At 41.6% G+C, this 1025776-nt stretch overlaps 6 protein-coding genes, 7 long non-coding RNA genes and 5 pseudogenes across 56 annotated transcripts, besides 37 other annotated features; 9 read left to right on the plus strand and 9 right to left on the minus strand.

Annotated features, from left to right (window-relative positions):
• Positions 1712-2212: an enhancer, noted in NCBI's record as "H3K4me1 hESC enhancer chr13:25664105-25664605 (GRCh37/hg19 assembly coordinates)". NCBI's record gives its function as "activates a minimal SCP1, AML or CMV promoter by ChIP-STARR-seq in naive H9 embryonic stem cells {active_cell/tissue: H9 hESC(naive)}" and the evidence as "EXISTENCE:reporter gene assay evidence [ECO:0000049][PMID:30033119]".
• Positions 7365-28972, plus strand: LOC124900613 (uncharacterized). 2 transcript variants are annotated; one of them, XR_941762.3, is made up of 3 exons: positions 7365-7404; positions 23165-23274; positions 28890-28972. It is a non-coding gene; the product is annotated as an uncharacterized LOC124900613 (long non-coding RNA). The 2 variants fall into 2 exon arrangements; XR_007063729.1 differs by lacking the exon at positions 28890-28972 and adding an exon at positions 26680-26824.
• Positions 7796-8090: a silencer, noted in NCBI's record as "tiled region #9769; K562 Repressive non-DNase unmatched - State 21:Repr". NCBI's record gives its function as "represses a minimal TATA promoter and a strong SV40 promoter by Sharpr-MPRA in K562 cells {active_cell/tissue: K562}" and the evidence as "EXISTENCE:reporter gene assay evidence [ECO:0000049][PMID:27701403]".
• Positions 7881-10999, plus strand: PABPC3 (poly(A) binding protein cytoplasmic 3). The gene has a single exon (NM_030979.3). It carries the CDS (start codon positions 7944-7946, stop codon positions 9837-9839), a length of 1896 nt encoding a protein of 631 aa, NP_112241.2. The 5' UTR covers positions 7881-7943; the 3' UTR covers positions 9840-10999.
• LOC105370120 (uncharacterized) lies at positions 28964-31180 on the plus strand. 4 transcript variants are annotated; one of them, XR_007063728.1, is made up of 3 exons: positions 28964-29042; positions 30323-30448; positions 30570-31180. It is a non-coding gene; the product is annotated as an uncharacterized LOC105370120 (long non-coding RNA). The 4 variants fall into 4 exon arrangements; XR_007063726.1 differs by having other exon boundaries at positions 28971-29042; positions 30310-30448; XR_007063727.1 differs by lacking the exon at positions 28964-29042 and having other exon boundaries at positions 29403-30448; positions 30526-31180.
• Positions 48516-49080: an enhancer, noted in NCBI's record as "OCT4-NANOG hESC enhancer chr13:25710909-25711473 (GRCh37/hg19 assembly coordinates)". NCBI's record gives its function as "activates a minimal SCP1, AML or CMV promoter by ChIP-STARR-seq in naive H9 embryonic stem cells {active_cell/tissue: H9 hESC(naive)}" and the evidence as "EXISTENCE:reporter gene assay evidence [ECO:0000049][PMID:30033119]".
• Positions 49081-49644: an enhancer, noted in NCBI's record as "OCT4-NANOG hESC enhancer chr13:25711474-25712037 (GRCh37/hg19 assembly coordinates)". NCBI's record gives its function as "activates a minimal SCP1, AML or CMV promoter by ChIP-STARR-seq in naive H9 embryonic stem cells {active_cell/tissue: H9 hESC(naive)}" and the evidence as "EXISTENCE:reporter gene assay evidence [ECO:0000049][PMID:30033119]".
• AMER2 (APC membrane recruitment protein 2) lies at positions 73424-84033 on the minus strand. 5 transcript variants are annotated; one of them, NM_199138.2, is made up of 3 exons: positions 83658-83912; positions 82584-83464; positions 73424-82226 (listed from the first exon to the last, which is right to left on the minus strand). In NM_199138.2, the coding sequence occupies exons 2-3, from the start codon at positions 83362-83364 to the stop codon at positions 81349-81351; spliced, it is 1659 nt and encodes a 552-aa protein (NP_954589.1). In that variant the 5' UTR covers positions 83365-83464; positions 83658-83912; the 3' UTR covers positions 73424-81348. The 5 variants fall into 5 exon arrangements, with proteins under 5 accessions (NP_954589.1, XP_016875904.1, XP_005266337.1 ...); XM_017020415.2 differs by having other exon boundaries at positions 73424-83464; positions 83876-84033; XM_005266280.5 differs by having other exon boundaries at positions 73424-83464; positions 83748-84033.
• Positions 82523-82612: a silencer, noted in NCBI's record as "silent region_5183". NCBI's record gives its function as "represses an Ori minimal core promoter by ATAC-STARR-seq in GM12878 lymphoblastoid cells {active_cell/tissue: GM12878}" and the evidence as "EXISTENCE:reporter gene assay evidence [ECO:0000049][PMID:35858748]".
• A 535-nt stretch (positions 84034-84568) lies between the features above and the next one.
• Positions 84569-91746, minus strand: LINC00463 (long intergenic non-protein coding RNA 463). Its single transcript, NR_120428.1, has 4 exons — positions 91522-91746; positions 88421-88594; positions 85658-85832; positions 84569-85067 (listed from the first exon to the last, which is right to left on the minus strand). It is a non-coding gene; the product is annotated as a long intergenic non-protein coding RNA 463 (long non-coding RNA).
• Positions 84892-86091: an enhancer, noted in NCBI's record as "BRD4-independent group 4 enhancer chr13:25747285-25748484 (GRCh37/hg19 assembly coordinates)". NCBI's record gives its function as "activates an origin of replication core promoter dependent on BRD2, P300/CBP, MED14 and CDK7 cofactors, and independent of BRD4, by STARR-seq in HCT116 cells {active_cell/tissue: HCT116}" and the evidence as "EXISTENCE:reporter gene assay evidence [ECO:0000049][PMID:35650434]".
• Positions 91753-91802: a silencer, noted in NCBI's record as "silent region_5184". NCBI's record gives its function as "represses an Ori minimal core promoter by ATAC-STARR-seq in GM12878 lymphoblastoid cells {active_cell/tissue: GM12878}" and the evidence as "EXISTENCE:reporter gene assay evidence [ECO:0000049][PMID:35858748]".
• Positions 92661-92750: an enhancer, noted in NCBI's record as "active region_7481". NCBI's record gives its function as "activates an Ori minimal core promoter by ATAC-STARR-seq in GM12878 lymphoblastoid cells {active_cell/tissue: GM12878}" and the evidence as "EXISTENCE:reporter gene assay evidence [ECO:0000049][PMID:35858748]".
• Positions 92761-92810: an enhancer, noted in NCBI's record as "active region_7482". NCBI's record gives its function as "activates an Ori minimal core promoter by ATAC-STARR-seq in GM12878 lymphoblastoid cells {active_cell/tissue: GM12878}" and the evidence as "EXISTENCE:reporter gene assay evidence [ECO:0000049][PMID:35858748]".
• Positions 93077-102402, plus strand: LINC01053 (long intergenic non-protein coding RNA 1053). The gene is made up of 3 exons (NR_120427.1): positions 93077-93278; positions 98269-98444; positions 101004-102402. It is a non-coding gene; the product is annotated as a long intergenic non-protein coding RNA 1053 (long non-coding RNA).
• Positions 117779-118296, plus strand: RPL23AP69 (ribosomal protein L23a pseudogene 69; annotated as a pseudogene).
• Positions 137882-138051: an enhancer, noted in NCBI's record as "experimental_32764 CRE fragment used in MPRA reporter constructs". NCBI's record gives its function as "activates a minimal promoter by MPRAs in K562 erythroleukemia cells, with activity observed for the introgressed 13:25800360 variant allele {active_cell/tissue: K562}" and the evidence as "EXISTENCE:reporter gene assay evidence [ECO:0000049][PMID:34662402]".
• Positions 138903-148065, minus strand: LOC105370121 (uncharacterized). 2 transcript variants are annotated; one of them, XR_941763.3, is made up of 3 exons: positions 147284-148065; positions 140496-140570; positions 138903-140326 (listed from the first exon to the last, which is right to left on the minus strand). It is a non-coding gene; the product is annotated as an uncharacterized LOC105370121 (long non-coding RNA). The 2 variants fall into 2 exon arrangements; XR_007063730.1 differs by lacking the exon at positions 147284-148065 and having other exon boundaries at positions 140496-141968.
• Positions 148066-157966: 9901 nt separating this feature from the next.
• On the minus strand, positions 157967-199233 carry MTMR6 (myotubularin related protein 6). Of its 14 annotated transcripts, NM_001385230.1 has the most exons (15): positions 198969-199233; positions 185816-185932; positions 179524-179686; positions 177874-178031; positions 177564-177692; positions 173413-173547; positions 172319-172432; positions 170305-170437; positions 169481-169590; positions 168941-169066; positions 166130-166179; positions 165509-165709; positions 163598-163729; positions 163394-163520; positions 157967-161237 (listed from the first exon to the last, which is right to left on the minus strand). In NM_001385230.1, exons 1-15 carry the CDS (start codon positions 198990-198992, stop codon positions 160977-160979), a joined length of 1980 nt encoding a protein of 659 aa, NP_001372159.1. In that variant the 5' UTR covers positions 198993-199233; the 3' UTR covers positions 157967-160976. The 14 variants fall into 14 exon arrangements, 13 of the variants coding, with proteins under 13 accessions (NP_001372159.1, NP_001372160.1, NP_004676.3 ...); NR_169592.1 differs by lacking the exon at positions 172319-172432 and having other exon boundaries at positions 165509-165582; NM_001385231.1 differs by lacking the exon at positions 172319-172432 and having other exon boundaries at positions 177874-177977.
• Positions 198613-199233: an enhancer, noted in NCBI's record as "H3K27ac-H3K4me1 hESC enhancer chr13:25861006-25861626 (GRCh37/hg19 assembly coordinates)". NCBI's record gives its function as "activates a minimal SCP1, AML or CMV promoter by ChIP-STARR-seq in primed H9 embryonic stem cells {active_cell/tissue: H9 hESC(primed)}" and the evidence as "EXISTENCE:reporter gene assay evidence [ECO:0000049][PMID:30033119]".
• Positions 198613-199276: a biological region, named in NCBI's record as "H3K27ac-H3K4me1 hESC enhancer GRCh37_chr13:25861006-25861626".
• Positions 198937-199276: an enhancer, noted in NCBI's record as "active region_7483". NCBI's record gives its function as "activates an Ori minimal core promoter by ATAC-STARR-seq in GM12878 lymphoblastoid cells {active_cell/tissue: GM12878}" and the evidence as "EXISTENCE:reporter gene assay evidence [ECO:0000049][PMID:35858748]".
• Positions 199377-199546: an enhancer, noted in NCBI's record as "active region_7484". NCBI's record gives its function as "activates an Ori minimal core promoter by ATAC-STARR-seq in GM12878 lymphoblastoid cells {active_cell/tissue: GM12878}" and the evidence as "EXISTENCE:reporter gene assay evidence [ECO:0000049][PMID:35858748]".
• Positions 213026-213265: an enhancer, noted in NCBI's record as "active region_7485". NCBI's record gives its function as "activates an Ori minimal core promoter by ATAC-STARR-seq in GM12878 lymphoblastoid cells {active_cell/tissue: GM12878}" and the evidence as "EXISTENCE:reporter gene assay evidence [ECO:0000049][PMID:35858748]".
• NUP58 (nucleoporin 58) lies at positions 213370-261545 on the plus strand. Of its 9 annotated transcripts, none has more exons than XM_047430805.1 (18): positions 213370-214753; positions 214847-214900; positions 219349-219385; positions 219551-219693; positions 220992-221027; positions 224628-224777; positions 225359-225496; positions 227102-227212; positions 231071-231095; positions 232275-232340; positions 232664-232838; positions 236734-236813; positions 238661-238779; positions 239175-239257; positions 243102-243303; positions 248681-248779; positions 250381-250476; positions 251710-254166. In XM_047430805.1, the coding sequence occupies exons 11-18, from the start codon at positions 232710-232712 to the stop codon at positions 251877-251879; spliced, it is 978 nt and encodes a 325-aa protein (XP_047286761.1). In that variant the 5' UTR covers positions 213370-214753; positions 214847-214900; positions 219349-219385; positions 219551-219693; positions 220992-221027; positions 224628-224777; positions 225359-225496; positions 227102-227212; positions 231071-231095; positions 232275-232340; positions 232664-232709; the 3' UTR covers positions 251880-254166. The 9 variants fall into 9 exon arrangements, with proteins under 9 accessions (XP_047286761.1, XP_047286763.1, XP_047286762.1 ...); XM_047430807.1 differs by having other exon boundaries at positions 213370-213625; XM_047430806.1 differs by lacking the exon at positions 219349-219385.
• Positions 213426-213505: an enhancer, noted in NCBI's record as "active region_7486". NCBI's record gives its function as "activates an Ori minimal core promoter by ATAC-STARR-seq in GM12878 lymphoblastoid cells {active_cell/tissue: GM12878}" and the evidence as "EXISTENCE:reporter gene assay evidence [ECO:0000049][PMID:35858748]".
• Positions 213616-213665: an enhancer, noted in NCBI's record as "active region_7487". NCBI's record gives its function as "activates an Ori minimal core promoter by ATAC-STARR-seq in GM12878 lymphoblastoid cells {active_cell/tissue: GM12878}" and the evidence as "EXISTENCE:reporter gene assay evidence [ECO:0000049][PMID:35858748]".
• Positions 251187-251356: an enhancer, noted in NCBI's record as "experimental_32788 CRE fragment used in MPRA reporter constructs". NCBI's record gives its function as "activates a minimal promoter by MPRAs in K562 erythroleukemia cells, with activity observed for both the introgressed and non-introgressed 13:25913665 variant alleles {active_cell/tissue: K562}" and the evidence as "EXISTENCE:reporter gene assay evidence [ECO:0000049][PMID:34662402]".
• Positions 263882-264495: a transcriptional cis regulatory region, noted in NCBI's record as "candidate enhancer chr13.188 targeted for multiplex CRISPR interference". NCBI's record gives its function as "positively regulates NUP58 gene expression with high confidence in K562 cells {active_cell/tissue: K562}" and the evidence as "EXISTENCE:mutant phenotype evidence [ECO:0000015][PMID:30612741]".
• ELOBP1 (elongin B pseudogene 1) lies at positions 277548-277941 on the minus strand (annotated as a pseudogene).
• ATP8A2 (ATPase phospholipid transporting 8A2) lies at positions 283719-937596 on the plus strand. Of its 13 annotated transcripts, none has more exons than NM_016529.6 (37): positions 283719-284033; positions 380722-380866; positions 441744-441843; positions 442307-442405; positions 444017-444062; positions 445018-445058; positions 449733-449806; positions 452064-452133; positions 453664-453791; positions 455036-455147; positions 463083-463248; positions 465538-465665; positions 466736-466813; positions 470718-470806; positions 471466-471510; positions 475701-475776; positions 482512-482617; positions 483355-483437; positions 486553-486602; positions 488814-488883; positions 490560-490644; positions 491553-491692; positions 493564-493702; positions 501380-501444; positions 610918-611090; positions 680791-680974; positions 686594-686704; positions 739863-739937; positions 748908-749030; positions 751291-751369; positions 771940-772001; positions 772549-772605; positions 774046-774153; positions 873320-873408; positions 880320-880424; positions 924276-924367; positions 931633-937596. In NM_016529.6, exons 1-37 carry the CDS (start codon positions 283958-283960, stop codon positions 931728-931730), a joined length of 3567 nt encoding a protein of 1188 aa, NP_057613.4. In that variant the 5' UTR covers positions 283719-283957; the 3' UTR covers positions 931731-937596. The 13 variants fall into 13 exon arrangements, with proteins under 13 accessions (NP_057613.4, NP_001397934.1, NP_001397935.1 ...); XM_047430383.1 differs by lacking the exon at positions 283719-284033 and adding an exon at positions 379528-380312; XM_005266419.2 differs by lacking the exon at positions 283719-284033 and adding an exon at positions 380519-380585.
• Positions 309048-309649: an enhancer, noted in NCBI's record as "NANOG-H3K27ac hESC enhancer chr13:25971441-25972042 (GRCh37/hg19 assembly coordinates)". NCBI's record gives its function as "activates a minimal SCP1, AML or CMV promoter by ChIP-STARR-seq in naive H9 embryonic stem cells {active_cell/tissue: H9 hESC(naive)}" and the evidence as "EXISTENCE:reporter gene assay evidence [ECO:0000049][PMID:30033119]".
• Positions 309650-310251: an enhancer, noted in NCBI's record as "NANOG-H3K27ac hESC enhancer chr13:25972043-25972644 (GRCh37/hg19 assembly coordinates)". NCBI's record gives its function as "activates a minimal SCP1, AML or CMV promoter by ChIP-STARR-seq in naive H9 embryonic stem cells {active_cell/tissue: H9 hESC(naive)}" and the evidence as "EXISTENCE:reporter gene assay evidence [ECO:0000049][PMID:30033119]".
• Positions 366442-366942: an enhancer, noted in NCBI's record as "H3K4me1 hESC enhancer chr13:26028835-26029335 (GRCh37/hg19 assembly coordinates)". NCBI's record gives its function as "activates a minimal SCP1, AML or CMV promoter by ChIP-STARR-seq in naive H9 embryonic stem cells {active_cell/tissue: H9 hESC(naive)}" and the evidence as "EXISTENCE:reporter gene assay evidence [ECO:0000049][PMID:30033119]".
• Positions 389924-390799: an enhancer, noted in NCBI's record as "OCT4-NANOG-H3K27ac hESC enhancer chr13:26052317-26053192 (GRCh37/hg19 assembly coordinates)". NCBI's record gives its function as "activates a minimal SCP1, AML or CMV promoter by ChIP-STARR-seq in primed H9 embryonic stem cells {active_cell/tissue: H9 hESC(primed)}" and the evidence as "EXISTENCE:reporter gene assay evidence [ECO:0000049][PMID:30033119]".
• Positions 424436-425308: an enhancer, noted in NCBI's record as "H3K27ac hESC enhancer chr13:26086829-26087701 (GRCh37/hg19 assembly coordinates)". NCBI's record gives its function as "activates a minimal SCP1, AML or CMV promoter by ChIP-STARR-seq in naive H9 embryonic stem cells {active_cell/tissue: H9 hESC(naive)}" and the evidence as "EXISTENCE:reporter gene assay evidence [ECO:0000049][PMID:30033119]".
• On the plus strand, positions 428864-428970 carry RNU6-78P (RNA, U6 small nuclear 78, pseudogene; annotated as a pseudogene).
• Positions 456199-456730: an enhancer, noted in NCBI's record as "NANOG hESC enhancer chr13:26118592-26119123 (GRCh37/hg19 assembly coordinates)". NCBI's record gives its function as "activates a minimal SCP1, AML or CMV promoter by ChIP-STARR-seq in naive H9 embryonic stem cells {active_cell/tissue: H9 hESC(naive)}" and the evidence as "EXISTENCE:reporter gene assay evidence [ECO:0000049][PMID:30033119]".
• Positions 486286-486335: an enhancer, noted in NCBI's record as "active region_7488". NCBI's record gives its function as "activates an Ori minimal core promoter by ATAC-STARR-seq in GM12878 lymphoblastoid cells {active_cell/tissue: GM12878}" and the evidence as "EXISTENCE:reporter gene assay evidence [ECO:0000049][PMID:35858748]".
• Positions 814833-814952: an enhancer, noted in NCBI's record as "active region_7489". NCBI's record gives its function as "activates an Ori minimal core promoter by ATAC-STARR-seq in GM12878 lymphoblastoid cells {active_cell/tissue: GM12878}" and the evidence as "EXISTENCE:reporter gene assay evidence [ECO:0000049][PMID:35858748]".
• Positions 822384-822939: an enhancer, noted in NCBI's record as "OCT4-NANOG-H3K4me1 hESC enhancer chr13:26484777-26485332 (GRCh37/hg19 assembly coordinates)". NCBI's record gives its function as "activates a minimal SCP1, AML or CMV promoter by ChIP-STARR-seq in primed H9 embryonic stem cells {active_cell/tissue: H9 hESC(primed)}" and the evidence as "EXISTENCE:reporter gene assay evidence [ECO:0000049][PMID:30033119]".
• Positions 822940-823494: an enhancer, noted in NCBI's record as "OCT4-NANOG-H3K4me1 hESC enhancer chr13:26485333-26485887 (GRCh37/hg19 assembly coordinates)". NCBI's record gives its function as "activates a minimal SCP1, AML or CMV promoter by ChIP-STARR-seq in primed H9 embryonic stem cells {active_cell/tissue: H9 hESC(primed)}" and the evidence as "EXISTENCE:reporter gene assay evidence [ECO:0000049][PMID:30033119]".
• RN7SL741P (RNA, 7SL, cytoplasmic 741, pseudogene) lies at positions 856223-856511 on the plus strand (annotated as a pseudogene).
• On the minus strand, positions 862449-862566 carry RNY1P3 (RNY1 pseudogene 3; annotated as a pseudogene).
• Positions 886158-886697: an enhancer, noted in NCBI's record as "H3K27ac-H3K4me1 hESC enhancer chr13:26548551-26549090 (GRCh37/hg19 assembly coordinates)". NCBI's record gives its function as "activates a minimal SCP1, AML or CMV promoter by ChIP-STARR-seq in primed H9 embryonic stem cells {active_cell/tissue: H9 hESC(primed)}" and the evidence as "EXISTENCE:reporter gene assay evidence [ECO:0000049][PMID:30033119]".
• Positions 886698-887236: an enhancer, noted in NCBI's record as "H3K27ac-H3K4me1 hESC enhancer chr13:26549091-26549629 (GRCh37/hg19 assembly coordinates)". NCBI's record gives its function as "activates a minimal SCP1, AML or CMV promoter by ChIP-STARR-seq in naive and primed H9 embryonic stem cells {active_cell/tissue: H9 hESC(naive and primed)}" and the evidence as "EXISTENCE:reporter gene assay evidence [ECO:0000049][PMID:30033119]".
• On the minus strand, positions 887325-889249 carry LOC105370122 (uncharacterized). Of its 2 annotated transcripts, none has more exons than XR_941764.3 (3): positions 889181-889249; positions 888292-888362; positions 887325-887494 (listed from the first exon to the last, which is right to left on the minus strand). It is a non-coding gene; the product is annotated as an uncharacterized LOC105370122 (long non-coding RNA). The 2 variants fall into 2 exon arrangements; XR_001749797.2 differs by having other exon boundaries at positions 888292-888401.
• Positions 888600-889543: an enhancer, noted in NCBI's record as "OCT4-NANOG-H3K27ac-H3K4me1 hESC enhancer chr13:26550993-26551936 (GRCh37/hg19 assembly coordinates)". NCBI's record gives its function as "activates a minimal SCP1, AML or CMV promoter by ChIP-STARR-seq in naive H9 embryonic stem cells {active_cell/tissue: H9 hESC(naive)}" and the evidence as "EXISTENCE:reporter gene assay evidence [ECO:0000049][PMID:30033119]".
• Positions 890496-891047: an enhancer, noted in NCBI's record as "H3K27ac-H3K4me1 hESC enhancer chr13:26552889-26553440 (GRCh37/hg19 assembly coordinates)". NCBI's record gives its function as "activates a minimal SCP1, AML or CMV promoter by ChIP-STARR-seq in naive H9 embryonic stem cells {active_cell/tissue: H9 hESC(naive)}" and the evidence as "EXISTENCE:reporter gene assay evidence [ECO:0000049][PMID:30033119]".
• Positions 923605-924105: an enhancer, noted in NCBI's record as "H3K4me1 hESC enhancer chr13:26585998-26586498 (GRCh37/hg19 assembly coordinates)". NCBI's record gives its function as "activates a minimal SCP1, AML or CMV promoter by ChIP-STARR-seq in primed H9 embryonic stem cells {active_cell/tissue: H9 hESC(primed)}" and the evidence as "EXISTENCE:reporter gene assay evidence [ECO:0000049][PMID:30033119]".
• Positions 924106-924606: an enhancer, noted in NCBI's record as "H3K4me1 hESC enhancer chr13:26586499-26586999 (GRCh37/hg19 assembly coordinates)". NCBI's record gives its function as "activates a minimal SCP1, AML or CMV promoter by ChIP-STARR-seq in primed H9 embryonic stem cells {active_cell/tissue: H9 hESC(primed)}" and the evidence as "EXISTENCE:reporter gene assay evidence [ECO:0000049][PMID:30033119]".
• On the minus strand, positions 956342-963761 carry SHISA2 (shisa family member 2). The gene is made up of 2 exons (NM_001007538.2): positions 962387-963761; positions 956342-958811 (listed from the first exon to the last, which is right to left on the minus strand). Exons 1-2 carry the CDS (start codon positions 962718-962720, stop codon positions 958258-958260), a joined length of 888 nt encoding a protein of 295 aa, NP_001007539.1. The 5' UTR covers positions 962721-963761; the 3' UTR covers positions 956342-958257.
• Positions 963762-964020: 259 nt separating this feature from the next.
• LINC00415 (long intergenic non-protein coding RNA 415) lies at positions 964021-971267 on the minus strand. Its single transcript, NR_146971.1, has 2 exons — positions 971214-971267; positions 964021-964417 (listed from the first exon to the last, which is right to left on the minus strand). It is a non-coding gene; the product is annotated as a long intergenic non-protein coding RNA 415 (long non-coding RNA).
• Positions 988542-988756: a silencer, noted in NCBI's record as "fragment chr13:26650935-26651149 (GRCh37/hg19 assembly coordinates)". NCBI's record gives its function as "represses an EF-1alpha promoter that drives an FKBP-Casp9 reporter gene in an ReSE screen in K562 erythroleukemia cells {active_cell/tissue: K562}" and the evidence as "EXISTENCE:reporter gene assay evidence [ECO:0000049][PMID:32094911]".
• Positions 1010615-1011116: an enhancer, noted in NCBI's record as "NANOG hESC enhancer chr13:26673008-26673509 (GRCh37/hg19 assembly coordinates)". NCBI's record gives its function as "activates a minimal SCP1, AML or CMV promoter by ChIP-STARR-seq in naive H9 embryonic stem cells {active_cell/tissue: H9 hESC(naive)}" and the evidence as "EXISTENCE:reporter gene assay evidence [ECO:0000049][PMID:30033119]".

Raw genomic sequence — 1025776 nt, forward strand, 5'->3', positions numbered from 1 at the left:
TTTAGATGTGATTTTCTGAAAAGATTACTACACTATTTTTTTTTTTCCTGAAAGGGGAAAACTGTTTTAGAATTTGACACACCAAACTGTACTGACTCAGCCTGGCAGTCTTCTGCCTCCCTGACTTCTCTCATGTGTTATATTGTTCAGAAAACAAAACTAATGTCACCCCTTCACTGCTGGACCAAATGCCTGGCTCTTTATGGGCAAAATAACTGACGTTGGCACAATTCATAGCACCCTTCCTCTGAAAATCCAGATTGATCCATCCAAACCCCTGCCTAACATTAAACAATATCCACTCAACCAGATGGTTCCAAACCTATTATAGAAGAATCCAAAAAAAGGGCTCGTTTTTCTATGAACTGGTCCTGGTAATACCCCAATTCTACCGAATAAAAAATTCTACCTAATAAAAAAACCAAACAACTGTGGGTAGAGGTTTGCTCAGGGCCTCTGAGGAACAAACCCATTGTTGTTCCAAGGCATACAGTGGTTTCAGCCACCACACTGTACTAAACCCAGCACTCACTGACAGCAGAACTTTCACCATCGTTGATCCGTGAAGTGCATGTGCAGTGTTATGCTGGATCCGGCCAGCTGAGAGCTTTTTCCTTTTACCTGGGAAGGCCAACAATTCACCAGGACAGGAAGGCCCCAGGATTTTACTGAAAGCCCTTCCTATTTTTCTCAAATATGAAAGGCGGACTTGGAGGATGTGGGTTTTCCCCTAGGCTCGACTTTACCACCATATGCAGATGACGTCCTTCTTTGCTCGCCTTCAAAGGTAGCCTGTGAGAAAGACTGCACATCTGTCAAAGCATCTGGCTGCCAAAGGACAAAAAGCCTCTCAAGAAACCTGAAGCTTGGCCAGGTGTGGTGGCTCATGCCTGCAACCCGAGCACTTTGGGAGGCCAAGGTGGGAGGACTGCTTGAGGCCAGAAGTTCAAAAACAGCCTGGTTAACATAGCGAGAGCCTGTCTCTATAATTTAACAATTTAAAAATTAGCCAGGTGTGGTGGTGCACTTGTAGTCCCAGCTACTTGAGAGGCTAAGGTGGGAGAATCACTTGAGCCCAGGGGGCTGAGGCTGCAGTGAGCAGTGATTGAACCTCTGCCCTCCAGCCTGGGTGACAGAGGGAGACCCTTTCTTAAAACAAACAAAAACTGCAGTTAGTAAAAACTTGGGTGAAATATTTGGGCTGTTCAATTTCAGAGAATGGATTTTAGATTCATTTAGATCCTGAGCTCAAGATGTTTTGCAATTTCCTCAGCAAAAGCCAAATGCCAACTCTGCGGTTTCTCAGATTTGCTGGTTACTGTCGTAGCTGAGTCCCTGGCTTTTCTTTCCTGGTCCAATTGCTATATGCTCTACATAAGTTACCAAACCTGCCCCCATTACTGGGACAGGATCTGAAGAGCAAGTTTCCAACAAACTAAAGGAGAAGTTGGCAAATCTTCCAGCTCTGGTTCATCCTAATTAGAAATTCCCCTTTTCCCTCTTTGTGTATGAAAAGGAAGGCAGCGCTTTGGGGATCTTAAGCCACAAGCATGGAGGCCAATGCCACCTTCTGGGACACTGTAGTCAACAACTCGATCCCATTGCCGGTGGAGTCCCTTCTGTCTGAGAGCAGTCCCCGCTGCAGCCCTGTTAGTCAAGGCAACTGAGGGATAGCTGTGGGACCCCCAAGTGTATGTGAGCCTCGAGCTGTGGATGCTCTCACACCTGCACCAGGCCTGGCAGCTTCCTGCCTACTCCCTCACTCCCTGCGGCCCCTGCAGCTCCTGCTCCTCCCACTCTCGCACCTGTAGTAACCTTACTCATGCAACTCTCCTGCCCTCTCCTTCAGGCCAGACTCCGCACACCTGCCTGACTCTGAGACCTCTTATCCCCTCGGTAGGGTCTGCAAGAGGCTCCCCTGGACAATGCTGAGCTGTCCTGGTTTACAGATGGCTCACATTTAAAGATCAGCTCTGGTCGGTATTACGCAGGCCATGCAATCACTACTGCCTTTGAAGTCGTGGAAGTGGCTGGTTTGTCTGTAGCCACTTCAGCCTGGCAGGCAAAGCTCTTTGACCTCCCCAAGGCAGTCTCCTTGCTGAGGAAAGACTGCTAAGGCTTGTACAGACAGCAGGGATGCTCTTGGAGTTGCCTGTGATTTTAGAATGCTGTGGAAGCAAGGAGACTTCCTCGCTTCCAACAGAGACAAAATAAAGAATGGGTCTTATGTACAAAAATTATTAAATACAACACAGCTACCTGCTGCCCTAGCCATTGTCAAAGCTCGGGGCCATTCAGAACTAGACTCTGGGCCGGGTGCGGTGACTCATGTCTGTAATCCCAGCACTTTAGGAGGCCGAGGCTGGGTGGATCACCTGAGGTCAGGAGTTTGAGACCAGCCTGGCCAACATGGTGAAACCCCATCTCTACTAAAAAATACAAAAATTAGCTGGGCGTGGTGGCGGATGCCTGTAATCCCAGGTACTCAGGAGGCTGAGGCAGGAGAATCACTTAAACCTGGGAGGCAGAGGTTGCAGTGAGCTGAGATCATGCCACTGTACTCCAGCTTGGGTGACTGAGGGAGATTTGGTCTCAAAACAAAACAAAACAATACAAAACTACACTCAGTGGGAATAATGGACACTGGAGACTCCAAAAGGTGGAAGGGTGGGAGGGAGGTCAAGGTTGAAAAATTACCTATTGGGTACAGTGTTCGCCAGTCTGGTGATGGGTACACTTAAAGGTCCGGACTTTACCACTACACAATATGTGCATGTAAGAAACCTGCACTTGTACCTCCTGAATATGTTGAAATAAAAATTAATTTTTTAAAAAAGAAACTAGGCTCCATGGAAGCTAGAGGAAATCACATTGCTGGTCACGCAGCAAAGGATGCTGCCCTTAAAGGGCCTATTGACAAATCTCCGTCATGGCCCAGCTAAAAAGGTTCCTGAAAGATAATCTTAAAACAATTACTAAAGATGCACAGAATTAGGCACCAGAGGCCAAAAAATAAAAGTGGGAAAATAATGTCTGCTGGTTCAATGATCAAGAAGAACTCTGGTTTTGGGCAAATGAAAATCCTGTCCCACACAACACTCGATGAGATTTCCATTATTAACTACTGTACATGACTTAAGTCATTGGCTACAGAAAAGATAATGATCTTTATGAGACAATACTGGTAGAGTAATATCAATGAAGTGGCCAAGGCCAAGTGCAGTGGCTCACACTTGTAATGCCAACACTTTGGGAGGCTGAGGCGGGCAGATCACCTGAGGTCAGGAGTTTGAGACCAGCTGGCCAACATGGCGAAACCCCGTCTCTACTAAAAATACAAAAATTAGCTGGGCGTGGTGGGTGCCTGTGATCCCAGCTACTCAGGAGGCTGAGGCAGGAGAATCGCTTGAACCCAGGAGGTGGAGGTTGCAGTGAGCTGAGATCATGCCATTGCACTTCAGCCTGGGCAACAGAGTGAAACAAACAAACAAACAAAAAAATGAAGTGGCCAAAAATGCTTAGTTGGCCTGCCCCACTCATCCTAAGCTCAATCTTGGAAAGCCAGTGCACACAACCCCTGCCATTTTCACCACCCTCAGAGTTCCACAGAGCTCCACAGCCACCAAGGAACTGTAACTGTATCCCCTGTTCAAAAATTTAAAAACATAAAAATACATGAAAAGCAAGAAAAAATACATGTTTAAAAGAAAAACCCAGAGTGGTGAATATTAGTGTGTTATCTGAGAAATACTCCCTATCTTAGAATGAGTTCCTCATGCCCGTTAACACCCATGTTGTAAGGTGAACATTTGCTAGCCTCATCCAGACAGAATGGACCAAGAGCAGGCGTGTGTCTTTGTTGGCCAGCTTGGTTAATGAGATGAGATTAGACATGCTCCTTCTTCACCTCTTCACCAGACTCACAGACTCTGACCAATGAAAATGGTCTTAATTATGATTTTCTTTCTATTCATTGTCTGTTGGGTTCCTACCTATGCTGATTTTCACAGTCTTGAAAGTGTGTATTTTTTTAAAAACATTTTTTTAATTTCCAACTTTTATTTCAAGTTCAGGGGTACATGTGCAGGATGTGCAGGCTTGTTACATAGGTAAACGTGTGTCATAGTAGTTTGCCGCAAAGATCATCCCATCACCCAGGTATTAAGCCAGCATCCATTAGCAATTCTTCCTGATGCTCTCCCTCCTCCCCCTGCACCCTCCAGCAGACTCCAGTGTGTGTTGTTCTCCCCCTGTATGTTCATGTGTTCTCGTCATTTAGCTACCACTTACAAGTGAGAGCATGTGGTATTTGGTTTTCTGTTCCTGCGTTAGTTTGCTAAGGATAATGGTCTCCACCTTCATCCATGTCCCCATAAAGAACATGATCTCGTTTCTTTCTATGGCTGTATAGTATTCCATGGTATATATGTATCACATTTTCTTTATCCAGTCTATCATTGATGGGGATTTATGTTGATTCCATGTCTTTGCTATTGTGAACAGTGCTGCAATGAACATATGCATGCATGTATCTTTTAATAGAATGATTATATTCCTTTGGGTATATACCCAGTAATGGGATTGCTGGGTCAAATGGTATTTCTGCCTCTAGATCTTTGAGGAATCACCACACTGTCTTCCACAATGGTTGAACTAATTTACACTCCCACCAACAGTGTAAAAGTGTTTGTTTTTCTCCACAACCTCACCAGCATCTGTTGTTTTTTGATTTTTAGTAATAGTCAGTCTGACTGATGTGAGATGGTACCTCATTCTGGTTTTGATTTGCATTTCTATAGTGATCAGTGATGTTGAGCTTTTTTTCATGTTCATTGGTCACATGTATGTCTTCTTTTGAGAAGTGTCTATTCATGTTCTTTGCCCAAAAGTGTGTATTTTTGTACTTCTCTATTTGGACAAGTACAGAAGTGTCATTTTGTATGTTTCTATTTGGACAATATGTGTAGGTGCAACATTTACAACCCCACTGTACAATCTGACACCATTGTCCACAATAATATGTCAACAGGGTAGCCTGACAGCCCATATTTGAGGCTTTCCACTTTTAATTCTTTTTTAAACATAAGAATCGACTTTATTCTGCCTTATTTGTGCATAAGACTACCTTCAGTATTATCTGACGACAAACCAAAGACTAGATGTTTTCTACAGATTACCAACTCTCCAGAAGAGAAGCAGTCAAACTTATAATTGCTAAAAATCATGAAATGAAAAGGAAGCTCCACAAAAGGGAAGAGGGAAAGTGTAGGAATTAGACATGGGGATTTCCATTCCCTGTTACTCTGGAAACCATGGTGACTGAGAGCTGTGATTAAACCATATAATATGCCGATATAAACTTAGAAGAATCTGGGAAAGAAGAAATTTCTCTGGCCAGGTGTGGTGGCTCACGCCTGCAATCCCAGCACTTTGGGAAGCCGAGGTGGGTGGATTGCTTAAGCTCAGGAGTTGGAGAGCTCAGGAGTTCCAGACCAGCCTGGGCAATATGGCAAAACCCCATCTCTACCAAAAATACAAAAATTAGCTGGGTGTGGTGGCATGTGCCTCTAGTCCCAGCTACTTGGGAGGCTGAGGTGGGAGGATCTCTTAAGCCTGGGAGGTGAAGGCTGCAGTGAGCTGCGGCCACTGCACTCCAGCCTGGGCAACAGAGTGAGGCCCTGTCTTCAAAATAAAAATAATAATAATAATAAATAAATCCCTTCTATCTATTCAGTTCCTTTTCCTTCCAGACAAAATTTTTCCACACAAATCAATTTGTTTGCTAACTGCATCAGGATTTTCTCTAAACCATAATACAATCGGCAGATTAGTTGTCCAGTGGAAATAACCTTCTCCTGTATGGTCTAGGCTTGTTTTAAATGCTCTACCATCACTGGGCTTGGGATTGCAATCCTCAAAACTTCTGGGAAATCTGAAAATGAAGTTACAAATTAAATCATAGGTCTCCAAGAAGCCTGGAATTTTGATACATTCATCCCGGTTTTCTTCCACCCAAGTGTATATTCCGTGGGCTGTATCTGTGGGGAATCTGCTTTCCTGCCCATGAACACACCGAAATGGTTCTGCGAAGATGCCTTTCTCTGGAAGAGCATTTTGCTTTTGTTAATGAGGCAGAAAATCGATCTCATATTGTTGAGTAACCACACCCTTCCTAGCACTTGGTTTTTACAAGACCACATTGTTGAAATGATGGACGTGCTCCTAAAAAGCTGTGTATCAACTTCATTTTTAAACTTTTAATTGAATTTTATATTAGTGGCAACCACTATTTAAAGAAACCCTCTACTCTAGGCTAGGCGCGGCGGCTCACGCCTGTAATCCCAGAGCTTTGGCAGGCGTAGGTGGGCGGATCACCTGAGGTCAGGAATTCTAGACCAGCCTAGCCAACAAGGCGAAACCCCGTTTCTACTAAAAACAATACAAAAATTAGCCAGGCGTGGTAGTGCCTGCCTGTAATCCCAGCTATTCGGGAGGCTGAGGCGCTAGAATCCCTTGAACCCGGGAGGTGGAGGTTGCGGTGAACCAAGATCGCACCACTGCACTACAGCCTGGGTGACAGAACGAGACTCTATCTAAACAAACAAACAAACAAAAAACCCTAAAATAAATTATTTGTAACATGAACAGAATGAACAGATCCTCCCCCAAACTGATATTTTTTGTGGGACTGGACCTTTCTTAAAGGATTTTCTTAAATAGAATTATTTCAGATCATCACTTACTTAGATGTGTAGCTATATTAGGTCACAAGATTGTGTACTTATAATCATAAAACGTATACTTAATAATGAATCCCAACCTGACCTCAAAAGACTATATCATATAATACTATATTAACATTACATATTTATTGGTCGGGCACGGTGGCTTACGCCTGTAATCCCAGCACTTTGGGAGGCCGAGGTGGGTGGATCACGAGGTCAGGAGTTCAAGATCAGCCTGGCCAAGATGGTGAAACCCCGTCTCTACTAAAAATACAAAAAATTAGCCAGGCTTGGTGGTGGGTGCCTGTAATCCCAGCTACTTTAGAAGCTGAGGCAGGAGAATCGCTTGAACCTGGGAGGTGGAGGTTGCAGTGAGCCGAGATCGCACCACTGCACTCCAGCCTGGGTGACAGAGCAAAACTCCGTCTCAAAAATAAATAAGTAAAATAAAAATAAATAAATGAAAAATAAAATTACATATTTATTATGTTTTATATTGTTATATAATATAAAAAGTCGGTTTTTCGGGGTTTTTTGTTTGTTTGTTTGTTTGTTTGAGATAGTCTCGCTCTGTCACCCAGACTAGAGGGCAGTGGCGCGATCTCTGCTCACTGCAACCTCCACCTCCCGGGTTCAAGCGATTCTCGTGCCTAGGCCTCCCGAGTAGCTGGGATTACAGGTGAGCACATCAAGCCCAGCTAATTTTTTGTAATTTTAGTAGAGACGAGGTAAAAAGTAGAAAATATTTTATAAAAATATATTTGTGTAAAGTAGAACATATATAAAAACATACTAAAGGAGAAAGGAGAAAAAAATTCTTTCATTTATTTTTTTCCCAGGCATTTTAAATTTGGATTATAAAAATCATTTTAGAAAAATCATTAATGCTCTTTTACAAAATAACCCGGTGAAGCAGCTGAGCCCGAGCCGCCCGCCAGCGGCCCCGCAGCAGCTCCAAGAAGGAACTAAGAGACCAAGGCCTTCCTGCTGCCCGGACCCGACACCGCTACCCTGGCTCCCCGCCGGCAGCCGGCAGCCAGCGGCAGCGGATCGACCCCGTTCTGCGGCCGTTGAGTAGTTTTCGATTTCGGCTGATTTTTGTCCCTCTGCGCTTGCCCCCGCTCCCCTCCCTCCGGCTACGCCCCCGGCCCCGGCACGCGCTCTACTCCTGTAACGGAAAGGTCGCGGCTTGTGTGCCTGCGGGCAGCCGTGCCGAGAATGAACCCCAGCACCCCCAGCTACCCAACGGCCTCGCTCTACGTGGGGGACCTCCACCCCGACGTGACTGAGGCGATGCTCTACGAGAAGTTCAGCCCGGCAGGGCCCATCCTCTCCATCCGGATCTGCAGGGACTTGATCACCAGCGGCTCCTCCAACTACGCGTATGTGAACTTCCAGCATACGAAGGACGCGGAGCATGCTCTGGACACCATGAATTTTGATGTTATAAAGGGCAAGCCAGTACGCATCATGTGGTCTCAGCGTGATCCATCACTTCGAAAAAGTGGAGTGGGCAACATATTCGTTAAAAATCTGGATAAGTCCATTAATAATAAAGCACTGTATGATACAGTTTCTGCTTTTGGTAACATCCTTTCGTGTAACGTGGTTTGTGATGAAAATGGTTCCAAGGGTTATGGATTTGTACACTTTGAGACACACGAAGCAGCTGAAAGAGCTATTAAAAAAATGAACGGAATGCTCCTAAATGGTCGCAAAGTATTTGTTGGACAATTTAAGTCTCGTAAAGAACGAGAAGCTGAACTTGGAGCTAGGGCAAAAGAGTTCCCCAATGTTTACATCAAGAATTTTGGAGAAGACATGGATGATGAGCGCCTTAAGGATCTCTTTGGCAAGTTCGGGCCCGCCTTAAGTGTGAAAGTAATGACCGATGAAAGTGGAAAATCCAAAGGATTTGGATTTGTAAGCTTTGAAAGGCATGAAGATGCACAGAAAGCTGTAGATGAGATGAATGGAAAGGAGCTCAATGGAAAACAAATTTACGTTGGTCGAGCTCAGAAAAAAGTGGAACGGCAGACGGAACTTAAGCGCACATTTGAACAGATGAAGCAAGATAGGATCACCAGATACCAGGTTGTTAATCTTTATGTGAAAAATCTTGATGATGGTATTGATGATGAACGTCTCCGGAAAGCGTTTTCTCCATTTGGTACAATCACTAGTGCAAAGGTTATGATGGAAGGTGGTCGCAGCAAAGGGTTTGGTTTTGTATGTTTCTCCTCCCCAGAAGAAGCCACTAAAGCAGTTACAGAAATGAACGGTAGAATTGTGGCCACAAAGCCATTGTATGTAGCTTTAGCTCAGCGCAAAGAAGAGCGCCAGGCTTACCTCACTAACGAGTATATGCAGAGAATGGCAAGTGTACGAGCTGTGCCCAACCAGCGAGCACCTCCTTCAGGTTACTTCATGACAGCTGTCCCACAGACTCAGAACCATGCTGCATACTATCCTCCTAGCCAAATTGCTCGACTAAGACCAAGTCCTCGCTGGACTGCTCAGGGTGCCAGACCTCATCCATTCCAAAATAAGCCCAGTGCTATCCGCCCAGGTGCTCCTAGAGTACCATTTAGTACTATGAGACCAGCTTCTTCACAGGTTCCACGAGTCATGTCAACGCAGCGTGTTGCTAACACATCAACACAGACAGTGGGTCCACGTCCTGCAGCTGCTGCTGCTGCTGCAGCTACCCCTGCTGTGCGCACGGTTCCACGGTATAAATATGCTGCGGGAGTTCGCAATCCTCAGCAACATCGTAATGCACAGCCACAAGTTACAATGCAACAGCTTGCTGTTCATGTACAAGGTCAGGAAACTTTGACTGCCTCCAGGTTGGCATCTGCCCCTCCTCAAAAGCAAAAGCAAATGTTAGGTGAACGGCTCTTTCCTCTTATTCAAGCCATGCACCCTACTCTTGCTGGGAAAATCACTGGCATGTTGTTGGAGATTGATAATTCAGAACTTCTTTATATGCTCGAGTCTCCAGAGTCACTCCGTTCTAAGGTTGATGAAGCTGTAGCTGTACTACAAGCCCACCAAGCTAAAGAGGCTACCCAGAAAGCAGTTAACAGTGCTACCGGTGTTCCAACTGTTTAAAATTGATCAGAGACCACGAAAAGAAATTTGTGCTTCACCGAAGAAAAATATCTAAACATCGAGAAACTATGGGAAAAAAAATTGCAAAATCTAAAATAAAAAATGCAAAATCTAAAATAAAAAATGGAAAGGAAACTTTGAACCTTATGTACCGAGCAAATGCAAGGTCTAGCAAATATAATGCTAGTCCTAGATTACTTATTGATTTAAAAACAAAAAAAAGATTACTTAATTTTGATTTAAAAACAAAAAATCGTAAAATACAAAAACCAGTTAATGTTTTGTAGACCCTGGGAAAAGAATTTTCAGCAAAGTACAAAAATTTAAAGCATTCCTTTAATTTTTTAATTCTTTACTGTGGAATAGCTCAAAATGTCCATTCTGTTTTAAGTAACAGAATTGATAACTGAGCAAGGAAACATGGTTTGGATTATAAAATTCTTGCTTTAATAAAAATTTCTTAAACAGTGAAAAAAAGAAAAATCATCAATTTTACTAATAGTCTTTCTTTACATTTTCTATTATTCTATCTCCCACTATATTTCAAATATGAAAATCACTTTTTCACCAAAATTTTAGGTCTTTACATAATAGTGTTTATTTTTAATATTCATAAATGAAAATATGCAATGACAAAATAGTAATTATAAATTCAGTAACATTTGTTCAAAATTGTAAGACAATTATTAATTTATACTGCATTATTTTTAAATAAAAAATAAATACATAGTTTTAAAAATCTAATTGAACAGGAGGCTAAACATGGTTCTGATCACAGAGATAATCACTTTTAATCATTTGGTTTTAGTGTTTCTGGTAGTTGATTTTCTTCAATAATAATTGTACATAGTTATTTCTTGGTTTATCAATTTTGTAATTTAACTATTGACTTCCTGCTGTAACAAATAAGGATATGTTTCATCTACCTCTTCCCACCATCCCTCCTCCTCCTCCCAATATAATTTATCACTACTTGTAGCTCCTTTATTGGTAATATTAATTAATATAAATATTTATAATTAATGTTACACCTAGTGAATTGTATAAAAGGACAGCCCATTTGAGCATTCTCCTTTAAGATGAGTAGAGGCTGTGACATTGCACTACATAGAAATATAATTATACCATATTACTTTGCAATAAACTATGTATTATAGAGAGATGGTCACTATGTAATGTGGGTATAGCTATACACACACATACACACAAACATATAAATAATGTGTGTGCATATATATAATATACACACATGTATGTTATACACACACACACATATGTATATATATATACATATATTATATATATATAAAAAATACATGCTGTTTATTCATCCCCATTTTGGGGGCCTGTAGGTAAATTATGGAGAAATCCCTTATGGTTAAAGTTAAATGATTTTCATAACTCATAAAATTAGAATGTTCATATTTGAAAAAAATATAAAGATGTTTTGAGGTATATTATTTACTCACTGACAATGTCTGATGTATACGTGGTCCATACAGCAGGGCTTCAGTCCTCAGATGTTGCCAGTTTCCAGGTTGTTAAATACAAGTTTGCTGAAGGTCTTGTCATAAGTACCCCAATAGTTTAAATAGTGTCTTCTTCTTTTTTGTTTTATTTACTTTATTTAGAGACAGGTCTCACTGTCACCCACACTGGAGTGCAGAGGTGCGATGTTGGCTCACTGCAATCTCTGCCTCCTGGGCTCAAGCAATTCTCCCACCTCAGCTTCACAAGTAGCTGGGACTACAGGCGTGCGTCAACACACCAGGCTAATTTTTTGTATTTTTTGTAGAGACAGTGTTTGCCATGTTGCCCAGGCTGGTTTCAAACTCCTGAGCTCAAGGGATCCACCCACCTTTGCCTTCCAAAGTGCTGGGATTACAGGTGTGAGCCACCACGCCCGGCCTTATTTTTAAAAATGGGTTATTCTCGGTTTAGCAATCTTTCTGTTTTTTTTTTTTTTTTTTTTTTTTGAGACGGAGTCTCTCCCTGTGGTGGCGTGATCTCGTCTCTCTGCAAGCTCCACCTCCTGGGCTCAAGCCATTCTCCTGTCTCAGCCTCCCAAGTAGCTAGGACTACAGGCGCCTGCCACTACACCTGGCTAATTTTTTTTTTTTTTTGTATTTTTAGTAGAGATGGGTTTGCACCGTGTTAGCCAGGATGGTCTTGAACTCCTGACCTTGTGACCTGCCCGCCTTGGCCTCCCAAAGTGCTGGGATTACAGGCGTGAGCCACCATGCCTGGCCAGCAATCTTACAATTTAACCTTCTATTGACTTCCTGCCAAATTAGATTATAAGCTTCCTAAATACAGAAACTGGGTTTGCATAACAGACAATTAAATGCTTGTTGATTGGTCAACATCATATGTCCTGAGGAATTTCATATACTTAACAATCAAGTGCTTAAATTCTCATAACACTTCTCAGAATAGCTGAGGGAATATTGGTGTGAGTGTGCAATGCTATTCTAGATGATGTGGGACAAACAGAAAGAAATGATCTCCAGTCCACACTCTTGAGAAGTGCCCCCTATCCTGGACGACACACACGTCCACAAGTAGCTCCTGGCCATATGGAGGGATGAGCAAAGTATAGGGGGAAGCACAATGTACCCAGCAGAGAGATCTGGGAAGACCTTGTGCATAAGATGGCTTGTGAGCCGAGCTTTCAAAGATGAGTGGGATTTTGAGGATAGTCAAGAAGAGAAGAGGAGTCCGAGGCCAAGGGAATTTGACTAAAGGCAGATGTTTCACCAGATTTGACAATGCGTTCCATGGAGTAGTGTTGCCTCTGAGAAGCAGCTGCTTGTTTAGAGGCTGTGTGTCCCAGCTCCTTTCTGCATCAGGACAGGGCATGTCACTAGCCCTTACCCAGGGGATGTTAGTGGGAGTGATGCATGTCTTTCAAGGCAAGGCAGTTAAGAAACTGATGGGCTCTCCAATGTCACTTTCCCCATCCACTGGGTGAAGAACATTGCAATTCCTTGAGAGAGGAGCCACAGGACAGAGGGAGTGTGCATGTGTGTGTGTGTGTGTGTGTGTATATATATACGTATACACACACACATATATATATATATAGAGAGAGAGAGAGAGAGAGATACGGTCTTGTTTTGTCTTCCATATTGGAGTACAGAGGTGGGATCATAGCTCACTGTAGTCTTGAATTCCTAGGCTCAAGCAATCTTCCCACCTCAGCCTCCCAAGTAGCTAGGAGTAAAAGCACACACCACCATGCCTGGCTAATTTATTTTATTTAGTTAGTTTGTAGAGACAGGAGCCTTGCTATGTTGCCTAGGCTGTTCTTGAACTCCTGGCCTTAAGCAATCCTTCTGCCTCAAGCCTCCCAAAGCACTAGGATTACAGGTGTGAATCATCACACCCAGCCTAGGTATATTTTATTTTACATAAAATTACAATGTTTTATATAAAATATGTACATTACTGTATTTGACTTGAATGTTATTACAGTCAATTATTCAAACTTGAATTAAGTCCAACTGCCTGATCAGTGATACATTAAAATATCATAATATTTACTTATCCAGCAATCTCAACTCTTTTAGTCCCTTCAGGCTGTTATAACAAAATACCATAAACTGCGTGGCTTGTAAACAACAGAAATTTATTTCTCACTGTTCTAGAGATCGGGAAGTCCAAGATCAAGGTGCCAGCAGATTCAGTATCTGGTGCCTGGTAAGGATCTGCTTTCTGGTTCATAGAGTCTGTCTTTTCGCTGTATCCCCACATAGGAGGAATCAGCCCTACTGGGCCTCTTCTATAAGGGTATTAATCTTTTCCCCGAGGATTTCACTCTCATGACCTGATGACTACCCAAAGACGCCACCTCTTATCATCGTATTGGGGGTTAGGACTCAGCATAGGAGCTTCTAGGGAACATAAAGATTCAGTCCGCTGCATCAACTACCTAATACAGAATGGAAAACATATACGCAAACAGGGCCTTTAGCCAGCCGCAATTAGTAATACAAAGAGCACACATTTTCTTCTTCCTGGAACATCCAAAATGCCCTCACTCACAAACAAGCTACTCTTATTTTATATAAATTTAAATGTGTATATATATATGTTAATATATATAAATCTAACACGGATAGTTATTTCCTTCTTACTAGAAAATCAAATTGAGAGAGAACAGAAATAAATGCACTAAAAGCAGCAAGAAGTAATACTTGGTACTCAAATATCAAGAAACAGGAAAAAAGCAACATAAGTACTCAACAATAATAGCATCAGCAGGCCAGGCGAGATGGCTCACGCCAATAATCCTAGCACTTTGAGAGGCTGAGGCAGGCAGATCCCTTGAGCCCAGGAGTTCGAGATCAGCCTGGCCAACATGGCGAAACCCTGTCTCTACCAAAAAATATATATATACAAAAATGGAACAAATGTCAGTGACAATGGTAACTGTGAGTCCACAGGAGAAAGCAGGATTGTCCTCAGTTTATTGTCACTAAAAAGGCATGTAAGCAGGCAGAACCATGTAGACATATCCTTCCCCAAAGAAAAGTTTTAAAGAAGAGTTTTCTCCTTGAGACGATAATAAACTTTCTTGGCCGGGCGCGGTGGCTCACGCCTGTAATCCCAGCACTCTAGAAGGTCGAGGCAGCCAGATCACCTGAGGTCAGAAGTTCAAGACCAGCCTGGCCATGGTGAAACCCTGTCTCTACTAAAAATAAAAAAAAATGAGCCAGGTGCAGTGGTGCGCACCTGAAATCCCAGCTACTTGGGAGGCTGAGGCAGGAGAATCGCTTGAACCCGAGAGGCGGAGGTTGCAGTCAGCCGAGATCGCACCATTGCACTCCAGCCTGGGCAACAAGAGCAAAACTCTATCTCAAAAAAAAAAAAAAAAAGATGATAATAAAGTTTTTTTATGTGGAAACCTTCTTTTCCTAGGAATGCTGTCAACATGAAACATTACTGGGGTTTATTCCAGAAATGCAAAGTTAGTTAACATTTAAAAATCAATCAATGTAATTTATCATATTAATCGAATAAAAGAGAAAACCCAATGGTCATCTCGGTAATATTAAAAAACTTTTATAAAATTTGAGGTCTAGTCATAAAATGCAAAAGCTCAGTAAACTAGGAATAGATAAGCTCAGTAAACTAGGAATAAAGTATATTTATAAAACATCTAGAATAACATCATGTTGTTCTAATGGTGAAATATTGAATGTGTTCCCTGTCAAGGAACAAGAAAAGAAAACCCATGATCAACATTTCTATTCAACATTGGACTAAAAAACCTAACCAGTACAATAGGCAAGAAAGACAAATTAAAGCATAAAGATAGGAAAGAAAAAGTAAGCTGTCATTATTCATAAATGACATGAGTGCATACATAGAAAAGCCCAAAGAATCTATTAATAAATTGAAAGGATGAGTAAACTTAGTAGGTCACTGGATTCAAGGTCAATATACTGGAAATCAATTGTATTTCTACATACTCACACAAACCAATTTAAATATAAAATTTAAAAACCAATATCAATACAATCCTCTTGGAAAATAGTTTAGCACTTTCTTAAAAAGTTAAACCTATACCTACCAGAAGATCCAGGTATTTTGCTCTTAGTATTTTACCCAAGAGAAAAAAAACCATATGTTTATACAAAGACTTGTACAAATGTTCACAGCAGCTTCATTTGTAATATCCCGAAACTGAAAACAACCCAAGGGCCCATCGAAAGGCTAAACAAATTGTGATATAGTTATACAATAGAACACTACCAGGCTATGAAAAGACTGAACTAGTGATATGTACAAAAACACAGAGAAATCTTAGAATAATTATGCTGAGTGGGAAAAAAAACCAAGCCAAGGAAGAGAATACATAAAAATTCTAGAAAAGTTCAAACTAATCTATAATGTTAGAAAGGAGATCAGTGGTTGCTGGAGGGTGGGAAGGTCAGGTCAGGCAGAGAGCAGCCACAAGGGAGGATACCACAGGGGCAGGAGAAAACTTTTGAAAGTGATATGTTTGTTTGTTTGTTTATTTATTTTGAGACAGAGTCTCGCTCTGTCGCCCAGGCTGGAATGCAGTGGTGTAATCTCAGCTCACTGCAACCTCCACCTCCTGGGTTCAAGCGATTCTCCTGCCTCAGCCTCCTGAGTGGCTGGGACTACAGGTGCCCGGCACCACGACTGGTTAATTTTTGTATTTTTAGTAGAGATGGGATTTCATCATGTTGGCTAAGTTGGTCTTGAACTGACCTCAGGTGATCTGCCCACCTCGGCCTCTCAAAACGATATGTTTGTTATCTTAATTGTGGTGATGGTTTGATGGTGTATACATTTGTCAAAACCTATCAAATTTTACACTTAAATAAGTGCAATATATAACATATCAATAAAGCTCTTTAATTTTTTAAAATAAAGAAATGAATGGATTGTGCAGAAAAAAATATGATTTCTGACAGCATAAACAACCCCCATTTCATCAAGTATCTAGGAATGCATCTAACAAGAGATGTGCAAAATTGCTACATTGAAAGTTACAAAACACTGTAGCAAGAAATCTTAACCTAAATAAATGGAGGGATATGCCATGTTCATGGACTGGAAAACTCACTATGATAAGATGGCAGTTCCTTTCAAATTTTTCTACAGATTCAATGAAATCCCAAATAAAATCTCAGCAGGATTTTCAATGAACAAACCAAATGTAAAATTTATCTGAAAATACAAAGAACCGGCTGGGCACAGTGGCTCATGCCTGTAATCCCAGCATTTTGGAAGGCCGAGGCGGGCAGATCACCTGAGGTCAGGAGTTTGAGACCAGCCTGGTCAACCTGGTGAAACCCCGTCTCTACTAAAAATACAAAAATTTGCCGGGTGTGGTAGTGGGTGCCTGTAATCCCAGCTACACAGGAGGCTGAGGCAGGAGAATCGCTTGAACCTGGGAGGTGGAGGTTGCAGTGAGCAGAGATGGTGCCACTGTACTCCAGCCTGGGCAGCATAGCAAGAATCCATCTCAAAAAAAGAAAAGAAAATAAAAGAAAAATACAAAGAACCTAAAATAGCCAAACAATCTTGAAAAAAAAACAGAGTTGGAGATTGACACTGCTAGATATCAAGATCTACTGTGAAGCTACAGCAATAATTAAGACTATGGTATTTGCGCAAGGATAAACAAATAGAATAATAAGCAAATTAGAGTATCCGGAACAGACACACATAGAGTCATTTGATTTACAATAAAGTAAGACACTGGCTCAATTGGACATCCAATGACCTTGACCTCCACCTCACAGCATACACAAAACATAATCTGAGATAGACCATTGACTCAAAAGTGTAAGATAAGACAATAAACTTCTAGAAAAAATATAGAATACTTTAAAAGCCACGCGTAGGCCACATTTTTAAAACAGGACACAAAAGCAGTAGCAATAATAGAAAAGATTGATAAATTGGTCTTTATTAAAATTAAGAACTTTTGTTCAATAAAAGACAACATTGAAAGTAAAAAAGCAAGCCACGGACTGGGAGAAGACATTTGCCATCCCCATGTCTGGCAAAGGACTCATTCTGAATATTCAAAGAACTCCGACAAAACACCACCACCCAGTGCAACTTGAATTTATCTATTATTTTTTACTAAATGAGAAAAAGACTCAAATGGACAATGAACAAATTAAAATACCCAAATAGCCAGTAAGTATTTAAAAAGATGTTCAGCAGGATTCACTACCTGTACAGTACAAATTAAAACCACAATGAGGCCGGGCCCGGTCACTCACACCTGTAATCCCGGCACTTTGGGAGGCTAGGCAGGTGGGTCACTTGAGGTCAGGAGTTCAAGACCAGCCTGGCCAACATGGCAAAACCCCGTCTCTACTAAAAATAGAAAAATTAGCCAGGTGTGGTACCGGGTTCCTGTAATCCCAGCTACTCGGGAGGCTGAGGCAGGAGAATCACTTGAACCTGGGAGGTGGAGGTTGCAATGAGCAGAGATCATGCTACTGCACTCCGGCTTGGGTGACAGAGTGAGACTCCATCTCAAAAAAAAAAAAGAAAAGAAAAGAAAAGAAAAAGAAAAAAACAAAACAAAACAGTGAGCTATTACTACACCCCCACCAGGATGGCTAAAATTAAGACTAACAATACCAAGTGATGGAGAGGACATGAAACAACCGAAACTTGCATATATTGCCAGTGGGATGTAAACGGTTACTTTGGAAAACTGGCATTCTACAAAAATGGAATGTACATACATCCCAAGATTTTCATTCATAGGTATATATTCAACAGAAGTGAGGCCTTAACAGAAAAACATGTACAAGAATGCTCACAGCACCTTTATTCATAATACCCCCAAACTAGAAAATCTAAATGTCTATCAACTAAAGAACAGAAAAATGAATACATACGGAAATATTAAAGAAAGGAGCACTACACTGCAACGAGAAAGAGCAAACTACTGAAGAATGTGCTGCATGGATGACTCGCAGACATTGTGATAAACAAAAGGAAAGGGACCTGACAGGGCACATGCTGACTGACCCATTTTATATGAAGATCAAGGACAGACAACGCTAATCGTGATGGTAGAAAAAGAACAGGTGGTCGACTTTGCCAGTGGTGGGGGCATTGACTGGAAAGAGGCAAGAAGGAACCATTTGGGGTGCCGGTAACTTTCTATACCTTCACCTGGGTGGTTGGTAAATGAGTTTATTCATGTGCGAAAACTCACCAACCTGCACAGTTATAGATCAACTTTTAAAAATTAAAGAAGGTGGAAGAGAAGCTGAAGCAACACATTCCCCTGAGAGTTGCTAAACAAAGTTCCTGCCCTAGTGTCAGAATGGTATTGAGATAAACACAGGAAACTTTCTTAGTAAGGAGAAAGTTACACTCCGTAGACAGCATTCCTAATTAATTGCCTCCATGGGTGAGGACACTGCTAATTAAGCTTTTGATTGAAATTTTCAGAAAATCCAACTCAAACTGGTTTAAAGAAATGTATGACTACACTAAAGGGAAGTCTAGAGATTCGTGGTTGGTTGACCCAACTGCTCAGTCCCAGCTCTGACAGCTCCGCTGTCTGTCTCACTCCTCTACTGTACACAGTGTGGGTTTCAGCTTCAGCTGGATCCACACTGTGGAGGACCAGGGAGACCATTGCAGTCCAGGCTACAACCGTCTTCATTTTTGCCTGGAGAATTACTACTAGATCTCCCCGGAGAGTGAGGAAGGATGTCCCCAGAACCTCTAGCAAACCACTTCTTATGTGTCATTGGCCCAAATTTAGTCACAGTTTTGTCTAAATCTATCACTGGCAGTGAGAACACAAAGATTGGTTTAGTCTAATGAGGGCGACCCTAGGGCTGATAATAGGGTGCATACTGGAACAAAATCAGGGTTCTGTTTAGAACGAGGAAGCGGGGGCTGGGAAATTGATGCTGGGTTGGCAACTAACAATATCCAATACAATTTCCTCAAGAAGATTGAAAGCACCTGGGTGGCAGGGACTGTGTTTTAGACCTCTCCCTTATCTTCACAACCTGTTACTGTCTGGGGGCTATGAGATTAGGGGGTCCCACTAGGGACTGGGGAATATGTAGGACCCCAGAGTCACATACATTAGAGGAATAGTGGCTGATGCCACTAAGTGGTTAACCACCCAAAAATGTGACTAAGCTTCTCAAGGACCCTCAATGTTTAGAAAACTTTGGAAGAGATGAACTCCTACTTGGTAGAAACTTTTGTGGCCACTACCTGTCTATATTAAGCCTGTACAGACAATGAGCTAGAACAAAAGTCATGGCCAATCAAAGAGCACACGGCCAACTGCAAGGGACAGTCAAGGGAGAAGGCAGCCATCTTTTGTTCCCTCTCTTCTCCCTCCCCTCACAGCAAAGAACATGGAACAGGGTAGAAGGAGAAAACATAAGTCTAGTGGGGGTATTGGAGTAGAGATAGGAATTGAACATGAGGTTGAAGCTTAGAAATGAACAAATCGATTGATTACATAGGTGTATACATTTTTATAACAGCTCTATTGAGATATAATCACATACTGTGCCATAAACTTCACTCTTTTCAAAAAGTATACAATTCAGTAATTTGTAATCTATTCCAAGAGTTGTGCAACCACCATCACAATCTAATTCCTGAACCCTTTTGTCGCTGCAGAAAGAAACCCCATACTCATTAGCTGCCACTCCTCCCCCGCCCCTCAGGCCCTGGCAATCACTCATCTACTTTCTGTCTCTATAGATTTGCCTATTCTAGACCATCTGTAAATGGAATCAAAATATGAGGCCTTTGTTTGTTTGCTTGGGTTTTTAATTTTTTTATTTTTGTGGGTATGTAGTAGGTGTATATATGTATGGGGTACATAAGATATTTTGATACAGAAGTAAATGTATAATAATTACATCAGAGTAAATGGGGTATCCATCACCTCAAGCATTTATCTTTTCTTTGTTTTACAAACAATCCCATTGTACTCTTTTAGTTATTTTTAAATATACAATAAATTACTGCTGACTGTAGTTACCCTGTTCTGCTGTCAAATACTAGGTTTTATTGATTCTACCTTATTATAAGTTTTGTACCGATTAACAATCACCACTCCCCCCTCCACTACCCTTCCCAGCCTCTGCTATCCATCATTCTACTCTCTATCTCCATGAGTTCAATTGTTTTAATTTTTAGCTCCCACAAATAAATGAGAACATGTGAAGTTTGTCTTTCTGTGCCTGGCTTATTTCACTTAACATAATGACCTCCAGTTCCGTCCATGTTTTTGCAAATGACAAAATCTCATTCTTTTTTATGGCTGAATAGCACTCCATTGTGTATATATACCACATTTTCTTTATCCTTTTGTCTGTTGATGGACACTTAGGTTGCTTCCAAATCTTGGCTACTGTGAATAGTGCTGCAGTAAACATGGGAGGGCAGGTACTTCTTCAATATACTAATCTTTTGGGTATATACCCAGCAATGGGATTGCTGGATCATAAGTTGGCTCTATTTTTAGTTTTTTAAGAAACCTCCATATTGTTCTCCATAGTGGCTGTACTAATTTACATTCCCACGAACAGTGTATGAAGATTCCCTTTACTCCACATACTTGCAAGCATTTGTTACTGCCTGTCTTTTGGATAAAAGCCGTTTTAACTGGGGTGAGATGATATATCATTGCAGTTTTCACCTGCATTTCTCTGATGATCAGTGATGTTGTGTACCTTTTCGTATACCTATTTGCCATTTGTATGTCTCTTTTGAGAAATGCTTATTCAGATCTTTTGCCCATTTAAAAAATCAGATTATGACTTTTTTTCATATAGAGTTGTTTGAACTCCTTACATAGTCTGGTTATGAATCACTTATCAGATGGATAGTTTGCAAATATTTTCTCCCATTCTGTGGGTTTTCTCTTCACTTTGTTGAGGCCTTTTGTGACGCGCCTCTTTCACCTAGCATGACGTTTTCAAGATTTATGCATGTCGTAGCAAGAATCAGTACTTCAGTCCTCCTTATGCTGAAGAATGTTCCATTGTGTAGATACACCGCATTTTAAAAACCCATTCATCAGTTGATGAACAATTGGGTTGTTTCCACTTTTTGACTATCTGGAACAATGCTGCTATGAACATTTATATACAGGTTATTGTATAGATACATGTTTTCAATGCTCTAGGAGTAGAATGGCTGGGTTACATGGTAACTATATGTTTAGCTATTTGAGGAATTGACAAATGGCTGCACCATTTGAAAATCCCACTAGCAATGTGCAGGGACTGTAGTTTCTCCATATTCTCATCAACACTTGTTATTGTCTCTTTTTTATATTAATTACTCCAGTGTGTGAGAAGTGGTGCTTCGTTACGATTTTGATTTGGATTTCCTTAATGACTTAATGATGTTGAGTATCTTTTCATGTATTTATTGTTCATTCGTACATTTTTTTAGAAATATCTACTGAAATTTTATTGTTGAGTTGTAAAAGAGTCTATATATTTTGGCACAAATCTCTTATCAGATATAATTTGCAAATATTTTTACCATTCTATTTATTATCTTTTCACTTTTTTGATGGTATTCTTTAAAGCACAAACATTTTTGCTTTTGATGAAACCCAATTCATCTGTTTTTCTCTTTTGAAGTTTGTGCTTTTTTGTGTCATATATAAGAAATCATTGCCTAATTCAAGGTAGATATTATTTTACTTTGAATTAGGCAATGGTTTCTTAGAGATGGCACAAAAAAGCAAAAAAGTTTTCTTGTAAGAGTTTTCTTCTAAGACTTCTAGTTCTTACATGTAGGTCTATGACCCATTTTGAGTTGGTTTTTGTATATGGTGTGAGATAAAGATCAAACTTTATTTTGTGTGTGTGTGTGGATATCCAGTTGTCCCACTACCATTTGTTGAAAAGACTATTCTTTCCACGTTGACTGATGTTGGCAACCTTGTCAAAAATCAACTGATCATAAATGTAAGGCTTCACTTCCAGACTCTGAATTCAATTCCATTAATCTATGTCTATCCTCATGTCAACCCTGTAGTATCTTGATTTCTGGAGCTTTGACATATATTTTAAAATTGGGAGGTAAATGTTCTCCATCTTTATTCTTCTTTTTCAAGATTGTTTGGCTATTGTTAGTTTTATAAATTTCCATATGAATTTTAGAACAGCTTGTCAAGTTCTGCAAAAGAAAGGCAGCCTGGATTTTAACAGAGGCCATGTTAAATCTGTAGATCAATTTGGGGAGTATTACTATCTTAATAATATGAAGTCTTCCAATCCATGAACATGAATGTATTTCCTTTATTTATGTCTTTATATTCTTTCAACAAGGTTTTATAGTTTTCAATATACACCTCAATTAAAAAATGAATGTCTTTCTTTAAAAAAATGAACAGGAGTAGTTATTTTTAGAATGAGAATGTTCTAATAACTGAAAATACTAAGGTTTATATGATTGGACTGATATGTCATTAAGCAAGATTCCTCTCTGAGAGAATGGAGTGGTGGTGTTTAACAGAGTGCAGCTAATGGTTGTTAATGGGAAAATAAAGCCCTTCAATGTTGATGCTCTGAAGAGTTAAGATGACTCACTAAAAGTAACTATGGTGATAGAGAATAGAATAAGCTATAACTTGCATTACACTGACATTTACTTTGTCAGAGCAATCTTACAAATGAAAAGGCATTTGTTTTTCTTTAAAAAAGATACTGTGCTTTTGTCAAATGTTTATTGAATTTGCATCTGTCATAATCAATGAGCACCTGTCTTAGGATCCTGGTGCTCAGCACTGCTCCCTGTCTGGTTCACATCTGCAGGCACCTGAGAATGAATAGAGCTCCTCTGCTCTCTCGTTAGCCCCATCCCAAAGGCTGAGCCTCTACTGTTTGGGAACTATCAAGAGAAGACACAGCTATCAAGCCAGGAGGTAAGTCTCTGTTTGTGCAGAGCTTCTTGTGAAACTGTAGCAACCACTAGCAAGTTTTCCCAACTACAAAGACAGGTGGGCCCATCCCTTGCAGGGGTAAAACACATTCTACTTCTAGAGAGAAGAGATTTTGTACCTGAACTTAAGGGAAAACAGACCAGAAAGGATGCAATGGGCTACCCGAGCCAAGTTCATTTTCTTACTAACAGGATGATTCATCTTCAAAGGTATTCAGTCTCAGCCGACCCTAGTCTAAGAAAACCCTGAGTGAAACCAGCCAACAATCTGCTTATCATAATCTCTTCATATGAGCTGTTATCATGCAAATAATCTAGATGTTCCTGAGATTATTACAAATAATCACCCTTCAAGTACATGTTGTAAAAAATGGTATTAACATTTGCTGAGTGACTGTGCCCCATGCATTGATCTGGTGCTTTTATATGTAATTCTCAGTTTAATGAAATTTGATAAATATGATTTAAAAATCACTACCTTCCAAATCAATTCAACAAACTTGTGTTCACTAAACAGACAAGTAAAACATCATCCATGTGTGTGTGTGTGTGTGTGTGTATATATATATATATATATATATATATATCCATATATATTTTTTCTTAATATTTTCAGAACTACTATTTTTTTCTTAATATTATTTTGATCATTCTCTTTCCAAAAATTTGATCTTTCTCCTTCCAAAATTACTATAAGACCAGCAAAAAAAAAAAAAAAAAAAGCATCAGAGTTCTTTCTATCTTTCTGATTTTCCCACTGAAGGGTGACAGAAAAGAAAGGTCCTATCTGTCATCTAAAATCTATTAGTAAGTACTTTAGCTAAGTCTGGAAACTAAGATGTCACATGTCAATTACACAGGAATGAGCTGACATTTGCTTCCTGCCAGGAGCAATACACAGATTCAGAGAACTGCTACTCTGAACATAGTTACAGAAAATAAAATATTTACCTTTGCAGGGATCTGGGACTTATGAAGCTAGTATTAAAAAGCTGTATGTTACAAATGAGGACTTAGATTTCAGAGAGTCCGTGTAAGTCCCAGGCTTTTTCAGTGTGGGATCTCATTAGCCAGCCTGTGTGAATGTGCTGAAACAAAGAGAGGATGCTTTCCCTTACTTCTGGCAGAGTTAGACAGAAGTAATGAAGGAGGTGGTGATACATCATTAATTCTCTCCAAATACCTCCAGAATAAGACTGAAATGTTAATACTGAAAGGGCTCGTAGATGCCATGTCCCTCCAGTTCTTATTTTACAAACAAGAAACTGAGGAAAGGCAGACTGTGACTTTGGTGAGAGCTTCTAGTCCCTTTGTCATCCCTCCTGTATGCCATTTGGAGATGCTGTCTGCCTAGAGTAGTTTTGCTGGTGGGGCTGTGATTTAGATTCTCTGCAGCTGAGTCAAAGCAAATGTAAAAATGACAGAGGATTATTGAGAGTAAGAGTGTATCCCACTCTCAGAGAACAGCTGATCCTTTCCACCATGGCCTCTAAGGAATTTCAGGTAATCCAGATGAACTGGCATTCATCCCAAGTGCAATTTCCATTACTCACGACAATCTGCTAACATAAGGTGCCCTGTGCTTCAGAATTAGCTTCAGGCTTTGCCAGCTAGAAACAGCCAGCCATAGACTGGCTTGCTTTTAAAAATATCACTTGGCTACGATACAGACCTCTAATATAACAGTTGTCTGCAGTCTTAATATAAAATGAAATTAAGTTGAAAGAACTTTCCAACTATGTGAGATCTGTGATCCATATTTATATATCAGATGTTTATAGTATATATAATTTATTCTTAAAGTATAAACAATATATTAAACTATAAATATATATATTTACATATACAGACATTCTAATACAGGCATTTATTTAATAAGCTTTGCATTTTTGTATAGTAATTACTATACGAAATATATTCTCATTAATATAAATAGACTTCGGTCTATTTATATTAATGAGAAGAGCATATGCAATCCTACTGAATGACATCTTTCTAGGAGTAAAATTAACTCTTAAACTATCACTAAAACAACCGAGTTAAAGCTTCCCCCGTCTAAGAAAAAGACAAGTGTTGGCCAGGCGCAGGGACTCACGCCTGTAATCCCAGCACTTTGGGAGGCCAAGGCAGGCAGATCACGAGGTCAGGAGTTCGAGACCATCCTGGGCAACATGGTGAAACCGTATCTCTACTAAAAATACAAAAATTAGCCGGGCATGGTGTCGCGCACCTGTAATCCCAGCTACTTGGGAGGCTGAGGCAGGAGAATTGCTTGAACTCGGGAGGCCGAGGTTTCAGTGAGCTGAGATCATGCCACTACACACCAGCCTGGATGACAGAGCGAGGCTCTGCAAAAAAAAAAAAAAAAAAAAAAAAAAACAACAACACCAACAACAAAAAAAACAAGTGTCCTTTCTGAGAAAAAATATTAAGAACTTTTCCTCTTTACTGAGAGTCTACAGTAGACATGAGAAAACCCAAATTGCAGTTTCACAGCTCTTGTAGCAAAAGCAAGTTTTCAAGCAGCAGATCTTATTCATTATTGAAGCAAAGATTTCCAACAGCATATGCAAGATGTATTTTCTGGAAATTGGGACATAACACCCAGCACTTGAATTAGAGACCACAGGAAAAGTGTTTTTTTTCTGTTTCTCCACCATACGATTCAATCATATTGAACAAAAGACTCATCCTGTTGTTACTGTTCTACATACAGTGAATATTTTTACTGGTAGTGCAAAGTAATACAGGCTCCAGTAAGAGGAATTAGTCCCGCCAAAGCCTGACTCCTGGGTGACAGTGTCCCACTGCTGCCATCTTCTGGAGAGTCCAGGCTCAGCAGCAGTGAGCAGATGGTTTTAAAATTCAGATCACCTCCAGCTGATTCACCTCACTGACTGACAAAGCCAGCCCTGCTGCATTTGCGGGTGTGGATGTGGTTACAGGAGGAAAAGGCTCCCTGAAATGGGCTGAAATAATGAAGGCTTGATCTAGGAGGCAAGGCATCCTTCCTGATCTGTATTATAAGTGACTACAATAGCTAATGAGTGGAACCCGTCTTAGATATCAAAACCCTAACTTGTCTCCCTCTTTCCTTCCGCCATTGAAAACAGAAATAGGTGCGGAGCCCACAGTATCCTCTCCTGGGGCCCCAGGCCTGCCTCTGCATGTTTTCAAGCACAGTGGCAGAAGCACGAGGCCACCCGCCCACCCTCAGCTAGAGGGAGCCGGCTGGGGCCCCAGGACCCCAGCCAGGATGGCGTCTGATCACCAGAGGGCTGGGTGTCTTCCCTGTCCAGTTTCATGATGTCAGGGTGCTTGATAGGGTTGTTGTCCAAAAATAAACTAATAATAATCAGCGCTGCTTCCTCTTCCTCCCTCTGTGCAGTTTCAGAGCCCACTTCCTGAGAGCTCACTGGACAAAGGCTCCATGCCCACTCCAAGGGTTGGCCCTGGTCAGCCCTCTCTTCTGTTTGGGCTCTCTCAACTCAGTAACCCCACAGGAGGTGGTGTCCTCAGAGGCCCAGGGAGTGGTCCCAACCCACTTTGTAAACCTTGGGCAGTTGCTGAAGGCAGATCTTCCGCCAAAGGTAAATACTGGGTGGAATTCCCAATACAGGAGGTCGCCTGGGTGCAAACTTGCCCTGGAAATACATGGAAATGCTCCCTGATCTATCAAGTCACCCTTCTCAAGATTCAGAAAGCTTCAGTGACCCAGAGGAATACCAAGGGGGAAATGGTGAGATGGCGGGGCTGTCTGCTGTCCTCCTGCACCTCCTCACAGTCTAGTCTCATCTTCTAAGCACCCACCACAGGTACGCGCATGTGCGCGCGCACACACACACACACACGAACTCAGAGACACTCCCCCAACACACACACACACACACACACTCACACACACAAACTCAGAGACACCCCCCAACACACACACACACACACACACGAACTCAGAGACACCCCCCAACACACACACACACACACACACACACACACACACACACACCCCGCCCTCTCTTCTGCCTTGCAGTCAAATATGTGAATCCTTGGATGACACAGAAAGGATTTATTTAACAGGAGACTGAACATTTTGAACATGGAAATGTGAATATCTGTGAACACTGAATAGGCTAGATTAGTAAGAGCAGAGACTGGAAGAAAGGCCAGGTGGGTGTCTTCTCCTGTCTTTTCCTTCTAATTAGCATTCAGTCAGACTGTATAGAGGACCTGCTACATCCTGGGGATGATTCACACATTGTCCCTGCCTCCCAGTTACTCCTCCTCTGATGAGGGTTTGCAAACGAACTTTCTTCCATCATTTATCCCCCAAAACATGTATCAATTGATATCGTTACTTGCCAAACATAAAATAACATAAGGACATGAATTCTAGAGGAATTTTGTTTTGAGAAATGAAAATATAGATTTCAGAGGCCACTGGGAAAGGAAGATTTACAGGACCAAATAACTGACAAAAATGTTAACTTGCCAGAGAAGAAAGACTCAAAAATGTTCCATTGACATAAACCTAGATAACTAGGAGAATGAGAGTGCCTGTGTAGGGGAGTGAAAATAATTTTCTCCTCCACCCTTCATAGGTTTCTAGCTAGGTCTCCCTGTTAGGGGCGTTCAAACCAGAGCGACTCCATCTTCAGTGAGGGCTAGGAAAAATGAGGCTGGGACCTGCTGGGCTGCATTCCCAGAAAGTTAGGTATTCTTAGCCTCTAGGTGTTTACCGTTAAGGGAACAGGTTGATAATGTTTACTAAACAGACCCAGACTTGGGAGTGTCCTGATATCCCAGTATCTTGAGAACAGAAGCATTCTTAATTTTGCTTTAAAGATAACATCAATTCTTGCAAAATAAAGTAATTAAGAAAATTAACCCTTTATCATAAACCCTTGTAGCAGAGTACATCTCCCCACAATCTTTCTTTTTATCCCATATGTAAACAGGATTTATCCTGTATATACCTAGGGAGGACGTGTTTCCCCTCCTACTTTCGAGAACGCCCTGCTCTGTCTATGAGTAGCTATTCTTTCACCACTTTACTTCCTTAATAAACTTACTTTTGCTTTGCACTGTGGACTTGCCCTGAATTCTTTCTTGTGGGAGATCGAAGAACTCTCTCTTGGTGTCCGGATCGGGACTCCTTTCCGGTAACATCACTATGTTGCCCAGGCTGGTCTTGAACTCCTGGCCTCAAACCATCCTATAGATTCGACCTCCGAAAGTGCTGGGGTTACAGGCATAGCCACTGTGCCCAGCTGGAACAATCTTTATGAAGGTGAATTAAAGCTGTGAGGCATGAGACCAGAAAAGATGCACCAGGAGTAATGGATTTTGGTGGAGAATGAGCCACAGAAACGCGATCATGAGGCAAATGGTGGGGCCTAACCCTGCCTTCTCAGTCCTCGGGATGGGAGACCGGGCTAGAGAAGAGAAGGCTGGTGTGAAAACGCCGGGAGGGTGAGTTTTGGCAAAAATGGGGGCATCTTCAGTTTCACTTGGCACCAAAAGGAAAATTCAATGCACATTCTTTCCTGGATGTCCAAAAGCCTAATGAGGTTTTGCTTTCTTTGTCTTCTCTTTCCGGAGCCCTCATCGAGCCTCATTCTCAGCCACATCGTAAGGATTTAGAGGCCCTAAGCACTGACGACGCTGTGGTGCCACAAAAATAGACAAGCAGGGCATGTGCGCTGAAGCTGGAAGAGGCTTCTTCCATATTTTCATTGCAAAATCAGAACTTTGGTGAGTTTTTTAAAAATGTTTTAAAATGTTTGCGCCCCTGTTTTGCTGATGCCCCTGGGAATCCCAGCACGGCCTTTTCACCGACTGCTGCTTCTCAGTCTTCATGAGAGCCCAGAGCTCTGTGCTCGGCTCTTTCCTGTCCTCCCGGGCTGGCCTTGTGCTTTCGTGACTGGGTCAGGCTCCTGGGCTCTGTGTCTGATGCAATCAGTGCCACCTGAATGCCTGGGCGGCCTCAGCATACGGGAGTAGACCGGGCGGGGCCCTCGCGTGTGACACCATGGCTGTTTCAGATCCACCGCAAACCCCCCGCCCCAGTGCTGCCCCCGGTCCCCTCACACTCTGGAAAGATTTGCCGGAGCCACTCTGTCCTTTTCTTTAGTGCAGCTGCTGGCTGATAAACCTGCTCCTGCTCTCTCTAAGGCAAGGCCAAGCACAGCTCCTTTCCCCTAGGGCATGTGCCTTTGCACTGCCCGAGGCTGCTCCTTGGTCCCAAGTCCACAGTACTTTGCTTCTCAGGACAGTTTTCCATTCTCAGGTAAGCACTCAGGGGAGCTCTCCCAGTGGCACAGTTCCAGGTCCACCTGAATCCTTTCAGGAAGGACCTCGTCCCTCTGAATGCTGGTGATCACATTTCAACACAATTTATGAAGTGCACCTCGTAGGAAAAACTTAGAAAGCCTTTCCAGATCCACCAGGCATAGGCACCCTTCTTTCTTTGCTTCAAAGAAACAAAGATGGCATTTAAGCATGACATTTAAACTCTTTGGGGTCTACTCTAGAGAATTCCTCATTGTTCTGGGTCATCACCCAGGTATCCAGGAGATACACATATTGTTAAACTTCCGTTTGTTTTTCTCTTGTTAGTTTGCCTTTTGTTACAGAGAGACTCCCAGCTAGGAACCCATGAAGTTGGAGGTTTATGGGAATGTCTAGATATATTTATAAATCATAAAATTGTTATTTTGCTACTCAACTTGTTCAGGAGAAGCAACAGTGTTGCAGAAAGAGGCCCAGAGTGGGGACAGCAATCCCAATTCTGCAACCAATGGGCTCTGTCACTGTGGGGCCTTTCCATGCCTCTGCCTCCTCATCTGAAAATGAGCGGGTTGGATAGATTTTTCACTACTGTTCCTTTAAGTTCTACCATGCGGAGGTTTTTTACATTGCTACCTTCTTATGTGACATAGTTTTGCAATTAAGAACTCTCAAGTTCCTCTTTGCAGTTGGTATTTGAGATGTTAAGAATGGAAACGCTGATTCCCCTCAGACCCGCTTTGCAGATAACCCTGCATTTTACCGAGATGTCAAAGCAGGAAGTGCTTGGCTGGAACATCTGCCGACAGCCTCATCTCTTTCTGCAAGATCATGATGTTCTGCATGCTCCTGTGGCCTCTTATTTCACGTTGGTAAGAATTTTATGTTTATTTATTAACCTAAGGTAATGTGGTAAATTCCATGGTGGCTCACCTAACTTCTGAGTAAGCTTTTGCTTTATTTTTATTTTTTTCCATGTTTCCTCCTGGCAAGCTCTCCCTGCAAATTTTGAAACAACTTTAAAGATGAATAAAAAGCAGCTCAGCAAGTGAATCCCAGATCCCGGTAAGAGAGTGTCTCCCCCAACTCACATAGTGAGTGCACATCATCCCCAGAACCACCATGAGAGTGAGCCTGGTAGCGGGTAGCACCCTGCCTGTGACGAAGCCAGCACACTATGACGAGCAGCAGCTTCTAGACCCATGGACCACGGGCACTGCCAACGCTCTCCCTCCGGGGACTCCTCCTGCCTCCCATACAGGGCCAAACTCCGACGCCCACGAGCTCGCTCAGAATTGGCTCAGGCTGCAATCACTTCTCTTCTCCTACCTCCACACCATTCCCTGATGGTGGACAGCTTCTCCTTTGAGAACCACACCTGCCTTTTCAGACAAAAGGAGACACCACCCACCCTCCTGCTGAGGGCTGCTCCCCTGGGGCCTTCTCAGCACACCTCTCTCTCTCTAGGTCAAAAAACAAATTTCACATGCTGAATTTTTACCTTTTTTAAAGTGACTCCGAATTTTGGCACCAGCAATTAATTCAACACTTGAATAAGATTTGAAAACCTCACAACAAATCACAAATATATTATGGGTCCTGTTGAAGGTGGTATTGTGGTTAATGTAATTCTCTCTCTCTCTCTCTCTCCCTGTGTGTGTGTGTGTGTGTGTGTGTGTGTGTGTGTGTGTGTGTTCCTTTGTGTGTCTGGCTGGCTGTCTCTTCTGAGACAGGATCTTGCTCTGTCACCCAGGCTGGAGAACAGTGGTGCAATCACAGCTCACTGTGCCCTTGAACTCATGGGCTCAAGCAATCCTCCCACCTCAGCCTCCCAAAGTGCTGGAATTACAGGTGTGCACCACCTTTCCCAGGACCTTTCTATATTTCTTTTCATATTCATTTATTCATCCAACAAATATTTACTGAATCATTACTGTGTGTTACACACTGAGATTTCAAAGCCAGAGAAGAGTTGATTTTGGTGGGAGAAATAGGAATATAAATAAATTACACCACAAACAAAGTATTGGCTGTGCGCCTGGCACTATCAGGCAAAAATACAAAAATTCTTACTGACAAGAAATAAGAGGCCATAGTCCCAGAGCACTGGCTTAGAGTACTCCTCCCCATACTCTACAATTATAAAGGAATTATTGTCCCATTTTACAGAGGAGCAAGCTGAGGCTCAATGGGACTAATTCACTCAGTGAATTCTTCCTCCTGAAAGAAGAAAGTGGTAAAGTTGGTCTTGTCCTTTTGGCTGCAGCTAACACCCTGTCTCTCCTGACTCTCCAAAATGGGAAAGGGTTGCTTGACCCTTGAAGCCTTGTCCCAGGGTTCCTTGTGGCATGCTCCTAATGACCTCATGACAGCTGAATCTCCTGATCCTGCCCAGGGTCAACACAGAGAAAGGAGAGAAACCTAGGGTGTCTAGGCTGCAACTCAGGGACCTGTGGCTCCTGCACCAAGCATGTGAATCACCCCTTGGGCAATGGTTTCCTAAGAAAATCTGCCCTGTTCATGCATTATTTAAAAAGCAAAGGAAGAAAACAAAGAAACCCCTTAAAGCTCTTGTAATAAATTCACCATTCCCTTATTCTGTGAACTTTCATTTATTGAACACAGGCTTTGGGAATAGAGGGATCAATAAAACTCAGCTGAAATCCAAGGCAGAGCAAGATGTCTGAATAGAACCATGCAGTGATCATGCCCCCACCCTCCCCTGCAGGACATTGAATTGAGTGCAAACACACACAAGAAAACACCTTCACAAGAGCTAAAATATCAGGTAAGCGATCACAGGACCCGGTTTATCATAGTAACAAGAAAAGAGGCATTGAAGGAGTAGGAAGGACAATCCCGCATTGCCTGCACTGTTCCTCCCGCAGGACCAGGCAGCTCAATGTGGAGAGAGAATCTTTGTGCTTGGGAAAGGGAGAGGGAGGTGAGTGCGGCACTTTGCTTCAGAGCTCACTGCTGGCCCCACAACAGTGGAACATAGCACTGGGCAGACTTCTATGCCCTTGATTCCAGGCCAGTGCTCACAAATGGAACATTTAGATCGGCCCCAGGCCACAGAGGAATCCACCACCCCAGTGGGAGGAACCCAATTTCCAGCCTGCTTCATCACTGGCCAATTAAAGTGGCTGCTAGGCCTTAGTGACCGTGGTCCTTTGGTAAGCCCTAGTGCTGAACTAGTCTGAGAGGTCGTGGGCTTGGGGTGCAACCCAGCCTGACACCAGCTGCAGCAGCCATGGGAGTGCTCACATCACACCACTCTCAACTCCAAGCAGAACAGTGTGGAAAGAGACTTCTGCTCAGAAGAAGGAGAGAGAAGGTTACAGAAGATTTTGCCTTGGAACTTACTACCAGCCCTGCCACAATAAAAGACAGCACTGGGGAAAACCCTGAAGCCCCCAGTTTTAAGCTGTTGCTCCTGGGCAATGTGTCTAAAGCCTCACTGGGCCAGTAGGGAATCTGCTACAACAGTGAGCCAGACCTCTGTCCTGGCCAACTTCACTCCTGGCTGACTAAAGTTGCCTTGTGCCTTGAATAAACATCAGCGGAAGTCAGGCAGTAGCTGTCTCAGGCCTTGACAAGCCCTGATACTGCACTGGTCTGGGAGGTCATGGGCTTCAAGTGTGATTCAGCATGGTGCCAGCTGCAGTGAACATGGGAGTGCTCTTGTCATCCCACCCCCAACTCCAGACTTACAGAATGGGGAGAGAATCCTTCTGCTTGGGAGAAAGAGAAGGAAGTGAATGAGGGACTTTGCCTGGAAAGCCAGGGAATTCTCCCTAATCTTACCCAGGTATATCAGAGCTAGGTGTTTAGCAGTCTGCAAGAAAAATTACAACATACCTGAGCTTAGGGTGTCTTCTTGGATTAAATAAGGCACCAGTGACCAACCTCGCAGAGATGAAGATGTGTGACCTCTCAGGGAATTCAAAACAGTTTTTATGAGGAAGCTCAATGAATTTCAAATAACACAGAGAAGCAATCAAAAAATGTATGAGTATTTAACAAAGAGATTGAAATAATTTTTAAAAATCAAACAGAAGCCCTGGAGCTGAGAAATTCAATTGATGAGCTGAAAAGTGCAATAGCGTCTTAACAGTAAAACTGATCAAAAAGAAGAAAAAAATCCATGAGCTCAAAGATAGGCTATTTGAAAATACACAGTCAGAGGAGGGAAAAGGGAACTGATTTTTAAAAGAAACAGAACACTTACAAGATCTAGAGAACAATCTCAAAAGAGCAAATCTAAGAGTCATTGGCCCTTAAAGAGGGGTAGAAATTTGATTTAAAGAAATAACAACAGAGAACTTTCCAAACCTAGACAAACATATGAATATCCAGGTACAAGAAGGTCAAAGGTTACCGAGCAGGTTTAACCAAAATAAGACTACCCCAAAGCATATAATAATCAAACTCCCAACGGTCAAAGACAAAGAGAGGATCCTAAAAGCAACAAGGGAAAAGAAGCAAATGACTTCTAAAGGAGCCCCAGTACATCTGGCCACAGACTTCACAATGAGAGCATTACAGGCCAGAAGGAAGTGAGATAACATATTCAAAGGGCTGAAGGAAAAAACTGCCAACCAAGAACTGTAACCAGCAAAGCTATCCTTCAAACATAAAGCAGTTAAAGACTTTCCTGGACAACAAAAGCTAATGGAATTCATCACCACCAGACATGTCTTACAAGAATGCTAAGGAAGTTCTTCAATCTGAAAGAAAAGGATACTAATTTGCAACAGACAGACATGTATAAAACTCACTGGTAAAAGTAAGTACACAGACAAATTCAGAATACTCTAATACTGTGATTGTAATAAAGAAATTCATATCTTTAGTATAAAAACTAAAAAAAATCCATTAAACATAATGGTAACTACCACAATGTGTTGAGAATTAGGCAAAATAAAAAGATGTAAATTGAGACAATAAAAGCTTAAATGTAGGAGGAAAGATGGAGTTAAAGTGCAGAGTTTTTCAGTTTTTCCTTACTTGTTTGTTTCTTTTCTCTTCTTTGCAGTCAAAGTTAAGTTGTCATCAGTTCAAAATAACTTGTTATAACTATAAGATGTTTTGAGTAAGCTTCATGGTAATCACAAAGCAAAACCTATAATAGTACGATAAAAATAAAAGGCAAAGAATTAAAACATACTACCAGAAAAAAAATCACTCTCCACAAAGGAAGATATTTAGAATGGAAGGAAAAAAGAGATATTATAAAACAGTCAGACAATAAATAACAAAAAGGCAGTAGTAAATTTTTATAAATAATAACATTAAATGTAAATAAACTAAATTCTCCAATTGAAAGACATTGAGTGGCTGAATTTTTTTTAAAACTCAACTATATGCTGCCTACAAGAAATGCACTTCACCTATAAAGACACACATAGACTGACAGTGAAGAGATGGGAAAAGATATTTCCTGTAAATAGAAACCACGAAAAAGAAGGAGTAGCTACGCTTTTATCAGATAAAATAGACTTCAAGTCAAAAACTGTAAAAAGAGACAAAAAAGTTAACTATGTAATAACAAAAGGGTTAATTCAGCAAGATGACATGACAATTATAAATATTTATGCACCCAACACTGGGTCACGAAAATATGTAATACAAATATTAATAGATCTAAAAGAAAGACAGACCTCAATACAGTAAGAGTTGGATACTTCAACGTGCCACTTTAGATCATTCAGACAGAAAATCAACAAAGAAAAATTAGAATTAACTGACGCTCTAAACCAATGGACCTGACATTTACAGAATATTTCATCCAACTTCTGCAAAATACACATTCTTCTCATCACATGGAATATTCTCCAGGATGGACCATATGTTAGGCCACAAAACAAGTTCTCAACAAATTCAAAAAAATCAAAATCATATCAAGTATCTTTTTGACCACAATGGAATAAAACTAAAAATTAATAACAAGACAAACTTTGGAAATTTTACAAATACATGGAAATTGGCTGGGCACAGTGGCTCATGCCTGTAATCCCAGTTCTTTGTGAGGCTGAGGCAAAAGAGTTGCTTGAGCTAAGGAGTTTCAGACCAGCCTGAGCAACATGACAAAACCCCCTCTCTACAAAAAATACAAAAATTAGCTGGATATGGTGACTCCTGCCTGTAGTCCCAGCTACACGGGAGGCTGAGGTAGGAGGGTCGCTAGAGCCCAGGAGGTCAAAGCTGCAGTGAGCCATGATCACACCATCACACTCTAGCCTGGATGACAGAGTGAGGCCCTGTGTCAATAAATGAATGAATGAATGAATGAATGAATAAATAAATAAATAAATAAATAAATGGAAATTAAACAATATGCTCTTGAATGACCATTAGGTCAATTAAGAAATCAAGAAGAAAATGTTAAAATTTCTTAAAACAAATGAAAGTGGAATTACAACATACCAAAACCTATGAGATACAGCAAAAGCAATATTAAAAGAGAAGTTTATAGCAATAAATGCCTATATCAAAAAAGTAGAAAGACTTCAAATAAACCTAATGATGCACCTCAAGGAATTAGGAAAGCAAGAACAAACCAAACATAAAATTAGAAAGAAAGAAAAAATAAAGATTAGAGCATAAATAAATGAACTTGAGACTAAAAAACACAAAAGACCAAGAAAACAAAAACTTGGATTTTTGTAAAAACAAAAATCAATAAATGTTTAGCTATACTAAGAAAAGTAGAGAGAAAATCCAAATAAATAAGGTCAGAGACAAACAAGGAGTCATTACAACAGATACCACAGAAATACAAATACTCACTAGAGACTCTTATGAACAACTTTATACCAAAAAATTGAAAAACCTAGAAAAAATGGATAAATTTCTAGACACACACAGCCTACCAAGATTGAACCATGAAGAAACAGAAACTTCAACAGAACAATAATGAGTAATGAGAGTTGAAGCTGTAACAAACAGTCTCCCATCAAAGCCCAGGACCTGATGTCTTCATTGCTAAATTCTACCAAACATTCAAAGAAGAATTAATGCCAATTCTACTCAAACCATTCCTAAAATTGTAGAGGAGGGAATACCTCTGAACTCATTCAATGAAGCCAACATTACTAATACCAAAACCAGACAAGAACACAAAAACAACAACAAAAAAAACTACAGGCCAATATCACTGATGAACATAGAAGCAAAAATCCTCAACAAAATACTAGCAAACAAAATTCAACAACACACTAAAAAGATTATTCACCAGAATCAAGTGGGATTCATCTCAGGAATGCAAGGATGATTCAACATATACAAATCAATCAATGTGATACAATACAGTAATAGAATCAAGGACAAAACATATGATTATTTTAATAGGTACTGGAAAAGCATTTGATAAAATTCAACTTGCTTCATGATAAAAATCCTCGACAAACTGGATATAGAAGGAACATATCTCAAAACAATAAAGGCCATACGTGACAAACACACAGCTAACATCATAGTAAACAGGGAATAATTAAAATTTTTCCTCTAAGATCTAGAACAAGACAAGAATGCTTATTTTCACCACTTTTTTTCAACATAGTACTGAAATTCCTAGCCAGAACAATTAGGCAAGAGAAAGAAATAAAAGTCGTCCAAATTGGAAAGGAACAAGTCAAATTGTTCTTGTTTGCTGATGACATGATTTTATATTTAGAAAACCCTAAAGACTCTACCAAAAAACTGTTAGAACTGACAAACAAATTCAATAAAGTTGCAGCATTCTAAATCAACATGTAAAAACCAGTAGCATGTCGATATGCCAATAGCACACAGCCTGAAAAATAAATCAAGAAAGCAATCCCATTTATAATAGCTACAAAAAATTAAAATACCTAAGAATAAGTAGTGAAATTTCCAAAGAAATTTCAATTTTAATTCTAGAGATATTTCCCAAGAAGTATAATATCTCTACAATTAGAACTGTGAAATACTGGTGAAAGAAGTTGAAGAGGACACACATAAAAAGGAAAGATATCTCATGTTCATGGATTGGAAGAACCAATATTGTTAAAATGTCCATGCTACCCAAAGCGATCTACAGATTCAATACAATCTCTATGAAAGTAGCAATAATTGGCCAGGTGCAGTGGCTTATGCCTGTAATCCCAGCACTTTGGGAGGCCAAGGGAGGCAGATCACCTGAGGTCAGGAGTTCGAGACCAGCCTGGCCAACATGGTGAAACCGTGTCTCTACTAAAAATACAAAAAGTGGCCAGGCGTGGTGGCACATGCCTGTAGTCCCAGCTACTCAGGAGGCAGGAGAATCACTTGAACCCAGGAGGCGGAGGTTGCAGTGAGCTGAGATGGTGCTGCTGCACTCCAGCCTAGGTGACAAAGCAAGACTCTGTCTCAAAAAAACAAAAAATCCAAGAGCATTCTTTACAGAAATAGAAAAAAAAAATTCTAGAATTAATATGGAACCGCAAAAGACTCCAAACAGCCAAAGCAATCCTGAGCAAAAAGAACAAAGCTGGTGGCATCACAATATCTGACTTCCAATTGTACTACTAAGCTACAGTAACCAGAACAGCATGGTACTGGCATAAAAACAAACACCTAGACTAATGGAACAGGATAGAGAAACCAGAAATAAGTCCATGTATTTACAGCCCACTCATTTTTGACAAAGGCGCCAAGAATGTACATTAGCGAAAGGACAGTCTTAGTAATAAATAGTACTGGGAAAACTGGATATTGATATCCATATGCAGAAAAATGAAACTAGACCCCTATCTCTTGCCATATACAAAAATCAAATCAAAATGAATTAAAGACTTAAATGTAAGACTTAAAATTATGAAACTACTACAGGAAAACATTGGGTAAACACGCCAGGACACTGGTCTGGGCAAAGATTTTTTTAGTAAGACCTCAAAAGCACAGGCAACAAAGCAAAATAGACAAATGGAATTAAGCTAAAAAGCTTCTGCACACCAAAGGAAACAATCAACAGAGTGAAAAGACAGCCCACAGAATGGGAGAAAATATTTGCAAACTATCCATCTGACAGAATATATGAGGAAATCAGGCGACTCAACAGAAAATAAAAACCCAAATAATACAATGAAAAGAGGCAAATGATCTAAAGAGACATTTCTCAAAAGAAAATATGCAAATGACCAACAGATATATGAAAATATGCTCAACATCGCTAGTCATAAGGGATATGTAAATCAAAACCACAATGAGATACCATCTCACCCCAGTAAAAAAGGCTATAATCAAAAAGACAAAAAATAACAGATACTGGCAAACAAGCCAAGAAAGGCAAACTCTCATGCAATGTTGGTGGAAATGTAAATTAGTACAGCCATTGTGGAAAACAGTACGGAGTTTTCTTAAAAAACTAAAAATAGAACTACCCTATAATCCAGCAATCCCACTTCTGGGTATTTATCCAAAAGAAAGGAAATCCACATATCGAAGAGATATCTGCCCTCCCATGTTTATGGCAGCACCATTCACAATAGTCAAAACACAGACTCAACCCAATGTTCATAAACAGGTGAATGGATAAGGAAAATGTGGTATATAAACACACAATGGAATATTATTCTGCCAAGAAAAGAATGAAATCCTGTCATTTGCAGCAACATGGATGGAACTGGAGGACATTATGTGAAGTGAAATAAGCCAGGCGCAGAAAGACAAATACCATATGTTCTCACTTGTGGGAGCTAAAAAAACAGCTAATCTCATGGAGGTAGAGAATAGAATGACAGTTACCAGAAGGTGGGAAGGGGAGGGGAGTGGGGGGATGAAGGTGTACGGATACAAATATATAGTTAGATAAAAGAAGTAAGTTTTAATGTTTGATAGCACAGTTAGGTGAATATAGTAAACAATAATTTATTGTATATTTTTAACCAGCTAGAAAATAATATTCGGAATGTTCCCAACAGAAAGCAATGATAAATGTTTGAGTTGAAGGCTATCTCAATTTCCTTGATTTGATCATTATATATTGTATGAACATACATATTTTGATACATAGTGTATCAAGATATTACATGGGCTCCATAAATATGTAAAATCATTATGTATCAATAAGGAAAATAAACAAAATAATAATAAAAGTTAAGTCTGAACATGTTTCTTCAGAAAAACAAATTTAAAACTTGGCCACCATTAGATAGAAGACAGTTGCAATCACCTGTGAAGATACCGTCAAAGCCCAGTCAGACTCCTGGAACTCAGTGCACATGGTAGATGTCTCTTGTTCTGCATCCGAAGGTGAGAGCCTGGCCTACTCTCTAAGCCCCGAGGTGTTCTTCCAGGGAACTGTTTAGGATTGGAGTTCTTTGACAGCACCCCTGAATCCTCCATATCTTTCAAAGCCTTGGTCCCAGCATTCCTGGCTGACCAAGGAAACAGCCCCTTGAATCCTCCATGTCACCAGCACCCATCTGAGGCAGCACTCAGAAGATGTCTTCAGAAGGTGGGGAGGCGGCCAGGCATGGTGGCTCATGCCTGTAATCCCAGCACTTTGGGAGGCCTAGGCGGGCGGATCATGAGGTCAGGAGTTTGAAACCAGCCTGACCAACATGGCAAAACCCCATCTGTACTAAAAATACAAAAATTAGCCGGGTGTGGTGGTGTGCGCCTGTAATCTCAGCTACTTGGGAGGCTGAGGCAGGAGCATTGCTTGAACCCGGGAGGCAGAGGTTGTGGTGAGCTGAGATCATGCCATTGCACTCCAGCCTGGGCAATAAGAGCGAAACTCTGTCTCAAAAAAAAAAAAAGAAAGTGGGGAGGCAAGGGGCCAGAAGTCCTCTGAAGGTACCTGCCATCTAAAAGCACTGTCATCACGTCAGCCAATGCATATCAAGAATACTATCTCAGAGAAATATTCTTTTTTTTTTTTTTTTTTTTTGAGATAATCTCACTCTGTCTCCCAGGCTGGAGTGCAGTGGCTCACTTGGCTCACTGCAAGCTCCGCCATCGGGGTTCACGCCATTCTCCTGCCTCAGCCTCCCAAGTAGCTGGGACTACAGGCGCCTGCCACCACGCCCAACTAATTTTTTTTTTTGTATTTTTAGTAGAGACGGGGTTTCACCGTGTTAGCTAGGATGGTCTTGATCTCCTGACCTCATGATCCGCCCACCTCAGCCTCCCAAAGTGCTGGGATTATAGGCGTGAGCCACCGCGCCCGGCCAGAGATAATATTTTCAAGAATATCAAGAAGATAAGCAGGAGAGAGAACAGGACCTAGGCTCCCTGGGTCCTGGGTCAACTTTCCCCAATTCCCTGAGCTGAAAAATAAAGGTGATGGTCAGGCAGGGGTTGGCAAGGAAGAGAAAGAGGAAGAAAGACCAGCAGGATCAGAGAAGTGCACCTGGAATCCTGTTTCCACACTACTATGGGTGACTGCAGACTATTCTGCATTTGTGGAGTTGAGGCAATGTCTGGTTTTATTAATATTTTCATGGAAGGGATTGTAATCAAAACACAGGCACTGCTTGCACACTGTAGATTCTGAATAAGTATCTGTGAATAAAAGATTAAATGAGCATGTATCACAGATTAAAAGCATTGGCAAATTAACCAAGTAGAATTTACATGCTCGGGGTCCAAGAGGTTGGAGAGATGATTTGCAGTCTAGTTCAGGAAGGCTTCCTGGAAGACAAACGGCAGCTGAATAATGGCAGGACAGGCATTTCCAGGTCACACGAATAGCATGTGCAGGGCTGTGAGGCGCTGTGAGGGCTAGTTTATACCTTGGTGAGAAGTTTGCTATAATGAGACATAAAATATGAGATGGGGAGAAGTGGAAAGTGATATTTAAAAGGTTAAGATTTTAGTGAGAAATGTGGACTTGTTCTATAAAAGCTAGACATCAACTACAGTTTTTAAAGAAAATGGCGCAATTAGGATTTATTTTTAGAAAAACTGTTTGGATAGCAATGTAAAGGAGCAGAAATTCAAGAAATTTCTACAGCAGAAATTCTAGAAATTCTGGTGGTGGTGAGTCTAGCTAAAAGGCTACTGTCCTTGTGAGAGGTGATCAGGTAATTACATGGAATAAAAAGTTGGGGTTGGCCAGGTGGCATGGTGGCTCACATCTGTAATCCCAGCACTTTGGGAGGCTGAAGTGGGGAGATCACGAGGTCAGGAGTTCGAGACCAGCCTGGCCAACATGGTGAAACCCTGTCTCTACTAAAAATACAAAAATTAGCCAGGCATGGTGGCACACACCTGTAATCCCAGCTACTCAGGAGGCAGAGGCAGAAGAATCACTTGAACCAGGGAGGCGGAGGTTGCTGTGAGCCAAGATCACACCACTGCACCCCAGCCTTGGCAACAGAGTGAGACTCTGTCTCAAAAAAAAAAAAAAGTTGGGGTCAATTTGGGGAACAAATCTGAGATACACAGGCACTACTGACATAATAATTTGGAACAAGTTGGATAAGGGAAGAGCGAAGGCTAGGCTGCTGCTTCCTAAGTCACCTATTAGAAATCCAGGGAGCTATGGGGCTTGCATTATGATACTTCCTACACAAAAACATGGAACATCCCCAGTGAGACGGACCTTCATCCCAACTTATAATAAATACACAGTTTTCATAAGGAAAACAAGAGTTTCACCACAAACTTATAGCTTAACATCTATGTTAGGCCAGGCCCTTTCACTCTGAGGTGAAAGACAACAGGTGAGCAGGTTCTGAGGCATCAAATGACAAAGTCCACAAGGAGCATCCCGAATAAACAGATTTGTATTAGGAGATACTCACCTTTTACATATGAGTAAAAAAATCATCTGAATCCTGCTCCCCAAAGAAAATGAGAGAATTTAGGCCAGGTGTGGTGTCTCACGCCTATAATCCCAACACTTCGGGAGGCCAAGGCTGGAGGATCACTTCAGATAAGGAGTTTCAGAACAACCTGGGCAACATGGCAAGACCCCATCTCTACAGAAAATACAAAAGTTAGCCAGGCGTAGTGGTGCACATCTGTAATCCCAGCCACTCAGGAGGCTGAGGCATTCGAGGTTGCAGTGAGCTATGATCTTGACACTGCACTCCAGTCTGGGTGAAAGCACGAGACCCTGTCACAAAAAAGAAAGAAAGAAAGAGAGAAAGAGTGAAACAGAGAGAGAGGGAGGGAGGGAGGGAGGAAGGAAGGAAGGAAGGAAGGAAGGAAGGAAGGAAGGAAGGAAGGAAGGAAGGAAGGAAAAAAAAGAAAAGAAAATGATAGAATCTGAGTTCCTGATAAGCATCTTAGAAACTCCGTGGTACAGACTTGTTGGTGATGGGTAACCATGTCAACTTAGTGGGACAGGGTTTTCGTGGGAAGGACACTAGACTAGAAGAGCTGAATTCCAGTCTTAGCTCCACACGTGAGTGTGAGTAAGTGTGAGAGTGAGTGGGGGAGGGTGTGAATCTGGGCAATTTCTTTAATCTCTAGGGCCCATATTCTCAAACTTGAATGCCTTTATAAGTCTCCTGAGGAGTTTGTTAAAAATGCAAGTTTCTTTGTGGTGATTATTTCACCATGTAGATGTATATCAAAACATTACATTGTGTACCTTAAGTTATACTTTTTATTTGTTAATTATACCTCACTAGAGATAAAAATAAAGAGTAAGATTTTTTAAAAAGCAAATTTCTGAGCTTCATCCTAGAAGTTCTTACTTCCTGTTCCAGGAGCAGAGATCAGAAACCCAATTTTTAAATAAATGCTTCTGATGTGGATGATCTATGTATTATAATGTGAGAAAAACTTTGATTTCTCATGAGTTAACTTAGAATAATTTTTTTCCTGTGTTTCTCCTGAGGTCTCAGTGAGCAGAAAAAAAGACAATCTATATAAAATAGTGTTGTAAACTTAAGATACTATACAACTGCAGAATGTTCTGTGAATAAGACTTCTATTATTCCCCACAAAACCTTTTGTATCCCCCACTAAAATAGTCCAGATTCTTTGCTAGGTATGTAGTATATTGGGCACAGAGTCTTTTATGATTTCTGGGTCACACTCTGCATTCTAACCTTCACCATCTTTATGTGTTTTTTTTCTCTCCATTTTCCCCCCAAAGTCCAAGGCCTCCTCGAGTTTTGGGTTTTATACGATCTTTGTCAGTCAGTCTTAATCCAGTTGCATTTCATTTGCAACAGATTCTCTTCAAGCCCCTGCACTGTCAATCTTGTCACGAAAATCACTCACAGATGCAGAGCTGTCAGTAGCATAGGTTTGTGACAGATTTGGGACATCATAGCCATACTGAGTCCTGTGAGACTTTACCCAGGCCCTGGGACTTGGTCCAACTTTTGTTGGTGATGCTTTTATTCCTGGCTTCACTGCTCCTGCACTCCCTGTCTAAAGCTGTCTCTGACCCTTTGTTGATACCCTCCGTTAACAGTCCCTTAATACATGACAAAGGGCTACACCTACACGCTGGTCTTTCAGAGGCACCAGCCCCAAGGGCTGGCTGGGGAGTGGGGTTTATACAGACCTCAGTTCTGTCCTTCCCAAACTCCCCGACACCCAACACACACACATCATCTGTGCTTTATTGAATTCCCATCCTTTCCTCTTGTTCTAACTCAAATAAGCTGTACTGTTCCTTCTGTTCTGGCCTGTCAGCCAGTGAGCAGGATGAAATGAATGTGAATCAATGAATAAATAAGTGATACAGATACAAGAGAGTCAGTGGTGTGATAGCTAACTCTTGGGGCTGTGTGGGCCAGGTTAAGGACAGAGCAAAACTCCACTGAGGGTGGCCTCTAAGGGTGGCCAAATACAAAGTATAAATGGCACCAGGGACTACTTACATGGCAACTTGGAAAGACTGTATAACTCTATCATGCTTCCAGCTATTGTCATTTTTCCAACTTTAGGTTATTCTTTCTTTTAAGAATACTTTCTTCTGCTACTCTGCAGCTGGGATGCTTATAAGCCAGTTAATTGGTGCCAACATAAAGAAAGGCCCTTTGGTTCCATTTTCCCAGGTTTTGGGGGACATCTGAGCCAAGAGAACTGTGGCATCCTCATACATTAATGAGCTATCTGTGACTTGGGCATTTTGGAACAAAAGTGTGGTGTGGAATGTGGCCAAATCACTCACACAGTGTGTAAATGCATTCACTTCCTCCTCATATATTATAGACTACATGCAGGGGTCTAGCAGAGAGGGGTGGCGGGAGTCCAACAGTGAACACGACATCCTGGCCTTTCCGAGATCATTTTCTCAAAAGAAAGACAGAGGAGTCAACAGGCAAGTAAAATAGGCTGCAACAGAAGGTTCTGTTTGTTGTGTTTATTCTGGGGAAAAACTGCTCCCCTCACAGTGTATCTATAGTGTTGTGAAATTAGAAAACAATTTTGAAAACTCTGTTCATATTAGATGCTTACCAGAACACTCCCATGGGAGGAGGTGTGTTCCTGAGTCATAGAGAAGCTGAGCAGACAGATGGAGCTGATATCATGGGCCAGAATATTTTGTAGGTGCAGGGTCCATCTTTCATCACTGCCATGCGAGTGAGCTGTGAAGTGGGAGGGGACCGTATATGGACTGGACCTCAGGTGCTGAAGGAGAATGAAGACTCTAGAAGCAATATTTGGTGTAAAACTTACTTTGGAAGAAGATGTCGAGGCAGCAGGTTTTTTGGCTCCTGGTTCCTCAAAGTTGGCAAGAACTAGGTGCTTGTTAGAAGTGTTGAATCTCAGGTTACACCCCAGATTTCCAGAATTAGGATATGCATTCAGTAAAATCTCCAGATGGTTCATAAGCACATAACAGTTTCAGAAGTGCTGATCTACAACTGGAAAGAAGGTACACCTTACAGCCTATCTCAGAAGTCTAGACCTGGAAAAAAGATACAGCCTAGGATGGAGACAAGAGTCGGAGGAGACAGAGTAGGCACAATGCAAAGAAGCTCAAGAGGGTGCTGCTACAGAGGACTGCCCAGGGCATGAGCACATCTTGTACTGAATAAACTGCTCACTGCTTTTTCTGGGACCTCTCCTTACAACCTGAAATCATCTGCCTTAATAAAACCAATAGTAGCTAAGACTTTGATGGTGCCAGACACTCTTCCAAGCACTTTACCTGTATCAACTCATTCAATCTTCACAACCCATAAGGGGGTTATGAATAGTCTCTTCATTCCACAGATGAGAAAATCGAGGCACTGACGTGAAGTGGCTTCCCCTAAAAGCCCACACAGCTAGCAAGTACCAGACCAGGATTCAAACCCAGGCAGTGCCATCCTTTATCACCATGCTCTTGTGCCTTGCAGGATCTTAATCTGTTTGTATTTGCATTTAGTTCTTTTTGTTTTCCTTGGTGCTATGGTTTGAATATGTCCCCCAAGAAAGCATGTGTTAGAAGCTTAATCTCCAATGCAACAGTGTTGGGAGGTGGGGCCTAATGGGAGGTGTTTAGGGTGTAAGGGCTACACTCTCATGGATGGATTCATGCCAGTTACAATGGGACTTGAGGCTACAAGTTCAGTCTCTCACTTGCTCTCTTGTCATGCAATTCCTTCTGCCATGTTACAAAGATGCAAAGAAGGCCCTCACCAGATGCTGAGCAGATGTCAGCACCATGCCCTTGGACTTCCCAGTCTCCAGAATCATAAGCCAAATGTCTTAGTCCATTTTGTGTTGCTATAACAAAATAACAGAGACTGGATAATTTCTAAACAAAAGAGGTTTATTTCTTATAGATCTGGAGGCTGGGAAGTCCAAGTTCAAGTGTCTCACATCTGGCAAGAGCCCTCATGCTATGTGTCAACCCATGGTGGAAGGCGAGAGGGTAAGTGAAGGCAAAAGACAGAGGAGAGGAGGTCAAACTTACCCTTTTTTCAGAAGCTCACTCCCACAATAACAACATTAATCCATTCATGAAGGTGGAGCCCTCATTACCTAATCACCTCTTAGAGGTCTCACCTCTCAACACTGTTGCATTGGGGATTAAGTTTCCAACACATCAACTTTAAGGGATGCATTAAAACCACAGAACAAAATAAATTTCTCACTCCAGCCTGGGGGACAGAGCAAGACCCTGTCTTAAATAATAATAATAATAATAATTTTAAAATTAATTAATTAATTTCTTTTTTATATAAATTACCCAGTCCATGCAGCACAAAGGAACTAAGATGCTTAGAGTGTCAGCTTTGGTTTGTTTATTTGATTTTATTATCCTAACTCTACAGTCCTAAACAGAAATAAGAGGCAGAGACAGGTGTGTCCTAGGCTGTCCCCTCCTCTGGTCTCCTGTCCTGTCACCTTTCACTAGAGCATGCAAACTGGCAGCCCAGGGGCTGAATTCAGCCTACGGTGTGTTTTGCTTCACTGTAGGTGTTTTAAAAATCAGAAATTTTTACACAAAAATCTATATAATCCCATTTGCTCTCTCTGGCTTGCCACAGTACCCACCACATTCTGAGGTCTTATTGCTGGCAGCTACATTTGTTCACACTCTGCCTCCATCACAAAATGATGTCTTTCTCCCATGTGTCTCCTCCTATAAACTATCAGCTCCACAAGAATGCATGTCTTCGGCCGGGCACGGTGGCTCACGTCTGTAATCCTAGCACTTTGGGAGACTAAGGCGAGCGGATCACCTGAGGTCAGGAGTTCGAGACCAGCCTGACCAACATGGAGAAATTCTGTCTCTACTAAAAACACAAAATTAGCCAGGCGTGGTGGAGCATTCCTGTAATCCTAGCTACTCAGGAGGCTGAGGCAGGAGAATCGCTTGAACCCAGGAGGCGGAGGTTGTGGTGAGCCAAGATCAAACCATTGCGCTCCAGCCTGGGCAACTAGAGTGAAACTCCGCCTCAAAAAAAAAAAAACAAAAAATAAAGAATGCATGTCTTCTAGTCATGAGTGTCCCCCTGAACCCAGCACTGTGCCTGAAATAATCAGCTGGATTGCTGATCCATGCTTATCACATTGTGTGTTCTTGAGGAGGAGCAAAATGCAGAGCAGGTGGGAAGCAATGCCCCAGAGGAATGACTGTGGAAGTGAGAACAGGGGAGTTAGCCTGAGTATCCTAGACTCGATGAAGAAGGCTTTTGTACAATCATTGTGGTTCATGGTGATCCAAGGACAAATCTTTCCTTCAAAGCAAGCTGTCGGGAAATCCCATTTCTCATTGAAAATTGTAGTATTCCGTGGAAACTTGCCATGTTATATCAAGTAGCTGATTTCTTAATAAGTGAATTCATCTCCTTTTCTACAGTAGCATTCTCTCACCTTCATTCACCATCTGTCCTTTTGAATTTATATTAATGGATCCCTTCCAAGACATTCGCAGGTTCTGATGTGGGATAAATGTGTGCAAAAATGCTCCATTGCCAGGAAGGCTGTTCTGTTCCCCACCCTTACTGGTGCCAATAAAGATGTTCTTCCCTGTGCTCTGCTTCTCAGAAGTGTAAGCATTTGTGACTCATCAACGCAACACTAAAATTCACTTTTTAAGAGCATATAGTTGTGCTCTCTTAAAGGACAGAAGCAATAAGGCCGCTGACTGTGACTGACTGTTGAAAAAACCAAAGCCTCCATATTTTGCACTTGTCAATTCAACTCTGGAATACAGCCGTGACAATGAAAGATTTACTATTTTTGGCTACAAGTAACTAGGTTCAAAAAACAAATCTCCATTTAATGGCAGTGATTATTTTAGTCCACTTTGAGAGAATCATGTAAGTATATTTTATATTCTCGTGATCCTTTTATCTACTGGGAAATATTCAAGGGGAAAATCAGACTCAGATTATCATTTCTGGAAGGAGAAAAATGAATCTCTTTACTTAGCCCTCCTGGATATGAATGCTGGCCCTGAATTTACCACCTAGGTAGCCTTGGACCAGTTACCTAACCTTTCTGGATCTTAGTTTTCTCATTTTTAAAATAGAAATAATAATAGCGACATCACAGAGTCATTGTAAGAATAAGGTAAGTGAACACATGTGAAGTGTGTAAGCCCGCACGGAAAGCACCATACATTTGCCTTGTTGTGAATGTCGCCATGTTGTGAATGTCCTGATGACCTGTGACTGCCAGTCAGTGTTTGGCATAAAAGTCAGTGGCCACACCAGAAAGTCATATGATCGGGGGTCCGTATCAAAATGACTAGGAAAAAAGAAAACTCCGCAGTGATTCTGGATATCAATTTCCCTTCACTCTCTTTTAAATGCCACCCAGGCTGGAAGTAGCAGTGGTTTGAGATTCAAATGTTTAAAAAGCGGCGGAGGGTCTCCTGCCAATTGTTTGTGGAAATAGCGCACAGCTGGAAAGAACATCCGTCACTGCAGGCCCTTATCTCCTGCGAGGGTAAGGAGCCCTCTGTCTCTCCTGGTCTCATCATTAGCAAGGGATAAAGGGCAGCAGTGGCTTACATTTCCACTTCAGCCTTCCCACACAAAAAAATTAAATCTGATAAGGCAAAATGCTAACATATTTCAAAGCTCCCATTACATAATTCAAAGAGAGTTTAGAAGCTTTCTTTATTTCTCTTAAATTATTCATACCATAAATCTTTAAAATATTGAAACTCCTTTCCCTAGCAGTCAAAGGAGAATGCTGATGGCAAGCTCTCTGCGCGTTACTGAAAGAGACAAGATCGATCCTGGGGGCATAGGAAAGGGACCGCGGCAGGCAGGGGAATGGCCTCCCCATAGAATCTTCAAAGGATTTCATTCAGCCTGCTCTGCTTTATGGAACTAGGAATGTTTTTCTTTTGAGATTAAGATTTTACCAAATGGCATTTATTTTTTCAGATGTTGGTCTCAAGGAAGAGCCTTTAACAAGACACAAGCAAAGATGTGAAGTAGAAATGTCCTCCTACAGCAAATGAAAAGTCGCTCATTAGCAAAACACCAGGGTGCTACTATCTAGACACTAGTGCAGCTGGCACCAATTCGGAGAGGAGAATGATTCATTACCATGGTTACTGATGCCAGAAATATTACCTTCTGCAATCAGCATACACAAAGATCCTTTAAAGAGAGTGTAAAAATTAGAGCACTGTAAACAATTTGTGAAAATTGCCAACAGCACGGAGGCTGAACTTACACAATGCTGCTTTTTGGGCATAAAAACAGGGGATGCACCATTGCTGCACCAGCAAATCTTGCTGAGGGCAAAAAACAACACTCAAGCCCAGGGAGCTTGCTGAAGGCCCCCCAGCAGACATTTCCATACAAGTTTATTACCTGTCCCACTGGCAATTTTAGAGCAAGATCTGGCTGATTGGTAATATCTGCACGATCAAGTTCTGGTTCATTAAACCCGTTAGTGAGATTTGCAAAGGGTCTTGAAAAATGCAGTATATTATAGTAATGGATTAGTATAGCCCAGCGCTGTTGCTTCTTGGAAACAAGATAGGAATAAAAGCCGGGCGCGATGGCTCATGCCTGTAATCCCAGCATTTTGAGAGGCCGAAGCGGGTGGATCACTTGAGGTCGGGAGTTAGAGACCAGTCTGGTCAGCATAGTGAAACCCTACCTCTACAAAAAATACAAAAATTAGCCAGGCGTGGTGGCACATGCCTGTAACCTCAGGTACTTGGGAGGCTGAGGCAGGAGAATCGCTTGAATCTGGAAGGCGGAGGTTGCAGTGAGTAGAGATTGCGCCATTGCATTGCAGCCTGGGTGATAGAGCAAGACTCCAAGTCAAAAATAACAACAACAACAACAAAAAGATAGGAATAAAGAAGTTTTGCTGTTAAATGACACACAGTTTTTATTTTCAACTGCAGTGGATGATTTCCCAAGTTTTGAAATAGGAAAATAGATTAACACCCATGAGAAAGTTCTGCCTGAGTGGATGGGTCATTTCTGTACATATTTTATCCTGTTTAAAGACTGTCAATACCTTAAGGTAATCCATGGTACTTTCTGTATTTTTATTTTTATTTTTGAGAGAGGGTCTTGCCCTGTTGCCCAGGCTGTAGTGCAACGGCGCGATCTCAGTTCACTGCAACCTCTGCCTCCCGGGTTCAAGCAACTCTTTCACCTCAGCCTCCCGGGCAGCTGGGATTACAGGCGCCCACCACCACACTGGGCCAATCTCTGTGTTTTTAGTAGAGATGGGGTTTCACCATGTCGGCCAAGCTGGTCTTGAACTCCTGACCTCAAGTGATCCACCCACCTTACCATGGTACTTTCAATAAACTCTAGTTCGAACTTGGCAAATTCTGCTGAAAATGACTATAGTAAAACTTGTTATTCAAAACTAATGTCTAAGTCACGAGCATTGGAGCAGATAATGAACTGACATTTACCTTCCCCAACATAAGCTCTTCATAAAAATGTTGTTAAATTAATTAGTGGTATAAACAAAATAATAGTAGAGAATATCTGATCTAATTACAAGAATAAAGTGTTTTTGTGTTTTGCAACATAATTTGCAAAGCTAATGAAAATGTTCTAGATTTCATATTTGTCATCTATTCTTTAAAGAAAGAATAGCAGTTTATTAATACTTTTTTAGCCACAGTATGGGTTCAAGTGGACATGATTTGACAAATACATACATATGCACATTCATACACATACATATACTTGTAGATGTAATGTAGATCTGTAGATGTAATGGAATTTCCATATGAGCAGGGTGTTTTGTTTACATTATTCATTGTTCTATCCCAAGCACCTAGAAAAGTGATAGCCACATATAAGATTATATACAGGTATAGCCCTTTTTTTTTTTTTTTTTTTTGAGACAGAGTCTCACTCTTGTCACCCAGGCTGAAGTGCAATGGTGCGATCTCGGCTCACTGCAAATTCCACCTCCCGGGCCCAAGAAATTCTCCTGCCTCAGCCCCCCGAGCAGCTGGGATTACAGGTACGCACCACCATGCCCGGCTAATTTTTGTATTTTTAGCAGAGACGGGGTTTCACCATGCTTGCCAGGCTGGTCTCAATCTCCTGACCTCAGGTGATCCACCTGCCTTGGCCTCCCAAAGAGCTGGGATTATAGGCGTGAGCCACTGTGCCTGGCCTAGTCACCGCACCAGGTCTAGTCTTCTAATATCTATATAGTCTGCAGATACACACACACACACACACACACACACACAAATGAATATGAAGACTCTCTCCCTCTCAGAATTCAAAAAGGTTTTCATTGATCTTCTTCGTGAGCTTTCTTTGTTGGAGTCCATATGTCACCAGTGCTCCAGTTAGGTGGTGAGCATGGTCACAGTTCTGTGGGCTCTGAGCCTCCTGACATTTGACAAGTGCTCCCCAGCTTGCTGCACTTGGCTTCTCCAGTTTGACTCTGGTCTACCAGGTTCATGGCCCGGCCCTATGCACTGCTTCTGTCCCTGATCCTGTGTCCCCAAGCCCAACTAGGAAAGAGTGCCTGATTCTTCTTTGCTTCACCTCGATATATTCCTTTCAGCCTCCAAATAGTAGCTGACAGGGACATCACTGACTTCTGATCTCTTCCAAGCATGGCAGCATCCTTACTAGCTTTTCCTTGGTGCCAATGGTTGATATTCGACCATATGCCACCCACAGCTCTCAGAGAACAAAATCAGCTGCTGGAGAAGTCCCTTTGCACACCAAGGCATGGGCAGCAAAGGCAAGACTGGCCACAAGGCTGGGGATGGGCTAAAGTGACGGGCTTGCTGACGTAGTAGCTCCCAGACAGATGACCCCTGGAGGCAGTCACTAAACCCTGCTTTTTTCTCTTTGAAAGAATTACATACCTCCCTGAGATTATCAGGCCTGAGCACAATTATGTGTTTGCTGGGACCTTGGAGTAGAGAGGCTGAGAAGGCACTACAGAAATTGCAACAAGGCGCCTGTGATCCCAGCACTTTGGGAGGCCGAGGCGGGTGGATCACGAGGTCAGGAGATCAAGACCATCCTGGCTAACACAGTGAAACCCCATCTCTACTAAAAATACAAAAAATTAGCCGGGCGTGGTGGCAGGCACCTGTAGTCCCAGCTACTCAGGAGACTGAGGCAGGAGAATGGCATGAACCCAGGAGGCAGAGCTTGCAGTGAGCCGAGACCACGCCACTGCACTCCAGCCTGGGGACAGAGCGAGACTCCGTCTCAAAAAAAAAAAAAAAAAAAACAACAACAAAGAAATTGCAACAAGAAACTCCATGAGACGTGGGTGGATGGTGGCAATGCCTGTCTCTCCCAAAACCTGCCCTATCTCCCACAAAGTGAGGCTGATAGGACCCGGCTGGTGTGGACCCCCTGTGAGGACCCTCACTCCTCTACCTCAATAGAGTATTCACTTCTGTCCAGCGAAGAAACCTAAGAACAGAGATATTTGAGAGTCTGCCCTTTCTCAGTAGGCAGTTTGATGGAGTAGGTCAGAGTGCCAGCTTACAGCCCATCACAGATGGACTTCAATCTCTGCTCTGCTACTTACTACCCGCTTGATCTTGGGAAAGTTGCGTAACTTCTCTAAGCTTCAATTCCCGTAACTGTAACATGGCGGAAGCAGTCACCTACCTCATAAGTTGTGATGAGGACTGGTTGCTGGTGAGCCTGGAGTGTCTGGTGCTTAGGAAGCCCCTGGTGACTCTGTTCCCACTCTTGTGATCATCAAAACAACCCCACATGAGCAGCCTCTGTTTTCTCCTGTGCCCACCCTGAGCAGGCTCAGCATCTGGACCCAACTCCCATCTGTGGCTAACCAACTCCATGATGCAATGATGGGAAATCCATACTTTATTCAAGATTTCATGAGGATTCCATAGAGAGGACTCACAACACCTAACCCACAGTGGAAACAACAAAATTCCCCATTAAACACCTACTTCTCTCTTCCAACATGTTCCTTGCCTGTCAACCGCACACCTTCTCCTTATCTCCCCACAAGACAGAATCTAAATATCTTGCTTGATGCTCTGAGCAGTCCAGTCCACACCTTCAGCTTCAAACCCCATACTGAAAAACACAGGGCTGGGGTCAGCAAATGCCTGCCTGGCCTGACAGCTGGTGTGGTTCTGAAGCTCCACAACTTTGGCCTAATCATCTCTCTCAGGGGTTCTCCTCTCCCCTGTCCTTGGGGAAGGAAACAAGACAAGTCAACCCCAGTGTGAACAATGTCAAGTTTCATTCCTTTACTGTTTCTCTGGGATGCTCCAGTTTGCACAGCCAGGGGGATTTAAGAACTTCTGACTCCAAGGCTTTATCCTTCTCCATCCTCCACATGTGTTTCTCCTGGGCCTTATGCAGATGAAAGATGTTACTGTCTCAACTTACCTTGGTGCAGTTTAACAAGAATATCGGAGATGCCCACCTCCACTCCTTCATCAGCCATGAAATGAAGCGAACCAGAGTACAAAGCCCTTGACATCCTTTCAGGAATTGAACAAAAGGCATGGTTTCCTGGCATAATAGAAACCTTCTAGACTTCTTCCTTCCCAGAAATGGGTGGGCAGCTTACCTCCGCAGGGCCCTACCCTGCTTCCACCCGGGGGCCTGGATCACACATCACCCATCTCTGCGTAGTGATAGGAGGTAGAATATAAGCTTTACCATCCTGCAGCTCGGAATTTGAATCTGGGATTTCCCCACTTAATGGTGCATAAGTTACTTACCCTCTCTGGGCCTCAATTTCCCCATCTACAGAACACAGATAATATTATCTTCCTCAGAAGATTATGGTTAAGACCCAGAGCCTGGCACAACACACATTCCCAGCAGAGAGTTGTGATTTGTTTCTAACGTTGGCAGAGCTGGGTCTGGCGTTTCTGAGCCCACGCGGCTGGCTTCATGGTAAGCATCGGCCCAAGGAGGCTGGGATGCTGACCTCAGGGGCCAGCTGCCTTGCCACTTGGACCCACATTCTGCCTTCCTGCCTAGACCATGGGATTTCATTCTTATTATTTATTTTCCTCAGATAAGAAAAAAATAGACCAGTGGTCCTCAACTGGGGCAATTTTGCCACTTCTCCCACCCCCAGGAGACATTTGGCAATGTTGGTAGACATTTTTGGCCATCACAGCCGGAGTAAGGGTGCTACTGGCATTGGTGGGCAGAGGCCAGGAGTGCCGCAGATCATCCTGCGATGAACAGGACGGCCCCACAGCAAAAACCATGCAGCCCCGCGGGCTGACAGTGCTGAGGTGGAAAACCCTGAAGTAGACCAAACGGATCATTTGGTTTCATCTGTGTCCAGAATATATAATACAAGAACATTTTTTTCTTAAGTAGGGGAATAAGCGGTTGGAGGTAACCATGTAAAAAATACATTTGTGGACAAATCCTTTGAAAAGGACAATAAGAATTGTTATCAAGAGGGTAAGATCTCAGATGATTTTTCTTGTATTTTTAATCTTCCTCTAATGTTATTCAGGCAACAAACAAAGAAAAAAAAATCATTCTAGGATGTGGCACAAGATTCAGCTGGAAATTTAAACAAACAAACCAGCACTTAAAGACTCAACAACCTTCAAACCCTATTCACCCAATGAGCCAATTTGTCCACAACCAGTGCACTTTGAAAACACCTAAGATAGAATCCAACTGAGCAAAATCAGCCTTGGGAGGGGTAAGAAAACCATCCACGTTAAAATAATTTAAGTAGGGCTTTTACATTCATTTAATTTTTACTTCACTGTTCATTAAACCAGAAAATGACAGCAATTGTCATGACTGGTTAGGTCAGTCGAGACAAAAAATTTCTGGTGTGACTGGTTGTTTCTTTAAATTATTACTATTATTATTATTTTTTGCCAGAAACTATTTTGACCTGCCAAGTCATTAACAACTTCCAAGCCAATCTGTGTGTACAAATAGAGCCAAGGCAGAACAGTGGGGCACAGAGAAAAAAGCAGGCACTTAAAATACCTTTTACATTATTGTAGGATCTATAGCTTCCATCATAATGAAGGAAAAAATATGACATTTATAATGAAATGAAGTGGCTGAATATCAGAAGATGTAATTAAAATGAGGAGGAAAAAGACCCCAATACGTAACCGTAAAGGTTCATCACGGCAAGATGCGTAAAGTCCTGTTCATTTGAGGCCAGAGAATGGCTTAGATCCCAAAATACTGTACTCTTAAAGAATGAGTTACTCACCATATTTCTTGTGAGCCGAACATGTGAGATACAATAAATGCTTTTAGTCACTGTCAGCACAGTGGAGATAATTTGCATATGATTTACATATAATCTTTTTGCAGGCAGATTACGGCGTTCACAAGTCTAATCTTTTTTTTTTTTTCCAAAGAGAAGGAGCCATTGACTAATGGATTTCTTTTAGATAATGTTAGAGTTTTCCAGCTTTTGTTGTTCCTGCCTCTAACCACTGAATATTAGCAAGCTCATAAATTGTCCTTTTGATTTACATATTAACACTCTGATCAAGACAAGAAAGCATGACAATCTAATCTTTGAAATGGTTATATAGTATGGGGTTGGGCTTAGTTCCCTGGGAGAAATGCCAAAGTTATAAAATTATAAACTACATTATTTATGAAAGAGAAATGTGTCCTGACAGAAATTAATTTAAAGGCAGAATTCTGTAATGGGTACAGCTTATTTGATCTGCCCATTCTACCCTGTGTAGTCTTGCTGTACTAATCTGTTTATTTACTCACTGATACACTTATGCTGTACTCCACAAATGATTCTAGGAAGCACACACACATACATAAAATGCACACACATAAGAATAGTTGAGATGACAAAGAATTAAGCCAGGGAGAGACTATCACACAAAATTCAAGCCATGCAGAGCTACGGTTCCCAGAGTGAGCTACAAATTTGGTGCCAAGCTTCTTAGCAGCCAAAGCAAAAAGTGCACCCCAATTATCGCAAGGTTCACAGAAAACAAAATTTTTCAGAAGTAGAGCATTTCTTGACTGTGAGACTTGGAAAATTTTCTATTGTGTCTCATGACAGCAAGTTCTCAAAGGATTTGTTAAATAACAGTAAATTTTGTTTTCTGTTTCATTACTTTCTGCGCTTATCTATATCATTTTTGAAATATGTAAATAGAACACAGTTTTGAAAAAACACTACCCGAAAGAAACTCATATTACAGGCGTAAGGAAACATGCATAAAGACGTTTGTACAGCATTGTTTTATTACAGACTAGATTTTCATCAGTAGAAGAATGGCTCCCAGCATGCACAATATGACAAAACCCCATCTCTAATTTAAAAATATATAAAAATTAGCTGAGCATGGTGGTGCATAGTCCTAGCTACCAGCGGGGCTGAGGCAGGAGCATCACCTGAGCCTTGGGAGGTTGAGGCTGCAGTGAGCCGTGATAATGCCACTGCACTCCAGCCTGGGCAGTAGAGCAAGATCCTGGCTCAAAAAAAAAAAAAAAAATAGAGAGAGCGAGAATAGCTCTATAAATTTTGAAATATCCATACATTGGGATATAATATGGCAGGTTAAAATAAATAAATTAGACCTGTATAGATAAATCTCAAAAACATTAAATAAAAAGTGAAACCACCTTTGCAAAAATTATAACAGTAAGAAAATAGGTCAGTGAAGGAGATTATATAACAAAAATATATACATATTTTTACATATGTACACATCCACATATGATTAACAAAAATATATAAACATGGATAAAAAGGATACATAACTTCAGGACAGCGATTCTCTCTAGGGCAGCAAAGAGAGGAATCTGGTGGCAGCCACATTGTGAATGCCAGATGGGGATGGAGAGCCGCAGAGACCCTCCACCAGATCTGTGATATTATGAAATATATACTTGGTCCCTACTTCCTGATAAAAGCTCCTAAAACCTTTGGAATTTCCAGTGACAAGAGTGGCTTTTGGCCGGGCGTGGTGGCTCATGCCTGTAATCCCAGCACTTTGGGAGGCCGAGACAGGCTGATCACCTGAGGTCGGGAGTTCAAGACCAACCTGACCAACATGGAGAAATCCTGTCTCTACTAAAAAAACAAAATTAGCTGGGTGTGGTGGCACATGCCTGTAATCTCAGCTACTCGGGAGGCTGAGGCAGGAGAATCACTTGAACCTGGGAGGTGGAGGTTGTGGTGAGCCAAGATCCTGCCCTTGCACACCAGCCTGGGCAACAAAAGCGATAACTCTGTCTCAAAAAAAAAAAAAGAAAAAAAGAATGTCTTTTGTACGCTACGCTAATGAGATGACTGGTAGCTAAGGGCCTGTAGATAGCTTCAGGGTGGGGACTGGTCAAAGGAAAGACCAAGGCATGATTAGAGGGTTGAGACTTTCAGCCCCATCCCCCAATCTCCAGGGAGGGGAGAGGGGCTAAAGGTTAAGTTGATCACCAATGGCCAATGAGTCAATCAGTCATGTCCACATAATGACAGTTCCATAAAAACCCCTAAAGGACTGGGTTTGGGCAGCTTCTGGGTTGCAGAACACATGGAAGTTCCTGGAGGATGGTGCCCCAAGAAAGGGCATGGAAGCTTCAGGGCCCTTCTCCCATACTTTACCCTATGCATCTCTCCATCTGGCTGTTCATGTGTACCCTTTGTAATAGCCTTCATAATAAATAGGCAATGGTAAGTAAAGTATTTCCTAAGTTCTGTGAGCCACTTTACCAAATTAGTCTAATACGAGGAGGAGCCATGGGAACCCCAATTTATAGCTGCTTGTACAGAAGCACGGGTCACAGATGAGCCTTATGATTGGCATCTGAAACGGGGGTGGGGGGGGCGGGGAGGGTGGCAGCAGTCTTATGGAACTGAGCCTTTAACCTGTGGCATCTGAGGCTATCTCCAAGGAGATAGTGTCAGAACTGAGTTGAATTGAATTACAGGATACCCAGCTGGTGTCCACTCTAGAATTGTTTGGTGTCTGGGAAAAAATCCCCACACACCTTGTATCAGGAGTGTTGTGCTGAGTGGTGTGTGAGATTAGGAAAACTATCAAATATTTTAATATGAAACTCCACCAAACATCTTGGTTGGGATTTTCCCCCCATCTCTAAGATTATCTGTAAGACTTTCTTTAAACAAAAATAGGAAATAAATATGGCAAACCAATTAACAGTCTAATCTTGGTTGTGGGCACTTGGATGTCTCTTATTCTTTCTGTCAACTTTTCAGTGTATTGGAACATTTAATATTTAAATATAAAAAATTAAAGGCCGGGCGCGGTGGCTCACGCCTGTAATCCCAGCACTTTGGGAGGCAGAGGCGGGTGGATCATGAGGTCAGGAGATCGAGACCATCCTGGCTAACACGGTGAAACCCCGTCTCTACTAAAAATACAAAAAATTAGCCAGGCGTGGTGGCGGGCACCTGTAGTCCCAGCTACTCGGGAGGCTGAGGCAGGAGAATGGCGTGAACCCGGGAAGCGGAGCTTGCAGTGAGCCGAGATTGCGCCACTGCACTCCAGCCTGGGCGACAGAGCGAGACTCCGTCTCAAAAAAAAAAAAAAAAAAAAAAAAAAAGAAAAATTAAAATAATAAAAGGGAAGTTAGAGGACAGATTTTAAAGGATCTAGAAGACCATAAAGATGCAACCTTTATTCTCAAAGCAATAAGGCTGTTTGATCAAGGCAAAGCCTTGTCAGAGCTGTTCTGGAGAAAGATGACTCTCCCAGCCACATAGAATAGATACACAGAAGAGTTGGAAGCAAAGAGGTGTATTAGGAAGTTGTTGTGAAATTTCTATTATAAGAAAAATGGTGCAACCTATATTACTTGGAAAATATACAAATATTTGCTTAAAATATATAAGCAAATCTCTTGCTTTTAAATTCCTGTGATACATAATTAACTCCATCTCTGTATTTGAAGGTCATATTCTCAAAAGTTGTCCTATAGGGATTATTGGAGCCCTTACTGTCCCATCTCACCATCAGGCTCAACGTTTTTTCTGACTCAACTGTAGATTTGTGGAAAATATTTTGATTACTATAAAGAGTGAATGAGAAAAACTGAGACTGGGGGTAGGGAGGGAATCAGGAATCAAAAAAGATTATTGCTTCTATTAAGAATACCCTAAGGGGAGCAACATAAAATTAAAACTGAAAGCAGATTTTGTGCAAATCACATGCTAATTCACTGGTGGCCCATCTATTTTAAGTACTGGCTTAGTTACATGTGATTAACATGAGTACATCAAATCCAAGAAGGCACACAACACAACTCACAGTCCTCACAGCAATGCACCGTGTTTATCCCGCTGAGTTTTTCCCAAGAGTAAATTCACCTATAGGAGAAGCTGAAGACCCACACTTGCTCCCTAGCCATAACTTGTCAACTTGCATGATCTGTGCATGCCCCAGGAATTTCCCACAAATCAGTACATTGTGACTGATTTAGAGCACTTTCCATTCTAGTTATAACTCTGTCTACATTAGGTATATGTCTATGGACATTTCTGCTTTCACACTGTAGGGCTGGCTACCAAGTGCTGCTTAAAAACAAAACAAAACAAACAAACAAAAAACACTCTCAGAATTGTGCTGATTGACTCATCTATGTATTTGTGCTATCTAACCTAGGGGTGGAGTGGTGCTTATAATCTTGTATTCATGGGTAAACTATCTCTTCTCAGTCCCCACGGTGCTGTTTCAGACTTTGGCAGTCACCTTAAGTCCCTCCCACTTTCTGGCTTCCCTTTTCCACTTTAAGAACGTGAGCCCTCCTGGACCTGAAGCGATGCCTGTCGTTCACATTGATCGCTCTTGCTTGTCCTATGTGGATTTCCTCATCTTCTTTCCACTTGGGGGAAATTTAATTTGAGTGTGGCTCCTGCCCTGTGCTAAGGGATGGAACAGGTGACCCACATGTGGCTCTTCAGCACCCAGCAATGATTGGATCAGAGGTGATCACATGTCCCAGAGGCTGACCAATCACAGTCAGACAAATCCCTGGCCACGAAAATTGGTTCGAAGATGAGATTAAGACCCCAATCAGTGGAATCCAGGTCAATGCCAAAATTTGCACTTGACCTCCAGGAGGAAACCTCCTTTTTCTTTCCTTGTGCTGGATCCTAAGAGGATGAGCCAGGGACTAAGCAGTGGCCCCTGAGAATTGGAACCAATGAAACAGAGAGGAAAAGAAACCAAGATCTGATAGCACTGTTTGAATTCCTAGATACATACCTCGCTGAAACCAGCCCTGCCCTTGGCCTTTCCATGAACCAGTGACTGCCCTCTTTGTTTCAGTCAGTCTGAGCAGGGTTTTCTGTCACCTGCTATTGGGAAGTCCTGACTAACCCAGTGCCCTGTTCCGTTCTCCAAAGCAGCCTCTGCATTCCTTCTCCAGGCTACAGGCAGACCTTGTCCTCACACCCTCCACAGATGGCCTGCCTCTTATGCCACTGAGAAAAGAGAAGCCATCAGGGACATAGCCCCCAGCTTCTCTCTTCTGACTTCTCATCTATCTGCACCTCCGCCACTGTTGCAATATCAGAAAAGGCGTCCTGTCCAAGGAAAGCCTGCCACCTCTGCTCCTGCCCCGCCTGCCTGCCCTCCTCTTACACCTAGCTTTATCAGTTACTCCCTTTTCTTTGTGTAGCTTCAGTCTCTCCTGCCGCATGGCTCTTGATCTTCAGCACATGAACTTACATATGTCTCTCACTGTCAGAAGAAGAAAAAGGCCCAGCGTGGTGGTTCACACCCATAATCTCAGCACTTTGGGAGGCCAAGGCAGGCGGATTGCTTTGAGCCCAGGAGTTCTAGACCAGGCTGGGAAACATAGTGAGACCATGCCTCTAAAAAATAAAAACAAAAATTTGCTGGGCATGGTGGCACACGCCTGTGTGCCTCCTAGCTATTCAGGAGGCTGAAGTGGGAGGGTCTCTTGAGCCCAGGAAGCTGAGGCTGCAGTGAGCTATGTTTGTGCCACTACACTCCAGCCTGGATGACAGAGTGAGATCCTATCTCTAAAATAAATAAAAATAAAATAGAAGAAAGAAAGGGAGGAAGGGAGGGCGGAAAAAACAACTTTTCTTCTTCCAGAAAATCAATCTCTCATTCTTTTCTTTTCTTTGCTTCAGAACATGTTTTGTTCAAACATCTCCTGTCCTCGCTCTACTCTCCCATCATTCACGGCAATTAGGATGCTGCCCCTCCGCATCCTAATTGGAGAGCTCCGGAATCTGCCAAGTGCAGTGGCCTACTTTTAGCATTTCACTCCTCTCTCACAATTGGTTCTGCTGATTTATCCTCAGCATCCGTGAGGGCTCCCTCATGGATCTTATGCTCCTTTTCAGTGGCCCTTCCACCCCTTTCCATCCCTGAACCCAACCAGTTTTTTTGGATGAAAAAACTTGTTGAAAATGTGACAAAGTCCACAGTTTGTTTCCCTAGAAACATGTACTTTGCATATCACTGTTCAAGGCTCTTAGTAACAAACTGCACAATACAGTACAGCAGTTTAAGTAGAGGGGGCTTTGCTCAGAGAACAGATAGCTCACACAACGGTTGGGAGCCTGCAGCCCTACAGTAGAGCTGGTCTGCCTCTGCCCAGCGAGGAAGCTTCCAAATCAAAAGCCACCACCAGCTACTGGCGCAAAAGCGATCTGCCTCCACCAGGATCTCTGCCGGCAAAACGGGAGCCCCACACCCCACTCTTCTCTTCTCCTGTGTAACTCCATCCCAGATCAAATCTCACCTGAGGTTCGCTGTCTCCAGGTGACCCTGTTTCTAATCAAGGTCTCGCACAAGCTCATCTTACTGGCAGAATCTAAACCTTGTCCAGAGTCCCAGCTTCAAAGGGGGTGGGAATGTAGTTTCCCACTTTCCAACTTCTGCACTCTAGGGAGGGCTGGAATAAGAGCTACTAACCCATCTACTGTATCACCACCTACCCACAAACACAGAATCCAAGGACTGAAGTTCAAGGATCACATTTTAAAGGTTAATGCTCCTAAGTGCTTTAGTAAGGATTTCTGTTGTTGTTACAAGTGTTGGAAATTACACTTCAAATCACCTATAGTAGGAAAGGGAATTAATTGGCTCAGATAGTCAAAAAGTTCAAGAGCAGAGCTTGGTCACATTCATGTCAGGTGAGCGTGGGCATCAGGATCTGCTTCCCACTCCCTGGCTCTCTTTCCAGCTCTCCACTCTGTTTGCCACCGCTTTTCTCTCAGGCAGGATCTCCCTGCAGGGACTGGGGGCCAAGAGATACCAAAAGGCGGAGGCTCAATGCTGCGAAGGCGAATCAAGACTGTCCGTTATAGGCCGGGTGCGGTGGCTCACACTGTCATCCCAGCACTTTGGGAGGACGAGGCAGGAGGTTCACTTGAGGCCAGGAGTTCAAGAGCAGCCTGGGCAACACAGGGAGATCCTGTTTCTACCAAAAAGAAAAAAAGACCATCCATTATACCAGGATACTCACAACAAGTGTGTGATTTCAGCTACTGCCTTGACCTACCCCTTGACTTATTGGAGATAAATCTTACTTTGATTATTTCCATTCAGTGAAACAGAAATTTAAGGTCACCTGAAGACATGATCCAGCTGAAAGGAAATTTCTAGAAGGAGAGGCACTCTCTTTTTATTCCTCATCCATTCCTTCAGAATGGTAAACAATATTCTGAAGTGACTCACATTCCTTCTGTTTTTCCACTGAAAATGGAATTGTTTACTGTTGAATAATCCAGCTCACTTTGTCAGAATGACGGGCATAGACATTTCTGTCCACAGAAGATTTTTTAAAACATATATACATATTATTGCTTCCCCAGGAACAGAACTGTGAATCCTTATGACCTCCAAATCAGACGATTCCATTACTCTTTCATCTCATGTAAGGAAGGCTCACAACCCAACATGTCCTAATTAACCAATTTTCCTTCCAATATTTGCTTTTCATTCAAAATTTTTCCTGTTTCTATTAATCACCTTCTACCCTTTACCCAAATTAGAAACTTTGGAGTCGTCTGCCATTTCTCTCTCTCTCTCTCTCTCTCTCTCTCTCTTCTTTCATACCAAGTTCTTCACCAAGTACTGTTACCAGCTTCTAATCTCTCTCAAATCTGTGTCTTCCCCTCCTCCTCTCTACCTTCCTTAATTCACAAGGCCTGGAGGTGCAGCAAAAGCTTGAGAACAGGTTTCTCCCCTCCAGTCTGGCCCTTCTGCATTCCACCCCTTGCTAGAAAAGAGAAGCAGACACATAACTGACTTTAGAATCGCCCCTCACTCCCCGTGGAATCTTGAGAAAAGTCATTTCTCCTCCTTGGACTTGAGTTTCTTCATTTGTAAAATAAAAGAGTTGGGAGACATAATGTCTGAGGCCCTTTTCAGCTCAAAACTCCTGGAATTCTAGTTCCAACAATTCTGCCCTACCCATCTCACTGGGTTATTGTGAAAATCAAGAGGTCATATGCATGAGCCTGCTGGAAACCTCCGACTTATTAGGTTTTAAATCTCTAGGAGTGTGATTAATCACCCTTAATTCATCACTGTCATCTCCACCTGGTGCGAAAGGTATGATAATAGCTAACATGTATTGAGCACTTACTGTGTGCCTGGTGTTTTGCGAAGCCTTTTGCACTCATTATCTTATTCAATTAACTCACATAAAAAGGGAACTCTGTCATCACTTACCAGGTCTTAGAATGTGGTCTACCTGTTATCAGATAAGCCACATTCACTGCACTAGATCCCTAGGTGAGCAGAGCGAGGAAGTCAGAGCAGATGAAACAAAAACTGCCAGGAGAATGTCCGTACAGCAGCAGGACCACATACTGTCAGGGACAAGTGGAGCAGGCACCCTACCTGGTGTGCAACCTTCAGAAACCAGGTCCCCGGGGGTCGAAACTAGTGCCCCACCCACAGATGACCAAGGACGTAGCCACAAACGTCTCAGGCTCCATCAGAGGTCTTTCCGGCCACCTCCTTGGGCTCGGGAAACCACAGTTTCTGGGCAATTTTATTCCTCCCCGTAAGAGACACAGAATGTGTGCCTCTCCTACTTTCCTTTTGGCTCTCCTTTCTCCGCCCACATCGCTGCTTTTCAGCTAGACTGCCCCTCTCTCATTCTCGTGTACTCATATTGATTCCCTTGTCCTCACCACTCCCTCTCTCCGTGTCCTCCAATTCCAAATCTTACTCGGGAAATCTCAACCTCAGGAAAAATCCATCTTCCCCTTCCATGTCAGGCTGGGTTCCCCAAAAGCATGGCCAGGTGGGACCCCTGGGCCTGTGTTTTATTCCAGGAGGGCTCCTAGGAGCATCTGGAAAGGGTGAGGAAAGGCAAGAGGAAGCGTGAGAAAGGATGCGGTTTCTGGGGAGATCTACCCTCTGCCAGACCCTGTGGGCGCCTGGAGCAGAGATTTCACCTGAAGCAGAGATTTCACCTGAGAGCCTGACCTGCTTTCAGTCCAGGGAGCAGGGCCTGTGTGTCCCCTTTCCAGGCACAAAGTGGGATGAGGGCAGCTTGCAGACACACCTGGAGAGGGAGTTCCAGCCAAGAGAAGGTCGCAGAGATGAGTCTGTAGGGGCGAAAGGAAAGCTTCCCCTTCACCCTCTGAAGGTTCACTGAAAAATCAACTCACAAAAGGAACACAGATTTATTAAATACACACAGGGGAGAACCAGAGAGCCATAGCCCCCACCTCCAGAGGGGTTCAGAAGCTTATATACCATCCTGAGGTTATAGAAAGAATGGGGGCTTGAATTGTGGCAAAGCAGGTTATGGGAGCAGGGCGAAGAGGAGGCCTGGCCAGCAAAGGTGGTCTTGTTACATAGGTGAAAGCAGCCTTCAGAGAGAACAAATGGTAAACGTTTTTAGACTTCTATTTTTATTTCTTTAGATTCACCTTTTATTTATTTCTTATTTTTTAAATTGACAACCAATAATTATATTCACGGGGCACACAGTGATATATCAATACATATAATGTACGGCAATCAGAAAAGGGCAGTTAGCATATCCATCATCTCAGACATTAATCATTTCTTTGTGTTGGAAACATTCAGCATCATCCTTCTAGCTATTTGAAACTATCTGACGTATTATTGTGAACTATAGTAACCCTACAGTGCTACAGAACACTAGAGCTATTCCTCCTGTTTGGCTATAATTCTGTATCCTTTAACAAACCTTTTCCTGTCCTCCCTTCCCCCTAGGCTGCCCAGCCTCTAGTATCCTCTGTTCTACTTCTTACTTCTATGAGATCAACTTTTTTGGCTTCTACACATGAGTGAGAACATGCAGTGTTCAACTGTCAGCCTCTCAGTTCATTGTTCTTAGATGCAGACAAGGGAAGGACTCAGAGAAACCAGGATGGCCTCAAGCCGGGTTTTCTCTACAGATGCAAATCTGCCTCACAAAAGGCAGCTTTGCAAGGCTAGTTCTGTTCACTGGTCCTCTGAACGGCCATCTCAAAATATGCCAAAGGATATTTTGGGGTGAAATGTTTTTGTTTCCTTCAAGTTATTATTAGCACCAGCACCTGAGCCTCCCTGGAGACCTGGGCAGAGCTGCCCTAGTGTCTGCAGCAGAATTCCTCCTTCTTTCCATTCCATTTGCCTTCACTGTTTTCTCTTTTATGTAATTACCCAGGTAGCAAGGGCGGAGAAATTATTTTTAAAGCTGGCATCAGACTTGCTACTAAGGAAACACCTGTTTAGGGAAACACTTGTATTGTCCTGTTTTCTGGGCAGGTTGAGAGCAGAGGCTTTAGGGAGATGAGGAAACAAAGTGAAAACTATGAGCAGGTGGTGCTCAGAAAAAGAAACCCAAACGGCCAGTAAATATAGAAAAAGATGCTCAGTCTAAAAGCTAAAAGCTGGCTGGCACAGAGAAGAAAAGGCCCACTCACTTGTGTCAAGGTGGCTCGGGGTTTGTGGTGAAGTATATGCTCCAGAGCTCCTCTGAACCCACAGTTTTGCTCAACTGAATTGCCCACTCCTGTGGTTTGAATATTTGTCCCCTCCAAAACTCATGTTGAAACTTCATCCCCAACATGGCAGTACTCAGAGGTGATTGGCAGAGCCCTCATGATGGCTTAGTCCATTCATGGATTCATGGATCGATGGGTTAATGGATTGATGGGTTACCGTGGGAGTGGGACTGATGGCTTTATAAGAAGAGGAAGAGAGACCTGAGCTAGCACGTGGGCACAATCAGGCCCCTGGCCATGTGAGGCCCTGTGCCACCTCAGGACTCCACAGAGAATCCCCACCAGCAAGGCCCTCACCAGATGTGGCCCCTTGACCTTTGACTTCTCAGCCTCCATAACTGTAGGAAATAAATTTCTTTTCTTTATAAATGACCCAGTTTCTGATATTCTGTTTTAAGCAACAGAAAATGGACTCAGACATCCACCATTTGAAGGACTGCATTTAAATTTAAAGGACCAGGTTATCATTTCTATTGCTTTCTGATATTTTAAAATGAAAAATTTATCAAATGTGTATATTTAAGTTTGTAATTGAATTTCATACTAGAATCCACTGAGATTCATTATGTTATTCATTGGTGCTATTGCTGCTCTTATTTAACAGCTACTGGGAGAGGGAGAAATAGAAAGTCATTTTCTTCTGATGTAAAACGGGGAGAATAACTGAAATGACTGACTGCAGTCTGGAGTTTCCCTAAAAGGTGAGTGAATCTCACATGAGCTTGGAGACCTCACGACATTGAGAAGGGCAGGGCCCTCCCAAGCTTTTCCTGTCATGGCGCTCATAGAAAATGACAATATTTATACAGCACAGTGGGGATCTGAGGACAACCGTATGGGACTTGGTAAACCGCATTACATTTTCTTCATATCATAATTATGTCAAGAAAAATAAGTATCCAGGGAACTATTTAATATTAACTTTCTTAAAATTTTTCAATAAAATCTTTTTGAGGACTTTACTGAGAAATGTGGGCTTGCTGTCTTGGGCGTAGCTTGTCTCTTGGGTTTTGAGCCAAAAGTGGCTCTGCATTTTTTTTCTAAATCTCCATAGTCGCCATCCAGGAGAAAACGTGTTCACACGAACGGGTGATAAGTTGGAAACCATTTTGCAAATCTTCCAAACATTTATAACACTTGAAATTAGATTTAAAGAATCTAACAACACTTTCTTTTCTTTCATGATGAAAGGTCTTACAATAGTGGCAAATAGATTTTGACTCCAGTTGGACTTTTTGGCATCAAACATTTTGCAAAGAAAAAGCTCTCCCTTTTTCATGTTTATCTTACTTGCTTTAGAACAGTCATTTGAGGACAGAGACTCCACTCAAAGTGCCCATCAGCCAGAAACAGACAAGCCTGGTGAACGGGAAGGCAGAGATTGGGGCCTGGCCTACCTGGCACTCCCACCCCAAAAAAGGCTACACATTGAGCCATGGAGATCTGCTCCTTGGACATTTCCAACATAAACTCCAGCAGCAGCTCCACCTGCTTGTCCACTAAATAAGGAGCAGGTGGCTGAAGTCCATCTCCAGGTGCTGGGTCACCTTGGTTGCCCCTCCTAATGCTGCAGGGAGTCCCAGTGTTCCTCATCCGTGCTCAGTCCTGGGGGAACCATGGGACAGTGTTGGGTCCTCCACCTCCTTTCCAGCCAGTCTCAGAGGAATGCCAAGCCAGCATGCTGGCCAGCCCATCCAGGCCCTGCCAGGCTGCCCTAAAGGCTGAGATCAGTTCCTCAAAGCACACCTCTGAGGAGTACCCAGTGAAAGCCATATGCCAGGAGGGGAAAAAGATCTCTTCAGGGAGACAAAGTTTCATGAAATAGCTGGGAAACAAGTGTAGCTGGCAGAGCAATTGGACATACAAGCTATAAGAACATACTATCAATTTTTACTTCTTTATTTATAGAAAATATAATGAAAATGATTTTTTTAAATACTTGATGTGGAGCTGATAAAGTTAAGCCTTTCTTTTCACTGTATTCGGCAATACTGCAATTCGTTTCTGATGTTGGCCACTCAGGTTAGCATAGATTCCATGAGGTGAAGGGAACAAGAATGTCCTCATTTCAGATGGCAGCCACATATTCAGAGGTCCAGGTCACTTGCACAATTTGGGGGTTCCCATGACCCCCTTAGGTTTGATAACTCATTATAACCACTCAGAGAACTTAGGAAAGCACTAAACTTACTGTTACAATTATTATAAAGGACACAACTCAGGGCCAGTCAAATGCAGAAACACATGGGGCAAAGTCTGGGAGGGTGCCAAACACAGAGCTTCATGCTCTCTGTCCTTGCAATTGGGACATGTCACCCTCTTGGCACATCAATGTGTTCACCAACCAAGAAGCTCATCCAAGAAGCCCCAGCGTCCAGAGATTCTATTAGGGTTTAATTCCATGAATCACTGGCCATGTACTTGAATTCAATCTCCGGCCCTCTTCCCCATTCTGGAATCCAGGAGTCAGGAAGCCATGGCTCAGAGCCCCAACCCTTTAATCACAGGGTTGGTATTTCTGGTGTGACTAGCCCCAATCCTAAGTCATCTCATTAGCATAAACTCAGGTGTGGTCCAGGAGCCCCCCATGAATAATGAAGACAAGTTTATCACTCAGGAATTTCCAAGGATTTAGAGGTTATCTCCCAGGAAGAGGAACAAAGACCAGACAAATTACTTATTCTACAAAAATCCCAAAGAACACCAGTTCTTCACAACATGATTCTCAGAACAAATTTCCCCCAAAAGCAAGAATTGTATGGATTTTCCCCCAAGGAAAAATAAATGAATTATTGGGAAGATAATGTTGGACTAAAGGTCAGTATGAAGAAAGGCAGTTAAGAGAATAAAAAATAATGATGTTAATGAGAAGGAAAGATTACAACCAAAAATCTGAAAAGAAATGATCAATTAAAAGGTGCAAGTCCTTGGGCGGGTGGCACCACAGATCATCTGCAAGAGTGCAGCCAAGTACAGTGTCATCTTTTATTGCTATTTAAAGACCTACAGGTTGGGATATCAATCTTGGTGGACCATCACTCCTTGAACCAAATGTTGGGCTTAGACTTACCAATGGATGGGCCACTCCACATAGGAGAGAAGAAATCCACCTGACATCTACCAGGCAGCCACTATTATTGGTTGTAGGCTTGCATCAGACCTGGTGGTGCATTTCTGAAAGACTGAGAAAACAAGATGTGATGCGAGTCTTCTGAAATGCAGTCCCATGGGCAAAAGAAAGAATTAGAAGCTTGTTAAGAAACACATTACCATCTGCAAAGAAGTACCAGACATATATCTGTGAGAAATTGGTGTCTTCTGGGAAACACTGAGGTGCCAGCAGCTGACGGGGAAAGATAAAATAATGATCACTGTATTCTTCCTGCCAACTTGGGAGATTTTCTTGATGAAGAAAGATAAGAGGTAAAAATGTCAGGCATGCAGGCCTTCACTTTCTTCAAAGTGAGAAGTTTGTAAAATAACCCTGAGTACAAGTGAGTTTTTTCCATGCTCATTTCACAACAAGTATGTAAAATTCTACACAAAAAGGAATATACAATTTTCCTAAAGTCTGAGTTCTTGATTGTGTCTGTCTCACACATTCTTCACTAAATATTAATTGCGTCCAAATGTCTGGACATTTGGTATCTGTAGATAATTGTCTTTTTCAAAAAGAAATAAAAAACAGAAAACCTTCCTTTCTCTAAGGGAAGAGGAAAAATACTATTGTTAAAACTTTTAACAAATACATCAATATTTCATCCATTCTAAGATCCACATTTTCACAATTTTACGTCTCTGAAATTGAGTGCATCTTACAATTGGCAGCCTTTTTTTGCGACACATGAAAGAAGAGCGCATCTATAGTACCTTAAATTGAATGAAATGTGAGCAATTGCTTAAAATAATGTTGCTAGACAAAGTGTTTAAAGTTTAAAGAAACCCACTGTCCTGAAGAACTTAAGTACTCTTCAGGAATACGACAGGAATTAGGTATCCAAATTCTGGAATTGTTAGAGGACACTAAGAACTGCTTCAGTCATGTGAATCTATCACTTTGAGATATCATATGTTTCTCCTTCAATCTCTTAAAGAAGTAAATAATATTTATAGGGATTTCATTTTAACAGGAATCCATATTTGTATTCCTGGAATAAACTCAACGTAATCATGATGTATGGTTGATTTTACAGACTACTAGATTCAATTTTTTCTAATAGTTTATATAGAAATGTTGAATTTCACAATAGAGATGTGTCTATAATTTTTAATAATTATATACATTTCTATAAATTCTATAAATTTCTATAAATTTGGAATTGCCTGATCACTAGATTTTGCTGAAACATTGGTTCTGCTATCTGGTTTTACTGCTTTGCTTTGTTTTGTTTTGTCTGGAGGGGGAGAGAAAGAGTTTAACTACCAATTCACTGTCTCTCATAGTTCCAGGACTCTTTAGGTTATCTATTTCTTCTCAAGTCACTTTTGGTTATATATTATATATTCTCATATAATATATTATATATGCTCATATATAATATATTATGTATGCTCATATATATTATGTATGCTCATATATAATATATTATGTATGAGCATATATAATATATTATATATGAGCATATATATTGTTATATATGAGCATATATATTATGTTATATATGAGCATATATATTATATGTTATATATGCTCATATATAATATGTTATATATTCTCATATATAATATATGTTATATATTCTCATATATAATATATGTTATATATTCTCATATATAATATATGTTATATATTCTCATATATAATATATATTTTATTCTCATATATAATATATAGTATATCATATATATTCTCATATATAATATATAATATATTCTCATATAATATGTATTATATATATCCTCATATATAATATATATTATGTATAGTCTCATATATATTATATATATTCTCATATATATTATATAGTCTCATATATATTATATATAGTCTCATATATAATATATATAGTCTCATATATATAATATATATATACGCATATATTCCTATGTTTTATACACACACACACACACGCACACGAATTTGTATATTCTACCTTAGTTTTAAAAATCTATTGTCATAATATGCCAGACATGGTGGTTCGTACCTGTAATCCTAGCACTTTGGGAGGCCGAGGCAGGAAATTGCTTGATCCCAGGAGTTTGAGACCAGCCTGGACAACATGGTGAAAACCCACCTCTACAAAAAATAAAATAATTAGCTGGGCATGGTTGTGTGGGCCTGCAGTCCCAGCTAATTGGGAGGCTGAGGCAGGAGACTCGCTTAAGCCCAAGGGGTCCAGGCTGCAGTGAGCCATGATCATGCCACTGTGCTCCAGACTGGGCAACAGAGCTAGACCCTGTCTCAAAAAAAAATTATTGCCATAATATTTATAACATTCTTTCATTATACTTTTTATCTCTACTGCAACTGTAGTTATGCCCATCTAATTTTGAACCATACTTTTTATCTTTTCTTTTTTTTCTTTAAAAATATTGTTAGATGGTTTTCAAAAAATTTTTATCTTTATTGATCTACTTTAGGGTATCTTTGTTTTCTGTATTATTGCTTTCTGCTCTTATTAATATTAATTCTCTTTTCTTTCCTTTTTCTTTTTTTTTTTTTTTGAGACGGAGTTTCACTCTTGTTACCCAGGCTGGAGTGCAATGGCCCGATCTCAGCTCACTGCAACCTCCACCTCCTGGGTTCAAGCGACTCTCTTGCCTCAGCCTCCCAAGTAGCTGGGATTTACAGGCCTCAGCCACCATGCCCAACTAATTGGGATTTTTAGTAGAGATGGGGTTTTACCATGTGGGTCAGGTTGGTCTCGAAATCCTGACCTGAAGTGATCCACCTGCCTCAGCCTCCAAAAGTGATGGGATTACAGGTGTGAGCCACCTGGCCAGTTCTTAATTAAAATTCCTATGTGTTTATTCTTTTATTCTTTTCTTAACTTCTTACATTTAATTAAAATGGATTCTCAGCTTGTTAATCCTCAGCTCCTTATCTTTTATAACCTATTTGAAGCTATAAAATTCTCCTAAGTACAGATCTGGTTATATTTCATGTCTTAATATAGATCCTTTTCATAATTATGCACATCTAATTGTTTTTTAATATCCTTACTCATTTATTCTCTGATCCATGAGCTATTGAAAGGTGCATTTTTCAAATGTCCAAATGTATGGAGTGATTTTAATTATCTTTTTAATACTAATTTCTACTGCAGCTGTGTTATGGTAAGAGAACACATTCTGTGAGGAACTATTTTTTGAAATGTGTCATGACTTACTTCATGGTCTAGGATGTAATCAACATTCACAAATGTTTCATTTGCTTTTCAAAAGAACGTGGATTCTCTAACTGTTTGGTCCAGGTTTATAATATGTGGCCAAAGGTGTTGCTCAAATCTCTTTATCCTGACTGATTTTCTGTGCTTGACCATCAGCTACCAAAAAAGGTCTAGGAAACAGTCCTCGCCACCCTACTGTGGATGCATCCACCTCCCCTTATGGTTCTCAGCTCATTCTTGGACCAAGGAATGGATAGCTGTTGGCCTCCAGGGATCAGTAGCTACATCTTGTGGTTTCCGGCCTCCTTTCCTTGAGAGGCTTCCCTACCTGTTACACATAGAAAATGAAAACATACCACCAGAACCAAAATAAACAAAAACCAGAAAGCAACTCTTTAGAAAGACTCCAGTGGCCCTTATGTTGCCACTACCTGACAGTCAGCACGGATTAGCCGGCCTCATGAGAGATGATAAGGAATGGAGATTTTCTGAGTAAAAGACTCAGAATTCAAATCAGAGTCGGAATAACAAATGAACTTTTCAAAAGACAGCTGCCCAAACCAAACAAGGAATTTTTCACTTGTTTACGAAGTGTGGAGAGAAATATGGGCCTCCCATTGGTCTTTCCACGAGATAGTCACACACACATCACCTCCTCATCATCACCATCATTAGTATAATTTATAAAAATTGAAAAGACCGGAAATAAAATTGATCCTGGAGAAATAACAACCAACAGAATTCACTTTAAATGCAAAGGAGCAACAAAATTTATTGACTGAATTAAACACAACAGTAAAATGGCAGTGTTGTAATTTCATTTTCAGATGTTTGAATGGAACAAGAAAAGTGCTATTAGCCCAAGCTTCTTACATTCATTAAAAGAGTGACTATCAAAAACAGCAACATGCACAATGGTACATATGCACAAAATGGAATTATATCAACAAATATACAAAATACCCAAAATAAAATATTTACAGGTTTAAAAATATAAACATTGATTCCTCTATCCCATTAAACCATTGGAGTGGAGAAAGGAGGAAAGACCCTATTGCTATTTAGAATCCTTTTTAAAACAAGTTTTTAAAACATAGAATTAGTTCTAGGAGACAATTTTTGATGTTTTTCAGGGGTTTAACATTCTATTATAAAAATAACATCTATAAACCTACTAACAATTTTCCTCCTGTGCACAAAAATAATACTGCCAAAACCTGTCCTCAAAGACATGCCTGACTTTCAGGAAAGCTAATTATGGAAATGGAGTTTCTCGTTTGGGTTATTTTTGTTACTATTTTCAAATAACCAGCAACTCCCTATATTACACTGAGATACTTTATATAAATAACGTGGGCGAAACCTGAAGTTCACAATGAGCCTGCTAGGTAGCTGGTGTCAAGTACAAATGATAGGAATTGACTTTGCCAACAACATCAAAAGCATTTTCCCTGATATTCCTGATAGACCTACCACTATCAGATCCTCCATATTCAATAAGATTTATCCTGGAAGCAATGAAAATGTTAAATATTACTTTGCTAGAGTTTCTCCTCCTTTATTTAGAAATAAATGTGTAGTGGGGACCAGTGGTTGTAATGTAGATACTTGAGAAGTTTCATTGATTCCTTCAGGCCACCTGGAGCCATTTCAAGGCAAGTGAACAAGCATTTTCTGCATGTCTACTCCATGCCCCTATGTTATTGAACCAGATATTTTTAGTATTTCTGCCTTAGTTTGTTAAATGATTCAGGTCTGAGAGTATCTGAGAAGGTATAGTATGTCTCAGGTAACCAGAAACCTAAGCCATATCTTATTTAAAACGTATCTTCTCACATAGAGCAAAAGTTATTCTACTCGATTATTGAAGCATTTCCAAAATTACCCATTTTACCAATACCTACCTTACATGGTTCTTGTGAAGAGTAAAGATAACAATGTAAAAAAAGCACACAGCATCCTCTCTGGCAACATAGTAAACATACAGGATATGTTAGTAGAATTCAATATAAAATACTCATCTTCATGGTGGCTGACTTATTGATGGTGTTCAATAGCTATTAGTTGAATGAGTTAATGAATCAGAAAATGTAGGACAGGATTCAGTGGCTGTAGACACAACATAGGACGGACAGCTATTAAAGGAGCCAAGTGCTTATTTCTGAAGTTCAGAATTGCATGGAGGCAAGGGACAACTCATACAGCTGTCATTTAAACAAACACAGATAACAAGTTGGCAAAGATGTGGAGAAATTGGAACCCTTGTGCACCATTGGTAAGTATGTAAACAGATGCAACCACTGTGGAAAGCAGCACAGAAGTTTCTCAAAAAATTAAAAATAATTCTATGTTTAATTAGAATTACCATATGAATGACCCAGTCATTCCACTTCTGGGTATTTATTCAAAAAAACTGAAATCAGGATCTTAAAGAGATATTTTCACTCCCTCGTTCGTTGTAGCATTACTCATAATAGCCAAGATGTGGAAATAATCTAAACGTCTGTCAGTAGATGAAAGGGTTTTTAAAAATGCAGCATATACATATAAGGAAATATTATTCAGCCTGAAAAAAGAAGGAAATCCTGCCATAAGCAACAACATGGCTAAACTTGGGGGTCGTTATGCTCAATGAAATAAGCCAGTCACAGAAGGACAAATACTGCGCGTTTCCACTTCTATAAGGGATCTAAAATAGCCAGACTCACAGAAGCAGAGAGTAGAATGATGGCTGCCAGGGGCTGATGGGGGAGGAAATGAGGAGCTGCTGTTCAATGGGCACAGAGTTTCAGTTACGCAGGATGCATAGGTGAGAGAGATTTGCTGTACAACACTGTGGCTATAGTTAACAATACTGTATTGTGTACTTAAAAATTAAAGAAGGTAACCCGGGCGTGGTGGCTCATTGCCTGTAATCCCAACACTTTGGAGGTAGAGGTGGGCAGATCATTTGAGGTCAGGAGTTTGAGACCAGCCTGGCCAACATGGTGAAACCCTGTCTCTACTAAAAATACAAAAACTAACGGGCATGGTGGTGCACGCCTGTAGTCTCAGCTACTTGGGAGGCTGAGGCAGGAGAATCACTTGAACCTGGGAGGTGGAGGTTATAGTGAGCCGAGATCAAGCCACTGCACTCCAGCCTGGGTGACAGAGTAAGACTCCATCTCAAAAAAAAAAAAAAAAAAAATTAAAGAGGGTAGATCTCATATTCAATATTCTTACTGCAATTAAAACACACACACATATGCATAGACCACCCAGAACCCACCAAGATGGCTTAAGGTAGGAATAAAAACAAATGAAACAAATATGCTTTGAATGAATGATACCCTGTCAGGGAAGAAGTATCGCCATGACAACAGAAGAGATTTCTGTCTGTACTTCCCACATTAATCCTAAGAGAAGAGGATCCCTCCAAGGGAAGGCCAATGTTTGCCTACTCAGCATAGCACAGTGGCAGGGTTCCCTGTATATGATTGTGAGCACCATCATCTCAGACACAAAACTAATTTTCAGCTGCGTGGACATGGGTTAGCTCTTTCTATTAGAAGTGAGCTGACAATGACACTAAGCAGTGCTTAGCTCTCTATTACTGAAAATCACTAAAGAGTTTATATCCCTGTCCTAGAGACTAGGGGAAAAGAGAGAGAGAGACAGACAGACAGAGATGGAAAGGGATAGAAACAAAAAGGATGAATTAAAGCTGTCTTACTGGGGAGATAATATTACCTACCCCACATGGCTGTTAAGAGGACTAAGTAATTATTTCTAAATCTCCTAGCAGTGCCTGACACATAGTAAGTATTCAATGAATGTTAACCATTGTTACATTTACTATTTTTTAGAGGCATTTGTGTGGCTTAATTCATAGTGCCCTTCTTCAACTTCACACCACTTTGCTTCACCCCACAAACTATAAGCAACAAATGCAAATACCAAAAAAAAGTAAAATAATATTGTTTTGTGTTTTTAATGAATATTAAGAAAATCCAATTACAGCGCAGCTTAGGTGTGAGCTCCAAACTGAATGGGTTTTATTAAGTATTTGATACAGTCTATGCCCCATAAATATGTGTTGCATTGAATTAAAGTAAATATCCATCATAAAAGGTGCCCAATTTCAGTTCTGGAGGCTTCATGACTATTTTCATCTTTCCTTTTGCAGTTTGAGAAGGAACTCCTTTCCGTAATCACGAAACTATCATTCTGAATCACCTCTTAAAAACATCATCTGCAGTGACATAATAACATTCCTTAGAAGTGGCTATTGTTGCAACAATCTGTCTCCTTAAACCTTATCACAGTGCAAGGCTTTTGAGAAGCAATGCATGACAGCCACCGGGAAATCTTCAGAGCAAGATGAGGTCTCACAATCAATGGCCGCCTGTGAGGAGCCACACTTACACGCTGCACTGACAATGTCACAGCTCGCTTCTGCCTGTGAACTACACCCTTGCCTTTTGCTTCCCCACACAGGCTCTGTAAGACACTCGTCTACCATACTACCCCTTTGGTTCCAAACTGCTTCATAAATATTTTTGTGTGTAATGAATTGAAATTTTCTAAGGCTGAGTTTACACAAATTACAACTGTTCTTTTCCTTGCTCTGCCTGGAGGAGGGGAAAGGGAAACTGGGTTAGGTGAAGTATTTGGGGTTTTCCTCTTATTTCACTCAGATACTTTAAACCAGCTTTCCTCAGTGATGAGATGAGGCAATTGTGATGCTTATTCCTTATGTTTAACAGCAAAAAACTTCTTGAATTAATTTCTTAACAATGAAGGGGAGCAAAGCATACGTGAATGTACTGGAACAGGTCTCAGCAGAAGCCCAGCATCAGGGGAGCCAAATCCATATATTTGTAATTCAGGAGAAAAATTCAGATAACTAACAGCAGGGAATGCATTCCGCCATGCGGACAGAGCCAACATGCTAGCGTCATGTGAAGTGTCCCGTCACTGCTGTCTGAGGGCACTTAGGAGACATGAGCTGCCTGAGTGGATCTCTTCACACCAAGCTAACAGTCAAGAGTTGCCTTTAAAATTAATCTGACAAAGGCGTAAATAATGAAAACTCTTAGAAAATTCAAAGAAATCTCAACACCTGACATAGTCTTTTTACCTGGATAATTGTGTAAGCAAAGGGCTATTTGCATACTGTTTAACTGCAAATACTTGAAGACTACCTCTGAGATGAAGAAATAAATCCTTTAAACACGGTGAGTTATTACCTTCATAGATATTAAACCCTTTGTATTTAAATAAGCAGATAATTTGTGGAAAATGTATCTAAAGGAAGTCCTTTGTATTCTATATTCCATTGTTGTTATTAGATAAAATAAAATGTATCTAGAGGAAGTCCTTTGTATTCTATATTCTATTGTTGTTATTAGATAAAATAATAGAAATCTATTTACTCTTGTGATTATTTAAAATGCTGTAGTAAAATTTCTCCCAATTGGTGCTAATGGCAGGATAAACGCATCAACCACCATCTGTACTAAAGCAGAGTGTTTCAAATAACAGTGTATGTGTAATATAGACATTCAAGTCAGGCTGTCTTTGTGCAGAGCTATTAAACCAACCGATAAATTTTCGCCCAACAATTGATTTGACTTTTTCCTGTCTAATTTGGGCAGCCTTTCAACTAAAGGAAGTCAATCAACCAAGTATCTTAGAATATACATACATGTGGGAAAGATATAATTAGCCTCTATCCAATCCTTCCCTTAAAAAGTCAGCAAATATGGGCCTGAATAATCTTCACAAGGTCATTAGATATAATGTATTAATAAAAATTGGAATGTAAATCTAGGAAAATTCTTGAAAAAACAATCTCCATGAACACAAATGAGAGAAAGTAGCCCTTGGCACAAGAAAGCAACTATGATCCCTTTTCTATGGTTGGAAAAAGTTGAGAATCTACTCTTCCTGCCACTCCAGGGATTTCCCATCAAGTGATTGAGGCTGTTTAATTCATTGCCCAAATCCTTTATTTGATTGGTGTGGGTGCAATTCTTAAAAAATAAGGTAAAAAAAAAGTGGAAAATATAAATTTTAAAAGAAAATATTTTATATCTTTTATAACTGGTTAATTGACAGGTCAGTGGAAATTAAGATAAACTTTGCTCACGTGTTCCTTTTCTTATAAAGAGGAGACACAGCATAATGGTGTAAATGGAGGATTAAGTCCTAAAATTATGAAAGCAAAAACTTTTCTTCTACTGCTTAAGAAATAGATTGCCTTTACTATTACAATATTCTCATAAGTTTTTCAGGTATTCTTAACTTTCCTGTACAATTGAACAAATGAACCAACATAACTTTGCCATGGATTCATGCAAAGGAGAATATAACCCTTGCAGGAAAATGTACAACAAGGAAATCAAGATCCTTTGTTTTACAGCTAGGAATAAAATTTATATTTTCTCCATTCACTAGGGGAAGATGAATGTATTTTGAGCCTAAATAGTACCAGCGGCATGAAATCAAATGTAAATCCCTTGTTTAATACAGAAATAATTTCAAAAATAATTTCCAGATCTAGAGTAGATGTCTTTTGTCTGTTAGTCTGTACACAGTTGAGTGCATGAGCACGTGAGTGTGAGATGCTTATATGAATTCTTGGTAGTGTGTTCAGAATGCTTAAGGCTATGACTGCATATAGGGCCTCATTTACACACATAAAGAAATTAAATATTAAAAGATTACTTTGAAATAACATTATGGATCTGAGACAATGCAATAAAAGCCAGTCATATGACTAATGAAGAAATTCAGCAAACCTCTCCTAATTGAATCACTGCAAATTTAAAATGGGGAATGGCCTACTTTCTGCTACTGGCTCAATTTGCTTTCCTTTGATGTCCATTTATTTTGTTACTTTCTTCATATTATTAAAATAGGTTTTCATATATTTAACTTGCCTTGTTCTTTCATTTATGAAACAGAAAACAAACTTAAAAAGCATGTAATAACAGTTCATTACTAATGCAATCTCTCTGGAAATGAGACTTATACAGAAGTGTTCATGTCATTTACATATGTGCAGTTTCACGTGAATATGCATAATCTTCCTGGTATGATGAATCACCTCCTAGTAGAAGCTCTGGTCTTTTGATTAAATACACTGAAGTGTATTTCAAAAAGGATATTAATTTCATCATTAGACACTAATAGCATTCTAGGAACTGCTTCAGTTTATCATTCAAACTAGGCATATAATAACCCTTTCTGAAATAAATGTTTCATCTGAAATATTAGAAAACATACATAGAAGCAAACCACTTTTCAAAAAAAACTTGGCATAAAGTGTTTACAATACATAAGCTTGCCAGTGTCATATTCTGAACACACTTGTCTTTGTCATAAGTCTATAAAGCAAAAGGCAAATGATGTGAAAAACTGTATCTTTCTATTGTTTTTCTTTATGTGTTCCTCATTTTGCACTCATTATATTGAGGAATGGTTGGATCTGAAATTTTACAATCAAGGTAAAAAAAAATCTGAAAACAGGGTTTGGGGTGAGAAACAGACTCTTACCCAAAACAAGGCAGAGCCATTCCTCTGGGACACCAGCACAATAGATTTTTTTTTTTTTTGAGAACCAGAGAACCCATATAAAACAAAATCAGAATCGCTTCCCATTACAGTACATAACAGAACATCAATGGTTTGGGGACCATCATCATGTCTAGCTATAAGACCAGATTTTATATTCTAGATATAGAATTATCCAGAATAATTCTATTGAATTGACTGATTACAAAATGTTAACAGCTGGATAAACGGTAAAATATGCATTATCTTCACATGAAAAGGTTTCAGTTTATAAATGCTTAAATACTGTATCTATTGGCATTTAATAAAATCTTTCCCTGATCCTGATTTCTGCACTGGGTGGGGGAAGAAACAAACAAAAGCAAAAGCAAAAGCCTGCTCTCCTGAGCCTTTTATATCTCCCCAAACAAATGACTGAAACCAACCAAACCAAAACTCGCCTTTATTTTCCTAGTGTTAGATCCTTATCAATTTGCATATCTAACAACTGAACGTAGGGAAGTTTTCTGCCAATCAGTGGTCCCCTCTGCTCATCAGGTAAATACCTGGCTCTTTCAGCTTTGGAGGTATTTTCCACACAGTGATACAGCAAAGGGTTTTGTTTTTGTTTTTGTTTTTTTTTAACTGGAAAGGAAAGAGGAAAGAAGGGAAGGAAGGAAACGTGTCTTGGAAGAGGAGATCTCCTCTGGTTCTTCAGCGGTTCCTTCAGGCCTCTAGACACTGGCTTATCCCAATATCCAGGCATGACTCTTACTTAGGTTTGGCTAAGTTCTGTTTTCTGCAAAGGCAAGTAAAGGTGACTTCCAAGTGTTCAGTATATTAAAGCAAAAGGAAGAAAAACTTAAAGGTAAAAAAGAAAAAAGTGCTTGAAAATAATTCTCAGGGACTTATCTTGAGAGGAGAAACCCCCGTGTAGCATCCCTCTTTCTGGTGTTATCCGGTCCCTGCTCAGGGCACAAAGACCTCCTCGGTCCACGCTCTGGAGCAGGGCGGGGGACGGGTGGTGTCCTAAAAGACTTTCTTTAGGAAAAGCAAAACTTACTTTAGTGGTTTCCAGGGAAAAGTTGTATTCCTTGGCATGGGGCCCATCCACCTTGGCCTGGAAGACCTCACAACTTTTTGGCACTGTCGTGGCAGGCCGTTGCTCTGATGGTGGTCCCAGCCAAGCCCCGGTTGCTGACTCTGCGGACCAGCACTTTGGAAACCGGGATTTTTGTTCTGGGCATCTCACTCCTGGAGGGTTGCTGGTGCACCACGGGATGGCTAGATGGAAGGTTGGTCAGGTGCTTGATGCTAATAGGGATCTTAGAGTCCTTCAGCAAGCTGCCTGGTGTTCGCAGTGGACAGGTGATGGTGCCTGGAGATACGGGCTTTAACCGGGACAGGGAGGACGTCTCCTCGTTGTCCTTCCCTCCAGGAAGGGTTGCTGGACTTCCGTCCGGGTCAGCATAGAGATCATAGAGCGCGTCCCCGCTGTAGCTATCCCGGGGGATGCCCGCCTTCTTCCCGCTGCTCGAGCTGTCTTCCTCTGGGCCTGGCGTGGTGGAGTCCCAGTAGCCCTCGTCGCTGTTGGGGACGCCTTCCTGCTGCTCCTTCTCCGGGTGCTTGGGCTCCTCCTTAGGATGGGGCTCGATGGGAATCCGGTTGAGCCTCCTGCGCTTGACCGAGGACGCGTCCTTGGCCGCTTCCACACACCTGGTGTCTTTGGGGGTCTCGGGCACCACCTTGGTTTCCAGCGCAGCTGCCACCTTAGCCGCGCCCTCCTGGGGCTCGGGTCCCTGCTCCTCGGTCTGGGAGAGCATGTCCCAGAACTCCTGTAGATAGGTGTCGTCCACCTCGTCCGGGCTGGCCATCTCTTCCCCGCCTCCTTGGTAGGCCACCACGCCGGGGTTCTTTTTAGACAGAGCCGGCTTGCCTGGCCCGGGGACATGCTTGTCACAGCTGGGACCTGCCTCTTCCTCTTGGTCTGCAATAATATCTCCACAGCCTGTAAGAGAGTCAAAGCTTTTCAGTGAAGTCACGTCAGAAAACATCAAACAAATACGATCTGCCGACGGGTCTGAGGGTGGATCGACAGAGGCAGGGTCTGGGGCGGCGGGCGCCCGGCCGCTGCCGCCTTCGGAGTCGACAAGGGGGACCGTCTTTACGGGAACGGCCCCCGTCCTGGAAGCGTCCTCTGCCGTGCGGACCTCCCCGGGCCCCGGCTCGGCGCGCCGATGCCCCGCGGCGTCCTCTCCCCGGGCGCCGGTGTCGCCGGGGTGCGCGAGGCCCTCTGCCTCTCGGCAGCTCCGCGCTGGGGCGCGGTCGGCGGGGGCGGGCACCTCCTCTCCCCCTGCGGGCTCACCTGCTGGGTCTCGCGGGGCGTCCTGGCTGGGCTCCTCCGGCTCGCGCGCGGCTCTGGGCGTCTCCTCCTTGACGCACTCCAGGCTGGCGGTGAGCGAGCCGGGTAGGATCAAGCCGCCCCCGGGCGCGCGCCCCTCCGCGGCCTCCGCCTTGGCCCGCTTGTCTTTCCTGTGCCAGCGCATGCCGCTGAACAGCCCCCGCAGCCCCCGCTTTTGTTTGCCGCCGGCCTTGCTCGCGTCCACAGGCTCTCCCTTGCCGTTTTCCGAGCGCCCGTTCTTCTTCAGCAGCGAGAAGAAGCTGTGCGACTTGGCCACCGAGCTGCTGGCGAGGGAGCCCCCGCCGGGCCCTGCGGCTCTGGGGGGCCCCGGGTTCGGCCGCCCCCCGCCGCCCCCGCCGCTGTCGCCCCCGCCGCGCGGCTCCTCCTTCCTGCCGCTCTCCAGCACCAGCACCTCGGCAAGTCCGTCGTGGGTCCTGCTCCTCACCAGCCCCGTCGGACCCGAGCTTTTCCCGTCCCCTTTGTTTTTGACCCCAAAAATGCTGGGCATGGTGCCACCCGATTTCCTCTTCTTGAATAATTTGAAGGCAGCTTTATTAATCTTCCCCGACGGCGGCTCGGCGGCCGGCGTTTCGGCGGCACAGTCACAATGCAAGTCCATGTCTGCCGCGAGGGTCCCGGTCCCGGCCCCGGCCTCCGCCTTCCTCCTGCAGACCCCCACGGACGCGCCAGCTCCGCCGCGCTCGCTGACAGCCCCGCCGCCGCCGCGGCTCCGGCTCGTCTCCATGGAAACCGCGCGGGATAAGCCGCTTTCGTCAGCAGTGGGCTCGCGCCAGGCCACTGTCACCCGTATTCTAAATCAACCTGAGCCGCGCTCGCCGCCGCCGCTGCAAAAGAAACACACATAAAAGACCATCTTCCCTCCCGCAAGGGCTTATATAATACCCTAACCCACTTCCATCCGACTTGGCTCGGCGCTGCATGGCGTTTTTGTGGCAGGAGCAGGCAACACAGCCGCGAGCTGATTGCAGAAATTCGAGTCGTAATTATGGAATTCAAATTCCCTCAACTCTCACCCACCTTCGGATTCCTTCTCTAGACTCGCTCTTCACGGGAGCGCAACCATGGATCACGAAATGCCTCTAAAAACGACAACGCAATTCAACCCACCACAAAATGCTTGTTTTTCTTATCCTCTCTCCTAGACTCCCTGCATCTTCATGCCTTTCCCAAGCCCTTCATGTCTGTCCTTAGCATTGGTGCACTAAGCCCAGCAGGCAGGAAGCATGTCTGCCTACATCCATGTCTTGTCCAGAGCTGAGCACACGCTAGGTCCATGCTGTGTGGCTGTCATTGTGGTTATGGTTCTTGTGACAAAAGTACACGCCACCACTCAATCAGTCTATCAGCAGCCCAGCAATGCAAGCACAACAGCTCCCCGGGGTGGAGTTTGCCTGCACCTTTGGGACAACCATGACTTTTATCCCAGACTCCAGCCACCACGGGATGAAGTCACAGATGCTGCGGCACAGCCCACATCTGATAACAATAGACAAGCTGACCGAGACACACAGGCTGGGAATCTCAGACCCACTCCACAGGTGGGCCTTCGAGTCCGGGTTCTGCCCTCTCCTTTCCCACTCAGCAGGACAGTGGCATTATTCCTGTCACTGCGGTACCACTCCCCTCCCCCATACCACCAGGGCTGACTTGTAGTCCCCTTCCCCAATGTACAGAGCAGGAAAAGCTTGGCAGGGGTCCCTGTGTGTCCAGGGATCTCTGCAGACATTCCTACCTGCCTGGTCTGGGGAGAGGGAAAACCTTTTTTCTGGGAACAGCTCAGTCTAGGGATCTGTTCTGTGTTCTGATTTAAAAAGTGACTGCTAATATTCTAATCTTGACATCTGATTTCATAATCCCAGCTGAGTGCTTTTTAGCAAAAAGAAATTTGGAGAAGCATATACATATATAAATATAACATGTATATATAGTATATATTATTTAATCATTTGATTATTTATTAAATATCATTTAAGAATATATGTAATAATTACATATATACACAAACAGTAGTCTTTTCCCTACTCATTTTTTATATGCTCTTTGCATTAGGCCAATAAATCCCAATCCCCATCCACATAAGTTGGCGTTTTATAAATGACGTATGTTGGCCATTGCAGCTTCTGTTGTTATGAGATACAGCTGGTTAAAATTTAGACCTTGGAGTTCTTAGTTGTATTATTTCCTTTTTTTGTTTATTTTTTTCAAGAACACTGTTTTGTAAAACGAAGAAATCAATGAGTTCAGGTTCAGGAGAGGTTGTCACTTCCAGACTCTAATCCCATCAACTCTTTCTCACTATTGATGAGCATCTCTCCTGGTACAGGAAGTAAGGTGAGGCCAGAGAGAGGCTTTCCCGGATTCTAATTGACCGCTTGACATGATGAATCAGAGTCCTCAGTGCTTTCTGGGGAGACCACGTGTAAGGAACTGTAAAGAGAAACCCATTTGTTACGTCTTTACAACCTTTTGAAGAACAATAGAAAGTCTCTCAATTTTACACACATACACACACACACACACAAACACACACACACCCATACAGTTGCTTAGATTTGTGGGTTACTATGTAGCTCTGTCAGTTTGGAAGAGTTTGTGACTGGGATCAAGGAAAAGTAAGTCGCCTATTAAAAAATCTCCCTTTCTCCACTGGGAGAAAGTGGTCTGCTTATTCACCCATCAGGACAGGTCAAATGTGACTCTAATTTACATGAGAATCTTTGGGCCTCCTGGGAGAAATCTGATAGAGGACTTTGGGATGGATATCATTCTTTTGGGACATCAACACTCAAACAAAGAGAAAGAGACAAAGCTGTCTTCAGCCTGCGGAAGGTGCCCTCACTGTGAGTTACTGGCCCTGAGATAGAAGAAAGCAGGGACCCCTGGAACAATCTGAAGGCACTGGGCATGGGAGCTGTAGAGGCTGCGGTGTGAGTGAGGACCCTCCAGCGTCCTACTCAAAGTCCTTGTTACAGAGACAGTGGGAAAAACGAGGGTGAAGTCAGCTGAAAGGAACTTACCCCAAAAGCCAGACAGGTAAGGAGAGACTCTGTAGGGGAGAGAGATGAGGCGCAGGATGGTCCAATGGTTTGTTGGTTAGAGCCAGGTTATGAATCATCACAAAGACTGAGCCATACCTTATATTAAACTTCACAGTCAAGAGTGGAGAAAGCAAAATGGTGATTTTTTTTTTCCCTGAGAGACAGAACATGACAGTGAAGATAATTTTACCGTAAGCACTCCCATTTTTGTTTATAGTTTCTTCTTTCATTCTTTTCCCCCATCCTGCCCCAGCTTGGGAGTGAATAGAAAATTAGAGTAGAAAGGAATAGAGAACAGGACCGAGGGGAAACATTTCAGGGAAAAGCCATTCCAAAACAATAAGACGTATCACAAATGCAAACAGCAAGTGGATTTTGCTGGAAGACATGTGTGGGCTTTTCTTTGTTGGCACCAGGAAGTATTTGTCGTTTTGTTGAGGCTTTTTTCTCTAGGTAGTGAGCTTCTCTGGAGGATGGTACTCAAAAGGAAAAAAAAAAAACAAGAGAAACACAGGAAGAACCATTTGAGAACTTAACGTCGTCGTCATCATCATCATCATCATCATCATCATCACATCATCATCACATCATCATTTCCTTTTTTAGGGTGCCTTCAAAGCAGTCCAGCCCTTTGCCCAAAGCTTACTGGGTGGAATTTCTTTCTTTCTCTTTCTTTCTTCTCTTTTCTTTTTCTTTCTTTCCTTTTCTTTCCTTTCTTTCTCTTTCTTTCTCCTCTCCTCTCCTTTCCTTTCCTTCCTTTCCTTCCTTCCCTTCTTCTCTCTCCCTTCCCTCGCTCCCACCCTCCCTTCCTCCCTCCCTCCCTCCCTCCCTCCCTCCCTTCCCTTCCCTTTCCTTCCTTCCTTCCTTCCTTCCTTCCTTCCTTCCTTCCTTCCTTTCTTTCTTTCTTTCTTTCTTTCTTTCTTTCTTTCTTTCTTTCTTTCTTTCCTTCCTTCCTTCTTTCCTTCCTTCCTTCCTTCCTTCTTTCTTTTTTCCCAGAGTCTTGCTGTGTCACCCAGACTGGAGTGCAGTGGCGTGATCTCGGGGCTCACTGCAGCCTCTGCCTGCCAGGCTTAAGCAATTCTCCTGCTTCTGCCTCGCCTGTAACTGGGATCACAGGTGTACGCCAACAAACCCAGCTAATTTTTTTTTTTAAGTAGAAACGGGGTTTCACCATGTTTGCCAAGCTGGTTTCAAATTCCTGACCTCAAGTGATCTGCCCGTCCCGGCCTCCCGAAGTGCTGGGATTACAAGCATAAGCCACCGCACCCAGCACTGGGTGGAATTTTCTATCCTAGGTGAGCCACCGAGGAGCTTCCCTTTGAGCTGCTGTGTGGCTGCTGCTAAGGGACTTCTCATATGTCATAGCATTGCTGCTTAAGGAGGCTGCTAGCTTTACCTTAAACTTGCTGTGGGTCTTTAAAGGGATAATGGTTCATCAATACGGTTTGGAAATAATACCTGAGTTGAGACTACCACCTCCCATCTGCAGACCACTTGGCCAGCTCCTGACCTCACCCCAGGCTGAAATGTCTACCTCCCTGCTCATGTCCATTCCCACCTGGGATTATCCTCCAAGGTGGACTTGAGAAGCTGTGCTGCCAGTGAGAACCCCCAAATGTCCAGCCCAAGTTCCTCTTTATGAGATGAACAGAAAAAAGCTCAGAGCCACTGGTCTTAAAGTCCCCTGCTGTCCACTGTCTTCCTGTATCTGAGGCCTGTCCTTGCCCTCCATGGGCCTCATGGAAGCTGAGACCACAATGTGAAGTGCACAGGTGCCAGGAGAGAAATGTGTGGACGCTCCTTGCAGAAAGCCTGGCACCAGATGCAATGCTGCCGGCATGTTCCCGTGACCCCCTTGCCTGGGAAGCTGAGGCTGGAGGCTAGGATGAGCAGCATGAGGGCTACAGGTCTGAGAATACTAGGCCCTGAGCTAAATTGAAGTTCTTGTGTTTTCTTTAGCATATTTTGATTCCTGATTTCCCCAAACATCAGCTTTCACTATGAGTTAATAGCTGTTCTGGATATATGCTTATTAAGAGGATAAATTTATTTCTAATTAGTAATATGCGATCGAAAAGCCCACTGCAACTCATGATTTTCCACATTAACCCTAGTGCACAGTCAAGGCTGCTAGGAGAAAGAGCCCATCCCAGGAGGAGCTACAACCCCATGTAGCCTGCAGAGTAAAGGAGCAGCTCAGAGGGGAGGTGTTCCAAGTTCATAGGACATTACCTTTGCCCACCTCCCATGGGTTTGTACCTGGATTCTAGGCAAGGGGAGTGCCACAGAAGACCAAAAAAGGCAAAATGAGCTTTTCCCTGTAATGCTGGTAGGCACCAAGGGGGCACAGGCCATGTGGCAGCTGACAGCACTGGTATTTGGGCAGTTTCCATGTTCCCCCCAGGCTTCCAGTTGTTTAATCTTTGGAATCCATTAGCTTCGAGACACATTTTTCCAATCTCTGCCTCGGTCTGAGGCGGAGATGTTATGTTCCCTCTGCGTGCCTGTCTGTGTCTCTTTACCTCTTCTTAGAGTGACACTAGTCACATTGATTAAAGGCCCACCCTACTCCAGTATGACCTCATCTTAACTTACACCTTGGTTACATTTGCAAAGACCCCATTTCCAAATAAGGTCACATTCACAGGGACCTGGGGTTACGACTCCAGCAGATCTTTTGGAAGACACAATTCAACCTACAACAAACGACATCACCAGCAACGGTGACAGCATCCGCCTCACCTTCAGTCCTTCAACGCAGCCGCCAGGACCCTTGGCACAGACAAGACTGTCCTTGGGCTCAGTCATGAGTGGGTTCAAACTGGGCATGAGCTTCTTCAGCAGGTGTAGGCCTTCAGCAGGGTTCGGGGTCACTGATGGCACTTCTGGGGTTGCCAGCAGTGTGGGACAGTACCACTGCCAGCCAGAGGAAGCAAGAAGGAAAACAGTGTTGACCAAGAAGGGTAGATCTTGGCGTACACATGTGACACCCTGGGGTCTCTCAGGATTTTCTAGGAGGAAACTAAGACGGGTATCAAAGTTCCCATGTAGTGGATAGGGTAGAACAAGAGGACTACTGTTGCTCTTCCTGTTCTCTAGTCCCTGCATGGAAGCCAGAATGGCCTGGGAAACATGTCACACCATAACTGCTCCTCCCAATAATTCCCTTTTCTCTGGCTCTGCCATTTAGCTAGAGCTACTCTTAGAAAACATTGTATCTCAGATTGCACAGGGGGTGGGATTTCTTCAGCTGTTGGCACCAAGGTGGGTGCAGTGCAGCCAAAAACAGGGCAGAATGAGGTCAGATAGCAGAGGGTGCATGGACTGGATGCCAGGGCTTTGGGCATGGATAGATGCCCTGTTAGAGAGCAGCCAAATAAACAGTGGGAATCATCTAACCAGCAGGGATGCAAACCAGAACCAGAGCCCAAGATGAGGGCCCTCTGTTGTTAATGAGGAGGCCAGGCTCAGAGATTCGAGACTGGGAAGCTGCAGGGGGGCTGCAGAAATGATCTGCACCACAGTGGGACACCGATAGGAAGCCCAAGTCCCTGCCCCTTGGGTGTACTTTTGCTCGTCTTAAAGAAACCCTACTCTGCATCTGCTTCTTGACACAAAGCTGGCCTCGCACTCAGGCCTTGGTCCAGCCCACCCAGCACGTACACACAGCATGAACCACCCTGTGTAGCTAAGGTAGGCCTTCTGCCCGGGTTTCTCATTGCCCCCAATCTCCAGCCATATAAGCAAGCTGCTTTCTGCCATGGCATCCCCACATCACAACTGTGCGACCCTTCTGAATCATGGCCCCTTTTCCCAGCTACTTCCACTTCTATCAAAAAGACATGGGAACGTTCTCTAGTTTTCTCATGCCGCTCCAGGTCTGCCTCTGCCCCTTATCTTAAGATCCCCTCCACTGGCCCTGCCATGGCAGCACTGAGGACATACACGAGTGTTTCAGACAGTAGCAGGGTCCTCTCTACTCTCAGGTCCCTAAGCTCATGAGGGGAGGGGTGTCTTATCCCCACTCCTTAGGAGCTAATCTGGATGGAGGGTGCAGGGAGCAGAGCCCCTTCCTAAAGACCCTCAGCAGGCTCTTGCATTCTTTCTGTGGAGCAGTTTCACGGTGCACAGGTATCAATCCCAGGGGAGGACTCTAAACACTTCACCGGTAACTATGCACCAGTAGCAATCCACTTGCACAAGTGCAGTGAGACAGAGAACTCACACAGCAAGTTAAGTGAAGCAATCTTCCAAGGCTCAGTAGTTCTGCCCAGGCCCCATGGAGCCCATTTGCATGTGCCCTATGTTGCACCACAGCTGAGGGACTGTGAAAGCACACTCTGCCTTAGGTTTTATGGCCAGGGGACCCAGGGATCGCTGGGATAAAGTATTGCAGGACATCCTGTTCTAGGGGTGACGGGAACAGAGCCCAGGCTATCCCAGCCAATTCCTCCTTTTCTCAGGATGTTGCATTCCCAGCACATTCTACAGTTATTCTGAGAACCACAGGCAAGTAATGGGGGAAGAGCTGGTTATCCAAGGCCATCTGGGGACTTGTCCTGCACTTTCCTCCTCTGCAACTTCTTTTCTTCCATTTCCTAAAGTCTTGGGATCTTAAGTCGTCTAGATAGCAGACAAAACCACATTCAGAGCAATTACATATTTGTTTAAACTTATTGCTTAGGTCAAGATCTCGGCTCCTGAAGTTCAAATGACCGTAGCTTTGGCAAACAAAAAAACTTTTTTTTCCCCAAAGATATAATGGACTTCAAAAGCATATTTTGAACTCTGAAAGCTGAGTCTTACCATTTTTTCTGTATCTTTGCCTACCTATTCCAGTTTAATTGCTCAGCCCTGCCCCATCCCTAACCTCCTACAAACAATACACAAATATACTTGCTCTCACAGTCTATGCTCCAACAATTTTGAGCATGTTTCCTGAATATGTTATTGTCCTCTTGCTTTTCTAAACATTGCAGCTATCATCTGAGATGCTGTTACCGTCTCTGTGCAGCTAATGAATTCCTATGCATTTCTCATGTAAGACTGGGACCCCAGATCCTCTGTTTCCGTCAGAGGCCCAGCATATTCCCATGATACATCACAAAAATGCTCAGGCCAATTTCTATACAGTGTCAGTCATCGTGGTGCCCCAGGGCTGACTTCCCATAAGTTGGCTCTGACTTTTACCGAAAGAGGGTTGTGATGAGAGTGAGAAGTACAGTTCTTCCCCTCTGTGACAGGCACATCAGCCAACCAGCAGAGCTGCACTTGAGTGGCTCAATCATCTCAATCAGAGGCGGATGACTCCTTTTCTTGGGTCATGACCTCCTTTCCCCCTTTGAGTCACATGGCAGGGTGGGTTACTTCCCTTGGTAGTCAAATATGCTACTTAAGATCATGCTAGTTTGTGTAGCAAATAGATCCCACAATAAAACAGGTCAACTCAATAGAGGTCTATTCTTACTCACTGTTTTAGTCCATTTGGGCATCCATAACAAAATACCATAGATTGAATGCCTTATAAAGAATAGAAATTTATTTCTCACTGTTCTGGATGCTGAAAAGTCCAAGGTCAAGGGCACCAGCAGATTAGCTATCTGGTGAGGGCTTGCTTTATGGTTCACAGATGGTGCCTTCTACCTGTGTCATCACATAGTAGAAGGGGGAATGAGCTCCCTTGGCCCTATTTTATAAAAGCACTAATCCCATTCATGAAGACATCACCCTTGTGACTTAATCCTTTCCCCAAAAACCTCACCTCCTGATACCACCACCTGGGAGATTAGGATTTCAACATATGAATTTGGGGAGGGCACAAACATTCAGATCATAGCACTCACCTATAAGTCAAATATTGAAACCAGAAGGGTGAGTCTCTTCCATGTGATCATTCAGGGCCCCAGGCTTCACTTCTCTGTGTCCCCACTGTGTGGTTGTTGCTATCTGCATTTAGCTGGTGGAAGGAGAAAGAGATCCCGGAAGAAGCACGTCCATTTCTAAGAAGCTTGACTCCGACATGGAACAAATCACTTCCTCTCACTTCTGTGGGTGACATCTAGTCACATGGCCACATCTGGCTACTAGAGAGTGGGAAATATGGTCTAACCACGTGCCTGGCCACATTCCTATTACTACAGAAGGAGAGAACAGATTAGAGCAGGCAGCTGGCAGAATGTGCTACAAATCAACCTACTCAGTAGCTGTGGTGGGGAAAGGAAGCATTCCGTCTCCCTAGTGGGTTCACTTTCCTCCACGCTTCCCCCTCCCGCAAGACAGTGCATTTCCTCTCAAGACCTCCCTGTACCAATCTCTATCGCCTGCTCCCAGCTCTCTCCCTACCCTTCAGCCTTCCCTTAGGGGAATGTATTTTTTGGTTAAAGCAAACACGTCTAGAAAATGTTTGAAATACACTAGATTAAAAACCTGATTGTGGTTATTCCCACCTCCAGAGTAGCTTAGAAAGGACCCCCATGGTGTCCATTCCATTCCGTGAGCATTTATAGAGTCTCTCCCGTGTGCTGGGTGCTACCATGAATAAATCATAATGCCTGCCCTGCACGGTGACCAGGAGGCTCGTCAGTGTGAGACTTGGTTTGGTGTGAACTCTCCAGCTCATCAGGCCGACAGTACCATTGTTCCATCCCGGATTGTAGGTCAGTGTGATCAGGCCTCAGCAGCTTGGGTGTTAGTTTTTTCTTCTTCTTCTTTGAAAAAAAAAAAATCTATGTTTTCCTCCATGATGGTTAATCCTCAAATAGTCAGGCTTACTTCTGTCCCGGATCCTAACCACCTACCAGGTTTTCTTCGTGGGTTTTAGGTTAAGTCCCTGATCCGGTTTCATGCAGCTTTCATTGATGTTTCATTTGCTATCCACCACAGCAAGGTTACTTTTTTCAAAAGACAGAAATCTCAGCAGATGTATTCATTCTGGGATGTTTCCTGGACTCACACCAGTGAGCTCATTAGCCCAGGCTAACTATGGGCCTTTGGGGGCTTTTTCTGTTCTTTCCTTTTTTTTTTTTTTTTCAGTTTGTAGCAAAAAGCAGGATCATGTGATTTGCGCATAGCAGCTCTCCTTCCTGTGTGTTCAGTGAGCAGTGACTGAAATTCCCCCCAAGAAGGAGGGCTGTGCTTTCTAAACATGCATCCTTCTTAGCAGTGTCTGCTTTTGTTTAGTGGAAGACTGAAGCTGAAACAGGAAATTTCTAGGTCAGCTATACTTCACTCTAATAAAAGAAAAGTCTAGCCAAAAAGAACAGCAAAACTATGGCCTGGGCTTTTTGGAGTGTCTTGTCTGATTACCCAATTATTACAGCTCAGATTAGGAAGGGATTAACCCCTGAGGTTGGACAGATGGAGAACACTATTAAAATACCCCATGTGGGGTTTCGGAGTGAGTAGCAAAGTAACCACCTGTCCCTGTTTCTTGGGTCAGTCTGCCCTCATTTAGAGTCAGAAGATCACTGTCTTTGATGTCCGAGTGTGGAGAAACTGAATAGCACAGGAAGCAAGCCTGGGGCCCCACCCCTGTCTGGCCCAGAAGCACTGCTCTCCTGAGTCTCTGTCCCTATCTGGAGCCCTGCCCTAGACTGACCTGGTAAGAAATATTCAGCTGAATTACAAGTGATTTTAGGGTTGTTATTGCCCAGGGCCCTTGGGAACAGTCTGGGGACACTTTATGAGACTGTCACAGGCAGAAAGATTTCCATTTCAGACCTCCCTATTCCTTTGTGAACTATTGAAGAAATCGGTACCTCTCCTTTCTTGAACCTCTGCATTTCAGGGGCTACATTGGGGCTGTTTTGTTTTAAGTGTTCTCAGAAGCTGCAGAGGAGTGAAGTGAGATCTGTGTCTTTGTGCCTTTTCGCCCCTGCACTGGGGAGGTTGGGACAGTCCCTCTCTGGGCAGGGAGGCAGAGTGGCTTTGCCTCATGTTCCAGCTTTGAATTCGCAGGCAGGAAGGTAGTATAAGCAGTCCATTCAATAATTAATAAGCCACTTAGGTCTGCTTCAAGTCCTTTATCTTACAGATAAAGGATGTGTTCAGGAACATTAATGGTTGATGAGAAAACATTATGCCAAATAAAATATGTTGGGTAATCTTGAAATTGTCATGATTTAGCTGGGTGAGTACTTCTTTCTTATATATCTAACTTAAGTCAATTCGAGAAAAGCCTATTGAGCACATAGAATGCCTACCTCATCCCCAGCACCACGGAAACATAGAATCTCAAGGTCAGCAGGGTCCTCAATCCCAAAATTGTATAAGCAGCCAGCCAGTCACGATTGGAATGCTTCCAGGGAAAGCACTTCATTGCATCCAGAGGCAGTTTACTCCATGTCCTGACAATCCCACTAGAGTTTTCTTTTTAGAGCTGATTTTCTTTTTAATCTTCACAGCTTCTTCCCTTAGTTCTAGTTATACTCCTGTATTGAGCAGCTTTTATAGGCCAGATGCAGTTTCAGGTGATTTTCATGCATTCAGTCATTTAACCCCACAGTCATCACATGAGGTGGGGTCTCCCATTTTACAGATCAGGCAACTGGCACAAAGAAATTAAGTGATTTGCTCAAGGTCAGTAACTACTGAGTGGCAAAGCACTCTGTCTCCATTAGTATACCTTCTTCTTTTCTTTTCTTTTTTTTTTTTTTTTTTGAGATTGTGTCTCACTCTGTCGCCCCGGCTGGAGTGCAGTGGTGTGATCTCAGCTCACTGTAGCCTCTGCCTCCCAGGTTCAAGTGATTCTTATGCCTCAGCCTCCTGAGTAGCTGGGATTACACATGCATGTCACCACACCTTGCTAATTTTTTAATTTTTAGTAGAGATGGGGTTTCACCATATTGGCCAAGCTGGTCTTGAACTTCTGGCCTCGAGAGATCTGCACTCCTCAGGCTCCCAAAGTGCTGAGATTACAGGTGTGAGCCATTGCACCCAGCCTCATAATATATCTTCTTAATCACTGTTTTGATTGTCTACTACTGAGTAACATACTACTCCAAAACTTAATGGCTTTAAATGGTAATCATTTTATTTGCTCACAATTCTGTGGATCAGATATTTTGTCAGGGCTAAGCTGGGCGAATCTTCTGCTCCACACAGCATCAACTGAGGTCTTTCATGGATTGCAGTATGATGGCCACTAGGACCAGGATGTCCAGGATGGTGTCACTCACACATCTGGCAAGGACAGTTGGGAGGTTCCATGTGGCTCACACCAAAGAACTAGCTTGGGCTTCTTTTCTTGACAGTTGGACCCCAAAAGCAAGCATTTTAATCAGAAAAGGTGAATACTGCATATCTGTACAGACCTAGCCTCAGATGTTATACACATTACATTCACATATTTATTCTGTCAGTCAAAATAAGTCACAGAGCCAGACCAGATTCAAGCAGAGGGTAATTAAGTTCTGCCTCTTTATTGGAGAACAAAAAAGAGCATGTCAGGTGGCATATATTATTGCATCCATGTGCAGAAACTCCAAGAACCAGAAAATTCAACACCATACTGCCCCTCTAGAAAACTAATTCATGCATACACAAAATGACATCTCTCTAGGTATTTGAAACTAGCTATCAAGTATCTCCAAGTCTCCTGCTCTTCAAGCTTCTTCTTTCTTCAAGTGTTTCTTATAAAATGTGGAATGGTACTGTCCCTCTCTTCTGATGTGTTGCAGAACTAAATGTCATACTCCAAGGTATGTCTGGCCTGGTGAGAACAGAAGGCCCATCATCTCCTGTCTTTAAATATGGAGATTGAATCAACAGGAATTCTTGACCAACATATAGAAATTCTGTTACTTGAAACTCTGATGCCCCCCCTACCCTGTAATTGTGCAATTGCTTTGAAAGACCAAAGTTAAATTATATTTTGTGAAATTTGGCCTAGCAGTCTTACTCATTGATTTCATCTTCCACTGCAGTCATGGTCCACTCAGCTTTCAGTCAAACCTGCATTTGACTCATGACTTCCCTCCTCCTTCCACAACTTCTTCAAAGTCATCGATAAAACTATTGGCCTGTTCAGATACAAGAAGGAGCTCTGAGGAACATCATGGAAAACCTCTCTCCATATTAAAATCCAGACACTGATCTGCAACCTGTGCAAACTGATAAGGCAGAGTTGTTCAGATAATTCTGGATCCACCAACTTGTCTGGGCACACATTTTTACTTCTTGACTCAGGAGCCAAAAGAACCATCACCAGCACTGTGCTCACCCATGATCTTGGCAGCAAAAGAAATTAGGTCAGTCTGGATGTGTCTTGGTTTGTTTTAGAGGCAGGGTCTCACTGTGTCACCCAGGCTGAAGTGCAATGGCAAGATCATGGTTCACTGCAGCCTTCAACTCCTGAAGTCAAGTGATCCTCCTGCCTCAGCTTCCCAGGTAGCAGGGACTATAGGCATGCAATACCATGCCTAGCTAATTTTTTAATTTGTGTTTTTGTACAGGCAGAGTCTCGCTATGTTGCCCAGGCTGACCTCAAACTCCTGGGCTCAAGTCATCCTCCTGCCTCAGCCTCCCAAAGTGTTGGGATTACAGAAGTGAGCCACTGTGTCTGGCCAGGATGTTCTTACTGAGGCCCTGCTGACGCTTGGCAATCACAACTTCCCTTCTCAAATAATTTCTTTAACACTCCATGCTGGAATCTCACCCCACCTCATGCCCTTTCTGCCTCAACACTGTTCACCTATTTGCAGCTTTCTGTTCTCCAGAGTCCTCACTGATGCAGGCACCAGATCAGTTGTAACAGCAGGATCTTAGAACCTGATCCTTTTATGAATCTGGGTCAGGAGACATGAAATCAGAGCAGCAAGGGCTGCCCACTCTTTAAGAAACATGGGCTTCTGCTCCCCTTCACTATTTATTTTACAATAAGCAAAAGAAAGCCTCAAGAGTCTACCTTCAAGCTGCTTACAGCATAGCTCAAGGAGGAGGTATACATGCTAATAGTCAGAATATGAAACAAAATAGAATCACTCACTGCCTGGGTGCAGGGAACATGAGACATTATAGGGTTTATAAGACACATTATTTACACTTGGGCAGGTCACAAAAGGCTTCATGGAGGCAGTGGCGTATGGAGTAGATTCTAAATAGCAGGTAGGTGATGGCGAGGATGCAGAGAAATGGCTCTCATACCGCTGCCTGTAGATCTGGAAATTCATAGACATTCTTCAAAATGACCAGGTATTAATTTAAAATGCTTGTGCCTTTCAACCTTGTGATTTCAAAGTTCAAGTAAATAATCTGAACATAAACTTATTCAAAGTGTTAGTTAAATGATATTGCTGTTTAATGGAACACAGAGCAACCACCAAGACTTTGTGAACATCAACCTGATGCCAGCTGAGGGACCAGAGGGGCCCTCCTTGTAGTCTCTCAGATGTCTGATTAATATGCCCTGATTCTCCCTTCCACAATTTATGAAATGCAAATCTTTCCCATTAACTTTGTAGATTACCAAGAGCTTCTTTTCAAGTGCTTTTTTCTGGCTATGCCCTGCCCAGGGCTGCTTTAATTCAGTTCCTATTTCCCTCGAGTATTTCTTGATTTGGGTGATTGGCCATGGTTGTGCGGCTCCTGGATGGGGCTGGGATTGCACAGTCCGGCTCTGTCTCTCACTCACTCTTGCTTCCTTTACTTCCTGGAGCAACTGACAAATGATTCCCCACACTTCTCCTCAGAGCTTTTTTTCTTTAAAAAGGCAAGTTTTCCCCTAAAAGGAATTCTCATATCAGTTGCTAATAATATACATTTCCCCTCGCATTATTGTATGAAGAATTTTTTCATGACATGGGAAAATGCTTATGATAACATTTCTCCCCACTCCCTTCGGAGCAAGGAAAAAGCAACACACAATCTTGAAACTACACCCAGGATAGTGTCAACCATGTAAAACAATATGCATCAAGGGAAATTTAATCAACAGTAGCAGTGGCCAGCTCTGGATTAGGACGCTGGGTGATTTGTATTCTTCTATATGAATCTGCTGTCTTTACCAAGTCTTCAAAGATAACGCATATTTGGAGCCCAGGTGCCTGGGAAAATGGAAATTTTACTGTTTGGAAAAATTTTAAAAAATCAAAAAGCAGGGAGCAGCCAGTGTGGGAAAGACAGCTGCGGTTTCCTTTTCCCTCCAGGCGCAGGCGGCGCACCTGCCAATGGGTGCTTCTGCCCTCCCTACCCTGCGCTGGTAACTACCACCTCAAAGTGGAAGCTGGACAGTTCAAACGTTTGTAAAAGGCAGATCTCGGTGTTCTGACTTCTCCTCGTCCTGTTGGTAGACTGCCTCCGTGACATGCTGGCAGGATTTCTATAAGGGCACAGAAGGCACAGGAGGGTGGGTGAGGACTCTGTGGCCTGCGAGTGCGCACCGGGTGCATGTGCTAGTTTTGGGCCGCCCTACAGATTCCTAACTCACCTTCAGCAACGACCTGCACCGTGAACCACACTTTCCAATACAGATGGTTCCCTTTTTGGCAGACTAGCAAAACTCGGGGGGCTACCCACAGAAAGTGCTCATCTTGCTACCTCTGTTCAACATTTAGCTTCTGACTAATCAATCCGAAACTATCACCCCACTGCAGCCTTTCTGCAGCTGACACAGGTGAATTCATGAAGACCGGGAAGGGCTCCTAATATTTCCATCTGAAGCGGGATCTCTGAAATTTCATAGACATGCGGTCACGCACACATCTTTCCAAGGTCTCAGAAGCACAACAGCTATTCACAGCTTCTCTGAGAACAGACAAGGGGCTTGCAGGTGGGTTGTACTTGAATAAGCTTCTTTCTTCCCTTCCTCCCTCCAACAACATGAAGCACCAGAATAACTCCCTGTTACTAATGTGCGAGAAGTTTCTTGTAGGTGGTCCATGCGACACTATTCTTTCATTGCAATTCCTTCCTTCCTTCCTTCCTTCCTTCCTTCCTTCCTTCCTTCCTTCCTCCCTCCCTCCCTCCCTCCTTTTCTTTCTTTCTTTTTTTTTTTTGGACAGAGTCTTGCTCTGTCGCCCAGGCTGGAGTGCAGTGACACAATCTCGGCTCACTGCAAGCTATGCGTCCTGGGTTCACACCATTCTCCTGCCTCAGCCTCCCGAGTAGCTGGGACTACAGGTGCCCACCATCACACCTGACTAATTTTTTTTTTTTTTGTATTTTGAGTAGAGATGGGGTTTCACCGTGTTAGCCAGGATAGTCTCGATCTCCTGACCTCGTGATCCGCCTGCCTCAGACTCCCAAAGTCCTGGGATTACAGGCGTGAGCCACCGCGCCCGGCCCCCTCTTTTCTTTCTATCTCTCTCTTTCTTTTTTTTCTTTTTTTTTTTTAACTGGGTCTTGCTCTGTTGCCCAGACTGGAGTGCAATGGTGCGATCTCGTCTCACTGCAACCTCCGCCTCCTGAGTTCAAGCGGTTCTCCTGCCTCAGCCTCCCGAGTAGCTGGGATTACAGGCACCTGCCACCACACCCAGTTAATTTTTGTATTTTTAGTAGAGACGGAGTTTTGCCATGTTGGCCATGCTGGTCTCAAACTCTTGACCTCAGGCGGTTGGCCTGCCTCGGCCTCCCAAAGTGCTGGGATTACACGTGTGAGCCATGGCGCCCGGCCTGTATGCTGACAATTTCTTCTCACACCTGTGAAAATGATGTTTGTCATTCTAACTAAACAGAATTTTTCTCATGCCCTTGTGAAGCATTGTATTCACATTGAGTACAAGCCTCTGGTCCTCTCACTTCGTACACAGATGGCTGGAGACAACAGGCACCCCAGTGCATGTTTCCCTGTCTCCCACTCTCTGCTCTCTGGCAGGAACGAAGCCCGAGGAAACCAGGCAAGAATTCTCTGTCCTTAAAGAGACAGGAAAGTTCTCCTGGAAGGAAAGGGCCATGGCTCCATTTAGACCTGCAGCCTGCCCTGCGGGGAAGTGGGGAGAAGGCAGGACCGGAGAGTGTGGAAGGGATTAGTGGCTAGGGTGGAAGAGAGTGTAAGAGAAAGAACTGGCTGTCTAGTAGATTCCAAACCAAAGCAGGACCCAGACTTGCAGGGATCCCCATCTCCTTTCTGATTCTTCCCACATGAACACGCTCCAGCTGGAACCCAGCTACCAGCAGCTTAGGTGGTTTGGGAAATACTTGAGCTTCTCCACCAGCATCCCTGACTTTTATACCCTCTAAATGTATAATGACATTGTGCATTTGGTGTACAAATACAGCATCGAAACAATTCTTCTAGTTATCTTTTCTTATGAGGTTAGGACTCTGAGCCTTTTCTCTACAGAAATTCTAGAAGGTTCTAAACATGGGCTGGTGAGAACTAGCTTACGTTTGAAGAATCTCACCTGGCTGCCATGTGGAGATTGGATCTAGGGGCAAGGTGGCATGGGGAGGCCAATTAGGAAGGTTCCTGGTGGTTTGGGCTAAGGTGGTAGCAACAGAGACAGCAAGAGGTGGTGGTGGTGATGTGTGTTAACAGACCACATTCTCAGACATCATCGTCAGTGACATTAAACATGATGTTAACATTAAACACGATGTTGATAGAGCCACTTATATAGTTGGATGTGACAGCTGTGATAACTACATCTGCATCTAGTCAATCATATTCAAAGTTATTTACTGAGCTCAGGAAAGCAAAATAAGACACAAGCCCTATCCTCAAGTAGCTTACAGAATCTAGGACAGAAATTTTGCCTATGACCAGGTGGAACAAGTGCCATTTGAAAGGCACAATTCAGTGGGATTCAGACCCTCCAAACGAGGACAATGACTCCTGACAGGGGTAACCAGGGGTGCTTCCCTGGTGTGGGTGAGAAAATGCGGAGAGGAGGCCTTCCTAACATAGCAGAGGCCTATGGGGCAGGACAGGAATGGCTGGGGATAGGGAAGCGTGCAGCGTCCTCAAAAGGTGTGAATGCTGATTCGAGCTGGAGGGTACGATTCACAAAGGAGTAGTTTTTGGGAGGGGAAGCTTGAAGATAGATTAAGATTAGTTTAAGGAAGGCTGTAAATGCTAAATTAAAGGGTTTATTCTGTGGGCAGAGGGAAATATTGAAGTTTTGGGGCAGGTGGGAGTTTATCATTGTCTGTAGGCAGGCAGATTACAGGGGGCAAACCGGGACATGAGCATGGAGTTCAGTCGCCCATCTGCTGCTAGACAGGAAGAAAGAGTAAATTCTAGAAACATTGTGGGCATAGAGCCACATTGTAATTACCTGGCTGAACGTGAAGGGTGAACAGAGGAGAGAAAAGAGAACTGAAGGATGCTGAAGTTTAATGACTAGGGGAGTTGGGAGTTGCTGTTCATTTCTCTCCGATTGAATTTCAGGTACATCTGGCACAGGAGGGTCAAGGTGGCCAGCACGCACATGGAGATGCACAGCTAACACTGGGGAAAACCAGACTGGAATAATTCTCTGAGCCTTCTCCTTACAGGCAGCAGTCAAAGCAATGGGAGTGAATGCAATTGATGAGAAAAAATAATGAAGAACCAGAGAGGAGGAAAGGAAAGGGGGTAAAGGAATCATCTTGTAGAAAACTCATAGCTAAGGGTCAAGAAGGAGAAGGTTAAGCAGGGGAGTGATCAAGAGGTTGGTTGATAGCTCTGCTCTGTAGACCTTTAATTTGTTTGGAACTTGGTGCCACCCTGCCATCGTAGCTGGCTTGCTAATGTTCCAAATAACCTCCAGCTTGCTTGTCTCTACTTTTCTGGACATTATGATGCCCAAGTAACAGAATACTGTTGCTGAGAAAGATCTTTTACAAAATCTCTGTTATACAATTAGAGCTTGTTCATTTTAGGTGTTTTTTTTTTTTTAAATCAGACCATAGTTCTGCATTATGAGTCTTTCAGATCTCTGTAAATAGCATTTGTCTTCCTGGCTGAGGATCTCAAAGACATTCAACAATATTTGAATCTTAGGCTGGAGGACATTTTCGTATTCTTCAGTCAGGAATAGCACACTTCCTTTCATGAATAGCAGCTTTTAGGGATTATATCATGAGGTACAAATAAAGAGGCCCTCACCTGGTAAATAATCCATCATGTATGCATTGTGTACAGAACACAATGACTCTTGACCTCAGCCTGGCTTCCTGTGTAGAAGAGTATGGTAGAACCTGAGCAGAGAGAGGGACGGAGAGAAAGAACCCCAGCTCAGATCATACGCATGATTCAGACTGCAAAGCAGGACTGCTTCATGGCATGTGGCATCAGTTGCACCAGGCCCATGCTGGGCTAATGCCCCACTGGTGAGTTTTGAAATTCTTAATACTTTTTGAACAAGAAGCCCTGAATTTTTATTTTCACTGGGCACTGCATATGATCTAGCCAGTCCTGCTGCAGAGCTTAACATATGTCTGAATAATAACAGAAGAGGTCAATGGGGTCTCTCTTGGAAATAATGTTTGAAGTGGCTGTATAGGTCCTGCAAGCTGGGACTGCAGGATGTGGTCCCACGGGCTTCCCCGACGATGGCTAACTGAGGCCAGCCTGGGAGGAGCAAGTGCTCTGCAGACCGTGGCGTTGGGAGCTTTACCTTTGAGGATAGTGTCTGGGCAACAGCTGCTCACCCTGCATGGCCAAAGAATTTAGCTGCAAAAATCTACTTTGGAACTCCCTAATTAAACTAATGAAGTCAGAGCATTTTAATCTGTTCTTGGTGCAGCCCTATGTCTAATCCCAGAATAAATAGATAATTGTGACTTTGTGGCATATGTGTGCTGAGAAAAAATAATGTGTGCTGGTTGTTTTTTGTTTTTCTTTTTCTTTTTCTTTTTTTTTTTTTTTGGTGATATGTAAGCCAGACAACATCTTTATATCCTTTTTTAAAAGCTTGGGAAAGGAACTGATTTTCCTTAGCCAAATGCAATGTTTAAAATGAAGCGAAATTGTAGTGCTTTTACAATCAATCACACTTGTATTTCACCATCCTTTACTGACTGCCATAAACAAGTCATGCCCAATAGTTCCTACACTTGAAAGATCCTATTTGATCCTCAAATTTTTCTTGCTTTAAAGAACACTCATGAATAATAAATGCTACCACACAGATGTCGCCTAAAGAGGCTGAGGTTGGGGAAGTGCAGAGCGAGTCTTGTCTCCCTCCTTTAGCCTCGCATTCTACAAATGAGGAAACTTCACTGGTTAGCCTTCAAACTATATCATGTTATTTCCCTGAGACACATACATCTTCATAATGTTGGAAAAGCCTATAAAATCCAAAAGCTAAAGGGTCATTCTGTTTAATCCTTCCATTTTTCTTCCCATCAAGAGTGTTCTTTGTTAAATATTTCTACCTCCTTTTCAAATAACTGAAATGAAGTCACTCTTACCCCCTTTGGAGTTTATTGATTTATTTACCAAATCTTTTACGTATTAATCCAACTATTAGGCTACTTTTTTTTTTTTTTGACGGAGTCTCGCTCTGTCGCCCAGCCTGGAGACTGCACTCAATCTCTGCTCACTGCAACCTCTGCCCCCCAGGTTCAAGCAATTCTCATGCCTCACCCTCCTGAGTAGCTGGGTTACAGGAATGCACCACCATACCCGGCAGTTTTTTGTGATTTTAGTAGAGATGGGGTTTCACCACGTTGGCCAGGCTGGTCTTGAACTCCTGACCTCAGGTGATCTGCTGGCCTTGGCCTCTCAAAGTGTTGGGATTACAGGCGTGAGCCACCACACCCAGCCCTCAGATTCTTTTATGCAGGAGAAATCTCTGTCCTACAGCCTCTCACTTTACCTCTAGCTCAGCTAAGTACTAAATGCAAGGTTTTCATTTCAGAGCGACCACTGAGAGTGCATGGACAGTCAGCACACTCCACCTCTACTAGCAGAAAGGAGTAACTTCTCAAGTGAATGGTGAACACCTATTTATCATGCCCAAGGCTGGCTGCTCCAGCCAGGGGACACAAAAATCAGCAAAATACAGACCCTACTTAAAGAGGACATATGGACATTTTACAAATTTTCTTGAGAGTAAATTTGTAATTTACAAATTTCCTTGATAAGATGTGACCAACCATCTCAATTTGCTGAAATGGAGGGATTTCCCAAGATATGGGACTTTCAGCTTCAAAATCAAGAAAGTTCTTGGCAAACCAGGAGGAGTTGGTTATTCTACTAATTAAAAAGTAAATAGCATTACTGTGTATGTGGAAAAGAAGATACAGTACACAGGGCCAGGCATGGTGGCTCACACCTGTAATATCGGTGCTTTGGGAGGCTGAGGCAGGAGGGTCACTTGAGTGAGACTCTGTCTGTAAACAAAGAAAGAAAGAAAATACAGCACACACAGCCCTGTTTGTGGGGCCTCTGTCTGAGCAAACACATGGCTTTTGTGGACCTTTCTGTGTGCACCCCACGAACATGGAGGCAGAATGAGTTACATGGTTCAGTAACATGCTCAAGATGCATACCTTGAGCTCTGAGTCCCTAAGACTCAGGTGAATAAGGTGAATAAGGACCAACTCAGGGAAAGGTAGGCTCTGCAGGAGACCTTCCAGAAGCCCTGTGGGTGGGGAGGAGAAGAGAGCTGCCCACATGAGAGACAGTGCTTTGGGAGGACCCCCCGGGAGCACCCTTTGACTCTTCTCCCTTCTCTCTCTTGCTGGACTCCCCACCACCATCCCGTAATACTTGACTCCCAAGCGTCACCCCACAACACTTGACTCCCCCAACAGCAGGCAGCGGGGGCCACGGCTCTGCTTGGACCCCACTCCAGCCTCCCCTGCCACTCTGGGCTCCTCCTGCTGGTGATCCCAGCAGCAATGTCCTCCCTATACGCTGCTGTCTCTTGCCCGGGCCATTGGATAAAGCTCAACAGGACAGACATGCCGGAGAAAGCAAATTTTATCCCAAGACAAACACTACAGTCTCTCTTCAGAGAAGCCTTTGAAGGTGGAAAACATTATGGTGGATGGAACTGGAGGTTTTCATGACCTGTGAAGAAATGCTGGGAAACTGGAAGAATAGAGAGACAAACAGCTCCTCTTTCCTTTTGTCTTTATTTTGATATTTGTTCTTGAACAGTCCCTTGTTTATTATCCTGTGGTGTGTATTCTGTCCCCATGATGATGCCTACCGCAGAGCCAAAATGTGAAATGAGACTCATTGTCCACCGCAGATGTGCTGCTGGAGGCTGGCGGGGCAGTGGTGAGGGAGGGAGACGTGTCAGCTGAGCCCGTGACAAAGAGATGCTCTGTGTGTTGTTTACCACGACCTTCACGAGAGTCCAGATGGGGAGCTGTACACTCAAGGTCTGAAATCCACAACAAGGGAGATTCTAGGCAGAGAAGAGGAGAACGCAGTTGAGCTTGGAGAGATGAACTGGGTTGGAGTTCAAAGAGAGACATAGTACTTCACCCTGGGCAGAGTCATTTGCTGAGCTGAGAACAAGTGCTTGTTCTTGGGCAGTTAACACATAACAATGTCTTCTGGAGACAACAGATGCTTGAATCTTATTACTACTTAAGCTGATTTAAGATTTATATTAGCTTGGTTTAAGTGTGTCACTAGAATAACATTTTTTACTTCCATATTAATTTTGAGGTTGAACTGGGAACAATTGCGAAAACAAGCATGAAATTAATTTCTTTATAATCTCTCAGTAGTCATATGACATCAATATCAGTAGAGCTCATATTGAAGAACTATTTGACTCAAAAACAATTGTATGTCAGGCACTACGTTAATCTTAGAGAATTAACATAGGGATCTCCTAGTAAAATAAGCACTCTATTTAATTTTATTCCTTATTTAGTTATCTGCATTCCTGACTCAGCTGAAAATTTCACAGGAATAGGGAACAAATCTGTCTGTATCCTTTATGCCTTGCACGGTGCCCAGCTAGCATATAGTAGCCACTCAATAAATACTTGTTCAATGTATGAATATATGAATGGACATAGTTCATATGAGGCATGATCTCTGCCTTTAAATTGTGCAATCTCATAAAGAAAACAAATATAATCTTTAAAAAATCCATACAAAACAGAGTGAATTAATTGACAAACATGTAACCACATTCATTCATTTATTCAGTCAACAAATACTTATAGCCAGGTGAGTTGGCTCACACCTGTAATCCCAGGACTTTGGGAGGCCAACATGGGCAGAGCGCTTGAGCTCAGGATTTCAAGACCAGCCTGGGAAACATGACAAAACCCCATCTCTACAAAAACATACAAAAATTGGCCAGGCATGATGATGCACGCCTGTAGTCCCAGCTACTCCACAGGCATATGAAAAGATACTCCACATCATATGTCATCAAGGAAATGCAAATTAAAACAATGGTGAGATGCCACTACATATTTATTAGAATGGCTAAAATCCAGAATACTGACAACACTAAATGCTGACAAGGATGTGGAGCAACAGGAACTCTCATTCATTGCTGTGGGAATGCAAAATGGTACAGCCAGGTTGGGAGACAATTGGACAGTTTCTTACAAAACTAAACATGTTCTTACCATGCAATCCAGCAATTGTAGCTCTTAGTATTTACCCAATGCATTAAAAGCAATACATTTATGTCCACACAAAAACTTGCACACAAATATTTATGGAAGCTCTATTCATAACTGCTAAAACTTGGAAGCAACCAAGGTGTCCTTCAGTAAGTGAATGGACAAGTAAATTGTGGTCCCTCCAGACAATGGAATATTATTCAGGATTAAAAAGAAATGAACTAAACTATCAAGCCATGAAAAAACATGGAGGAACCTTAAATGCATATTACTAAGTGAAAGAAGCCAACCTGAAAAAGCTGCATAATGTATGATTTCCAACTATATGATACTCTGGAACAGTCACAACTATGAAAAAATAAAAAAATGGGAGGAGGAAGGAATGAATAGGTAGAGCCCAGGATTGGTAAGACAGTGAAACTACTCTGTATGGTACTATAATGGTGGGTACATGTCACTGTACATTTGTCCAGCCCCATAGAATGTTCAATACCAAGGGTGAACTAATGTCAACTATGGACTCTAGGGGATAATGATGTGTCCTTGTAGGCTCATCGGTGGTAACAAATGTACCATTTTCTTGTGGGATGTTGATAGTAAGGGGAGGTTTGTGGGGGTGGGGTGGCAGGAGGTATATGGGAACTCTCTGTACCTTCAACTCAATTTTGCTGTGACCCTAAAGCTACTCTAAAAAAATAGTTTACTAAAAATGTATAGTGAGGAAAGGAAAAGATTAATAAGTCTGATTACATAAAAATTAATAATTTATATTCAGTAAATATTACCATAAATAAAATGAAATGAAAAGTATAACACTTTAAAATACGTTTACATTTTAAACATTTAAAAATAGAAACACATTAAAACATAATATGTTGAAATTATAATATTATAACATTTATTTTCACTGTTCCAAATGTAATCTCCCCAATCCCACAACATTTACTTCAACACAAACAACTTTTCCCCAAACCATCAACATCAACTGGTCTTCATGTCCACATAGAGAGGGCTGCTAAGAAACTCAGCAGGATTCAGATCTCATTCATGTTGTTCTCTGGATCCTGAAGGAAGAGCACCTCTCCCCTCTGGTAGCCCGAGCATCCGTTGGTTTTCCTGTCCTGGCTGGAAGGGCCTGTTACAAAGTGCTTCCTTTGGTTATGGCATTAGTGAGCTTTCTGGGCATTTTTTCGTTTTTGATTCAGGGCAGGTATTGCTTCTCACTGTAGGCAGCTAATAACTTCACTTGTTTCCCATCTGCCTTCATCACTCTGAGTTTAACCTCTTACTGATGGGAAGAAAGTAGCCAGTCAGGAAGCCCAGGCTGCCCATGAGGAGGGTGCATCACTGGCTGTGGTTTCATGTGGCTCTGACAATAACCAGACCTGGGTTTACTTTCCTCTTGTTTTTGTTTGTTTGTTTGTTTTTAAGATGGAATATTGCTCTCTCTCCCAGGCTGGAGTGCAGTGGTGTGATCTCTGCAGATCACCACAACCTCCGCCTCCCAGGTTCAAGTGATTCTCCTAAATCAGCCTCCTGAGTAGCTGGGATTACAGGCGTGCGCCACCACACCCAGCTAATTTTTGTATTTTTAGTAGAGACGGGGTTTTGCCATGTTGGCCAGGCTGGTCTTGAACTCCTGACCTCAGGTGATCCACCTCGGCCTCCCAAAGTGCTGGGATTACAGGCGTGAGCCACCATGCCTTGCCCTGAGTTCTCTACACCTGGGCTCCAGGTTGCTAAAGTCATCAACTAGGAGCATGAAGTTCAATCAGAACACCTTTGTTTTCATCCTTTCCTAGTTCATCAAAACTTCCTGCTACCACTACTCGGAGGCCCCGAAGATCGAGGGGCTGGGCTCTTATTTCAGATGTTCTTCCAGGTTTCTACCAACGCCATTCCTCCAGGTTTCCACCAACACCATTCCTTCTGCATGTCCCCCGCATGGTAAACTGTCCTCCATCAGAGCTCTGAGAGCCACAACTCCAGGGGTGCCTTCCAAGCCCCAAGTCAGAAAAGTTATGGCCCAAAGTCTGCAGCCAGCTATGACAAAGATGTGATTCTCTCCAGCACCCAGAAACTTTTGTGCCACCAAATTGCTCTGTTTCTCTAATCGTTAGACTCTTTTGCATTCTTTGCACAGTTCCCATCAAAGTAAGTGATGAGTGGGTTACTTCTTTGTATCAAATCTTGGTTTTCCTTTGTCTTCTGAGAGCAGAATGTTTTCCTGGATAAATTGTTTTCATCTTGCCACTCTGTGTATGTGTTTCAGTGACCTATTGCTGAATAACAAATCACCGTGAAACAGTGACTCAAAATAACACTTCATGATTTCCCATGGTTCTGTGACCTGCATGGGTGGCTCTTCCTGGGTGTCCCCATGCATTGCTCACACCAATGTGTCTGTCTTGGGCCTGGGCTGGCCAGAAGGACCATGAAGGTGTCTCGCACATCTGAGGGCTGGGTGCTGGCTGTACACTGAAGATCGTGGGTTCGCTCCCCACTCCAGGTCCCACTGTCCCCGTGTAGTGTCTCATCCTCCAGAGTCCCCCATGTCGCTGCTGTCTCCAGGAGAACAGTTTGGGTTTCCTTACACCATGGCGGCTGGGTAACACGAGCACGAACGTGAAGCTTCCAGGCTTTCCCAAGAACTGGCACAGTGATTCTGCATTCTATCAGCCAAGTGAGTCACGAGGCCAGTGCAGATTCAAGGGGAGGGGAAGTCGCCTGTACCTCTCAGTGATAGAAGTGGCAAAGAATCCTTAATCCACCACAGTGTGCCACAGTTCTGCCCTCAAACTCATTCACCCAAGGCGAAGTGTAAACAAAATGATCGCCTTTCTGGTGTCATGCGCTTCTTCACCAGATGTTCCTCGTGTCTCCTCAAGTGCTTGCGTTCAGGCTGGGGGCAGCTTTCAGGAGCCCTGAGTGAAGTTCACCAAACAGACCTTTGCAGAGCCCAACACAGAAGCATGTTATTTAGCAGTGAACAAACACCTCGACTTCTTCCTGCCTCCACTGCTTCTTCAGGTGACTGGCAATTCCACCTGACTTAGGCACCAGGTTTGTTTCCAGCTCAGAATGCCTTTGAGTCAGAGAAGCACTGCTGCGGTGTTTGTCACCCGTGTTCCAGCTGCTTCAGTAGACCTGTGCGATGGAGATCAACTCTGGTGGCTGCCTCCTCTCATGCTGAGGAAGGCCTTGGGATGGTGCATTTTACGTGTCAAGGTGGCCAGGCCACCAGATATTTAGTCAAACACCAGTTTTGATGTTGCTATGAAGGCATTTTTAGATGTGATTTACAGTTAATCAGTAGACTTGAGTAAAACAGATGCCCCTCCCTAATGGGGTTGGGCCTCATTCAGTGTGTTAAAGGAGTAAAAAATGGAGGCCTCCTGAAGAAGAGGGAATGCTGCCTCCAGACTGCCCCTGGACTTGAGCTACATCAACTCTTGCCTGGGTCTCCTGCCCCATGAAATTTGGACTTCCCAACCCCCACAATCACGTGAGCCAATTTCTTTTTATGTGGGTGGGGATGGGGGTTGTGGAAAAGGGTCTTGCTCTGTCTCCCAAGCTGGAATGCAGTGGCGCAATCTCAGCTGGAATGCAGTGGCACAATCACAGCTCACTGCAGCCTCGACCTCCCAGGTTCAAGCAACAATTCTCCCTCCTCAGCCTCCTGAGTAGCTGGGACTACAGACGTGTGCCACAACACCCAGCGAAGTTTTGTATTTTTTTCATAGAGACAGGGTTTTGTCATGTTTCCCAGGCTGGTCTCAAACTCCTGGGCTCAAGCAATCCACCTGCCTCAGCCTCTTGAAGTGCTGGAATTACAAGCATGAGCCACTGCACTCAGCCCAATTTCTTAAAATATATCCCTCTCTCTATTTACACCCATCCTGTCAGTGTAGGGTGCTTCAGATATGTGTGGCTCTGTTTCTCTGGAGAACCCTAATTACTGCGGGCCTTGCAGTGCCCTCCAGGTGGGAGAACTGGGTGGGTGGGAGGCTCACGGAGCTGAAGTTGGAGACATGGCCCCAAGTGGTCCTCCCTAAGCTCCACCAGAGGCAGGAGTAAAAACAGACCTGGCAAGGAACAGCACCGATGTAGAGAAAGGTCCAATGCACATCCTGAGTGAGGGGCTGAGGGAGCTGGAGGGACAGAGGGCCTGGACCCTGCTGAGGTCCTGCCCTAAGCATGCACCCTCTGCCTCCCATCCAATGTGCTCAGAGGATCTGTTCAGCAGAGAAAAATTGTGTGAGTAGAGAGAGCATAGTTTGTTTGGCATCTAGGCTCTTTTTTTATTAATAATATTTATTCACCACGAAGTGCCAGGCGTTCTGAAAGACTACCATGTATCAGTGAGCTTCTGCTGCAGTAGTGATTCATAACCAACAACCCCAAATCTCAGTGGGCAGGAACCAAAAACAGTTCTCCCTCACAGACACACGCCTTCCCTCACGGCCATGCTCCTTTCTATTTCATTCTCTACATGGAAATATTCCTGGCGCTCATAACTACTTTGCATACCTGATGTGCTCTCCTAGGAAAGGCTGGGAATTTGGCTTCATCTTGTCATCTGAAGCCCTGTGTCTCCTCAGTTGTAGGTCACTTGACCAGCTATGTTCAGCAGCAGCACATGAAGAAGTGGGTAAAATCACCACCAAACCTCTGAGTGAGGCCAGACACGTGCCGTTTCTCCCTTTTCTTTCATTGCCGGGTGCAATCATGTGTTCAGTATTCCAAAGAGTTGGCTGCTAACTCACACATTTTCAGGGCAATAGTAGCAGTTCCTATGCTGGGTTCATATGTGATTACTGCAATTACTATTAATAATAGCCCACACATCATCAGAATGCTTGACGTGCTCTCAGTATGACCCCCAGCCTGCAGTGTGGGGTATGCTGCTTCAGAGCAGTGTTTGTGCCCATGCATGTGTATCTACACATCCGCACATGTGCACAGTGAACCCTTGTTCAGCTGTGAGATGGCTTGTGCCAGTCCCCATCTGGCCATCCTTTTTGAACCCTCCATCCTCTGGGTAATTTCTGGTACCCAGGCATTCCCTGGTGTTCTGGCAGGGTGGGTCTCTGCTCTGGGCTTCAAAGATGACAACTATCACGACTACCACCGCTGGGTGAATATGTATTAGACGAAGATCCTTACACATGAACTCTCTTACTTCATTCTCATCATAGTCCACTGAGGTAGGTGTTGCTATTCCCATTTACAAATGAGAAAACCTGAGGCTAGAAATGGTGATTCACTTGCCCAGAGCTAGACGTGAGTTAGGGCAGGTCCCAAGACTTTCATCAGCCTCAGAAAACAGAAGTCTTTCCATTCACTTTAGTACAGTCTCATTTCTGTAATTAAAAATGTCCAATTTCATGTTATAGTTGAATCTCCAACTTAATTTAAAGGGAAATGCTTCTCCAGACAGATTTGGTCTGTAAGTACCAATTTCCACTAAAAGAAACCAGGGCTCCTTGGAGAAATGGTTGGTGTCAGAGTTGGAGCAGAAAATGTACAAGATGAGCCTAAGATTTCTTGATCCTGAAGGCAAGGACATAATTAGACCACATCTTCAAAACAACACAGGACCCAACCTGAAGGTGCATCAGCTCACCAAAGAGGAAAATCTGACCACCATAAAAAGAAAGATGGTGGCAATCAAATATAGGAAAAACTCATGGGCTTATAGTAACACTAAATCAATCAAACAAACAAAAATACCAAACTTATCAGCTCCCTTTGGAGGCTGCTATGGCACCTACACATTATTCTGAAAATCGGTCTATAACGTAGAAGAATCCAGCATTATTCTGCTGTTTTGTTTGTTTGTTTGTTTGTTTGTTTGTTTTTGAGACAGTCTCGCTCTGTCGCCCAGGCTGGAGTGCAGTGGCACCATCTCGGCTCACTGCAACCTCTGCCTCCCGGGTTCAAGTGATTCTCCTGCCTCAGGCTCCTGAGCAGGTGGAACTACAGGCGCCTGCCACCACACCTGGCTGATTTTTGTAGTTTTAGTAAAGATGGGGTTTCAACATATTGGCCAGGCTGGTCTGGAACTCCTGACCTCAAGTGATCTGCCTGCCTCAGCCTCCCAAAGTGCTGGGATTCCATGTATGAACCACCACGCCCGGCCCTATTCTGCTTTTCATATACAGACTGCATTTCAGAGTAACCAAACAGTCAACAGGGGAAAATTGTGCTTAATAGAAGAACCCACCTAATTGATAGCAAAGTAATTACATTGTTAGAAAATCACAGTTTTGCAACCCCCAAAAGAAATAGTGGAGCTTCGCGGCAATCATTAGTGGCTGCTAAAATCCATCAGGAGAAAAGCGAGGTGCTAAGAGGCCTATCCCATGAATGAAAGGCAAGGGTCCTGTTCAGACCCTGATTTGAAGAAACCTGCTGAAAAATTCATTTCTGAGTCCAGCAGGGAAATTGAACATGGACTGCCTATTAGATATTAGATATTACAGGAATAGTATTAGTTCGGCTGGGTGTGATAATGTTATTGTGGTTATGTTTTTTTTTTAAATATCCTTATCTGTTAGAGACATATACTGAAGTACATACCAGTAAAGTGATGCAATGTCTGGGATTTGCTTTAAAACACTCTAGGAAAAACAGTGTCAGGGCAGAATAGATAAAACATAAAAGGCGGAATACTGATAATCGTTGAGAGTAGGGGATGAGTGAATGGGGGTTCATTCCTGTAGTCTTTTTGTATATATGTGAAAACCTTCATAATAATTTAAAAAACGTTTTATAATGTTAAAGCTTCTCACAGCTTGCTTCTTCTTTGGGCTGGAAGGTGTAGAGGGAAAAGAGGGGTTCCCGTTTCTCCCTAAGCTTTCCATCTCTTCCTTGCCCAGTGTTCCAAAGGAAAAGTAAGGACAGGAACTTCCTCACCCAACAGGTGCCTTTGTGATCAAAGGTTGGTGTTTTCTGGGCCTGGGAGAGGTCATAGCTCCTTTTCCTTCAGGGTTGGGTGGATTTTACTTTATTTTGTGGAGACTCTCCTTTGTTGGGGCCCTCCCACCCACAGGTCTCTTAGCATGGGCATCAGCTCCTCTGGCTGGCCACTGGTTATCTCCCCCTCCCCACCCCACAGCCCCACGCATTTGGGTTTCCAGCCTGGCCTTCTCAGATGACGGCCGTTTACAATGGCTTTGGGTGGGTTCCCTCTTCCATGGGGACCACACCTCATCCTAGCCCAATGGCTCAGCAATGGGATTGACTTCTGAGTCCCCTCATTTGTTTCCTTTCCGAATCATCTCCTGAGAGATACAAATAGGGACACTTGACTGGGGTGGCATCTGGGGTCATAAGTGGGGACAACAGCAGATCCTGTCACCTTCTGGGGACTGGTGCCATTTCTTGGCTAAGGTTGTCAGTAGAGGAATCCATCCACCCTCCTATCCACCCTTCCTCTCAGTCTTGTGTGCAGCAGGCTTCCCCAGGCTAAATCCACCACTGTGGGCCTGTCCCAGGAGGTCCAGAGGTATGTTGGTGTCTGCTACATCAGTCAGGGAGCTTTTGGCAGCAAGTAACAGAACACGTGACTAAGAGTGGCTAAAGCAAGGGGGGTTGTTATTCCATATACTAAGTACAGAAGAAGACAGTTCCGTATTGATCCAGTGATTTGATGGTATCCAGGCTCTGTGTCAGCTTCTCTGCTGTCTCTGTATTTTTCCCTCTTGGTCACAAGATGGCTGCCACAGTTCCAAGCATCACATCCTCACACGACAATATGCCAAGGCAGGAAGGAAAGGGTAAATCCTCTTCATGGAACTCTATTTTCAACAGAATGGAAAACCTTTTGCCAAATTCCCCAACAGACTTTACATCTCATTGGCCAGAATGGGGCCCCATATCCCCACTCCCCACTGCTCCAACCCAATCCCTCTCTAAGGGGACTGGGATTCTCATGGTGGGTTTAGACTCATCATGATTTTTCCTGTGGAACTGCTTCCATCTTCCCTCAGTCAACCTATTCCAGAACAGAATTGGGAGTTTGTTAGGAAGGGAAAGCAGGGGACTGGCTGTTGGTGAGCCACCACACTGTCACCACAGGCACCAAGGACAAACACCGCCTACTTCCACCTCGTAGCCCTGCCCAAGGCAAGTTCTAAGACCGCATTCACCAGTCTTTCTGAGTTGAAACCAGTCACGCACGTGATTGCGGTGACAGGAACGAAGCTGAGTTCTCCAGTGTGAGGAGGTTTGTTCTTGCCTCCTGTGCCCTGACGTGCCGAACAAGCTGAATGAAAAGTGGGAAACAGGCCCGGTGCTACTCCAGGACATGAGATCCGGAGCTGCAGGGCGGGGCTCCAGCAGTGCCCCCTCACTGGGCAACACTGCCAGCCTGGCTTTGCTTGTGCCTCAACTTCCCCAGATTGAAGCCTGGGTCTGCTGAGCCAGGGAGGCGGGAATGGATGGAGTCGGGGCAGGGGAAAGCGTAGGGGGTTGTGGCACTCACAAAGGACCAACATGGCTGTGACACAACAACAAAACACAAACAGCCTTTAGCGTACTTACAGGGAGCAGTGGGGAGGTAAGGTGAAAATCCGCCAGAACAGTGCGAGCGAGGGGTGTAGGAGCCTACAGCATCTGCAGATGCGGCTGCCAGGAAGCCCTGAGGAGCGGACTCAGAGGGCAATGAGATGAGAGTTGAATCCAGAAGGAAGGGAGAGAAAATGGTGAGTGGAGGTAGAGAGGGTGGCGAGGGATGGCAGAATGGGGAGGGGAAAAGGGTCCTTTCCTCTGGGTTTGCAGGTTCAGTCTTAGAGGCTGGACTTCTCTTTGTTTTCTCCTGAAAGGAAGTTAGTTAGGGGGAGCTGACGTCCACGTTAAGAGGCCTGTGGTGGGAGAGCCCCAACGAAGGATCGTCTCTAAACTAGCTGGTTTCTGACAATCACTGAAGCACGTTATAGTGTGGCTTGTTTTCATTAGTTTGAATATCCATGCTCTGGGCTCGGGGGTTAATTTAACTTTCACCACTGTCACACATGAATCAGATCCTCCTCTTGGGGAGTTTGAATGTGAAATACAGAGTTAGAAAATAGGGGCAGTAAAGTGGAAGGGAAGGCAGGAGCAGAGCCCTGGAGGCCCCGCAGCCTGGGAAAGCATCGAGGCGAAGAAGCAGCGGCCACAGGATCCCTGGAGAAATAAGTCATGCCCGGGTAGAGAGGGAGTGCCAGCACCAGAGAGGGGAGCGGCGCTGAGACACAGAAGGGACGTCAGTGCTCCTGCTGCCCCGGGAACCACATAGCCCCGTCCCTAGAGCTGCTGTGCACTCAGAATGGGAAAGCTTCCCCTCTATCCTCCTGACCCCTGCCAGGTGACACATTCCTCATTTCTTTATTTCCTCACATGTCCCTTTAATAAACCCTCCTTACTTAAAGTAACCAGATAAGTACCTTTCTTTGGCTCTAAAAGAGCTCATTAAGATCATCATCCTGTACTTGCTTCTCCATTTTGATTCTGAATCAATAAGAACATTTTTCCCATGGTGAAATATATTCCAGCTTTCTATGCATGAATGTCATAATTGCTGTGGCTTTGGTATGCATGGATAGTGCGTGTGTGTGGACAAAAAACAAATTCAGTAGTTTATTCACTCACCACGCATGTTTTTAACATGCACACCAGGTGCCAGGTGATGAGGCTCCGGAGGTGAAGAAGATGGTATTAAAGCGTTATGATTCTATCTAGAATATTTTACACCTCAGAAAAGAGTGTAGAAAAACTGAAACCAAAGACAAAGGAACTATGGAGGAAAAAAGATTTAAAAGACATTCACTGGCTTAAGGAAGAAGAAAAGAGAAAGGACCACAAGCCTATCCATCTCTGCGGGGGACAGGAAAGCAATGAAGGTCCATCCATATGTGCACAGCACATGTCCCTCAGTGCCACTTGGTCCTCTCCATGGTGGTGGCTGTCCTCGGGGGCAACGTGAAAAGTCTCCTGCCAGCACCCCTGATGCAGATCCCCCTCCACCCTGGTGCTTCCATCATCCGAGTCTCTGTCCACCTGGGGGTCTAAGGCAGCAGCCGCAAGTGCGGCACCGGCATCGGGGATGCTGCCTGCATGCTGGACAACAGCAGCTAGATGCGTGGCTTTTAAGATTGAAAAGATAGGCCAGGCGCGATGGCTCACACCTATAATTCCAGCACTTTGGGAGACTGAGGCAGGTGGTCAGTTCAAGACCAGCCTGGCCAACATGATGAAACCCTGCCTCTACTAAAAATACAAAAATTAGTCAGATATGGTGGCATGCAGCTGTAATCCTCAGGAGGATGAGGAAGGAGAATCGCTTGAACCTGGGAGGTGGAGGTTGCAGTGAGCTGAGATTGCACCACTGCACTCCAGCCTGGACAACAAGAGTGAAACTCTGTCTCCACAAAAAAAAAAAAAAAAAAAAAATTGAGAAACAATAAAGGTGTATGTGTCCAAGTGTGCCTATTAACAGCGCTGTAAATGATGTATCTGAAAGAGCCATATAGACATGTGTGCTTTTGCATGCCAGAGTTTCAGAGGTCATCCAAGGAAAGGAAAAGAATGAGACTTCTATGTCAGACACCAGGTCTGTGCTAGATGAGAGAGCACGGAAGCACCTGCGGCTTACATTTAGAACAACAGAGGAGTTGGACAGGGGGGATGGTACAGCAGCTCATTGGCTGCCTGATTCAAGGCCAAAATCAAAGGCTGGATGCCTTTGCACTTCACTTGCATGGTTTTCTTTTTAAAAAGTGGCATCACGTGGAAATTTGTGCACTCTCTCAGAATCCTTCCAACCTGCTGTGAGAAATGTGTGCTAAGTGCACTTTTAAAAAGGAGTCAAGAATGATTTTTCTTACTGCAGTAGTTTGACTTCACACTCGAATAATGATTTTATGCTCACCTTGACTGTTTTCATGTCATCACTGCCTGGACTCACACACCGCATGGGAACTGCTCAAAGACAGTAGCAGCCACTGAGTAGTTTGGGAAATGCTTCATTCCACATCACCCTCAACAACCCTGCTCTTACTTAGTACAAGTGAGAACCATCACCGCTGGCTTGAACCCACCCATGAAGAAACACGGGCTGAGGAGGGGAAGCACCTGGTAAGAAAAAGAGCTTTGACTTTCAACTAACAAGCCATGGGCCTTCAAAGAAATTAACCGAATAATCTGAATAAAATATAATAAAGCAAAAAAGTAAAGTTTTTGGATAAAGACTGTGGATTTTTTTGACTCTTCATACTAACACAATTCTCATCCCTCCAGCTGAGTTCACCTGACCCGAGACTGCATAGCTTTGCTTCACTTCTTCCAGGAGCTCACAACACCTGTGAGGCTGAGTGACTCGAGGAGTGACTAAGAGATTGGCCCAGTCCTGTTTGCTCCTGTATGTTATGTATTGACACCGAGGACACTTCTTTCTGTCAGATGTGCAGGAACAAGAGCCCCCTTCTCCTCCCTGGCCATGCTACCTGATGCCCATGAGTACTCCACAGTCTCCAGCCAGAGGCACGTCTCACTCAGGTGTTGTCCAATTATCTGGATAGCAAATGGAGAAAAAAAACCACCCATCACCCACAAAACAGATCTTCCAACTGCTGCTTTTAGAAAAGCTCTTTGGACCCTTTTCACAAGATAGCGCTGAGGGTGAAGAAGGAAGATCCTGCCCCTCCTAAAGCCAAAGCAAAGGCTCTGAAGGCCAAGAAGGCAGTGCAGAAAGGCATCCACAGCCAGAAGAAGAAGGAGAAGGAAAAGAAGAACCACACACTGGTCCAAGACACTGCAACTCTGGAGGCAGCCAAAATATCCTTGGAAGAGTGCCCCCAGGAGAAACAAGCTTGACTACTATGCCATCACCAAGTTTCTGCTGACCACTGAGTCCACCATGAAGATAGAAGACAACAATACACTGGTGTTCATTGTGGATGTTAAAGCCAACAAGCACCAGATCAAATAGGCTGTAAAGAAGCTCTATGACATTGATGTGGCCAAGGTCAACACCCTGATTCGGCCTGATGGAGAGAAGAAGACGTATGTTCCACTGGCTCCTGAGGACCATGCTTTGGATGGTCAACAAAATTTGGATCATCTCAACTGAGTCCTGCTGGCTAACTATATATACATATATCTTTACACCAGAAAAAAAAATTTTTTTAATAAAAATTTTAAAAAAATTTTAAAAAAGCTCTTACAGGCCAGCTGCGGTGGCTCACGCACTTTGGGAGGTCAAGGCGGGTGGATCACCTGAGGTCAGGAGTTTGAGACCAGCCTCACTAACATGGTGAAACCCCATCTCTACTAAAAATACAAAGATTAGCCTGGTGTGATGGTGTGTGCCTGTAATCCCAGCTACTCGGGAGGCTGAGGCAGGAGAATCACTTGAACCGGGGAATCGGAGGTTGCAGTGAGCCAAGATGGCACTGCTGCACTCCAGCCTGGGTGACAGAGTGTGACTCCATCTCAATTAATCAATCAATCAATTAATAAATCAGCTCTTACATTTTCCTGGTTGAAGCTGTGGCTACATCACCACCTGCTATGCTTGGCACAGTTCTTGGCCCCCAGGAGGGACTCAGTAAGTGTTTGTTGAGTGAGCAATTCACACTGCACAGCCTCTGTCCTTCTGCACATGGTTGTCCCAGCTCACTTACCTGCACTGCCCCTCTAAGTGAGACCCCTTGTGCAGGACCCGTGCAGGATAGATGTCTCAGCACCTGGGGCCGGAATCGCAGGGAGCATGGAGGTCCTACAGAATGGGCCAAGCTTCCAGAGCTGGTGTGGATAGCAGGAGCTCCGTAGAGACCACATCAGCATCTTCTCTTCTATTTCTACTTTTAGAATAAAGGAAGTCACTCTCCTGCTTAAAACCTTCCAGGAATTTTCCCTTTTTCTTAGGGTGATCAAGTCTGAACTCCTTAACCCGGTCTACCTACCCCTGGCAACATGGCTCTTTTCGCTCTGTCCTAACCCACCTCCCGCCACTGTCCCCTTCGTCCACTGGGCTCTGGCCACCTGGCTCCCAAGTGCCACCTGCTCACTTGCTGCCTCAGGCTCAGCCTACTCCAGCTCTGCTCCCACCTCATCTGTCCTTCACAGCACTCTCTCCATTGGAAACAGATGCTCACTGATGTAAGCCTCTCCCTTCAGACCATGAGCTCCATGAGGCAGAACCTCATCCGTCTTGCTCATCATCATCCCTATGAGAGGCAAAGTAGCAAAAGCCAAGCCAAGCTTGCTCATTCCAGCAGAATTTCACAAAGCCCCTGACTCTGTGACGACATACAGCAGCTCTCCGAAAAGATGCTTTGAAGACAAAACAGGATAGAGCACGTGGCTCCCTATGTCTCTTGCCAGAGTCACTATATTCCTTAAAAGATAAATGACCCTAGAGTCCTTGCCTTTTCCTACACAAAATGTCTGATGGGGTTAGGGATTATTCCTCTGTAATCTATAACCAGATGTGCTCTTATACCCAAACCTTGATGTGATTCTGTGTCAGTGTAACATCTGTGCAAGTTTGATGTGATTTTTGCACATGCAAAAAGTAAGCTGGGACCTGTATATAAGCTGTAGGCTGAAATATTGTGGTGGAGCAGTCTGACAGAACCTCTCTAAAGGGCTGCTTCTGGGCTCTAGGCTCCAGTCAGTAAGATTTTTTGGTGTATGTTTTATTTTTTTTTAATATTTTGTAGAGGTGGGGTCTTGCTATGTTGCCCAGGCTAGTCTTGAACTCCTGGGCTCAAGTGATCCTCCTGCCTCAGCCTCCCAAAGTGCTGGGATTACAGATGTAAGCCACCATGCTTGGCCTAACACCTTTGTTTTTTGGTTTTGGGTTTTTTGGGGGGTGGTTTTGAGATAGGGTTTCACTCTGTCACCCAGGCTGGAGTGCAGTGGCACAATCACAGCTCACTGCACCCTTGAACTCCTGGGCTCAAGCAATCCCCCCACCTCGGCCTCCTGAGTAGCTGGGACTACAGGCATGCACCACCATGCCCAGACAATTTTTGTATTTTTTGTAGAGTTGCGGTTTCACCATATTGCCCAGGCTGATTTCAATCTCCTGGCCTCAAAGGATCCACCTGCTTTGGCCTCCCAAAGTGTTGGGATTACAGGCTTGAGCCACCACACCTGGCCTCAGCCTAAGATCTCTGAATAACACTAACTTTAATTCTTTAAAAGCTTGACTTTTTTTCATTAATTGGCCCCCAGTAACATTTCCTGTCACAGTGCAGTTAAGCAATGAATACTGGAAGGAAGGGAAGGAAGAAGGTGGCGGGGTTGGGGGGCAAGGAAGGAGGGAAGAGAAGGGACGGGAGGCGAAGACAGGGGGAGACGCTTCTTACTCTAAGAAGGCCCGTCCTTCCTACCCATGGACTTACAGGTCTCACAGGGAGAGGCAGGGAGGAATTAATGAATAGCCTCCAACAGACGATTCATTTCATTACATCCCATGCTCTGCAAAGAAACAGTCATTTTAGGAACTTTTCTCGCTAAATTATATTGGTTTTACGGTATTAACTGCATTTTAATATTAGTCTGTTTCATTAAAGATAAATGCTCTCAAAAGCTTCCCACGGGAAAAATGCCCTGGCCCAGATAGCACTGTGTTAAGCCTCTTAAATAAGCCATTTCTATAAAATCACCAATTCCCTCATTCTGAGCATAATGATGTAGGCTTTCTGACAGAAACTAAAAATCAGGCCTGTTGTCACTGGGTTTTTCTAGGTTTCATTAAGAGGCCACCCCTCACATGGACTGGTAAGGGGCATTTTCCAAAACTCCTGGTTCCGCGGAGAAGGTAAAGTCTAACACCAGTGCTTAGTACCCAAGGAGCCCTTGCCCTGGGCCAGCACTGGGAGAAGCAGGGCATGACTGGGTGAAGCTCTGGTGTGATCCACGTTCTGTTGTCCAACGGGTGGCCTCAGGTGGGGACTTCCCTTCCTCTGTAAAGTGAGGACTATGATACTACCCATCTCAGGCAGTGACAAGGATCAAGGGTCAGGATGCATGCTGAGTGGCCCATGAAAAAGCCTCTGAAGGCCGGGCGCGGTGATTCACACCTGTAATCCCAGCACTCTGGGAGGCTGAGGTGGGCGGATCACTTGAGGTCAGGAGTTCGAGACCAGCCTGGCCAACAGGGTGAAACCCTGTCTCTAGCTAAAAAAAAAAAAAGAAAAAAAAATACAAAAAATTAGCTGTGTGTGGTGGCAGGTGCCTGTAATCCCAGCTACTGGGGAGGCTGAGGCAGGAGAATCCCTTGAACCTGGGAGGTGGAGGTTGTAGTGAGCCAAGATCATGCTACTGCACTCCAGCCTGTGTGACAGAGCAAGACTCTGTCCCAGGAAAAGAAAAAAATAAAGGCTTTGATACAAGTTGACTGTCATCATTCAACACACCATCCAAGTGCATCCTCACAAGAAATGGACAATGGATGTCCAGGTGTGAGTGTCGCATGCACGTGTTTATTTGCTGCTGTACGACTCTCATTGTGCAGAGAAGGAGACTGAGGTTTAGGGGAGCAATGCTAAAAGACAACTGTGGGAAGTCATCTGACAATGTCAGGTCCTGGGACAAAGGCAGGATTTTCACCCATGGGCCTGTCCTTCCAGCCCATGCTGTCCCTCAGGTCTGGGTCTGGAAGGAGAAGAGAAGACAGCCACAGCTGTGTGTCCCTGCACCAGCATTACCTTAACCCGTGCAGAGACAGGTGAGATGCCAGAAGCTGCCACCGGCCAGTCTCCCCCACGACCCAGCGGTGCTTTTCTCTCTCCAGAAATGGGCACCAGACAAGGCAGCGGGGTCCACATTTTCGCACTGGCTTGAGGGCTGTGCGACTTTGGGAATGTCCCCTCATCTTTTTCATCTTCAGATTCCTTAACTGTGAAATGAGAAAAACACATCCTGCTACACATAATCTAAAGGCTTATGGTGAAAATAGAATGGGATGATAAATGGTCCCATTCTTTATACATGTTGAAGGATTCCACACATTAAGTCTTTGGGCTTTGGGGTTTTTGGTCCAGCAGTCTCTCTGTGGTAACAGAAGCACAGGCAGCCCTGGCTCCTGTGTAGTGGCCCCAGGACCTTGGTCCAAGTCCTTGGAACCTCTCAGACTCTCCTTCCCCCTTTGTAACTGGACAGTAAGCACGCCCCCTCCCTGGGGTATTGCAAGGGTTAAATGAGAAGGATTGCGAGGAGCTCTGTAAACTGTAAAACTCTACCCAAAGGTGAGATGTCATTACTCCCTCTTTAGGGGCAAGGTCTGTTTTTCTCCCCCGTATGGCACTGTCATTGCCTTACTGTGTGACCCTAGGGCAGGAGGGAAAATTAGACCTATCCAAAGGTTTCATGTCATTTCCTTTCTTTTCTTTTGTTTTTGTTTTTGTTTTTGTTTTTGTTTTTAGAGACAGGATCTGACCCTGTCTTTCAAGCTGGAGTGCAATGGCATGATTATAGCTCACCGTAGCCTTGAACTCCTGGGCTCAAGCAATCCTCCTGCCTCAGCCTCCCAATGTGCTGGGATTACAGGCCTGAGCCACAGCGCCCAGCCTCATGTCATTTTAAAATTCCATTTCAGACTCCCTCTCTTCCGTGCACAGTACTGATGCTGATGAATGCAGAGTGGAAGCCAGTGTTCCTGACCACAGCCACTCCCAATAGAGCCCGCCCAGGGCTGCTCGTAGGCTTTCCGAATGCACGGGCACTTTGTGATCACAGTCACAGAGCTCTGACTTCCTGAGAGCAATTTCAGAAGGAAAATGTATGACTGATAAAATATTTCTGGAATACAGATTCTGCAAATCTCGATTAAAAATAATATTTAGGAAATAGTCCAGGCTTTTGGTTGAAATTGAAACATGAGGGTCATAAATATCTCATCGAGCTCATTAGGCAGGCCGCAGTCCTCGTGCCACATCAAGTAGGTCTCAAGCTCTGGGCTTCATTCATCACATGACTCTGTGATTATCCTGAAACCAGCAGTGAGGCCCTTTGTGGGAGTGATGATTAAAGAGACATTTATAACTAGGAAGTTTAAAAGCCCACCTATGCTGCTGACATGTGAAGAAATGCTGGATGTGTGCAAACTTAGAAAGTGGTGTTTGGACTCCCCCAGTAGCTGTGGCACGGGGTAAAAACTATATTTGGAAAATGGACGGTGTCGTAGCAGGGTGGGTCCCACCCTTACCCCTTCCCCCAAATAAGCAGAGAGACAGGCCTCCGCTTTCGCCACACCTGAGCTGCTGCTTCTCAAGAACCGTTCACACTGCAGGGAGAGAGGTGAGGGCAAAATTTACCTGGGCTCAGTGAATTCAGCCTGACAGAATCATGTCGGTGTCACCTTTAGGATACGCTCAGTCTTGTAAGGTAAAATGCTGGGTCTTTTGGAAATGTCTCCCCTCTTCCTGCTCTTCTCTGAGACGGAGGTTGCTGGTGGCTGATGACAGCCTGTGGAGTTGGGGGACTCATCTCTCCTGGTGTCTTCCAGAGAGCCCCTGGTGGTGACTGCAGAGTGGCTGATTGATTGGGGCCAATCCCAGATTTGCTGAGGAACAATGGGGCCTATCTGGATTTGGGAGGGGAGAGAACGTGCCAGCACCCTCCACGGAGGCCTTGTTATGCCCCCGAACTAGGTTTCCACCATCCGTGGGTTCTCCCCAGGCTATGAGTGCATGCTGGGTTCCCCGCACACCACCACCGAGGGACCAGCCCTGGCAAAGGAGCTGCCAGGCAGTGGCCTCACACCACACCATAAGGGATCACATTGGGACTATGGATAACTACAAAGATGCCTTCAAAGAAAATGCATCTGTTTCTCAGCAACCACCGTGGGGAGGCTGACATTAGAACAGGTGGCATCTATGGCAGTGCCACAGGGAGACAAGCAATGGGTGTGGGGTAGCCCTGGCCCTGACCCCTTTCACTCACAGAGGTGAGCAATGGATTTACTGTCAAAAGGACACACTGAAGTGAAGATCTCAAATCCCCGCTCCTAGTACTGTCAGCAGGCAGTGTGAAGACTCGTAACCTTCACTCAAGTCCTCACAGGGTCAGAGAGCCAGGGGCCAGCTCCTGCAGCAATTCCTGCAACAGGGACAGCAGCAGTCAAGGAAAGCTCATGCCTCCTCTGCCATACTTGCTGGCCACCTCCCTCCTAGCCTCTGGTCATCTCTTGCTGCATAATGACAAGGACTCCTTCCTTGACCAAACTTCAATCAGCTCCTCTGAGCCCTCTTTCATCTAGCCCTCACCCTGGGTCCCTGTCCTTGGCCTCTGAGCCTAGTTTTAGCAAAGAATCCTACCATGTTCCTCTTAGTAATTTTCTGTCTACCCTGCTGTTGGCTATAAATCCCCACTTGTCCCTGTTGTGTTTGGAGCCGAGTTCAATCTCCCTCCCCTATTGCAGTAGTCTTGACTCCTTGCTATAGTCTTGACTCCATCCTAAGTTTGGATGTTTGTCCCCCAAACTTCATGTTGCAATTTGATTCCCAATGTTGGAGGTGGGGGCCTAATGACAGTAGTCGGGGTCATGGGGACAGATCCCTCATGAACGTCTTGGTGCCGTCCTCAAGGTGATGAGTGAGTTCTCGTTCTATTAGCTCCCACGAGAGCTGTTGTTTAAAAAAAGCCTGGCACCTCCCTCCCTCACCCCCTCCCTTGCCATGTGATCTCTGTACACACCAGTGCCCTTCATCTTCCACCATGAGTGGAAGTCACCGAAGGCACTCAACAGGTGCCCAATCTTCCAGCTAGCAGGACCACGGGCCAAAAAAAAAAAAACCTTTTTTTTTTTAAATAAATTACTCAGTCTCAGGTATTCCTTTATAGCAAGTTTGTTCAACCTGCAGCCTGCAGGCTGCATGAGGCCCAGGACAGCTTTGAATGTGACCCAACACAAATTTGTAAACTTTCTTAAAACATAATGAGATTTATGCACAGATTTTTTTTTTTTTTTAGCTCATCAGCTATCGTTAGTGTTAGTGAATTTTATGTGTGGCCCAAGACAATTTTTCTTCTTCCAGTGTGGCCGAGGGAAAGCCAAAAGATTGGGCACCCCTGCTTTATAGCAACACAAAACAGACTAAGACACCCCTGTTCCAACAGTCTTGAATAAAATCTTCCTTGCCATTTTTAACAAGTTCAGAATAATTCCTCTTTAACAGTTCTAATACTACCCCAAAACTTCGTTGCTAGAAACCACCATTTGGTTTTGCTCACAGTGTGGGAGGGGCATGGGAGAAGTCTGTCTGGGACCCATGAGGAGTCAGCTGGGAGCTGGGGCTGAGCAGCCACTTCCACGATGGCATCTTCACTCCCATGTCTGGCACTTGGGGCCTTCCTGGCCTCTCCCTCTCTTCCTGGCAGCTCATCCTCCAGGGCTTCACACTGTGGCCTCTCCAGCATGGTGAGTGCAGGCATTCCTGAGACATCTTGCATGGGGTGGCAGCTGACATTCCTGAGTGCGTGTCCTGGCAGGGCCTGGAGAAGCTGCAGAGCTGGAAATCCCACATGTCATTTCTGCCACATGCTAGTGGCCAACCAAGTCTCTGAGGATGGCTCAGAGTCAGGGGGAGGGAGGAACAGACTCCACCCCCAAAGGGGAGGTGGCTTGCATGTCCAGGGAGGGGAGGAATTGATGGTGGCATCTTAGAGACAAGCTACCCATCTACTGTCACCTGCTCCAGGTTTCGCTGCTCTCAAAACAGGACACCCAGGTGGTCACGGTGGCTCACACCTGTAATCCCAGCACTTTGGGAGGCCAAGGCGGGTGAGTTCAGGAGTTCAACACCAGCCTGGCCAATATGGTGAAACTCTGACTCTACTAAAAATACAAAAATAAGCCAGGCATGGTGGCATGCACCTGTAGTCCCAGCTACTCGGGAGGTTGAGACAAGAGAATCGCTTGAACCCAAGAGGTGGAGGTTGCAGTGAGCCACAGATCATGCCACTGCACTCCAGCCTGGGTGACAGAATGAGACTCCTTTTCAAAATAAATAAATAAATAAATATTAAAATAAAATTAAAACAAGACACCCTGAGGAACTAACCCTGGGGCCACTGGCTTCTCTCTGACATTCCAAACTTCACAGTCACTTTATATTTTTTAATAGTAGATGAGTTTCCAACCTGAAATAGTTCCAGTGGTCAAAGCTCAAGCAATTTGAGCAACAAAGTAAATAACATCATATTCATTTATAATCCAAACTATAAAATAAAAATCTGTGAGTTCTTATGAGGCAGGAGAATAGGGAATTCAAAAGCAAAAGAACAGCAGGCACAGCCAGTTCTAGGCAAGATTGGTCAGCATCCAGGCCACATCCTCACTCCTGGGATAACAAGACAGAAACTTCCACTTCAGCTTCTGATTGACCGTGGGTCATTTCCACTTCAGCCTCTGATTGGTTGCGGGCCAATCCTCCACAGGGTGTAACTGATTGGAGGCCTCTAAAGGGCACCGAGGAGTGTTACCAAATTCTTTTAGCCTAATAAAAACCCTAAACATTGCAATTGGTGGGGGAGCTCTTGAGCTGCTTTCTCAAGCTCACTCCCAGTCTGTGGAGTAAACTTTCCCTTCAATAAATCTGTGCTTTCACTACTCCGTTCTTTTGTTGCTTTGTTTGTGCTTTTTGTTCAATTCCTTGTTCAACACGCCAAGAACCTGGATGACTCACAGTCAAGACCTTCCATCTGGTAACAATGACAGATAAAATGAATAAACGAATAAGTGGAGGAGATGAGACAACCATCCCATATAAAAGAATTCCAAATAATGTATATGGATACTCCCCCATCAAAAAGCAGACTTTAACTCCCCACCCCCTTAAGTGTGGGCTGCACTTACTTTTGCTTCCAAAGACTACAGGATGGAAGGAGGGAATAAGTAACTCAACAACAGAAAAACCTGACAAACACTATTCAGCCGGGTGATCAAGGTCAACAACAACAGTGATATGTCATTTTGATAGTATGTGCCCTTGACAGGATGTGATGAGAACGGCACTTAACCTCTGTGGTCTTCCTGCCAAGAACACATAGCCCCAGTCCAATTGTGGGAAAACCATTAGACACATCCCAATAGAGGGACGGTCTACAAAATACCTGACCAGGACTCCCCAAAACTGTCAAGGTCATGAAAAACAAGGAAAACCTGAGAAATTGTCACAGACCAAAGGAAGTTAAGGAAACATGATGCCTGGATGGGATCCTGGAACAGAAAAAAATGGTAAGGAAAAACTGATGAAATCTGAATAAAGCATACAGTTTAGTCAATAAGAACGGACGAATATCAGGCCGGGCGCGGTGGCTCACACCTGTAATCCCAGCACTTTGGGAGGCCGAGGCGGGCAGATCACGAGGTCAGGAGATTGAGACCATCCTGGCCAACATGGTGAAACCCCATCTCTACTAAAAATACAAAAAATTAGCCGGGCATGGTGGCAGGCACCTGTAGTTCCAGCTACTCAGGAGGCTGAGGTAGGAGAATGGCGTGAACCTGGGAGGTGGAGCTTGCAGTGAGCAGAGATCGTGCCACTGCACTCCAGCCTGGGCAACAGAGCAAGACTCCGTCTCAAAAAAAAAAAAAAAAAAGAATGGACGAATATCAGTTCTTTAGTTGTGACAAATGTGCCGTAGTAACAGCAGGGAAAACAGCATGGAGTACAGTCAGCCCTCTATATCCGCGGGTTCTGCATCCATGAGTTTAACCAGCTGCCAATCAAAACACTCTGAAAAAATTAAAAAGTAATGATATAACAATATAAAATAGTACAAAATTTTAAAAATACAGTAAAACAACTATTTACATAACACTTACATTGTATAAGATTTTATAAGTAATCCAGAGATGATTTAAAGTATATGGAAGGATGGCTCATGCCTGTAATCCTAGCCCTTTGGGAGGCCAAGGCGAGTGGATCACCCGAGGTCAAGAGTTTGAGACAAGCCTGACCAACATGGTGAAACCTCATTTCTACTAAAAAATACAAAAATTAGCTGGGCGTGGTGGCACATGCCTGTAATCCCAGCTACTCAGGAAGCTGAGGCAGGAGAAGCGCTTGAACCCCGGAGGCAGAGGTTGCAGTGAGCCGAGATGGCGCCACTGCACTCCAGCCTGGGCAACAGAGCAAAAAAACCTGTCTCAAAATAATAATAATAATAAAATAAAATAAAGTACACAGAAGGATGTGTGTAGGTCATATGCAAGTTCTACGCCATTTTGTTATCAGAGACTTGAGCATCCACAGATTTCATATTGGTTGGGTGTCCTGGAACCAGTCCCCTGTGGATACTGAGGGGTGACTGTATATGGAATTCTCTGAGCTACCTTTGCAACTCTTTTGTAAATCTAAGACTGATCTAAAACTAAACAGCTCATCTAAAAAGTCAGATAAGTCTAAGTCAAAACAATCTTAAGTCATTAATATGAGACTAAGGAATAGAAAACCAGGCGAAAAAGGTCTAAGCCTCACAACACCTGGAGCCTTACTTAAAACAGCAGTTAAGAGGACACAAATGGAATCAAAAGAGATAATGACTTTACTAAATTGTAATTACCTCAGATTTGGGATTTAGAATTTTGAAATTATCAGTGACAGTACATGTTGTCATTAATTATAAAAGATAAACTAGACTGTGATTCAATTTAAATTTGGAATTTCAAATTTTGTTCTCCTTTCTTCTGCTTCATCCCGATTGGATACATCTCTGAACTGTAAATTGCATTTGCAATGACAGCAAAGACGTTTGAGTCAGAATGTCCTCCTCCTAAGTGATGACTATATTCATGAAAGGGTGATGAGGCAATGCAGTCATCTCTGTGCATTCCAGCTGCCTGATGACGCTTAACCAACCACCAGAAGCAACTTCTAGGTGAGGGGAGGCTGCAGGGATTTAAAGTTTTAGAGTGTTAACTCCAAAAGTGCTGGTATGGATGCCAGTGACACCAGGGCAGCAGCAGCATTTTCCCACAGCTGTTTCTCAGTGGAGATGCTACTTGGACGCTCACTTGGCCATGGCAACGGGCTGTCAGCTTCCAATCAAGCTGCCATTTGAGTGGCAGCTCAGTGGGAAACCCAGATGAGCACAATGAGGCCCCGCTCCTCAAGGCCAACTCCCTAATAAACGTAGCTCTTTTCCCAGGCTAAGGGTGCTGTGAAAATGCCCCTTATTTCCTGCATCCCACTGTGTCAGTTCCCATCGCTGTCTTTTTCAATGAGCCAGCATTCATACATGAGAAGTGGTAATAGCATGGTTTTGAGAGTGCATTTGATTTTGTCTTCCTAAGAAAGGACTCACGCGGAGGACAAAGGCTCCCTTCATCACATTCTAGTGAAGTGCTTGAGAGGGAGGCCGGCAGAGAGAAGGTTACATATGTGGTGAGGGGGTTCGATTTTATTCCAAGTGCACTGGGAAGGCATTGGAAGGTGCAACCATTCAAGGAAAGTGTGTTCTGGGGAATTTAAGAGATCTGCCTGGAACTGGGGGCAAGTTTAGTGGCTCTGCCATGGCCCTCATTCATTTTAATGACATGGTAGAAAATTGGGATCGAAAGAAACAATTCCCTGAAGTTTCGGTCTCTTTAAAGGATTTCCCCTACAAGCAGCTGTTTTCAGGGTATCCCACAATAAGATGGAATCAGGTTTTGATTTGAAAAGGAGCTCCTGGAACCCTATGCCGTCAGGTAGCATTTTTTAATTCATACACTAATGAATATTTCCTCACCACTAGCAATGTGCCAGGCACTGTCCTGGGTACCAGGATTCATAGTAAGCAAGACTTGGCCCCTGCCCTTAAGTCACGTACAGCCCAGGGCTAGAGAGAGGTAGTAAAGGGGAACTGGCCTAGGAAAGACCAGCTGTGGTTTCATCAGGCTTTCGTAAGTTTGCCCAACTCATGCCAAGTTTAAACATCTGAAAAAATGATTCCCAGATTGTCTCTGGGATTGAGACCCAGCAGCTCTTTATGTTTGACGCCTCCTTCAATCATCTGTAAAGTGCGCATGTGATTTAAGAACGACTTTTTCTGTTGACATTAATGAAATTACCAAGGTCAACAGTCATCCATTCAGATGCCTGAAAAGCTGGGACATTGACAAGGTTGAATTTGGGGGCCTCACATTCATCTTTCCATATCCTTCCCCCTCTCCTTAGAATTCTAAAATCTTTCATTCTCTCTCCTCATTCCACCCTCTCAGGAAAGAATCTAAAACTTACCCATATTGATATTTAAGGAACTGATGAAGCTCAAAGCATGTTTTAGGGGGACAAAGTTGCTTTCTTTGCTTTTGGCGTAAGCTTCACTAAATTCCACTGTAGATGGTTACTATATATTGAACAAAAGAATAAATGAATACATTTAAGCAAAGAAATTAAAATAAAAAATAAAATAGGCTGGGCACAGTGGCTCATATCTATAATCCCAGCACTTTCAGAGGCAGAGGCAGGAGGATCACTTGAGCCCAGGAGACCAGCCTGAACAGCACAGTGAGACCTCGTCTCTACAAACAAATTAAAAAATTAGCCAGACTTGGTGGCGTACACCTATAGTCTTAGCTACCCAGGAAGCTGAGGCAGGAGGATCAGTTGGGTCCAGGAGGTCAAGGCTGTAGTGAGCTATAATCGTGCCACTGCACTCCAGCCCAGGCAACAGAACAAGACCCTGTCTCACAAAAAAACAAAAAACAAACAAACAAATAAGATGCGTTGGCCAGAGCAAAAGGGGAAGTAGAGTTAGGCAGTAGCATTCCACTACGCCAAATGAATTCATTAAGCAATCAACAAACAAAAACAAAGAAAGGATACTATAATAGAAAAAAATGTAGAGATGACGTGCCCCCAGAAACAGGAATCATCTGCCCCAAGAGAAGATAGTTAGCAACCTGATCCCCACACACATGTACTCACTATACTGTCAACCCTTCACTCATTTTGCCAAGACTGGAAAAGGTGTATCATGGCCCGAAGCCAGTAGCAGCCCTCAGGCTATCTGATGTCTAAAGCTACTGGGCCAGAAGCTGACCCCACTGACAGAAGCCCTCTCTTTTTAACTGGGAGGGATGGAAAGTGTGATGTGAAGCAACGGAATTTTGCATCCTATGTGTGTGTTGCTCCTTCCTGGGAAGCAGAGGCCTCTGATCTGCAAGGTCCACTACTGTAAAGGTAAGGACTATTAAACTCAGTCTCCCTGATAACTCTGCTCAGAGAGAGGGCGCCACCTCACTCCACTTTCTTCTTCCATTCCAATTCCACTGCCTCATGTATGCGTTTCCTTCCAGTAATCAATAAATTGTTGATTTCTTTTTCTAAAAGGAACACTTAAAGGTCTTAAATTATTCAACTTGTACCAATTGATATCGACTCTGTAGGTAATTCTTTTTTCAAGCCACCCTTTAAACAGCATGAAGACTCTGTGTTGTATGTTTGTTATCCCTCTACACACACACACACACACACACACACACACACACACCCCTACCTTATCTAAGTGACTCTTTTACCTTTAAGATGAATTTTAAGTGGAGTTGCTTCCTCAGCCCTCCCAACTTCTCTGTGTATTGTGTGATAAACCTTCCAGAGGAAGGAAGAAGACAAAACCACAACTTTTTCTTAATGAAGGAGGCTGTGATTACACTTCTGAATTATGACAGACTGTTTTAGACCAAGGAAAGAATGCAGCAGGTTGCTGGCTGGGACAGAAGCAAGCTAACAATTTTTAGGTATTTATCTCGCATTCAGGCCGGACACAGTGGCTCATGCCTGTAACCTCAGCACTTTGGGAAGCCAAGGCAGGTGGATCACCTGAGGTCAGGAGTTCAAGACCAGCCTGGCCAACGTGGTGAAAGTCCGTCTCTACTAAAAATTAGTCAAGTGTGGTGGTACGCCTATAATCCCAGCTACTCCGGAGGCTGAGGCAGGAGAATCTCTTGAACCCGGGAGGCAGAGGTTGCAGTGTGACGAGATTGCACCGCTGCACTCCAGCATGGGCACCGAGAGTGAAACTCCGTCCCCCCTCCAAAAAAAAAAAAAAACTTGCATTCAGCCACTTTGCTGATTCTGTATCAAATGAAATGCTTTCCCAGTAGATTATCTGGTGCTTTTTAGGTAGACAACAATATTGCCTGTGACTTTTTTCTACTTTTAAATAATTAGACCTCTTATTTCCGTTTGATTTCTAATTGCATTGCCCAGAAAATCCCAGAAATGATAAGTACTAATAGTGATGGCAGATATCCTTGGGTTTTCTTTTCAATTTTATAGGAAATGTTTCTGAGTTTCACATTTATTACTTTAGATATTGTTTCATAAAGTCACATATTTTATCCCAAAAGTGCATCCTCATCATTCCTCATCATCACACACTTTCCTACTTATACTGTCAAAAATGTCTAAATGTAGAATTACACTCTAGATTTCTCTGCAGTACAGGAAGCCAGAAAACAGAGCAAATCAAGGCAAGGGAAATTTCCTAATCTTTCCGCATCTCTGTGAAATTAATAAACTATCCTACATGTTGTTCTGGATTTGAAAATGTTTTCAAGTAAATTACTTCTTGTTCTTGGTCCCTTTAAGCCTCAATCCCAGTTTTCAAATGTGAAATGCCTTTCAAACATAAAAGGGCAAAAAGGGATAGTATAAAATGATATATTCAAGTAATAGTTTTTTATTTTATTTTAATTTATTTGAGATAGGATCTCACTCTGTTACTCAGGCTGGAGTGCAGTGGCATGATCATAGCTCACTGTAGCCTCAAGTCCTGGATCCTCCTGCCACTGCCTCCTGAGTAGCTAAAACCGCAAGTGTGAGCCACCATGCCTGGCTTGTTTTTTTTCTTTGTAGAGATGGGGGTCTCACTATGTTGTCCGGGCTGGTCTCAAATTCCTGCTTTAAGCGATCCTCCCATCTCGGCCTCCCAAAGTGCTGGGATTACAGGTGTGAGCCACCACACCTGGCCACAGGGAACAAGTTTTAAACAATTAGATGGCTTTATCACCTCACAGCAGACAGTTTGAAATGACAATTGCTAGGACTTCTGGTGGTATTAGCAGAATAGTAACTAAAACGTATATGTCATTTTTATTCCAGACAGGAAGCGTAGAGGTAGTTACTAGTGAATGACAGTAAATTATACCAGATGCCAAGTAAATTTTAACAGCCTTGTAGCTGCACATCTCATATTCACATATTCATCAATATGTTAATCTTTAGCTATATAACTCAAGGTTTGAATACAACACCACATAAAAAGAAAATTACAAAGGTATCTGCAAAACAACATTTGGCTCTTGAGACAAAAATTCAGTTTGATCAATAAATTATTCTCTATCTACCCAAGAGAAATAAACCATATATCCACACAAATACTTGTATGTGAATGTTCACAGCAGCATTATTCATAACCCAAAACTAGAAATGATCCAAATGCACTTGACCTGGTGAATGGCTAAAATGTGGTCCATTCAGACAATGGAATATTATTCAGCAATAGAAAGAAATGAACTACTGATAGATGTACAACAAGGAGGAATCTCAAAAATATGCCGAATAAGCCAGATGCAAAAGGTCACACTTCACATTACCCTCCTTATATGAAATGTCTAGACAATAAAATTTTATTTATAGAGAAAACAGATCAGTGATTGCCTGGAGCTGGGGCTGCTAGGAGGGAAAGACTGCAAAAGAGCATGAGGGATCTTTCTGGGGTGATGGATGGAAAGGCTCTGGGGGTGGATTTTGGTGATGGTTGCACAACTTGTGGATTTGCTAAAAAACATTGAACTGTACACTTAAAATAAGTGAATTTTATAATATGTAAACAATAACTCAGCCAAGTATGGTGGCTCATACCTGTAATCTCAACACTTTGGGAAGCCAAGGTGGGAGGATCAGACATTTGAGCCCAAAAATTCGAGACCAGCCTGGGCAACATAGCAAGACCCCATCTCTACAGGAAACTTTAAAAAATTAATTAGCTGGGCATGTTGGCACATGCCTGTGGTAATTTGCTACTGTTTTATGTAAGACTTCACATCTATGTTAAAAGGTGAGTCTGGTCTACAGTTTTCTGTTTTGGAATTTTGTGGAAATAAATCTTTATTGAATTTTTTAAGTTTATTTTTATGGGTCTATTAAAGTTCCTATTTTGTCCAGTTAATAAAGATTTTTCTATTTATAAGCACTTAAAAGCATTTACTATGAGATATAATCTTTTAAAACTGCATACTTAATGATCCCTTCCTTCATTTGACAAATGTTGATTGCTTGCATTTGACTTTATAGATTTAATTCGTAGTAAGGTGTCTGCCACATCACATTTTAAGGATTTAATCACTGTGGCTGGAGCTGATTTTGCTGCTGGTAACACAGTTGTGAACACGACTGGAAAAATCCTGGAAACCACAGACGAAGTCAACAAATGGATTACAGACGGTGGAGGTGGGCAGGTGTGGCTGCCTGGCATGAGCTGGTCAGAGACAGGGTCTCCAGGAAGACAAGGAGCTGCGATTTCAAGGGCGGGAGGCTTGCCAAGGCCAGGGGCCAGCACGCCTTGGTTGGGAGAGTAGCAAGTACAAGGCTCTGAAGCCAGAACAAGCTTGGTAGGTTAAGGAACAGAAGCAAGGGCAGAAAGAAAAGGTAGGCAGGCAATGATAAAGGAGGCCAGAGAGGTAGGCACAGGTGAAATCAGAGGCCTCCGGGCCATCGTGAGGAGGTTGCATGTACTCTAAGGGCAACGGCCATACACCGGAGGATTTTATGTGGACAGTGACATGATCCAGTGTATGCTATATGGTCAGTTGGGCTGTTACATGGAGTTGGGGCAGTGTCTTAGTCTGTTTTATTTTCACTGCTAAAAAATACCTTAGATTGGGTCATTGGTAAACAACAGAAATTTAGAGGCTGAGAAATCAAAATCAAGGCACCAGGAGATTCAGGGTCTGGTGGGGGCTCATTCCTCCTAGATGGTGCCTTCTGGTCCTCACATGGGAAGCGGCAAGGGAGCTCCCCTGAGCCCCGTGGTGTTATGAGATGTATAGTGCAGGGTATATGTGTAGGCATTCCTCCACGGTTCCTCACTCCTAACTCCCAGAGCCCTTGTGTATTAGTCTGTTCTCCTGCTGCTAATAAAGACATACCTGAGAGTGCGTAATTTATAAAGGAAAGAGCTTTAATGGACTCACAGTTCCACATGGATGGGGAGGCCTCACAATCATGGAGGAAGGCAAATGAGGAGCAAAGTCACATCTTAACGTGGCGGCAGGCAAGAGAACGTGTGCAGGAGAACTCCCATTTATAAAACCATCAGATCCGTAAGACCTATTCACTATCACGAGACCAGCAGGGGAAAGACACCCGTTCTGTGATTCGATTATCTCCACCTGGCCCCACCCTTGACACATGGGGATTATTACAATTGAAGATGAGATTTGGGTGGGGACACAACCAAACCATTATCACCTTGTTACAGTCTTTTGTAATAATGCTGGGCGTGTTGGGCCTCGGGACAGCCTCTGATCTTCTCCTGCCCTCCTGTCGCCTGCCCCAAGGCAGAACACCAGTCTTCTCCTGCCTTTCTGATTGCAGGTTTTAAGACCTTCCCCCGAGTGGGTCCCATCTCATGTCCTCGGGGAAAGGAATGCTTTCATAAAAACCCAGTAGGACTGGGCTCAGGTGCTTCCAGATGACTGAAAACGTGGAGGTTGATGGAAGCTCGGAACCCCTTCCCCCATACCTTGCCCTATGCATCTCTTCATCTGTATCCTGTGTACTATCCTTTATAATAAACCAACAAGTAAGTGTTTCCCTGAGTCGTGTGAGCTGCTGCAGCAAATTAATCAAACCCAAACAGGGGGTCGTAGGAACCCTAACTTGAAGATGTCCGGTCAGAAGTTCTGGAGGTCCAGACTTGCAGCTGGTGTCAGGGCGTATGACGGGAATCTTGGGGACTGTGGGATCCAGTTCCCAATGCCAGGGAGCCTCCAACCTGTGGGATCTGACACTGTTTCCGGGTAGTGTTGGAATTGAATTGGAGGACACCCAGCTAGTGTCTGCTGCTTCGTGTCGGGGGGAAAAAACCCACACATTTGGTCACAGAAGTCTTCTGCGTTGACTCTTGTGGTGATGGGGAAGTAGAGGAAAAATGCAGTCAGTGAGACTTTTTCCCCGAAACAAGCCTCTTTTATAAGTACCCTAATCCCATGCATTTGGGCGCAGCCCTCATGACTTAATTACTTCCCAAAGGCCTCACTACCATAGCAGGTATTAGTTTCCAAGATATGAATTTAGGGGAACAGCAACATTCAGGCTGGGAAGAAGAGTAGTTAGCAGCTGGGAGACTAGCTGGGGGTTCTGTGGATGCCCAGGAGAGGGTTGAAGGTGTTGCCACATTATTTTTCTCTTTTGTTTCATTTGTCTTTTTCACCCTTAAGTAGATATTCTGAAAGTCTGCCTACTTGATTACTTTTTGTCTAAGAAACTGCTCTCAGGTTTATTGGCTTTTTTGATGTTCTCTTTTTAATAATTCATTAACAGTGTTTTTTATCTTTGCTTTATTTTGTTGTTGTTGTTGTTTTTGTTTTTACTCATTTCTGCTTCTTAAGCTTAGCTCATCTGTTTGTTGCTTTCTTTAAAAACAAAAACAGGCCGGGCGCGGCACCTGTAATACCAGCACTTTGGGAGGCCGAGGCGGGCCAGGAGTTCGAGACTAGCCTGGCCAACATGGTGAAACCCCGTCTCCATACACAAAAAATTAGCCGGGCATCATGGCGCCTGCCTGTAATCCCAGCTACGCAGGAGGCTGAGGCAGGAGAATTGCTTGAACCCAGGAATTGGAGGTTGCAGTGAGCCGAGATCGTGCCACTGCACTCCAGCCTGGGCAACAGAGTGAGACTCCATCTAAAAAAAGAAAACACACACACACACACACACACACACACACACACACACACACTTGTTGATTTCAATATATCCTATAAATCTGATAGGTAGCAAAACCTTAGTTTCACCAGACATTGCCGGTTTAGGCACTAATGGCCTTGCATCAGTGACCCAAATTTCACTGGGTCAAGGTCCCACATGGACAGCGGTCATCTTTTTTAACCCTCTTAAGTTTGAGGAACTCCCCACCATATAAAGTGGAACCTACCTACCGTATTTTAAATGAATAGCCCCGATACTTTTCCCAGCTCCTTTTGTGCTAAGACATGGGTCCTAGACCCTACATTACAATCCAAGGACAGGAAGAGCTGGTGGCTGTGCAGAGCCCTCCTGGGATGCAGGTAGCCAGGGCCACAGCCACATACTATGATGGAGGAGCTTGTGGCATCTGGAAGCCAACAGCATAAAATGTTCCATGAAAGAGGGATGACCAAACACATCAAATGTCTTAAATGAACCGGAGAAAGGGAGCAATGAAAACTGGCCACTGGCTGTGGAGACCATGGGGAGTGGAATCAGGGGCCGCTCTTTCTGATGGTGTCTGTGTTCTCTGTGAACAGGGAAGGAAGCGGCGCGAGGGGATGTTGGAGGCTGGAGGAGAGAAGGTGTGTGGGCATCCACAGAAGGGGATCAGTACTGAGTAAGGTTGGCACTTTTTTGAGATTTCTTGAACATATGCAAATTTCCAAACATTGAAAAATTTCTGTAGCAGCAAGTCCCCATAACGTGTGCACTTGTTTCAGAGGACGCAAGCGTAAAAGCCAGATCAACTGTACTCTAGAGCCAATGCTAAGGGGTAGAACCTCCAGGCAGCTGGAAAGATGTATCAGGTCCCCAGAGTCTGTGGAGGGAATTACAGGATTGCTCCTGGAGACCCTGAGTGGGCAACAAGGGCTGAGTGGCTGGTGGCACAGCGGGAACCTTGTGCTCCTCACAGTCCTGAGCCCTCTTCTATGTGGTCTTTCTTCCATGAGGAAAATTGGACTTAAAATGTTTGGATTTCACTGATGTAGATCTCCAACAAATGTTTTTTTTTCCACTTTAATAGATCCCGGTAATTGCAAAAATCTAGTGGAGGTTATTTCTTGCACTCACTTCTGCTTTGACTGAATAATATATCTCCTTCCCCAGATGAGGACACGTTTTAAATGTGCTCCATCAGAGGCCTCTACTTTCCGCTGTGGTTTAAATGCTTATCTTTGAATGTGCTCCTAGTCTATGAGTGAATTGGAATAAGAATATAAATATTTGAAATGGCTAAAAGCAGACTTCCCCTGTCAAAACAACTGCAGTTTACCTCGAAAAGTGAACCCCACAGAACTTAAGAGGCTTCCCTTTCAGGCTTACACCCCAGACAACACTTTGAGCCTAATCTTTGGGCTTTCTAATTACTGACTTCCACTTGTTTTTTAATTTTAATTTAATTTATTTTTTTATTTTTTTGAGATGTAGTCTCGCTCTGTCACTCAGGCTGGAGTGCAGTGGTATGATTTCGGCTCACTGCAACCTCTGCCTCCCGTTCTCAAGCCATTCTTGTGCTTCAGCCTTCTGAGTAGCTGGGATTACAGGCACACACCACCACACCCGACTAATTTTTGTATTTTTTGTAGAAACAGGGTTTCACTGTGTTGCCCAGGCTGGTCTCAAACTCCTGAGCTCAAGCAGTCTGCCCGTCTTGGCCCAAAGTGCTGGGATTACAGGCATGAGCCATGACTTTCAATTTTAAAAGAGTAAGAGATTCTCCACACGTGTTCCCTACAATGTTAAGTCTCTGTGGCAGACAAGGAGTTGTAAATGGAACTTACAAAGAGGCAATCAAAATTATAAATTGTAAATTTAATTATAAGTATATAGTCTTATAAAATTATAAAACTAAATTATGCATTAAATTATAAATTGAGTCCATATATTGAATGCTACAAAAATTATAAATTGAATGCCAAGTATTACAATCCTATATTAAAGGGTTTTTACCCTATTCCTATTTACAAAAGGATATTTGACTACCTGACTTTCACTTATTCTCATGCCAATGTTAAACATAAATCTTACACCTGTGAAGATATAGACAGAAGCAGTCCATATTCTAAGAGTGAAATACTGATTTGATTGTGGATGTGACGCTACACCACCGAGCGAGGATGTTTTCACTGGCTGCAGTTAAACTCCGGAATAGGACCGTAAGAGAATCCTCTAAATAGCTCATTCCTATTTTCCAAGCACACTAGTAAAACCACTGTGGAGAACAACTGAACACTCTATAGGTCAGCCTTTGACCATAAATAAATAGGAGATGATAAAAACAGATAAATAAATAAGAACAAAGACCAAGGTTCTTCGGGTGCTTATTGTCTTTCACCACGTGCTGCATTTCGCACGACACATCCGCCGCTTTCCAAACCTTTCCCCTCTTGACTTTCTGTATCCCTTCATTTGTTCAACAGCTCTTCATTGAGCGTCCACTATGCCCTCGGGTGTTGAGTTACATCCCACACATGAAGGTCCCTGTCCTCGTGAAGTGTACGCTTGACGTTTGCTGTTTAAAAGTCTCTTTCTGCAGTAGTGCTGAAATTGATGGGAACGGTGGGCAGGAGAGGGCACGCTGAAGCCAGTGTCTGCTCGGCCCACCTGGTCCTCGCCTAGCTGGCAGCATCTGCTCTAGAGCCTTCCATCTGATGGCTGACCCTCATCGTTCCATCTTTGCCTCCTTAGTGAGGCTCCCCATTGCCACCCCAGGCACCCACAGCCTTCCCCTCCTCCTAAGCCCTATTGCCCTTACTGTTTTTCACGGCACACATAGGTTTGCACTGTACAATAGAAATCACTTCGACTGATGAGAGTTTATTGACTGTCTCTCCCTGGAAGGTTCCATGGAGACTCCTCAGTCTTCCTTGTCCTACCTCCACCTCATCTGTTCCCTTGGGTGTCATGCTCAGTTCTTTTCAGTAATGACTTAGTGCCTGCTATTGGTCAGATGCTGAGGATACAACGATGAAATAAGCCTTGGTCCCCATCCTCAGGGAGCTTATAATGTGTCAGAGGAGGCAGGCATGTAAGCATTTTCACGGCTCAGTCCTCTGCTATGAGCTATGTTCAAGAAGTACATGGATTTACTTGAATTCCTAGGAGATCACAAGCAGACCACTCAGCCCTGACTTCAGCCTACAGAAGACCTCTTGTTGACCACAAATTCAAGGATTCATTGGCCTACGATGATCTTGAAGGATGAGTAAGAGGTTAGCTAAAAAGAGGGACAAGGGGGATAGTAGAACATGGGTTACAATGGCAGAGCCAGTCAACCCTCCCCACTCCCAGGTAGGTGTCCTCTTGACCCAAGCATATATGGTCCTTGGTGGCTGCACCTCTTGATGACTACCCAGAGCCCCTGGAACAAAACCCGAGCCCCTCACCTGCACACCTGCCCCTCCTTCCTGTGTGTCCTGCTCTCTGGGGTGATGGAGGCATTTCTGTCTTTACCATGAACCCTTTTCTCAGGAAGACAAAATTAAATAATAAAGCCATGATAATATGATTTGTAATGAGCAAATGTTCTAATGTTTAAAAGGGAAGAAGATGGTGATAGGCAACTAAACAGTGAGGCAGGGGAAAGAGGGGCACTGCCATGGCGCTCTCATTGCACCTGACCCTTTCCCGAAAGGTCTGGGAAAAGAGTTCCATGCAACTGACATGAGATAATATTTGTATTTTCATGAGTCACAAAACTGCCAGAAACAGACCTGTTTTCTGAGCTACAGACTCCTGAACCCAGCTTCCTACTAACCGTCTCCCCCTGCCTTTCCACAGTGCCTTCAATCCTTCCCATGAAAAGCAGAACCCATAATCTCCCACACATATACCCGACCCCTGCAGCTTTATTTCTCAATTTGGTTAATGACACTGTGGTCCCAGCCGGCAATCCAAGAGATATCAGAAATGCCTATTTCTGCTGCACCCTCACGTTGAACTGTTCCTCAAGACCTTTTGATTCTCCCCACTACAACTGTCCCTACTCCTTCCCCTACTTGACATCCCGGCATGCAATGTTTGCTGTTTTATCACTGCCTGAGCAATTGCAAAAGCTTCATCATTGGAACCTGTTGTCTCATGCTGGATCCCCGCTCTCCTCCTTTCCCTAAAGCAGAGCTTTGCTAGAACCTGTGAGCAGGTAGCCGACCTGGAAACTACTCAAAGAGGCAGGAATGAAGGAGCCCAATGAATAATGGGAGGAGCAAAACCAACATAAACATGAATTACTGAGATCACCTCTGTAGGCAACTGGGGCTCGGTGCCACCACTTGGGCACATGCAGGTTGCTTCTCTGAATGGACCAGGAGAAGCGTGTGGCCACTGGCTCCATCCCTCCCTGTGTGAGGGAATCCCCTGAAAGGGTTAAATCTCCTGCATTTTGGAGCTGGGTGGTTCTGAGCTGGGCACAACCTACCTGGAGTCAGTGGCTCTGGAGAATACCTACAGCAGGGTGCAGAAGGTGTGAGGTGTACTCTTGGGAAAAAAGCTTTAGTGCCAGGTGCATCCAAGCCACAGGAAAGTGCTCACTGCCCCGAGTGAGGTGAGGGGGTGTGGCACAAGGCTCCAGAGGCATCTGACACCCGATAACCCAAATCTGCCCTCATTCCAAAAGGTCTTTCTAAAGTATGTCTGATTATGTAACCTCCTGCTTAAAAACCTCCAGCTCCCAGAGGCTTACAGCGCAGCACCTGCTCCCAGTAGAATACAGTCTGCACCGTCTGGCCACCACCACCTTCTGACCTCGTCTCCCATCTACCTATCCCCACCAACACATCAGAGAGCCTGCAGCACCCTGGACTAGTCATGATTTTGTTGACTAGTTGAGATGTAGTCTTGCTCTTGTTGCCCAGGCTGGAGTGCTGTGGTGCGATCTCAGCTCACTGCAACCTCTGCCTCCTGGGTTTAAGTGATTACCTGCCTCAGTCTCCCAAGTAGCTGGGACTACAGGCGCCCACCACCACACCCAGCTAATTTTTGTATTTTTAGTAGAGACGGGGGTTTCACCATATTGGCCAGGCTAGTCTCGAACTCCTGACCTCTGGTGATCCACCCACCTTGGCCTCCCAAAGTGCTGGGATTACAGGCATGAGCCACGGCCTGGCCTCATTCCTTTGTTTTTGTTAATCTCTTTATCTTGAATGTTCCTCCTCTTCCACCTGGTGAATTCCTACTTATCACCTAAAACTCAACTCAACTACCATTTCTCCTGTAGAGCGCTCCTGACTCCTACCACATGCCCCCATCTGGTCTACAGCGAGGGAAAGCAAAAGCATCCCTCTCTTGTTCCTAAACCCAGTCATCACAGGCCATGTCACGGGTGGAATGGTGTAGCCGGCCTGTCCATTTTCTTGTATTACATGCTGCCTCTCTCCCCACTATCTTATGAGACCCTTCAGGGCAGAAACTCTTCTGTCTTATTTTCACATTTTCAGTGCCTTAAACAATGTTTGACCCATAAGTCACTCACAAAATGTTTCTTGAAGAGCAACATGAATTAGTCACATATAATGAACTAGCCACTTTGCAAAGTATTTAATGCATGTGTCACTTAACCACATGGAGGAACCAAAAATTTGTCCTAATAAAGTACACCTGAAACACTTACCAACACGTGGTTAGGCAAAGAGGTTAAACGAACAGAGTCAGATGTAAACAGCTGAGAGTTCCGTTCCTCTACCACTTACTCATCTTCACCATACAGAGAAGCTTCCTCTCTTTTATTTTTATATTTATCCTTTAAAATATAGTCCTGGGGCCGGGCGCGGTGGCTCACACCTGTAATCCCAGCACTTTGGGAGGCCAAGGTGGGCGGATCACGAGGTCAGGTGATTGAGACCATCCTGGCTAACACGGTGAAACCCCGTCTCTACTAAAAATACAAAAAATTAGCCAGGCGTGGTGGTGGGCGCCTGTGGTCCCAGCTACTTGGGAGGCTGAGGCAGGACAATGGCGTGAACCTGGGAGGCAGAGCTTGCAGTGAGCCAAGATTGCGCCACTGCACTCCAGCCTGGGCGACAGAGCGAGACTCCATCTCAAAAAAATAAAATAAAGTCCCGGAAGAGCAACTGCTGTACATTTATTAGTTCAAGTCAAAATCCTCAGGGACTTGAAAATGGACACTAAATCAGAGGATCTGGAGTGAAATGCCTTGAGAAAGGGTAAGTGGAGAAATGAATGGCCCTTGCGGAGTGAGAAACTGGGTTAAAGCAGTGGGAACAGTCAGAGAAAACAGCCACAAACACTACATCTCCCAAAGACGAAAGCACTTCCCTAGTAGCTGCACAGGAAGGAGGGGCATGAAACATTTATTACTATCGCACTTTTTCAGAAAGCATTTGGCAAAGAGCCACCTGGCCTGACTCCTGGAGGTGCGGCCCTAGTCCCCCCATCCCAGCCCCACTGCCAGGAGGTGCTGCAGAGCACAGAGGCCCTCTAAGTGGGGTCTCTCCAGTGGCAGAAGGCTCTTAGCCATATTGGATGCATCCCATTATGATATTGCATTCTATCTAGCATTAACATTCAAATTGTAAAATCCTAACTCGCTTCTAACTCTGCAATGCACTCAAATATTTAGAATAAATATTTGCCTCAAATTAGGAGGAAGGAAAGAGAAAGCCTATTAAAAGAAAAAAAGGGCCAGGTGCAGTCGCTCACACCTGTAATCCCAGCACTTTGGGAGGCAGAGGCAGGCGGATCACCTGAGGTCGGGAGTTCGAGACCAGCCCGGCCAGCATGGCAAAACCCCATCTCTACTAAAAATACAAAATTAGCCAGGCATGTAATCCCAGCTACTTGGGAGGCTGAGGCAGGAGAATCGCTTGAACCCGGGAGGTGGAGGTTGCAGTGAGCCGAGATTGCACTACTGCACTCCAGCCTGGGCAACAAGAGTGAAACTCTGCTTCAAAATAAAATAAAGAAAAAGAAAAAAAAAAAGAGAGAAATTCTAGCAAATGGAAAAGTCACAGGCTATTTGAAATTTAAAAGTATAATTCTTGGTATGTAGCAATATTTTAACATGGTTCCTTTAAATTTCTTCTCAACTCAATCCAAAATTAAAAAAAAAAAAACCTCAAAAGTTTGGACCTGTATATCCATCCATCCACCTATCTATTCAATCAATAAGGATTTCCTGAGCACCAACGGGATGGCAAGCACTGTGCTTAAGTGTCGAGGATAAAAAGAGAATAACACTTTCTTGCCACTAAAAGAAAGCCTTATAGTCCAGAACAAGAAATGAGACATTTTTCCTTTTCCATGTCCAGTCCCTAGGATATCTTTAATATATTCTCTTTTTCCAATTCTTTTTTTCTGGTGGGGGGGCAGGGTCTTGCTGTTTCACCCAGTCTGGAGTGCAGTGGAGAGATCATGGCTCACTGTAGCCTTGACCTCCTAGGCTCAAACGATCCTCCCAATTCAGCCTCCCGAGTAGCTGGGACTACAAATGCATGGCACCACACCTAAATTTTTGTAGAGACGGAATCTCATTATGTTGCTCAGGCTGGTGTTGAACTCCTGGGCTCGAGCAGTCCTCCCACTTCGACTTCCCAAAGTGCTGGGATTACACGCTTGAGCCACCATGCCCAGTCCTACTTCAGTTATTTTATTAAAAAAGTTATAAAGATAAAAATGTAGTCTGCATTCATGGTCTCTACTTACTCATGTCCCCCATTAAACTATAAAGCCTCTACTGCCTAATGTCGGCCTCTAATCTCTACTGAAACTGCTCTTGCCAAATGAAAATGACAGGGACAATTTCTACTCTTTAAATGACCTCTAGGTGGCACTGGACATAGTTAATAATTTTCTCAATCACACTTCCTCCCTGGATCCTGTCTCTCTTTGGTTTTCCAGTGCGCTCTCTTTTGCTGTTTTTTCTTAAGGTCTGCCCAGTTTTGAGGGATTCCTTCTCAGATCTCTTATCTTATTCTAAGAACTGAAAAATTTTATGCATGCCCATGGCTTAATTCTGCACTATAACCTGGTGGCTTCCAGATTTCCCACTCTAATTGACATCTCTTCCCTTAACACCAGCCTCATATTCCAATTTGTATAAATAGCTCCACTTGGATGTCTCAGAGACATCTCCATGTAATACCCCTAAAACCTAAGCCTCTTTCCCACATACCTGATTCTTCTATTCCCTTCCTAGATGAATGGCAGCCCCATCTATCCCAGTCAGCCTGTGAAAAACCTGGAAGTCACCACTGCTTTATACCCACGCTCATACCTAGGCCCTCTAAATTCAATCTGACCTTGTATCACTCTTGCTTAAAACCAAAGCTCCAAACTGCCTCTCCATCTTCCTCAATATGACATCCAATACAGCTCTTACTACTGTCTAGTCACATTTTCATTATGATCATATTTTAAAATATGTTGCTCCCCACCAAAAGCCATGATGTCCCTTCTTTGCCTCTATATATATTCTAACTGGATAACTTTCCCCTTCCTACCTGGCTAGAGCCTACACATTCATCCAAAGCCTACTCCTATATGCAAACAGGTCAAAAGGAAGTCTTTGATGACCCCTCCCCAAGCTAGACTTCTTTATGCTATAAGAGCAGTAATTTACAGCAGCAAAACTTGTAAACTTGCAGCAAAATAAGTAAACTTGTTTACTTAGTAAACAAGTAATGTTTACTAAGGGCTAACCTGTCACACTGGTTCTTAAATGTGCATAAACATCCCCTGGGAGCCTATGAAAATGCTGGTCTTCAGGGCCCAGTCTGATGCTCAGATCATCTGATCTGGGACTGAGCTCAAGAGTCTACATTTTTAACAAGGTACTCTAAGTGATGCTGACACAGTTGATCAGGGAACCAGATTCTGAGAAACACTGAACTACCGGCTCTCCTCCAATCCACTCACTATGTTGCTACCAAATTAATATTCATAAAATAGCTTTTGTATTAAAACATCAAGTACTTGGCACCAAGCCTGATTGTGTGCTTCACACATACCTGTCAACTAACTTCAATTCAGTGAGGTTGATATTCTCTACAAAGAAGCAGAAGATTACAGGGGTTGACTTGCTCAAACTCTCCTTCCTATTGATAGGATTTAAACTTGAACCTCATTTCAGCCTACCATACCTTGGGTCATTCTCTGTTATAAAAAAACGAATGACCGAAAGTTTCACTGGTACCTCCCTGACAGTCGATGGACTCAAATCCTTGGGTTGGATTCGAAGGCCCTGAGTCTTCCCCTCCTTACTAACTCCCCATACTCCCCACATGAATGCCTCCGATAATTTGCTTAGCAAACACTCCCTTTCCTCTTATAGTTTAAATCTCTCTTCTCCATTGCGTCCCTCTCGAACTGCCAGATACTTGGATCTTCCTTAAATTAAATCACAACATTTTAGAACTGTAAAGGAACATGGCAAACAATGCCTTCATGTAACAGGTGAGGGAATGAGGCCCTGTGGGGAGGTGCCTTTCCCAGAGCCCATTGCAGAGCTGGAACTAGGTCCTGGTTCTCCTGGTCCTTGGGCCAGCACTTTCTCCACAAAAAACACCACCTCCCTTCATTTATTCCAAAAACTACACCTTCCTCTTGTGTGAAGGAGCCTTATGGAGTGATGGAAATGTTCTAAAATGGGATTGAAGTGACAGCTGCAAAACTGTCTATTTACTAAAAATCACTGAATTGTACATTTAAAATGGGTGAATATTAAAGTACGTAAATTATATCTCAATAAAGCTGTTAGAAAATAAAATCTTGCCCTTGGAGAATGAACTACACAATTAGTCAGAAGCAGGCTCCAGCACACAGCAGACAGTGGTGCATCATAGTTATCAGCCTACTGTTTGTCCTCAAGTTAAGGTCCCTGTCCTTCCTTAATCTTTTTTTGAGACGGAGTTTCGCTTTTGTTGCCCAGACTGGAATGCAATGGTGCAATCTTGGCTCACGGCAACCTCCGCCTCCGCCTCCCAGATTAAGCGATTCTCCTGCCTCAACCTCCCAAGTAGCTGGGACTACAGACGCCCACCACCACGCCCGGCCAATTTTTGTATTTTTAGTAGAGACGGGGTTTCGCCATGTTGGCCAGGCTGGTCTTGAACTCCCGGCCCCAGGTGATCCACCTACCTCAGCCTCCCAAAGTGCTGGGATTACAGGTGTGAGCTACCGCGCCCGGCCCCTGTCCTTCCTTTCATAGCAGCCATCTTACCTGCTAACACTGGAAGGTAAGCTTCCTGGGGACACCGGCTTTTGTATTTGGTCCTCTTCTCTGTCCCCAGTTTCTATAATAATACCTGGCATGTGGTAGGCATATCAAATATTTGTCAAGTGAATGAATTTAAAAACATGCAAACCTCTTTTTCATCACTCGACCACATCGAACCTGGCTTGTTTTTCGAGGGAGGGGATGGCCAACCTGTCCAAAGTTCACAGATGCTTGGGGCAGAGCAGGGACCGGCCAGGCTCCAGAGTCTGTGTTCTAACCACTGCCCTGTGCTGCCTCCCATGAGCATTGAACACACATTAGCTGGGAGTGCCAGCAAATCTGCAAGTAGTGAGATTACCTAGGTCCTAAGAGATGGCCACGTTGGTCAGTATCATTTCTTCATTTAAGAGAGAGCTGGGTGAATTGTTTTTAATGAAGATTAAGAAGGGTTTTGGAATAGCAAGGCTAAGTGTGAATACAGATTGCTGGCTGTGTAATGGTGAGCATGTTACCTAACTGCTGAGTTGGCTTCTTCACAAAAATGAGGAAAAGACCACTGTCCTTGCAGGGTTACTGTGAATACTGAACCAAACAATGTCTGTAATGTACCCAGCACCCTACTTGGCATGCACTAGGCACTCAATAAATGCCAAATGACTGAAAGAAATTGGGGGGAGTTGGGGGCAACGTGGAAAAAGAATCATAGGAAAGGAGAGTAAGGAGATAATATGAGTAAGACAAGGTGGCTCACGCCTGTAATCCCAGCACTTTGGGAGGCTGAGGCGGGCGGATCATGAGGTCAGGAGATCGAGACCATCCTGGCTAACATGATGAAATCCCGTCTCTACTAAAAGTACAAAAAATTGGCCAGGTGTGGTGACACACGCCTGTAGTCCCAGCTACTCAGGAGGCTGAGGCAGGAGAATCGCTTGAACCCGGAAGATGGAGGTTGCAGTGAGTCGAGATTGCACCACTGCACTCCAGCCTGGGCGACAGAGCGAGACTCCATCTCAAAGCAAAACAAACAAACAAACAAACAAACACAAAAACAGAAGAGGCAGAAAGAGGGACTCAGTAACATCTATGTAAATTTTAAACACACACACACACACACTTGCAGGACAAGCATCTCGAAGGGCATATATTCAATACGTTAAATAGACGTTCTGCGGGGAGAGGAATTCGAGTGAGCTGAAGGGGAATACAGAACGAGGCTGGGGCTTGTATGAGCAGAGGGAGCTGATGCTGAGCCCTGAGACCTGAGATACCCAGTCCCACAGGCCTCTCTGTTTCTCTCTCTCACACACACACCTCCCCCAGACTTACGCAAGGACAAGCAAAGAAGGAAAAGGGCACCCTCTCTGCCCACTCAACTTTTGTTCCCAAACTCTCTGATGTTTTGTTTCGCTATCTACCAGCTGCTCAAAAAATCTACCTTCTGCTGGCTCCAGTGAGCCCCAAATCCTCCACGATTCCCCTAGGTCCTCCCTTGCCACAACGCCTTTGCCACCAGTCCTCCTTCCCCTCCTCAAATGCCAAGATTGCTTGTCAAGGCCTTATTTCTTGACAATCTGCCCACTGTCTGCTATTTCTAGCGAATACATTATTAGATAAAGACTTCGGAATTTACATCTTCCTGGAGGAACTGTCTTGTATACAAGCATGCAGTTGGATCAGTTAAAAACAGAGGGCAGAGGAGCTGACAATTTCTTCTGTCAAGCTTTTGAAACTAAGTTGAGGAACAGCAACATCCTCTGATAATAATGTCTGGTGATCTGGTAATTTGAATAAGAGCTTCTCACTCACCCAGTTTCACACACATGTGTTCTATTCAACATCTCCAACTTCATTTCTTTTATGATATTCCATGTTTGCTTTCAGATAGCTTGGCTAGAGTGCACCTAAAATTTCTCATATATTGTATATGAACCTTGTGTGTTTAATTTTCATATTTTTGACAACCATATCAACAGAGCAATTTAAGATGAGCAAAAGGATGATGGTTCAGTTAATAAATCTGAGAAATGTTTTTCTTCCTTCTTCCTTGCCGAAGTGGTCAGCTTTTCATGGTGGCCACCCTTCCTCTAGTTTACAAACCTATATTCTGCCAACGTTAAGGAATAGCTGAATGAAAGCCAGAAAAGACGTTTCAAGAAAAGAAGGATACTGATGCAAAAATCCTCAACCAGAATACTAGCAAATTGAATTCAACAGCACATTAAAAGGATTATATACCATGACCAAGTGGGATTTATTCCTGAAATGCAAGAGTGGTTCACATATGAAAGTCCATCAGTGTAATACACCACATTAAAAGAAAGAAGGAAAAAGCCTCACGTGATCATCTTGGTGCAGAAAAAGCACATGACCAAATTCACACATTTTCACAGTAAAGTAATACTCAACAAACTAGGAATAGAAGAAAAGTACCTCAACATAACAGAGGCCATACGGCATATGAAAACCCCACAGCTAACACCATACTCAAGGGTGCAAGACTAAAACCTTTTCCTCTAAGATCAAGAAGAAGATAAGGATGCCAGCTTTCACCACTTTTATTCAATACAGTACTTGAAGTTCTAGTCAGAACAATTAGCCCAGGCACAATGGCTCATGCCTAGAATCCCAGCACTTTGGGAGGTCAAGGCAGGAGGGTTACTTGAGTCCAGGAGTTTGAGACCAGCCTGGGCAACATAGTGAGACAAATAAAAAAAAAAAAAAGTAGCTGAGCATGGTGGCGCCTGCCTATAGTTCCAGCTACTCAGGAGGCTGAGGTGGGAGAATCACCTGAGCCCTGGAGGTCAAGGCTGCAGTGAGCTGAGGTCACGCCACTGCTCTCCTGCCTGGGCACTGGAGTGAGACTCTGTCTCAATAATAATAATAATAATAATAATTATTATTATTATTATTATTCCATTAAAATAGTATCAAAAGAATACTTATAAATAACCAATGAGACTAAACACTTGTACACTGAAAACTATAAAATATTGCTAAAAGAAATTAAAGATGGCACAAATAAATGAGACGGCATCCCATGTTCACAGACTGGAAGACAATATTGTTAATTTGTCAATACTACCCCAAGCAATTTACGGATTCCACGTAATAACTATTAAAATCCCATGGTATTTTTTGCAGAAATAGAAAAACCTATGGAAGAATACATATTCACCATCTCATAGGACCGTGAACAGCCAAAACGATCTTGAAAAAGAATAAAATTAGAAGACTTACACTTTGATTTCAAAACTTACTACAAATCTACAATAATCAAACAGTGTCGGCTGGCAGGGTAAATCATGCCTGTAATCCCAGCACTTTGGGTAGCTGAGGCTGGAGGATTGCCTGAAGCCAGGAGTTAGAGACCAGCCTTGGCAACATAGTGAGACCCTGTCTCTACTAAATAAATAAATAAGCTTATTTATTTATTTAAATACAGTGTAGTACTGGCATAAGGGCAGACATACAGACCAATGGAATAACATAAAGAGCTCAGAAATAAACCTTCACATATGTGGTCAACTGAGTTTCAACAAAGGTGCCAAGACCATTCAGTGGAGGAAAGGATGGTATTTTCAATAAATGTCACCAGGAAAACTGGCTCTCTATATGCAAAAGAATAAAGTTTGACCCTTACCTAACACTGTATACAAAAATTAACTCAAAGTGAATCAAAGACCTAAATGTAAGACATAAAAATATAAAATTCTTAGAATATAGGGCAAAAGCTCTGCAAAGTTGGATTTGGTAGTTATTTCTTGAAATGACACCAAAATCACATGCAACAAAAGAAAAAATAGGACTTTATCAAGAGTAAAAACTTCTGTGCATCAAGTGACACTGTAAATAGAATGAAAAAACAACCCACAGACTGGGAGAAAATATTTGTGAGTCATATATCTAAAGGGATTAATATCCAGAATATATAAAGTATTTCTATAACTCAACAAAAAGCCCAATTAAAAAATGAACAAAGGACTTGAGTAGACATTTCTCTAAAGAAGATATATACAGGCCGGGCATGGTGGCTCACGCCTGTAATCCCAACATTTTGGGAGGCTGAGGCAGATGGATCACCTGAGGTCAGGAGTTCAGGACGTGCCTGGCCAACATGGTGAAACCCTGTCTCTACTAAAAATACAAACATTAGCCAGGCATGGTGGTGTACATCTGTAATCCCAGCTACTCAGGAGGCTGAGGCAGGAGAATCACCTGAACCCAGGAGGTGGAGGTTGCAGTGATCCGAGATCGCATTGCTGCACTCCAGCCTGGGCAACAAGAGCAAGACTCCATCTCAAAAGAAAAAAACAAAGAAGATATATACAAATGGCCAATAAGCACATGAAAGGATGCTCAATGTCACTAATCATTACAGAAATGCAAATAACAATCACAATGAGATACCACTTCATACCCTAATAATCATTAGGATGGTTGTCATAAAAATAAAGTGGAAAATAACAAGTGTTGGCAAGGATGTGAGAAACTGGAACCCTTTGGCATTGTTGGTAAGAATGTAAAACAGCCGCTATGGAAAAGTTTGTTCTTCAAAAAATTAAACATAGAATTATCATAGAATCTAGTAATTCACTTCTGAGTATATATCAAAAATAATTAAAATTCTTATTCAGTTCTTGTTGAGACTTGAAGACTTATACACCAATGTCCACACCGGCATTATTCACAATGGCTAAAAAGTAGAAATAATCCAAGTGTCCATTAACTGATGACAGGATAAACAAAACATGGTCTATACATAGAGTGGAATATTATTCAGCCAGAAAAAATGTATGAAATTTGGATACATGCTAATCCATGGATAAATCCTGAAAACATGCTAAGTGAAACACACCAGACAGAAATGGACATATACTGTATTCTACTTATATGAAGCAACTAGAATAGTCAAATTCATAGAGACAGACAGTGGAATGATGGTACCAGGGGCTGGATTGAGGGTGGGGTGATGAGGAATTACTGTTTCATGGGTACACAGTTTTTGTTTGGGATGATGAAAAGTGGATGAGGTAATAGTTGCACAACATCGTGAATGTACTTAATGCCACTGAATTATACATTTAAAAATTGTTAAAATGTTAAGTTGGTGTTACGTATATTTTACCACAATAGTAATGAACAAAAGAATACTTGAGGGGATTGGGTTCCCACAGGATAAATGGCAGCTACCCAAATTAGAATTTCCACATCCACCAAAACAACCATACAGATCAACAGGGAGGACAAACTAAATTGCCCTGGCATACACTTGCAACATTATTAAGAGTCAGAGAATTTTATAAATTTCAATTTAAATATGACTGCAGAAATAAAGGCCTGAGACCAGTAGATCCACCGTCTATACCAGAGTGGACAATCAGGTAAAGAATGCATAGAAGAGAGTTCAATGAGGTTTTGCTGGTGATGGATCAGTAAATGTCAACTAGAGCTCATTCCCAGAAGGAAAGGATCCCTCTCTCAGTAAAAACATTGACACCATGTCTGAAAACTGAGGAGTCAAAGGAAGGGGCAGTCTTGAGAAAACATTAGTTCTAAAAGGATATCTTTGAAAAGAATATCTTGGAAGGGTAGAGGTAATGGAAGAGAAGAAAACAGCTAAAGATAAACATCCTCCTGAGACAAGATGATATAAACAAGTTGAGACAGACAACAAAGGCACCCTTTATTAAGGACACTGTACTTCACTATAGCAATGAAAGAGGAAGCTCTTGAACTAAGAAAACTGTTAAGACATGCAAACTCTTCCATTCTTCTACATAGGATTGTCTGTTATCACTGGTCCAGGCAAATCCAACACAAATACTCATGAACAGAAAATGAAAAACGAACAAGCATTCATGTGAAGTTATTAATTAAAAAAATTATACATAAAACTTTTCAATAGATGAAACCCAAAAGAGAAAGATTACAGGCACAGGCAAATGGTAACAAAACTAAAAGACGGATTAAAATAGAAGTAAAAATGCAAGTACTGATATGATAAACCACCACTTATCATAAATACAAAAACTCAAATAAAAATGGAGGAAAAAAGTGAAACAAGAACTACTGAACTTAAATAAGCTAAAGCAAAAGGAAAATATTTCAGAAATAAAAATTAAATGTTGTTTGCAAAGGGAAATATGAATAACTGGACATACAATAAAAAACATAAAGGAAAGAAATTAAAAGTGCCAAAAAATTAAATAGAAATTAACAAAAGATGGTAACAGGATCAGAAAGCAATACGTATAGAAGATAAACAAGATCTAATATGCATACAATTTGAGTTCCTAAAAAAGGAAAGAAAAACAATGTTTAAAACTCATTCAAGAAAACTGCCTAAATACAAGCAGACTTGAATCTACATGATAGTATACCTGGAAAACTGACTTAGAGGAGTCAAGACATAATCTTGCAAAACTATTGACTTTAAAAAGAAAAAAAAAAACCCACTGGACTTTAAGGCAAAAAACCAAGTCACTTACAAGGGAAAGAAATCAGGTTGGCTTCAGACTTCTTGACAATATACAAAACAAGAAAATAATGGAACAACGTTTTCAGGAAAACCTAAGAAAGAAGTGTGACCATGGTCATATGAAAATGGCTTTGTTCTTACAGGACACACACTTTAAATATTTAAGGAACATAGGGCATCATATCATAGCATCTTACTCTCAGAGGGATTCAGGAAAAAATGTCCCTTCTGTACTTGCCAATTTTTCAGTGAGGCTGGATTGTTTCAAAATAAAAAGAATAGCAAAGAAAACCCTGAGAAAGAAGAGTGATGAGGCAGAGCTAGCTCTACCATGTAGCCTAGATAAATACAACTGGATGGGTTTGGCACATCAATACAGATACACATGCTACAGAACAGGATCAAGAACTACATAAAAGTGACATCTGAAATCACTGACAAGATGAACTTACTAATAAATGATTCAAACAACCAGGTAGCCATTTGGGAAACAGATAAATTTGGATCCATACATCTTTCTATATATCAGAATGAATTCCAAATGGATCAATCAAATGTAAAGACATAGAACCCTTTAAATATTGAGAACATGAGTGAATCCTTTATAACCTAGTATTAGAGCAGTCTAATTACGATTCAAAACAAGAAGTAATATAAGACTAATACAATTCTACCTCCTAAATGTCAAACTCTTCTACAAGGCAAAAAACATAAGCAGCAAATGACAAACTGGGAGATTATTATTTGCAGGTCTGTTTTCCGATATCTCAGGCTCACCTTGTACTCTCCCTTCAGTTTTGGAATCAACCATTTGTCCAAGAAAACTTTTGTTCCTTTGCACATTATATCACAAAATATAAAAAGCTCTTAATAACTACCTATTTTTTTAGAAAAAAATAGGCAAAAGACACGAATAATTCACAGAAAAAGTGCAAATGATCTTAACTACATGAAAAAAATGAGAAAAAAAAATTGATGCCTTATCCATCGATGCTATCTTTACCATGCTCAAAACTTACAGACTATAATCCTATGTAGAAGAATGAAGAGTATGCATGTCTTAGCAGTTTTCTTAGTTCAAGAGTTTCCTCTTTCGTTGCTATAATTAAGTGCAGTATCTTTAATAAAGGGTGCCTTTGTTGTCTGTCTCCTGACTTGTTTATATTGGCTTGTCTCAGGAGGGTGTTTACTTACATATGGTGGCTCATGCCTGTTATCCCAGTACTTTGGGAGGCTGAGGAAGGCAGATCACTTAAGGTCAGGAGTTCAAGACCAGCCTGGCCAACATGGTGAGATGAGACCTCATCTCTACAAAAAATACAAAAATCGCTGGGCATGCTGGCGTGTCCCTGTGGTCCCAGCTACTCAGGAGGCTGAGACATGAATCGCTTGAAACCTGGAGGTGGGGATTGCAGTGAGCTGAGATTGTGCCACTGCACTCCAGCCTGGGCAACAGAGTGAGACTCTATCTCTAAGTAAATAAATAAATAAGAATTCCCCACTTTGGGAGGCCGAGGCAGGCGGATCACTTGAGATTAGGAGTTCAAGACCAGCCTAATCAACACGGTGAAATCCCGTCTCTACTAAAAATATAAAAAATTAGCCAGGCGTGGTGGCAGGCGCCTGTAATCCCAGCTACTTGGGAGGATGAGGCAGGAGAATCACTTGAACCAGGGAGGCGGAGGTTGCAGTGAGCCGAGATGGCACCACTGCACTCCAGCCTGGGTGATCCAGCGAGACTTGTCTCAAAAAATAAAAATAAAAATAAAAAATTCTTTCATCTTTACTCCATTCCCTGAGCTACTTCTACTCTGGCTGACCTGTTTAAAACATCCTCAACAAAAATACCCTCTTCTCAGCCAGTCATTTTCTTCCTCATATTTACAACCAGATCTGTCTTTGGAGAAACATTTCACCTTGAATGTTTGTACTCACTGGACCCTGCTGTTTCCGGAGGTTGTTCCTTCTGGTGGGTTCCTGGTCTTGCTGACTTCATGAAGGAAGTCACCTTCGCAATGAGTGTTACAGCTCTTAAAGGTGGCAGGAACCCAAAGAGTGAGCAGCAGCCAGATTTATTGTGAAGAGCAAAAGAACAAACCTTCCACAACGTTGAAGGGAACCCGAGTGGGTTACTGCTACTGGCTGGGAGGGTTTGGGGTGCGGGGTGATCAGCTTTTAATCCCTAATTTGTCTGCGCCCATGTCCTGCTGACTGGCCCATTTTACAGAGTGCTGATTGGTCCATTTTACAGAGTGCTGATTGGCCCATTTTACAGAGTTCTGATTGGTGCATTTTACAAACCTCTAGCTAGCCACAGAGTGCTGATTGGTGCGTTTTTACACAGCACTGATAGGTGCATTTTACAAACCTCTAGCTAGCTACAGAGTGCTAATTGGTGCGTTTTACGATCCTCTTGAGACACAAAAGTTCTCCAAGTCCCCACTTGACCCAGAAGTCCAGCTGGCCTCACCTCTCACTGCTTTCCAGTGTATGTGTACTCACTGGACCCAGCACTTCTTTTAAAAATGCCAGCAAGGCCGGGCGTGGTGGCTCACACCTGTAATCCCAGCATGTTGGGAGGCTGAGGTGGGGGGTCACGAGGTCAGGAGATTGAGACCATCCTGGCCAACATGATGGTGAAACCCCGTCTCTACTAAAATACAAAAAATTAGCCAGGCATGGTGGCACGTGCCTGTAGTCCCAGCTACTCAGGAGGCTGAGGCAGGGGAATTACTTGAACCCGGGAGGCGGAGGTTGCAGTGAGCCGAGATTGCGCCACTGCACTTCAGCCTGGCAACACAGCAAGACTCTGTCTCAAACAAACAAACAAACAAATGCAGGCAAATAAGTGTAAAAAGTTAAAACAAAATTAGAGAATCAGCATTTTGTAACACCAAAGAAATAACTGATTTGGGCAAGTATAATTAATGGATAGGTTGTTAAGGAAAGGGATATTCAATTTGATGCCAAAATATCACCCCATAGAGCATTTGCTGAGTTCAAAGGGAAAAAATGTATCTTTACAATGAAAAGATAACCAAGTGATTAAATTTAGCGTCACTAACAATGGAACCACCTGGCATTATATCCTCCCGCAGTAATTCAATATTAAGTACACAGCATCTTTCCTGAAATGCTAACTCTGAATTTCATCTAGTACCTACTTGACAGCAGGTACAGTAGACAGAGGAACAAGTTAAATTACACCACGAAGAAACAATCAGACAAAAGCAGAAAGTGGGAAAACTACAACTGGTCTGGTGCAAAAGGTCAATGCAGAGGGGAAGAGGTGACCGGCTGTTCAACACAGAGACTGATGAGCTACAACCAAATGCAATGCACAAACCTCAGCTGGCTACTGACGCAAAATAGCAGGACAAAGGCCATTTGGGAACTAATGGAAAAACAGAAATTTGTACAAATGGTTTCATCCCTCAGGAGGGGCACGCTTACACCACAGTAACAAAGAGCCCAAATTCTCAGTGGCTTAAAACAAAGGTTTATTTCTCACTCCCACTTGTATCACAATGTTTCAGAAGTGTGATGCTCCCTAGCCTGTTGCTCTTTATACAAGAGTAATTCTGAGGTGGGGCGTGGTGGCTCACGCCTGTAATCCCAGCACTTTGGGAGGCCAAAGCCAGTGGATCACCTGAGGTCAGGAGTTTGAGACCACCCTGACTAACATGGAGAAACCCCGTCTCTACTAAAACAACAAAATTAGCCCGGTGTGGTGGTGCATGCCTGTTATCCCAGCTACTCCGGAGGCTGAGGCAGGAGAATCACTTGAACCCAGAGGCGGAGGTTGTGGTGAGACAAGATTGTGCCACTTTAACTCTGTCCTGGGAAACAAGAGTGAAACTCCGTCTCAAAAAAAAAAAAAAAAAAAAAAAAAAAAGAATAATTCGGCATCCCTTTAAGAACAAACAAGATGTTTACTGACCATGATGGGTGGTTTACAGCAGTGTTTCTCAAAGTATGATTCCCCAACCATTTGCATCACAATATCCAAAATATTGCTAAGTGCAAACAATTTATTGGTATGCAAATGATTTTAACTCCAGAGTCCCAACCCCTAACTACTGAATCAGAAACTGAACACCAGGGCTATAGAGTCTACTACTAGCTTCTGAAAGTTCCTTTCAGTTATGCAGGCCACTATTTTATAAAAGTTGCCATTTAAATGGATATTTTACTTTCCTAGAAATAACTAGAGTAGCACAAATACTGTTTATTAAAATGTCAAGGTTTCATGTTTACATTTTCTTATATCAAGTACAATGGTATATATACTTTTTTTTGAGATAATTATTCTAGATTCCAGGCTTTCTTCTAGATGTAAGTTCCTAAAGCTTATAGTTTACATTGATATCTAGACATATATCTTAAACAGTCTCCAAATTTTCTTTAATTAATCAAAGTATGTTAATGTCACTTGGAATTCTACATGGAAAAGCCAACAAAATAACTAAAACTTGACTAATGAAGATCAGCGTCACTAATAAAAGTCTGCAACTGTAGTATTAGGTTGGTGCAAAAGTAATTGCGGTTTTTGTCATCACTTTCAATGGCAAAAGCCCCAATTACTTTTGCAGCAACTATATAGTTTTATAAATGATCAGCATTTAATCCAACTTAGCATGTCAACTGGAAATTTTTCAATATTTTAAAGCTGACCTTCTGCAAAAAATGTTTCAAAACAGGCTTGACTGACACCACCTCCCTGCTCTGCTACCCGACCAAATAAATTGAATTTGTTTTAAAAGAGTTCCCTTCATCTTTACTCAAGATTCCCTGAGCTACTTCTAGCCTAGCTGACCTTTTCAAAACACCCTCAATAAAATTATCCTCTTGTCAGCCAGTTATTTTCTTCCTCATATTTACATCCAGATCTGCCTTTGGAGAGACATTTCACCTCGAATGTTTGTACTCAATGGACCCTGCCTTCCATCAAGTTGGCAAGGGCACAAAAAAATAGTGATTGTAATATAAGCAAGTGACAGGAACAAAATGAAAACTTAATGACATTATTACCTACATCTGATGGGCCTTTTAGCCCACTATACCTATTTTAAATATTCTGGAAATTATTTTTGTATGAAACAGGTATTATTTATCAACAAACTTTTGGAAAATAAACTCCTCAAACCTTATGCTGTTATGTTAATGTAATGGGCAAGTCTACTTGCCTAGGTGAGAAGAAAAAAAAAACAACTACAACTTGATTCCATTTGTTTTATCCAGAAGAAAAACATTCAAAGTAAAATGTGAACATTTAATTACCTTTAAATCATATATGAAGTAATTTACATGCTATACACTTCCAAACACACTGAACATAAATTCAACTTTATAAGACATATACACAGTCTGCTTTTGCCAACATATACCCTGTAGGTCACTTAAGATGTAACTGATTTCTCAGTCCACCTGTGAGCATATAAACACACAAATATATGTCTGAAGTTGAAGATTAAGATAATAAACCAGAGTTGAATACAAGAAGTCAGCCACAGAAGATTCTAAAACCACAATCAGTGACTGGAACACCAAGGCACAAAAACTTCCCTTTGTAGTCACAGAGATTAAGTTTCCATTCCCAGTGCTTAAATATGGAAGCAGGATTGGTTAATCACATACTATATTTTATAGTGCATTTCTGTTGCTGTTTAAAAAGGAATATTTTTTAAATTACATAATGTATTACAGAAAAGCATTGGAAAAATAAACAGGATAAGATAAGCTCTCATACAATAAAGTTTTTTTTGGTCTGAAAAAGATGTTTATATTCAAAACTAATATAATAGAGGTGTAACAGAAAGTAGCATGAGGAACACTATGCAAATTGCCTAATACTCGAATTGTACTTCATGCCACCATGTTATTTAAATTTTCAATTTTAAAGCCAGTTGGGTGATATTGCTAATTCCAAGTGATAGTTTTGGGGTTTTTATGTTTTGTTTCTTGTTTTTTGGTAATTTAAAGATATGTACTAGTACACAGAATAAACAGTAAATATAACATGGCAAAATGAAATCTTTCCCAGAGTTTATGTTGCTTTTGTTAAACAGTAACTTTGTACTAGAATCTCTTTTTTTTTCTATATTTAACAAGAAGAAAAATAATGCTCCACATAGAAATGACTTCAAAATTCATGCAACCATGCACAACCTAAACTATCTGTACTTCCCTTTTTTATTTACCCAAAAGTTTTTGAGTAAACTGAAAGTTAGATACTCCAGGAACAGCAACTCATTGAGCAATAAGGCAGTTTAAAAATATACATATACATGTACTATTCATTGTTTCTCAGAACAGTTTTAGAGCTTTAGCTCTTTAAACTTACACAGTTGTGAAAGAAATAAAGCCAACCACAAAATAAGAATCAATGGAATGCAGTAATCCATATATAAAAGACAGTCAAATGTGCTTATACGTATTCAAGAAATCAATATTCTAAGCTGTAAATAATAAATTATCAAATGTAGCACTAAACAAATTATGATCAGAATAAACCTTCAGTTTCATTAATTTTGAATACAAAAGTGGGGCAGGCTAAACGTGAACAGTGTACTTCTACAAGTGTTTATATAGAAGTATTGTAGCATGCACCCCCAGCAGTAATGAGAGCACAATTCTTTACAAACAAAACAAGGCTGACCAGAAGAAAAACAAAACAAAAAATCTTGTTGTAGGCTGTAAAACTTAAGGGTAAAGAATCCACTGGGAATTTAAGGCTTTCTTAGAAATATTTTTCATGGCACTTTAACATTAAATATCACTAAAAGGCAAAATATGTAAATATTCATAGTTACAAAGCTACATAATTGAAAGTACATGCCATATCATTTATTAAGAAACTATGTTGTCAAATTTTGTTTTCTTGAAGTTAAATTGTACTTAAGGAAGGTTATTTATGTTTGGCTGAATTAACATAAATCATAAACGTCAATTCACTAGTGTACAGTGCAAATTGTGTTTTGAGTAAATACATCAAATACCACTCATTTCTTACAGAACTGAATGTCATTCCTTGCTGGAAATGCAATTAAAATGACTTATTTCTCTCACAAGGGTAGTTATTATCCTTCCTTCAACTATTAGCCTACTGTTAAACCCTAAAATTGTTATTAGACAAATTCCTTTTGGTTATGCTTACAGACCATCCTCACAATAATCCTTTTCTTGTACTGCAATCATTGCAGAAAAAACTCTATGAGTCTAACAAGTCATTCTTGCCACACCATACTCTAAGCTGACCACAGCAGGTTCTGATTTAGAAAACTCTTCTGCATATTCACTATAACGATTATCTGCCGGGCTGCTGCCCTCTATAGTTCGAAGAGCATCATTTACGGGTAGCAGAGTCTGCTCTTTAAAACACAGGGAAGTTTTGAGGTTAGGTGATTCAGGATGAACTGAATGTAACAATTCCTTGGTGAGGATGCCATCTGTTTGCTTATTTTTGCGTTGTTTAATTTTCTAGAACAAACACAAATTTGAAAAAATTACTAATTGCATAAGCCACAATATGTTACATGAAAAAAGAAAACATGCTTTTGCAAAATATGTTCTCTGTATGTATAATGCAAAACTAAATCTCAAAAAAGTAGAAACATTTAATGCATATGACATGGTTGAAAATCCTAATTGTGTACAATTTTTTGCTGTGGAAAATTGTTAGTTTTTATATTTATTAAACAAACAATCCAGCAAGACTTGACTGCAGGCGATCACTAGGCTTCCACACTTAAAATGGACATATATTACCTAGAAAGCATAACAGGTAAACATTTATAATAAAAGAAATGTGTATGAAACATTCACCCTGAAAACACAACAAACAAACTTGTGTAGCTAAAGGGCTCACTGACTATATAGAGTTTTTCTTACATGGTTTTCCTACAGTGGTTTGTTAGGTAAAAATAACAGACTTTAAACACAACAGAACTTTACTTTTTTAACAGAAGATTTTTAAAGTGTCCTGTGGCAGAGTATCATGCTCTCCAAATTCTTGGACTGTCCCGATAATCTTGTATTACCTATTATCCTGGACTTGCCTCTCTTGACCATATCCTTCTACAATTTACTCAAGCAGTCATTACCTCTTTATCTAAAAGATGACTAAGGGAGACTCCTGCCTGAGAGGTAGATGAGACAGTCTTACTGTTATAACTGTCTAGGATTTAAAAAATATATATATACTTACTGATCCTTTTTGCTTATATAGGATGGCAGAAAAAAGATTATAGGAAAGTCTTAGGGTAGAGAGGGATTTGTTAAACAAGACACACACAGAAAGCATAAAACATTGAGCAATTTGACATGAAAATTCAAAACATCTATATATAGCATACCATAAATAAAGTGGAAAAGACAATAGGCTGGACAAAACCATTTGTAATATATATAACTAACAAAGAATTAGTGCCTGGCATATAAACAACTCTTACAAATCACTAAGAAAAAGGCAAATATGCCAACAGAAAAATGAGCAAAGGTTTGAACAGTCCATTCACAGAAAAGGAAAACCAAATGGCCAACAAATATGGAAAGTCATTTAACTTCATTTGTAATCATGGAAATCCAAAACTGAAAACAATTTAAATATTCATCCATAGCTGAATGGATAGACTGTGATATATTCATATAATATAAAGTTATATAGTAGTTACTAATAAAAAGATGAATAAAAGCTACATGTATCAACATGGATAAATGTCAAAACACTGTTGAGCAAAATGAAGCACATAAACAGTATGGTAACTTTTATATAGTTTTAAAACATCAGTTTCTTAAGCAGAGTGAAGGGTATATTGGCCTATACATTGTCTGTTTCCCTTTACAACTCATACAAACATTATAGATAGTCTTTGGTATTTTTTCAATACACAGTAAAAATATTTTAAGTCAAGAAAAACAGTATTATAAATTGTGATACATGGGTGAAGACTGGGTAAGAGTATAGAGGGTCTTCAAATAGATCTATGTTTTATTTCTTTTTTTTTTGTTTGTTTTTGTTTTGAGATGGAGTCTTGCTCTGTCACCCAGGCTGGAGTGCAGAGGCATGATCTTGGCTCACTGCAACCTCCGCCTCCCAGGTTCAAGCAATTCTCCTGCTTCAGCCTCCCAAGTAGCTGGGATTACAGGCATGCGCCACCATGCCCGGCTACTTTTTTGTTATTTTTTTAGTAGAGATGGGGTTTCACTGTGCTGACCAGGCTGGTCTCAAACTCTCCTGACCTGGTGATCCACCCGCCTCGGCCTCCCAAAGTGCTGGGATTACAGGCGTGAGCCACTGCGCCCGGCCTATGTTTTATTTCTTAAAACAAGAACAAGAAAGATCTGAGGCATATATAGTAAATGTTAAAATCCCACAAAAGCTAGCTGGTGGGTACACAGATAGTTATTATGTTTATCTATACGTTATGCTATATACTTCCGGTATTTTAATGTATTTTAAAATACAAAGAAAGTGATTCGAACTAACGTATTCAATCAAAGTAGGGATGACCTGATTTTGAAGAAACTGCTTACTTCAGAAGTTTATGTGCTGATTTACACCAACAATACAAATATTAGTCTAATCGTAAACTAATTTCACATTCCAAATATATTAGATACTTCAGAATACTTACAGATTCTAGGTCTTTAATATCTTTCTCTAATTGTTTATTTTGCTCATTCATATTCATAATTATATTAAATACAGACTGCCTAGGATGCAGTGTTCGATCAAATTGATGGTACATGTTCCTCCAAAACCTTTATGACAAAAAAAAGTTTCAATAAATTGTGTTTGAGAAAATTCAAGTATAAATACTCCAATGATGTCAACTTACTTAAAATTGAAAGATACTGTATTTGGCTCCAAAACTGTAAATCTGTGAGATTCGGAACTGTAGAGAGGATTTAAGTACTTCTTTTGGTCTTCCAAAAGAAATGGCCACAGGGAATAAGTCTTCTCCTTCAACCTTAATATAATGAGAAAAACACAGAGATCTTTCCTATAGATGCAAAGTAGTAATGGTAATATTCATTTTTATAAATCAGGCGATGGCTTCCGAAGCAGATTTAAATTTTAGTTTTTTCTTGTATTCACAGTCTAACCTTGTCTCAGAATTCTGTATTATCTCTATTCTCCTTTTTCATTCATAATTAGGTAATAAAGTCATGTTTCTTGAACACAACACAGGTATAACATTTTCTCTCACAACCATATATTTTAAGGGATTCCTCTCAACTCACACAATTTCAAAAACTTGGTCTCTGTTCCACCTACTTCAAATCACCACAAACATACACATAGAACAAGACACTAATGCATCTTTCTGTCTGGCCTTCTCTTAACCCCACGTCTGGGCCGTAGTGGCGAGTATCATAGGGCAGGAGCACACGTAAGTGTGAGTGGGTACAAAAAGGGAACAGGCAAAATCAGGATGTTATGCAAGAATTTTAAAAGCCAATTATTTTGCAAATCTAAGAGTAGCTGGGCAAAGGTAAGAATGGTTTTAGACTGGACATTTACCAAGTAAACATAATGTAGGTATCCAGGGGGAAAGTGGAAAATCTCCTGATTTTTCCATAACTCCTAAGATGACCCATAGGTGTGTCTTGGAGAAAAACTACTAGGAAATATCTACTTTTACTTCCATCTTTCCATTTTTGAGAATGTTTGGCACTAATTAAGAATAGTTTTTCCTAAAATAGCTCTGTACTCCAGGAAAAGAGTTACCTCTGTGCTCCAAATTATAATAAACTATTTTGAATCACTGTAACATAGAGCTAAAGCCTCAATGTTCTTTGATTGTTCATCTCCACCATTCTCTATTCACTTTTTATTCCCTTTACGCATTTTTAGAATTTTCCACATGCTCTCAGTTCTGCTGTTTACTCTGTTGGGAGTGTGAGCATGTGGCTATCTTCAAATACTACCAGATTTAGCTTCCTTAATATGTCCCTTGGATGTTCAAAAGTCTGTTAAGTGCTCTTTATTGCCTACTGTAAGAGGCAATAAAGAAATCCAAACTCAGAAGCCCAACCTAAAACAATATACATAGGACCTCTAAGACCTACTCCAGAGATCTTCCTTACAGCAAAATTTAGGCAAAAACCCCTATCCCCGAAGACTGGTCAGGAAATAACATGAACTAGGGTCAAGTAGTGTCTCAGGGCTTTTCTGAGACCCTACTCAAGGACGGACACGCTGCAGCCAACATAGCTAGATTTATTTTCCCCAAAGAACTGTCTGTTTAGAAATGTGGGGAGAGCTATAAGGCTCCATCCTATCTTAAAACAAACCAACAGTTTAAAATATTTTACACTTTAAAACTAGCGACTGATACATTCTGGGAAATTAAACAGCATAAGGATTTCTCTGTTCTAAAATATATAAATGCAGACCGAAAAGAAGCATGAGGAGACTTTCCAGGGTGTTGACAACATTTCATATTCTGGGTGCTGGTTACATAGGTGTGTGAGTTTGGTAAGATTTACTGAGCTTCACACTTAACGCTCTATGTACTTTTCTGTATGTATGCTACACTTCAAAACACATTTTATAATGTGCTTTTACTATTAGCTGAAAGGTGGGGGAATATTAGAAGGGTACTCAGCTTTAGAAATACAAAAAATAAAATCTTTACAATAAACTTTCAAATTGTCAAGATATTTTATTAAGTTTCAAACATGATTTTTGTTAGACCTCGGCTAAGTAGGGGGAAAAGGAGACTCTTTTAATTGAATCATCTTACTTGAGCTCTTCTCTTTCCTTCTGACAATTTCCAAGGAAGTTTCCAAACTGGCATGAATGAATATGCTCATGGATCTGAAGAAGAAATGCTTCACTGAATTCAAAGGCTTGTGGAAACTGTTCGGTCAAATGCCACACACATTCCAAGAACTGAGTAAACACTGGTGAGACTTCCTTTGGGTCACCATCCAACTGGCCACACCTAACCCCACAGAAAGTATAAGCTTTTAAAAACACCTCTGAAAGGTCCATTGTTCAGGTATTGTTAATCTTAAACATACAAAAATATTCCTAAAGCACTGTTACATTAGCATGCAAAACTAGAATTTTTATTGAAACCATTTATGAGTTTTTAAACCACAGCTTTAAAGGATCTGTTACCATCTCTAAATAAAATGCAGCCCAAAAGGAAGGTAATAAATAGTCATGAAAATTAACAAGCGTACTAGAATTGAAAGAAATTACAGAAAAAAATTAAATGTCTTTACGTAAAATACAGTAAAAACCATGACACTCTTACCTCCCATCACGCATGTGAGTTCATAAGGAACAGAAACATTTTGGCATTCTAAACTTGGTTTACTAATTTTATAAAATATATGACTGTGTAACTGTGACTCACCTCTCTGAAAATTTATGTCCAAAAGAGATCCAATCCTTTTCTATTAAAACCTTAATGAGAAAAAGTAAAATTCACTTTCTGACTACTTTCAATTATTTTGTTTAGGCTGGATTAAATCTTATTAGTTTAAAAACAGTATTTACTGTACACTTTTAACTTATAAACAAAACAGCACAAAAAACCACAGGCAAAAGAATGCCAAAACCTTGATTCGAGGTGGGGTTAAAGAAGAATAAAAATGCATAAAAAGAAATAGAGTAGTTTCGTGACTTAAATTATTTCCGTTGAATTTATTACATTTTAAGTGAAAAGTACATGTTATAAAGCAGTATTACATTTAAGTTTTTGTATGTATGAAGATGATATATCATAGGAAAAAGGCTAGAAAAATGTAAACCAAAACTGCTAACAAAGGATAACTCTAGGTGGTAGACTGAGGTGGATATTTTAAAACTTTTGGCTTACTTGTACATTTTTTATATTATTTATATACTACTTTTTTTAAGAAAAAAAAACTAATGATAAAAAGACCAATTATTTTAATCAAATCATCTTACTTGAGTTCATGTTCAGATCCAAGTGTTAACATCTATCCTCTTGAATGGACTGACTTTATGTTTTCCTTGCCACAGCTTCTCTACTTACCCACTCCACTGTAAAAACAGATTTCTAACTTTTTCAGTCTAATCTAAACACATATTTGTAGTATTTAGTACACTTTATCACTTAACTATACAGTCACCAAGCACATTATTTTCATAGTGTCAAAACTGCTGGTTTTAGCTTCTCTGATTTTGTCTCAAGCCTCTGCTTTCCGCAGAAGGCTATACACTGATGTGGCTGAGGATGTAGTCGCTGGAGCTCAGGCACAGGCTCCAATCCCAGCTTCACCACTTTGTGTGACCTTGTGGCTGGAGCCACAGATTTTATTCTGGTCTCTCTGCCATTCTTCTACAAAACCATGTTTAAAGCATAACTCAATATCTTTCTCACTAAATGTATTCTTTGGCTTATCTCAGTGAAGAGCCAGAGAGCAGCACCATCCATCCTGGCACCTAATTCAGAAACTTGGAAATCATCCCAGAGGAAGACTCCTCTCTTCTATCCCACATCCAATCCATGATCAATTCTTCCTGACTCTACTTTCTTTTTTTTTTGAGACAGGGTCTCACTCTGTTGCCCAGGCTGGAGTGCAGTGGCGCAATCTTGGCTCACTGCAACCTCCGCCTCCTGGGTTCAAGTAATTCTTCTGCCTCAGCCTCCTGAGTAGCTGGGATTATAGGTACACATCACCATGCCCGGCTAATTTTTGTATTTTTAGCAGAGACAGGGTTTCACCATATTGGCCAGGCTGGTCTCGAATTCCTGACCTCATGATCCACCCGCCTTGGCCTCCCAAAGTGCTGGGATTACAGGCGTGAGCCACTGCGCCCAGCCACTGACTCTACTCTCTAAACATCCCTGGAACCCATCACCTCCCCCTTCACTTGTGTGTTACTATTTTAGTTTGGTAAAATTAAAAACTTTTGTCTCATAAGTTATCATAATAGTGTCTACACTCGCCTCCTAGCCTCCATTCCCACTCCCTTTGGCCTTCAAGATACCAAGCCACCTTTTTAAAAAGCACATCTAATCAAGTTACTGTTTGCTTGTTTAAAACTCTTTAATAGCTCCCATTATCCAAAGAGGGGAAAGCCCCATTCCAGCCTTCTCTTTCTCAGGCCCTGACCCCACTCTATTCCTCTGCCTCCAAGCCCCCTATTCTAATACTCACTCTGAACTCCATCCATCACACATTACCTGCAGTCACCCAAAGAGGTTATGCTTTGATTTACACTGTTCCTATTGCCTGGGAAGCTCTCACATCATCCCCATTTATTACATGATTTCATTTGGATGTCTAACAAATAATTAAAGCCAAACATGGCAAAGAAAATATTCCTTATCGTACACTCTCAAGGTAAGCTGAGCATTATTTTCTTATTAGCAGCACTCCCGCTTGGCCTGTCCCAGAGTCGGTATGTTAGCAGCAAAAAATAGCGGTGCTGAAAAGGGACTGGTGATTTTAAATCTTCCTTTGCTTTAAGATGGCACTGTATTTAATAATTCAAGACTAATGAAAATTTTCTAACATCTCTTCATTTAATTTACCATGAGTTAAGATGTAAATTTTGAAAACATAAGTTAATCTGCTCACACGTTTAAAAGCAAGCAAATAAAAATCTGATCATACCTTTAAAAGCAAAGAAACAAAAAAAAGGAACTAGGTCTTTATCTTCACAAAGGAGAAAATCTATTCAACTAGAAATTTTATCTTCAGATATAAAACATGCCTAATATGTTATTACACTTACTAATGCAGGTGTTTTAAATAGAAGGTTTCCTTCAGAATTTAATTTTAAGTACTCTTATTTGTGCATTGTTTTATTACATTATTTACATTTGTTAGATAAAAATGAGGGAGAAAATACTGAATATTTCCATTGCAACATTTTAGGAAAAAAAATTATTTAAATCTAAAGCTTATTGTCAGTGTTAGCACAAATGGAAATAAGTCTAATTCAAGGTTTTTCAACCTCGACAGTACTGACATTACAGGCCAGATCAGTCTTTGCTGTGAGGCTGACCCCCCAGCAAAAATTTTGTGCATTATAAAATGTTTAGTTAGCAATATCCCTGGCCACTCCCACGGATGCCAGTCTCATCATTTCCTTTAGTGCAAAACTGTCTCCAACATTGCCAAATGTCCTCTGGAGGAACATAAAATTACTCCTACTTAAGAACCATTGGTCTAACCAAATAAATCCTTACCATGAATCCTTTGATTGTCCTGTAGTAGGAATCCAATAAAAGAGAACCCAGGGAACAAACCTGGGAAGTCCTATCCCAACCATCGGAACAATGCACCAACACACTTGCATTTTCAACTGTTATTGCCTGAAAAGAAAGATCACATACATTCTAGCGTACTTTAAGGTAAACCAATAAATTCTACTTGAAAATCATACTAGCAGGTATTGTGTTACAAGGAAGTGCTATGCCTGCAATGATAATGTCACAGCATAATTTCCAAAATACACAACAAAATATGGTAACAACAAAAACACAAGCAAACAAACAAAAAAAAAACAAAGAAAAAATGCCACTTCAAAGTATTTAGGAGCATCTTTTTAAGTTTCTACATTAAGTGCTACATGATATTTTTAAGGCTGAAAATAAAGTGAAGCTCATTAAAGAGGTAAAAAATAATAAAAGTTATCTGATGAATAGATACCAGCCCCCAACAGAATACATCTACTCCTTCCCAATCATTATAGACCCCAAGACCAAATATGAAAGATAAAGTATTACTTTGGCCAAGAAGATTGCAGCATCCATAACAGCTTTGATATGGCGAAGCCATCCCGAGCTCTCCAAACCGGAGTAGAAATCATTGACAGAAAGCCCTTTAGTGCCATTGACTGAAAGAGGTATAAAAATATTTCAATTAGAATATGGCTAGAGTTTCTGCATTTCTTTTTTCAAGATCTCTCTAGATAAGTGAATGAAGAAAGAAGACAAAATAAACAGGCAAGACTCTATAAATGAAAAGATGCTATTAAAAGCTCAATAACTGATTCTTGGATATATTTTTCTATTATTCCCGTGCTTACAAAAATGCTCCAATCTCTTAAAAAACATTGTAGCACAAGCATCTAACTAAAAATAATCTTATATTTTAATTTTTTAAATTCTATACTATGACTGGAATATTTAAATGAACATTACTACAAATTAGTATTTATTGTACTGACTACTCAAGAATATCTATCTAATAACATTTTTTTTGCAAAACCATTAGAATTGTACTGTCTAATACAGCAGCCACTAACCAAATACGGCTACTAAACATTTGAAATATGGCTTGTCCAAACTCAGATGTGTAGTAAGTGTAAAATACATGCCTGATTTCTAAGAGTTGATGAAAAGAAAAATATCTCATTACTGATTTTTTTTATATTGACTACATGTTAAAATAATGTTTATAATATATTAAGTAAGGATATTATTAAAATTAATTTCACTTGTTTCTTTTTACTTTTTAAAATGTGACCACTGGAAAATTCTAAATTACATGTGACTAGCATTAGATTTCTTTTGGACAAGGGTGTCTAAAAAAGTAAGCAATAATATACCTTCCAATAATTTCTGAAGGCTGGACCTCATGACATGAATATTTTCAATTCCAACAAACTGAAATCTAATATTGGAATAGTTGTCTTCATTTTCATAACCTTTTCCAGCTGCTCTGTTGGCCATTGCATTCAGCTAAAATTAAAAGTTTTAGAAATTTAGAGACAAATTACTTTTTTAATTTACCAAAATGTCATGAAAATATTAAATAAGCAGTATTTTAGCTAGGAGGCAGTTTAAAGGAACTCATCAAAACTGAATAAGCTACCATTCATCTTTTAGTAAGTAAAAATGCCACATTATTAAATAGTAATGAAGGAGATAATAAAGTAATACGATTGCTATATAATGGAAAGGTCAAAGTTCCCATAAGTTCATGAAACCAATTCATTTATATTTTAGGCAGTTTCCATATGTTTGTAATATTTTAAAATTAAAAAGAAAGAAATGTCTCCTATCTAATTTCTAAATGATTCAGTTGAGCAGAGCTGGCTGGGGGACTTTCCTTTTACAGAATGAACCTATGAGTTTACTTCAGAACAAGCCTAGGGCATTGATCATTCTGAGAGCCATAGGGACCTGAAAATCAGATCTGAAATATGCTTCAGATTACTTGAGGGAGATTATATGAGAGATTATTGGAGGCCCATACATCATATAATATGGCATATAATCGGCTATCCTGATACATCTCTGAGAATTGGGCCAAAAATAAACTGGTCTCCAGGAAAAAACAGATTGCTCATATGCCCATGGTCTTTAGCTATTAGATCAAAATGTTGTCAGTGGTCCCTTAGGATTTGTCATGCTTAATTCTTCCAGGCTAGGATTTCATATAGTATGTTAACACAATTTATTAAAAATTCTTATGAACGTGGATAAAACGAAGCCTAAATTAGAAGAAAAGGAGCTCTTCATTTTGTGGATTGGACCTCAGTTTGGTAACAAGTACAGTTAAATTGTATCCTACTGACTCACTAGTTATTCGGTACCTAAAGTAAAATCTACAGTTAGATGTTAAAAAATGCTTCCACATTATTACTACTTGAGTTACATTTAACTAGTAAAACAATCAAAGAATGATATATTTTCTGTGAAGAAGATAATTATACAAATAAGAACTATGAGGTCCTGAAAAACAAATCACTGTATCAGACCTCATCTTCAAAAAGTCTCATATTACAATCGCCTTTTATATCTAATATTATCAAAAAAGTGTTCCAGAATTTTTCTTATGAGATATCACCAACACTCTCAACTCCTAATAAAGTCTTTTATTTTTAATAAAAGATTATCAAGTTATCAATTTCTATTTTTAAATAATTATTAATTTTTTTTTTGTCACCCAGTCTGGAGTGCAATGGCACAATCTCGGCTCACTGCAACCTCTGCCTCCTGGGTTCAAGCAATTCTCCTGCCTCAGCCTCCCAAGTAGCTGGGATTACAGGCGCCTGCCATCGCACCCAGCTAATTTTTTGTATTTTTAGTAGAGACGGGGTTTTGCCATGTTGGCCAGGCTGGTCTCAAACTCCTGACCTCAGGTGATCTACCCACCTTAGCCTTCCAAAGTGCTGGGATTACAGGTGTGAGCCACCATGTCCAGCCAGATAATTCTTTTTTTTTTTTTTGAGACGGAGTTTCGCTCTTGTTGCCCAGGCTGGAGTGCCATGGCGTGATCTCGGCTCACCACAACCTCCGCCTCCCAGGTTCAAGTGATTCTCCTGCCTCAGCCTCCCGAGTAGCTGGGATTACAGGCATTCACCACCATGCCCGGCTAATTATGTATTTTTAGTACAGACAGAGTTTCTCCATGTTGGTCAGACTGGTCTCAAACTCCTGACCTCAGGTGATCCACCCGCCGTGGCCTCCCAAAGTACAATTTACTCAAATTAATCTCTTCTTCTGGTTTCTAAATTATCTTTTGTGAAATTGCATAATGATGAGAATCACTTCTAAAATAGTGACCATTCCTTTCACAAAGCTGCCTAAAAACCACTTGCGTTCTATATTGCTCACTCGCTTTTTCTCATTGCTTTCTCTTATTTTCTCATCATTCTGGATTTTTGAAGAAATCCTCACTATAATTCTGCCAATGTCCTTTTGTGTAGCCCACCAGCTCTGCATGCGACGCTATAACAAAAATTAAAAGTAACGTTAGCTATTACCACTGAGGATTTTAATTATTTTAGTTTCAGGATCCTATATGAACTGGTTGTTTAACTATGTTAATAAAAAGAAGAAGGGACTCTGAAATTTGTCCCAATGATAAAAATTTGGCCCCATAGCACACAAGATGCCTAAGATAACCCAAATTCCTGTTCACTATTTAAAATTCTCTAGTTCAATGTTTCCTAAGTTAACTGTTTTCCTTATTTTCTTGAAAATTTCAAGCTAAAATCCATTATTTTAGCATAAAAATGTTTTGTCAATTGAAAATTCTTCAAAAAAGAATAATAAGAATTTAGGCTGGGCGCAGTGGCTCATGCCTGTAATCTCAACACTTTGGGAGGCCAACTGAGGTGGGCGGATCACTTGAGGCCAGGAGTTCGAGACCAGCCTGGTCAACATGGTGAAACCCCATCTCTACTAAAAATACAAAAAATTAGCCAGGCATGGTGGTACGTGCCTGTAATACCAGCTACTCAGGAGGCTGAAGCAGGAGAATTGCTTGAACTGGGAGGCAGAGGTTGCAGTGAGCCGAGATCACACCACTGCACTCCAGGGTGACAGAGTGCAACTCTGTCTTAAAAAAAAAAAAAAAAAAAAAAAAAAAAAAGAATAGTAACAATTTATTTTTCATAACACACATTTTATTATTTCTTCACAATAACATAAGACTTATATACTAGCAAGAGTTCTCAATATACAATTCAGCTTTCCTGAATTTATATATATCAGAAGATGTAAGAAATCACCATGAGTTACTCAGAAATTGGTTTTCTAAATTGGTATCCTTTAAATAAAGGATTGATTTCCTTAGTATCATTAGCCTTAGTTAATTTAAAACTAGGATTCAGATATTTTAAATATGGGCAAGTTTATTAACTCTCATTAAGTAAAGTAATAAAAATAATTAAACTAGCAGACTGTACTGTATTTAAAATACATACTTTTGGCCTGGTATCCATGACGTACATATAGCGATTGACTGGATTGGCTTTACTAATGGCTTGAAGCAAATGTTCATCCTCCAGGCACCTGGCACTGAATCCAGAGAGTGGCTGACTACATCGACAAATGGCAGCCTATTTTTTAAAGGACAGAAAAGAGATTATGCAAAGATCTCTAAAATGTCTTTAAAGATGCTTACAAGAAAAAAAAGCCAAAAGTGTTAAAATCAAATATGATAATTAGGAGGCATTAACTTTAAGATCCTCTTTGAATTAAATACTATTTCAATATTTTGACATTCCTAAGTTTTCCCAATATTCTATTCTCATAAGAAAACTAAATACCTCCTTATCTAGTTTGATGAAGAAACCTGGGTCCTAAGAAATAACACCCAGTCAATTCTCTGTGAAGTAACCTACTGTTATCTTCATTCTGCGCTCCATTTAGATTACAGGATCCTTCCAACTGAAGTTCAAGTAAAAGATTAGTCAATAAAAATAGAACAAGAATTTTTAAGTAGCAACACTGGAACTTTTACTTTCTAAAGGTTTTAAGATCTCTAATTAGAAATCGGCAATCTTAATATAAAATGAGAAAAATGACCTTCAATTCAAATTTGAGTTAAAATACAGTCAATCGAATAGAGCAAGAATTATCTATAAGTAGTGAGTGGTTGGATTCATTATTTACTGTTTTTTGTTTGGCTGGTTGGTTTTTGAGACAAGGTCTTGCTCTGTCACCCAGTTTGGAATGCAGTGGCGTGATCACAGCTCATTGCAGCCTTGACCTCCTGGGCTCAAGCAATCCTTCCAACTCAGCCTCCAGGGTAGCTGGGACTACAGGAACACACCACCACGCCTGACTAATTTTTGTATTTTTTGTTAAGATGGGTTTTTGCCATGTTGCCCAGGCTGGTTGTCAACTCCTGGGCTCAAGCGATCTGCCCACCTCACCTCCCAGCATGCTGGGATTACAGGCATAAGCCATCATGCCCAGCCTACTATTGTTTAAAGTCCTAAAAAAAGATTTAAAAGATTTAGATCCATATACTTTTTCTCCAATGGAAAACAAAAATACATGCAAATTCACACAATTGCATATTTTAAACTCACAAAATAAAACCACGAAAATATGATAAAACAGTAGAAAATGAACATTGCCTTATTAAATTCTTTTCAGACCTACTTTCTGATTTGTTAAGTTGTTCACAGAATAACTATTTTCAGCCCAACTTTCCAATAAACAATGTTTACACATATGGCTGTGTCAAGAGAGGCCATAACCATTTAACCTCTCTGTGATTTAGTTGTGAAAAGCAGATTAGAAACTTCTGTCTAAACCCTTACCCCTTTGCCTCTGCTCCTTCCCAAAATCCAAGTCAGGTTCGAATAAAGAAAGTTAAAATGCATAAAACCACAGGGACAAAGAGAATGGGAAAAAAGACATAGAGATGTCAATAAAATTTGGGGAGATGACAGCTGACTAGCAAGTGATAACCAATTTTACAGGACAAAGAAAGCTGCTAACTCCCTTAAGTCAGTAAGAAGCAAGGTATTTTGTGCAGCAAAATCTCAAAAGGCTCAAAACCTCTGAAGGCTTGAGCAGGTATATAACTGAAAAAAAGGAGAACTGCTTGAATGCCTGTACGAGAACTAGCTAAGACCACCAGATTCTCCCTTACCTTGAAGACAAAGTTTATTCCATGATAAGGATGAACCTGAAGACTCTATAGACAATAGACACAGCTGTGGGCAGGGGTGAAGCCCTATACTCACAAAGACTAGGAGCATTAAGTAAAGTCTACATAACAAAATGTGAAATCCTGACATCACTCTTCTCACCCTTGGATCATGGCCAGACTTACTATACACATTGGGACCAAAATTAGAGGTTTGTTCTTTAAGGAAACCAACTTATACAACAGAAAGAATCCCAAAGCCAGGCACGGTGGCTCACACCTGCAATCCCAGCACTTTGGGAGGCCGAGGCCGGTGGATCACCTGAGGTCAGGAGTTCGAAACCATCCTGGCCAAATGGTGAAACCCAATCTCTACTAAAAATATAAAAATTAGCCAGGCATGGTGGCACATGCCTGTAATCCCAGCTACTTGGGAGTCTGAGGCAGGAGAATCACTGGAACCCAGGAGGCGGAGGTTGCAGTGAGCCGAGATTGTGCCACTGCACTCCAGCCTGGGAAACAAAGCGAGACCTTGTCTCAAAGAAGAAAAAAGAAAAAAGAAAACAAAGAAAGAATCCCAAGATACAAACCATTCCTGCACACAAACTTCAAAACAGCTTGAATATGAGAACTCAGCCAAGAAACAGGTATTTGAAAGACATGAAAGACAAAAACACTAAATAAATAGAAAAAAATGGAACTCTGAGCAAAACAATAACTAATGTGGGAAGCATGAGAATTATTTTTTTAAATCTTTAACATCCTCAAAGAACTAAAACATCACATCCAGGAATAGAAAACCATCTTTAAAAATTTCAGAAAATAGGAAAAGCTCTCAGATATTAAAAACACCACAGCAAAAAAAGGATCTAAGACACAGACTGGAGATGAGGTTGAGGAAATCTTCCAGAAAATCCAAAAAAAAAAATGAAAAATAAAGGAGAAAGTTTTTAAAAAAGTAGAAGTTTATTCTACAAAGCCCAATTGTCAACTAATAAATAAAAAGGACAAAGAAAATTAATAGAACAGAGGAAATTATCAAAGAAATAGAGAAGCAAATTCCCAAAATTGAGACCTGAGTTTCTGGATGAGATTTAAAAGGACATTACTGTGAAATTTCAGAACAAGCAGGGCGCAGTGGCTCACACCTGTAATCTTAGCACTTTGGGAGGCCGAGGCGGGTGGATCACTTGACGTCAGGAGTTCAAGACCAGACTAGCCAACACGGTAAAACCCTGTCTCTACTAGAAATACAAAAATTGGCTGGGCATGGTGGCAGGCGCCTGTAGTCCCAGCTACTCAGGAGGCTGGGGCAGGAGAATCGCTTGAACCCGGGAGGTGGAGGTTGCTGTGAGCCGAGATCACGCCATTGAACTCCAGCCTGGGCAACAAGAGAAACTCCATCTCAAAAAAAAAAAAAAAAAAAAAAGAAATTTCAGAACACTGGGGAAAAAGAGGATTCTAAAAGTTCTCAGAGAAAACAAAATCAGGTCCCAAAGGACTGGGAGTCAGAAATGGCACAGAATTCCTCAACTTACTTGCTGTGAGACAAGGAAGTAATTTACCCTCTTTGAATGTCAGTTTCCCCACTTGAAAGTTACAGGTAATTAGTAAAGCCTACCTTACAAAGTTAGGAAGACATACATGTAAACCATTTAACATACAGTACCTCTTGGCCTTCTATTAGTAGGCTACAAAGGTAAGTTTTACTAATATAAGCAACCCTTATTACAGCATCTCACTATAAAGATGCCTCCTCCACTGTTTCATGTTGCAAAATCCTTTTGATTTGAGCTTACTATTAAAATGGGACCCTGAAATGCCCTTGGTTCTCTCCCTTGTCTCAGCGGTTGTCTTATCAAAACTATCTGGTTTTCCCAAACACAAGCAGAATCAAAAGAGAACCACAGGAAAGAAAGAGGATCCTATCTGTTAACTAATTCTATTATTTTCAAGTCACTGCTGGAAGGAAGGGAGGGTCAAGAAAAGATGACAAGAAGTATGAAAATTTCTGTATTTGAGTAGTTTTGTTTTAAATTTGCAAAAACGTAATTAAACAAAAAGCCAGTGCTTCTCCATTAGCAATCTTTTAATGTAAAAAATAGTGTTCTTGATCCAGGCACAGTGGCTCACACCTGTAATCCCAGTATTTTGGGAGGTTAAGGCAGGTGGATCACTTGAGGTCAGGAGTTCAAGACCAGCCTGGTCAACGTGGCAAAACCTCGTCTCTACTAAAATTAGCCAGGCATGGTGGCACGCGCCTGCAGTCCCAGGTGCTCGGGAGGCTGAGGCACAAGAACTGCTTGAACCGAGAGGTGGAGGTTGCAGTGAGCCAAGATGGTGCCACTGCACTCCAGCTTCGGCAACAGAGCGAGACCCTATCTCAAAAAAAAAAAAAAAGTGTTATTTTAGATACTTAAACCTGAAGATGAGTTATACTTTATTTCTAAAATCAAAAGAAAAGCATCCTACCTCCTTATCTTGATGATAGTAGGAAAGAACTGGGAATCTTCCCTTGCTCCGGAACTTGGAACTACCAACAATTATTGGTTTGCTTGCTATCCGGGGAACATAAAGTTCTCTGGGGTAAGTTTCACAAATCTGTAAATATCAAACAAAACATAACCATTGTATTCTTAGTTCAAAACCACTTTAAAAACCTTTAAACCTTATTAAATGCAAGAACAGCACATTTCAGTACACAGACAACTTGCTACGCTGACACTCTCTAACCCTCTGGTACTAACACTTTCTGAATTTCTCCAAAATGTTGTTAAGGTACCTTGTAGTCCCGGTTGGCATCAGACAACTGCCAGTGTGAGTTTGGCACTCCCATCCTCTTATATTCCTCAGCGAGATCAATGAGCTGCCAGCCTTGTAGTCGTTCTGAATCATTTTGTTTGGGATTATAAGAAAATGCATAGAGATCTTCATATTTTGCTACAGAATACAAAATTTTAAATGTTAAGTGCAATTTATAAGACTTATACACTACAAATAAATGTAATTTTTCAGTTTTCTTCCTTCATTTTTCTCTTTACAATCTTCAAAGAGATGGCTAATACCTGAATACATTTGATGTTCAGTATGCAAATGATTATACCTAAAAAGCACACATATCAATCTGAGATTGGATTTGTCATCAACAAAAGTAAAGCTAATAAATACAGTCAGAATAGTTAGACTTACATGTTAAATCCTCTATTGCAGTATTTTTCTTAAAAGTAAAATGATAAAGACACTAATAGACATTTCCTACTAATCACTTTCCCAAATGAGATGTAAAATAGACTAATGTTATAATGAGAAGCTAGAGACAGATACAGAACATGAAACTGCATTATACATCCCTATAGGACACTGTTGACTAAAAATGGCAACTGTTGCACAGAACTCTTGGGGTGCTTCAGAATCATCCTTACTATAAACTCTGGCTTAATTTGAGACAATAGGATGTTACAGGCTGATGTGCTCAGAGAGAAGAATGAACAAAGACCTGCTCTGAGACCACTCTTGCAGGCAGCAATCCAGATTGCTCAACCAAAATCCAGTCCGACATATAATTCAAGTCATGTTTGGGGAAGGAAGTCACCAGATCCACAGGGCATAAGTAGCGATAAGATTCTTCTTTAGTGGCTCATGCCTGCAATCCCAACACTTTGGGAGGCCGAGGAGGGTGGATCACAAGGTCAGGAGTTCAAGACCAGCCTGGCCAAGATGGTGAAACCCCGTCTCTTCTAAAAATACAAAAATTAGCCGGGTGTGGTGGTGGCTGCCTGTAATCCCAGCTACTCAGGAAGCTGAGGCAGGGAACTGCTTGAACCTGGGAGGCGGAGGTTGCAGTGAGCTGAGATTGTGCCACTGCACTCCAGTCTGGGCGAGAGAGTAAGATTCCATCTCAAAAAAAAAAAAAAAAAAAGGTTCTTCTTTAGGACTGCTATCCCTCTCAACCTTACTTCTACTAAAATAGAATTCACCCTCTCTTGTTTCTCTGCTTATCTTCTGTATCTCCCACTCAAATCTATTAAATATTTTAGTCCCACTGCCACCAAAGGACCTTGACCTTCCTTTTATCATTCCGTAATATCAACTTCCAAGTCATTCTCTTTGATTGTGAAATACCCACTTAAAAAATACATTGTGCTACTTGCCATCAATAGACTTAAAAGATTAATATAAACCTGTGGTTTTGTAAGTCTCTACTATAAATGCTTTACTTTTTCCTTACCATTACCCCTTCTGATGACACCATTCTTATATCAGATCAATAGTTTCTAATTACTTTCAGGCCAATATGGGGGAGATAGAGTACAAAAGAACCTGACTGTCAGAGCAAAAAAGGATAAAATAACAATAATAAAACATTAAATAAAGTATCTTAGATAACCCATCTCAAATTGAGCATGTAAGCTTTGGTCTCTAAGAACAATACCTTGTTTTGACAGTTGTAGCAAAGAGTTGTAAATATCATGGCAATCTCTTTCTCTGGGAACAATGAAATGCACAGTTCTGAAGTTCTTGCACTGTATCACAAGGGGGCATCCAGAAGTAGTCAAAGCAAGTTTCTCTACTGAGGCAATATGGTGGTGTAATATCTACAGCATGAAAAAACATCCAGGTCATCAACATGGAAAGCACTAAATATTCTCTTCTAGAATGCATAAGTTTAAGAATGTCTTCCTCAAAAAAAGTTGAAAATGTTACATACTCACTCAAACTTCACGTTTTTAAAATGACTGAATGCCCAAGTCAGAAATATGGGTGTCACTCTGATCCCTCCTCCATCAGTCCACATACTCAAGACATTATCAGACCCTGGGAACTGCATCTCCTACATGTTTCTGTAACCCATCTACTTCTCTCTATCTCTACTGTCACATCCCTAGTTGTAATGTCCCCACTGTTTCTCACCTGAACTACTATAAACAAACAGCCTCCTAAATGCTCTCTCCATACCTACCCCTGACCCTCTGATCCATTTTCTACAACACAGTAGTGAACATTGAAAAGCAGATTAAGAAAAGGAAGGGAATCTAGTCATTTCCAGTCCCTCTCCCGATCACTGACTATGTTCTAGTGACAACAGCCTTCTTTTGGCTCCTCAAATGCACCGAGCTCCTTTACACATGGTCAGATGCTCCCACTAACTGGAATACTGTTAACACTACCTCTTCATCTAAGAACTTCTAGACACATTTCTGGTCTTTGCTCAAAACTCATAATAACACCAAAAGCGTAGCCTGACATGCCCCACAACCCTTTCCAAGTAAGTTAGGCCCCCTCCCTTTTCTTCCTGCAGATCAAGCTATACTTTTCCTTCACAGTGAAGGCCACTGTGAGGATGCCAGCTGCAGTGGGGGAGGTGCAGCCAGGGTTGCGCGCTCTGCAGAGCAGGCAAGACCTGGGAACAGGTGATCCCAGTGGAAGCCCCATACCCTACCGAGTTGGCAGGGCAGGAGCCACACTCCCGGGCACAGCTGCAGCCGCCCAGCCATGGCTCTGGACCCAGGCATCCCTGTGCTCTTGGGGGCCTAGGAAACCCCCTCCCCCTGCAGGTTCAGAAGTGCCTGCTCCCACTCCCTGGCCTCTCCCAACTCCCACTGCCTGTTCTGTGGTAGAGCAAAGTTGTGGACATGTCCCAATAGCCAAGCCCAGATACTGTCGTGATCTAGCTGGGTGTGCATGTGCTTGGGGCGGTACTGACACACCAGCCCCTAGCTGCCTTGGCCCCTCTGGAAACTGCTTCTGAGGCTGAAATTTTGGGTGCCCATGAGCACAGGAGGGAGGCTGAGGACCTTGGGGGTGGCATGGTGCAGAGTTGATCAACATTACATCTCCAGCACCTAACACAGTACCTGGAACATTATAATTGCCCTCCTCAAATCAAAAAGCTTGCAAATGTTATATATCACACACTTCAACTTTAATTTTTTAAATGTGAATGCCCAAGCCAGAAATATGGATGTCATCCCTGATACCTCCTTTATCACAATAAGAGTTTACTAAATGAATGAATAAAAAGTCCTACTATAAACTCAATACTTGATGGTATTTTAAACATATGCTTATTGTTCTCACCTACTACCAATAATATTTTGTTTGCTACTAAAAATGCCTACTTTTTCTTAATAACACTCCTATTAAAATATTTATAGAAAACTTTTCTGGAGAATAAAAGATCATAGGCTCCTAATCATGCAAGAGATCCATTTATCCCAAATTAATCTAAAAATTCAACATAAATTTCAGTTTAAAAATTCCAATCTGCTTTGTTTTGTAGTGAGGGATGATTATTTATATAATACACATATATTATGTAATTATTACATTATATGTTAATATTAATTATACATCTTAAATCTAAAGTTCACCTGCAAAATTAAATGCATTTAAATAATCAAGAAAAGCTTGAAAAACAATGAGAGAAGCAGTTGTCAATGGAAATTAAAACTACATAGAGAACAAATAATTAACACACACACACACATATATAGTCCTTACGGCTAAGATTTAGCACCATTATCACTTATATTAATGCGCCTGTGACAAGTTACTAAAAATGATCTAATAATAACATTTAAACAGAGAATAAGGAATAAAAGCTAACTGTAATATTACAAGTTGAGAACCCTTTATCCAAAATGTTTGGGACTAGAAGTATTTCAAATTTTGGATTTTTAAAGATTTTGGTATATTTGCATTATACTTATCAATTGACATCCCTAATCTGAAAATCTGAAATCTGAAATGCTCCAATGAGCATTTCCTTTGAACATCATGTCAGTGCTGAATTTTTGGATTGGGGATATTCAACCTGTACATCACTGTTCTGATTTTAATTATAAAAACCCAAAAGTATTTGCAGGAAGAAAATGATGAAGAAACCTGGTCCTACCACTAACTAGTTATGTGATTTTGAAAACATAATCAACTGTAAAGTGAGAAAAAGGATATAAGGTTGATACGGCCCCTTCTGGATCTAAAATGTTCATTTCTATGGCTCTAGTATATTAAACAAACTTCATTTAGGGCAAACATAAGGGAATATACTGATAAGAAAGCATTTAAAAGACAACAATAGGAGAGTAGAGAATAACACAGATATCTTTTTGTTGCCCCTCAAACTACATTCCCAGCAGCTGAGGGAATAGCTATACGGGAAGCCTTCATTTATATCTCTACGAGATGGATAATAGAGAAAATACTGAAGCAAGTGGACAAAGGAGGGGTAGATGGAGTGGATGATAATATGACTAATTATTTCAGAAGGTACTGCTAGGTAAAATTCCTGGCAATTCTTGGACAAACACTGGATGAAGAAGGGATCCAGTGCCTCTAGGGAATACAACTTCTCCAAGATCAGTATCTCAAGTGAGTTTCCTTAACAGCTGATATAGAATCATATATCAATTGGTTAGCCTTCTTGGGGAAATCAGAAGAGTACAATCAAAGAGAGAAAGAGAAGAGAACAGTATGACAGTATGTGCAGTACAGGGGTGTACCACAGAGCAACATCAATCTCTGGACTGGGAGGCATAATTGACCTCTAATCTTGATTCAACTGCTTAGAAAAATAGTATGAGCAGCTATGATTTACGCCACTACTATGTTTTACGCACAGATGTTTTTCATATTTTCTTTCATCTAAGACTCACAAAAGCCCTACATGATGACTGATGCTATATACCCATTTTATGTGGGTGCTAAGCTCGAAAGTTACATACTTTTTGGCAGACACTGTTGGTCTGCCATTCCTCCCCCCCTTCCTTACTTGCAACATCCTTTTCCCTCAAGAGATAAAAAATACTAGGATCTACATTCTCTGCCTCCTTTTCAGGTAGGAGTAGCCAAGTGTCCGGATTTTCAAACAATCAGATGTTAGGGAAAGTTAGCTGGGGGCCTTCTGAGAGAGCTTCTCCTCCCTGATAAGCAATGGGGCTACTGAGGAAAGCCTACCCACCTCTCCTGCTTTGCAAGGTTTGGCACCATGTTCAGTCAGGTATTCATTTACTTACAGCCAAAAGCACCCTGACATAGTCACCCAAGCAGTGAACAGCAGAGCTGACATTTGAACCCAAAGCTACCTGACAACACAGTCTACGTGAGCTCATTTTACTACTCTACACTGCCTGTGTAACAATGAATGAATTGCCACTTGCCTGAGCTTCAGCTTCTTCATCTATAAAGTGGAGGTTCTAAAAGCTGGCAGAGCTAGTGGCACAGAAACATGCCCAAGTCTCTTCCTCTCAGGCACAGAGACACAAGCCCCATATTCTAACCACCTTTCCTACTTCTTTTTCTGCTTAGCACTTATCACTATGTATTTTACTTATCTACCTACTTATTGGTGATGTTATCAATATCTTTCAGCACTAGAATGTTGGCTCCATGAGGATAGAATTTGTACCTGTTATTATTGGCTATTGTTTCCAAAATATCTAGAATAGTGATATGAAACACACTGTATATGCTCAATAAATGTGTGCTAAATGAATTCTAAAACAGAAAAGGAAGAACAAAGAATCCAAAATAGCCATGGCAATTTTGAAGAACAAGTTGGGAGGGTATGCTCTACTTGATATCAAAATTTATTTAAAAGCTATAGTCAATAAAACAGTGTGGTACAGTGTAGTCAGTATACCAAACGAATAGAAAAGAAAACTCAAAAGCAGAGCCTCACATACATGGAAGATGTTTTTATGACAGAGCTGGTACTAAAGACGAATGGAATGAAACAGTCAATAAATGGCGCCGGTCGTCTATACGAAAACATAAAAATGAATCCCTAGTCACATCATACACCAAAATATTTCCCAGATGTATTAACAACTTACAGGATCAAACTTAAGCTTTTAGAAGAAAATATAGAAGAACCTTTATGACTTTGACATAGGAAAGGATTTCTTAAGTCACAACAGAGCACAAACAATAAAAGAAAAAAATGAAAAATCTATAACATTAAAAATATAAACTTCAACTGAAAGACATATAAAATAAAAAACAGAGAAGACAAGCCACACACTGGGAAAAGCTATCTATGACACACACATCTGACAAAGCATTATAACCTAGAACTCTTTATTTGTTTTCTTGAATAATACTTTTTTTTTTAATTCAGTGGGTACATGTGCAGGTTTGTAATATGAATATACTGAATGATTCTGAGGTTTGAGCTTTGACTGAACCCATAGCCCAGACAGTGAACACAGTACCCAAGAGGTAGTTTTTCAACCCTTGTTCCTCTACTTCCCTCCCTCCCACCTCTATTAGTCTATTAATGTCTATTGTTCCCATCTTTGTGCTCGTATGTACCCAATGTTAAGCTCCCACTTATAAGTGAGAACACGCAGTATACGGTTTTTTGTTTGTGTTAATTCATTTAGAATAATGGCTTCCACCTGCATCCATGTTGCTGTAAAGGCCATGATTTTGTTCTCTTTTTATGGCTGTGGTGAATATGCACCACTTTTTCTTTATCCAATCCACTGCTAATGGGCACCTAGGTTGATTCCATAGCTTTGCTATTGTGAACAGCGCTGCAACAAACATGCAAATGCCCGTGTCTTTTTGGTTGATTTATTTTCCTTTGAGTATATATCCAGTAAAAGGATTGCTGGGTTGAATGGTAATTCTATTTGTAGCCCAGAACTTTTATAAAATCAATAAAAGACAAACAACCCAATAAAAAAAGAAAAGGAAACTCTTTCCTTTTTCTTTATCTGAAAAGGGTAAATTCTTTATAATCAGCTCATTAACATTACAATTGGACATCTACTAGATAGGCAAAAAATTTTAAATTGACAATATCAATGTTGTTGAGGATGTACAACATTGTGTAATACACTACTGAGAATAAATTGGAACAACCATTTTGAAGAGGTGACATACTTAGTAAGGTTATATATGCACTTATTCAAGACCCAATAATTTTACTCCCAGACAAATATCCCAGAGAAACTCTGGCAAATATACAGAAAGAAACATATACATATGTCTCATATAAATACACAAAATGTTGTTTACATGTATATGTACATTGCAACATTTATACTAGCAAAAAAAATAAGTACCCTAATTAAAATTTGTATAAAAACACTGTGGAATATACCAAACAATCCGTTTGATCTGTTAATGTGTACATATTTTTTAGATTTTTAAAAATTAAAAGGAACAATAGGATTTTTTTTTTTTTTTTTTGAGACAGAGTCTCACACTGTCACCCAGGCTGGAGTGCAATGGCGCGATCTCGGCTCACTGCAACCTCCGCCTCTCAAGTTCAAGCAATTCTCCTGCCTCACCCTCCCAAGTAGCTGGGATTACAGGCACCCATCGCCATGCCCAGCTAATTTTTTGTATTTTTAGTAGAGATGGGGTTTCACTATGTTGGCCAGGCTGGTCTTGAACTCCTGACCTCGTGATCCACCCACCTCGGCCTCCCAAAGTGCTGGGATTACAGGCGTGAGCCACCGCATCCGGCCTAGGAACAACAGGTATTTCATAATTATTTATGGAGATAAGAGTGTGGTATTTTATAGAATTCCATGTTACATATTCTATAACTGATTTATTAGAAGGGAGGGCAGGAGTGATCTGGAGACCAAAAAATATTTTGGTTGAGATAGGTAACCAATGATTAAAAATTGTGTTATACACATTCAAAATAAAACATGACAGACCAAGTCCATTATTATTATGATAAATAGTACAGCTGCGGTCCTCCTTACCCAGGTTTCTTTTTGATGAGAGTCGATAAATAATAGATGTGTAGCCGTAAGATACAGTGTTCCTGTTAATGACTTGTTGCTGGTACTGAATCGGTCAAGTAATTTTACTTGTTCGACCTAAAAGAAAAAAAGATATTATTTCTCATTTCAAAAGTAGTATAAATTATTTTTCTGTTAGCCCAGGACTTACATGCAACATTCTCAATTTTTTCTTCCTCCTAAAATCATAAGAGCTTATTTAATACTTACTGTTAAATTCCATATATCTTTTTGGGGAATGTATAAGCCACAAATAACATAGAGATTATTTACAGTTACAAATGTAACCAATAGAGAACCACATTGTAAAAAACAGTAACACTTATATTGAGGGTAGCAAGAAACAGGGGTACAGTACAAATAAGCAAAAACATTTTTCATACCCAAGAGTCAACATTTTTATCTAAAGTTGGAAAATCAAAAAATAAATATATTATTATCTAGTTTTAGAGTAAACTACCAGAAAAATTAAATCAGGAAACATTTAAATGGTTGCCAACTCCAACTTAGTCTCTATATTCTCTTCACTATCCCACACCAGGGCAATGATTGTTTTTTGTCCACCTCTGGGCTTTTACTCACACTGTTCTCTGTTTCTAAAATGGTCTCTTCTGCTTAGCTAAGTGGCAAGCATTCTTCAAGACTCACTAACATCCTGCCTCCTAACATTAATCCTTATTAGAAAATCAGTTCATTACTTATGTTTTGGCTTTGCATTCCTCTGCAGCTCTGAATTCCCTGGCATAGATTATGTCCTATGCTGCTTTGGCCTCCTCTACTGCCTGAGCTGATAAGGCACATAGTATGTTTTTATGAATACTAGTAGACAGACACACACACACACACACACATACACACACACACACACACACACACACACACACACACACACACACACTATGTTGCTGCTGGCGTGGAGAGTGGGACTAGGGCTAACCAGGAATGTGCAGGAGGCTACTGCTGGGAATCTTTGTGTTATTCATCCTTACGAAAAAAAGTGAAATAACCACTACCAACCTAAAAAATGTTAATTTGGGCCAGGCACGGTGGCTCACGCCTGTAATCCCAGCACTTTGGGAGGCCAACACGGGTGCATCACCTAAGGGCAGGAGTTCAAGACCAGCCTGGCCAACATGATGAGACCTCTACTAAAAATATAAAAATCAGCTGGACATGGTGGCACACGTCTGTAATCCCAGCTACTTGGGAGGCTGAGGCAGGAGAATTGCTTGAACCCAGACGGTGGAGGTTGCAGTGAGCCAAGATTGTGCCACTGCACTCCAGCCTGGGCAACAGAGTGAGACTCCATCTCAAAAAGACAAACAAACAAACAAACAAAAGTTAATTTATGTGTACCAGCAGGTTGCAGACAGTTTTTTAAATCGTTTATATCTTCAAAATCATCTAGATAGCTAAACACTAGCTCATTAATTCTACAATTTTCTCCCATATATTAATATATTTCATTACCGCCGGGTGTGGTGGCTCACGCCTGTAATCCCAGCACTTTGGGAGGCTAAGGCAGGGGAATCATGAGGTCAGGAGTTCAAGACCAGCCTGCCCAACATGGTGAAACCCCGTCTCTATCAAAAATACAAAAAATTAGCTAGGTGTAGTGGCGGGCGCCTATAATCCTAGCTACTCGGGAGGCTGAGGCAGGAGAATCACTTGAATCTGGGGGTCAGAGGTTGCGGTGAGCCAAGATTGCACCACTGCACTCCCGCCTGGGCAACAAGAGCGAAACTCCGTCTCAAAAAAGAAGGGAGGGGAGGGGAGGGGAGGGGAGAGGAGGGGAGGGGAGAGGAGGGGAGGGGAGAGGAAGGCTTTCTACTTAAAAACCTGAATAAAGATTTCTCTTAGAGGTCAACATTTATTTCACTGTTTAGGACTATTTCTCCCTTAAATAAAAATCTAGCTTCATTTTACAACACACTGCAAATCCAAACTTAAACACCTTTTAAGACAAATGGGATCAACTACTGTTTACTCCTCTTCATTGTGCGTGACTTGGCTGGAAAGGGCACTGTGGCCAACCACCACCGAGCAATTATTGCAATATAGATCTCACCTGTCTTTTTGGGTGGAGCCACAGAGCCAAACCATATCATTTCCTAAGCTATTAAAACAAAGTTTTTAAGGCTCTAACAAGAAGACAGTTGATGAATATATATGGAAATAAAGGTTACCACAAAGTATCAACACTACTCAAGCAAATAATTTGTGTCCACATCATTCAGTAGAGTTTCAAATAGCTTCTCAGAAAAAATTAAAAAGTCTACTGGCAAGTAGTTTAAAAGTGGGGAGGGGCTGATTTTATTACTATTTAAATAGGAAGTTTGCTTTAAAAAGAAATCCATGTGAAATTTTAAATTTGTGGATTTTTTGAAGATCATAAATATTCCTGGTTGTGCTCCAATTATAAACCTCAAGTTGTAACTTCTCTATGAGGCACAAGTATCTACAAAGCTTCTATACATGCAAAACAATCACACCGCTTTTCATTTGGATTTTATTCCTCTTCTGTCCATCCCCTGTTCACTATTACTCTTCCTCAGGGGTCCATTCTCTATAGGAATCTTACCTACTGTCATTATGTTAGCCTATATTTTAATGACTCCCAAAACTGTATGTCCAGCTCTGCTGTCTCCTGAGTTCACACTGTCTGCTACACAGATAATATTTCCTGACATACTAGTGAGGTCTCACTATGTGCCTAGTGCTGTGATAAGTGCTTACCATACATTATTTCTTTTAATTTTCACAACTCCTGTGTAGTATGTACTAGTACTGTCCCCACAGAAACTGGGACTTGGTGAGGTTGGTTAGTCATCTCAAAGTCATACAGCTAGAAGCAGCTAGTGGTATAGCTTAGTCATAAACCTATGTGATCTGATTCCCAAGCCAAAACACCTTCCCACTATGCTATACTGCCTCCACTTAGATGTGTTTGAGCCGTGTTATACATACTGAACGCAAAACTGATTTCCCCTCTCACCCCTCACAAATACATTTCTAATTCTGTATTTTGGATGTGAGTTAATGTTACTCCTCCATCCTTATCAAGTCACCCACACTGGAAATCCGTGAATGATCCTATGACTTCTTCTCAACCCCCAACATTCAATCAATCACCAATTCCTACCATTTTTATCACCTAAATATTTTTAAATCTGCCCCTTTCACCACTATTAAAGTAATTCCTAAATTATAATGAAAGCCTCTGTTCATGTATCTGTCTTTTCCACTAAAGACTAACATAGCCCAGGGCAAAGACTGTCTTTCATTTATGCATGAATATCTCCTAACGGTTAGTAGAGTGTCTGACACAATAAATGTTTGTTGAACTAAGATGAACGGCCACAGAAAAATTATTCCCCCAGGTGAAAACCAGAAGGTGTGCCCAATTTACCAGTGATCCCTTTTGTTGAAATCATTTGATTTATTAAATAAGATTCTTCTTTATCCCATTATACTTTTCCTCATCTCTCTGCTATCTTTTCCCTACACAGTGGGTGAACAGTAGGTATTCATTCAGTAATTCTTGAATAAACCAGCAACAAACTAAAAGCAAATAGAAAACTACTAGTAGAACACATAGGTATAGTTCAGTTTTTGGTTTTGGGTTTTTTTTCTGTGTGTAGTACATGTCTGGACTTTCAATCCTCTATCCCCACTCCATCATTCGATTAGAATAAAATCACTCCTCTAGAACTGTATAGTTCTTTCTGGCTGGGTCTCTTATCAAGGTGGGAAATTTGTGGTGAAAATGCTCTTTCCAACACTCTAAGCCTATTTCCTGACTCCCCTTAGTTTTATATGCAAAATAATCTGAAATTCTCTTTGTTAGATCTTTAATTTTGGTCAGCTATACAGGATTCAAATCCTAGCTGTTCATATGAATCACCTCTAAAACTTTGCAAAAGTACAAATCCAAAGCCTCACCCCAACTTCACTCAGTTATCTGAGGAGATGGAGACTAAGAATCCGTATTTTTCATAAGTTCACCTGCTCATCTTATGCAACTGACATTTCTTCTAACTTTAACTCCAAATTAATTCCTCTGACTCTTAACACACATGAGGCTAGCTTCCTTCTCTACCTTTAGGCTCTTTTCCCAAATATTAACAGCCTCAGCTTATCTATTTCTCCCACATTTTAAAGGAGCTTATTACAACTTTGATCCTTTAAAATGCACAACTGCTACCGGGTGTGGTGGCTCACGCCTGTAATCTCAGCACTTTGGGAGGCAGAGGTAAGGCAATCACTTGAGCCCAAGAGTTTGAGACCAGCCTGGCCAACATGGCGAAACCCTGCTTTACTAAACATATAAAAATTAGCAGCCGGGCGCAGCTTGCAATCCCAGCACTTTGGGAGGCCAAGGAGGGTGGATCACCTCAGGTCAGGAGTTCGAAACCAGCCTGGCCAACATGGTGAAACCCTGTCTCTACTAAAAATACAAAAATTAGCTGGGCAGGCACCTGTAATCCCAGCTACTCGGGAGGCTGAGGCAGGAGAATCGCTTGAACCCAGGAGGTGGAGGTTGCAGTGAGCCGAAATTGCATCACTGCACTCCAGCCTGGGCACAAGAGCAAGACTCTGCAAAAAAAAAAAAAAAAAAAAAAAAAATCAGCTGGGCATCGTGGTGCACACCTGTAATCCCAGCTACTTAGGAGGCTGAGGCATGAGAATCACTTGAACCCTGGAGGCAGAGGTTGCACAGAGCAGAGGCTGAGTCATTGCACTCCAGCTTGAGTGACAGAGCGAGACTCTGTCATAAAATAAAATAAAACAGATGCACAACTCCATTACATGCACGCACACACTCAAACACACATACATCTTTGAAGAACATGTAGATAAATATATACTATCAGGAAAGAGTTTACTAATTCACTCAACAAAAATGTACTGGCTATCAACTAAGGGCCAATCTATCTGTATCTCATTTCTTTATCTCTAAAATAAGGACAATAATCTCTTTTCAGAAAGCTACTGAAAGGTTGGATAATAAATGTCAGGTACTGATATGGTTTGGCTCTGTGTCCCCGTCCAAATTTCATCTTGGATTGTAATCCCCATGTGTGCAGGAAGTGACCTGGTGGGAGGTGATTGGATCATGGGGGTGGTTTCCCCCATGCTGTTCTCTCTTCACAGTGAGTCCTCATGAGTTCTAATGGTTTTAAAGTGGGACACTTTCCCCCTTTGCTCTCTCTCTCTCCTGCCACCATGAGAAGACGTGTCTTGCTTCCCTTCACCTTCCACCAAGATTGTAAGTTTCCTGAGGCCTCTCCAGCCATGTGGAACTTGAGTCAATTAAACCTCTTTCCTCTATAAATTACCCAGTCTTGAGTTGTTCTTTATAGCAGTGTGAAAATGGACTAATACAGGTACTTTATTTGCCTAATAAATATAAGCAATAATATTTGTGCTCAAGTAAATATTTGCAAAACTACTGTAGTTAGTAATCTAGTCAAGTAGGTAGAGCCCTGACAGTCCTCTATGTCAAGCTACTATCCAGATAAGTTCAAATGGAGAAAGGAAGAAGGATGCGTATGGAGTTTAAAAGGCAAATTCCATATTTTAAGGTGCTCCATAGTTGGAAGAAACTACTGTAAATGATGAAAGCACAGATCAGCAAAATGTTCTTCACTAATGGGAATAGGGAAAATACAAAATTCTCAACAGAGGAAATATAACATTTATGTCTCAATAGCAGAGGTTTATCTGATGAAAAAAAAACCATATGTTAAGGTACAAAATCTGTGCTGTAGATTAAAAAAGATACAGAGGTTTTTAAGCACAGTAGTCCATTAGGAAATATGGCTTGTAAGATCATTCCAGTGTGAATGTGGAGAAAATGCTGAGTTGATTAAGGGCAACCAGGTAAGAAGCTAATGAAGCCATCTAAGTGACTGGCTGATATAATTAGGGCCTGGAGTAAGCTGTGACAGAGAGGAAGTCCATCTTGAGATAATAACAAAACTGATAACGGAAGGAAGAAAGGAGGAAAAACAGAGATTCCTTAAGGGTTTTAAGCTTGTCACACTGGTTGCCATTCACTAAGATAAAGTAGTACAGAGAAGAAAATGTCTGAAAGGAATGTCTTTAATATAACAAACTGAGGACTATCTTAGCATAAACCAACTTATATTCAAATCTATATAACAGAAAATCATTACATACAACTGCTTCAATGGGTAATCTCCATATGAATGTGACAGATAGTGAAATTAATCTGAAATCATTCCACAACATTTATTTAGTATTTACACTAAAGTTCTCAAGAAAATAAGAGAATTTCTGAGAAAATACACTGATTATTTTGCTCTTTGTGGCAAATCCCACCCCTCACCCCTAAGGAGGGGAAATCAAATGTTTTTCTTTGCTAAAATCATTGGCATACAAATTTCAAACCACAGACTTAGTCAACTTCTAAAAACCAACTGCTTCTTTATATTTCCCCCTTTCAGCAAGGAACTAAAAGTATTTTACAGATGTTGCTACAGATTTTCCCCAGTCTGTTCTTGGAAATGTATTAAGTCAGATGTTTAGGAAGCAACTACAATTCTTTCTGGTCACTAACACTGAAGTACTAAGAAACTATTAGGATCCTTAAATTATAGGTATCATCACAGCCAAAAAGTAAATGAAAAAAAAGAAAAAAAGACTTTGGGAAAAGAAAGAACAAACGAAAAACGAAAATGTGGCAAGGAGAAAGGAATTGGAAGATGTCGCTTTGGTGAGGAATGGTAAATGCCAACACACATTACTTTAAGGACTATTTAGTTGAATTGTTGCCAACTATGGGCCTGCACTAAAAGGTACCCTAATGGTCCAGGCAGAAAGTTCAAATTTCAGCCAATTATAAAATTAGAACTGGAAAACACAGAGAACCCCACACATACAGAATCACACTCAGAAAATGTTGGGGCCACTACAGGTGTAGTAGCTTACGCTTGTAATCCCAACACTTTGGGAGGCCAAGGCAGGAGGATTGCTTGAGACCAGGAGTCTGAGAACCAGTCTGAGCAACATAGTGACACCCTCATCTCTACAGAAAAAGAAAATTATTTTCTAATTAGCCAGGCATGGTGGCATGCTCCTGCAGACCCAGCTACTTGGGAGGTAAAGGCAGGAGGATCGTTTGAGCCCAGGAGGTAGAGGCTGCAATGAGTTATGATCATACCACTGCACTCCAGCCTAGGTGACAGAGCAAGATCTTGTTGGAAAGGAAAGGAGAAAGACAGGAGAAAGGACAAAGAAGAAAGGAGAAAGGAAAGGGGAAAGAGAAAAGAGGAAAGGAAAAGGAAGGAAAGGAAGAGAAAAGAAAAAAAAGAAGAAAAGATTCCAAATGAAAAACACAGGGAGTCACACAAACAGAATCACATTCAGAAAATTCAGACACCTCTTTATCCCTGAGGAAAAAGTGGCCTCTGGGACAGGAAGGGACCAATGGCCTTCTTCAGACTTCTGTGACCAACAGTTGTACTTATTCTACAACTACATAACAATAGACGCTGTGGCTACTGAAGCAGAAAGTGCACCATCACTGTTCCTCTGGCTTGTCGCACTCCTTCCCTATAGCCAGGCACTCATCTAGGACTCTCAGAATCATTTCACACTGACATCCTGCCAAGAATTAGCTTTCAAAAAGAAAGCACATCAAGTTGTGTGCAGGAAGTGGAGGGCAGAGATTATGGTTTCTGTTCATGTATCCCAATTTCTAGAACAGTGTCTGGCTGCATAAATTATCAAATGAAACAGTCATGGACCTCAAGAGGGGAGAGAGTAACCTCAGATCGTAAATCCAGTGGGCACTTTTCAGTTTTTTCTTACTTTGCTTATTCCATCAATGGCTTCCTATCTCACTCAAAAAAAGCAAAGATTTTACAGTGGCCTTCAAGACTACAGTAACTTGCCCCTGTCCCCCAACTTTAATCTTCTACTGTGCTCTTCTTCACTCACCCTGCTCTAGCTGTCTTGCTTGTTCTTAGCAACCAGGCATGCCCTCAAAGGGTTTTTGCCCCTGTTGTTCCCTTTGTTGGGACTCTCCCCGCCATCCCCCATGTGGGGATGGCTTACTCCCTCACCAGTTTCAGGTTTATACTCAAGAGTCACCTTCTCTGTAAGAGCTTCCCTAACCACTCAATTTATAGCAGTCCTCCCTTAAACCCCCTCCTCAACCCTCATACTCTTCAGAGCCCTGGCTTGCTTTATTTTTATCCACAGCATTTACCACCATCTAACATACAATACATTGAACTTAATTTTGTTTATTGTTACCTCTTCTCCAACTAGATAAGTTATAAGGGCAGGAGTTTTTGTCTGAACCTAGAACAGTGCCTGGCCCAAGGAGGAGGAAGCAGCCAGAGGATGGAGCAGAGAAGGAAATTAGAACACGGAAGACTGTCACCTTCCCATCTGTGCTTCACCTCTTCCAAATGCATCCGGCTTCTCCTCCTCTGCTTGCTCGCCCTCTTCTTTTTTCTTTTTTCTTTTTTCTTTTTTTTTTTTTGAGACAGAGTGCTGCTCTGTGACCCAGGCTGGATGCCGTGGCACGATCTCGGCTCACTGCAATCTCCATCTTCTGGGTTCAAGTGATTATCATGCCTCAGCCACCCAAGTAGCTGGGATTACAGGTGCCCGCCACCATGCCCAGCTAATTTTTTGTATTTTTAGTAAGACAGGGTTTCACCATGTTGGCCAGGCTGGTTTCAAACTCCTGACCTCAAGTGATCCTACTGCCTCGACCTCCCAAAGTGCTAGGATTACAGGTGTGAACCACCATGCCCGGCCTGCTTGTCCCTTTTTAAGTGTTTAGACTTTTCTCCACAGAGTCTCAACATATTCTCCTTGCATAAACTCATTCACAATAGAAATTTCAATGATTTACCTAAACACAAACAACTCCCTCCCAAATCTACTCAAGGCCAGACCTTTTCCCTCACACTAGATCCTCACATTCAGCTAGCTACTAGAAAAAAATCTGACCACCTAAGCTTCTTCTATCCACCCCTCCTCTCTGTTCTTACTCACACTGCCCCAACTGACTAATCAAATCTCTTGATTAGATTATTATTCTGTGAGGCAAGAGAGTGTGGTTAAGAGAATAGGCTTGCTATCAGAAAGACCTACATTCAAGTTCCCACCTCCACCTCTTCTTTGGTAGAACTAACTGTGTGAGCCAGGACAAGTTATTTTATTAATTCTCTCAGGGTTTCAGTTTCCTCACCTGTAAAATGGGATAGTATTAGTGAAAATCAAAACAACACTTTACTTGGAAAAAAGCATTCAGGTGCTCCTCAAAACCTATTGGCTTTTATTTCAAAGACAATTTAAATAATATCAGTTTCTCCTTATTCTTGATCCATTCTTATTTTTATATCTCCTTTCTTCTTTCAGAGGGAAGGTATATTTGTATACATACATAGATGATCTCACATTCTAATGACAAAAAGAGGGAGCAAGCTAAAGAACATGTTAGGCATAACTTTTGGAATAACTCAATTTGGGCCTTAGTAGGATCAGATTTTTATGGGACATTCCATTTGATTACAAACGCTAGCAATCAGCCTTTCATTTATAGCTTAAAAAAGGTTCTTCCATTCCATTCAGTAAAGTTCCATTCACAGGTAAGACAATATCATTTGACATCAATATATAATGTCAGCCAAAGTACTGGCAGGGAAAGGAGAAAGACTGCATAAAGAACTGTCTCTGCATATTTCTCATTGTTTCTTGGCAGGACTATGTCATTATGGCAAAATGAGAGCTCAAAGCGATAGGTAGTAGCTGCATGATTCATAAGTGTAGCTTGGAAATGCTCTTTCAGAAATCCAGATTCAGGGACTTGGCATCTTTGATGCTATACAGTTAGTAAACCAAATGTGACCAAAACAGAATGATAAATATGTTCATTAGTATTCAGCTAAAATACTTAATCTGATAAATCTCTGGTTAGCAAGCAATAATGATCCTAAATATTATTTAAAAACAATACCGCATAAATATTATTTATTTATGACAAAAAGAGGTTTGGGGGGGAAGCTCTTAGAATTATCATCAGCATTTATTTCTGAATTAATACTAATGCACATTTAACAATTAGATTAAAACTAGAGAGGCACTGGAAAGAGCATACATAGTCTTTGGAGTTAAACACACCTTAGTTTAAATACTAATTCTATCTCTTGTGAACTAATTGAGCAGGTTACTTAAATTCTCTAAGCCTATTTCCTCCTCACCTATAAATGGAGATAATACTACCCAACTGACAGGGTTATTTAAGAGATCAGTGATGATAATGTATAAATTAACAGATTTATACAATTGTACATATTATAAAGTAATAATATTGTATAATTGGCTATATTGACATATAGTTGCTCAATAAATGGTAATTATTACTTTTCAAATAGAGCTGACTGAACAACAAAAATCACTAAATAGTCATAAAGGACACTCTACGGTCAATTTTGATCCTAATGACTAAACTACATAGAGGTCAAAACAGCTAATAAATCTAAAACAATCCACTTTTGCTTTTTAAATACTTACACTTATTTTTGCAGCAAACTAACTAAATCCAGGTGAAGGCTATGCATAATGGAAACAAAAGTTTGGCTATGTTCAAACCAATCTTTTAAAAGTAAGTTATTTCCCAATACATTAATAATTTAAGAACATGTTACAGTCCCCACAACAATTAACAGAATGTACCCTGAGGTCCACCTCTATCTTGCTGTTATATACCCAGTGTCAATACAGTGTCTGGCACATACTAGGTACCTAGAAAATATTTATTTGCGGTCTACATACACTCACTTAATATTACTCCAGAGTAGTGATCCAATACTAGAAAAACAACCCAAAGTAATAAAGGAGCATATTTGAAAAGTAGTTTTAATAGACAATTCATCAGAAATTTCTTAGTCTCTAAAAAGGCCTTATTAAACCACTAGCATGAGACCACTGTGTAAAGATAAGTCAAAATCAGAGCATTACTTGAAGAAAAGTTCATCAGTTGGTAGATAAGGAGGAATATCAGACAAAATGAAAGTCACCAGTGACAACTTTCAAAGAGCTAATAAGAGGGGCTACAACTCTACAAATAAAAACAAAGATATATATTCATAATAAATTGAATGAGGAAAGATTTAAAATAACCAAGGGATCCTAAATATTTTCCAAGTCTGTTCACTCTTATCATCCACCTAAGAATAGGATTTGCTCTAGTTGATCAGATTCAGTTTACTTTTACTGATTTTTTATTCTTTTCCGCCCCCCCCCCCCCAATTATGTCACCCAGGCTGGAGGGCAATGGCGCAATCTTGGCTCACTGCAACCTCCACTTCGTGGGCTCAAGCCATCCTCCCATCTCAGCCTCCCGAGTAGCTGGGACTACAGGTACATACCACCCCACCCGGCTTTCTTTTTTTTTTTTGAGACTGAGTCCCGCTCTATTGCCCAGGCTGGAGTGCACTGGTGCCATCTTGGCTCACTGCAATCTCCACTTCCCCGGTTGAAGCAATTCTCCTGCCTCAGCCTCTGAGTAGCTGGGATTACAGGCGCCTGCCACCATGCCCGGCTAATTTTTGTATTTTTAGTAGATATGGGGTTTTGCCAGGTTGTCCAGGCTGGTCTCGAACTCCTTACCTCAAGTGATCCGCCCACCTCGGCCTCCCACAGTGCTGGGATTACAGGCGTGAGCCACCGTGCCCAGCCTTTTACCGGTTTTCGATTGTGTGCTATGCACCGTAGAAAGCATATGAAAAATAGAGGAGCTTCGAACTGATGCAGAAGGAAGTCACGTGCACTTAGCTACTACATAATACATATCTGGAACCAATACAAGAACCTGATCCAATGTCCACTCTAGTCCTCTTTTCCTCTGTGCACCTTCTACGAGTTTGGTTATAGACTTAAGCACCCTTCCATTTTCAAAATTTAAGTACCCACAACTTGAATTCTCAAGTTATTTTATCTTTCTTCTCTTAAAAAAAAATGTTAAGGGGTTAGTTTTCAGAATCTTCAATTTTACTAGATACGGTATGCACAATGTTAAAGACAAGCTCCAATAAAAATTTATGTATACCTTTAAAAGGTTTGTGAAACATTTAAAAAATTTTTAAAAACACAAATTCTTCTTGGAACAATGAAGATAACGAACATCTGTGGTTCCCTAAATGAGCCGTAATTTTAAGATGGGCAGCAACTAAAGGGCTTCAGCTTTGCCAAAACGTCAAGAGGCTGCCTTGCAGTGGGCTCGCAGTGATTTTAAAATGTTATTCTTCTCGTCTCGATTTATGTTTTTCTCCCTCTCAAAGTTAAACTTAAATGTCGTTGGAAACGTAATTTGGTAACATTCTGATGTCATTTCCTTCCGTTTTTAAATTTGTAACGAAATAAAAATATTTGTTCGTTCTCAAAATGAAGGTCTTCCACACACAAAAATTAAGCATGGAGTGCAATAAGGTCAATCGAATAAAGCTGCATCCGACCTTTTAAAATATGGAATAACATTTTTCCCTTCTCCAGAACTCTTGACTACTGACACAGGACAATGCCTGAAGTATGAAGCACAGACACGGAAACACCGGATGCGAAAGACTGGAGACCGAGACAGCAAAGGGAGGTGGAGCGGAGTGCTGATCTCGGTTCCTCCAAAACTCGTACTGTGAATCTGTGACACGGGACAATGAAATGTGAGCAAGGACAAGCTTACACAGCATCATAATGTTAATTTGAAGACGGTTTTCCGGTTGATGAGGCAACGAAAGGCTGAAAGACTCCAAAGTTAAAGGAGCCCCAATTTTGCCCGAGAAAACGTAGAGCTAGGAGGGCGGTGACCAGTTTTCCCAGACTTATCTCTACGCACTCCAAGATGCTGAAAGTGGGACCCCTGCTCCTGTAGGTACAGGAGGCCTCTGCACCCCGCTTGGCCCAAGCTAACCCTGCCCTCCCAGACCAGGCCTGGCCAGACCCTCCCGCCCCGGGCCGGGTCTCCGCCGGGCCGGCTCCCAGCCCCAGTCAGGCCAGCAGAGCCTTCGTCTCCTCCTGCCTCAGCCGGGTCAGAGCAGGGCCCCTGAAGACTGGCGATCCCGCGCCCGACTACCTTGGTCGTCCGGATATGCTCCATCGCAAGGAGACGTCAGCCGGCAGCCGGTCTCACAGGCGTACCATACGGCTACAGAAACAGGGCGGTGACAGCGACAGAGAGCAAGCGGGAACTCCCTCCACCAGCCAGCGCCGCGGGTCTGTCTGCCGGCCCCGGTGGCGTCAACGGCGCAGGTGCAGCCGGTGAGCGCCGTCTCCTAGAAACACTTCCCCAAACCCCGCGGCCTCCCGGGGGACTCGGGGCAGGCAGACAGAGCGTGTGTGGACCGAGAGCGGCTTGCTGGTTCGTCCCGGACAGCGGCGGATCCCACAGCGCCCCCTGCTGGAGGAGGCCGGTACTGCTCACCACCCCACCCGAGGCGGTCTTTGTCATCCCGCCGAGCGGACGCGCGGGGCGGTCGGGGAGGAAGACTGCGTGAGAATGGATCCCGAGTAAAGGGTTCTTGTGGGGTGAGGGCAAGAGTGGAGGATGTTCTGAAGTCCATCGCCATACCACTGGACAGCACCAAATTTAGTTTGAGCTGCAGTTCTACTCATAAGAATGTATTCTAAGGAAATAATCAGATTTGGAGTTATTATTCTAAGGAAATAACCAAATAAGGAAACCAGCCTTATTTGAAACAATCAACTCTCCAATCCTACGGATTCCTTATGTAAAGTATGATGATTAGCTAGTCCTCAATCTGGTCTGGTGTCAGAGTCCCGCCTCCTACCTCAATTTCATACGATGTTAGCACCAGCATCCATTAAAACTCATCCTGTAGAGGGATATCACATAACGAAAATGTTAATGCTGCATTACTGAGTGAAGAAAAAACTGACTATGGAACAATAAGTTCAATGTAGCCGTGCTCTGTAATTTTTATTTATGTAAACAAAAAGTTTACATTTCTAGGTGAGGGTTACAGGTAATTTTTGTTAGAACACGTCTAATGTGGTACTTCTCAGCCTGGAGTGAGTTTTCTCCCCGGGGGACATTTGGTAACATCTGGAGATATTTTTGGTTGTCTCAAATGGTGGTGGTGGGGGGGTGGCGGCGGGGGGCAACTGGTGGGTGGAGGCCAAGTCACAAGTCGGCTGCTGAACACCCTACTAGGCACCAGACCAACCCCCCAACTACAGGGAATTATCCGGCAGATGACAACAGTGCAGAGGTTGAGAAACCCTGCTCTATGCCAGGCGCGGTGGTTCACGCCTGTAATCCCAGAACTTTGGGAGGCTGAGGCGGGCGGATCACTTGAGGTCAGGAGTTAGAGTCCGAGAAACTCTGCTCTACGTTTTGTAAGTATTCTGTACTAAGCCGGTTAAGGTTTGTAATCTTCATCTTTCATACTGTGATTGGTGTTAGAAAAGCCTAACATCTAAATTTTCTTTTATAATTAAAAATTTTGTTTCACTTATTTGTTTCATTTTGTTCAAGTTGTCTTGGTTTGTTTTGTTTTGAGTGCCTACGATGTTTCAGACAGATTGCCAAAGCAATGGAGATGGTTATTAAACACAACAGCCTTTGCGGTGGAGTTGCTGACTCCTCTAAGCTAAATATGTAATAAGAGTTACATTAAACCACCTAGAAACCAACCTTAGTACAGTATCACATCCACCCCCTCCCCCCGAAAAAAAACCCCACAAATCCTGCTCAGAAAAAAAAAAAAATATATATATATATATATATACACATATATATATATATATATATACATATATATATATATACACATATATATATATATAGAGAGAGAGAAAAGTAATGTAGGTCTTTACTGAGGATTGCTTTTTGAGAAAACAGAAAGAGGTGAATTGTATAGCATACAGCAAGACTTTCTTAACAAAACTTTTTATATCATTTTCCTCCCAATTTACAACTTCCTCCTTCCCCATTCCCCTACAGATTATCCTCCCTCTTCTCATCTCCTCACTTCCTGTGTCCTCTCTTTACCAATTCTCACAGAGAGGCAATCATAATGATGTCAGGTGACCAAATGTACTGAGTGCTTTACGGGTATTCTGAGGAAAATGCTATTGCTTTCTTTATTTTAGAGATGAGACAAGCGAGACACAATGAAGTGAAGTAACTTGCCCAATATCACATAGCAGATAAAGCCAAGATCCATGTTATAAAGCCAGACAGGCTGACTTCAGAGTCTGTATTCTTAACAACTGTTTTACATTGATTTGCTTCTCAAAATCCATATTAAAGTTCTATTTATGTTAATATGATAGGCTAGAAAATTACCTAGCTTTACAGAAAGAAAGTAAAATAACAGATAAAATATTAAATGACGTTTCTTTGACTCTTGAGTTGAATACTCTTGCACTAGATAGAATATTCCTTATGGTTAAATCTGGCAATCACTCAGTTCCATTATCTTTCCTCGAGACATCTCTTTAGAGGTCTCCAGATGCTTCTAGGAGCCTTTTCTCCTTTTGCTCCAGTTTGCACTTGTGTTCTCTGAGCCTACTGAATGGATATTATCCTGGGACTCTCCTCACCATGGGCCTGAGAAATGTGTTGGTTACTTGTGCTGAATTTTTAGATCCTGTGGTTTATCTTTCTTGATTTACTTACTTGCATTGTTTTATTCTGATGTAGTATATTCTGTATTAACTTCCTGAGAAAGGGTGAATGGAGCATAAATCCTTGACGGGAAGTTTGGCTAGGTCTAGAATTCTGTAATTTTAATTAGGATTTTGAAAGCTCCCAGAGACATATCCTGACTTTCAATGCAGTTGTTCAGAAATCCGCTGGCATTCCGATTTCCCTTTAGGTGTCGCTTCTACTTTCTCAGGATGCTTTTTGGATCTCTTTATCTCCAATGGTCTAAAATTTCAACATAATAAAACTTAGCTTTCTTGTTTATTTTTCTGCCCAGTGTTTTGAGCTCTGTAATCTGAAAACATAAGTCCTTCAATTCTGGGACATTTTCTTGTATTATTTCTGTAATAATTACTGTTTCGTTCTTTTTCCTTCTTCCTTTTTCTTTTTTCCCTTTAAAAATTTTTTTTATTCTTCTCACCTCTCTTCTCTCCCTCATCTTTCTTCTTTCCTATTTCCCTCCTGTCCTTTCTCCTTTCTTTTTATTTTGTTTTATTTTTATTTATTTATTTTTGAGACAGGGTCTCACTGTGTCACTGAGGTTGGAGTGCAGTGGCACAATCTCAGCTCACTACAGCCTCAACCCCTCAGGTTCAAGCAATCTTCCCACCTCAACCTCCTGAGTAACTGGGACTACAGGCGTGCACCACCAAGCCTGACTAATTTTTGTATTTTTTGTAGAGACGGGTTTTTTCCATGTTGCCCATGCTGGTCTCAAACTCTCGGGCTCAAGTGATCTGCCTGCCTCAGCCTCCCAAAGTGCTGGAATTACAGATGTGAGCCACTGTGCCCAGCCCCTTTCTTTTTTCAGTAGAAATTCCTGGTCTGACTTCCTAATTTTACTATTCTTTCACTCCTATTTTTTAAGAATTTACCTTTCTAATCTACTCTCTAGGAAATTCTTAATACTTCATTGTTTCTAATATTTTTAGAATACTCCATTATTTCTAATATTTTTAATTGCTGCAATTATATATATGTACATGTGTGTATGTATGTGTATGTATATATATATACACACATATACATGCACATACATATATAATTGTAGACAAACCTTGTGCTCAGATCTTGGATTCTTCTTTTTCTTCCTTTTTTGTCTACTGAGCACAAGGTTTGCCTCCCAAAGTGCTGGGATTACAGGCATGAGCCACTGTGCCTGGCTTATATTTTTAATTTCTAAGTGTTTTCACTTTAAATAGACTTTATTTTTATTTATTTATTTATTTTTTAGAGATGAGGTCTCGCTATATTGCCCAGGCTGGAGTGCAGTGGCTGTTCATAGGTGTGATCATAGTGCACTACAGCCTCAAACTCCTGGGCTCAAGCAACCTTCCTGTCTCAGCCTTCTGAGTAGCTGGGAATACAGGTATGCTATACCACAAGATGCTCCAGGCTCATCTTGCATCTTTCCCACCCCAGCCCTAGAATCATCCATTTCCCCAAGGAGCCCTGGTTCCTTTTATTGGAAAATGTTATTAGAATCCAAGATCTGTTCTGAACCCAAGATGACCTAACTGGAAAAAAAAAGAATCCAAAATCTGAGCACAAGGTTTGTCTACTAGAATGTTATTGTTTCTAAGTGAAGAGATCTTTTTGGTTACATACATTTTCCTATTTTTCTTTGTTTTTCAGTTTGTTCATTTATTTGTTTTCTAGCCTCCTGCTCTGATACATGTAAGAGCTCATCTCTCCTAGGTGAATAATAGTTTTCATTTATTTATGTATTTCTTGTAATTTTTGCTTCCTGAACCCTATTCCTTTTAGGTTCTCTCTACGTTTGCTGTTTTGGTCTCTGACTTTGATGTCAGAAGCGATCCTCCAATATCTAATCATCTTTAATGGTCCTTTCCAGCAATAAAATGCTGATTGGAAACTTACTCTTTATAGGAGAATTTGCCTATTGTTAAGCTTCATTATTGAATGATGGGGTAGGGGCTTGGTACTTTTGTTGGGGGTCCCTACATCATTATTTGAAGACCCTGTGCATGTGAAAGGCACAGGGAGCTCTGGGAACAGATGTCCTGTTAGCAGCAGTAGCTGAGTAGAAGCCCCAGTCAGGTACCATATATAGGATCCAGATGATCCAGGCCATCTGCCTCTCTGTTGCCAGCTCTCCCCTTGGTGATTACTGCAAGGAACAAAGAGACCCATTTCCCCTCAATACAAGGGGTGGGAAATGAAGAGACATTGGAAAGAGAAGAGGTTCATTCACTAATATTTGTTTTATTGTTAGTAATATTTATAAAGCACACGATCCAGTTTCAGAGGATTCAATATGCACCTGTGTTCCTACATTCCTATCCTTCCCTTTAAAAATGTTGACATACAATAAAATTCATCAGATTAAGCATTTTCTGCTGCCTGATCTCATCAATTATGCCAAGAGCACACTTAATACTGTTACAATTCAATTGAGTAGTCCACTGCAACTTACAAACTAATCTGAAGGAAGATAATCAGGAAGAGACTTGTTTTTAGGGTTAGTTAGACTGGTGAATATCAAAATACCAGTGTAATCATTGACCACAAGAAAGCAGATGGGAATGAAAGTCAGCATGTTCTCTTCCTATAAAGCGTGGGGGGAGGTCACATTACAGTTGAGAAGATTGCTTAGTTAGCATGAATTCAGAGCAGGGGAAACTAGCTGCATGATAGGAGAGGCTGTTGCCATTCAGCAAAGATCTTGATGCATCAGCCAGCCTATCAGGATGTACCAACCACAAGAAAAGGCAGGAGGGGCTCTGGGCCAGGCAAGCCTCTGGAGGCAGCCCTGAAGATTCATTATTTGAGGGAAATATTAGATTTCCCTAAACTAGGCCTCATTATTGAACAATCCTCCCTCTAAGGGCCCTATTCTGCCTTTAGATATGCCATTTCATCTGCTAGGTTCATATCAAGATGTGGTATAGAAGCTATGCTGTCTTTTTAAGGAGACATATCTGTAACTTAATTAATTTTGTTTTAATGTATATATTTATAATTTCCTTTATCATCCAACTTCTAGGAGACATCAGGTTTTTTCTTACATGTGCCTACAAAAACAACTTAAAATAGTGACATGACTAATATTTGATGATTTTAAGAAAATATCATTTTCTTAATTGACTTTGCAATTAAAGACGGAGTTTTTTTGCACAAAAAATTGAAAGTTAAAATTCACAAAAAGCATGAAAGAAACTACTATTACGGTTTGAAATAATGAGGAATCAGATTTTTTTTTTTTTTGAGACAGAGTCTCACTCTGTTGCCCAGGCTGGAGTGCAGTGGCGCCATCTCAGCTCACCGTAAGCTCTGCCCCCTGGGTTCAAGCCTCAGTCTCCTGAGTAGCTGGGACTACAGGTGTGCGTTACCACACCCAACTAATTTTGTATTTTTTAGTGGAGACGGGGTATCGCCATGTTGGCCGGGCTGGTCTCGTACTCCTGTACTCAAGTGATCTGCCCACCTCGGCCTCCCAAAGTGCTAGGATTACAGGCATGAGCCACCATGTAATCAGAGTTTTCTGCATTTGTTTCTCTGTAATGTTTAATGCTTATTTTTACACCACTAAAAAAAAAATGAAAAGTGCCCCTATAAAAGGCACAAGAGATATTTGATATTTTTATTATTATGTAAGAAAATATTTTACATTTAACAATAAAATATTGGTGCTTTTTTTGGGGGGGAGGCTTAAACAACAGAAATTTATTGTCTTGCATTTTTTTTTTTTTTTCTTTAAGTTCTGGGATACATGTGCAGAATGTGCAGGTTTGTTACATATGTATTAATGTGGCATGGTGATTCGCTGTACCTATCAACTCATCATCTAGGTTGTTTTGTTGTTGTTGTTGTTGTTGTTGTTTTGAGATGGAGTCTTGCTCTGTCGCCCAGGCTGGAATGCAGTGCATGATGATCTCGACTCACTGCAACCTCTGCCCCCTGGGTTCAATCGATTCTCCTGCCTCAGCCTCCTGAGTAGCTGGGACTACAGGCACGTGCCACCACGCCCAGCTAATTTTTTGTATTTTTAGTAGAGATGGGGTTTCACCTTGTTAGCCAGGATGGTCTCGATCTCCTGACCTCGTGACCCGCCGGCCTCCGCCTCCCAAAGTGCTGGGATTATAGGCGTGAGCCACCGCACCCTGCCGGCCCATCTAGATTTTAAGCCTTGCATGCATTAGGTATTTGTCCTAATGCTCTCCCTCCCCTTGCCCCCTAACCCCTGAAAGGCCCCAGTGTATGATGTTCCCCTCCCTGTGTCCATGTGTTCTCATTGTTCAACTCCCACTTATGAGTGAGAACATGCGGTGTTTGTTTTGCGGCTCCTGTGTGTTTGCTGAGAATGATGGCTTCCAGCTTCATTCATGTCCCTGCAAAGGACATGAACTCATTCTTTTTATGGCTGCATAGTATTCCATGGTGTATATGTGCCACATTTTCTTTATCCAGTCTATCACTGATGGGCATTTGGGTTGGTTCCAAGTCTTTTGCTATTGTAAATAGTGGATGCTTTTATAATTATGTTTACTGTTTACCAGCGAATGGAATATTATAAAAGCAATCACAATTCCTAATCTTGGTGCTTCTTAAGTAAGCATAAATCGTTAAAAGAGCAAAAATATTTCACTTGATTTCGTTTCTTGGCTTTTATTTCTAGGAGTTTTATGGAAGAAGGTGAAGTCTATGATTAGAATTCTCTGTGAAATCAAAGATATCTGAATTCAGATCTCATTTCTGCCACTTTCTAGCTGTGAATTTAGTCAAATTATTTAACTTCTCTAACTCTTGATGTCCTTATCTGTAAATAGTGGTACTTATCATTATGTTATCCATTGAGTTATTTGTACAGGTTAATGAAATAATGAACAGAAGTACTTAGCATAGTAGCTGGCCTCGATAAGTGCTCAATAGCTGGATATAGCAGCCTTTGCCTATAGTCCCAGCTACTCAGGAGGCTAAGGCAGGAGCAATCAGAGCTCACTCAGCTCACTTGAGCCCAGCAGTTCGAGGCTGCAGTGAGCTATGATTGCACTATTGCACTCCAGCCTAGGTGACAGAGGAAGACCCCCATCTCTAAAAATAATAATAATAAATAAATGCTCAATAAATAATAGTTGTGTGTATGTACATGTTAAGCAGAATAAATCCTAGAGTTCCCAGAAATATCTAGATACCTGTCGATCCTCATTCTAGATCTTCACCATGGAGTTCAGAAATGTGCTTGGATCAGGCTGTGTTCATTTGGGGAGACTGAACTTGTCTCAGGATGAAATTTGTCTGAATGCACTGTATACTGTATTCAAGTGATCACATTATGTACTCTGCACCTCTGCAATTGAGGAGGTACACCTGGCCCAAGGAAGTGCACATGTCCAGGTTATACTCATGCTGGGCTGGAGGAAGACATACTAGTATTATGTTTCCATAAGGTTGGTGTGATGCTTACTCTTTCAGGATCTAGGGGTTCAGAGACTGGCTCCTCATTCTGTCTTTAAAAAGGTTACTAGCCATTTTTTTTTCTAAGTGTCCTTCTCTCTAAATCCTTTAGATAAGTAAACCTTGATGATTTAGCCAAGTGGTATCTGAGTCTGGGTTTTTGCACTTGCTATTGACATTGGCCGACACAGTGGTTAGTCATGCTCTAGTCTACATGACCACTTTATTGAACACTGGGTTCTGTGGGGTGCGAGCAGACAGTATCTTTCTTTTGCTCCACCGCTACCCTTCAAGCCTGCTTTGCTGGCTGTCTCTTCACCTCTCCTCAATAGGAGCTTGAGTTGATCCTGGAGAAGTACCTGTTTCTCTCATATTTTAGAGTAATCTGACATATATACTTCAAAATGTATCCAGTTCAAAGCTTCTCCTTTTCCCTATACCACCCAGGTTTGATGACAGTGGGATGGAGGTGGGACGGGGTAGGAGAATCTGTTTTGACCGTCTTGGCCCACTTTCTTCCTGCTTGCTTTCTAGCTCCTGTTTTGGCTCCCCGAGCATCAGGTCTTACTTGACAAAACCTTTTATAATCTGGCATCACTGATTTGTGTGCAGCAGATGCCTGAATGCCTCCTCTTTCTCCCTTGGGCAACTCAGTCAATTACTTAACCCTTCATCCAACCTCTGGGGCTTGCAGAATGCCTTAATTCCCTGAAGTAGGTGCAGCTCTCTCTAGTTCATTTCTTACAAGCTGACTCTTGGTTTCTGATATACACAAAGCTTGGCTACTCCTGTTTTTCTGGATTCCCTTGAAACTTGTCTGTGTCTATACAATAACTCTGTGTTCCCACACCTCCCCCATATATGCACACACTTATGCTTGAACTACCTTGAGAGAGTTCCTATTCTTAGCAATAAAAGAGGTCTAATTAGATTATGGGGAAACTGCTCAGAGCAAAGGGAATTGGGCAGGCTTAAGGAACTTTTATCCATGACATGGAAAAGACATGAATATACTCCTGCTTCATGGAGGTGGACATCTGTCTAGTGACCAGAATATGTGTATCCGTCAAGCACAATGACTTGTTTCCATGAAAGGTGAGAGCAATAAGTGCAGATATATTGTTCCTCTTTGGCTCCCATTTTTTTGAGACTACATGTTGACCACTGCCTTTCTGTTGGCGTGTTTCAAGGCAATTACATAATAGGTTGTTGGTGGCATTTTTATTGTTATATTCCAGCCCTATATATATTATTGACTTCTGTCAATCTTGGATATTTCCTAGGTTTCCTCAGTAACGCATGTAAAATTCATCTTTTGGGGTGAACTCCTACTAAAAAGGTATATTACATTTAGTTATGAATAATAAAGATTCAGCTCTAATGGACTAAATAACATACAAATAGACTTTTCTCTCATTTAAAAGAAATCTGAAGGTAGGTAGTATAGGGCTGGTATGGTGCCTCTACAGTATACCATCACGACCTAAGCTCATACTATTTTTTTGTGATACCCTCCTTTGCATATGACTTCCATTCTTAAAGTCACTCATGGACCAAGATGGCTATTGGAGATCCAGCCATTGTGTCTAAGTTCCAGGTAGTAGGAAGAAAGGAGAAGAAAGTCAAAACAGATGTATGCCAGCTATCTGTCCCCAAGAAAATGAGTGATTCTGGAAGTCTCATCTCATGTTTCCTACCCACCTCTACCTATAGAGGAAGCTGGAGACATATAGTTGTTTATCTGGTTAGTTTGCCACTTTGGAGAAAACTGAGGTTTTAAGGAAGAAGGAAGGAAAGAATAAATATTGGTGGCCAGAAGACAGCGTCCATCATTTATCTTATGTTGACATTGCTTAGTTTCTCTTCTCAGCCTTCCTTATCCACTAAAGTTGTCAAGTCATAAAAGCAACTTTTTCAGGTCCCATCTCTGCCAATAGGAAGGGTGTATTTCAAAATAAATGACTATAGTTTGAATTACATACATTTAGCTTTATGGATAACTCCTTACATTTATTTTTCTCATTTATTGGGTGATGAGTGAAAAAATTCATCAGGAAATAGACAATTACTGTTCTGACCTGTGATTGGGAACTTTTGTTTTAACTTTAAGCTTTTCCCCCTTAACTTTGTAGTTTGAAAATTTCAAACCTACAGAAAAGTTGTAAAATTATTACAATGAACACCCATATACCTTGTTTTGACAGTCATCCTATAATTTGCATTATTGATTTATCTCTCTATATACATTTGGTTGTTGCTGTTGTTCAATCACTTGAGAACTTAATGAATTTTTAAAGTGGAAGGACACTACTCAAATATTTAAAACCCTAAAATATTTAAGACCTTTTCTGAGAATAATTTTCAAGATAAAGACTGTGATTGAAGGCAAATGGTTACATGTAATTTCTAAAAGATAACCTCTTTTCTGGATATTTCAGAGGACCAGAACTGGAGATATTACAGACTCCTTTCAATAGACTTCAGATTCCCACTTCTTTTCTGTCTTAGAACCGCTGCTGAGAGAGGTTCTCAAATGGTTATCCTGATCTGAACACCCCCACCAAAGCAAACCTATTTTAGATATGTTAATGCAAACACAAATTAGAAGTTTTAGCCTGGGCAACACGGTGAAAACCCATCTTTACAAATAAACAAATTAGCCGGGCATGGTGGTGGACACCTTTATGTAGTCCGAGCTACTCGGGTGGCTGAGGTGGGAGGATCGCTTGAGCCAGACAGGCAGAGGTTGCAGTGAGCCAAGATGGTGCCACTGCACTCCAGCCTGGGCACAGAGCCAGACCCTGTCTCAAAAAGGAAGAAAAAAAAAAAGTAAATTTTTTACAGTGCTATTTCTGTTTGGATAATTCAGTTTGATTATGACATTAACAATGTCATCATCCTGCTGGCAAATCAGCAAAAGATGCAGTTCTCTAACAGAATGCTTACAATATAAGAAGCAAGGAAAGACAAGATGGCCTACTCTAGAATTTAGAATCTGAAGCACTTGCTTCATCCCTGGAAGCAGCAATTCACATAGAACTGACACATAGGTTCAAGTCCTCTAATGTTAAAAAGCGTAATATTTAGAAGATCCTTTGGGATAGGATTTGTTACTCTACCTAGACTAGGTCAGGAAGGTTAAGCCAGATTCCAGTGCTCCATGGTTCTGCTCAGTTGCAGATAGGATTCAGACTTATGTATGCGTAATGCTCAGTTACTGCTATTTTACTGTTTTCCATTCACTAACCAAACCATTGAGCTTATTGAAAGCTGCTTTCTTTGGAGTTTCATTTCTGTAGAATGTAAGGATGTAATTTCTTTCTTCACTAATAGGACAAGCGGCACAAGGTATATGAGATGAGAAGGGGTCTCCAAGATTTAGTCTTATACTTAGTGCATCTAGTGGTAGATTGCAATACTGCTCATCAGATATTCCAGATTTTGTCTCTGCAGTGCTCCTCCTTGAGTGATTTGGGGATTTATTATGTAGTATAACTTAAAATATTCTGCCAGATACAAGGCAAGAAATGCTACACTAAAATTTTGATAAAGTTGAAAGGATAGTTTGCTTGTTAATTGGAATGGCTTCCCCCAAAACCCAAACTTTAATCTAAGTCAGACTTCCTTTATTTCTTTTATAAACGTTCAGCTTCAAAACAGTTATAGATGTGGCTGGGCGCGGTGGCTTACGCCTGTAATCCCAGTACTTTGGGAGGCCGAGGCAGGCAGATCACAAGGTCAGGAGATTGAGATCATCCTGGCCAACATGGTGAAACTCCAGCTCTACTAAAAATACAAAAATTAGCTGGGCATGGTGGCGCATGCCTGTCATCTCAGCTACTTAGGAGGCTGAGGCAGGAGACTCGCTTGAACCAGGGAGTCGGAGGTTGCAGTGAGCCAGGATCTAGCCAGTGCACTCCAGCCTGGTGTCAGAGTGAGACTCCATCCAAAAAAAAAAAAAGTTACAGATTTACAGAATTATTACATAGTGTGCTCATATTCCTCACACCCAGTTTCCCCTATTAGGAAATTAGTCCCTATGATATTTTTACATGTTCTTTCTTTCCTGTGAATATTACAAGTCTTGTTCATTATTATATATTTAAGTGCCAGCCATTTTGCTATTACTAATTGTAGGTTGGTATTCTTCAATAGTTTTGGAAAGAATACACGAGAAAATCAAAAGACATAGGGAGTGCCTTTCTATCTTCCCATAAAAATCATCAGGATCTTTTTTTTTTTCAGTCAAAAGGAAGTCTCCTAGACTTTATGTGAACAATCCTCTTACTGACCACCCTATAGCCATCACTGAAAATAGCTTTCTCTATATCACCGAAGCTTTAAAACTCACAACAATCTTTTATTTTTGCCTCCTGTTCGATAACTATGAAGTTTTTATTTATATCTTAATCCAAATATATCCCTTTTTTCTTTTTTATCATTCCCATTATGACTTCTATGACGTTTAAAATGTTATGGCCGGGCACAGTGGCTTACGCCTGTAATCCCAGCACTTTGGGAGGCCGAGGTGGGCAGATCGCTTGAGGCCAGGAGTTCAAGACCAGCCTGGCCAACATGGTGAAAACCCATCTCTACTGAAAAATACAGAAATTAACCGGGCGTGGTGGCGTGCGCCTGTGATCCCAGTTACTTGGGAGGCTGAGGCAGGAGAATCGCTTGAACTCAGGAGACGGAGGTTGCAGTGAGCCGAGATGGCACCACTGTATTCCAGCCTGGGCAACAGAGCGAGACTCTGTCTCAAAATAAAGTAAAATATAAATTAAATTTAAAAAACAAAATAAAATGTACGTTTCTTTTTAATTATACAAACACAGAGGTGGTGTATTAGTCTGCTTGGCTGATACAACAAAATACCATAGACTGAGGTGGCTATAACAACAGACATTTACTTCTCTCAATTCTGGAGGCTAAGTCCCAGATAAAGATGGGGCAGTTTGGGTTCCAGGTGAAAGCCCCTTCTTGCTCTGTCCTCACATGGCACACAGAGGAGAACAAGCTCTTCGTTGTTTTTTCTCATAAGGGCACTAATCTCGCCATGGGCGACCCACCAAGGTGACCTCATCTAAATTGAATTACCTCCCAAAGGCTCCATCTCCAAATACCAACATATTGGGGTGGGGTAGGGCTTTAACATATGGATTGGGGGAGGAGGGAAATAGTTCAGTCCACAGCTGGTGGCAATGCCCAAGCTCAACGGAAGATTAAAGTACTGAATTAGGGAGAACTGTGAGATGAGGTTAGAAAGACTAATCATACGGAGGTCATCAAGTGCCAAACTAAAGAGCCACTGGGCTTTTTAGATCATAAATCCGGGGGTTGCTTATGGGATGGATTTTGTTAGAGATCACGAGTAGGAAAACCATTTGGGGGAGTAATGTAACAATCCCTGAGGGAAAAATAAAAACTAACACTATGATGACAACCCTCGAATGCACCACCACCAGGAAGCCTTTCCTGATGCTTCGCCAGAGAGGTTCTCTTTAAACGCGAATTTTTCTTGAGTTATCCTAGAAATGTAAGTTACACCTCACATTTCGCCTTCTTTCGTACATGTTCCTGTGCGTTTCCTAATCCTTCCACTTTGTAGTTCCTCCAGCACCGGTTGTGTCCGAGGGCCCTTCTGGCGGAGCCACACTCGCTCGGCCCAAGGTCCCGCCCTCCAGCATCAGGATGCACGGACAGTATTTGTGGACTTGACCGCATCCCAGGAAATCCAGCGGGCCTGGCCACTTCTGGGCGCCAGGACCACAGCCGGCCACCCCACGGACGCCTGGGACGCTCTTCTGGGCCCCCTTCGGGGCTGGGCGTCGGGCTCGCAACAACTGCGACCAACTGGCTCCGCGAGGCCTGGGGCGCAGGGGTGGGGCTCACGTCGTGGGACGGTTGCATGGATTATTTTCGATTGATTTCCGAACCTTCAGGAAGCAGACACGCTCCCCTTCCTTCTTAGGGATGGGGCGGCAGCCAACGAAAGCCCGAAGCCGCCTCCTTTTCTGAGTGGGGAGCTTAGAGATGCTCAGGAGGGACCTCCCCGATTCTGCGATTCTGAGCATCAATTTTGGCAGGAGGCTAGATAGAAGTAGCAATTGACATTCATCACCCTAAAGTGCGGATTATGTCAGTACAGATGCTACGATAGAAGAACTAAAAAATGACAGAAATGGTTTTACTGTTTTTAAACTCTGGGAGCCTACTCCTTTAAGAGATTAGGCAGTACGCCTATTCTCGCCTGGTCCCAGCGTACCTTGCGCGGCTCGCCGTCCCCCACTCACGTACCAGGGCTCATTGCGTGACGGTTACACTTCCGGCGGGCTACGTGCGCGCGGCGAGCGCCGGGCGTACTTTTGCGTGGTTGCTCCACCCCCTCAGCCTTGCCTTCGCCGCCGTTGGGGCTGGAAGTTCCCGCCAGGTCCGTGCCGGGCGAGAGAGATGCTGCCCGGCCCGCCTCGGCTTTGAGGCGAGAGAAGTGTCCCAGACCCATTTCGCCTTGCTGACGGCGTCGAGCCCTGGCCAGACATGTCCACAGGGTTCTCCTTCGGGTCCGGGACTCTGGGCTCCACCACCGTGGCCGCCGGCGGGACCAGCACAGGCGGCGTTTTCTCCTTCGGAACGGGAGCGTCTAGGTAACCGCACTTTCTCGCCTTCCTGGGCCGGATTCACCCCCACCCCCACCCCCGCAAAGCTCCCTTGGTGTCCCCATCCTGTCTCTTCCCTCTGGCTTCCTTCCCAGTGGGGCTGGAGAGAAGCACTTAATCTAGCCGCCCGGCGTCGTAGGCCTCTCGCCGCGGTACCCGGGCCCAGCGCGGCCTGGTGAAGTGGAGGGCGGGATGGGTTCTGTGCTGTGAGGTTTCCAGAATCCACGTATAGTTCAGGCATTATTTGGACCTAGTGGGGTCTTGACTGCGTGGAAGGGCCTTGGGGTCTACCCCGGAGCTTTAGCGATGTGTCAGTCTTAGGCATAGAATGAACATTGAATGAATGAATGAAATTATAGCATACTGTGGAGTTTTATGATAGATAATTCCGATTTCATTGCAGCATTTGCGGTTTTGGATATGACGGTGTTTTAATAACTTTGTGGTTTTTAACCAGCTTTTCAAGCTTTTGTGCCACATGGGACCTTATCTGTTTTTGTTAAAAAAAACAAAAACACTTTTTTACAGTGTTTATTAGTGGTAATTTTCTGCAGTATGTGCAGATTAGTATATCTGATGCGAGAATGTTGTGTTGTAATAACTCAATTTGTCTTTTACTTAAATTACAAAACGTAGGTAGCATGTTCCTTGTTTTTGTGCAACCCATTAGTTCAGGTGGCGACAAAAACATAACTATCCAGAAAGAAACAAAGTGGTGAGACATTTTAATGAGAGATTTAAGCTTTAGAACTCAATTTTTTTTAAGATAAAGGTGGAGGGGTTCATAAAGTTAAGGAGTGTGCACACTGTCAACAAGATACTTCCTGAAGCTTAAAAGATGTGGCTGTAGATTTAAAAGGCAAATACTTAAGCATGACCTGCAGTTTAAAAAGGGAGGGAGGAGGAACCACGGACTACACAGTCAATTCAGAAATTTGAATTTTCATCCATACCTCCGTTATTCTTACTCTACTCGCTCAACAACAGGTTCTGATAATGTTACTTCTGCCATTTCTGTTTGTCTTTATTTCCAGTTCCACAACCCTGCTTAGGCTATTGTCATTCGTGGAACAAATATTTATTGGACAGATTCCCATGTGCAAGGCTCTGTTTTAGGTATTAAGAGTCTTGCTCTCTTGATCCTTACATTCTTATGAAAATAATTTTGATTCTTGTCAGATTTTTAACCAGCTGTCTTTCTTGTTTTAGATGAAAACTACTCCAATCAACTTCTTCAATCTGTTCTGCCACATTTTAGCCAGAGTAATTGAAAAACAAAATTCCCATTGCTCTCTCTTTAATCATTACCCGCCATCGTTAGAATGAAGTTTAAAAAAGAAAAAAAAACTTACCATAGTCTGCAAGGTCCACTTCTGCTGGAACCTCTGGGGACTCATCTTGAGCGGGACTCATCTTGAGCCCATCTTTTTATTTTAGCTATGCAGACCCACTGTTAAAAACAAACACACAACTACCACCCTAAATAACTGAAATGAAGTTTCAGAGAAAGATACCCTTACTTCATGGGATGCACTTTGATATTTTCTATTTCTTTTTTTTTTTAATGTTGCTTATGACTTGATGAATTAATTTTTATATTTCTCTCATGGTCCTGATCTTAGAAAGCCTGTCCTAGCAACATGGCCTTTTCTCTTTTCAAGTGGGCTTTGCCAGCCCCTTCCTTGCAAATATCAAATGGTCTCTTCCCCAGAGAGGCCTTTTCTGACCTGTCAGTCTAGGGGAGATTTCCATTCTCCTAGTACTCTTAGAGTGCTGATCACAATTGTAATCAGTTTGTTATATTTATTGTTAACTTGTTTGTTGTCAGATCTCAGCACTAGAATAATTAATACCTATGTCTCTCACTGACTAGAAACTGCCTGAGGGCAAGGTCTGAGTCTTAATTTCCCACCTCATTGTCAGTCCCAAGGACAGTGCCTGGCATAGAAAAAGGGCTTTAATAACAATTTGAATGACTGAGCAAATGAGTTATTAGTAATAAGCTATAAAAAATTACCCAAGTTTTAGAGAGGCTTGGATAAATTAATGAAAGAGGAGACTGTCCGACATAAATTTGTTAGAGTGCTGGTTGGGAGGCCTGACAGCCCCTAGTGCCACCTAGTGATTTGATGTCTTGAGGTTGGTCATTTTAGGGGAGTTCTCACATCTGGAAAAGGAGTATAATATATTACCTGAGTTGATGAGTGAGATGAAGTATTTAAATATTTAGCATCAAGTCTGGCACTTGCTAAGTGCTCAGTAAATCTTAGCTATTATGTTAGCTACCAAGTCTGCATTAGGGCAAGCTGGGCAAGTTAAAATAACATTCCAGATGTGATTGAGTCAAGTTGGCTTTTCTACAGTACATCCTATCAAGTCCTTGGCAGATAACATTGGTTTGAGGCAATAATTGGTCAAGTTTAGGGTAGCTTTTGCTTTTCTTGAATTTAGTAAATTTCACTGCCACCAAAATTTCTCTCTTGCTTTTGTGGTAGAGAAAAATTTCATTTTGATGTGTTTCTTTGGCAGTATTTTCAACTTTCATTATGTAATACTTCATAATGTCTTCAGTTATGTTGTCAAGATTATATATATATATATATATATATATATATATATATATATGTATTTTTTTTTTTTTTTAAGACAGTCTCACTCTTGTTACCCAGCCTGGAGTGCAATGGCGTGATCTTGGCTCATTGCAACCTCCACCTTACGGGTTCAAGCAATTCTCCTGCCTCAGCCTCCCAAATAGCTGGGATTACAGGCACGCCACCACACCCGGCTAAATTTTTTATTTTTATTTTTGGTATTTTTAGTAGAGATGGGGTTTCACCATGTTGGCCAGGCTGGTCTCAAACTCCTGACTTCAGGTGATCCATCCACCTTGGCATCCCAAGGTGCTGGGATTACAGGCGTGAGCCACCACACCCAGCCGGCAGTAATGTTTTAGTATCCCCCAAATACTCATTTACCCTACTCCACATTATACACACAACAGTGTCAAAATAACAATACGATCAGACTACTACCAGCTAAGCTAAATGTTTTGGCATATATGCCCCTTTTATGGTTGTACTACCTATGTTGTCTGGATATAGCCATTACATACTATATTCTTTTGCTTGTAGCGCTCACTTAGGTTTCTGTGTGTGTGATCTCACTTAGTTTTGATTGTAGCAATATGTTGTTAAAAATACCTTTTAAATTAAGACTAAATGTTTAAAGATCTGTGGGGTTTTTTTTTTTTTTTTTTTTTTTTTTTTTTTGAGACAGGGCCTTGCCCTGTCTCCCAGGCTGGAATGCAGTGGCGCAATCTCAGCCCGCTACAACCTCCACCTCCTGGGCTAAAGTGATCTTTCCACCTCAGCTTCCTGAGTAGCTGGGATTACATTCAGGTGTGCATTGGCACGCCTGGCTAATTTTTGTTTTTTGGAAGTTTTTTGTTGTTGTTTTTTCGGTAGAGAGAGTTTCACCATGTGGCCCAGGCTGGGCTCAAGCTTCTGGGCTCAAGCAGTCTGCCTACCTCAACCTCCCAAAGTGCTGGGATTACAGGTGTGAGCCACCCGGCCTGGTCAAGATCTGTGTTTTAATTGTTAGCGAGAGCTTACCGCCCTGCTTTGTCTCCTGCCTCGCCTTCATATGCCCAAGGTGCACACAAACACATTTTAAAAATCAGTACTTCTCCTTTTACCTACTCAGTATGGATGGCACATCTCAAGTTCTACCCTTAATAAGCTCCTCCACCTCCATTCCCCTCACAGTGATTAGCTCTTTGCCTCAAACTTCTGCAGTATCTCTTTGCCATCGTTTGGTACTTGATTATAATCTTACTTATAGTAATTCTAAACTTACTGAAGGTGTGTACATTTCTACTGCTTGAATTATCTCCTGCTTGAGTATTTCTTTTCCTCCTTGTCTCCCAGTGTTTGCAAAAATTTGAGTGGCTTCTTAAGCTGATTATGAAATTGAAGACACCCGGACCCAAGTAACTTGGAGAACTCTTCTGGCTTGGAGTACAGTTATTTGTGTTGTTTATCCCCCTGGTAAACGGCATGTTCCTTGACTAGGGGACATCTTTCTGCTCCCTTGCTATTCCTGGCATAACGCCTTGTACATAATATGTTTAGTTAAATTTATAAGTATCCCTAATGATAACAGTCATAACAACATTTATTGAAGTTAATTCATCCTGTGCTCTGAACCCTTATATTTAAAAAAAAATTCTGCTGGCCGGGTGCGGTGGCTCACGCCTGTAATCCCAGCACTTTGGGAGGCCGAGGCAGGTGGATCACGAGGTCAGGAGATTGAGACCATCCTGGCTAACATGGTGAAACCCTGTCTCTAGTAAAAATACAAAAAATTAGCTGGGTGTGGTGGCAGGCACCTATAGTCTGAGCTACTCCGGAGGCTGAGGTAGGAGAATGGGGTGAACCCGGGAGCCGGAGCTTGCGGAGTGCCACTGCACTCCAGCCTGGGCAACAGAGTGAGACTCCGTCTCAAAAAAAAAAAAAAAAAAAAAATCTGCTAAGTGGGTACTGTTAATTCCTGTTTTGCAGATGAGGAAATAGAGGCTCAGAAAGGTTAAGTAATGGCACACAAGTACCAGAACATGGGGGGATTGGTACTGGAACCCAGCCACACTACTGCTGCCAGGGCTTTTGAGACTTTAAAAATGACATTGGGTTCTCCCATGGTGATTATTCTTTATGGAAGGGCAGCAAAGGAAATAATAAAGATAAATATGTAGGATAAAGAGAATTTGCCATTATGCTGTATAGTCTCCCTTAAATCTCCTACATAATTTTGGAAGTGTCAACTTGTCAAAATTTGCTTATTTTCACAGTTTGTCTTCCCACCTTTTCATAGCAAATCTGAACCCCTGAGTCTTGATAAGAGTAGTTGAAAAGTTGTGAAGTTTGTTCACTTTCACTTGTTTTTATCAGCTGTTCTTTTTTTAAGCTTTGCACTGTGCTCTGAAGAGTTTCTGTTAATGAATACATGATCCTGAGACAGGGTGATTTTGCTTTGCGTTTAACTTTTGCCAGGAAATGTCCCCACTAGTTTTTCTATGCTTTTTTTGGTGGTAAAATACCTAAGTCTATACTCTCCCCAACACCACATTGCCCCATGAATGTGGTAATGTAGCAATGGAAAGCTAGTGAAGATAATTTAAAATAACTTTTCTATGACCATTTAAAAATATGCTAGGTTTCAAACATTGGTGAAAGCAGAATAATTGTGATCCCTACTTATGATTACCTTGAGATCTGGAATCCTTATTGCTGTAGACTGCTTTTCTTGAAATCTGGTATTGTATTTTTTTTTTTTTTTTTTTTTGAGAGGGAGTCTCGCTCTGTCACTCAAACTGGAGTGCAGTGACACTATCTCAGCTGACTGCGACCTGCCTCCCGGGTTCAAGCAATTCTCCTGCCTCAGCCTCCTGAGTAGCTGGAATTACAGGCGTGTGCCACCACCACACCTGGCTAATTTTTGTATTTTTGGAAGAGACGAGGTTTCACCCTGTTGGTCAGGCTGGTCTCGAACTCCTGACCTTGTGATCCACCTGCCTCGGCCTCCCAAAGTGCTGGAATTACAGGCATGAGCCACCACACCCAGCCTGAAATCTGGTATTGTATTTTTTAAGACTACTTTTACATGTGGATTTATTTTTTTTTAAGACTACTTTTACATGTGGATTTATTTTTAAGGAAGAACAGAAACATATTTGAACTTGATGGGTTAAAGGTAAATTTATTTTTCTTTTTGGGTCCTATGACAATGTATTAGATATGTTATGTGAATGAAATTATCTTGAAGAGTTAATTTTTATTTTTCTTAAGTAAATATTGGCTCTAGTAGACCTCCTTTTGTGCATGTGATTTTTGTTTTGTTTTTGTTTCTTTAAATAAGCAACCCTTCTGTGGGGCTCAATTTTGGAAATCTTGGAAGTACTTCAACTCCAGCAACTACATCTGCTCCTTCAAGTGGTTTTGGAACCGGGCTCTTTGGATCTAAACCTGCCACTGGGTTCACTCTAGGAGGAACAAATACAGGTGAGGAGGATCTGATCACATTGTCAGAGAGTAGGCTTGGGATATTCTTTCCTAAATTGTGTCCTGTATCTCTCTTTACAAGGATCATCACTGGTAGTAGACCTTAAAAAATGGTAAATGCTAAGATGAAAAGAAATGCAAGGAATTGGAATTAAGGGCTAGTGATAGGCCCAATCATTGACTGTCATCTACTCTGATATAACGAAGGAAAACATACAAATATTAATTTAAATTTTTGGATTATATAATGTAGTGTTTTTCCTTAGTGGAGATTGTGGTTTAAGCCAGCTTTATCAATTTGGAACATTAACATACGTGAGATAATCAGCACCCTTACTGTAACATAATTTCTATTTTTTTTCTTTTTTTAGATACACAGTCTTGCTCTGTTGTCTAGGCTGGAGTGCAGTGGCATGATCATGGCTCACTGTAGCCTTGCAGCCTCTCGGGCCCAAGTGATCCTCCCACCTCAGCCTCCTGAGTAGATGGGACCACACGTGTGCACCACCACGCCTGGCTAATTTTTTTTTTTTTTTTTTTACTTTTTTACTTTTTGTAGAGAAGAGGTCTCCTCCTGGTCTTAAATTCCTGAGGTCAAGTGATCCTCCTGCTTTGGCCTCTCAGAGTGCTGGGATTATAGGCCTGAGTTACCATGCCTGGTCTATAATTTACGTTCCTAAGAGATGTTTTACATTTTTGTATTATTAAAACAAAGTGGGAAAAGGGCAATAGGTAAAGGACTTGAAGGTTTCAAAACAATAGAAAGTTTTTGTTTTTAGTACAGCTGGAAAAATAATGTTTCACTGGAGCTGACCATTTAAAAAGTTTGCTTCTTTATTTACCCCTTATTTTCTACCCTTAGAGCCTCTTGGTCATTCTTACTACTTTTTGCGTTGATCTTCCAGCTTTGAGTGCAGCACATTTCACAGCCACATCTAGAAAATGGAAGAACTACAGGAATAAATATGAGCAGATTAGTCAGTGAGCTGCTTGAGACAGCTCAGTATAGCATTTTGTTTGGAGTTGCTTTTTTTGGTCTTGCTTAATTTTGTTATAAGCAATAGTTATTTGCATTTTATAAATTTTATTCCTTAATCAAATTATGTATGGCTTGTAATATGAAAACCAGTGCTATGGGAAAAATGCGTGATTAGTGGCAGATACTATGATATGTATTGTTCTAATTAGAAGTGTTGTCACTCCCTGAGGGTGATTTTAAGTCTTTCCCTTATGACAGGTAAACCTAAAGAATGTCATCTTCATTGATGATTAAATTTTATTTCTCTTTTTGTCCCCAGGAATAGCAACAACTATAACTACAGGATTAACTCTGGGTAAGAATTTTTGAGGAAAGATCCCAGCTCTGTGGTCTTCTAATAATTTTAATAAATTGAGTGATCTTTCTACTCTTCTCTCTTCTAATATTTCACAGAGCTGGAGTATAGAAAAAAGTGTGTATCACAGATGGTGACTTATCGGAGAACCTTTCAGTATTTGAGTAGTGAAAAAAAGGAATGACTTCGTAGAGTACTTTTATAATTCAGAAAAGTATTTTAAATGCAGAAATTGTTTTTAATGTGGAAGTTTATTTCATATTACTTTTTTAGTCATTTGACTCCAGTTAGTGGAAAAAACACCAAACTTTAAGCCAGAAATTTTGGAATTAAGCCTCTAAAATACTTGTGAGGCCTTAGGTAATGTTTGGGGCTTTTAGTTATCTATAAAATTGAGGGTATTGAACTAATATCCAAAGACATAATACTTTCTGTAGTGTTAACGCTAAAGGGAATGTGAATAACTAGGGTTTCAGCCAGCTTTCAATCTGGATGGCAGTAAACAATGTGAAAGGAAAGGAAAAGGAAATGAAAGAACATTCAGAAGCTCTTAAATTGAATTTTAAGTTAAAGGAAAGGAAAAGGAAATGAAAGAACATTCAGAAGCTCTTAAATTGAGTTTTAAGTTAAGGATTGGCAGACTTTCTTCATTTGGATGCTACACCTGTTATTAACAGAAAACAACACATCTGTTTATCAGCAAAGTTTTGGACTGGATCAGCTGCAAACACAAGCAAGTGAATCTTCTTGTTTTCTTTTTTGCTTTTTTTTCCCCTATCAGACAGGTTCTTCCTCTGTTGCCCAGGCTGGAGTGCAGTGGCACCATCACAGCTCACTGCAACCTCAAACTCTTGGGCTCAAGCGATCTTCTCTGGGGTTCCCAAGTAGCTAGGACTACAGGCACATACCACAACCCTTGGCTAATTTTTTTTTTTTTTTTTTTTTTTTTTTTTTAGAGACGGAATTTTGCTCTTGTTGCCCAGGCTGGAGTGCAATGGTGCAATCTTGGCTCACCGCAACTTCCGCCTCCTGGGTTCAAGTGATTCTCTTGCCTCAGCTTCCTGAGTAGCTGGGATTACAGGCATGTGCCACCACGCCTGGCTAATTTTGTATTTTTAGTAGAGATGGGGTTTCTCCATGTTGGTCAGGCTGGTCTCGAACTCCCAACCTCAGGTGATCCACCCGCCTTGGCCTTCCGAAGTGCTGGGATTACAGGCGTGAGCCACTGTGCCTGGCCTTTTTTTTTTTTTTTTTTTTTTTGGTAGAGACAAGGTCTCAGTATGTTGCCTAGGCTGGTCATGGACTCCTAGCCTCAAGCCACGTGCCCTCTTTGGCCTCCCAAAGTGCTGGGATTACAGGCTTGAGCCACACCAAGCCTGAGTCTTGTTTTCTGAGGTTGTAACCCCATACGTGATTTCAAAGCACTGCACTCTGGCAGGAACTTCTAGTTGTGATCAGGGCAATCCAGAAGCATAGTTTCTGGCTTCTTTTCTCTCAGTGATTTCAGGTTAAGTCATGCAGGTCATTCATACATTTCTTTATTTAATATTGTTTGAGCAGTTACTACTTCCTAACCATGCAGCCTTGTGTCTACATAATGCCTTGAACATTGAATATTGTGGCACTGCTGGTGAGGATGGTCCTTGATGATGACATTGGGAACTGCTAAGGGTTGGAGCAAGACAGTCAGTCTGTTGTGAGGTGAAAGGGATAGGCAGGTATATTAACATGTTCTTGTATAATCCGATAAATGTCCTAAAAGATGTAGAGGCACCATGAAAGGCAGAGGAAGAAAACAGTATGGTTTACTTTATGGGCAGGAAGCACTTCAGAGAGAGGAGTGGCAAGTGCAAAGGCCCAGTCATAAAAGCGTTCTGGGAAATATGAAGTATTTTGGTTTTGGAGCTTAGAAATCAGAGGTGGAAATGGTGGGCAGAGTTGAGAATTGAGGAGCAGGTTGGGACCAGATAGGAAAGGGAGGTATATGTCGTGCCTTTAGACTCTATTTTAAAGACAATCTAGAGCTAATAGGAACCTTAAATTGGGCAGAATCACCAGGATATTTGTGGGGGTTTTTTGTTTGTGTTTTCTTTTTGTTTTTGTTTTTTATGAGACGGAGTTTTGGTCTTGTTGCACAGGCTGGAGTGCAATGGCGTGATCTCAGCTCACCACAACCTCTGCCTCCCAGGTTCAAACAATTCTCCTGTCTCAGCCTCCCGAGTAGCTGGGATTACAGGCATGCGCCACCACGCCCAGCTAATTTTGTATTTTTAGTAGAAACGGGGTTTCACCATGTTGGCCAGGCTGGTCTCGAACTCCTGACCTAAGGTGATCTGCCCACTTTGGCTTCCCAAAGTGCTGGGATTACAGACGTGAGCCACGGCACCTGTCTTTTTTTTTTTTTTTTTTTTTAAGGTAACCAAGATAATTTTAAGAATAGATTAGAGGTTAGAAGAGACTGATACCAGAGAAATAAATGCTGTTGTAGTAGTTCTTAAGAGAGATATGGCCTAAGCTAAGGTTTTTAAGGATGCTTGTAGTACAGGATATTTCTGAAGTAGGATCGACAGGATTTGTAACTAATGGAGTACAGGAGAAGGAAAGGATGTCAAGGATGACTGGTTTCTGGCTTAAGCAATTGAACTGAGCAAGGTTGGAGATATAGCAAAAAATGTTTGTGGTGAGATATGTAGGAGGCCAAAGGGACATCAAGATAGAACTAGACAATGAGGACTTAGGTAAATGTCAGTTTAGACTTAATCACCTGTAGGAGAAATGATGAAAGTGGGTGTGTCATTGGGGAAGTAAGGAGGTAGGAATGGAACTCTAGGAAGTGTCAGTTAAGACATGAACAGAGGAAAGAGAGCTACAGAAAAAAAGGACTGAAAAGGAATAGGGAGACAGCTGGGGGCTGACAGAGACACAAGGGCCAGAAGAAAGGAATAGAGAATGGTTATTGATAGAGTATTAGAGAGGAGGGACCATTTTTCTGCTGAGAGGGAAAGGAGGAGGATAAATGCTGCATTAGAGGTAAATCTAGGAGTAGAATAAAAATTGATATGTTACATCGATTGGATTTTCTTTTCTGTTTTTTTATTTTTTGAGACAGAGTCTCACTCTTGTCTCCCAGGCTGGAGTGCAGTGGCACGATTTCAGCTCACTGCAACCTCCCCCTCCCAGGTTCAAGTGACTCTCGTACCTCAGCCTCCCGAGTAGCTGGGGTTACAAGTGTGCACCACCACATTGAGCTAATTTTTGTATTTTAGCTAGAGGCAGGGTTTCACCGTGTTGGCCAGGCTGGTCTTGAACTCCTGACCTCAAGCAATCTGCCCATCTTGGCCTCCCAAAGTTTTGGGATCACAGGCGTGAGCCACTGTACCTGGCCATTCTTTTGTTTTTCTTAAAGAGCCATCTTTTTTGTGTTCACCATGGTTTAGTCTCAACTTTTACATATTTTCTCTCACAGATACACCCTTCTTCTATTGGCAAAAGGTAGTATCATGAACTTTTAAGGATCCTTATTGAAACCAGTATAATAGAACACTTACAGGTAAAGTAGGATTTTTGTTTGTTTGTTTATTCATTTATTTATTTAAATAGGAACGCCAGCCACTACATCTGCAGCTACAACAGGCTTCAGTTTAGGATTCAATAAACCTGCAGCATCTGCCACACCATTTGCTCTACCTATTACCTCTACCTCAGCTAGCGGTCTGACTCTTTCGTCTGCTCTGACATCAACTCCAGCAGGTGAGGCAGAATGAAAAACCGTTGCATTTAATGGTTAAATTTCAATTTTATCTGGTTAGAGAACATAGATAGTCACCTTACTACAGAAATTATTGATTTATAAAGAAGAAAATTCAGCTTTGAGCATTGAAGCAGGAGAGGCTGTCTTGATGTCCCTATTTAGAGAGCAAAGCAGGGGAGAGGGCTAGAGAGGTAAAATGTAAAGCTGTTAATATTGACTTTGTTTTGAAGGAGGCATTTAGTGACAGGGGAAGACAAAGACTTGGCATAAACCTTGCCTGGCTTATGATTCATTTAATATGAAGGTGAAGTTGGTGGCCTGGGTTGAAGACAATATTGCTATCTAGAATCAGTTACCTGGTACCATTCTAATACTCCTCAAAGCCCTTATTTCTGTCGCAGATTTTTGCTTTGAAGCTGCTATTTCTCTTTATTCTTAAGTATGTAATTTTTAGCAAGTAGTTCTTCCAAAGAGCCAATTTTATCATGGATGTCAGTTTTTAAAAACATCGTATTTGTATTTTTCTATGGTGCTGTTAAATAAGTTGCCTTTTGAAAGCTTACTATCTCTCTTTTTATAGCATCCACAGGATTTACTCTAAATAATTTGGGTGGGACAACAGCCACAACTACAACTGCATCAACAGGCCTCTCTTTAGGGGGAGCCTTAGCTGGTTTGGGAGGTTCACTTTTCCAGAGTACAAACACAGGAACATCAGGTAATTGATGGTATTTATTCTCCAGAATAGTAAATATTTATATTTAAATGTACTTATTTTTATTTTAGTACTTTGAGCAGGTCACTTTTTAATCTGCATATTTTCCTTTAAATATGAAAACTAAATTATAAAATGATGGTTTTCATACATAATTGGATGTATTAACCGTATTTTATTTATTTATTTATTTATTTTGAGATGGAGTCTTGCTCTGTCACCCAGGCTGGAGTGCAGTGGCGTGATCTTGGTTCACTGTAACCTCCACCTCCAGGGTTCAAGAGAGATTCTCCTGCCTCAGCCTCCTGAGTAGCTGGGATTACAGGTGTGTGCCAGCACACCTGGCTTATTTTTGTATTTTTAGTAGAGATGAGGGGGTTCACCATGTTGGCCAAGCTGGTCTCAAACTTCTGACCTCAAGTGATCCGGCTGCCTTGGCCTCCCAAAGTGCTGAGATTACAGGCGTAAGCCACCGCACCCAGCCTATTAGCCATATTTTAGAAATACATTTTCCTCTTTCTCAATATTGACTAACCAGATAAGGAAACAAAGAAGAGCCTGTTTAAGGAGTCAGTAAACTGATCTAGAGATAACATCTCTTCTAAAAAGAACAAAAATTGTATTAGCTCAGTAATGCATGGTCTTATAAAAGTATAGATTTATTAGGCTGGACACGGTGGCTCACACCTGTAATCCCAGCACTTTGGGAGGCCAAGGCAGGTGGGTCATCTGAGGTCAGGAGTTCGAGACCAGCCTGACCAACATGGTGAAACCGCATCTCTACTAAAAATACAAAATTAGCTGGGCATGGTGATGCATGCCTGTAATCCAAGCTGTTTGGGAGGCTGAGGCAGGACAATCACTTGAACCTGGGAGGCAGAGGTTGCAGTGAGCCGAGATCATGCCATTGCACTCCAGCCTGGGCAACAAGAGCGAAACTCCATCTCAAAAACAATAATAACAATAAAAAAGAAATACAGATTTATCAACACAAGATGCTTGAAATTTTGCGCTTGACTCACAAGTGTACGTTAATGACTTATGATTAACCGTAGTCTGGTCCTTTTTATTCCTTTTGTCAGTGAGGGAAGATGTAAATAAGCAAATGAATTCTAATACTTTTTTTTAAGTTTTGTGAAACGAACTTGGGAGTATGAAATTATATTCAATACATGTTATATTCAAATGTTATAAATTCACACTAGATTATCTTAAAAGTATGTAGTTCCAAAGTGTGTTTGTAAGACAAGATGTATTCACCTGAAAATACACCAACTGAAACTGCTTTTGTAGAGAGGGTTTAAAAGCCCTCTGTAACAAAACCCCTTTATAACAAGTGAAGATTGAGTGCCTACATACTGAATTGATATATGTTCTGGCCCTCGTAATAATGAAAAATCGCATCATCCAAACTGCATATGCCATCGAATTCAAGAAAGGTTATCAGTCTTTGGCCAAAACATCTCCAGGCTTGTTTCTTGTTGTTTGCCTAAATCAAATATGAAGAAAATCTAGGATCCAACTTTAAAAGCATTAGAGTCCTTTGATCAGTAAGGGGAAATTGTTGTAGTCTTTTGATGGAATTTATAAGTTATGTTTTATTTATAGGACTTGGACAGAATGCTTTAGGGTTGACTTTGGGAACTACAGCAGCTACTTCAACTGCAGGCAATGAAGGCCTTGGTGGTATAGATTTCAGTAGCTCCTCAGATAAAAAGAGTAAGTAATGCTGTTGTAACTTTATGTTTTAACAGTTCTGTTGAGGGAATGTCTAGGTTGCTCAAAATTCCTTTGTGTGGAAGATTAGCAGTTATATATTTAGTAGTAACAGTTAGCTATCTTAATGTGTATACGAATATGTATTTTTTAATAGGGATCATGATACATATGCAGTATTGTTTTGTAGTCTGTTCTTATCTAACATCAGAAGCATTTGTCTGTCAGTAACTCTTTTTAAATATTTTAATGCTGCTTAATATCAGTTTTATGGATGGATAAGTTAGTCAACCATTGTTCTCTTGTTAGATGTTTATTTCCAGATGTTTTACTTTGGGAAGTAAAACACTGGGCATTTATCTAAAAAGGCAACATAATATAGTAGTTTAAGAGTGTCTGCTCTGGAGTGGAATTGCCCGGGTTCAGATCCTGGCTCAACTGCTTATAAGCTCTCTGACCTTATTGAAGTTACTTATATTATGTGCTTTGGTTTTTCCTTATCTGTTAAATGGTTTGAGGGTTACTATTTGTAAAACCCTAGCAGAGCCAGACATGTAGGTGTCTCCTTTTATTATCAATGCTTGTTTATATTTTTGGTTATTTCTTAGGGAAAATACCTGGAAATTGGATCATTGGCTTAAAGAGAGGGATATTTTGGAGACTCTTAGTGTATAGTTTGTGAAATCGCTTTCCCAGAAAGATTTTACCAGTTTACCCCCTAACCAGTATGAAAATACCTTTCTTGCTGTGCCCTTGCCACGTTGAATCTTGGTTTTAAAAATTTGCTAATCCAAATTCATTTTGAAAATGTTTTCATTGTTTTTTGTGTTACTTTGTTTTGCACCATCTCTTCTGCTTCTGATGAAAGCATGTTTCACTAGAATATATACCATATATACTAGGGTATATATATACATATTGAACTTCTCTGAAGAAAGATAAATGGATGAAGCTGTGAAATAGTATCTGTGTATCTATATGACTTTTTTTTTAAAAAACTGGACACAGGTTTTATTATAAGGAGATACTATTCTAGGGTGAATTACTATTTTAAAGTTGGTAAAACCTTTTTAAACTTTTACAAAGTTTAGATTTCTCTTTCAGTGAAAATTGACAAATTTCTAAACAAAGTTTGTTTTTACTTAGTTTTCTCTGTAGCAACTCCATAATTAGGAAAGCAGCCTTAGCAGCTTATTTGTTTACTCAAGTGGAATAGCTTGGTACCACTTCTATTACTTTTATTTTAAGCATGAGAGTACTTCTCTATTATAATTGTTTTTAGGCTCAAAGAGCAGGCTAAGGCAGAAGAGTAAGATAAATGTAAGAAATTAATCTCCCCTCCTCTGCCCCTCCCCACATCTTCCTGCTTTCATAGTGTACCTAAGATAGAGTTGAGCAAGGAGAATATATACAATAAATGAAATAAATGTCTTAGATATGACATTAAATTTTATAAATATTTATGTACACACAAACATGTATATAAATAACTTGGGTGTGTTTCTACTATGGATCTCTGATTACTACATCCCAGTTCCCTTTTATCTATTGCTTATATCAAGGGATTCTTTTTTTTTAATCCAAATGATTTCTGTGTTTCTAGTAGCTGTATCAGTTAGCTTGGGCCCTGCAGTACCAGTGTGGGATTTAACCAGATAGAGAGTAGCAATAAACAGCATTCAGTGAAGAGGGGACAGCGTCAAGTGAGACTAGAGATGAGAAGGACCTTGACCCTTTTGAGGAAATGATAGAAGGCCAGATTAGCCATAGAGCAGAAAGATGAGGTTCCAGAAGTCATGGAGTCCTTATTTGCCATGTTGAGTTTTGTCATTATATTAATACCTCAGGCAATTTGGGTCTATTAAAGGGATTTGATGAGATTTGTATTTTAAGATTAAGAGCATTCTGACAGCCATATGGAAAATAGCATTCAGGAAGGCAAGAATTGTCATGGAGAACTGTTAGGAAGCTTTTGTAGAGCTCCACGTGTATTACTGAGGCAAAGCTAGGTAGATTAATTGGGGGTCCATGGTAATCAGGGATCCATGGTAGAAACAGGCTCAAGTTTTTTTTATATACATGTTTGTGTGTATGTAAGTATTTACAAAATATAATAAAATGTCATATCAAAGAAATAATATGCTAGTCAATTTAAAAGTTGGTGAATTATTTGGAGAAACATAAAATGAAATCCTTATTTTTATTTCCATGTCTCATAAAATCTAGGACGTCTATAGAAGATAGGTGGCAATTTTAGAGATACTAAATATGAAAGAAAAAAATCTTAATAAAATACAAAACATGGAAACATAAATTACAGTTGGATGAAAGAGGTAAAAAAGTAAAACCCCATGTGCAGAGGTAAAAGGTAAATGAGGAAAGTAAAATGCTTGATTTTTTTTTTTTTTTTTTTTTGGGATACAGTGACTTGCTGTGTCATGCAGGTTGGAATGCAGTGGTGTGATCTTACCTCACTGCAACCTCCACCTCCCTGGCTCAAGTGATTGTCCTACGTTAACCTCCTAAGTAGCTGGGACCACAAGTACGCAGCACCACGCCTAGCTAATTTTTAAAAAATTTTTTGGCCAGGCGCAGTGGCTCACGCCTGTAATCCCAGCACTTTGGGAGGCCGGGGCAGGTGGGTCATGAGGTCAGGAGATCAAGACCAGCCTGGCCAAGATGGTAAAACCCCGTCTCTACTAAAAATGCAAAAGCTAGCCGGGCACAGTGGCAGGCACCTGTAATCCCAGCTACTCGGGAAGCTGAGGCAGGAGAATTGCTTGAACCTGGGCAGCAGAGGTTGCAGTGAGCTGAGATCACGCCACTGCACTCCAGCCTGGGCACTAGAGTGAGACTCCGTCTCAGAAATAAAAAAAAAATTTGTAGCCACAGGGTTTTGCCCTGTTGCCCAGGCTGGTCTCCAATTCCTGGGTTCAAGCAGTCTGCCCAAAATGCTTGATTTTTAGGTGCTTATTTTTTCACATTTTAACATCTCTGAAATTGAGATACATCTTACAAGAGTCTAATATTAGAAATACATATTAAATTATGTAAATGAGACAAATAATATACTTAATGTTGAAATAGCTCTTAGAAATATATAAGAAAAATACCGTAAGAAAAGTGTGCAAATCACAAGTAAGCAGTTCATGAAAGAAGAAATATACTTGTCTCATGAGCATTTGAAGAAAATGGTTTTCTTCACCAAATATAAACTAAGAATTATTATGAAGTGGCATTTTTCACCTACATAACTGGCAAGGTTTTTTATAAAATATGTCCGTTGTTGTGAGGGTGTGATAAGGTATTCATGGCAGATGGGAAGATAAATTGTGATAGTTGTTTTAAGGGATTGTCAGATTGGAGAAGTACAGGTAATCTGACAGTATTCTGTACTGATAGGGCCTTAAAAAGTGTCAGGTAAAGTTATCAGGAGTTAAACTGGTAGGCAACAACATAAATTTTCCATACAGGATATTTTTCACGGAAGATGGTTGAGAAAGGGAAATTCTTGCCCTTGAAAGTATATGTACATCTGCCATATATCTGCTTATGTGTACAGATGTCTTCATAAAATGCTTTGCTTCTGAGTTCATGACGAGGGTTGAGAAAGGGAAATTCTTGCCCTTGAAAGTATATGTACATCTGCCATATATCTGCTTATGTGTACAGATGTCTTCATAAAATGCTTTGCTTCTGAGTTCATGATGAGTCATGACATCACATGATGTTTATGAGGCAAGCAAAGAAATGCTTAACAGTTTATATTTATACTTTAATTTGTGTTAATTTAAAGCTTGTATTTGGAGTATGTTGTTCAATTACCAATTTTTTTTACGTGAAGCTTCTTGAATTTTCTAGGTGATAAAACGGGAACAAGACCAGAGTAAGTTTACAAATTTACCCTTAAGGCATTTTAATTGAAGAGTTTAACTTATTAAATTGTAGGCAGATGGTATAATTGAAAGTAAATATCATATACATTTAGGAGAAAAAACTTTTTTGTAATGGTATTCGTTAAAAGTAAAATAATAGACGTATGTTCTGGTAAGATAATGAAAGGTCAAATCTTTAGTTTTTAGTCATTAAGAAAATTTAAAACTATTTCTGGAAAGGTGTTTGGTATTTCTCTAATATAAATAAATACAAATATGTGTGTTTATTTCTTTAGTCTGTTAAATATTGAACAACTCATGGAACTTTACTTTTGGAGCATTTAAAAAATATATGAATTATTGTGCCAGTCTCGTTTTATGTCCTGGTGTTTTCAGTGAAGAGAATAGCCTCCATATACATCATATATATGTTTGAAGATGGTCATTCTTCTTATTACCAATTATATTTTCTCACATGATTTGTACTATATTAAATAAAGCATTCATAAATAAATGACAAATTCACTCCTTACAAACATCCTGTGTATATTTTAGCTTACTATTTAAATGAAGAAGATTAGAGAAACTAAGATCTGCATAAGGGTTATGAAATCTAACTCATGATTCCATTGCAGCATGCCAGATGTCACTTGTTCTTGTTCTCATTAAATATTTATTATTCCTGTAAGCTCTGCCTAGGTCTTATTTTTTCATTCTAATGCATGTTGAAGAACTAACTGAAGTTATTTTTCAAAAGTATTTTGAGCATCTCGTTGTGAGAAGTTTTGTAGACTTTCTTTAATGAATACATTAATATTTTGGAATGGAATAAATTGTCAGTCAGAATCTTTAAGCCAGAGGGAACTTAGTTTAACATCTTACCCAATTTGCAGTATTCTCTGATTTTTTTGTTAGACATTTAGTCATATGCTTTTAAGTATGTTTTTAATAGATGCCAATCTTCTTAGATAAGAAATCTTCATGTCAGATGAATTGTTAAAATTATTTTATAGATCCTATTTACAATAAATTTATGTTTTTTATAAAGAGCTTTGAAATCATCCAGAGAAGCCATACGTGCTTTTTTGCTATATTTTCTTGTGTCTTAATACTCTAATACTCTATTAAAACTCAGCTGTCAACTTTTTAAAATCTCAATGACCTTAATACATGTTTTGCATTTTTCTTAGGGATAGTAAAGCTCTGAAGGATGAAAATCTACCTCCTGTCATCTGCCAGGATGTTGAAAATCTCCAGTAAGTGTCAAATATAATTAGATAAATAACACTTGAAGAATTCTAGAATACTTCTTAAGGGGAGCATCTCTTCCTCCTAAAATCGCATCCTAGAGGAGCATCTCTTAACTAGGGTTAAAATGTTAGTGCTTTTAGAAATCAGAAAAAAAGCAGAACAACAGGAATTAAAATTGTATAACTTCCATTCTGTAAAAAAGTGTGAACTATAGATGAATTTTTAGTTTTGTATTTTAAAACACTTGGACTGTTTTAAGTATATATATATTTTGTGTAGGAAACCAAAGATACATTTTTTAAAACTCAGTTTTAAATATATTTTTTAGGAAATTTGTGAAGGAGCAGAAACAAGTTCAAGAAGAAATTAGTAGAATGTCTTCAAAAGCAATGCTTAAGGTACAAGAAGATATTAAAGCTCTGAAGCAGCTCCTGTCGTTGGCTGCCAATGGAATACAGAGAAACACTCTCAACATTGACAAATTGAAAATAGAAACTGCTCAGGTATACCAACTTATGGCCATTTTACCGTAGGGTTTTTTTGTTTTGTTTTTTCCAAAATGGAAATAAGGTGTTTTGTTTTGTTTGTTTTTAATTATGAAATTTGATACATGCATACCGGTAGAAAACCAGATAACTCATATACTTTAATAATGAGTTTTTATTAAGCGTTTTCTGTATACAAGACAGTATCCTAAGCAATTTATATCTGTTAAAAGCATTAAGTATTTCTGAAAAGACCCAACAAGGTAGGAATTATTATCCCCATTATATAAATAAGAAAAAAAGCACAGAGCTTTGTTAGTAAGTTGAAGGGCCTGGATTCAGACCCTGGTAATCCAACTCCAGAGTTTATGCTGTTAACTAACTAGGTTTCGTAAGTGTGGTTGCTGGCTAAATTGGCCTATTATATAAGAGGAAACATAGCTAGTCAGAAAATAATGTTTTTTAACTGTCGGTTTTTAAATAAAAATTATATCATGCTGTGTGGATATTAAATTTGATGACTTGCAAGTCGTGGTTAAATCTTAGTTTAAAAATAGTAGGCCGGCCCTAGTGGCCCAATCCTATAATCCCAGCACTTTTGGAAGCCAGGGCAGGTAAATCACTTGATGTCAGGAGTTCGAGACCAGTCTGACCAACATGCTGAAATCCCGTCTCTACTAAAAATACAATAATTAGCCAGGCGTGGTGGTGCATGCCTATAATCCCAGCTATTCCGGAGGCTGAGGCAGGAGAATCGCTTGAACCTGGGAGGCGGAGGTTGCAGTGAGCCAAGATTGCACCATTGTACTCCAGCCTGGGCAACAAGAGCAAAACTCCGTCTCAAAAAAATACAAATAAAAATAAATAGTAATGTGGCTAATGTTGTCTGTCACTAATGTCTACTTGTTTTTCCTCCTTATGGTGTAATATACAATACATATTAAATATATGTCGTTCTTTTCTACCTCAGTGGGAAAGGATGACGATAGGTGATTTATTTGTGTTGTAGTTACCGTAATTACAGAATATACTTGATCTCATCATAGCAGTCTAGAAATCTTTCCGTGAAGTTGTCCCTGATCTGTTAATGAACTTCATGTGAGATACGCCTTTTTGCTGTGGATTTATCAGAGGGCTGTGATCTTCACAAACGAAGTGGTAGTATTTTAAGTAAAATTTTTAAAGGTGCTTTTGGGTCTTTAAGTCCACTATTGGAGAATATCTTGTAATCTTTTTAATAATGATGTGTTACTAAAAGAGCTACTCTAAACTGTAATGGCTAAAGGAATTTCAAAGACTTTATTGTCTGTCCTCAGACTTCCTGGTCTCTTAACACATTTATTTGGTTAAATATGAATGTAATACAGGTTGAGCATCCCTAATCCAAAATCTGAAATGTTGCAAAATCCAAAACTTTTTGAGTGCTAACATGATGCCACAGGTGGAAAATTCCACACCTGAACTCATGGGATAGGTTACAGTTAAAACTTCATTTCATGTACAAAATTATTAAAATTGTATACAGTTACTTTCAGGCTATGTGTATAAGAAACACAAATGAATTTTGTGTTTAAATTTGGGTTCTATCCCCTATTCCCAAGGTGCCTGATTTTATGTATGCAGATATTCCAGAATCAGAAAAATTCTGAAATCCAAAACACTTCTGGTCCCAAGCTTTTTGAATATGGGATACTCAACCTGTATTGCCCCATGTTTCCTTTCCACTTACTCTTCCTAATCATCACCTATGTCCTTTCTAGGGAATAGAAAGAGTTAATTATGTTTTTATACTGGAGAATGTTTAGACTGTGATTAAACATCACATGAAATTATGTGAAATATTTGAAATTATATATAAGTTATTTAGAAAACATAATTAGAGCAAAATAATGGAGGAGGCAAACTCGAAAGAAAGAAGTGAATGCTGTAATGGGACCCATTTTAACTCGAAAACTGAATGATTGCATTCACCGCTGTTTGTGGAGTAGCTGTCATATAATGGGCACATTAATAGTCTTTTAGAGATAAAAAGACAACTCCAAAGGTACTAAAAGTCTAGTAGGGTGAATGAAATAATAAAAGATTGAGAAGAGCATAAAGGTGGCAAAGGAATAAGAGGTTGGGAGTCAAAGTTTCCTTAAGGAAGAATCATCTGAGCTGAATTTCAGGAATTTTATAGTTAATGCATGCTGGGCTTAATACCTAGGCGATGAGTTGATAGGTGCAGCAGACCACCATGGCACACGTTTACCTATGTAACAAACCTGCACATCTACCCTGGAACTTAAAAAATAAAATTAAATTAAAAAAAAAAAGATTTTTATTTCATGCTCACCAGGTCAAAGGGGAAGAAGAAAAAGAGAAAAAAAAATAAACATTTTTAAAGAAATTTGATCTAAGATTACTCTAATGTCTAGTAGCTAGGAACTAATACTCTACTAAGAGTCTAGTGAATTACCAATTGAAAAAAATGTTCTGAATCCTCTATAAAGTATCAATCTTATTTAACCCTAAAACCTTTTCTTCAAAGAAAGCCTTTCTGGGAAATATAAGCAGTTCTGCAGTTAGAACTGATGCAGACCAGATTCTTATGGAAGACAAAGTCTTTTATATACTTCATTTTTAATAAGTAACTTGAGTTTAAATTAAAATAGGATGGTGGTTCTTTTGGGGTAAGTGGGGGCCGCATGGTTTATTGAAGTTAAATTACTGAGTTCAGCTCTCCAGTCATTCAACTAACATTTTTAAAAGATCTGTTATGTGCCAGGTGCTTCAGCAGGCATTAGGGATCAAGACTTAGACTAGGGAGAGAGTTAAATCCATCAGGTGATATGATCCAGGTACAAGGGTTTTGTAGGGGCACAGAGGCCTCAAGTGGGCATTTTTATCATCTGTCCAGTGTAGAATACCTTTACATTGAGTCTTGAAAAAGAGGAAAGTATCATGAACGAGGGTATGGGCATGTCTGAAGATCTACAAGCAGTTTAGTGTTAGGAGAGTCTGGGCCTGGCTAGAGTCAGTGCTTAGAGAGGTAGCAGGGGTCAGAGTCTTGAATCATCTACACATGTATTTGTACTGGAGTGGGGTGGGATGGAAGCCTGAGTTGAGTGAAAAGGATGTAGAAAAAACAGTCATCAGCTTAGCAGCTTGGCAGTTTAATGAGGAAGAGATGTTGCTACAGGGAATATAAAGTTAAAGTAACTCTTTGTGAAATAAAGAATACTTAAATAGAGGTCGAAAATATAGTGAAATGATAGGAATGTGGAATGTAAGGGGGTAAACAATACTAATCTTGAAAAAACATTGGCTGGAATTGTAGAAAGCAATATAAGAATGGTTGAGTGTGTAAGCTTTAAAAGATCCAGTTCTTCGGTCTTCTAGCAGCATGATATTGGGCAAGTTACTTAATGGCTTTGTAAATCCATTTCTTCATCTATAAAAAGAGAAACATTCCCTACATTGTAATGTTGTCCTTGAGAAGTAACTTTTAGCATAGTGTTTGGTACATAGCAAGCACCCAAATGTTAATTGTGCCTGCCTCAGCCTCAACATTATTATTGCCACCTGCCTTTTAAAAAAAAAAAGTATTTTCTGCGTTTATATTAATGATTTTAAGTAGTAGTATAATCTTTACGCTGTAAATGAATTCACTTCGTGAATCCTACAGAAATCTATAGTTTTAAAAATAGATCTACAGCTCTTTATAAGTTTGTTAAAACTGTAATTTGTCTGCTCTTGAAAGGTTTTAGCAACTTGTGAAGCAGCTTCATCCATAATATGTTCTTATAGCATGAACCTCCAAGGTATTGTTTGAAGTTTCAGTCCAGAGACTGAATATTTTTTTTCGTACGGTATTTTTAACATAACTCTTAACTGGCTTTTTTTTTTTTTTTTAAATCCTCTGGTATATTAGGAGTTGAAGAATGCTGAAATAGCTTTAAGAACCCAGAAGACACCACCTGGACTTCAACATGAATATGCAGCTCCTGCTGAGTAAGTTGCTGGATTTTTAAAAACAAATGTTTCTCACTTTCAGAAAGCAGAACAGTAATAATAGTATACAAACTAAATATTTTTAGTATACTATGTGGAAAGGCTGAGCCAATAAGCACTTTACATGGATTTTAAATTTCATAATAACCCTAAAAAGGTTTATCTCCATTAACACCATTTGACTGCAGGGTAAGTGAAGGCTAAGATCTGAGCTTTTCACCACTATTACGCATTTATACTTCATGTACATATTACTTACAGAGTCTACTCCATTTTATTAAATTTTACTGGTAATGGAAAATTACCATTATTCATTTAAATAGGTAATACGTGTTCTGGAAGAAAAATTAGAAAATATACATAAGTAGAAGAAAAAACCAACCTGTAATCACATCACTCAGCTTGTATATATACATTTGGCTTTCATACATGTAAAATATATCTTGCCTGTTTATGTCCTTCCATGTTGATGAAGATAATAATAACTGATGTTTACCAAATGCTTACTATTTCCCATGCAGTGTGCTTAGGACTATACATGCTTTACCTTCATATTTCACAAGATCTCTGTAGCTGTTGTTATTCCAGTTTTAGCGATAAAGAGACTGAGGTATGCAAAAGTGAGTTGAGTGGTGGAGGTCTGTTTGATTCCTGGTCCCTCACAATTAATTAATTAACTTGTAGAGATGCCATTTCACAGTGTTGCCTAGGCTGGTCCTAGGCTAAAGTGATTCTCCCGCCTCAGACTCCTAAAGTGCTGGGATTACAGATGTGAGCCACCACGCCTGGCCCCTTACTTATTTTATTCTTTTAGTTTTTTATTATAATTTTGGTCTACAGAAAAGTTTCAAGATGAGAACTAAAAATTCCTGTATGCCTTTCATTCCAATTTCCTACATATTAACATTTTTACCATATTTTTGTTCCTCACATTCTATGTGTGTATATACATTTCTCCCCCAAACAGTTTGGGTTATTTGCAGAAATAATGTTCACTATGCTAAAGTACTTCAGTGGATATTTCTTAAAAATAAGGATATTCTCATACTTAACAGTTCTCAAAATCAGGAAATTCATAATGCCCATGATATTCGTCTTACTCAGGTTGGCATGAGATGTGCTTCCTCACTGGACTTCCTCTACTATTTTATCCCTCTGTCTTGTACTTAATACTGCCATCAGAGCTAATTTTGCAAAATGCATTCATGGTTGCCCATTGTTTACTGAAAGACATTCAGATTCCTCTGTATACTATTCAAGATACCTTCTTTTTTTTTTTTTATCTGTCTAGCACTCTCTGTGGGTAAATTTATTAGAAAAGTAGCAATAATTACATGTGCTTTCTGTAGTATACTATGGTGTTCTCAGATTATAAATTTCATTGATAAAATGACTATAAATTCTTAATTCTGAAATCTGGTTGGTAGACGTTTCTACTTTATTTTAAATTTATTTTAACCTTACAGAAAACTTCCAAAATAGTAGTACAGAGAATTTATTTATATCGCTTCCCTTGCTTCCCCTAATGTTAACTTATAACTATAGTATAATTACCAAGAACAGGAAACTAAAATTGTTACAATATTATTAACTAAACTACTAAACTTACTGAAATTCAACCAGTTTTTCCACTAGTGTACTTCTGTTTCAGCATCCTATTTGGGATTCACAGTGCATTTGTAATTTCTCCTTAATATCTTCCAGTCACAGTTATTCAGTCCTTCCTTTCCTTGGATAACCTTGATACTTTTGAAGACTATTAAATGATTGCAGAATATTCCTTAATTTGGATTTGTCACTCCAAATTAAAAAAATATTTGATCTGACTTTTTAAATGTTTTTTAAAGCTACTTCAGAATCTTGGTTCAGCAATTTGAGGTACAGCTTCAGCAGTACAGGCAGCAGATTGAAGAACTAGAAAACCATCTTGCCACTCAAGCAAATAATTCACATATAACCCCTCAAGGTAACATGCTTACTGTGGTAATTTTTTTTGAACTTTTGTTTGTAGGAGATAGATGTGGTTATATAATAGGTATTTTGGATAACTACTGGTAGCCCCTTTAAGAAAATTTCCTTAAAAGTCATTTACTACTCCTTTATTCCCTATAAATATAATATGCTTTATTATATGAATTGTTACTGTGGTAACAAGGACAGAAATCTTAGGGCCTTCCCCCCAGATTTCTTTTGTAGACATTCAGTCTGCTACTCTGTGTGTTCTCTGGCCATGAGAACGTTGATAGAGTTTTTTTCTCCTACACGTTAACTGTGCCAAAAATTGGACTCAAATAGAAAAATAAAATGGATTGTGCTATATATATGTATATATTTGGGTGATAATGTAATTTTCTTTTATAGATTTGTCAATGGCTATGCAGAAAATTTATCAAACATTTGTAGCTTTAGCGGCACAACTTCAGTCTATTCATGAAAATGTAAAGGTAAGTTTTCATTACCCATTTATCTACCTGGATATGTAGACCCAAGTATTTGTTCATCTGGGGACAAATGTGTCCATGCTTGATACAGAAATAGCTAAAATTACATATAAGTGAAAAGATGAAAACTACTATAATCCATAACATACCCAGACATAACGATTGATAATACCTGTTCTTTTAAAAAAGATCCAAGTACGCTGTAGTCTGTTATTATAACTTTTTTTTAAGCAGTGCATTGTGAATAACTTTCTATGTTAATACACATATTTCCTGAATATCATTTTTAATAGTTAACATAGGAGTTTGTTGTATGGTTGTACATTGTTTAACCCATTTTCTGTTGGATATTTAGGTGGTTTCTATTTCTTTACTACTATAAATAGCACTATAGAAAATAGGCATTCTTAGTCAGGCACAGTGGCTTACACCTGTAATCCCAGCACTTTGGGAGGCCGAGGCGGGCGAATCACAAAGTCAGGAGTTCAAGACCAGCCTGGCCAATATGGTGAAACCCCGTCTCTACTAAAATTACAAAAATTAGCCGGGTATGGTGGCGGGCACTTGTAGTCCCAGCTACCTGGGAGGCTGAGGCAGGAGAATCGCTTGAACCCAGGAGGTGGAGGTTGCAGTGAGCCGAGATCACACCACTGCACTCCAGCCTGGGCAACAGAGCAAGATTCCATCTCAAAAAAAAAGAAAATAAGCATTCTTAGTAGCAAATGATTTTGTACTACCTTAATTTTATCTGTTTTAAGTGTTTATTGGCCACTGCATTAAAAACCGGCTTACAGCATTTCTCCCTTTTAAATACAGGGAACTGTTTGTGTTTATTAAATAGTGTAAATAAAATGATTTATCACTGAATATTTAGACTGACTCTCGCTTTTTTTTTTTTTTTTTTGAGACAGACTCTTGCTCTGTCGCCCAGGCTGGAGTTCAGTGGCATGATCTTGGTTCACTGCAACCTCCACCTCCTGGGTTCAAGTGATTCTCATGCCTCAGCCTCCTGAATAGCTGGGACTACAGGCACGTGCCACCATGCCTGGCTAATTTTTTGTATTTTTAGTAGAGACAGGGTTTTGCCATGTTGCACAGGCTGGTCTCGAACTACTAAATTCAGGCAATCCTCCCTCCTCGGCCTCCCAAAGTGCTAGGATTTATGGGCATGAGCCACTGCACCCAGCCTGAATATTTTGACTCTCATAATAACGTTAGTTTTAAAAATGTATTTAAGTGAAATGTTCAAGGTAAGTACATCTTTTCTAACTAACTGAGCAAATGTAATTAAACTCTTTAATCTTGGAGTGTATGTGGTCCAAAATACCTTTAAAATTCAAGCAGCGAAACCTGAGTCTAGATAAATTATCAACTGTGTAGAATAGAGTTTAATTGGAATTATCAACATTTTCATTTTTATTTTGATTTCATGCATAGTAACAGGATTTTTTTAAGTAAACCATTTAAATTACACCATTTTTGAAATGGTAGTGCACTTTAGACCTTTTGCTTTAGTAGATTTAAAACTGTAACCCAAATCTTTAAATTTTGTTCTAAAGGAGGAATTTTATCAGATTTAAAAAAATTCTATTAGTCTATAATAAATGTTACTTTAATTTTTTAATAAAATTAATGTATGGCACTTTGAAGTCCGTTGCACAGAATTCTTTTCCTTAATTTTTATTATGAAATCTTTCAAATATACACAAAAGTAGGCTATCATTATACTGAATGCCCAGGTATGACTACCTAATTGCAACCATTATCAAAACCCTGCTGAACTTGTTTTATCAATGCTCCACAGAAGATGCTTTTTTTCCCCCCACGAAGTATTTCAGAGCAAATGCCAGGTGTAAACGTACATTTTTTTTAGCAGCACTGTCTCCTCTCTGGTTTGGAAAATATATCATTTTTGGTAATATGACCATAAAACAGTGAGACCAAGACCACATAAAACTGCCCTAGATCACGTCAAATAAACGTTGTAGACATGAAATTTTGACCTACTCTTTAAGCAACCCAGGAACGAAAGGATATTCCCAAGAACCAAAGAATATTTTATAATCAGATTTGGTATGTTGCCATTATTTTTAGCTTAGTTTAGTGAGCAAACTAAGCTCTAGGTTTCTTTATTTCTTGTAGAAATCTCACAAGACATTTTTTTGTTCGTTTTGTTTTTCATTAGGTAATCTGTTGAAACAGGCGTTAACTATTCTATCCAGCCAGGCCTCAGGAACATTAACACATTTGGAAGTTTTAGCAATTTGTTTTATAAATCATGGCTGATGTCAAGGTTTTTGTTTGTTTGTTTTATTATTTTGTTTTGTTTTGTTGAGAAGGGCTTGCTCTGTTGCCTATGCTAGAGTGCAGTGGCGTAATCATGACTCATTGCAGCCTCAATCTCCTGGGCCCAAGCGATCCTCCCGCCTCAGGCTCAGCCTCTTGAGTAGCTAGGACTACAGGCATGCACCACCACACCTAGCTAATTTTTTAACTTTTTGTAGAGAGGGGCACTTGCTGTGTTGTCCAGGCTGATCTTAACTCCTGGCCTCAAGGAGTCCTCCTGCCTAGACCTCCCTAAGGGCTGGGATTATAGGTGGGAGCCACCGCGGCCAGGCTGTTTCTTTTAACTAATGGTCTTGGTCTTAAGTTTCTAAGGTGGATCATTATTTTCCATTATCTGAAGTAGAACTAAAATTTATGGGATACTGATGCTTGCCCAGGACAAGGAAGGGTGGATTTGCAAGAGATCGGTAGTGCTTGTTTTTCTTACATCATATGTCTTGATTCTGGCTTTGTATCTTCCCCAGTATCCAGTTCTTGGCAGGCCCCCTTTTTTAATACATCATAAATGTAGCAAAGTTTGGAATTGGAACATCAAACACTGACATCCACACAAAAAGGGCGATGATAGCTTTTAAATACTATAAACAACAGTAAGATTTTTAAGTGCTGTATTTGTTATAATCAGAACCTAATGTTTACTAATTTCTGCTAAGAAATGTAAGAAATATGAAAAATCTGTGTCTCTTCAAAAAGTGGTTAAAAACCTATCTAAATTAGGCTAAATCTTCAATGAAAGCATAAAATAATTCTAAAGTGAAACAGAATTGTTGCTGTTGATGGCCTTAATCAAAGCAGATGCTGCATTGGGTAAAAGCAGCTCACTTTATGAACTTGGGAATTTTTCTTACTCTGGAGTTACAAACACTTTTTTTCTTTGAGGCGGGTGGTTGGGTTCATAACTTTAACATGAATCAAGTCTCATTGTACAATGGTCAAATAATAGCAATAAAGTAGAAGCCCTCATCATACCCTCCAACCACTGCTGAGGTGCAACACCTTATTTTAGCATGTGTTACCCAGGCCTTCTAAAAAATGTATTTAAAAGTATGTATATTTAGTGCTGACTTTTTTTTCTTTCTTTTTTTTTTAAACTGTTTTAATCAAAAGGCTATGAAAAGGTTGGACATTTGAGGGGAAAGTTTCTTGAAAAACTGGAATATTTATTTTTAAATTCTTTTCATCCATCCATCTGCACATTGATGGAGTATTTAAATATTACTCTGTCTAAAAGCTTAGCTGATTTATTTTAAACAAGGCCTCACAAAGACAGTATTTTAGGAAGCATATTGTAAAGATAGGGAGTAAACTATTCAAGGGAGCAGTAGAACTCTTGAACTCATCATTTCCTACACCAAAGTGCATTATTAGCACTCTAATTTGCAGTTTGGATTGAATGTATAATATTGGGACTGTCTTTGGTAATTTATGGTTATATTCATCCACATATTAACCATAGTCAATGTGAAACTTCATTTAGCCGTTTTGTTTATTATTCTTTTAGGTTCTGAAAGAACAGTACCTTGGCTACAGGAAAATGTTCTTGGGAGATGCTGTTGATGTGTTTGAAACAAGGCGAGCAGAAGCCAAGAAGTGGCAGAACACACCCAGAGTTACTACTGGACCCACTCCTTTCAGCACCATGCCAAACGCAGCAGCCGTTGCCATGGCTGCAACACTTACACAGCAGCAACAGCCTGCTACAGGTCTGAACGCATTCAAGTTATAGCTTCTTACTGTTCCAATGCAGAACATTTATGTGCGTTTTTATAAGTCTTCCATTTGTGTGAGCACTGAAGAAATTTCTATGAGTAGCTGTTCCAATACAATCTAAAATTGTGATGGACACGATTATAAACATACCTGATAAAAAAGGCAGGGTAGTCTTAGCAATAATTATACATCAATTAGATATTGAATATTGTGAATCTACTTAATGTTATTTGCTGTAATGCTATAAATGCCCTTTAGAACATGGTGTTTCACTAGTGAATTACATTTAAGAATAACATTAGATTCTGAAATCATGACTGTACCATTTATTGTTTTAAAGTCAGAGATCATCCATCCATTCTTTGAATTTTTCATATATGATACTGATAGGTGGTGCATTCTCATTTTCCTCATACATAGTGATTACAAAGTACCCACATTCAGGATGAAGTATGCTTTTATTGACTGAAGGTATGTTGAAGATCAATAGGCTTGTTTGTATGTATGTTGACTGTAAACAGAATACAAGCCCTCTAAACCAAATTTTGAAGATGATACATGCTAGAATTGTACCTTTCCAAGGTGAACAGAACAGCAAGAGCAGGAAAAAGATGTTTTGAGATGTGGATTGCACATTAAGGAGCAACTGGGAAGTTGAACAGATGAAAATAATTGGTGACATGGAAAGCAGATTGTTTTATTTCTTGGTTTAGTTACACTTCTAATTAGAGAAACATTTTTTGTGGTCATTCTACAGTGTTTTATTTGGTCCTGTGTCTTTCGGAGGTTAATAGTTATCTTAATCCTGCCATCCCTTTTGTCAGGTTTGAAGCTTGACATGGAAAAATAGTCTTAATCGATATTGATTTTTTTATTTTAATCATTCATAAATTTCTTAGTAATGCTTACTATTCAATAGCATGTGTCTTTCTGAGAGTTCCATATAGTCCAGTAGTACATTATAATACACACAAAAAAATTAATACATATTTAGATTGCATTCAAGCTACCTATACTAGGGAAGCATTCTCTGGTTTTCACTATTGGCAGTTTAAAAAATTGTTCTTCACATTTGGAGATGACAGAATTGACTTGCCATAAGTAAAGGGTTGATGATAGATTTATGCCAAATCCTCCATATCCCGTGGCTGGACCCATGTGAATAGTGGCTCGCACGAGCACTGTCTGGTAGCTCTCTAGCTGGCTGGAGTGTAGGATTGCATTGTTAAGTTATGGAGGGAAAAAGTCATTATGGGATTGATTCCTTTGAGGATTGATATTTCTTCTTAAAAGGATTCAATCCCATAATTATGACCATCAGCTCTCATGATTACCTAACCAGTTAATCAAACCAACCATAGTACTAGTTTACTTTTTAGAGCCAGTATTAATCCTAAAGTAGATAAGTGTAGATTTGGTTAAGTGTTCTTTAAACATAGTGAATTTCCATTCTATTAAATAGAACTTGAGAAATGTCAGTTATATAAAAAGTTATGTTGTAAGTGAATATATTCTATGATAAATACCTAAACTTGAAGCAAAATCTCCTGTCAAGGGTTTGTGTGTGTGTGTGTGTTTAACTTTCTTATCTATAGATTATTATTTTGAGAAATTCATAGGTTTTCACTTATACATTTTGAGCTTGTGGACATATGGAGATGTGTGTTCATTCTCTAAATGAGTGCCTACTATGTGCTGGGCTCGAGGAATACAAAGGTAGACAATATAGATTTTGTCTTTGCCCTCTGTGGTGGTTGACAATGTTAGCTTAATCTGGAGTATTCTTGAGGAGCCTTTTGCTCATAGGCTTTAATTTTGTCTGTGACTTTTGCCAGGCTTTGGGGAAATTGACTGCCTTCACTCTTCCCTGAAACTTTGAAGTCCACATAAGGGCTTTCTCATCAGATGGCAGAAATTATAATTTATTAACCTAAACAACCTTACAGTGTTTTCGCTTTGAATTGTATGAATTCTTAGAACTGAGAAGCTAAACAACAGTGATAACAATTTTACATTATCTTTTCTTTCTCCTTTTGTTTCTCTAAAGGTCTCCCAGGCCTTCCCAGTCAAAATTTTCGTTATTTTTAGTCATGTCACCATGATGTGAGATTTCTGAGCTCTGTTAGATACATTTAGAAATGTCCCTATTTATCAAATGGTGTTTTGTACCCCATAAGTTATCCCTTATGCCCTGTGACTTCTGTGAAATCTTTGTTTTTAAGTGCCAGTAACAAATTTTAGACCATCTAGATGAGGGTAGAGAGAGCTTATGCATTGTTTTTATACATCACTGTTGATCTATACAAGATTTGAGTTATCAGAAGGGTTTTGCTTTTATTTGCATATGAAATTTTTATTAACATGAATATGGGCACAGAGCAAATAGCTTCTTAGACTGCTGCCTTCTGAAGGTGGCTTCTGTATCTTTCTCAGAGGAGGAGGAATAGACTTAAACGACTTCTTTGTCCTCCTTCAATTTTTTTTTTAATGAAAAAGTATACTAGGGCTTAGGCATGTGTGATTTACAGTTATTTGTTCTGAAGGCTGCAGAGAATTGAAAATCCAGCAGGCTATTTGTGTATGAAATCATGAGCATCGATAACGTGGATAACGTAGTTCCATGTTGGCAGAACTTGACACTTGTCTATAAGTGCTTCCCAAGCCTCCTGAAAAACTGAAGACATTTACATTAGGCTTTTCAGTATAATTTTAATTTAGGATAGGTTTTTTAGCAATGTATCTGGGATTGAGTTTTGCTATTGTGTTTTGACACTTTAAGAGTTCTTGATGTTTACATAATAAGACTTTCTTATGTGACTTAGCTGCTGTTTTAAGGAGAGCCAAGACGTTTTGTTAGGAATTCCTAATTTTTAGCTTAGTGTAGGTTTGGACATTTAAGGTGTAGTGTTAAATAGGAAACATTAAGTATTTCATCTTAGTTTCTTGTGGTTTTGTGATTTTGTTGTATTTAATAACCAAAGGAACATTCCCCATTAAATCAGTAAGAGTAAAATTTTTCAAACTGGGGAAAACGCATTTTAGGTTTTTTAAAGAAAAATTATTTTAAAATGTGACTTAGAAATAACCATACTAATTACATTAGGCATTTGGGGTGATCATGGAAAATTATAAAATATTTTTAGCACTTTAGTCCTTTTTCTGTTAATGCAGTTTTACTTTTAAGAAAGTAAAATTTATTCTGGAAAATATGAATTACAGCGCTAAACCTGGTTTTGTTGTGTGTGAATATATTATATGGTAACTTTTGTAAAATGTTACTCTACATGAAGATTTCACTTTGGCCAGTCATTGGTATATATCACTACAAACTTAATTTTATTTATGGAAATAAGAACCTCTCATTGGATGACTATTCAAATTTCAAAGCAGACTTCTTGAATTGTTTACGTAACTTTTGCCTGAAGGATTTAGACTGCTTTCTAATAGTGAAACTAATATATATGGTGGCCAGAGTGTAATATATGCTAATACTTTGGCATGGGAGATATTTATCATGAGTTTTTACTATTAAAAAATGTTATACATTTGCCTACGAGTTTTATAAATGATGTTGCCTTCAGAATTTGTGTGAAGGTACAAAACTAAAAATATCATGTATCTGATGTGCAATGGAAAGTCTTGTCATCATTAGATATGAGTTCTTGATTATATTCTGAATATTGATGATTAGAAAAATCTTATGTTCTGTTGCTCTTAACAACAGACCCACACACAACAAAAAGCATGCTATTTGAGTAACTCTTACGACTTACAAGGCTGAGGGCTGTGGTGTGCATTATTCTTTAGGGTCTTCCACCAGCAGTGCCTCCTATTAACCTGTGACAAACAAGTCTCTCAATGTTAAAGAACTGGACATGTGTTTTTTATGTTTTTTGTTAGGAATCAGAAAGTATAATAATATGCTTGGTTTCTTTTTCCTATAGTAACATTTTACAAAAGAGCTGCTAGGCAGGTATTTTATTCTCAAAGTGATCTCAAACTGGATGTAAAATTTTAAATTATTTTTTTAATAGTAGTATAAGAATTCTGGCTGCTATTAGTTATTGTTTGTTTTCTGGGTTAGAAGCTATTCGAAAAGTCCAGTTTCTGTCCCAGTGTAGCAAAATGTAGTTCCTCGGTTGTTTTTCTTTAAATGCTTTATAATTTTACACTACCTTTTTAATATACAAACCTCATTCTTCATTGGATAACTTGAAGGCTTTGATTTCTTTAAAAATTTAAATTTTAGTGTGTATATTACTTTGACAGTTCCCTCATCTTTGAGATGCACTGATCACTGTGCTTGAAAAAGACAATACTGAAGATTGTACTATGAAGTTTATTGAATAATTTTCATAAATTATTTATCCAAATGAGAGATTTTTAGATTTTTGTATTCTGCTTAGTTTTAAAAAAAAAAAATAGTAGTTTAAAAGAGAGGCTAGTAAGTTTGATGCTATTCTTGCCAAACAAACTCAGCCAAAATCTTTAAAGTAACAAGAGGGAAAAGGATGACTAATCGTTCTGCTTCTGAGTACATTTTCCAAAACGTTGGAAAGAAACTTCTGAATTGAAATCTTGAATGTATTGAATCTGTCAAGGTACACAGCGGTGCCTTTGTAAATGTTCATTACTTTATTTAATCAGGTGATAAGTGGTGTAATGTAGCAGAGCTTAAGAATAGAACTCAATTATCACTTTTTGTGAACAAGTTGGAATTGTCATGTTACTGTGTAATTGATTTGCTTTACAATGAACAATAAATTTAATAAAATAAAACATTGTCTTGTTTTTTATCTACTTATTGTATATATCATTTATATTTCATATGAGAAATCATGCCTAGTTTTTTGGGTACTTACTCTTATGAAATAACATGATAGTTTTGCCATGTTAGTGTCAGTCTCTCTTGATCAATTGAGACTTGACTCTAACACTAAGGAGCTCGATTAAAAAAAGTAAAAACCATTTACTGATTATACCAACTAGTTTTATCAGAAAACAAGTGAGGAGATCTAAAATAATTCTAGAAGTAAATCTAAAGGAATGATAATTTATGATACATTAAAGATTTCAAATTATTTAGTAGATTAAACTAACGTCTTTCATTGCGGTAAGCCTCTTTTAATTGTCTAGTTCTGAACAGGTTAATTTTTTTAAAATCTTTTTTTAATTTTTAGATAGATAAATCAGTTTGGATAGGTAAGTTAGACTGGAGAGACATCCTGAAAACTAAGTTTTAACAAATGGAATCAGTTAAAAGTAATCACTGTTCATTTTAAAAATAATTTCATAAAGAATCTTTAATCTTGAAAGAGTAAGGCAAATTTGTTTTTTTTCCCCCCCATTTTTTTTTTTTTTTTATACCAGGGCCACAGCCATCTCTGGGAGTTAGTTTTGGAACGCCATTCGGCTCAGGTATTGGCACTGGCTTGCAATCAAGTGGCTTAGGTTCTTCAAACCTTGGAGGTACACTTTAACTTTTCTAATATTTCATTGAACTATTATATATTTGAATTGATACTAGCCTGTAAAAAAAAATTTCTAAGAGAATCTCCTGCTATTTTGGAAGTTAAGGTTCCATCTGGCAAAAATGATTCTCAAACATAATTATTGCTTTCTAATATTAGATTTAGAACTTAAAGAATCATTCCATCTTCTGTGAACAGCAAATATAAAGTATTAAAATTAAGTGGTAGGCATGTTCATGTTTTCAAAGCAATATGCTGACACATGAACTTGAGAATTCTTTAGTTTTAATCATCTTAATTAAAAATCTTAAAATTAATAGTCTTAATGTTAGTTTGGAGTCTGAACTACTTCTGGATGATATACATTCTCCTAATCAGTATCTTCTTTTTTCTGAAAATGAGTACTTAGGGAAATTATTATGAATTGAACAGCTCAACTCATGTCCATTTCTAAGCACATTTGGCAAATTTGCCTATATACATGCTTGTTTACATAAGCAATTAAGCTTATTTTAATACTTTCATAAGGTTAGTAAGGTAAGTCCTCTGCAAAAACATCATGCTAAATACAAATGCATTCACAATTCTTTGATATGGATAACTGAAAGTTGGTTGTATTTTCACAGGCACATTATAATGTAATGAATAAGTTGCCCTTATTTCCACTAAAATATAAGACGGGAGACCTATAAGCTATTACGGTTGTTTAATATAGACTCTGTTCTAAATTAGGAATTATTAGAATCTGGCAGATAGCATAATTCCTATAATCTATAATTAATTTGCCATCACATTTCTTATTGTTACAGGCAATGATACTGTCACACTCAGTATTTTAGATAAGCTATTGCAAAATAACCAAAAAAGAATTTGAACTTTATTTGTAGAGCACCTGTCTCTTAGGAGAGTGGAAACTAGTCTTCAAGTACTTAGAATGTCATGAACTTTGTGTGATGAAAAATACTTCTTTTTTTAAATGATGAAGATAGTATTGTTAAGAGAAAAACCATGATCTTCTCACCACCAATTTTTCACTGTTAAACTGGCTGGTAGTATGGCAGGAATCTACTGTTACTGAGTAGATTTAAAGTGCTTGATTATGTAGTTATGCAGAGTTTTTCAGCGTTTCAGATTCTTAATTAAAAATGTTTTGGGAAAGAGCAGAGTAAAATAACCTTGTAGTATTTAGTGTTTACATTGTAGTGCATGTCATGCTTATTAATGTATTTAGTCCTTTTTTTGTGAAATGAAATACCCCTAAAGTGGAAATGGTTATAACTGACTAAAATCATACTTGAATGGTGGGTAAAATTTTCTAGCACATTTAGAAGAGAAAATACTAATTTCTTTTTTATGGCCTTGTTCTTTAAAAATTGATGGGTCACAAACTTAGTCTAAATAGATATAAACGTTTTATTTCAGAATTAGTCTAGTTCTTCTAAAAGTCTCATGCAAAGGAGTAAGCAGATTTCCTTAATAAGGCCATGTTTTTCAGCACTGTATCTGTTAGACCTCTGATGATTTTCGGTTGTACTTGTCCATATCCTTTAACCTGTGTTTTATGTGCCATTGTATATTTTTCTATTACCCTTCCACTAGGATTTGGAACTAGCTCTGGTTTTGGATGCAGCACCACAGGGGCCTCCACATTTGGATTTGGAACAACAAATAAACCCTCAGGAAGTCTTAGTGCAGGTTTGTGTGTTTCTGCCTGGATTTCAGGCAAATTTAAAGGTGTAAATTATTTAATTTAAAAGTATGTGTTGTTATTTCCAGTAACCCAAAAAGTTCCCTCCCTGATTCAGTTTTTACTCCCTGGATGAAGTGTGCAAGCCTAACTAATCATTTTACTTTATCTCTCTCATAAACTAAAGGGCAGGTTTGTAAAATACTTCTAACAAGACTTCTTAGTTTGATTTAATAATTAATTACATCTTCTAACTCAGAGATTCATTTGAACTCTAGTGACTAACTTCATGGTTAAATAATTTTCTTCATTATTACAAAAAGGAACCCATCATTGTGAAAGTTTAAGTTTTTTGTCATAATTCATCCTGGAGAATGATTTCTATTCCAGGGTCCCTCTGGTTTTAAGAATACCACAGTCTTACAAATGATTATTAATTTAGTTTCTTGTTCATTTTTGAAATAGGTATAATTTTTTGACTCTTCTTATGAAAAATTCCAAATTTCATCTACTTTTGCATTTATATTGGTAAATATGGCTTGTTTTAATGTGCAGTGCTTAGGGACAAATACCATATCTAATGTAATGACATAATACTGTGAAAGATGTGTTTAAATTTAGAGAATTTGAAGGAATTAAGTAGCGTTTAAAATCAGCAGTTCCAGTGGAGGAAGATAATAATAGGATTCCATGTTATCAGGATTATAATTGAAATATTGTATTAGTTAACTAGGCAGTAGTAGTACTAGATCTTAATTTTGCAAAAGCTCTTATAAAATCAAAACAGTAAGTACTGCTCTTTTGTTTGTTCATTGTCTTGAACATTGTGGGTTGAAGCTTTCCTGGAGGACTTGGGATTGCAAGGGTAGGTCCAGATATGTGAATGTCTCTCTTCTACATGTTGATAAAATGTTTTTGGTGGGTCTAAGGAGGAAGGCACCTTGACATATTTAATTAACAGGAAAGTTTCTGGCAACTTGAAGTTTATATAGATTTTAGTAATTTGTGCTAAGGTTTCTCTTTTGACCTGCATCACTACACTCTCTTTCAGGGTGCCACTTAGTTGTTAGCTATATTATTTTCCTGTTAAAATTTCATGTTAGAAATTTAGGGCTTTAATATATTTGCTATTCTTACAGATTATGTATTCTTTTAGATAGAAATTTACTGCTCCTCCCTGTTTTTATATTTGTTTTTGGAATTCAACTTCTGATATGAATATTTTTTTCCCTAAACATAAGGCTTTGGCAGCTCAAGTACATCTGGGTTTAACTTCAGCAATCCTGGCATCACGGCATCAGCTGGTTTGACTTTTGGGGTGTCCAATCCTGCCTCTGCAGGTTTTGGAACAGGAGGACAACTCCTTCAGTTGAAGAAACCTCCAGCTGGAAACAAAAGAGGAAAAAGATAAACATGGGTTGATGTGTTGAGAGAATCCATAGCAGCACCGTTCATTCTATGAGTCTATTTTTCTAATGATGCAGTAATTAAATTGCATCCCAGGAGATTTATAAAGTTTTGATATTTTTCCCTACTCTGGAATTTGAACTTTCTTCATGTTTGCCATACTGAACATCTTTTTTCTTGTGGAATTTAAAGTCCAGCTGTGTTTTCTTTTTAATTTGATTCTCAGTGTAAGAAATGTTCTGATTACATCACTGATTGGTAATGGTTAGAAACCATTAACCTAAAACTTACTATTTAACCTAGTGTTTTTGTTGATGAGGTTTACATTATGTGAATACATGCACATTTGTTTCTTATACAGGTGGTGTGAACTCTAGGGCCTATACTAGAATCAATTTGTTCCTTGTTAAAGGCCTTTTGAATTATACTGCAGGGCATCTTGTGAATATGTATGTAAATATATACAGAATAATACACACAGTTGTGTGTGCATATAAAATACATATTTACGCCAGGCGTGGTGGCTCACGCCTGTAATCCCAGCACTTTGGGAGGCCGAGGCAGGCGGATCACCTGAGGTCAGGAGTTTGAGACCAGCCTGACATGGTGAAACCCCATCTCTACGAAAAATACAAAAATTAGCTGGGCATAGTGGCGGGTACCTATAATCCCAGCTACTCGGGAGGCTGAGGCACGAGAATCACTTGAAGCCGGGAGGTGGGGGTTGCAGTGAGCCGAGATCACACCACTGCACTCCAGCCTGGGCAACAAGAGCAAAACTCCGTCTCAAAAAAGATGAAAATAAAATAAAATATATATTTACAGGCCTACAACTTTTGCCTCAGACTGTTCCCCTTTTCTAAGGGTATTCAAGTTTTCACCTTTTAAGCTTCATATCCTCAGTGCTTGTAGAATGATGAGCTTAGAGGTACCAGGTCATTGCAGTTGTTTGCTTAAAGACTTATTGAAATGGTTACTGGCGTAAATACTTGGCCAACTCAACTTTATTGCCCCTGATCTTTTCCATTTTTGTTTCCACCTTAACCTATAGCAGCTCCTCCAAATGAGGAATGCTGTAAGTAAGACTCATCAAACAGATTTTAACCATTTTATTATCCTGTGTGTCCTTACATTGCTTCTGTGAGATGTTTTTTTCTTATCTGAGATGAACTTTCAGGAGCCTATTTGAACTCCAGACTGGTGTTCTGGGGCAAAGAGCTATTAGCCAAACTGATTCTATGCAGGTGAAGGATGCACTAAAGTTCTCACTTTAGTGAGAACTTTTCTAGCTATTCCAATACAGAGTTCTTTCTTATAGGGCTATTGATATTGACACCAAATGGAGTGGCTTCTCAGCCTCTTAATGTCTTAAGTAAGTGCTTAATTTGGAATAGAGAAACCAGTATATTTTAAAAAAGAAAAATATTCTTTGTAGCAACTGTAAATTCTCCCATTATAACAGTGAACAGAGCTCCAGGTAATAACGCATAGGCATGTCAGGTTGCATCTGTATATTTGACTACATTAGTATTAGTGACATCAGGTGGATATAAAAGAAAACCCTTGGAAAGAGAACTGCCTTAGCCATGATTTCGTTAGTAGACCTATTTATGATTCAATTGCAATTTTCAGATAGGATGTGAACATGGAATTTCATTGAAAATAGTTTAATTTTTTATATAAAAGGTTTTGTATATAATGTGTGTCAGTGACTATTTTCAAAATCATTTTCATCAAGACACCTTTTTTCTAAAATAGGCATTGCATACACATATGCACACGTATGTGCATGTGCCACACATTTTTTGTATAATGTTGGGTTTGATTATAAAAGTGTTGTCAAATGTTTTATTTATCTGCATATAGCAGTGGTTGGCTTTTTTGAATTGAAATTTTTGCGCATTGATGCATTGAAATAAGGAAAATTATTTATCTCTGAGCACTAAACTTATTTTTGCATATTTCTGTAATATTGCAGTCCCCAGATCCAGAACATGGGAAGTTAGGGAAAATGTGTGATTTTGTGTTTTGAATTACTGTCAGAATTACATACACAATTACAACAAACTTTTTTTAAAAGACATTTCATTGTACTGCAAAAATCTGAATATTTATATTTCTTGTTTTTTTCTTTATATGTTTTGCATTTTAATATGTTGAGCCACTGGAAATTTGTAACAGATTAATTTGTTATAGGAGTTTAAATGTGTTGTCATTGTCTCCATTGTCTTTGTCCAGAGCCTATTATTATGGAAACAATAAAATTTATTGTGTCAGTTGCTTTGATTCTTTATAGGTGTCAGTAGCTGTTCTTAATATGTAATTTTATTATTGCTCTTTTAGTCTCCGGTTGGGTTTTAGTATATTCCCTTCATTGGTTTATACATCTTGCTCTTTTTTAAACAGAAGAGTGAACATAAGATAGTAAATTATTTCTCACTTGCTTTTGTCTTCTCAAAATGACAAAAACAGTGAACATTTTTAGTTATAAAGAATAATATTGAGTAAAAAAGGAAAAATCCCTTTGAACTTTTGGGCCCTAATTCCCTTCCATTTCCTAGTGTGCAGTCTGATGGTTTGATATGTATCCTTGTAGACCCTTTTAAATATGTCTTAAAAGAATATATAAATGTTACTTCTCTTTTCTTTTTCTTTTATATTCTCTCTGATTTTTTATCACATTTTATTCTCTTGGATCCCTCTTTACTTTTTTAACAAATAGGTTAAAAAGTTTGTGTTCTGGACTTGTTCTTTTTCCCTTCTATTAGTATATCATCAGCATCTTTCTGTGTCTATATAGATTTACTTTTTACATACTGTCCCATAGAATGGGTGTACAATGATCTGTTTCAACTACTGTGTGGTTTTTTTAGGAAATGTAATTTTTTAAAATTTTTTTTATTTCCATAGATTATTGGTGAACAGGTGGTATTTGGTTGCATGAGTAAGTTCTTTAGTGGTGATTTGTGAGATTTTGGTACACCCATCACCTGAGCAGTAGGCGCTGACCCAGTTTGTAGCCTTTTATCCCTCACCCTCTTCCCACCCCTTCCCCTCTTAAGTTCCCATAGTCCATTGTATCATTCTTAATGCCTTTGTATCCTCATAGCTTAGCTCCCACTTAGAGAACATAGGATGTTTGGTTTTCCATTCCTGAGTTTCTTCTCTTTTTTTAAATTTTTATTTATTTATTTAAATTTATTATTATTATACTTTAAGTTTTAGGGTACATGTGCACAATGTGCAGGGTAGTTACATATGTATACATGTGCAGTTTCTTCTCAGAGTAATAGTCTCCCAATCCCATCCAGGCTGCAAATGCCATTAATTCATTCCTTTTTTTTTTTTTGAGATGGAGTTTCACTCTTGTCGCCCAGGCTGATGCCATCTCGGCTCACTGCAGCCTCTGCCTCCTGGGTTCAAGCAGTTCTCCCTCAGCCTCTGGAGTAGCTGGGATTGCAGGCATGATTACGCCTGGCTAATTTTTGTATTTTTAGTAGAGATTTAAGTAGAGATGTATTTTACCATGTTGGCCAGCCTGGTCTCAAACTCCTGACCTCAGGTAATCTGCCCGCCTCGGCCTCCCAAAGTGCTGAGATTATAGGCGTGAGCTACCATGCCCAGCCAATTCATCCATTCCTTTTTAGTGGCTGTGTAGTATTCCACATATATATGTATATATATATATATATATATACACATATATATATACGCACACACACACATACATACACACACACACCCCACACCAACTATTCTCTGGATGGTTAGGTTCATTTGACTATTTCAGTTTCTTCGGGGTTGATTCTGGAAATAAATTGCTGAAAAGTCATATAAATTGTGTGTTTTAATGTCACATTGCCTTCCCAAAATGCTATACAAATATATACTCCTACCAGCATGTATATCCATTTCCTAGTATTCTTTGTGATCCCAGTTAATTGTAATCCTAATTATAAGTCTTTGTGAGGTCAACCTTTTTAATATGTATCAGCTATTTGTATGTTAATGTAATTGCTTATTATATCCTTTGGCAATTTTTATACCAAATTAGGGTTTTTTCTTAATGATTTGTAGGACCTCTGTAGATAATAGGTATTAATATTTTTCCTGAGAGATATGTCTAGTCAGCTGTGTTCAGAATCCCGCCTTGACCATGTGTGATTTTAAGCAAGTTATGTAACTTCTAGACTTCAGCTTTATCCTCTAGAAAATAAGGATGATATACATGGGTGGTTATACTAATAATATAATCTAAAGCATTTGGATAGTGTAACCCCTGACACCTGAGAAGCATTAGGTCTTCCTGCACCAATACCCCACTGCCTTAATCATTGTAGCCGGATGCTTTATTTGTATACCTGATAGGAAGCTGCTTTATCTTAGCCTTTTTGTTTGTTTTTGTGTGGGGAGGCTATTCTAGGACACTTAGTCTTTAAGATGAACTTTAGTGTCTATTTTATTGAGTTTGATTTTTCTTTAAAAATTCTGAGATTTTTATTGGATTTACACAAAATACGTCCTGGGGGAAATTGACAACAATAAGCACAGCATGATACATGCATCTGTTGGGTCTTTTGTTCTTTTAACAAAGTTTTTATTAGATTCTTGTTTGATTATTTTTACTAACCATCTTGATTTGAATTGAGTGCAAATTTTTATCCTGTAGTAGGTATGAGGTCATTTACATTATTACAACCAGTTATTTCCTGTCCTTTCTGATGATAATATAGTAAATCCGAGTTAATGTCCTACCTTTTCTGTGAATAAGGCTGACTTTGCCACACTTTTTGAAGCACACACCAAGACAGGCTTATTCAGTCACAGGATTCTGGGCCTTGCTAACATGAGCCAGTGTCCTGGGAAGTCTTGAGTTGGCATACCTAACTTAAATCTCATGCACAAAGTCCTCTTTGCCTCTTACATCACATCCCCATTTATTGGGTGCATAGTCTGTCCTGGGTACCACTCAGCATTTTATATACTTGACCATGTTTAGTCTGAATATTACTGTGTAAAGCAGAAATACCCAATTTATAGATGAAGGAACTGAGGCTAAGGTTAAGCAACTTACTTGAGGTCGCATAGCTAAGTCATAGGGCTGGGTTTTAAACCCAGACCTGTTTAATTCCAAAGCACAATATTTTACTGCCTGTCTCTGATCAAGGAATAGCGTGCTGATTTTCATGACTAACTGAAAGGCACTGAAGGTAATGTGATTACACAGTTCATATGGGGGAAACTACAAGTATGTGATAGATCAGGGCAAAGTAAGGTAAGTACCTAGGTCTATGTGATTTAAAAGGAGAGGGAATACTATCTGTGGTGTAAAGAGCGTTATAAAGAAGCAAGAGCCGGACTTGTGCAGTCCATCTTTGACCTTTTCTTGCTGGTTCCCTATGAAGAGGTTTATGGAGAAAAGCATCATCCCAGCAACTGGATGATGGGGGCGGTGGGGGGGGGTCTGTCCACCTTGGAAAAGGTAAGCAGAGCCATTTTGACTATTTGAATTTTAGGAACTGTCAAAGAGAAGTTTAACAAGAAAACCCTTCCTGGAAGGCTTGTATGACCCCTGTGACTCAAAAGAGCACCACATGCTCAGACCAAGTGAGACTTGCTGGTACAGATCAACTGGCCCTTTAAAAAGCTCAAGAGAACCAGGGAGACAGGCAAGAATGAGAGGCCGCAACATACATAGGAGAGAGTAGGGATTAATGGAAAAATTGACTGTGGCCCAGAATGGTTTTTGCCTTTTTCCCATTCATTCAGTAGAATGTGTTTGTTTTTTCTACCTAGTCTATTTGTCAGCTAATGGAAACAAAAAACCTACCAGGCTTACAAAGGTTTCATTGCTGACAAGTGTGCTGCAGAATTAACTTGGGGAGAACTCCTTTCTTGTCATCACCACCCCTCTTTTAATCCCCCGGGAAGCAAGTCAGTTTAATTCAGTAAACATTCCTTAATAATTTGTGTGATCCACTGCTGGGAATTTAGGAATATAAATACATATGGGTAGGATATTGTCTATACTCAATAGCTAACAGTGCTAAGCAGGGGCCAGGATCTACTCTTATGAGCTGCCATACGTTAACTCATTTAGTCCTCAATCCCGTGAGCTGGGTAGTGTTGTTCCTTTTTTTTACAGGTGAGAAAACAGGCACAGTTGTTAAATAATATCACCACTCAACTAGCAAGTGAATGGGCCAGAATTCAAACCCAGGCAGTCTATGTAGAGTCTATGTAGGCTTTTAACTTTACATAAATTAATGATATAAAGTGGGCTTTCTTAAGTTAAAGGGATACAAGAAGGCCAGGCGTGGTGCTCATGCCTGTAATCCCAGCACTTTGGGAGGCTGAGGTGGGCAGATCACCTGAGGTCGGGAGTTCAAGACCAACCTGACCAACATGGAGAAACCCTGTCTCTACTAAAAATACAAAAATTAGCCAGGTGTGGTGGCACATGCCTATAATCTCAGCTACTCGGGAGGCTGAGGCAGGAGAATCGCTTGAACCCAGGAGGCGGAGGTTGCAGTGAGCAGAGATCGCACCATTGCACTCCAGCCTGGGCAACAAGAGCAAAACTCCATCTAAAAAAAAAAAAAAAGATACAAGAAAAATTCTCGAGTATATGAGGAGATTAATTTGGCCTGAGGGAATCAAGAAAATAGGTGGCTTTGAGGAATAAATATGAATATGGTTTATATTTTATGAAGTATTTACAAGTTTAAAGAACCATGTATTTAAAATGTTAAATTTGAACAACATAAAGGGGTTCAAAATAAAAAGCAACTAACACTTCACCCTCCAGAGGAGGTTTGTATCCCTTATCTCAAATGCTTGGGACAAGAAGTATTTCAGATTTTAGAATATTTTCATATACATAATGACATCTTGGGGATGGGATCCAAGTTTAAACATGAAATTCATTTATGTTTTTTATACACATAGCCTGAGGGTAATATTATACAATATTTTAAATAATTTTTTGTGTGAAATGTAGTATTGACTGACCCTTCACATGAGGTCAGATGTGGAATTTTCCATTTGTGGCTTCATGTTGGCACTCAAGTTTCAGATTTTGGAGCATTTCAAGTTAGGGATTCTCAACCTGTATTTGCATTCCAGCTCATGGGAAGAAGGAATGAGTGAAGAGAATACCTTTCCTTTCAGGAGTATGAGCCAGCAGTTGCATACTTCTGCTCATACCACATTGGCCAGCACCTAGTCACATAGCTGCAAGTAGGTCTGGGGAATGTCTTTTGCTAGGTGTCCTGCACTCAGCTAAAAACAGCACTGGTAAGGAAGAAGGGGAGAATTTACCTAGGGTACAATAAGTAAATCTCCACAGGCTGCTGGGCCTCGGCTTGCCTCCTGAGCAGGGTTATAACCTCGATGTCTTTGTTAGCAACCACAAGTCTCAGTGCTCCAACGTTTTCACACTTTCACTTCATTTTTGGTTTCCAAGGATTTACTTTTTGGCTAATTCAGCTATGCATCTAAAAGATGTTTTTAAAAATTGCCCTCATTATTTTCAGGTGTTTTGTAGTGGGGCTGTGTTTTAGGAGTCTACTCCATATACAGCTAACAGAAGGCCATAATGGAGCTTGTTTTTGTAGATGTTTTTATAGGTGCATTAATAAAAATTCTTTCAAATCATTGTTTACATCTTCTCAATTAGCCAAACAAGGATCGATCTAAAGAACAATACTCTTGTTTTAGTAACTTAAAAAACAATAATGTGCTGAGCATTTACTCCTTCTGGTGTCGAGAATTTCTACTCCTCTATACCATGTTTTACTTGCAGTTGATTTAGAACGAGAAATTCTTTTTAAATCCTGATAATAAACATATTTTGTGGATATCTATTATAATCCAACAAGGGAGTGTCTGGCAAGTCGTTCTCCCTTGGTTGAGAAGCAGTGCAGTCTGCACTGTCCACAGTGGTAACCACTGGCCATGTGTGGTGGGCGTGATTGAGGAACTGAACTTTTAACTTTAATTTTTATCTATTTAAATTTAAAAACTGACACACCATTCAAATATTGGGCGACATTTAAGTGTGTTTGGAAAAACTTGAGTATATGAGTCTACATTGTCAATTGTAAAATTTATAAAATCTAAATGCAAATTAAATTTCAAAGGAAATTTAGCATTCAAATTGAAAATTCTTTAGGTATAAAATTCACACTGGATTTTGAAGACAGTATGAAAAATGCCAAATATTTTGTTAATGATTTTGTATTGATGACATGTTGAAATAAGTATATTTCAAAATGTTTGTTTCCTTGTTTTAATGTGGTTAGTATAAAATGTATTATTATTATTTTGAGATAGGAGGGTCTTGTTACATTGCCCAGGCTGGTCTTGAACTCCTGGGATAAGTAATCTTTCCACCTTAGCCTCCCAAGTAGCTAGGATTACAGGCACACACCATCACACCTGGCTAGTATAAAATTTAAAGTTATATATGTGGATCGCATTATATTTCTGTTAGACTATGCTGCTGTAGACGGTGCAGACCGTGGTTCTGGGAGCAAATATGGCTTATATGTCTAAAAGAGAAATAAATTACAGATAATTTAATTTGCTTCTTTTTGCCTCTTATATCAATTGTTAAAGCATTTTCCTACTTGGTATCCCTGCTTTCTTTGTCTACCCTTGTTCATCATCAGAGCTCCTACAGTTATCTTCACAAACAGGGTCATGTCAAGCCGATACTCATTGGTGCTCTTTATTTCAAACTCTTTTTCGTAACATACAAAGCCCCTCATAGTCTGGCCTCTACTTTTACCAGTCCCTCCTGACACTTTCCCACACCAAGACCATTCCCGAACACTATGCTCTTTCACACCAGGGGCTGTTTCTTTTGTCTGGAGTAACTGTTAGCCCTTCAGCATCATCTTTCCTCATCCTTCTCTAACTACCCCCGACAAAGTTAGTTTGTACCTCTTCACTCTGGTTAATACAGGCTTCCAATACAGGCTTACCAAGTTATATTTTTATTATTTGGTGGTATCTTTGTCTCCCATATTAGGCTGCATAATCCCAGGACAGGAGCCCTGTCTTAGTTTGGGTTTATTTTTGCTTACGGTCTAACCAGATTCTATTAATGTTTATTAATTAAATAATGCAGTGGGAAAAGGGTTACTTCAGTGACCCTCCCTGTTGATCTTTCTCCATATAGGCCTTGGAACCATGCTACTAGGGTTAGAATCTCAGCTTTATCACTTGGTAGCTCTAGTTAGGCAAGTTATTTAACATCTTTGTGCCTCATTAGTAAAATGAAGATAAGAATCCATCTTATAGGTTGACTGTGAAGATTAAAATGGTTTAGCTTACGTAAGGTGCTTAAATATATTCCTGGTGTAAGCTAAGATGCAATAAATATTAACTATTGTCATAATACAGTCTAAACGATTTTTCTCTTTCAGGCAACAAATCACAGGTTTTAACTGAATTTCGAAAACCCAGTGTTACAGAAACCAATGAAATAGGAAGAAAAATACAGTTCTGAGCAGTCCTTGAATCAACAAATATCTACCTTTAAGGAACTTCTAATTCTCATTTTGTAAATCCCATTATTCAAGAAAAGCACATTAAGCTTAGAGTAGGTTTGATCAAGATGTTTAGAATTAAGGAAATAAAACTTGCCTTTGGTGTTTAAGGACAATCTAATGGCTCATATACCAGATCCTCGGAGTATTTAGAGGAACTGGGAAGCAGACCACTAATTCAATGTATAGAAGGCACTGGTGGAAAACTCACGGAGTAGGAAAAGTCGGTGCAAAATAAAATTTACCAAGTATAGTGAATTAAATACTTCTAAGTTCCAATTATGCAACTCACTCTTTTTAAAAAAAAAAACACATTTTATTGAAATATAATTCACATACCATTACAGTTCACCCATTTGAAGTAAAATTCAGTAGTTTTTAGTGTATTCACAAAGTTGTACAATATTATCACAATCTAGTTTTAATTAAAAAAAAATTTTTTTCAGATTGCCTGAGCTCAGAAGTTCGAAACCAGCCTGGGCAACATGGCAAAACCCCGACTCTACTAAAAATACAAAAATTCGCCGGGCATGGTGGCAGCACCTGTAATCCCAGGTACGCGGGAGGCTGAGGCACAAGAATCGCTTGAATTTGGCGGCGGAGGTTGCAGTGAGTCGAGACTGCACCACTGCACTCGAGCTTGGGTGATAGAGCGAGACTCTGTCTCAAAAAAAAAAATTTTTTTTAGAGATAGTCTCTGTCACCCAGGCTGGAGTGCAGTGGGGTGATTATAGCTCACTGCAGCCTCCATCTCCTGGGCTCAAGCAGTCCTTCCGCATCTGCCTCCCAAGTAGCTGGAACTATAGCCATGTGCCACCATACCTGGTTAATTTTTTTTTTTTTTTTTTTTTTTTGAGATAGGGTCTCTCTATGTTGCCCAGGCTGGTCTCGAACTCCTGGCCTCTAATGATCATCCCACTTTGGCCTCCCAAGGGGCTGGCATTACAGGCATGAGCCACCATGCCCGGCCACAGTCTAGTTTTAGAACATTTTTTTCACCACCCTCCCGACCCCCCCCAAAAAAAACCCATAAGAACATTTTGTCACTCCTTATTCCACCCTAAGTCCTAGGTAATCATTACTCTCTGCCTCTCTAGCCTGTTCTGGATTTGTTTATATAAATGTGACCTTCTTTCACTTCTTTTTTTCATCTTCTTTCACTTCACATAATGTTTTCAAGGGCCATCCATGTTGTAGCACATATGAGTAGTACTTCATTCCTTTCTATTGTCAAATAATTTTGTTTTGTTTGGCTTTTTTTTTTCTGGAGATGGAGTCTCACTCTGTCACCCAGGCTGGAGTGCAACAGCATGATCTCGGCTCACTGCAATCTCCGCCTCATGGGTTCATGCCATTCTCCTGCCTCAGCCTCTCAAGTAGCTGGGACTACAGGCGCCCGCCACCACGCTTGGCTAATTTTTTGTATTTTAGTAAAGACGGGGTTTCACCTCGTTGCGCAGGCTGGTCTCAAACTCCTGAGCTCAGGCAATCCACCCGCCTCAGCCTCCCAAAGTGCTAGGATTACAGGCATGAGCCACCATGCCTGTCAAATAATATTTGATTGTGTGGGTATAACACATTTTATTTATCCATGCATCAGCCGATGAACATCTGTTTCCATTTTTTGGCTATTGAGTATTACTGCTGTGAATATGCATGGACAGATTTTTGTGTCAATGCATGATTCCAATTATCTTGGGGTATATACCTAGAAGCAGAGTTGCTAAGTCATATGGTAACTCTATATTTAATATTTTGAGGAACTGCCAAACTTTTCCAAAGTTGCTGCACCATTTTACATTCTTACCCGCAATGTAGGAGGGTTCCATATCCTTTATTGTCTGTCTTTTTTACTAATAGCCATCCCAGTGAGCATGAAGTAGTATCTCATTGTGCTTTTGATTTGCATTTCCCTAATGACTAATGTTGAACATCTTTATTCACATACTTATTGTCCATTTGCATATTATGCAACTCATTCTTATGTATATACCATTTCTGTGTTCATCCAATTAGCCAACAAATATTTGTGAGCAACTATTATGTGTCAGACATTTTTTAAAGTGTTGGAATAGGTAAGTGCACACATCAAACAAAAATTCCAGGCCAGGTGCAGTGGCTCACGCCTGTAATCCCTGCACTTTGGGAGGCCCAGGCTGGAGGATCACTTGAACTCAGGAGTTCAAGACCAGCCTGGGCAACATGGTGAAAGCCTGTCTCTACAAAAAATACAAAAATAAGCCGGGAGTGTTGGCACCCACCTGTAGTCCCAGCTACTCAGGAAGGTGATGTGGGAAGATCGCTTGAGTCTAGGAATTCGAGGCTGCAGTGAGTCAAGATCACACTCCTACACTTCAGCCTGGGTGACAAAGTGAGACCCTGTCTAAAACAAAACAAAACAAACAAAAAAAATCCAGCCCTCTAGTTGGGGGACATTCAACTAGAACATATATTCTAGTTGGGGGACATAGGCAATATATAAGATAAATAAGTTAAATATGTAGGCTGTTAGGGGGTGATAGTACTATGGAAAGAAAAAAAGTAGAGAAGGATAGAGACTGCTGGGGGTGAAGCTTGAAATTTTAAATAAAGCAGCTAGAGAAAGTCTTGCTGAGAAAATGGTGACTGAGTAAAGACAGATGGCCGTAAGGGAGGAAGCCATGCAGAGATAAGGAGAAAAGAGGCCCAGAAAATAGCATTTGAAAACAGAGAAATGAAATGTCATCAGATTGCATAGAGCCTTGTGGGCTTTGATAAGGACTTTGGCTTTCACTGTGAGATCCTGTTTTTGGAGGATTTGTATGGAGAGGTAACATCTGGCCCCATCTTAACAGGATGTTGGAGGTGCGTGTATGTGCACATGTGTGAGGGGGTACTGGTTGCCACAATGACTGGGGACCAGGGATGCTAAACATTTTGCAACAGAGAACGATCTTCCACAAACTGTGAATTTAGAAGCCAAGCTGGGAAACACCACAGCAAGAAGGAATGAGGACATGAGTTGAGAGGCTATTCCTGCAATTCAGGTGAGAAGTGAGGGTGATTTTGTTGCCAGAAAAGGGGTCTTGGTCCAGACCTCAAGAAAGGATTCCTGGATCTCGTGCAGGAAAGAATTCAAGGTGAGTTGCAGAGTGCAGTGAGAAGAGATAGTTTATTGAAACCTACTCAGATACAGAGTAGGGTATCCTCAGAAGGCAAGAGGAGGAATGTGCCATCTTTGTATTAAACTTTTCTTATATAAGGGTCTTATCTACGTAAAAGCTAGGCTAAGTTATGTCTATGTGTGGGTGGACTGACAGCATGACAAAATTTAGTACTTTGTTGATTTAAAGAAAGTTATTTTTGGCATTTTAGTGCATGAGTACATCAACACATGGCTACATCTTAAAAGCATATATTGTTATGCGATATTGGGACATCTGGACATTCTGCTGTCATGGTCGTTTGTCCTTGCAGGCATTCCTAAATTGCTTCCTTAGCTGTAAACATCTTTTTTTCTTTTTTTTTTGAGACGGAGTCTCGCTCTGTCACCCAGGCTGGAGTGCAGTGGCATGATCTCAGCTCACTGCAAACTTTGCCTCCTGGGTTCAAGCAATTCTCTTGCCTCAGCCTCCTGAGCAGCTGGGATTACAGGCACTTGCCACCATGCCCAGCTAATTTTTATATTTTTAGTAGAGACAGGATTTCACCATGTTGGCCAGGCTGGTCTCAAACTCCTGACCTCCGGTGATCTACCTGCCTGGGCCTTCCAAAGTGCTGGGATTACAGGCGTGACCCACCGTGCCCAGCCTTTAGCTGTAAACATCTTATGATCATGGGTCGTCACTGGCAAAGGAGTGTGCCTTGCTGGCTTTAAGATGGAGTTGATTTCAAAATGGTGTCATCCTGGCTCTCCTATGCTCCTGTTTCCCTATCAATTTGGAGCAGGCTGGGGCAGTGTGGAGGATGACTCTGGATATATTCTGAAGTTGGAGTTGAGAGTACTAGCTGACAGATGAAATGTAGGGTGAGAATAAGAATCAGAGAAGACTTTGAGGATTTTGGTCTGAGTGTTGGGAAAAGTGGAGTTGGCATTAATTGAAAAGGGTAAGACTGGAGGAGGAATAGGTGGGGAAAGGGCTGCAGAATCAAGCGTGCAGTCTGAGACATTTGAAGTTTGAGATGTCTTTAGACATACAAGTGGGCATGAGGAGCAGACAGCTGGAAACACAAGTCCAGTTTAGAAGAGAGGCCTGAGGGGTGATATGAATGTGGGAATCTCATCAGGTCAGATGATCAACAGATGAGTGACTTAGAAAAGAGATAAGGTCTGGGGCTTCCCAACATGAAGAAGTCGGAGTAGTGAGCAGGAAGCAGCAGGGAGGCTCTGCATGTCCATGAGACAGGAGAAAGGAGTGAACTGTCAAGGATGGGAATATCTGGTTGCACTGAGAAGTGTGGGTGAGTGGAGCGCTAAGGAGGACAGCCCGACTGGAGTGGGGTCCTAGGAGCGTGGGGGGAGTCCCGATCTGGCTATTATGGTCTATTCCTCCAGTAGCCAATCCTTTCTGCTGATTACAGATATATACTCTGGATAAAACACAAAAAAGCTACTTGAGGGTTTTGAATAGTATGTAACAGAAGGCAGACTGTGGAAGGGAGTCAAAACTTAGAGAACTTCATGGGGCTGTTTCCCATTATCTTTTTTTGTTCTTTGGGGTGTTTTTTTTTTTAATATTTTGTGTTTTATTTTTTGTTTTTGTTTTTTTTCCCCCTCAATACTTTGCCCCAGGGGCAGGCTTCAGTGGCTGATCAGTGCAATTCATGTGGCTAAAACTCCAGTAGAAACTTCTCAGTCAGGGCCAGGCACGGTGGCTCACGGCTGTAATCCCAGCACTTTGCACTTTGGGAGGGTGAGGTGGGAGGACTGCTGGAGCCCAGGAGTCCAAGATCAGCTGGGCAAAATGGCGAAACCCTGTCTCTATAAAAAAATTAAAAATTAACTGGGCATGGTGGTGCATGCCTGTAGTCCCAGCTACTTGCGAGGTTGGGGTGAAAGGATTCCTTGAAACCAGGAGGTCGAGGCTGCAGTGAGCCATGATCGTGCCACTGCACACCAGCCTGGAAGACAGAGGGAGACCTTGCCTCACACACACACACAAAATAAAATAAAATAAATTCAGTCTTTCTGACTACGGGAAGTCAGGCAAAAGAGCCCCTGTAGACTAGAGAGAGCGTATGTGTGGTAGGGGGCACTTGAGACGGGGAAAAAGCCAGAGAAGGGAATTCCATAATCTGTGTAAGTCTCAGATTAACCCCAAACCACGCATGTGCAGGGCAGACCCAAACCAGGTGAGCAAATGCTTAAAGAACTGAACTGAGGCTTGGATCACTGAAGGCAAAACAGAGCTTATGGTCTGAATTTAACCAGGGTGATTGTATGATAGAACAAAACATCAGCATTCTCTAAGGGATTAGAATAGAATCCAGAGTTTATATGACATAGCATGGACAGTGTTCCCAGGACATTGTACAAAATTTACCACCTACAGAGAACCAAAAAAATGTGACCCATCCCCAAGACAAAAGACAACCCTGAGATGCTCAATGAAGTGAGGAAAAAAAACCAAAAAACAAACCCCGCCCCCACACACACACATGCACACAAAACCAACCCAGGAAATCTCAGTGGAGAAATAAAAACTACAATAAAGAACCAAATGAATATCTTAGAACTGAAAACTATGGTATCTGTAATAAAAATTTACTGTAGAGGCCAGGCACGGTGGCTCACACCTGTAATCCCAGCACTTGGGAGACCGAGGCAGGCGGATCACCTGAGGTCAGGAGTTCGAGACCAGCCTGGCCAACATGGTGAAACCCCGTCTCTACTAAAAATACAAAAATTAGCCGAGTGTGGTAGCGGGCACCCGTAATCCCAGCTACTCAGGAGGCTGAGGCAGGAGAATCGCTTGAAGCAGGGAGGTGGAGGTTGCAGTAAGCCAAGATCAAGCCATTGCACGCCAGGCTGGGTGACAAGAGCAAGACTCCATCTCAAAATAAATAAATAAATAATAAATAAAAATTACTGTAGAAATCAATAACAATGAAAATGATAGAAGAGTCAGTGAACTTGAAGATCGATTAAAATGATCAAATCTGAACTGAGAGAAAAATGGTTGAAAAGAATGAATATGAGCGCTCCTACTGCAGAGCCAGCCGCGCCAAATAATGTCTCTATGATACTCGAGAACTTTCATTTTTTTCCAGGCTCGTTCGGATTTGGGGTGGTTTTTGGTTTTGTTCCCCTCCCCAACTCTTACCCTCACCTTTTTTTTTTTTAAATTTTTTTACTGGTGTTATATCTTTGATTCTCCTTCAGCCCTCCCCGTTCTCATTTTTCTTGATCAACATCTTTTCTTGCTTCTGTCCCCTTCTCTCACCATATCTCTTAGCTCCCCTCCAACCTGGGGGGCAGTGGTGTGGAGAAGCTGCAGGCCTGAGATTCCATCTGCTCTCCTTCCTGGAGCCCAGAGTGGGGCAGGAGAAGGGGGTGGCATCTTCAGCTCCTCAGCACTGAGGAAGAATGGGGCTCTTCTCATTTCACCCCTCCCTTTCTCCCCTGCCCCCAGGACTGGGCCACTTCTGGGTGGGGCAGTGGGTAACAGATCGGCTCACACTGAAAATGTAAGAACTACAAACAAAATTTCTATTAAATCAAGTTTTGTGTCTCCAGAAAAAAAAAGAAAGAAAGAATGAATACAGTTTTAGGGACCTGTGGTATAATATCAAAACATCTAACATCTGTGTAATAAGAACACCAGTGTTAGAGTTAAAGAGTGGGCCAAAGACAACATTTAAAGACATACTAGCCAGAAACTGTCTAAATTTGGTGAAAGGCATACATGTACAGATTCAAAAGGATCACCAAACTCCAAGCAGAACAAGTTTAAAGACATCATGCCCAGACATAATCAAACTGTATAAGACCAAAGATAAAGAAAAGTTCTAACTCACTGTAGAAAAATGACCAATTGCACGTGAAGGAAAACTATTTGAATAATCATGGATTTCACATTAGAAACCATGAAAGACAGTGGATCAACATCTTTAAAGTGCTAAAAGAAAAAAACTGTCAATCCAGGATTCTATATCTAGTGAAAATATACTTTTAGGAATGAAAATGAATAGAAACATTGTCAGATAAAGGAAAACAAATCATTTGTCTCTAGGAGACCTCTATAAGAAATGCTAAAGGGGTTTCTTGAGGTTGAAAGAAAATGATACAAGATGGAAATTTGGATCCTATTAAGTTCTTTAAAACACATATGACTATTTAAAACCTAAATTATGACATTGTTAGGCAGGGTTTTCAAGGTACGTTGATATAATACTTATGATAACTCCTGACATAAAGAGTATTTGGCAGAGAGGAAAGGGACCTCCACGGTTGCAAGGTTTTAATGGTTTATGAACCCTAAATAGATTTGAAAGTTTAAGTATGTATATTGTAATGCCTAGAGCAATTACCACCACCAATAAATATACAAAGAGAGACAGCCAAAAGGTCAATAGAGGCTGGGCATGGTGGCTCTCACCTGTAATACCAGCACTTTAGGAGGCCGAGGCGGGCGGATCACTTGAGGTCAGGAGTTTGAGATCAGCCTGGCCAACATGGTGAAACCCTGTCTCTACTAAAAATACAAAATTAGCCAGACCTGTGGCACACACCTGTAATCCCAGCTATTCAGGAGGCTAAGGCAGGAGAATCGCTTGAACCCAGGAGGCAGAGGTTGCAGTGAGCCAAGATTGTGCCACTGCACTCCAGCCTGGGCGACAGAGTGAGACTCTGTCTCAAAAAAAAAAAAAAAAAAAAAGCGGGGGGGACGAAACTGAAGTAAGAGCAGAGACATAGTAACAAAAGAAAGTGCAGAGTTCATGGACACAGACGCTAGAAGGTGGGAGATGGGCGGGTGGAAGCTTGTGAAAGCTAACAGTGGTGATGCAAGTGGAGATAGGGACGTCTGAAGAGAGAGAAGATATAAAATAGTTACCCCGGCGCAGCAGTAGAGTGAAGAAGTTAGCTTGCCAAGCAATGCCCAGACATGCTCTTGAGGTTGGCAGTCATGAATTCAATGAGCTGGGCTTTTTTTTTTTTTTTTTTTTTTGAGATGGAGTCTCATTCTGTTGCCCAGGCTGGAGTGCAGTGGCGCGATCTCAGCTCACTGCAAGCTCCACCTCCCGGGTTCACGCCATTCTCCTGCCTCAGCTTCCCAAGTAGCTGGGACTACAGGCGCCCACCACCACGCCCAGCTAATTTTGTATTTTTAGTAGAGACAGGGTTTCACCGTGTTAGCCAGGATGGTCTCGATCTCCTGACCTCGTGATCCGCCTGTCTCACTCGGCCTCCCAAACTGCTGGGATTACAGACGTGAGTCACCGCGCCAGGCCGAGCTGGGCATTTTTCATCTCCACATTGAGATGTGAAGATTTCAGCATGTAGATGGAAGAGACTCAGATTAAATCAGGTTTCAGTTTTTGCCAAACAGAAACAATGAAGCTGGTGAGGGACAAGTGTTTGGGAGATGATGGCATTCAAAATGGGCGAGGGGGGAAAATGCAGAATCGAGGGACAATGGACTAGTTGTAGAATCAGTGGGTTTTAGGTCTCATAGGGTTGGAAGGATCACTGGATTTGATATTAGAAAAAATGTGCTGGAAAAATAGAAGCTGTTAGTAGAACGTGATGATTAGTAGAGTGTAATGATTGAAAATGAGGTTGGGAGAGAGGCTTTCCAGTTACTGATCATGACAATGTCCAGAGCTGTGTTTTCCAAAACAATAGCCACTGGCCTTGGGTGGCTATTTGAATTTAGATTAATGAAAAGTAAATCAAATGAAAATTTCATTTCCTCAGTCACACTAGCCACATTTTTTGTTTGTTTTTTAGATGGAGTTTTGCTCTTGTTGCCCAGGTTGGAGTGCAATGGAGTGATCTCAGCTCACCAAAACCTCCTCCTCCCGGGTTCAAGTGATTCTCCTGCTTCAGCTTCCTGAGTATCTGGGATTACAGGCATGAGCCACCAAGCCGAGCTAATTTTTATATTTTTGGTAGAGATAGGGCTTCACCATGTTGGCCAGGCTGGTCTCGAACTCGTGACTTCAGGTGATCCACCTGCCTCAGCCTCCCAAAGTGCTGGGATTACAGGCGTGAGCCACTGCGCCTGGCATAGCTGTTCCTTTTACTGCATGCGTAGGAATCTCCCAGAAGGTTGATATTGCAGACATGAAGGGAATGCATACTATTCTCAGAGGAAGATCCCACAAATGTTATCACAGCAAAACTGGAAAGAATCTAAAATGTGAAATACCATGCGGGGGAAATTGTTGGATCAAAGAAGGTATTTGTCGGGAGAATTAATGTGCAATTTAAGTATATTAAGTCCTGTAATTAACTGAGATAACTTCCAGGAACGTGAAGAGAAACAATGGGGAAAAAAAACGAAAGCGAAAAAACAGAAACAACAGGGTTCATCCTACTTCACCCCAGAAAAATCTGTTAATGAAGGCCCAAGGTAAAGAGTCTAAACTGCCAGAATTGACTCTATAAATTTATGTAGGACTGGTACAAAAGACATGAAGACTGTTATATGAAAAAATATAAAATATCAGAGCATATCACATACAGTAAGGGCAAGTATTGTTTTGTTAAACTGATTTTACTTGTAAGCATGTTGGCACACTGGGTTGGGATATAAAATGTGTTTCTTATTATGGTGAATGGTCAAAAGGTTTACAGACACTCCTCCAGAATATGTGAGTATGCAAATGTTCAAAGTCTTTTACGTTGTGAATTTACGCTCCCACCTGCAGCGTTTGAGAAGCCCTGTTCTACATCTCTACTAGCCTTAGTGAAGAGAAATTCCTTTATTTTTTCTAATTGGTATTAAATGGAATCTCCCAGTGGTTTAAATTTTTAGCTCCTAAATGACTAATAAGGTTTAAGGAAGGAGACCACCCCTCATATTGTCTTATGCCCAATTTCTGCCTCCAAAGAAAGAAGAAGTAAAAACTAAAAGGCAGAAATGAAATCCACAAGCAGACAGCCTGGCTCCATGCCCTGGGCCTGGTAGTTAAAGATCGACCCCTGACCTAATCGGTTATGTTATCTATAGATTATAGACATTGTACAGAAAAGCACTGTGAAAATCCCTGTCCTGTTCTGCTGCAATCTAATTACCAGTGCACGCAGCCCCCAGTCACGAACCCCTTGCTTGCTCAATTGATCATGACCCTCTCATGCGGACCCCCTTAGAGTTGTGAGCCCTTAAAAGGGACAGGAATTGCTCACTCAGGGAGCTCCGTTGTTGGAGACATGAGTCTTGCAGAAGCTCCTGGCTGAATAAAGCCCTTCCTTCTTTAACTCAGTGTCTGAAGGGTTTTGTCTGAGGCTTGTCCTGCTACAGCTTGAGAATATTTTCATATGCTTATGGACCTGTTCACGTTTCTTTTCTGTTAAATATCTGTGATATGTTTTGCCCGTTTTTTTATTGCATTATCTTTTTCTTATTAACTCAAAAATGTCAGCTGTTCATCCTTTGTTGGTTAACTATCTTATGCATATTTAATCCCAGTTCATGGCTTGTTTTTTCTATCTTTCATGTCTTTTGATGAGCAGAAATTCTTAGTTTTAATGCTGTTGAACTTCCTCATTTTTTGCTTTATGGCTTGTGTTATGTTTGTTTATTTAAAAAAATCTTTCTTTACTTAGAAGTTATAAAGGTATTATTCTCAAAAAAGAAAAAAGAAAGAAAATAAACAACCCAATTCTTGGGAGATGGGGAGCGAAACAAAAGTTATTTTCCATATTACACTATGATAGTTTTACTCTTTCCAACTGAAATTGACTCAGTTGGAAACTGACTCATGTGTATGATGTGAGAAATCTGGTTTCATTTTTATTTATTTATTTATTTATTTATTTATTTATTTATTTATTTTTTGAGACAGAGTTTCACTCTTGTTGCCCAGGCTGGAGTGCAATTGCACGATCTCGGCTCACTGCAACCTCTGCCTCCTGGGTTCGAGCGATTCTCCTGCCTCAGCCTCCCAAGTTGCTGGGCATACAGGCGTGGGCCACCAAGCCTGGCTGATTTTGTATTTTTAGTAGAGATGGGGTTTCACCATGTTAGTCAGGCTGGTCTTGAACTCCTGACCTCAAGTGACCCACCCACCTTGGTCTCCCAAAGTGCTGGGATTACAGGTGCCAGCCACTGTGCCAGGCCAATTTTATTTTTTTTTCACATGGAAACTGAACACTATTTGTTGAAAAATCTGTTTTTTCCATACTGCTCTAAGTATGACCTGTGTTATAGACCAAGTTTCATGTATGTGTGCATCCTTTTCTGTCTATTCTGCTCTATTGGTCTGTTTCTCTCAGCATTGAAACCACACTTAATTACTATAGAGTCTTAATTACCAACTTCTCTAACTTTATAACGAATCTAGTAGGTTAAGTTCTTCTACTCTGTTCATTTTAAGAGTGTCTTGTCTATTCTTGGCCTTTGGCTTTGCTTTACAAAATTGAGAATTTGCTTTTTAAGTACATGGAAATTCCCACTAGTTTTCCATTTCATTATGTAATCCAAAAAGTGACTGAGGCAGATCTCAATTGATTAGAGGTTTATTTTGCAAAGGGTGATGCCATGTCTGGGAGAAAGAAACACAAGTTACAGTGGGATCTGAATGACCTGTCGTTTTTCCAAAGAGCATTTTGGGAACTTATTCCAGTCAATAGAAAAAGAGGGAACCCTCCCTAACTCATTTTGTGAGGCCAGCATCATCATCCTGATACCAAAGCCTGGCAGAGACACAACAAAAAAAGAGAATTTTAGACCAATATCCCTGATGAACATCAATGCAAAAATCCTCAATAAAATACTGGCAAACCAAATCCAGCAGCACATCAAAAAGCTTATCTACCACGATCAAGTGGGCTTCATCCCTGGGACGCAAGGCTGGTTCAACATATGCAAATCAATAAATGTAATCCATCATATAAACAGAATCAATGACAAAAACAACATGATTCTCTCAATAGATGCAGGAAAGGCCTTTGACGAAATTCAACAGCCCTTCATGATAAAAACTTTCAATAAATTAGGCATTGATAGGACGTATCTCAAAATAATAAGAGCTATTTATGACAAAGCCACAGCCGATATCATACTGAATGGACAAAAACTGGAAGCATTGCCCTTGAAAATTGGCACAAGACAGGGATGCCCTCTCTCACCACTCCTATTCAACATAGTGTTGGAAGTTCTGGCCAGGGCAATCAGGCAGGAGAAAGAAATAAAGGGTATTCAATTAGGAAAAGAGGAAGTCAAATTGTCCCTGTTTGCAGATGACATTATTGTATATTTAGAAAACCCCATCATCTCAGCCCAAAATCTCCTTAAGCTGATAAGCAACTTCAGCAAAGTCTCAGGATACAAAATCAATGTGCAAAAACCACAAGCGTTCCTATACACCAATAACAGACAAACAGAGAGCCAAATCATGAGTGAACTCCCATTCGCAATTGCTTCAAAGAGAATAAAATACCTAGGAATCCAACTTACAAGGGATGTGAAGGACCTCTTCAAGGGGAACTACAAACCACTGCTCAATGAAATAAAAGAGGATATAAATAAATGGAAGAACATTCCATGCTCATGGATAGGAAGAATCAATATGAAAATAGCCATATTGCCCAAGGTAATTTATAGATTCAATGCCATCCCCATCAAGCTACCAATGACTTTCTTCACAGAATTGGAAAAAACTACTTTAAAGTTCATATGGAACCAAAAAAGAGCCCACATTGCCAAGACAATCCTAAGCCAAAAGAACAAAGCTGGAGGCATCATGCTACCTGACTTCAAACTATACTACAAGGCTACAGTAACCAAAACAGCATGGTACTGGTACCAAAATAGAGATATAGACCAATGGAACAGAACAGAGCCCTCAGAAATAATACCACACTTATACAACCATCTGATCTTTGACAAACCTGACAAAAACAAGAAATGGGGAAAAGATTCCCTATTTAATAAACGCTGCTGGGACAACAGGCTAGCCATATGTAGAAAGCTGAAACTGGATTCCTTCCTTACACCTTACACAAAAATTAATTCAAGATGGATTAAAGACTTAAATGTTAGACCTAAAATCATAAAAACCCTAGAAGAAAACATAGGCATTACCATTCAGGACATAGGCATGGGCAAGGACTTCATGTCTAAAACATCAAAAGCAAAGGCAACAAAAGCCAAAATTGACAAATGGGATCTAATTAAACTAAAGAGCTTCTGCACAGCAAAAGAAACTATCATCAGAGTGAACAGGCAACCTACAGAATGGGAGAAAATTTTTGCAATCTACCCATCTGACAAAGGGCTAATACCCAGAATCTACAAAGAACTTAAACAAATTTATAAGAAAAACTCAAACAACCCCATCAAAAAGTGGGCAAAGGATATGAACACACACTTCTCAAAAGAAGACATTTATGCAGCCAACAGACACATGAAAAAATGCTCATCATCACTGGCCATCAGAGAAAGGCAAATCAAAACCACAATGAGATACCATCTCACACCAGTTAGAATGGCGATCATTAAAAAGTCAGGAAACAACAGGTGCTGGAGAGGATGTGGAGAAACAGGAACGCTTTTACACTGTTGGTGGGACTGTAAACTAGTACAACCATTGTGGAAGTCAGTGTGGTGGTTCCTCAAGGATCTAGAACTAGAAATACCGTTTGACCCCGCCATCCCATTACTGGGTATATACCCAAAGGATTGTATATCATGCTGCTATAAAGACACATGCACACATATGTTTATTGCAGTACTATTCACAATAGCCAAGACTTGGAACCAACCCAAATGTCCAACAATGATAGACTGGATTAAGAAAATGTGGCACATATACACCATGGAATACTATGCAGCCATAAAAAAGATGAGTTCATGTCCTTTGTAGGGACATGGATGAAGCTGGAAATCAGCATTCTCAGCAAACTATCACTAGGTCAAAAAACCAAACACCGCATGTTCTCACTCATAGGTGGGAATTGAACAATGAGAACACTTGGACACAGGGCGGGGAACATCACACACCATGGCCTGTCGTGGGATGGGGTGAAGGGGGAGGGATAGCATTAGGAGATATACCTAATGTAAATGACGAGTTAATGGGTGCAGTGCACCAACATGGCACATGTATACATATGTAACAAACCTGCACGTTGTGCACATGTACCCTTAACTTGAAGTACAATAAAACAAACAATAAAATAAAATAAAATAAAATAAAATAAAAAAGTTAAAACAAAAAACAAAAAAATTGAATAGAAACATAATTTCAGAATTTGTATTCAGTAATTTTGCTAAACCCTTATTAATTCTAATAATTTATCTCTATATGTTTTATAGATTTGTCCTTTGACAATTATATCACTTGAAAATAACCAGTTTTGGGCCTGGCATGGTGGCTCATGCCTGTAATCCCAGCACTTTGGGAGGCTGAGGCGGGCAGATCACGAGGTCAGGAGTTTGAGACCAGCCTAACCAACATGGTGAAACCCCATCTCTACTAAAAATACAAAAATTAGCTGGGCGTGGCGGTGTGCACCTGTAATCCCAGCTACTTGAGGGACTGAGGCGGGAGCATTGCCTGAACCCAGGAGGCGGAGGTTGTGGTGAGCTGAGATTGTGCCATTGCACTCCAGCCTGGGCAATAAGAGCAAAACTCTGTCTCAAAAAAAAAAAAAAACAGTTTTGTTTCTTCCTTTCTCAACCTTTTGTCTTTTATTTGGTTTTATCCTCTTACTTTCCTGGCTGAGTGCTTTGGTACAATGTTGAATAGAAGTGGTAATAATAGCCCATGTCCTTGTCATTTTCCTGATCTTACAGGAAATACTCTCAGAATGTCACTAATAAGGGTTTTATATATATATATATATATATATATACACACACACACACACACACACACACACATATATATACATATATATATATATATATATATAAATATATTTGTTGTTGTTATTGTTGAGATAGAGTCTTGCTGTGTTGCCAGGCTGGGGTGCAGTGGCATCATCTCAACTCACTGAAACCTCTCCCTTCCAGAAGTGATTCTCCCACCTCAGCCTCTGGAGCAGCTGGGACTACAGGCGCGCGCCACCATGCCTGGCTAATTTTTTTTTTTTGTATTTTAGTAGAGACGGGGTTTCGCCATGTTGGCCAGGATGGTCTTGAACTCCTGATCTCGTGATCCGCCTGCCTCAGCCTCCTAAAGTGCTGGGATTACAGGCGTGAGCCACCACGCCTGGCCAGTAAGAGTTATATTTTTAAATATTCTCTTTATGTAGTTGAGGCAGTTTTCTTGTATTCCTAGTTTGCCAAATACATTTTTTTTTAAACATGAAAATGTTGTGTCTTTCTTGCTTCTCAAGCAAACCATTGAGATAAGTTTCTCCTTTAATCCATTAACGTGGTAAATTGCATGAATTTATTTTCTGTTAAACTACCCTTGCATTCTTAGGACAAGCCCAAATTGGTCATAATGTATTTCCTTTTTTATAAGCTACCTTCTTTCATTCTCTCTCCCCAGGTCCCACCAGCGTTTTATCTATTCTATTAGTCTTTTCAAATAGTAAACTTTAGACCTTGTTGATTCTCTGTATTGTGTCTTTTCTTCCTATTTCATTGATTTCTGTTCTCATATTTAGTATCTTCTGTCTGCTTTGGGTTTAATCTATTGCCCTTTTTCTAATTTCTAAGAATGCACATTTAGCTAATAATTGTATTAAATTTCTTTTTTTCTAATATAAAGATGAGGTTTTAAAATTTACCTCCTTGTATCAATTGAGCATTAGGCCACAAGTTTGATATCTTATATTTATAAATGCTTACTTCTAAGTATTTCTTAATTTTTAGCCTGATTTTTTTGATTCATGAGTTATTTAGAAGGGGTTATTTAGAGTTATTTCCCAACCGTGTTCTTTAAAATACATGTATTTATTTTGTTATTGGTTTCTTTCCCCCCCAAATCTCTTCTATTGGGGGGAACTCGGGCGTCCTCACTGCACGGCTTGTTCATTGGCACTGCTTCCCGAGTCCTGGGGCTTCATCACGTCGGGCAGCTCAGGCGGGCTGGAAAACGGCTCGATGCACAGGGTCTCAAAGCTGTCGTCTGCGCGGAAGGCGAGCCCCACTGTGGCTGGGGCCTGTGGCCGTGCTGTTTGGCTGGTGAAGCCACACTCACCCAGTGTCTTGCCATCATCCAAGAGTTGGTCGTCCTAGCACAGCCACTGCTCATCTGGCAGCAGCTTGAGGATGGCCTCAACGATGCGCTTCAGCTCGAACACCGCGCTGGACTCCTTGGCGTCCGTGAAGATGCTGGTCTTGTGGCGCCGGATGGTGAGGAACACTTCCATCCCGGCGGCTGCCTCTCCCCTCGATGAGGTCGCGCGGCCGCGCTTGTTACTGATTTCTAACTTAGTTAAATTGTTCTAGAATATGTTTCAAATATTACTTTAATGTTTTTGAGGCTTATTTTATGATTTAGCACTTGTTCCTTTTTTTTTATTATTTTTGAGACGGAGTCTTGCTCTGTCGCCCAGGCTGGAGTGCAGTGGTGCCATCTTGGCTCACTGTAACCTCTGCCTCCTGGTTTCAAGTGATTCTCTTGTTTCAGCCTCCCGAGTAACTGGGATTACAGGTGCCTGCCATCACACCTGGCTAATTTTTGTATTTTTAATAGAGACGGGGTTTTGCCGTGTTGGCCAGGCTGGTTTTGAACTTCTGACCTCAGGTGATCCACCTGCCTTGGCCACCCAAAGTGCTGGGATTTCAGGCGTGAGCCACCTCGCCTGGCCTCCTTCTAGAAGCTTTAGGTGCTTAGCTTTTTACATTTAAGTTTATGATTGATTTTTAGTTAATTATGGTGTGTGGTTAAGGGATCAAAGCTTTTTTTTTTTTTCCTACATGGGTATAAACTGTTACGGCACCATTTATTGAAAAGGCTATCTTTTCTCTATTGAATGGCCTTAGTGCCTTTGTCAAAATTAGTTAACCGTACATGTGTGGATCTATTTTTGGACTCTATTCTGTTTCAATGATCTATTTGTCTATTCATATGCCTACAACACACTGTTTGATTGGTAATGGTATCATAGGAAGGCTTGAAATCAAGTAGCATTAAGTCCTTCAATGTTGTTCTTTGGGAATCCAAATGCCTTGTTTTCAGTGTGGAGGTCTTATACCTCTTTCATTAATTTTTCCATAAATAGTATGTGATTATGGTGCAATTATAAACAAACTTTATTAAAATTGAAATGCTCCTTGCCAGCTTTGATAAATCATATTTCTAGAAATGGCTACAATGTTTCCAGCTCTCACATTCTTCCAGAATCTTGTCATTGTCCCATCAAGAGATGGAGTCTATTTCCTTTCCCCTTGGCCTGACCAGGCCTTTGTGACGGCCTTAACAAACAGGTGGTGGGGGCGATGCTGCGTGATTTCCAAGGCTAGGTTAGACTATGTGATACAGCTTCTGCCTGGCACTGTCTCTTGGGATGTCCACCCTTGGGATGTGAGGCAGTCCAGGCAGAAAGGCCACAGGTAGGTATACCAGGTGACCACCTGACAGCCCCAGCTAAGGTTCCAGCTGTCAGCCAGCATCAAATGCCAGACATGATGTTAATGAATTAGTGAAATAATTTTGGGGGAGGGGGTCTGGGGCAACTGCCTCATTTGTTGTTAGGAAGACAGAGATTCAGAGTTCTAAATAGTTCTTCCAAGTCTCGTTTGGGACATTGCTCTCTAAAAACAATGTGTAAAATGAGAAGAATTATGAGAAGAGTTAAGAGTCATCAAAATGCATTTACAGAATGCCTAATAAGAACCTCATAAAAGAATAAAGATTTCTGGCCGGGCACAGTGGCTCATGCCTGTAATCCCAGCACTTTGGGAGTCCGAGGTGGGTGGATCACGAGGTCAAGAGATTGAGACCATCCTGGCCAACATGGTGAAACCCTGTCTCTGCTAAAAATACAAAAATTAGCCGGGCATGATGGCGCGTGCCTGTAGTCCCAGCTACTCAGGGGGCTGAGGCAGGAGAATTGCTTGAACCCAGGAGGCGGAGATTGCAGTGAGCTGAGATCGCGCCACTGCACTCCAGCCTGGGTGACAGAGCGAGACTCCATCTCAAAAAAAAAAGAAGACGAAGAAGAAAGATTTCCATTAAATCATCTCCCTTCCCGGATCCTTTGCCCAATGCTGTCGGGGTGTCTCTTTTAGTTGTTAGTTTTTAGATAATAATCAAGAGAGAGGAAAGAGATCCTATGAAGATACTGGTCTGCGGACAGAGGGAAAGGAAAGGGATTAGGGGTGAGTACACAAATGGCTTTCAACAGGCCTATACTGCTTTGTTTCCTAAACAGGAGAACAGGTACAAGGATGATTGGTACATGCTTACGTATAATTTTTAACATGCTACTTATATGCCATTTTCTTTTTAAAGTGTTTATGTAGACAGATGCGGTGGCTCATGTCTGTAATCCCAGCACTTGGGGAAGGTGAGGCAGGAGGATGGTTTGAGTTCAGGAATTTGAGACCAGCCTGGGCAACATGGTGAAATCCTGTCTCTACAAAAAATACAAAAAGTAGCTGGGTGTGGTGGCACGTGCCTGTGGTCCCAGCTATTTGGGAGGCTAATGGAGGAGAATTGCTTGAGCCTAGGAGGTTGAGGCTTCAGTTAGCCATGTTCACACCAGTATACTCCATCCTGGGCAAAAGGGTGAGACTCTGTCTCAAATAAAAAAGTGATAAAATGTTTACACATATATACATATATGTATACAGATATAAAAGGTAAAGACGCACACATAAGCATTTTAAAAAGGAAATGGGGCTTTTTTAGTTTGAGGAAAAGAAGGGCTTAAGAGATGGCTTGAAGTCTTCGTTTGTATAAAAGAACTTCTTGAGAAGGATGCCAACTGACTGTTTTCTAGGACCATGAAGACTAAAAAGGAAGGATAGGCTTAAGTTAAAATAGTAGAAATTTAAGATGTTCAGAGGACAAACTGCTTCAAAACACTAGTTCTTGAACACTGGAGTGGGCTGCCAAGAGAAGCGATCTGGCCTCTCCTTCCTTGGGAATCACCGGGAAAGGGAGAGGCAGCCTCTGTGCCGTCACAGCACTGGAGGGTCGGATCCTCTCCTGGGAGATCAGTCTGTCTTGGCTCAACTTATTGCATAAGGAGAGGGGCACACAGAATAATGAGAGGATGACGACAGCTGCCTTTCAGGGAAAGAAAAAGAATTCTCCCTTTCCCTTCACTTCCTCCTCCAGGAGGAAAGGGCTGCTCTGGCTTAGTTAAGTTCAATGACACTCATCGACCCACAGTGCTAGGGACTTGGTGTGGCTCCTACTGGGGGCTGCAGGCTGCCTTTCTACCTGTCTTGTGAACGCGTAGGGTCGTGGCTCTAAGAATTGAGGCAAACTCTCTTTGTTGAGGAGTTCTTGCTTTCACAGACAGAGCACATTTCCCTGACTGTCCTGGTTGCGGTGCCTTTTGCGTTTGCTGTTTCTCCTCACAGGCTTCTTTATCTCCTTTGGTTCTAACCTAGGCTGCCTCTGGCAAGGGTGAAAGGATGTCTCCAAGCCAAGCCTGGGTCACAGGGTGATCCACATCGGCACTGGATTCTAAGCATAATAATAAATACTGTCCATTTGCTAGCTTTTGTCCTTTGTGCATATATTTCCCTTGAAGACCTCAGAGATGGGATTTAGGTCTGACTCTGGCCAATGCCAACCTACTGATCTCCCCAACATTCCAAGAGGCAGTCAGATCAGGGGAATTAACCAAGACATCAAAGAGACAACACAAGTTGCTGTGAAATATTCACCTACTGCTCCTTGCAGTCTATGCTGTGATCTTCAAGGTGCACCAACTGAGGTATATTTCACACACCTACAAAGCTGTCAGGGCAGTTTGGTTATTGGAAGATAAACATAGAAAGAGCAGCAACAACTCTGTTTCATGATGGGGCTGCACAAAGTCAGGGTGGGACATTTGGTCACTCTTCAGTGATCAAGGCAAATATTCTATATATAACATACTCTGCTTCTTAAAAATTAAAAATAACCTTTATCTACTCTTTCTATTCCCACCTAAGTCAGAGCAAAAAAACCCAAAATGTTTTCTATTTATCTTGAAGTTTGGGGATTGAAAAAAACCACATTTTCCTTTTAAGTTCCTTTCAATTCTGGTTAGGTCCTCAAGGTGTTATCATAGACAGAAGATTTACTGAAGCATAGTGACAAGTTTTTGACAAATCCAGTCCTAGGATTAGCCCCAGCTTTAAGATTTATCCTCAGCAGCAATGAAGATCCACTGAGAAAACCTCTCCCACTCTGAAGCTTAGCTCAACAATTTAGAAAATTTTATTTTGATTCATCTTCCTGATAAAGATTCATTTCTTATCAGAAAAATTTTTTGAGGGCCCAGAAGAGACAGGTAAAGAATCCTACCTGAAGCTACATTTAGTGTAGATTCTTGCCAGCCTGCAGTTTTCAGTGTAAGTTGCCTGTCCCTTTGGATGTTGTTTTTTGTTTTGTCTTGTTTTGTTTTTGGTGGAGTCTTACTCTGGCACCCAGGCTGGAGTGCAGTGACATGATTTCCGCTCACTGCAACCTCCACCTCCTGGGTTCAAGCGATTCTCCTGCCTCAGCCTCCCGAGTAGCTGGGACTACAGGCACCTGCCACCACACCCGGCGATTTTTTTTTTGTATTTTTAGTAGAGACGGGGTTTCACCGCGGTAGCCAGGATGGTCTCCATCTCCTGACCTCATGATCTGACCGCCTTTGCCTCCCAAAGTGCTGGGATTACAGGCGTGAGCCACCACGCGCGGCCTGGATGTTTGTTCTTAAGAAAATTAGAAGCAGAGGCCGGGGGTGGTGGCTCACGCTTGTAATCCCAGCACTTTGGGAGGCCGAGGCAGGTGGATCGCCTGAGGTCAGGAGTTCGAGACCAGCTTGGCCAACTTAGTGAAACCCCGTCTCTACTAAAAATACAAAAATTAGCTGGGCGTGGTGGTGGGCGCCTGTAATCCCAGCTACTCGGGAGGCTGAGACACAAGAATCACTTGAACCCGGGCGACGGAGGTTGCAGTGGGCCGAGATAGCGCCATTGCACTCCAGCCTGGGCAACAAGAGCAAAACTCTGTCAAAGAAAAAAAAAAAGTAAAAGAAAATAAAATCAGATGCAGAGGCCAGGCAGGAGGAGCTCAGGCCGCACTGCTGTCTTTGCTAGCACAGATTCTTTTTGCTGAACTCTGTACTACTCCTTGTCAGTCCCTAATGTTAATTTAGGTTAAAAGAAATGTAATGCTCGCATCAGTAAAAGCAAGGTCAGACTTTCACCTGAACAGTTTTATTTTTGTTTTGTTCCGTTTTTACTCCGAGGTCAGAATGTCATCAGGCACAATAAAGATAGCTTCTTATCTTCATGGGATTGTGCCCAGAAAGACCAAGCACAGTCTAAACATTACGCGATAAGAAAAAACAAAAAATAGATCAAGTGACCTTGGACAAGTCATCTTACCTCTCGATGGTTTTGTTTTATGAAAGAAGGTGTGTGTGTGTGTGTGTCGATGGGTGTGTGTGTGTGTGTGTCGATGGGTCTGTGTGTGTGTGTGTGTGTGTCGATGGGTGTGTGTGTGTGTGTGTGTGCGTGCGGGGGTTGAGAAGGTTGCTGTTAAGGTTCCCTAGGGCTACCTGCAGCTTTAATATGCGTAGTTAGAATGTCAGGCAGGTTGTGGAGAGTGGGGGGCTGGAGACCCCCGACTTCTCTGAGTGCCAAGCCACACATCAGACACCTTGGAAATAACCCTTCCACGAAGTCCCTACACAGATCCCACCAGGCTGGGCACGGAAGAACAGAAACTGCGAAAAGAAAGGGACTGGATGAGTCCTGGGGAATCACAGCGCCTCCACTTGCACAGGACAAGTGACAGGCAGGTAAATAGGTAGCAGACAGGCAGAGACTCCGAGTCCCCCAGGTGCACCCCTCTCCTGGAAGAGCCCCCGAAAGTACAGGCCCAATCTCCCACCCCACCAAGCCCTCCCCATCGCCTTCCCCGACACCTAAAAGCCCCGGTCCTGCGTAATATTGCGGATCCCTCCCAGCCTCCCGTCCGCTCCTCCTCCCGCGGGGCTCCGCTCAGGGCCGGTCCCCCGCCCCCACGCCGCAGCCCGGGCCAGCGGGGCCCGCCGCGGTGGCGTTCGCGGATGCTGCCGCATTGGCCGCTGCGGCACGGACGGCGCAGCCTCGGGCGCGGCCCGGCACAGGCGCCGGCGGTCCCCGCCAGCTAGCAGCCCGGCGAGGCGCTGGCCCACCCATGGTCCTCGGGCGGCGGCCCCTGCGCCCAGCCCTGCGCGTAGCCTCCGTCTCTCGCCCGGGGCCGCCGAGCCCCCGACACGGGCGAGATGCTGAACGGCGCAGGCCTGGACAAAGCTCTTAAGATGTCCCTGCCGCGGAGGTCGAGGATCCGCTCGTCCGTGGGTGAGCTGGGAGGGGCGCGGCGAGGGAGGGTGGGCCCGGGGCGGGGGCGGCGCGGGGCGCGCCTGCGGTTATGCGACACTGCCCCGCCCGCGCCCCGCTCCCCTCCCTGGGCTCCCTGGGCTCTCTGGGCTGCAGGATCCGCCGACGCGGCGCGCTGGCCGCACGGGGGCTGGGCGTCGCTGCACCTGCGGGGCCAAAAGGCTCCAGGCCGGGGCGAGGTGAGCGGCGGGCGTCAGAGACCCCCGGCTCGTCCCTGTACAGATGTGTGTGTGTGTGTGCGGCCTCCCTGTGCGCGTGCCCGTGCGCCCCTACGCGCGGATGCGGCTCAGGGATGCGACCTAGGCGGCAGTCACCGCGATGGTGGGCACGGTTTGGCGGCGCAGAGAAGATGCAGCCTTCCCTGCCGGCGGCCGGCACCGCTGTGCTGCAGAGCTCAAAAGCAGAGGGGGAAAAAGGCATCCGAAGGGTCCCTCGAGTGATTCTCACCACTTGGAGCCCCGGGTCCTCGCGCGCTCACAGCGGCGACGTACTGGCTCATAACCATCCGTGCATACAACCATCTGGAGACGAACACACACACGCACACGCGCGCGCACACACACACACAGGTACACACACACGTACACACGCACGCGTACACATACCCTGCCTGCAGGCGCCTGGGTGTTGGAACTCGAAACCTAAAGCCAAACACGCATGTACCATACCCGACCACTCACACTGTTAGAGGCCCGCGTTCTATGATTATAGAACACATTTAGAAACTATGATGTCGTGGAGCTGGATGTTATGTGGCTATGACACTTGATAGGGTTACCTAGACCATTAGTTAATGCAGACGTAAAGAGGAGCCCCAAAAATGATTTCTTACCGTTTCAGGACTGCGGCAAGTTTGCAGGTAGATCTTTGACATGAGGAAGGTAGAGGGTGTACAGTTTGGAGCTGGGGTCACTTGTCTTCGTGCTTTTTTATTTGTTTTGAGAAAATAGGCACATAAAAATAAGCGACTTTTGTATTTCTGTAGTTGAGTAACGTGAGAGGGAAGCAAGCTTATCAGGTAATTTAAGCCAATGTTTGTTAAACTTGGGTAAAGTCAGGACACTTTCACATTCATTTTGAGGAGAATCCCAGCCTGAAGGGGTCACGGGGTGCAGGGTCAAGACTAAATAGCAGGGAAGAGCTGTGGCAGAGAGACAGTGGGAGGGCGCAGTCATACAGGTGTGAGAATTTCCCAAGGTGGAGGCAGCCTGAGGAGACCTGGGGACACCCTCTGTACCTTTGCAGGTGGGGCCAAAGGCATTTGCTTATGATTTGGATGTGGGGCTTCAGTACAAGAAAAGAATCAAAGATGCCCCCAAGGGTTTTGGTCTGAGACACCGGAAGAATGCACCCCTTGCTGAGATGGGGAAACTGCGGAGGACCAGGGTTCTCTTTTGCGGTAAGGGAGGGTGTGAAGAATTTGGTCTGAAATGCCTACCATAGATCCAAGAGGAGATGATTAGTAGAGAGCTGGATTTATGAGTCTGGGGCTCCGGGGAGTGTGCAAGGCCAGACATAGAGATTCAAGAGTCGTCGGCAGGACCGGCTCCAAGAGTGTATGCCCTGCAGCTGCTCAGAGTCTGGCTCTTACAAGAGTCAGCACTTGCTTGGATGTTCTGCCCAGTGTTGCTGTCTTGAAAGTCTTAATTTTTGAACAAGGGGCCCACCTTTTCATTTTACACGGGCCCCTAAGAATTATGTGATCAGCTGTCAATGTGTACAGATGTGACTTAGAAAAGAGGGGTCCTTGGATAGAGTCCTGGGCACTCTAACATTTTGAGGTTAGGGAGATGAGGGTCAACAGAAGGGGCCTGAGAGGATGGCCAGGGAGGTCCCCGGAAACCCGGAGGGAGTGCTCTGAAACTCAGTGTGGAGATGTTCAGGAAGGGGTGGGGTGTACCTGTGCCCAGTGCTGCTGAGCTCAATAAAGATGAGGCTGGAGAACTGTCATGTAAGTGGAGGTCACTGGTGATCTTGAAAAGAGCTGTTAACATATCATTGTGGGGAAGAACGCCTAATAGAGCAGGTGTAAGAGTAACAGGACAGGAACTGGAAACAGCAAGTCCGGAAAACTCTTTTGAGTGAATATTGCAGAAAAGGCAGGGGGAGAAGCAGATCGAGTGGTAGCTGGAGGAAAATGTGAGTTCAAGAGAGGTCGCTTTGTTTTGAGACTGTTCTACAGTCTGACGGCATGAACATCAACGCAGGAAGCTTTTAGGGAGCAGGGGGGAAGGCAGTGATCTGAGAGTAACCGTGAGAAGCAGGGTCCTCCTGGCAGAGCAGTTAAGGCAAGAAGTTTCAGGAATAGTCAGAGGGGTCGGGTTGTGAGGGATCTTGCTGATGATAGGCTGAAAGTTCCAGGAGACAGAGTGGAGGCTCTGAGATGGGGCCTGTTTAGGGTATTTGCATAATGTATGGAGAAGAAAGAGGATCTGCATAGTGTGGGCTCCTGGGGACACTGATGGAAACAGGGGCAGAGGGCCTGACAATCGTGTACTCCCATAAAAATACTAAACAAAGATGTGTGATTTTTAGTGAAGTCTGCTACTTCTCATTATTAAAAAATAAACTAATGATGAAAGGATTGCAGATCACAGTCAGCTTCAAGAGTATATGCTGAGCTGTATACTATTTTTAAAAATAATTCTGGAATATTTTCTTGTCTGAGCCATCTTTGACTCTTATCTTGTTCTGCATATTCAATTGCACTTTGATCAGTTTTAGCTTTCCCCAAATATCTACTTGGTGCCAGTGTGTCTCATTTTACCAAATGATGAAAATCCAAAGATTTGTGACCATGGGGATCCTCTTGCCCGTATAGTGCTTACAGTCTGCTCAGGGTGGAGCCCCTTAGAATGGAAACAAAGTCAGTGACAAATATATATCAGTGCCTTCTATGTGCCCGGCATGGTTCTAGGTGCTAGAGACAGAGCAGGGAACACAGCAGTGTGTCTCACAGAGCTTATGGTCTAGGCAGTGACTACAGTGCACGTGGGAAGAGCTCTCAACTCTCTTCTCTCACCTTGACCCAGATGAGTAAGGAAATTAAGGGTGTACATGTGAATATGGGTGTTGGGGGTTGTGGGAGGGGAGGAGTGGGGACAGAAAGGAAGGAAGTTGTTTTCTATGGACGACAGCATCAGTGCTGTCTATGGCAGAAGCTCTTCCCTATCTTACCGCATTTCTGGACTTAGTGAAAGAACGGGCAGGCAGGAAGTGCACAGACCAAGTGCAGAACCCAGAGGACTACAAATATTCTTTTTTTTTTTTTATTTTGAGCCTGTCGTCAGGCTGGAGTGCAGTGGTGTGATCTCGGCTCACTGCAACCTCCGCCTCCCGGGTTCAAGCAATTCTGCTGCCTCAGCCTCCCAAGTAGCTGGGATTATAGGCTCCCACCACCACACTCAGCTAATTTTTGTATTTTTAGTAGATACGGGGTTTCACCATGTTGGCCAGGATTGTCTCGATCTCTTAACCTCGTGATCCACCCACCTCGACCTCCCTAAGTGCTGGGATTACAGGCGTGAGCCACCGTTTGGACCAGGACTACAAACCTTCTAGAAACTGCCCCTGGAGCCCTCCTCTAAATTCCACACCCAACTCACCCTGCCCTCTGCTGGTCATCAAAGGTATTTTTTAATGTGTGTTTTCTGTTTTTGCCAGAACAACCTGCCCCAAGTTTCAAGGAGGAGAATCAGGGCAGCTGAAAATACAAGCCGTGCTAATGTGAGAATGTAATAGCTGGAGGATATCTCAGAGATGGTCTGATCCCTTCACTTTACAAATGAAAAAAAAATTCGGAGAAATTCCTTACTTGCTGCTTAATTTCTGTCAGGACAAGCTAATTAGCAAGTCCAGTGTGGTTCTTATCATTGCCCACCTGCCTAGTTCAATATCAGATCTAAATGCAACAGAATACGCTCATTGATTCTATATGGTTTTCTCTTCCTTGATAAGAAATAAAGATAATAATCTAATTTCTCCTGCTTCCATTTCCTATACTACCCTTTGTGTGCTCAGTAATTACAGATTTTACTGAACTCTGTCATGGGCAGTTTTTGGACTTGGTCTAATGGTCTAGATTCTGTTTGGAAGTTTCTTAAGGGCAGTATATCTAGGGGTTAAAACCCCAGAATTTAGGGTTAAAGAGAATTGAATTCAGGTTTTAACACTGTCATTTCTACCTATATGGCATTCAAAAGATTCATTTACCTCTGTTACAGATAAAGATAAAAATAAGAATTTGCACTTCATGGGTGGTTGGTAGTGGTCTGTGGGTATGTGCATATAAGTGCATGCACTAACTGACACATTATCAAGATGATATCGACAACATGTTAGATTTCTCCCATGCTGCCCATCGTCATCTAAGGCAAAGTCCTCCAGCTAGGTATTTATCCTATGTAATAGAAGAATTGGCAAAACTTTTGTTATTATTTTCCTTTCTAAATCTAATGATGGAGGCCTAACTAGGAGAGGACCTCATAGTCATCACAGGAGAATTTAAATGTTCTTTTACTGTCATTATCCAGGTGTAAATGATTGCAGAAATAAGCGCTTACTCACCAGGAGCTCTGATTCTGGACAGAGTGTTCATCCTGTAGTGGCTCTGAAGGTCATCACCTTCTGTTGAAAGAAGTCCTGACTACAAGGCCGTCTTCTACCCCACAGGTGGCCAATAAGCACCTCTGCGGACGCCTTCCGTTGTCCAGTAATTGATTTTACATTTACAACGGATGTGTTATCTTAAACCCTCCTCAGAGGTGCCAGCTAGACAAATGGAATATTTTACAGTTATTTTCGAAAAAGTTTTTAAGCATTTATGAGACGAAGTGTATACAGTGCCTCTAAAGAAGGGTCTCTATTCTTCCTCCTTGGATCTTTACATTTACTAAATATAACTTCTGGTCAATACCACACTGGATACAAGATGTTATTTACATCCACTTAGGCTGGGAAAAGTGCTCAGCACAAATGTTAACAACCATTAAGAAGGGCTAAAAATAAAAGTGATCTCACTTCCATGCCTTGGGAGTTTCTCCCCATCATTATCAAGGGCAAACACAGAAACAGGACCTACTCCAGGACAGGAGAGAGCCCTTCCAGGAATAGAGTAAGGAGTGGGGACCTGTCACACCCCAGTGGCTGCCTGGGTCTGCCTGCATAGATCTGTCGTAAAAGTACCTGGATGGCTGGGCACAGTGGCTCATGTCTGCAATCCCAGTACTTTGGGAGGCCGAGACGGGTGGATCATATGAGGTCAGGAGTTCAAGACCAGCCTGGCCAACATAGTGAAACCCTAAAAGTACAAAAATTAGCCAAGTGGTAATGGTGCGTGCCTGTAATCCCTGTAACTCGGCAGGCTGAGGCAGGAGAATGACTTGAGTCTGTGAGGTGGAGGTTGTGGTGAGCCAAGATTGCACCATTGCACTCCAGTCTGGGCAACAGGGTGAGACTCTCTCTCTAACAAAACAAAACAAAGCAAAACAAAACAAAACAGTACTTGAATGGCCAAGCCTGTTGGCTCACGTGTGTAATCTCAGCACTTTGGGAGGCCCAGGTGGGAGGTTCACTTGAGGCCAGGAGTTCGAGACCAGCCTGTACAACATAGTGAGACCCCATCTCTACAAAAAAATTATAAATAGCCAGGCATTGTGGCACATGCCTGTAGTCCCAGCTACTTGAGAGGCTGAGGCAGAAGGATTGCTTGAGCCCAGGAATTTGAGGCTGCAATGAGCTACTGCACCAGTGCATTCCAGCCTGGACAACAGAGCGAGACCCTTCCTCTAAAGAAAAAAAAAAAGAGCACATGAATGATGCTGGTCACTCCCCAGCTGTGGTGGGGGAGGGTTACTGGGCCCAATATTACCATAGATACATGTGTGCTTGTTTATGTGAATAGGTCTCTTGCTCTGACGGTTCATTTCTTCCCTCCCTTACTGCCCCTGTAAAGCTTATCATATAATATTTCATGCTAAAAAGTGATCTAATCCTCATTAACTCTGTTTTTTTTCCAGAGTTTTGCATTTTTTTTTTTGTAATCATTAGTTTATAAATACTGCCCATTTTGCTTTCCATCACAATCATTCCCAGGTGAGTGTAGAAAAAGCTGCATTCAGGAATATGGTAAAATATTGCAGGAAGATTTATGCCATTTTGATTGGTTTGTTTCAGGTTGCCTGAATTTTTAATACCCCTTTCTTGTCACAGAGAAGAGAACTTTGTTATTTTTGGCTTTCACTGGAGTTCTCACTTCAGAGTTGGTTAGTATGAGTTTCTGCTTTCCAAGCTGACATGTTTTTTTCTTTTTAGCATCTGTTCCATATACAGGGTGAATAGCTACAGGGTTCCAAAACTGCGAGTGAAGCACCTCCTCCACATATTCCTCACTAGCCTGCATAACTGACAGCACTTGGCTGTCTCCGGCCCTGCTGTCCTAGCTACTCTGCAGCTCTGCCCACCTGATACTGCGCCACTGATGGCAGGCAGTGCTGTTGGGAAGAGAGCAAAGGAAGTGAGTCTGGTGCTGTGAGAACAAAGATAATAAAGGTAATTACTAATATGCCTTTAGTGTTTTTCGCATATTTTTCTTACGGATCCTCACACCATCCCTCTGAGAAATATATTATTATTGCCTCCCATTTAAAAATTCTATATGCATATTTGTATACTTTTCTTTTTAAATAAAGGCAGGAGAGAAGAAATACTCCAGATAGGAGAAATATTCTTTTCTTTTCTCCTCTTTTGCAGAGAATGTTAAGGCAGGCTCCTTAATTTTGATTCAGAGGTTTTGCATTCAGAAGTAAGTGTTCCTGTCTTGTGTAATCTTTTGCCAAATCATCAGCAATGTACATTTCACACATTGCAGGGAAGCATTTGGGTGCTCCTCCTCCCTTTTCTATCTCTAGAGATACTGTGTAAGCCAAATGCAGCACCGAGGATCCCAGGATTACTGTAAATATTTTAAGCACATTATGGAGACTGATTATATAGGAAACTGGGGTAAGCAAACTACTCCATGGAGTGAGTGAGTACTTCTCTATACTGACATTTGGAATCTCATTCCAGATATTTAGTTCAAAGACAGTTGCTTTTTTCACGGTCATGATATGTTAATATCGGGGAGCAGTTCATTCATATTCAAAGGAGAGAACAGTGGCCTGGCTGATAATATATTTGGTTACTGCACCATGGGATCAGGCCTCTTATCAGCTATTTTTAGTCACATAATGATTATCCTTGTTTAAGTCTCTTCCATTTTCTTTTTGTTGTCTTTATTCTAATGCATTGAGGAAACATAACATTGGTTTTAAAACTGCAGAATTTTTGTTTTTAACCCTCAGTAGTTACTGTATATGTAGCAAACTAAGTGGTCTTCTGGGACTCGGCGGAGCGGGCCCTGCTAAGCGTGTAAGATAGTGTGCCGTTTCTGCTACGTCCCCTGCCCCAGCGTGCCGTGTCCCCAGGTTACTCTGCTGTCCATTTGTGCTGGAGAGAATAATAGAAATAAACAGTCTTTCTGGGTCCACTCTAAGTTCATTTTCCTGTTGCCCCTTCCTGAAGCTTGGAAATACATTTATTCAACTCGATTGAACTCTTCTACTGTCTGATTTTCTGGTGTTAGAGTTTGGGCAAATTTTCTGGAAGGGAAGACACCAGCGTGGGCAGGCAACTGAGAAGGGTTCTCGGGTAAGAATAAACTGGGCTGGATGCAAACACAGCGATGAGTGAAGATTGTAAATGAAATGCACAGTTAGGGGCTGTTGTAATACTCCAGGTGTAAAATAATGAGGCCTGAACCCATGCAGCATCAGAGAGACGTGCAAGTCATGATGGAAAACAGCTGGGTTGCAATCAAGCCATACAAATGGAAACCAGGGAGATGAGAGATGAGGGAGGAGCTCTCCCTGGTCTTGGGCAAGTAGAATTGTTGAGCTTGTAGCTTGCTTGTCTAATATTTGTCCTTTAGAGAGCCCAAGATACTTTGTACAGAGTAGGCAATACTTTGTAGAGTCAGATTATTGAAGTTGAAGGTGACTTTACAGATCTTTGCCGCGCAGTAGAGTGGCCACTAGCTGCATGTGGCTGAAGAAATGGTGAGTCATGGTTGAGCTGGGCTGTAACGGCAAAATGTGCACTGGATTTCTGAGACTTAGTATGAAAAAGGAAAATAAAACAGTTCATTCATAATGTTTTCTGTTTATTATATATCGAAATAATATTTTGGATATGTGAGATTAAATAAAATATATTATTAAAATTATTTTATGTATCTCTTTGTACTTTTTTAGTGCAGCTGCTAGAAAGTTTAAAATTGTATATGTGGTCTGCATTATATTTCTATTGGTGAACAAATTATAGATCATCTAGTCCAAATATTTTAATTGATTATTTATGGAATTGCAGACTTGCAGAAATAAAATTATCTGACGGTCAACACCCCCATTGCTACACAGGGAAACCAAGGTCATGAAAGGTGAAGTTCCAGGGACTTGTCTGGTCTTCCAAGGGTAGTACCAGTGTGAAAGAACTAAAGCCACGTCTTTGGATTCCCCAAGTATTAAAAAAAATTTGTTTTTCTTCCCTGCCCCCTCCCTCCAGCATTTTTTTCAGGGTTATTTATCTTCCTCTTGAGTCAGTATCTCCCTCGGGCACACTCTAAGATATCCACCTTCAGTTAATTTTGAAAATGAACTGGGTCATGGCACTAGGAAATACCATTATATTTCTTTGAACCTAATCTCTAATAGAATCTGGTTGCTTGCGTCTTTTAGTATGGTCTGATATTATCAGTCAGTATTTATGGAGAGGATCTTCAACACACTCACGATTTATGATTAATCTCACTTTTGACTGCATGATAAATCTTAGTGTCCTACACAACAACCTTCTTGAAGACCAGTGGGCGTCTCAGCAGCAATGTTTTTCTTCTCAGAGACCGGTCATTGATGGGAGTTGAGCACCTTTTAAAGCAATACATTTAAAAATGTGTTCCTGCTACTGCACATTTTCTCCATAACATATTACTTTCTCAAATAAGCATGTTGGAAAAATGGAGGAAGTAAATACAAAAGAGAAGAAGTCTGAATAGATAATGTTCAAATACCATTAGGTTGTGAGTGGCTCTGAGTCCTGCTAGGAAGACAAAGGTAGGTTTTATTACCAGGGGATGCTGCTGGACTTTTAAAATTGTTCAAGACTTTGAGTTTTTAGGCATTTCTTTTAAACTACATTGATGAAATTATGGACTGTGATAATAAACACAGTGATGGCAACCAAGATGATACTATGTGATGATTAGTTGTCTGATAACTTGTATCAGTGTGTGGTTACTTTGATTTCACTCATAATTTGTGAGTCCATATGATGAGAGCTGTGTTGTCTGCAGTCTGTGATATTTTTCAGTGGAGATCTTGGCCTTCTACGCGTGGGTATAGAGTGTGGCTGAAGAGCCCCAGGGTAGGAGAGCTAGTCCAGAGTTCTGAGACCACCCGCCAGGCTCTTCTACGCAGGATGATATGTTGACAAGATATTACAGGGCAATGTCGGCAGTGTTGTGCAGAGGAAGTGGGGATGCCGTCTGTGTAAACATTGTGATGATGTCTGTGTTAACACTATGAATTCAGCACCATAGCGTCACACCATGATGTCACACTGTGTCACACCGTGACAATGTATAATGGCATGTATCCCCCAATGTGGTATCATACAGAAGAGTTTCACTGCCCTAAAAATCCCCTGTGCTCCAGCTGTTCATCCCATCCTTCCTCTCTAACCTCCGGCAACCACTGATCTTTTTACTGTCTCCATAGTTACAGTTTTGCTCTTTACACAATGTCATGTAGTTAGCATCATATAGCATGAAGCCTTTTCAGATTGGCTTCTTTTACTTAGCAATATGCATTTAACATTCCCCCATGTCATTTCATGGCTTGATAGCTCATTTCTTTTTATCCTTGAATAATACTCCATTGCCTATCTGTACCACAGTGTATCAATTCACCTACTGAAGAACATCTTGGGTGCTTTCACTTTTTTGAAATTATAAATAAAGCTGCTATAAATACTTCTGTGCAGGTTTTTGTGTGGACATAAGTTTTCACGTCTTTTGGGAAAATTCCAAGGAGTGTGATTGCTGGTTTGTATGCTAAGAGTATGTTTAGTTTTGGAAGAAATTGCCAGATTGTCTTCCAAAGTGGCTGTACCATTTTGCATCCCCACCAGCAATGAATGAGAGTTCCTATTGCTCCATATCCTCACCAGCATTTGGTGCTTTCAGTGTTTTGAATTTTAGCCATTTGATAGATGTGTAGTGGTGTCTCGTTATTTAAATTTGTGATTTTCTCATGACATATGACGTTGAGAATCTTTCCATATGTAATTGCCATCTGTATATCTTCTTTGGTGAAACATCTGTTTAGATCTTTTGTCCTTTTTTTTTTTTTTGAGACAGAGTCTCGCTGTGTCGCCCAGGCTGGAGTGCAGTGGCACGATCTCAGCTCACTGCAAGCTCCGCCTCCCGGGTTCACGCCATTCTCCTGCCTCAGCCTCCCGAGTAGCTGGGACTACAGGTGCCCGCCACCATGCCCAGCTAATTTTTTGTATTTTTAGTGGAGACGGGGTTTCATCATGTTAGCCAGGATGGTCTCCATCTCCTGACTTCGTGATCTGCCCACCTTGGCCTCCCAAAGTGCTGGGATTACAGGTGTGAGCCACCACACCCAGCCTTTTCTTTTTGAGACAGAGTCTTGCTTTGTTGCCAGGCTGGAGCTCAGTGGCACGATCTCAGCTCACTACAACCTCCTCCTCCCGGGTTCAAGAGATTCTCCTGCCTCAGCCTCCCAAGTAGCTGGGACTACAGGCGTGCACCACCATGCCCAGCTAATATTTGTATTTTTAGTAGAGACGGGGTTTCACCATGTTGGCCAGGATGGTCTCAATCTCCATTTGTATTTTTAGTAGAGACGGCGTTTCACCATGTTGGCCAGGATGGTCTCAATCTCCTGACCTTGTGATCCACCCACCTCAGCCTCCCAAAGTGCTGGGATTACAGGCGTGTGCCTTTTGTCCATCTTTTAATTGGGTTGTTTGTTTTCCTAGTTTTGAGTTTGAAGAGTTCTTTGTATATTTTGGATGCCAGTCCTTTATAAAAAAATCAGAAACATGTTTTCCAAATATCCTCTCCCAGTCCATGGCTTGTCTTTCATTCTCTTAACAGTGTCTTTTGCAGGGTGAAGTTTTAACTTTAGCGAAATCCAACTTATCAATATGTTCTTTCATGAATTATACTTCTGGCGTTTCAAGGTATTTTGATAGTATTTTTGCTTACCTTTTTGAAATTATACATTTAAATTTATTCTTTTAGAGGGTATACTTATATTATGAATATAGTATTTACTTACTTTGTCCCTAACAATGGCTAGAGTTTATTAGTATATATATCCTTTTCTTCTCCATAGTGACCCTCTCCAAACAAAAAGAAGGCAAAAACCTTGGCACAGTTTTACTCCCTACCCCTGACTCTCCCCTACTTTCTCCCTTGTCACAGTCATCTGAGTTGGTTCCAGAGAGTAATTATTTTTCTCTGGATAACAGGTATGTGTGACTTTCTTTACTCAGCTGTGCTTCCTTGGGTTTTATTCCCGTTGCTAGAGTAGATCCCTGGGGATCTTTTAGGGAGCATCTGTGAGTGGCCATCTGTCTTATTTTTTTCATGTCCCTAAAAACGCTTTCATGTCATCTTCACAAGTAAGTGACAGTTTTGCTGTCTAAGGAATTCTAGATTCAAAATTCTTTTTCTCTGGCACCCTGCTTTATTATCTTACTCCTACCCAGATTTGCTGATGAGCATAGACATCAGTCTGGTTCTTGTTCCTTTGCAGCTTAGCTATTTTTTTAGTTTTGATTAGTTTTTAATGATATATCTATCTTTGATGTTCTGAAATTTCAATACGATGGTTTAAGTATTCCTTTTATTCCATTTGTTGTCTGGTCAACACTGGAAAGATCTTGCAATCTGACACTGGGTCTTTCTTTTTTGGGGAGAAGTCCTCTTGTCTCATGTCTTCAAGTGTGGCCTTCCATGCATTCTCCCTTTTCTGGTGGCAACTCTAGAATTAGACTGCTCTTGCCACTTCTGTCTTTGCTCCCAGCTTTCTTAATTTTCCTTAAATCTCTTTGTGCCCCATTTTTGAAGAATTCTTGTCTTTGTCTTCGTGTTTGGTAATTCGCTCTTCAGCTTTGTTTTGCGTTGTTTTGTTTTTATCCTTTCCAGTTCATAGTATCTATCAAGTTTTTATTTCAACAATTATTTTTTTTCTTGGAAAGATCTCTAACTGACTCTTTTTTCATAACAGCCTAGTATTGCTTCATGTATTGAATATGCACCCATTTCCTGGAGGTTCTGAATTACACTTATTTAAAAATCTTTTTCTGATTGTTTTGTTATTTAAGTTCTGTTTGCCTCCTCTTTTTCTTGGTGTTCATGAATCTTAAATGTCTTATGATTCCAGAACCCCCATCCCAGTTTTTTGGCAGTCGGGAGTCCCAGGAGGAGGCAGTGAAAAGCTGCAGGGCTGTGTGACACTGCCTTGAGCAAGTGCAGGGATGGGTGGGACATGCCCCGGGTTGGGCTGCACCAGTGGCTGCTTTGCTGAGCTATATTGCTCAATGTTTCTTCCACATAAGCAGCTCCATGTTCCATAAACAGTGGGGAAGCCGTCTCCAAAGGGCTTTAGTTAGTCTTTTGATTTTCAGAGGGCCAGTGTTTTAGTGGTTTAACCCTTAACCCAGTGTCTTTAGGGACCACATTAGCCATGCAAGGAGTTTATATTGCTCTTTCCTTTCTTTTGCTGAAATGCCTGCATGCTGGTGGAGGAGGGAAGCCAACTGAGCTGTGCTATTTCATGTGACTTGTGCTGCAGTTTATGCTGAATTCAGCCCTTTGTTTAGGCAAGGTTATAGTCCAGATGAGTCCAGTCAGACCTGCTTTTACATTTTGATCCTGGCACTTACTAGCTGGGTATCTTTGGGGAAGTTACCTAATTCGCTCAGCCTCACTTTCCTCCTCTATAAAATGTCAGTAGTAATACCTCCTTCACTGAATTACTGAGACTTAAACAAGATAACATATATAAAGCACTTCACACTATCTGAAACTTAATAAGTATTACCTATTCATATAAAATTAATAATTAAAAAAGACATTGTTATTATTTTTAGAATAATATACCAGGGGCATAGAGAGCTGAACCTCTTCCATTTTATTTTGTCTATAACTGGATTGGTAACTTCTCTTCATATAATTCGAATTTCATGTGGATACAATGCCTTTGGACAGTTTAATGATCCCCCTGGTGGGCTTAAGTTTTTTTGTTTTTATTTGAGATGAAGTCTTGCTCTGTTTCCAGGCTGGAGTGCAGTGGTGCAATCAGGGCTCACTGCAGCCTTGACATCCCAGGCTCAAGCAATCCTCTCACCTTAGCCTCCTGAGTAGCTGGGACTACAGGTACACACCACTATGCCCAGCTAATTTTTAAAATTTTTGGTAGAGATGAGGTCTCCCTGTGTTGCCCAGACTTGGGCTTAAATTTTTTTTTTTTTTTTGTAGACAATTTGCTCTGTTGCCCAGGCTGGAGTGCAGTGGTTCGACCTTAGCGGTACACTGCAACCTCTGCCTCCTGGGTTCTAGCGATTCTCCTGCCTCAGGCTCCCAAGTAGCTGGGATTACAGGCATAAGCCACCACACCTGGCTAATTTTTGTATTTTTAGTAGAGATGGGGTTTCACCATGTTGGCCAGGCTGGTCTCGAACTCCTGGCCTTAAGTAATCCACCCACCTCAGCCTCCCAAAGTGCTGGGATTACAGGTGTGAGCCACCTCTCCTGGCCGGGCTTAATTTTCAAAGAGCATTATAAAAGTCTGCTCACATCGGTGAGTGCATGGGAGAATTCAGTTGTTCCCGAGAAACAAAACCAGTTTTCTTTGTGATGATGGTGCTTCGTTAAACTTAGAGGAACTCAGTCATTATGTAGAGTCCGATTAACCAACCTCTCCACCCCTACCCTGGTCACTGATGGGAATATCGAGGCAGGCTGAGGTGGCACCCATTCAAACTTGTACTTCAGCAAACTATGCTAAGCCATGTGGTAGTCTGAAGATTAATAGTGATGAATGGTTCTTCCCTTGGAATCCAAATAGCCATTTCCTCTTCTCTCTAAGAATGAAAGCTATGACCCCCACATTAATTCCAGATTCTGAAACAATTTATTGGTGGCGTTTTTTTCTCTGCCTTGATTTCCCTACAGAACACATCTTCTGGGGACCTCTTGTCAGTGGATCCTGTCAATACAGGATTCTTGGTGTTCAACTACTTATTAAAAAAACACAGGCCGGGCACGGAGGCTCACGCCTGTAATCCCAGCACCTCTGGGAGGCTGAGGCGGGCGGATCACAAGGTCAGGAGATCGAGACCAATCTGGCTAACACGGTGAAACCCCGTCTCTACTAAAAATACAAAAAAGTAGCCGGGCGTGGTGGCGGGCACCTGTAGTCCCAGCTACTTGGGAGGCTGAAGCAGGAGAATGGCGGGAACCCGGGAGGCGGAGCTTGCAGTGAGCCGAGATCGCGCCCTTGCACTCCAGCCTGGGCGTCAGAGCGAGACTCCATCTCAAAAAAAACAGAACAAAACAAAACAAAAAACAGGATTCAGTCACTTCTCTCTGGACTTTTCTGAAGATAATTTTCCCACTTCCTTAGCCTTGTTAATATAGAGAACTGGCTCATTCCGTGCTTGGGACTAAGACAGTGAATAACCGGAGAAACATTGCCGAGGTGATTCTGCCTAGAAAGCAATCAAGGATTTCCAGGGCAGCGGTGAGCAGCCATGAGCCTCAAGCTGGATGCTTTAGCAGGAGTTTAAATAGCACAAATGGGTCTGTGCTGCAGGGTCTAAATGGACCTGTCTTTTCCAGACCTGAAACTTTTCTTTCTGCGTGTTTGTACACATTCATCTCTACGCACTCGCTTCTGCTTTTGTGGGTCACTTTGAGGTGGTCTCAGTCCTAGTCACGTCCTAGGTTATTGTAGCACATTCTAACTATTTCGGGTGTTGGGCTGAGCTCTTGGTGGGGTTCACCTGCTAGAGCCTGGGTTTAATGGTGGTCCACTTCTGTCGTTGGGATGTGCACAGCTTCACTGCCTTAGTGACCTCACCCGTCGCTAAAATGGGCATAAACGACAAACCCATTTATCAACTTACTTCGAGGCGCACGTAGAGAAATAGGAGAACAATTGGAGTGACTGGAACATTATTTAGAGCTGTAATTTTCTAAAACTTGAATAATTTTAGAATTTTCAGAGTTTTTGATAGGTCTTTAAACTTAAAAGTTTAAAGATAGGGGTTTCGTTCTTTAATCTGCAAATGTTTCTATATACTGATTAAAATCTCTTTACTAGGCCTGGCGTGGTGGCTCATGCCTGTAATCCCAGCACTTTGGGAGGGCAGGGTAGGTGGATCACCTGAGGTCAGGAGTTTGAGACCAGCCTGGACAACATGGTGAAACCCTGTCTCTACTAAAAATATAAAATTAGCCAGGTGTGGTGGCACATGCCTGGAATCCCAGCTACTCAGGAGGCTGAGGCAGGAGATTCACTTGAGCCTGGGAGGCAGAGGCTGTGGTGAGCCAAGATTGCACCACTGCACTCCAGCCTGGGCAACAGAGTGAGACTCCATCTCAAAAAAAAAAAAAATCTCTTTACTAGTGTTTTCAGTTATTTTTATGGTGAGGGCTGTTTTGGTTGAGATATTGTTGTGTTACCTTATTTAGTGTCAGAATTAAGAAAGGAAGGGAGGGAAGGAGAGAAAGAAGGAGGAAGGAAAGAAGGAAGGAAGGGATAAAGGAAGTGAAAAGAAGAAAGCTGGCTCCTGGGGGAGAAGTCAAGGACACTTCAGCACAGTTCCCAGTTCCTGTGGTCAGGAGAGCTTGTCTCAGTGTAGCAGGACAAGCCGCAGACAAAACCCCTCAGACACTGAGTTAAAGAAGGAAGGGCTTTATTCAGCCGGGAGCTTTGGCAAGACTCACGTCTCTAACAACCGAGCTCCCCAAGTGAGCAATTCCTGTCCCTTTTAAGGGCTCAGGACTCTAAGGGGGTCCGTGTGAGAGGACCGTGATCGATTGAGCAAGCAGGGAGTACGTGACTGGGGGCTGCGCGCACTGGTAATTAGAATGGAGCAGAACAGGACAGGGATTTTCGCAGTGCTTTTCTATACAATGTCTGTAATCTATAGATAACATAACCGATCAGGTCAGGGGTGGATCTTTAACTACCAGGCCCAGGTGTGGCACCGGGCTGTCTGCTTGTGGATTTCATTTCTGCCTTTTAGTTTTTACTTCTTTCTTTGGAGGCAGAAATTGGGCATAAGACAATGTGAGGGGTGGTCTCCTCCCTTATCAGGAGGGAGCTAAACACGGGAGCAGTGACACGGCCAGCAATGGGCAGGAGGGGAAGTTGGGGTGAGGGCAGGTGTGCATGAAACACAGGCTGAAGGAAATGATGTCTCCACATGTTTGATGGAAAACAGATTCACCAGGGAAGAGAAAGCCAATGGGAATCCAATGAAAGGGTCTTGGGCCAAGCTCTGTGGTGTGGAAGAAATGCAGCTCTGCAGCAGGGGGATTCAGTGAGCACAGGACCTGCACCCAATAGGAGACTCATCACAATTAAATTACCTGTTATAAGGCTGTGATAAGACAAACAAGAACTTGGTCAAGATGGTGGCACTCAGTGAAATTTGGGGGAAGCCAAGGCTGGAAGTAGCCACTGTTTTACTTCCAGGAATTGAAAATAGGCAAGTTTGGAAACAGGAAACTCTAGCATTTTAGATGTAAGGAGAATCAAATAGAAATTGTTGGGTTTTTGTAATATTAAAGTAGAACATGACTTTGTTGAGTATAATAATTATTTCTGTCATATTTTCCCCCCTAAAATACTGAAACTCTGGGCTTAATGAGGCCAGTAATTGTCAGCCAAGGAAATAAGACAACAGGCTGAAAAAAGGCAGCATCAGCACTGGCACAGTCCAAGCACTTTCTGGGAGGTATGCTAAACTGGTCTAGGGTTACTTGGAAATCTTCAGCCCCTTCTGTTAGTCAGGGACAAATGAACTAGAGCACCGAGGGTGAAATATACGAGTGGTTGACTTAGACACCCTGAGAGGTGTTGAGAAAAGTTGTGTTTGGTAATTAATGGAGAAATGCATTTGTGAACCTGTTTATCAAATTCAACTTTGGATTGAAGAAGTACACCGAGTAGCTTCACTTAGCTGCTTTTTACTCAAATCAACAAATATTTGTTGAACATCTTTTGTGTCTAATGTGTCAGTCAGTGACCTGGATTCATAGTTGTGGATGAAGGATGCATAATACTCCATAGTTCCCATTTCCAAGGTGTTTACCATCTGGCTGGGGAGAGAAGACCTGGACATGTAAAAAGGAAACAGTGAAAAGTAAGCGATGTCCAAGGCAATACTAGAAGAGATGCTCACAAGGCATAATTAATTGCTAAAGGAGTTGTGAGGATAAATGAACACTTGAAGCAAAGAGTGGTCATGGTCAACTTTTAAGAAGAGGACACAAGTTAGGTTTCAATTTTTTGCCTTTTGTTTTGTTTTGTTTTGTTTTGTTTTGAAACGGAGTCTTGCTCTGTCACCCAGGCTGGAGTGCAGTGGTGCGATCTCAGCTGACTGCAACTTCCACTTCCCAGGTTCAAACGATTCTCCTACCTCAGCCTCTGAGTAGCTGGGAATACAGGCATGTGCCTTAACACCCAGCTAATTTTTGTATTTTTAGTACAGATGAGGTTTCACCATCTTGGCCAGGCTGGTCTTGAACTCCTGACCTCAAGTGATCCACCCACCTCGGCCTCCCAAAGTGCTGGGATTACAGGCATGAGCCACCTTGCCCAGCCCATTTTTTTGGCTTTTTAAAAGTCAAGGTTATTAAGATATAATTTACACACAGTGAAATGTGCCCTTTTGAGGTGTATAGTATGCATAGTGTATGGGTGTATAATGTGGCTTGATGACTTTCACAAATACATAGCTGTGTACAGTCAAGATAGGGATTTTCCATCACCCCTAAAGTTCTCCCCTGTCCCTTTGTACTCAGTTTCCTTCCCCTCTCCCAGCCCCTATTTACCACTGATCTGATTTCTGACTCTGTAGTTTTGTCTTTCCCAGAATGTCATACAAATGGAATCAAACAGTGTGCAGTCTTCTTTGTCTGGCTTCTTTCACTTACATACTGCTTTTAAGATTCATCCGGCCAGGTGCAGTGGCTCACGCCTGTAATCTCAGCATTTTGGGAGGCCAAGCTGGGTGGATCATTTGAGGTCAGGAGTTCGAGACCAGCCAGGCCATCATGGTGAAACCCTTTCTCTACTAAAAATACAAAACTTAGCTGGGTGTGGTGGTACACACCTGTAATCCCAGCTACTCAGGGAGACAGGAGAATTGCTTGAACCCGGGAGGCAGAGGTTGCAGTGAGCCGAGATCATGCCACTGCACTCCAGCCTGGGCAACAGAGCAAGACTCCGTCTCAAAAAAAAAAAAAAAATTCATCTATGTTGCCACATATCTCAGTGGTTTCATTCCTTAGGATTACTGAGTTGTGTTCTATTATTATAGGGATGGACTGCAGTTTGTTCATTAGTTCCCCTGCTTCTTTGAGCTAAGTTTCAAAGGACAGTAGATTTAAATGGTCAGGAGAGAGGGGAAATGGGATAATTGGAGGTAAAATGGCATAAGGCAGAACAGAATGAGCCACTGAGGTGTATCCTGCTTCTGGGAAGAATCAGTAAATCAGAGAAGATGACTCCTGGATATGAGGCTTCATCTGCATTTTTATTATAAATGAATCCAGCTCAAGCCTTATCTCCTCCTTCATACTTCAACCTGCAGTAATTTCTCCCTACTCTGAATTTCTATTCATGTGTCCATTCTTCACCCATCTATTCATCTGTCCATCCATCCATCATTGATCCACCCATTCTTTCATCATCTATTTTATTTGTCCTTCATTTAACGACCTTTGTTTCAGGTCACCAACGTGCCAGGCACTGACTCACGAACAGGTTAAACAAGTTAAAAATCATAATCCCTTTCCCCAAGAAGTTCTTAGGAATCTGCTGGGGGAAACAGCAAGAAAGGTGAAGCTAATAACAGTAACTGTATACTGCTTTACATCATTGTTTTACTCTCCATGTGTGTCCTTGGGGGCAGGAAGCTCACCTTGCCATCTACTTCAGTGCCTTGAATATCATAAGAGGTCAACAAGTACAAAAAATAGCTAAAGCTGCAGCATTGTAGCTTAGTTTTGGCCTTTGGAAAAGAAAGAAACTTACATGTATGGATGCTGACGTTTTTGCCCTTCCAGGAGGCCATACAGAGGCCGTACAGAAGGAAGGCCACAGTGGGGACTCTTGAACAGGCTGTCTTGAGTGGATGGAGGGTTCAGGGAAAATCTCAGCATGCAACAGTTACGTTTTCCTCATCAAGAATATGCGGTTGAAAAAAATGATTTGGAAAATGCCAACAGGCATCTATCACACTTTGATATAAATGCATGCATATAAAAGTCAAACTATCAGATTCCTTTGCACAGGTGGATGGGCAAAGGCAGCCAATTTGTCGCTGGGTCTGCTTGTTTAGTGCTGAGCTGGTGCAATGTGATAGTGCAGTGAGCTCAGCCCACCCTGGTCAACAGAAGCTCTCCGGGGCTGACCTCACACGCAGCAATAGATAATGAGCACCACCCCTCAAGTGCCTGATACACTAGTCAGAAGAACTTTCTGTTTCTTTGGTGCATACTGCACCTTTCCTTTGCACATCAGCACATGTCTGTGAAAATAATTTAAAATCTAAGCTGTTGAAACTTTAAATTATTTTGAGCCTTAAGGGAATGTGATTTTGGGACCCGAGTCATGTGACAGGCAGTTGTAACCTAGGAGCTGTAACCTTAGTTTCTCTGATCATAGATTGGCCTTCTTCCTTACCTATATTGTTTTGTAAAATGTTGTAAATGACTAAACAGTCCCATGGAAGACCTCTTCCCTCTCCACTGTTGATCTTCAGTGTAAAATTAACTTCCCTCTTTGCTCCCTCACACAGACTTCATGAGTATCACACAGTCTAAGGTGGAATGTTAAATATATTCTTTTAAATTAGAAAAGAAATCAGAAGGCTTTCAGAAAAGAAAACAAACTGTAACTAATTAAATTATTGTAACTCATAAACTAGCCTTTTATAAAAAAATTTTGTAATCCTGTTAAATTTCTTTGTTTTCTTCTTACAAAAACAAGACCTTAACTTTGAACTTCAGAGCAGTGACCCCATTTCTCTGGAGCATGTGTTTCTAGGATGCCAATTTACAACTTTTTGCTTGAATAAACTTTTAAAAACTGGATTCTAAGCCGGGCGTGGTGGCTCATACCTGTAGTTCCAGTGACTTGGGAGGCTGAGGCAGGAGGATTGCTTCAGGCCAGGAGTTTGAGACCAGACTGGGCAAAACAATGAAGCCTCATCTCTACAAAAAAAAAACAAAAAAGAAAAATGAACTGGATTCTGATCCTTTTGATTATTTCAGGTTGACATGTCCCTCCAAACCCAAATGTCCCCTTTTCCCTGGGACCCTTCATGGTTGATAAAGATTGATAAGCTTTTCTTTCCCTGAGCCATATTGACACTTTATCTGTACCACTTTTTAGTTCATGGATACTTTTTTTTAGCCTTCTCAAATTTATTTACATACTTTTTTTTTTTTTTAAGACAGAGGCTTGCTCTGTCACCCAGGCTGGAGTACAGTGGCATGATCATAACTCACTGCAGCCTCAACTTCCTAAGCTCAAAAAATCCTCTTGCTTCAGTCTCCTGAGTATCTGGGGCTACAGGCGCGTGCCACCATGCTTGGCTAATTATCTTTTATTTTTTGTAGTGATGGGATCTCACTATGTTGCCCAGGCTAATTTCAAACTCCTGGCTAAGTACTGGGATTACCAGTGTGAGCCACCTCACCCAACCTATTTACATACTTTTTTTATTGTTGTTTTTTGAGACAGGGTCTCACTCTGTCACCCAGGCTGGAGTGCAGTGGTGCAATCTCAGCTCACTGCAACCTCTGCCTCCTGGGTTCAAGTGACTCTCCTGCCTCAGCCTCCAGAGTAGCTGGGATTACAGGTATGTACCACCATGCCCAGCTAACTTTTGTATTTTTAGTAGAGATGGGGTTTCACCATGTTGGCCAGGCTGGTCTTGAACTCCTGACCTCAGGTGATCTGCCTGCCTCGGCCTCCTAAAGTGCTGGGATTACAGGCATGAGCCACTGTGCCCAGCCCCTATTTATATACTTTTTGACTCCTCTATATAACTTACAGCATCTTAGGAATCTGAGGTTCATTTTATGTTGTGCATGCCTTGACTATAATACATGCTCAGTACACATTTATTGACAATCTGACATAAGACAGTGGGGTTAGCTGGGAAGGGTCCAGAGTTCTGCATCAGGTAGACTGAGGTTGAATCTTGAACATTGATCATGGGATCTTGGGAAAACTATGAAACTTATCCAAGACTCAGTGTAGTAACCTATAAAACAGGAATATTATCTTAGGATCAATGAGAGGAACTGCAAACTGCCTAGCTTTTGATAGTTATTCTATAAGTACTGTTTTATTGTCCTGGTTGTTTTAAAAAAATGAAGTGAATGATCACTGTAACTGTCATCACCTTGTAAGTGCATCTTTAAAGCAGGTTGTAAAGATTCTGATGGATGGTTTCAGTATTTTAGGTGGAGTTTACAGCCTGTAGATGAGCTTGGCTTGTTCTCTATAGTGTGATTAGACATGTCTGCCTGTTCTGGCCATTGGTAGGCTGAGAGTCTAGTGGAAGGAGAGCTCATTACTGGCTAGCAGTGATGCAGGGAAGTTGGATTCAGGCAGGCATCAACAAAGATGTTGCTCAGGATAATTCATTAAGACATAAACTTGCTTTGTGTAATTTTTGGTATCTGTGTTTTACTTAACAATAGAAAACAAAATAAAAGAAGCAAACTGAAAACCAAGACAAAATAAAACTCCAAGTCTAACTAGGATGTGGCAGGCTGAATCCAGGCTGTGCCCCCGAGCCTGAGGGGCAACCAACCAGAAGAGGAAGATAAAGACAAAGCAGGAGGCGGCAGAGACCAATTGCTGGCCGGATTGATGACATAGGTCAGATCTAGGCTTGCCAGGCCTGTGAAGGGGACCATAATATGTCACCCTGAAATATGCCTTTTGGACTAAGGGTTATTTTGAGCTGAAGGCAATTAAGAAACATCAGATGCAGAAAGGAAAAAAAAAGGCTTACTGTCCTTCCCCTATCTGGCTAAAAACAGAACATAAATTTCCATTTGTAAAAGTGTCTCCCTCTCCCATACCAGAAAAAGCACAATAACTCTTCGTCACCTGAGATGACTAGAGTCTTATCAGCCCAGAGCAGTGAGTGGAGCCTGCATGACAAGCCTTACTAAAGCAGCCTTATCTTCCATTAATTTCCCCACATATTTACCCTCCCACAATTTATTGCCCTTAGAAGCCTTCCCTTTTCCTTTGTCTTGTCACAGCTTCACAATTTATCATTCTTTGTTGAAGTAGTATGTAAGCTCTCTAGCCTATGTACTTCTTTGGGTCTCTCTCTATATACATACAAAGACTCTATGTCTTCCTAAAACTATGATGTCAAATAAAATTTGCATGTCTTTTCTTCTCTTCATTTGTCTTTTTTCAGTTTGATTAGCAGGGCCCTCGCTCCTGAACCTAGGATGGTAGAGGGGCAGGGTTTTCCACCCACTATTGGCATTCTTCTGGTCATCCCTCAGTAGGCTGCTGGTCCATCTGCAATGTGTCCACTTAGTTACCAAAGCCAGAGATCTTGTCTTGGGCCTGAGGGGGCTTCTGTCTTTTTTAAAAATGCCTTGAGACTCTGCTTGTCATCCTCACCTTCAGTTCTGTGGCTTGTAGGGGTCAAGGGAAAGCTTTCCCTTCGCCCTCTGAAAGTTTGCTGAAAAAATCTACTCAAAAAAGGCAGATTACTTGGAGAAAAGGCATACACATTTATTAACGTATACATGGGAGCCTTCAGAATAAAGACCAAAAGATAAAGGAAAATTGTCCATTTTTATGCTTAGGTTTAACAAAGTATGGAGAGCCAGGAAGAGAGATGATTGGACAGAAAAGGTGCAATCATAGCTCACTGCAGCCTTGAACTCCTGGGCTCAAACGATCCTCCCAGCTCAGTCTATTGAGTATCTAGAACTACAGGCATGTGCCACCATGCTTGGCTAATTTTTGAATTTTTTTGTAGAGATGGGGTCTTGCTATGTTGCTCAGGGGTGTCTCAAACCCCTGGCCTCAAGTGATCGCCCTGCCTCAGTCTTCAAAAGTGCTAGAATTACAGGCACGAGCCACTGTGTCTGGCTGATCCAATTTTTCTTTCTTTTTTTTTTTGACGGAGTCTCACTCTGTCCCCAGGCTGGAGTGCAGTGGCGCAATCTCAGCTCACTGCTACCTCCGTCTCCTGGGTTCAAGAGCTTTCCCTACCTCAGCTTCCTGAGTAGCTGGGACTACAGGTGTGCATCACCATGCCCAGCTAATTTTTTTATTTTTAGTAAAGAGGGGGTTTCACCATGTTGGCCAGGATGGTCTTGATCTCCTGACCTCGTGGTCTGCCCGCCTTGGCCTCCCAAAGTGCTGAGATTACAGGTGTGAGCCACCACGCCCAGCCCTGATCCAATGTTAATAGACTGAGTGGGGAAACCCAGCAAGGCCTGCCTGTCTGGATTCTTCTCGTTCTCTTGGAGCAGCCTATCTTCCTTCTTGGTGTGGAGTGGGATCCTCTCTGCAATGAGGAACTTAGGGCCTACAGTCAAACAAGGTAGGTCAGATAACTTTCTTATGGCCAGTTTTTACACAGAAAGAGGAAAAGTTAGAGTGCTTTTTTTAGGTTTTATGGCTGGCCTTGGGGAAAAGGGGTTCTAGTTTCTATGACCTACCTTGAGGAAGAGGGATTCTAGTTTTTATGGCTAGCCTGGGGGATGATGGGACTGAGAGACAATAGGGCAAAAGAAGGTCAGAGAGAAACTTCTGCTTCTGAGGCCTTGATTTTAGGGTATTGTTTTCTCAGTCCCAGCCGGCTTCTGTCCTGGCTCTTACCTCTAGGAACATGGCCTAATTTGCCCTTGACCCCGGGTAGCCTGCAATCATGAGGGTGCTCTTGGGTGCATTACTATCTTCATGTTCCCAATCTTTGCTCTCACGAACTCTATTTTGGGGCTGGAAATTTCATGTTTTTAACACTGACTCTTAGTTGTGGGCGAGCGCCTGCCACTAGCAAGTATGCATTTCCTTTCCTTTCTACTTTCAGGCTTTTCAGACACATCTATTGCGGGGAGGACTCTAAAAACTTTGCCAATATATGCAATGTTATCAATCCACTGGCATGACTGTGGTGAGACAGAACACTCACACAGCAAGCTTTCAGCAAAGCAGCTTTATTACTCACAGATAGGCAGCAAGAGATGGTAGAAGCCTGGGCCCATGGCGGACCAGTCCCTCAGGGTTCAGGAAAGCTGCCCAAGGCGGATGGAGTCTTGTCTTTGACACCAAAGGCGTGCCCCTTGGTGGGGGTGGGGGTGGCTGTTTTCGCTGAGTTAAATAAAGCCTTGCTGGACATCCTGTTCTAGGAAGACGGGAACAGAGCCTAGGCTGTTCTGGTCAGTGCCTCCTTATCTCAGGTTGTCGCATTCCCAGCACATTCTCCAGTTGTCCTTAGGAACTACCAGTGAGGAGGGGAAGAGCTGGGTCTCCAAGGCCATGCAGACAGTTGTCCTATAGCACCTTAGAAAAAGGCTTGTCTCCTTCTTATAGGACCTGGTGAAAGTCCACATGAATTATCAAAACCATCAATATACTGATATTTTTCTGTCAAGTCATAAAACACCAGCCTCTATGAACAAGTGGTTGAAATCCTGTGACGCTCAGGTCCCTTTCAGCCTGCCTACTCTGCTGCTGCTGGCCCATGACCACAACTTCCTAATAAGGCGTGGAGGGGTCCTCTCTGCTCCTCACCCACCTTGACTCAGTGCACAGTCACACTCCAGGACGGGCTGCTTGCAATATGGGTCCATTTCTGGGGACCCATTTTTCTCTTCACTGGGAAACCCTGAGAATTTTCCTTTACTATTGGTCATTATGCTTTGTTGAGGAAAAAAGCCAGACTCTGTAAAATATTTGAAAAGGTTTATTCTGAGCCAAATGTGAGGATCATGACCTGTGACAGCCTCATCAGGTCCTGAGAACATGTGCCCAAGGTGGCTGGGTTACAGCTTGATTTTATGCATTTTGGGGAGCTAGAAGTTATAGGCAATGGCATAAACCAATACATATAAGGTGTACATTGGTTTGGCCAAGAAAACTGTGACATCTCAAAGTGGGGGCTTCCAAGTCATAGGTGGATTCAAAGATTTCCTGATTGACAATTGGTTGAAAGAGTTCAGCTTCACCTGAATTGTTGAAGGCAGCGGGAAGAAATGCATGGGTTAAGATAAGGGGGATTGTGGAAGCCAAGGTCCTGTTATGTAGATGAAGCCTCCAGGTAGCAGCCTTAGGGAGAATAGATGGTAAATGTCTCTTATCAGAACTTAAAAGGTGTCAGACTCTTAGTTAATCTCTTGGATCAGGAAAAGACCTGGAAATGGAAGGAGATTCCTTACAGAATGTAAATTTTCCCCACATGAGATGGCTTTGCAGGGCCATTCCAAAATATGTCAAAAAAATATATTTTGGGGTAAATACTTTGATTACCTTTAGAGCCTGTTATCTGTCATGTGATGCTACACCAGAGCAGACTGGAGTTGGGGTCTTATTGCTAAAAAGAGTCTATTTTGTCAGTCTTTGGATCTCTACTTTAATGTTAATGATGGTCATTTGCGCCTAAACATCAAAAGAGAGAATGTATAATGAGGTATGTCTGACCCCCTCCTTCCTATCATGGCCTGAGCTAGTTTTTCAGTACTTCTTGGAATCCCCTTGGCTGGGAGGGGATCCATTCAGTCGGTTGGGGAGCTTATAATTTTATTTTGGGGTTACAGCTTTCATATGTACAATTACCCAGTTGTGATCACTGTGGGCCATCTGGTGCATGGGGACAGCCCTTGCTCCCCCTGGCTCACTGCTGTGTCCCTAGTGCTAGACATACAGTAGATGTTAATAAACATTGTTGACTACATGCCCTGTACTAAAACTTCTGGAAACACAAATTTGAATGAGACTTAGTCCCTGTCCTTGAGGAACTCAGGAGGGGAGGAAGGTGTCTGCAGAATTATTTCCAATACAACATGATAAGCTCTGTTAAGAGCTATCAGTGAGGTTGAGAAGTGGCAGGAAAGAGAAGAGCATCCTTCTCACCAGGTATGAGGGTGACCAAGAAAGACTTCATGAGAGAAAAGGGTGCTGTCTGCCGTAAAATGTTCATCCATAACTGAAGTAATGCATATGAAAAAAAAATAATACAGGTGGCAGACATAAATTTCAGGCTCTGTACATATGTATAATAAGATATTTTTACTACTATTACCCTTTTCCTCTACTTGAAAATTTGTGGCAGTTTACAACAGTGATCACGAAATGCCAATCTGTGGACTGGCAGAAGCACGATCCCAGAAGGCAGGACCTGGGTATCTAATCTGCATGTGTAAATAACCAGCTCTAAGGAGGATGTGATATACCACCCAGTGTGGGGACTGCTGGGTATGGCAGTGGTTCTTACACTGAAGCATGCACTGGAGTCACTTGGAGGCTTATTAACATGCAGGTGGCTGTTTCCCACCCTCAGAAGTTCTGATTCAGGAAGTCTGGGATGGGACCAAGAATTCGCATTTCTCACAAATTCTCAGGGGATGCTGCTGCTACTGTTGCTGGTCTGTGGCACACTCTGAGAATCACTGGTGTATAGTAAGATCCTGATTTCTTAGTGGTTCTTCTTTTTTTTTTTTTTTTTTTGAGACGGAGTTTCGCTCTGTCGCCCAGGCTGGAGTGCAGTGGCGGGATCTCGGCTCACTGCAAGCTCCGCCTCCTGGGTTCACGCCATTCTCCTGCCTCAGCCTCCCAAGTAGCTGGGACTACAGGAGCCCGCCACCACGCCCGGCTAATTTTTTTTTTGTATTTTTAGTAGAGACGGGGTTTCACCGTTTTAGCCGGGATGGTCTCGATCTCCTGACCTCGTGATCCGCCCGCCTCGGCCTCCCAAAGTGCTGGGATTACAGGCGTGAGCCACCGCGCCCGGCCCGTGGTTCTTCTTTTTCTTCTCCTTCCTCTTCCTCCTTCTCCTCTTCCTCCTTCTCCTCTTCCTCCTCCTCCTCTTCTGCTTCCTCCTCTTCTTCTTTCTTCTTCTCCTTCCTACTCTTCCTCTTCTTCTCTTTCTTCCCTTTCTTCCCCCTCCTCTTTCATCTTCTTCTTCTTCCTCTTCCTCCTCCTCCTCCTCTTATTCTTCTCCTCCTTTTTCTTCTTCCTTTTCTCCTTCTCTTTCTCCTTTTTCCTTTTCTTCTTTCTTCTTCCTTTTTTGAGGAAGCCATCAGAGCTCACTGCAGCCTTGAACTCTTGAGCTTAAGCCATCCTCCCACCTCAGCCTCCCAAGTAGCTGGGTCTACAGGCACACACTGCCACGCCCAGCTAATTTTTAATTTTTCTGTAGAGATAGGGTCTTCCTATGTTGCCCAGGATAGTGTGTGAACTCCTGGGCTCAAGAGATCCTCCCACATCAGCCTCCTAAAGTGGCTGGGATGAGAGGTGTGAGCCACCACACCTGGTTTCTTGGTGCTTCTGAGGAACACAGCATTCCACATAAATGACTTATCTGGATAACTAAAGTTTATCTCTCCAAATGCCAAATCTTTGTTTCTTTAGGTCATATTAAAAGAACATTTACTGAAATAAATTTTCCACTTCTTTGCTTTCTTTTTTTCTTTTATTGATACATAATATTTTATATATTTATGGGGTACATGCGAGTGTTTGTTACCTGCATAGAATGTGTGATGATCAAGTCAGGGCATTTGGGTTCTTCAACACCTTGAATGTTTGTCATTTCTATGTGTTAGTATCATTTCAAGTCCTCTCTAGTTATTTTGAAATATACACAATATTGTTGCTAACACTTCTTTGCTTTCTTAACCAGAGGATTCTGAACACCACTGAATCCTTTCCCGATGACTCCGGATTATTCTAATGCACATCCATTATGGTTCTGCACAGTAATACATAGGGTGGGTATTTAAACCATTTAACACCAGACAGCATGAGGTCACACCAGTGAACACAGACTCTTGCTGTAACGGTGCAGAAAGGTTCTTGGGCCTCCTATGCTGTGGCAGTTACTGGCTTACGGGAAGGCCTTGAGGGTTGTGGGAAAGGGTCTGAGAAGGCCGGCATTGTGGGACCACAGAAGGCCTTGGGACAGTGGCTATTTATCACTATGTGGAAGCATTTTGATATTTCAACAACAGGAAGGATGTATTATGCATGTCAGCCCTGAATACACATTGGTTCTGTGACTGCCCACTTAACAGGAAGTTTTTGTCTAGTGTTTCTTTATTACCAAGTCTTGGGGAATCATTTATAGCTAACTTCTTCTCTTCATTCGTAGAATAACTGCCAGGCACTCTGGGTTTAGAGGAAAATGAACCAGATGTGCAGTGAGTGTGCGGCACAGCTCGGAAATGAGACACGGTCCTTAACTCCTCCGAGACGCAGCACTCTCAGTAAAATTTGAATACATTCTTTTCCTTCCAGTATTGCAGAATAGTGAGGATAAAAGTGAAAGAGGATGCAAAAGCCCTTTAAAATGTGCCATTTAAAATGAGTATTGGGCAAATGAAAAGGATTGTTATGATTTTTACTGAAAGTGTTAAAAAGAAGTGGCATTTCTTAAATATTTTCAACCTGAAATAGTATACTGTAACAAATGCTGATATCAATCGAGTTATAAATTGAATCTGAAGAAAGAGCTAGCAGCAAGATTACTAATAAATGTTTGTTCTCGGGCTGTGGTAAGAAGGCTCTTGTTTCCTTTAAGTGGCAGCCAAAAGCTTTTTTTCTCTGAAAATAACCATTTTTCATTATTATTCTCCTGCTTCAAGCTGTTCTTTTTTTTAGCAATGAATACAATCAGGTTAGGTTGTGAGTGACAGAAATAAGTGCTTGTTGGTTCAGGAGGGAAAAAGCAGTAGATGTGTCCAGTATTCATGGGGTGCACATTCCAAGACACCCAGTAGGTACCGGAAACCTCGGATGGTACCGAAATCTATAAACACTATGCTTCTTCCTGCACATACATACCTATGATAAAGTTTAATTTATAAATTAGGCACAGTAAGAGATTAATAACAACAATAATAAAATAGAACAATGATAATAATATACCAACATCACTACTGTTGTGCTTTGGGGCTATTATTATTTAGAGAAAAGGTTTCACTCTGTCGCCCAGGCTGGAGTGCAGTGGCATGATCATAGCTCTCTATAGCCTTGAACTCCTGGGCCCAAACGATCCTCCCTCCTCAGCCTCCCAAAATACAGAATATGGACATGAGCCACTGCACCCAGCCTGGGGCCATTAGTAAGTCAAATAAGGGCTACTTGAATCCTAGCACTGTGATACCACGACAGTCAATCCACCAAGAAGACTCCTAAGTGACTAAATGGGCTGGCTGGGAGCATCCTTATCGTGAATTCGCTGGATAAGGGGATGATTCACACCCTAGGTGGGAAGGAGCAGGATGGTGCGAGATTTCATCATGCCACTCAGAACAGCATGCAGTTTAAAACTTATGAGTTGTTTATTTCTGGAATTTTTCATTTAATATTTTCAGGCCATGGTTGACTGCAAGGAACTGAAACTGCAGAAAGCAAAACGGTGGGTCAAGGCGGCTCTTGTATATGAGAGCAAGGTGTCAGACACAAACAGGCTTCATGGACACTTGGCCCTGCGTGTGTTAGGGTATGAGTATCTTTCTGCATGGATGAAAGGGCAGGATGATTTTAAAGGTCCTTTAAAAATAGCATCGTTTCTTTTCTTCTGTGCTGGTGTGCCCTGGCACTGGCTCCTGGGTCAGCACCAAATCAAACATATGATTTATTGGTTCAATCTAATTCTTTCTTTGCCTGTTCAGCAGGGTATAGCTGAGTCAGACTGGGCTCCAGTGAAAAAGCCCCTCATGGAAATATGGTTGCTATAGTTTGAACGTTTGTGTCCCCAGTGCAACAGTATTAAGAGGTGGGGTATTTAGGAGATGATTTGGCCCTGAGGGCTCCGCCTTTGAGAATGGGATTAATGCCCTTATGAAAGGGCTTGAGGCAGCAAGTTTGCCCTGTCTTAGTCTGGTTGGGCTGCTATAATGAAATACCTTAGACTAAGTAATTCATAAGTAATAGAAATTTATTTCCCACAGTTCTGGAGGCTAGGAAGTCCCAGATCAAGGCACAGCCAGATTCAGTTTCCGATGAGGTCCCTGTGTCTGCTTCAAAGATGGTGCCTTCTTGCCATGTCATCACATGCAAGAGATAGAAAGGAAAATAGGATGGACTCATTCCCTGAATCCCTTTTATAAGGGCACCAGTCCTCTCCATGAGAACAGAGACCTCATGACCTAACCATCTCCTACAGGCCCCACCTTTTAATACTGCTGCATTGGGGATTACATTTCAATACGAACTGTGGAGGGGACACAAGCATTCCGACCACAGCACCTCTTTTTGCCTTTCCACCATGAGAGGACACGGCAAACAAGGCACCATCTTGGAAGCAGAGAGCAGCCCTCACCAGACACTGAATCTGCAGGTGCCTTGATCTTGATCTTCCCTGCCTCCATTACTGTGAGACCTAGGTTTCTATTTATAAATTACCCAGCCTGTGGTATTTTGTTACAGCGGGAGGAAGAGACTAAGACAAAGGTCCCAGATGGGTTTGCCTGGGAAAATGGTTGTTCCCAGGCCAGTCCAGCTTAGTTTATAATATTGAGTTAAATCAGGCTTGGAAAGTACAGCAATGTACTGTGCTAGAGAAAAGTACAGAAAATTCTTTAAAGAGAGAATTCAAGTTGAGTTGTGGATCCTATCTCCAGCTTCACTGGGACCTCACTGAATGACCTCGAATACATTTTCAATTCCTCTGCATCCAGACTTTTCATTCTAGGCCAGCTTTCTAGATCAGGAGATTAGGTGGTTGCCTCTATCTGTGTGGCAGCCATACTTTTTCCAGAACACAATAGGAACATATGGTCTTGAAATATTTTTTCTAACATATATTTATTTTGAATGGAATGTTGCCTGGCCTGCCAACTTAATTCCTTGGTCCCTCATTGCAGCTATGGCACTTGGAGATCAGTGGTTTAAAAGAGTAGATGACTCAAAGTTGGGAGTGTCCATGAAAATCCAATGCAGATAGTTGCTATAATCAATACCAAAATTATCGGTTTGCTTTATTTATCCCAGGTAAGATAAATCCTAGAAGTATGAAGGAGGGAGGGGGCTGCAGGAAGGGATCCATGCATTCATTCACTCATCCATCCATTTGAATGTTTATTGAATACCTGTTCTATGCCAGACACCGTGTTAAGTGCTGAGGATGTACTGGTGCATTAGGTATAATCCTTGCTCTCATGGAACTTATGGCTCAGTGGGAGACATGGGCTGATTGGTAAGTGCTTCAGCAGGGAAAGTAGAGGAAGCACACAGGAAAATCACTGAGACTCAGAGGCCAGAGCAGGCTTCCTGAGGGGAGTGGTCTTAAGACTGAAGCCTCAGTTATGCAGATAAGGAAGCTGGGGGTGGCAAGCATGACCAAAGCCAAGGTGACCAGAAGCCTGGAGATGTGTGAGAGCTGGGGAGGAGAGCTGGAAGCATCCACCTGGCTGGCATTTGTGGAGCAAGGCAGAATTGACTGAAAAGCTCAGCCTGGTTAAAGGATTTGAACTTCACCTGCAGGGTGGTGAAGATCCTTTGGAGGATGTGACCGTGCCACAATGAGATTCACACTTGAGGATTTTGGCCCTGGTTCACCGTGGAGAGTGGCTTGGAGAGTGGTCATAGTGAGGAAAGCATTCAAGGAGAGGAATAAGTGGGGGAACACCCAGGGGAGTGGCAGTGAGGGTGGTGGGCAGTGGATGTGCATCTGAGAAACTTGATCCATGTGGAAAGGAGGGAGAAAGAGGAGGCGAGCGTGCTGCTCAGATTTCTGGTTTGCGCAACTGGGTGGGTGCAGAACGCGGGAGGAAGAGCAGGGTTGTGTAGGGATAATCATTTTTCTTTTTTGGCTGTGCTGATTGAGGTGTCTGTGTGGGGGAGGGCAGGTGTCCAGCAGGCAGCTGGATCTGAGGGTGTGGTGCTGGAAGGTGAGAGACTGGAGAGTCATCAATGGGCACTCGTGGGAACTGATGTTCTAGTGATGGAAGAGTAGCCCTGGGAACAGGGGAGGCGAGGAAAAAGTGCCCTGACCAGAATTCGGTGAAACCTCAACATCTAAGGGAGAAGCAGAGAGAGGAAGAGAAAGCTAGAAATGCCACTGAGAAGTGGCCAGAGCGCTGGGGGAAAGCAGAAGAGGGTGGTCTCTTGGAAGCACAGGGATGGCCGAATTTCAAGTCGAGTGTGCTCAGCAGGGCCAAACGCTGCCGGGCTGGTCAGATGAAGGCTGGCAAAGGGTGTTTGGGTTCAGCAGCAAGAGGCTGTTGGAGACCTTGATGAGAGCAGCTCCCTGGAAGGCTCAGGACAGAGGCCTGATTACAGTGCAGAAGGAGAAGAGGAGGGAAGGCGCAGATGCGAAAGTGTAGACAGCACTTTCCAAAAGCTCAGCTTCAAGGGGAGGGATGGGAAGAGGCTGCTGAAAAGTTGATCCGAGTCCAGCAAATGGAGTCCTGAAGAGAAATGGGATCTACCGCATATGATGAGTCATGGATGCCCTTATGTATCCAGTTAAATTAGAATGCACAGACATTTAGCATTAAAGCCCATCTCCCTTCATTCATTTTTTTCTGGGAGTCCCCCAGGTCTTCTTTCTGAGTATGGCCCACGTATCTCAGCCTCCCAGCAGGTGTATCCTCCCTCGCTTCGGACCTCTCTCCTTGGGGTACTCCCAGCGTGCTCTCTTGAGACCCTAAAGAGCTTATGCAGGACCGGCTCCCTGGGCAGCCAGGTACTGCCCAAACTTGTAACCTGCCTCTCCAGGAGAGTTTGACAAACCAACAAATAAAGCTCATTCAGGGCCACACCTTCTGGATCATGAGTTTTGAAAAAATGGACAAAATCCTAGATATCATGTATTAGAAACAAAGTGTTAAGATATAGCATTATATACACTATTGTGCTATGTTTTTAGGCTAGACAGTGCCTTGCACTTCAAAGTGCACGTCCTAGGCAGGAACATTCTGGGGGAAATGGAAAAAGCGATTTATCCATAGGCACACAGCCTTCTCTGCTTCCCCTTTAACTCTTTTTTTATTCTCCCACTCATGTCTTCTCTCAACCTAGCTTCTGGCATGTTGAGTCATTCATCCATTCACTCATTCATTTATTCATTCATCAAAAATATTTTGAGGACTCACCTTCCAGGACATGATTGGCACTAAGAACTCAAAGATGGGTAAATCAAGAGTTTTGCCTGATAGGGGCAATATGACCTGTTCCAGTGGTCAGGTCTATGCAAACTTACCCCCAAATTCTGAGGAAGCAGAGACGCTGAAGAAAGAGGTTGACATATACAGTTTCTCAGAAAGAAACATTTAACAGGGACTTACGAACAGGAGCCATGCCTCTGTTTCAGGTGGCAGAGAGATGGTGGCATCCCGGTGCTATTATCCTTCAAATCCAGGGCTTACAGACTATAGGGGACTGGTGGTTCAGAAGGGAGGTGTAGGCAATTGAAGTATGATAACATAAGGTTGCTTTGACCTAAGGGCAAGATTTATGGTAAGTACCTGCTCTTACAGCAGAAACAATAGGTAAACTGGAAATCTTAGAGGCCTTCCCTGAGCAGGAGTTAATCAAAAGCCAACATGGTAGGTTAGCTCCCAAGGTGGAGGTGGAGTTGCTTTTGCTTCCACATGGCCAATGCTCTCATAGGACTATGCATACACTACAGTGAGAGCCCAACAGAGGGCACTCATATATCTGCCTGGGAATGCAGAAAGGACAAGGAGGGCTCACAGAGGAGGTGACATCTGAGTCTAGCCTGGAGTTGGCTCTCTCCAGGTGGCTGGCATGGAGACCATGTTTGGGGTTGGAATCTCCTGCCTCATCTCCCTCCTGGGGATCCACCTCACTTCCGGAAGGCCAGCTCTTGAGTAGGGATTGCTGAACCAGTTTTGTTACTCTTCCCAGAAAATATGTTATCTCTTCCAGGTCAGATACTTATATTTCACAAACCGTTGTATAGCTAATGCCTCAGCTCAAGCGGTGGCTTTCATGTGGGCCACTTTCTTAGGCTGGCAGATGGCCATGTCTCTCAGATCGTCAGGCCACCAAGGTAGCGTCCCCTCTCCATTGGCTCCAGCCTGTTACCGCTGCTTCCAGATTCTGGAGACAGCAACAGCATTGCTGAGAAAGGACACTTACCTGGCAGTGGTGATTTTAAGGGCCACTTAAAGATACCACGGTTGGGTTGAATTAAGAACCGCAGAAGAGACTGCCTAGATCTCAGATGTTGTGATGATATTCTCAGTGTCCACCCAAGGTTTCATGAAAGAAAAGATTCTATCATTAAATCTAATCAAACTAGGAAAACTGCTGATAAGTACCAAGGCCTGCAAGCCAAGGAGGAAAGCTGTGCAGTTTGGGGGAGGCAAGACAGACTCATTCTTAAAGCTTCATCATTTGGCTTCTTTCCCAGCCTGTACCCAGAATCTTGAGGAAGAAAAAGGCTAATTGAATTTTTGCTCCCTATGAAGACCCTTCCTCACTAGTAAAAGTTAAAACCCAGCAGACAAGGAAGCAATTTTAAAAAACCAAACTCTTCCAACTGTATGTATTTTGGAAAGTGCAATTTGCATCAGGTATGGTAATACTGAAACATAATCTAAATGAGAAACTCATATCCCAAATATTCAGTGAAGTCAGTAAAGAGTAAGAAAAGATGCTATCTTCCCACTACCTATAATTTCCCTCCATATTGAGGCCTAGGGAAGTGGTTATGAGCTTGACAAGTAGGGATTATTTGATTTTGAGGAGGATTATAAAAGAGCTTTATGAGGAAAATGATGAGCAGCTATTAAGAGACTGCACATGAGGAAACAATGGAAAGACCTAGAAGAAAGTGGATTAAAACTGAAGAGGATATTTGAGGGGTTAAGAAAGACTTCCTCCCTGGGTTTTGCTGGGGAGATCTACATGGGTTTCCAAAGGCGATTGCAGTCTGTCTTTCTGTAAGTGGAATAAATCAGCAAACATGCCTTGGATGGCATCACATCAGTTCTGTGGGAGATACCAGGGAGCATAAGACATGAACTCCCACCTACGGGAGGCAAGGGGAGGGACAGCATTAGGACAAATACATAATGCATGCGGGGCTTAAAACCTCGATGACGGGTTGGTCAGTGCAGCAAACCACCATGGCACATGTATACCTATGTAACAAACCTGCACATTCTGCACATGTATCCTGGAACTTAAAGTAAAAAAATATATATATATTTGACATTAAAAAAAAATGTGGCTGGGTGCAGTGGCTCATGCCTGTAATCCCAGCACTTTGGGAGGCCAAGGCAGGCAGATGACGAGGTCAGGAGACCAAGACAATCCTGGCCAACGTGGTGAAACCCCGTCTCTACTAAAATACAGAAAATTAACCGGGCATGGTGGCTCCCGCCTGTAGTCCTAGCTACTTGGGAGGCTGAGGCAGGGGGTTTGCTTGAACCCAGGAGGCGGAGGTTGCAGTGAGCCGAGATTGTGCCACTGCACTCCAGCCTGGTGACAGAGCAAGACTCCGTCTCAAAAAAAAAAAAGCTTGTGCAGGATCCCAGGTGAGTTAGCCCTGCCCTTCTGGGTTCCCACAGACAGGATGGTGAGCAGTGAAGACTTGTACGCAGTTCCCTGTGGCAGGCTCATGCACACTGATGTGTTAATCTTGTTGAAATATACTTTTCTTCTGTCTTCTGTCAGTGGATGTTTATTCGGTAACTAGGTTTTAATATAATGAGGTAAAAATTTGCAAAGTATTGTAGTAATGTCTTATTAATGAGTTCTATTTATAGGTGATCTACACTAAGCCCTAAACTCTTTACTTTCCCAAAATAATCTTGGCCTTATTTTAAAAGACTGTTTATAGTTAGAGACTCCTCAGATCTCTTATGCTTTGGGACCACTTTCTTGGTTCCTTGCTCAGCTAGTTCAAGGAAACTAATTTTACATCCAATAATTTTAATTTCTGATTGTAGATGCAGAACAATATTATGATCCTCTTGGAATGCTGCAAAAGGAGCAGCTTAAATATGGAAATAATGAGCTTTCTGCAAACATGCAAAGAATTATAATAATAGTTAGAGAAATAAAGCATTGTTGTGATGCTTGATTTTAGTACCTTCAATTATAGTTTGCAAATTCATAGGTCATTTCATGGAATTGTTATTTGAATATCTTTCTTATTTTTCTGTACTAGTATGCCCTTTTCTATTTTGATCTTTCTGTAAAGCCCTCTTTTTTTGCAAACAACAATTTCTGAAAATAACACTATTGGCGAGACCAGCAGGCCTGCTTTCATCTCTTCTCAGCCCTGGTACATGCTGTCTACTGAAGTATTGACTTAAAGTCTGCAGGCTCAGTAATAATGTCTATTGTGTCTATTTACGGAAAATGAATTTTCTGGGCCTCATTTCCTTTCAGGGAGAAAGGGAATAATTATGGACATTTATATATCACCCTGAGCATAATTGTGTTGAAGCAGGAAAAATAGAAAACAAAAAGACAAGATCCTGGACATCCAGGGCTCAAGATCTAAGATGTAATATTCCAAATATCATAGCAAATAGCCAAGCCAAAATATGAAAGACATGGCAAAACAGGTAACTTGGAAGAGTACATGGGAAAAGTGATTCAAAAGAATGATAATATCTTCTTTCACATTCTTGTATGGATTCATCATGAGCTTCAGACAGAGCAAAAACACTGTATCAGGCACCATGAAGCTTAGTCAAGTGTGGTACCTCCCCAGAGAGGATAACTAGGGAAAATATTGAGAATTTTTAAAAAGTTGATGTACATCAATGAAACAGGAGATGCAGGCTTGCAATCAGGAAGGATCACCTGCCTTTCAAGTTTTGCCAGTAGAGGTAATAGAATTTTTGTATTGCAGTGACACCTAATTTTGTACTGCAATGACACCATAATTACTTTTATGGCAGATAGTCGTGGTTAGGGTATAGTCTGACTCCCATCAGCCATTAGAGAAATGTAGCTATCAGAAATGAGATGAAATGATATTAACTCTCCAATGACATTGCACTCACAGTTATGTGTGCTGCCTTCCAGTATTGGCTGCTTTTTAATGTGTGTATGTATATAGAAATATGTATGTGTATGTATTTGTATACACAAATATACATATTTTTGTATGTGTATTCAGAAAATCATTCTCCTAATGGGTTCAGCCATTAGGAGAATGATTTTCTGAATACATCACATACAACGTGTGCTCAGCCTTCTGCACGGCTCTTGCTGTAGTGGTTTGGTTTACCACATAAACCCCATTAGCGTCTCCCATCAGCCATGGCACTTACAAGTGTAAAAGAATTTATGTAGACAGTCCGTAGTGGTTTTTTTTCCCCCTTATGGTAAAGTGTTCTCCCTCCAGTTTCTGATTATTGAATTCATGTTTGTCTTCAAGACCTTCGTCAAATGCTATTTGTTCTGGGAAGCTTTTCACCTTTTGTTCTGTCAGAATGAATTTAACATTTCCTCAAAGCCCCAGTGGCATCTATTCCTACATAGAAGTTAATTCACTTGCTTCTGCTGTCATTACATACCTGCTTCTCCCACTGGATTTTAAGTTATTTGAACTCAATGACCATATCTTATTCTTATTTGTAATCTCAGTGCACAACACTGTGCATGGTGCATGTCAGTTCATTCTAAACAAAGTAAAAGGATTAGTACCTTGTACAGCAGATCTTATTAAATCAACACAGTTTTTCAGTACTCCTGTGAGCAAGGCCCTGCGTAAGGGTCAGGTGTTCTGCTAAGCTTTGCAGTAAGGGCTGGAAGAACGTGCACAGAAAGCTTCCTCATCCATAAATGGGATGGTCTGAAGATCAAGTCACTTGTATGTTCAGTGTCTAATGTGAGATAGGTGCTCAGTCTACAGTAACCATAGCTGTCACTTGGGAATTTCTCTGTTGGCTGTTGACTGAGCCAACATCATCCCTGGAATTTCACTTTGAGAGTTTCTCTGAACTGATTCTACTCCCTTCTAGGCCTGCAGCCTGCTTCCAAGTTTTCACAACCACTCCTTTAACCATTTTCCTTTGTTCTTGCTATCAAAACCTTCGTATAACCAATCCTGTTATGTTCATCCAGTTTTTCTGCTGTTTTTAACATCTCTGTTCCCCTACTGACTGTACTCCAGGAGTTCTGGGCTCTTAATCTCTCAGGTAGGTCCTTCCCTTTTCCTTTCTCCTGGAAGCAATTCATTATGACAATATTAGCAAAAGATGATGGTTTATTTATAATGTTGTCAAACTTATAAAATTTTTACAATCTTCTTTTAAAACTAGCTCTATACTAGGGATATACCATACTATTCATAAGTTTTAAGGAGGGTGATCTCTTTTGCAAAGACTAAAGGTTTTTCCCCTGCTGCAGCTCATGCTTTGTCCTACTCAGCCAGAAGGAGAATATCAGGTGTGTTTCCACATGGTTGCTGGTTCCTGAGAGGTGGCTAGTACTGTGAGAGGAGACCTGGATGAAGAGGGAGAATCTAATGTTTGCTTCATGGCTCCCAACTTATCAGGTTACATGAGTTTTCACAAATCACTTAGCTTTCTCAGAGCCTTAATTTTCTAATACATAAAGCAGGAATTATAGTCCCTGCCAATCTCAGAGAGTTGTCTATCTTGTCAGCAAAAATGTTTTATATTGTTGTTAGGAGACTGAGAAGACTGGCTTAACAAATTAAGTGTAGCCATATAATGAGGTGCCATAGCTCTGTAGTTCACTGCTCTGGGAAGATGCTCAGAATGTATTGTTTTAAAAAAATACTGCATAATTCCATTTTATGTTAAAAAGTGCATGTTTATTTGTGTACACATACATACACATACATATTTATATATACATACATGCATTAAAAATTGGCCGATACTGGAAGGCAGCACACATAACTGTGAGTGCAATGTGATTGGAGAGTTAATATCATTTCATCTCATTTCTGATATCTACATTTCTCTAAGTGGTAGGATTCTGGGTGACTTTTACCTTTTCTTTTGCAGTATGGAAAACAAATTAATAAAAAGAACTTTAAATCTTCCTGCCCAAACTCTTCTCCTCCTAAAACTATCTAAATAAAAATGCAGTTTTTGTCTTCCTGTAATTCTGTCTCTTCCTGCGTCAGACCTGTACAGATTTCTTTTTAGCTGTAAAGATTTGTAGGGAATGTTGACAATAGTCTGGATGAAAATACAGACTACTTTGTAAACAGAAAGTTCCTTTGGCCGGGGGTGGTGGGTGCCCCTCTCAGAGACAGGCAGGCATCCTCCAGGAGGGGGACAGGTATAGGCTGGGTCGAGCTGCTTGGATCATGTAAATGAACAACTCTATATAGGGATGCTTCAGAGGCAGAAGTACCAGGGAGTTATTTAATGATGGGCAGCAGTTTATCTAATGATTCCTGCAGGATACCTAGGATGCCATAAAGCAGTATTCAAGAGTGAGAAATTGCTTATTCTATAAGGTCTACAGCTTAAGCCACCATATTTGGGGACTGGAGGCTAAAGGGATTTATCTTCCAAGCAATAACTTTGTTTCTGATGGAGGGCACGCATCTGATTGTTTGGAGATCATCTGTCTTCTATAGCCACAGGCTGTGCTCAAACTATATTAGATGCTAAAATAATCCAGTTAAGGAAAGCAGAGCTCAAAACACCTACTATCCACAGAACCACTGGCCAGGTGGCTGCCGAAGGACTTATAAGAAGGGCCTTCAGGCTTCTTGGAAGACTTCTTTGGGAGCAAAAGGTGGAGAACATCTCCCCTTAGGCCTCGTGCATCTAGTTATAATGGTAAAAAGGAGGTAGGGGCCTAGGAAATGGGGGAATCATAGATTCATCACAGAGCAGCAAAGCCAACTGGTCACCCACCAGCCTGTTCCTTCTCTGACCCCACAGTGTCCAGGTAGGACCTACATGAGCATACCTCAGTAATACCAAATGGATCAATTTTTTTTGGGGGGGGATGGAGTCTTGCTCTGTTGCCCAGGCTGGAGTGCAGTGGCACGATCTTGGCTCACTGCAACCTCTGCCTTCCAGGTTCAAGCAATTCTGCCTCAGCCTCCTGAGTAGCTGGGAATACAGGTGTGTGCCACCACACCTGGTTAATTTTTGTATTTTTAGTGGAGACGGGGTTTCACCATGTTGGCCAGGCTGGTCTTGAACTTCTTACCTCAAGTGATCCACCCACCTCGATCTCCCAAAGTGCTGGGATTACAGGCGTGAGCCACCGTGCTGGCCCTAAAGGGATCAGTTTGTAAACTCAGTAAACCAAAACAAAAATCTAGCTTTGTGCTTGATTTTTTGGTGCAGTACTGCAATAGAAGTAATTCTTCTAGTAGTTTTGGTGAGAATATCTTTTATACTTGTAGTCAGACTTTTTTTTCTTTTTCTTTTTCTTTGTTTTTTTTTTTTTTTTTTTTGAGATGGAGTTTCCCTCCTGTCGCCTTGGCTGGAGTGCATTGGCATGGTCTTGACTCACTGCAACATCCACCTCCCAGGTTCAAGCGATTCTCCTGCCTCAGCCTCCCGGGTAGCTGGGATTACAGGCGCCCACCCCCACACCTAGCTAATTTTTGTATTTCTAGTAGAGACGGAGTTTTGCCATGTTGGCCAGGCTGGTCTTGAACTCCTGGCCTCAGGTGATCTGCCCGCCTTGGCCTCCCAAAGTGTTATTTTTCCAAAGACTTACAACCTTAATTGATAATGAGATAATCTAAGTTAAAATCTAAGTGAGCTTAGTTGCTATTTCTGATTCTGATTTATCCTTAAGTGTAGTGTGGAGTTCAAGCCATTCTGTTTTTTCCTTTTTAATGGGAATCTAGAGGCCAGAAGGGTAAGTTACCAGCGATTTAGAGGCCAAGGAGGTGCAGGACAAAGGTCTTCTTCCCTGGAGTCTGTCTTCCATCGCTGGCCAAAGACCTTGTCATCATTTCAGGAGGGCTCTTTATTCCCTTAAAAGCTGCTCTATTTTATTCTTTAACAATCCCCTGTTTTTTTATTTCTTTGATGACTGATGAGGTTTATCATTTTTCCATGGATTGACTGAAAATCTTCAATAGTTGGTGGCTCTTTTCCTGCCTTCATGAGGGCAGCGGAGTGAGCGTGAGGCGTGGTCAGTATCGGCCATGTGGGGTGATGATGATCAGAGAGTAGAACCATGGAGGAACCTTGGTGATCACTAAGCCTGACTTTCACTCCCAGATTAGGAAACCGGGACCCACAGAGACCAGATGACTTGTCAATAACTAGAACTGTGATTACAACCTGGCACTTGACTCCGTGACTATCTTATCACAAGGGCTGTGGTGTTTTTTTTTTTTTTTTTTTTTTGAGTCAGAGTCTCGCTCTGTCGCCCAGGCTGGAGTGCAATGATGCAATCTCAGCTCACTGCAATCTCTGCCTCCCGGGTTCAAGCGATTTTCCTGCCCCAGCCTCCCGAGCAGCTGGGATTACAAGCATGTGCCACCACACTTGGCTAATTTTTTGTATTTTTAGTAGAGATAGGGTTTCACCATATTGGCCAGGCTGGTCTTGAACTCCTGACCTCAGGTGATACTCCCTCCTTGGCCTCCCAAAGTGCCGGGATTACAGGTCTGAGCCACCGTGCCCAGCTGGGCTGTGTTTCTTAAACAGAAGTACTCATCATAATAAACTATATAAGTAAATGTAATAAATTTTAGGAGATTAAGTTGGCTGTTCTCAACTACAGGACCTAGTCTGGAACGTCATACTAACCAGTCCCTGGATGTACTTTACGTGTATGTCACTTTCCCACAAGTTGAGTGCCTTCATCTATTCAACTGAGGTTTCTTAAATATTAATAATCCCACTCATAGTATTAATTCCAAACTGCAAAGTCTCAGAAGTACACATGATGCTGAATTTCATTGCCCAAGTTGTGGTTAATTACCTAGTGTATACTTCATTCTGAGAGAATTGCCCTTCATTGCTATTTGCTTATTTTCCCTTCTTTTGTGCTCACCCCATAACCCAGCTATCATTCATCTCTTCATTAGTTCCTGTCCCATGCTTGTGGCACAGGGTCATGCAGAGCAGGTGCTGGGTAAATACTTTACCAGGGGAGCACACACATTGCCCATTTGCCAGAGAAGAAGCAAAAGAGCATGATGCTTTTGCTCAGGGAGATGGTATAGAGAGATGGTTTCGGAGAAAAGTGGCGTTGAAAGCCAACTGAGACTGTGACAGCAATGAGAGTTTCTAAGCTTTTGCATTAGAATAACATTTTCACCACTACAGATCCAATAGCACAGAATGTTATTCACTGTCACGTTTGCCTATGAACATGGTTGGATGTCTTGTGGGTATATTACAGTTAGCATATCCTCCTCCCCATGTACTCTCCATGCATCCAGTATGTGGCCCCAAATCTTGGGGCAATGCTTGACTGCCCTTTCTCTCACCTAGTCCTTCAGCAAATCCTGCTGCCTCTGCCTTTGAAACAGGTCCCCAGTAGAACCACTTCCCACCATCTGTACAACTAAGGCCCTGGGCCAAGCCACTGTCATCACTCAACTGGAGTCTGCACTGATCCTCTACCCTGCTCCCTTCCTCAACCATTTATTCTCTAGCCTACAGCAGATTGAGCCTTTGAAGATTTCATCAGATCAAATGACACTCCCACTTGAATTGCAAAGTGGCTTTTTTAGTTTTATGTAGACGGAAACCAGAGCTCAACAGGGTAAATGCTCTATGTGGTCCAGCTCTTGAGCCCTAACTGACATCCTGAGTCTCTTCCTCTTGACTTGCACACGCGCACACTGGCTTCCTGCTGTTCTTCAAAAGCAGTGAGCACATCCCTGTCTCGGTTCTGTCATTGGGTTTGTTTCCTCATCTCAATCAATTATCTGATCAAATGTCACCTCTTCAGAAATGCCTACTTGGCCTCCACATCTAAAGGTGGTCTCCTTAGTCACTTGGTCCCTCTCTATCCACTTATCTTTTTTTTTCTGAGACAGGATCTTGCTCTGCCACCCAGGCTGGAGTGTAGAGGCCAATTGTAGCTCCCTGCAGCCTCAAACTCCTGGGCTCAAGGGATCCTTCTGCTTCAGCCTCTCAAGTAGTTGAGACCACAGGTGTTCACCACCACTCTGGCTATTTTTAAAATTTTTTGTAGAGATGAGGTCTTACTATGTTGCCTGGGCTCATCTCAAACTTCCAGCCTCAAGAAGTCCTCCTGCCTTGGACTCCCAAAGTGTTGGGATAGCAGGCATGAGCCACTACACCTGGCCTCTTTTTCTTTGTTGAATACGTTATACATTCATTCATTTATCATGTGCTCACCTCCACCCACCCCCTAGATTGCAGCCTCCATGAGACAGGCATTGGGTTTGGTTCACTGTTTCTACTATAGAAAATAAACATTTGTTGAATGAATTACTGGGATTATCTGAGAACTGTATTTCAGTGATTAAAATTCCTGTTAAAACCCATAAAACTGAAAGGGCATTGGCAGCCTGCAGATGGTAAGACACTAGGGCTTGTCCTGTCATTGCCATTGGACTTGTTTGTGTTGCTGTTCCCCTGCTCCCACCCCACCCCCATTTAAAATAAAATGTTATCAATAGATTTCACTTGAAAGTCTCTTGGAAGACTCCAGGATTAGTCCTGGCACCAGGTTAGAAGATGAGAGCCCTAGATGATGTGTTTTCAGAGCAAGTGCAGACAGTTTGCATTGATTCTGGACAGCATTAATGTCTGCATATTTATCTCCTTTACACAGATTCAAGAACCCGTATCACTCTCCCACCCAGTCCTCTCAAAATGGAAAAATTCCAAAGCCCTCAGGAAACATTAGCTGTAATTTGTTGTATCACATGACTTACAAATTGCCCAGGAGAAGCATAAATTGTCAATACTACTTCCAGAAGGGTTAACTTTATTAATATTTATGATTAGCCTCTGAATGGTATCGTTCAGCTTTTTGACTTTCTTTTATTCATGGGAGGTACATAAAGCAACTTCTTTTCAGGTTGAAAATACTGAGGCATATACAAAGTAAAGATATTTGAAAGGAACAATAAGCCAAGCCATATTTTGTGCTTATGATTTGTGTTTCTTCATGAGTGATGTACAGTCTTGAGCACTTTTGCTGCTTGGAATTGCCATGTGGTTGAAAACTTGGGCTATCTCGGGGGGTGGTTTAGAACACTGGATTCCAGATCAAGTAAAGCCATTTATCAGAACTTTAATTATGAAGTATTGAGGTATTGAGTTTCTTTCACTTGCTTGTCATCTTTGCATCCTGAGACCTTCTTTTGTCCCCAGTTTCCCATTAATTCTTGGCCATTTATGGAGACAGGTGTGGTTTAGTTTCCCCCAGTTTAGGCTGAGCCAGGTGTTTCATTCATCTTCAGCCTGTTGGTGTAACTGAGTCCCCACCTTCTACAAAGCTGGATCCTAACTACCCAGGAATGTTTGCTCTTATTTTACTTCATTTCTCCCATTTCCCCAAATGCCTGGCTTCTAAGTCCTGCCTTTTTGGTCTGGGCTTGACACTGGCCAGTTTCTTTACCATTTTGGCTTCCATCTTCTTCATCCATAGATGAGATAGTTGTATTGGACAACCTGTAAGTCTATTCATTTATGAGCAGGTGAAAGTCTGGTATTATTAACTTCATGGTACAGATGGGATTAAAGCCTCTTTAACACTCCAAATTTGATAATTCTATAGCCCAATTGTTCAATTTAGACTTGTTAGGATAATTATTCTAGCTCAGTGATTCTGAAACTTCGGTGCGTAGGACTGGAAGTTTATTTACAGTAGAGATTTCTGACTCACTATATTTGGGGTGGAGCCCAGGAATCTGCATTTCTCAGAAGCAATAGCACAATTCTGATCAGGAGGCTGCTGGCTGTGCCTCTGTGCTTACACAGTGTCTGCCTCAGCAGGGATGTTCACCAAATGTTCATTGATTTAACTTATGCATAGCAAATCTCAAGTCAGTATTAAAATCTTTAAGCATAAACAGATATACAGTGGACACAGTATGCAGTCAGTTTTACTGTGGAATCAGTTGATTGGCACTCAAGTGTCTGAAAGTAAAATTAACTGGTGCTCTGTGTACCATGATCCCAGGACTCCTTGCTAATGCTGTAAGCTTCAGATTTTACCTCTTACACTTCTCATACCCATATGTCCAATAAACTCTCATTTCCCCCTGTTAACAGACTCTCTCAACCCGCCTATTCCTTCGGTGGCTTGCTTCAGGAAGCCCATTAATTCTCCCATTAGCAATTAGGGAACCAAGGTCTCCCTGACCAGGACATAGCTCCCAATGAATACATACCCTCAGATGTGGAATAATGGGACTCTGTATCAAAAGATCCCCACTGTCCCGTAATAATGCCCTTAACATTTGCATGGAACTAGGAAAGGCTCTATGTTAAAGCAGCATCAGCTGACGTTTTCTTGCAGTCTTTTAAAGTCTATGGATAAATGGCAGTACCCTATAGAAGGTAACAAATAGGGTTTTAAGCCTTGCAGTGCCAGACCTTCACTGAGAAACTGTGGTCTCCTTGGGGACAAGGCTACTCTGCCTCCTCTAGATCTAGTACCGTACCATGTTAAAGGATATTTTTTTTTCCAAAAAGTTAAATCATAACTCTCATAGACATAGCGTTAAAGAGAGAACTGGGAAGATGTTACAATTGATTCCAGGCAGAATGCAAAGAGCAGATGCATTTGTAGATCAAAAAGAATGAAATGAATGTGCAAATAGAGGCCAAAATGGCATCTTCCACAGTATGGTGGGAGCAATGAGCTGAGCTGCCACCTGACAGCATTTGCATGTCTACAGACAAGGATGATTTTGTATCGCCTTCCGAGATCCACAATTCGCAGAGCTCAGACAATGAAATGCTAGAATCAAATATCGCAGAAGGGTGTGAGTTCAACAGTTCATCATTTTCTATTGAAGCACCAATTTTCCTTGCCTTGATTATATGTACTTGTGTTTAACAGTCAGTTTGTAAGAGGGAATTCATCCTAAGTTGGGCTGCTCTGAGATTTCTCATCTGGGTCTTTGTGTCAAAAACAGAACCACATCCTCTAATGAAGGGATTCTTAAGGTAGTGGGCTGGAAGAGGGGGAAAAAAGGAAGAGAAGGGAGGGGGAAGAAGGATGTGTCAGAATCATCTTAGAACCAGGGCCATGTGTGTGCATATGTGTGTGTGTCTGCGTGCATGTGTGTGCACGCACGTGTTGAGGAAAAGCTCCACATACTCTTGCTGAGATATGTGACTGCTCTGAAGTTTTAGGTTCCCATTGTCATCATTTAGTGCAGTGACTCCAGGCACTTGGCCCTGGAAACTTTAGTTCTAGTCTTGGTCAGTGACTTGCACCCTTGGGGCTTTGGTCCAATCACTTAACTCCAAATACCCTCATCTAAAACATGGAGAAATACTGATGTTGCTATTGTAGGGGAGTAGAATCTACTTTCTTTTCCTCCCCCATCACTAGGCTCATGGCTGAGGCCCCCATCTGTTAAAAAAGGCAGGTTAATAAGAGAAAAGCATACACGTTTCATGTAAGTTTTCTGTGACCTGGGAACTTTCAGGAGTGAAGACCCAAAGAAACAAGGAAATATATTTTTATGCTGTTTTAGCATTTTTTATGCTATTTTTAGGCCATTTTGACTAATGCCCAACGCACTTACTCACTGGGCAGCTGGAGTTTCCAGGAACAGAAGAAGTGCCATGATGCAAACAGGGAAGAGCCCCTGAAAACCAGCAGTGAGGTTTTTATTTGTTCTCATAACCGTAATGTTTTAGTACAAGTGTTGATTCTGTGCAGGTGTCTAAAGAATTGATATAATATCTTGCTTCAGGGAATTTATATCAAATTGGAAATATAAGATTAACGATTAGGAAACAGCAAGTGTGAGAGTGAAATATAATCAAGGGCTATTAAGTGGTGCAATGTGAATAGATGATCATTACTCTAGGTGGTCAGGAAAGAGTGCTCTGCAAAGAACCCTGGCCCTTAATTTATATTTTCTGACAATGCACATGCAGGCAGTTGTGGCTCTGATTCTGCTGACAATTGAAAGGAACAGAGAATTGAGGCAGGTGGGTGAATAGTTCTAGAAAGGAATACGATACATACTTCAAGGAAAAATGTATGTACTGATGGTGGGTACATTATCTTCCCAGAGCTCTAGGCGCTTTTATTGAAGGGTTTCTGTGTAAAATCAGTCACAGACTCAGCGTTCAGACTTAATATTGGGAGCATCTCAGATTTTGATTTCATTTTGAAAGATAGGGAGAGGGCCCAAAGGGAGTCCTCCTTGTCCTTTCAGGCTTCTTTCTTTCTGTAATTTACAAATTCTTCATTTGTATTTTTTTAAAAAACCACTTGAAAAGAACCATTTTAGAATGAATTGGCCAGAAGAAGGTTAATACAGACAGGAAGGTGGCACAGCGGGGCTCCGTGGCCATCAAAGACAAGGATGAAGTGGGACCAGGTGGCCAGGAGTGGTTTTGGCTAGAGCAGACTCAAGGCTTTGGAAGAGGCTGTGCCTCCCTGGTTAGCATTTTAAAAACTGTTCTCTGGGAAATGTGACATCCTTGAGCTTATTACATTGAACAATAGATAGGCTTTTAGATGCAATTTGGTGACTACAAAATAAAATTTTTGGTGATAATTGAAATGAGCTTCATATTTGATTTGTAAAATTCAATGCTCTCAATAGCTAATGCATGCAGGGCTTATTACCTAGGTGATCGGCTGATCTGTGCAGCAAAACATCATGGTACATGTTTACCTATGTAACAAGCCTGCACATCCTGCACATGTATCACAGAACTTAAAAAAGAAAAGAGTTCAATGCTCTCATTCGCATGGTCACAGATAGTTACCTATAAATATTTCCGGAATATTGATGGTAGGAATCGATATCCATGCAGGCAACTTGAACACAAGAAGCTCAGTTTCATTTGAGTACTCTGTTCTGTTCTTAGTAAGCTCAAGCATTAAATGACAAATTTAAGGTTTAACTGGTGTGGCTATAAACAGCTCTGTACAAACCTCTACCTACTTTAAGAAATTACTTCCATGGGATGTCTTCCTGAGGTTATTTTATTTCAACCATGCCTTCCCTTTATTTCTAAAGCTTTGATTGAGGTTCTAAGACTGTGCATGAAATACTTAGGATTTTGTCTGTTGTGTAAAGTGTGATATAATTCTAGATCAACAGAGAGCTCACATTCTTTAGAAATATTACTAATCACTTTGACATAGAAAGCACAGATTAAAAATCATTTCGCATAGAGTATTCCCATAGTGGTCCTAGCATTGCAGTGGATAACCAGATACTTACTTAGGAGTACATTTTGTTTTCTAGGTCCTTCCAGAGCTCCATTCTTTACTATGTGTGAGACACAGAAACTGTCCTTTTCACATTTTTAAACGTGTTTCTCTAAAACTTGTAGTCTCTCCTCTTTTAAATTTTTTTTACAGTCAGGGTCTCTCTCTGTTGCCCAGGCTCAAGTGCAGTGGCATGATCATAGCTCACTGTAGCCTCGAACTTCTGGACTTAAATCATCCTCCCACCTCAGCCCCCCAAGTAGCTAGGACTACAGGCCCATGCCACTGCACCTGGGTATTTTTAAAACTTTTTGTAGAGACAGGGTCTCATTGTGTTGCCCAGGCTGATCTTGAGCTCCAGGGCTCCAGTGATTCTCCTGCCTCAGCCTCCCAAGGACTGGGATTACAGGGGTGAAACACCGTGCCTGGCCCTTTTCTCCTTTTAAAAGAGAAGTAAACTATATGGAAACTTGAAAATTACACAAGCAACTATTAGTTTTTACTTGTACAGGACTGGAAGTAGACACTAGAGAAAAGAAAACAAACATGGAGTTTGATCTATATAGCCTGCAGTGGCCCTACGTGGTGCCAAGCAAATTGCTGCAGATGAAGCAACCGTGTGTATGTATTTGATGCCAAATTCCACGGCTTGGCAGGACTGATAAAGGCAACATCAGATGAAAGTTCTCTTTGAGGATATTTCCATTTCTTTCCTTTTTTTGCTTCTCTTAAATTCATCAGCATTTTTCCATATCATGCAGTACCTAGAACAGATCTGCTCGTTACGTCCTCCCTACCTCAGTCCCACCAGTTATGAAATGGTGATAAGAAACAATGCTTGAAAGTGATGAAAAGAGGTGTAGGGCTCAAACCCTGAGCTCTGGTTTTCAGAAAAGACAAAGCAGTATCATTGCCCCCTCTTTTTTTTCTGGCTTGTTCCTATAGTATTGTTTAAACAGACAAAAACACTTATGACTCGAGAGTAATAATATAAATAATTTCTTAAGGACTTAGTAAATACATACAGAGGCATTTTTGAAAGCAAGTATGATTGATCTTAGTAATATATTTTGGCACAAGCATTTGCTTAATAGACTAAGAAGTGTTTATTTTTAAAGCATTGACCTGTTTGTAAGGCTTCATGTCAGGCCAAATGTGAGGTTTGAGAGCACACACTTGGAAGGCTCCACTGGCTCTATTTAGAGATTTTTAAAAGGTCCCCATTAGACCAATGAGTTAAAATCCCCGTTGACATTGTAGTCTTCTGTCAATAAACATCCTTGCCTTCCCTGTTTTGCTTTTAGTACAGCCTTTTTAAAAAATTACCAAAAGATACTTGCATATATTGTCATAAGAAACTCCCATTACTATTCATGCTTTTAATAAAACAATGAACTTGACCTTCACACGAGTCAGCCTACATAACACACACAGAGAGGCTCTTTACAAGGAAGGATGTTTATTTGGAAATAGGCATTGCAATGGGAATGTACATGCCATAGTGAAAACTGTGGTGTATTCAGAGAGGTAAAGGGAAACCAAAGTTTTTAAAGGAAAAAATGAGGAGGCTTACATAATTGTTTGAAATAGTTATCCTTGGCTACAAAGATCAGTAACAAGAGTGCTACCTGTCTGAGGTTGCACAGGCTGTTGCTGGGGCAAATGTCCTTACAAAAGTATTATTTTGTGTCAGGTTTTGATAGCTTTGTGCATGGTTGTGGTTTTTGCAGTTTTTGGTAATAGTTTTTGTTATCAGGCATACATGAATGACAGCCCTCTCTTCATGGCCTTCCTTGGCTCTATTTGTCAGGGTTATCTTAACATTAGTGACTCCATTTTGGTTCTGACAACTTTCACGTGTCTTCTTTCACTGCTCCACCCCCACCGTGGCATCATGACGGAAGGCATCAACTTCCACCCTCTGACTCTTGGACAGATGGGCACTGGCATCACTTGAGCTTCACTTTCAGTGCTCTTTCTAGGCCTTTTTACCCACACGTAGCCTTCCTTCATTTTTAAAAAAATTAATTAGATCAGATTAAACATTATTAGCAACTTTCTTTTTCTCTTAATGTATCTTTGATAGCTTTCCTTATTTGTATATGTCTACCCTATCTTAAAGCAGTATAATATATCTCATAGTGTGTGTGTACCAAGGCAATGAAATGAATCTGCGTTAATAAACTTTTAGGATGTCTGGCTTTTACAAAGCTTGCTGAGTGATCCTTGGTCATGTGCATTTTTGTGTACATTTTCGAATATTTTTGTATGATAGAATTCTAAGGGTGGAATCGGGTTTTGAATTTTGTAGTACACTTCCATGTGATTTTTTTCTAAAAGCTGTACCAGTCTATATTTATATGACAATCTACGAGAGTACCCATTTCCACTTAGACAAAGCAGCAATGAATATCATCAGTCTTTTTAGGTTGTGCAATCTAAAGGATGTCAAATGTGTTTTTAATTCTTATAATTTGTGTATTACGGACTACTGTTAAGTTGAGCATCTTTTTATAAGTTCTTGGTCAATTTTATTAGTTGGAGATCAGATGTTTGGCATAGATCTTTCCTTACAACAATATAATTTAAGGTCTACTAGGGACTAGTAAGCGCTTGGGATTTAGAGATTAAGGAGGCTAAATGTCTCCCTTTAAGGAATCTACAAGCCAGTGAACAGCAATGAGGTGTGTACAAATAATTCTAACAGTGTGAGTTGTGTCCACTGACAGCGTGGGCAAAGTTTAAAGAGGGATGTGAGGATGAGGATTTCAGAGGGTCAGGTTTGAGCCAGGTTGGAAGATTTCTCCAGGTGGCAGATGGGGAGGGCCATCAACAATGTGAAATTGTCGGCACACGGTGTCTTAGAAAGGCAAGTTGTCCTGCAGGGCTTGGTGTGGGAAATAGAGCTGAGAAGGGGATCGTGGACCTTCTGTGACATGCTCAGGAGAAGAAACCTCTTCTGTGGGCCCAGCAGAGGGTCTGGGAATCCTGTTCTCACTGCATAAAGTGCTTATTATTATCTGTTATAAATATGTGTTGACCGAAGATAATGATTCCATGTTTCCACTCACCTGCTTGGCCCAATATCCATTCTTCCCATTCTTGTGTCCTTTCTTCTATAGCAGATCATTCTAACACATGGCAGTGTTGTTTCAGCCTTAGATGCTCTGTAATCACATCATCAACACAGGTGGGTTGGCGTTCCAGCCACCTTCCAATATAGGAGGAAGTTAATTGGTGATTCCCTTCTTCTCTCCTCTGAGTACTGCTCATGATCTCTGCAGGGACCTCTGAGCAGGATGTCTCAGTCATAGGCATATATTTAAGTCTAACTGCTGTTAACGCTTAATAGAAAGTGGTTTGTAAAACACATTAAAATATTTACAGGGTTCCTTTGAAACATGGTGATAAAACACTCCGCCAAACTTCTTTTTGGAAACAAGTTCACTTAAACCGTTCAATAAAGATGGCTTGGCCAGGCGCGGTGGCTCATGCCTATAATCCCAGCATTTTGGGAAGCCCAGGTGGGCAGATCACCTGAGGTTGGGAGTTCAAGACCAGCCTGGCCAACATGGTAAAACCCCGTCTCTACTAAAAATACAAAAATTAGCTAGATGTGGTGGTGGGCGCCTGTAGTTCCAGCTACTTGGGAGGCTGAGGCAGGAGAACTGCTTGAACCCAGGAGGCAGAGGTTGTAGTGAGCCAAGATTACACCATTACACTCCAGCCCGGGCGACAAGAGCAAAACTTGGTCTCAAATAAATAAATAAAGATGGCTTGATTTATGTCATTAAAGATGTTTCCTGCAAGTTTTCCTGATAGATCATGTGCATTTCAGTGATGACGGTGGAGATTCATTTTGTTTTCTAGCTACTAGTGGTTTTTAAAGAGGTAACGACATGGCACATCACTTAAAAATGAAGAAATTGGCTGAAGTACACACCCTGAAATATATACTCTGTGTGTAAGTCTCAGTACATAGGCTACCCTCTTTTCTTATACTATCATTAGAGCACTTGGGTTCCATTACTGCTGTGTTTTGTATATACATTTTGCTTTTTACAGTGCCTCCAACTACTGCTCAAGATCAATTTGCTCCTATTTTTAATGCTAGAAGCTCCCCCCAGCACCCCCCAATGCCTGAAAAAAATTAACTAGGAAAAACATCAGCTTCTAGTACTGGATCTCTAGTACTTGCAAGACGTCATAAATTTGAAATCATATAGTATGCAGCCTTTTCAGATTGGCTTCTTTCTTTCCTTTTTTTTTTTTTTTTTTGAGATGGAGTCTCGCTCTAGTACTGGATCTCTAGTACTTGCAAGACGTCATAAATTTGAAATCATACAGTATGCAGCCTTTTCAGATTGGCTTCTTTCTTTCCTTTTTTTTTGAGATGGAGTCTTGCTCTGTCGCCCAGGCTGGAGTGCAATGGCACAATCTCGGCTCACTGCAACCTCTGCCTCCTGGGTTCACACCATTCTCCTGCCTCAGTCTCCCAAGTAGCTGGGACTACAAGTGCCCACCACCACGCCCGGCTAATTTTTTGTATTTTTTTAGTAGAGACGGGGTTTCACTGTGTTAGCCAGGATGGTCTCGATCTCCTGACCTTGTGATCCGCCCGCCTCCGCCTCCCAGAGTGCTGGGATTACAGGCGTGAGCCACTGCGCCCGGCCAGATTGGCTTCTTTCACTTAGCACTATGCATTTAAGCTTCCTCTATGTCTTTTCATAGCTTGATAGCTCAGTCTTTTTATTGTGGACTAGTACTTCTTTGTCTGAATGGATGACAGTTTGTTTATCCACTCACCTACTGGAGGACATCTTGCAAGAAGCAACACCATGAAGACTGTAGAAAGATCAGTGGTTGCCAGGGGTTGGGGGAGGGAGAGATGAATGAGTGGAGCATTGTGTTAGGCCATTCTGGTGTTGCTATAAAGAAACACCTGAGACTGGGTAATTTATAGATAAAAGAGGTTTAACTGGCTCACAGATCTGCACACAGTACTAGAAGCATGGTGCCCGCATCTGCTTCTGGTGAGGCCTCAGGGAGCTGTGACTTATGGCAGAAGGAGGAGCAGGAGCTTGCCCATCACATGACAAGAGTAGGAGCAAGAGACAGAGTGGTGGGGGAGGTGCCACACACTTTTAAACAACTAGTTTCACATGAACTCACTCATTAGCATGAGGGCAGCACCAAGCTTTGAGGGAGCCGCACCCCTAGACCCAAATACTTCCCACCAGGCTCCACCTCCAACACTGGGGATTGTATTTCAACATGAGATTTGAGGGGACAAATATCCAAACTATATGAAGCACGGAGGATTTTGAGAGCAGTAGAACTACTCTGTGTGATACCATTATGGTGGCTACATGTCATTATACACTTGTCCAGACCATAGCCTGTACAACACAGAGTGAACCCTAATGCCAACTGTGGACTTTAGTTAATAATGTATCAGGGCCGGGCACGGTGGCTCATGCCTGTAATCCCAGTACTTTGGGAGGCTGACACGGGTGGATCACCTGAGGTCAGGAGTTTGAGACCAGCCTGGCCAATATGGTGAAGCCCTGTCTCTACCAAAAATATAAAAAAAATTAGCTGGGCACGATAACACATGCCTGTAATCCCAGCTACTCGGGAGGCTGAGAGAGGAGAATCGACTGAATCTGGGAGGCAGAGGTTGCAATGAGCTGAGATCACTCCACTGCACTCTAGCCTGGGTGACAGAACCAGACTCCCTCTAGGAAAATAATAATAATAACAATAATAATATGTCAGTATCAGTTCATCACTTGTAACAAATGTAAAACACCAGCGCAAGATGTTAATAAAGGGGGAAAGCCAGAGGGGGTGTGAGAGAGTATGTGGGAACTCTCTACATCAGGGGTTCCCCCAACATAGGAACCAGGCTGCAGAGCAGGAAGTGAGCAGTGGGCGAGCTAGCACGTGAAGCCTTATCTGTATTTACAGCCGCTCCCCATAGCTCCCCATTACTGCCTGAGCTCCGCCTCCTGTCAGATCAGCGGCAGCATTAGACTGTGCATGTGAGGGATCTAGGTTGTGTGCACCTTATGAAAATCTAATGCCTGATGATCTGTCACTGTCTCCCATCACCCCCAGATGGGACCATCTAGTTGCAGGAAAACAAGCTCAAGGCTCCCACTGATTCTACATTATGGTGATTTGCATAATTAATTCATTATATATCACAATGTAATAATAATAGAATAAGGTGCACAATAACTGTAATGTGCTTGAATCATCCTGAAACTATCCCTCCACGCCCGGGTCATGGGAAAATTGTCTTACATGAAAGTGGTCCCTGGTGCCAAAAAGGTTGGCAACCACTACTCTACACTAACTGCTCATTTTCCTGGGAGCCTAAAACTTCTCTAAAAAAAACAAACAAATGGCTGAGCACAGTGGCTCATGCCTGTAATCCCAGCACTTTGGGAGGCCGAGGCAGGTGGAACATGAGGTCAAGAGATCGAGACCATGCTGGCCAACATGGTGAAACCTCATCTCTGCTAAAAATAGGAAAATTAGTTGGGCATGGTGGCAGGTGCTTGTAGTCCCAGCTACTTGGGAGACTGAGGCAGGAGAATTGTTTGAACCTGAGAGGCAGAGGTTGCAGTGAACCGAGATCGAGCCACTGCACTCCAGCCTGGTGACAGAGTGAGTCTCTGTCTCAGAAAAAAAAGAAAAAGCAAGTTGGCTGGGTGCGGTGGCTCATGCCTGTAATCCCAGCACTTGAGGGGCGGAGGAGAGCAGATCACTTCAGCCTAGTCCTTGGCAGCATGGCAAAACCCCATCTCTACAAAAATTACAAAAATTAGCCAGGCATGGTGATGTGCGCCTGTAGTCCCAGCTACTCAGCAGGCTTAGGTGGAAGGATCGCTTGAACCTGGGAGGTTGAGCCTGCAGTCAGCTGTGATGGTACCACTGCACTTCAGCCTGGGTGACAGAGTAAGACCCTGTCTCAAAAAAAAAAGTCTGTTAATTAAAAAAATTAAAACTTAAAAAAAAGAAGTGGGCACATTTATCTGGTCCTGTGACAAAAACATTTATGAAGCATGCCTCAGTTTCCAATCTTTACTTCCTACAGAGTTCTGCACACTTGGTGCCACCATTACCACACCGACCACTACTTCTTGGTGTTAACTTGTTCTTTCAGTAAATGCGAATGGAGCACCGAATGCTAGATGTGCTGGGTTCGAGGATGAGCCATAGTGTCTACTCCTTGAGATCTTAGTCTATTGTGGGAAACAGACTTATGAACACATGAATGGCACTTAAACCCCTGGGTGTGATATTTAAAGATATGAACAAAGTGCTGTGGGACCACAGGGAACACCGTCTCACCCTCCCTGCAGGAGTCAAGAGGAGCCTCTGAGAGAAGGGCATGTCTGACCTAGGTGTGTTTTAAGTGTGAGGAGGTGGCAAGGTGTGTGTTTGTTGGGGCAATGCTCGCAAGTATAACAGACCCCCAAATATATAATGGCTCAAACACGTCAGCCTTACATGTTGCTCATAGAATGGCTCAGCAGGCAGCCCACTCGCAAGCAGGATTTGGGACCCCAGGGTCTTTCCAATGTTGCCTCATTTCTATGCATCAGCTGGAGAAAAAGGGAGAGAAGTGGAGGCAGCACAGAGGCGTGATGGCCTCTGTCCAGCCTGGACATGTGTCACTTCTGCTCAAGTCCCCTTAGTAAGAGCTCACAGCACGACCCCAGAACAGGTCTGGGAAATGCCCCCCAGCTAGGCAGCTGGTGACACTGCTCCAGGCCATGGAAAGGGAGGCTGAAGATTCCTAAGAGATAGTGAGTGCTATCTGCTGCCATACCAGGGGAAGTAGAGAGTTAAGTCTAAAGAAATAATCTAGTGGCCGGGCACCGTGGCTCATGCCTGTAATCCCAGCACTTTGGGAGGCCGAGGCGGTTGGATCACCTGAGGTCACGTGTTTGAGACCAGGCTGGCCAACATTGTGAAAACTCGTCTCTACTAAAAATACAAAAAAGTTAGTCCGGTGTGGTGGTGGGTATCTGTAATCTTAGCAACTCGGGAGGCTGAGGCAGGAGAATTGCTGGAACCTGGGAGGCGGAGGTTGCAGTGTGCCAAGATGGAGCCATTGCACTCCAGCCTGGGCCCATAACAGTGTGACTCCATCTTAAAAAAAAAAAAAAAAAAAAAAAAAAAAAGAAGTAATCTTGCATGTTCACTCTTTGGAAGGACTCTCCGAATTCTGGGGGATTCACCCCATTCTCCCCAAGAAGGAAAATGGTCAGCTGGATGGCTGGGTGGGTGGAGTGGAATAGTTCTTCATGCTGCAGTCATTTGTACCCTTGAATGTTTCCCTTTCAAGTGTATTAATTATTAAAGAAATGAGTCACCTTAATAGACTGCCACATAACGTGTGGGAAACCCGGTGGTTCCGCAGGCACTTGGTACCAGTGGGGAGATACACATTCCTCACAAGCTTGGGTGAAGTTGCTATTTGAGGGGGCAGGAGGTGTCCCTTTGAGCCCAGCTGGGAAAGGCCTTGTCTGATGCGCTGAGGCATTTAGGCTTCCTCGTGTGGGCCAGGAGGAGGCCACAGCATTGGGCAGGGAGCGCTCTCCAGGGCTTGGAGCCAGGGGTAAGACATTGGTGACAGGGAGGTGGCCTGGGCAGGAGTCAGCAGGGTGCAGTGGTCCAGGCTGGGAGGATGAGGTTCTGAAGGAGAGGGATGGCTGTGGGGATTTTGAGGAGGGGTTGGGCTTTTAGACAGTTTGGCAGTGAAACAAGGAAGGTTTAGGAGCCAGCAATCACAGAGGGAGAAAATCAGTCATGGCTCTGATGTTTGGGTTTTGAGCCCTTAGATAAATAGTAGATTTGCAGAAAGGTAAACAATTCCATTCCCGTTTTAGAGAGCTGGAGGAGCAGTCAGGACCTCCAGGTGGGGGTGTCTAGTAAGCAGCTATAAATGTGGGCTCGGGTCCATGAGAGAGGTCCAGGCCCCAGCCTACCTCAGAAAAAGAGGCTGTGACCTCTGGCGAATGTGCAGCCTGAGACGGGGGCTGAAATGCAACTGTGGGGGCGTCTCCGGTAAGGGATGGACATGGGGGGGCCCGTGTGGAGGGGCAGGAAGGAAACAACCACAGTGTGAATTCCTAGAAGCCCAAATAGGGATTGCTGCAAGAATGGGGGATGCCAAATGCTGCAGGAGTTTTGTAGGAGCAGGAGTGGTTGTGCACGGCTGGATTTGGCAAAGACTTGTCATTGACCTCGGCAGAGCAATTTCAGAAGATGGTAGCAGAAGGCCACTGTAGTCGACTGAGGAGTGAATAATGATCAGACTAGAGGACAGTTTGAGATGTTTTGAGAGGCAAATGAGGGGATAGGTTTTTGTTGTTGTTGTTTGTTTTTGTTTTTGTTTTTTGAGACATAGTCTCGCTCTGTTGCCCAGACTGAAGTGGCGAAATCTCGGCTCGCTGTAGCCTCCGCCTCCCAGTTTCAAGCGATTCTCCTACCTCAGCCTCCTGAGTAGCTGGGATTACAGGCGCCCACCACCATGCCCAGCAAATTTTTGTATTTTTAGTAGAGACAGGGTTTCACCATGTTGGTAAGGCTGGTCTCAAACTCCTGACCTTAGATGATCCACCCGCCTCGGCCTCCCAAAGTGCTGGGATTATAGGCATGTGCCACCACACCCTGCCAAGGTAGTTTATAGTGGTCTTTTAAGCATGATTATAACTCAAGGGAAGAAACTGGTTAATATTGTCACTCCTTGTTTAAGTGGCTATTCCTTCCTAAAACACACACACACACACATATATATACACACACACACACACATAATGGGTGTGTGCATATGGTCTGTCTTCTGGTTATTTTGATAACATAGCCTTTGAATGGATTAGAAAACCTCAACATTGTTAAGTACACATTTCTCTAAACAGATTTTATTTTATTTGTTTATTTTTTTGAGACTGAGTTTCACTTTTGTTGCCCAGGCTAGAGTGCAATGGTGTGATCTCAGCTCACCGCAACCTCCGCCTCCCAGATTCAAGTGATTCTCCTGCCCAGCCTCCCGAGTAGCTGGGATTAGAGGCATGCGCCACGATGCCTGGCTAATTTTATATTTTTTAGTAGAGACGGGGTTTCTCCATGTTGGTCAGGCTGGTCTCGAACTCCCGACCTCAAGTGGTCAGCTCGCCTCAGCCTCCCAAAGTGCTGGGATTACAGGCGTGAGCCACCACACCCGGCTTCTCTAAACAGATTTTAATTGATGAATTCTAATAGTAACTTTTACTTCGGCGGCGGGGGGGGAATCTCATACAATTATGATGGAATGGGAATTGATTTTCTTTCCCCTGAGCTCTGGAAAACAATTTGAGATTATCCAATTCTAGCACTAGCTTGATTTCTTCTAACTAAGCAACCTTATTTTTTAATGTGAAAAAATTAATATGAGTTGCTTCTCTGTAAAGTGTGGGCTTGTATTATTTTTTAAAGCTTACCTCTTGATTAAAATATAAGCTACATACAGAAAATTATAGGAATTAATTTTTTTGTTTCCTGAGCTATAAATTACATACATTAAATTCATTTTAGTATATTCACAAAGGTGTGCAGCCATCACAATTATCTAGTTCCAGAACATTTTCCTCACCCCTCAAAATAACCCCATACCTGTTAACAGTCACTCCCCTTCTCCCTGTCTCCCAGCTCCTGAAAATCACTAATCAACTCTCTGTCTCTAAGGATTTACCTATTCTGGGCATTTCCTTTAAATTGAGTCGTATGGTGTGTGGCCTTTGTGTTTGGTTTCTTTTACTTAGTACAATATTTTCAGGGTCATCTGTGTAGTAGCTTGAATTAGAACCTTATTCTTTTATTTACTGCTGAATAATATTCCATTTTACAGATATCCCACATTTTGTTTATCCGTGCATCAATTAATGACCATAATTGCTTTTTAATGTTTTCATTTTAAAGATCTGGGGCTTGATTTGTGCATGAAGAAAGCTACGGTAGCCAGTATGAGCCCACCTCGCTCAGCACAGGAGCCAGGGCAGAGGCAGCACTGGGGAGTTTGCCAGTTTACCTCGGAGGTCCTTGTGTGTCCACGTGTTTGGGTGCTCATGGCCAGAAAACAACTTTTGTGCCTCATCTACAGTGCTCCCCTAGGGAATAGGATGTCTCTGGGGACCCTGGCATAGAACAGAAACCCCAGCCACTGCATGTCAGGTGACATTCTTTCCTTGGGGATCTTTAGATTTGCATAAACACGGAGTGAGCGTTTTCTTCTGGTGTGAACCCTGACTTCTTTAGTTTGGGGGCTTTGATGGTTTCTACCAAAATCCTAGGGATGTGCTTGTGGGCTGGTGGGAGGGCTCAGAGCTCCTAGGCAAGGGCACCCCAGTTTTATGATGTTCCATGAATTGCTGCAAGCCTCTAGCCTGCTCATTTTCTTCCTGTCATTTTTTTTTTTCTGCAGATGATACAACCATGTTTATAACCATGTTTACACTTCTCAAAGGGAAGCAGTCTCAGAAAAAACTCCCTTAGGATGCATAACTAGGTGAACTCCTGGATGTTTACATGTTCTCAAGTGGTAGATGTTCTTTCATGGAGCCTGGCTGTTTTATTCAATGTATGTGTTTTATTTCTACTAGAACAGAGTTCATGAGAGGGTCAGTTTGTGACCCGTGCTTTCCGGCACATGTGTTGTCTAAAGAGACACAGCCACACATGGGGTTTTCTTGGCTCTGTGTGGAATGGGGAGTAGTTAGCTTCAGTGAGGCTCCTTATGTACTTTTCCACAGTTTGGAGAAATCTGAGTTAGTCTGTAGAATGGCTTCTATTTCTTTTAAATCTGATCTGTGGGAGCTGAGTTGCTGCAAGGTCTGTCTGCATTCCTAAGCCTTGGCACTCTGTCTTTCCACGATCACAGGTCAAAGGCATTTTCCCATAGGTTTCTTCCTGGATGAGTAGGGGATGGGAAAGGAGAGAAGGAAGTGTTATGGACTATCTCTGAAAATCGCAGTTGTGTCCTGAAATTCATTTCAGGTCTGTTTTTCTTTTCCTTTTGTTTTGTTTTGTTTTTGAGACAGGCTGTCTTTCTGTCTCCCAGGCTGGAGTGCAGTGGTGTGATCATAGCTCACTGCAGCCTTGAATTCCTGGGCTCAACTGATCTTCTCACCTCAGCTTCCCAAGTAGCTGGGACTACAGGCGTGTGCCACCATTCATGGCTAATTTTTGTATTTTCTGTAGAGACGGGGGTCTTGCTTTGTTGCTGAGGCTGGTCTTGAACTTCTGGGCTCAAGCAATCCTCCTGCCTGAGCCTCCCAAAGTGTTGGGATTGCAGGTATGAGTCATGGATCCTGACCTCAGGTCTGTTTTTCAAGTGCTGTTTGTATACACGGAAGTGAGTGCACATACTTCATTCTTGTGTTTCAGATGAAATGCTTAGTTCCACACACAACTATCCTGCATTAGAAATCACATGCTTCTGTTCACAGTAGCAAAGTCATAGAACCAACCTAAGTGCCCATCAACGGTTGACTGGAAAAGGAAATGTGGTATTTATACACCATGGAATACTACACAGCCATAAAACAGAATGAAATCATGTCCTTTGCAGCAACATGGATGGAGCTGGAAACCATTATCCTAAGCAAACTAACTCAGAAACAGAAAATATTGCGTGTTCTCACTGACAAGCGGGAGCTGAACAGTGGGTACACATGGACATAAAGATGGAAATAATAGATTCTGGGGGCTCCAAAAGAGTGGGAGTGCTGAGGCTTGAGAGATTACCTGTCAAGTACAATGTTTACTATTTGGGTAATGGGTATACTAGAAACCCAGTCCCCACCAGGATGCAATATACCCATGTAACAGACAAGCACATGTACCCCCGAATGTAAAAAAGAAGAAATCTCGCGCTTGTTGGGAGCAGAAGGGGAATATTGGTCATCCCCTCTGTGGTGCGAGGAATTCTTCAGAGATGGTTAGCGCTGAGGCTCTTGGTGCCTGTAGCTTGCATTCAGGACACTGACCCACAGTTTGTCATTTATTCAGGACTCATACCTGGGCTCCCTGCCTAAGGTGTGATGAGAAGCATGAGCCTCTTTTTCTTATCCACTTTTTTTCTTTTCTCTCTCTTTTTTTTTGTTTTTTGAGACAATGTCTCTCTGTGTTGCGCAGGTTGGAGTGCAAAGGCGTTATCTTGGCTCACTGCAACCTCTGCCTCCTGGGTTCAAGTGTTTCTCGTGCCTCAGCCATCCGAGTAGCTGGGATTACAGGCGTGTGTCACTACACCTGGCTAATTTTTGTATTTTTAGTAGAGGTAGGGTTTTGCCATGTTGGCCAGTCTGGTCTCGAACTCCTGGCCTCAAGTGATCCGCCTGCTTCGGCCTTCCAAAGTGCTGGGATTACAGGCATGAGCCACTGTGCCTGGCCCCACTTTCTTTTCAAGCACAGTAGCTGCCCCATCACAGAATTAAAATACGATTCTTTTTTATTTTCCCGTGTTCCCCAGCACCCAGCCCCATGCATTCTATTGATGACTTGTCTCTCACTCTTTTTTCATTTTTGCACCACATGCTATAAGAGGTATGAAGTGCAAATAGGCTTGCTGCATACTTGGTATTTTCTCCAGCATGCACGTGTTCTATTGGTATGGACATATCACTGCATTACTGACACAAGTATGGCTTGTGTAGCATTTCACATCTCATCTTGTCTCATCCCTGGATGATGATGGCGTTAATGAGAAAGAAACCATGGAAGTGCTTCAGGCCCTCTGCTCTTCTTGGGATCTATGCATCCGTTCTGTGCTGGGGCACCTTGAGTTCTTATGTGTTCATCTGCTGGAGACTGATAGAAAACAGCAGAAGTCTTCTGAACTCTAGGAGTTCCTGGGCATAGGAAATCTTTTTTTTTTTTTTTTGAGATGGAGTTTTGCTTTTTTGCCCAGGCCGGAGTGCAGTGGCGCGATCTCGGCTCACTGCAACCTCCACCTCCCGGTTTCAAGCGATTCTCCTGCCTCAACCTCCCAAGTAGCTGGGATTACAGGCACCCACCACCATACCTGGCTAATTTTTGTATTTTTAGTAGAGACGGGGTTTCACCATGTTGGTCAGGCTGGTCTCGAACTCCTAACTTCGTGATCCACCTGCCTCGGCCTCCCAAAGTCCTGAGATTACAGGCGTGAACCACCGCGCCCGGCTGGAAATCTTTAATTATACAATCAATTAAATGATGTGGGCTATATTTGCAGGGAGAGAAAGCCAGTAAAGCTTAAGTTTTGTTTTTATCAACATAATCTTCGTAGGTTCTTTCTTCTGGAATCATCTAGCCTCAAGCGCAAGGTAGTACTTCTCAGGTGTAAATGTCACTGGAATTGATGGCATAAGTTACTTCTTGTTTTTATGTTGGGTTTTACGTGTTGTTCTTTTTCTTTTCTTTCTTTTTTTTTGCCTTATTTGCACAGTTAATGGATCTTGTGGTTTTTTTCTCCACTGAGATATACACTTATTGTATTATATTGATTTATGTCCCTGCTCTTCTTCAAGAGGCCTGCATAAGGAAAATATAATGTAGACTATTAATTTTAGAAGCAATCATGGAACAAGAATCTTATTTATGCTTCCCCTAAATTTTATTTTAAACTGTAGACTAAAATGATCTTATGAAAAATGTCACGCAGTTAAGAAAAAGCATCGTGTGTGTGTGTGTGTGTGAGTGTGTGTGTGTGTGTGTGAGTGTGTGTGTGTGTGTGTGTATGTGTGTGTGAGTGTGTGTATGTGTGTGTGTCTTTCAGACTAAATTTAAGCCACCGGCAATCTTTTTATTGGGTCATAGCCATAAAGCTTCATCTTTTTTTTTTTGGCTTGTTAATAGATTTTACTTTTTTCATTTTAAAAAATAATTTCAACTTTTATTTTAGACTCAGGGGGTACATGTGCAGGTCTGTCACATGGGAACAGTGTGTGAAGCTGAGGTTTGGGGTATGGATGATCCTGTTACCCAGACAGTGAGCACAGCACCCAGTAGGCAGTTCCTCAGCCCCTACCCCGTCCCCAATCCAGCAGTCCCAGTATCCATTGCTCCCATCTTTATGTCCACGTGTACTCAATGTTTAGCTCTCCCTTACAAATGAGGAGGTATGGTAATTGGTTTTCTGTTCCTGGTTAATTCACTTCAGATAAGGGCCTCCAGCTACATCCATGTTGCTGCAAAGGACATTATCTCATTCTTTTTTATGGCTATGTAGTATTCCATGGTGTATATGTATCACATTTTCTTTATCCAGGCCACCACTGATGGGCATTTAGGTTGATTCCATGTCTTTGCTGTTGTAAATAGTACTGTGATGAACATAAGCGTGTGTCTGTTTGGTAGAATGATTTATTTTCCTTGGGGTATATACTCACTAATGGGATTGTTGGGTTGAATGGTAGTTCTGTTTTAAGCTCTTTGAGAAATCTCCAAACTGCTTTCCATAGTGGCTGAACTAATTTACATTCCCACCAGCAGTGTGTAAGCACCCCCCTTTTTCTGCAGCCTTGCCAACATCTGTTGTTTTATGACTTTTTTTTTTTTTTAACAGAGTCTCACTCTGTCACCTAGGCTGGAGTCCAGTGGCACAATCACAGTTCCACTGCAGCCTCGGCCTCTCAGGGTTAGGTGATCTTCCCACCTCAGCCTCCTGAGTAGCTGGGACTACAGGTGCCCACCACCATGCCCAGCTAATTTTTGTATTTTTTGTAGAGATGAGGTTTCACCATGTTGCCCAGGCTGGTCTTTAATTCCTAAGCTCAAGTGACCCACCAGCCTCAGCTTCCCAAAGTGCTGGAATTATAGGAGTGAGCCACCGTGCCCAGCTGTTTTTTGACTCTTTAGTAATAGCCATTCTGACTGGTGTAAGATGGTATCTTATTGTGGTTTTGATTTGCGTTTCTCTGATGATTAGTGATAATGAGCATTTTTTCATATGCTTGTTGGCTGCTTATATGTCTTCTTTTGAGAAGTTTCTGATCATGTTCTTTGCCCACTTTTTAATGAGGTTATTTGGAATACTTCATCTTAGCACCAGAGCTTTCAAAGATGCCTTAAGTCAAATTCCAAGATGACTTGGAAGGTGTGCCCATAACCTTCTCAATCAGATTCAGAATTAATCAATTGATGGATTTGGAACAAGGTTTCCATGGTCCTGACATTGCTACTTTAATAGAAACCCTAATGTTTACATATTTTGCTCCCTCCTCCTCCAGGGATATGTTCTTGCTAGGAAATCTGATGACTTTTCAACAGATCAAAGCTCTTATATAAAGTCAGTTTTCAAAGCTTTTGAAGTTGTGTTAGGTTCAGGAAATCAGTGTAAATAAAATCAATACGACTATTTTAAAATAAAGCTTTTCCGTGTATTGCTGGAGATTGTATTTAGCATTTCTAAAAGATTCCTGATGGTAACACCTTACCATCAAACAGAATTAAAGAGTCATGTATCTTTTAGAGTCAGTATTACAAATGGATTTTAAAGAAAATATGTTAAGGGAAGCTCCTGCTTTATCTGAAGTCTAAAGAATAGGTAGGGAGAAAGGGTGAGAGCATGTATACGCTGCTTTGGAGAAGGAGTCAGACAAATTTTAAACAAATTGATATCCTGGAATCTTTATAATACCCAAAATGATTCTTTGCCACTGGACAACCTCCAATTTGGATATAATACTATATGTTGATGATTAGATAAGGCAGCCTTATTTATTAAGGCTTTAGAAAACAACCTTTAGAAAACAACCCTTTCCCTTTTAGTCTTTTTCTAATTACAAACTATGTTCATAATTATTTTTATTGTGTTTGTATTGTTTTAAAGTCTTAAATCAGTGAATGTCCTTAGGGCATTCTGTGACCTTTAGTAGATTTTTAATTGTGAGATAGTTCAACCATGAGGGCAGATGAGAAATGAGGAAGGGTCTGGGTAGGAGGTTGACAAGCCAGAGATGTCCAGTGAATGTCAGAGAGGAGCCTACCTCTAAAAACCGCCTTCTCTTATTTTCAAAAAAGCTTTAAAATATATTATCAACCATTCATGATGATTTCCATTGAAAGATTTTCACTTTCTACAAATGATCAAAGACAGTAAGAGATGAATTAGAAAATGTAATCTCTGCTGGGCACCATGGCTCACTCTTGCAATCCCAGCACTTTGAGAGGCCAAGGAGGGAGGATTGCTTGAGGCCAGGAGTTTAGATGAGCCTGAGCAACAGAGACCTGCATCTCTACAAAAAAATACAAAAATTAGCTTGGCATGGTGGTGTGCACCTGTAGTCCTAGCTACTCTGGAGGCTGAGGTGGGCGGTTCACTTGAGCCCAGGATTTGGAGGCTACAACGAGCTATGGTTGCACCAGTGCACTCCAGCCTGGGCAACAGAGCAAGATCCTGTCTCCAAAAGAAAAGAAAAAAAAAGAGAGAGATAAGAAAAGAAGAAAAGAAAAGAGAAAGAAAAGAACATACAATCCCCATCTCCCAGCTTTGAACCAAGTTTGTTAGTAAATTCAGCCTAGTTGGCTGGGTTTTTATTTCTATGTTACTTGTTTTATTTCATTTCACTTTAGACCTTTTTATGGAAGAATTTTTTACCCCATATGCCTATGTGACACGGTGTGTCATAAATGAAAATAAATGAGAAAACAAAGGATAAGAGAAAATAGGAGTAAAGGACAGGAAGACAAAATCAGAGGTCAGAGAGAATATATTTGGCTCAGACCCTTTAAGAATTCAAAGTGGAAAGGAGGCATGATCCCTCACGAGAATTAGTGTCCATTAGAGGAGATAAATTCTGCTCCAGAGACATCGAGCTATTTCTGATACTGAGCCCAGTATTGAACTTCTCCCTTAGGAATCCAAAAAGGTGCTGTGATACAGGGCCACATCCCCCACAACATCCCTGAAGAAAACGTAGCGACAGCCTGCCTGGGGTGTGCCACAGGACCTGGCAAGGGCAGTTCGGGGTAATTCCTGCCAGTGTTTCAACTCAGGGGCTGTCAGCCAGGCTGGTGGCCTTGGTGCCTGCAGGGTGTGCCTAATAGGGAGGCACCTGAAATCTTCCCGGGAGGCAGGAAATGCTTCAGGGTCAAAAAAAGGACATCATGGAGCTTTGCTCACCCTCCCGTAGATCTCCATAAATGTCTTTGTATGAGGGCTCCAGACTCTATTAGGGCATTTTAAATGAAAAAAAAGTCTGTTATATTGCCATCATGTTCAAGGATAATGTATGTCATTGCCTTTGCACACTTGCTTGCTGCTTGTCAGACTTTTAAAGCTTTCTACCACTTGTTTTGTTGGTTTTAACTAGACACATTTGCCACATATGGTTTTGTTAAACATACTGAGTTGGGGGACTTATATATGTTTTCTATGTAAATGTTAACCAAGGCCAGGCACAGCAGCTCATGCCTGTAATCCCAGTGCTCTGAGAGGCCAAGGGCAGGAGGATCACTTGAACCCAGAAGTTTGAGATCAGCCTGGGAAACATTGTGAGACTGTCTAATTTTTTCAAAAATTAGCCGGTCATGATGGTGTGCACCTGTAGTCCCCAGCTACTTGGGACGCTGAGGCAGGAGGATTGCTTGGGCCCAGGAGTTTGTGGTTATGGTAAGCTATGATTGTGCCACTGCACTCCAGCCTGGGCAGTAGAGCAAAACCCTGTCTATAAAAAAAAAAAAATTAAAAGTTAACCAAAAGTTATCATATTGAGAGGTCACTGCAGGCTATGGAGTTTGAGTATTAAAATCCAAAGGTCATTTTATGAGAGAAGGTTAACAAGGGAGAAGTTCTGTGGGGTGCATGTGCCATCCATCTGTCCTTCTTCTTATATGATCTGGAGGGGGTGCTAGTGTTGGCGTAACTTAATTCTGCATGAAGATGCAGGTCAGCAGAAAGAGCTCTACACAGATGCTGGGGAAGCCTGGCTCTCGGAGGTGGTTCTCCCCAGTAATTTTCTCACAGGCTCTAGGAATGAATCATCTGGTGTTACTGGGAAAGTAAGCAAGCCAAGGAGAGGTCCCATTAGTTTAGAACTTGTGCTGTCAGGATATACCACTGAGTGTTTCTTCCTTCCTCTTTCTTCCTTCCCCTTTTTCCTTTGCTAATTTGGTAGGTGAAAGTCCCTCCCTGCCATTAGACATTGCTCCCCCTCGTCCTGTATAACTCTCTACCATCCATCCTACGTTACTTGTACTCAAGAACTATGCCAGGTGAACTAGAACAGGACGGTCGCAGGGCATAATGTAATTCCCCCAGATTATCACAGGATCAGCCTTCAGATCTCTTAATACTTAGAAACGTCACTGCTGCGTTGTCTTCATGTAAAGGGTGTAAAGGACCGAACACCATGCCTCTCACCCGCGGCTGGAGAAGATATTGCTCCATAGGTAATAGACACGTCTGCAAAGTTTTAAAAAATGTATAGATGCAGTCTACACAAGGCATGGGTGAAAGAGGACAATGTGACAAGCAGTGATTTTTTTGAGCAGATGGTTACCTGTAGCTAACAATTTTTCAATCCGATGCCTTCTAGGTATGGATTATAGGTCATATAGCTTAGAATAAAGCAAACACAGCCTAGATGATTATTTATGGAGTTCTTTTTCAGTTTGTAAATGTTAGCCAGATATATTTTTCAATATGTTGAGACCCTTGACGTAGCTTTTTGCATTCAAATTATTTAGATGAATACTTAAAAGGATTACATGATATGTAGATAGCAGGAAATCCAGCAATTGTATGTGAAAATGGTCTAATAGTATTCTGTGGTCTTGGAATAGGTTCTCTGCTTCAGGAGTCATCAAAAGGAAAACTATAAACTCCTGATTGGGGATCAGGATGTTTCTGTTACTTTAAAATTATTTTTCTCTCCCCCAGTTTGTTTTCAGGCTATTTATTTCAGTTTAAATACCACGCTTAATTTTTGTTAGGTTTTTAATTTGCTCTTACAGCTTAGAACAGTGATGAAATGGCTGCTAAAGTATAGAAATCCAAAGAACATAAATGGAATTCTGAATTTCTGGACAACTTCTTGTACTTGGTGAAAGTCATAACTGATGAAAATTCTAGTTAGGAGAAAACTCTAAAGCACTGTGTGTCAAGAGGTATTGCTTTTGGCAATTGAATGCTTTTGTCCCAACCTTACCATTGGAACAACAATGTCACAGACTTGAGCACAGAAGAACTGACAGTGATTTATATCAAATCCATGTCATGAGAGGAAGGTTTGAGGAAGTCAGTGCGGCGTGGACTGTGAAATACTTGACCGTTCTGGGCTTCTCCTGGCCTCTCAATTCATTCATTTATCAACCTACCTATAACTTAAGGCTCAGGTTTTTGCAATCTAGATACAAATTATGATTCTTTTAGATATACTTTTTATAAACATTGTTGTATTTCCAGGAAAATTGCCATAGTAAACAAACACCCAACCCTACAACATCCTGCTTGGCATATATACTTTAAGAATTAGACTGTTTGCCTTTTCCTCAAATTTTTATGCAGTAAAATACACATAACATAGAATTTACTATCTCATCATTTTTAGGTATACAGTTCAGTGGGCTGAAGTACGTTCCCATTATTGTGTAACTATCACCACCATCCACCTCCAGGACTTTTTTCATCTGTAAAACTAAAACTCTGTGCCCATTTAACACCAGCTCTCCATTCCTGTCTTCTCCCAGCCCTTGCCAACCAGAATTCCACTTTCTGTCTCTAAGATTTTGACTACTCTAAGTACCTCTTATAAGTGGAATCACTTTTTGCTTATTTCACTTAGCATGATGTCCTCCAGCTTCATCCATGTGGAAGCACGTGTCAGAATTTCCTTTCCTTTAAGGTTGAATAATGTTTCATTGTATGTATAGACCACATTTTGCTTATCCATTTATCCACGGATAAGCAAACCAACTTGGGTTGCTTCCACGTTGTAGCTGCTGTGAATAGTGCTGCTATAAACATGGGTGTACAAATATATCTTTGAACCCTGCTTTCCATTCTTTTGGGTACATATATACTCAGAAGTGAAATTGCTGGATCAGAAGATAACTCTACTTTTAATTTTTTAAGGAACTGCCATACTGTTTTCCATAGCAGCTGCACCATTTTATATTCCCACCAACAGTGCTCAAAGGTTCCACTCTCACCACATACTCCACAACACTTGTTATTTTCTGTTTGTTTTTCTTTTTGACAGAGTCTTGCTCTGTCACCCACGTTGAAGTGCAGTGGTGCAATTATGGCTCGCTGTAGCCTCAAACTCCTGGGCTCATGTGATCTCCCTGCCTCAGCCTCCTGAGTAGCTGGGACTATGGGTGCACACCACCGTACCTGCCTAATTAAAATAATTTTTTTGTAGAGATAGGAGGAGTCTTGCTATGTCGTCCAGGCTGTTCTTGAACTTCTAGGCTCAAGTGATCCTCCAGCCTCGGCGTCCCAAAGTGCTGCGGGTGTGAGGTGGTATCTCATTGTACTTTTGATTTGCATTTCCCTGAGTATTAGTTCATGTTGAGCATCTTTTCATGTGCTTTTTGGCCATTTACTTGCATATCTTCTTTGGAAAAATGTCTATGCCAGTCCCTTGCCCATTTTAAAATCTACTGTGAAATATTTGACCATTCAAGTACTGTGACAGAGCAAGACTCTGTCAATTTGTTGTTGTTGTTGATACTTTTTAGGAGTTCTCTGTATAGTCTAGATACTAATCCTTTATCAGATGTGGGATTTGCAAATATTTTCTCTCATTCCGTGGTTGCCTTTTTCCTCTGTTTATAGTATTAATAGTTGCACAATTTTTTGAACTTTGATGAAGTCCAATTTGTCTATTTTTCTTTTGTTGACTGTGCCTTTTGTATCATATCTAAGAAATCATTGCCAAATTCAATAGACTGTTTTTTACGGTTTAATTTCATCCTTATAACTGTGAGATGGATTATTTTTCTTGTTGTGCCATTATGTATAGCAAATGAAACCTACTGAATAAAAGTTGAGTTTGAAGTGATAGCAACCTATAGTGATTAATCTTCACTTCAGATGGAATTTTCTATTTACTTTAACATGAAAAGTTTCCTAGGAAGAAGTATTGCCATCTCCTTGAGATATGGTGAAGGGTAAACGTGAGCTTTGTTGGATTTTTCCTCCCTTGAGTGCTTCATAAATAATAGAAACTCTGTCTGACAAAGTAAAAAAGAAAGAAGGATAGTAAGTTAATTTTAGATAAAGGTAATATGCAAGGTGAGACAACTGCTGTTCTAAGTATGTAATGTGAGTGGATCATACTTCACAATGATCAAATAGAAATGCAATTTTAAAAAACAAACTACACATGGAATGTGTTATACACGCCTATCATGATTCAAGTTAAACAGCCATTTACATGGGCAATGCTGAGATTGTAGTCTACATTCCCTATCCCCATTCCCTTTTGGGATTTTTTGTTCTTTACTTTTCTCTTTATAAAATACTGCATAAATTATTTGTTTATTTTGTTTATTGTCTCTCTTTCCTCCCTAAAACATAGGCTACATGAGGGCACGGAATTATATCTGTTTTGTTCCTTGTTGTGGCTCTCATGCCTAGAAGGGTGCCTGGCACCCAGTAGGTGATCAGCAAATATCCATTGAGTGATAGAATATTATAAGTAAAATAAGCCACTTAAATGATAAATGCATTTGGCATATTTTATTTTTAAATGTCTTTTATTTTTGAGATTTAGCATAAAGTATATAAATGTAAGGTACATACCTGAATGCATTTTTATATACCTGTGACTAACACCCAAATAAAAATATAGCCTAGTTCCATTTACCCCTTCTAGGTTAGATCTTCTAGATCTCTCTTGCTCCTTCCCAGACAATCCCCTTCCTGCCAAGTGCAATCACTGTTCTGATTTTTCTCATCCATAGATTAGTTTGCCTTTGAATGTCATATAAATGGAATTGTACAGTATGCACTTTTTTGGTCTGACTTCTTTTGGTCAGCAGATTCAGTCTGTGAGATCAGTGGTGTGTGGTATTCTGCTGTGTGATTGATCCCCACCTGTTTATCCATTTCCCTGCTGATGGATATGTAGGTTGCTTCCTTTTTTTTTCTGCTAATGTGAATAAAGTTCTTGTATGAATTTTTGTGGACGTAACTTTTAATTTACCTTGGATAAAATACCTAGAAGTAGAATTAACTCAATCATAAGGTAGATGTATACTTAACTCTTAGAAACCGCCAAAAGAGTTTTCTAAAGTGGCTGAACTAATTTACATTCTCTCCAGCATCTGTTGCACATTCTGGAGAATGTGAGGAGTTGCTCTTCTTTTTAAACCATACTTATGGGTGTGCAGTGATATCTCCTTATAGTTTCAATTTGCATTCCTCTAATGAGTAATGATATCAAGCATCTGTTTTTTTTTTTTGTTTTGTTTTGTTTTTGAGACAGAGTCTCACTGTGTCGCCCAGGCTGGAGTGCAATGGTGTGATCTCAGCTCACTGCAACATCTGCCTCCTGGGTTCAAGCAATTCTCCTGTCTCAGCCTCCAGAATAGCTTGGATTACAGGCACCCGCCACCAGAACTGGCTAATTTTTGTATTTTTAGTTAAGATGGGGTTTCACCATATTGGTCAGGCTGGTCTCAAACTCAGATGATCCACCTGCCTCAGCCTCCCGAAGTGCTGGGATTATAGGTGTGAGCCACCACACCCGGCCCCGAGCATCTTTTCATGTGTTTATTGGCCATTTGGGTATCTTCTTGTGAATAACATGTTGAAGCCTTTTGCACATTTGCTTTTCACATTCTTTATTGTTTTACATGCGTTCTTTATTTTGGATGCAAGCATCAGATACATGTATTACAAATATATTTTTCCAGCCTGTGATTTCCCTATTCCTCTTACTAATACCTTTCAATAAGCAGAAGTTTTTGATTTTAATGAAGTCAAATGTATCACATTTTCTTTCTTTATTGCTTTTGCATTGTGTTTAAGAAAACTTTGCCTCCCTTGGAATGATTTTAAAGGTATTAATACAGTTAGCTCAATTAAAATAGGTTGAATTAGATGCTTTTATTTGAAAGAATAAAAGCATTAAGTTTAAACAACTTTGAAATCTAAACCCCTCCTGTGGTACCTAAGCTCCTGGTAGCACCTGGCGTTCTCTTCGGAAATTACTTGCAGCCTCGTCTCCTTTATCCCTGCCCTGGAGGATCAGTGAAGGACAGCAGCTGTCTCATTCATCTTTGTTTTCAGGCACTACAATATTCCCAGCACAAAGTAGCCAGTGGTTTTATTGACTGCATTCAGGAATGCTGACTTTACTCAAATATTGATTTTTAAAAAAAATTTTAGCCAAAATATACCTCTTTATGTCCTGATGTAAACTCTTACTATGCTTCTTAAATAGAGACTATGTGAGAAAAATACCATTTGAATTTTACAGAGGAGGACTCATTGGCGTCAAATAATGATTAAGATTCCTGTAGATGGTGGTAGATGGTGGCTGGGTGTGGGGAGGAGACTTTGGGCAGAATAGGAGTAAATGCATGCACGGGCTTGGTGGATTAGCGAAGACCAAGAAGGGTGATGGGGTGAGATTGATGCCTGCAGATGAGAACCCAGTGGTGGTCATCCAGTGAGGGTACAAGACAGGCAGTGATGAGGAGCTTGAAGGCTGACCTCCTTCCCAGCGCTACTACTTACTGGGAACCTGGACCGGTTGGTCAACTAATCAGATTCCTATCTATGAAATGAAGTTTATGTGTACACCATGGGATTGCTGTAAATGATAGCGTGCGTGGAGTGTGCCTGAGAGAAACAGAGAGACAGAGAGAGATATGGGATGTGCAATTATCCATAGAGCGCTGTAAGTGCTCTGAATGTCAGTGATGGCCTTCCTGAGACTTCAGTTTCACCCTTGGGCTGTCCTATCAGTCTCTGCTCCCCTGGCTGTCCGTCCAGGCCTGCCGTCATTGTCTCCTGCCCACCCCCAATTCAGAGAAAGACCAGCTGTGCTATTTCTGAATGCATGGCTCATAACTCTAATGGTGCTTGGAATGCCACAGAGAATGTATATTTATGTTTACCACTTATCTTTCACCTAGCCCCCTCTTCCCCAAATGAGCGCAGAATTTGTTTTAAATCTCTTCATGTATCTGCTCTTCAGACTGCTGCCTGCCCCTCCCTCACCCTCAAATGAGAAGATTAGTTTACTGTCATAGGCATTCAAATATGCTGAGTAAGTTAATTTGTAACTTGTGTAACTGATCAGGACAAATGCTTCTGCCTAGGGTTCCAAAGCCTGGAACCACGCCCGCAGTACATTGAGTTTTTTGTTCATTCCATTATCTTTTTTGGAACTAAATCACTTTGCCAACCCCAGATCTTCTTCTAATGAGACTGCGGTACTGAATCATTTGGTATTTTTATGAAGTTTCTCATTGAATGAAATATTTATTGTGAGAAGAACATTACAAATCCAAAGTTTATCTAAAATAAATCTGGCTATAGCTGAACAAAATATTTTTTGCTAAGCAGAAAAGAATAATAAAAATTTCCCCTAAATGTCATACAGAAGTCTTAGAGGTTTATATAAGAGAACTTTGATTTTTATAAACCTAGGATTTTGTTTTGTTTTGTTTTGTTTTGTTGAGGCAAGGTCTTGCTCTGTCATCCAGGCTGGAGTGCAATGGCGCAACCATGGCTCACTGCACCGTTGACCTCCCATGCTTAAGCAATCCTCCCACCTTAGCCTCCCAAAGTGTTGGGATTACAGGCATGAACCACCACACCTGGCCTTAAACCTAGTTCTAAACAACAATAAAACAATTAGAACATTCCTAATTGCGTTAAATGTTAACTTCAAATTGCTTTTTAGACTAAGCAAACAAACTAAAATTTTCATCTTTGTTCTAAATAATATCTTTCCTTCTCAGTAAAATAGCAGAGATATTTAGGTTTTGACAAATAATTTTTGGGGGGTTAACCTGGGGTTTGCACGCTAGATCATCTCACCTTAATTGTTAAGTAAAAACTTTTTTTCTTTTTTTAATCGGTACATAATTGTACATATTTATGGGGTACATGTTATTTTGATATATGCACACAATGGGTAATGAACAAATCAGGGTAATTAACATATCTATCACCTCAAACATTTATCATTTCTCTGTGTTGGTGAGATGGGAGAGTTCCCTTGACCCCCTCGTGGGACTTGTGATGGGGGTGGCTCATTTACTTGGCTGCCATGCTGAAGCCCCTTGTGGAATGGGAAGCTCACAGGGAGCAGGTGCAGGAGCTGGGGTGAGTGCCTTTGGGCACCAGTAGGAACAAATCCAGTACCAGCCATGGCAGTGTCTAGGGGTTGTCTGCAACCTCTGGAGCACCAGAGGGCGTGTGTTACAATCAGTGCTCTTTTAGCATTTGCTGTCCACAGATGGCTAAGTGTTAAATCAGCTCAGTGGAGGGTCAGGGTGACAGCCTTGTACTCTGCCATTTCAGTACATGGGTCCTTGTCCAGTGTCCAGGAAGAATCAGGTCACATGGACTCGAAGGATGGTGAATGCAGAGATTTTACTGAGCAGTGGAAGTGGCTTTCAGTGGGATGGGGAGCTGGAGAGGGGATGGAGTGGGAAGATAATTTTCCTCTGGAGAGGGAGGAAGTCCTCTCAGACTATCCCTAGCCAAACATGTCTCCAACCGTAGTCTTTGATGTCCAGCTGCCTCTCAATGTTCAGATGCTTCTTTTCTTGCCTTCTCTGCCATGCTGTTTTGTTCCTCTACCAGTGGATCTTGGGGACTTTATGGGCACAGGATGGGGTGTGGTGTGCCAAAAGGTGACATTTGGGCTGGAAAACGGGGATGTGAAGCCCTCATTTAGGGCCATGGGTCCAGGCTTGAGGGTGGAACCCTTGCCAGGGACTCTGTCCTTTTCTACCTAGTATTCCTCTGCTTCCTGTCCATATTATTGGGTACCTTCAAAATATGCTCTTCTAGCTATTTTGAAATATACAATAAATTATTGTTAACTATAGTCACCCTATTGTGCTGTCAAACACTAGAGCTCATTTTAATGGAACATTTCAGAGGGAAACTTAAAGCTTAGTTTTTGTTTGAAGAGTTTTGGCTAATATTTGGAGTAAAATTAATTTTGTAATTTAAAAATACACATAAAGTCAACAGAAAAAAACTGAGGGAGATACACTTAAGGAAAATAAATCACTCTGAATAAGCCTAGATCATTCTAATATTTAATCTGCCCAAATAACCTTTCTGTAAAAGTGGGGGAAATGGTGTCATATTTTATAACATGTTTTGTCTACGGTCTCATGAATATTTTCCAAGTTTATTACATATTCTTTTGTAGCATTTTAAATAGCTGCATAGTAGTCTCATGAAGACAGAGGATAATTTAATAAGGCTCTTTTTATTTTATTTATTTTTTTGAGACAGAGTCTCACTCTGTTACCCAGGCTGGAGTGCAGTGGCATGATCTTGGCTCACTGCCACCTCTGCCTCCCAGGTTCAAGTGATTGTCCTTTCTCAGCCTCCTGAGTAGCTGGGAATACAGGCACCTGCCACCAGCCCTGGCTAATTTTTGTATTTTTTTAATTTTTATTTTTAGTAGAGAAGGGATTTCACCATGTTAGTCAGGCTGGTCTCAAATTCCTGACCTCAGGTGATCCACCTGCTTCAGCCTCCCAAAGTGCTGGGATTACAGGCGTGAGCCACCGTGCCCAGCCAATAAAGTTCTTAAAGTTCTTAGTAATTTCTGACTTTTTGCTATTATAAACAATACTGCCAAAAAAAATCCTCATGATTTCCCTAAGATAAATCTATTTAGAAAGATCTTTTCAAAGAACCAATTCTGACTTTAATTTTCTTGTTTGCTCCTTTTCTTATTGGCTTCCCTTCTCATCTTTCTCTCTTTTTGCTCTCCTTTGAGTTTATAATTTGTTCTTCTTTTTCTAGTTTTTAAAGAAAGCGTCTTTATTTTAGACCTTTCTATTTTTCTAATGTAAGCATTTAAGCTATAGATTTCTAAGTTATATCACACAAATTTTGATATTTATTTTTATTCAGTTTGAAATATTTCCTGATTTTTAAAAATCCTCTTTGTTTACCCTACAGTTTAGAAACGTGTTGTTTAATTTTCAAAGTATGGAGATTCCCCAGAGAGCTTTCTACTATTGATTTGTGATTGTGGTTAGAGGCCATATGTTATTTCAGTTCCTTTAAATGTGCTGAGACTTGTTGTATGCTATAGATTGTGGTGTATCTTGTGGAGGGGTCCATGTGCATCTTCACTTGTGGGATGGAGTGTTCCCTAAGTGTCAGCTGTGTCCAGGGGCTTCAGAGTCTTGCTCACATCTTGTGTATCACTATTTATTTTCTTTCTCTGTGTTGTATCAATTACTGAGAGAGAAGTATTGACATCTCCAAGTATAATTGCGGGTTTTTCTATTTCAACTTGCAGATCTATTAGTTTTCCATTATATATCTGTTATTAAATGCATAAATGCTTAGGATTATCAATTCCTGTTGGTGAGTTGACCCCTTTATCATGATGAAATGTGCTTTTTTGCCCTTGTAATATTTCTGTTTTTTTAAACTTTTATTTTAAATTCAGGGGTACAAGTGCAGGTTTGTTACATAGGTAAACTTGTGTCATGGGAGTTTGTTGTACAAATTATTTTATCACCCAGGTATTAAGCCTAGTACCCATCAGCTATTTTTCCTGATCCTGTCTCTCCTCCCACCCTCCACCCTCCTAAAGTCCCCAGTGTGTGCTGTTCCTCTCTGTGTCCATGTGTTCTCATCATTTAGCTCCCACTTATAAGTGAGAACATGCGGTATTTGGTTTTCTGTTCCTGTGTTAGTCTGCTAAGGATAATGGCCTCAAGCTCTATCCATGTTCCTGCAAAAGACATGATCTAATTTTTTTGTGGTGCATAGTATTTCATGGTATATATGTACCACATTTTCTTTATCCATTCTACTATTGATGAACATTTAGGCTGATTCCATATCTTTACTATTGTGAACAGTGCTGCAATGAACATGCGTGCATGTGTCTTTATAATAAAATGATATAAATTCCTTTGGGTATATACCCAGTAATGGGATTTCTGGGTTGAATGGTATTTTTCTGTCTTTAGATCTTTGAGGAATCACCACACTGGCTTCCACAATGGCTGAACTAATTTACACTTCAACCAGAAGTGTATAAGTGTTCCTTTTTCTCCACAACTTCGCAAGGATCTGTTATTTTTTTACTTTTTACCAAGAGCCATTCTGACTGGTCTTTGTGTGTGTGTGTGTGTGTGTGAGACGGAGTCTCGCTCTGTCGCCCAGGCTGGAGTGCAGTGGTGTGATCTCGGCTCACTGCAAGCTCCGCCTCCCGGGTTCACGCCATTCTCCTGCTTCAGCCTCCCGAGTAGCTGGGACTACAGGCGCCCGCCACCATGCCCGGCTAATTTTTTGTATTTTTAATAGAGACGGGGTTTCACCATGTTAGCCAGGATGGTCTCAATCTCCTGACCTCGTAATCTGCCCACCTCGGCCTCCCAAAGTGCTAGGATTACAGGCTTGAGCCACCGCGCCCAGCCCTGACTGGTCTTAAACCCCTGGGCTCAAGTGATCCTCCTGCCTCAGCCTCCCAAAATGCTGAGATTATAGGTTTGAGCCACTGTGCTGGGCCTTGATGTGTTTTTAAAAAATATTTTGTTTGGTGATCATTGAGCTTCTGGACCTTTGGGTTTATGGTTTTCAGCAAATTTGGAAATATTTTTCCACATTGCTTCTTCAGATATTTATGTCCTTTTCCTCTCTAACCCCTTTTTCCCTTGGGACTCCAATTATGTAATGCATTAGACCCCCATGAGGTTGTCTCGTAGGTCACCGATGCTCTGTTACTATTTTTCTTCTGGTGCTTCTTTTTGGAGAGTTTCTATTGCTGTCTTCAAATTCATGCATCCTTCCCTTTGCAGTGCCTAATCTGCTATTAATCCCACATAGTGTCGTTTTCATTTCAGGTGTTCTAGTTTCCATTACAAATTCAATTCAGCAAGACTGCAAGGTTTTTGTTTGAGTTCCCCTCTCACTGTGCTTTGGCTCAGAAATCATTTTCAGCTAGAAAGAGAGTGCGATCCTAGCACTCATTTTGTTTGTTTCTCTTCTCTTGGGGATTGCTTTTCTATCCTGCCTATTGTTTGATATCAGAAAATAGTTGTTTCCTATCCCTTTTCCTGTTGTCTAGTTGTTAGAGTGGAATGGCTAGTCTATACCTCCTTACACCCTCATGGTCAGAAACAGAAATCCAATTAGTATTTACTTTGTCGATTTGTGTGGTAAGATAATGTCATTTTAATTTCTATTTCCTTGGTAATTGATGTGCAATTTTTTTTGTCTTTTAAGTTAGCTTAGACTTCGTAGGTTCACTACAGTACAGGTTGAGGGAGTCAGTTGCTTGGATGTCACCTAACATGGAGTTTTGTTTTGTTTTACAATAGTGAAAAGTCACCCCAGACCAAAACCACAGGTGTCCCACTGGGTTCAGTTTTCAGAATCTCAATGTAGAGTTTAAAAGGGGAAAAGGTATCCTTTCCTAAAAGCAAATATACCTTCATGGTTTTTTTTTTTTCTTTTTTTGAGATGGAGTCTCACTCTTTTGCCCAGGCTGGAGTGCAGTGGCGTGATCTCGGCTCACTGTGACCTCCGCCTCCTGGGTTCGCGCCATTCTCCTGCCTCAGCCTCCCAAGTAGCTGGGATTACAGGCGCCTGCCACCACACCTGGTTATTTTTTGTATTTTTAGTAGAGACGGGGTTTTACCGTGTTAGCCAGGATGGTCTCGATCTCCTGACCTTGTGATCCGCCCACCTCAGCCTCCCAAAGTGCTGGGATTACAGGCGTGAGCCACCGTGCCTGGCCTAACCTTCATGAGTTTAAAAAAGTCCACAGGTTTGAGTGAGAGAACTTGGAGAGCGGGAAGGTCACAACCCAGCTCAGATGGTAGACGCAGGGAATGGAAAAACGGGTGACCACCCACATTCCCCTCTGGCATCGTCCCACCACCACGGGCTGAGCGCACACAGAGCGGAGGTCATGTCCTGTTCCTTAGGTGCAACAGGGTTGAAGGATTCTCAATCTCTTCTTCACCAAAATACTTTTTTTTCTATTTAGATGCTTTCCTCTCCTTGTAACATTATGACTGTTTTTTTTATTCCCGCTTGGCTGTGATATTTTTGTGTAAGTCAAATATCAATATAGTTTTCTTGAGAAAAGCACTATTAAAGATTGATACCCCGTTTCAGGCTGTATTAAGTATACATTAGTAATTCACTGGCTATAAAAGCACTTATAGACACAGATGTATTTAAGATACATTATTGTATGTTATATTAGACATTTTATATTTCTGGGACGATCTCAAATATTTAAAACAGTAAATATATTTTTTAGCTTCATCAATAGGTACTGAATTAAGTAGGTAAGGTTGAGGCTTGAAAATGCAACTTTAAACTTTTGAAATTAAACGTTTAATTTTTAAAAACTTAATAGGAAACTTTTGAATTAAAAATAACTTAGGGTAGGCTGGGAGGATCGCTCACATCTGTAATCCCAGCACTTTGGGAGGCTGAGGCAGGAGGATCACTTGAGGCCAGGTGTTTGAGACCAGCCTGGGCAACATGGGGAAACCTTGTCTCTACTAAAAATACAAAAATTAGCCATGCATGGTGGTGGGCGCCGGTAATTCCAGCTACTTGGGAGGCTGAGGCAGGAGAATCGCTTGAGCCCAGGAGGCAGAGGTTGCAGTAGCAGAGATCACACCACTGCACTCCAGCCTGGGTGACAGAGTGAGACTCCGTCTTTAAAAAACAAAAAATAGTGTTATATGAACGTTTCTTTTCTTTTCTTTTTGAAACGAAGTTTTCGCTCTTGTTGCCCAGGCTGGAGTGCAATGGTATGATCTCGGCTCACTGCAACCTCCACCTCCTGGGTTCAAATGATACTCCTGCCTCAGCCTCCCGAGTAGCTGGGATTACAGGCGCCTGCCACCACGCCCAGCTAATTTTTGTATTTTTAGTAAAGAGGGGTTTCCTTACGTTGGCCAGACTGGTCTCGAACTCCTGACCTCAAGTGATCCATCCGCCTCAGCCTCCCAAAGTACTGGGAGAACTTTTCTTAATGACTCAAGATGGTAAGTGTGAATGCCAGGGATTACATTGTGTCTAAGCAGGGCTGTCTTCATGGCTGGGGTTTTACGGCTTATGGCCTCGGGATTGGCTTGTGTGCTTTTATTCTTCTGTGCTAGTTCTTGCCTGAGTTGTCATTTCTGACTAGTGACTAGGGTGCCTGCCTGTAGCCATTTGTTTTCCTCTATTCGTCCCTAATCTGAGGTGGGGTTGTATCTAGCCTATTAATCTTATTAGAAACAAATGTAAACTAAATATGTGCTTTGCTTCTAAAGAAAGACTAACGTTCTATAAGAAAAGTGTTTTGATTTTGTGAAGAACTTTCTGAAATGAACTACATTTCTTGACAGGGTTTTTGATTCCTAAGTCCCAGGAGGTTGGGAAAAGTTTGCCAGAGGGCTAAGAAATAGGCAGGTGAGGTGTTAATACTTAGCTTTAGGGTACAGTGAATTTGGGTACAGATCTGTGTTTTTTGATAGATTTTCCTGAAGCTGGTATTGAAATTCTGTTTCCTTGTTTAGATACAAGCTATGGGTTTCACTGATGAGTGGGGAGGGCTGTGGCGGGAGGAAAGGAACTGGTTTGGTAGTTGGCAGCAAAGAAATAGATGAGCGGTAGGATGGTTAGTCATAATGAGGTTGCGACTGCTAAACTGGCACTGTGGAATGTGTCACTCTGGAGTGAACTGCATGGTCTCTTGGCACTGTGGAGCATGTCACTCAGGGGCGAACTGCGTGGTCTCTTTGCGTTTGGCTCCCTGTGTTGTTTGTGGCTGGGCTCTCTCTTGGCAGATGTGATGTGTACTTTACTTGCTTTGCCATCGGCATGCCTGTCATCAACCCACCATCTAGCAGTTGCTCAAGTGCTGTTGTCATTATTCAAATCAAACTAGAAACTGTCTTTTCATGAGTGTGAACATGTCAGCTGGAGCTAGAGGAGAAGCATCAACTCAGGTCCTCTGCCGAGCAGACAGAGATGGAGTTAGGAGTAAGAGAGGTTTACTGGGGACAACCTCTCTGAACGATGAAGATGGGGAGGGGGTGGGATTGGGCCCAGAAAGCCTTCATGTGGCGACGTTGATCTGATGGCTGTGACAGAAACGAGAGAAGCAAGCAGAGCTGGGCAGGGCAGGTCTCAGACCGCACTGCCCATCCGATGGGACCCTCTCATACTGGGTTGGCAGTGTAGAGCCAGTGGCACAGTTGCCTTCTTAACAATGGCTTTGGCCGGGCGCGGTGGCTCACGCCTGTAATCCCAGCACTTTGGGAGGCCGAGGTGGGTGAATCACGAGGTCATGAGATCGAGACCAGCCTGACCAACGTGGTGAAACCCCGTCTCTACTAAAAATACAAAAATTGGCCAGGCGTGATGGCACACACCTGTAATCCCAGCTACTTGGGAGGCTGAGGCAGGAGAATCGCTTGAACCCAGGAGGTGGAGGTTGCAGTGAGCCGAGATCACGCCACTGTACTCCAGCCTCGCCGACAGAGTGAGACTCCGTCTCAAAAAACAAAAACAAACAAAACAATGGCTTTAACTACTTGTAGAATTTTAAGAGATACTCTGGTCTTAGAAGCATCACATTTACTGATCTTCTGTTAGAGTGGCTGGTGTTTCGCATTTTATAAGTAAATCCATTTTGTCTGTAGTTTGCATGGAGTTCCGTTTCAGAGGGTGTTCCTAAACTCTGGAGGGATATAATCCCTTGATTACTGCTTCTCCCCCTCACTGTGCCCCACAGCAATGTCTCCTGATACAGGGGTGTGGCCCAGCCTCTGACTGTCAGCACAGAAAAAGGGAGCTCTGGACCTGATACGAGACTCCTTGATTGTGGCCCTCCTTGCTGCTAGTGCGTTGGCAGTGTATGTAGAGTCGAGTGTGCCATAGACACTCAGCTATGATTCAAGATTGTATGTCAGACATTAGTGAGAGCTTGGCACCTTTCCATCAGGGTTCTGTAATACTTGGCTCATTTGTAAGTAGTGCCTTTGGCAGAATGGTGAGCTCTGCCCAGGAGCAGCACAATGCTTTTATTACTTAGGCCTATAATACCTTATCTTCATGGAATTATGGATCATAAGGATATCATACTGTACAGGTAGTATATTTGGTTGTATCAACTTATACATTTCATTTCGTAGCTCATTGATATTAAAAGCCTTTCATTCAAGGGGGGAGCTAATAATTTATACAGCTAGAAATTCAATAAATTCAGGAAGAGTGCCAAGAATGCCAGGCCTCTTGTCTTTCCTATCCCTGCCAAGCAGTCACCTGCCAGACTCCGTTCATTCCTTTAATCTGCTTCTGAGGTCAATTGCTGCCTCCTTGGCATCCCAGACCCTCTGACTTATAATTAGAGACCCTTCCTTTGTGGCAACACCTTACCTGATTTGTATCTGTTATAACACATCTTATTCTACTTTCTTGTAATTTTGTACAAGTTTCCACTACTAGATCATTTTGGTTTGTTATAGTTGGTCTATCAAAATAGTTTTTCCATTCTCTACTCCTTGCCCTCCTCTTCAGAGAAGTGTCGTGCAGGGAAGCAGAGCTAGGAAGGTCTTTCTTTCTTGTGTGTCTATCTGGCTATGGGGTGGAGGAGAGCACAAACTCAAAGGAGGGGGCACTCTGGGAAGTCCAGACCATAGTTGTTCATGTTGCAGCATATGTGCTCATGGCTTTGTCTCACTGCACGGGATGTTCTTCTCCATCTTTACCCTTTGCTTTGGAAGCTTTTAGATGAATCCCAGTTGCTGACTTTACAGTAAAAGGCATCTTAAATCTCTCCAACCAATCACCCTTTTCCCCAGCTGGAAGTACTCGTCTTTCTCTTAGACTCTGAACATCCATAGCTCTCACTGTCTCCGCTTCTTCCACTCTCACAGGTGCTAATAATGGTAATATCAGTAGGGCACAGTCCACACTTATACAAGTGGACATCTTGTTAACTGGGAAGGCAGACACATAAGCAGAATAATTCTAATGTGGAAAATGCACAGACTGGACTGCTGCACATGGTTACGTTGGTCATGTGAGACTGAGAAATGTGCTTTCTGGAATTGCTGTCTGCCCACCTGTGCCTTGGGGCCCTATGCATAGAGGAGGGGGGATCTAACCCAACCCAAGAGTGTGCGACAAGGGAAGACATCTCAGAGGAGAGAAAGCCTGGGCTGTGTCTTAAGGGGTGAGTAGTAGGCAGGCAGAGAACCGTCGGAGAGGAAGGAAGTCCAGGTGAAAGGAAGCACTCCACATTCGAAGCTGTCTTAGTTATTTCCACATTGGTCTGTTTCCTCTCCAGACTACAAGTGCTTTGAAAGCAGGGAGAGGGTTTTTTAACTTCTGCGTTATGCACACAGAATGCCCAGAATTTATGGTGACGGAATGACTTCCTGTCTGCTTGAGCCTTTTTGCCTGCCTCCTTGACTTACTGAATTCTTATACATGTTCCTATCTTAAACAGGGGTGTCCAATCTTTTGGCTTCCCTGGGCCACATTGGAAGGAGAAGGACTGTCTTGGGCTACCCATAAAATACACTAACACTAACGGCAGCTGATGAGCTAAAAAAAGAAAACAATCCCCCAAAAACTCATCATGTTTTAAGAAAGTTTACAAATTTGTGTAGGGCCACGTTCAAAGCCGTTCTGGGCTACATGTGGCTTGTGGGCCACGAGTTGGACAAGCTTGCTCTAGAATACGTTAATCTTTAGTATTTGGGACTTGGCCTTTCCTGGCTTAAGCACCCAGTACCATCACTGCTACCACCGCTAAAGCCTGTGAGTCTGGAATGGCTACTGGGATTTCTTTTTAATGCATAGACTCTAGGAGTATACTTTTATTTTTAACAACCCCACAAAACCTAATAAAGATAAAAGATTCAGTTAGTCAACAGATATTTTATTATTTCAGGAAACTCTTTGAAATGCCACTCTCATTTATATAAAGGTCAGATAGATGATTTATGTAGGTAAAAGGACATATCAATGATCATATAGATAAGGATCATATTAATGATTCTTATAGTAACAAAAAAATGCACCTGTGGGCATTGAGCTGGTTGCTTCATTACTCCTTGCCCCATTTTTATTATCTCTAAAAAATTATCTCTAAAAATAAGCATGCTCCTCATATGATTGTTATGAGGATTGGATGGATTTACACATACAGAATGCTTAGAACAGTGGTAGGCTCAACAATAGTTGTGCTTTTTACCACACTCATCTATGGCACCTTAGTGACATGGCAAAGACAACAAATCGACCTGGCAACCCTGAGTCGGTTGTGGAGGCCTTGGATTCAGATGATTGCATATGCATCTCTTTGGCAGTGCTCTTGCTTTTTAAAGATTTTCTCATATTTTAAACTTTCTCACTTCTGTGTCTGAGAAGAAAACGTGATACACAAAATGTCAACTCAACAAGAGAGTCGGGAAAAGCCATCCTACTGGGGAAGTCTATTTTGTGTCAGTGGAGTTGGGAACAAAAGTGAATGAGCTGGCCTCTGTAGTGACTTGCTCAAATCTGACTGCATGTATTTAGTGGGTTAAGACTGCTGATGGAAGTAGAGCATTGGGTTCATATGACCAGTGATTGTAAGCAAACAGGACAGGATAATTGGCATGAGAAACTGGGGCTATAGTTGAAGCAAATGAATGTGTTTTTCTCTTGTACTTGACTGTTGACTTCCGTCTGCTTGGAGCCTCCACCTCCCCAAGAAAGATTAGAAGGAATGTCAAGAGAAACATCAAGACGTGTTCATCGTATGTCTTTCAAAAATAGCAGGATTAGGCAAGCCAGCCTTTTGTTTACGAGGAGACTTTGTAGACTAATTCTTCTTTGTAATACATACAATACTTAATTGTATATATTAATCTGCCTTATATAGTTATATTATAAATATCTCACACTTACAAGAGTTGGATGGCTTGACTCTCAACATTTTCCACATTAAAGAAGAGATACCTAAGCAGGTTTTTTGTTTTTGAGATGAGGGTCTTTCTGTGTTGCCCATGCTGGCCTTAAACTCTTGGGCTCAAGCAATCCTCCCGCCTCAGCGTCCTGAGTAGCCGGAATTTACAGGTGCACTCGCCATGCCCTGCAGAAGCCTCATGTGTTAGGGCGCACCTGCAATTCCAGCCACTATAATTTTAAGGAGTGTTTGGAATCCAGAAGAATGGCATGAGGGAAGTGCATTAAAACACTTGCCTGTTTTTGATTTCCAGAAGGTGGAGTGGAAGGCAGGAGGAGGAAAGAAAGCAATGTAATGAGATACACCTTGATGTTTCTCTCCGTGGGGAAAGTTTTCCCAGTTGGAGAGATGAGGTGTGTGGGATAAGTGAGGATAATACTGAGGAGCAACAGGGAGGTCCCGTTTTCTTGAACTGCCTACTTGTGCTTCCCATGTGGTCTGGGAGCTAATCTGAAAGCTCCTGGGGCCTCTCTGGGACCTCGCTTGGTAGGGTTGTGGAATGAGGCTGACAGAAGGTGGCAGAGAGAGCACAGCAGGTGCTGTAGTCTCTGCAGAGGGAGCCCAGGTGAGGCAGAGCCATCTAGGGAACACAGATGCCCTTTGACAAAGCCAAGCCAGACCAGTCACAGACATAATCCAAATGCCAGCAAGGGGACCAGGGATGTCATTCTGCAGACCAGAGGAGGCAGAAGGCATTTATGTGTAAGGATCCCAACTATTCCCCATGCCCCCATCTCTACCCTCCATGGATCCAGCACCATTTTCAAGAGAGAAGCCAGAGGACGATGAAGTGATTTGGGAGCTAAAGCATCCTTATTCAAGGAAGACTGAATACCACTTACTTAAACTTTTCACATTGGACTGAGCTACCAACAAAACTGGACATTTCCATTTTTTCCCAGCTTTCTATACAGGATGATGCCTTAGGAGGTGGGTCAGATTAGTTGCAGACTAAATTTAAAGAATTGCATTTTTCTCTGTCCACTTAAGACAGAATGCGAAATTTTGTGTTCGCTTGATTCACTCGTCAAACATGTTTACTGAATGCCTTCTGCATCCTATTTCCTGGGGATGCAGAGGTGATGAAGATGAGCATGGGCCCTGCCCTCCTGGAGCTCCTAGAGAATGTTGGAAGACAGAAAATGAACACACACATTTTATGGAGTGGTATGTCCATGCAAGAAATAATGTGTGGTGTTAGGGAATAAGTGAGAAGGGGAATGCTGTAGCTAGGGCGTGGTCACAAAGTGCTTCTGTGGGGAAGTGACATTTAAGCTGATGCCTGAGTGACAGGAAGAAGTTAGTTAGCAAAGACTAGGGAATGACATTCTAGGTGAAGAAAAAGCAAGTACCAGGTCTCTGGAGAAGGAACAGAGCTGATGTCTTGAGGAAAGAAGGTCATCATGGGTGGGGTTCAGGAGCAGCAGGAGAGGGGTCACTGATGTCACTGGGGAGGTAGGCTGGCTATGGGGTTGGTTGCAGTGAAGCCATGAGCCTTTGGCCAAGCTGTGTGGGTCTTCAAAATGCTTAGGACAAGGTTGGATGCAGTGGCTCACGCCTGTAATCCCAGCACTTTGGGAGGCCGAGGTGGGCGGATCACCTGAGGTCAGGAGTTCAATACTAGTCTGGCCAATATGGTGAAACTCCATCTCTACAAAAATACAAAAATTAGCCGGGCATGATGGTGGGTGCCTATAATCCCAGCTACTTGGGAGGCTGAGGTGGGAGAACTGCTTGAATCTGGGAGGCAGAGGTTGCAGTGAGCCGAGATTGCGCCATTGCACTCCAGCCTGGGCAACAGGGTGAGACTCCGTCTCAAACAAACAAAAACAAACAAAGAAGCAAACAAAATATGCTCAGGACAGGCAAACCACAGCTTCAAAGGAAACCGCCCCTCTCCTAGGTTAGCTGTTCAAAGATGGTGTTCATGCATATCGAATCAGCAATGAGATTTTAAAGCTGGTGTCCCTAACTTGGGCCAGTGTTGGGGTCCTACGAGCAATGGAGAATGTCTATCCTAGCAACAGAGGAAGTTGCTAAGGAGAAGTAACTGGACTTGTATTTTTAAAACTCAACCAATCCAACCCATATGAAAAATTACTCTGAGTTGAGTGTTTGAAACATAGCTTTTCTTTTTTGTTGTTGTTTTTGGTTTTAGATATGAAATACATTTCCTTAAAAGCACATTTGTCTTCATTTAATTTACAGGATAAATTTAATACATCTAAGGTATAAAATGGGTTTTGAGGAACAGAAGCCCAGTGTATATTGCTGTACTTATTGGAAACAAGACTTCAAATTACAGTGGCTCAACTTTCACCCACTGTGCCGGAGCCAACTAGGTTGTAAATAAAGTATCACCAGCACGTGTCCCTGCTCACATGCAATTACACCTGCAATGCTCTGCTTTTTCTCTGCACAGCCAAATCATAATCATTCTTATAAGCCTATTTCAAATGGCTTCCTGAATGAAATTGCCCTGTTTCTTTGGCCCCCATTGAGACTGGCAGCCATCTTTGTGCTTTGAATTTCCACATTTCTTGCTCTCTGTTGCTGTAAAAATGGAAGCTTATGCCCCTCTCCCTACCCACTACTTCACAAAATGCCTTCTATCCAGGAGGTGCTCAATAACTGAATGCATTCCACACCCAACAATATTTTAAATCATAAAGAATCCATGGCCTGTTACTTCTCTTTTCATCTTCTCTGATCTGAAACAAAGAAAGAAACCAACAAGTATTTGCAGTAATAAGAAATCCTGACCCATCAGTGTCGCTTTCCCTTTGTGTTTATTTCTTTTGAATTCTTGGGTAGAAGTGGATTGCAGATGCTAGATTTGGAGAGATGCAGTTTGTGCAAAGGAGGGTCTTGAAAAGGCCTTCGAAATGTGTCTGCCAAGGCTAAAATAATCACATTTTGTATTTGCACAGCATTTTCATTGTGTCTGTTTGATTAGGAGAAATAATCAGCCCAGTGCTTCCCCAGTGGCTGAACTGCTTTTGATGTGCCTGTGTTCTGAGGGATTATAAAACATCTTTGTAAATATGGGGTAGAGGCCATAGTTGAACTTGAAACTCTTTTGAGGAGCGGAATGTATGTGTATATGCATGCACACGTGCCTCATGTTACGAAGGCTTTGTAATGACTGCACTGTTTTCCTAGAGATTTTTCTGGGGGCAAAGAGAAAACTACACTTACATACTTTTCAAGTACCTAAAACATTAGAAAAAAGACATAACCAACTTCTTAACTCATGTAATAACAGTTTGAATACCTATGTTTACCAGGAAATTTCAGCTAATAGAAATTTAAGTGATTATTTCCTTGAGATGGGAGTTGGGATATAATCAGGTTGTGAATTGCAAAAGAACTTAATTTATATAAGGGCTCAGCAAACCATGGCCTGTAAAGTAAGACTGGTTTTTACGTTTTTAAAGATGTGTGAGGAAGAAGAAGAAGGAGAAGAAGAAGGAGGAGGAGGAGGAGGAGGAGGAGGAAGAAGGAGACTATGAGATAGAGACCATATGTGGCCACAAAGCCTAAAATATTCACCAACTGACACTTTACAGAAAAATTTGCCAACCCTTGATTTATGTAATCGATTTCTATTTTGCAGATAAGGAAACCAAGGCTCAGATGGTAGCCTGCTTACCTAAGCTCACAAGAAGCAACCTGTTCTATTAAAGGAGAATCAGATTCAAGTTTCTGCAGATCTGGCTTCTAATCATATCTTCCATTTGAGCTAATATGGTTTTGTGACTGATAGTAAGGTTTCCCTTTTGGCTCTATCGTTCTAGAGTTCACAGAGAAATGTGTGCAATGCAGTTCTAACACCAACTACCTGGAGTGAGGTCAGACTTTACAGGTTAAGGGCACAGTCCTCTAGATGATTGTCCATGCTTCAACGACCAGCTGCAGGCTGTGGGCTTCCCAGACCACCTGCACATCTGACCAACTGGCTACACATTCAGGGTTTCCTACTACTCCTCAAAGAACTCAGAAAAAATGCTACACTTATGGTTACAGTTTTACTACAAAGGGTACCAGTCAGGACCAGCCAATTGGAGATGCAGAGGTTGAGATCCGGGAGGGTCCTGAACATGAAGCTTCTGTGCTTCAAGATGTGTCACTTCCTGGCATACTGATGTGAATCACCAACCTGGGAGGCTCCCCTGAGTTTCAGTGTCCACAAGTTTTTATTGGGGTTTCATTATGTGGGATTATTAATTGGATCATTGGTCACATGAATTCAACCTCCATCCCCCTTTCCCCTTCCCAGAGGTTAGAAGGTCAGGCTTAATCACCCTGCTGAAACCCCCAACCCTCTAACCACATGATTGGCCTTTCTGGGATGGCTGGACCCCATTCTTAAACCATCTAGCAACCCACCATGAGTCATCATCTTAGCAGGAACTCAGGTGTGCACAGAGGGGCCCACCATGAATAGCAAAGATACTCCTATCACTGCGAAATTCCAGGGATTTAGAGGCTCCCTTACAGGAACTGAAGACAAAGACCAGACATATTATTGCACAACAGTGTCCAAGCCGGGTCTGACTCCACCTTGACTTTTCATTCTGTGCGTAAGGAGCACAGTTACAGACTGACTGACGTGGGACGGCCTGTGTGACTGGCGTTGGGAGGAAGACGAGGGTGGCCTGTGTGACTGGCGTTGGGAGGATGATGAGGGTGGCCTGTGTGGCTGGTGTAGGAAGGAAGATGAAGGTATTTCTTTCTGAAGTGTTTTTTTTTTTTTTTTTGAGATAATGAAACTTTTTTGCCAGGGAAATAACCTAGACATGTCTCAAGCACCTTTTGGAGTTTTAAACATTTTGAATTAAGTTAGGGTGAAAATACTGCAGTTTGGAGTGAAGGATTTTGTTTCTGTGTTACTTAAGGCAATGAAACAGTAATAATTTGCCCTTATGCTAACTCTTCTTTCATGTTTAATCCCTTATTTGAAGTTCTTAACTCCCTGACCTATTTAGTTTATGCTTTTATGTATGTTACATAAAAGTTATCATAAATAAACTAATATATACATACATATTATTATAATATTTAATGTATTGGAACAAATTTCAAAAACCTGTCAGCATTTTTCATTTTCTTCCTCAAAACCATCTCCATGGAATTTGTTTATGCAATGGATAGAAATTAGGTGTTGTCCTCACTTTTACCTGCTCCCCTGACAATGTAAGGTCCATCATTGTCCTTGCTTCCTCGCCAGTGACTTCCACATTCTTATTGCCACGCACACATTCCAAGTGAGTGAAACGATGAGGAATTTGAGTCATTCAGTAAAATGAAAAACATGACCAATCATGTGGTTAGAGGGTTGAAAATATGAAAATATATGTTTTGTACAATGAAGTGAACAAAGTGCATGGAGGAGACATCAACCAGAGAGCTAGAGCTGGTGGAAGGTGAGCTGCTGACTGAGTGTCCCTCCCCTTCCACCCCCTCATGCTTCTGTGGGTCACTGGTGTATCTACTGTAACTGATCTGCTCTCCTCTGCCCTTCCCTGTTCTTCACCTGTCCTCTTATTGCTGGTCTCTGGTGGGCATTCTCTACCATCTCTCTTGATTTCCTAACATTCTGTTCTTTCTCCAACCCCGGGCAGAAACTCTGAAGGCAGGAGGAGGAGGACAGGGGTGCTTATCTCATTAGTCTTGCACTTCCCACCCACTTTGGGGCTTCATCAAAACCTACTGGCCCAGATATTGCTGTGAAGACTTTCCTCTGCCAGATTCAGCCTCCTGGGTCTGGCTTGTAGCATTTAACAGCATCTGTGCTAGATTATCTAAAATCCTGGGCACCTGGTGGTGATCTACAGGTGAATAGGAATTTGTCCCTCCTCTTTAACCCTTTTTGCTTTTCCATCTTATAGGGAAAAACAGGTTCTCTGCATACTGCTTTACCACACTAGTTAAGATACGTGGTTATGAGAAGTTTATAGAATGATCAAGTGGTGGCTCATGGAACCCAAACCCCCTAATGCAGCTGGGATCTCGGAGAGGACTGGACCTAGGACCCAAAAAACTGCTGCCTCATCTCTATCTAAAAAAAAAAAAAAAAAAAAATTCCTTTCTCTGTCTCCTGGTCCACTCAGAGGGTAGAAGACGGCCATCTAGAGACCTGGTGTGTATATGTTAATAGGTCAGCCATATGCAGAAATGGTCCCTACCAGTTCCCATGTCAAAGTTCCCAGAAGAGAGACCCTTGGTGGCCCAATTTGGACCAAGTAACCATCCCTGGTCCAAAGAGCTGTAACAAGTAGATGGTATTGCACGGTATGACCTAGCTGATGGGCTCCCTGGCTTGTATGAGGAAAGAGGTCTGGTTCAAGGGAGACAGAGAAGGGAGCAGCTGGTTCAGCGGCTGGGCAGGTACCTAAAAGGCACCTACTACATTAGCCTCTTATGTATTCATTTGACATATTCTTTCAGACTGTCTACTGGGTGCTAGGCATGATCCAGGGCACTCTATCCAGGGATAGAGCTATGAATGAGACAAAGTCTCTGCCCTCACGGCCTTGACCTTCCACTCTCTTGTCTGCATTTCCACTTTGCAGGGTGGGGGCAAATTTAGTGCTTTTCTCTTTGCTTACTCTTGTTCTCTCAGTTCTTTCCCTTCCCTTTGGTTTCTTTCTCAGCTAATAGATATTTATTGAACTCCCACTCTCTGCTGACACAGCACCTGTTTAAATGGTGGAGGTGTAAGCATATACTCATTTTATGTGGTAGTATTTGCAAAATGCATTAACTCAGAATTATCTCATGAAACCTTAGTCATAATGTGCTTTGCTGTAGATGGTGTAATGTTTCCTTAGGCAATATGTTTTCCACAAATTTTTTTTGAAAATTTTTTTTTCTAATACAGGGTTAGGTTGAGATGAGGCCACTGAGGTAGAAAGAATTTATCTGAATCTTGGGGACAGGTGCGGGGTGGTATAACTATTTCTACCTAGGAAAAAATCCCAAGGTTTTCCCTGTTGTGGTATAGAAAGCTGTGTTGACCTGAAGCATGCTAGGTAGATAAGTGGGAGATATTATTCCACTTCATTCTGTCATCACTATTTACTCGTGTCAATAATTTTTTTCACTCCAATATTTGTTATCCAACATCTAAATTCTTGTTTGGAAAAGTTATTGTTCCTGTTATTTATCAGTGATTTTTTTTTTTTTGTCCCAGTCTTCTTCAAACCTCAGTGGTCTTGTGTTTCTTCCTTTCCTGGTGCACACATTTAAACCTCACCTCCCCAGAAATCTTGCAGAGTTTTCTTTCTTTCTTTCTTTCTTTCTTTCTTTCTTTCTTTCTTTCTTTCTTTCTTTCTTTCTTTCTTTCTTTCTTTCCCTCCCTCCCTCTCTCTCTCTCTTTCTCTCTTTCTCTCTTTCTCTCTTTCTTTCTTTCTTTTTTGGTAGAGATGAGGTCTTGCTATGTTGCCTAGGCTGGACTCGAACTCCTGGGCTCAAGGCATCCTTCCCAACTTGGCCTCCCAAAGTGTTGGGATTACAGGCATGAGCCACCATGCCCAGCTGAGGGTTTTCTTTTCAGATGTTTCTTATGTCCATCCTTTTATCCCAACCTCCATTTAATTCATGCTTTTATCATCTTGCTTCTAGATTGTAGAATTAATTTCCTACCTGGTTCGCTTATCTAAAAATTCTCCTCTTCTGCTCTTCCCCCTTTGCCATCACTGCCAGATGCTCTTCTCTCCTGCTCAGAAACTTCCTGTGGCCTCCTGTGACCTTCAGGATGAAGTTCAAGCTTCTTTGCTTGGCATTGAGTCATCCACAGTCTGGCCACAGGCTATTTTTTTTGGTGAACTTTTTTTCTACTTTTTCCCAGTTTGGACCCTCAGGGTTGATTTGTTTTTTTTAGTTGGCCCTGATACAATTTTGTCTGCTTGGGCCTTTGCTTAAGCTCTTCTTGCCCTTGCCCACAATGCCCTTCCCTTTCCTACAATGCCCTTCCCTTTCCTAATCCACACCTCACCCACATTGCCAGGCTCTTCTGTCTGTACTCAGAATCTATTCCACCACCTGCCCTCCCAGCACAAAGAGGCTGCTGACCTCTGAGCCTCCTTAGCACCTTTGGGCCCACTCTTAGTCACACACTGGTAAGTAACCATGGTTACACCTTTATGCCTTAATTGAGGGAACATTTTCAAGGGCAGGAACCTGATCTTCTGTTTTTGTGTTCTCAGCGGCATCTAACAAGTGATCCTGACTGGGTGCTCATCAGCATCACTTAGTGATCTTTAGAAGCAAAACACAGTGACCACAGAATCTGAGAGGGCAGGGCCCGGGAACTAATACATTGTGGAAGCTGCATTGGTAATACTAATGCACAGGGGAACTGAGAGCCGCTAGGTGAGCAATGAACCACTTTGACCACGCACTGTTCAGTGAACCCAGCCTGTCCCTACTGTCCTGGAGCTTGGGCTTCTGGGTGCAGTGAGACAGAGCATCCATAAATAAAATCAGGTAATGATGATATCTGGTACTGTGGAGGAAGACAAGGCAGGGTTAGTGGGCAGAGAGAAAAGCAGTACTTCCATATAGGCTAGCTTCAAAAATATTCTCCATCTGTCTTACATCAGCAAATGCTCCAACACCTGGCCTTCCCTGATTGAAGTCCGGGAGCCCCAGCTGGTGGGCCAGACAGTCTGGAAGAAGGGATTCTTGCTCTCTGCTGCCGCTTGTTGATGAGTAGACGACCAAGCAGTGTCCCATGGGGAGCCAGAAAGACCCCAGAGAGTGGGAGGTTGGAGGGAAGGAGATGAGGGATCCTGTCTGAGTGAGGAATAGCCAGGGTGCTGTGGGCACACGCAAAAAGCAAGAGGAAAACTGGAGTGTGCCTGGCCTGTGACCAGGGACCTGGCTTGAGCCCCGGAGCCTGCACCCACTAGGCGTCCCCATCTAGGTGAAGGGAGAAGCCTTAGCCCACTTCAGACTTAACTCTTACTTAATATTCGGAATAATATGTCAGCTTTCAGTAAACGAGTTTACATTTCGCTTGTCCCTTTCTTAGGATAAGGATTATCATCCTTCTAATCACTTTAAAAAGATGATGTAGCGAAAACTTTCTCTTTAAAAGTGTTTCTCTATGACAGTGAAAAGTATTCTTTGTAACAGGGAAGTGAAGGTTTACTTGCGTAAGATGTCAGTTTTTTTTTTTTTTTGAGACGAGTCTCCTTGTCGCCCAGGCTGGAGTGCAGTGGCGCGATCTCAGCTCACTGCAGGCTCCGCCCCCCGGGGTTCACGCCATTCTCCTGCCTCAGCCTCCCGCGTAGCTGGGCCTACAGGCGCCCTCCACCTTGCCCGGCTAATTTTTTGTATTTTTAGTAGAGATGGGGTTTCACCGTGTTAGCCGGGATGGTCTCGATCTCCTGACCTCGTGATCCGCCCGCTTCGGCCTCCCAAAGTGCTGGGATTACAGGCTTGAGCCACCATGCCCGGCCAAGATGTCAGTTTTTTAATGGTGTGCAACGTCCGTTTCTTTGATAGTTGGAAAGCGTGGCAGGTATTAGAGGGCGAATGTATATTTAAGAAAAACAAGATAAGTCTTCATCTGTAGAGTATTAATTTTTCTGTGATCCTTTATCTCAGACGCCTCTCCTCTGAAGGTCACTGCTCAAGCTGGGCAGCCCCTTCTAAGAAGGGATGCTGCCTTGGAGTTGGAGATGAGGTTAAGATCTACGTGCGGGTACCAGTTTCAGTAATAACTGGATCCTTCTCTAGGTCTAGGCTGGAACGTCTCAAGTGAAGGTTATTGGGGGGCAGGGGTTTGGGTCCACCCAAAAAGGCTTGACCCATAGGACTGAAATCAAATCTTGAGCTAGGCTGGCTTGCCACGTAACCACAGAAACAGTAATTTAAGCAATAAAATGAAAGCTCGAGCGCTGGTCCAGAGCTGGGGTTGGGACAGCTACTGCACTCAGGTCTCCAGGTGCATGTAGGGAGAAGAGCAGCGGATCCCTTGCAGACAATGGTGGGAGCGAGCTCTTCACCCTGGGGTCTCCGAAGCCCATTTTTAGCGTCCAGAGGTGTGCTTTCGCCATCTCCTTCTGCGGTGGCTGCTTGCAGGGCGCATTCCCATTGCTGCTGTCTCTGTTCCTAAGGAAGATCAAAGGATCCCAGAAAACCCAGTTCCAGAGCTCAGTTCCCGGGACTAGAGGGTACGCTCGGCCAGATGGCTGGGGGTGCCGCTGGCCTTGGCGCCCCCGCCGTCCCCGCGCGGTCGCCCACCCCGGCCCGACAAGCAGCTTGGGCGTCCAGCCCGGCCCGGTCCCTGCAGGGAGGGAGCGCAGGAGCTGGGGGCGGCTCTCCCGGGGCGGGGCTCGCTCCACAAGCGCCAGGGGCCGCGCGGGGCGTGGGCGTGGGCGGGGCCGGGGGCGGGGCCGGCCTTGGCTGCCGCGGCACAGGCGGCGGCGTCTCCAGGGGGAGCCAAGGTACGTAGGCGGCGTCCGCCTCACCCGAGCATCCTTCCCCGCCGGTGGCCGCCCGCCCGCGGCCCGCGCTCGCAGCCTCCCGCCTGGCGGTTGACTTCTTTGTGTCGTATTCTCTGCCTGCGCCCTGTCTCTGCAGGACCTGTTCGTTCTTCTTTGGGCTATAAGAAGGCAGAGGATGAGATGTCCCGGGCCACGTCTGTTGGAGACCAGCTGGAGGCACCCGCCCGCACCATTTACCTCAACCAACCGCATCTCAACAAATTCCGCGACAACCAGATCAGGTAGGAGAAGGCGGCCGGCTCGCGCGGAAGGCGGTGGAGTCACAGCTGGGAAGGGGCTCGTCCTCCTGCGCGGGGCTTGGCCGCGCACCTGGCCGGCCCCCGTCCATCTCCCCCAGAGCCTTCCCCTGCCCCCTCCCCACCCCACTAGCCCGCGGTGCAGCCCCGCGCTTCCAGTAGGGTCATGCGAATGCAGCCCTCACCGTTCTCTCCTGCGCATCCGTTCTGCGCCCAGCCTGCCTCTGAGCCCTGAGAAGTTTTCACTCTAATGTCACCGACAAAAACGAGGTCTCTGCTCTTTTCATCCCTGGGCTTCCTTCTCGGAACCCCTTCTAGCCTTGTTTTAAGCCAGTTGATAGCCTTCTTTAGCAATTTTTAGACCATACTATGGGGGACGTGCTTCATAAGGGAATCCCACAAGTCACAAGGAATCACATTCAGTTCTCAGTGGTCCACGACAATTGTTAAGAGGTCTTCATTTGCTGCGAAACTTTGCCCAGAGTTAGCAGAAAGATGGACAGAAGCTAGCGTTTAAATGTCTACTTTTGCTGGCCGCTATGTCACACACCCTGGCTATAGCAGCTTAGTGAATCTTCATAACCTATTGAAGCAGGCCAGGAGACTGGAATATAAAGATGCTAAATAATGTACCTATAGTCATACAGCTCCTAAATGGCAGGGCTGGAAATTGAACCCAGCCCATCTGACTACTAAGGATAAAATTTTTTCTGCTGTGCAAAGCTAGTTCTTTATCACGGGTGTTCGTACATTTTCAAATTTCATTAAACTTTCAGGCTTAAACAACTTTGTATCTGGGAGAGACTTCAGAGGATGTAGTTCTGTGAGCTGCTCAGAACACCATGCTTGGGTGTAGAGAAGTTCAGTGATTTATCAGGTTACACATAGATTATTGACAAACCTGAGTTCCAATCCAGTGTTCTTTTTTGGAAGACAAAAACTTTGTTGTTATATGTTTAAGTATTCCACTACTGCACTAACACTTGTACAAATGACTTAGCCTGACATCTTTATTTAGAAAGGTCAGGCAGTTGGACATTATTGGGGTAGAATAATGGTGCATATTATATGGAGGTGGAATTTTCACTTATTAAAGGAGTGTTAGATTATGCAGCTTTATTTTGGGTTTTAAGAATGACAGTTGGGCATATTTTATACTTAAAAGTGTAATTTAGAAGAATAGCTGAGTCCCCATTTCAGAATGTGTGGGCTTCGTTTAAGATACAGAGCATCAGTCGCAGTGAGTTACCACTTCACAAACTAGGGTGGCTCCAATCAAAAAGACAAATAACAAGTATTGGCAATGATTTAGAGAACTTGGTATCCTCATGCATTACTGATGGGGATGAAAAACGATGGAGCTGCTTTGGAAAACAGTAAAAATGATGGAGCTGCTTTGGAAAACAGTTTGGTAGTTCTTCAAAAGGTTCAATGTAAAGTTACCATATGACCTAGCCGTTCTACTCCTGGGTAATCTGCCCGAGAGAAATGAAAACCTACGTCCACACAAAAACTCATACACATATATTTCACAGCAGCATTATTGTGAATAGCCCCAAAGTAGAAATAATCTAAATGTCCATCAGCTGATGAATGAATAAATAAGATGAAGTATATCCATACAGTGCAATATTATTGGGCCATAAAAAGGAATGAAATATTGACACATTCTACAACATGGATGAGACTTGAAAGCATTATGCTAAGTGGAAGAAGCCAGTCACAAAAGGCCTCATAGTACATGATTCCATTTATATGAAGTATCCAGAAGAGGCAAATTTATAGAGTTATGAGGTAAATTAGTGGTTCCTGGGGCTGGGGAAGAGAGAAAAGGTTGGGGGGAAATGGGGAATGACTGTGAATGTGGATGGGGTTTCATTTTGGGGTGATGGTTGCACAACTCTGTGAATTTACCTAAACCATTTGGAATCCTGCACTGCTCATGTAGTTCCATTTCTTTACACCTTCTCGCATGTGTTTCTATTGAATTGCTTTCAAAAAGATGATTTTCTAAAAGATATATACTGTATAAGGATATGGGATTTGAAGAGCTACTTTTCTTTTTAAACTTTAGTGTGTTTTCAAGATGTATTTTTGCTTAATTTCTATTAATTCCTTTAATTTTGTTATCCATTTATGCATGCTTAAGGCTGGGAGAAAAAAAAAATAGAGGCCTTTGTTTTTGTCTAAATTCTTTTGTTTTAATGGAAGGTAAAGTTTTTTTTTTTTTTGGAGATGGAGTCTTGCTCTGTCTCCCAGGCTGGAGTGCAGTGGTATGATCTTGGCTCACTGCAACCTCCGCCTCCTGGGTTCAAGTGATTCTCCTGCTTCAGCCTCCCAGGTAGCTGGGATTACAGGCGCCTGCCCAGCTAATTTTTGTATTTTTAGTAGAGACGGGGCTTCGCCATGTTGGCCAGGCTGGTCTCAAACTACTGACCTCAGAGGATCCACCTGCCTCAGCCTCCCAAAGTGCTGGAATTACAGGTGTTAGCCACCAGGCCCAGCTGGAAGGTAAAGATTTTTAAGAGCACTGATAATGGAGCTTCACTACCTGTTCTGTAATCAAGATTGAAAGCTGACCCAGACTGATTGTATTATTAGTCAGAGGGATTCCGAGTAGCTGTCTGCTGTGCAGTTTCATCTGTACTGTTTTGAGAGAGGCAGAGTAAGTTGGGGATGTACAGTGGGTTGGTGAGGAATAAAGTAGTCAGTTACCAGCTATTGTATTGAAAGCTTTATGTAAGTATATAATTGAATTAGTTGAAATATATTAAAATTCATATAATTTCTGAGTTCATGGCTTATACTGTGAGCGTAAGTTTCCGCATGCACTGGATAGGGTCTAAGAAATTAAAATGTGGTCCTTGATGTTCTTTAAAATGGCCTTTGAGTATTTGGTTCGCCTTGACTCTGTGTTTAAATAGGAATTACTAATGGTTATCAGTGACTTGTAGTTCATTAAAAAATTGGTTGTAGGCCAGATGCAGTGGCTAACACCTGTAATCCCAGCACTTTGGGAGGCCAAGGTGGGTGGATCACTTGAAGCCAGGAGTTTGAGACCAGCCTGGCCAACATGGCAAAACCCCATCTCTACCAAAAATACAAAAATTAGCCGGGCGTGGTGGTGCTTGCCTGTAGTCCCAGCTACTCGAGAGACTGAGGCACAAGAATCGCTTGAATCCAGGAGGCAGAGATTGCAATGAGCCCAAATCACACCACTGCACTCTAGCCTGGGTGACAGAGCAAGACTCCGTCTCAAAAAAAAAAAAAAAAAATTGATTATAAAGCTTCTTAGCATTATGGTTTAAGGATTTGAGAAAACGTCGAGCCATATTATTTTAGCACTTTAATGTTACTGAACTCAAGTTTTATGATAATATTGATTTTTAAAAATAAGGCCTTTTATCTTGGCCATGAATGTTTGCTAAAAGTTAATGAAGCTATTCAAAGGAATATTTTTATAAAAGGATAAATAATTTGTTTTTTAATATAATTTTTCTGGAGAAAAGGTTAATGGTTTTCTTAGAGGCAGGGCATGGAGAGTTTATCCCAGTTCCTTTGCCCCTAAATTGAGCTTTTTGAAAAGAAGGGACCACATGGGATAGATGAGGCTCAGGCCTGTCTGCTGACTCAGGGCTAACTTACCTTGTTGTACTCCTTGGCAGGCCTGTCCTCTCTGGAACAGAGTTCTCTCCCCTACTTTCCTCAACCCTAAGCCAGTTTTGGTTTGAAACCCTCTGGATCATAGCAGTTGCTCTGCGCTTGCCTTTCTGGGAAGCTGGCATTTGACTAGGAATGGGAGTTTGATACAGAGGAAGGGAGGGCAGCGAGGGGCGGCATGCTGTCATTCAGGACAGGAATTCTATGGATCAAGTTTACTGGAATGGAATTGATGTGACTGAAGAAAGATGGTGGGTCTAGGGAAATGCCTAGAAAGCAGGAGTGAGGTCCCCTCTGAGGTCCATTGTGGCCTCAGCACCCCCAGGGGTATGCACTACATGAGAACTCTGAATTCTGGCCAATTCCTTGAATTTTTGGGAGGGACTGTGCTATGTATATAGATGTCTCACCAAACCTTGTTCTCATTCTTGACGCTGAAAATACCACCAGTGTTTGATCTGAAGTCTGTGGTAGGTTTATTAAGTTTTTCATTATTGAAGCCAATGAATTCAGATTATCATAATGATGGAGAATTATGAAGTAGTCTTTTTCTACTAGGGATTGATTTTCTAGGACCTTAACTATGAGAACAATAACTTTCTTCATCCTCTGGAAATGAATAGTAATTAATGGGATTCAATGTTTATATACATATGTAAGATTATGTATGTGTCCACCTAATAAGATCTCCTTTTCCTGGAGTGTACAATCATATCTCCTTTCAAATGTTTTAAAGGTTTTAGTGCACAATTCAGCCATCTGAAGTATACAATTCAGTGATTTTTAATATATTCATTGTGCAACTATCATCACAGTCAATTTTGGAACATTTTCATCACCTCCAAAAGAAATATTATACTCTAGCTATCATCTCCCATCCCTTCCTCCCCCCACCCCTAAGGAACCACAAATTTACTTTATATTTCTGTAGATTTCCCTGTACTGGACATTTTGTATAAATAGCCTCATATCCTTTTAAGTTAAATATTAAATGCTTACAAAAGCTCACTATTTAGAGGAAACTGGTGGTGAATTTTTAATTTTATATATCTAAATTTTCAAGAATGTTTAAAGTTAAAATGTTTTTTTCCCCCAGAAAAATCTTGAAATAATGTGCTGATCAAAGGAATGAGCAATACTTATGTCATCACTATCAGACATATGTAATCTTTCTATGTGATTAGCAGCATGCCATTTGAAATAGTGAATTTCAAAGCCATAAGGCAGTTTTCTTCAATATTTGAAATGAGGTCTTCAAAGCTAGTTAGGAATGTTTATAGTTACTCAGTTTTGAATGACTCATTCATTTCAGGTGGGCGTTTTAGCTAGCAAAAACTTCATTACAGTGGTAACTCGAGCTTTGTCAAGTTACTGCATTTCTTCAGGTTGGTTTGCCTTAAAGGAAAATTACTTCATACAAATTTTTGGTAAGTTTTTGTTGGCTTTGCCAAGGTTAATTTTAAATAGAATATTACCTTTACAGGGCCAGGCGCAGTGGCTCGCGCCTATAATCCCAGCACTTTGGGAGGCCGAGGTAGGCAGATCACGAGGTCAGGAGATTGAGACCATCCTGGCTAACATGGTGAAACCCCGTCTCTACTAAAAATACAAAAAAATTAGCTGGGCGTGGTGGTGGGCGCCTGTAGTCCCAGCTACTCGGGAGGTTGAGGCAGGAGAATGGTGTGAACCTGGGAGGCAGAGCTTGCAGTGAGCAGAGATCACACCACTGCACTCTAGCCTGGGCGACAGAGCCAGACTCTGTCTCAAAAAAAAGAAAAAAAAAAAAAGAATATTACCTTTACAGAAAAAGGAATTGAGCACTGTATGCTAGGTTGGTACAGTATCATTGTTTATAATATTAATGCTGAGATCCTAATTTTTTTTTTAACCTTGTTTTTTGGTTGTTTTGTTTTAATTTATATTTTAGGTTCGGGATATGTGTGCAGGTTTGTTATATAGGTAAACTCATGTCATAGGGGTTTGTTGTACAGATTATTTCATCACCCAGATACTAAGCCTAGTACTCAATAGTTATTATTATTATTATTATCTGAGACAGAATCTCATTCTGTCGCCCAGGCTGGAGTGCAGTGGTGCAATCTCGGCTCACTGCAACCTCTTCCTCCTGGGTTCGAGCCTCAGCCTCCTGAGTAGCTAGGATTACAGGCATGTGCCACCATGCCTGGCTAATTTTTGTATTTTTAGTAGAGATGGAGTTTCACCATGTTTGTCAGGCTGGTCTCAAACTCCTGACCTCAGGTGATCCACCCGCCTTGGCCTCCCAAAGTGCTGGGATTACAGGTGTGGCTCACACCTGTAATAGGCCACTGTGCCCGGCCTCAATAGTTATTTTTTCTGCACCTCCTCCTTCTCCCACCCTCCACCCTCAAGCAGGCCTCAGTGTCTGTTGTTTCCTTCTTTGTGTCCATGAGTTCTCATCATTTAGCTCCCTCTTGTAAGTGAGAATATGCGGTATTTGATTTTCTGTTCCTGTGTTAGTATGCTAAGGATAATGGTCTCCCCCTCATTCCACATTCCCGCAAAAGACATGATCTCATTCTTTTTTATGGCTGCATAGTGTTCCATAGTGTATATGTACATTTTCTTTATCCAGTCTGTTGTTGATGGACATTTAGGTTGATTCCATGTCATTGCTATTGTGAATAGTGCTTCAGTGAGCATTCGAGTCCACGTGCCTTTATGGTAGTAGGACTTATGTTCCTCTTGGTGTATACCCAGTAATGGGATTGCTGAGTTGAGTGGTAGTTCGGTTATTAGCTCTTTGAAAAACTTCCAAACTGCTTTTCACAGTAGTTGAACTAATTTACACTTTCACCAACAGTGTGTAAGTGTTCCCTTTTCTCTGCAACCTCACCAGCGTATGTTATATTTTGGCTTTTTAAATAGCCATTCTGGTGGTGTGAGATGGTACTCATTGTGGTTTTGATTTGCGTTTCTCTAATGATCGGTGATAGTGAGCATTTTTTTCATATGTTTGTTGGTGGCATGTGTGTCTTCTTTAGAAAAGTGTCTGTTCATATCTTTTGTCCACTTTTTAATGTGGTTGTTAGTATTTTGTTCTTATAAATTTGTTTCAGTTCCTTATAGGTGCTGGATATTAGACCTTTGTCAGATGCATAGTTTGCATATATTTTCTCCCATTCTGCAGGTTGTCTGTTCACTCTGTTTGATGGTTTATTTTGCTGTGCAGAAGCCCTTAAGTTTAATTAGATGGGATCATAATTCTAAAAGAATATTTTTGTCTTAAGGAGTAAAAAGAACAAAATAATCTTCAGTAACCAATTTGTCCATGAATAGTGGGGAGAGATTATATATGTGGTACTAGATCCAATGTCATTGAGTACTGTGAGGATGAAGAATTCTCCTCTAAATGTTTTAATGCTGCAGAATTTATGTAGGATCTGGTCTTAATGCACAAGCTGCTTACAATTTAGCAAAGAAGCAATACCAGCATCCTAGTTAGAATCATAACTTTTTTTTTTTTTTGAGATGGAGTCTCACTCTATTGGCCAGGCTAGAGTGCAGTGGCGCGAACTCCACTCATTGCAAACCTTTGCCTCCTGGGTTCAAGCGATTCTCCTGCCCCTCAGACTCTCGAGTAGCTGCGATTACAGGCACCCGCCACCACGGCCAGCTAATTTTTGAATTTTTGGTAGAGAACGGGGTTTCACCACATGGGCCAGGCTGGTCTTGAACTCCTGACCTCAAGTGATCCATCTGCCCTGGCCTCCCAAAGTGCTGGGATTACAGGTATGAGCCATGACGCCTGACAGAATCATAACTTTTTTGGTTTATGTAAAGATCATTATCTTAAAAACCAAGGTTATGTAATCTCTGATTTGAGACTGCTGTCTTTATCAAGTTTGGCAAAGGTAAAAGTATTCCTTATCAAGAGTAATTGCTGATGTTGAAAACAGTCTCAAGATTTTCCTTCTGGGTATGCTGCTTTTTGTTTAGAAGTGGATATACTTGGTTAATTTCCAAGCCAGGCACTGTACTTTCTGAACGTGAATGGCACAACAATCCTGAGTTCTTATTTTCGATGTACCAGCAGCAATTAATGCCATAGAAGAGTCTTGTAATGAGAACTGTTATCACCTTTACACCCCTGGACAAGTCTTTTGAGGAATCCTGCAGACGAAAATATTGGAACTGGGGGAGCTTTGGCATAGTACATTCCAGGTAACCATTGAATGTGTGAGCTTTCTTGAAGAGTATTTTTAGAAACAGAAAAGCCTGTCAGCATTGGGCCAGTTTTATATTTGGTGTTTCTAAGGAAACAGCAAATGTCTAAGAGGACAGACTTTCATGGTGATTTCTTTATCAAGTTGACCCCTGTGTGGGTGGATAATGGAGCCCAGTTTGAATTTGACCAAAAAAAATCTGTGCCATTTCCACTGTTTAAAATAGGTAAAAGCATTTGGTTTGAGAATTTTGGTCAGTAATTTATTTCCCCTCTCTCCTCTTCCCAAATTCTGTTAACTCTTATTGTCTGCTGTGAACTTGGAAGCATTTATGATTTTTGATTAAAAAGAATTAAGCATCAGGATTTGTGAGACAAATTAAAACTCAACCAGAATTGGAAGAGACCCAAGACGTGACAAGTAAGTACTGTGTGGGTCCCTGAATTGGATTCTGGAACAGAAAAGACATTGGTGGAAAAACTGGTGAATCTTGAATAAAGTCTGTAATTGGATTAGCATTGTGCCAGTGTTACTTTCGTAGTTTTGACAATTGTGCTATGGTGATGTAAGATGCTAACATTGTGGGGAAACTGGACGAAGGATAGATGTCAACTCTATTATTTTTGCAACTCTTCTATAAGTATACAGTTTTCGGCCAGGTGTGGTGGCTCACACCTGTAATCCCAGCACTTTGGGAGGCCGAGGCAGGCAGATCACCTGAGGTCAGGAGTTCAAGGCCAGCCTGGTGAACATGGTGAAACCCCGTCTCTACTAAAAACACAAAAATTAGCCAGGCACGGTGGCGGGTGCCTATAATCCCATCTACTCAGGAGGCTGAGGCTGGAGAATCGCTTGAACCCGGGAGGTGGAGGTTGCAGTCAGCAGAGATCGCACCATTGCACTCCAGCCTGGGTGACGAGAGTGAAACTCTGTCTCAAAAAAGAAAAAAGTATACTATTTTCTCAAACAAATCTTAAAATCAACTAGAAGTATCTGAGAGAATAGGAATGAAATGCTAAACTCTTGTTTTTCTGTTGAATACTTTAGTAAATGTTTGGATCTTTAATTGGAAACATACATGATTTTGAAGGGAGGATGGTCAGAAGAAAAAAGGATCAGTATCTTCATATGTTTGTTGTGATGAGTAGATGGGAAAACCCTTACTCTCGGGGCATCAAAGAACATTCCCTATGCTCACAAACAGCACCAAGGGTTTGTTTGCATAATGTCTGATCTAGTTGCTTAAGTTGAAAAAGTAGGTAACAAAGTAGACTGCTCTGTTTTTGCTCAGTTTAGTCATGTGAGCTTCTGTGTCGTTATCCAGAAAGTTGCATCTAAGTGTTTGTTCTACTACTTATAGCTGAGTCACTCAACAGACAGCAAAAGCTTACTCAGAAATGCTAATCAGCAACCCTTTCAAGAGGGACAATGCTTAGACAGAACAAAAGGAGAGGTCTGACCATTGTGGGGATGTAGGGATGTTTAACAAAGAAATTTCCTGAAATCCATGAGGTTGGGTTTGGTCATTCAAATGCTGACCCATTCTTTTCTCTTAAATGAAAGCCAGCTCTTCAAAACTGAAATCATAGGTTTTTAGCCTTTACTATTTTATATTAGATGTCATTAAAAATGATTTGGGGTTGAGTTTGGGATGATGTTAGTCACTCTGATGGATTATTCTATGTATCTTCAGTCTACGTATAACATATACCATACGAAAGGCTTTTGGAGAGTGTTGGCAGGTTTCAGCTTAGAAAAGACTTCAGCTTGAGAGTGGACCTAACTCTCATGTAAGTTCTCTGTCTATATCAGTGGTCTCCAAAACTTTTTCATTGGATGTCCCATTTGTAACACTTTTTTTTTTCTTTTTGGAGTCTTGCTGTGTCACCAGGCTGGAGGGCAGTGGCGTGATCTTGGCTCACTGCAACCTCCGCCTCCTGGGTTCAAGTGATTCCCCTGCCTCAGCCTCCCAAGTAGCTGGGACTACAGGCACGTGCCACCATGCCTGGCTAATTTTTTGTATTTTAGTAGAGACGGGGTTTCACCATTTTGGCCAGGATGGTATCGATCTCCTGACCCCATGATCTGCCCTCCTCGGCCTCCCAAAGTACTGGGATTACAGGCATGAGCCACCACACCCAGCCCATAAAATTCTTTAGCATGAACCTTTGATATGTATATTTAAAACATTGGTATACATGTGCTATCATTGTTAGTTATTATCTGAAGACCCAGTACATATTTACCAAGATTCTCCGTTAAGGATTATGGATGTAAGTACATATTGTTCACAGTCTTCTCTATTATTTTGAATGCTTTTGGCCGATTTGTCAGATTTGATTAAATTACCCTAATGTTTAACCTAGTAAAATGGTTTTAAAGAGCTTTTACTAGGAATGTAAGTGTCAATTCTGCTGCTTTTTATTTTCTTGTAATTGCATTATTAATAAGTATAATTTCCAATTTGTGGTTTTGTTGTATGATTCTTTTATTTTTATTTTTATTTTTATTGATCATTCTTGGGTGTTTCTCACGGAGGGGGATTTGGCAGGGTCATAGGACAATAGTGGAGGGAAGGTCAGCAGATAAACAAGTGAACAAAGGTCTCTGGTTTTCCTAGGCAGAGGACCCTGAGGCCTTCCGCAGTGTTTGTGTCCCTGGGTACTTGAGATTAGGGAGTGGTGATGACTCTTAAGGAGCATGCTGCCTTCAAGCATCTGTTTAACAAAGCACATCTTGCACTGCCCTTAATCCATTTAACCCTGAGTGGACACAGCACATGTTTCAGAGAGCACAGGGTTGGGGGGTAAGGTCACAGATCAACAGGATCCCAAGGCAGAAGAATTTTTCTTAGTACAGAACAAAATGAAAAGTCTCCCATGTCTACTTCTTTCCACACAGACACGGCAACCATCCGATTTCTCAATCTTTTCCCCACCTTTCCCCGCTTTCTATTCCACAAAACCACCATTGTCATCATGGCCCGTTCTCAATGAGCTGTTGGGCACACCTCCCGGACGGGGTGGTGGCCAGGCAGAGGGGCTCCTCACTTCCCAGTAGGGGCGGCTGGGCAGAGGCGCCCCTCACCTCCCGGACGGGGCGGCTGGCCGGGCGGGGGGCTGACCCCCCACCTCCCTCCCGGATGGGGCAGCTGGCCGGGTGGGGGGCTGACCCCCCCACCTCCCTCCCGGACGGAGTGGCTGGCCGGGCAGAGGGGCTCCTCACTTCCCAGTAGGGGCGGCTGGGCAGAGGCGCCCCTTACCTCCCGGACGGGGCGGCTGGCCGGGCGGGGGGCTGACCCCCACCTCCCTCCCGGACGGGGCGGCTGCCGGGCGGAGACGCTCCTCACTTCCCAGACTGGGTGGCTGCCGGGCGGAGGGGCTCCTCACTTCTCAGACGGGGCGGTTGCCAGGCGGAGAGTCTCCTCCCTTCTCAGATGGGGCGGCTGGGCAGAGACGCTCCTCACCTCCCAGACGGGGTCGCGGCCGGGCAGAGGCGCTCCTCACATCCCAGACGGGGCGGCGGGGCAAAGGCGCTCCCCACATCTCAGAAGATGGGCGGCCGGGCAGAGACGCTCCTCCCTTCCTAGATGGGATGGCGGCCGGGAAGAGGCGCTCCTCACTTCCTAGATGGGATGGCGGCCGGGCAGAGATGCTCCTCACTTTCCAGACTGGGCAGCCAGGCAGAGGGGCTCCTCACATCCCAGACGATGGGTGGCCAGGCAGAGACGCTCCTCACTTCCTAGACGGGGTGGCGGCCGGGCAGAGGCTGCACTCTGGGCACTTTGGGAGGCCAAGGCAGGTGGCTGGGAGGTGGAGGTTGTAGCGAGCCGAGATCACGCCACTGCACTCCAGCCTGGGCACCATTGAGCACTGAGTGAACCAGACACCGTCTGCAATCCTGGCACCTCCGGAGGCCGAGGCTGGTGGATCACTCGCGGTTAGGAGCTGGAGACCAGCCCGGGCAACACAGCGAAACCCCGTCTCCACCAAAAAAATATGAAAACCAGTCAGGCGTGGCAGCGCGCGCCTGCAATCACAGGCACTAGGCAGGCTGAGGCAGGAGAATCAGGCAGGGAGGTTTCAGTGAGCCGAGATGGCAGCAGTACAGTCCAGCTTCGGCTCGGCATCAGAGGGAGACCGTGGAAAGAGAGGGAGAGGGAGACCGTGGGGAGAGGGAGAGGGAGAGGGACAGGGAGAGGAACAGGGACAGGGACAGGGACAGGGACAGGAGTACTGGTCTTCATAGTTACTTCCCAATATTGTTTTTGCCCACATTTTCTGATGGGACATGCAGACTGCATTTCCCAGTTTCTCTTGTAACTAGCGACTGTGTGGCCAACTTCAGGCCAGTGGTCTCTCAGAAGAGTCACATGGCAGTTCTAGGAGCCCTCCTGAGACTCAACGCCCATGCATCCTTCATTCCTCCTCCATCCTGAGCCAGGAATGTGGATGCCTGTATGATTCTTAAACCATTTGTTCTTTTGGGAGGGTTAATTTAGTTTAAATTGGATAAAGTGATGGATGACTCCACCTAGCTGGGACCTGGAAATTGAAATGTGTAGTAGTAAGGAGAGAGACAGACAGGGAGGGTACCACTGTTATCCCTGTATTAGCTCAGGCTGCCATAGCAAAATACATAGACTGCGGGGGCGTAAGCAGGTGTTCGTCTTCTCATAGTTCTAGAGGCTGGAAGTCCAAGATCAGGGTGCCAGCATGATCTGGTTCTGGTGCGGGCTCTCTCCTGGCTTGCAGATAGCTGCTTTCTTGCCATGTCCTCCCAGAACAGAGAGAGTGAGCAAGAGCAAGAGCGAGAGTGAAGGAGAGACAGAGTGAGAGCTCTCTGTCTCTAATAAGGGCACTAATCCCATCTTGAGGGTCCCACCCTCATGACCTCATCTAATCCTAATTATCTCCAAAAGGGCCCAACAGTAGCATCCCATCACATTGGGGGTTAGGGCTTCAACATATGAATTTTAGGAAGGACACAGTTCAGTCCATAGCACCACCCACCCTTCCCATTAAAGAGGTTCCTCTCCAGCCACATTACATAGAATTACGTTGGGACACCAGTGTCAGTGCATTTAATAAATGTTCCTGAAGCTTATTTTTTGGAGGTATATATAAATATAAGCTCTGATAGCATCTTCCCAAACCCCACTTGGAAGCCACCTGCTTTAGATTCAGTTGATTAGGGCCCGCCTTAGAGGAAAACCATCTGGTCAGACCCAGTCTGACTTTTACTTTAGGCCCCAGGAACTCTGAGACTGATCATAAGTCTTGTTCCTTAAGTACCATTCATAATCCTACATTTGGTATATGTGAGGTAAGCATTGCAGTCCCTCTCTGTCAAGAATTGGGGGTGCGTGGTTAGTGGCAGCACTGCAGGGGTGGGAAAGTAGAAGGACGGGGCAAAACTGCTAGTAGAGACCAATGAGCTGGGCCTGAAAGATGAGTACGAGTCAGCCTGGAAACTTGGGTGGGGCTTGGTGGGGAGGGCAGGCCAGACATGGGGAACCCCATGTGCAGAGGTGCAGAAGAGTGTAACGGCCAGGTGTATGTCTTTCCAGAAAAGATGTGGAAGAAGAAGGTGATGTGGTTTGGCTCTGGGTCCCTACCCAAATCTCATCTTGAATTGTAGCTCCCATAATTCCCATATGTTGTGGGAGGGACCTGGTGGGAAATGATTGAATCATGGGGGCGGTTTCCCCCATACTATTCTCGTGGTAGTGAATAAATCTTATGAGAGCTGATGGTTTTATCAGGGGTTTCCACTTTTGCATCTTCCTCATTCTCTCTTTGCCTGCTGCCGTCCATGTAAGACGGGACTTGCTCCTCCTTGCCTTCCACCATGATTGTGAGGCTTCCCCAGCCATGTGGAACTGTAATTCCAATTAAACCTCTTTCTTTTGTAAATTGCCCAGTCTGGGGCATGTCTTCATCAGCAGCGTGAAAACGGACTAATACAGAAGGGATGATGGACAAAGTGCTGTGAAAGGCCAGGCTACTGGAGACGGGCTGCTATAGCCAAGAAAAGCTTTTATGAGCCAGGTGACAAAGTGATAGATAGTACTTGGGTTTGATGTGCACAGCCACCTGCTCTGCATTTAGAATAAGCATATGAGGCTGCTGTCATTGCCCAGGAAGAGGTGCAGGGCTATACTGCTGCAGGAGAAGAGAAGCACTTGGGATGGTTAGCAGTGGGGCTGTAAGTGGACAGAGCACTAGGCAAGTGTGATTTCCAGGTTCCAGTGTTAGTGACGGAGAAGGTGTTGATGCTGTTTCTTGTGTTTCTGAGTTTTGTTTTGAACTATTTTGAACTGTGGAATGGGGCAAGGTGATTGACCTCAGAATAGCAGAAAGCCCCTTTCACCCCAGTATGAGACCACCCCAGGGGAGCAGAGATACACATGTAGGGGGTGATCTCTGTTGGTTGCGTCATGAAGGAGCTCCTTCCTCCAGCAAGGTAGGGGCAGCACTGGCGCTCTTGGAGAGACACCAAACTTTTGACAGATCTTTCCCTACCTCTAGATCTGTTTGGTTTCAAGATACTCCAATTAATAAACTGGAAGTAGAATAATGTCATAGCTTACAGCATGATGAGAATTAAATGAGAACATCTGGGCACAGTGGCTCATGCCTGTAATCCCAGCACTTTGGGAGGCCAAGGCAGGAAGATTGTTTGAGGCTAGGAGTTTGACACCAGCCTGGGCAACATAGTGAGATCCTATGTCTACAAGAAAAAAATAATTAGATGAGAATGTACCTGTTTAAGGCTGCACTGTGTAAGAGCTCACAGACTCACACAGAGTTGCTCATTGACACCAGTTATCTGGTTATTACGAATGTTGTTCTTCTTTGCCACTCATTTTGCTCTCTAATTCTTTGATAACCAAAACAATCAATTATAAGCTGTAACTCGGGGAAAAGGGAAGTGGACTTGCGTATTACTCTGCCCAAGAGTTACACATTGCCAAGGGAAGAAATATGCAGGCTGAAGAATCACAAGGTAGGTTTTGGGCATTAGGGTCTTTTGTACATATATGTTTTCTAGCCTGTAACTGCTAGGAACAAGCAGGCTGGACTGCGAGCATAAGATGAGTCTAAAATGTGTTTGAGAGTGCATGTGTGGATTGGTGTTAAATCAAGAAACTGGCTTCTCCTTTTGGTGTCGTGAAAGAACACAGTTGCATATAAATTCACATTAAATTCACTGACACCTCCTCCTGCAAACAAACACCAAAATTCTTTATGATAGAATGGTTAAAACCTTAAACTTGGTCCACATGTATGACTAGAGTTGTATTGAATTGTGACTATAAAGTCTGCATCTGTATCTTTCTACCCTCCCTCCTTTTTTCCCTTCCATCTTGTTTGGGACCATCAACTTTTTGGCTCTGTGGGGCTCTGCTTTGAATATCTCTGAGGAACTTGGCACTGTGCATAATATGGAAACTGAATACTTAACTGTAGATTCAATGATATAAAGGAATATTATTTATTTATTTATTTATTTTAAATTTTTTCTTTTTTTGAGACAGAGTCTCGCTGTTGCCCAGGCTGGAGTGCAGTGGCGTGATCTTGGCTTACTGCAACATCCCACTCCCGGATTCAGGTGATTCTCCTGCCTCAGCTTCCTGTGCAGCTGGGACTACAGGCGTTCACCAGCAGGCCCGGCTAATTTTTTTGTATTTTTAGTAGAGATGGAATTTCACTATGTTGGCCAGGCTAGCCTCGAACTCCTGACCTCAAGTGATCCGCCTGCCTCAGCCTCCCAAATTGTTGGGATTACAGGCGTGAGCGACCGCAACCGGCAGGAATATTCTTTAAATTATTGAATAAAAAATATGACACTTTTGTTTTTATTCCAGTGAAAGGTGGAAGTTTTGAAAGTATTGCTGTCTAGCATATGAAACACGTTACCAAGCTCTGACAGTTTAAAAATAGAGCTCTTTATTTTAAAACAGTAAGGCCATTTGCTGAATAGTATCACAATTATTTCTCTAGTACTCAGCTTTGTTAAAACTGCCTCATAGTCATTTTTTAATGTTACCTTTACAAATTAGAATTCATTGACCATTCTAACAGTGATGTACCAGAGTAAACTGAATAATTTCACATAATGACGATGCCGTGGTAAGGCAGAAACATGAACTTCTCTCAGTATCACTGTTTTGACTGTCAGCTGTCATGCAGTTTCAACACTACACCTATTTCAACAAAGTTTTGTTCACTGTATAAGATTAGACATAGCAGAGGAAGTAATTTTAAGTACAGGATAGTGCGTGTGTGTGTGTATGTTGGGGAGGTACCACCATTATTCTCTGTACATGGGTCAGTCATATTTGTAAGCCAAACAATGTGGACATTGGAAAGTCAAAAAACTCCAAGACAGAAAACAACATAAGGGAAGATTTCTTTTCATACTTTTACCAACCTCCTTCCACTGCTTTATCTAAATGTGTACACACATAGGCACATGCCATATCTTTTAACGCTTATAATTCACTGGGCCTACACATGAACATCTGTCTTCCTGGGGGACACACCATTTCACCTGGAAAACCATTCTAGTCCACAGTGAGCTGGTGTTGAAAGTTCTTCCTCTGCATCGAGGCTTCCTGTGAGTCCCAGATGATGGTTCTAGACTGTGGCCGACGCATAAGTGGCAGTCGACCCATAACAACTGCAAACATGTTTAATTACTATAACAAAACGTTAATTCTCACATTATATTTGAGTTAGTATTGGACTGTCAGGAATTTAGTAGTTCTCTTAATGTTTAGTTTGATAGTCACAGACCCATTTATAGAGATGACTCTTCAGGACTGCCCCAGGGAGCATATGTGACCTCTTCATATGTTGTTGGGTGTTCTATCACATTGTTGGGAAAGAGTGAGTTTTCTTATTTCACCAATTGACAACATTGCTCCTATACTCAACAAAAATTTAAATGAGGGTTGGAAAAGCTTTCAATTTTTTGCCCCTAAAATTGTACCCCCAAACTCCAGTACTCCATATTAGTATGTACGAACTCTGAGGAAATGCTGAGAAAGCTGGAGACTATCTGTTACTTGCTGACAGTCTTTTCCTGTGTCTAGTTCACTTTCTGAGGTCCTTCTGTGTCTAGTTTTATGGTCCCTTTGCTAGTATTTTGTATGGATGGTTGATGGGTGCAATGTGCAATGCAGTATTCCAAATATTTTTTTTATCATGTGTCATGCACTTAAGTAGACAAGAAGCTATTTTCAATTCAGTGCTGGTGTTTGCCATAGAGTTAAATACGTTTTTTATAGAAATCAACCTGTGATATTTATAAATATTTTAGAAGAGTAGATTATAAGAAAGTTAACTGACTTGGATTTTAAACCATAGTACTTTTTATATAAATAGTTTAAAGATATTGATTTAGCATTCTTCACAGCCAAGTATGTTTTCTTATATATCCTGAAGATAAATTTATTATGTGCCATTTTTTTGAACTATTGTGTTAAGGGACATGATGAATTTTGATATTTTGAGATACAACCATTAGAAAAAAATGAAGAGAGTCTGAATATGTAGCCCTTTAAAAGAAACTTATGTGCTGCTTACTGTTTGAAATACATTGAATATTTTAAAATTAGGACAGCATCAACATGGCTCCACATATACCCGTGGAACAATTGTTACAACAAATAGAGGCTGGGCATGGTAGCTCACACCTGTAATCCCAGCACTTTGGGAGGCTGAGGCAGGTGCTTCGCCTGAGCTCAGGAGTTTGAGACCAGCGTGGGGCAACATGGTGAAACCCCATCTCTATCAAAAGTACAAAAAATTAGCTGAGCATGGTGATGCACGCCTGTGGTCCCAGCTACTTGGGAAGCTGAGGTGGAGGATCGCTTGAGCCTGGGGGGTGGAGGTTAAAGTGAGCTGAGATTGCACCACTGCACTCCAGCCTGGGTGACGGAGGAAAACCCTGTCTCAATTAAAAATATTAATAGTAATAATATAACAAATAGAGCTGTGGTTGAGTTATGCAGAAGTGATGAGCTAAGATGTATTATCTGCTTAGTAAGACTTGAAAGACAGTCTCTAACTAAAAAGGTGAATTGTTTGTAAAACCTTTTTGCCAAGGTTTATGTTCTCCATAAAATTCTCAAATACAATTTTGCGGAGTCTTTGCAGAATGATGTCAGTGCTAGTATTTACTTTTGCTTTCCAGTTCTCGTTCGTGGCATTTTTGTATTCCACAGGCTGTCATGTACCTCTCATTTCCTGTTTTGTGCATATAAAGGTAACTTGGTTGGCGAATCGATGATATATAGATCAGGTATTTTATTTTTAGCCTTCCATTGCATAAGAAAAATCTAGGTTCATTTCGTCTGGGGCAGGCTCTGATTTCTGTTTGTAGCCAGCACTCCTGGTGATTTTGCTGAAGGCGGTCCTCATTTGTTGTCACCCTCATGCAACAATGTATAGTTCATAGGAATTTTTTGAAGATTAAATGAGTTAATATGCATGAGGCACTTTAAACAGCACCTCACTGAGTGCTTTATATATTTTGCTGTTGCTGTAGTTGCATTTTAGATAGTGTGTTTGACAACAACTCTCCCATCAATTTTGGAATGTACCACTTGGGTTTTACAAAAAAAACCAGGTATTGTCTTGTATTAGTAGAGATTAAAAGGTAAGGTGCATATCGAATAGGATGAATGTGTTTCAGGAACAAACTAGAAATGTTTTCTTTTTGCACTAACCTGATTTTGAAGATTAATTCTAGTTTGCCTGAGGTTATCATGGAGAACTTTAAATTATTAAACATGTAATGGAAAAAACATGCAGTGTAATCTTTCTCTCTTTCTTTCTTTTTTTTTTTGTAATAGCCTGAGTGGGAGGGTAATTAGCTATAGTATAAGGAACAAAACATAACAAGTACATGAGTCTTGGCTCTACCAGGGACCAAGTGAATGACCTTAGGTCAAGTCCATGATTTCGCTGAGTCTGACTTTCCTTGTTTGTTTGATGGAAACACACTTCCCTAGAAAGCATGTCGGGAAGCTAAATGAGATTTCAGATGCAAAAATGCCTAGGACACAGTACAGTGGCCGTGGATATCGTATATCCCTTCCTGTTTGACAGGTTGGGTAGGCTTGTTGCTCTTTTTTCTTTCTTTTTTCTCTTTATTGTGGTAAAATACACATAACATGAAATTTATCTTCTTTATTATATTTAAGTATACGATTCAGTAGTGTTAAGGATAGTCACACTGGTGTGCAGCCAATCTCCAGAAAGCTTTTCATCTTGCAAAACTGATACTCTGTCCCTGTTAAACAACTCCCTGTTCTTCCTCCCCGTGCCCCTGGCAGTCACCGTTCTACTTTCTGTCCCTGTGTATTTGACTTCTCCAGGTCCCTCATGTAATAGTCTTATTGCTCGTTGATATAGTAATTACAACTTTACCATTACAAGGAGTCTTGCCTGGGCATGGTGGCTCATGCCTGTAATCCCAGCACTTTGGGAGGCTGAGGTGGGAGGATTGCTTGAGCTCAGGAGTTTGAGACCAGGGCAACATGGCAAAACCCTTTCTTTATGAAAAATACAAAAATTAGCCAGGTGTGGTGGCATGCGCCTGTAGTCCCAACTACTTGGGAGGTGGAGGTTGCAGTGAGCCAAAATCATGCCACTGCACTCCAGCCTGGGCATCAGAGCCATACCTGTCTCAAGAAGAAAAAAACCAAAAGCAGTCTTAGTACTCTATCACACGGTCATTTTTGGTGGTGTTTTTGTCCTTTTTCTATGCTTTATCTCATGTCTTGCTGTGTACCACAGTAAGCACCACTTTTTAAAAAATAGGTATAAATGATTAAAGGAAATTCAGATGACTCCCCCACCCCCCACCCCCCATTTTTGCTGTCTGGTTGACTTTACCATTTGCATCTTTCCCTGACAACCCTGGCTAGGTTGGGATACACCAGGACCAGGGTACAGAGTCATAGTGCCCAGGAGGACGCTTGATGGGGTGGGTATAGATTTTAAACCAGATCTGCTTTTTTGTTGAGTGGATTGTTTTCATGGCACTGGCGCTGGTTCAGTCTCTCGTGTCTCCACCTGTGACAGAGTTTCCCTTTCACCTTCCCGATTGCTGGTGGTTATCGTTCTAAAACAGCCAAGGCACTGTGATTCTCCCTGTTGAGGGACCATCGCTGCTTCTCTTTTGTCTCCAGTAAGATACACAAGGCCACTCTCGTTCTATTCCCGGCTTACCGCACCATCTCCCCAGGCTCCTCTTCCTGTGTCTGGCTGCAGCCTTTAATCACGGCACTTTCCCTGGAACACTGTCTCCTAATCTACTCAAGTTCGTCCTCCTGGAGGGCCCTGTTTTTCAGGCTCAGGTTGCATCTCTGTAAGCAAGCATTTTCTTCCTCGTCCTGCATCTCCACCGTTTGCAGGCGGAGGCAGCCCCTCTGTGCCGCAGCGTTTCTCAGACTCTTTTGCTCTGGAACTTAGCATGCTGCACCACATCTATTTTTATCCATCTCTGACTCTCCTGCTCTGCTGTGTCATCCTTGATGACAAAGTCTGTCTGTTTCCCCTCGCATCCTCCCCAGCACGACGCACAGTTCCTGCCAATGGGAAGTGGAAAACCTTTGCTGAAGGACTGCGCTCTGCAAGCGAAGGTCAGAATTGAACAGAAAATGAGAATTGGCTTAATGTGTTGTTCTCAGATATCCCTTCACACTTAATTGCTTATTGAACAAAGTAGAACCCCCATGGTGATGTGCAGTTACTTATGCCTCGGAAATTGATGTATTGTGTAGTGTTGATGTTGTACTTTCATATATAAACTACTCCTAAAAGGGGGCTGCCGAGGTAAATGCTTTTAATGCCAATTTCTTCAGACTTGGCAGATGGATATCTACCCTCAAATGGAGGTACATTTGGGATTTAATGTGACAGCTGGCATCCTTAGTCATTTATGTTGGTCAAGGTTTAAAACTTGTGTGTTCAACAAATTTTTTTATGGTAGTCGGTGTATACTGTCTTGGTGCTTGGTGTTGCAGCGCAGTGGTGGAATATCGAGGGCTCTGCCTGCAAGGTTACTCCTTAGCTTTTCGGGTATATTTGAGTAAGGGAAGTGTAGTAGAGAACACACATGTTGAATGATCCATTTCCATGGCTAAGTTCGTGGCCCCTTTTTCCTCCTGCTCTCTGGCTCATGCCCTTAGCCTCTTAAAGAAGAGTTACGGGAGAGAAACTCCGAGCAGCCTCCTGGCCTGTTTTTCCTGAGCCGTAAGGTGGGTGCTTCACTCTTCACAGGGCTAGCCCCGTATAGCTTTAATTCCCACAGCACTTTCCTTAGAAGCTCTCCTCGCGGAGCACAGCACGGACGGGCCAGGAGCCGGGGCTCCCATGCCTGAAGCTGCTGTCCTCCAGGAGCCTCAGATGTGAGGCAGAGCCAGTCCCAGCTGGCATCTCCATGGCACAGATGAGGAAACACACCAGAAAGAGTTACATAACTTGCCTGAGTTCCTACAGTCGGTGAGCATCACAGGCTGTGTGGGATGCATTAGGGAGTGGTCTGCCTGAGGTGCAGGCAATAAGAAGGTCCACACAATAAAACCCACTAAAAGTCCATCTGCTTTTAATCATCTCCGTGTACCAGCAGTAACATTCTCCTCCCTGCAAAAGCCTTCTTTTGGACTAAATTCTAAATAATTGCCGTGACTACTAATTAGTTTTTTTGTTTTTTTTTTGTTTGTTTGTTTGTTTGTTTTTTGTTTTTTGTTTTTTTTGGAGAGGAGGTCTTACTCTGTGGGCCAGGCTGGAGTGCAGTGGTACAGTCATACTTCATTACAGCCTCAAATTCTCCCACCTCAACCTCGTAAGTAGCTGGGAATATAGGCACACGTCACCATGCGTGACTAATTAAAGAAAAAATTTAGAGGGTCTTGATGTGTTGCTGTGTTGCCCAGGCTGGTCTCAAACTCCTGCCCCTAAGTGATCCTCCCACCTCAGCCTCCCAAGTTGCTGGGATTACAGTCACAAGCCTGGCTACTTTTAAAGATTTCACATATGTATATAGCAGATATAGTGTGTATATATATAAAATATACACACATATATTCTTCAATGTAGCACATATTTATTTTATTTACTTTTTCTTTTTTTTTGAAGTGCTGTTGGACTTGATTTATTTCTTTTAAGTGACGATTATATTCTACGTGGAAATTCATTAGGAGCATTCCCAGTTAACCCTCTGTCTCCAGTGCCCACAACCAACTGAACAGTACATGTGCATTTTGAGAGCAAGGTCCTAAGAGTTAGGACAGGTCTGGAGTTCCCTTTGGACACAGTGCTCTCCAGGAGCCCCATGGTGCTACATATTCTGGAGTTAGTTAGTTTATGTACTTATTTATGATTATTTTGTAGAGATGGGGTCTTGCTATGTTGCCCAGCCTGGTCTTGAACTCCTGGCCTCAAGTGATCCTTCCAGCAGAGACTCTCAAAGTGCCGGGATTGCAAGTGTGAGTCACCATGCCCGACGCCTGAGTTTACATAGTAGCTATGAAATAGTGACAGTACAGCGTTTATAAACACTAAGAAAGTAGAACTTGAGTTACTTCGATTCTGTCATTTTATGTGACCACGTGGGGTTTTTTACATCTAACATTTAAGATAGCAAAACAGAGTATGAACTGCAGGGTATGATATTTTGTTTGGTAAGCTCACATTTTAGTTTGGTAAATTTTTCCTAGATTCTTACAATTGAAATTCATTAATAATTATTCATTGTTTTAAAATTGAAGACCAAGTCAAGAAAAGAAAATATGACATTAGTGGTGTGATTTAGTAGGTGTTTATACCTTTGATAGAGCATTGGTTTTGTTAAATTTCACTTATTAGTTACTTGCCAATTAATGACATAAATATTGTATCAGTCTGTAACCAAAGGATCAAAATTCAAGTTGTTACATAGATATAAAAACCATTGAATAAATACTTGTGCTTTATTCTCTTTTTTTTGGACGATAAAAATTTTTATTATTTTATTTACTGGCATGATTAGATGCAGTTTTATTTTTTTTGTTTTTGAGACGGAGTCTCACTCTGTTGTCCAGGCTGGAGTGCCATGTTGTGATTTCGGCTCACTGCAACCTTTGCCTCCTGGGTTCAAGCAATTCTCCTGCCTCAGCCTCCCAAGTAACTGGGTTTACCGGCACCTGCCACCATGCCCAGCTAATTTTTGTATTTTTGTAGAGATGGGGTTTCACCATGTTGGCCAGGCTGTTCTTGAACTCCTGACTTCAGGTGATCCACCCACCTCAGCCTCCCAGAGTGCTGGGATTACAGGCATGAGTCACCATGCCTGGCCTAGATGCAAGTTTAATAAAGACTATTTTTGCTGTTTGTTTCTTTTTTGGTCAATTTTATGTTCTTTATAGTTATCACTGAAAGAAATTTTGCCACATAGAGAAGGGGGCTGCTTACAAAAAAAATTCTCTTGGTGTGAAACACACTGGGGACATCAGCACCCTCAGCCATCATCACAAGATGCCCAGCCTTGACCCAGTCTGGACCCTCCTACTGTTTCTAACCTTTGAGTGCAGCTCCTCCCACCCCGTGTAGTTGTGTTTCTGTAGATGTAGCACTGCGTCTTATAAGCCCTCAGTTTCCTACTGTGTGAAGGGAAGGGCTTTAATGAGAGTTTTCAACGTTTCCCTCAATTCTGAAATCCTGTGGTTGAATGGACCCTAAGCTGTGCTCTGATCGTGGTGGGGAAAGTGTTTCCATTACCTGTTGGCTTGTTATTACAGTGACCGCAGCCCCTGCTGTTTGGAGTGTCTGAGGCAGGTGGGGCCCAGTTTCCTTTGGCAAAAGAAGAAACTGGCAAGACATGGAGGTGGTCCAAGGATGTGGGGTCCGTTCCCTGTTGCTTTAGTGCCTGCACGAGGAGCGAGGGACTTATTCCAGGTTTCCCTTTGTGCTTGGAAGGAAGATGTATTCTCCATAGGCTCCAAAATTCATTTGTTTAGACATTTTAATTACATTTTTTGAATCTGTATTTTTAGCCTGTCCAATTAGTCAGTTTGATAATAGCATCAATCTCCTGTTACAGCTTTCTTGGTCCATTTGCTTGTGAATTTTGTTTTACATGTTTTCATGTAAAACATAATTTACATTTTGAGTAAAATTTAATTTTATGTAAAATAAAGTGTACCACACTGGTGGTAATGTGGCTGTAATTTTTACTCTGGCCTTATGCTCATTAATTATTTCTGTCTTAAACTTGGTGGTGATGTTACTATTTTAGCCTTTCCTTTCTTTTTGCTCATGTTTGTGTTATATGACTACTCATAACTTTGTTTTTAATTTTTTGAAGTTACATAAGAAAATCCCCACAGAGATCCTTTTTCATTTGATGGGGGCGCTTAAACCATTTGTTGGTGTAACTTTTTGGTAGGGCATTTTTTGTTTTATGCTTTTTATTTTTGCTTCCTTGGTGTTTTCTCAACTCTTTGGCTTAGTTGAGAAAGCTCACTGTGGGATTACTAAACATATGCGGGAACCGGAAGTGAAGACATCAGTTGTCATCACGTTGATCTTGCAGAGTCTGTGGACATTCAGGTAGGTGTATCCAGAGAAGTTAAATATGCTGGTCTAGACAGAGCTTGTGGTAGACATCCAAGCTGGGGGTGAATTTGATAACCATTTGATGAGTACACTGGTGCTAATTTCAGCCATACATGGAAAAGATGGTTCAGTGCATTGAATAAAGACCAAAGGCAGAAAACCTCAGGGATGATCTCTGTTTCAGGGTCAGGAAAAGGAGTGTGGAGGGGAGGTGGCACAGGAGCCCTGGGAGGTGTAGGGGCTAACCAGGAAAGGAGGGCTGCCAGTAGGTGAGCTCAGGTGCAATGTTTATTGATTTGGGCAAGAAGAAGAGAGACTTCTTTATCAATAGGGTGGAAAGAGCTTTGGGAGTCGGTTTGTGTGTGTGGGTGTCAAGGTGAATCACGTCCACTCTAAAGCTTCAGTTTACTCCATGAAATGGGGAGGAGGCAGAGTGCTCAAAGTGAAGGGGCTGGGGTAGGGCGGAGAGTTTGAGGAGAGAGAACGGTTGGAACAGCCAGGATGGTGCATGGGGCAGGGAGCTGTCCAAGGTCTGTGGCACCAAGAACCTAGGTGACATCAGAAAACACATGTGGGTCAATGTCTGTTAAGGGACCCACTTAGAATTGCTGTGTTGAATAATGTACTTCCGTTTCTTAATCCTTTGGTGATTAAAAAAATTACAAGGAAAAGATCAGTCTGGGTCTGCTGCATTTAATTGTGTGTATAGTAGATGTAATCTCCAAGGTGGGCGGTGGGGGTAGTTGGAGGGATCGCTTTGACCTTTCTGCCACTGCAGAGACTCCTGCTGCCAATATTGAAACAATCATAAATATCTTATTAGGTTTCCTGGGAACAAAGCCATGCTGCAAAGGGTATGAAAGCCTGTTTGGCAGGGATGAAGGTAGGAAGGATTATATGAAAAGAGAGGAGACTGTGGGGACACAGCCCGCTTTTCTGTTTGTTTGCCTGCTTGTTTGTTTTTATGAGGGGCAGGCTCTGTGGTATCTGCATCTATATTTTAGAAGCGCGTTGCTGTTGTTCTGATATTCACAGGGCCTTCATCTGTGTTTAAAAAACTGAAAACATAAGGATAAAAACTGATTTGAAGCTTCTGACATTTTTATAATTGTTTTCAAACACAGTTAACAGCATCTTCCCTTTTACTGTTTTGGACACCTTCTGTCCGAATCCTTCTAGCTGTGAGCGAATTCGACTTTGTAATGATTTCTTTTTTCACAGTGATGTCAGCAAAATCACACAGACCTAGGGGTCCAGCCCGGAGCTTTGCAATGTCCTTCTAGTTCCCTAGAGGCCCTCTGCTGGCTAGCAGCCCTTGGGTGACAGCTTGCTTTCTTTTCACATCTCTTGCCTCTCAAATCTGTTTAAGATTCTGCTTCTTAAACTGTCTGAATTAGGTGTCTCCGCAGATTTCCCTGTGGCCAGCTACCTCCCAAACCAAACACCTATGTAAGCCCACCTTGGTTGTTGTTCCTGAGCACGTTGAGGACATTTGGGCAAACACAACAAGAACAGGAAGTCGACAACGTTCCAGTTATAACCTCCTGCTGCTGCCCTTCCAGGGTGGGGCTGGGCTTCTTCCAACCCACTTTACCACCTGTCTTTGTTCAGGAAAGGCCAGAGTGTGCCATTGCCTTGGAAATGGCCTGTGTAAGAGGCTGAGAAGGGGTTTGAATGAGTCCAAGAAGCAGCAGGATTGGATCTGGAAGGGTTGATGAGGACTGGGTGAGGTGTTGTGGGGTTGTGAGTCTTGTGTGGGCGAGAGCTGGAAAGCACAGATGGAGGTGGAAGGACCCTTCCTTACCTTTTCTCTGCTCTCTCTTCCTACCTATTTGGTTTTTTGGTTGTATTTTTGCTTTTTAAGAGACAGAGTCTTGCTCTGTTACCCAGGCTGGAGTGCAGTGGCATGATCGTAGCTCATTGCAGGCTCCAACTCCTGGCTTCAAGCCCTCCTCCTGCTTCAGCCTCCCAAGAAGCTGGGACCACAGGCATGCACCATGCATGCCTTGCTTTTTTTTTTTTTTTTTTTTTTTTAAGAGATGGGGTCTCACTATGTTGCTCAGTCTGGTCTCGAACTCCTGACTTCAGGAGATCCTCTTGCCTTGGCCTCTGAAAGTGCTGGGATTACAGACATGAGCCACTGCTCTAGACCCCTGTCTGTTTTTATAGCTTAAAGTCACTTTTATACTTCCCATGGCTGTGTTCTGACAGTTTCATACTGTGTATACCTTGATCTGAGCTGTACACCTCAAGCTGCTTGGTTCGAATATATTTCATCTTTCTGGATTAAAACCCTTTGAACAAAGAGAACAGGATTCTTGCTCATCTTTATACAGGCAGCACTAACTGAGCAGTTTATCCACCAGAACTCTCATCACCAGGGCTCATGCACATTCAGGCTGTATGCTCCAACACTAGATGTTCCCCGTGAAACACCCGAGGGTAACCTGGCTGTATTGTCTGACTTCTTTGAAAGGTGCTGTCCTGTGGAAGGAGTGAGGGTGTGGGCTTTCTTTGCTTGACTGTTTTACCAAGTTTAATTGTAGGAAGCCATTCCTACAATTGATGACTTTATGTAATTATGTAATTAAAATGAATCATTGTTGAAGAGGAGACTGAGTGGGAGAAAAAGGATTGGGAGCATCTTGGCACATGGAAGCAGCTCTGGGGAAACTGAGAGTCTCACACCCCTGGCTCATGTGCCACCTCCAGCTTGGATGTTAGACCACCTGATCATTTTCCTATTGCGTCTGGCTTATTTTGAACCCCTGCATGAAATCTACATTGAAGAGGAGAGAATACTTTTTTTCTTTTCACATTATAGTTAATTGCTGAAAGAAACAGTTTAGGAAATCTGAAAAAAATAAATAGTGACTTAATCTAAATGGACCTCAATTTCCTCACTGGCAAAAAGGAGTGGATATTTGAAGGCTAAATAAATGATGCAAAAAAACAAAATACATGTGAACAAACACATGATGAGCATAGTGCCCAGAACACTTCGGGTTTTCAGGAAATGTTGTTTTCCTTATCATCAGTAAATTGGAAGGTAACAGAGCTTGATGATTATCAGGTGCTCTGATCTCTAATAGCCCAGGATTTTAAAAAAAGTCCTATTTACTTAGAGGAACAATTTGTTCTCTTAGAGAGGCACAGGTGGAGTTGACCTTTGTATGCAGGTCACATTTTGGATTAATGCATTGCTGTGCTTTTGTACTAGAGTATTTAATATTCTTATTAAAATATCAGGAGGAAATGGGAAATCTCAATATTATAATCTGCTTGTGTGGGTTGATGTGTTAATTCAGCCCTTTGGATGTAAAGCTGCTCTGGGCACGGCTTATGTTTGGCTGGCACAGTGCTGAAGTGTTGAGACCATCGTGCTAATGAGACCAAGGTGCAGGGTCTGACTCCCTCGGCAGGCTGCGGGGCCCTCAGAGGACCAGTCACCTCCTGCAGGTGTGTGTTCTTCATGTGAGCAGGTGGTGGGGTGTCCACAATATGTGAAGTATCATGATCAACACAGGTTAATCACCTGATTTGAGAAATTCTTTGAAGTTTGAGGTGGGCCATTAGTAGTATCAAAAACAGAAGGAATATTATGTGTGATTAAAGTCGTGAAAGGAGCTATTATTTCTGTGAAATTTGTAGGCTTCATATTTTACTCTAACACATTTTAGACTGAGTTAAACACAGAGTAGTTTTTAGGTTTAATTTAACCATTCAAAAGAATGGTTAGTTTTAGGACTGATTGCCTATTAAATTACTGACGATTAAGGGAAATCAAAAGTTTAATAGCTGAATGAAAATTGAGTTTGCACTATCTAATTTGGTTTAGATAATACTTTTTCAGATTTCAGGGGAAAATAAAGGCTGTTTTAATGTATGAATGCACATGAATGTTTATTTGATTCTGCAGTGTTAGTTTATTTTTCCATTAATGGGAGAATTTGAAGGTGTGTTAAGCCAACCTAAGCAAATATCTATCATTTAGACCACTGCTTTTTCCTAGTCTATCTCCCCTCTTGAAAATAACTATTTAAAAATAGGATTTTCAGCCGGGCACGGTGGCTCATGCCTGTAATCCCAGCCAGCACTTTGGGAGGCCGAGGCAGGCGGATCATGAGGTCAGGAGATGGAGACCATCTGGCTAATACGGTGAAACCCTGTCTCTACTAAAAATAAAAAATAAAAAAAATTAGCTGGGTGTGGGGGCAGGCACCTGTAGTCCCAGCTACTCGGGGGGCTGAGGCAGGAGAATGGCATGAACCTGGGAGGCAGAGGTTGCAGTGAGCCGAGATCGCGCCACTGCACTCCAGCCTGGGCAACCGAGAGAGATTCCGTCTCAAATAATAATAATAATAATAATAAAAGCAAGATTTTCATTGTCTAGTACTTGTTCATTATAATTGTTGCCTGTTTCACCTGATCCATATGCTGTATACCCATACATGTGGACACACGTGCTCCGGATATGAGTTGAAAATTTTGGGCACCCAATACGGGGCAGGTGTCATGCTCATTGTTAGGATTTAATGGTCAATAGGGTGAGACTTGCAGTGCTGGAGAGATAAACAGGTGCTCATACTATGAATGGTGCATATTTGTGAGGAAAACATCAGTATCAAGGCAGCAAATACAGCAGCAATATTTGTGTGCCTGCTTGGATTTTCAGATAGTGGATTCTCACTAATAGAATTTGATATTTCACCTTTAAAATTTCTCATCATAGAAATAAATCAGTAAGCTCTGCCTTATAAAGGGACTCGAGTCCTTCCATGATCACCCATTCTACAGAATGCTTGTTTACATATGCACATCTATTTCTGGTTATCATTAATTCTCCAATGATGCTGCAGATTCAGTCTCTCAGACATGGAGTCTACCTTTGTCTTGTTACTGATGATGTGCTTAACAGGTAAGCTGATCTTTTTGGTCATAGAATTGGCCAATGTGGATAATCCTGTTAATACCCTACCTCGGCCAAGCTCAGAGGATGATATTAGATAGCATGAATCTAGTCTGAAAAGTTTTTCTAACACCCTGCAGATGTGTTCAAGTCAAAATTGAAGGTAGGGGTTTAAATAATATTAGGAAGAGCTAACATTTGTTGAGAACATACTATGTCCCCGATGCCGTTATAAACATTTTATTTCTGTTAACTCAATGTTTGACTTCCATTTTGCAGATGATGAAAGTGAGGCATGGACTGATTAAATAACAAGCCTGGGGCTCATGGCAGACCCAGGAGTGCAGTGGCAGAGCTCATGCTTTTAGCCACTGTGCTTCATCTTCGGTGGCAGGATACTGAGTCCTGTACCCAGAGACTGTTTATATACAGAGTAGTGCTAACGTGTTGTTCTAATCAGTACATAGGAGGAAATGGACACTTCGGTTAAGGAAAGTAAAACTGAGATTCCTTATATTTGACAATAAAATAGAATCTCCATGTGGCAGGGGATAACTGCCCCCAAGATCCATTCTCTATCCTGCGCCAATTGTTGCCCTATATTCTGGCCTAATTACCTGTTAGTACTCCCTCAGGCCAACTATGGGCCCAGACCCTAGTGTATAGTAACCCTCACTAAATTGAGTGCAGCATTTAAGGAAGACTTGGCAAAGGTGAATGTGTTACTCACAGAAACAAACCTAGAGGGAGATGAGTCTTGAGTGTGACTTGCAGGTAGAGCTATATATAAGACCCTACTTCACAAATAATGCCTAGTTCTGAATCTGTATCCGGTGGAATGTTTCAGAACATGAGATTTGGAGCCAGACGCACTTGGCCCTGATAACACAGACACCTTGGTGAACCACGTGTTGTCATGTTTGGGGGGTTGAATCTTGGTTTAGCTATTGCCTAGCTATGTGAGCCTGGGCCAGTCAACACCTTCTTCGAGAGCGTTTCCACCTCTGTAAGTTGGTGCTCATCTAGCAGATTTGTTTAAAGGTCAATTGCCTGACATATATTAATTACCAGGTTGGATGCCAATAATTTCTTGTTGGGGACATCATATTCTATTCATTCAGGAATGGTGTGGCTATTATCTCAAACTCTGCCAAACACACGTACTGGTTCTCCTCTCCAGTGTACTATTTTATTTAATATTTGTGGAGTACTTACCTGAGCTGGTTCAGTTAGGAAAACAGACAGTAAACACAAGAACTAGATAACTTCAGATTATAATAAGGGCTGTTAAAATAAACAGGAGACATAAGGAAAAGTTGGGATAGGGTAGGGGAAGACCAACGGGCAACTCACTGTGGAAGTGATGATTGTGTTAAGGTGTGAGAAACGGGAGGTAGAGCAGGGTGGGAGGAAGATACCAGGCAGAGAAGACAGCAAGGGCAGAGGACAGCTATGCTACCCTCTAGTCCTAGGGTAGCACAGCTGAAACTCCCCAAACATGACAACCCCATGGTTCAGCAAGGCGTGTGTGTCATGGGGGAAGAGTAGATTATTTCCTCATAAATCTTTCATTTTATAGTTATCAAAGTGCCCTCCATAAATGTATTGCCTGCTCCCTTCTTATCTTGAAGTATGATACAGATCACTAAGATTCCTGTTTCCCTGGACTTGGAAGGAAGGCACAATAGGGTGAGCGAGGTGCCACACAAGTTATTAGAAACTGCTGGGGAGAGAGGGCTCTTGTTTGCCCTAGAGAATTCAAGGGAACTCAATTATGTTATTGTAGAGCTTTTCTGAAGGTGTAATTGAAATATTCAGGTGTAACATCATAGGATATGCAGGTAAGATTTGTCTCATTAAAATAACACCTTTAAACTTACTAAAGGTTTTAAATGTCTTAGTCAATTAAAACAATGCATTAGTGTTACAGTGCAGACAGGGATTATCTCCATAATATTGTGTGGAGTGCTCATACAGTGTTAGAGAAATGAACTAAAGTGAAATGAAATTAAAGCAGAATATAAAGACCATGAGAGTAATAACAGTGGTAACTTGAGGCCCAATATATAATTTTTTTTTTGAGACAGGGTCTCACTCTGTTGCCCAGTCTGGAGTGCAGTGGTGCGATCTTGGCTTACCCCAACCTCCACGGCTCAGGTGATCCTCCCACCTCAGCCTCCTGAGTAGCTGGGACCACAGGCATGCATCACCACACTCGACTAATTTTTTTTGTCCTTTTTGTAGAGGTGGGGTTTTGCCACATTGCACCAGCTGTTCTCCTGGACTCAAGTGATCCACCTGCCCTAGCCTCTCAAAGTGCTGGGATTACAGGCGTGAGCCACCTGGCACCAATATATATAATTTTAAGTTAAAACTTTTTTGTGTATTTTTACATTTTTGAGGCATGTAAATATATTACCTGTGCATTTTTTTATTTGTACGCCTTATGTATTTTTTCACTTTTGAAAAACTAAACTTGAATGCCTATCTTCTTCAACCCATGTTTGTATTTCTTTGACATACTTGACTCCTACTCGATGATGTGATACTATTTTAGAAGTATGGTTGGGCAGAAAGGGGGAGGCATGAAAGAGATGCAGAAGTCATGTGTTTAAAAATGTACCTGGGATTCGTTTTAATCGAGTATGGTAAGACCTGCAGACACAGAAAGGAGCATCATCAAGAAGTTTGTACTCACAGTTCCCTAGAAACAGGAGGCTGGCACACCACCCAGGGCCACACATAGAAGCTCCAGGTGGCTTAGGAAGCGTGGACAGTGGCCTTCCCTCTGGTTTCCATGAGAAGGGCAAGGCGGGATGAGCAGGTTTAGAATTGGCTGATATGGATAATTTCAGTGAGCTCTGGACATAAGGGCTGCTCTGGTTGTCTGGCATCTGGCTCTGGAATGATCAGGGCAGGCTTGATGAGTGAGAGTTTCCTAAGGGAGGCAGCTGGGAGGCACAGCACAGACTGGATTGTTTGGTTTGCATGTGAAAGACATATTCCCTGGCAAGTTGTTTGCTATTTCTAGGAATTAGCCCTAGAAGGGGCAATCCCCTCCCAGGGTCAGTGAAGCCCCAGGGGCCAGAGCGTTAGGGTACAGAAAATAAGAAAACATAGTTATTACACTATAATATGTTATGGGAAGTCTTCTGTTATTTATAATCAAATGGAGACAAGACACACATCCATGGTTAACTTGTAATGGAAGGTAGCATAAAGCTCAATGCTGAAGGGCGAGGTAATTTTCCCAGACTTCAGGGAAGGGAGCGTTTGTCCTCTGGGACTCTGAGGAGATGTCTTAGTGGATGGTAGAACAGTCCAGATTTTCCAGAAAGGAGTAGGACTAGAAGAAAGGAGGGTGAGTTCAGGACACAGAAAGACATGCGTGTCTGAAGCAGAGGTTTGCACTGGAGGGGGAGCAACCATTGGAAAGACATGCGTGGAAGCAAATGTTGAACCCTTTAATTACAGGCTGGGGAGCTCAAGAAAGGCATTGTGAATTTATTAACAATGCAAGTTCAGATCCCATACCGTGGCTTCACTTCCTAACTCTGTTAGTTAGAAAGCAACCCTCTGAAGTAATGTCAAGTGCCTCAAAAATAAATTCTCAAATGCTGGCTATGATTTGGATCACGGGGTGTTTTTAAACATGCTGTGTGGCATGTCAGACAGCAGTCATGTGTCATTGTGGATAGATTCAGGCAATTAGGAGGTGTGATGTGGTGAGGATTTCCAATAAGCCATGATGGCACTGGCAATGAAAAAGGAGAAATAAACGGGAGCTATTTGGCTACATAGTTTAATTCAGATAAATCCTCATTGAGCCTCATTATAACCTCATCATCATGTCATTGGGAAAATGAATTTACTGTCAAGTATTGAAGCTTAGAATGCTGCCAGTGGGCGTGTGTTCGTTTTTCTGTGGAGGGTGTCCCTTATTGTCATCTAATTCCCACAGGGGACTAGAACCCAATGAAAGTGATTCAGAATCTGGGGTAGGGCAGACAGGAATGTGAAACATGCCTCTGTCACTTGCTTTTTGGGTGATACAGGGCAAGTTAACTTTTTAAGCTGCTAATAGTAAGCTACAAATAGTAACTGCTATGATAATATTCAGAAGAACAGTGGTAGCGGGTGGATCCTCTACCTAGAACACTGACGAATTCACTCCTACTTGTCCTTTGGACTCAGATGTGACTGTGTGTGCGTGTCGTATCACCTGCTTGTTATGGCTGTTGTACTTGGCACTGCACGATGTCATGGCCTGTGTGCCATGCTCTAGACTCACACACCTGGAGGCTGGCATTGTGTGGGTTCTGGTTTCTAGTACAATCGTGTGTAGGTATAGTGGGTGTTTCATGGATGTTGTTTTGCTATGCATTTTAAGAGGCATTGTCAAACCTGAGTGGTGGTTTTGTTTATTAGCTTGAGAAGAGACCAGTTGGGGAAGACTTGACCAAACTTTTGGGCATTGAGAGCTGTCCAGCCGAGAGTGCTGTCATGGAGGTGTCCAAGCGGGGGCAGAATGTCCAGGACTAGGCGGGTGGGATCAGTGTGCTGCCTGGGTGGAAACGCCTCTCTGATATTGGGTCTAGAAGAGACACGAGCTGCCACCTGGCTTCACTCCTCACCCCTCACTGTATAGTTCAAACAGGGACTTACGCAAAGTTGTGTGATGAGTTGGTGACTGCTGGTTGCCCTGTGCAGCATCGAGACCGAGTCCAAGGCTCCTTCTGTGGAAATGGGTACTGGTTGAGAAGAAATCAATGACATACGCAAACAGAGTAGCCTATTAGAGAGCCGAATGAAAAGGGAAGTAACCCTACTGTTTGTGAGGTTGGAAAGGGTGGTCGGCATGCTGACAAGTAATGACACCATGAAGCAGCGTTCATACAGAACTTTCCAGCTGCAGGAGTTGTGCTGAGATGGGAATTTGCGTTCTAGGTGAGACGCTTGGCACTGGTGCTACCCTTGGGCATTTGGAGGATCCAAATCCACAAGAACTCAGCCTCCATTTGCACATGGGGCCAGGACAAGACCTCATGTGCTCAGTAGAAAGAAATAACTCCCTCTTGGAAGGAGTAAGATGTTGGAAAAATAATTAAACACTCTGTATATTTTCTCTTGTGGATCTTTCAGAGTTTGATTAGGTGCCATAACTCTGATGCTGAAAAGGATAGTCATACAGTCAATTGTGAAGAAAATTAAGGTCCTCGGGTTAAAAAAACAAGCCACAGGATAAAGCCTGAATCCTTAATGGCAAGTTTGGTGTGGCATGTGACTCTGAGCCTGTTGCCGGCATTTGGTAGGTAGAGGCATAAAGATGTGTGTGCGCACACACTGGGTGCAAGATAGCAGCTCAGAGCCAAACAAGGTATGTAGATCTTTAAAAAAAACTTCTCCAGTAGGATTTGGAGATTGTCCTTTGCTAATGGTTATCCAAATGTTTACAAGCACTGTGAAGTAACATTCTATGTCTGAACTCCTCGAGCTGCAAGAGGTGATTCTGTCATGCGCATGGGTATGCAATGCACTGGAGAGCATGTTGGAAGGAATCCAGTGGTGGATTGCAGTCCACTTCCCTCTGCCTCACTCCAGTGGAAAGTTGCTCATTGGTATTTTTGTGCTCCACTACCCTGCTACCTCAGTCCAGTTTTGCATTGAATACCGTCAGTATTCAGTATTGTCTATATAAATGGTATGAGGATTAGATATTATATTGATAGAATTATTTGTGGATTGGTAATTGGTATAAGATTTTGAAGAGATAGAACTGATTGGTATCCTATTATTTTAAAATCCTTTTTCATCTAACATCTATTTCGTATGTTTTTTTCAGAAGTTGTGGTTAGAAGATTATTTATTGAGAATAATTTTTAAAAATCTTTCCTTTCCTTTTTTTTTTTTTTTTTTTTTAAAAAGTATACAGTGCGGCCGGGCGCGGTGGCTCACGCCTGTAATCCCAGCACTTTGGGAGGCCGAGGCGGGTGGATCATGAGGTCAGGAGATCGAGACCATCCTGGCTAACAAGGTGAAACCCCGTCTCTACTAAAAATACAAAAAATTAGCCGGGCGTGGTGGCGGGCGCCTGTAGTCCCAGCTACTCGGGAGGCTGAGGCAGGAGAATGGCGTGAACCCGGGAAGCGGAGCTTGCAGTGAGCCGAGATTGCGCCACTGCAGTCCGCAGTCCGGCCTGGGCGACAGAGCGAGACTCCGTCTCAAAAAAAAAAAAAAAAAAAAAGTATACAGTGCTCAGACAGAGTCACTTTATAGTGTGATGGGAAAGGTCACATGTAATAATCTATGGTCCTCTTGCTAGTAAGTGCATGCCCCTAAACCAGGCTATTGTTCTCATTACTTCTAAATCTTTGCTTGGGTCAGTGGGCTTGAGGCCATCGGACGCTATTAACTTCGGTTTGTATTCTCAGAATTGTATTTTTTTAGTGAGAATTTACAGTTATTGTTTAGTTGTTGGGGAAATTACTGCTCTTACCCATCTTCCTCTTTCTTATGTGAGATATCTTGATAGCAATCACTTTACCAAAAATAGTGTATGTGTTGGTTTTAGAATTATTGGATTGAATGGGTCTGAAATTGCTTTGACTCCAGTCTCAAGTTTGCTGATGATAAAACTTCTATTAGATTTGTTAAGTAGGATTTGTTTTTTCGGCGGGGCGGGGGGGGGTGGTGGTCACAACTCATTGGAAATGCCTGTTAATCAGTCTCTCTCTCTCTCTCAAGAGATCTATTGACATATACCCTTCATTCTTCCAGTTTCTTTTCTCAAAACCACATAAACCCCCTTGATTTATTTTTCCTTTTATAAGACCATTATTTTCTTTCTTGCTTTTCATATAACCTTAATGTCTGATATTAGTTTTAAAGTCTGATTAGTAAAATCATTTTGTGTTTTACAACTGTTATACGTGTTAAAGTCACCTTCACACGTATAATTTAACCTCATAGACTTCTTAAAACACAACCTGATATAAGTGCCTTCACTTTTTATCACATCCTCAGCCCTTTATATTTTTTGTTCTCAGTGTATCTGACCTAGAGACTCTATCTCTCTAGAGATATTATAGTTCCAAATCTGTATCCAGAAAGACGTACACATCCCTGTTTCGCTCCGCAGGTCTGGACATTACCAGGAGAGCCTGCTCACTTATTTCCCTTTCAAAACTGTTGCCAACTGGCTAGCATGTTGATGGCTCTACATAACTTATTATTATTATATACAATATATGCTATATCATATTCTATGATAATATCAAATATCATTAACAAGGTATTATTAATATCCGACATATTCTTGCCTTCCTTTATATTCTCCTATACAGGCATTCTTTCTTGCTCTAGAATTATAAATTAACTGCAACTTCACAAGACCCGCGATAGAGAAAGGAAAATGATGGCCTCCACTGCAGAGTGTAGAGCTAGAGGTGTGGAAAGGTCAAGCAGCTTCTCCAAGCTGACGCTGGGATTACAAACCAGCTTTCTGTGTTCCCGACCAGGCTTTGGTTATTCTGAGGAAATTGGATCTAACAAGTGTTTGGTTACAGCTTCCTATAAAGGACAGTTACGTTTAGCTTTGTTGAAAATCCAATTTTATATTTCTCCTAGATAATACCGAATGATGAGAGAGCTCTTCCGCTCTCCCTGCTGAAAGTTGTTGATTTTCTAATTGAGCAGGGCTCATTTGAGGGGAGCTGACAGATTTTTAGCTCCTGATTCTAGGTCATTTCTATGGATGCTATAATGGGTACATGCTTTTTTTGTCATGCCTCAGACACAAACCATTAATATTTCTGCTCTTTCCTATTTATGCAAGGTATAGAATAGTCCCAGTTTGACTCCCTTACAAAGGTGGATTGGGGCCAAATGTACCATCTGGCTGGCCTCCAATATGGAAACCAGGAGGCCACGTCTTGGACATTTGCGTATTTCAGAAAAAGTCATCAAGGCAGATATTGCCCACCAGTTTTGTTCCAGATGTACCCATTTGGAAACCCTTGAAACCAGAAACATTCATGAGATAGAGTTCTGGCCAATGAGACGGGAGCTGAGGGCATCTGAGGAAGCCCCACTTCCCGGATCGAGGTGCCCAGTTCTCTGTTTCTCCTCGTGTGGAACACGGCTGTGGATCTGAAGAGGAGCAGCATCTGTGACACTGTGACACTATAATCCCAAAGGGCTGGGATTATAGGTGTGAGCCACCATGCCTGGCCTGAAGGTTATTTTATACAATATTTTAAATAATTTTGTACATGAAACAAAGTTTGTGTACATTGAACCATCAGAAAGCAGAGGTGTCATGTCAGTGCTCAAAAAGGTTTGGATTTTAGAGCATTTCAAATTTCAGATTTTCGGATTAGGGATATTTAACCTGTGTGTGTATATATACAGTACAGTACATATATATATATATATATATATCTTATTTTACATATAAAACTTATAAATAAGAAACTAAATATGTGTGTGTATATCTGTATATCTGTGTATCTCTATATAAATTTTGGTAAGGAATAATACTGTGTAGAGGGAGATATTACCTTACCAAGAGTCAGAACATGTATAAAACTACTGTAAATCAGTTGGTTGGGAATTGACATAGAACTAAATACATGCCAATATATTGAAGAGTGATATCTCAGTAAAGTGGGGTGGGTAATTGTGCTGGTACCATTCTTTGTGTGTGTGTGTGTGTGTGTGTGTGTGTGTGTGTGTGTGTGTGTATTTTGTTGTTGTTGTTTTGAGAAAGAGTTTTGTTCTGTCACCCAGGCTGGAGTGTAGTGGTGCGATCTTGGCTCACTGCAGTCTCCGCCTCCCAGGTTCTAGCAATTCTCCTGCTCCAGCCTCCTGGGTAGCTGGGATTACAGGCATGTGCCACCATGCCTGGCTAATTTTTGTATTTTTAGTAGAGAGAGGGTTTCACCATGTTGGCCAGGCTGGTCACGAACTCCTGACCTCAGGTGATCCTCCCTCCTTGGCGTGCCAAAGTGCTAGGATTACAGGTGTCAGCCACTGTGCCTGGCTGTGCTGGTACCATTTTTAAATAAGTGGCTATGTGTCAGGATGAAGACAGAACTGAACTCTATCCTTTATCATATGTGAAAATAAATTCTGATTGCAGAAATTAAAGACTGACATAAAAAAGTCAGTAAAGACAATCTTAGCCATTACATATATAATGAGGTTGGGGAAGAACTTCTTAATACTAAACCAAGGTGCTATAAATATTTTGGAACATTTCCAATGTCCAGTACCTCTTTGTATGTCAAAGGTGCCATTAAAAACTTGATATACAAATGAGTAGTCTAGAAAACTACTAAATGTAAACTACATAATATAAAATAGAGTTAACAGACAATTCCAAGAGGCTTTGCAAAGGGACGCTGGAAAGATCAACAAACCAGTGGGAAAATGGGCAAAGTATATGAGGAGATGATATGGCTCACAAATGTATGAAAATATATTTAACTTGATTAGCAGTCAAGGAAATGCAAATTAATGTGACAGTGATGTCTTACTTGACATAAGACAGTACTGTAAAAAAAAACTGTTAATATCTGTTGCTGGCAGGAATATGCATGCAAATAATACACCAACACATTGCTGGTAGGAATGTGAAGTTTGAAAATCCTTTTAGCATGTTGTCTACTATATATTAAAATTTATGCTCCTCTAGGAACAGAAACAAGACATTAGGTAGGAACTTAGGAAATCTGAATGCAGTGCGGACTTTAGTTTAATTTTTAACAACCACATGACCCTCAGACTCATTAATTCCACTTCAGGCAATCGATCTCCTAGAATTAAACTCACCAGTATTCATGGACATATGAACATGGGTCTTTATTGTGACGTGTCTCATAACATACAAAGCCTGGAAATAAAGTAAATGCTCATCATAGAAGAATGGCTGAATAAATTATGGAAAATTATATCACCATTAAAAAGGATGAATTAGAATTATACAATTGACTTGCAAGGATTTTGCAATATTATTGAGAAAGAAAAAAATTCAGAAAATGGCATAATGTCTCATACTTGTGGAACTTTGGCAACCCTCTGATTATGTGTGAATACGTGTGTTGAGACATCTATGTAAGATTGTATAAACTTGGAGAAAAGATGGAAACGTATATAGGTTGTTATTAAAATAACCATGTGTAAATCACTTACATATTTGTATTAGATGATGCATATATCCACAGAAGCAGATTTTCTGGGAGCTAATGGTATTTACGCTTCAGAATGTCTGCCCCAGGGCCCCAGGGGGGACCTTACCAATGTAGACATGGCCAATTATTTTTGCATAATTTAATAGACTTGAGCCTTGCTTGGGGTAAGAACACAGTGTCTTTTCACCCAAACTTCCCCCTTCTCATCCTTCTTCTGTTAGGAGACATGTTTTGGGGACCTGGGTAAGGGAAAGTTGAGTTAGAAATAACATTTCGTTGGGTTTAGAGTTGTATTTACATGGTGTGCAGTCACTTTTGTGAACAGGTAAATTTTTAGCTCTCCCAGCATAGAAATAAGGACCAGAAATATTCTTCCTGGCCACCTCTGCATCTGAGGTTATGATATGGTGTAGCATTTCTAGAAGTATCAAAATATCAGTGTGGTATATTATGCTTGAAGTATGTGAGTCATATTGGAGAGACAGTGTTTGAAATGTGTGGAGCCAGAAGCTAGATTTTAAGTTTCACTTACAAAGGAAATTTCATGGCAATCCCTCTAAATTTGACAACCATCATAAAAATTTACATGACATATATTGATAAGTTGTGGAGCTGAAAGAAGCTTTACCAAAAGATCAATTAAAAATAATTGATCAATTATTGCTAGAGGAAAAATGAATTATCTGTTCTTTCTATACAAACTATTTACAAAATTTTCTAAGAAACTACCCACACAAATAAAATTAAAAATATGGAGGGGAAAGTATTATGGACTATTAATATTAATATTATAGTATTTAATAAAAATAGTATGTTTTCTGGATAACGTGATGTATTTTTCAGCCTTCATGAATGTGTAATATGTTGTGTTTTTTTCATTATAAGTAAACTTCACTTCTGTGCCCAATTTTGTTTTCGTAATACTGTATTTTTCTTAAAGCAAGATTCCCAAATTGTATACATGTTGTATACAAATTGCATCCAGTCTCCACAAAATTTAATATTCTCCTTCTGTGATTTCTGGGTAAACTAATGAGTAAATTAAATGAAAAGATGACTAAACATTTTAGAATTACTTAGGAATGAATACCAGTACATTGTGTTTTTATTTTAAATGGATATAAGTGAATATGCAAGAACCAAATGCAATAAGGCTATTACAGTTCTTCCTTAAACATCAGTTCTCTGAGGATTATTATTAGATAATTTATGAAGAACTTGAACTTCATCTGGCGCACGCCCCAAATGTTTACTTTGCAGAAAACACTGCTATGCTGGCTGGCCAGTAGAGGGCACTGTGCTGTTGGTCTGAGTTGTACAATGAGCGTTCAACCTGCAAGGCGTGGACAGGTGGTTAAGATAATAAATATTTTATGTGACCAGCCTAGAGCTCACAGTACAAGACAAGAAATTTCTTTCTCTCTCTGACTCCCTGCCTTTGTCTGTTCCCGTCTGTCTGTAACACACACACACACACACACACACACACACACACACACACACACACAGAGAATGTTGAAATAAATGGATGGATTACAGATTGTACACTTTGGGTAGACATGAATAGAGAAAATCTTGTTAGAGAAGATGACCCCTTGGGCTATTGGCTCAGAAAAGGAGAAGGATGTGGTTTGATGAAAAGAAGAAAGAAAGATGTTCTAGGAATTTGGCAGAGGATGAAAGGAAGCAAGAGAACTTAATAAGAGCAAATACGTTTTAGAATAAAGTGATTTCCATTTAAAGGGGAAGAACTGGACTCTTCGATTTCCCTGTGGGGTGAGTTTTAGGGTAAAGACTCCTGTGCTGAAAGCCAGCCTGCTCATCTCAAAGGAATACATACAAATGTTGCACTCTGAGTGCTGTACTCATGTTTGTTTCTTGTTAGACTCTTATGGGGCAGATGACAGTTTCCCCTTCTTTTATCCATGATCTAGGTGTCAATTGCCGCTGGCAAAAGGAAGTGATAGTGGGGAGTGATATCAGATATGAGTAGTTACTAGCTCTTTTGTGGTGGAAGCAGTATAGAAACAAACTGGGTCTTTAGTCTGATTTCATGTTCTAAAAAAAAGCTCCTTATGTATGACCAGTCCTAAACTTAGCTAAAATAATCAGCTGTCCCTTGACAGTTATATCTGGATACTACTTTTTTATATTAAAGTATTATTAAAACAACACATGTAGGTAGCTAAAAGTTGAAAGAGTTTAGAAGTGCTTATCATGAAAATCAATAATCTCCTGCCCTCTCTCCCATCCCAGTCCTGTTCCACCAAAGGCAACCACTTTGAACTCTTTGTGTTTTTAATTCTTTGGAGGTTTCTACCATATTTCAAAATTAAGTTTAGAAATGTGGTTTTCTCTACATTGTGAAATACAGTTTAGAAATGATCTCTCTGAACTCTCTTATAGATGCAGATTTCAGTTAATTACCTCAGGTCCAAGTAGTGAGGCAGTGTATCATGTTTGCCTCTTTTCTAGTATAACTTGCTTTTCCTGCCTTGTTCTTCTCCTTAAACAATTTTTTTTGCATTTTAATTTTTATCTTTTCCATCAGATCAATACACATTTATATTATAACCTCTCTATATATTTTAAAATAAATATCCCAGAATAATCTCTTGGTTTTACCCCTTCCCCTCCACACCTCGCCATCTTCTTGCCAGATAAACTGGCTGCCCTGTAGATGTGTTGCTGTAAAGTGGTCATCCCAGAACTTTCTCACTGCTTTCTTGAGTTGTATTCCCTGATATTTAGACACTGTCAGGGAGTGGGGTGGGGGGTTGCTTTCTTGATTACTGTTTTGTATTGTTGAAGAACATCTTGCAGTAAGAGGCTTCCTAGAAAAGCTTATGTGAAAAGTAGATGTGAGTGTCTGATAGCTTGGCTGGGTATAGAAATCTAAAGTGTCAGTTTAGAGGTCTGTGTTGCTATTAAGAGGCTCAATTTCATCTTCATTTTTTTTCTTCTTATAAATAGGCTCTTTTTAATATCTTTATGGTTTAGAAATAGCATTCTATAATGAAAAATATTTAGTATTCTATAATGAAAAATTTTGGTATGTGTCTCATTGTTGTGGGTACTTCGTGTACCCTTTCAATCAGAAATCTTTGTTCTTAGAGTTCTAGCAACTTCTTCTGTATAACTTGTTAATATTATCTTTCTCTGGTTTCTGTGGAACTCTTTTTTTTTTTTTTATTGATCATTCTTGGGTGTTTCTCGCAGAGGGGGATTTGGCAGGGTCATAGGACAATAGTGGAGGGAAGGTCAGCAGATAAACAAGTGAACAAAGGTCTCTAGTTTTCCTAGGCAGAGGACCCTGCGGCCTTCCGCAGTGTTTGTGTCCCTGGGTACTTGAGATTAGGGAGTGGTGATGACTCTTAAGGAGCATGCTGCCTTCAAGCATCTGTTTAACAAAGCACATCTTGCACCGCCCTTAATCCATTTAACCCTGAGTGGACACAGCACATGTTTCAGAGAGCACAGGGTTGGGGGTAAGGTCACAGAACAACAGGATCCCAAGGCAGAATAATTTTTCTTAGTACAGAACAAAAAGTCTCCCATGTCTACCTCTTTCTACACAGACACGGCAACCATCCGATTTCTCAATCTTTTCCCCACCTTTCCCCCCTTTCTATTCCACAAAACCGCCATTGTCATCATGGCCTGTTCTCAATGAGCTGTTGGGTACACCTCCCAGACGGGGTGGTGGCCGGGCAGAGGGGCTCCTCACTTCCCAGTGGGGGCGGCCAGGCAGAGGCACCCCTCATCTCCCGGACGGGGCGGCTGGCTGGGCGGGGGGCTGACCTCCCCACCTCCCTCCCGGACGGGGCGGCTGGCCGGGCAGAGGGGCTCCTCACTTCCCAGTAGGGGCGGCTGGGCAGAGGCGCCCCTCACCTCCCGGACGGGGAGGCTGGCTGGGCGGGGGGCTGACCCCCCACCTCCCTCCCGGACGGGGTGGCTGGCCGGGCGGGGGGCTGACCCCCCAACCTCCCTCCCGGACGGGGCAGCTGGCCGGGCGGGGGGCTGACCCCCCCCACCTCCCTCCCGGATGGGGCGGCTGGCCAGGCAGGGGGCTGACCCCCCCATCTCCCTCCCGTACGGGGCGGCTGGCCGGGCAGAGGGGCTCCTCACTTTCCAGTAGGGGCGGCCAGGCAGAGGCGCCCCTCACCTCCCGGACGGGGTGGCTGGCCAGGCGGGGGGCTGACCCCCCCACCTCCCTCCCGGATGGGGCGGCTGGCCGGGTGGGGGGCTGACCCCCCCACCTCCCTCCCGGACGGGGTGGCTGGCCGGGCGGGGGGCTGACCCCCCCCACCTCCCTCCCGGACGGGGCGGCTGGCCTGGCGGGGGCTGACCCCCACCTCCCTCCCGGACGGGGTGGCTGCCAGGCGGAGACGCTCCTCACTTCCCAGACGGGGTGGCTGCCGGGCGGAGGGGCTCCTCACCTCTCAGATGGGGCGGCTGCCGGGCGGAGAGGCTCCTCACTTCTCAGACGGTGCGGTTGCCAGGTGGAGGGTCTCCTCACTTCTCAGACGGGGCGGCTGGGCAGAGACGCTCCTCACCTCCCAGACGGGGTCGCGGCCGGGTAGGGGTGCTCCTCACATCCCAGACGGGGCGGTGGGGCAGAGGCGCTCCCCACATCTCAGACGATGGGCGGCCGGGCAGAGACGCTTCTCACTTCCTAGATGGGATGGCGGCCGGGAAGAGGCGCTCCTCACTTCCTAGATGTGATGGCGGCCGGGAAGAGGCGCTCCTCACTTCTCAGACTGGGCAGCCAGGCAGAGGGGCTCCTCACGTCCCAGAAGATGGGCGGCCAGGAGAGACGCTCCTCACTTCCCAGACGGGGTGGCGGCCGGGCAGAGGCTGCAATCTCGGCACTTTGGGAGGCCAAGGCAGGCGGCTGGGAGGTGGAGGTTGTAGCGAGCCGAGATCACGCCACTGCACTCCAGCCTGGGCACCATTGAGCACTGAGTGAACCAGACTCCGTCTGCAATCCCGGCACCTCGGGAGGCCGAGGCTGGCGGATCACTCGCGGTTAGGAGCTGGAGACCAGCCCGGGCAACACAGCGAAACCCCGTCTCCACCAAAAAAATACAAAAACCAGTCAGGCGTGGCGGCGCGCGCCTGCAATCGCAGGCACTTGGCAGGCTGAGGCAGGACAATCAGTCAAGGAGGTTGCAGTGAGCCGAGATGGGAGCAGTAAAGTCCAGCTTTGGCTCGGCATCAGAGGGAGACCGTGGAAAGAGAGGGAGAGGGAGACCATGGGGAGTGGGAGAGGGGGAGGGGGAGGGGGAGGGAGAGGGAGAGGGAGAGGGAGAGGGACTCTTAATAGTTGGATATTGGTCTTGTATTTGTACTATTAAGTCTCTTTTATTTTGCATCTTGTTTTTTTGGTTTTACTTTTTGGAAAATTTGCTTAGCTTTATTTTTCACTTCCTTTTTTGCAATATTTTAGTTAGGCTAGCGTACTTCCAATTGCCAATAGCCATTTTATTCTGTTTCCTTTTTAGAAATACCATCTTATTCTTGTTTCATGTGAATGTGTTATCATCTTATGACTCTGAGGATATTAGAATTAGCATTACTCCAAACTCTAAAATATTCTTTTAAAGTTTGCTGTACTGTTTCCTCAGGTCTCCCCTTTCTTCTGTATTCATTTAAAATCTCTTTTTTGTGGTGCAGGCTTTCTACACATATTTGGTAATTTTTCAAAGAGGAAGTGTAGCAGGATGATGGGGTGCTCTGTGAGTGCAGGCCAGATAGCAAGACTCACTTTTCGGTGAAGGACTTTTAGACATGAGTGTATGAGGTTTGTGTGGGTGCCCTGGGAATACTCCTGGCTGTGGGTGTAGCAGCCTGGCTGTGTAAGATTTTGGTGTAACCAGAAGAAGGGGGCTTGTGAGAGAGGAACCATGTTTCTTTTATGAAGTCTTTTGCTTCGAACTCTTTATAGTTTATCTTGTGGGGTTCCTCCAGATTCCTAGCCCTGATTTCCTGTGTGAGCTCCTCTGTGTATGGACTTCAAATACCTCCCTTTGCTTTCTATGCTTGCCACAGACCCTTTTCCATCATTGATGTCTCATGAGTCTCCTGAGCTCTGCAGGCTGAAACTGTTCCCCTCCTGTCCACAGGCTCCCCTGTCTCCAATGCACTGGGCTTGTGCCTGCCTCTGCCCTGCCTAATATATGATTGTGATAGTAAAGTTAATGTGTCAACTCGACAGGGCTATGGGGTGCCCAGGCATCCAGTTGAACATTATTCTGAGTGTCTGCGAGGGGATTTCTGGATGAGGTTAGCATCTGTATCAGTAGAGTGAGGAAAGCAGGTGGACTCCCTAGTGTGGGCGGCCCCATCAAACAGTTGAAGCCCTGACCAGAACAACCCTCTGCCAAGTAAGAGGGAGCTCCTCCTGCCCGACAATCTTCAAACTGGCACATTAGCTTTTCCCGCCTTCAGAGCTACTGAAACAATGGTTATTCCTGAGTTTCCAACCCACCGGCCTTTGGACTGGAACCATACCATTGGCCCTCTTGCCCATTCCCACTGCTGGTGTTGGAGTTTGCCAGACTCCATAGTTGTGTGAGCCAATTCCTTATCATAAATCTCTATATGTCACCTAGTGGCTCTGTTTCTTTGACACAATGACACTCTTATTACAACTGCATTATTATTTTAAAAATGGATTGACATATCTTCTGAGATACCATTTGTGAAGCTAGAGCCCGTTCTTCCTGCCTCGCAGGCCAGGGCCCTTGCTTAGGCGGCAGCCCCTCTTGTGGGCTTCTCTCTCCCTGCAGCTCATACTCAGAAGGCGTCTTGGAGGCATGTTCAACTTGTCTGGCGAAAGCAGAAAGAAGTCTATTTTAGAAAAAAGACAACCCCACATCTTAGCTAATGATTCCATTCCTAGTTGTGTGTGTGTGTTTTAAACTGACTGCATATTTTTACATTCCTTTCTAGTATGGTAGTGGTGTCCCTGTAGGCAGAAGTGGTAAATGTGTTTCCATTTTACAATTGTCAGTCTGAAGCTAGGCAGCCTTTAGATCGGGTCTTTACTGCTGTTAGAATCCTGCACATAACAGACCTATTTAACTCATGTCTCTATGTTGGATTTCAGTTAGACACCTGCAGGGATGGGTCCACTTTATGAAACTGTGAGCTGTACACTTTGGTTTTGTGCACTTTGCTATATATGCACACTTTGGTTTTGTGCACTTTGCTATATACGCATGATAAACAAAGAAATGTCAGTTAGAATTAAACACTTGAATAAAGTTTGACAATTATGTGAGAAATCCAGAAAGATAGAATAATATAGCTTGCCCCAGATTTTTAACTCTACAACATGAGGGACGGATAGATATGGCTTTCTACCCAGACCTAAATTAAACATTTGTGTTTTCCATACTAGAAATCTCTGTGTACCAATCATCTCAGCTCCCGATGTTCTCCCAGCTTGACCACTTCGGTTTAGCTTTCCATCCAGATCTTATTTGATGTTGTAGTTCCTGAACCCTGTCTCCTTGGGAAGTGTCTTTTCTGACAAGGTATGTCCTCCCCGAGAACCAGTGCACCCTTGACTGAGGGCAAAAGCGTTTGGGACCTGAAAAGGATGGGTTTAGGCCCTTGCCTTTGGATAACTCGATCTCAGAGTGGCTGCTGCTCCTTACTTGGTTTGTAGCATGCCAACACTTAGGACAGCCTTAAATCTTTCCTTGTAGTAGGGATTATTTCCCTCTGTTTGGAAAGAATATACTGAATTCTGAATGAAAGGCCAAATGTGGTATACTTAAATGCAATATGTTTTAGTGTTAGAGTTTCACACGCTGACCTGTTGCGTTTCTTTTGGGGCAGTGGCTGCATGGGGCCTGAATTGTAATGATTCCTGTACTTGTTGAGGCCAGATATTTTTATAACAAATAATTGTTGTTTCTTTTAATTGAAAATTGAGAAGAATCTCATTAAAAATGATCCTTCTCTTGCAGTGCAAAATTAAATAAATCTCATAACTCTTTTTTTTTTGTTTTTATACCATGAAGTTCACATTTTTTCTTTCTTTCTTCCTTTCTTTCTTACTTTTTTTTTTTTTTTGAGACGGAGTTTCACTCTCTCACCCAGGCTGGAGTGCAGTGGAGCAATCTCAGCTCACTGCAACCTCCGCTTTCTGGGTTCAAGCGATTCTCCTGCCTCAGCCTTCCAGGTAGCTGGGATTACAGGTGCCTGCCACCAAGCTCGGCTAATTTTTGTATTTTTAATAGAGACAGGGTTTCACCATGTGGGTCAGGCTGGCCTCGAACTCCTGACCTCAAGCTATCCACCCACCTCGCCCTCCCAAAGTGCTGGGATTACAGGCATGAGCCACCGTGCCTGGTCACATTTTTTTTTTTTTTTTTAATATAAAGCACCTGGTCATGCTCACTTTGGCAGCACATAGACTACAATTGCAATGATACAGAGAAGGTTAGGATGATCCCTGCGCAAGGATGACACACACATTCATGAAGTGTTCTATGTTTTTAAAGTTAAAAAAAAAAGAAAGAATAAATCACTTGGGTAAAACCTGCTTTTCAATAATGTCACTTTTAATGATATTAGCCATAAATATCTGATATCTTGCATTTGGAATTGGTTATCTAAGAGTTGTTTTCACTAGAAGATCTTCCTGGCAGCATGCTCAGTGGTCAAAATGTTATCTTCTTCTCAGCTCATGTTTCCATGCAGGTGTTGAGATAAAGTGTTTCATGTCCATAGTTATTTGTTGAATAATGCATTGAGTAATAGAACAGATTTGGAAATCTGATAGGAGCAGGACAGTCACACTATTTAATAGGAATTATAGGTAGACTCTAATTTATGAACTTACCTTCAAAGGTGTATTGTAAATTGATTGGTCAGCAGTCGACTTCCATTTCACTCCTTGGATGTGTTTTGTGACAGATAGTCTAAAAGAGCACTAATACCTCTCCTGGTCCAATTACTGCATTCTGGGAACAGGCTATGAGATAAAGCAGTATCTGACACCCCTTTTTCCTGCTGTAGACTAAGAATTAGGAACATGTTGAAAATATAAATGGCAGTGTTTTAAAATGAACTTAGTGACCTTTTATTTGTAACTGGTGAGATTTCAGTAGTTTAGCATTAATAAAATGAAGTGAAAATTTCTTGTAAGGTGCTCATATGTTACCATTGACAGGCTCTATTTATCAGTGGGAATTCTTGGATTTAAGATTATTTCCAGAATACAATTTGGGAGGGATGGTGGCAAAGCCTAAGGAATTGATGCCAGATGTGGAAGGCCATGGGCTTTGCCATCCATTGGAATGTCCTCTGGGGTGGCTCCCAGGTATGCAGTGATGTCCATCAAGAGAAGTGGCAGAGGGCCACTGGGAAGGGCTTTTGCATTTGGTGGTGTTGCTCTTGTTCTTTCCCTTGATTGGTTGAATGCACTGCTAAGGAATCATTGAATTAAACTGCTTAATGTTTAGTGTTATCATCTTGTCCTCAACTTCCAATCATCTAGAACTCCTTGCTGAGTGACCATTTGGGAGGAGGAAGGTGAATGATATCCTATCGGGAGCCTGCTAGGATGGAAGGCTTCCAGGACATGGGCATGGAATGCTGGCCCTGTTCACAAAGTCAGCTTCCGGTGGGGACGCTTAAAGCCTCCTTTATTCTTTCAGTAAATATTGAACGCTTACTGTATGTTGGGAAGATATAAGAAATTTGTTTTGCCATGGAATGCAGTAGAATAAGGCAATTGTTTTTGACTGTCTTTACACCTTAACATGGATTTACTGTTTCCATTTTGGTGTTGCGTGTTAAGGTTTAGCTTAATTTCTGTTTCTGGAGGCTTGCTTGAAGGGGAAGTTACACTTTGAGCAGCTACTGAACTTTGCGTCTTTTAAATCGGTCTCTGGAGAACAGCTGTCAACTTCAATTTTTCTCGTAGCTGGAAAATCAGACTCTGGTATTGTCTGTGGGTTCTTGCTTTCTGCTGCATTTCTGGAGGTCAGACTCCTGTGGTGCCTTGTGATTTGTGAGGATCAGGTAGACCCAGACCCATATTTTGCCAGACCCTATTTTCTAATGGATTGTTTCTGTATGTGCCTAATTATGAGTTATGGAGTGAAGCGTGTCCAACATACATGTAACAAGATCCACCCCATGAGTTGGGCTCCTCAGAGGAGGGTTTGCAGATAGATATTATTGTCAGGTTTTGTCCTCTCCTGGGAAGCCTCCAGATCTTCCCATCTCCCAAAAGGAAAAAGGCCAGTGTGTCAACATGAGTGACAAGGCCAATGCGTTGGCCCTTTGCCACGTTCATTTCAGTTCTCTTCATACTTCTCCACCTCCGTTTGCCCAAATTGGGCTCTTTACTCTCCCTCCTACAGGTGGAGCAACGGGAGCTCTCCCACCTTGGCGTTTCTGCACTCGCTGTCCCCTCCCTCTGCAAAGCTCTTCCCCTGTGCGTCCATGAGACTTGCTCCTGCTCCTTCACCTCCTTCAGGGCCTAGTTCACAGGTCACCTTCTCAGTGAAACCTTCCCTCGCCACTCTGTTGAAAATAATCCTCCTCCCAGCCCCAGCCAGTGTACCCTTCTGTATCCTCCTTCCCTGATCTGTTTTCCCCTGCAGTATTCATCACGATCTATGCTGTTATGTGTTCTATTTTTTTTTTAATCTCGTTTCTCCTCTAGAGTGCAATTTCCTTGAGGGTGTGCGTTTTTGACCACTTGGTTCCCTTTAGTATCTCCGGGGGCTGGCACACTGCCCTAGTACATAATTAGGGCTCAGGAAATATCTATTGCACATGATGGATGGATGGATGGATTTTTGATAAATCCCGGTCATCTTCATGTCACCCAGTTTCAGGAAACACTGGCCTCATGTTTAGAGGGAGACTGAGTGAATCATAGAGAAATATTCCTGTTTGCGCCTGGTCACTTATCTCCAGCCCCCAAGCTCTAAGGTCTTGGGTTTCCATGCAGCTAAAGCCCCTCCTTGCTGTGACTAGCCAGGAGGACAGTGATGCTGGCACATGCATTTCGTCACACGAGTGGGAATGTCTTTAGGGGAGGGGTGGCTTATTTACTTGGGTGAATAAACTATCCTGTTGGGAAGTTCTGTCATTCACCCATTTACCCCTGGAGATGTTTTTCCCCTGGCAGAGTGAATGGTAAAACATCTCCCATCTTATTACATTTTTAAAAAGTTGCTACATAATAGTTGTATTAACACATATTTTAAAGGTACATGTAATAATTTGATACATTCATATAGTGTGTAAAGATCAAATCAAGGTAATTGGGATATCCAATGCCTTAAATCTCTTCTAGATATTTTGACGTGTACAACAGATTATTGTAAACTATAGTCACCCTGCTGATCTTTCAAATACCAGCTCTTATTTTCTCTACCTAACTGTGTATTTGTACCCATTAATCAACCTCTCTTCATCTCTTCCTCCGTGCTACCCCTCCTAGCCTCTGGTAACCACCAGTCTGCCCTCTGTCTTCATGAGATCCACTTTTCTGGCTCTCACATATGAGTGAGAACATGTGATATTTGTCTTTTTATGCCTGGCTTATTTCACTTAATATAATGACCTCCAGTTCAATTTATGTTGCTGCAAATGACAGGATCTCATTCATTTTTTGTGGCTGAATAAGTACTCCATTGTGTATATATGCCACATTTTCTTTATCCATTCATTCACTGATGGCCACTTAGGTTGATTCTATATTTTGGCTACTGTAAATATGCTGAATAGTGCTGCAATAAATATGACAGTGCAGACAGATATCTCTTTGACATATTGATTTTCTTTCTTTTGGCTCTATAGCCAGAAGTGAAATTGCTGGATTATATGGCATTCCTATTTTTAGTTTTTTTTTTTTTTGTTTTTTTTTTTTGAGATGGAGTCTTGCTCTGTCTCCCAGGCTGGAGTGCAGTGGCACGATCTTGGCTCATTGCAAGCTCCGCTTCTCAGGTTCCACACCATTCTCCTGCCTCAACCTCCCAAGTAGCTGGGACTACAGGTGCCCGCCACCACACCTGGCTAATTTTTTGTATATATATATATTTTTTTTAGTAGAGACAAGGTTTCACCATGTTAGCCAGGATGGTCTCGATTTCCTGACCTCGTGGTCTGCCCGCCTTGGCCTCCCAAAGTGTTGGGATTACAGGCATGAGCCACCGTGCCGGCCCTATTTTTAATTTTTTGAGGAACCTCCATGCTGTTTTCTATACTGGCTGTACCAATTTACTTTCCCACCATCAGTGTACAAGGGTTCTGCTTTTTGCATATCCTTGCCAGCATTCAATCTTCCCTGTCTTTTTTATAATAGCCATTTACACTGCAGTGAGATGATATCTCATTATGGTTTTGATTTGCATTTTTCTGAGAATTAGTTACGTTGAGCATTTTCCTGTTGGCCATTTGTATGTCTCTTCTGTGAAATGTCTATTCAGATCTTTTATGCATTTTTAAAACATATTATTTTATCTATTTATTTATTTTAGCTGTTGAGTTGTTTGAGCTCCTTATTATATTCTGGTTATATTCTCCTTACATATCCCTTGTCAGATGGATAGCTTGTAAGTATTTTCTCCCATTCTCTGGGTTGTCTCTTTGTTGATGTTTTCTTCATTCTGCAGGAGGTTTTTAGCTTGATGTAACCTTATTTGTCTATTTTTGCTTTGGTTGCCTATGCTTTTGAGGTCTTATACAAGAAAATCTTTGTCTAGACCAATGTCCTGGAGTATTTCCCCAATGTTTTATTTTAGTAATTCTCAGTTTCAGGTCTTAGATTTGAGCCTTTAATCTATTTTTATTTGATTTTTGTATAATGAGAGATAGGGGTCTAGATTTCTTTTTTGATATGTAATTACCAGTTTTCCCGGCATCATTTATTGAAGAAACTGTCCTTTCCCCACTGTATGTTCTTAGCGCCTTTGTTAAAATGAATTGACTATAAATGCATGGCTTTATATCTGGGTTCTCTCTATTTCTCTTTTTTTAAGAGATGGGGTCTCACAATGTTGCTGATCTCAAACTCCAGGCTTCAAGTGGTGCTCCCACCTTGGCCTCCCAATGGCTTCTCTATTCTGTTCCATTGGTCTATGTGTCTGTTTTTATGCCAGTACCATGCTGATTTGGTTACTACAGCTTTGTAGTATGTTTTGAAGTCAGGTAGTGTAATGCCTCCAGCTTTGTTCTTTTTGCTCTGGATTGCTTTGGCTATTCAAGATTTGTGGTTCCATATAAACGTTAGAATTGTGTTTTTCTGTTTCTGTGAAGAATATCATTGGTATTTTTATAGGGATTATATTGAATCTGTCATTTGCTTTGGGTAGTGTTGTCACTTGAATAATATTAATTCTAATCCATGAGCATGGAATATCTTTCCATTCTTTGGTGTCCTCTTCAATTTATTTCATCAGTGTATTAATAGTTTTTCTTATATAGATCTTTCACTTCTCTGGTGAAATTGATTCCTAGGTATTTTACGTTCTTTGTAGCTATTGTAAATGAGATTGTTTTCTTGATTTCTTTTTTCAGATTGTTTGCTGTTGGCATATAGAAATGCTACTGATTTTTGTATGTTGATTTTGTATCCTGCAACTTACAATCATGTCCTTTGTGAACAAGGCTAATTTGACTTTTTCCTTTCCAGTTCGGATGCCCTTTATTTATTTCTCTTGCCTAATTTCTCTGTCCAGGACTTCCAATACTATGTTTAATAACAGTGGTGAAAGTGGGCATCCTTATCATGTTCCAGATCTTAGAGGAAAGGCTTTCAATTTTTCCCAGTTGAGTATGATGTTGATTGTGGGTTTCTCATGTATGGCCATTATTATTTTGAAGTATGTTCCTTCTATATCTAGTTTGTTGAGGATCTTTATCATAAAGAGATACTGAATTTTGTCAAATACTTTTTTCAGCATCTACTAAAATGATCACATGGTTTTTGTTCTTGGTTCTGTTAATGTCATATATCACATTTATAGATTTGTATATGTTGAACCATCCTTACATCCCTGAGAAGAATTCCACTTGATCATGGTGAATGATGTTTTTAATATGTTGGTGAATTCATTTTGCTAGTATTTGGTTAAGAATTTTTGCATCTACTGGACGGGCATGGTGGCTCATGCCTGTAATCCCAGCACTTTGGGAGGCCAAGTTGGGTGAATCACTTGAGATCAGGAGTTCAAGACCAGCTTGGCCAACATGGTGAAACCCCATCTCTACTAAAAATACAAAGAGATAGCCAGGGGTAGTGGCACATGCCTGTAATCCTAGTTACTCTGGAGGCTGAGGCTACCTTGAACCCAGGAGGCACAGGTTGTGGTGAGCTGAGATCACACTACTGCCGTCCAGCCTGGGCAACAGGGCTAGACTCTGTCTCAAAAAAAAAAAAAAAAGAATTTTTTCATCTATGTTCATCAGTGATATTGGCCTATAATTTTCTTGCCTGGTTTTATTATCAGGGTAATGCTGGCCTCAGAATGAGTTTGGAAGTATTCCGTGATCTTCAATTTTTTTTCAAGGCTTTAGGATAACTTTTTTTTTTTTTTTTTGAGTCAGAGTTTCACTCTCATTGCCCAGGCTGGAGTGCAGTGCCGCAATCTTGGCTCACTGCAACCTTGACTTCTGGGGCTTAGATCCTCCCACCTCAGCGACGTCCTGAGTAGCTAAGACTTCAGGCACACACCACCTTGCCTGGCTAGGTATTAGTTCTTCTTTAAATGTTTCATAGAAATCAGCAGTGAAACCATCTGGTCCTGGACTCTTCTTTAATGGGAGGCTTCTTATTATGGCTTTGATTTAGTTACTTGTTATTGATTGGTTGAGGTTTTCTGTCTCTTTATGGTTCAGTCTTGGTAGGTTTTATGTGCCTGAGAATTTATTCATTTCTTCTTGGTTTCTGATTTGTTGGTGCATAATTGTTCATAGTAGTCTCTAATGATTTTTTTTGTGTGTGTATTTCTGTGGTCTCAGTTTTTATGTTGCATTTCCATTTCTGGTTTTATTTGAGTCTTCCCTTTTCTTCCTAGTCTAGCTAAGGGTTTGTCAATTTTGCTTATCTTTTCAAAAATTCAAGTTTTTGTTTCATTGATCTTTTGTACTTTTTTTAGTCTCAATTTTATTTCTGCTCTTACCTTTATTATTTCTTTTCTTCTACTAATTTTGGGTTTCATTTGTTCTTGTTTTTCTAATCTCTTAAGGTACTTTATTAAGTTGTTTATTTGAAGTCTTTCTCCTTTTTTGATGTAGGTGTTTATTACTGCAAACTTCCCCTCTTACCATTGCTTTTGCTGTATCCCATAGATTTTGGTATGTTATATTTCCATATCCATTTGTTTCAAGAAATTTAAAATTTTCCTTCTTAATTTCTTCATTGACCTATCAGTTGTTGAGGAACATGTTATTTAATTTCCATGGGTTTGTGTAGTTTCCAGGGTTCTTATTGTTATTGATTTCTAGTTTATTTCATTGTGGTCAGAAAAAAATAGTTGATATGATTTCTAACTTTTTGAATGTGCTGGGACTTGATTTATATCCTAAGATATGGTCTATTCTAAAGAATGTTCTGTATACCAATGAAAAGAAAATGCATTCTGCAGCAGTTGGGTGAAATATTCTGTAAATGTGAGTTAGTCTTGTTTTGTCTAGTATACAATTTAACTCCAGTGTTCCTTTGCTGATTTTCTGTCTAGATGATCTGTCCATTACTGACAGTGGGAAGCTGAGGTCCCCTACTACTATTGTATTGCAGTCTATCTCTTGCTTTAGATATATTAATGTTTGCTTTATATTTTTGGGTGCTCTGGTGTTGAGTGCATAGATATTTATAATTGCCTTTATCATTATAAAAATGACCTTCTTTGTCTTTGACTTGTAGTCCGTTTTGTGTATTATAAGAATAGGTAATCCTACTATTTTTTGGTTTTCACTTGCATGGAATATCTTTTTCCATCTCTTTCATTCTGTGTGTGTCTTTATAGGTGATATCGGTTTCTTGTAGGCAGCATATAGCTGAGTCTTGTTTCTTTATCCATTCAGCTATATATATCTTTTAATTAGAGAATTAAGTTCATTTACATGCAGTGTTATCATTGATAAGTAAGGACTTACTACTGCCATTTTTCTGCTTGTTTTCTCATTGTTTGATAACTTCCTTCCTTCCTTCCTTCCTTCCTTCCTTCCTTCCTTCCTTCCTTCCTTCTTTCCTTCCGTCTTTCAGTCCTTCTTTTCTTTTTTCCATCTTCCTTTGTGGTTAAGTGATTTTCTCAGGTAATAGGTTTTAATTTGTTGCTTTTTATTTTTGGTGTATCTATTATAGGTTTTTGCACTGTGGTCATCACAAGGCTTGCAGAAACATCTTGTAGATATAACAAGTTATTTTTAAAGAGATGACAACTTAACTTAGATCACAGAAAGGAATAGAAACAATAAACTAAAAAAACCTCTGTGTTTTAACTCTATCTCCCCTACATATTGATTTTTTTGTTACCTCAATTTGGATATATTTATACTGCCTATTTTTTAGCAGGTTTCTGTATGTGTTTTCGTTTTTGATAGATTTGTCTTTTGGGCTTCATACTAGAGTTATGAGTGGATTGCACACCACAATTACAGTATTAGAGTATTCTGGGTATGTCTATATGCTTAATTTTACTAGTGGGTTTTATACCTTCAAATGTTTTCTATTTGCATGTTAGTGTTTGTTTTTCTTTCAAATTGAAGAAGCTCCTTTAGTATTTCTTGTAAGATGGATCTGGTGATGGTAAATTTTCTCAGCTTTTGTTTTTCTGGGAAAGCCTTTATTTCTCCTTCATAGTTGAGGGACAGCTTTGCTGGATACAGTATTCTTGGATGGAAATTTTTTTTCTTTTAGCACTTTGAAAATTTTGTTCCACTCCCTTCTGGCCTGTTTGGTTTCCATTGATAAGTCTGTTGCCAGATGAATTGGAGGTTCTTTATACGTTATTTTCTTCTTTTCTGTTGCTACTTTTAGGATCCTCTTTGTCCTTGGTCTTTGAGAATGTGATTATTACATGCCTTGGTGAAGTCTTATTTGGGTCAGATCTGTTTGTTGTTCTCTGACATTCCTGTACCTGGATGTTTATCTCTTTCTCAAGTTTTGGAAAGTTTTCTGTTATTTTTTTGAGTAAGCTTTTTACTCCTTGCTCTTGTTTAACTCCCTCTTGAACACCAGTGATTCTTAGACTTTGTCTTTTGAGGTAATTTCCTTTATCTTGTTGACAATCTTTGTTCCTTTTTATTCTTTTTTCTTCTCTGTGTATTTTCAAATTGCCTGTCTTTGAGCTCATTTATTCTTACTTCTGCTTGATTCATTCTCCTACTGACAGCCTCTAATGAGTTTTTCAGTTCCTCAAATACATTTCTCAGTTTGAAGATTTCTGTTTGTTTTTATTACTATTTCAATCTCTTCATGAAATTTCTCTGATACATTTTTGAGTTGCTTTTCTGTGTTATCTTGAAAATCACTGAGTTCCCTTAAAACTGCTATTTTGAATTCTTCTTCAGAGAGCTCACATATCACCATCTTGTTAGGGTTAGTCACTGGATCCTTGCTTCGTTTGTTCAGGGAAGTCATGGTTCCCTGTTTGCTGCTGTCACTTATGAATGTATGTGTATATGTTTGCATTGGAGAATTAGTTAGTTATTTCAGTTTTCTCTGTCTGGATTCTTTTGCTTTTCATTGGATATATTTGCTTAAGAGATTCATTGTAATTTACCTGTTGAATTTCTTTCTTTTCCCATTAGGTCACTGCCTCCTTTTCAGCATTAGATGGTGCCTTAAGCCCAGGTTTGTCTCCACTCTAATAAACAATTGGAGCACTGTCCATCCCAAATGGAAATGGTGCCAAAGGGGATAGCCTAGCAATGTGGGAAGGTGAATTAGGGGTTTGTGCTCAGGGGACCTGTGGGATGAACCTCCTACAGCATGGTGCTGCTAAGCAGACACTGCAATTTGGTATCTCTTTGGCCAACTTATAGAGCAAAGTTTCCAGAGTTGGGGATAGTAGTCCTGCCTCCTCACTTTGTCTCTGGCTGTCCCCAGGGATATTTCTTCCTTCAAGCACTCCCCATGCTTCCTGTGAGTTGAGGTAGGAACAGGTATCCTGCCAGGGAACTCAAGATGATGGGGAAGCTGCCCGTCACCTTGATTTTCCTTTTTCCAGTGTTAAACTGAGAGTTGGGGGAAATTTTCCACGTGCTTGGTGCTGGCAGATTGGGGAGAGGGATGTCTTGGCTGTGGATGTCCCCTTCTCTTACCATCTACTTGGAGCTTTTTTACTTCTCTGTGGCACTGAGAACTGTCTCATCCTCATATTCTAGTTTTGGGATATTTGTGGTGATAACCTTAGTGCTGTAAATTTGGTTTTTGTTTTCTGTGTGGGGAATGAAGCCAGCTTGCTTCCACGCCACCATTTTGGAACCAGAAACCTCATTGTATTACACCTTATAGTGCTCTGCTGAATTAAATTCAAATAGGAAGTTTGAACAAATTTACCTCCTCAGGAATTATCCTAAATCCCTGCTACTCAAAGTGTGGTCATTGTACCAGTAGCATTGAACTCACCTGGGAACTTGTTAGAAATGTGGAATCTCAGGCCCACCCCAGACGTACTGAATCAGAATCTGCATTTTAATAAGCTCTCCAGGAGACTGGTGTGTTCGAGAAGTACCATCCTGCAATATTCTGGTAGACTCATTTTGATAGGTGCTGCCTTTAGCTGTTTGTAGTGTTATATCTTTAATTCTGTAACATGACAGCTAATGGCTATATATTTTGGCAATTATTTTAATGCCACACAATAACCTTTTCCTGGATGAATGTTAATTTCTCTGAATTATTGATCATGCTTACTCTATCTCAGGATGCAAGCATTTGGGCTCGTTTTTCTAGTTCTAGTAGAGTAAAAGTTAGTATGCATTTCCCTCTCCACTTCTACCCTCTTATATTTCATTTTTTGCCACAAGCAAGATTCCTTTCCTCCTCAACTCTCCATCTTCATGGTTCTCAGGGATATGTAGGTCCTTAAGCACAGTCAGCATTTTGCTCAAGTGGAAAATGTTCATATATAGCTGGGGTAATGTGCCAACTGTGTGCATGTGTATCTGGTTTATACAGATGGAATCTCAGGTTCAAATGTTATAATCAAGCTATCTTGCAAGATAGTTTCTACACTCTTATTTTACAGTATGTGAACTTTCTTTTTGTTTTTTGCTGACAAATGTTGATTGCTTTATTTCAGTGGTCAGGATTGCTGTAGAGGTATGCATGATATGCCATTTGATTTTGTCCTCTAAGCCATAGTTAAGAAGACTTTGTATTGTGAGCTATCACATACATGAGTTTTGTGTATTTTCCCTACTTTTTAATGAACTTAATGTCAGCTGTTGATTCTGGCCAGATTTCACAGTGACATCCTGTTATGCCACAGGGCCACTTAAACAAGGAGGAGATCCATGTCAGCAAATTTCTAGCTAATTCAGGGATAGTCTTTCAAGTTACATATTGTTTAAGTTTTAACTCTTTAAAAAGTGGTCTTCATATAACATCACATACATTTTTAGCACCTTAGGTAGAAGTTGCTAAAAATGATTTTGTCTTTAAGGATAACTCTGATCACTGTATTGTGAAATGCGAGGCCATTGTACCATGGGGCATGATTTTCTCTGAGGCAGTGGCAGATGGGACTATTGGCAGTGGGACTATTTCTTGTTCCATCAAATGACCTCTGGCTGCTATATTTTTGAGTAGTCCACTTTGGTTTTACTCTGTTGTTCCAGGCTTGGTTGCTGTCCAGTCTCACAGTAGTGTACTTTGCTTCTGGTGTATTCTGTCTCCTGAGCCCTTCGCCCTTCTATTGGGGTGCTTCTAATTTGTTGTAAATTAAAAACCTGCTAGATAATCTTTTTTTTATTTATTATACTTTAAGTTCTAGGGTACATGTGCACAACGTGCAGGTTTGTTACATATGCATACATATGCAACTTGTGTATGCATACATATGCAACATGTGTATGCACACATATGCAACATGTGTATGCACACATATGCAACATGTGTATGCACACATATGCAACATGTGTATGCACACATATGCAACATGTGTATGCATACATATGCAACATGTGTATGCATACATATGCATACACATGTTGGTGTGCTGCACCCATTAACTCATCATTTATATTAGGTGTATCTCCTAATGCTATCCCTCCCCACTTCCCCCACCCCACAATAGGCCCCAGTGTGTGATGTTCCTCTTCCTGTGTCCATGTGTTCTCATTGTTCAATTCCCTCCCATGAGTGAGAACATGTGGTGTTTGGTTTTCTGTCCTTGTGATAGTTTGCTCAGAATGATGAAAACCTGCTGGATAATCTTGCTAGAATATATTATAATTAAGAATAGGCTCAGAGTGATGTCTTCAGAGGGTGAGCTAGGAATCATATAGGTACTTTTATGGTGCAAACTTGAATAAAATGTGTGAGCAGCCACAGCTGGTTTGGTTAATTTTGCCTTTGGGTTATTTCACTGTTCACTCACTATCTGCTATGTGCTAGGAACATATGGAATTGAAGTAAACATTCTTGTCGTTCCCATAATCTGTTCTGGGGATAGATAAAATACTAAGCAAAGCATTATGCCTATATGATATAGGTGTAAACACTGTACTGTAGGCTTGCATGAGGAGTGTCGTTATAAATTTGACCAGACTTACTGAAAGATGTAAGATTGGGTGGAAGGAAGGATACTTTGGTCATGGAGAGACAGGTAGGGTGTAAGGGAGAGGATGTCCTAGGTGGAAGCAAAAGTGTGAGCAAACATGATCAAATAAAGGGTGTGTGGAAGGAATGGAATTTATTTGGGTGTGGTTGAAGCATGAAACATCTGTGGTGGTTACCCAGAGGGGAACATCGAATTGTTATTCACACGCCTGCTGTTCATAGCATATAGCTCCTAGAAGGTGGGTAGATGTCTCTGCTTATGTTGTGTGAAAATTAAAGAAGCACATGTATATCTTCCAATGTAGAAAACAAAGACCACATTGGAAGATTTTCTCATCAGGGGCGCCATTTTACAAACTAAAGCTCTTTAGGAGAAGATACACAGCAATTTCCTTGTCTTGAGTTTTGAAACATTTTTTTTTAAACCATTTGTAAAACTTTCTAAACTTCTTGTCCTGTTCTTGTGTTTTAGAGTTTACATCTATAACTGATAGTATTATTTTTCTTTGCACTTACAGTACGGCCAAGTACAGCGTGTTGACATTTCTACCTCGATTCTTGTATGAGCAGATTAGAAGAGCTGCTAATGCCTTCTTTCTCTTCATTGCCTTATTACAGGTAATGGTTTTTTAACAGTTCCTTGGAATTCACTTAATTACATGTAAAATGAGATTTTGCTAAAGGTTCCTTAACTGCTAAAGTGTTATAATCTTGGAATATAGTTTGTTTCCCTCCTCTAGTCATTGTTTGATAGAGTGAACAAGCCTGACTTTGTATACAGGGAGATTTCTTTTGGTATGGCCTTGAGGATGATTGCAGTGACTGAAAGAGGCATTGAAAAGTGGCCTTAGGGCCATACTTTTAAGCCTTTTTCTGTTCCAAACACATAACCAATGTTGGATAAAATTTTTAAAAATATGTAAAATACGTAGCTAGTTTTTAAAGTAAGGTAATTATTTTTGAGTAACAGAAATGGAACAGAACTGCAAAAGTGTGAAACGTACGTGACTGCCGTAATTTTCTGTTCATGGAGAGGATTTTTAATGTGCCAACTTCCTACTTGTGGTCTCTTATCTTCCAGCAAATTCCAGATGTATCTCCAACAGGAAGATATACCACCCTGGTGCCATTGATCATTATTTTAACAATTGCAGGCATCAAAGAGATTGTAGAAGATTTTGTAAGTTTTTGCTTTTGGATAATAAAATCATTGTATGCAGTAGATAATAACTTATGTGTTGCCTCGGGTGATATATTTAAGGCAGGAAATTGGGCTATAGCTTAACCAGCCTCTTTAGACACCTGATGGTATTTTTAGGGGGAGTTAATGTATACTCAGAGTGTCCTAAATACCTGTACAGTGACACTAAACAGTTCAAACTTTGTTTTCAAATATTAGGTCTCTGGAGCCCCATTGATTTTTATCACTGATGTTCCTTATAGCCTGCTTTAGAGCTTGCTAATTTGGGCAGCAAATGAAAGATTGCTGTGTTGTCTAGGATGGCAGCATTGTCTCGCTCTGCCTGAGGCAATTTTACAAGAATCTTCTCCCCTCACAATCATCCTAGTGTACCTCCAAGTTCATTGGCTACAGCAACTATATTCCTTTTCCCTGTCTTTCTTGCTCTGTCTCCCCCTATATATTTGTGTGTGTGTGTATATATATGTTATATATATGATATATATGTTATATGATATATATATGTTATATATGTTATATATGATATATGTTATATATGATATATGTTATATATGATATATATGTTATATATGATATATATGATATATATGATATATATGTTATATATGATATATATGTTATATATGATATATATGTTATATATGATATATATATGTTATATATGATATATATGTTATATATGATATATATATGTTATATATATGATATATATATGATTATATATATGATTATATATATGATATATATATGATTATATATATGATTATATATATGATTATATATATGTTATATATATATGTTTGCATGTGCTGTCTCTCTGTCTCTGGATCTTCCTCTCCTCCCTTACATACACACACACCTTGCTTTCACAAACATATATGCATCTTTCTGGGAATAGGTATGTAAATAAATATAATACAGGTTAAGCATCCCTAAATCCAAAAACCCCAAATCTGAAATGCTTCAAAATCCAAAACTTTTGCATGCCGACATGATGCCACAAGTGGAAAACTCCACACCTGACCTCGTGTGATGGCTGCACAAAATTATTATAAACACTGTATGAAGTTACCTTCAGGTTATGTGCATAAAGTGAATATGAAGCATAAATAAATTTCATGTTTAGACTTGGGTCCCATCCCAGAGACACCTCATTGGGTATATGCAAATACTCCAGGATCTGAAACAATCTGAAATATGAAACACTTCTAGTCCCGAGCATGTCAGATAAGGGATCTTCAACCTGTACACATCGAAGCAAAGTTACTTTATCAATAAAATGAAGTTGGCTGTTTGTTGCTGGGTTTATCACACTGAATAATCATTTCAGTCTGATCTAAAGCAAGGAGTGAAAAGTTTTGTACTTCCAAGTGCTAGAACCAAAATAAAATAATTGAAACTAGAGGAGACCACTTCTAAACTTAGGGAGTGCTGATAGATCACAAAATTGTCTAACTGAATTTTACAGCATGAGCATTATTGGCATTTAGTTTCCTTGTCCCCTGTAATTTCCTGATTGTTTTGTTTGCTATTTCAATTATTCATGTGGAACTTTTGAATGTTAAACTATTTTTTTTCTTTCTGTAACAGAAGCGACACAAGGCAGACAATGCAGTTAACAAAAAGAAAACAATAGGTAAGATCCCAGGCTGAAGGACTTTTTCCACTGGAAAACTTAAGAATAAGGCCTGCATTTAAGGAATTTTAAATAAGTAGTGAATGGTATTGAGATAAATTGGGAAGATGATCTATAAAATAAAGAAATAGTAAAATAACAAACAAACTGAACATAATTTTAGTCCTGATAATTAAGTTTGAACAGCATTTGTGTATTTTAGAATGTTAGAAAAGGTTGTAATTTTCAGGAACTAGACAGTTTTTATGTCCATAAAAAGTCTAAGCATTCATGTCCTTCATTTATAATCTCTCCTTACTTCCCTCTTCTACTTTTTATTGTTTTATTTCTACAACATCAATTTTTTGTTTGTTTGTTTCATTTTTTGAGACAGGGTCTCACTCCTGTTGCCCAGGCTGGACTACAGTGGCATGATCATGGCTCACTGTAGCTTTGACCTCCCAGGCTCAGGTGATCCTCCCACCTCAGCCTCTTGAGTAGCTGGGACTACAGGCAAGCACCACCACCCCCGACTAATTTTTGTATTTTTGGTAGAGATGGGTTTCACCGTGTTGCCCAGGCTAGCCTCAAACTTCTGGGCTCAAGCAGTCTGCCTGCCTTGGCTTCCCAAAGTGTTAGGATTACAGGTATGAGCCACTGCGCCCAGCTGTTCAGTTTTTTTTAAATTGTGGAACAGCAGGCTTTTTTTTTCTTCTGGGCTGAAAATAAGTAGATTTAACTTACATACATACATAAACATTTATGTGTATGCATGAATGTATATATGTTACAGAGGTACATACCATACGTTGGTGTTCCATTTTGAGGGTGGGGGTGCTGATGTTATGCCATCATGGCTAAAGATAGGGTATGTTAGAATTAATAAATGGAATTCTAAAAGAAAGCTTTTGGATTTTAGGAAGCTGATTCAATTTAACACCAGTATTAACCAATATTTTATTTTTCTCTTTTTCAGTGTTAAGAAATGGTATGTGGCATACCATTATGTGGAAAGAGGTAAAAACTAATTTTAAAGATGTACCAGTACTATTGGTTTGAAGACGCGTAATGAATTGCTGGTCTTGATTGCAGTATAAAGTTTCTGTTAGACACAGTAGAGTTTTCCATGAGGTCTGCTGAGACCTGATGCGTGTTTACTCCTTCCCTTGCACCTTCTAGTAAGGGCCCAATGTGTCACTTCAAGCTATGAACTTCATCGCTCCTGAGTGACGTTTCTGAAATCTCAAAGTATTTTCTAGTTTCTAAATCCAATTTGAGAAATATTTTCCCTGGTCCTCTGTTGTCTTAACCTAAGTTAAAGTTTATTTTTGTTTTTAGCATTTGTGATTCTCACTTTAAACATTTTTGGGTGGAAAGGTCATTAACTACAGAGTGGTGGAAAGGGGGCAAGAAACCACCCCATTTCCGTTCTAGCACAGCAGTTAGCTGCTCTTAATAATAGCAAGGAAAGCTTTGCTTCCACGTCCCTGGAAGTATGAGGTTTAGAGGGTTGAAGAATGGTGTGGTTTTTTGGTTGTTTATGGTGATGAGTAGAAAATTTAGAAGAAATCTGCCATACCATCTAGGTATTTTATATCTCATAAAATTAGCTTTTTAAATGAGTGTTTTAGCTGGACCTTCTTAATGGACACAAGATGTGTTGGGGGATGACTCTCATTAGTCCAGCATTCAAAGCCGATTAACATGATTTCAAAAGAAAACAGCTTTTTAGAAGGGTAACTTGAAGTGGTTCTTCTTGCTAAATAAACATTTAATAAACAATGTTTTTAAATGCCTCTTACAGTCTTTTATATCTGAAAAATGCCCGTGATATGGTAACTGCAGCATTTGCTTTAGTTTTCGTTTTACTTTACTTTGTTTTAGGAGAATTCGCCACCCTTTAAAGAAATTTCTCCTTTATAGTGTTTTACAGTAACACCTTAACCTTTGCTGCAATCTTGAAGTCGTATGCTGCAAACATTCATCAACCTCACGTTTGGAAAGGTCATGGTTCTTGGTCAGGAGGTTGGGAATTCTTGACTCAAAGTGGGAGAGATGCTCCCAATGCTGAAGGAATTCAAGGGTTCTCCCAGCACTGGGAAATTGCCCCTCTATTTCTCTAGGGTTCTTCTTGTTACTCCCTCCCCAGAAAGGTATCAGTATCAGCTAGAGTGAAGAATGATTTGGATTCAGAGGGCCTGACATTACTTGAAACAGCAGAAAATGGAGTGATGGTCTCTAATTGATGGTCTTCTGTGGTCCAGGAGCTGACAGCTTTGCAGACTCCTAAAACTCATGACTGTTTCCATCGTTCATTTGGGAGAAAAACAACAATAACAAAGAAACACCAGTTATGTACTGTACCGCATGCAGTTTTATTTCCATTTAAAATGTATTTACTTGGTTTATTTCAGTGGAGCTCCTGGCATGTGCCAGAGATTGTACTAGGCATGGGAAGAATGAAGCTCAGCGCTTCCCTTAAGGAGTTTCAAACTTCAGTGGGCATCCCAGTCACCGTCCACAGAGCTGCTGGAACCCAGATGGCTGGGCCCACTCCCAGGCTATCTGATTCACTGGGTCTCAGGTGGGGCCCTAGAATTTGCACATTTAAACAAATTACTAGTTGAGGCTGATGCCGATGGTGTAGGGAGCACACTCAAGAACCACCGGTGTCCTGGGAGAGAGAGGCAACTAACCTAACGCAGTGCAGTTGCTGAGCTCTGTGTAGGAGAAAGCTTCCACTTTGGGAAGAGCTGGGAGGGGCCACCTACCTAGACCCAGTGGTTCAGATCAGGAAAGTCTGCCCTCCAGAGATGCTCTAGTGCGCTCTTGAAGGGTGAATCAGGGGTAACTAGCTGCGGAACTGTGAGTAGTTCAATGTGAGGATGAGAATACAGGAGAGGGCAGAGGTGTCAGGCAAGGGGAAGCTGGCTGTCCTTAAGGTCCCCAAAATGATAATAATCTAATCTGAAGTGCTGAAGCTCAGATCTGCTGTCCCCTGGGCTGTAGCTGAGTCACGGGTGAGCGCCAAGAGGCAGCTCTCAGGTGGATCTCAGTGGCTTTGATTGACTTCGAGAGGATCTTTCAGCTACTTCCTCAAAATTAAGAGACTTGAGGAACTCTCTGAGGCTAGAGTGGATTCAGGGATCTGGAAGGTTTCTGTTCCCAGTGTACTAATTCTTTGAGGGAGTATTGCACACACAAGGAACAATCATGTAAGAACATTAAAACCATTTCCAGGCCGGGCATGCTCACACCTGCAATCCCAGCACTTTGGGAGGCTGAGGCAGCTGGATCACTTTAGCTCAGGAGCTCAAGATCAGCCTGGGCAACATGGTCAAACCCCATCTCTACAAAAAAATACAGAAATCAGCTGGGCGTGGTGGTGCGTGTCTGTAATCCCAGCTACTCAGGAGGATGAGGTGGGAGGATCACTTGAGCATGGGAGGTGGAGGTTGCAGTGAGCCTTGATCGCACCACTGCACTCTAGCCTGGGTGACAGAGCGAGACCCTGTCTCAAAAACAGAAAACAAACAACCAAAAAAAAATTTTTTTTCAAGCAAAATCCAAGTAAGTCATTTCTTATGTACACAAAACTTCTTAGTACTTGGTTACTGGAATATGAATGTTTATTTAGAGAGTAAAGATGAGAGAAAGCCATAATTTCTCTTATCCTCCCACTTTGAATTTAAAAAAATCCACTGCCTTTTTTCATTTGAAAACATGACAAATTTTCTTGTCTAGTGGTTTTTTCTTTACTAATTACTTCTTCTGATTTTTATATGTAATTAAACTATTCATATGAAATCGTTTTAATTTTATTTTATTCTTTTTAGACGGAGTCTCGCTCTGTTGCTCAGGCTGGAGTGCAGTGGTGCCGTCTTGGCTCACTGCAACCTCTGCCTCCTGGGTTCAAGCGATTCTCCTGCCTCAGCCTCCCAAGTAGCTGGGACTACAGGTGCCCACCACCATGCCCGGTTAATTTTTTTTTTTTTTTTTAGTGAGATGGGGGTTTCACCATGTTAGCCAGGCTGGTCTTAAACTCCTGACCTCAAGTGATCTGCCTGCTTCGGCCTCCCAAAGTGTTGGGATTATAGGCGTGAGCCACTGTGCCTGGCCAAAATATTTTTTACTTTTAAAAAACACTTTCAATTGACATAACATCCATTGCTTTTGTACTGGTGGTTGTTAAAACAGCTTTGTGGCATTTTCCCCAGACACTTTAATAAACAACTTAAAGCACCAATAGGATACCTTTCAGTAAATTTGCCTTTTTCCCAACAGAAAATTAAACATGGGCACCTGCTAGCTTGTAAGATCTGGCAGTTTTTCACAAGTTTCGTATCACTTGAAATTCCTGGTTTCTAAGAGAATAGTAACATGGCTAGAATAGGAAATAGAAAGCATAAATGCCCACTTTGAGCTTTGCAACTATTACTGTACTAGTAATGGTCTTCTGGTATCGTCAGAGAATTCTAATGTCCTTGACCTTCACACTCATGATGTCCTTTCAGTTATGCTCCCACTGATGGAGACTGACATTTATATGGACCTGTTTTATGCCAGGTGCCGTGTATACTTCCTTAGTCACTGCATTCACCTTACAAGGCCGGTGGCACTGTTTTCCTGTTTCAGACATGACACGCTGGGGCGCTGGGAGGTGAAGCAGCTTGCGGAGATCACAAAGCTAGCACACGGCTATAAAGCTAGGATTGGAGTTAGGCTTGCCTGATTTGAAAGCCCCTGTTCTCTCTACCCTAGTGCTTTCTGCGATGTTACTGAAAGGATTGGTAGACACTTCGCCATGGTACCATTTTGGAGACTACAGCCCTTTTCCTTGGCTTGAGATCTTCTGTCTAGTGGAGTCTGTTCCCCAAGGTGGTCTCTGACTTTGGCCGTGATCCTTTTTCTGGGAATTTCTTGAGGCTGTACAAATCTTCTCCATTTTATGTGGTATATTTCCAGGGGGACTTTCAGGTGCACTTTTCATGGGTGAATTTACTGTTGCCTTTTAATCAGAGCATTGGCCTTCCGTGCAGCTTGCCCAGTTTTGAATCCTGGTTCTAACACTCAGTGGCTGTATTACTGTGATCAAGTTATTTTGTTTTCTGCACCTCAATTTGTAAAACAGAGAAAAATTTATAAAACAGAGAAAAATTTATGTGTGTTAACTTAGTTGATCCTTGTAGTCACTCTATGAAATATGTGCCTTTATCCTCATTATATAGATGAGGAAACTGAGGCACACAGAGTTTATATAACTTGTTCATCATTACACAGCTCATCAGGGGTGCAGTGGGGATTGAGCCCAGGCTTTAGGCTGGCTCTGGTGGTGTGTGCGTGACCGTTCTACCCTACTGTATACAGCTATGGAAATGCTGAAGTATTTGTAAATGGATGCATAATTGTAAGAAAACGAGATCTTTATAGCTGTTCTGACTTAGCCCTTTTCTCCCTTTCCCTTTCCTTTTTTATTAAACATCATTGCAAAAAAAGGCAACATTACCAGTGTCTGCATGGAAGCACTTTCCTTTTGTTCTTGTCAAGGAAAATAATTTGGGCTTCTCTATCTTAAACTTCATGGCTTAGTTATATAATAATTTTTTCTTCAAATATTTAAGCACCTTTTTCACCATGTGTGTTTTGTTTCTTTTCTTTCGTGCCCCTCTGTCCTCATCCCTGTCTCTCTAGGTGGCAGTGGGAGACATTGTGAAGGTCGTCAATGGGCAGTATCTTCCAGCAGATGTGGTCCTGCTGTCATCCAGGTTAGCTGTGCTAGTAGGCACCTTTTTTGCAATAAATGTTAAGAACAATAAAATATTAAGCAGCACCTGGGGCAGTCTTGAGCAGCCTGTTCCCTTCTACCATCCTCTCTCTGTCCCATTCTTCCATTTCTTGTCATTTCCCTTCTCCTGCCATGACCCTTGGTTTCTTTCTCACATTCATTCCTTTGTGCTTTTTCTGAACTCTTTTATGTGTGTTGACTCCACTTAGTCTCCTGGCTATTTGGGGTTTTTTTCTTATTTATAGGGGCACTGAGTCAAGAGCAGTGGAGTGGTCCATTCATTAATGTCAGGTTGCAGCATATCTGAGATTTCAGAATCTGTTTCCTGATGGGCCCTGCCAGCAGTCTGTCCTGCAGAACCCAGTGCTGCACATTGATAGCTGTTCAAGAACCGTGGGTGTTTTCTCAGCGTAATCGTGACCAGCAGATGGTGTTTGCTCTTCATCCATCCATGTTTTGCCCCTTTTCTGTCCAAGTATCATTTTCATATTCTCTAGGTAGTTTTATTCTAGGAAGGAATCATCACTCAGTGCAGTTCTTGACTTTTTTGGGGCTTGGTGCATGAAAGTACATAGCTAGGAAAGAAAGCCAAAATTAGGGCAAGAATTGACATCTATTCTTGAATTCAAGATTAAATTGTGTGACGTTAGGACTATAACTTCCTATATTTATACACTGTTGGGAATCATAGATCGGCATGCTGTTTGCATTTTCTTTGATTGCAGACAGCGTTTCTTGTATTGAAGTTAATCACTCATTGGATTTTAAGCCTAAGCATTAATTTTCTGCTTGAGATAATAGATTTAAAAATAGGACTCCAGGCCTGTGGAGGGGGAAAAAGAACCAATAACACAGGGCAGGATTTATGTTTGTCCATATTGATTGACAACAAAGAAACCGTTAGAAATATTAAAATATTGATCACTTGATAGTTCGGGCTTTAAGTCTTTAAGTCTTGGCTGTGACCTTAGAAAATTTAGTGTGTGTGTGTGTGTGTGTGTGTGTGTGTGTGTGTGTGTTTTGTTTTGTTTTGGAGACAAGGTCTTACTCTGTCACCCAGGCTGGAGTGCAGTGGCTCAATCATAGCTCACTGTAAGTTCAAACTCCTGGGCTCAAGTGATCCTCCCATCTCAGCCTCCTGAGTAGCTGGGACCACAGGTGCATGCCACCATGCCTGGCTAATTTTTAAAAATTTTTTTGTAGAGGCTCATTTTTAAAAATTTTTTGTAGATGTTGCCCAAGCTTGTTCTGGAACTCCTGGCCTCAAGCAATCCTCCCGCCTTGGCATCTCAAAGTGCTGGGGTTACAAGCGTGAGCCACAGTGCCCAGCCAGTTTTTTTTTTTTAACTTGGTCTTAATACCAGATTGCTTTAGCTGACATCATGTTTCCAGCATGCTCATTATTAGTGTCTGAGTGTGTGCTGTGTGCTGAACAACCTGTTGAGGAGGTTGTCCCACTTAATCTTCCCAATAACCCTGGATAGCCTTCTTTTGTACATGACAAGATTGAGATACGGAGAGACTAAACAATTTGCCAAGGCCATATAGCCCATAAAGGTAGTGCTAGGGGATTTTTACCTTAACTAGTGGTTTTTTAGTTGGAAGAGTCAAGGGGTGGTTAATCACTAACTGTGTGAACCTAGCTAAACTCAAAGATTAGAAATAGGATTATAATATCTGTTATGCTTATTTTTATTTTTCGAGTTTTCTATCTTTAATGCTAGGTGTTTTGATTAAAAAGTTGGACTCGAGATGTAAAAATGGCAGAGAATTAAAGCCTTGCCAAGCCTGTGCCTCGATCCTTCAACTCCTCTGGCTGTTGTTTTCTTCAAAAAATGTGTGTTTCTACTGGCCATGCCTTGGGCAGCCTTTTTGGTCAGGCCCAGCCCCAGACTTGAAGGATTGCCTGAACCCAGTGGTTGGGTCTGACTGGGGACATCACATGTTTCCCTTTCTCTTTCATCTTCAGTTCATTCCTGTCTTCTTGAGGCTCAGCAGTCATTATGTGGGGCTTACAAAGGCAGATCATCTGGGCAAATGACTCTCTACTGGTACTGAGTCCCAAAGATGAGTGTGTGTTTCCTTTTTCATCCATTACTCCTACTATCGTGGTTATTTATAACAATTTATTTTGAAGGGCCAATCAGCAGACACAGATTCCATAATAGAGATTTTCTAAACTGTGAATTTGTGGAAAGGACCTTATGAAACTTGGCTCTTTTTTTCTCTCTCCTTAGTGAACCTCAGGCAATGTGTTATGTTGAAACAGCTAATCTGGATGGGGAGACGAACCTTAAAATACGTCAGGTAAAGTCACCTCTGATGACTTGTGTTGTTATGGTAGACACAACTGCAAATGTGGTCCCCACATATCTTTTTCTAGAGAAATAAAATATTCAGCCACAAAGGGTTATGCCTTAGCCCTAATGGAATCTATGGGAAGAATATGCCATTTATGATGAGAGAGAATGTGTCTCGAAAAAGTAGGCTGCATCAAACTCTAGGTCATGCAGGGTGCCAGGCCTTCATATAGCGTCTTATTGAGTTCTCTGCCTGTGATGCTGGAGAGAGGGGACATCTCGATGAAGCTGAGTGGCTGGGAAGGACACAGCTTAGTGGACAAATGGAGCAGAAAAGCTCCAGGTACCCCAGTTTACATCATTGTTGTAATAAAGATTCTAATCCTAGAGGGTGATATAATTAGATAAAAAACTTCCATGCCTTAAAGAAAACTATTCTTACCATATATTTTAATTCTAGGATGAAGAATAGTCTTTTTTGGTTCTTTTTTTTTTTTTGAGATGGAGCCTTGCTCTGTTGCCCAGGCTGGAGTGCAGTGATGCGACCTCGGCTTACTACAACCTCTGCCTCCCGGGTTCAAGCGATTCTCCCACCTTAGCCTCCCGAGTAGCTGGGACTACAGGTGCATGCTACTACACCTGGCTTAATTTTTATATTTTTTTAGTAGAGATGGGGTTTCACCATGTTGGCCAGGCTGGTCTCGAACCCCTGAACTCAAGTGATCTGCTTGCTTTGGCCTCCCAAAGTGCTGGGATTACAGGCATGAGATACTGCACCTGGCCAAGAATGAAGAATGGTCTTTAACATATAAAAATTTTAAGCACTTTGAAGCTTAAAAAACTTTTGCTGCTTAAAGTTGAATTCAGCAATTCTATCCATATATCTTTCTTTTCTACTGTAGATATTTGCTTTAGACTTTTTTTTTCCATTTAAAGAACAGTTACAGCCTGGGCAACATAGCAAGACCCTATCTCTACAAAAAACTTAAAAAATAGCTGGGCATGATGGCACATACCTGTAGTCCCAGCTACTTAGGAGGCTGAGGTGGGAGGATCACTTGAGCTCAGGATTTTGAGCCTTCAGTGAACCATGATTGCACCACTGCCCTCCAGCCTGGAGGACAGAGTGAGACCCTGTCTCTTAAAGAAAAAGTGAAGAGTGCTAGATAATGTAAAATATTGGAGGGCTACTCTATTCTATCTTTATGACCAGTGTTAGAGTACAGCTAGTAGATTATGCTTGCTGTAAGGTGCTGGGGTATGTTAATTATTACTTATGCACGGATGTTTCTAGTACAGTGGTGGAATCTTAACTTTCAGCTTCATTACATTCTTTTGCCACTTTTGCATTAGATCGTTGTGGCAAAAGCTACTGGAAAAGTCTGCCTTGAGGGGCTGACAGTTTGACTTGTTAGCCCCCCAAATTATTGCACTGGAGATGCCTTATTTTTCCTTTTGATTAACCATAGGGATGCTGAATGGTGTCCCTAAGCACAGAAGATTGTGTTTGACTTCCTCTTTTGGTTTAATCTTTTAGGGTTTGAGTCACACTGCTGACATGCAAACACGTGAAGTTCTGATGAAGTTATCTGGAACTATAGAGTGTGAAGGGCCCAACCGCCACCTCTATGACTTCACTGGAAACTTGAACTTAGATGGGAAAAGGTATTATATGCCTTTTCTTCATTGTCTTTTAAACTATGTGACTAAGAATTACTGGAGCTTTGGAAAATATGTTTGTTTCCTAGTTTTGTAATATTTTAAAACAGTGAGATTTCATACCCTTTCAATTAATTTAAAGCCTTCCTTAGATTTAAGAAAAAAACCCTGAGCCCAAGGGCCTCAGATGAGGCTCAAAGCATGTGGCATATTCTTTCTGTGCCTACTCTCTGCCAGGCAGGAGAAATGGTTTTAGCTGCATAAAATTGTCCAGAAAAGCAGAGGAGAGTTATCTGAGGTGTATACAAGCTAATACACTTGTTACAGAAATGTGTGTATGTGTATTTTTTTTTTTTTTTTGCTAACCACCTTCTAAGGAGCGTTCATTTGTTTTTAGAAAGTTGAGTGAAATGAACACTTATTCTTCCTTTAGAATATTCAGTGCCCTCCTGTCTATATTCTGTTATCTTTGTTCTTCTGGCATTTGTTATGTTGTTCTGGAGTTGTCTTTTGTTCTGATGTTGGAGAGCAGTTTCTACCTTCTGGCCATGTTTGTCTAGAGCCTCTTGCCAATGCCCCCTCCAACCCTGTAACCCAGCCTCTTGCAATGTCCTTTATATTTTGACGACCCAAGGCTTGGAAGGACCTGATCATAGGAATCAACCCAAATTATTATAAATATGACAACTAAGTGTGACTGCTTCTTGGTTTCATTTAGCATACATAGCTATACTATGGGCTCCCCATTCTGAGTTTCTAAATTGTCACTCAGGTCTTTATTTACTCATTAAGTCATCCTTAAAAAAATTGATATGATAGGTTGCTGCTTTTTAAAATTTTACTCCTTCCTAATAGTCTGTAAAATACACTAGATTTATTTTACAAATAATAATAATAATACTTCCAATAATAATACTTAACTACAAATGAGTAAGCTTTGGTTGTTATTTTAGCAACTTCCTTTCTGGGTATTGAGTTTCATAACAGGATCATGAGAGATATAATTACCTGCAACATTTTATAGAAAAAGCATTTTTTTTCTGTAGTGATGAATGTAAAATAAAGCTTTCTGTGGGTCCTTTTGGGGTAGATTAAGCCAATGGTAACCTTTGTTGTCTGTGTTTCTCAGTGAAGTAGTTCAAATTGGAGGAAAGGGAACATTTGATTTATTGTGGGTTCATGTTTAAGGGAAAAACTCATGCTTATTTTCCAGACTATCATTAAATATCATTGTTGTTTTTTATTTTTAGCCTTGTTGCCCTTGGGCCTGACCAGATCTTATTAAGAGGTACACAGCTTAGAAATACTCAGTGGGTCTTTGGCATAGTTGTTTATACTGGACACGACACCAAACTCATGCAGGTAAAACATTTCTATGCTGATTTCAGTCTTTTTTTTCTTTCTGCTTTTATTGACTAGAAGGTGGAAAATGCAGATGTTGCATTTAGGAAGTTCAAATTTGTCTATGAACCTAAATTTGGAAAGAACTGCCTTTATTTTAGTTTCTTAGGTAGCTTTTTCTAGATTTCTGTTCTCTTATCTGATATTTGTTACCGTATGCCTGAACTACAAATGGTCTTTGTTTTCTGGATTAGGGGAACAATCAATTCTAACTTATTTTATCTTCTGGACTTAAGCGGGAATTAGTTCTAACTTTTAAATTTCTCTTTCTACTTCTCCTCTTTATCCCATTAATTAGGATTTTATAGCAAATTGCCTTATTTAACTGAACTTTAGAGACTTTAAAATCAGTTATTTTTGAACCGTTTAGTTTTCATAGACCGAAGAAAAAAATGAAGTTAAAATGATTTTGCTCTTTTTCCCTGTTAATGTTTTTTAAAAAACTGTTTGTGAATTTATAGGTCACATTGCTATTATGATGTATTTTGCCAGACACCTTTTGAAATTCTACAGAAATCAGTGTCCCTGTATGTCATTTCTTACATTTGTTTGGTATCACTTGGCATCTTATTTTTGCCAATGGTGGCTATTAATGAGAATTGGCTTTTCAGCTTGTCTGTTCTTTTGTATAACTTCTAAAATGCACATTTGGCTGTATTTCTTGATTTAAAAATATTTAGTGACCACGTACCAAGTCTAGTGCTAGACCATATGGGTGCAATAGTGAAAGGCCCAGGCTTATCCTCGGGGAGCCAGTTGGGCTAAGGAGTAATATAGAATGACAAAGTAGAGAGAGAGATACTGGAATGTGTGTCATTACTAAGTGCTGTCAGTGTGTATAGGAGGGTCATTCAACCTAGGCTGGAAGCCAGTGGACTACATGCTAAGAATGATTCCCGTGGCAGAAGCACATTTTAGATATCGAGCTAGGGAAGGGAGACTGTTGTGTTGGTCTCCTCTTTGAGGTCAAATGATAGTCAGATGAAAGAGGTAAGTATTAGAGGAGATGAAGCAGTAGACGTTGGTGGCCACCGCAGCTAGTAAACACATTGGAGACAGGGAGGAGAGATGGGATTAGAAGGGTTGAGAGACTCCCTGAAGTTGAAGAGGATTGTTGGAGTTGCTGAGTGACAGGCTGATCAGTGGGTAGAATCTTGTCTTTGTATTTCTGGGGTAGAGAGTTTCTAGCATGGGAGACCTGGGAGTGACTCGTGTGAGTAGGAAGACAAAGGCAGAGCTGTTGAAGGCCATTCAATGTTGACAAGTAAGGAACTGAGAGACTAAGGCATTTGATGGGCCAGTGCTGTGATTTTGAAGATGCGATAATGATGAAGCTGGGCCAGAAAGGAATGCCATGAGCCAGTTGTCAAGTCTTCTGTGAGTGACAGGGAGCAACTGAGAGGTGTGGCCTGGCTACGGGGGAGGGGCAGAAGGTAGTGTAGCCAAATGGCGTGAATTTTATGAGTGAGTTTTTTTTTTTTTTTTTTTAACATGGCATCCAAGGAATAAAGGTCTAGAAGTATTACTAGGTCTTGAATATACATCCAGTAATGCTACCTTCAGAGGCCAAAGGATGCAGATGTCTACTGGCGCACCGTCTGCTTGGGGGTACTCAAGGGAGGCGTGTCCTTGACTTGTGAGGCAAGGAGGAGAGAGCTCTTGAGGGAGTGGGAGTACAGAGGGAAGTTCAGGAGCTGGAAGGGTAGGGGCCCAGGTGCAGTGGCCTGTTGCAGAGCTTGTGTGTTGAAGCAAGGCGGGAGGGCTCCATGGCAGCTAGAAAAATGAAGAGTTGGTGAATGCTGAGAGGCAGCTCTTGGGTGGATCAGGATTATTTAGTGTATCTGAAGTGTGCCTGATCCATCGCCCCTGCTAGGTCCTTATCCATTCACAAGGGCTGACTGGAATGCTTTAAGTTTATTGTTTCTGAGCGGCCTGCATATGAAGACTTTATCTTGATGAATAGTTTAGTGCTGTAGCCATGCAAGAACTCAGGAGGCTGAGATGGGTGGCTCATTGGGACCAGGAGTTTGAGACCAGCCTGGGTGACATAGTGAGACCCCATTTCAAAAAAAAAAATAGTTTAGTACCCTGCTACCTAGAAAGTATCCTTTAACTCCCATAGTGCAGTGTCAGTAACCCTTGCTGCACGCTTTGGGAGCTCCACTAACCACAAATCACTACTTCTGGCTTTTGTTTGTTTGTTTGTTTTTTGAGACAGGGTCTGGCTTTGTTGCCCAGGCTGGAGTGTGGTGGCGCGATCTTGGCTCACTGCAACCTCAGCCTCCCAGGCTCAAGCCATCCTCCCACCTCAGCCTACTGAGTAGCTGGGACTGTAGGCACACACCACCATGCCCGGCTAATTTTTGTATTTTTTGTAGAGACGGGATTTCACCATGTTGCCCAGGCTGGTCTTGAACTTCTGAACTCAAGCGATCCACCCACCTTGGCTTCCCAAAGTGTTGGGATTACAGGCATGAGCCACAGTTCCCAGCCTACTTCTGTTTTTTATGATGAAGTGGCAGACAGATCATGGGTAGCTAGCTCACATTTGGTCAAGGCCCCAAAGCTAGTTTTAAGATTGTGCATATTATAAATTTAAGCACTTTCCAATATTTCTTATACACTGGGTTTTTTTTTTAACAGATTGTAATATGGTTTTTCTAGAGCATACATTGGTAATATAGCTTTTGCTCTAGAAAACCAATATTACATGAGTTAATTAAACTATCTTTTAAAACGCTCCAGTCTTCTCTTCAGTGAGTAAGGCATGCACTGAGTTTGCATTTTGTGAGTGTGAGAGGCACTTTTCCTTGTCCCTAGGTGTGAGAAACCTCTTTGCAAGGCTTCTTGCATGTTGACTGCTCATGTATAGAATGATGGAAAACCCCAGAAACATCTGTGCTAGACCTGCTGTGCCTTTAGGGCTGAAACAACAGGTAAAAATAATGAGCTTTCAAAAGGAATATAACACACATAGCTGGAAGCCATCCTGTTTGTGAAATAACATTGTTTGTCTGTGCTTGTGCTACTTGACCACAGAGAGGAAACTCAATTGCTGTCGGGTTCTTCTACCTTTTTTTTTTTTTTTGAAGTCTCTCACCTCAATGCCTTTTGCCCTTCAAGTTTCCTTCAGTTCATGTTTAGTTTACTTACATGTAGAAATATTTATGTCTATAATTTCTATTAGTTGATTTAATGGGAAAAAGAGCGATTATCACACTAATTACAGCGAACATAATTACAACAAATCATGCACTATTTTGAGTGATGCACATATATCAATTCATTTATTCCTCACAATGGCTAGGTAGTATGTGCTCATTTTACAGATGAGGAGGCTTGCAGCATAGAGTCTCCTAGTAACCCAAGCTTACAAAACTAGTAGGATTCAAAACACAGGCAGTCTGGCCGGGGGCAGTGGCTCACGCCTGCAATCCCAGCACTTTGGGAGGCTGAGGCGGGTGGATCACTTGAGGTCAGGAGTTCGAGACCAGCCTGGCCAACATGGTGAAACCCCATCTCTACTAAAAATACAAAAATTAGCTGGGCATGGTGGTGCATGCCTGTAATCCCAGCTACTCAGGAGGCTGAGGCAGGAGAATTGCCTGAACCCAGGAGGCAGAGGTTGCAGCGAGCCAAGATTGTGCTGCTGCCCTCCAGCCTGGGTGACAGAGCCAGGCTCCGTCTCGAAATAAATAAATAAATAAATAAAAATAAAAAATAAACAAATAAAATAAACAAAACACAAGCAGTCAAACTCCAGAGTCAGTGTAACCCAGGAGTCCCCAAGCCCCAAGCCACAGACTGGTACCAGTCTGTGGCTGTGAAGAACCAGGCCCTACAGCAGGAGGAGAGTGGCAAGCAAGCTAGTGAAGCTTCATCTGTATTTACAGCAGCTCCCCATCCCTCACATTACTGCCTGAGCTCTGCCTCCTGTCAATCAGCGGTGGCATTAGATTCTCATAGGAGCGTGAACTCTGTTGTGAACTGCGCATACAAGGGATCTAGGTTGCTCATTCCTTATGAGAATCTAATGCCCAGTGATCTGTCACTGTCTCCCATCACCTGCAGATGGGACTGTCTAGTTGCAGGAAGACAAGCTCAGGGCTCCCACTGATTCTACATTATGGTGAGTTGTATAATTATTTCACTACACACTACAATGTAAGAGTAATAGAATTAAAGTACACAATAAATGTAATGCACTTGAGTCACCCCAAAACCATCCCCACCCAAGTCTGTGGAAAAATTGTCTTCCACGAAACCAGTACCTGGTGCCAAAAAGGTTGGGGACAGCTTTTCTAACTAGAATTCAATGGCCTGTTTCTCAGGAGGGAATAAAATATCTAAGATACAGGTCTGATTTCAGCTTTTCAAAATCTGACATTTTGACCTGTTTCTATTTATAAGTCCGTTACACTGAAGTAGCTGGGTTCTTCAAGAATTTTATGGAAGAATTTATAATACTTGTAGGAATTTAACATTAAAAGCTCATCATTGGGCCAGGTGCGGTGGCTCACACCTGTAATCCTAGCACATTGGGAGGCGGAGGTGGGCAGATTGCCTGACCTCAGGAGTTCAAGACCACCCTGGGCAACATGGTGAGACCCCTGTCTCTACTAAAAATACAAAAAATTAGCTGGGCGTGGTGGTATGCACCTGTGGTTCCAGCTACTATGGAGGCTGAGGCAGAAGAATCGCTTGAACCTGGGAGGCAGAGGTTGCAGTGATCCATGATCACGCCACTGCACTCCAGCCCAGGTGACAGAGTAAGACTCTGTCTCCAAAAAACAAACAAACAAACAAAACAAAAGAAAACCCATCATTGATCATTGCAAGTAAAAATGTTCAGGGGGTGGGAGTCAGTAGGCCAAGGTTGGCTTTCCACAAAGTGCACATGTTGAAGCTTGAAGTTTTGGGATTGTTCCTCTTCTGTTAGATGAAAGATAAAGTTTTCTAATCCTCCTAATTGGCCAGAATTCAGCCACTGAAAAAGATAAAAAGTCAATAATAAATGGGGTATAGAAATGAGGTTTATGATAATTTTTTTCCTGCCTGTACATTTAGTGAATATTTATTAAGAATGATGAGATCTTGCTTAGTTTTTAAGAGTTAGGATGACCAGTCCTGGACCTGGCCTGCTGGCCCTTACGTTGAGGCCAGACCTGGATGTGTCGTCTCAGTTGACCTTGATACAGTATTTGATTGATGATAAGTTGGCCTTTACTAATGGATTTCCATTTAGACTCCTGAGGATTTTTAAGTCCGTAAAGGATGAATAATTTAGACAAATAAAGTAAAAGGGAAAAAATAGAAATAAAGGAAAAAGCTGCTGTGTTGTTTAGATATTTAAAGGACTTAGCTTTTCAAAATCACCAGTACAATCCCCCAACTCCTCTGCCCCCAAAGAAAACTGTGGGGAGATAGTATTTTTGGTTTGCCAATAGAATTCAAATAACAATTTCAGTGATGTGGTATAAATTTTTCTTGGAGCTTAGGAGTGAATTGCCTCATGTTTTCATCTCAGTTTTATTTTCACATTGTGACTTTATTTGTATTCTTATCTTTGGAGACATTTTCATCCTAGCTCTTTTAATGATCAGATCAATGGAGACTAGTGAAGGAGAATGCTGACTTAAGTTTGGCACAAGGTACCATTTTTATGGTTAGTGCCTTACAAACTCTCAGATTATCCAAACTTGGCAAATTGGTGTTGTCTCTTAAAAGTCCGGGCCCGGCCGGGCGCGGTGGCTCATGCCTGTAATCCCACCACTTTGGGAGGCCAAGACGGGCAGATGACAAGGTCAGGAGATTGAGACCATCCTGGCTAACATGGTGAAACCCCATTTCTACTAAAAATACAAAAAAATTAGTCGGGCATGGTGGCGCACACTTGTAATCCCAGCTACTTGGGAGGTTGAGGCAGGAGAATCACTTGAACCGGGGAGGCAGAGGTTGCAGTGAGCCGAGATCGCACCACTGCACTCCAGCCTGGGCAACACGGTGAGACTCTGTCTCAAAAAAAAAAAAAAAAAGCCTGGGCCCATGATTCATGGAAGGAGACCTGCAGGCTGACACTCCTGTGTGAGCCTCTCCCTGTCCAATTCCTGACTTCTGATTTAAGTCAGGAATTATTTCACCCCCAGGAATGGATTATAAATAATTCCCCTGTGGCTTTCCTCTCTTCAGTGTCTCCTTCCCCAACCTGCTGTTATTACTGTACTGGTTTCCTCTGGCTGCTGTGACAGATTTCCACAGTTTTAGTGACTTAAAAAAACATGAGTTATTGTGCTGCAGTTCTATAGGTGAGAAGTCTACTATGAGTAGTAGACTCCCTGTGCTAAAACCCGAGATGTTGGCTGCTCTTTTCTGCAGGCTTCAGAGGGGACTCTCTCTGATCATTTCTCTGTCTCCACCTCTCCCTTTGAGCACAATTCAGAAAGCTTCTCCCTTTTGATGACCCTTGTGGTTAGATTGGGTCCACTTGGGTAATCCAGAATAATCTCTCCCTGTCTCACAGTTGTTAATTTAATTTAATCCCATCCGCAAAGTCCCTTTTGCTGTATAAAATAGCACACTCAGGTCAGGCATGGTGGCTCATGCCTGTAATCCCAGCACTTGGGGAGGCCGAGGAGGGTGGATCACCTGAGGTCAGGAGTTCGACACCAGCCTGGCCAATATGGTGAAACCCCATCTCTACTAAAAATACAAAAAATTAGTCGGGCGTGATGGTGGGCGCCTGTAGTCCCAGCTACTTGGGAGGCGAGGCACAAGAATTGCTTGAACCCAGGAGGCGGAGGTTGCAGTGAGCTGAGGTCACACCACTGGACTCCAGCCTGGGTGAGAGAGTGAGACTCCATCTCAAAAAATAAAATAAAATAACATACTCGCAGTGCCCCACAAGTAGGATGTGGGCATTACTGGTGGAGGAGGGGGTGGTCATTAGTTTGCCCACCATAAGTACCTTCAGATATTTTTTAATAAAATGACTTCAGGTGCATAACTGTCTTTCTCAAACAGTTGTGTTGACTTTCCCATGGCTGAGAGGATCTAGTCCCAAATGTTCCACCTGAACTGGAGTGATTCTTGAATCTAGCCTTAATGAATCTTTCTATACTCTCCTGCCAACACTGGCCTCAGCTCCACCTGGGCTGGTTTCCCCCCAGCAGTGAGAAGGCAGGTGCTAAGCCTGTGATAAGGTTGCCATTCTCCTTCCGTTTCTCCTTTGCTGTCTACATCATTCAGGATGCCACTCAGCTTTCTCCTGTCCAGGCCCTTCCTGACTCTTCTTGGTCCTGCTTCTTGTTCCCAGTTCTCCAAGTGAACTTTTTGTCCATCCACTTATTTTGAAACCCTCTAATGTTCTGTTTTGCATTATTGATATGTATGTGTTTGTGTATGTCTTTTTTATTCCTCAAATTCTGAGCTCCGGGAGGAAAAATATGTGCTTTAGAAATATCTCTGTGTATTTATTGCAGAGCTGTGCTATTATCGTGAAGGTCTTCTCTAGATTTTTATGGTATGGAATGTCTAAGTTTCTCTTGAATTACCAGTGTTCTGATTTCTTTGAAACTGGACTATATTTAGAACCTGTTGTGTTCTAAGATAAGGAAAGTGACAATTATATGCTAAGATATAATCATAAGAAGTACAGAATGAATCATGTAATGTTGGAATGTGTTCTTTAAACTGGTAGAGTATGTTGTCTTTCTTCATTACTTAAAACTAGCTATTGATTCAGGAGCATGGTACACTTTTGAATTGCATTGATTATTTGGCAAAAAAATAGTCTTTTACTTGTTGGTTGTTAAATATGGTTGTTTTACCTCCTTTCCCCCAACCCCTTGCCCCAAATCTGTTCTGTGACCCTTACTGACTTTCAATGCTGTTGTGTAGAATTCAACCAAAGCGCCTCTCAAGAGATCAAATGTTGAGAAGGTGACTAACGTGCAGATCCTGGTGTTGTTTGGCATCCTCTTGGTCATGGCCTTGGTGAGCTCGGCGGGGGCCCTGTACTGGAACAGGTCTCATGGTGAAAAGAACTGGTACATCAAGAAGATGGGTAAGTGTCGGGGTGGGTTGCTTGTTCCAGTGGAAGAAAACCATTTTTGAGATGTTCTTGCAGCCATGGTTGAAGTGTGGTGTCCCTGCTGTCCTTCTGTTCCCTTTGGTTACTGTACATAATGCCAGCCTTTCAAGGAGAATTGAGATTAGGATCATGTGATGAAATGAAGATGGGCACATTTGGGACTTGTCTTATACTCAAATGGTTATTTTTAAACTCTGTGTTAAAGTATTTTCTTAGTGGTTGCCCTAGGAATTACAATGTATTTCCCAATTTATCCAAATCTACTTTTGATTAATACTAACAATTCTAGTCAAACACAGAAATGTCACTCCAGCGTACCTCCATTTCCTCTCCTGCTTGGTGCTGTCATTGTTATATTCCATTTATCTGTGTTGTCAACTCCAAAATAGTGTTATAATAATTTGTGTCTCTTAAAGAAGCTAAAGGAAAAAAGAAAAAAAGTATATTGATAGTGTTTTTTGTTGTTGTTGTTTTGAGACGGAGTCTTGCTCTGTCGCCCAGGCTGGAGTGCAGTGGTGTGATCTCGGCTCACTGCACCCTCCACCTCCTGGGTTCAAGCAATTCTCCTGCCTCAGCCTCCTGAGTAGCTGGGACTACAGGTATGTGCTAACATGCCTGGCTAATTTTTGTATATTTAGTAGAGACGGGATTTCACCATGTTGGACAGGCTAGCCTCGAACTCCTGACCTCAGGCAATCTACCCGCCTCGGCCTCCTGAAGTGCTGGGATTACAGGTGTGAGTCACCACGCCTGGCCAGGGTTGTTTTATATTAACATATTTACTTACCATTTCCAGGTCTCGCTCTTCATTTCTTCCTTTGGATTTAACAGCTGGTGTCATTTCTTTGCTTCATGTATCTTCATTCTCTCCTCACTCCTTTGCACTGTCATATATATTACATCTGTATATAAGTTCAACAATGCAATTTTATGATGCTTTTAGCAATTGCTTTTTTAAAATTGGGAATATATAATTATACTATCTTTTATAAATCCTGTAGAATTATCATTACTAGTGTCCTTTGTTTTTGTGGATTTTAATTACTGTCTGGTATTTCTTTCATCCTGGAGAACTTCTTTAGTATTTCTTGTATTTGTAATTGTCAGGTAGATATTTGTTTATACCTTACAGATATTTGTAACTATTGGAACTTAGAGATCCTATTTAGAAACTCCTTAATTCTACAGGAGAACAAGAGAGCAAAGTAATATGTCAGGAAGAAAAGCAACCAGCAGGAAAAGTGGAAGGGTTGGTAGTGAGTAGGAAGTGAAGGGATTGTGGAAAGGTAAAATTACTGGCCAGCATATGCCTGCTCCCCCTGTACCTTCCCAGCTCCTTGTCTTTCCATCACAGCCACGCTTCAAAACTCTAAATTGGAATCAGACTACCACCATTTGATGTAATTTCCTGGGAAAAAACCTAGTAACTATGGTTTGGAGCCATTACAAATTATCAGTCTCCCTCCAATCCCAGCCTTCTGCTATCTTTATTCTCATTCTAGTTCCCTTCACAGCTTTAATATCAGTTAAACGCTGTTGCAACCTTCTCCTTAAGCCTCTTGCTAAGTTAAGAAGATCTCACTACTTTACCCTTCAAGCAGAAGATCATGGCTGTCAAGGAAAGAACTTTCCCTTTGATACCCCCAGACCTTGTCCCCCTCTCCCTCCCCCATTCTCTGTTCCTCCTGGAGCTGATGCTGCCTCTGCTGTGGACTCCATCCCCTAGGGTCCTGTTCCATCCTTAGGGAACTTGTTCCGTCCAGATATCCCTTCTCTTATCTTTAGCTGGGCTCAAGCCTTCTCTCTCTTTGTCTGCTTCTCTTGTTCACACTTTTGTCCATCTTTCCAGCTCTTTGGAGTATCCCCAATATACACGTACCTTAGTGAGCTTGTAGGTGTTCCTTACAACCATTTCAAAGGCCTGTCTTCTTTTCTACATTCTTTCAAGTTTGCTTCTTTTCTCTGTTCTTCAAAACTTGAAAGCAGCATTTCTTCTTCTGGATGGCCTTCAGTGACCATGCCTTCCCATTAGAAAGCCTTCTGTGTTGGTTCCCGCTACGTCCTGTGAGCCTCTCTTTAGCGGATGCATCCTGCTGTGCAGTCGCATTGTGGGGCCTGTGTGCCTCCTACAGAAAGCAGCCTTTGAACTCACGGTTCCTGACATGCAGGAGGTGCTCAATAACTATTTTAACATGAATCTCTAAATGAGCCAATAGACTTTGGTTGTGAACACCTTTCAGATACTCTGGTTTCCTTCCACAGACACCACCTCAGATAATTTTGGATACAACCTACTGACGTTCATCATCTTATACAACAATCTTATTCCCATCAGTCTGTTGGTGACTCTTGAGGTTGTGAAGTATACTCAAGCCCTTTTCATAAACTGGGTGAGTATTAAAGCAGAGTTGAATCACTATTTTCCAATGCTATTTCAGAGCCTTTGGCATTTAATTGAGCACTCAAAAAAGAAGAACTATATTCATTTACCATTAGGTCCAGGGGCTTAAACTGGCCATACAAAGAACTGGCCAGGGATCACCAGTGAGGGTGTTTTTGGGGAATGGAAGGGCAGTGGTACCTATTCAAGGCGTTGTTGTGAGGATTGGTCAGAGAATGGGGTGGAATGCTGAGCCAGTGCCTGTCATCTGGCTGCACCTGCTATTCACGCTTTTAACATCTAATTAAGGCTGAAGAAAAGGCCTCTTGGGTGTGTTTACTATAGTGGTCACTCGCATATCAAAATTCATTGTGATAGTCAACTTGGATTTGATTGTAAGGGTGGAGATAAGATATTTAAAGGACTGCCATGGCTCTTAAGTAGTGGACTTTAGCAGCCAGTATTTGTAGACCAGGCACTTTGATGTGCATTTTTATTTGATCTTCACAGCAATCCCGTCAGCAAGGTGAGAATCATGAGTTAGTCTAGGTTGTGAAATGATTATTTTGAAATCAAATCATATCTATATAAATATAAATCATGTGTGTGTGTGTGTGTATGTGTGTGTGTGTGTGTGTGTGTGTGTGTGTGTGTGTATTTCTTTTTTAGATGAAGTCTTGTGCTGTCACCCAGGCTGGAGTAAAGTGGTGTGATCTTAGCTCACTGCAACTTCCATCTCTTGGGTTCAAGCGATTCTCATGCGTCAGCCTCCCTGAGTAGCTGGGATTACAGACATGCACCACCATGCCTGGCTAATTTTTGTATTTTGAGTAAAGACAGGGTTTCACCATGTTGGCCAGGCTGGTCTCGAACTCCTGACTTCAAGTGATCTGGCCACTTCGGCCTCCCAAAGTGGTGGGATTACAGGCATGAGCCACTGCGCCCAGCCAAAATCAGCATTTCTATTAAAATAAAAGGGTTTTAGATTACCCATTCTTAGCTTCTTTTCTGTGTTAATCTGAATGAAGAATTAATGGTATATATTTTCTGAAATCCTGTCTCTTGTTCTCTCTCTCTCAGGACACAGATATGTATTATATAGGAAATGACACTCCTGCCATGGCCAGGACATCAAACCTTAATGAAGAGCTTGGGCAGGTGAAAAAGCCTCTGGGAACTTTGGGAATGGTGACACGAGCATGAGGGAAAATGAGTGTTAGCAGAAGAACCATGGAAAGATTTTGCAAAAATACTTCTCCATGAACATGGCTAGAACATCTGAAGAGCTATATAATACTTTTGAATGTGCCAGTAAATATAAGCGTTACTCAGTTTTGTCTTGCTTTTTGAGACACAGCTATGTCGTATCACCCAGAAGTAACCAGAAAAAAAAAAGAAGTAATATAAAAAATACAGTGCAACATCATTTGGGACGCTTAAAAAAGTGTTATCAGAAGCAAATAACGGGGAAAACGATGGCTGAGATACTTAGATATTGAGTAACCCTACAAAACGTGTGGGGGCCAATTTAAAGGACATGCATTTCTCGCATGTTCCGAATTTTGTCTCTGGAATATTCTAGGGAACAGTATCTTTTCCACCTTTACCCCTGAACTCCTCTTGCCTTTACTAAGTTGGGCTTTGCATTATGTCTGTGTCTGACATTGACATTCCTGTAAGGAATAACCTCTTTTTAAATGTTTAATTTAATTTAATTTATTTTTTCAATATTTATTTTAGATTCGGGGGTAAATGTGCAGGTCTGTTTTGTGGGTATATTATGTGGTGCTGAGGTTTGGAATATGAATGATCCCATCACTCATGTACCTGAGCATAGTACCCAACAGTTTTTCAACGCTTTTCCCCAACCCCATCTAGTAGTCCCCAGTGTCTCTTGTTCCCATATTTATGTCCTTGAGTATGCAATGTTTAGCTCCCACTTAATAAGTGAGAATATGTGGTATTTGGCTTTCTGTTCTTGCATTAATTCTCTTAAGATAATGGCCTCCAGCTCCATGCATGTTGCTGCAAAGAACATGATTTCATTTTTTTTCTGGCTATGTATTCCATGGTGTATATGTACCACATTTTCTTTATCCAATCCACTGTTGATGGGCATCTAGGTTGAGTCCATGTCTTTGCTATTGTGAATAGTGCTGTGATAAAGATGCTGCATGTCTTTTTGTTAGAACCATTTGTGTTCTTTTGGATATATACCCAGTAATGGGATTGCTAGGTCAAATGGTAGTTCTGTATTAAGTTCTTTGAGAAATCTTCATACTGCTTTCCACAGTGGCTGAACTAATGTATACTCCCACCAATAGTGGATAAGTGTTCCCTTTTCTGTGCAGCATTGCCAGCATCTGTTGTTTTTTGACTTTTTAATGATAACCATTCTGACTGGTGTGAGATGGTATCTCATTGTGGTTTTGATTTGCACTCCTCTGATGATTAGTGATGTGGAGCATTGTTTCATATGTTTTTTGGCCACTTGCATGTTTCTTTGGAGAATGTCTGTTCATGTCTTTTGCTCATTTTTTTAATGGGGTTGTTTGGTTTTTGCTTGTTCAGTTGTTTAAGTTGCTTATAGATTCTGGATATTAGACCTTTGTCGGATGTATAATTTGCAAATATTTTCTCCCATTCTGTAGGTTGTCTGTTTACTCTGTTGGTAGTTTCTTTTGTTGTCCAGAAGCTCTTTAGTTTAATTAGGTCCTACTTGTTGATTTTTGAGGACTAACCTCTTTTGAATGCCTTTTGCCATTAAAGATTTTGACTTCATTTCATACACCTTATTCAAACCCACCAGGAACCCTAAGGGGAGGGTGCTGTACCTTCATTTTATAGAGAAGGAAAGGAGTAACTTATCGAAGGACACCTGGTTATTCAGTGTCAGATTGGGGACTTCGGGTTGTCTGTCGAGATCTGGCTGTTCCAAGCTTCCCTGCCTGGTGAAGGAATACTACCATGTTGCATCTCCCCTGCTCCTCATTATCCCTCTGTGAAAATGCAGGCGACATGGCTCATTGATCTGAGGGTTAGAAAAACTCCCTTATGGAGGTAGGCTTGCTTTCTTCATTTTTCTTTCCTCGAGGATAGAGTGAATTCTGTGATGGTTTGTGTATCATTTTTGAGTTTATTGCCAGAAAACTGAGGTTCAAATTTGTAGACTAAAATAGACCTTTGTAGACAAAAAAAAGCAAGTGATTGTGTTTCTTTGATATAATTTTCCAAACCTACTTAATTTTTGTCTTTATCTTTCCTTAAATTGTGTATATTCATATAAGTGCTCTAAATTCTTAGTATAACAGGATGGATTGTTATTACAGAGAATGTCCTTGGCACAGAGCACAAATCCTCCCATTGCCTTTGGGGCTCTGGTCACAAAGGGCTGAATACAGCACCCAGAGCAGGCCTTGGACCTTGGGCTGTCAATCCTCATTTTTTTTTCTTTTTTTTGGCTTATGTTCTCTCATTCTAGAATGGCTTTGTCATTTCCTTTATCTGTTGGTAAAATCCTTCTCCTGTAAGAATCAGTGAGTTCTTGGTGCATATCAGGCTAAATTTGCCTTCTCTTTGAACTCTTCTCCAGTTTTCCGGGCTTGGTTAGTCTGTCTTCTATGTTCCCATAACAGTCTTCCAAACATAAATACAGTAAAATAAGGGGTATGAGTGATGTAGTGTCCATTTCTCTCTGGAGACTTTGTGAGGGCGTGGGTGTGCCCTATACAGGTCTTTGGTTGCCTTTGTTAGTTTAGCACAGTGTGCAGTATATAATTGTTTGCAGGTGTCATTGAACTGGACCTGAATAATTTAAGGATTGAAAGTGTTCAAGAAGTACCCATGGATGCTTCAGTAGTTCATCCTAATTGAGGATATGGGGAAAGTTTGCATGAGGAAGAAATTTTGAGTTGGAACTTTAAGGATAAGTTAAAATTTAGTAGGCAAAGTGATAGCAAATCTTAATAAGCCCTTATTATAAAATGTTCATTAAAAATTTTTTTTTTTTTGAGATGAAGTTTCACTCTTGTCACCCAGGCTGGATTGCAATGGTGCGATCTCGGCTCACTGCAACCTCTGCCTCCTGGGTTCAAGCGATTCTTCTGCCTCAACCTCCTGAGTAGCTGGGATTGCAGGCACCTGCCACCATGCCTGGCTAATTTGTTTTGTATTTTTAGTTGATGTTTTGCCATGTTGGCCAGGCTGGTCTCAAACTCCTGACCTCAGGTGATCCACCCGCCTTGGCCTTCCAAAGTGCTGGGATTACAGGTGTGAGCCTCTGCACCTGGCCTTTAGTTTTTTTATATGATATTTTAATTTTCTTAAAAATGCAGAAAGAATCCTGCTTACTTAAAGGCAGATTCTACTAAATTTTCCATACCCCTAGACTTACTGCATGTAAAAACTTGTTTAAAGTATAAATTAGCCCTAAGGTACGAGTATTATATGTAGATGTAGTATTTGACTTCTTTAGGAGCTTTAATAACTTGAAGTCCCTTTGATTGTTTTCAAAAAACTTCCCAGTGTATGTTTATATTGTATCATTAAGAAAAATTACTGAGTAAGCAATTCATGTAATCAGTCCCTCTTCTATACAACAGTAAAACACTGCTTCCCTAGACCAGTTCTCTGGGATCTCTGGAAGGTATCTAGCACTCAGCAAGTCCTGACGCCTTTTTGGAAGACCACTGAGAAACTGGAGTTTCCTCTGGAGGCAATTCTGTTAATTACTCTCCCTCACTAATCCATGACATAATTTCTCAAATGTTACGTGTAGAATGATGGTGCATATCATTCAGTAGCACATCATTCAGTCAGAGCTCTTATTGCAACTCCCTCTGCATATTTCGGTACACTTTGATTATATAATTAGTTATGGAAGAAGGTTTGTAAGTGGTCTAAGCATTAAAATATTAATATATTTTTTGTTACTAATTTGCTTGCTTTAGGGAAATCTACCCGTTTCATACAGGTTTTGAAAAATATAGAAGGAAAGACTTCATTTGTTGATCTTTGCATCTCAATACTTCCTGATGTATATTTCTTTTATTCTTTGGTTTAGGTGAAATATCTCTTTTCTGACAAGACTGGAACGCTTACATGCAATATCATGAACTTTAAGAAGTGCAGCATTGCCGGAGTAACCTATGGGTCAGTGTGTTTATCATTTACTGAAAATTTACTTGTATTCTTTCAAGAAAATAAGTTTATTTTTAGCTACTTAGTCAAATATCTTGACTTTCTGATGTTTTGAAAGGATAAAGTAGTTACTATGGAATGTGTTTGTAACTGAATGGATCCCAAATTAAACTCTGAACAGTTAAAACATGGTTTATTTCTGACTGGGTGCAGTGGCTCACACCTGTAATCCCAGCACTTTGGGAGGCCGAGGCAGGTGGATTGCCTGAGGTTGGGAGTTCGAGATCAGCCTGGCTAACATGATGAAACCTTGTCACTACTAAACATACAAAATTAGCTGGGCATTGTGGCATGTGCCTGTAATCCCAGCTACTCAGGAGGCTGAGGCAGGAGAATCGCTTGAACTTGGGAGGCAGAGGTTGCAGTGAGCCGGAATTGCTCCACTGCACTCTAGCCTGGGTGACAGAGTGAGACTCTGTCTCAAAACAAAAACAAAAACAGAAAAACAGCAACAAAAAAAGTGGTTTATTTCTGCAAATATTAACTTGGTAAGAAGTCCCTGAGAATCTGTAAGTTTGTATATCTAATCTAAGAATTAGATCAGTTTTGATCAGAATGTCTGTCTTTTGATCACAGTTTTGTGACCACTCTGTTTTCCGTTTCTCTGGCAGTCACTTCCCAGAATTGGCAAGAGAGCCGTCTTCAGATGACTTCTGGTAAGTAGATTCTAGCACTTCTTGACACTTTAGTGGAAAAGCTTTTGGAATAATTATTTATTATTATTCATTTACATTTTTAGAGACAGCCTCACTCTATTGCACAGGATGGAGTGCAGTGATACTGTCATAGCTCACTGTAGTCACGAACTCCTGGATTCAAGTGATCCTCCTGCCTCAGCCTTCTGAGTAACTAAAACTACGGGCATGCACCACCATGCCTGACTAATTTTGTAATTTTTTGTAGAGATGAGGTCTCACTATGTTGCTCAGGCTGGTCTCAAACTCCTGGCCTCAAGCTATCCTCCCGCTGTGTCTTCCCAATGTGCTGGGATTACAGGTGTGAGAAACCAGGCTCGCCCTGGAGTAATTTTATTAGCATTTCTCACCTGCCTATTTTTGTATGTAAATAAAAGTTGCATATATGTTGTTTTGAAAGAAAACCAGATAAAATTTAAGGATGAACATGGCTTTAAAAGTCCAGGGATACTATAGGACTTTTAACAAAAAAATTGACTGCCCTTGGTTCAGTGTTTCCCACTCACTCCCTATTCCCTGGAGGCAGCCAACCTCAGTGCTTTTGCTTTTTAAAAAATTTTATTTTTATATTTCAAAATAATGTTTATATTAGTTTTTAAATTAAAAACATTTAGGACAGGTGTGGTGGCTCACACTTGTAATCCCAGCACTTTGGGAGGCCTAGACAGGCAGATCACTGGACGTCAGGAGTTCGAGACCAGCCTGGCCAACATGGTGAAACCCTGTCTCTACTAAAAATACAAAAATTAGCTGGATGTGGTGGCGGGTGCCTGTAATCTCAGCTACTCGGGAGGCTGAGGCAGGAGAATCAGTTGAACCCAGGGGGCAGAGGTTGCAGTGAGCCGAGATGGCACCACTGCATTCCAGCCTGAGTGACAGAGTGAGACTCTTGTCTCAAAAAAAAAAAAAAAAAAAAAAAAGACAAATTAAAAACATTTAGACATTGTTTGACTTTTTACCATGGAAGGTGAGAGTTTATCTCCTACTCTTGCTCCACCCCCTTTGGAAGCATTTCAGATTTTCTGTACCTCCTTAGGCATATGCCATTTCAACCATGAAGCTTCGGGCAGGTTTTTACATTTTTTCCTTTTTTTTTTTTTGAGACGGAGTCTCGCTCTGTTGCCCAGGCTGGAGTGCAGTGGCATCATCTTGGCTCACTGCAAGCTCCGCCTCCCGGGTTCATACCATTCTCCTGCCTCAGCCTCCCGAGTAGCTGGGACTACAGGCGCCCACCACCACACCCAGCTAATTTTTTGTATTTTTAGTAGAGCGGGGTTTCACCGTGTTAGCCAGGATGGTCTTGATCTCCTGACCTCGTGATCTGCCTGTCTCGGCCTCCCAAAGTGAATTTTTTCCATTATTTTGGACATTCATTGGACCACCAGTGGGCCATTCTGTCTCTGAGTTTCCTCTTCTTGATTCTCAGAAGTGTCTTTGTATTATTTCTGTGATAATTTTCCTCCTCTCCAGCTTCCCTGTTCCCTCTGCATCTCTTGATAGTCAGATATTGAATCTCTTGGGTTGATCCTCCAGTTTTGTTATCGTTCTGTCTCATTTTCCATAGATTTTTTTTGTTTTACTTCCTGGTATTTTTTTCACCTTGATCTTCTATCCTTCGTCATGAGTTTTCTGTGTGATCTCACTTTCAGTTTTCGAAAGCATTCCCCTAACTTCGCTTTTGCATTCCGTGTTTTCTCTGCCCTCCTCTCCCACCCTCCCTACTGCCCACCCCTGGTGTTTTGATTTATTTTCTATAGGCTTTCTTCAAAAACCTGGTGATCATTGGCTGTGTGCTCATATATTTTCATTTCTTTTTGTGTAAAATATGTGTAACATAATATTTATCATTTGACTCTTTTAAATGTACAATTCAGTTGCACTAAATAGATTCATAATGTTTTGCAGCCATCCGCACCATTCATTTCTAGAACTTTTTCATCTGAAACCCTATCTATTAAACAAAAATTCTTCATTGCTGCCTGCCTCCAGACCCTAGTAACCACCATTCTGTTTTCTGTCTCTATGATTTTGCCTGTTCTAGGTACCTCATGCAAGTGAAATTGTGCAGTATTTGTGTTTTTGTGTTTGGCGTATTTCCCTTAGCATGTCTTCAGGGTTCATCCATGTTGTAGAATGTGCCAGAATCTTCTCCCTTTGGAAGGCTGAGTAATATGCGATTGCATGTATATGCCACATTTTGTTTATCCCACCATCTGTTCATGGGCATTTGTGTTGCTTCCACCTTTTGGCTACTGTGAATAACGCTGCTGTGAACATCGACATACAGGTATCTGTTTCAGTCTCCGCTTTCCATTCTTGGGGGTATATTCCTAAATATGGAATTACTGGGTCGTATGGTAATTCTGTGTTTGACTTTTTGAGGAAAAACCGTGCTATTTTCCATAGCAGAGCCACCATTTGACATTCCTGCCAGCAATGCACAAGGGTTTCACTTTCTCCACGTCCTTGCCAACACTTGTGATTTTTCAGGTTTTGTTTGTTTTATAATAGCCATCCTAATGGGTATGAAGTGGTACCTTATCATAGTTTTGATTTCTGTTTCCCTTATAAATGGTGATGCTGTCTGTCTGCACGTGTTTTAAAGCTTATACACAAGAAACCTGACTGCTAGGGCTGTGTGTGGAGTGGGGCCACTGTGGTTGATGACGGATTGCCTGCCTGGAGAATGGTCAGCCAGGACCCACTATTGTATTAAGGGATCCCTAGATGTCAGTGTCTATGGGTCTTTCTTGTCAGCTGTTCAGCTTTCTTTTCATAAAAAGAACTTTCTAGTTTCCTGCCAAGGGCTATAAATTTGGTTCAACTGTTTTGGAAGCTGTGTGGAGGCAGTGGGCCAGTGATTGTACCTTTCAGCTTATATAGAATTTCACTTAAAACCCTGTTTTGGGAGGATGCCTAACCTATCCACATGTGTGCCTGTGTGCCCAGTGTGCCTGGGCTCAGGACTACTCTGGTTTAATTTCTGTAAAAGATAAGCATTTTTTTTTCTGGCTGTGGAAGTTTCAGTTGTCTGGCCGCATGGGATGTGAGGATTCTTGAAGGCTGAATGTTCCTCAAGTGGATGTGGAAGCTGTGCTGTCTTCCTCCTTCCCTGTACCTCACAGGTGCCTTGTGCTGCCATTTGTTCCACCTTCCCAGCACACTGTTGAGGGCATCAGCTTGCATTTTAGGTGCTCCCCCTTGCAAGCTGTTGGTTACTGTTTTCTGTGCTGTTACGTATTTCAAGTTAAGACTAACATACACTCTGCTGTCATGTCTTCTTTCATTGTCTTTGTCTTGACAACGTTGAAGTTTCAAGAGGAGGCCAGGTGCGGTGGCTCACGCCTGTAATCCCAGCACTTTGGGAGGCCGAGGTGGGTGGATCACCTGAGGTCAGGAGTTTGAGACCAGCCTGACCGACATGGCAAAACCCTGTCTCTACTAAAAATACAAAATTAGCCAGGTGTGATGGTGGCCATCTGTAATCCCAGCTACTTGGGAGGCTGAGGCAGGAGAATTGCTTGAACATGCCAGGCGGAGGTTGCAGTGAGCCGAGATCACACCATTGCACTCCAGCCTGGGCAACAAGGGTGAAATTTCATCTCAAAAAAAAAAATTTCAGGAGGGAGTGGAGATAAATGAATATATAGTTGATTCTTCACATTTTCTTCAATGTGATAGCTCACAGCCATCATATTGTTTCCTTTCTTGTAATTATTTGTTGTCTTCCCTCTCCTACATATGCGCTCTGGCCACAAATGATTGCATGTATACAGTGCAATATTTACTCTTGTTTTATTTGCTGTGAGCAGACACTCTTAGAAGTTTTCTCTGGTGGAAGTGACTCGGGCCAACTGAAATGCCAGCCATTGTCTTGATCCCTGGCTTCTGTTTCTTCTCCTTGTAACTATTGTTCCTTGTAACTGTTGTTCTTTACAATAACTCGTAAAGTATCTTATTTATAGTAAACTCCAGGATTAATTGTTTTGAGGTTTAAAATAATAATACAGAATTTCAAGTCTTTAAAAGTTTAATGTGAATCCCTATAGGACTTTAGGTATGGTTCTTCTTGAAGGCAGATTCTTTCCAGGTTTGGGTTAGCTTAACAGAAACTTTTAAATTGAATAAATTTTCTCTGTTCTCTCTTACAGTCGGATGCCTCCTCCCTGTAGTGATTCCTGTGACTTTGATGACCCCAGGCTGTTGAAGAACATTGAGGATCGCCATGTAAGTGCTCTGTTTTACTTCGAAGACAGCAAACAGCTTACGGTGCAACTTTCTTTTATATATGCATGTAGTATTTTGCAAGTTGCAGTTTTAGAGCATGGGAAAAGTCTCGACTTGATGATGTGAGTCCTTCTGAGAAGTGATCTTAGACAAATGCTTTGTGGTGAACGCTATGCATAAATTAGTGTATTTAAATACTTGGTGATTTTGTAAAGTAGCACACCAAGATCAAGACGAGTTTTACCACATAATTCTGTAACAGTTCCAATGGCTGTTGCTTTGTAAAATTTCTGCAGTACTATTTTGTCACAGTTGTGAATCTAAGAGGCCAAGTGTAATTGCATATCCTTTGACTAGGATACTTTAGGAAACAAAAGTAAGATATATATAATAACAGGTGGCATTTATTGCATTCTACTGTGTGCCAGGCAACTAACATATATTTCTTTCAACACTTTAGTCAACATTTGAATCACATCTGGGAGGTGACAAGGAAGTTAAATAAAAGATTAAATTGGCGAGTAGTTACCCAGCGCATAAATGTAGAAATGAGCCTTAAACCTCAGTCTGTTAGATTTTTAACTACGACATCACACCACTTCAAATCAGTATTAACTGCAGAATCACATCAATTCACTGTTATTTTATTTGTTATTTATTTATTTTTAATTTTTCTATAAGGGAAAAATTGTATTGAGGAACAGGTGGTATTTGGTTACATGAGTAAGTTCTTTAGTGGTGATGTGTGAGATTTTGTGAGATTGTGGTGCACCCGTCACCTGAGCAGTATACACTGCACCATATTTGTAGTATTTTATCCCTTGCCTCCCTCCCACCCTTCCCCCAAAGTCCCCAAAGTCCGTTGTATCATTCTTATGCCTTTGCGTCCTCATAGTTTAGCTCCCACATTTCAGTGAGAACACATGATGTTTGGTTTTCCATTCCTGAGTTACTTCACTTAGAATAATAGTCTCCAATCTCATCCAGGTCACTGCAAATGCTGTTAATTCATTCATTTTTATGGCCACGTGGTATTCCATCATCTCTCTCTTTATATGTATGTATATGTGTATATATTATATATGTATATATTACAGTTTCTTTATCCACTCATTGATTGATGGGCATTTGGGTTGGTTCCACAATTCACAGTTGTGAATTGTACTGCTATAAACATGTGTGTGCAAGTATTTTTTCCTCTGGGTAGATACCTAGTAGTGGGATTGCTGGATCAAATGGTAGTTCTACTTTTAGTTCTGTAAAGAATCTCTGCACTGTTTTCCATAGTGGCTGTTCTAGTTTACACTCCCACCAGCAGTGCAGAAGTGTTTCCTGATCACCGCATCCATGCCAACATCTACTGTTTTTGATTTTTTGGTTATGGCCATTCTTGCAGGAGTAAGGTGGTATTGCGTTGTGGTTTTGATTCACATTTCCTTGATCATCAGTGATGTTGAGCATTTTGTCATATGTTTGTTGGCCATTTGTATATCTTCTTTTAAGAATTGTCTATTCATTTTCTTAGCCCACTTTTTGATGAGATTGTTTGTTTTTTTCTTACTGATTTGTTTGAGTTTGTTGTAGTTTCTGGATATTAGTCCTTTGTCAGATGCATAGATTGTGAAGATTTTCTCCCACTCTGTGGGTTGTCTGTTTACTCTGCTGACTGTTCCTTTTGCTGTGCAAAAGCTCTTTAGTTTAATTAGGTCCCAGCTGTTTATCTTTGTTTTTATCACATTTTTTTTTATTGCATTTGCTTTTGGGTTCTTGGTCATGAAATCCTTGCCTAAGCCAATGTCTAGAAGGGTAATTCACTGTTATTTTAAAGGCTACTCTGAAAAATGCCAACTTAGAAAATTATTCAATGATCAAAACATTTCACAACTAGTTAAGTCAGTATAAATTAGATGTAATATGATTAATTTTTTTTTCTGAAAAAATTTCTAGATTTAAAATTAGGTAAACATGAGCAAAATTAAAAGTTTATCTTTCCAAATTTCCAAAATTTTAAGAGACAGATATATTTAAAACTTTTTCTAAGTTTTCATGAGGAAATCCTACTTTTCTCTATTGAAGTTAGTGCCCATTTGTTGCTAGCTCTTCTGAAATGTGAGTGTATAAGGCTCGCACACCCACAGGCTGTGATGCTGCTATTCCGACTCAGTTCTTGGTGATGCTGATGAAGTGGTCCAAGCCCACAGAGGATGCTGCTGGAGTCTATGTTCTGTTTCAGTCACAGACAGCTACAGAATCCTTTCTTGGATTCTGATCTTAGAGGTAGATCCAGCTACTAGGCTGAAGATTCTCCAAGCAGAAAAGTGGCGCCTCTGAAGAATCGTCTCTGCAGGAAGGTGGTTTTAATCAAAGATGTCAAAGAAACAAGTGTACTTTGAGCACTCGAGAGGAAAGAAGTGTTTTCAAATAGTATTCAGGTTGAGGGTAACCACAAAGGTGGGCAACTGAATATGTCTGTTCAAGTTAGGATGGTGAATGGAAAAGGAGAAAGTGGCAGGGTGACATAGGAGCTCCGGAGACTGCTCTTGGTCCAGTTTCACGAGCTTGCTTTCCTAGATCAACGAGGAGAAAGTAGCAAAGGAAATAAGATGAGCAGCGTGTATGGAACATCACAGAATTCCAGTAATGGGCTAGGAATAGCAGCAAACTATTGGATCCCCATTTACATCAGAGACTCATTTATTTATTCACTCATTTCACAATCTATTTAAGGACATCATTTATATGAAATACCTTGCTCTTGGTACTAGGGGAAGAGACGAATAAAAAACACTCAAAGGATTCCTGTTCACTGGGGAAGCAGACATGTGAAATTCTTAGAAGCCAGTGTATGCTTTTGCAGGACAGGTAAGGTGCAACTCCCTGAGGAGGTGATTTTGGTTTGTGTAGACAGAGAGGAATCCCATTCTCTTTGGTGACTGTCATGGCTACCATAACTGTTGACATGTGAGCAGTGTATTTGCACTGACATAAAGGTGGGATGCCATAGAAACCCAGTGGCCTGGGGCAAATCCTTACTTGGAGAAGAGCTTCTCTGGGGACCCCCTACATGCTACTGGGATTCTAGTGTTTGAAAGATTTCAAAGCTTGGTTCAGTTCATTTCTGACTCTCACAGGTGTTCTTTCCAAAGCTGGCCCGGGACTGGTGTTTTGGGTCCCTGTGACGTTTTGGGGTTTTGACTGTTCATCCCACACTCTTCTTGAGCCTGTCCTCTGTTGATGTTTGAATGGAGATCTGAGCACAGCTAATACCTCTCCCATTGCCTTCCCCTACCCACTGCTTTTTCCTGACTCCTCCTTGGTGGCCATGGTGAGTGGAAAGAACTTTAGGAAGAAATCCCACTGTTTATATAAGTTAGTGATCTTTCTTCTTCTTTCCTTTCCTCCTCATCGTCTGCCCTCCTGAGCCAAATTTCTTTTTAGTTTAGTGGGAAAGCCATTGAGAGTAGGGACAGGTGCAACCCCTGTGAAAAGGAAGCCCTGCTGTGGGGACATTGTGATGACCATCCAAACACAGAGACTTCAAGGGCATTTTAATCTGGATACTCATAGTTTCAGTACAAGCATAATGAGGAATTGATCGATTGGTTTGGGAATTTATTTTCTAATTTTTAGTAAAAGCCTCCTAGCCTATGTGTACCATTTTTAAGCTTTCTTGGATCCTTGAGGCCTTCTGAGGTACTCTTCATCTTAGCTACTATGTTAACTAAACTCTTTGACATTTAACATCTAGCTGCACTACAATAATGAAGACCATAGAATAGGCTCCAATATTTTTCTTTGGGGAGATGTGGGATTGAATTAAATGTACCCATTGGAGGTTTTTAAGCAGTTTAAACACAGGGCCTATTAGATTACTTGTTCATTTTGCCAAAATGTGTCTGTGGAGAGGGAAGAAGTATTTGAGGATTTGCGGCTGCACATGCCCCACATTCTCATCTAAATTGTCTTGGGACTATTGACTAAAATTAAAACATTTGGTCCAAGAAAACCCTTACTTTCCTCCCAAGGGAATACTTCCATTTGCTACAGAATTTTCTTTTTTTCCTATGTCATCATTTCAAATTTTCTGGTTGCTTTAGGACTGTGTTAAGCTTTGTGTGGGCTGATAGCCAAGATGGAATTTGGCTCTTAGAGAATCAACCTATGAGAAATTTCGGAGGACAATTTATGCAACCCCCTGCTTACATTGCTAACCAGTGTGTGGGATAAATTTTCAAAGGTTCACCAAGGAAGAAGATATAACTTTCTTTTGAATCATTATGCCTAAGATTTCTGAGCTTGAGTCTTCAAGAAGAAATCACTTATATACGTATATGATTTGGATAATTTGTAGCTGCAATTTTGCTTGCAAAACAATTTTAAACATGTATCATTTTCTGCTATTTTAAATTCACCGAATAAGTAGAAAATATTCATTTCTAGATATATGGCATTTTGTACATATTATAAGCTGTTAACTGAAGGAAAAATATAGTATCATCCTGTTTCTATGAGGTACATACAATAGGCAAATTCATAGATACAGAAAACAAAATAGAGGTTACTGGGGGATAGAGAGAAGAGAGAATGGAGAGTTATTGTTTAATGGGTATAGAGTTTCTGCTGGGGAAGATGAAGTTTTGTGTATAGATAGTGGTGATGGCTGTGTAGCATTGTTGAATGTATTTAAAATGCCACTGAATTTTATACTTACAAATGGTTAAATGATAGATATTACGTGTATAGTTTACCACAATACAAATTTTTAACATCTAAGAAGATACACACATACATATATACACACATGAATATAAGCATCCATAGGCTTCAGATTAATTTTGTCTCTTCTCCCTAATTTATTATAGAATGCAATAGGAAGAAAACCAATGATAGGTTAATTTTATTTTAGGATTTAAAAAAAATCTTCATGGATTTTGTCTGGCTTACCATTTGAGGTAGAAGGCTTTATTTGTGTGTGCAATTCTTTATAACTCTTAGAAAATATCTCACTACTAGGTTTACTTATTTGTAAAATCTAAGACACTTTTTATGTTGTTTCATTACGGGACAAGGTTATGTTCAGGATTGGAAAATTCTCAGGTACAGGGGAAGGCAATCTTGAATTGAAGCTAAATTCTCACATAAAGTACTTTTGGGGAAAATTTCTTACCATTTTTGCAATGCAGGCCTTGAGGAATGTGTAAATTCCCTAAGCTCATGACTTTACTGAACTATAATTTAAGGTGCCTTTTCTCTTCATGATAAGAAGTAGCCATGTAAATAGCTGTGATTTGCTTCCATAAAATTCTGCTTAAGTCACATTCACAAGACAGAGAAGAAACTAAAAATATTCTTGTGGAAGCCGTCATTCATTTATGACTAAAAAAACAGAAAACTCCATCAAAAGAGGAAACACATAGCTGCTTCCTTCACATGAAGATATAAATCTATCTCAATTTTATAGCCAGTTGCCTATTTAAAAGGGATGCACTAGAACACTGACATTAAAATAACCCCAGGACAAGGAAGCTTGCTTATCACCCCTGCCTTGAATGTAATTCTGAAAGTGCTAGCTCCTGCAGACAGGTGAACATTGAAAGTTTATATATTGGGAGGAAAAGGGAAAACTTCTCATTTGTGGGTGATATAATTGTCTACTTTGAAAACCTAGGATAGTCAACTGCAATTCAGAGAACTAGTAGGAGCTCAGTGACAATTGGATATTAACTTACAAAAATCAATGTTTCTACTTACATCCCAACAAGAAACTACTGTAAAATGTAATGGAAATAAGATTCCATTCATAATATAAAAGGCAATAGATAAAATGCCTTACACAGTACTTCATGTATAGTGGTCACTGAAATAATTTTTGAGCAAATAAAATAATTAATAGACGTGCCAGGTCTTATATTTAGAATATTTAGAAGCTTTTAATACATAGGAAGACACACTTTTCTTAGATGGGAAGACAGCATTATTTTCCCACTAGTTATGAATGTGCTCTAATCCCAATAAAAAATTATATATTTTTTTCCCAGAGAGAATAAGAGAATTTTATTAAATACATATCCAGGGCAATTCTGGTTTTCGTTGCTGTTCAATATTAATGAGCAAGGGATGCACTGCTTTACAGGTGTTGAGAGATTATAAACTTAAAGAATAGACACTGTATAGAACAGATGTCGGGGTGGGGAATGGGAGCCTGGAGATGGGAGCATCTTCTGTTTATGGGGCCTGAGGTACAGCAGTGAGGGAGGCAGAACACACGCTTCCGGAGGATCTTGCGAGAGTGAGGCAGCAGCACGTGGGTGAAGCAGAAGCACAGGGAGGCGGAAGCAGAGGGGCAAGTGGAAGCACGTGGTGAAGTGCAAGCATGTGGGGAGGCGGAAGCACGTGGGCAAATGGAAGCATGTGGGCAAGGCCGAGGCTCCTGGGGAGGCAGGGTGTGTGGAGGTACAGGAAGGCTCTTTCGTCTTTTCTCTCCCCATCTCTTGAGCTAAAGCGCAGGAGCTGCATTCCAAGAGAAACCTGGGGATTAGTGCGCGTCAGGAGAACCGGCTTGGGGACTCCAGACCAGAGCGGTAGGAGGGGGATCTGAGGTCCATATTAAGGACCTCTACCCTGTCCTACAGGGAGCAATAGGATGACTGGATGTTAGTTGGGGATCTGCTTGTGTGAGCCCTGGTGCCTGTTGAAGGTGTTGTATCTGACACTAATCCCGCCTCACGTTTGCAGCCCACAGCCCCTTGCATTCAGGAGTTCCTCACCCTTCTGGCCGTGTGCCACACGGTTGTTCCTGAGAAGGATGGAGATAACATCATCTACCAGGCCTCTTCCCCAGGTGAGGGCTCTGGCCGGATGCGCCCTGCTGGCCCCTTCTCAGGACACCTGGGTGTTGCAGTTATTCTTGGAGGTGTTGCCATGTAGTCCGTCCCACAGACTCGGCTGTCTGCTGTTGGCCTCACCCTGTGGCCAGGCTGTGGCTACAGGTGCAAAGCCGTAGAGAGCCCGGGATGGGCTCTCCTGACTCTCATGACTCTTTTTTAACAGCAAAGGGAGGACCCCGGTTATGTTGCATCTCCCAGCAGAGGTGATTGGGCTTGACAGAGCTCTGAAGAAAGAACAGAGCTGGCTTCTTCCTCATCCTCCCCACCTCATAGATTTTCCGCCTGCTGGGGAAGCTGTGCATGGGGGTACTCTCTACCCACTTCCTGAGGCTTGGGAATCCCACAGCACAACTAAAATACTGCCTTGCTCAGAGGAGATGTTTGGTGGGAGTCATGGGACTATTAGGTTCATTGGAGAGAACTTGATCCCAAGCGAGAATAGCAGGAATAGAAATCATTCTTGTCCTGGTGAATTAGCATATATCCAAGCCTCCCATCTAACAGGAGTGCTCATTTCAGAACCCTGGTGGTAGGAAAAGCAAGTGCTTCTCTATCCTGAGTCTTTACTATTATGCAGATAACACCAGGCCTCCTTCAGTAGAGCGGATTTTGTTAATTTGAAAAGTGACACTAAACAGAATTCTGTCACTACCAGTGATATGTCAATGTTTCACCAACTCCCACTTGACAGATGAAGCTGCTTTGGTGAAAGGAGCTAAAAAGCTGGGCTTTGTCTTCACAGCCAGAACACCATTCTCAGTCATCATAGAAGCGGTGAGTAACATGCGTGTGCACATTTCAGATCACCTGCTTTTGTGAAGATTGTGTGTGTGAAATGGCATGTCTATTGTAAATATGATAGCTAAATTTCTCTTTCAGTGAAAAATTAAGACCTGTGACAAACTGGAGTTAATGTGATTATATTAGCTTGTTCGAGTTGTTTTGCATTGCAGTATTGTTTTCCCCTTCAAGATGCTTTTCCACATGTCTTTCATACACTGATGTGAAATTATTTGTAGCAAAGAACTTCACGAATCTACTCTTTGTTCTATAATAATTGGGAAAATAACTTAGCGGCCCACTTGTCTTTGAGGGCAGGTTCCACATCTCTTTGTAGCCTCAGAGCCTAAGAGTTCTTACTCAATGAAGCCTCACAGTCCACTGGGCTTCAGTCTCTTCAGCTGGGAGAGGAGTCAGCGTTAAGATCTCTCTCTCTCTCTCTCTCTCTCTTTTTGAGACAGGGTCTCACTCTGTTGTCCAGGCTAGAGTGCAGTGGTGCAATCTCGGCTCACTGCAACCTCTGCTTCCCAGGTTCAAGCAATTCTCCTGCCTCAGCCTCCGGAGTAGCTGGGACTGACTACAGGCACGTGCCACCACGCCTGACTAATTTTTGTATTTTTAGTAGAGACGAGGTTTTGCCATGTTGGCCAGGCTGATCTCAAATTCCTGACCTCAAGTGGTCCACCCGCCTTGGCCTCCCAAAGTGCTGGGACAGGCGTGAGCCACTGTGCCGGGCTTTGATCTCTTTTATCTATATGAGGGATCCCCCCTGCAACTGGAGTCAAGGGGTTTACATGTTTTCTGATTTTTTCTGAGTTTCCTTACCTACAGGCCAAAGGGAGAAATTTAGTGATAGGAAAATAATTATATCAAATAGGAGGTCAAATACAGACCCTTGGAATGGGCAACAGGGGAAAATGATGGTTATGACTGGTGAGGCAGTGGTGTTTTTCATGATGACCAGTTAGAAGGGCTGTTTTATTGTTGTCTGCATTGATGATAAGGGTCTGGGGCTAGTCCCTGCCATCCCTTGCCTTTCCCTACTCCTCCATTTGGGGAAGACGCAGGGATTATAGTTTTTGGCTTTATGGATGCATCCTTAAATCCATAGACCTTTAATGCATTTGAAATTCACTTCCAAATGGTATAATAACTTCGTATGGTTCCTGACTTGGGAGTACTGTAGTAAGTTTTTTCTTTTAGTTATATGCAAAACCTATAAAATATCTTATCTTATACAAAGTACCCATTTATTGGCATCTTCAGTTTCTTATGGAGTACAGAGATGAGATCATGTGATCATGTTTACTTTTACTATGCTTATTTTAGTCAACAAAGGGAATTTAGCTTAAGGAAATGTACCATCATTAAAAGTGGAATGAAGTACTGATTGAATATAGAATTTCCCGTACAGAAGCTTTTTTAAAAATGAGGTCTTTTTCCCCCCTTCAGTTGGAGGAGAATTTTAATCTGAACTATAGGATTTTCAGTTGTGTGGGTGCCACCGCATGTCTCTGCATTGCAAAAATGGAGGTTGGGGGTTGGGGAGCTTGGATCATAGGTGAGAGAGACAGAAGAGAACAGGCGCTTCCACTTCACTCACAATGCCAAATAAATGTGGAACCTAGAGAGCCTATTGGTGTTGTCCTCCTGGTGTTATAATGCTGCATTGACACCTCTTTGTTACCTCATTAAAGTTTTAAGGTCATATTTCTGGGGGTCACAAAAGACTGCCTGATTAGTTAGGACTCGTAGATAACAGTAATAAAAAGAATCCTACTCAACCATTCATCAAACCACCAATTCTCAAATTATAGGTTTTGCATATAAGTAAAAGAAAAAACTTACTGCAGTACTACCAAGTCAGGAACAAATTCTCAAATTCCTACATATTTACATGAAATGTCCTCGCCAATAGTCAGAACAGCCACATCCATGGGCTGCATGTGGACGTGGTTGATATAACTGTGAGAGAGGGGGTGGCTCCTGGGAGTGGCAGCCCTGGTGCTGGGTGGTGGTAGTAGCACTGGGTGTCTTCTGAATGGGGATATGATGGAAAGTTAGGACAGGCTGTGGAGAAAGGGAACTCGGAACTCGTGGATCCAGAGAAGTGAATAAAGATTGATGAAGGCTGGATGAAGTGGATCATTAGTTGTTTTGTAGGATGCAAAGAGAAGGAGTGGAGAGTTGTGGGTGTGAATGAAGATAATGATTCCGTCATATACTTGGTAATTTGAATGTGTTACTTCATTGATTACTTCTCTGAGCCCTAAGAGATGAGTGCTTTTGCCATGCATAAGAAAGTCACACACTTAGAGGCAGAAACTGGATTCAAACTCACATGTATTGGGTGCCAAAGGCCATGTTCTTTCCACTGTGAAGTGTTGGGGAAATGAAAAGATTAGATTAAAAATCTGAAAATAGCATGCGCACCATCTGGAATTTTTAGATGGAAAAAATTGTGAATATTGACATTCTAACTTGAAAGAACCCAAAGAAAAAGAGCGTTTGATTGATTGCTCTGAGACCAGGTACAGATTCACCATCTCTTATCTGCAAATTCGAAACCCAAATGCCTTTGAATTCCAAAAGATTTTTCCTAAATTTGGTGAAGAGTTATTTGGCAGCAAAACCTAATCAGAACTGACATGAAGCTGTTTATGATCTTTATGAATCTCATTTCCTGATATGCATACATTTTGCTGTAGAAAGCGGATGTGTTGTGTACCAGCATGTTACCCCAGACCCTGCTGGGGACATTATGATAGATGGTCTAGAATATGTCTATATAATTTGTAAAATCCTGAATTCAGAAGCATAACTGGGCCAAAGGTTTCTGACGGACCTGTGCAGCTGGTGTCCTCTATCTCCATCTCTTGGAAGTGCCTGCACTCCCCAACTGTTAGCACTGAAGAAACGTGAGAAGCTTCCACCAGAAGAGGGAGCTCTGACCCCACCAGACTTGTGAGAAAACAGTACATGTTGCAAAGGGCTAGAAGGTGGGAAGAGAGAGAGAGAGCATATATATGTCTGTTTATGCTTGGGAGACAATTGCTTTGAGATTTTAATACTTTGCACCTCGGTTAAGAGCCTATTTTTCTTCCTTTAGATGGGACAGGAACAAACATTCGGAATCCTTAATGTCCTGGAATTTTCTAGGTATGTTTCTCTTTCATACGTTTGAAATAAAATAATTATATTTATTTACCAGCTTCATCAGAGTGTTTACATGATTGTATGGTATGATTCAATATATTACTTAAGTATTAAATATAATAAATGTATCTCCATAAACTCTTTTCTTCTTGGAATTTGTGACTTTCATTAAAGAAAGTGAAGTAGGTTATTTTTCTTTGTTTTATTCAAGAGAAATGCTCTACTTCCATGTCCTCCTTTTTCTTTAGATTTCCAGAGCCTGATGTTCTTGCATCAGCAGCTGCAGACATGTCTGAATAGTTTGGAGCATGTGATGGGGGCATTATTTTCATTGGCGTTTCCCAAGTCCCATGAGGTCATTCCTCTTGCTCCATTTGAGCACTCCTCTGGAGATCTGAGAAACTGACAAATGATGACAGATGAGATCAGTTCATCCCATTAGAGGCTGGGTCCACGTAGGGAAGTTTTCCTGGACTTATTCGGAAGCATTCTTCCCCAGTACAATTTTAAAAAGTTAGACCCAGGAATATTTGTTGGACTTTTTTGTTCACATAGAACATTCATAGTTGGTTATAAGGAAACATATCTTAATTTTTTGTTTCTTTGCCTCTTTTTAACATGGAATTGTCAGTACTAAAGCAAAGTTCTGTTGCTATCTCAAAGGCATCTTTTCCTATTATTAAAATTAGGTGGATTTTTGAATAACCTTTGTTAAACAGTGTTATAAAGCTCTGTCTGCTTTATAAACTATTTTTAATAAGGATTAGTTTTTTATCTTTGTGTAGGAAATACTTTCCAGCCCTAGTCTTTAGTTTTAGGTTTGCAGGCATCGACTTGGAACCATGGGGAGGGGAGGAGGGATGGCTGATTACGGTGGTGGCTCATGTAGGAAGTGGTGACAGTGTCCCTGCGTGTGGAGGTGAGCGACGTGCTAGGCATCTCTCCAAACTGTGTGCTTCATCTTTTATTGGAAACTGTGCAGTGCCCTGTGATTACATTAACTGGGACCAGCAGTTATTGGACAGGCAAGGAGGAGGAGAAAAGGGAGTTAGATAAAAACAGGTGAATATTGGTAGAGACACAAGGATGTATTAAAATGTATATATGGGAGAATAAGAAAGAACAGAAAGATAATTTGTGGTTACAGTGGTGAGTCTATTTCTTTTTCATGGACTCATCTCTTTCCCAGTGCCACTTAATCTTGATAATACTCCCGCGAAGTACTTGCTTTACACATTGAGAAACTGAAACACGGGTTTCAAGAACTGCTAGGAGTGCCCACCTCTAAGATAGTTGAGAGAGAATGCAAATCCAGGTCAGCTAGAGCACTATAGGTTAGGATGTGGGAATTTACCCAGAGCTGAAGAGAGACTCTCCCCGACTCTTAGAGACTTATAGTCCATTGGGAACCACCACACTGAAAGGCCACAGAGATGGGTGGTCTAGGGCCCTCTGTAGTTGGAGTGTGCTTCAGGAGGATGAAATGTTGGCAAAGGAGGATCAGAATGTGTAGAAGAGGAGAATGGTGAGTCCCGTGTGTGCTCGAAGCCTGGTGGTGGTTCATGGGAGGGTTGGTGGGAGATGAGGTGAGGCTGCACAGGTGGACGGAGAGCAGTAAGAAGAATTCATAGGCGGTGGAGACTCACTGAGGGCTCGGTGAGTGAGGATGGGCCATGAGGAAAGACGTGTGAGGAAGTGTAGATGCTGCGGTGAGGGGAGAGAGAGTTCCTTGGTGCTAAATTGGGAGTGTTCTGCGGGTTTGTGATTTCTTTCTACTCCAATTAAAAGATGACACAGGGAGGAGCTTCTGAGTTAAGTGGATCTATACTGAGTCTCCCACTTTCCTACCTACTGGGCAAGTTACTTGATAGCTTAGAGGTGGAAAATAAAGAATATTTTTAGAGAGTAGAGTCAGAAGTCAATCAGATGTGGACTGTCAGTGCTGGAATTCTCCTTTTCTGTTTTTCCTACTGCAAATAGCGGTCCTAGTCTATTTTCATGGCAGGGAAAGAAATAGGCTTATGTTCATTAGATGTAAATAAAAAGAGTAGGAGATACACAGTTAGGTCCTACTTTGAAGAAAAAGGCAGGGAAAGATAGACCTTGTTCATTTTTAGGAACCCCAGACCCCCTTTTGTTTTGATTGGTGTTCAGCTGTGGGATATGCATCCTGTAAACAGACCAATGATGACTTTTTTTTTTTCACTCTCCCAGTGACAGAAAAAGAATGTCTGTAATTGTTCGAACTCCTTCAGGACGACTTCGGCTTTACTGTAAAGGGGCTGTAAGTACCGGAGAAGCGTTGTGCGTAGCGGAGTTCTTGGCAGCTTTGTTAATCTGCCGCTTTTCCTAACTGCTTTCCTCATCATTCCCTGATTGTTTGTCCAGAGTTGAAAGACTGTTTCAGGTAGGCTGTGAAGTTGACTTAGTAGTAAAAGCCCACTGAAGATAATGGTGGTTCAGGGCAGTGTGGCAAAGATGGTCAGTGAAAAGCTTACTGAAATCGTTGGTTTCAGAAACAGTGACTCCACGTGTCATGCAAAATCCTTGAATGGGAATTCTTATTCCAGTTTTACCAGCATTGTGTTTTGACTTTGGGAAGACAAAGTAATTTGTGTTGACCTATGATAATCTTGAGTATTCTGATATATATTGGTTCTCTAGCACCTCTTCTTCTCAATTGTTATGTTTTTTTCTCATACATTATAGAGAGACGTGTTTTAGGTACAAAGGCAATGTCCATGTGTAGCTGCATTATTACTGCCCCTTTTAGTCAGTTTCCTAGGTCAGGCTTTTTGTCCTGTATACCTTCTAGTAACCAAATCTAAATGGTTTATCTCAAAGGAAAGATGTTATTGCTTATGAGTCTTACTTATAGAACTAGATCCTGTTAAATTTTAGTCTTATGTATCGAGGGAAAGAATTATTAAACTTATTTTATTTGACTATGTCAAGAATACAGAGCTCTCCTAGGATTAATTAGTGGTTGACAGTATTACTAATCTTTACCAGTTGTGGCAAGAAGGGTGGTTTTATTTGAGTACACGATGAGTAGAGCTTTTTACAAATGAAGGAATGCATGGGAATTCTAAAGGCATTATATTTGGACTCGCTAAAGAATTCTGTGTTTATGGTAAAATGACTTCAATTAAGCTCATCTAGGTTTTGTTCTCATATGATATATTTTTGAAACTTTTTGTTTATTCATTTGCCATTGTGTTCTAAGTACCACATCGAGTACAACAGGTGTCAGTGTGAGGTGGTAGAGAGAGGAGGGCTGTCAGTATAGAAGAGGTACATACGAAAATGTTGCAAAGGTGTGTTGTATTTTTATAGGATTTAATTCTCTCCAAAACCAAACTCAGTTTAAAAAAATTTTTGTAATAGCCTAAAACTATGCAATTTGTAACACATTTGATGGATTATCTGTGGGATCTGGTCCCCCAACCCTTCTTGTCAGTCATGGAAATAGTCATAGGCAGATGGGCTGTGCACCTGTGTGTTTCTTGGCAGAACTGAGTTCAGCGCCCAATGGGTTGTGCCCTCTGTGCTTAGGAGCTCCTCCCGTATTGGGAGGCAGGATTGTACTTGAGTAATTTGGGATGTGCATTTTACCCTTTCTCCTTCTGCGCAAACGCCTGATAAACTTTGGGATATGAGTTTTGCAAATTTTGGTGAATATAGGCCCCCATGTATTCCAATGATTCTCCTGTATTTCTGGTTCTCCCCAGCATATTTTTGTTTGGCTTTTAAGATAACAGATTTTGGTTTTGTTGGACACATTCATACCCAATTTGTTTTCCAAAGCTCATGCCTGAGCCCAGCCAAATGCTAAATTCCTACTTACCCACTCGGGTATTCTCATGCATGTTAGATAAACAGAAACAAAGCCATGCTTAGTATGCTGGCTGGAAGGTTTACTGAAGGCTTTGCCAGTCACAATGTTTCCCTATTTTATAGGATAATGTGATTTTTGAGAGACTTTCAAAAGACTCAAAATATATGGAGGAAACATTATGCCATCTGGAATACTTTGCCACGGAAGGTAAGTGGAATTTGGAAATGCTGTTTTTGGCCATTGGAGCTGTACTTTCAAGCATGTTGTCTTGATTTCCAGGGGCACATTCTTCCAGTGCCTGCCCCATCCCCTCCTGTGCCCATGGCAGTGACAAGATGCATAGCCAAATCCAAACTCATTTACCTGTAGATGCCTCTGTCACTCATCAGCAGTGGTGCAGAGGGAGAGACAGGCCAACGCACAACGTGTAGAATCACCTTTAGTTACTAGTCCCTTTCTCAGAAAACTCATATGGTTATTTTCCTGTCCCTCTCTTGGTGTCCTTATGTCACTGGCTTATCCATGACTTAAGGAAATAATAATTCATGGAACCCATAGTGAGCAGGAAAGGAGTTCTCTGGAAGGCTATAAACAACACTGATGTCAGGTGTTCCTGATAGCGAATGTCATGATAGCTGGAGCCACACTCAAGTGCTAACTGCTGCTTTCTGGCCTCTGGCTCTGCGTGCATGCACATATGAGCACATGCTCACACACACGCATGGGTGTGGCTGCCTGAAAGCCTGGATCTTTCATGGGATAGCACGTGGGGCCTTTCCTTGCTGTCTTGAAACACACTTCCCACCTCCTCTGCTTGCTGAAACCTGTTTACTGCACATGGATCATGCACAGCTCCCGAACCTCTCTGCCATGGAGAATTCACTCTTCTGACTTCTCGCGCACTCTCAGCCTTACGGAAGAGGTAGTTTATGTTAGAATACAGGAGAGCTGTTTTTAAAGGTCCCTTGGTAGATGTGGGAGTGTTGAATTAGAGTGACCTAAAGCACAGAGTCTCTTCAATTTTTTTGGGCATGCTGATGGAAAAGGGAGCACAGGCTGTCCCCTAGGAGGTCACGCGTTCTGCCTGCCTCCATTCACCAGTGGCTGTCTTGCAGGCTTGCGGACTCTCTGTGTGGCTTATGCTGATCTCTCTGAGAATGAGTATGAGGAGTGGCTGAAAGTCTATCAGGAAGCCAGCACCATATTGAAGGACAGAGCTCAACGGTTGGAAGAGTGTTACGAGATCATTGAGAAGGTAACCGCACACAATACAGTCTTTTCAGCTCCATGAAGGACTTAACCACCTATTTCACAAAGTATTTGAACAGGAATCCTTTTACTATGTAGGGATGTTCTCTTTTCTTGTGTCTTAATGAACCGTTAGCTCTGAATCATTTTCTTTGCTTTAAGAAGCACTTAATTTTCATGGTCTTTCTGAAAGCTCTAGCCACCCTCAGCTAAACATTAATGATAGCTTAAGAAATATCAGGTCAAAAACAGCATCAGCGACTTTCTGGGTTTGCTTAAGATTAGGCTTAATGAGATTAACTCACGCTGTTGAGTTACAGGAGCAATCAGAATGCTGTGGAGGCTGGTTAGATGTTGTACATGCTAAGCTTTCTCGCACTAACTTATTCTAATGATATTTAAACTTTGCCGTTGCTACTCCACATTGCCTACTTTGATTTTGTTGTTGTTGTTATTCTTTTCAGTTTATCCTAAGGCTTTAGCTCACTTTCAATTTATTGGTTTCCTTCAAGTGTGGGAGCTGGGTTTCAGCTTTTTCTGTCTCATGTTGGCAGCCATAGGGCCATCCAATTTCCAGTTTCTATAACTTTTTTTTTTAAATATAGAGACAGGGTTTCCCTCTGTTACCCAGGACCCAGGCTAGAATGTAATGGTGCAGCCATAGGTCACTGCAGCCTCAAACTCCTGGGTTCAAGCTAACCTCCTACTTCAGCCTTCTGAATAGCTGGGACTACAGTCTCATGCTACCATGACTGGCTAAGTTTCATATTTTTTGTAGAGATTGGGTCTTGCTATGTTTCCCAGGCTGGTCTCAAACTCCTGGGCTCAAGCAGTCCTCATGCCTTGGCTTCCCAAATCCCAAAGTACTGGGATTACAGGTGTGAGCCACCATGTCTGGCCCAGTTTCCATAACTTTGAAACCATCACTTATTTACTGTTTTCATTCCTTTGTTGGTTTAAAAAAATTCTCCTCTGCTTTTTTTTACTCAGTTTTTTTGTTTAAGTTTTATATTCAGTTATTTATATTCAGTCATTTTAATGTACTGAATTAAAATGAACTGAATAAATCTGAATTCAGGTGTTTATTTGCCCTGTTTTACTGGAAATAGCCAAAATTATTTTTAGAATTAGAAAAAGGTGATTAAATAGGTGATGTGCCTGTGGTGGATGCTCAAGAGTTGGATCTTCCCACAGTCTGTGACCAAGTAGAGGTGCTATGTCCTGGAGAGACTTGGGATGTGAGTACATGGAGCAGGCCGTTTGTACAGTCTCTGGAATTTGCCCGACCAGCAGGCACAGTGCGGGCAGCTGGAGGGAACCAAACATCCACACCCATCCTCAGCATGAGCTGATCTGCCCTGGGCCTTTAAGAGGACCAAAAGGGGCAACATTTTATAGCTACCCTCAATCTTAAGATACTTGGATTTTTTTTCTCTCACTGTTAAATCCTTAGCACCACAGGTCTCTTACTCCTATTTTGCCAGGTAAGTGTATTATCTAGAATTAGTTCTCCTCCTTTGTTAAATGTGACATAATATGCTACTCATTAGTGGACTGAGAGGAAGGGCTCAGGTACTGTCAGTGTCCTCGGGATAACCTGCCCATCTGCTCTGCTGCCAGATGGCTTCTATTCTAACAAGCCCCTGTATCAAGAAATCAGTGATGAGTACTGGGCTGCCTGTGTGTGTAGAGTGAGTCCACCATTGCAAGGCATTTGGAAATGCCATCCATCCAGATGCCATCTGTAGACACAAGTATAAAATAGAGGAAATAGAACAACTGTCTCAGAACCGTTTGATTGCCTTTCTTTGTCAGAATTTGTTAGTGCTGTTCTTAAGTATGTGCCAATCTTTAACTGAGGATATTTTTTCAATGTAGAATTTGCTGCTACTTGGAGCCACAGCCATAGAAGATCGCCTTCAAGCAGGAGTTCCAGAAACCATCGCAACACTGTTGAAGGCAGAAATTAAAATATGGGTGTTGACAGGAGACAAACAAGAAACTGCGATTAATATAGGTAATTATTTTTACAAATAATTTCCTGATGCTGGGTTTTGTATTTGTTTTTCAAGTATCTTTTAAATGTGTCTAAATGTTTCTCAAATTCATTGACAGATGATGTTTTATAGGAATCTTCATTCACAAGGCTAAGGAAAATTGACCTAAATCAAATGAAGATGCCTCCATGCCTGTTACAAACATTAAAACTATCATAGTTCCTGGAAAAGAATTAGACACACTTACATAGGGCATAGAATTCAAGATTTGACAGCTTTGATTTTCTTATTGCTTTCTTCACAAAATTTTAGTCTGAGACTAAGAGAGCATGTTTTTACTAGGTTTAAATATGCGTTATTATTTTATGTAATTATAACCATTTTAATGGTTTTGCCCATTAATGGGCTTTTCTAAGAGCCTTGCATCTTTCCCTTCCCAGCTTGTTGACAACTTCCTTGACTGCAGAGCATCACAGAGATGAAAATTGAAGAAAAGGAATTTAAGTCAGGATAACTCTGCCGTTGTTAAAGGAGCACGTTTTAAGTTTGAAAAGGAGTTGAAGCTACTCATTTTTTAAAAATCTAATCTTGATTATTTGAAACATTTAAACACTATCTGGTACTTTGATCAGCATTATGGTGTAACAAGACCTGGTGCATATGTGGTAAAATGAACACTGCATAACTTAGAATAGCTTGCTAGAAGTAGACTCTATTTCTATATCTGTTTCTATGTCAGTGCTCTGTGTTTTAGGAAGAAACCTGCTAGAGCCTTTGTATTTAAGTGACTATAGTCCTCTTCAGAGTAGTCTTCTTGGAATATTCTCAACATAATCCAATGGTGTCCCTTTCCTGAAAACCTTATCTTTGAATCAGCTTTGTCTCTCATGTAACCTCAGTTGTAAATAATACCTGCCTTCTTGGATAAATTTGATTTAAAAAAATAGACAAAAGCCATGTAATCATTTCTTGTCAGGGATATAGCTAATTAAATGGAAGTTGGGCTCCCAAACAACGGAAGTTAAGCTCACAAGAGAGTAACATAGGATTCATAAACAGTCCCTGAAGAATCAGCCATAGACTTTGTCCCTGGATTTGTGCTGGTTGTCATTCAGATGCATGGTTTTGGAGAACAGTATGATGGTATTTTAGTGCAGAATCATCACTGCTACTAGAAAATACAAACCCAAGCTTACAGCCCTTTGATGATGTGTCAGTAGCATTTTTACAAATGAAGAATAACACATTTGCTTTTTGTATGCTATATTTCTGTATAAGTATATACATTGACCCTTTATGTGTTATTTTTCATATAAGTTTGGCCTAAAACACCTGCTATGGATCTGTGGCCCCTGTTGTTTGCATGCTAAGTTGACTGTTACCCTGAAATACTTACCTAAAATTTAGGTGATATGCTTTCCACCCTATTAGAGCAATGTGAAAAAAGTGGATAACCCCTCAAGTTAAAATTGAGCTGTAAAGTGGTAACCTTTCTTAGTTTTCCAGATCTTGAGCGTTCCCGCTGGCCTAATAACCTATGCGTGTCACTGGCCCTAGACTGAACTACCTTCAGTGTGTTCTTGGATGTGCCCTGGCTGGAAAAGCACCACAGCTCCCTCTCACTGCCTCTCATCCACACCGCCCGGCCCCTGGGAGCACACGCAGCCCTTTTTCGTGTGTGTTCATTTTATTATACCTGAGCCTATCTAGCTAAGTTTGGGATAAACACAAGAGAAAGCAAAGTGCTGAAAATCAACCCAGAAAACACAAATGGATTATTACTCAAAAACGAAAGTTTTACTTGTATGTGATGAGGCTGCTCTGAGCCTTATGAGATAATTGATACCTGTCCAAACAATTTTTTAAAAATAACGATTGTATTATTTTGTACTTTTTTTCTAAGTGGGTGTAGTAACGTGTAGTGCTCATGCCAGAACCGCTCACATCATTTGCTATCTCTTAATTGATCTTTCTTAGCAAGTACTCTCCAAGACCGCTAGAAGATGATGCTTTATAAGCTGAGGACTTTTTGTCAAAGTCTTATGTTTATCCTGGAGGCTTTCTCTATTCACATTTTATCTAGTGTATCAGTCAGATTCAAACACATCTTGGGTGTTACTAAGTAAGCTTCTAACAGCTAGACAATTGATTTCTTTGAGAGAGCTATGTCTGAATTGTTTCTTCACTTCACCTTTGGAACTGAAGCTTGTAGCCTTGGGTGACGCCGAGAATTTAAATGTCGTCTTGTGATTTAAAGTATCTGTCAAGCCTACAAATGATGCAGAAGGCTCAGGAAAGCATATACGTCCGGACATTTTATTAGACTTTTCAGTGTGGGACCACAGGCGGCAGCTGTCAGCAGCATGAGGTCATGCTCTAGATACAGAGTGGGTTTCTAAGCCTGTTTTCTAGTCATATAGCCCTCATACCCCTGGTAGTATGAACCATTATGGACCTGTCTCCCATAATACTTTACATTTTCATGCATCCTGTGTGGATTTTAAGGTATCCAGAAGATATTTGGGAAGATCAAGTATCTAGCAGTTCTCCTTCTAGATGAAAAAAGGGAAGCAGAGCAAGTAAATGGAGTGTCTGGCAAGTGCCAGGCACTATACTAGGAGTGTTTTCTGAAAACTCTTTTTTTAATATTTACATATGAACATTCTTATAGCTCGAGGAGGAAATTCTACATTTCCCAGGGCTATACCCTACTTAATGACCAAACTGGTACTAGGTCTCAGGGCTCTTGACTTCTGGTGTGGGGCTTATTTAGAGGGATTCACATAGCTTTTGCAAAAAATGCTTTCTGAAATTTGATTTAGAAGACCACGGAGAATGGTACTACATTTCATCCATTCCAAGGTGCACATTGTTTTTACATTTTAATGTCTCTGAAATGGGGATGTCGTATAGTTGTTGACTCTTAGCTTTTAATTGTCAGCATTATCTTAGTGGTATGTACCATAAGAGTTCATCTTTAGATTTGGTGACATTAATTATCTTTGGTGTTTGGAGGTGTTGGCTCTTTTTAGAGTTTGGTTTTTTAAAATATATATATCTATCTCGTAGTTTGAGAATTTATTTTTAAAGTTTAACTTTTTATTCATACCTTAGAAAAAAAACACACAGTCAAATCAAGTTCCAAGACATGTGTGTCTCCTGTGAGCCAGTGAATTGTATGTAGATAGACAATCATCTTGTGTATAGGTTTTAGTAGTTTGAAATTGGCATGTTGCCAGAATCCTGCAACACTGTGCTTGAATTTATGCTAACTAGCTGTGTTTTGAGGAGTTGGCGATTTTCTCTTTTAGCTTAAAAATTTGGCATCAGCTGGTCTAAAGTGAAATTTCAGATGTAGCCCTTGTGAATTTCGTAGTGGTCATTTCCTTATTACCACTGAATAAAACGTCTATTAAATAGTTATGCAATAGATGTGGAGTTTTCGCAGTCTGTAATTTTTTTTAATGGATGTAGGATGAGTGAGAACAAAATCCTAGTGTGTATTCCATTTTAAAGTAATTAAGTTGGCATTAGCTTTCCTCTTAAACCATTTCTGAATTGAAATTTAAAGTCTTTCCCCCACCCTCCCTGCATTTTGTTACCCATCATTTGATACTTTTAAAACCATTTCTTATGGTCTTAGAGGTTTATTTTTTAAATTTTAATACATTTTATTGTGTATAAGGTAAACAATATGATGTTATGAGATACATATAGATTATCTTTGAAGTTTAATTTTAGGAAGTGACTCAATATGTCACTTGCCCCTCCTGTAATTGCCTGTACATTTTCTTGTTCATTAAAAGGAAGGCGAGTTGCCATTCTCAGGTGAAGCTGGGCTGTGAGGGTGACAACACTGGTGATGTTCTCAATCTTACTGCTGTTTTTCACAGAAGATTCAGTCCTGTATTTCTTGATTACCTGCAGCTAACATTGCCAGGTGCTCCACTATAAGCTTGGGCAACTTACATTCCACACTTGGGGCATGAGTTAATTATGAGACAAATCAGAGAATGAAACAGATGAGGAAGTACCAATTGTGCAGTGTAGATGTTAATTATGACTGGCTTTTGTAATAGTTACTAGCAAATGTTATCTATTATGTGCCCGATACTGCACTAAGTCCTTTACAGATGTTTTATATTTAATTCCCTTGGAGAATTTAAAAGGCATTATCCCCTTTTAAAGATAAAACTGAGGCACAGAGAGATGAAGTAACTTAGTCTAGGTCATACAGATGTGAGAAAGCTGAAAATCTGAGCACTTAACCACAACACACAGTGTTCATTTCTCAGAAGGAACAATATGAGTTGTAAAGGACCAGGGAAGTCTTCCTGGATGAGAGGAGTTTAAAACTTGAGCCTTCAGAGTTTGTTTAAAACAAAAATGACTGAGAATAGAATGGGTCAGGATGTCCCAACGTGGGGAGAAGCCGTGAGGTGAGGTTGAGGGAGCATGTTCTTCTGTGTGGCGAGGGTTCCTGAGAAGGGCCTGAAGGGTCTCAAGGGAGAGGTGCCCAGGCGTGTGCTCCAGGGACAAGGCCTCAGCTCCCTGGTTCTCTGGATGATGAGGGGCTCTGGACGGGCTGTCTTTGATCCCACCTGGGATAGCTTAAAAGACCGTCTTTTGTCATGCATTCTTGTTGTCTGCCAGTGTTTTTCATACAGGCAAACACTGACTGACCAGATTCTCTGTAAAGCTATTGAGAACCAGTAACATGCTCACTGCGGGTTGGTACCATGTTGAATCCTGTGATGGGTAGCTTGGTGGATGTGATCTCAGGATATATGGTGTGGAAGGATACATTGTTCCTGACTTTTTCAAAAATGTCTCCAGAGAAATCTGGATTTGATATCAAAACCAGTGTTCTCCTTTTTTAAGGAGGAAACAGGTTGAGAGAGCTGACAGATTTGGTTTAGTAATATTTTCTAGTGTGAAGCATTATCTTGTATTAAAATCAAGTCCTGCCGTAAGTACCATAGACTATATAATATTTTGGTTTCTTTGAATGTTGATTATACTCAGGTAGTAGAAAGACTAAACCCTTTTGTAGTATACTGTTAATTTCAACTATAGTAAAAAATGAAATCCCAGAGGTTCTCCTCTCAGTCATTTTATGGCCGTCTTGTTAGATTGCGAGATTAAAGAAGTAGACCTCAATTTACAAGTTTGGATTGACATTCTATACCTGGCTCTTCTCCAAGAGTTGATCTCATTTTATCCAAAAACATTAGAAATCAAGCACACCAAATGTGGATTGACACAATAAATAATTTGCTACATTAGTTAAGCCACAATTAACTGGGTTAAACTTCCCTGGTCTGTCTAGTGCGAGTGCTCCAACTGATAATTCTCTAAACAAAATCTCACTTCCGTATCCAAACTAAAAACAGCAACAACAAAACCCTTAACCTGTTTCTTCTCAGAAGCCTTTAGTTTTGTATATTTAAATTCATGAAAGTGTCAGTAGTTTTTTTTTCTCTCTCCCCCTGCCATGGCTAGAAAAAAAAAGACTGAGTTTTTCCATAATATCTTTGTGTAGCTTCAGTTGTCAAATGGCATTTTGCTTAAATTGAAAAATATAAAATAAAGCAGCAAGCGAGGGCTTAAAAATTACAGCCAGCTTCTGCAGCTGTTGTTGAAGTAAAAAACTACCAGTAAATCCTTTTGCATTAGTTACACTAAATTTGTAACAGTCTATATTGCATGAAGTTGCTGAAAGTCTCTGGGGATGAAGAAAGAATAAATCTAACATAGAGGGAAATGATTAAAGTTGCAATATCCCTCTTTGCAAGTGAAAAGAAAATGTAGATCTCCCTTCTGGACCTAATCTAAGGACTTATAGGAAGGAAGAATGCATTTGTAAAATTTTAATGGGAAACAAAGAGTTTGATTATTCTAGTCCTACCAGGCAGAGCTTTTAATGGCATTTTGAGAGGGTCTCAGTTTTATCCATCACTGTTGTTAAAATACAGACTTGAACTAGTTTGTAAATGTATAGAAAATTGCTTCTTGTTCCCCCCTCCTTTTTTTTTGTTTTAGAGATGTAACAGGTATTTGCCCATGTGGTATTGTGATTTAAAATTATTCAGTTTGTTTTGGCTTTAAAAACAATATGTGTTTGTTTTAACAAGAGAAATAATCTGATTCCCTTGAGATAACTGTTGTTAACAGCCTTGCCTATGTCTTTTTCATATTGCCTTAAAAAATTAACATTTGGATGAAAAGCCATAATTTTGCGCTTTAAAATTTGATCTTGGAGGTGCTTTACAAAATGTTCTACATGGCGGTCCTTAGGAAGGATGTACTTTCTGAAATACACAAACGAAATTTTTTTACTGTTTCCTTCAACCCCTTCATTCCCCCAAAAACCCACAACATGGTTTTTCTTGGTCTTAATTTTTGTCTATCTTGAATTTCATTTTGTACCTGTTAGGAGGATTTCTCAGGGATGAAAAGGGAACCTGCTAGTAGGTCTGAGCACATAAATGCAGCAGTTCTGCTCCTTGTCCCTTAGGTAAATGCCGTCTTCTTTGCTAGCCACGTGTAGCATCTGTGAGAAGGATGTCTTCTTCCCTGTCCTGTGAGGAGAATCCTTACTCCTCCCCCTGGCTGTAGGAACAGTACTGGCCAAGCCCTCCCTTGAGATTGTCACCTGCTTAGTTGAAGGCTGTTGATTGATTTCCCTTTTCTATAATCCTTAATCCATTATCTTAAGGTGCTGAGACAAAACTAGTTGTGGGGGCCAATATTCTGTGGAGAAGGATTTTTTTCTTGCCTTTTCTCAATGAGAGAGATTGAGTTGGGCGTTGGTGGAAAGCACAAGTCGTCGCTAACCCCCCAAGGCACTGAGAGGATGGCAAGGTGATCTGAGAGACAGGCCAGTGCCCTGGCGGACACCTCTGGTCTTGGAGTTGCGAGAGCCCTCTCCTCGCCACCGAGGGTGTGGATTGGAGGGGAGGCATCCTGAGAGGCGCTCGGCTTGGTCCATGACTGCTCACCCAGGGCAAAGTATGAGTAGGAAAGAGCCCAGGGCTTCCTAGAAAATAGTTCTCCTGCTGGGAGGGAAAGAGAAAATACTATCTCGCTTAACCCATAGAGATAACTTTACTGAAAAATGAGAAGGAAATTGTTAAGAACTAGGAGTACTTTCGTTCCAAATAAGCCTTTAAAAAAAAAAGCCTTTTTAAAATAACAACCAAAGAAAGATTTTTTTGAAATGTGGATTACTTTAAATTTTTCACAGGAAAAGTGACTCCCTCAGTGTATTCCTTTGAAACCTGTTGTGAGAATCAGCTGCTGTCTTAAAGGAAGGGAGGGAGCTAGCTATCCCAGTGGGTGTGTGTGTGCTGATTTAGGGGCACCATTGGGGTCCACTGCCTTCCTGAAGTGTTCACTGTTACTTTAGACGATCCAAGGCTTATCTTAATGTTATACAAGGATAACAGAGATAAAGAAAAATCCACTAAAAATTGGGAAGTATTTATTTTAGCCTTTAGTTATAAAGACATTCCCAACTAGTTCTATTCAATCTGTACAAGAATCAAAATCAACTTACTTTTCCTACTCCTCACTGTTACCCTATTCCTCTGTGTGAGCCAATAGGCTTAAAGTGGCAGATATAACCAAGGAGGTTGAATTTAAGGAGCTCACAGAAGGAAAGAGAAATTCACATGTTGTCTCTTCCTCCACTTCAGGGTATTCCTGCCGATTGGTATCGCAGAATATGGCCCTTATCCTATTGAAGGAGGACTCTTTGGATGTAAGTAGTTTTTCAAAGTTGTATTTGCTTTGCTATAACAGTATTAAACTCTTTCTTTCTACTATCATTGATAATCAGGGATCATGTTTTGCTAAAAAACAGTTATGAAAAAACTGTGTTTATTTTCTGTTTATATTTATATTTAAGAATGGATGTCAGAAAGCCTTATCTTTAAACATCAAAACAGTAAGCTTAGAATATTGCCTCATGATAATACTTTTATTCATCTAGAATTGTGCATTTAAAATGGGATAGTTTTAATCTGATTTAGCTTTAATCATTAAGTATGAAATATTAGTGGAACCTATTATGACCTACATTAAATGGTGATGGTTAATTTCACTATAAGTTACTAAGGAGACATGTATGATTTTCTTTCTAGCACAAACTTTAGAATAAAACTAATATTCAAGTGTTAAGCATTGTTTAAATTTATATAGTGAGGCCAGGTGCAGTGGCTCATGCCTGTAATCCCAGCATTTTGGGAGGCGGAGGCAGAAGGATCGCTTTAACCAAGGAGTTCCAGACCAGCCTAAGCAACACAGCAGGACCTCATCTCTACAAAAAATGGAAAAATTGGCCAGCCGTGGTGGCATATGCCTGTAGTCCCAGCTGCTTGGGAGGCTGAGGCTGGAGAATTGATTGAGCCTGGGATGTGGATGCTACAGTGAGCCGTGATCGTGCCACTGCTTTCCAAGCTGGGTGACAGAGTGAGACTCTGTCTTGAAATAATAATAATACATTCGTATAGTAATAGGATACATGTATACTTAATTCTCTGATGTCCCAATGCTGCCGCATGAACCCACCCCATCATGGCATAAAGCCACTGAACAGACCAGCAGTGGGAGCTGATTTGAGGGTCACCAGCAACCTGTGAAGTGGTTTGATATGAAAATATGAGCTGAACAATGAGATTCCACTTGTCAGAACTTTTAACAAGGGCTTTGTTACTGGCAGGCACCCATAGCACCCTTTCAGGCAGTATATTTAATATTTATATTTAGCCAATGCCAGGGGCAGATGGCACGGTTAATTACTCTTTTAAAGGGAGGCAATAAAGTACAGAGCTTTCTATACTTGCAAATTGAGAGGGCCATAACTCCTATCGTGAACACCAGGATACTCTCTACCCCTTCATGAGACCAAGGGCAGGAGGCAGGGGGAGAGTCCGTAGTTCTGTATGTTTCCAAGGCACCACTGGCAAGAGACCACCCTCTGGCGTGAGTGCTTCAGAATTCATCTCGGTACACCTCCTATCCTTGTTCATGTTACTGCCTGCAGGCAGCCCAGAGTCCCAGGTCATACCTCATCTCCTGGAGTCTAATTCTCACATGCTCTGAGGAAATCTCTCCTCTACCCAAGTGTTTCAGTCTTCCCCCTCTCACACGTCTTTATTTTTCTCCATGGAACCTCTCATCATTGGAAATACTATGTGTGTGTGTGTGTGTGTGTGTGTGTAAATTGTTGTGAAATACATCATTTAAGTGTACAGTTCAGTGGCATTAAGTATATTCATATTGTTGTGTAACCATCACCACTATCCATCCACAGAACTCTTTTCATCTTCCCAAACCAAAATTCTGTGCCCCTTTGAACAACTACTCTCCATTCCCACACCTACCTCATCCCCTGGCAGTCATTCTGCTTTGTGTCTCTATGAATTTCACAGCTGTAAGTACCTCGTGTAAGTTCAATCATATAGTATTTGTGATTTTTATGACTAGCTCATTTCATGTAACATAATGTCTTCAAGGTTCATCCATATCGGACCATGTGTCAGAATTTCGCTCCTTTTTAAGGCTGATTAATATTCCATTGCATGCCTATACTACATTTTGTTGATTCATTAATCCATCAGTGGACAGTTGAGTAGCTTATAACTTTTTTTTTTTTTTTTTTTTGAGACGAAGTCTCACTCTCTTGCCAGGTTGGAGTGCTGTGCCAAACGAGGCTCACCGCAACCTCCAATTCCTTGGTTCAAGTGATTCACCTGCCTCAGCCTCCTGAGTAGCTGGGATTACAGGCATGCGCCACCATGCCTGGCTAATTTTTGTATTTTTAGTAGAGATGGAGTTTCACCATGTTGGCCAGGATGGTCTCAATCCAACTTTTGACTATTGTGAATAGTGCTGCTATAAATGTGGATATACAAATATCTTTTTGAGATCCTGCTTCTAATTTTTGGGGACATATACCCAGAAGTGGAGTTGCTGAATCATATGGTAATTTTACATTTCACTTTTTGAGGAACAGCCATACTGTTTTTTTACAGCAGCTGCATCGTTTTATATGGTTTGTGATTTTTCCATATTCTTGCCAACACTGGTTTTTTTTTTTTTAATAGTAGCCACTCTAATGGGTTTGAGAGTGGTATCTCATTGGAGTTTTGATTTGTATTTCCCTAATTATTAGTGACAATGGACATCTTTACATGTGCCTTTTGGTCATTTGTATATCTTCTATGGAGAAATGTCTATTCAATCCTTTGCCCATTTTTTAATCAGGTTTTTTTTCAGTGTTATGACATAATTTGTATTTTTTCTACCTCCCTTTAGTCCCTTAGACTGTAAGGTCCATGGTTAAAAACCTGTTTAAAAAAACTGGGCATCTCCACCTTCAAGACCTTGCTTTGCACATATTATGCACTCAGTAAATGTTTGAATGAATGAACAAGCTTAAGATAATTTTCTAGTCATCAATAAGAATTTCTATTTAAAAGTCATGCTGATGAGATAGTGGCTACAGTAGCCATGAGGGGCTGAGTACAAGTTGATGTTACTAAGAAGTAGAAAATGAGTAAGCCAAAACACCGCATCGGTGGACAGGAGAGCAGAGTGCTCCTGCAGAAAGGCTCCTAGAACCCTTGGATGTGTGCACATACCTTATGAACACACCCACAGTGTCTGTACTTGAGGCTTCCTTTTTTTCTGATGATTTTCTGGTTCAAAGGTATCTCTAACCTTGAAAAAAGCCTCCTTTTTCTGGAGGTAACTCAGAAATGAGCCTCTGTTTTCCCCTTATATCAGATGTTTTCTGGAGTCCAAGAGATGAACTTTAACTCTACATACACATTGAGACTTCTGGTTTACCTAGACCAAAGAGTGGTTTGTGACGCCAAACTGAGAAGGGTTTTATGGGTGTTTTCCTGACTTGCCTTGGTTTAACCTTCTAAGAATGATTCTTTCTTAACTAATTTTGAACTTCATCTTTTAGTATAATGACTGTAATTTATTCAGTATCTACTGAGCAGAGGTGCACTTTCTATGTACTGTTTTTGTTCATTATTCAAAAGGACACTCCATATTTCTGACTAGTGTCTACTGAGGAAGATTCTACTCCTTCCTTGCCTTCTCCTCCCTCTCATGCTTTAGTTGGGTTAAAACCATTCCTATTCTTATTAAAATCGTATTTGGTGGTGGGGAGGGGGATAAAAGCAGCGTCCTAGCGCAATAAAGTAGATATACAGTAGAGCTTTGGTGGAGCTCCCAGGTTGAGAATTTAAGTCTCAGGGCTCCAATAACAATGCAGATGGGACAGGGACACAGAAAATGGCCCAACAATTAGAAGCATTTGGCCTGGCTTCTCTTTATTTCATCTCTCATATAAGTGTGAGGGGATCCACACCTGGCCCCTATCAGTTTCATCAGACCAGTAAGTATGGCCAGGTTCGGACTCCAAATGCTGTAAACAATTAGGATTTATGTCTGTGTTTTGAGTTTGTCATATGCTGCCAAAATAACTTCTAAGCTCCATAATATAGATGAGATCAGTGGTCTTTGAACAAGGTGGAGTGATGGTGTGCACCCCAGGGGGACACTAGATGATATATTAAAATGCTGGAAAAAAAGTTGTGGTTTCCTATTTTTTCAGTTAGAAAAGTACTGAGAGATTAGCTTTATTGATAATACGTAAGGATTGCCACTGGCATCCTCAATTTTTTTTCCTGGCACACTGACCAGAAATTGGTCTGAGAGGAATGGGTAGGAGGAGGGAGGCATGGCGTTTCAAGTGAGAAAGGTTGTTACTGAGACTCTCACTCTTTGATTTGCTTTTAGCCAATTGTGAAATATTGCCATTCATGTGTATTGGTTAAATGGACTTGTGGACTAGAGTTAGTTTTCATTAAAATGACTCTCACAGATGCTGACTTAATAGAATTCCTGTTAAAAAAATAAGTGAATTGAGGATAACAACATTGTAAGCAGAAGCTGCAATAATTTGCCTTGCTCAATGTGTGTGCTAGTTCCAGCTCTTCTCAGCTACTTGATAGTTAAAACAGTGATCTGATCTGACAGACACAGCAAATTTCAAAATTATTCACAAGATTATTATAATTAACCATAAACTTTGTCCTAAATGTATATGGTATCTTGAAATATTAGCTGTGGTAACATGAAATTGTAGGAATTAATGAGATTTTAAAAACTAAGAATCTTGAGTAAGAGAATAAAAATCTACAACTTTACCAGCAATTTATTTTTTAAAGAATGTAGTAATCTAATCATTTACTCTAAAATTTCACAAAATCTACTGCAAATTCGTGAATGATAAATGTCTTTGATATTTGTTAGTAAAGGACAAAAAGTGCTGAGTTACTTGGAGAGCATTTGGTTTTCCTGCTGCAATAATATAGAGAACGCAGTGTAGCAATAATTAAGTTGAATATGGGTGGAAGACCTATACAAAACCTTGCCAGGATTTATGTGTGTGTGTGTGTATTTAAAAAATTTTTTATTTCTATAGGTTATTAGTGAACAGGTGGTATTTGGTTACATGAGTCAGTTCTTTAGCGGTGGTTCGTGAGATTTTGGTGCACCCATCACCCGAGCAGTATACACTGAACCCGATTTGTAGCCTTTTATCCCTTCCCACCCTTTCCCCCAAGTCCCCAAAGTCCATCGTGTCATTCTTATGCCTTTGCATCCTCATAGCTTAGCTCTCACTTATGAGTGAGCACATACGATGTTTGGTTTTCCATTCCTGAGTTACTTCACTTGGAATAATAGTCTCCAATCTCATCCAGGTCACTGTGGGAATGTAAACTAGTACAACCACTATGGAAAACAGTGTGGAGTGTCCTTAAAGAACTAAAAGTAGAACTACCATTTGATCCAGGAATCCCAGTACTGGGTATCTACCCAGAGGAAAAGAAGTCATTGTACAAAAAAGATACTTGCACACACATGTTTATAGCAGCACAATTCACAGTTGCAAAAACCTGGAACCAACCCAAATGCCCATCAAACAACGAGTAGATAAAGAAACTGTGGTGTGTGTGTGTGTATATATATATATATATATATATGTATGTATGCGTATATGTATATGTATATATATATATAATGGAATACTACTCAGCCATAAAAAGGAATGAATTAATGGCATTTGCCAAGGTTTCTAAGAAACAAGTAATTAAACAAATTGTGAAACATAAGAGATTTACTACATATTTGGATAAAAGTGTAGTTTCTAACGTGTTTCAACGTATGGAATAAACCAAAGGTTATTGTTATTGAGAGGCCATCAAAAGAAAGATGTACTGGCAAAGATGTGTTTGCTCAGAGCAAAGCATTAATTCTTTAACACAAAAGGTTTTATGAAATAAGTATGTACAGTCACTGATGGAATGGCTACTGTGGAATGAAAATGGAATCAGATAAAATTCATTAATGATGCCTGCGGCAGAGACTACATTTTCCAGCCTCTCTGTGGATGGGTGTGGCCATAAGATTAAATTCTCACTGGTGGAATGTGAGCAGAAGTGAGGTGCGACCTTGTGCATTACCCATTGAGAAGGAAATCTCTTGCCCTGGTTCCTCAGCCCTTCCCATTTTGCTGGCTGGAAATGGTATAAGGCTGGAGCTACTTTGGGGGCTATTTATTGGCAACATCAGAGTTGCTCCCCTCGATTGGGCCCCTGGATGACTTTGGGAAACAGAATCTGCAGATTCCCTCTGGAATGTTTTTCTGAGAAAAGGTTATATATTTTGAACTGTTGCATAGGTGGTAGTCTCTTTGTTTATCCTCACCCTACTAATCGTACAGAACCTGATATTAAAAGTAGGGTCAATACATGGTGCTCCAGCATGACACAGTGCAGGGCTGTCCTCAGAGAGAGAGGAGGAGGGTCTGATGCTGCTGGCCAAGGAGAGCTAACAGGATTTGAAGGTCAAGGGATTTGGATTCATTCAAACCAATACATGTGTCCTCATTCAGGTTCTTAAGGTCCCACTCTTTCCCATCAGCGCCCTAACTTTCATGAAAGAGACCTGGTTAGTCTAGGACTACAACATTCATTGAATTCTACAACCCACAGAATTAACTTTTTAGGCTGCATATGTCGGGCTGCTATGAGAGAAGAGGTTCTCTTAGTCTGTCATAGAGACTCTCTTGTCTTCTGACTTTGTCTTGACCTCTGATTTTGCAATTTTCATTCTTTAAGCTTCCCAGTGCAGTGAGAAGTGGCTGACCTATCCTTAATCTTGTATTATTTCTGCTCTAATGGTATATTTCAGTAGCTGCTTGATCTGCCACAGACTTGGCTTTAATAGGCAGTTGTTACAAATTGATCACAGGTAATGATTTTAAATCAGCTCTATTGAGATACAGTTTACATACCTACAATTAAATGTACCAATTTTAAGTGTACATGGTGATATATTTTGACAAATGTATATAAGCATGTAATCACCACCCCATTTAAAATATTGAACATTTACATGATCTCAAAAAGTTCCAGCCCTCCATATCCCCAGGCAAGCACGCGGACCTTCTTTCTAACACAATGGATTAATTGTGCTTGCTTAGAATTTCATATGAAGACTGTCTTTTTGTCTGGCTTCTTTCATTCAACACAATTATTTTGATATTCATCCATGTTGCTGTGTGTATCATCTGTTCATTCCTTTTTTCGCTGGGTATTTCATTTTATGGATATTCCACAATTTGTTTATTCGTTCACCTGTTACAGGACATTTTCATTATTTTCAGTTTGAGGTTATTATGAATAAAGCTGCTGTAAGGGTTTTGTTCTGTGCAAGTTTTGGTGAACATCTGTTTTTGTTTTTCCTGGGTAAATAGCTAGGAGTAAAATTCTTAGATTAGAGGGAAGATATATGTTTAGCTTTATAAGAAATTGCCAAACAATTTCCATTTTACACTCCTGCTAGTATTACCTGCGAGTTTTCATTTTTGCGTATCTTCACCGGTGTTTGGTACTGTCAGTCGTTTTAATTTTAGCCATTCTAGTGGGTGTGTATTATTGATAATATCTCATTGTGACTTTAAGTTATATTTCCCTGATGACTAATCATGTTGATTTTCTTGTGCTTATTGGTCATTTAAAAATCTTCCTTTGTTGAAGTCTCTGTCAAACTTTTGCCCATTTAAAAAAACATGTTATATGCTTTTTAAAATTACTGAATTCTAAGAGTTTTCTGAATATATAATTTGGATATAAACCCTGTTTCATAGATGTCTGTTGCAAATTTTTTTTTTACCAATCTTTGTCTTGCCTATCCATTTTCTTACCAGTGTTAGGGAAAATAGACCCTAGGCTGGCCTCCAATAATTCCTGCCTCCTGGTGTCTACACCTTTGCCTAATTCCCTCCCCTTGAGTGTGTGTGGAACCTTTGACTTGATTTTAACCAGTAGAATATGGCAAAGGTAATGGAATGTCACTCCCTTGCATGATATAAGAGTCCATCTTAGCAGATTGGAGTGAGAGACTTTTCTCCATTGATGGCTTTAATAAGTAACTGGCTATGTTGTGAGAAGGCCTATGGAGAGGGCCATGTGGCAAGAAATTGCAGACAGCCTCTAGTAGCTGAGAGTGGCCAAGCCTACAGCCAGCAAGAAAATGGAGACCTCAGTCCGACAATCACCAAGAGATGAATCCTGCCAACAACCTGAGGAAGGCTGGAAACAGGTACTTCTCCAGTCAGGCCTTGAGGTGAGACTCCAGCTTAGCCAACACCTTGATTACAGCCTCATGAGGTCCTAAGCAGCAGATTTAGCTAAGCTGTGCATGGATTTCTTATGAGAAATTGAGATGATAAATATGTGTGGTATTCTACGTTGCTAAATTTCTGTTAATATGTTTCATAACTATAGAAAAGCAGTATAAACACCTTTTGAAGAGCCAGAAGTTTTTTGTTTTTTTTTTTAATTTTGTTGAAGTCAAAATTTCTTTCTCATTTTCTTCTTCTTTTGCTGTGATTAGAGCTTTGGTGCTCTCTAAGAGATATGTACTTACTCTAGGACTGGGAAGAGTGCCTCTTGTGTTTACTTCCAGGAGTTTTGTAGTTTTAGCTTGTAAGTTTAAGTCTGTGATCCATTATTGTGCATGGTATGAGGTAAGGATTGAGGTCCAGTTTATATCCCGTATAGTTATCTAGTGTTTACAGCATCATTTGTGAAAAATACTACTACTTCATCATTGAAATACCTGTGCTTTTGTTGGAAACCTATTGAGCATATATGTGACTCTTCCTCGACCCTCTAATTTATTGCATTTGTGTATGTATCCCTCTTTGTGCCCAATTCCACATTGTCTTCAATATGATAACTTTATAACAAGTCTTGAGATCCTCCAACTTTATTTTTTTTAAAGACTGTTTTGGTCGTTTCAGGACCTTTGCATTTCTGTATACATTTTAGAATCAGGCTGTAGATTCCTCCAGAAAGCCTATTGGGATTTTTATGGAGATTTTCCGAAAATTTATGTGTGGATTTAATGCAATTTGACACTTTAATGGGATTGATATTTGCATTCTATGAACGTGGGATATCTCTCATTTACTTAGGTCTTTAAAATTACTCTCAGCAGTATTTTGTAGTTTTCAGTGTACAGGACTTGTGCACGTCAAATTTGCTTTTTCTGATTATAATGGCTCCTTTTGATTCTTCCATTTCTCTTCATTGTATTTATGCATTCCTTTTAATCCTTTAATATTGTTATGATAGCTCATTTAAATTCCTCCTCTGCTAATTCCACTTCTTTGTCATTTATGGGTCTGTTTCTATTTGCTTACTTCTTTTGTTTGTTATAGGTCACATTTTTCTGTTATTTTGCATGTCTAGTAATTTTTTTTATTGTATGATGGTTATTTTGTGATTGAGTGTCTAGATTCTGTTGTTTTCTTTTAAAGAATATTGTGTTTTGGCAGGCAGTTACTTGTGAGTTTATAGTTTACTCTAGAACTACTGCAGCTTTCCTACCAAGTTATAACCTGTTGGTGCTGCTGCCTAAGACCCCAAGTGTTCCCTATGGTTTTTCCACTGTCAGTGCTGGAACTTAAGTATCTTCCAATCATGCATGAGCCCTGGGAATTTTTTTTTTTATCTTACAGCACTGATAGTTGTTCTTTTTTCATATATATGAGAAAAAATATATGTATCTATTTTAGGGTTTTCTTTCCCCAAATTTCATGTCATGTCCCTGTACATGTGCATAAATTAGCATTTGCTTAAAGAGCCAAGGGGACCCTTACAGATGCTTGAGCTCTTTCTCTGTGCAGTTCCTTCTCTCCCATATGCTGCTTTGCAGCTCCTAGCCACCCAGCATTCTCTAACATTCTTTGTCTCCTCATAGCAGTGAGAACATCATCCTCTGGGTTCCTCTTCCCTGAATCACAATTTGGGAAGTACCTCTGGTTAGAAAGCTTCAGCTGTCATCGGCTCACCTCATGAACTTCTCTTCTTCTGAGGATTGTCTTCCTGTGTTGCCTGTTATCCAGTGTCTGAAAACAGTGTGTTTCATACACTTTCCCAGTTTTCTGGCTGTTTATAAATCTTGTATACTAGTTACTTTACCACGCCTAGAGGCAAAATGTAAGTAATCACTCTGCCTCTGTCTTTGATAAATATTAATTTCCAGTTTAAAGACCTGTATCACTTGGGTTTTTCTTTTGTAATAATTTATTGCCCCTAGTGTGTGGCCAGTTATCTCTGATTTTGAGAATTCCAGGGAAACTTAGCTGGATCAGGAGAAAAGAAGACCAGAATAGTGCATCTGTTTCACCTCTGGGTTCCAGGGACGAGGCAGGATGATGACTGCAATGGCAAGGAAAGCCATTGAATGATCACTTCAGTAGCTATTTTGGTCCTACTTGCCATGGACAGCTAATATCTTTTTTCCACTGATGATTAGGTCATCAGTGCCTTCAAACCCAAGCAAAAGAAATAATTAATGCCAGTTTTTCACCTTTGGAATATTTCTTAGAACCACTTCTGATACCAACTATAGGAACAGTCAGAGTTCCATGCAGGAAATGGTGACCGTCAAGTTCTGCTCAGGAGATAAAAACCACATCTGGTCTCTGAACAGAGTGGTTTCAATGTTAAGAATTGTTAATTAAGTTATGGAGTTTGCTAACTAGGTAACTAAGAGTACAGTAAGAAAACTCTAGGGCAGGGATTGGCAAAGTACAACCCTCAGGAGAAATCTGACCCAACATCTCTTCCTGCAAATAAAGTTTCATTGAACACAGACATCCCCAAGGCTAGGTTAAAGAAGTGATTGTCAAGGGAATTGCGAGCAGACAAGAAGCAAACAAGAAGGAGCACATTTCTTTCTTTGTCTCCAGCTTTGGAGTCTCTCATTCTCTCTCTGCCCCTCTCCTGCTGGCAGGGCCTAGAGCCACCTGTGAGTGAGGAGTGTGGTTGGTAGTTCCTACTCCAGTAGCATAGGCTGAACACAGAAGGGAGCCTGGACAGTGAGAGATGTTAACAGCTGGCACAGAAATGAATTTCAAGTGTAAAGATTTAAAATAGGAAATTAGGTGCTTGTGAAATTATTGGGAAAGTGGAAGGAGCGGAAGGAGCAGAAGCCAGCGAGCCCTAGAGAGGCTTCAGGTCCATGCCCTGCAGCTTTGTTCCCGGAGTCAGAGCACTATTGCTGCTACCCAGGAGACCTCAGGGAGCCACTGCCAACGTCCTGGCATCCTTACACCCATGAAGCCAGGTCGAGATGGTAGAATGTGGTCTCTTCATGCTCTCTCTCCTCTCTGTCTTCCCAATCTTAAGCAAATGCATCTTGTTGATAGAATTCATGCAGCATCTTGGTAAGAAAGGAGTCTAAGAAATATGGCTTTAAGCCTTCCAGTCTCTGAAATACAGGGAAGAACATGGAAGAAGACAGAAATAAATACCGAAGCCAGCAGATAATATCTAGCACCAGCTCACCTGTAGGCAGGAAGTAGGCATCAGGAGGACACGGGATACTACAAGATCGCACGGATGTGGTCTATTCCATAAAAGTCAGACCTTTAACATTCAGTCGATTCTTCATGGTACTTTGCAGTGACAGGTAGAGTGACCATGAACATCTCGTGGACCACACAGAAGTTGACTATTTTGTTTCTGTTGTTATTCTCATGACAAAGAACAGTTGTCCAGGTTAAAGATGATGAAGGATGGCATAAGGGTCAAGACAACATCTGGGGCGCTAACAGGGTGAAACTCCTGCTTTCTGTACTTAGAAAAGTCTTTGCCCTATGGTAAATTCTCATAGTAAGTCGTAGTTAACTATTTTCAACTTTTCTTTTAGAAAAGTCCAGTTTTCCAATTTGATCTTTTCTCTGATGACAGGTGGTTCGTGGTAAGCGATCTACACATGTATAATATGCATAGGCATAATGTCATCATTTGTTGCTTTAAGATGAATACGATGTTTTCATGTGGGATATGATGAAGGCTTTTTTGGGTTTAGAGAGACCACTTTGAAAAGATATGTTTAGAAATAATTAAATTGTTTGTTTTGTTTTGTTTTGTTGTTTGTGTTGTTTTTTGAGACGGAGTCTCGTTCTGTCACCCATGCTGGCGCCATCTCAGCTCACTACAACCTCTGCCTCCTGGGTTCACGTGATTCTCCTGCCTCAGCCTCTCAAGTAGGTGGGACTACAGGCGCGCTACAGGCATGCACCACCAGGCCCGGCTAATTTTTGTTTTTAGTAGAGACAGGGTTTCACCATGTTGGCCAGTTGCTGTCGAACTGAACTCAAGTGATCCACCCACCTTGGCCTCCCAAAGTGCTAGGATTACAGGCGTGAGCCACTGCGCCCGGCCAGAAATGCTTGTATTGTTAACGTGATTTTTTATTACACAAAATGTGGGTCACATATTTTAAACAGAATACTAAGCAGCCTCTCCAGTAACAAAAGCTCATGGTCCGTTGAGTGCTTTTTCATGAGTGCCTAGCACTTTATATAAATTATCTCTCTTAACCCTCTTAGCAACTCTGTAAGGTCATGAAATATTCTTTTTTCAAGGTTATTGCTAAAATTTTTGATAGAAACTTTCTATTTTTTTTTCCTACCATCTGCTAAAAAATTCCTGATACTCTTGCCTACTTGGTAAGATTACTTTGTAATTAAACTTGCTTATCAACATTTTTTGTGTGTGTGAAGGTAGTAAGATTGTGGTATACTAGAAATGTTGCTTGAACAATTTTTTTCTAATTTGTTTTTAGGCATGTCCAATTAATAATTCTTTTAATCCTTTGAAGGCACTTGCATTTTAAGGTCAGAGAGACAATTATAAAACATTTTTTCTTAGGGTTCTGTAGTAAGTGTTATTGAGGAATGTCAGCAGGATGAGGAAACAGGGCTGGCGGGGAGGGGAGAAGCTGCTGTGTTGTGTAGGTGGTAAAGGAAATGCTCTCTAATGAGATGACTTTGGAGCCGACTTGCTGGGAGGGAACCATGGGGCTGTCTGGACAGGAGATGGCACCTCCCACTTTGCCTGGAGCAGTCTCAATTTGCACCTGTTTTCCTGGCATAGATTTAAGACTCCCCTTTTTACTCCCAAAGTGCCTTGGTTTGGAGGGTAAAATTGTATGATCACCCTGTATCTGGAGGAATTGTGCTTCAGGCAGATGGTCCAGCAAATGCAGAGGCAAAGGCCGATGCTCCCCACTGCATTTGAGCAGTGTGTGGCTGGAGGGGAGAGTGAAGAGGGAGCCAGAGAGACAGCATGAACTCATCCTGTAGCAGTGTAGAGCATTGTTAGGAGATTCTGAGTGAAATGGGTGTCATTGGAATCTGAGAAGAGTGACATGATCTGATTTACCTTTTAAAAGGATATCTGGGCCAGGCACAGTGGCTTATGCCTGTAATCCCAGCACTTTGGGAGGCAGAGGCGGGCAGATCATGAGGTCAGGAGTTCAAGACCAGCCTGGCCAATATGGTGAAATCCTGTCTCAACTAAAAATACAAAAAAATTAGCCAGGCATGGGGGGGTGTGCCTGTAGTCCCAACTACTTGGGAGGCTGAGGCAAAAGAATTGCTTGAACATGGGAGGTGAAGGTTGCCGTGAGCCGAGATCGTGCCACTGCACTCCAGCCTGGGCAACAGAGTGAGACTCCATCTCTAAATAAATAAATAAGTAAAAGGGTATCTGTTCTTCTTTGTGTCTCTGTGTATTTGACTCCTCTAGGTCCCTCATGTAATAGTCTTATTGCTCTTTGACTTGGTAATGAATACTCTACCATTAAAAGGAGTCTTGGCTAGGCACGGTGGCTCACGCCTGTAATCCCAGCAGTTTGGGAGGCCAGAGTGGTTGGGTCGCTTGAGCCCAGGAGTTCAAGAGCAGCTTGGGCAACATGGTGAAACCCTGTATCTACAAAAAATACAAAAAAAATTTAGCCAGTGTGGTGGTGCTTGCCTGTAGTCTCAGCTACTTGGGAGGCTGAGGTGGGAGGATGGCTTTAGCCCAGGTGGCAGAGGCTGCAGTGAGTCGAGCCTGGGTGACAGAATGAGACTCTGTCTCAAAAAAAAAAAAAAAAAAATTTTAAAAAGAGTATCTGGCTGCTGGAGTGAGCAGAGACTAAAGCTGAAGGGAGGCAAAGGCATGGAGGCAGGAGCCCACCTAGTAGCTGGGGATGCTGATCCAGGCAGAAGATGATGGGGGTGTTGGAGTGGAGGTTGTGGTATTGGTGATGGGAGGTGGTGAGATTCTGGGCATATAGTATTTTGATAGTAAAGCTGACAGGGTTTGCTGATGTATTGGATGTGGGATAGAAGAAGGTTAAGACCCGAGGGGTTTGGATCTGAGCAATTGGAAGGATCAGGTTGCCATTTCTGAGAAGAGGAAGACCATAGGAGGAGCAGGTAAGGTGGGGGAATAAGGAATCTTTTTTGGGCATTTTAAGGTTGAGATAACTCTTAGATATCCTTAGGGCAGTTGAATATGTGTGTTTGGGAAATCAGGGGAAAGGTCTATTATGGAGAAAAATACTGAGTAATAGTCTGTGTAGTGTTTTCAATTCTGTGAGGCTGAATCAGGTCACCAGGATTGATAAGAGATAGCAAATCTCAAGAATTCAGCTCTTGTGGGTGGTGGGGTGGGGGGTACTTCATTGTTTAAAAGTTTGAGAGAGGAGAGGCAGCAAAGGAGATCAAGAAAATATGGCCATTGAGGTAAGTAGAGAAGCAAGAGAGTTTGAGAAAATATGGACATTGAGGTAAGTAGAGAAGCAAGAGGGTTTGGCATTTTGGAAACCAACTGGAACAAAGTCTTTCAAGAAGAAGGGAAGGAACTGCTGTATTAAATGCTGCTAATGGGTTCAGTGAAATGAGGTCTGAGAAATAATTATTGGATTTAGCAGCGTGGAGGTCATGGGTGACTTGTCAGGAGCTGTCTGGGGCATTATGGAGATGAATGCTTGATTGGAGTGAGTGCAAGGAATTGGGTGGAGAACAACTGGAGAAAACAAAAGAAGTTTACAGTGAGTTTTGCTGAAACTTCTTGTAGGTCTTAGGTTAGCATGGTAATGGATTTCCCTATCATGGTGAGCAAATTAATGGGTAACTTTATTTTTCCAAAATGTGTAGTAAACTATGATTTTTAAAGTAATTCAACCAATAAAATGAATATTCTTTCTTTTAACATTTCCTCTGTTTAATTGAAAGTGGTAGATATTTGTTATTAATGGTCTTGAAATAATTATTTGAATCAGTCAGAACTTTAAACTTAATGTACCAAGCTCTTTATAATCTAAGAATCTTATTTTTGTTTATGCTTTTCACAAAACAAAGGTGGGTAGTATTAGTATTCCTGTATTCTACTGTAGCTACATAACAAATCATTCCCATCCAATGGGTTTGTTTTTGATAGATAGTCCATGTTTGTGAAATCTAGCTTTTGGAAGGGGTGGAACTCAAAAGTCCTTGTCCGTCTTTTGTGCTAATGGTACTCTTGAAAGCCCCAACTCACAGAGAGAGACAGGCATGCATCATCTGTCAGGGAGCCTGACAACTCTTGACTTACCACTGTTGGCTTTCTAAGTGAAGAAAATCAGTAATTACATGGTGCATCATAAAGGTATATCATGAAAAATGTTGAATGTCAACAGCGATGATGGTTCTTAAGCTGAGATAACAACCTACTTTGTTGTGACAATGGAGTCTCAGGGTATTGTAAGAGAAAAATTATTATATGAAAGGCTAACATCTGTCAAGTTCCTTCGTCAGTGAACTTTATTCTGTGGTCAAATTTCTAAGCATAGTTCTTCCTATATAAGGTAACTTATGTAGACCTGGACATGTTTTATTTGGAATGACTTCCATGATGTGTCTAAGACAGAACCTTTGATGTAGTTCACTTGATTAATGGGATTATAGCCATCAAGCTTTGTTCTGAGGATAATTTAGGTTTTCTGGCAATCTAATAGTTTTAAACCTCATTTGCCCACATTTAAAATTACCCAATTCATTTAATGTTGAAAAATATATATTAATGAGGAAAAAGAAAAATGAAAAATGTTCTCTGGGTAGACTTCCATTACCCAGAGAACTGGAATAAGTAGAAGTATATAGTTTATATAAATTTTTGGCTCTTTTAATTCACTAATAATACAATAACCTTGTGTGTATGTAGTGTATATACATATATGCCTGTGTGTATATTGGTAGCCATTTTTTAAAAAATGCAACTACTCACAATAGATATTCATGTTAACCTAGTTTTTTCTCTCGTAGCTGAGATTGTATCTCTAGATCAACTAATATGTAGCTGCAGCTCGGTTTTAGAGAACTATGTAGATAACATTTTGTATATTTCTGTGATTTATTTAAACCTTCTCTTACTTTTGGACATTGAGGTTGTTTCTAACCTTTAATGTCTAGGAAAAGATCTCATTTTGTTTTCTACTGTTTATTTTGTTAGAATAAATTCCTAGAAGGCTCCTAGGTCAAGAGAAATATGCCTTCTTGAGTGGAGGTAATCTATATTCACACACACTTAACACACGTATGTACATATAAATCCATATACTCCTTCTTGCCCTCCAAGTAAATTCTGCCAGTTTAATTGTAATTTATTTACTAGGGAATGAAAAGAGCTTACCACAGTTCTGCACGGGTAATATAAATGTTGGAAATGTGGGTATTTTCTCAGTGTTGTTTGTGGAATTAAAATCCTCTGAAATGAGGTTGCATTTAATATGTTCTAAATTTGAGGCTATCATAGCAAAAATGATATCTTAATAGATGGCTGCATAGCTCATAACCTGAAACACTGATGAACTTTCCATTTACATAGCTGTCTCCTGCCTTTCCTATTTGATGTGCCATAGGAGGTGAACCATGAAAGGTAGTAGCTGTTGCTGACACTGCTTCTGTTTGAATGATTATTTTCTTTTAAATTTTCCAATCTTAATTGTACGATTTAAGAACATGTTGAAGAAGAATGATTCATTGGCAGGTAAAAACTAAAGCCTACTCTATAAGTTGGAACATGGTTATTATTTCTTAGAGATTAGCTCTCTACTCTGCTTTCAATAGGGAAGTTCTTGACTTATTAAATTGCCAGTCTCCTTCATCCAGCTGAATGGTCTAGTTCTTCTACTTAAATTTAAATTATAAGCCTACTGGAAAGTATTTTTGTCCAACTGAGCATATTCATTTCGTTATTCAGGTACTTTTGCCCCTTATTACCAGGAAATTAAATGTAAAAATAGTGTGAAACAAAATGATTGGTATACTTAAACACCCCCAGACACCCATCCACCCACACATTTTCTATAGAGGGTTAATGAGAAGTGAAAATGTTTTTCTGTGCTATCCATTGTAATAGTTGCTAGTCACATGTGGTTATTAATCACTTGAAACATAACTAGTTTGGTTGAGGAACTATCAATTTTAAGTAATTTAAATTTTAATAGCCACATGTGACTAGTGGCTACTGTACAAGGCAGCAGAGTGTAGATAATTTTCAAGGGTCCCCGACCCCCAGGGCACGAAACAGTACTGGTCCATGGCCTGTTAGGAACTGGGCCACACAGCAGGAGGTGAGTGGCAGGCGAGCTCCCATTTACCACGTGAGCTCCACCTCCTGTCAGATCAGCAGTGGCATTAGATTCTCACAGGAATGGGAACCCTATTGTAAACTGGGCATGTGAGGGATCTAGGTTACATGCTCCTTATGAAAATTTAACTAATGCCCGATGATCTGAGGTGGAACAGTTTCATCTTGAAACCATCCCCCACAACCTGTGTTAAAATTATCTTCCACAAAACGGGTCCCTGGTGCCAAAACAGTTGGGGACTGCTGCCCTAGGACAAGGGCTGGCCAGCTCTGGCGAGTGCGACAAATCCAGCTCACCACTTGTTTTTATAAATAAAGTTTTATTGAAACACAGCCATGCACACTGATGTACTGTCAATGATCACTTCAATGCTACAAAGGCAGAGTTGAGTACAGATGCCCCTCGACTCATATTGGGTTTACTTCTGGATAAACCCATTGTAAGTTATAAGTTGAAAATAACGTTTAGTACTCTGATAAACCGATTGTTAAGTCAAAAAATCGTAAGTTAAACCATCAAAGTCAGTGACCATCTGTAGTTGCAACACAAACCGCATGGCCCACAAATTGTAACATATTTACTATCTGGTTCTTTACCAAAAGTTTAGTGACCCCCTGCCCTGTGTAATCAGATGGAAACTGACTCAATTCCAGTTCCATTGCCAGCTGTAGCTATATTTCTGAAACAGTGTTTTTAAAAATGTTAACAAGCATTTTTGGGAGAATTGGATCTATGGCTAATTTGAGAAGATGCAGAGTTGTAAATAATGAAGTAGATTCATCTACTACACTTTTTACACAATCTTTAATCCCCTTATTTCACTATAAATCATGCAGAGGTTTATTATATAGAATATTTTGTTAACCAAATTTATTTGACCAGTGATTTTCTTTTTTGGTAACTCTTGTTATAAGGGACACAGACTTAGAAATGCTGCTTTTTAAAAATAGTGAGTTTTCCTCTTAATAGATGATAGTAAAATAAGAAGCATGTGAAAGAGAATCCTCAGAGTAGGACAAAGGAGAAACGGATTGAATTAGTCTATTTTGTGTTGCTATAAAGGGAATACCTGTGCTTGGGTAATTTATAAGCCAAAGAGGCTTATTTGGCTTATGGTTCTGGGACTATACAAGAAGCATGGCACCAGCATCAACTTGGCTTTTGGTGAAGGCTTTTGTGCTGTGTAAAAACCTGTAGATAAGGTCAAAGAGGGAACAGGTATGCCAAGAGGGCCTGAACCCCACAATGGGGAGCAAATCTCCACATGAGATTTGGGGTGACAAAGCATATCCAAACCATAGCGTGCATATTTAATTTCTGGGTTTCATTAAAGCAACAGATATTTGAGTACTTTTAATAGGTCTGGCAGTTTGCCCAGGTTGTAGACATAGGATTACATGACAGTATGTTCTCTACTCTCAAGTTTCTGTTTGTGCTGTTATAAATTTGAGCAGTCATCATTAAATCTCAGCTATACATTTAAGTTCTGTTTGTGACAGTTGCCACAAAGGAAACGTCTAAGGTGCTAAGTATATATGGTTAGGAAAAATCTTGCAAACTTTTTCTGTAAAGGACTAGATAGTAAATATTTTAGGCTTTGTGTGCCATATGCTGTAGGTGTCACCTATTCAATTCTCCTGTTGTAATTAGAAAGCAGCTGCAGATGACACATAAACACACATCACACAGACAAATATGTCAGTGTGATTATGCCATACATACATCTATATCTATCTGCATTTGCATACTTCTCAAGCACTTTTCAAAAATGACCATACAAATCATAAAGTGTTAACAGAATTTTGGAGAACTGATTTTCATGCAGCTCATGTTCTGTGAGTGCTATGCCCTTGCCCAAGACCTTCAAAAAGGTCATCATACAAATCTTATATTCTTGGAAAATTAAAAACCTATACTTACAAATCCAGTGTCAAAGAGGAAATCACATTGGAAATTAGAAAATACTTAGAATTGAATGATTAAAAAATACTTTTGCATCAAATTCATGGGATATGAATATCCCAAAGAGGGAAATTTTTGTAGCCTTACCGATTAGATTACAAAATAAAAAAGACTTAAAATGAACAAGCTATACATACAATTTAAAATGTTAATAAAAGAGCAAGAGAAGATCAACAAAACCAATAGTAAGATTCTTCAAAAAAACTAATGAGATAGGCAACAAGCAAGTTGATGAAGGAAAAAAAGCAAAAAGATAAAAATAAACAATTTTAGGAATGAGAAAAGAGAAGTCACAGGTAGAGCAGTGAGTAGAATAACATAAGAGTACAATGAAGAACTAATTTGAAGCCTAGATGGAATGGCCAATTACCTAGGAAAAATCCATTGCATTCAAAATCAGGCTTGAATAAATAGAAAATGTGAATAGATTTGCAACTATTAAAGGAGTGGCCTCATTACGTACAATTTCTCTTAAAGAGAGAACACCAAATACCCATGTGATGCCTAGAGTGTAGTTTTGACAAGCATTAAAAGAATAAAGGATTCCAAATATATATATATTTGGGATTCAAATATATATATATATATTTGGATTCAAATATATATATATATTTGGGTTCAAATATATATATATTTGAATAATGTCTTATTTTCCTCTGGGTAGATACCCAGTAGTGGGATTACTGGATCAAATGGTAGATCTCCTTTTAGTTCTTTAAGGAATCTCCACACTGTGTTCCATAGTGGTTGTACTAGTTTACATTCTCACCAGCAGTGTAAAAGTGTTCTCTTCACTGCATCCACACCAACACCTATTTTTTTTTTTTTTATTATGGCCATTCTTGCAGGAGTAAGGTGGTATCCCATTGTGGTTTTGATTTGCATTTCTCTGATCATTAGTGATGTTGAGCATTTTTTCATGTTTGTTGGCCATTTGTATTTCTTCTTTTGAGAATTGTCTATCCATGTCCTTAGCCCACTTTTTGATAGGATTGTTTTTTTATTGCTGATTTGTTTGAGTTCCTTGCAGATTCTGGATATTAGTCCTTTATTGGATGTATAGATTGCAAAGATTTTCTCCCATTCTGTGGGTTGTGTGTTTACTCTACTAATTGTTTCTTCTGCTGTGCAGAAGCTTTTTTGTGTAATTAAATCCCATCTATTTATCTTTGTTTTTGTTGCATTTGCTTTTGGGTTCTTGGTTACAAAGTCTTTGCCTAAGGCAATGTCTACAGGGGTTTTTCCAATGTTATCTTCTGGAATTTTTATGGTTTCAGGTCTTACATTTAAGTCTTTGATCCATCTTGAGTTGATTTTTGTATAAGGTGACAGATAAGGATCTGGTTTCATTCTTCTACATGTGGCTTGTCAATTATCCCAGCATCATTTGTTGCAAAGGGTGTCCATTTCCCACTTTATGTTTTTCTTTGCTTTGTCGAGGATCAGTTGGCTGTAAGTATTTGGCTTTATTTCTGGGTTCTGTATTCTGTTTCATTGGTCTATGTGCCTATTTTTATATCAGTACCATGCTGTTTTGTTGACGATAGCCTTATAGTATAGTTTGAAGTCAGGTAATGTGATGCCTCCAGATTTGTTCTTTTTGCTTAGTCTTGCTTTGGCTATGTGGGCTCTCTTTTGGTTCCATGTGAATTTTAGGACTTTTTTTTCTAGTCCTGTAAGGAATGATGGTGCATTTTTATGGGAATTGCATTGAATTTGTAGATTGCTTTGGCAGGGTGGTCATTTCCATTCGTGGGATGTATTTCCATTTGTTTGTGTTGTTTACGATTTCTTTCAGCAGTGTTTTGTATTTGGGATGTATTTCCATTTGTTTGTGTTGTTTATAATTTCTTTTAGCAGTGTTTATATTTTTCCTTGTAGAGGTCTCTCACTTCCTTGGTTAGGTATATTCCTTTTTTTTTTTTTTTTTGCAGCTATTGTAGAAGGGGTTGAGTTCTTGATTTGATTCTCACCTTAGTCGCTGTTGGTGTATAGAAGAACTACTGATTTCTGTACATTAATTTTGTATCCTGAAACTTTGCTGAAATCATTTGTCAGTTCTAGGGGCTTTTTGGATGAGTCTTAAGGGTTTTCTAGGTATATGATCATATCATCAGCAAACAGTGACAGTTTGACTTCCTCTTTACTGATTTGGATGCCCTTTATTTCTTTCTCTTTTCTGATTGCTCTGGCTAGGACTTCCAGTACTATGTTGAATAGAAGTGGTGAAAGTGGGCATTCTTGTCTTGTTCCAGTTCTCAGGGGGAATGCTTTCAACTTTTCTCCATTTGGTATAATATTTTTGACTGTGGGTTTGTCATAGATGACTTTACATTGAGGTATGTCCCTTGTATGCCGATTTTGCTGAGGGTTTTAATCATAAAGGGATGGTGGATTTTGTCAAAGACTTTTTCTGCATCTATTTAGATGATCATGTGATTTTTGTTTTTAATTCTGTTTATGTGGTGTATCACATTTATTAACTTCCATATGTAAAATCATCCCTGCGTTCCTGGTATGAAACCCACTTGATCAAGGTGTGTTAACTTTTTGATATGCTGTTGGATTTGGTTAGCTAGCATTTTGTTAAGGATGTTTGCATCTATGTTCATCAGGGATATTGTTCTGTAGTTTTCTCTTTTTGTTATGTCCTTTCCTCATTTTGGTATTAGGGTGACACTGGCTTTATAGAATGATTTAGGGAGGGTTCTCTATCTTGTGGAATTGTGTCAATAGGATTGGTACCAATGCTTTGAATGTCTAATAGAATTCAGCTGTGAATATATCTGGTCCTGGGCTTATTTTTTGTTGGCAATTTTTAAAATTACCATTTTAATGTCACTGCTTGTTATTGGTCTTTTCACGGTTTCTATTTATTCCTGGTTTAATCTAGGAGGGTTGTATTTTTCCAGTAATTTATCTATCTCCTCTAAGTTTTCCAGTTTATACATGTAAAGGTGTTCATAGTAGCCTTGAATGATCTTTTGTATTTCTGTGGTATCAGTTGTAATAACTCCCGTTTCATTTCTAATTGAACTTAGTTGGAAATTCTCTCTTCTTTTCTTGGTTAGTCTTGAGAATGGTCTATCAATTTTATTTATCTTTTCAAAGAACCAGCTTTTCATTTCATTTATCTTTTGTATTTTTTTGTTTCAATTTTATTTAGTTATGCTCTGATCTTGGTTATTTCTTTTTTTCTGCTGGGTTTGGGTTTGGTTTGTTCTTGTTTCTCTGGTTCCTTGGGTTGTGAGCTTAGATGGTCTATTTGTGCTCTTTCAGACGTTTTGATGTAGGCATTTAATGCTATGAACTTTCCTCTTAGCACTGCCTTTGTCGTATCCCAGAGGTTTTGATAGGTTGTACCACTGTTATTATTCAGTTCAAATAATTTTTAAATTTTTCTCTTGATTTCATTGTTGACCCAATGATCATTCAGTAGCAGGTTATTTAATTTCCTTATATTTGTTTGGTTTTGAGGGTTCCTTTTGAAGTTGACTTCCCATTTTATTCCAGTGTGGCCTGAGAGAGTACTTGATATAGTTTCAGTTTTCTTAAATTTACTGATACTTGTTTTGTGGCCTATCATATGGTCTAGCTTGGAGAATGTTCCAAGTGCTGATGAATAGAATTTATATCCTGCAGTTGTTGGGTAGAATGTTTTGTAAATAAGTGTTAAGTCCATTTGTTCTGGGGTATAGTTTAAGTACATTGTTTCTTTGTTGAATTTCTGTCTTGATGATCTGTCTAATGCTGTCAGTGGAGTATTGAAGTCGCCACTATTATTGTGTTGCCATCTATCTCATTTCTTAGGTCTAGTAGTAATTGTTTTATAAATTTGGGAGCTCCAGTGTTAGGTGCATATATATTTAGGATTGTGATATTTTCCTGTTGGACAATCCCTTTTATCATTATATAATGTTCCTCTTTGTCTTTTTACACTGCGATTGCTTTAAAGTTTGTTTGGTCTGATGTAAGAATAGCTACTTCTGCATGCTTTTGGTGTCTGTTTTTTTCTACCCCTTTACCTTAAGTTCATGTGAGTCCTTGCATGTTAGGGGAGTCTCTTAAAGACAGCAGATACTTGGTTGGTGAATTCTTATCCATTCTGCCATTCTGTATATTTTAGGTGGAGCATATATGCCATTTACATTCAACGTTAGCATTGAGATGTAAGGTACTATTCTATTCATCATGCTATTTGTTACCTGAATACCTTATTTTATTGTGTTACTGTTTGATAGGTCCTATGAGATTCAGGCTTTAAGGAGGTTCTATTTTGTTGTATTTTGAGGATTTGTTTTAAGATTTAGAGCTTCTTTTAGAAGTTCTTGGCTGGGCATGGTGGCTCACTCCTGTAATCCCAGCACTTTGGAAGACCAAGGCAGGCGGGGTCAAGAGATCAAGACCATCCTGGCCAACATGGTGAAACCTCGTCTCTACTAAAAATACAAAAATTAGCTTGGTGTGGTGGTGTGCACCTGTAGTCCCAGCTACTTGGGAGGCTGAGGCAGGAGAATTGCTTGAAGCTGGGAGGTGGAGGTTGCCATGAGCCAAGATTGTGCCACTGCACTCCAGCCTGGAGACAGAGCAAGACTCCATCTCAAAAAAACAAAACAAAAAAACAAACAAACACAAAAAAAGAAGTTCTTGTAGTGCTGGATTGGTAGTGGCAAATTCTCTCAGCATTTTTTTGTCTGAAAAAGACTATCTTTCCTTCATTTATGAAGCTTAGTTTCTCTGGATACAAAATTATTGACTGATAATTGTCTTGTTTAAGGAGCTAAAGATAGGACCCCAATCTCTTTTAGAGATTGAAGTTCTTTTGTCTACTTGTTCAATTCTGTTGCTGAGAGATTCCAGTGTGTTTTGTATTTCTTTAAGTGTGTCTTTCATTTCCAGAGGTTGTGATTGTAGAGTTTCTGCTGAGAAATCTGCTGTTAATCTGATAGGGTTTCCTTCATAGGTTACCTGATGCTTTTGCCTCACAGCTCTTAAGATTCTTTTCTTTGTCTTGACTTTAGATAACCTGATGACTGTGTACCTAGGCGATGATCTTTTTGCAGTGAATTTCCCAGGTATTCTTTGAGCTTCCTGTAGTCTAGATCTCTAGCAAAGCCGGAGAAGTTTTCCTCAATTATTCCCTCAAATACGTTTTCTAAAGTTTCAGATTTTTCTTCTTCTTTGGGTACACCGATTATTCTTAGGTTTGGTCGTTTAACATAATACAAAACTTCTTGGAGGCTTTGTTCATTTTTTTGTATTGTTGGATTGTGTTAATTTGAAAGCTTTGTCTTCAAGCTCTGAAGTTCTTTTGTCTACTTGTTCAATTTTGTTGCTGAGATGTTCCAGTATATTTTGTATTTCTTTAAGTGTGTCCTTCATTTTTAGAGGTTGTGATTTTTTTTATTTATGTTGTCTATTTCTCTGGGGATTTTTCTGTCCATATCCTGTAACATTTTCAAAATTTCTTTAAGTTGGTATTCACCTTTCTCTGGTGCCTCCTTGAGTAGCTAAATAAGCAACCTTCTGAAGGTTGAGAGATTTTTTTCTTGGTTTGGATCCATTGCTATGAGCTAGTGTGATCTTTTGGAGGTGTTAAAGGACATCGTTTTGTCATATTACCTGAACTATTTTTCTGGTTCCTTCTCATGTGGGCACATTATGTGAGAGGGAAGATCTGGGGCTCAAGGGCTACTGTTCAGATTCTTTTGTCCCATGGGGTGTTCTCTTGATGTGGTGCTCTCCGCCTTTTCCTAGGCATGGGGCTTCCTGAGACCTGAACTGCAGTTATTGTTATTTCTCTTCTGGATCTAGCCACCCAGCAGAGCTGCCTGGCTCCAGGCTGCCACTGGGGAATGTCTACAAAGAGTCCTGTGATGTGGACTGTCTACAGGTCTCTCAGCCATGGATACCAGCACCTGCTTTGTTGGAGGTAGCAAGGGAGTGAAGTGGACTCTGTGAGGGTACTTGGTTGTATTTTTGTTTAGTGCACTTGTTGGCCTCCAGCCAGGAGGTGGCACTTTCAAGAGACCATCGGCTTTGGTAGTATAGGGGGATACAAGCTTGCCCTAGGGTCACCTGGATAAGTATGGGGGTTTCTCAGGCAGTGGGCAGGGCCATAGAGCTCCGAAGAGATTATGTCCTTTGTCTTCGGCTACCAGGGTGGGTAGAGAAAGACCATCAGGTGAGGGCAAGGTTAGGTGTGTCTGAGCTCAGACTGTCCTTGGGCAGGGCTTGCTTCGGCTGCTGTGGTGGATGGAGATGTGGTTTCCAGGCCAGTGGAGTTATCTTCCCAGGGGGATTATGGCTGCCTCTGCTATGTCATGCAGGTCACCAGGGAAGTTGGGGAATGCTGGCAGTTACAGGCTTCACCTAGCTCAGCTACCATGAAGCCCGAAAGGCTGGTCTCATTCCTACCGTATGTCCCCCAAATGGCACTAAGTTTATTTCCAGGCAGTGGGTGAGCAGGGCTGAGAACTTGCCCCAGGCTACCAGCCTCTCGCTGAGAGGGTTTTCAGGTTTCACACTTCCCCATCTGCCATGGCTTCTGTGCTCCTGTCTGCACTCCTGATTCAACCCTTCTTCCGGGTTCTGTCCAGGAAACTTCGGGTTCACTTGAAATTATTACAAATTCAGCTGGAGGTCTTTTCCCTGTGGTCTTTCCCTGATTCCACTGGTAGCCCTCCCCAAGGATTCCTGAGACAAAACCAGAAATGTGTACTCTGGGGACTGAGAGATCCCACAGGACTCTTCCCAATTCTTCTTGTACCTGTGTTTTTCGCTCAGCTCTCTAAATTTGCCTCAGCTCCAGGTAAGGTCAAATCCTCTTCTCATAATCTGGACCTTCAGGTTCCCCTGTGGTTCAGGGGCAGACAGTTCCCCTTTCACATTTTCACACTTTGGGCACTCACAGTTTTTTAGCTGTCTCCTGAAGCTCGCAGCAGTAATCCACTCTCTTCCAAGGGTCTGTGGATTCTCTCGACTCTCCTGGTATGTTCCTGTGGTAGTTCTTGGAGCAAAAGTTCACAATATGAGTCTCCACATGCTGCTTTGTTTGTCCAAGTGGGAACTGCAAGTTAGTCCTGCCTCCTGTCTGTGATTTTCTCCTATACCCCAGTTATCTTATTAGATGCAGACCAAAAAACCCCCAAATAATTAACATTCATTTATCATTGACCACCCCCAACAACACACTTTCAATGCTGGAATTGAACTTTCTGAAACTGATAAGGTACATCTACCAAACCCATGCCACCCAACAATCTTCCAGTCCTTCTTCCTAGATGCATAAATACGAATCTTTTCCTTATTTCTATCCTTTAGTGACCACTTAATTTTCTTTTCTTTCTTTCTTTCTTTTTTTTTTTTTTTTTTTTTTGAGACAGAGTGTTGCTGTTGTCACCCAGTCTGGAGTGCAGTGGCACCATCTCGGCTCACTGCAACCTCCGCCTCCTGGGTTCAAGTGATTCTCCTGCCTCAGCCTCCCAAGTAACTGGGATTACAGGCACCCGCCACCATGCACAGATAATTTTGTTATTTTTAGTAGAAATGGGGTTTCACCATGTTGGCCAGGCTAGTCTCGAACTCCTGACCTCAGGCAATCCACCCGCCTCAGCCTCCCAAAGTGCTGGGATTATAGGCGTGAACCATGACCACTTAATTTTCAAGAGTAGTATGTGGTACTGCTTAGCTCATCAGATTCTCCAAGTCCCTAATAATTTCCTATTTGGGAGCTGGAGAGGAGATGATACTTCTAGGATGCTTCAATTTCAGCAACATTCATTTTCTTTTTCTGAGTCATGAGCACCAGGGTTCACCCTAAAATATTAGCCAGATCTCATAGGCTGAATTAGGTCACAGGGTACAAAGTGTTGTGCAGACTGGTGCATGTGGCTCCCATTGAATATAATAACAGCCCTTTGACACGTGTGGCAGCTGCTGCCAGAGCCTCCAGCCAGGATCTGGGCTAGAGGGTGGTACATGTATAATTTAAGTAATAACATAAAGATTAAATATGTAATTGGAAATGATTTCATAGAATAAAACTGAAGCCTGGTTTATCTTGAAAAGAAATTATTGCAGACATGTAAATAGCTTACTGTAAAGTTTAATTACAGTTTTAGTAGCAGACAAGACTCAATTGATAAATCTCCACAAGGAGAGTCAAGTAGGACTGAAAATCTCACTGCACTTGCATGAAAACAACAAAAGCTAAAATGCCAAACCGAATGCAAGCTTTGTTCATTTCCTCAAAGTTAATTGTTTTGACTATAATCATACAGTTATTATTTAATGGCCATACACAATTTATTTATCATTTTCTAAGAGATTAATTTGAAGGTCTTTTTCTTGTTATTTATGTGGAATTTACAGGAAAGTCAGATATTAGATTGTAGTTTTAGGGGGTGATTATTTTTATAACTCAATTGATTTAAATGTTAGGTTTTGTCATTTCGTTGAATCCATCAGTTATCATCAGTATTCATTATTTCAGTTCCCTCTGAGAAATGAGAGGATAGTTTTGTGAGTAGAAAATGATTTGAAGAGTTTGGCAGAATAAAACTGAAAACTGATTCATCTGACAAAACTCTTTTAAGTTCGGTACAGAAACAAGGACTAGATAGTTGTCTCACTAACTCCATTCTTGGTGTTCCCTTGACTTTGCTGTTTATTGTGTTTTTTTGTTAGAATTTCTTGAATTTATTAATTTTTGTTACAGTTCCATCATGAAACTTACTGAATTATGTAGATTTAAATTGTTTTCCATGGTATTTCTTTATTAATGTAGAATTTGAAAAATTCACGCAGTTCTGGGGAGACTATTTTAACTTATACCCTCTCCTCCTTCCTTTTTCATCTGAGCTTCCTCTCATCGATCTTAATATTTACACCTAAAATCTTATGAGTTGAGACAATATAGAAATTAATTATTGATCTGTAAATTATGTGAAAGTTCCCAACATAGAAGCATTTTATATATATTAAATCAGTGTTAGAATTCGTGGCTAGTTACCCGTAGTGTAAAATTGTATTTAGGAGCTGAAAGACCGTGAGTGTGAATGGATGTTTAGGTGGCAATTGGAAAGATTTCCCAGTATTCTGAAGAACATAAGCTATTTGACCTATTTGACATAAGTCTTATGCTTCCTTTTACTTAGATTTCTGGTTTGCTTTCTTTTGGTACATGTTATACCTGATACTGTTCTACAGCGGTCTTCAGTAATTTTTTAAATCTTGAAATAGAATGGAAAGATTGAGAGTGACCTGCTGAGGTAACTGGACCAGAACAGGTTAGGAGTGCGTGTTTATAAACACGAGGGAGGGTCTGAGTAGGAGGACCTGAGGAATATGTAGGGCAGTGTGGAAAGGGAAGACATGGAAATGACATTGATACAGCTGGTTGTTCATGCCGGGTGTTGTCACTGCCCCGAGACTGCCTCATTGCCATGAGGAAAGATTTGTCATTTTCGGGAAGAAGGTGTGGAGCGGCTGGGAGGCAGCACACAATAGCCCTCCTGTGGGTAGGATGTTGGCTAGCCTTGGGTTTACCTCAGTGAAGACCCATGTTTAGGATGCTTGAAAACATCTCATTAGCAACTTTGTCTGTTTTAAGCTCTGGAGCAGTGAAGAATTCTATTAATGGCAGTAAACTTTTTTTTTTTTTAAGAAGGAAACCCAATTATGTCCCTCCATTAAAGTTCTGATAGTTAGACTTTTTTTTTTTTTTTTTCCCAGCAAGATCTCTATGTAGGGTAGGGAGATTTCATGCTACTGGGAGCAAGATGATGCTTAGTAGTAGTTGATGCCTTAAGACTTTGCAGGGTCACATAGAATAGCATAGTCCTGGGCTACATCCAACATGCATTTCAATCAGTTCTTGGGTGGTGGAAAAGGGCTTGCTCAATCCGCTTCTTAGCATTGAAATGAAAGAACTCCCAGTTCTCAGACTGGCAATGATGTGATTAAAAACTTGAACTTGGGTTTCTGTTTTCCAGTCGTGGTAGGCTAGGTTACCCTGACCACTTCTCCTGCTGAAACTAAGTAAGATTGTTGAATAAAATAGTTAAAAATACATTTTTTTCTAGCGTTGAAGAAAGGAGAGTAAGGGATTCTCAGGTAAACTGAAGGAGAGCAGGAACTCAGAGAGGCGAGAACGGCCTTGGATGCAGAAGCACCTTTTGTGGAGGCTTTTCAGGGAGCAGAGGACAGGGTCTACAGTTTAGGGAGCTTCCTCCCATTAAGCTGGGGGCCTTGCAGGGGCACACCTGCAGGGTAAGGTGACAGAAGACAGCCAGGTTTCCTGAGGATTTGAATTCTGGGTTCTCCTTACTCATATGGACTCAGGACCCTCAGACTCTACATTTCTCAAAAGCCAATGCAGCTCCTCTTCATAGGAGGGCACTTTTATTCTGTATGCTGTTAATTCACTTTCAAAAAATCATAAAGCACAAGAAAGAAGACATCTCCAGCTATTAGCACGAAAAGACACTATAAATAAACTACAAAAATTGAAGATACTCGAATAACCAGATATAGAATATAAAACAACCATGCTATGTTAAAAAAACAGACAGTAACCCTAGGGATATCTGTGGAGACCAGCAAACTATAAAATGTAGCACAGCAGATGTGAGAAATGAGTACATAGAACTTCTGGAAATGAAAAATATCACAACAAATTAAAAATTCTAAGGAAAGGTTGAATAGTATATTAGTTAATACTCTAAGAAGAATTAGGGAAGTAGTAGGTAAATAAGAAATTATCTAGAACAGAGGTCAACAAACGTTTTTCTGTAAAGGATCTGCTAGTGAATATTTTTGGTTTTGTGGACCACATATGGTCTCTATTGCATAGCCTTTCCTATTTTAATTTTGTTTTTACAGACCTTTAAAAATGTGAAAACCGTTCTTAGATTACAGGCTATGGGATATATTTGGCCCACGGGCCGTAGTTTACTGACCCCAATCTATATATACAAAGAAGAGAGGAGTCACGAGAAAACCCAGAAGGGCAGTTGAGGCATACAGAGTAGAATGAGGAAGTTTACCGAGCTTGATCAGCCTAAAGGCAAGAGAAAAAATAGGGCAGAGTAAATATTTGAGGAAATAATAGCTAGGGATTTTCTGAAGGTGGTAAAAAGATACTAATCTGTAGATTCAGAAAGTCCAGTAAGTCCTAACAAGGATCAGTAAATACATTCTCTCCACGATTCATCATAGTGAAACTTCAGGACAGCAGACACTAAGAGAAGGTGGGGAGTAGGGGATGGGTACAGCATTGCTTCCTCAGAGAGAGAGGTGACCTCTCACCAGCAACAGAGGGACCAGAACACAGCAGAATGCCATTTTCAATGCTGAAAGAAAATACCTGCCAACCCAGAGCTTTATAGGCAGAAAAATCTTTGAAGAATGGGGTTAAAATCAAAACACTCACAAAAGTTAAGAGCTGAGAGTTTGCTACCAGCCAACCCATACTAAAGGAAATTTTAAAGGTTGCATGTTGTACGGAAAAAAATATTCTTGGGTGGAAGATCTAAGCTGTTCAAAGTATAAAAAGCAAAGAAAGTGGGAAATCAGTGATAAAACTTAGATTAGTATTGAATATATGGAACATCATCTTGAGGGGTTTTAAAAATATTGACTTGAAATATAATACAATTGCCTGTGTAAATTGAGAAGAGTGTGAAATAGATATGTTTAAAAATCCTCATATTACCTTGGAAAATAATTTTCAAGCACAGTTTTACAGTTGATAGAAATATGAAATTAAGACAAAATTCTTTACTACATTTTAAGTCGAATAATTGAACAAAATGTTAGAAATAGGCACAATGTAGCTTGCTGCTTGATTCTTGTAATCAAGGGGGAAGTGGAGATCAATGAACTAATGGTGACATTTCACTGCTTTTTAGTAAAATTGTATGAAGCCATAGAGAAAGGGAAGGAGAGACTTAAATAATAAGAAAAACCTCAACAGATCTGTGATGCTTATGATGGGAAGTTCTTTTGAGAGAAGTGGAGTAGTGGGTGATTGGGCCTAGGAGTGGGAGTGGAAGGATTATTGATGTTGCCGTTGGGCCTCCATGGTATCACTCCCATGCTGTTGGATTTATTGGTCTAAGTGTCTTCCTCACTAGACTCTGCATTCCCAGGGAAGTCATCTTATCCTAGGTACCTTTGTGTCTGGCTCTTCACCAGTGCAGAAGAAGGTACCTTGAAATGTGTTAAAAAATGTTTACTTAGTAACTAGGAAAGATGCTCCTAATGTAACTTGCTTTGTGAACAAATACGTATGAAATCTACATAAGTGTGTTAAGTGTCAGATTTCATCATCTCTGGGCTGAGTGTTGGTGGAAACATTAGAGGATAAATTAGCTATGAGATATGTTCTGTTTCTGATTTAATCTTTTCATTTTTCTCTTTTTGTTTTTCTCAACCTTTTCTGCTACTTAGTGCTTTCTTGCCTCTGTCTCAGATTTTTATGAGCCAAATATTCTTATATTCTATAATCTGTGTTCTTCCCAACCAGAGGTGTTATCTGCAGAGACTTTTTTTATCAGACTGAAATCCGTCCTGCCTTTTTAGAATGAGCTCATTTTTCTTCACTCCAGCTAATGCTGACATTTACCAAATCCAGTCCTGATTAAGTAAGCTTCCATCACCAAGAAAACTGGAAAAAAGGTAGGATTCATAAGACAGTGGATTCCCATCCAGTGCTTGTAGCTCTGTTATCCTCTTTAGAAGTATCTGAGGGTTAACAAAATTGGAAATTGTAGAGGAAACAAATTTGCACTGAATTTAGACCTAATTTACCTGAAAATGGGATTCCTTTAAAATCCACAGTGAGCCCACAGTTTTGTCCTGTGACTGAGATTCAGTCACACCTTGACCATGTATTTATTTCATAAATTAAGCCTTCAGGCCAGGCATGGTGGCTCACACCTGTAGTCCCAGCACTTTGGGAAGCTGAGGTGGGTGGATCACCTGAGGTCAGGAGTTTGAGACCAGCCTGGACAACATGGTGAAACCCCATCTCTACTAAAAACAGACAGTACTAAAAAACATCTCTGCTAAAAACATAAAACACTACCTGGGCATGGTGGTGCGCACCTGTAATCCCAGCTACTTGGGAGGCTGAGGCAGGAGAATTGCTTGAACCCGGGAGGTGGAGGTTGCAGTGAGCCGAGATGGCACCATTGCACTCCAGCTTAGGCAACAGAGCAAGACTCTGTCTCAAAAAAAAAAAAAAAAAATTAAGCCTTCAAGAAATGTATATGCCAAGTTGGAGATGTGTCAATAGAGCTAAGCAGATTTTTGGTAACTGCCAAATTAGTTTCTTATGGAGAGGGGAAGCAAAGAAATGGAAATAGTAACAATAAGATAAGCAACAGTGAGAGGAATGATGAGGAGCAGAAGGAAGGAGAAGGCTACCACATGAAAGTGGGAAAGTTGAGATCTGAAATTATTATATTTTGAAACCTAGAAAAGTAATGAATCTCATTCTGTCCTCTCTCCTCTGCCCTCCCATACTTTGGGAAATGGTGAAATAATCTGAAACAGAAATGTTTATACAGGGTGAGCATCCCCAGTCCAAAAATCCAAAATCCGAAATGCCCCAAAACCTGAAACTTTTTAAGTGCTGACAGGAGGCCACAAATAGAAAATTCCATATCTGACCTCATGTGACAGGTCACAGTCAAAATGCAGGCACACAACACATAGTTTCTTCAGCATCTCCAGGGGAATAAAAGACCCTCTTAGCTCCCTTTAGCTGATACTTGGGTCCCATCCCCAAGATATCTCATAATGTATATGCAAATATTCCAAAATTCAGAAAAATCCCAAATCTGCAACCCTCTGGTCCCAAGCATTTCAGATAAGGGATACTCAACATGTAGTACTTATTGTAGGGTTATTTCAGATGTGCTGTCATATTAGTTAAAGTGAAAAATTGATTTGCAAAGTTCTGATCATTTTAGAATTGGTGTTTAAGTCCAGTAGAAATCTTCATAGTTAAATATATTTAATATTTTGTTATAAATTAAGTAATGAGCAACTGAATTTTAAAGAATATATTCTTAGAGGCACCCTCACTTCAAAAGAAATTGAATTTCAACAAAATGCCAGGACTGGCCACGCACAGTAGCTCATGCCTGTAATCTCAGCACTTTGGGAGGCCAAGGCGGGAGGATCGCTTGAGGCCAGGAATTCAAGACCACCTGGGCAACATAGGGAGACTTTGTCATTACTAAAAGTAAAATAAAAATTTTAAAAAACTAGCTGGGTATGGTGATGTGAGCCTGTAGTGCCAGCTACTTGGGAGACTGAGGTGGAAGGATCACTTGAGCCCAGGAGTTTGAGGTTGTAGTGAGCTATGGTCATGCCACTGCATTCCAGCCTGGGCAACAGAGTGAGACTTAGTCTCCACAATAGCAACAACAAAAAGCCAGGACTATGATTTTTTTTTTTCAAAAGTTCTTCTCAGTGTCAGCTCAGAAGTGATAAAAGGTTTTCCACCTTTTTTTGTGTGTTTTTTATTAAGAAGAAAAGATTTGAAAGGTAAATAGAAAAATCTTGTAAATTCACCAAATCACCAAATACGTGTTTTGAAACATAGTAGTTTTTCTAATTTATCAGTCTCATTTTCTAATTCTATCCTTATGACCAATATCTCTGCCTTTGCTCTGGATTTATCACCTTCATGGACTTTTGGACATGGGAGAATTTTATCCTGATGGAAGTAAAACTGCACGGACTTCTCTTGTGTTATAGAAATATGTGTGTGTGTGTATACGTGTATATATACACATGCATATAGAGATATATATGCATATCTAGATGAGCATAAATGCATAAATTATGCATAGATTATAAATGCATAAATTATGCATAGATATATGCATATACCTATATATGCATATATCTATAATGCATGTATGTATGTGTGTGCATATATATACATGCATAAATATAAATATACATATATCTATATTGTGTGTGTGTGTGTGAGAATGGAGTGCCATCCTTCCCCTTCCTGGGCTGTAAGCTTGTTTGTTAGTTAAGACTTCATGGTAGAAACTGGTGTATTCATCTTTAAAATATTTTGCACATTGGTGGTGCTTAAACGGCTTACTGAATTGGACTCTCCAAGAAGGGTATTTCTTAATAGAAAACTGTCTTGCTTTATTTGTTTTCGTTTACACTTAACTAGTTGACATAACCCTCAGGACAAGGACTGTGGGCATTTCTTTCCTTGCTGGTCTTACAAGCTACTGATATATGGCATTTATGACTTTGGCAGAGATGGTGGGTTAAATCAAGGGGCCAGGATTCCTTCATCACCTAAGGACTTGTGGTTTATAAATACAGAAGAGGAAAAGGAGACAAATGAAATTACAGAAATGGCCTCAGCTTGATTGAGTTATAACCTTCACTGTCTGATTTTTATAACTCTAGGCAAGTACTCTACCTTTTTTATTTCACTTCAATGTAATTTATATTTTGCTAAGTTGTTAGGTGGCCCAGTTAACCTTAACAAGATACTTAATGTTAACTAGTTTTCTGAATATTTTCAATGGTGCCTCTATTAGAGAGTATTGTATGTAGGTGAACAATGTATTTCCCAAGCACAAATTACAGTATTTCCTCAAATTATATGTTCTAAAGGCAATTGAGGTATGTATGTAATTATGTGTTAATCAAGTTAGTGATTTGCTATTAATTGGGTAAGTACAAGTTGTGTGAGTTACACTTGCACAGGGGTGGTCTTGTCTCTGAGCTGCTTTCAGAAAAATAGTTCAACCAAGTAAATTGATTAGTACAATTTTCCTATGACCAATCCTCTTAAGTTTTTCATTTCTATTTCAACTCCTGTAAGTTTAACAAGATTATCATTTTAAAAGAAATTCCTTCCATCTGCAGATGTGTGTTGCTTCTGATATATTTGAATCAGCTGAAATCTAAAAGTTTTTTACATAGGAATTATCTCTAAAGATATAAAATGGTCTTATTTTTCCTTAATGGTGTTAGGAAAACCTAATAGCAACAATGGATTGTGCATGATCAATTTTATCTAGTCACATTTTGGGGGATCTTTAAGCAAGAATAGGCAACAAGAAAATGTGCATTTAGTGTTGGAAGGGATGAGAGATTAGTTGTGGATCTGAGGATTATTCTTGCCTCAACAAGTGGAGAATTGGAGATACTCTTCATGAGGAGTGACACTCAAGTTTGAGCCCCGTAATCAAGAGACAGGAGAAATGTTAATAAGAGAAAACCTTTTATTTTGTCAGATCCCTTTTTGAGGAAGAACAAATGCAGTTTTTGAAAGCATTAAGCATTTAGAAAAGGGTGCAGAAATGTAGTAGGACAAAATGTGCCTTAAAACATACAGCCTCTTTATGTCCAAAGCTTCCACACAACGTGAAGTAATTGTCTGAAATTACAAGTGCTACTATAGTGATTGAACTCTAGCTGCTAATTGAGCCTTCAGGTTTAAAAATACACAGGCCTCAGCAATTCAAAGATTATTAAATTACACCTTCTTGTGGGAACCAACATCAATGTGTTTGAGCAGTGAGTAGTGAAGGTCTTTGGGGAGGCAGGGGCAGAGGGTGTCTCATTACAGCGTTTGCCACTGCAGATCTCTTGAGGGTTGTTGCTTTTTCTCAAGACGAAAGATTTTGTTAACACTTCATTCCACAGAATGTTGAAAAAAGTGGAGCTCTCTTGCATCACATGACTGTTACTGCAAGTTTTGTGTTGATCTCTGAATAACTAGAAATTTCAAAAATTTACTTATGAACCAAAAGGCATAATTGGTGTATAACTCAATTATTTTTATTTAATCCTCACAACAGCCTATGATGTGAATGGCTGTGTTCCCATTTTACGGATGAATATGTTAGGCTCAGAAGTGACCTGTCAAAGGTCACACAACTAAGTAGAATTGCTGAGACTGCATCTACTGGCTCTGAAGTTTGTTTGTTTGTTTTTTTAAACTATGTCTTAGCCATCTGATGTTTCAAAGGTTATACAGTCAAAATTGAATCAATGTGATTGTAATGTGCCTTTCCAAAAAAGAAGATGAATACTGGATACTCACTGAACACAAGTGGTTTATTCTTTCGTTCAGCAAATTTATTGTGCAACTTTTGGGTGCTAACCACAATTTTAGGCAGCTGGGAATACACGATTAGAAAGGATCTAGAAGATTCCTTCCTGTCTTGGTCAATTTTCTGTTGCTATAACAAAATGCCACAGATTGGGGTAACTTACAAAGAAAAGTTTATTTAGCTAATGGTTCTGGAGGCTGGGAAGTCCAAGAGCATGGTGCTGACATCTAATGAGGGCCTTCTTGCTGCATCATAACACAGGAGAGGGCACCATATTGCAAGAGCACAAGAGCATGTGTGTCAGCTCAGGTTTCTGTACATCTTCTTTTAAAGTCACCAGTACCATTGTAGGGGTCCCACCCTGATGGCCTTGTCTAATCCTAATTACCTCCTGAAGCCTCCATGTCCAATCAGCATATGAATTTGGGGGTTAAGTTTTAAATGAATGAAATTTGGGGAACATATTTACATGATAGAAGTTCCTTAAATAGAACTCAGAGCTCAACTGTGGGAAGGTAGACGAATGAATAAGATAGCATAAGTACATTGAAAGATAAGTAAGAGGATGATGTGTTAAGGAGTGGTATGGGGAGTAAAGAAGTCACCCTTAGTGTATTAGTCTGTTTTCACACCGCGGATAAAGACATACCTGAGACTCGGTAATTTATAAAGAAAAAGAGGTTTAATGGACTCACAGTCCCATATGGCTGGGGAGGCTTCACAGTCAAGGCAGAGGGTGAAGGAAGAACAAAGGCGAACAAAGGCATGTCTTACATGGCAGCAGGCAAAGAGAGAATGAGAGCCAAGCAAAAGGGGTTTCCCCTTAGAAAACCAGCAGATCTCGTGTTACTTATTCACTACCACAAAAGCAGTATGGGGGAAACTGCCCCTATGGTTTAATTATCTCCCACCAGTCCCTCCCACAACACGTGGGAATTATGGGAGCCACAGTTCAAGATGAGAGCTCGGTGGGAATACAGCTGAACCATATCACTTAGATAGGGTGGTAAACAGAGTCCTCAGTGAGGAGCTATTTCTGGCCTGAGACTCCAGGAGAATGAGATGGGACCAGGGGTGGATATGCCAGACAGAGGAAATAGCAAATGCAAATCCGCCAAGGTGGTACAGTGGCAGAATACATAGGAGGTGGTGTGGCAGAGCCTCAGGAGCAAAATGAGCCCAGTGAGGTCAAGAAGCAGACAAGGAAAGACCATGCCATGCAGGGCCCTGTAGAACATGGAAGGAAGCAGGATTATTCTAGATGCAATGTGACCCCATTGACAGGGCTGTGGATTGAATTATGTTCCCCCAAAATTTATATGTTGAAGCGCTGACCCCCAGTGTGGCTGTATTTGGAGTAAGGAAGCAATTATGGTTAAATGAAATCATAAGGGTAGAGCCCTAATCTGATAAGATTAGTGTCCTTAGAAGAGAAACACCTGATCTCTCTCTCCACCATCTCAACGCCATGTGAGAACACGGTGAGAAGGTGGCTGTCTGTGAGCCAGGAGGAGAGCTTTTATCAGTAACATAATTGGCTGACACCTTGATCTTTGACTTCTAGCCTCCATAACTTTGAGAAATAAATGCCTGTTGTTTAAGCCACCCAGTCTGTGGCATTTTGTTATGGCAGCCTGAGCAGACCGAGATGGAACTGAAAGTATTGTCATTAACTGAGATGGAGCTATCTGGAGGAAATGCATCATTTGGTGAGGCCACTCTGGCTGGATATTAGTCCTCAGTGTTCTGAAACACATTCTTCCCTGTTGGATTCTGTCATAAATGTAGTTGATGATGCCAGCTCTCACCATCAAGGCTCATAAGTGCTATGAGCCAGATGCAAGGGTTTTACTTAACAATGAAAATTTTACCTGTCAGGTGAACTGAGTCTATGGCTTGGGCTGACATAAAGAAGCCATGATCACATTGAGAAGCCATGTTATCCATATTGCATGGTGAACTGGGACTCCAGATAGAAGGGCACTTCATTCTCCCACTTTACTGTTTAATGGTGTCAGATGTGTGGCTATGGTTCCACAAAGCCTGACTGGACACTCCTAGGCCACCCTCCCTCTTGCTGACTTAGAAACCCATGCTGTCTGCCTCTAACCATCTTTATAGTCTTTCATTTTAGACCTTTTTCTGACCCACATTAATTCCTTCAGTCAAGTTACAGTTGAGGTCCATTGGGTCTGGGAGCCATTCATTCTCTTTAAGATAACATCACACAGCTTTGCTTTACCCTTTATGTTAATTAATCCTGCTGTATGTCCTGATTGTGGAATGTCTCTCCAAGCCCACAGCCATTACTCTGAGCTTCTCTTTCTGTAGTCCACACCTGTAAATGCACTTACGTTTTCATACTTCCTTGCCTTTTATTCATTCTCATCGCTTTGCCTGAGTATTCTTTCCTCTCTTCCTAACTCAGGACAACACTGCCTGTATTAGTCTTCTAGGCTGCTATGACAAAATACCACAAACTGGGTGGTTTAAATAGCAGAAACTTGTCATCTCACAGTCTGGAGGCTAAAAGTCCAAAATCAAGGTTTCTGCAGGATCAGTCTCCTCTGATGGTTGAGGGGAGTCTGCTCCAGGCTTCTCCTCCAGCTTCTGAGTGCTCAGGCGTCACCTTCCCTCTGTATATGACTGTGTACACATTGTCACTTTATAGGACACCAGTCATGATAGATTAGGGCCCACCCTGAAGATTTCATCTTAACTTGATTACCTGTGCAAAGACTCTGTCTTCAGGTAAGGTCACAGGCTGAGAGTACTGGGGGTTAGGACTCCAACATACGTTTTATTGTGGGACATTATTTAACCCATAACATTGCCCCTTCTTTCCTCCATGAGAGGGAACATCACATCACCAGCATCCTAAGCCCTTGTTTGATAACTTGGTGATCATCACTCTTCCAGGGGAGCATAATTGGTCACCTATGAGACTAATAGGTCTGTTGGCCACTGTCCTTGTAACTCTTCTGTCATGTTTATTCTCTGACTTGCCTGTCACCCTTACTAGACCATAGTCTCCTTGAGGACAGGATCAAACCAGCATTGTACCCTGCTCCTGGGCACATAGAAAGTGTTCGTAGACAGAACACATGGGCAGTCTCAAGTAAACATATTGGCTGTTGATTGTTGTAACCTCTTCAGTCTAAGAATAATTTGGCTCAATAAAAAAATTTTTAGAAGAAGCAATAGAATAGCAAATCATATCATTGAAAAGCATAGAGGTTTAAAATATTTTTAAAATTAAGACTAGTTAACACACTATAATGAAGGCACAGTTACATTAAGTCTATTTTCTTGGTATGAAAGATGAAAAAATTAATGATTTTCCTTTTAATCAGCCGTTTAATCTTGTAGATAGTCTTCATAAATTTCTTCCAATCACCATTAGTAATACTCTTTCCTTTTTGAAATAATAGCTCGAAATATAAATATCTTTATTTTATTTGCTATTTAAAGAGCTGCCAAGTATTTGCGTTAGGTGAGATGGTGCATATGATCTGTAGCAGTTTGCTGTAGCTTTCGGGAGGCTATTTGAAGGAATAGCTTAAGCTATGAGGCAAGGCCCATCAGAATGTCATCTTTCATTCTTTCTCTTTGCTCTGTGGTCACCCGCCCCCTTCCACCCTCTGCCTTTTTACTGTGTTAGATCAGCGTCGCTTCTGTTTTCCAGCATAAAACCCCTGACCTCAAGTGAAGAAATACTGGTTTAACATATACGGTGTAAATTGTTCTGCTTTCTATAAACTTTTATACTAATATTTTTATTATTTTGATATTTGAGAGGGAAAGAGTAATATAATATTGCAGTTCATATGGCAGCCACAGTTTAATTTTATGGCAAAGTCAACGACTTTAGAGTTGCTGAAGTATTTATAGTACTGAAAGCTTTGTGTTGGCAATTTCTTTCAAAGGAAGCAATTCTTATTATTATATCATGGACATGCACACCACTCTCATGCTGTTTAAGACACCTTTTTGTCCCCCCCCCACCACCAAACAGGGAACTGGGAGGGAAAACCAGGCCTCAAATTTTGTGTGCTTGCTTCTCATGTTTTATTTCTAAGTGAATTAGACCATATGGTCACATAAACCCAAAGCTAGGTGGTACAGGGATTTAAGTTTGTGGCCTTGAAGTGATTCTAGTTTTGCTTTCAATTAGTGGAAAATAATGCATTCATAGAACAATTTATAACTCACACAGACCCATTCGTGAAAAGCCCACTCCAGATATTGTTGCGTGTGTCCAGGAGAAGTGGCAGCGTTGATCTCCATAGAGATGACTAATCAGTTGAGACTGAGCCCTTTCCCTTTTCCATGCGACAGCATTTATTTGTTGTGACACTAATTTCACCATGTCAGTTTTCCCTGCCAGTGTGCCCCAGCCCTAATCCTCATTTCACATGCATCACTGTTCTCCCCTCATTGAAACTTGGCTTGAGGCTAACAATATTAAGTGGCGGAACTGTGGTTTGCTAAACACAACTAGCTGATGCTCATGTACTCCTATGAATAGAAAGATCTTCCGAATATTTCCTTGAGGGAATGGGCTCTACAGGAAATCTTGAGACAGCCCTTATGTTGATACATGTAAAATATGCTTCTTAATAATACATGTTGGTGATAATCAGATAAATGGAGTGTTGACTGCGAACCTGAGCAATGTGCCTGGCTAATGAATAGGATGTTTATTTTCTGTTACTACTCTGGACATACCAAAGGCAACTGCATCATCTATTAAAAAAAAAATCCTTAGGGTCCGCTTTCTCATCCTTCATTTTAATTTACAAGAGCAGTAACTACTTCTGGGACTGACTGGAGTATTTTCTGGGGATTAAGTCTGGTTCAAAGGCCTTTGGCTGTGCTGGAGGCCATAGGTTTCAGTGTGAAATAACTGCCTGGGTGTCTGTATTGTCATAGCTTAATTACAGTATTTGCATCTTGAGTTGTTGACTGTGGGTTTTCTAAGACTTTGAGAGTGCTAAGTGTGATTTGCTTTTCAGTTTCTGACCCAGCAAGCAAATCCCAGGCAATGTTAAGTAAGAAAAAACATACCTGTGGTTTTTGCAGGGAGAAAAACTCATCTTCAAAATTGACAGCATCACTGTCCAACAGGACTTTCTGCAGTGATGGTGAGGCTCATCTGTGCTCTGTTCAGCACCTCCGCTCACGTGTGGCTAGTGCAACCGAGGAATTGAATTTTAAATTTTATTTCATTTTAATTTATATGTAATTAGGCACATGCAGCCAGTAGCTACCATATTGGATGGTGTAGATGGAGAATATCTTTGAAGACCAAATACAGTTCTTCCTGATGATTTATAGTAAATTTAATGTACTTAGGTCTACTCCAGGTATTTTTGGTCTTAAGTTGATTTGAGGATTTTTTGAAGTCATGTAAACTTTATGAAACATCATTTTGTCAAGTGCTGGATAATGATTATATTTACTCTAAAAGAAGATGCTTGCTGCTTATGTGTGAAGAGAGTAATTTGGTGACCTCCTACTTCATTCACAAGCTGGAGGGGACAAATACTATACCTATACTAGGCACTGTACTTTCTCAGTGGGTTGCTCATATACCTTTAGTGACCCATGGAATATCATTACAATGTTTTGCAGGGGTATTTTCAAAATGCCACCACCACCAACATATAGGCATGATGCCCTCCACTTCTTGCAGCTTTACATAGACTGAGATACAGGAAAAGCTAAAGTGTTTTGCGTACTCTCACTCAGTACAATACTTCTAACACCAGAAATGTGGGGAGTTTTCCCAACATAGCAAACCAAGCAGTTTTCTAGCAGCAAACACCAACTGGGTGTCCTACAATTTAACTCAGTTGGAGTTGGATCCCACAGATTAAGGGCTCAGCCCCACAAGGCTCTCCCCGACCTTAGAATCCAATCGCAAGCCCCACCCCCTGACACCCCCTCATGGTTCGATTAATTTACTAGAGTAGCTCACAAAACTCAGGGAAACACTTTACTTACATTTTCATATTTATCATAAAGGATGTTATGGATGAACAGCCAGATAGAGAGATGCATAGGTCAAGTATGGGAAGAGGCTCAGAGCCTCCCTGCCCTCCTCAGGAACCTGCATGTGTTCAGCAACCTGAAAGCTCCTGAACCCTGATTTTTGGGGCTTTTATGGAGGCTTCACCACGTAGGCATGACTGATTAACTCACTGGCCATTGGTGATTCACTCAGCCTTCAGCCCCTCCCCTCCCTGGAGGTTGAGGGGTGGGGCTGGAAGTCCCAACTCTCTAATCCTGCCTCGGTCTTTCCTGTTTCACCCTGAAGCTACCTAGGGAAACCAAGGGGGTAGGGTGACCTAGGGGTCACTGGTAGCCATCTCATTAACATGCGAAAGACATCACTCTTGAGATTCCAAAGGTGTTTGGGGCTCTGTGCCAGGTAACAGGGATGAAGAGCAAATACATATTTCACAATATCACACACATTACAGACCCCCCTGACTTTTGCTCTAATGTTTCTATCCTTTGCCTCATGCTACCTTTCACCTGATTGGCTTCCGCTGGCCTTGCGTTAAATCCCTGCAGGTGTAGCTCACTGGGTAGGATGGGCCTTAGGTAAAGACAGAATCCTGAGCTGCTCTGTGGGCCAGTCCCCTGGGAGTACCTTTAATTTGGTAGAGATTCAGAGGAAGATTGACAGTCTGCGTCTTCTGTGATGAGGGTGCCTTTTACTCCTCCAGCTTAGCCGGGAAGCTGCCCTCTTGCGTGGGAGAAGTTGTGCTCTGCTCACCCCTCTGAGCTTTTCCTCACTTTCCCAGCGAGGAGACTCTAGAAGTTACTCTCAGAGTCACAGTCTGTTTGCCACCAATAGTTTGGCTATGCTTTTATGCCTAAGTGACAAACTGTAAGTTTTTACTTTTAAGTAAAACTCCTGAGTCACGGAAGCATGTTTAGTATCTAAGAATGTTTGATTCTCAAAGTATTGAAAAAGAAGATTCTGCTCACTTGTTCAGCCTCTACTTGATCCCTGTTAGCACAGAAAGATGCAGTCAGATTTCTCTTGAGCTTGGTGATATCCTTTATAATAACCTTTAGAGATCCGTTCTATTAATGAGGCATGATATTGTTACTCCAATTGTGCACACAAGCTGGGGGACCTCCCTTTCAGAATGGCATGTAAAGAAATTCCTTCCCTCCTGGAGGCTTCATTATATACCCTACATGCAGTGCTCGGCAGTCTGCTTTTAAGGTGAGTCATTGTATAGTATGATTTCTCAGACTTCAAGGACAGATAATACACATCACGAGCCTCAGAACAGCTTACTTTTCAGCCTTACCTTCCTTTACAGAGAGAGAGATAAAGAGAGCAAGAGAGTGCATGGGAATACGAGCGAGATCACCTCTTTGTCTTTTTAGAAATCCTGTACGTGGGCATTAAAATTAATTTAGAGTTTCTTATTATGTCCTTTCAATAATAGCAACAAAATAATTATAATGACAACAATGAAGTAGCCACCTTGTGTCATTTTGTCTTTGGCTAAGTCTTGAATTCCTGTAATTTAGGTGTGAGATAAGTTGGATGTAAATAACATTATTTAAATCAAGATTATAGGGAGGCTGGACGTGGTCGCTCACGCTTGTAATCCTAGCACTTTGAGAGTCTGAGGTGGGTGGATCACTCGAGCCCAGGAGTTCAAGACCAGCCTGGGCAACATGGTGAAACCTTGTCTCTGCAAACATTGTAAAAATTAGCCAGGCATAGTGGAATGTGCCTGTAGTTTCAGATACTCTGGAGGCTAAGGTGGGAGAATGGCTTGAGCCTGGAAGGTTGAGGCTGCAGCGAGGCAAGATCGTGACACTGTACTCCAGCCTGAGCAACAGAGTGAGACCCTGTCTCAAAAAAAAAAAAAAGATCATACGGAAATCCGACTGCTTCACAAACATTCTTTTGTTGTTGATGGAAAAACCAATTGACTATTAAGAGTGATAGAGACAAACAAACTTTAATGCTGTATCTAAATATCTGAAAACTTCATCAGGAAATGTATGAATTTAAAGCGGATAAACTCAGTCAAGCTTGACACAGACACTAGCAGTCTCTACTTCCGGTTAACAGCTGTTTCAGGAGACAGCATCTCAAAATGAGTTGTCAGAAAATCTGCCTGATTTTCTCGAGGGACCGAAGCTACAATTGGGAATTGAGCTCCTGATGGAGTAGGCATCAAATAAATTGGACCCATGAATATCAATAATTTCTTAAAAGTAAATACTCAGTAATTCTAAATACTAGCCTTTAAAATGGTGACATTATGCTGTAACTGCAGTAAGTCCTGTTAGGGCGCTGTTATTAGTCCCATAAAGTGCTCATTCAGAAATAAAATTCTAACATGTCAAAAATCGAACCCAAAACTAAGCTATAAAAAATTTTTAAGTTTAATGAGTAACAGTTTGTCTTAAGCCTTTTAAATTATGACTTACATGATCTCTTAAGGCCCCCTTGGAAGTTTGAACTGATGAAGTTTTCTTTTAAATGGATCTTCACCAAAGAGTGGAATTGAAAATAAGTCCATGTATCTTAGTTTGTCTCTGCCATTGTCTCATGCAGTTGTGTTTTGTTTATTTTAGTTTTTGAAATTAAAAATGACTGAAAGACCTGTACCAAGCATTTCTTTCACTTGCCTTCTCTAAATCTGTTCAAGTTTATTCAGAATTATAATTTTAACTCTTTGATATCTGATCAAGCAGAGGCCTCCCACATTAGGGAGTTAACGACTGTGAAGGCTTAAACTTATGGACACTTACCATAGTGTTTAGCAATTGTTTAGAAACCGTAAGAACAATTACTAGATCATTAGCAAGCACTTTTTTTTGGATGGGGGAGAAGCTGCAAAATATCTCCTGAAATTGCTCTTAGGGATGTTCCCTCTAATTTTAAAAAGTAAAGGGGAAAAATGAATTTGCATTCACTGGTGTGTGCTGTTTCAGTGTCAGCACCATGAGTTAGGATTGTATTGTGTGTCAGAACTTTGCTCTGTGCTGGGGATGTAAGACCAAAGTCACCATGCTCATGGCTTCAGTCTCATGAAGCATGACCCGTGTAACATTTTAAAAGAGACAATTCATAAACACACTTAGAGAGCATTGTAGAAATAAAGGAGAATGTGAGAAGGAGTGTGCTAAGATTGGGGAAGGTTAAACTTGAACAGTGACTTGGGGAGAAAGCACTTAGGGAAAATGAGGTATGTGAAGCCATTCCTTAACAGAAATCGCCATAGTTTGGGGAGTGTTCTACTAAATATTTGTACTGCAGGCTGTGTAAATGAATGTCCCATGTGAAGAGGTAATTGTGGCTGAGATCGAGGATGTGACGTCTCGAGACTCCCCTTTTGGAGATTCTCAAATCACAGAACCATATTAACATCTCTGAGACATCCTCCTGCCAGGAAACCTGTTTAAATCCGTTTATTGCAGGATTTTCCAAACTCAATTGAGCATGGAGTCCTTGTAATACTCCATGGAATGATTTCTGTTAAATGGTTTCAGGGAATGCTGTCTGTTGGAGGCATCAGACAGACTGGAAAGCCTGGCTGAGGTCAGGCATAGGAGGCCCTATAGGCCATGCTCAAGTTTTGAAGATTTCCTCTGTGCAAAAATTTTAGTGTCCTCACATCCCCTATCAGAAATGGAACTGCTATAATTATACTGAGCCTCTCTGCTTTGGAAAGACATAAAAGGAAAAGCTGGACCTTTGTCCTCAAGGGGCTCAGAGATTAATGAGAAGACAGAAATACAAACTATTGTGATACATAACAAAATTATTTTAAATGGAGCTTTTGCAAAATGCTTTCTACAAAGACAGCGCACCCCCTCCTGTTCTGCGGGGATTCACTAAAGCTTCAAGTCCAGATTTGCATGCCTGGAGGATGGACGAGGAAAGATGGATGAGTATGGGGGGAAGAGGTGGGGGACGTAGTGGTGCCAGGATCAAGGACTGATGGAAGTCCACAGTGAAGGCCGTGGGAGTTGGTGAGAAAGAGGTAGAAGGTGAAACTGGCAGGATTTGGGGAGTGGATTTTGAGGACAGGAAGGAATATCTCAGAATTATGAAAGCTTTTGTCTCAAACAACTTAGTGTCAAATACATTCCCTGTAGCAGGGCCTTTTTTTCTAACCCCCTGCTGTGTTTCTGTCTAGACTCTTGCTCAGCACAGTAGACATTAAGAAATATGAGTTGACAGATTGTTATATTTTATAATGTACAAAATCCTATGCTACTAAGTTTTAACAACTACTTTTAGTTAAGTGTTTTATATGCATGGGGTATCCTCGGGATAGAATCCTAATCCTGTGATGAAGATTGTCATTGATTCCATCAAATCACATATAGGTTTGTAAATTCTTGCTTTAGGAATTGCTGTCTTTAATCTGCCCTATGTTCTTAGTATTCCCGGAAATATCATCTTATTATTATTATTTTCTAAATCTAATATCAATGGACACAAAACAGATATGACAATCCATGAAGCATAAACAAACATGAACCTGACATCCAACTAGGAGATTCCTTTTGGTTCCACCTGCTCTTCCCCTACCACAATCTCGCCTTCACTCCTGTTCTGAATTTTGTGTTTATTATTCCCTAGTTTTTAGAAGCAGTTTCTCCCCATATGTGCATGTTTTTCTAAACAACTTTTGGTTTAGTTTTGCTTGTTTTTGAACTTGAAGAATATTGTGGCTGGGTGTGGTACCTCATGCCTGTGATCCCAATACTTTGGGAGACCAAGGCAGGATGATTGCTGGAGCCCAGGAGTTTGAGACCAGCCTGGGCAACATAGTGAGTCATCATCTCTATGAAAAATAAATGTAGCCAGACACAGTGGTGCATACCTGTAGTCTCAGCTACTCAAGAGGTTGAGGCTGGAGGATTGCTTAAGATTGGGAGGTTGACACTGCAATGAGTTGAGATTGCACCACTATTGCACTCTGGCCTGGGTGACAGAGCAAGACCCTGTCTCAAAAAAAAAAAAAAAAAAAAAAAAAAAAAGATTAAAAACAAATGGCTGCACTTGAAAGCACAGATTGAGTCTATAGCTTCCAGCATGAGCGATGCAGAAGATGGGTGATATCTGCATTTCCAACTGAGGTACTGGGTTCATCTCACTGGGGCTAGTTGGACAGTAGGTGCAGGACAGTGGGTGCAGCCCAACGAGCATGAGCTGAAGCAGGGCGAGGCATCACCTCACCCAGGAAGCACAAGGGGTCAGGGAATTCCCTTTCCTAGCCAAGGGAAGCTGTAACAGATGGCACCTGGAAAATTGGGTCACTCCCATTCTAATACTGCACTTTTCCAATGGTCTTAGCAAATGGCACACAAGGAGATTATATCCCATGCCTGGCTCAGAGGGTCCCACGCCCACAGAGCCTCACTCATTGCTAGCACAGCAGTCTGAGATCGAATTGCAAGATGGCAGCAAGCTTGGGGTGGGGCGCCTGCCATTGACGAGGCTTGAGTAGGTAAACAAAGCGGCCAGGAAGCTCAAACTGTGTGGAGCCTGTTGCAGCTCAAGGAGGCCTGGCTGCCTCTGTAGACTCCAACTCTGGGGGCAGGGCATAGCCAAACAAAAGGCAGCAGAAACCTCTGCAGACTTAAATGTCCCTGTCTGACAGCTTTGAAGAAAGTAGTGGTTCTCCAGGCATGGAGTTTGAGATCTGAGAATGGACAGACTACCTCTTCAAGTGGGTCCCTGACCCCCGAGTAGCCTAACTGGGAGGCATCCCCAAGTAGGGGCAGACTGACACCTCACACGGCCGGGTACCCCTCTGAGACGAAGCTTCCAGAGGAATGATCAGACAGCAACATTTGCTGTTCAGCAATATTCACTGTTCTACAGCCTCTGCTGCCAATACCCAGGCAAACAGGGTCTGGAGTGGACCTCCAGCAAACTCCAACAGACCTGCAGCTGAGGGTCCTGACTGTTAGAAGGAAAACTAACAAACAGAAAGGACATCCACACCAAAACCCCATCTGTATGTCACCATCATCAAAGACCAAAGATAGATAAAACCACAAAGATGGGGAAAAAACAGAGCAGAAAAGCTGAAAATTCTAAAAATAAGAGCACCTCTCCCCCTCCAAAGGAACGCAGCTCCTCGCCAGCAACGGAACAAAGCTGGATGGAGAATGACTTTGATGAGTTGAGAGAAGAAGGCTTCAGACGATCAAACTTCTCCAAGCTGAAGGAGGAAGTTTGAACCCATCGCACAGAAGCTAAAAACCTTGAAAAAAGATTAGATGAATAGCTAAGTAGAATAACCAGTGTAGAGAAGTCCTTAAATGACCTAATAGAGCTGAAAACTATGGCACGAGAACTATGTGACGAATGTACAAGCTTCAGTAGCCGATTCGATCAACTGGAAGAAAGGGTATCAGTGATTGAAGATCAAATGAATGAAATGAAGCGAGAAGAGAAGTTTAGAGAAAGATGAGTAAAAAGAAACTATCAGAGCCCCCAAGAAATATGGGACTATGTGAAAAGACCAAATCTACATTGATTGGTGTACCTGAAAGTGATGGGGAGAATGGAACCAAGTTGGAAAACACTCTGCAGGATGTTATCCTGGAGAACTTCCCCAACCTAGCAAGGCAGGCCAACATTCAAATTCAGGAAATACAGAGAATGCCACAAAGATACTCCTCCAGAAGAGCAACCCCAAGACACATAATTGTCAGATTCACCAAAGTTGAAATGAAGGAAAAAATGTTAAGGGCAGCCAGAGAGAACGGTCGGGTTACCCACAAAGAGAAACCCATCAGACTAACAGCGGATCTCTTGGCAGAAACTCTACAAGCCAGAAGAGAGTGGGGGCCAATATTCAACATTCTTAAAGAAAAGAATTTTCAACCCAGAATTTCATATCCAGCCAAACCAACCTTCATAAGTGAAGGAGAAATAAAATCCTTTACACACAAGCAAATGCTGAGAGATTTTGTCACCACCAAGCCTGCCCTACAAGAGCTCCTGAAGGAAGCACTAAACATGGAAAGGACCAGTACCAGCCACTGCAAAAACATGCCAAATTGTAAAGACCATCGATGCTAGGAAGAAATTGCATCAACTGGCAAGCAAAATAACCAGCTAACATTATAATGACAGGATCAAATTCACACATAACAATATTAACCTTAAATGTAAATGGGCTGAATGCTCCAATTAAAAGGCACAGACTGGCAAATTGGATTAAGAGTGAAGACCCATCAGTGTGCTGTATTCAGGAGACCCATCTCACATGCAGAGACACACCTAGGCTCAAAATAAAGGGATGGAGGAAGATCTACTAAGCAAATGGAAAACAAGAAAAGGCAGGGGTTGCAATCCTAGTCTCTGATAAAACAGACTTTAAATCAATGAAGATCGAAAGAGACAAAGAAGGCCATTGCATAATGGCAAAGGGATCAATTCAACAAGAAGAGCTAACTATCCTAAATATATATGCACCCAATACAGGAGCACCCAGATTCATAAAGCAAGTCCTTAGAGAACTACAAAGAGACTCAGACTCCCACACAATTATAGTGGGAGACTTTAATACCCCACTGTCAACATTAGACAGATCAATGAGACAGAAAGTTAACAAGGATATCCGGGAATTGAACTCAGCTGTGCACCAAGTGGACTTAATAGACATCTACAGAACTCTCCACCCCAAATCAACAGAATATACATTACTCTCAGCACCACATTACACTTATTCCAAAATTGACCACATAGTTGGAAGTAAAGCACTCCTCAGCAAATGTAAAAGAACAGAAATTATAACAAACTATCTCTCAGACCACAGTGCAATCAAACTGGAACTCAGGATTAAGAAACTCATTCAAAACTGCTAAACTACATGGAAACTGAACAACCTGCTTCTGAATGACTACTGGGTACATAACAAAATGAAGGCAGAAATAAAGATGTTCTTTGAAACCAATGAGAACAAAGACAAAACATACCAGAATCTCTGAGACACATTTAAAGCAGTGTGTAGAGGGAAATTTATAGCACTAAATGCCCACAAGAGAAAGCAGGAAAGATCTAAAATTGACACCCTAACATCACAATTAAAAGAACTAGAGAAACAAGAGCAAACACATTCAAAAGCTAGCAGAAGGCAAGAAATAACTAAGATCAGAGCAGAACTGAAGGAAATAGAGACACAAAAAACCCCTCAAAAAATCAATGAATCCAGGAGCTGGTTTTTTGAAAAGATCAACAAAATTGATAGACTGCTAGCAAGACTAATAAAGAAGAAAAGAGAGAAGAATAAAATAGACACAATAAAAAATGATAAAGGGGATATCACCACCAATCCCACAGAAATACAAACTACCATCAGAGAATACTATAAACACCTCTATGCAAATAAACTAGAAAGTCTAGAAGAAATGGATAAATTCCTCGACACATACACCCTCCCAAGACTAAACCAGGAAGAAGTTGAATCCCTGAATAGATCAATAACAGGCTCTGAAATTGAGGCAATAATTAATAGCCTACTAACCAAAAAAAGTCCAGGAGCAGATGGATTCACAGCTGAATTCTACCAGAGGTACAAGGAGGAGCTGGTACCATTCCTTCTGAAATGATTCCAATCAATAGAAAAAGAGGGAATCCTCCCTAATTCATTTTATGAGGCCAGCATCATCCTGATACCAAAGCCTGGCAGAGACACAACAAAAAAAGAGAATTTTAGACCAATATCCCTGATGAACATCAATGCAAAAATCCTCAATAAAATACTGGCAAACCAAATTTAGCAGCACCTGAAAAAGCTTATCCACCATGATCAAGTGGGCTTCATCCCTGGGATGCAAGGCTGGTTCAACATACGCAAATCAATAAATGTAATCCAGCATATAAACAGAACCAAAGACAAAAACCACATGATGATCTCAATAGATGCAGAAAAAGCCGTTGACAAAATTCAACAGCCCTTCTTGCTAACAACTCTCAATAAATTAGGTATTGATGGGATGTATCTCAAAATAGTAAGAGCTGTTTATGACAAACCCACAGCCAATATCATACTGAATGGGCAAAAACTGGAAGCATTCCCTTTGAAAACTGGCACAAGACAGGGATGCCCTCTCTCACCACTCCTATTCAACATAGTGTTGGAAGTTCTGGCCAGGGCAGTCAGTCAGGAGAAAGAAATAAAGGATATTCAATTAGGAAAAGAGGAAGTCAAATTGCCCCTGTTTGCAGATGATGTGATTGTATATTTAGAAAACCCCATCGTTTCAGCCCAAAATCTCCTTAAGCTGATAAGCAACTTCAGCAAAGTCTCAGGATACAAAATCAATGTGCAAAAATCACAAGCATTCCTATACACCAATAACAGACAAACAGAGAGCCAAATCATGTGTGAACTCCCATTCACAATTGCTTCAAAGAGAATAAAATACCTAGGAATCCAAGTTAAGGGATGTGAAGGACCTCTTCAAGGAGAACTACAAACCACTGCTCAATGAAGTAAAAGAGGATACAAACAAATGGAAGAACATTCCATGCTCATGGATAGGAAGAATCAATATCATGAAAATGGCCATACTGCTCAAGGTAATTTATAGATTCAATGCCATCCCCATCAAGCTACCAATGACTTTCTTCACAGAATTGGAAAAAACTACTTTAAAGTTCATATGGAACCAAAAAAGAGCCTGCATTGCCAAGTCAATCCTAAGCCAAAAGAACAAAGCTGGAGGCGTCACGCTACCTGACTTCAAACTATACAAGGCTACAGTAACCAAAACAGCATGGTACTGGTACCAAAACAGAGATATCGACCAATGGAACAGAACAGAGCCCTGAGAAATAATACCACACCTCTACAACCATCTGATCTTTGACAAACCTGACAGAAACAAGAAATGGGGAAAGGATTCCCTATTTAATAAATGGCGCTGGGAAAACTGGGTAGCCATATGTAGAAAGCTGAAACTGGATCCTTTCCTTACACCTTATAGAAAAATTAATTCAAGATGGATTAAAGACTTAAATGTTAGACCTAAAACCATAAAAACCCTAGAAGAAAACCTAGGCAATACCATTCAGGACATAGGCATGGGCAAGGACTTCATGTCTACAACACCAAAAGCAATGGCAACAAAAGCCAAAATTGACTAATGGGATCTAATTAAACTAAAGAGCTTCTGCCAGCAAAAGAAACTACCATCAGAGTGAACAGGCAACCTACAGAATGGGAGAAAATTTTTGCAATCTACTCATCTGACAAAGGGCTAATATCCAGAATCTACAAAGAACTCAAACAAATTTACAAGAAAAAAACAACCCCATCACAAAGTGGGCGAAGGCTATGAACAGACACTTCTCAAAAGAAGACATTTATGCAGCCAACAGACACATAAAAAATGCTCATAATCACTGGCCATCAGAGAAATGCAAATCAAAACAATGAGATACCATCTCACACCAGTTAGAATGGTGATCGTTAAAAAGTGAGGAAACAACAGGTGCTGGACAGGATGTGGAGAAATAGGAAGACTTTTACACTGTTGTTGTTACTGTAAACTAGTTCAACCATTGTGTAAGACCATTTGACTATTTGACTCAGCCATCCCATTACTGGGTATATACCCAAAGGATTATAAATCCTGCTGCTATAAAGACACATGCACACGTATGTTTATTGCGGCACTATTCACAATAGCAAATATTTGGGACCAATCAAAATGTCCAACAGTGATAGACTGGATTAAGAAAATGTGGCACATGCACACCGTGGAATACTATGCAGCCATAAAAAAGGGTGAGTTCATGTCCTTTGTAGGGACATGGATGAAGCTGGAAACCATTATTCTCAGCAAACTATAGCAAGGACAAAAAACCAAACACTGCATGTACTCACTCATAGGTGGGAATTGAACAATGAGAACACTTGGACACAGGAAGGGGAACATCATACATCGGATCCTGTTGTGGGATGGGGGGAGGGGAGAGGGATAGCATTAGGAGATATACCTAATGTAAATGACGAGTTAATGGGCGCAGCACACCAACATGGGACATGTATACATATGTAACAAACCTGCATGTTTTGCACATGTACCCTAGAACTTAAAGTGTAATAATAATTTAAAAAAGAATATTGTGATCCTCTGGTTTTTCCTGAAAAAATGTATCCATGTTTTAATACAGGTATAGTTCCTCTTCACTGCTGTGTATTGTTACATCATAGCATCATGTTTTCATCCTTTCTTCTGTTGATGGACATTTGGGTTGCTTGCAGTTTTTTGTTGTTATGACAGTGTCTTTGTGAACATTCTTGTATATAACCCCTGCTGTGTGAAGCTTTTTCTACCATTTATATATGGTAAGAGACAGGGTCCAGTTTCATCCTTCTGTGTATGGACATCCAGTTTTCACAGCACTATTTATTAAAGAGACTGTCCTTTTCCCTATTTGTATTCTTGGCACCAGTGTTGAAATCAATTGACCGTATATGTGAGTTCATTTTTGGGCCTTCTATTGGTGAGTCTTTTTTTGTGTGAGTATCATGTTGTTTTAATTACTATCACTTTATAGTATCGTTTGAAGTTAGGTAGTGTGATACCTCCCACTGTGTTCTTTTTCTTCGTGATTGCTTTGGTTTTGTTTTGTTTTTTTTTTCAGTTCCAGATGAATTTTAGGATTGTTTTCTCTTCATGAAAAATGACTTTGAAATCTTGATAGGTATTATATTGACTCTTTAGCATGCCTTGTGTAGCATGGACAATTTAACAATATTAATTATTCCTGTCTATGAACATTGTTTTTTTCATTTATTTGCATCTTTTTCCATTTCTTTCTTTAACATTTTATAGTTTTCAGTGTACATGTCTTTCACCTCCTTAGTTCAATTTATTCCTATTTTATTTGTAGCTATTGTAAATGGGATTTTTCTCTTGATTTCTTTTTCAGAATGTTCATTGTTAGTGTATAGAAATGTTCCTGATTTTTGTTAGTTGACTTTAGATTTTGCAACTTTATTGTATTTATTAGTTCTGAGTTTTTTGGTGGAATCTTTAGGGTTTTCTCTATATAAGATCATGTTGTCAGCAGTGATTGTTTCATTTTGTACTTTCCAATTTGGATGCCTTTTATTTCTTTCTCTTGCAGAATTGCTCTGGCAAGGAATCCAACATTCAATAGACATGTTGGATTTTTGTCAGATGCTTTTCCTACGTCTAATGAGATCATATAGTTTTTGTCTTTCATTCTGTTAATATAGTGTATCACATTTATTGATTTCCATATGTTGAACTATCCTTGCATCCCAGGGATAAATGCCACTTCATCTTGGTGAATGATTCTTTTGATGTGGTGGCAAATTCAATTTGCTGTATTATTGAGGATTTTTGCATCTGTGTTCATCAAGGATATTGGCTTGCAGTATTTTTTTTTTTGTGATGTCCATGTTTGGTTTTTGCATCAGAGTAATACTGGCTTCATAAAAGGATACCTTCCTCTTTTATTTTTTTTGAAGGCGTGTCTAAAAAATTCATGTCAGTTCTTCATTACAGCATTTGGTACAATTAAACAGTGGAGCCATCTAGCCTTGGGATTTTCTTTAATAGAAGACTTCTTATTACTGATTCAATCTCCTCACTTGTTAGTGGTCTATTTAGATTTTCTATTTTTCGTGATTCAGTCCTAATAAGTTGTATATATGTAGAAATTTATCCACTTATTCTAGGTTATCCATTTTTGGGGAATATAATTTGTTCATAATGTTCTCTTATGGTCCTTTGGATTTCCGTGCTGTCAGTTGTAATATTGCCTCTTTCATTGCTGATTTTATTTATTTTGAGTCGTATTTTGGGTTATCTCTCTAGTCTAGCTAAAGGTTTGTCAATTTTGTTTGTCTTTTAAAAAATCCAACTCTTAGTTTTGTTGATCTTTTGTACTATTTTTCTAGTCTTTATTTTATTTATTTCTGCTCTGTATTAGTCCGTTTTCATGCTGTTGATAAAGCACACCCAAGATTGGGAAGTAAAAGAGGCTTATTTGGACTTACTGTTCCTCATGGCTGGGGAGGCCTCAGAATCATTGTGCGATATGAAAGGCATTTCTTACATGGCTGCAGCAAGAAAAAAATGAGGAAGAAGCAAAAGCAGAAATCCCCAGTAAATGCATCAGATCTTGTGAGACTATTCAGTATCACCAGAATAGCACAGGAAAGACTGGCCCCTGTGATTCAATTACCTCCCCCTGGGTCCCTCCCACAACATGTGGGAATCCTGGGAGATACAATTCAAGATGAGATTTGGGTGGGGACACAACCAAACCATATCATGCTCTGATCTTAATTATTTCTTTCCTTTCACTCATAGTGAGCTTAGTTTGTTCTTCTTTTTCTGTTTCCTTGAGGCATAATATTAAGTTGTTTCTCTGAGATCATTCTTCTTTCTTAGCATAGGCATTTATTGCTGTAAAAACTTTCCTCTTGCAACTGTTTTTGCTGCATCCCATGAGCTTTGGTATGTTGTGTTTCCTTTTTTGTTTGTTTCAATATATTTTTAAATTTTCCTATAATTTATTTATTGATCCATTGGTTGTTCCGAAGGATGTTTAATTTTTATGTATTTGTGAATTTTTGTTTTGAAATTTCTCCTGTTACTGAATTCTAGTTTCATACCATTGTAGTCAGAAAAGGTGCTTGGTATGATTCCAGTTTTATTAAATTTTCTAAGACTTGTCTTGTGGCCTGTCATATGATCTGTCTTGGTGAATGCTTCATATGTGCTTGAGAAGAATGTGTACTCTGTTGTTGTTGGATGGAATGTTCCATATCTGTCTGTTAAGTCCATTAGGTTTAAAGTGTTGTTTAAGTCCAGTGTTCCCTTATTAATTTTCTGTCTTGATGACCTATTATTGAAAGTGGAGTATTGAAGTCCCTTGCTGTTATTATATTGGAATCTATCTCTCCCTTAAGATTCTTTAATATTTGCATTATATATTTAGGGGCTCCAATGCTGGGTGCATGTGTATTTACAATTGATATATCCTCTTGATGAATTGAACCCATTGTTATTATATAATGTCCTTCTTTGTCTCTTTTTCTAGTTTTTTACTTATAAAGTCTGTTTTGTCTGATTTAAGTATAGCTACCTCTGCTCTTCTTTGCTTTCCATTTGAGTGAAATATCTTTTTCTATCTCTTCACTTTCAGTCTATATGCACCCTTGAAAATGAGATGAATGTTTTGTAGGCATTATATAGTTTAGCCTTTAAAAAAAGCATTTAGGGCTGGGCAAGGTGGCTCACACCTGTAATCCCAGCACTTTGGAAGGCCGAGGCAGGTGGATCACGAGGCGAGGTCAGGAGTTCAAGACGATCCTGGCCAAGATGGTGAAACCCCATCTCTACTAAAAATACAAAAAAATTAGCCAGGTGTGGTGGTGGGCGCCTGTAATCCCAGCTGCTTGGGAGGCTGAGGTAGAGAATTGCTTGAACCTGGAAGGTGGAGGTTGCAGTGAGCCAAGATCGTGCCTCTGTACTCCAGCCTGGGCAACAGAGTGAGACTCCATCTCAAAAAAAAAAAAAAAAACACACAAAAGAATCATTTAGTCACTCTGTCTTTTTATTAGGGAATTTAATCAATTTACATTCAAGGTAATTATTGATAGATAGGCAAGGACTTAGTATTTTGTCAGTTTTGTTCTGGTTGTTTTAAGATACTTTGTTCCTTTTTCCATTCTTGCAGCCTTCCTTTGTGGTTTGATCGTTTTCTGTAATGACGTGCTTTGAATCCATTCTATTTTTCTTTGTCTACTATAGATTTTTGCTTTGTAGTTACTATAAGGTTCACATGGAGCATATTATACTTCTGGCAGTCTATTTCAAGCTGATAAAAACTCAAGTTTGATTACATGCAACAACACTACACTTCTCTTTCCCCCATTTTATGTTTTTAATGTCAGAATTTGTCATTTTGTAATATGTATTCCTTCGTAATTTATTTTAGCTATAGTTGTTATTAATAGTTTTGTCTTTTAACCCTTGTACAAGGAATAAAGTTGCCTTATGCACTGCCATTACAGTCTTAGAGTATTCTGAATATAGCTCTGTATTACTTATACCATTAACTATTATGTTATTAATTCACAGCCTTTTGTTTCAGCTTAAAAAATTCCCTTTAGCAATTTCTGTAAAGCAGACCTAATGATGATAAACTTCCTTAGCTTTTGTTTGTCTGGAAAAGTTTCTGTTTCTGCCTCATTTTGGAAAGACAGCTTTGCTATGTAAAATATTTTTGGTTGGCAGATTTTTTCCCCCTTCACTTTGAATATATCATCCCACTCTTAGTCTGCTGGATTTCTGCTAATAAATTTGCCAAGATAGTCATATTGGGACCCCTTTGTATGTAATGTATTTCTTATCTCTTGCTGTTCTTAGAATTTCTTCTTTGTCTTTGATTTAGATAGTTTGATTATTATGTGTGTTAGTGAATGCCTCTTTGGGTTGAAGTTGATTAGAAACCTCTCTGTTTCCTGTACTTGGATATTGGCACTTTCCCCCCAGTAAGAAAAGTTTTCAGCCATTCTTTCTTTTTTCTTTTTTTCTTTTTTTTTTCTTTTTTAGATGGAGTTTCACTCTTGTTGCCCAGGCTGGAGTGCAATGGCGTGGTCTCGGCTCACTGCAACCTCTGCCTTCTGGGTTCAAGTGATTCTCCTGCCTCAGCCTCCCAAGTAGCTGGGATTACAGGTGCCTGCCACCATGCCCGGCTAAATTTTTTTGTATTTTTAGTAGAGATGGGGTTTCACCATGTTGGCCAGGCTGGTCTCAAACTCCTGACCTCAGGTGGTTTGCCTACCTTGGCCTCCCAAAGTGCTGGGATTACAGACATGAGCCACTGCACCCGGCCCATTATTTCTTTAAATATGCTTTCTGGCCCTTTTTCTCTTTCTTCTCCTTTTGACTTGCTATTATGCGTAGGCCAGGTCTCTTGATGATATCCCATAATTTTCATAGTCTTTCTTTATTCTTTTTTCTTTTTATTTCTCTAATTGGATAATTTCAAAGTTCTGTCTTTAAGCTCATTTATTCTTTTCTCAGATTAATTGAGCCTGGTGTTGAAACTTTCTCTTGCATTTTCCAGTTCAGATATTGCTTCTTCATCTCTATGATTTCTTTCTTTTACAAAAAATTGTTTCCATTTCTTTGTCAGTCTTGCCATTTGGATTGGTTCCAGGACCCTCCTCTCCCCCATGTATACCAAAATCTGCAGATGCTTAAGTCTCTTCTATAAAATGGTGAGTAGGCTGGGTGTGGTGACTCACGCCAGTAATTCTAGAACTTTGGGAGGTCGAGGCAGGTGGATCACAAGGTCAAGAGATTGAGACTATCCTGGCCAACGTAGTGAAACCCTGTCTCTACTAAAAATACAAAGATTAGCTGGGTGTGGTGGTGTGCACCTGTAGTCTCAACTACTTGGGAGTCTGAGGCAGGAGAATTGCTTGAACCTGGGAGGCAGAGGTTGCAGTGAGCCTAGATCACGTCACTGCACTCCAGCCTGGCAACAGAGTGATATTCCATCTCAAAACCAAAACAAAACAAAACAAAAATGGAATAGTTTTTGTATAAAGCCTATGCACATCCTCCCATAGACTTTAAATAATCTCTAGATTACATGTAATATGTAATGCAATGAAAATGCTATGTAAATACTTGTTATATTGTATTTTTAAGTTTGTATCATTTTTTATTGTTGTGGGTTTTGTATTGTTTCTTTCTGAATATTCTTGATCTGCTGTTGGTTGAATCCACAGATGTGGAACCCATGAATATGGCGGGCTGACTATTATGACTGTATTCTTGCAGTTCATGGAATTTCTTTAAGAGGATTTTTCTAAATTTTTTGTCATCATTTTATTGATCTCCCTTTCATTAGGGTCAATTTTTGGAGCTTTGTCAGTTTCTTTTGGAGATGTCATGATTTCTTCCTGAGTCCATGTAATCCTTGTGTCCTTGCGTTGGTGTTTGTGTACTTGAGATAACAACCTTTTCCAGCTTTCACAGGCATTCTTTGGAACAGACCCTTATTATGTAGTTTAACCTGCAATTCTGGTTGGGCTAGCTGGTAACAGCCTTGGGCAGGCAGAGCTTATTTTGGAGTTCTCTAAATGTCTGGGGTGCTGCCTTTACCTTGAATTCACATGGGGCAGCTGGCTGGACTGAGCTTCACAATCAGGCTGAGCTGCTGGATGGGCACTACAGTAGCCTCAGATCAGGCCAGGGTGTGTTCTCTGCTCAAGTGGTACCACTATTTGAGTTCTGCAGTTGGCCAGGGTTGTGGGAGGGGCCTCAAAGTTAAGTGGAGACACTGAGATGGACAAGACCAGATGCTATGCACAATAGAAATGCATGGTTGAAGTTTTCCTTCCTGCCTGTGTGGGGCCTTAGGGTGAGTTAAGTGTTGAGGTTAAGTGCTGTGTAAACTTTCCCTCTGCTGTCCCTGCTCTTCAATGAAGTTTGCTGCATTGGTTGTCTCCCTGCCTGGGTAGGGTCTTGGGGTAAGCTTTGAGGTCACACCAGGTGTTGTTAGACTCCCAGGTGTGGCACAACTAGCTTTCCATTTTGCTGCAATTCCCTGTGGTGGTTGTTGTCCTCCATGGGCAGGGCCCTCAGGTAGAGTCCAAGGCTGGTCCTGGATTGTGCCTGTCTAGGAATTCAAGCCAGGTAGCACTTTCCACCTCTTCCAGGAGTGATCAGCTCAGCTTTGCCTGTGAGCTACACTGTTAGCTGGTACCTCTAATCAGGTACCTTTGCTGCCAGGTACACAAAGCTACCACCAAGATCTGTACACTCATTGCTTTGTTTCCACCTGACCCCAGGTGGTCTAGTTGTGCTGTATTCCGCTGTGTTCCCTTTGAGGTGAGACCAGAGTGGACTTCCTAAGAAGCATCTTGGAATGCTAGGGAAGCTGGATATTTGCTTTCGGGTTCTCTTTTCCCTCTGTAGAAACCATGGTTTTTGGGAAATCCCGTCTGTGAGGCCCTGGGCCAACTTGAGGGATGGGGTGGGGCAATGTTGTCAAAGTGAGATAGTTTCTCTCACCCTTTCCATGCGGCTTTTATTCCATGCTGTGGACCACACAAGTGACTCTGACTTATTCCTAACTTGGGGAGTTTTCACCAAGGCGTTCTTGTCTGTGGATAGTTGCTAGTTGAACTTTTTGTGGGGTAGGGGGGTAGTGAAACCTGTGACCTCCTATCCCACCATCTTGCTGATGTCGTCTGAATTCTCTTTGTACATTAGTTTTGTGATCTAGGAACTCTGAACTCTCTTATTAATTCTAATATGTAGATTATTCTGGATTTTTAAATGTAAACAAAAATACCACTTCTGAATAACAGTTTGGATATACCCTTCCAGTTTTTATGGTCTATTTCTTTTTCTCGACCTATCTAGCTTACTAGAACCTCCACTGCAAAATAGAAGTAGTGTTGGGGCCAAACAGAAGTAGCGTTAAGGGTACTTCAGCTTTTTTTCCAATTTGAATTCTACTAATGTTTTACATTTAAGGATGATGCTTATTGTAGATTTTCTGTAAGTACTGTTTATCAGGTTATTATGAACATTGTTTCGAGTGTATCAACTAATTTTCCTGTATTTATTGACATGATCTTATGGTTTTTCTTTTTTAATCTTTTGATTTGTGAACTACATTCAATAATTTCCCAATGTTAAACCAATCTAGCTTTCCTAGAAATAGCCAACTTGGTCATGATGTGTTACTTTTTAAAATACATTATTTGATTTTGTTTTAGGTATTTGTTTAAAATTTTATATCCATATTTGAATGTAATTTGCCTATAGTGTTCATTTTTCTGCATTGTCCTTATTGGATTATGGTACCACAGTTACATTATCCATAATAATGAGTTAGGGAAGCTTTCCCTCTTTATCTCCTTTGACTTAGTTTATGTAAAGCTGAAATTATTTCTTCCTTGAATGCTTGATAGAACTCACTTGAAATTTTCTTTGTGAGAAAATTTAAACTACTAAGTCAACTTCTTTAATTATTATAAGATTATTCGGCCAGGCGTGGTTGCTCAAACCTGTAATCCCAGCATTTTGGGAGGCCAAGATGGGTGGATCATGAGGTCAAGAGATCGAGACCATCCTGGCCAACATGGTGAAAACCCATCTCTACTAAAAATACAAAAATTAGCTGGTCGTGGTGGCGTATGCTTGTAGTCCCAGCTACTCGGGAGGCTGAGGCAGGAGAATCACTTGAACTCGGGAGGCAGAGATTGCAGTGAATCAAGATCACGCCACTGCACTCCAGCCTGGCGGCAGAGTGAGACTGTTTCAAAAAAAAAAAAATTATTCATACATTCTCATTTCTTAGAAGTCAGGCTGTTATAGTAAGCTTTTTTTTCTGCAGATTTATTTTATTAAATTTTCAAATTTATTGGCCTAAAGTTGTTCACACCTATCATCTTTTTTATTTATGACTATAGCATCTCTCAGTTTTATTCAAGTTATATATTTCAGATTTTATTTATTAGAGAATTGTGATCAGGGGAGTTTATTAGATTTTTCAAAGGACAACCTTTTGGCTTTGTCCAACAGACATTTTAGGTATGTGAATTATACCTGTTAATTTTGCTCTTATCTATTGTGGTATTAGTATTTTTCTTGTCAGTGTCTTCTAAAGTATGTCTTTATATATTTAAGGTATTCATTATTTAACTGATATCTTGGTTATAAATAATTATCTCTGTTTTTCTTTAATTTTGATTTTAGTCAATTTTTTGTTTATAATTTTGTTTATTACTTTTGTACTTAGAATCATCCTTTATTTAGAAATGAAAGATTAAAAAAATTTTTTTAACATTAGTTTTATTTGTATCTCTAACTGTAATCAAACTATGTCTCTGATCTGGAATTTTATTCCGACCTATGATGTTAAGACTTCAAATCTATGGTTGAAAATTCCAGCTTTATGATAGAATCACCTGAAGTGCTTTTTAGAGACATTTGCCCAGTTCCCTTCAGTTCCCTTCCGCACTCACTAAATGTAGGGGTGGGATGGGGTGGTAAAATCTCAGAATATTTAAAAAATATATATCATAGACAGTTCTTGATGCACAATCAGGTTTGGAAACCACTGATTTAAATATATTTATTTTCCAAATAGCTACCTGATTGTTCCAGCGCCATTCATTGAGCAAGCTTTTTCCTTATTACTGGTTTGGGATTCCTCCTTTACCATGTGTGTTAAACTCCAGAGTATGCTGGGGGTTGTTCTGTGGCTCATTGGTTCTATTAGCAGTCTTGTGCCAGCGTCACAGACTTAGTGATTCAAACTTTATGACATATTTTAATGTTTATTAATGCTAGACCTCCCTCTTCCTTATTCTTATTTTTTAAAACGTATCTCATCTTTCTCCTCAAAAAATTTAGGATATTTTTCATTTAAACATGTTATTCAGAACAAGGTTGGTTGTATGTGATCATCTTTTCCATGTCATTTCCACTGCTTTGTTGTTAAGATAATTTCTTCTGTGTGTAAACTTGTGTTGTTACATAATTATTTTCTTTGAGTTTGTGAGAAATACGTAATTTCCTTGATTTTCTAACTGGCTCTTATTGGTGCATAGGAAAGTTCCTGATTTTCTTTCAGTAGAGTTTTTAAAGCGCACTCTGCCTTTTGGCTCTGCTGAGATTCTTTCAGTTCCTGGATTGTGTCTCTTGTCCTTGCACTGACTGTGCCATTCTTCCTTTTATTTGGAATGTTCTTCATCACTGCCCACACTCCCACCTGTACCTAATGATTTCTTAAGCTTTAGATTTCTGCTGAATCATCCCTTCCCCAGGATGTTCCTTCAGACTTTTCACTAGGTCATGACCTCCTGCTGTGTACTTCATCACAATCTACATCTTCTGTTACAGTGCTCTGTTTCAGTGCAATCACTCTTCCCTGCTGGATTGTAAACGTCTTCAGGTCCAGGAAGGTTTTTTGTTTTGTTTAAGTCTTTAAACCATCTGAGTTAATTTTTGTCTATGGTGTAAGGAAGGGATCCAGTTTCAATCTTTTGCATATGGCTAGCCAGTTATCCCAGCACCGTTTATTGAATAGGGAGTCCTTTCCAGACTGGATAAAGGTGGTACATATACACCATGGGATACTATGCAGTCATAAAAAAGAATGAGACCATGACCTTCGCAGGAACATGGGTGGAGCTGGAGTTATTAGCCTTAGCAAACTAATGTAGGAACAGAAAACCAAATACCACATGTTCTCATTTATAAGGAGGAGCTAAAGGATGAGAACACATGGACACATAGAGGGGAACAACAGACACTGGGGCTTACTGGAGGGTGGAGAGTGAGAGGAAGGACAGGATCAGAAAATACAACTAATGGGTACTAGGCTTAACACCTAGGTGATTAAATAATATGTATAAGAAACCCCCATGACTCAAGTTTACCTATATATCAAACCTGCCCATGTAATCCTGAACTTTAAAATAAAAGTTAAATTAAAAACAAGATTTTTGTTTTTGTTTTTGCTGTTGTCTCCTTAATCAGGAGAGCAGACCGCACACAATGGGTATTTAATAAATTGCTTAAATGAATGCATGAATGCTTGCTTCAGCAACATAACTTTGGCAATGTGGAGATTGTGGTGGAATAGGAGAGAAGATGTAGAGAAGCCAAATGAAATCTGTTCCAACTTTTCAGGCAGAGGAGGATAAGCATATGAGCTAAGGTAGACTTACTCAGGATAGAGGGTAAGGGTTAGCTTTCAGAGTGAAGAGGTGTGATTGGCATCAATTAGGTGCTGACTGGATGCTGGCGAGAGAGAGAGAACCAGGTGAATGGGATACCTCTGGAGGAGCTGGCCTTGGGAAGAAAGGTGAGGGAAAGGTGGGGACATTTGCTTTCCTCCCTGTACACTGTGAAGGTAAGGCATGAGGGAGAATGCCCCTCAGAAACTGTTGTTTGCCTCAAAATCCAACAAAGCTCTTTTTAGGTTTGAAAAGAAAGCAGTTCTTTTTTGCTCATTCATAGAATACCTTTCAGTGAGTTGCTTCTAAGGACGGTAGCAGAGTTTTTGCTGTCATTGTTTTGTTTTATTTTTTGGTTTTTAGACAGGGTCTCACTCTATTACCCAGGCTGGAGTGCAGTGGCACGATAAGGGCTCAGTGCAGCCTAGACTTCCTGGGCTCAGGTGATCCTTCCACCTCAGCCTCCCGAGTGGCTGGGACCACAGATGTGTGCCATATGCCTGACTAATATTTGTAATTTTTATGGAGATGGGATTTCATCATGTTGCCCAGATAGTTTTAAACTCCTGGGCTCAAATGATCTGCCCGCCTTGGCCTCCTCCCAAAGTGCTAGGATTACAGGCGTGAGCCACTGTGCCCTGCCCTTGGTAGAGTTTTGAAGACAGTTGTTATGATGTTAAGTCATTGCACTGAGTCACTAGGCCATCCTTTGGCTTTACAGGACATAAAATATGGGAGTTTCATCACCAGACAGTGGGCGGTACTGGGTTTCCTACTGGGTGGACAGTCCTGCTAGTGGGAGAGTTCTGTCCTTAGTCTGTGCCCTTGGACTGTAGATATAGACATAGAAGGTCATCTCCCTTTATTTCGCCTTTCTGCCTTCATTGTCACTGGGGAGACAGTCCCCCCAAGTCTTCCTGTGTGTGACGCTGTGCAGGTGGTACATAGAAATGCCCATCAGTGATACTTATTTTGATGCTGCTGTGATCCTGAGAATTTTCCCACTTATAGGTGCTCTCTTTGGGATATCTGTTGGCATTCAACTGTTTTCAACAGAAGTCTCCAAAATTGGTACTCATCCAGGGTTATGTTAACTGCCCAGTGTACCGAAGGGTGATGTGGACAGGTGGAAAAAGACTGGGTTAATCTCTTAGTGAGACTAAGTGTTTTTTTACAAGTGGTTGGTTGTCTGAGGGTTAGAAGACTTAGAAGAGTTTTACATTCTACATTGAGGAAGTAGGCACTCACCCATGGTGGGTGGTCTGATGTCCTTGTTTCTTCAGTGGAGTTCTTTTTTCTTTTTTTCTTTTCTTTCAAGACAGAGTCTCACTCTGTCACCCAGGCTGAGTGCAGTGGCACAATGTCAGCTCACTGCAACCTCCGCCTCCTGGGTTCAAGCAATCCTCCTGCCTTAGCTTCCCAAGTAGCTGGGATTACAGGCATCTGCCACCACGCCTGGCTAATTTTTGTATTTTTAGTAGAGACAGGGTTTTGCCATGTTGGCCAGGCTGGTCTCGAACTCCGACCTCAGGTGATCCACCCACCTCGGCCTCCCAAAGTTTTGGGATTACAGGCGTGAGCCACCACACCCAGCCATCAGTGGAGCTCTTAATGTCATTTAGAACATTATTATTGTTGCAGTTGAACTGGAGATGGTAGGAAATAGTGAAGTTCTGCAGTTGTTGAAACAAGATGCTCCCTCAACTGTGCTGTTCCCCACAGTAGAGAGGTAAGACACTCCAGAGGAGTTGATGGTCGAGCAGCTATCTGATGCCTCTAACTGGGAATGGTCTCACAGATTCCTTACTGACCTTAAGCATCAGTAGTTTGCTTCCCAAGCTTGTGGCCCCAAACTAAATCTCTTTAAAAAAAAAAAAAAGCAAAAAACCCGAAAGTACATGATTAGATCTTGCAATACAATTATTGACAATGTATTTTCTGTAGTTTAAATGAATCACTTATAAAACTTTAGTGAATGGGATACGTACCTTATGTGGTTTTAGAAATATTCGTGTGCAAATGGGCAGAATGAATTGGAGTTCAGGTCACTTTGCCAACTTGTGAGATGTCACTAGATTTCAATGTATGTAAATAAACAAGCTCGTCTTTCCAAATACAACTGCACTTGTTATTTCCAAGAGTCTTTCAACAAATGGGATAGGAATTCACAGGCAGGGTCCCAGTGCCTGGTTGAATCTGACTCCCCCTGTGTAACCTTGGACCCATCGCTGAAACCCTATGCCTTCGTGTCCTTTTTGTAAAATATGGACACCATCAGTACTCAGGAACACCATGAGGACCAAATAGGTTTACACACGTAAATGCATGGAGAACAGTAGCTGACAGTGCTCAAGTGCTCACATTAGCAAAATGAAGTGATTCCCTAGTGAATCACACTATTACTTAAAGTTGGATTTTTTTTTGTTTTTTGAAATGGAGTCTTACTCTGTCGCCCAGGCTGGAGTGCAGTGGCATGATCTCAGCTCACTGCAACCTCCGCCTCCTGGGTTCAAGTGATTCTTCTGCCTCAGTCTCCCAAGTAGCTGGGATTACAGGTGTGTGCCATGATGCCCGGCTAATTTTTGTATTTTTAATAGAGACAAAGTTTGACCATGTTGGCCAGGCTGGTCTTGAACTCCTGACCTCAGATCTGCCCACCTCGGCCTCCGAAAGTGCTGGGATTACAGGCGTGAGCCACCACACCCAGCCAAAGTTTGATTTTTTTAAAACTTAAAAGTCCCAATGGATTCAGATCATTGAGATTTGTAACCTATTATTAACATACATTTTCTGGCTGGGCATGGGAGGCAGAGGTTGCAGTGAGCTGAGATCGTGCCACTGCACTCCAGCCTGAGCAACAGAGTGAGACTCTGTCTCAAAAAAAAAAAAAAAAGATATATTTTCTTCAGCTGGGTGTGGTGGCTCACACCTGTAATTCCAGCATTTTGGGAGTCCGAGGTGGGTGGATCACTTGAGGCCAGGAGTTCAAAACTAGCCTGGGTAACATGGTGAAACCCTGTCTCTACTAAAATTACAAAAATTAGCTGGGCATGGTGGTGCATGCCTGTAATCCTAGCTACTCCAGAGGCTGAGGAAGGACAATCGCTTGAACCCAGGAGATGAAGGTTGCTGTGAGCCAAGATTGCACCACTGCACTCTAGCCTGGGTGACAGATCGAGACTCTGTCTCAAAAAAAAAAAAAAAAAAAAAAAAAAAAAGACAGATAGTTTTCTTCATTAATTCGGGATATATATTGTCCAGGGGAGTTGGGGAAAAGCCTAGACTTAAGACCTAACACACTGACTTTATAACTCCAGAAAGCCACATGAAATGAGTTTGGTGTTCAGGTCAGGAAACCAAAGTGCAAAATAAGAGGAGGAGCTGTCTGTATCCTCTTTTGCCTTGTCTGGAGGTGTGTAGGAGGCTGAGAATGGTTTAGTGAGCACATTGCTATACATCAGTGATCTCTTCCCTCCTGTCTCAGATACTGACTCTGTGCCCCGGGGTCCCTCTCCGTGAAGCAGGAGTTACACGCTCAGATGCCTGGGGGGGTGAGACAGCAACATAAATGTCTTTCATGGGCCAGATGGGGACTGTCACCAGCAGCAGAGCATGTTCAGCCACTACTCATTGCCAAGCAGTTGTTTCCTGTAGGAATTCAGGCCCAGTGTTCCAGAACTCCTGATTTTTCAAGAAGAGACAGAAATCTGTACTGCATAGCCCAAATAAATCTTGGATTAGATGCTGGCTGCAACCACACTAGTTTGCAATTTTTGTAATGGGAAGAAAATATTTATGATCTATGTAACACACAAATGTTGGTGTTAAACAGATACTTTTACTCTAGAATCTTTGGGTAAAATGAAGTCTGATGACCTTGTTAAAACATATTATGTAATGCTTGACTTTGGTCATTCAGGAAATACCTACTGTGTGCGTTAACACGTAATTTAGTACATATTTTCTCTTTAAAATGAGCAGTTGCTACAAATGAAACCTGGCCCAGAAGTAGCAGATTGTCATTCTGCAAAATATTTGGGAGACCTGTCTTTTGCCTTTTAGGTTTTGTTAGTTTGATGGAGGTAACGTTACTTTTGGTTCTTCCATTGTATTTAATTGACAGTATCATCTTCTAAAGAATTTCAGTTTTACAGATTGGAGTAGTGAACTCAGGGAAGCATTAAAAACTAGTAGAAAGATTTGAGTAGATTGGGCAACTTGGCACCAAGGCCACTGGTAGGGACGTGCACACTCTTTTCTTAATAACTTAGAGGTGATGAACTCCTGATTGATTGCCTCAGCTAACAGATATTTGGCTGTCACTAAAAATTATCTAAGTTGTATTACTTGAAAACTTAGAATTTAAAAGTGTTACCATAGAGGCAGATGTGCCTCTAGAATTACCTGTGTCCAGACCACCAAAAATGACCAGACATTCCCCTTGCTTCATATGAGTGACTGCTACTTCTTGACTTTTTAAAGAGTTAGCTTTGGCCAGGCACGGTGGCTCACACCGGTAATCCCAGCACTTTGGGAGGCCGAGGCAGGCAGATCACCTGAGATCAGGAGTTCGAGACCAGCCTGGCCAATATGGTGAAACCCCCGTCTCTACTAAAAATATAAAAATTAGCCGGGGGTGGTGGTGCGCACCTGTAATCCCAGCTACTTGGGAGGCTGAGGCAGGAGAATCACTTGAACCTGAGAGGCAGAGGTTGCAGTGAGCAGAGATCGCACCATTGCACTCCAGCCTGGATGACAAGAGTGAAACTCCGTCTCAAAAAATAATAAAAGAGTTAGCTTCACTTTGTTTGCTTTTCCTATCTTCCAGATAAAATTATCAAGAGATTCAGTCACAGATTTGCCTCTGCTTTCAGACACTGCCAAATCCAGAGCAAAACCATACTTCTCTGAACTTTCCCCAAAATCATCTAACAAGAGCCCAAATTCCCTCCTACAGCTCTTTTGCTCAGAGCCACCCCATAGTTTCCCACCTGCTGGCTCCCTGATTACAAAGAGTCAATAAACTCAACCTGGTACTACTGTAGTCTGCTCCTGGTGAGCTGTGGATGAAGGGTATTGCTACCTAGGTAAGATTTGATGATATTATTACACCATTATTTACTTGTTGGCATTTGTGAAATATTAAAGGTAGCAGGGCCTATCATAGGAGGAAAGGAAGGTTGATGGTAAAAATGGAATGATCTATTTCAGCAAAAGCTGCCTAAGAAATCGTCTCCCTCAGAAGGTTATGTATGTGCAAGCTCTTCACTCCCTGGAAGAGCCAGTGAGTCACTCCAGGCAGTCTTGCAAACGGTCGTTTGATTCGAGTTACAGATAGTAGGAGGTGACCCTTTGAAATCTATTTAGAAAAAGTTCTTTCTAAAAGCTATCGATTGTGCTGATTATGATCATAGCAGGTTTCAACCTGCTGTCCAAGTCTGGAACTTTAGGCAAGTTAAGATCAACAAGCACTCTGCGATCGAGTTTCATTTAATTAGAGTTTGCTGCCAAGTCAGGTTTTGAGGCCAACTGCATGCCAGGCGCCTTTCAATGGTTGTCTGTCTGAGCTGGGGGAACGTTGGAGGATGCTCTGCCCTTTCTCCAGTATTAACCTTAGACCAAATCCCAGGGGCTTGCCCTGAGATAAGCTATCTCTACACCACTGGAAAGAGAATGCTTTGCTGCAAATGCATGAAGGCAGAGCAAAGATGTAAGGCAAATAAGTGGGAAATCCAGTTCGGTAGGCTTTTCCCAAAAGCGAGAGAAAAGCGTTCGTAGTCCTTTATCAGGATGGTGGGGGAAAAAGAAAAAGTAAGCTGACTTTTATTTTTTCAAGTCACTTTCCTAAGAAACTTGTAAGGACCTCTCTAAGGCACTGCTATCTGTCTTTGTAGGGCAAGCGTGAAGCTTTCCCTTGCCAGCTTTGTGATGTCATTGAATTAATAATACTGTAAAGGCTAGATCAGAAGTCAATTTGGCAGCTGTGCCTTTAGGGAAATTTTTGGGAGAGTGACCTTCCATTTCTAATAAGCATGTTATTACATTTAGAATTAAATTACTAAGAGCCAAGCTACCCTCTTGAATTTGCTATTAGCCATTTTTTCCCTTTTATTTTTAATGAACTAGAACAAGTTGAAGCCAGTTGTTTCTATTAGTAATAGTACACAGTAAGAAAGGAACAAAAAATCTTTTACTATCAGGCCCTTTATGTTGGACAAGTTTAGCTCTTCTAAATATCAGAATTTGTGAAAGACTTCCACAAAGTCTATTTCTTTTTTCTTAACTTGGGTAGAGTGGGAGAAGCCAGTGGGTTCCTTTCACCAATTTTATATTTGAATGCCTCCTCATGTGTGAGTTTTCTTCCTTAAAGTGAGAAAGATCATCTTCATTTCAACGTTTGTGTGATTCTGAAATTCATGTGGAATATAAATGGGCCCCAAAGTCCAATGGTATATTCTGTAACAATGCACCTACAGAGTATTTAACCCATCAACCACTAGAGCCCAATTTAAAACACCAGTCCTTAAGGCAGGGTGGTACCCGGGCTGATGTAAATGAATAGACACCCAGAGGGCAGTTGAGAAATAGCTAGCAAGCAAGTTGGATCAATTTTAATATCAAATCACACTCTCAAATAAGACAGAAGAACTTTTTACGAATGATGTTGGCAGAGAGAGATGGCAGTTTGGAGCCAAAATTTAAATCCCACACTGTAAACCTAAAACAAACATAAAAGGGTGCTCCAGGTTAACTAAAGATGACAAATTATTGAATTGTGGAAAACATAGAAGGAAAAAAAAAAGAGAGTATGTTCAGATATGAAGCAATAAACCAAGTCACAAAGCTGGAAATATTCCCTCATTAAACAATACCTCTTTAAGAGCAGGGGCTGTCACAACAACTTGGTAATATTCCACACATTTGCTAAGGTAAATTCAACAATACTATACGTGGAAATGCTGCTACTGGGGATCCCGGTTACCCCAAAAGGGACTCTTTCCTGTTTGGCTTCATGAAGACAATACATAAAACCAAAAGTGAGTGCCAAGCAGTGCAGACTTTATTCGATGGTCATGGAATGGAGAAGTGGGAGCGTAGCTTGCATATCAACAACTCAGCTCTTGAGAACTGGGAAGTTACAGATATAGGGGATTCTTCATTTTAATAAGCCTGTAATGATGGCCCATTTGTGTCTGTGTTCACACGTGCGTCTCTGAGAGACAGAGACAGAGTTCACTACATGTGGGTATGGTATTTAGATTCCTCTATTGGAATGCAGGTTCCTTGAAGCTCAAGGATATTGTGATGCACAGGTGCTCTGACCCAGGAACACAGCCTGGCCTGCCTATCAGATACGGACCACAGGAACCATCTGTTCTACTACTCTTCCACACCCAAAAAACCTGCCACTGCCGAGGCTACCCCTACCAAGTCTAGGTGTGTACATTAGCTTAAAATAATTCATGGTATTATTAAAGGTCAAAATTATTTCTCTCTTTGTACCTTTATTGATTCCGCTGATATTCATCCATTTGCTTATTGACTGGTGTTTTCATTGTGGTAGAGCCACACAATTTTTGTTTTTGATTGTCATTACTTATATAGATTTTTGAGAGGAACCTAAGATTGTTTTTTTCTTTCTTGCTCATTAACTTGTAATATCTCAAATATATACTTAATAAAGTAAAAATTGACTTAAGTAAAGGGTGAGAAAAAGATTATGAACTTAAGAAGGATTAAAACCAATTTGCATAGCTCTGGAGAGACGGTCTTTCCTTGTATTACTTGGGGAAAGCAAAAATTAAAAGAGATGAGATCTATTATCTGAATCATGGATAGTGTGACCTACCCAGAGTACCTACTTTTTAACCTTCCAGTGGGTGTTGAAATCTGATTCAGCACATTCTTGGAGAGTGATGAGTAAATTTGTTGTTATATAAAGATTTTTCAAAAATAAGCATCGGATTCAAACATGAGTAGAAAGGATGAGATGTTAATTTAAGTGATTATGGGAAGCTGTGATTTATACACATGAAATCATTCATTTAGAGATGGGTAGTAAGAACAATGAGGATCTTAGGGACTGAGTATCTGTTTCCTAGGACACTAGAGACAGCATTAGGTAGTGATTAACTTAAGAATTCTGAAGTGTGATTGCCTAGATTTGAATCCTGGTTCTAGTCCTTTCTAGCTCTCTGACCAGGAGCAAATTACCTAAGCTGTCTCTGCCTGGACCTTCCCATCTGTAAAATGGTGTTAATAATAACATCTACCTCATAGCATTATTGTGAGGATAAAAGTGAGTTAATATATGCAGATTTCTAGAAGAGTACATAGCATATTGTAAGCGCTGTTATACACATTTACTCTCATTACTTGCCATGATGAGTGTGCAGAGGTTAACCAGGAGACAAAGGAAGCTCACACCCCAGTTGTTTTGTGGGCTACATTCTTGGCGATGTTTTATCGTTGCCCCTGATAATTTCCCCATTTTTAAGAAAAAAGAATTCATAGGCTTAGCATGTGGTTGATTTAAGCCTAACTTTTGACTGATTCTATATGGGATTCTGACTCTCTGATTAACTTTGATGTTCTAACTTTACCTAGCGAATATTTTTTTTCTTTATTTTATCGAACAGGGAAGAGGTCTTTTGATTTTTGGATTATTTGGTATAATATTATATTCTTGAAATCATCCTGTGACTGTCAAAAAGCTGACTGTAAATGAACAGTGAGCCACTGCAGACAGAAACAATTATTCAGGGAAACATAAATTCATAATCACTGGGCCTAAAATGAATTAGTGAGTAATCCAATCTGGGGGTGAGAAATGAGCCCTTGGCAACATTGTTTTTAGGCTACAGATGGTCCTTGAAACACTATTAGCCGGTGGATCTGAGCACCTGAAAGGTTTAAGGAAGCCTGGGTCTGTGCTGAAGGTGTCTTTGGGTAAACTGTCATATTTGCATGCAGCATCCTTTTAGAATATCAATGAGATCTTTATATGCATGTGTTATGTCATTTCCAAGCACCCTGTCAGTAAATGGATGGGTGGCATCAGCCCGAATGCAAAGGAAAGGGGTTCATCTGGAACTGAAATAGCAGAAAGGGAGCAGGAGATGGATATTTGATGGCTGCCCTTCCCTGTGCATTGTGTGAATACCACTAGGTGATCATCTCAGGGCACCTGCACAGGCATCTGAAATGCAGTGTAGAGGCTCTGCTTGGCAGATTTGAGGACATTAAGGCTCAGATAAGATAACTATCTTGGCCCAGATCACATACGTGGGACATGGCAGAGCCAGGATTCAAATTCAATTTTGAATAATTCCAAAGCCAATGCAGCACCTGAATGCGTAGGTTTAATAAAATTCAGCCTAATCCTTCTGAAAGTTAATTCAATGCAGGAGTGACTTTAGCATCAATATTAATTTAATTTTCTTTCTTATAAGTTATTTCAAGTTTGCTGTTTCCCTACAGTTTGAATTGAACTTTTTCTTCGATTGCTGGGCAAATCTCATTTATGAGTTTGCAGATGGGAGAGGTATTCTTTAAGTCAGCTTTGCAATTAAAATGAACTAGAGTACAAATGTCTCAATTTAACCTTGACACCTGATGTAATATTCACACGGCCTCATCATCCATCATCTTTTGTGTGCCACTGAGGTGCATTGGGCCACTGGCTTTTATCCCATGATTGTAGAGTTGCATCCGACATTATCTGTTTCAAGGATCGCAGACCAGCTACTTTTTCTGAACTAGAATTCTCTTTGTTCTAGACCTGTTGTTTGGGTGATATATAGAGATGAAGCAATCTTCGACCTGATTACTGTCTGGCTATAGAACTTTATTGTATCCCATAGTATACAGGACTGCTTTGAGTTTTGCCTCTATTCTAGCCATTTGCTGAGAAGAAAGACATTTGTGGAGGTCTCCTCAATAGGAATTTTTATTAACCATAAGTGATTTAAAACCATTGTCAAACCTGTAACTTTTAAGAGTTACTGTGACAGAATGAGGGGAAAATATTCTGAAGTTTAATTAGAAACTATAGAAATTAGACGGCCAGGCATGGTGGCTCACGCCTGTAATCCCAGCACTTTGGGAGGCCGAGGTGGGTGGATTGCTTGAACTCAGGAGTTTGAGACCAGCCTGGGCAACATGATGGAACCCCGTCTCTACAAAAAATACAAAAATTAGGCTAGTGTGGTGGCAGGCGCCTGTAATCCCAGCTCCTCGGGAGCCTGAGGTGGGAGGATGGCCTGAGTCTGGGAGGGCAACAGAGCCAGACCTTGTCTCACAAAAACAAACAAACAAAAACTGAAGAAATTAGAAGATGAATAATGGCTGTGGTAATTTACTTTCTTGTAAGTAAAGGTCTTTACCTACTTTACAAGAAAGATCTTTACTTACAATAAAATAAGTTACCTGTAAATGGCCTTAAATATTGATTAGGTTGTAAGAGAGAATATGAAATTAGATAAAATGTAGCAATATTTGATGTCATCATTTCCTTCCTCACCCACGCCTCTTCTGGAGTGGGCAGTTGGTCACATGATCTTGCCCCTCTTCAGCGATTGCACTGTGGCTGTTACTGTCAGGAGATGCCCGTTTGTAGGTCTGCTGGTAGAAGTCTGAGATAGACTGGCTCAGAGACAAGCTGTACCAGTAAGAACGCCCTAAGAAACTGTTCAAGCCAGAGAGAGCAGTTGCCAGCGGGCAGTGGTTACTGGAGCTGGAATGCCAGATGAAGTCTGATGGGTTTGGCTCTGATGGGTCTTGTGCATCCAAAACCAGGTAGCCAGAAGGAGCCAGTTGATCAAGCAGATATAGAAAGATCCCCAGAGAGAAGCAGAGGTATCATCCAAGAGATGTGAAAGATTTTTCCACATCCCAATTGCTACCTGGATTCCTGAGACTTGGTTTTCATTTTCTTCTGTGAATCTAGTGACCATATACCTTTTTCCTTGCGGTAACATGGGACATAACTGATTTTCTTGAATGCGAGAGAGCTTTAACTAAAAGAAGATTGACATTTAAGACAAAATGAAATATTGCAAATAGTCAAGAAGATCTACACTTGGGTCCAGAATGTTATAGAATTAAGAAAATAACTTTCTGTGGCATCAGAGATTGAAAAAAAAAAAGCCGTCGAGACCAGGAGCAGTGTGGCTGTGAATCCTTCCAGAGCCCAGATGTACAAGGCAGCAGAAGCAACAAAGGCTGTGGCCAGCAACGAAGGCAGAGTCCCCGGTAGGCGGAGGTCCCCGTGCACAGTGTGGTGCAGCAGTGAACCCAAGATTTTCCTTCACAGGGCAGGGGAACTATTTCCTAATAAGCATTGGCATTCAGGTTAGTAACCAGTTGATAGGATTATATCAACCTGTCTCTAAGTCAAAACAGATTATTCAACTTTTTTGAGTGGTATTTTAGAATACATAGGTCAAAGGTGGGCATGGTGGCACACACCTGTAGTCCCAGCTACTTGGGAGGCTGAGGAGGGAGGCGTGCCTGAGCTCAGGAGTTCAAGTCAGCCTGGGTAACATAGGGAGATCCTGTCTCTAAAAATAAATATTAAAAAAGAACATGTAGATCAGAATTTGGATGACTTTTTTTTCCTCAGGTGCAGAGATGGTAGGGGCATACTTTCAATCCCTGGTACATGACTTTCTTTCTGGTCTGCTTAGCAATATGTGTGAAATGTGGCCAAGGATATGGGACTTGTTGTGCCTGTGCCATGTAAGAGCCTCATCCAAATAAGTCTGTACCTCTGTCTTAAATTCCAGAAACCATGGATGCATGTAACAAGCATATTGAATAGGTTCTGTAACCCAGAGCTTATTTGTTTTTATTATTATTATTATTTTAGAGGTGGGGGTCTTACTATGTTGCTCAGGCTGGACTTGAACTCCTGGGCTCAAGGAATCCTCCCGCCTCAGCCTCCTGGGTAGCTAGCTGGGACTACAGATGCACACCACCACTCCTGTCTCAGAGCTTGATTTTTAAGCCTTATATATACTTATAATAAAATATGTTCATAATATATTTTATAAAATGAATATATAAATATATATTTATAAAATATATATAAGGCTTAAAATTTTAACGTTAAGAATGCTGTTTCTCTTTTTTAGTTTCTACTGGCCAATGGAAAGAACATCAAGGGATTGCAGGCCAAATTTATAAAATGTTTACCCAGGGCAATGCTAGTTTACTTTCATGTATTCAAGTATTGTCATTGTATAATTTAGGTATTTATACTCCCCGGGAAGGTGTTTCTTGGAACATTTTAATTATTGAATCTTAAGAATATTAGTTTTTATTAATTCGTCATTTATTTGTTTATTTTTATTTTTTATTTTTTTGAGACCTAGTCTTGCTCTGTCACCCAGGCTGGATTGCAGTGGCACAATCTTGGCTCACTGCAACCTATACTTCCCAGTTCAAGTGATTCTTCTGCCTCAGCCTCCCAAGTAGCTGGGACTACAGGCACCTGCCACAATGCCCGGCTAATTTTTTGTGTGTGTGTGTGTATGTATGTGTATATATATATATTAGTAGAGATGATGTTTCACCAAGTTGGCCAGGCTGGTCTTAAACTCCTGACCTCAGGTGATCCACCCACCTCAGGCTCCCAAAGTGCTGGGATAACAGGCGTGAGTCACCACGCCCGGCCAGAATATTAGTTTTTAAATGAATGATTCCAAGCTAAGTTTTGCTATTGGAAATATAGGAGTTAATTATGACAATTATCATTTGATGTTGTGGGGGCTAAATGTGGGTATTTTTGGTGTTTTTCCTTTTTTTTGTTACATATGTTAAACTCTGAGTCTTTTGACAACACCAAAAGGCATTATGACAACTGTATATACATTTAACTTTGCTTTCAGGGAGACTAGTTCAAGGTAGTAAAACCTCAAAATGGATTTGCAACTGAATTAAGGTTTTCTGAGTAGAGATAAGGCTGAGGTAGCCAAAACTACTTCTGCTATCTCTTTAGAAAAAGTACTTTTATTCAGTCTGTTCTTAAAAGAAATAAGTGTGGTTGTTTTCTTTTTTACCATAAGCAGAATGAAAACAAAATTAGAAGTCATTACTTTTTTTTGCCCCAGCTTACTTTTTGTTATGGAGGTAAAAATTACATAACATAAAACTAACCATTAAAAGTGAACAATTCAGTATATTTAGTACATTCATGTTTTGCAACCACCACCTCTGTCTAGTTCCAAAACATTTTCATTACCCCCAAATTAAAATCCTGTATCCATTAAACAGTAACTCAACTCTTTCCCCTCAAAATCACCAGTCTGTTTTCTGTCTCTATGGATTTACCCACTCTGATTATTTCATGTAAATGGAATCATACAGTGTGTGCTATGGTTTAGATATGGTTTGTTTGCCTCCACCGACACACACATGTTGAAATTTGAACCCCAGCATGGCAGTATTGGGAAGTGGAGCCTACTGGAAGGTGTTTGGGTTACGGGAGTGGATCCTTCATGAATGTCTTGGTACTGTTCTCCCAGTAGTGAGTGAGTTCTCATTTTTAGGAGAATGGATTAATTTTCATGAGAAAGGATTAGTTCTCACGGGAGTCAGTTGTTAACTCCCTTAAGACATCCTTTGCATTTCCCTCTTTTTGCACATATCTGTTTCCACTTTGACCTTCTTTCCCACTCTCCATCTCATGTTGTGATGCAGCATGAAAGCCCTTGTCAGATGCCAGGGACATGTCCTTGAACTCCTCAGTCTGCGAAACTGTGGCCTAGATAAGCCTCTTTTTTTTTTTATAAATTACCCAGTCTTAGATATTCTTTAATAGCAATACAAAATGGACTAAGACAATATGTGTAACCTTTTATGCCTGGCTGCTTTCACTTAACATCTAATACTGCTTTCTTTTGTGTTTGATTTTTTTTTCTAGTGTACCCTTTTGATTCCCTTTTCACTGCTTTTTCTGTATACTTTTTAGTTATTTTCTTACTGATTTACCATGAGTATTACAATTAATATTGCAAGTTTATAGCATTCTAGTTTGAAATGGTGCCAGTGTAGCTTCAATAGCATATAAGAACCCTGCTGCTGTATAGCTCTGTTCCCCCTTTATGTTATTTTTACTAATTTTATCTTTGTATATTGTATTAATATAGATTTATAGTTATTGTTTTGTGCACGAGTCTTTTAAATCACCTGGGAAAAAGAAGTGGTACAACCCCAAAATACGTAAATAATGAATTTTATGTTTACCTATGGTTACCTTTACCTGTGATTGTTATTTCTTCATATAGCTTTGAGTTCCTATGAAATGTCCTTTCCTCTCAGCCTGAAGTATTTCTCTTTAGCATGTCTTATAGGGCAGGCCTAGCTCCTTTAGCTACTGTATATCTGGGAATGTCTTCATTTCTCCTTTATTTTAGTAATTTTGCCAAGCATAGCATTTTTGGTTAAGTTTTTTTTTCTTTCAGCTTTTTAAATATTTTACCCCATTGTATTCTGGGCTCCATGGTTTCTGATGAGAAATTGGCAGTTGATTTTATTAAGGATTGCTTGTGTATAATAAGTTGCCTCTTTCTTTCTGTTTTCAAGATTCTCTCTTTTGTTATTGGCTTTTGATGGTTTGAATATAGTATGTCTCAACATAGATCTCTTTGAGTTTATCCTACTTGGAGTTTGTTGAGCTTTGTGGATATGTAGATTCATGTCTTTCATCAAATTTGGGAGTTTTCAGTTATAATTTATTCAGATATTCTTTCTGCCTCTTTATCTCTCTGTTTTTCTTTTGGAACTCCCATTTGCATGTGTTGGTATGCTTGATAGTATACCACAGGTCTCTAAGGCTCTGCTTATTTTTCTTCTTTTTTCTTTCTACTTCTCAGTATGATTTAACAGTATATAAAATATGCATAGGAGTATCTTCACATTTGCTGAGTCTTTCTTCTGCCTGCTCACTTCTGCTATTGAACCCCTTTAGTGAATTTTTTACTTCAGTTAAACTTTTCAATTTAAGAATTTCTGTTTGATTCGTTTTTATAATTTCTATCTCTTTACTGATATTAGCTATTTGCTTATACATTGCTTTCTTTATTTCCTCTACTTTTTTTGTCCATGTTTCCATTTCCATTTAAGACAGTTAATTTAAAGTTGTTGTCTAGTAAGCCCAGTGTTTGAGCTTCTTGGGGAATAGTTTCTGTCAATTTATTTTTTTCCTATGAATGGGACATACTTTTTTGTTTTTTGGTATGCCTTGTAATTTTTTTTTTGAAAACTAGTTGTTTTGAATATTGTTATATGGTATCCCTGGAAATCAGATTCTCTCCCCTAACCACGGTCTATTATTGTTGACTCTTGAGGGCTGCCATCTGTTTAGTGATTTTTCCAAAGGTTGCATTCTTTACTGTGTATCATTACTGAAGCCTCTGTTCTGTTGACATATGGTTACTGACATTTCCATTTTGTTATCTCATTGGTCAGCCAGTTATGTGACAGAGGATTTCCTTAAATGTCTGGAACCAAAAAGAAAAGAAAAAAACAAAACACCAAACATTTTTCTAGTCTTTGCAGCTTAGTTCTGACCTAAGTCATTCCCTCAATGCTAAACCAGGTCACCCATGACTCTGCCTTAGCCTTCACCTCCTGCTGTGCAGAACCCACAGATCCACCAGTGGGGCAAACCTATGGTCCTCTCAGGTCTTCTCCAAGCATGTGGCAGTCCTAGGCATGGATTTTTCACCCTAGCTTCCACAGCGTATACATTTTTTATTCCCTCTAGAAACTTCCTTCTTAGCCTCTGCCTTCCCTGCTTTTTGGTCTGTCCCTTACTAGTTTTTATTCCCTCTAGAAACTTCCTTCTTAGCCTCCACCTTCCCTGCTTTTTGGTCTGTCTGTTGCTTCCCCATCCATTGTCCGAGGCATAGGTAGTGTGTGTCTTGAAATCTTTCAACAGATGCCACTGCTGCCTGAAATGCCACTGCAGCCCAAGGGAGCAGGAATGAAACAAGTACCAGCCTCTGTGCAGCCCCTCAGGGAACAGCCAGGCAGGTCAAAATACATACCTGCAGTATTTTAAGAATAAGGTTTACTTTAGCTCCCTGATACCAGCAAGCCACACTAGGAGGGCAGGCCACCATCCCCATGGCTGCCCTATGGTGCTGGGGTTAGAGCATGGTGGGCAAGTGAGAGAAAAGACCCCAGCGCTTTCTTACTCAAATCCAGCTGCCTTTTTCTTCATTCGGCATATTCCTTACTATCATAGGTTTTTAATTAACTCCTAGAGTTCTGAAAAAGCTGGTTGTGTCAGTATTTGTTAGCTTACTTATTATTTTAGTTCAGGGACCACTTGTTTGAGTGCCCTACTCCACCATTTTGTATGATGTGATTTGGTAGTTCCTTCTGAAGGAAGATAGTCCCACTGCATAGAAATCTAAGTATGAATATTTTCAATGAAACATGCTGTTATTCAGGCAGCCTTTTCTGCCTGAGGTTATTGAATCAGACGTTCTGCAGTCTCTTGCCCTGGTGTTGAGCCCTGGGAGCTGGATGGAGTCTGAGGTGGGTTGTTCTCATCCTCTTCCCCCTTGCTGCAGGTTCCCTCTCTGAATTTCCTGGCACAATGCCCTGCTGTCTTAAATGTTTACTAATATTTGCTAAAAAAATGATTATTTCAGTTTAGCTATATAAGGTGAAAATGGTTTCCCATTTTCAGAAGACTGGTTTACCACCTTTTGGCTGGCACACCTGTATAGCTAACATAAATGTGATTTAAAATTTAAATGAATTTGCGGAGCCTGAAAGAGCCTCTTCTTTGACTACCCTGGAGAAAAACAGGTAGCAACACTTTATGTCTTAGATGATGTTCCTCCTGATGCCTTAATTAGAAACTTGTAGATTTACTTGCAGTCCAGCTATGTGCTCATTTGCACAGTTTAGTCTAAAGGCTTTACCTAGAGTCACAACTTGATTGTTGTCCAACTCACACTGGGCCACTAACACTGCAAGCTTGACCTATATGTGAAATCATGGAGCTGGTTCCTCATCAATTTCATGACTGAAAAGTTTGTTTACTTCCTTTCTTCTTGTTGGCAGTTCTGTTAAGTGTCTTGCTTCAGCTGTGTCTGCAGCCTCTGGACAGGTATAGTGGAGCAGTGTTGCGGGAAGTCAGGGACCCCAAACGGAGGGACCGGCTGAAGCCATGGCAGAAGAACGTGGATTGTGAAAATTTCATGGACATTTATTAGTTCCCCAAATTAATACTTTTATAGTTTCTTATGCCTGTCTTTATTGCAATCTCTAAACATAAATTGTTAAGATTTCATGGACACTTATCACTTCCCTAGTCAATACTCTTGTGATTTCCTATGCCTGTCTTTACTTTAGTCTCTCAATCCTGTCAGCTGAGGAGGATGTATATCGCCTCAGGACCCTGTAATAATTGCATTAACTGTACAAATTGTACAGCATGTGTGTTTGAGCAGTATGAAATCTGGGCACCTTGAAAAAAGAACAGGATAACAGCAATTGTTCAGGGAATAAGAGAGATAACCTTAAACTCTGACCGCCGGTGAGCCAGGCGGAACAGAGCCATATTTCTCTTCTTTCAAAAGCAAATGGGAGAAATATCGCTGAATTCTTTTTCTCAGCATGGGATATCCCTGAGAAAGAGAATGTGTACCTGGAGGTAGGTCTCTAAACTGGCCCCCCTGGGTGTGGTCGTCTCTTATGGTCGAGACTGCAGAGGTGAGATAGACTCCAGTCTCCCATAGCGCTCCCAGGCTTATTAGGAAGAGGAAATTCCCACCTAATAAATTTTGGTCAGACCGGTTGATCTCAAAACCCTGTCTCCTGATAAGATGTTATCAATGACAACGGTGGCCAAAACTTCATTAGCAATTTTAATTTTGCCTCGGTCCTGTGGTCCTGTGATCTCGCCCTGCCTCCACTTGCCTTGTGATAGTCTATTACCTTGTAAAGTACTTGATGTCTGTGACCCACACCTATTCACACACTCCCTCCCCTTTTGAAACTCCCTAATAAAAACTTGCCGGTTTTTGCAGCTTGTGGGGTATCACGGGACCTACCGACGTGTGATGTCTCCCCCGGATGCCCGGCTTTAAAGTTTCTCTCTTTTGTACTCTGTCCCTTTATTTCTCAAGCTGGCCAACACTTAAGGAAAATAGAAAAGAACCTACATGAATATCGGGGCAGGTTCCCCAATAGAGCAGCGTACTATTTTGCTCAGTGGGGGACACTGTAGGTCATAGAGTCCATCTTGGATGGGTATCAACTTGAAGTTAGTGTCTGCCTGCCTGCCTGTCTCTCATATGTTTGTTCGGGGGGCCTATCTGTATATATACTTTTGTCTTATTTGAAGATTCCAGTTTTTTTCATAGAGAGGCAGTAAAAGATGCCCAAGGATGTTCTGACTCCCTTTCAACTTATCCTTGTAAGGCACCATAGAGAAAGTATCTTAGGTCTTTTGTTTTTTCAGACTGTGGCATCATCAGCTTTTCTCCAAAGTGCTGGCTGCCTCTCACAACATCACTGCAGTGTGTGTTGTCTTGCTGGCAGAGTCTTTCCATTTCTCTTTGGGGTGGGAATGGAGGCAGGAAGATATTCTTTTCTAGCACGTTTGGCAAGGGGAGTTCAATTCAAAACTCTAAGGAATTGGTTTTTCAAATCTGTGCCACCTTTGTTCTTTTTTTAAAAAAAGGACATTTAATATTTCTCAAGTGCAATCTTCTCATTCTGGCTGCTATTTATTTTCTTCATTCTCTAAATTTATTCTGTCAGCGTTTCTGAAGCTGCCTCTGCTGGTTGCCAGGCAGTGGCTTTACTCCTTTTGGAGTAAAGATGAATCTGACCCCAGGGTAGGATCAAAATCTGTACCAGTAGGTCCCAGTTCTGGCTTTTTGAGCTAATATAGTCAATCTAATTTCCCTTGCATGTGATAGCTATTAAAACATTTTAAGACTGTGAACATGCTTATTTGAGACCGGAAGAGACTGGGTCACAGAGGAAGAAGGAGGCAATTACAGAGTGGGAGTGGGCAGGCTTTGGTGGTTTGGAGACTTTGGGAGACATGAATAATATAAGGGATTGGTGGAAAAGAGGGAGGGAGCAGGGTAGAGACAAGAACCTTTGGTCAGCTTGTATTTTTTAGGGTCAGTATTCTCTGGCAATAATCTCTCCAGCTTCTTTGGAACGAAAACATGAATAGTGTATTAGATTAAAAATCACAGGACTCCCAGGCTAGCATTAATTCTCCATTCAACCCTGCCTCTTTCCTACCATGATGGACAAGGCAAGGAGATGAGGGACAGAATGCTTTCTCCTCCGCCTCTCACTGTTCCTGTGATTTTCAGATTGTACTATTAGCAGAGTTCTGCAGACACTATAACAGCGAATACTGATGATCTTCTATAAATGTATGTGGAATTCTATTTGATGATTCTTGTTTAACGCCACAGAAATTTTGGATAGGATACAAGAAGATTACCCATGATGTGGCAAATGAGACCAGTTGGGATAGCTACAAAGCAGAGACTCTGACTTCTGTATACTGCACAGGAAATGGATTCTCCTAACTGTCCTCCTGTCATGTATGATACCAATGTAATTATAGAAATAGAAGTCAAACATATTTTAACAAATGTGGTACTGGAAAATCATACAGCTCTACTGGCTAATTTTCCTTAATTTCATGATGTTTTACAAATTGGCATTTATTGCTCCCTGTCTACGCTGACTCGTTTCTCTACTAAGCTTGCTTTTTTCCTACCCCAGACACAGATCTGATCATAATCTTCCATATATCCCACCCAAACAGCTATTGGTGCGTAGGAAAAATGGTTTAGGCTGATAAAGAATGATTCACGGCAATGGAAAGAAAGCCAGCCACTGAAGTAACTTATAAAATGAGTCCAGTAATTCAGATGTATTTATAATTTTATTTGCCTGTGTGGTCCTAGTTAGACTTGGCTCTGCACAGGGAAAGGAGGGGAAAAAGAAACAATTTTAGGGGAAAAAGTGAAAGATGGTACAAAAATTTGGTGAAAATTACATAGTCCATATGCCGCTTTGTCATCATTAAGCTAATGTTTTCAACAAGCTGTTTTTTGTGGTTCAGCAGAGGAAACTCGGCAGTGTGATTGCAGTCATGGAATCCTACCTGGCTTTGGTTCCACCATGGCTACATCCTGCCATAAACGGAGACTTCGGGAAGGTCTAGGAAATATTGTGGTGTTAGTGTCTTTAGTTAAAAGCCAACCATTCAAGGTTGTCTGGCCCAAAGTAACGTTTCCACACTTAGAGAAGCCACCCAACCTCTGCCCCTGTTTAGGCTAGTGTGAACAAATTCATCCTGGCCATGTTGTCTTCTCAGAACTCCTATGAGGGTCCAGATGTGTCCCCCCCCGAAAACTAAATCTATAAGGACCTTTGGCTCTTTTAGCTGCTTTATTTTTTGTTTTCAACCATGTATGAAAGTGAGTGTGCAAAATAGGCTTTTCAATAAATTATGCATCCTTCAATAATATATCGTTTCCATTCCAGTTAGCTTTAGGCCCCCAAACCAGATCATTAGGTCTCTGGAATTGGCTGAGGCAAGCTGGCTTTTATGTCTCTGATGCCTCTTGGCCCATCCTTTTCACCAAGAGAGGATTAGAATGGATTCATTGCAAGGGCTGCAGGGAAGTGGTGTATTTAGTGCTTTGCAGTGCCTGCCACAGACTTGAGTGTCAAATTCCTCCTTTCTCTAAAGAGCATAAAATTCCCATCAGACTTGGAGAGCTAAATGCAATTGAAACATTGAGGGGAAGAGTGTTCCTTGGCACATTTTCCCCACCCGGAGATCCTCAACAGTACGTTTCCTCCCGTGTAGTGACTATTAGGAGTGCAAAACCTGAATACTTTTTCAAAATTAGAATGACCACAATAGTAAATAGGACAGAATGGGAGTGGTATTGAAGTAAGAATTTGCTTATAGAATTAAACCAAATCCAAATTATTTCTCACTCGCCTTCAAAAGATAATTTTGAGCTTTTGAACATAGCAGGTTTGCTGGTCGTGCTACTGAGTAGTTTGAAAGCAAATTTCAGTCACCAAAAGGACGTAAGTCTAGAAGGACCCTTTACTTCTTTCTGTTGTCTGTTTTAATGGGTGCATTCTGGAACCAAATGCGAGTCATCCTGTTTTATCTTTTTCCCTTTGCCCCTAAGTTTCAGTTGCTTGTCTGAGTGTACAGCTAGATTGTTTGCCTTTTGTAAAGGTGAGCATATGAAGCAGACATGGTGGAGCCTTGGGGCCCTAGTAGTGCAGAATTTTTGGAATGGCAGCAATGTTACCTCTATAGTGTCAGCTTTGTTCTTTGGATTTGCATTGCATGACCCGTAATACCAGGTGGAGGAAACCATGTTGAATTTCTCTGGGGGCCACTGCTCAGCAGTTGTCAATCTTTAAGTGCTTAAAAATGTCTAGCATTCTTCCTTTCCAGAGGGCATCCTGTGTTTACACATTTACGCCGTCAAAATCAAGCCTAGTGGATAGAGGAGTTGTAGAACAGGGCAGACAGAATCAAATCAGGCCTGGTGTAGAGGTGTACCTTGGGAAATACCTCCAGTTGTTTTCAGACACTTGCAAATATGTGTAAATAATAAGTTTTATCAGATAGCTTTTTATTTTAATATTTTGGGAAATGGGATAACACAACCTTTTCTTGTGAATATCTTTTGTTCTTTTAATAGAATGTGAAATCATTACACTCTAAGTAGCAAGACAAGAATATCATGTAAACATGTTCTGGAAGATCTGGGCTTTAATTTTGTTGTGATTAGTGTATTTCAGAGAGTGAACATGTTTGGAAGAGTATTGAAAATACTCTCCTGGGTTGTGCCGGTGTTCATGGGTTGGACAAGCTCACCTTTGACAGGCAGGCTTGGATGCTGCTGATGGAGTTACAGAGAGGGCTTTGCATGTGAAAAAATGACATTTTAAGTTGAAATGCCATAATTAATCATTTCCCCCTTTGATTCATGTTATAGAAACCAAATTAACATAATTAAATTATTTTTACAATCATATATTAATAGAAATGAAAAATACTCAAGGTATTGGAGACCCCAAATATCCTGACTTGATCCTTATTCTATACATGTCAAAAATACTTACATGTAACCCATAAGCGTGTAAAATATTGTATCTTAATAAAAGAAAAAAAAATGTATATGTATATTTTAAGAATCAGTAGTGCCTTGAAGGATAAATATTCTAATAGGTAGGCAGTGGTTAACTGCAAGTGATCTGATTGGTGGTCTGGATCAGAAAATTGGAATTTCAAATTAGAGAATATGTTTCTGACTTGACATCATAAGCATAGATGTCTTTAAAATGCTTTTAATATTCACAGGCATTTGGGGAAGAATGAGCTAGATTCTTTTTTCCCTCATCTAGCTTAGATATTTCTACATTTGCTATCCTCAGTACATCATATCTCAGTAGCTCTTCCCCCGGCTTGAGTTGTCCTGGAAAGGTGCAGACCTCATGAGAGGTGGAGGATGGCAGGGAAATAACCAGGTCATCTCAGGGGTCTGCAGAAGGGTAACATCTAATTGAGTTCTGAGACCACACGTGAACTCTGCCTCAGGACATTGCAGCCCTTGTCCTGGCCACACACTTTATTGCATGTGAGTGCCCCACACTACCCAACCAGCTCAACCAGCTTCACTCTGCCTCACGAGAAAGCTCTTATTTTACCTGTGCCAAAGTAAAAAAGGTTGAAGTTTGCCAAGTGGAAAGGAAAAGACAGACAACACATTAAGTGATTTTTTAAAAAAAATTTTTATATATTCCTTCTGGAAACTGTTTTTGTGTTTGACTTGATGAAAGTATACATGTATACTTGTATACATGTTGTAGAAAACTATAACAGAGAATACAGGCCAGTATTCTCTGTAGTCGATTAAAATCTCTTATTGGTAGAGTTATTCAATAGGGAACTCCCAATTTGACAAGTTAAAACTCCTAAACAAAAAGGTGTCTTATGTTTTGTAGTCTTGCTCTTTTGAAGGGATTTAGGAAACCTCTAACTTCTTTTTTTGTTTTTCTTTTCCTAGTGCCTTTGTTATTGGGAAGAGGAATTTTTATTTTCTTTTCCAGAGGAAGGGAAATCTCTGGGCCAGATCATTGCCTGGGACAGGATTCTCTTGCTAAATGCCCTGCACACCATCTTCCATCCTACTGCAGCAGACTCACCTTTTAAAAACTCTTCTATTGTGGCATCAGCTTAGTCTAGAAGTCTGCTGCCCACTGTGGTCTCTGCTAGCCACATGGGGCTGTTTAAACTCAAATTAATTAATGTTAAATAAAATCAAGGTTTTAGTTCCTCAGATGCACTCACCACATTTCAAGTGTTCAGTAGGCACCTGTGGACAGTCCAGAACATTTCGAGCATCATAGAAAGTTTTATTGGACAACATTGATTAGATCCATAATGGTTTTCAATTTCTTTAAGACTTTAAATGTGAACTCTTTAGCCTGGCCTGTAAACCTGCCCAAATTTTGCCATCTGTAGATATTGAATATAATTTACCAGAAGGGAGAATGCAGAAGGTAGTCAAGAAAATCCATGTTGGTATAACTCATGTGAGACCCGGGTGGTGGTGGAGAGACATTTAATTCCCTTCTGAAGAAGGCATGGCACTTGGACAGACAGGAGGTAGTCCAGGTAGCTCTGGGATAATGTGTGAACATGAAGATTAATTTGAGGAGTATAGAAGATTTTGATCTTGGTGAAGGGTAAGGTGAATAGAGGACAACGGGAGAGAGATAGGTGGCCTGTATTCTCTGTTATAGTTTTCTATAGGGGACTGTCTTCTCATGGTCTTCAGCCTGTGTTTGAATTCAAACATTTCAGTCTCCTTTGTCCTCAAAAAGAGAACATGAAGGAGTGGATTCACTCATGGCAAAGCAGATGGGAACAGGGGTGTTAGTGAATAGTGTGGACTTCAGACTTTAAGGAATGATGATGAGAGTTAGTGGTCCACAGATTCTGGAAGGAGCACTGTGGTGATCTGGTGCGAATGAGAGGGGGTGGGGGATATTACAGAGGGTTATGAGGCAAGTAATACCTTTACAGAAAGTCAAATTTTAATGATGGAAAGAATGCAGGAATGTAAGAACTTTAAGATGAACAGAACATGACTCATGATAGCTCAGACGACCCAGAAGATAGAGTGGATAAGTAATAGAGGTGCAGGTGGTTCTTGATGACAAGAACTTGGCCTTCAACTCTGTGTCCCTAGCACCTGTCAAGGCACTTGATGATTAATGGATTCTGTTAAACACTTGTTGCCTCTGTGGGGAAAGCTGGGCTCACCAAGCTAGTAGTTGTGGAGTATGGGGGAAAACAGAGTTCTGTGTCTCAGGCGGTAATTTCAGCAACAAGTGAAGAAGGCAGATAATAGGCTGGGGAGAAGGGTAGAGGCACTTAGTGACAGGCTGGCAGCAGGTGGAGGATATGGCCGGGAGTATTGCTGAGTTTATAGGATTAAAAGGCCCCACTGGAGAGCTGCTGAGTTGATTGAATTACCTAGACCCCAGATGCCAAGGTAAATGCCACTGGGGCAGCTCTAGCACTTTTCAATAGTGCTGCCTGTGGCCCTGAGAGTGTGCCAGCAGGTGGGGTTCTTCTGAGGCAGGAGGGCAGGACTGGTGGAGTCAAGCAGAGGGAGCCAGCTCTGCAACACAGCTCCTGGGTGGCAGCTTGCCTTCCAGCACACGTGTTATGCAGCAGAGACCTGGTAAAGCCTTGTTTGGAAAGACAACTTTGGCAGCAGGATAGCTGGAAAGCCCTACCTTGGAAATTAGTCCTGGGGTTGAATTGTAGCTGTGCCACTCACTTGCTCCGTGACCTTGGGCAAGTCAGTTCACCTCTAAGGCTTCCTCATAAAATGAGGAGAATAATTCTTAATCTCCCTGTCACTGGAGGCTGCTTTGTGGAGGAAAGCGATGTATGTGAAAGCATGCAGTAAGCTGTAACATGCTACAAAAATGCAAGTTATTTATAAGTTGGGTTTCAGGGGCAAAGAAAGACAACTCAGTGAAGATGTCTTTACAGTAATCACTGTGAGTTAATGACAACATGAATCAAGAATATGATAATGGAAAAATTAGGGAGACAACAGAAATAAAGGCTTCTAGTAAGAATTTTAAAATTACACTTGGAAACCAGGTAAGCAATGGGAGGAAGGCAATAGGATGAAGGAGAATGAAGGCTAGTAAAAGATAGTAGGATTCTGGGTTTGAATGGTTGAGAGAATGGTGGCAACATTAACCTAGAGGCAGAAAGAGGGAAATACTGGAAATCAAGATGATAGGCTTTGTTTTGGACTTATTAAATTCTCTGTACTACTGGAACATCCTGATAAAAAATGGTAACAGGACATTCTGGTTGTAAGCACAGTGAAAAAATTGAGACTGAGTTTGGAAGCCAGCCACCAGAAGCAGTGTTTGAGGTTTTGCAACAGAATGTTATCACCCAGGCAGCCATGTAGCATTAGAAGAAGGCCAGGGATAAACTTTGGGGCAGATAATGCGATTTGACTTCCTTGGGTGTTAGGTCTTCCTCAAGGTAAGCGTAGTTTTCTTACTGCTTGTATGGTGGCCATGACACTTATGACTGTCAGCACTACATGTTTATGTGTTCATATTTTTCACATACTTTCAATTCTTGGAGTTTAGGGATTGTATTAATCTTGTATACCATAGACACCTGAACATAAGCTAAATGTCTACTAGCACACAGTAAAGATTTGAATATGTTATTTTGAAATAATGAATCAGTGCCCTAAAACAAAGGTGGTCATTGTTAAGGATGATCTGGAGAGGCCTGGGCGAAGGATACCACCCTGGGCCCATTCCAGGTTAGTGACATGAAGAGACCAGTTGATATTGTCAGTGTCTTTCTCCTTTGATGCTCTATAGATTGAGTTGAGAACATAGATTGTTGATTGCGGATTAGGAAAAATAGGAGGTCAAGGGGATTAAGACAGCATCAGTTTTCATGAAGTTCAAGGTAGTTGGAGAGGTGGGTTAAGCTGAGGAATACCAGTCTAGAGTGATTCACAGTAGCTTCTAGAACAAAACACTTTTGCAAAACAAGACAGGTGGAATTAAAGTGGGGGCAGAAATTGAACAGGAGAGAAATTTCATGCTCTACGTTCTTGGTGTGACCGTGCTAATTGTGTGGCTTTTGTGGGTTGGATCGCATCCTTGAAAAGATACGTTGAGTTGTTGAGTCCTAAACCCCCCTGCACAGTATCTTAGAATGTGACCTGGTTTGGAAATAGAATCATGGCAGCTTAGTTAAGATGAGTTCATAAGTTGAGGCTTTCATGCAATGATTGATGTTCTTCTGAAAGAAGAGATGCACACATATAGGGAGATCACCATGCGATGATGGAGGCTGAGATGGAAGTTAGCTGCAGCTGTGTACTAAGGAATTGGCAGCCAGTCACCAGAAGTGGGGAAGAGACTAGGAAAAGATCCTTCCTACAGGTTTCAGAGGGAGTGTGGCTACCTTGAATTCAGATTTCTAGCCCCAGGAGCTGTGAGAGAGTACTTTTCTGTTGTTTTAAGCCACCCAGTTTGTGGTACTTGGTTGTTGCAGCCCTGGGAAACTGACACCATGGCTCAAGGGAAGCAGAAATGAAGGTCATGGAGACCAGGGTGGTAGAATCATGGATGCAATGCTGAAAATTTGGAGAACAACATGGAGAGATAGAGTGAAGAAAACAGAAGGGGAATGTTCTGGAGTGTTCTGTAGCCTTCATAGCTAACTGCTCTTGTCATCCTAAGGCTCCTTGTACGTCAGTCTCTTTGAAAGCAAAGTGAGAGGCTTTTGCCATTGCCATCAAGGTGCCCTCTACAACCATGTTTGTATTTATCTCAGCGGCCCAGGCTTGTCAGTTCCTGGCATTTGGGTTTAGGTTGTACTTGGTGTGGGCGCTTGGTTTCTTTTAGAGATATTGTAAAAGGGACACTGTATATTTAAATAGCATGGAAGACTTCAGGTTGAATTGGGTCAAGGTGCTTCCCACTCCCTGCACAAAAGAATTCTAATTGCAGACAACTCAATCAAACAATACAACTCAGTATATTTTTCTGAAGAGAGGGAAACAATTGGAATTGAAGTGACTAATTCCTTTTGCAAGGTCCTCTAGGAAAAATAGAAATTCTAGAATGGCTTTCTGGAGAAAAGTCTTTGAAGGGTTTGGGGAACTGTTTAGAAAAAAGAAAGCAAAGAAAAATCTGGGTTCAAGGAAACAGACTTGACAATATTGAGGTTGTAGGGAGTGTCCAGATACCCGGCATGCTTGACTGTCTCTCCCTCTCCCATGACTCCAGTTTGGATATGATGAAAATGAATGTTTTTAATTTGTTAGCCTGGAGCTTCTCCTGCATTGGAAAGTGATTTTGGGATTAATGCTAACGTTTTAGAAGATTTTTCCCATATTGAGTGTAGAATTAAATGTTTGCGTACCCCATAGTGTTTACTTTAATTTTTCCACACTCTTCAGGAGTTGGCAGGTATATAATTCTGGATGATAGCATGTGCTGTGTGTACTCTCCAGTCCTGACGCTGCAGGGTTAGGGCATTGGTGCCTTTTGTTCAGTCCACGCAGGGAAACGTGCAGGCAGGGAGCTGGTCCGAGACGTCTCCAGGCAGATTACGGGAATGGCTGCTCCCACAATAACAAAAAATGGCTCCTGGTGGAAAAAGAAAAATAGAGGTAGTCTGAACTTGTGGACAGGTTTGTTTCCTCCTTCTTAGATATGAGTATTTAATTTTTCTCTTTTTAGCTCCCTCTCTCTACCAAAACAAAACAGACAACTCTTTGAAAACACCTCCAAATGATTTATGTGCCAAAGATGTGTGAAAATGATCATCTTAGATGTTGTTGGGGGTGGGAAACAACCCTCAGTGGTTTGTTCCATTCTTATCTGTCCTTGAAAATAGTTGAGAACAAACGAAGACTTGGGACTGACTGCCTTGGATGTGGTCTGGTTTGCCCTGTAACTGACAAGAGTGATGGGTCCCCGTCGAGTGACGGCGTTGGACTAGAACCCAGGCTGAGAGAGCACTGCGGTCCTTGGCTGATGCACTGAAGAAAAACGCGTCAGATAGAAACAAAATTACTGTGTATCCATTTCTGTGCATAACTATAGTGGAAGAAAAGCAAAATTTAAAAAAAACACACCAAAAACCCCGTGATCACCATTCTCTGTAATTCAGACTCTTTTTTGTAGTAAGAAGTGCCATGCAGCTTTCATGAAGTTGCTGGTATCTGTTAGCCGCACTCCATTGCCATGGCCCATCTTCTTGACCTTCCACTCTTATTGTGGGTTTCCCTGTTAATCGGATCGTGCCTCCCCCCTCCTCTGCAAACACCTTATAGTTTTGAGAGATGATAATCAGGCATAAAATCCTTCCCCTGAGTCTGAGTCTGGGACTTCAGTCACCTTCCAGCCTAAGAGGCTGGAGCAGCCTGGCATGCTCCCCGGCAGCTGTTTTTCTTAGTTGGTGCATTGCTTTAATTGGCCACAGTTCTCCTCATCTGTCATGAAGACTCTTAAAGCTCATACGAGAGTAATTTTCTCCACCTCCTTTATTGCGAGTTTTCTCTTGACGGGGCACACCACTGACTCTCTGGAAGGCTTCTCTGCTCGCTTTCTCCAGAAAGCCGTTATTTGCTGAGTTTCTGCAGGCTGGCCGATTGAGTTACAGCCCGAAGAATGTTGAACCTGGTTCTCAGCTGCAGGATGTCTTTCCCCAAAGTTCTTGTACTGCTAGGCCTACCCTGAGGATTCACATATGTGTATTGGTTTACAACAACATTAAAGCATCCCCTGAACTCCCCACCCCGCCTGCCCCAGGTGGGTAGATTACTTTTAGGACTATGAAGTAGTGCTCTCACAGGGGTTGGAGCTCAGGGTTGGCCTGCAGTATAAGCCAGTTCCCTTCTGGCTGGTTTCACATACATTTATGGCCTTCTTTTACACCTAATAGGCTTGCTTTGGGTTTTCAGGAAAAAATTCTTCATGCAATTAGGGAGAGATTCTGTGGTCATTTACCATAAAAGGTTGAAAGCTTTAATAATGTAAAACATAAAACAACCCCGGAAAGTAAGCATTAATTGGATCTCTAAGTATTGCATTTGATAAGATATACACAGAGAGTGAAAGATCATAAGCAGAAAAATGACTTGCTGATATTACAATTTGAGGTTATTTTAGTAATGGTGTATAGGATGAAATAGACCAGGAAACAACTTGGAAGGAGGGGCCTCACGTTAGCACATTGCCCTTAGACATTAAGCCTGTAGCAGCTGCAACATCCAAGGTGAGGTTGTGGTTGAGACTGTAGTGAGCGATTTGTATGCAGTTCCTACATCACCACTGTCCCTGTGGACTGCAGTTGGTCCTCTTGCTTGTTAGTGTTCTAGACACATAAGTTTCTTAAAATGCGTGATTTCGTAGTAGAGTCTTATAATTCTACTAGATTTTGTGTGTAGTTTTATGTGTGTGGACTAATACTTCTGTGGGTTTCAGTCTACACATTTGTATTTTATTCTTGTCATTAGAGTTCTGAAATGATGGTTGGCACGAATGAATTCTCATCTCAACTGAAGTGCCAGGATGCCCTTGCTTTCCTTTAACCAGTAGGGAGAGGTAGGAGCCGTGCGGAATTACAAATGGTGGCTTCTGTGAAAGCCTGTTCAAGTGTTGTTCAGAGTTTCAACAACAACAAGAAAATGCTATCCAAGCCATCATTTCCTTTTTTTTTTTTTTATTATGAGTCTCTAGTCATTCTTGATTTTGTGGCAAATTGATGGTCAAGAAGGCCAAGTTTAGCCTACAGTGGTGTCTTGTTTGGACTGCACTGTGAATATCGTTAGGTGGGGACAGGCACTTTCCAGTTGGCCACAGTCCTCACTACTCCTAATGTCCTGGCATATCTTTTTTACCTGCCTGGTGCCCTTGGGTCATTTATTTGCATGGTACACAAACACAAAGTACATTTTCATATTTCTTCCTTAAAGAGAATCAAATAGTAAAGGAGATTTCTATTTGATTTCTATTTTTATTTGTTTCTCCAACTGTCTTAAGACTGTGATATAAAATGAACAATGAGATGCTTAAAAGGTTTGAGAGGAAACAAAATTTCTAACGAATAAGATATAATAAAAAGGCTTCCGCCCAGGATAACATTATTAACCAGCCAGTTAGCCCTTGAGTGTGTGACGTTGATCTTATTGACTGCGCTTAGCAGAGTGGGAAGTTTGTATGTTTCAGGTTTACTGTGTGAACAGTCCTAGTAGTGAATGATTCTGGTTTAACCTTTTTCAGTCTTACTGGAAATATTTTTGCTCCTGCGTTTCCTTTATTCCTCAAATGTTGCTAAATTAACTCAGGCCTTGGAAAGCCCTGAATAGTCATCTCCATTTCACATACTTCTCTTATTTTTTCAATTGGAAGTGTTGATCTCAAGACAAGCTGAAGGCTGAGCCTGGTTGCATTGATCTGATTGATTCTGCCGTGTGCTCTGCTCGGCCTCCATGGAAAGACCATATCGAGTTCGTCCACTGTTGTGAATGAAAATAATCAGTTGGTGAAAGCACAAAATTAGAAACCTCTTGGTATATTTATTTCTGTGTCTCAAGAATTCTGATTTAAAGCAGACTTTATTCCAAGTAATGTGAACAGTAGGTCGTTCAGGAGTCTCGGATGAATCAATGTTTTCTTCCCTCCTCTCCAAGAAAATCTATTTAAAGCAAAGGTCAAATCTGTGCTGGATTTAGAACCTATTAAATGTAAGTCTGGAAAACAGAGCCACTTCTCTTTTTTTTTGTTCTTCACATAGTTTCAAGCACTGGGGACACTCTGGTCTTCTGCAAATCATCATTTCCCACGTATTCCTGGTGTTTGTAACTTTCCTTTTGTTCCAGAGGATGGAGTGTAACCTGTAGTGTATATACTGAGTGAATTTGAGCTCTTTTGAGTCTTGGGCTTATTACATTTAGAAATAATTTAAACCTTGAAAGTTGTCTTGGAGGAGTTTATTAGGCTTTGAATTATACCTGAGAAGAATGTATTAATGTATAGATTAATCAACTCATTTAAATAACCTGCTTACAAATTGACTCCTCCTGCTTGTGGTTCCTCCCCAACCCCTCCTATCCTGTCGCCCTCTGGCCTCCTCCATCTCTATGAAGGCTGATAAGCCATAGTTGGATGTGACAGCCTTAGACACAGCCCCTGCCCAGGCCTCACACTCAGTTACTGAGCCCAGTCCCCTTTGCTTCTGTAAAGGCTTCAGTCCTGCTGCTCCCTCCGTCCAGGCCGATTAGATATATGGGTGTTGGCATAGTCTCTGAACTGGACTCCCTGTTTCCCATCTTTACCTTTTTTATGTCATTCTTCCATTCGGTAAAGATTTGAATATACTTTGCAAGCCAGGCTGTGCCCTCGGCCCTGAATATACAATTGTGAAAGAGTCAGCCAGGAAATCCTGGCCCCTGCAGCTGATTCTCTAGTGGGGAGGGTGGACAGTGAGCAAAATGTGTCAGTAAAAGATGTAGAAGACGGACATGGTACATGCCCCAAGGGAAATAAAGGAGGAAAGGGAAATAAGGAGTTTGCATGGGGAAGTGTAATTTTAAATGGGGGCATTCAGGAGGGCCTCCCTAAGAAGCCACATTGAGGTGGGGTGAGCTGCATGGAAATCTGGGAGAATGGATGCAAGGGAGCAGCAGGTCAGCCTATTAGAAGAAAAGCAGAAAGCTAGTTGGGGCTCTGGCACCAGAGGAGGTCAGAGGGGTGCTGGGCCTCGCTGGCCATCAGAAGGCACTTGGTTCTTATTCAGATGGAGACCAGAAGCTTTGGAGGACTTTGAATGTAGTGACAGGACCTGCCTTCCATGGTAACAGGGTTTCTCTGCTGGGTGGAGGCCCAGGGACAGTTCAGGAGGCTGCTCTGATGGTCCAGGTGAGGGAGGGTGACCCTAGCAGTGGCCAGGTGAGATATGGTCAGGGTCTAGATGCATTTCAGAGGCACAGGTGGCATTGTTTGCTGATTGATTGAATATATGGGGTATGACAGAAAGGAAGAAGAATGATTCTGATATCCTTGGTGTGAGTACCTGGAAGCATGGAGCTGTCCTGGACTGAAAGAGACAGAAGTGATCACTGCTGTGTTTCTCTGGGTGGTGTTCCATAACTATTCCATGCAGGGCCATGCAGGCTTGGGAGGGAGGGAACCAGGAACTCAGTTTGGGGCATGCTATATTTGGGATGCCTGATTGGACTACTGTTTGGGATGAGTTTTGTCCTGTTGGAAATCAGAGAGAATAGGGCTCACAAGGAGCGGATGCGTCACGGGCCTGAGGGGCAGGAACATGATGCAGTGCTCCAAGGAGACCTCTGTCTCCAAACCAGAAACTTATAGCTGCCTTGGTCATCTTTATTCTGACTTTTAATGGGGAGGTGGGTCCAGAGGAAAAAAACAAGCTGTACATGCTCAGTGACAGTGACACTCAGTATCCCAGTATCAGGGAGGCAGTAGACACTGGGAAGCACCTGGCCAAGAGCACGTGTGTTTATTTCTCAGGGGTAACAAGTTCAGTGGGAACATGGGCTCAGAACTCCCTGACACTGTAATGTTTCAAGAGAAGCTAGATAACAGAGTTTTCTTGTGGAATCTCTTGGCTTTTAAATTTTGGCTTAAAAATATTTCTTTTAATGTGATGAACAGTTAACCTCTTGTCAACCTACTGGTTGTATTTCCTGGCCACTCAAATTCGCCATCAGGACCTTTTGTGCACTGAAGTACAAACTGGTCTACTTCCACCCTCAGGTAAGTCTCAGTCTTCTTGACTGCGGCTCTGAATGCCCAGGATTCTGATGGAATCCTGCTTCCTAAACCCTGCTTGGTTTTCATCCACGGCTCTTAACAGCTCATGACACCGCGTTCTGTTTTTATTTGTGTAGTGTCTGTCCCCTCACTAATGTGTAAGCCCATTGAGAGCTGGGCCTTTGGAGTTTTGTGCACAGCTGTGTTCCTGTAGTCGATGTTTCATGACTGCTTACTGACTGTATGAATGGCCCACCAAGCTAACATCTCAAATACTTTCCAAAATGTCATCAGAAGGCCCTTGTCACGGCCCCAAAGAAGAAGGGAGTCGTGGAGCAGAGGAGAGCACATGGCCCACAGCGGCCATGAGCAGAGTGCTCTGGCCGGGGTCAGGAGTTCAGGAGGCAGCAGATAGTCCCCAAACAAGGGGTGGCAAGCATTTCTTCAGCACCTGCTGTTTGCTAGGTGATTGGTTTGTTTGCTTTTTTCACCCAGTGGGAGCAGTAAGGAAATGACCCAGGTGATCTCTTTTTCCATTCTTCAGCCAACATTGATTGAAAGGTTATATGATCCACAAAGAGCAAGTGACAGCTGCCGGATGTTCATTTGAAATTTACAGACACTAATGGGGGCATAGTGGTGGAAGTGACTCTCATCAGGCTGTCCAGGCACAGCAGTGTCCCTAGAGAGCAGCTCTCAGTGTTCCAGGGCCTAGAGAAGCTTCCTGATCCCCCACATCCCAGCAGGCCTTCCCACTGCCATCGAGGGGAGCAGTAGGCAGCTCTTAAACGAAAGAGCCAGCTCTCTCTCCATGGCGTTGATATTCAGTGACTTCTGATCTGCGGTCACTTGGTCCCCACCCCTCCCCAGTTCCTTACTTGTTGCTTTCTTAGAGATTGGCTCCTTTTTCTGCTGGCCACATGCCTATTACTTATTCCCATTTCCTCTCTGGTCCTCTCACCATTCACCGAGCACTGTTTATTCTTTTTAGTAAATACACTTCCTGGTTTTGTCTGTTATCACAGGCAGAGGTGATACCACAGGCAGAGGTTAGGCTCCCAGCATTCTAAGCCTCCTTAACTGGCTGGGTCCTTGTTCCAGTCCATCTTCCATACTGTGGTGGGTGATCTACAAATAAAAATTCAAGTATGCTATTTCTATCCATACAAACCTTCACAAGCTCCCTGTAGACTCTGGGATGAAGTCCAAGTGCTTCCTCCCAGCCTGCCAGAGTCCCCACCCTCCAGCACCTTCCTGACACGAGACTGTGGCTCACCATACTTTACAGGCCTGGGATACTCACTGCCCCAACAGCCAGACATGCGGTGATCTTTGGCTGTTTTCGTGCTGTTGTGTGGCTGTTTTGTGCTGTTGTGTCGCTGTTTCATTCTGAAACTCTTGGGCCTCTAGGATCCTGTGCACATTATAGGCCTTTCCTGCCTAAGAGTTAATTACAGGATTTTGTTTCTTGCTCTGTATTTCAGTGTTAACATCTGTCTCCATGACCTTCCCTCCTTGCCAGTCTGTGTAAAATAAAGAATGGTGAGGAGAGCCCCAACCTGCCCCAAAGCCCACCCTCACGCACCCTAGTTCGTTACGGGTTCTACACAGCCGGAAGCCTTTCGGCCAGGTGTGTGTGTCAGGGAGAAGATAAGACTTCTTCCTCACTGTATCTGCAGTGCTGAGGCCACCGTGGAAATGAGATGTTTTCTACATTTTTTGCTTATTTTTTTCACTTACTGATTTTTAAAGTTTATGTATAATAGAGTGCGCCACTGCCATTACCAACTGGAGACTCTCATGTAGAAAGTATTTCCAATTTTAAATGTGGTAACGGTGTCCTATGTGAGCATGAGATATTTTCCTGATATAGCAGAGGATTTGTAGACAGCTGTTCTTTTCTCTCATATAACTCTGTCTGTACTCCCCAGCGCCTGCTGATTCAGGGAGTCCTAAGAAGGTCCTGCTGGCAGGGCTTTCAAGAACCACGCCCTGTGGGCTAACCTGCAGCCTGGGAGCCTGTGGGGGACAGCCCAGCTTCGGCCCTTTCTGTCTGGTGCCTTTGCTTCAGCAGGTTCCAAATGTGAGCCTGTGCTCCCATTTTCGTCCTATGGCTATGATCTTCACTGCCAGTTTGCACAGCCTGCAGCTGCCACACATGCATTTAGAATATTTTTAAATGATCTTCCTTCACTATTTCTCTTTCAGAAATTTGTCACTGTTTTCATTTGCTGTTTGCACAAGACTAAATACAGCCTGGGCACATTATAATTTTTCTAAGAGTCAAAGGGACTTTAGAGACAGTAAGTGTGGTGGCTGTGTCTTCAAAATATTGAAGTTTTAAGTTTAAATCTCCAAGAGTCAGGAAGTTAAATAATTAAGTTGAGATTACCATGTTCATTTTCTTATACAGCATCTGTGAGGTTTGCTTTAAAAGTTTTAGCACGTGTTTTAAGAAACTGGTTTTGTCTTAAAGCAGATAAGTAGTTCAAAAATTGTAATGACTATACCGCTTATGTGCTGCCTATGCTGACAGAACATATATTAACATTTGTCGCTGTAAGCCAAATAAAGATCTTAATGAGATTAATAACCCTTTATCTTCCTTTGGTAAAATTTACCTGATATACTTAATGACATAGTTCATTAAAAACGCTCTTTGTAAACTTAAGTTGTCTAGAAAATAATTTATCTGGTAGTTTCATTTTTCATTTGTAAATGTAATCTCCATTGTGCTCAGTTTGGGCCCTTTATAATTTTTCCAATTATCAAGGGGACTTTAGAAATAGTAAGCAGAATAGCTATATCATTATTTGTTAAAGTTGAAAATGTTAATCCCCAAAGGTCGGGCAATTAAGCTAAGGTTATTATGTTCATAGTAAAACTATTCCTAGTTGGAGTGATGATATTAAATGTGGCATTGATTCATTGTGTCCCTCAAGTACACAGTGACTTCTAGAGATCCACTCTGGGCAAATGGTGTGACAAGCAACTGTTCCGTGGGATTATGGAGGTCATTTTATACATAGCTGAGTGGTGGCTTGCAAATGCTGATTTCACATTCTTCTTGTAGGAAGATCACACTTTGAAATAATTTTCTTTTAGGAAAAAAAAACATCTATTTTGAGGAGAATTCCATGTTTTAAAAAATTACAAAAAGAATCCACAGTCAAGTAGTAAATGCTTCTTAAAACATATACATTATTTTTGAGAGATTTAACAGTATTCAAGAATCTGTTTGTTTAGCAAATAAAAGGATTCCTGGTACTAAAATAAAAATCTAGTTTGGGGGAAAAATAAATTAAGCATATTAGGGTTGCTATTTAATATCTTTTGAGAAATGAAAACAGTAAATATTTTCAGAGTTTTTTTTTTTTTAACCTCGATTTGAGCCCTGTCACAACTGTTAGTTAAATTTTCTTTCAGTAAATAGTAGTAATTAATAGTGTTCAGACTTTCTGGGCTCTGGAGCCTGAGTGCATAAATAGTCTCTTTCTTACAAATGATACTTGATCATTAACAGCATGGCCAGTTTTCTCTTATGCATCTCACTTCCTAAATCTGTCCTCTAACACTGCATGGGATGCTTTTTCAGGAAAACGTGGGTTTTTAAGAAATTTGTGACTTTTTTTTTTTTGAAAGGAAGAAACTAAAATTAGAGTATCTCAGCTACCCTGCAAGAGAGCTTCTTAGACAAGGCAAGCCCATGCACACACAGTGTGTCCCTGGTATTCTTGAATGATCCCACGGTGTATGTCTTGAAATCTCAGCAAACAGAAATTCAGTTCATTCATTAAGCATTAGAAGGTCTTCAACACACCATTGGTTATTTGGGAAATGCAAATTAAAATTACTAAATCTAATACTACGCACCCACTGGAAGGCTAAAATTAAGGAGACTGAGCATGCAGGTGTTTGTGAGCATGAAGAATAGTGGCAGAGCTCACCTGTGAGCTCACCTGGGAACCCACAGTGACTCAGGCACTTTGGAAAACAGTCTTACAGTTTCTGGAAGGTTAAACATGCACTTGCTCTGTTTGTGCCTGTATGTGTGGTATGACTGGGTAACTCCAATCTTAGATTTCTACCTAAGAGTAATATAAACGTAAGTCTACACAGAGACCAGTCACACAGATTCATAGAAGAATTATTCATAATATCCTCAAAGTGGAAACAATCCAAATGTCCAATAATAGGTGAACACCTAAACAAATTGTGCTGTGTTCATACATTGGAATACTGCTTGGCAACAGAAATAATAAAGTATTGACATGTGCATTAATATTAGATGAATCTGAAAGCATCAGGCTAGGTGAATAGGCCAAACAGAAGAGACTGCAAACTATGATTCTGTTTATATAACATTCTAGAAGAGGCCAAACTGTAGTAAAAAGAGGTAGATGAAAGGTCAGCAGGGCCTGGAGTGAGGGAAGGGACTTGTCTGCAGCATGGAAGGAGGGAACTTTGGGGATGATGAAAGTGTTCTGTATCTTGATTGTGGCCGGGGTTACCTGACTCTGTACCTTTGGCAAAACTTGCTGCTGAATCCTACGCTTAAAATGGGTCAGCTTTATTGTATGTCAGTTAATAAAGCTGATTAACAAAAGAGTATTTCTGTAGAGGCTTACATGCTAGTGTGAATGTGTGAATTCAATAAATTGGGTTGGCTTATTCTGAGAAGGATAAAAGTTTTTTGTTTTTCGTTTTTTGGAAATAGAAACATTTTGTGGGAGGTAGGGATGGCCAGTGTAGAGAAATATGTCATGGGGTAAGTGGGAAAAGATAACCTGAGGGTACCAGACTGGCACCTGGGTGCTTGCAGGTGAGAAGCCAAACATCTCTTGAAAATGTTTGCTTAATGCCTGTGAGATATCATCCTGTCTTCCTTTGAATTATTAGTATTATAGGTAGTCCTTGAAATGTTATACATTTAACAGAAATTTCTCTTATCTACTTATGGACTTTAAATTTAGGGATATTCCTAGATTGGAAGAAGGCAATATTCAGAGCAAAAAGGTACAAGCTTTACTTGCCACCAGCAGCTGCCAGAGTGGAGGCCTTATGTAATTACTTCGGCTTCAGCCTTGGCAGCTTTTGTTAGCCCAAAGTGGATTTGCTATATTTGTGCTTTGAATTTTACCGTTTACACTCATTAAGTTCTATAAATACAAAAGCATGGAGAGCATTAGTGCTGTCAAGAAAGAGGTGTGATTATGTTGGAAATGAACATGATAGTAAAAAGAATATGAAAGTGGCAGGGAAATGGTGACTGCAGCTGCACTGGGTGTGAGAGGCTGGGCAGGGAACGATCTGAAGAATGGGGGAGGGCGATGGTGAGAAAAGACACAGCTGATGGTCGACAGGGGACAGGAGAAAGAGATTCACGGAGGGGAAGAAAAAGCATTGAATGTGTGGGATAAAGAAAGAGCATTATCATTAGCTACTCACTAGCCCAATTAATGCAGGAGAAGGGAGTCTGCTCTGGAACTCGAAGGCTAAGCATGGTGTGGTTGAAGTGCTGCTAGTGAAACCTGAACCATCTGCTTTGGGCATGGTCAGCTCTGAGCCCACTGGAATTTGCAGGACATCAAAGTGAGGGCTGCAGCAGCTGCTGCTCCATGGCATCTAGGAAATCCCTCGTGGCCCTGCCGAGCTGACGGAGGAAGAGGGCTCCTACCCGTGCAGATTTCAGTGGTGCTGGAACCATTCATTTTTGAAGAGAGACTCTTGCCATCTGCAAATCGGTAGAAATGCATCCAGGTTCTAGAAGTTTTCATCTCTCCTGGCTTGTTTATTAACTCCAAAGTGATTAACAGTGGAACCACCTTTTGAATCCTGGGTACTCCTAGGTTGAGCAGGGCTGCACTTCCACCGTCTTTCAGGGTTCACCAGATGAAACTCTGAGGATCCTCTATGAATCAGCAGACACACAACATCTCCTGAGATTATAAGGTGGTACTGTCTGTGGTGATTACCTAATTTTAATTTATAAACTGGGAATGCAAAGGCCATGCTGACCTTGCTAAGAAATGTGAAGTTCACAGGAGAACAAAACTGGGGAAAAAGGTAGGGGACAGTCGTCAGTAGCAGTCACTCACTTTCGACATTAAATTATGCGTTTGTTTAATTGTGAAGGAAAATACAATTGTAGAACATGCACCAAAAGCTAGAAATATACAGTTTAATGTTAACACCTAAAAGCAAAATACTAATTAAAGATTTTGGAATATTTTTTATCTTTCTGGGTATGAAACCTCCAGCCCTGACTTTTTATGCCCCTTATAACAGCTAAGTCCATTGTAACTTTCAGTAATTGGCTTTTTATTAAAATAAGAGACTGTAGTATAAATTTTAGCAACTGGACTAAATAGGCATTAACTGGCCCTGGGATCCAACCATAATTTGTAACATCGTTCCTCTGGGAAAATGGATTCTAAGTGCCCAATAACTACCTTACAAATAGACTCTTGAATCATAGTCCATTTGAGAATAAGGAACTGTTTGTGATAGTAATACCTTCAATTGGCTCGCTTGAGAACTGCACAGAAGGGACCTATGTTCCACCACATGTGTGTGGTGAACCCAGCTCGTCTGGGTTTGATCAAAGATTATTGCCGAGTGGGCATGGAAAGTGCAGGAATTAAACTCAAAGTAGAGGCTGGAGACACGTCAAGGGTGGCGTTAGAAGGATGGACCTGGAGGGCTCTTAGTGGTAGGAAGAGGATTTCAATCCCAGAGGCAAAGGAGTGTATCTGAGCAGATGAAGGGCAGGGAGAAGAGAATGGAAGAGTAAGCAGGATTGAGATTGAGAACCAGCCATTTTCAAGCAAAATGTAACTCAAAGTGTACCAGTAAGGCTGAATAGCCCACCAAGAGGTCAGAGAGAGACATCCCTCAGATCTCTCTGTCTCTCTCTCTCTCTCTGTTTTATTTATTTTTATTTTATTTATTTATTTTGTCTGTCACCCAGGTTGGAGTGCAGTGGCACGATCTTGGCTCACTGCAACCTCTGCCTCCCAGGTTCAAGTGATTCTCCCACCTCAGCCTCCCAAGTAGTTGGAAATACAAGGGTGTGCCACCACACTTTTCTAATTTTTGGGTTTTTGTTGTTGTTGTCTGGAGATGGAGTCTTGCTCTGTTGCCCATTTGGAATGCAGTGGCACGATCTTGACTCACTGCAACCTCTACCTCCTGGGTTCAAGTAATTCTCCTGCCTCAGCCTCCCAAGTGGCTGGGATTACAGGCGTGCACCACCACGCACATCTAATTTTTTTGTATTTTTTGTATTTTTAGTAGAGACTGGGTTTTACCACATTGGCCAAGCTAGTCCCTCTCCTCCTCCTGCCAAGGAAGAAGAACCATGTATTGGCATCCAGTCTATCCTCATGTGTGCTGCAGAAATAACCCTAACTGGAGAAAGCTGCCTTCCTAAGATGAGCACCTATGTCTCCATTTATGCTGTGCCCTCTTACAAAAAGCCACAGGCAATGGGCTCCACATTTCAGAGATTTTTATTCCTCACTCTTTCCCTCCTTGGATCCACGCATAAGTCCAGTGGGGAGGCCCATGGGACTTGGCACTGAGCTAGACTGGGCCTCTACTGTAGCACCTGGATGCTCTCCCTGGGCCAAATCTGTGTACCTTGTCTCATCTCTTTGGTGACGTGCTTCTCAAGAGGTTTTTCTGTCCTTCATACACTGACCCCCGGCAGGCACCCCTCTAGAATTTCCCAGACTTACCTGAATTTCCTGGTGAACACACCCAGGCTGCCAAGCTGGCATTTCCCCAGGTCAGGGTAATTTTTTTCTCTCTACCCAAATTCTAAAGGGCAGGCTGTTGTTTTAGATAAGGAAGGCATAGATGTTTTCAGGATGCTTGTTTGAGATTCAGAATTACAAAGCTAATTGACAATAAAAAGTATAAAGTTTATTTATTTTAGAGACAGGCTGTTGCTGGACTGCAGTGGCATGATTATAGCTCACTAAAGCCTCCAATTCCTGGGTTCAAGCGATCTTTGCACCTCACCCTTCTGAGTAGCTGGGACTACAGGCATGCACCATCATGCCTGGCCAATTATGTGCCTATATGTCCCTTTTTTTCTAGGGACAGAGTCTCACTCTGTTGTTTAGGCTGGTCTTGAACTCCTGGCCTCAGGTGATCCTCCCTCTTTGGCAAAAGTGCTGGGATTACAGGCATGAGCCACCATGACTGGCTTCTTTGTTTTTAATAAAAGTCCATTTAACTTTTATGCATAGAACATTATTCTATTAATGTTTCGTCTATTGCAGGCATACCTCAGAGATATTGCAGATTTGGGACCAGTCCATAGCAATAAAGCAAATACTGTAATAAAGCAAGTCACACTATCTTTTTTTTTTTTTGGTTTTCCAGTGCATATAAAAGTTATGTTTACACGGTACTGTACTCTATTAAGTGTGCAACAGCATCACATCTTTAAAAAACCCAATGTGTGTGCCTTAATTTAAAAATACTTTTTACTAAAATACGCTAACAATCGCCTAAGCCTTCAGCAAGTCATAATCTTTTTGTTGGTGGAGGGTCTTGCCATGACATTCATGGCTGCTGGCTGATCAAGGTGGTGGTTGCTGAAGGTTGGGGTGGTTTTGGCAATTTCTCAAAATAAGACAACAATAAAGTTTGCTGCATCTGTTGACTCTACTTTTCACAAAAGATTTATCCATGGCATGTGATGCCGTTTGATAGCATTTACCCACAGTAGAACTTCCTTCAAAATTGGAATCAATTATCCCAAACACTGCTGCTGCTTTATCAACTAAGTTTATGTCATGTGCTAAATCCTTTGTTGTCATTTCAAGAATGTTCACGGCGTGTTCACCAGGTGTAGATTCCACCTCAAGAAACCACTTTCTTTGCCCATCCATAAGAAGCAACTCCTCGTTTATTCAAGTTTGATCATGAGATTGCAGCACATTGTCACATCTTCAGGCTTCACTTCTAATTCTAGTTCTCCCGTTGCTTCTACCACATCTTCAGTTACTTCCTCCACTGAAGTCTCAAACTTTTCAAAGTTATGCATGAGGGTTGAAATCAACTTCTTCCAAACTCCTCTTCATGTTGATCTTTTGACCTCCTCCCATGAATCATAGGTGTTCTTAGTGACATCTAAAATGGTGAATCCTTGCTGAAAGGTTTTCAATTTACTTTGCCCAGACCCATCAGAGGAATTGCTGTCTATGGTAGTATGAAATCTATTTCTTAAATAATAAGACTTAAACTCTAAATGACTCCTTGATCCATGGGCTGCAGAATGGATATTAGATAAACATGCATGAAAACAACATTCATTCATCAACGATGTCTCTATCAGAGCTTTGGGTGGCCCAGTGCATTGTTAGTGAGCAGTAATATTTTGAAAGGAGTCTTTTGTTCTGAGCAGTAGGTCTTAACAGTGGGCTTAATGTTCGGTAAACCATTCTATAAACAGATGTGGTGTTAGCCAGGCTTTGTTTTTCCATTTCTAAGAATTGATTTAGCATAAATTTTCAGAACGGTAAATGAGCATTGGCTTCAACTTCAAGTCACCAACTTCATTAGCCTCTAACAAGAGTCAGCCTATCCTTTGACACTTTAAAGCTTGGGATTGACTTCTCCTCTCTAGCTATGAAAATCCTAGATGGCATCTTCTTTTAATAGACGGCTGTTTCATCTACATTGAAAATCTGTTATTCAGTGAAGCCACCTTCATCAATTATCTTAGCTAGACCTTCTGGCGAACTTGCTGCAGCTTCCTCGTCAGCGCTTACTGCCTCACCTGGCACTTTTATGTTATGGAGACAGCTCCTTTTTTAAACCTCATAAACCAATATCTGCTAAGGCTCAGACTTAACACAGCTCCCTCACCTCTCTCAGCCTTCACAGAATTGAAAAGAGTTAGGGTCTTGCTCTGGATTAGGCTTTGATTTAAGGGAATGTTGTGGTTCCAGACCACTTTCTCCATACCAGCAATAAGGCAGTTTTGCTTTCTTATCATTTGTGTGTTTACTGGAGTAGCTCTTTTAATTTCCTTCAAGAACTTTTCCTATGCATTCACGACTTGGCTAACTGGTGCAAGAGGCCTAGCTTTTGGCCTATCTTCTTTTGACATGGTGCACCATGCTTTTGACATGGTGTACCAAAACAATTTCAATAGTAACATCAAAGGTCACTGATGACAGATTACCATAACAGATATAATCATGAGAAAGAAGTTTAAAATATTGCAAGAATTACCAAAATGTGACACAGAGGCACGAAGTGAGCCGGTGCTGTTGGATAAATGGTGCTGATCGACTTGCTTGACTCAGGGTTGCTAGAAATCTTCAATTTGTAAGAAATGCAATTGTCTTTGAAGCACAATAAAGTGAAGCACAATAAAATGAGGTGTGCCTGTATTATATTAACAAAGAAGGCATTGCTAATGATGGCATGTATTCACTGCCTGAAGTAGAAGAGATGTGTATTTTCCTTGATAGGGAAAATTCTTTTGTTGTTGTTGTTGTTGTTGTTGTTTTTGAGACGGAGCCTCACTCTGTCATCCAAGCTGGAATGCAGTGGTGCAATCTCGGCTCACTGCAACCTCCACCTCCCAGGTTCAATTGATTCTCCTGCCTCAGACTCCTGAGTAGCTGGGATTACAGGTGCGTGCCACCACAGCCCGACTAATTTTTGTATTTTTAGTACAGATGGGTTTTCGTCATGTTGGCCAGGCTAGTCTTGAATTCTTGACCTCAAGTGATCCACCTGCCTCGGCCTCCCAGAGTGCTGGGATTATAGGCGTGAGCCACTGCACCTGGCCCAGATAGGGGAAATTCTTGATGAATAAATAGTAAGAGGAAGAAGAATGGGTTTTACTGAGTGTTTGCTGTATGCCAAGTCCCGTGCTAAATAATTTACGTTGATTAGTTTATTTGTTCATAAGAAAAGTGCTATGAAGTTTTTAGCTCCTTTTTACACATAAGAAAATGGCAATTTAAAGAGGCTAAGTGTCTTGCTGAAGGTCACAGAGGTAACAAGTAGAGAGCTTGGACTAGAACCCAGGTCATCTGACCACAATGCAGGGCTCTAGACTACATCTTTCTTAAATAAATCTTTATGAAATTGTCAAAAGTCACTTTTTGAGAATAAACACTGAACAATAAGACAGTTTTCTGGAACCTGTTTCTCACTTTTTAATAGTAGCTGATCCTCAATTTTACTAGAGGTAGAAGGATTCTTGTTAATTAAACATATTTCTTTAAGATTGCAATTTACCTTATCATATAATAAATTGCATATGAATGTTACTTAATAGTCGTCTTCCAGACAGAATAATTTCAGCAGAATTCTGTGCTTCCCAATTAACTTAAACCATATTTTTTATGAGCCCAAAATTACATTCTTATATTTGAGTGAGATATCCTGTTCATAGTCATAAATTCACTGTGAAAACAAGAACGTCTGTTTTTTTTTTTTTTTTAAAGAAACAGGGTCTCACTGTGTTGTCCAGTCTGGAGTGGTGTGCTCAGTGTTCACTACAGCGTCAACTTTCCAGGATCAAGCGATCCTCCCACCTCAGCCTCCAGAGTAGCTGCGACTACAGACATGCAGCAGACACACACCACCATGCCTGGATAATTTTTTAGTTTTTTCGTAGAGACGGGGTTTCTCTATGTTACTGAGGCTGGTCTTGAACTCCTGGGCTCAAGCAGTCCCTCCTGTCTCGGCCTCCTAAAGTGCTGGGATTACAGGCGTGAACCACCGTGCCCAGCCCACTTTTTTTTTAAATCTAAAAAATGTTATTGTGCTTTAATTCCATGTGATAATGGACATTACACCAAGATGCTTTTAAGGCTGGTAGTAGTGTTTTGGTAGGTGTTGGCAGTTTAACTTGATTAGATACTTTCTATAACATGGGAAAAATGATCAGCTTATTTCTTACGCTGGCAATGCATGGAGAGAATGGTTTAATCTGAAGATCTCAGCAGGATTCAAAATTAATATTTTGTCATATTTTTATCTTTTGGATGCTTTAAAGATTATCTTATGCAAACTGAGAAATGTTAGTGTTTGCCATTCAAGTTCCAATAATGCTATCTTTCCCCAAAAAGCACATTTGTTTATATGGAGTTTTCTATTCTAGGGGCACCAAGAATAATGTGTATGTAGTGTAAAGAAGTGGATTATTGTAAATTTCTAACAGATCTCACTATGAAGATGTTTGTACCCATAAAACAGACCCAGAGGGCATTGCATTGAAATTTTAATGTATAAATGTGCAAAGCTGAACTGATAGTATATTTATATTAGAATGGGTGTGTTCTCATTTCAAGAAACTTAATTTTGAATTCTATTTTGTTTTTGATATTAAACACACAAAAAATGTGATTTTCCCCTATACTCTTGTTTCAGGCCACAAGGGCAGCCATTACTCAGCACTGCACTGACCTTGGGAATTTGCTGGGCAAGGAAAATGACGTGGCCCTGATCATCGATGGCCACACCCTGAAGTACGCGCTCTCCTTCGAAGTCCGGAGGAGTTTCCTGGATTTGGCACTCTCGTGCAAAGCGGTCATATGCTGCAGGTAGGAACCTGCAGGCTGTGCACAGTTCACACTCTGCTGTGTCTGTATCCCGTGCTTATACAAAAGAAAGGGATGCATGGGAATTCTAGGTTTAAAGTTTTGTATCTAAAAAAGGCAAAACAAAAATACAAATTTATTTTTAACTGTTGGTGCACAGATTTTGCAGAGGCAGTTAGTGGTTTTTACATTTTTGTTTTGTTTATTGTCTTCTGAGAAGATAAAAAGAGTAAGAACCAGGGCTTCCAGTCACATTCACCATGGGGGATAAATTGGAAAAACACTGCCTCAAGCCCCTTTGAGAAATTACTGGGGTCCAACCTACTGCACATGTCTGAGCTCAACTTCCAAGATGTGTGGGGCTTTGATGCTTCTTTTCTGGCGTTTGTTGGGGTATTTCTTTTCAGTTAAGGAGGAGCTTTGGTCGGGTTCATGTGATAGCAATTTTTGTGGTAAAATCTAACCAGAAATCTTTGTAGGTTCTTCCCTTCCTGGGAAGGTTTTTTTTTTTCAGTTGGCAGTGGTGGGGGATTGTTACATTCCATTGGCTGCTGGCTATGTGGAGGTCTAGTTCTGATAGAAATTTGAAAGTCAGACAGAATTATAAAGACAGTAAACCACTAGAAAGATGAGTGGTCACCAAAGGTCACAGAGAGCTGGAGGGGCTGGCTAGTGGAGCATCAGTAGTGGAAAGGCATGTCAGTTTTATGCCTATGGTCACAGGATATTCAGGGACCATGGGGATGAGGACAAATTCAAATGTGTTTGAAACAATGAGTGACAAGTCTGTTGTACCTTTAAGTCAGGAAACCTGGTGCAGCTGTGGGGGACCTGGTGCAGGGAGCAATGGCCAGAGCACCTTGAAATACACTGCTTCTGGGTTTTATGATGGCCTCCTTCTCTTTTCCTCGAATAGCTTGATTGTGATACAATTCACATACCATACAGTTCACCTATTGAAAGCAATTCATTGCCTTTGAGTATATTCACAAAATTATGTAACCATCATCACAACCAATTTTAGAATATTTTCATCACCCCGTAAAGAAACTCCTGTATCCATTATCAGTTAATCCCATCTTCCTGCACGCCTTCACCCCCATCCCAAACAACCAATCATCTACTCACTTGTCTCTCTAATTAGCCTGTTCTTTTTCTGACTTCTCTCCATCCCTGTTGTTTCATGTGTCAGTACTTCCTTCTTTTTATGGCTGAGTAATATTCCATTGTTTAGATGTAACACATGTTTATCCATTTCTCAATGTATGAGAATTTGGGTTTTTTACCCTTTTTGACTGTTACGTGTAATGCTACTGTGAAGATTGATGTACAAGCTTCTGTTTGGACGTAGGTTTTCGACTCCTCTGGGTACGTGCCTAGAAATGGAGTTGCTGGGTCATGCAGTAACTCCATGTTTAACCTTTTGAGGAACTGCGAGATGGTTTTCCAAAGTGGCTGCACCATTTCTGTTCCCACTGGCAATATGTGATTGTTTCAGTTCCTCCATATCCATGCTAACACTTGTCGCTAGCTATCTTTTTGATTAGTTAGGATGTGAAGTGGTATCGCATTGTCCTTTTGGTTTGAATTTTTCTGTTGATTAATGATGTTGATCGTTTTTTCATGTGTTTATTGGCCATCTGTATATCTTCTTTGGAGAAATGTCTATTCAAATCCTTTGCCCATTTTTAAGTTGGATTATCTTTTTATTATTGAGGTATAAGGGTTCTTTAGCTACTCTGGATACAAGTATCTCATCAGATAGATGATTTGCAGTTTTTCCCCTTTTAGGTTACCTTTTCACTTTCCTGATAGTATTACTTGCAGCAAAATTATTTTGACAAAGGCCAGTTTATCTATCTTTTTCTTTTGTGCTTTTGGTGTCATAGCTAATGAGCTCTCTTTTTAAAGTAGCTGATCCTGTGCTTTCTTTCCTGGGTTCTATTTGAGCAGTTTAGATTAGGGCTATGCAAATGGAAAACAGGATGGAAAGAATGGTGGGGAAATACTTTTATTCATAAATTTCCCTTTGTTTCTACATTGTAAAGCTGCTGAGTAGGTGGGTACCTGATTTTATGAATTTCTCCACACTGGAGGTTGTTACTGCTCTACCTCAGAGCCGTGAGTCATGGGAGTCAGCCACTTCTGCCTGCCACTGCCCTGTTGATCAAGGGGTCATCCCCCTGACTCGCTGGTGGACAAAAACAAGTAACAACGTGGAAAAGTCTGGTAAACTGTAACCCAATGCAAACACCCTAAAACCTTATAAGTTTTTAAGAGGGAAATCAAAATGAGTCCGTTGGATTCTCAGGGGAGATCCAGGAATGCCTGTAAGGGTTTACAGGAACATGTTCTTTTCTTGCCAGGTGCTTGATACTAAAACACACACACACACACACACACACACACACACACACACACACACTTTTTTCCCCTTCTTGCTGTGACTGCTTCACAGTGCTTTGTGTGTCTCATAGGCCATATACTTGAAGACTTCAAAGGGGAGTTCAAACTGGAATTGGCACAGAAAGAGGAAATTTCAAATTAAATACTGTTACAGTCTACAAAATGGAAGCATTAATTGAAAAAGGGAATTTAGGATAGTGCATCATTTTCCTGCTCTTGGAGACATTTCTTGGCTGATCTCATACTTAAGATTTTAAAAAAATCAACATGTACTTAAAAAAAAGAAAAAAGCACTTGTACACTTCAGATGTACTTACTATTCATTGAAAATTTAAACTTAAGCTAAATTTAATATGTGGCTTCAAACATAAAGTTGACCTTAATTTTCACTTTTCATCTTCAAAATATAATAGTTGTGAGAGTTACCTATTTCTCTAATAATGAAAGAAGTAATTTTTTTTCAGAAAATAACTGGTCTATGAAATCATGAAGCATGTTCCTATCAATATTGATTCAGAAATTGGTGATGTTGTATAGAAATAAATACCTTTAAACTAAAACAGTACTTTAGGCAGCAAAAAGAAGGGAATGCAAGAATTTATTAAATATTTTGCTGAAATTAGAATCAAACAATTTGCTAATTATGCATTTCTGTACCCGAATATTTTCCATATGGTTAAAATCCTAGAGAGGGCATATATAGTCAGCACTCCAGTATAATTTACTTTGTATCTGGCAGGGGTGTTGCCATGTAATTAGTTGAAGTGTAAACTGGTCCAGTCCAAGGTTTTTATTGTGGGCTTGCAAGTATTGTGACATTTACATTGCAAATTCCTAGTGTCATGGATGAATAAGGAGAGGAGACGTGGCCTTTGGTGTAGAAGTGCAAATAGTGAATAAGAGACTATGTTATTGTATTTGCCTCTATTCCTTTGCATCTCACATACATCCCAATTCCTTGAAACCCAGCCCTTAGTGAAGAAGGCATAGCTGGGTCTCCATCTGGCCACATGCAGCAGACTCCCTTTTGTGCTTGATTTTCAGATCCTTTCAGCATCTGGTGTTGAGGGCTCTTCCCTTGAGGGGTTCTCTTTTTCTTCTGTGGCACCTTTCTCTTCTCCTTAAGTTATCTGTCTCCTTTATGGGCTTTCTGGCTGCCTGTGAAGTGTTGTTTTCCCAAGGTTTTACCTCTGGTCCTATCGTATTCCCACTCCACATCTCCCCGTGTGCCTTCCATTTAATGTGTCGGATGGCCTCATTCATCTTATACATTAGTGACTTCTCACAACACCAGCTTCATATGGAATCATCTGGAGAACTTTTTTGTTGTTGTTTTTGTTTGTTTGTTTTGAGACAGAGACTCGCTCTGTTGCCAGGCTGGAGTGCAGTGGCGCTATCTCAGCCCACTGCAACCTCTACCTCCCAGGTTCAAGCAATTCTCCTGCCTCGGCCTCCCAAATAGCTGGGACTACAGGCGCACACCACTATGCCCAACTAATTTTTGTATTTTTAGTAGAGACAGGATTTCACCATGTTGGCCAGGATGGTCTCGATCTCTTGACCTTGTGATCTGCCCACCTCGGCCTCCCAAAGTGATGGGATTACAGGCATGAGCCACTGCACCTGGCTGAGAACTTTTTAAAAACATATTTTCCTCAAAAAGCTAAATCTGGAAAGTACCATATGACCCAGAAATTGCACTCTTAGGTAGGTATACACCCAAAAGAATTAAAAACAGGCACTCAAACAAATACTTGTATGTGCATGTCCATAATGTTCATAGCAGCACGGCCCACAGTAGCCTCAAATTGGAAAACAACCCACATATGAATCCATACGGTGGAATATTATTGAGCCATAAAAAAAAATAAAGTAGTGACATGTGCTACAATGTGGATGCAGCTTGAAAACAGGCTGAATGAAAGAAGCCAGTCACAAAAGACCACATATTATATGATTCCATTCCTATCATATACTCAGAATAGGCAAATCCACAGAGCCAGGAAGCAGGCTAGTGGTTGCCAGCGGTTGGGAGGAGGAAGAATGGCCAGTGACTGCTCAGTGGGCATGGGATTTCCTTTTGAGGATGATGAAGTGTTTTTGAACAGGCTACAGGGGATAATTGTACAACATTGTGACCATACTAAATTCCACTCAATTGAAAATGGTCAATTTTATCTTATGTGATTTCTACCTCAGTAAAATATAAATAAATGAATAAAAGAATTCATCCATTTAAATGAAATGTTTGTTGAATTAAAAAACTGATATGTTTGAATGAAAGTTCACTCATTTGAATGAAATGTTTGTTGATTATAAAAAATGAATCCTTTGAGCAGAAGTTTTGTTAGTTTAAATGAAATGTTTGTGGAAAGAAAAATAAAGAGTCTGATTCCCAGGCCCTTCCTCAGAGCAATAAAATCAGAACTCTAGAAATTCTACAAACTCCCCGTGGCACCTCTCTTCTCCTTAGTTACCTGTTGATTCTAAACAGCAGTCAGGGTTGAGAAGACAACTTCTGCCATCTGCTTGTCCAGCGTGGCCCCTCACTTCAGCTCCAGTTTCTGTACATCCAACCACATCTAGGACTTTTTTTTTTTTTTTTGAGGCAGTCTTGCTCTGTCACCTAGTCTGGAGTGCAGTGCCATGAACACAAACACAGCTCACTGCAGCCTTGACCTCCTGGGTTCAAGCGATCTTCCTGTTCAGTCTCCCAAATAGCTGGGACTAGCATGCCACTATGCCTGGCTAATTTTTAAAATTTTTTTATAGAGATGGAGGCTTGCTATGTTGCCCAGGCTGCTCTCAAACTCCTGGCCTCAAGTTATCCTCCTGCTTCCTCCTCCCAAAGTGCTGAGATTACAGGCATGAGCCACAGTGCCAGGGCCTTTTGACAGCATTAGCAAGCATGGTTTTATATCTAGGGGACCTTTAGAGAGATTAAACCATATAAGCACATTATTAAATTGAGGTCAGACATTAAAATCTCTTAATTTGTTTATCCTTTTCAGTATTGCATTTAGTTTTATAAATAAGGAAATAAAGGCCTCAGAAAAATTATATCATGTTGTCTGTGGTCTCAGCTAGGAGTGGAAGAGATAGCATTTTATGTTCTATCTGAATAATATCAGGGCCTATGCTCTTAAGTCACACAGTTGGCTGTGTCAGCTAATTCATTGTCACACGTTTATTACTGATAATACAGTTTTGCACGAAAGTTTTGCTTTTCACATATTTTTCAACTGTCTTATATGTTTAGACTTATTCAAGAAATCAACATAAAGTCTTGTAGGATTTGTCATTCTCCAAAGGGGTGAAAGTTATGTGGAAAATGTGTAAACCATTTTCAATATGTTCAAGAAAGAGTTATCTGTTCTTTCTTCCCCCTTTCTCATTTTCCCTTTTTCTTTGAAGGTCTTTATTTTTGTCCAAATGGAGATAAATTCTCTAGCACAGACTACCAGGGGAGAGGACTTTGACCTCTTGAGAACACTCAGAAATCTTTAAAGTGACTGTCTCGTCAGGAAAAGAGTCATGAAAGAATCATCAGTGACCCCCTGTGAGGACGTTAGTGATGGCCCCATCAGAGTCCCCAGCAAATACAGGTGACATGGGGGCCGCTGGGCACTGCCTCATTAGCAGATGTGATTTACGGCTTCACATCTCTGGGCAAGAGATGGAGTGGAAGGAAAACACCGCGGCAGGGATTTCCACGGGATGTGCAAATTAAGGGTTTCCAAAGGCATCATTTATTTTCTCTGATATGTTTAGACTTCTGTCTTTCAGGATAGATTCAAAGATAAACATGTATAAGCCTGCTGTGATATCATAGATTTGAAAACAGGAGAGAGAAAAAGGCCGAGTGGACGCACTGAATGTTTAAAAAGACTTCTTGGGTTTATTTTTCTAACTGTAAGAGTGATTTATATTTTTTGTAAAAAATTAGAAAATACAGACAAACAAGAAGAAAGAAAATGGCATTCACAATCCCCCCAACTAGGGATTAGCACTGTTGACAATTGGTTGTGAAGTCTTGATCTCCTTCTGTGAAAACACTTTTCATTGGACGAAGGGTTACACCTTTTACAATATGCAAAGTTAAAGGTTATACACAGTTTCTATGTCAAATTTGTTTTTTAAAAGCATAATGGTGTTCTGTTATATGAAAACACAGCAATTAATTTATTCCTAATTGATGGATAGTCAGGTTAACAATGTTTTTTACATGAATAGTTGCAAAGACACTTGATGATGTCCATAAAACAATAATGGATTCAAGGATAAGCAACATAGAAACTTGCAAAAGGGCTTGTAGCCTTAGACTCAGAAAGTAAGATGAATTGGCTTAGAGTCAGAGAGAGATGACTAGTAGCTTAGTCCCTGCTGGGACAAACATATTCTCCTCTGTTTAGTAAGCATAGTATGGATTCCAAGCCCCAGTTTGGGGTTTGTTAGCCTCACTAAGAAAGGGGAGCAGTTTAGAGGTTATTTTGTGAAAGTATGTATATGTATACATGTATATATATACTGTCCAACATTTTAACACACTGGCAGTGTATCATTCCCAACGTCAGGTCAGTCTTCCAGCCTATCCTAAGCTTATCACTCACTTAGCCTGCATTAAAAAACCTGGTGGACATCTGTCTTAACTTTAGACTACTTAATGTAGAAAAGAACTGGCTCTTCTGATTTGGTTCCTTCCCCAGCTTAGCTTTTTTACCTTAATGAGGCATGATGGATAATAGGAAATCAGAACGTTATGCATTTTGTGTGTGGTATCCTTCAGCCTGTGAACTACACACAGAATTATGTCAAAACAGAGTTCAGATGCAGTAATTAGAATTGTACCACCAATTGTGTTTTAGTTGGCCTCCATATTGGTAGGGATCCAATTGTACACTTGCACAAATAAAACTTTTCTTTAGTTTCATTCATGATGTGATTTCTCAGCATCATGAACGATTAGTTATAAGCCAGCTTCCTACTTTGACATCCTATTCCAGAGAGCATTATTAACTTGTCGAGGCTGTAAGTCTATCCTTGGGCTGTTTGATTGTGGCTTAGTATATATTTGCCCATTTGTTGATTGCATGCAATTAAGGTAGAATTCACTTTTAGATAGGTTTTTTTAAATTTAACTCTAACATGAATGCTATTGTTTGAATGATTACAGCAATTTTATTTGGTTCTAAATGGCTTCATTGTTATTTTATTAAGGATGAGAGCGCTCAGATGTAATAGTTCTTCAGCACCATCTTGGAAAAAAAATTTCTCAAAGCCCAAAGCTTAAACACTGTTTTTCCACCCACAGATCTTACCATAATTTCTCTAGAATAAAACTAGACTGATGCAGATTTTGTAGTATATTAAAAATAGCTCACGTGAATCATTGTAGAGGCCAGAATATGTAGAGACTTGAGTATTAATCTAAAGTAGGAAAAGGAAACCATTTCTAAATAATTATTTACAGCTTAGGAAAAAAAACAAGCTTTTTGAAATTAAAGCTAATTTTGATGATAGCACATTTAGAAATGGAGGGCAATTCTCATCTTAAATACCTATTGCAGCAAATAATTTATATGAATTACTCTATAAGATCAATTTCTAACTGTTAGGGATTTCTGACGTTTTGATTCCCCTCTAACTAAAAGTTATATATCATCACTATCTGGGTGTTACTATTTCAGGTGAGAAATTTTTTAAAAAGTAGCGTATCAACTTTGTTTCTTATGTCCTGGACTAATAAAACAATTTGGTGGGGAGCAATATAGTACATGTGATAAAAATGTGGACAAATATTTAGTATAAGATTGAAAATACAGGAAGCTCTTCTGCTTGTCAGCTATGAGCAACTGAGTGAATAGACGTGGATAACATGTTGAGAATACTTGCCAAGGGGCATTTAATAATGAGGATTGATCTATAATAATATGCTGTGTAATTGGGAACACATCTCTTTGGAGTTTTTTTGGCTTATAAAATTATTACCATATCATTTTGCTTATATAGTAGACCTACTTTTCCTAATGGTTCTGAAACCTGATTTACATGGCACAAGTTCCCCTCCACTGAGTACCTTCACACTAGTGTTTGTTTGCAGAAGCTCAGATGCAAACTGAACAGTGGGAGTAATGAAGCCCTTTCCTCTTTTGGCAGTAGTCTAAGAACTATGGTAATAGGGTCTGTGTGATCTCCCATCCATCCGCTCTGCAGCTTTCAACACATGGGGACCCTTGTGAGACACCAGAAGAGCTCACAGACACATGACTTTTCAAGACTTTTCCTGTGTTTCTTTTTTTCCTTTCCCCTTTTTCATGAATGATTACTTCATCAGTGCATGTCATTTTTGACAATACTGCTTGCCAAATGAAACAGGGTGATACGAGGTCACACTGTGGCCTAAAATTCTGAAGTAGAAGCTCATAATATTTGGCATCTTTCCTACTAGAAAAACAAACCAGAAAAGAAAATCAAGAACAGAGCTTAATTAAACATGTGGAATATGTCATGAATATTTATGTCCCCAAGTCTTGCCTTGTGATGGTATTTGTACTTAAAGTGCTTTTTCTCCTCTTTCCTGTGAAATAATTCAGAATGTGTTTCATTAATACAAGAATGTGTCATGTTAACTTTCATCAGGAAAAAATTTCACTTCTGACAACACTGACACCTTTCTGATTGAAAGTATGCAAAATAGCTCTTACGTTAATTGGTCCCAAAGAAAATTATGTTATCCATTTTCCTGTCTATACATCTGACACTTTCCCTCATCTGTCACCTCCTGAATTATCAATGCTTTCCCTTGCCTGATTTTGACAGCCAGTATTCTGCCTATGACTTTAAAAACCATAAAAAAAAAACTCCATCCTGGGAGCTTTACTGTCCTCCAGTTTGAATAGGAAGCCCCAAGATTACAGTCAGCAAGGTGTAGCCACATCTACTACTATGCCACATCTAGACTGCAGTTTCTCTATTTTAAGCCTCTCCCATTGTTTCTTACTCGTTGAACTTTAGAGAGGAAACAAATGACAAAGAGGAATGTTTATACTTTTTTAATATTTAGTCTTATTTAGGGTCACAAGTAAATTTTGTCAGCAGGAGCTAGGTCAGACTGACAGAGCTAACTAAAGTTGCCAAATTTTGGGAGCCTGTGCTTGGTTTGAGTTTTATGATTGGTGATGTCTGCGCCTTATGACCATTGTCATCTGCAGAGCTTTGCTGGGTCAGCAGAGTCTGAGAGGGTCTGTTGAATGATTTGGTTTCTGTTGTTTCTTGTTAACCAGTTAACTGAGCTCTGTGAGAGTCCCAGGGCTGAATTGTCGCCAGTGGTTTAGTTTCTGACAGGCCTGTAAGTGAGAGAGGCAGACAGACAGAGAGACAGACAGACACCCCCTCCCCAACCGTCCCATCAAATTCTTGACACCTGGGTCATCTGAGCAAAACAGAGCATGCATTTTTTTCTCTTACTAAGCAAGTATTCATAGTGGCGTCCTTTCACCACTTGGACACACCAATCATTAAAGACCAAAGTAAATACACCAAGTTGAAGATAATCCTTTCACAAATATACAAGTGCCAAGTTAAAACTGCCTGTCAATCATTTGTGCATTTTTCCTTACTCTTGTCTGTTTTAATGGATGGGTGTGGTATGAAGATATTAGAGCTTGAGAAATTAGGATTCCTGTGTTATCACAATTATTTTGCCTCTTTACAGATGATTGAACCTTAAGTTCTTAATTTCTCTATATAAAATCATGATGAATAGATACTGAGTTTTTTTTCTGAAACAGAATAACAATAGTAGGGAATATATGTTTCTATGTAGATACATGAACACATGACTATACATTTAAGCTCAATGTTTTCAAACGATGATGCTTCACATTGAGAAATGAATTTTGAATTATCAAATATGGGAACAAGTTTAACAATAATATAGAAGCAGATTAAGTCTTTTTTTAAGGGAAAAAAGTAAATGTTGAATGATATTAGTTTAATGACACTTAGATCTGAATTTATAATCCCGTGTACCTATAACTGTAGTATTAGCCTATGCCAATATAAACCTAGTTATAATACTTAAAAATAATGAATAATGAATGCAATTAAGGGCTGATACCAACATTTCTTGAAGTTTTGAAATAATTATAATTAGAGATGTTAAAGAAATAAAGTAGGATCTTTCTGTGGTCATATTTGTGTTTCCTTTATTTGAAATCTGCTGCCAAGAGTCTTCAGGATAACTCATCGCTGGGTGTCTTGCATTTCTACATTTCTACTTCAGAATGTCTCAAGCTCAAGATTTCTTTGGTTTAGTTTCACATGTGTTTAGATAATGTTGTGGAGAAGGAGGAGACTTTTATTTTTTTTAATTTTTAATTTTAAAGTATGGATACGTACTAATTGTACATATTTATGGGATAAATGTGATGTTTTGATACAGGCATACAATATGTAATGATCAGATCAGGGTAATTGGGGTGTTATCACCTCAAGCATTTATCTTTTCTTGAGTGTTAGGAACATTCCAACTCCGCTGTTTTAATTATTTTGAAATATACAATAAATTATTGTTAACTATAGGTGTCCTGTTGTGCTACTGAGCATCAGATCTTATTCCTTTTATCTTACTGTATGTTTGTACCCGTTAGCCAACCCCTCTGTATCTCCCATCCTCACCACTGTTCCCAGCCTCTGGTACCCAGCATTCTACTTAGGAGAGGACTTTTAGACATCTTATAGGTCTCCGTAAGATCTATTTTGTATTTGATCCTAATATTTTTTTGAAACAGGCTTTTATTAGTGTGGTTGAACAGGTAACCACACTGCTTGTCAGGCCAGCTCCCAGGACTGGCCAGGCTGTTCACTGTGACCCAACTTGAGGGAGTACCTACTGTTTAAGGTTGTTGGGTGAACACAAATGGCACAACCTTTGCCTGCCTAGAGGGCTCAATCTGGTGGGAAGGCCAGTCTGGTTATGACAAATGGTAACACAGTCACAGCATGAGGTGCTATGAAAGCTGAATCTTGGGAGATGACACAGCCTAGTAAACTCCAAGGGATGAGTGTGTGGTGGGAAATCCTAATGCCATCAAGAGGCTAGCACTCAAGCTATCGTGATGTCCAGACCCTCTGCAAACACTAACATCTACTACTCCTGAGAATCCTGAAAATGAAGAGGAAAGTTATTGCTCTTATTTTATAGGTTAGCGAACTGAGGCATAGACTAACAAAGATATATCCTGAGGTCCTCTAGGTATTTTTTTTGTTTTCTGAGTCAGAGTCTCACTCTGTCGCCCAGGCTGGAATGCTGTGGTGCGAACTCAGCTCACTGCAACCTCCGCCTCCCAGGTCAAGTAATTCTCCTGCCTCAGCCTCCGTAGTAGCTGGGATTACAGGGGGCGTGCCACCACACCCAGCTAATTTTTGTATTTTTAGTACAGACAGGGTTTCACTATGTTGACGAGGCTGGTCACGAACTCCTGACCTCAAGACACCAGCCCTCCTCGGCCTCCCAGAGTGCTGGGATTACAGGCGTGAGCTACCGCGCCTGGCCAGTCCTGTAGGTATTAATGAACAGTTTCAGGATTTGAACTCTGGAGTCCATGCTGAGAGACTATTCTAAAGATAATGGTATGGAATTAAAGTATTTTGAGCAGAGTAGCAGAGCTAGATCACAGGCTGGGCATGGTGACTCATTTCTGTAATCCCAGCATTTTGGGAGGCTGAGGCGAAAAGGTTGTGTGAGGCCAGGAATTCTAAACCAGCCTGGGCAACACAGTGAGACCACATCTCTATATTTAAAAAAAAAAAATTTTTTTTAAAGCAAACAGAGCCTTAGGAGAAGGCAACACTATGGAGGTCAAGTTAGAGTTCATATGCAAGGTAGAGGCCCGTGTAATACTTCAATTTAGCACATGTTAGACTTCCACTAGGGTCACAAGTCTCTGGCACATAGTAGGTGTTAGAAAGAAAAGTTGGACTGAATTTCCAGATTCTCTGGAATGGACTATGATCCAGATTTATAGTCATTTAAGAGTTAGAATCTGTAATTCTTAGTGACTGACTGAATGTACTTGGGGATGGTGAGATGGGGTAGAGATGAAGCACTGCTGTAAGAGAGCTCATGTCAGAGGGGGTCCTGGAGGAGGAGTTCATTTCCAGCATTGTGAGATGTTTAGAATTACCACCAGCTGCTGGGTGTTCACTTCTGGTGCAGGTAGGATTCTGCCAAGCCCATATTCTCCCAGTTACAGGCTATCAATCTATCTGAAGCTAGAAAAAAAATGCCTCCTTATTTATTTATTTTGTATCTAGCATTTACAGAATGCCCATTTCTGGTTAGTCACCATAGTGTACAGGGCTATAGGATGAAAAGGAGAGAGAAACCATGAGTCAAGGATACAGTCTCACTCCTGTATCAAGTTACTTTGCTTCAACCAGATGTATTTATTAGACTGCTCTTTGACTTTTGGCTTAATGGGTCAGGGGTGTCCACAGAGTTCCCCATTAGAAAGGAATTCTTCTACCTATCTCTCAGTCTGCACAGTACCATGAGGGTCTTCATCTTCCAGGTGTGGAGGTGGCTTATGTCAGTTAGTGCTGCTGCCCACTAGAAACCCTGGAGCCTGGAAGATGAGCCTTGTAGGAAATACCTCTTTCTAGGTGCACACTCAGGACTACGAGAAATGTTGAGGAAGGTGAAGGATTCTCCCATAACTCAGTCCTCCTGGGCAGGTGACTGGCGGGGCCAGACTTTGAGCATCCTTGCTGAATAATAAGCCTGTTTGGTATGAAATCCATGTGCTACTGATAGCAGGGTAATCCTGTGGATTTGCTGAAACCATAAGGGACTAGATGATACATAAAAAGGATATCAGTGATTCCACGAGTGTGTAACACGAGACAAAAGACATAATAAAAGCCAACCTAATACTAAGCTTAGATTTCCATACTGCTCAGGCTATGTATTAAAAATTCTTACTGTAGAATTTTTAGTCAACTGGAGTTTTCTAGTAAACTGAATTGGTGTATGTTAAAAGGGTCGGAAAGTCGGGTAGGGATGATGGGTGGGGAGAATTGCTTGAGTAAGAGATAGTAGCCTTAAGAATATTTCCTTGCAAAATATACCTGGGTATTCTTCATGTTTAAAACTATGTGATTCCAGCAAAGATAAGTTATTTCATTTGATAAAAGCAAAAGTAAGAATTATCCTCATGGAACTAAAACCCTGTTATATTTAGTTTACTATACCATGTCTTCCATTAAAACTATCCTGAGATTAACTTGATTTATCTTGTCTCAGTTTAAGTTTAGCAATTTAATCCCTAAAAATGTAGATAGTGCTCATTGTATAGAATTCTCCCCTTTCCCAAAATGATGTACGCTTCTCTTTTACTAAATTCTCAACTTTGTTAGCCCACTCCATATTTCAGTCTTGCTGTAAGTTTTAGAAAGCAGAAATCGCATCTTCTATTTCTAACTTGAAAGGCATTTTTTACAACTCTGTGTAACAAATGTCATCGTTCCCACTACGTCTGTTTTTTTCTGATAGGGCTAAGAGGCAAGTTTTATTGATTTAGAATTTTTCACCAGTTTATATGCATTATGCTCTTCAAACTTGCTTTTATGTGTGCATGAAAGGATATTGATTTAGAACAAATTTATATTAGCCCACTTTTCAAAACCCTGCAGCCAATCAGCATTATTTTTGGTGCTACAGCTTTCATGTAGACGTTCTGCAGGAAAAAACCAGAAAGCTCTCATTGCCTTGTACCGAGATTCTCAGTCAGGAGTCTAGAAAAGTCTTTCTTGAATCTAGTAGTTAGTGATTCATAAGTTTTTGTTGTTTATAACTTAGTACTTTTTTCTGAGGCGATTCTAGTCAATTCACAAGTCTCCTAAGGATTATTTCAAATGCAGGTCACTTCGTGTTCTTGAGATGACTTTGAAATCCATCTGTGTGTGTGCTGAATGAATATTGAGCATATGTGTCGCAAATATGTTTCCTGACAAACAACGTGCCATGTTCTGGGTCCTGGGGAGCTAGCAGCTCCCCAGGGTAGCTAGCAGCTACCGTGGTGGACAAGATCAGCACAGCCCAGCACAACCCCTGCCTCTGTGAGACTCAGGGCCTGGGAGAAGAGCTGGCCAGTAAAAATTACGTAGACTGTACAGTTATGAATTAGATGCTTGGTCTCTTGTATTTCAGCAATTAGATGCCTTTGATCTTAGGTACGTTGAATTCTTAAATTTATTAGCTTCTCTAATGCTGTAGGCTGATATAGATTTCTGTGGCTATCCTTAACTATCAGCTTTGATTAACCCAGAGTTTGGTGTTCAAAAAGAAGCTGTATCCCTCTGCTAAAAGAAAGAAAGGAAGGAAGGAAGGAAGGAAGGAGGGAGGGAAGGAAGAAAGGAAGAAAACCTTCTGGTGACCTCTCAGAATTAAATTTAAAAACCTAGTGGGATGCTGCTTCTCCCTTGCTTTCTGTGTCCCGGCCACATTGGACTCCTTTCTGTTCCTTTGGCTCTCAAAGCAGGCTTTGCCCCAGGACTATAACAGGATTTTGCCCCACTGACACATGGCAAACTCACCTGATTCAGGTCTTTGCTCAAATGTCACCCTCTCAGCTCAAGGCAGGGTACCTTGAGTACTCTGGCTCTGTTAGTGCCACTTTCCATAGCTTTATTTTGCTTGATAGCATTTACCACTACCTGACATACTATTATACTTTTGCCTAATTATTGATAATCTGTCTCCACCCAACAGAATGTTTGTTTCATTAGAGCAGAGATTGTGTCTCCTTAGCCTTCTCTTCCATCCTCAGCACTGGAAATGACACGAGACACGTAATGAACACTCAATAAATATTGGTGAATGAATGAATGATGTGATAGGCTAACCAAACCTTCACTTTCTTGGAGGCAGCCTACTCCCTTCTCATGACAGTTGCTGAAGTTATGCTGAGAACAGTGGTGATTGTAACTATGGAAAATGTTTAGGGTGTCAGGGTCAACTTTTTTCTCCTTTGGTTATTTGTCCAATGCAGGGCACCTGCTTAGCTACTTTTATCTCCATGTTCTTGGCTATCTACTTGTAGGAAATAGATACCCATGTAAGAGAATGCAAAAGTCTCTTGGAGGAACCAAGGAGCCTTATGTATCCAAGTTAGCATGTACTGAGTGCAGGGTGCTCTTAAGATCTCTGCTTGGACACTAGAAATAGAAAAAAATATGTATGAAGAAGTTTGGATAAATGCTTCATTTGAAAGTTATATACCTTAGTATTTGCTTTCCCATTCTCATGCCACTTATGAAGGGTGAAGTTGGCTTCATTGACAGCTAATACTGTTGAAGTCTATTGTAAAATCAGTTCATTAGGTTAGTGTCTATTGAGCAACTACTATGTGTATGTGTTGTGTTGGGAGTAGTGCAAGATGAGGCTGGAGGAGAAAACTGGGGCCGAATCACCCAGGTCTGCAAGTCTCATTGGAACTTGGACTTGCTCCTCAGTGCAATGTGAAACCTTTGAAAAATTTTAGCAAAGGAATGATGTGGTCAGATTTGTATTTTTAAAATAACAGCTTTATTGAAATATTAGCATACCATGTAATTCACACATTTGAAGTATACAATTCAATCAAATTAGTATACTCATACAGCAGTATAACTATCACTACTACATTCCATTTTAGAACATTTCATCATCCCCAAAAAGAAACCCTGTACCAATTAGTCATTCCCAATGTCTCTCCAGTTCCCCAGCCCAAGGCAACCACTTATTTACTTTCTGTCTCTATAGATTTACCTGTTCTGGACATTGCTTTGCAACTGGCTTTTCCCACTTACTGTAAAGTCTTCAAAGGGTCATTCATGTCGTAGCATTTCAATTCTTTTTATTGCCAAAAAATATTTCATTGTATAGATATATCACATGTAGTTTATTCATCACTTGGCGGATAGTTAGGTTGTTTTTACTTCTTGGCTACTATGAATTATACTTCTATAAACATTCATCTACAAATTTTTGTGTGGACATATGTTTTCATTTCTCTTGGGTATATACCTAGGAGTGGAATTGCTGGGGTATATGGTCACTCTATGGTTAACCTTCTAAAACAGAACTGCCAGACTGTTTTTCTAAGTGGCTACACCACTTTACATTTCATACATTACACCCCATACATTTCCACTAGCAATGTGTGAGGGTCCCAGTTCCACCACATCCTTGCCAAAACTTTCCTTTTTTAAGTCATAGCCATCCTAGTGGGTATAAAGTGGTATTTCACTGTGGTTTTGATTTGCATTTCCCTGATGATTAAAGATGTTGAACAACTTTTCATGTGTTTGTTAGCTACAAATAACCAGAATATCTTCCTTGGGAAATATCTGTTCAAATCCTTTGCCCGTTTTTAAATTGGGTTGCTTGTCTTTTATCACTGAGTTGTAGCAATTCTTTATATAGTCTTAATGTCAGTATCTTATCAGATACATGATTTGCAAAAAATTTTTTCTAATTCATTGGGCTGTCTTTTCACTTGATGGTATTGTTTGTAGCACAGAAATTTTAAATTTTGATGAAGCCCAGTTTATCTACTTTTTTTTGTTGTTGCTTATGGGGTCATATCTAAGAAGCCATTGTCTAATCTGAGATCATGAAGATTTACTCCTATGTTTTCCCTTACAAGTTTTATAGCTTGGCTCTTACCTGTAGTCTTTCATCTCCTTTTAGTTAGTTTTTGTATATGTTACAAGATAAAGGTCCAGTTTCATGCTTTTGCACATGGATATTCAGTTTTTCCAGCACCATTTGTTGAAGAGACAGTCTTTTCCTTTTTGAGTGGTCTTGGCCAGATGTATATTTTTAAAAGATCACTGTCAGCAGGGTGTGAAGGGTTTAAAGGAGTAGCGATGAGAATAGAAGTGGGGAGATCAATTTGAAAAATATTTATGTAGCTCTTATTACGTGTAAAACATTGTTCCAGGCACTGGAACTATGATCATAAACAAGTCAGACATAGCCCTGGCCTCATGGAGCTTACATTCTGGCACTGAGGATGAGGGATACAAACCTAACAGGAAAGAGGAAAAAGAAGCAAATGCAGTGATGACAAGTTGTGAGAGAAGAAACAGTGATGTGCAGTGTATAAGTTATAGGACTACTGAATATATAAAGCATGAATTGCTTATTTAGTTTTTTCCTTTAATTTCAAAGGGCCAAACATACCGACTCAGAGGCAGGTTGGCTAGAGTGGAGTTAGGAAAATACTCTTTCTGGAAAGAAAGGTGACTTTAATCATTGCTGCCTATACATGCCACTATCACCAGTGAGTCTTCACTTAATGTGCATATCCACCTGCTGGCAGCATTGCCAGAGTGACTGTCTGAAAGAATGGCCGCTTGTTCATTCGTTCATTCATTCATCAGATTATGGTAGCATGGATTACAGAGGTGAAGAGAAATGAAGAGATTTGAGGGTGGTCTAGATGTAAAATTGGGAGGATTTGTAGTCACATATGAAAGGTAATAGTAAGGAAGAAGGAGCTATTGAGAATGGGATCAGGGATTTGGGATTTTGGTAGTTATGATAGCCATTGAGTGCTGAGAATGGGTTAGGCTCTCTATTGAGCTCTGTCCAGGCATTATTCCATATGATCCTGAAAAAACTAAAAAAAAAAAAAAAAAACACCAAGGTAGGCACTACCACTACCAGCAGCAGCAGACAAAACCAAAGCTTAGGGGAGGTCAAGTCACTTACCCTAGATCACAAAACTATGAAACTGGGTAAGTGGTGGTGCCATGTGCTACTTTAATGTACTTCTTTTACTTTGTTGAGCTCTTCTTTTCAAAAAGCATCTAAAGATTGAATGAAGAAATATACAACAATTCTAACTAAATGTTTAATGAAGAAATTTTGAAGGGAAAAAATAGACCAAAACCACTTTCTTATAATCTCACCGACTGTGTATAATGAATGGCTGTCCTTTGGTGGATATGTTTCCTTTTCGAGAGATCAACCCTCATCTGAATGCCTCCCTCAGTATAGCTGCTGCTGGTCTTGTAGTATGTGCTTGGTTGTGCAGTTCCTGTGGTCTGGCATGTACCTAATGCACACAGATTGGATTGAAGATTGAAGTTAACCTCGCTTATCGATGGCATTTTAATTTCCTTCCTCTTACTACATTATGTGTTTTTTATGATAGTGCTTTAAAGTCCAGGCTTATAAGGAAAAGGAAACAATCTCCTATGCAAGTCCCCAGGGTTTCAGTGAAGCAGATGGCAGGAAGGGTCTGGGCATGGTGTGTGTTGCCTGTTTCAAAATTATGTCCCATGCACCCCAGCATTTATTCCCTTGATGTTGGCACTGGGCAGGTGATCAGATTTTAATTTGTGTGGCGTGGTGGCCTTTTAGAGTAGGATAATAACATTGGGAAAATTAGGTTAAGATCAATTTGTCATTTATTTTGTCGTAATAAAATAGAGTAAATCTTTCAAAACAGATTTACGTAAGTTCCTTGAATTGGAGGAAGCCTCAAATCTAAAACTTCATTAAGCAACATCTTAATATCACAGAGACTCGGGGTCAGAAAAAATTTAAATGACATATAAATTAGTAGAGTTTTTCGTTTGCTATTCATTTTTTTTCCCGTTTTATTGCCCTGGTATTCTGAGTCTCTTGGTTCATTCTTACGTGTGTATCATTTTGGTTTGGGTTATGAGTGCTCACTGGCATACTGGTATACAACACTGAGAGCCAGTAGGCTGTTATTTTGCTGCCATTCTATTGTGTCTAGAGAAGTATCCAGGGAGAGGGTTGTTTGTTTTTACTTGATGAGGTGCAGAAGTTGGGACTGTACTGAAAAACAGAATGCTAAAGAGCCAGCTCCAATCTAGGAAACATCCTCCAAGAGCACCCCCTGAGACAGAGTGTGAATCACAGAAAGGAAATTAGATTTTTTTAGCCCCAAATAAGAAAGATTAAAACACCAGTAAATTGTTTTACATTGATTTTACTAAGGTTAGTTAGAAGTAAAGGCTTACAAACACGTACTGTTTATTTAGTGATAGATGAAACTTAGAGGCGTTTCTTCTGTTGTAATTGGTTGGCTCTTTGCATTGATTAGAACTAGGTAGACAAGTTGGTACAAAAATGGCAGGAGTGGAAGGGAATGGGCCCCTGTTGATGTGTAAGAACATACGCGTGCATGTGGGGACACCAGTGGCATTTTCTGCATGTTTCGGGGTTTCAGAAGACTTGCCTTGTTCTGCACCTCTAAATTAGACCTACTGTGAAAAACTTACAGGTCAGTTTCTGGGAGTGCTTTTCTTCCTGGACTTTCCCAGGTGAGCACTTAGATCCTGTGAATCCATCTCCGTGTCGGAAACTTCCGTGATCCGGCTCTATGCTTTAATTTTGAATGTCTTGCTATTTCATTTCTTTGAAAATAAAGCAGTTCCACAACATTACAGCCCTGTGCTGTCTACTCATTCTCCTTTGGGGATTGCTTGTTTTAATTGATTGATTCACAGAGGAGAAAGAAAAACAATTTGTTGCTTTGGCAAGATTGGTTTTTCTAAGGATGCTACTGTCTTGCTGGGTCTATGTGGCAGTTAGTAAGAGAAGCTGGCTTAGCAGTTCTGAGGCTGACATGAACATTGCTTCTTAAATTGAAAGGTTGGGTGGGTGGATGGGTGGATGGGTGGATGGGTGGATGGGTGGATGGATGGATGGATGGATGGATGGATGATGGAGATAGATAAGATAGATAGATACTTGCAGCAAGCATTCCCAGAACATTTGTTACTCACCTCACTAAAATTAAGCTGTTGTTATTTTGAGATGAGATGGCAGATAAGGTAGATTCAATCATTTAACATCCATTCCAATCTCCCGTCTGTGTCTTTTCCTGTCCTGCTGATACTAGAAAGCTGAAAAATCATCCCCTGGCAGCAAGGGTTCTGAAAATGACTAGCCTGTCAGAATCACTTATGTAAGACTTGAACACAGAGCAGAATTAAGTGGGTAGAGGGATGGTGTGGTCCAGACATCAGCTTGCTGGCCTGACTGGCAGGCGAGCTGTGCCCAGAGCTGGCATCGCTGTGGGGCCCCCATGGTGGCCCCTGTAGCCCATGCTTGGAGGCAATGTAAGGATGGGGCTCTGGTGGGGCCTCTGGTGGCTCCTGTGTCCTGTGCTTGGAGACAGTGGTATGAGGACAGGTTTCCTCATGTAGCATCCCCTCTGTGCTGGTGTCTGGGTCTTGGGGGTCATCCTGGAGGCACAGCTCAGAGGCTATTCTTCAAGTCTCTCTCCTGATTTTATAAGCTCCGAATTCTTGTATAAAGTTACCTTCTAGTTAAAATACCCAGCATGATTTCTGTTATCTGCACATGACCTCCGATAAATGTATACTTTTTCTTTTTTTTTTTTTTTTTTGAGAAGGAATCTCACTCTGTCGCCCAGGCTGGACTGCAGTGGTGCAATCTCGGCTCACTGCAAGCTCCACCTCCCAGGTTCATGCCATTCTCCTGCCTCAGCCTGTAGCTGGGACTACAGGTGCCCACCACCATGCCAGGCTAATTTTTTATATTTTTAGTAGAGACGGGGTTTCACCGTGTTCACCAGGATGGTCTCAATCTCCTGACCTTGTGATCCGCCTGCCTCGGCCTCCCAAAGTGCTGGGATTACAGGCATGAGCCACTGCGCCTGGCCACATGACCTCTGATAAATGTATACTTCTATGGGACAAATTTTCAGAGTTGGCAAAGAAAATAGGTTCATCTTTATGGACCTTGGGATCTCCGTGTGAAACTCTCACCTTCCCTCAGGTCGTCCACTCATCTCACACGTGGCCTCTTCCCTTACACAGGAAGGCAACTCTGGGACGTTTGCTGATGATGGCTCATCGTGCCCACCCCTCAGGTGTGAAACCTCAGAACCATGTGCATTTCTCCTCATCCTCGTCCCCTTTAACCATTCTCCAGTTCTTACTTCCTGATGCTTGCTTCTTTTGAGTCTAACTTTTCATTCAGCCTTCAGCAATCCCTGTGCTACGACAGCCTCTGCTAAGAACTTCATGCAACTTGTCTTATTATAGCCTCATAAAAACCCTGTGGGAGGAAGGTTAGATGCCATGTCCCAAGGCTGAACGTAGTGCTGGACTGGGCAGAGAGGCCTCAGCTCTGACTGGTCTGAGCTGTGGGAGCTTTAGCTTTTTTTTTTTTTTTTTTTCCTGACACAGAGTCTTACTCTGTCATCCAGGCTGGAGTGCAGTGATGCAATCTGTACCTCGAACTCCTAGGCTCAAGTGATCCTCCCACCTCAGCCTCCCGAATAGCTGTGGCTACAGGCTCATGCCACCACAAATGGCTCATTATTATTATTATTATTATTTGGTAGGGATAAGGGTCTTGCTGTGTTTCTCAGGTTGGTCTCAAACTCCTGACTTCAAGTGAGCTTTTTTTTTTTTCAATAACAGTTTTGTTGAGTTACAGTCCATATACTAAATAACTCAGCCACTTAGATGTACAGTTCAGTGGTTTTTAATATAGTCACAGATATGAACAGCCATCATCACACTAAATTAAGGAACATTTTCATCACCTCTAGGAGAAAGCTTGTGTTTGTCTGTTTTTGCTTTGGTTGCCTGACTCTGAGGTCTTACTCAAAAATCTTTGCCCAGACCAGTGTCCTGAAGCATTTCCCCAATGTTTTCTTCCAGCAGTTTCACAGTTTCAGGTTTAACATTTACATCTTTAATCCATTTTGACTTGAATGCTGAGAGATAGGCCCGAGTATGTACAGCTGTTATGTATCAGGTTTTTAAAACAGGTAACCTGGTACACTTGAACAGCCCTAGCCCCCTGCCCTAAGCAGCCACTTACCTACTTCCCATTTCTATAGATTTGCTTGTCCTTCCCATTTCTTGTAAATGGAATCATACATCATGCAGTCTTGCATGTGTCTGTCTTCTTCCACTTACGACAGTGTTTTCAAGGTTCATCCACATCCATGTATGTGTGCTTCATTCTGTTGTATGATTGAATAATATTCCATTGTATGGATATACCACATTTTGTTTATCCATTCATCAGTTGATGGACATTTAGGCTATTTCCACCTTTTATTGTCTATGATAAATAATGCTGCTATGAACACGCATGTACAAGTTTTTGCAAGGATATGTGTTTTCATTTTTTCCTGGGTATATGCCCAGGAGTGAAATCACTGGCTGAATGGTAACTGTATGTTTAACCTCTTGAGGAACCATGAAACTGTTTTCCCCAGTGGCTGCCTTATTTTACACTCTCACCAGCAGTGTGGAAAGGTTCTAATTCCTCTACATCCTTGCCAATGCTGGTATGTGACTTTTTGATATTATGTGATGTCATGTGACTTCTCGCTTATAGCCATCCTAGTGGGTATGCAGTGGTATCTCAGTGTGGGAGCCGTGGCTCTGAACCCCATTGCAGTAATACCCTCTGCTCCTTAGTAGCCTCCTCAGTTCAATTTCCCCTTCTTCCTTGATGGCAGTAGCTGATCCCTTTTGTTTCCAGGGCCTTCATCAATAGATTGCTACCTAAGAGGGTTACTAAAGTACTGTTTGGTCCCAAGACTTCCTTGAACAAGGCCATCAGGAAGTTCCCCATTCCCTATAGGGTGCTGCCTGCATTTTGCTGGGGTTACAGGTACCCCATTATTGGCCTCAGCCTTGCATTCTGCTTTTCTCTCAGGCAGACTTTCTGACCAATGAGACTGGTATATGTTTTGCATCCTGTACATGCTATGTATTTTGACACTTCTCTTTCTTGATCCCCTTTCTACCCATATCATCCAGAAGGGACTTTGGTGCTGCTACAGAATTTATTATTAGTAACACACACTTGGCACTAATTCATTGCTGTATGTTAGTTGTCTATTTTGACTTTTGTCTGTGTGTACCAAAAATGCATATAACTTATAAAAGCCACAATAAAATAAGTATTTTTTTCTAATTCCCTGGCTAAGACACTCAGTCTTTTCAAGATCCCTGTGTACCTAAGATCATATCCTCCTTTCTATCCCACAAAGGTAACTAATTTTATTAATTTTATCATTCACTTGTGTTTCTTCATAGTTTCTATAATGAATCAAATTGCTTATTTGCTCCATAATCAAGTACATGAAATTTGAATGGAATTGTAGTCTATTATTTTCTGCATTATGAGTTATTTTGTTCAAGGTTACTTGAGTTTACTCCGTGTTAATTCCTGTAGGTGGAGTGTATTCATTCTCACTGCTACATAAAGTTCCATTGTATGAATTTTACCTCAACTTACTTTATTATTCTCCTGGTGATAGACATTTGGCTTCTTGCCAGATTTCAAGTGTTACATATGATGTGGCTACAAAAATAGTAAATGTCTTGGGCAAATTTGTTTTTGGACATAATACTTGGGAGTAGAATTGCTTAGTAGTGGGGAGTGGGCATTTTTAACTTCACTAAATAATGCAAACTTATATTCTTAAGTGAATTACCAGGAGTTTATAAAAATTTCCTTAGATCTACATTCTTGCCAAGACTTGTATTTTCAATTTATTTTAATCTTTACCAGCCTCGTGAATATTAAATGCTATCTCCTTTCTCTAACTTTATACTTTTCTTCTTGTTAAGGAGATGACATTCCTTATCTTTAGCAATGTGTTTTTGCCTTAGAGGCTCTTATTTGATATTCAGTTGGCTACAGTGAGTTTCTTGTAGTTAGAATTTGCCTGGCAGATCTTTTACCTCCTTTTACTTTTGGCTTTTCTGTATTGATTTTAAACATCATCTAGCCAGATTTTGTTTGTTTTCTGTTTTTAACTGCATTGAAGCTGGATAATTCAGTTCATTTGCACAGAGGCTGTAGCGATTGTTAGCTGTTGTTTGGGGTAGGTGAAAAATGGGAGAGAGGAGTTTGCTTGCAGCCATTGTTCTGGGCAGCATTCCAGTCCAAGATGGCGCCAGGATTTCTCACCCTCTGGGGCACTCCCTCCACGTAACCCCCGAGACTGCAGCTGGAATGAGTTTTACTTCCATGACGAGCTGACTTTAGGAAAGGGAGATTATCTGAGCAGGCCTGACCTATCACATGAGCCGTTTAAATCTGGGTGGAGAGAACAGAGATAGGGGAAGCCAGGGAGATTTCAAATAGGAGTAGGATTTGATGGACCGTGGCTGGTTTGAAGATGGAGGAGAATGCGTGGCCAGGAAGTAGGTAACCTCTAGGTGCTGGGAGTGGCCCCCAAATGGCATCCAGCATGAAAATGGGGCCCTCAGTCCTACAGCTCTAAGGAACTGAATTCTGTCACAGCCATGTGAGTTTGGAAGAGGATCTTGAGCTCCAGATGAGAACACAGCCTGGCTGATACCTTGATTTTACACTTGGGAGACCCTGAGAAGAAAACCAGTTATAATTTGTCATGCAGCAATAGAAAACTAATGCATTCATGTGGCATCTGGGAGGGCTCTGTGCCCATGATCAGGAACTTCCAGAAGGTAATTGGGCATAAATACCCAGCACTCCAGAGAAAGATTCAGCCTGGGGATGGATTCACCATCACTGTCACTAACAAGCGGTAGAAATGGGATGTGTGGGTGAGGTCAGTCAGAGAGAGTGAACAGGCAGGGAGAGGCTGAACAGGGAAGCCTGGACAACATTTCCCAATGTTGAATTGTGAATGATGGCCTGAGGGCCTGAAAATTGATAGCTCAAGGCACTGTGAGTTATAAAAACTGTAAGTTTTATCTCCTTGATGAGTTATAACTCCCTTATGAGCTGAGAGCCCATTATATACTGACTGTTTTCAAAAATACCCAGTGGCCTCATCTCATATTATTTCTCCATTTTAAAAATTCACATTGACTTCTTTGGGCTCCACAGCACATGCAGGCTGCTGTCTAGTCCTTGGGTCATTTCCTGGGAGTAAGGAAGAGAAATAAATCCCTTCCAGTAGGAATATCTTATGGTAGGCATGGAAAAGTAGAAGAAAATGAGGTATCTGTTTTTATGATGTCCTAGGCCCATTGACCACATCTTGGGCCCACAAAGGGTGTAGACAATTGAGTGAGAACAATCAGTATAAAGTCTAGATTAATTTTATCCTATACCAGTTCAGGAAACCATTGCCTCTTCCGGTTCCTAGGTGTCTTCAATAAAAAAGAGTTATCAGAGTAAACAAGTGATTGAAATACTATGTGTCAGACCTTCTGCTAGGACCTGTAGAGTAAATGTCACCCTAGATAGGCAGATTTCCTGTCCTCCCAGAGTCTGTCATCTATCAGGAAGTGTAGCCTTTAAACAAGCGCTCTGAAGAAGCTGTGATAAATGCTGGGTTCTCCATTATTGTCATCTCTGAAGGCCATTGGTAACCTGGAGGAATATTCTCCCACTAACAGGAGAAAGCACAGGATCAAAAAGAAAAACTTCCCTTCATTCTTCCAGTTTCTCTTAATCATTTTGCCTTTTACTTCCTGTCCTCTGTGAGCACGTGTCTGTACTGTTAAGTACAAATGGACCCAGAGGTTTCAGGCAAAGCCTGAGTGAGGCGCTGCATGCCTGTCTTGCAGGTCAGGGCTAGGAATGGTGACAGGGCTAGGAATTGACCATTGCTCCATTAAAGTGGACCAAAGTGGAATCTGAGTCCTTTTCAGGCCCTAGGTTCAGTCTGTGCTGACTCTGAACCTCTGAGATGACTATTCCCAAACCTGAGGGACCGAAGATCAGCATCAAGGACAACAGACAGGGGTGCTGGGGTGCAGATGTAAGTGAGCTGGGTCTTCTGGAGCGCTGGTCACTGCATGCTGTGGGTATAAAATGGCTGTCTAGTGGAGGCAGCCAGGCTGCTGGGAATGACTCCAGGTAGACCAGACACATGATTCTTCTGTGCCTTCAACCCGATGCTTTCAAGTGGCGTGCCTTAGCTGTGGACATTCTGACCCTGCCTTGTTGAATGCTTTTTGTATTTTTGCTCAGAGAGAGAAATCAGAGTGATTTCTTTTTTGTCTTATAGATCAATCTTGTAGCTTTTAAGGCAGCTCTCCATAAGGACCACAAAAGATCAGTCTGATAGCTAGATGTCACATGCTGTGGCAGAAACACTCCTACCAGCATACACTCATTCTGTACTAGGAACTATAGTAGGAGTTTTATTTGTGTTATTTATTTCATTCACATGGCAACACCATTTTCCTGGTAAGATGACTGAAGCTCAGAAAGGATAGGTAACTCAAATACCATTGCTAAATATGTTTACCTTTAGTATGTAGATAGACACGCATTCAGAAGAAAACGAAGGTGAAATATTTTGGACCCGTTTGTTTCGAATGCATCAGTGGTGTTTATTATTTAAAGAAATTCTTTAAAGAGAATGATTTTGTAAAGAGGATAATTTTCTAATTTGTGTCAAGCAGGTTGTAATGTTTTGTACAAGTACCTGAACTAGGGTACCCTTGCTGAGAAGGTAGTAAAGTGTGGCTATAGCTACATGTAAATGTAACTCAATGTGTCAGGTGTCCCTGTAACTAAAGGCGCAAAAGTGTGAAAAGAATGGCAAGTGAAGGGCACCTGGACGGTGGGCATGTTCGTTTCCTGTTGCCACTGCAACAGATTACCACAAAGGTAGTGGCTTAAAACAACAGTAAGTTATTCTCTTAGGTTCTGTGGGCTCTGGGGAGAATGTGTCCTTGCCTTTTCAGCTCCTAGTAGATGCTGGATTCTGATGGCTTTTTAAAAATGATAAATTCCTCGGCTTGTGGCCCCTTCTCTCATTTTCAAAATGTATCCCTTCATTCTCTGCTTCTGTTGTCACATTGCTTTCTCCAATCCTGCAGTGAAATCTCTCTCTCTCTGTGGACACTTGGAATTCCATTTAGCGCCCACCCAATCTCAGATCATCTCCCCACTTCAAGATCCTTTACTATACCTGCACATTTCCTTTTTGCCACCTAAAGTAACATTTATAGGTTTCAGGGATTAGGGTGTGGACATCTTTGGGGGCTGTTATTCAGCCTACTACAGTTGCCTTGAAAGGATATAGGAATTATCAATTCCAGGGAGTCCTTTTCATAGCAAGAGTGCTAGATTTTTGAGGGTCTGGAGGTAAAAGACCCTGCAATAGGGCAGGAATGCTGGGAGGAAGGCTCCATGGGGAAAAGAGAACCACCCCAAGGAGAAGGAGGTGCAGTGGACAGATACATACATGTGTACATTTCAGCCTCATTTTTCGTTGTCTTGATTTTCCGTGTAGTACCTGGTGTCTTTAATATCATATCCCCGTCCTTCTCCATCAGGGGTACATGCATGCACGTGATGTAGAGCTGGGGTAAGCAAGCCGCAGAGCAAACCTGGCACATCTCAGGGTGTGTTTTTTCTCAGATCTCAGAAAATAGCATTTATATGTAAATTAACCTAACTATGGTGTGATGGAGAAACCATGAAATGATAAATAATCAAGCTTAACCTTTATGTGACAAACTTTGGTAGTCTTGGAAATATTTTTGAATATATTGGAACATTACAGAAAGAAGTTTAGAGAGTTTTTTGGGGTTGTTTGGTTTCACAAAACATTAGGTACCACAAAATGCTGTGGCCAACCAGGAAAGTGATTTTGGCAACGTTACTATTTGTGTTCTCTTTTGTCAACGCCAAGGGAGCCGCCCCATGCCAGAGCTGTATTTGCATTACTGAAAAGCAAATATCTCAGGCCTTTGGACAACACGATACACTCTCACATGCCCTGGAGACTCTGCGTGTGAGATGATTGGAAATGCTCATGGCTAAAGTCAGCCATTATCCGGAATAAACTTTCCCAGAGGGAGTTTTTCAGAAACACACCAGGGACCAGTAATAAAACATAAACTATAAAATGTCCTCTAGCAACCAAAACACATGGGATGTTTTTCTATATAATATTTCACATTAAACGTAATTGTAGATTAACTTTTATAGAGAAAATATTTTTTCAAGCCAGATATGCTTAAATCCTTTCATTTCCTCAAGTATGACAAAGCACTGGGAATATACTCCCCTTTGTAATTTCCTACCGATTTGCCCTAGTTATGAATGGAACATTAACTCTGCGAAATCTACATATGGAAAACGACCCCAGATGAAAATCTTAAACTGGCCATATCCCTAACTCTGGAGTCCAAGCCCTGTGCTCTGGTCCTGGCACTGTGGCTCACCAGGTAGTCACGTGACCCTACTCACCTGTGCAAATGCCCCCACGCTTCTCAGATCCCAAGCTCAAGGGGGCGTTGAGGATCAGGTCACCCACAAGTTCCCTTCCTGCCCTCAGCTTGCACGTGGCTCATCTGTCAAGGAACCACATACTGTGTCAGATTTTGTTAAAGCAAAAACCGGTTTTTATAGTCTTTATAAAATGTAAAAACTTGGAATAAATGTAACAATATCTAAATTCCTGGTGTGAATGAACAGCAGCTGTAGTGACAAAGGGAACAGGTCTTGAAGTGAAACCTGCCTGGCTTGGAATTCTGCCTCTGCCACTTACCAGCTTTAGTCCTTGTTGAAGAAATTAGCTGGAATCAGGAGTTTTCTCATGGGTGAAGTGAGGATACCTCATGGAGAAGTCTATGCAAAAGTAAGGTTCTCAGCACAATACCCGGCTAATAATATTACCTGCTTAGAGAGTGGGGGTAACAGCAGGTGCAATGTCATGTCTGCTGTTTTAGCTACACCAAGCTCCATCCACATCTTGAGTTGATGCCGTGAATAAAGGTCATATTACTTTTCAGTATTACTGGGGATATTTGATCCATGTGATGGGCAGATAAAATGTCTCTGTCTTAGAGAAAAAATGGACTTTTTAGGTAGCCAGCATTGCAATGTACTATTGTTAGCAGACATTTGAGATGGCTTCTAAAAACCGTGCAAGTGAAACACCCCAGGTTTTGAGAAGGGGGGAGCACCGTGTCCCAGGTCACAGGGCTGTCTGTGAACAGAATTCACCTGTATCCCCTATCTCATTCTGTTTTACCCCTGCAGACTTTTGATTAGACATCTTCATTGCATCCTGAGTGACGGGAAAATTTGTAATTAGCAAATGCATCTGCATATAGAAGTGTGTGCCCGAAACTGCTGTGCTTTTAGTTCTCATATGCGTGCTCCTTGGAAAGTGACTGTTAGTAACATTAACTCTGAAAACCCTGTTTTTCAGATTGCAAACGTAACTTCTTTCCAGGTCCTATTAAATGGAGATTTTCCTCTTGCATTCTTAAAAACTCAGAGCTAACCTTGGAGTGGTGTCTCTTTCTCTCCACCTCTCTCTCCCTTTCTCCTTCTCTCCTTCCTCCTCCACTGTTTTTTTCCCACCCTCCCCCTCTCTCCTTTCTTGTGCAAGATTTCAGTCAGTTTACTGAATTGCCTTTACATGGCTATGACCTTGAATTGCTTCTGTTAGTTCCCCTGTGCTCTTCCACATTTTTTCATTTTAGGACTACAGGCTAAGCATACTTAGTTATTACCTTGTAATACACAATCAAGATAACCTGGCCTTGGTTTCTGTGACTGTATCTCAGCCTCCCTGTCCTCTGTCTCGCAGAGAACTAGGGAAGGATGGAAAGTGACTAAAGGTATGGAATGCCTGAGGCATGGCCAGGCCAGGTACTGTGGCACATATTTTCGTATGTTGTCTCATTTAACCCTGATTCATACCTTTTAGGACAGGTCATGATATTCCCATTTAACTGCGCTTTAAAGAAGTTGAATGTCCACTGGGTCACACTTGGAGGGTTTAAGATCTGGATTTGGGTCTGAGTCCAACCACGATGTCATTTATATGGACTGTGTCGCGACACGTGTGTCTTTTTCCTGGTTTGGTGTTGTTATTCCCCTGGCAAGGTGTGCATGAAGTCGGTCCTGCCCTACACCTGTTGGCTTGTTTTGTTTGACTTGTGTTTACACTCCTTTTTAAGATGACTTTGTTAAACTGAAAAAAAAAAGCTGAAATGTTGATCAGGTAGCAGATTTGCAGGAGACCTAGGTACTCATCACTCTAGCACTTCCTAAACTGTAGTTAAAGAAACATTGTTCGGGATGCTAAGTGTAACGTGGGGGAAAAAAATAGCTCTCTGTGCAAATAAATTTGTATAATTGTTAAATGTGATTGCTTTCCCTCTGAGTCTTTAATCTGATAATGTGCATTCTGCCAGAAGGGAATGTAGTATACTGCACCTCCCCAGCTTGTTTTTGTTCACATCTAACTTAATTTATTAGAAAGCAGCCTGGCGCAGTTGTGCATGCCTGTAATCCCAGGACTTTGGAGGCCGAGGTGGGCAGATTGCTTGAACCCAGGAGTTTGAGACCAGCGTGAACAATATGGTGTAACCCCATCTCTACAAAAAATACAAAAAATTAACCAGGCATGGTGCCGTGTGCCTGTGGTTCCAGCTACTCTGGAGGCTCAGTTGGGAGGATTGCCTGAACTCAGGTGGTTGAGGCTGCAAGTGAGCCGTGATCATGCCACTGCACTCCCGCCTGAGTGACAGAGTGAGACCCTGTCTCAACAACAACAACAACAAAATTATTAGAAAGCAAAAGTCTCTTTAAGACAGGTATGTCTTCAACTCTATCAAGTTGGCTTTTGTTTTGAAGAACAAAAGGGAATCATGGCTTGGCAGTTTCAGCTATGTGTGGGGACTACTTTCTATTACACTGGTCCTGCTTTTACCTCTGGTGTCTAAAATGTAATAAATATGTGAACTAGAGCTCATAGGGTAGCTTCAACTCTGCTTAGAGTTTATAGCTTCAAGTGGCATGATATCTGTCACACTCACAAGTAGTATCCATTGCTGATTTCTCTTTGTGGTTGAGCTTCTTTATTTTATTCTATATTCTTACTTTATAATTTTTCATGTATAATAGACCAAATGTGATTGCCATAAAGAAGGCCAAATGTAGAATCCATGCCCAGTTTGCTTATTCTGGAAAAGCTTACTATGTAAGCTGGGATTTGAGGAGTTCTTAGATTTTTATTATTGTTTGATTTTTTTTAAGGAAGGAATAGGCCAGGCATGAGTGGCTCACACCTGTAATCCTAGCACTTTGGGAGGCCAAGACAGGAGAATTACTTGAGACCAGGAGTTGGAGACCAGCCTGGGAAACAAAGTGAGACCTGTCTCTACAAAAACTCAAAAAATTAGCCAGGTTGGCGGCACATACCTGTGGTCCCAGCCGCACGAGAGACTGAGACAGGAGGATCACTTGAACCTGGGTTGTTGAAGCTGTAGTGAGCCATGTTCCTCCCACTACACTCCAGCCAGGTCGCAAAAAAGAAGGAGAGGGGAGGAAAAGAAAAGAAAGGAGAAAGAAAGAGAGAGAGAGGGAAAGGGAAAAGAAAAGAGAGAGAGAGAGAGAAATAAAAGAAAGAAAGAGAAAGAAGGAAGGAAAGAAAGAAAAGACCGGAAGGAGAGAGAAAGAGAGAAAGAGAAAGAAGAAAGAAGGAAAGAGAGAGAGAGGAAGGAAGGAAGGAAGGAAGCGGGAGGAAGAAAAAGAAAGAAAGAGAGAGAGAAAGAAAGAAAAGACCGGAAGGAGAGAGAAAGAGAGAAAGGGAAAGAAGAAAGAAGGAAAGAGAGAGAGGAAGGAAGGAAGAGGGAGGAAGAAAAAGGAAGAAAGAGAAAGAAAGAGAGAGGTGGGAATAAAGATAAGGATTAAAGCCATAACAATTAAAATATTGACCAATTGAACTCTCGTGCCTGCTATTTTTTCAATTCTCTTCCCAAACACTTTTGGCCAAAGAATGCTTTTTATTTGGGGTAAATGTTGTCCAGCCTTAAATTTTCATTTTTCTGGGTAAGGGTACTAAATCCTAGAGTGCTGATATACGATATTTAGGCCTCACCCCATTGGTAAGTGGAATGTGCCTGTTGATGTAATCAAATTCACAGAATGTGGAATATAACACCCTCTTGGTTAAAAAAATAAGCAGAGGGATTTCTGGCAGAATCCAACTAACACTCGCAGAAATGAAGCACATGAGGTGACGAATACAAATGGGTCACTTAGAACTAGGAAAATCCATTGTAACAGGGCACAGAACTTGTTCTTTTTAAGCAAGAGTCTTGCTAACATCCACATTTATTTCATTCATATTGAAGGTCTTCGAAAGCTTAAGCTCTGAAAATGGAAGTGGTTGATTTGAAGATGATAAATGGAAACTGGGAAATTAGACTGCTTCCATAGGTGGGCAGTGTGTCCTCTTTTTCAGGACTCCGGGGTCCCTGAATTGTGAGTTTTCCCTCACAGCCTCTCCACATTCTCTGTGCTGTTCACCTCCCACCCACTGCTCTGTCTTCCCTGTGTTAGTGAAAAATCAAGCTTTTCCCTCCCTAGCCCAGAGAGCTGAGCTTTTCCCTGCTTTACTACTGTGTTTAGGAAAAGGAGGCAGCTTTTTCCTAAAAAGCAGTGTTTGGAAGTTGGAGGCACGTATGATGCTTTCTGGGCTGTTATCTCCAATATCCTTGCTAGATGAGCAGCCTCGCATGTTGGGAAAGAATCTGTACCAGAATTCGGAATATGGGGCTTGTGGCCACGTAGCAATGAGGTCACTGACCAGCTACAATCCCTGGAGCAAACCATTCACACTGCAGTCCTCTGTTTCCTGCTGGTGATATTCGAGGTAGTGGCCATGTGAGCTCCAAGCTATGATTTGTTGTTGTTCTGAAATTCTATGTATTATTTAAATTATAATACCTCAGATAAATAAATGAAACATCTCCTGAATTTATTCTTAATATGTAATTCATGGCCAAGAATATTAACTGATGAAGTGAATCATTTAAAGAAGGACTTTGTAATTTTTCTGTGGGATTGTATTTCACCAGAAGTGCTTCAGTTCCGTTGAGTCCTGTGTGATGTACTTCAGCTTGTCTGTGAGCTGAGCTGGTCTAACACGCTAAGTGATAACAGAATGGATTCTGTGTTTTATGAGTCAGTCAGCCAGATCTCAAAGGGATAACAATTAGGAAAAATATATATAATTTATCCCAGTAAAAGAACTAGCCTATTGCTGAAAAAAAGTTGTACCCTGTATTATTGCTTTTTTTTTGTCCCACAGGTGTGAATAAACCTGGAAAGCATAAACATTTGGAAGTTATTGAAATTTATTGAAAATATAGTACAAAACTCCCACCCTTCCTTTGTTTCCACCCAAAATGTAGAATTATTATAGTTGGCTGCAGTTTTTCTTATATCTCAGTGGTGTAATTTTCCCACAAGTAAGAAAACTGAATGGGTAGTATCTAAGAATAAGAAGCTATTAAATAGCAATTTTACATGCCTTTATGATGAAATACTACAGAAGATGGGAACTGTGTGTCGTGAAGTCATGGAAGTCTTCAATGACTAATAAGGAAATAATCTGGCTGACAGCAGGTGTTCTGATTAACAGAGAAGTTATTTCATAGCATAATAAAGAATGGCATGAAGAATTATATTGTCAAAAAAACCTAGCCAGATTTTTTTGAGCAAAGAGGGGTATTTCCACCCCTGACTGCCCACTGTAAGAATAAGAGACGCTTATTGTAGGATTGGAAAACAGTGAAGGAAATAGAAACCGCTAATGGTATCACTCTCCTAAGGGGACTACTGTTATTTCCTCTTAGGCACTTTGTGTTCGCATATACATACACAGGCATGCCCATACCTGTGTGTGCATGCGTGCTTCATTTTTCATGGTGTGCTCTGTGTACATTTTTTGCAAGGTCCAATAGGCCATAAATGACAAAAAGATACTGGGAACCTCTGTCATTAGCACTCTAAAGTTGTATTCTTTCCACCAGGAACCTTTGCCTTTTAATTTTAGTCATTTATAATTTATTCTGCTCTTCATGCTTTGTCGGCCCTCTCACATACTGGATTTTAATAGTTTTTCCAAAGCAGGTGGTATACAGAAGTTGAAAACATTGTATCACTTAATCTATTTTATACATGGGCCCATATTAAAAAGCAAAAAAGTCATTCATGGTCTCAAGAAGTATCTTGAGAATTCATCAGTTCCATCTCCTTTCCTCAAATACAACTGCTCAGATCCTCTGAAACTAAGGACCTCCTGAACACAAAATTATAAACCACAAATAGGTTTAACACCCTTTGATGTCAGCACCTTTTTTCTTCTGCCTAACTTCAGTACCTTATGGCACAGCTTAACCCCATTTCCTTTTGATTTTTGTTCGTTGGCGATGAGGAACAGCTGGTTACCTCTTTTGTAAAAATGACCTTTTCCCAATATACAAACAAGATCAAATTACCCTTTAACTTTCTCTTCATGTTACATTTCTTCTTTTCATCCTTCTCTTTTACCATGAAAAGCTTGCTATGCACACCACATAGTGCCCAGCATATGGTCTGCATTCAATAAATGCCTATTCGACTGAATAAACTTCAGTATTCATTGTTAATTGCTGTGTAAATAAAGCATCACCCTCCTTCCTAATTACCTTCTCCCATTCCACCCACATTCCTGTACTGGTCAGTGCTACTGGGAAAGGCTCTGTGTCCAGCTGGGAGTAGGAGCTAGGCCATTGCTGAGACAGCACTTGCAAAGGCCATTTGCAAGGACTTGATCACATCCTTACTTTTCCCATCTTCAGTTTATGTCTGGAGGATAGGAAGTGAGTAGTGAACTGAACACAGAACAGTAGGTAACAGGTTTATCTCTTTTCAACTGATATAGTACTTTATAGTTTACAGTGCCTTTAGTGTCTTAGCAAGCATTTATTGAGTGCCTACTGTGTGCTACCCAGTGGGCAAGTGCTAGAGCTTCAAGGTTGCTTAAAGCAACCCTTGCCTTTAGGGAGCAACAGCCTAGTAGAGGGCCTGGAATGTGACAAAAAATCATGACACATTGTGATAAGGTTTCCTTTCTTTTTGAGATGGAGTTTCACTCTTGTTGCCTAGGCTGGAGTGCAGTGGTGCAATCTCAGCTCACTGCAACCCCCGGCCCCCAGATTCAAGCGATTCTCCTGCCTCAGCCTCCTAAGTAGCTGAGATTACAGGTGCACATCACCACACCTGGCTAATTTTTATATTTTTAGTAGAGACGGGGTTTCACCATATTGGTTAGGCTGGTCTTGAACTCCTGACCTCGAGTGATCCACCTGCCTCGGCCTCCCAAAGTGCTGGGATTACAGGCGTGAGCTACCATGCCTGGCCGTGATAAGGTGTCTAATAGAGGTGAGACCAAGGCACAATGGTGGCAGAAAGGAACAAGCGATAAGTTCTATCTGATGGTCAGGTGAAACTCCAGAAAAGGTGGTTGACTTGGTCTGTAGCACAGTACCTAAAATGTAATTTATTTAATATGGTTCCATTCCCCTGTCTTGAGGGTGGATACTGGTCTTCTGTTTTGGAAATCTTATTGCAGGTTGCTGGCTGGCTAAAGCATTGAATGGCAAGGAAGAAATGATTTTAGATGTAGCTGAAGAGTTAGAGGTCATATCTTCGAGGACACTGAAGGAGAAATAAGGGTTGGAAGTTTTTTGTTTTTGTTTTGAGACAGGGTCTTGCTTTGTTACCCAGGCTGGAGTGCAGTGGTATGATCATAGCTCACTGCAGCCTTGACCTCCTGGGCTTGTGCGATTGTTCCACTTCAGCCTCTCAATTAGCTGGGACCACAGGAGAGCACCACCACGCCTGGCTAATTTTTTAAACTTTTTGTAGAGACAAGGTCTCACCATGTTGCCCAGACTGGTCTCGAACTCATGGGCTCAAGTGATCTTCCTACCTCGGCCTCCCAAATTGCTGGGATTATAGGCGTGAACCTCCACACTGGCAAGGGTTGGAAGTTCTTATGTTAGAAAAAAAAACTGACAGCAGGAGGAGGATGAATGAGAGGAAGGTAAGTCAGGAGGATAAGGGAAACAGGAGGCTTTTTGTATAGTCGTGCACCATATGATGACATTTTGGTCAATAACAGAACATATCAACCATGGTGGTCCCATACGATTATAATGGAGCTAGAAAATTCCTTTCACTTGGTGACGTCGTAGCTGTTGTAATGTCATAGTGCAAATACTTTATTTTTCATAAATTTAGGGTAGCCTAAGTGTATAGTATTTATAAAGTCTACAGTAGGTACAGTAATATCCTAGGTCTTCAGATTCACTCACTACTCACTGACTCACCCAGAGCAACGTCTAGTCTTGCAAGCTCTGTTTATGGTAAGTGCTCTATACGCGACTACTATTTTTATCTTTTATATCATATTTTTACCATACGTTTTCTATGTTGAAATGTGTTTAGATACACAAATACTTATCATTGTGTTACAATTGCCTACCATATTCAGTACAGTAGCATGTTGTACACATTTGTAGCCTAGGAGCAATAGGCTGTACCATATAGCCTAGGTGTGTAGTAGGTTATACCATCTGGGTTTGTGTAAGTGCATTCTATGACGTTTGCACAATGACAGATTTCTCAGATTGCATCCCCTTCATTATGTGATGCGTGACTACATTCCAAGGGTGAAAAGATGGCCGCTCAAGAAAAGGCTGGAGAGGCAGTGGGTTAAGATAAGGAAAAATTTAGAAAGTAGGAGGAAGATTGAACTTACTTTGTCACAAATTTATGTGGTCACAGAAGGCACTACTGCAATGAACCCTGTGTTCCTGGGTAGGAATCATGTATTAACTGAACGCGACATGAGGTTGAAATGATTATTTGTAAACTGTTGACTGTCAGACGTTTCAGAGGGGCCTGTGAGGTATAGAGGTTGGCATGATTCGTTGGAGACATAAATACAAGTGTGACTTTGGACACAAGTCTGAATGAAGGGTCAGTGTAACTTTTCTGTAAAGGATCATTTCATAAATATTTTAGGCTTTGTGGTCTCTCTGCATCTGAATTCTGCTATTGCTGCACAGAAGTTCCCATGGACAGTACATGAATGAATGAATGTGGCTCTGTTCCAATAAAACTTTATTTAAAGAAATGGACGGTGGGCTGGATTTGACCCGGGGCAATAGTTTTTTGATCCCTGGTCTAGATGATTATCAACAGGCAGGCTCTAGTTGATCATGGGAGTGTGTGAGGGGGTGTCCTGTGTGAATATGTCCAGACAGGCACCCCAGGGAATATAACCAGCGATTGTAGAGTACAACAAACCAGCAAAGAAAAATGAGATAACTATCGATTGGGGAAAGACTAAAGTGGGAGAGTTTTCAGTGTTAGGGAGGGTGCATGTGTTGAAGTCAACTGTCACAGACATAACCTGAGTGCAGAGATGATAACCCACAGTGCTTGTGGGATTTGTGTGTTAGGAGGGGAGTTTTAGTGGAGGGTGGGGCAGAAGGAATTTTAAGAGTGAACAAGAGGCAAGAAGTGAAGACAGGAGTTCTAGGCCGTGTTTCCTGTGTGTTGTCCCATTCAGAGATCATAACTCTGCAAGGGAAGAAGGCAGCTATATTTACTTCACTTTTAAATATGAGGAAACGGGTCCTCAGGAAGTTAAGTGAATAGCTCAAGCCTGTGCCAAAACTCACACTCAGGTGTTTGCACCTTATGTTTGTGTTATTTTATTTTATTTTTTACTTTAGCCACCTGGACCCCAGTTAATTCTCTTGGTGATTCTGTAAAATTTCAAGTTAAGCAAACCCTGTCTGGTTTGACCAAGAAGAGTCACCTGTTGGTTTACTGATCCCCAGTTGAGTTCACAGGTAAAAGCCACCCTTATAGAAGAATCCAAAACAGACTCTGTTTTTGCAAATTATCGCTTTCTTTTCTGTGTGTGTGAGACAGGGTCACACTCTATCACCCAGGCTGGAGTGCAGTGGCACGATCATGGCTCACTGGAGCCTTGACCTCCAGGCTCAAGCAGTCCTCCTACCTCAGCCTTCGGAGTAGCTGGGACCACAGGCAAATGCCACCACGCCTGGCTTTTTTATTTTTATTTTATTATTTTATTTTATGTTTTTGAGACGGAGTCTCACTCTGTCGCCCAGGCTGGAGTGCAGTAGCGCGATCTCAGTTCACTGCAAGCTCCACCTCCCAGGTTCATGCCATTCTTCTGCCTCAGCCTCCCGAGTAGCTGGGACTTCAGGCGCCTGGCCACCATGCCTGACTAATTTTTTTGTATTTTTAGCAGAGACGGGGTTTCACCGTGTTAGCCAGGATGGTCTCGATCTCCTGACCTCGTGATCCGCCCCTCTCGGCCTCCCAAAGTGCTGGGATTACAGGCGTGAGCCATCACACCCAGCCAAACTATCACTTTCAGTTACAGAGATCAGACAACATTTTGTGTAAATATGATGCCTCTTTCTGAGTCTGAAGACCACGTCGTACATTAGGCACACTGGCTTGGTTAATCTCTGCATCACTTCCTGGTTGCAGAAGTGCTATTTTCATCTTACCAGTGAGAAACTCCTTTTAGAGTGCAAGATGCTGTCCAGAGGAAGTAGGGGGCTGGGATTTAAACTCCAATGTCCCCGAGGCTTCTCACAGGTAGAGTAACTGTAACATAAACTGATGGCAAATTCTGGAACGCAGGTATGACACTCCCTCTTGTCTCTTGTTTTGATCACATTGTCTCTGCTTTTTTTCTTTTTGTGCCCCCCTCCCCCCCCCCCACACACACTTCTTCTGGTAGTTGCTGTAGTTTAATCTTTAAGAAGGTTGCAGGGGTTTGGAATTTGTTACATCCTGTCTTCTCATTCTGAGGTCTACCACCATGGCTGGGCATGTGAACCCAGCCAGTGGTAAATGATAAAAATATGCTGTGATTGGAAGGAGGTGGAGAGCGAGCAGGGAACACAGGAAGCAGAGAGGGATTTGTGGTGAAGGGTGGGAAGGGGCCTGGGCCTGGAGGGCCCCACCAATGTGTCTGTGTACCCTAAACACTTCTGTTTTCAGCTGGCTTGCTTCTGCTCACAGTTTCTCAATTTACATATGTAAGAACTGCAGGCAAAATGACTGGAATCAAGGGCACATGCCACTTGGATCCTTGCCAGCTTTTATTTCAGGCTGACAACTCTTTGGATGTAATACAAGATTTATAGTTGTTTGTTTCTTCTAATGAGGTGGCAAGGTAAATCTGCATCTGTTACAGCTGTTTGGCACAGGATATATTGATTTATTTTCTAAAAGAAACATGAAAACATAAAAATTTCAAGGTCTAAAAATAGTGTACATTATTGTGATGGTAACTGAACTTATCAGAAGTCAACTTATCCTTGTTGACTTATCCTTGTTACGTAAGTCCAACTTATCTTGTTGATGAGTGTGGGTGGGAGGCACGACTGAGAGATATATTGACAGTGAAGTTGAGTAAAAGCTCTTCCATTTCTCTTGAACTTCTGGAGCAGGAGAGTCACATCATGGGATTTGAGCAGGGGAAGAAAATCTTCTGGTGTTTCTCTCAGGTGTCTGCACAACCCGACCTCATCCAGAGCCTGAACTGGAGTGTCAGCCTTCCATGGCACATGCTAATGCAGGGCCCAGGGCACCTTGGCGATGCCTTTAGGGAGGTTCCAGGAGGAGCTGCTGTCTGCTCATCAGGGGCTTTGAGTGTATCTCACATATCATAAGTGGAGCTTGTTCACCTCATGCTCTTCTTTGAATGGGAAATTCTGTTCTCTATCATTAAACTATGCAGAATAGAAACAGTGTGGAGCAGAAAGGTTTAAAGAAGGAAACCTATGGATTTTTAACTTGCTTATGTATAACTAAGTCAACTGAGAGAAGAGAGCAGTCTTAATATAACGTAGAGGGAGGTTTTCTCTTTTTATTTTTTTAGCAGAAATTTTTTAGCCTGTTCTATTGCAAAATAAATTCAACTTGTCTTGGAGAAGAGCCACACAGATGGAAAATAGTGGAAAGACAGTTAAAAAAAAAAGCTTAACATAAATGGCAAGGTAACCACTTGTAGCTTTATGTTATGAGGATTGGTATGATGTATCCTATTTTATTTAAAGAGGAATAAACTTAAACTTCATGTTGATGAAGTTGGCAGATGATCCTGAATCAGGGGAGATATCAAAAATCTGGAAGGACAGAAATATTATAATCTCCTTCAGGAGATTAAAAGTATAGGCAGGAAATAACAAAATGAGATACAGCTTGGAAAGTGCACACTAATGCGGCTGGGAAAAAATAATGTAAAATGCAGAACCTAAGTGAACAGAAGAAATGTGCACCAAAATGCCAAAGGCAAGCAATATTTGGATGTATACATTGCACAACAGTCCACCACAGTGGGCTGACCATTAGGGGCCACCTACATTGCTCATCCTCAATAGAGAAAGAGGGCTGGGCGCAGTGGCTCACGCCTGTAATCCCAGCACTTTGGGAGGCCGAGACGGGCGGATCACAAGGTCAGGAGATCGAGACCATCCTGGCTAACACGGTGAAACCCCATCTCTATTCCAAATACAAAAAATTAGCTAGGCGTGGTGGTGGGCGCCTGTAGTCCCAGCTTCTCAGGAGGCTGAGGCAGGAGAATGGTGTGAACCTGGGAGGTGGAGCTTGCAGTGAGCTGAGATCGCGCCACTGCACTCCAGCCTGGGGGACAGAGCAAGGCTCTATCTCAAAAAAAAAAAAAAAAAAAAAGAGAAAGACATGATTATTTTTGCAGAAGGATGAACAGCAGTGTTTATTTTTCATTTCCAAAATTTCACCATTTAAGAGATAAGGAGATGGTAAGTCAGTCATTGGCAGAAAGCGACATAACAACAGGGAGTGTGGGACTCTATGACAATAGGAATGATGAATGTCTGAACTGAGACAATGTAGCAGGGTAAGTGGAAATAGTGGACTGAAATGAAATTTAGGAGGGAAAATCAACAGAGTGAAGATCCAACAAGGAGGAAGGAGAAGTTGAAGATGATTCTATGTAGCTTCATGGCTTTATGGAGTGCATGGCCATTGTCACTACCCACGAGAGGCATTATAGGTGGAAATGCAGATTTGGCATGAAAGATAATGAATTCCATATTGGTTGAGTTGCTTAAATTGGTTGGAGCTTAAAGGATGTTCAGCTGATAGGAGTTCCTAGCATGTAAATGAATATTAAGGTCTGACTGGGTTAGTGTGTCAGCTAATTTGAAGTGTTGATGAGTGATAGGAAATTTCACATAATTATGTTGTAGAGACCTTTAGCGTGTTATCTCAAAAGGCTGAAAAATGTGAGAACCTCAGACAACTTGGTGAGCCAATGGAAGCCAATCATTTAAACAGGCGTCTTTAGATAAGACTCTGCTTATTCAACTTTCTTAAATATGGCTACGGTATTATAGATAAAGCTATGTGAGTAACCAGACATTTAAAAACACATATTGTTTTTAAGAACTATATAAGAAAATAAGTATTTTTCAGAAAGTGTATGAGTTCTCAAATTTAGTTTTATCGGAAAAATCTTTGTTTGAGAAAATTAATTTAAAAATCATCACCAATTCTCAAAAATCATGGAAATTTTGATGAGCACTGGATATAAGTCCTGCATTCTAAGGAAGCTAAGTTGGAAGTCAGATTGTTGCCTCATTTCTTAAGACATCGGGACTGATGATCTCCCTGGATAGTAATTAGCTGTTAATGAGCACAGTACCCAGACTAGAAGTGTCCCTAAAATAGCTGAAACATACACTCGAGCAACATTTTAGTTGTTTGTTTGTTTGTGTTTAGACAGGGACTTGCTTCTGCTGCCCAGGCTGGAGTGCAATGGCATGATTATGGCTCACTGCAGCCGCAAGCTCCCTGGACTCAAGTAACCCTCCCACCTCAGCCTCCTGAATAGCTGGGTATATAGGTGCACACCACCACACCCAGCTAATTTTTAATTTTTTTTTTTTTGTAGAGGCAGGGTCTCACTGTGTTGTCCAGGCTGATCTGGACAAGCAATCCTCCCACCTCAGCCTCCCAAGGTGCTGAGATTACAGGCATGAGCCACCATATCTGGCCAACATTTTAGATCTTAATTGAAAACTTAGGAAAGTTGAATTATTGATCTTCAACTAAAATACAACCTTCATAAAATGAGGGCTCAACATCACAGAATTTGGGGGAAGGGTGCTGGACCCAGAAAATTGGGTTCTGGGGCAGTATCTGCCCCTTTTAGATGCATGAGCTTTACAAGGCTCTTGAGATACCTGAGCCTGAGTCTATAATGCCTGAGGGCAGGTGCCACTCCTCCCTTTGACATCTTCGTTGTAGAGTTTCAGGAGGTGCAAATGTTCATTGATGAAAATTCCAGCAACCTTCCTTACAGGTACAGTCATGCATTACTTAATGATGGGGATACATTCTGAGATATTCGTCATCAGGAAATTTTATCATTGTGTGAACATCATAGAGTATACACACACAAACCTAGATGAGATAGCCTACTACACACCTGGACTGTACGGAATAGCCTGTTGCTCCTAGGCTACAAACCTATACGACGTTACTGTTCTGAATACTGTAGGTGATTGCAACACAGTGGTAAGTATTTGTGTACTAAACACATCCTAAACATAGAAAAGGCACAGTAAAAATACAGCATTATAATCTTATAGGGCCACTGTCGTATATGCAAAAACATCGTTATGGGGCACATGACTGTAAAAGTCAAATGCTTTCATGTGCATATGAGGCATATGAGATAATATACATATATAAAGTAAATTCTTAATGTAGGCAAAGACCATGTGTCTCAGACAACAAATGAGGGGTACACATGTGTTTCATCATAAAGAAGTTTTACTACAAGTTAGGGGCTAACTAGAAACTGAGGCTGTGTGCTTCTCAAAATGTTTTCTACTTCCTCCCCCTCATTATTAAAGTGTCTCAGTTATTGTCATTGTTTATATTTAATTTTCAGAAGGGAGATAAATAGTATTCAGTCATTCCTAAACATATTTGACTTAATTAATCCCCCCCACACACCCCACTCCACTTTTCTCTCTCTCTCTCTCTCTCTCTGTCTTTTTTTTTTTTTTTTATGGTAAATCTTTTGGATCACTTGTTCTGAAGGATATGAGCTGGGAACTCATGACCAGAGATTCTAGAAAAGATGGAGGAGGCAGTGTTTTGGGAAATGACCTTTGGCAGTGTAAGAGAAGTTTGTCACCCCTTCGAGTCTGCAGCATATGGGATGTGGGAGGATGTATAGAACAGACAAGTTTGGTGGAGGTGCTCTTATAGCACAGCCCTTTCTGGGGGAGCCAGCTTCCAATTTGGAAGGGAGGGGATTTATTGAAGAGGTGAAAGGTATATGGGTGTTATAAGTTGTATTGTGTCCACCCAAAATTCTTATGTCAAAGTCCTAACCTGCTAGTACCTCAGCATGTGTGCTTGTTTAAAACTAGGGTCATTTCAGATGTATTGAGATGAGGTCATTAGGGTGGACCTCATCTTAATACACCTTTATAAGGACTGGTGTGTCCTTATAAAGAGGAGAAATTTGGACACAGGCACACAGGAAGAACGTCATGTGAAGATGAAGGCAGAGGTTGTGCGGTGCTTCTGCCAAGGAACGCCATGGAATGCTGAAGATGGCAGCAACCACCAGAGGCCGAAAGATGTCTGGAGCAGATTCTTTTTCTCAGACTTCGGAAGGAATCTACTCTGCCAACACCTTGATCTACACCTCCGGCTTTCAGAGCTGTGACAATAAATTTCTGGTGTGGAAGCCATCCAGTTTATGGTGCTTGGTTACAGAAGCCCCAGGAAACTAATACAAGGGGAGATGTTAGCATGGAGAATTCCAGCAGAATTCTATCAGAGTGGTGGATGGTCCAGTAAAGGGAAAGCGAGGAAATCGTGAGAATTGTTCCCTTTGTGGGTGGTCACTAAAGTATGGGAGCAGAGCTGCACTTCTGCATGTGGATTTGCCGGCCACATGTTTCATTTGTAATGGTAGATGTATCATCAGGTTCTGGCATGTGTGGGACAGGAAACGCCTGAAGGAATTTTAGACAAATGTGTCCTGAGATGTCCAGCAGCACCACTGAAAGAGTACCACAGTGATTTGTTCTAGAGCTTTCAACAAGTTGATCAGTTTCATCCACTTCACCTGTTGCTGGGTTTTTCTTAACCTTAGCAAGAACACTAATTAGTTATGAAAACCTATATTGATGAATGAGGTGAAGGCGGTGAGGAACATGCATACTCTCTGTTAGCCATTGATTCATTCATTAGTGGACTGCTCTGGGAAAGAGTATTTCAGATTATAAGAAAAGCTCCAAAATGTTGTAGGATGTCAGTTAATCCTATGACTACATCTACTACTTATGAAAGAAGTATGTACTGTCATTTGGAACAGTATAAATGTTTAAAGTCATTAACTATCTTATATTGTGGGTCTGGTTTAGTAATTTTTACAAACTAACATCTTCCAGTGTGTGCCTTGATCTTGTAGGAGGGAAGATATTGAAATTCAGCGTGAATTTTCTTTGGCAATTGCCCGATTCTTTTTCATTTTTCTGTTTATAAACCAATTTGAGTGCAGTGGATTTTACTTACTTAATCCTGAAACTGTATGCAGCATATCTTTTCTTCTTTGGCGGCTGCTTCACTGCTGTTGAAATCAGCTCTCATGCCTGCACATGGCATCTGGCTCACTCACCACCCCCCCGTGTGTATGTGCGCCCTTCTCTGTGAGCCGGTGGCTCAGCTGCCCACAAATGCAAGTCTGTGGGTCAGAGATGGTACTGAGAAGTGGAAAACTGTGCGTGTGTTTGCACATTTCATTTAGACTGTACTTCCCTTAGTCCTTTCAAAAGAACTAAAGCGGGGGGAGGGGAGAACTTAATTTTTATACAGATTGTTCTGTATTTTCACAATGAGATCATTTCAGTTACATCAGTGATAAAAATAATTAGGAAGTAATAGTGGGCTGATAATTAGATTGGGAGCAACAAGATGGTGTTATTGATCCTAGCCCAGCTGTGTCCTTATTATGAGATGTTGGTTAGAATTCTCAATAGCCACTGGGGTGATAGGAACCTGCCTCAGACAGTGTTTGTAATAAAAACTTGCTACAAGGCATGTTGTGAAATTAAAATGCATTCATCTAGAGAGAAATCCTGGAGTTTCTTATCGTTGCTAATTAGAAACAGGTTGTATTTTCAGAGGAAAGGACCTTAAATGTATTTTCCGAGAATGTTTTTACGGTTGCATGACATGACTTGGGGAGTACATAGGGGAGCACTAGAGCAGGGGCCCAGTTTTTCTTTTCTTTTCTTTTCTTTTCTTTTTTGAGATGGAGTCTCTTGCTCTGTCACCCAGGCTGGAGTGCAGTGGCACGATCTTGGCTCACTACAACCTCCGCCTCCCAGGTTCAAGCCGTTCTCCTGCCTCAGCCTCCCGAGTAGCTGGGACTACAGGCGCCTGCCACCACGCCCAGCTAATTTTTTTGTATTTTTAGTAGAGACGGGGTTTTGCCATGTTGGCCAGGCTAGTCTCAAACTCCTGACCTCAAGTGATCCACCCGCCTCGGCCTCCCAAAGTGCTGGGATTACAGGTGTGAGCCACTGCTTGGGGCCTGGCTTTTCTGACTCGGCTTAGGAATTTGGAGGATGTGGCTGGGATGCTCATGGCATAGAACTCAGCTTGCTCCTTGTTTTCCTGAAGCTGACATGACAAGCCCCATGCGTTATGCCGTGAGCGTTTGATGTCAATGGGAAGTGGCGTGCTCAGTGACAGGAGCCAGCCTAGACTGTAAAGTCAACTTACAATGAACTTATCTTTATTTATGTCCTGTTTTGGTTCCAACGACTGGACATGGACATTTGATTTGGCATCATTTTCAGTATTATCTCATGAGGACTCTTGGAATATTTCATTTGCTTGGTCTACATCTATCTAGGCTCTGGACTATGTATCCACTCTATGATCAAACTTGGAATTTTCCTGATGCCTGGGGATGGGCTGGAGTGTTTACAAGTGGAGTAAATATGAATTCAGCCAAGATATAATTGATACAAAGAGAGGGTAGTATTTAAGGATTGAGATGACACTTGTATGAATGAAATAAAGGCCAGGATTGGTTTCTAGTGCCAATAGAACTTTGATTGCTTATTCTTTAAGTAAGATTACTTTTAAGCAAGCAAACAAAAACCACCTGAGTTTTTTGAATCATCCTCTAGTTCAGTTTCTTAGGAATGCAGTGCCAAAAATGGTATTTTAGTAAAAGAGAAACTGTGTCAGGATACATCACTCTGAATGTGACAGCATGCTAGGCAGGAGGCTGACTACATCCTATCATGTTGATGGTTTATATTGTTTTCACCACACTCCAGATGCCTGGAGCTGTGGGCTGACTTCTCGTTGATCTGCAGTGAGCCTCTGTAAAAATGTTCTTTAATACCCAAGAGATACCCTGTTGCAAATAATACTTTTCAGAAAAGTCTTTAAAATTCAGGTAAAGGCAATTCATTCATATGAGTTGTTTCTCCAGCTGAAATTGGCATTCTCAATGATGTTCTCAATGAACTGATGATAAAGCCAACTCAAGACCTCCCACCCCCAAAAAACTCCCAAACGCCCAAAACTGTCGTGAAAAGAAGGAAGTCTTGTTCATGGCTCTCAGGATGTCTGTAGGAATTTGCACACTGACATGAACTTAAAGCAGGACAGATGGATGGCAAGGGCTGTGCATCTCATTGGATATTTAACTTGGGAAATGAGAACAGTGAGTCTAGCACGTAGGCAAATAAAGTTCTGCAGAATGAAGCTGATTAAAGAATTTGAATTTGAACCTGGAAGGACTTCTATGGTCCTTTCTATGTATGTAATGGTGTTTTTGTAGGTAAATATTTGAGGTTACTCTGTATAGTAGGTTCAAATGTTTGTGAAAGTGCCTTAGAGTTAGAAAACAATTAACCCAGGTTGAGTCTATTATGTTTCCTGCTCATTTGTGGGAAAGCTGGTGATCCCACACTGAAAGGAAACTGGACCAGCACCTTCTCTTCCCTGGACGGACGTTATTCATGCCCCAGCAGCAATAACAATGCCTCGTCTCAAGAGCTAAAAATCTGTTGATTCCAGCTGAAGTGTTTAGAGAAAAGTGCATTGAAGACTGAACCATATAAACAGGTCAGAGTGAAAGCCAATTTTTATAACCAGAGTCAAAATCAGTGTGGAATAATTCATAGGTCATTCTTAATTTTATGTTAAACATTGTGCTAGATTATCTCCATCTTTTTGGCCCGTGCTTTCAAAATATCCCCATGATCAAAGCTTCTTAGATAGGATATGTTTCCCTCCATTGTGGGGAAACACAGAGCCTATGGTCGTTCTGTCCTGCGAGCCTCTGCTTCCTCTGCAAAGTGAGAGCTCCTTTTCCTTGTGTTTCCTGACCTCATCCAAGGGTTTTTAAATTATTTTCTAAGGGAGGGTGTCACTGTCTTTGGAAAGATCTAAAATAGCAAATTTTTGTTTTCCTGTATACATATAAGAAAACTGGAAGGAGGGATCAGTAGAAACTTAGGTCTACCTTAGCTACAATTCATTTATTTATTCAGTAGCAATAATAGAGGATTCGTGCCTGTTAGAGCCATAGCGCTTGAGCAGGCAAACAGGCCTCATCTGCCGTGCTCCTTGGGCTCTCATCTTCATAAGGAGGACAGTATTGTGGGAAGGTTAGTAGCGAAGTCAGTTTTCAGTGTCGCATTTCCAAATTTTTGTGGTCTTTCCACATAAGAGTTTGAAAATATAAAGGGCTTCAATTCGAACTGTTTGGCAGATGTAGCAAAAGGTATCCTGTGGGTCCTTTTATTCATGTTTGTTTCATGTCTTCCACATACCTGATAACTCTTACAGAACAGTACGTGCTGGAGTGGAGGAGGTAAGCTCAGTCATGGAGGAGGGGTTAGACACGTGGAGGTGTGCTTAAGTAGACCAAAAGCTCTGCAAGGGGTTTAGCATCGCCTGGGGATACAATGCGTGGGGAGGGGTTTGTTTAGGGAAGAATTTCAGGATGTCAGGATGTGTGCTTTATAGATAACAATTTCATTTAACCTTTAAAATCCCCCGAAGTATGGATCAGCTCCATTTTACAGATTAGGACAGAGTTGCAGTGAGTAGCCCAAAGACATGCCAACACATTGACTAAAATAACATTGAATCACCAAGAAATGTTCTTCAGGGATGTAAAATGCACCAAGTTTGACTTTCCTAAGCTGACGTTTTTAGCTGGCTTTGTTCAGATATTTTTCTACAAGTATATAAGTTTTGTTTTATTACAAAGACATTTATTGGGTTTTAAAAATTCATTCAGCCAATCATTCAGAAAATCTATAAGGGTTAACTACTGACATTTGTAGTTCATTCTGATTTAGGAATCACCATATGGTTTAAATTCCAATTTGAGAAAAAAATTACTAAGTAGAGATATATTTGTATCATCATATTTGTTTAAGCTCTGGGTTTCCAAAACAGTGTATATAGATAGTATTGGACATTGTGAATGGGCTAGTTTAAATTAAGAACAATTTCACTCATAGCAGAAAAATTATTTTTCGATGAAAGGAGATGATAGGATTTTCCCCCCATGCTGTTTCATGTTGAAGATATTTCAGCAAATTGGTCAGAGTTCTGCCAAAGTATTTTGAATGTTCTTTAGAAGTGTTTGGAATGACCTGATTTTTCTCCTCAGGACACATCTGAATTTTCTTAGGCTTTTGGAACTCTTTTTTTGTTTTAAATGTTACATAAGCTCTTTGGTTCGAGCATTGAATGACATGTTATGACATTTAAGGGGAAAAAATTTTATAAGCATTAATCAATGTAAGATATTTGTTGCTTTTTCATTCGACCCCATCCAGCTTTCATCCTGATGCACACCATACTGGAGGCATGGCTGCTTGTTTAATTGTTTAGTGCAGAACGCGGTTTGATCTCTTTCTTGTGCTTTCAGTGCTGGTAAATTAATCAAAAGAAGTTACTGCTCTGCTGGGCATTAGCATGGGTTTAGATGTTTCTGCTTCAGGGCCTGTTCATCAACTAAAATGCTTTTAAGCCCCAAATGGAGAGTAAACAGCGTTGCTGCGGCCACTTTGAGGTGAGCCATTACTTGTGACCCGCTTACATTTGGGAAGGGGCCTGTTTGTATTAGCAGTTATTCTGGTTTGGGTTATAGCATTTTCAAAATGTTTTTTCTCCTTTTTATTTTAGTGTTTTTAGTATTTGTAAAGAGTGCCCCCCATCACCACCATGTATATACACATAGGCATTTCAATAACAGTATGTGGAGATTAAAATCAGTGGACATTTCTATGAAGTTTGAAAGGTGAAATGTGTATCTTCACCATGGCTTGTAGTGAGAGGACAGTGAAATTATAATGCCAATTGAGATAGCAGATAGCAGAATAGTTTTGACTAACATGAAATTGTGGATCCTTAGGTTGTTTTTCTGTCTTCCGTGAAATAAAAGTTGACACTTTCTAACTCTTGGCAGCAGGTGGGCCAGGCATTTGGGAGGCACTGCAGACGCTGAAGAGAACAGACCTTTGCCTTGCAGGAATCAGTCCTTCCAGGAAGACAGGCCTGGAAATGGTGATTTCTGGGCATGGGCTGAGTATTCTGATGGGAAGAGAGTGGAGGAGGGGGAAGTGAAGCTGGCAGAGGGGAAGGAGGGCCTGACGGAGATGGGAGAAGCATCAGAGGACCCCGCCAGGAAGGAGACGACACTGGAGGTGGTCTTCAGGATAGAGCTGAAGTTAGCCGAGGGGAGTCCAGATGCGAGGGAGTTTGCGGTGCAGGTTTTGTCTGGAGAAAAGCAGAGCAGTGGGAATGTGGGTGAGGAGGGGGTGTAGGCAGCAGGGAATCATGACGCAGGCATTGTCACATCGATGTCAGAGCAGGAGGCTGTGCTCGGTGGGGGCAGTCAGAAAGCCCCTTGAGTGAGCAGCTACAGAGCTTAGGCTGTTCCTGGGGCAAGGGAGATGGGAGGAATTTAAGAAAGAGTGGGACAGCTTTGCCTTAGGAGCAGACCAAGGCTGCGGTGTAGACAGGCAGCAGCCAACTCATGTTCCTTCCGATTTTCTTTAAAACTGGAAAGGAAGTTAAAATGGGACATTCTGGTCACTATAGAGTAGAATGAATGCCTGATGATAACTGTCACATTGTCTCTTTAGTTTCTAATTGTTGACATCTAAGTTTGTTTTTAAAATAATTATTTGGCCAGGCATGGTGGCACGTACCACTAGTCCTGGCTACTAAGGAGGCTGAGATGGGGGATTGCTTCAGCCCAGGAGTTTGAGTCCAGCCTGGGCAACATAGCAAGACCACATCTCTAAAAAATAAAACAAAACAAAACAAAAAAACGAAGAAGAAGAATTATTTGCATGTATGTGAGCTCCTGTTTGTATACGAAACAACCAAGTTCATCTTTAGAAATCATCTGATTGTCTCAATATTTATTTACTTATTTGTGTCCCTCTAAAGCCACAGTAAGGAGAACTTCGGTGAAGTCCTCCCTGAAGGGTCACTGGTCCAGTTCGTGTGGAAGACAGGCCGGTGTCCAGAAAGCAGCTCCTGACCCAGGCAGAGCAGGCTGCATTTCTCAGAGTAGTCGCTAGAGTTTTCAGGAGACCAAATAAAATAGTACACATCTGTGTGTAGTTACCAAAGCCAGGAACACGGGCCCTAACTGTGGGCAGTTTCCCTCTGCTAGTGCCCCCTCTTCCTTGGTTACTCTCATCTGTCTCTAGTTTTGGGCCATACACTGTGCCCACCCCCACACTGAAGCAGCCTCCCTCCCCACAGCTATCCCCCCGATTCTGACTCCCACCTGCTTCCATGTTGCTCTGCCCGGCTCCCATTCCGAAGGCCGGTGGTTTCAGCCCAGCTTTGGGAGCACCGTAGATACTTTCAGTTCAGCAGGGCCCTTCGCCCCACCACGTGATGGGATTCTAGAAATGAGTGTGTTCCAGTAATAGGGAGGAAGTGTGGGGAGCCTGGGGGCCCTGTCGGCAGGTACCTCATATGTGTAGTTTTGGCATCGAGTTTATACGAGCACATGGGCATCAAAAAGCTTGCGAAGAAAAGTCCTCTTCTGCTCGATGTATACAAAACTTCTGTTTTGAAAGAGTTGCTTGGGGAAAAAAAAAAGGAATCTTTTTGGAATTACACGTGTAGTTCACTAAAGTATTCCTAGTGACAACATAGCCATGTTTAAAGCCTGAGATTGTGTTGTTCTCTGTCCAGGGTCCAACAGGGAACTGAAATCTTGGAGGTTTTCAGCACCACAGTGTATCAGAGCACTCACAGAGAGCTTGGGAGTCTCAATGACAAAGGCGCCCGTGGGCTCACAGCTAGTACTGCGTCTTTGGTGGACAAAAGCTCCATTTTCCTGATAAAATTTAGCTTACTGTGCAAATGTGATTTATTTGGTGGGTTTCCTGATTCTCCTACAAGGAGATTCTCTGTGGTTATTTGAAAGTAACTAAGTCAACCTCCCATACCTTGGCTTACTTTGAATTCAACCTCGTCAACAGATGCCCTGAGGGCCCCAGACTGTAATAAGCAGCTCTGCTACAGTGCCTACCAGAAGGGTAAAGGCACAGTGCAAAGAAATGGCAACATCTTGTTTTCTAGGACTTCTTCAAATACCTTGTACTTGGAAAGTTATGATGGAAATATCCTGTAATGTAGCATCACTGAAATGGCTTCATTTTAGGCAAGGATTGTAAAGCTTTAAAATTGAGTGAAACCTTGAAGTGTTTTTATTATTTATTTATTTTATTTTATGATTTTTTTTTCTTTTAAGAGACAGGGTCTCACTCTATCACCCGAGCACAGTCATGGCTCACTACAGCCTCCAACTCCTGGATTCAAGCGATCTTCCTGCCTCAGCCTCCTGAGTAGCTGGGACTACAGGCGTGATTGCCATGACTGGCTAATTTTAAAATTTTCTGTAGAGACAAGGTCTCGCTATGTTGCCCAGGCTGGTCTTGAACTTTTGGGCTCAAGCAGTCCTCCCACCTAAGCCCAGGAGTTTGGCCTCCCAAAGTGCTGGGATTAAGCCTGGCCTGAATTGTATTTACACTGCTTTTAATAACTTATTTGCTTTTTCTTTACAAAAGTAATCTATGTTAATAATATAAGCAGAAATAATAAAATGAAGGAATAATACACCCAAATCAGAGATAACCACTTTCTAAATCATTTTCTCCTGAAGTTTTATCACTGCATGTATATGTATGTATACATCTAGTATGTGTCTAAAATTGGATGCTACTGTTACGTGTACTGTTGTAATTTGCTTTCTTCATTCAACAATAGGTAGTGAGGGCCAGGCACAGTGGCTCAGGCTCATGCCTATAATCCCAGCACTTTGGGGGGCCAAGGCAAGAGAGTACCAATGGGCATATATATTGGTGCAGTCCTACGTAAAGGCAATCTGAATACAAATTTTACATGTGCATAACTTCTGAATAGGCAGCTTGGCTATTTATCCTAAGAAATTTATCCTAAGAGGCCAGGCGCAGTGGCTCACGCCTGTAATCCCAACACTTCGGGAGGCTGAGGCAGGTGGATCACTTGGGGTCAGGAGTTCAAGACCAGCCTGGCCAATGTGGTGAAACCCCATCTCTACTACAAATACAAAAATTAGCCAGGAGTGGTGGCATACCCCTGTAGTCCTAGCTACTTGGGGGACTGAGGCAGGAGAATCGCTTGAACCCGGGAAAAGGTTGCAGTGAGCCGAGATCATACTCTTGCACTCCAGCCGGGGCGACAGAGTGAGACTCTGAAAAAAAAGAAAGAAATTTATCTTAAGAAAGTAAATGGATAAATAGACAAGGTCATAGGCACAGTCACTAGCTTATTGTTCATCAGCAGGTCCTTGAGAGTGCAGTAGATGTAAAATGTATTGTTCTGGAAGAATGGACATATGCTGACTGCATGGTTTTTTGTTTTGTTTTGTGTTTAGAGACAGGGTCTCACTATGTTGCCCAGGCTGGAGTGCAGTGGCAGTGCAAGCATAGCTCAATGCAGCCTCTAACTCCTGGCCAGTGCTTGTTTGCCCACACATAAGCATTATGTGATATTAGTCTACTTTGTTGTTGCCAAACTCTGTTCAAAGTGTTTCCTCTACCTCAGATTCTTTTTGGCTGGTTTTAGTTCAGCATCTCTATCCATGGTCTCAGAACTAGCTCAGGGCAAGGCTCCTCTGATTTTTCTTTCTAACTCTCCTCCTTCCCTTTCCTTGCCACCCTCTAGCGTGTCTTTGAGCTATGTGTGATAGCAGGTTTTACTGGGGTGATTTATAAATAGGTCATCTCTCCCCTCTTGCACTGTGGAGTACTGGGGGGCACCACCAGCGCTGGCTGCTGTGGGGTCTTTGTGCCCTCCCTCGGTCTCCTTCAGCAAGCTGGGCCCTTAAGCTCTTGTGCCAAGAGAAGGGACAGACAGGGCAGAGTGGAGGAGTGGGCATGGGGCGCTGCTGATCAGAGAAAGGGTAGCCTGGTGGCCAACAGCACGTCCAAGAACACTGTATGAGCAAAAGTGGCAGGGAAATCCGGGAAGTGGGAGCTCACAAACCAAGTGCTAACACTTACAGGGTGTGGTTCCACAGCTGCCCTTTGGCTCGACCCACAATCCTTTATACAGCCATTTCTAGCTTATTTCCAGCCCCCAGCTCAGTGCTGACTCATGTGAATGTTGGCCAGACGCTCTGGCTTGTGTGGTTATTGGCTTCCTCTCCCTTTGTTGCATACAGTCCTCTGTTTGCCTTTCTACAGAGTACAGCAATGCATAGCTGCAAATTTGAGAATCTCATTCTAGTGCGGTAGGTCAGTCCACAAATACTCTCTGAGTGCCAGCTCCATGCCAGCTATTGAGATGAACACCACCAGGACTATGCTGGGAAAACAGCAAACATGGTGCTGGTATTGCAGGGAGATCACAGAGGGAAAATTATCCTCAACCTGGAGGGATGGCTTCTTAGCTCAATGATGTCCTTTCCCAGCTTCTCTCTTGGAGATATTTTGTCTTTGGAACTGGCAGCCACATGACAGCCATGTGTTGCTCCCTGATTGTGGAAGGGTCTCAGTATCCTGAGTGCTTGGGGTGCACCCAAAAGACAAACACCACTTATGTCAAAACGCAGGCCCCAGAGTTAAGGAAAAGTCTGTTTCTATCACTAACATAGCATCTGGAAGAAATAGAAAATGGCTATTTCCTAATTACTGTTAAAGTGTATTAAGCCAACATCCATGTATGCTTTTCCTCTCCTTCATTCACTGAAGGACTTTCAAAGAAATTGCACCCCTTGCACTTAGCATGGTGTCTGTGTGACTTAGTCAATGAGCCGTTAGGCACTGCAGATACCGTTTGTTCAGTCAAGATGGATAGCCCTGCCTTATCACTGCGTAACGCCTTGGAGGCCATAGGCTATCTCTGCACATCTCCCTTAATTGCCTGGTGTATTTATGTGGGTTGACTAGTTTGTTGCCATCTGCATAGCTGGGTTGTTTAATATATTTTTCTTTGTTCTGCTAATGACCTGAGCTTCATTACATGCTGATAAAGAATCCTAAAATGTACATAGAAAACTGACGAAGAAGAACTGGCCCTGGCCCTGAACAGAACAGGCATGCCACTATGCCGGCTGCCCAGACTCAGCATTTGTCGTTACAGGAAGGAATGGCTTTCTGTTTGCATTTTAGGAAAACTTCACCTTTTAAACATTTCAAATGGAAAAAAAAGTATGCGATTTTTTTTTTTTGAGGTTTTACTGATATGAGCTACAAATAGCTTCTTGGAAGCCAGTCAGAACTCTCTTTTCAATAATGTTGAAACATTTTCCTTTGACTGGAAATTAATACCTTCAATTTAGAAGAACTCTAGTTAGAAGTTTATAGCACAAATATAGCCCCATGTAACTAAGGGAATCTTGGAGAATTTTCTGATGTCAAAAAACAGAGCGGTGTTAGCTCATTTTAAAAAATTGTTCTAGTCAAATATAAAGCAAAAAATCCCATTTTTAATTTAATTTTTATAATATTTAAGAATCATTTCAGAGATAAAGTACTTCTGTTTTTTAATATAGCAAAAGAGATTATTATGATAGAGAATAATTATATAAATTAGGATTTTAGGCTAAGAAAAATGGTCTTCTGTTGGAGTGGATGGTTGTGGTTTTCACTTGTTAGTTGTCTGGTGTTATTTTACATAGGCTTTTTCAAAATTTGTTTTATGTCAATTTCTGTCAATTTTCTTAGTGAAACACTGTTTCTAGACTTCCACTTATACTAATTGCACCTTGATTGGATTATTTGCTGATTTGTTTTTTGGGTTTTTTGTTGTTGTTGGAGGTAAGAGTAAGAGGAAAAACTACTTCCAGCACATGAATGGAAAAGAATCACTTTGCTGTTTGACGTTGCTTGAGGAGACAATGTTTGTGACAGTTGCATGTATTCGTATGTTTGTAATTTATTCTTGTGAACAGCTGATACTGTTTTAGGGCATCAGGTCAGGATGAGCTAAATGTACAGTTCTAATCAATCAAGACAAATGATGGTACTATCACAATTCCATCTCCAGAGGCAGGCCCTCTCCACTGTAGCTCCCAGCTTCACCCAGGGACAAAGCTACAGAAAGGGAGGCATACTGACCCTGCCAAAGTTCCTTCTTCATTCCTGATTCATTCCATCTCCAAACCCACCTGTGTCCTGTGGCCCTCCTACTGCTTATCAAAACTGTTCCCATTATTGCTGCAATCTGATTCACATAGGCAAAATTGGCAGTAGCCATTGTGTGCAAAGCATTCCGTTGAATGTAGGGGCAATTTAAAAATGAAGACATAATCTTTTCCCTGTAGGAACTTACTATCTTATTTGTGTTATTCATATTCAGTGAGTAATAATTTCAGTGTGAATATGTAATATAATATAATAGGTTGATATATAAAGAAACCCCAGGCCGAGCACGGTGGCTCATGCCTGTAATCCCAGAACTTTGAGAGGCTGAGGTGGGCAAATCATGAGGTCAGGAGTTTGAGACCAGCCTGGCCAACATGGTGAAACCCCCTCTCTACTAAAAATACAAAAAAATTAGCTGGGCATGGTGGCGGGCATGTATAATCCCAGCTACTTGGGAGGCTGATGTAGGAGAATCGATTGAACCTGGGAGGTGGACGTTGCAGGCAGCCAAGATCACACCACTGCACTCCAACCCCAGATGACAGTGCAAGACTCCGTCTCAAAAAAAAACCCATATAGAATTTGACACATAGACAGTGGACTTGAAGGGAAGGGAGATAAATTCAAACAGGGACACGTCAGCCAAGACTTTCTTCTCTTCTTGTTTCTCTTCCCACCTCTGTCCTGAAGACCTTGAGAGGCCTTAAAGCCAGGAGCTGAGAGGGGAAGGGCACTCCCAGCCAGCACTAGCTCTCAGCCTGGATGGTGTCCTCACAGAGGCAGGGGGATGGTGCTCCAGGATAGCATGCAGCAGCAGCTCCTACTCCAGGTGTAGCAGCCAGGATAGGTTTTTTCACCTTTCATCCATCTTTATCATTTATTCAGTTTTCATGGTTATCTTGTGAAGCAGATGGCAATGGCGGTGTCCCCATATTATAAGCAGAAAACTGTGAATTGGAGGATTAGGTAACTGTTGGATTCTTTTTTTTTTTTTTTTTGAGACAGGGTCTTGCTCTTTCGTCCAGGCTGGAGTGAAGTGGTGTGGTTGTGGCTCCTCTGCTGGATTCTTACAGTGTTGGGAGCGGAAGCTGTGGTACCTGTGTTCTGTCTCCCACCCACGGCCCAGTTGCTCAGCAGAATTATGTGAAAGCTTCCAAATGTGTGTTTTGAAGAAATCAAAGAATGTAACAGAGTAGGTGAGGGTGTGGAGCCTGGAGCAAGAAGACACTTGCTTGTGTTTAGTCTTGTCTTGGCCACTTCTTAGGTTGTGACCTCGGGCATACTGTGTCAATCTTTCTGAGCTGGGTTTTCTTACCTGTAAAATGGAGAGAATAACAGCACCAATTTTGCAGAGTTGTGCTTAGGATTACAGCAGCCAATGCGTGGAAAGCACTTAGCCCAGTTACTGATGATCAAATGGTATGTGCGAAATCAGCACTTGCTGCTGCCCTATCATTATTATTACTGAATCCCATATTTTTGTTTTCAACTTAAAAGCATAGGCTTTGGCTTAAGGAACATTAGAAATCCTCCTCATTGGTCTCTTCACAGAGGAGGAAAAAGAGGACCAGGGAGGGGGTCTGTCTGGTTAAGAAGAGGCAGGGAGCCCCTGTACAGCCCATCCCTTGAATCCTGCTCGCTCAGCGCATTCGTTCCCCACCCTTCCCCCTCATTAATATGTTCACACATTGCCAACGCCTGAGTTCTTTTCTCCTTCCCCACAGCATACACTAAACCTCTAGGGAGACAATACACCTACTCTCCAGGAGATGGAGTGGTGGGAGGAGGGAGGAATTTTCCAAATAGCCCACAGGATCATGAAGGCTTTTCCTCACATGTTGGTTTTTATCACCTCGGACCATTGGTCACAGAATCTGGTCTGGACCTTGTGCCACTGTGGGAGGATGGCCATAGGAGAAAAAGAAAAAGCATCGCTCCCTGTGGCTCCAGTGGACACACGCGTGCTTTCCTCACCTTTCTATCACCAGAGCCCCAAGACCTAGCATGCACTTGCCACTGTGCCCTGGAAGCTGAGTCACTCTCATCTAAGTGGATGGCAGGTCATTTTGTTACATGGTTTGGGGAAAAGATTACAACACCAAAGTTGTCACTACTTTAAATTCTATCCATGTGCCAGTTCAGTGTAACGATATACTATGTGTGTGTGTGTGTGTGTGTGCACACGCACTTAGAAGAGAGGGTGTTCTCTGCCAAGCTGCTTGCTACTCCACTGCCTTAACCTCTCTCTCTATCACACTCAGTCGCAGTTGGGTTGATGACTCCCATATTCGGCTGAGAAGTGAGTGTAATTGTAAGGCACAGGCATGATATTTCAAGACCTTTACAGCATGAGAAGTAAAATCCTTTTCTCAGTCAGCTGAGAGCCCCTGTTATATGTGTTCCTGACCCCCAAACCCCTCATTTCTCAAGTTTCATGGCTGGAACTTTCTTCATTCTCAACTCCCCCTTTGGTACCCTCCCAATCCAAGCGGTTGTGTGTCTGGCTCACTCTGGCCTTTATCTCCTTTCTGAGCTCAGTGACTAGCTCTATTCTGAAGGCACAGGGTCCTGCTGGCTCCATGCTGCAGCTTCCAGCCCAGGTGAGTGAGGCAGTTGTTGGAGGTATTGACCCCACCCATGAAGCCACCACAATGCCATACTTGATGTTTAGGTTGCCGCTGTTAACCTCCAAAAGGAGATAACCTGATAAACATGGCTGTCCTCATGTTAATTTACTCTTTACTGAATAGCTACCAGGTGGAGTCAAAAGTTGGGATTTGGCTTCTCTGAACAGGGGATGTAATAAACTCATAGCCTTAATCTTTCACCCCTTTTGATCAAAAACTGCAAGATGATCATTACTCATTTCATATGATAAGTGTGTCCTTGAACATGAAATGGAAACAATTGAGGAGGAGAAAGAAAAAAGAGCTGTGTTTTAAGTCCAAAAAACCATTGCAAAAACATGGGCAATTAAGCAAATATTTGTTTATTACCTATTGTGTATGATGCTAAAGGTCTAAAGAGGAGTAAAACAAGTCCCTAACACCAAGTAGCTTGTAGCCTAATTATGGAGACAGAAGCACATAGCCAACCACATTTCAGATCAGACTTTGTCCAAGGAAGTGCTATTATGATGGTATTAATCAATTAGAAAAGCAAGTTGCAAAATAACCTTTACATTAGATTATGTCAACTACTATTATAATTAGTTATAAAAATGTGTTTCTTCTATGGATACACAATGTCTTGGGGCTCATGTCCTCTCTATAGGCAGGCCCCCATGTACCTATATTCATCCACCTGCCACCACCACCACATCTATCTGAAATCCGTTTGTCCATCTTTTCTCTGCCATTCACCAGGACATTAGCAGACATATAGAATCACTGGAAGTCATTTTCATGTTCCATTTTTGGAATGGTAGAATGCCACTCCTGTTTTTTTAAAACAGTTTTACACATATAACCATGAAAAAGTAAAGCATTATTATTTCCCGCTATTGAGATCTAGAATAAGTGGCTTGTTAAACAGTCTTTGGGTTTTAGAAGGTGTGTATGCTACTTGGAAGAAAGAGCTTTGTGTAAATTACCTCCTTTCCCACCCAAGAAATTCCACTTCCAAATTAAGAAAGAGAGAGAAAGAGAGAGAGAAAGGAAAGAAGGAAGGGGGGAGAGAGAGAAAGGGAAAGAAAGAGAAAGAGGAAGAGAGAAGTATTAATCTGCAAACTACCTGCCTGAGTGTGAAGCACACATGGTGTTGGCCATTGCTGTCCCTGTGGCTCTGGGGTCTCTTAATTGCTTGGATTAGGACTGAGGTGAAGGTCAGAACTGGATAGCCTACCCACTATTTCCAGAGTGCAGGAAGTTACAGTTTGGTGTAGATATGGGATTGGTAATCAGATGACCTTTTGTTCTGTGCACAGGTGATGGGTGAAGGGCAGACCTAATTAAAACCATCCAATATATTAAGCATCTCCGTTGTCATTAATTTTCAGCCGTGCATGAGCTCACGATGCCTGGTCCTGCAGGAGTCACAAGTTTGCTCTGAAATGTCAAAACTCAAACACTTCTCAGCTTTCCTCTCAGTTCTGATTCCTATTCCCACCTTCCCCACAGCAGAGGTCAGGCACACTATTTTGAAATACTAGTAAAATGTGCAGTGGGGAACAATACATGTATGTTAACTTTGAGGAAGCCAGACGCTCCTGAGAGGGTCTTGGGGGCCTTAATAAAGCATTTCAAGGAAGCAGAGTATCAAATTAATGCTTTTTGTGCTAAAAACATTAAGGTATTTAGATGTGTTATTCTAATCCCTGTTTCAGCATGGGAACAGAAGGATCTAATATCTTTTATTTAAATCCCAGCCTTCCTAGACTGCTCCATTCTTTTCAGTCTAGTACAGGAAGAGACAGACTATAACCGGTTGATTTCAGTGACTATAAAACTGTATATAATTCACAACATACAACCCATTCAACTTTTACATGAAATGCGCTTGCCCAGATCTTAATACATTCCACATCATTTAGTAGAGATGTCAGGTTTTCAGAAGCTAGACTCCTGTCAGAATGCCACTTTAATTGTTCTGTTTTTGTGGACATGCGATAAAATTGTCACAGACGCAAGTACCGATGCATAAATTCTGAACCCCCAAGCAAAGTATCCTTATTTCAAAGTGAGCCCTTTCTCAGTTGTGGAGTAAACCGATCTTGAGCAGACAGGGTGTCCTCCTGTTTTTCTGAGAGCCCCTCTGCAAGTCTCAGCTGCAGAGGCAGCATTTATGGCTTGAGTACAGGATCGAGTTTTAAGGGTTTTGTTCAGTTAATAAAGAATATCAAGTTGCCCTCACCACTAACAACTGTAGGATAGCTGACCTGTAACTCCTGTTTCAAAGAAGACAATGCTCATAGGATGTTGAAGCAGTCACCAGTCATCATGTAGTAATTAAGATCAGTAAAATATATGTAGAGAGAGATGGCCATATATATGCCTCATGTCTAAATCAATTGTTATGGCTTCTTCCCTTTAAAAATTTTTGGTTTTCAAGGACATTATTAGAGCCTGAAATCAGAATTTAGACGCCATATAAAGGTATCTTCAGGTAAACAGAATAGCTAGTCTTAAAATTCTTTATATTTGAGGACTTAACATCCAACGTAAGAGGTGCAGTACACTTTAAGACACTAGCAAGATTTTTTTCAAGGTCTTTTAAAAGGACTTGTAGAAGAACCAAGACTATATTTTGTGTGTATATGTTGGGAGGTGCATATAACACTGAAATAATTAAAATTAAACTTCCTATCATTATTAAATATTGAAAATGAGTTAAATGAACCCTTTACACAACAAGGAAATTATTAGTAAATGTTAATGTATTTTTGCAGTAGCATATTAACATACATAATATTTTCTAAAAGCTCTCTCTTTATTTGTGGAGTGTGAAGAAGAGCTCAAATTCTGTTTTTGAAAGTTGAGTTATAAAGAATCTCTTTTGGAATATGGAAACATTTAACCTTAGTATTTTTGAGAAATGATACTTATACCCTGTTAAATAATTTTTGTACTTATACAATGCTGTGGAAATTTCAAGCTTTCCACAATTTAATATATGCTCAAATATATGTGTTAAATTCCTAAAATTACCATGGAATTGCAGCACTAAGATAAAAAGCAAGATGCTTGCACAGCTGCCTGCCTCTCCCCTCACCTTTGCAGAGACTCCTGGTGTTGTGACCTTAGCACCTGTTCAACTGCAGTGTCACTGAAAGGAAAGGACCTATGCCTGGTATTGCCAAAATATGGTGGATGTTATCAAAACATACATGTTTCAGCCATACCAAAATAATACCGTCAGTACATCTGGGCTCTTACATTACTTGTTCAACAAATCCTGGAGCGTGTTGACCTGTATTTCTCAAGAGTGGCTGGATAGCATCAGGGTTTGTCATTAAGTCATGCATGTTTTATCACCAATAATGAGATATACGTTTGTCATATTAGTCAGTCAGCAAGTTAAATCCTTATTCTACTGGGCACTGTGTTAAATAGTCATTTGTAGTGCAAAGATATTACAGAGGCATTCTATTGTGGTGGAATCTGATTCTAGGCTTAAATCATTGCACAAAGAGCAAATAGGTGGTTGAGCTAAGCTGGGCAAAGTGATGCACACCTGCGGCCTCAGCTGCTTGGGAGGCTGCGGCAGGAGGATCGCTTGAGACCAGGAGTTCAAGACCAGCATGGGCAACATAAAGAGATCCTGTCTCAAAAAAAGTATATGTATATAAAATATAATATATATTAGCACAGTATATATATATACACACACATATGATAAGGTATATATATACCTTATATATTATTTATTAAATATAAATAATTTGTTTGGATGATTTGTATCATGCAGCACCCCCAAGACTACTTGTAAATGTTTGGTAAGCTGGTATTTATTAAGCCTTCAAAGTGCTTTTGTGAGGTGTTATGCAGGGGCTGGGGGTGAGCTTTTAATAGTTGAAGCATTATGATCTAAAGAGGCCAGGAAAAAAAACTAAGCTTAGGTGTTAGCTTTTCCCAGGAGAGCCCTTTGTAAGGACAAAGATTGTTGTCAGCCATGTGTCATTAAAAGCTGTCACAAGGCTGGGTGTGATGGCTCATGCCTGTAATCTCAGCACTTTGGGAGGTCGAGGCAGGCAGATCACCTGAGGTCAGAAGTTCAAGACCAGGCTGGCCAACATGGCAAAACTCTGTCTCTATGAAAAATACAAAAGAAAAAAATTAGCTGGGTGTGGAGGTGCATGCATGTAATCCCAGCTACTTGGGAGGCTGAGGCAAGAGAATTGCTTGAACCTGGGAGGCGGAGGTTGCAGTGAGCCAAGATCATTCCATTGCACTCCAGCCTGGGTGATGGAGTGAGACTCTGTCTCAAAAAAAAAAAAAAAAAAAAAAAAAAAAGCTGTCCCAGAAGGCCTAGAATGTTTTTAAGGATATTTGTAGAAAATAGAATCAAGACCACTAGCATGTTGGTCAGGAAGTTTGCAAACGATATCTGTCTCTTGAATCACAGGACAAGTGGGCTGTTTTTATCTGCTTTCCATGAGTGATGCATTTAGATCTCACAGAGGTGGCCAGTCATTTATGTATTCCTTTCATCCTCTCCATCTGTGCATAGGCTTTCAGAATTGCACACTAATAGCCTGCTCCTAGGTCTGTTGTTTATATGAAAGTTAAGATAGTTTTGTTTAAATAGAACTGTATTTTTTTTCTATTACGCTTAATTATGGGTGGAGATGTAGCTAGTCTTGGAATCATGATTTTGGTAGTTAGTCACCATTTATTGAATGTCTGCTGTACAAATCTTAAATTAGACATTTGGAGAAGGGTGAGGAAAGGGAGGGATAGAAAAGAAATGAAAGATGTCATCTCTGTCCTTGTGAAGGTTAGAGAGAAAAACATATTCCCCCATGATGGATATAACCAATTATGTTGAATAGTTTATGGAAAGAAATGTACTGATTAAATAATTTTTTAAAAAGTGAATTCTTAAAACTTTTATGTCACCTGTCTGCTCTTTCATGATGCAGCTGATGGCGTTAGGGAAAGAATGTTAACTCAAGTCACATGACATTTTGTAGGAAATCCCCTCTTTTATATTCAGATGTGGTTTTGAAATGTCTAAGGATTCCGAGAAATGCTTCCATGGGAGGGGCTCCATAACACCTTCATCTCTAGAGGAAATACTGGCATAGGATTTCCAGAATTTTTTGCTGCAAAAACAACCAAAGCTAGAAACGCTCATCCCTGAAAGTCTGTGCCTGTGGCTCATTTAACAATGGGGTGCACGTAGTCACTCTGAAACCCATTCGCTCATGGATTGTTCTTTTCTCTGTCAGCACTCACCTTGCTTTTCAAAATACGTCCCACCTTAGACCCAACCCGTGTGAGGCTGCCTCTTGGTCAAACACTGCATTCTTTGAAATAAAAACTGAACTGCTCTCACCTTTCCTTCGTTGTTGCATCTCTCTAAGGCACACTCTCTTGCAGCTTCCTCAGTTACAGCTCCTCGCCATGTGTAAGTTTTTATAGTGAGGGAGCTTTTATAGTGAGGGAGCACTTACATCTACCTTAGAACTATTGAGTGATTGAGTTGAAATTTTCTTTCTTTGTGCCTCTAGATAAGCTAACCCACAGGTACCTATTGGGCTCGCCTGAATGCACCCCCATTCCTGCCACTATCCTTTCCCACTACTGCCCTCCCAACCCCAAATTCTATATCTGCCACTGTGCTCCAGGGGCCATTCCAAGCTGCCCAAATTATCTACTTTTAGAATTTAGGGCTACAATGAAATATACCAAAATCTGGGCCATGAGATTAAGTTTTGAGGGAGCCGCACAGTTTGGATCCGAGCACAGATGTTCCAGAAGGGAACGACTGTCCAGAAGGCCTGGACACCTGGGTTGTGTCCTGCACAAATGTACTAAATGCATCTGAAGAAAGAACACAGTAGACAGAAGGGATGTGGTCAGCCATGGAGGCATTTAATAAATAGGATTGGTTAATTAATTTTAGGTTTTAGACTCAAATATCACATGTTTGTATATCTATCTAATTAAGCTATGAGATTTTTAAAGGTACTGAAGTTTTTGACTGACTGCCATGAAAAAGAAGATGTTATATTTTATTTAAATAACTATTTCAATAAGAAAATCCTTTTCATAGGATAGTATTTTCAACAGGAAAATGAACACTTTTCCAATTGAAATCTTCTGATATATTGGAGCACTTTATTTTATAGTTAAATATTATGTATTTTAGGCTTGGTATTGATAAGTTGGTTTCTGTGTCATTACGAAAAACAACTTATGAAGTCTTGTTTGTTGTATTTCGGTTAGTTTTTGCCCCTACCACCTTCTTATTTGAGACACTCAGATTAAAAGAATATTTTTAATGAAATACCAATAAAATGTATACTTTCTGGGTTTCTGTTTAAAAGCAAAGAAGAAAAACCTACATATGCAAAACTTTAAGAAAGGGGATAAGATTCAGTGTTTCTTGTAATTGTTAACTGTCACTATGGAAATTTTGTATGTATCTTATGCTATGGAAATTCAAGCTTAGCTAGAAAACATTTTTACTAGAAAGAACCTGTGGTATTGTCTAGGCCAGTGCTGGTGACTTGAGTATGGTCCAGAGACAAGCAGCAGCGGCAGCAGCCGGGAGCTTGTTAGAAATGCGCATTCACAGGCCCAGCCCAGGCTTTCTGATCAGAGGCTGTACCTTGACAATCCCTCTGGGTGATTCCGATGCTCACTTAAAGTTGGAAACTCATTGATCTAGGACAGTGGTTTTCAAACTTCCTTTTAGTCATAAGGACTGCTACATGTAATAAAGATGTTTTCAAATCCAGATAGTGAAAGAATTTTGTGAGTCTGGTTAATTAATATGTGTTTTGGGTCTCTAGGGGGTTCCTGGGTGGAGTTCCTTGTAACCCCTCTGGCTCAAGTGAGCTCAGTGTACAAATCTACAATCGAGATCCAGCCCCTCTTTGACAACCAGGCAGGTAAGATCGGAGGAGGTAAAGAATCTGCTTAGGTTTGTTCAGATGATATTGCAAGATCAGAATCAGAAACTCTGAGAGCAGGGTTTATGTATATCAGATAAATTAGTGTATGATCACTAGTTCTATAAAAGCAGTTAGCCAAGGTTTCACTAAAGTGTTATATTTGAAATAATGTTAGAGAGCTAGTTTTTAAATTTCAGGGACATGTGTCCCATAAAATGAGATACTCCAGGAACTGATTTTTGTAAGTCTCAAAAGAAAAACTTATTTTTCATTTTAGAATCTATTATGTTATCCAAAAAAGCAGATAGAATACTTCTCCAGTCAACTGAATGCTTTTGGTTTATATTTCTATTCATAATACACCAAAATAGGATTAAAGAAGTGCCCCCAAGCACCTAGCTTGGGTCAGCTGTGGTCTGGGGTTTTTATTTTATAGGTTGAATTATTATATGTTGGGAATACTTATTAAGTGTGGCATGTGACTCCAGGTCACAAGTTAAGATTAAGAAACAGCCGGCTTGTGCTTCCTGGCAACTTGGTATACTAAAATACTGCATATGGCTAAAGTGGAGTGGTGCCTCTTCATTTCTGTAGAAATTAGCTGTTGGACATCTGTTTTGAACCCCTAGTGTGTGCTAGAATTATGTTTTCTCAAGGCATTACAGCTGAGGGCATAATAAATCCTTGATGAGAATTTCATGCTCCTAAAATACTACCGTATGACTTGCTTTATATACCCTGGTCAGGTTTTCTCCTTATTTTTGCTTTTTGGGAAAGGCAGCTGTTGGATGTTCATAGATTGTACTTTAAGCCATTGGAATCCTCACTTGACTTACTTGAGATCCAAATCCCAGAGTGGCAAGCCCAGTGAGTCTATTTGACTTGCTCCTCATTTCCCATTGGTTGGCCTATCGCTAACCTCCCTAACAAAAAACCAACAACTTTAACCTCAAAAAAAACCCGGGTCTGTTTAGGTCCTTCCCTGTTCCACTCCTGAGATTTTCCGACCCCTGCAGTGTGAAGTGGCCAAGCCTTTGCCTGTGGGCTTCCTTTCTCTCCAGACCACCTTGAATTTGCTGATGGAGAGGCCAGCTTTCTTGATCAGTTGGGTGACATACGGACTTAAGGAGGAGTCGCAGCCTCAGGCCTGCTGAGTCCTGTTTAAGTTCCTGTTTTACGCTCTCTTGTGATACTTTCATGGATGCATAAGAGGAGTTGCAGATTAAGTGATGCCCTCCTTAGTGAGGTTCCACCTCAGTGAATGAATGATTTTAATTAAAGAGTGATTAATATAATCATAAGAATCCAGACTGTAGATCCACTATGTCCTCAGTGTCTCAGCAATTCCTTTGCACAGCCCTTAGACCAAAAGGAAAACTTAAGTTTCTAATTATTAAGTAGGTAAAGTCAAATAATTTAAGAAGTATTTATGACCCAACAACTTAGCAGACATTTGAAACAATAATGTCATTGAAAGACATACATTGAAAGAAATAATCCTTATTTCCTCCATCATTAAATAATCATTACTGTTGACAATGGCATGTGGTGATGTACCTGTTTACCTGTTGAGCGCTGCACGACTTCTCGAACTTTAGGGTAAGCATAGCTGCTGCCTTGCTCATTTCCTATTCCACATTGATTTTCACAAGGCATTTGCTTTTTATCATCACCGCCACGAGAGCTCAGCTTCACAACGACATATCATGAAAAGGGATGCAGTGTGATTTATTGTTGAAACTGTGAGCTACTTCCAGCTAGTATTTTGCACTGTTACCTGAGAGACATTGCTGTATTTCCCTCAAAAATTAAAAAAATTTCTGCTGCAGCATCCCCAGGGCACCTGCACACCCAGTTGGGAACCACAAGTCTGATGGCATGCATTACTCAGAGGTGTCCAGTCTTGTTTTGTTTTTCCAACAGTTAAGATGTTTCACATAATCCTATGCTAGGTGGAGTGTGAGATGCAATTGTTTTATACTTGCTAGTCAACACAGTGGTTTCACATTAATACATCACAACCATCCCATGAGGTGGCTGGTTCTCATTTTCCTGATCCCACTCATGAAAAGCAGGGGCTCATGGACTTCCTTTCCCTGCTTAAATGGTCAATGTGTGGTGCACAGGAAAATGTCATACTCAGGCCTTTAACTGTGGCTCCCAGGTTGTTTTCTCCAACTATATTTGATCTGTGGTTCTGTGGAGTTTCAAAACAAAATGGGAAATCACTTTTGTGTAGCCAGTTACAGTTGTGGGCTGCCTCTGCCAAAAAGATCAGCCCTTGGCTTTAAGTAGCAGTTGCACAAACTAGGCGGGAATAGATACAGCTTAATATCCCTTCATGTTAAAATTGCTTATGTGGAGTTGACTAGAGGCTTCATTGATAAGCAGTGTTAAAGCTCCAGTAACTTTCTTTTAGGCCACATTAAAGTGAATCTGGCATCTGCTACAAGGGAGATGGTGATTCTGTTCTATTCTGCTCTCAGTTGCCTAAAAGATTATACTTGGAGGCTATCTTTTAAGTTCTGAAGCATGCCTATTAAATAATGGTTGAAGAACCTGAGAATATTTAGCAAGCAGCAACAGAGCTTTGGGAGGAAAGATGTGATAGCTGTTTTTATATTTCAGCCTTCCATATATTTGTAAGAGAAGTTAGACTTTTCCTATTTAGCCCCAAATGACAGAGTTAGTACTCTTAAGTATGCTCAGTAACAACAAAAAAGTAATAATAATTTGCAGTGGTCGCACCTACTGCAGGAGGCATCGAATTGCTGCCATTGCAAACCCTTGTGAAAATGCTAAAAGGGATATCAGATTGTGCAACCCAGCTCCTAAAGTCCTTTCATTATGTTTTTCTAACTTTCTAATTTTTATCTTTGTCACTGAGCAAAGGCTTTTTACATGGTTCTACATTCAGTTTGCTGTCTCGCCAAATGCATTTCTTTCTCAAGTTGGTAGAATGAGATGTCAGGTAGCACTTCAGTTTTCTGTTTGGAACAGGTATCTTTGTGGGTAGAGACCATCTAGGAGCTGTTGAAGTTCTTACTGGGCAAATCTTTGAGTGTCCATTCTAGCTGATGCGTGAAGTCCATATGTGGGCGTGGCCAGTAGACCTCTGTGAAATCCAGAAAAATCTTTTACTTTGTGTTTATTCTGTGTGTGTGGTGGCGTGGGGGGGGGGTGGTGGGGGGGCAAGTGCTGTTTAAGTGATCCAAAAGCTTACCTGTAAATCCCGCAAATCAAGCATCAGCTTACCAATTCAGAATGTAGAGTCACTCAGTCCTGAGATGCTAGTCTTTGCTTCGTGTTGCTGTGTTTTGTGGTCTACACTCTGAATAAGCACTTCATTATCATGAATACCCCTCTGCTTTAGACCCCACAGATTTATACTGGCTCCTCTTCCCAGACGACTTGAGGACTTAGGAAAGCTTGGCCGCCATCTTGGATTCCTTGTGGAAAGAACCCTTCCTATGCAGGGGCTGATCTTCTTGCCCCCTTTAGGGCTGTGCTTCTGCATGGCTCAACAAGGGGAGACTTCCACTCCCTGACTCCCATCCTAGATCCTCTGCCTTGGCTGCCCTTCAAACACAGCTTCATTTTCTGGGGCGGATGTAGGGAAGTCTTTTTTCTTTGCTCTTACCCCAGCCTTCTTTCTGCACTTTATCATGCCCTGCCAATTTCCTTTCCCTTCTGTAAAAGCAGATTTTACAGAAAATTCCCTTGCCAGCCCTAGGTTGTATATGATGTACCATAAAGCAAAAGGAGGTCTGTGCTGGTTTTCTGATTTATTGGAAAGACATTTCCGAAGACCCCTGTAACTAGACTGACTTCCTTTATCATTCAGCAGGGCACACGTACCCCCGAGGAGTTTGTGCAGATGCCTCCCACTTAGCAGAGTGATTACAAATAGGCTGTGTTTTAAGTTAGTTTTCTGTTGTATATTTCATCTGAGAAGTTGGCAAATACTTGAAAGCCACAAGCTACTGTTTTCTGAAAGCTTCTTTGCACATGAGCATAAAATGGATGTATTGAATTTGGAGATCGTCCAGTAACTGTCCTTTTAATGCAGCGGAATGTAGATTACAGCTGTTTCCTCTGGAAAGACATGCATAGCTCTGATTTCCCTCTCTTTTCTCACAGAGTGTCTCCTCTGCAGAAGTCTGAGATAGTGGATGTGGTGAAGAAGCGGGTGAAGGCCATCACCCTCGCCATCGGAGACGGCGCCAACGATGTCGGGATGATCCAGACAGCCCACGTGGGTGTGGGAATCAGTGGGAATGAAGGCATGCAGGCCACCAACAACTCGGATTACGCCATCGCACAGGTCAGCAGCTTGGGCGTCCAGCTGCCCTGTCCTGTTGAGAGATGATAGCTGGGCATGAGGACCTGGCGTTTAACCTTCAGTGCATCTCCAAACCTCTGCCACCCCTCTTGAGGTTGCTGTCTAGATGAAACCCCGGGGATATTTGGAATTCTCTGTAGTTGTGATCTTGTGCAGTTTGGAGGCCCTGTCCTGCTGATTGGATTTCTCTGGCCAGCTATGGGGTTGGCCAAGCTGCTCTGTGATCCAGGCAAGGTGCTGCTCCTGGCAGATAGGTCTCTGATCTTGCTAATAATAACCTCTCACCTTCAGCTTCTGCATCTGCTGCATGGCTTTTTCTGCTGCATTGCCTGCTGAAGCACAGCTGTGCTCATGACAGCCTTTCTCTATAATCCTGTTCCAGTCTCACTCCTCCCAAAGGTGTTGGGACACCCCCTGGCTAGGTGCTTAAGGTCAGGGAGAAGCAGTGATTACAGCTGTCGCCTTCTCTGTAGTTATGAGAGGGGTGCTGTCCAGGACCACCCCTGTGAGGTGAATTGCCAAGAGCACGAGCTGGGTTTGGGCCATAATGACCCCATGGTCAGTAGCAATCAGCCTCCTGCAGTTAGGCCAAGTTCAGTCCAGCGGAGGCTGATCCGAGCCTCGCATGCCAGGGCTCCTGATGTGCTGTACTGCACTGGTGGCCTGAGGATGAAAGAAAGGTCCACTCCGTAATGATAGCCCAAAGGTGAAGGAAGATAGCCAATTTCCTAACCCGTAGGGTGCATATCTGAGACCACCTTTGCAAAATTATGACTGAGACAGTGGAAGAGATCTAACTTAACCGACTCCATCTTGCTTCTAACCTCCAAGCTGTCCTTGTTCATTTCTGGGCGTAAGCTGAACTAACTTTGAGAGAAACTCAGTTTATACTTTATAGTTTAAACAAAGATGGTAACAGCCCTTTCCCAAAGCAGACCTCCTTGCCTGGGGACTAGACTAACATTAGCCACAGGATTTGAAATATGGCTTAGGAGTCATGCAGCTGGAGGCTACGAGATTCTGACCTTCTTAAACTGCTCCTAAGATCAGTGCTTGAGATATTTTGCAGACCCTGCACTTGATGGATCAGCTGGCACCACTCAGATCAATAAACTGGCTCATCTAATCTTGTGGCTCCCCACCACCCAGGAACTGACTGAGCTCAAGAAGACAGCTTTGACTCCCTATGATTTCTTCCCTGACTGATCAGCATTCCCGGCTCACTGGCTACCCCCACCCACCAAGTTATCCTTAAAAACTCTGCTCCCCGAATGCTTGGGGAGACTGATTTGAGTAATAATAAAACTCCAGTCTCCCTCACAGCCGGCTCTGCATGAATTACTCTTTCTCTACTGCAGTTCTTCTGTCTTGATGAATCGGCTCTGTCTAGGCAGTGGGCAAGGTGAATCCCTTGGGCGGTTACATATCTAGATGATTTGGCCTGCTGGATCACCCAGAAAACCTAGACATCACAGCGAATGCAGGGCCTGTCCCTCTGTCTCCAGATTGCGATACATCATGAATAGATGCCTGCTCATCGGCTGGGTAGCAGGAATTCCCTTGTGTTTCTACGGTGTTGAGGTGTTTGAAGAATGTGTTCACCTTAATCACATGAACACAAGGAAAAATGGCTACACACCCCTTCAACCTGAAATCAGGTGCTGCATATAAAATGTGAAGGAGCTTCCTATAGCCCCAGGGCTTCAGGCCAGTCCTTTGCAGTTCTGGGGCTCCACCTCTCCAAAGCGGGGGCTCTGTGTTAGATCACCTCTCAGGTTTCTTCTCAGCTCACAGTTCTGCAGATGCAGGGAGAAATTACAAAATCCTCCTGGCTCTGAAAAGTGCATGCAATCAATCTTCTTCCTTTGCTGATTTCAAATAAATCCTCAAGATAATTTCTGAAGTAGGTAAGAGAAGGAATCTTGACTTTATAGGTGGGAAAACCGGGGTTCCTTCGTATCAGGTGACTTACATCAGGTCCAAGCAAGCAAGCATCTTGGGGTCAGAAAACAACGGACCTGAGTGTGAACTTGGGGGCCGGCCCCACGCACACCTGCCTGTTTACTTTCCTGAGTCAAATGCTTTGAGGCCTGTGGGACTCGCACTTCCTGTAGTCTGTCAGCAACTATAGATGTTATACACCCCAGCATTATTAAATACTTGAGTTATAACATCATATGGCTGGAAGGGATCTTAAGAGGTTTCCTAGGAGTTCCAGGCAAATATTTGTCTGTCTTTTTCTTTAAAATGTCTAGGGAAGGGAGATCCCATGACCTGCTTTACTGGAACTGCATAGGAATAGGATGTGTTATCCAGAGCAATTGCTCTCTTCAAATTAAAAGTGTCAAAGAAGGGTGGAGCAGGGAGCGAGGCTTTAAAACGCCATTGGGGGTTTTCTTGCCCCTCCAGCATCATAGTCACTTCTGCCAAAGGAACTGATGCAGCCCACATGTTTCTGTGCACCCTCATTTCTCCTGTCCATGGTCCTATTGCCGATTAGGTGGGGATGCTGTTACTTCAGGGCAGGTTCCTGCTAACCTCATAACCTTTGCACCAACCAACATGCTGCCTCTACCTTAGTCACCATGCCAGAAAAGCCACAGCTTGATGAATTTCTTTGCCTCTCTTGAAATGGTAAACATCTCTGGTTGTTTATCGCCTTGGGCTTTATCTGTTCATTTTAATGTGGATGCATTTTTTTTATTACGCTTCGGAGGAAGTACCCTCAGGGTTATTATACTCAGAAAGAAAAAAATGTTAGCTCAAAGACTTACCTTGGGAAAGTTACGAAGTGGGCAAAGCTCTGGTTCTATTTCTTCCCTGCCTACCTTGTGCTTTTATGCACATGGGCAGCCCAAGACCGAGCGCCGTCCTTTTTCAGCTGCCTTGTCCTGAGCAACCTTGCTGCCGTCGCTGAGTCATGGTGCTCCCCTAGCCCTTGGCTTTCCATTCTCCTCGGGAGAATCATTCCTGCCCCCTGCCCTCCTAATGTTTTCAGAACGACCTCATGATGACAGCATTTTGATTTAGAATATACATTTTTTTTTCCTGAAAACAAATCACTGTAGTGCTCAAGTTGAGGCATTCAGGATGACTCAAGCAGATGTTTTCTGTGCCCATTGAAGTTTAACATCAGGGGGTCCCGGTCAAATACAAACTTCCTTTTTATTTGTTTAGCTAGTTATTTTATGATTTCCCATTCCCCTTTGGAATCCTTAATGAGCCTTTATGGGGAGTTTTATTTTTCCATGTGCACCTACTTCTGCCACTTCGAAGCGATGATTTAGATTCCGAATGCGTGGTGAGCCCCGCGCCTTCCCCTCACCTCCTGGAAGAACATGCTGAGCTGGGACTCCACCTAGGATGGAGTCCTTTCTTTAGTGCTAATGGAGATTATTATGCAGTTTCCTCCTGAAAATTTTTTGTTTAAGTATTGTATTTTCAGTCTGGTCATTTCTTTTCTATTGAGAGTTACATTTAATTAATTAATTTATTTATTTATTTATTTATTTATTATTTTTTTTATTCAGAGTTTCACTCATGTTGCCCAGGCTGGAGTGCAGTGGCTGGATCTCGGCTCACTGCAGCCTCCGCCTCCGCCTCCTGGGTTCAAGTGATTGTCCTGCCTCAGCCTCCTGAGTAGCTGGGATTACAGGCACCCAACACCACGTCTGACTACTTTTTGGATTTTTAGCAGAGACGGCGTTTCACCACGTTGGCCAGACTGGTCTTGAACTCCTGGCCTTAGGTGATCTGCCCGCCTTGGCCTCCCAAAGTGCTGGGATTACAGGTGTGAGCCACTGTGCCCAGCTGAGAGTTACGTTTAATTTCCAAAGTCATCTGAAATTAATAAGAAGTATATAACTGCAAAAGAATTTCTAATGTCCTGGGCATTCTCAATACAGCCTGCTTGTCTCTCCTAGTAGTGTAATAGGTTTCAAGCTTGTGGACTTACTGACACTCTGACTTAGAACAGGAGGCATTAAGGTTTTCATGCAAGGGAACTAAGAGGGAACTCAAATCCAGTGTAAGGCATATCAAATGTGTAGAAACGTGATGTAAACAGGGTTGCAGCTAACGGCACATTTATGCCAGAGCAGGACACCACGCACCAGACCAGAGAAACTCGTTTCCCTCCCTCCAGCGCAAGGTTTACACTTTTTGGGACCTTTATGAAACGGCACACAGAAGGCAAAGCCAGGCTAAGGGGTGGCTGAGGAGATACGATCTGAGTGGTGTCCAGAGACCCCCTCCCCCAGTGAGGATTCCTGAATGTTACTGGATTATCTATGGCTCCAACTCAAACCACAGGAGCCATCACATCACTCCCAGCTTGGGACCCACCAGCAGCCCCTGACTGCATAGCACTCTGGCCAGAGGGGCTCTGTACTGGTTGGAGGCAAAAAAGGAGAAGACAAAATGGGTCAAGAAGTGGAGGCAAAGTGTGTGTGTGTCTTAGTATATCTATGTGTACATGTGTATTTGTATGAGTATCTATGTATGTGTGTCTGTGTGTATGTGTGTCTCTGTGTATCTCTGTCCTGTGTGCCACTATCTCTGTGTCTAGGTGTGTGTGTCTGCCTGTATGTGTCTGTTTATCTGTGCCTGTTATGTGTCTCTGTGTATCTATGTGTGTACATCCGTGTGTGTCTATATGTGTGTGTAACTTTTTAAACTACGCAGTTGTTAGTGGAAGTAGTGTATGTGCACCTGTGTGTACTTTTCTTTTAAACAAGACTGTATTGTGTGAGTGTCCCTGTCCCTTGCTCTTTTTGTCACTGAAAAAATCTGTGTTTGCTTAGAGATATCTGACTTCCACTGTACTTTTCTTTCAGTTTAGTAGCTCACCTTTGTTTAATAATTAATCCCTATTGCAGCACTATTCATAATAGCAAAGACATGGAATCAACCCAAATGTCCATCCGTGCTAGACTGGATAAAGAAAATGCAATACACATACACCATGGAATACTATGCAGCCATAAAAAGGAATGAGATCATATCCTTTGCAGAGACTTGGATGGAGCTGGAAACCATTATCCTCAGCAAACTAACACAGGAACAGAAAACCAAACACCACATGTCCTCACTTATAAGTGGGAGCTGAACAATGAGAACACATGGACACAGGGAGGGGAACACCACACACTGGGGCCTGTTGGGGAGGCAGGGGGAGGGAGGGCATCAGATTAAATACTAATGCATCCAGACCTTGAAACCTAGGTGACGGGTTGATAACTGCAGCAAACCATCATGGCAAATGTTTACTTATGTAATAAACCTTCACATCCTGCACATGTATCCTGGAACTTAAAATTCAATTACAAAAAAGCATTTGTTTAAATAGAATTTCATAAGAATAACAATTAGGAGTCCAGCAGTATGTTTAGGGAAAATAATAATAATGTAGTTTCAAGAAGGATTTTACTTGTTCTCACTGGGCCTGAAAGCTCTGTCTTCAGAGAATGGTTTTCTGAGATTCCTGCGGAATCTGGTTTCCTCTACCTACATTATCTGACTTCTGTTCATAAGGACATTCTGTTTGTGACTTTTATTCCTCAATGATGGGCTCTTCTGAGCTTTGTAATTTTCCTTTTTCAGTTTTCCTACTTAGAGAAGCTTCTGTTGGTTCATGGAGCCTGGAGCTACAACCGGGTGACCAAGTGCATCTTGTACTGCTTCTATAAGAACGTGGTCCTGTATATTATTGAGGTAAGAAGGGGTATTTTTTTTCCTTGAAGAGAAAGTTCTTTTAAGAGGATATCTTGAGGTATTTAAAGTCATTTCAAGGCAGGATTTTGTTCATGTAAAATTAAAAGATGCTGCTGTGACTTTCTACAGCCTGGGTCACATGTAAGCTCCTGTGAAGCTGGGCTCGCCATTCTGGTCTAGATCCTCATGCTGGATGACCAAAGCGGGCATCTGCAGCCTTTCTTACCTACCCGGACATGCCTTCCTCCTAGCTCTCCTCCTGTGTTCCTCTTTGCCATGCCTCTTCCTCTGTGTCCTTGGCTGGGGTAGAATCTTGCTAATACTCACAGCCCTTCCACAGGGGTCAGATCCTATCAGCAGAGGCCTACACCTTGCCAGGTGATCGCTGAGGTGTTGCTGGAATGAACAAGGGGGCCTGATTTCTGCCTTATTTCTCACAGACTCTGCAAGTTTCCTAGCATCCATTCACTGCTTCTGGGATACTTGGACACTGGTACTTACGTGGGAAGGGTGTGGGAGTGAGGGGATAGTGGGGAGTAAAACAGCAAGGTCATTGACAATATTGCAGTGAGTTCATATTCTGTTGTCAGACAATTTTCCAAGATGCTGATTCAGTTACCAGTAAAACAAACGTGCCTGCTAGAGGGGTGGGCCCAGGAAGAAATGGAAAAGTCACTTCATGTTTGCTATTAGTGGGATTACAGCCCTGCTATAAAGGGGGTGGCTTTTGAGGCCATCATGACTAATCGTTTCCAACTATGTTTGTCTATGGAGGAAGGCAATGTTAATTATGGTGTTTTAATGCTTCATTCTACTATGGGTTATTTTATATCTGATTTCTTGACTCTTAGTAAAAATAATAAGCAAGGAAGAAATCAACTTTTTCTGATGTAAGCTCTGACAATACTGGGTTCAAATAACTATTAATAACAAGTGCCTTGCTAAGGTAGCTGTAACTAACTACTTCTTTACCCGGTTGTCTAATCTTTCCTACTCAATCATTCAGGTCAAACATATAAGTTCATGTCACACATCTGGTAACTAAACTACTAAAGAGTGATTTCCCCAAGTTGTGCAGGTTGTTCATGGCCCAAGACAACCGGGCCAAAAGAGTAAATGAAGCAGAAACATAACCTGTGCTACTTCATTCATCTCTTCAGCTGCCCGGAGCCCAACTGGAAACAGCAATGCATTTTTCTAAGTTGCACAAGGGCCAGCCTATTCGCCAAGACGTGTGCACTTGCAGAGAGGATGCCTCTTCTAGTTCACACAAAAGCCCCTTGTGGGCTGGGGAGCAGCCCTGATTCTTAAGGAATGTTCCAAGCAATCAAAAGGGATCTGGTTAAAGTCCTGAAACTGACCCATTCTTCCTAATTTGAATCTTTTGTGGGAGGTGCCCTGTCTGCTTAAGTGTATTTCCCTAGGAAGAAAATACACAGCAGAGGCTTGAGAGATTTGGTGATATAATTGACGTTTTATTCAGTATAGTGAGGTTAAAATCAATAATTTAAAAAATTATTCACAATTTGTCTGCTGGTCTTGTGCTGTAATATTCAACTCAGTTCACTCTGGGTGAGAACTTGTAGATATTGGTGTAAGAACTTTAGTGGTTTCTCTCTTCTCTTATTTTTACAATTCCCTTTTGGCACTTAAAGGTGTTTGTCCCCCTCCTGCTCCTACATTTTTCTGTGTCTGTGGTAGGAGTCACTCCTCAACGTCACTCAAGGTCATGGACGATAGTGTAAAGAGGTATCGTAGGGTCATGGACCATCGTGTAAAAGGGTATTAGAATCTCTGTTTCTTCGTGCTATCCCAGGCTTCCCAGCATTTTGTGCTCCTGTAGCTGCTGGCTTTCACGGTTTCTTAATAATCTCGTTTTCTTCACAATCAGCAAATTACAGATAGTCTAGACTTCTTATCAAGACATTCTGCGTGGAGCTCCCAATCTTTCACTTTTCAGATCGTCCCCTAGGGCCCCTTCTTAGTCATTTACACCTACTATCTTGCTGGTGTTTTTTTTTTTACTTCAAGTGGGCTGAGTCTGAGAAGAGTGCAATTTTAGTCTGCCTGAAAAATTCTATTTGGAAGGAGGCCCTGAAAGTGCCACATGCGTGCCTCAAATTAATATATTTCAATTGTAGCTGAGCAGCAGTTGTTAAATGGTCTTTTGTAAACAGCCTTTTAAACATTCTTTATAAAGTTAAAGAAAATGTTAAAGTCTGCACCACTCCATGCCCAATTTTCTATTTAGTATTTCTCGGGGATATTAATTTGAAAACCAAGAAAGCAAAATCCTTGACCGAGCCTATATGGTTAGAGCCTTGACTCAGGCAGAGCCTACCTACCACTGCCAAATTACTTCTTTCGCATCAACATGCACTTCAAATATAGTTTTAAAAATAGGAAAGTACTACTTACTTGCATGCAATTTTAGTGTGTTGTGAACTGTAAGATCAAAGATTATTGTAAGTTGATTTGCTTATTTGCAAAGAATACTTTTTTGTTCTAAAGGTAACCCTTATAATTAATTACTTAAGTAAGAATAAATTAAATACATTACTTATTTATCTTAAATGGTTTTCTTGTAACTCAAGGAGCGATTCTTTACAATAGCCAATATGTTGTCATCTCAGATGCCCTCTAAGATACATAACTACTAATCACTTAAAAATGTAGTCTAAAGGCAATTTGGCAAATTAAAAAAAAATACACATGTGTGCATGCACACACACATTTTATGGCCTTAGCCATTATTATGAGGATCATTATAGGACTTGAATTGCCAATAAAGATTGTAGGGAAGAACTGTAAGCCTGTGATGTAATGCAGTCTACTCACTTGGCATACTAACCTATAAAAGTGGATTTTTCTGTGTAAGGAACACATGGATGTATTCATGTTGCTATATGGAACACTAACTGAAAGTTCCCTCCACTCTCGCCCCCAAACCTCCTTCCGTATTATCTGTCCTGACCTTTTTCTCTGTAGGTATGGAGATATTTATGTATACAAACAAATCAAGGATTTTAGATAAATGCCATCATGCTGTGCAGAGCCTTCTGCAACTCATTTCACCTGACAGTGTATTCTGGAGACCATTCCCAGTTACTATGTATAGACCCAGGGCATGCCATTTCACAGGGGGGTTTCCTGCAATCTATTCAGCCATTCCCTGCACTGATAAACATTCCACTTCTCTCCAGTTTCAACCCCCAAAAGCCTTGTGGAATAACAGCTTTCTCACTAGCCCATAAATATTCCACCCAAATGATATTGATCTAATTAGACCATTTTTACCACAGTTCCTTGAACATAACACATGCTTACGTATTTTTATTTATACAACAACAAGTTATTTGTTGCTGACAAATCTTAATTAATGCTTGTTGAGTGTGCCGCATAAAATTCAAGCCAAAATAACTATTGGTTTGAGGGATTTAAAAACTAGGAACAAAATTATGCAATACATGGTTTCATGTTAGCCCTATTAATAGGTAAAACTGAAAATACTACAACCTGTGCCTCCATCCTCCCTGCAGCTGCCTTAATTTAGTACTGTTTTCTGGGTTGATTACAAAAACCGCTAGTTTCACTTCCTTGACCATCTCCGCTGTAGCTAGGATACGATTTCTGAAACATACGTCTGATCAATTCCAGTGTCTGGCACAATGTCTGGAATGGAGGTGCTTGAAAATGCTGGCAATGAAAGAGTGATGAATGCTGCTGCTTCCTGCAGCCCCTTCCCAGGCTCCCTGTGCCTTCTGATGAAATGCCCATCTCCGTCCCGTCACCTGCCCCTCTGCGATCTGGGTTCCAACTGTCACCAGCCTCCTCTGCCACTGTATCCTCCTTACTTTATTTGTAATCAGTGTTACTCAAGTATGATTGATGTACAGCAAGATAAACACTTTTTAAGTGTTCCATTCTATGAATTAAAACTGGGTTTTTATCATTAGAAACACACTGAGGATTTTGTCTGTCTCCCATAGACGGTGACCAGAATGTCTCAGAGAGCTCTGGAGACAAACAGATGGTGGTGATGGTTGCACAAGGCTGGGCACTGGAACTGCAGTGCAAGTGTGAACATGGGACCACACACTTAAAAATGGCTATGGTGGCAGACTTTGTTATCTATATTGTACAATCATTTTAAGATGCTAAAAAAAAAAAAAGAGAAAAATGTCACAAACACTTGGCTGCTTTCATCGCCTTGAGAGAGACAAAAATGTATAAGGACAGATTGTATGCTTTGGCGAGCTTATTGAAGGTTTGAAAAACAAATTTTACCCATAGTTTTGTTTTGCATTAAACTAATTAAATGCTATGTTTCATGGTCGTGGCCAGATGGACCATATTTCTCAGAAGGTAAAATCCTGTTGTTGTCTAGAATGCTCAGAGCTTCAGAGCCTTGCAGGGCAGCCAGCTGGGAGTGGGGTTGGGGTGGGTGGGGCAGGGGGGCGGTGTGTATTCCCTGTGTGTCTGCACTGGGGGTGGGAATGGGATGAAATTAGCAAAAGCAAGGAGATAGAGCAGGGTAAAGATATGTGAGTGACCAGGGAAGGGCATCTGAATGGCTCAGTCGGAGTAGTATTGCCATTGGAAGCTGGGATTCCTTTTTTTTTCTTCTCTTTTTGCAATAGTCAAATTACATAGTAAATGTGATTTAGGAAAATTTGTCTATCAATATGTAGGGCAGATGGCAAGCAGAGAACTTACATGTAATTTTGTAGTTTTAAGCCTGGGGCATAGATCATGCCATTATGTAACTATCTCTCCATGTAATTTAGAAGCAGAAAGCAAAGACTGATTTTTAAAACTCTTTGATGTTGACAATGGGAGGAATTTGCCTTAAATGTAAAGATTAGGGGTAAAGAGGTTAGGAAAGGATTCCTATAAATTTTTGAAGTCTTGACTGACCTCTGTGTGGTATCTCCTAAGGAGAGGGATTGAATAAGTTCTTTAAAGCTCCTACACTATTTAACAAACTATGAGTTAGTTGTTCAGGGTTTTCTTAATAGAGTACAGTTTCAAAGCACAGCAGCATCAGCATTTTAAGCATGTATTAGGTGGCATATGCATTTGTTTGTGGACTTTCTGAACCTCTGGGAAAAGGTTATTTGGAATAGATAACATTTTTAGTGGCCATAAAATTCAAATAGAAAAATAATAGGGACATTACTTGAACTTAACCTATATTTCGAAAAATTATCATAGGGATCTCTTGTAAACTTTGGTATAACATAAGGAAGATATGCCAAATTATTTTTGAAATAGAGATGAGTCTGAAATCATAATGGTGATTAGTTGGTGGTTCCTAATACAAAGAATAACCATAACATATGTATATTGATGTGAAAAAGTGGATATTATATACAGCTTGGAGTCTACTTATTTTTGGCAACACATACAAGAAATTTTAGTGTTTTCTTGGGGGTGATTAAACTGATAGGGGATAAAGGCCAGGAAATGAGATGCATATTTAGCAGGAAGGTCTGGAAATACTATCACTGAAATAGAAATAGATATTCTAAGACCACAGCAATTTGGGGACCAAATGAAACTGAACCGCAGAATTTAGTTGACAGCTGTTTAAAAATTTGTCAATATCTGACAAGCCTAAAACAAGCAAACAAACCTTTATTATACTGCAGCAGAGATTCCCAACCTTTCTGGCACCAGACACTGGTTTCAGGGAAGACAGTTTTTCCACAGAGGGCATGGCTTTGGGATGATTCAAGCACAGTACATTTATCATTAGATCCTCATAAGGAGCGTGCAAACTAGATCCCTTGCATGCGTGTTTTACAATAGGGTTCATACTCCTGTGAGAATCTAATGCTGCCACTGATCTGACAGGAGGCGGAGCTTAGGCAATATTGCCCGCTAGCCCTCCGCTCACCTCCTGCTATGTGGTCGGGTTTGCAACAGCCACCGACCAGCACCAGTCCAGTCCGTGGCCCAGGGGTTGGGGATCCCTGTACTACAGGATATGAGAAAAGGCCTTACTGGCAGTTTGTTTTCTGTGTCTTCGAATTCTCACGCCTGTAATCCCAGCACTTTGGGAGGCCGAGGTGGGTGGATCACGAGGTCAGGAGATCGAGACCATCCTGGCTAACATGGTGAAACCCCGTCTCTACTAAAAAAACACAAAAAATTAGCTGGGCATGGTGGCAGGTGCCTGTAGTCCCAGCTACTCGGGAGGCTGAGGCAGGAGAATGACGTGAACCTGGGAGGCGGAACTTGCAGTGAGCGGAAGCCGAGATCGTGCCACTGCACTCCAGCCTGGGTGACAGAGTGAGACTGCGTCTCAAAAAAAAAAGTGAAATGAATTATGGTTCATGTATAAATTGCCATTTTAATCCAAAACGTTTTCAGTAGATGAATACTTTGATTTTTTAAAATTGTTTTGCAAACATATATTTCCTTTTGCTGTTTTACAGCTTTATTTTTTTCTGTTGGACCTGTGAGAGATTTTGTTTTATCATCAATTTTTTATTATTGTTTGAAAATAATCATTATTTTTCAAACTTTTTTTTGTTTGTTTTTTGAGATGGAGTCTCACTCTGTCACCCAGGCTGGAATGCAGTAGTGCAGTGTTGGCTCACTGCAACCTCCGCCTTCCAGGTTCAAGCGATTCTCCTACCTCAGCCTCCCAAGTAACTGGAATTACAGGAGTGCACCACCACACTCAGCTAATATTTTTTGTATTTTTAGTAGAGACAAGTTTTCACCGTGTTGGACAGGCTGGTCTCAAACTCCTGACCTCAAGTGATCCACCCGCCTCGGCCTCCTGAGCTGTTGAGATTACTACAGGCGTGACCCCTTTGCCCGACCTTCAAACATTGTTAGAAAAAAATCATATCTAAATTACCCCTTCTTTCCATTATTATGTCATTAGCTTCTTGTTTGGGGAGCCTTAATTAAATATGTTAATGCACGGAGATGCTATGCACTTGGTCAACCCTATTACAAATTGGTATCTATGTCCTACTAGTAACCCATGCTTCATTATAAATGATAAAAGAAGTCACTGGCTTTGGGCTGGATTTCATTTTAAATGTTAGAATCAACAGAGAGTAGATGTTTTAAACCATGATCAAAATTTCATCCAGTGACTTTTCCCCTCTTGCATATAATGCATGACTTAACTATACCTCAAAACAATGTGTTTCATTTGGGGGACACAAGAAATTTCATTACACGGTAAAAGATAAAATCCTAATAGCTAAGCTTTCCTCTTCTGTCCTGTGCATCTGCCTTGGCAGAGTTAGCTTTATGTTTCCTGTTACAGCTTTTATTTGAAGGAATAGATTGGCAGCTATGAGTGCGGTGTTAAAATGTTAATAAGTAAAAGGCAAATTTAAAAATATCATTGACATATGGACCTTTCTGTAAAGGCTGTGGCTTCATCAAGTATGGAACCATCCATTTTCTATTAAAAGCTTTAATAAGTGTTGACCACCTACTCCAAGGCAGGCAGAATGCTGAGACTGAGGTACTGGGACATGCTGCACAGAGTTCCCCATCTAATACAGGTTGGGGAAGAGGTGAGTACAGTCATCCCTTAGTATCCACAGGGTACTGGTTCCAGGATACACCCTCCCCACCTTCAGATGCCAAAATTTGTGGATACTCAAGTCCCTTATATAAAATAGTGTAGTATTTGCATATAATCTATGCACATCCTCTTGTATACTTTACATCATCTATAAATTACTTAAATACCTAATGCATTGTAAATGCTATGTAAATAGTTGTTACACTGCATCAGTTTTGTTTTGTTTTGTTTTGTTTTTTTGAGACGGAGTTTCACTCTTGTTGCCAGGCTGGAGTGCAATGGCGTGATCTCGACTCACTGCAAGCCCCGCCTCCTGGGTTCACTTGATTCTCTTGCCTCAGCCTCCCGAGTAGCTGGGATTACAGGCACGTGCCACCGCACCTGGCTAATTTTTTGTATTTTTAGGAGAGACAGGGTTTCACCATGTTGGCCAGGCTGATCTCGAACTCCTGACCTCAGGTGATCCACATGCCTCAGCCTCCCAAAGTGCTGGGATTACAGGCGTTAGCCACCTCTTCTGGCCCAGTTTTTAAATATGTACTATTTATTCTTGTATTGATATTTTTACTGTTTTTCTTTCCTGAATATTTTTTTTTCCTGTGGTTGTTTGAATCTGTGGAGACGGAGAGCCTGGCTGTACAGCGTAAGTGCTCTGATGGCTGTGTGCACAAAGACCTCTGCATGCACAGGCCTGGTGCCAACCCCATCCCAAGAGCATCTGGGCTTACAGTCCATGATTACCTGGGTGGTCCCTATCTTGTGCTGACAATTGTTGAGTAATAACTGCAACTGTAATATGTTGGTGGGAAAACTACTTAGAGAAGTTTCCCATTGGACAATTGAAAAATGGGAATTAACTAGAAATGTAAACATTCTGAATTCTGCTTTCCTTGCCTCATGCATGCTCATTCTCCAAGTCAAGAACTCTTGGGTCATGGGGACAAGAGGAACAGGACAGTCCCTCCTCTTGGAATCAAATAGAGAATGCAGATAAGAATTCCCACAATTATAATATGGTGTGGTGGGGCTGGCTTAGAGGAAGACAGCTTGCAATGAGAACTGTTAGAAGTGGTGCTTTACAGGCGTGGTAGGGTAAGGGCCTCAGGATCCCAGGATGAAACGAGTTAAGACCTGAAGGATGAGTAGCAGCTGATCAGGTGAAGGGGTGGGAGGAGAGGGTCAGGGAATGTGCCAAAGAGAGCCCAGCACCTGCCTTTCCCATCCATGTTCTCTGTCTGTTCCAGCTCTGTGATAAATGTCAGCAATTAGCCCAGCCCTTAGTACCTAACAGAGAAGAAATGCATTATGCTGCGGTTTTATATTTCAGTCGGAAGATGGCTGGAGAACTAGTTAAACACGTGCCTAGGAATGTTCTCTGAAAGGCCAGCTGGTTGCTGCTGGTTGATAGAGCTGGGAGTTTATTGGCAAAAGGTGGAGAGGGGGTGAGAGGACAGGGAAGAGGTAGGTATTAAGCCAGAGAAATACTAGCAGTCTGGAGGGATTCCCTACAAGATACACAATCACTTTGAACTTTATAAAAATAGACTCTTACTGCCCTTTCCATGTGACAATCTATGCTTTTTTTATGATGTTTTTGCAGCTGCCCTACCTAAAAGGATCATTATAAAGATCCAGCACTAAAAAAATGTTTTTAGGCATTGATGGTTTAAAAAGGAGTCTTTGGAACTCTATAAAATGTTTTAATCTCCTTGGAATAAAAAAAAAATGCAAGTCCAGAAACAGAGCCCATGCAAAGAACTTCCAGGGCTCACGTGAACTTTGAGAGGTCAGCCCTGTGCTGGAGCTGTGCTTCGTAGCCCGGGTGCACTCTCCCACCCTACCTGTTACTGTGGCAGAAGTGATGAGAATCCAGCCCACTTCACCTCACGAATTCCAATTTGCTTCCCTTCCTTAAAGGCCTCTTGCATTCAGAGACAGCACCCACATAGTTTAGTACTGATTGCAGGCAAGGGGTGAATGTTACTTTTATTTTTCCAAATTGGTTATGACTTCCCTAAGGGCAAATAATCCATTGACTACATTTCAGTAGAGGCACACACGTAAGAATCTTTTGGACATTTTGGTTTTTGGGTTTTGTTTGTTTTTTTAGAATGTAAGAGAAGATTTCCTAAGTAGCATATTATTTGTATTTCCTTTTAGGAAATGCTTTTCTTATCCAACTGAAATCTTTCCCGGTGTAATTTTCATGCAGAGAACTATACCCTTCAAGTACTAGAAGATACATTTCTTTTTTTTTCTTTTGTTTGAGAAGGAGTCTCGCGCTGTCACCCAGGCTGGAGTGCAATGGCGTGATCTCAGCTCACTGCAACCTCTGCCTCCTGGGTTCAAGCGATTCTCCTGCCTCAGCCTCCTGAGTGGCTGGGATTACAGGTGCATGCCACCACGCCCGGCTAATTTTTGTTTTTTAATAGAGATGGGGTTTCACCATGTTGGTCAGGCTGGTCTCAAACTCCTAGCCTCATGATCTGCCTGCCTCGGCCTCCCAAAGTGCCGGGATTACAGGCATGAGCCACACGTGGCCTACATTTCTATTATATTGTGTTTAACCCTATCTTTTGAAAGAATAAAGAATAATTTTGGCTGGGTGTGGTGGCTCATGCCTGTAATCCCAGCACTTTGGGAGGCTGAGGTGGGCAGATCACCTGAGGTCAGGAGTTCAAGACCAGCCTGGCCAACATGGTGAAACCCTGTCTGTACTAAAAATACAAAAAGTTAACCGGACATGGGGGCACACACCTGTAATCTCAGCTACTCGGGAGGCTGAGGCAGGAGAATCACTTGAACCCATGAGGCAGAGGCTGCAATAAGCTGAGAGTGAGACTCCTTCTCAAAAAATAATAATAATAATAATTTTGATTGAATTCTTTAAACACATTTCTACCTTAATAGAACTTCTATTTTGGCTGAAATTCTCAAAGAGCCTTTCATTCTTATGTAGTTGACTTTACCAATTAGGTTTTTCCTTGCTAAGTTTTCTTTTCATTTTAGTTTGTGTTGCTCTCATTTTTTTCTTTCTGTTCTTTCTTTTGCCAGTAGAGACATAGTTGTCTAAAACTTTTGAAATCAGATTTCGTTTAAGTTTTAGAACTACTTCTGTGACAATGTCTGAGCACAGAGCCACTGATCGTGCCTTTCTATTCATTTTTCTCTCTCTATACCCAAATAGCACCATTCTAACTGGATTTCAGTAATAACTGCTTTAGGGTGATAGAAAGCCCAAGATCAAGAATGGAGACTTCATGTATAGGCTGTAGAAAAGTCAGTGGGCCAACAGAAAGAGCACCTTCTGTAGCAAATGAGGAAGAAGATAAAGGAAGGAGGACACGGGAATTCGTGACGTATCACTACCATGATGGAAAATGATCCTCATGTTTGACAATCATACATTTGCTTGTAGAGGATCAAGAGCAGGATATGTTCCCTTCTGCTCCTTTTCTCTAAGCTGGTCAGCCTTAGGTGTGAGATGTAGATTTTGACCCTCGGTTTTAAAACACCCTTATGTATGCAAGTAAAATGTAATTATTTATGAGAATGCAATTCGTCATTTTTTTTCTTGGACTTGGGAGTTTGTTGCCTTTTACCTTTAGTTGAAATAGCTTCTATTTAAAAGTATCACATCAGGAAACTCATCTCTCTTCTGGTAAATGTCTGTACTTTCAAGTGGTAAATAATCTCCATTGCGTTCTAACGATACATCTGAGCTGCGATATTGGTTTTCCAGCAGATGTCCTAAGAGTTTAGAATGCCCTTAACTTCTCAGTTCCAATGTCCTGGCAGATCAAGTGGACTATTTAAAGATGGATCAAGAATAGGAGTTATATACACGCCTTCTTGCCTGGTTTTTCAAACAGAGAGAAGGCAAAGTAGATTCATCCTATTAAATACTACATGTGCCTCAAGAGCATGTCAGTGAAATATTGATCAAAATATTGTCCTCTTTTACCCAGGAATTATAGGATGAAGTTTATTTTTATTCGTTTAATTAAACTGCATGTTGTTTTAATAATCTTTTTTGTCAGTCCCTTGCCCATTTGAAAGTTGCTTTTCTTAACATGAACTGTTAACTAGAAGCTTTTACTTCCCTGTTAGTTCCACCTTAGAGGTTGCCTTTATTCTACTGAAAGTGCTTATTTGTATAGTATATTATTTTATTTTTTAAAAATAAGGTATAATTTACACGGAGTAAAATTAACCCTTTTTAATGCACAATTCTATGTTTTTTTTTTTTTTTTTTTGAGACAGAGTTTCACTCTGGTTGCCCAGGCTGGAGTGCAGTGGTGGATCTCAGCTCACTGCAACCTCTGCCTCCTGGGTTTAAGCGATTCTCCTGCCTCAGCCTCCCCAGTAGCTGGGATTACAGGTGTCCACCACCATACCCGGCTAATTTTTTAAAAAATTATCTTTAGTAGGTCACTCAGGACTTGCTTAGAAACGGGGTTTTGCCATTTTGGCTAGGCTTGTCTCAAACTCTTGGCCTCAAGTGATCCACCTGCCTTGGCCTCCCAAAGTGCTGGGATTACAGGCATGAGCCACCGTCCCCAGCCATAGTACTATGACTCTTGACAAACACATAAACCAGTGCCATCACCAGGAAGTGGGCTTGCTTCCTACTACACCCAGATAAGAACAGTATGACACTGGCTCCAAAAATTCCCCAGTCTCCTCTGTAGTTAACCCCTGTCCCCCTCAGGGGACTCAGTTCCTGGCAACAGCTGGTCTGTTTTCTGACCTATAGTTTTGCATTTCTCAGAATGCTGTATGAATGGAATTGTACAGTATTATGACCCTCTGATTCCAATTTCTTCTACTCAATATAATGCATCTGAGATTCATCCATGTCGTTGGATCAGTAATTTATTGCTTTTATTGCTGAGTGGTATTCCATTGCATGGGTGTTTCACAGTTTATTCATTCACCTGTTGAAGGACATTTGGGCCGTTTCCTAATTTTGGTGATTATGAATAATGCCTCTGTACACACTCATTTTAGGTTTTAGTGTAAAGGTAGTTTCCATTTTACTTGGCAAATACCTTAAAAAATGGGGATCAGTTTCATTTCCTTATTCAGCGTTGCTGCATGGACTTATTTGCCTCTCCTCCTCACTTTGGTTACATGTGGGAAAAGTCAAGCAAAAACTTGGCCCAGGGGCCTCTGGTTCCATAACACCATTGGCCGGGCCTCTCTGCCTCAGGGCCTCTCCGGCATAGGTGTCCCATGGTTGGGGAGTCCTGGAAGTCCAGCTTTGGGGTCTGGGAACCAGGGAACCAGGGATCAGAAAGTCACTGGACTCCAGGGACTATATCATAGTTTAAAGAAGGGCTTGAGTAAAATGTGACCAGAATAGCATTGACAGTAATCAAGCAAGACGATGGTAGAAGACGGAGGAGTTGGCCTGGTGACCAATGCCTGCCAGCCCTTTCTGCACAGAAGAAATGCCAGGACCCACAGACATGGCTTTCCCTGGAACCACTCCTCTGTTGGTGGTCTCACTGGTGCCTGCCGCTAGCAGAGAGCAGCATGGTTACAGGTGAGGCCCCGCACCCAGGCCAGCTGTGGGACCTAGTTTCCAGCTCAAGCCGTGAAAACTTGGCTGCACCTCCTGACCCATCTCAGCCTCATTATCCTTTCCTGTAAAGTGAGGAAAATAGAAGTACATACATCAAAAAGTTTATGAGGGTGAAGTAAAATCATACAGGACAACCTTTAGCAAAGTGCCGACCACAGAGTGAGCCTTCCTCTTTGCCATTTGCAGTATTTTAAGGTATTTAACATCGATAGACCATACAATTATGGCATTGTTAAGAGCTGGAAGCTCTTCTAGTCTGTTGTTCCCCAACCACAGGGTTTTCCTATATGAGTTTACTTCATCCCCACAAACCTTCTGATGCATGTCCTTCTGTTTTCCTCACTTTATAGAAGAAGACACTGAGGCCGAGAGGGGTTAGAAGGTGTGCCCACGTTTGCATGGCTTGAGCTAGAAGCCCTGTCTTCCAGGTGGCCTGGCTGCAACCCTCCTAATCCAGAATCTTCCCCACAACAGCATGGCAGTCACTGATGCTCTCCTGGAAACCTTCTGGGGAAGGGGCTAAGTCTTCCCTTGCTCTACCTTAAAGACAGCTCTACCTTAAACATGGCTGTTATATATTGCAACTATATATCATTACCATAGAGCAAAATCACCATGATTACATCTGTTAGATTAACTCTTGAGTGGGCTTGCTTCCTGTTTGTGCATTCAGAATAATTGGTGCGCTAAGAATCAATTGTATTTCAGCAGTGTGGTCACCAGTTTACAACTGAGAAATCATTCTCTGCACATCATCTGTGGCCTCATCTTCTCCCCTGACCCAAATTGGTATTTATAGATTTCATTAATTAGCCTAGAATCCCAGAAGCTCAGATGCTTTGCTTGAGTTACATGAAGAGCAGGTAAATGAAACATGAAAACTGATGTACTTGTTTCTTTAAAACTCATGCCCCAGGGTGTTGAGAAACTCAGATTCTAAACAGAAATAGTGAACGCTGGTTGAATTGAGGATGGATGTGTGGTCCATGGTATTTCAAAATCATAGATATATAGATCTTTTAAATGACAATAATGTTAACTGTGTCAATGCTTGGAAATAATGGAATTATGCTTGGAATTAAGTTAAAATTCAGTATAAAATAATAGCATATGCAGTCACTACAATTTGTAAAATATTAAGGATCAGAAGACAAAACACAATAATGTAATTAACTTGTTTCGAATTTTGTAAAATGATTTTATTGCAAAGTTAGCTAAAAATAAAACTCTAGTGTTTAAACAAAACAAAACCAGAAAACCCCACTACTGATAAACAACCTCAGCAAAGTCTCAGGATATAAATTCATTGTACAAAAATCACTAGCATTCCTATACACCAACAACAGTCAAGTCAAGAGTCAAATCGGGAAAACAATGTCATTCACAAATGCCACAAAAAGAATTAAGTACTTAGGTAACTAGGGAGGTGAAAGGCCTCTACAGTGAGAAATACAAAACGCTGCTCAAAAAAATCAGAGATGACACAAACAAATGGAAAAACATTCCATGTTCATGGATAGGAAGAATCAGTAAAATGGCCATAGTGCCCAAAGCAATTTATAGATTCTATGCTATTCCTGTCAAACGACAAGTGACATTCTTCATAGTACTAGAAAAAACTTTTAAAATTCATATGAAACAAAAAGAAATGAGCCCCAATAGCCAAGGCAATCCTAAGCAAAAAGAGCGAAGCTGGATGCATCAGTGTTACCTGACTTCAAACTATGCTGCAGGGCTACAGTAACCCAAACAGCATGGTACTGGTACAAAAACAGGCACAAAGACCAAGGGAACAGAATAGAGAACCCAGAAATAAGACCACATACCTACAACCATCTGATCTTCCACAAAGCTGGCAAAAGAAATGGAGAAAGGACTCACTATTCTATAAATGGTGCTGGGATAACTGGTTAGTCATATGCAGAAGATTGAAACTGTACCATTCCTTACATCATATACAAAAATCAACTCAAGATGGATTAAAGATTTAAATGTAAAACCCAAAGCTATAAAAACCCTGAAAGATAACCCAGGCAATACCATTCTGGACATAGGAATGGGTAAAGATTTCATGATGAAGATGGCAAAAGCAATTGCAACAAAAGCAAAAATTGACAAATGGGATCTAACTAAACTAAAGACCTCTGCACAGCAAAAGAACCTATCTACAGAGTAAATAGACAACCTACAGAACAGGAAAAAATGTTTGCAAACTATATAGGTCCAAAGGTCTAATATCTAGCATCTATAAGGAACTTAGACAAATTTACAGGAAAAAAAGAACAACCCCATTAAAAAGTGGGTAGGCTGGGCGCAGTGGCTCATGCTTGTAATTCCAGCACTTTGGGAGGCAGGCAGATTGCTTGAGCCCAGGAGTTTGAGACCAGCCTGGGAAACATGGCAAAACCCTGTCTCTGTAGAAAAAAAAAAAAGTCCAAAAATTAGCTGGGCATGGTGGTGCATGCCCATAGTCCCAGCCACTTGGGAGGCTGAGGTGGGAGGATCGCTTGAGCCTGAGAGGTTGAGGTGTGGTGAGCTGTGATTGCAACATTGTACTCCAGCCTGGGCAACAAAGTGAGACCTTGTCTCAAAAAAAAAAAAAAAATAAGCAAAGAACATAAACAGACACTTTTCAAAAGAAGACATACACAGTGGCCAACAAGCATACAAAATAAAGCTCAACATCACAGATCATTAGAGAAATGAAAAATCAAAATGACAGTGAAATACCATCTGACACCAGTCAGAATGGCTATTATTAAAAAGTCAAAAAATAACAGATGTTGGCGAGGTGGTGGAGAAAAAGGAATGCTTATACACTGTTGGTGGGAGTGTAATTAGTTCAACCATTGTGGAAAAACAGTGTGATGATTTCCCAAAGACCTAAAAACAGAACCACCATTTGGCCAACCAATCCCATTACTGGATGGATACATACCCAAAGGAATATAAATCATTCTGTTATAAAGACATATGCATGCATATGTTCATTGCAGCACAATTCACAATAGCAAAGGCATGGAATCAACCCAAATGCCCATCAATGATAGACTGGATAAAGAAAATGTGGTACATATACACCATGGGATACTATGCAGCCATAAAGAGAACGAGATCATGTCCTTTGCAAGACCATGGATGGAGCTGGAGGCCATTATCGTTGGCAAACTAACATAGGAACAGAAAACTAAATACCACATGTTCTCAGTTAGCAGGAGCTAAATGATAAGAACATACAGACACAAAGAAGGGAATAACACACACTGGGGCCTATTGGAGGGTGGAGGATGGGAGTAGGGAGAGGATCAGGAAAAATAACTAATGGGTACTAGGCTTAATACCTGGGTGATATAATCTGTACAACAAACCACCATGACACAAGTTTACCTATGTAACAAACCTGCACATGTATCCCCGAACTTAAACACACACACACATACACACACACACACACACACACACACACACACACTCCAGCTACTCCTACTAAGCAGTCCACTCTGCCTGGAAGTTGCTGGAAGGACTCCATGCGAAAGTGGTTTCTCTCCTCCCAGAACATGATTTTACTGGTTTCTTTCAAAGCCTATTCATCATCCTCCCTTCAGGACACTCTTAAAATTTGCCTTCTGTGGAGCTCTTTACCATAAGAACAAGCAACAATGACATGTTCCAGCCCATTAGTGTTAATATTTGTTGATCCGAAGATGGAAAATACATTTTACTAGACCCTTGTTTCCTTCTTGCTGCTGAGTATATTTTCAATCTATAAAGCTTAGATAAATTTCGTATATGCTCACCTTTTTTTGTGGGAGACTTGCAAGAGAAACCTACCCTAAAAGCTAACCTAGCCACCTTCTATTTGCAGAAATAAAGCAAAAATCATTTTAGTGTTGATTTTGATGTACCAGAACCTAAATTGCTTAAATTAAAAACTTTTTAGAGCAGTGTGTAGAATTCTATTTGTGTCCGTGAGTATGGCTAATAACTCCATTTTAAGAACCAGAAAAGGAAATAAAATAAGTTAACCATCTCCCTTGAGCTGCAAAAGTTGCTAATCAAAAACTTCATGTAAACAATGTACCGATATCAGACTCTGGTTATGATCTGTATACATTTAGTGTGCAATTCAAGTATAAAGGCTTTCATTTTTTGGCAGCCCAGATGCAAACAATAAAATAATCCTGCTTATTTCCTCTCAGCAGCAGGTTTTGTCATCCATATGTAACTGACCGAACAGTGTTTAGCCACAAACAGAAAACACTTTCTGCAGGTGGTTAGTTGTCTTTAATATGTCTCATCAAGCCTATCTGTGTGCTTCTGTGTGGGCTGCTGTGCTCTTCAAGGCCTAGGTCAAGTGCCTTGGCCAGTTAGTGGTTAGATAATTAATAGAGACTCACTAAGTATGTATTATTTACCGACTACCACTTTCCTGATTGCTTTGAAACTAATGAAATGAACAAAAAATGTAATTATGGTCCTTGAGGGAATTTATGATCTAGTTAGAAGGGTTAGGAAATACTTTGGGCCCAGACACAGTGGCTCACACCTGTAATCCCAGCTCTTTGGGAGGCTGAGGCAGGAGGATTGCTTCAGCCTAGGCGTTCAAGAGCAGTGTTGGCAACAAAGTGAGACCTCATCTCTACAAAAACTAAAAGAAAGAAAAAAAATAGCCGGGGGTGGTGGTATGGGCCTGTAGTCCTAGCTAGCTCCTTGGGAGGCTGAGGCAGGAAGACTGATTAAGCTCATGAGGTCGAGGCTGCAGTGAGCTATGATCACAGCACAACAATGAGACCCTGTCTCAAAAAAAAGAAAAGAAAAAGAGAGAGAGAGAAAGAAGAAAGGAAGGAAAGAAGGAAGGAAGGAGAGGGGAGGAGAGGAGAGGAGGGATAGGGGAGAGAGGGGAGGGCAGGAGAGAAGAGAGGAGAAGAGAGGAGAAGAGAAGAGAAGAGAAGAGCAAAACTTTGGAATTGTTTCATAGGAGTGGTACCTTTTCCCACACTGACTGTAAAAAGTTCAGAGAAACAAAGGGATTTTCACAGCAGTGCTTGCAATTCCAACATCTGCCTTGTGACTTTCAATTTTGAGTTAATATTTGAAACTGTCTTCGTTGCCTGCATAAAGTGATCAAGTGACCATCAGTACAAAGACTTTTTCACATACCTGTTTTAATTGCTCTGGAGAATGCCTGATTCTCTGAGTTATTGCCTAGAGGTTTTCAGAGTAAATTACAAGAGTACTACATAGACTTTATATTAAGTCGGGTCACCCCAAATATTTTATGAAAACCTGCCCAGCCATTTCTACATGACATGGTAACAAGCATAGAGATGAAAATTTTATTTATCTAGATTAGGCAAAATTCTCCTATACGCTATGTTTAATGCCATGGGTTGTCTATATTTTATCTTTATATTGTGCAAATGTGTGTATGTGTATTATACACACATGTATGTAGAAGTACATATGTGTGCACATATATGTGTATAATTGTATGTACACAAGTACATACATACAAATACTACATGTACTATCAGGCTTTCTCAGGGGAGACTTAGTGTTTTTTTTTATCTTTACTGGAAAAAACTGTTGTTGGTAATAGCAAAGACATTTTGTGTTAGCCATTAACGAGATAGCAGAGAAATCCTTTGCTATCTAATATGTCACGGTGAAGGCCACTGGTATGAGCTTATGTTGAAATTCAGGATTTTTCTGATGTCATGAGTGTACTCAGGTGACCACATTTTGAATCTTTTTACTTTTAAAAACAATTCCCCACCCCAGTTCTTTAGCTGAGATTGTCATTTGAAGACGTGTGCCCTGTTCATCCAGTTGCACATGACCAGAAGGCCCTGGAGAATGGTTTAAGCCATTTTGAAGAGCACAGACATGGGGGAGAAGGAGGTAATCGTCATCAATACATCATCCCTACCTCTTTCAAACTTCTGTATATTTTTCGTACTTGGTTGGTTTGTTTTTGAGATGGGGAGAAGACAGAGGGAGGACAGAGGCTCTCAAGGAGTTTGTGAGTTTAGAGCTGGCCTGATGGCCATGAGCAGCATGTTTTCCATCTTGAAGAAAGAAGAGGTGGGAATTCAGAATGGTGCAGCTGCCTTGGTAAAACCTTACGGTGGCTTTATTTCTACTTACCAAATACTAGAAACAACCTATATGTCCCTTGACTGAGAAGTGGATAACTGTGCAGTATACCTATGCAGTGGAATATTACTTAGCAACAAAAAGGAGCAATACACAGAATACAGTGCTTTGCTGTGCAAATGCATTGTGCTACATGAAAGAACCCAGACTCAAAAATGACACCCTTTCGTATGATTTTGTATAAATGCATGATTCCACTTATTTGACATTCTGAAAAAGACAAAAACTGTGGGGACCAAAATTAGATCTGTGGTTTCCAGGGTCTTTGGGTGGAGGAAAAGGGTGACTACAAAGGAGCACAAAGGGTTTGGGAGAGTGACAGAAATACTCGGTGTCTTGATTATGGTGGTTACACAAGGGTGCGCAGTTATCAAAACTCACAACTGTACATTAAAAAGGATGAATAATTATTGTATGCAAACTATATCTAAAAATAAATAAGAAACAGATATATATATTCCAGTAATTGCTTCTTGGTATTTGAATCAGGCCAAGGATAACATCTATCAGAAAGGTCTTTTATTGATATTGAAATTCTGCCCCAACGCATTCCCTCTCCTACACACACACACACACACACACACACACACACACACACACCTTCTCTCTCTCTCTGCCTGCCCCCACCATCTCATATTTTCTTGTAATCATTTTTATGGGATTTATAGGATGTCCAGCTCATGCACAAGTGTCAGCCTCTTGTTTGTAATCTCGGTAGCTCAGCCTCCCGAGAGTGATCCAGCCATCCATGACTGAGTTTTGATTCAAGAAACAGGACTGTGATCAAGATATTAATTCTATGCATTATAAACCAGGGAACAGTTGGAAAAAAACTAAAGCTTAGTCTCCTTTAAGACTGGAAAAGTTGTACTTTATATATGCATATGTGAATAGTAGCAGGGAATTTTCTTGCATTCAATTTTCTCATTCCTGAGAGGTTAGATGGTTCAAATGTGCTGGGGCAGGGAGGGATTTTCACTCGGCTGTCAGAGCTTCATATCCCTCACTATTTTTGAGTTTTAAGAAGATATTTAAAATGCTTATGTTTCTATACATTACATTAACTTTTAAATATGAATATTATAGTAAATAATAAATCATAATTCACAAGTGCAAAGACCTTCTGTGCCCATGTTTAGCATATTTGGTCGATTTCTTTTCCATGGCACTCAATGACAGCTGAAGAAATTTCTTTAGGATGACAGATTGTCAGCACATTGACATAGATTGTTTTAGATGTATATTTTTAGTGGGAATGAATGAAATTTAAGTGAGCTTTTCTCAGAAATATAGTAATAAGGAGAAGAGTTGCTATTTCATGTGTCAAGCTTACAGGACTTTTTTCCCCCTCTTTGGGTTATAGTCAACCTAATTAGCAATTATTAACAAGTATCTTACAAAATAAAAAGAAAATTTGGAATTTGCTGAAAGCATCCTAACATCTACTAGAATAGCGCTATTGATAAGTAGTAAAGAAATTTATCTCAAATCTCCCTTGCCCAAGATAGAGAAAAATTAATTAAGAATACTCTAGAATTTTTTTCTGGTCCTTTATTGAACTTCATTACTTAATTAGTCCTTAGAGAGAAGAACCATCAAAACTTGGTAGGTGGTGACAGCATTTTTTTACATTTATCTGTGAGATGGAACTAGAATATGGAGTTCACAGGACAGCATTTCACTAACATATCTTTTTTTTTTTTTTAAAAGACAGGGTCTTGCTCTGTCACCCAGGCTGGAGTGCAGTAGCACGATCTTGGCTCACTGCAACCTCCACCTCCCAGGTTCAAGCAATTCTCCTGCCTCTGCCTCCCTAGTAGCTGGGATTACAAGCACCTGCCACCATACCCAGCTAATTTTTGTATTTATAGTAGAGACAGGGTTTCTTCATGTTGGCCAGGCTGGTCTCAAACTCTGACCTCAGGTGATCTGCCTACTTTGGCCTCCGAAAGTGCTGGGATTACAGGCACGAGCCACCGCGCCCGGCCCATAACTAGTTTTAAAACTATGATTACTTCATAGAATCCTGGTTTCTTCAGAAAACTACTTTATCAGGATGAAGGGCTAATTGTGTGGTTATGACCTAGTTACTGCTGGAAGTGCTGGAAATCATTCAATAAGAAGGCAGGTGTGTGTTGTTTATTACCTCCAAACATTTGGGACCCTCTCTTCACTGCATAGGGGCCGTGAGTACTGGAGTTCCAAAAGGAGAGTGGGACACACATGAAACCCATTTTAATGAAGGAATGTCCAAGCTGGTTCCCCAGATGCTGAAATTAGATGGGGACCTACTGGGGAAGAGCCATTTCCAAACAGGAGAGAACAGGCCTAGCTTCCTAAAGGACTGTCTCAGATCTTCAGCACTAGCCCAGAGGGAAGTATTTCTCCACACTCACTTGAAATGGCCACTGTGCTACACAGAGCCCTTATCTGGATTCCTTTTAAACTGCAAAGATTTTAAAGGAGAGATCTTTATGCTTTTTTAAATTCCAGGTGTATTACTCATTAAATATGGACATTGTAGCCAAGAACAGTGTAGTTCCCATGGTAGTGGACCGTATTATATTTTATTTAGTTCTTCTATATTACTTGGTTTTTTTTAAATCTGTGTTTGGCTATTTAAAAGTTTATACTTTGATCAAATGAATAATATCTAGTATTTGATAGCACAACCAGGTGACTATAGTCAACAGTAATTTATTGTACATTTAAAAATAACTAAAACAGCCAGGCGCCATGGCTCATGCCTATAATCCCAACACTTTGGGAGGCTGAGGCGGGCAGATCACCTGAGGTCAGGAGTTTGAGACCAGCCTGGCCAACATGGTGAAACCCCATCTCTACTAAAAATACAAAAATTAGCTGGGCATGGTGGCACACACCTGTAATCCCAGCTGCTCGGGAGGCTGAGGCAGGAGAATCGCTTGAACCCAGGAGACAGAGGTTGCAGTGAGCCAAGATCGCACCATTGCACTCCAGCCCGGGTGACAAGAGCAAAACTCCATCTCAAAAAATAAATAAATAGCTAAAACAGTAGAATTGGATTGTGTATAACACAAAGAAAGGATAAATTCTTGAGGTGATGGATACGCTATTTACCCTGAGGTAAAATACCTATTTCAAAATATCTCATGTACCCCATAAATATATACACCTAATATGTATCCACGAAAACTAAAAATTTAAAATTTTATTAAAAAATAAAATAATAATTTACATTTTGGTAATTGGTTATAGTACGTTCTTAAGAGAAACAAATAAAACTTTACATTAACTATTTGGACTTGAAGGAAACGATTTCATCTGCAACTATATAGACTGTTAAGGCCCGTGTTCCCACTTTTTTAGGAATTTGATGGAGAGGTTGTCTTACTACCATAGGTTTTATTTGGTTTAGGTTTCCTTTTCTATAGTATTTTTACATTTTAAAGGGCCCAAATTGTTCATTTAATGGGATGACTGTTAATGGGTGGAGTCTCCCAGGGCCGATTAGCTGTTTGAATGCAAGTTTATTACTCATAATGGCACTTTTTTTAAGTGTTAAAGTTTTGGTAAACATTTCATCTGAATTCATAAAATTAAAAGTGTTGATATTTCATTATAACTGAAGGGAGAAATTGTATAGAATTAGCAGTTGATTCCGTTTGGACTGTGAATAATTATCTATGGGAAGGGTACCCTGATTAAATCTGACTATTTAAGAGATAAGTGAATCTTAAATTCTTAATTTACAAAAGTTTGATCTATATCCAATGGGAATGAATCTCTTTTTGTATTCCATGATTAATTTTTTTTCAAGAATTCCTTAACTCCCATGTTATTTTCCCTGTTTAATTTTGCAGAGGCTATGACTTCCTCAATGCAAGGTTCCTTCACCCTTGAGAATCTCCTGGTTACTAATGGCCACCATGTGTCACATAATGAGCTTCCAGACTGAAATCAGACCAAGTTTGTTTCATTTGCACTATAAGAAATGGTAGTTATTCTTCTGTGAAGACATATATAGAATGAGCAGTGATGCATATAACTGAAAATCCCTCAGGGAAGCATTTGTTATTTGTGAAAAGTGTCATCTCGTTCTCTAAGAACTTCCTCAGCTTTTTCTGTTTGTTTAGGGGAGGGCACAGGAACATGATGGCATGGTGTTACATTTGGTGATTTGGTGCACACAACTGTCTGTGGTCATGCACTTTGATGTAACTCTTGTCCAACTGGCCTATCCAAAGTACAGATATATCTTCTTATAGATGGCTTTTAAAAAAAAGTAAAAAGCCCATCCTCAATAGATAAAAACTATTGCAAACAATTTTAAATCCTTAATAAGAAAATAATTTCAAATTGCTGTGCATTGACAGTATTTGAAGGAGGTGGGGATGTTATAAGGGATGGTTTTTAGAAAGAAAGAGCTGAGAGACATGAATTTTGCAGTGCAGAGAACATGAGCTTTAGATTCAAGCTCCAGTTGAATGATCTTTCTGTACTTCAGAGTCATAATTATAAAATAAGATTTAGTTGACCTCTGCAGGTAGTAGTGGCAGTTAAATGATGCAGGGGAGGCAAAGCTTTACCTCTATCCTCTTAGGGTCCTGGCTGGGCCTGAGAATTAAATGGACATGACAAATTAAGCCAGGCACAGTAATCCCAGCTACTAGGGAGGCTGAGGCAGGAGGATTGCTTGAGGCCAGGAGTTTGAGACCAGCCTGGGCAACATAGTGAGACCCCCATCTCTAAGAAAAAAAAAATTGACAGAACAAATTAACAGGAGAAAAGCACACCAATTTATTTAATATAAGTTTTATGTGGCACGGGAGCCCTCAAAGGAAAATAAAGATTAAAAAAAAAACACAGTCAGTTATTTTTATATATTGAATTGGACAAACAAAGATAAGTTGTAAAATGCGATAAGGCCAGCAGGCTTGGCCTAGGGTAGGTAATTATTGGAGAAGGAACTAGGATGATAAGGGTTAGTTAACAACCTTTGTGCAGATTTCCCTTGGATTCAACCTTCTATCCTTGATGATAAGAATGCTACTTTCCTTTTGGGGTAGGAAGGACATCTTTCACATGGGAGTTTCACCTCCTGCCTTTAAGAAACAGAACGAAGGTCACAGTGATCTTCTTGTGCCTGCTGTTTTTTAGGTTCCCTTAAATCAAAACAGCCAATATGCCAGAACATCATATTTTTAACTCCTTTGGTGGCATGAATATGGAGCTCCTACCTGAGTCTAAACACATGCAGCCGCTTCCCAGACACGGAATCATTGCCATAGATGATTATGTGGGATCTGACAGAAGTTTGTTACTTGAAAATAATTTCACACAAGTCTTCCACGTTGGAGGGCAGCTGTGGGCTGCAGAAGAGCCTGGAGAGAGTAGTCCCTGTGGCCTTGCCTCCGTCCCTGAGTGTATTTAGATGAACAAGGACCTTTCCCCTGAACATTTGTCTGCATGGATTTTTAAGGACTCCCTTCTCTGGAAGCTGCCCTCAAAGCATTTCAAGTGCTCTTGCTGATGGCAGATGAAGCTGCCGTAAAGCAGGGGGATGTGATTGAGCAAAAAATCTTTTCTCTTTCAACCCAGGAGAGCAAAATAGTAACTCTACTTCATGAAAACAAAATTGGCTGTTTCCAATAGAGCACTCAGATCTTCAGGAAAATGTAGCATATTTCCTAAAGGAGGTTAAAGGTGAATGAAACCTTTGCTGGTGGTTCCATATATTCTACCATAATCGTAATAACAACAGCAGCTCACATTTATTGGGCCTTTTAATGTACCGTCCATTGCTTTAAGTGTTTTACACATACTGTATTCACTTATTTAATGTCCACCAACTCCTAAGTCCCTGTTAGATGATCTTCATTTTACGTGAGGAAGCCAAGGCACCCAGAGGTGCGATGTAACTTGTCCACACTCAAACAGCAGCAAAGCTGGCATTTAAACCAGACATGCTGATTTTAGAACACTAACTGCATATGCTGCATCTATAATGAGTAAAAATCTATAACAGGTAAAAATGTACAATGGAGAATGGTGGGAACCAGTACCAGGAACCTGTGCAGACCTGGTCAGAGCAGGAAAGGAAATAAACACAGTTACATGATTATAAAACAACAAATTGGATAATAAGATCAGTCCTGAAAAGTCAACCAAAAGATGCTCACGCCAGACATTATTGCACAGTATCTTGAATCAGGCCCAGATATCTAAAATAAGCCTCTTTCCCGTGATTTTTCAAGAATCTTGCTTATTATATAGGGTGCAGCAACTCATTTTGACTTTAAAGGAGTAGTGTGGCAGGCTCCTGGACACCTGGAGGCACTATATGAATTTCTGCCTAAAAATTCATCCATAGGAAGGAGATTTGCTGAACTGAGAAAGTGAACATTTCACAAGAAGTACATATGTCTCCATGCTAAGAAGTAACTCCCTGGGCGATCGCCGTCATGCTGAGTGTTTCCATCTCCAAGCCCTGCTGCAGCCTGCCTCCTTGTCTCCACCCATGCCTGGAAAACCTAACCCTCATAAAAAGTCTCAGTAAGCAACAGTGAGAATAACTGTAAGGTGTTACAGGAGAGATGGTTTTGGCAGCCAAAAAGGGCTTATGATCCTAAGATCCACCTTAAAAGTGTTCTGTTGCCCAGTTCTGTATTAATTCTGAGCAGAGGCAGCAGAAAGCATCTTTCAGGGTCGAGAATTTCTGAGATCTTGACCGTCAGGAAAAGGATGCTTCCAGGCAGCCGTGGAAACTGAAATCCGAGCCCTAATCTTGCTCAGAGCTGCTGAGGTCTGTTTGTAGGAAAACATCGGGTTATTGTCTGAATAACATACATCCAAGTTACAACGGGAAAAGAAATCTGCCTTATGGAAAGAGAATGAACATTTGCTGGGTAGAGTTTATGCCTGCCTAGATGCTCCACCTCCAGGCTCTAGGTACTCTACTTCGGAGTGCAGTCTGCGCTCCCTCTTCTGGGATGGCTGCGGAGCCCAGGGCATCTCTCTCTAAGGCTTTCAACAAGTCTTATGGGCTGTCTAGACTCGCTGTCTTGGAATGAGTTAGTGCTCTGACCTGAGGAAAATTCCCCATGTTTCTCAGTGTCAAGCCAAAATCTCTAGGGCTTCAGTATTGCCCCACGGTTCTGGCCCGCTGGCCAAACACATAACTCTTTTTGCAGCTCATACAGGTAAATGTGAGCCAGTGCTGCTCTTACAACCTGCCTCCCACATCCCTGTCTGTGGGTGGCTCTCTCCTGAAGATGGTACTTCTCCAGAAGTTTCCAAATGATCAGAGAGGAACTGCTTCTGGGTACTCCTCCTTCTCCTTCTTCTTCTTGCCAGAGGCCTTGAATTTGCTATTGAGAGATTTGGCAATATACTTTGAAACGTGAAGATAATGAAGTTGTTGGGTGTGAACAAATGTTACTTGACTATTTAAATATTAAAAATATGATATACATGGTGTATTAGTCCATTCTCACACTGCTAATAAAGAACTGCCTGAGACTGGGTAACTTACAAAGGAAAGAGGTTTAATTGACTCATAGTTCTGCATGGCTGGGGAGGCCTCAGGAAACTTACAGTCATGGTGGAAGGGGAAGCATACATGTCCTTCTTCACATGGCAGCATCAAGGAGAAGTGCAGAGCAAAGTGGGGGCAGAAAGCCACTTATAAAACCATCAGATCTCGGGAGAACTCCCTCATTATCACGAGAATAACATGTAGGTATCTGCCCCCATGATTCAATTACCTCCCACCGGGTCCCTCCCATGACACGTGAGGATTATGGGAACTACAATTCAAGATGAGATTTGGGTGAGGACACAGCCAAACCATATCACATGGTAACCTACGTTAGAGATTCGTTGTATGAATAGCAGAACTTTAAAAAGTTTTGCCTTGCAGAAAACAGTTCCTATTATTGTTACAAATAAGTATACATCATCTTAGAACTTGTCTTTACAAATATGAACAATGAGTAATGGCAGGGAAACAAGTGGTTAAGATTCAGTGATTGAGGCTCAGTTTCTATACTGGCAACTCCATGGAGAGCTTGAAGACCAGCAGCTACATTCCCTGTCTTGATCATCCGGGGGTAGGAAAAGCATTGAAAGATGGGATGACTAATGCCTGCTAAATGCTGGCCAACTTTAAAAAAAATTGACTTTAGTATTATGAGATACGAATGGCATATTTTAATTAGGAAATACAGTAATCCTAAGTGAGCTTCATTTCTTACACAAAATATAGGAAGATGATACATGTTCACTGTGCTTGAGAACTTTTTCTCAAATTCAATGCAGAAAGGCAGTCTGTGAGGCAGTAGGAAATGCAGCTGCTGGAATTCTGTTATCAGTATGTGTATCAGTTCTGATTGAGTTGTAAAATGGAAGCCTGATGTGCTGGATATTAATTTAGCAATAGATAAGTCTGAAAATAGACTTACCTTCAATTTCATCATAAAAGTCAACCTCCCACCTAACACGTTGAAACTCCTGTGGTTGTGAAAGAAGAAAAATGAAGTTCCACTTCCCTTTCATTCCATGAGCCCCTTCAGTGGTTACTGCCTCACTAGAGGTGCAAGTTACTAGAACCGCAGAATATAAACTGTTACATAAAATGATGAAATATGCGCACAGAAAATAAGGGAGCTTTTTAAAATAAAAACTAATTTGTATGCTTTGGAAAGACTCAAAGGTGAGTTTTTTTTTTTTTAAGCTAATTAGATATGGGTAAGACAACTGTGAAAAACTGGAGAATTTTTTTTTTAAAGGCGTGAAGGATGTACACTCAAATTGCCTTGTAATTTTTCCTTTACTTAAAACCCTGAAACCGGACATTTTCTAACTGAAATCACATTGACACTCTGTGGTATCTATGTGTGATGGAGAATATGGAGCCAGGAGAGCAGTTCTTGGATACAGAACCACATTTTGGTTGAATGACTTTATGTTTATGTATTCGTAGTTAAATGCAATATGTATGTGGTCAGGTTTCATGGCTTTTTCAAGTGACTAACTACAGGTCTTAAGTAAGTCAGGTGACAGGATTGTACCAGATGTAAAAAACGAGTTTAATATAAACTCATCAATTTGTTGAAACTGAATATCAAAATGAGAACCTCAGTGTTTGGGGAACAGTTAAATCTACAACATAGTAATTTAGTAGAGGTTCATGGAGTCAATTTAAGGAATATCCCATGATATGTAAAAATATATATGTATATTATTAAATTGTATATTTGTAAAGATGTGGCCCAGATATAAACTTTATTTACCTCCAGCCATATAATAAGTAAATATCACACAGATTAGTTGTGCAGTCCAACTCTCGTGCGTGTGCACAGATCAGCCTCGGGACCAAAATGCCACATCCCTCTTCCCCATATGTTAGTATTGAAGTTCTGCCAATCCTTCAAAAACTGACTCAGATGTTACCATTACCTGAAGGCTTTCCTAAGTTCTCCACATCAAACTGTGGTTCACTTAGCCAAACCTGTTTGTTGTTAATACGTTGGAATATTACCTGCTGTTTCCTGTAGCTAGAAGTGGTGCTTAGTACTATGGTTTTCGGAATCACAGTACTGAAGAGGCATCTGAGAACTGTGTATGTGTTTGCACACAGTACTCAATCTCTAGCTTTTCTAAAACGCCATCTCTGGCACATTTGCTTAACTTATTTTAAAGAGCACACACTGAAGTAGTATGACAAGCAGCACAAGAACTTCTGTTTTCTGTGTTGGAAGAAATAACAAATGATTATACACAGCAAGGACAAAGAGATGAGTTTTTAGAGAAAAAAGCACATTAGCAATAATATTCCACTGGCGAAGTCACTACCTATGCATATCATATATTGTATACATTGGCAAAGCATTTTGTTTCAACTTTGCCTTTTCGTTTTTTCCAGTATGTATAAAATGCTTGTCTTAATTAATAGTCATTTTCTGCTGGGGGTGGGGTAAGGAATGGCCGTTTTAATGATATTAATGTACAGTGGATTCTTGGCTGTGAAGGAGTGTTACCAAATATTACAGCTTGTATTAAAAGTGTAAAGATAGAAATAAGTGGTGCCTGTTTAAAAAGCTATAAGATTTAGAAGCCTCTCCGCTCTGACAGGGATGGTAAAGCTCATTTTAATTCTGAAATGCAACTTCCATGTGTTTTACAGTTTAATTTTCTATAATTTTAACCAATTTTATATAATGAGTTTTGTAGCTTTATAAGTATATTAATCTAACAATTAAATAGAGAAAAACAATTGTTTCTACACGTACAGGACTAGAATGTGTGGCTAGTTTCTCTCTTATTGGTACCTCTACACAGTGGAGCTTTCTGTAAACACATTCTAAATATAGAAGTGTCTTTAAAGATGAGCTTTTCCTCTTTTTCTGTTAAGACAGAGCTTCCTTTGGGCTGGCATTTTGTTTACTCTGAAGGGGCTCCTCCAGGAGAGACACTCTGAACCCCGTGCATTCTGGGTGCCGAGCTGCCACAGGCTGGTTTGGGGACTTCTCAACTTAGTGCGCAGAAAAATGAATTCTGTGAACTTAAAATCAGAGTCTCTGCCCAAGGGGACTTCTAGCATCAAGAAAAGGTAGAAGCTAGCTGAGGTTTAAGAGGTTTGTGCAGGAGAAAAATGAGGCGTTAAATGGTTAAACACTGCCAGCAGATTTTTAGCATTGTTTAATAGTTTTAAATTATGGAGGTCTTAGGTCCAAAATGTAACAGTTATCCAACTCACTGACATTAAACATTCAGTTGCCAGCTTCTGTTTTCTTGGTCATTAATTTTCAGTCTATGTATTTTCGGTGCTTTGCTAAGAGTTTTGTTAAAATAACTTTTCTTGTTTGCATTCTCATTTCCTACAAATTCAGACTTTGCTTTAGAATCCAACAGATGGATACTTGGAGTTAGCTTATTTTTTCCATCTACCCTATTTTTTTTCCTTCTACCTTTTATTTAATGAGGAGGCCAGGTGTGGTGGCTCACACCTGTAATCCCAGCACTTTGGGAGGCTGGGGTGGACATATCACTTGAGCCTAGGAGTTCGATACCAGCCTGCGCAACATGGCAAAAATCTATCTCTATAAAAAATGCAAAAATACAAAATTAGCCAGGCATGGTGGTGCACACCTGTATTCCTAGCTACTTGGGAAGCTAAGATCAGAGGATCACCTGAGCCCAGGGTGGTCAAGGCTACTGTGAGCCAAGATCATGCCACTGTACTCCAGCCTGGGCAACAGAGTAAGACCCTGTCTCAAAAAAAAAGAAAAAGAGTAACAAAGTAAGATATCTTTTGTCTGGTTATAATAAAAGCTGTAGTATGTATAATTTACTCAAAAGCAGAGCTTGCTTTGGAAATCTCTACATGCTTGAAATTTAAAGCAGTGCATATATAGTCTCCATATGTATTCCATACTGTAAACCATGATGGTGTTCCAGGGATTGAGTCTGAGTGTTTATAAAATGGCACATGGCACTTAATTTTGAAACCGTGGAAATATTTAAATTACTGACTTGATGAAGGCTATAGATCAATGTAAGAACTTATTAGTTCTCACATTGATTTGGATGCATTCAAAGATGCTAAATGATTGCCAATATAGTTTTTTTTTCTGGACTATTTAATTCATGGTAGGTATATCCAGTATGTATAAGAAAGTAAAAAAAATGCAAACACTTTAATCTCAAATAACAGTATGCAGTGCTCTAATATAATATCTTCTACTCTGAAGGGCAGGTCATAAGAGCAGGCTCCTGGTGATGAGATGGGAGATCATTCTTCATTTGTTGGAAGATCAACTTTATTTCATGCCCTAGAAATGCTTGCTTTACAAAGAAACATACGTAGGGCAGCATGTATCCTGAGGTTTCCAAAAGAGAAAAGATTTGTTCACAGGGGTAAGTTGAGGAGGCGGGAGAACAGCTCTCAAATCCACCTCCCTGCCGATAAGACTTAGGAATATTTTTGGGTTAGGAAGTAACAGGTTCATTTGTGCAAGCGTATTTGGGGTTCTTGGCACTTCATATGACATATATACAGAAGATGGCAGCTTTAGCATGATCTGTGGGTGGAGTTTTTTGGCCCTCTGGCTTCAAAAGGCCACCTCTCAGGCATTTGCGCAGGCCCACTTGAAGGGTTGGTGGTCTCAGCTGGTTTGAAGTGAACAGCAGCTGGCCCAAGTTTCTGAAAAACAGCTGAAGCCAACATTACCAGGAATGTCATCTGTAATGCAGCCAGTAATGGTTAAGTTTCAGTGTTCTGTGGCACGGCCTTCAACTTCATGGAAAAGGGACAAAAATAACATAAAGCAAGTGGCCAAAAGCAAGCAGAGCAGGCAGTTGTGATCAGATTAACCTCTTGGTTTCACTGCTATGAACATCTGTATACAGGTTTTTTGTATAGAAATAGGTATTCAGTTCTCTTCAATACCTAGAAGTGGAATTGGTGAGTCATAATGATAACGCTATCTTTAACATTTTGAGGAACTGTTGAACTGTTTTCTGAAGTGGCTTCATCATTTTACATTCTTACCAGCAATGTGCTAGGTTCCAGTTTCTCCATATCCTCACCAGCACTTGTATTGTCTGTCTTTTTTTACTATAACCATTCTGATGGGTTTGAAGTGGTATGCCATTGTGGTTTTGGTTTCCATTTCCATGATGAGTAAGGATGTTAAACATCTTTTCATGTGGTTATTAGCCGTTTATATATCATCTTTGGAGCAATGTCTATTCAGATTCTTTGCCCATTTTTGGATTGGGTTGTCTTTTTATTGTTGGACTATAAGTGTTCTTTATGTAATCTATATACAAATGCCAAATCCTATATGAGATATATTATTTGTAAATATTTTATCCCATTCTGTAGGTTGTCTTTTCACCTTCTTTATAGTGTTTTTTTTTTTTTAGCACAAATGTTTGTAATTTTGATAAAGTCTAATTTATCTGTTTTTTCTTTTGTCCCTTATGCTTTTGGTGCCTTATCTAAAAAATTACTGCCTAGCCCAAGGTCAAAAAACTTTACTCCATTTTCTTGTAGGAATTCTATAGATTCAGCTCTTAAACTTACGACTGTTATTTATTTTGAGTTATTGTTTGTTAATGGTGTGAGGTAGTTGTCCAACTTCATTCTTTTGCATGTTGATATATAGTTGTACCAGTACCATTTACTGAAAAGACTATTCTTTTTCCTATTGAATTGTCTTGGTAACTTGTTGAAAATCAATTGACTAAAACAGAGAGGATTTATTCCTGGACTCTCAGTTCTATCCCATTTATTTATACATCTATCTGCAAAATTATTTTAATAAAAACAAATAGTGAGCACATTAATCCAGTGTGAGTAATTCATGGATCCATTACTAAATCTTTGTGAAAAATAGAGAATGGAAAAGTATCTTTAATCCTGTTACTGTAAATGTTTTGCTGTATTTCCCTTGAGTAGACTTAGACCATTTAATTCCTTTACAACAGCTATTCCTACCTGTTTCTTTTTTTAACTCACTCTGCTCATGTTACTTCTTTTCCTGTGCACTCGAGAAGCCAGAAGTAACACTGCAAAGCACAATAACCCCTAAAATCACTTGTCTGTCTCACACACACAGGAAGAAAGGAATAAAGGGTAAATTTCCTTTTAATATTTTATGTTTTATTGTTCTTTTTTTCTACAGTAAGCTACTCATTTACTGCATCTGATACTGAGGCTCTACAGTAGCCATGCACTTTAGTCTGTCTCTTAAGACACTTTTGGAGATATTTTCATCAGTGGTTTAAATCACAAGTTGCCTATTTAAAGACAAGAAAGAGAGCATTCTGAACAAAACATAAACATTTTTTAGCCCAAGTTCAAACTGGCTTTTTTGCTCCCCAAGACTTTTTTTTTTTTTTGAGACAGGGTCTTGCTGTGTCACCCAGGCTGGAGTGCAGTGCCACAGTCATAGCTCACTGAAGCTTTGACTTCTTGGGCTCAAGTGATTCTCCCACTTCAACTTTCTAGGTAGTTGGGACTACAGGCATGCACTACCATGTCCAGCTAAATGTTTAAATTTTTTGTAGAGGCCAGGCATGGTGGCTCACTCTTGTAATCCCAGCACTTTGGGAGGCCGAGGAAGGCAGATCACTTGAGGTCAGGAGTCTGAGACCAGCCTGGGCAACGTGGTGAAATCCCATCTCTACTAAAAATACAAAAATTTGCTGGGCATGGTGGTGCATGCCTGTAATCCCAACTATTCGGGAGGCTGAGGCAGGAGAATCACTTGAACTGGGGAGGCAGAGGTTGCAGTGAACCGATATCATGCCACTGCACTCCAGCCTGGGTGACAGAGCAAGACTCCATCTCAAAAAAAAAAAAAAATTTTTTTTTTGTAGAGTTGTCTCACTGTGTCACCCAAGCTGTTCTCAAACTCCTGGGCTCAACCTCCCACCTCAGCCTCCCAAAGTGCTGGTATTACAGGCTTGAGGTACTGTGCCTGGCCCCCACAAAGACTTTTTATACCTGAAATACCTATTTAAAGTATATTTCTACTTAAAATTTTTTTTCATCTTTCAGATACACTTTAATACCCATGTCTTAACTTTTACAAACCACTGTAACTTTATAAACAGAGATTACTTGAGAAGCAAACTGGCAATCCATATTTTCAGAGAGCTGAGAGGTTTTCCACAGAGCTGAAAGAGAACTAAGGAATACAAATCTCAGAAGGAAGAATTGCGTCCTACCTAAGAGGTAGGCATGAAGGACACATGCACTTTTTGCAAACTGTGCTGTTGAAATTTACACGCTACATCTTCAGTTGTCTGACTTGGACAATGACACTGCTTGTATATGAAATAATATTAGCTTAAAATTATTAAACAGTGAAATACTGCTTTTAAAAGTGAGGTGTCTTCAAAGATGGGAACAACAGACACAGGGGCCTCTGAAATGGGAGAGGGAGAGGCCGCAGGTTAGAAAAACTACCTGTTAGGTACTTGTGTTCACTATTTGGGTGACATGATCAATGGAAGCCCAAACCTCAGCATCTCGCAGTATACCCACGTAACAAACCTGTACATGTACCCCCTGAATCTGAAATAAAACAAAGAATAAAAATGAAGTGTCTTATCTAAAATGAAAATCTATATTGCTTTGCCCTTTCAAACTTAACATGTCCAAAAGAGAGCTGTTGATTCTTTCATCTCAACACTCGTTCTTCCTGCTTTGTCTTCCCCTGCCCTGTCCTTTCCCCTCCCTTTGTGATCCACCCCTGCTGAGCTTCCCACCTTTTGGCACCACGCTCATAATTCCTTATTATGCTCCAGCTGTATTGCCCTCTTTACTTATCTGAACAGGTGGCACTTTTCTTCCTCTAGCTGCTTTGCTCCCAAATGTTCTGTTCCCTTTTGAAAGGTTGGTGGGTCTCTCCTCTAGCTCACAACACCCTGTGTTCTTCAGAGCTCTGATGTTCTTATTTGTACGTTTCCTTCTGTATTACTTGTGTCCTCACTGGTCCATAGGTGCCTTGGAGACAAGGATCCTATCTGTCTTTCCCCCTCAATCTCCAGCTCCTGGAGTAGAGCCTAGTCCATAGTTGGTGCTCCATAAATATGTGTTCAATAAATGATCAAGCAGGAGTGAGTTATAACCAGAGGTCAAAACCCTGGGGCATCGGAGAAGACATGCATATGTGTCAAGTCGTAATTAATGTGTTGCCCCAGAGAGGACCATGTCAGCTGTCTGCTTCCTGGGGAGCTGGCTTCTGGCAGCTTCAACCATCTAAATACAGTCAAGGAGAAAGTTGCATCAGTTCCATTTGTTTTTGTTTTTCCATTGGATTTTGAACCCCAGGAGAACAGTTGCCATAACAGCTTTCCTTCAGCTTTTGGTAGTCTCTAACCTCCATTCAATATTGACTACTGTGGGAAAAGCACTCTCTCTGAACGAGGCTTCTTACTGTTTCTGAATTTACCCATACTTCTAATCTTATTGCTAACTAATTTGTACAGAAGTCTGTTTCTTTAGATAGTAAGTTAAAGATGAGAATTTGAATGGAGACTGCTGATCTCGCTATAGGCCCATGCAGCCAGCTCCTGGCCACATCTCAAGGCTCAGCTGAAGTGGCCTTTCCTCGGGGAACCCTCCTTCAGGTCCTTGGCACATTTTACTGTCTTTAATAAATAGCACTGACTCCATTTGGGATGAAAAAAGCAAATATGCAGTCTGTTATTGGGCCCAGCCCCAATTTAAACATCTTGAGGGCAGAGAACATCTGTCTTTTTTTTTTAAGGAAAAAAAAAACAAAACACTACTCTATCTCCAAAACCTGATATGTACTCAATATTTAATAAAAATAAATTGAATTAATTAATCCTTTCCAACCTTACAGATATTTCTGATTGATAGATCCATTGTCCAGCAACAATAATATATGACTGTGTCTATCTTAGTAAATAAATTTCTAAAAAGCTCAAATACTGGGACATGAATGGCTCACTGAGAGCAATAGGGTGTGGAGAAAGAGAGAGAGGGAGCGAGCAGAGGGAGCTGGATGTACACGCAGTTGCAGTCAGTCACTTGTTTCCTGAGTAGACTATTTGAGTTTTTGAATGGTTATTGGTGTGATTATGTCTATCCCATCAAATTGTTGATGAACTTTCCAGTTTTTTTTGGAAAATAAATATTAAAGGATACAATTCTGATTATGTTTATATTTCGTTTCATTTTGTTTTCAACTTACCCTGTGAATTTTGTCCATGATGTTATGGTATCTTAAGGGATGAATCTAATACAGAATTATGCACAATTTTTGTCATTTGCCTCCCTTAAAAGAAAAAAAAAAATGTCCATGACTATACTAAAAGATCCTGTCATCTTAACTAAGAGGCAGCTGTTTCCCTGGAGTTTTTTCCCTCTTAACTATATCAGCTATACTGAGTGGGATGTAATCACATGATTTAAAATTGATAATTAGTGTGTGAAAGGCACTTGGCAATGAAATACATAGCAATATCAGTGACATAATTTTGGCAGCAGAAAAATGCTAAATATAATCCAAATGTCAATGTAGAAATGAAAACAGTACTAGCTAGTCAATGATTTATATAATGTCTTGGGAAAATGAAGTCAATTGCATCAAATTTTAAATCAAAATAAAATATACTTTATTTAAAAGTTATAGAAGCTGGAGGCGTAGTATACGTGTGTGTTATGTGTATGTATATACAGTGTATGGATATATTTAATATCATTAAAAATGATTATCCTTGCCCCGGTTGTACTTCTCTTCTATTCATAAACCCTAAAGAAAAGCTCTTTAGATTTTTCTTCTAGGGCAAGGCGCAATGGCTCACACCTTTAATCACAGCACTTTGGGAGGCTTGAAGTGGGTGGATTGTCTGAGCCCAGGAATTTGAGACAAGCCTAGGAACATGATGCAACTCCATCTTTACAAAACAAAACAAAACACACAAAAATTAGCCAGGCGTGGTGGCATGTTCCTATAGTCTCAGCTACTCAGATAGCTGAAGCAGGAGGATCACTTGAGCCTAGGAAGTTGAAGTTGCAGTAAGCAATGATTGTGCCACTGCACTCCAGCCTGGGTGACAGAGCAAGACCCTATCTCAAAGAAAACCCAATTGTTTCTTCTGGAAGTTGTCTTCATATCTCTGAATATGTGTGCCTATTTTGCAGTATGCTAAATTTGGTTCATTTTAGACATTATCTTTTGACTTCCTGTTTCAACAGGTGAGGATTTCCCTCTCTACATTACAGCTTTGCCTCCTCTCCTTCTCCCTTCCCACATAGTTACATCTCTAATTTTAATTAATTCAGGGATCCATGATAACCTCTTTAAATTACGTAAATAATGTTCATTGTAGGGCTAAAAAGTATGATTTTTTTTTCTTTCTTGTTCAGGTTTCAGTTTTCTCTGTGGTTTCTAATGGCCTTTCTTTTTGTCTTTTACCCTAACTGCATCCCACATTTGTTTAATACTCTCAAGATGTACCATTATAGTATGTTTGTCTGAGTCTCTTGTCCCCCTTCCCCTTCCTTCTGAAGCACCCTCTCCTCCAGTCCCTATCTGGACTGCTTGCTCTCTAGGCTCTGCTTGCTGCTGGACTTCACTTCTCTTTGATGCTCTCCAGGAGGGCACCATTTCCTGGATTCCTTGTTTTCCTTATTCTTAGTTTCCTCACTCACATTCCTGAAGTATATGTATCAATAGATTCTTACTGTTACATCAGCAGTATATAGATAAGAAGAAATCTAAAGTATTGATGGCTCTTGCTGTAATGAAGCTTTACATTCTTTTTAATGTGTGAACTATTAATAGATTTCTCAGGACTGAGATCTATAGAAATGAGTAATAGGAATAGAAATTAAAACAAAATTAAGTAAGATTTCCATTTACCATTTCTGTGAAGTATAACAAGTGATCAATAAAATAAACAAAACTACATTAAATTATGGTAAAACTATATGTGTCAAGTGGAATGGAAAACGAGTTCAAGGTAGAAGGAATGATACAAAATTTTTGACTCTTCAAGAAATCCTTGTTTCTATTCACACTAGCAAAGACACGGAATCAACCCAAATGCCCATCAATGATAGAATGCTAAAGAAAATGTGGTACATATACACCATAGAATACTGTGCAGCCATAGAAAGGAATGAGATCATGTCCTTTGCAGGGACATGGATGGAACTGGAAGCCATTACCCTCAGCAAACTAACGCAGAAACAGAAGACCAAACACCGCATGGGGAGCTGAACAGTGTGAACACATAGACACAGGGAGGGGAACACCACACACTGGGGCCTGTGGGGGTTGGGGAGGGAGAGCATCAGGAAAAATAGCTAAGGCACGCTGGACTTAATGCCTAGGTAATGGGTTGACAGGTGCAGCAAACCACCATAGCACATGTTTACCTATGTAACAAACCTGCACATCCTGCGCATGTACCCCAGAACTTAAAATAAAATTAAAAAAAAAAGAAAGTTGCCTAAGTATACAGCTAAGAGTAGGAGAGCCAGGATGTTAGCCAGTTGGTCTGACTCCAGAGTAAGGTCTTCAGGGCACTGCAAAGACATCAAGGAGTTCACAGTCCAGTGGGAGAGACAGGCAAGCCAGCCAGGATGATGATATATGATATGATATGATATGATATGATATGATATGATATATGATGGTATGATATGATATGGTGATATGATGATGTGATATAATATGGTGATATGATCTGATGATATGATATATGATATGGTATGATATATGATATGGTATGATATATGATGATACGGTATATGATAGGATATGATGATACGATATAATATGGCCTGTGATGAGGCTGTGGGAACAGAGAAAGGACACTGAATGGAATCTTGTGGAGGTGGGGAGATCATAGAAGCATTTCCAGAATTGAGGTTCTAGCCATGTGTCCCCAGTACCCTGTGATGGTTAATGTTATATGAACTTTACTGAGCCATGGGATGCCCAGGTATTTGGTCAACATTATTCTGGGTGTTTCTGTGAGGATGCTTTTGGATGAGCTTAACATCTAAATAGGGAGACTGAGGACAGCAGATTGCCCTCCCTAATGTGGGTGGGCCTCATCCCATCAGCTGAGGGCCTGAAGAGAGCAGAAGACTGACCCTCCTGTGAGTAAAAGTCCTCCTGCCTAGCTGCCTTCAAACTGGTACATCAGCCTTTTTTCCCTGCCTTCAGACTGGAACTGAAACATCAGCTTTTCCTGGGTCTCCAGCTTACAGACCCCCTCTGCAGATCTTGGGACCTGCCCACCTTTCTAATTGCGTGAATCAATTCCTTATAATGAATCTCTTCATGTGCTCACACATACAGACACACACACACACACACACACACTCATTAAGTGCTTGTTAATGTCTTTTTAAAAGTGGGTTGTGATGAATATCTGTGGTATTTAGAATCCATTAGCCACATTAAAAAGTGATGTAAATTTATTTTATAGTTTTAATATTTATAATATGCCAGAAATTATATCTTTTACAACTATTTATCCTTATCATTAAAAATTTTAGATGTTACCTAAATGCAAATATGTAGAGATTGCATTGAGTCTGTAGACTCAAAATCCCAGTGACATTTTTTGCAAAAACAGGAAAACCTATTCTAAGCTTCATATGGAAGCCCAGTGGATCCCCAAATAGCCAGAACAATCTGTTTGGAGGACTCAACATTTCCTGATTTCAGAACTTACTACAGAGCTACAGTAGTCAAAACAGTGTGTGTTACCATAAAGACAGATACGTAGACCCAATGGAATAGAATAGAGAGCCCAGAAGTAAACCCTGGAATATGTAATTAAATGATTTTCAACAAGAGTGCCGAGAGCATTCAATTAAAAAAAAAAAAAAAAAAGTCCTTTCAACGAATGAGGCTAGGAAAACTGGATATCCAGATGCAAAATAATGAAGTTGGACCCTTACTTAACACCATATGAAAAAGATAATTCAGGACAGATGCAGTGGCTCACACCTGTAATTCCAGCACTTTGGGAGGCCAGGGCAGGTGGATCACTTGAGCCAAGGAATTTGCGACCAGTCTGGGCAACGTGGTGAAATCCCATCTCTACCAAATAAAAATACAAAAATTAGCCAGTTGTAGTGGCGCATTCCTGTAGTCCCAGCTACTCATGGGGATGAGGCGGGTGCTGAGGTGGGAGGATCACCTGAGTCCTGGGGAGGCTGAGGCTGCAGTAGGCCGTGATTATACCACTGCATTCCAGCCTGGGCGGCAGAGTGAGACCTTGTTTCAAAAAAAAAAAAATTAACTCCAAATGAATCAAAGACCTAAACGTAAGACCTAAAACAATAAAACTCTTAGAAGAAGACATAAGGGGACAGTTTCATGACATTGAATTTGGCAGTGTTTACTTGAACACCAAAAATATAGGCAACAACACCAAAAAATAGACAAATTGGACTTCATCAAAATTCAACATTTTTGCCCTTCAAAAGATTCTATCAACAGAGTGAAAAGGCAGCCTATGGAATGGGAGAAAATATTTGCAAATCATATATCCGATAAGAGATTAATATCCAAAATATCTGAAGAGCTCCTAAACACAACAGCAAAAAACCAATTCAAAAATGGGCGAAAGACTTGAGTAGACATTTCTCCAAAGAAGATATGCAAATATCCAATAAGCAATGAAAAGGTGCTCAGCATCACTGATGATTAAGGAAATGTAATTCAAAGCTACACTGAGATACCACTTCATACCCATTAGGATGTCTATTATCAATAGAAAACAAAAAAGAGTTACAGAGTATGTAGATAAGTTGAAACTCTTGTGTATTGCTGCTGGGAAAGTAAAATGGTTTAGCCACTTGAAAGATAGTATTGCTGTACCTCCACGATATTAAACATAGAATTACTATATGATCCAGCAATTCTACTTCTGGGTATATATCCCAGAGAATTGAAAGCAAGGACTGAACCCATGTTTTTATACCACTGTTTATAGCAGCATTATTCACAGTAGCCAAAAAGTGGAAACAACCCAAATATCCATGTATGGGTGAATGAATAAACAAAGTATGCTATATACATACAATGGCATATTATTTAGCCTTAAAAAGAATGAAGTCCTAATACATGCTACAACATGGATGAATAAAACTTTATGTTAAGAAATATAAGCTACACAGACAAGGACAAATATTGCATGATTTCATAGAGGCAAAACAGGGACTGTGGGGAGAGGAGAGTTGCTTAATACTCATTAATATAGAGTTTAATGGTTTAATTAATACCATTAATACAGAATTTCAGTTTGGAGTGATGAAAAAGTCCTGGAGATGGATGATGGTGATGGGTACACATCAAGGTAAATGTTTTTAATACCACTGAACTGCACACTTGAAAACAGTTAAAATGGTGAATTTTATGTTCTGTATATTTTACCATACCAAAAAGGACATAAAACATATTGAGATAGTTTTTGAGATTTGTAGATACATGGATCTTTAGATTTCTCTTAGGGAATGTGTGCACAGCTGCTCATGTATTTGGAGAATTCATGTCTAGTGTCCTTCACGGTCTGAATCCAGCCCTCTTCTCTCACTTCATTTTCCTTGTTCCAGCCACCTGGCAGCTCACACCTGCTAGGCTTTTGTACAAGTTGTTCTCTCTACTTTCAGTGCCCCTTCTCCCCGCACCCAGTTGCTGAATGGAATCTGATACTTCAAGACCCAGCCCAAGTGGCCACCACATTTGGAAAAGTTGTGCTCACTCCTCCAGACGTAACCTGTTTCTTCCTCTCCTGTGTTCCCAAAGAACTTTTCTGCACTTCAGATACGTCCCATGCCTGTCCCCAAACAGAGTGAATTGTTGGACAGAGATGGTGTCTCACCTTTGCAACTCCTACCCATAGCACAGAGCAAAACTTGAAGCAGGGCCTTAGTAAACAGTTCAGTAACTGAATTTTTAAAATATATATATGTGATTCTTTCCTTATAACCCTCCGCTGGGAGAGTAGACAGACCTTTCGCTCTACTTTCCAAAACCAGAAAATGAGACACAAAGCAAGTTCACACCTTGCCCAGGCCACAGGCTCACTGTGGCTGATGGGAATAGAGGGATAGCATCAGAATTCTCTTCTGATGATCCTAGTCTGTGCAGCCAGGCACTAAATCTTACTGTCAATAAGTTAAGGGTGTGACTTTATTGGTTATAAAACACATGTTCTCAAATATTTGCCATAGATCCTGTCCATAAATGAAGTGATCTTATACATATTTCTGCTACCCCTTCCATAATAGACCCCCTGCCACTGTTCCAACACCAGGAGGTTGGAAACAGCTGTGTCATTAATGAACGACAGCAGATCCTAACCAGTGACCTCCAGATGAAAGGCTCATTATTTCCTTACTGGTCTCAAGAGCTATTCAGTCCCCTAGCAAGCCAGCTCAGAATTTGGACTGAAGAGTCTAAGCCTTGAACTATAAAAAAAATTTACGAAGTCCTTGACACAATTTGGAGCGATTATGTTCTATTGTGCCAAGAATTTCTTATTAAAAATCAATTTAATTGTGCATACCCCATCTGGTCGGTATTATGGTCTTTTATGGGGGGGGGGGGAAACACGATTTTGTGTTTACCTGATGTTCCATAGAGTAAGCATGTAGTTTTGCAGAAACAGAGACATTTTATAACGCTGAGAAATGAGTAATTAAAGAAAATTTTTAAATGTTTACCAGACTTCTTTTTACTAACTTTTGTGACTTTGAGCTATAAGATTCAACTTTCTTGCGTTAGTTGGGATTTTAACGGAAAAGAAAATGCCAGACTAAAGTAAAAAATGTATGTGTGTACCTCATCTGCTACATTTATTTCCATGTAATAATTTCTATTTTATACTCTCAAGATTAAAATTCCAGTCCTTTTATTCTTTTTTCTTTTTCTTTTTTTTTGTTTTGTTTTTTGTTTTTGAGATATGATGTCATGGAGTCTGTGCACGATCATGGCTCACTGCAGCCTCAACCTCTCTGGCTCAAGCAACCTTCCCACCTCAGGCTCCTAGGTAACTGGGACTACAGGCATGTGCCACCATGTCCAGCTAATTTTTGAAAAAATTTTTGTAGAGACAGGGTCTCACTCTGTTGCCCAGGCTGATCTCAAACTCCTGGGCTCAAGCAGTCCTGCTGCCTCAACCTCCCAAAGTGCTGGGATTATAGGTAGGAGCCACTGTACCCAGCCTCAAGTCCTTTTAAACATAACCTAGATTTCCCATTAGTATTTAATTTGTGTTATTTTTTATTCAAGGAATTTGGATAATGAAAGATGAGAAGATTACTTCTGATTGTCTGCTAGGCCAGTCTCAACCATATTAGCAAAAGATTGCAATATTTTCACTCAAAATATTGCCAGATATATTTTAAACTGGAGTGGTTGCATTTTGTTGTACAAAATGGGGAAGATTTTTAAAGCTTGCTTTTCAAACAGCTTATACCCTAATCTTAAAAGGATCCCTTGGCACTCAAGGAAAAAGATCTGGATAATTCATAAATTTTTTGGTGTGCTTATGTGCTTATAGTTGTTAAGTATTTTGTTCAAGTGACCATCTTAAAGTATCAGTAATATAATAAGTTAGTAGCCATAAATACTGATTTGATTCTGAATTGCCTTAACTTAAATGTTTTAAAAATTACTTTTAAATAAGTAGGATTGACTGCTAGTCGCTGCAGTCTACTAAACACCTATTTGATATGAGCCATAATATCTTTCATCTTCTCTGTGCCCCGATTTCCTCATTTGTGAAATGGAATAACACCTTTTGTTAGGATTGTTAAGATATTTAAATTAGATAATTCATCTAGAGTATTGCAAGGTTCTTGGAACTGAGTAAGCCATAAATACACTTTAGCCTGTATCATCATCAAAAATAACAGAAATGACTGTTCTGCAGTGTGTGGTTTTCTTATTTAACATGCTCTTTTAGTGAGCTTTTCTCTTTAACATCAAGTATTAATATTCTGCATATATCCATTTATTGAGCACCTACTGTGTGCCCACCTGTGTGCTAGATCCTAGGTGTACGATATTGAGTGGAATCAATATAATCTCTGAGCACATGGGGTAGCCAGATAACAATACAATAAAAATTACAGAATGTGGCAAGCTCGAAGAGAAAAATGAGTGCGGTGTGGTGATAAAGACAAGCAAGTTCTCTTCTTCTACATAATTCTTTGAAGTTGAAGTGATGCTTATTTGTTACACTGATAATAAAAATGTATAAGGAAAAAATAACTTGCCCTCTTCTGGCTCCATGTCTGCTCAGGAATCAATAGAAACAGTTTGGCCAACCATTCATACTTTTCTTTGCACTCATACAAATGTATGTAAACATACAGCATTTTTGTTGTGGTTTTTACAAAAAAAAAATGGATTCTGTGCATTGCTCTGTAACTTTGTTGGTTTGCCTTGAAAAGTCCTTAGAAGTGTTATTAGTATGTGATGTTTGCTGCTGGCATTTTACCTACCCAAGACTCAGTCAGCAATAGAAAACTCTCCAAAGATTTTATAGATGAGGCCCTGTCATTATCACGGTATCCTCTCTGGTCTCCATTTAATTCTGGCCACTCCATCCCATAATTTATTGAACAGAAAAAGATTCTCTAGGGTGTCTTACTACTACTACTGTTATTATTATTCCTGACAACCTTTGCTCTATAATAGCATTTCTGATCTTTTTCCCTTGATTTCCTGCCTACTTACCTATTTATTTATTTTGCCTTTTCCTTTGTCAATCTCATGCTGTTTCTTGGGCATTGTTTCATTTCCATATTTATAAATTTAACATTTTAAAAGATAGGTGTTTCTAGTTCATAGATTTGCTGCAATCACCCCCTACTAAAGAACTTCAGGGTTTTTTGTTTTTTTTTTTGTCTGTGCTTTCTATTTTGTTTTCTGCTACCAACAATACTGCAAAACAAGATGGGTTTTTATATACCGCTGCTTTCATTTATGAGAAGTGGATTTCCAGAAATAGAATTTCTAGACAAAGTATATGTTTATATTTTATCTTACTACATATGGCCAGATCAAATTTCAAAAAAAACCTGAAGCATTTTGACATTTAAACAGATATCTTTGGTGCCAGTTTATCAGCCCAGACCTGATATGCAAATTAGTAGATCGTGATGTTATTGCCACTTCAGTAAGAAACCATATGTTAATTTACCTCATTATTCTCCATAGGGTACTTTTTCACTTCAGTCCTCTACCAGGGATCCTGAAAGAGCAGAGTAAATAGAAGAACAGGTCATCCCTTTTCCACATTAAGTAGTCGTTTGTTAAGTGTCGGCTGTTAGCTGAGAGCCTGAGAGTGGCGGCAGGTACAACCCGCCGAGGTTGGACGATGGCAGCGGGACGTCCAGACAGGAGCCTGTGCAATTAGCCAAGACGGTTACTGTGTTTTTGGCAGTCAGGCAGCAGTTAAAGCAAAGAAGGGTCTTTTTTTTCCAAGAAGGAAAAGCCATTTAATAAGTTTGGGTCAGTTTGCTCATAACAACACTACATTTGAGGACCAAAAACCCCAGGAGCTTGGCAAGCCAGCAGTGCTTGGCAAGTCTTCCTACCAGCTCACCAAGTCTGAGGCCATCCTGCAGGGATCTGGCTCTCTGGGCTTTGACTGTATTCATTTAACAGCATTCCTAGTTAACAAGAAACTAAAGGCAGAGGAATCCTTTTCCCATTAGTCCAAGAGTAAAATTTAGTGGCTATAAGCAAGCCACCATCCAAGTAACTGCACGTCAAATGGGGGACGGACAGTCTGTTTGTATTGAAGGCTCTGCGTTTAGTGTACACAGCTGGGAACTTGTGGCCCACCAAAAATGACATTTATATTTAGGAATTGGGTGGTGCTGTCTTTTTGGTGTATGAATTAACATTTGTATATGACTTACTAGTGTGAAAGTCTGATTTTATAATGTGTCAGAGAGCCATCGTTTACCTGTCTCATGAATAAATAAAATAAAAGCTAAGTACGTTTGTATAAATATTTAAAAATACACTGCCTTCTCATACTTTTCCCATTTCACCTATGGAAACCTTGCCAAAATGAAATCAAATTTGAGCGTTTCAATGTAAGGGAAAACCAGCTCATGGATTTTAAAATTAAGAAGTGGATTTTTTTGTTTGTTTTGTTTATGTTGGCTTTGGGTTTGTTTTTTTTTTTCTCTACCAAGTAAATAGTTTCGATGAAATAAACAGGTCCAATCATCTAATGATGGATTATTTGAATGCAGATTGAAATTGAATTGAAAATGTTGAGAATGAGCTTGTTTATGCTTCTCAAAAAGCTGCAGCACCTGCAACTGATAAAAATTAGTGCAAACATATCAAAAGTCTTTGAAGAAACATGTGGCCAATCCAGTGCCAACTTGGACAGAATCAGAACACTGGCTGCTTAGAGGAAATATCCCAACATTCAGCTAATCAACAATGTTAAATGAAATGAAGAATGAAACTTTTTACATGACTCAGTATTGCTTGGAACAATGTTAATGTCAACAAGGTCAGTTCATGGAAGGAGATGCTAGATTTCTTAAGATTTTTACCCCCTCGTATGTTTTCAACAGCTTGCGTGTCTTGATTATACCGAATTCACTCAGTCTTTGAAATAATTTCTCATTAATAATTTACAAAGTTATGTGTTTGTTTTCAGGATCCAAATTTGTGAAGGTAGCAGATTCATATCCAGTTATAGGAATCTGTTATTCCTTTTTATTTGAAAAAGAGTAAAGCTTTCTAAACCCAAGCTCCCATACATATAAGCAGAATCATGGCTTCATGCAACCAGCCACATGTTATTATTTTGTTTGTAACAAACATCTGTTAGAAACAAGATTTCTAAGTTTTGTATCGGGTTGACCAAATAAACTTATTTCTTTAGTCTAGGGTTTCTCAACAGTGGCATTATTGACATTTTGGACTATATGATTTTTTGCTGTAGAGAGCTCTTCTGGGCCTTGTAGGATGTTTAGCAGCAGCATCTTTGGCCCACTCAATGCCAGTAGGCTCCTCCCCCAAGGTGTGACAGTAAAAAACATTTCCAGATCCTGTCAAATGTCTCCTCAGAGGCAAAATCACCCCTAGCTGAGAATTACTGCTAGAAACAGCTATATAAATAAAACATGAATGTGTTAAACAAGTCTCCCTCTTTCCCCCAGAGAACACTTCTACCACCTAAAGATGATGAATATTAATGATCCCTTATGTTTCCCAGAAAGTTGCCATGCATATATGAGTATGTACATCTGTTCTGCACAGTCATGGCCATTCAATACTACCCTTATTTTTTCATTTTTAATGTATCTGTGAGATTCTTATCTTGCAGTGCATGGGGACTTATATTTAAAATTAAATCTTTTTAAACTTACTTAGAGTTCATTACAGGATGAGCCGTAATTTCTTTAACCAGCTTTCAATATACATGCAGGCTCTAGTTCTTTGTTTTCCATATATAAGGGTGTGGCATTGTTTTCCAAATAATGCCATACCATTATATTTTTGTGTTGAATATTATGTGATTAGAGCTATAAGGTATAATTTAGAGTATGTCCCTACAGGTGGAATCACTTGTTCAAACGAAAACTAAATTAAACATATTTATAGACAATGCTATCTCACCAGCTGGGTATTACAGTGTTGTTTCCCCAGTTTACCAAACTTTTATATTTTTACCCATCTGATAAGAAAAACAGTTATATCCATTTGTGTACATGTTTAATAAAAATGAGATTTCCTGTGTTTCTAAGCCTTTTCTTCCCCCTGTGATCACACTCCATATACTCTTTGCCCATTTTTCTAGCAGCTTGTAGGGTTCTTTCTGTCTGATTTGTAAGAACTTTTTATATATTGAAGAAATTGGGCCTTTGTTTTCATAGATATTCCAAATATGTGTGTACTATTCATTTAATATCAGTTTTCTTTCAACTTTGTTAATATTTGTATTTATAGAAATTAGTTTCAAATTTGTCCCTCATTTCTAAGTTTAATGTCTTACAGGAGTCATGTTTCACATAGAGCAAAATAATGGTTTTCATGTTTTCTTCCAATGCTTTCAGAGTTTTGTTTTTTGTGCTTAAATATTCAAGGCATCTGAAATTCATTTGAGTATATAGAGACTGAAATACTACATATTCTTTTCCAAATACTATGGTAATTTATCATGTGATAAGGGACATTTCAAACAAGTGGGATAAAGATGACTTATTAAACAAATGCTGTTGACATAATTGCTGATATTTAGGTGCAAAATAATAAAGCTGGGTCCGTACTTGGTGCCTGCAAGGAACCAACAGAAGGCCACTGTAGCTGACTGGAGGAGATGCAGTGTTGTCAGAAAGATAGGTGGGGGCCTGATTGTGTTGGGCTTTGTAAATCCAAGCTAAGAATTTGATCTTTTTTGAATAGAGTGTCTTTTTCATGTTCATTTGGCATGTTTCTCTTATATGTAGCATATATTTTGGATTTTATTTTTTTATCCATCTGAACTTTTATTGTATGTTGGGCTTTGTAAATCCAAGCTAAGAAACTGATCTTCTTTGAATAGTGTCTTTTTCATGTTCATTTGACATGTTTATCTTATATGTAGCATATATTTTGGATTTTATCTTTTTACCCACCTGAGCTTTTATTTTTTATTATTAATATAAGACACGTGTTTAATATTACTTCTGTCATCACATTTTATGTTACTTTTCAGCTTTTGATGTTTCCTTGGTTTCTATCTTTTACTAAAATTCCTATCACACTTTATTTCCCTAAGGACTTGTAAACATCTTTTACTCTCTTTTGGTATTGTGTACTGCTAGAGAGAAGTAGGAAGACTTCTTGATTTTTTTCTCTTTGTTACTTTTTCTGTCTGAATATACTGAAGAATTGATCCTATAAAATCTTAAAACTCATTAATTTCTATAGCAGGACATGTGTGGGTATTGATCTTTCTGTGTCTGTTGCTTGTTTTGTTTCCTAGGATGAAGGATCCCCTCTCTACTGGCTGATTAGGGTATTTCAGAAAATTTTCTTCTGTTATATCTTTGAACATTTTTTTAACTTCTATTTTCCTCTTTTTTTAAAATACATCTTTTTGGGAATTTTTTGCTTATCTTTAAAGTCTTCTGACCTTTGCTGAGAATTGTGTTCTCAAGCTTTACTACCTATCTCTACGTGTGGTTTCAGCAGTGTCAGTTCTTTTTTTTGAGGCAGAGTCTTGCTCTGTCACCCAGGCTGGGGTGCAGTGGTGCAATCTTGGCTCTATGCAACCTCCACCTCCCAGGTTCAAGTGATTCTCCTGCCTCAGCCTTTTGAGGAGCTGGGATTACAGGTGTGCACCACCACGCCTGGCTAATGTTTGTATTTTTAGTAGACATGGGTTTTCACCATGTTGGACCAGGCTGGTCTCAAACTCCTGACCTTAGGTGATCCACCCTCCTTGGCCTCCCAAAGTGCTGGGATTACAGACATGAGTCACTGAACCCTGCTAGCAGTGTCAATTCTGGCTTTCATTTCTCTTTAGGGTAGCTTCAGTTTGTAACAATGACCTCTTCCTATTTGTCTCTTTCTTTGCTATATTAGACATCTTATTGTAACTTTCGTTGCAAAGAAAATTCACTTTTTCATTAGCTCTCTTAGTCTCACCAAGAATGTTTGAGATTTTCTTCGGCCGTGTGGCTTGTTCTCCTGGAAAGATTATTTCATGTGCGTTTGTCATATCCTCTTATTTTTTTCTATAATATTTTTGGAAGATGTCTAGGGGAAAGGGGATTCCAAGTTGTCTTGGAGCACTTCCTGCTCTGGTCTCCTATCACTTTGCAATCATAAGCACCTCCCTTGCTGTTGTTTCTTTCCCTTAGGAGAGGAGGCCTGTATGCCCTAGAGGAAATTTCTGTGTGTTATAGGTTTCTCTTGGATGATTCTGCATTTTTTTTCTTTTCAGTTCACCTTGAAACTTACTTGATCAGTGTCTGCCAAGTTGATTGTCATTTATATTTTCTATACTGCCCTGCTGTCTTCCCTGATTGATTCCTGAAAAAAAGGAGGGAAAAAGCATATTGCCCTTCAGCTTTAATTTGCCTGCTGTGTTGAATCCATCCAGGATTCAACCTCTGCCTCTGCTTGCCCTGACCTCTATATTTTATCTATTTTATCCTCTAAATTAGAGTTGGTTTGGCTATTTCTTGCGTTGTTTCACCTATTTCTTTGAAAACTTTTTTTACTTGGTTTAATCTGTAGATTCGGTCTGCTGTGGGCATTCTCTCTTGATTTGGTCTAATCTGATCATATTTGTTTGCATCTATTGTATATCATTTGTAGTTTTAATTAAAGCTACTCATAGTTTCATTGTGTATGTGTTTGCTTTTTTTTTTTTTTTTTTTTTTTTTTTTTGAGACAGGGTCTCACTCCATAGCCCAGGTTGGAGTGCAATGGCATGGTCAGAGCTCACTGCTGCTGCCCACCTTTTAGGCTCAAGGAATCCTCCTGCCTTAGCCTCCCGAGTAGCTGGGACTACAGAGGTGTGCATCACCACACCCAGCTAACTTTTTATTTTTTGTAGAGATGGGGTCTCACTATGTTGCCCAGGCTGGTCATGAACTCCTGGGCTCAAGCAGTTCTCTCCCCCTGGCCTCCCAAAGTGCTGGGATTACAGGCATAAGTCACTATGCCCAGGCTCTTTTCTATTTTTATTTGTTTTTTCTATTTTTAGTTGATAACAAGACAACATGTTAACTGGATTTTGCAATAAAATAAAATACCCACTAGATATCTTTTTGGTCAATTGTTTGAATAGGAGAACTCAGAATTATGGCACAGTCTTGGGAAAATTAACTTAAAACCCTTGAAACAGTTTACTAATGTGTTTGAATCTGATGTGGATCCAGGCTCTCATTGCACTAAAAGTGTGGTTGAAGTATTGACTGCCAAGACCTCCAGTGGTAGGGAGAGAGTGGGGTTGAAATTGTGGTTTTAGGGATGGCTATTATTTGAATAAATGTTGTAGGAATTTTCCAAGCACAGAACACAGCATGAATCTCTGGTTCTTAGTTCTTCACCAATATTTCTTCACCGAGAATAGCCAGACCTCTTGGAAGGGTAGTTGAAATTGAGTGACTAGGAGAGAGAGCATCAGATCCTACAAAGAATGGTGATGACAGAGGATGGAGGGAATTGGGGTGATGGTCAAAGGGTACAAAGTCTCGGACAGGAGGAATAAGTTGTTTGGGGTTTTTTGAGATCCATTGTGCAGTGTGGTGAATATAATTAATAGTGCATTGTACATTTCAAAGTTGCTAAGAGTAAATTTCAAATATTCTCACACCCTCAAAATAAGTATTTGAGGTGATAGATATGTTAGTTAGAATGACTTAATTATTCTACACTGAACTTGGAAACTTTAATATCACTTTGTACCCCATAAATACATACAGTTATAAAGGGTCAATTTACAATAAAATAAAAAGTTTTAAAGGAAAAAGAAATTAAGAGTGAATAGAAGTGTGGAAGGATTTTTGAAAGTCAGCAAGTTTATCTTGGATTTAGGAGGGAGCCCTAGTAGTTTTTTGAACAGGGTAATGACAAGGTGAAAGCTGTATTTAAGGAAAACTTCATCTAGCACTTGATTTGGCATTTAATTTGATCTCACGGGGACTTGGTGAGTACCTGTTTGTACCAAGTATCATACTGGATACAGTAGTGCACAGAGCAGCATGGGGAAGAATTCCTGCTTCAAGAAACGCAGTCTGGTGGAGTCAAGAAACTGATTTTGAAAAATCTGCCTCAGTAAAATTTCAGTACCAGAGTTGACCTCAACTCTGGTTGTCATGGTGTCTGTTCTATGTTGCCAGTTAGGTTCTACCACAGCAGCGGTCTCTGTCTGTGATGATGTGACACAGATAACGTTGATTCTATGATTTGTATGGGACACTCTAAAGTCTGCCCTCAATCAGACTCTCATATCTCATATAAATGTAGCTGAATATTCAGCAGCAACTTTTTGAATTCCATATTTTCATGTTTGCTTCCTTCTAAGTCAGGTTTCTGTCCTCCCGGTGGCTCGGCCCTCTTCTACCCCAGTCCTGCTGCCTCCGTGTATTCAGATTACATCTGGATGATCACATCTCATATAAATGTAGCTGAATATTCAGCAGCAACTTTTTGAATTCCATATTTTCATGTTTGCTTCCTTCTAAGTCAGGTTTCTGTCCTCCCGGTGGCTCGGCCCTCTTCTACCCCAGTCCTGCTGCCTCCGTGTATTCAGATTACATCTGGATGATCTTTCCTTTTCTGACAGTGTTTTTTGTTTTTTTTGTTTGTTTGTTTGTTTTGGTTTTTATTTTCTTGAGATGAAATCTTGCTCTTGTCGCCCAGGCTGGAGTGCAGTGGCACTATCTTGGCTCACTGCAACCTCCACCTCCCAGGTTCAAGCGATTCTCCTGCCTCAGACCCCCCCGAGTAGCTGGGATTACAGGTGCGTGCCACCACACCCCGCTAATTTTTGTATTTTCAGTAGAGATGGGGTTTCACCACGTTGGCCAGGCTGGTCTCAAACTCCTGTCCTCAGGTGATCCGCCAACCTCGGCTTCCCAGAGTGCTGGGATTACAGGCATGAGCCACCACGCCCGGTCTCTGACAGTGTTTTATCCCTTGTCATGTACACTAATTATATCCTGGCACTTGGCTCTGTAGTTGTTTTTATATCAGTCTTGCCTAATCGGTTAGAATCATAGACTACTTGAAGGCATGAATAACAGCCCACATTTTATCTATTTATTTATACATCTCTCATTACTTCAAAAAATGATTTGAACATGTTTCTTTTATATGATTGTGTTTTGACCTTGGTCAAGGTGGTAGACATCTGATTAAGGAGGGTCAATAATTTATGAACTCAGAACACACAGAACAGAGGACTTTTTGTTGTTGTTTTTAATTTATGATTTATATCTCTTTGAAAGTCCGGCAAAGACACATCGTATTTCTCAAATCAACTTTAGAGAAAAACAAGAGTGTGAAGCTGAGACTCCTCCAGTCAATGAGAAAGTTTTGATACCAAACCTATTAAATGCAAATTAAATCTATTTTTCTATGAACATGTGCATATTATCTCTGAAAGTAGATGTATGCCTTAAATATAAATTTTCCTTACAATATGGATTTCTGTGATATCGGGAATCTATGTTTTATAAAGGAACAACTGCTGCAGTCCCTGTGGCTCATGATTCCTTAGCAGCTGTGTCCAGCTGGTGGTCCACATTCCCGCTACTTCTTCAGTGAATGGAAACATTTAGGTCAATATTGATATAAAACTTCATGAGCTTTCTTCTCTTTCAGCTTTGGTTCGCCTTTGTTAATGGATTTTCTGGGCAGATTTTATTTGAACGTTGGTGCATCGGCCTGTACAATGTGGTAAGCATTCTTCATCTCTATCTGATAGCATGCAGAACTTAGAACTTCAGTGACATTCCTTCACTGTTTATGTCTGGGAAGTGTATCTGAGTCAATCATCTGTATACTTAGCAGGCAGCACAAATACATCTTTGGGCCCTTTGTTGCTGTGAAACATCCTGCAGAAGCCCAAACTCTCCACACATGGTTTCAATCATAGCAGATCATTCCTGAATAACCCCTTGAAATTATTAACCCATATATCTTGATAATAGACCCTTGTTACCCCCTTACTACATGCCTGTGCAACACTTTCGTGTTTTTAGCTCAAGTACAAATTTCTGAACTACACCTAAACTCATTCCGCTTCATTATTTTTGTTCTGAATTCTTAAACATAGATACAAATGTACAGTGTGTGATCTGGTGTCCGTTCTGTCCTTCCTGAAAGGGTATCTGTCCTTGTGGAAGAACATTTTCTTCTGCAGTTAGAGCTAAAATAATGAATTCTGACTTCCAGCTACTGTGGAGGATGGTAATCAGCTCATCTGGTATTTTTTATGATTTTCAAGTTCCTTTTTTATTACTTTTTATAACTATGATGAATTCAGAAGCTAGAAATAAATATAAACTGTAGCTAAAATGGCTCAGTAGCTGCTTAGCTTTCTTGCTTTTTGTTTCACTGGCAGGAAGAACTAAGGGGCATGTAGAGCACTCTAGAGACCCTAGAATGGCCCATTTTTTGAGTTGTTCTCTCACTTGCCTTCAATCCTAACTCTGCTCCGTGGGAATTTACATTCTGAAGCAGCCATCATAAATAAATGTAGATGGAAGTTACCAGACATACAATAATAAAACCTATGGTGCTATAAATCCACTGGTGGCTAGATATTTAAGTCTTCCATGCTTTCACCCCCCTTTATTGAATAACCTCAGTGCTGGGTGCTGATGTAAAATGCTGAATGCAGTAGTTTGCCCTGGCCCTGTGTAGCTTGCAGGTTAAGAGGGTCAAATGTGTGGATTCAGACACCTCCAAGGAGGACTGGGTCCAGATCTTGAGTTGAAATTGTGTTGGTGAGTCAGTAACTGTGTTAACTTGCTGCAAAGTCACTAGCACATTTCCTCCTGATACTGATGCCCTAAAAGACAAAGATTAGGAGTGGTAAGAACAGGACAGAATTGATGTCCATTCCCTCCTGTGCTAAAAAAGCTACTCTGACTACCTACCCATGGATGGGGGCTCCAGGGCCTCCCCTTTGTGTACTAAGGGGAGATCACAGATTGCTAACTCTGTACCTCCTGAAACTATTTTAAGTAGGTTAAAGCTATGCAACCATTTCGGGGAAATATGCAGAATGCTCCACGATTATTCAGTGCTTGAAAGGGTCAGGTATCAATGGAGCTGACACTTCACACAAACACATGCCACATCCCTATTTTAGAAACAAAATGCTGAGACCTAGGAGAGATTTTGTTGTAGAGCCAAGGACAGGTGTGGTATATATATATATATATATATATATATATATATATATATATATATATATATATCACCTGCTTATAGTATGAGTGGATTTTAGCTTGATTTCTATGCTCAGGGCATGAGGGCTGGATTCTTTTCTTAGCTCCATGCAGTCTTGGCCAATTCAAATTAATCCAACAGATTTTATTGAGTGCCTACTACAGATAAGATGCTGACAGGCTAGAGGGCAGTGTTGGTCAAAATAAGGCCCACAGACCATTTGCAGGAGAATAACTAGGGTTTATTTGAAAAATGCAGATTCCTGAGCCCCACCCCAGATTAACAAAGAGAATCTCAGACATATTGCAGTTTTTGCAATTTTTTTTTTTTTTTTGAGACTGGGTCTTGTTCTGTCACCCAGGCTGGAGTGCAGTGGTGCCATCACTACTCACTGTATCCTTGACCTCCCTGGCTCAAGCAATCCTCCCACCTCAGCCTCCTTAGTAGCTGGGACCATGGGCAAATGCCACCACAGCCAGCTAATTAAAAAACATTTTTTTTGTGGAAATGGGGTCTCGCCATGTTGCCCAGATTGGTCTCAAACTCCTGGGCTCAAGCAGTCCTCCCTCCTAGGCCTCCCAAAGTGGTAGGATTATAGTCATGAGCCGCAAACTTTTCTAGTTATTGTTATGCATGACCCTAGGGTTGAGATTATATTTTATGCAGTTTTTCTGTCCCCTAAACTATACAGAGAGTACACTGTGATAGAAAAGTGTATTTCAAGGTGAAAGGGTCTAGGTTACCACTGAGTCCACAGTGCAGGCATTGAAGTGGGCTGCCAGTGAGTGCTGGCAGTTGGGATGGAATGGTCAAGGATCTGCCAGGTGAACTCCAATGTGCCACTGGGCTCTGGACTTGCTCATACTGGAGGGGCCAAACCTTCTGGGAACATGGAGATTTGCCCCCATGAAAATTGTTTTGGTGACATTTGTATAAAATAAATAGAAATATAGAGAAAAGTTACAAAAAAGGTACAAAGAACTACTATTTACCCTTCACCCAGATTGAACAGTAATTAGCATTTCCACCAATTGCATTCTCTTTCTCCATACTTGTACGCATGCACACATGCCTACACTCATGCACACACTAGTGAATGCATTTATTTCTGACCCAGTGGGGTATTACAAACATCATGTCGCTTTCCTGCTTAACACTTTAGTCAATAGTAGCAAGAGCTTCCTCTTATACAACCGAAGTATAATGATCAAATCTGAAACATTTAACATGGATTTAATACTATTATCTAATTCATCTTAATCCATATTCCAGTTTTGCTATTCTTGCTCCAATAATGCCCTATTTAGCAACTTTTCCAGTCCAGGATCATTCTAGAGACTGCCTGCAAGAGAACATTTGTGATGTGGAAGGCATTTGCTAGTGATCCTCCTCTTCTGGGCTGGGTTCTCCGCTGTCATTTTCTTCATGCAGTATTTCTCTCCTGCTTTTTCTTCTAAATGTACTCTTTGTTTGATTCCGCAAGTCAGCTAAAGTAGCAAGTCGTTGTTCCTCAAACTAATTTTCTTTTTTTTTTTTTTTTGAGATGGAGTCTAGCTCTGTTGCCCGGGCTGGAGTGCAGTGGTGCAATCTCAGCTCACTGCAAGTTCCACCTCCCGGGTTCACGCCATTCTCCTGCCTCAGCCTCCCAAGTAGCTGGGATTACAGTCGCCCGCCACCGCGCCCGGCTAATTTTTGTATTTTTAGTAGAGATGAGGTTTCACTGTGTTAGCCAGGATGGTCTCAATCTCCTGAACTCGTGTTCCACCCGCCTTGGCCTCCCAAAGTTCTGGGATTACAGGCATGAGCCACCACACTCAGCCTCTCAAACTAATTTTCATAACAAGTTAATAGCATTAAAACAGACTTGAGGCCGGGCGTGTTGGCTCACACCTATAATCCCGGCACTTTGGGAGGCTGAAGCAGGTGGATCACCTGAGGTCAAGAGTTCGAGACCAGCCTGGCCAACATGGTGAAACCTCATCCCTACTAAAAGTACAAACATTAGCTGGGCGTGACGGTGTGCACCTGTAATCCCAGCTACTTGGGAGGCTGAGACAGGAGAATTGCTTGAACCCGGGAGGCGGAGGTTGCAGTAAGCTGAGATCACACCACTGCACTCTAGCCTGGGCAACAGAGCAAGACTCTGTCTCAAAAACAACAATAACAACAAGAAACAGGCTTCTTCCTAAGTAATGAATGAATGCTGTCCCAGAAGATTTTCATTATATCCATAGTCAATTTCTTTATTTTTTTTTATTTTTTTTGAGACAGAGTTTCACTCCTGTTGCCCAGGCTGGAGTGCAATGGCGCAATCTTGGCTCACTGCAACCTCTGCCTCCCGGGTTCAAGCAATTCTCCTGCCTCAGCCTCCCGAGTAGCCAGGATTACAGGTGCGCACCACCACGCCTGGCAAATTTTCTGTATTTTTAATAGAGACGGGGTTTCACCATGGCCAGGCTGGTCTTGAACTCCTGACCTCAGGTGATCTGCCTGCCTCGGCCCCCCAGAGTGCTGGAATTACAGGCGTGAGCCACTGTGCCTGGCTCATTTTGTTTTGTGGGTAGAATGAGACTAAAAATACCACGAAGGACCAATGCTGCTAGGATCAAATGGATTTCAGCTAAATTTTATGTCTTTTATAATGCAGAGAACACTCTAGTATTATTTGACCACTTGCAGAAAATGAATCCTGTTGTCAAGCCAGCATCGTTTGAGGAAGAAAACTGTAGGCCAGTCTCACTTATAAACATAAATACAAAAATTCTACGTAAAATATTGGCAAATGGAGTCCAATAATATATTAAAAGAAAAAGTATGTGACAAAGTAAGATTTATTTTGGGGATACAGGAGTCTTGAAATTAAATATCTTTCTAAATATCACTATATCAAGAAAATAAGAAAAACATGATCCCATCAGCAGATGCTACAAAAACGTTTGAAGCAATTCAGCTGCCATTCCCAAAATAAGAACTCTAAATAAAATAGAAACAGAAAAAAGCCATTTAACCAGAATTCAGACCATTTACAAAAACCAGTAGCATGCTGCCCAAAATGGTAAAATTCTGAAACGGTTTCATTTAAAATAAGAAATTAATCAAGATGCCTGCCATCACTATATAATTCATTGTTTTCATGTTTTCGGCAACTGCAAAGAAGATTACAAATATTGGGAAAACAGTGAACAATTTCTGTACGTATACACATATGCTCACAGAAATATGGTAATGTAAATATGTTCATATATGATTGTGTATCTAGAAAACAAAAGAAAAAACAGTAGATAAATACTCGAATTATAAGAGAATTTGATAAAGTGACCAGATAAATGATAAATATATTTTTAAAATCAATAGCCTTTTTCTAGCCTAGCAATAAACAGCTTTTTTTTTTCTCTAGCAGTGGACACCTAGAAATGCAAAGGAAGTACGAATTCTTTCAAAAAAGCAATTAAAATTATACATTGCATAGGAAAAATGTTTACAGTACCTACATTTTTAAAAGTCTTATTGAACAAATGGAAAAGCATACTATTTTCTTGTATGGGAAGACTTAGTATCATAAAAGATTCAACTCTTCTAAAATTAATATAAATATATATGATTCCACATAGACTCAATCCCAACAGGTGAATGTTTTGGGAGGAAAGGGGGAAGTTGCATAAAGTTATATTAAAATATAAATGGAATTTACACATATCTGAGAATAAATATGTAAAGCATGCTCAAAAAAAGAACATAAAAGTAGACTTATTTTTACTAAATATCAGACTATACTATGAAGCCACCATAACCAAATCACTGTTATTGACAAATAAGTTGGAGATTCTAGAACTACATTCCCATTCTAGAGTCAGATGTGTAATACATGAAAATTTGATTAGCCTTAAAGGTGATCTTTCAATGTAGTGGGGAAAGTTTGGCCTCATTAATTATGTTATCACAATTGGCTCTTTATCTGGAATAAAATGGACTCCTATATAGAAAAATTAATTCCAGATATATTAAAGACTTAAATGTGGAAAATAAAATAGTAAAATCCTACAAGACACTCCTGGAAACATGTACTTTTCATGGAAGAGTAACTTCTGTAGCCGCAATTGGACATGCAGAAGCATTTCTTGGCCATTTAAATATTAAAAGCTTTTATATGGCAAAAGAACCCATTTAAAAAACCAATAGACAAAGAGTGCATTTGCATGAAATTTCATAATATAAAGACAGGGTTGATATCTGTTCTACTCAAAGAACTCTTTAAAAAGAGGATAAGCCATGGATAGAAAGTAGACAAAAGACATGAGTAGACATTTCACAGAACTGCAAATGCAGATAGCCAGCAAATGTATGAAAACCTGCTCAAACTCACTGATAGTTGGGGAATTGCAGCTTTTTAAAGTAAGAAGTAGACAAAAGACATGAGTAGACATTTCACAGAACTGCAAATCCAGATAACCAACAATTGTATGAAAACATGCTCAAACTCACTGGTAGTTGGGGAAATGCAGCTTTTTAAAGTAAGAAGTAACATCTTTAATTTTTAAGACTGGAGAACATTAAAAGACCAATGTAACAACCATTGCTGATAGGGAAATAGCGAAAAATCTATGATTTTCTTTTGCAATGGGAGAGGAAAATGCTTTCAAAATCCTTTGAAAGGCAGAATCTAGTAAAATTAAAAATGCATGTATCCTTTTAACTCTCCTGCTGGGCCTTCTTCCCATAGAGATAAAAGAAAAAGTCTGTATGTTATAATATAGTATAGATATGTATTACATAATGTTTGTGGTAACAAAGAACTGGAAAGAAAATGAATGTCTGTCAGTGGGTGAATGGCTAAAAAAAATGGCACATCCATACTATGAATTATTATGTGACCATTAAAAGACTGCATTACCATCAAACCCAAGGGCTTTGGGGGGCTTTCTGTAATGTATTGTTTAGCAAGAAAAGCATGATGAAGAAAAATGTGTGTAAAGTATAATGTCTACCTTTTTGGTTGGCAGGAGACAGGGTCTCACTCTGTGGCCCAGGCTGGAATGCAGTGGTGCAATCATAGCTCACTGCAGCCTCAACCTCCTGGGCTGGAGCAGCCCTTTCACCTCAGCTTCCCAAGTAGCTGGGACTACAGGCACACACTCTCTTGGTGTGTTCTGTGAAATTGAGACAGGGTCTTGGTGTGTTGCACAAGCTGGTCTCGAACTCCTGTCTTGGCCTCCCAAAGTGCTAGGATTGCAGGCAGGAGCTACATGACTGGCCAGTGTCAACGTTTTATGAAACAAATTATGATCCCTAACGTGTGTGTGTGTGTGTGTGTAGTATGGTATAGGCAGAGTGGAAAATATGTAGGCATGCTGGGCTTCATTATAGCATGGTGATGAAGGGCAGGGGAGAATCTGAAGATGGGTAGAAGGAGAAGCTCAAGTTTAAAAAAAGAAAAAGACTGCCACGTAAACAGCAGGCATGACATCACATGTACACATGGATGCAGAGCAATGGAGGTGAGAGTATGTACTAAGAAAGTGTGCATGGCTCCTGGCTTCTGGTAGAAGCTCTGTCCAGCTATAAAACAAACAATTTTTGTTGTTGTGAGGAAAGTGAGTGCAACAAGTCCCCTGTGGATTTCTCCTTGAAGTCTTTGTAGCACATTGAAATCCCAGGGCTGCTTTCCATTCTGCTGTGGACTGAAGGAAGAGTGTGAGAGTTTTACTGACTCTACTCACCACACATCTGATTGCCTGCTCCCAATAGACTTGGGAACAGCTTCCTCTGGCCATATACTCCATCTCCAAATAGCTAGTGTGAGTTCAGAATTCTCGTACAGACACACGTCCAATTCCCACAGGCCTGAGAGCTTGCTGGGTTTGTGGGTGGGGATTTGAGGGACGCTCAGCAGCAAGTGACCCAGGCTGTGTGAACCATTCCCAGAACCAAGCAGGAGAAGGACCCTCAGGGCCAACATGTCCTGAGTTAAAATGACATGTTTCTTCCAAGCACCTTCTTCAGCTCCTGCTTGATTTTTCTAATATACAAATGTGAGTACAGGTGAAAGTCACAAGTCTTGCAAGGCACCATCTGCCCAAGAACTCATTGTCACTGGAGATTGTTTGGTCTGGTCTCCTTCCTATCCTTGCCTTACACCGCACCCTCAGCCAGCCACCATCCTGTGTATCTTAGAAAGTTCCTCGTCCTTTAAATGACAACAATTTAAAGATCGAATTGGCTTTTATTAGCCATTCTGGAATTGGGTAACATCTCATTTCATGAAACAGAATGAGTGCTCCGATGAGCTGAGCAGAGGAGGCCAGCTTTATAGGCAGAAAGGGACTAAGGAAACAGAAGTAGAACAAAAAGTGATTGGTTGTTTCAAAGTGGCTTTCTTTACAGAGTTCAAACAGGGGACTTCTGTATCATGCTGCCTCAGGTAAACTGGGCCCTTTCTGGTGCCTAGGTAAACTGGTTGCTGTGAATCTCCTGTTTTTTGTTTGTTTGTTTGTTTGTTTGTTTGTTTGTTTGTTTTTGGAAAACTGGCCTGTTTCAAAGTTTAGTTTGATGACACAGCTCTTAGCACAAGTAACTCCATTTTGGTTTGGTCAGGTCTGCTGGGGCCGAGTGCAGGAGCTCAGTCCAAACAGTGGCCTCCTATAAACGTTGTTCAACACCTCCAAACAGGCATGCTGATGTCTCAGAGCTTTGTAAGGGGTGCATCTCTCATGGGACTCCTTCCTCGCCCACATCCCTGTCATCTTGCCAAATCATGTTGGTCTAATACCTTGCAGGTCAGATACTCTTTGGTGCAAGAATCCTTTGGTGACTCTCCCTTCTCCTTCTGCGTCCTCCCCTAACAGGTATTAATAGTTTTGCAGAGCTCCGCGTTTTGTATATTTACCTCTATGCCTGTTGCCCCACTGCCCTCCTCCACTTCTGCAGTAGATGGCGTTCCTGGAGGTCCTAATTCCTTTCCTTCTTTCTTCTGTTTGTAAATCTCTCCATTCCTGGTGCTTATCACAGTATCTAGCCCATAATTTGTTTATTGTAAATGTCTGTTGAATGAATAAATGGATGAAGTACATTATGCTTCCTGAAATTTGAGTATAACGTCAGGGTGGAAAGTTGTAAATTTTACGTCAGCTAGCGTGAGCAGAAAACAAAGCAACACTTCAGACAGCTAACTGTGGCATGATTCCACATCAGTCTTCGTTTTACAAAGGAAGGTAGTTGCTAATTTAACAAGAAATCTTGGCTAATCAGATAATGTATGATGTTTTTAGTGTTCAGTGTATTCATTTGATAGTGATTAACGTAAAAATGGTCTTTCATTTATTTCCTTTGTTTGGAGGGTGTCTGGGGATCTGTGAATCATGGAGTCTCAGGTTTGGACTTGACTGGAAGTGAAGTCATCATTTGGTAGAAGGGAACAATGAAGCCGTGTGGATCCGAAGGGCTGCTTTTAATGGCTCATTGTTCTCCCTGCAGATTTTCACCGCTTTGCCGCCCTTCACTCTGGGAATCTTTGAGAGGTCTTGCACTCAGGAGAGCATGCTCAGGTTTCCCCAGCTCTACAAAATCACCCAGAATGGCGAAGGCTTCAACACAAAGGTAAACAGAGTGTGATCTCAGAACTGTCACCTCAGAAAGGCGTGGCTGTTTGATTCTAGTCATCTGCCTAGGAGATAGTTGAAGCTTGAGAAAGAACATTTGAGAAGTGCTGAAAACATGATCCACTCACCCCACCACCACACACACACACACACACACACACACACACACACACACACACACACGCCACAAACCCAGTGAATTCAAGACGCCTTCTCAGGTGACGGGTCCATGCTGTGTGGGCTGCAACCTCCAGTCCCAGCATGCTGACTCCTTCCCGCTTCTCCCCGTCAGCCCCTGACATCAGTGTGGGCAGCAGTTCCCACAGCCCAGGTTCAGGATCCGCTGTCAGAGATCCCCCTTGCGTGGTCCTGCAGCCCCATGTGGAGGCCTGTTGGCAGCTTACCTAGCTGTTGCTGGGTTTGTCATTTGAAATAAAATGTGTCTTTAGCTAGTGCGTAAAATTGACTAGATATGAACTCAGGGATCACATGAGTTGCAGGGGATTTGGTTTTGTTTTTCTGGACCAGAGAATCAGAAAGGAACCAAAAAAAAATAAAAAAAAGAAAGATATAGGTGATCCTGACAAACCCGCGCCAAAGCTGGGTGGGGTGTTAAAGGGGTCGTGCAGTCTCAGACAGCAGAGGGGTCTGCCACACAGATGTCATTTGCGGCTGAATGTGGCAGAGTGCTTGGGTGACCCCATCCAAAGAAAAGGGAGATGTGTGCCTGGGCACAGAGGGGCGAGATGTGAGCATGGCTGCACGGCCTTGTTTCTGCCTCTGGTCTTTGCGCAGGGGGGATTCAGAAGTTTAGACAGAGGTCTGTTGCACAGTTCACCTCCTGTGCTGTGTGCTGGTGGCGGTCATGATTTGCGTGCATGGTTCCTGGGCCGTCAGTGAGAAGGACACAGGGAGTCACCTCTCCAGGCCTCAAGGAGAGAACAGTCTCCCAGGGCCTTTCTTCTGAGCCAGATGTTCCTGACGTCCCTTACAGCTGCTTTTTTCTGGGGAGGCTCACTAGTTACATCCGAGGCAGGGAAGAAACAGAAGGGCTCCTTATTGGTTCTACCGTCTCCCACATCCAAAGAGACCCGAGGGACTCATTTTACCAATCCTTGTTGACTGTGATTCCGTTAATGGGAAAATATGACCCATTTTCACTGCATTATTTACATAAATCCATTTTCTACAGAATTTGAATTCAAAGGCCATTTGAGGTGGGAAGTAAGTAAGAGCTGAGAATGCACGGAAACTTATCTGCAGGCACTTTGAAGAATTTTTTTTTTTTTTTTAAGTAGAGAGGTCAGAGATGGTGCAAAATGAACATTTAAAGCAGGGGAAAATTCCATTGTCTTATAACATTTTTCACTATTTTCTGTTGTCTTACCACTACTTAGGCTCAAACTATATGATAATTTCCAGGGACAACTTGTAGAGGTTTAAATAAATTTAATCTGGCTTTAATAGTTAATAACTCGAGGGGGGCAGCCAAGATGGCCGAATAGGAATAGCTCTGGTCTACAGCTCCCAGCGTGAGCAACGCAGAAGACAGGTGATTTCTAATAGTTAATAACTCTGTCATCACGGTGGTTAAAACAATGATTGCGATGTATTAGTGAAACTAAAGTTTAGAATAAACTAAACCTTGTGTTCTTTTTTCTGACCTTTAAACATTAAAATAAAGAGAATTTTCAAATATGCATGTTATCTAAAATCCCAAAAATAAAAGAAGAAGTTGAGTGAGAGGGATTTGAAGTAGTAAAACAAAAGAGTGAGAATGCCATGTAAAAAGTTACAAGTGGAATGTTTTCAGTGCTTTTAAGACATCCCATCTGCCCCGACACAGTTTAATTGTTAAGAAGAGACACAGTTTTAGTCTCTTCTTAACAATTTTGACCTAGTACCCTTTTTCTGGATGTTTGTAAAATGGTGTTGTCTCTCTTACAATGCTAAAGAAAACTGATCAGAGTGAATTTTTCACATGTGGATAGATTGTGTTGGTCTGCATACATGTGAGTAGATATTTAGGTCTTTGTAACTAAAGTAATATGATCTGGAGATAATCCAGTCATTTGTATGTAAAAATTAAATAATCGATTTGGGTGGGTTTTTTTTTTTTCAAATTCAAGAATAATATGCTACTCCTGGAACCGTGCAGCGCACGGCCAGGATCCTTCACAATGTGGCGTTTGTTGAGAGTTTCACAGAGGTCAAGCGTTTTGGGCAGCTCCTGACTCCCTTGGTTTGTTTTTCCTTAGGTTTTCTGGGGTCACTGCATCAACGCCTTGGTCCACTCCCTCATCCTCTTCTGGTTTCCCATGAAAGCTCTGGAGCATGGTAAGGGCTGTGTGATTTCACCTGTCAGCAAGGAGCTTTGCAGCCGCTCTGCTGCCTGTGTGTTCACAATTTTTTTTTCCAGTTCTGCAGAACAAGAGATCACAGGAACACATTTTAGAGGAAAAACATACCTAAAGCATAATGAGAGCTAGTCCCAGGTTTATAGCTGTTAGGTTTCATCAGTTCTGGCCTTGAGAACCCATTTTCTTTCCAGTTGACTGGATAGTTTGAGTACTAGGAATACTCAACTCAGTTTTAAAAACTATTTGAGTCAGAGATCTTCAAGGAAAGCCCTGTACTGTAATGAAATGTTGATGCTTTTTGTCCGTGGTTTGAAATTCTCTTTTAATTACTTTGACTTTTATTTCTGAGCCTCCCCTACCCATATGCAGAATAACTCAAATCTTATAAGATTTGAATCTTATTCCTAGCTTTCTGAAAGAGTGTCCTGTCCTTGATGTACGCCTTTTGAAATTAGAGTTTGAGAACTAATTCTCCAGATTGGTGTTTGTCTTTACAGCTAGAAGAGGATGTCTGAGAACTGTGGCAGACTCGGCGTTTTTTCACACTTCTTAACACATCCAGAACGTGGCCTCCTAAAGAGACATATTTTTATTCTCAGAAAATACAAATGTATCATGAGAATGCTACTCTTTCATCCCTCTCAAATAGTAATAATCCCCCTGGGAAAAATTACTCCAAATGTTGACTAGACAAGGCCCTTTATTGTTCAAAGAACCAAAGAATATAAAGTTTCCAAGCGTCTTTGTTTCTGTGTCAGTGAGTTTTATGCTTCAAACAGAAATGATTCATCCTCACTGATATTCTTTAACCTATTAAATACTGACAGAGAAAATGCATGCACTGCCATTTTCTTATGCCACGTGATATAGTCTTTCAATTTCATCAGAACTCCTTTTCCTTCGAGGGTTCATAAGTCTTTAAATCAGAGAATACAATTTTATGCTTTCTAGCCCCACCCCAAAAAAGAGCATTCCAGTGAAATCATTTTCTTTTAACTTGAAACCCTTCTTGTGATTCATCTTTACTCAGTGGATTTAATTTATTTTAAAATGGTTTTATAAATAAGAGTGTATACGTATAAGAGTTTGGGATGTGATTTTGTTTCAGAGGCTGTGATATTTTGGTGACAGACTCAGCCATCATTGTAGCAGGAAGGATTAGTGATGGGAAATGGTATGTCTGATGAGCATAAGAGAAATTTGAGCAATTATCCTCCATACCTGAGCCCAGGCTTTGGTACTTAAGAAGAGTCTGCAAATAGCATGAACTAGCCACAAGTACTCTCTGAAGACCCCTTACCACTTCTTATCTAGACATCCTACTGTGTTCCTAACTCAGAATTGCTTGCCTTTTGACTCTCAGAAGCTTTACAAGATGGTCATTTACTTACCTGCTTCAAAAGGAACTAGTGTGGCTGTTCTGCAGTGGAGACGATGGTTTTCTAATCCTGGAATTATGATCATATACGTTCAGTTGGTGCCTTGTGGTTTGTGGTGAAATTGCTATAGTTTAACCAGATTCCATTATGTAAGTCCATTCATTCACCTACCATGGTCAGTATTTAAAAGGATGTAGACTCCCAGCAGTTGCTAACTTACCTAAGAGACAGCACCAAATGAATTTTAAATTAGTGCTATCCTTATCTAATTCCTCCAAATTTGGCAAATTACCTGGCAGGCAGCCAATAGGATGCTTTTTTCCTCTTTTTATTATCACCATCATCATCAATGTCATTATTTCATTGTATTTATTGAGCCTTCAGCATAGGGGTTTTCTTTGAGTTGTGTTGCAAACAATAATCTATTGAGTGAAACTGTGTAAAGTGAAGTAAATTGCAAATATTAAGTGTATCAGAACAACAGAGGGACATTGGTGTTCTTGGTCATTAGTTGACTTCCCCTAACAAATTGAATATTTTATAATTAATTTCTAAATTCTCACTGTTAGTACAGAGAAAAAAATCATTATATTATTGTTCATTAACCTTATTCCTGTTATGTTCAAGACACTGTGGTAGATTCTAAGGGTGACAGTAGATATATCAATGTCGGTCTCACCTTCAAAGAGTTTGTAGTATGGAAAGGGAGATTAGATTTTGTCTTAGTCCATTTTGTGCTGCTATAAGAGCACCATAGACTGGGTAATTTATAGTGAACAGAAATGTATTTGGCTCATGATTCTGGAGGCTGGGAAGTCCCAGGTCAGGGAGCTGGCTTCTTGTTAGGACCTACTTGATGTGTCATCCCATGGTGGAAGGATATGGGGTAGAGAGAGAAGGAAGGAACCCATGCCAGTGACAACAGCATTAATTTATTCATGAGGGTGGCGCCCCCATGACCCAAACACCTCCTATCAGGCCACAGCTCCCAGCACCACTGCATTGGAGATCAAACTTTCAACACATGAGCTTTGCGGGCTGCATTCAAACCAGAGCAGATTTGCAAATGAATAACTCCAGTACAAGGTAAAAAATAGCTGTTTCAAGTAAACCATAGATAAAATGCTATTAGATATCAGAGGACTGAGAGATGCCTTTCATTTGGAGTTATTAATAGCTTCCTAGGGGAGGTAATATTTAAGTTTAGCCATGAAATCCAGCAGAAGGAAGAATCAAGCAAAGTGGGGAAATCAGGACAGGTGTGGAAAACTGAGCAGCTGAAAGGTGAAAGATGGGGAAATTTAGGAAGGCAGATAAAAGCTGAATTACAGAGGGCTTTGAGTATGAGGTTAAGAAACTGGGATGTGGCTGGGCGTGGTGTCTCACGCCTATAATCCCAAAACTTTGGGAGGCAGAGGTGGGTGGATCACCTGACATCAGTTCGAGACCAGCCTGGCCAACATGGTAAAACCCCGTCTCTACTAAAAATACTAAAATTAGCTGGGTGTGGTGGCAGGCACCTATAATCCCAGCTACATGGGAGGCTGAGGCAGCAGAATCGCTTGAACCCGGGAGGTGGAGGTTGCAGTGAGCCAAGATCGTGCCACTGCACTCCAGCCTGGGCCAAAAAGCAAAACTCTGTCAAAAAAAAAAAGAAAGAAAGAAAAAGAAAAGAAAAGGAAAGAAGGAAGGAAGGAAGGGAGGGAAAGGAAGAAGGAAGGAAGGAAGGAAGGTTGGAAGGAAAGAAGGAGGGAAAAAGAAGAAAGAAGGAAAGAAACTGGGACTTAACTGTTTAGGCATTGAAGGGTCAGTGTAGAATTTAGATCTAGAATTTTATGATCAGGGCAATTTGGGAAAATAAACCTGTCATGTCTTGTAAGGTGAGCGGTAGAAAGAAAACTACTGGCAGAGATTCCAGGGGACAGCTTAGGGAGGGTTAAACCCAGGAATGGGATAGTGTTTGGAGAGGGTGTTTTGAAAGGAGCTTCTTTGTTTGCTGAGATTGTGGTGTATCTACAAGGTAAGAGGCTCTCTGAGGGCACAGTGAATATAGATATCAGCAAGCCAGGCACTGCCTCTCCTGCCCTCTGGAGGCTTCCCTCTTGAAAGAGGAGTAGGGGGTGGTCACATGGGACAAGGGAGATGTGGGGCATGGTTGGGAGAAGGAACATTCCTGGCCAGGACCTTGCAGGTGCACAGGACCTGAGCTGCTGAGGCCATAGGAAGTGTTTTAGTGGGACTGGGGGTGCCTGGACTCTGAACTCTGTCAGCCTCTGGTGAGAGGCTCGGGACACTGGGCATTCCTGCCCCAGACTGGAAAAAACAGTAACCTCCTACTGTAATCTGACTGCTCATGCCCCCCCCGCCCAATTCATATGTCAAAACCTCAAACTGTAAGGTGATGGTATACAACATAGGGCCTCTGGGAGGTGATTAGGTCGTGAGGGCGGATCTCTCAGGAATGGGATTAGTGTACCTATAAAAAGGACCCTAGAGAGCTCATTTGCCCCTTCCACTATGTGGGAATATAGCTAGAAGACATCACCTATGAGGAATGGGCCCTCACCTGACACCACAACTGCCACTTCCTTGATCTTGGACTTCGCAGGCTCCAGAACTATAAGAAATGAATTTCCAGGGGTTATAATCCATGCAGTTTATAGTATTTTGTTATAGTCAGCCGAAAGAACTAAGACACTCCCTCTCCTCCTTTCCCTATCCTTCTGGAAGTATCAATCAAAACACATCTCTACATATTTCTAGCATCCCCCTTGTAGTGGACAACCACCCCTAGTCAAGACGACTACAGCATAGAGAGGAGGTAGGGGCTGGAAAAGGGAACAAATACTTGAGAGAGGATCTGATCACTAACACCTGGCGGAGGGGGGGACTTTTTCTCAGGGCAGGGTTGGAGGTAGGAGAGTTTTGTGATGAGATTTGCCTGTAAAGAAGATTAAGACTGCTCTGTAGAGAAACACATAGGATCTGGCAAGAGTATGCCAGGACCATGCGGTTGCACAGGACCTGAGCCACTGAGGCCATGGGAATTATTTTAGTGGGACTGGGGGTGGCAGGGATTTTTTTGGTAGGGATGGGAGTGGCAGGGATAAAGACTGTAAGCACCAGAGGACCAGGATATGTCAGCTGACTGGAGGACTTGTTTATGTGTGCTGATTTGCTGTCCTGAGTACAAGTGAATTCTTATTACACTTTTTTTTTTTTGAGACAGAGTCCCATTCTGTCTCCCAGGCTGGAGTGCAGGAGCACGATCTCGGCTCACTGAAATCTCCACCTCCCATGTTCAAGTGATTCTCCTGCCTCAGCCTCCTGAGTAGCTGGAATTACAGGCTCATGCCACCATGCCCGGCTAATTTTTGTATTTTTAGTAGAGATGGGGTTTCACCCTGTTGGCCAGGCTGGTCTCGAACTCCTGACCTCGTGATCTGCCCACCTCGGCTTCCCAAAGGGCTGGGATTACAGGTGTGAGCCAATGCACCTGGCCTTATTACACTCTTAATTGTCATTTAGGAGAATGTATATCCTCCCCACCCCCAAAGAGGCATAGGAACATGGCACCAATTTGAGACAAACTAGGGCACTGTCAAAGCTGGGGGCCCTTGGTCTAACAGAGGGGTGCCTTCAGGACTCTCCCCTCCTGCAAGAGCTGCCTGAAGCCATCCCTCAGATGGCCACCCACACCCAGAGCCCCAGAGGAGTTTTGTTTGACCGGGGGCTGAAGTCCCTAGAGTAGTTTCATTTCCCACTTGATACCTTATGGATGATGTCACAAAGACAGGAGGTTTTACTAGAAAATTCTGCCTCCACCATCTATGGAGAGAACCTCAGGTATATATCAACAGTGTTCACTTTGGGCAAGGCAACAGAAGCACACTTCTTCTTGGGAAGAAATATTTTGAGAAGGTATATCGTTCATTCCCTAGAATGCTTCCAAGAATTTTGCTTTGCTTATTTTCATGTGGTTTTGGAGAGACTTTTCAAAGCACTCCTTTGCTGATGGAGTTTGTGATGATTCATTTCAAATTTCAAAATAAATTTTTCCACTCAAGCAATTCAGTAAATCAGATTTCTTCCAACCATCACAGCCATACACTTACTGCCATGGTCTGCCTGCAGCTCCTCGCCTTTGATCTGGAAAGCGATGCTAGGTTAGACCTAGGATGTCACCTTCACAGGGACCCAAGTCCATCAGGAGCCCTGGTGTCAGCCCACACCCGGGTTTCCTGTTGGCATGTCCAGTCGGCAGAGTTGAGCAACCCTCCTTGAAGTGTAATGTGGTTATTGGCAAAATAATACAAAATCGGTCTTGATTTTAAAAAAGGAAGTATTCAGATTTTTCTTGATGAAATTTAAGAGGGAGGTGATGGGAAAGAGACTATGCTTAACAAAAGAAAAGAGCTCCTAAAAACATTTGTTCTTGATTCCCCAGAGTCCACACCGTAGAAACTGCTCCCTCACCGTTTAAGGAGAATACCATACGGATTCTTATGTATGGGTACTAATTACGCAACTGGGCCTTTCGACATTTTTGGAGAAGTCTATTTTATAATTTTTAATAAATTTGCTCCTGTAAGATCAGCCATGTTTTGTATACTGAAATAGTAGTGCACGTGTATAAAATAAAACTCAGTGTGACTCTCTTTTCCCCTGGCATTCTTGGGTCATATTAGTTTAAACTATTTCTGACCCTTACTTTATTACTGAAAACTTGAGTGTTTCATACCATATAAATCCTGAGACTTGCGTTGTTTCACATTAAGCTAAATTTGGGCAAGATTGCCAGTGTTCTCTGAGACTGCAACTTCTTAAACTCAATTATTCACTCATTTTTGTAAAAAGATAAAAGAGTGGCTGGGCACGGTGGCTCATGCCTGTAATCCCAGCACTTTGGGAGGCCGAGGCAGGCAGATCACCTGAGGTCAGGAGTTCAAGACCAGCCTGACCAACATGGTGAAACCCCATCTCTACTAAAAATACAAAAATTGGCTGGGCTTGGTGGCGCATGCCTGTAACCCCAGCTACTTGGGAGGCTGAGGCAGGAGAATTGCTTGAACTGGGAGGCAGAGGTTGCAGTGAGCCGAGATCGTGCCATTGCACTCCAGCCTGGGTGACAAGAGCGAAACTCAGTCCCAAAACAAAACAAAAAAAAAGATTAAAGAATATGTTCTCTATGCCAGGCTCCTCCTGTGTTCTGGGGACACAGTAGTGCGTTAATAGAGGAGTTCCCACCCTCATGGAACTGACACCTAGAGAAGGCAGGATTTGAACAGGAAATGTTAGCAAAGTAGAAGGTCAAGTTCAGATGGGATGTCTTCCAGGGAAAACTAACCTGGGCTGAGCTTTAAGGACTGCTTCCTGGAGGATGTGGCAGCAGAGTTGAAGGATGAGTCGGAATGAGGTAGGAGAAGAGGAGAGAGAGGAAAGAGTTTCAGGTTGCAGGAATAGAATAGTTCCAAGAGAAAGATGACATGAAGCAGTTGGGGGGAGATATTGCGGGGCAGATTGTGAGACACAGATTGCCTTGGGATGGTGAGAGTGGAGATAGAGAAGTCAGACCTTTCCAGGCCTTTTGGAATAAATGAGCCTTTTGGAGGATAAGTGTAATAAGGCCATTGGCAGGTTTTAAGCAGGGAGCTGTGCAGTCTGATTTATTGTAATATAACCACACAGGCCAGGATAATGATTGGAGTCCTGTTCCTGGGCTGTTGCTGATCTAATGTAGCAATCATGGCACTTGAGAAAAGTGGATGGGTTGGAGGCAAAGCTAGAAGGACTCAGTATTGCATTAATTAATAATCCCCTTCTCCACCTGGTTGCACAATGTCCTAAACCCGCCAGGAGAATGTGCTAATGCAGTCATAAAGAGCAACAAAATACCATATTTTACAGTAAGGTATGTGAAACAATACACTGACATTTTGTTCCCCCATAAAAGTCACCAACAGTGCTATGTGCAGCATGGAAAAGATCTAAAATAAATTTAAAAGATTCAGAGTCAAGCATTAAATGCTAAATGGGAGAGGAAAAGAGGGTAGTAACTCCATGTGGCCTCTGCCATCTGGGAAGACCTGCAGGGAGGACAGAGTGTGGTGGAAGTTCATAAAATCCTGAAGTTAGTGGAACTTGCTCCCTAAGACCTAGAAACACAGAACATTCTGGGAGTCTTTCAGATTTGTACAAATGAAACTAAAACTCATAAATCTGCATAACTGGTTACTAACCCGATCATAGTACATTGAAAATATAAACAGGTTTCCAAATTCAAATGCAAGATTTTTGTTTCTGTTTTGTTTTAAACCGCAGTTATGAACTGCGGTAAAGCTCTGACTTTAGCTGTTTTCCTGTATTGTGACAGTGCACCTCACACATCCTGAAACCCAGAATTGGGCTGGAAGGGCCATTGTTTTCATTCAGTTAAATATTTCTTATGTTTCAATGTCTCTTTTAATAAACTCTGTGTTGCGCGTATTTTAGACAGTTGGGTTTGGTGTAATGTTGTAAGAAGTGTGAGCCAGAGTTCCTAGATTTCACCCTTAGCAGGAAGTTGAATCAAGATGGATTAGCCAGGGAATCTCAGGGGCTTAACCCAGTAAAGAGTTATTTCTCACCCATGTCCCTATCCAGTGGAGAAGTGCATTGTTCGCGGGTGTGTTGAGTATGTTTTTCTTATTTTCCATATTCCTGATGCACTGGCATTAGGGGCCTTGATTCCGGAGACACTGTCCTCCCAGGGCTAGCTAATTCCTGAAGTTAGCAAATGCCTCCCCTGCCTGCATGCCTTTGACATACAAATCAACCAAGCCCGAGCCCACACCCCCAGCCACCTCCTTTATCAAACTCTCACCCACTGAGCAGGTGTTCCCTTTGCCCAGCAGCACCCCAGGGCCAGGTACCCAACAACTAGGGACCATCCTTACAGCCCTGAGCCTGCCAGAATTACTCCCATTGTACAATCCTAAGTGTCCTCAGTCAGCATACCTACCCTGCCTCACCTGTTCCTCCCTGTAAGAACCCCAGTAGAGGCCTGGGCCATGCTCAGCGTCTCTCCAACCTCCTGAGCTCCGTGGCGCTACCTGGCATGGCCTTGCCAGGCATGCTGTGCCTCCTGCTTCTAGCATCTGTGAGTACGAACTTCTGCCTCCATGACAATCATTCCATGTCTGCCTGTCTTACCATATCTGTTAAAACTATGCCTGCTTCATTTCAACACAGTGAGGCTCCATGGAGTACACCCTCAGCCTCAACACTGGGAGGGGAGAGGCAAGATGGTTTGCAGGGCAAGGATCATTTGCTCTTACCCACATCTGGCAGGAAGAGATCCATCAGTTCTGCCCATATCTGATTGGCAAGAACTAGTCACAGGGCCTAGCACGGCATGGGGTGCTGGGGGATATCACTTAGTTGTGTACCCAGGAGTAAGAAACACGTGTGGCCTCACTGGGTGACTGCCTGGGCATTGGCAATCAAGTTTACTTTGCGTCATTTTTACTTCCTTTTTCAGATTTATTTTTAGTAAACAAAAGTGAAAAAAGAGAAAGATTGAAATTTGAGTTTCATGTCCTTAACTTTATCCAGCAGAAATGGCAATAGAGGAGAAAATCCAGCAATAGGCTTATATAACCAGGAGCTTCACCCGGCAGCGCTGGTTGTGAATGTAATTGTAATCACTAACACTTGTATAAACCCTGCTTTTTATAAAGCAACCTCCGATACTTTATACTACTTTTTACGGGGAGGAAAAAAATAAATTTTCTCTTCATGAATTCATAGTGTCGGAGGCAGAAAGCATAATTTTAATTCTAGTTCAGGCACTATAGGCATAGCAGGTTAACTTCTGAAAGTTTGTAATTTAGCGTCCTGGAAGTTGGAATATATCTTCACTCTTGATGTAAATCTAGAAGTTGCTAGTTGGGATGGGGTGCGCTTCCTCTGAGCCACTGGAGTCTTGAGAGGCCCAGAGAGTAAGGTGGGGGCGGGGGCTGGCTCAGTTAATGTTCTGGAATCCCGGCTGCTTTGAAACAGTGCTGCTGGAAGCTCCTGAAGGGAAAGGAGGAGAGAGGAAAAGCAGGAGAAACTTGGTATCTGCTCTTGGACAAAAATGTCTTGGCAGATGTCTTGGTGTTGAGGGAATGGTGCCACCTCTACCTCAGTTCTCCCTCCTGAGCCCTGCATGAGTGTGATGCCTGCATTGTTCAGTTCAGGTGTTCCACTGATTCTGACTAAATCAAAAGTATACATGTAAATCCAGCCCATCTGTTTTCATGATTGTTAAACGCCGTCTCTTCTGACCACTATGTTATAACATTGTCTTGAAATTTTGCCTTTGTCAGAGCCATTTCTGAATACATTTTGTGGTTTAGCTGGATGATGATGTAATGTTTTTAATGAGCATTTAATTGAAATGGCATCTTTATAAAATGGCATCAACCTAGCTCTTTGGAATATTCTGAAATAAGTTCCTTGATCATTTTGTCTCTTTAGAAAATGAGACATGCTTTTCTTATAAATTGTGGCTTTTCCCACAAATATTTTCAAAGAGATTTTTGCAGACAACATTTTCGGGCTGTTACTACTAATGTTGGAGAGCTCATGTGGTTTTGTCCCAGATGTTCACAGTAGGCTGGTTTAGTGACTATGTTTCCAGACCTAATTTGGCTAATCCTATGTTAGTTATGTCTGTTCCTGAACCCCAACCAGATTTCATGACTGATAGGAGTCTGGAAGAACAGACTCACCTGCTGCCTTGGGTCAGGGGATCCTGGAGCCACACATAACACTGAATTGTCTCTAAGAGAGCATCTGGGACTGTGTTTCTGTCTCTCTCATTTTATGACACTTTTCATGCATGCCATAAGCATCATCATTATATTAGGTTTGTATCACATGCAATCACAGATCATTCTAAATGTGACTTAGTATTTTATCAAACCAAGCACATGGAGAACTTGTGTTACCTTTTCTGTTGTTGTTGTTGTTTACCCTGTAGAAATTGTCCTCTGGATTTCTGAGATGGGTAATGCCCTCCTGTCTCATCTCAGCCCTCACCAGTGTTGGACCTGATCCTGAATTTGCAAAAGGCAAACTGATCTCAGTCTAGTTCCGGTAAATGCCAGCCCCACTGATGCGATGGGGAGGCGAAGCCTTCTTAGCTTTCTCCTTGCCCTTTAGGCCTTTGTGTACCAGTGACGGGTGTCTGCGAGGAAGAGCTTGGCTCTTGGAGAACACAGGTTTGGTGAGATCACATCTCTCCATATGCACTTTGGATAAATTTCTTTATTTATAGAGACTTTTTTGGAGCCTATACATTTGACCCCTGCTGACCTCACCGCTGTAGCCCCACCCCCACCTCATCAGCTCACCTTTCCACCTCCGCGCCCAATACAGGCTGGTTTTCTTTTTGCCTGAAATGTTCTTCCCCCTCTCAACTGACCCCCACCCCAAATATCCATCTCTGCCCCCCATACTACTTTCTCTGAAATTATGCTCTTACCATGGTTTGCACAGACGGTAGATAAATACTGTTCCAAAGGCTGGCTTGGGGAACCCAACTATTCCCGGTTTGGGGTTTTGTCCCCCTTTGAAAAAATTCACTTGAGATTTTAAATATCTGACTAAAGTGAAAACAGGAAAGACTCTCAGAGTGGTAGAATTGTAACAGAGCTGTTAAGATTTCACTCAGTGGGAAGGAATATTTTGTCAGCAACTTGCTTTAGGAATAAACTGGACAATCGAATGGGGCTTTTCCAGCCTGCATTAACAGCAAGCTGTAGCTTGGAAACACCTGCATGACAAACACTTTCTTAGGACTTCTTTTTTCCAGGAGTAGCTTATTGGCAGGTTTTAACAAGAAACGACACCCACAGGTGTTTGCCTCTAAAACTGTTGAAACAGAACCATCTAGTCCCCAGGGTTTCCCTACAGGGTGTGCAGGGTGATGACTGTGACTTGTTTGAAGGATGCTATCTTTTCAGAGGCTCTTGGCAAGTCCCAGAATCTCACCTTGGTTTGGGACTTTCTCCTCCAAGGGAATAAACTATTTCCAGATGGTGTTAGCTTTGCCTAGGGAAGGAAGTACTCTTTCCTAGACTGAAAACTAAAATGCAATGCTGAGTTACCTCTCCAAAACAAGGAACTGAAATATTAGGCTTAGCCCATCTTCATTAAAGTTTAATGCTCAAATTACCTTGTGTGTTAGCATTTTATTGAATGCCAGTAGCATTCACTGTCATGACAAGTTAGAAATTAATGCATTGTCAGCCGGATGCCGTGGCTCACGCCTGTAATCCCAGCACTTTGGGAGGCCAAGGCGGGCAGATCACCTGAGGTCAAGACTTCAAGACCAGCCTGGCCAACTTGGTGAAACCCCCGTCTCTGCTAAAAATACAAAAGTTAGCCAGGCATGGTGGTGGGCACCTGTAATCCCAGCTACCCGGGAGGCTGAGGCAGGAGAATCGCTTGAACCCAGGAGGCAGAGTTTGCAGCAAGCTGAGATCGCGCCACTGCACTCCAGCCTGGGTGACAGAGTGTGACTCTGTCTCAAAAAAAAAAAAAAAATTAATGCATTGTCAAACTTTAGAAGCTACATTTAGAAAACATCCTTTAGATTTCTCTGTTTCTGCTGTTCTGCCAAATTGCCAGCCTCTGGTACATAGTCTTAAGGGTTCCCCTCCATGCAGGTGTTCTCTTCATAGGTTAACATTCAGTCCTGAATGATCCAAGAGTTTGTCTCATGTAAAGGCCATCCAGCTTCATGAATTGCGTTGCTCTGTGCGAATGCCTCATGCTATTTATTTTATTTTCTTTTAAAAATGTTTTTTTCTTTTTTAGAGACTAAGTCTCACTCTGTCACCCAGGCTGGAGTGCAGTGGCATGATCATAACCTCAAACTCTTGGGCTCAAGCAACCGTCCTGCCTCAGTTTCCTGAGTAGCTGGGATAACAGGCACACACCACCATGCCTGGCTTCTTCATATTGGTTCTCTCTCCTGATTGCGTAGAGGACTGTATCCGACCCCAATGTCTCCTCCTCAGTCTGACGGGAGAGATGAGAATTCTCTCTGTTAGACATTCTGTCTTCAGTGTATGTTCTCTGTATTTACTCCACCTCCTCCTATTTCTTCCCTCTGAGGCAGTGGTTCTCAACCAGGATTGATTTTTGCCTCCCAGGGGACATTTGGCAATGTCTGCAGTTATATTTGGTTGTCACAACTAGGATGGGTGCTACTGGCATCTAGCGGGTGGAAGCCAGAGATGCTACCAAGCAGTCTGCGATGCACAGGTCAGCCCCCAGACAAAGAATTATCTGGCCCAAAATGTCCGTAGTGCCACATTTAATAAACTCTGGGCTAATGAAATGTCCACACCAACTCAGAATAAAAGGTCAGATCTCCAGGCGTTCCTGGCACTCCCGGAGTTGTTCACTTTCTGTGCTTCCTTATGTGGTATAAAATTTCTGTCATATGAGTCTAATTTTCTGTCCACCGCAGTTCTCTCCTGGATATTTCCTTTCCATTAGGTGTCAGTATTTCAAATGAGTACTTCTTAGTCTAATTGTTTTTTTCTTTGAAATTATCTCCTGTCATTCTTAGGAGTCCATTTTTCTAACTCAGTTAATTAGTACAAACTCTCATTTACAAAATTTACAGTTTCTTGGCCGGGTGCAGTGGTGTGTGCCTGTAATCCCAGCACTTTGGGAGGCCGAGGCAGGTGGATCACCTGAGGTCAGGAGTTCGCGGCCAGCCTGACTAACATGGTAAAGGCTGAGACAGGAGGATCACTTGTACCTGGGAGGTGGAGGTTGCAGTGAGCCAAGATCATGCTATTGCACTACAGCCTGGGCAACAAGAGAGAAACTCAGTCTCAGAAAAAAAAAAAATTACAGTTTCTTACTAACCATGTGACCTTGAACATATTTGACTTCTCTTTGCTGCACCAAGTTCCTCATGTGAAATATGCACATAATTATACTATTTCATGTAGTTGCTAAAGTATTAAAGGAGCTAATATGTGTAAAGTGCTTAGAACTGTGTAAAGTGTTTATATAAGATATTTTTTAAACATAGAATTTCTTGGTCAGGTGCGGTGGCTGTAATTCCAGCACTTTGGGGGGCTGAGACAGGTGGATCACTTGAGGTCAGGAGTTCGAGACCAGCCTGGCCAATATGGTGAAACCCCGCCTCTTCTAAAAATACCTCAAAAATTAACCGGGTATAGTGATGCACACCTGTAGTCCCAGCTACTCGGGAGGCTGAGGAAGGAGAATTGCTTGAACCCAGAAGGTGGAGGCTGCAGTGAGCTGAGATTGTGCCACTGCACTCCAGCCTGGTGACAGAGCAAGACTCTATCTAAAAAAAATATATATATATATGTATATATATATAGAATTTCTTATAATGTCTAAAAATTTTGTTTATTGTGTGTATATCCATAAAATATGAAACATGTTCTATGTCCTCCCTATTAAACAAATACTTTGTATGTTTTAGTCCCTGACTCAACCAGATTGGAAATATTGGTATTAGAAGAAAATTCAAAAAGTTGTCAAACCATAGCTACAAATTTTGACTTTCAGCTTAGTCTCCCATGCCTGCTAACCCTTTTGTCTGATCAGAGTTTTCTCTAGGGCCCCTTAGGGCTAATGTAGGTGGGACTTCAAGCACATAGATCATTGCTCTTCTCAATTCAGATGGATTAATGAGCAGATGGGTTGAGATGGAGATGAGGAAAGACATCCTAAGCTATGTTGAGGAGGGAGAAGATCTGAGACTCAAGTTTCTGCTGTTAAATCCATGAGGCTGATTTAGCAGCTAAGAATACAGGCCTTAGCCTTTTAGAGTTCCCTATCTGATAGGAGCCTTAGAGATAACTCAGTTGTCATCATTTGCATCTGATATAAAAATCTCCATTTTATGGGTGGAGAATTGAGACTCAAAACCTAAACTTTTAAAAAATGAAATAATGGCAGAGCTGGAACAGAGAGCAGGGCTGTTATTGGGTTTTGTAACTCTTATTACGGGGACTGCCTCCACTAACCCTAGTTCCCTTCTCTCCACCTCATGTTTTCTTTGTTTTGGAATATGGTCATGTTTCATTGCTGTCTTTTCTTCCTCTCGTGAACTTAAAATATGAATCATTTGGTACCAAGTTTTCATATGTCTTCCTGTATTCATATGACCAGAACCAGTCTTCTCCATCCCAAACACCGCTGTTTATCTACATACTCCAGCCAAAAACTTTCTTGATTCCTCACATTCTTTTCTACCCTACATCCAAATCATAAGAAAATTTTGTTTGTTTGTTTGTTTTTATAAGAGACAGGGTCTTGCTCTGTCACCCAGGCTGGAGTGCAGTGGTGTGATCATAGCTCACTGCAGCTTCAACTTCCTGGGCTTAAGGAATCCTCCCACATAGCTGGAACTACAGGCATGCACCAGCATACCTGGCTAGTTTTTAAAAAATTTGTTCATAGAGATAGGGTTACCCAGGCTGGTCTCAAACTCCTGGGCTCAAGCAGTCCTCCTGCCTCAGCCTCCTAAGTGCTGGGATTGCAGGTGTGGGCCACTGTGCCTGGCCAAATGCTGTCATTTCCACCTTCAAAATATTTCCAAGTGGCTTCTGTCCAAGCCACTCTGGGCCTGCATTGTTCAATAGCACTTTCTGTGAGGATGGAAATGTTCTGTATCTGTACTGCCCAATACAGTCGCCATTAGCCACATGTGGCTATTGTGAATTTAAAATGACTGAGGAACTGAAGTTTTTATAGCAGCTTTATTGGGCTATAACTCATATACCATCTAATTCATTGAAAGTATGCAATTCTATGGTTTTTAATATATTCACAGAGTTGTACAGCCATCATCACAATACATTATAGAACATTTTTATCACCCCCAAAAGAAACCCTATATTCATTAAGAATCACTCCTGGCCGGGCACGGTGGCTCATGCCTGTAATCCCAGCACTTTGGGAGGCTAAGGCAGGTGGATCACCTGAGGTCAGGAGTTCGAGACCAGCCTGACCAACATGGTGAAACCCCGTCTCTACTAAAAATACAAAAATCAGCTGGGTGTGGTGGCGCATGCCTGTAATCCCAGCTACTTGGGAGGCTGAAGCAAGAGAATCGCTTGAACCCAGGAGGCAGAGATTGCAGTGAGCAGAGATCAAGCCATTGCACTCCAGCCTGGGCGACAGAGTAAGACTCCATCTCAAAAAAAAAAAAAAAAAGAGTCACTCCCCATTTCTCCCAAGCACCTCCAGTACCTGGAAACCACTGATCTACTGTCTGTCTCTGTAGATGTGCCCATTTCTGGACATTCCATAGAGATGGAATATGTGGCCTTTGGTGTCTGGCTTCTTCACTTAGCATAAGGTTTTCAAGGTTCATCCATGTTGTAGCATGTATCAGTACTTCATTCCTTTTTATTGCCTAATAATGGTGTTCTATCATATTGATATACCACATTTTACCATTTCACAGTGGATGGACATTTGGGTTATAAATAGGCTATTGTGAATAATGAATAATGCTATTCATTATTTTAAGCTATTATGAATAATTATAATAATGGTGCTATAGCTTTTAAGTACAAGGCTTTGTGGGTTTCATTCATATGTTTTCATTTCTCTTGGATGTGTACCTAGGAGTACAATGGCTAGGTCACATGGTAACTGTACATAACGCTCTGAGGAACTGCCTCACAGTTTTCCAGGGTTTGCACCGTTTTACTTTCCCACCAGCAGTGTATGAAAGATCTAATTTCTCCACATCTTGTTATTGTCTGTTTTTCTGTAGGCACCCCGGTGGGTGTTAAGTGGTATCTCATTGTGGTTTTGATTTTATATTTCTTTGATGGCTAATGATGTTTTGCTGTTCTTCATGCACTTACTGGCCATTTTGATATCTTCTTTGCAAAACTGTCTATTCAGATCCTTTGCCTATTTTTAAATTTTTTGGGTGGCCTTTTTACTGTTGAGTTGTAAGAGCTCTTTGTGCATTTTGGATACAGGTTTCAGATACATAATTTGCAAGTACTTTTTTCCATTTTTCAGGTTGTCTTTTTACTTTCCTAGTGTTGTCCTTTGAAGCACAAGAGTTTCTAATTTTGAAGAAGTCCAGTTCATCTACATTTTTCTTTCCTCACTGTGCTTTTGGTGCCATATCTAAGAAACCATTGCCAGATCCAAGGTGATAAAGATTCATCGCTATGTTTTATCATAAGAGTTTTATAGTTTTACAACTCAAAAACAAAAAGTCAAATACTGCATGGCCTCACTTATAAGTGGTAGCTAAGTAACGTGTACACATGGACATGGAGTGTGGCATGATAGACACTGGAGACTCAGAAGGGTGAGAGGGTGGGAAGGGAAAGGGTGATGAGAAATTCTTTAATAGATACAATGCACATTGTTCAGGTGATGGAGACACTAAAAGCCTAGACTTCACTCCCATATATTCATGTAACAAAATTGCACTTGCACCCCTTAAATTTACATCAATTAAAAATGATTTTATAGCTTTGTTTCTATGATCCATTTTTAAAAATTTTTATTATGTTAAAAACATCATCTTTTCCATTTTAACATTTTAAGCATACAATTCAGAGACATTAATTACAGAATGTTATGCAACCATCACCACTATGTTTTTCCAAAAATTTTCATCACCCCAAACTGAAACTCTGTGCTCATTAAGCAATAACTCCTCCTTCTCCCCTTCCTCCCCAGCCCCAGGTAGGAATGAAGTTTGTATTGTATTTTATTTTAATTAATTTAAATGTAAACAACTAAATGCAGCTGGTGATTACCATATTGGGCTGCACAGTTATAACACGACTAGTATCATCCTCTTAGATAGACTGCTACAGTCATTTCTAAGCTGGCTTTGCATTTATTATTATCCTATTTATGGTTATCTATGGTCCATTCTCCCATAAAAGCTGGACTATTCCTTTAAGAATGTAACTTATTCCATTTCATTCCCAGCTCTGAATCTTCCAGTGGTTACCTATTACAATTAACAAAGAAATCCAAGCTCTTTGCTGTGGTCCACATTTGTCTGCCCCTTTGACTGTCTGCCTTCTCCTTTTCCTTCTCCCAGTGCCTGCAGCCCCACTGGTCTTCGTAATGATCCTTGAGCTCATCAAGTGCTGTCTGCATTCAGACTCTGCACAGTTTCTCTCCTCTGTCTGGAACACTCACCCTGTAGATCCCCATTTAACTCTCTCCCTCGTACCATTCAGATCTGCTCAAATGTCACCTCCTCAGAAAGATTGTTCCAGAGCTCCCTATCTAAAATAGCCATGCTATTACTCTACCTTATAGCTCCTGTGTTTTATTCTTATTTTTTATTAAGACAGGGTCTTACACTGTCACCCAGGCTGGAGTGCACTGTTGCAGTCATGGCTCACTGCAGCCTCAAACTCCGGAGCTCAAGCAATCCTCCCACCGCAAGCCTCCCAAGTAGCTGGGACCACAGGCGAGCACCACCACACTTGGCTAATATGTTTCTTTTCTTTTCTTTTTTTTCCTTTTTTTTTTTTTTTTTTTTTGAGGCAGAGTCTCACTCTGTTGCCCAGGCTGGAGTGCAGTGGCATGATCACTCACTGCAACCTTCACCTCCCAGGTTCAAGTGATTCTCCTGCCTCAGCCTCCTGAGTAGCTGGCAATTCAGGCAGGTGCCATCATGCCCAGTTAATTTTTGTTTTTTTAGTAGAGACAGGGTTTCACCATGTTGGCCAGGCTGGTCTTGAACTCCTGACCTCAGGTGATCCACCCACCTTGGCCTTCCAAAGTGCTGGGATTACAGGTGTGAGCCGCCGCACCCAGCAGCTAATGTATTTCTTCATAGCACTTATTACACCTGACATTTTATCGTGTATCTGTTTAAGGTTTTATGTCCTGTCTCCTCACTAGACCACAAGCTGTATAAAAACAGGGACCTTCTCTTCCCGGTTTTCATAATAGTGCCTGGCATAAAATAGGCTGTAAGTAAATATTTGTTGAGTACATAAAAGAAGAATCTTATTCATTTCAAGGCTATAATCTATGTTAGAATCAAAGAGATGGTCTCCATACTAAACTGAAGTATTTCTTCATTGAGGCAGGCATTTAAAAGTGTTGCACCTGTTAGTAAAACAGTCTTAAGGCCAGTTCCTGAAAAGTGAACTCCTACAATTTTGAGTAACTATTTGCTAATACATCAGCATGTTGCCTTCTTGGGATTAATTCAGCCTTTCTTTTACTTTTTTAACTTGCTCCCTTCCTTCCCTTTTAATGAAGTCATGCCTAAGCTCCAGTCTGTCCTTGTCCCCTCTCCCCTAAGCTTTGAGACCGTTCCTTTTTAAGTCAGTGGCCATGTCTCGCCCCGTTCTCCCGATATAACTCTTACTTTACCCAGCAGCGGGGCCTCCGTTTAGTGCAGCCCGTGATGTTGCTTTCCTGGTTCATCTTCCCTTATCCACAGATTTACCTGGCTGGAATCGGGAGACTGTGTGTGCCCAGGGGCTGGATTCGGAGACCCATGCTTCTGCAGTTCCACTTATGACTCCATCATTATGCTGTTTTAGGAAAATAAATAGATATTGATTCTCTAATAAGAGTGGGATTGTTCAACAAGCATTGGGAAAATCTGCGAGCCCAGATATGTATGTATAGCAGCTACTGGTTGGAAATTTGAACACAAGCATCCTTATCTACCCAGCCTGCGGGCCACAGACCAGAACTGAGTATAAAAAAAGAATAAAACCAAATGCCACATGTTGTCTCTTATAAGTCAGAACTCAACATTGAGTACACATGAACATAAAGAAGAGAACAATAGATGCCGGAGAACTTGACAAGAGAGGGAGAGAGGAAAGGCTTGAAAAACTACCCATTGGGATGCCAGGCACGGTGGCTCACGCCTGTAATCCCAGCACTTTGGGAGCCTGAGGCGGGTGGATCATGAGGTCAGGAGTTCGAGACCAGCCTGGTTAAGATGGTAAAACCCTGTCTCTACTAAAAATACAAAAATTAGCCAGGCATGGTGGCGGGCACCTGTAATCCCAGCTACTTGGGAGGCTGAGGCAGAGAATTGCTTGAATCCAGGAGGCAGAGGTTGCAGTGACCCGAGATTGTACCACTGCATTCCAGCCTGGGCGACAGACCGAGACTCTGTCTCAAAAACAAAACAAAACAAAACAAAACAAAAACAAAAAAAAACACTACCCATTGGGTACTATGCTTACTACCTGGGTGTCAGAGTCATTTGTACTCCAGACCTCAGCATCACACAGTATACCTTTGTAACAAACCTGCGCATGTACCCCAAAATCTAAAACAAAAGTTGGAAGAAGTTGAAAGAAATAAGAATAAAGGAAGGTTGGCAGTGTCATCCAAGGAAACTAAGCCTGATATTAAAATAGGCTCTGACCACTCAGGATAAAAAACAGACTTCTCTGTGCAGGTGTAGCGGAGATGATGAAACAACTCTATTAGCATTCTGCCTTAGTGGTTGTTATAGTCATAGCCATCCTTGAAAAGAAAAAAAAAAAAAGGAAAATATAGGAAAACTGAGGCTTAAAATCCTTCTTCTATTTTCTAAACTTCTGTCATTGGAGTGCTTGCGTTCCCCCAGGTGATAGACTCCGGAAGCTCATACAGTTGCAGATGAGAACATGAGTAATAAATACCCCCAAAATTCTTTCCAAGTTCAGTCATGATGAATTGGTTTAATATGCATGTAGTTATCTTTTTATTGGTCCATAATTCCAATTTAGCAAAATGTAAAGATGAATCATAAAGAATACCTGGAAAAAGCCCCAACATCGATGGCACTTAATAAAGATAGATGAGTATGTTCTTACTCCTTTTTTTAAAACAAACTGGACAAAGATAAATTTTAATGTTTACAAAAATGTAAATTTCAGTGCAGATCAAGCGTTTGGTTGGTTGGTTGGTTGGAAGCTTGACTTTATTTGCTTCATTTGGAGAGAATATAAGATGAAAAAGTTCATCATTAGAAAGAGAAGTAAGCATTAGAGTCACAGGATGGGATTTTGAAATACTCTGTGAGTTGATTGATGTTCCTAAAGTTCCCTGTTTAATGCTCTGAGTTAAATAGGTGGCCATGCTCAGCTTCTTGGATGTTAATAGTAACTTCTTTGTTTTTCAGATACTGTGTTGACAAGTGGTCATGCTACCGACTATTTATTTGTTGGAAATATTGTTTACACAGTAAGTTTATCTCTGTTTATTAAGCCATTCTTAAACAGCTTATGTGTGGCTTGCACTTCTCTAAACCCTTAAAAAGGGCCTTCCTCATTATTATTATTTATTTCAAATCTTCAAAATGTATTTTATATATCCTTCAAAGTTCAGAATGGTTGTGAAATGCTTACATCATCGTTTCTGAAGGTTATGCCAAGTGAAGGTTTCTGGGCAGGTGGTTAACAGATTTCCCCATTCTTCAAATGACCATTTTACACCTACCTGCAAAGGAAAACAACACTCAGGAAGGTGGTATCTCCCAAGCTAAGAAAAGGGCAAAACTATTATTTATGAGAAAGACTGTTACTAGAATGAAAGCTCTTCTGGAAGTGAATCTGCCTGTATGTCCCCTGAAAATAACCCTTAGAGAATTAGCTACTGACATGGCTGGTGCTTTCAAACCGGAGCTGCCTTGGGGAAGCTAGTTCTGGAGTGGAGAGATGGGATTTCTCATGGAAAGTGAAAATAACTCATTGAGAATAATGTGTTTCCAAACTGTCTTTTATTTTCACAGTATGTTGTTGTTACTGTTTGTCTGAAAGCTGGTTTGGAGACCACAGCTTGGACTAAAGTAAGTTTTCTCTAGAATTGTTTCTCTGTTCAGTATAGATATTTTTCATGCTAGGATTTCTTTTTAAGCCTTGGGGAAACCATAAGCAATATCTGGCTATCTTCTTTCAGATTTTCTGTGTAAAAATTGTGGTTTGATCTTGATCAGGGTAAATTTGCAATCCAAAGTCTCTTGGTGATTCATTTGCTTGGCACGTAATACAGCTCTAAGCTATTAACAGTCATCTCACTTCAAATGTATTTGCTCATTGTAAAAACAAAAACCATATTATACACACACATATATGGAAAATATAGAAGGACAAAAAACATTTAATGTCCATAATTTTACCACCAAGAGACAGTCACTGTTAATGCTTTCCTGTGGAACCTTCCGGACTTCGTTCTATGTCTGCATGTGTGTGTATTTTTTAATAAGATGATGCATTATAAAACATAGGACTTTGTAATCCCTTTTAATTTAAATATATATTAGGCACATTTTCTGTGACTTAAAATACAAGTCAACAAAGTTATTGTTCTTGATTAAAGAGTATTACGTTTTACAGATGTCCCACCATTTACTTCATCACTCTCTTATTTTAGACATTTTGGTTATTTCCAGCATTTAAAGATTATAACTAAAGCTTCATGTGTGTCTCTCATAGTGTCATGACCTGGCTGCTGTTTAAATGCTCTGCTAAGAAAAATGGGGATGGGGTGGAAGGTCAGTGAGGAATCAGGGAATCCCCTAAGAGACAGTGGCAATTAATCCGGGTCAGAGGTGATGATGACTTTGCTTACGATGTTAGAGGAGGAGGTAGTGAGAAGTGGTCGGAGTCTGGATTCATTTTATCTTTCTAAAAGCTAACAGAGCTTGCACATGGATTAGATTGTGGGGTGTGAAGAGAGAAAGAAGTCAAGGATCATCACATTAAGAGGACAAAGAAGAAAAAATGAACAACGCAGTAGATGCTTAAAGGGGCATTGTTAAGAGGCAATATCCATTTCAGATTTAAAAATAAAAAACTCTTGGCTAAAGGAATGGAACAAAGTCTTGAAATGATAAATAAAAACATCTTATTTATTTTGTCTGTTCAGCCACTCTGTTACCAGATTAATGAGTCCTTGTTGTATACAGCCGCAGGTTGGAGCAAACACTTGCTATGAACTGAGAGGGGCCCGCTGTTACTATGGGAGAAATCTTAGAGTAAGGTCACCTGTGACAGCAAAAGCACCTTCATCTTCAGGGTACTTTGGGGCCATTCATTACTTGAATTCATTGTTAAAAATTCTGAGACATGGGAATTAGAAAGATTGAACTTCCCATTAACTGGTGAGTCATCAAAGTCTTTCCATAAGGAAAGGTAGCTTGGATGCAAGGATTCTGCAGCAAGTGGAGTTGGGGTGAATCTGCCAGGCTGGTCGAGAAGCCTGTCTGAGTGTCTATTTCCCTCTGCAGTTCAGTCATCTGGCTGTCTGGGGAAGCATGCTGACCTGGCTGGTGTTTTTTGGCATCTACTCGACCATCTGGCCCACCATTCCCATTGCTCCAGATATGAGAGGACAGGTAAGTACTCCTGATTGGGAGTGTGTCTTCTGTGTCTTGTGACAGCAATGTTTCTCCATGGGCGGGTGAGCAGGCACTGTGTGTCTTACAGCCACGATGAGCTTCAGGAGAGGCTGGTCCTTCCTGCTTCCATCAGAATCTATCAGGAGATAAACCAAACCAAAGCACCTGGAAGAGGTCATCCAGTCCACAGAAAAGGCATTTGAAGTTTCAAGTATTATGAAAACTGTCAACTTAAATCCTCCGGCTTATTGGCATGCCCACATTTCCATAATAAATTATGTGTTAATTACACACAGTACCAATATGTACAGTTGGAAAACTGGAGCTATTTTGAATGGTTCCTAATCCATTGATTATGTTGATTACAGTTTTGATGTTGTACTCTGGTTTGTTGTTATACTCTGCTGGGTCACCTGTGACAGATGAATCTAACAGCTCTATGAACCAGATCATTGATAAACCAGAATCTCTCATTGTTCATCTCTTTGAACTAGAGAGGCTGAGATTGAAGACCTTTACACTCATTTGAATGTTTTTTATTTTTTCCTTCATATTATCTTTGTCCAGTGCATAAGATTGAGCCATCAACAGTGACAAACTGTATCCTAGAATCCCACAGTATTGGGTGTGGAGAGGAATGAGCTGACAGTCCTCTGGTACACACCTCCTCAGTTTACCAAGGAAGCTGTGCAGGCCCAGGTCTCCAAGCCCACCCCAGAGACCCCACCCTGGAGTTGCCCACATCCAGCACTGCCCTTAAACCCCAAGAGGCTGCTGGGCCCTGTACTTTAAGGACCTCTGCTCTGGCCTTCTGTGGCTGGGTGTGTTCCTCGGCACGGAGTGAAAAGCTATGATGCACAGAGTCCATCTTCCCACTTGTAATCTATTCTCTGGGCTCCCAGGACCCCTTGTTTCCTTCCCAAACAGCCAAAAGCCTCCTGCCCAGGCCTGCCTGGTCCTCTCTCCATATCTAGGCCAGTGTGCACACTGGGCCAAAGGGGCAGCTGTTTTCAAGGGTGTGCACTGAGTAGATGATGTTTGCACCGATGTTCCCGCCCACATTTGCAGGATGCTTGTGCAGGGGCACAGAACCCAGGGTGGGATGGGAACTGTGGGTCAGGCTTTCATTGGTGTTCCTGCCCCAGGATACATACTTTAGGGCCAGGCCTGTTCATGGCACACCTGGCTGCTATCTCTGCTTTACTTACTCTGTAGAAATGAGCAAAACCTCCTGGGTCTATCCAAGTCTGGACCATGTCTAGCAACTGTTTCTCGTGAGATAGCCCAGGGTAGCATTACTTGCCATTTCACCTGGTAGCTCTGTCAGCTAATAGCCCAGGTCGTCTGAGACCTCCACTGAGTGTGGGTGCTGAGCAGGACGGACCTGTCCTATAGGAGTGGGCTTGCATGTCCTCTAGTGCATCTTTGCTTTCTGTGAGGAAAGAGGACAAACATATAACATGCTTTTCAGTTTTTTTCCAAATCCAGACAGTAGAGGAAATTAGAGGGCGTTCAGTGAACCCAGAAGATTGTTGTGTAGCAAAATGAGCATTTTCCAACAAAGATATTTTGTGTTTAAATAAATCAGTTCTATTTTAAAGCAATGTGATTGATCCCCACAAAAAGCAAACCAAGAAAAGTATCCACTACAAGACAACGATCCATTGGTAAGGCATTGGTGCTTAGAATATCTGCTTTGTGTTCTCTTCCTTCTGGTTCAGGATGGATCTGCTGTGATGAATATTTCATTTGGGGAATTTTGTGGTGATGGACAATAGATGGGGCCTCAGCCAATGGCCATAGACAGTGTTCTAAATTAGAGAGTGACAGCTGACAGGACGGGGTCGCTTGGCATGTGACTGACAGACAAAGCCCATTCCTTTGAAAGCTCCTCCTGAGTCCTAAACAGAGAGCTGTGCCAGGGAACCACATGTACTTCAGTAACTCCAAATGTGCGTGAATTAGGCTGCTTGCCAACTCTCACTCCCATCGAGATACCGACTTTCCAACTGCAGAAGGACCAGGCTGATCATGCAGCTACTAAGGTGCCGACATTTTCACTGTACCAGTCACATAAGCATGATGGTCTGTATGGTTATAAGGCTCAGATTAATGGTGACATTCACATGTTTAAGGACTCTTCCAGCAGAACTTTAGTGAGTTGTTTCTACCATCCGAAAGCAAAGAAGTGATCATATTCAACCACATTGCATTTTTCTGTAAAAGCTTATTTTTCTTTAAAACATGTCATTTTAATCACTTTATTGGTTGGTTCCCATGAAGCAGATGATAATGATGTGAAATAGATGATAGCTGGGTGAAACCGAGGTTTTCATTAAGCAGTACATGAGAGGATTAATGTGGTTCTCTAGTGGCCGGACTTCCGAGTAGGTACTCTGCTGTCTGAGTCTAAAGAACTGTGTATCATCTCTAGCCTTCCTCCAGGGCAGGGGGCTCCTGAGTGGGTAAAGGGGGCCAGGAAATGTGTAACTTTAGTGTCACAGCCAACTTTTACACTGTTTCACCTGCAGTCTGCCACTCTGTATTTTGACTCAGTGCTTTGTTCATTCTTTGAAAAATGGCAGGGAAGTATTACAAAACATTTTTTTAAACACCTTTGAAGGATTGCTTGGGTGGATAGTGGCTTACACTAGCCTGAAGTCTCAGAAAGCCTTCCTCCTGGCTCAGGAGGACTTATATGCTGTCATAAAAAAGAGGAACTGGGTTCAGGTGTAGTCAGTAAAAGGAATTGGCTCTTTTGGGGAATTACTAAAAACATGCCCACGCCCTGTTCATTCCTGGGGGTCTAGGTTGGTAACTGCTTAGGAGTAAAGGGTATTCTAGGAAAAGGCCACTTTTTAAAATGACTGTTTGAAGAATGCTTCTAGTGATTTTTATAAACCACTTTTTGTAGTTCACTAAACAGTAGGTTTTTGGCAAGTGAACCTGGTTATGTGAAGTTCTAGAATTAAACTAGTGCCTAATAGCAAACAGCATTTCTCACTCAGAAGCCAGAAAGAGATTTGACACACAAAACATTCTGTCTATTCATAACATCTTCAGCCATTGAAAAGATGCATTGTTTCTGCTGGGGGTTTCCTAAACTAATTTGATTAAATATTTCTTTGTCTTGTCCATTATATTTGGAGTTTTTCTCACGGAGAAGAATATGGGTTTTCCCTTGAGGGCAAAGGAAAGGAAGGGCTATAGAATTGAATTATTCTACACTATCAAAGAGTCTTTATCTTCCCTAAATCACCTCATGACATGGTATGTGAAACCCAGCCAGACAACATGTCAGGAAGTCCCAGTGGAAGTTTCTGAAATCAAAGAAGTCATCTGCATCCTTCCCCTCCTGAAAATACGCCACATTTGTGGGATTTTAAGGGGCATCCTGTTTTTCCGTTTTTCTCTTTTGAAGCTTGGATTTATAGTAATAAAAACTTAGGTTGTGTCTATCCTGGGGAATGCCAGTCCTCGGCTATGGAAAATACATGATGATGTTTTTTTTCCGTGGGGGACCAGGTGTTTTTCTTTTCCCCAGTAGAATAACCATGAGATAAAATGGGTCCCCAAAGCAAATACTTGAAAATGGAAAATGACAAAATCCCTTAGGTCACCACCTTCCCCAAAGTTGCCTGCTGAAGTAGAACTTTGCATTGGAAAGATGATGGAAACTTGATCCTAGACCAGGTCAGGAAATGTGTTTCTGTTTTCTTCATGCATTTCCCAGCACTTCTGACTTTAGTAGTGCTGGAGGGAATGCCATCTTACTTGACCTCTGTTCAAAAGTCCGGAGACCTGGCTCTGTTCATGCCCCAGCTATGATAGTTACGTAACCATTGGCAAATCATTTTACTTGCATTAATCTCCTAATCAGCAAAGTCAGAATAATGCCACCCAACCTAATTACTTTAGAGAATTGTGATGAAGATATAATAGGCTAACCTGTGGGAAATCTAAAACATGGATGCTCTTCTTTTTCCTGGAGTGATGAATTGTTTTTGAACCTTCATCAATAAGAATATTGCTGTGATTTGAACTCCAAATTCTTTTAGCCAAAGAATTTGAACATTTTATAGGTTCTAAATGGGATGTTTTTGAGTAAGGTCTATTGACCACCTGCATCCAAATCATCTGGGTTGCTTGTCAAAATGACAACCCCCACCCCCCAAAAATATGTGCAGGCAATCACGTACACACACAGAGACACACAATGCACACACACAGAGAGACACACACACAGACACACATATACACAGACACACATAGTGAATTGCAAACTCTGGGTGTGGAGCCCCAGCATGTGAGCTTCAGTAAATCTCCAGGTGATTCTTCCCTTTAAAGTGTGAGAACCACTGCTTTAAAACACCTAAAATATGACTCTATTAGAATGTTTTAGCTCCTGCTGGGTGTTACAGGAGAAGATGGTACACTGAAGATACAGCTGAGTGATTGCTCATGTTAAGTGGTTACGTAGGATGCCAGCTGGTGACGGTGACCACCGTAAGGGCAGCTAGCTTTCAAAGTAGGGAATTACACCACGAGACATGAAATCGTTAACCATGGAAAAATTCTCCTCACTAACTTTTGCTGCTTTTCCTTTAAAGTTCTTTTCATTGCTAGTAAGAGAGGGGAGAAAACCTTTTGACTTCAAAGCATACAATCTGCAACTCTGCCTGCAGTGACAAGCTCCTGACTCCAGCCAGTTTCTGGACTGGGACAGGCTTTTTTTTTTTTTTTTTCATTCTAAATACAGGAATGGGTTTACTCTTGAGTTTTATGTACACACTTGTGTACACACAATGCAAATCCCAGTGGACTGTAAGTAAACAGAGGGAGGAATGGTTCTGTCATCAGTGAATCAGTGATTAATTCCTCATCTTCTCCAATTGTCTCCCCTGGATTTGTAGCAGGCCTAGGTATGTTCCATGTGAAATTTGCAAAGACTGATGTTTGTTTACCAGTTGTATGTGCTCTAGGAGGTAAGCTGAGAAGTTGGGGTGATGTCAAGTAGGTGGCCATCTTTGCTCAGCTACCATTCCAGGATGTCTGTGGAGGATGGGAGCTTAACGGTAGGAATCCACCCGAGGGTCAGGAGAGGACTTGTTTTCAGGTTAAGGTCTGTGTGGGGCATGTTTGGTTGTCCCACATCCATCCTCCTTCACCCTTTCCTAAGGGTGCCTAGTGTGTATTCACTGATGTGCTGTGACTTCCACCCCTAAGTCCAGGTGAAAGCTTCATCCCATCCCCCCTGCCACAGTGAGCGGGTCAGGAAGCCTGAAGGAGACACAGGGAGACACTTGCTGGGGGCTTCCAGGATAGCAGCGAGTTTGCTCCTAAAACAAATCCATGAAAGAGCTGGCTTTCCCATCTGAACCATGTGGGTGCTGCTGTGATGCTGGGAATGGGTCAGCCACAGGAGGAAAACCACCCTCAGAATCCTACTATAGCCTGAAAGATAGACTAGGAAGACAAAAAGACAAACAAAAACAAAAGTGTCTTTTTTTTATTGTTTTATTACTTTTTATTTGACAAGTAAAGGACTCCAAAAGTCTCTATGCAATTGTTGAGACACTGTATGAAGCCAGCCTCGAAGCCCATCCCAGGTGGGGCGCTCAGTGAGAATTTCCTGTGTGCTGCCCGGCCTTGTGGGTAGCCCCGGCCAAGGAATCCTCTCTTCACCCAAGTGCGGGTGTTGGGATGTTCCCTTAGCTTCCTCAGCCAAGGAAATAAACGCTTGTTAAAAACAAGCTTAGGACTTTAGCATATTTAAACTGTTTTATTATACTCAAAGTTACAGATTGGTTTAAGGAGCTGGTAAAAATTACTTTAGCACTGCAATTATTAGTTTTTTAGATAACATTCCAGAAAACACTGAATGAGCATATCTTAAGGTTACTGGAATTAATCTTTAATGCAATATTGAATAGACTCGGTCCAGTTTTCCTCAAGTATCGTATTTTAGAAACCCGTGGCATGGCTGGTGAGGAGCGGTCAGCCTCGTCAAGGAGGAAGTCCTATCAGCAGAGATTCACCTTTCGGTTTGGAATAACATCGTGACATCTTTTTGTACAGTTTTCTTGAGTATTGAAATTGGCCCAATTATTCATTGAAGTCCAATTCACATTCTGGCTTTTCAACTCATACATTTTGTGGAATAGTGAGACTCATTTGCAAGAAGTAACACACTGTGTTTCTGGATGACATTCTCATCTGAATGCAAAGCACAATGAGCGAAGTTAAGACAGTACCGACTTCCTGGCTTCTGCTGCACCTATGACTGTTGTCGCCTGCACCCCAGGGTCCCCCATCCGTGTGCATTTCCTTCCTAGAAGGCTCCCAACACCAGTCCCTTTCTGAGGCAATCCCTAGAACCAAAAACAAAACTATAGCAACAACAACAAAAGCACTTTGGGAGGCCTGGGTGGGCGGATCACAAGTTCAGGAGATAGAGACCACTCTGGCTAACACAGTGAAACCCCGTCTCTACTAAAAATAGAAAAAATTATCCAGGCATGGTGGCGGGCGCCTGTAGTCCCAGCTACTCGGAAGGCTGAGGCAGGTGAATGGCATGAACCCAGGAGGCGGAGCTTGCAGTGAGCCGAGATCGCGCCACTGCACTCCAGCCTGGGCGACACAGCGAGACTCCGTCTCAAAAAAAAAAAAAAAAAAAAAAAAACCTTTTAATTGGTAATAAAGAAAAATCAGAAACATTCAGTTGAGCAGTGCTAGCTAAGTGAGTTCTCACAGCCTGTAAATATTTGGATTCTAAAATCAGAAAACTCAGGCATCCATCAGACAACAGTTCTGTCAGAATTGGCTTTTGTCATGGTTACACATAATGCCAACTTGTTTTTGTTTTTCTCCTCCTGCTTAAAAACAAAGGAGAAAGTTTTTTAAGTTGGAAGCTCCTTAAAGTGGTTTCAGATTCTTTCTACAGGCGGTGATGGGAACAGAACTCCCGTTATCCTAATTGCCTCTGGATTCTCTGGAATCCTCCTGGATTAAAGTGACCCGAATCCGATTTCTTTCTTATTTAGTGCAAATTGTAACTGTGAAAGTAGGATTTGAACTAAATTAAGCTAATGCCTAAGACATTTATGAAGCTAATTCTATTGTCTGTAATATCCATACTTGCGTTATTTCTGAGCTTGTTTTTCAGGTATATGAAGGAGATAATATCTATCTTAGGATTTAATAGGGAAATTAAGGAAAATAAGACATGTCAGTAACAGTAGGTAATGTTTATTGAACAATTGAGATGAGAAAAGTTCTCTTGTCCCCCTGGCAGGGCGTGTGAGAGGGGAGTGGCTCGCTTCTTCAGCGCCCCGCTGCTCAGACCTCTAGGGGAGCATACAGATGGGCAGGCTGTGGGGTTCTGACCCCACGGTAGTGTCTAGGGGTGAATGTTTACAGCTCCTGAACCCCAGTGGGCATGTGTTACAGGGTACTCTTTCAGTTTAGCTGTCCGTAGGCAGCTTGTGTAAACCAGCTCAGTTAGACCCTCTACTTTGTCACAAGGACAGAGGGCTTTGTGTATCCCAGGTTCTTGCCTTGGTTTACCGGAAGAATCAGATCACACGTGGGCTTGGAGAATGAGTGCAAGGTGTTATTGAGTGGAAGTATCTCTCAGCAGATGGGGGAGCCAGAAGGGAGATGACTTTTCCCTGGAGTTGAGCCACTTGACAGCCCGGCTGTCCTCCAATTGTTCTGGCCAAACTCTGTGTCATTCTGGCGATAGGTGGCCTGACGGCGCGCGGGTGCCTGTCCGTGCATTCCTCTAGACATCTGGCTTTCCAGTGTTCCTCTGCTGATGTGTTTCTCTCAACGTCCAGCCACCTCTGTGTCTGCTGGCTAGGGTCTCGATTTTTGTATAGGCACAGGATAGGGGCGTGGCAGGTCAGGGTGGTTTTGGGAAATGCAACATTTGGGCAGGAAAATAAAAATGCCTGTCCTCACCTAGGTCCCTGGACACAGGCCTGGGGGTGGAGCCCTAGCCAGGGACCATGCCCTTCCCCCATTCTGTATCATTTAAAGGGACCACTCCCTTCCCTTCCCAGCACTTCCCTTCCATATCACAATTACTACATATCAGACAAAACATATTCATGAAAATATGTTTAATATATGCAGTTACATGTGTAATGAAGTAAGCATTGGCTCATTCAGTAATCTGCAACCACATGAGGAAACTGAGGCTTAGAGAGAAAGGATCAGTCTCTTGACCAGGCAGGGAGTAGAGTGGCTGGGATTCTTCTGGAGTCGGTTGGACTCCAAGCTGGGTCTTCTCACTTTGTGACTATGGAAAGCAGCTACAGTGATGATGAACCAGGTGTTTGAGAAATGTTGCTCAATTCTCCTTAACGTTTTGCTTTTAATAAATTTTATCTGAAGTGACTTACCCCGCAATGCAATAGAATTTTTAAAATATGAATGTTGAGTTAGAAGGAATAAGCAGACTTTGTGTTTGAGCTGCAATCTTCTGTCCACGAGCCCAATCTTTTTTAAAGTAAAGCAGGTTTCAAACAACAGGATTTATTTTTTACGTTCATTATAGAAAGCCCTCATTTTTTTAGTCCTTGTCCTCCCTTCCCCCGTATACAATTTCCTCCATTTTGGCAGTTTATTTTCTTTTTGGCCTCTCATTTCAAGGATGCTGTGTGTTAATTAGAGGCCCCGCGGCTTTGATTGAGTGGTTTTTTTTTTTCTTCAGAGGTTTTGTTGTGGTGTTGGCATTTGTCATTCATTCTGATGTTAATTTTTAAAATATCTGTCAGCAAATTAAAGTACACATTACATGCTGATTTTGTTTGTTTGTAATATTTATGCTCAGTGGTCACAGTGTACGTCTGATGTGGTTTTGAACTTTTCCTTTCTTGAAACATGTGGAAATGTGTATGTGGGCCACTCTTATTAAGAGTCTGCACAGGGGTTTTCTTCTCCAACATCTTCAGAGGGAGGTGGCCTTGTCTGATGACTGGAGGTTATCATCATCACAGTTCCCCCACCCAGAGATGGCAGGGATCTTCAGGTTTATCCAATTTAAAAGGTATAAAAGTGCCAGAGAAAGGCCACCAAGTCCGGTTATGCAAGAAAACATGACCACGGTAGGTTAGAGAAGAGAGAAAAGAGAAGCATAGCATGCTATTAGGCATGTACCAAGAAGTTTCTGTTTCATATAAATGATGATGCAAAAGCTATTGTGGACAGTATCTGAGAGGCCCAAAATACTGAACAGACTTAAAAGTAGGGGATATTTTCAGTGACTATTGCTTACATCATCATTGTAACATATCGAAGCATCCACTGAGTAAATTGGATGCTTTCTGAACTTTGATTAGCCAGCTGTCATAAGTGTTGGCATTCCTTTGGCTAAAGACAAGAAAGAGAAATCTAGGTCGCTTGTGTCTGTGCTTGTATGTATACTTCGATTCGCAATACTTTTTTAGTGACTGAAACCTGATTTCAATGCAGGATGGAAACTGAAAGACAGGCATATTTAAATGTGCAGAGTGCTTTCTACTGTGCTCTGAAGACAAACCCTATCCACTTTGCTCAGCAGGAGCAAAGACATCTCTCATGCAGGGTACAGTGACATCTTGCCATCTTCCGCCTGCCCTGCGTCCATTCCCCTCACCCCCCCGCCCTCTTTCGGAATGCGCATTCAAATGGTGCTGCTTCTGCCTCTTTGCCACCTCTAGGGTCTGGATCTGTGACCCAAACTGGTCAGCCGGGTCCTCTGCCTCACTGACCATGGCAGTTGATTCAGGAATGCACATGGTGCCCCAGGCTGGAGTATCACCTAGAGACAGTTCAAGGATTTTTTACAGAAACTAATTGGGGGATGGAGCTCTTTTGCTGCTGGGTCTCTTATAGGAGGACGGTGTCAGCCTGGAGCGGCTAGGACACCCTGCAGAAGGTGGCTGGCTGAGGATGAATTGAGCACAGAGGAAGGGTGCACTGAGAGCCATCAGCATTGAGCACACCCCTGGATCCAGCTCTGCCTGAAGCTAGAGCCATCTCTGACCTGTTAGATATTGTCGTTCTATAGCAGAAACACAGTTGGTTCCATTTTCCTACCATGCATCTACCAAGTTGGAGTAGGAAGGGACTTTGTCTACTTTTTATAGACTTCAGTATGTCCTTCCCCCAGCTTCTTTACCCAAGGAAAAGAAGACAGCGTTGGGTAGAAGCGAATTGTTTGAAATAGAGAGGGAAGGAAATAGGAGCTTTTCTAAGCGAGGCCTCTTTCTCTTGGCAGCCAACAATTCTAACTGGCTTAGAGTCCAATAGTCCTGAGCAGTGCTGTCCAATAGAAATATAATGGGAGACTTATGTATAATTTTACATTTTCTAGTGGCCCTATTAAAAGACCAAAAAGAAATTCATTTTATTGATATATTTTATTTAGCTCAATATTTCCAAAATATTATCACTTTGAGATGTAGCCAACATAAAAAGAAGTTAGTGAAATAGTTTGTGTTCCTTTTTTTTTTTGTACTAAATCTCTGAAGTCCAGTGTGTGTGTTGTAACTACCGCACATCTTAAGCCAGGCTAGACGTATTTCAAGTACTCAGTAGCATCTGGCCAGTGGCTGCTGTGTTGGACAGCACAGCTCTTGACCAACGCAGATCTGGAAATGCAGATTCACTCCCCAACGCTAAATTTAGTGCAGGCAAGATCAAGAGGTAGGAAACTCAGCCTCAGCCCAGATCCTCCAGGTTCCTCCCACACACTTGGGGTGTGCACTGCCTGACTTCTATTTTAGTCACTCATCATTGAAAGGGTTTTGGCTCTTAGGCAAGACTTTCCCTAAAAATAAAACTTGGGGACAACTGAGCTCTTAATCTATGGGCTTATTAATTGCTTTAAGTGGAGTTTATAAATCAAGATTTATAAAGTGTGGATCTGACTCAAGTCATTTTTCCACAATGTTGGCTAATCATTTTCTCCTGAATGTTGGAAGGAAGAGGTCACGACTTGGGTCATACTTGTGTCACACTGCAACCAGCTGAGCAAAAAGAATCCGTGCCACTGAAAATAGGTTAGGTCTGTTCCTTCTAAATGGTTCCTTTATTATGTAAGTGACAATTTCTAAGCAAGATTATTATTTAATGTCTAAGATTGTGGGAACCTCTCACCTTTGTGTCCTTTTTGAGTTTCAGTCCTCTCCCCTCTTATTATGATGAATCCAGGCTCTGTTATTTTTACCCCCTAAGTATCTCTTTTTTTTTTTTTTTTGAGATGGAGTCTCGCTCTGTCACCCAGGCTGGAGTGCAGTGGCGCAATCTCAGCTCACTGCAAGCTCCGCCTCCCAGGTTCACACCATTCTCCTGCCTCAGCCTCCCGAGTAGCTGGGACTACAGGCGCCCACCACCACACCTGGCTAATTTTTTGTATATTTAGTTTCACCGTGTTAGCCAGGATGTTGTTGATCTCCTGACCTCATGATCCACCCCCATCAGCCTCCCAAAGTGCTGGGATTACAGGCGTGAGCCACCGCACCCAGCCTTTACCCCATAAGTATCTCTTAAATATATCTGTTTCCACCCAGTTTCATCCCATCCAGTTAGTTTGCGCAGCATCATTTCTTGCGTGGACAATTGCAGTAGTCTCATGACTAGTTCTTAGCATCTGATCTGCCTGGACCCATTCCTCTACCGGAGCCAGAGTGATCTTGCCAAATGTAAGTCTGATGTCATTGTTCCCTGGCTTCCTGTTGCCCTCAGGATAAAGCCTGGGGACATTTACCTGGCCCCTGAGGCCCTGCGAGGCTTACCACTGCTCCCTTTATGCTCTCCCTCACCTCATCCACACTGGTGGCTTCCCACTTCCTGGTGTGAGGAGCGAGCTCCTACAGGGCGTTTGTGCCTGCTCCTCTCACTTCCTGACTGCACTGGTCTCCGCCTCCTACCAAGTTAATGCTTACACGATGTTTAGATCTCAGATGCTTGATCACTTCCCAAGGGAAGCCTTTCCTCACATCCTGGACCTACGTGCTCCTATTGTATGTTCTCTTAACACAGTTTACCTTTCGCTTGTTGTATAATACTCACCACAACTAAAACTCTACATACTAATGTATGAGGTGTCATCTCACACCCATTGGGATGGCCACTCTTAGAAACACAAGAACAGAAAACAGAAAATAAGTAGTTGGTGAGGATGTGGAGAGATCGAAACGCTTGTGACCTGTCAATGGAAGTGCAAAATGGTGCAGCTAATATGGAAAACAGCACGGAGGTGGCTCAAGAAATTAAAAATAGAACTACCATATAATTTGGTTACCCCACTTCTGGGTATATACCCAAAAGGATTGAAAACAGGGCCTCAAAAAGATAATTGCACACTCATATTTATAACAGCGTTATTCAAAACAGGAGGTAGACACACAATTCAAATGCCCGTTAGAAGATACATGGATGAACAAAATACAATATATACACACAATGGGATGTTATTCAACCTCACAAAAGAAGGAAATCCTGTCACCATTCTACAACATGGTTAAAGTTGAGGACATTATGTAAAGTGAAATATTCTAACATGGTTAATTAAGAATTGAGGACATTATGCAAAGTGAATAAGCCAGTCACAAAAGGCAAATACTCTATGGTTCTGCTTGTATATAGTGAGTACTCGTAGAGACAGGAAGTGCCATGGCAGTTGCCGGGGCTGGGGGAGGGGAAATGAAGAGCTGCTGTTTAATAGACACAGAGTTGCAGTTTTGCCACATGAAAACGTTTTAGAGAGCCGTTGCACAACAGTGTGACTTCGGTTAACCATACTGAACTTTCCTTAAAATGGCTAAGATAGTAAATCTTAAGTTTTTATCACAATTTTAAAAATGTACGTTTGTGTGATTTACTGATTCATATCAGCTTCTCTCTGTAAACTGGAAGCTCTGTGAGTGAAGTGAATATTCTCAAATATATCCTTAGTACCTAGTACCCATCTTTTTTTGGTATTCAGTAAATATTTAAATGAAGGAATTCATAACATTGAACAACCTCTCGTGTACAATTGGGTGGGTCTGTAGTTGGCTCTGTGCAGTTAGTGCCTGGTATCTGTTTGCTGCATTAACACAAACAGATGCCAAGTATTTCAGCATTTATACAATTATAATTGTATAAATTACACACAGGATCTGCACCTAAGAAGTGATTAATAGATTAATGAATTTAGCATTTTTCTTAAGAGAAGTGTGTGCAAAAAGTCAGTACCACAAACCATATATTTTTTTCACCCAAAGAATGATAGACACTTCCATTTAAAATTTCAGCCCAACTGTTTTAGCCACATAGGTGATGTCTGTGGCATGATATTCATTGATATTGGCGTTTGGAAACAGTTAATAGTCACACTTAATTACTTCATGGAAAATGTTTGTTTTGGAGATGATATTAAAGGAGAGGCATAAATGAAATTAAGATGGGTATTTTTGAGCACCTAATTCCAGGAAGTACTACGCTAATCATTCTCCGATAGTTTTATGATAAGAGATTAAAACTGAGGAAGACAGTGGGCCACAGATGGCACTAGCAGAAGTTTATGTACCCTAAACCAACACATGGTTGGGCAGCATTGTCATTATGATGTTCAAGGGACTGCCATTTCCAAAGTCATAAATATAAGCGTGTAGTTGGAGACAGGTTTTGGTTGAGAAAAATGTGACGCATAGATAGCAGCCAGCCTCCAATAAATCTGGGATGATTTCACGGAAGAAATAGAACTTCTCTGGGGCATTGTTCCTCAGCAGATCAGGGGGTGGGTGCTCCAAGGCCCGCTGCCTTGGAAGAGGCTGAAAGTGAAGGGTGGATCTGGCCCTGCCAGCTCAGTTGAGGCGTAGGATTTCAGTGGCAAGTAAAGCTGTATTACAAGAGAAGAAAAGTTTAGGATTTGGAAAGTCTATCCCCAGCACAGCATCTTAATTAAAGGAAAGAGTAAGGAAAAGCAGAGAGTAAAGTGGCTGTGAGTGCAGTAAAGAAGCAGAACTGGGGAAAGGAGAGCAAGGGAGGAAACAGTGATTGATAACGGGAGGACGAGGAGCCTGACTGTGATGGGGAAGGCCAGGTGGAGCCATGAAACCTGGAAGGAGAAGCTTTAAAAATTTCACCGCAGGAAATTACAGGCCTGTTGAGAAACTTTACTACGTATGGCATCAAAACAGAGTAAGACTGACCATGAAAAAAGATCCTTTAACATAGTAACTCGGAATTTTGCCTTTTTATGATTAATGTGGGAAAAGTAATTCTTAGAAATAAAAGGAAATGGAGGGAATATCAACATATGAATTTTATTTTGTGCTCTTTTTCTGAATGCTAAATCGTTTAAAATGAATCCTTAATAAGAAAAAGGAATAAGCCTTTGTCTGGAATGTAAAGAAAGAAAGAATTTTTCCACTATTCAAATAGAATTAAATATTGCATTGGGGCATTGTAATAGTTTTCTATAATATAAACTAATTGATTCTAAGTGAGATTTTAAAATCTAAGATGAGCATGATTTTGGAAAATAGCTCATTATTGCTGAAATTGTTTCGAACAGGAAATATAAAATCAAGAAGCAACTTTAAATAATTAACAAACTTGTCTACTTGGGGATTTATTTTTATTTAAAAAAAAAAACTAATCCTTTTTTCCCCTCAATGTTTTCAGTGGTTCAAACTTAGTGGAATAAACCTAATGAAGTAATATTCTCATACATGATATGAAAGTAAATTTGATTCAAGCTTTTATGTAGTTCTTCTGACATAGGTCATCTTAGTGACAGATTGCCACCTACCAGATGCCATTTTAGGCCACTTTCTCCCCCAAAAACTTTTTTTAAAAAAGGAAAGTAATTCTCTTTATTCTTCAGTATCACTATGCTAGAGTTAGGAGTTGTCCAGAAAGTTACAGTTTGGGTCCAGATGGTCTACAGAGCTCACCTCTTTGTTTTTAAAAATTCGATAGGGTGAAATGAGCTTCCAACACTTAAAGCTCCAATCATGGAACATCTGACTCATAAAGCGATGTTTGAAGCTGTATTTTTTGTGACTTCTCCATGTTGTTTTACTTTGTTTCATTGAGTTGTTTATATTCATTCGTGTTGTATGTCTCTTGCCTTCTTTAAGTTAGTTCTTAGTTGTCTTTCCTTTTGATGTCCTTGGCACCGACCTGGTCCTCCCCCCGACCCCACAATTCTGTTTCCAGTTCAGTAGTAGTTACTTAAGGGTGTCTCCTCCCATGTTCCTTAGAGCAAGTGCCTTTCTAAACTTTCATACTAGCCATGTGGCATAAGTGTCTGTTTAGTTTATCTTTCCCAATTTTTGCCTAGAGACTCCTCTTAAGCTGTTTACTGCCAAAATCACCATTGCAGTTAATTCTAAAGCCATTGTATAAGCCCCCAAGCCCTTCAGACATGTCAAGGAAAGTAGCTGTGTTCATTAAGGACAATACTTAGTGCTTTCAATTGCTGACAAAGGGAACATGCTGCATTTCCAGCGACTTCCTAACAGTGTCACCTGTGTATACAGAGAACCCTCAAAGACCTGATATGTGTATGTCAGACTCAGAAGATTGCCCAAGAAAATAACTAGTTTGCTAAATGGATTGTAAACAAAATGTTATCAGTTTAACCCCTCACTTCCACTCAGCTCTAGAGAAGAATGGGGGTTCACTTACGCCCTTTAGATGAGAAACTTTTTGAGGACAGCATGTTCTGTAGCGTGAAGAAGACAACTCGGGAAGTGTCTAAGGAATGGAAGACAAGAAGGAGGGGAGGGCCAGAAGAGAAACCACAGGAGCCCCCTTCTCAGTCACCGCCAGTTAGGCTCCTTCAGACAACCCTGTGACTTGCTTTATAAGGTATGTCGAAACAAATGAACCTAGATCATTTTGAGTAATTCCATGTCATCCACACACATTGGCCTCCCAGTGTTACAGGAAAGAGGTCCCGATCCAGACCCAAGAGAGGGTTCTTGGATCTTGCACAAGAAAGAATTCAGGGCGAGTCCATAGAGTAAAGTGAAAGCAAGTTTTTTAAGAAAGTAGAGGAATAAAAGAATGACTATTCCATAGGCAGAGCTGGTGGGAGTGTAGCAGTGAGAATGAACAGAGGTCGTACCTGTCACCATCTTGGTTTGGTGGGTTTTGGCTGGCTTCTTTATTGCAACCTGTTTTATCAGCAAGGTCTTTATGACCTGTATTTTGTGCCAACCTTGTATCTCATCCTGTGACTTAGAATGCCTTAATTGTCTGGGAATGCAAGCCCAGTAGGTCTCAGCTTCATTTTACCCAGCCCCTATTCAAGATGGAGTTGCTGTGGTTCAAACGCCTCTGACAACCAGTACCTCAGGCTCTCAACTCTCTGAAGCACAGTTCCTGCCTTCCCATCGCCCCAGCACCTTCCACTCACTCTGTCTCCACTCACGTCCATCACCACTTCCCCAGGCACAGGAGCTTAAAACCATCAGCTGCCTTCCCACTCTCTCTCCCTCATCCCTCACATCCAGAGCAGGGTCATGAGTGTTCACTCCTGCAGCTGTGTCGTTTGTGTGTCCCAGCATTTATAGCATTCTACCACCGGTCTCCTTGCAGATCACCATGCGATTTGCTCCCAGAGGGCACAAGCCATGTGCACACATACTTGGTCTATGGGGCATGTGGACGGGGCAGGAGAGCAGAGGGCATTTGGCTCTGAGGACAAGAATTTAAGTCAACTCAAAGAATCAGGACTTTGTGTATCTTCTTTTGTTGTGGTTTATTCCCACAAAAGCGTATCTTAAACTCTCATTCTCTGCTAGTGACTCTTTTTGAGAAATGCTTTATCGAGCACCTGGGACAATATCTCCAGTGGTGTCACTAATTGAAGGTGGCTACTGAGAGGGACAGCAGGAGGCTCTCTTGGCCACTGGCCTTGACCTTAGAAGTTCAGGGCTGTAACCTAAACATGCTAAACTTTATTAAATATGCCAGCCAGGATCTTTGGTTACAATGAAGGAAAAAAATGGACGTTACTTAATAAACAGAAAAAGAATGCATAGACAGTTATCATGCAATCCATAGAATATATGAAAAAGCCGAAGAACCAGGCTGAGAAAGCTGGTAGAAGCCAAGGAGGCTACTTCGGACCACCTGATCAAGACCCAACCCTAGCACTGCCACCACTGGATGTGCACCTCTGCTGGCGATGGATTCTGGACTCCACCCTCCAAGTAATCTTTGAGGTGGCCAGTGCTGGCAGGCGCATCTGATGGACAAGCCCAGGTCTCCCACTGTGCACCAGCTGTTTCCTTTCTGCAGTGGTTCTTCAAGCAGATTTATGCAAACAGCCCCAAATGTGTTTTAGGACAGTCCTGGCGATACCCACATTCTCCTGCAAATAATAGGAGGAAAATGTCTTTTTCATTTGGCTTCCATAGGGGAAAGAGTTAGGAGGAAAATCCTAGACTTTTTCTTGAATATCTTCTCCCAGTGAGAAGACATATTTGCCTAACTCAATCGATAATTGATTAAGTTTAAGAAATTAAACTTTTTTGAAAATTCAGTAATGCACACAGACAAAGCAAGAGTTTTTCCCGTGAGAAAAATAAGGCAGACCTGAGCTTGATACACTTTAAAAAGGTAGGTGGTGAAGAAGAGGTGGCCTCCTAGACAAAGCCACAGCGGCGTAGGCCTGTCCATGGAGTGGCCTGTCCATGGGGTACTGTTTTGGGCACAGTGACAGCAAGGAATAATCAGTTATCAGATAATCCTAAGATCAGAAATTGACTACATGTAATCATACATAATTCGTCAGTGTCTAAAGCAATTTGAATAACAATTTTCCTTTCCCTCACGCTTCCAAGAAAATCCAGCGGCTAATCCATAGATGGCTATCTCTTGGCAAACTTTGCTTTTTGTGAAGTAGCCACATGTCCCATCAGATTAAAAAGTGTAATTTCTTTGTTTTCACAGGATACTGTCCAGTCAGGAACAACAAAAAAAAAAAAAAAAAAGGAAGAGGGGAAAAATGTGATTAGTATTATGTCATTTTATTAATGAAGGCACTGGTAGTTTCACACTTAAGTAAATCAGTTATTACAAGCAAGGAAAGTTGCTCTCCAGCCATAATCCTGACAGGCCTCAGGGGTATTGAAAGGTTCCAGATGACTTTTGTTTTTGCAGCAGAATTTAGGCATTGTGAACTTCTTTCTAGAACACAGGTCAGTTCATATAAATCTGCTGGAAGAACCTTTACAATAAGGAAATGGTATTGATAAGCTACCATTTTTCCATTCCCAGGAGCTACTATTTATTGTTACAAGTTACGTTCCCCTAAATGAAAAAGGCAACCTCACCTATCCCTTCATGCCCCCAAAGCTATTCAGCATAAGTTAATCTTTTCAACAGAAGCAGCCAACTTTTCTAGCAAAGGAATTTGCAGTCTTTGTGGTTTGGGTAAAAAGGTGGCTCATTTTACCAGTTTCTTGATGAAATATGTTTCATGATAAATTCAATCTTTCCTCAGAAAAATTCCCCAAATCTACTTTTCTGTGCAAAATTCAGCATGAAAGCCTTTCTCTGTTGAAGCAGCCAAAGATTGAGTTTGTGTAGACCTGGGCAAACAGTTTCAGGTCCAAGGTTAAGGATATTTATTGCTGGAGGTATTACATGTATTCGTATCCAGGAAGAACAAAATTCAACACCTTGACACTGGTTTTCAAATATATTAATTTACTTTCTTTTGTTTGGGGGGCATTTTTTTTTCTCCCTGCCCTCCTTTTAATCCTTTTCCACACTTGGTAGAATGTGGAAGGATTTTTGCCAGGGGTAACTAGCAAAGCTATACAATGTGTTAATACACAGGAGATCTGCTGGTTTCTTGCACAGACTTCAGAGAAAGCTGCTTGCACTCTGACTTTGGCATAACATGCAGGAAATTCCTCATTGGTCTGCCCAATGCAATAAACAGACCTCCTGCATCTAACCACATCCATGCTGAAGTTTCTCATGTGGGGTTGCTTTTGCTTTTTCTGTAAAAGTTAAGGGTCCCAGCATTCCCATTCCACACTTTCTTTAGCTCCTTGGCTTTGGAATTTGTGTAGGACTGTGCTTGAGAGTTAATAGGACTTGTGGCTTTATTTTTTAATGTTCGTTATGTATACAAAAAGGATAGACTAGGTAAACGTGTCCTCCATGGAGAGAGAGAGAGAGAAAGAGAGAGAGAGAGAGAAAGAGAGAGAGAGAATAGATGCTCTTGATATACCTTACAGCTTGATAAGAAAGCCAGAAGTCACCATTTGCCTGTGGGTACTCTTTAGGGACATTGCTTGCTCTATTCACTGCAGGTGTTTCCCTCAGTAACCCCTGCTACTCAAAGTGTGGTCCCCAAGGCAGCAACATCAGCCTCATCAGAGGGCTTGTAGAAATGCTGAGTCTCAGGCCCCAGCCCAGAACTACTGGACTAGAGTCTACATTTTAACTAAGCCCCAGGTAATTCAAAGAACCTAAAAGGCAGAGAGGTCCTGGGTGATACGCCATGCCACCAGAGTGCCTGAGTCCATTTCAGTAAGGACGCCATGGGAGGGTGTGAGGGGAAAGCAGGCTGACCACTGGGGCAAAGAGAAAAAAGAGCCTGGAAGGACTCGCCTGAGTTCAATTATGCTCATTAATTCAATTTGAGGCAGGAATGTGTGTAAATAAACGCTGGCAGCTGCAGCGGCTCTGTTTCCCGCAGGGCTCAGGCAGGAATGCAGGGGCCATTGGACGTAAAAACCTGACTCGGCATTGGGTGGATGTTTCTGCAACCACGAGATAATGACGGAAAAGATGGTATTATCATTATCGTATTAGGAAAGTCTTAATGCAGAGTTAAGTGCCAAACCAAGTGGAACTGGAGAGGCTGTGTTAGCATAGATAAAATCTTCATTATTTGAAAAGATTAAGCTTACTTGACTGCTCCCTCTTCTATTTTTTAAGTCAATACAGATCGGATTTCCAGGGGGTTACAATGAGTAGGACAGCGCCATGGTCAGACGCAGCCTGTCAGTGTTTCCAAGTAAATAACCTGTTCGCATCCACTTTTTCTCATACAAAAAAGACTAAGTTCGTGAGAAACAGGAAAGAGAAAATTGAATTATGTAGGTTAAGAACAACTCCATTGTACCATAAACCTGTGATATGTTTATTGTTTAATTTTTGGCTCACAGTGTGTTCATTCATTGTTTTGAGGGCTAGGCAGTGATCACCAGTTAGCCAGTTAATGTTTGTTAAACCCCATGCGGCATGCTGGGCAAAGACACTTGCTCACTTAACCATTGGAAGATGGCTCTTGTTTGTACTGTCATTTTTAGAAGCTCATTGAATATTATGAATTCTAAAGAGATGTCTGTTTTGCAGCTTAAAAATTAGCCACAAATCCCAAGCGTCTACTCACTGATGGAGGGGCGCTATAAATGAAGAGAGTTGTGTTCTTCTTAAACTGGGCATGTTGTCCTTAAAGCCCCTGTGCCTGAGATGATGATGATGATGATGATGATGATGATGATGATGATGATGATGGTGATGGTGATGATGGTGATGGTGATGATGATGGCAGCAGCTACCCACAAGCTGGGCACTTTATTCAAGCTATATATATTTAATTCACACTGTACCTATTCTCTATGAGAAACCGAAACCAAGTCCTAGTGAAGTTAACAGCCCTGCTCAAGATCACACAGCCAGGAGTGGGGCTGGGCTCTGACCTCAGGCTGTCTCCAGGGCTTCTAACAGCAGCCATTCACCCTCAGCTCCCCTGCTGTCTCACTCTCTAGCTCTCCCTCTCCAGTGTGTGGCATGCTTTCTCTGCACTCTCAGAGCTCGCTGCATACTCTTATGAAAAAATACAAATTAGCTGGGCGTGGTGGTGGGTGCCTGTAATTCCAGTACTCAGGAGGCTGAGGCAGGAGAATTGCTTGAACCCAGGAGGCGGAGGTTGCACTGAACTGAAATTGCACCTTGCACTCCAGCCTGGGCAACAAGAGTGAAACTCCATCTCAAAAAAAGGAAAAAAAGGAGAAAATACTTGTGTTATGATTACAAACTGGGGTGTGTGCAAGTCTCTCACCCACTGGACTGTCAGGAGTTTTAGAGACGGGACTGGCATGGAATAAGCCCTAGGTTCACAGCAATTCCTTCCTCCTTCATGCGGACAGGCCCGTGTCTTCACTCCTGTGCCTTGCACTGGTCCTGTGGGATGACTAGAGAGACAGTCTGGCATTGCCAACATGTAGTGGACATCTGGGGAAGAGTGGAGAACGCTTGTCCCCTGGCTTCTCCCAGCTTCTTGTCACAGCCAGAGAAAGACCTCCCCTATCAGCCACTGCAGGTAAAACCAGAGAAAACCTCACCACCTCCCAGTCTGCTGCACTGCCTGAAGCATGTGTGGATGTTGATGTGGCCTGCGTGTGCAAGTCAGGGTCATGCAGGAAAACCTTGCAAGTTCCTGAGACCTTGAGCGACCTTCTTGGTGGAGACACTGCTTTTACCTTAGGAGAGGTGATTTAAAATCTGGCTGAGAATGACAGGAAGCAGAGCAAGGAGTATGGGTCTCTGGTTATTTTATCCCTTTTGTGCACATGGCCTTTTCCCTTTAGGAGAAATGGAGTTCAGGGGGCCAGAAAGATGAGAAATGGGGTTCTTCAGACTTACCTGTCTAGGCCACCCTCAGTGTTACTCCCTTGTACCGACATGGTGGGAGAATGGTTAATGGAAGGACAGTGGGGCCTTTCACTCCTGCCTCCTGAACCTCCACCTTTGGGAGGGTCAGTGGCCCTTAGCAAACCAGGACAAGTTGGAGTTACATGGGTCTCTGTTCCCTTCTCCATCACAGCAGCTTTGGGAAGGATTCAACAAGTTTATGTCAGTCCTTGGGGATTGGGGATGATGGCTGCACAGTGTTGGAGGAAGGAAATCATGTCGGGACCTCATTCCCTGCCACTCACCACCCACACGCCCCACTCCCAAGTATTCAAGGGCCAATTTGTTTGTGGATAAAGCAGATCCCCCGCTTCTGCTCCCACTTCTCGCGGGTGCCTTCTAGCTTCCTTTGCTCATTAGCAGGCTCTTAGAAGGCAGGCTGCAGAAGGAGGCAAGAGATCACTCCAAAATCAGAAGTGCTTTGGCTGGCACTTCCCAGCAGCTTCCTTGGGAAGATAGAGGATGTTGTGATCGCCTGGTCTGGGACAGTGATGAGCTTTCTCCCTCCTGATCCTCTGTCAGATGCAGGCAGTCCCCGCTGCTCTGAGCTCTTCAACTGTTACTCTAACCTTGGCCTGAGACTCTCCTAAGCATGCTTTGAAAAGTAAAATTCGTGAGAATGGGGCCCAAACATGAGAGCACCTGGGTGAACAGAGTTTGATTTCATTGCCCCTGCGGCTTCTCCTGCCCCACTCAGGCACTTGCCCTCCTCCCACGAGCCATCCCAGATCCCTGGGGCCCTTCTGCATCACCTCTGACGAGTCCACTCTTGTCCCCTCTCCTGGCCTCTGCCGACTGTTGACTCTGCAGGGAACACAGGAACTCTCTACAGAGATGTAAGGGGCTTGATGCTGTGCCCTTGCCTGCATGGCCTTCCTGTTACTTTGTGGCAGGGCCCACTATCCTGAGCTGGCCTCCATGTCCTGGTCTGCCCAGGGCTCGCTTCCTCTCTCCAGCCTGAGAGTCAGTCTCCTTTCTCCGCTTGCTTTTTTTTTTTTTTTTTTTTTTTTGAGGTGGAGTCTTGCTCTTGTCACCCAGGCTGGAGTGCAGTGGTGCGATCTTAGCTCACTGCAACCTCCGCCTCCTGGGTTCAAGCAATTCTCTTGCCTCAGTACCCCAAGTAGCTGGGACTACAGGTGCCCACCAGCATGCCTGGCTAATTTTTGTATCATTAGTAGAGATGGCGTTTCACCATGTTGGCCAGGCTGGTCTCGAACTCCTGACCTCAGGTGATCCATCTGCCTCGGCCTCCCAAAGTGCTGGGATTACAGGCATGAGCCACCGCACCAAGCCCGCTTGCTTCTTTTCTCTAATGTCTCTTTTCCTGACCCTGGCCCTCTCTCCTTCTTTTGGGGTGGCTGGCATGCTTCTCACAGAGGCCATCGTAAAGGCTGGGGAGGAGGGCTGGAGCCTGCTGGGGTAATAGTGCCTGTCCTGCCCAGCTCATCTGCAGAGCCCCCGGGGTTGGCGACTGCAGCAGTCTCAGCACATCAGTCCCGAACCAGAGAAATTGCAGTGTCCTGCTGTTTTTCATTATGCTATTTTCTTCCTATTTATTCTATGGTCTTGTTTCTCTTAGAATTAAACAATCAGAAACTGATATGAGGGGAATTCAATCAGAGCAGGGTATTTGTGGAGCCAGGGCATTTCTCCTCTTTGACACAGCCACATGGCTTGTTTTCATGCATTACTCCTTAATAATGTGTTTATTTATCTAGACTCACACGATTCTCTCTTGCCCTGGGTAATCCACTATTAACCGTTAATAACCAGGATCCCTAGTGAAGGAAGGGATTTTTCAAAGAAAAGCAAAGGGAATTGCAGGTTTGAAATTCTAGAGAGAATTTCGGTGGGGGTGAGAATACACCCTCACTGAAGAGAATGTGGGAAAATAACTGAGAGTGCTCTTCAAGAGGCAGATGTTGTACTTCTGCTGATGCTCCACTGTATTCAAGCTGCATTTTGTTTGAAAGAAGCTTTTCCTCCAAGAATATTACAGTAGTTAGTTCTGAAATTGACAAGCAATGTTATATCACGTCTTGGATAAAGTATATATATTTATGTATCTGTAACTAATGAATACTGACATTAAGCTTTCCAAATTACTTAATAGGACACCTGTCCCTCCCAAAAGAAAAGTTGGAATGTCGGGGTGGTGATGGTGGAATAGCGTATTTGTTGCTGGGATGAGGTCATAAAGCTAACTTAACTCTTGTTCTGAAAGAGTCTCAGTGTGGAAACGGTGGCACTTGCCCTGGCTGGGTTTGACTGTGTGAGTTTTGTGTTTTGTAATTAGAAGGGAGGTGTGCCTCTGCTTTATGGACAATGCCTGGCAAATGCTGCCCTCCCTATTTTTGTCGCATCTGCAAGTGTGGTATGCATCTTGTAAACAGGTCACTAATTCCAGGCTAGGGGCTGGAAGGCAGCTATAATCTCGCTCACGTGGTTTCACCCGCTCCATGTGCGCTGGATGCCGACAGCACGAGGGGAAGCCTCTGAGAGCGCGGCTTCGTGGGGCAGAGCATCTCCCAGGCCCACTCCATGGAAATCTCTTCCAAGTGGCAGCCCAGAGCCTCTTCGTGCCATCTGATAGCTGTTCCATAGCGTATAGGAAAACAGCTGAGACTCAGGGCCTTCTCCAGAGGGAGCGCCAGAGATTACTGCCAGGAGAGTGGGAAATGGTGAGAAAAACATGAGGTGGCTTCCACTCTGCAAGCCCTTAGTACTACATAGGCTTTATTTACATGGTATTGCTGGTTGCTCATTGTAGGGTCAAATTTATGAAGAAAGGGGTAATCAGCTCAGGCACATTGACAACAGCTGGTCTGCTAGCTGACCCAGAACACTTTTCCATATACCAGCCAACAATGCATAATGTCTAAGTAGGCTCTATAAACATCCATGCTGTGTGACTCATTTGTGTAAAGTTCCAGAGCTTGCAAAACTAATTTATGGTGTTGGAGGTCAGGAGCGTGGGTATGCCTGGGTGGAACAGAGGATGAGTAAGAAATGGAAGAGGTGTGAGGAGGCTTCTGCTAAGTGTCTGGGGTTTTTTCAAATCTAAGTTCTGTCCATGGGTATTCATTTTGTGAAAATGGAAAGTCACTTGAGATGCACACATGTGATCTGTGCACTTTATGTATGAATATTCTACTTCTATAAAAAGTTTACACTAAAGGTATGACATCAGATCATAAGGAAAAACTTCCTTCCTCAGTCCAACTCTTTTTTTTTTTAAGACAGAGTTTTGCTGTTGTTGCCCAGACTGAAGTGCAGTGGCGCGATCTTGGCTCACTGAAACCTCTGCCTCCTGGGTTCAAGCGATTCTCTTGCCTCAGCCTCTCAAGTAGCTGGGATTACAGGCGTCGGCCACCATGCCCGGCTAATTTTTGTGTTTTTAGTAGAGACGGGTTTCACCATCTTGGCCAGGCTGGTCTTGAGCTCCTGACTTCGTGATCTTCCCGCCTCGGCCTCCCAAAGTGTTGGGATTACAGGCGTGAGCCACAGCGCCAGGCCCCTCAGTCCAACTTTTATTATTAATAAATTCAGACAAGAGAGGAAAGGAAGACAACAAATGTTAATACTATGTGTCTTCTACATGCAGGCCCTGAGCCAGGTGCTTTCTTTACATCCACCCTGTGAGCCATTTAGCTTTTAATCACTTCTTATTAAGTTTTGATTTGTCTATTGAGGATTCCCAGTTTGTTTGTGTTTTTTTTTAGTTTGATTCTTTTAACAGACCAATGATCATATCAATATGTTTTTGAATCTCAATGGAATACTTTTGAATAAATGCTTCTGTGGGCTGCTTATCCAATGAATAATCTAGAAATTCATTTCAACACACTAACATGGATATCACCACCATTTGAGTGACTTTTGAGGTCGTGGAAGTTGATGGCACTGCCCATGGAGAGTAGGCAAGGAGGCAGAAAGGAAAGAACCCAGACCCCCCCCCCGCCCCACCCCCAGAGAACACTGGCATTTGCAGGACGAATAAACAGCCTTCTGCTTAACAAGGGTAGCACAGCACAGGCCAGCTAGACAGAGGTTCATGATCGCTCTGTAAGGATGCTTGGATAATTCAATCTTGTTTTCACTTTATAAAAGTGAAATAGCTTTGGGCTGTTGTGAAATTCTCTGTCTGAAATTTTAGGTTAGGACCCAAACAATAACCTGATGTGAATTTAGTAGCACTGCACTTGTCCTCCTTAAACAACTTTATCTAAAAGATGCCTATAAATATTTTGTATAAAACTTCCGGAATTGGCTGATAAGGGGACTTTCCTTTTTCTTCTGCGTCAAGTTCAGAAAAAGCTAAAAGCAAAAAAGGAAGCAACCAAATATGGGCAGTATGCAGTAACTAATGAAGTGAGTGATGTGGCTTGGAATATACAATGTGCTCAAATGTTTTACCGCTGGGTTCAACCCAGTTAGTATATAGAAGTTTGTAGAGTTCAGCCGGGTGTGGTGGCTCACACCTGTAATCCCAGCATTTTGGGAGGCCAAGGTGGGCTATCACCTGAGGTCAGGAGTTAGAGACCAGCCTGACCAACATGGAGAAACCCCATCTCTACTAAAAATTCAAAATTAGCCAAGCATGGTGGCGCATGTCTGTAATTCCAGCTACTTGGGAGGCTGAGGCAGCAGAATCATTTGAACCTGGGAGGCGGAGGTTGCGATGAGTCAAGATCGCACCATTGCGCTCCAGCCTGGGCGACAAGACGGAAACTCTTGTCTCAAGAAATAAAACTGTAGAGTTCATGGGGTCATTTGTATAGAAGGAAATTTTATTGAAATCACTAGTTTTTTTTCTTTTATGTATGTGAAAATACTATTTCTGAAGTTCTCTTCTCTTCGTCACCTAAATATGGCAATTTTTTCCTACAATCTGTCAACGACTATGCCAAGAAGCAAACAATGTGAGTTCTACCACATAAGAGAAACTTCCTTTATACATTCTCCACAAAAGATTTCAATGTTATTTCGTATACCATCTTCAGACAGTAATTTATTTGTTTTACTATTTTTGCTGTTGTTGCTTCAGGCCTGATCATTTTCCCCATTTCCTAATAGGAACCAATTTCCTGTTAATTGCTATTAAATTTGTTTGCTCATCCTTTGTCATATATATATATATATATATATATATATAAAATTTAAATGATTTTAAAAAATAATATATGGTCAAAAATCCTTGTATTGAAAGGATTGAAAATCCCCTAGGTGAAGGTTTGTATTAATACTTTTTGTTTAAATCACCTTCTTTTTTATCTATTTCTGAGCTATAGAACTCTTGAAGAAATAATTTCACTGTTCTTAAGAAAAACTCAGAGATGTGGTTTGGTCATAACCCTATTCACACTTGCTTGAGGCCCATTGGTGGATTAATGCTCTCCTTAAGAAGCATGATTATCTGAGGCTTGGTATAGGTTTTCAGGCACCTTAGCTCTTTTCCTGTTAGATGTCAGTATCATGGCTGCATCCTCCTTCCCCAGTGCATGACCACTCCTTGACCTTCACGGTGGTCAGTCTCCAGCAGCACTTACCTCCTGCCTATTTGTTCCTTCTAGAAATTCTTGCTGTTTTTTGCTTCTGAAGCATAATTCCTTCCTAGCTCCCTTGACTGTGACTTTGCCACTATTTCATTGCTTCATTCTCCTCCATGGCCCATTCCTTAAATGTAATTGGTCTGAAGGTTTTTTTTCCTCAGATACTTTTTTAAATTTTTTAACACTTTTTAAACTTTAAAAACAAATTTGGCCGGGCGCGGTGGTTCACGCCTGTAATCCCAGCACTTTGGAAGGCCAACGCAGGCAGATCACGAGGTTAGGAGATCGAGACCATCCTGGCTGACATGGTGAAACCCTGTCTCTAATAAAAATACAAAAAATTAGCCAGGCGTGGTGGCACGTGCCTGTAATCCCAGCTGCTCAGGAGGCTGAGGTAGGAGAATCACTTGAACCTGGGAGGTGGAGGTTGCAGTGAGCCGAGATCGCTCCACTGCCCTCCAGCCTGGGTGACGGCGCGAGACTCTGTCTCAAAAAAAAGAAAAGAAAAAAAATTTTACCGTCTCTCTGGGTTACATTATATATACCAAGGTTTCAATTCCAGCTGAAAACTAGCAGCTTCCAAATATATATCTTTAGCACAACACTTTATAGTTGCTAACAACTCAGTTTCCTTTGAAAGTGGAGACAGATCTTTTTCATCTTTTGTATCTCTTTAAATACCTAACAGAACGCCTGGTACACAAATATTAGATAGAAGAAAAATGTACATCAGTTAAAAGTTCTTAATTTCTATATCAATTTTAGAATTGTGTTCTAATGAAATATATTGTACTAGAAGATGTACTGGAAGCATGAACGTAGATATTTCCTTCCCTGATACGTATTTGTACTTCTGTCTTCATGACCAGCAGACCAGCCTCACAATTAGTCCATTTGTAACTAAAGTCTCTATCAGACAGAAGTGCATACTGGGGTTTTAGATGACATTTTACACAATAATTGTTTTCTTCATTTTTCTGGGACAGACTGATTTTGAGCATAAGTCTGTGTAGTAGAAATACGAAAATATTTGGGAATTCTTTTTTCTTTAGTGGGAGCCTTTTATTGCTAGAAATGAATATCCCATAGAGCTAAAGAAAGACCTATGAAATTTAGCTTTTAAAAACAAAGCTGTGTTTAAGTTCTTTGGAAACAGAAGGTATTGCTTAAAAATGACACAGCAGATGTTATGAAATTTGTTTTAAAGCATTACTCTCAGGTTAAGTCATGTTTGCCAAGTTACAACCCAGAACACGTTTTTACAACTCAGCAGTGCTCTGAAATTGAGGGTCTGTGATGATAAAAGGGTACTCATGTTGTGCAGTGGACCACGAGTGCTCTGTCAAGCTGTGGGTGAGGAAATGAACCTCACATCACCTTAGAAGAGTCGAGCATCTCTTCCTGAGTTGACTGAGTGAAGCCAAAGTAAAGTTGAAAATGCAAGCTACATTGTCCCCTAAGATTTACTTTTGTTTTAATAGATGCTGTGTGTTGCTCTCACTCAGTTTTGGAGTTATCTGTGGGTTTTCTTCAATGTGTATTTGATGTTTCTTTAGGGCAAAGTTACGCCACTCGAAAACGATCGTGTTGAAAGTGTGTCATATTCAGAATGGGATAGAAATCAGGTTGCTTGTTAGACCTGAGCCTTTTGTTTTGTTTTGTTTTGTTTGAGACACAGTCTCGCTCTGTCGCCCAGGCTGGAGTGCAATGGTGCGATCTCGGCTCACTGCAACCTCCCCCTCCCAGGTTCAAGCAATTCTCCCACCTCAGCCTCCCAAACAGCTGGGATTACAGGCACCCACCATCATGCCCGCCTGATTTTTGTATTTTTGGTAGAGACGGGGTTTCACCAGGTTGGCCAGGCTGGTCTCGAACTCCCTGACCTCAGGTGATCTGCCTACCTTGGCCTCCCAAAGTGCTGCGATTACAGGTGCGAGCCACTGTGCCCGGCCAGATCTGAGCCATTTGATCCCTGCCTTCATCCCTATTAACTGATAATTTATCTATTCATTAGGGGGCTCTGTGAGGTGGGTTCTGACTGATGTTGGAGGGGATGCGCTATAATTCCTGCCTCTGCATTTAAGTGTATGAGTGTTTCACCAGGGATGTCCAAACTGTCCCACTTTGGGTAAAGGACAAAAAGCAGGCCAAACAAGATTTTCTTTTGTCTGACACAATTTAAAAAAATATTGCAAGGTAAAATATTTAACAGAATGATTGTACTGGGTTGGTAGTGTGTGCGTGTGTGTGGTTTGCTTGATTTTGAGGCTTCATAATCTTTTAAAAAGATGGAGATGTATGACCTTCAAAGCCTTTTTCTTTTTTTTTTTTTGGAGATGGAGTCTGGCTCTGTTGCCCAGGCTGGAGTGCAGGGGCGCGATCTTGGCTCACTGCAAGCTCCACCTCCCATTCTCCTGCCTCAGCCTCCCGAGTAACTGGGACTACAGGCGCCCGCCACCACACCTGGCTAATCTTTTGTACTTTTTTAGTAGAGGTGAGGTTTCACTGTGTTAGCCAGGATGGTCTTGATCTCCTGACCTCATGATCCACCCGCCTCAGCCTCCAAAGTGCTGGGATTACAGGTGTGAGCCACTGCGCCTGGCACCTTTTTCTCATTTTTATTAGTAGGTAGTGTCAGCTTGGGTTCTTACTGTGCACAGCCTATCTTGGCACAGGGTGGCATCTCTTTAGTTATGAGACATTCAATTTGGCTTTATGGGTGGAATTTACTTGATGCCTGTGAAAAATAAGTTAAAAGGCAATGGAAACAACAAATGGAAACATTTCTCTCTCTCTCTGTCTCTCTGTCTCTCTCTCTCTCTCTCTCTCTCTCCTTCCACCTGTGTTATGCAGATGTACTGGGAATGAAAAATAAGTCAAAAGGCAATGGAAACAACAAATGGAAACACCTCTCTCTCTCTCTCTCTCTCCCTCCTCCTCTCCTTCCCCTTTCTTCCACCTGTGTCATGCAGGTGTACTGGGACACAGCATACAGTGCGATGCTCTCCTTTGTGCCTGGGAGATGCTCCCTCCATCCCCCTCCTCTGCCATAGCCTATTTGATGACGTCTGTGACTGTATGGGGCCACAGTTTGGGTCTCAACTTTGTGTGAAGCACAGACTTTTTTTTAGTCTGTTTTTTTTTTTTCGCATCAAAATGAGGACCAAATATTTGATGACTCCTGATAGAAAATATTCTTCAAAGAATACCCAGGGCTGAAAACATTAAAAGTTAGCACAAAGTGTTAAGTGGTTGGTAATATTAGTATTAGATAGGCTCAGGTTTGGGACTGTTTCTATCAAACATAGGACATATCAATCAAATGTTGTTGTAGCGTAAGTCCAGAGAAGATTTTTTTTTCTTTTAGAAAATTTTCTTTTTTTTATTATTATTATACTTTTAAGTTTTAGGGTACATGTGCACAACGTGCAGGTTTGTTACATATGTATACATGTGCCATATTGGTGTGCTGCACCCATTAACTCGTCATTTAGCATTAGGTATATCTCCTAATGCTATCCCTCCCCCCTCCCCCCACCCCACAACAGTCCCCGGAGTGTGATGTTCCCCTTCCTGTGTCCATGTGTTCTCATTGTTCAATTCCCACCTATGAGTGAGAACATGCGGTGTTTGGTTTTTTGTCCTTGTGGTAGTTTGCTGAGAATGATGGTTTCCAGCTTCATCCATGTCCCTACAAAGGACATGAACTCATCATTTTTTATGGCTGCATAGTATTCCATGGTGTATATGTGCCACATTTTCTTAATCCAGTCTATCATTGTGGGACATTTGGGTTGGTTCCAAGTCTTTGCTATTGTGAATAGTGCCACAATAAACATACGTGTGCATGTGTCTTTATAGCAGCATGATTTATAATCCTTTGGGTATATACCCAGTAATGGGATGGCTGGGTCAAATGGTATTTCTAGTTCTAGATCCCTGAGGAATCGCCACACCAACTTCCACAATGGTTGAACTAGTTTACAGTCCCGCCAACAGTGTAAAAGTGTTCCTATTTCTCCACATCCTCTCCAGCACCTGTTGTTTCCTGACTTTTGAATGATCACCATTCTAACTGGTGTGAGATGGTATCTCATTGTGGTTTTGATTTGCATTTCTCTGATGGCCAGTGATGATGAGCATTTTTTCATGTGTTTTTTGGCTGCATAAATGTCTTCTTTTGAGAAGTGTCTGTTCATATCCTTTGCCCACTTTTTGATGGGGTTGTTTGTTCTTTTCTTGTAAATTTGTTTGAGTTCATTGTAGATTCTGGATGAGTATGTTGCAAAAAGTTTCTCCCATTCTGTAGGATGCCTGTTCACTCTGATGGTGGTTTCTTTTGCTGTGCAGAAGCTCTTTAGTTTAATTAGATCCCATTTGTCAACTTTGGCTTTTGTTACCATTGCTTTTGGTGTTTTAGACATGAAGTCCTTGCCCATGCCTATGTCCCGAATGGTATTGCCTAGGTTTTCTTCTAGGGTTTTTATGGTTTTAGGTCTAACATGTAAGTCTTTAATCCATCTTGAATTAATTTTTGTATAAGGTGTAAGGAAGGGATCCAGTTTCAGCTTTCTACATATGGCTAGCCAGTTTTCCCAGCACCATTTATTAAATAGGGAATCCTTTCCCCATTTCTTCTTTTTGTCAGGTTTATCAAAGATCAGATAGTTGTAGATATGCAGCATTATTTCTGAGGGCTCTGTTCTGTTCCATTGATCTATATTTCTGTTTTGGTACCAGTACCATTGCTGTTTTGGTTACTGTAGCCTTGTAGTATAGTTTGAAGTCAGGTAGCATGATGCCTCCAGCTTTGTTCTTTTGGCTTAGGATTGACTTGGCAATATGGGCTCTTTTTTGGTTCCATATGAACTTTAAAGTAGTTTTTTCCAATTCTGTGAAGAAAGTCATTGGTAGCTTGATGGGGATGGCATTGAATCTATAAATTACCTTGGGCAGTGCGGCCATTTTCATGATATTGATTCTTCCTACCCATGAGCATGGAATGTTCTCCATTTCTTTGTATCCTCTTTTATTTCCTTGAGCAGTGGTTTGTAGTTCTCCTTGAAGAGGTCCTTCACATCCCTTGTAAGTTGGATTCCTAGGTATTTTATTCTCTTCGAAGCAATTGTGAATGGGAGTTCACTCATGATTTGGCTCTCTGTTTGTCTGTTATTGGTGTATAAGAATGCTTGTGATTTTTGCACATTGATTTTGTATCCTGAGACTTTGCTGAAGTTGCTTATCAGCTTAAGGAGATTTTGGGCTGAGACAATGGGGTTTTCTAGATATACAATCATGTCATCTGCAAACAGGGAGAATTTGACTTCCTCTTTTCCTAATTGAATGCCCTTTATTCCCTTCTCCTGCCTGATTGCCCTGGCCAGAACTTCCAACACTATGTTGAATAGGAGTGGTGAGAGAGGGCATCCCTGTCTTGTGCCATTTTTCAAAAAGAATGCTTCCAGTTTTTGTCCATTCAGTATGATATTGGCTGTGGGTTTGTCATAGATAGCTCTTATTATTTTGAGATATGTCCCATCAATACCTAATTTATTGAGAGTTTTTAGCATGAAGGTTGTTGAATTTTGTCAAAGGCCTTTTCTGCATCTATTGAGATAATCATGTGGTTTTTGTCTTTGGTTCTGTTTATATGCTGGATTATGTTATTGATTTTCGTATGTTGAACCAGCCTTGCATCCCAGGAATGAAGCCCACTTGATCATGGTGGATAAGCTTTTTGATGTGTTGCTGGATTCGGTTTGCCAGTATTTTATTGAGGATTTTTGCATCAATGTTCATCAAGGATATTGGTCTAAAATTCTCTTTTTTTGTTGTGTCTCTGCCCGGCTTTGGTATCAGGATGATGCTGGCCTCATAAAATGAGTTAGGGAGGATTCCCTCTTTTTCTATTGATTGGAATAGTTTCAGAAGGAATGGTACCAGCTCCTCCTTGTACCTCTGGTAGAATTCGGCTGTGAATCCATCTGGTCCTGGACTTTTTTTGGTTGGTAAGCTATTAATTATTGCCTCAATTTCAGAGCCTGTTATTGGTCTATTCAGAGATTCAACTTATTCCTGGTTTAGTCTTGGGAGAGGGTATGTATCGAGGAATTTATCCATTTCTTCTAGATTTTCTAGTTTATTTGCATAGAGGTGTTTATAGTATTCTCTGATGGTAGTTTGTATTTCTGTGAGATCGGTGGTGATATCCCCTTTGTCATTTTTTATTGCATCCATTTGATTCTTCTCTCTCTTCTTCTTTATTAGTCTTGCTAGCGGTCTATCAATTTTGTTGATCTTTTCAAAAAACCAGCTCCTGGATTCATTGATTTTTTGAAGGGTTTTTTGTGTCTCTATTTCCTTCAGTTCTGCTCTGATCTTAGTTATTTCTTGCCTTATGCTAGCTTTTGAATGTGTTTTCCTTGCTTCTCTAGTTCTTTTAATTGTAATGTTAGGGTGTCAATTTTAGATCTTTCCTGCTTTCTCTTGTGGGCATTTAGTGCTATAAATTTCCCTCTACACACTACTTTGAATGTGTCCCAGAGATTCTGGTATGCTCTGTCTTTGTTCTCATTGGTTTCAAAGAACATCTTTATTTCTGCCTTCATTTCGTTATGTACCCAGTAGTCATTCAGGAGCAGGTTGTTCAGTTTCCATGTAGTTGAGCGGTTTTCAGTGAGTTTCTTAATCCTGAGTTCCAGTTTGATTGCACTGTGGTGTGAGAGACAGTTTGTTATAATTTCTGTTCTTTTACATTTGCTGAGGAGTGCTTTACTTCCAACTATGTGGTCAATTTTGGAATAAGTGTAATGTGGTGCTGAGAATAACGTATATTCTGTTGATTTGGGGTGGAGAGTTCTGTAGATGTCTATTAGGTCTGCTTGGTGCAGAGCTGAGTTCAATTCCTGGATATGCTTGTTAACCTTCTGTCTCGTTGATCTGTCTAATGTTGACAGTGGGGTGTTAAAGTCTCCCATTATTATTGTGTGGGAGTCTAAGTCTCTTTGTAGTTCTCTAAGGACTTGCTTTATGAATCTGGGTGCTCCTGTATTGGGTGCATATATATTTAGGATAGTTAGTTCTTCTTGTTGAATTGATCCCTTTACCATTATGTAATGGCCTTCTTTGTCTCTTTTGATCTTTGTTGGTTTAAAGTCTGTTTTATCAGAGACTAGGATTGCAACCCCTGCCTTTTTTTGTTTTCCATTTGCTTGGTAGATCTTTCTCCATCCCTTTATTTTGAGCCTATGTGTGTCTCTGCACGTGAGATGGGTTTCCTGAATACAGCACACTGATGGGTCTTGACTCTTTATCCAATTTGCCAGTCTGTGCCTTTTAATTGGAGCATTTAGCCCATTTACGTTTAAGGTTAGTATTGTTATGTGTGAATTTGATCCTGTCATTATGATGTTAGCTGGTTATTTTGCTCGTTAGTTGATGCAGTTTCTTCCTAGCCTTGATGGTCTTTACAGTTTGGCATGTTTTTGCAGTGGCTGGTACTGGTTGTTCCTTTCTATGTTTAGTGCTTCCTTCAGGAGCTCTTTTAGGGCAGGCCTGGTGTGACAAAATCTCTCAGCATTTGCTTGTCTGTAAAGTATTTTATTTCTCCTTCACTTACGAAGCTTAGTTTGGCTGGATATGAAATTCTGGGTTGAAAATTCTTTTCTTTAAGAATGTTGAATATTGGCCCCCACTCTCTTCTGGCTTGTAGAGTTTCTGCCGAGACATCAGCTGTTAGTCTGATGGGCTTCCCTTTGTGGGCAACCCGACCTTTCTCTCTGGCTGCCCTTAACATTTTTTCCTTCATTTCAACTTTTGGTGAATGTGACAATTATGTGTCTTGAAGTTGCTCTTCTCAAGGAGTATCTTTGTGGCGTTCTCTGTATTTCCTGAATTTGAATGTTGGCCTGCCTTGCTGGATTTGGGGAAGTTCTCCTGGATAATATCCTGCAGAGTGTTTTCCAACTTAGTTCCATTCTCCCCGTCACTTTCAGGTCCACCAATTAGACATAGATTTGGTCTTTTCACATAGTCCCATATTTCTTGGAGGCTTTGTTCGTTTCTTTTTATTCTTTTTTCTCTAAACTTCTCTTCACGCTTCATTTCATTCATTTCATCTTCCATCGCTGATACCCTTTCCTCCAGTTGATTGCATCGGTTACTGAGGCTTGTGCATTCATCGCGTAGTTCTTGTGCCGTGGTTTTCAGCTCCATCAGCTCCTTCAAGGACTTCTCTGCATTGATTATTTTAGTTATCCATTCGTCTAATTTTTTTTCAAAGTTTTTAACTTCTTTGCCATTGGTTCAAACTTCCTCCTTTAGCTCGGAGAAGTTTGATCTTCTGAAGCCTTCCTCTCTCAACTCGTCAAAGTCATTCTCTGTCCAGTTTTGTTCTGTTGCTGGTGAGGAGCTGCATTCCTTTGGAGGTGCTCTGATTTTTAGAGTTTCCAGTTTTTCTGCTCTGTTTTTTCCCCATCTTTTGGTTTTATCTACCTTTGGTCTTTGATGATGGTGACCTACAGATGGGATTTTGGTGTGGATGTCCTTTCTATTTGTTAGTTTTCCTTCTAACAGTCAGGACCCTCAGCTGCAGGTCTGTTGGAATTTACTGGAGGTCCACTCCAGACCCTGTTTGCCTACGTATCAGCAGCGGTGGCTGCAGAACAGCGGATACTGGTGAACTGCTAATGCTGCTGTCTGATTGTTCTTCTGGAAGTTTTGTCTCAGAGGAGTACCCAGCCGTGTGAGGTGTCAGTCCGCCCCTACTGGGGGGTGCCTCCAAGTTAGGCTACTCGGGGGTCAGGGACCCACTTGAGGAGGCGGTCTGCCTGTTCTCAGATCTCAAGCTGCGTGCTCGGAGAACCACTCCTCTCTTCAAAGCTGTCAGACAGGGACATTTAAGTCTGCAGAGGTTATTGCTGTCTTTTGTTTGTCTGTGCCCTGCCCCCAGAGGTGGAGCCTACAGAGGCAGGCAGGCCTCCTTGAGCTGTGGTGGGCTCCACCCAGTTCCAGCTTCCCAGCTGGCCACCTTGTTTACCTACTCAAGCCTGAGCAATGGTGGGCGCCCCTCCACCAGCCTCGCTGCCGCCTTGCAGTTTGATCTCAGACTACTGTACTAGCAATGAACGAGGCTCCGTGGGCATAGAACCCTCCGAGCTAGGTGCCGGATATAATCTCCTGGTGTGCCATTTGTGAAGCCCGTTGGAAAAGCGCAGTATTAGGGTGGGAGTGACCCGATTTTCCAGGTGCTGTTTGTCACCCCTTTCTTTGACTAGGAAAGGGAATTCCTTGACCCCTTGCGCTTCCCGGGTGAGGTTATGCCTTGCCCTGCTTCAGCTCACGCATGGTGCCCTGCACCCACTGTCTTGCACCCACTGTCCGGCACTCCCCTGTGAGATGAACCCAGTACCTCAGTTGGAAATGCAGAAATCACCCGTCTTCTGTGTCGCTCACTCTGGGAACTGTAGACTGGAGCTGTTCCTATTCGGCCATGTTGGCTCCACCCCAAGTCCAGAGAAGCTTATTGCTGGCGAGCGTGGAAACATGCATGCATGGGTTTCTGTCTGAGTGCTGGAGCTCTGTAGAGCAAGGGCAGCTTGGGATGGCCTGCCAGTATGCCCTGGCAATTCTGTGTTACAGGTGCTGTCCTTTCTGCTCCTTGTGGTGTGACATGCCACAACTCATTTAACCCCCTGCCTGGGTATGTCTGACAAATTGAGAATATAGAACCTGATTTATCTAGAGTTTTGCCAGATAATGCATACGGGTGTCTGGTATACTCTCCTGAAAATATACTATGGTTATACAGAGAATTACAATAGCAAGTGACTGGGTACTTCCTGCAGATGGCAGGGATAATAGAGGCCTCCCAGGAGGGCCACTATCTCGACTGAGATTGAGATCTGAGTGAGGAGCAGAGCCGGTGGTGTCCGCACCAGGGGAGGCAAAGCTGAGCGGAGGACACAGAGCATGGTGTGTTCTGAGGACAGGGCCACAGTCAGACAGGCAGGAAGGAAGGGGTTGGTGCAGGGGAGGGTGCAGGAAGAAGAGCAGAGGGGTGCACGGTAGCCAGACCACGGAGGTCTTTGTAAAGGACAGAGCAAGAAACTTGATTTTCCTGCAGATGGGATGGAGAGTCTTTGGAGAGCTTTAATAGGAAAATGACATGCTCTGATGTCTATTTCCAAAGCTCACCCTGCCTCTCTATGGGGAAAAAATAGGTGGTACAGGGGAAAGAGTGGAGGCAGGGAGTCCAGCTGGGTGATGGGGACTTGGAGTTGGGAGTCAGGTGGACATGAGGCACACAGCTGTGTTCGAGGATGCTGGGACCTGCCCAGGGACTGGAGTAGAAGCTGTCAACTGAAGAATAACCAGGATCATACATTTGGAAGAGCTTTATTTCTCATAAAGGGTTATAGCCTGCAGGCTGGCCATTCCTCCTGCTGGGAGGCAGAGCTGAGAGGGAGGGAGGATAAGACAGGAATTTATGCTGAAATTTCTGGGTGGCTGGAAATACATATTTAATGAGCTATAGGAGGAGTCATGAATATTTATGAGAGGAGAAACATGTACAGGCACAATTGAGTTCCATGCCTCTTCATGGATTACATGTTCAAAAAATGGCAGTGTTAGCATGATCTGAGGTGGAGTTTTCAGCCCTCTGACATGAAAAGGTGCAGTGGAGGACACCAGAACCTCACTGCATCCTCTGAGAGTCAGCCAAAACGTGTCCCAAGGTGGTCGTCAGTGTTTACGAAGGGATGTGTTGTGAGACAGGTGGGCTGTCACGTGGAAGAAGTGAAGAGGGAGGGGCATCTGGTCGCAGTTTCAGATGATTGGCTAAGGTGATAAAGGAATGAGTTGTCCATTTCTCATTTTCCAGAGCTGATTTCTGCTTACTCCTTAGAAAGAGTTTTGGCTAAAGGTTAATAAGGAAGGGGCACACTGAGGCGTGTTCAACCTTATGTCTGATGTGGTCAAAAACTCCGTTTTTAAGGTTTCTCCAAGGTCTCCTTGGCCAAGAGGGGGTCTGTTCAGTTGCTTGGGGGCTTAAGATTTTATTTTTATTTCTCAAAGACCTGGGAGAGAGAAGTGTCCAAGGCACCTGCTAGAGTTTTACCTAAGCAAAGGGGTGGGAAGGTATTAGCGCTGTTGACTAAGATGGAAAACACGGGAGAAGAGGGGCTTGTGGAGAAACCACACCTCCATTCTAGCCACGTCCACTGCGAATGCAGGTGACACATGGAAGCAGCAGGAACACCCCTGAGCATCTTCATGGAGTTTGGATCAAGATGGAAGAAAAGCCCATGCGTTGTCTAAGGCTGCCTCATCTCAGAAGCCAATGGGCGGTGTAATTAGTGCTGAAAGGTGGGCTGGGGGATGACTGCATTGCTCTAGCAAGGAAGGAGGAGCAGGGAGCTGAAGGGAGACAGGTGGAGGAGGCCAAGCAACTGGCTAAGCCCATGAGGGCTAAGGGAGGCCTAAAATGCGGGACATTGGAGAGGAAATGTTCTGGAAGCTTCTACAGGCAAACTGCATTGTACTGGAAGGGGCCGATGAATAGTGCTGGGTCAAGGGTTTTTAAGTGGAATTGAGAATAAGGGAAGCAGAAAGGTGGTTTGAAGAGGCGAAAAAAGGAAAATGGACTGAACCGAAAGGGCCTTGGGAGTGTTATGGGATTGGAGAACTTTTCCTAAATAATTTAGGAGCTCCAGTAGAATTTATGTTTATGTGAAAGAAAAAAAAAAAACCACATGTTACTTAGAATTGGGAAGTTTTGTGCACCCATGTCTAGGAATTAAATTTTATATGAATTCATATATTATATATTATATATACATAATTTAAATTGTGATTTTTAAGAAGAAATCAAATCAACCAGCAAGGGCAAAATAAAAATTTTAATTATCTATTTGTTTTTCCATTATTTTTATACACAAATCTTAGAAGCAGGAACAGAGTAGTTTCAAAGGCCAGTTTCTGAGACATGCTTAAAATTGGCGCTGATAACAAAGAAACTACTATGAATGGCTGAGGTTTCAAAGTTAGATTAGAGTTCACTCTAGATCGTATTTGCTAAGCTAGTAAAGCCGTGTAGGCTTGTTCTAGCCTGTTGGCTGGGAAACTATCTCTAAACAGGATGTGGTGATTATTTGTGAATGATCATTACTCATTCTGACAACAGATCCTCACTGCATGCCCAAGGGGACATCCCCTTTTAAACATGCGTATAAAGATGACTCAAGTACGAATATCATATGTACAGCGTATCAATATTAGCTGACCTACCAAATCTGAAAATGCTTAAGTAAAGATAATACACAATAATCTAGTTATATTAAGCTATATTCGGGATCCATTAAGTAGCCTCATAGTTATAGAAAAGGATAACAAAAAAATTTTTTGGCAATCTAGTGGAATAGGGGTATGGGGTTTAAAAAGGACAATGAAAAAGTTCACTGAGCAGGAAAGGAATGGAAGATTGCTCAACAGATCTACAGGAAACCATTCCCCCGCCATCACCTCTGCATTTCAAAAAGCAAATGCAATTCCGGTCAGAAGACATTGTCTACTTCGGAGTGATATGCTTATAATCTATCTGTGTGTGTTTTTTAACTCTTACAGTGAAGCTTCAATTATATCTTCTTAACCCCTTCCCAAAGCCTTGGGAAACACTGGACATTTTTCTATATAAGCAGATTGGGTTATTTGTCCAAATGACGGGTGTTTTTGAACTAGGACATCTAGCTTCTATCCATAGGAAACCCCATATCTGGTGGGCAAAGAATAGAGTATAAATATTATGTATCTGATATTTACACTTTGGGCCATAAGTGTTTGAAACAGTTATATCTATTCATGTGAAATTTCTGTTCACATTATAGCAACAACATCAATTTAAAAAAAAAAAAACAAAAAAGAATTCCCCAAGACTGTCCATTCTGCGTGTGTGTATGCACGTGTGTGTGCATGTGCAGGCATTTTGCACCATGCTGCAAAACAGCTCCTCTTCCTACATTTGCCCTTGACTGTTCATCTCCCAAGACTCAGGTCTTCATTCTCCTCTGCACGTTCCTGTGCTTTCAACCCGTCTTATAGTGACCCCAATTCTATGTGTTCAGCCCAGACCTCTTCCTGAACCACAGGCCCACGCTGGTTGAGTGAATTTCCAGTTTTCAGTACGACATTTCCTCCTAAATGTCTGTGGTCTTTCGGTCCCTGAAAATCAACTGTCAAACTATTAACTGACTTTATACATCCTCAGCATGCACACACACACACACACACACACACACACACACGTAAATGCACATGGCAGGGGTTGGGGCACAAAGTAGATAAAAACTCCTGTCTCGAATCACTTGAACCTGGGAGGCGGAGGTTGCAGTGAGCCAAGACCATGCCGTTGCACTCTAGCCTGGGCAAGAAGAACGAAACTCCGTCTCAAAAACAAAACAAAACGAAACAAAACAAAAAAAATTCCGGTCTCCTGCCATAGCTCCTGTCTTGGTTTCAGGTTACTCATACTAGGAACGCAGAGACTTATTCTTGACTTTTCTCTCTCCCACAGTCTCCATACGCAAACAGCCCCCAGATATGGCTGCTTTAACCCTGCCGTTGCATTTGAATCTTTCCTTTCCTTCCTGCTGCCCCTCCACCACAGACCCTGCTAGGTCTGACTGCCATGGCTCTCTTCTTTCCCTTCACCTCAATCTCACATGTCACTTCCCACTAACCCCACCTGGTCTCCCATCCTCCATCCTGTCCCCTCTAAGTCTGTTCTTCATTGGAATGATCCTTTCAGAACCTGAATCACTCATGTCATTCATTCCTCTGTTCAGAAACTTGCCGTGGCTTCTGGCCTCATTAAGAGAGTAAGTCTAAGTCCTTGCAATGATCCAGACCACTGTTGATTATCCCTGCCACTGCTGTCCTTGCTCATTGCTCTCTGCCACGGTGGTCTCGTTATTCAACGTCCCTGGGTAGATTTTGTCTTTAGGTTCTGAACTTGCTGTTCCCTTTGCCCTCAGCCCTCTCGAGGGGTCACTCAGATCCTCAGCACTGCCCTCCTCAGTGGACCGACATCGACACCTTACCCTGTTTCCAAGTCACTTTTCACCTCTGGACACACTGTGGGATTTACTTATTTCTTTGGCTTGTTTTCCCACACACATTCACACAATGTATAAGCTCTATGAGGCTGCAGTTTTTGTCTGTTCTGCAGTTGATTTCTCAGCTTCTAACAGGAAGTAAATAAGTAGTTTTTAAGTAAATGAATGTGAATCTTCTGGGGAGCATTTAAAAAAAAACTGTTGTACAAACTCTGCAGATTGAGGATCCCTTATCCACAATACTTGGAATCACTGGTGTTTCGGATTTTGATTTTTTCAGATTTTTGAATATTTGCATTGGACTTACCAGTTGATCATCCCTGGTCTGAAAACCTGAGATCCAAAGTGCTCTAGCAAGCGTTTCCTCTGAGCGTCATAGCACACTCAAAAAGTTCTGGGTTTTGAAGCATTTCAGATTTCACATTTTTGGATTCGTGATGCTCAACCTATACCTTGGACCTGTCAAATCAGAAACCTTGGGGAGTCTGATCCAAGAGATGATACTTTTTCAAGGTTCCCCGGTAATCCACTGCCCAGCTCAGGCTGAGCGCCATTGCTGCCAGACAGATTTCCTAAACCGTGGACATCATCCCACCTTCATGCCCTTCGACATTCTCCGTTTCCTCATAGAATCATGCCCAGACTCAAAGTGACAGTCACAAACCCGCACCCGTTGCCCCAGGGGCCTTTTGGCCTCGTGTCCTGCCCCTCACCATGCGCCTCTTCCTGCCTGCCGGAAGCGCTGTTGTCTTCCCTTGGGTGTGTTGCTGCCTCGTGCCCTCCCTTGCCTTTGCCTGTGCTGTTGCTCTGCTGAAAATACTTTCTTTCCATTCTCTGATGGGTGAGTTGCTCAAGGATAAAGTTTGGATTCAAATGTCAGTGTTATAGTTTTCCCTAATGCTCTCTCTTTTTCCTCACATCTCCCCCCGGTAATTAATGGTTGCTTATATAACACATTGTGTGTCATATCCATATCCTACACCATTGGAGTTCCTCATTCTCTCATCAGACTCTGAGCACCTGAAGGATAAGAACATTTCATTGATTTATCCTCAACATTCAGCGAATAATCACATATAGTTCTTTTACCCTCAGTGTCTGCCAAATTGCCAAATATGGTTGTTTAGTGTGCCAAAACAAAAGTTATGTTATTGATGTGAGGTATCTCTTTATCAAGTTTTTCCGAGTATTCAGTAGTCAGATACCTGCATGCGCATGGCTGTAAGCATGTGTACGCCCCACCCCCGCCACCGCCCCGAGGAGAAGAGTGTGTGCCCAGCCTGGGCCCTTGGTCCTGAAGGGAGAGCACGTCACCCATTGTCATGTTATTATCCATTAACGTGACATTGTATCTTCTCTCTACCCAGAGACATCACCCATCTTCTCCTCATTCCTGAAGACCTAACTTTAGCCTCTACTACTCTCTCTTTCCGCAGATAACCTCCTTAGGTACTTTACTTACTTAAAAAAAAAATTTTTAAGGGATGCTTTCTAAGTGACATCTCTTATACACTCATTTCTAAAACGATAAGTTTTTCTCTTCCTCTCCGAATTTAGTTTCCTATTATCCTGATCTATCACTTCTTAACGGACACTGATTCTGCTCTAAGCCTCTTTCACTTATTTTTATATGCTCTCTCTCTCTCTCTCTCTTACTTCCCTGTTGGTCTTTCAGTTTTCTGGTTTCTCCTAGCATTAAATAAAAACAAGAGCAGTAGCCGTCCTGCCTGGTATCCCGTGCTATCCCTGTGCTCCCTCCTCCACAGTTTCGCCAACAGCGGTTGGTGCGTGTTGAGTTTCTGTTCACACCTCCGGCCCCTCTCCATGCCCTCTGCAGGCCGCTGCCATCTGGGTTTCTCTGGAAGTGCAGAGGCCACAGGTTGCAATCTACTCTCCAGCCTCGGTGCCTGTCTCTGCCCTGGTTCTCCTCTGCCAGCTGACCTCTTGCCTTCTGATTCCCAGAAGGACAGGGCGTTGGTTCCTGTGATTTTCCACTCTCCTGGGGCCCCTTCCTGCCTCTAGAGTGGCCATGCCCATCTCAGCCCTTCCTCGCCCTGAGGGCTATCAAACCATAAATGAGAGAACTTGCCAGAAAGCCTGAGGCCACGGAAACATTCCACACACTGTGTTTTCCTTCCCAAGTCTTGGTTATTTCCTCTTTGTTCTTTGTCTATACTCCTCAAGCAAACCTCTTTCTTGAAATATTACACTTCTCCCAACTCTCTCTGCAGTTTTTTTTCTAGCACCAGTCTATATTTGCCTGCATGATGAGGCCTTACCTTAAACTTTACATGTCTAAAACACATCTTTTGTCTTCCTCATCCTTTTTAAAATAAGTCCTTCCAGATTTCTATCTTTTTGTCATTCATCTTCTGACTCTAGTGCCCCAAGTCTCTGATCATCTCTGTATTCCTCCCCCTTTATTTGCCCTTCATGGCCAGCCAGTCTTTGCATCCTTTCACTACCCTCCCCGCCCCCCGCCCAATCCTAGCATAAACTTTCATATCCTGTATTACTTCCTGTCTTCAATCTCTTCTTTTGTATTACAGCTACAAACTTGACCTTTCTGAAAGCCTGTTTTCATTGTGTCACTCTGCTCAGAATCTGCAGTGATGCCCTTATTTCTCTTCCAGGATTAGGTAACTCTACCCAGTCTTCAAGGGTTTCCACAGCATGCCCCACCTTAGCAATTCCCAGCACCCCGAGGCCTGAGCAGCGGTGGGGTCTCCTGTCTCCTCTCCTCTCTGCCTTTTGATGAATGCTCTTGTTCTTCCTGTATGAAACGCTCCCCCGCCTTCTCTCTCCCCCTCTTGCCGTATATCTCCTTTCTTTCTCTTCTTGTTCTTCTGTGAGTACATCTGTCACAGGCCCTTGGTTTTCTGTCACTGCTTCTACTTAACTATTGAGATGACAGAATGAGAGCCTTCAGATGGGAAATCCTGGTTTCCAATGTTGCTTAAAGTCTTACCACTTTATTAAGCAAGCCTAAAGCTCAGTGGCAGAGTCCCTGAGTAAGCCATGTCTTCGTCTCTTTCTCCCTGGTGATCAACTCTGTACTTGGAGCATGGATCCTTAATAAGTATGTTTTGTTAATGAACAGTCAAACAGATAGAAAAGACTCACGAAACTGTTTATTGTATTCCAACAAATGATAGCTTTGAAAAGAAGCTAACCTGGTGGCTCACGCCTGTAATCCCAGCACTTTGGGAGGCTGAAGCGGGCGGATCACTTGAGGTCAGGAGTTTGAGACCAGCCTGGTCAACATGGTGAAACCCCGTCTCTACCAAAAATGCAAAAAACTAGCCGGCGTGGTAGTGCACACCTGTAGTCCCAGCTACTCCGGAGGCTGAGGCAGGAGAATCACTTGAACCTGGGAGGCAGAGGCTGCGGTGAGTAACCACTGTGCTACCCGTGTGGAGATCGCGCCACTGCACTCCAGCCTGGGCGACAGAGCGAGACTCCATGTGGAGATCACGCCACTGCACTCCAGCTTGGGCAACAAAGCAAGACTCCATGTGGAGATCACGCCAGTGCACTCCAGCCTGGCAGGAGAGCGAGACTCCATCTCAAAAATAAATAAAAAAATAAAATAAAATAAAATAAAATAAAAGGAGCTAAGTTAAAGTTGAATGCTCAGTTGGATAATCGTTTACTAACAATTGATAGGAGCTTGGCCTCTGGTGAGTTTCTAGATGACAGTGGTCTTAGACCTGTCTCTATCCCTTGCTGTTTTCATTCATACAGTAAAGAGGTTTATTGACTGAGCCACTCAACAACCATTTCGTAATATCTATGATGGGGATACGTTGATCTTTAAGGGTCCTTTCAACTGTAAAACAGCGTTGATGACATTTTCTGAAGACAAACAAACACTCAAAAGCCTTACTTCTTAACAGGCCTGTTGAAGATTTTCTTTTTCCCATCTTTGCCATCACAGGCTTTCTTTACACTCCCTCCACTCCACTCCACCCCTGCTTTTTCTTGTCCTAACTCTATGTCTACACCAAGGCTAGGCCCTTGTGCTTTTAGCTGCCAAACACCGTATACTCTTAAATAAAAACAGTAGAATTTGAGTAAAAAGAGATTTTCTTAGAGTTCTGTGATGGACCAAGCATGAAATGATACAGCCAACTCTACGAGGAAATAGGAAATAGGACCTTGAAGGTTCTTTTCAGAGTTAAACTGTCCTGTTGGATTGCTTGTTCATTTTAAGACTTTGACTTATTTTAGATATTTTTTTCAGATAAAAGTTCGGTGATGACAAATGAACTCTACAGTCTGGCATCTACCCTAGCAGACTATCAAAATTGAAATGATTAATATAACATTCGTCATTTGAGATAAATACCTTAGAAATCTCATTTAAAGATAGTCATGTAACGCCCCATGGTTTTCTACCGAGGCGTGCTTTCTTTGCTCCTATGTCTGTAGGGCAGTTTTCTAATGCAGTGGTGTCAGTAGTTACCGTAAGTCAGCAGTCATTGTGTGCAGCTCTAGTCCGAGCACTTTAGGTCTGTGGTAACAGTGACTTAGGTGTGTTGAACATAGTTTCACCCTTCAAGTTGTCTTGTCCAGCTGGGATTACAGAGGAAATGAGAATTTCCTAATTAGTCAGTTAGACTGATCTTGGATACTTTCATCTTTGCAACGTCTTGTCTTACAAGAAAGTAATGAAGCCGAGATTGTTCTTCCTATTTAGAATAGACCAGGGTGTCCACAAGGCCTCAGGTCCTTCCGAGGTGTCTTGTAACAGCATTCCACAACAGCTGTTCTGTTTTAAGGCTCAGTGCACTCCACAAATTCCAGACGCCCCATGGCTGCTACAGTTGCTGAATGGTGACTTCAGGCTTCACTTGGTTCAAGCCTCAAGGGGGCTGAGCCAAAGCTGGCATGACTTGCTCTTCAGCAACAAGTTCCAAATAGAGAAAACATTTCAAATACCAACTGACTGCTGCTTTCTTCAAAAGAAACTGCCTTCAGAGGAGAAGCTCTTCCCTGTGCTCATGATCCTGGTTCCATGACTTCCACAGCATTTTCATTTCCCAGCCCTTCTGTGGTGGGGACAGTCGATCTAGTGATTGTGAATAATTTTAGTGTGCAATGCTTAACTTTTACAAAACAAGCCAACAAAGCTGAAAATATTATTTGGATGATAAGAGGAGCAAACAACCTTAAGGAATATTTTTAAAGTGTGGATTTAAATTGAATCGTAATATTAAATTTTTAGGTTTGGTACCATGTACCTTGAACTTCAAGGATTGTTATTTACCAGTAATATCTACATATTAAATCTTTATTTAAACCTGATATCAGGAGGAGGAGGGTGGGGAGAGAATGGTCAATGGGTACAGAATTCCAATTAGAAAGGAACAGTAAATGCTGGTGTTCTATTGCAAAGTAGAGTGACATACTAGTCCCCCAAAATGATCTTAGTACCTGCTACTCTAGTCAACAAGGTATTATATATCTCAAAATACCTAGAGGAAAGGATTTTGTACGTTCCCACCTCAAATAAATGATAAAATATTTGCAGTGATGAATGTGCTCATTAGACTTATTTGATAACTACACAATGTAAATATGTACCAAAACATCACATCGTACCCCATAAATATGTATAATTATGTTTCAATTAAAAATAACTTTTTAAAAAGCTGATATATTTTAGCTGAGTGTGAAAGCTCTGCAAATACAGTAGAGTTGTTGATTAATTTTTCGTATTATTATGCATTTTAGGTTGGTGCAAAAGTCAACCGCAATTACTTTTATACCAACCTAAAATACGTAATACAATATTTACTTCCTTGAAAAGGAAATCCTTAATGCACATTTAAATTATGAGTTCCCAGAATAATGTGGCTGGTAAAATAATACATTTTAACCATTTTTAAGTGTACAATTCAATGGCATTAAGAACATTCATAATGTTTTGCAACCATCACCACCATCCATTTCCAGAACCTTTTCATCTTCCCAAACAGATCCCGTTACACAGTAATTCCCCACAGGAATTCCCGCCGCCCTCCCCCAACTCAGCCGGTTATATCCACTGTTCTACTTCCTGTCTCTGTGAATTTACCTATTCTAGGAACCCCATACAGGTGCAATCATACAATATTTTCCTTTGTGTCTGGCTCATTTCACTGACTGTGTTTTCTAGGTTCATTATGTTGTAGCAGGTGTGCAATTTCCATTCCTTTTTCAAGCTGAATAATGCTCCGTCTTGTATTGGCCTATTTTGCCTGTCCCGTCATCTGCTGCGGGATGGTGGTAGTGTTCGCGCCTGTGGCTTTTGTGAAGAATACCGCAGTGAAAAGGGATGCACAAGTTTCTGTTTTGGCATTGATTAATTTTGAAATGTGCCTCACTCTTTTTCCTATAATAGGTAATACTTTTTGACAAGAAATATTAAATATTTTTCCAAAAGTGGTGCAGAATTGGCATTTTTGCTGTTTTCATAATGGAATAATACTTGAATGGGTATAGGCCCTTATTGGAAGTTCTGGGTTCTAGGTTGGCTGGTTACAGATTTGTGTAAGTCCTCATGCCTCACTGTAAATACCATCTTCACGCAGTAGCGAGCCCTTTCACGGCACCTGTAAATGATTAAGTCAATGTAAAGAGAAGACTCATTATCCCTCTTTAGATAAGGCCAGGAGATTTGTGAGAGAGGTTTTTGCAAGTTCTGTGCAGAACTGCAGTATGGTCAAAGCTGAGCTGTTACCTTATCAGCTGTGTGTGAGCCCTGCAGGTGTTATGTGGACAGCAGTAGAGAGAAGTCAACAGATTGGATTTTTTTTCTTAATTTCTGTATTGGAAAAACATGGGACAACGGGTGTCTCCTATATTTAATTTGTGCTTAGATGTCTACTAGAACCTGATGAAAGTGTTTTTGTTTTCCAGTTAGGAAAACACGCTGTTTCGCTCACAAGGTTGAATGAAGATGGTGGTCTTTGCGCAATATCCATGTATTAATACATTAATAACAATTGAGCTTATAATAAAGAATTGTGCCCTTTCAAATTATCTGAACTGTCTGCTGTATGTCACATTTTACCTTTTTAGAGAAGTGCTAATTCATGTTAAGTCCGCCTGAGAGATTTGTTTAATGAGCAGATTAAATGGATGATTATCCCTCTCAATTTTTTTTTTTTTTTTTAAGGAAGGGCTTCTTGTGATGCTCCTCTGTTATTTGGCGCAGGAACACAGAGGGGTCTTTTTAAAATTACCCCTGCAGGGTCACCAGGACCCAAGCTGTTTGCTTCATTAAACCCTGGTGGCTTCTTTAGAGCCAGCCCCTCCAAACAGCCCTGACACAATTGTATCTAAATTAGCATCTGACTGACCCCTTTCTCTCCTCTTTTCAAGCCCCTGCTGACAGGGATTGGCAAAAGATGTTAATTGGTTGGGCCTGGCTTGGAACAATAGACTTGCCAAGATGACAAAAGAACTAATGTTTCTTTCAATATGCATCCAGATTCACATAAGTACCTCTTTTAATTCCTGGGAATTATTGTAATGCCTGGTCAATGGGATAATTGACCCTCAGCAGCTAGCTCTTACTCCATAATACAGCATGGCACAGGCCTATCAGAGTAGCAGGTACTAGGGTGATTTGCAGGGGACTAAAAAGAGATTTTCTCAGCCAGCGTTCTGTGATGTACCAAGGCAGCCCAGTGGGAGTCCCAGAGAGGGGACTAATTTGAGCTTAACAGGGGGAAAATGTGCTAAGAGCCACTAAAACTTATCCTCAGAATCATAAAGGAGTTGCATAAAGGAATGAGTTAGGAGTTTGAAAGAAGTGAGTTAGTAGCTTGGCAGCTTCGAACTCATATGGTGAAGGATAGGACCTGGGCCCAACAACTCTAGACAGGTGGAGACGCCGCAGAATGTTGACTTCCACACAGGAAAACACAAGGTTTATTTCCAGCACATACCTTCGCTGCTCGTTTTATAGAAGAGGCATTTCCAGTTCAGATGTTAGGCTAAATGAGCCCCCAAACCTTTTCTTATCTCACTCTTTACTATCCCAACTTGCTAGAAATCTTACAGATCGTTTTGCCTGGTACTGAGGCTCTAGAATTTGTTTTAAAAAATTAACTGTGGAGAAAAGGGAACCCTTGTACACTGTAGTTTGGAATGTGAATTAATACAACCATTATGGAAAACTATATGGAGGTTCCTTAAAAAGAATAACTAGAATTGTCATATGATCCAACAATCCCACTTCTGGGCATTTACCCAAAGATTTCAAATCAGTATGTCAAAAAGATGTTTACACTCCCAAATTAATTGCAACACTATTCACAATAGCAGAGTTATGGAATCAACCTAAGTGTCAATCAATGGATGAATGGATAAAGAAAATGTGAGACACACACACACACACACACACACACACACACACACACACAGTGGAATAGTCTTCAGCCTTAAAAAAGAGATTTAGTCATTTGCAAAAATATGGTTGGAATTGGAAAACATTATGCTAAGTGAAATAAGCCAAGTACAGAAAGACAGGTGCTGCATGTTGTCACTTACATGTGAAATCTAAAACAATCAAACTGAAAGATGCAGGGAGTAGAATGGAGGTTATCAGAGGCTGGGGATGGGGGATGGAGAGATGATGGTCAGAGGGTACAGAGCCTCAGTGAGACAGGAGGAATATGTTTTTTTCTTTGAGATATATTATACAGAGTAGTGAATATAGTAAATAATAATGTATCATACACTTAAAAATCACTAAAAGTAAATTTCAAAAGTTCTCTCCACAAAAAGATGCGTATTTGATGTGAGGGATATATTAATTTGCTTGATTTAATTATTCCACATTGTATTCGTGAATCATGGCATCACTTTGCACCCCATAAATACATGTAACTTGAATCTGTGAATTTACAACCTAAATTTTTTTTAATTAACTGTGTAAGTATGGTATAGTATGCACTACAGAGTAGTCTTACTTTGAGGTTTGGGTTGTAATTCCAATCAAGGTTAATGTTTAAAACTAGCTGTCTCCGACCTCCATTACGGTAACAATTGGCACTACATGGTGCTGAGTGGGAGCTTCATTTTGTGGTTATGACAGCCCAATCTGAGAAGGAGGTGTTTGTGGAAGCACTAAATGCAGCAGTGCGTTGGTCAACTGAGTAGCCTTTGAGGTCAGATAGCCCTGCGTCTCCCTCCCAACTTGTCACCTGTGTGACTTTTAGCAAGTTACTATCATCCCTACGTGTAGGTTCCTGCTTTCAAAAAGGGATAAAGAGTTAAAAATAGCAATTTTCTAAAGAATCGCAGAGCAAAGTGAGCTGATCTCATGTTATTCCATACAGTGCCAGATATAGAGTAGTACTGGATAGGCCATCTGTTGTCATCATTGCCCCAGGATCGCATAGCCAGGAAGGAATAGAGATGCAATTCACACTGACTGCTGTTTGACTCTGAAGCCTACACTGTTTCAGGATGCTGCGTTGGCAGTTCATTCCTAAAATTTAAGGGAAAATATCCAAACACCTCAAAAATGGTGAAAAAATAGAAATGCTTGTTTCCATCTTTTAAAAGAGCAAGTGAGAAAAAAATATATCCATTAAATATAACAAAATTCAGATACATCATTCTGACCTTCTTTGCCAGAAAATTATTTTCCTTTCATAAAACTATAATATACTTTTTTCTAGTGCATGTCTGCCATGGAAGGAGACCATTTAAGCAAGATATTGATTGTTAGTTCTCAAGTTTATTAGTTTCTCACAAAGAAAAAGGTCTGATTTATACACCAGAGCGTGGGGTTCATGCCACTGCCTGAAGCTGGTGTAGAGCATCCTTTAGGCTTCAAGGGTCTCAATCAGAAATCATGTTGTGTTTGTTCAGATGCTTGATCTGGCGAATAAGTTCAGTCTTTAGAAATTAAGTTATCTTAGGTTAATGTGAATCAAATTTAAAAAATGGTGAAAAGCAGCATTTTTTGAAGTGATTTGAGTTAGGAAATTAGTATAGTGTACAAAGTCTTTCTGAGCTTCTCTGGGAGCAGCTCTGGTTTTTATCCCAGAAAGTGTATCCTTTAGCAGGAGGGCTTCTAGCTGACCATGGAAGTCAAAGTTCTAGTCCAGCTTCATTACTAAGCAGCTCTGAGCCCTTGGGTGGTTTTGTCCATCACTCCAGGATGTTTGTTCCCTGAGCAGTAAAATGAAGGGACACAACCAGGTGACCTCATATGACTCCTCAGCATTAGACCAAAAGACACTCTCGTCATCATCTCACTTGATGTTTGTGCCATTAGATACTTATGGCTACCTCTGCTTCCTGAAACTCTTCTTTGTGGACATCCAAATTATTTCTTGCCTAGTTCCCTCTTATCCATCTCTTTCCATCTCATTTGCCAGTTCTTCCTTCCCTGGCTTCCATTTAAGTGTGTTTTTCCTTAGAGTTCAGCCCTTCCTGGATTTCCTGTGTTTTCCTATGGTATCACTTCCATTCCCATGACAATCTGCAATGTGTATGTGTGTATTAAATATTAATATAAATATCAAGTATAAATATCCAGCCCTTACCTCTTTCTTAAGTGCCAGACTTGGCTTTTCTAGGAACCTCTCCCACTTTACACCTGTGTGTTTACTTGGCCACCTAAACATCAACATACTTGAAAATAAAATCTATTTTCTACAACCTGTGTACTGATGAGCACCCTTATCCATCTCAATGCTCAGAAGTGGAATGTGGAAGGTTTTTTTATGCTCTTACTATTCCCTAACCTACACATCCATCTGTTTCCATCCCTCCTCTCCTTCACCAGTATGTCTTCAAATCCACATTCTCAATGCTGATGTACTGGTGTGGCCCTGTCATCTTCTGCTCAACTACAGCAGTTACTCCAAACCATAATCCCCTTCCCGCCATGCTTTACCTTATGGTACACCCCTGTCACTGCACAGACAATTGTTAAGGGTCACAGCTACCTACAGAGCAAACCCCAGTCTCCTTAGAGGGGCTTCGCAGTGCTCCCCCATGGGGCTTCTGTCTGCCCGCCTCAGCCACCCTTTCTTTAACTCCACCTCTTGACTCCAAGCCTGGAACCAAGCCATGGCTTTCACATGCCGTGCATCCCTCTGTGGAACGCCCTTCTTCCCCCTTCCCGATTTGTTAGGATTTGGCTCACCTTTCAAGCACCAAACTCTCATCATTTGTTAAGGTTTCGCCATGAAAGGTGTTACTGCCTGTGTGGAATCTTCTCCAAACTTCCTAGCAGAATTCATCTCTTTCTGTGCCGACCCACAGCTCTTAAGCATTTCTGTTCTAAAGTGCTTCTGTTCTAAAATTATGTTGCACTCTACCAGTGCATTGGTCCATTTATCATAATGTTGAAACAAAAACATGAAACATTTCTGTGAAATTCTTCTTTATAGAAATCATAGAATTTGTGTAATTATGTACTTAAACCCACGCTAGTGGAGCATCTGTCATACTGTGTTACCATCAACGGGTTGTGTATCAGTCAGGGTCTAACTGGGGACAGAGAAGCCAGGCTAATTATTTAAAAGATTGTCATTTAATTAAAGGAATTCATTGCAGATGTCATAGAGGGGACTGAGAGAGAACCTGGGGGTGAACAACAGCAGAAAATCGCCACCACCCTGTGATGAAAGGACCAAGACAAGAAGCAATAAATATACCAAAGCTCAGTAGCTGGGTCGCTGGGCTCATTAGCTCAGGAGCTGGAGCCCTAGTGGGCCAGTCCAGCAGGGGCGGGAGCAATAAGTGAAACATGGCCAATTTTGGAAACCTCCAGGCACAGGGGGAGAAGTCCTGGCTTCTCCCTTCTTCTCTAACCTCTTGCCAGCGCTTCCCACTGGGAGGACCCAGTTGGAAGGTGCTAGAAAATGCAGCCTGCATGAGTTGGCCCCTGCAGGGGTGAGGCAGAACTGACTCCAGTCCTAGAGACCCAGCACAGACCCAGGCTGTATCTGTCTCCCTCATGTGTTTTCTTAAACACAAGAACCTCATCTTACTTGCTTTTGCAACTGCAGTGCCTAGCACCAAGTAAGGTTTAATAAGTATTTAGTGAATTGCAATGAACTCTAAGGTTTCCTTCCAAGACTAAAATTATGTTGTTCTCTACCAGTGCGTTGGTCCATTTATCATAATGTTGAAACAAAAACATGAAACATTTACCAAGAAATTTTTCTTTTTTTCTATCGTAGAGTTTGTGTAATTATTTACTTAAACCCATGCGTTAGTGCAGTCTCAATCCTATTCCTTTATTAACATGAAGCCAGTGCTATTTATCAGCTCTTGGTTGGTTTTGAAAACATTTTCCACCAACTGTGCGTCAGATTAAATACAGGAAGGGAAATGGAGACATTGATTTAATAAACACTAACAATGTGACAGAAAGGGAAAAAATTATGTTGCAGACCATTTTCACATAACTCATCCTAAATATGCCTTTGAACAGGCTCCTGCTGGTCTGTGGCCAGGCCCTCTGCGCCACTCAGCACAAACCTTCTGCAGTACAGCCCACAAGGCCGTGGGCACAGCACACCGGGTCTGAGCCAGAGAACTGTGTCGACGGTACCAGCCTTCCTTTTTAAATTGTCTTGCATTCCCTTGGTGGGGACATTCCAAAGAAGACAGACAGTCCCCGCAGCAGGTGCATGTGGTGCTGGTGTTCAGCTGCGTGCATTTTCACAGGTTGCTGTCTTGCAGGCGAGTCAACCTTTAGCCTCACCCTTCTGTCACCAGCCCGCTGCAGAATCTTGTCGATTGCACTGATCAGACATAAAGTTATCGCGTCGGCTGTGCCATGGGATCCAATGTTTGATGTACGTGGTCCAGCGAGGTTGGAGGAAATCTTAGAAAACACCCCAAGTTCTTTGTTTCCAAATGAGGAAATCGAAGCCCAGAAAAGGGTCACTTTTTGTAGCTTTTGGCCTGTAACTCATGTCACTCCTAACCCATCATCATTTTTGTTTTGCTGCACAAGCTCTGGAAGTTGTTTTAAACCTTAACTCTGAACAGAGTGTTACACTGTGGTTGTATTTGTAAATTAGTTTGCTTCTCTTCTTTCTGCCTCCTCTTATCTCTATTTATGTTTTTCTATATACCTCTTCTTATTACCTTGAGACTTGAACTCAAAAATCACATGTTGGGCACTTGCTGAGTCCTAGATAATATCCAGGGTCCATATAACTTGGGGTTTTTTTCTGGCACCAACATCCTTATCATCAGTCCAATTGCTCTCACTTCAAAGTCCTTAAATCTTGCACTTATTTTCACTTCTTAGTGCGTTAACAGATTGTACACAACTCAGAAGGATTGACTCTAGCCGCCCATGCCTGGTAGTAACCTCTCTTCATGTCAGTAGAATTTTAGAGTCTTTGTCTTTGAAGTCATCCTCCAACCCAGGCCAGGGCAGGGATCTCTCCTGTCCTAGATATCTTCATGGATACAGTTAGCAAAGTTGACACCAAATGTTAAGCATAATGAGATTAGCCTGGTTTTCTTCCTTCCCTTGTCTTCCCTTCCCTTCCTTCTTTTTGTCCCCCCATTTAAAGACTTTCTAAATCTGCAGAGAACCAGTTTTAACTTACTCCGCAGCTGAAATTACCAGATGCAAAGTCAAGGCAAATATGATACAGTAGTAGTTGTTTTGCATTGATTATATCTGCTCCTCATAGTAACCCTGAAGGGGTTTTTATAGTCTGCATCTTATGAAGAAATTGAGAAAGACAGAGAAGAGGTAATCTACCCAGTGTCACAGAGATGTTAAGCTGCAAAGCTAGGCTATAGTCTTGGGCCTCATGGATTTCACACCTGCCCATTACACTGTGTCACTCACTCTACTGCATTAGGAAGTACAGCATCAGCTGGTGGCTATAACAATTACAATTCATACAAATAAGTGTAATTTCAAGACCAATCACTCATTAATGTTGACATAAATAATTTACTAGAAAATTCTATTTTGGTGAAGTTTTAAAATAGCATGGCTTTCACTGTGCTAATAAATATTTAAAGAAAGATGTATTTGTTTTTTCCCAGCAAGTATAAAAATAATTTCTTCAAAATTCGATGTATTATTTTAAATTAGTTAATAGATGTATCACAGCCATGGACTGCAGAAGTTGTAAAACCTTATTTAATTCTAAAATTTCTTAAATATCAGAGAATACATTTTTGTTCTTTGAATATTGGAAGCCCCAAAAGATAGTTGACCATGAAGAAGAAGATGAGGGAAATATGAGAAGGCAGATGTTTGAAGAGAATAATTATCTGTAGAGGGACATGTTTTTAGATTCAATGAATTCATCACTTGTAAAGTGGAAATCCTGGCCAAACCACATAAATGGATTTGAGCTGACTGCCAGATAAGGAGCATTTCAGAAATAAAAGGGCAATGGTGCAGCTTGAAGGATAGGCTTCCAAAAGCATTCTGATAAAAATAAAATGCCTCAAGATGCTCAAGGTTCCTGGGTGATAGATAGGAGCTTTTCCTGGGAAGAGCATCAGTTATTAAAATAGGAAGGAGGGAAATTTGTAACAAGAAATGAAGAGGCCAAAGTGTGATAGTTGTTGATTGGGCTGCATATGCTTTCAACTATGTGATAGTCCAGTTACAAGGTTACTTGTTGATGGTGGCTCCGTTGTTGCCCAAAGAGCCAGATCCATGATTAAACAAGAAAAAAGCCAACGTGGTATATTAACATCCAACAGTGAAAAACCAATGTCTGTTACCCAGGACACCAAAGGGAACCCTTCAGTCCAAAGGGGCTCTTAATTTGGAAGGGAATAAGCAGCAGTTTATGTTATAATATATTATAATTGCTTATTTTAAAGATAATTTGTCCTAGTTTGTGAAAGCCTCCCCCCCGCAACAATAAATTTTCTATGAATTGCACAAGTCAACACATAGAAAATTTGGATGCAGTGAAACCAAGGATAAGATGATTTGGTGTTTGATTGGCACTTGTCTCCCATCCCTCCCAGCAGCCGATCCTGGTTATTTCATTTCATTTTGGACCCCACTTGTAACATGATGTTAGAGGACTGCTGTATTGGTTACTGTGATTATTTTAAATAACTTATTGTGTATTCCTCATAAAAATTATTAAAGGGTGCAAATTGCACCCTGGGGGTTGGTGTTCAAATGGGAGCTAAACAGCAAGAAAAGGTAGTTTAAAATACTATTCCTCATAGGCAGAGATACAACACATGTGATCCCCAAAAGTAGATATGAGCAACTGTGTTGCATGAAAACCATAGATAATGAATTCTCTTTTTTAAACCTGAACTAAGTAATACCTGGAAAGTAAGTGAAATTCACATGTAAAGGAATGTATATTTTTCCAGATATGAAGCTACCCATCCTTTAATATGTTCTTTTCCAAAAGTATACATTGTCCTTTTTACTCAAAATGTTCAGGTAAGCCCACAGTTAAGACTCAGACCTGAGGGAAGACAACATCAGTTCATCTGGGGAAAATATAGACAAGGCCTCCGCTAAAGCATCCAGCATATGGCAGATGATGTCAGCCAGGGATAGCCACTTACAACATTTAGAATTGGTGTGATTCTTATCTGAGCGTACCCTCTCCTTTATAACTGTATTCAGATCTCCACATCTGAGAGACTGGAGGGATTTGGGTTTTGCATTTTTGGTTTCGGGATGTGAAAGAATGTATATCTTTCTGCTGAGGAGGGCTGTCTGAGCTCTGAGTTTGTAGAAGGTGCTGCGAGGTGGGCTGCGGGAGCCTCAGGATTCTCTACCCCTCCTCCAGCTCCTGCCCTAAGAGACTACAGTGTCACTTTAAGGGAAGTTTACCCTCCCTCAACCCACTTCCCTACTTCCAGGTCAGCCCTTACCTGTCAGAGCCCATCACTGCCCCTCATACTCTGAAACTAGTCTCACCTGAGTCGGCAGCTGGCTTTTAATTCCAATTCCAAAGATTTTCTGTATCTTTCTTATAGACCTCTCTGTACTTTTGTCAGTTTTGGGAGATTTTCTTGAGACAGAGTCTTGCTCTGTTGCTCAGGCTGGAGTGCGGTGGTGCTGTCATAGCTCACTATAACCTCGATCATAGCTCCCATAACCTTGAACTCCCACGCTCAGGCAGTGCCCCCACCTCAGCCTCCCAAGTAGCTGGGACCACAGACATGTACTACAAGGCCTGGCTAATTTTTCAACTGTTTATACAAACAGGGGTCTCGCTATGTCGTCCAGGCTGGTCTCGAACTTCTGGGCTCAAGCAATCCTCCCACCTCAGCCTCCCAAAGTGCCAGGACTACAGGTGTGAACCACTGCGACCAGCGTTGTTTTGTCTTGAACTCACTTCCTTTGGTTCTTAAAAACCCTTCTTCAGATTCTTTTTGTGTTCCAGCTAGCCCAACTCCTTCTCGGCCTTTTCCCTCTTCTGTAACTTACAGGTTTGGGTTCTACACCTCAGCATTGAGCCCGTAGATACTGGCTCATTCTTCCTGAATGGTCCTTGTACTCTTCTGGCTTCCATTCATACCTGCACGTGTATGACCTCCAAATCTAAATCTCTGAAAAGTTAGGTCACCCTTCCTGGTGCTGGACTCAGTGACCCAGTGCCCTCCAGATGTATCAATCTACACACATTATTAACACACACACACACATCCTAAGCTCGGCACTTGTGAAAAAGATGTCTTTGTGTTCCCCTGCCCACTTCCTCCTCTGCCTGTGTTTCTGCCTTAGTAAATGGCTCCACCATCCACCAGCTCACAGAGCCAAAAGCCGAAGTCCTCCCTCTTACCAGACTCATCAGTCACCAGGCCTGGTAATTTGCCAAGTCTCCTTGCAGGCTACCCTGCCCAGCCTCACAAGAACCTCACGGTCTCTGGCCAGGATGCCCATGGAGGCCCATCCTGCAGCTTCTGGTGCTCTGAGGCTCCCATGCCCTTCCTCTGCCTTTGACAGACTCCTTTTCCTAAATACTGTCAACATTTCTTTATTTTGCTTTTACTTATTTATGATCTGAGAAAAACTGTTCGCATCCAGAGGGCAGGCTGGGCCTGCCTGTAACCCCAGCACTTGGGAGGCCGAGGTGGGTGAATCACTTGAGCCCAGGAGTTCGAGACCAGCCTGGTGAAAACCTGTCTCTACTAAAAATACAAAAAAATTAGCCAGGTGTGGTGGTGCTCGCCTATAGTTCTGGCTACTCGGGAGGCTGAGGTGGGAGAATCTCCTGAGCCTGGGAGGTCGAGGCTGCAGTGAGCCAAGATCATGCCACTGCACTCCAGCTTGGGCAACAGGGTGAGATTCTGTCTCAAAACATAAACCACAAAACAAAACAAAAGCAGAGGGCAGAAACTGTATCTTCCTTCCTTGTAGCCTGAGAAGCCATACAGTCCTCTTTTCCTCACTCCCATTGCGTTGTAAAAGCAATGACTCAGGAATGAGATCTTAGCAAAATTTAACAGTGAGGCTAAAAGACTTTTCCTACAAAACAGTATGCTAATATTAGAGTACATATCATGGACTCTTTTTCCTCAAATTATCTGAAAAATTATCAGACATCAGAAAAACTGAGTTGAGGCCAGGCACGGTGGCTCACACCTGTAATCCCAGCAATTTGGGAGGCTGAGGCGGGTGGATCACGAGGTCAGAAGTTCAAGACCAGCCTGGCCAGGTTGGTGAAACCCTGTCTCTGCTAAAAATACAAAAAAAAAAAAATAGCCAGGTGTGGTGGCGGGCACCTGTAGTCCTAGATACTTGGGAGGCTGAGGCAGGAAAATTGCTTGAACCTGGGAGGCGGAGGTTGCAGTGAGCCAAGATTGCGCCATTGCACTCCAGCCTGGCAACAGAGCTAGACTCTGTCTCAAAAAAAAAAAAAAAAAGAAAAAAACTGAGTTGAAGTTCATATTTTGTTCTACGTGTAATTTATTTACTTGTGAAATCTTGTACTGTCATGAAAGACTTAGGTCTAAAGCTGAATATGCTATTTTGATTGATTAGGTGATATGTTGTAGAACCGTATAATATTTATGGTTTGAAGTATAGTTTATGGTATTTATTTGATCGAATGTGTATTAAAGTGAAAAGTATATTGAAATATTAATATAGTTCTAAACCAGATTAAGTAAATAACGTATTGAGGTAGTGAATCTTTTTCCTTCTATAGTTTATTTGTTAGATTTTTGTAAAACCATTGTTAGATTTTGTAAAACCATTTGTTAGATTTTGTAAAACCATTGGCACTTTTGTGAAGTTTGGGAAATAAGAATTAACTACATTTTTGGGGTTTTAGAATAGAGCAGGAAAATTCTGGTGTTAATGATTGCCTATAACCTCAATATAGAAGAATAAGGACGTGGAATTGTACCACATCATCAATAAAAGTTCTCCTTACCCTAAAATTCTGCAGGTGGGTCCATCATCCTAATCAGTAACACGCAATTTCAAAAAATCTCTGTGGTCAGTTTATTATGCTTGTTAAGAGTTTTTCTTCTAAAGTAACATACAGAATTTGGATGATCTGAGTGAGTCTGAGCAGGGCCCCAGGTGGATTTATAGGTGTTTAGAATAAAAGGATGCTTTTACATAAATCAGTACAATTAGTTTTATTATTGCAACCTTGTTTTAGGCATTTATGTTAGCTGGTGACAAGACGATGAAATCTTCAGATCCTGATGTTTCAGTGAACCACAAATAGAAGGAAGTTGACAACTATCACACTATGGAATTGCAACAATTTGCAGAGATGACAGAAAGGGACATCTGTTTCCAGTCAGTGGGCAGGGAGTTGGTTTCCCGTAGGCAGCTGCCTGCACCTTCTGTAGAAGGCCACCAAGTGCTCAGAGGTTATACACTCGCATTCCCGGAGCTCTTCGGAGAGCACAAGGCAGGAGGGTCAGTGACGTTCTCGCATTCTTTTTCTGGCTGGCCATTAGAATTAGTAGGCCACATCTAATACGTCCACACAGGTCCAGATATCCTACACAGGGGTGTGGGTTCCCAAAGAAGGGGGGATCGGTAGGCCCTACACATTTGTTGCTCATCTGTTTGCATCTCAGGCAACTGTGAGCTGGCTGGGCTTCCTGACTGTGACAGACACAAATTCTAATCCTTGTAGCCTCATTCCTGCAATTGTACCCAGACCCTTGCCTGCTAGGAAGCCCAGGAGATGCCTTCTCTTACAGGGAACCAGTCTTGGACCCTGCGCCATGTTGATCCAGAACTGATGTGGACTCTTTTCCGTTGATTTTCAATGTGAAGGGAAAGGGACAAGTGGGGTTAAATAGAACCAGACCTGGCCACCCTGTTTACTTTAGAAAGCAAAGGAACAACCTAGAAACACATGTCTTAGTAGGAACACAAATTAAGAAATAGTGGCCCTCCTCACACCAGAAAAGGATTGCAATTATCATATTTAGCCTAACAATACCAGTCAAGTTTCCCCTTCCCAGATCCACCAGTGTAGCCCTGCCAAGAGCAGCAGCAATTTACTTGCCAGTTCATGAAGTCTTTCTAAAATTGTATTTTATTAAAGTCTTTTATTTCACTTTCAGCGAACATTTATTATTTGCCTCCTACAAGCCAGCACACCGCAAGACATTTGGGACAGAAAGGGTAAGCTGCAGTCCACAGCTGTAGAGGGCCAGGCTAAGTGCTAAGAGCCTGAAACGCACAGGTTGTGAAATCCTTATCTGCTTTTTCCTACCACCTTTTTCAACTTAAGAAAAATGACGCTATTAATATTGATGTCCAGCAGGCCAACATTTCTTTTTGTAAATTGTCAAGACTGAAGTTAACAGTGAACAAGTCCAGATCCCATCCTGCCATGTAGATCCAGTGTAGCCTGGGGATAATTCAACCCTTAGCCTCCATTTTTTTTTTTCTGTAAAATAGGCATGATCATAAGTCCCTCTGTCCCCTAGAAGACATCAAAATAATAAAAAAAAATGGACATGAAAGATGTCCATTATTCTCATAAAAGATGCTACCTAGATCCAGCGTAGGAATATTTTATGATGGCTTTGATCTTCATCTTTCTGTAGACATGGGGTTTAACAATTTAAATTCTTTCTGGCTTTGTTTTTCTAAGATTGCCACATAGGTAGATTATGTAATCCTAGCATCTTCTGTGTGGTTGTTCTCTGGCTGCATAAGACATTGCAGGAAAATGATAGTATAGTTACAGTGTCTGGTTTGTTAAATGATGGACTTTCATCATTATCAAAGGATAATTCTTTTCCAAATAGCTGAGATGGATGGGGAAACCAGTACTAGCCAGGAAGCTACCCTTCAGCCTGCTTCCCCCATCTGCAAAAGAACTGAATGGATGGATGATGTCCTACAGCACAGTCCCTCCTCCTTCCACGTTGTCTGCTGTGCCTCTCCCACTCAGAACAGAGTCACTAAAGGCTTAACAAGAACAATTAATGCAGTGGTCACAGACCTGACCTCCTGTAGATATCTGGATTCATTTCCTAGGGCTGCTGGTAGAAAATGCCACAGACCGGGCTGCTTTAACCATAGAAATGATTGCCTTGCATTTCTGGAGGCTGGAAGTCAAAGATCAAGGTGTTGACAGGGTTGGTTCCCTCTCAGAGCAGTGAGAGAAAATCTGTTCCAGGTCTCTCCTAACTTCTGTTTTTTTGGCAATCTTCTGCATTCCTTGGCTTATAGAAGCATCACCCTGATTTTTCTTTCCTCTTCACGTGCGGGCCTTCCTGTGTCTGTGTCTGTGTCCAAATTTGCCCTTTTTATAAGGACATGAGTCATACTGGATTAGGGCTCACCCTATTTACCTCATTTCAACCTAATTGTATCTGCAATGACCCTATTTCCAAATAAGGTCATATTCAGAGATACTAAGGGCTAGGGCTTCAACATTTGATTGGGGGGGAATACTTAATGTATAATGATATTTTTTTCATTGAGGTATGATATGGTTTGGCTGTGTCCCCACCCAAATCTCACCTTGAATTGTAGTTCCCATAATCCCCATGTGTCATGGGAGGACCCGGTGGGAGGTAATTGAATCATGGGGGTAGGTTTTTCCCATGCTGTTCTCATAATAGTGAATAAGTCTCACAATATCTGATGGTTTTAAAAAGGGTAGCTCCCCTGCACACACTCTCTTGACTGCTGCCACGTAAGACATGCCTTTGCTCCTCCTTTGCCTTCTGCCATGATTGTGAGGCTCCTCAGCCATGCGTAACTGTGAGTCCGTTAAACCTCTTTTTCTTTATAGATTAACCAGTCTCAGATACGTCTTTATTAGCAGCATGAGAACAGACTAATGCTAGGTGTTCTGGGTTCCTTCTGTATAAAATTCTCAGTAATAACTAACCAGATAAAAGACTGAATTGCCTTTTTCTTTTTTTTAATAAGTGATGTGGTACTTTTATTCCCTGAAAAAAATCCTCTCTCAGCTGGGTTTGTGAAGTCACAGTGACTTTCAGGTGCTTACTGTTTTTATTCAGACTAAAAAAATTATTAGGTGGGGGCAGGGCGCTGTGGCTCAACGCCTGTAATCCCAGCACTTTGGGAGGCCAAGGCAGGCAGACCACAAGGTCAGGAGATCGAGACCATCCTGGCTAACATGGTGAAACCCCATCTCTACTAAAAATACAAAAAAGTAGCCGGGTGTGGTGGCAGGCGCCTGTAGTCCCAGCTACTCGGGAGGCTGAGGCAGGAGAATGGCGTGAGCTCTGGAAGGCAGAGCTTGCAGTGAGTTGAGATCGCGCCACTTACACTCCAGCCTGGGCGACAGAGTGAGTCTCTGTCTCAAAAAAAAAAAAAACAAAATTGTAGATGGGTCTCCTTCTTGACAGGCATTGAACTAGTTGCTGAGAATGTAATGAAATGCTTGGCCATTGTCCTCAAAGAACTAGTAAAGGGAACAAACATGTAAAATATGTTTCATGTAATGATTGAAATATATACACAGAACAAAAAAATTAACTTGGCTAAAGTTGTCAATCTTTTTTTTTTTTTTTGAGACGGAGTTTGCTCTTGTTGCCCAGGCAGGAGTGCAATGGCATGATCTCGGCTCACTGCAACCTCCACCTCTCAGGTTCAAGCAATTCTCCTGTCTCAGCCTCCCAAGTAGCTGGGACTACAGGCGCGCCACCATGCCTGCCTAATTTTTGTATTTTTAGTAGAGACGAGGTTTCTCCATATTGGCCAGGCTGGTCTTAAACTCCTGACCTCAGGTGATTCACCTGCCTCGGCCTCCCAAAGTGCCAGGATTACAGGCATGAGCCACCGCACCCAGTCAGTTCTCAATTTTCATAGTAAATTTCCATAATTAAATTGTCTTAAATGTGGATCTGAGTGTATTTTTATGCTGTTTAAACCCTTCAATAAGCTTCAGCTTGACATTATGAAATAGTCCATGATTCCTAACAAGACTTAAAGACTCTCCACAATCTAACTTGTTTCCATGGCAACTTTCCCTTGTACTCTGTGCTCCACCATGGTAGCTCCTGGAATGTTCCTGGCCCTCTCCAGCATCTGGGGCCTTGCCTATACCTAGAGCAGGGTCGTCTATTTTTCCCATTCCATGGCCCCTCCCCTGTCACCACATCAACTCCTACACATCTTTCAGGCATCCAGGATCTTTCCTGATCACTCTCCACTCCTCCCCTACCTACCATCAACTCCCAGAGCACTGACTGTAACTTTTATGCCATTTATCATTCATTTAATATATTTGTTTTCCAATACATGGACGGGGACTCTGGGGAGCAGGAACTGGGTCTCCCTTATAGTCCATGGTATCTGCTGCATGGAATACTGTGTCTGGCATGTAATAGGTGTTCAATGGCTGTTTTGCTAAATGAATGAATGAAACATGCAACAGATCATGGGGATTTGGGGATCATGTCCCCAAAATAAGCTTAAAATTTGAAAATAAAAATAAATGATTTATTACCAGTCACAAAAAACTTAAATTTTAAATTATCGTAGGCTAGGCATAGTGATTCACGCCTGTAATCTCAGCACTTTGGGAGGCCAAGGCTGGAGGATCATGTGAGGCCAGGAGTTTGAGACCAGCCTGGGCAATATAGCAAGAGCCCATCTCTACAGAAATTCTACAATTTTTAAAAATTTTAAATTATTGCAGAGCTCTCGGAAATGTTTGAAAGCATGAACAAATAGATTGAAAATGACTTGGTAGTGACTTCTATTGGTGCCCAGAGAGCCCTGGGAGGGCCACAGGCAGATAAGCAAGGCACTTTCCCTGCATCCTGCTGTGCCTCCCGCTCCTTCTCCTTGCCACTCTCTCCTGTGTGATTGTTTTGTGTTTGATTTGCCTCCTACCCAGTCTTCATTCATTCACCTTCTTCCCTTTCCTGTAGCTCACATGCATGGTTTGTCCTGATACGAGCACACAAACACTAGCTGGATATTGCCCTCCGTGCTGCACGGCGGGTCCCTGTGCCCCGGAGCCCCACTCCTCCTCGGCTGCTCCACACACTGGAAACTGCATCTGACAGAAAGATTAAACGTCTGCATTTTATCACCTTTGTTGAACAAAAGTCCATGGCTTCTTCATTTCAGGAGTGAGTTCAGTGTTTGGTTTTTTTCTTTGAAAATAAATCAGGTTTGACTTTTGGGGGCCCCCAAATGATTCCCAATCTCAAAATAGGCTGGTAGCTGCCTGTGTCAGAATTCTGAGCTTTTCTGGGTCATAATGCCAGTTAGCATTTCTCAAACCATGGCGCTGCTTTTGGGCCAGCAGAGTCCGAAAAGAAATAATAGGATGTATGTTGTAGTTAGATGAGTTCATGCTGAGAAATACGTGTCTCCACACGCAGAGATTTAAAAGGCCTGAATATTCATACGGTCTTATCAAAGCCACTCACTGGTTATTAGTTCTTCATAGCAAGTGAAAGATATGTAAATCCTCAGAGGTTCATGGTATATCCAGGCTGAATAAATCTGAACCTTAAAAAAGAATTGGCACATTGAATTTTTCGTAGATGTTCATCCATCTCTGCTGTTCACTCATATAACAAGGTGTTTCTTTCTCAGGCTGCTGTCCTGCCTAGAGTATGGCAAAAGCCCAGATGAAATTGCGATTGCTTTGTCTCCAAACTGTATTTGATTTAGCTTTATGTTGATACCATTTATCTTCTTTTGCTTCAAACATTTTACATTGCCGAAGATGGCTTTGAAAGCAGAACACCCACATTTGGTATCACTGCATTCATTTCTCTTATGTTTTGGCTTCAATTCAGTGCTTTTAATATTCATGAAGGTTGAAAAAATAAACATCCTAGACTATTTCCTCTGAATGGAAATGTTATGGTTTCAAACCCTAGAGAAAACAACTGGTAAGTTCTACAAACCCACATCTTCTCCCCGTCAGTTGGAAAGTGGCCCCAGCTTGGCAGAAGTCACAGCCCCCTTGACACTCTGGGGCTTTCCAGAGCAGATGGCCAGGGGGCCTGTGTTAGGGAAGAGGAGAGAGTCAGCAGACATGAATATTTAAAGACTCCCTTTGGAATCATAGATACTAGAACCTTTTCAGTTGATTCAGAATTATATTATTTCTGTCACGAAGAATATAGAGGAATCATTTATTCCGTTGACTTCTCTGTGTTCAAATGAACATCATTGAAATTTTTTCTTAGTCCTCTCTCCTTCATTTACATTGAGCCTGTATTGATTTTCATCCTCTCTAAAATTAGCTCAGCCAGTCCCTTCTATATAGAGAAGAATTCCTATGGAATATCAGAGCAGGGAATAGAGAGCAAGAACTCCACGCAAATTCGAAAGCCAACCTTTAAAGAGAAAGAAAATGATTACTCTAAATAATTAAAAGAAAACTGATACTCAGAAGTGGTGTTTCAATAATAGAACAGTTGTAGGATTCCTGTGCCGTGGTAACTCCGTGGATTACCCATCTTGTTGACTTTCCGTCACTATTGTCCAAGATGACATTCCCAGACTCACCAGCTCTCTTCTTCCCTCCCTTGCATTCAGAGGGTGGTCCCATGCCTCAGGCTGATGGCTGCACTGTTTCATAAATGGCAGTGAAAGTTCTCCCTTATTCTTCCACAGTACAAGGTGAGCCTCCCTAATGTGAAAATACGAAATCTGAAGTGCCCCCAAATCGGAAACGTTCTGAGACCTGACAGGATGCCACGGGTGAACAGTTCGACCCCTGAGCTCATGTGCTGAGTCGCAGTCAAAACACAGATGCCTCTCTTTTTCAAAACTTCTCTGTATCATCTATCTTCTCTGTCTTTTTTGGGAATCCCTGCAATTTTTCTATGTGCTTAAGGCTAACAACCTCTTCCCGAGGTTATGTTCTGCATCTCTGTGGCTGACTCACAAGCCGCTAACAACCTCTTTCATTCCTACCACTTCCCACTGAGGATGCTGAAGAGACAAATATGGGCATCCCCAGCCTCCATCGTAAATGTGCGTGACCATGTGAGCCAGAGTGGGCTGGAGAGCACCAGGGAAGTCACCGGACGTCCAGCACGCAGGCAGAGCTGGTGGGGGCTGCCTTCTCTCCCTTCCCTGAAGGCAGATGGGATGCCCGTTGCCATAGTGACCATCCTGGAACGGTGAGGCTGCAAGCAAGAGGAAAGGTGGCCCACATGAGGGTGGCGGTGCTAAAGCACTGAAAGTCCTGGGCACCTGAGAGCACCAAGAAGGCAGATATATCCTTCAGAATTACATTGGGTCACAAATCAACCACTGTTTGTTTGAGCCACTGTTTGCCGAATTTTTAGTTACATACAAACACAACCTGATACTCCCCTCCATGCTACCCCTGAACAAAATGAAGATTTTCAAAAAACCTTGCCAGCGGCCGGGCTCAGTGGCTCATGCCAGTAATCCCAGTGCTTTGGGAGGCCGAGATGGGAGGATCCCTTGAGCCCAGGAGTTTGAGACCAGCCTGGCAACACAGTGAGACCTCGTCTCTACAAAAAATAAAAAATTAGATGTGGTGGCGCTGCACCTCGACAATGGCTGGAGCCCATGAGTTTGAGGTTGCAGTGAGCTGTGATCATGCCAGTGCACTCAAACCTGGGCAACAGAGCGAGACCCTGTCTCTAAAAAAAACCCAAAATCCAAACCTTGCCTAATCCTGTGACTACTTGTACATTTTTAATTCCCCTATCCCCATGGGCTTTTCCCTAATGTCACTGAACTTCCCGAACGTGAACTCCCAAAATGCTTTAAATGACTGTGCTCTGTTGCTCCACGGTTCTCTCCAGCTTGTAGGTAGGGCAGCCCCACGTGCTCCTGTGCTGCCCCACGTGCCTTTGCTCCTTGCACAACGTGGGGCTTTTCTCTCATGGGTCATGAGGGTCTTTCTAGTCTCTGAGACCCATAGGTCTTTGCCAGTCTGCCCCTTAGCCTGCCTGCAGCATTTAATGCTGTTCTCCTCTCCCTCCACGCTGACACTCTCCCCTCACTTCTGCACTGCACCTGGAATGATCTTTTAACAATGTGAATCAAACCATGTTCCTTCTCTCTTTCAAACCCTTTAATGATGTAGAATTATACTTAGAACCCAGATACCTGCTAACAAGTCCCAGTCTGGCCTGGCCCTGTCCTGTTAGCTTCCCCGTAAAGCACTATCTGCCCACCTCCGCCCCCATCCCCCACCCCGCCCAGTTCCTCCTGTGCATTAGGCCTTGCACTCAGGGCCTTTGTGTGGGCTATTGCCTCTGTGTGCAGCTCCCCAAACTCTCTTGCCAATTTCTGCACCTTCTGGGGGACTCAGCTCAAATACTACCTCGTGAGGGAATCCCTAAGCCCTCTCTGCAATGGCATCAAAATGCTTTCTTTCATTGCCATTTATGACAAGAATGTTAATTGTGTTATTTGTTTCGTGTTAACATGTTTCCCCTTCCCCAGAATGTAAGCATCTTCAGATGAGGAACCTTATGTGGTTTTTTTTTCGTCATTGTGTGCCCAGCAAGTGGCTCAGTGTCTCACACATAACATGGGCTCAAAAGTATTTTTTGGTTGGATAACAAATGAAGGCTCAGTGCCATCTCACTGTCTGTCAGATAGAATCTCAGCCACCCAGCTGCCATGCATGGGCCTTAGGGTCTGGCTGCAGCCGACCTGTCACGCCTCCTCCACATCCCCCACATGGGAGGAACTACTCAGCCTTGCCGCCGGTGTTCCTTTCGTCCTGCTGGTCCTGCCTCTCCAGCTCCCTCCTGTTGCTATTTTAATATGAAAACTGCACCCACTTTGACAAGACCAGTTCATGACACATTTTGGATTTGTCCCCAACCAGAAGTGACCTCTGCCTCCCTTGTTCTTCCACAGTACAGGGTGAGCCTCCCTAATGTGAAAATCCAAAATCTGAAGTGCCCCCAGATCAGAAACTTTCTGAGACCTGACAGGACGCCACGGGTGGACAATTCCACACCTGGGCTGATGTGCTGAGTCGCAGCCAAAACACAGATGCATAGAACACGGTTCATTTAACGTCCCTAAGGGAAAAAGAAAATCACCTTCAGGTTATGTCTGTGAGGTATATATGAAATGTAAATGAATTTCGTGTTTAGACCTGGGTCCTATCTCCAGGATACCTCATGATGTATATGCAATTATTCCAAAATTCAAGAAAATCTGAGCTCCAAAATACCTCTGGCCCCAAGCTTTTCAATTAAGGGATATTCAACCTGTATATTGCTTTATCTTCATTATGGCTCCTGTCCTATGCTAAGCAGTTCGAATGTAAGATGCCACAGAAGTGACTGTGCCCCATGGGCTCTGGTGTCATCCCCCACCCCCCTCGACTGACGAGTGCAGAACCTTGTTTGACAGGCATGCTGGATAAGCAGTGGGCTGTGATGGTGGGTGCTCTGCCCGTCGTGAGGCTGAGAGCACTGAACAGTCTGCAATACCTGAACCAAATGGAAGTAAATTAGAAGGAGCTTGAGCTGGGGGAAGAATCTTGAAGCCCGTGGCCAACGTTGAAAAGAGCCTTCATCAGAGTGTGAAGTGGCATCCAAGACAGGGAAAAGCCAGGGCCAGGTGCGGTGGCTCACACCTATAATCCCAGCACTTTGGGAGGCCGAGGCGGGCGTTTCACCTGAAGTCAGGAGTTCGAGACCAGCCTGGCCAACATGGAGAAACCCCCGTCTCTACTAAAAATACAAAAATTAGCTGGGTGTGGTGGCGGGTGCCTGTAATCTCAGCTACTTGGGAGGCCGAGGCAGGAGAATCACTTGAACCAGGGAGGTGTAGGTTGCAGCAAGCCGAGATCACGCCATTGGACTCCAGCCTGGGTGACAAGAGTGAAACTCCATCTCAAAAAAAAAAAAAAGAAAGAAAGAAAGGGGAAAGCTGGAGAGTTGAGGTTTGGGGACCTGTTATAAACTTACCCACACAGTGATGGATGCTCCCCGTACAGTAGAAAAAATGTAGCACGGAAGCACGTCAGCTTAGCTGGCTGAGCAGATGTTGTGCTGAATGTGGATCTCAGAGGGGAACAGAAAGGAAAAAGGCCTCTGGTGTGGTCCTCAGAAAACAGCACCTACCTCCAGTCTCTTGGGATTAGCCAGAGAAGAAACGCCAGGGAGCATTTTGCTTGGGGATTCCTTGGTGTCTGTTTTGTCGCAGCTTCCCGCAAGAAAGAACCCTTTTCATCACTTGAGTAACCATTGCCCCCTCCCCACAAAGGAAAATAAACAGGAAAATTTCCCTCTGGGGTGGCTCTCGAGCATCAGCTGTAGCTGCTGTAGCAAAAGATCAAACCCAAATACTTGCACCTTGTGGTCATTGGCATCAAAGGCTGCAGGTTTTCTTTCCACCTAATTTTAATATGCTTGTGAGCCTTGGGAGGCTTAATTAAAACTGCAGGGGAGCCAAAGTAAGCACACAAAGGAACTGTTTTGATGCTTCAAAAACCCAAGCAAACAGAATCTGGATTATTCAATTAGGTATGCTTATGGGATTTGTCCTGGGTGTTTTGATTGCTCAAAGCCTGCTGGGGAAGTCAGTTATGAGGTTTAGACCTGAAAGGAACCATAGTTAATGCCCCCCAAATTTCACTTTTCATCTTCTTAGTTAGGCTTCCCGTTACCAGTGCATTGTTGTGAGCTGTGCATGAACTTTTCTTTTTTTTTGAGACGGAGTCTCACTCTGTCACCCAGGCTGGGGTGCAGTGGCGTGATCTCGGCTCACTGCAACCTCCGCCTCCCAGGTTCAAGTGATTCTCCCACCTCAGCCTCCCCAGTAGCTGGGAGTACAGGTGCATGCCACCACACCTCGCTAATTTTTGTATATTTTGGTAGGGACAGGGCTTTGCCATGTTGGCCAGGCTGGTCTCAAACTCCTGATCTCAGGTGATCCGTCCACCTTGGCCTCCCAAAGTAATCCCCAAAGGGATTACAGGCATGAGCCACTGCACCTGCCCTGTGTGTGGATTTTTATTCCAACTTCTGTTTCCTCAGCTGCTTCTTCTACAGATGCCAGATAACATGGCAGGGCCAGCTCAGTTTCCCATCTTAATTTTCTGCCTCGCTTGGCGGGGATGTTCTTGGATTCCCTTCCTATTTTCCCTGATGGTTTTGGCTATGCAGGATAGCCTGGCAGTTCTGAGCACAGGATCTCTAAGCTAGACCGCTTCTGTCTGCTTGGCCCCAGACATATCACCTAATCTCTTTATGCCTCTTAATACCATCTGCAAAATGAAATTCAAGATCACAGGGTTTCCTCTGTTAATTCAGTTTCTTTTTTTTCTTTTTAAATTCATGTTAAAGTGCTTAGCACAATGCCTGGCTCAGGATGAGTGTTGAGTAAATGACAGCAGTGATCGTGATTACACTAGGACGTAGGTAGGTGCCTATCAGTCAGGTGTAGCCAGTGGTTATGGGAAGACTGGGAGGGTGCACACCTAGGCCTTCCCAAGGGCATGGGGGTAGACCCAGCTTCAGTGCTGCACTCAAGCCCAGTCTAAGGCAGCCTCAAAGGCCACGTGACAGATACTCACACAAGCTGAAGTTGGTGGAGTGTCTGTCCACGGGACTGGCTTACCCAGAGTACATTTCAAGTGACAAGGACTCTTGCAGTGAGCTTGGCTGCAGCTAATTTGTCATTACATCATGAAACTCTCCCTCTGAAAATGGAACTCAGAGTCCAATTCACAGAGGAATTTATTGCCAAGATCACAGCCACAGCAAGACCTGGAGGCAGGCAGCTCTGTCTCTTGGGGCTGAGTCAGTCTGGGCTGATGGTGAGTACCATGCAGGCCCCTCCTAGAATGTATGCTTGTAGCTAACCAGCTCCAAATAAACTCATATGCAAAGGCCTAGGAGGAAAACTACCCAAAAGAAAAGGTTTACCTGATGCTAACTTAAGAATCCAAATGAAAATACTTAGTGTCAGTTGCTAACAGTTTATGAAGTGGTGTTACCTGTGCTGGGCCTTAACTTCTTTTCCAGATGTTTCTACCCCAACAAAGCAGCCTGTATAGGATTTCTAGTATGTACGGGTAGGCTGTGTAGAAAACAGCTTCCCTTTCATTGTCTCTAGTGAATCCATTAGGTAAGTGTCTGCCTGTGACAGAGCAGCCACTGAGAATACAGGGATGTAGAGAACGTGTACCTCACACTAGGAGGCTGTCAGTCTAGTGACGAAGTGAGTACACATAGGCATGGCATTGAGCTGATACAGATCGCAAGGCACAGTGGCAGGAACACGCTCTGCAGGGTCTGCAGCCTTGATTCCAATGGTGGCTTTTACCTCCGGTCAGCAGTGTGACCTTAGGAAGATTATTTGACATTTCTGAACAAACCATCCTCATCTACCAAATGAAGGATAACGCTCTTGTGGTAAGGCCACCATATGTATTAAATGAAGGGAAGGCCAGTGACCAGCACAGTGCCTGACAAATGGTCATCATACAACAAATGGTGGCTCTAGAACTGTTACCATCATAGAGGAACACGGGAGGGAGCAGACCATTCTACCTGGAGAAGCTCAGGCAGTGTTCTTTCAGCTGTGTCTTGAAGGAGGAAGAGGAATTCTAAAGGCCAGAACAGTGGTGGAGGGGCACTGCCAGCTGAGTGAAGACGGGAAAAGACAAAGAAAAAAAACAACGTTGAGGATTTGAAGAAATTCATACAGTTCGGTGTGGCTGAAGTGCAGGCTGCTGGTGACTAAGGGCCAGGAGCTGGGTCCTGAATGAAGGGGCAAGACCAGGAGTGGACTCAGATACCATTCTGGAGAGTTCGATTTGCCAACTTTAGCAAGAATGTGCCAAAAATCCCAGCTACTGTTACTAAGTGCTAAGGATGCTACTAAGCTAAGCTATATATATATGTAAAACATTGGATGTCCAGCAAACACCCTACAAAGATGACACTCTGTTTTACAAATGAGTAAACTCAGGCTTATGGAAATTAAGTTACTTAATCATTAAACTCACCCTATTAAATTATGGTGGATTTGGGCAGCTGCCTCCCTGAAGGACATGTTGTCTCAGTTGATATTTCATGTAAATTCTGTTGTCTTGTTTTTCGGATTCATAATCACTCATTGTTTTTCTACCTTGGTACAGCAAGCAAATAAACTCTCCACCATTGTCAGACTTGAATGAGTTTAGTCAACTTCCCCTGCTGGGCAGTTGATTAGATAGAAGGAGAAGTGGCTCACTATTATAGTGTAATTTTCTGATACAAAGATTCATTTTTACTTGGTGTCAGTCCATTTGCATTGCTGTAAAGGAATACCTGAGGCTGGGTAGTTTATAAAGAAAAGAGGTATTTTGGCTCACAGTTGTGCACTCTGAACAAGAAGCATGGTACCAGCATCTGCTCCTGGTGAGGGCCTCAGAAAGCTTCCAGTAATGGTTGAAGGCAAAGCGGGAGCTGGTATATCACATGCAAGGGAGAGAACAAGGGGTAGGGGAAGCATCACACTCCTTTAAGCAACGAGATCTCCTGCAAACTCCTTACCATGGAGAGGGCACCAAGCCATTAGTGAGGGATCTGCCCCCATGGTCCAAACACCTCCCATGAGACCCCACCTTCAACGTGGGGGATCACATCTCAACATGAGATATGGTGGAGGCAAACATCCAAACTATATCACTCCCCAAATAAATCAAGCATTATATTAAAAACTGCACACTATATTTTAATTTTTCATGATAGATATTAGGCTTGAGTTGCAGGTAATATGAGACCTTTGGTGGAGGTTAAGCCTAAGGATTTCATAAAATTTTGAATGTTACCATAAACAAGATTCAAACTAACTTTAGATGAATCATCCTCAGTCAAAAGATGGGAAAGTAGGTGTTAGCATCAGCCTTAGAAATGGGGTATGTCATTCATCAAGTACCCAGAGTCCTATAATCTGAATTCCTGCTGTCACTCCCACCCTTCAAAGTACCCAACTCACATTGATTTGGGATGAGTTCTAAACAGGTGTTTCCTCTGTGTTGCAAATGGTTTGAACTGGAGCCTTGCATACCTCTGGCATGTTCATCCAGACCCAGCTGATGCTCATGAGCATGTATGCTCATCTGACGGCCAGTCCTTGCTGATTCCCACGTTGGTCAGCACTGGACACAGAACAGATGTTGGGGATTATAGGGAAGGATTCGGGAGGCCATGGGCCTGAGTGTCTGCGGAAGTCATTCATTGTGGAGACGCAGACAGGCCCTGCAGAGTCTTCAGTGAGAAGTTTGATTAAATAAGCCTCAATGGGCCTGCGTATCAGGACGCAAAACAAATGTTTTCCAGGTATCCCTTAATTGAAAGAAAAATAATAAATCATCATCTTCAAGTCAGGCTAAATGAGGAAGGGAAATAATCCCAATCCCACAAGTTTTCATCTGACTTCTAATCTAGGAGTTCATTAGTGGGATCATGGCACGTAAGCATCCGAGTAGAATCCTCTGATTAATTAATTCCATGAGGAATCATCGGAAGACAGTTTGCAGAGCAGAGGGAGGCTGACTGCCCCCGTGGGAAAACTCTTTTAAGGTTGGGCCCAATTTTCCCCAATATGACACAGGACTCTTTCTTCCTGGTCTGTTCTGGTTGTCCTGGAGTTTCTTTGTCAAGCTGCTCCACTGATGGTATTGTCTACACCTCAGCTACCTGTCCAAGACACTCTCAGAGGTCTGAGGCGTGGAACTCTGTGGGCTATGAAAGGGTTTTACTTTTTGCTGAACCACCCACCTACAGCCCTCCGCTTATTGAAGCAGCAGAAAGCTCACCAGAGGTGGCTTCTTGTTTCCTTCAGTGTTTCCAAGTTACTCTGTAGACTTAGTGAACCTAAGCTTTGCACTCCTCATAGCTGTGTATGAGTCTTTTTCTGCGATAAGCATAGAAATGTTTCATCTCAGGAGAAAGCAAGTTGGTAATAAGGAAAACAAAGCAACTGACAATAGTTGATTAATATTTTTTAAAGAAGAGGGGATAAAGGACACATACAACTGTATGTCATTGACATTAAATGCCATACAAAAACGCAAGTAAAACTATAAGGGAAAACAAAATGTACCCTTGTAGTAAATATTCTGTGAACCAAAATCTCAAGTGCAGTCATAGAAGTCATTCACTCAACTTTTGTGGCATTTTATTTTTTTTGCTTTGTCTTTCTATTCTTTCTTTCTTTTTTTTTTTTTTTTTGAACAGCCCAATGTAACTCCATTGGTTGTGTTTGGAAAAATGAAAGAAAAGGCTAATTATTGTCCTTTGCTTTTCTTGCTCTGAAAACAGCTTCCATTCTCCACAATTAATGGAGAAATATAAGAAGACAGTTCTATATAAGCAAAAGAAATACCTCGGGGCCTTTAACAATTAAAAGGAACAAAGACAGGCGGGAGCGGTGGCTCACACCTGTAATCCCAGCACTTTGGGAGGCTGAGGCTGGCGGATCACGAGGTCAGGAAATCAAGACCATCCTGGTTAACACGGTGAAACCCTGTCTCTACTAAAAATACAAAAAATTAGCCAGGCATGGTGGCAGGCGCCTGTAGTCCTAGCTACTTGGGAGGCTGAGGCAGGAGAATGGCATGAACCCGGGAGGCGGAGCTTGTAGTGAGCCGAGATGGCAACACTGCACTCCAGCCTGGGGGACAGAGCGAGACTCCGTCTCAAAAAAAAAAAAAAAAAAAAAAAGACCAAAGACATAGGAAAGGAGGTCTAGATGATTTTTATGAAGAGTATATATCAAATATTATTTATATATTAATCCAGCTTTAAGATGGGAAAATGCTATAAACGTGGGAAGTTCTCCATAGAAGAATCAGTCAAAAGTATTCCTGTTTGCTCATGTCTAAGAATTCTGAAACTAGGGAAACTGTATTGAAAAGATAAATTGAAATATATTGGAACGGGAAATGTAGCTAAAGTGTTTCCATTAGGGTACAATGAGAAAAACTGGATCTGTTTTATGTAAATTTTCAACAGTGACCTGGTTAAAAAAAAAAAAAAAGTTGAAGTACATTAATTAAATTTACAGAGCCAGAAAAGGTGAAGACCCAGGAGGTTAAACATAGAAAATACAGATGGACTGAAAGAGATGAGAGGAAACGGACGGACTTTTACAGCATGATATTCAGCTTGGAAATATGCGGGAGAATACGACAGGGAATACCAGCCAAAAGTCAGATAGCTAGTTTAAAGAAAAAGTTAATAAAACGTTGAAGTCTGAAAAACTGTACAGACCAAAGCCAGGAAATTACAAAGTTATGGATCCCGCAGTAACTGTAAATTAACCCCATTGCACATATGTAGTATTTCACATTACCGTCTGTGGTGTTAACTTTCATGCCTAAACATGCATGTGTGTGTGTGTTTCACCTGAATTATGGTTGTAAAGGGAACAAAGGTGCTAACAGGACACGGAATGGATCGCCAGCTCCTTTCATGGGTCTCCCAGGAGCCTCTAGGCCCAAGCTGCTCATCCACCATGGAATAGAGCAAGCAGGGAGACATGCTTTGATTCAAAGAGTGTTCTCCAGAGGGGCTAGGAAGAGACACCTGTTTCTTGACAATTATTAAGGAAGTCGTGAGTGTCGTGGGTAGATGGAAGGATGTCTGCAACACGTTCCAGAGACAATGCATTGGATTTCCATCATCCCTTCTCCTTTCCTTTTTTTTTTTTTGAAATGAAGTCTCACTCTATCCCCCAGGCTGGAGTGCAAAAGCTTGATCTTGGCTTACTGCAACCTCTGCCTGCCTGGTTCAAGCGATTCTCTTGCCTCAGCCTCCCTAGTAGCTGGGATTGCAGGCACGCACCACCACGCCCGGCTAATTGTTGTATTTTTAGTAGAGATGGGGTTTCGCCATGTTGGCCAAGCTGGTCTTGAACTCCTGACCTCAGGTGATCCATCCGCCTTGGCCTCCCAAAGTGCTGGGATTATAGGCATGAGCCACCACGCCAGGCCTTCTCCTTTCCTTTGATTGCCTCATGGGAACTACTCTCTCTTTCACCAGCGTGCTCCTTTTACCCCCATTTTTTGCCTCCATACCACAGTTTGTCCTCTGCATACCCCTTTGTCTTGGAGGGCTCGTTCCAGGTGCTAAGAGGCAGTGCTTTCCTTTTAGAGCTTCCAATCTATGGATCTGGTTATTTGTTTGCCCGTTTTGGTTGATTTTTGTAAACATTTTTTAGTCAACTTACATGGTGTGCTTTCCAACACATCTCTCACTTCAGGCACAGGACCAGGACGGAGGAGTCCGCAGCCTCCCTGAATCATTGCTCAGGCCTCTCTTCTGGTTCATGTGTCTGCTTCTAGCGTCTTCCACCTTTTCTCATCACAGCAATGCGGTGGTTTGCCACTCTTCTTCCTGACTTTCGCCATATTGGGGATGTTTGTGCCAATGTGGAGACTCCTCTGTTACCATGTCTTCATACTCTTTTGACTTCCCTGGCTCCTGGGAGGTCCATGTCCACAATTCATTCCCATCCCTTGGCAGGGCTGGCCCTCCACAACCTGGAATCTGTGTCATCCTCAAGATCTTAGCATCCGATTCCCCGACTCACAGCCATCCCTGGTTCGGCTGCCTCCTGCCACCATCCCCACTGAAACTGCTCTGAACTTTCACTGCCATTGCCAACCTCTCTGCCTTGCAGTTGACGTCCACTCCTACCAGTTCTCCCAGGCTTCGCCTTTCTTCTTCCAGTGGGGCTCCAAAACCACTTGTGTAGGTGGGACATTTCTTCTTGTCCTTAACTCCCCTGCCCTTCTTGGTTCTGGGTTTCTGCCCTGTCGTCCCCACCATCTGCTTGACTCCGTGCACTCAGGCTGCTCCACGTTTGGCGAAACGTGAAAGGATGTGGATCCTGCCCTCAGTCCTCGGGAGCGTGAAGGGCTGTGGCTCCTGCCCTCAGTCCTCGAGTGGCGCTGGCAGTTGGGCTCTCCTTTGCTGACTTCCCGTGCCTGTCACAGCAGCTTCCAGGGGCTGGACTCCTCTGCTCTTCATGCCGAACTTGACTCCGCCTTCTGCTCACCACAGAGAGTGAGGCCCCTTCCCGGTGGCTCTTCAGCGTCCTCCTCGCCACCCTGGAAGCCTCTTCCCAGAGTCCTCTGCTGATGCTGATGCCTCCCATCTCCGAGTTAAGACCTGGCCTTGGCCTTCAGAGCTGCCGCTTTCAACTCCATTCCTGAAGCTGTTCCTCTCCTCACCCCAGGGCCTCCCTGCACCACTTTCCCTCTTGAGGTTTTACATTTCAAGACCTTCTCCCTCCTGCCCGCTTCCTGCTGCCTTCCCGTCCTCTGGGCAGGCCCCACCGGCCTTTCCTCCACACTGACTCATGCATATTACCGCCCCCGGTTCCCCTCCCTCACTGTCCTCCCAGAATTTCCTTCACCTTCACAGCACAGGTCCCACTGACGAGGACTTCATGGAGGGCTGGCTGTTCTTCTTCCTCCACCTCCTAGCATAGCTGTCACCCAGGTTCTGGTCACAAGCCTTTGCCCACCGTGTGCTCCTTTCCTCTGTGATCACATGCATCTCCATGGGTTCACCCCTCAGCAGGTGCAGGCGGCCCTCCCCACAGAGGACTAGCCTGGCCTCTGAGAGAGGCTGAGAGCTTGGGCTCTAGGGCCTTGTTGGATGCTGGCTCTGCCACGATCCTGGCCAAGCTCCGTGACCCATCGTGCCTGAGTGACCTCACCTGTGAGAGGAGAATCAACAGCAACGTGGGTTGTCAGGAGGGTGAGCTGAGCTGATTCACAGAGAGGGCTGGGCACGTGCCATGGTGTGCGGTAGCAGAGTCCACGTGGCTCTTTCCTCACTGTCACAGCCGCCCTTCTCCGGCCACATGGATCCATCTTTGTGGAGCACTCCACACCCACAATTCCTCAGCCTCTCTCCAGATCGAGAACTTTCTGACTCCTCCAGGAAGGGAGATCCACGGAGCCTCAGAGCCGCTAGTTCCACCTCCCCCGAGTACTGCTCCTGCTTCCCTGGGGGACACTTCCCCCTCCCATCTGGCTCTTGCTTGACTTGTCCCCTCCACTACTTCAGGGGCCTCCTCCTATGCCTCCCAGATCCTGTCTGCCCTTCAGTTGCTCTCATAGCTGCTGCCTTGGTGACTGTTCCCTGTTTGAAACGATCCCATGGCTTTCTGTTGTGTCCTGAAGGAAATCTGAGCTCCTCAGTTCAGCAGCCCTCTTTCCTCACAGGCTTCCCTCCCCTCCATGCATGGCCTAAACCCAAGCACACTGTTCTCCTGCAGGAAGCACCTCTGTAGGAGGCAGCGTGTCTGGCCGTCTTCTGGCTGCAATGCTCTTCTTACCTGCGCCGAAATGGATCCTCAATGAACCCCACACAGGCGTCTCTTCCAGAACCCGTGTGACTCTGCTCTGCCCTAGAAGTATCTCCTCACCCGTCCCATCCTGACCAATTGCTGCTTGAGGACAACCACTGTCCCTCTTGTTCCCCATATAGTCCTGGCAGCAGCACACACTGAATCCAACTGTGGTGACTTCATGCCTGTGTCCATTCTTTAAACCAGCATCTCAGGCCTCACACCAAGCACCAGGGCAGAGAGTGGAATGTATCAAAATTGTGGCAAATTTTGCACCAAGAGACAAAAGTCCAGGAATTAAATAAGTGGCCTATTCAAATATTAACATGCCATTTGCTTCATATCTTTTTGAAAATAAATAAAATGCTGACCACATTATATGAGTCTCCTTCGTTGTCCTCCCAGTCTCACTCCCCTTGAGATAGAAATGCTCTCGTTACTTTACTGTTGACTGTTTTCATGCATGTATTCTGCGTGCATAAACCTATAGAAAATATTAACAATACACAGTGCTAATCATGCAGGGTTTTGAAACTTTAAATAGATTGTATTATATGTACTCTTCCTCAACACTGGGTTTAAAAAAAAACAACTGTTTTTGAAGTTTATCATAGTGATATAATTGTAGCACATTCCTTTTAATGCTGTTTTCCATTATATAAATTTGCCAAATTTTTTTTATTCTCCCATTGATAAACATTTGAGTTTCCTTTTTTTCCCTACAGTTGCCAGAAATGCCATAGTGAACACTCCTGAACATATCTATTTGTGGACATGAATGAATTTCCCAAGAGGGCATAATCTGGAATGAAATGCACATTGCAAATTTCTCAGTCTGTGGCTTTTCTCTAACTTTTTTTATGGTGTCTTTTAGTACAAAAGTTTTCCATTGTTAATGTAGGCAAGCTTATCGATTTTCTTTTTTTTTGAGATGAAGTCTCGCTCTTGTACCCTAGGCTGGAGTGCAGTGGCATGATCTTGGCTCACTGCCACATCTGCCTCCCGGGCTCAAGCGATTCTCCTGCCTCAGCCTCTCGAGTAGCTGGGATTACAGGTGCGTACCACCACACCCAGCTAATTTTTTGTGTTTTAAGTACAGATGGGGTTTCACCATGTTGGCCAGGCTGGTCTCAAATCCCTGTCCTCGGGTGATCCACGCACCTCGGCCTCCCGAAGTGCTGGGATTACAGGCGTGAGCCACCGTGCCCAGCCAACTTATCGATTTTCTTTCATGGTTTCTGCTGTTTGTATGTTCTCTAAAAACTAATCAAGGTCATAAAGATGTTCTCCTATGTTTTCTTCTAAAAATGTTGAATGCTTTTCACTGTGAGCTCTGTGCTCTACCTGGAAGTAACATCTGCCTGTGGTACAAAGTAGGTCCTGATGTTTTCCATTTGGACGAGTAGTATTGCCTTTTTGCCAGAACTCCCTCCCCTGTCCATGGACAGGGCATTTGCTAGATTTCAAGCATTGTCCAGTGAGGTTTTTCATGTCCCCGCTGAGAGTCTTGGGCATTGCACAGAAGGGAGGGGTCTGAGCTGGAGCCCTTGTGCTGCTCTGTGTGCTCCATTAGAGGAACGAGAGCATGCGCCTCCAGGGTTTGAACCTAGGGAGCATCTGAGATGGTCCAGAGTGGGCCATCTGGAGAGGCATCCTCTCTCCAGAGATTCTCAGAACAATAATAATACCTCCAGGATAGTTCAGCCGTTGCAAGCTTGAAATCCCTGGAGAACTGCTATGCTGTCAACTGGAGGCTTCCTCTCCTCACTCAAATTACTTCCCTTTTATAAAAATGATTCTAGTCATGCACGATGTAACAACGTTTCAGTCAACAGCAGACCACACATATGACCAGGATGGTCCCCTAAGATGATAATGCCATATTTGTACTGTACCTTTTATATGTTCAGATGCATAGATACTTAGCATTGTGTTACAGTTGCCTACAAAATTCAGTACAGGAACATGCTGTACAGCTTGTAGTCTACAAGCAATGGGCTATAAAAGATAGCCTAGGTGTCTAGTGTGCAATCCCATCTAGGTTTGTGTCAGTACACTCCAGGATGCTCCCACAACAACGCACTCACCTAACTATGCATTTCCCAAAATGTGTCTCTATTGTTAAGCAATACGCATCTGTATTTTGTAACCTGTCGATCTCTGCCTGTATGATTTGAAAACGAATGTTATTTTCGCTTCATAGATCCCAACTTTAATGGGACTTGTACTACTAAGGAATAGTGAGGAACCGTGAAATCCAATCAAACCTGGCTGCCTGTGTAGACTCCCAGCCTTCTATTCATGGATAAGCTGCATGTTGCTTATTAACTGAGCACCAAGATGTAGCAGCTTTGCTTTATTGCGTAATGATGCATGACTGCTTGCTCAGTTAGCACAACTGCTGTGTGCTGGAGGAATAGAGAAATCCTGTGGAAACAGTCCAGTTATTACGTTTATTGTTTTAAACTGTTACATTTTAAGCAAAATAGAAAAAGACAAGGGTCAGAAATATAGTAAAATAATTAATTTATGTATGGTAAAGTCAGACTAGGATTACTGGGCTAAAAATTGAAGCTGGACTATACAAATTTAAAGGCTTGCAGTTGATTAAAATGAAAGTTATTTAAATGCTAGCAAATCATGATATAGAAAATATTAGTAAATGATGAAGTATTCAGTAAAGCCATTGTCTGTTAGGCATATAGGCCTGTAAGAGCTGGGCGGGTGGCTCACGCCCATAATCCCAGCACTTTGGGAGGCTGAGGTGGGCGGATCACCTGAGGTCAGGAGTTTGAGACCAGCCAGGCCAACATGGTGAAACCCCGTCTCTACTAAAAATACAAAACATAGCCAGATGTGGTGGCATATGCCTGTAATCCCAGCTACTTGGGAAGCCGAGGCAGGAGAATCACTTGAAGCCGGGAGGCAGAAGTTGCAGTGAGCCGAGACTGCACCACTGCACTCCAGCCTGGGCAACATTCGTCTCAAAAAAAAAGAAAAGAATACAGGCCTGTAGAAGGATTGCTTAAGCCCAGGAGTTCTGTAGTGTGTCATACCAGTAGGGAATCTGCACTAATTTGGCATCAATATGGTGACCTCCTGGGAGCAGGGGACCACCAGGTTGCCTAAGGAGTGATGAACAAGCCCAGGTCAGAAACAGGTCAGGTCAAAACTACTGTGCTGATCAGTAGTGGACTCACAACGGTGAATAGCCACTGCCCTCCAGCCTGGGCAGCATAATGTGAGTGTATTTATCGCTAATAAAAAAATTATTTAAAAAATATGTATCTCTGACACCATGGGACAGGCACTGACTCTTGAATTGGAGAGACCTGGATTCAAATCCTGAGGTAGTCTCTTACTGTATGACCTTGGACTGTCCATTCAACTCCTGAGCTTTATTTCCTTTATCTGTAAAATGGGAATAATTAGTATCTCCCCTACAAGGGTTTTTGAAATAATGTATATAGGCATACCCAGGAAAGAAGGGTTTGATAGAAGAGAGGGGAGCCTGAAACCAAGACCTGCCTCTCACTTATGCCTGAGGCCAGTGTGTCATTGATGAAAACAGGAAATACTAGGGACGGGGTGGGAGGAAGTGAGGGTTGGTTTTAGGCAAAACATATACATATTTATGATTTGGGATAACCTTGTTGGAAGTCGGAATGATTGCAGGGTGTGCTGGTGAATCTGCCTGTGCCCCCAGCAGTGTGTATGTATGTGTGTGAATCGTTAGCCTGCAATGTGCACCTCATTCTGTCAAATGCGTGGCTACTTATTGATGAGGTTCTGGGGGAGTGTGCTTTCTTCATCTTTGTGTCTCTCAGAAGTAACCAAATAAGTTCTCAAAAACTGCTGGCAGAAGGAAGGCACGTTAATGGTGGATGTAACGTTATTCATTTCATGAAAGAAAGAAATCAACATTAAAATTAGAAAGCATTGTTTTAATTTCTGAATTGGGTACTTGGAATGGACATTCTTCACAATTTTCACTGGGTTATCATAAAATCTTTATTAATTCAAGTCTTTTCTCCCCCAAGAACATTTTTCTATTAAAAAATAACAACCACCACCATGAACTTTGGTGTGGAGGGGCAGTGAAAAGAGTAATAGTGAGAGGGAGAGAGAGAAAGAAGAATCCCTGTGGGGGTGCAACAAGCTGCTGCTAAATTTCAGTTGCAGTTGTCAGAGTTAAAGAAAACATTGGAGAAAATGTCTCATCAAGGGGTCCCCGGATTTTTCTGCTCCGGGAAGGCTGCCTGAGGGATGGATCGCGGCCAGCTGGCAGGGGCTCAGACGCCTGGTACTGTGCTGCAGCCACTGAGCTCATTGGCTCCACCTAAGTCATTTTACAGTCAGAGCTGTTTCAAGATCAGCACACGGCACTGTACAGATGTTTGGGGTCGGGGAGGAGTAGAATTTGTGGAAGGAAGAAGTATATGCTTAGTTTTAAAGGTTTCATTCTAGGACCTCTCAGGGTTCTGGTGAAATGGATCATGTGAGAGTGGGAGCACAGCTGACCAGGCTAGGCAGGACAGCCCTGTGAGGCAGTCTTGATTTTACAGAGGAGGAAAATGAGGCACGGAGAGGTTAATTAACCTTTTGAGTGTCGCAGTCTAAGGCTCAGAGGCACAGTTCCATCCCAGGTCTGTCTGAATCCCGAGTCCTCACTCCCGATTCACCACCTTACTCCACTGCTGAGACCATCCCTGTGAGTCCGGCCACTCAGTGAGTTAAGGAGGCCAATGGCCATGTCCCCACGGGGACATCTCTCTCCTCCTGAGAGTCTCTCTCATACATCTCAAATCTGAGATACAGATTGAGAAACACCCCAGGAAATCCACTGCATGGAAGGCAAAACAACCTTGAGCCACAGCAGTGACCACAAGCAAGAGAAGCCTGGCTATGAGCACAGTCATGATGTAGTTCAAGGTTGGGGAATTCAAGGCCTCCATGTCCATCCCAACATCTTCAGCTCCTCCTCACGTCGCCAGTGGATGTCCTCTGCAAGCTGATATAAATTATTTTCAAACCCAGATATACATTCTTGACTTAATTCCACTCTCCTCAAACTCGCCCACGGAATGCCTCTAACAGAGGGGAGCGAGGGCACACCCTGGGAGGCCCGAGTATGTATCCTGTGGCATTACATCTCAAAAATGATATTTACTCAAAGATGCTAGTTTTAGGTAAAAATAAATTATTCAAATGTATTGTGAAAATGTTATTGGTTTTTTGTTTGTTTTGTTTTTTTGAGACAGAGTCTTACTCTGTTGCCCAGGCTGGAGGGCAGTGGCACGATCTTGGCTCACTGCAATCTCTGCCTCCTGGGTTGGAGCAATTCTCCTGCCTCAGCCTCCCAAGTAGCTGGGATTACAGCCATGCACCACCACGCCTGGCCAGTTTTTGTATTTTTAGTAGAGACGGGGTTTCGCCATGCTTGCCAGGCTGGTCTTGAACTTCTGGCCTCAGGTGATCCACCCACCTCGGCCTCCTAGAGTGCTGGGATTACAGGCGTGAGCCACCGCCCCCGGCCATGTTATTGGTTTTAATATGAAAGGATCTGTTTTCCAAATCTTTGGGTGAGATTGAAGATCCAGGAGGATATATCTTGTTGATCATATGGCTTGACATAAGTACCCACGCAGTACTCTGATTTAGGATCCAGGGGTCTTCCAGGTCGAATTAGCATTTTCAGGGGTATTCTGAATGCCCAAAAGAGTGACTGACAGGGACTTTTCGGTAAAATGAAATATCTCATATTCAGGGTATGTTCGTGCATGTACTCTTTCTGTTATGTGATTTCCATTGTCTACATCTTCATTAATTCTAAGTAGGAAAATAGAGGCTGGGGACCATGTCCTTCCTGGCATCACTCTTGTCAGGCCCTGTGGGTGACTGCTTGCCTTTAGCACTGGTGAGGCCCGCTGTGGGGTGGGAGAAGTCTTTACCGTCATCAGTGACAATGACTAGAGTCTTCAGTGTATGATTCCTGCCATCTGGGAGTCTCCATAAAAGCCTCAAGGCCAAGAGGGTCTCCAGGACTTCCAGCTCAGAAGTCCCCTTTCATTCAGTGATAAGGAGAAGATAAAGATAAACATGTGGCCTGGGCAGTTTCACTCTGTGTGATGGAGGCAGCTTCACTCCTTCCCCATCCCTGTGGAAGCAGCTGAGGCTCTGGAGCACAACTTGGGCTGAGAATCACCCTCTTCTTCCTGGGGCCGTGACTCAAGCAGACACCGTGGTCAGCCTTTTGATGTGCAGCTACGTGGACAACACTTTTCCTGAGCAATCATCCCCTCTTTTCTCATCTGTTTGGGCACAGAATTATTGGTGAACATCCTTCATCATCAAAGAGCGACATCTGAGTGCGTCTTCAGTGGTGTTCTCTGGAGATAAGAGCAGATAAGAGAACATCATGCTTGCCACTGCCTGATGAGGGGACGTTCACCTGCACCTATTAATTAAAATAGAAGACACCCAATGGGCATTGGGCACCAGGGGCTGATGTTTGTATTGGAATATAAAAAAGAGACTTAGACTTAGCTTTCTCTTGGCACCAGCATCACTATTAACACTTACTGTCTGTCACCAATCAGCAACCTATTCCCAGTATAATCTGGGACTTCTATAGCACAGCTCAACCCTTCCACCTCTCTGAGAGGAGTGGTGGGGTAGCCCTTCTCCTGACAGCAGGAGCAGATCGTACTCCCTGGGACCCAGTTCCCCCTCAAAACTCATTCAGGAATCATCACACATCATCGCTGGCCACATCTAGGATGTCTGAATAATTGTGGTTATAATCGATAGTGTAAAAAATCATTAGTTATAGGTAACATGTATGGCATTTACCATGTGCCAAGCACCTTTTATAGTACTTTACACTTAGTAATTCACTTAAGCCTCACAGTAGCCCTACAAGGTATATTTTCCTCATTTTACAGAGGACAAAACTGAGCCACAGTAGTTAAGTAACGAGTCAATGGCAGAGCTGGGATTGGAGCCCCGGCAGCCTGCTCATGCTTGCTATGGACTGAATGTGTCTTGCTTCAAATCCCAGAGTTGCAGCCCTAACCTCCAATGTGATGGCTGCATCATGGGGCCTTGAGCAGATAACTAGGGTTAGCTGTGGTCAGGAGGGTGGAGCTCTTGTGTTGGGATTAGTGCCCTTCTAAGGGACAGCAGAGAGCTTGATCACACTCTCTATTCATACACAAAAAGGAGCACATAGTGAGATGGGAGGTCTCTGCAAGCCAGGAAGAGGTGCTTGCCAGAACCCAGGCATGCTGGCTCCCTGATCACAGACTTCCAACCTCCAGGACTGCAAGCAGATACATATCTGTGGTTTAAGTCACCCGGTCTATGGTGTTTTGTTGTGGCAGCCCAAGGGGACGCAGATGATGCTTTTCAAGACTGTGCAGCCCCTCCTGGAAGCTTTAGCTCCTTGGCCTTGCAAGAAACACTTGCTGGTCACTGTCTTTGGTCCTTTCAGAGGCCCTTCCTCAGCGGTGCCTCCACCAGGCTCCTGACTTCATCCCCCTCTGTGGGAGGAGGGGTGAGCAAAGTACCTTCTCCCTCTGCTGTGGGAAGCATGAGTAACTCACAGATGGTGTCAGAGGGCGTGTGTTCAGGTAGTGCAGCCAGCAGTGAGTGAATGAAATGAAATGGTGTCTGTCTGTTCCAAGGCTGGGCTCTGCAGGGGCAGGAGAACAGCTTTAGTCTCTGCATCCCTGCACCTTCCACCTGCAGATGCCAGCGGGCCATTGCAGGTGGGAGGGGACCCATCTCAGGGCTCCTCATTCAGATGGTGACAAGGTGAGGTGGCCGTCCACCCTATCTTTATCAGTATCTGTCCTAAATACTGCGCGTTGACATTGACGCTAATAGTCTGAATTATCAGGGGTTTGGCAATCGTTAGGCATCCAATTTTTCTCTCCTGGACGGGCATACCTTTGCTATGTCAGCACAGTGCCTCTCTTGGCTTTCTATGTAACCACAGGAAGATTGCAATCTAGAAATAGTGATTGTTAAAATTGCCTATAAGTACACAATATAAACAATATGCCAGAGACACACAGGCCCCCAGCATAATTCCTGGAAGCTGCAGTCTCACCTCTGCCAGAGAAGAGCCCCAGCAAGGATTGAGGCTGGGCATCCAGGTGCCTCTGCAGCCCTTCCCGTGGCTCCAGCTGGACAATTGCCCCTGAGACACGGAAGATAGAGACTGCACGTGTGTCTTCAGTGAACGTTGCTTTATTTATGTTGTTGTTAAAAGTGAAAGAGAGTACAAACTGCCTTTTTTTTCTGAGACAGGGTCTCGCTCTGTCACCCAGGCTGGAGTGCAGTGGCAAGATCATAGTTCACTGCCGCCTCCGCCTCCCAGAATCAAGCAATTCTCCTGCCTCAGCCCCCCAGATAGCTGAGACTATAGGCACACACCACCACGCCTGGCTAATTTTTGTACTTTTAGTAGGGACAGGGTTTCACCATGTTGGCCAGGCTGATCTCGAACTCTTGACCTCAGGTGATCCACCTGCCTCTGCCTCCCAAAGTGCAGGGATTACAGGTGTGAGCCACCGCTCCCAGCCCAGACTGCTTATTTTTAAACCACACAGTACTCGTTTTAAACCTGTCCCATTTTTACCTTGGAAATAAAAGTCGCGTATCTCAGGGGCGATATACTGTTTCTCTGCCTGGTTTCCCACGTCACGACCTGTGGAGAATGGCCTAGGAACCACCTGTCTTTACATCCAGATAACAGCTTCAGGAAGATACAGCAGAGTAGGACAGGGGTCGTTCTGGGTGATGTAAAGTAGCTATTTGGTTAGACCAACATTTTGGTCTCTAAAATTGGGTCCTAAGGAGAAAAATAGGAAATTAAAATGATCACTACCTGAAAAAGAAAAATCAGGTAATAATTTGAGGGAGTCAAGGGCCTCACCTTTCTCTCAAATAAGTAGGCAAAGAACAGTAACAGCACTCCCCCTCCTCACACCCTGTTTAGGAAAATTGGGAAATGTCTTCTTCTCACTGCCTGCCTGTTTATTTAACAATGAACAAGAGTTTAAATGTTACCACCAATTCAAACCAAACACACCCCATTCTCTATGTCCTGAATGGAGAGGGAGTCTAGAGTTCTTGTTTGCTTCAGGGTTTCCTTTCTGGAGCTTTATTTATTTATTTTTTATTTTGTTTAACTAGTCAAGGGCAAGGGCAGTAGTGAGAAGTGGGGAAAGAGAAGAAGGGGCAGTTGGATCTGTACCTGACTGTGAATAAACAGTGGAGGTAACTCGCTGCCTCCAGACCAGCCTCCTCTGTAGAGCTTGTAACCTTGGGCCATCCTGCAAATCAGTGGAGAGCAGTTGCTTCGGTCCTGAATAGCTCACAGGGTGGTGGGAAGGTTTGCCAGAGTTGTCCCACCTCATGCACACTCCCTTTCCCCCATGAGCCACTGGAGTGGAAACAGACACCATACCAAGTGCTGCTGAGGATGTGGAGCAACCGGAATGCGCCTGCACTTGCTTTATTCAGACAGCCACTTTGGAGATCTCTTTGGCTGTGTCTAATAAAGCTAATCACACTCTTCCTGTATGATAGAGCAACCCCACTCCCAGGTGTTGACCCAAAAGAACTGGAAACATATGTCCACACGCAAAAAAAGACTTGTAGAAGCTTGTAAATAGCAGCCTTATTCTTAATAATAGGCCCAAACTGGAAATAACCCAAACATCCATCAACAAGAGACCGGATAAACAAATTGTGATCTATTCGTGCAATGGAATACGATTCCAAAACTAAAAAGAATGAATTACAGATATGTGCAACAGCATGGATCCATCTCAGAGACATCATGTTGAGTGAAAGAAGCCAGATTCAACAGAACTGTACTCTGTCATTTCATTCATATGAAGTTTGAGAACAGGCAAAACTTAGCTATAGTGATAGCAGGCAGGGCAGGAACTGCCTATTGAGGGTGGAGATTGAATGAAAAAGGCACGGGAGGGCTTTCTGGGATAATGGAAATGTTCTATATTTTGTTTTGGGTGGTAGGTAGACAGGTGTAGACAGTTGTGTTAATGGCTGAAGATCTGTGCATTTTAGCATATTTAAATTATAACCCCCAGGAAGCATTGCCTCATCTTCCTGGGGGATGTATATGCTTGTTAAGAGCATACTGGGGGTGCTTTTGAGAACCCCTTACCATGTTATTATGTTAATGAACCACCACTAATTTTTGTGGTTTCAAAATAGCAAGGTTCATTGATAAAACTCCCTTGTGCCTTGGTGACAAAAAACACTGATACCGCCCACTGTCAAAGTAAGTGTGTTTGTTATTTTTGTTTTTAATGACACTAAATTTGTAGGAATGATATTTTTAGGTGGTTGCTCAATCTCACCCGCCATCAGTTGCAGGTGACAGGGATGTTAAGTTGGCAGATTTTTGTGCTAGAAGCTGTGGGTTTACATCTCCTTTGTGCAGGTGTCCTAGACATACCAGTGGCTTGTTATTTAAACATTGGGATCGGGTGTGTGGGTGGTTTTTAAGTTATAGTAGGGATGCAGGTGCTGTGGGATCGCTTCATTGTTTAACAATTCCTTTGCATTCACACAGGGCTTCTGAAATGAGTGCTAGTAGAATCATCTTCAGAGGATGTCCCAATACGTTGAACTGAGATGCCTTCCTGTTTGCTGTGGAATTAAGCTTAAAATTGACACCAAGCTCTAGGCATTTCGTACAGGGAGAGAGTGGGCATGAATGATTTCGGGAAATGAAGAACTAGATTTCAGCCTGGAATTTGCTTCCTCCCTCCTGTGGCAAATTAGCGTGGGCTCACTAAGCACTTCATCTGGCCATGGTATTTTCTTTTTCTTCTTTTTTTTTTTGCTCCCAGATAGGGTCACTCTGTCACCTAAACTGGAGTGCAGTGGCACAATCATAGCTCACTTCAACCTTGAACTCTTGAGCCCAAGCGATCCCCCCACCTTAGCCTCCCAAATTTCTGGGACTACAAGCGCACTACCACACCCAGCTATTTTTATTTTTTGTAGAAACAGGGTCTCACGATGTCCTGGCTGATCTCAAACTCCTGACCTCAAACCGTCCTTCACCTCAGCATCCCAAAGCGCTGGAATGACACGCGTGAGCCACCACGCCTAGCCAGTTTTCTTTTCTGTTGCATTGCAGAGTTAGGGCCAATTTCATTCATCCTGCACTGATATTTGCCTTCCCAGCAGATGATGGGTGAGCTCAGCACACCTGCACCTCAGCCAAGCCTTTAGAGGGGAGCACAGCTCTTTATTGTGTCAGCGCCACACAGCCACCCTGAGCAAATAGGTTTGGAATGTACATTGCCATCCTTCCTAAAAAGGTTCATAGTAAAAAGAGAAGGAGATTTACCTTTTGACATGCACGCTCATGAAAACCAAGGTTTTCAGAAAGCCAAACCTCAAAAACAATACAAAGAAGCTCCCTTGACGTTTGAATGGAAAGAAATTTTAGGAGGCAACACTGAGGGGCAAGGAGGGCTGAGAAGAGAAGGTGGCAATGGCAACTGCAAGGGTTCTTCCAAATCCGATTGTCCTGACAGGTTTTGTTTTATTTTGTTGTTGTGTTGTCGATGCTGGGTGGGAATGGATTGGAAAAATTGTCCCCTCCTGTGTTTCTTTTCGTCTTTTAACTTTACAAGTGCTCCTCATTTTCTTTTACTTACAATTTGAAGTTGGCACTGGTGTTGCTGGGCCAACCAGCATCTTGAGGACTCAACTCTCTGGCTGCAGGTGCTGTGGGGAAGGGGCAGACTTAAATTTTCTTCTGTAAAATGGGGACGGGGGGGATTAAATAAAATGCTTTATGGGAAGTTCTGGCACAGAGTGACGCACGAAGAAATTTGAGCTTCCTTCTCCTCACAGGTGAACTGTTGCTGCTCCACCTTTATTACATCTTTTCAAATCCACGCCACATTGGGGAACACAAACTGACCTTATGTAGCCCTGGTTACTCCAGCCTTTTTAAAAAAAAAAAAAAAAAAAAAAAAGCAAGGGAAATAGGCAAGACGGCCAAATAGGAACAGCTCCAGTCTGTAGCTCCCAGGGAGATCAAGGCAGACAGCGAGTGATTTCTGCATTTCCAGCTGAGGAACCTGGTTCATCTCACTGGGACTGGTTAGATAGTGGGTGCAGCCCACGGAGGGCAAGCCGAAGCAGGGTGGGGCGTTGCCTCACCCGGGAAGCACAGGGGATTGAGGAACTCCCTCCCCTAGCCGAGGGAAGCCGTGAGGGACTGTGCTGTAAGGAACCATGCATTCCGTCCCAGATACTATGCTTTTCCCATGGTCTTCGCAAACTGCAGACCAGGAGATTCCCTCCGGTGCCTACATCACCAGGGCCCTGGGTTTCAAGCACAAAACTGCATGGCTGTTTCGGCAGACACCGAGCTAGCTGCAGGAGTTTTTTTTTTTCATACCCCAGTGGCACCTGGAATGCCAGCAAGACAGAACCGTTCACTTCCCTGGAAAGGGGGCTGAAGCCAGGGAGCCAAGTAGTCTAGCTCAGTGGATCCCACCCCGACGGAGCCCAACAAGCTAAGATCCACTGGCTTGAAATTCTTGCTGACAGCACAGCTGTCTGAAGTTGACCTGGGACACTCGAGCTTGGTTAGGGGAGGTGCGTCCACCATTACTAAGGCTTGAGTAGGTGGTTTTCCCCTCACAGTGTAAACAAAGCCACCAGGAAGTTTGAACTGGGTGGAGCCCACTGCAGCTCTGCAAAGCCACAGTAGCCAGACTGCCTCTCTAGATTCCCCCTCTCTGGGCAGGGCATCTCTGAAAGAAAGGCAGCAGCCCCAGTCAGGGTCTTATAGATAAAACTCCCATCTCCCTGGGACAGAGCACCTGGGGGAAGGGGCAGCTGTGAGCACAGCTTCAGCAGACTTAAACGTTCTTGCCTGCCGGCTCTGAACAGAGCAGCGGACCTCCCAGCAGAGCACTAGAGCTCTGCTAAGGGACAGACTGCCTCCTCAAGTGGATTCCTGACCCCTATGCCTCCTGACTGGGAGACACCACCTCTCAACAGGGGTTGACAGACACCTCATACAAGAGAGCTCTGACTGGCATCTGGCGGGTGCCCCTCTGGGATGAAGCTTCTGGAGGAAGGAACAGGCAGCAATTCTTGCTGTTTTGCAGCCTCTGCTGTTGATACCCAGACAAACACCTCCAGCAAACTCCAGCAGACCTGCAGCAGAGGGACCTGACTGTTAGAAGGAAAACTAACAAACAGAAAGGAATTTCATCAACATCAACAAAAAGGATGTCCACTCAAAAACCCCATCTGAAGGTCACCAACATCAAAGACCAAAGGTAGATAAATCCACAAAGATGAGGAAAAAACAGCACAAAAAGGCTGAAAATTTCAAAAACGAGAATGCCTCTTCTCCTCCAAAGGATCACAATTCCTCACCAGCAAGGGAACAAAATTGGATAGAGAATGAGTTTGACGAATGGACAGAAGTAGGTTTCAGAAGGTGGGTAATAACAAACTCCTCTGAGCTAAAGGAGCATGTTCTAATCCAATGCAAGGAAGCTAAGAACCTTGAAAAAAGGTTATAGGAATTGGTAACTGGAATAACCAGTTTGGAGAACAACATAAAGCAGGAAAGATCCAAAATTGACACCCAAACATCACAATAAAAGATTACATTAAAAGATCTAGAGAAGCAAGAGCAAACAAATTCAAATACTAGGAGAAGACAAGAAATAAGTAAGATCAGAGCAGAACTGAAGGAAATGGAGACATGAAAAACCCTTCAAAAAAATCAGTTAATCCAGGAGCTGGTTTTTTGAAAAGATAAACAAAATAAATAGACTGCTAGCCAGACTATTAAAGAAGAAAAGAGAGAAGAATCAAATAGACACAATGAAAAATGATCAAGGGGATATCACCACTGATCCCATAGAAATACAAACTACCGTCAGAGAATACTATAAACACCTCTATGCAAATAAACTAGAAAATCTAGAAGAAATGGATAAATTCCTGGACACATACACCCTCCCAAGACTAAACTGGGAAGAAGTCAAATCCCTGAATAGGCCAATAACAAGTTCTGAAATTGAGGCAATAGTTAATAGCCTACCACCCAAAAAATGCCCAGGACCAGACGGATTCACAGCTGAATTCCACCAGAGGTACACAGAGGAGCTGGTACCATTCCTTCTGGAACTATTCCAAACAATAGAAAAAGAGGGACGCCTCCCTAAATCATTTTATGAGGCCAGCATCATCCTGATACCAAAACCTGGCAGAGACACAACAAAACAAAAAATTTCAGGCCAATATCCCTGATGAACATCAGTGTGAAAATCCTCAGTAAAATACTGGCAAACCGAATCCAGCAGCGCATCAAAAAACTTATCTATTACCATCAAGTCAGCTTCATCCCTGGATGCAAGGCTGGTTCAACATACGCAAATCAATGAACATAATCCATCACATAACTAGAACCAATGACAAAAACTACATGAGTATCTCACTAGATGCAGAAAAGGCCTTCAATAAAATTCAACACCTCTTCTTGCTAAAAACTCTCAATAAACTAGGTATTGATGGAACGTATCTCAATAAGAGCTATTTATGACAGTCCCACAGCCAATATCATACTGAATGGGCAAAAGCTGGAAGCATTCCCTTTGAAAACAGGCACAAGACAAGGATGCCCTCTCTCACCACTCCTATTTGACGTAGTATTGGAAGTTCTGGCCAGGGCAATCAGGCAAGAGAAAGAAATAAAGGGTATTCAAATAGGAAGAGAAGAAGTCAGATTGTCTCTGTTTGCACATGACATGATTGTATATTTAGAAAACCCCATCATCTCAGCCCAAAATCTCCTTAAGCTGATAAGCAACTTCAGCAAAGTCTCAGGATACAAAATCAATGTGCAAAAATCACAAGCATTCCTATACACCCATAACAGACAAACAGAGAACCAAATCATAAGCGAACTTCCATTCACAATTGCTACAAAGAGAATAAAATACCTGGGAATACAACTTACAAGGGACGTGAAGGACCTCTTCAAGAAGAACTACAAACCACTGCTCAAGGAAAAAAGAGAGGACACAAACAAATGGAAAAACATTCCATGCTCATGGATAGGAAGAATCAATATCATGAAAATGGCCATACTGCCAAAGTAATTTATAGATTCAATGCTCTCCCCATCAAGCTACCATTGACTTTCTTCACAGAATTAGAAAAAAACTACTTTAAATTTCATATGGAATCAAAAAAGAGCCCATATAGCCAAGACAATCCTAAGCAAAAAGAACAAAGCTGGAGGCATCACACTACCTGACTTCAAACTATATTACAAGGCTACAGTAACCAAAACAGCATGGTACTGATACCAAAACAGATGTGTAGACTGATGGAACAGAACAGAGGCCTCAGAAATAATTCCACACATCTACAACTGTCTGGTCTTTGACAAACCTGACAAAAGCAAGTAATGTGGAAAGGAGTCCCTATTTAATAAATGGTGTTGGGAAAACTGGCTAGCCATATGCAGAAAACTGAAACTGGACCCCTTCCTCACACCTTATACAAAAAATTAACTTAAGATGGATTAAAGACTTAAACATAAGACCTAAAATCATAAAAACCCTAGAAGAAAACCTAGGCAATGCCATTCAAGCATAGACATGGGTAAAGACTTTATGACTAAAACACCAAAAGCAATGGCAACAAAAGCCAAAATTGACAAATGGATCTAATTAAACTAAAGAGCATCAGCAAAAGAAACTATCATCAGAGTGAACAGGCGACCTACAGAATGGGAGAGAATGTTTGCAATCTATCCATCTGACAAAGGACCAATATCCAGTATCTACAAGGAACTTAAACAAATTTACAAGGAAAAAACAACCCCATCAAAAAGTGGCTGAAGGATATGAACAAACATTTCTCAAAAGAAGACATTTATGCGGCCAACAAACGTATGAAACAAAGTTTCTCATCATCACTGGTCATTAGAGAAATGCAAGTCAAAACCACCATGAGATACCATTTGACGCCAGTTAGAATTGTGATTATTAAAAAGTCAGGAAACAAAAGATGCTGGAGAGGATGTGGAGAAATAGGAACGCTTTTACACTGTTGGTGGGAGTGTAAATGAGTTCAGCCATTGTGAAAGACAGTGTGGTGATTCCTCAGGGATCTAGAACCAGAAATACCATGTGACCCAGCAATTCCATTCCTGGGTATATACCCAAAGGATTATAAATCATTCTACTATAAAGACACATGTACACGCTTGTTTATTGCAGCACTCTTCACAATAGCAAAGACTTGGAACCAACCCAAATGCCCATCAATGATAGACTGGATAAAGAAAATGTGGCACATATAAACCATGGAATACTATGCAGCCATAAAAAAGGATGAGTTCATGTCCTTTGCAGGGACATGGTTGAAGCTGGAAACCATCATTCTCAGGAATGATGGTTAGTTAGCAAACTAACACAGGAATAGAAAACCAAGCACTGCATGTTCTCACTCATGAGTGAGAGTTGAACAATGAGAACACATGGACACAGGGAGGGGAACATCACACACCAGGACCTGTTGTGGGGTGGGGGACTAGGGGAAGGATAGCATTAGGAGAAATACCTAATGCTAGGTATTTCTAATGTAGGTGATGGGTTGATGGGTGCAGCAAACCACCATGGCACGTGTATACCTATATAACAAACCTGCATATGTTCTGCACATGTATCCCAGAACTTAAGGTATAATTTAAAAAAAAAAAATTAACCTTTTCTAGTTTGTCACCACATTCGTGGACAGCTAGTCCTGGGGCACTGGGGTGCATATGATTAGTGGCATGGCTGAAGCTAATGCATTCACAAATCCTGATCCGCAGGTGCATGGGTGTCCCTTGTTAATGCGCCTAGTCTGACCCAGGGCAGTGCTGCACAGCTCATTGGCTTTACAGTCAGACAAACCTCCAATCCTGTGTCTGGCTCTCACCAGCTTGTGTCCTAATGAATCAATAATTCTACCCACCTGACGCTCACTTTCCTGTAATTTACTGCAGTGAGTTCCTAGGCATATGGCATGTAAATGGTCAGTAGATCACCTTAGAAGGATTTCAGACTCTGGGTCTCAGTCCATCTGTGAAAATTAGGATGGTAGGAACCTCTCTGAGATACACCTTTAAAATTAGTTATGTGTGTCACATTCACAGCTCCTAGTTTTGAAGACCAGCAACAGAACAATACTTTCAAGTCTTCATATAACCTTTATTAATTTAGGACAGGCTTCATATTTTCAACAAGAGAATTCAAAGTTCATTTTCCTTTTTTCCCTCAGCAACTAAAGTTCTGAGTTTCATAATCTGTTTCTTATTGATACATAATATTTTACATATTTACAGGGTACATTTGAGTTACAATCTATTTTAAATGATACATTATGTAAAGTCACTGTGTTCTTAAATAAATACACATAGTGAATGATCCTGCATGTATCCCCACAAGTACAGCTTGAACAAGTCCATCTTCCAGGGGCCAAGCACCACCTCAGGCATCTGTAGCATGAGCAAAACCCAAGGTCCCCTCTGGAGACCCTGTTTACCCTGCAGGCAGGACAACAGGAGCTGGAAGGAGCAGGCTGATCCAATCCCTTTCTTGTGGTTTTCTTGGTTGGGGAGAGAGAGTTGAGTTTTGCCAAAATACATGTGTTCTGTAGAAGAAACAGGAAATGGAGATACACAAAGAGATATGACAATACAAATCACCAGTTGGGCCACCCAGATCCTGGTTTCCATATACCGTTCCATGCATTGTTCCTGAGCATGTAAGCATGCCCACACTTGAAGGAGGCACTCTCAAGTCCATCGGGGCCTGGGACACCCCACTGTTTTTGAAGTCCTGGAATGTTTTTGTAAAGGTAAGGAAATACCAAAACGAGACTACAAAAATGATGGTATCTACTGATATGTATTGACAAATGTGTAATAAAGATGTGTACGTGTGGGTGTACCTCATCTAGGGGTGACACCTTCAAGTTTAATTTTGAAGCTTGGGCCAGTGGTGCTTCCTTTCCCACAACCACCATGACAGATCCTCTATGAGATGTTATCACAGAACCCATGTTTCTCAGTGGCAGTAGAATACGACATCTCTGTCAACAAATATAATTCTACATTACTTTAATTGCTTGCATGGAAATCCGTTGTATGTAAGTGCCATGGTACATTTAATAGATCTTGTCCTGGGACATCTACTTCTGGTTTCTTTGATAGACTAGCACTCTTGTGAATATCATTGTACTTGCTTCTTTGCATGTTTTCTTCCTTCCTTAGGATGAATTCTGAGAGATGTAATTGATGGGGCAAAATGTACTCACACATTTTTAAGGGTTGTAAACTTTTCGGTCAAAAGCTGGTACTCTTGGTTGTTTGAAAAGGAAAGCAAGTCCTCCCATTCCAGGGTTGGATTTTGACTCTTTTCCTGTAAACTTCACTGCTTTTTGGTTTAATTGTCATAAAATGCCAAGCACCACCAACAGGGCTATGGGAAGGGGCCCAGAGGCAGGAGGGCTGTGGTTAGGCATGGCTTTGGCCAGATGGGGAAGCTGGGTGCTTGGGATCAGGGTAAGCGGGTGGGGATGCTGTGAGTATAGACGCTGGGCAGGGAAGCCCTGCAGGGCAGAGGGAGCGGCAGGGCTGCAGTGCATTTGGCCGTCCAGCTGGAGCAGAGGATGGAAACCGAAGAGTGGGTTGACTCTTGGATGCCAGGCTTGAGTCAGGTGAATCCTGCCCTCATTTTACTGTATAAAGGGAGCTACTCCAGGCCTCCAGGAGTCTTAGACCCTCCCAGTCCCTGTGGGGGTCCCACAGGTGGTTAATTGTGCCTCAGGCCCTCTGCTCTCCCTCCCTCTGTAAGTCTCACTCTCCTTTGCAGTGAGCTCTAGCGAAACTTCTATTCCAGTAGGACCAAATGTTTGAGGCCTCCAGAAAAGAAATCCGGTGAACACGGAGGGTTTGTCACACTAACTTGAGTCCCTTTCTCAGGTGGCCCACCCTTGTAGGCCAGCCTCCCAATTCCTAGCCAGCTCCAGGCTCCGGGCTTTTGCTCATTCAAAACCAAAATTGAAGGCATCTGCCCTGCTCAGGCCCCCATCTCTGTTCAGAGTAAACTCCTCCCTCCCTCTGCTTTTGCCCTAAGTTCTCTTTTCAACTCACCTAACATCTAACTTGGCCCTGCAGCTCTGATCCCCAAAACCCTCTCTACCTGTTCCCTCCCAAGCTATCCCTGACCAGCATGCCAGGAACAAGGAAGTCTTGGAAGCTGCACTCCTTGCTGCTCTCCCCTGTCCTTTATCCTTCCACTTGGAATCTCTGTCCTTCTACCCATCTCTAGCTACTGAAATCGTGTTCATGTTTCCAGGCACATCTCATACTCTGTCGTCTTTAAGAAGTCTTCCCAGAAACCCCATCGTTTATATTCGTGATATATACCATATTCCACTGTGTAATGTAGATTGCACCAGAGAGTATTTAATCTCCTGAAGGCAAGGACTATAACCTATTCATCTTCCTTTCCTGGGTGGGGAGAACCACCATGCCTTGTACCAAGTAGCGATGACATGGGTCCTGGCTCCATGAATGAACGGGCATTGAGAGAAAAGGAGCTGATGATGAGTGAATGGAGGAGCCTAGTGAGGCAACGTTTACTCCTCAGTGAAGCAGTGTTGGTGACTCCAACAGCTCTCTTTAGGAAGGATTTAAGACAACATCCTGTTCGGAAGGGGCTTGAAGCACTTTATAAAAGAGAGGCAAGGGCACACGTCAAACTAGAAGAATGAAAGTAAGAAGAGAGAAGGCTGCAGAGAGGAGCAAGCCCCATCCGTCCCCCTGATGGTCCTGCCAGTGCATGGGTTACCTCTCATTGCATTTAGTGCGGTCTGTTGTTTTTGTGTTGTGAAATATTATCCTTGATTACATTATGTTGCTCTGTTTTTGAAAGAGAAAGTATTCAAGCAAGTGTCACTTCTATTTCTTGCAGGCAACTATGGTCCTGAGCTCCGCACACTTCTGGTTGGGATTATTTCTGGTTCCTACTGCCTGTTTGATTGAAGATGTGGCATGGAGAGCGTAAGTTTAACAGTGAAGCGGGGACCCTAAGTCTGGCTCATCTGTCCCTGGAATTGTCTTTCTCATGAGTCCTGCTACAGGGTATGAGAATGACAGGAATTCGGAAGAAATGGGTCTCCTGCCACCTGCCAGAAATGAAAAAAAAATTTTTTTAGTTTAACTTGTGCTTCATCTTGATATGAAAATATAGACAACCATAACAATAGAAAAATCAGCTGGGCATGGCAGCGCATAGCTCTAGTCTCAGCTACTTAGGAGGCCAAGGTGGGAAGATCACTCGAGCCCAGGTGTTTGAGGCTGTAGTGAGCTATGGTCGTGCCACTATACTCCAGCCTGGGCCAACAGAGCAAGACCCTGTCTTTAAATAAAAAGAAACAAAAAGAAAAGAAAAAATACAGACACAAAGGAGCCCTGAGAGAAACTATGAAGATCAATAGGAATGTTGCCTTATATAAAGGCAGAGTTTCTGAGTACACACCCATTCCATCAAATTGAGAAAGTATAACTCAAAACTCATCTCTCTTTATATCATAAACTCAGTGCTAAGTGGTCACGGATATGGCCTGGCTTCACTTCCCATGCTTAGAGGGAAGCTATGTATAGGTAAGTCATTTAAAATTACAAGAATGAAGTACTCTTCATTTTTCCAAACAACTCATAGTAGGAATACTTTCAGTAAAATTCTTCTAGAGGATTAGTTCACAGGTCTGTGAGAAAACCAGTCATGAAGATGGCATTATCATGTAGGTTAAATAGGAAATCATTCATATTAAATTTTGCTTTTATGTTTTAACATATATTGTTTTCAAGATACCTTGTTACAATATAAAAGAAGCGACTAAGTTCCAAGGTCATGTAAATTTTAATTTTATCCATGAGCAAAAGGAGGGCTGCTCCAAGTAAAATAGGACTGATTTTTGTTTTGGGTCGACCCAATTTCTCCTACAAATAGGTGCCAACTTCTCTGAAAATTGAGACTCCGAGCTCGGCTTTACTTTGGGCAAAACACAATTATTTTGGGGCTCTGAGATAGAGAAGTGAGACTTTAATCCAAACCTTCCAGGGAAAGACATCAGATTTCATTTTTAGCCCTCCGTTCCTCCCACACTCAGAATTTTTCTTGCCTGACAGTTATGGAAGTCTTTTGAAAAAGTCCTCATTTTGGCATTATCTTGACAACCGATGATACCTCATGCAAATCTAGATAGAGGGGGAAAGAATATTATAACATGGATTTTCTTTTTTTTTCCTGTTCACTAAGTTTTTTAACTGTTAAAAAATTAAATAATTCTCATTTCTTAAATTCTTTGATTTACCATTACTTCCATTTTATTTGGTAAAACCATATTCTGCAAATAACAGAATCAGAATCCTCAGAAATGAAAAGATTACAGCCAGAAAAAAATATTTTCTTAATCTAATAGATGTACCATAAGAACATAGTAGTTTTGGCCAGGCGCAGTGGCTCACGCCTGTAATCTCAACACTTTGGGAGGCCGAGGTGGGTGGATCACAAGGTCAAGCAGTCAAGACCATCCTGGCCAACATTGAGAAACTCCGTCTCTACTATAAATACAAAAATTAGCTGGGCGTGGTGGCGGGCACCTGTAGTCCCAGCTACTTGGGAGGCTGAGGCAGGAGAATCGCTTGAACCTGGGAGGCAGAGGTTGCAGTGAGCTGAGATCGTGCCACTGCACTCCAGCCTGGGCGACAGAGCGAGACTCCGTCTCAAAAAAAAAAAAAAAAAGAAAAGAAAAGAAAAAGAAAAAGAAAAGAAAGAAAATATTAGTTCTGTTATTTGCTCTTTCAGCCAATAGGCCCAATTGTGACACAATCTAGTCCCTTGCTGAATTTGTTCAAAATCTTTGTTTTGCAAAGATAAGTCAGTTTTAGATAAATAGGCCACATCAGCTGGCCTTTTCTATTTATAGTGATTGAAAACTAGTAACATGATTATAAATTAGTTTATTTTAATTCAGCTATCTCAAATTAGTGTCATTAAAACAATTCTATTGAGACTGTATATTTGCAGAAGACTTTAGCAATAGTCTCTTCCATCTGAAAGAGAATGTTTATAGATTACAAAGTGTCTGTGCTTCTTTGTCCATTTTCTGGCTCTTTTCCAGTGCGTTCTGAGTAATCATTCCCTGTCATCACAAAGCAAATTATCTATTCCCTCAAACAGGACTTGTTTTTGGTTTCCCCTGGCACTATAAAATTAGCACCATTTACATTTTAACAAGGATAAATCAAATGACACTACTCCCAGCTTCACCACATGGAAAGAGTAAAAGTCACTTCCTTTCCAAGGAGCTTGCCAACTGGGTCAGAGCATAAACCCGGGCTCTGCAGTGGAGGTGCCCGCAGGGCAAGCAAGGAAGGCTAAGGGTCGTCACTCTGCAGCAGGAGCACTCGGCCACCCAGCACCTGGCACCACGGGCCCAGAACTCAGCTTTTCCGGGGAGCCAACAGCATCTCAGCTCTGGGCTGAGCCAGAAAGGCCCCTGCTGAATTCCAGAGGTGCTTTCTAAAATGGATTTTTGTCTTGTTTTATTTAGGGGAGCAGGGAAAATAGCATATATTGGCTGTGAGCTGGAATATTTGTCCGAAGCACATATATGCTCAATTTGTAATATCTATTTAATATCTAAACTACCCTCACCCCTCTCCTCAAAAACAAGACATTTTTCAGTTTATTGGTGCATTTTCCCTTTGATCGTGAGGCCCATATTATGTCTCATATTATGCTCCAAACCCGAAGTATTTGTTTTTGAGGCAAGTAAATTCGGAGGCTTCTCACAAAAAGAGAATGCCTATTGTGAATCAGTTACCTCTGAGAAGCTACAGTGCTTCACTGAGATTTCTCTTTCTGAACTGCAGCTTTAGAAAACGCTGTTGGCTTCTTCTTCCCATGCACTGAACAAAAATATTAATCCTGCTTGTCCCGAACCACCCATCCTTGGATTTGAGTTGTCAAGTATCTACTGAGGCACGATATCTGTGATGCACCTTGGGGTTCCCAGAAAGGGTGTGTATTTGAGAGTGGGCACAGGGGCAGCTGAAGACCCTACCCTGTGATGGCAGCATGTGGTGATGCCGAGAGAGCTTCCACAGGGGTGCTGCGGGCCTCTCATCTTGCCTTGGGCCCATCTTAAGGATGTTTTATTTTGTTCTGAACTTTGGTGGTTATCACTCTCTTTTGAAAGGGCTTTTAGACCAGGCACAGTGGCTCACACCTGTAATCCCAGCACTTTGGGAGGCCGAGGTGGGCGGATCATCTGGGGTCAGGAGTTCAAGATCAGCCCGGCCAACATGGTGAAACCCTGTCTCTACAAAAATACAAAAATTAGTTGGGCATGATGGCGAGTGCCTGTAATCCCAGCTACTCAGGAGGCTGAGGTGGGAGAATGGCTTGAACCCAGGAGGCAGAGGTTGCAGTGAGCCGAGATCGCACCAATTGCACTCCAGCCTGGGCGACAGAGTGAGACTCCATCTCAAAGAAAAAAAGGCTTTTAAATTCCAGATTAAGGCAGGCCTGCCTTTTCAAGTATATTTCTGTGAGCACTGAAGAAAGTGAGTTGCTCCATCTTTCTACATTTTCCCCATTTCTTTGCCCAGTTTCTCGCTTCCATTTCAGGACCTGAGCTGTTAAGAGTAAGAAAAGAGAACCAGAATGAGGTAATTCAATCACTTTTTCCATGAAGTCTGTCAGCTTTCTGGATGAAGATCCATTATTAGACTATCTTAAGTCAGATTTGGCACGCCATAAAATGCCTACGCTATTATCCTGCTAACCAAAATTTTCATATGGGACAAAACTAAGCTACCTTTTATTAAAATAATTGATTGATTATATGTGATACCTGGCTAATGAGTAATTTTGTTAGATGCATGAAGTTTAAATTGCCCAGAACTATTTTAATATCCCTGCGCTTATATTCATCCAAAATGTTTACTGATGACAGCATGCTTAGGTAAGCTGCCACATACCCACTTTCATCTAGGTGAAATTTGTTAGTATTGCTTTATAAAAATAATACAAGCTCAAGGCCACTGAACACAGAGGAACCCATTTGCTTTTATCTAGCTGTATCTCCTGTATTTTACTGTACATCAACAATACAGTCCCCGATTCCAGAATGACTTCATTTCCTTATTATAATCCCAGATAGGCAGTTAAATGGAAAGAAGAGGTAATGAGCAATTTCTATACACAAATGGGCCTTGATTTCTTTTAACTTTCTAACTAAACTAATTTCTTTTGCAGCACGTTACATTTACACTTCCATCCAGGTTTAGAATTATATGTTTCCTTTTGACTTGCTGTTCTTGCATACAAAAGAAGAGTCCAGGGAAAGAGTTTCAGAAAAAAAAAAAAAAAAGGATGGAAAGTTCAAGATCCTTAAACAGTCTATTTCTTTTAAAAGTCTCTGAGAACCTGGAGACACCCTTAGGTATATCTGAAGACCCACAGACAACTTTCACACTCTTGAGTCAGTAGCCAGCACCCCAACTCTGTCCCTTCTGTGGTCATCCAGCCTCTCGATGTGGGGTTAGATGAAGCAAGCCCTGGACCACTGGGCAATAAGCCATTTACAGATAAGGGACTTACTCTGTCAAAGCTATGACTCAGAACACGCCAAACGCCAGCTCCTGGTAAGACCTAAGTGACATGCCAGTGGCTAATGCTTAACAACTGACTTTATAACCTATAAATATTAATTTTAGACCACTCACATGTAGCCTTTAGACAGGGGAGATTTTAGAATCAGTTTTTCTAATTCAGGCGTTATTAGATAAAGGTGCTTGGGAACAGGGTTTTAAATTGCCAGCCTCCCTTTACTCAGGTGCTGTTAAATGCATGCAGAAAGAGAAGTTGAATCATCCCCAGCATTGCAATTCAGTGTTTTCCAATAGCAACAAAGTTCCCAGGCTAGCTCACAGGGGCTAAACTAGTGGAAATAGTATCAAATTGCTGAGTAACTCTTGAATATGGGCGCAGTTTCATCCCCTGAGAGCACGCACAATGCCTGGGAGCACTGACATGCTCAGACCATTGCCCTCTGAGGCCATGTTGTGATTGAGTAAAAACCAGCAGCTTCCACAGTGGGTTGGATTCTGACCTAAGCTGTAGGTTCCCAGTGGCCAACCTTCCTATTCCAGCCTCCCACTTAGGAACCCCCTTTCCTCCCAGCCTGGGAAATAACAATGGGGTCTGTTCTACCCCTGTGCAGGGGAAAGGGGATAGGGAGAGAGAGGGAGGGTGATGGTGGAGAGAGGGATCCTGGAAGAACCAGCGATGCTGCTCATCCTTCAGGAGTAGCCAGGCTGTTCTAGGACCCATGCAAGCCCATGGCTCAGGGCAGGCGGGGCAGGCACTCGGTGGCTTTGTTGTCAGTCTAACCCCAGAAGCCCAGGAGATAAAAGACCACTTTTGGGGCCCCACATGTTACATAATAATGAACGGGGTACATTTTAACATCGTTTTTGACTCTCCTTTCCAGCAAACTGTTAGATATTTGCTCATTTCTTGTTTAAATTAAAATTCCACAGGCTCTGCTTTGAACTGCAGTATTTTATCAATCCTGAGTCTCAGGACACTGTTTGATGGAATTAAGTAAGGTATTATGTGTTAAAGCCTGTGTGGCTTTCCCTTGTTTACTTTGGGGGAAAGGATGACAGGGGCATATACAGTGTCTCAGTGCTAATACTCCATTATAGATTAACTCGGAGTGTCGGGAGATGGCTCACATTATCTTAACAGGCTTTCTTTCCTTGAAGGTGGAGGGTGGGTGAGGTGGTACAGGATTCTGCAGGAAGAGCCCACATCTTCAGAATGTTCCCATGACACCGTTTTCATTTCTGGGCAAAGGTGCTCAGTTTTTGTTCTCATTCTGTCTTTGGGTCCTGGTACATAGCAGGATCCTCACATGTATTTATATTTAAATTAAACCGATGCAAAGCTTTTCAGTCTGGTGTGTTACTAATTTTTGAGCCTTTTCCCTTTGCAGTTTTTTTCTCTTATATAACCTATATCTGGTTAAATGTCTTTTCACCTAGACTGTTTCCAACTAGTAGCTAGATTGTTTCCAACTGGTAGCTCACTTTTAGCTTAGTTTAGTTTTCATTTTATAAAGACTCTGAGATTGGCCAATTATTTGAGCATTGTGAGGTATTCATCTTAGTGTCCTCAGTAAAAGGGTAGAGGGAACTCTTCCTACCATTCAAGAAGAGTGAGCTGTCCAGGCTGCGGGTTATTTCATAAGTTGTATTAATGTCACTGAGGCCTGCGTGTGTGGACTCCAATGGTGAGTTGTTGCCAGAGGAAGATGGGAAACCTGCACTCTGGATTTGTGTTGACTCCACGTTTCAAGCCTCTGGTTTTGCATCCAGACCATGCACTCTAGCATCCTAAGCCCCGTGGCTGCTGTGGCAGTGGCTCTTTTCACGCTAAAGAGGGAGGGAGGAAACTTGCTAACCCCTGGGCTCTCTGACTGCAGTTGGGGTCCTTGGACCAGGGAACCAGTGCCTGTTCACTAAGGTGAGGGTTTAAAGTGTCTTCTTGGTTTTCAGTTCCTGACAAGAAATGCTGTAGAGGTAGACCCTGGGTCTTCGTGAACCCCACCCAGTCTTTGAGTGACTGGGCTGCTCGGCCGACTTCCGGTTCTTTGCGGGGTGGGGGTGACTCTTGACATGCATGATCCGGGTCTGGTCTGCAGCACTCAGGATACTTCCGGGCTGTGGAGATGGAACCTGGGTCATGCATGGAGACTGTGAAAGCTCCACCACTTCCCGAGCCTCGGCCTCCACCAAAGGGCATTTGGCTGTGGCCTGAGAGGGGAGCGGCCTGTCTTTCCCAGCTGTGTCAAGTCTCTATGCCATGTTCGTTTTGTCTTTTCCTCATAACACAGAGCCAAGCACACCTGCAAAAAGACATTGCTGGAGGAGGTGCAGGAGCTGGAAACCAAGTCTCGAGTCCTGGGAAAAGCGGTGCTGCGGGATAGCAATGGAAAGAGGTGGGGAACTCCGTCCCAGTCCGCACAGAACACAGGTGCTCCCGGCCCTTTTCCCTTATTCCTTCCTGTATTTCTTTTTCTCATCTTGGTTTTCGATGGGAGCACAGTATGCTCAGGCTTAAGAATTTTGGTTATTCTCAGATTTAAATCACACTCTCAGTGACTACATGAAACCTAAATCTCTGGAAGTCTCCAGGTAAGACTGGGGGTTTTATTGGGTTTAGAAGTGAGCAAAACAACTCATGTGCAGAAAATCGATGTTGTGGCAGTATTATCTTAAGGTGGAAGAGTCCAGAGTTAGCAGTATTACCACAGAGGAGTTAAAGCTAGGCCTTTGAATTTCAAACCCAAGTACTGTACCCAAGGATGAGTATCTACAGTGTGAAGGTTTGCATGTGAAATAATGCATGTTGTTATTCATGTAAACCTGTTACATTCCACTTCAGCATATCTAAATGGGGGAGTAGTTTTTAATGCTAACATTTTCTGCTGGGAGTGAAAGGAATCGTGTGAACTCCTGGAACAGACACTGCCGCTTGCTCTCCTAATTCCTCCTGAACATGAGCCTGCCCTTCCCCACAAGGAACAGCTGGGTCTGTGTGCAGTTTTTGTTTCATCACACAAGATGTTAAAATGTTGTTAGAGTGCACTCTGTTAAAATCTATGTACCATCAAGGGAAATTTCTTTGGGCCTGAGAACAATTTGCAGGGTACTAGAAAGCCATTGCTCTATTAAGGACATGGAATATCTATAATATTCTGAGTACAGCTCTCCTATAAATGCTTAGAAGGAAATCAGTAACCAACTGCTAATGAAACAAACATCAAGAAATCAAATACTTATAGAGGTCCCCACTTTGTGTTTTGCTTTATATTGTGTTTATTTGTACCATCTTTTAAAGCAATGAAGACAAAATAATTTTTTTGTTAAAGAAAGAGAATGCAAACATTTTGAGAGGCTTTCAAAATACAATTTCAAACAGATTTTAGAAAAGGGATGATGGCATAGAGTTGAAGTTGTGGTTTTGTATTTATTTATGAGTTATTTTTTAGTAAGTTTATTAAGCATTCATTTTATAGCAGCTATGCTAGCCACTGTAAAAAATCATCAGTCAACAAGACAAAAAGCACTGTCTTCCATAAGCTTAAGTTTGTGAATACATGGGGATGGGGGCTGATTTTACCGCAGATGTACATATAACCACTACGCGTGGTTGAGGCTTGTTCAGGGCTGTTCTATCCATCAGACAGCTGAGGCATAAGGCTCAGGACCTGTTAGAGTTTCAGGGACCTACCGTGCTCTTTGAGACCTGAAAAAAAACATATTCATAAGCTCCAAAAATTAGGGAGCAGGAAACATTGCATAATGAAATTAATAAATGTTTAAAACCCTATAAAATGCATATCACTCTTAACCGTTAAGTTTAGTAAGGACAATAAGTTTATTATACTTAGAAACAACTTACAGGCTCCCTTATATATCAAGTATACACAATGATTGCTGAGGGGGCATAAGTAATTTCTAAGTAAAATGAGAATTTCAGAGCAAAACTCTCAAACTCCTCTCAAACATTTTACAGGACGACATCACATATAATGTGGTGTGAGAATGTGCTTTAGAGTGTTTGTTCTGATGTGGGGAGGGGTCATCTGGCTTGAGCAATCAAGAAAGGCTTCATGTTGGAGATGGATGAACAACAGGCTTTTGAGGATGGGAGGGTCTTGAATGGACAGAACTGCTGAGAGTCTGATTTGGGCAGAGGGAGTGGCACATGCCAAGGCTCAGGTCCAACACTGTGTGCAGGGACCAACCACCCAGTTTGGAGGGCCACATGCATTTTGCAGAGATACAGAACCTGCGTTTGAATTCTGGCTTTGCTACCTACCGGTGAGGCCTTGTGCAGGATATTTCATATGATCAGATTGTCTCTTCATCTGTCATAGAAGAAGGCTAATATTTTCTTTGGGGGATTAAGGTTCGTGAAATATGTACAACGCAGCATATTGCCTGACCCATCTCAGGTGTGTAAAAGGTCAGCTGCTCATCTTCACTTTGGCAGGAGAGTCATGAGCTGTCGGCCTTGAATTGTATTGAAGGAAGTCGTGGGCTGTCAGCCTTGAAAGAGTGTGTGAGCCCATTTTTGCTTGTTGTTGATAAATGAATGTTATTTTTAAAATTCACTTATCCTGTTCAAAATTCATTTTTAAATGTTCAAATGGATATCAGAAAATAAGAGCTTAAATGCGGTTTCCTACCGTCTACATTTGAAAGTCTTATTTTCTGGTTCCTTGTAAATTTCACTTTGTAGTTCATATGATGGGGTGTGTGTGTGTGTTTCTGTGCACGTGTGCGCGCACACATGCACGGGTGGGCCTGCATACTCCCGTTTGGTTGCACCATTTTCCTTTTCTTCTAGTCCCAGCATCTTGCTTCACTTTGGAATTCCTAGCCAGAACACAGTTTGGGGGCTCTGCCGCTCATCCTCCTCAGTGACCCCCTCCCATTTGTTTTTCTCACTCCTAATTACTCACAGATTTTCTGGGTGGTCCATCTGCAAACTGGATAATGGTGGCGTGCTGCTCTCTGCACAGAGTCTATGCTGTCCTGCTTGGCCTCCTAAGCTGCCTCACAATTGTTCTCTTACAACCTTTGTTTTCTTCTTTCACACCTGCTTAGATTCCTGAGGGGTGGAGGGTAGAGACTAAGAAGTCTGTCTTCAGCTCTGTCCTCCCTTCTAAAGATCTTATAGACCCCCACCTCTTTGAGGGGTCCTGAGTGTTTTTGTCTCTTCTCACCCCTCCCTGTTCCTTCTTTCCTACCCTCATCTGATCTTTCAGCTGATTTGTGTATCTCTCTAGCTGTTAACCGCACAGGAAACTCTGTCAATATTTGCTGGCTGACTGACTGGCAATACCAAAGTCTAGTGAGGTGGTAGTGAGGAAAGGACGGTGACTTCAGTGCCAGATGAGCTGACACACTGGTGCCTGTGTGTCAGCTCGTGTGTCGGATGTGCACAAAGTGGCCACAGAGAGATGCTGACAGTCACCGGGCCTCCAGGGAGGGGGCAGTTTATCTCATTGCTTGAGAGTACAGCTAACATAGACTCACACATGGAGAGGCATCTGTGATGTAAGATTAGCAAATCTTACCCTTGCAAAGATGCACAGGCCAGGAGCCCATCCTCCCTGAAACCCACTCCCTCTCCTGCCTTCCTGTGCCAGCCAAGCCAGGGCACCCCCAGGGGTCCTCAGCATCCCTAACCCCAGGGGCTTACTCAGCTCAGTCCTGACAGCATTGCTTAGGGCCCCTTAAAGGACATTCTGCCAGGTCATAAAACCCAGGTCCAAGTCACTGGCAAATATTCTAGCAGTTTTTCTTAGGAATGTAACCACAGGAAGTAGAACAAAAAAAATCTGTATGCATTAATCTTTTTAGAAAACCCTCTTGTACCAAATTTACAATTACAATTTTGAAATGGTAGCCAGGGATTCTAAGTTTCTCTCTGTGCCTTTTATTCATTCAATAAAATATTTTCATCCAACATTTTATTGAACTTGTCTAAGCCTCATACTTTTATACTATTTTGATAAAGTTAAATTTTCATGAACATGCTTCTGCACTTTCTCATTAGTAGATCTTGTCTTCCAAAATCAACCTGTGGAATTGATACTTTAATAAGCCTGTTCTCATGAAGAAGCAGATAATGAGAAAGGGTGAGATCAGGGAATTAGATATCCAGAAAGCACAGTGAAGAAAGTGCTTTAGGGAGTGAATAAAATGTTTGTCTTGATTTTAGTTTGTTCTTCTTGAAGGAGTGTTTTTCACGATGTGGTGTTTGTGCGCCTTATAGACACTGGACACGTGTGACTGTTGGGGTTGATCAGAATACCTTTTCCCAAACTGTCTTCCCAGTAATCCCTACCTGGGGAAGCAGGAACCCCCCCGCACCGCACATGAAATAGTCTACCCTGCATGTCGTTATTTTGAGTGTCTAAACAATGAGGAGCTAAATGGAAGAAAATTCTTTGTTTTTTAATGTCTTGGTAATATCTTTCCTTTCTTTATTCCTGAAGTGTAAGCCATGCAAATTTCTTTCCTGGTGAAAGAAAATCTATCTGTGGCCACTCACTTTTACAGATACAATATAAACCGATGACGGCGTGTAAGATGACAGACTTTTGTTCCTTAATTTTTTTTGGAATGAGATAAGTGGTTGCCCTGTAATATTTTAGGTACAATGGCAAGCAAGAAAAAAAAGGGGGAATATATTTGTTGAAAACATCTAGTTTTTGAGTTATGCATAGCCTGAATAAACAAGGAGAGCTTGTTCTATTTCTAGATCACCTTTCACTCTGTTCATCCCAGTTGGTGGGAGTGGGGTGGGGTGGGGTGAGCCCAGGGCTGATATTCTCCATTGTCAAGGGTAAACAGACCCGGTTGCTGCCCCTGCCTTTGCCAGGAAGGCAGTGGATTATCTTCCCCTTAAGTGCTTTCCCTGGGTGTAGCTTACGCTGTGACTTTGGTGAAGGTAGCTGTGTGGCTGGTCTTAAACCTTCTGGCGAGCCGTCGCCTCGTCTCCCTTCGGTTTTGTGTTCTGTGAACATCTGTGCGTGGCCCTGTGACCCGGGGTAATCTGGACGGCCCATCACCGCCAGGGAATTCAGGAGGGAAACCTGACTCTTGCTCTGCGGCTTCCATTTCATCCAGGCTGCCTCTAAACAGGCAGGGCCCTGGTCACAGCCTTGGACAGGTGGCCTGGGATCCTAATGGAGCTCTCTCTGCCGAAAAATAGGAACAGAGCCTGAACCACAGCAGCAAGATTTCAGACAAACCAAAGATTGTTCCTCCACTCCAGGCAGTGCTCTCGAGTGCTCCTTTGAAAACCAGTCGTATTAAAAAAATGAAACAACACAAACTCCCGAATGCATTCTGAGTGAGTACTCAACTCAAAAATACCTGTCATGCTTTGATCTTTAACGGAAATCCTTTGATCTTTAAAACAGTGTTGAAAAAACTGTTTAGTATCATCACACCTCTAAGTCAAAATCAGTCCCACTGCCAGGCTGAGCATGTCGCTGAGCCAGCCTGAGGCAGGAGGGATGCAGGCCTTTTGCACCGGACTCCAACAATGACTGCGTCACTTCAGGAAATCGGTTTTTTCACAGTACTGGCCGTTGGCAGTGCACATGTGGTGCATCTCCCTTTTGCTTTTGTCCCACCTCTCCCACACTTTCCTCCTAAAATACCTATTATTGGCTTTTTTTCCAGCCAAAAGGATAGGAAATTAGGGCATCCTTTCAGCAAACCTCTCCAGGCCAGGTGGCAAATGTCTGCTTCCAGCACCTGGTTGAGATTTATTTTCCTTCCAGCTGCATTTTTTTTCCTCAGCTCTGTCATGAAGCAGAGAAGCGAGTGCAGACGGCGGAGACAGATGACCTGAGCTGGGCTCTAGCTTAGCTGTGTGGCCTTGGCTGGGTTATTAACTTCTCTGAACTTCAGTTTTCTCATCATACATTCGCTTTGAGGTTTAAATAAATAATGCAGATTAAATCTATAGCCTATGTAGATGTTCAGGAAGCGTCCCCTAACTGAAAAGCTGCATAACAAGTACATTTCACTGGCCGTGTTTACCATCTAACATGTAAGCCTGGGGAAGATGTGAATGCAGCAGGCTCTCCGAGTTGCATCGTCGGGGTGTGCCCCCTAGTCTGAGGTAAAAGGGAGAAATCTAACAGAATCCCAGGGACATGGGAGTGGTGTGGACGAATGGCCGTAGTGAATGTTGGATGGGGGTGTGGTGGGGACTGTAGTGAGTTCTGAATCTTGGTGGTCTCCTCAAGACAGCCTTTGGATTACAGCTTCAAGGAGCTCCTCTTTGTGAAGAGGACAGTGTACCCAGTCCAGGCTGTCCCTTCTGCCCCAGGATCTCTCGCCAGCTTACCCCTGTCCATCTGAGCTGCAGTCTGTCTGTAACGTCTATGCCGGTCCTTGCCACTCCTCCCCAGAACCAGCCCTTCCTTCGGAGTCTCCTGCTCCATCGGGATGAATTTTTCCCACACTGCAGACTCGCTCTCAGTGTCCACACTGTCCCCTCATGTCCTGCGCATCCCTGGGTGCCAGGTCTCGGCGTCTTCCCAGCATCTGCACAGTCATCCCCCCTGGTCCCTTGGGGTGGTGCCTGTCCCTCTTCACCCACCATCCCACAGCTGAAGACATCCTTTGTGAAGCACAGCCTCATCATGCCACCTTCTGCCCTCAGCCCACCACCTGCTGAGCCAGTGCAGACCAGAACCACAGTGATTTCCGCCTCTGCTTCTCTTCTCACGTGTGCGACCCTCAGCTTCCACCTCCCCTGTCCTCCCCACGCTGTGCCCTTCTGTGGTTGGTGCTACCCTTGGCTCTTCTTGATTGACTGGTTTTATACGATGGTGTTGCACTGTGTCCCAAGCACTGGGCCACACGTGGGCTACTCAGGGGCAGCAGGACAGGCCTTGTCCTGGGAACAAATGCCGTCCACCTCAGGACACACTCTCTGATGTCACCAACTTCCCTGCTGTGCTGATGGCAGCCTGAGCTTCCCTTAAAACACTCATTTTAAAAGTTTTATTTTCGACCGGTTGCGGTGGCTCACGCCTGTAATCCCAGCACTTTGGGAGGCCAAGGCGGGCAGGTCACGAGGTCAGGAGATGGAGACCATCCATCCTGGCTAACACAGTGAAATCCCGTCTCTACTAAAAATACAAAAAAAAAAATTAGCCGGGTGTGGTGGCGGGCACCTGTAGTCCCAGCTACTCAGGAGGCTGAGGCAGGAGAATGGCGTGAACCCGAGAGGCGGAGCTTGCGGTGAGCCGAGATCGCGCCACTGCACTCCAGCCTGGGGGACAGAGTGAGACTCCATCTCGAAAAAAAAAAAAGAAGTTTTATTTTCATTATTCAAATATTCAAGCATACATAGTAGTAGGGAGATGAGCACAATAAGCTCTTATGAAATCATTGCCCAGGTCCAATCATTATCAAGATTCGGCCAGAACTGCTTCATCTCACCCCTTCTGCTCAGAGTCTTTCTTTCCTGAAACATAAAGCAAATCCCAGGCATCACGACAGTCCACCTATGCTTTAGGAGGCATCTCTAAATATTCCACGAGACTTTATAACATCTGTGATACACAGCATGCTTGTTTATGTTATTAAATGTAGAACTCCAGTCCCCATGATCACATCTAACAAGTTAATAATAATTCCTTGGTATCAGTCAAACAACCCGTCCATAAAAAGACTCTCTGGATGCCTCAGCCCTGCCTTTTAGGATTGATTGATTTGTGTTAGGATCTGGGCAAGGTTCACACATAGCATTTGGTTTCTGTGTTCCTCAAGTTCCTCTGAATCTGGAGAACTTTCTCTTGTTTTTTTGTTTTGTTTTGTTTTGTTTTTAAGATACAGAGTCCCATTATGTTGCCCAAGCTGGGCTTGACTTCTGGGCTCACTCCATCTTCCTGCCTCAGCCTCCCAAGTAGCTGGGATTACAGGGATGTGCCGCCATGCTGAGACCTGTCTTCCTGGTTTTTAATGCCATGGACTTATTCATTATGCTCCACTTTATTTTTTTATCATAACACTGATCCCCACATGCAGCAAATGAAAGTTTCCTCATGTGCAGAAAAGGCGATGAGGCCTCAGAGAGATGGAGTCACGTCTGCTCAGTGTCACCCAACTAAAGAGAGGCAAACCTGCATCTTCTTACTTCAGGCCTCTTTCCACCAAGCCAAGATGTGGAGAGCCACCCAAATGCTTGCATTTGCAATTACATCTTTATTAGAGAGACTGGAAAGCCACGGAGCCCCCAGAGAGACCAGGAGGGGTGCTTACCTTCTAGCATGGTCTGATGAAAAGGGTCACAGTCTGCTGTCTGGTGAAGCTGCGTGCAAAATCCAAGGAAGCTAGAGAATTGTAGTTGCATGTTGTTGTCTTTTAGATCCCTACATGTAGGAAGAACTTGGACCAAGCAGAGAAATCATACCCTCCCCCCAAGAAATGCTGAAGCCAAACCAGCGGACAAATTCAGAGCAAATAAAGGGAAAAGAGTGTGTGAAAGCGGCTCATTTTGTTTGTTTGTTTGTTTGTTTTTTGAGACAGAATCTTGCTCTATCGCCCAGGCTGGAGTGCAGTGGTGCGACCTCAGCTCGCTGCAACCTCTGCCTCCCAGGTTCAAGCAATTCTCTGCCTCAGCCTCCTGAGTAGCTGGGATTACAGGCACCCGCCACCATGCCCAGCTAATTTTTGTATTTTTAGTAGAGACGGGGTTTCACCATCTTGGCCAGGCTGGTCTTGAACTCCTGACCTTGTGATCCACCCCCACCCCCACCCCCCTTCCCTGCCCTCGGCCTCCTAAAGTGCTAGGATTACAGGCATGAACCACCGTGCCCAGCCGCAGCTCACATTTTGATATGGCTCAGGAAAGAGAAGCCTTGCTAAAGAAGCCAATTTCCACCCACAGTCACCTTCGTGGAGCCTAGTATGGTCTATGAAAAAATTAATTGAATGCGTTTAATCTTGTAGAGCAAAGAACCTTGGGCAAAGCCTAATGCCGGCAAACATTTTAGTTGAGACAATGGGGAGAGTTCTTAGGAGAACAGCTGGAGAGCCAACGACGCTCCCAGGCAAGGCCAGTTAAAGCTCTCGCCTTGCTGACAAATACTCGCGACAGGTGAGGAAATGCATTAGTGGAACAAAGGGAGTGAATGTGGCAGGAAATTACCGAAAGGCTGCCCGCATGACCCAGCCGGGCTTCTGGTGACTGTTTGCATCCTGGGCACAGGAAGGAGAGGAGGAGGAAAATAAACTCTTCAGGAAGTGAAACACCTCATTAGCATTTAGTTAATGCCTAAGCTGCCTGTGTCAACTAAAAATAATTGATTCTCTGTTATTTTAGGAATGTTGAATTCCAAGAGCCTGTTGTTGTTGTTGTTGTTGTTATTGTTCTTATGGACCGATGTTTAATAATTAGAAAATTTTTAAATTAAATACCAGATGTCATTTATTATTAAGCATCTTGTTCACCTTTAAAACGGTGCTGTGGCTGTATCAGAAATCTAATCAGGAGCTTAGCTACTTGCCCAGTGCTGCGATGAAGAAGTGCAGCATCTTTAGAAAATGCCTGGAGAGAAAATGGGAAGAAGTGTCCTCTTGATGGAGGGAGGTAAGTGTGGAGAGACCATCAGTGTTAGCGGTTTGCTAGTAACACGGCCTCAGGCTGTATTTCCAGGATGACTTGAGTACATTTCCTTTTTTGAATTATGACTTAAATTAGTTCCATGTCAACTTTCTCTATTTGCCAACAAGACTTTTTTTCAAGAACCATTTTTACTGATGAATTTATTCTCAGTTCCAAACAAAACTAGTGTGGACAGCTAGCTCACTGTATCCCTTTTTAAGTAGTGATGAAATATTTTAATCTTTTTGGGGAGGATAGTTTTATTTAACCCACTTGAGCAGCAATAGAAACATTTAAAGGTAGATTTGCCAAAAAAAAATTGCCATTGTATAGGTCACATAATTTGAATAGTGATATTATACATTCCAGGCGGGGATTAGTTCTTCAGGAGGTTCTGGGATCTCTTTGCTAATCGCTTTTCTCCTGCGTTATCAGTGAGTTGTTTGCTTTTCCCTTCGGCTTCCCGTTTTGCCTACCTCCAACTGTGACTGATCTCTGAGAGTAAGACATTCCAGCCTGAAAACAAACAGGCAGGTACACCCATCCTAAAATTGAGTTACAATTTAGATGTTATCTGGGAATAACCGGATTCTACTGTTCATTTCTCAATGAGCCTCTCCCTAAATTCTTACAAAGGCGTAGAGAAGAAGTGTAGACTCCCAGGCCCCCCAGCATTCAGGGTTAAAGTGACTTTGTAGTGCATCTGAGAGAACTGCTGGATCCCTGGGACGTCCTGGACTGTTACAGGCAAAAAGAAGACTCAGGAGAGGCCGGGCGCGGTGGCTCACGCCTGTAATCCCAGCATTTTGGGAGGCTGAGGCGGGCGGATCACGAGGTCAGGAATTCGAGACCATCCTGGCAAACACGTTAAAACCCGTCTCTACTAAAAATACAAAAAATTAGCCGGGCTTGGTGGCGGGCGCCTGTAGTCCCAGCTACTTGAGAGGCTGAGGCAGGAGAATGACGTGAACCCGGGAGGCGGAGCTTGGAGTGAGCCGAGATCGCGCCACTGCACTCCAGCCTGGGCGACAGAGCGAGACTACGGCTCAAAAAAAAAAGCCTCAGGAGAAATGCTGGATGTTTTTTATTCATATTTGATGGCTGCTTTTGCACACTACAGCACAGAGCATGTCCTCCCAGGCCCCTGACGTGGTCTCTGTCACTAGACTAGTGACTAGTCTCTGTCACTAGTGGTCTCTGTCACCATTTATGTATACACTAGTTCTGTAAAGCCAGCACTTGGAAAGCCAGTCAAGGTCCAGTTAGGTCACGGGTGAATGACATCATTGGCCTTGTGGTTGAGAGGAACTTGGAGAATATGTAAAAGTTATCACCAAGAGATGGTCATTGTAGCAGGAATCACTGCATTTAGCAATAGATTTATTGGATTTTTGGAAACATTTCTCTATTAACAGGAACAGAAAAAAAAATTATTCTTGGGTTTAAAAAAACCTGGCATGGATCTCATGCTGGTGTATCTAAGAGTAAATTCTTCTGTAGACCAGGACACGTGAATGACTGTCACAGAGCCTGGATTGTTAGTGATTCAGTGAGTCCCAGTTAAGTCTTCCTTTTCTAATAGGGCAGTGATAATATGATTATTCAGTGTTTATTCTCTTTCTCTGGCAATTAGGATTGGCTCAAGGCCCCTTAGGTGGTGGTAATTGGGACTTCACAGTTACTAATGAGTAAACATGTTGGCCTCATAGCAAATAGAACCAGTGATTGGCCTAATGTGGGGCGAGTCATTTATGTATCCACGCAACAGACATTTATTAAAAACGGAGGAAGTGCCAGGCCAGACTCCGGCCTAGAATGAGAGAGGGAATTCCTATTGCTTTAGAGCTCGCCTGGTAGTGGGAGACAGTGAGTGGTGGCTCCTGGGAGGAAAATGAACCAGAGGACATAACGGGGAGTGAATGGCTGGGCTGGAGCAGTCAGGGAAGCCTCCTAAGATGACACTGTCGGGGAAGAAAAAAGTCATGTCTTTTCCTCATCCATTACAAGGCTCATGGCTGACACTCCTGTAACAACAGTCAGAGTAATCAGAGAAAAGCGTAACAGACTTATTTGTCAAAGTTTTTTGTGACATGGGAGCCTTCAGAAATGAAGATCCAAAGACCCAGGGAAAACCGTATGTATTTTTATGCCAATGAAGAACGGACAGTCATGCAAAAATGTGATTGGAAGAAAAGGGGGTAATTTATCAAGCATGGGGAATTCAGCAAGACCTGTCTGTTGTGACTCTGGGCCTCTTTGTGCAGCCTTCCTTCCCGCTGGGTGTGGGGCAGGACCACTGTGGAACGCAGGTCTTACGGCCTCCTCTCAGGGAAGGAAGGTCAGTGAGCACCTTCATGACTGTGCTTCCCACTGAAAGGTAGGGAGGATCAGAGCAACCCTCTTGCTTCTGAGGCCTTCTCAGTCTCCTTCAGTTCACAGTGCTCAGGGTCATATTTTCTGAGCCATGACAACATTTAAACTGAGACCTAAACAGGCAGTCAACCAAGAGGAGATCTGGGGAAGGAACGTTCCAGGCACCAGAATTTGATAAGAAGGCCTGTAGGGGGAGTGGGAGGGATGCTCGGTGTGACCAGTGCCTGGGAAATGCATGACAAAGTCATCTAAGAGATCTAAGAGGCAGCAGGAGCCAGATCACACAGGCCTTTGTGAGCAGGGTCCTAGGGCATTGGATTGTAGCCACCAGGAAACATTTCCATGGGAGGAGTTTAAGCAAGGGACATACATGACACAAATTTTTAGAATGTGTGATTACCATACTACTTAAAAGCCATAGAATCCCATTCTCAAAGTTAAAAATTGAGTAAAATCTCTAGCCAGGCACGGTGGCATGCACCTGTATTCCCAGCTACTCAAGAGGCTGAGGCAGGAGGATCACCTGAGTCCAGGAGTTTGAGGCTGCAGTGAGCCGTGATTACAGCGTGTGAACAGACACTGCACTCCAGCCTGGGCAACATAGCAAGACCTGGTTTCTAAAAATAAAGAAAAAGTTAAGTGAAACCTCAATACTGTATATAAAAATACACAAAATATTTATTAGTATGAATTTATGATATGTGTTCAAATTAAGACATTTATTGTTCTAAAGTCAATTGGCGTTAGCAATGAGTTGATTTTTCAAAACGACAAAAATTAGAAGTGAGTGTTATGGAAGACAGTTTGCTTTATATCATCTCTATATCTAGTTTACTTTTGTTTTGTTTTGGGTTGTGTTGAGAAAAGCCTTGAGGGATAAAGATTAGTTGCCAAGTTTGTGTTTTCATACTTTGCCTTGTGACCTCAGACTTTCTCATTTTTGTTCTTGATTATATTTAACTGTTGCTTAAGTATACAAGTCATACAAAGAAGGAACCAACAGTTTGTGTACACACTGTCTCTGAAATCAAAATAGCATCATGTGATAATTGATCTCTTGTTATGTGACTGACATAATATAACAGTCACATGTTCCACACAGACAGGAACATGGATCAGGTAATGCACTTTGTGAGAATAGGCTAGTTGCCAGTATTATTTTATGTGAATGGACACGTAAGAATGCTTGTTTGAAAAATAGCAATATGTAATTACAATTACTAATTACTAATCAGTGACCTATTTGTAAAATCAAAAATAAGAACTTTTATTTAATCTGAGATCCTGACAGAAGCAAGTTAACTTGAAAATATCTCTGGATTTCAATATATTAAGATTTTATATGTATTATATGAAACAATTCGTATGTTCTTATACTAATTAAATATTTTTTAAAAATATTCAATGTATAAAAAATGCAATTTAAAAACGAGTGGCTGAAAGAATAGTAAACAGCACTGTAATCCTAAAAGCTTGTGTTAACTTTACATTTCAATTTAGTCACAAAATACAGATGGATACATTCCTGAAAAAATGTGAAGTCTTTAGTAAGAATAGACATTTTTGAGAGAGTAAGGCACATTTAATTATTTAATATTATACATTTAGTTTAGGAACATAAAATGAATAATTTAAAATTTTAATGATTTTAAAGGTATAATTTAAGAGTTGTACATGTGCTCACTGAATTTACTGATAAATACAACTTTTCATTACTAGTGGAATCAAAAATTTTTAGTTCTCCCATATCTATTTTTTTGGCCAGTTCATCAGAAATACTCAAAGATTTTAGATGGGAGAAATTTTAGATTCTTAAGCTATTTCTAGAATGATGGTGGTTTTGTTTCTCAAAGCATTGATCTGTTGCCCAGACCTTTTGCCCTTCTTGCTCTGTCTCACCTATTCAGAAAGCACTTGCTCTTTAAAAAAGAACTGAGGACAGGAACTGGCTGAATACACTTTTGTCATATGGAACTTTGGGCTTATTGTCTAAGCTATCATCTTTTCACCATCCTCACAAATCTGTTGAAAACTGAAGACTCGCCTGTGACAAATTCCTTTTGCATGTTCCCAATTTATGCACAGTGCTTTTCACATGACGCAGAAGATTGCAGACACGAAAGCACTCAAAAGCAAAGAGACACCGGGGCTGGGTGGGGCACAAGCTTGCTGCCATGTTGCCGGACAAATTGGTTGTATTCTGTGATCAAACATCTAAAGATATTCTGTACACTGGAGCATTTGAGACACAGTGACATTTCAAAGTGAAATCCAAGTGAGCTTTTTTATTTGATAACCCAGAGAAATGCAGTGGCCACACATTTCTGCTCCATTTTGGCCTCTGCTTCTTGGACCCATAAACTATGTGATTGCAATGCAGCCAGCTGGAGATAACATTTCTGCTGTGGCGTCAAGGTTTTTCACTTTAGTTTCTTTGGTATTTGGAAATGAAAATACACCTATGCCCTCAAAAACAATTTATTAATCTTTGTAACTGTACTGTTTTGCAAAAAATGTCTACAAAGTGCACCATTTGATTCCAGATAAATAAATTTCTTTATATGGATCTTCAGGCAATTCTTCCATTAGGCATAGCAGACATCCTCATCTATGTGCCTCAGATTCTCTGTTCTTTTTGTTCCATATAGGATGTCTTTTTCTTCCTTTTTATGTAATATTCTCAAAGGATATAACCACATCATTCCATCAAGTTTACTTCATGGTTTGTGTCAATGCATTATTCTTGCATTTGCTTCTTTCTGGAACACAGCAGTTTATACCATGTTTAGGTTTTATGTTTTCTGACTTTTGTTCTTTTGTAGCTCTGTTGGAGTGAGTCCAACTTATGACATCATTAGCAATGTTTTGTAGGCTCTGGGATGCACCTTCTGTGTGTCTGCTTTGATTTTCTGTGCTGCCTTCATGATAGTGTCCACAGAAAATAATTTTACATTCCTAAAACTGATATATATTCAGCAACATTTTTCATTTACTTACACCATGAAGAACAACAACAAAAGAAAATGAAGTAACAACAGCAAGTGAAAAATCAGATAATAGAGCTAGCAGTAAAGTCTGTAATTTGTTCTCCCAAAACTTTGTTCACCCAACTGAGAGGAGCACAGAACATAATGCACCTGGTTTTGTCTTCTACAAACCATTAACCATTGACATTCTAATCCTTAAAAAAAAATTGCACATAATACCTGCTGAGCAAGTAGCATTATAAGTTTTTAAAAATGCCTGTGAGTAGGCATATCCTGTTGTAGAGAATTATGTTCTAAAAGTACATTTCCTTTATAGAACCTTGGTGAGTTTTCTCCCTAATCTTCAGGGGTCAACTTGGATAAAACTAGGGTTTCTGAGAACTTTCCAGGCATGGTTCCTTTCTTGTAGTTGTGAACTTAAAGGTGTAAATATTGTCATCCTTTATGGAGATGTGAATCCAGGCAAAAGCATGTATCAAACCCTTGCGATTTGCCAGAGGTCAAGCTGAGCATTGAAGAAACAGAGAAACAGTAAGGTAATGATGACAAATAGTAGACAGAGAATGGGAACACAATGTGAAAAACATTTTAATAAAGTGATGAGTGACATTCCAGAGTGCCCAAGGAAAATTAGAATTCCCAAGCAGGTAGTGAAGCAGGGGACGAGAATGACACAGCTGATATAAAAAGTTATCTGGAGCCTGGGTGCAGTGGCTCACACCTATCATCCAAGCACTTTGGGAGGCCGAGGCAGGAGAAAGACTTGAGGCCAGGAGTTCAAGACCAGCCTAGGCAACATAACGAGACCCCCGTCACTACAAAAGTTTTAAAAAAAATTAGCCAGGTGTGGTGGTGCGTGCATGTGGTCCCAGCTACTTAAGAGGCTGAGGCATGGGGATCGTTTGAGCCCAGGAGTTCCAGGCTGCAGTGAGCTGTGATCGCACCACTGCACTCCAGCCTGGGTGACAGAGCAAGAAACCGTCTCAAAAAAAAAAAGTTATCCAGGAGTAATGAAAAGTTTGGTGTGATGGGAGCTGAGAGTCCAGAAAGGTGCTAAGAGGGTAGGTTGGAGCTGGGCCCAGTGGCTCATGCCTGTAATTCCAGCACTTTGGGAGATGAAGGCAGGTGGATCGCTTGAGGTCAGGAGTTCGAGACCAGCCTGGCCAACGTGGTGAAACCCCACCTCTACTAAAAATACAAAAATTAGCCAAGTGTGGTGGTGCACACCTGTAATCCCAGCTACTTGGGAGGCTAAGGCACGAGAATCGCTTGATCCCGGGAGGTAGAGGTTGCAGTAAACCAAGATTGTGTCCTCTAGCCTTGCCGACAGAGTGAGACTTTGTCTCAAAAAAAAAAAAACAAACAAAAACAACAAACAAAAACGAAACAAAACAAAAAAACAAAGAGGTTAGGTTGGATAAGTAAGTGAAGGCCAAATCATAAGACCTGTGATGAAGTTGGGGCTGTATTCTGTAAGCCACGAAGAGTCATCAAAAGCCTCACTTGTGAGAACTAGTTATTGAATGAGATCCTGTGAGTAGAGAATTTATCAAGATCTCGGCAGCATGATCACGCAGAAACAAACAGAAACAAAGGAATGTGTCACCAGGATTCCTCTCTCATGCAGGGCTGTGTTAGGACACACATACTTCATTTGAGATTGTTTGGAAAGTCACCTCTCACCCCCACTCTAGAACAACTTACATTAGAGAAACGTTTTCTTACAGTGGCCTCACACACACCCTTTTGAGGAGAAATGAAAAGCTGTAGTTTAACAACCGCCTTACACGTAAGAACGAAGGAACCAAATGTGCAAATTTAGAATGACATTGCATTGGGCTGACCATAAAGTACCCTCCATCCCCAGGGCACTGCTAATGCGGAGAACGTGGTTTGTCATACAAGACCTACTGGGTAGCTGTTTATTTAGTAGAAATAGTGTATGCTGGTTACAAGAATGGAAAAGAGAATAGAACTAAAATTACTATTATCAACTACATCCAAAAAGCACACAAAAAAATAACCACTAGGTGTATATCTCAAGGTCAGAAGGCCAAAATTAAATAGCCAAGTTCTTTCTTTCTTCTTCATATCCTTTCAGTTCATTCTCTCTGCTGTCACCCCACGCATATACTCATGGTTCCTTAAAGTCTTTCCTTGGGCCAGTGGTTCTTAAAGAACTCTTATGTCAGTAGAAGATGCTTTCAGTTGCCGATACCAGAGACCTCACTTCAAACTGATCTTCAGGATTAGAGAAGCACCTAGCTTGTTTAATTTGAACGTCCCGCTGGGGGGCAGTCATGGTCGATCAATCCCCAGCCAGAATGTCATCAGAGACCCACCAGTCTCTTTCCATCTTTTCACTTTGCCCCCAGTGCTTTATACTGAGTCGGGCCCATGGCCCCTGTGGAAATAACAGGGAGGTGACCCAAAGTAATGGGGACTATGGGCATCCTTGTTCACCAGTGGAGAGGGTGTGTTTGCCCTTGACAACCAATTGACCGAAGTTACTGTTCACCATGCTGGAACCACCCTGAGCCAATCCCTACAGTCCAGGAAATACCATGGTGGGTTGGTTTAGACTTGGATTACCAAAACCTGTCCATGTAGGAAGATTGGGGTGGGGGTATCACTGTGACTATCCATGCTCTTCAGCAGTGAGGGAAGAAATGGATGTTGGAGAGAATATTCACATGTCTCCTTCAGGCCTCTGAGAATTTCATGAAAGCCACGTGCTATATCCCTGTGTGTTAATTTTGCATTCAGTTTTTGGAGGATTCACTAACCCACTGAGGACTGTCATTCTTTTTTTTTCTCTTCAGCTTCATTGAGGTATAATTGACAAATAAAAATTGTATGTATTCAAGGTGTACAACAGATGGTTTGATAGACGTATAGATTGGGAGATGATTGCCACAATCAAGCTAAATACATATCCATCACTTCACAGTTACCCTTGTGTGTGTGGTGAGAACACTGAAGATCTACTCTCAGCACATTTCAAGTATACAATACATTATTATTAACTATAATCATCATGCTATACATTAGCTCTCCAGAACTTACTCATCTTAAAACTGAAAGGTTATACCTTTGGCTAACTTCTTACTATTTTTCTCACTTCTTGACCCCGGGTAACCACCCTTCTTCTCTTTGTTTGTGAGTTTGACTTTTTATGGATTTCACATACAAGTCAGATCATGCAGTGTTTGTCTTTCTGTGCCTGGCTTATTTCACCTAATGTGAAGTCTTCCAGGTTCGTCCATGTTGTCACCAATGGCAAGATTTCCTGTTTTATGGCTGAATAGTATTCCATTGTGTATATGTACCACATTTTCTTTATTCATTCCTCTGTTGATGGACACGTAGGTTGATTCCATATCTTGGTTATTGTAAATAATGCTGCAGTGAACATGGCAGTGCGGATGTCTCTTCAACATACTGATGTTGTCCCCTCTGGATGTATATACCCGGGACTAGGATTGCTGAGTCATATGCTTATTCTCTATTTTTGAATTTTTTGAGGAACCTCCATACTGTTTTCCATAATGGCTACACCATTTTACATTTCCACCAATACTGTAAAGAATAAGGACCATTCTTTACCTTAGAAAAATAACATTGCTTCCCAGAGGCAGAAGTGCACCTTATTCCTAGATTTCAGCACTCTCTGTACTGTTTATCCATTCAGGAGGAACTACAGTGATCAAACACTGGAGATAAATAGTGGTTTTAAGCTTTTATTTCATAATTTTTACAGATGATCTAGAGATAGGCCAAGTAATAATATGTAAATAATTAATTTTAAACATTCAGCTCATTCTTTAAAAAACTCATAGCCCAAATGTTTGTTGGTTGTTTTTTTCCACTGGGAAAGGACGGGGAAATGTAGTTTCCCACTCCTGCGCCCTGTATGTTGTTATATTTTACCATGTCTTTCATAGCAGCCTCCCATCATTGGTTGCCGTAAATCTTTTCACTGACTGTGAGGTACCAAGAGTAAGGTAATTTAGCCAAATTAGTCAGGACAGCCTCACTTTGTGGAGCCCAGGTGAGGCTTTTCAATAAGAGCTGTTCTTCCAACTGGAAAATGCCAACAAGCAACAATGCAGCCAGTCATCTTATTTTGAAGTTTTAAAAGAAAGGGTTTGCCAGAAATACTGGGAAGGTTTAGCAGCTGTTCCACCTGGAAGATGGCAAGGTTCTTGACCTGTGAAGGACCATTTGGCATTGTCTGTCCATGTGCTGATCAGTTTTAAGTAAACCCTGCACTGAAGCAATGAAGAAAGACACTGGCAAAGTCAGCATGCTGTTGCCTCACTCCCCGTCACCACTGTGAAGCCTCCTCTTTTAACATAAGGCCCAGAGAGGATCCAAGATGTTGCCAAGACCACCTGTAGCCACCAGCCATGCAGGGGTGGGGTCATGTTTCTTAACCCACAGCAACACAGGTGATAGGCCTGGTTCTTGATCTGGACAGCCTTCGCATAACACCAGATAACTGAATGCTAATTTTCCTTTCCATTTACCTTAAATCTTAACAGTAACACAACTAACAATAAAAAAGGCACCATGGGATGTGTCCTGCTTGTTCCACAAAGAACTTTTTCCCAGGTGTGGCCTCCCTTGAAAAATGGCTGCACCCTTGGATTTCTTCGTGTGGCTGATTTGCAGATCCATTAGTTACATTCACCTTTGGCTAAAGGCTATGGGATAGTTGATTTACTTTGGATGATGCAGTATTTTTCAAGAGAAGTTTTCATATATTTAGCCCAACTGCTTCGCCACAAGAAACAAAGTCGTAAGTATCTATACAGGTTTACAGAAAATGAAATTTTAGCTCCAGCTACAAAGCGGCTCAGCCAGTTCATGGAGACTTGTCACAGGTTGGTGACTGAGAAGGGTCCACCTGAAACACTTGCATGTCCAGGTCCAGCTGAGCATGCATGCCAGCCTCAGCCGCTGGGGTCCCTGTCTGGTCCTGCAGCATCACGTGGCTCAGATGGCATCTTCGCTGTGAGTGCGAAGACGCTGGGCACCAGCACCTGCACAGGCAGATGGTGAAAGGCCCCCAACTCTCTGGTAATGAGGATGGCAGCCATATGCTTTCTCATGCATCCAGCTCAGCCTCCAACCTACAATACCATAATGATGACATGTGGGAAAGTCTAGGTCCCATGCCACATCCCAGTTAAAATGCATGCACTGGAAAAGGGAGGGGAACTCAGCTGCACACACATTACTTTTTTTCTATGGCCTTTTCTGCATCTACCCAGGACTTAATTGCTAATACTGCCTCCCTCCATGTGGGATGAAGTGGGAGAAGGATCACAGGAAAATACTTCCACCCGTTTGCTGTGGCAGGGCTAGATTCCAAAGTGCCCAGGACTGCTAATTCATTCACCCCTTTGTGACAGCTTATTTACCCACACCCCACCTTATTTCCAAAAGGACTCCAAGTAGCTCAAGAAAGGAATAAAGAGCTATAGTTAAAAAATAATTTCTCAAAGTCCTCTGCCTGTCTCCATGGGCTGGGCTGAACTTTGAGTGACTCACCCACCGTCTGAAGTCCAAGAAACAAATACCCTAGGCTGAGATCTGGAGATTGTTCTATTTGCAATTCTTATGGAGGGAGTTATTATATTCTCCACTGATTGGGCAGTGTGTTTTCCCAGAGAGACAGCATGAAGCAGGCACCTGCATCCACTTTATTCTTTTCCTCTTTGTGAGTCTTGCACGGGCCGTCAGCCTGTTTGTGAACTCTGGCAGGACATGGAGGTCAGCCTGTGCCAAGCACCTTGAACCCTCATTATCTTTAATTAGTGTTTAGGAGGTTAATCGGTGGTGAAGCTCATCTTTCTTTAATTACTTCAACAATTCAGTCAGGGGGTCCCTGCAGCCAGCTTTGAATTATTCTGTTTGTTTGGATGCTTATTTGAATTTGTAAAGTTGGATGTTTATTGTCCAGACCTAGACCCTGTGTGCATTGAAGAAAGTGTTAGGGAAAGAGGAGAGACGAGTATGGGGAAGGTTATTTTTATTGCAATTAATTTGCAGCTGAATGAGCCCAGAAAGTTTGCAGTTTTAAAAGTGCATCACAGTCATATCAGAGATATCAATGATTCAAACTGGATCCAAATCTTCCTAAGCTCCAATTAGCACATTTATTTTATTTTTCATACAAGGATAAGTTCACATTCAAATAATTAGTTGATTAAAAAATATTATTAGGTCTCTACTCCATGTCTTGACATCTTAGGTGCTTTGTCCAGTCACATTTAATTTTCAGTATTGTACATGATAAAGCTACCAACTTTGGGAAATTATATTCCAGCCCAAAGCCTTGCTTCAGAAACTCTCCTTAATGCCTGGCTGACATTTCCTTTTCTTTTTTTCTAGCACCTTATGCTCATTCTCTCCTCTATTTATTTTCAGTGACCACCAGACACTTTAAAGTTGATCTATATTTACCTTTTTATAAGGATCCTTCCCACCCTCCATTTCTTTCCTTCCTCCTCACTTCCACCTACTTGTTCCTTCAACGTGGCCATTGTTCTCATGCTTCCCGGAAGGGTGAACTTTGGCTAAAGTCATGATTTCCACTCAACAGGACAGTAACTCTCAGCCACATTGTGCCTCTGTCTGCAAAGTATCCACTGTTCTTTGGCAAAGTTAGGATGTAGCCTTGGTAATCCTTTGGCCCTGGAGATTGTGTTTTTAACAAAGCACCTCCCTTAGAGCGGGTTTTAGAAAGTCAGCAGGCCAGCGCCTCCCTTCCCCTTCCAGGAAGAAGCAGAATCTCAGACATGGTTTCAGGGAGGTGCTCCCAGGAGCCTCTGGCAGGAGAAAGGCCTTGTGGCCTTGCCATTTCCATCTTTGTCTTTGCGTTTATACGTTGGCCCAGCCTACATTGACTCTTTCATCGCTTCACTTCTTCAGTCCTTCAACAAATAGTTTTTGAGCATCCACTGTGCACCAGGCACTGTTTTGGGTGCCAAGCATGTAACTGTAAAAAAAAAAAAAAAAAAAAAGCAAAATTCCTGCCCTCATAGAACTTACATTCTAATGAGGAACACAGACAGTACACACAAACTATGTCGTGAAAAGTGTGGCATGGAAAACCAAGCTAGATGTGGGTGCAGACAGTGATGAGGGGAGGGTTTCTGGGAAGCTGGTCTGGGAAGTCTGGTCTGAGTGAACTGAGGGAGAGAGACTTGTCCACGGGAAGAACATCCCAGGCCAAGGGAAAGCATATGCAAAGGCCCTGAGGTGGGAAACCAGAGTGATCCAGGAACTTGCAAGGATGGCCATGTGGCCAGCTGGGGCAGAGGGAGGGAGGGAAGCACAGTAGGAAATAGCGTTGAGAGGAAGCCAGGGTCCTTGCGTTTATTGTATGATTCTGAGTAGGTAAGCAGCATGGTCCTGTTTGTGGATATAGAATTTTAACAGAACTTTCTGCTTATAAAGCTGCATCTTTGTGATTAACTTAGAGCTTCACTGCTATAGTATGTTTTCTCCATTTCCCAAATGCCCCTATTTGTAAATGCACAGAGCCTAGACTATTCTTCACTTGCTTGGTGACACCCAGGCCTTTTCAACCCGTGGCACGGCATTTTGCTTGGGGTCTCTCCAGGTCAGCCAGGTGCCCTGCTAATTTATCTGTTCCTAGCAGCCCCGTGACTCCAACCTGACCTTTTCATAGGCTTGCCGACAGGACCACGGAGCTCAGCCTTGCAAGTCGTGGAATGAGGTGATGGTTTCCATATGTGCTGGGGCTGTCATTCAAATTCTTTGCCTGCTCAGCTAATGAGGTCAGAACGGCTCTGCCTGAGGTGGACAGCCTCTCCCTCGGGTAGTGTGCCTGCAGGAGATACAGGAGGAAGTCTCCCCACCCGCTTTAAAGGAAGCTTGGCGAGATAGCATTGCTTAGCACTGTTCACAAAAGGATAACTGCAGAAAAACATGAAATAAAAGGGAATAGAAGGGAAGAGACAGACTGACTTTTTTAATTTAAACTTTTTATTTGGAGATAATTGTGGCTTCATAGGCAGTTGTAAAAAATAATAGAAAGCTCGCATATACCCTTTACTCAGTTTCCTTAAATGGTAACATCTTACAAAACTGTAGTACAGTATCACAACCAGGAAACTGACACTGACACAGTCAACACAAAACATACCCATCACCACAAGGACCACTTCCTCCCTACCCTTTCCATCCCGCCATTGTGCTTTTATAGGTACCCCTACTTTCTATTCATTCCTTAACTCCTGGCAACCATTAACTGTTCTCCATTTCTATGATTTTGTCGTTTCAAGAATGGCATATACATGGAATCTTATAACGTGTAACCTTTTGTTAGTGACATTTTCTTTCAGCATAATTCTCTGGAGTTTCATCCAGGTTGTTGCATGTGTCCATAGTTTCTTCCTGTTTACTGCTGAGTAATATTCCACCCAATGCATGTACCACGCGTTGCTTGACCATTCATCCGTTGAAGGAGATCTGGATTTCCAGTTTTTGCTCTTATACATAAAACTCTTACAAACATTTGTTTACTGGCTTTTATGTCAATATTAGGTCTTAATTTTTCTGGGATAAATGTCCAGGAGTGCAATAGCTGGGTTTATAGTAGATGCATATTTAGTTTTACTTTTAGGTTTTTTTTTTTTTTTCAATAACAACCATGTATTTAGCTCATGATTCTGTGGGTTGACAGTTTGGGCTGCACATTAGTGGAGGGTTACCTGATTTGTGTGTGTGTGAGACATAATTCAAACACATAAACTTCACCATTTTAAAGTGTATAATTCAGTGGTTTTTAGTATTTTCACAAGGTTGTGGTATGTTTGGTTTTTAAACAAACTGCCAAGCTGTTTTTCAGAGTGGGCATACCATTTTACATTTTCATCATGATGCATGAGTGATCTAGTTTTTCTATATCCTTGCCAGCATTCAGTGCTGTCCTTTTTTTTTTTTTTTTTTTAATTTTAGCCATAGGGATTGCTGCTTAGTGATCTCTCTTTGTGGTTTTAGTCTGTGTTTTCCTAATGGTTAATGATGTGAACATCTTTTCATGTGTTTATTTGCCAACTATAGTCACTCTGGTGAAACGTCTTTTCATGGCCTTTGACCATTTTCTAATGGGATTCTTTGTTTTGTTTTATATTGAGTTTTGAGAGTTATTTATATGTTCTAGATGTTAGTTCTTTGTGAGACATGTGGCTTACAAATATTTTCTCCCATTCTGTACCATGTTCTTTCAGCCTCCTAATAGGGCCTTTCATAGAAGAAAAGTTAATTTTAGTGAAGTCCAAATATCAATTTTTCTTTGTGAATTATGCTTTTGGTGTCAAGTCTAAGAGAACTCTGCTTAGCCCTAGATTTCAAAGATACTCTCCTATTTTTTTCCTAAAAGTTGTATAGTTTTTTTTTTGTTTGTTTTTTTAATTATACTTTAAGTTTTAGGGTACATGTGCACATTGTGCAGGTTAGTTACATATGTATACATGTGCCATGCTGGTGCGCTGCACCCACTAACTCGTCATCTAGCATTAGGTATATCTCCCAATGCTATCCCTCCCCCCTTCCCCCACCCCACCACAGTCCCCAGAGTGTGATATTCCCCTTCCTGTGTCCATGTGATCTCATTGTTCAATTCCCACCTATGAGTGAGAATATGCGGTGTTTGGTTTTTTGTTCTTGCGATAGTTTACTGAGAATGATGATTTCCAATTTCATCCATGTCCCTACAAAGGACATGAACTCATCATTTTTTATGGCTGCATAGTATTCCATGGTGTATATGTCCCACATTTTCTTAATCCAGTCTATCATTGTTGGACATTTGGGTTGGTTCCAAGTCTTTGCTATTGTGAATAATGCCTCAATAAACATACGTGTGCATGTGTCTTTATAGCAGCATGATTTATAGTCATTTGGGTATATACCCAGTAATGGGATGGCTGGGTCAAATGGTATTTCTAGTTCTAGATCCCTGAGGAATCGCCACACTGCTATGACAAACCCACAGCCAATATCATACTGAATGGGCAAAAACTGGAAGCATTCCCTTTGAAAACTGGCACAAGACAGGGTTGCCCTCTCTCACCACTCCTATTCAACATAGTGTTGGAAGTTCTGGCCAGGGCAATTAGGCAGGAGAAGGAAATAAAGGGTATTCAATTAGGAAAAGAGGAAGTCAAATTGTCTCTGTTTGCAAAAGTTGTATAGTTTTATATTTTACTTTCAAGTATGTATGCTGAGTTAATTTTTGTGTAAGGTATGAGATTTAGATCAAAGTTCTTTTTTTCTGTGCATATATAGTTGTTCCAGCACCATTTGTCAAAAAGGCTTTCTTCCACTGAATTGCTTTTGCACCTTTGTCAAAAATCAGATGGGTATGTTTATGTGAGCCTGTTTTTTGTTTCTGTCTTCTAGTCTATTTATCTGTTTATTTCTTTATGAATGCCACACTGTCTTGATTATTGTAATTATATCATAAGTCTTGAAATCAGATACACTGATTTCTTCCATTTCATTCTTCTTTTCCAAAATTTTAACAATTGTTCTTTTACCTTTCCGTATATACTTTTTGGAATGGTCTCATCTGTAACGACAAAAAATGGTTGAGATTTTGACAGGAATTGCTTTAAATCTGTATATCAATTTGGAGAATTAACGTCTTTACTATGCTGTGTTTTCCAATCCATGAAAATGGTAAGTCTCTCCATTTGTTTAGATTTTCTTTGATTTCTTTCATCAGCATTGTGTAGCTTTTAGCACACAAGTTTTGTAAATGTTTTGCTCTGTTTGCGCCTCAGTATTTCATATATTTTTGAACGATCCCAAATTGCATTGTATTTTAAATTTTAGCATCTGTGTGTTCATTGATAATACATAGAAATACAACTGATTTTTGTATGTTGATCTTACATCATGTACTTTGATGAACTGACTTATTAGTACTAGGAGTTTTATATCTATACATAAATATATATATATACATATTTATGTGTGCATATATATGTATTTCTTGGGATTTTCCAGACAATTATGTCATCTGCAAATAGCTACAATTTTATTACTTCCTTTCTGGTCCCTGTATTTTTTATTTCCTTTTCTTGTGTTATTGCACTAGCTAGAACTTCTAGCACAGTGTTGAATAAAAGTGGTGAAAATGGTCATCCTTGCCTTGTTCCCAATATTTGGGAGAAATCATTCAACTTTTTATCATAAAGTGTGGTGCTAGCTGCAGGTGTTTTTGTAGATGCTCTTTGTCAAGTTGGGGGAGTTCTTTTCTTAATTTGCTAAGAGATTTTTTGTTTGTTTTTAACTCATGAATGGGTGTTGAATTTTGTAAAATGCTTTATCTGCATGAACCAATATGAGTGTGTTTTTTTTCTCTTTAGCCTGTTAACATGGTAGATTACATTGATTTCTGAATATTGAACCATCCTTGTATCTCTGTAATCTCCACTTGATTGTGTTGTGTAATTCTTGTTATATGTTGATGAATTGCACTTACTAATGTCAGGTTTTTTTGCATCTATGTTTGTAAGGTACATTGGACTGGGGCTTTCTTTTTTTGTAATGTCTTTGTATGGACTGGTATAGTATAATAGTAGCTTCATAAATAAATTGGGAAGTGTCTTTTCCTTTTCTGTTTTCTGGAAGAGATTATGTAGAACTGGTGGTAAGTCTTCTTTAAACTTTTGGTAAAATTCTCCAGTGAGGCCATATAAATTCAATTTCCTTAATATTTAGAGAGCTATTAAAATTATTTCAAATTGTGTGAATTTTGGTAGTCTTTGTTTTTCAAGGAATTGGTCCATTTCATCTGGTTTGTCAAACACATGTGTAGAATTGTTTCTGGTATCCTACAATTATCTTTTTGATATTTGCAAGGTTTGAGTAATATCTCACTTAATTCCTAATATTGGTAATGTGTGTCTTCTCTTTTTTTTTTCTTTGTAAGTATTGCTAGAAGTTTGTTAATTTTATTGTTCTTTTCAAATAAGAAGCTCAATAAAGAGCTTTTTTATTGTTTCTCTGTTTTTAACCTATCAGTTTTTATTCTTAATGATTTCCTTCCTTCTGCTTGCTTTGGGTTTATTTTGCTCTTCTTTTCTAGTTTCTTCATGTGAGAACTTGGAATTCTTTAATTTTTTTTAATATATAGATTAACTGCTATGAATTTCCCTCACAGCACTGTTTTAACCATGTACCACAAATTGTAATGTATTTTCTTTTTCATTTAATTCAGTAATTTTTTATTTGTCTTAAGGCTTTTTCTTTATCCTTTATTATTTGGAAGTGTGTTATTAATTTCCAAGTGTTTGAAGATTTTTCTGTTATCTTTTTTATTTATTTCTAGTTTGATTCCATTGTGTTTGTAGCATGTATTGTGTATAACTTTTAAGTGTGTTGAAGTTTGTTTTATGGCCCAGAATATTCTATTTCTTGTTATATATTCCATGTGCACATGGAAAGAATGTGCATTCTGTTGTTATTAGGTAGAGTGTGGCATGAATATATCCTGTTGGTTGATGGCGTTTGGCAGTTCTTTAAATTTTATTGATGATTTTCCATTTGTACTATCCATTGTTGAATGAGGGATATTGAAAAATTCAACTATAATTGTGAATTAGTCTATTTCTTATTTCAGTTCTATCAGTTTTAGCTTCACATATTTTGCAGCTCTGTTACTTGGTGCATAGACATTCAGGATTGCTATGTATTCTGAATGGATTGATCCTTTTGTCATTGCATAATGTCCTTCATTTTCTCCAGTAAGTTACTTTGCTCTAAAGACCACTTTATCTAATATTAATATAGTTACTTAGGTTTTATTTTGATTAATGTTTGCATGATGTATCTTTTCCATCATTTTCTATCTGCCTATATCATTATATTTGAAGCTAGCTTCTAAAAGGCAGTATGTAATTGGCTCATGTTTTTAAATTCACCATGTCATTCTGTATCTTTTAATTGGCATATTTATACCATTTATATTTAATTTATTGCTGATATGTTGGGGCATATGTCTGCCATTTTACCTTTTTGAGCCATCACACCTAGCTCTACATACATTTAAAACCATATCAGACCATGTATAATTTTCACTTTAACTCATCAAACATAATTTGGAGAAATCAAGAGCAAAAGAAAAGCTTCTTGTATTTACTCATATTTTGCTTACTATATTCTTTCTTTTTTATGTTCCAAGATTTCTTCTTTTATCATTTCCTTTTTGTTTATAGAACTTTCTTATTATTATTTTTTATTTTTTGAGATGGAGTCTTACTCTGTTGCCCAGGCTAGAGTGTGGCGGTGTGATCTCAGCTCACTGCAACCTCCGCACTCTGGCGTTCAAGCAATTCTCCTGCCTCAGCCTCCTAAGTAGCTGGTATTACAGGTGTGCACCACCATGCCTGGCTAATTTTTTTTTGAGACGGAGTCTCACTCTGTTGCCCAGGCTGGAGTGCAGTGGCACAATCTCAGCTCACCGCAACCTCTACCTCCTGGGTTCAAGCATTTCTTCTGCCTCAGCCTCCCAAGTAGCTGGGATTATAGGCACCTGCCAACACACCTGGCTAATTTTTGTATTTTTAGTAGAGACAAGGTTTCACCACATTAGCCAGGCTGGTCTCGAACTCCTGACCTCAGATGATCCTCCCACCTCGGCCTCCCAAAATGCTGGGATTACAGGCGTGAGCCACCATGCCCAGCCCATCTTTGTATTTTTAGTAGAGACAGGGTTTCACCATGTTGGCCAGACTGTTCTTGAACTCCTGACCTCAAGTGATCCTCCTGCCTTGGCCTCCCAAAGTGCTGGGATTACAGGTGTGAGCCACCGTGCCCCCACCTTATAGGACTTTCTTTAGCTATTCCTGTAAGATCGTTCTGGTGGTGACAAATTTTCTTAGTTTTCCTTCCATTCAAGAGATTTCTTTTTCATTCCTGAAAGATATTTTCACTGGGTTGACAGTTCTGTTCTTTCAGCACCTGAAAAATGTTGTGCCAGTTGCTCTGGCCTCAGTGGTTTCTGATGAGAAATCCACTGTCAACCTACGTGGTTTTCCTCTATTGGTGTCATTTCTCTTTGGCTGCCTTTGGAATCTTTGTCGTTGGTTTTTGGCAGTGTAATTAAAATCTGTCTTGTTGTGGATTTCTTTGAGTTTATCCTCTTTAGAATTGCTCTGTAAGTTTATATTGTTCATCAAAATTGGGACATTTTCAGCCACTATTTCTGAGTGCTCTTTTAGCCCTGCCGTATTTCTCCTCTTTTTCTGAGACTCTGAAGACGTGAATGTTAGATCTTCTATTATATTCTTACAGGCTCCCAAGGCTCTGTTAATTTTTATAGTCTATTTTGTCTCTATTACTCAGACTGGGTAATTTCTACTGTTCTATTTTTCAGTTCACTAACGATTTCCTCTGTCCCCTGCATTCTGCTGTTGAGCCCATCCACTGAGGTTTTTATTTCAGTTGTTATATTTTTCCGTTCTGAAATTTCCTATTTGTTCTTTTAAGTCTTATATTTCTTGGCTGCGGCTTTCTATTTTTTTTCTTTTAAGTGTGTTCATAATTACTTATTGAAACATTTTTACCATGGCTACTTTAAAATCTTTGTCAGACAATTCCACTGTTTCTGACGTCTTGGTGTTAGCATCTATTGATCATTTTTATTTTTCTCCCTGTTTGAGATCTTCCTGGTTTATGGTAAAATAAGTGATTTTCAAATGAAACCTGGACATTTTGGCTATTATGCTATGGACTCTGGATTTCATGGCAGCCTGGCTCCTGCCGGGTAGAGGTAATCCAGATTCACTAATGGCCTCTGTTTATGTCTTCAGGGTAGGGATGGGAGCTCCTGCTCTCCAGGTGCAGGGGTCCTGATTCTCCATAAGACCTTTTCTGACATCACCCAGTGAAGAGGGAAAAGGATGCCTTCACATTTCACTGGGTTGGGGATGGAAGTCTAGTCATCCGAAGTGATCTCTGCTGACATCCCAGAAGGGAGGGGTCCTTATTGGCTGGCAGGGATGAAAGTCAAGGATCCCTGCTTGGTCTTCTTTTTCACCTCCCCATAAGGGTGTTGGAGAGCCTCATAACAGTCTCCTAAGGGAAGAAGTCTAAGAGCACCACTAGGTCTTTGCTGGCATGGGTTGGGGGTGAGGGGGCCACCTTTTTCTCTGGGGTATCTGGCTGCAGATGAGTACTTCAGGCCTGAAAGTTTTCTGTCTTGCTAGGCTGCCCCTTTCCTGTTCCTTTGTCTGGAGAGAAAAGGCATTTGCTAGGTAGGCTTCTTTGTTCATGCCTGTGGACATTCAGAATCGTCCTCTGCCTCTACTGGGAAAACCTTGTCTGGGACAGAGGAAATCAAGCACTGTGCTGCTACAAGCCTCTCTTCTCTCCAGTGCCCAGTTTTTATTATTAGAGGAAAGTTGGGTCCAGGGAGGACTGGAGGAATCTGTTGTTTATTTTTGGAACGGAATTTGTATTAGGGTTAGTTAACCTTGAACCCTATGGTGTCTTCAGCCAGAATGTCCCCCAAACTGTCCCATGTAACCTGAATTCTTAAAAAATTACAATGTTTCATCTCTATAAATCCACAAACACTGCTCACAATATCTTCTGGAATTTGGAGTGAGCTTTTCTCTCTGGAAGAGAATAGGGACAATGTCCATATTCTGGCATTTTAAAAGAATAATACAGAGGAATTTACCTTGGCCACTATTGGAAAACCTACTGTGTCCTGAGCTCAATGCTGGGCGTTATGGATAGACACGAGACAAATGGTGAAGGATTGAGTTGTGGAGACACAACATAAGAAGAGAGTCGCACCACAAATCAGTTAATACAAAGCACACATGCAATTTTACATATTGAACCGTGTCCTCTGTTTTCAGCCCAGGATAGGTACTGTGAAAAACATAACAAAAAGTGTAAGACTTGGTTCCGGCTGAATGAACCCTCTAGTTGAACACACAGATGGTGTGCTGGTGTTTTCCAGGGATCACTAGGCACAGTGCTGCTTCTCAGTCTACCAGCTCTCCATGGGTTTCTACAAGCTGAGTCCAAAGTTGCATCTCAGCTTTGACCTCTCTCTGGTCCCCTGTCTTCTGAACACCTCAGAGGCGCTCACAGGCCCCACATCTGAAACTGGATTCATTGCTGTTCCTGCTGAACCTTTTTCTCCTCCTGTGTTTGCATCTGGATGGTCAGCAAAGGGCCATCCATTGTTCAGGACCCAGCTTCAGTGCTGATTCTCTCTGCCCTGCTCCAAGTTCTTCACTCCTCCACGTCACCTCTCCTGAGCCTAGCACAATCTCTGTAAGGGCATCATCACCTTATAGCATGGTAAGTGTCTGCACGGCGAGGTCACCTTAAAGACTGTGAGTTCATGAGGGCAGAGGCTGTGTCTTGGGTAACTTTGTTTCCAACATTGGGTCTCACACACAGTAGGCGCAGTACAAATGCTGAATTAATGGGAGGTCAAGAGGTCATGTTTTTAAAAAGAAGATGCATATGGATTGGCAGAAAGGGGAAAGGAGAATCATCTACTACCATCTAACAGAATGGAATTTCTGGAGGGCTCGTAGTTCCGTGGTATATAAAATAAATATAACTCTTATTGAAGTTTTAGGCTGGAAAACCGATTTTGTTTTTGTTTTATTCTTGTGATTTTCCTTCATTACATAAGTGTCTTTAACTAAGGTAAAGTTTTAGATAAAACAAAGGTCTAGGTAGGTCTGGAATACACTTGAGCCCCGAAGGTTTTCATTTCCTAATGATAATGAGTAAAATAAGTTGCCAATTGTGGCTATGAAATATCATTCTCTAATAAAGCAGGTTAGAATGTTAACAGCCTGGTGGATTGGTAGATGTTTGGCCTTCCCTGAAGGACAGGGAACTGGGGACCAGCTTTTTTTCTTGAGGGCCTGTCACATCTGTGTTTTGCAGACTGCCCAGTAGCTAATTTAAAAATAAGTTTCTAAAATTACCTACTTGTTTTTGGCTTTGTTGTAGTGTCAGCTGTGATTCCGGTCAGTTGTAACTATTGACAAGATCTAAAATTCAGATTTGGAGTTATTTGCTGTGTACTCCACACTCCCGCTCTTTGGCAGTTATGCATGTGTGATTTTTGCAGGAATAGCTTTCTAACAGAAATGTGGACACAAGAGTTTATTTTTCTCCATCATAACTCAGCTCTCCACTTCTTCCTGAGACTGATCATTTTTTGAGGCAGGAGCATAACACCTTCTCTAGGATTTGTCAGCTTCTAAAAAGAGCCTTTTGTAAGGACTTGTATGAGCTTGGGTTTCACCATCATTACTGGGGAGGCACTAAGACTGCACATATCTCTGGGTGAAGTAATGTCTACACAACACCTTTCATAGCAATAGTTCCCAGCTAGCATACCTGCTTCTGCCAGTACAGAGCCAAAAAAAAAAAAAAAAAAATTAAGTACTTTAATGCCAATACCCCCCACCATGGGAAAAATAAACTGTAAAAATGGCATCATTACCAACAGCTCATGTGATAGGAGGGAACTGACCTTGATTTGGCACCCAATCCACCTTTTTTTAATTCAATTTTCTTTCTCAAAAAAATGTGATAAAATGCACATAGCATAACATTTACTATTTTATAGTTTGCCATACATGGCAGTTGGTAGAGTCACAGTGTTGTATAACCATTACCACTACCTAGTTCCAGAATATTTTCATCTCCCCAAAAGGGAACCCCATATGTGTGACGCAGTCCTTCCCACTTCCTTTCCCCCACCTCCCTGCCCTACAGCCCCTGGCAAACACGAGCCTGTTTTCAGTCTTTACATATTTGCCTATTTTGGACATTTCATATAATCATGTAATACACAGCCTTTGAGGTTGGGCTTCTTTCACTTAGCATAATATTTTCAGTCTTTATCCCTGAAGTATGTATCCATCTGTACCATATTTCTTTATATGGCTGAATAATTCTCCATTGTATGCATAGACCACATTTGCTTACACATTTGTCAGTTGGTGGACATTTGGGTCGTTTCTACTTTTGGCTTTTGTGAATAACGCAGCTAGGGATATTGTACTGGTATCTGTCTGAGTCCATTTTCCATTCATTTGGGTATATTCTTAGGAATGGAATTGGTGAGTGATGAGATAATTCTGTGTCTAACTTACCAAGGAACAGTGGCTGCACCATTTTACATCTCACCAAGTAATGTGCAAGAGTTCCAGTTTCTCCATATCCTCTCCAACACTTATTTTCTGAGTTATTTTGGTTTTGGGGTTTTTTTAATAGCCATCCTAGTATGTGTGAAGTGCTATCTCATGGTAGTTTTGATTTGCATTTCCCTAATGACTAATGATACTGATTATCTTCATGTGCTTTTTGGCTATTGTGTATTTTCTTTGAATAAGGGTCTATTGAAGTCCTTTGCCCATTTTTTAATCAAGTTGTTTGTTTTTTTGCTTTTGAGTTGTAGGTGTTCTTTATATATTCTGGATACTAGACCTTTATCAGATATGATTTGCAAATATTTTCTCCCATTTTGTAGTTGTCTTTTCATTTCCTTGATAATGACCTTTGATGCACAAAAGTTTTTAATTTCCATGAAGTCCCATTTATCTGTCTTTTATTTTGTTACTTGCATTTGGCCATTGCCAAAGCCAAGGTCATAAAGATTTGCCCCTGTATTTTCCTCTAAGATTTATATTGTTCTAGCTCTTATATTTATGCTTTTTATTAATATTAATTAACAAACTGTAATTTATAAGCCTCTGGGGTACAAAGTTATGTTTTGATACAGCTATACAATGTGAAATGATTAAATCAAGCTAATTAACATTGTCATCACCTCACCAACTTATCATTTTTTGTGATGAGACATTTGAAATTTACTCTTAGTTATTCTGAAGTATATAACACATTATTATTGACTATAGTTACCCTGTTGTGCAATAGATCTTAAAACTTACTCCTTTTGATGAGTTCATGTCCTTCATAGCAACATGGATGAAGCTGGAAACCATCATTCTGAGAAAACTATCACAAGGACAGAAAACCAAACACCACATGTTCTCACTCATAGGTGGGAACTGAACAGTGAGAACACTTGGACACGGTGGGGGAACATCACACACCAGGGCCTGTCGTGGGGTGGGGGGATGGGGGAGGGATAGCATCAGGAAAAATACCTAATGTAAATGACAAGTTAATGGGTGCAGCAAACCAACACGGCACATGTATACATATGTAACAAACCTGCAGGCTGTGCACATGTACCCTAGAACTTAAAGTATTAAAAAAAAAAAAAAAACTCACTCCTTTTGTCTAATTGAAATTTTGTACCCTTTGACCAACAGCTCGTCATTCCCTCACTCCTCCACTCTCAACCCCAGCCTCTGGTAACCATCATTGTACTTTCTACTTCTATGAGTTCAACTTTTTAAGATTCCATATATAAATGAGATCATGCAGCACTTGTCTTACTGTGCCCGGTTTATTTCATTTAGCATAGTGTCCTCTTGGTTTATCCATGTTATAGCAAACGATAGGATGTCCTTTTTAAGGCTGAATAGTATTCCACTGTGTGTGTGTGTGTGTGTGTGTGTGTGTGTGTGTGTGTGTGTGTGTATGTACCACAGTTTCTTCATCCACTCATTCATTGATGGACACCTAGGTTGATTTCCTATCATGGCTATTATGAATAATGCTGGAGTGAACAGAGGAGTGCAGATATCCCTTCAGCATACTGATTTCCACTCCTTTGGATTATATACCCAGAAGTGAGATTGCTGGATCATATGATAGTTCTATTTTTAATTTTTTGGAGGAACTTCCACTGTTTTCCATAGTAGCTATACTAATTTGTATTCCCATCAACAGTGTACAGGGGTTCCTTTTTCTCTGCATTCTCACCAATACTTGTTAGCTTTCTTTTTTTTTTTTTAATAATAACCATTCTAACAGATGTGAGGTAATATCTCATTGTGATTTTAACTGGCCTTTCTCTGATGGTTAGTTGTTTGATCATTCTTCATATACCTGTTGGTCATATGTATATCGTCTTTTAAGAAATGTCTATTCAGGTCCTTTGTTTTTTTTTTTAATTGAGCTATGCTTTCTTGATATTGTTTGTGTTCCTTGTGTATTTTGGATATTAACCTCTTATCAGATGTATAGCTTGCAAATATTTTCTCTCACTCTTTAGGTTGTCTCTTCACTCTGTTGATTGTTTCCTTTGCTGTGCAGAAGCTCTATTGTTTGATGTCATCCCATTTGTCTATTTTTGCTTTTGCTGCCTGTGCTTTCAGAGTTATATTCAAAAAATTACTGTCCAGACCAGTGTCATAGACCTTTCCCCTATCTTCCTCCAGCAGTTTTAGTTTCAACTCGTATATATAAGTCTTTAATTCATTTTGAGTTGTTTTTGTATATGGTGTGAGATAAGGGTCAAGTTTCATTCTTCTGCATGTGAATATCCAGTTTGCCACCACCATTTATTAAAGATGCTGCTTTTTCTTCATTGTGTGTTATTAGCACCTTTGTTGAAAATCAGTTGACCATAAATGTACGGGTTTATTTCTGGCAGTCTAGCCTGTTCCGTTGGTCAATGCATCTGTTTTTATGCCAGTACCATGCCATTTTATTTGCAATAGCTTTATAACATATTTTGAACACAGGGAGTGTGATGCCTTCAGCCTTTTTCTTAGTGCTCAAGATTGTTTTGGCTATTGAGGGTCTTTTGTGGTTCCATATAATCTTAAGGATTATCTTTTTCTCTTTCTGTGAAAAATGACATTGCCATTTTGATAGGGATTGCATTGAATCTGTAGATCACTTTGTGTAGTATGATTATTTTAACAATAGTGTTGTTTTACAGTTCATGAGCATAGCATCCCATTTACTTGTATTTTCTGCAATTATTTCATCAGTGTTTTGTAGTTTTCTCTATATAGTCTTTTACCCCTTGATTAAATTTACACTTAAGTATTTTGTGTTGTTGTTGTGCTTGTAAATGGAATTGCTTTCTTAATTTCATTTTTGGATAGTTCATTATTAATATATAAAAACACTACTCATTTCTGTATGTTGATCTTGTATCCTGCAACCTTACTAAATTTACTAGTTCTAAACAGTTTTTTGGTGGAGTCTTTAGGATTTTCTATACATAGCATTATGTGTACCAACAAACAGAGATAATTTTGCTTTTTTCTTTCCTATCAGGATACCTTATATTACCCTCTTGCCTAATGGCTCTGGCTGGGACTTTCAGTTCTATGTTGAAAAGAATTGGCAAGAGTGGGCATCCTTGTCTTGTTTCTAACCTTAGAGGAAAAGCTTTCAACTTCTCACCATTGAGTATGATGTTAGCTATGGGTTTGTCATATATCCTTTATTGTGTTGAGATATATTCCCTCTATAACTAATCTGTTGAGTTTTATCATGAAGAGGTGTTGATTGGCTTTTCTGCATCTATTGAGATGATCATATGGTTTTTATATTTCATTTTGTTAATGTAGTGTTTATAGATTTGTGTATATTGAACCATCCTTGTATCCCAGGCACAAATCCCACATGACCATGGTGAATGATTCTTTCAATGTGTTGTTAAGTTCAGTTTGCTAATATTTTGTTGAGGATTTTTGTATATATAGTCATCAGGGATATTAGCCTGTAATTTTTTTTCTTGTGATTCCTTGTCTGGCTTTGGTATCAGGGTAATGCTGACTTTGTAAAATGGGTTTGGAAGTATCCCTTCCACTTCAGTATTTTGGAAAAGTTTGAGAATTGGTATTAGTTCTTTAAGTGTTTGGTAGAATTCAGAAGAGCAGCCATCAGGTCTTGGCCTTTTCTTTGATGGGAGATTTTTTACTAGAGATCCAATCTCCTTCCTTGTTATTGGTCAGTTGTGATAGGTTGTAAGTGTCTAGGAACTTAACATTTCTTCTAGATTATCCAATTTGTTGCCATATGATTGTTTGTAGTAATATCTAATGACCCTTTATGTTTCTGTGGTATCTGTTATAGTGTCTCAACTTTCAATTCTCACTTTATTTGCGTCTCTCCTTTTTTTCCTAGTCAGTCTAGCTAGGAGTTTGTAGATCTTATCTTTGGAAAAAAACAACTTTTAGTTTCACTGATATTTTTCCATTGTTTTTGTAGTCTCTGTTTCATTTATTTCTGCTCTGGTCTTTTTTGTTTCCTTCCTTCTGCCAACTTTAGGCTTAGTTTGTTCTTCCTTTTGTAGTTCCTCAAAGTGTAACATTAGGTTGTTTATTTCTTCTCTTTTGATATAGACATTTATTTCTATAAGTTCCCTTCTTAAGATTGCTTTTGCTGCAACCCATAAATTTAGATATGCTGTGTTTCCATTTTCATTTGTTTCAAATATATTTATATCTTTGATCCATTTTAAGTTAATTTTTGTATGTGGTGGGAAGGGCCCAATTCCATTGTTTGGCATGTAGAAATCTAGTTGTCCCAGCACCATTTGCTGGAGAGATTATTCTTTTATTATTGAATGGTCTTCACATCCATGTCAAAAATTAAGTGACCATTGATGTATGGGTTTATTTCTGGACTCTCAATTATATTCTCTTGATTTGTAAGTCTATGTCAGTACCATGCTATTTTTATTACTGTAGTTTAGTAATAAGTTTTGAAATAGGTATGTGTGAGTTCTATGACTTTGTTCTTTTTTCAACATTATTTTGGTTATTTTGGGTCCCTTATAATTCCATGTGAATCTTAAGATCAGCTTTTCTATCTTTGCAAACAAACAAACAAAAAAAACCATTGGGATTTTGATAGGAGTTACACTGAATCTGTAAAACACTTTGACTAGTATTGCTATCTTAACAGTATCATCTTTCAATCTGTGAACACAGGGTATTTTTCAATTTATTTGGGATGTCTTTAATGTTTTCAGAAGTGTTTTATAGTTTTTTTATGTATGAGTGTGGCACCTCTTTGGTTAAAATTATTCCCGAGTATTTTATTCCTTTTGATTATAAATTGGATTGTTTTCTTAATTTTCTTATCAGATTGTACATTGCTATTATATTTGTATACTACTGATTTTTATTGGTTCACCTGGTATCCTGCAACTTTACTGAGTTTATTAACTCCCGTAATTTGAATATGTGTGTTTGTGTATATTCTTCATCATATAAGATCATGTCATGTACAAATAGAGATAGTTTTACTTCTTTCTTTCATATTTGGATGTATTTTATTTCTTTTTCTTGCCAAACTGCTTTGGTTAGAACTTCAGTAAGTTTGTTGAATAGAAGTGCTGAAAGTTGGCATCCTTGTCTTCTTCTTGAACATGGAAAGATGGCTTTCAGTCTTTTACCATTAAGTATGATGTTAACTTTGGGTTTTTTTAAATTAATGCTCTTTTCATGATAAGGAATTTCCCTTATATCTTTAGCATTTTCCACAATAAAAATATCATGAAAGAGTACTGAATTTTGTCAGGTGCTTTTTCTGCATCAATTGAAATGATCATGTGATATTTTTTCCTACATTCTATTAATGCGGTATATTATATTGCTTGATTTTTATATGTTGAACCACCCTTGCATTCCAGGGATAAATCTCATTTGGTCATAGTATATAATTTTTTAAATATACTAAACTTAGTTTGCTAGTATTTTGTTAATTTAGTATTCATATACTGAATTTAGTTTGCTAGAATTTAGTATTTTAAAGAGATTCTCTCTTTAAAAAAAAAAAAGGAAAACATAGATCTAAATTGCTTTTTCTGTGCCAATCTGTACTCCTCTTTTCTTCTCATTATTTCAGAATTAACCAAAGTAAATATTTTGTTGTGTTTTGTTCACCTTTTTTACTTTGTTTTTGTGAACAGATAGCTTCCAAACCATATATAGATGATATAATATTGTAAATGGTAAATGTTATCCTTTCTTACCCATTTCAATCTTGAGCTTTTCCAACATTATTGTTCATGAGAAATTTTAGTTACAACTATTCACAATGGTCTCCTTTCCTCCAAAGAAGAGAAGGGTAAATTGGAAAAATAATGTTCCTTGACATTTCAACATTGGAGTGCATGGAGAAATCAGTGCTTCCTACACCTCCAGTAGAGTGTTTTTATAAGCTCTGGTTCCTGTTTTATGACCTCTAAAGCTTTGTCATATCCTTTGCTGTTTTAAAAGTTTCAGAAAAGGTTGTTCCTAAGGATAGCAAGACTCTGCAAAGAATAGTTCTGTGATCTTGTTCTGTAGACATGGTGTTTTCCAGTAGTTGGTTCAGTGAAATAACAGATTATTTATAGAAACCAGGTGGAGTCAATATGATGGACTGAGCTAACTCAGAAAAGATCCTTCCAAACACACATACATGTTAGGTGAAATATAAACAAAGGCAGGCTCTCAAAACATAACTAAGCTCAAAAGAACGAGAAATAAATCCAGATACCAAAAACAGAGGCATCAAAGCCAGCAGGGTTAGAGGAGGTGAAGCCAAGGAGGCTGCATGGGAGTATCAGACCATGCAAAGGGCTCAGAGGCAGAGGTTTCATGGGTTAATGCAGGGAGAGAACAGCTTAGTCCCATGTGAGATATAACAGAACCCTATGCATAAAGTTGCAAATTTTGTAGGGATGCCATTTTAGTGAAACAGAAACTAGAAAAATTTTTCTCCTTAGATTGACAGAGAAGCAATGAGTCATCCTGTGTGCCCAGGGAAATAGATGAAAGAAAGAATTACCCACTAGAAACTGGAAGCCCATGCTTATATGAGAGGTCCAATTTCAGGCTTCCCAATGCTACATGCTAATATATTAATATACAAATTGATGTAACCCACAGGGCCCTAGCAGAGGCAAAAGAAAACTCATTCTGAAGAACTAGAGCACACACAGGAAATGAACCACAATGAAGTAGAGAGTCCTTCTGTACTAAGGATAGGAAAATTAGCTTCCCACTAGCTGGAATTGCAAGGAAAGTCTGAAAGATTCTATAAAATAGTGATGAAAGAAGATACAGATATCAAAAAGCAAGAGAAGGGTAGTATGTAAGAACAGGTGGATTTGGAAGAAAAATAAAACATATAGACATGAAAAGTCCAGTGATTTAAATTAAAACATATTAGAAAATTTTAAAGTAGTTTAGATAAAGCTGAAGGGAGAAGGGGAATGAAAAACATGGGAGAGATTGAGGGATGTGGAAGATAGAATGAGATCAATATGGAGATACTGTAGATAGAAGCTCCAGGAGAAGGTAAAATAGAGAACGGAGGGGAGGCAGGAATCTCAGTGTTTTCTGTAAGTGAAGATCCACAAACATTCAAGCTGTTGTAGCTTTCCAGACCTGAGCAGCTGAACAGGATATAAAAACAAACCTATAACCAGTCATACTAAATATTGTCATGAAACTACAGCCCATCAAAGACAAAGGGAATTATTGTAAAAGCAACCAGAAGGAAAAGACAGATTCCCTGCAAAAAATGGCAAACTGAGTAGCCTTCAGTGCTGAAGACAAGAAGAGATGGAAAAATCAGAGTTGTGTGTTCTGAAGTGTTTGCATTATTGAAGAAGGGGGTTAAATTATTTTCTAACTTTTGACCTTGTCAAATATGAAGGCTAGAAATGTAAGGGTGACCACTGAAATAAATAATAAAGTATTCCTCTAAACCAAAAAATAAAAGCAAAAAACATGATAAACAGGAAGCATAAAATAAATGACACCATTTATGCGTATTTTTAAATATAATTGGATATTAATTACCCATACATATCTATGAAGCAACAGTATGAAATATAGACTGGAAAGCTGTTTCTTTTTTATGGAAGGGAGAAGAATGGCGAGTATAAGGAATTTATATTTAAGACTTTATTATTTTATTAAAATCTGAAGTAATCATAGTTAGGCCTGGTCCTGACATTTGCAGGACTTGGTATAAGAGTACCAGTGGAGACCTTGAACCACACATAAATATGTGAAAGTTACAAATCAAGCTAGCAAAGAATTCTGTCCCTTCATGATGACACCTTCATAAAGCCTGGTGCGCTTCCTGATTCCTGGCTTATTTGAAGGCCTTAGCCAGAGTAAGGCAGCGTGGGAAAGAGCTCACTCCCTGGACACCCTCTCCATGCTTCAGAACCCCAGCTCTGCCCTGCACTGAGGGCATCTGCGCACGTGTGGTGTGGTGAACATCCCAGCCCACACATCCAGGTTCTGTTCACATCCCCATGCAAAAAGCACCCCTTGGCCACCCCCACAGACCTGGGGTGTGCACATTGGCTATATGGTCTACTTTTAGGGGGATGGAGCTCAGGATGGAGTCAAGTTAGCCTTGGATGGAGGCCTGGGTGGTCATTGAGCAGGGACTTCTAGGGTCCCAAATAACTGAGGTGGTGGATGGCAGGCCTGGGCCATGGGAGGGTGTACCTCCTTGGCTGTGGACCCCTCACAGTGTGTGGAGGAAGGGCTGCGGCACAGAGTGGGTCCCTCTGAAGCAAGAAGTCACATTTTTAAATAATATCTCATTATAGGCTGAGCACAGTGGCTCATGCCTGTAATGCCAGCACTTTCGGAGGCTGAAGTGGGCGGATCACCTGAGGTCAGGAGTTCAAGACCAGTCTGGCCAACATGGCAAAACCCCATCGCTACTAAAAATACAAAAATTAGCCAGGCCTGGTGGCAAGTGCCTGTAATCCCAGCTACTCAGGAGGCTGAGGCAGGAGAATCGCTTGAACCTAGTAGGCAGAGGCTGCAGTGAGCCGAGATTGCGCCACTGCACTCCAGCCTGGGCAACAAGCAAGACTCTGTCTCAAAAACAAAAAGAAAAAAATTAATTATAAAAAAAGAAGACAGAGAAAAGCATTCACCACTCTAGGCGGCATCTAGGCGGCGTCTGCCAGCACAGGAGCCCTGCCAGCAAAGCCCCATCTGACCTTTGTCAAGTTATTTGACACAGCTGAGTCTGTTTTCTCACCTGCCTGGTGAGAGGCCAACATGTATAATTTCAATGATCCCTCCCATTTCTGAGGATCTGTGACATTCTCATAAGCCCCATCATGAGGAGGAGCTTCTGGGATGGCCAGGGTGGTTCAGGAGGCATGTCCCTGTGGTCCAGGGGCATGGGGGCAGAGCCTAGTCCTGCATGGTCTCCAGCTTCTGAGAAAATAATGTGTCAGTTGCCCATTATGTCCCCATGTGGGGCCTGGCTGGTGAGGCTACCCTGGGGCCAGGCAGGGTGAGGGGCCCCCTCTGCACACAGTGCCCTTTATTTTGTGCAGGAGTCATGGCCAGTGCTGGGCACGTGTTGGACAGGGAGGACAGGCCCTTCTTTATACCTGCCACATTCTGAAACCAGGCAGCACAGGGAGCTGTGGACAGTCGGTGATGGCAGCTACACAGAGGGACAGGTGCCACGGGCTCACTCCTCCTGTGTTTGCACAACCATGCCTTCCAGGGCAATTGCTCAGCCAGACCCGGTGAGATTAATTTGGCCCATGGAAGAAAGAGGAGACGGGAGGGAGGACCAGTGTGAAAGGATGGAGAAAGTATTTTTCTTCCTCAGCCATGAGACGTTTTGCCAAGCTTAGCTAGCTGAGGCTCACCCTTAATTGGGAATGAATTAAACATTGTTATTTCAACCAAGGCACTCAGAAATGCCCTCTCCTGGAAATTCAAAATGAACTTCAGCTCAAAGAACTGTGAAGAAGAGCCAGGGCCCCACTCCTCTTTCGATGGCCCTGAGGGAGCTAGGTGGGTCTGCAGTCATGGGAGGGGCCTCCTCAGGCTCCAGGCTCACTGATCGATCGGGGGCAGGGTACATGGGATTCAAGCACCTGCAGCTTCTTCTACAACTCCGTATCCCCTCACGTTCCCACAAACGTAAGGGGGGTCTGTATTTGTCTGCCTGGGCTGCCGCAATAAAGTGCCATAGGCTGTGTGGCTTAAACAGCAGAAATTGAGTTTGTCACAGTCTGGAGGCTGGAAGTCCATACTCGAGCTACTTACAGATTGGTTTCTCATGCGAGCACTCTCCTTGGCTTACAGGTGGCTGTGTGCTCTGTGGTCTTCCCTCCGTGTATGCCTGTGTCCTCATCTCCTCTTCTTATTAGGACAGCAGCCATGCTGGATTAGGGCCCACCCTGATGACCTCATTTCACCTTAATTACCACTTTAAAGGCCCTGTTTCCAAATACAGTCCCATTCTGAGGTACTAGGGGTAAAGACTTCAACATGTGAATTTAGAGGGGACACCATTCAGCCCATAATCTATTATGCCTCTAGGTCACTGGCAAACTCCTGTAATGACAAGCGAAATGAGAGCCTGATAGTAAAAATCAAAGCACTTTGACCTGCCTGGGCAGTTTTCAAGCAGTCCCTTTGGGCTTATAGAAATAAACAGACTGGGCATGGTGGCTCACACCTGTAATCCTAGCACTTTGGGAGGCCGAGGCAGGAGGATCACTTGAAGCCAGGAGTTTGAGACCAGCTTGGGCAGCAAAGCAAGGCCCTGTCTCTGCAAAAAATGTTTAAAATTAGCCAGGTGTGGTGATGCACACCTGGGGTCCCAGCTACTCAGGAGGCTGAGGTGGGAGAGTTGCTTGAGCCCAGGAGTTCGAGGCTGCAGTGAGCTATGATTGTGCCACTGCACTCCAGTCTGGACGACAGTGAGACCCCATCTTTTTAAAAAAATAAAATAGTATAGAAATAGCCAAGCTCCAGAACAGTTCCACATGTCTTCACAGCAGTGGCAACCTTGAAGGGAATAGGTTCAGGAAAGGCAGGGACTGCTCCTTAGCCGTCTGTTTTAGAAGAAAACTCGCCTTGATGTTCATTGGGGTTCAAAATAATCAAGTTCTGCAGAACGAAGCTGGGCTGTGGCTGGGGTCCTGAGGCCTCCGCGGGGCTCTCACCCCGTGCAGGCAGGGGGCTGCAGGCAGGAGTGAGGCGCGGAGATGTTTACCCGGAAACAGGCCTCTCCTTGGAGAAGTGTCCTGAAAAGCCCACGGTCCCGCGGGTATGGACCGGGCACATGCACACTTCAGCGAGCAGGAAGCGCTGGCTAAGGGAGGGACTGGAAACGGCGTTTTCCACAACAGGGAGCCAGCATTGAGGCGCCCAGATGGCATCTGCTGGAAATCACGGGCCGCTGGTGAAGCACCACGCCTTACCCGACGTGGGGAGGTGATCCCCCACCTCATCCCACCCCCTTCTGTCTGTCTCCTTGTGCAACCCGAGTGTTCAGGTGACAAGAGACTGACGCGCTTGCTTTATCCGCAGGCTGAACGAGCGCGACCGCCTGATCAAGAGGCTGGGCCGGAAGACGCCCCCGACGCTGTTCCGGGGCAGCTCCCTGCAGCAGGGCGTCCCGCGTGAGTACCGCGGGCGGGGGCTGATGGAGGAGTGGGTGTCGGTGCGGGGCGGGGGTTGATGAGGAGTTGGGGGAGCGGGCGCTGATGGGGGGCCGGGTGAGTGCTGACGGGGGGTGGGGGCGGGGCGTGCGTTTGGAAGTGGAACTGCAAAATGTGTATTTGGCCCCAGGAACGTGCAGCTTGAGTGTAGGCAATTCCCTGGGACCACAAAATCCGTAAACTTAAAATCCTGGTGTGGTTATGATCCTTCCGTCAGCCTCCCAAGAGGAGTTTTTTAAGGTTGAAGCAGTATGACTTTTAAACTGTTGCCCCTAAAGATAGCAATATGAACTGTTTTGTGTAGTGTTGCCATATTGATTGAAACAATGACCATCATTGGGGAAAAACATCATGCTTCTCCCAGGAAGGCTGCCCCACGTCTAAGCCTGGCGTCCCCCTGCCACCCCCGCCCCCACCTCCAGATTCCAGAGGAGAGTGGGAGGCTGTGAAACATCCCCTCTCCACTGCCCCCGACTTTGGAGCTCAGGGGGAGCTCATGGGCTTGTTTTTAGCAATCCAGTCATCAGATCCCAGCTGAGGCAGATCCAGGCCACCTTCCCCAGGGCCAAGGCCAACCCAGCCCTGCCTCTCTGTGTCCTGCGGCCTTCCCCAGCCCCCTCTCCACCCCCATCACGTGCACACGCCAGCTTTTCCTCCCATACTTACTCCCTGCCTCCCTTTCCCTTCCGGAGGAGTTTAGAGGGAAACGACTGGTAGAAAGAGATGAGTTGGGCCGGACGCGGTGGCTCACGCCTGTAATCCTAGAACTTTCGGAGGCTGAGGTGAGTGGATCACTTGAGGTCAGGGGTTGGAGACCAGCCTGACCGACATGGTGAAACCTCGTCTCTACTAAAAATACAAAATTAGCTGGGCGTGACGGCACATGCCTGTAATCCCAGCTACTTGGGAGGCTGAGGCAGGAGAATCACTTGAACCTAGGAAGCGGAGGTTGCAGCGAGCCGAGGTCATGCCATTGCACTCCAGCCTGGGCAACAAGAGCGAAACTTGGTCTCAAAAAAAAAAAAAAAGAAAGAAAGAAAGAGACAGATTTATGAACGTGAAGAATCATTGTTCACACAGTACAGGCAGTGAAGGATCTGTGTTCTGTTGAGCTCTGCCTGTCAACAGGTATTTGCAGACTTTCTCAATGGAGAGAGAAGGAGGGAGACAGAGTATCATTGCTTTTCAGTAATCTACCCCCTGTCCTCACTTTCCCATGTGGAATATCGTATGGGAAGAAGGGGACTGACATGCTTCTGTCCTTTAATGCTCCACTGCCCTGGGAGGTGGGTAATGCCACCCCAAGGACACAAAGCAGAGGCTCAGGTCAGAAAGTGGGTGGCCCAGCATTGCTCAGTGGCATGCCATGAGGTCTGGATTGCAGCCTCAGACTCTGGCCCAAAAGAGAGGTAAGTCAAGAAGTTTGATGGGACAGGAGTGCTAACTGTAGGGCAGCCCTCTGGAGATGGGCTGCCTGGGTTCCTGTCCCTGCTCCCCTGCTTTTTCGTGACCTTGGGCATGTTACTTAATGTCTGCTTCTGCATCTGTAAAGTTGGGTAATATGAGAACTTACTGGATGCCAGAGGTTCAGTGTAGGTCCTGCCACCCACAGCTGCACAGAAAGCCAATCACTGAAACAACAATTATAGCCAAGGAAGAAGGCTTTATCTGGTGCTATAGCCAAGGAGGTGGCAGATTAGTCTTAAATCCATATCCTTGACTGACTAAAATTAGGGGTTTATATAGCAGGGAAGAAATGTTAACAATGTGTAAGAAAACAGGAATCAGTAGGGGTAAGGAAGCAATCAAGATGAATGAGGGGCTTAGCATCTCGTTGTCTGGATGAGATCATTGGGTGAGTTTCAGATCTTTGCTACTTTTCGAGAGGCCTGTGGGTCCCTACCTAAGGAAGGAACTCAGATAAAACAAATACAAATGTCAAGCTTTAAGACCAGAAGGGTCATTTCTATGTTAAAAAAACAAAAAAACAAAAACAAAACTGTCTATGGGACTATTGGGTTGGTTTCAATTAGGAGGATTAAATGAGATCATAAAGATAAAGTGTCTATATAGGCAATATAGGGTCCAATAAATGTTGGGTATTATTATTCTGCCATTAGCTGAATAATTTTGGGAAACTTAATTTCTCTAAATTTTTATTTTCTCCTGTGGAGAAAAAAGAATTTTAATGATATACATCTTACACAGTCCTGTGAGTCTTCATGACAGCATGTGTAAAGCACCTTCTGTATGCCAGACACAGAGAAAACACATACAGGTTCCCAGAACTCTACAGGGTCTGTTCTGTTGAGCCGTGTTGCCTCTCTGATGAATGTTTCAAAATAACCATAGACAGAATATACACGATATATATGTTGTGATCAAAGACCGAATGAGAATTTTTATGGGAGAGTCATAAATGTCTTAAAGACAACTACTAAATGCTTTTCTTAAGTCAATATTTTGAAGGCCAAAAAAAAATCTACTGAATAAATATAAGAAATAAGAAGGCTTCTGAAATCACACCACATTTTTTAAACATTCAGTGACTAGTACCAGAACCTGATGGATAACTTAGGACGTTTCTGTCACTAACAGCCAGAGAAGATCGTCGGGTGGTCAGAGCTGGTCCTGGGGTGCAGGATGGGCATATAGCAGGTCTCAGCCTTTGATGTTCCGCCTGGGTCTGTCCAGGAAACTAGCAGGAAAAACTCTAATCTTGGTAGTATTTTAGTTCCTGTGAGCCACCAACATACAATATTTGTAATCAGCATTTCCTACACAGTCTGATTTCCTCTTTGTCCCCATGGTCTTCTCATTTCTATGGCTATTAGGAATCTTTCCAGACAGGAAACTGCTATTTTCATTAAGATGCTATCAGAGCACAGATTCAAAGGAATGCTACTTAAGGGGAGTTTTATTCCAAAATAATGAAAAAAAAAGACATAATTTTATGGATTTCACCAAATGTTCTACCCGGAGAAGACAAAACAACTAAGAAATCCGTCTTTCCTCCCACCTCCTTTCACCTACACGATTCTGTTCTCCATTCTGGCTGTGGCTGTTTAAGAAAGCAGATGCTTTAGGAAGCCAGCCAGGGAAAGTTCAGTTAGTTGGGTCCATGAGAGCTCCCTCCAGGCCCCCATCAGGACTTTTCTGGCTGTTAGGACTTCCTGAAACATGAGTGAAAGTAGGGAGTGCAAAGAGCTGGAGGCTTCCTCCGAGCTCCCCGTTTGGATGCAAATGACAGTTAAAGGTTCATTAGGCAGAGCTGGGGAGCAGGTCTGTATCTTCATCCGGTGGGACAGAGGCTGGGCAGGCAGGACTGGTTGAGGGGTGATGGTGTCTGGTTTTCCAGTAAAACTCCTCCCATGACAGCTCTAACTCCCGCCAGGCCTGGTTTCTAAGAGGAAAATGTTTAATCTGAAATTTTATCTGAACATGGGAGGACTCCCTCTCCCAAGATAAACCTATCAGGCCATTCTCCTTTCACTCTTGAATTGTAGAGTCCACTTTCATTCTCGGTTAAGGTTAAGAAAGTCTTAGCGTACAACACGCTGGAAATGTGGTGGTAGGTGCAGCCAATGGGAACTAGGGAGGATGGTGGGAGACATTTAGCACAGACCTCACGTTGCTCTACTTACCCTGGGAGGTTTACAACAGGAGGGGCAACTCTTCTCTGCCTGTCTCTTCAAAGGGAAACCTCGAAACCCTTCCCATCCCAGAGGGGCCAAATCATCCCGCTGCAATCCCATGGGAGGCCCTTGTGGCCATGGCACTAATGCACACAGAAGAAGTGACAGAGTTATGAGCTGAAGAAACCCCCGGAGTTGGGTTTCCAGTAGACACAGGCATGTTATGGAAAACAAGATAAATAAAAGAAAAGGCTTTTGCACCTTCCATTTGAACAGGGAGTAGACTATTCCAAAGGCTAAGATACCTTTCCCGAAAGGACACTCCCTAATTTATTTTTATGTCTCCATGAGTTCCCCCCAACCAGGAGAAAAAAGCAGGCCAAAAGAGGTATAATAGGTAGTTAATTATTCTTTTTGGATGGACTGTTGACACCGACCCTTTCTTTTCTGACGTGGATGCAGAGGCCTCCGTGTTGGTGCAGTGTGAACTAGCACTGACAGAGGGAGAGAATCCTGCAGCCTGGGTGTGACGGGCCATGAACATGTCCTGGAGCCCATAGAGAGGACTGGAGGTTGAGAGAACTTGGGCCTTGCCTGGTCCAGGCCATTTAATTTACAGAAAAGTACATCAAGACCCAGGGAGCTTAAAGATCCCAAAGTCACATGGACAAGTAGCAGCAAGCAAGGACTAGAACCACCCTTTGTTTCCTGGCCACCACCCTGACCCCATGCTGCAGCCACTTGGGGCCACCAGAATCTAAGATGAAAACAAGCGAGTGGAGAAAGACATCTTCAGGGTGGAGAGCTCAGTAGTCCTCAGCTTCCCACCGGAAGAGTTTATAAAAGAGTATGTCCCATTCTTTGGGGTGACTGTTCTTTACTCAGAACCACTTCTGTAGGACTGAGGAGCAGCCCCGGGAGTGGTGCAGCAGCTGTGGAGCCAGTGACGACCCTGCCATTGCAGCTGCTGTTCTGCCAGGCCCCCTCAGGATGACTTCAGATGTGGACTAGAAACGTTCCTTGTTAAAGAACTGGAGAATGGAAATTGTCCAAGTTGACCACAGTACATAGCCTTGTTACTGGAGCAGACGAAGCAGTGTTATTTGCTAGATTTTGCTTTGAAACATCCCAAGGAAAGACGTCTCCTCTTGGACTGCAGTAAAAATGCTTCATAAAGGGCAGCTTGTACAGGATTGGGGATGAGAGTGTGTGTGCCACACGGTGCCAGAGGGAGGCAGGAGGCTGGGGCAGCTCCTCCAAAGCTGGGCAACGGAGGTTTCCTTGTCCCTGCTGCTAATCTCTGATTAAGCAACTTGGTGAAAATCCAAAAGCTCTTAGGAGAACAGGAGTGGTGGCATTTGCTCTTCGGTGCTTGAAAGCAGATCATGTGAAAACTCTAAAGCCCTGAGAATCAAAGCACAGCCACCTACCTGGTCAGGAAGTTCAAGTGCACTAGGTGTGGGCCCAAGGCTGGCACAAGCATATCCGCCCCCAAGGGAGCTCCCCTCCAGGCTGATGCTGCCTTCAGGCTCAGACACCCACCTGCTCCTGTACCCAGCTGTCTGAGGGCTCACAATGGTCTGGGAGCTGCTTCACTGTGGCTACCATGTGGTGGGAATTTTTGGTTTGTAGGTTTTGTTTTGCTAGAAATGGAGGTGAGCAAGTAGACAAAAGCCCCCTGTGGAAGATTCCTCTCTGTTCTGTTCTCTTCTGTTCTGTTCACCCTGGCTCAGCTTGTATCACCTTCTCTCCCGCCCACTGTCTCTTCCTCCTGTGGCCTCACTGGTCTGGGCCCTCCTCCCTGCTGCTCAGCCCATGTCCTCAGTCAACTCTCAGGCCACCTCTGCAGACAAGCCCTTGCCTCCCCCGATAACCCCCCTGAGCCTTTGGGATTCTCAGGCAGTGGCCAGAAGGCATGCTCTCTGGAAGAGCCAGGAAGCCAGCCCAGGACCGGGACTCTCAGTTATGGGAACACACAGAGTAAGAAAACAGCCTGAGTGTCTTCTTTTAAAGTCTCCTCCTCTTCTCCATCCCACGAGGACTCTTCTGTCTTGTTACTGTATGTCTTGATACTCTAGAAATTTCCTTTTTAAGCCAGATGCCTCAGGAAATTAACAGGCAGTCCAGGAACTGATTCATGGGCACCCTTTTCGACTTCTTTTCTCCTTTTAAAGAGTATGACAGTGAACTCACAGCTCCCCTGATAAGTTGTACGCATGCATGGATGGAATTCAAGATTGTCAGGTTTTTTTATTGTGTTGTCTTTTGGCCAGAATGTCTAATTGAGCTGTGGGACTTTTCCAGACCCCTGACACAGAAGGGTTAGCCAATGGAGAGCAGGCCTTATAAATGTCTTTCTGTGGGAAGGGCCAGTTGGAAGAAAAGCCCCACTCTGGGCTTGTGAACACTAAAGCTGGTTCTCAGCTCTAGAGTGTGGACCCTGGGTTTGCTTCCCAGCTCTGCCACTCACGAGGTCTGTGACCTTGGGCAGGTCACAAAAATCTCTGTGCCTCAGTTTTCTCATCTGTGAAGTGGGAGGAGTATAATCCCCTATCTCATAGGGTTTCTGGGAGGATTAAATGAGCTTTATTTTATAGCACAGTGTCTTAGACACATGGCATTTAATGAGTCTTGGCTATTATTTATTTTATTAATAGTATATGAACTGATTGTGTAAGAATAGTCTTTGTATGGCCACAGGTCCAATCAATCACTAAATTCCTTTTGAGTTTATTGTGTAACCTTTTTCTTTACATGGAAACAACCCTACTTTGATTACTTATTACCAGTCCAGATCAGTCTGATTTAAAAACAGGGCTGGGTGTGGTGGCTCAGGCCTGTAATCCCAGCACTTTGGGAGGCCAAGGTGGACAGATTGCTTGAGGTCAGGAGTTTGAGACCAGCCTGGCCAACATGGTGAAACCCCGTCTCTACTAAAAATACAAAAAAAAATAGCTGGGCGTGGTGGTGCATGCCTGTAGCCCTAGCTACTCAAGAGGCTGAAGCAGGAGAATTGCTTGAACCCTGGAGGCAGAAGTTGCAGTGAGCTGGGATCGCGCCACTGCACTCCAGCCTAGGCGGCAGAGCAAGACTCTGTCTCAAATAAATAAACAGGAAGGCTCCAGGTATCACGTGCATTTTGCCAGCTTGCACTATTAGTGTTGTGTGTGTGTTTCCCTGGCATGTTTACAGCTTCATAAATTAGCTGGCTGCCCTACAGCATCAGGCAGACAGGAGTGTTTTTTCTTAATTGGCAGTGGGAAAGTGGAGTCGGGGACCAGTGACCCACTGTGTGTGATTCCCACACTGAGCTCAGCCGCAGCCCCCTAGAAATAGGAAACCTACCCTCAGAGGCTTTCCCTTCCCAGCATCAGCAGCTAGAACCATGGGACCCCAGTTAGCCTGCACACGGCCGCCACGGCCCCTCTATGGCCACAGGTTTCTTCATCTCAAGCCTCCACCTATCCAAGGCTAAGGAGGCCAGATGTCGCACTCACCCGCACGCTGCCAAAAAAAAGCAGCTTATTTTAAACCTAGTGTGCTCCCCCAATTCTCCTGTTAACCAGTTTCTCCTGTGTGCTTCACTTTCAGATGGGTATGCTTTTTCTCAAGAAGAACACGGAGCTGTTAGTCAGGAAGAAGTCATCCGTGCTTATGACACCACCAAAAAGAAATCCAGGAAGAAATAAGACATGAATTTTCCTGACTGATCTTAGGAAAGAGATTCAGTTTGTTGCACCCAGTGTTAACACATCTTTGTCAGAGAAGACTGGCGTCAGCAGCCAAAACACCAGGAAACACATTTCTGTGGCCTTAGCCAAGCAGTTTGTTAGTTACATATTCCCTCGCAAACCTGGAGTGCAGACCACAGGGGAAGCTATCTTTGCCCTCCCAACTCGTCTGCAGTGCTTAGCCTAACTTTTGTTTATGTCGTTATGAAGCATTCAACTGTGCTCTGTGAGGTGTGAAATTAAAAACATTATGTTTCACCAATATTTAAACATCAGTACTAGTTGTCCTGGGAGAAAGGGAAAGGAGTTTTATGTTGCGTGAGAGGCCCATCCTGTGTAATTGGAGCAGGGCACACTTGCTTCCTGTTGAGTTAACTCAGAGGTTAAGTCCAACGGGCCACATGCAGACTTCACTGTAGGCAGGTTGCTCTCCTGCTTTGATTCCTGTTTTGTGTGTAAAATTGGCATAAACTTCTTGATTGCAGTGAAATCACAAAATTCTCTATCGGGGTGGTCAACCTGAGAACATTTATTTGAACCTCTTAGCCACATTTCCAGCAGGGCAAACCAACTGATGCCCTGGAAGAGTCTTCCGCACCCTCTCCAGGTGCACTCGGCCCAGTCCTGCCGCCGTGTCCAGGCGCCCCTCACCCCCACACCTGCTGCATGGCTGGCCACACCACTCAGTGCATGGCGGCCGATGGGCAGCCAACCCAAACCCGCGCCTTTCCTTGTTCCACTGCAGACTCAGATACAGATGCGAAAAATTCCTTCTTCCACCGCCCTTCTCGTTCTGTAAAGAAAGAAAAGAAACATAGCCTTTCTGCATATATTCTAAACGTCTCTCTGCCTCTGTCTGACATGGGGCCACCCCACAGGTCAGAGTGGTGGTAGAACCCCTTCAGGACTCCCAGCCGTGGTCAGGCTCTGAATACTCCCTTCCCAACATCCAGACTGCTGGGCCTTTGGCATCCACTTACATTAGAACCCACGTTTGTTTCAGAGCACATTTTGGACTTTCACTGTTGGGAAATGAATGAATTTATAACATGCCTGCACAGCGAAGGAACACACCTGTCGCTCTTAGCTCTAGAGTCAGAGGATGAGTAAACCCAGATGCAAGAGTATAGGACATTGAGTGGGGAGAACAAGACGACCACAGAAGTCCTCAGAAGGAGAAGGAAGGACACGGAGACACTGAGAGGAGGACACAGAGGAATCGCCACCAGATCTTTGCAGTAGAAACTCTGAAATAGGCCTTGAGACCCAGACAATTGTCATGATCAGCCCAGTGTGTATGAGAGCTTAAACAAGACCTTCACACACAGTTCTAATTGAAAAGAATTCCAAACATTTCAGGGAAACACCTTTTTAAAAAATATACTGACATGGTTTCCTTTCTGTATCCCATCAGTGTTAGACACAGGTACCTATCAGAATACGGCATATCCTGAATTATCTAAGACAAGGAAGTGAAGAGCGGAATCACTGACTTTCCCAACTGCAGAGTCCCACACTTAAATCTCAACAGAACCTAGATGTCTTCAGGCATGAATGTGAGCACCTGGAGCCCTTACTAAACAACCTGCCTGGAGCCCTGTTCTCTGCTCTGGTTGCCAAACCAGATTTTTGGATGGCCTAAATACTTGTGGGCAACTGTTACTGGTGAAAAATGGGAGTGGAGAGCATGTTTTGGATTTTCACTGTGGGGAAATGAATGAATTTATCACATGACTGTGCAGCGAAGGAGCACACCTGTCACTCTTAGCTCTAGAGTCGGAGGATGAGTCAACCCTGTAGGAATGATTGTGCTAAATTAGGAAATAACACTTTAGTGCACTTTGCTTCCTAACCCTTTTTTGTCAGAAATCTACAACCTACTGGGCATGGAAATGATTTAAAATATGATCTGCATTGACTAAGAAAACTCATCCTCACTTATGAGGTGACCAGGATGCAGAGAGGGCCTGAGGGGCAGCAGAACAATGCAATTCACAGGTGAGGCTCCAAAAAGGGCCATTTCTTTCTCCCCAAGGTGCATAGAACATTTTTAAATATCAGAGTACCCAGCAAGACGGAAGGACTGTCATGCAGGAACTCTAACACAAAATGTGCCTATGACTAACACGACAAACCAAGGTGTATGGTTTCTTTGCACACCCAGAAAGGTGATGGCCAAGATACAGAGGAGAAACGAAAACTGGAATTGAATGTGCATTAGGCATCTTAACTATTCATATTTTGTCTCATTTGGGAACTAAGCCTATTTGGAAAGAGTGGATTAGAAATTGAATTCTTTGTCAAACAGTTAGCTCTGTCTTGAACTTGAAGCCTTCCAAATCAGAATTATGTATTTAAGTGTGTGTTTGTGTTTGTTTGGGGTTTTTGTTTCTTACATTAGAGTTCATATTTTCTGGGATTTAAGGATACAGGTGTATTTTCCTATTCTCTTGAGAAGTAGACTAAACAATATTTGCAGTGATGACAGACGCACACAGAAGAAAACATTAGAAGAGATGCCTTTCTATCCTCTCATGTGGTTGAGCATTCTTACAGCCAAATGACTAAATTGGCTGTAAATTGGTTTCTAGGAGGAGCAGCTGTCACTACGTGTGATGTATAATATTTAGCCAGGGCCAACTCAGGGGCTGTGTCATTTGTCCTATCTTTAAATTGAGGTCAGAGTGTCACACACAACCCCTCCCCTGGGGCAGGGTGGACTGGACTAGGTTGCATACGCTGGCTGTCAGCTCAGCAAAAATGCCACATGGGGCTTGTCACTCCGCCAGACACTCACTGACTCACGGGCTGGCAGGTCACGCTCGGTTAGCGCTCCAGGGCCTGACTCTGGATTGAGCTAAACTGGCAGAATCCACTCAGGCCAACCCTTGGTCTACTGCTGTGTACAGACAGCCCAGTCCTGTGTTGAGTCTCTCTTCTCCTGGATGACCCTGCAAAAGGAAGAGACCAGTTGTACTGTGGGCTTAGTTCTGGGTTTCCACTGCACACTGACACGTGCCAGCAAGGGTAGCTGTGGAAAACACGTATCAGGAGAGCAGAGTAGTCTGGATGAATACTCTGTGCTGATCAGAACGGGCTCGGTCATAATTTAGGAGTGGAGCTGATGTGTCTGTCCTGCCTCAGTGCAGAATATTCCAGGCTTCTTGACCAGGGTTATGTTCACCCATCTCCCAACACACACATGCACACATGAAAACAAAAACATGGTAACTCTTTTGGTTCGGCACACCATACAAAACGTGCTTTGGGGCGAGGAGTGCTGTTTCTTTTAACACTTGTAGAGGAATATCCTGAGAAGTGAACCTGGGCTTTGGGAGAGCTCAGCTGAGAATTCTGTTGACATTTTCTTTCCCTTGACAAGGCTTCAGGTTCGTCTCACTATAGGGAGCTGGCTGTGAAAATCAGTAATAACTTGTCAAGAAGCAGTGAAAAATGCGGGGGGGTGGAAAGAGCCTAGGTAACTAATGTCTTATAATGCATATGTATGTAAATATTACAGGATTTAAGGTTGAATTTTTTAAAAAGAAAGTTATAGTCTGTAATTTCCATTTGTTATAATAATGACCTTTAATCTTGTCATTTGGAACCATAAAGCATTTTTATCAGGTACCTCTGTTCCAAGGGATTTATGTCTTAGACCATAGCTGAATTGAATGTTTGCAAAACACTGCTATAGGATAAGGTGGTCTTTAGTTTTGAACGTGTGAAAGGACTGCACACTTTTCAGCCAGGGTTTGAGTTACTGCCCAGGGTCATCGTCTCAAAGTAATTCAAGGAGTGATTTAACATCAGCATTTGAAATGTAGTCTTCATCTCCTGGGATCCATAAAAAAATGTGAACAGGGAAATGGTGGCTAAGCAGAGCCTGAAATAATAACTTGGCAAAGAAATGAGTTTATCAGGTCGAGTCAAAACATGGCATCCCCTGTTACACTCAAGAAATGTTTTCTTCATGTAAATGTTTATACGGGCATATATAATCACAATGGGAACAGTTAAAACCCCCTCCCTTCAAAAAAAGAAAATCTATATCAGTTGGGTTTGGTTTTGGTTCTTCATTGGCTCAAGGCAGTTAACTGTCTCAGTATAGCCTTCGGGGAGATTTAACCTCATTCTAGCCATTTTTCCATCCTGAAGGCCAAGAAGGACTATTAGAAGGGTTTTTGAGGGGTTTCGGAGGTGAGGGCCCAAGACCCCCATAATGACATCATTAGGCATTCTTGAAAGGTGTTAACAGACCAGCACGCTCGATGTGTTGTACCCTTCATTTATTTTTTTTTCTCAGCATCCCAAGTTGTCCATCAGTACATTCCCCTTCACCTTACCTGATCTTCATTTAATGCCCAGTCTGTAACTAATGTTCTGTTTAAAGCTCTCTTAATTTGTTGGCTATGAGTGATTTGTGAATCTGGGATGTAACCCTGAGTGAGGAGAAAAGGGCATTGAGCCAGCATAAATCTGAATGGGCAGAAGCCACAAACAAATGGGAGCAGAAAAGAAGGGCGAGCTCCCCCGCGCCGCACCCCGTGTATAATCCAGTGTTAACCTCTGAGGAACACCTCGGCTCTCCCAACTGAGGAGAGACAAAAGAGGGATTCTTTTTACACCCAGGCTGGCGCATTTTCAAGTGACAATCTCGGGCTCTAGTTGCCTTTGAGATATCCACTCTGCTCTTTCTCCCAGGCCTCAGACCAAGAAAAACATGCTCTCAAGATTAGCCCATAGGCAGTTCTTGTGACCTGGCTGAAGAAAGAAAGGAGACCTGTTTGTTTTAAAAGTCGGGCGCAAAGTGTCAGGTGGCTTTGATTTATGACAGAAAGAGGAAGAAGAAAGTTGGAGTAATAGCACTATCCAAATAACCCTGCCCAGGAAACTTGGGGGTCAAGAGAGCTTATCAAGAGCCTTTTATAGGTAAGCTCTTCCGTGTGAAAGAGAAAAGGCCGGAAAGAGGGAGAGAGCCCAGAGAGCAGGCTGCGAACTCACTTCCAATGGGATTGGAGTCTGTTGTATTCTTAAGAGATAGCCTGATATGTGGTTTATAGGTGAATCAATAAACACCAACAACAACAAAAAAAAAAAAAAAAAAAAAGGAAGAAAAGAAAAAAAGGAAACCAGCCCTGTCATGGAATTTCTCTCCTTCCCTGCACAGTAAAGACTTTTGGGTTTTCATGGATAAAATCAATGTCAGTACTGAAACTCCTACTCTCCCCTCCCGCCCCACTCTCCCCCGTTGCCCGAGATGGCCAAGTTCAGGCCTGTGCAATGCCGCTTCCCTCTGAGCCTCCCTCTCAAGGGCCACGCAGGCAGCTGCAGCAGGGCCAGCTGCAGGATGGGGCTGCCGGTCACTGAATTGTCGTTCAAATGCATCATCTTTGTGGCGTCTTTCTCATGCGAGCAAAGCCACGTGCTCTCCTGTCTGCTGTCACATCTGTGCCTGGATTGCTTAAATATTGTTTGTGATGGGGAGGTTTTAATCTGGTGATGCAGAGGGAAGCAGGGCTGTGGGGGCACGTTTAATTGGCTCCCAGCAGCGTGGGGGGTGCTTCTATGGTGTGTGGGGTTTTTTGTTGCCTCCCTCTAGAAGTGTTACCGTTTTCACGTCCTATTAATGTCCTCTGGTTGTTAAATTACAGCAGCACATTACAGTGCACTGGGTTCCCTCCTGGAGTGAATACAAACGGAGGGCATCTACTTGTATTTTTAGAAGTTTTGGGAGAATTTAGTGATTTGTGGCTTTGATCAATCCTGTTGACTGGTGTATGTCTGCGCAAACCTGTTTCAAATAAATCTTTTGTTAAAGTAAGTGATTGGACTGTTTTATTTTGGAATTTTCTTTTCCACTAATCAGCATTTACTGCCACAGGGACTGCGGCCTGTAACACAGGGGTTTGTCAGCATGTGCAGGCTCAAGGACACATACACTGCCTGGAGAGCCGAGGCCCAGGCAACAGTGTTCACTGGCAGGAGCGCAGGAGAGTCTGAGTTCCAGATGAACACATGTTCCTTGCTCTGAGGCAAGGCCCCATTTTCTAGAAGAGAGTCCAGGGGGCCACACAGAGTTTGGATTCAGTCACTCAAAGGAAAGAATGGTGCTTACAAGACCTCCTTCCTCCATTACTTCCCTCCCTCTAGTTCATCTCATTTGGCTACAAACTGAGGAGGCAGCTCAAATTCAATTGGAAAGCAGGAAGTCATGACATTGTTACTTTAAAAAGAGGAAAGACACCCCTGCCCTTTCTCTCTAGGTACAAGGAGTTGCATTCAGGTAAGCATCCATTGCCTCCAGGTTCTCTGTGATGCCTCAGCCAAGGCAGACTCCTCGCACCCGGGGTAAGGTGGGAGGAAGCTGGCGGGCCCAGATGTTGGCCCCTTGCCTGGCTTTGTTTGGGTAGCTCTCTACTTCCCCAGCAGGGTGTGACCTGGGGATGAAAGACAGCCTGTTAGATGACAGTTCTCTGGTGAGGCTTGAGCCTGGATCCCAAAAGACTTCTTAATTGCACTCTGAATTTATTGCAATTTTCCATAGCGGACTTTGATTCCTCCCAGATGGTCCAGTTCCTATCAGACCTGGATTTGACCAGCCCAAGGCAGTCCTGACCTCAGTGACTGTGTCTCAGGCATGGCAAGGACACGGGAGGCCTCACTTGCAGGCAGAGAGTTCTACAGTTTAGAGCTCACCAGGGAAGGGCTTTCATCTCCTGCTCTACATTGGCCAGGCCTTTTCTTCCCCAATGGTGAGAAAATAAAAATGATTTAATACAATCAACAGCGAAGTGTTAAATTCCAACCTTTGCCATTTCTTGTTCATATCTTTACAAAATCTGCCTTTGCCGCTGCAATGGTTTTCTTGAAATGTCATTCTTCACTGATGCTCAGCAGAATAAACTCGAACCATTGAGAGGCTCTTATTAGCTGAAAACAGTGTGCAGACCCTAACCTCTCTGCCTAAAGCAGTGTTCTTTGTAATGATGTCCTCCGGAAAAGTCTCAGGATACTCTGAAAAATCATTCAGCTTCTGCTACTATTTTCAAAATGTTTATTATGGAAGAGACATATGTAATGTGAGGGGTTAAAGTGTATAGCAAACTTGTCCAACCTGCAGCCAAGGACAGCTTTGAATGCAGTCCAACACAAATTCATAAACTTTGTTAAAATATTACGAATTTTTTTTTTTACACGGAGTTTCACTCTTGTCGCCCAGGCTGGAGTGCAGTGGCACGATCTTGGCTCACTGCAACCTCTGCCTCTCGGGTTCAAGTGATTCTCCTGCCTCAGCCTCCCGAGTAGCTGGGATTACAGGCGCCCGCCACCACACCTGGCTAATTTTTTGTATTTTAGTAAAGACAGGATTTCACCATGTTGGCCAGGCTGGTCTTGAACTCCTGGCCTCAAGTAATCCAACCACCTCAGCCTCCCAAAGTGCTGGGATTACAGGCGCGAGCCACCACACCTGGCCAGTGTTACTGTATTTGATGTGTAGCCCACGACAATTCTTCCAGTGTGGCCCAGGGAAGCCAGAAGATCAGACACCCCTGGATGTATGGCAGAGCAACAGGGCATGTGACGTGGGGCTCCTCTGCCTCTGATATCTTCCACCTCATTTTGTCCCACACGTGAGTCTTTTGAGGGAACTCTCCAGTGCTGGTTGGAATGCCAAGGAGATAATGTTAACTGGGGCTATAGATGAGGCTCTGGAACTTGATTACCAGAGGGGGACAAAAATAAAACCCTTCCACCTACTAAAGCTACAAGCACCAAGCACATCCAGTCCAGCTCAAAAGCATTAAGCTTTCATTTATTAAAAGTAGGCCATGCACGTAAATAAGATGATTTAAAATTCTAAAATTCTTGAGGGTTGGTCTCAAAGCTCCATCTTCAATCTTCAGCTGTTTGTCTCTCTCTACAATGAACTGTTGTTGACTTAAGATTCCAGAGCAATGGATATTTGAAGAAAGGGTGCGCAGGTAATCGTTAAAGCAACAGCGTTGACCTGAACCTTGGATTTGAATTGTCTGCCCCAGGAGTTTCTATATCACTGTCACTAGATAGTTGTCAAAATTTAATGCTACAGGTACTCTCTCCTCTACTCTAAAAAAATGGGTTTTGATTTGAAATATTCTAAATTGCTGAGAAACCCTTCCTGATTTTCCCCCCAATTTTTGTTGTTGTTGTTGAGATGGAGTCTCACTCTGTCACCCAGGCTGGAGTGCAGTGGCGCCATCTCTGCTTACTGCAGCCTCTGCCTCTTGAGTTCAAGTGATTCTCCTGCCTCAGCCTCCTGAGTAGCTGGGACTACAGGCACCACCACTGCCCCCAGCTAATTTTTGTATATTTAGTAGAGACGGGGTTTCACCATGTTGGCCAGGCTGGTCTCTAACTTCTGACCTCGTGATCTGCCCGCCTCGGCCTCCCAAACTGCTGGGATTATAGGGATGAGCCACCGCACCCGACCTTCCCCCAACTTTTAAAACTGTGGTGTATGATTAAAAGCTCTTATGCCTGGCAGGGCGCAGTGGCTGACACCTGTAATCCCAGCACTTTGGGAGGTCAAGGCAGGCAGATCACAAGGTCAGGAGTTTGAGACCAGCCTGGCCAATATGGTGAAACCCCGTCTCTACTAAAAATACAAAAATTAGCCTGGTGTGGTGGCACATACTTGTAGTCCCAGCTACTCAGGAGGCTGAGGCAGAAGAATCGCTTGAACCCAGGAGGTGGAGGTTGCAGTGAGCTGAGATCGCGCCACTGCACTCCAGCCTAAGCGACAGAGCAAGATTCCGTCTCAAAAAAAAAAAAAGCGGGGTGGGGGAGGCTCTTACGCCAACCTAACACATCTTGCCCTGTAGCTGGGAGGCCAGATGGTTGTTGCTTGTCGTTGTTGCTTCCCGAGTGGCCTTGAATGGAGGGTATGACTAGCTGTTAGGAGCTGAAAGAGAACAGCCCAGTAGCCACAAACAAAGCTGTTAAGCTCACTTTTTTTCCCTTCCCAGTGTCCTTAAGAGGAGCTGCCTGCAAATTACTCACAAAGATGGCTGCAGGAAAAGCCCTTGAATTTGTTTCAGTATTACATATAAATTGCATGTGGTTGCAGAGAATGAGATTGGGAGGCCCTTATTCAAGAAACTGCCTCCAAGCAATGTTTTTAATACTTTAGCTGGAAAATGTCTTCATTCAATCTCACTTCCCGATTTATATGATGAAAAACCCCCCTGTAATGCACAGCAGAGAGCTAAGGGATGCTCCACAGAAGCACCTGTCCTTGTGAGTGAGGGAAAACTATTCAGACAGACAGGATGCTTTTGCATTTGTGTGCATGAGTACACACATGCATACGTACCTAGTAGTTCTATGGGAAAAAATGAAGTAAACAACTGTACAGAAATGCAAAAGAAAAAAATTCACTTTTAACTTTGAGAATTTGGCAAAGCAGCTCCAAAAGTGCCACGGCAGGTATGTAAGGGCTTAACCCAAGTCTTGTTTTAGGAGACAAGAGATAACCCATTCTCTGGAAACTGTGTGTGCTAAAGGGAAAATGCTCTGGGCCTTTTCAGTCCCAGCTGAACAGCCAGCTGGATGTTTGTCTGAGAACCAGGGGGCTTTCTTCTAAAATTGCTGAGGCTCCTGTTCCCAAGGAGAGGCCTCAACTGGTGGGCAGAGGCAGGGGAGCAGGGGGCCTTGCAGTTAGAACATGGGAAGCCGGACTTGCTAGCGATCTGGAATCTCACCATCCGAGGGAGCTTCAGCTTTGGGGCCTCTGCCATGCTCTTACGTGCTGCTCTTGTGAATACAAGCTGACTTCCAGACACTGGAGAGGTAGTGGCCAACCAACCAAAGTCCCTTTCCTCATGGAGCTTACATTCTAGTGGGAGAGACAGACAGTAAAGGAAAATGTAATGTGATATCATGTCCTACAGTGTAGGTGGTAATGTAAGCACAGGGCTAGATTCTGTGGCTCCCAGTGGAGAGTTTAGTCTTAACAAATGCCATCATCTTTTTCTTTTCAAAAGAACCTCTTAAAACTCTGACTTGACTTGTACCTGTTGGCCACACACATAAGTGCCTGAGAGGGAGAGCAGTATAGTATGTCCTCTGTTCTTTCCCACCTAATGGCAATCTCTCTGCTCACCAAAGAGAACATCTGCCTCAGCCAGATCCCAGGGTCTATTAATGTCTCAAGCTTATCCTCCTCACTTAAACTCTGCTGCTGACTCTTCCTTCTCCTCCCTCATGCCTTAAATCCTTCCTACCCTTGGAGGCTTTGTTCTCATCAACCTCCTCCATGAACCCGTCTCAAACAACAGTGCTCCCTTCTCTCCTGACAGATAGCTTTTCCTGCAGTATCTGGGCACCCAGTCTTGTAGTTTTTTCTATTATGCATCTTACATGTGTCAGCCTTATATCTCCAAGAAGATTATAAACTTTCCCACAAGGACCTGTTTCCACAAGCACATGATGTCGTTTGTGTAGCAAGATGAACATTGGACTTGGAATTGGAATGCTTGTGTTCAAGTATTTATTTGCCCAGTTATTAGCCTCATGACCTTAAAGAAATCATTTCACTTCTCTGCACTTCATTTTCCTCACCTACAGGACTGGGACGCTACCTTCCTACCTCCTCACGTGATATATAAACAGGGCTGACCTGCTGCATCTACACTGCCTGGTACTATTACTGTTTGATCAATAGCCATTTCTCTTGTCAGTTAAGTAGTTGGGGCACCCACCACTACCTCCGGACCTTCCCACAGTCCAGCAATGAAGAGGTAATGCTGGCCATGGGGGCCTCCTTACCATATAACACTCTTACTCTAGGTCCTGTTGCTGTCCACACAGGAAGCTAGTCGCTGAGACAAGTACTGCCAGGGAGGGCTGCAGCGAGGAGAATGGGAGATGAGTCTCAAATCCATTTCCTCTATAACTGAAATGGAGGAAATTAGCAAGGAAGAAATATAACTACGTGTGGGAAAACAGGAATTAGGGAGAGGTAAGGAAGGGGAGCTGGTCAACACGTGGTCTTAGGCAATCATGACAGTGAGCGGTCTCACATCTCATTGTCCAGATGCAGTGATCTGATAAATTTCAGTTCCTTGCTCCTGTCTGGGAGAACTGATGGTCAGTTTCCTGAGAAAGGAACTCAGATACGACAAATATAAGTTTCTCAGATGTTAAGACTTAGGGGATCCATTTCTATGTTTATTCAAAAGAAACATAAACTTCGTTCTGTGGAGAAATTAGGCCAGTTTTAGCATGATGGTCCTTGTCCATTATGACTGGTCAGTGCCTACTGTCCTCCAGATTGAAAAGTGCTTTTTTTTGAGACAGAGTTTTGCTCTTGTTGCCCTGGCCGGAGTGCAATGATGCAATCTCGGCTCACTACAACCTCCACCTCCCAGGTTCAAGTGATTCTCCTGCCTCATCCTCCCAAGTAGCTGGGATTACAGGCGCCAACCACCACACGTGACTATTTTTTATTAGAAATGGGGTTTCGCCATGTTGGCCAGGCTGGTCTCGAACTCCTGAGCTCGGGTGATCCACCCACCTTGGCCTCCCAAAGTGCTGGGATTACAGGCTTGAGCCACTGCACCCAGCCTGAAAAGTGTTTTTATAATAACATCCCTGATTGTGACTTGTCCGGAGTTTGTTTGTTCCAGCGGGTTTGTGATCTCGCTGACTTCAAGAATGAAGCTGCGGACCTTCGCGGTGAGTGTTACAGCCCTTAAAGATGGCACGGACCCAAAGAGTGAGCAGTAGCAAGGTTTATTGTGAAGTGCAAAAGAACAAAGCTTCCACAGCGTAGAAGGGGACCTGAGCGGGTTGCTGCTGCTGGCTGGGGCAGCCTGCTTTTATTCCCTTATTGGCCCCTTTCATGTTCCATTTCTTCCCTATCAGAGTGCCCTTTTTTCAATTTTCCTTGCAATTGGCTACTTTTAGGATCCTGCTGATTGGTGCATTTTATAATCCTCTTGCTAGCTACAGAGCGTTGATTGGTGCATTTTTACAATCCTCTTGTAAGACAGAAAAGTTCTCCAAGTCCTCACTTGACCCAGGAAGTCCAGCTGGCTCCAACTCTCAGTGAGACTCTCCATTCACTCCTCTCATGACTATGCCATTTCATAACTATTCCAGGCACTCTGCTCTATGCTAATGATACAGAGAAATAAGGCACCCAAAGACCTCAGCCCAGGAGGGGAGACAGACATGTAAATATACAGGGTACAGCCAAAAAGTTATCTATTGTTAGGCAACAAACCACCTCAGCACTTAGTGGCTTAAAATAACAACAGGTTCTTTTAAAAATTGAATAGCTGGGTATAATGGCAGGCACCTGTAGTCCTAGCTACTCAGGAGGCTGAGGCAGGAAGGTCGCTCTAGTCTGGGAGTTCAAGACCAGGCTGGGCAACAGGGTGAGACCCCCATCTCAAAAAAAAAAAAAAAAAACCAACCAACAAAATTAAACATAAAATTATCACGTGATCCAGCAGTCACACTTCTGGGTATATACCCAAAAGAATTAAAACCAGGATCTTAAAGAGATATTAGTACACCCACACACAGCAGCAGTCTTCACAATGGCCAGATGAAAACAACCCAAATGCACATCGATACATGAATGGGAAAACAAAGTGTGGTCTATAGAGACAATGGAATATTAGCCTCTCAAAGGAATGAAATTCTCACACTTGCCACAACAAGTGTATGAATAAACCTTGGATGAACCTTGAAGACATTATGCTACGTGAAATAAACAAGACACAAAAAGAGAAATATTATACGTTTCCACCTATACGAGATGCCTAGAGTAGTCAAATTCATAGAGATAGAAAGTAGAATGGGGCTTGGGGGAGGGAGAATTGGAAGTTCGTGTGTAACCGGTACAGTTTCAGTTTGGGAAGCTGAAAGAGTGCTGGAGGTGGTGGTGGCGGTGGCTGCCCAGCGCTGTGAAGGTTCTTCAGTGGACTGAACTGTCTGTCCGCTTCAAAATGGTTAAAATTTTGTTATGCACACGTTACCACAATTTTTACAAAATCAAACTTTTTTTTTTCTAATCTGCAATTTGGAGAGTGCCCAGCAGGAATGACCTATCTCTGATCCATGAGGTTTGGGAGCTCAATTGGGATGATTGAAATGGCTGGGGCTGTGCTGTGAGCTGAATGTTCTGTCCCTCCACCCGGATTCATATGTTAAAACCCTAACCCTCAAGATGATATTAGGAGGTGGGGCCTTTGGGAGGTGATTAGGGTGACGCCCTTGTGATGGGATTAGTGCCCTGAGAAGAAGAGAGTAGCCAGCCATCTACAAACCAGCCATCTACAAGCCAGCCATCTACAAACCAGGAAGAGGGTTCTCACAAACCCCAACCACGCTGGCACTCTGATCTCAGACTTCCAGCCTTTAAAACTGTGAGAAAGAAATGCTTGCTATTTAAGGTCCCCAGTCTGTAGAACTCTGTTATAGTAGCTGGAACAGACCAAAGTAGGCTGTCTGGGCATCTCCATCTCTTTCTGACATCTTAGGGCCTCTCCCTGTGGCCTCCCCATGTGGTTTCTCCACTATGATAGCCTCAGAATAGTCAGACTTCTTATGCAGCAGCTCAGGGCTCCAAGACTGAATGTCCCAGGAGCCAGGAAATAGAAGCTGCCAGGCTCCAAGGCCTGGACCAGGAGACAGGCTTAGCATCCCTTCGTGAAATTCTTTTTGTACAGAGCCACAGTACGCACCCAGGTTCAAGGGGAGGGGCTTGCACTCCCACTTCTCCATGGAAGGAGTTTGAAAGAATCTGTGGTCATTTCTGTTGTACCAAGATGTGATAAGTGAAGTGCATTCAAGGTACCAAGACAGTATGGAGACAGGATAACTCTGGGGATTCAGAGAGACTAATAGGGTAAAGGAGAAGATTGCCTCTAGGATGAGTTCATTCATGTGAAAAGATCTTGTAAAGTTAAACCATAAAATGTTCCACTGATGCATTATCAATGATGGCTACAGTAAATATTAAGACAAGCTTTTACAGCTGTTTCCCAATCAATAAGATGTAAGATGTAATAAAACATAGACCTGACCTGCATTCCCATTAAATTCATGAAAGACATTCTGTGCTACTGATCTGGCAGTGCCTGCAGCAGGCCCGCCAAACAGAAATATGTGCGTACTTCAGGAACTGAGCAGCCTGTGGGTGATGTCCAACTAGAGCCTCTCACTCTGAATTCCTCTCTCTGGCAAATCAAGGCCACAGGCCGGCATTGAACACTATATGCCATGTACTGCAAGGTGAACTGTGGTCATACCAACATAGCCAATTCATTTTCTGTTAATCATAGAGATGCATATGGGCTCAAAGGCCATCTGTCAAGCACAGTTCTTCTTAACAACCACATTGCGAAAATGTCACTGAATCAAATCAGGCTCTTTAATGTTTCTTTCTTTTTTCTTTTTCTTTTTCTTTTTTTTTTTTTTTTGAGATAGAATTTCGCTCTTTTTGCCCAGGCTGGAGTGTGGTGGAGTGATCTCGGCTCACTGCAACCTCTGCCTCCCAGGTTCAAGCAATTCTCCTGTCTCAGCCTCCCACTTGCAGCTCAGCTCAGCACCTGCAGCTGGGATTACAGGTGCACACCACCAGGCCCAGCTAATTTTTGTATTTTCAGTAGAGACGGGGTTTCACCACATTGGTCAGGCTGGTCTCGAACTCCTGACCTCAGGTGATCCATCCACCTTGGCCCCCCCAAAGTGTTGGGATTACAGGCGTGAGCCACTGCACCCAACCTCTTTTATATTTCAATAAATGGTTGTTGGATGAATACTGATCCTTAGACAAAAAGAAGTCTTTCTGTTCCAATGCGCCTTTCATTAGATACAAAGTTTCTTAAAACTAAAACTAATATAGAAATATTACCCTGGTCAAAAAATGAAAATTCATTAAGAATAAAAGCTAGAAAAAATCCACTCTGGGTCATGCTTAGCTTTACAATTTACTAGTGAAAGAAATTGTTTTAGGATAGCTCTGGTGATTTTAAACCTTTGCCATCCTCACTTGGTTCTGTTAGACCAAATGTTTGTTGCTAAACAGCAACTAAAATCTAGAAAGAAGCAGCAAGTATCATCTGCACAAACAAAAGGTCCTGGAACAAAGGAAAAGGGACTAATATTCCTATTCTATCTCAGGCATTGTGAACTCACTGGCTACTTAAAAATTTTTGTAATCAAAGAAAAGCCCGTAGCTAGTCCATATAACACCTAGTTATATAGTCCATATAATGCTTAGTTTAAATAAATATGGTATTGTCTCAGCCTAAGGCTATCTCTTAACTTCCTTTTGAAATACTTAAAATCTTTATGTACACATTTTTTTTACCTCTACAAATACTAATTTAAAATGTGCGGATGCTTTTCAAGTTACAATGTGGCTACATCCTGATAAACCCACAGCAAGTTGAAAATGTTAGAAATTGAAAATGCATTTAATACTCCTAAACTATGGAACACCTTAAATGTGCTCAGAGCATTTACATTAGCCTGAAATTTGGAAAAACCATTTAGCACAGAACCTATTTTATAATAAAGTGTCAAAATCTCATGTAATTTATTGATTACTATATGAAAATGAAAAACAGAATGGTCGTATGGGTTCTTGAAGTGCAGTTTCCACTAAGTATGTATCGCTTTGACACCACTGCAAAGTTGAAAAATAAGTCAAGCCATCGTAAGTCAAGGACTCTCTTACTGTGTGCAGGCATTGTACTAGCAAGGACTATTTTACTGTGTGCAGGCATTGTACTAGCAAGGACTATTTTACTGTGTGCAGGCATTGTACTAGGTGCTGAGGAGCCCTCTATAGATGAAGAAATCTTGGTTTCTACCTTCAGGAACTCACCATCTAAGGGGACATGTACACATTTAGATGCGGTGCCAGGCAGAATGAAATCAGAATACAGCAAGTGCTACGGAAATGAGGAATAAAGAGGAACTAACTATACGAAGTGTATGTGAGAGGAGCGGACAGCAGGACAATCTTCTACCCATTGCTACTGCTTTTTGTTCCTGTCGCCTGATTTCTAAGGATTGTGGGATAACATGAAAACAGAGGAACTATAAAAGGACCCAGGCCGGGTGTGATGGCTCACGCCTGTAATCCCAGCACTTTGGGAGGCCGAGGTGGGTGGATCGCTTGAGGTGAGGAGTTCGAGACCAGCCTGGCCAACATGGCAAAATTCTGTCTCTAGTAAAAATACAAAATTAGCCAGATGTGGTGGTGCATGCTTGTAATCCCAGCTACTTGGGAGGCTGAGGCAGGAGAATCATTTGGACCAGGAGGCAGAGGTTGCAGTTAGCCAAGATCATGCCATTGAACGCCAGCCTAGGCAACAAAAGCGACGCTCCATCTAAAAAAAAAAAAAAAAAGGATCGAATTAGAATGTGGCTAGGTGAGGTTTTAAAGATGGTTTAAAATTTAACCAAGGAAACCTCACCACTTACCTAAAACCAGACTCTTGCCTACAAAAGCAATACCATATTAGGAGAAAGCTGTGGTGGTAGGCACTGTTGTATTGTCTCACTTAATCCATACAACTTCCCTGTGAGTAGTCACTTCCCTGTGACTGTGAATTCCATTTCAACCAGCCAAAGCTCAGAGAGGTCTCCTGGTTGTCACACACTTGTCAGAGGTGAAATAGGGACCTAAATCTAACTCTCATGTCCTCCAGCACCTGTGCTTCAGCTCAACAGAGTGACTTCTAGGCTAGGCACAGTGGCTCACACCTGTAATCCCAGCACTTTGGGAGGCTGAGGCCAAAGGATTACTTGAGTCCAGGAATTTGAGACCAGCCTGAGCAGTACAGGGAAGCTCCGTCTCTAAAAAAAAAAAAAAAAAAATTAATTAGCTAGGTGTGGTGGCAGTCCACTGAGTAGCCTGCAGTCCCAGCTACTCAGGAGGTTTAGGTGGGAGGATCGCTTGAGCCCAGGAGTTCAAAGCTGCAGTGAGCCATGCTCATTCCACTGCATTCAAGCCCAGGCAACAAAGTTGAGATCCTGTCTCAGAAAACAAAAAACAATGTCCATCTACAAACAGGCCCTGAAAAAGATGCCTGCAAAATTCTCAGCAATACAACTGCCCAGGGAATGCTATTAAACTCAGTTTTAATGGAGTATCCAATTTTTATTTTTGCATTAAAATGAGATGTATGAATATTTTAAGTATCGCTGACTTTATAAATGCTTATAATAAGTAGACTAATACAATTGCAATACTCACATCAGAAAGATGAGGAATGTCATAAGAACTACTCATGTCGCAAGGCATAGTCTCTCCTTGAGGTGTGCCAGTTACTGACTTCCAACCTGATCCTTCCCTACATACAAGGCTCTGCCATGCAGGAGCCTGGACTCTGCAAAGCTGGTGTGTTAGGCTCTGCCAATAGGGGGCAGTAGAGGTAGACTGCAAGCCTGAAGGAGAGAGAGGGGCTGGCTTTCCCTCTGTCCTGCTAGTGTCTTCTGTAGTCTCAGCCTTCATTCACCCTGGCAGCAGCTGGTACCAGTCTCCAGAGTTTTCTCTGCACTGTCAGAACCAGCCTCACTGTGTCCCCGTGGGGCACCAGGACCAGCTGCCCTCTGGCATGGCAGAGCCTCTACTTCAAGCTTTTAGATTCCAATGCCCTCAATTTCTTCCTTTGTGCCTCAGCCCTAGGAGTGTTAACAGCTTCTGCCATTCACTATTTCTATTCATCTCAGCATTGCCGCTTTCTATTTCAGTTCTCCAACATCTGTTTAACCAATTCCTCATACAAATTTTCTCTGTTAAAATGATTGGTATGACTGTGGCCGTATCTACACAAGCAAATACACATACATCCTGTGACACAGCCAACTCCACCCCTGGGAATCCACGGAGAGAACTGAGTGCTGATGTTATGATTTTATTTTATTTTATTATTAATATTATTATTATTTGAGATGGAATTTCACTCTTTTTGCCCAGGCTGGAATGCAGTGGTGTGATCTTGGCTCACTGCAACCTCTGCCTCCCAGGTTCAAGCAATTCTCCTGTCTCAGCCTCCCAAGTTGCTGGGATTATAGGTGCATGCCACCACGCCCAGCTAATTTTTGTATTTTCAGTAGAGACGGGGTTTCACCATGTTGGCTAGGCTGGTCTTGAACTTCTGACCTCAGGTGATCCATCCACCTTGGTCTCCCAAAATGCTGGGATTACAGGTGTAAGCCACTGCGCCCAGGCTGATGTTTAAATGTTTTTAACTGTTCCTGCCAGCATTCTTCCTAAGATAGCACAAAACTGAAAAGAACCTAAATGTTAATCAATAGTAGAGTGGATGTAAAAATTATGGTACAGTCACAGAATGGAATACTAGACAGCAATGGAAAGGAACAACAACAAGCCAGACACTAAAGAGTACTTACGGTGTGATTCCATTTATATGATGTTCAAAGCCAGGCGGAGCTCATCCATGGAGATGGGGATCAGAGGAGCATTTGTCTTTGAAGGGGGCTATTAACCGGATTTTTTCTGTCTCCTGATCTGGGTGATGGCTTACTGAGCTATACATTTAAGATTTGTATACTTCACTGTGTGTAGGTTATAAAGAATTCAGTAGAAAATTAAAATAGGTCAACATGGGTAGATCACCTGAGGTCAGGAGTTCAAGACCAGCCTGGCCAACATGGCGAAACCCCGTCTCTACTAAAAATACAAAAATTAGCTGGGTGTGGAGGTGAGTGCCTGTAATCCCATCTACTCTGGAGGCCGAGTTTGCAGTGAACCGAGATTGTGCCATTGCACTCTATCCTGGGTGCCAGAGCGAGACTCAGCCTCAAAAAAAATAATAAGAAGAAAAATAAAATAAAATAGACCCGGCTCAGTGGTTCATGCCTATAATCCCAGCACTCTGAGAGGCCACAGCCAGCTGATTGCTTGAGCCCAGGAGTTCAAGAGCAGCCTAGCCAATGTTGAAAGACTCTGTCTCTACAAAAAATAAAATAATTAGCCAGGTGTGGTGGTGACCCTGTAGCTACTTAGGAGACTGAGGCAGGAGGATTGCTTGAGCCTGGGAGGTCCAAGCTGCAGTGAGCCATGATCGCACCACTACACTCCCGCCTGGGGGAGAGCGAGACCCTATCTCAAAATAAATAAATAGATAATAAATAATTGTAAAATAAAATGATTCGGTCTATATTCCTGACTGAACCTTGATCGCTTCGGAGAGATGCCAAGAGGCAGGCTAGAAAGGCTCACGGGGAGGAGCCAAGCCCAGCAGAGATAGAAGAATGAGATGTCCTGTGACTACAAAGCAACAGTGCAGAGAAGTAAGACAAGACCACTTAGGGCATTCCAAAGCGTAGTATTGACTCAAGGGACAGAGAAAGTCAACTCTGTACAAGTTGCTTAGTCAATCTAAAAATACAATAAATTTAGGCCTTCCTTGGTAAAATACTACTGATTTGTTACTGGAACCAAAATAAGAAAAATATCTTAAACTGGTTCTAAGGATCTATATCTATTTGACATATTTTGTGAATATAAATGTATATATTTTTCTATATTGGAAAGATTTAAAATGTCTGGAAAGAAGTTAAATTATATGCTTATTACAAAAATCTATTGGATACCACTAGCATGGTGCAATATTATATGCTTCTGTCCCCACACCAATCCCCTTTTAAAGAGAACGCTCCAAGGTTCAGAGACATAAAGTGCACACCAAAGGCCACAACACAATTGGTAGAACTAGGTTCTAACTCAGGTCCATCCCATTCCAGAGGAGGTTTGATAGAATCAACTACAGCTGAGACAAGCAGAGCTGAGCACTGTAAACTCCTCTTTTAAAAATCAGCCAAGAATTGAGAACAGAGTCTTGGATAAGATAGCCTCATATAATAAGTTCTTTCTGTTTCAAATTTTCCTATGATCCTTCTGTACACATGTGTATACAGACATGTGGCAATTTTATATACATGTTACGGATGGCAATCAGTCTTCTCCAGCTGTGAAGTCTGCTGAGTAAATAATGTATTGTGTAACCTATGATTTTTCTAAATGGAAAGACCTACATTTCAAGATGGTTAAAATTAAGATGCAAGTTGTCATGCTTAAAATTCGTCTTAAGGCTACCATTATCAACTTTTTTTTTACTCTTTCATTATTTCTAATTTAGAAGTTTTAAAAAGCATTAATTTTAAACTTCTTGTTTTTGATTTGCATCTAGGACCTTCAATTCTCAGTATAAATGGTGAAGATATTATGAAGATTTAACTGGGAACGGCAAAATGACCCTCACAGCCAAATCTCCATTCAAAGCTGTAATTTTATCTCCAAGTTATTCTGTCATGGTGACGCGGGGTTATAGTTGATATCCAAAAATACCTAACATCTTTGACAAGAGTAATTGAGTGTTTTCCTAGGGTTTTATTTTTCCATTTTTCACTGATAAATGATTCTATACAGGAAAAAAAAAAAAAGAGAGCAAAGGAGAGAAAATGCAAATTAGTGCCCTAAAAAACATATCTATCTAGTACACTACAGTGATTTTCAAGGAGAAGGGTTAGTAATTTCCTTTTTCTTTTTTTTTCTTTTCTTTTTTTTTTTTTTGAGACAGAGTCTCGCTCTGTTGCCCAGGCTGGAGTGCACTGGCACAATCTTGGCTCACTGCAACCTCCACCACCTGGGTCCAAGCGATTCTCTTGCCTCAGCCTCCCGAGTAGCTGGGATTACAGGCGCCCGCCACCATGCCCAGCTAATTTTTGTATTTTTAGTAGAGTTGTGGTTTCACCATGTTGGCCAGGCTGGTCTTGAACTCCTGACCTCAGGTGATCCACCCACCTCGGTCTCCCAAAGTGCTGGGATTACAGGCGTGAGCCACCACGCTCGGCCAGAGTTAGTAATTTCTAATTCTTTGTCATCTCTCCCTTAATCTCTGATAGGCACTTGAATCACAATAACATTAGTGTTTTCAATTAGGAAAACATTTCGGAAGGCAAAGAAATATTTGATATAGGTATTTTTGAATGAATGGGCTGAATGAAAATAGCTGATCTCCAGCTCTGAGACAGACAGACAGACAGAGAGAGAGAGAGAGAGAGAGAGAGAAACATGTCCTCAAAGCTTTACCATCTAAGCAAGTAGAATAGAAGGAGGATTAAGGTTGAGTGATGAGGAAGGGTGTTCTCTTTTGTATGCATGCTTCATTCCTCATTGCAATATTTCAGCTGCCCCCTTTTAAACATAAAAGATGCACAAAACTTAAGCACAAAAGGTGTGGCTTCCTTAGTGGCCAGGCCCAGACCCAGACCCAGGTCTTTCCTGTCCCTTCTCTGGCAGGCCGCAGGGAGTCGACATACTTTCTGGTGAGTTTAAAGCCTCGGTACTCCCCATCCCATGCCTTGAGATTGCTCTGTTTGAGAGCAGTGCCACTGTAAGATCATGCAGCTTCCTCAGAGGGTTTGGTTGTTCTCTTAAGAGGCAAGAGAAATAAGCAAAATGGGAAGTGACCACATTTTTTAAAATCCTAGAAAGTTCATTGAGCCATTACTGCTGATGCATTATTTACTTAGCAGTAACTCAGTCCAGTAGGGCTGGCAAGTGCCTGGGATGCTTATTTTCTATCCTGACGACTGACAGGGTCAGTCTGGTCTCTCTGTCTGCCCAGCATCACCTCTCTCCCCAGATTCCCACGGGCTCCCCCCAACTTCTATGAGTGGAAGTCAGCCCCAGACATGGGTGAAGTGCACACTGCGTATTTTCATGAGACCATTCTGATTGACTGGAGGAAGGCCAGGCTAAGTGAATGAGAAGTCTCCATTCTGAAATACACTAAAAAGAAACAAACTTACTCCCTTTAAGCATTTAGGAAGCTCAAGCAACTAAAAGCAAGCTTGCTGTTTATTAATTTCAACTGCTGACCCACTTGAAAAAATCATTGAGAATATGTATGGTAGGGAACTTGCACTTTTAGCAAAAGACCACTGTGAGTTTGCAGGAAACAGAGACAAAGCCCCTGAGAGAAAAAAGGACTAGTCTTGACCGCTACTACAAGGTAAGGGCCAAACGGAAGAGAATGTGTTATTCTAAACTCTTCACTATCTCAACTTTTAGCACCATTCAAACTTTCTCTCTGGGATTCAGTCCATTTCTGAACATTTGCCCTGACTGTCATCACCAACTTTGTTCTAACCTTCATGGTTTCTTCAGGCAAGGCTTCTGAAAGGAACTTAAATCCTCATTTGTCATTTTGGGAGGCCAAGGCAGGAGGATCCCTAGAGCCCAGGAGTTCAAGACTGTGGTGAGCTATGATGGTACCACTGCACTCTAGCCTGGGTGACACAATGAGACCCTGTCTCAAACAAAACAAAACAAAACAAAAATCAGCATTTATAACAAAACAAGGAGAAAATATGGGTTACAGAGCTCTTGAAATAAAACTGCAATCTTAAAAGAATGAGCTCAAGGTCAATTTAATAGATGAAATATTTCATTAGTCAAGCTTATGAGAATGTAATCAGAAATGGAAGGCTACATGAAAGTGCGTGTTGCAGAGGAAATACGCGAAACCAAAACACACTTTTCTTAATGGTATTTTTGCCACTTTGGATGTTGATCTTATTGCTAAATCTTAACTTCTCCAGTGGCAGCAGAAATGACAGATGCGTAGTTTTCACGCTCTTCATAGACACAATGAGCTAATTTTTTCTTCTTTGCAGTCAGAGTCTGCTTCTCTGTCCTATAAGCAGGAAATGGAATCCCCTAGAACTATCATAAACCGACACTAGAGGTTTAGATACAGCAGAAAATGTACAGCAGCAAACTATTTTTCTATCTGCAAATGACAGAATTTGGAATATTTCTACAAGGTGCAAATTACCCTTTATAGGTTCTGATTTATATTTCATGATAAGGAAGGTGTCCTTAAAACAGGTAGTTGAACATTTTTGCTTTGTCAGCTAAATTTTTCCAGCTCTTACCAAAACTGAAAAGATCTGAGGTTGCTTCTAATAATGTTATACTTTTGGAAAACCAAGTAGCAGTCACTAAATGAAAAATTCATTCATTAAGGTGTATTTTTTTTGCTTTAATCATGGTATTTAATTACCACATAGAAGAACTATACAATCTCATGCTAAGAAAAGCAAGCATTTTCCATCCCTGTTTAAAAAAGAGTGCCAAAAATGTCCACAGAGGTGACTCCTGCATAGGGGAAAGGAGGATTAGATGAGGGACTGACAAACTATAGCCTGCCAGGGAAATCCTGCTCACTGCCTGCTTTTGTACAGCACTGGAGCTTACAATTACATTTTGAAATGTTTTCGGGAAAAAAACTGAAGATTATTTTGTGACATGTCAAAATCATGCGAAATTTGAATTTCAGTGCATATAAAGAAGGTTTTGGCCAGGCGTGGTGGCTCATGCCTATAATCCCAGCACTTTGGGAGGCGGAGGGGGCGATTCACGAGGTCAGGAGATGGAGACCATCCTAGCTAACGCGGTGAAACCCCGTCTCTACTAAAAATACAAAAAATTAGCCGGGCGTGGTGGCGGGTGCCTGTGGTCCCAGCTACTCAGGAGGCTGAGTGAGGCAGGAGAATGAGGAGAATGGCGTGAACCCGGGAGGCGGAGCTTGCAGTGAGCCGAGATCGCACCACTGCACTCCAGCCTGGACGACAGAGTGAGACTCCATCTCAAAAAAAAAAAAAAAAAAAAAAAAAAGGTCTTATGAGCATACAGACTTGCTCATTTGTTTATGTGTATCTATGTATGGCTGCTTTTGTGCTGCTACTGCAGAGGTGAATGGCTGCTAGATACCATATGGCTGGCAAAACCTAAAATATTTACTCTCAGGATCTTTTTTTCTTATTTTTTTGGAGACAGGTTTTCACTCTGTCACCCAGGCTGGAATGTAGTAGTGAAATCATAGCTCACTGCTGCCTCCAACTCCTGAGCTTGCAAGTGAACCTCATGCCTCAACCTCCCAAATCACTGATACTACCAAGTACGCCACCACGCCCAGCTAATTTTTATTTATTTTTTCTTTTTTTGTAGAGATGGGGTCTCGCTATGTTGCCCAGGCTTGACTGGAACTCCTGGTCTCCAGCGATCTTCCCGCCTTGGCCTCCCAAATTGCTGCCATCACAGGGGTGAGCCACTGAGCCCAGCCAGACTCTGGATTTTTACTGAAAAAAAAAGCTTGCCAATCTTTAGGCTGGGTGACATCTGAGATCCCTTTAAATTCCAAAGTTCTAGGAATTCCACTTCCAGAGGTAAGCAGGAATCCACCATCAAAGACAATACAGGGAACACCCATTAGCCTCATAATATAATGATTCCAAAAGAACTGTTTCTTTTGTGTTGTCAACATGTCAACCTGTAAAATAATACTCACTGACTCAGAACATTCACGTAAGTTTCCCAGATATTACTTTGAAAAATAGGCTCTTGGTTCTAGAAAGCAACATTCATAATTTTTAGAAATTTTATTCTATTAACAGGGTTGACTAGACCATCTGAAAAATTACCAAGTACAATGAAAATGAAAAAAGAAACCCAACTCCGCTAGGAATTCACATCATAAAATATTTATTAATAAGTAAAATGATTTTCCCCTGCCTTTGGTTATTAAAAAATGAGTATCATTGATGATACCAATTGCCAACACTGGTTTTACATTATTCAGTCATGAAACAGAATAGAAAGATGATCGATAGATATCTATAGACATAAATGTGTAGAAGACCATACCATACAGCGATTTGTTTAATTACAAAATACTGGTTGTGCTAGCAGTTGGAAATGTACTTGCACATCCTTAAAGTTATCTTTTTTTATATAAGTAAAGAACACACAAATAAATTCACTTGAATTTGATAATTTGGAACATTGGCAATGAATACAGTGCCTGTTGAGGCCTGAAAGAGAGAGGAAATCAAGAACAGTGTGGGAGAAGAAAGGCAATCCTTCGTTGAAAAGCTTTTCTCTTAACAATCCTTAGTGCCTGAAAAATAAGCCATTTTGATAACAAGAGTATAAAAAGCCTTATGATCTGCAAAGTAAATCGTATCTGGTTTAAATTTCATCCCAAGTCTCAGGTTATGGCTGAGGAGCTATACTAAGTATCTTTGTAACACATTTCTTTGAATTTTTATAACTAAGACAAGAAAATTTTTTTATCAGATCTAGGCAGAAATACTGATCTTCATTTACAAGTATAGTAATTACTTGCACTCAGGACTATATAGACATGGGGCTCTGAAAACCAAACAGAAGGAAACGCCAAACCATAACCACAAGGCAAAATTAAAAGTAACTCAGAGAAGCAGCGGGTGATAGTTTATGATTTCAATATAAAAAAGAATGCATTACCTCTCAGATGTCACCTTAAAGCCAGAAAATTAAGATACAATCAAGAAGGGGATGAATGGTTTTATGACTATACCACCTACTACTTCAAGATTAAAATCATCCCAGAGTTCTGAAATGTCTTCATTAGTTAAGTAACTATACAATTTATTTCAGTCTCTTTTTAATGTAGAAAATCACTTTGTAATAAGATCTCTACATAAGGTAAAAAAGCACAAAATAGGCCCCCAAAAGCACAAAAATAGACAAAATATATATATCTTTTTACAATGAAATTAAGGTGTGCCTGTGGAATACTGAGACTGATGACTGATCTCACAGAGTTCAAACAGGTTTCCTTTTAGAATAGTCCTGTTATTTGCGTCTTCCCCTTAACCTTGGATGCATTAGAAAAAAAAAAAGGCTCAGGCTGGGGGCGGTGGCTCACGCCTGTAATCCCAGCACTTTGGGAGGCTGAGACAGGCAGATTGCTTGAGGTCAGGAGAGTGAGACCAGCCCAGCCAACATGGTGAAACCCCATCTCTACAAAAAATACAAAAAATTAGCCATGGGGGCAGGCACCTGTAATCCCAGCCACGTGGGAGGCTGAGGCAGGAGTGTTGCCTGAATCCAGGAGGCTGAAGTTGCAGTGAGCCGAGATCGCACCACTGCACTCCAGCCTGGGCAACAGAGCAAGACCCTGTCTGATTAAAAAAAAAAAAAAAAAAAAAAAAAGTCCCAGGTAAAAGGGAGATAACAGGCATTTTGATCCTGTGCAGTCAACAACAAAAAAGAAATAATAATAACAACATAATAAAAATCCTTAATTTATCAGTTTATAAAATTCTTTCGTCAACCATATCTCAAGGGCACTTCGGACTCAAGCATTTGTTATACACCCATCAGCAACATCACAGTCATCTCCAGCTGAGGCCGGTTTTCCATCATAAATCAATGATACCCTGGATGAAACATATCCAGAAATGCTAATTCGGAGATGTTTTCATACAGTCTGGGGGCAAATGAAGCCATCCAAAGGAATCGTGCCATAAATACCACCGACATGTGCGGACTTCCACCTCGAGAATCCACCCCTGCCTTCGTCTCCCTTCAGTAAAGGAACCCACCAGTGACTCTCGGTTATACAGTCACCGCTGGGTACATCTTCTGTTCACTGTTGGTGTGAGGGAAGGGGGACTGAATCTGCCTGTAGCCAGGCTGCAGGCCGTCCATGAAAGGTGGCACAGCTGTCATGGGCACAGAGTCGTGCTGCACCGTGTACCCCACGTATGGGGGATGCAGATACTGCCCTTGATGTGGCACAATCTGGGTGGCCTGCTGACAGTTCAGCACAGAGAAATTCGTGGGCATGTTGACATACACGTTGTTCATGGTCCCTTCCGGCAAGCAACAGTTGGTCTGTGACCTTGTTGGGGGCGCCCGGGCCCCTGAGTTGGCGCTGGAGCTGGAACTGGCAGCTGTGCTGGACTGGCGTGAGGACGACCCCCGGGAGGTGCTGGCACTGGGGATCATGGGGATGGTCTCCATCAAGCGGTTACCCCCTGGGGCTCGGCTCTGCTGGGGATCCTGCTTAGGCCGGAGACATCTGCAGCAACAGGCTGCCACCAGGGACCCCAAGATGATAAAGGCGACAAACACGGAGCCAACAATGAGGAACGGCACGTAGATGGGCACTGAAGCAAAGGACAGAAACACAACATTATGATCTACTCTAGGAACACAGTACCAATCGCCAACTGGCAATGGCAATGAATGAATGAGCAACACTGATACCCACAGCTGAAGGACCTACACTGGGCTAATTTGTTCACATATTAGGAGTCCATAAGATGCACCATTCTTTATCAAGTGCTTAGAAAGGTCCTAAGACCCTACAGGCATGGCAGGTCAGCCCCTAGAAGCAAACTGTTAATATTTAGTTCAACTTGTCAACTGCAAGACTGACTGAGCCAGATATCCGATTTAGCAAAAGTATGGGTTTAACAGGTTAAGACAGTTATGGTTCTAAACTTCCTACCATAATCAAACTGTCCAAACTTAAGTCTGCCCGACCATATTGTTGTAGGATCTTCATAGTAATAATGACTTCAACTTATTTAAAAGTCTTTTTTCCCCCAGAAAGTTATTTAAGTTCCTTGCAAATTTCTTTTTACCATTTTTTAGCAAGTTCTTTTTTCATAAGCAGTTAAGTCAAAAATTTAGGCCAGACTCTAAGTCACTACCATTTCCAAAAGGCAGATGTACAAGAGGTAAGGCACAGAAGGGTCAAGGAGGGGTTTAAAAAAGACCCTCTTCACTCTTCCTTAGCAAAAGCCAGGGTCCTTGGGTGGCATTGGGTCCAGGTGATGGGGTCTGTGTGGAGGTGGAGGGAAGTTATTCCAGGCATTGGGCCATCCTGAAACAATGTCCAAGAGCAAACATCAGGAGCAACAAGACGTGTTCCAGAAAGAAGAGTCACCCACAGCAAGCCAAGAAGGCAAGAGTACACAGGGAAAGCCCTCAGAGCATAAAGCAACGGCCATCACACTTCACCCGGGAAGCTGATTTTAAAATAGAAAACCATAAAAAGTAAAAATAAAAACCTTTTGATAAAACCACTAGCAAACTCCATTTTAAAATTAGTTTCTGGCGGGGCACGGTGGCTCACGCCTGTAATCCAAGCACTTTGGGAGGCCAAGGTGGGTGGATCACCTGAGCTCAGGACTTCAAGACCAGCCTGGCCAACATGGTGAGACCCTGTCTCTACTAAAACCACAAAATTTAGCTGAGTGTGGTGACGCGCACCTATAATCCCAGCTACTCTGGAGGCTGAGGCAGGAGAATCGCTTGAACCCAGGAGGCAGAAGTTGCAGTAAGCCGAGATTGTGCCACTGTACTCCAGCCTGGGCAACAGATTGAGATTCCATCTCAAATAAATAAATAAATACATAAAATTAGTTTCTTAAAAAAATCTTTTAGGAGCCATAGAGAGGGCACTACAAGGCTTTAGAAAATAGACGCAGGTTGACAGGGACAGAATCAGATGGGAGGTGCCTGCAGAATGCCTCTGAGCCACTTTTGTGGAATTCTACCCTATGTTACCAAGAGCCTGCATTTTCTGATGTGTTCTTGCCCCAACCTCCTGGCTATATTTTTGGGAAATACATAAGCACAGGGGTGGATTGGGTCTTACTGGTCTTGGCAAAGCATAATGCCAGCCCAGAGTCGGATGGGGCAGCATTTTAGGAAGGAGACCACGCCTTTGAGGTCAGCTCTATGAATACCCTTTCATCATCCATTAGAGCAGCCGGGCTTTCTAATTATGCTCCTTTTCACTGTTCTGGTATTGCTGGAGTCAGTGTTTTTAAAGTATAATACCAGGTGGAATTATGGAGAAATAATGCCCTGTAAGTAAAACAATACTTTATAGGTATTTAACCAAAGGCTGACTGTGGAATATTTCCTGGAGTTTCAATGCTGAACAGAGCAATTTCTATATATAGCGCCCCTTTAGCAGGTAGAAACATTTGCTACAGTGTCTGCAGCACAGCTGGCGCCCAGCAGTAGAACTGTCCTAATTACACTATCACTTCAGGCTAACTACGGATCACTGGAGAAGTGGATGCAGGCTTTTTCCTTGGCGTGTTATAAATATTTCATTCTCTAAATTAAGACACCAGCCCTAAATATGTTATCAAAAAATAAATTAATAGTAGTAAAGCAGGAAAAAAAATGTACCCCAATCATAGCAGAAACTAGCTGAAACCAGCCTCAGTCCACATAATGAGTTTTGGGGAGAAATAAGTGTTCTCTTTCCAGGATTTTTAATTGGAAATGTAAATAACTACACAGGGATAAGGAATGTAACGCTACTATAAGCCCCCCGGCAGGCTTAATTAGGCATGTTGCCCTTCACTGCAGAAGAAAAGTGAAAGAAATACAATTTTTAGGAAAAAAACGTTTAAAAGTAGCATGAAGAAGGCATCCATGCACAACACAGGGCGTCATGAGAAGTCTCGTCCTGAGAAGTCCCGACTAATCCAAAGCCATCCCAACTTTTTGGAGACCATTAATGAGCCCAATCTAGCAGACATCTCACTGTAGCAGTTCGGGGTCTGGCTCCCTTCTCTGGGCTTTCTTCCATGGCCACACAGTCTGCGAGACTGAGCTTGCGTTTTAAGACTGCGCTGGTTCTGGAATTACGCTCTCTTCAGATTCAAGACAGCAGAACAATAGGAGTAGCATGCTAATAAAATGCTTGACTGCGAAAGGGAACGGCACTGAAAAGAGCTGTCTCTCACGAGGTCCTGGGAGGCAGCTCTATAAACACAAACTACGCTGTGCCAAAGCTCAAGCAGCCCGAACCCAGGCTCAGGATGCTAGCGAAAAGCCTCCCAGGTAAACACAACGGGCCCACAAAGAGGAGGAGCCGCCCCCTCGGGGACACGTTTGCCATTTTACCTCTACACCTCCCCTCCCCCGAAATAAATAACACACACACACACACACACACACACACACACACACACGGAGTGACTGGTGTAGACACCCCAGGGAGGCATTCCGGAAGGTTTCTGAAGAGTGAAGTGCAACCTACCAAATTCTTTCACGGGTTTACTTTCCAACTCTGGCTTTGGCAATTTGAAAGAAAAAAAAAATCAAAGCCACAAAGAGCAAGGCTGGGCACTGCTCCGATGTTACACCTACTAAGTCTGACGTGGTAAGGAAAACAGTCCAGAAGCCCCACAGGCGGGCCGCTGCAGGGGAGAGGGGCCGCCGCGTGGAGAAGATGGGAATCCGCGGCGTCTGGCACGGGGCAGCAGCCCCGGGAAAGCCCTGAGGAGCTGCCTTCCTTTCGGGGAGCCTTCAGGGGAGCACCGCTGCCAGGCCCTCACGGGTGGGGGCGCACCCTCGCCGTCTCCTTGGGTACCCCTAAGACATGAAGCCCTATGGAGACAGGAGACGCCAGAGGGGCCCGGAGGACCCTGGTCAGAAGGAATATGGGGGCTGTCTGTGGCCCACACTGCCTTAGGAGTGTGATTTTGTTCGGAAAATTAACTCTAAGCCACCCTTTGGCTGACAGATGGAGAAACTGAGGCCCGTGAGGGTGAATTAGGGACCCACACCGACCAAATAATAAGCCAGAAGGCAGACTCCGCCTCCTGGTCCTAGGCCCTTTCCTGAATTTCCCCCCTTCAAACTCCCAGGTCCCTGACGTCCAGGCAACGCCAACCGTCCTCCCTTTCGCGCTGGGCGCAGGCCGCCCTACCTGCCGAGCCGTCGGGGCCGTCTTTGTCCGCCCGGCCAGGCTCGCCAGCGCCCTGCTGGCGGTCATTGTCGCAGCCGCCCTGGTCCAGGCGCGCCTCGGCGCTGGAGCAGCAGTAGCGCAACGCGCAGCTGCCGCAGCAGATGGTGGCGTCGCCGCCGTCGAAGCGCTCGGGACACTGGAAGCCGATGCGCCAGACGCCCTGCGCGTCCAGCCAGCCGTGGCAGTACTCGCCGCTGGCCCTCGCCCCCGCCGCCAGCAGCGCAGCCAGCAGCAGCTGCAGGAGCGAAGCGGCGTTCCAGGATGAGGAGACGGACGAGCGGCGAGCGCCCCACATGGCACCACCCTGGGCGCGGACAGCGCGTCTCCAGAGAGCGCAGGACGGTCTCCGAGAAGTCGTGGCCCCGGCGACCCCCGGGCCTCGTCACTGACTGTCCCGCGGCGCTTTCCGCGCGGGCCACTCCCCTCTGCCGCGACGCCCAGGAGGCGACGACGCCGGGCCCTAGGTCCAGGAGCTCCTAAGCCATCCCCGTCCTCAGCCGGTGGCCCGGTCCCCTTAGGGACTGCCTTATGAGTTGCACTCGCTGATGGAAATCTCGGGATGCAGTCAGAAGGCCCCCGGGGCTGTCGTCCGGAAGCCTCTGGAGGTTTCACTGGCAACCGGACCCTCCCTGAGCATCCCCGAAGGGATGCTCACTCGAGCCGAATGACCGCTGGGCGCGCCGCCGCGGACCTGGAGCCAGGGCTCTGCGCAGGGTTTAAGCCTCAGGGTCCCGCGCGCGAATCAGGGCCCGTCTCCCCTCCTTTATTCCCTCCTCGGGCGGGTAGAAGGGGCGAAGGCGGGCAGTGCACGCAAGGCTCTGGGCAGCAAGTGACGCAGCCGGCCGCGCTCAGCCTCCTCTGCCCCGAACTTGGTCCGCATGGCTCCGGCCGGGCCGCCCGGGCAGCCCACGGGGGTGCAGCCCCGACGCTCCACTCGGCGGGGCCGACGGCCAATCTTCCCAGCACGTCGCCGAGGGAGCGCTCCTGACCCCGGGAACGTCCAGGACGCAGGCGAGGGTCCTGCGCGCCCCCAGCCGCAGTCCCGGGAGCCTGCCCAGCTGGCGGCGGCCGCGGCTGCTGCTGGGCGCGGATCCAGGCGGGCGGCTCGCCCCGGTTCCCCTTCTCCGCCTCCCCGGCTGCAGCGCGGTCCCACAGGAGCCCGGCAGCCTCCGGCCGGCTCTCCCTCTCCCGGTCGCTGCCTCGCCCTCGGGAGGTGTGCGCACCGATGGAAGCCTCCCACGGAAGTTTCTTTCCTCCGGGCTACGGGAGAAGCCGAGCGCAGCAGCCGCCCACAGCCTCGCCTCGCCCCGCCCGGCGCCAGACCAGCTCCGACTCCGCTCGCTGCCGCGCTGAGCCGCGCTCTTATAGAGGCCGGCGGCTCCCCGGCGCGCATGCGCGCTGCGCGGCTCCCCCCCACCCCCGACCTCAGGGACGCCCGCGGGCGCCGGGCAGCCCCTCACTTTCCTACCCCGGGCAAGGAGAAAGGTGTGGCCAAGGGCGGGGTCTGCCTGCTGGAATAGGCGCGGGAGGAAACCCAACCTAAGCAATCCAGGCCTCGCTAACACAAATAACAATAATAACGGAAGAAACTCAACTTGCTTTGTGAAGATCTTTGGCATTCAACATTCGGTTCGATTCTGCAAACTTCTCAAGGGATTATGATTACTTTCCACTCTGCAGATCATAAAATCGCCACTCAGATGAACTCTCTCGGCTTCCAGCAGCTGATGTCCTGGCCACGGTTGGTCCCAGGCCCTGTGCAGGAAGAGCACCGATGTTTGTGGCAGGGTTCACACGCCTAGGGCTGTGTTTGGTGGACTGGAGGCCTCCACCACAAGGTGGAACGGAGAGAGTTCAGCAAAGATGTCACACATTCGGCCACGGTGTGGATGATCTGTGTCCCTTTTTCTTTCTATATTTGGGTGTGGTGATTTATCGGATTCCAGCAGGAAAGTGCCTCCGTCCAACATGTGGCCTTAGTGGTTTAGACAGCTGCAGTCAGGAAGAAAACAAGGTTCAGACAGACCAGAAATTCAGCTTTGATGAAGGAGAAATTAATAGCTTCTCTCTTGCAGAAGCTGGAACAACAGGTGCTGATGTTATTAAAGCAGCAGTGCTTATTTTTAAAGGAACGAATGCCCCTTCCCACACCGTCTGGGAGTCAGCAGACCTGAATTCTAGACCCAGCCCTACTAGCAGGGAATCACTGCGTTTTTCTGGTCTCAGTTTCTTCATCTATAAAGTGGAGCATAGGATGTGACGATCACTAAGGTCCCTTTCAAGTCCATGACTTCAGAACACAGGCAGTTTTATTCACAGCAAAGACACTCAGGTTCAAGCAGCCATTGGATGCTTGTGTATGCCTGGTTAATGTGAAGATTCAGACATTGTTGATTATTCTTCCACTTGCCCCAACAATGTCAAATCCAAGAAAAAAAACCCTACCCTATGTCCCTGCTCCCCAACACACACCTTATTCTTTTCACTAAACCTCTCTCCAAGCATTGCACTTTGTTTTCTTGCAGTTTTTTGGTTGTGTATCGTTTTAAGCTACACAAAATTATATACTTTAAATGCACTATTCACCAAATGTCTTAAGCTAGTAAGCTAAAAAAAATTTCAATGTCAAGAAATCATTCATTCAAGAAATACACGCCATGCACTTACAGTGTACTGTGCTCTGTGCTGGGTACTGGGACTCATCAAGAAGCCAGACAGCATGGCCATTTCCTTCAAATAGGGCCTAAAGTCTCCAGGGTAAAATACAGAAATCAGACAAAAAGACAAAGAACTGAATAAGCAAAGAGAATGCAAGTATGATCAAAGCTCTTACCCACAATGAGAACAGCATCAATTTAAGCACATAATCTAGGTTAGGGTGGGGAAGGAGGTCAGAAAAATCATCAAAGGAGTAACACTTAAAAAGAGACCAGAAGAAGCCAAGGGAAGATTGAGTTTTTCAGAATGAGTCATTTTCTTAGAAGACACCATTAGCCAACATTTATTGAGAGCTTACTATGGGCTAGGCACCACGCTAAGAATTTCATGTGCATGGTTTCATTTAATCCTCACATCAGCCCTATAAATAAGACAGTATTACTATCCTCATTTTACTGGTGAGGATACTTGCTCAATCCCTAAAGATAGAGAGCGTCGGTTTGCCTGGACTGCACCCAATTCTTCCTGACTCCAAACCCCACTCACCGCACTGCTGATCACCACAGCCGCCACTACAGAAAGCCCAGGATTGATTAACTGGGAGTCCTGTACAGATCATGAGATGCTCCTATGGCAGCACGAGTTGATTTGGGTAGTGTTCAGAGGGTGAATACTTTCAATTTTGCCATTTGGAAAAACAATTAATGCGAGAGAATTGTACTTATTGTTCTATTTAGAATTGTATTATTTCAGACAGTACCTATGCCTATAACCTCCTTCCAGGATCCACTTATCCTACTCACCAAAACATCCACAATTTGTCAGAGTTTATTTATGAAGAAAAAAAATTGTTTAACATTTCATATTGGAATTGATTTGGTGACTGGATAGTGCCACCTTTAAAACACAATGTTTTTGCCAAATAGTCTACAATTTAATCTATAATTGGTGAACTTAGAAGTATGGCGCTCTGAGCAAATTCGTCTTTTTTTTTTTTTTTAATTACTGTGTTTCTTTTCTTCCTTAAAAGTTAAGGAGAGGCCCTTTCATAGTTACTTTACGTAGTGGTTGACTGTCTTCAATGCTGAAAGGTCCTTTATGTCACTTTGTCTCTCTTGTATTATCGTTTCTTTGTGTATCTGGAATGTTGAACTGAAATTTTATAAAATAACTTGCCAAGTATTTAGTGAGGTTCTGCATGGGAGGTGCCACTGGGAGATATTAAAATAGGCTTGTTCCTTCCATAGGAAATAAAAAGAAATTCCCTCATTGGTCTTAACAGACAACCAAAACTATTTCACTCGTTTCTTCTGAGAAGCTATAACTAGTAATTACAACATATAGGTAGTAGTAATCATAATTTATGATAATCAAAATGAAATGTTAGGCAGTCTGCCAAAATATATTGAAAAACATATGAAAGAGTGCAGCCCTCTTTTTAAAAAAGTTGAATTCTATAGTCACTAACTGAAAAAGTATATTTTCAAGTTATTTTGCCTTTCAGTATGTGCCTGTGCATATATATATAAATATATATATGAATAAAATCCAATTGATTTAAAAGCAAACTTCTGACATATCTTCACTAGTACAAATAGCAAGTCATATAACTAAAGAAATGATTACTTACAACTTTACTAACTGGAGTTGATACAAATCAGATGGAGGTAATAATATTTCATTTGGCTGGCAGTTCTAAAAGCTGCAAGATCTACAGTGTTTTTCTGCAAGTTTCAGCAAGAGCAGAAGGTTCTTACCATCTGCACATCCATCAGCAGTCTGTTTAGGGAGAATGGCTTTCACTGGGTTCATTCATTTTTTTTTCTCCTCTTCTCTCATAAATAGAAATAGTACTGAAAATTGGCATTTGGTTTACCAAAAGTTCTTTTAAGTTAGAGTGTTTTTGTGAAAACCCAAACAAATATATTAATTTACATTTATTTTAATTTTGTCTTCTGTTTACCTAAACTTATGTTCAAAAATGTTCATAAATTTATGAAAAAAAATTGTTCTTGCTTTAAAAGTTTTAATTTTTCACCCTCCTTATTTTTATTGTAATTGACATACTGACTTCCAGAAAAGTAATTTCCATATTTTCAATTATATTTCTTCTCATTTGTCATTATAAACTATTGACATAGTTCTCTCTCATCCCCCCTCCTTACTCCATTGTTTTACTGAACCCCCTTTAATTTTGATTTTGATGTTTACTATGGATATATTTCCATTTTGGAGATATGGAGTTTCACGGAGGGCTTATTTCACTAATGCCTTCCTATCTAAAAGAATGGCATAAACAAAAGCAAAATGTGCGAAGACTTGCAAATCATATATACGAAAAGAGTCTAATATCCAGAATATAAGAGAACTCTTACAACCCAGAACAAAAAGACAACCCAACCAAAAAACTGGCTTGAATAAACATTTCTCCAAATAAGATCTACAAAAGGCCAACAAGCACATGAAAACACCTTCAACATCATTAGACGTTAGAGAAATGCAAATCAAAAGCACAAGATACCACTTGACTTTCACTAGGTTGACAATAATAGTAATGATAATGATAATGGGAAATAATGTTGGTAAGGTTGTGGGGAAATCAGATCCCTTGAATGCTGTCATTGATGGGAATGTAGAATGGTTCAGCCACTGTGCAAAACAGCTTGACAGTTCCTCAAAAAGTCAGACATAGAATAACCATATGACCCTGCAGGTCCACTCCTAGGTAACCCCAAAGAGATGAAAACATATGTAGATACAAAAACTTCTATATAAATGTTCATAGCAGCACACTTACAATAGCCAAAGAGTGGAAACAACTAAAATATCTGCTAACTAATGAATGGATATGCAACATGTGTTATATTCATACAATTGGAATATTATTTGGACATAAAATAAATGAAGTATGAATACATGCTACAACACAGACGAACTTTGAAAACATTGGGCAAGTGAAAGAAACCAGACGCAAAAGGCACATATTGTATGAGCTCATTTATATAAAATGTCCAGAACAGGCAAATCCATAGAGACAGAAAGTAGATCAGAGCTGGGCCTGGTGGCTCACACCTGTCATCCTAACACTTTGTAGGAGTTGAGGCAGGTGGATCGCTTCAGCCCAGGAATTTAAGACTGGTCTGGGTAACATAGTGAGACCCTGTCTCTACAAATTTTTTCTTTCAAAGTAGATCAGAGCCTGTCAGGGGCTGGGAGGAAGGAAGAAGGGGAAGTGACTGCTTAATGGGTACAGGGTTTCCTTTTGGGGTGAAAATGTTCTGGAACCAGACAGTGGTGATGGTTGCACACATTACAAATATAATAAATGTCACTAATGGTATTTTCATGTTGTGTGTATTTCACCATAATAAAAAAGAATCTAGAACAAATAAATAAATAAAAGTCTGCAGCTGTGAAAGTAGTTATCTGCCCATGATGTCACCTGAAGGTTCTGAAGCAGGTGCACCAATTTTGAGAGGATCTATTCTTTTAACAGTGAATGGCCCAGAAAGAGAATCATTTAGGAAGTCTGAAACACAGCCAGATACCTCTGAGCATAATTCCAAGTCCCTAAGCTAAATGTTGCAAACCTTGTTACGGACTGAACTGTATCTCCCCAAAATTCACATGTTAAAGCCCCTAATCCCCAAAGTGACTTTACTAGGAAATAGTGCCTCTAAAGAGGTAATTAAGGTTAAATCAGTGGGGTCCTAATCCAAAAGGACTGGTGTCTTTATGAGAAGAAGAGACACCAGCCATGTGCTGGCACAGAGCAAAGGAGGTGGCCTCACACAGTGAGAAGGCAGCTGTCTGAAAGCCAAGGAGAGAGGTCTCAGGAGAAACCCAAACTTGCAGGCAACTTGATCTTAAACTTCCAGCCTCCAGAACTGTGAGAAATAAATGTCGTCTGTTTAAGCGCCAGTCTGTGGCATTTATTATGGCAGCCCAAGTTGACCAATAGACCCTCCCTCCCCTTTCTCCTCTCCACTAACATCAGGAATGCCATGAGATGCAAGCATGAGGTCTTCCTTCACCATGGTCCTCAAATATAAGGCAGCTTGGGCCTTAGCTCTATCTATGGATCATACAGGGAAGACTTGAAGTGACAGGAGCTATGTATGCCCTAGAAACAGTTTGAGAAAACTAGATCTCAGTCTAGAATAAGAGACAGTAAATTTGTGCTGATGTGAAATGGTTGGAGAATGGAGTGAGGCCAACTGGCTGCTAAGATTTGAATATTGTACATATCCAGGTTCAATTTCCTCCAGAACATTTTATTCTGGTCCCTATGGAATTATGATTTCTTTTATTCCCTTGACTTTTCTTCTAGACGATCAACTCCTTGAAGGCGGAAACTAAACCTTGCTCATTGTTTTTTGCTGCTGTTGTTTGTTTGTTTGTTTTGAGACAAGATCTCACTGTCACACAGGCTGGAGTGCAGTGGTGCAATCACGGTTCACTGCAGTCTCGACCTTCTGGGCTCAAAAGATCCTCCTGCCTCAGCCTCAGCTGGGTCTACGTGTGCTACCATGCCTGGCTAATTTTTTATTTTTGTGGGGATGGGGGTCTTGCTATGTTGCCCAGGCTGCTCTTGAACTCCTAGGCTCAAGCAATCCTCCCATCTTGACCTCCCAAAGTGGTGGAATCACAGATGTGAGTCACTACACCCGGCCCTTGCTTGTCTCTGAGTCCTCTGAGTGCTGGACATACAGTAGGCTCAGTTTATCCATTCAATAAATATTTATTAAGTGTGTACTATATGCCAGGCACAAAAATCCTCAGTATTGACTTATTAGTTTCAAGGAATTTGAAATCAATGAAATTACCTAAATGTGAAAAACATTCTGAGTACTGTACAGCAGCTCAGATATAGGCTATCTGATAAGACTAGGGGAAAAAAAAATAACCGATGCTTGGTTGCACCCAGTGGCTCACGCCTGTAATCCCAGCATTTTGGGAGGCCAAGGCGGGGGGGGATCACTTGAGCTCAGGAACCAGCCTGGCCAATATGGTGAAACCCTGTCTCTACTAAAGATACAAAAACTAGCCAGGTGTGGTGGTGCACACCTGTAATCCTAGCTACTAGGGAGGCTGAGGGATGAGAATCACCTGAACCCAGGAGGTGGCTGTTGCAGTGAGCTGAAATTGTGCCACTGCACTCCAGCCTGGACGACAGAGCTAGATTCCATCTCAAAAATAAATAAATAAAAATAACTGATGCTTGGGAATAAATCCTTGGAGAGTGGTTTCAGAGGGAAGGTGATTACTAGTACATAGCCTCCCATGGTCCTGCCCCCACAGATTTGAGGCTTAAAATAAGAGTTTTGCAATGAAAGAAGATGCAAAAAAGGAACAAGTTGTTTCCTCTCCATTACCATGTGAAAGAAAAATGTAAGCTATCCACAGATGGATGGTAGGACGTGGCAGCTACGTGCTGTCATTAGCGGTCTTCACTTTGGTTGTAGCTGCTTCATGTTCAGTATTGGTGGACAGTGGCAGTACCAGTGCCTTCAGCAGACACTAGCTGTATCTCCCAGACTTCTGCTCTCAGAATAGAAGGCATGGCTGAGAGCTAGAGGAGGGACGAGGAAACTGTGCCCACTTCCTGCTTACCAGGAATATGAGTTCGAGAAGCACCTGGAGACACTTTCAGGGATTCCCACAGTGGAGAAACATTTCTGAGTGGGATGGAGCAAGAGGAGGTAGAGAAATGTTTTGTACGAAATTATATTGTTTTACATTCAGGCTGAGAAACTAGATTGCTTGAATATAATTTCATATTTTTAATTAAAATAATTCAGAAGGCATTTTTGGATTATAGTTTCCTTGAGATTTCTCATTATTAAAATCATTGTTTTTATATGATCAGGTCATAGGGAAAAAAGTCCCATTGATCCTGGGTGTTTAGATTTGGTATAAATAGGAACTCCCTTTATCAAAGCTGCCTTAGCAGCCTCCTGGTAAAAACATAAAAAGATAAAAGAATCATTGTGCTGCTTATTTTAACAGAAGCAGAATTACTGCCTTCACAGCGCAGCCTCACAGTGCTCATAATTATCCCTGTCCAAATACGTTAACTTTTTCAAACCAAGCCCTCCCTCGTTCTATGGTTTCAACCTCATTTTTGTACCTTTTGGATTAGTAAGAGATTTTCTTTGGCTTTTGGAAGAAGTCAACCTCTCAGGAAACAATTGAATTAAACTTCATGTTTGTTTAAAGAGTCCTTGAGTAGTACCCCACCTCTGCCTTTCCTCAAAATGTCTCCGATGAAAGAATAAACAGAGAATGTTCTGCATTGTGTGGTATCCAAAAGGGCAGGACAATGTTTAACAAGTTCCATATTCTGAAAATGTTCCATATTCTGAAATGTCCCAGTAACACCTTAAGACTCGTTGAGTATTTCAGACCATTTCGCAGCTTTACAGCATTCAGTACACTTCTGGCTTCATATTGTTGATTCTTATATAACAGTTATCGGGAGAGTCTCCAACTAACTACCTTCATTACCGAATTAGAAGGAAGGGTTTTTTTGTTTGTTTGTTTTTTAATGTTTTTACATTAGAAAATGTACTTGAACAGGTGAAGTTCAATCAGCTAATAGCCACTATTTATTGAGCATCTGGTATGTACCAGGCATTGTGCTAAATTTTTTGACATCATTATAGTGTCTCGTCTAATAAATACATTATTAAGTAAGGTAAAAAAAAAAAAAAAAAAAGGTTTCGCTTCATCTGCTTTTCTAAAATTTCCTAAAAAGAAATTTCCAGCCTATGCACAATGTTATCCAAGTATTTTAACACAAAGCCTTTTCCAGTTTTTGTTTTCAATGAACTGTTTTCTAATGTTACACAAATAAGATGCAATGTCTTATCAGAAAAAAATCCACAAAGCACTGGCATTCTTAATTTCTATTACTAATTTCCTTTTTGGTGCACAGCGGTTTGGTTTTATTAGGTGTACATATTTTTAGTTACTTTATTCCTGGAAGTGGAACAATTTATTTTGGAGACATGAGGCCCAGAAGAAAATATTAGAAAAATGCAAAGCAGAAAGTATAGAAAAGTTTAAGATGATTATTATTATGCACAAAGAAAGTAAAGGGGGAAGTTGCTCCAGAACTATCTTCAACAACTTGAAGGAATATTTTAGGAGGGCCCTGGGTACAGAGAAGACAGACGAGAGGAAGCGGAGTTGAATTACAGAAAAGTGATATTTAAAGAACACTCTCCAACCAGCATAGATGCAGAAGCAGTCATGCAGATGACTCGAGAGGTCAGGAGATCTCCCAAACCCTCTGTTTCTTAAAGACTCGTGAAATCACCTTTAGCTTTAGAAGGAGAGGGGGAGACTTAGGATATTACTATGCCAGTGGAGAGGGCCAGCACTGGTTAAAATCCTGGAGACTTCTTACTAGGATTTCTTTCTACCTTACTATACAGTGAAACATTTTTAGGCTTGTCATAAAGAAAACAGCAAACATGGTTGATATTTCTTCTTTTGACATGGGTCAAGCTTCCTGACTTCCTCAAACCAATAAAAAGATGATGATGATGATGATGATGATTTGAGACAGGGTCTGGCTCTGTCACCCAGGCTGGAGTGCAGTGGTGAGGTCTCGGCTCACTGCAACCTCTGCCTCCCAGATTCAAGCAATTCTGCCTCAGCCCTCTGAGTAGCTGGGATTACAGGCATGTGCCACCACACCTGGCTAATTTTTGTATTTTTAGTAGAGACGGGGTTTCACCGTGTTGGCCAGGTTAGTCTCAAGCTCCTGACCTCAGGTGATCCACTTGCCTCCGCCTCCCAAAGTGCTGGGATTACAGGCGTTAAGCCACCACATCCAGCCTAAAAAGATTTTTAAACAAGACAAAATTGTTACTGCTATTAAATGTATCTGGTAACTGATTCCAATAGTATTTCAATTAATGCTTTGGAACAATAAGCATTTTTAGTGCTTTTGAGAGTGTGAAGAAAGGGAGAGTGAAGAGTGACTTGCCGCAGGGCTGCTGCCTGGAGACCCAGTGATCTGTGGGAGTAACACAGTTCCGACTTCTGCACTCTGGAAAGCAGGAGTCAGTTTCAGATGTAGGCAATTTACATTTATAGACCAGGTCAAGCAAATTGGACAGTTTAAGTGAGCACTGAATGAATGGGAACATAAATATGTTGGGGCCTATAAATGGTCATATTTATGGAGTGCAGTAAAATCCGTATCTCTCCCCACTTGGAGAAATCTCGCCAACTGGATTGAAAGCAGTGGTCACGATACTGAGTGCTGAAACCACAGGAGAGGCAAACTCTGCTCTTGATATTGAACTTCCAACGTCTGTTGTACTATTTCAGATGCACTTGAATATTCACTATCCCATGGTAGAGAATGGGTAATAGGTGCTAAGAAATGTCAAAAACAACAAAACACAAATAAACAAAGAAACAAAACGCCCCAAACCAAAAAGCAAACCACTTCCTTTTGAACTCATTCATAAATCTCCAAAATCTATACCAGACTGCCAAACTCAGCCTAATTTTTGAGAAAATATACTCCATATGTCATTTGATAGGAAGAGAAAGATTAAGCCAACTCCAAGTAATAAAAAATGGGTAACCAGTCCCACGGCACAGCACTCACTGCTGTTTTATTCATTACGGTGGGTCCTGTTTGGTAGTCTTAGAAGCGAAACTGAAGATTGGAGCTTGGTTTACTTTACAATCCAAGTGTTGGAATACATTTAGCCTTCCAATTACAGGAAGCACAGTCCTCCAGTTGTTGAACTCTAGTGTGAGCTAGCATTGTGGTGTCTGAGTCATGAGTAGGGAGCAAGCTCACTAAGCCAGAAGTCTTTCTAAAAGATGACTAGAGAAATCCAAGAGCAGATCGTCTCCGCCTGTTTGTGTGTCATGGTAAGAAAACACTACCTCCCTACGGAAATATTCTGACATTGTTGCTTTGTCTCCAACTCACTGGAGATTCCAAGATTCCAAGAATAAAGAAAAGTTGGGATTCTGATCATTGATGTGTATCAAATTTTCACACTCCCTTAATTAATTTCGCCATGAGCTATTGATCTCAGCAAACTTCAACACTGATTGTTTTCCCACCACTAAGAAGTAGGTTAAGGGCAGTTTAAGTGCTCTAGTTTTTACTGAGTGATAAAATCATGCTATGCCTAATTGACTAAAATGAATTAGAAACTCTGTTTTTTGTTTTTTTTTTTACTTTTTATATGCAAGTAATTTCAAAATAGAGAAAAAAGTTGCGAAAATTAAGAATAGTACGAAAGAACCACTGATTGTTAAGATTCTGGGTGATCCATTTTATGTCCACATGGTGACTCGCAAAATTGAATTAACCCTGCTCCTTCTGATTTGGGGCTATCTGTCATATAGACTTGTAGACAAAAGCACCATCATTACTAGTTTTACATTGTTTGGTATGACAGAACCCAAACCATTCTCTTGCACTGGTCATTGATTTTTCCCTGTTTTCAACAAATTATTAAATCTAAATCCTATGCTTAGTGAAATACTATTTGGGCAGCCCACTGCTAGCAGCTTGGCTGACTTCACACATATTATGAGGCTGAACTTTGGGCCTAAGTGCTAAACTGAATACAATTTTAGGTCTTTCCATTCAGAGAAAAATACATGAACACCATAACGGGCCTAAGATTTCCTGGCTTTGGCTCTTGCACTCCATCTTCTGGCCAAAAGTTGGTCTTGAGAGGTTTAAACTGAATACACCCATTGTTACAATCAGTTACATAACATAGAGCCGTTGGAGCATTAGATTGATTTCAGCAAAAGAAATGCATGAATGTTATACCCATGAAAATGTACTACCTCCATAGAAAAAAGCAATTTACAGGATCAGAAGGAAGATGACTACAAAGCGAAAATGACATCCTGTGCTTTCCTGGAATGCCGATCTGTGATGCCCACATCAGGAGTATGCAGGCCAAGGTTTTATGGCCAGGTGACACAGGCAGAGAAGAAAGAGGTGGGGGGAACACTGGGGGGCAGGTGGGGGTGGGGTTAGGCACAGGGAGCCATGGTCTGATTATTGCGATTTTACTTTACATTTTAGGTAACTTTTCTCCAAGTCACCAGCTCTGAGATCTACGCATCTTGAAGACAAGAACTGAGTTCAGTTCATCTTCGTATCATCCACAGACCACACAGTTTCTTGTTGAATGAGTGAATTAAGAATGAGCCACTAATGTATTCACTTTTTAAAAAAAAATGTGCAGCCATGCTATTTAAACTAATCTGACACACAAATATTAAATTTAGAAATGTATCTAGAAATATGTCTATGTAGTCACATTTTTCTATTTGCTCCTGAGATGGAACCTATTTGTGGAAACAAATGATCTATTTAGATTTCTAATTATTCTAGACCTGGAGGGGGCTATAATGAGTACATGGTTTAAATCCAAAATTAACAGTTATCTTTTTAGTTTTTAAAAATCATCATAAACAATTCTACAGATCCTATCTATAGATTCCATATACTTTGGCCTCTTCTGGGTTTAACAATATTTGCAACATACTCTTAAAAGAGGTGAAATAATTGTCATGATGCCATGGTAGTGACTGTCTCAACAGTGAGAAACATGAAGGTTTTGGATAACTGAAGCAACAACGCATGGAGACAGGTTTCTACACAACATCAAGTTTAAATCTCCCAGGGACTAGGATCCTTTTTGCATAGATATTCCCTGTCCTTAACCTCATCTATACTTTGACTCAAGAAGCTTTGCTGATAAGTTTCACTGAGGGTTAAAATACAATGCAGGGCCAGGCATGGGGCTCACACCTGTAATCCCAGTGCTTTGGGAGGTGGGCTCTTGATCTCAGGAGTTTGAGGCCAGCCTGGACAACATGGTGAAACCCCATCTCTACTAAAAATACAAAAATTAGCTGGGTATGGTGGCTTATGCCTGTAATCCTAGCTACTTGGGAGGCTGAGGCAGGAGAGTCACTTGAACCTGGGAGGCAGAGGTTGCTGTGAGTGGAGATCGTGCCACTGGACTCCAGCCTGGGCAACAGAGCGAGACTCCATCTCAAAAAAAGAAAAAAAAAATACAGTGCAGTGTTATAACTAATTCTGACCAAAGGGAAAAATAGTGAAAAAGAAGACCTGCCATTTATCAAAGACCTACTGTGCGCCCAATATTCTCTACATACATCGCTCATTTCATCTTCTAAGCACCATTTGGGGTCATAGAGACACCCAGAGCTCAGCTTTGGCCTCGTGTTCAGCTGAAATCCTGCTGTCTGCCTTTGCTTCCTCTCTGGAAACCTGCTTTATGTCACCCCTGAACTTGCATCAGATCAATGGTCATCTACTTGCATAGGTTACCAGTGTATCTAATCATTATAAGAACATCACTGATACAAAGATGGTGTGACATTTTAATTTGTTGTTAATATTATAATACAGTTTTCACTTTTAAATATAGATAAACATTCAACATGAAACTTGGAGTGAAAAACCTCCTGTAAGTGTTTAGAGATTGGAATTCTATCAGTCAGTCAAAGTATGAATTCATACTTCTTCTTCTTCTCATTATTATTATTATTATTATTATTATTATTATTATTATTATTTTGAGACAGAGTCTCACCCTGTCGCCCAGGCTGGAGTGCGTTGGTGTGATCTCAGCTCACTGCAGCCTCCACCTCCCAGGTTCAAGCCATTGTCCTGCCTCAGCCTCCCGAGGAGCTGGAATTACAGGTGCCCACCACCATACCAGGCTAATTTTTTGTATTTTTAGCAGAGATGAGATTTCGCCATGTTGGCCAGGCTGATCTTGAGCTCCCGACCTCAGGTGATGCACCTGCCTCGGCCTCCCAAAGTGCTGTGATTACAGGCTTGAGCCACCGCGCCTGGACAATACAGTGTTCACTTTTAAATATAGGCGAACATTCTACATGAAACCTGGAATGAAAAACCTCCTTTAAGTGTTTAGAGATTGGAATTCTATCAGTCCAAGTATGAATTCATACTTTTTTTTTTTTTGAGGCGGACTCTCGCTCTGTCACCCAGGCTGTAGTGCAGTGGCGCGATCTCAGCTCACTGCAAGCTCCACCTCCTGAGTTCACGCCATTCTCCTGCCTCAGCCTTCCGAGTAGCTGGGACTACCAGCACCCGCCACCACGCCCGGCTAATTTTTTGTATTTTTAGTGGAGACAGGATTTCACCGTATTAGCCAGGATGGTCTCCATCTCCTGACCTCCTGATCTGCCCGCCTGGGCTTCCCAAAGTGCTGGGATTACAGGCGTGAGCTACCGCGCCCGGCCGAATTCATACTTCTTATTGCAAGACTGTGGTGAGCGCAAAAGTCATTAATCTTATGTAAAAGAATGCATGTTTTAGGATACATATTCTTTTTTGGGTCCACAAACATACATAGAAATTTAAATGATAATACATGGCAGAATAAAAAAGATTAATAGGCCGGGTATGGTGGCTCACGCCTGTAATCCTAGCACTTTGGGAGGCGAAGACAGGAGGATCGCTTGAAGCCAGGAGTTCGAGACCAGCCTGGGCAACATAGTAAGACCGCTGTCTCTACAAAAAAAATAATGTAGCTAGGTGTGGTGGTATGAGCCTGTAGTCGTAGCTACTAGGGGAGCTGAAGAAGGAGGATCACTTGAGTTTAGGAGGTTGAGGCTTCAGTGAGCTGTGATTGCACCACCACACTCCAGCCTCTGTGACAATGTGAGATTCTGTCTCAAAAAAGAAAAAATCACAAGGAGGAAAAACTCCCAAATCATTCTACGACAAAGTATGTTATACATCATCTTTGATTCAGATATAATAAAGACTAAAGGGAGAAACATAGAATATTTATATTAAAATGAGCCACTCAAACATCTTGTTTCTCCAACAATCACAGGTGAAAATGGGCTTTATTTATATGTTCATTAGGCAGCTGACAGAGAAGAAATCTTACTGACAGTGAAGAAATTATTGTATCTTCCCCATCATGTCAAACTTACAACATTTAACTGATACAACTTTAATGATAAAAACATGTTAATGTGGCAGGTTGAATGCAAGAATGGCTCGAATGCTCTACCCCTGCACATATTCAGACTCTTGAAATGTGACTTTGGAGCCCCTCCCGCCGAGAAGTGTAGTCTATTTCCCCACACTTAGAATCTGGGCAGCGTTGTGATTTACTTTACCTAACAGAATGCAGCAGAAGTGACCGTTCTGAATTCAGTTCTCAGGAGGCCTTGCAAGCTTCCATTCCCACCCTTAGAACCCTCTCATGTCATGAGGGCAAGCGCAGTTCTCTACTGGAAGATGAGAGACCGCGTAGAGCAGAGACAGGTGGTCTAAGCTGATAACAGCCTGTACCAGGCAGCCCTCCACCCACGTGGCAAGTGGCTGCAGCCACAGGAGCTGAGTCAGCCCGGCTGAGACCCTACAGGTCTGGCCCAGGTCAGTAGCACCACCCAACTGACCTAGAGAGTGGTGAAGAATAGATGTTTTGTTAAATACAACTGAAGGTTTATGGTTACTGGTTACATAGCATTGTTATGACAAAAATAATGATATAGTTAATGATTACTTTTTTTTTTGAGATGGAATTTCACTCTTGTTGCCCAGGCTGGAGTGCAATGGCGTGGTTTTGGCTCACTGCAACCTCTGCCTTCCAGGTTCAAGTGATTCTTCTGCCTCAGCCTCCCAAGTAGCTGGGATTACAGGTGCCCGACACCACACCTGGCTAATTTTTGTATCTTTAGTAGAGACTGGGTTTTACCGTGTTGGTCAGGCTAGTCTCGAGCTCCTGACCTTAGGTGGCCCACCAGTCTTGGCCTCTCAAAGTGCTGGGATTACAGGTGTGAGCCACCATGCCCAGCCAAGTATTACATTTTAATAAGAATATCAGGTTTATCCTTTTATTCCAGAAATCCATGTTATGATGGTAATATCTGGCTTTGTCCTCAGTAACTTTTACACTTAGCCATTTAGAATTCAGCCAAAGTATGGATTTGGTGCATCTCTAAGAGGTAATAATTGTTATTTTCAACTTAAAAATAATTTTTAAAAATCACACGTGCAACCGAGGCTCATGAGGGTTTCTCAGACCCAAGTTCTAGTCTATCTCACTCCAGAGCTGTGTTCTTAACCACTAAGGTACATCCTTCTGAGGCAGCTCACACCTGTAATCCAAGCACTTTAAGAGGCTGAAAAGGGAGGATCACTTGAACCCAGGAGTTCAAGACCAGCCTGGGCAACATAGTGAGGCCTGGTCTCTACAGAAAATTTAAAAATTAGCCAGGCAGGGTGTTGCATACTTGTAGTCTCAGCTACTCAGGAGGCTAAGGTGGGAGGATCACTTGAGCCCAGGAGTTTGAGGTTGCAGTGAGCTGTGATCACGCTATGCACTTCAGCCTGGATGACAGAGCAAGATGCTATCTTTAAACAAACAAACAAAACAACCCCAGCTACATCAGGAATGAGCTCTAGCAAGAATGGAGAAGTCATTCTATGGCATGATAGATGATTTATTCTGGGTAGAAAATGAAGAAAGCTGCTTCCATTTGAAAACTGATACCTGTGTACACTATCAAAAATAACTTGGGCCAGGCGCGGTGGTTCATGCCTGTAATCCCATCACTTTGGGAGGCCAAAGTGGGTGGATCACTTGACGTGAGGAGTTTGAGACCAGCGTGGCCAACATGGTAAAACCCCGTCTCTACTAAAAATACAAAAATCAGCTGGGTGTGGTGGCTCACACCTGTAATCCCAGCTACCCAGGAGTCTGAGGCAGGAGAATCACTTGAACCTGGGAAGCAGAGGTTGCAGTGAGCCAAGATCATGCCACTGTACTCCAGCCTGGGCAACACAGTGAGACTCCATCTCAAAAAAATAGTATTAATTTGATGATTTTCTGGGAAAAGGGTCTGATAGCAGAAGTATTATAATCCCATCACGTACTGGCACACAGACACTCAATAAAAGCTTATTGAATTGATGAAACATGTTTCAGTGAAAAATATTTTGCAGCTTAAAGAAAAATCTCTTACTTTTTCTTTTTTTTGAGTCAGAGACTTGCTCTGTCACCCTGAGTGGAGTGCAGTGGCACAATCATGGCTCACTGCAACCTTGAACTCCTAAATTCAAGTGATTTTCCCACCTCAGCCTCCCAAGTAGCTGGGGCTACAGGTGTGAGCCACCACACCCAGCTGATTTTTATTTATTTATTTATTTATTTATTTATTTATTTATTTATTTATTTTGTAGAGACAGGATCTTGTTATGCTGCCCAGGTTGATCTGGAACTCCTGGGCTCAAGTGATTCTCCCTTGGCCTTCCGAAGTGCTGGGATTACAGGCGTGAGCCACTGTGCCTGGCCTCTTAAAGTTATGATTTTACAATACAGTCCTTTCTGTTACTCTCCTGATGTAGTTACTCTAAAATTAGAGTAATAATGTGACCACATGGGTCTAAGTGTTCACCCTCCTTAGATTGAACTAAACTGCCATTTGAGGGGAAGTTGTTGGGGAATCAAGCAGTGTGTTTGTAAGATTGGCACAAAGGAAGCCAAGTAGCCTGTGAGTAAAGATGCCAGTGATAGAAAGCAAACGGATGAGGTAGATAAGATCAGTGGCTCCCAAGGTCATTTTAGGACCAGCAACATCAGCATCACCTGGGAACCTGTTAAAGGCAGATTCTCGGGCCTCACTCTGGCCTGCGGAATCAGAACTTGAGTCAGTCTCAGCTATCTGGGCTCTAACACACAGATTTTTGTTTTTTGTTTTTTTGAGACACAGTCTTGCTCTGTTACCCAGGATGGAGTGCAGTGACGTGATCTCGGCTCACTGCAGCCTCCACCTCCTGGGCTCAAGTGATCTTCCCGCCTCAGCCTCTTGAGTAGCTAGGACTACAGGGGCATGCCTCCACGCCCAGCTAATTTTTGTATTTTTTGTAGAGACGAGGTATCGCCGTGTTGCCCAGGCTGGTCTTGAACCCCTGAGCTCAAGTGATCTGCCCACTTTTGCCTTTCAAAGTGCTGGGATTATAGGCATGAGCCACCACGTCCAGCCTCTAACATACCCTCTCTGATTCTGATCCTGCTGAAGCCTGAGCACCACCAGGCGAGAGAACAGTGTCATTCCAAAGGAGGGTTTCCTTCTTCCTACGCTTTAAGTTTGTGTCTTACTCTCAGTCCAGAAAGGTGGAACCAGGTAGCTCTTACCTTCCTAGTTCTCTGCTCCCAGAGGTTCCTGCAGAAGTTGGAATTTCCTTGTTCTGTGGCTCAGTTTGTTAAAAATGAAAGTGTGTGGGAGAAAAAGGTTAGGAGAAGGTAGCTAGTGATTGCCCGTGGCCTGCCCGTGGCCGTGGCCTCCTGCCGCCACCTCACTTTCCTCTGGTTTCCGGGGTGGGTCAGCAGCCTCCCCTCTCCTTCAGCGGAATCCTCTGGCTGCTCTGAGGAGGTCGAAGCACCTTGTATGTCATGTGAAAAATATTTCCAAGCAAAGTGCTTTGCCTCCAGCTGCAAAATTGATTAGTGGCTTAAAATCCCCAAAGAGTGTCTACCATCAGCTGGAGTTGCTATTTTAAACCTGGACAAAAAAGAGTGTGTGAGAGGGGAAGGGATTGTGTATTATGTACAGGAAAAAAAAACAGTTTTAAAATATTCTTTTCCTCCGAATTGGGAAATGGCACACACAGGGGAAGAAATGTATGAGGAAATGCAATATTATTTTACTTCCTATATTAGAATTTTTTGGTCCAATAGCCTAAAATTTAGTTAATTGTAATAAAACTCCTTCTGAAATTGGAATCAAGAAATTTAGCTTTTGGGGATTTAAGGGATTGTGGAATTAGATGAAAAAGAAGCTGAAATGCAGACTCTGGGGAAGGTGCGTTCCTTGTTGACCGCTTGCCTGGGTGAACTGTCTGATTACATTCAGAAACGCTCCATGCAATACCGCATGGAAATCAAAAATGCCTTTTACCACAGACACGGCAGATTCCAATTATTCCTCAGATCGGAATTTTTTTCCCCTCCAAGTTCATTGTTCTCCATAAAAATGAGTTTCAAATGTCCATTTAAAACCTGCCAATCATTCACTGCCTGAGGACACTAAGCCTGCAGAAAAGTTTGTCCATGGATCATCCCATTAATGTTGCCATAACTTGTATTTTTTATAGATACCTAATATACATATTTATGGGGTATGTGTGATGTTTTGATATATACATACAATGTGTAGAGCAAATCAGGGCAATTGGGGTATCCATCACCTCAAACATTTATCATTTCTTTGTTTTTTGTTTGTTTTTTGAGATGGAGTCTCGCTCTGTCACCCAGGCTGGAGTGCAGTGGTGTTATCTGGGCCCATTGCAACCTCTGCCTTCTGGGTTCAAGCGATTCTCCTACTTCAGCCTCCCAAGTAGCTGAGAGTACAGGCACTTGCCACCATGCCTAGCTAATTTTTGTGTTTTTAGTGGAGACGGGGTTTCACCATGTTGGCCAGGCTGGTCTCGAACTCCTGACCTCGTGATCTGCCGCTTCAGCCTCCCACAGTGCTGGGATTACAGGCATGAGCCACCACACCCGGCCTACTCATCATTTATTTGTGTTGAGAACATTGCAAATCTTCTCTTCTAGCTATTTTGAAATACACAATATTGATAACTATAGTCATCCTACTGTACTAACAAACACTAGACCTTATTTCCTCTAACTGTATGTTTGAACCCATTAACCAACTTCGCTTCATTCCTCCTCTCCCCCTACCCTTCCCAGCCCCTGGTAACCATCACTCTAACTTCATAGCTCTATGAGATCAATGTTTTTAGCTCCCCAATATGAGTGAGAACATGCAATATTTGTCTGTGCCTGGCTTATTTCACTTCACACAATGACCTCCAGCTCCATTCACATTGCTGCAAATGACATGATTTCCTTCTTTTTATGGCTGACTAGTATTCCACTCTGTATATATCCCACATTTTCTTTATCTATTCATTCATTGATGGATACTTACATTGGTTCCACATTTTGGCTGTGGTGAATAGGACTGTGATAAACATGGGAGTGCAGATATCTTGATAAACTTATTGCTTTTGGGGGGTATATATGCTTAGAAGTAGGATTGCTGGATCAAATTAGCCATAATTTTATTTACTCTGCAAACATTTATTGAGCACTTACTAGGTGTTAAACTAACACAGAATATAAAAGTAAGAAGATACTTAACCTATAGGAAGGAAACAAATGTGATAAAGAATGAATTAAATAAGACGTAGTGAGTGCTTTGGTGAATCTTGTTCAACCTGGGCATAGAGGAGGGGGCAGTGAAGAAACCCCCCCTGAAAAGGAGACTCCCAAGCTAGGTGAAGAAGAGGGAGAGGGGGTTTAAAGCAAGAGGAGGGGACTCTGCAAAGACAGATCAGTCTGAAAATCCAAAGGACTGAGAAGTCCTCCTGACTGGCAGGCCACACCTGGAGAGCGGCTGCAGAATGGAGCTGGGAAGAGCATTCAGCTGTTGCTAACATCGTCTGCCAAGGTCAAACTCTAGAAGATAACTCCATTGGGAGTTTGCAGATGGCCTGGATAGGTTGGATGGAGGGCAGACAGACCAGACAGAGACTACAGGAGAAGCAAACTGAATATTTTCATTTGTCTCCAATTAGTTACATCATAAACTCTCATCTTCCCAAACCACAGCTGACACTTCCCCAACCAAAATAGGCCAGAATTCCTGCAGGATAAAATTCACTGTTATAAGATCAGTGACTATTTGCAAAATGGAACAAACAAATCAACAAAAGACTTCTTTTGAAATTTCCAATATTATTAAAGGAAAAACAGAAATAATGTTTTAAGTTGTTACGTGTGTTTAAAAAATGTTAAAAAGGTTAAAAATGTTATACGTTATATGTGTTTTTAAAATGTTGAATGCTACTGAAGCACCTTTGCAATGCGCCCTAATATTCTGAAGTAGAAGGATGCTCGGCCACTGTTTTGGGAGCAAGTTATGAGGAACAGAAAACTACTAGTCTTTTGGCCCAGATGTTTTATTATCGGCTAATGCATAGATTCTTACACAGTGCAGGGGGAAAAAATCAAGGTTTGTGATAGAAAAATACATAAAATTGAAAAAAACAAACAGATGTCATGGGTGGAAAAGCTGCAAGGATCGCATTGGAAGCAAGTGTGCGCTGCCTTCACAAGCTCGGGGACAGGACTGAGAACGGGAGAAATGTCTCTCATGCCCCCTGCTGTCTACTGGCCTGACCTGCAGCATCCAGAGATTTTTCAATCATTTTAGAGAAAATCCTGTCGATTTTTCCTTTAACCCAGAACAATTTACATCACAGTGAATTTTAATTCATCATCCTTATTTACGAAAGCTTCCTCCTCCTTTTTTATTATTATAACAATAAATATTTAAGCGCGGTAGGCAGAGGCCTGGTGCTTGCTGATGGCTGTGTGCATGGAATTCACTCTGGCTGCAATGTGGGGGCTAATTAAGGATGCCAAGAGGAGCTCGAGGACGTGATGAGGTGCCTGCTACCCGTGAATAAACGCGGGAGGTCTTCTGAAATAATTACTGAGAGGACAGGGACCAAGGCTGCGTGTGTATACACTGCAGTAGAGTGTGGGAAAGAGAAGACCAGTGCTGAGCAGAGACCATAGCCAAAGAGGAAAACCGTGAGGACAGGAGGAGAACCAGAGGTGGGCACTTGGCGGGAAGCCCTTGTGTACACTGGACCATGGGAGGAAGAAGAATCTGACTACACCCGGAATTCAGTGTTGCTCCATCTAGTTTAGATGTAAGACACACAGTAGAGTAAGCATCTCTCAGTAAACAAACGAGAGGCCATTAAGAAAAGAAAAGAAATCCCATTTTAGAGAAGCAATCAAATAATGTGGTCAAACTAGTGAAGAAAATGGTTTACCTATATCTGCTCTTCCAGTTGTACTAGCAGCTTCTAAAATTTGATGTTCAAAATTCTTTTTTTTCTTTTTCTTTTTCTTTTTTTTTTTGCGACGGAGTCTCGCTCTGTGGCCCAGGCTGGAGTGCAGTGGCGCGATCTCGGCTCACTGCAAGCTCCGCCTCCCGAGTTCACGCCATTCTCCTGCCTCAGCCTCCTGAGTAGCTGGGACTACAGGCGCCCATCACCACGCCCGGCTATTTTTGTTTTTGTTTTTTGTATTTTTAGTAGAGACGGGGTTTCACCGTGTTAGCAAGGATACTCTCTATCTCCTGACCTCGTGATCCGCCCGCCTCAGCCTCCCAAAGTGCTAGGATTACAGGCATGAGCCACTGTGCCCGGCCTGATTCTTTTAGATCTAAGAACATGAAAAAACTTAAAACCCACACCACAGACTTTGAGGAACTATGTTTCCCGCATGTGGTTTTGGTGGGAAGAGGAAATAGAACCACCACAACTCAATGAATCTATTTATTCACCTGTTCCTTGGAAGCCCAATCTCCTCCACCTCCTTAGCCTTGAGACCAAACCCCCAGCACCGTGCCCGCTGCACATGAGATCTCAGTAAATGTTTGTTTATAGGATTTGAAGTGACCAAGGTAAAATGACGCAAGGAGGTCTCACAGACACAGAACAATGATCACTATTGTATCATGAAATACTCCACAACTCTTTTGTCAGTAGGTTGGATATTTTTGTGAAGCAACTCCTCATGTGCTGATATTTATCCACCCTTCTACCATATTTCCTCAAGAGTACCTTATTGTCAGTCTCCACCCACTCCCTCTTCCCCTCAATGAAAAAGTATTCCTGGGCCGGGCGCAGTTGCTCACGATTGTAATCCTAGCACTTTGAGAGGCTGAAGTGGGTGGATCACCTGAAGTCAGGAGTTCAAGACCAGCCTGGTCAACATAGTGAAGCCTCATCTCTACTAAAAATACAAAAATTAGCCGGATATGGTGCTGCACGCCTGTAGTCCCAGCTACTCAGGAGGCTGAGGCAGGAGAATCTCTTGAACCTGGGAGGCAGAGGTTGCAGTGAGCTGAGATTGCACTACTGCACTTCAGCCCGGGGGAAGAGTGAAACTCCATCTAAAAAAAAAAAATAAGAATAAATAAATAAATATTATTTCCATCAGAAAGCCACCTGTTCATTCTTTCCTACACTGAATTATTATAATCACAAAGGCGCTACTTTTCAGAGCACAATTAGTGTGGCTGCTCAAAAACATCATAAGGCATAACAGCTAACAAAACTTATCTTACTAATAAAATTGCAAGATAATTCAATTGTATTCAAAGGAAATAGAAACACTTTTTATTGACTAACACCCCTGGTTTGACTTAAGTGAATCCAAAGCAGTGGGAAGAATGGAAGCAGGTTTAAGTCCACAGCTTCCCGTGCTTCGTGCTTTCACGGTCCAGGGATAATATTTTCAAAACACAGCGTCTCTGACCTTTTGAGATGCCGCAGATGAACATGACAGTCACGCCTTACTTTTTCCCAAGAATTAAAAGAATGTGAACTATGCCTGGTAAAACAATCTTCGGCTATATCCACTGAATGAACCCAGGAACACGGTGTGTCATCGGGAGAGGGCAGCACACTCCCCCTGGCCACGTCCAGAAGCTGGTTTCCCTTTGAGTCGGCTGAAGAGCTTCCCGAGGCCTCACTCCACCCTAAAAAGCCCAGAGTTACCAGCGTGGGCGGCCGTGAACTGAAACCGGGTGACTTCCCAAAAATCAAGGCTGACTCCTCACACAAATTTCAGGACCACCCTGGACCTTAAAATAAACAAACAAACAAAAACCATATAGCGAGTTCTCTTTTCTGGGACCTGGAGTGGTCCTGGCTCCCACCCGCATAGAAAAGATGATTCCTTGGTTTGAAAACGCCATGAGGCTTTAGGGGCAGGTGGCTTTCTTGGTTCTGCAGAAGCAAAATCCTTGAGAAGTGACTTATCCAGGGGTATCTTAATTTTTGTTTTTATTTTTCTAAGTATTAGATGTGGCTGGTCTTTCTGGGCGTAGTTCCATAAAAGTCATCTTTAGGATAACCTGACAAATCCTGACTTGGGCAGGGGCAGTGCACACACCTACAGTCCCAGCTACTCAGTAGGCAGGAGGCTGAGGCAGAATATTTCTTAAGCGTGGGGTTTGAAACAGCCTGGGCAACATAGTGACACCTCATCTGAGATTAATTAATTAAAAAAAATACTGACATGAGGGGTAAAAAGCCACATTCAGGAAAAGCCTGATCTTGGTGTGTAATCGCGTATTTCCTAGTGAAGATGCATTTTATTCTGCCTAAGCTGGGGATCAGCAGTGGACCACGTGCAGAAGTCAGCAGAGTGGAGGAAACACCCGAAGCCGCATGTGGCCGGTGGCTGGCCTGTATTGAGAGGAAAATGATGGACCATGGGTTCCATCTAGTGTCCTTGGTTTTCTTGGGAAAACCAAAGAGCAAACAGAAAGTCTGAGCAAATAGCTTTGAGAAATGTAGGCAGGCAAGAGACTGCAGACACATTACCTTTAGAAAGTTCCATCCCAAGAGGGAGCCTTAAAAAATAAAAGTCTTCCTGAGCAGAAAAGACACTTTAGCAAGGAGTTTTGGAGCAGGAAGTTTTCCCAAATGATTTACCTAGGGTGGTCCATGGTTGGGTTAGTTTTTGTTTTTGTTAGTTTTAGGAAATCTTTTCTCAAGGAGCCTCCTGGCTGGGGACAGGGAATTTTTCTGGGAATTGACAAGACTCTGTAAAAACAAATTGTGTATCTATTCCCTGACCTGACTGTAACCTATATGAGCTCAGGCAACAGGTTTTTGTTTCCTGCTGTCACCCCAGGGCCCAGCAAAATGTGTGGCAGAGTGACTGCACAGGAAATATTTATTACAATACACATGCAGATTAAAGTATTGACGAATCATATCATACACCTGACATGACTGAAAATTGCTCAAGTGAGCCACGTATCAGCTGAAGGCACTCTATGTGCTGACATTAAATTCACATTAACTGGCCAGGCACAGTGGCTCACCTCACACCTGTAATCCCAGCACTTTGGGAGGCTGAGGTGGGCAGATCACTTGAGCTCAGGAGTTCAAGACCAGCTTGGCCAGCATGATGAACACCCCCAAAAAATTGCCAAGTGTGGTGGCCGGCGCCTGTAGTCCCAGCTACTTGGGAGGCTGGAGAATCACTTGAACCTGGGAGGCAGAGGCTGCAGCGAGCCAAGATCTTGACACTGCACTCCACCCTGGGCCACAGAGCAAAACTCCGTCTCAAAAAAAATACATATATATATTAATTCAACTGCCTCCCATTCTCCCACTCCCCACACATCCTTCTGGGAGCTCAGCCCTTTTAGAGATTTCAGTGAGTTGCTGTTGGTGACCCTGCAGACGTTCCCTTTTCACTCAGAGTCATTCTGTATGTGCTGAACCCAGAATAGAACCCAGGCATTTTCCCCAGATTTCCCAAACGCTATTAAGGTGGCAGTGTGTTTTAGACATTAACTGAAGACTTGGGGGTTAATACTGGGGTTGTGTTATCATACAAATAGCAAGTATCCTAAGACCCCTGGAGATTCAGGCCTTGGTTTCCTTCTCTTCTTTCTCTCAACTCTCCTGAGCCAGCTCATGCAGCCTCCCATAGACCAATGACTGAGAGCTCTGCCTGCAGCCCCTTCTCTGCGCTCTCCATCTGTGCGCTCAGCTGCTCCCCTTACATCTCCATGTGGATGTTGCACAGGCTCCTCAGTCTTACTTACTTGACAAAACCTGGAACAGTAGAAAGGAAGCTCCTGCTGCAACGTGCTCAGACCCCAGCAGGCTGCTGCACTGCATGATGTTGCGATAGGACAAGGATTTTACTAAGCAGTGATGAGGGGCGACTCTCTTTTCAATGTATTCTGTCATTTCTTGGCTTCTGCTTGGTTCACTTCATACACGTCGTTTCACAGCATTTCCCAAGCATATTTCTCTACTGCCAACCTATTCTTCTCTGAACTTATAGAGGGGTGATAATGTTGGTTAGGTTTCTTGTCTTTGTTAATACATAAACAAAAGTCACGTACTGGAGGAGCTGCCAATAATGATCATGGCCACTAGTGCATGGGACACCTTCTCCTTAAGCTGCAGATAATTCTGGTGCTGGGTACACTGGCATGGTGGGCCCTTGAGGGTTCTGTATTCTCTTCCAGGCTTTCCCTCTCTATTCTTGTCATGCAATTTTATGATGCTCCGGACACATTTCAAGTGCGTCTTAGCCACCTTTTGAGAGTGTTACCACCTCCTGCCCCTTTCTCTAAGAGAGGAAACTACTTTGCCACTGACAGCCATTTATCACGTGATCTGGAGTTCTCCAGAAGTGTTTAAACATGTGATGTGAACTAGAGTAACTACGTATTATCCGGTTCATATTACCAATGGCTTATGTGTTCATGTTAGAATTAGGTCTTGGGTAAAAACTAGAAATAAATTGTAAAAACGCACTGATGTTTTTTATAGCGCCAGTGTAGATCAACCTGTGATCTTTCAAAATATGAACTGACTTAAATAACTGCCTAACATTGATAGGGTGAAATTACTTCTCCCTCAAAGTTTAGGTGGTTTTCTGTTTGTATGTTTGCTTTTTGCATGCTCTAATGTTTAATGTTTTTGAGGGCAAAAGTTTTAAAGGTTTGAAAATGATAAATGCTAGCATTTCAAATATGGTAATCTGGTACTATTTTTAAAGTAATTTATGTTAGGTAAATTGGGATGACTTCAGCTGCAATGAACAGAAGCCCCTGACTTAACTGGCTTAAATAATAAGACAACTTATTATTAAGGGTGGCCCAATTGCTGATTGAGACAGCCGCTCAAATATATCACTGCAGGGACCCAGTTTTCCCCACCGCTCTGTTTCACCATTCTGAGCGCTGGCCTTGCCTCCACCCAGGCTGGCTCCTTTTGTGCTCACGTGATTGCTGCAGCGGTTCCAGGTATCACATCTAGGTACAGAAACATCCAGAAGCAGAAAGAGGCCACCGCTCCTGGTCTCCTTCTTCATAGGAAAACAATCTCTCCTATAAGCTTTTCTGCAGGACTCCCCTCTAATCTCATTGGCCAGAATGAAGTCACATGCCCACTTCTAAGCTAATCACAGATGCAGAAAGAGAACCGTCATAATTGGCTTAAACCAAAAAAGGGACTTATTTTGAGTTGACTAATGTGAAGAAAGTATGGCTACCTGAACCGTCTTTCTGTTAACAAGCAAGTAGAGAAGAATTGTTGGTAGTGAACCAACAATGCTTGCCATGTTACAGAAATATATTAAATATACAGTAATATATTAAATATATTACTGTAATGTAATATGTTAAAAACAGTAATATATTAAATATACTGTAATGTAATGTGTTACAATACAGTTACATATATATATAACCATGTATGTCATGAAATAGGCATTGCAACACTGATGGAATATATTAAATAATTTTTAAATAATGTTTGTTTTCCTTCATGTTATCTGATTAATAATTTTCTGAGCTTCAAGTTTAAGTGCTTTAAAATTTATTGTTGGCTTGGTGCAGTGGTTCATGCCTGTAATCCCAGCACTGTGGGAGGCCGAGGTGGGTGGATCATTTGAGGTCAGGAATTTGTGACCGACTTGGACAACATGGTGAAACCCCGTCTCTACTAAAAATACAAAAATTAGCCTGGCGTGGTAGCGTGCGCCTATAATCCTAGCTACTCCGGAGGCTGAGACAGGAGAATTGTTTGAACCCAGGAGGCAGAGGTTGCAGTCAGCTGAGATCCTGCCAGGCTGGTCTGGAACTCCTGACCTCAGGTGATCCACCTGCCTCAGCCTTTCAAAATGCTGGGATTACAGGCCCGAGCCATGGCGCCCAGCAGAAAACAATCTTATCATTAAGATACTTCAATTTGGGATTATACAAGGATGTGCTTAAAGGATATTCAAAGTAGTATTGCTTTGGTAAAGATCTTCACTGTAAACAAGCTGAGTGCCCAAGACATGGGGTTGGGTTAATAAATTGTGATATATCCATACTGTGAAATAGTATGCATGGCCTTTTCTTCTGAATTACACCCACGTGCTTATAGTTTTCATTTACATAATTAGGAAAAGCACGTAGAGATTCCCACGTTAAACTACTTACCTTAGGATCAACATAACAATAGCCGTGAGCCTACCTAGAAAAGTAAGGTGAGGTCAGTTTGTGAAAGACCTTGAACACCATCTGGAAGAGACTTACTTAGCATTTCTGGGGAAGAGAGGAGGACATGATACACTTACTACCATCGTCGAAATGCAGCAAAGGGAGGTATAGGTAAACATATCTTTTAACTACATCAGACTGTGTCAACAGGGCAGATGAGGAGAATGCATGTAGGGTAGACCAATGACAGTCTCTACCACACCCAGATCTGAGGAAGAGTGTGACATTGGTCACAAGTGTGAGAAAAGTAAATCAAAATTTAGGTATACAAGTGATAATTATTTTTATTAGGATCTTTTGCTGTGTAACAATTTATTCCAAATATTAGACTTAAAAGCTCCAAATATTTCTTATCTCACAGATTCTCTGGGGAAGGAATCCAACTGTGTGCTAGCCGGGCCCTCTGAATCAGGGTGTCTCACAGACTGGGATCAAGGTGGGAGTTGGCCAGGGCTGCAGTCCCATCCGCAGGCTCAGCGGGCGCAGGGTCTGACTCCAAGCTCACTCAAGTGGTTGCCATCAGGATTCAGTTCCTCACAAGCCCTTGGTCTAAGGGCCTTAGTTCCTTGCTGGCAGTTGGCTGGAGGACTCCCTCCATTTCTTTCCATGTGATCTTTTTCATGCAGTAGCTCATGACATAGCATCTGCCCTTAATCACAGCAGGCAAGTGAGAGAGCCAGAAAGATGGCAAGATGGAATCCTGGGTCTTTTTATAACTTCATCTCACAAGTGACATCCCATCCCTTTGGTCCTGTTCTGTTCATTAGGAGCAAGTTGCTAGATGCAGCCTGCACTCAGAGAATGAGATTGCACAGGGGTACGAATCCCAGGAAGCGGGGTCATGGGGTGCCATCTTAGAAGCTACTTACCACAATGTCAGTCACAAATTGTGCTGTTTCTAGGATGAGTGGTTCCATCTCCTTACAGAGTTCAGAGGGAGTTGCCCAAGAGTAAGGACAGTTTGGGCTCATCTTTCCTAATGCATTCCCTTCTGCCTGCTTGAGTTATGTAATTCTTTCGAAAACATACAGACACACACACACATAGCACACTTTCTTGTCTCAATATTGATAATTGCATTGTTTTTAACTTTTCTCTGTTACCTTCCTAACTTTAAATTATTTTTAAACCTCTATTTTTGTTTCATCAACTTTACTCTTGCCCCTCGCTATATAAAATGAAATCTTACTTACTTTCCTCCTTCTGTACCTCCTCTCCTATTAACTTTATCTTTATGTTTCCAAGGCTGTCAATGTTTTTATTATGAGTCTCATGTGCTTTCTCATGAGTTGAATCCACACATTGATAATCAATGAATGATATTTACATGATTTTTATCGTATGTGTTCCCTGCAGAGCAAACTAGTATCTGAAAATTACATTGTCTTGTCTACAGTTTCCTATGTTCAATTTTATTGAGTTTTGTCTTCCTTAGTCAAACTACAGTAGACTTGGGGAACAAATGTATCATCTCTCTCTCTTTCTCCCCTCTCTCTCCATACCGTGAATATCATAAAACTTTTTATTTTCTGCTAATTCGGAACACAATTTTCTACTCCAGTTTTGGGGGTTTCCTGTCATTTCTAACTGAATGAAATTTATGCCTTTTTCACATCTTTAATGTATTCCCAAGTCTCAATCATGTTACCTACTGTAGGTCATCTTCTTCATGCTTTAAGACATCATTTTCAGAACATTAAGACCTTCTGTTCAATCTGGATCATTTTCTGTGGAAAAGCCAAAGTTGTATGTTCACCAAACTGCTTGAGTTTTTCCTTGGCACACACAAAGATTGTCTCTCCCAGATCATTTAGGCGATGTCATGTGATTAATTTTGGCCAGTGGAATGCAGTCAGATGCGACGCCCACCACTCTCACCTCTAGTCTATGAGAAATCTCCCACACACAATCTCCACTATCACCCCTTTCATAACAGTCTTGGGCTGATGATGTTGATCAACATCAACATCTGTGTAGATGATCGCGTTGATGATGGTGGCATCACAGTATAGAAGACATCTCTATATTTGAGAAACCACTTGGTGAAAAGCCACCCAGGATCATGTATTTTAGACTGTGTGGGTGAAAATGAATGTTATGGTTTTGGGAAGTTTTTGGATTCAGCAGTTAGCGAATTCTGATTAGTTCAGAAATTCATGCTGCACATAGTGCCACAAACTCTCACATGGAGCACTGGCTCAGTGGTCAAGTGGTGAGCAGCAAGAAAATTGATATCAGACTATAAAAAAAAATAAAGGTTCATGTTATGCATGTCTGACAAAAGTGTCACCCGCAATAACTTTGCAAACATCACTTGCTCAATGACCGGTGGATCTAGAATCCCATTGTTAGTGACTCTATTTAGCAAGTGATTGCAAGAAAAAGAAGAGCTCAGAGAGAATTGGCTGATTTGCAAGCAAAAAGGCAAGAGAAGAGGGAATCCAAAGATTCTAAGTCCTAAAGGACTGAAAATACTAACTTCGAGTGGTGAGAAATGGTATTTAAAAGGGTTTGATGGAATGGCTTAGTGAGATGTCTTGGTTGTATGGCATGATTGAGCCTTGTGGCCAAGATCAGATTAACAGTGTGGTTTTCCCACTTAAACAGATAACTTCAGGTTAGCTGTCATTAAGAGAGGCATGTCCAGCACTTCGGGAGGCCGAAGTGGGTGGATCACTTGAGGTCAGGAGTTCAAGACCAACCTTGCCAACATGGTGAAACCCCATCTCTACTAAAAATACAAAAAATTAGCTGAGTGTGATGGCACGTGCCTGTAATTCCAGCTCCTTGAGAGGCTGAGGCAGGAGAATCACTTGAACTCAGAAGGTGGAGGTTGCAGCGAGCCGAAATCACACCAGTGCACTCCAGCCTGGGCTACGGGAATGAAACTCTGTCAAAAAAAAAAAAAAAGGAAGAAGAGAGTCATGAGGGCTAGGATGAAAAAAACTGAAGCCAACTTGAGAACTATGTCTAGGATGAAAAAATTGGGGTGTTTTTCAAAAACTTGAAGTAAAAGGGAAATTGCAAAATAAAATGTGAAGAATTTTTAGTTTGTGCAGCATTCTGAGAAGTAGCATGAAAGAGGCCTAAGGAAAATAAGAAAGCTGGGTTAGAAACAAGACATGAGAGAGAAAGTGGGCTGAGTTTGCTGTTAGAAGGCTGGAACACAGGCGGAGAGCTAAATGGAAGCTTCTGTTGGCAGGAAAAGCCAAAGGACTTATAACAGAAAAAGTACCATTCTATTTTATTTTTATTTATTTACTTATTTATTTTGAGATAGGATCTCACTTTATTGTCCAGGCTGGAGTGCAATGGTGCAATCACAGCTCACTGTGGACTTGATCTCCCAGGCTCAAGAGATCCTCCTACCTCAGCCTCCCCAGTAGCTGGGACTACAGGTGAACACCACCGTGCCTGGCTAATTTTTGAATTTTTTGTAGAGATGGGGTTTCACTACGTTGCCCAGGCTCTTCTCGAACTCCTGAGCCCAAGCAATCCTTCTGACTCAGCCTCCCAAAAGTGCTAGGATTACAGGCATGAGCCACTGTGCCTGGCCTCTATTTTAAATGTCTTGTGTTTGCTGGGTGTAATATTGGCTGTGAAGTCAAGTCCAGCTGACCTGGAATTGACTTGAGTAGTTTTACTAAAGTACTTGCAGGGCACTCACCCCTGGTCAAGGCATGAAAGATACTAACTCCTGGTGTTTCTTTTTAACAGTGGGTCTGACAATTTTGTATGAGTCTGTCAGGATTGTTTATTGATAATAGCAAGAAGAATGGTTCAAACCTTGTCTCAGTGAGACTCTCCCCAGAGTGCTCTGCCACTGGGCTTGGTTAAGAAGTAACAAGAAGATGCCTATGTGACCAGTGGGGTGTGGGAAACAGCTGAGATTACATTTTGGACTCCTGGGTTCTAAGGTGTTCCATGCACCAGCCAGTGGCTCCTGATCTGAGAGAGAAAGTGTGTCTACGCAGCCCATACAGAGGGAGCACTACCGGAGTCTGAGGCAGCCCCTGGCCATGAAGTGCAACCTTACTTTAATGCAGTTGCTATAGTGTATTCCTTTCCTGCAATAAACTAAATTTGTGGCCATTGTCATTTTGAGTCCTGTGTCTCTTGGGCAATTGAACTCTAATTGCTGCCTTTAGTGAAGATGGCCAACTCATCCCAGTTTGTCCACTACCTTCCTGATTTTAGCACTGAAAGTCCCGCATCTCAAGAATACCATCAGTTCTAGGCAAACTGGGACAAGTGGTCATCCTACTGTTAGTGCAAATATAATTCCCCTTCATCTTACTTCCCCATTACTTTCAAATATTCGGTAGAAGTCTACTACTATTAATATAATGGTTTTGTGTTGGTGGTGTTTAAGGAAATCTAAGACAAAAAGGGCCAGGCACAGTGACTCTGGCCTGTGATTCCAACACTTTGGGAGGCTGAGGTGTGAGGATCGATTGAGACCAGGGGTTCCAGACCAGCCTGGGCAACATAACAAGACCCTATCTCTACAAAAAAAATACAAAAATTAGCCGGGTGTGGTGGCACGCATTTGTAGTGCCAGCTACTCAGGAGGCTGAGGTGGGAGGATCGATCACTTGAGCCCGGGAGGCTACAGTGAGCTGTGATCACACCATTGCACTCCAGCCTGGGCAACAGATCAAGACCTTGTCTCAGAAAAAGAAAAAAAGGAGGTGTTCCCAGTTTAGGTTGAGGGAGAATAGAGAAAAGAAAATAGCTGTAAAAGATGAGATGAAAAAGAAATCAATGATTTGATTAAGGTAGGAAACTGGAGCCAAGATGAATAGGAGAAACAGAATATCAAAGAATCCTGAAAATAAGTGCAGAAAGAGGCTGGATTTCCCATGGTATTTTGGCTGTGGGTTCTAACACTTTTTATCGAATATCAGAGGAGGAAATGATCTGAGCAGCTGGAGGAGATAGGAACACCCAGGATCACAGCTGGGAGCAGCGAGGATAAGGAAATGCAGCACAGCCCTTTGTTCCTGCAACACTCTCAGGTCCAAGCATAAAATACACTCATGGCCAAGGCCACAGATGTGCGGGCCTCCAGTGAGCAGAAGAAGTTGCTGTATGAGGGGCTCTCCCCTTGGGAGGAATCGCAGACGCTGGGCATCACACTGACCCTGCTGCATGTGTCCAGGACAGGTTCAGAAGGGCAGGACCAGGAAAACTGGCATCTGGGGTGGCTTCACTGTCTGGTTTCATGTGGGGATTATATTCCAGTTGTTTGTCTTTAATGAGAAACATCACAAATCTTTGAATATAAATGACATGTACAAAAGGGGAAAGACTAATTTTTCTAAGAAGATTTGGGTATAGTTTTACTTAAAGGCAAACAAACAAACAAAAATAGGGATTGAGTTGACTTTTCAAGGTCCTTTCTGGGTCTAAGTTTCTGATGCTATTCTAGAGACATAAACTGGTTGGGGTGTGATTCGTCTTATTTTCAATTTGAAAATCCAGTAAATGGTGCTGTCCATGATGGACAAATTATAAACACTCAAATAACTGGAAACTCCTTAATGCTGATCTTTTATTCAATATGTTTTGACTAAAATAATCAGCTATTTTTCAAAAGTGATTTGCAGAAATAGAAAATGGACTGACAATTATTTATTTAATTAATTAATTAATTTATTTATTTATTTATTTTGAGACAGAGTCTCGCTCTGCCGCCCAGGCTGGAGTGCAGTGGCGTGATCTCGGCTCACTGCAATCTCCGCCTCCTGGGTTCACGCCATTCTCCTGCCTCAGCCTCCCGAGTAGCTGGGACTACAGGTGCCCACCACCATGCCCGGCTAATTTTTTGTATTTTTAGTAGGGACAGGGTTTCACCGTGTTAGCCAGGATGGTCTTGATCTCCTGAACTCGTGAACCGCCCGCCTCGGCCTCCCAAAGTGCTGGAATTACAGGCGTGAGCCACCGTGCCCGGCCTGGACTGACAATTAAACAAAGCTGCTATTAATATGAAAATAACATAAGTCAAGATGGTGAACATGATAGTTGAGCATTTCTTAGAATGACCACTACTTAAAATACCATTTGACACGATGTCATGCAATGTACGGTGGGTGGAGAGCAAATACTCCACTCCCAAAAACAATTTTTTTTTCCATTAAAAATAACTCATCTGGGTACACTGCACTGTTTCTTGGCTGTTCTTTAGATCAACTTGTGACAATTTACACTGAGGTCCTAGAATGGAAGCATCATTTATGCCTCTCAGAATAGTTTTCAATAGCAGAAAATATTACAGTCTACAGATGTTTTGGTGGCTGGCAAAAGTTTCAACTTGAACTTCAAAAGGGAATTGCAGGTCAGAACAAACACCTAATATTGAAATGCCCATTCTCAAGCATCTTAGCAATGTGGCAAATCATATTTAACATGTAGGAAATATGAACAGTAGAAAACATTGCTTGAATTTTCATCATCCCAAGATAATCATTGTTAACATTTCAGGACATAGGATTCTGGTCTTGTCTGATGTACATAGGTACCACACACAAGAAACAGAATCATACAACACATGCTATTTTGAAGCCCGTTTTCTTCTCCCATTTTATAAAATCTGAACATTTTCTCACGCTGATAAATCCTTTTATAGCAAGATTTTAAATGGCTTTTGGATATTTAAAAAGATGTATATAACATAAAATATTTAACCAGTGACCTACTATAGGACATTTAGATCTTTCTCCAATTTTTGCTTCTTTACAGTATTTTCAACTGAACCTTCTTGTACTTAGATCTTTACCTGCAATTTTGATTATATGCTTAAAGTAAACTTCTAAAATCAAACTGTGTTCGGGTAAAAGGGAGGCACATTATGAAACTTTTGGCACACTTTGACATTTTGCCCAACAGAGAATGAGAGGGTTTAGTTTACCATACTCTCATAAATGCTGGCTTTATTTGTCAAGCATTTCCAGTAAGGCAAAATGTGGTGGCTCACTGTGTTTTTCACTAATTTTACTACTGATTACAAGTGAAGTTAATTTTCTAATTTTTAAAGGTCACTTGTATTCCCCTGTATCTGTAAATTGTTTATTCTCTTTGCCTTCTTTTAAAAAATCTACTGAGGTATTGCTTTTTCTAATTATTCATCATAGCTATCATAAATCCTTTACCCAACTTTTAACTTGTATTTTAACTTAATCTGTGGTCTCCCAGAAATTTGTTTTTATTTTGAATAAATAGGAAACAGAACCCAGTCAAAAAAGAAAACTAAATCAGTCAAATAATGTGTAGGAAAAATCTGCACAAAATCAGCTTCTAGATTATCTTTGAGCCAAATGACTTTGTGCAATTCCATCACAGTGAGAACTGGATCTCACCCTAACAGGTGGCTATAAATTCCTGAAAATAAGAAAGGAAAAAAGGAAATGTGGTAAGGAGTATAAAAAGTCTGATTTATGGATTTATCTTGTTCAGAATCAAGTTCAGGAACTAGCTTAGCATTTCAAAAAGAATTGAATTTTGGCTCATTCTTCAAATGAGTTAGATTCACAAGTGAAATAAAATATTCACAATGTTAAAGTTATTTTAAATGTTGGCTTTTAAGATCTTTGTTACAATTTGCTTTCTCCTGCAAATATCCTCATATATGGGTCCAGAATATGGATACAAACATACACCTTGATTTGTGGTGACTATAAATACATTTATTGTAATTTTGCTGTGAGACTACTGAAGATTTTCCTAAACGATCAGCATTTTGCTGAACCTAACTGGCATTGAAATTTTAGCATTAAAACCAACCAAAGGAACAAACTCTCTCTTTCCTAGGATAGGGTGAAAAGGAGGTAAAATTTCTTTAGTCTTACTCATCAGTTTCATTTCTTTCCTTTCCTTTAGTCTCTTTTCAAAACCAGTACCTCTGATGAGCTAAAATTTATTTTCCTTGGTAAGTACAAATATTATTATAATCATGGGTCCTTCCTTCCTCCTTAAAAATTTCTCCTAGAAATTTTTATAGCATCAGCTGTTACCTTCAGGCCTATCATCCCTTTCAAATTGATTTTTCATATGGTGTGAGGTAGAGGTTGAAGTTAAATTTTAAAAACATATATGTATTATTCCAGCATGGTTATTCAGTTATTTCAGCATGGTTTGTTGAAAAAAGATGATCATGTCTTGAATTAAGTTACCTCTGATGTTTTGTAAAATATCAATTGACCATATACATGTATGCTTTCTATTCCATTCCATTAATATACATGTCTTACCATACACACTATCTTGAGTACTATACCTGGCCTTATAATAAATCTTAGAATTAGAGAATATATGTTCTCCAAATTTAACCTTTTTCCCCCCGAATTATTTTGGCTATTCTTGGTCTTTGATATCTCAATAAGTTTTAGATCCACCCATCAACTTCTACCAAAAAAAAAAAAAAGCCTGCTAAGGTATTGTTTAGAATTACTTTGAATCTGAAGATAAATTTGGAAAGAACTGGTATCCTATCAATTTTTAGTCAGAATTACCCAATTCATGAATATGACATGTATCTTCATTTATTTAGATCATCCTTAATGTCTCTCAGCAATGTTTTGAAATGTTCAGTGTTCGTTAATATTTTGTTAAATTTATCACTAAGTATAAATCCTATTATAAATGGTATTGTTATTTATTATTTTAATTAAGACTGTGTTGATTAGGATTGTGGAGAACTGACATCTTAACAATAATGAGTCTTCCAATCCATGGTATATCTCTCCATTTATTAAGTCTTCCTAATTCTTTTGAACAATGTTTATAATTTTTTAGTTCACATATCTTGCAGATACATATATATTTTAGACTTACTCTTACTTCCTATCTTTTTGTACTATTGCAAATGTTATCTTAAATTTCATTTTCCAATAATTGCTAGGACGTAGAAATGCAAACGTTTTTGCATTTGATTTTTTATATGGATCTCATAGCTTCAGATTTTCTGAATTCACTTAATAATTCTAGTAGGTTTTTAAAAATGTAACAGCTTTAATGAGATGTAATTCACATATCACAAAATTTACCCTTCTAAAGTATACATTTCAAAGCATTTTAATTGGTTAGAACTGTGTAACTATCACCACTCTCTAAATTTAGGACATTTTCATCATCTTTAAAAGAAACACTAAATCTGTTAGCAGTGTCACCTCATCATTCCCCAACCCTTCCCCCTCCAGTCTCCAGCAACCACAAATCTACCTTATGTCTCTGTGGATTTGCCTATTCCAGATATTTCATTTAAGTGGAATCATAAAAGATGTGGCTTTTTCTGTCTGGCTTCTTTCACTTACCCTGACATTTTCAAAGTTAATCCATGTTGTGGCATATATCAATATTGCATTCTTTTTTTGGTCTAGTAGCTTTTTGTAAGACACTTTAGGAGTTTATCAATAAACTAAAATTATCTGAAAATAAAAAGTTTTATTTCCTCTTCAATCTGTATTTTTTTTCCTCTTATGGCACTTGCTAGAACGTTCAAAACAATGTTGGTTAGAAGTTGTGAGAGCAGACATTTTTGTTTTGTTGCTGATCTTAAGGAAAAAAAATTCTGTTTTTCCCTATTTAACGTTAGCTGTGGGATTTTTATAGATGCCCTTAATTAGTTTTTTATTTTTTTGAGACAGAGTCTCACTCTTTCGCCCAGGCTAGAGTGCAGTGGTGCAAGCTCCACCTCCCAGGTTCAAGTGATTCTCCTGCCACAGCCTCCCGAGTAGCTGGGGCTACAGGTGCATGCCACCACACCTGGCTGATTTTTTGTATTTTTAGTAGAGACGGGGTTTCACCATGTTAGCCAGGATGGTCTCCACCTCCTGACCTTGTGATCTGCCTGCCTCGGCCTCCCAAAGTGCTGGGATTACAGGTGTGAGCCACTGCTCCCAGCCAATGCCCTTAATTAGTTTGAGAAGTTTCTTTCTTTTGCCTGTTTGCTGAGAGTTTTTGCCATTAATAGTTGTTGAATTTTGTCAAATGCCTTTTCTGCATTTGTAGAGATGATTATACAGTTTTTCTCCTTCACTCTGTTAAAATGGTCAATTACATTGATAAATTTTCAAATGCTAAACCAATTTTCCTTCCTGGATTGAATTACAATTGGTTATTATGTGTTATCCCTTTTATATATTTTTGAATTCAATATGTAAATATTTTATTAAGAATGTTTGTATTTATGATCATGAAGAATATTAGTATATAGTTTTATTTTCTTGCAATGTCTTTGTGTGATTTTGGTATCAGGTAAACACTATCCTCATAAAATAAGTTGGGAGGTGTTCCTTTCTATTTTTTGGAAGGATTTGTATCGAACTGATATTGTTTCTCTCTAAAATATTTGAACTATTCATCAACAAAACTATTTGGATCTGGAGTTTTCTTTAAGGGAAGTTTTCAAACTAAAAATTCATTTTCTTTAATAGATAAAAGACTATTTGGATTTTTAATTTTTTTATGTGTGAGTTTTGGTAATGTTTCACTCGCAGAATTTGTCCTTTTCATCCAGGTTTCAAATTTACCAGAATAATATTGTTCATAATATTCCTTTATTATCATTGTAAAGTTTGTAATATCTCTGTGGATGACCCCCTTTTTATTCCTGATATTGATCATTAGTGTCTTATCTCTTTTCTTGATTAATCAATCTAGTTGAGGCTTATCAATTTAATTGATGCTTTCAAGGATCACTTTTTTAGTTTCTTTTATTTTTTTCAATTGGTTTCCCATTTTTATTTAATTAAATTAAATGTTCCATTTTTTATTTAAATTTAAATTTAAATTTAATTTGTTCTTCTTCTTCTTCTAGAAAACTTAGTTCATTGTTTTGGGTTTTTCTCCTTTTCTAATATAACATTTAAAGCTATACGTTTCCTTCTAAGCACTACCTTGCAGCATCCTACAAAATTTTGATATGTTATCTTTTTACTACCATTCAGTTAAGAATATTAAGTATTTTTTCTCTTTATTTTTTATTTAAGTCATAAGTTCGTTATATTTGTGTTTTTTAAGTTCCAAATATCTAGGGGTTTTTGAGCCAGCTTGTTACCTTTAAACTGTAGTTGTTCATTTAATTTTATTATGGTCAGAGAATATAGTCTATATGATTTCAAGCTTTTAAATTTATCAAACCTATATTTTACATTGATGAATGCTCCATATGGACTTGAAAAAAATGTGTATCCTGTTGTTGGTGTGAGTAATGCATTATAAATATTAATTCAATTAACTTAGTCAATAGTATTGTTGTTCAAATCCTCTATGCACTTACTGATTTTCTACTTGTTCTATCAATTACTAAGAGAGGAATTTTGAAGCTTCCAACTATAATTGTGAATTTGTCTGTTTCTCCTTTAAGTTCTATAATTTTTTTACTTTATGTGTTTTGAAGGCTTGTAATTGTGTGCATATACTCTTAGGATTGTTATATATTATTGATTAAAATGGTCCTTTTATCATTATAAAATGTACCTTGTTATCTCTAGTAATATTAGTTGACCTGAACTCTACTTTTTCTGATATTAATATAGGCAACCCACCTTTAGTGTTTTCATAAATTATCTGCTTTTCCATCCTTTTAAAATTAACTACATATTTAAATATTTTTAATGTGGTAAAAATCACATGGAATTAAATTTACCATTTAGCCATATTTAAGTGTACATTTCAGTACTGTTAAGTATATTTACTTGGTTGTGCAATAGATTGCTAAAACTTTTAAATCTTATGTATTTATATTTAAAGTTTATTTCTTGTCACTACCACATACTTGCATCTTGCTTTTTTTCAGTCTGTCTCTGACTTTTGAGTATTTAAGACATTTACATTTAGTGTACTTATCAGTATAGCTGGGTTTAAATCTACCAGGTTTCTATTTATGTATTTATATTTTGAGACAGAGCCTCTCTCTGTGTCACCCATGCTGCAGTGCAGTGGTGAGATTTTGGCTCCCTGCAACCTCTGCCTCCCAGGTTCAAGTGATTCTCTTGCCTCAGCCTCCCGCGTAGCTGAGATTATAGGTGTGCTTCACGATGCTCAGCTAGTTTTTGTACTTTTAGTAGACACAGTGTTTCACCATATTGGCCAGGCTGGTCTTGAACTCCTGGCATCAATTGATTAGCCAGCCTCAGCTTCCCAAAGTGCTGGGATTACAGGCATGAGCCACTGTGCCTGGACAACTTTCTATTTATTTTTAATTTGTTCATTTTCTGTCTTTTTCTCTTTTCCTGCCTTCTTTTTAATTATTTTGTGGTATTGTGTTTTGTCTCATCTACAGGTTTATTAGGCAGAAAGGTTTTATTGGTTGATCTAAGATTTACAGTGTATATCTTTAATTTATAACAGCTTACTTTTAAATAATATACCATATAATGTAAAGTGTAAAGACCGTATGATGGTATACTTTCATTTTCTCCCTCCCTTCCTTCATGCTATTGTTAATATATATTTTCACTTCCAGATGTTATAAACTTCACAACACATTTTTGTTTTGCTTTAAATATAAATAAGATATTTATTCAAATGAGAACATAAGATTATTTTATATTTGTACTAGAATTACTATTTCTGGAGCTCTTTATTCCTTTGTGTAGATCAGATTATCCATCTCTTATGCTCCTTCTGCCTCAACAATTTCCTTTACCATTTCTTTTAGTTCAGATTCATTAATGATAAAATCTCTATGTTCATCTGAAAATATCTTTTCTTTCCCCTTCATTCTGGAGAACATTTTTACTAGCTACACAATTTAGGATGACCATTATTTTTCTTTCAGCAAATTGTCTTTTGGCTTTTCTGAGAAGTCAAAGTCGTCCTCTATTTGGTTTCCCTTTGATAACTTTATAACATGTTTTTCACTTTTAGCTGATTTCAATATTTTTGTTTTTATTCTTGAAATTCAGCCAATTGATTATGTTGTATTTTGAGGGTGTGTGTGCTTTTTGTGTGTGTGCGTGCACACCTGTGTATGTGTGTGTGTGTGTGTTTAGCCTGCTTTCAGTTGGTTGTGCTTCTTGGATCTTGATGTTTGGAAAATGTGCTGCCTTTATTTATTCAACCACTTTTTCCATTCCTTTCTCTATTTACAACTCCAAAGCAACTTATAATGCATGTAAGACTGCTTGATATTGTCTCATAGGTAACTGAGGCTGTCTTCATTTTTTTGTTCAACCTTCTTTCTCTTTGTGCTTCAGTTTGGATAGTTTCCATTACTATGTCTTCTTTTTATTTTTCATTCTGCAGTGTCTAATTTAATCTACTGCTAAGCTTATTCAGTGAAGTGTTCAACTTATGTATTGTACGATTAAGATCCAGAAGTTTTATTTGGTTCTTTTACTATGGTTTCTATTTCTCTCCCTATCATACTATCCTTAAGACCTTAAACGTTTTCAATAGCTGTTTTAAAGTTCTCACGTGCTAATTCCATCATCCCTGTCATTTCTCGGTCTGTTTCCATTGACTTACTTTTATCCTGATTATGGATCATAGTTTCCTGTTCTGAACAGCATTTTGGACTGGATGTTGGACATTGTGATTGTTACATTCTTAAGTGTCTCGATTTTGTTTTCCATTACTTTTTGTTTTGTTTTGTTTTTTTTGCAGGCAGTTATATTAGTTATGGAGCCTCTTGATGCTTTAGAGGCTTGTTTTTTTAAGATTTAAGGTAAGCTTTGTTAAAATAAGATTAAAAGTCTGGAATAGTTCTTGCTTTAGTGCTAGGAGTTCGAGATGAGCCTGGCCAACATGGTGAAACTCTGTCTTTACTAAAAATGCAAAAATTAGCTGGGTGTGGTGGCATGTGCCTGTAATCCCAGCTACTCAGGAGTCTGAGGCAGGAGAATCGCTTGAAGCTGGGAAGTGGAAGTTGCAGAGAGTTGAGATCGCACCACCGCACTCTGCCTGGGTGACAGAGCGAGACTCTGTCTCAAAAAAAAAATTAGTATAATGTTTTCAAGGTTAATCATGTTGGAGCATGTATCAGTACTTCCGTCCTTTTTATGGCTGACTAATATTCCATTGTGTGGATATACAACATATTGATAATCCATTCATGGATAACTTTTTGAAAATTTAATTGGGTTTTACTTCCAATATTTTCCTTTTTGCCGTATCTTCTTTCAAACTGGTATCAGGATTTTTGGTTCATTTCCTCAGAGGTGTCATTTTTGGCAAGACAGAAAATAGAAGTAGCCTTCAAGATTTCTGGTCTTTGTTTCTAAGAATCCACTAAATAGAATAGGGTCTGAAAAACGGGGTTTGTCCCTGGACTAGAGGAGAGAGTTGAAAGGCATCTCTTTGTTCCTGGGAAAAGTCCCAGGAAGATAATGTGCTCCAGGAGTGGCATATGGGGGTTTTCCTGGGGATTGGAGACATGGGTATGGGGGTTTCCAACCTCCCCAAAGGTTCCAGCTCCCCACACCTGGCACAGAAGCCTCGTCGAGCTGCCAGACCAAAAAGGACCATGTGTCTTGCTGGTGACTGTGTGGGCAGATGACAGAAGAATGAAGTGTTCCAATGCTTTGCACTGTGTAAGACCCTGGAAAGTTGGTACTTCTTGAGGCAGAGCCACAAGAATGATTGAGGTCAAATTTCCTACTAGTCTTGTTGGATGGGAAAATCAGAATGGAAATTAAACTGACTTATAGAAAATAATGAGATATATTCATTCTTGTACACCTGACTTTAAGGCCTGAGATGATACTATGTGAATTCATTGAAATCAATAATATGGTAGGAATTTCATACAAACAAAAGGTGATTCAAAGTGACAGAACATCCTGCTTAGAAGAATGTTTTCTATGCTGCCTTTTGCCTTTAATTTGTGAGTTTTCTTCATGACCTCTTTCCTATTAGGCAAGATAGCTTTATTATGCAACATGACATCTTTTATCATGCTTCGCAAAACAACTTGTACCAAAGTTTAAATTTTGGTGAAACATAATGATCTTAATTTTATACTTTAGGCTGAGCTGATGAACAAATCATTTTACAGACAAAGAAAAAGAAATACATTTGGTAAAACATTGAAGACAAATTAAAAAAAAGCAAATCGGGGTCCCCCGTTATTTATACCCAAGAATCTTGAATGTTTGGGAGTGCCAGTGCATTCTACCAGTCTCAGTGAAGAGCATGAGTACACACTACAGTAATCAGAATCTTAGTCTTAGGTGAATTAGGAAAAGCAACTCTTCTTGCATTTATTTTCAGTAGTGTTGTAAGAACAAACTAGTTCTTCCTGCGTAGCCACACATGCTACTGTTTGAGAAAATGCATACCCACCTGGAAGAGCAAAGTACAGGGAAATATGTTAGGAGCACTAACACCCAGTGAACATTCTGGTGACAGAGATGGAGACTCCAGCTGGACTGAATATGTTGGATACATCAGCTAGGAAAGCAACTTGGGCAGGGAAAATGGCAGATATGATGAGGGTGTGGTAATGGAGTGGTCTGCAAACCCAGCCATATTAGAACTACTTAGGGATACAATTAAATATATCCATCTCTGGGTCCACAGTTGCTTTGTGGGGAGCTGGATGTCAGTGTGTGCTTTTAAAAGCTCTCCCAAGGATCCTAAGGTACATGATGTCCTACATAGAAAACTGCTATCCTACAGATGTAGCCTGGCCAGGGCTATGTCAATCTTGCTGTTTTGACCAACTTGGGTGCTTGCTGAGACTGTGAGGGGGCAACTGCTCCTGTCTGTGTGGCCGAGCAGTGGCCCCATGGGCCCCTGGCTTCCTTTCCTCATTAGCATTGGAGAGGAGCAGCTCTGGAGATGTCTTGAAACTAACACTTGTAATTGGAACCCAGAAAAGTAATTTACAAAGCTGAAAATTTGCTGGGGGATGACACACAATATTAAATTTGGTAAAGAATCCATCATGCTGGAAACATTCCTGTCTTAAAACCTGAATGATTTAAATAGGTTTTCAAAGTGGTTTATGCACGTTTAAATAAATAATAAGATTCCCAGAGGCATCAATTCATTGATAAGCACAGTGCCCTCTGGAGGAGCAATCTTATAATCATTTCTGAAAGTAGTTCAGGCACTCAGTGTAACTCACTACAGAGAGCTAGCAAGTGTTCCTGTCCTCTAACTCTTGATCTTGATAAGTTGAACAATAGAGTGCCCACCCTTTAATAATACATTCTCATTAAAACACAACACATCAAGCTAGACAAACACTATTTCCACCCACATGTATCTAAGGTTTATAGCTTGGCTCATTAATGACAATGGATTTACTAGTAAGCAGTTAATGAATGCTCTTTGAAAGAAGAAAAATAAATTATACGTGGAACTTGTATCCACATGTTATCTACCAAATTATTAATTAAATGAAATGCTTTTGTGTGGAAGGAAGGCTGAGTGGTCCTCAACCTTCTCTGTACATTAGAATCCCCTGAGGATTTAGAAAAACTCGGAGTAACCTGCCCAAGCAACTCCTCACCTCTGAGTGAGCACCAGGAATTCACCTGGTGATGGCCGGGCCCCAGCTCGAGTTTCTGAGTTAGTGAGTTGGAGGGTGGCCCAACAACGGGCATTTCTAACAACTTCCCAGGTGATGCATCTGTCAGAGCTGTTCGAACCAGAGCGACTCCATCTTGAATAGGGGCTGGGAAAATAGGGCTGAGACCTACTGGGCTGCATTCCCAGGAGGTTAGGCATTCTAAGTGACGGGATGAGATAGAAGGTCGGTGCAGGACACAGGTCATAAAGACCTTGCTGACAAAACAGGTTGCAGTAAAGAAGCCGCTAAAACCCACCAAAACCAAGATGTCGACGAAAGTGGTCTCTGGTTGTTCTCACTGCTCATTATACGCTAATCATAATGCACTAGCATGCTACAAGACACTCCCACCAGCACCAGGACAGTTTATAGATGCCATGGCAACGTTAGGAAGTCGCCCTATGTGATCTAAAAGGGGAGGAACCCTCAGTTCCAGGAATTGCCCACCCCTTTCCAAGAAAACTCATGAATAATCCACCCCTTGTTTAGCATATAAACAAGAAATAACTATAAGTATCCTTAGTTGAGTAGCCCAAGCTGCTGCTCTGCCTATGGAGTAGTCATTCTTTATTCCTTACTTGCTTTCACTTTATGAATTCGTCTCTAATTCCTTCTTGCACGAGAGCCAAGAACCCTCTCTTGGGGCCTGGATTGGGACCCCTTTCAGGTAACACATTTGCTGCTGCCTAGGACTGTGCATGGAGAGCCACTGTTTTAGGTCACGGTCATCACAGTCTCTGGATGGACGCTGGTATGAGTATTTCCCAACCCTTTGGGATTTCCTCCCTTCCCTCTTCCTTCTCTTTCTCCTTCCTTCCCACTTCAGGAACATTTCACTTAGAATCTCAAGGTGGAAATTTAGAGTTTTATAAAAGCACTCAGGTGTTTCTTGGAATAGCCATGTATGAATGACCAATGGTTCGGAGGCAGCACGAAGGAGGAGGAGGGAATGCCCTTGGGGAGAGGGGATTTCCTGGGGGAGAGAGGATGGCACACTTCCTGGGTGTGGCGGGAAACCCATGAGGAAGGTGCCCTGAGCTCCCTGTGTAAGGAGGGGCCCACGCTAAGTCAGCTACGCAAACAATCACAGTGGGAAAAGGCCTCTCCCTATATTTAATTTAATTTAGCTAATTAATTAATTACTTTTTTTTTAAGATAGAGTCTTGCTCTGTTGCCCAGGCTGGAGTGCAGTGGTGCAATCTGGGCTCACTGCAACCTCCGCCTCCCGGGTTCAAGAAATTCTTCTGCCTGAGCCTCCCGAGTAGCTGGGATTACAGGCGCCCGCCATCACACCTGGCTAATTTTTGTATTTTTAGTAGAGACAGGGTTTCACCATGTTGGTCAGGCTGGTCTCGAACTCCTGACCTAAAGTGATCCACCCACCTCGGCCTCTCAAAGTGGTGGGACTACAGGCATGAGCCACTCGCCAGGCCCCTTTCTATTTTATTTTTAATGTTCTAATCATAAAAACATTTAGGACTATAAAAATGAGCAGATAAAAAATATTCCCACTCCCTCTTAATGGAAGATGTGTTCACATTTTTAAAAGTCTCTTCCCCAAAGGAAGAAACCAACGTTCTCTTTTTGCCAGGCCCATTGCCCTGCTTTTCATTCTTGACCTAATACCTGCAGGGAGCAGGATGGCCGGATTTGGTCTGGAGGGAATGTTTCTCCTCCTTGCGCACCAAGACGCATGCGCACAGTGGGCTTTCCGGAGCTCATAGTTTCCACTCCATCACCCCATCCAAGGCTCTGGGCGATGTTTTGGAATTTGTCAACTTTTATACATTAGTGAAATATGACGATTTCTTTCTCATTCTAAGTAAATATTTGCTTTTGAACCTAATTTTGCATTTGTAGTTTTGTATTATTTTCCTAAAGATGGTCCCCCAACTGTATAAAGTTTTGGCCTCACAAAACCTGGTTCTGACGTTTATTCAGAGGCAATATACATCATTTGGAAAACTGAGCTGTTTTTCCTTTTCACAGTCTCCCAGGGAAGAAGAGTGAGAGCTGAAGTTAAGTGGGAGAACAGAAATCCAGGCCACCAGCCTCCATGGCACCTGATGAGGATGCAGACCTGCTCTCAGCTCTGCCTACTGAACATTTAACTGCCGTTTGCATCCAAACAGGGAGCTCAGAGGAAGCCTCCAGCTCTTTGCATTCCCCACTTTCATTCATCTTTCAGGAAGTCCTAACAGACACAGAGTCTTGATGGGGGCCTGGAGGGAGCCCTCCATGGACCCAACAACTGTGAACTTTTCCCTGGCTGGCTTCCTAACGAATCTGCTTCCTCAATACTCAGCCACAGCCAAGAATATGAGAAAGAACCGGCATCTTGAAATTAACAGAGAATTTTCCCCTTTTGTTTCCTATCTGAATTGCTTAGAGTGCTTTACAAATTAAAGTCAATATCGTGGTATACAACAGAAACACATACAGGATCTAAAAAGCTACAAACTGGCTGAGGGTCTTTCTCTCCAGAAATGAGGAAGAATGTGAGGAGAAAAAACACCTTAGAACTTTGATTCAATAAAATATCTAACCATCCAATAGTATTTCCTATTATAATATTAAAAAATAGTAAGTCATGAAAATAACTTCTTCCTACAAAATGAATAACTTTAAAAAAGTAATTGAAATATATTTTTTCTATTTCTCATATCCGTTCAATGCTATTCTGAGGTGATTCACACTCTCCATATTACATTGGTTTTAGGATGTTATGATTCTTTCAGAAAGCACTTATTCCTCTATTTGAATCCAGATACATAAGGCCTTTTACACTTCACACTGCCTATAATGATGCCAACAGCAGGAAATCCCAAAAGAGTAGAGACACTGGAGCTTAGAGGTGATAACTAACTTATCTAATGCCCCGTAGCTGGTTAATCGGCAGAACTGGGATGCCCATCTATCTGATTTTCATGTCTCTGCTCTGGAACTGAACAATATAACACTTTGGAGCAAGGCAGAGTGAAGTTCCAGTCTGGGCTCCACCAGTTAGTAGCTATATAATTGAAGGCAAGTGACTTAACCTTGCTAGGCCACCATTTCCTTCTCTGTAAATGGGGATCCATTCAGTTATTCTTTCATTCAACAAGTATCTGTTCACTAACTCCACATGGTGTCTCTAAAGATTTAGTGCAATAAAGGAGCTCAAATGTTTAACAGAGGACCAAGCTCACAGTATGTCCTCAATAAGTATCAATTCCATTTTGCCCATATTTATAGTTTACGTTGGAGAGATGGAAGAAGGAATGGGTATCTGTTCATACGTATAATTCAGCATGGAGTGTTAACTAATAAATTAGTTCACTCATCCAACAAACTTTTTGTTGAGTGCATACTATATACTGGGCATTCTTCTATATGCTTGAAATAAATCAATGAAGAAAACAAAAAATGCTGTCACGGAGCTTACAGTCTAGCAATGAAGACAGATAATAAGCAAGGGCATAATAAAAAGCTAATCATGTAGTAGCCAAGAGCATAATAAAGAGCTACAAGGGAAAGAAAACATAAACTGGAGATAGAGGGTGGGAGTTGTGTAGAGCAGCGAGGGTGGGCTACACTGAAAAGGTGATATTTGGGCAAAGACATCAAGGAAGTGAAGAGGTGAGCCAAACCAGATATGAGAGATTAGCAATCTAGGCAGAGGGTAGATCCAGTGCAAAAGCTCTAGCATTCCTGGTACATTACGAGAAAAGCACAGAGGCTGGAATGGAATGAGGGAAGAGCAAGAAGAGTGAGAAATGACACCAGGGAGGTGATGGAGCCCAGATCAAGCAAGTCCTTGCTGGTCATTGTAAGGACTTTGACTTTACTTTGAGTGTGATGGATAGCCACTGGATAGCAGAGTTTTGAGCCAAAAACTGATCTGCTTGCTCTGATGTATTATAAATGGATTACTTTGGCTGCTGCATGGAGCTGGGGTGGAAGCAAGAAGACTTGTTAGGAGGCTGTCGTGGTAGTGCAGACAGAGATGATGGTGGTTCAGACCACAGTGAAGTGAGCAAGAAGCAGTCGGGGTCTGAATACAATGTAATGGCAGAGCCAATGCAGTGGCCTAATGTGTGACTCAAGGATTTTGGCCTGAGCCAAACTGAACTGGAAATATGGAGTTGTCATCAACTGAGAGGGCCAAGGCTGTGGATGGTGCAGGCTTGGCGGAAAGGAAAACCTAGAGTTTGGTTTTGGATATGTGAAGTCTAAAATATCTAGTAGACAACCAAATGGGGATGCTAAATGGGTAGTTAGATGTTTGAATTTGGGATTTGAGAGGGAGGTGTGGGTAGGCTGCACATATAAATTTGGGGATTATCAACATAGGGTTGATGTTTAAAACCATGAGACTAGATGAGATTATCAGTGGAGTGAGTATAGACAGAGAAAAGAAAAAAAAATTCGAATGGATCCGTGGGACATTCAAATATTAAGAGATTGGAGAGAAAAGAAGGAAGTCAGTCAAAATTTTAGAAGGGTGACCTGTGAGATAGGAGGAAACTCAGAATGTGGTACCCTGGAAACCAGGTAAAGAAATGTCCCAAGGGGGAGGAAGCCACCTACAATGCCACCTGCTGCTGGTACATCAACTGGGATGAGGAGCAAGAAGGGACCAGTAGCTTTTAGCAACAGGAAGGTCATGGGTGACCGACATCAATTGAATGGTGAGAGTGAAAGCCTGAATGTAGTGGATTTAAGAGAGGATGGGAGAAGAGGAACTGGAGGCAGTGGGCACAGATGCTTTTATCAAGAACTCCTACTGCAAGGGAGTGTAATGACATGAAGTGAAATCTAATGGATAACATGTGGTCAAGAGAAAGTTCCACTTTTTAGGACAGCCTGTTGTGTGTGCTGGTGTGAATGATCCTGCAGAGAGTGGAAAATGGATGATGTAGGGAATAGGAGAGAATTGCTGGAGTGGTGTTCTTCAGTAAGCAAGAGTGGATGGATTCAATGGTGCAAATCAGATGGGCTTTAGACAGGTGTGAACAGCAAAGCTGTGGGAAGGCAGAACATGTGGGTGGGTATTGCTGGAAGGAGAGGTGTGGTGAGAGCACAGGGGAGGTCATTTCTTGTTCCACTTTCTCAGGGAAGTAGAAATCAAGGTCACAGTTGGGAATGAGGGTGGGAGAGATGTAACCTAAATCCCTAAGATACGTGCTCTGCCTGATGTGTTCCTGTCCTGGTTCATTTTTCACCTTTTGTTACTGTGCAGCTGTTTCTTCCTAAATGTCTCTAGGGAGTTGGGAAAAGTGAAGTACTGGGCGTAGGGTAGGCTGCAAGAGCAGTGTGTGTATGTGTTTCCGCTTGTGTGCAACAGAGACATAGTGATCCATCCAAAGAGGTCTAAATCTCAGTAAAACAAAAGAAAAATCAACAATAAGATAACTTAGAATTTTAAAATTCTACAGCTTTCAATGAACACCTTGGTCACAGAAAAGAGGAGGAGCAAGGAGTTCTCATTTCCAACAAATACCAGGTGTTCCTTTATTGTTACTACCTTTTTGTTTGACTTTTCTCTTTCCCAGTACAGTATTCAGCATTCATATTACCTAACTCAGCTCACATAGGGCCTCTGTGCCTTCCATTGAGGCACTTTTTAGATGTATTGCTTATTAAAGGTGGGGGAATGGGGAAAATGAAATAACCTTAAAAAGTTTTCATGCTTAACTGGGCTATATTAACTCTATACCAAAAAAGTATATGCAAATTTTTTTTGGTAAAAATTATTTGGAGTCAAACACCACTTTTACCTTTAAAATGGCATATTGGGAATCTGTTAAAGAATCTTGAAAACATCAGGATTTTACATTTAAAAGTTTTATGATTTAGGGATGAGAGACCAGGAATGACCTTCTTCCAAATTGCACTTACTTTAGGACAAGTACACAAATTTCTCAAATGTAATTGAGCTCTCCTTCTCTATGAGAACTACCTTACTTAAATAAAAAAGATAATAATTCAGGTAGTTTTCATTTATTTTTTATATTTGTGTAAAATACACATAACAACATTTTCCATCTTAACTATTTTTAAGTGTACAGTTCACTGGCATTAACTACATTCACATTGTGTGAAACCATCCCCACCATCCATGTCTGGAGTGCTTTTCATCTTTTCATCTTGCAGACCAATCTCTTCATTCCTCTCTCCTCCCAACCCCTGGCAACCGCCCATCTACTTTCTGTCTCTGTGAATTTGACTACCATAGCTTTCTCCCATACATGGAATCATGCATATTTGTCCTTTTGTGTCTTGCTTATTTCACGTAGTGTGATATTCTCCAGTAGAATGACCTTTTAATTACTGATTCTTCCCACGAGTAGATGGGGTTTCAATGTCATAGGCCACTTTACAGTACATTACTTACGTGGGACATTTAGACCAAGAGAGCTGTTCATGAGGACATTGTTGGAGGGTGACTTAGGTGATTGGGAAGTTATTCTCTTCACCCTGGGAATAAATCAATCAGCCTGGCTTTAGTTCTTTGGAGCAGATCTCAAAGGAGTTTATTGGAAAAAATCAAGTTGCAAAGTGAAAGTAAAAAACTGTACTCACATTTTGGAAAATGTTCATGTATTTAAAATAAGATAGGCTGGGTGCAGTGGCTCACACCTGTAATCCCAATACTTTGGGAGTCTGAGGCAGGTGGATCACTTGAGGTCAAGAGTTTGAGACCAAACTGGCCAACATGATGAAACCCTGTCTCTACTAAAAATACAAAAATTAGCTGGGCGTGGTGGCACAAGCCTATAATCCCAGCTACTAAGGAGGCTGAGACATGAGAATCGCTTGAACCTAGGGGGCAGAGGTTGCAATGAGCCCAGATTGCACCACTGCACTCCAGCATGGGTGACAGAACAAGACTCCATCTCAAAACAAAACAAAAATATTCCCGGGCAAGATGGTCAAACAGGAGCAACTCTGGTCTGCAGCTCCCAGGGAGACCAATGCAGAAGGTGGCTGATTTCTGCATTTCCAACTGAGATACCTGGCTCATCTCACTGGGACTGGATAGAGAGTGGGTGCAGTCCATGGAGGGCAAGCAGAAGCAGGATGGGGCATTGTCTCACCCGGGAAGTGCAAGGGGTTGGGGAACTCCCTCCCCTAGCCAAGGGAAGCCTTGAAGGACCGTGCCATGAGAAACCGTGCATTCCAGCCCAGATACTATGCTTTTCCTATGGTCTTCGCAACCCACAGACCAAGAGATTCCCTTGGATGCCTATGCCACCAGGCATAGGTTTCAAGCACAAAACTGAGCAGCTGTTTGGGTAGACGCCAAGCTAGCTGCAGGAGTTTTTTGTTGTTTTTTTTTTTTTCATACCCCAGTGGCACCTGGAACGCCAGTGAGACAGAACCGTTCACTCTCCTGGAAAGGGGGCTGAAGCCAGGGAGCCAAGTGGTCTAGCTCAGCGGATCCCACCCCCACGGAGCCCAGCAAGCTAAGATCCACTGGCTTGAAATTCTCACTGCCAGTACAGCAGTCTGAAATCGATCTGGAATGTTTGGTTGGGGGAGGGGCATCCACTATTACTGAGGCTTGAGTAGGCAGTGTACTCACAGTGTACACGAAGCCCTCGGGAAGTTCAAACTGGGTGGAGCCCGCCTCAGTGCCACAAAGCCACAGTAGCCAGATTGCCTCTCTAGATTCCTCCTCTTTGGGCAGGGCATCTCTGAAAGAAAGGCAGTAGCCCCAGTCAGGGTCTTATAGGTAAACTCCCATCTTCCTGGGACAGAGCACCTGGGGAAGGGGCGGCTATGGGCACAGCTTCAGCAGACTTAAAAAATTCCTGCCGGGCGCGGTGGCTCACGCCTGTAATCCCAGCACTTTGGGAGGCCGAGGCGAGCGGATCACGAGGTCAGGAGATCGAGACCATGGTGAAACCCCGTCTCTACTAAAAATACAAAAAATTAGCCGGGCGCAGTGGCGGGCGCCTGTAGTCCCAGCTACTCGGGAGGCTGAGGCAGGAGAATGGCGTGAACCCGGAAGGCGGAGCTTGCAGTGAGCGGAGATCGCGCCACAGCACTCCCGCCTGGGCGACAGAACGAGACTCCGTCTCAAAAAAAAAAAAAAAAAAAAATTCCTGCCTGCTGGCTCTGAAGAGAGCAGTGGATCTCCCAGGACAGTGTTCAAGCTCTGCCTCCTTAAGTGGGTCCCTGACCCCCGAGCCTCCTGACAGAGAGACACCTCCCAGCAGGAATTGACAGGAAACATGCAGGAGAGCTCCAGATGGCATCTGGCAGGTATCCCTCTGGGACAAAGCTTCCAGAGGAAGGAAGAGGCAGCAATCCTTGCTGTTCTGCTGGAGACACCCAGGCAAACAGGGTCTGGAGTGGACCCCCAGCAAACTCCAACAGATCTGCAGAAGAGGGGCCTGACTGTTAGAAGGAAAACTAACACACCGAAAGCAATAGTATCAATATCAATAAAAAGGATGACCAAACAAAAACTCCATCTGAAGGTCACCAACAGAAGACCAAAGGTAGATAAATCCACGAAGATAAGGAAAAACCAGTGAAAAAAGGCTGAAAATGCCAAAAACCAGAATGCCTCTTCTCCTCCAAAGGATCACAACTCCTCGCCAGCAAGAGAGCAAAACTGGATGGAGAATGAGTTTGACAAATTGACTGAAGTAGGCTTCAGAAGGTGGGTAATAAGAAACTCCTCTGAGCTAAAGGAGCATGTTCTAACCCAAGGCAAGGAAGCTAAGAACCTTGATAAAAGGTTAGAGGAATTGATAACTAGAATAACCAATTTACAGAAGAACATAAATGACCCAATGGAGCTGAAAAACACAGCAAGAGAACTTCGTGAAGCATACACAAGTATCCGTAGCCGAATCAATCAAGCAGAAGAAAGGATATCAGAGACTAAAGATCAACTTAATGAAATAAAGCGTGAAGACAAGATTAGAGAAAAAAGAGTGAAAAGGAAGGAACAATGCCTCCAAGAAATATGGGACTATGTGAAAAGACCAAACCGATGTTTGATTGGTGTACCTGATGAGTGACGGGGAAAATGGAAACAAGTTGGAAAACATTCTTCAGGATATTATCCAGGAGAACTTCCCCAACCTAGCAAGACAGGACAACATTCAAATTCAGGAAATACAGAGAACACCACAAAGATACTCCTCGAGAAGAGCAACCCCAAGACACATAATCATCAGATTCACCAAGGTTGAAATGAAGGAAAAAATGTTAAGGGCAGCCAGAAAGGTCGGGTCACCCACAAAGGGAAGTCCATCAGACTAACAGTGGATCTCTCTGCAGAAACCCTACAAGCCAGAAGAGCGTAGGGGCCAATATTCAACATTCTTAAAGAAAAGAATTTTTAACCCAGAATTTCTTATCCAGTCAAACTAAGCTTCATAAGTGAAGGATAAATAAAATCCTTGACGGACAAGCAAATGCTGAGAGATTTTGTCACCACCAGGCCTGCCTTATAAGAGCTCCTGAAGGAAGCACTAAATATGGAAAGGAAAAACTGGTACCAGCCACTGCAAAAACATACCAAATTGTAAAGACCATCGACACTATGTAGAAATGCATTAACTAATGGGCAAAATAACCAGCTAGCATCATAATGACAGGATCAAATTCACACATAGTAATATTAACCTTAAATGTAAATGGGCTAAATGTCTCAATACAAAGACACAGACTGGCAAATTGAATAGAGTCAAGACCCATCGGTGTGCTGTATTCAGGAGACCCATCTCACGTGCAAAGACACACATAAGCTCAAAATAAAGGGATTGAGGAATATTTACCAAGCAAATGGAAAGCAAAAAAAAAAAAAAAAAGCAGGGGTTGCAATCCTAGTCTCTGATAAAACAGACTTTAAACCAACAAAGATCAAAAGAGACAAAGAAGAGCATTATATAATGGTAAAGGGATCAATTCAACAAGAAGAGCTAACTATCCTAAACATATATGCACCCAATACAGGAGCACCCAGATTCATAAAGCAAGTTCTTAGATACCTACAAAGAGACTTAGACTCCTACACAGTAATAGTTGGAGACTTTAACACCCCACTGTCAATATTAGACAGATCAATGAGACAGACAATTAATAAGGATATTTAGGACTTGAACTCAGCTCTGGACCAAGTGGACCTAATAGACATCTATAGAACTCTCCACCCGAAGTCAACAGAATATACATTCTTCTCAGCACCACATTGCACTTATTCTAAAATTGACCACATAATTGGAAGTAAAACACTCCTCAGCAAATGCAAAAGAATGGAAATCATAACAAACAGTCTCTCCGACCACAGTGCAATCAAATTAGAACTCAGGATTAAGAAACTCACTAAAAACCATGTTGGCCAGGCTGGTCTCGAACTCCTTACCTCAGGTGATCTGCCCGCCTCAGCCTCCCAAAGTGCTGGAATTACCGGTGTGAGCCACCATGCCCAGCCAGCATGTTTCTTTAATTGCTGTTCTTCACTTATTTTTCTTCACCACATCCCCTAAACTTGGCTTCTATTATAAATCCCCACATCTTTCTACTACTACTGTTTCTCAGTTACTATCCTTTTCTTCCATGGAAATTTACTAGCACAACTATATGTAATACATATTATAGTATTGTATATATAATACATGATTATTATAAATAACAATCATATGGCAACAGCAGATAAACAACATTATTATATATTATACACATATATACATTATACACATATGATTATCATATATATGCATATATGTAATATATATCATACATTATATGTCACAATAGAATCACTTTAAAAAACTAGTGAGGAAAGAAGAAAGCTGCCCTGACCTCTGTGTATTTTTAAGTCCTCACAACATTTCTATCAAGTAGGCCTTCCTGTCCCTATCTTGCCATACAAAGATGTTAAATAAACTGCTTGCTTGGTAGATCCCAGAGAGTTTTTAATGTATAGTTCTGCCTCAAAGTCCTCTGTATTTTTTTCTTCTGGTTACTACTGTAGACAGAATTTAAGCTCATTCCTATTATTCCTGATTTAGCAGTCCAAATAGGCTTGAAGATCTCTCCTCTCTACCTTAATCCCACACTCTTGTCAAAGCAAACTGACCGAGACAGTGCTTCTTTCTCATCATGTGACTTCCCTACTCTCAACCACGGGTGGCTCTGTATGTCCTATAGAGATATTTCAGGAGACTCCTATAAATAAACTTCAAATCCCCACGACTTCTTAGCTCCTCCTCAAATCCCACACCCATACGTCTTACACAATCAGAGATTCAATCACACCAGGACATCCTTTACTCCCCAAATAGCTTATGTTCTCCTCTGTGATCACTGCCTCCATATCCTCTTCCTAAGGTATGTGTGCTGCTCCCAACTCCCATATCTACCTGTTAAAATCCTACCTATCCTTCCACAAAGATACAACCTTCTCCACAAAGCCTTCCAAAAACTCTTCAATCAGAAACAACCTCTTCTATGTTTACCGAGAACGTAATATGCTCATCTGCTTAGATCTGTCTAGTACAATTTTTTTTTTTCCGCAGATAACTGTGACTTCAAATGGACTGTGAGCTCCTCTGGGCCAGGGCAATGCATTCATCTTCATACAAATCTCCACTCCTTAGCACAGTTCTTAATACAAGGTAAATACTTACATGTGCTATGAAATGATTAGTAAAAAGAACAACTTCTTCAATAGCAAGAACGTCTCCCTTAATAGCAAGAACTTCTCCCAGTGAAAAGTTTTATACACAACTTTCAAATATGGTGGAACACAGAGGTACCCAGGTAAATAAAAGATATATTAAATTCTAAACTGCATTAGAATTGCTAATCTTAAACTTAGTAATTTAACATTCTCTTTTGAAAGTAAATCTACAAAGTGACTTAAATAGATACCATGCCTTCTCCTTTTTCCTAACGTGCTTTAGAAAAAGACTTAAAGGAGTGAAAACTAGAAGTAAAAAGTTAGATAATTACATGATTACACCTAAGTGGCCAGTTGGCAAATGAATAAAAATATTACAAATTTAAGAATGAAAAGATCTTCTGCTCTTTAATATGTGGTAATACGTTCTTTACTTTAATATGTGGTAGCGGTACAGCAAGTAAAAATGGAATAAATACACCTGTAAAGTGGTGATGTAAGCCAAGAGCAGTGGCTCATACCTATAATCCCAGCACTTTGGGAGGCTGAGGTGAGAGCATCACTTGAGGACAGAGTTTGAGAAAACGGTGATCTCTTTAAAACGCAAATCGGAGAACACTGCCCTGCTTAAAACCCTCCACTGATTTTTTTGACATGCTTGGAGAAATATCAGATTCCTTACCCTAGACTACAAAGACTCTGCACATCCTGCTATGAGCACTACCAAGCCCAGCTCCTGCTCTGCCTGCCCCTGCCCCTTCATTCCGGTTCTACTACACTGGTGCCAAGGCCTTTGTCTCACAGTGTCTTGGCTCTTGCTGTTGCCTGTGCTTGGAATGATCTTCTTCCGTATCTTCTCATGGCTGCCTTCTTCCATCCTTCAATTACTCGCTCAAATCCCACCTCCTCAGAAAGGCTTCCATGACCACCCAACTAAAGGCAAATCTCCACCACCAACAGCACCATAGCCTGTCTCTGCTGGATCTTACTGTTTAATTTTCTTTATAACACTCATCATGACCTGAAATTATCTGGGTTTGTTGTTGTTGTTGTTGTTGTTTGTTTGTTTTTTGAGATGGAGTTTCACTCTTGTTGCCCAGGCTGGAGTGCAATGGCACGATCTTGGGTCACTGCAACCTCTGCCTCCCAGGTTCAGGCAATTCTCCTGCCTCAGCCTCCTGAGTAGCTGAGATTACAGGCACACACCACCACACCTGGCTAATTTTTTATATTTTTAGTAGAGATGGGGTTTCATCATGTTGGTCAGGCTGGTCTCGAACTCCTGACCTCAAGTGATCCACACGCCTCAGCCTCCCAAAGGGCTGGGATTACAGGCGTGAGCCACTGCACCCAGCCGACCTGGAATTATCTGTTTACTTGCTTGTTTAGTATCTGCCTCCTTCCACTAGACCATAAGCCCTGCATACAGGCAGTGGTCATGACCACTGTGGTTCTAGAAAAGTGGCTGACATGTGGAAGGTGCTCAAAACTATTTGTAGCAGCATAAACTGCATTTTAACCCATGAGGACGAAGATATATTTTTTGCATTCTCTAGCTTATCTTTCACTTCTGGAAGCACAGATTAGTTGAAAGCATCAGGGGATTCGGAATCAGATAGACTTGGATCAAAATCCCGATTCTGCCACTTATTTTCCCAGTGATGTTGGCAGGGTCATTTAAATGGAGCTATAGCTACAAATTTTTCAGTGTGATGGAAAACCAAATGGATGAGCCAACTCTAAGGTCTGTCTGCCTTAGAGGACTGCTTTGCACATGTAAGTGCACTGATTTGGCTCTCAGCCATGAGCTCTTTCCTGGACTCATGCTCTTTCAACAAAAAGAATTTTATTTCTCCTCAGGAATAATGTTGCTTAAGAAAAGAATGTTCAACAGGCAACCTACAGAATGGGAGAAAGTTTTTACAATCTACCCATCTGACAAAGGTCTAACATCCAGAATCTACAAAGAACTTAAAGAAATTTACAAGAAAAAAACCAAACAACCCCATCAAAAAGTGGGTGAAGGATATGAACAGACACTTCTGAAAAGAAGACATTTATGCAGCCAACAGACACATGAAAAAATGCTCATCATCACTGGCCATCAGAGAAATGCAAATCAAAACCACAATGAGATACCATCTCACACCAGTTAGAATGGTGATCATTAAAAAGTCAGGAAACAACAGGTGCTGGAGAGGATGTGGAGAAATAGGAACACTTACACTGTTGGTTGGACTGTAAACTAGTTCAACCATTGTGGAAGACAGTGTGGCAATTCCTCAAGGATCTAGAACTAGAAATACCATTTGACCCAGCCATCCCATTACTGGGTATATACCCAAAGGATTATAAATCATGCTGCTATAGAGACACATGCACACATATGTTTATTGTGGCACTATTCACGATAGCCAAGACTTGGAACCAACCCAAATGTCCATCAATGATAGACTGGATTAAGAAAATGTGGCACATACACACCATGGAATACTATGCAGCCATAAAAAAAGGATGAGTTCATGTCTTTTGTAGGGACATGGATGAAGCTGGAAACCATCATTCTCAGCAAACTATCGCAAGGCCAGAAAACCAAACACCGCATGTTCTCACTCATAGGTGGGAATTGAACAATGAGAACACTTGGACACAGGTTGGGGAACATCACACACCAGGGCCTGTCACGGGGTGGGGAAAGGGGGGAGGGATAGCATTAGGAGGTATACCTAATGTAAATGATGAGTTAATGGGTGCAGCACACCAACATGGCACATGTATACATATGTAACTAACCTGCACCTTGTGCACATGTACCCTAGAACTTAAAGTATATTAAAAAAAAAGAACGTTCAAACTTAACGTTCAAGAAGTAAGAAATTCACAGAAATAATTCCTGAAGAAGAGAAAAAACAGGTCCTTTCATTAGTAGGAAGAGGAAAATTCAAACACAAGCATCAGAAAACAGTGCTCCAATTAAAATAATGGTAATAATAAATAAATACAGTGAGTGTTACATACGTGTTTACAATGTGCCAGGTATTGTTGTTTATCTCCACAATAATCCTTGAGGTCAATACCACTGTTATTCTCGTATTACTTTTTTCTTTTCCTTTTTTTAGAGATAGGGTCTCACTCTGTTGCTCAGGCTGGAGTGTAGTGATGCAATCATAGCTCACTGCGGCCCCGACCTCCTGGGCTCAAGTGATCATCCTGCCTCAGCCTCCCGAGTAGCTGTGACTACAAGCATGCATCACTGTGCCTGGCTAATGTTTAATTTTTTTGTAGAGTGCTATGTTTCCCAGGCTGGTCTAGAACTCCTGGGCTCAAGTGATCCTCCCACCTCAGCCTCCCAAAGTGCTGGAATTAAAGGTGTGAGCATTGTTCCCATCAAGAAACCAATGCACAGAGAGGTTCAGTAACTAGGAAAGTCATGAGCTAGTCAGTAACAGAATCACAACAGTGACCACAGACGATGCTTGTCCCTCACTCAATCTCCCATGCTCTTTCCACCCTCGGCACCCTTCCTCTCCACATGGATTTGTGCTTGTGTGTCTTCTCCCTCTTCCTCCTTCCTCCTCTAGCACTGGCCCCAGTCAATAGCCACAATGTAGCATATTCTGCCACCAAGATGGCAGCTCTGCTAGGCTGCCCATGAGCAGTGTGCCAGCAAGACTGGCTAAAAGAGATGGGAGAAATATCTAGGCATCTTCAACCTCCCTAGGAGCCCCCTCAGCTGTGCCTACTTAAAGCACAGTCTTCCTCTGTGCCCATCTGACTTAGGAGAGTCCAAGCGAAAGCTCCTGTCCTCCAAGGACGGCCCAAGTGTGTACAGTCTTCATCCTGAAGAACACCCAAGCTAGAGAGTGCTTCCCAATGGGAAATAAAGGATGAGCAGTTGCTTTAAGTGCTTGCAAAGCTGTTAGAACACTGCTCAAGGCAATGTAGCTCTTTCAGTGGCACCTAGTTATGAGCACATATTGTAGTAACAGAGAATGATTGATTTAGTAGTAACAGTCAAAAACCAAGGAAGGGGAAAGCTACATGAAACATTAAAGTATATTTTCTTGTAATAAAGGTTTTAGAAAAAGATTTCCTAGACAGGGGGGATGTTGGTAACAACTTTTCCCAGGTCTTAAAAGCTTTTTTTTTTTTTAAGTCATTAAGAAAAGATGATTTTTTAAAAAAATCATCCAGCTTTGGGAAGAATGATCTAGTTTGTCGTTTCCTTTCCAAATGTTTCAGATTCAACATTAGAAATGTTCCGATGGTTCCAGAGATAGGACTGCATGAGTCTTGAGGAAAGGCCAATAAAAATAACACCACCATCAATATCCTCCCAGCGTACTCTGGGGAGTCAGGCCACGGCTGCTAGAGGCACAGGCCTGCTGAAGTATGAGAAGAGAGGAGGATGTAGGTGGACATTATTTCCTTCACAAAGAACAAAATGAATTAATTCCCTATTTTAAAGAGACGGTTTTTGGTTTATCTGTGAAAATAATTTCCAACATCCATCCTTTCGTCAAATATTTATTGAGCACTTACTGGAAACCAGCCCCCACAGGAGGTGATGGATGCCTTCGGGAGCTTACACTCTAGTTTGTGGGACAGTCATTAAGCAATAACAGATTCAGAATCACCACCCTGACTTTGACAAGTGCTGTAAAGGAGAGAACCATATGAACTTATCAAAGGGAGTTTGGCCCAGAGGCCTGAAGAACTGAGAACTAAGCTGAGATGTCAAGGTAGAGGCTAACTAGAATTTCATGATTCCGCATTGCACTTTTCATTTATGTTCCCAAATCTCAATCTGTACAGTCACAGAAACAGCCCTGAGGGAAACATGAACTTAATAAAAAGGTAGCCTACCTAGAGAAGTCCAGGACATTATGATTTTCAAAAGTGGGCCAGGCACAATGGCTCAAGCCTGTAATCCTAGCACTTTGGGAGGCTGAGGCGGGCGGATCACCCGAGGTCAGGGGTTCAAGACAAGCCTGGCCAACATGGGGAAACAATACAACATGGGGAAACTAAAAATACAAAAATTAGTTGGGCTTGGTGGCACATGCCTGTAATCCCAGCTACTTGGGAGGCTGAGGCAGGAAAATCGCTTGATCCTAGGAGGCGGAGGTTGCAGTGAGCCAAAACCACACCACTACACTCCAACATGGGCGACAGAGTGAGACTCCGTCTCAAAAGAAAAAAAAAGATTTTCGAAAGTGTATTTTTCTCCCATCTATAGGAAGATAAGACAACATATTCTCACCTTAGGAAAAAAGCATTCATCTTGCAACATGGTCCTCCAAATACACATGTTTTCAAAATATAAATTTTCTTGCAAGTCTGATGGGATGATGTCTCCCTCCCCTGGTAAGAGCAGTGTTTGCAACCTGGGCAATATTGAGAGCACAAATAATTCTAACAGCGCTAATTTGGAGAGCATTGATTTAGGACAGAAGTACCTCCCTTTCCAACCTAAAATCAGCACTATAAGAAACATTTCAAAGATATTCTCAGGTGTCAGGGGTACATGCAGTAAGTGAGACAATCAGCAGACAGCAATGGGAGAACAAACCCATCTTTGTGTTACATTGCACAGATCAAATGAAATCCTTACTGCTTAGTTTGAAGAGGTAACTATGGAAAGATGTGGCATACTATATATAAAATTTTACAGCAAAGATGCGTTCTTTTCTAATTTTTTCCACTTCCAGCCTCTTGATTTCCTTTAGGCAAGATCAATTTATCTCTGAATCTGCCAGCTCCCAGCAACTCTAATATGGCACTGGGCACTGTAGGATTTTAAATAATTTGAGAGTCATCCATATGCCACATACTATGGATATAAAGATGAATTAATCAGTCACTTCTACCAAAGACTTAATGTCTAGTAACATCCTTAACAATTGCATTATTACTAGGAAAAGAATCCGTGTGTTGGCCACCATGTTTGCATTGCTTCAACTTTTTTCCTCATAGTATCAAAAGCTTGTGGTGAAAAGTTATCAAGACAGAACAAGGAAATAGTCAGCATAATAACTTAACTCACCTAAAGTAGTTTGAACCGTATTAATTCTTCACTGGAAAAATAGAATATATATTTCTTTCTTTCTTTTTTTTTTTTCTTGTTGCCCAGGCTGGAGTGCAGTGGTACAATCTCAGCTCACTGCAACCTCCACCTCCCAGGTTTAAGTGATTCTCCTGCCTCAGCCTCCTGAGTAGCTGGGATTACAGGCACCTGCCACCACAACCGACTAATTTTTGTATTTTTACCAGAGACAGGGTTTCACCATGTTGGCCAGGCTGGTCTCGAACACCCGACCTCAGTTGATTCGCCTACTTCTGCCTCCCAAAGTGT

This window comes from Homo sapiens, chromosome 13, assembly GCF_000001405.40.
Source record: "Homo sapiens chromosome 13, GRCh38.p14 Primary Assembly".
In the NCBI taxonomy this organism is placed as follows: Eukaryota; Metazoa; Chordata; class Mammalia; order Primates; family Hominidae; genus Homo; species Homo sapiens.

Coding starts and splice junctions, on each gene's coding strand:
- ATP8A2 (NM_016529.6), top strand. CDS start 283,958: ATGCTGAACGGCGCAGGCCTGGACAAAGCTCTTAAGATGTCCCTGCCG. Junction 463,249..465,537: donor CTGGTACATCAAGAAGATGG/GTAAGTGTCGGG, acceptor TTCCTTCCACAG/ACACCACCTCAGATAATTTT. Junction 772,002..772,548: donor TTGGAAATATTGTTTACACA/GTAAGTTTATCT, acceptor TTATTTTCACAG/TATGTTGTTGTTACTGTTTG.
- MTMR6 (NM_001385230.1), bottom strand. CDS start 198,992: ATGGAGCATATCCGGACGACCAAG. Junction 166,180..168,940: donor GGACAATCAAAGGATTCATG/GTAAGGATTTAT, acceptor TTTCTCATTAAG/GTTTTAATAGAAAAGGATTG. Junction 163,521..163,597: donor ACAGTATCTTTCAATTTTAA/GTAAGTTGACAT, acceptor TTTGTCATAAAG/GTTTTGGAGGAACATGTACC.
- PABPC3 (NM_030979.3), top strand. CDS start 7,944: ATGAACCCCAGCACCCCCAGCTACCCAACGGCCTCGCTCTACGTGGGG.
- AMER2 (XM_017020415.2), bottom strand. CDS start 83,364: ATGGAGACGAGCCGGAGCCGCGGCGGCGGCGGGGCTGTCAGCGAGCGC.
- SHISA2 (NM_001007538.2), bottom strand. CDS start 962,720: ATGTGGGGCGCTCGCCGCTCGTCCGTCTCCTCATCCTGGAACGCCGCT. Junction 958,812..962,386: donor CGGCCCCGACGGCTCGGCAG/GTAGGGCGGCCT, acceptor CCTTTGCTTCAG/TGCCCATCTACGTGCCGTTC.
- NUP58 (NM_014089.4), top strand. CDS start 213,519: ATGTCCACAGGGTTCTCCTTCGGGTCCGGGACTCTGGGCTCCACCACC. Junction 221,028..224,627: donor AACTACAGGATTAACTCTGG/GTAAGAATTTTT, acceptor TTATTTAAATAG/GAACGCCAGCCACTACATCT. Junction 232,839..236,733: donor TGAAAATAGAAACTGCTCAG/GTATACCAACTT, acceptor CTGGTATATTAG/GAGTTGAAGAATGCTGAAAT.